At 44.8% G+C, this 1,153,433-nt stretch overlaps 1 protein-coding gene and 1 pseudogene across 3 annotated transcripts; one reads left to right on the forward strand and one right to left on the reverse strand.

The window, feature by feature from the left end:
- Positions 1–16,444: 16,444 nt before the first annotated feature.
- Positions 16,445–924,459, reverse strand: HTR4 (5-hydroxytryptamine receptor 4). 3 transcript variants are annotated; one of them, XM_063928020.1, is made up of 9 exons: positions 924,096–924,459; positions 662,426–662,565; positions 524,106–524,187; positions 360,972–361,097; positions 342,636–342,836; positions 286,408–286,561; positions 253,809–254,377; positions 146,023–146,099; positions 17,127–17,207 (listed from the first exon to the last, which is right to left on the reverse strand). In XM_063928020.1, the coding sequence occupies exons 3-8, from the start codon at positions 524,129–524,131 to the stop codon at positions 146,039–146,041; spliced, it is 1,137 nt and encodes a 378-aa protein (XP_063784090.1). In that variant the 5' UTR covers positions 524,132–524,187; positions 662,426–662,565; positions 924,096–924,459; the 3' UTR covers positions 17,127–17,207; positions 146,023–146,038. The 3 variants fall into 3 exon arrangements, with proteins under 3 accessions (XP_063784088.1, XP_063784089.1, XP_063784090.1); XM_063928018.1 differs by lacking the exon at positions 146,023–146,099 and having other exon boundaries at positions 16,445–17,207; positions 924,096–924,456; XM_063928019.1 differs by lacking the exons at positions 146,023–146,099; positions 662,426–662,565 and having other exon boundaries at positions 16,445–17,207; positions 924,096–924,456.
- Positions 924,460–928,488: 4,029 nt separating this feature from the next.
- Positions 928,489–928,607, forward strand: LOC134937564 (5S ribosomal RNA; annotated as a pseudogene).
- Positions 928,608–1,153,433: the final 224,826 nt, after the last annotated feature.

Genomic DNA, 1,153,433 nt, shown 5'->3' on the forward strand with positions numbered 1-1,153,433 from the left:
TAGACATAAATAGATTAAACCACTCGTTAGGACAAATTATTAGAAGTAGTCAATTTAGATAAATGCCCCGCATTGTTGGTAATAGATATGACTAGAAGGCAACACGTATCAAATATAACCCCGAGTAATCAAAACTGTAGTAGAAAGCATAGTGAGACACATACGGTCATAGGAAACAATTCAAGGGAAGATGCTCGTTAAGACCTTTTGGCGCTATGGTATTTAATCGATGTATCCATCTTGCCTCTCTTTGTAGGAGAGCTTTGCTCCTATCTCCCCCTCTTAATCGCTTAGGTTCAGCATCAATGATTTTATATCTCAAGGTGGCAAGACTATGGTTCAATAATTTGAAGTGTCTGGCCACCGGTTGATTGATGGCATCCTTTCCACCCTCTAAGGCATGTCGGATGGCTGACCTGTGGAGTGCCATGCGCTCTTTGAACTGTCTTGTGGTCTTCCCTACATAGAGAAGACCACATGGACAGCGAATGATGTACACAACAAAGGTGCTACTACATGTCAGCACCTGCCGAATGGCTATCCGCTCCCCCGAATGTGGGTGGGAGAAGGAATTGCCATGCTCCAGGTAGCTACACGTAATGCACCCTGTACAGCGGTAGCATCCAGCCTTCCTGGTCAGAAAGGTGGTGGGGCCTACTGCTTTTCTCTCAGAGATATCATTTTTTACTAGCCAGTCCTTTAAATTACGATTCCTGGTGTAACTGGCCATCACTTTGGAGTTTTTTAACATGGAGAGATCAGGGTCCGAGGTGACTATTGGCCATAAGTTCTTAATGGACTTCGAGATAGTAGGACTGACAGTATTAAACTGTTGAACAAACGGTACAATGTCCCTTTTCTGTTTCCTTGTAGCAACTGTATATCTGATATCTCTGAGAGAAAAGCAGTAGGCCCCACCACCTTTCTGACCAGGAAGGCTGGATGCTACCGCTGTACAGGGTGCATTACGTGTAGCTACCTGGAGCATGGCAATTCCTTCTCCCACCCACATTCGGGGGAGCGGATAGCCATTCGGCAGGTGCTGACATGTAGTAGCACCTTTGTTGTGTACATCATTCGCTGTCCATGTGGTCTTCTCTATGTAGGGAAGACCACAAGACAGTTCAAAGAGCGCATGGCGCTCCACAGGTCAGCCATCCGACATGCCTTAGAGGGTGGAAAGGATGCCATCAATCAACCGGTGGCCAGACACTTCAAATTATTGAACCATAGTCTGGCCACCTTGAGATATAAAATCATTGATGCTGAACCTAAGCGATTAAGAGGGGGAGATAGGAGCAAAGCTCTCCTACAAAGAGAGGCAAGATGGATACATCGATTAAATACCATAGCGCCAAAAGGTCTTAACGAGCATCTTCCCTTGAATTGTTTCCTATGACCGTATGTGTCTCACTATGCTTTCTACTACAGTTTTGATTACTCGGGGTTATATTTGATACGTGTTGCCTTCTAGTCATATCTATTACCAACAATGCGGGGCATTTATCTAAATTGACTACTTCTAATAATTTGTCCTAACGAGTGGTTTAATCTATTTATGTCTAGCATTTATGTATTAAGCTTGGATTATATCTATCACAGTCTGTTATGTATTGTACACTAGCAGTCTCCGGAGTGGGTTAACATATTTCTGATATGTTCAATGTGCACACACGTTCATTTGTTTTTGTTGTATTGGTTGCTAGGAGACCGTCCGAGCGGCCGGGCGCACAGGAAGTGCGTGGCGCTATGGAGTGTCGTCAGTGGACCCGGTGCCTGCGACGATGGTCTGACTGCACGAGGTGGGGTGAGTAGTTATTTAAGTGTCTTTTGTTTGTAATGTTCTTATCCTGATGACGATAGTAAAATATCGAAACGTTGAAGTTTGAACCAGAGACCGCTGTGTCCAGTTTATTTTGAATCAAAAACCTGAGAGTGCCGCTGCCTTCCCTCTATATATATATATATATATATATATATACACACACACACACACACACACACACACACACACACACACACACTAGTTTTAAGGACCCAGCATATACTGGGTCACCTCAGTCCCCACCCCCGTACTTGGCTCCACCCAGTTCTGGAAACCCCCCCATGCAAATCCTGCGTTTGCCAGTGAGGTTATTGCTATTGTAATGGATCAATTCCAATTCAATAGCTGCAGATCTTCATGAGGTCTGAAAAGCGCACAAGTTTAATAGCTAGGCAAATTGACTTACCAAAATATTACAAGGTTTTTAACAGCTGAAGTTAATGAGCTTTTGTGGGTTGTTTGCTGGTTCTTCTCATTAGGCATGCTGCATGTCCAATAGGCCAATCCTGGCGACGCAATATATCGTTCAATGTATATGTCCGACTGATAATGTTATATTGGTCGTGCTGTCAGCTGGGAAACACATTGTTTTGATGTGTACCCTTAGTCTTTGACTTGAATATTGTGAGCAGTGTAGGGGATAAATAATATATATTAACATGTGTTTGGACAGTTCATTTGACAAAAATATGCAACACTTTTATTAACAATGTTTATATATTATAGCATAACAGATAACAAAGTGCACAGGTTGAAATAAGTCTGTTCCTACAGTATATGAATTATCTATTAATTATACATCTGTTTTTGAAGACACTAACATACTAATACCAGGAGACTGTCCAACTCTTTACCAATAATTCAACGAGGTAATTAAAAAATAGATTCCTTTATACAATATGTATAGTCTGTTACACAGCAACAATTTGACATTTAATAATGAAATCACTTACAACACAAAAACACATTTTTTTTAAATAAAAAAAATTGCATTATATGTTTGAAATTTGTTCTATTGGATTAAAAAAAAAAAATCATTAGTATGAATGTAATGAAATACAACTGAAAAAGAGAAATCTCAGAAAAGCAGAAAGGCACACATAGGATTCAATGTTAAGTAGACAAAAGTAAGATTTTGAAAACTGTTCCATAGAATAGTTGCCCCATTTGCCTACAGCAGTGGTTCTCAACTTCAGTCATTAACTACCAGCAGCAGGTCGTGTTTTGTGGATTTCTTTATTCATGCTTATGTCAGGAGAGTAAAGTAAAGACACACCGGGCGACGGCAGCAATTTGGACGATGAACAATCTGAATGATGATCGTTATCGTCCAAATTGAAATTCATGAAACCAATGATGAATGACCGTGGGGACGCGCATCGTTCATCGTTGGTACCTACACACTAAACAACATAAACTTTATATGGTATCGTTAATTTCTGAGCTATATCGTTCATATCGTCCGTTACCGTCGCCCAGTGTCTAGGGCGCTTTAGGCTGTGTACACATCAGAACAATGTGCTCATGATACAACATCATTTGCGACGGGACTCCAACATCGGCAAGTGCATACACACTTGCCGATGTTGGCTGCGACGAGCTGAGGCGGGAGGAGGAGCAGGGTCATGCTGCATTCGACAGCATGGCCCTCGTAAGCAACATTGTACATCGGACCTGCATACAGGTCTGACTCAGGAGCACGCATCACCAATAATATCATGTCTACACATTACATGGTATCGTATGCGATCATATCAGCCGCATCACATGCGATATCGAATAATGTGTACACATCGCTGGGTCAGTAATTATCCCTCTGCTTCCACAGGCAAAAATCCTCAAAACATGAGCTGTTGGGAAAACTTGAGGGCTGAGAATGAGAACCACTGACCTATAGCATTTCACACATTTCTCCACTGGATTTTGACTTTACATTTCTGCATGGAATCCACCCTGTGATTTTTGTTCGGTTTGAAACTCTTGATTACTATACCCCAAGCACAGCACAGAAGAAGTAGATTGAATTGGCACTGTTGTCTAGCTCTACTTATACATTAGAAGTGTAGTGAAATGCAGGACTTAAAATATACAAATAAAGGGAGGGGGTATCAAAGCTTGGAGAGAATAAAAGTACCAACCATTCAGCTAGTAACTGTCATTTTTCAAAAACCAAATGGTAAACTGACAGCTGATTGGTTAGTACTTTATCTTACTCCACTTTATCTCTCTCCAAGATTTGATAAATCTCCACCAGAAGGAGGAATGTGGCAGAATGGTGACGCTAATGCAAAACTCCAAAGCTCTTGTTCAATTCCCAGAGATGGATAACTATCCCTTTAAACCAGGACAATCATGAATCACACCGTTTCTGTGGCTGGCTGACTTTGAGCCTACATATAACTTGGTTTAACATATATCAGGGGCATCTGAGACAAGGAGCACCCATACTGTATGCACACAGATCCAAAAGGCTTTATTTTAGAATATTTTTCCCAGGGAGCCTTTCATAAAAGTCTCTCTGTTGCCTGGTAATTAGTAATAGTTCAGTCATATAGCCATTGTTTGACACCCATCCATTTTTTATGAGGCTGATTGTGCAAGGATGACAGTGTTGCTTCGGGGATACTCATTTCTAATATGGAATGTTTTTATACAATAGTTTATAGTCATGTCAGCCAGTTTATGGGGTCTATTCACTAAGCCTTGGAAAGTGTTAAAGTGAGAGAGATAGAGTACCAACCAACCAGATCCTAATTTTCCAAACCCAGCCTGTAACATGGCAGTTAAGAGCTAATTGGCTGGTGGATCTCTCCACTTTATCACTCTCTAAGGCTTAGTACAGTACATTTCCCCCACAGCCTGTAACATGGTAGCGAGAAGCTGATTGGCTGGTACTTTACCACTCTCCACTATCATTCTCCAAGGCTTAGGAAATTGACCCCTTTGTTTGTCCTTGTAGATACTGCTGTTGAAGAGGTCAGTTTAAACAGACTACTATTATTATTATTATTATTATTATTATTATTATTATTTTCTCCCTCATCTATTAGGGGACACTAAAGCCTAAGACACTGGGGTATAGATGGATGGATGAGTGGAGCCTGGCACTTATAAAATGTATTTGAAGTGTAACTGGCTCCTCCCCTTCTATGCCCCATCAGCCCAGTTTATATTTGCCTTGAGGGAGGCCTTTCTCCCTTTTCTTTTTTAATCTACAGCTTCACCATGAGAACACAAGGCAGTCTGAATGATGCTACAGTCTGCCTGCACTCTGGGAGCTTCTGGAGGGAACCGCCATCGGTGTACTGAAGCTTGTGTCTGGGTCCCTGGCCCCAGGGTCATCAGATCCTGTGAGCACACCGGCAGCCAGGCAATGGTGAGTATTCCCTACCTCCTTGCCCTGACTAGCAATTGATAGTGGGTTGAAATTGCTTAGTTCAGTCATGTTGTCTCCCCCAGCCCCACTGCGCTGTTAGGGATAATCCCTTATGAGCACCGACAACTACAGTGGCGTCCCTCCCTCACAGACTGGCATGCTCCCTGTATGTGGAAGGCACCATTTGCTCATAGTGCACTCCACCAGCAGCAGTTCACCACACAGCATGGATCAGCAGTGATTGGCACCGTGGGTGTCTAGTTGGTGTGGGAGTGCGGGGCATAGCCCCTGAATCTGTGGGATCTTTAACTGTGTATATACTTCACCCACAATTACTCTTTGTTCTGCCTTCTGTTGTTATTCTGCCTCCTGTGTGCTAGTTATGTGGATCTGCTAGTGCTCTATCGATCTGAGTTAAAGCTGTGACACCCAGTGTGTGAGCTGTGTCTGACTGACGGGGTCTGAGACACTTACTGCCTTTATTAAAATAGTTTGCTGGGAAGAGCTCTGCTGCCGGCAAGGGTTCCACTTCCCAGAAAATGTTTACTTGCACAAAGTGCAAGAAGAAATTTCCACAAACCTGCTCAGAGGGTGGAGCTTCCCCATCCAATACTCCCTACTGGGTAGCTACCCTGGTAGGTGTTATATCTGAGCTCACTCATGAGTTGGCCCTTCCTATAAAGAACAGGCATCCTCAAGGGGGGAGGGCTCCTGCGCTGTTTCTGGCCTAGCTCCACAGGCAGCTGAGCCTGCTTGGGCTCAAGGGTTAGCCCGCTTGGTAGAAGGGTTAGTGCAGATTATGGGCTCTTTTTCCAGGAATCCAGGACTCTGCACCATGCCCAGCCTAAGAGCGACTCCAGCCAGAGGTCCTTTAATTGGAGAATAAATTGTTAGTGGAGAGTTTCTCCCAAGAAGATGAAGGTGAGTTGGTGGATCAATTGGACATGAAGGATTCCTCATACCTGGAGATGGATATGGGCACCCAGGGGATTGAGGCTCTTACCTGGTGGTCTGTCAGGTACTTCAGAATTTAGAATTTGAAGCTGCTGAGATTCAAGATACTTTATTATTTGGTAAGAAACAGAGACTGGCTGTAACCTTCTCCACTTCTTTCCAATTAGACATACGGATGTCGGCGTATATGAAAAAACTTGACCAGAAGTCCCAGATATTGAAGAGTTTTCTTTCCCTATACCCTTTTCTATCAGCTAATAGTGAAAAATGATAGAATCCTCTGCCTGTGGACCCATCAGTTTGTCATCTGTCTAAGAAAATGACGCTGCTGGTTCCAGGGGCCACTTCCTTATGTGATAGTTCAGAATGGAAGTTGGAAAAAAAACCTGAAATCCATGTACATGGCACTGGGAGTTTTATTTAGGCCAGCCTTAGATGGCTCTTGGGTAAATAAGGCTGTAGAGAAATGGGAGGAACAGTTGGTCAAGGGCCGACGGTCAAATCTTCCACAAACTAACCTGATTACCCTTGCAGAGCATGTCAGGGAGTTGGCTATTTACCTGGGAGATACCCCCAGGGATATTGGCCAGGTACAGAAGGTTCAAAAATTTCTGCTTCCACAATTGAAGCTCTTATTTGGTATAGAACTGGACAAATGGATTTCTCTGGCCACACGTGGCAAGAGTACTGTCTTGCCCTCATCCGCAGCAGCTCTGCGTTGGTCTTCCTTTGATTCTTCTCTGGCCCCCACCCACTTTCAAGGAAAATCCAGATGTGCCTCATCTGTAGTTAAAGGTGGAAAGGTTAAGGGTTGACAACCTGGTCCTTCCCGTCGTCTGGACCCTAAGCCTGCCGAAAAACCGACGCCATGATGGGCTTTTGTCCCACCTGGGAGCTCCCAGAGTTGGTGCTCATCTTTTTTAGTTCAAGAAGGTTTGGTTCCAGACTTGTTTCGATGTTTGGGTTCACAATCTTGTATGCCACATATACAATATAGAGTTTTTTTTAACGTCCCCCAGTTAGTTTTTTCAGCACAGGTCGGCTGGTTGCCAGACAGAAGCAAAAAGTATTGCAGCAGGCAATTGCCAAACTGCTGGCTTTCGAGGTGTTGATTCCAGTCTTGGTAAATGAATACAAGCAGTGATACTACTCAAATCTATTTGCGATTCCGGAGCCAGATGGTTCAGTTCAGCCGATATTGAATCTCAAATTATTAAATTTTTAATGTTTTATCGGCTTAAGATGGAATCCCTACACACGGTGATCGCAGGATTGGAGGCTGTGTAATTCCTGGTGTTCTTGGACATCAAGGACACTTACCTGCACATTCCAATCTGGGAATCACATCAGCTGATTTCTCTATTTTGCCATCAGGGACTCTCATGATCCATTTTGGACACGGCCCTTCAGCCTGTCATTGGCACCCAGGGTCTTTACCAAGGTAATCGCAGTGATGATTGCTCATCTCAGGTCCCTGGGGGTGACCATTGTCCCTTACCTGGATGAGCCCCCCTCTCAGCTCCATTGGTGGAAAACCTTTTCTATCAGATCCTCATCCAATATGACTGGATCGTCAACAAGTCTGGAACCAAACCTTCAACTTCCACCTGGTGCCGTCCCAACAGTTTCAGTTTCTCGGAATGATTTTGGGCACTTTCCTTCAGTGAGTGTTACTCCCAGCGCTCAAGGCCCTGGTGATTCAGGAATTAATCAGCATGGTTCTCAAGTCAAGGAAGGTTCAGTTCATCTTGCATTGACCTTCTGAGCAAGATGGTGGCCTCTTTCAAGGCCATTAAGTTTAGCAGGTTTCACTCCAGACTGTTTCAGTTGGATCGTCTGTCTCAGTGGTCAGGGTAACATCTTCAGATGCACAGTCTGGTACATCTGTCCTCTCAGATCTGCATTTCTCTGGAGGCTTATGACCGATCATCTCTTGGTGGGTTGCTGCTTTGGAATACTGACTCTTATTCTACTGGATTCTACTGACTTCAGATGCAAGTCTCAGTTGATGGGGTGCAGTGATAGTAGACAGCCAATTCCATGGCACCTGGTCATGCCAGAAGGTATTTCTTCCCATCAACATTCTGCAGCTCAAAGCAGTGTACAATGACCTACTTATAGCATTTCTCCTTTTGAACGGACAGCCCATTTGGGTGCAGCCAGACAATGCCACAGCTGTGGCATACATCAATCAGCAGTGGGTAATGTGAAGATGCATGGCCCGCGAGAGACCAGCCACATCCTACAGTGGGCAGACACACTGTGGCAATCTCCACTGTGTTCATCCCAGGTATGGAGAACTGGGAGGTGGACTCTCAGTCACCAGGATACTCTATCCTGGGGAATAGGCTATTCAACTGGACATGTTCCAGCAACTGGTCTGGCATTGGGGTAGGCCTCAGATAGACCTCATGGCCTCAGCCAAAATCACCAGCTGCACGGTACTGCTTCAGGACACAGAATCCTGCAGCAGAGGTGGTAGATTCTCTGACAGTTCCTTGGCAGTGCCATCTTGTGTACCTGTTTCCACCGTTTCATCTTCTGCTGCAGGTGCTCAAGCACATGAAGCGTGAATTATTTATTTATTATTTATGAACAGTTTCTTATATAGTGCTGCATATTCCATTGTGCTTTACAAGTAGAACAACAGTAATAGAACAAAACTGTGTACAAACAGACAGACATAGAGGTAGGAAGGCCCTGCTTGAAAGCTGACAATCTATAGGAATCCACCACAGTCATCGTAGTGGCTCCAGTTTGGCCTCATCAGGCAAGATACTCTGGCCTTTGGCTGCTTCTTGCAGATGACCCGTGGCCAGTGCCTCTAAGGTCAGATCTTCTTAAACAGGGTCCATTTGTATACCTCGACTTACTGCTGCTGTGATATAATGGTGTGGCTGTTGAAGCCGCACTCCTGAGATACAGGAGTATCCTGGAGGCTATTATTCCCACTATGCTTTGGGCACGGAAGCCAGTAACGTCCACCCACCATTGTATTTGGAGGTCTTACATGGCATAGTATGAAGGTCGTGGGCTCCCCTCTACTTTCTTCCGGCTTCTCCACCTGCTGCTCTTCCTGCCCTACCTGTCATGGGGGGTAATTCCAAGTTGATCGCAGCAGGATTTTTGATAGCAATTGGGCAAAACCATGTGCACTGCAGGGGAGGTAGATATAACATGTGCAGAAAGAGTTAGATTTGGATGGGTTATTTTATTTCTGTGCAGGGTAAATACTGGCTGCTTTATTTTTACACTGCAAATTAGATTGCAGATTGAACACACCCCACCCAAATCTAACTCTCTCTGCACATGTTATATCTGCCTCCCCTGCAGTGCACATGGTTTTGCCCAATTGCTAACAAAAATCCTGTAGCAATCAACTTGGAATTACCCCCCATGACAGGTAGGGCAGGAAGAGCAGCAGGTGGAGAAGCCGGAAGGAAGTAGAATTACCCCCATTGTTCTGTTACTTTTGTTGTGTGACTGTATATTGTTGTCTGCAGTGTGTGTGTGTTTATTTTTAGTCTTTGGCCGTCTTATTGTTGGTTCCTTTTCAGTTTTTTCCTCCCTTTTGTCTTATGCTCTGTCTCCTTTGGCTTGTTTATCTAATCTGGGTTTATGGGGAGTAGAGAGGAGCCAGCTACATTTCAAATAAAATTAAAGTGCCAGGCTCCACTCATCCACTCCTATGTACTCCAGTGTCTTAGGCTCCAGTGTCCCCTGTGGAATGGGAGAAATGGATTTATTGGTTAGTACCAAAATCCTGTTGTTGTTGTTATTATTATTATTATTATTATTATTAAAAATGTACATGATTACAGGGGCATTCTGTTCAGAACAGCTCGATCAGAGGGGTCGTTGAACTCCTTAGGAAGCAAATGTGTTCTAAAGTTTTCCTATGCAAATTAAAGCTATAACCCAGTGGTTTCCAAACTGTGTGCCTAGGCACCCTGGGGTGCCGCAGGGGTGCCTCAGGTTGGTAGTCCAGGACCAAGTGAAATTATTTTTGGTCAAAGTGATAGGCAAAACAGTGCTAGTGGCTGCCAATCATAAAATATGTGTACAATGAGAAGCACAACTGTACACCACCACGTAACTGAAGTTAAGCATGACAGGTACGCATAATTTACTTCATTTAATATTTTTTTCTCCAAATACATCAATAATAAACTTTTATTCTAGGGCTGCTGTGAATAAAGTGCTGATACTCTGGGGCACTAGAAATCCTGTTTAAAAGGATTTTAAATTCTACTAATATCTTAATGATGAAAGTGCCACCCAATAGTATCTGGAAATGCTAATCCCATTCAAGGTATTCTATCCCTGTTGCAATAGTTATAATAGTTATAGTTATAATAGTTAATAGTTGCAACAGTTATTGTTGCAATTTCTGTAGTCAATGTATCATTGTTTCCAGCATAAAATATAACTGATGTGATTCTTTTTACACAATTTGTAGACATTGAATTCAGCTTAAATCTATCTATCTATCTATCTATCTATCTATCTATCTATCTATCTATCTATCTATCTATCTATCTATCTATCTATCTATCTATCTATCTAGATGCTATTCTCTACTGACTATCAACTAAGGAGGTCTTGATATCATCCCATACTGTATTGGGGCTGATACGTGGATCCTTTCCTTTGTACTGGGGCAGATGTATTAAGCCTGGAGAATGGATAAAGCAGTGATGAGTAGAAGGTGATAACGCACCAGCCAGTCAGCTCCTAACTGTCAATTTACATATGGAGTCTGATTGGCTGGTGCGTTATCACCTTGCACTTATCACTGCTTTATTACTTCTCCAGACTTAATACATCTGCACTGTGCCTAATTCAGATGCAATCACAAAGAGGCTATTGTATGCAAATTGGATGATGGTCTCTTACAGAGCAAGTATCTGAGCCACAGTGAGCATGTGTAGCGATTTTAGTGCGATAGCAGTCGCACCAAGGAATTAGTCGCAAAGTGACAGGAAGAGAGTTTTTGGGGGTGGTGACAGGGACTGGTCGGGTAAATGCAGGCATGTCATAGCCGTTCAGATGCCATTTTCTGGATGTGCATACATTTGCAGTTGTGATCTTGCTTGTTACTGGAGAGCCCTTGGTGTCCCAGGAGAGCAATTCAGCCTGCGTGTTTTCAGAGGCACTCAGAATCTGCGACATGACCCAATTTGTGATGATGGTACCAATGTATCAGCAATTGTATGCCGTCAGACGGAAATGAAGAGTCAGCAGTGGCTGTCCCTATGCTCAGGTTAGCATCTTCCCAAAGTAGCATATAATCACAATTCTGAATGGCAAAGGATAGCAACTGCAATCACAATGACAACCACATCTGCCCATTATCGGCTAGTGAGATAACTAAAATTGCTGGGGTATGTGTATAAGAGCCAATTTATAGAGAAATAATGATGACAATAATAATGAAGACAGGGGTTGATACTGTACTTACAACTGGACAACACGCTGGAATCAGTTTTCAATTACAAAGCGCAGGATTTACATCTTGCAGTTTCACAGTTGATATCTGAAACTGCATCTGAGCTGTGCTGGTTTTCAGAACACAAGGCTAGTATCCAGTTATTTGCTAGCGGGGTTCACTGGAGGTCAGCTCATTTATGGGCAAGCGCTGTTCTTTTGTTCAGTAGGGATCTGAGTTTATTTTTGTATATTTTTTTTAGAACAGTTATGATTTACAGCTATTTTCTGTTGATAATCACAGATCTTAGTTTGTAAGACTTTTTTTTATTTTTCATAAGAGCTTATTTAAAGCAGGTTTCCAGCAGCAAGATGTACTGTACTTGGGGAGGCCTAGCGCTATTCTAGGGTCTCTACATGAGATTTCTTTTTTTACCCAATTTGACGGTGATTTGTCAACTGAACATCAATTAAATTTGAAAACTGTCTGATTTTCAAAACCTCCCCTTAGTAAATTCTAGCCAGGAAGAGGAACAAAGAGGTGAACTATGCAAGGGATGTGTAACTGTCTGCTTTACACGATATGCATTCAATCATCTGCTGTACAGAGCATACATATAATTTGGAATAGGGATGGAATATCATACACAGAATTGGAAATTAACATTTGACCAATATGAAACCTTCTCCTACTGAATTGGATTTTGCTGGTCAAGATTTGTTTTGGAGGCTGAATGTGTTAATTTACGATCAATTTGCTTTGGCTGACATAGAGGACTGATACTGGGTGGGGAAAAATCAGAAAAAGCAAGTAACTTTGTATCTGGAGCAAACCTTGCTGCAATACAAGGGGAGCAAATACATTTATCATTTTGCATGCAGATTAAATACTGGCTGCTTTTGCATGTAGCCCACAAATGCTGGACAGCTTTATCTACATCATACTTGCCTACTTTTGAAAAAGCATTTCAAGGAGATTGTGAAAGTAACACCTATCAGCGCGGACGTGTACTGCTACATCGGAGAGACGTGTCATGAAAATGACTTACATCCAAATGTAAATGAGCCCCAAAGTTAGTAAAATCTACTTGTTGAAGAAAAGACACTTATATTTTGCAGGATTTGTTTGTGTATTGTGTTTTACAAGAGATTCCATATACTGTAAGTGGCCATAGGGATCATTGTGCCTTATAACCAATGCAGGGAAATGGCACTGATGATCCCATTTGAATGTATGTGATTTCTCTTTCCCCCCAAGAATGTAATAGTTACATAATGGGGGTAAGGTGCAATCAGCGAGATTGCTGGACTATTCAGGGAGTCAGGGAGATTGCTGCTATTTTAGGGAGTCTCCTGCAGAATGAGGGAGGGTAGGCAACTATGATCTACATTGCAGTTTAGATTTGAGTTTGGACAAACCCCATCCAAATCTAAAGCTGGCCATACACTTTAAGATGATCTGTCCCACCAACCAATCAATATGCTGGAAAGTAGAAAAATCTGGTAATACATGGATGTGAATACATTAGCAGAATTTCGTTCCAACCAGCAAATTGGTTAGTTGGACTGATAATCTTAGAGTGTATGGCAGCTTAAGCTAGGTACACACTTACCGATGTCAGTGACATTGCGCAAGATCCTCCCGCAAACAATATAATTAATACACGCTGAACGATAATGATTGAGGTTCGTCAGTGACGGCATGCACCCACATCCAGGTGCATGCCGTCTCATGCCATATCTTTAGATTTCAAGTTGAAAACAAAAGATATTCTACCTCATTAATGACCCGCGGGAGCGCGCATCGCTAACAATATTCACTTGCCGATCATCTGAGCTGACGTTCGGACGATATATCGGGTGCACATCAGCAAGTGTGTACCCAGCCTTACTCTCTCTGCATACAGTTCATCTGCCCCACGTGTAAGTGTAATATAGTTTTGCTAAGGTGCACAGTTACATGCTCTTTTCTGCTTTACTCCCAACTCTGTAATAATGCTAATTTTCATATACAGATAGCACACATTTAACGGAGATAAATAGAGAGATCCAGCTCCAAATGTGTGGTGGAAGCTCCAGATAACCCAACCATTCTATAGTATAGTAATATTTTTAGGGAGAAAAAGTAGCTGGGTATGTAGAGTCAGCTGGGTATGCTATCCCGGTAGTCGGAACGCCGGCAGTCACATGACTAAAGCTAGGTACACACTATACAATTATTGGACCGATTTGCCAATAATTGGAAGAACGAGCAAAGTTATTGCATAGCGCGTACGAATGATCGTGTCGGCGTTTCGCCTATAATGCGGGAAAATCTTGCCCACACATACGGACAATCGATTTTCCGGTCTATCGTTCCAAGCCAAAATATCTGCCACTATCTCCCGATATCTAGCAGTGTGTGTGCGTTCTCAATAATCTGCCCATATTTCCTATGTTATCCTGTCACTGTGTCATCCTCCTTGTGGGTGGATATATGCAAATGCAGTGTGATGTGGCAGAAAATTAGTAACTGAAAAAAATCTTCAAGTATGTAGCTCAGATATTTCCAGAAAAATTGTCTGATTGTCGGGCCGACCAAAAAAAATCTGACAGTGTGTACCTAGGTTTACACCAGCATCCCGACATTGAAGATCCCGGCGGCGGATGGGGTATTTTTACCCTCACCCATTCCCCTACCCTAACCCTCAGGGGGTGGTGGCTAGGGCTAACCCCTCCCCCCAATGCCTATCCCTAACCCCCCAAGTGCCTAATTCTAACCCACACGCTGCCCAGGCCCTAATCCTATCATACTCCCCGATACTTACCTTAAGGATGTCTGCAGTTGGTCTCCCGAGTTGTGTCAGGATTACGACTTTGGTCACATGACCGCTGCCATCCGGTCCATTGGGATGCTGACCTCATCCCGTTCAGCTGCAGTTTGATGGCAGTACTTGTCTTACTAACACATGATCCTTCTTTACAAAATCATATCTGCTCTTTATAAATGATGGAAGCAAGTGGAAAATGATAGAGGAAAATCTACTACAGACTAATGAGGGGTTAAGCAGCAATTGACTGGTTATGAATGACCAGAAAAGCTGCTTTTTAATATGATTTCCCACCATAGTAATGATTTTCACCACAGTTCCAATACAACAGACATGTCAAGATAAGAATACCTTAAATATAAGCCACAAGCCCCATGCATCCGCATAAAACAATAGAACATAAGCAGATCACTCTACAATGCTGCTACAACTTCGTACACCTGACCTTCCATTTGTTATTTTTCCTTTGAAAGTCATTGAGACAACATTGATTCATTGTATAATATGAATAACTGGAGAGTTTAGCTACTGTAGCAGATGAACTACTGTTGGAAGAACACATACCATAAAGTGACCCTTACTTATTCTATTTACTTTAAAAATGTATATGCTTCAGTTGCAGCCTTGCTGTAATAATTCTAAGGCTTACCTTAACCATAGCCCACCCCTGATGCTGTCTAACCCTATCTGCTTCCCTCCCCCAGCCTAACCCTAATCATCACTTTTGGTAGCCTAGCCCTACTCCCCCCCCCCCCCCCCACACTCACACACTCAGCCTAACCCTAACCCACCCCTGATGCAACCTAAACCTAACTGTGTCGTCATCCCCACCGCCTATCCCTAACCATACCCTGTGGTGGCAGCCTAACCCTAACTCACCCCCTATATACACACACACACTTCTGCACTTTGGCACGTCGGCACCCCACCGTTGATATTCTGAGAGTCGGAATGCCCACTGCATACCTATGTGACTTACGTGGGTCTAGATTTATTGTTTAGATTTATTGTTTCTGTAGAAATAAGGTACTGTAGACAGGAGAGGCTGTAACAAAGTTTGGGTGTATAGTTACATCACAAAATATACCCAGCTTCTATCTTATTACACTGGAATAGCAGGAAGACTCATTGGGTTTTGTTTGCCTTCCCAGGTTTTGTAATACATTGTAAACCTCATTTGTGATCATTGGAAAACAAAAGTATATACTGAGAGCCAAAAGCTGCTACCAGCGATTATGGTATGTGCATCTGTTAGGGTACAAAATAACGGGTACAGGTAGTTATTTTTATTATGGTATTAAAACACCAGTTTATACTGTATGATCTACAGTATGTGATAATTGTAGGTCCCAATTAAATAATAATACTGAAAATATTATATTTATATTTCTACATAATAATGCTAAGCAGAGATTATAAATGGTTTATCAGTAAGGCTTATTGCTGGAAAATACATTAATTTCCAGTAAGGCACAGAGGGCCTGATTCAGTGTTGTACACAAAGCTGATGGTTTGTGTACAACATAGATGGTGAGAGATCTGCACTCGTACAGGATCACTACTGCACATGTGCTGGTTTCCTTCTGCGAGATTGCTCACAGTGCACTGAAGCCGCAGAATGTCAATCATTGGGGGCGGAGCCGTGACCGTTCTACAAATCCCCGGGCACAGCATTGAATCACAGAAGCTTGCAAGAGGCATGTATTAACACATGACGCCCCTGCAGCGTTAGCATATTATCACACAGCTACTGCATCCAAAGACACTGCTGCTGTGTGTACTGCATCCAGCTGGGAATCAGGCCCACAGCTAACTACACATATACATTGTATAGCTAGGTGCCGTATGTATTTTCCATGTCCTAGCTAAGTCTGCATACAGGGCGAATCCCTGCTTTAGGAAATGGTGCCATGATTTCTAATTGCCATTCACTACAAAACGAGCAGAATAACCAAATACTAGTGTGGAGCCTTAGCATCACATGTGCACCACTTTTAGCAGCAACATTTATTGTGTGGAAGTAGAACTGACCTACACAGGTAGAGATAGATGTATTTTTTGTCTGTTTAATTAAAACAAATGAACACCAACGATCTCAAGCATAAATGACAGGAATACTGTCTTACCGACCAATTTAACATGAATTATGTTACTTTGAACAAAAAGGTACATGCAGAAACATCATATAATACACTGCTATAAAAGTCCCACTTTCTGGTTCCACAGCATTATACTTAATGATCCCCAAAGACCTGCAGCCCGTCATATTATCTCCATCAGAGATAGGCACTGGGAAGAGTGTATGTGTGCATATAGTATGTCCATACATACACCCATATATTCACACTTGAGCTGAAGACCAAAAATCTGCCATGCTGATCCAGTCTTTGGTTGATATACATGTTCAGGCACACCTGCTCTGCAATGCTTTGTGATCCTTGCAATCTGAAACTACAGGTATGGACCAGTAAGCACTGAAGTCTAAAATCCGAATAGCAAACGTGGATTGTCTAACCCACGTGTGTCCAGAGAAGTGTCTGGATAAGAGTAGCACTGGAAGAGTGGTCAGAGGCATAGAACACTGAAGTCCATCTGAAGCAACGTAACATTATGATTACGTTAACCTTATGATTCAGCTTTAAGCTCTGGCTAGTTGCCTGCAGGAGGGTATGTGCCCAGCACTTGGCTTCAGTTTGGACATGTAGGAGACTGGATGTGGAGAGTTTGCTAAAAACAGGATTCCTGTGACTCTGGATCATTGTGGATAGGAAGCTTCTCATGCTCCTGGTGGTGTCCATTATATAGAACTGTGTACCTGGATGAAAACAAAACAAGACATTGTTAAACACAAAAGTATGAAACAATGATACTCTTGTGAAAGGTCTCATACATTTTATTGCACAAATACTGTTTGAACATTGGGGGTAATTCCAAGTTGATCGCAGCAGGATTTTTGATAGCAATTGGGCAAAACCATGTGCACTGCAGGTGTGGCAGATATAACATGTGCAGAAAGAGTTAGATTTGGGTGGGTTATTTTATTTCTGTGCAGGATAAATACTGGCTGCTTTATTTTTACACTGCAAATTAGATTGCAGATTGAACACACCACACCCAAATCTAACTCTCTCTGCAGTACAGCAACTCTGCCATCCAGTGATGCTGCCATGGCTACACGATATGTTATACCTCTTGTGCTGCCCATGTCGGGGCATTTCTACAAAATTTTACAGGGCCACTTTTAGTTCCCAATCTGCCCCTGGTCTCAGACACAACTGCTGTAAAAGATACAAGGAAGGCCGCAATTGCACACAATCAAGCCCTATGAGGAGGGATCCCTACCCCCTAAACAGACCCCAACCGGTCATAACATCACACCCCCATTAGGGCTGCTTTCATACATTTCCTGGACTAGTTTTTAATCCCAATCCACCCCTGTAAATAGCCTTGGCATTGATCTAATCAAGCAGTCATTTTTGGAGGGTTACCCTATTTGACTTTACTTTTAAGTCTAGAGTTTAGTTTAACATAGAAACACAGAAACATAAAATTTGACAACAGATAAGAACCACTTAGCCCATCTAGTCTGCCCATTTTTATCCTATAGGTAATCTCAACCCTTTTTGAACCTTAGTTCTTTGTAAGGATATTTCATATGTGAAAGTTTCTATCATGTCCTCCCTTTACCTTCTCCGCTCAAAACTGTACATGTTAAGATCTTTTAGTCTTTCTGGGTAAGTTTTGTGATGTAGGCCATGCACCATTTTAGTTGTCCTTCTTTGTACACTCTCTAATGTATTTATATCCTTCTGAAGATATGGTCTCCAGAACTGGACACAGTATTCCAGATGAGTCCGTACCAATGGCCTGTACAGTGGCATTATTACTTCTTTTTTTCTGCTACTGATTCCTCTACCTATGCAACCAAGCATCTGACTTGCCTTCCTTATTGCTTTGTTGCATTGCTTACCTGCCTTTTAGTCACTTGAAATAGTGACTCCTAAATCCCTTTCCTCTTCAGTAGTTTCCTTTACAATACGCTTAATACTATATTTAGCCTTTGGATTTTGGAGACCCAAGTACATGATTTTTAATTTTTTTTAGCATTAAACTGTAGTTGCCAGGTTTTTGACATTTTTCAAGTCTACCTAGGTCATCAATCATTTGTTTTACCTCTCCCGATCTGTCTAGCCTGTTGCATACTGTATCTTTGTATCATCTGCAGAAATATATTAAAGAGCACTGGTCCAAATTAGTGATGTGCACCGGAAATTATTTTGGTTTTGTGTTTTGGTTTTGGATTCGGTTCCACGGCTGTGTTTTGGATTCGGACGCGTTTTGGCAAAACCTCCCTGAAAATTTTTTGTTGGATTCGGGTGTGTTTTGGATTCGGGTGTTTTTTTACAAAACCCCCTCAAAAACAGCTTAAATCATTGAATTTGGTGGTCTTTTTGATCTCATAGTATTATTAACCTTAATAACCATAATTTCCACTAATTTCCAGTCTATTCTGAACACCTCACAATATTATTTTTAGTCCTAAAATTTGCACCGAGGTCGCTGGATGGCTAAGCTAAGCGACCCAAGTGGCCGACACAAACACCTGGCCCATCTAGGAGTGGCACTGCAGTGTCAGACAGGATGGCAGATTTAAAAAATAGTCCCCAAACAGCACATGATGCAAAGAAAAAAAGAGGTGCAATGAGGTAGCTGTGTGACTAAGCTAAGCGACCCAAGTGGCCGACACAAACACCTGGCCCATCTAGGAGTGGCACTGCAGTGTCAGACAGGATGGCAGATTTAAAAAATAGTCCCCAAACAGCACATAATGCAAAGAAAAAAAGAGGTGCAATGAGGTAGCTGTGTGGCTAAGCTAAGCGACCCAAGTGGCCGACACAAACACCTGGCCCATCTAGGAGTGGCACTGCAGTTTTCTAGCGAGAGGATGAGCGCTTCCATCCCCATGTGAATCTGAACCACTAGCCATGAACATAGGCCAATGCCTCAGCCGTTCCTTGCCACTCCGTGTCGTAAATGGTATATTGGCAAGTTTACGCTTCTCATCAGACGCTTTTAATTTTGATTCTTGGGTCATTTTACTGAACGTTTGTAGTATACTTGATGACACAGAGGTAGAGCAATGAACTACTGTACCGTACTGCTATATATATACTGGTGGTCACAGCAACATTCTGCACTGTCCCCTCCTACTATATACTGCACACAACTAAAATGCAGCACAGGTATGGATGCATAGTATACTTGACAACACAGAGGTAGAGCAGTGGACTACTGTACCGTACTGCTATATATATACTGGTGGTCACAGCAACATTCTGCACTGTCCCCTCCTACTATATACTGCGCACAACTAAAATGCAGCACAGGTATGGATGCATAGTATACTTGACGACACAGAGGTAGAGCAGTGGACTACTGTACTGTACTGCTATATATATACTGGTGGTCACAGCAACATTCTGCACTGTCCTCCTACTATATACTACAATGCAGCACAGATATGGAGCGTTTTTCAGGCAGAGACCGTAGATATTTTCAGCACACTGAGCACAGATATTTGCGAGCACACTGAGCACAGATATTTGCAGCACACTGAGCAGATATTTGCAACACACTGAACACAGAAACTGAGAGAATGCAGCCACGTCCTCTCGCTATCATCTCCAAAGCACGAGTGAAAATGGTGGTGACGCGCGGCTCCTTATATAGAATACGAATCTCGCGAGAATCCGACAGCGGGATGATGACGTTCGGGCGCGCTCGGGTTAACCGAGCAAGGCGGGAAGATTCGAGTCTGCCTCGGAACCGTGTAAAATGGGTGAAGTTCGGGGGGGTTCGGATCCTGAGGAACCGAACCCGCTCATCACTAGTTCAAATACAGATCCCTAGGGTACTCCACTGGTAACATTTCCCTCCATAGATTGCACTCCATTTGCTACAACTGTTTGTTTCCTATCCTGCAACCAGGTTCTTATCCATTTAACTGTTTTATAATAAAATCCCATGCTTTTGAGTTTATGTAGCAGTCTGCGATGTGGGACAGTGTCAAATGCCTTACTAAAATCTAGATATGCTACATCTACAGCCTCCGCTTGATCTATTATTTTCGTCACAGAGTCAAAAACATCAATAAGATGTGTTTGGCATGATCTACTATTAAACACATGCTGTTTTTGATCCTGTAAGTTGTTTTATTTAAGATATTCCGCAACTCTTTATTTTAATAGTTTTTTTCCATTACTTTACCTACTACTGGTGTATGGTTTACTGGTCTGTAGTTACTTGCTTCTTCCTTGCTTCCACTTTTGTGCAGTGGAACTACATTTGCTCTTTTCCAGTCCTCTGGAATTGTACCTGTATCGAGTGACGGGTAGAATAATTCTGTTAATGGTGCTACCAGCACATCTATTAGCTCTTTTAGTCTCCTTGGATGTATCCCATCTGGCCCCATTGATTTATCCACTTTCAGTTTTGACAGTTCTGTTAGGACTTTCTCCACTGTAAATGTACCTTCATCTACCTTGTTTTTATGAATGTCCTTGCAACTTAACTATGGCCCCTTTCCTTCTCCTTCTGTAGTGAATACTGAGCAAAAATATTTATTTAGATGGTCTGCTATTGCCTTGTCTCCCTCCACCAAATTCTCACTCTCTGTCTTAAGTCTTATTATTCCTCCATTTGATTTTCTCCTTTCACTTATATACTTAAAAAAAAGGTTTTGCCACCTTTATCTATTAGAAATGTTCTTTTCCACCACGATTCTGAAATACAGCAAAGGATAGTGATGAATAGTGCATGCTAGTATAGGTATAGAGAATGAGAATTTAAATTATAGCGAGTGATTTATTCAATTGGAGTCAAAAGATAAAGTCAGTGAGATGCAGAGAGAAGTTGATGATATTTCTATACAAAGAGCTGACCATATGGAAGTGTAGCCAAGTCAGGTGATGTTATCCTTTCTATGATAAAATAGATTCTCTTCTGACCATTCCCAGTGACACCATTGTATTTTGCTACATTCTACTTTCAGGGGTTACTAAATATGTATGTGTTACTGCTTGGGCATCTATGTGAGTAATCTGGTATAAGAAGAATTAGCTATCCCAGATGTAGGTGGACAATACACCATCCCACAGATGAATAGGGGCTGCATGAAAATCTATTTTTGAAGCACACATCAACTTTACCCACCGCTGAATAAAACTTTGCTCTTGTCCGTTTGGTGTATGTGATCTAATTCTAAAGAGTCTGGTGCTTTGAAATACAGAAAATGTATGTTTGGGTGTTTAGCTTGCATTTTCTTTACTATTCCCTTTCATTTTATGCTGAGTTAATTAATGTTTATACCTGTCAATAGTAGTTACCAACTTGACATATTTATTTCTGTTGCTAACATGACATATAAATTTACCCATAAGCCTGCTGCCTAGGTGTCACTCTTGACTATGAACTGTCTTTTGTTCCCTACATTCAATCTGTCTGCAAATGCTGTTACATACATCTAAGTACAGATCCAGAATAATCCAATATCTCACACAAGACACAGCAAAAAACTCGAATTCATGCACTCATTATCCCCGCATTGATTATTACAATAATCTCCTTACTGGTCTTCCCCTAAACACATTTTCACCCCTGCAATTTATTTTGAATGCAATGGCTAGGCCAGTGGTTTCCAAACTTTTTTGAATCACGGCGCCCTAGAATATCAGAATTTTTTTTTTCACGGCACCCCAGGCCAAAAATTTCTTATTGAGAAATTTGGAAAGAAATATTACATTAAGTAGATTGCGTTTATATGTCATCCTTAGGGTCAGTTGTGTGGTGAGGGACAAGATTTGCTTCTGTTTGGCCACATATTTTATGACTGGCAGCCACCAGCACTGGTTTTGCCTATTATATTGACCATGGATAATTTGAATTGGTCCTGGACCACCAACCCAGAGCACCCCTGCAAGTATCCCGAGGCACCCCAGGGAGCCACGGCACACAGTTTGGGAACCTCTGGGCTAGGCTGATCTTTCTCACAATGGAAAATGGTAATTCCAGGGATCTAAATTGTCTTAATTACTTGTCTCCCTGACATAGTGGAATCCAGCTCAAGTTATCTAATACTGAGGCTTATTGAGAATTTGGCATGGGTCTCTTTATTTTTTTAATTGTATAGAAAAAAAGTAACCCCTAAAGCAGCCAGAAAGTGGTGAAACATATTGGGATTCTACTTACCTCCACCTACTTTACAGTGAGTGAATTAACCCTTTTGTACATTACCTATATACAGTATGTTTTTTACTTGAATACATGCTTTTACATTATTCAAGCATACTGTACTATGGGAACCTTTTGTTTATGCTGAGGTTATATGTTGGTTGGATGAAGCAGAGGGTGTCTAATTTCCAGTACCTGACGGAGACATAATAGGAAGAAAGAGATTCCTACTGATACATTATTTTTTGGCGTATGAAAATGATGATAATTATCACCTGTTTGGTATGATTGGTTAATCATACACCAGACTACAATCCTACAAAATCCCTGACTTTGTGCAAGTGTACCTAGAAGAGTAGATACCCAGAAAGCAGTGGTCAATGGCTGTGGACAATATAATAACACAGCCATTGGGGTGGTCTTCAGGTTGCCGGCAAACGGGGTCCCGATGACCACCATACCGGCGCCGGAATCCTGACCGCCGGCATACCGACATCTTTTCTCCCTCTTGGGGGTCCACGACCCCCCTGGAGGGATAATAGATAGCGTGGTGCATGTAGCGCGCCACCGTGTCCGCAGTGTGGGGAGCGCAGTGAGTCCGCAAGGAGCTCATTTGTGCTCGGCCAGTTGTCGGTATGCCGGCAGTCGGGATTCTGGCGCTGGTATGCTGGCCGCCGGGAGCCCGACCGCCGGCATGACATACTACACCCCAGCCATTGACCACTGCTTTATGGCTATCTACAGTAACTAACTAATAAGACCACATTAGTTGGAGACATCCACACGATATTTATTGGAGATTTACTATACCTGTGCTGGAACCCCAGTGGCGGTGCCTATATACAGTATACCGCAACAAACACTCTAATGAGACCTACAAATACTTTAAATTACAGCCTCTTTTTAACTGAATACTACTAACATTGTGTATGCCTATTGCCCATACCTCCCAACACCCATGGAGAAGGAATTGGGACTCCCGTTCGCGGTGACACCTGGTGTGTACACAAAAGGAGGCGTGGCTTCATGGGAATGACACGATCGTGAGCCACGCCTCCCATATCTGTCACTGAGGGGGTATGCCCAGCGCTCTATGAGCTGCTGGCATGCCCCCAGCCCCTCGGTCTCCCATGAGTAGACTCTGTGTGCATGTGGATAGCCACCCGTGATTTTTATGTTTGTTTCTAAAACATCCAAAACTGTACAAGCCAGAAAACGTAAATAGTAAAGAAAGGTGTGCCCTTTAAACTTTGTGCTGGAAAACAACACTCTGGGTAAATGTAATAGCCTGTGAACTGCAAGCATGCCCAGGTTCCCGACAGGTCTGGCTTATCTTTTAAAGTAGCATTCATTTAAAAGGCAAAACCAGGTAGTTTTCTTTTATTAGAGATGAGCGGTTTGGTTTTCCTGAAAACCTAACAACCCACCCGAACTTTAGGGTTCCGAGTCAAACCAAGTGCCAGCTTGGGTCATATCACCAAGTTTGTATCTTGGATGTAAAAACCGAATGTTGCGTAATTTGGATTGCATTTAAGTTCATCCCTTGTGATTTCAAGTGCCATTTCACAGTGGAAATAATTGGAAATGAATGTTATTTATATTAACAATACTGTAGGAACAGTGGTGGTCATTCCGAGTTGTTCGCTCGTTGCCGATTTTCACTATATTGCGATTAGTCGCTTACTGCGCACGCGCAAGGTTCGCAGAGCGCATGCGGTTAGTTATTTTACACAAAAGTTAGGTATTTTACTCACGGCATAACGAGAATTTTTCATCGTTCTGGTGATCGTAGTGTGATTGACAGGAAGTGGGTGTTTCTGGGCGGAAACTGGCCGTTTTCTGGGCGTGTGTGAAAAAACGCTGGCGTTTCTGGGAAAAACGCGGGAGTGTCTGAAGAAACGCGGGAGTGTCTGGGCGAACGCTGGGTGTGTTTGTGACGTCAAACCAGGAACGAAACTGACTGAACTGATCGCAATGGCTGAGTAAGTCTGGAGCTACTCAGAAACTGCTAAGAAATTTCTATTCGCAATTCTGCTAATCTTTCGTTCGCAGTTCTGCTATGCTAAGATACACTCCCAGAGGGCGGCGGATTAGCGTGTGCAATGCTGCTAAAAGCAGCTTGCGAGCGAACAACTCGGAATGAGGGCCAGTAACGGACCAAATTACATGATTTTAGTGGTTTTATTTTTCTAAAGAAGTCAAGATCCAAAACCAAAACATTTAATGGTGGTTTTCCAAAACACGACGATGGTTTAGAATCAAAACCAAAACACAGGGGTTTGTGCACATCTCTAGGAATTATATACAGTACATATACATACATATAGCTATTATATTTTTCACTACATCAAAAGATGTTGTTTTTATAAAGGGGATTATCTTTCAAGACGCTTGCTTGCATCATCTCACTCATTTGTCTTTGTTATCTGAAATGCAACAAGTCAGCGATTCTGAATAGTTAAGAGTTTGATGCTGGACGTTTATCACACTAAGATGAGCTTGTGACAAGGAAAACAACAAACAAGAACATATATTCACAAGACGTTATTTTACCAGGAGAGGAAGATGGAAATTATTTATTCGTCAGCATTAGTACTGTACCCTGTACATGTGAATTAAAATAAAAATACTACTTAAAAGCATTGACAAATCTTGTACTTAGGGCCTAATTCAAGGTTGATTGCAAAACAACATTTTCCTCTAATGGGCAAAACCATGTGCACTGCAGGGGAGGCAGATATAATATGTGCAGAGAGAGTTAGATTTGGGTGGGGTGTGTTCAAACTGAAATCTAAATTGCAGTGTAAAAATAAAGCAGCCAGTATTTACCCTGCACAGAAACAATATAACTCACCCAAATGTAACTCCATACCCTCCAACATTTTACACATGAAAACCGGTACAGCCCTTTTTGGTAGGTACAGACCATAAAAAAAGGTACTGTACCTGCCAAAAAGGTACAGTTGGAGGGTATGTAACTCTCTCTGCACATGTTATATCTGTCCAACCTGCAGTGCACATGGTTTTGCCCATTAGAGGAAAATGTTGTTTTGCAATCAACCTTGAATTAGGCCCATAGTCATCCCTTTGATGGAGCTTTTAAAGCATGTTCAATTTAGTTTGCAGCCTAGAGTACTACATAGTTAAACAAGGGGGACCAGTTGAATGCCAATGTACTTTTATGAGTGCTGATACTGCTGGACAATACGGGCAACGTCGAAACTGACACAAAGTGCAGCAAATGCTTTTCAGATTGTGTGTGTGTGTGTGTGTGTGTGTGTGTGTGTGTGTGTGTGTGTGTATGTGTGTGTGTGTATACTGGTTCAATCGCTTACATTAATTTTATTTTTTATATCATCTGCATCAAAATGCATTAAATGGTTTAAAATATTGCCTGTGTGCATGAAGGTTTAAGCAGAGCAGTGAAACAATGTGATACTTACCATTCATTTGCAGTGTCACCCTCACTTTTTCAGCCATTATTTTTAATATGGTTAGTTCTTTTGCAATATAAAAGTTGCCATAAAACCAATAGTGTTATTGGTTCGTGGTTCCAATTTTTGTTACAAAATAAATATTATTGCACTAAAAATGATCAGGTCTGCTATAAAGAGTCCAGTTTTAGACACACTTCCAACATCAAACAAGTTACATAACCTCTGAAGCAAACAATGAATGGTTTGGCAAACCTTTGATAAATCCCTTTGCTGTTTGTTTCACACACGCTTATAAGTAGGAACATACCAAAGTATGGAGTGTATACAAAGCTGGAGGCAATCGCTCCCACTTCTCTTCCGGTAAACATTGTTCCATTTTGTCTTCCGAAAGGAGCATCACAGTGATTAGTTCAATCTAAACCATATTTCTCTAGTACCCTGTGAATGTCCTACTGGAGGTGATTCAGAGATGAAATAAACTAAAAAAACTGACAAGATTTAATCCCAATCAGGGTGTTGGTGCCCCCGTCCCAGCCCAGCGTCCTGCACATGTGACGCCATTATGTCATGATACAGGGACTGGCAGCCAGGACCTGGTAGAAGCTGAATAGGAGTTCTAAGGAGGTGTCAGGCATTCCTGCAGTGGCTGTCCAGAACTATCTTGGCCGTCCCAGGTACTCTGAAAGCCAAATACATGTGCCACTGGGCAGCGACGCTGACACTCCTCAGGTCCTACTTTCTGGGTCGCGGCAGCACTCACACACCCCTAGTTACAGCCCTGATATTATTATCATCTTTATGTTAACGATATGTCAATTTGCAGACTATGTGGAGCCCACTTCTCCAGTTCTGGCTTTGAAATATGATGACATTATTAGAATTATGTCATTTGTTGAAACTATTGCAAGTTGTTTTTAATTGATATCAGTAGCCGATGCACAAGGTTTACGCCATATCTTTTTGCACTCATGTTTTATGTATCTATAGGAGTTTCAGAGTTGTATGTATCCCACTTTGAGAAAGTCTGTAGCATACAGTAAGTCTGGGATTAATCTGGAACACCACTGAGTGAGGAATGCCCGGAAGCATGTGTATTCATCTGCATACTTTTCTGGGAAGCTTTCCATAGTTCCTTGTTAAAAATGGTTAATATTTTTAGGGAATGCTGTAACTAAAATGCTCTGGAATGGAATTTGGATGCATTTGCTGGTAATTCAATATGGTGGACCATTGCAGAATCCATTGTTAAGGCATAATTATTTTGTCACATATACTGAATCTAGATGGCTGCAGTGCTCTAAGCTGTGGAGTTGGATCTCAGTTGCTGGTGGTTATGGGCTTAACAAAGCCAAAGTCCAAGTCCAAACCCAATGGTTTGGTACACAGGTGGTCAAGCAGGATTGCAAAGCAGATAACCAAAGGATTGACCATAGCCATAACCAGTAGTCCAAAATCAATAAGAATTGGAGCAGCTACATCACAGGTAAGAACAAAATAATCAGGCAAAAGTGATCTTGACGTCCTGCCTTATATAGCAACAACTTGTAGAGGATTGGCTGCGGGCAGGAAGTAAGCGGTGAGTCAGTGCCAGTCAAAGATAAGAAAACAAGAATACTGAACAAACAGTTATTGCTGTAGTTTAACCAGGAGGAACACAGATCCACTATGCACAAGGTAAAGAGGTGAAGTCCTGTGGAGTGCAATAGTGCTTTTCCTTGCATTATTGTATATCTGGCTGCAGGGCCGGATAAAGCCCTTGGGGGGCCCAGGACACCCAAGACAGCCCCCCATAACCCCCCCTCCCTCCCACTACACCCACTGCTCGCTATTCCCACCCACCCACAGCAACATAGGAGCTGTCGGGGGGGGGGGGGGGAGGCATAGCAACTAATCAGATTTGATGTAACATTTATGATTTGCATATTGTAAAAGTATACAGAGCAGCTGAATGGTTGCCATGAGCAGCTTCTCCACTGGCTCACTTCTCCACTTTTATCACTGCTTAATACATGTCCCCCTAAAATTCAGTTTATGTGCTTCTGCATAATCCGCCTTGTACTTCCATATTGCCTCCAACTGTTAGTATTTATATTATGTGTGATGTGTGAAGTGGTACTTATCAATGCAGCATGCATAGGCCACTCCCATATGTGTGAGCAATGTAGTAAATGGAATGTATGTCATTAATAATACAACTTGCATATGAATTCTTTATCAGTCTAGTAAATATGTAAATAAAGTGCGGGTAGATGTTCCACTTCTTAAGATAAAATGTTATGTTAGATGTCTTGTTGAGTAATATGACTGTGTTTATGTAAATATTCTCATACATTACATAAAAGTGATGTTATGTTAACTAAATTTATTCATACATTATATACACACAGTAGATAACCAAGGTTTTACTTTAAAATCTAATACGAAAGCGTAAGGCAAGTTTGATCATGGTCTGACATTTGTCAAATATTGCTGAAGAAGGGAGCTTCACCAATTCTACAGGTCAATGAACATTATAGTATTTTTATCAATTATAAAAGATAAATTATATACATATATATATATATATATATATATATATATAAAATTTATCAGGGTTGAGCAGGTTTGGTTCCCTGAGAACCGAACCGCCCCGAACTTCACACTCCGATCGTTGATCCGAGTCCGGCTCGGGATTTCCCGCCAGACTTGGAAACCAGAACGAGGCAAAATTTCATCATCCCGCTGCCGGATTCTTGCGGGATTTGTATTCCATATAAACTGCCACGCTTCGCTGCCATTTTCACTCTGGACTCTGTGGGTGGTGGCATTGGGTGGGGTTAGTGTGTGCTCTGTAGTGTGCTGCTACAGTCACTGTGCTGTGTTAGGGGTGCTGTCCTGGCTGTCACTGGTGTTTCATGTGCTGTCACGGCCGGGTGCTGCAGATGCACATGGGTGTTGCTGTCCTGGGTGTCAATGTGTGGTACAGGGTGCAGGGGCACTGTTTGCTGTAAAATATAGGGGTGCTACTGTTCAAATAACATTACACTGGTCCTGTATCCTGTAAGAATACAGGGGTGCTGAGAAAATAAAGGGGCACTGTTCTGTGTGCTGTAATAATAAAGGGGTTCTGTTTTGTGAAATGGAGAACAACAGTTTGAAGGAAAAAATAGTGGAAGATCATGAACCACTTCCAGTTCCTAGTACTAGTGCTGAAGCTGCTGCTGCCAACAGTCATGACATTGATGATGCAATTCCATCAACGTCGTCTGCTAAGGCCGATGCCTAATGTCATAAAGGGCATGTAAAATCCAAGAAGCAAATTAATAATCAGAAAAAAAAAATTTATCTGACGAGAAACGTAAAATTGGCAATATGCCATTCACGACACAAAGTGGCAAGGAAAGGCTAAGGCCTTTGCCAATGTTAATGACTGGTGGCTCAGCTTCTCATGAGGATGGAAACCCTCCTCCCTCTCGAAAAATAAAAAAATTAAGCTTGTTAAAGAACAGGAAAAAACAACTGTGCGTTCAGAGATATCACACATCCCCAAGGATAGTCCAAGTGTGTCCGCAGTTGCAATGTCTAGGCCTGACCTTCCCAAGACTATATGAAAAGTGGAGGCTCCTACCACCATTTGCACGCTCCCTGAAAGTGCTGGGAAGAGCACCGCCAGTCCAGTTGCTGATATTGAGATTGAGGATGTCACTGTAGATGTACACCAAGATGAGGAGGATATGGGTGTAGCTGGTGCTGAAGAGGAAGTTGACGATGAGGATTCTGATGGTGATGTGGTTTGTTTGAATAAGGCACCATTGGAGACAGTTGTTGTCCGTGGGATGAGAAAGCCCATTGTCATGCCTGGGCAAAATACCAAAAAATCCACCTCTTCAGTGTGAAATTATTTCTCCACAAATCCAGACAACAGGTGTCAAACCGCGTGTTGCCTTTGTCAATCCGTAATAAGTAGGGGTAAGGACATTAGCCACCTAGGAACATCCTCCCTTATACGTCACCTGCAGCACATTCATCAGAAGTCATTGTCAAGTTCAGAAACTTTGGGTAAGAGTGTAAACAGTCCACTGACACCTAATCCCTTCTTCCTCTTGTACCCAAGCTCCTGCAAGCCACACCACTAACTCCCTCAATGTCAATTTCCTCCTCCATCAGGAATGTAAGTAGTCATGCAGACCATGTCACTGGCATGACTGACGAATCCTCTCCTAACTGAGATTCCTCCAGAGGATCCTTGAGTGGTACGCATACTGCTGCCGCTGCTGTTGTTGCTGATGGGAGTCGATCGTCATCCCAGAGTGGAAGTCGGAAGACCACTTGTACTACTTCAACTAAGCAATTGACTGTCCAACAGTCCTTTGCGAGGAAGATGAAATATGACAGCAGTCACTCTGTTGCAAAGCGGATTACAGAGGCCATAACAACTATGCTGGTGTTAGATGTTTGTCCGGTATCCGCCATTAGTGCAGTGGGATTTAGACAGTAGATGGACATACTGTGTCCCCGGTACCAAATTCCATATAGATTCCACTTCACTAGGAAAGCAATTCCCGGATTGTACAAGGACATTAGGAAAAGTGTCCTCAGTGTCCTGAAAAATGCGGCTGTACCCACTGTCAACTTAACCACGGACATGTGGACAAGTAGAGTAGGGCAAACTAAGGACTACATGACTGTGACAGCCCACTGGATAGATGTATTGCCTCCCGCAGCAACAATAGCAGCGGCAACAGTAGCAGCATCTCACAAACGCCAACTTTTTCCTAGGCAGGCTACGCTGTTTATCACCGGTAGTGCGCTGGCGCAAGCCAGATGGCCGAAGGCCGCAGCAGGGATGCGATTGCCTCTGCCTGATTGACAGGCAGAGGTGATCGCTGGGCTGGAGGGGACGGAACGGCGGCATTTGGCCGCCGTTTCATGGGTTTGGTCCGGCCAACGCAGGTATGGCCGGACCGAACGGGGGGCAGGCCGCAGCAGCTGCGTGATGTCACACACAGCCGCTGCGGGCCGGGGAGTGATGAGTAGCTCCCGGCCAGCACGCTAAAGCTGCACTGGCCCGGAGCTACTCTTGATGTGCAAAGGCATCGCCGCTGTGCAATACCTTTGCACTTCTGCGAGGGGGGCCGGACTGACATGCGGGGCGGGCTAGCCCTGTGCTGGGCGTCCCCCCACATGTCAGGGAAGAAGATCGTAGCTGTGCTAAATTTAGCACAGCTATGATCAACTCGGAATGACCCCCTATATGCTTCAGAGGCTGGAGGAGCAGCAAAAGGCCATTCAAGCCTATACATCCGACTACGATATAGACAAAGGATGGGGAATGCACCTGACTCAAACGTAGTGGAGAATGATTTCCATGTTGTACAAGGTTCTCCAACCCTTCGAACTTGCCACACGTGAAGTCAGTTCAGACACTGCCAGCTTGAGTTAGGTCACTCCCCTTATCAGGCTTTTGCAGAAGCAGCTGGATAAATTGAAGGAGGAGCTAAGGCGGAGCGATTTCGCTAAGTATATGGGACTTGTGGATGGAGCCCTTCATTCGCTTTGCCAGGATTCAAGGGTGTTCAATCTGTTGCTCGATCCTAGGTTTAAAGCTTACATTGTATCTCTCTTTCCAGCAGACACAAGTCTGCAGAGGTGTAAAAACGTGCTGGTGAGAAAATTATCAACTTAAGCAGAACGTGACCCGCCAACAATTCCTCCTTCATTTTCTCCCACAACTGGGGCTGCAAGGAAAAGGATAACATTTCCTAGCCCACCCACTGGCGGTGATGCAGGGCAGTCAGGAGCAAGTGTTGACATCTGGTCCGGACTGAAGGTCCTGCCAAAAATTACTGACATGTCTACTGTCACTGCATATGATGCTGTCACCATTGAAATAATGGTGGAGGATTATATGGATGACAGCATCCAAGTAGGTATGTCAGACAGTCCGAATGTATACTGGCAGGATAAAGAGGCAAAATTACCCCCTAATTCTGTGAATTTAGCAGTTTGTAAGTTTTTTCCCAAAAATCATCCAGATCCAAAACCAAAACCCGAAAGGGTGGTTTTGGCAAAACCAATCCAGATCCAAAACACAAGCGGGGATCCAAAACCAAAACACGAAAAGTGCCCGCCGCACATCTCTAATTATATATATATATATATATATATATATAATAGGAGTATAGCGCCACATGTGAGGGAAAAAAACACCTAAAGGGTTTTTAAAAAAAATACTTATATGTAAAAAACACTCCCTTATGAATAATAGGGTGTCAGCCGTCCCCTAAAATTTCAGCATTGGTAAAATGCTGTATAGTGTTAGGATGAAGTCAGATTGACGAAACGCGTTGGAATATCCTGTATGACCCTCCATCTTAAGTTAAGCTATTTTTAATAGTTACAATTGTGTTTATTCCTTTTATGTCTTAAGATTTTTACATACCCAATTTTTTAGTATATATACTGTTTTACCACATTTTACCATATATGTAGTTCTGTGTAAAAAAACAGTTTCTGCTTAAATCTAGTGTTTTTATGTATTTTGCAAAATAAATTGTTTTTACTTTTTTACAAAAAAGGCTTTTTTACCATGTCCTTTATAAACTGCATTTTAGTCCGCTAAGTATTTTTTATATAAACACCAGTTGTTCGCCAGAACCCCTACCTACCCATATTCATATATATATATATATATATATATATATATGTAGAGAGAGAGAGAGTGGGGGGATAAGGGTACCGGCGACTTGTGTTGTTTAAAATACAATCACTTAAACTTAAAATTTATGAGCCAAAAATTATATAATAATACAAACAAGGAGACACGTGACCCGCTACCTCCGTCACCGGAAGTGTGGCGGAAATGCCGCACTTTACTACATTTTCACAGTTTTGAACGGTTTAAACAGTGTTTGCGCTTTATGAAACACTCGTTTTTAGTGTAAACGTATTCACAGTGATCTTTATTGCCTGAGGCCATGTTTTGATTTAGTGTCCTTGATTGCTCTTAGGTTAAATGTTTTTATTGAGTCACATGACTAATTATGACATCACAACCCCTGAGCTAGTATGCCAGGGGCATAAATAGGCATGTTATCTCACTCTGTCCCTACCCTTTGAAGAAGTCTGGTGTGAGGAAACGCGTTGGGTTCCCTGCATTGACCCCCTTGCCTATTTTAAGTTAAGTCAGAACTCCTTACCTTTTACAAAGACCTTTATGCTTTTACCAGTGTTTAAAAAACTTTTTATGTTTTATTCCACTTTTATGTGTTATTAAAAACTTGTTTGTATTAGTATATATTTTTTGGCTCATAAATTTTAAGTTTTAGTGATTGTATTTTAAACAACACAAGTCGCCGGTACCCTTATCCCCCCACTCTATACTCTTTTTAGCAGTACTGTACCAGCATTGCACTCTTAAGGGTTGGCAGACACCTATAACAAGGTTCCGTGTGTTTTTTAATATTTTAGTGATTTTTAATTCACTTCCCTTACTGAGACCCTACCCCACAAGTGGTGCTGTATCATTTCTTGTTACACAATATATATATATATATATATATACATACATATATATATATATATATATATATATATGTATGTAGCAGAAAATAATACAGCGCCACTTGTGGGGTAGGATCCCAGTAAATAAAATTTATAAAATCACTAAATCATTAAACACACACGTAACCTTATTATAGGTGTCTGCCAACCCTTAAGAACGCAATGCTGGTACAGTACTGCTAAAAAGGAGTATAGGATGAGGGGATAAGGGTACCGGCGACCTGTGTTGTTAAAATAGTCACTATATTTAAAATTTATGAGCCAAAAAATATTTAAGAATACAAACAAGTTTTTAATAATACATAAGAGTTGAATAAAACGCAAAAAATCTTAGTCACCAATAAAAACATAAAAATTTCTATAAAAGGTAGGAGATCTGACTTAACTTTAAAAATAGGCAGGGGGTCAGTGCAGGGAATCCAACGTGTTTCGTCACATCAGACTTCTTCAAAGGGCCCAAAGTGCCCGCTGCACATCTCTAATATATATATATATATATATATATATATATATCAGATATTTCCTTTTTTGGAATATTTTCATCCCATTGTGGGATATCTTGGGGACAGGACCCAAGTCTAAATCTGAAATGCAATTACAGTATGTTTCATATACTATACACCCGATTGGTAGATTATCGTGGCCCCAAATCACTGGGCCGTGTCCACTTTTTCACACGGAAAGTAAGGACTCTACTGTTAGATTACAATTGTACGTCAGTATACAAATTTCCTTTCTGGAAAGTAGCTGACAAACACTGAAAAAACATCCTTTATTCATCTATTCTGAAAGGAATACATATGATATACCGACTGTTGGGACGCTGGCTTTCAGTATCCCTACAGCGGTATCCCAGCAGCCGGCATACACGCAGTGAGTGCAGCGAGTCCCCTCCCGGGCTTCCTGCACTCGTCACGCATCGGGCCTGGTGGCAGGCTCTGCTCGTGGTGGCATGGACTTACCACCCGAGTGGGAATACGGTGTTACGGTAGGGATTCCGACCGTCAGCATTTTGCTAATCCTGAACGCCGGGATCCCGACAGGTTTTATATTAACTGCATACCATTCTAAAAACAGGCAAACAAAAACAAAACTCTATGCAGATCATTTACCCTCTGTTCCAGTTCACTATGTACAGTATTATCTGAACATGTGAAATCTTACTTTTTTCACCATTGTAGGATGTTGTTGTTCGGTGCATTGCTGAAGGGAGTTTGCTCTGTCTACTATTTAAAAAAGCACTTGACAGGAAGAAATAAACATATTAGTTTTTCATTGCTGTTCCACAGTTGTGTTCAATATGTTAATTACAAATTACAATCAAATCTACAGTAAGTGAACTTTGTTTACATATTGCAGAAAGATATTTGAAACTGAGCATCTGCTAAGCACAGAAAGCACAATTTAGACGTGTGATGGAATGACACAGATGTACAGGTTTAGCAAATTCTATCAATGCTACTGACATTATAATCACAGGGGTGTGTTATGAAATTGTCACACAGTTTGATAAGTTTATATAGCTGTTTACATACAGGCCCGGCGACAGGGGGGGTCAAAGGGGACAACCCTCCCGGGCCCCGAGCTTCAGGGGGGCCCCATCACTTGCTTGGTCTGGTTGGTCTTCGCTTTGTTGCCTTCATTATGCTTGCGGCATGCCTCTCTGCCGCCCCGTCCCTGTCTGACGATCTGCTGCCGCTGCCGCTGAAGAGCCGGGCAGCAGAGCAGCAAACACAGGCTACACTGACTGTGTGAGTCAGGGCTCCTTATAGCAGCTGCCCGCAGCACTACCTCTGTCCAACCCTGCTCCCTACGTGCCTGGATGGCACCCTCACAGCCTGTCATACTGTATACTATGTCAAGGTACTGCCATATTATTCTATATAAATGTGTGTATATGCAAAAAATGTCCCTGGCACTCCGGACTTCCGTTCACCTTGCTCCGGTGCCCTCCCCTCAGATCTGCATCTGTGTATATGGTCCTTGTATGCCGCCCATACAAGGACCATATATATATATATATATATATATATATATGTGTGTGTGTGTGTATATATATATATATATATATATATGTATAAATTATAATATATATACTGTATATTATATATATATATATATATATATATATATATACAGTATATGTGTGTGTATATATATATATAATTTTTTTACAGCGACTTTGTGCTTTATAAGGGGGGGGGGAGTCAAGGCAGGGTGGGGGGCCCCGGAAAAATTGGTGTACCGGGCCCCAAGATTTCTCTTGCCGGCCCTGTTTACATATATTAGATAGTCACAGTGCAGTAAAGAGCCTGGCCCGGGTACTTTTCAGGGGGTGTGGCCTAATCATGGGAGGCATGGCCCTGCACACATAGAAAAAAAAAAGATGCAGAAAAATTGTACTTTAATTGACTCCCTGACCACACTGCACCCTTGCACACAGCATAATGAGGAGAAGAGCTGCAGCTGCTGCTGCCAGGTTATGCGGATAGTAAATAGTACCTGCCCCTACCACCTCTTGGAAACACCAGATAGTCATAGAGAAGATGGGTACAAAATATCTGATACCAGGTCACTCTTACGGACAAGACAGTGGCGTTGATGGGACTCCGAACCTTTGAACCCAACTATGTTGGATTGCAGATACGGTAAGTGACTGCATGGACTAATAGTTTTCTAATGATCCATGCACACGGTCATGATGCCCTAAGCAGCAGACGAAAGGGCAATGCCTCCTTATACCTAGTGCCATTATAAAACATAAAGCCAGATTTATGGACTTTAGGGCAAAAAGGAGATTTATGGTAGACTTAGCATTGTTAAATCTCTTTCTGCAAGGTACACTGGATTCCACAGGTAATAACATTGGGGTGTAGAGTTAGATCTTGATCCGAGGCACCAACAGGCTAAAGCTTTGACTGTTCCAAGGATGCACTGCATCGTCTTCTCTATAGCCCCGCCTCCAGGCACTGGAGCACAGTTTTGTTTACCAGTCCAATGCAGTAGCTGGTAAGAGAGACGGTAGTTGTTAGTCACATAGAACCACATTCTCATGACAGGAGAATGGACTAGCGGCTAATGCCATACAAACCCAAAGAAGCTAAGTGCGTCAGGGTGGGCACCCTGTGGAATCCAATGTACCTCGCAGAAAGAGATTTAACAATGGTAAGTCTACCATAAATCTTCTTTTCTGCAGTGGGGTACACTGGTATTCCACAGGGAATAACATCGGGGATGTCCTAAAGCAGTTCCTCATGAGAGGGGATGCACTGTAGCGGGCACAAGAACCCGGCGTCCAAAGGAAGCATCCTGGGAGGCGGAAGTATCAAAGGCATAGAACCTGATGAACGTGTTCACTGAGGACCACGTATCCGCCTTGCACAATTGTTCTGCGGATGCGCCATGGTGGGCCGCCCAAGAATGTCCAACAGACAGAGTAGAATGGGCTTTGATAGCAGCAGGAGCTGGGAGCCTAGCCTGCGTATAGGCTTGTGCAATCACCATTCTAATCCATCTGGCTAAGGTCTGCTTATTCGCAGGCTAGCCACGTTTGTGAAAAACAAAAAGTACAAAAAGGGAATCTGACTTCCTGATAGTGGCAGTCCTTTCCACATAAATATGGAGAGCCTGTACCACATCCAAAGATCTTTCTTTGGAGGACAAACCAGAAGAGATGAAAGCAGGGACCACAATCTCCTGGTTAAGGTGAAAAGATGATACAACTTTAGGCAAATAACCTGGGTGAGTTTGAAGAACTGCCCAGTCACGGTGAAAAATCAGAAAGGGTGGACGACAGGACAAAGTGCCCAATAGCCAGCAGAAACCCAACCTTAAGCGTAAGGCATTTAAGGTCCACAGACTCAAGAGGTTCAAATGGAGACTCTTGCAGGGAATTTAAGACGACAGACAGATCCCATGGAGCCACAGGAGGGACATAGGGAGGCTGAATCCATAGAACACCCTGAGTGAAAGTGTGAACGTCAGGAAGTGACGCAATTTTTCTCTGAAACCACACCGACAAGGCAGAAATATGAACCTTGAGGGAGGCCAGACGAATGTCCAAGTCCAGGCCTTGTTGTAGAAAAGCCAAAAGTCTGGAAGTTTTGAACGTTTATGCATCATAACTCTTAGTAGCACACAATGTGAAGTAAGAATTCCAGACCCTGTAATAAATCCGAACCGAAGCTGGTTTACGGGCTTTCAACATAGTTTGATTAACCGCGTCAAAGAATCCTTCTGCTCTCAGGAGTGATGCTTCAAGGGAAAATAGAAAATCAAAATTTGACTATGTATTCAGAGAAGAAGGGGACTCTACGGTTCTTGTGGACGAAAATTTAGAAAGCTTAATGAAAAAATTAGAAACTGTATTATTAAAAGAAAATCGGATCTGGTGGGAGATGGTGTCTCTGGAGAAATACCTCTCCCACCAGATGATTCCAAAAGGTCTACTCATCCACAAAACCCCCTCCTTCTCTACTGCAAATGAAGAATTCAAATCAGAATGGGATAGGATTTTAAATACTTGCTCTACATCCTTAATGGACTTAATAATCCATGATAGGAAACAAGAATTGAGCAAACTAGAGCTGGAAATAACTAATTTTAAAACATTAATCCACCCGTTCAAAGACCTCCAGGAATTTAAAGACCTAGAAAAACGGATAGAAGTGAGCTTAAAGAAAAATGAAAAATTGTTAATTGAGAGAAAAGTTAGAAAATTCAATTGAGATAAAAAGAGGGAAGATGCGAATGAGGGAGAATCAGATAAGGAAGATAATGAGGAGGACAATGTAGACGCAGATGAAGAATTTGCATCACCCATCAAATTAAGTCCAGTTAGATCTAGGATTAAACCCAAATTTCAGAACCAACATAATATAAGGCAAAGTAGAGATTATACTTATCAAAAATCAAGAAGAAGCCCAAGGGGTGATGGCCATACAGACCCCCATTCAAGACCTTTATCACGTAACCAAAGAGATATTACATACAAATCTAGAGACATCAATAGGGATTGGAGGAGGTGAAATTATAATGATGACAGATACGACCAAAGAGATGGGAGAGACTTCCAACCAAATAAGAGGTATGATCAAAGAGATGGAAGAACCATCCAACCAAATAAGGAAAGATATCAAGAGACAAAAGAAAACTATAAAGATTTAAGAACAAAGAATAGATTTGAACCCTTATATGAGGGTACAGAATCATTCTCTCCTTTTTTATCCAGGGGGAGAAGACAGAGATACGTAAGATAAAGAATAGAGGATGTAGGGGAGGCAAACCCAACAAAAAAAGAAAGAAAAAACTTAGAAATAGAAAGAAAAAAAGAATAGGTCCCCCCACATCTACAATAGAGACATCTACTCAGAATGATATTATTAGTACTGGAAAAATTAAGATCTTCAATCTCACTTCCCATTTATTAGAAAAGGAGGAAATCTCCTTATTAGAAAAAGGGTTGAAATTTGCCCCTTTCATTCCATTAAATCAATTTAGTACATTTGTAGATCTCCAAAAATTTATAAGAAAATTGAGCATAAAAAAATTATTTTTGAATAAAGATCTAACAGAACCGACAGAAATTGAGACAACCCCTTTCAGACCAAAATCGGTCTTTAATCCCACCCATATGAGGGGAAATTTTCTTGACACATTTCTTAAACTGGTGTCCGATGATCTAAAGGAAGTATACACTAAAATACAAAGAAATAATCTGACCTTTAAAGAAAGAAAAGCCCTAAAGAATTTACAACGGAATGAGGACATAGTCATAAAGCCTACAGATAAGGGAGGAGGCATAGTGATTATGTCAAAAGAGGCTTATGATATAGAAGTTCGCCGCCAACTAAATGACGGAGAAACATATAAAAAACTTAGGACAGATCCGACAAACAAAATACTTGACAAACTAGGCACCTTACTAAAGGAATATGAACAGAATGGCACTTTAGAAGAAAAGGAGGTGAAATTCCTGTTGAATAACGAACCAATAATTCCAGTTCTCTATATCTTGCCTAAAGTTCACAAGAATCCAGTAAACCCACCGGGTAGGCCTATTATATCTGGCATAGGATCGATAACATCTAACCTATCGGAATTCATTGACCACCACTTACAGCCATTAGTGGCCACATATCCATCAAATTTGAAAGACACTAGAGATTTTTTGAATGTTATAGAAAATATAAGTTGGGAATCTGGATATTATATGGTGGCGACAGATGTCCGCTCCCTTTATACAATTATAGCACATCAAGAAGGTCTACAGGCTATTTCAGAGGCTTTAAGATTAAGTGGTCTGGAAGAATCTTTGCAGGAATTTATAATTAAAGGGGTCAGATTTATTCTGGAGAATAATTATTTTTCTTTTAATGGGACATTTTACCAACAAGAGGTCGGCACCGCCATGGGTACCAGGTTCGCCCCAAGCTACGCAAACATCTTCATGGGGCAGTGGGAGGAAACCACCATCTGGAACCACTGTCCCTATGGGGCGAACCTGGTATCCTGGAAAAGATATATAGACGATGTATTTTTTATATGGAAAGGGAATGAGGAAGATCTTAATGAATTTTGCAAATATTTCATTACTAATGATCTTAATATTGTTTTTACCTATGAAAAGAGTATGGAAATTATGAATTTTTTAGATGTAACAGTATTTTTAAAAGATGGATGTTTACAAACAAAATTTTTTAATAAACCGACCGATTCAGGGGCATACATATAGTCTTCAAGCTGTCATCACCCCAATTGGCTTGGCTCAATTCCGGATGGACAATTCAGACGTCTTAAACGAAATTGTACAAGTACGGAAGTATATCAAGTTCAAGCAGAGGAACTTAAATGAAAGTTTGAGGCTTCTGGATATATATCAGAGAAATTGGAACATACAAAGAATCAAATAGCCAATATAGAAAGAAAAGTATTGTTGGAGCCTAAAAATAAAGTGGAGACACGAACCAGATCAAAATTTGACTGGGCGTTTGTAACCACATTTAACAGTCAATACAAAATGGTGGAAAAAACTTTAAAAAAACATTGGGGGATCTTAAAGAAAGATCCAATAATAGGTACACTATTACCAAAAAATCCCCAGTGCATCTTTAGAAGAGCTCCCACAATTAAAACCCGTTTAGTAAAAAGCACATTACCGCCAAAGAAACCGATGTGCACTATAAAATCTAAGTTTTTTTTTAGATGCGGTTTATGCTTAGGCTGTAGGGGAGTAAAAGTAGAAAATAGTAAAACTACGGAGCTAAATATTAACAAGAAAAATTTTAAAATCCATGATTTTATCACATGTAACACTTCAAGCGTTATTTATGCGATAGAATGCACATGTGGACTGTGGTATGTGGGCCGTACATCCAGGGCACTTAAGATAAGAATAGGTGAACACCTTAGAAATATTAAAAAGGGTTTGAGCACCCATGCCCTGTCGGAACACTTTAGAGTCCAGCATAACAGCTGTGTGTCAGGGATCAAACGTTTTTGTGGTTTGAGATACATCAAAGGCTCCTGGAGACGCAAAGACCTTGATAGACAATTAGCCACAGCAGAAATGAAAGCCATATACGAGTTGGGGACCCTCAAACCAGAGGGCCTCAATGTCGATTTCGAAGTCAAATGGTTTTTATAAATTTTATGGAAAAGTATTTAGTATCTTTATAACATGTCTTTTATGTATTTGATTCACTGAATTTTATGAATATGATATGAAATTTTATGGGTTTTACACCGAACATTTATTTTAGAGAGATATATTTGAAAATGGTTTTTGACAGATATCTTTAGGAATGATACGCCTCCCTCTCCTTTTTTCCTCTTTTCTAATTAGAATACAATCTGCAATGATATAAAAACATTATTCTCTATGGATAATGTATCAAATTGTACACGACTATGAACCGTCTCGAATGAGGACTGTTATAAACAACCGCAGCAACATAGAGTAGTAGCACGTTACTATGACTACAGGTAAACACCGACGAGGAGAATGACGTGAATATCAGATGAGCGGAAGTGACGAGAGCGGAATCTCCCGTTACTAGGACGACGACGGGACGCTGAGACATTTGTTTTCACATAAGTGGAAATGATGCGAGCGGAAGCCCGCGTTACCAGGACGACGGCGGGATACAAACGGAACGGGAGTCACGGTAGCCATGACTACCCGCGACGTAACACTCTAACACGTCCCCTCTCAGCCTAACGGACCACGGGACAATTAGTTGATTTATGTATAGGGTTCAGCTGAGAGGGAAAAGCAAGGATTGGTCAACCAGGATTTAAATACTTGTAGGAGGCAGAGCCAGTGTTACATACACCTTGAAAAAGACCCTAGTTAAGAGGGTAGAAACGCGTTGGTGGACTACTGGCGTTTGGACCTTTCTCCAAATAAGGGGGACTTACCTGAACAGCTGCTTGCCTGTGGGGATATCCCGGGAACCCTTTCCCACGGACTTTAATGCTGAATTGAACTGTTTACAGTTCCAACATCTCCGGTAATTTTCCCATATACTGGGGGATCAGCCAAACTGCCATTCAAAAGGCTGCTGCCCATGTTTTAATTTTTTATGTATTAAGAAAATTGTTTGCAACAAAGTTCATGTATTAAACGTTACTTCACTATATATTCTTTCTATTATTTGTATATCTTCCTCTGCTACGAGGTGAGATTTGATAAAAATCTGCAGAAAGAAATACCTTGGGAGAAAGCGCTAGTTAAGTAACCTCTCCATTTATTTATCTTGATGCTTCAAGAGCTACGCCGTCAAAGCCAGTCTGGCCAGGTCCGGGTAAACACAAGGACCCTGAACGAGGAGGTCTGGGCCTAGAGGACGCGATCGATAGACCCTGCGGGTCTGAGTACCAATACCGTCTGTGCCACGCCGGAGCGACTAGAAGTAGTATTCCTCCTTCTTGCTTGAACTTTCGTATTACCCTGGGCAGGAGTGACACTGGAGGGAACACGTATGGCAGCCGAAAGTTCCATGGAATTGCCAGTGCATCCACAAAAGCTTCTTGAGGATCCCTTGTCCTTGCTCCAAATACCGGAACCTTGTGATTGTGTTGAGATGCCATCAGGTCTACATCTGGTAGGCCCCACTTGTCCACTAGGAGTTGAAAGACTTCTGGATGAAGACTCCACTCTCTGGCATGCACGTCCTGACGACTGAGGAAGTCTGCTTCCCAGTTGAGGAATCCCAGATTGAACACTGCCGATATGGCTGGAAGATGGCATTCCGCCCATTGGAGGATTTTTGACTCTTCCAGCATTGCCATGCGGCTTCAAATGCCACCTTGATGATTTATGTACGCCACTGTGGTGGCGTTGTCTGATTGTACTTGAACAGGCCTATTCTGTACCAGAGGCAGGGCCAGTGTCAATGAATTGAACACTGCCCACAATTCCAGAATGTTTATCGGTAGGAGAGATTCCTCCCTGGTCCACCGACCCTGGAGAAGAGTGTTGCTCCAACACCATGCCCCAACCTTGCAGACTGGCATCCGTTGTCAGCAGGGCCGTCTTTTTGTATGGGCTCAATGGGCACTTGCCCAAGGGCCCCAGGAATATAAGGACACCAGGCTGATAGCTGAGGGTCCCCTCTTTCCAGGGGTACCAGATTATTGAAAATCGGGTAAGGGGAACCAGAGATATCCGACTTCAAAGCAGTGGTCCCCATCCAAGCCTGTTAATTGCTCTTCCCAGCCAGATATCTCAGGCTCTGTCTAACTTAGAGTTTTTCTGAGGGTATACGCCAAAAGCCGGGACTCTCCCCTTTTGGTGAACACTGGCAGCTTCTCTCTACTATGCCCAGAACCAGAGATATCAGCCTTCCAGCAACTGGTCCCTGCTTCAGCTCTGCACGCCTGGTATACAGTTTTATATTTTCGTTGGTGTATTGCTCTGGCTCCTGATCTCTGATCCCCAAGTCCCCAGTACCTCCTGAAAGATGGAAGTCTCTAGTGTTTTTATCCCATTCAAAGCTAAGAAATCTATTTACAGGAACTCGAGATATCTGCAGTCAAGCAAGCTGCCCTCTCATTGGAAAATGGTGAATATTAAGCCCACTCCACTATCCACCTCTCCCCTGCGCATTAAACACCCCTTACCACCCTGGAAGTCATGTACCAGGGCTCCTTCATTCAGCTCAATGCCCCCTTATACAGTTTAGCCCCATCTGTGCAGTGAAGGACTAATTAGCAGAAATGACTGCTCCAGGTCCCACATGCTGAGTGGAAGATAGAACACCCCCTACCGCCCGCAGGACATCAAAGCTGCCGCTGATAGCACCCCCTACCCCTACCGCTGGAGGATAGGTAGGGGCCCCAGTGTATTGTTGTGCCCAGGGGACCACACTGCTGTTAAGACGGCTCTGGTTGTCAGGAGGACCCAGTTGGAGATCCAGAAGGAACGGCCCCTGCTCAACTGTTAGTTCTGTAACCACCAGCTCTGTGACAGATGAACCTCTGGAGTCAAGGAGATCATTTGATATCTGATCTGATGAGGCAGGCTGTCCCATTTGGAAAGGATTAACATCTGCAGAGGGCGGGAATGAAATTGAGCGTAATCTACCATGTCAAAAGCCGATACCATGAGTTCTAGTACTTGCATCCCCGAGTGTATTGACACTCTCTGGCGAGAGAGGAAGCATCTGATCTTGTCCTGAAGTTTCAGGACCTTCTCCGTAGGTGCACCATGCTCCGAGCAGGGACCAGCGAGGACTTCTTCCAATTGATGAGCCACCCGTGGGCTTGAAGGAATTTGACCGACATCTCCAGTTGACTGAGGAGGACATCTTGGGAGTTCGCCAGAATCAGCAAGTCGTCCAGATATGGCAAGATTCTGATTCCCTGATGATGGAGAAAAGCCATCATCACGGCCATTACCTTGGTGAAAATCCGAGGTGCCTTGGCTAGTCCAAATGGCAGGACCTGGAATTGAAAATGAAGGTTGCCAATAGCAAACCGCAGATATTGCTGATGCGAAATGGCAATAGGTATGTGCAGGTAAGCATCCTGTATGTCCAGGGATACCATATAGTCCTCGGGTTCCATGGCCAGCACAATAGAATGCAGAGTTTCCATACGGAATTTGGACACTCTCATAAACTTGTTCAATGATTTGAGATTGAGGATAGGCCAGAAAACCCATTCGGTTTCGGAACAAGAAACAGGGTCGAATAGTATCCACTGCCTCTCTGTGACAGAAGTACCGACACTACCACTCCTGTTTCCAGGAGGGATTGTGCAACCAGGTGTAGAGCTTGTGCTTTCAACGGATCTGAAGGGATAACCATTGAACAGAACTGGCGAGGGGGACGTCTCTTGAAAGAGATTGCGTACACGTGAGAGACAACTTCCCGTACCCAGGTGTCTGAAGTGGTCTTTAACCAGGCCTGGGCGAACTGCAGAAGTCGGCCTCCCACCCTGGGGTCCACCAGGGGGAGGCCCGCCACATCATGCACCAGGCTTGTCTTGTTTGGAAGCAGGCTGACGGGTGGCCCAGGATTGTTTAGATTTGGGCTTAGTGGTTTTGGAAGTACGAGCCTGTCTCAGTTACACCTGACCTTTTGCTTTACTTGGAGTGGTACTCTTAGCCTTCTGAGCAGAAGGATTAGTACTTGGGAGAAATGCAGTCTTGGCCGTCGCCAATTCGGTCACAATCTTATTCAGATCTTCCCCAAACAGGGAGTACCTCCATGGTCTTTTTAGAGTCCAGGTCCACTTTCCAGGATCTTAACCACAGAATTCGGCAAGCCAGGACAGACATAGTAGAAGCCTTGGTATGACCCCGGCATCAGAGGCCGCCTCCTGAATATAGAGAGAGGCTGTGGTAATATGCGACAGATATTGTCTGGCAGTGTCAGAAAAATTCTGAGGTAGCTCCTCCTCAATTGCTTGAACCCATGCTTCAATTCTTTTCGCCGCCCAAGAGGCAGCCATAGTGGGTCTATGTACAGCACCGGTAAGAGTGTAAATAGACTTCCACACGCTTATCTGTCAGTTCCTTCAGTGAGGTGACATTGGTGACAGGCAGAGTAGAGGACACCACAAGATGGGCGACATGAGTCCACCGGCTGTGGAGTCTCCCACTTGTTGCTCAACTCCGCAGGGATAGGATAACAAGCTAGCATCTTTTTAGACAGGGTAAACTTCTTTCCTGGAGATGACAAGGATTCCTGACGTATGTCAATTAAGAGGTCAGAATGTGGTAAAGCTACTTTAGCAACCTTCTGACGTTTAAACATATCAGGTTTCTTAGATGTAACAGGAGGCTCAATGTCATCATCAATTTGGAGAATCAGCTTGATAGCCTCCACAAGGTCAGGAACATCAACCTGGGACGTGCAGTCACCTGTCATTAATGATTAAAATAATATAAAGAAGATACTTATGACACGTATTCTGTGTCATAAGTATCTGCTTTACATTAATGTAATCACATTCCCTACCGATATGTGTTTGGGAGGCACCGATCGTGGTGCCTTCCGGTCAGAATGGGAAAGGTATGGGAGCGGGGGGCGGGCGCAGGCAGGGCCTAGCAATGGGCATTAAAAGCCATTGAAAATACATGGGAAAGCGGCCCCAATAGAGGTGCCGCTTTCACACAGGGACATGCTTTCAACCCATGAAAGCACGCCCCTGTCAGTGAGGCTACAGTGATTGGCCAGCGGATCCGTCACTGGATCCGCTGTCAATCACTGTGTGGGCGCGGTGGAGTTGCTGGCAGCGGAGGGTGGCGGCGGAGGTGCGGATGGCGGTGCAGAGTTTGGCAGCAGAGCGTTACCAATTTCAAAAATGGCGCCTTAGTATAATTTTTTAAATTGAAGATGGCCACCGCGAACCAATCACGGCTCGCTGCGTCATCGCCCCGCCCCCCTCCGGCTGACTTATATAAGTCAGCGCGAGGGATCGGCTGTCAGTCCGACGGCGGAGGAGGAGCAGAGAAGAACTCCTGAAGGCAGAAGACGCCGGAAGTCCTGGATGGGCGGCGGCTATGTAAAAGAGCTTAGCAGCCGCCGTCCACCAGGCGAAGACGCGGGAAGCCCTGGGAAAGGCGGCGGCCATGCAAAAGAGCTTAAAGGCCGCCGCCCCCAGGTGAAGACCCTGTCAAATAATCTTTTTTTTAAAGACTGTGGTGTTTTTATTTTAATATTTTCTTTACAGGTGGACTACAGGTGCCAGCGGGCCATTTATGTCTGGGCATGCTGGCACTTGTGGTTCTCCAAGTGCCAGCATGCTGGGGCAGGCTTGCTGGGACCTGTAGGCCACCTGTAAAGAACAATATTAACAATGAACCCCGCACCCACCGCCACCAGAGGTGCGGGGCATAGCACTGGGCTATCAGCATGTGCTGGTTATTGCTTGGGAGGGGGACCCCATCTTTATTTTTTGGGGTCCCCACTTCTGAGGAATTCCAGCCCTGGACTGACTAGTTTGGGGGGGAAGATTAATGCTATGGCAGGGGGACCCCATACCGAGTGTCTCCCCTGCTATGGCATTATCCCCCCTGGCTGGTTCTGCCTGGTGCTGGTTTTACCAAAGTAGGGGGGCTACACTCCCCCCCCACTCTATTTGGGGGGGATTTTTAGCTGCTTGTGCCTCCCCAGCCACTGACCTCACCGCACGCCACTGGTACAATGTAGGAATTATCACATACACCAATAAATCTGCACTGGACTAATAATTACATATAGATATGCATGTATACATATATAACAATAGATCACAGAATACTTGTGCTAAATATTCAGATAGCAGTACAATTGTTCTTAACTAACACTGTCTAAAAGGACATGAAGAATACTTAAGTGTCTGTAAATGCACAGCGCTGATGATACAGGCGGATTTACAGAGGAGACAGTGCCCAGCAGTCCCGTAGATTAGCCCAGCTATGGAATGGCACCAAAATCTCTTGAGGGAGTGAGGGAGAGAGAGATGCAGCTCCAGGGTGGGAACACCAGCAGTAGCGGGCTCCCAGAGCTTGGGGAGGGGCTACAGGTCAGCACCTTATCACCTCTGCTGGACTTCACCACCGGGTACTGTGGAGCCTTTTGCAAATGGATTTTAATAAATCCGACCTGTGCTCCTTGCCCTGGTGGATATAGTGGGGTCCCTGTGCGACAGTGTCCACACCAGCGGGGCGGTCCCTCTACTGCGATAGCGACTGGATCACCATTTACCTTACAGCCCCCCTTCAAGTGCAGCCATGTGATCCTGGAGAATAACAGTGGTGGTGTGCCTGAAGAAAACAGGTGTCTCCGTTGCAAGTACCCGGGAATCAGGCTGCGGGAGTATGCAGCACTGCTGAGGGAGGTGATGGAGCCGCAGCACAGCATGTAATAAAGACATAGAAAGTGCTACGGCCCTTGAAGTCTTCTAAAAAAAGCTCTTTTCAGGGCTGTCTAGTGTGATGTTAGTGTATTAGAATGCTTAATATTTGTAGACACTCCCTTACTAATATGTGTTAGCCTGAATCTACAGTGATGGTCCCTGGGACCAGGGGGATGCTGGGAAGTGGGTGGTCCAGTGTGCAGTGTGCCTGGAGTTGGTGATGAATAAAACAGCACAGCAGTGAACTAACATGTCTCTGTGTCCTGATGACTGGATTTACAAACATATGAACAAAACATGGTGTCAGAAGAAGTTTAACTTGGACTGCTAGTGCTCTCAGAGTATGAAAGAATCTTGCAGAAGTCTGTAAAGCTGTGATACTCAGTGTCTGCAAAGCCTGCGTGTGCTCCTCTCTTCAAACAGTGAGTAACCATGGATAAACTGGCTCCTCCAACCAGCATGCTGATGTCTGGTAACTTGTCTGATACCTGGAAAAGATTTAAGCAAAGGTTTAATATATATATCTTGCTGCATGTGGAGCTGATACAGAGGCTGACAATACTAAGGTATCCATTTTCCTCCATGTGATAGGAGAGGATGTGCTGGACATTTATAATAGTTTTCAGTTTGCTGAGGGGCAGAATATGGTGCTATCTTCTATAATGCAAAAGTTTGAAGATTACTTTGTGCCAAGGAAAAATGTGACATATGAAAGATATGTTTTTCACATGTGATCAGAAGTCTGTAGATGGATTTGATCAGTATGTTACAGAGCTGCAATCACTCAGTAAAACCTGTGAGTTTGGTGATTTACAGGATTCACTGATTAGAAATCGTATTGTCTGTGGAATACCTGATAATGGACTCAGAGAGAGAGACTGCTGAGAGAGCAAGACCTAACACTAGACAAGACAATGACTATGTGTAGATCTGCTGAAATAACTAGATTTCAAGCCAAAACATTACACAAGGAAGCTGATGTACATGTAGTGCAGAAAATAGAGCCAAGCAAACCTCCATTCTCAAGAATTAAGCAGTCTAAGCCATAGTCTAATAAGGAAATGTGTAGTAGATGTGGAAATGCTCACAATCCTAAAATGTGCCCGGCTTATGGTAAAACCTGCATGAAATGGGGTAGACTTAATTACTGTGCCAAATGCTGTAAAATAAAAAGTGAAACAACCAATGTGCATGCTGTTAAACAAACAAGAGGAATTCTTTGTGGATTGCATTGAACTTTGCAGTGCAGATAAGAAAGAATGGATTGTCCCTTTAACTGTGAACAAGATTGTAATTTCCTTTAAGCTTGATACAGGCGCGCAGGTGGATTTAATATCGTTTCAAGACTATAAGACTTTTAGAGTAAAACCTAAAATTCATCCATCCAAAGTGCAAGTTACAGGGTACACTGGGGAGGAAATTCCTGTGAAAGGTACATGCTTAGTGACACTGAAATATAAGGGACAACAGTTTAAAACATCTCTACTGATTGTGGATAAAAATGTGCAACCGATTCTAGGATTAAGTTCCTGTGAGAAACTAAGCTTGCTAAAGAAAGTTTTTATGGTGACATCACAAGTAGAAGATGACAGCAAATCGATGTTTACAAAATACAGAGACTTGTTTGAAGGTATAGGTTGTTTGCCTGGAGAGCATAAAATAAATATAGACACGCAAGTTTCTTCAGTGATACACCCCTGTAGAAAAGTGCCGTTTGCGCTGAGAGAAAAACTGAAACAAGAGTTAAATCGCATGGAAGCCTTGGGTGTGATACAGAAAGTTGATGAGCCTACTGAATGGGTAAGCGCCTTAGTAATTGTTGAAAAGAAAAATGGACAACTCAGAATATGTCTAGACCCCAGAGATTTAAACAAAGCTATTAAACGAGAACATTTCAAACTACCAACCAGAGATGAAATCATGTCGCAATTTGCGGGAGCAAAATGGTTCAGCAAATTGGACGCATCTTCAGGATTCTGGCAAATGAAGCTAGATGAGGCCAGCTCAAAGCTTTGTACATTTAATACACCAGAAGGTCGATACAGATTTCTTCGACTACCATATGGAATATTGTCTGCTCCAGAAGTATATCACAAAAAGATACACATGATTTTTGAGCATATTCCAGGTGTTGAAACAATGATGGATGACATTATTGTCTGGGGATCTACAAAGGAAGAACATGATTCTAGATTGAGACAAGTGATGGAACTTGTCAAGAAAGTGAATCTAAAGCTAAACAAGGACGAATGTGAATTTGGCGTGAATACACTTACCTTTATGGGCGACGTGGTCTCGGATCAAGGTGTAAAACCAGACCCAAGGAAAATATCAGCCATAGTGAACATGGAACGTCCTAACAACAAAGACGACATCAGAAGATTCCTAGGAATGATTACTTACTTAGGAAAGTTTATTTCTCAACTCTCTGAATGAACAGCCTCTCTTAGATGGTTGTTGGACAAAGATAACGAGTGGATGTGGTCACATGAACAAGAAGAAAGTTGACAAAACTTGAAACAGATCATTACAGAGCAACCAGTGCTAAAATTCTTTGATCCTGCGAAAAGAATAAGAATTTCAGAAGATGCTTCGCAATTTGGCCTAGGCTCAGTGCTGTTACAAGCACATGAGGATACATGGCAACCAGTAATCTATGCATCAAGAGCACTGACAAGTGCTGAAACCAGGTATCCTCAGATAGAAAAAGAACTTCTAGCGATCACATATGCATGTGAGCGATTTCATCAGTTTGTGTATGGTCAAACATGTACAGTGGAAACTGACCACAAGCCATTGGTAGCTATCACTACTAAATCATTACATGACTGTCCCATGAGAATTCAACGAATGCTTATCAGACTACAGAAATATGATGTGCACTTGCTGTACTGTCCCGGCAAATACATGTACATTGCTGATACACTTTCTCATGCTGTGGACAAAAGTGAAGGTTCCAAAAGTCTTATGAAGAGATAGAAGCCTATGTTAATTTGATCGTAGCTTCTCTACCAGTGTCTCTTGCAAGACAAGAACAGATTAGGAAAGAAACTGAGACAGATGACACAATGAAAGTGTTGAAAGATATCACTCTGAAAGGTTGGCCAGCAGAAAAACATGCGTGCCCGCTGTCTATCCATGATTATTGGATGTACTGCAGTGACCTTATAGTTGTCAATGGTATTATTTACAAAGGCAATAGGTTTGACATACCTGCACGACTAAGAAAAACTATGCTGTGCAAGATACATGAAGGCCACTTAGGAGAAAAAAAATGTAAGCGGAAAGTGCGTGAAGAATTGTATTGGCCAAGAATGAACCAAGACATAGCACAGACTACAGCTACATGTGAATTATGTCTTACGTATAGACCGAAACAACAAGTCGAGCCACTGAGTCCTCACACAGTGCCAGAGAGACCGTACCAGAAAGTTGGCACAGATTTGTTTGATTGTAATGGGAAAACGTACATTGTCGTGACTGATTATTACTCTAACTACCCTGAGGTGAAGACACTACATACAACTACTAGTAAAGCCATAATCAATTGCATGAAGTCAATCTTTGCAAGGCATGGTGTTCCTATGGAAGTGTTCACTGACAATGGTCCTCAATTTTCCAGTGCTGAATTTAGACAATTTGCTGATGAGTGGAAATTTGTCCATACTACGTCAAGTCCCCACTATCCACGCTCATATGGGTTGGTGGAAAGTTCAGTAAAAACTATAAAGAGTCTCATGAAAAAAGCTCAAGAAGGTAAAGAAGATTTCTACAAAAGTCTTTTACTCTACCGCAGTACACCTTTACAGAATGGACTTTCTCCTGCACAAATGCTGATGGGAAGGAGGATTAGAGCAAATCTCCCGATACATGATGAACTGCTTAATACACATAACTCAGCGTTGGTCAGACTGAGTAAGGAACGTCAACAGGCGAAACAGAAACTGTTCCATGACAGGCGAGTAAAAAGCTTATCTGATCTAAAATTGGGTGACCAAGTCCGTCTCAGAGATCACGAGAAAGGCATTTGGGTGCAGAAAGGTATTGTGCAAGCACAAGTAGCACCAAGATCTTATACTATACGTACAGAGCGTGGAACAGAAGTAAGAAGAAATCGGGTGGATTTAAGATCTCAACCTAACCATAATGAAGACAACATGACTGAAGAATACCCTTCATCTGACATGTATGATGATCCTCATAATGGTGAACAAACCACGATTCTAGAAAGGTCCAACATGGTCGATGAAACACAGACCGTGTATGAAAGACCCAAAAGGGAAATACACAGACCTGAGAGACTCATTGAAACGTGTTAGATGATGTTCTTAATATGACGTTGTTAATTGTTGCATTGAAGCGTACAGGGCTTATCTTTAAAGAAAAGAGGATGTGATGTTAGTGTATTAGAATGCTTAATATTTGTAGACACTCCCTTACTAATATGTGTAAGCCTGAATCTTCAGTGATGGTCCCTGGGACCAGGGGGATGCTGGGAAGTGGGTGGTCCAGTGTGCAGTGTGCCTGGAGTTGGTGATGATATAAAACAGCACAGCAGTGAACTCGTATGTCTCTGTGTCCTGATGACTGGATTTACAAACATATGAACAAAACACCTAGCGCAGCCTCACCTGTTAGTGACCTGCACTGCAGGCACCAACTTACAAACCGAGCTCCAGTGCCTGGAGGCGGGGCTATAGAGGAGGTGGTGCAGTGCATCCTGGGAACAGTCAACGCTTTAGCCTGTTGGTGCCTCAGATCAAGATCCAACTCTACACCCCAATGTTATTCCCTGTGGAATACCAGTGTACCCCGCTGCAGAAATTAAAAATTAACTCTTAGCACCCAAAGGAAATTCCTATAACAATCTATAGATATTTTAGAGACTTACATGCATTCTCACAGAGCAGAATATTCTGGAACCAGGTTAGACAAGACAGAGCCAGGATAAATATAAATTAGAGGGTTCAATTAATATAAAGTACAATTTGGCTACTAAAAACTATAATGTCCCCCAAATATCACTTGTCTTTAAAACTTCCTATGATGTTCGTTGGTTGCACCATCAACTACAGTATATATATATATATATATATATATATATATATATATATATATATATCTATCTCTATATATATATATATATATATATATATATATAATATTTAGGTCTGTTTTTAACTGGGGCAGTTTTCCATCACTTCTTGTTATGACCAAATTAGATCTCTCACATTGGGGGGTTGAAGAAAACCACTGTGTTGTGGTTGAAACAGCTGTTGGGCTGTAGCTGACATAGGTATACTCCTATGGATCTGTAAGAATAAAAAGAACCTCCTTTTTGATCAAAATGTGAGTTCAGGTGTTTTTCTTTTACTGTGTACTGGAAAAAGTGTGTGCCTATATTTAATTTAATTTAACCCCTTCTGGACCCTGCACGTCCAACCTAATTTTCATCAGTGTGCAGTCTTGTTTTTTCTAATATATATATATATATATACATACTCACAGTATACACACACACACACACATATATATATATATATATATTTTAGTCCAGATAGGCGGCACACCAATAGATATGATTAATTTGACTGGTGCCCTCCGTAGGTACTCACATAGCAGAGTCCACAATACAGCAATCGGAAGCGTGGCACTCAGTACAATAACCGTAGAAACACCTTTGTAAATATCAATGTTTTGATGATTTTATTTCACCGTCATCAGTACATAATGTAAATATATATGGAATATAGTATGGTTCAGTGTCACTTGTGGTATACCCCTTAACGTAATACAAAATGTAATAAGTCTGATAAAGAGACACTCCCTGTGATATAGGTTGTCCGCTAACCCCAAGTAAGTAGCAGTGGTAAACTGCTGGGTGAACAATGTAAACAGATATGATGGGAATATCAGCGACCAATGGTGTCATTACAGTACTAATAATCAAGAATAAATATATTCAATTAAGCTTTCCATCATAACATGCCTATAAAGAGTACAAAACAGCAGAGCTACTCACAGCGGAAGTAACATACCTGTTCGCTGGCTGCCCCTTAAATGCTCACATGCCGCCCAAACTAACACGATCCCGGCGTGCGTTCCAGCAATCTTGTGGAACACATCCGGATATACATAGCGCTTCCGGTCATGTGCCATTGCGCTCCAACACCCGACGTGGAACGCACTTCGGGGCCGGCGTCGCACCTTAACATACTCCCACCGGGGCATTCTATGCAAATGAAAGTTTATTCAACAACACACATAAGTATTATATCACTGTTTAATCCAAAGCACACTCACATCACCTAAGTAGGTACGGTGCATATAGCGCCACCTACGGCTCATGTGTATAAAACAACAATACTGTGTGATAATAATGTTACCATAATGCATGCACCATTATGTATATACACACAGATGGAGACACGCTAATTGTAGCTCCGTCTGTACGCACCGATTGCAGCGTCTGGGGCGCGAACGCGCACGTCCGTGATGTGTACGTGCTCCATTCACTTGAATGGAAGCATCTCTGTGCACTCCCGTGGCAGGGATAAGCGCCAGATTACCCCCTGCATGCACTACTGGTTTCCGATCACAATCCCTCACCAGTAACAGCCACTGGTGCATGAGCTATCTAATGACCACACAGTAGGTCTGCAACATAAAGTAACGTGATCACTTTTCTTTACACATTGCAGGGACAGGCTCCAGTCGGAGCGCCTGCCTCTGGGTGGGATTTTTAAAGCATCTGGATGAAATAAATTCCTTATTGACGTGATAAACATTCTATTTATTAGGTCTAAAACCAAATAAATAATAAATGGACTCATTACTGTCATTTTATTCTGAAACTATTATCCCATAGTGTCCTCTAAATGTGTGTATACAGTATATGTGTGCGTATGTTTGTGTATGTGTATAAAAGTACTTTGATGAACAGCACTCCAAACTGTGATTGTATAAACTCAATGGTTTATTAAAAGGTAACCGTTTTGGACTAGACAAGTCCTTACTCTTACATGAGAATCTCAGGGCTCAGTATGAGTGCCTCCCTTGTCCGTCCCTGTAGCTACTCACAGGTACAGCCCAGATAGCTGTGAATGCAACTATATAGCCAGCCAGAGTAACCTCTATTTTTCAACAAGATTTTCCAGCACATTTATCCGGTGACATGCAGATTCAGCACTTACGGTAGTACATTGGTGATTTCTAATTTAGACATTGAAAAAAGACTTGTATGTTAAAATGCCAGATTTCTAGAAATGTTGCAACTATTCACATTCTGTTATAAAAAAAAAGTGATTTGTAAGTTACCAGAAAATTATTGGAAACCCACCATTTTTTTCGAATTCAGAGCATACAGTAGTACATCTCTAAAAATGATAAATGGTGGAAAGATCAAAGGCGCTACTGTACTAAAACATATTCACAAAGAATAAAATGAGAATATACATCACGTATGTATTGTGTGGGTTTCTTGATCAGAAGTATAAAAGATACCTTTATATGTATGGTGATATAAAACTTCAAGTGAGTCTTGGTACGTTTTATCTATGCTTGTGAAGTGGTGCTGAGGAACTATCCCTACGTACTATCAAGAAACCCACACAATACAACAGGGCTCTTTTCGTTGGAGAATTCACAGAAATTTTTATTATTATAAAAAACAGTACTACACATTTTGTGTTTATTTTCTGTTTTTTTTATGCATGCAACACTCGGAAGCTATTGAGACAACGTAAAGAAATTAACAAAGGACTGCAAAGAATTCATGTGATGTATATTCTCATTTTATTCTTTGTGAATATGTTTTAGTACAGTAGCGTTTTTGATCTTTCCTCCATTTATCATTTTTAATAATTTCTTTGTGTGATTTGGATTTGGGCAGATCATAGGAGGGTTAGGATTGGGCTGATACCTTAAGTGCGCCAGAATCCACACAGTCCATATTTTTACTGAGTAGTACATCTCTGCCTAAGAGATAAGGGGGGTTATTCCGAGTTGATCGTAGCTGTGCTAAATTTAGCCCAGCTACGATCATTCACACTGACATGCAAGGGGACGCCCAGCACAGGGCTAGTCCACCACGCATGTCAGTGCCGCCCCCCCTCCCCCGCAGAAGTGCAAAGGCATCGCACAGCGGATCTTGGGTTCTGAATTTCTTGAAAATGGATAAAAAAAACATCTAAAATGTTTGCATTTTTGCAATCCAAAACATGAAATTTGGATTTAAAATCTGAATTACGAGCCATGGCGAGATCCGTATCTGCAAAATCTGTTTGTTTCAGATTTATAAAGAATGAACTGCACATCTATACTAATTAAAGGCACCATAAAAGTTTTTAATTTCAGTTGCCAAATCTTTTTTATTATTTCATGTTATATATTAAAATTAAAAATAACAACAAAAATTAAGTTACATGTACGACTGACTAGGCGTACATGTAACTCACTTGTGTCCCTACGGTGTACCTCTCTGTCTGATTTTACTTGCCCCCCCTTCCCCCACTTGCTTATCTGTTACCTACTTGGCTGTTGTATAGCAAACCGCAGACAAAGTCCTAGTAAACGCAAGTATACCTGGCCAATAAAGCTGATTCTGACATGTGATGTCTATTTTAAGACAAATATTTAATGTCATAGTCAATAACAGTGTCATCATGCGAGGGGTGTAGGCCGCACCGGGGTGACACCAAAATACGGCACCTCCTCAGCAATGGGAGCCGGGTGGTGCACTGTGGCATTACGTGCAGCACTCAGCTTTTGTCACAGTGTAGGAGCCAGCACTGCTGCCAGGCAAGTTTCCAGGGGAAGCACAGAATTTCCGGGGATGTTGGGCATGCCCCTGGAGTGATAAAATAAGAATTTACTAACCGGTAATTCTATTTCTCGTAGTCCGTAGTGGATGCTGGGTACTCCGTAAGGACCATGGGGAATAGACGGGCTCCGCAGGAGACTGGGCACTCTAAAAGAAAGATTAGGTACTACATCTGGTGTGCACTGGCTCCTCCCTCTATGCCCCTCCTCCAGACCTCAGTTAGGGAAACTGTGCCTGGAAGAGCTGACATTACTAGGAAAGGATTTGGAATCCAGGGTAAGACTCATACCAGCCACACCAATCACACCGTACAACTTGTGATAACTATACCCAGTTAACAGTATGAATAACAGCTGAGCCTCATTCAACAGATGGCTCAGAACAATAACCCTATAGTTAAGCAATAACTATATACAAGTATTGCAGAAGTCCGCACTTGGGACGGGCTCCCAGCATCCACTACGGACTACAAGAAATAGAATTACCGGTGAGTAAATTCTTATTTTCTCTGACGTCCTAGTGGATGCTGGGTACTCCGTAAGGACCATGGGGATTATACCAAAGCTCCCAAACGGGCGGGAGAGTGCGGATGACTCTGCAGCACCGAATGAGCAAACTCAAGGTCCTCCTCAGCCAGGGTATCAAACTTGTAGAATTTTGCAAACGTGTTTGATCCCGACCAGGTAGCAGCTCGGCAAAGTTGTAAAGCCGAGACCCCTTTGGGCAGCCGCCCAAGAAGAGCCCACCTTCCTCGTGGAATGGGCTTTTACTGATTTAGGATGCGGCAGTCCAGCCGCAGAATGAGCCTGCTGAATCGTGCTACAGATCCAGCGAGCAATAGTCTGCTTAGAAGCAGGAGCACCCAGCTTGTTGGGTGCATGCAGGTATAAACAGCGAGTCAGTTTTTCTGACCCTAGCCGTCCTGGAAACATAGATTTTCAGGGCCCGGACTACGTCCAGCAACTTGGAATCCTCCAAGTCCCGAGTAGCCGCAGGCACCACAATAGGTTGGTTCAAATGAAACGCTGATACCACCTTAGGGAGAAATTGGGGACGAGTCCTCAATTCTGCCCTGTTCATATGGAAGATCAGATAGGGGCTTTTACATGACAAAGCCGCCAATTCTGACACACACCTAGCCGAAGCTAAGGCCAATAGCATGACCACTTTCCACGTGAGATATTTTAGCTCCACGGTCTGAAGTGGCTCAAACCAATGTGATTTTAGGAAATCCAACACAACGTTGAGATCCCAAGGTGCCACTGGAGGCACAAAAGGGGGCTGAATATGCAGCACTCCCTTGACAAACGTCTGAACTTCAGGCAGTGAAGCCAGTTCTTTTTGAAAGAAAATAGACAGGGCCGAAATCTGGACTTTTATGGATCCCAATTTTAGGCCCATAGTCACTCCTGACTGTAGGAAGTGCAGAAATCGACCCAGCTGAAATTCCTCTGTTGGGGCCTTCATAGCCTCACACCAAGCAACATATTTTCGCCATATGCGGTGATAATGTTTTGCTGTCACATCCTTCCTAGCTTTTATCAGCGTAGGAATGACTTCAACCGGAATGCCCTTTTCCATCAGGATCCGGCGTTCAACCGCCATGCCGTCAAACGCAGCCGCGGTAAGTCTTGGAACAGACAGGGCCCCTGCTGCAGCAGGTCCTGTCGGAGCGGCAGAGGCCAAGGGTCCTCTGAGATCATTTCTTGTGGTTCCGGGTACCAAGTTCTTCTTGGCCAATCCGGAACGATGAGTATAGTTCTTACTCCTCTCTTTCTTATTATCCTCAGTACCTTTGGTATGAGAGGAAGAGGAGGGAACACATAAACCGATTGGTACACCCACGGTGTCACTAGAGCGTCCACAGCTAACGCCTGAGGGTCCCTTGACCTGGCGCAATATCTTTTTAGCTTTTTGTTGAGGCGGGACGCTCTCATGTCCACCTGTGGCCTTTCCCAACGATTTACAATCAGCGTGAAGACTTCTGGATGAAGTCCCCACTCTCCCGGGTGGAGGTCGTGCCTGCTGAGGAAGTCTGCTTCCCAGTTGTCCACTCCCGGAATGAACACTGCTGACAGTGCTATCACGTGATTCTCCGCCCATCGGAGAATCCTTGTGGCTTCTGCCATTCACATCCTGCTTCTTGTGCCGCCCTGTCGGTTTACATGTGCGACCGCCGTGATGTTGTCTGACTGAATCAGCACCGGCTGGTTTTGAAGCAGGGGTTTTTCTTCCCTGAGTGACTGCCCCCCAACCTCGAAGGCTTGCTTCCGTGGTCACCAGGACCCAGTCCTGTATGCCGAATCTGCAGCCCTCGAGAAGATGAGCACTCTGCAGCCACCACAGCAGAGACACCCTGGCCCTCGGGGACAGGGTGATCAGCCGATGCATCTGAAGATGCGATCCGGACCGCTTGTCTAACAGATCCCACTGAAAGATCCTTGCATGGAACCTGCCGAAGGGAATTGCTTCGTAAGAAGCTACCATCTTTCCCAGGACTCGCGTGCAGTGATGCACCGACACCTGTTTTGGTTTTAGGAGGTCTCTGACCAGAGATGACAACTCCTTGGCCTTCTCCTCCGGGAGAAACACCTTCTTCTGTTCTGTGTCCAGAATCATACCCAAGAACAGTAGACGCGTCGTAGGAACCAGCTGCGACTTTGGGATATTCAGAATCCAGCCGTGCTGTTGTAGCACTTCCTGAGATAGTGCTACTCCGACCAACAACTGCTCCATGGACCTCGCCTTTATAAGGAGATCGTCCAAGTACGGGATAATTATAACTCCCTTCTTTCGAAGGAGTATCATCATTTCGGCCATTACCTTGGTAAATACCCTCGGTGCCGTGGACAGACCAAACGGCAACGTCTAGAATTGGTAATGGCAGTCCTGTACCACAAATCGGAGGTACACCTGGTGAGGTGGGTAAATGGGGACATGTAGGTAAGCATCCTTGATGTCCAGTGATACCATATAATCCCCCTCTTCCAGGCTTGCAATAACCGCCCTGAGCGATTCCATTTTGAACTTGAACTTCCTTATATAAGTGTTCAAGGATTTCAAATTTAGAATGGGTCTCACCGAACCGTCTGGTTTCGGTACCACAAACATTGTGGAATAGTAACCCCGTCCCTGTTGAAGGAGGGGAACTTTTATTATCACCTGCTGGAGGTACAGCTTGTGAATTGCCGCCAGTACTACCTCCTTGTCCTTGGGAGTAGCTGGCAAGGCTGATTTGAGGTAACGGCGAGGGGGAGACGTCTCGAACTCCAGCTTGTATCCCTGAGATACCACTTGTAGAACCCAGGGATCCACCTGTGAGCGAACCCACTGGTCGCTGAAGTTCCGGAGACGGGCCCCCACCGCACCTGGCTCCACCTGAGGAGCCCCAGCGTCATGCGGTGGACTTAGTGGAAGTAGGGGAGGATTTTTGTTCCTGGGAACTGGCTGTCTGGTGCAGCTTTTTCCCTCTACCCCTGCCTCTGGGCAGAAAGGATGCGCCTCTGACCCGCTTGCCTTTCTGAGGCCGAAAGGACTGTACTTGATAATATGGTGCTTTCTTAGGCTGTGAGGGAACCTGAGGTAAAAAAGTCGACTTCCCAGCTGTTGCTGTGGATACGAGGTCCGAGAGACCGTCCCCAAACAATTCCTCACCCTTATAAGGCAAAACCTCCATGTGCCTTTTAGAATCAGCATCACCTGTCCACTGCTGAGTCCATAATACTCTCCTGGCAGAAATGGACAATGCATTAATTCTAGATGCCAGCCGGCAAATGTCCCTCTGTGCATCCCTCATATATAAGACTACGTCTTTAATATGCTCTATGGTTAGCAAAATAGTGTCCCTGTCAAGGGAATCAATGTTATCAGACAGGGAATCAGACCATGCTGCTGCAGCACTACACATCCATGCTGAAGCAATAGCAGGTCTCAGTATAGTACCTGAGTGTGTATACACAGACTTCAGGATAGCCTCCTGCTTTCTATCTGCAGGCTCCTTTAAGGCGGCCGTATCCTGAGACGGCAGTGCCACCTTTTTTGATAAGCGTGTGAGCGCCTTGTCCACCCTAGGGGATGTCTCCCAGCGTAACCTATCCATTGGCGGGAAAGGGTACGCCATTAGTAATTCATTTAACTCATCAGATGGGGGAAAAGTCACTGGCTGCTTTTTCTCCCCAAACATAATACCCTTTTTTGTGGTAACCGGGTTAATGTCAGAAATGTGCAACACATTTTTCATTGCCGTAATCATGCATCGGATGGCCCTTGTGGATTGTACATTTGTCTCATCCTCGTCGACACTGGAGTCAGACTCCGTGTCGACATCTGTGTCTGCCATCTGAGGTAGCGGGCATTTTTGAGCCCCTGATGGCCTCTGAGATGCCTGGGCAGGCGCGGGCTGAGATGCCGGCTGTCCCAAAGTTGCGTCATCGAACCTTTTATGCAAGGAGTTGACACTGTCGGTTAATACCTTCCACATATCCATCCACTCTGGTGTCGGCCCCGCAGGGGGCGACATCACACTTATCGGCACCTGCTCCGCCTCCACGTAAGCATCCTCCTCAAACATGTCGACACAGCCGTACCGACACACCGCACACACACACACACACACACACACACACGGAATGCTCTGACTGAGGACAGGACCCCACAAAGTCCTTTGGGGAGACAGAGAGAGAGTATGCCAGCACACACCAGAGCGCTATATAACAGAGGGATTTACACTATACACAAAGTGAATTTTCCCCCAATAGCTGCTTATATCACAATTTGCGCCTAAATTTATGTGCCCCCCCTCTCTTTTTTACCCTTTCCGTAGTGTATACTGCAGGGGAGAGCCTGGGGAGCGTCCTTCCAGCGGAGCTGTGAAGAGAAAATGGCGCTGGCTGTGCTGAGGAAGATAGCCCCGCCCCTTCAGCGGCGGGCTTCTCCCGCTTTTTTAATAATAATTATGGCGGGGGATTAGGCACATATACAGTTTAGAACTGTATTATGTGCATTTTGCCACTTAAGGTATACTAATTGCAGCCCAGGGCGCCCCCACCCCCCAGCACCCTGCACCCACCAGTGACCGGAGCGTGTGGTGTGCTGTGGGAGCAATGGCGCACAGCTGCAGTGCTGTGCGCTAACTTATTGAAGACCGGAGTCTTCAGCTGCCGATTTTCTCCGGAATCTTCCGTCTTCTGGCTCTGCAAGGGGGACGGCGGCGCGGCTCCGGGAACGGACGATCGAGGTCGGGCCCTGTGTTCGATCCCTCTGGAGCTAATGGTGTCCAGTAGCCTTAGAAGCACAAGCTAGCTGCAAGCAGGTAGGTTTGCTTCTCTCCCCTAAGTCCCACGTAGCAGTGAGTCTGTTGCCAGCAGATCTCACTGAAAATAAAAAACCTAACAAATACTTTCTTTTTAGTGAACTCAGGAGAGCCCACTAAGTGCATCCAGCTCTGGCCGGGCACAGATTCTAACTGAGTTCTGGAGGAGGGGCATAGAGGGAGGAGCCAGTGCACACCAGATGTAGTACCTAATCTTTCTTTTAGAGTGCCCAGTCTCCTGCGGAGCCCGTCTATTCCCCATGGTCCTTACGGAGTACCCAGCATCCACTAGGACGTCAGAGAAAAATAGGATCTGGCCATGAGGCCCCATCCCCTTCCTGTGAGGCTCCACCCCATTTTTGGCAGTGCGTGTTTGAGGTGCGCACAGGGTGTTTTACACCGCACTGGGTGTCACTGACCCCAATGACGTTCCTGGTCAATTATGATCAGTATGAAACTTTTTCAGCTAAATCTCAAGTCTTCTAAAGCAGTGCTCCTCAAGTCTAATCCTATTGACACACTAAGGCTAGGTACACACCTAGAAAATATATCTGCCAAGTGGTCATTGTGCCAACTGAGTGGGCACTTCTGGTAAGCATATATATTTACCGATCAGCCGCTCCATATGTGGGTCCAGACATCGCAGATGGGCGGCATTTGAATTTGCCCGTCCAGTTATGACATCAGTGTCAGAGGTCTCTGCAGTCAGTGCACTGGCAGTCGCCTGTATACAAAGCCAGGCATGCCGATATATATGTAAGATATATCAGCATTGCCTGTGAGGCAGGACTGATATGATATGTCTGCGAATGATGTGTTTCACAGACATATCGGATGTACACACCCGCTGTCCGGCTCGCCCTACATAAGGTTCTTCGATAATGATAAATATTAGATCGACCAGTGTGTACCCAGTATAACAGTGCATGTTTTCCAGGTCTCCTTACAGAATCACAAGTGAAATAATTAGAACCACCTGTTTATCTTTTAAAATGTGTCAGTCATTAATGAATACACTTGTGCTCCAGCAAAGAGATCTGGTCCCTCAGGCTCTAAAGGACCGTACACACTGGCCGATATATCGGCCGTTCTATTGAACGCCCGATATATCGCTGGTCCGTCGGCCAGTGTGTACGGGCGATATGTCTGTGAACTCCATCGTTCACAGACATATCGCGTCGGCCCCGCAGCACAGCCGACGGCTAATATCTACCGATATATTGGCGCATTGCTGTGTGTGTAAGGGCGGTCGGCGGACTGCCTGTACACATGCTGCGGCAGCCGGTGGTGATTGACAGCTGAACTGGGCGGGCGTGTGTACACGCCCACCCAGTTCATGACGTCAGTCTCCGACGGATCGGGCAGTTTGTATGCACAGCACACTGCCCGATCCGTCCATAGATATATCTGCAGATCAATTGATCGGCAGATATAGCTATCAGTGTGTACCCACCATTAAGCAGGGATGGGGAACCTTCAGGCCTCCAGCTGTTGTTGGACTATACCTCCCAGCATGCCCTGCAACAGTTCTAGCATGGCCAAATAGCAAAACTGTAGCAAGGCATGCTGGTATGTGTAGTTCAACAACAGCTGGAAGGCCAAAAGTTCCCCACCCCTGCTCTAAGGGATACATTTACTAAAGCTTCTCATAATAAAAAGTGGTGATATTGCACATACAGTAGAAACCAATGACTATCATTTTTGTCTATTTCATCCTAGATAATGATAGACAGAATCTGATTGGTTACTATGCGCAACATCACCACTTTTAATTTTTAGAAGCTTCAGTAAATGTACCCTTCAGTATCTTAGTTTGTGATTTTGTATGGTTAATCTTAATAATAGTAAAAAAAAAACAGATGGACAATAATCACTGCTGGATAAGTAGAATGTCAAATGCCAATAAAGCCTCATATGATTTTCTGCATTGAGAGACCAGTGATTGCATTATTGTTCTTATAGGGCTCATCATCATGAGATAAGTCAATTGGACTGGCAGTGTAAAGAGCTCCTAAGCTTCTCTAAATCCCCTTTGAGTCTGACTCACTGCAGTTCGCTCATGAATTTATCTAAACATTCTAGTTGTAATTAAACGTAGAACAGCCTGCTAAAAATACACAGTGATGGTAAAACAATGACATAATTTGCTAGACTGCCACATGAAAAACGAAGACAAATAAACAAGTAAGGGCTGTTAGCAGGGCTTGAAAAATGAAATATGCAAATTTTTTTTTTTACTAACATAGCATGCATAAAGCTTAAAGGAGAAGGTAAATATGCTCCCCATACACAGTAAATAGGGGACACTCATATCAGAGAAGAGGGCCAGCTATTCCCACAGCTCCTGACTAACGTCTGTTCTTACGCTTAATGGAAGCTGCAAAGTAAAGTGCTGTAGAGAGTTGCACTATAACAGTGTGCTCATTTTATATCCAACATACTGTAGGAATATCAGCGTGATTTTGAGTAGTGCATCTCTCAGGGGGTTGGGGTTATGTGACCGGCAGCAGAATGCCGGCGGGGGCAAGCGCAATACAGCCCCTTGTGGGCTCGCTGCGCCCGCCACAGGTTCAATTCCCACTCTACAGGTGTCGTGGGCGTACCACTAGGGCATTGAAGCTGCGGTTCATGGAGCATAGGATGAATATCCTTAATGGATATATGAACCATAGCGTTTCACATCACTATGCAGAATCACATGCTAGTAACCCTGCTTGCCTTAAGGTAGTTGGTTTAGAACAGATTCATGTCACTCCTAGGGGAGGAGATCGCTTCAGAACAATGTGTCGGCAGGAGGCTGCATCGATTTTGAGACTACAAACTCTAAAGCCACAAGGATTAAATGAGATGATAGATCTCAAATTCATATAGGTAATTAGTACATCTATGTTGCCCTGTTATCCTTCTTCACGTTCATTACCCTGGTTTATTCCTGCCTTTTGGCAGCTTTGGGCTTTAGTTGTAGTTATAGGGCTCAAGTTCTTGTCTTTTTCTTCTTCTTTTCTATATATTAGGGCTAACTGCCTGGTTCATACCCCAGCTCACAGGTTTATATATACTTTCATAGGTTGAGGTCCAGGTGTGCATCCTCATAGAGGTGCGCTGCATGGACGGCGTCCATGACTGCGATTGAATGTGGCATTGCCCCTATATTGCTAGTGGCATGCCTATTAGGGTTTGGTCGCGGTACGAGACGCCGCTATGGTGTAGGAGGAATATAAATGACACTGATGAACAATGCTTAGATATATAATAATTATTATTATTTTATTGGTCACACATTGTCTATCTAGATTTTTATATCTTATTCTGGTTTCCCGTTTTCTTGTATTTTAATAGGTCTGCATGTATGTGGTTATATATTGACATTTATGAATGGGTGTATATGCAGATATACAAAGCACCATGTTTATATAACGTAGAATAAATAATAAAATAAATAAGTAAATTGTAAAATATATTAAAAATATGTATCAGAACTAGTGATGAGCGGGTTCGGTTCCTCGAAATCCGAACCCCCCCAAACTTCACCCATTTTACACGGTTCCGAGGCGGACTCGAATCTTCCCTCCTTGCTCGGTAAACCCGAGCGCGCCCGAACGTCATCATCCCGCTGTCGGATTCTCGCGAGATTCGTATTCTATATAAGGAGCCGTGCGTCGCCGCCATTTTCACTCGTGCATTGGAGATGATAGGGAGAGGACGATGCAGCGTTCTCTCAGTTGTGTTCAGTGTGCTGCAAATATCTGTGCTCAGTGTGCTTGCAAATATCTGTGCTCAGTGTACTGAAAATATCTACGTTCTCTGCCTGAAAAATGCTCCATATCTGTGCTGCATTGTAGTATATAGTAGGAGGACAGTGCAGAATTTTGCTGACCAGTGACCACCAGTATTATATCAGTACGGTACAGTAGTCCACTGCTCTACCTACCTCTGTGTCGTCAAGTATACTATCCATCCATACCTGTGCTGCAGTTAAGTTTTGCGCAGTACATATAGTAGGAGGACAGTGCATAATTTTGCTGACCACCAGTATATAATATATAGCAGTACGGTACAGTAGTCCACTGCTCTACCTACCTCTGTGTCGTCAAGTATACTATCCATCCATACCTGTGGTGCATTTTAGTTGTTGTGCGCAGTAGTAGGAGGACAGTGCATAATTTTGCTGACCACCAGTATATAATATATAGCAGTATGGTACAGTAGTCCACTGCTCTACCTACCTCTGTGTCGTCAAGTATACTATCCATCCATACCTGTGGTGCATTTAAGTTTTGCGCAGTATATATAGTAGGAGGACAGTGCATAATTTTGCTGACCACCAGTATATAATATATAGCAGTACGGTACAGTAGGCCACTGCTCTACCTACCTCTGTGTCATCAAGTATACTATCCATCCATACCTGTGGTGCATTTTAGTTGTTGTGCGCAGTAGTAGGAGGACAGTGCATAATTTTGCTGACCACCAGTATATAATATATAGCAGTACGGTACAGTAGTCCACTGCTCTACCTACCTCTGTGTCGTCAAGTATACTATCCATCCATACCTGTGGTGCATTTAAGTTTTGCGCATTATATATAGTAGGAGGACAGTGCATAATTTTGCTGACCACCAGTATATAATATATAGCAGTACGGTACAGTAGGCCACTGCTCTACCTACCTCTGTGTCGTCAAGTATACTATCCATCCATACCTGTGGTGCATTTTAGTTGTTGTGCGCAGTAGTAGGAGGACAGTGCATAATTTTGCTGACCACCAGTATATAATATATAGCAGTACGGTACAGTAGTCCACTGCTCTACCTACCTCTGTGTCGTCAAGTATACTATCCATCCATACCTGTGGTGCATTTAAGTTTTGCGCATTATATATAGTAGGAGGACAGTGCATAATTTTGCTGACCACCAGTATATAATATATAGCAGTACGGTACAGTAGGCCACTGCTCTACCTACCTCTGTGTCGTCAAGTATACTATCCATCCATACCTGTGGTGCATTTTAGTTGTGCGCAGTAGTAGGAGGACAGTGCATAATTTTGCTGACCACCAGTATATAATATATAGCAGTACGGTACAGTAGTCCACTGCTCTACCTACCTCTGTGTCGTCAAGTATACTATCCATCCATACCTGTAGTGCATTTAAGTTTTGCGCAGTATATATAGTAGGAGGACAGTGCATAATTTTGCTGACCACCAGTATATAATATATAGCAGTACGGTACAGTAGGCCACTGCTCTACCTACCTCTGTGTCGTCAAGTATACTATCCATCCATACCTGTGGTGCATTTTAGTTGTTGTGCGCATTAGTAGGAGGACAGTGCATAATTTTGCTGACCACCAGTATATAATATATAGCAGTACGGTACAGTAGGCCATTGCTATTGATATATTACTGGCATATAATTCCACACATTAAAAAATGGAGAACAAAAATGTGGAGGGTAAAATAGGGAAAGATCAAGATCCACTTCCACCTCGTGCTGAAGCTGCTGCCACTAGTCATGGCCGAGACGATGAAATGCCATCAACGTCGTCTGCCAAGGCCGATGCCCAATGTCATAGTAGAGAGCATGTAAAATCCAAAAAACAAAAGTTCAGTAAAATGACCCAAAAATCTAAATTAAAAGCATCTGAGGAGAAGCGTAAACTTGCCAATATGCCATTTACGAGACGGAGTGGCAAGGAACGGCTGAGGCCCTCTCCTATGTTCCTTATGACTAGTGGGTCAGCTTCACATGAGGATGGAAGCACTCATCCTCCCACTAGAAAAATGAAAAGACTTAAGCTGGCAAAAGGACAGCAAAGAACTGTGCGTTCTTCTAAATCACAAATCCCCAAGGAGAGTCCAATTGTGTCGGTTGCGATGCCTGACCTTCCCAACACTGGACGGGAAGAGGTGGCGCCTTCCACCATTTGCACGCCCCCTGCAAGTGCTGGAAGGAGCACCCGCAGTCCAGTTCCTGATAGTCAAATTGAAGATGTCAGTGTTGAAGTACACCAGGATGAGGATATGGGTGTTGCTGGCGCTGAGGAGGAAATTGACAAGGAGGATTCTGATGGTGAGGTGGTTTGTTTAAGTCAGGCACCCGGGGAGATACCTATTTTCCGTGGGACGAATATGGCCATTGACATGCCTGGTCAAATTACAATAAAAATCACCTCTTCGGTGTGGAATTATTTCAAAAGAAATGCGGACAACTGGTGTCAAGCCGTGTGTTGCCTTTGTCAAGCTGTAATAAGTAGGGGTAAGGACGTTAACCACCTAGGAACATCCTCCCTTATAAGTCACCTGGAGCGCATTCATCAGAAGTCATTGACAAGTTCAAAAACTTTGGGTGACAGCGGAAGCAGTCCACTGCCAACTAAATTCCTTCCTCTTGTAACCAAGCTCCTGCAAACCACACCACCAACTCCCTCAGTGTCAATTTCCTCCTTAGACAGGAAAGCCAATAGTCCTGCAGGCCATGTCACTGGCAAAAGAAAAGAGAAAACACACCCTAGGGTGGATTTTGCTCCAGGCGCTGATTGGGGAGGTGCTACACAGCAGCTAAAACAAAGGGAGGTTGGTCAGACCCCCAAGTCACAAGCAATAGACAAAGAAAAGGTTAAAGCGCTTGCTGGTCATATATGAGAGAAGAGTGGTCACATTTGAAAATCACACATTTATTTGAACATTAAAATAAATTAAAATGTATTAAAAAGTACGATATTAAAAGAAATTGGAGAACACAATATGTGTTAGGTCTCAAAACAGCTGTGCCCCTCTCGGTCTCAGTGAGAGTTGATGGGAAACATTCAAACCTGTTCCAATGTACAGTCCCCTAGTGATAGACTCTGAGTGTCCAGGAGATTGAGGTTTGAAAAAGTTGCGTGAACGCAACGAAACGTGTTGGTGATTGCTGCTGTATGTGCCCAGTGTTTATCACTCAATCTCCTGAGGAACTTTTCACCTGGACCAGGTCCCCATTACTGCCTTTACTTGTGGATCCCGTTAGAAGGACATCTTTCCACCGTGGAACTTTTACACAGCCATACAAGGGACAACCTCTTGCGGATGCCAACCGCTTAAAACACCTTGGACAACTGCTGGTGGTAAATATATACACGATGGATCACTAACGGGACACTCAGAGTCTATCACTAGGGGACTGTACATTGGAACAGGTTTGAATGTTTCCCATCAACTCTCACTGAGACCGAGAGGGGCACAGCTGTTTTGAGACCTAACACATATTGTGTTCTCCAATTTCTTTTAATATCATACTTTTTAATACATTTTAATTTATTTTAATGTTCAAATAAATGTGTGATTTTCAAATGTGACCACTCTTCTCTCATATATGACCAGCAAGCGCTTTAACCTTTTCTTTGTCTATTGCATGTCACTGGCAAGCCTGACGAGTCCTCTCCTGCCTGGGATTCCTCCGATGCATCCTTGAGTGTAACGCCTACTGCTGCTGGCGCTGCTGCTGTTGTTGCTGCTGGGAGTCGATCGTCATCCCAGAGGGGAAGTCGGAAGACCACTTGTACTACTTCCAGTAAGCAACAGTCCAACAACAGTCCAACAGTCCTTTGTGAGGAAGATGAAATATCACAGCAGTCATCCTGCTGCAAAGCGGATAACTCAGGCCTTGGCAGCCTGGGTGGTGTTAAACGTGTTTCCGGTATCCACCGTTAATTCACAGGAAACTAGAGAATTGCTTGAGGTACTGTGTCCCCGGTACCAAATACCATCTAGGTTCCATTTCTCTAGGCAGGCGATACCGAGAATGTACACAGACCTCAGAAAAAGAGTCACCAGTGTCCTAAAAAATGCAGTTGTACCCAATGTCCACTTAACCACGGACATGTGGACAAGTGGAGCAGGGCAGACTCAGGACTATATGACTGTGACAGCCCACTGGGTAGATGTATTGCTTCCCGCAGCAAAAACAGCAGCGGCGGCACCAGTAGCAGCATCTCGCAAACGCCAACTCATTCCTAGGCAGGCTACGCTTTGTATCACCGCTTTCCATAAGAGGCACACAGACAATCTCTTACGGAAACTGAGGAACATCATTGCAGAATGGCTTACCCCAATTGGACTCTCCTGGGGATTTGTGACATCGGACAACGCCACCACTATTGTGCGTGCATTACATGTGGGCAAATTCCAGCACGTCCCATGTTTTGCACATACATTAAATTTGGTGGTGCAGAATTATTTAAAAAACAACAGGGGCGTGCATGAGATGCTGTCGGTGGCCCGAAGAATTGCGGGCCACTTTCGGCAATCAGCCACCGCGTGCCGAAGACTGGAGCACCAGCAAACACTCCTGAACCTGCCCCGCCATGATCTGAAGCAAGAGGTGGTAACGAGGTGGAATTCAACCCTCTATATGCTTCAGAGGATGGAGGAGCAGCAAAAGGCCATTCAAGCCTATACAGCTACCTATGATATAGGCAAAGGAGGGTGAATGCACCTGACTCAAGCGCAGTGGATAATGATTTCAACGTTGTGCAAGGTTCTGCAACCCTTTGAACTTGCCACACGTGAAGTCAGTTCAGACACTGCCAGCCTGAGTCAGGTCATTCCCCTCATCAGGCTCTTGCAGAAGAAGCTGGAGAGATTGAAGGAGGAGCTAAAACAGAGCAATTCCGCTAGACATGTGGGACTTGTGGATGGAGCCCTTAATTCGCTTAACCAGGATTCACGGGTGGTCAATCTGTTGAAATCAGAGCACTACATTTTGGCCACCGTGCTCGATCCTAGATTTAAAACCTACGTTGGATCTCTCTTTCCGACAGACACAAGTCTGCAGAGGTTCAAAGACCTGCTGGTGAGAAAATTGTCAAGTCAAGCGGAACGTGATCCGTCAACAGCTCCACCTTCACATTCTCCCGCAACTGGGGCTGCGAGGAAAAGGCTAAGAATTTCGAGCCCACCCGCTGGCGGTGATGCAGGGCAGTCTGGAGCGAGTGCTGACATCTGGTCCGGACTGAAGGACCTGCCAACGATTACTGACTTGTCGTCCTCTGTCACTGCATATGATTCTGTCACCATTGAAAGAATGGTGGAGGATTATATGAGTGACCGCATCCAAGTAGGCACGTCAGACAGTCCGTACGTATACTGGCAGGAAAAAGAGGCAATTTGGAGGCCCTTGCACAAACTGGCTTTATTTTACCTAAGTTGCCCCCCCTCCAGTGTGTACTCCGAAAGAGTGTTTAGTGCAGCCGCTCACCTTGTCAGCAATCGGCGTACGAGGTTACTTCCAGAAAATGTGGAGAAGATGATGTTCATCAAAATTAATTATAATCAATTCCTCCGTGGAGACAACCACCAGCAATTGCCTCCAGAAAGTACACAGGGACCTGAGATGGTGGATTCCAGTGGGGACGAATTAATAATCTGTGAGGAGGGGGATGTACACAGTGAAAGGGGTGAGGAATCGGACGATGAGGAGGAGGTGGACATCTTGCCTCTGTAGAGCCAGTTTGTGCAAGGAGAGATTGATTGCTTCTTTTTTGGTGGGGGCCCAAACCAACCAGTAATTTCAGTCACAGTCGTGTGGCAGACCCTGTCGCTGAAATGATGGGTTTGTTAAAGTGTGCATGTCGTGTTTATACAACATAAGGGTGGGTGGGAGGGCCCAAGGACAATTCCATCTTGCACCTCTTTTTTTCTTTAATTTTTCTTTGCGTCATGTGCTGTTTGGGGACTATTTTTTGAAGTGCCATCCTGTCTGACACTGCAGTGCCACTCCTAGATGGGCCAGGTGTTTGTGTCGGCCACTTGGGTCGCTTAGCTTAGTCACACAGCTACCTCATTGCACCTCTCTTTTTTCTTTGCATCATGTGCTGTTTGGGGACTTATTTTTAAATCTGCCATCCTGTCTGACACTGCAGTGCCACTCCTAGATGGGCCAGGTGTTTGTGTCGGCCACTTGGGTCGCTTAGCTTAGTCACACAGCGACCTTGGTGCACCTCTTTTTTTTCTTTGCATCATGTGCTGTTTGGGGACAATTTTTTGAAGTGCCATCCTGTCTGACACTGCAGTGCCACTCCTAGATGGGCCAGGTGTTTGTGTCGGCCACTTGGGTCGCTTAGCTTAGTCATCCAGCGACCTCTGTGCAAATTTTAGGACTAAAAATAATATTGTGAGGTGTGAGGTGTTCAGAATAGACTGGAAATGAGTGGATATTATGGTTGTTGAGGTTAATAATACTATGGGATCAAAATGACCCCCAAATTCTATGATTTAAGCTGTTTTTGAGGGTTTTTTGTAAAAATAACACCCAAATCCAAAACACACCCGAATCCGACAAAAAAATTTCAGGGAGGTTTTTCCAAAACGCGCCCGAATCCAAAACATGGCTGCGGATCCGAATCCAAAACCAAAACACAAAACCCGAAAAATGTCCGGTGCACATCACTAATCAGAACTATGTACGATTTATTAAATCTAATGTGACACCTTTTTAGAAACATAGCTTTTATGGCTATGGAAATAGACATCATTTCCCTTTAAGGGAATATATTATCTGTTGCATGCAGAGTTGTGCTGAAAAATTTTTTTTTTTCAATTGTTTAGAATGATTTTAAACTTGTGTTCTGTCCGCATGGCATGTAAAGTATTAGTACTAAGAATATGTGTTTAAAATACAGTTTTTAAACTATAAAATATAGACCATTAGATTATTTAAATGGAGACTTTTAGTTTTATATTTGCTGATGTATGAGAACAAGGCTTTCACCTCACCTGAATTGAGATTACAGGCATACCTGCCTATGCTAATTACAAAGACAGGATATAAGAGACTGAAAGCTTTGCTCAGAGAAATATACTCTGCCTCTTGAAAAAGCTGCCCGGTGTGCGAAGAAACGCGTTGAGGGCACAGAGAGAGGGATCGCTGATACCTGTAGTGCCCACAGAAGAAGATATTACCTCCAATAGCTGATGGTTCACCAATTGCCGGTAAATTTGAAATTAACATCGTGGAGAGACTGCACCATCTGTTCCTCCCCATTCCGGCTAAGTCCAGACACTGTGCTGCTGATACAAACCTTACCCGTGCTGGGAGTACGGGACAGCGGCTTTGCGCATCCACATTGCACCGCACGACGGGGAACAACTCATAGCGGACCGTGCCGTCCACAGCCTCTTCACCGTGCAAAGGGTGATACAGAGTGGGTCTGCAGTATCAACTTTGTGTCGCAAGGACTACCAACACTGGTGCAGTGACTACTAACTACCATCAAATCAATACACATGTAAACTCACTTTGTTGTTACAACGGAACTTAGTGGATGGACAATTACCATATAAAGTTCATTCTGGTTCAGGACACATACTTGTATGAACCATATCAGCTGGAGGATTTATTCTCACTTACACCGTGGGCTGCTAATTTAGTACTAGGGACTGACAAAACCTTTTGAGAGTCTCCTATGTAGAAAGATCAGCGTTTTCCTTTTAAACTGATTTTACCAGTGATACCTTTGTTCATATTCATTGTGTATATTATATATACCAGAGATATCATATACCTCAGGTTAACATCTATTAGTATGGGTTCACTACGGTATGCCGGCGGTTGGGCTCCCACGAGGGAGAATAAGTGTCGGTATGCCGGCTGTCGGGATTCCGGCACCGGTATACTGTGCGCCGGGATCCCGTCAGTCGGCATACTGAAGACCACCCTATTAGTATATGTTTTGGTCTATATTACTGTTCATATTGTTTTATTTTTGTGTGTGTAATAAACAGTGTTTTTAATTATTTCTTGGTTGCATCATTTGGATAGAGCGCCTACCTGGTATTTCTCACACTGCACTTTCTAAGCACACATTCTTCCCCCTTATGGTAAGGCTCCTGTCTCTTCTTCCTGGTACCTGCCCTCTGGTGCAGTGCACTGATTGAGGACTCAAATCCACACACGGAAAACTAGGTAGAATAAACTGCTACCACTGGGCATGTGCAGCAGCTCTGCTCTGTCTCTTAAACTGTATGATGTGGTGGCAGTACTAGTAATCGTATTATATACTATTGCTTTTGTTGTCATAATTTGAGCCACTGGCCAAGAGGAGGGGAGTTTCCGGGCAACCGGACCCCCCCCCGCCCCGCATTTGTCTATGCCTGCAGTAACGGGTCTGATTGAAACACCTGAATTCAATAATTAACAGGTGTGGCCAAATACTTTTATCCAGATAGTGTATATAAAATATATACCAGGTGCCAGTCATTAGTCACCTCCCCCTCATTAGGCAACCCCCTTTGTGGCAAAATCCCACGATTTGCGGGTCTGTCGGAGGCAGGGAAAATAGAAGTGATTCTAATGAAAATTGTCCGCATTGTTCCCGCCCCCTCACCACTGGCCCACAAATCTCAGGGCCTAATAACGAAGCCCATTATTGAACAAAATTTGACAGGGGGGTTTCTGGGTACTCAGAAACCCCCATACCTGCGCCAATGCAGCATGAACAAGAATGGGACCAGGGTTTGGTTTGAAGAGAAGCTGTTTTGGAAGAGAGAGGCTGTTTTGTTATTTTGCCTATCTGTAGCTTTAACATGGACTTAATTACACAGTATATACAGTATTTTATACATTTATCTACAAAATACAAGTATACAAAATATAAGTATATTTAAGACACTATAATATACAGTATTGGTCAAAAATATTAAAAGTTAAGTTAATCTCAATTTTGTGCAAAAATATCAACTCAAAAGTATCTTATGCACCAGTTTTAAAAATCTTTCTGTTAAGGGGATATTTATCACAGCATGGAGAGATAAAGTGGAGAGATATAAAGCACTAACCAATCAGCCTCTAACTCTCATTGTACAAGTGCTTTATTCTCTGCACTTTATCTGTCCCCATGCTTTTGTAAATATCCCCCTTAGAACCTATATTTAATAGAGATGTGCGGGTTCAGATTTGCTCAATTCTTAACGCCAAAATTAATGCAAATTCGGATTTATCTGGACTTATCTTATTGGCTATCCAAAACACGGAACATCTGAGAGCCAATAAGATACCGTTTTGATATCTAGGTAAATCCGGATAAATGCGAACCCGCACATCTCTAATATTTTATGCTTCTGTGGTACAAGCGAAAGCGTGTACATGAGTGTAGGAATGTCCTCATTTGTTCCAATGAAACTATACCTATTTGCTCCTGCACCTGCTGTCCGGAGCATCGGCAACATGTTTTGGGCACTGCACAGGGCCGCCATCAGGGGCAGGGCCGGTTCCGGGGCTTCTGGCGCCCCGGGCGGCATTAGGGGGTGTGGCTTCGCACAGGGGGCGTGGTCATTTACGCCCCCTGTACAGACTGAAATGATGTGCGGTGCGCGATGACGTCAGGGGGGTGCTATGGGGCACAGCTGTCATGGGCCCAGCCACTCTGACAGAGAGAGGAGGGCCCGGGATGCTCAGGCAGCTAGCTGCCCACCCGCCACTGTCCCCGCCGTTCCGTGGTCGTCCCCGCTTTTCTGCCGCTGTCCTCCGACCCTCCAGCAGCTCTGTATTGAAATCTTCCCTCCCAAAATGGCTGTTGCCACAGAGGAGACAGTTATTCAAGATACTAGAGGAGCCCTCTGTGGCGGCGGCCATTTTGGGAGGGACAGTTTCAATACAGCTGCAGGAGGACGGAGGAGAGCAGCAGAACAGCGAGGATGGAGGCGGGCAGGCAGAGGCATGTATGTATGTATGCATGCGTGTGTGTGTGTGTGTGTGTGTGTGTATTATATACACACACACACATGTATGCATACATACATACATACGCGTGTTAACTGGTGCTATTCTACAGTGGTTGTGTGTGTGTGTGTGTGTGTGTGTGTGTGTGGGGGGGGCTATTTTGTTAGTCCCGGGCCCCGCAATTTCTGATGAAAGCCCTGGCACTGCATGCTCCATTTATTTTTGTTTGTAAAATATAAATCATGATTTCTACCAGTGGCAGTTGTAGAGGTGGGGCTGCAGCACAGTCCAAAATTCAAATAGGGAAGCCACACCAACTGCTTCCCCCCTCAAATACTGCCAAACATCCCTAGCTAGAGCTCACTGGCAGTTGGTGTGGCTCCCCTATTTGAATTTTGAACTTCACAGCAGCCCCACCTCTGTTTGGGAAAGGGAAAGCTGAGTTATACATTTGTGCCTTGTTTGATTTGCTATTGAGATGCTTCATGCAATTTGGGTACCTATTATCTCACTTCCTAACCACTTACTGCAGTGTGTATGAATTGTGTACTGCTGTCACCCATCCTTTTTACTCATACTGAAACTCTCTCTTTGCAGTCCTTATGCATAGATTGCAAAATGGGATTTTGTTTTCTCAGGCATATTTTATGTTTGGGCTTAGAACCAAATTGCGGCTAAATAAGAATATGGCCCTCATTCCGAGTTGATCACTCGCTAGCTGCTTTTAGCAGCAGTGCACATGCTAGGCCGCCGCCCTCTGGGAGTGTATCCTAGCTTAGCAGAATTGCGAACGAAAGATTAGCAGTTCTGCTATTAAATTTTTCCCTGCAGTTTCTGAGTAGCTCCAGACCTACTCCTAGATTGCGATCACTGCAGACTGTTTGGTTCCTGGTTTGACGTCACAAACACGCCCTGCGTTCGGCCAGCCACTCCCCGTTTCCCCAGCCACTCCTGCGTTTTAGCCTGACACGCCTACGTTTTTTTAGCACACTCCCAGAAAACGGTCAGTTTCCGCCCAGAAACACCCACTTCCTGTCAATCACTCACCGATCAGCAGAGCGACTGAAAAGTGTCGCTCGGACCTGTGTAAAATTGCATAGTTTTGTGTGAAAATACTTAGCGCGTGCTCCCTGCGGCCCATACGCATGCGCAGAATCGCCCATTTTTAGCATGATCGCTATTCTGCTAAAAACGTCAGCGAGCGAACAACTCGGAATGACCACCATGGTCCTGTGAGCTATTAGCAGAGAAGCACAGGTTCTAAATAATTGTTCCAGGAAATGTTTATTCCTGGAAAGAGCCCTGATCTCGTCAACACCATCAAGTCTGTCACAGATTATATGGAGAGACAGAAGGATTTGATCAAGCCTACATCCACAGAAGATCTGCAGTTACCTCTCCAATATGTTTGGAACAACCTCCCTGCCGAGTTCCTTCAAAAACTGTGTGCAAGTGTAGCTAGAAGGGTGGTTTAATAAGTAAGATAATAAGACCTCTCAAATGTGTAATGTTTTCTTTATTCTAATTTCCCACCAGGCCAGAGCAGGTAAAAAGAGATAGGGGAAATAGTGAGATAACTCACTAACTGGAGCGCATTACCTATTAAAAAGCAATCAAATACATTTGTATAGTTCCATATAAAAACACATTTATTTATAATACTGTATATAACATTCATATTAAGTGCCGCAATTAGACTCACTTCTGGTAAATTGGACCCTTCCAGGAAAATGAATAAACACAGTTACCAATATGCAAGGTGGTGATATTAATATTTTGTAAACTTGGTAATAAATAAAGCCACACAAGTTGGTGTTGTTGTTGCTTGCTCCTAGATTGACTGAAAATAGACCAATTGAAGTCTGGTAATGGTTTCCTCAGAGGGTATCACTACACTAAGCACATGGTTGAGCATAGCACAGACTTGGAGCTCAGTCTGTGTTCTCCTCTGTCTGGATATACTAAGTGAACAATTGTTCCACTTTCAGTTAATCTAGGAGCAAGCACCAATTTATTAGAAATGTGCGCCTGACCATTTTTACTAGTTTTGGCTCTAATTAGCATTCCAGGTTTGGTTTTGGATTTGATTTTGGATTTCGGCCGTGACTGGGTTTGGTTTTGCATTTTTTTTAATTTACAAAAAAGCTAAAATCACATTATTTGTGCCTTTTTTGTTCCTAGAATATTATTATCCTCAATAACATAATTTTTTTTGTCATTTCCACTCAGTTTGAACCACCTCATAATATTGTTTCATCCAGTTTAGGCCAAATGGCTGCACTGAGCAATCTGGTTGAGTAAACTAAGGGGCCCTACTCACTGGCCGACCCGCCGCCGAGCTGCCCGACGGCGGATACGGCCGACGAGCGACCCGGCGGCGGGGGGGCAGTGACGGGGGGAGTGAAGTTTCTTCACTCCCCCCGTCACGCGGCTGCATTGAAGTGCAGGCAAATATGGACGAGATCGTCCATATTGGCCTGCATGCACAGCCGACGGGAGACCAGCGATGAACGAGCGCGGGGACGCGCATCGTTCATCGCTGGAGTCTCCACACTGAAAGATATGAACGAGTTCTCGTTCATTTATGAACGAGATCGTTCATATCTTTCAAAAAATCGCCCAGTGTGTAGGGCCTATAAGTGACAGTATGGTGAGGCCTAGAGGCAAATAGACAAAAAAAAAAAACCTATTAAATAAAAGATTGAGTAATTAATTATGGTAAGCAACTATATGGTCCACTTTATCCATATTGATGAACTCAACATACACAAGTTGTACTATTAAAAAGAACATTTTTTAAAACTTTTTTCGTAATGACAACTCAGCGTCGAATCACGCCGCTTATATTTAATATGTCAACAATAAATGAAGAATAAAAAAAAATGATTGATTAATGTTTTGTTTGTGGTAGGCATTGGCATCTGTATGGTCCATGAGGGAAGATATTGATGTTAATGAACTTTTCTCTTTGAAGCCAAGCAACAAAAAGACAATAAAAGAAGAATCAAAGCAAGATTGATTGATTGATTGATTGATTGATTGTGGTAGGCATTGGCAAATTGTCAGAAAGGACAGACAACAAGCAATGGAGAAAACCAGGTGAGTCTCTGCAGTAGAGGGAGGTGCTCGGCAAAAGGTTCCCAAGAGCCCTAGCCAGCACATCCCCTCCCCAGGCAACGACCAGCTCGGTGCAAGGCGCAGACACCATGAGACGTCCATAAAGGGACTAACGGCGGGAGCAGGCACGGCACCTGCAGCAAGTCACTTCGGAGCCCCTGACAATATCCCTGAGCAACCTGCGTCACACCGCCACAAATCACACGGTCACAGTAGTAACGCTCGGATACGACAGACTCCACACCTTGCAGAGATACGGGATGCCGGTCTCTATTACCTTTATTCAGATATAGGACATTCAAGTATCTCCCCAAGTGGGAAAGGACCTTTTTGTTACCACCATAAAACTCTATTTTCAATCCAAGCAATACTGTCACTCATATGTATGTTTATTCATGATTGTTTTATATGTAATTCATATGTATTTTTCTCTACATGAATATTGTTTCAAGTAAAGTGATACATTCAAACTATTACATTTGTATCCATCCTGACACCAAAGTGACAGTAAATAGAAATCATCACACAGACTGCATTAAGCAGTTCTGCGCGGCTACAAACACCCATGGGCTGAGAGCAGTTAGGTACTTAACCAATCTCATCCTATGGGCAAATGTATGGTCCATATTCTCTGTGAGGTGAGGCCAAGCAGCAAAAAGACAATAAAAGAGTAAGACAATCACCAATGCCCAACAAAATGCAGCACATAATGAAAATAGAGCTACATATAACTAATAAAAATATCTCTGTAAAAAATCCCATTCCTAATGCCTCCCAAAATTACAGCCCATTTTGAAAATAAAAGTGATACAAGATGGAGTTTTTTCTTGGGCCCTCATAACCACTTTCATGTTCGATATTAAAAGGGACAAGCACTTCAGCAACAGGTGCTGACACTTTTGTGCCTAAAGTGCTTGGTTTGTTTGGGCACCCATAAACCAATTCTTTGGAAAGACTACCTCTGACCACTAATGAGAAGGTTGATGATGAGGGTGTCAATGACATTATAATCTTATTTTATAATCTCGTAACATGGAGGTGCCTAGATGGCTAACGTTCTTACCGCTACTAAGTTTGGCCTCACAATGGAGCAGATGCCTTCACAAACATTCTCAGGATTTAGGTATAAAAAAATTCCACACCCAAGAGATGTTTTTTTTGTCATAAACCTCAACATCACAATGGCTTTCTTTTTATCACAGGCAAGAACTGCTGTCACTGGTGGCTGATTTACACAAACAACATCATCATCAACAACAGTAGTATTAGTACAAAAACATCCCACTCATCTTGTTACACTTCCACACAAGCATCCTCAATGTCTATTATGTCCTCATCACCATATTTACTTGTACTGCTCCCCACATGTGCAGATGGTGCAGAAATGTTGCAAGAAGGTGAGACAGGTTTCTCTATGAGGACAGTGTGAGAAATGTCAGATTCACAAATAGCTAACATGGACATCCCTAGACTCACCACAGGGATGTGTGATGGTTCTGAACACACAGTTTCTTCTACTGCCTTAGTACCTTTTCTTTTTTGAACATGAACTTGCAGCAAGTTTCAAACTGTGTAAAGTCACAGTACAAACAATAGCTCTATATTTTATATTTTATTTTTAGAACTTGCGGGTACGTTCAAAATGCATGGAGTCACGGGGCTTATATATGCATGGAAACAAAGTGATCTAGGGTAAAGGGCACTAAACTACAAACAATATATCTATATTTTATTTTTTTAAACTTGTAGCTCATTTCACACTGCGTGGAATCACAGGAGTTATATATGAACTTGAACAAAGAACACTAGGTAAAGTGTACCAAACAGTACAAACAATAGACGAAAATCTGACAGTGAGTCACACAATACACAATGTAGTGCTGCTTGTGAACAGCCACTTTAGATAGACACAGCACAGCCAATTCACAGTAGAGAATAGTGCAGCATACAGCATCATGCACCCTATAAAGTGACTATATACAGAGCACAGCCACTTGTAAGTCTGGAGTCTGACACATCACAGCCAATACAGCAGAGTACATCGAAGCCTAGAGTAGCATGCCCACTATACACTGACTATATACAGAGCACAGCCACTTGTTAGTCTGGAGTCTGAAACAGCACAGCAAATATAGCAGAATACACAAGCATGCCTGAGAGTGAAATGGAGTCCCGTCCACGGCTCCTTATATAGAATCCAAAACCCACAAGAATCTGACTAAGAGGATGACATTTTGCCTTGAAGTGGGAAATCCTGAGCCATGGCTCAGGAAGACTCAGATCCCAGAAGTTTCGGAGCAGCTCGGATTCCAAAGGAATCTGAATGGCTCATCTTCATTTTCATCAGGGGTTAAGTAGTCAATACTTTGCATAAAGGATATTTACCACTGAAAATTCACAATAGGGTGATTTGAACAATTTAAAGATGTGGGATTGTTGTCCACCGAATGGAATATCAATATTGTTCCATCAGCATATCATGATAAATTAAAACAATGCAGATAGCTGTGGGAATGCTTCCTATATGGAACAAGAGACCTCCTCACAGCAGCCTTTATGCAAAGTATCGACTACTTAACCCCTGATGAAGTCCTAGGGACGATACGCGTTTGGTTTTCAAATGGCTGTATCATTAGCCTTCTGAGAAGACTTCCACCAGAAATTGCAATAACTGAATAATAGCGATACACATCGTGGGTTCTACATATACCATTGATAACCTTGAATATAATTCTGTCAAACATTGTAAACATCACCACTAATTAAAATTGATGTAATTATTTTATGTATAGTCAATACCTTTTATGTATTTGCATCATGGATGTCTAAACAATGTTCACTGATTCACTGTTTATTTTATAAGAATAAAAAATATTTTTAATGTATGATGGTGATGAATTCTTGACTGATAAGGTGGTTTGAGATATTGAGATTTAGAATTTGGCCCCCTTTAGATCCCCTTTTCTTTTTTATCTACTATTGTGCCTCTTCTAACAGGAGGCATTTCTTGAAGGTGAAGCTCTCTAACTAGCACATAAAAAGGTCTTTACACATTTTTTCACACACACACACACACACACACACACACACACACACACACACACACACATGCAAGCAATAAGAGTAGGGCGCCACATGCGTATGTAAACAGCAGTAGTCACTATTGACCTATATAAAACACTCCCTTAATCTTTTAGGGTGTCAGCTAGCCCCTAAGTATTAAGCATAGGTAAAATGCTTATTAAAAAGGATATAGATATAGAAATAGGGGTTAACAGCGACCAACGGTGTTTAAAATGTTGATTATTTATAAAGAAGGCTTAAAAGTATGGAGAGTGATGATAAAAAATAAAAATTCCTTAATATTACTTTATATAAGATGAGGCAAAGTCATTTAAAAAAAAAAAAGTATATATAACAATAATTTTATTCTAAGAACAGAGGTAGAGAACAGTCAAGAAAAAAATAATAATTCAAGGGACACATATAAAAAAGGAAATTATATATGGAGATAAAAATAAAGATATAAACTAAATAAAAAAGTACATAAAAATATAAAATGAGAGCTTGGTGCTTATCTTAGTGTGAAGAGTCAATGAGGCACACCCAACGTGTTTCGTCCATCTGACTTCATCAAGGGGTATATATATAAATTATTAATACCCAATCAAAGCTAAGACAGCCTGCTATTATCTAAAATATACTCAGATATTTTTATATTTATATTATAGGCAGCTATCCTCAGGTATAGTCTCTCTGCCAGCAAGAGACAATGGTAATTTATGTAAAAGGGGGGTCCTGAGGAGCGCCTTTGGTTATTTTGAATGATACCACTACTGATATTCTATTAGACTATAATCCAATTATGGTGTACAATTAAAATTAAAAAGATGATGTCTGAAGTCCACTAGATAGGATAATCCCAAATTTATTAAAACGTATAAAATAGACTAAGTATTTGATATCTATACATTCAGATACATAAACACATTAATAAACCTTTACTGGGAACTTTCAATTCGACTTGAGATGCTCCAAATGACTTAACAATAATCACTCAATGCGTTTCATCATTCCCCACTTCATCAGGGGTATCTTGAGCAAAAAGAATGCATATGTATATATATATATATATATATATATATATACAAACAGAAATCAGTCCTTTGCGCTATAATCCTTGGATATCCAGAATAGTGTCCAAATGCGCTTCAGTCCCCTCCGTGCCACCGGAGCAAAGTAGAAACTGGTAAACAAATTGGAGAGCGCAAATGAATAATAAAAGGTATATAGTTTTACTTGCAAAAACTGCTTACATACATTTCAGTTTAAAACAAACGGCATGTGTGGAATACTGCAACTCAGCCACTGCATCCGTACTGCAGACTTCTCTCAGGGCCCGCTCTGGTCACGGTCACTGACGTCACAACGTCCACGTCCAAGCCACGCCCTACGCGTTTCATCCAATCAGGGACTTCGCCAGGGGTGTAGTTTGCATTCACAAAAGATGTTTCTTATAAACCCATATTTCCCATGTTTCTCTCGTTATTTAATTAGTACTATTAGACACATATGAATATGTACATACAAGGATAATACTTTTAAGAGAGGATCCTTATAGGAATAACCGTTTGGATGTTAATGTCCCGGAATTGTTCTGAAAAACATATACATTTTAACAGGATTTAATCCTTTATCAAGCATTATTTATATAATTATAATTTTAGACGGCTTGTCCATATTGATCCTGACTCATCACAGATTAGAAAGCACATATTAAATGGATACAGCACATAGTAACTCAAATAGTAACTAACTTCTGCGGTGTTAACCCTCCCAATGCTGCGCTACATGTGCAGGAACCGGGACCTCGCCACTGCCGTTCTCACACAGAGCGCTACTTATAAAAGAGTCAACAGCGCACAAGTGATCCCCTACATGGCCACAGTTTTTTAACCATTAATGCCCACTAATATGCTAGATAATACATAATGACAACACTACGTTTTACATATATATAGACAGAATAGATATTTACTTCGTATATTCCCATTGCCCATGACAAAACTTGCATGTCTGAAATGGAATGAACCATTATCAATCATGCACATCCGCCACGGACAATCAGTTAATCATGCAAAAATAGAACAATGTCACATCCCTCATTTAATCCAAAAGGCACAAAAGTATTTAAGGTATAGATCCAGAATGTTTCTCGTTGCGATAAACGTTTTAATATATCTCCCTTTCTATCATCTACTTGAATCTTTTCTATGGCTTTAAATGAGAATCCCTTTAATTTAGATTCACAGCACTCTTTGAAATGGCGTGGAACGCTATGATTTTCCACTTTATTCAGTATATTACGTGTGTGTTCCAAGATACGTAGTTTTAATATACGTTTTGTTTTTCCTACATAGCGTTTTCCGCATTTACACTCCAGTAAATATATCACAAAAGTACTGAGGCAACTCAATTTCCCTTTTATTTTCCATGATTTGCTGTTTGCTGAATTAAAGAATTGTTTATTATCCTTGCTTACATACTGACAAACTTTACATTTAGTACAAGCAAAGAATCCTTCCAGTTTCTTTGTTTTATCCTCAGCTGATATACTTTTTAAATTGCTTGGTGCTAGTTTGTTTTTTAATGAGCATGATCTCTTATATACTACCTGTGGTTGTGAAGGTATATCACTCAAAAGTGGATCGAGACATAATATACCCCAATGTTTCTGTAATATCCCCTTAATACTCGCTCCCTTTGTATTAAATCCTGTTACAAAGGGAATTAAATTTTTTTTTATTCCTTTCCCTTTCTTTGTAAACTACTAGTTCTGCCCTATTTCTATCTCTTGCTTTTGTATAGCTTTCTTCAATAACACTCTCTGGATATTTCTTACTATTAAACCGTTGCTTATAAATGGAGGCTTGTTCATCAAAGGTAACCAAATCCGAACAATTACGTCTTAGACGGATAAATTGTGAATACGGTATATTATCCAGCCATTTTTTATAATGGCAACTCCGATAGTGTACATAACTATTTCTATCAGTTTCCTTAATATATGTATAAGTTCTTATATTATCTCCTGTATTACATCCAGTGCTATCCAAAGTTAGATCGAGAAAATTAATTTTATCTTTTTGAATATTTGAGGTAAAACGGAGATTAAAACAGTTCCTGTTCAAATAAGACATGAAGTTCCTGAAATTTTAAATAATTATTATTTAAGATATATTGAATACATTCCAATAAAAACTTTTTCTTTTCCATGGTAATATTCTCATCCTGATCAAGAAACATTCGTACTGCTTCTAAACCTCCTTTTTGTTTATCCCAAACCCTAGGATACCTATTTTTTATAGCCTCCCAAAGGTACACAAATGTTTGAAGAAACCCCCGGGACGCCCCATAATATCGGGAATAGGATCAGTAAGCTCCCATATATCTGAATTCATTGATGCACATATTAAAGATCATGTAACCCATTTAAAATCATATTTCTACTCAAATTTTGAATGATCTAAGTAACTTTAAATGGGACAAAAGTTTATTTTGGGTAACAATCCATGTTGAAGCATTATATACTAGTATACCCCATAATGGAGGTTTAGAAGCAGTACGAATGTTTCTTGATCAGGATGAGAATATTACCATGGAAAAGAAAAAGTTTTTATTGGAATGTATTCAATATATCTTAAATAATAATTATTTTAAATTTCAGGATAATTATTTTAATCAGGACTGCGGAGTAGCGATGGGAACTTCATATGCCCTAAGTCTAGCTAATCTTTATTTAGGGAAATGGGAGGAGGAAAATGTAGAAAAAAGTAATAATCCATTTTTTTCCTTTATACATCTATATAAAAGATTTATAGATGATATATTAATTATTTGGTCAGGTGATGAGCTTATGTTTGAAAACTTCATGTCTTATTTAAACAGGAACTGTTTTAATCTCCGTTTTACCTCAAATATTCAAAAAGATAAAATTAATTTTCTCGATCTAACTTTGGATAGCACTGGATGTAATACAGGAGATAATATAAGAACTTATACATATATTAAGGAAACTGATAGAAATAGTTATGTACACTATCGGAGTTGCCATTATAAAAAATGGCTGGATAATATACCGTATTCACAATTTATCCGTCTAAGACGTAATTGTTCGGATTTGGTTACCTTTGATGAACAAGCCTCCATTTATAAGCAACGGTTTAATAGTAAGAAATATCCAGAGAGTGTTATTGAAGAAAGCTATACAAAAGCAAGAGATAGAAATAGGGCAGAACTAGTAGTTTACAAAGAAAGGGAAAGGAATAATAAAAAAAAAAAATTAAATTCCCTTTGTAACAAGATTTAATACAAAGGGAGCGAGTATTAAGGGGATATTACAGAAACATTGGGGTATATTATGTCTCGATCCACTTTTGAGTGATATCATACCTTCACAACCACAGGTAGTATATAAGAGATCATGCTCATTAAAAAACAAACTAGCACCAAGCAATTTAAAAAGTATATCAGCTGAGGATAAAACAAAGAAACTGGAAGGATTCTTTGCTTGTACTAAATGTAAAGTTTGTCAGTATGTAAGCAAGGATAATAAACAATTCTTTAATTCAGCAAACAGCAAATCATGGAAAATAAAAGGGAAATTGAGTTGCCTCAGTACTTTTGTGATATATTTACTGGAGTGTAAATGCGGAAAACGCTATGTAGGAAAAACAAAACGTATATTAAAACTACGTATCTTGGAACACACACGTAATATACTGAATAAAGTGGAAAATCATAGCGTTCCACGCCATTTCAAAGAGTGCTGTGAATCTAAATTAAAGGGATTCTCATTTAAAGCCATAGAAAAGATTCAAGTAGATGATAGAAAGGGAGATATATTAAAACGTTTATCGCAACGAGAAAACTTCTGGATCTATACCTTAAATACTTTTGTGCCTTTTGGATTAAATGAGGGATGTGACATTGTTCCATTTTTGCATGATTAACTGATTGTCCGTGGCGGATGTGCATGATTGATAATGGTTCATTCCATTTCAGACATGCAAGTTTTGTCACGGGCAATGGGAATATACGAAGTAAATATCTATTCTGTCTATATATATGTAAAACGTAGTGTTGTCATTATGTATTATCTAGCATATTAGTGGCCATTAATGGTTAAAAAACTGTGGCCATGTAGGGGATCACTTGTGCGCTGTTGACTCTTTTATAAGTAGCGCTCTGTGTGAGAACGGCAGTGGCGAGGTCCCGGTTCCTGCACATGTAGCGCAGCATTGGGAGGGTTAACACCGCAGAAGTTAGTTACTATTTGAGTTACTATGTGCTGTATCCATTTAATATGTGCTTTCTAATCTGTGATGAGTCAGGATCAATATGGACAAGCCGTCTAAAATTATAATTATATAAATAATGCTTGATAAAGGATTAAATCCTGTTAAAATGTATATGTTTTTCAGAACAATTCCGGGACATTAACATCCAAACGGTTATTCCTATAAGGATCCTCTCTTAAAAGTATTATCCTTGTATGTACATATTCATATGTGTCTAATAGTACTAATTAAATAACGAGAGAAACATGGGAAATATGGGTTTATAAGAAACATCTTTTGTGAATGCAAACCACACCCCTGACGAAGTCCCTGATTGGACGAAACGCGTAGGGAGTGGCTTGGACGTGGACGTTGTGACGTCAGTGACCGTGACCAGAGCGGGCCCTGAGAGAAGTCTGCAGTACGGATGCAGTGGCTGAGTTGCAGTATTCCACACATGCCGTTTGTTTTAAACTGAAATGTATGTAAGCAGTTTTTGCAAGTAAAACTATATACTTTTTATTATTCATTTGCGCTCTCCAATTTGTTTACCAATATATATATATATATATATATATATATATATATAGGTTGAGTATCCCTTATCCAAAATGCTTGGGACCAGAGGTATTTTGGATATGGGATTTTTCCGTAGTTTGGAATAATTGCATACCATAATGAGATATCATGGTGATGGGACCTAAGTCTAAGCACAGAATGCATTTATGTTACATATAGACATTATACAAACAGCCTGAAGGTAAATTTAGCCAACTTTTTTTTATAATTTTGTGCATTAAACAAAGTGTGTGTACATTCACACAATTCATTTATGTTCCATATACACCTTATACACACAGCCTGAAGGTCATTTAATACAATATTTTTAATAACTTTGTGTATTAAACAAAGTTTGTGTACATTGAGCCATCAAAAAACAAAGTTTTCACTATCTCATTCTCACTCAAAAAAGTCCGTATTTCGGAATATTCCGTATTTCGGAATATGTGGATATGGGATACTCAACCTGTATATATCGATCAATTTACCCTTATCTTGCACTGTGAGTAGGCTGCACCTCATAAAAAATCCTCCTGCTAGTAGAGGATTGACCAAATACAATAGATACAATTTTCTGAGGGCGCACAATAGATATTACTGATTAACCCAACTTTTGACCAGCAAACCAATAAATCTCAAAAATATTTCTATTAAAATATACAATTGTCAATGAAAACTCATATAATATGGCAAATGATTTTTAACACAGACAGTATAAAATTCATTACTCAATTAGGCAGATGAAATTGTTCATGAAACCTAACGTATTTCGTCCACAGGGAACTTCATCAGGGGCATCAGTTTAAGATATATTTGATAAAAAATCTTATATCATCCAGAGCTATAAGTGACAAATTCAAGTTTTCACTGCACAGACTCCAAGAAGATGCAAATTAAAGGACACGATAACGAAGTCTGTTCTAAAACCAGTATATCAGGCGCCAGTGACTATACTAAAAATAGTCATCCTTCTCTTCCATATAATATGGTTCATTGGAATCATTGGTTGAAAAAGTCCAGGAAACTAAAGTGAGGCTTTGAACTCACTCAGGTAGTAGATTATAATGAATTAAAATATAATTTCACCAATTAAAGTCCAATTTAGATCTAATACTTCATAAATCTGCCTAGAAGTATTCCTAAATGAAAAGTTTTAAAAGAGGTAAATAATTGTAAACATATATAAACTCAAAAAATTATTAAAAAATGTTTTAAAAGACGTAAACACCTAATAAGAACATAGGAAATAATGTAGTAAGAAGTTAGGTTTAAAAGGAGATTGGAGGGTCACATTCGGAACTGCATAGAGATCACAAGGATAGGAGATTCTTCCATTGATCTGTGTTTAAGGCCCTACACACTGGGCGATGTGTGCAGCCGATATGAACAATCTCATTCAGTAATGAACAAGAAATTGTTCATATCTTTCAGTGTGTAGGCACCAACGATCAACAATGTGCGGCCCCGCAGTCGTTCATCGTTGGTGCCGGCTCGTTTATACCTGCAAGCCACCATGGACAATATCGTCCATATTAGTATGCAGGGCTATGGGGCCGGGTGACATCAGGGAGTGAAGAAACTTCACTCCCCCCACCCCCCCCCTCTCCCCCGCGCTGCTGGGTCAATCGTCGGACGTATCAGCCGTCGGGCACCTCGGCAAATGTGTAGCGGCATGAGTAACACTATAAAGATATATTTCACTTATATTTAAGCTTAATCACTAGGGCACAAAGCAATATACATAAATATATAAATATAAAAAGTTTTTTTTCTAAATGGAGTTAATTTAATTGATACTTATTATTGGTGGGATTCTATTATACTAGTATTTAAATGAGAAAATAAATACAATATAAATAATAAATTCATTCTAATCAGGATCCTAGGATATTTATTGGAAGGGAGTTGAGCCATTCAGAGAATTCAGAATTTTTGGTCACTAGATATTAGGATTTGTAAGTATTAAAGAAAATATTAGATCAAGGCTCATTTTGCTACTATTATTATTAATTATATTATATTAATATTTCAATAACTCTTTAAGAGTCGGATCTATTCCTACATGCATTTATTTGGAATGTATCCGACAAGTCCTATACAATAGAGTGACCAAATCTGACTGTCAGATTTGAGCCTAATCCGACTGTCGGATTTGGCCGGCGTCCGTGCAGCTGCTGTCAGCAGCTTCCTGTGTGTGAGATCACAGGGAGCTGCTGGAGGAAGCCGCACATCACGGCACTCAGCCGTGTATCCCAGTGCGGCCGGGGAGCGCTGCAGGGGGGACGCCCGTCAGGTACCTGCATGCCCTGCTGCCTCTAGCCCGCTGCACCGCTCCCCATAGCCCGCTGCAACGCTCCCCATAGCCCGACGCACCACTCCCCATAGCCCACCACACCGCTCCCCCGTCTTCTCACCTCAATCCGATTGATTTTAAAGTCGGATTAAGATTGTTGCAAACGGGGCGAAAACCTGTCGTATTTGGCCCCATTTCCAACAGAAGCACGCGGATCGGTGGCTATTATGCTGATCCACGTGTTTTCCGACAGGTCGGGAATTCCCAACTTGTCAGATAAAATAGCCCATATTCAATAGGTCGGAACCCCTTCTGACCGAAATCTATCGGAAGCTGCCGCCTTTCCGACAAAACGGCAGCTTCCGACAGCTATTGAATACACCCCTTAATCTACAAAACTAAAGTACTCGGTAAAAATATTAGTGGCAGGCCAAAAACAGCCTATAGACAGCTAAACGCTTCATGGGAGATAAAATCATTGTCAGAAAGTGGGGATTTGTTACTATACTAACAAGGGCCCTCATTCCGAGTTGATCGCACCAAGCAACTTTTTGTTGCTGTTGCGAGCAACTAATCTCCGCCTATGAGGTAGTTTATTTTCGTATAGCAGGGCTGCGATCGCTTGTGCAGCCCTGCTATGCTAAAAAAGTTTCCTGCAAAACAAGACCAGGGTAAGAGTTACTTACCCTGTGTGACGGATCCAGCGATGAAGGTCCCGGTCCTGACGTCAGACATCTGCCCTCCAAACGCCTGGACACGCCTGCGTTGGACTCATCACGCCTGGCAAACAGTGAGTATCCGCCCTGGAACGCCTCCCGCCTGTCCATCTTCTTGCGATCGCCGCTGCGATCACATTTGTCGCTGGCGGCGCCGTTGCCTGGCGACTATCGGCGCCAGGCAACGATGCGTGTGCACAATGCATCCACCACGCATGCGCATTTCCGACCCGTTCGCACCGCAGTGAAGAACTGCTGCGTGTAAACGGGTCGGAAACTCGGAATGACCCCCAATGTGCACTCAATATTACTTTGGTTTATATATAACGTGTTTCCATTTAACTAGGTTTTTTATGACTGTATAAAAGTTAGTATCAAAATCTACATTCAAGTCCTACAACAAGAATCACGATAGCAAGCAACAGTTCTATATCGATTACTCTTTCTCTCTCTCTCTCTCTCTCTATATATATATATATATATGTGTGTACACTTTTCTGTATTCAGAGCAGGTAGATCACTGATTCCCCTCATGGCAATTAGACTGCGGCTCATGCTGTCCCAGCATCAGTTGTAAACTGGCAGAGCTTGCGGACATAGGGCCTAATTCAGAGTTTATCGCAGCAGCAAATTTGTTAGCAGTTGGGCAAAACCATGTGCACTGCAGGGGGGGGGGGGGCAGATATAACATGTGCAGAGAGAGTTACATTTGGGTGGGGTGTGTTCAATCTGAAATCTAAATTGCAGTGTAAAAAAAAAGCAGCTAGTATTTACCCTGCACAGAAACAAAATGACCCACCCAAATCTAACTCTCTCTGTAAATGTTGTATCTGCCCCACCTGCAGTGCACATGGTTTTGCCCAACTGCTAACAAATTTGCTGCTGCGATCAACTCTGAATTACCCCCATAGGGGGTAATTCTGAGTTGATCGCAGCAGGAACTTTGTTAGCAGTTGGGCAAAACCATGTGCACTGCAGAGGAGGCAGATATAACATGTGCAGAGAGAGTTAGATTTGGGTGGGGTGTGTTCAATCTGCAATCTAAATTGCAGTGTAAAAATAAAGCAGCCAGTATTTACCCTGCACAGAAACAAAATAACCCACCCAAATCTAACTCTCTCTGCAAATGTTATATCTGTCTCCCCTGCAGTGCACATGGTTTTGCCCAACTGCTAACAAAGTTCCTGCTGCGATCAACTCAGATTTACCCCCATATATCAAACATTGAGGTGCATAGTGTGATCAGATTTCTGAATCTAAAGGGCACATCAGCAGTTGAAATTCATCACCATCTGTGTACTGCCTTTGATAATGGCAGGTCAGACATTCAAGATGAGCAGCAATCCGGCTGGCCAAGCACGTCCACCACATATGACAATTTGTGCTGCATTGAAGGTCTGATTCAGGAGGACAGACACATTCAGATTAAGCTGGGTACACACTTGTCCAATCCTCCGGAGATAAGACTCACAACCAACCGTTTTGCCTGACATTGTACAAGCGTGTATTCTCCACCAAAAGACCCACACAACCGATACTGGTTGCCTGTCGGATCTCCTGGTTTTTAAACATGCTTACAAAAAAAGGCGGCTTAACCACCAACCAGATAGTGTAGGCTGTGGAGCCCGGAGCTGGTGATCGATCTCCAGTCCCGGCAGCCCAGCACATTATCAGTGTGGCAGCGTACTGCAGTGGGATACGGCGGTGGCAGCTGGAATCGGTTTAGGGTGAGGCGGTGGAGGGCATGTTTGTGATGGTGGTGGGGCTTTTATTCTACCTGTGCAGAGTTCGGCAGTGGGCGGCATGCATAATAGCGGTGGGTGGGGATCCCATTTAAAAAATGTAACCGCATCATCACCTTGCACCCTTGTGGTGGCTAACATTAGCCAGTGCAAGGTAGCAGGTGTCAGTGTGACGGCTTAGGAAAAGAGCTCCTGAAGATGGAATATGGAAGACACCGTGGAAGTCCTGGAAGGGTTGCTACCATGCAAAAGAGCTGAAAGGCCGCTGCCTTCCAGGTAAAGATGCCGGGGAAGTCCTGGATGAAGCAGCCACCAGATAAAAGAGTTTAAAGGCCACCAACACCCAGGTGAAGGTGCTAACTAATAAACTTTAAAATGTTCGGTGTCTTGTCTATATGTTCATATATCTTTTACAGAGGGATAATAGGTACCAACAGGCCCTCAGTGCCCCACCTGCTGGTACTTGTGGTTCTCCAAGTACCAGCATACTTGGGAGGCTTGCAGGATCCTGTAGTCCTCCAGTTTAGACAATATTATTTCATCTTTCAGTAATGGACGATTAACACGGCACCTACAGCCCATGGGTGCCATGATAGCCTGGGCTTTAGCCCTGGCCTTTTGTGCCCTGGAGAAAGGGGTCCCCTTTGTTGTGGGGGTCTCCACTTCCCAAGAAATCCCTGAGCTCACTAGTAAGGGGGATGAATGCTTCAGCCATGTGACTCCATCAAGTGTGTCCACTGGCTGTGGCATTACCCTCCTGCTAGTGGATCCCAGTGTTGGTTCTGGAAATATGGGGACCCCAACTTGTTTTGTTCTCCATTTTTGTAGAACCAAGGCTGGCTCCAAGAGCCTGGTGCTGGTTTGTTAAATAGCGGTGAACCCCTACACATTTTGTTCCCCATATTTTTTGGACCAGGGCTGTTTCAAAGAGCCCGGGGCTGGTTATGCCTTTGTAGGGGACCCCACACATTATTTTATTTGGAGGATCATTAAAATCATGTCCTCATCCCCACTGATGTTATTCATTCTCAACCCCCTTCACCATTATAATTAATTTAATTCTTCATTAATTAATTCCCCTTCCCCAAGGCAAATACATTTTGTCAGCAGAACACAGATTGGAGGTCTGCTGAAAAATTGGACAAGTGTGTAGCGAGGATTGGATGTAGAATCTGAGAGCAGGTCTGCAGTAGGATTGTATAAGTAGTTTTATCTGCGGTCTGATCTGCCAAAGATTGGACAAGTGTGTACCCAGCTCTAGCGATATCGCAACTGATGGTAAAGTTCAGTAAGCTGTCATGTCCTAGCTTCAGGCTCTTGACACTAATTTCTTCTATGCTGGAACAGATGCATTAGTGTAACGCTGGAACAAATGCTTAGAGAAGTATGGAGATTATGGTCTACTGTACATGAGGATGGCCTATTACCACCCAGTTCCATATCTTCAGTGGTAAGTGAAGATGTGATCAATATGTGTTCAGCTCTATGTCGCCACACTTGAGTGCCCCTCTTTAAGGGCATGCACAGTGCAAATTCACGCTACCTATGCTCTGCAAATGGGCACATCTCCAGTTCTGCATAAGCTGCGTTATGCATAGTATGCAATGTCATCCATCATGCAATACAGGTATTCGTCTAATTGGCTCCAAATTTATTCTGCAACAAGACAACGACTAAGTTTCAGCCTAAAGAAGAACAAGGAGTCCTGGAAGTGATGATATGGTCCCCACAGAGCCCTGATCTCAACATCATTGAGTCTGTCTGGGATTGTATGAAGAGACAGAAATTTGAAACAACCTCCCTTCCAAGTTCCCTCAAAAAATTTGTGCAAATGTATCTAGAAGAATTGATTCTGTTTTGAAGGCAAAGGGTGGTCACACCAAATATTGATTTGATTTAGATTTCTCTTCTGTTCATTCACTTTGCTTTTTGTTAATTGATAAAAATTAACTATTAACATTTCTATTTTTGAAAGCATTCTTGCTTTGCAGCAATTTTTCCACACCTGCCTAAAACTTTTGCATAGTACTGTATATAATACAGGTTGAGTATCCCTTATCCAAAATGCTTGGGACCAGAGGTATTTTGGATATCGGATTTTTCCGTATTTTGGAATAATCACATACCATAATGAGATATCATGGTGATGGGACCTAAATCTAAGCACAGAATGTATTTATGTTACATATACACCTTATACACACAGCCTGAAGGTAATTTTAGCCAATATTTTTTTATAACTTTGTGCATTAAACAAAGTGTGTCTACATTCACACAATTCATTTATGTTTCATATACACCTTATACACACAGCCTGAAGGTCATTTAATACAATATTATTAATAACTTTGTGTATTAAACAAAGTTTGTGTACATTGAGCCATCAAAAAACAAAGGTTTCACTATTTCACTCTCACTCAAAAAAGTCCGTATTTCGGAATATTCCGTATTTCGGAATATTTGGATATGAGATACTCAACCTGTATAGTGTTCCTTGGCAGCACATAAGTAAAGGGCTGTTTCATTCTCTGCTGTATGTAATTAGTGGGCTTTGTGCTGCCTTCTGAATAATAATCACACAAGGCACACCAATAAAAAACTACAATAGTAACATATTACTGCTGCCCACACATTCTGTATTGCTGACAGATAAATTCCAGAAGAAAAGCATTAATTACACAAATATAAGGTGATTCAATTAAGAAAATGCATGCTAAAAGTGGAAAAACACTTATTTGTGGCAGGTTGAATTCTGGTTCCTGATATCCCATGTAATTATCAGCAACATGCAGTGCTTATCACCATTTCCATTAAGTACAATAGTATCAGCATGACAATATTATTTCTATGCAAATAGCCTTAGTGCTGTCAGGTTATTTATTTTTATTATTTCCAAAAATGTCTGAGCCATCAGTTCCAGATTTGTACAGCAATTAGTATGTAATGTTATTGCATACCTCCCAATATGACCCTCTCCAGGAGGGACACAATGCTCTGCTCCTGGACTTTTCTCTTAATGTATGATTGCCGGCACCTGTTTTGATCAGATTAATGGATAAGAAAGGTGTTTCAGCACAGGTGCCGGCAATCATACATTAAGAGAAAAGTCCAGGAGCAGAGCATTGTGTCCCTCCTGGAGAGGGTCATGTTGGGAGGTATGTTATGGTTTATTCTGTGCTTGAGATAAGGCAGACATTTCTAGAGATAAGGGGTTGTCATTTTAAAGTGACAATTTTAGAAAGACACAATTAGGTTGGGTTTTACAAATATTGGTGCTTTATCTTTGGGTCCACTAGAGAGCAGGATAAGTGCTTTTTTTCTGATGGTGCTCGCACTGCTCAGCAGTTAGCTCTACTGGCTCCTGTTCATTGGTATAATCTTTCATTCTTATCACATTATCTATCTATCTATCTATCTATCTATCTATCTATCTATCTATCTATCTATCTATCTATCTATCTATCTATCTATCTATCTATCTCATATCTATTGCATGGCTATTTATCTGTCTATCACATATCTGTCTATCTATACAAGGTTGTGTGGCTGGCACTCTATGTAAAAATGCATCGGGGTGCCCTCCAAATGAGTACAATAGATAGATGCGGGTTCCCTTGGTCGGGTCTGCCTACCCCCTTCTTGTTGTAACATACAGGAGCCAGGCACTCTCTGGATTTTCACAAAACAGATGTGTATTTAAAACATTTTAAAGTGCAAAGTGCATGTAAGGTACCGACGTTTCAACGCCGCACAGGGCATTTTCCTCAAGGTACAAATGCTGCAAATATATCTACTGTATTTAGGGGGTCATTCCGAGTTGATTGCACGCTGCCGATTTTCGCTGCGCTGCGATCAGGTCTCTACTGCGCATGCACCGCAATGCGTACGCGTGTCGTACGGGTACAATGCAGATCATTGCTGAGCTATTGATTTAACGAAGAATCCATACGCACAGCCGATCGCAAGAAGATTGACAGGAAGTGGGAGTTTCTGGGTGGGAACTGACCGATTTTTGGGAGTGTTTGGAAAAACGCAGGTGTGGCCGGGCGTTTGCTGGGTGGGTATCTGACGTCATTACCGTGTCACTCGTCGCAGCCATCATTGTACAGAATAAGTAACTACAGGGCTGGTTTTGTTCTGCACAAAAAGTGTTTGTTGCAGCGCGCCTGCACAGGCGTTCGCACTTCTGCAAAGCGAAAATACACTCCCCCGTGGGCGGCGACTATGCGTTTGCATGGCTGCTAAAAGTAGCTAGCGAGCAATCAACTCGGAATGAGGGCTTTAATCGGGATGCGATTAGCATCCCATCACTAGGGATGCCTTTGGTCATGTGACCGCTGCCAGAATCCCGACACCACTTGGAATCCCAGTGCCAGAACACAGAACACTGACATCCCAAGGGTAAGTTATGGACACCCTGTTAGGGTTAGGTCCGTTGTGTGTGTGTGTGTGTGTTTGTGTGTGTGTGTGTGTGTGTGTGTGCGTGTGTGTGTGGGGGGGTAATGGTTAGGACCAGGGTGTGGATAGGGTTAGGCACTAGAGGGGGAGTTAGTTGCCACCCCCCCAGAGTCTTAGCCCTAGCTGCCACCCACTAGGTCTTAGCCCTAGCTGCCATGCCCACTAACTTAGCCTTAGCCACCATCCCAGATGTGTTAGGGTAGGGGCAAGGGAGGGGTAAAATAATGACCCCATCCCCTGTCGGCATTCTCATGGTCGGGATGCCGGTGTCGGTCATGTGACCGCTAGCATCCCAACCACCAGTATCCCATATGTCACACCTATTTAATACACTTTGTCTCATATACTGTACAAATGTACTCATGCATGTATCAGCATGGTCAGATGGAATGAGAAAAGCAGAAAGAAAGAGTCAACTTTGAGTCAACTGAAATAACAAACAACATGCTCATAGGAACACTTTACATTCACACCAGCTTCTATTTATGCAATTTTTCTGAAGCCGCTCCTGCCAATCTGCTCTTTGCATGGCCACATTTTGCACCCATGAGAGTACCTGTAACCTTGAGTTTGTTTAAACTGTTGATAGAAGGATCTATCAGCAATGTTAGTAAAGGGCTTCCTTTCAGAGAGAAGAGTATTTTGTATAGTTCACAGATTTTCCGTAAGCCAGGATACATAATTTTTCTTTTAAATAAGCTTTAAAGTTACACAGGATTCTTCATCAGTTCAGATGACAGCTGATCAAAAAAGCTGAAGCTTCAGAGGCTTTCCCACCTGAGAGCGTTACTACGTAAGCTTCTGTCTGGGCTTTCTCTTCACATGTAACTGACCCACCTGGTGAATGTTGTTATGCACATGCTGTACACAGTGGCAAAGAGAAAACCGGAATGCAAAAAGATGAAGAAAGTGTGATTTTAATTTGAAGCTATGAAGAAACAATCCCAGTAGTTGTCCAAAGGTTCCTTATGATTCCTCGTCTCCGTTGTTGGCGACACATTGGCTGGAGTCACTGATGATAACGTATACCACTCGCTGATTTGTCAGCACATATGGTAGTACCATTCAAAGAGCTATGACAATGATAGTGTAATAGCTCAGAAAATGGCGCTGCCATCTGCACCACATGAAAAGAATAAGGTACCTTTCACCGTTGTAATTATTGAGGCTCTCATTTTGTACCATAACGTGAAATACAGGTTGAGTCTACAATATCCAAAATTCCAAAGTACAGAATATTCCAAAATACAGAATTTGTTTCAGCGCAGATGAGATACAATAGAGAAACCTTTGCTTTCTGATGGTTTCATGCAGACCACCTTTGTTTCATGTGCAAAATTATGATAAATATTATATACAGTGACCAGGCTGTGTGTATAGGGTCTATATAAAACCTAAATGCACTCTGTGTTTAGACATGGGTTCCATCCCCAAGATATCTCATTATGCAGAGCCGGCCCTAACCAATATGATGCCCTAGGCAAGATTTTGGCTGGTGCATCCTAGCACCACCGCTAGTTCTGCAGGAAATGTCTGGCATGAGTCAGCTGGCTGCTCTGCTAAAGTCAGGTGCCTTTTGTTTATGAAAATGCATCTTATTTGCATTACTATGTGGCTAGGATGCACAAGCAGCTTCTGTTGATTAAAATGATATGTGGCATGCCTATATACTGTGTGCGACTGTGGCTGTATCTGCATACGAAATGCTACATTACAGTGATTTTCAGGAATACACACAACGTAGCATTTTGTATGCAGATACAGCCGCAGCCACACACAGAATATAGGCATGCCGCATATCATTTTAATCAGCAGATGCTGCTGGTGCCCCTAAGCATACCAAATGCCCTAGGCATTTGCCTAGTTTGCCTATGCCTAAGGCCGGCTCTGTCATTATGGTGTGCAAATATTTCATAATACAGAAAAATCCAATATCTAAAATACTTCTAGTCTCAAGCATTTTGATATGGGAGCCTTAACCTGTATAACAAAATCACAATAATAGTAAAAATACTGTGTGTGCACATCTGAGAAAGAGATTTATGTTTGCGCATAAAGAATATTTTATTCTCTCACATTTTAAGCTACCCTTTTATTTGCATTTCTTGAACGTATTGAGAAAGACCACTTCTATAATAGAGCAAAATATCTCCTGTACTGAACGATATGAAACTGTCACCCGGAGAACACAGAGTCTGAGGATGGTTTGTATTCTACTGTAGCTCTGCAAAGAATGTTCAGACTGTAGAGATATGCGAGTTCAGATTTATCTGGATTTTTCTTGTTGGCTATCCAAAACACGTGACATCCGAGAGCCAATAAAATGTCGTTTTGAGCTTTGGGTAAATCTGAACTCGCACATCTCTAGTTGAGAGTGTTGATTATTTAAGGTGGGGAAGGGCATGTGTAATACTGAAGTATATGCAATTGCGGTCGAATTCCCGAAATTGTCGAATTTCGGGTCATTTTCGACCTAAAAAAAAATTCGCCTATGCAATTCAGTGCTTTCCGACCAAAAAACGGACTTTCAAAATTCGACTTTTTGAAATTCGAATTTTTGCAAATTCGACTTTTCTGCAATGATACAAGTGCTGCAATTCGACCAAAGCATATTCAATTCAAGTTTGGAAATTCGACAGCAGTGCTTTTAGACAGCAAATTCGTCATTTTCAATCCGCCACACTTTGGAGGGTGAAAACAAATAAAAAAAATTTAAACATGTTTTTTTTGTGGTTTTTTTTTTGGGAATAGCAGATCTATTTATATTAGAAGGGATTAGGTACTTTTTTTTTTTTTTTTTGGAGGCACAAATATTATTTATATATTTTTTAAAATATTTTTTATTTTTTTTATTTTTTTATTGCTGGAACGGTAAAATCCTAAAAAAAAATGGCGTGGGGTCCCCCCTCCAAAGCATAACCAGCCTCGGGCTCTTCGAGCTGGTCTTGGTTCTAAAAATGCGGGGAAAAAATTGACAGGGGATCCCCCGTATTTTTAAAACCAGCACCGGGCTCTGCGCCTGGTGCTGGTGCCTAAAATACGGGGGACAAAAAGAGTAGGGGTCCCCCGTATTTTTAACACCAGCATCGGGCTCCACTAGCTGGACAGATAATGCCACAGCCGGGGGTCACTTTTATGCCGTGCCCTGCGGCCGTGGCATTAAATATCCAACTAGTCACCCCTGGCCGGGGTACCCTGGGGGAGTGGGGACCCCTTCAATCAAGGGGTCCCCCCCCCCAGCCACCCAAGGGCCAGGGGTGAAGCCCGAGGCTGTCCCCCCCATCCAATGGGCTGCGGATGGGGGGGCTGATAGCCTTTTGTGATCATGAAAAGAATATTGTTTTTTCCAGCAGTACTACAAGTCCCAGCAAGCCTGCCCCGCAAGCTGGTACTTGGAGAACCACAAGTACCAGCATGCGGGAGAAAAACGGGCCCGCTGGTACCTGTAGTTCTACTGGAAAAAAAATACCCAAATAAAAACAGGACACACACACCGTGAAAGTAAAACTTTATTTCATACGTCGACACACACATACTTACCCATGTTGACACGCCGACATCGGTCCTCTTCTCCATGTAGAATCCAGGGGTACCTGAAAATAAAAGATCAATATACTCACCTCAGCCATGGTCCAGAGATAAATCCACGTACTTGTAGAAAAAAACAAAACGCAAATACCCGACCAAACGGACTGAAAGGGGTCCCATGCTGACACATGAGACCCCTATCCCCGAATGCAGAGAGACCTGTCAGTGACAGCTGTCACAGAAAGGTCTCTAAAGCCAATCAGGCTCATCTCATCTGATTGGCTCTGCGCGTCTGAGCAGACAGCGCATCGCACAGCCCCGTCCATTTTATTCAATGGTGGGAACTTAGCGGCTAGCGGTGAGGTCACCCGCCGGTCAGCGGCTGACCGCGGGTAACCACACCGCTAGCCGCTAAGTTCCCACCATTGAAAGTAATGGAGCGGCTTTGCGATGCGCTGTCTGACAGCTCAGACAGTGCACAGCCAATCAGGTGAGCGCCACGGAAGTAGCGCTTCCTGATTGGCTGAAGGGACTTCAGTGACAGGAGTCACGTGATGTCCCGGGATTCGGGAGAAAGGGGTCTGATGTGAAAGCATGGGACCCCTTTCTTAGTCCGGTATGGATCGGTGTTCGTTTTTTTGTTTTGCCAAGTACGTGGATTATCTCTGGACCTGGATGTACCTCTGGACGCTGGAAGGTGAGTATAATTTTTTCACAGGTACCTCGGATCGTCGGAGACCGTGGCAGTCGGCGTGTCAACATAGGTAAGTATGTGTGTGTCGGTAGTGTGTAATAAAGTTTTACTATCAAGGTGTCTGTGTACTGTTTTTATTTGGGTATTTTTTTTCCAGTAGTACTACTACAGGTACCAGCGGGCCCGTTTTTCTCCCGCATGCTGGTACTTGTGGTTCTCCAAGTACCAGCTTGCGGGGGAGGCTTGCTGGGACTTGTAGTACTACTGGAAAAAACAATATCTTTTTATTATCACAAAAGGCTATCAGCCCCCCCATCCGCAGCCCATTGGATGGGGGGGGACAGCCTCGGGCTTCACCCCTGGCCCTTGGGTGGCTGGGGGGGGGGACCCCTTGATTGTAGGGGTCCCCACTCCCCCAGGGTACCCCGGCCAGGGGTGACTAGTTGGATATTTAATGCCACGGCCGCAGGGCACGGCATAAAAGTGACCCCCGGCTGTGGCATTATCTGTCCAGCTAGTGGAGCCCGATGCTGGTGTTAAAAATACGGGGGACCCCTACTCTTTTTGTCCCCCGTAATTTTGGCACCAGCACCAGGCGCAGAGCCCGGTGCTGGTTTTAAAAATACGGGGGATCCCTGCCCAATTTTTCCCCTGCATTTTTAGAACCAGGACCAGCTCGAAGAGCCCGAGGCTGGTTATGCTTTGGAGGGGGGACCCCACGCCATTTTTTTTCTTCGGGTTTTTCCCGTTTTTTCCCGTTTTTTAAAATCGCGGCAAAATCCGCCAAATCGGCCGATTTTCGCCCGCGATTCTGGCGAATCCGTTTTTCATTGAATATGGTGAATTCCGGAAGCCACCTTCCGGAATTCACCTGTCGAATTAAGTCGAATTAAAAAACGGCGAAAAATTGCCGCGATTCGCCGTGAATTGCATATACCCCACTGTGTGGCATTCAATGAACTTGGTTGTTGAACTACTGTACATACTCCCCAGTATATTATGTTTTTTTTTTTTCATTTATTTGAATAGCTCCTCCATTTGTTAAAAGGGGGAGAACCCTATTTCTTTCTATTTAACAGGAACTGGGTTTTCAGAAGCAGCATGTGCATAAGCTCTGAGACAGAGGCATGTTACTCAGCTGCACGAGTGCTCTATGTAATCCATAAATTGCATAGATAAGTGACACTGCAATAAGTGGCAATAAAAAAGCAGCATATGGATGTTTATTTCTTTTTAATGATAGTTTATGTGTTTAATTTGTTAGTAATAATTGTTTTTACTTCAGCTCTTAAATGTTGCATAACTAACTGTTGGGCATGTCTATGCGCATGCAAATAATCCACAAGCAACCTTCTTTTATACCTAAATTTGTAATCAAGGCTTTCCTGCCTTGAGTCATAGTGAACCATGGGGCAGATGTATTAAGCCTGGAGACGGCATAAGGAAGTGATAAACCAGTGATATGTGCAAGGTGATAAGCGCACCAGCCAATCAGTTCCTACCTGTTAATTTACATATTTGAGCTGATTGGCTGGTTCGTTTATCACCTTGCACTTATCACTGGTTTATCACTTTCTTATGCCTTCTCCAGGTTAATACATCTGCCCGACTGTGCATTAGATACCAGGAAGCTGGGGCTGCAAAGAGTACTGGGGCAATTATAGTTTTTAACAAAATGAACACAACAGTTTTTTAGATCACTATGTTATGTCCATTAACAATCATGGCATAGTTTCCTATAGTCCAAATATTTTTGCCCTGCGATCACAGATTCCTCACAGTCCAAGACACAAGTAGGATGAAAAGTTATACAATCAGTGGGGCAGATGTATTAACCTGGAGATGGTATAAGGAAGTGATAAACAAGTGATAAAGCAGTGTTAAGTGGAAGGTGATAATGCACCAGCCAATCAGCTGCTAACTGTTAATTTACATATGAGAGCTGGTTGGCTGGTGTGATTATCACCTTACATTTATCACTGGTTTATCACTTCCTTATGCCTTCTCCAGGTTAATACATCTGCCCCACTGTTTGTCATTTTCCTGTAATACTTTACAAGGAGGGTGTACATGATAGTGGGACGTGCCTGGGAGAAAGGAGATCGAGTAGTGGGTAAAGTCTCAGGGTATTTATCTCCTTTCTGCGCTTGATAGGCTGATACTAGAGAAAGCACACAGCGAGTGTGAACTTGACTACAAAGTGCATGCTTCTGTCTGCATCAGACTGCAGTGACTGGCTGCAGGTAGAAAAAAAACGTGGATAGAGGGTTACTATGCTTTCCCCCTGGGGGAGGGGTGGAGGTATAGTGAGGCATTCTGTATGAGGTATTCTGAGGCACAGGGTGTGATTCAGTCAACGTTTTGGTATCTTTAGCCATGTCATATTTATGTGGCATATACTGCAACCAGCTACCTTCCTGCTAGGGTTGCTACCTCATCCCTTTAATTCTAGACACATATTAATCACACAGGTTCTGTGGCTGCCTGACTTCAATACTCCATTTCACCTGGTTTTAATCAGCCACAGAACCTGTGTAATTAATGTGTCCAGAATTAAAGGGATGAGGTGGCAACCCTACTTCCTGCTCACTTCCCCACTACCTACTATAGCAGGCAAGCTCAATGAGATGCAGCATGATCTTGGTTACAGGTCAGTCAATGACTGGATCACTGCTTGCCGCCTCCTGCATTGGATGATTATTGCATTGATGAGAGTAGAAAAAGAAGCCTTTTAATTTTACTTCTCAGCACCTATCACTGTAATATCTTCTACATATCACCGAAGGCCTTATTCAGATGTGGATGGCATTGCTGCACATAGTGCAAAGTACCAATATTTGTCATTTGTGATGCCAGTCATAGTACGGCATCAGACTGTCAGTGAGTGACAGTCTGATGCTGTTTGGGGGGCAGCAATGTCCTCCGTTTCTCAAAGTGGAGGCGTGTCATCGCTGGCCTCTTGGACGGACTTACGGAGGTTGGATTGAATGACACAATGGATCACAAAGCCAGCAGATGGTGTTACAGATGATTCGATACTGCGTCCTAGGAAGCAGCTCGGATCACTAATGCAAGCATGAGGCGTGGCGCCTCCTGCTGCATTACCCTATTAGAGCTATCGCTTCTGCTTCCATGTAAGCTGCAGCTATAGCTACCCCATCCACATCTGAATCAGGCCAAGAACTCACCAACTATGACAGGTAGTGGGGAGAGTGAGAAGACTGTTTGCTGCAGGCCTCGTCACATTCATGAGGACCAAGATACTGTAAATGTGCCTACTCCATGGGGGAATAATAGGGAGGCATCTTCAGGTAGTACCATCGTATGGAATGACCTTAGTACTGTACATAAAGACTGGAATACCCAGATGTATCATGGCTAACAAAATCAGCTAACTTTGTTCTGACCTTATTTAATATCAGAAGGCCTCAGACCCTTTGTAGACTAAAAAAAAAAAAAAAAAAAAACTGAGCAAAGAATTATCAGATTGCATTATATATATTAAAAGTAGATATGTGTGGCTGGCACTTTTCATGTTTTGTGTTTCGGTTTTGGTTCTAATTCCACTTTTGTGTTTTGGTTTTGGCTTGGTTTTGGCTTGGTTTTGCCAAAACCACCCTTTCGTGTTTTGGTTTTGGCGCTGGATGATTTTTAAAAAAAAACATAAAAACAGCTAAAATCACAGAATTTGGGGGTAATTTTTCTCCTACAGTATTAATAACCTCAATAACAATCATTTCCACTCATTTCCAGTCTATTCTGAACACATCACACCTCAAAATATTGTTTTTAGGCCAAAAGGATGCACCTAGGTTGCTGGATGACTAAGCTAAGCAACACAAGTGGACAATACAAACACCTGGCCCATCTAGGCGTGGCACTGCAGTGGCAGACAGGAGGGCAGATATATAAAAAAAAAGAGGCCCCAAACAGCACATCATGCAAAGAAGAAAAAGAATTGCAATGAGGTAGCTGTATGACTAAGCCAAGTGACACAAACAATTGGCCCATCTAGGAGTGGCACTGCAGTGGCAGACAGGAGGGCAGATATAAAAAAAGGCCTCAAACAGCACATCATGCAAAGAAGAAAAAGAATTGCAATGAGGTAGCTGTATGACTAAGCCAAGTGACACAAACAATTGGCCCATCTAGGAGTGGCACTGCAGTGGCAGACAGGAGGGCAGATATATAAAAAAAAAGAGGCCCCAAACAGCACATCATGCAAAGAAGAAAAAGAATTGCAATGAGGTAGTTGTATGACTAAGCCAAGTGACACAAACAATTGGCCCATCTAGGTGTGGCACTGCAGTGGCAGACAAGAGGGCAGATATAAAAAAAGGCCTCAAACAGCACATCATGCAAAGAAGAAAAAGAATTGCAATGAGGTAGCTGTATGACTAAGCCAAGTGACACAAACAATTGGCCCATCTAGGAGTGGCACTGCAGTGGCAGACAGGAGGGCAGATATAAAAAAAAGGCCCCTAACAGCACATGATGCAAAGAAGAAAAAAAGGTTCCTGTATGACTAAGCTAAGCGACACAACCACCTGGCCCATCTAGTAGTGTCACGCAGTGGCTGAATGTCGAGAGTGGGCCACAATTGTTCGGTCCACTGACAGCATCTCCAGCACGCTCCAGTCATTTTAAAACAATTCTGCAATTGGTGGACTTATACGGCAGTACCCCAGGACTAATACAGCAGTACACCTGGACTCATGCGGCAGTGTCACACAGGATGGCACTTTTCAAAAACTAGGCCCCAAACAGCACCTCATGCTAAGATGTCGAAGAGGTGCAATGAGGTAGAATTCCAACTGGAATTATACGTCCAAATCACTGGAATTAATTGGCAAAATCACTGGAATTACACATCCAAATCACTGGAATTAATTGGCAAGAACACTGTAATTAATAATTATACGTCCAAATCACTGGAATTAATTGGCAAAATCACTGGAATTATAAGTCCAAATCACTGGAATTAATTGGCAAAATCACTGTAATTAATAATTATATGTCCAAATCACTGGAATTAATTGGCAAGATCACTGTAAATAATAATTATATGTCCAAATCACTGGAATTAATTGCCAAAATCACATTAATGATACGTCCAAATCACTAGAATTAATTGGCAAAATCACTGTAATTAATAATTATACGTCCAAATTACTGGAATTTATTGGCAAAATCACTGTAATTATACGTCCAAATCACTGGAATTAAATGGCAAAATCTCACTATCGCCTGCCTAGTGAAGTGGAATCTAGATGGGATTTGGTACCGGGGACACAATACCTCCATCAATTGTCTAAATCCCACTGCACTAATGGCGGATACCGGACGCACGTCTAACACCAACATAAGTGTCAAGGCCTCAGTTATGAGGGCTTCCATCATCATGTGAAGTTGAACCACTAGTCATGAACATAGGCCAGGGCCTCAGCCGTTCCTTGCCACTCCGTGTCGTAAATGGCATATTGGCAAGTTTACATTTCTCCTCAGACCATTTAAATTTATTTTTTGGGTCTTTTTACTGAACTTTGGCTTTTTGGATTTTACATGCCCTCTACTATCACAATGGGCATCGGTCTTGGCAGACAACGTTGATGGCATTTCATTGTCTATGTCATGGCTAGTGGCAGCAGCTTCAGCACTAGAAGGAAGTGGTTCTTGATCTTTCCCTATTTTATCCTCCAAATGTTTGTTCGCCATTATTTTTCTGGAGTTATATAACACAATATGCGGCACAAGAGAGCGTACCCCTACACCTCACAGGACAAACCCTGTAAAAATTATTTGGATTAAATATTAAAAACCCCTTTATTTGGAGTAAATAATATACAGCACAGGACAGCACCACTGAATTTATATGGCAGCACCACTGGACTGTGTTTATACGGAATCATATGGATTTATATGGAATTATACGGCAGGATAACTGGAATTATACGTCAGTATTCCAAGAATTATACGGCAATATCACAGGAATTATACGTCAGTATTCCGAGAATGATATGGCAATATCACAGGAATTATACGGCAATATCATAGGAATTATAGGCCAGTATTCCGAGAATTATACGGCAATATCACAGGAATTATACGCCAGTATCACAGGAATTATACGCCGGTATACCGAGAATTATATGGCAATGTCACAGGAATTATATGACAGTATTCCGAGAATTATATGGCAATATCACTGGAATTATACGCCAGTATTCCGAGAACTATATGGCAATATTACAGGAATTATACGGCAATATCCTAGGAATTATACGCCAGTATTCCGAGAATTATACGGCAATGTCACAGGAATTATACACCAGTATCACGGGAATTATATGCCAGTATCACGGGAATTATACGGCAGTAACACTGGATATATGGCAGCAGAGGACACCACCACTGTGACTGGTCACTGGACTGATGCTGCACAAGAGAGACACTACCCCTGGTCTGATGCAAGACAACACAGCAAAAATGCAAGGGACGTATACAGCAGCCAGCAGCACTGGGGACATATAGCAGCAGAGGACACCAGCACTGTGACTGGTTGGACTGATGCAGCATAAGACACTGACTACACTGGACTGGACTGAACAGCACAACACAGCACAAGACTCGCCACCCCACTTTCCCACCCCCACACAGACACTGAGGACGGAGACACGTCCTCTCACTAACTCTCCGAGACTGGAGTGAAAATGGCCACGACGCGCGGCTCCTTATAGGGAATCCAAATCCCGCGAGAATCCGACAGCGGGATGATGACGTTTTGCCTCGTTTGGGTTTCCGAGTCAGGCGGGAAAACCCGAGCCTGGCTCGGAACCGGACTCTAATGGTGAAGTCCGGTACGGTTCGGTTCTCTGAGAACCGAACCCCCTCATCTCTAATTAAAAGTAATCCTATTTTTCCAAGCAGTTAGATTCAGTACAGTATTGAGAATTGCATCCTCCAATTATACAAAATGGGTTTGTTCATCAGTCCTACATGAAAAAAGGTTAGCACAAACATATTGTAGGTGAAAGTAAAACACTTGTGGACACAGTTAACAAGTATACTGTATGCTTCCTCAAAGCTGAAGCAACAGGAGCACAATGCAACTAGAATCAGCAGTGCCAGATACTATATACAGTACTTCCAGCAGGTGAAAACAATTAGTGTCAGAACAGCAGCATTGTTTTACAGTACATTACGGTTTGATTTATGGATAGGAAGACGTTATGGATTGATCAAAACATTCCTTTGAGGAACAGTGTTTGTTCTATATTTATATAGGATAAAAAGAAACAGCAAACAAACAAACAGCAGATCATTACATGAGTACTGTGCGCCTTTGAACAGTGGAAGCGGTCTCATAGCAATTTATTGTTGCCTGTTTTGTTACTATGCTGTGTTTGATGGGATGAATTCAATGTATTTTTTCAACCCCCTCCTGTGGCTTTTACACAGTATAACAACAAAGCAACAACAATAGACCTTTTGTAAGAGAGAGAGAGAATACGGGGCATGTTCAGTAGCAATGCAGCAAGTGCACCAGGTGAACCTGGAAGGTAACAGGTGGGAGCAGTTATAGTGCTCTGTAATGCCATTGTAATGTGGTTGCTTCTGTGGGGCTTCCTAGTTCAATTGTAGAATTAAGTGACGCATGTAATATATTGAGGTATCTAAGTTCCTGCTGTGTGATACTATAAATACAAAATTCCTATCACCTGGGTATGATTTCTTGGGCCATTATTCCTATTCAATAACATCCTGCACAGTTGAAACTCCAGCAGATGTTATGTATAATTGTAGTTCCACTACTCACAGTTGGCTTCCTGCAGGAGTGATGTTTATGATAGGGATTCAGGGAAAGGGATCAGAGGCAAATCATTTTTCTGAAGGGTCGTCCCACCGAGACAACATAGAGGAAAGAAGAATGTTTGACAGGGAAATCTGCTATAATGAGGTATGATCCCACGCAGTGAGTGGGTGTATAGAAAATCAGCTACAGGATTAACACTCTCTATACCACTATATGTCAGATAATTATGTGCTTTATGATCACAAGACAATTATACAGCAAAATGAAAGATCATGGACCGGTAAGGAAATATGCTCACACCACTATAGTTTCTGTGATTCGAGAGATATAATACACATACATATTACAAAGAGCAACGTTTTATGAATATTCTAAAAAGCCCCAGACTCCTACAGATGTCATTAATGCTTCAATATTATAAACAAACAAACTGTACATTAAATGATTTCAAATGGAATTGGAACTTTCATTTGTTTAGATGATGTCTGTGTTTGTATGGCCATCGACAGTTTGAATTTAATAAAATACTTAAAACTTGTGATATGCATTGCTGCTGGGGGATGCAAGGTTTATTACAAAGGAAAAGGGGAGTGGAATGCATCATATAGGAATATATATATATATATATATGTCTGTAAAAGCGCTGCAGAATATGTGTGCGCTATTATACCTGGTAACTGGTAATATATAGTAGCTGTTGGTTGTAAATCTAAATGAGTATTAAAAAATTTGGTAAATCTATAGAGTTGTAAATTTGAGACGTTTTACTGTAAGTAAATATTAATCCATGGTTCTTGGCATTACCCGAGGAGCACCCGCAGCAGACAGGACCATTTTTGTAGGTTTATTAAATTCGACACACTGGAGGTGTAATCCAAATTTTGATCCGATTGTCCATTTGGGTGTTATCATTCAAGCATTGCAAGCCACGCATTGTAATGATGTTATTATGTCAACCTCCTTTTCATTAGGGGAGGTTTATTAAAATTCTAATTATGTAGTTTTCCTATTTCCCACCTGAAGAATACCTGTGTTGCATTTCAGCTTCCTAACATATCGGGAAGTAAGAGAATTAGTATTGAGTCAGTCAGTCAGTCAGTGAGGGCTTTCACATTTATATATATATATATATATATATATATATTAGTGATGTGCACCGGAAATTTTTTGGGTTTTGTGTTTTGGTTTTGGATTCGGTTCCGCGGCCGTGTTTTGGATTCGGACGCGTTTTGGTAAAACCTCCCTTAAAATTTTTTGTTGGATTCGGGTGTGTTTTGGATTCGGGTGTTTTTTTTCAAAAACCCCTCAAAAACAGCTTAAATCATAGAATTTGGGGGTAATTTTGATCCTATAGTATTATTAACCTAAATAACCATAATTTCCACTCATTTCCAGTCTATTCTGAGCACCTCACAATATTATTTTTAGTCCTAAAATTTGCACCAAGGTCGCTGGATGACTAAGCTAAGCGACCCAAATGGCCGGCACAAACACCTGGCCCATCTAGGAGTGGCACTGCAGTGTCAGACAGGATGGCACTTAAAAAAATTGGCCCCAAACAGCACATGATGCAAAGAAAAGAGAAAAAGAGGTGCACTGTGGTCGCTGGATGGCTAAGCTAAGCGACACAAACACCTCAATATCACAGGAATTATTCGTTCTAATCAATGGTATTATTGGTCCAAATCACTGGAAGAAAATGACAAAATCACAGGAATTATTCGTTTTAATCAATGGTATTATTGGTCCAAATCACTGGAAGAAAATGACAAAATCACAGGAATTATTCATTCTAATCAATGGTATTATTGGTCCAAATCAATGGAAGAAAATGACAAAATCACTGGAATTATTTGGCAAGATCACTGTAATTAATAATTATAAATCACTGATATTAATTGGTAAAATCTCGCTATCGCCTGCCTAGTGAAGTGGAATCTAGATGGGATTTTGTACCGGGGACACAATAACTTCATCAATTGTCTAAATCCCAATGCACTAATGGCGGAAAACGGGCGCACGTCTAACAGTGCACTGATTATACTGAGAACTGATTATACTGATCACTGATGATACTACGGAGAACTGACACTGAGCAGCGAGAACAGCACTGGACTATTGAACTGTAGTATACTGGTCACCACAATGCAGCACTGACACTGAGCACAGATATTAAGCACTGATCAGGATACTAGAAGTGACACGGTGCAGCAAGATAACGCTATGGTCTACTGTACTGTACTGTACTACTATATACTGGTGGTCACCACAATGAAGCACTGTACTACTATATACTGGTCCCCACAATGCAGCAAAGATATTGAGCACTGATCCGGAGAATAGAACTGAGTCTAACACGGAGCTGCAAGATACAGCAATGGACAACTGTACTGTACTACTATATACTGGTGGTCACCACAATGCAGCACTGTACTACTATATACTGGTCCCCACAATGCAGCAATGATATTGAGCACTGATCCGGAGAATAGAACTGAGTCTGACACGGAGCTGCAAGATACAGCAATGGACAACTGTACTGTACTACTATATACTGGTGGTCAACACAATGCAGCACTGTACTACTACATACTGGTCCCCACAATGCAGCACACTGAGCACAGATATTGAGCTTTTCAGGCAGAGAACATAGCCACGTCCTCTGCGCTCAATCAACAATGCACGAGTGAAAATGGCGGCGACACGCGGCTCTTTATATGGAATCCGAATCTCGCGAGAATCTGACAGCAGGATGATGATGTCTTCCGTGTTAGACGGGAAGAACCGAGGCTGCCTCGGACCCTTGTAAACCACGTGAAGTTCGGGGGGGTTCGGATCTCGACAAACCAAACCCGCTCATATCTAATATATATATATATATATATATATATATATATACAGGTTGAGTATCCCATATCCAAATATTCCGAAATACGGAATATTCCGAAATACTGAGTTTTTTGAGTGAGAGTGAGATAGTGAAACCTTTGTTTTCTGATGGCTCAATGTACCCAAACTTTGTTTAATACACAAAGTTATTAAAATATTGTATTTACTGACCTCCAGGCTGTGTATATAAGGTGTATATGAAACATAAATGAATTGTATGAATGTAGACACACTTTGTTTAATGCACAAAGTTATAAAAAATATTGGCTAAAATGACCTTCAGGCTGTGTGTATGTGGTGTATATGTAACATAAATGCATTATGTGCTTAGATTTAGGTCCCATCACCATGATATCTCATTATGGTATGCAATTATTCCAAAATACGGAAAAATCCAATATCCAAAATACCTCTGGTCCCAAGCATTTTGGATAAGGGATACTCAACCTGTATATACATATACAGTGACACAATATTTTCTACTATGCAAACCCATAGTACTAATGATCTGCATTGATGTCACAAACTTTCTTTTGTGGAAATACAACTATCCGTTTCAGTAACTGATTTTAACAACATGAAAAAAATATATTTATATTTGCAGAGGGATTATTTAAATGAGAAAGATGGTCAGAAGATGCACAGTTAGGGGTGTTTCTTGCAATGCTGGTAGATGCACAGCATTTTGTATTCCTAGCCAGAACTTAGGGATGGATTGGGGTCGTGAAGCAGCCCCAACACGTCACTGTGGACTTGTATCAAGGGGGCATGGCTATGGCTTACAGGGGGATGCCACGAGTCAGGGGCCTGGCCTCGCAGCACACCCTTTGCACTGGATGCGGGCAGGATGGATGGAGGGTGGGCCAAGCAGAGAGCCGCACTCAGTTAAGATGGACCGGCCCATCCAGCCATCGGCCATACTGGCTTTTGTGTAACAGTAAAAACAGGATTTTAATACCTACCGGTAAATCCTTTTCTCCTAGTCCATAGAGGATGCTGGGGTCCACTTCATAACCATGGGGTATAGATGGTTCTGCAGGAGCCATGGGCACTGCAGGAGCCATGGGCACTCTTAAGACTTTTCAATAGGTCTGAACTGCCTCCTCCCTCTATGCCCCTCCTCCAGACCTCAGTTATAGGAACTGTGCCCAGGGAGACGGACATTGTGAGGAAAGGATTTACTTTAATACTAGTGGTGCGATACATACCAGATCACACCTCAACCATGCCGCACAACATGGCATTCAACAGAACACACGCCAACAGGCATGAACCAATTACAGCAACATGCTGAAACTAATATAACACAACTTGTGTAACTCTAATAGCAAAACTGCACGTAAAGTACGCACTGGGACGGGTGCCCAGCATCCTCTACGGATTAGGAGAAAAGGATTTACTGGTAGGTACTAAAATCCTGTTTTCTCATACGTCCTAGAGGATGCTGGGGTCCACTTCATGACCATGGGGTTTATACCAAAGGTCCAGTACGGGCGGGAGAGTGCGGATGACCCTGCAGCACCGATTGACCGAACTTGAGGTCTTCATCGGCCAAGGTGTCAGACTTGTAGAATTTTGAAAATGTGTTTGACCCCGACCAAGTAGCTGCTCGCCGCCCAGGATGAGCACACCTTCCTAGTGGAATGGGCCTTCACCGATGTCGGTAACGGCAATCCAGCCACAGTATAAGCGTGCTGAATTGTTCCTCTGATCCAACGCGCAATAGTCTGCTTGGAAACCCAATCTTGTTGGGAGCATACAGGACAAACAAAGACTCTGTTTTCCGTATTCGAGCTGTTCTAGCGACATAAATCTTCAAAGCCCTAACCACATCTAGAGACTTTGACTCAGTGAATGTGTCAGTAACTACTGGCACCACAACATGTTGGTTTATGTGGAAAGATGAAACCACCTTTGGAAGAAAATGTTGACGAGTTCTCAACTCTGCCCTATCTTCATGGAAGATCAGGTAAGGGCTCTTGTGAGACAAGGCCCCCAATTCAGACACCCGCCGTGCGGATGCCAATGCCAAAAGCATCACCACTTTCCAAGTGAGAAACTTCAACTCTATCTCTTGTAAAGGCTCAAACTAATCCGATTGAAAGAACTGCAACCCCACATTAAGGTCCCATGGTGCCACTGGAGGCACAAATGGAGGCTGGATGTGCAGAACCCCTTTCACGATGGTCTGAACCTCTGGAAGAGAGGCCAATTGTTTTTGGAAGAACACTGACAAGGCCGAAATCTGGACTTTGATTGACCCCAATCGGAGGCCCGCCTCCACACCAGCCTGCAGAAAATGGAGAAAACGTCCCAACTCAAACTCTTCCATAGGAGCCTTCTTGGATTCACACCAAGACACATATTTTCTCCAAATAACGGCAGAATTTTTTTGACATTACTCCTTTCATGGCCTGAATAAGGGTGGGGATGACATCCTTGGGAATACCCTTTCGGGCTAGGATCTGGCGCTCAACAGCCATGCCGTCAAACGTAGCCGTGGTAAGTCTTGATACACACACGGCCCCTCTCGAGGAGGAAGAGGTCGAGGATCTTCTAATGAGCAACTCCTGAAGATCTGGATACCAAGCCCTCCTTGGCCAGTCTGGGGCAATGAAGATTGCTCAAACTCTTGTTCTTCTTATTATTTTGAGAACTTCTGGAATCAGTGGAAGTGGAGGGAAAACATATACCGACCGAAACACCCACTGGGTCACCAGTGCATCCACTGCTATTGCCTGAGGGTCTCTCGACCTGGAACAATATCTCTGAAGCTTTTTGTTTAGATGAGATGCCATCATGTCTACTTGAGGAACTCCCCAAAGACTTGTCACCTCTGCGAAGACTTCTTGGTGGAGGCCCCACTCTCCTGGATGGAGATCGTGTCTGCTGAGGAAGTCTGCTTCCCAGTTGTCTACTCCCGGAATGAAAATTGCCAACAGAGCCTTTACATGTCTTTCTGCCCAGAGGAGGATCTTCGTCACCTCTGCCATTGCCGCTCTGCTTTTCGTTCCGCCCTGCCTGTTTATGTACGCGACTGCTGTTACATTGTCCGACTGGATCTGCACGGGATGATCTTGAAGAAGAGCTTGTTGAAGGCCGTTGTAAATGGCTCTCAATTCCAGAACGTTTACGTGAAGGTGGGCTTCCTGACTTGACCATTTTCCTTGGAAGCTTTCCCCCTGAGTGATAGCTCCCCAGCCTCGGAGACTTGCATCCGTGGTTACCAGGACCCAGTCTTGAATCCCGAACCTGCGTCCCTCTAGTAGGTGAGAACTGTGCAGCCACCACAGGAGCGAAATCCTGGCTTTTGACAACAGGATTATCTTCCGGTGCATGTGTAGGTGGGATCCCGACCACTTGTCCAACAGGTCCCACTGGAATACTCTGGCATGGGACCTGCCAAACTGTATGGCCTTGTAGGCCACCACCATCTTTCCCAACAACCGAATGCACTGATGGATCGACACACTTGATGGTTTCAATATCTGTTTTACCATTTTCTGGATTTCCAGAGCCTTTTCCACCGGAAGAAATACTCTCTGAACTTCTGTGTCCAGAATCATCCCAACAAAAGACAATCTAGTCGTCGGTTCCAACTGTGACTTTGGATAATTTATGATCCAACCGTGTTGATGGAGTATTGACATGGAGAGTGTGATGTTTTGTAACAACTGTTCCCTGGATCTCACCTTTATCAGGAGATCGTCTAGATAAGGAATTATATTGACTCCTTTTTGACGCAGGAAAACCATCATCTCTGCCATCACCTTGGTGAATACCCTCGGCACCGTGGAGAGACTGAAAGGTAACGTCTGGAATTGGTAATGGCAATCCTGAGCCGCGAATCTCAGATAAGCCTGGTGAGGAGGATAAATGGGAACATGCAGGTAAGCATCCTTTATGTCTACAGACACCATGTAGTCCCCCTCCTCCAGACTGGAAATTACTGCCCTCAGGGATTCCATTTTGAACTTGAATCGTTTCAAGTAGAGATTCAGATTTTTTAGGTTTAGGATCGGTCTGACCGAGCCGTCCGGCTTCGGAACTACAAAAAGGCTTGAATAAAACCCCTCCACTTGTTGTGACAAAGGTACCAGGACTATGACCTGATCCTGACATAATTTTTGGATTGCCGCTGTTACTGCTTCACTTTCTGGAAGAGAAATTGGCAAGGTCGAATTGAAAAATCGGCATGGGGGAACGTCTTGAAACTCCAGCTTGTATCCCTGGGACACTATTTGCAACACCCAGGGATCCAGGCCAGACAGAATCCAACCTTGGCTGAACAGTTTGAAACGTGCCCCCACCCGAGCGGCCTCCCGCAAAGGAGCCCCAGCGTCATGCTGAAGATTTGGCAGAAGTAGGGGTAGACTTCTGCTCCTGGGAACCTGAAAACGCTGTGGACTTCTCTCCCTTTCCCCTTCCCCTACCTGCAAAGAAGGGGGAACCTCTCGCTTTTTTGCATTTATTGGGCCGAAAGGACTGCATGTGCGGGTGATATGTCTTTTTTGCTGGTGCAGGCGCAGAGGGCAAAAATGTTGACTTACCTGCGGTAGCCGCCGAGACTAACGCATCCAGTCCATCGCCAAATAAGGCCTCACCTTTATATGGGAGAGCCTCCATATTTCTTTTGGAATCTGCATCCGCGTTCCACTGGCGAATCCACAACGTCCGCCGAGCCGATACTGCCATGGTAGCGGCTTGTGAACTCAAGAGTCCAATATCTTTCATCGCTTCTAGCATGTATGCGGCAGCGTCTTTGATATTCCCTAACTTAAGGAGTATCTCATCTTTATTAATCGTGTCAATTTCTGATGACATGCTTTCTGACCATTTTTCAATAGCGCGACTCACCCACGCGCAAGCAATTGTGGGCCTGAGCAGCGTACCATTGGCAACATAAATGGATTTCAATGTAGTTTCCATCTTTCGGTCTGCTGGCTCTTTTAGTGAAGCCGTGCCAGGTGCAGGGAGAATTACCTTCTTTGTCAACCTGGACAGTGCACTGTCTAACACAGGGGGTGACACCCATTTTTTCCTGTCCTTCACCGGGAAAGTATAAGCTATCTGAATTCTCTTGGGAATACGAAATTTATTTTCGGGATTCACCCACATCCCTTCAAAGAGAGTATTAAGCTTGTGGGAAGGAGGGAAAGTGACCTCTTTTCTTTATAGAAATAAGCCTTCTCCTGAGGTACAGGAGTGGCTTCCGTGACTTCCAGAACTTCCCTTATAGCCACAATCATATATTGTATATTTTTTGCCAATTTATGATCTATTTCTCTGGAGTCACTATCGTCGACACAAGAATCAGTGTCCGTGTCGGTATCAGTGTTCACAATATTCGCAAATGGTCTCTTATGTGACCCAGAGGGGTCGCCTGCAGATGGAAGAACAGAGCCCTGAAAAATCACATCCTCCACAGATTTTTTCCAGCACTCAGCATGAGATTCAGACTTATCTAATCTCCTATTGATATGATGCATACTATCACGCATTTCTTTCACCCATGCAGGCTCTTGGTGTGCCGGCAGCATCACCACATTACACTTCTGTGTCCCTAAAATGGTTTCCTCCGGGGAGGAACTCCCTGCCTCTGACATGTCTTACACACGTGTACAACACACACACAGACACACTGGGACTTATAGGGGACAGAACCACAGTAAAATCTGTCAGAGGGACACAGTTTAGGAGCAGCCAGTTCACAACCTCAGTGCCAGTATCTAATGCCTGTGAACACAGAATGCCCACTGACATGCAGCGCTTTTTACGCAGTAAAAAACACTTGTAAAGCACCAAATTCGCTTGTGCACCCCCCCCCTGTTTTGCACCCTGATACTTGTAGTCAGAAGTGAAGGAGGACCAGCGATGTCTCTGCAGACTGAGGAGAGAGAAAATGGCGCTGAGCAGTGTTCTGGCTACCTGAGGAAGAAGCTCCGCCCCCACAATGGCACGTTTTTATCTCAGAAACGTTTCATAATATTTATACTGGCGGGGGTAGGGCTGTGCCTGGGCATCTTATGCCCCCATTTTGCCAGTTTATGAGGTGTTGTTGCTGCCCAGGGCGCCCCCCCGCGCCCTGCAGTGCATGTGTGTGTGTGGGCAGCAATGGCGCGCTGCGCTCCCGCCAGCCGAGCTGTACCTCAGCCGTCACTTTACTTGATAGAAGATCTGTCTTCTTCTACTCACCTGTCTTCTGACTTCTGGATCTGTGAGGGGGGTGACGGCGTGCTGTGGGAGTGAGCATCTAGATACGGCTAGCGTTCAGTACCCTTCAGGAGCTAATGGTGTCCTGTCAGCCAGAAGCAGAGCCATGAAACTCTTCAGGAAGTTGGTTCCTATTTCTGCCACCTCAGTCCCACGAAGCAGGGAGACTGTTGCCAGCAGTTCTCCCTAAAAATAAAAAACCTAACATATGTCTTTTCAGAGAAGCTCAGTAGAGCTCCCCTAGAGTGCATCCAGTCTGCCTGGGCACATTTCTAAAACTGAGGTCTGGAGGAGGGGCATAGAGGGAGGAGCCAGTTCACACCCATTGAAAAATCTTAAAGTGCCCATGGCTCCTGCGGTACCGTCTATACCCCATGGTTATGAAGTGGACCCCAGCATCCTCTAGGACGTCTGAGAAAGTAAATGATTTCATTAGCGATCACTGTACTCTTACTTTCTGGGGGCACCGCAATACTACACATGTGTGGTCTGCTACTTTGTACAGAGTGCTGCCTATAGGCTACAATGGCTAGCAACATCTACAGATGGCGTTAGATACCTGGGCCATGCTTTGTAATGTATTGCAGTGCTTAGTAAATTAGGCAAGAAAGCAGCCCCCATAAGCTTCAAATGGGGCTGCTAGTGTAGTAAAATCTGGGGGTCACCCATAAACACGTTCAGCGGATACTTAATATTTTTGAATTACCCCTGAAAAAGGGTGTTTTGGGGGGGATATCCAGTAAATATTGATTGATAAATAGGCCACTAAGACCAATGTTATAAAAACCTTCATACATGGAAACTGACAAATGTTAAGAAGTCTCTGTACCCCTCAATCTATAAATTTAGCACATACTCCAAGAATAATAAATATATTATGAATGTCTACACTTACAAATGGTCTAAATTGATACAATATTATTTACAACATCATATCTAGGTATTTACATTATCGCCCTCATTCCGAGTTGATCGCTCGCTAGCTGCTTTTAGCAGCAGTGCACACGCTAGGCCGCCGCCCTCTGGGAGTGTATCTTAGCTTAGCAGAAAATCTTTTCATGCAGTTTCTGAGCAGCTCGAAACCTACTCCTACCTTGCAATCAGTAGCGGATCTTGCCACGGGCAAGCAGGACTTTTGCCCGGGGCACCGCCTTCCGGAGGGCGCCGGCGCCATCCGGAGGGCGCCACACCATGGCAAGATCTACTACTCTGTGCCCCTCGCTATCCGCTGTGTCCCCCGCTGGTCCCGCTGTCCCCCGCTGTGAAGGGAAACTAGACGCTACGCATCTAGTTTCCCTTCGTGTAGAGGACTTTTGCTGTGCGGTGCGCGATGACGTCATCGCGCACCGCACAGCATTGTGGGACTGACAGACGCTAGGGGTCATAATTGACCTCTAGTGTCTGTCATCCGAGGAAAGGAGCGGCACCGGCGGAGATCTGCAGCGGTCGGGAGCGGGGATAGTAAGTATTTTTTTTTCTTTCAGCGGTGCTACTCCACTGTACAGGTGGCGTAACTGACCACGCCCCCTGTATAAAGCCATGCCCCCATTTTCCGCCCGGGGCGCCAATGGGTCTAGAACCGGCCCTGCTTGCGATCACTTCACTCAGTTTAGTTCCTGCTTTGACATCACAAACATGCCCTGCGTTCGGCCAGCCACTCCCCCGTTTCCCCAGACACGCCTGCGTTTTTACCTGTCACGCCTGCGTTTTTTAGCACACTCCCTGAAAATGGCCAGTTACCACCCAGAAACACCCACTTCCTGTCAATCACATACTGATCAACACAGCGACTGAAAAGCGTTGCTCGGCCTTGTGTAAAACTGCATAGTTTTGTGTGAAAGTACTTTGCGCATGCGTACTGCCGCCCGTATGCATGCGCAGAAATGCTGCTTTTTGAACTAATCGCCGCGCTGTGACCGAAAGCAGCTAGCGATCAACTCGGAATGAGGGCCTATATCGGGGCTGATGTTGTGGATGGTAATGGCACAGCAGCTGCTTCTTTGTGCAAGTTATGTGAAGGCCGAGGGAGGCATCTTACGTTCAAATATACCCACTGAAGGCTTCTGTGATCCACAGCTGCATCAGAAGATGCAGCATCAGATCAACTGGTCATCTGAGTAACCCTCAGGTTACACAGCACATCAGTCCGAATCACAATGCTGGGGCCAGTGAAGCTGCATCCGAGGGTGCAGCCAATGGCTTTGGCATGGCCAGAAAATAGGACCAACATGCCCCTGTTTCCTTGGACGCTTCCTGTCTCTGCCCTCAAATGGCAGCATATGTCAGTCATACTGTGGCATTTGGTGCACTGCTAGCAACATCGCAGCCACAGATCTTCACAAACACAGTGCAGCCTCCTGTGGTCTCGTACCTTCTCTCCACATGCTTCCATACAGTGAATGTCTGTCGCACTGTGATAGCTCCAGCCATCCACAAATCAGCATGCTGATAGCTACTAATGGTCTGGCTGCAGTCTGAAAGGCAAATAGAGAATTCTGCTTGGTGCTCTGACTCACAATTCACTGTAATTTACAATCAAAGTGGCTGAACAGCATTCTCTATTAATATCCCAAAAGAAGCTCCGCCCCTGCTCAAAGGCCCCTAAAATCATATGGCCCTGGGCAGCTGCCCAGTGTGCCTATACGGAGGACCAGATTAACAATGGGGCGGGTGGAGCTGCAGCTCTAAGGCCCCCCAATCAAATTAGGCCCACATCATCTGCTTAGCTGCTGTAGGTGGGGAAAAAAATGTCTTGCTGCAGCAGATGGCCAGTGGACATCTGAGGCCCCGCCCCCAATCACAGGTAGCGATGTGTGTTCAAGCTGCTGCCTCAACCAGAGCCATCTTAACAGCAGTGTAGGCCCCTGGGCACAGCAATGCACTGGGGCCCCTACCCACGCATCAGCGGTAGGGATGGGGGGTGCTATCAGTGGCAGCTTTGATGTCCAGCGGGGGGTTCTATCTTTCGCTCAGCATGTAGGACCCGGAGAAATCATTTCTGCTAATTACTCCTTTACTGCACAAGTGGGGTGGGAAGGAGAACACTAAACTGTAGAAGGGGACATTGTGCTGAATAAAGGGGCCGTGGTACTAGAGATGAGCGGGTTCGGTTCCTCTGAATCCGAACCCGCCCGAACTTCAGGTTTTTTACACGGGTCCGAGCAGGCTCGGATCTTCCCGCCTTGCTCGGCTAACCCGAGCGCGCCCGAACGTCATCATCACGCTGTCGGATTCTCGCGAGGCTCGGATTCTATCGCGAGACTCGGATTCTATATAAGGAGCCGCGCGTCGCCGCCATTTTCACACGTGCATTGAGAGTCATAGGGAGAGGACGTGGCTGGCGTCCTCTCCGTTTAGAGAAGAGAGAGACACAGTATTTTGGGGAGCATTATTAGGAGGAGTACTACTATACTGTATACTACTATACTACTTGCTGAAGTGATATTTATACTAGATTAGATAATAGATAGTGTGACTGTAAGTGTATTATCTGACTTGTGGGGGAGACACTGACAGTGGGGAGCAGTTAGAGTCTGAGAGCAGGACTCAGGAGTACATATAACGTACAGTGCACACTTTTGCTGCCAGAGTCAGTGCCACACTGCCATTGTTGTGACCACACTGACCACCAGTATAATAATATATTTTGTGATTGTCTGCTTAGGCCTCGGAGACGGAGTACTAGTTGCAAGTTGCAACGTGACCTGAAGTGACCACCAGTTTAATAATCAATCACCACCAGTTTAATATATATATATATATATATATATATAATTGTATATAATATATATATATATATATAATATTGTATACCACCTACCCGTGGTTTTTATTTTTTTTCATTCTTCTTTATACATACTACTATAGTAGCTTACTGTAGCAGTCTGCGGTGCTGTGCTGACCTGACAGTGTCCAGCAGGTCCGTCATCAGTCATTACATAATAAATATATATAGTACCTGTCCGGCTGCAGTACTAGTGATATTATATTGATTTCATCTCATTATCAATAATTTATCATCCAGTCTAGACTCTATATTAGCAGCAGACACAGTACGTTAGTCCACGGCTGTAGCTACCTCTGTGTCGGCACTCGGCAGTCCATCCATAATTGTATACCACCTACCCGTGGTTTTTTTTTTCTTTCTTCTTTGTACATACTACTATAGAGTATAGTAGCTTACTGTAGCAGTCTGCGGTGCTGCTGAGCTGACAGTGTCCAGCAGGTCCGTCATCAGTCATCATTACCTAATAAATATATTATCTACCTGTCCGGCTGCAGTACTAGTGATATTATATATGCATACATATATATATTGATTTCATCTCATTATCAATCATCCAGTCTATATTAGCAGCAGACACAGTACGTTAGTCCATGGCTGTAGCTACCTCTGTGTCGGCACTCGGCAGTCCATCCATAATTGTATACCACCTACCCGTGTTTTTTTTTTTTTTTCTTTCTTCTTTGTACATACTACTATAGTATAGTAGCTTACTGTAGCAGTCTGCGGTGCTGCTGAGCTGACAGTGTCCAGCAGGTCCGTCATCAGTCATCATTACCTAATAAATATATTATCTACCTGTCCGGCTGCAGTACTAGTGATATTATATATACATACATATATATATATTGATTTCATCTCATTATCAATCATCCAGTCTATATTAGCAGCAGACACAGTACGTTAGTCCACGGCTGTAGCTACCTCTGTGTCGGCACTCGGCAGTCCATCCATAATTGTATACCACCTACCCGTGGTTTTTTTTTTTCTTTCTTCTTTGTACATACTACTATAGTATAGTAGCTTACTGTAGCAGTCTGCGGTGCTGCTGAGCTGACAGTGTCCAGCAGGTCCGTCATCAGTCATCATTACCTAATAAATATATTATCTACCTGTCCGGCTGCAGTACTAGTGATATTATATATACATACATATATATATATTGATTTCATCTCATTATCATCCAGTCTATATTAGCAGCAGACACAGTATGGTAGTCCACGGCTGTAGCTACCTCTGTGTCGGCACTCGGCAGTCCATCCATAATTGTATACCACCTACCCGTGGTTTTTTTTTTCTTTCTTCTTTGTACATACTACTATAGAGTATAGTAGCTTACTGTAGCAGTCTGCGGTGCTGCTGAGCTGACAGTGTCCAGCAGGTCCGTCATCAGTCATCATTACCTAATAAATATATTATCTACCTGTCCGGCTGCAGTACTAGTGATATTATATATACATACATATATATATTGATTTCATCTCATTATCAATCATCCAGTCTATATTAGCAGCAGACACAGTACGGTAGTCCACGGCTGTAGCTACCTCTGTGTCGGCACTCGGTAGTCCATCCATAAGTATACTAGTATCCATCCATCTCCATTGTTTACCTGAGGTGCCTTTTAGTTGTGCCTATTAAAATATGGAGAACAAAAATGTTGAGGTTCCAAAATTAGGGAAAGATCAAGATCCACTTCCACCTCGTGCTGAAGCTGCTGCCACTAGTCATGGCCGAGACGATGAAATGCCAGCAACGTCGTCTGCCAAGGCCGATGCCCAATGTCATAGTACAGAGCATGTCAAATCCAAAACACCAAATATCAGTAAAAAAAGGACTCCAAAACCTAAAATAAAATTGTCGGAGGAGAAGCGTAAACTTGCCAATATGCCATTTACCACACGGAGTGGCAAGGAACGGCTGAGGCCCTGGCCTATGTTCATGGCTAGTGGTTCAGCTTCACATGAGGATGGAAGCACTCAGCCTCTCGCTAGAAAACTGAAAAGACTCAAGCTGGCAAAAGCACCGCAAAGAACTGTGCGTTCTTCGAAATCCCAAATCCACAAGGAGAGTCCAATTGTGTTGGTTGCGATGCCTGACCTTCCCAACACTGGACGTGAAGAGCATGCGCCTTCCACCATTTGCATGCCCCCTGCAAGTGCTGGAAGGAGCACCTGCAGTCCAGTTCCTGATAGTCAGATTGAAGATGTCAGTGTTGAAGTACACCAGGATGAGGAGGATATGGGTGTTGCTGGCGCTGGGGAGGAAATTGACCAGGAGGATTCTGATGGTGAGGTGGTTTGTTTAAGTCAGGCACCCGGGGAGACACCTGTTGTCCGTGGGAGGAATAGGGCCATTGACATGCCTGGTCAAAATACAAAAAAAATCAGCTCTTCGGTGTGGAAGTATTTCACCAGAAATGCGGACAACATTTGTCAAGCCGTGTGTTGCCTTTGTCAAGCTGTAATAAGTAGGGGTAAGGACGTTAACCACCTCGGAACATCCTCCCTTATACGTCACCTGCAGCGCATTCATAATAAGTCAGTGACAAGTTCAAAAACTTTGGGTGACAGCGGAAGCAGTCCACTGACCAGTAAATTCCTTCCTCTTGTAACCAAGCTCACGCAAACCACCCCACCAACTCCCTCAGTGTCAATTTCCTCCTTACCCAGGAATGCCAATAGTCCTGCAGGCCATGTCACTGGCAATTCTGACGAGTCCTCTCCTGCCTGGGATTCCTCCGATGCATCCTTGAGTGTAATGCCTACTGCTGCTGGCGCTGCTGTTGTTGCTGCTGGGAGTCGATCGTCATCCCAGAGGGGAAGTCGTAAGCCCACTTGTACTACTTCCAGTAAGCAATTGACTGTCCAACAGTCCTTTGCGAGGAAGATGAAATATCACAGCAGTCATCCTGCTGCAAAGCGGATAACTGAGGCCTTGACAACTATGTTGGTGTTAGACGTGCGTCCGGTATCCGCCGTTAGTTCACAGGGAACTAGACAATTTATTGAGGCAGTGTGCCCCCGTTACCAAATACCATCTAGGTTCCACTTCTCTAGGCAGGCGATACCGAGAATGTACACGGACGTCAGAAAAAGACTCACCAGTGTCCTAAAAAATGCAGTTGTACCCAATGTCCACTTAACCACGGACATGTGGACAAGTGGAGCAGGGCAGGGTCAGGACTATATGACTGTGACAGCCCACTGGGTAGATGTGTGGACTCCCGCCGCAAGAACAGCAGCGGCGGCACCAGTAGCAGCATCTCGCAAACGCCAACTCTTTCCTAGGCAGGCTACGCTTTGTATCACCGCTTTCCAGAATACGCACACAGCTGAAAACCTCTTACGGCAACTGAGGAAGATCATCGCGGAATGGCTTACCCAAATTGGACTCTCCTGTGGATTTGTGGCATCGGACAACGCCAGCAATATTGTGTGTGCATTAAATATGGGCAAATTCCAGCACGTCCCATGTTTTGCACATACCTTGAATTTGGTGGTACAGAATTTTTTAAAAAACGACAGGGGCGTGCAAGAGATGCTGTCGGTGGCCAGAAGAATTGCGGGACACTTTCGGCGTACAGGCACCACGTACAGAAGACTGGAGCACCACCAAAAACTACTGAACCTGCCCTGCCATCATCTGAAGCAAGAAGTGGTAACGAGGTGGAATTCAACCCTCTATATGCTTCAGAGGTTGGAGGAGCAGCAAAAGGCCATTCAAGCCTATACAATTGAGCACGATATAGGAGGTGGAATGCACCTGTCTCAAGCGCAGTGGAGAATGATTTCAACGTTGTGCAAGGTTCTGATGCCCTTTGAACTTGCCACACGTGAAGTCAGTTCAGACACTGCCAGCCTGAGTCAGGTCATTCCCCTCATCAGGCTTTTGCAGAAGAAGCTGGAGACATTGAAGGAGGAGCTAACACGGAGCGATTCCGCTAGGCATGTGGGACTTGTGGATGGAGCCCTTAATTCGCTTAACAAGGATTCACGGGTGGTCAATCTGTTGAAATCAGAGCACTACATTTTGGCCACCGTGCTCGATCCTAGATTTAAAGCCTACCTTGGATCTTTCTTTCCGGCAGACACAAGTCTGCTGGGGTTCAAAGACCTGCTGGTGACAAAATTGTCAAGTCAAGCGGAACGCGACCTGTCAACATCTCCTCCTTCACATTCTCCCGCAACTGGGGGTGCGAGGAAAAGGCTCAGAATTCCGAGCCCACCCGCTGGCGGTGATGCAGGGCAGTCTGGAGCGACTGCTGATGCTGACATCTGGTCCGGACTGAAGGACCTGACAACGATTACGGACATGTCGTCTACTGTCACTGCATATGATTCTCTCACCATTGAAAGAATGGTGGAGGATTATATGAGTGACCGCATCCAAGTAGGCACGTCACACAGTCCGTACTTATACTGGCAGGAAAAAGAGGCAATTTGGAGGCCCTTGCACAAACTGGCTTTATTCTACCTAAGTTGCCCTCCCACAAGTGTGTACTCCGAAAGAGTGTTTAGTGCCGCCGCTCACCTTGTCAGCAATCGGCGTACGAGGTTACATCCAGAAAATGTGGAGAAGATGATGTTCATTAAAATGAATTATAATCAATTCCTCCGTGGAGACATTGACCAGCAGCAATTGCCTCCACAAAGTACACAGGGAGCTGAGATGGTGGATTCCAGTGGGGACGAATTGATAATCTGTGAGGAGGGGGATGTACACGGTGATATATCGGAGGATGATGATGAGGTGGACATCTTGCCTCTGTAGAGCCAGTTCATGCAAGGAGAGATTAATTGCTTCTTTTTTGGTGGGGGTCCAAACCAACCCGTCATTTCAGTCACAGTCGTGTGGCAGACCCTGTCACTGAAATGATGGGTTGGTTAAAGTGTGCATGTCCTGTTTATACAACATAAGGGTGGGTGGGAGGGCCCAAGGACAATTCCATCTTGCACCTCTTTTTTCTTTAATTTTTCTTTGCGTCATGTGCTGTTTGTGGAATGTTTTTTGGAAGGGCCATCCTGCGTGACACTGCAGTGCCACTCCTAGATGGGCCCGGTGTTTGTGTCGGCCACTAGGGTCGCTTATCTTACTCACACAGCTACCTCATTGCGCCTCTTTTTTTCTTTGCGTCATGTGCTGTTTGGGGAGGGTTTTTTGGAAGGGCCATCCTGCGTGACACTGCAGTGCCACTCCTAGATGGGCACGGTGTTTGTGTCGGCCACTAGGGTCGCTTATCTTACTCACACAGCTACCTCATTGCGCCTCTTTTTTTCTTTGCGTCATGTGCTGTTTGGGGAGGGTTTTTTGGAAGGGCCATCCTGCGTGACACTGCAGTGACACTCCTAGATGGGCCCGGTGTTTGTGTCGGCCACTAGGGTCGCTTATCTTACTCACACAGCTACCTCATTGCGCCTCTTTTTTTCTTTGCGTCATGTGCTGTTTGGGGAGTGTTTTTTGGAAGGGCCATCCTGCGTGACACTGCAGTGCCACTCCTAGATGGGCCCGGTGTTTGTGTCGGCCACTAGGGTCGCTTATCTTACTCACACAGCTACCTCATTGCGCCTCTTTTTTTCTTTGCGTCATGTGCTGTTTGGGGAGGTTTTTTTGGAAGGGCCATCCTGCGTGACACTGCAGTGCCACTCCTAGATGGGCACGGTGTTTGTGTCGGCCACTAGGGTCGCTTAGCTTAGTCATCCAGCGACCTAGGTGCAAATTTTAGGACTAAAAATAATATTGTGAGGTGTGAGGTATTCAGAATAGACTGAAAATGAGTGGAAATTATGTTTTTTGAGGTTAATAATACTTTGGGATCAAAATGACCCCCAAATTCTATGATTTAAGCTGTTTTTTATTGTTTTTTAAAAAAAAACACCCGAATCCAAAACACACCCGAATCCGACAAAAAAAATTCGGTGAGGTTTTGCCAAAACGCGGTCGAACCCAAAACACGGCCGCGGAACCGAACCCAAAACCAAAACACAAAACCCGAAAAATTTCAAGTGCACATCTCTACGTGGTACATGACTTTCAGGGTGGTAGGGGGTGTTTAATAAACAGGGGAGGGGTGGATAGTGGAGTGGGCTTAATATTCATCATTTTCCGGGGGTCAGGGCAGCTTGCTTTACTGAAGATATCTCCAGTTCCTGGAAATAGATATCTTAGCTTTAATGGGATAATGTAATCTGCATGTAATGATGATCACTTTGGTCCCTATGGTTCCTTTATCTGAAGACTGCACATTTCCCCCCTTCCTGTTTACTTGTTCCCTTTGTGTCTGCTGCACTGTAAACCGAAAACAAATTCCTAGTATACGCAAGTATACCTGGCCAGTAAAGCTGATTCTGATTCTGATTAAGAAAAACCTAGAGAGTTCCACCTTTCAGGAGGTACTGGGGACTTGGGGATCAGACTTCAGGAGCCAGAGCAATCCACCAACAAAAATATAAAACTGCATATTAGGCGTGTGGAGCTAGAGCAGGGACCAGCTGCTTGAAGGCTAATATCTCTGGTTCTGGGCATAGTAGAGACAAGCTGCCAGTGTCCACTGAAAGGGGAGAGTCCCAGCTTTTGGTCTATATCCTCAGAAAAACTCTAAGTTAGACAAAACCCAAGATATCTGGCTGGGAAGAACAATTAACAGGCTTGGATGGGGACCACTGCTTTGAAGTCAGATATCTCCGGTTCCCCAGAGCCGATTTTCAAAAACCTGGTACCGCTGGAAAGAGGGGAACCTCAGCTATCAGCCTAGGGCCTCTTACTCCTGGGGCCCTTGGGCAAGAGCCCAATGAGCCCATACGAAAAGACGGCCCTGGCCTCAACCGTAGGATGGACCAGGCCAGCTGCCGCACTCCGGCTAGCAGGCACGTCCCGATGCCAGTATCAGGGGGCAGCGCACACCTGATAGCATGCTGCAGACTGGCCATTCAGGCTGCAGTGTGACGTGGCACCGAGCAGCCAGCACTACTAATGCCGGGAGTGGCAGTCCGTGCGTCTGTGGGTCCTGGCTGCTGCTCTCTTCCTCAGCTGCCAGAGCGGCACCCTTCTCAGCGGTGAGTACCACGGTATTGTGCTGCTGTATATTAAGGGGGGTCAGTGTGTGTCCCCTCATCCTGGGAAGGGGGGGGGGGTGTTCCCAGTATTGTTCCCAGTGTTTAGAATCTCCTAGAGCCTGTCATCCACCAGGGTCACCTGACAGATAACCCTACCCTTACCTGTGACCAACTCCCCCTCACCCCTTCCTTGTACCCCACACACATCCCTCCATGTGCCCACCTCACCCGTCCCCATGTACCCCTTAACTTCCATTCCCTGTGCCCACCTCACCCATCCTTGTGACCACCTCCACCCTATGGCCCCCCTCATCCTGCCCCGTGTCCACATCACTCCTCCTTGTGCCCCCTCACCCTTCCATGTGCCCATATCACCCCTCCCTCAATTCATCATCCCCTATGACCTCCCTCAACTCACCACCCACACCCTGAGACCCCCCACCTTCACCCCTCCCTGTGCTTCCTTCACAGCTTTGTCTTGCATATTATTGCCCCCCCCCCCCCCACCCCATATCCAGGGTTTATTGTGACTACTCAAGCTGCATACAGTAGCGTGCTGTAGCGGGATTGTGATATGTATGCATCTCGGCATGCTTGCGCATTTCAACCAGCTCCTATTAAAATTATTGGGTGGTGGGAGTATGCATACGCAAGCAACCGCCGGCTCCCATTCAAGTGTGTGCATAGCCGGAGCGTACGCCACGCAATACCACGAGTTATGAACTGCAACACATACCCACAACAGGAAAGGATCTGTAACCAATGTATTAGGTTTATTGTAACCAATGTATTAGGTTTATTCATGCATAGTCTATGTTGTGTTTTGTTATTCTCCTGTGAGAGGGTCCATGTGTTTTTATATTTCATCAAAGCTTAAGGGCCGGATTCACATGCCCCCACCCGCGATTACCTCCATCAGCAGTATTCTAATTTTACTGTCGACGGGCGCAACCCAGAGGTAGCGAGCTGAAATGCTCGTAAAGAGACCCGTTTGGGTCTTTTCCCGATTGTGCCTAATACTTTAGTCTGGTTTAGGTGCTTTCTGCACCTAAACCCGGCTGTAATGGGTGCGATCAGAGTGATAACGGGGGTATTTGATTATCGTCCCTCACTTTAGAGGGAGATAGGGGATAATTTAAATCTTATCGCACCCCCTATGTGTTTTATTATTTCCCTGTGGGGGCTTGTGTGTTTTCTTTGTCATGCGTAGTCTATGCACAACAGGAAAGGATCTGTAACCAACATGGAAGTCTCTGGGCACATTATGAACTCAGTTTTATTTTCCTTTCTTGCTTCGGGAGCTTGCACTCACATTCAGCCCTCTGTGACACCGAGTACAGATCATTTCAGTGACACTTGGACCATGGGGATCATTCCGACCCGTTCGCACGCAGCGTTTTTTCACTGCGGTGCAAATGTTTGCGGAATGCGCATGCACGGCGGCCGCAGTGCACGTGCGCAACGTTGCCCGGCGACAGGGGTCGCCGGGTTACGTCACGGCTACCGATGGAAGCGGTCACAGAGCCGACCACAAAGAAGATTGACAGGAAGAAGGCGTTCCAGGGCGGATCCGGACCGTTTGGAGCCGTTTTCGGGGAGTAGTGAGTAAAACGCTGGCGTGTCCAGGAGAACGGAGGGCGGAGGTGTGACGTCAAAGCCGGGCCCATCCTCGCTGGATCCATCGCACAGGGTAAGTATGTCCAGGCTTAGTCTTCTTTTGATTGAATATTTTTTAGCTTAGCAGGGCTGCACAAGCATCACAGCCCTGCTAAGCTAAAATACACTCCCCCATAGGCGTGGACTATTGATCGCAGCAGCAGCAAATAGTTGCTGGCTGCGATCAACTCGGAATGACCACCCATATTCTTTAACATCTACGTTTAGCACTTCATTTGTGTATTGTTGCCTCAGGAGCTTACAGTCTTTTGCAAAAGGCAGCAGGGTTTTTTTCCGTATTTTTGTACCTTGGGCATCTGAATGAGTGCATTGGTCCCGAATACCAGTATAGAAGTTCCTTCTATTTTTGTTTCCATTGTGGGGCCTACGTGTGTGTGTGTGTGTGTGTGTGTGTGTGTGTGTGTGTGTGTGTGTGTGTGTTTGTTTTTTTCTGCGGGGACATATGTGTATCTGTTTTTTCCTATCAGGGCCTATGGGTGTTTTTGTTTTGTTTTTTAATGCATAGCTTATGAGTTTTATTATATTCCTATATATTCCAATGTGTTAGGTTTATTCATGCGTAGTCTATGTGTTTTGTTGTTTTCCTGTGAGGGGGTCCATGTGTTATTATTTTTCAACATAGCTTAAGGGCGGGATTCAAATGTTCCCACCACCCCCCCTCGATTGCATCCACCGGCAGTATTCTAATGTTACTGTCGACAGATGCAGCAAGTTCATTTCAGCTCGCTACCCCTAGAGGTAGCGAGCTAAAATGTGCGTAAAGAGGGGTCTTTTCACGATTGCGCCTAATACTTTAGTCTGGTGTAGGTGGTTTGTGCGCCTAATTCTGACTGTAATGGGTGCGATCAGAGCGATAATGGGGGCTATTTCAATATCGCCTCTCTATCTTCCGTCACTTTAGACGGGAGATAGGGGGTGCATTAAGATTTGAATTATCCCCTACGTGTTTTATTATTTCCCTGTGGGGGCACGTGTGTTTTATATTTCATGCATAGTCTATGCGTTATTATTATTTTTGTTGGGGGCCCATACATTACGTTGTTTTTTTTTATCCATGTGGATACCTATGTTTGTGTTTTCATGTCGCGGCACCTGTTCACGCTGTTGGTAGCACTCCATGAGTACTAGGCACGCGTCCTACACCAATGGGGGTGCACCCTTTTGAGTGGCCATGCCCCCATTTGCGGCGCATGTGCCCCTGGGGTGAACACTAAATTCCTTTTACTTTTCTATACCTGCCACTTCAAAATGCCCACTTTATCACACAAATCACGCAAATAGTGTATGAAGCTCCAAATATTTGTATTCTCATCACACTCAATTCAATAAGGAAGACAAGAAAATACACTGGAGCTAGCTCGGGAGGATGGAGGAGGATGGAGAGACAGTATGCACATATGGGAGACCATTGATCTCAGTGGAGTATGTCCATGTACCTCTCATGAGGTGACAATATTTACAAAAACCAGTCCCAAATAGACAGTGTCTTTGTCATAAGACCTGTATCTATCTTGATGGCCAGTTATTTATATAGCGCACACGTATCTGCAGCGCTTGTACCATATTTCATGTACCTCCTGCAGTGGCACACATGCCACTGCAGGAGGTACACAACCAGACACAACTTTTCCTTTCTATAAATGTTGCAACTGCAGCTTCTATTTTAATTTAAAAAAAAATACAACTACAGACCACATCATTAACAGGGCCAAAACTAGGATTTTCGTCACCCGGAGCAAGGCAGTAATTTGGCGCCCGCGCCCCCCCCCAAAAAAATAAATAAAATAAAAATAAAAATAAAAAAATAAAAATAAAAGTAAAATAATAATAATAATAATAATAATAATAATAATAATAAAAAAGTAAATAAAATAAATAAAAATAAAATAAATAAAAATAAATAAATAAAAACCCTGTCAGAATAAAATAATTGGATTATAAAACATTTTTAAATAAAGGGGATACTATTCGACAATATTCCCCTATGTGCCTCAAATGCACTATGCGTCACATGCACCTACAGCACCATGTTCACATACATGCTCCTCTGTGTGTCCTCATACATTGCACTATATCACTGCACTGTATCATAGCACTTCATCACTGCACTACATTCCCCTATCCACTGCACTACTATAATACATCCCCTACACAATGAACTACATCACTACACTACATGCCCCTATACACTGCACTATATACCCTATATGCTACACTACATCCCTACACTACATCCCCTTATATGCTACACCACATCAGTGTACTACATGCCCCTATACACTGCACTATATACCCTATATGGTACACTACATCACTACACTGCATCCCCTTATATGCTACACCACATCAGTGTACTACATGCCCCTATATACTGCAATACATTACTACACTACATACATCACTACACTACATCCCCCTATAAGCTACACCAAATCCCCCCATCTGGGAGGCAAAGCAGAGGTTGATACTCCTAACTGGGAGCACAGTGCCAATAATAAAGTCTGTCTTTAAACTCACCACAAGGCTGCTGTAGTGATACTCGGTTAGAGTTGGAGGTTGTCCAGGCTCTTAGTTTCCACTGTCAAGTGGATAGCTAGCAAAGTGAACCTTTGATTTCTGTAACATCGGTGACTGCACCTGTTAACAAGAATAAGCCTGGTGCAGTGTGTCCTCTCAATGCTGTGTAGCCTGCAGCTTGTTATGAGTTGGTGCAGGGCAGGCAGCTGGGATCATAGCCTGCTGAAATACACAGCACCAACAGCTCGCTTCTACTGCTTGTACGGTGCACCGCGCGCTAGTCGCAGTACTGCATGGCAAAGGAGAGAGTTTAAGATAGTAGTTGGCATCGGAGAGATCCCAGGTACTGGAGCTCACCCGCACAGTGTCGGAGCCAGCTCCGGGCAGACAGGGGGGTAGAGACACTGCCCCGGGAGCCGTATACGCTCAGTGGAGCAGCACAGCACTGCTGGTAAAAAACAAACAAACAAAAAAACCCTCCTCCTCTGTATTTCCTCAGTGCTCCCTCAAATCCCGCACCCGTGGCGCATGCCCCCTTAGCCCCCACCCCCTCTCCCTAGTTATGGCCCTGATGTCATTAACATATTTAGGAAGGTTGTGGGCAGGGCCGATTCTAAGATTTGTGGCGCCCCGGGCAAAATATGGGGGCGTGGCTTCAATTGGGGGCGTGGTCAACGCGCTGAAAGAAAAAATAAAAATAAATAAAAAGTATACTTACCATCCCCGTTCCTGATCCAGACCCCCTCCGCTGGCGGCGCCGCTCTTCTTCTCTACTCTCTTCTCTTCGATCTATGGGAGAGACGGTATTACGTCTCTCCCATAGAACAGCATAGACACTAGAGGTCAATTATGACGTCTAGTGTCTGTGCCACTATGCTGTGCGGTGCGCGATGACGTCATCGCGCATCGCACAGCAAAGGTCCTCTAGACGAAGGGAAACTAGACCGTAGCGTCTAGTTTCCCTTCATGGAGAGGACCTTTGCTGTGCGGTGCGCGATGACGTCATCGCGCAGCGCAGAACTAAGGTCCTCTCAATGAAGGGAAACTAGACGCTACGCGTCTGGTTCCCTTCAAAGCGGGGGGGGCACAGCAGGGCACTGCGGGGGGCACAGTGGCGGATCTTGCCCTGGTGCGGCGCCCTCCGGATGGCGCCGGCGCCCTCCGGAAGGCGGCGCCCCGGGCAAAAGTACCGCTTGCCCGTGGCAAGAACCGCCACTGGTTGTGGGGACAAACTGTGAAAGCAAAATCACACCTACAGCAGGGACGTGCGGTGAGCTAAACCTACAGTGCTGCACATATGACTTCCATGCATCATGGCAAAAAGAAACTGTCAAAATAAATATATGAGCAGCCCACCATTGCCCCTTTCAGGAGACCAAATACACCATTAGAATTATGAACTACTCTAATGAACCCAGGTAAGAGATGTATATAAGATTGTGATGCACAAGCTGCTCATACAATTGAGGATTTCTTTTTATACTCAGGGGTGTAGTGAGGGTGACTCCAGTGGAGCATGAGCTCCGGGCGCCGGAAAAGTTAGAGGGTGCGCCGCCACCTGCCCCCCTCTTCCTATACCACAGAGCAGCCGCAGAGCAGGAGGAGGAAAAGCAGAGGGAACAGAGCAGGCCAGAGGCGACACTGACAGCCAGCACATATGCCGGAGCTCTGCCCACCCTCTTTTATGTCTCGCTGTCTGCTTGTAACTGTGCAGTAGGGTTACATCTGTCATGCAGCAGCAGTGGCAAACGCAGGATTTCTAGAAGGGGTTTCCAAATGCAATCTCCCTTCCCCCCTCTGCTGCAGTACCTCTCTCTGCCCGGGCTGCTACAGCACCTCTCTCTACATTGGTGCTGCAGCACCTCTCAATGCATTAAAAGGCGCTGTGTAACATGTATAAGCAGCTCTACTGTAGCATAACTTGTATAAGCAGCTCTACTGTGGTGTAACGTGTATAAGCGGCTCTACTGTTTAGTGTAACGTGTATAAGGGGCTCTACTGTGTTCCGTAACGTGTATAAGCGGTAGAGATGAGCGGGTTCGGATGTAATGCCAGAATTAACGCCAGTTCGGTTTTATCCGGATTTTTCTTATTGGCTATCCAAAACACGTGACATCCGTGAGCCAATAAGATGCCGTTTTGAGAACCGAGTAAATCTGAGTAAAACCGAGTAAACCCGAACCCGCTCATCTCTAATAAGTGGCTCTATTGTTTTGTGTAACGTGTATAAGGGGCTCTACTGTATGGCGTAAAGTGTATATGGGGTACTACTGTATGGTGTAATGTGAATTACGGACACTACTGTGTGGTGTAATGTGAATAATGGACAGTACTGTGTGGTGTAATCTGAATTGGTACCATTCTGTGGCCACGTCCCTTCCCCATGAATCCACACCCCTACATTTTTATTGCACGCTTTTGTCATGCACTGTCCCTATTTTAAACATGTGGGGGCGCCCAAAGGAAACTTTCGCCCTGAGAGCCACAAGGTCTAGAACTGGCCCTGTCATCAATTTAGGATTTTAAAATATTTTTTCTTTTCAAATGTAACATGCACCCAATTCAGTACAGGGGAGGGGGTACCAAAACATACCCTTGCTCTAGGCACCATGGCACCTAGCTACACCTTTGTTTATACTGACAACTAGTAAAAGCATTTTATATATAATTGTAGTAAAATGAAACATGATTAATGATAAACAATGCCCCTAGAACACTGGGAAGCCCTGCAGTATGGGAGATGTGTTTGCTCTGTCTGTTGGTGGTAAGCTGAAGGTTTGAGTTTTGTAACTGAGGAAGTTGGTGCCCAGGCTCAACTTACAAATGGCGATGCATTCTTTTAAAATCACCAAGCGCTAATGACCACCATACCTTGCAAGTTATACAGGTCATGCATTTGGAATCAAGATGTTAAAGCAGGGGTGTTTTAAGAGAGGGGGGGGGCCCACGTGCAGCTTCCGTCGCGGGCACTTTCACCTCCCACCTCCAGCAGCAGTGGACTCTGGCATAAAGCCAGAGTCTACTGTGCATGCGCAGGTCTCTGGGACCATGGCGCCTGCGCCTTTTTCTCAGGGACATCTCCAGTTCGCATGCGCAAATCACTTGGTAATGGAAGCGGCAGACATTTTTCGAGTGATTTCTGTCTGCCGAGTAGGGCCATCACCGCGGGACTCCGGACGGGTAAGCATAATGTATGGGTGCGGTATGGGCCCTCATGGACCCAGGGGCCCATGTGCACCACATACACTGCACACATTATAGAAAAGCCTATGGTGGTCATTCCAACCTGATCACACGCTAGCTATTTTTTGCAGTGCTGCGATCAGGTTAAAACTAGAGATGAGCGGGTTCGGTTCCTCTGAATCCGAACCCGCCCGAACTTCAGTTTTTTTTACACAGGGCCGAGCGACTCGGATCTTCCCGCCTTGCTCGGTTAACCCGAGCGCGCCCGAACGTCATCATCACGCTGTCGGATTCTCGCGAGGCTCGGATTCTATCGCGAGACTCGGATTCTATATAAGGAGCCGCGCGTCGCGGCCATTTTCACACGTGCATTGAGATTGATAGGGAGAGGACGTGGCTGGCGTCCTCTCCGTTTAGAAATTAAAATAGATAGGAGAGTGAGAGTGAGACACTTCATTTACTTACTGGAGCTTAGGAGGAGTTATACTAGTGACTGATGACCAGTGACCTGACCACCAGTGCAGTTTTATAATTTATTATTATTTAATAATCCGTTCTGTTCTTGTTCTCTGCCTGAAAAAAACGATACACAGTGACTCAGTCACACTCACATACCATATCTGTGCTCAGCCCAGTGTGCTGCATCATCTATGTATAATATCTGACTGTGCTCACACAGCTTAATTGTGGGGGAGACTGGAGAGCAGTTATAGGTTATAGCAGGAGCCAGGAGTACATATTAAACAGTGCACACTTTTGCTGCCAGAGTGCCACTGCCAGTGTGACTGACCACTGACCACTGTGACCAGTGACCTGACCACACTGACCACCAGTATAGTATATTGTGATTGAATGTCTGCCTGAAAAAGTACACTCGTCGTGTGACTTGTGTGATGTTTTTTTATTCTATAAAAATTAAAAAACTCATTCTGCTGACAGACAGTGTCCAGCAGGTCCGTCATTATATAATATATACCTGTCCGGCTGCAGTAGTGATATATATATATTTTTTATATCATTATTTATCATCCAGTCTATACTAGCAGCAGACACAGTACGGTAGTTCACGGCTGTAGCTACCTCTGTGTCGGCACTCGGCAGTCCATCCATAATTGTATACCACCTACCCGTGGTTTTTTTTTTCTTCTTTATACATACTACATCTCATTATCATCCAGTCTATATTAGCAGCAGACACAGTACAGTACGGTAGTCCACGGCTGTAGCTACCTCTGTGTCGGCACTCGGCAGTCCATCCATAATTGTACACCACCTACCCGTGGTTTTTTTTTTCTTTCTTCTTTATACATACTACATCTCATTATCATCCAGTCTATATTAGCAGCAGACACAGTACAGTACGGTAGTCCACGGCTGTAGCTATCTCTGTGTCGGCACTCGGCAGTCCATCCATAATTGTATACCACCTACCCGTGGTTTTTTTTTTCTTTCTTCTTTATACATACTACATCTCATTATCAACCAGTCTATATTAGCAGCAGACACAGTACAGTACGGTAGTCCACGGCTGTAGCTACCTCTGTGTCGGCACTCGGCAGTCCATCCATAATTGTATACCACCTACCCGTGGTTTTTTTTTTCTTTCTTCTTTATACATACTACATCTCATTATCAACCAGTCTATATTAGCAGCAGACACAGTACGGTAGTTCACGGCTGTAGCTACCTCTGTGTCGGCACTCGGCAGTCCATCCATAATTGTATACCACCTACCCGTGGTTTTTTTTTCCTTTCTTCTTTATACATACTACATCTCATTATCAACCAGTCTATATTAGCAGCAGACACAGTACAGTACGGTAGTCCACGGCTGTAGCTACCTCTGTGTCGGCACTCGGCAGTCCATCCATAATTGTATACCACCTACCCGTGGATTTTTTTTTCTTTCTTCTTTATACATACTACATCTCATTATCATCCAGTCTATATTAGCAGCAGACACAGTACAGTACGGTAGTCCACGGCTGTAGTTACCTCTGTGTCGTCACTCGGCAGTCCATCCATAATTGTATACCACCTACCCGTGGTTTTTTTTTCTTTCTTCTTTATACATACTACATCTCATTATCAACCAGTCTATATTAGCAGCAGACACAGTACAGTACGGTAGTCCACGGCTGTAGCTACCTCTGTGTCGGCACTCGGCAGTCCATCCATAATTGTATACCACCTACCCGTGGTTTTTTTTTTCTTTCTTCTTTATACATACTACATCTCATTATCATCCAGTCTATATTAGCAGCAGACACAGTACAGTACGGTAGTCCACGGCTGTAGCTACCTCTGTGTCGGCACTCGGCAGTCCATCCATAATTGTATACCACCTACCCGTGGTTTTTTTTTTCTTTCTTCTTTATACATACTACATCTCATTATCAACCAGTCTATATTAGCAGCAGACACAGTACAGTACGGTAGTCCACGGCTGTAGCTACCTCTGTGTCGGCACTCGGCAGTCCATCCATAATTGTATACTAGTATCCATCCATCTCCATTGTTTACCTGAGGTGCCTTTTAGTTGTGCCTATTAAAATATGGAGAACAAAAATGTTGAGGTTCCAAAATTAGGGAAAGATCAAGATCCACTTCCACCTCGTGCTGAAGCTGCTGCCACTAGTCATGGCCGAGACGATGAAATGCCAGCAACGTCGTCTGCCAAGGCCGATGCCCAATGTCATAGTACAGAGCATGTCAAATCCAAAACACCAAATATCAGTAAAAAAAGGACTCCAAAACCTAAAATAAAATTGTCGGAGGAGAAGCGTAAACTTGCCAATATGCCATTTACCACACGGAGTGGCAAGGAACGGCTGAGGCCCTGGCCTATGTTCATGGCTAGTGGTTCAGCTTCACATGAGGATGGAAGCACTCAGCCTCTCGCTAGAAAACTGAAAAGACTCAAGCTGGCAAAAGCACCGCAAAGAACTGTGCGTTCTTCGAAATCCCAAATCCACAAGGAGAGTCCAATTGTGTCGGTTGCGATGCCTGACCTTCCCAACACTGGACATGAAGAGCATGCGCCTTCCACCATTTGCACGCCCCCTGCAAGTGCTGGAAGGAGCACCCGCAGTCCAGTTCCTGATAGTCAGATTGAAGATGTCAGTGTTGAAGTACACCAGGATGAGGAGGATATGGGTGTTGCTGGCGCTGGGGAGGAAATTGACCAGGAGGATTCTGATGGTGAGGTGGTTTGTTTAAGTCAGGCACCCGGGGAGACACCTGTTGTCCGTGGGAGGAATATGGCCACTGACATGCCTGGTGAAAATACCAAAAAAATCAGCTCTTCGGTGTGGAAGTATTTCAACAGAAATGCGGACAACAGGTGTCAAGCCGTGTGTTGCCTTTGTCAAGCTGTAATAAGTAGGGGTAAGGACGTTAACCACCTCGGGACATCCTCCCTTATATGTCACCTGCAGCGCATTCATAATAAGTCAGTGACAAGTTCAAAAACTTTGGGCGACAGCGGAAGCAGTCCACTGACCAGTAAATCCCTTCCTCTTGTAACCAAGCTCACGCAAACCACCCCACCAACTCCCTCATTGTCAATTTCCTCCTTCCCCAGGAATGCCAATAGTCCTGCAGGCCATGTCACTGGCAATTCTGACGAGTCCTCTCCTGCCTGGGATTCCTCCGATGCATCCTTGCGTGTAACGCCTACTGCTGCTGGCGCTGCTGTTGTTGCTGCTGGGAGTCGATGGTCATCCCAGAGGGGAAGTCGTAAGCCCACTTGTACTACTTCCAGTAAGCAATTGACTGTTCAACAGTCCTTTGCGAGGAAGATGAAATATCACAGCAGTCATCCTGCTGCAAAGCGGATAACTGAGGCCTTGACAACTATGTTGGTGTTAGACGTGCGTCCGGTATCCGCCGTTAGTTCACAGGGAACTAGACAATTTATTGAGGCAGTGTGCCCCCGTTACCAAATACCATCTAGGTTCCACTTCTCTAGGCAGGCGATACCGAGAATGTACACGGACGTCAGAAAAAGACTCACCAGTGTCCTAAAAAATGCAGTTGTACCCAATGTCCACTTAACCACGGACATGTGGACAAGTGGAGCAGGGCAGGGTCATGACTATATGACTGTGACAGCCCACTGGGTAGATGTATGGACTCCCGCCGCAAGAACAGCAGCGGCGGCACCAGTAGCAGCATCTCGCAAACGCCAACTCTTTCCTAGGCAGGCTACGCTTTGTATCACCGGTTTCCAGAATACGCACACAGCTGAAAACCTCTTACGGCAACTGAGGAAGATCATCGCGGAATGGCTTACCCCAATTGGACTCTCCTGTGGATTTGTGGCATCGGACAACGCCAGCAATATTGTGTGTGCATTAAATATGGGCAAATTCCAGCACGTCCCATGTTTTGCACATACCTTGAATTTGGTGGTGCAGAATTTTTTAAAAAACGACAGGGGCGTGCAAGAGATGCTGTCGGTGGCCAGAAGAATTGCGGGACACTTTCGGCGTACAGGCACCACGTACAGAAGACTGGAGCACCACCAAAAACTACTGAACCTGCCCTGCCATCATCTGAAGCAAGAAGTGGTAACGAGGTGGAATTCAACCCTCTATATGCTTCAGAGGTTGGAGGAGCAGCAAAAGGCCATTCAAGCCTATACAATTGAGCACGATATAGGAGGTGGAATGCACCTGTCTCAAGCGCAGTGGAGAATGATTTCAACGTTGTGCAAGGTTCTGATGCCCTTTGAACTTGCCACACGTGAAGTCAGTTCAGACACTGCCAGCCTGAGTCAGGTCATTCCCCTCATCAGGCTTTTGCAGAAGAAGCTGGAGACATTGAAGGAGGAGCTAACACGGAGCGATTCCGCTAGGCATGTGGGACTTGTGGATGGAGCCCTTAATTCGCTTAACAAGGATTCACGGGTGGTCAATCTGTTGAAATCAGAGCACTACATTTTGGCCACCGTGCTCGATCCTAGATTTAAAGCCTACCTTGGATCTCTCTTTCCGGCAGACACAAGTCTGCTGGGGTTGAAAGACCTGCTGGTGAGAAAATTGTCAAGTCAAGCGGAACGCGACCTGTCAACATCTCCTCCTTCACATTCTCCCGCAACTGGGGGTGCGAGGAAAAGGCTCAGAATTCCGAGCCCACCCGCTGGCGGTGATGCAGGGCAGTCTGGAGCGACTGCTGATGCTGACATCTGGTCCGGACTGAAGGACCTGACAACGATTACGGACATGTCGTCTACTGTCACTGCATATGATTCTCTCAACATTGAAAGAATGGTGGAGGATTATATGAGTGACCGCATCCAAGTAGGCACGTCACACAGTCCGTACTTATACTGGCAGGAAAAAGAGGCAATTTGGAGGCCCTTGCACAAACTGGCTTTATTCTACCTAAGTTGCCCTCCCACAAGTGTGTACTCCGAAAGAGTGTTTAGTGCCGCCGCTCACCTTGTCAGCAATCGGCGTACGAGGTTACATCCAGAAAATGTGGAGAAGATGATGTTCATTAAAATGAATTATAATCAATTCCTCCGCGGAGACATTGACCAGCAGCAATTGCCTCCACAAAGTACACAGGGAGCTGAGATGGTGGATTCCAGTGGGGACGAATTGATAATCTGTGAGGAGGGGGATGTACACGGTGATATATCGGAGGATGATGATGAGGTGGACATCTTGCCTCTGTAGAGCCAGTTTGTGCAAGGAGAGATTAATTGCTTCTTTTTTGGTGGGGGTCCAAACCAACCCGTCATATCAGTCACAGTCGTGTGGCAGACCCTGTCACTGAAATGATGGGTTGGTTAAAGTGTGCATGTCCTGTTTATACAACATAAGGGTGGGTGGGAGGGCCCAAGGACAATTCCATCTTGCACCTCTTTTTTCTTTAATTTTTCTTTGCGTCATGTGCTGTTTGGGGAGGGTTTTTTGGAAGGGACATCCTGCGTGACACTGCAGTGCCACTCCTAGATGGGCCCGGTGTTTGTGTCGGCCACTAGGGTCGCTTATCTTACTCACACAGCTACCTCATTGCGCCTCTTTTTTTCTTTGCGTCATGTGCTGTTTGGGGAGGGTTTTTTGGAAGGGACATCCTGCGTGACACTGCAGTGCCACTCCTAGATGGGCCCGGTGTTTGTGTCGGCCACTAGGGTCGCTTATCTTACTCACACAGTCAGCTACCTCATTGCGCCTCTTTTTTTCTTTGCGTCATGTGCTGTTTGGGGAGGGTTTTTTGGAAGGGACATCCTGCGTGACACTGCAGTGCCACTCCTAGATGGGCCCGGTGTTTGTGTCGGCCACTAGGGTCGCTTATCTTACTCACACAGTCAGCTACCTCATTGCGCCTCTTTTTTTCTTTGCGTCATGTGCTGTTTGGGGAGGGTTTTTTGGAAGGGACATCCTGCGTGACACTGCAGTGCCACTCCTAGATGGGCCCGGTGTTTGTGTCGGCCACTAGGGTCGCTTATCTTACTCACACAGTCAGCTACCTCATTGCGCCTCTTTTTTTCTTTGCGTCATGTGCTGTTTGGGGAGGGTTTTTTGGAAGGGACATCCTGCGTGACACTGCAGTGCCACTCCTAGATGGGCCCGGTGTTTGTGTCGGCCACTAGGGTCGCTTATCTTACTCACACATTCAGCTACCTCATTGCGCCTCTTTTTTTCTTTGCATCATGTGCTGTTTGGGGAGGGTTTTTTGGAAGGGACATCCTGCGTGACACTGCAGTGCCACTCCTAGATGGGCCCGGTGTTTGTGTCGGCCACTAGGGTCGCCCAGCTTAGTCATCCAGCGACCTAGGTGCAAATTTTAGGACTAAAAACAATATTGTGAGGTGTGAGGTATTCAGAATAGACTGAAAATGAGTGTAAATTATGGTTTTTGAGGTTAATAATACTTTGGGATCAAAATGACCCCCAAATTCTATGATTTAAGCTGTTTTTTAGTGTTTTTAAAAAAAAAAACACCCGAATCCAAAACACACCCGAATCAGACAAAAAAAATTCGGTGAGGTTTTGCCAAAACGCGTTCGAACCCAAAACACGGCCGCGGAACCGAACCCAAAACCAAAACACAAAACCCGAAAAATTTCCGGCGCTCATCTCTAGTTAAAACTCGTCAAAACTGCGCATGCGTATGCACCGCAATGCGCAGGTGCGTCGTACGGGTACAAAGAGGATAGGTGCTGGGCGATGGATTTAATGAAGAATCCATTCGCATAGCCGATCGCAAGGTGATTCACAGAAAGAGGGCGTTTATGGGTGTCAACTGACCGTTTTCTGGGAGTGTTTGTAAAAACGCAGGCGTGTCCAAGCATTTGCAGGGCGGATGTCTGACGTCAATTCCGGGACCAAAAAGACTGAAGTGATCGCAGCGGCTGAGTAAGTTCAGAGCTACTCAGAAACTGCAAAAATCTTTTTTGTGCCGTCGGCTGCAAAAACATTTGCACACTTGCAAAGCAAAAATACACTCCCCTATAGGCGGCGACTATCTGATCGCAGCGCTGCAATAAGTTGCTAGCAAGTGATCAACTTGGAATGAGGGCCTGTGTGTTAACAATTTGCAGAACTACATACTTGGAGATAGTTGAGCACTATTTATATCACACTAATCCTACAGGAGTAAAGACAGTAGAAAAACAGAGTTTTCATCCTACCAATTTATTACTAACAGAATTTTACTGCTTATCACATCTTACAGTGCCGTTTCTTGCGGCGGGCGAGCCGTGCAACCGCACGGGGCGCCTGCCGCGGCACTTGCTGAGCACTTTCAAACCCCCTCCCCTCTCCTCCCGAGTGCCCAGCTCGGGGGGCGGGGTTTCGCGGAATGACACGTTTGCGTCGTGACGTCACGACGCAATCGCGTCATTCCGCGAAACCCCGCCCCCCGAGCTGGGCACTCGGGAGGAGGGAGAAGGGGGAGCCAAGCTGCCCAGCGCTGCGCAGACGAGGGAGAGGCGGCTGAAGAGCGGGAAGAACCGCTTCAAATGTAAGTCAGCCCCTGTCTCTCCCTCCCTCCCCCCCCACCACCACCTGCCATACTATGTAAAATGGGGACACCTGTCTGCCGGAATGTGTAAAATGGGGACACCTGTCTGCCCCAATGTGTAAAATGGGGACACTTGCCTGCCGTACTGTGTAAAATGGGGGCACGTGCCTGCCGCAATGTGTAAAATGGGGACACTTGCCTGCCGGAATGTGTAAAATGGGGACACTTGCCTGCCGGAATGTGTAAAATGGGGACACTTGCCTGCCATGCTGTGTAAAATGGGGGCACGTGCCTGCCGCAATGTGTAAAATGGGGACACTTTCCTGCCGCAATGTGTAAAATGGGGACACTTGCCTGCCGTACTGTGTAAAAAGGGGGCACGTGCCTGCCGCAATGTGTAAAATGGGGACACTTGCCTGTTGTACTGTGTAAAATGGGGGCACGTGCCTGCCGCAATGTGTAAAATGGGGACACTTTCCTGCCGCAATGTGTAAAATGGGGGCACGTGCCTGCCGCAATGTGTAAAATGGGGACACTTGCCTGCCGGAATGTGTAAAATGGGGACACTTGCCTGCCGGAATGTGTAAAATGGGGACACTTGCCTGCCATGCTGTGTAAAATGGGGGCACGTGCCTGCCGCAAAGTGTAAAATGGGGACAGTTTCCTGCCGCAATGTGTAAAATGGGGACACTTGCCTGTTGTACTGTGTAAAATGGGGGCACGTGCCTGCCGTACTGTGTAAAATGGGGACACTTGCCTGTTGTACTGTGTAAAATGGGGGCACGTGCCTGCCGTACTGTGTAAAATGGGGGCACGTGCCTGCCGTACTGTGTAAAATGGGGACACTTGCCTGTTGTACTGTGTAAAATGGGGGCACGTGCCTGCCGCAATGTGTAAAATGGGGACACTTGCCTGTTGTACTGTGTAAAATGGGGGCACGTGCCTGCCGCAATGTGTAAAATGGGGACACTTTCCTGCCGCAATGTGTAAAATGGGGACACTTGCCTGCCGTACTGTGTAAAAAGGGGGCACGTGCCTGCCGCAATGTGTAAAATGGGGACACTTGCCTGCCGCAATGTGTAAAATGGGGACACTTGCCTACCGTGCTGTGTAAAATGAGGACTTTTTTTTTTTTTATCCTGTGGTGGCCGTGATGATGAGATCAGATGAGGCCACGCCCATGTTAAAGCCACGCCCATTTTAATGATGCCACGCCCCCTTGCCGGGAGCGCGCTCCATATCTATGGGGGGGGGGGGCACATTTTTTCTTATGTGAATGGGGGGGGGGGTTTCCGCATTTCTAAATCTCGCACTGGGAGCCAAATTGGCTAGAAACGGCCCTGTTTCTATACATATTTTTTTCTTATTTTTGAAAAGAAACTTCACCATTAAATGGCTAATATATATTTGCTCCTATCAACAAAGCAACAGAATAGTGTAAATCTACAGTATTATAGGCATTTGTTCTATGCAGCTAGTAATTACGTTTAAGCTGCAGGGAAGCTATCTGAAAATGCTTCATTTAATTTACAGGAACAACATAATTTAAACCACAAAGTGAACAGTAATCAAAGACTCCAACACATAGTAGAGATAGTGAAGTAATAAAGGCAGAGACAAGACATACATTGAATGCAAAGATTAACAACACAGAATCAGATACAAGAAGAGGGTGATAGGAGACTTACAGCGCATTTTCAGAACTCACACAGGAACTGGTCTATTGCAGAACAGCAGGAGAAACTTGGAGATAGAGGAACAGCCACTTTATATGGAGAGCAGAAGAGAGAGGAACAGGAAAGAAGACAAATGAAAACAAAAGGGTTGGGAAAGAAGAAGAAAGACAGACATTAATAGGGAATCTATCAATAAAGGGGAAATTACTAACACAATTTTACTAATGTTGCTGGAAGACGTGTTTTCTGTTTCTGTACCACCTATACTATGCTGCTCTTGACAATTCCCAGTGCTGTCCCCGTTATAAAACAGAGGTGGCCACAAAGTATAGCATGCTAGCATCATTAAATTGCATTTACTAGCTTAGGATCCAACACACTTTCAAGTATTTTCACAATGTGCATATCTGTTTATCTAATCTACGATAAATCTTACATGGATCTAACTGCAACTGTCATGAATTTGTTACATATTTGAAAAAATAGAGTAATCTATTATAACATTTATCTGCCTTAATGCTGTAACTAGATGTGTGCAAGCAATGCTGTAGTACAGAGCACAGGACTCTGGGGGTAGCACGATTGCTGCCTTATGGCCCTTGCAGAGCTGGCAGGGTGCCCATAACTACACCCTACAACAAGGATCGCTGTTGCAGTGCTTGCTGGAGTGGCTTTTGTACTCTCGGGGTATGTATGTTACAGTCTGTATGTACAGCTACTCAAAGCATTACCAGGACGGTTGAGTCTATGTTACCTTCGTGCACAGGACCTGGAAGTGACAAAACAAGAGGGCAGGAGAGAACTTCCGCCCTTACAGCACCTAAATGTTTTCTTCATTCTCCGTTCGTTTGGGGTAAAAAAAAATTGTATGCAGCATTGGACCCTCGCGGGCTCGCATCGCTCGCCACGTTTCGGGCTCGGTGTCTCGCTCCGCTCCGCTTTGCTCTCCACACTTTACTATTCCAAATAGATTGTGACATGGACCCAGGGGGTTATGGGAAAGGTCCTCTCCACGAACAGAAACTAGACGCTACCTTACCAGGTCACTCCGGGCAATGTTGCACTTTCCGGTGTTGACAGCTCTACGCAACATCATATGCTCAAGAGGCGGGGCTGGTACAGGGCGCACTATAGCCCTGTTGTGCTGCAGCTCTGACTAAATCGCCCATTGGTGATTTATGCGAACGCAATATAAAATAATGGAAGTAATTACATTTTCTTTCCACACTGGTCATAAAATAATCCTTGACTGCTCCACCAGCAACAATCAGCCTTCCATTCGAATCAACATTACTAAAAGTATTCATAGCCTTGTAAATCAGTCTGTTCTAAAAACACAATGCCTATAGAGAGTGAGGCCACTCTTGTGTGTCATAATTTATCAATACAATATAACACTGGCAGCTGATACTCAATTTAATAAGGACCTTTAATTTAGCTTATCACAGTCAGGAAGTCATTGGTAAAAGAAGCAACAAAGTGAATTATTTCCTTCTTGGAAGACAACCAGAAGCTGCTCCCTTGCAATCTTAAATTGGCTAAATCCGCCAACTGCTTCTAGGGAAATGTAGGTTGGATCTCTGGTATAAGAGATACTTTGTATTACTTTGTTTATCTTTTTGTATTCAAATATTATGGTTTATAATTAATCAAAATTACTTGAGCAGTTCTTAATGCATTAGAAGACTACAGATACAGATTTAAAAATAAATATTAAAGTCATCTGTTAGAAAAATGTGTGTTTCAGTCGCTGAAACACAGCATCGATTGAGACAGATTTTAATCGATTTTAGCTGATTTTAAATCGACCTTTAGTAAAATTCTGTACTTGTGTAAATTTTCTCACTAAAGGGGGGTACACACCTAGAGATGTGTGCTGAGCGATCTATCACAGACCGCTCAGCACACATCTCTCCCCGCTCAGCACTCAGCGTGATGGGTGCTGAGTGTGGAGGGGGGATGCTGGGGGCCGCTTACTTCACACAGCGCTGAAGTGAGCGACCTTCTAGATTGAGCCTGCATGCAGGCTCAATCTAGCACCGGAGATAGCGACGTGCGAGGCCGCGCATCGCTATTGCTGGGGAGCATACACACGAGAGATCCATGCTTAACTTCTAAGCAATCTAGTCAGAGTGCTTAGATTTTAAGCACGGATCTCTCCGTGTGTACCCCCCTTAAGGGTCTTGGTGATACTGGCTGGTGAGTGGTGAGAATTAACGTAACACTTCCCCAGGCTAAAATCTGGGGATATGCGTTACCCAACTAGCAGATTCACGCAAGCTCAGTGGTACTAGATTCCCAGACTTTGGATTTTTGTTGCACTAGTTGAAAATAAATACTGTACAAATACATAAAACAAGAAAAAAAATCTGAAATTAAAAAACAACTTTGTTTGAATGACATATCAATTTTTATTGTCATTCTTCTGCCATCACCATTTTAGAATAACAGAAGGATTACATGAAACAACAAACAAATGCTTAACATCCTCCAAAAGCCAACACTACTTGGACTGCATCCCAACTACAAATGTATGTTCACTTCTAATATTCTCCAATCCTCACTGACTCTGGAAACTATACAATCAATTTCTGCAAAACAAAAACAAAAAAACAAAAACACCTGTAGTGCAATTTTTAATTGGACCCTACAAATACCTGAAAATCCAATTTTGCACCAAGAAGCATAGTTAATGAAGGAACACGGGCCCTCATTCCGAGTTGTTCGCTCGCTAGCTGCTTTTAGCAGCTTTGCACACGCTAAGCCGCCGCCTACTGGGAGTGAATCTTAGCTTTGCAGAATTGCGAACGAAAGATTTGCATAATTGCGAATAGAAATTTCTTTGCAGTTTCTGAGTAGCTCGGGACTTACTCTGCCACTGCGATCAGTTCAGTCAGTTTCGTTCCTGGTTTGACGTCACAAACACACCCAGCGTTCGCCCAGACACTCCCCCGTTTCTCCAGCCACTCCCGCGTTTTTCCCAGAAACGGCAGCGTTTTTCCGCGCACACCCATAAAACAGCCAGTTTCCGCCCAGAAACCCCCACTTCCTGTCAATCACACTCCGATCACCAGAACGAAGAAATTTCTTCGTTAAGCCGTGAGTAAAATACCTAACTTTTTGGCAAATTTACTTGGCGCAGACGCACTGCGAACATTGTGCATGCGCAGTTTGCGACAAATCGCTCCATTGCGAAAACCACTAACGAGCGAACAACTCGGAATGAGGGCCACAGACTTGCTGTTTGCTGTGTAATTTTCCATCTTACATCAGCAAAACATTTGCCTTACTGTTAACCTGTAGACATTAACCACATTTCTCCTTCGTCCTAGAGGATGCTGGGGACTCCAAAAGGACCATGGGGGTATAGACGGGATCCGCAGGAGACATGGGCACACTATAAGACTTTGAATGGGTGTGAACTGGCTCCTCCCTCTATGCCCCTCCTCCAGACCTCAGTTAGATTCTGTGCCCAGAGGAGACTGGTCACACTATAGGGGAGCTCTACTGAGTTTCTCTAAAAGACTTTTGTTAGGTTTATTTTTTTCAGGGAGCACTGCTGGCAACAGGCTCCCTGCATTGTGGGACTGAGGGGAGAGAAGCAGACCTACTTCTGTGAGACTGATAGGCTCTGCTTCTTAGGCTACTGGACACCATTAGCTCCAGAGGGTCCGATCACTTGGGTCGCCTAGCTGCTCGTTCCCAGAGCCGCGCCGCCATCCCCCTCACAGAGCCAGAAGACAGGTGAGTAACCAAAGCAAAGAAGACATCGTAAGGCGGCAGAAGTCTTCCTGAGGTACCGTGCAGCGGTAGCGCTGCGCACCATTGCTCCCGCTGACACAGGCACCGCATGGGTGCAGGGCGCAGGGGGGGGCGCCCTGGGTTGCAATATAAACCTCTTTTGGGCAATATCTGGCTAAAATAAAGTGCATAGGCACTGTTTTGAGATCCCCGCCAGTATAATTATAGCGAGACCGAAGCGCGCCTTGTAGGGGGCGGGGCTTCCTCCTCAGCTCTGACCAGCGCCATTTTCTCTCCACAGCTTGCTGCAGAGACGCTGCTCCTGGCCCTTCCACTGCTGTCACAAGTAGCAGGGTGCTAAAAATGAAGGGGAGGGCACATAATTTGGTGATTGGTTGTATTATATTACAAGCACTTATAGGTCTGGGGCATTTTGTTTTCAGACTGGTGTGGCGCTGGGTGTGAGCTGGCAAACTCCTTCTCTGTCTCTCTGAAAGGCCTTATTGTGGGTCTGTCCCCTTTAGCCCAGTGTGTGTGGGGGTGTCGGTACGTGTGTGTCGACATGGCAGAATCTGAATGCTCTTCCCAGGAGGAGGTTAGTGTGAGAACTGAACAAAATGAAGGAGTGACTCTGTCGGCACCGCCGACTGCTGATTGGGTTGATATGTGGAATGTGTTGAATAGCAGTGTGGCTTTGTTGCACAAGAGGTTGGACAAATCTGAGTCTCAGAACCAAGTATGGAGGCAATCCATGGGAGACGTGGCAATCCATGGGAGACGTGGCACACTCTCAGGCCCCCTCGGGGTCCCAAAAACGTTCATTTACCCAGATAGCAGACACTGATACCGACACGGATTCTGATTCCAGTGTCGACTATAATGATGCGAAGTTACATCCTAAGGTGGCTAAGAGTATTCAGTACATGATTGTGGCTATAAAAGACGTGTTGCATATTACGGAAGACCCCGCTGTCCCTGAGACAAGAGTCTGTATGTATAAGGGGAAGAAACCGGAGGTTACGTTCCCTCCCTCTCATGAACTGAATGCCCTTTTTGAAAAAGCCTGGGAAACGCCAGACAAGAGGTGGCACATTCCCAGGAGAATTGCTATGGCATACCCGTTTCCTTCTCAGGATAGATTTGGGTGGGAGGCAACACCCACGGTAGACAAAGCTCTAGCACGCTTATCCAAGAAAGTGGCGCTACCATCTCCTGAAATGGCGTCCCTTAAAGATCCTGCTGATCGGAGGCAGGAAGCTACCTTGAAATCTATTTATGTCACGACAGGTACACTCCTCAGACCGGCTGTCGCTTCGGCGTGGGTGAGTAACGCGATTGAAAAGTGGGCGGATAACTTGTCATCGGACATAGACACCCTGGATCGAGATAGCGTGCTGTTGACTCTGGGTCATATCAGGGACGCTGCAGTCTATTTAAAAGAGACGGCGAGGGATATTGGCCTCTTGGGATCAAGGGCCAATGCAATGGCAGTCTCAGCTAGAAGGGCGTTGTGGACTCATCAATGGAATGGTGATGCTGATTCTAAGAAGGCTATGGAAGCTCTGTCCTACAATGGTGGAGTTTTGTTTGGTGAAGGGCTCGCGGACCTGGTTTCTACAGCTACCGCGGGTAAGTCCTCTTTTCTGCCTTTTGTTCCTCCACAGCAAAAGAAAACGCCTCCATATCAAATGCAGTCCTTTCGGTCGCAGAAATTCCGGAAAGGACGTGGGTCATCCTTCCTTGCGGCAAGAGGTAAGGGAAGGGGAAAAAGATCGCCGGCTGTGGCAAGCTCCCAGGAGCAGAAGTCCTCCCCGGCTTCTGCCAAATCCACCGCATGACGCTGGGGCTCCCCTGCGGGAGTCAGCACCGGAGGGAGCGCGTCTTCAACTCTTCAGTCAGGTCTGGGTTTTCTCGGGCCTGGATCCTTGGGTACTGGAAATTGTGACCCAAGGTTACAAGCTGGAGTTTCAAGACGTGCCCCTATGCCAATTTTTTCAAATCGGCCTTGCCAGCTTCTCTTTCGGAAAGAGAGGTAGCGTGTGCGGCAATACAAAAGCTGTGTCAGCAGCGGATCATTGTCGAGGTTCCCCCATCACAGCGGGGAGAAGGGTTTTATTCAAGCCTGTTTGTGGTCCCGAAGCCGGACGGCTCGGTCAGACCAATTCTGAATTTAAAATCGTTCAATGTGTATTTGTAAAGTTTCAAATTCAAGATGGAGTCTCTCCGAGCGGTGATCTCCAGTCTGGAGGGGGGGGGGGGGATTTCATGGTGTCAGTCGACATAAAGGATGCTTATCTGCATGTCCCCATTTATCCTCCTCATCAGGTGTACCTGAGGTTCGCTGTTCAGGATTGTCACTACCAATTTTAGATGTTGCCATTTGGTCTTTCCACGGCCCCAAGGATTTTCACCAAGGTAATGGCGTAAATTATGGTACTCCTGCGCAAGCAAGGGGTCACAATTATCCCGTACTTGGACAATCTCCTGATAAAGGCGAGATCACAGGAGCAGTTGCTAAAAAGCCTTGCGCTCTCCCTGCAGGTGCTGCAACAGCATGGCTGGCTCCTAAATTTGCCAAAGTCGTAGTTGATTCCGACAACTCGGCTGTCGTTTTTGGGCATGATCCTGGACACGGAACGGCAGAGGATTTTTCTCCCGTTAGAAAAAGCTCAGGAAATCCAGAACATGGTCAAGGAACTTCTGAAACCGCCAAGAGTGTCGATTCATCAATGCACTCGAGTGCTGGGGAAAATGGTGGCAACCTACGAGGCCATTCCGTTTGGCAGGTTCCATGCAAGAACGTTTCAATGGGACCTACTGAACAAGTGGTCAGGGTCCCATCTACAGATGCACCGGAAAATAACTCTGTCCCCCAAGACCAGGGTTTCTCTCCTGTGGTGGCTCCAAAGTTCTCACCTTCAAGAAGGTCGCAGGTTCAGCATCCAAGATTGGATTCTGGTGACCACGAACGCGAGTCTCCGAGGTTGGGGAGCAGTCACACAGGGAAAAATTTTTCCAGGGAAAATGGTCAAGCCAGGAAGCTTGTCTGCACATAAACATTCTGGAATTAAGGGCCATCTACAACGGCCTGCTACAAGCGGAACATCTTCGCGACCTGCCCGTCCTGATTCAGTCGGACAACATAACAGCCATGGCTCACATAAACCGCCAGGGCGGGACGTAGAGCCGAGCGGCAATGGCGGAGGCCACCAAGATCCTTCGCTGGGCGGAAAAGCATGCAAGCGCTCTGTCAGCGGTCTTCATTCCAGGCGTGGACAACTGGGAAGCAGACTTCCTCAGCAGACACGATCTCCATCCAGGAGAGTGGGGTCTTCATCAAGAGGTTTTTGCAGAAGTGACAAGTTGTTGGGGTCTTCCTCAAATAGACATGGTGGCATCACGCCTCAACAAGAAGCTGCTGACATATTGTTCCAGGTCGAGGGACCCTCAAGCAGTAGTGGTAGACGCTCTGGTGACACCGTTGATGTTTCAGTCGGTCTATGTGTTCCCTCCACTTCCACTCATCCCAAAGGTGATAAGGATCATAAGAAGAACAAGGGTCTAGGCGATACTCCTTGTTCCAGATTGGCCACGGAGGGCCTGGTATCCGGATCTTCAGGAATTACTCACAGGAGATCCCTGGCCTCTTCCTCTAAGAGAGGATCTGTTACAGCAGGGGCCGTGCATGTTCCAGGACTTACCGCGGTTGCGTTTGACGGCATGGCGGTTGAACGCCAAATCCTAGCCAGAAAGGGTATTCCCGGGGAAGTCATCCCCACTCTACTTAAGGCTAGAAAGAAGGTAACCGCAAAGCATTATCACCGTATTTGGAGAAAATATGTGTCTTGGTGTGAATCCAAGAAGGCTCCTACGGAAGAATTTCAGCTGGGTCGGTTCCTCCATTTTTTGCAAGCGGGTGTGGATGCGGGCCTGAAGTTAGGCTCCATTAAAGGGCAGGTTTCGGCATTATCAATTTTCTTTCAAAGGGAGTTGGCTTCGCTTCCAGAAGTACAGCTCTTCGTGAAAGGCGTGCTGCACATCCAACCTCCGTTTGTGCCCCCAGTGGCACCGTGGGACCTTAACGTGGTGTTACAGTTCCTTACGTCGCATTGGTTTGAACTTTTACAAAAGGTTGAGTTGAAATTTCTCACTTGGAAAGTGGTCATGCTATTGGCCTTGGCATCCGCAAGGCGGGTGTCCGAATTGGCGGCTTTGTCTCACAAAAGCCCCTATCTGATTTTTCATGAGGATAGAGCGGAGTTGAGAACTCGTAAACAATTTCTACCGAAGGTGGTTTCTTCGTTTCACATGTAACAACCTATTGTGGTGCCTGTGGCTACTGAAGCCTTGGCTGATTCAAAGTCCCTTGATGTGGTCAGAGCTTTGAAAATTTATGTAGCCAGAACGGCTTGGGTGAGGAAAACAGAGGCTCTGTTTGTCCTGTAAGCAGCCAACAAGGTTGGCGCTCCTGCTTCTAAGCAGACTATTGCACGCTGGATCTGTAATACAATTCAGCAAGCTCATTCTATGGCTGGATTGCCGTTACCGAAATCGGTGAAGGCCCATTCCACTAGGAATGTGGGTTCATCCTGGGCGGCTGCCCGGGGCGTCTTGGCATTACAGCTTTGCCGAGCAGCTACTTGGTTGGGGTCAAACACTTTTGCAAAGTTCTACAAGTTTGATACCCTGGCTGATGAGGACCTCATGTTTGCTCAATCGGTGCTGCAGAGTCATCCGCACTCTCTCGCCCGGTTTTGAGCTTTGGTATAAACCCCATGGTCCTTTTGGAGTCCCCAGCATCCTCTAGGACGAAGGAGAAAATAGGATTTTAATACCTACCGGTAAATCCTTTTCTCTTAGTCTGTAGACTCTATCTGCAGTAATTGTACATAGTTATTGTTTAAGTTACACAAAGGTTGTGTTTGGTAAAGGTCAGGCTGTTGCTGATCGGTTTTGGTTCACACTGTTAACTGGGTTTAGTTGAATGCCATGTTGTACGGTGTGGTGTGGTGTGAGCTGGTATGTATCTCACCCTTAGTTTAACAAAATCCTTTTCCTCGAAATGTCCATCTCCTCTGGGCACAGTTCCTATAACTGAGGTCTGGGGGAGGGGCATAGAGGCAGGAGCCAGTTCACACCCATTCAAAGTCTTATAGTGTGCCCATGTCTCCTGCGGATCCCGTCTATACCCCATGGTCCTTTTGTAGTCCCCAGCATCCTCTACAGACTAAGAGAAAAGGATTTACCTGTAGGTATTAAAATCGTATTTTTAAATACTTTATTTCTGCAGTTCCACTGCTCTCTCATTCACCCACCACTCCTCCTCCTATTCTCATTTTACTACCACTATTTATTTACCCTATCCACACTATTGCCAGGCTGGCAACATCCCCCATTAATCCTTGTTTTCCTAATCCTTTATGCTGTCCCCTGCTACCACCTCTATCCTTCTCTCCCAGTCTCCTACATATCATGCTCTCTCCTCTCCTCTGTCTCCCATCCTCCCCTCTGCCTCCCTTCCCCTCCTCTTCTGTTTCCCCATTGCAATCTACTTCTGCCCCCTCACAGGCTCTCTACTCCACTACTCAACCCTGCTCTCTCCCTCCTCTGTCTGTCACCTCCACCACTATCATTTTACACTCCCTCCATGCCTCTCTCCTCCAGTCTCCCTTCCTAGCCAAGGACCCAGCACCATCATTACACCCTCTATATCCCTTCCTTCCAAATGAATCTTACCTCAACACTACAGCAATCCTGATAATCTCCTTCACATCTCTCCCACAAACTCCTACTCCCTATCCTGTGACCTCTGGAATGCCAGATCTGTTTGCAACAAACTGGCCCCTACTCAAGACCTTTTCATTTCAAATTCCCTGCACCTCCTGGCCATTACAGAAACCTGGATTACTCCCTATGACACCACTTCTCCTGCTGCTCTCTCTGCTGGGGCCCTCACATTCTCACACACACACCCCGACCTAGGGGTAGCCATGGTTGTGGTGTTGGGATCCTTTTACCCTCTACCTACATATACCAACTTATACCTCCAGAACCATTCCTTACATTCTCTACATTTGAGGTCCATGCTATACGCCTATACCAACCCACTAATATTCGAGTTGCTGTCATTTACCGTCCACCTGGCGTTTCCTCCAAATTCCATGACAATTTTGCTTCTTGGCTACCTCACTTCCTCTCTCCTGACATTCCCTCCATTATCCTAGGTGATTTCAACATCCCTATTGATAACCCCACAAAATCACCAGCCTCTAAACTCCTTAACCTCACCTCTTCACTTGGTCTCTTCCAGTGGACCTCCTCCCCCTCCCATGTAAATGGGAGCTCACAGGATCTGGTTTTTCACTCACCACTGCTATATTTCTGACTTCTCCAATTCCCATTTTCCCCTCTCTGACCACCACCTGATCTCTTTCAACTTATCTATCTCTGCTTCCCCATCTCTCCCTCCTAAGGCTACCGTCACAGGCTAAGCTAACATTGAGGCTATTGACAACTCATTACTATCTTCCCTGTTCGACTTGCTTCTCTCTCCTATTCTCTCTCACACATGCCGTGAACAAGCCACATCCCTATACAATGCATCTCTTACTTCTGCTCTTGACTCTGTCGCTCCACCAACCACTATGCACCCTCGCAGATCAACACCTCAACCCTGGCACACAAAATGCACCAGATATCTTCAAAAATGCTCACGTACTGCTGACCGACAGTGGAGGAAATCACGGTCTAAGGCAGACTTCCTCCATTTCAAATTCATGCTCTCATCCTTCAGTGCTGCCCTTTCCCTCGCTAAACAATCATACTTCAAAATTCTCATCTCTACCCAGTCTTCCAACCCCCAGTGCCTCTTTGCCACTGTCAACTCCCTCCTCTGCCTACTACCATCTGTCTGCTCTTGACTTTGCCACTCATTTTACATTCAAGATTTACTCCATACGTCAGGACATCACATCCCACCAGACCAGTAACCACCCATCCCTTGCCACGCCTCCCCTTTCCTCTCACCAACTATGACATCTTTCTCCCATGTATCTGGTGAGGAAGTCATGGCCTTCATCCATTCCTCCCCCCACACCACCTCACCACTTGACCCTATCCCCTCCCACCTCCTCCGCTACCTCTCTCCTTCTGCCTGTTCCCATCTTACCCACCTTCTCAATCTCTCCCTCTCATCAGGCACTGTCCCCTCTGCCTTCAAGCATGCACTCGTCTCCCCTATTCTTAAAAAACCTATCCTTGATCCAAACACCCTCTCCAACTATCGACCCATCTCTCTCCTCCCTTTGCCTCCAAACTCCTTGAGCGTATTGTCTATAACCGCATCACTGCCTTTCTTTCCTCCCACTCACTGCTTGACCCATTCCAGTCTGGTTTCCATTCTCTCCACTCCACTGAAACTGCCCTCACAAAAGTGTGCAATGACCTCCATGCAGCCAAATCTAAGGACCATTACTCTCTGCTTATTCTTCTTGACCTCTCTGCTGCTTTTGACACTGTGGACCACCCTTTCCTTCTGCAAATCCATCACTCTCTTGGTCTGCGTGTTACTGCCCTCTCCTGGCTGTCCTCCTACCTCTCTGATCATTCCTTTTTTGTCTCCTCTCATGACACTACCCCCCCCCCCCCACTTCTACTAACTGTTGGTTTCCCCCAAAGCTCTGTTCTTGGTCCTCTCATTTTCTCTCTCTCTATATGTCCTCTTTATGTGAACTCATTAGTTCTTTTAACTGCCAATATCACCTCTATGCTGATGACACTCAAATCTACTTTTCCTCCCCTGATCTCTCCCCGGCTCTCCTCACTCGTACCTCCAACTGTCTCTCTTCTATATCTTCCTGAATGTCCCATCGCTTTCTTAAACTCAACATGTCCAAGACTGAGCTGATCATCTTCCCACCCTCCCGCACAAGCTCACCTCCCACAATCTCATTATCCACTGATGTCATGACTATTTCCTCTAGCCCCCAAGTACGCTGTCTTGGCATAATCCTTGACTCCTCCCTCTCCTTCAAACCACACATTCAGCACCTCTCACAAACTTGTAATTTTCATCTCAAAAACATTTTCGGGATCTGACCCTTTCTCACCCAGGATGCCACCAAGTCCATTATCCACTCACTGATTATTTCCAGATTAGATTAATGTAATCTCCTCCTAACTGGCCTCCTGACAATTACCTCTCTCCACTCCAATCTATCCTCAATGCAGCAGCCCGGCTCATCTTCCTCACCAAATGCACTACGTCCACCTCCCCTCTCCTACAAGCTCTTCACTGGTTTCCCTTCCCTTTCAGAATCCAATTCAAACTTCTCACACTCACAAAGCACTCACCCACTCCTCTCCAATTTACATCTCTGACCTTATCTCCCTTTACTCTCCCACCCGTCCTCTTCGCTCTGTCTTCTGATTACTTCCTCCCACTCCTACCTCCAAGATTTTTCACGTGCTGCTCTCTAACTCTCCCCCTCAGACTCTCAACCTCTCTACAGAACTTCAAACTGGCTCTTAAGACCCACTTCTTTACCATACCCAGCCAAATCTCATCCTAACCCTCTGTCCCACGATCGGTCTAACCCATCTGTGTCACCCCTGTCTGTCTGCCCCTCCCCTTTAGAATGTAAGCTCTCAAGAGTAGGGCCCTCTTCCCTCATGTGATTATCCTTTTCTTATTTTAATAATCCTCAACTGCCCAAATCCTGCAGTTTTCGCCAACCTTGATACTTATCACAGTGTTGTCTACTGATGTGGTTATGCTTAGTTACCCTGTACTTGTCCTATATTGTCTTCAACTGTAAGTCACTGTTGTCCTGTTTTGATTATGTGCATATGTACCCTGTAATTGGGCGCTGCGGAACCCTTGTGGCACCATATAAATAAAGGATAATAATAATAATAATTATTATTATAATTATTATTATTATCATCAGTATTTTTACTGCAGTGACCCTTGTTACAGTAAATAGGCTTTTCAATAAGAATAAGCATTTTTTTTTTTGTATTACTGGGTGGGGCTACCCATTTATTAATAGTGGATAGTTTGTAAAGAAAATACCAGTTTTCAGGGGTGTCTGCAAACATTAAAAATCCCCAAGGTTTAAGAAGGATAGACCTCAGCAGATATTTCCATAGGTCTCTAAGGGGGCTGCTAAGCTGTTGAATTTACCAAGCTCTGGCCACTAATGCCATCTGAAGATCGCATTAGCCCATAGTAGCCTATGTTCTACTGTAGTGTAGATTTGTTTAAGAGAAGGATCCTCCCCACACCCATGCTGATGCATGCACGGAACAATAGCCGCCCATGTGCAGTATATGAGCAAACCCCAAACCCGGAAGCAGGGTGATAATGTAAGCTATCACTCTGCTTCCAGCTCTTTGCTGGGATGGACTCTTATCGGAGCCTGTGTCCTGGCAAGAGTTCTCTGCTAAATATGCATAGGAATTGTAATTACCAAGTTGCACGTTTGGCCGAAAATAATTTATCATATGCGCATTGAAAGCGATGCTTGTGATGAATAGAACCCATAAAGAGTAGCACGATCTTTAGTGAAACAACTTGTTTTCACCATTGGTAGGGATTTTCTCCATGTTATAAATAGGCTCAATAGTTCTAATGTACAAGATCATGAATATATATTCTTGTACATTTGGGAAAAGCTATGTAATTATGGGAAGTAGTTGACATGTGGGATGACAGCAGTAATAAGACATGTGCCGGAATCCCAAAACGTATCAAAATGCCAACGCCATAATCCTGAACGTAAATTTCTGAGGGAGGTAGTTAGGGTTAGGCTATGGGGGGTTAGGATTAGGCTGCAGGGAGGGAGGATTAGGGTTAGGGATAACTTCTGTTCTCTCCCCTGATAGGATTTTAACTGTGAGTGTGCCAGGGTGTCAGTGTGTTTTTTTTAGCACCAAAGGGGTTAAATGATATGCTCAGTCTAAGCTGTTTTTGAGAGAGTATTTAATTACTTGTTGTGATTGTCGTACAGCCTGATTGTTACTATGTTTCTGTTTGTTCTCTGCCACCTTATTTCATAGTAACAGTTTTGAACGCTGCTCATATTGAATGTGTTTTTATTATGCTATGGTTGCTAGGTGATGGGTGTTCACAAAAAATGTAATCCAAACGGGCCTGGAAGTCCAGTGCGACTGGTGGAATGACGTAATTTGTGCTTTGCTGTGCAGGTGCATGGTCCCGGGCATGGCGGGAAATTTCACTTGGTGTTTGTCAATAAAAGGTAAGCTTTGTTAATTTACTTTGTATCCCTGATGAAAAAGTACATTGCTTTGAAATGTTGGAATAACGCTGCTGAGTGTTGCTGTTGTGGAGTTTGTATTTGGGTTACGGAGGTGTCCGTAGAAGTGCACCGGGCGCAGAACAGAATGTATTGGAGTGCCGGTCAGCAAAAGGTATATATATATATATATATATATATATATATATATAGTAACACTGTAGGGGAACAGGGCACCATTTCCTGGGGTAGATGGCAGCAAGCAGCAGCTGAGAAATCATACATGTCCAGTTTGTGGTGCAACTGGCCGCAACCAGTTTTATTAAACAGAAAATAAAACAAACATCAAAAGAAAATACCTTGCCTGTCCGGCACTAACTAAACACAAGACGTTCTTAACTGTCTCTAAACAAAAACACAGAGTTTTCCAGTTAATGCTGTATGGTATAAGGAAGCGTATTTCTCTCACAGAGATTCTGCAGTCTTCCCAGGTAGTCTGCACACACTGATCAGGCTAGCAGCCCTATAAGACTCTTGCACAGCTGAAAGCCCTGATTAGTCCTCTGTGAGGCCAAAGACCCGAACTGGGCCCAATGGGGCAGATGTATTAACCTGGAGAAGGCATAAGGAAGTGATAAACCAGTGATAAATGCAAGGTGATAAACGCACCAGCCAATCAGCTCCCATATGTAAATGAACAGTTAGGAGCTGATTGGCTGGTGCATTATCACCTTGCACATATAACTGGTTTATCACTTCCTTACGCCTTCTCCAGGTTAATACATCTGCCCCAATGTCTGGAACTTGCCCTCTCTCTCTCTCAGGGCCCTTATCCAGCTTTTCCAACAAACTGAAAAGGTTCTAACAAAACAAAACAAAACAAAACATATTCCTAGAAGTTTTCATTTTTCTAAAACATGTAGGACAAGAACCTGGGACAAACATACCTGCCCTCAAACACTGTTCCAGTGTTCTTGTCACATATCCCCCTCCCCTGTTTCGACCTAGGGGCCATAACACCTGTAGCCCCCAAACAGAAGATGCGGGACAATGCATCTGCATTGGCCAATTGTGTACCCGGTCTATGTTCGACAGTAAACTTAAAATCTTGCAACGCTAGAAACCATCTAGTTACACGAGCATTCTGACCTCTATTTACATACATCCATTTTAAAGGGGCGTGATCTGTCACTAGTCTGAACTGTCTACCCAAGAGGTAATATCTCAAGGTATCTAATGCCCACTTAATGACCAAAGCCTCCTTTTCCACAATGGCATACCTTTTTTCATGCTCATTGAGTTTCCTACTATAATAAATGATAAGGAGTTTGTCCCCATCTCTGGTTTGGGACAACACAGCCCCTATCCCTACCTCTGAGGCAACTGTCTGTACAACATATTCTTTTGAAAAATCTGGTGTTATCAATACAGGTTGTGAACACAAAACCACTTTTATTGCTTGGAACACTTTTTCTGCATCAGGGTTCCATTTCACCATATTTGACTGCTTCCCTTTTGTGAGGTCTGACAACAGCACTGCTGTGGTTACAAAATTAGGAATAAATCGTCTATAGTACCCAGTTATTCCCAAAAAAGCCCTCACCTGTTTTTTATTCACTGGACGAGGCCAGTTTTGAATAGCACCAATTATATTCAATTGGGACCTAATCAGACCTCTACCTATGGTGAAGCCCAAGTATTTAACCTCCTCCATTGCGAGGAAGCACTTCTTTGGATTAGCAGTTAACCCTGCTTCTCTGATTGAATCCAGTACTGCTTGTACTTTAACCAAGTGGGACCCCAGTCCGTACTGTGAATTACCACATCATCCAAATAATCAGCTGCATATTTCTGTGGGGCCTCAAAATCTTATCAATTGCCTGTTGAAAGGTTGCTGAAGCTCCATGCAACCCAAAGGGTAACATCTTATACTGGTATAGCCCCTCCGGAACCGAAAAGGCTGTTTTTTCTTTTGCGCTATCAGTTAAAGTTATTTGCCAGTAACCTTTGGTCAGGTCCAACGTGGTGAGAAACCTGACTGTTCCCAGCCTTTCTATAAGTTCATCCACACGGAGCATGGGGTATGCGTCAAATTTGGACACCTCATTTAACTTACGAAAGTCATTACAGAAGCGTATGCTACCATCTGGCTTCGGGATGAGAACTATGGGACTGGACCACTCACTGTTAGATTCCTCTATGACTCCAAGTTCTAACATGTTTTTAACTTCTTTAGAAACCGCTACTCGCTGAGCTTCAGGAATCCTATATGGCTTTAAATTGACCCTGACCCCTGGTTCTGTGACAATGTCATGTTTTATTATGGCCGTTCAGCCAGGCAGCTCTGAAAATATCTCCCTATTTTGGATGAGAAATTCTTTAACCCGATTGTTCTGATCAGCTGATAATGTCTCTGACACCTTTACTGTGGGAAGCAACTGAGATGAAGACACAGAAGGGCAAGGCTCCGCTGACAGAGACAACCTATCTTTCCATGGTTTGATTAAGTTAACATGGTAGATTTGTTTGGGTTTTCTCTTTCCCGGTTGGTATACTTTGTAGTTAACCTCATTCACTTTTTCCCTAATCTCAAATGGACCCTGCCATTTAGCTAGGAACTTGCTTTCCACAGTGGGTACCAAAACAAGAACTCTATCTCCAGGAGCAAATTCCCGTATCTTGGCATTCCAGTTATATACCCTCTGTTGAGCACTTTGGGCCTCTTCCATGTGCTCTCTGACAATAGGTATCACGGCTGCAATCCTATCCTGCATTTGTGTTACATGTTCAATAACGCTTCTATAAGGAGTGGGCTGTCCTTCCCACGTCTCTTTGGCATTGTCCAACAGCCCTCTGTGGTGTCTACCGTGCAACAAATCAAATGGAGAAAACCCCGTAGAGGACTGAGGAACTTCTCCGATGGCCATTAACAAGTAGGGCAACAAACGATCCCAGTTTTTCCCATCTCTGTCAACAACCTTTTTTAACATACTTTTTAAGGTTTTATTAAACCTTTCTTCCAACCCATCAGTTTGGGGATGGTAGACGGACGTCCTGAGGTGAGTGACCTTAAATAATTTGCACAATTCTTTCATGACCCTTGACATAAATGGGGTACCTTGGTCAGTCAAAATTTATTTTGGTATTCCCACTCTACGAAAAACCTGCACCAGCTCCCTAGCTATCGCCTTGGTCGTGATATTGCATAAAGGGACAGCCTCAGGATATTGAGTGGCATAGTCCATTATTACCAGGATATACTGATGGCCCCGAGCGGACTTTAACAAGGGCCCCACGAGATCCATGGCTATCCTGTCAAACGGGACCTCTATAATAGGCATGGGAAATAGTGGGCTCCTGAAATGGGTTCTAGGGGCATGATACTGGCATTCAGGACAGGAAAAACAATATTCAGATACTTCTTTATAAACCCTTGGCAAAAGAACCTTTGTAAAACTCTTTCAGTGGTTTTTTCTGCCCCTAAATGTCCTGCTGTAACGTGACTATGGGCTAAATCTAGTACCGTTCTCCTATAAGGCTGGGGAACTACCAGCTATTCCACCACATCCTCACCCCTTTTGACAGTGCGGTACAATAGCTTATTACAGATGGCCATGTGGGGATACGTAACCCTGTCACCTGGTACCACAGGTTCCCCATTAACAATCTTAACATTCTCTCTAGCCTTTATTAGGGTAGGATCCCTTAACTGTTCAGACACAAACAGATCCTTCTTTACCTGCAGGTCAGGCATTCTTTCAGTTCTAACTACTATGTCCCTGTTCCCGGCAAGAGGGTCCTCACTGGTCTCCCCATCTTTCACTTCCCCAGCCAAACTAGCAAAAAGTAAAGGGTCAGAAAGTTCTGAAGACACACGTACAGCCATAAAATCACCGGTATTATCAACTGGCTCTTTACTTCTCACATCTGTTGCTAAACGTGATTCCCACAGTTTCCAAAAATGAGGAAAACCCCTCCCTATTATGGCCTCATGCACCAAGGTGGGGACCAGTCCTACTTTAACAATTGCTGACCCACAACAAGTTTCTATATTCACTTCAGCAGTGACATAATAATGTGTATCCCCATGTATGCAAGTTACCCCAATAGGTATTTGCTGGACCTTTAAGGGGTTCACTAACCCAGCCTTCACGAGGGTAACTAAAGTTCCTGAATCTAGCAAGGCCTCTACCCGGTTACCCTCTAAGAACACATCACACATTTGTTTTTCCAGCTCAGGTGAAGGTACCACAGTACAGGCTAACCTAGCAAAGAAAGACATTCTGCGACATTCAAAGGCAGCATCACATTGCATGGGTTCTTGCGTGACTGGGTAATTGGCAATAACATGACCTGGCATACCACACCTAAAACATTTAACCACATGATTATCAACCCGTTTGGGTGGCATAGACCTTTCTAGCCCCAATGGCCTGTCTCCAGGGCCAGTATTTACAGTCTCTCCAGCCTTGCGTTCTCCTAACCGCCCAGCAACGTTTTCCCACGGAACAGTCTTACCAGTCTGTACTGAAGGGCGCTGTCGAGGATCTATGGGTTGCTGGGTGGTCATCAGTAGTTCCTCTGCCGCCAGATACCTCTCTACCATGTCCACTAACCGGTCAGCAGTATCCGGATTTCCATGGCTCACCCACTTGCGCAGGACCACGTGCAAAGATCTCAAATAGCGGTCCATGACGACTCTTTCAACCATCTGGGGACCAGTTAATGTCTCTGGCTGTAACCATTTTTTTGTTAGGTGAATCAGGTCATGCATCTGGGAGCGAGGAGGCTTCTCCATGGCATACACCCAATGGTGCACCCATTGTGCTCGTACTGACAGCGTGACTCCCAGGCGGGTAAGGATCTCAGTCTTTAGTTTGTCATAGTCCCGAGCCTCGGCAGGGCTTAAATCAAATTACGCTTTTTGGGGCTCACCTGACAGAAATGGTGCCAGCAGACTGGCCCACTGTGCTTTCGGACAGTTCTCATGCTCGGCAGTTCTTTCAAAAGTGGTCAGATAGGCCTCCACATCATCAGCCTCTGTCATTTTCTGCAGGAAGTGACTGGCCCGTATAGAACTAGAGCTGGTCGGAGCACTGACGGAAACACCTCCATTCCGGGCTTCAAGGCTCTGCACCACTTCTGCTAAGGCCTCTCTATCCTGACGCTGTTGCTTGTAAAGTTCGTCAATAGCCACCTGCAGCTACCTCCCCCACTCCCAGCCAGCCCAGGAGCGGGGTTCAAATGCCTGCATCAAGTAGGACTGTTACTTATGACGGCGCAGAAGGCTTCATTAGCCCTCACTGCACCGCACAGTTTCCCAGCGCTTCCTCCTCCACTTCCTTTACCACCATGCTAGGTGCAGTCAAACTCAGCCTCAGCTTTGAGAAGGCGGCCCGTGTGATTGTGACAGGACTGTCCTGCAGATGTCTTATTCTGCTTGTTGGAGATCCAGCTGGCTGCTTCTGCTGATCAAAGATGGGCAGTTTGTGTCCAGCAGTCTGAGTCTCAGTGTAGTGCCCAAAACAAGGTATGCTGCCCCTGCCACCACCAACTAAAAACTTTATTAATTATATTGTGCTGGGGTGCCTTCCAGGCTCACATAACTAATGGAACAGGTGACTAACATTTCAAGGCCCAATCAGCCTTTTCATCAGGGTGAAACATTGGCAATAAACCAGGATGCGCTCCTACAGCCAATCATTACCTGATGGCATATTCTGTGAGGCCACGCCCCCTGTGATACTGCACCCCTTATCTGGGAGCACACGTAAATATAACTATTACCGTTCCCTATCATGGTGCCCCCCCTTTCATTTTCTTCTGGATCCGCCCCCGGCAGAGGGTATGCATGAATGTAGCTCACACCTGGCCAAATATAAAGGAGCAGGGCTGCGTGGGCTAATGCCATCTGAAACTGGCATATGTGCCCGCAATGAAGCTCTGAAAATTTTCAGTTTTCGCAGTTTGATGCTGCCACCTCTGTACTGTAAGGGTTCGGGTTGCAGAAGATATGTGATATCTTCTGCTTGCTCCAAGTGAGGAATAGGGGCGATTTTTCTTTTCACTAAAAACATTACTTAATAAGCCCCTAAGTGTTATCTTTTTACTCCAGTTGTAAAGCGCAACGGAATTTGCTGCGCTACAGTATATAAGAAACTGTTAATAAATAATAAAAATAAATAAATTCAGGGCATTGAGTGGTCCTTTTAAAGATTAGGGGGCCACATTGTATCATGCTAACTATTACTGTTCTATGTTGTTATTTAATGGTTTATAGATGTCATATTTTTATAGATTTTTTTGGTATATGAAGTATAGAAATTGTTTTAATTATATTCAAATAATAAACTTTTGAAGAATAATGGTAAGTCATTTTAAAATAATAACTTGGAGTAATTTGATAATTATTGTTTAGCTTGCACATACTGAACCTGTTATTTATGAGATAGCAATTCCATGTAATACATTATGCTTTGATTTACTAAAATCCATTAACATAGAAACACAGACAGACAAAATCTTGAAGGTGAGTATCGGTGTGGGGGTAAAGTTTAGGACCTGGGGGGGAAGGGGGTGGGGGGGTTGGCCAAGGATTAGCCACTATGCGTGCCGCTGTAATACATTTGCCCCTAAAGGAGAAAGAGGAGATAAAAAAACACTTTTATGTAAAGCTTTAGAGATGAAAATAGATAAAGGGTTTCTCCCAGTATATTGCCTATAGACTGCTGCTTCTTGTATTTTGTGCCTATAGTTCCAACAGCACCTAGTATTCCCAAGTGGCCTTCAACACAAGTATTGACCGGGCCCAATACTGTATCTCTTCCAAGATCAGAAGTGGTGGAACTAGCCAGCGGTGGGCCCAGGTGCAACAAAATGCTTTGGGCCTCCCACTCTCATCCCGTCCAAGTCCACCCCTTCACCCCTGGAGAGGATCTGGTGAGGGGGACCTGCTCAGGGCCAGGGAAATAGATACCTAGCAACAGTGCCATAACTAGACATTTTAGCGCTGTGTGCAAGAAATGTCATCGGAGCACCCCCCTCTATGTAAACAGGGGCAGTGCCCGCCGTAGGCGTGCGCAAAAAATATAGGGACGTGGTTTCATGGGGAAGGGTTGTGGCCACAAAATAATACCAATTCATATAACGGTGAACAGTAGTCTCCATTATTCAAATTACGCCGCACCGTAGCACCACTACAGCAGGTAGAGCCCCTTTTACACATTACGGCAAACAGGGTCCCCTTTTTACACATTACGGCAGACAGAGTCCACCTTTTACACATTATGGCAAACAGCATCAAATTTTTACACATTACGGCAGACAGCGTCCTGTTTTTATACATTACGGCAGAGAGCATCCCCTTTTTACACATTACGGCAGACAGCGTCCCCTTTTTTACACATAATGGCAAACAGTGTCCCCTTTTTTACACATAATGGCAGACAGCGTCCCCTTTTTACACATTACGGCAGACAGCGTCCCCTTATTACGGTAGACAGCGTCCACTTTTTACACATTACGGCAGACAGCCCCCCTTTTTACACATTACGGCAGACAGCGTCCCCTTTTTACACATTACGGCAGACAGCGTCCCCTTTTTTACACATTATGGCAGGCAGTGTCCCCTTTTTAACACATTACAGTAGACAGGGTCCCCTTTTTACACATTACGGCAGAGTCCCCTTTTTTACACATTACAGCAGACAGTCCCCCTTTTTACACATTAATATAGATAGATAGATAGACAGAAAGAATAGATTATACTTACTGTCTCCGCTGGCAGTCAGGCTCTTCGGTGCAGCAGCTTCTGGCAGATCCCGTCAGGGGAGAAGGAGGAGGGAGGGGGAGGAGGGAGCCGCAGCAACGCAATGTAATTGGATGGAGGCGCCGCTGCAGCTGTCCCTCTCCTTCCAGATAAGCTGGCTGCCGCTGCTATGATGAGGGAAGCGCATCCCAGCATTCACAGTGGCGGACAGCCTATGTGGAAGGAGAGGGACAGCTGCAGCAGCGCCTCCACCAATTACACTGCGCTGCTGCGGCTCCCTCCTCCTCCCCCCCCCCCCTCCCCGTGGCCGCTGCATCCCTGTGCTCTTCTTGGCGGTGGCCCGCAGCACACAGCGGCAGTCTGCATGTAATGAGTCAGTTTGACTCATTACATGCCGCGCTGGCTTTGGTCCCCTTGACAGTGGTGGGCCCCAGTGCAAGGCACCGCTTGCACTGGTGGTAGTTCCGCCACTGGGTTGGGCGTATTCAGTATGGTATGGCTGCAGGTATAATTTCAGTAAATGAGCTTATCTGCAAGGCATATGAGACTTGGGAGCTTATATAGAAAGAGGATTTCAGCTGTTGCTGGTCTCGTGATGTGGGTCCTGTTATATCAGCGCAGGATCCTAGCCAAAACATGGGCAGCAATGAGAGTGCTCAGAAAAAAGGTATCAAATAGATTTGAGAGTAAAATTATGTAATGAACCCTAATGTATGTTGGTATGCTGCTATCTCTCATATGCCAGAGGCATTGAGATGAGCAGTACTTCAACATAGGGGGCACTGTATGAAATATTTAGAGAGAACATGTTGCAAGTGAATAAGTTTATATAGGAAAATAGAAATGATAAGATACTAGACTCCCACTCAATTCAGTGCTGTATGTCTCAGAAGGGAAGAGTGACAGGTAACTGATTACCTTATAATACTGTATGTCATTAGTAGAGAAATATAAGCAATATATAGTCAAATATATACAACGCTTCTGCTCGGGTTTCCCGCTGTGCATGGCGGGTGTCCTATAGCCACAGACAATTGTTTCTCATGCGTGGTTCCTCAGTGTAGGCTCCCACACTGAGGAAGCACACTTGCAAAAAGATCAAAAAAGCAAGCAACTACGCAAAACTCCACTCAGCACAGGTTACTATTCCCAATCGCAGTCCGCGTGGATGGTAAAGTATTAAAAAGATTTTAAAAATGGAAAATAATTAAAACTTATGTCGACCATATGTGTGTCGATCATTGTCATGTCGGCATTTTGGCTCTGCCGACTTTTTGACTCTGTCGACCTTTTGAACTTTTTACATTTTACATGTCGACCTTTTGACCCTGTCACCTGGTGCATGTCTACCACTAGTGGTCTACCTATTGACTGTAGACCTTTTTAGTGAAGATCTTTAGACAGGATACCGTTCCTTCCTTACTTCCCTCATTTAGACTGTGTAGGCCATTCTGTGTGTTGTGTTATATATTTAGATTGGATGTGCTCTCTTACATGTACACTAAATCATGTTTTTATTTATTGGTTATAGTTTCATATATTGTAGTATTTTATTCATGATTCTCATTATTCATTTTTTCAACAAATATATTTTATATTGCTTATGTATTTTTAATTAAAACTATATTTATTTTTAGAATATCTTCAGCATTATTATTTTTTTATAGCATCAAGCCATTTATTTTTACTGCCTCTATATTTTACATTGTATGAAAGCAGCGCTGTTCCCCATTTTTCTCCCTGTTTATCTTTTGGCTTGCAACCACCAAACTGCACCTTGGTCCATACAGCTTATATATTTTTTTATCCTATTAGTTTCATATACTGTATGCTCAGCTCCAGCGCCTTGGGTAGTTGTTGTTCATTTTGCTGAATAATTATGGCTACAAAGCAGTATGTGTATGCTAACACAAAATGACACAGATGTGACACAATAAGTAGGAGCAATTGTATCAGTCTGAACCTTTTCCAGGAAATAACTATACCAAGTGCCATTATTCAAACATTTTCAAATGCCATTTTCTTCTGATAAAAGAAAAGTCTAGGAAAGGAACATTCTCAAACTGTAATCAATAATCCCTATTGTGTCCAAATAGGTAGGATACAAGGTTTTTTCTGATACTACAAATTTCTATTTTGTACTGTGGAAGAGAACAAGACATTGAAGACCGTAAAAGAATAGAGCGGGCTTGTTTAAAGTCTAGAGCATGTATAAAAAGGGGCATGAATAGATTTGCAATACCAACAAAGGGCCTGATACAATAGATAAACTGCAGGGCCTAAGTGAGGTACAGGAAATCCATTACAGAAATGAAATCTATGCTACCTGCTGCTCCAAGTTAATAATCTATTTGTAGCCTTTGTGGCATCTTGTCCAAGTGGCAAAAGAACTAGACAATTAACTTTTACATCACCACCACTATGACTAGATAAGATTAAACCAACTGAATTCCTTCACTGCATTGCTGTCCGTTCTTTCTCAGCATCACTTCCAACCCAAACTGGCAGTTCTGGCATAGAATGTAAGATATTCCACTGGCCAAATTCTGCTGCTAACATAGAAAACAAACAGCAGAAAAATATGCTTAGAAGAAACGATTAGTCTGGGATCCAAATGCAAAGGATCCTCCTCCCTTTCATTTTGTACACTTCATAAGCAAACATCCAGTATCAGCCAAAGCATTTCATGGCTTTGTCCCATGCACAGCACTCATTTGGTTTCAGGATTTAGTTATTGTTGTAACTTGGACACTGCTCCATGCAATTACCAATGCCACATTAAAATCAAACAAAATCACTGCGCAATTAGAACAATTAACTACTAAGTAAACAAAATGGAACTAGTAGCCAATGGATTTGGCCCAATCCACACACGTACACGTCTTTTATTGCCACAGCTATGATACTGTACACATCATAGCCCAAGTACAGGCTGCCTATCCTTCGTTTTGCTGTAGAGAGTGCATCAGCACGGTTATAGAGGCAGAAACACAGTCGGGTTTTCAGGGTGGGGTATTGTATGTACTATTCGTTTGCATCATTCTCCACCAATGTTTATTAATTGGTCTAAAAAGAGGTTGATGCAAAGTAGGGGACAAATTTGCACATGGTAAATAGAAATAAAACATTAATGGGGGTAACGTGGGTGCAAAGTGTCAAACAGGGAGATTATCTGGTAGGTGTTGTGGCCAGTTTATCAGAATAAATATGGTTTGTCAACAAGTACATGTGGACATCAGAATGCCGTAAAGGCACAGTTACAATGTCATTTAACCACTTAATTTGCATGGTCAGATCTCATGCGACTGCGTCGTCCCACCCTGTCCCCCCGTTTTTGATGAGGAGATCCATTCTGCAGATGTGCATAATATAATGTTTAAATATTTAAAAAAATACTTTTTAAACTTTATTAAATAAAAAAAACAAAAAAAAACAATGTTATTAACAGTTTTGAAGGGAAAAATCGTCAGTTAAGTGGTTAAAGCACTGTAACCGTGTTAGCAATATAACTTTCAACATGATCAATTATGACAGTGGTATTCTTCTGTCCACATATAGTTTGTCGACATATTGATTTTAGGCAAACCATCTACTTCCCAGGGGCGGCTCTTACCTTGTTGGAGAAGGAAGGCTGCCATTGCTGCCGGGTGCTCCCCTCCTTGTCCCCGCCACTGCCGTCTGGGTCCTGGCCCCTGTGCTATGTATAGTTCACAGACGCCGGGACCCGGCGCATGCGCAGTAGCAGCCACGGCTTCTATGGACTGCATCGGCTGCAGCCTATAGAAGCCGGCTAGGGCTTACAGGAAATAGATAGAAAGTCACCAGAAAACAGTTGCGCAATAAAACTTTAATGTGCAGCCCAGGTTACTCAAATGATTCACCAAACCATACACATGAATACAACAGAAAAGAGAGAAACCACGTGGCGCACACAAAGTAACATGTGTAATAAGAACAAATATTTATATAAGTCCAGAGATCTTTCCTGTTATGAAACTTGTCAGAGTATCCTTCCAATTAGATGGTTTTCTTTATAAATTCACATCAGCAATTGTACCTCAGACAGGAGAGAGACACACTTAGTGCTTCCTACAGGAAGCCAGCTCTCTGCCTATTGTAGCCCAGTCTAGCAGTCCCAAAGGGAAAAAACACCTCCCAATGGGACTGCCTGTAGTGTCTGTGACTGGCAGGTAGGACTTCCAATAGGAAGTCAATGCCAGTCACAGTGAAGCCAATGCAGTCTCATGGCATAGCAGCGACAAGGCCACAGGAGATCAGCTGTCTGACAGACCTCAGCTTTGAGAGGTGGAACAGAGACAGGGAAAGACAAGACAAGACAGAGCAGAAGTGAGGGGAATGGAACCATAGGCAATAACAAATAGGGAGGAGGAGGCAGTCACCTCCCCTCTTTACCCCCCGGCCACTCCACTTTGCCTCCCCTGCGCTGGGTCCCACCTACCCTCTTGGCCCTGAGCCACACGTACTGAGCATTAATCACACAGGAGTAGAGAACATGGCAACTGTGCACCTGTTGCTGACAGGTACTGCTGGTGAGAGCCTGAGTTGCAGTGCCTGTGACTGGGAGGAGCCTGAGCAGTGAGTCTGGTGAGATCAGGCCTGACTACTCTGACTCCACATGCTAATAAGGGCCACTACTGTGTGGCACTACTGTATAGCACAAAGTGATTAAGGGGCATTACTTTGAGGTATAATGTGAATATGGGCCACTACTGTGGAATAACATGAATAAGAGGCACTACTGTGTGACATGACATGAATATGGGGCACTACCGTGTGGTTTACTGGGAATAAGGGGCACTACTGTGTGGAATAACGTGAATAATAGGCACTACTATGCAGCATAATGTGAAAAAGGGGCACTACTGAGTGGCATAATGTGAATAAAGGGCACTACTGTGATGTGCAATGTGAATTGAGAGTATTATATTACAGTACATGTAATGTAAGATTTCTTATATTAATGTTATATTACTGATGTATATTATTTTATTAGTGGAATTACTTTAGTGAGTTGCAAAATATCTAGTCCTACATGCTCCACTTTTATACCGCCCCTAATGTTTATTTTTATTTCCCTTTAATTTGACCTCACATGATGGACACACCCCTTCCCTGGCCCCTTTCACTTGGGAGGGGGAGGCGTAGCACACAAGCTCTAGGCATCATGGTTACCGGCTACCCGCTACTTCCTCCCTAGTTAGGCACTGCATTCCAACCCAGCAGTGCTTTTTTTTTTTTTTTTATGAAAAACTTACTAGTGCTCACCTAAAGTTGCAAGTTGATACTAAATTTATAGTAGCTTCTATACTCTGGGTAATTAGATGATTAGTGTATGTTAATCATTTCTGAAATGATTTTACTGATTTCTTCCTGTTTCGGTAATAAATTATAAGAAGATAAAATGCAAAAAAATAAATAAAGGAGCATGCAATGTGTACCGCTATCATCCCATAAAAATCTATTCGGTTAAAGACCTTTGGCTCGGAAACTACTGTCATCCATTAATTAATCAATCCAATGTCCAGTTTACAGTTGGCCTCCTATGGTTACCCCCCTAACTATTGCATGGAGAAGAAATTGTATCGGGATAAGGTTGTCTTAAATTGGACATCCTTGTTTAAGCTATTAAAAACTCAAGCTACAGTAATAACAGAATGCTAATGGTGAACACTTTCAACACCTGCTATGACTTCTTCTTGTTTCTCATAGACCATTGTCCAAACTTCACTAAATTATTTCAATTACTTTAAAAGTTCTAAGAAAAACGTTGGTGCCTATAGTGAGTGAAAAATCCTGTATAATGGTCTGAAAAGCTCACCATCAAATAATTTACACAAATAAAGGTTTCTTTTAAGGTCTGGAACTATTTATTTTAAGGACTATTGAAAATATTTTTCTCTTCAATTTTGTCTTGTATTTTGTAATTTTATCAGAATGCCATCTGAAGTTTGTGTTGAATATTACAGTCAAGTTCCCCAAAAATCTGCTTTTGAGAGCATGATTCCTGTTAGAACATTGCAAATCCCACAGAGTTTTAATTAAACAATAGCATTTACGTTGATCATTAAGTAACCCATGAGATATTGTAATGTCTCCTGTGTTCACACCAGTGACAGATTTTACCTAGGGGCTTCAAGGTTGCAGGCATCCCCACCCCTTCCAAGTAAAAATCCACTACCACCAGTGAGGCCACAGTAATTGCAGTGACTTCCCACTGCTAACTGGAAAGTATGATTAAACCAACTACTGTTGCAGTATGTTATCTAAAAAATAAGCCTGTTACATTGGCCCTATGAAAGAGTTATGCTACGCAGAGAAAAAGGTGGAAGTACTCACCCAAAGCTCTAAGTTGTTATGGTATCCAGTCATTTGATTAACAATAACATTCTAAAAGTTGACACCATATTGTCGATATTAGAACATTCTGATGTTGACCTGATGAATGTTGATGTGATCATTGTCGACAAATCATACCACACCCATTGATAAAATATTTATTGAACCTTCCATATGTGGAAGCATACATCCCCTGATTACCACCATAATAAAAAGCTATGCAGAATTCTAATATGCTGTACTTATTGTACTGTATCTTAGCAAATGGCACAATTATAAAAGCAGAACATTAATATTAGGCTGATCTGATGGAACAACGTAAGGAAGCAGCCAAGGTCGGAATGGCCCATAGGGGTAAAAGGGAAACCTCAGGTGGGACCCAATGCCTGAGGGCCCACATCCTCCTCTAGAGAACAGGTTCCAGACTGTACACTTGAATTATACATTATACGTATGTTACTTTATACTACACCAGACTGTGGTGTATTGCAGTGCCGTAACTAGACAATTTAGCGCTGTGTACAAGAAACAGCATCAGCGCCCCCACCATACAAAATAGGGCCAGTGCGCGCTGTAGGCACGCACCCAAAAATATAGTGGTGTGGCTTCATGGGGAAGGGGCATGGCCACAAAATAATACTAATTCATATTACGCTGTATAGAAGTCTTCATTATTTCAATTATGCCGCACAGTATTGCCACTTATACACATTACACCAGGTAGAGCCCCTTTTACACATTATGCCAGGTAGAGCCCCTGTCACACATTATGCCAGGTAGAGCCCCTATCCCACATTATGCCAGGTAGAGTCTCTTTTTACACATTAGACAGGCAGAGTCCCCCATTTTTAAACATTAGGCAGGCAGAGTCCCCTTTTGTTACACATTAGGCAGACAGAGTCCCCCTTTTTTACACATTACGGAAGGCAGAGTACCCCTTTTTTTTACACATTACAGCAGTTAGAGTCCCCCTTTTTACACATTAGGCAGGCAGAGTCCCCCTTTTTACACATTAGGCAGAGTCTCCCTTTTTACACATTAGGCAGGCAGAGTCCTACTTTTTACACATTAGGCAGGCAGAGTCCCCCTTTTTTTACACATTAGACAGGCAGAGTCCCCATTTTTTACACATTACGGAAGGCAGAGTCCCCCTCTTTTACACATTAGGCAGGCAGAGTCCCCATTTTTTACACATTACGGAAGGCAGAGTACCCCTTTTTTACACATTTGGCAGGCAGAGTCCCCATTTTTACACATTAGACAGGCAGAGTCCCCCTTATTTACACATTAGGCAGGCAAAGACCCCCTTTTTATACAGAGAGAGAGAGGGTGGGAGAGAGGGGAAAGGGGGATTGATAGAGATGGAGGTAGAGAGAGAGAGAAAGGTAGGGAGAGACTTGCCTGCCATCGGGGGAGCCGCCACTCTTCCGATGAGCCCACAGCTCGGGGGGAGTCAGCGCTGTGAGATAACAGCATTGGGGTAGCAGCTACTCCTGTCACAGTGCCACAGCATGGAGACCACAAGCTACAGCGCCCAGCAACCAATCTATATCATATGCTGACAAGGTTGCTGGGCGCTTCAGCTTGTCGGCTGCATGCTGGTCTCCCTTGTGCGGCGCGGACCTATGCGGCATGTGTGTGTGCCAGCAGATGCGCCCACAGTGCAAATGCTCTATGGGCAATGCACCACTGGCCCACACATAGTTATGGTTATGGTGTATTGTCTACAGTGCATTGTTATTATTAATCTGGTGCATTATTATGCATGCCCTAGCAGTATTTTACTATTTATATTTATCAAGGGGCCCAGGGCATGCACTCTCTAATGATTAGCCAAACCTGTGTGGCAGCTGGCCACATCCCTAAACATGGACCCCTACCACTGAAATCCCCAGGTGAGCCCTTCATGTCCCAGTCTGACACTGAAAGCAGCTCTCTGATAAGTCTACTGTATGTACTGAGTACAGAAACTACATTTCATTATATGACATTCAATATTTTGAGGTCATTATTTACTGTAATATAATTTTTCCATGGAAAAAACATTTCTAGTGGAAGCAGAAGCCGGTATAAATGAGTCAGGAAAAAATGTTGTCAGTGCTTAATGAAATATTTTCTAGATATCAGAACCATCCCAGTGGCATGATAATCTAATCTTGACAGCAATTATGTCACTAAGTAAACAGCATGTAAGTGTTTTGTTTTCTTTTACCTGATGCCATAATTAACCAAGCTGAGAAATTTAATAAAGATCCTGTACAGAATGTCAGCCCTTGTGACAGTTCAGACTCTTGCTCTCAGTGAATCTGGTAAAAGTCTATGGAGCTGTGGCTGACATTAGACTTCATAGACTGATACAGACTGATATTTATTTGCAGGGGAATACTGTAATAAGTCCTTCCTATTAATCCATCATATATGCACATTTGATGTAAACGGAATAATATGAAAAAAAAAATATATATACTGTGTATATGAATGTGTATATATATATATATATATATATATATATATAAAGGATTTTTCATTCTTTTTTTTAGCAAATATAGCTAATACACAGTGAAAGTCACAGCTGTGTCTCAAAGGCTTTTTATTTACATATCACATAATCGGATATACTGTACAAATTGCTGTCTATAAAAACGACTGTGAAGTATGTAATACTTATTAAAACTAAACATACGTAGTTGATCTTTATTAATCAGAACACTGAGGGTGAACTGTAACAGGCTCTGAGTTTGCAAAAGGCTAATCAGTTTTGTCTATTAAAAAAATGGGCACTTTAAATCCCTTGGCAAAATTGAACAAAAATCAGCACTCTTCTTACAAACTTGGATCGTATTCAGTAGCGGGCACGCAGGATTTTTGCCCAGGGCACCGCCTTCCAGAGGGCGCCACCTCCGTGGCAAGATCCGCTACCAGTTCCCCTCCGGTGCTCGGTAGATGCGGTGCTGTGCGGTGCACGATGAAGTCATCACGCACCACACTGGATTGTGGAAGTGACACATAGACAGTAGGGGTCATAATTGACCTCTAGTGTCTAAGCGGTGCTATGGGAGAGATGTCATAACGTCTCTCCCATAGATCAGAGGAGAGGTGCCGGTGGCCAGAGATGGAGGGCAGCAGTGGTTGGGAAGCAGGAGCGGGGATTGTAAGTATTAATTAATTTATTTTTTTACATTTTTTAAGCGGCGCAACTAGGGGGCACAACTCTACAGGGGGCACGGTGCAACTAGGGGGCACAACTCTACTGGGGACACGGCGCAACTAGGGGGCACAACTCTACAGGCGGCATAACTGACCATGCCCCTTCTCTGTGAAGCCACGCCCCCATTTTTCCACCCGGGGCGCCACAAAGACTAGATACGGCCCTGATCGTATTACTACCCTAACCAACACCCCACCCCACCCATCCAAGTCGCTCATTTGCTTAGTGCTTAAACATGGCCATAATGCTTATTTGTGAGTACCATATAGCTAAAACAACTGTATAAAGCTAATGGCATGTGTCTTGATAATCTGGACATATCAGAAGTTAGAATTCAAGCAAAATATGATGTATCACTCAAAGTTGTGTTGGAATTTAGCACACATAACATTGTGAAGGATCAGGCTGACTTCCAGGTTTGCAAAGTTGCACTTAGTTCATCATTCCATAATATATTTGAAGATTTCACTCTCTGCTTGAATTTTTAATATGTAAAAAAGAGTCAGTGCAGACATAAATGTTTATTAAAGCCCAAAATGTTGACATTTCCACTCTCTGATCACCATCTGCTCTCTTTTAACTTATCTGCTTCTCCACAGGGCCAGATTAAGCCTTGGCAGTGCCCGGGGCACATTAGACAGGGGGCACCAGTGGAAGATGGTGCATACCTCCCAACATGATCCATTTCAGGAGGGACAGAATGCTCTCTACCTGGACTTCCCTTTTAATATATGATTGGCGACACCTGTGTTGAACTGTTTAATTGATAAGAAAGGTGATTCCACAAGGGTGATTGAAATCCTAATTTAAAAAGGAAGTCCAGGTAGAGAGTATTTTGTCCCTCTTGGAATGGGTTATGTTTGGAGTTATAGATTGTGTATATTCAATTTAAACCAATGGTGTATATTATATTTCAACTAATAGTTTACTAATGCCTGGGTACTATTTAGAGCGCCACTTAATTGAGAGACAACTATTTTATAAAAATTTCTTGTAGTGAAACAAAGACAACTTAACTTTAAAATACACTTAGAAAAATATAATCTATAATTTATCTTGTCACATGTAAGAATAGCAGCAGCCTCTGTACGACTTACACACTTTGAAAGGACTCAGGCGGACAGTGTGTGTGTTTCTCTAGATCCTCATTAGATAACATGTTACACGGGACCCAGACACCCAGGTGGGGAGGAAAAAAATCTGTGATTCCTGTGTCACTTACAGTTCTTTCCCTCCTATCTCTCCTCTGGTCAGAAAGCTCTGTCGGTGGCTCATGAAATCTGATACCACTGTGTCTTTACCTTTATCGGTTACTGTCCTACTTGCATTCTGGTTGCCTGTTCTGCTCCTGCATAAGAGGGAAAGCTAGTGATGTCTGTGTACTACGGCTGGGGGGCCCCCTGACAAAGGGGGGCCTGGGATACAGTATGCCCTGCGCCGCCCCCCCCCCCCCTTAATCTGGCTATGCTTCTCCATCCCTACCTCCTAAGGCTACCATCACTAACCTTAACATTAAGGCTATCGACACCACTTCCTTATCCTCTCTGTTCGACACACATCTCTCTTCTATTCTCTTTTTCTCATGCCGTGAACAAGCCATTCCCTATACAATGCATCCCTCACTTCTGTTATTGAATCTTTCACTCCACCAACCACTAATTAGCCTTGCAGATCATCACCTCAACCATGGCACACCAAATGCACAAGATATCTGCAAGAATGCTGATGTAATGCCGAGCGACAATGTAGGAAATCATGCTCTAAGGCAGACTTCCTCCATTTCAAGTTTATTCTCCCATCCTTAAATTCTGCCCTTTCCCTTGCTAAACAGTCGTACATCAAGAACCTCATCTTCTCCCAATCTTCGAACCCTCAGCGCCTCTTTGTCACTGTCAACTCCATTCTCTGCTCACCCCTACCTCAACTCCCCTCTTTACTCTCTGCTCTTGACTTTGTCATTTACTTCACATCCAAAATTTACTCCATACATCAGGACATCACATGCCACCAGACCATCAGCAACCAGCCACCTCCTTTCCCTTACCACCCTCCCCATCTCTATTACCAAATGACATCTTTCTCCCATGTATCTGCTGAGGAAGTCATGGCAATCATCCATTCCTCACTCCCCTCTACCTCACCACTTGACCCTATCCTCTCCCGCCTTTTCCGCTACCTCTCTCCTTCTGCCTGTTCCCATCTTGCCAACCTCCTCAATCTCTCCCTCTCATTAGGAACTGTCCCCTCTGTCTTCAAGCATGCACTCATCTCCCCTATTCTTAAAAAACCTACCCTTGATCCAAACATTCTCTCCAACTACCGACCCATCTCTCTCCTTCCTTATGTCTCCAAACTCCTTGAGCACATTGTCTACAACTGCCTTACTGCCTTTCTTTTCTCCCACTCATTGCTTGACCCATTCCAGTCTGGCTTCCATCCTTTCCACTCCACTGAAACTGCCCGCATAAAAGTCTGCAATGACTTCCTTTCTGCTAAATCCAAGTTCCACTACTCTATGCTTATTCTCATTGACCTCTCTGCTGCTTTTGACACTGTGGACCACCCTCTCCTGCAAATCCTTCACTCCCTTGGTCTGTGTGATACTGCCCTCTCCTGGCTATCATCTTACCTCTCTGACCATTCCTTATCTGTCTCCTCTCATGGCTCTACTTCCCACCTACTTCCACTAACTGTAGGTGACCCCAAGGTTCTGTTCTTCGTCTTTTCTTTTCTCTCTCTATACATCCTCTTTAGGTGAACTCAATCACTCTTTCGACGTCTCTATGCTGATGATACTCAAATCTACCTTTCCATCCCTGACCTCTCCCCTGCTCTCTTCACACATATCTTTTTAACTGTCTCTCTGCTATCTCTTCTTCGATGTTCCAGCACTTTCTTAAACTTAACATGTCTATGACTAATCTGATCATCTTCCCTCACTTCCCACAATTTCATTATCTATTGGTGGCACTACTATCTCCTCCAAGTGCACTGTCTTGGAGTAATCCTTGATGCCTCCCTCTCCTTCAAACCACACATTCAGTTGCTTTAACAAGCCTGAAATTTTCATCTCAAAAATATATGCAGGATCAGACCCTTTCCCACCCAGGATTCCACTAAGATCCTTATATACTGGTCATCTCCAGACTTGACGACTGTAATTTTCTCCTATCTGGTATCCCTGACAAACACCTCTCTCCACTCCAATCTATCCTCAATGCTGCTGCTCATCTTCCTCACCAAACGCACTACGTCTACCTCCCCTCTCCTACAAGCCCTTCACTGGCTCCCCTGCCCCTTCAGAATCCAATTCAAGATTCTAATACTCACTATCAAAGCCCTCACCCACTTCTCTCCCATTTACATCTCTGACCTTATCTGCCTTTATACTCCTGCCCTTCCTCTTTGCTCGGTTAATGCACGCCACCTCTTCTGCCTACTGATTACCTCCTTCCACTCCAACCTCCAACCTTCAAATTGCTATAGATCTGCCACTGATGTTGTTCATAGTTTATGCATCTCAACAACTGCTTTATGGGCCTAATTCAGATGTGGTTGGAGGTGCTAGCACTGCTGCTTCCTTGAACTGTATGTAAATGCAGCAAGAGGCATCTATTACAAGCAGGTGCCTCCTGCTACAGTAGTGATCTGACCTGCATCCCCAGATACAGCATCAGATTACTCACTCACCATCATCGGCTAATGGCACACATGGGGACAAGCAGGCTCCCATCACAGAGGCCAGGAAATCATCATGCAACCACAGAGATCCCTGGCATTATCCCTCCCCCTATACGGTGGCAACACGCCTTCATTTTAACAAACGGATGCCGTCGCTGCACCATCCCCACTCTCCAAGTGGCAGCAGACTGTCAATCACTGATAACTGGAAGCGATTCCACCAAGGCTGAATAACTCCCTATGTTGTCATAAGTTTCTTTCATATGGGCTGCATAACCCAAATGGAATTGAATGCCTACTATTCCCTCCCCTCCCACCCGATATTTGCGTCAGCATTTTGGCTGTAGACCAGTATAATAAATAGAAAAATCCATCTTGCATTAACACCTCTAGCTGAATATATATGCACACAATTACAACTAGGGTCATGCTCATGCTTGTTCTTCTGATGATGTGTCTTAGACTTTCACCATAGCTTGAGACTCTAGAAAAGTAACAGAAGTAAAATAACAGGACATCATCCCTTGTAAGAAAGTCTGGAGCGGACAAGACAGTTCATTTGCAAGAACAAGCACAATATATCTTACTGCTAATAGAGGATGCGAAGTTCTCTCCCTTTCTCATTGCTCCTTCTTCACAACTTAGCTGTTTTTACTTGCAGGACGATGCCTGATGCTGTCTTCTGTTCTTCACAATTCTTTTCCTGTCCTTTTCACTCTATTCTCCTACTACCTCAAGAGGGTCAGGCTTTTCCTGTCCTATTTTGTCTGCAACTGTTCCACCCTGAATTTAGAACCAAATATAGCATATTATGACAAACAGAATTTGCTAAACAAATTGCCATGACAACTAACAAATTTCTGCTGGTGCCTTCTTTTTAGTGTCACATTCTCCATGTAGTTATAAGGATAAAAGCCAGAAAAAGTAACTTACAAAAGTGAGAAAGTGTTTCTCTCATAGGGGGTCATTCAGACCCGATCGCACGCTAGCTTTTTTTGCAGTGGTGCGATCGGGTCTGAACTGCGCATGCGTATGCTCCCCAATGCGCAGGCGCGTCGGCCGCAGGGGACGGGGATCGCCAGACAGAGTCAGATTTAACGAAGAAAGCGATCGCGCCGGCAATCGCAAGAAGATTGACAGGAAGAGGTCATTTGTGGGTGTCAACTGACTGTTTTTAAGGAGTGTCTGGGAGAACGCAGGCGTGTCCAGCCGTTTTAAAGGAGGGTTCCTGACGTCAGCTCCAGGCCGGATCGTCGCAGCACCTGAGTAAGCCCTGAGCTGTGCAGAGACTGCACAAACTTTTGTTTGTGCATCTCTCTGCACATGCATTCGCACCCCTGCACAGTGATTACCCCCTACCCTGTAGGCGGCAACTACCTGGTCGCAGCAGTGCAAAAAATGCCTGCTTGCGACCAGGTATGAATTAGGCCCATAGTACATTTTACTCTGAGCTTTTGTGCACATCGAAGTTGAGTGTGCACATGAAAAAGGGGCATTGCCTTGTGAAGGGGCATGGTCATATGGAGTGGTGTGGTCTTGGAGTGCTGTGCTTCCCTTCCCCCATTGGTTTATGCTCCCCATCTCACACAGCCTCATCCCACCTATTGTCTCTCCAGCCCACACAAGTGTCTCTCCCGCCCCAGCTCCAGAACATTGTTAAAATATTGCTTGTCTCAGTGGTGATGAGTGATGTCATGACAGCATGTACGCTGCGCCACAATGAACAAAAAAAAAAATGGCTGCAATAAGGCCACGGCCCAAAATTGCTAATTAGAATTTAGATGTCTAGTCTCCCCAGGTGTCCCTAGGCTTTTCAGATGCCCGTATGCTTTTGTCTATACTGCCTATGCCTGGGGCCGACTCTCCTTCTGGCCTATATATAAGTAACTGTACCCTGATAAGTTACAGCTGCACAACAATAATTGGCATTGAATGGGAGAAAATTAAGGCTAACTGTTGGGTGAAAATCATGCAACAACAAAGTTGCAATAAATCTTATTAATATGACAATATCTGGATGTAATGAATGTAAACAATATTCAATACAGTGTATAGATTAACAGAAGTAATAATGTGAATACACAATTACACTTAAGGTGTGTACACATGGTGAGATAAGATTTTGACTATATAGTCAAAATCTTAAGGAAAGTTAGTGCACATCTCAAGGTGTTAGGCAGCTTGCGATACCGATTCGATCCTGATGCGCATTACCAAGAGGATAATATCGCAAGGCTAGATAGACTGTGCAGGCAAGTCAGTCTTGCCTATCTAGTGTACTATTTAGTACAAAGTATAGTCAAAATTGGCACTTAGGTGTATATTCAATTATAGTCGGAAACTGCCGTCTTGTCTGAAAGATGGCAGTTTACGACTGGAAATCTGACTTGTCAGAAAGCTGTCGGAATACAAGCGGATCGGCGGCTTCAGCCGCCGAGCCATGTGTATTGTCAAACGCGGGGCCAAACCGACAGGTTTTAGCCCAGTTTCAAACAATGTCAATCCGACTTTAGAAAAAGTCAGAATGACACTGTCGGGAAGGGGCCAAACCTCTCCGTCAGAAAGGACCCGACAGCAATTGAATATACTCCTTAGTCAAAATCTTACATAGATAAAATAAAAAATGGGATTTTGGTACTTACCTGTAAATCCTTTTCTCGAAGATCATAGGGGATATTGGGATGGTGATATACAGTGGGGAATAGATGGGTCGATGGAGCAGGTGCACTTTAATATTTTAAACTGAGTGTGTGTACTGCCCCCTCCCTTCAGACCAGTTCAAGAAAAACTGTGCCCGAAGAAGACGGATCATAACTGGAGAGGAGCAAGGAACCGATAACGAGAAAACATAACGGAACAGAAAAAAACAGAACAGAAGTGAAGGTAGAACAAAGCTGACCCTGTCACTTGAACACACAACCATAACCTCCTGAGCAGGGAGGAAAGCACAGAGTGGACGCCCAGTATCCCCTATGGACTTTGAGAAAAGGATTTACTGGTAAGTACCATAAACCACTGCCGTGGTGTAGTCAGACCACACATGGATGGCCTGTCCTCATAATAAACATAAAGCCCAATCTAGGGTGTTGACATTCGCTTACAGTTCCAAGAACGTCCCTGGAACTGAGAACCCTGGGTTATTGCTCCCCAACCCGGAGACTCACATCCATGGTTAGAAGCACCCAGTTGGATGCCAAAAGCGCGATCCGAAACTGGCGTGGAGTCTGTAATTTCCACAGAAGAGATAGTCATGCCTGAGGTGACAGGTTCGATGCATGTGCAGCTGTGATCCTGACCATTCTGCTAGCTGATCCAGCACTAATGTCCGGGAGTGACAACTCGCCATAGTGAATGGCCTCAAAAGAAGCAACCATTTACTTAGTAGGTACAGAATGGACTGAAACCTGGCATGGTCGGAGACAGGGGCGGATCCAGAAGAAAATGAAACGGGGGGGGCACCATGATAGGGGACATAATAGTTATAATTACATGCACCTAAGGCATGCGTGCTCCCAGATAAGGGGTGTGGTATCACTGGGGGGTGTGGCCTCAAAGAATACGCCATCAGGTAATGATTGGCTGTAGGAGTGCATCCTGGTTTATTGCCAATGTTTCCCCCTGATGAAAAGGCTGATTGGACCATGAAATGTTGGTCACCTTTTGAATTAGTTATGGGAGCCTGGAAGGCACCCCAGCACAATATAATTATTATAGTTTTTAGTTGGTGGTGGCAGGGGCAGCATACCTTTTTTTGGGCACTGCACTGAGACTCAGACTGAAGGACACGAACTGCCCATCTTTGATTAGCAGAAGCAGCCAGCTGGATCTCCAACAAGCAGCATAAGACATGTGCAGGACAGCCCTGTCACAATCACACGGGCCGCCTTCTCAAAGCTAAGGCTGAATTTGACTGCACCTAGCATGGTGGTAAAGGAAGTGGAGGAGGAAGCGCTGGGACACTGTGCGGGGCAATAAGGGCTAATGAAGCCTTCTGCACCATCATAAGTAACAGTCTTACTCGATGCTGGCATTTGAACCCTGCGCCTGGGCTGGACTCTGGCCGGCTGGCAGTGGAGGAGGTAGGCTGGAGCTACAGCTCCAGCCTCCCCATTAGTTACCATTAAGAGTAAGTGCCTTATGTGAATCAGACCAAAGTAAGTGGTTAACAGGTGTTTGCTTTCACTCATAAATTCCAAGAGACTTGTTTAAAATACAAATATTTACTGAAGCACATACATAGTCACAATTAAATAAAATACTGAAACAAATGTAGCAGCCACAGATATAACACTTAACACACAGAAATCAAAAACATACATTAGCATAAATATGCCATAAATAAAAGTTCAATAAAATACCAAAAATGTTGGCAGGTGATTAAGCCAATAGTATTCAGATTATAGAGGTAATTAGCTCTTTATGAAGAAACGCTCAGTGTCGCTTAAAACAGCCGGTAATAATCGCGGCATATAGATTTGTGCCTGTGATAAGAACAATAAAGTCTCACAACTGCAGAGGGGATACAGTCTCAGATCTGCCTGTCACTGGCATCCCAGTGCAGGGTAATTTCCCAATATGATTTTTACCCGATCAAGCGTGATTTATGTTGGGGAGTTTATGATCAATAGTTACCCCTCTGAGTGTATAATTCCACCACCGGCACTTAGCACTAGTGCAGGGATCTTATCCTGGCGGGTACAAGTGTAGGCTTCCAAATGGTAGAGATGAGCGGGTTCGGTTCCTCGGAATCCGAACCCGCCCGAACTTCATGTTTTTTTTCACGGGTCCGAGCGACTCGGATCTTCCCGCCTTGCTCGGTTAACCCGAGCGCGCCCGAACGTCATCATGACGCTGTCGGATTCTCGCGAGGCTCGGATTCTATCGCGAGACTCGGATTCTATATAAGGAGCCGCGCGTCGCCGCCATTTTCACTCGTGCATTGAGATTGATAGGGAGAGGACGTGTCTGGCGTCCTCTCCATTAGAATAGAGATAGATTAGATAGAGAGAGAGAGATTGTGCAGAGTCGCAGACAGAGTTAGTTTACCACAGTCAGTGACCAGTGCAGTTGCTAGTTAACTTTTATTTAATATAATATATCCGTTCACTTCTCTCTGCTATATCCGTTCTCTGCCTGAAAAAAAAAACGATACACAGCACAGTCAGTCACACAGTGTGACTCAGTCTGTGTGCACTCAGCTCAGCCCAGTGTGCTGCACAGTCATCAATGTATAAATTAAAAGCTTATAATTAATTGTGGGGGAGACTGGGGAGCACTGCAGGTTGTTAGCAGGAGCCAGGAGTACAATTATATTAATTAACAGTGCACACTTTTGCTGCAGGAGTGGTGACCAGTGCCTGACCACCAGTATAGTATTGTTGTATACTACTAATATCTCTTTAAATATCAACCAGTCTATATTAGCAGCAGACACAGTACAGTGCGGTAGTTCACGGCTGTGGCTACCTCTGTGTCGGCACACGGCAGGCAGTCCGTCCGACCAGAATTGTATTATTTATTATTATATACCTACCACCTAACCGTGGTTTTTTTTTCATTCTTTATACCGTCATAGTGTCATCCTAATTGTTACGAGTATACTACTATCTCTTTATCAACCAGTGTACAGTGCGGTAGTTCACGGCTGTGGCTACCTCTGTGTCGGCACACGGCAGGCAGTCCGTCCGACCAGAATTGTATTATTTATTATTATATACCTACCACCTAACCGTGGTTTTTTTTTCATTCTTTATACCGTCATAGTGTCATCCTAATTGTTACGAGTATACTACTATCTCTTTATCAACCAGTGTACAGTGCGGTAGTTCACGGCTGTGGCTACCTCTGTGTCGGCACACGGCAGGCAGTCCGTCCGACCAGAATTGTATTATTTATTATTATATACCTACCACCTAACCGTGGTTTTTTTTTTCATTCTTTATACCGTCATAGTGTCATCCTAATTGTTACGAGTATACTACTATCTCTTTATCAACCAGTGTACAGTGCGGTAGTTCACGGCTGTGGCTACCTCTGTGTCGGCACACGGCAGGCAGTCCGTCCGACCAGAATTGTATTATTTATTATTATATACCTACCACCTAACCGTGGTTTTTTTTTTCATTCTTTATACCGTCATAGTGTCATCCTAATTGTTACGAGTATACTACTATCTCTTTATCAACCAGTGTACAGTGCGGTAGTTCACGGCTGTGGCTACCTCTGTGTCGGCACACGGCAGGCAGTCCGTCCGACCAGAATTGTATTATTTATTATTATATACCTACCACCTAACCGTGGTTTTTTTTTCATTCTTTATACCGTCATAGTGTCATCCTAATTGTTACGAGTATACTACTATCTCTTTATCAACCAGTGTACAGTGCGGTAGTTCACGGCTGTGGCTACCTCTGTGTCGGCACACGGCAGGCAGTCCGTCCGACCAGAATTGTATTATTTATTATTATATACCTACCACCTAACCGTGGTTTTTTTTTCATTCTTTATACCGTCATAGTGTCATCCTAATTGTTACGAGTATACTACTATCTCTTTATCAACCAGTGTACAGTGCGGTAGTTCACGGCTGTGGCTACCTCTGTGTCGGCACACGGCAGGCAGTCCGTCCGACCAGAATTGTATTATTTATTATTATATACCTACCACCTAACCGTGGTTTTTTTTTCATTCTTTATACCGTCATAGTGTCATCCTAATTGTTACGAGTATACTACTATCTCTTTATCAACCAGTGTACAGTGCGGTAGTTCACGGCTGTGGCTACCTCTGTGTCGGCACACGGCAGGCAGTCCGTCCGACCAGAATTGTATTATTTATTATTATATACCTACCACCTAACCGTGGTTTTTTTTTTCATTCTTTATACCGTCATAGTGTCATCCTAATTGTTACGAGTATACTACTATCTCTTTATCAACCAGTGTACAGTGCGGTAGTTCACGGCTGTGGCTACCTCTGTGTCGGCACACGGCAGGCAGTCCGTCCGACCAGAATTGTATTATTTATTATTATATACCTACCACCTAACCGTGGTTTTTTTTTCATTCTTTATACCGTCATAGTGTCATCCTAATTGTTACGAGTATACTACTATCTCTTTATCAACCAGTGTACAGTGCGGTAGTTCACGGCTGTGGCTACCTCTGTGTCGGCAGTCGGCAGGCAGTCCGTCCATCCATAATTGTATTATTATTATAATATATACCACCTAACCGTGGTTTTTTTATACCACCTAACCGTGGCAGTCCGTCCATAATTGTATACTAGTATCCAATCCATCCATCTCCATTGTTTACCTGAGGTGCCTTTTAGTTCTGCCTATAAAATATGGAGAACAAAAAAGTTGAGGTTCCAAAATTAGGGAAAGATCAAGATCCACTTCCACCTCGTGCTGAAGCTGCTGCCACTAGTCATGGCCGAGACGATGAAATGCCAGCAACGTCGTCTGCCAAGGCCGATGCCCAATGTCATAGTACAGAGCATGTCAAATCCAAAACACCAAATATCAGAAAAAAAAGGACTCCAAAACCTAAAATAAAATTGTCGGAGGAGAAGCGTAAACTTGCCAATATGCCATTTACCACACGGAGTGGCAAGGAACGGCTGAGGCCCTGGCCTATGTTCATGGCTAGTGGTTCAGCTTCACATAAGGATGGAAGCACTCAGCCTCTCGCTAGAAAACTGAAAAGACTCAAGCTGGCAAAAGCACCGCAAAGAACTGTGCGTTCTTTGAAATCCCAAATCCACAAGGAGAGTCCAATTGTGTCGTTTGCGATGCCTGACCTTCCCAACACTGGACGTGAAGAGCATGCGCCTTCCACTATTTGCATGCCCCCTGCAAGTGCTGGAAGGAGCACCCGCAGTCCAGTTCCTGATAGTCAGATTGAAGATGTCAGTGTTGAAGTACACCAGGATGAGGAGGATATGGGTGTTGCTGGCGCTGGGGAGGAAATTGACCAGGAGGATTCTGATGGTGAGGTGGTTTGTTTAAGTCAGGCACCCGGGGAGACACCTGTTGTCCGTGGGAGGAATATGGCCGTTGACATGCCAGGTGAAAATACCAAAAAAATCAGCTCTTCGGTGTGGAGGTATTTCACCACAAATGCGGACAACAGGTGTCAAGCCGTGTGTTCCCTTTGTCAAGCTGTAATAAGTAGGGGTAAGGACGTTAACCACCTCGGAACATCCTCCCTTATACGTCACCTGCAGCGCATTCATAATAAGTCAGTGACAAGTTCAAAAACTTTGGGTGACAGCGGAAGCAGTCCACTGACCAGTAAATCCCTTCCTCTTGTAACCAAGCTCACGCAAACCACCCCACCAACTCCCTCAGTGTCAATTTCCTCCTTCCCCAGGAATGCCAATAGTCCTGCAGGCCATGTCACTGGCAAGTCTGACGAGTCCTCTCCTGCCTGGGATTCCTCCGATGCATCCTTGCGTGTAACGCCTACTGCTGCTGGCGCTGCTGTTGTTGCCGCTGGGAGTCGATGGTCATCCCAGAGGGGAAGTCGTAAGCCCACTTGTACTACTTCCAGTAAGCAATTGACTGTTCAACAGTCCTTTGCGAGGAAGATGAAATATCACAGCAGTCATCCTACTGCAAAGCGGATAACTGAGGCCTTGGCATCCTGGGTGGTGAGAAACGTGGTTCCGGTATCCATCATTACTGCAGAGCCAACTAGAGACTTGTTGGAGGTACTGTGTCCCCGGTACCAAATACCATCTAGGTTCCATTTCTCTAGGCAGGCGATACCGAAAATGTACACAGACCTCAGAAAAAGAGTCACCAGTGTCCTAAAAAATGCAGCTGTACCCAATGTCCACTTAACCACGGACATGTGGACAAGTGGAGCAGGGCAGGGTCAGGACTATATGACTGTGACAGCCCACTGGGTAGATGTATGGACTCCCGCCGCAAGAACAGCAGCGGCGGCACCAGTAGCAGCATCTCGCAAACGCCAACTCTTTCCTAGGCAGGCTACGCTTTGTATCACCGCTTTCCAGAATACGCACACAGCTGAAAACCTCTTACGGCAACTGAGGAAGATCATCGCGGAATGGCTTACCCCAATTGGACTCTCCTGTGGATTTGTGGCATCGGACAACGCCAGCAATATTGTGTGTGCATTAAATCTGGGCCAATTCCAGCACGTCCCATGTTTTGCACATACCTTGAATTTGGTGGTGCAGAATTTTTTAAAAAACGACAGGGCCGTGCAAGAGATGCTGTCGGTGGCCAGAAGAATTGCGGGACACTTTCGGCGTACAGGCACCACGTACAGAAAACTGGAGCACCACCAAAAACTACTGAACCTGCCCTGCCATCATCTGAAGCAAGAAGTGGTAACGAGGTGGAATTCAACCCTCTATATGCTTCAGAGGTTGGAGGAGCAGCAAAAGGCCATTCAAGCCTATACAATTGAGCACGATATAGTAGGTGGAATGCACCTGTCTCAAGTGCAGTGGAGAATGATTTCAACGTTGTGCAAGGTTCTGATGCCCTTTGAACTTGCCACACGTGAAGTCAGTTCAGACACTGCCAGCCTGAGTCAGGTCATTCCCCTCATCAGGCTTTTGCAGAAGAAGCTGGAGGCATTGAAGGAGGAGCTAACACGGAGCGATTCCGCTAGGCATGTGGGACTTGTGGATGCAGCCCTTAATTCGCTTAACAAGGATTCACGGGTGGTCAATCTGTTGAAATCAGAGCACTACATTTTGGCCACCGTGCTCGATCCTAGATTTAAAGCCTACCTTGGATCTCTCTTTCCGGCAGACACAGGTCTGCTGGGGTTGAAAGACCTGCTGGTGACAAAATTGTCAAGTCAAGCGGAACGCGACCTGTCAACATCTCCTCCTTCACATTCTCCCGCAACTGGGGGTGCGAGGAAAAGGCTCAGAATTCCGAGCCCACCCGCTGGCGGTGATGCAGGGCAGTCTGGAGCGACTGCTGATGCTGACATCTGGTCCGGACTGAAGGACCTGACAACGATTACGGACATGTCGTCTACTGTCACTGCATATGATTCTCTCAACATTGATAGAATGGTGGAGGATTATATGAGTGACCGCATCCAAGTAGGCACGTCACACAGTCCGTACTTATACTGGCAGGAAAAAGAGGCAATTTGGAGGCCCTTGCACAAACTGGCTTTATTCTACCTAAGTTGCCCTCCCACAAGTGTGTACTCCGAAAGAGTGTTTAGTGCCGCCGCTCACCTTGTCAGCAATCGGCGTACGAGGTTACATCCAGAAAATGTGGAGAAGATGATGTTCATTAAAATGAATTATAATCAATTCCTCCGCGGAGACATTGACCAGCAGCAATTGCCTCCACAAAGTACACAGGGAGCTGAGATGGTGGATTCCAGTGGGGACGAATTGATAATCTGTGAGGAGGGGGATGTACACGGTGATATATCGGAGGGTGAAGATGAGGTGGACATCTTGCCTCTGTAGAGCCAGTTTGTGCAAGGAGAGATTAATTGCTTCTTTTTTGGGGGGGGTCCAAACCAACCCGTCATATCAGTCACAGTCGTGTGGCAGACCCTGTCACTGAAATGATGGGTTGGTTAAAGTGTGCATGTCCTGTTTTGTTTATACAACATAAGGGTGGGTGGGAGGGCCCAAGGATAATTCCATCTTGCACCTCTTTTTTCTTTTCTTTTTCTTTGCATCATGTGCTGATTGGGGTGGGTTTTTTGGAAGGGACACCCTGCGTGACACTGCAGTGCCACTCCTAGATGGGCCCGGTGTTTGTGTCGGCCACTAGGGTCGCTAATCTTACTCACACAGCTACCTCATTGCGCCTCTTTTTTTCTTTGCGTCATGTGCTGTTTGGGGAGGGTTTTTTGGAAGGGACATCCTGCGTGACACTGCAGTGCCACTCCTAGATGTGCCCGGTGTTTGTGTCGGCCACTAGGGTCGCTAATCTTACTCACACAGTCAGCTACCTCATTGCGCCTCTTTTTTTCTTTGCGTCATGTGCTGTTTGGGGAGGGTTTTTTGGAAGGGCCATCCTGCGTGACACTGCAGTGCCACTCCTAGATGGGCCCGGTGTTTGTGTCGGCCACTAGGGTCGCTAATCTTACTCACACAGCTACCTCATTGCGCCTCTTTTTTTCTTTGCGTCATGTGCTGTTTGGGGAGGGTTTTTTGGAAGGGACATCCTGCGTGACACTGCAGTGCCACTCCTAGATGGGCCCGGTGTTTGTGTCGGCCACTAGGGTCGCTTATCTTACTCACACAGCGACCTCGGTGCAAATTTTAGGACTAAAAATAATATTGTGAGGTGTGAGGTATTCAGAATAGACTGAAAATGAGTGTAAATTATGGTTTTTGAGGTTAATAATACTTTGGGATCAAAATGACCCCCAAATTCTATGATTTAAGCTGTTTTTTAGTGTTTTTTGAAAAAAACACCCGAATCCAAAACACACCCGAATCCGACAAAAAAAATTCGGTGAGGTTTTGCCAAAACGCGTTCGAACCCAAAACACGGCCGCGGAACCGAACCCAAAACCAAAACACAAAACCCGAAAAATTTCAGGCGCTCATCTCTACCAAATGGTAAGCGGCACGGCAGCAGGAGCGGCTGGAGACCACAGTGAGTGGCACGGCAGCAGAGGAGGCAGGAAACCACAGTACGGTGGCAGGAGCGGCAGGAACGTTTGAGCTGATGTGTTTGAATCGGGTGGTACTCCAACAAGAGGCAACTTCAACGCTTTTCGTCCCATCGATTCTCTGGACTTTCTCACGCAGGCGTGTCCAGGCGAACGGAGGGCGGATGTCTGACGTCAGGACCGGGACCTTCATCGCTGGATCTGTCGCACAGGGTAAGTAGCTGCAGGGCTGGTCTTGTTTTGCAGGAAACTTTTTAAGCATAGCAGGGCTGCACAAGCGATCGCAGCCCTGCTATGCTAAAATACAGTCCCCCATAGGCGGGGATTAGTTGATCGCAGCAGCAGCAAAAAGTTGCTGGCTGCGATCAACTCGGAATGACCCCCAATGTCATAGTCTTTGCTGTCTTCTGTGCATGTGCCATCTTTCCGAATATGTCACCAGATGGCTGGATGAATAAGCATACTCTAGTAGCTACCATATAGTCCAATAAGCAGATTCTAGTATATGTAGTACTTGTATTGTACAGTGGTTCCAGCCAGAATGCATGAGATGTCGTCATAATCCTGGAGGTTGGGATACCAACGGTCAGCATAGCGGCGCTGGGATCCTAACCCACAGAATGCCGGCAGGGGGCCGAGGGCTGTTCCCACTCCTGGGTGTCCATGACACCCATGGAGTGGGAATAGAACCTCTGGTGAGCGCAGCCCACAAGGGGCTTCATTGCGCTTGCCCCCCTGCCGGCATTCTGGTGGCCAGGATCCCGGTGTCGGCATACTGACCTCTACCGGACCCAGCCCGAATGCAGCCTATGGGGTCAATTCAATTAGCCATAGTCATTTACTGCAGGTTAATTGATCCCCTGGGACTATTCAATTAGTACTGAAGGCAGCTGCAGCAGTTAACAGGGATTTTTTTTTCAGGTCTGAGCAGATAAATAGCCTGTTTTCCGATGCCATGACCATGTTTACACATAGCTACGGGAACTTATCCTGGATTTTATGTTAATGTCCGAAAACAGTGTAATTTACCGGGCAAGAATAAGGTTCTGTAAATGAATAGCCGAGGGCGTTAAAGCTCGAGGCTACTACCCTTTTTCATGCTCGGTAAATGAACGGGGCTAATTAAATTTCCTCCCTAAGTGATCTTGGTTGTCAGCCAAGGCTCTCTCTAAACTACAGAACATTGTTTCAGGAGTCTGTATAACAGTCAGAATAGCCCAGTGGTTTCCTAGTTATATTACATTACTATCTGACAGCAGTTTATCAAAACAATAAAAAGCAAATCTCAACAATGCAGAACATCACAACTTAAACCTATCATAACAATGCTAAGAGAATAATTATTTTGCACTTTAAAAATCACAGAACGTAACAAACCCCAACTAACTCTGGACTTCTAAATGACTAAAGGCTACTGCCAAGACATGGCATAATTCATAAACCATCACCAATGATACTGTGACAACTTATGGCTAGGATTTACCAGCATTACAACAAGTACATTTATCTAAAAGAACACTGTCACAATGATTTATAATTGGACAATACCACAACATTATCACTCACTCACTTACTCACTCACTCACTCACTCACTCACTCACTCACTCACTCACTCACTCATTCTTATTTACAAAATGAAATCCATCATACAAAATGTTCTTTATAAACTAGTCAGGTGAATTTTGTTGTTGTGATAAGAGTGATTTCGTTTTTATGGTTCCCTGTGAATGACATAATATAGTAGTTATAGACCTATATATAGAAATAGAATAATATTATTCTAAAATGTGTTCAGGTTCAACTGCTTGCAAAAACAAAACAAAACACATTACAGACTCAGTATATTATGGCATTGCAGAACCTATAAGCCCCATCTCTAAGGCAGCGTTTTTCAACCAGTGGGTTGCAAGTGTGCCGCAACACAATTGGCTTCGATGAAACTGTCTCCTTTATACGGACGAAAAAAACATGTTAGGACAACTATGAAGGACTCCAACCACACCAGGTCCATCATTTAAGGACAGCGGTGATAGTCATATTTCCCCAGGAAAGAGACTGTAAATGTCTGCTCATATGCTGCATCTAAAGGATCAGACAAAAGATGCACCAAGGAGCAGGGTAAGAGAGAGGAGGAGATGTACTAAGCAGTGAAAAGAGAGGAGAAACAAGCCAGTGAGGAAGTTGCCCAACTAATCAGCTGCTCTGTATAATTTTGTTGTATGCAAATGATAAATGTTACTTCAGTGCTAATTGGTTGCCATGGGCAATTTCTCAACTGGCTCACATCTCCACTCTTTTCACTGCTTAGTACATCTCCCCCTAAGTCATTATTCTTCTCTCCCCTCTGCTACAGCAATGAAGGTGCTGAGTGCTCGACGGGGACAGAGTGGTTGAGCAAACAGTAGTATGATAGCCAGAGACCATCAGCGGATAGCGCTGTCCCCAAGCCCGCCCCTTATTGTGACATCATTGTAAGGATGGAGCGTAGCGCAGTCAGTGCACAAAATAGTGCGCCCTCCCCTTTGGGATACTATTATGGCAACCACTCTTGTGCTAAAGGGACTGATAATAAGGATCCTGATAAGAGATATATTCAGTATAATTGATCTCTTTCTCATCTAAGCATTAATCATTACTGCAAGGGTATCATTACTAGGGTTTTCAGAGCCCAGGGCATGATGAAGAGTGGCGCCCCCCCCCCCAAATAAATAGATAAATAAATAACACAAAATGAACTATGTGTGCGGGCGTGGCCACACACCAGAAGGGGTGTGGCCACATACCAGAAGGGGCATGGCCACTGAAAATGGGGCGTGCCAACATGACTATCACCTACCCCCTGTGTCGCCTCTCAGCACACTATCACCTACCCCTTGTGTCGTCTCTCAGCACACCTTCATTCAATTTTTGCACAGTACGCACGCAGAGTCCCCTTTTTACACAGTACGCACGCAGAGTCCCCTTTTTACACAGTACGCACGCAGAGTCCCCTTTTTACACAGTACGCACGCAGAGTCCCCTTTTTGCACAGTACGCACGCAGAGTCCCCTCTTTACACAGTACTCACGCAGAGTCTTCTTTTTACACAGTACGCACGCAGAGTCCCCTTTTTACACAGTACGCATGCAGAGTCCCCTTTTTACACAGAACGCATGCAGAGTCCCCTTTTTACACAGTATGCACGCTGAGTCCCCTTTTTTCACAATACACAGTGCCAGATACACAATAGCCCCACGGTGCCAGATACAAAATTGCCCCACAGTGCCAGATACCCAATTGCCCCAAATTTCCAGATACACAATTGCCCCACAATGCCAGATACATATTGCCCCACAGTGCCAGATACACAGTGCCCCACAGTACCAGATACATATTGCCCCACAGTGCCAGATACACAGTGCCCCACAGTGCCAGATACACAGTGCCCCACAGTGCCAGATACACAGTGCACCACAGTGCCAGATACACAGTGCCCCACAGTGCCAGATACACAGTGCCCGCGGACCGGCAGCCAATCAGGAGCTGGCCTGCAAGCTCTGATTGGCTAACGCAGCCGGAGACCAGACAGACACTCACACTGAGCAGTGAGCACATTGAGGGGCAGGAGAGACGCTGTGCTCTCCTCCCCTCACATTGCAGCGGGACTGGGGCAGAGCAATAGTGGGGGCGGGTGGGCATGATGCTCTGGCCGGCGTCCCCCTCTGCTGGGCCTGCCAAGGCGCCCAGTGCTCGACCCCCCTTAGTTACGCCTCTGACTGCAAGCACTGGTTATTACTGGAACTGGACTTTTTTATGGGATATTTCCCTATCTTTTTTTTAACAATATCATTTAGATATATAACTGCCGATTGTGAAATGGTGATCTTTATTATTGTGTAATGTGATGTTTTATATGATACGGTAAATAAATACATTGTCTAATTTATTTTGACATTGTTAATTCTTTTATGCGCCCCCTTTGTGATATTCATTACCCTCTCCATATTTTCCTGTTGTAAAAAGTGTCAAGGTTTAACTGTATGCAAAAAGAAAACAAAAAACCCTACATTGCAGAACCTATATAAGCCCCATCTCTAAGGCTGCGTTTTTCAACCAGTGTGCTGTGAGTAGTACACAAGTATGCCACAACACAATTGGTTCTGGACACAAGCTGAACCCACCCATACACAAGCACTGCGGCAGGTACATACATTGACCATGCAATACGCCACGTATATACACTGCATGCACTGGATGTGGCGACTGATAATGTTCAGTCACTTTGGAACACACAGTTGGGCAGTGAGCATTCACACAGCACAAACTACAGGAGCCTGCCAAAGTGGAATAATGTGCCCCAAGTGGGGAATATGTGGGGAGTATGTGCAATACAGGTTGAGTATCCCTTATCCAAAATGCTTGGGACCAGAGGTATTTTGGATATGGGATTTTTCTGTATTTTGGAATAATTGCATACCATAATGAGATATCATGGTGATGGGACCTAAATCTAAGCACAGAATGCATTTATGTTTCATATACACCTTATACACACAGCCTGAAGGTAATTTTAGCCAATATTTTTTATAACTTTGTGCATTAAACAAAGTATGTCTACATTCACACAATTCATTTATGTTTCATATACACCTTATACACACAGCCTGAAGGTCATTTAATACAATATTTTTAATAACTTTGTGTATTAAACAAAGTTTGTGTACACTGAGCCATCAAAAAACAAAGGTTTCACTATCTCAGTCTCACTCAAAAAAGTCCGTATTTCGGAATATTTGGATATGGGATACTCAACCTGTATGTGCTTTAGTGAATGTTTCACTGTTGTTGTTGTTATTATTCTTATTCTTATTATGACTAACAGTTTCTTATATAGTGCAACAAATTCCTTTGCGCTTTATAATTGTAAATAACAATGATATAACAAAACTGGGTAATAACAGTCAGAGGTAGGAATGCCCTGCTCGTAAGCTTACAATCTATAGGGAAATAGGCATGGATACACAAGGACAGGTGCTATCTATTGCATAGTTGTCCACCAGATTGCACAGGTTCTTGGTAGGCTGTATGATATGGTCACACAGCAATGATGAACCGGGGTCGAGAGGAAGGGAAAGTGAAGAATGAGAAGACATGTGAGGATATGTGTGGACTGTACAGAGTGGATGCAATTTGATAGGAAGGTTTATGAAAGTTATGTGGGCGGTTCTGGAATTTGATATGCGAGCCTGAAGAGGTGAGTTTTCAGGGAACGCTTGAAGGTTTGGAGAATAGAGGATAGTCTGTGTGTGGTAGGGCATTCCACAGAGTGGGTGCAGCCCGATGAAAGTCCTGCAATCGTGAGTGGGAGCGAGTAATGAGTGTGGATGAGAGACGCAGATCTTGTGAAGAGCGAAGAGTTTGGGTTGGGAGATATTTTGAGATAAGTGAAGTGATGTACGTTGGTGTAGTTTGGTTAATGGCCTTGTGTGTGAGTAAAAGTATTTTATATTGAATACGGTAAAATACAGGTAACCAATGGAGGGACTGTTCCCAGTCATTGGTAAAAAGGGTCCCTACCTAAGCTATGAGATGTGTTAAAATTTCAGCTATTTAACTTATAATACATCTCATAGCATAGGAAGGGAACCTCCTTACCAAAGACTGGGGACAGTTTATCCTATGATTGATGAAGCTTAACAGCTGCCAAGAGGTGATTAAGGGTGAAGAGGAGATTACTGGTAATTGGGCAGAAGTTTGTTTTTTTGTGTATAATTCTGGGGTCACTGTGGACTGGAGAAACCGCAGTAAGGGGGTCATTCCGAGTTGTTCACTCGTTGCTGATTTTTGCTATACTGCGATTAGTCGCTTACTGCACATGCGCAAGGTTCACAGAGCGCATGCGCTTAGTTCTTTTACACAAAAGTTAGGTATTTTACTCACGGCGTAACTAAGTTTTTTCATCGTTCTGCTGATCGGTGAGTGATTGACAGGAAGTGGGTGTTTCTGGGATGAAACTGACCGTTTTCTGGGAGTGTGCGGAAAAACGCAGGCGTTTCAGGGAAAAACGTGGGAGTGGCTGGAGAAACGGGGGAGTGTCTGGCCGAACGCTGGGTGTGTTTGTGACGTCAAACCAGGAATGAAACTGACTGAACTGATCGCAATGTAGGAGTAAGTCTGGAGCTACTCAGAAACTGCTAAGAATTTTCTATTCGCAATTCTGCTAATCTTTCGTTCGCAATTCTATGCTAATATACACTCCCAGAGGGCGGCGGCTTAGCGTGTGCAATGCTGCTAAAAGCAGCTAGAGAGCGAACAACTCGGAATGAGGGCCTAAGTGCAGACAAACATAGTGAGTAATGATTACCTGTCTGTAACTGCTTTTATTTGCCAACCTGCTCCATCACTTTTTTTGAATGGTGCAGCTTCTCCTTAAAAAAAAATGATGGTGTGCCTTGCCAATTTTAGGATCTTGTTCAGTGTGCCGTGAGTGTAAAAAAGGTTGAAAATCACTGCTCTAAGTTTTTGAGATTGCTGATATCCATTGAACGTTCCAAATATTACTGTTTTTATCATTGAACACCGACATTACACTGTACTATCGTACAAACCTATCAGCCAATTTTCAGACGTCTATTCATCAAAGGAGAAAAACCTTTCTTTTCTATCTATCAGAGGGTTAATGCTAATTATAATACATTGTAGGTTTCTCTGGTGATAGCTTCCCCATGCAAAGCAATCCTTCTCCTGCTAATGCAGTTACAGGATGATTAAGAAACATAAAAGGAATGACAAAATGCTTTATTACTTGCATAACCTAGTTTTTCATTACGTACTAGTTTCAAAATATTTTTTAAACAATATTTCTATTTTTTTTTTAAACATTATTTTTTTTATTTTTTATTAGATGGAGTTAATGTCCAAGTATTTGCATTCCACTGCACATGCATGAACCAACTAGCTGGGTTTCACATAAACATACCCTCCCGAGATTGGCGCAGTGAAGCAGTAAGTTAAGCGTTAACAGTCATGACCAGTCTCTCCAAAGCAGGTGAGTATCGTTCGGCTGCCTCAGTAGGGTATCTGTATGTACCAGAGACGGAACTACCATTAGTGTAGCAGGGCCCCTTAGGACTAAGGGGCCCACTTCTACCCAGACCAGCAATGAGTTATCCCCTATCCCCCCATCAGACCATTTTGAGCAATGCCGGATGAATGGTACAGTGCAGGGAGCAGGATGGGCCCCAGTGCCTGAGGGCCCATCCCAACCTTAGATAGGCAGTGCTCACCTTGTGTGTGCCGGAGTGACAGAGGAATCCTGCCACCTATCAGCGCTGATGATCACAGACACTTATTGCCTCTAATAACAGCTGTACATTATTTCTGATTCACTGTGGTTTGTGATTTAAAGGCAGCTCACAACCGGTGTAACAGCACTGACAGAGTCTGCTGACTGAGTGCCAAACTGAGGAAAGCACAAGGAGCAGGGGCCCTGTCCCATGCCCCCCTTCCATCACCATCTGTCTCCCCGTGCCTTTTGCTGTCATCCTTTTCCCGCCCTCCCCATGCTTTCTGTTGTCACCCTCTGCCTCCTCTACCTTTCTGTTGTCACCCTCTGCCTCCCCCTGCCTTATACTGTCATTCTCTGCCTCTCCCTGTCATCCACTGTTGTGTGGCATTTTATGAACTTGGGGTGGAGGAGGGGGGACCAAATTATATTTTTGCACCTGGGCCCACCACTCGCAAGTTCTGCCACTGGTATGTACAGAGTAGCCCAAGTCATAATAAATATTATTACTGATTCTTCTAGATACTATAGGATTCCTCTGATGAAGCCACTGAATTAAGAAAGGGGTAGAATAACCCATCAGAACTACCCTTGATTTACTGTGGATTTCTTTATGCAGCAGCTACAGTACTATGCTATGCATTGCCAGGAGTTTGTTAAAAACACGTGTGGTGAGACTTAGGGCCTAATTCAGACTGGATTGCTGCAGCGGCAGCGTTCGCAGTCTCAATTCTTTTGTGGAGTGAGCACGTTCAGCGGCCGCACTGCGCATGCATACCCCGGGAGCCCAGTGAGATGCTACAAGCATCTCTGGTCAGCGATCGCCTCTGCCTGATTGACAGGCAGAGGCGGTCGCGGGGCGGGAGGGGGCATGCCAACGGCATTAGAACGCCATTGGAAGGGGTGCAGTCTGAAGGCGTGTCCGGACCGCTGGGGGGGCAGGCTGCGGCAACTGTGTGATGTCACACGCAGCTGCTGCGACCTGGGAAGCGGCGAGGAGCGGTCAGCCAGTGCGCAGGGAGCTACTCGCCAGGTACAAAAGCATTGCCGCCGTGCAATGTTTTTGTACCTGCACATTGGGGTAGGGCCTGACATGCGGGGTGGACTAGCCCTGTGCTGGGCGTCCCCCCGCTTGTCAGAGTAAATGATCGTAGATGTGCTAAATTTAGCACATCTTTGATCAGATCTGAATGACCACCTTGGTTTCTTGTGCTTCCTTCTGCTATTCTCAATCACATTGTGTGCTTACAATGAGAAAAGCTGATTGCCCCAGAGCCGGATTAAGGGAAGGGGGGGGGGGGTCCGGGGGGCACGTACTCCGGGCCCCTCTTTTTCAAAAGGGCCCCCTGCCACACCACAGATCGGATCTCTCTTCCGATCCGATTTGTGGTGCTGTGCTCCCCGGCTCCCGTCCCCACTGCAGCGGCGGCCGCACAGACAGGACAACTGAGCAGAGCGACGGCTCAGCTGTCCAATAATGTATGAATGAAGCAGCCTGCCCCTGCAGCCTGCGTGTCCAGCCAATGACTGAGCGGCAGGCTGCTTCATTGAAACATTATTGGACAACTGAGCCGTCGCTCAGCTCAGCAGTCCTGTCTGTGCGGCCGCCGCTACAGTGGGGACGCGAGTGCAGGGAAGGCAAATTTTACTAAGCTGCTGCATATATATATATATATATAAAAATTACATTTTTTTTCCATCTGCCTTCTCTTTATTAGGGGCCCCACTCTCTTAAGTGCCCCGGGTCCCCCATGGTCTTAATCCAGCTCTGTATTGCCCTCATTACACACTAGTGGGCATATACATGTTGGAAGTTATGCTGAAAAGCTTTTCTGGCAAGCGAGGGTAAATTACCATATTTTACTGTTTTCACCTGCTGATATTTCTACAGTAAAGAAAAGCACCTATTTATATTGCATAATCCACCACTTTGATGGGATATTACTCTTGAATAAACATACTGATTTAAACAGTACACATTGTGAAGCTCGTCTCAACATAAATACAAAATAACTATCCCTTTGTATGCTGTACTGGATTTTATTATCCATCTGCTCGACTGCTGGGATACTGATCATACAGAGGGACCTCAGCCATTACACTATATTACCTTAATGCACAGTGTTACTATATGTGTGTATATATATATATATATATATATATATATATATAAAACACGTTTTACGTTCTTGAAATGGGTTGTTTGAATATGTTGATTTCTGACCAGGCCGCATTCTAACTGTATATCGAGCATATTTCTTTATATGCTGTCTGCTCGTCCTTGAGACCTTGCAGATTACAGTACATTATCATAAAAATCTGTCTCCAAAGTGGTGTCAAATGCCCAGTGCTTTCAGACTCTAGACATTTTTTTCTCTCCTTTGGGATCTCTGTAATTGTTACTGTTGTCAGAATAGCAATGTTTTACACTAGACCTTAGGGGGTCATTCCGAGTTGATTGTAGCTGTGCTAAATTTAGCACAGCTATGATCATTTACACTGACATGCGGGGGAACGCCCTGCACAGGGCTAGCCCGCCCCGCATGTCAGTGCCGGCCCCACCGCAGAAGTGCAAAGGCATCGAGTAGCTCCCGGCCAGCGCAGCTTTAGCGCACTGGCCGGGAGCTACTCCTCGCTCCCCGGCCCGCAGCGGCTGCGTGTGACGTCACGCAGCCTCTGCGGCACGCCCCCCGTTTGGTCCGGCCACACCTGCGTTGGCCGGACCATGCCTACAAAACGGCGGCCAAATGCCGCCGTTACGCCCCCTCCCGCCCAGTGACCGCCTCTGCCTGTCAATCAGGCAGAGGCAATCGCAGCCCTGCCACTGCCTTTGGCTGTCTGCATGCACAGTAGAGACCCGTTCGCTCGGCTGCGATAAACAGCAGCGAGCGAACGGGTCAGAATGCCCCCCTTAGTTACAACAAACTGTAGCTGTAATCAGTGCCGTAACTAGACATTTTATCGCTGTGTGTGTGACACTCTGACATGGATATTCTATTAACTTGGATTTATCGGGATATATGTGGCTATATAGGTACCATCACCAGTATACTGGAGACAACCTGGGTTAAGACACCTAAACTTTCCCTAAAAAGAACCCTCACTTCAGGGCCAGTGCTAGGGTGTTCAGCTCCCTCCTGCAAACAATAAATTTGCACCCTCCCACACTTTACAAAGTGATAGCGCGCGCTTAAGACACGTGTCAGAAAAAGGGGTGAAAGACAGAGTGGAGTGAGAGAGAGGGTTTCAGGGAGAAAGGGAAAGAGAGAGAAGGCATCAGGGAGCGAGAGGGTGCCAGAGAGAGAGGGGGTGGAGCAAAAGAAGGAGGGGAGTGAGAGAGATAAAATGTCAGGGAGAGAGAGGGGAGCAAGAGAGAGTAAGAGAACGTCAGGGAGAGAGAGAGAGAGAACAAGAGTGAGAGGGTGTCATGGAGAGAAAAATTGAGACCGTGTCAGAGAGAGGAGAGAGAGACAGTGTCAGAGAGAGAAACAGTGGCAGGGAGAGGGAGAGATACAGTGTCATGGAGAGTGGGAGAGACAGGGTCAGAGAGAGCGAGAGGGAGGCAATGTCAGGGAGAGAGAGATGCAGTGTCAAGGAGAGAGGGAGAGAAAGACAATGTCTGGGAGAGGGAGAGAAATGGGGAGGGGGAGATGGGGAGGCCGTGTCAGGGAGAGAAAGACAGTATCAGGGAGAGAGAAGGAGTGGGAAGGAAGAATGATGGAGGGAGACAGCATTGTCAGGGAGCGAGAAAGAGAGAGAGAAAGTAGCAAGAGAGTGTCAGAGAGAGAGGGAGGGGGAAGTGAGCACTACCTGACTCCAGCAGAGGTCTCTGATGGGGGTGGGCACTTTCCGGCATTAGGCCCAGGTTTATACTAATGGCAGCGGTCGTTCTTAGCTGGGGTGAAGGGGGGCTGCGGGCCTTGGAGGAAGCCCATGACTGAGTGCAGGGGGAGCAGCGGGTCCTTAACCTGCACCCACAGTAGTTATGCCACTGATTGAGAGGGAAACAGATGGAAAGGGAGAGGTAAAGATAGAGGAAGGGAGATGGAGAAAGAGAGGGAGGGAAAGGGAGAGGTAAAGATAGAGTAAGGTAGATGGAGAAAGAGAGAGAGAGAGGGAAAGGGAGAGGGGAAGAGAGAGGGAGACGGATGAAAAGGGAGAGGAAAGATGAGAGAGAGGAAGGGAGATGGAGAAAGAGAGAGACACAGGGGGAGAGAGAGGGAGACAGAAGGAAAGGAAGAGAAAGATGGAGAGGTAAGGTGAGACTGAATGAGTGTGCCCGGGAGTAAAATTTTTAAAATTTTCAGAACAGAAACAAACATACTGTACTTTAAGACTCGCAGCTGGCCTGGCTTATGGCTTGCTCTCCACAGCGGCTGAGACTCCAAAGCTGCTCTCCCTACAGCTGTTCATGCCTTCAATGAGTCCCTTCTCCAAGCATGCAGTGTGTCTGAGCGGCCAGTGGAGAGAGGTAAATTGGCGCTGACTTGTCTTGAAGGGTGATAAGGGGTGTGATCATCCTCTCATTACCCTTCATGTGAAGTGATAACAGCATACCTCCCAACTGTCCTGATTTTCGCGGGACAGTCTAGTTTTTTTGGGACTGTCCCGCTGTCCCACCTGCGGGCTGCAGTGTCCCGCGGCGGGGTGGGGCAGTTGGGAGGCTCTTGCACTCGCTGTGCGCGTCCGCACAGTGTCTTCAGTGCAGACAGAGGGAGAGAGGGCATGCCAGCAGCTCACAGAGCACTGGGCATGCCCCCTCAGTGACAAAAATGGGGCGTGGCTCGCGATAGTAGGCTCTCCCACTAAGCCACACCCCTTCTCATAGGTCACACCCCCTTTTCGGGCGTGCGCGCGTAGGTGTCCCTCTTTGAAGGTTTGTAATGTTCGGAGGTATGATAACAGCGCTGCGACTCACATTCCCCCCCCCTCCCCGCAACTCCTCTCCTTCGGCTACGGCATACTCTTTTTTTGCGGCCAATGGCACAGCGACGGGCGGCATGTCATGAGTCAATCTGACTCATTGTAATGCTGCTGGTAATGGGCCCCCGGTGCATTGCACTGACGCTAGTTCCGCCACTGGCCCACACACGCACATACATACATACATACACAAACACAGATATAGAAGCACATACACACACACACACACACACACACACACACACACACACACACACACATTTTGTTTCTTTCTTTCCTTCTTTCTCTCACTCACTTTTCCTCCACTTACCGAGCTGTCTGGCAGGCAGGATCTGTACTCCTGTATCAGCCTGGTCCCGTGTAGCTCCACCCCCTTAAGTTCTGTGTAGTTCCGCCCCCTCAGCTCCATATAGCTCCTCCCCTTTTTGGCTGAACACTTCCACTGTAACAGGGGAGGGAGAGGAGGAAGATACAAGCTGCCGGCGCTGCTGCCTGTCAGTGTGACAGGTACAGTAGACGGCAGCAGCAGCAGCAGGGGGACGGGTGGTGCAGCAGCTGAGCAGCAGGGATGCAGAGCAGGTAGAGCGCCTCTCCTACCTGGCGCCTACCTGCACTGCATCTCTTTGCTGAGTGGGTAGCGCCGGGCCTGCCTCACTTCTCACTAGCCGGCACAGTGCAGCTGAAAGGGTTAACAGCTTCCCCTTGCCTAGGTTGCTAGGCAACGCCAGCAGCCAAGGACAGCAACTTGTGGAGCACTAGGACCCAGGTGCAAACCTGCAGAACAGGAGGAATCGAAACTGCTGATTGGGTGGTGCAGATCGGGAAGAGTAGGAGGTGGGGTTACCTCATGAGGTGATTGGTGAGTAGTCTCCTGAGGTGACAGGAAGAGATACGCTGTGAGGAGTGGTGCTCTGAGGTAACAATGCGGAGAGTGGAGCTGCCACTGAGGAGACCGCTGTGAGGAGACACGCTGTGGAGAGTGGAGCTGCCGCTGAGAACGCTGTGAGAGCTGCGGCCGCTGCAGTGACACCAGCCTGCCCAGTACTGAGAGAAGCTGCCGGGAAAGGTCTCAGGCGATAGAGGGGAGTGGGTGAGGCCGCTGATAGCAGGTACCTACCTCTGACACACAGACACTCCAGCTAATGCCCTCAGTTAGAAACTCAGAGTCACCCAGCTCCGCATACACAGCTGAATAGGGGTCAGATGAGAGAGAGAGAAAAAGACTATTCTTATCCTGCGCTGTAGACACAGCTAACAAGGGACAGAGTAAGGAAAAGACCCTTGCAGATTCCCAGGGATTTGCCACAACTTGCATTGTTAGCTTGGCTTCAAACCTTTTGTCCAGCTTGATACTGTTCTCCCTTGCATGCCTCCCAGTTTGAGATATACTGGTTTTCCTTTTCAACTCCTAAACTGCAGGTATCTCTTGCCATTGATTAGACTATAATCTCTGCTTTTAATGGAACTGCAACTCATAGTTTATTCACTAACCTAGTCAGTGACTGTATGATATCGTTCAGTGACCTTTCAGGCTACCAGCTTGCACGTCTCTCAGGGAAAGTAACTGAACTGCACGCTACGCTTTGCTAAATGCATGCAACTTGTTATTGGCCTCCTCTTGAACAGTGTTATCTTACCTACTTTGCAATTAAAGTGAGTACTCAGTTCGTAGCTATACAGTGTTATCAGGGCTGGTTCTAGACCCTGTGGCGCCCAGAGCGACAGTTTCCTTTGGCGCCCAGCACCCCCACCCCCCCAGACAGGCAAAAAAGGGTTAGTGCGCACCGTAGACGCGTGCCCAAAAAATAGGGGCATTGCTTCATGGGGAAGTGGTGTGGTCAGTTATGCCTTTAGCTGTGCCCTCAGTAGTTGTGCCCCAGTACTGTGCCCCCTGTTACTGTGCCCTCAGTAGTTGTGCCCCAGTACTGTGCACCCTGTAACTGTGCCCTCAGTAGTTGTGCCCCTAGTACTGTGCCCTCAGTAGTTGTGCCCCCAGTACTGTGCCCCTAGTACTGTGCCCTCAGTAGTTGTGCCCCCAGTACTGTGCCCTCTGTAGTTGTTCCCCCAGTACTGTACCCTCAATAGTTGTGCCCCCAGAACTGTGCCCCTTGTAGCTGTGCCCTCAGTAGTTGTGCCCCTAGTACTGTGCCCCCTGTAGCTGTGCCCTCAGTAGTTGTGCCCTCAGTACTGTGCCCTCAGTAGTTGTGCCCCCAGTACTGTGCCCCCTGTAGCTGTGCCCCCAGTACTGTGCCCCTAGTACTGTGCCCTCAGTAGTTGTGCCCCAGTACTGTGCCCCCTGTAGCTGTGCCCTCAGTAGTTGTGCCCCCAGTACTGTACCCTCAGTAGTTGTGCCCCCAGTACTGTGCCCCCTGTAGCTGTGCCCTCAGTAGTTGTGCCCCTAGTACTGTGCCCTCAGTAGTTTTGCCCCAGTACTGTGCCCCCTGTAGCTGTGCCCTCAGTAGTTGTTCCCCCAGTACTGTACCCTCAGTAGTTGTGCCCCCAGAACTGTGCCCCTTGTAGCTGTGCCCTCAGTAGTTGTGCCCCAGTACTGTGCCCTCAGTAGTTGTGCCCTCAGTACTGTGCCCTCAGTAGTTGTGCCCCCAGTACTGTGCCCCCTGTAGCTGTGCCCTCAGTAGTTGTGCCCCCAGTACTGTACCCTCAGTAGTTGTGCCCCAGTACTGTGCCCCCTGTAGCTGTGCCCTCAGTAGTTGTGCCCTCTGTAGCTGTGCCACTTACAAAAATAAATTAATAAATACTCACCATCCCCGCTCCTGTCCTGCTTCCCGACCGCTGCTGCCCTCCATCTCCGGCCGCCAGCGACGCTCCTCGGGTCTATGGGAGAGACGTCATGACCTCGAACGTCTATGGCCGCTTCCACAATGCCGTGTTGTGCGCGATGATGTCATTGCGCACCGCACCGCACCAGCACCAGTAGCGGATCTTGCCACGGCGGCGGCGCCTCAGGGCAACGCCGCCCCGGCAAAAGTCTTGCTTGCCCGTGGCAAGATCCGCTACTGAGTGTTATGGAACTGTACTGAATTCTGCTTCTCACTGTGCCATATACTCTGCAACTGTCTTTCAATTATCCACTTTAATTGCTACCTCTGAGACTGCAATTTGTAAAGTGTGCACACTCAAAAGAGACTAAAGGGGCTCCTTAGCTATTTAGAGTAGCTACGAACTGAGTACTCACTTTAATTGCAAAGTAGGTAAGAGAAAGAGCGGAGGTTATACCGCTACCGTGTGTCCAAACTAGGGTATTTCAGGTGACCAGTGCAGTTACCGAGTATTAGGAAGTAATATACTGTACCAATATATTGTGATTGTACATTTAGGTTTTGCCATTTTATTATATATTCTTTTTTGCACTGTTTTGGCATTGGTGAAATTGTATTTGCCTTTTAACTCATTGACTCCATAGCGGTGACCTGCTGTTCCTGAATTATAAATCTTTCTCTCACCATCCTAATGTGTGGTGGCTATTGTGTTGGGTCCGCTGGGGTTGGGGTTCCTTGACCTCTGCCTAGGGTTCCAGCAGCGGGATCCGTTTCAGGAAGTGATTCTGGTGAAGAATCCAGGTACATCTGCCAACATCCACTCCTGTAACCACATCCCACAGTACTTTCTTGATACATGTGCTAGATACAGCATTGGCGGCTCCCTCCTCCTCCCCATATCCAAAATAGGGCCAGTGCATGCCAAAAATATAGAGTCGTGGCTTCATGGGGAAGGGGCGTGACCATAAAATAATACCAATTCATATTACGCTGCACAGTAGTCTCAATTATTCAAATTACGCTGCACAGTAGCGCCACTTACACAGATTATACCAGGTAGAACCCGTTTTACACATTACGCCAGCCAGGTACAGCCCCTGTCACACATTACGCCAGGTAGAGACCCTGTCACATATTTCACCAGGTAGAGCCCCATTTTATAGTTTACTCCAAGTAGAGCCCCTATCACACATTACGCCAGGTAGAGTCCCCTTTTACACATTACGTGAGGTAGAGCCCCCTTTTACACATTACGGCAATCAGAGTCCCCCTTTACACATTACAGCAGGCAGAGCCACCTTTTACACATTACATGAGGTAGAAACCCCTTTTACACATTACGGCAATCAGAGTCCCCCTTTACACATTACAGCAGGCAGAGCCACCTTTTACACATTACGGCAGGCAGAGCCACCTTTTACACATTACGGCAGGCAGAGCTCCCTTTTATACATTACGGCAAAGAGTCCATTCCAGAGTTATGCTGTCTGCTCAAATACTCATTTCTGCTGCCTCACCCCTAGGGGTGCTAGGGGTGTCTTCCCCCCAGAAAGACAGAAGGACAATTTTTTGCTTTTATATAGTAGATATATATATATATATATATATATATATATATCTACTATATAAAAGCGGAAATTTGTCCTTCTGTTTTTCTATACAAATCCACAGCTTACAAGCTATGATTGCTACATTTTACATATGAGCGTATTAGAACACGGTCAAGGCATCTAAAACAACTAGAAATCCCTAGCACCCGTGGGGGGGGGGGAGAGAGACTGCAGCACAGAGTACATCAGGAGACAGCATAACTCCGGAATTGCTGGAGCAATGTACTCAAAAAATGGTACACATATGCCTTACAATCTGGGAACCAACACTGTCAGGGGAAGACGCCCCTAGCACCCCTAGGGGTGAGGCAACAGCACAGAGTTTTTCAGCAGACAGTATAACTCTGGAATGCCTGGAGCAATTTACACCAAACTTGCTACACAAATGACTTACACTCTGGGAACAAACACTGTGTGGGTAACACCCCCTAGCACCCCTAGGGGTGGGCCAGCAGCACAGAATATATCAGGACATGCATGATATGTCAGTGATGACAGGGCTGCATGTGATAGGGCCAGTGACATGATGTGAGGAGGGGAATGCAAGTAGCACAAACCCACACACTGAGTGTTATATAGTGGAAGTAGCATGGTCCCCCAGCAACACAGAGTATATCAGGAAATACATAATGTGCTGCGCTATATAAGAAACTGTAAAAAAATCGATAACTTCAGAGGAGCACTGACATGATGTGAGGCGGGGAATGGAGGCAGCAGGAAGACACAGACTGAGAGTTGTATAGTGGGAAGAGCAGGGTCCCTTGGGGGAACAAAGAGGGGTCCGGCCACTACACAAATTGCATCAAGGAAGCCTATATACTAGATCTTCAACTAATGTAAATTAACGAACAACTAACATTCTAACTTACCATCCTCATCCCGAAGCGGTGCACGGGTATTCAGCTATCTACAATGTTATTTATACTGTGTGTTTAATACTTACATTTATTTTTGTATACAGACATTCTTAAAATCACGGGCAACTCCAGGTATTCCAGCTAATATATATATATATATATATATATATATATATATATATATTTATTTCCAAGAAGTGTCTGCACTCACATCTGTATATCCATATTTAAGGGGTGCTCCTCAAGATAACCCAAAAAGGCTTCAACTATACCAGGTATGCGAGATCCGTACCTGGTATGCTGACTGGATGTCTTCTTTGTCTGTCTTGAGAAAGACCCTATGGGTCGAAACGTCAACTACTTACCAAAGATTATGATGTACCAATAAAAGTCTTTTACATTTATCTTGGACTGGTGAGTGCCCTCTTCTGGGATTCTTGGATCTCGCATACCTGGTATATATATATATATATATATTAGTGATGTGCACCGGAAATTTTCAGGTTTTGTGTTTTGGTTTTGGATTCGGTTCCGCGGCCGTGTTTTGGATTCGGACGCGGTTTGGCAAAACCTCCCTGAAAATTTTTTGTCGGATTCGGGTGTGTTTTGGATTCGGGTGTTTTTTTTACAAAAAACCCTCAAAAACAGCTTAAATCATAGAATTTGGGGGTCATTTTGATCCCATAGTATTATTAACCTCAATAACCATAATTTACACTCATTTTCAGTCTATTCTGAACACCTCACACCTCACAATATTATTTTTAGTCCTAAAATTTGCACCGAGGTCGCTGGATGACTAAGCTAAGCGACCCAAGTGGCCGACACAAACACCTGGCCCATCTAGGAGTGGCACTGCAGTGTCAGGCAGGATGGCACTTCAAAAAAAATAGTCCCCAAACAGCACATGATGCAAAGAAAAAAAGAGGCGCAATGAGGTAGCTGTGTGACTAAGCTAAGCGACCCAAGTGGCCGACACAAACACCTGGCCCATCTATGAGTGGCACTGCAGTGTCAGACAGGATGGCAGATTTAAAAAATAGTCCCCAAACAGCACATGATGCAAAGAAAAAAAGAGGTGCACCAAGGTCGCTGGATGGCTAAGCTAAGCGACACAAGTGGCCGACACAAACACCTGGCCCCTCTAGGAGTGGCACTGCAGTGTCAGGCAGGATGGCACTTCAAAAAAATAGTCCCCAAACAGCACATGATGCAAAGAAAAAAAGAGGTGCACCAAGGTCACTGGATGGCTAAGCTAAGCGACACAAGTGGCCGATACAAACACCTGGCCCATCTAGGAGTGGCACTGCAGTGTCAGGCAGGATGGCACTTCAAAAAAATAGTCCCCAAACAGCACATGATGCAAAGAAAAAAAAAGGCGCAATGAGGTAGCTGTGTGACTAAGCTAAGCGACCCAAGTGGCCGACACAAACACCTGGCCCATCTAGGAGTGGCACTGCAGTGTCAGACAGGATGGCAGATTTAAAAAATAGTCCCCAAACAGCACATGATGCAAAGAAAAAAAGAGGCGCAATGAGGTAGCTGTGTGACTAAGCTAAGCGACCCAAGTGGCCAACACAAACACCTGGCCCATCTAGGAGTGGCACTGCAGTTTTCTAGCGAGAGGATGAGTGCTTCCATCCTCATGTGAATCTGAACCACAGGCATGAACATAGGCCAGGGCTTCAGCCGTTCCTTGCCACTCCGTGTCGTAAATGGCATATTGGCAAGTTTACGCTTCTCCTCAGACGCTTTTAATTTTGATTTTTGGGTCATTTTACTGAACTTTTGTTTTTTTGATTTTACATGCTCTCTACTATGACATTGGGCATCGGCCTTGGCAGCAGACGTTGATGGCATTTCATCGTCTCGGCCATGACTAGGGACAGCAGCTTCAGCACGAGGTGGAAGTGGATCTTGATCTTTCCCTATTTTACCCTCCACATTTTTGTTCTCCATTTTTTAATGTGTGGAATTATATGCCAGTATCAATAGCAATGGCCTACTACTATATATACTGCGCACAACTGAAATGCACCACAGGTATGGATGGATAGTATACTTGACGACACAGAGGTAGGTAGAGCAGTGGCCTACTGTACCGTACTGCTATATACTATATACTGGTGGTCAGCAAACTGTGCAAAACTGAAATGCACCACATGTATGGATGGATAGTATACTTGACGACACAGAGGTATTTAGAGCAGTGGCCTTCTGTACCGTACTGCTATATATTATATACTGGTGGTCAGCAAACTGTGCAAAACTGAAATGCACCACAGGTATGGATGGATAGTATACTTGACGACACAGAGGTAGGTAGAGCAGTGGCCTTCTGAACCGTACTGCTATATATTATATACTGGTGGTCAGCAAAATTATGCACTGTACTCCTACTATATACTACAATGCAGGACAGATATGGAGCGTTTTTCAGGCAGAGAACGTATAATACTGGTGGTCACTGGTCAGCAAAACTCTGCACTGTACTCCTCCTATATAATACTGCTGGTCCCGAGTCCCCACAATAAAGCAGTGTGAGCACAGATATATGCAGCACACTGAGCACAGATATGGAGCGTTTTTGAGGCAGAGAACGTATAATACTGGTGGTCACTGGTCAGCAAAACTCTGCACTGTACTCCTCCTATATAATACTGCTGGTCCCCAGTCCCCACAATAAAGCAGTGTGAGCACAGATATATGCAGCACACTGAGCACAGATATGGAGCGTTTTTGAGGCAGAGAACGTATAATACTGGTGGTCACTGGTCAGCAAAACTCTGCACTGTACTCCTCCTATATAATACTGCTGGTCCCCAGTACCCACAATAAAGCAGTGTGAGCACAGATATATGCAGCACACTGAGCACAGATATGGAGCATTTTTCAGGCAGAGAACGTATAATACTGGTGGTCACTGGTCAGCAAAACTCTGCACTGTACTCCTCCTATATAATACTGCTGGTCCCCAGTCCCCACAATAAAGCAGTGTGAGCACAGATATATGCAGCACACTGAGCACAGATATGGAGCGTATTTCAGGCAGAGAACGTATAATACTGGTGGTCACTGGTCAGCAAAACTCTGCACTGTACTCCTCCTATATAATACTGCTGGTCCCCAGTCCCCACAATAAAGCAGTGTGAGCACAAATATATGCAGCACACTGAGCACAGATATGGAGCATTTTTCAGGCAGAGAACGTATAATACTGGTGGTCACTGGTCAGCAAAACTCTGCACTGTACTCCTCCTATATAATACTGCTGGTCCCCAGTCCCCACAATAAAGCAGTGTGAGCACAGATATATGCAGCACACTGAGCACAGATATGGAGCGTATTTCAGGCAGAGAACGTATAATACTGGTGGTCACTGGTCAGCAAAACTCTGCACTGTACTCCTCCTATATAATACTGCTGGTCCCCAGTCCCCACAATAAAGCAGTGTGAGCACAGATATATGCAGCACACTGAGCACAGATATGGAGCGTTTTTCAGGCAGACAACGTATACTGGTGGTCAGTGGTCAGCAAAACTCTGCACTGTACTCCTCCTATATAATACTGCTGGTCCCCAGTACCCACAATAAAGCAGTGAGCACAGATATTTGCAGCCACCTGAATAAAACTGAGAGGACGCCAGCCACGTCCTCTCACTATCATTTTCAATGCACGAGTGAAAAATGGCGGTGCCGCGCGGCTCCTTATATAGAATCCGAATCTTGCGAGAATCCGACAGCGGGATGATGACGTTCGGGCGCGCTCGGGTTAACCGAGCAAGGCGGGAAGATTCGAATCTGCCTCGGAACCGTTTAAAATGGGTGAAGTTCGGGGGGGTTCGGATTCCGACGAACCGAACCCGCTCCTCACTAATATATATGTATATATATATATATAGTGCTTGTATCATAAGTATGATCTAGATTCACTTAGTTTTTATCTAAACATTATTATTAGTTATTCTTGTTGTTGTTATATTTTATATACAAATGTGAATCTATATTCGATCATGTATACTTTAATAAAGTATACGGTACACTATTTTATAGTTATTTAGTTTATTGTTGAGTATTGTTTTGGGATGAAATAGATCTTGGTGGATATGTGTTATGGGGTGAATTAGCTTTAGTTATGATTTAGTAATGCCATTGTTGTAATTATCAATAAAAATTTGTGCTACAAAATACACATTGCCACATTACAAGCTTGGAGTTGTTCTATATGATAAATAATGCAGACAAAGACAATTTATAATCCCTTGTAGAAAACAACACATTGGGGTAAATTTAAAAAAGCTTCTAAACCAGAGAAATGGTGATGTTGCTCATAGGAACAAATCAGATGTGGTCTATCATTTTCTAAAAGGCAATAGAATCCACAGAATCATTATTCAATATAAGCAGCAAATACTGTAGATCGTTTCCAATTCTTTTAATTGTTCCTGGTTAAATAATTTCAGACTAGTCTCAGGTGGACATTTAGGGAAGTTTGTTAAGGAGGAAAAGGAAAAGTATGTGGGGAAGGAGAAGGAAAGGAACTACTGGAGTCCATTTTGTCAATTTTTTATTCCATTCTGTCATCACTATGAGTAATTTTTTTTTCCCAGAAGACTTTTCTTTTCCAGAAAATCTCATTTACTTCTCTTCATATAACAAAAATATACCCAAATCGGCAAAACCCTTGATACCCCCCTGTAAATTCTTTACATACATTTTTACGTACTTAACAGTACCACTTCTGACCATAGTTAAATCTGTCACCTAAACAATTTTGTCTTTTCCCATGAGATACTGTACATAACATTTTTCTGTATCATGAATAACACACACCTCAACTATTTGTTCATTCATGTGAATACTCTTACAACCGTAAATACTCTTTAAGAATCCCACGCCATTTCCTGATATCCAAATAGCACGGTCATCATATACAAATATTTTTTTAATATACCGTATGTTAAAACACCATTTCTGTTCTTTTGTGTCATGTTTTAATAGATTTCTATAACAGATCTCAACACTGGAAAAGGATATAGCAATTTACCGAACTACACTTACACAATAATGACAAACTTCCAAAGAACACAAGCTGTATTCTGGGGCTGATTAAGAGGTGGATGCTGTAGTGATTTTATCCCAATTTTCCAATATCTAGAGATCTGTGCATGTGCAAAAGACACATACTGTATGCGCAAATCTGGTGATGTGATGTTGCTCACAGTGCCCCAAACACTGCAGTATTGCTGACATGCTGCTGGCATTTGTGGGCAGCAAGATGGTGGTAATTGGAAGGGTCACAGAAAATGGGGGCATGTCAACCCCTTTTTCTGGATAGCATTGGTTGCATCCTCATACAAAGTTTCACTGGCCCTGGCAGCGTAATTAGGCTGGACATTCTGAATAACTTCAGGCAGTGGCTTATCTATAATGGGTGCACCCATTTTTCCAATACTTAGCCCTCTGGAGTCCTGCACTGCAAAAATCAATGGTAAAATAGCGTAGTGGACATTTTCTCAGTATCTTGCACATGCACAGAATGCAAATCACTAGGAAAATGGATGCTGCGCCATTCCCTGGAGACTTGCACATGCACCCTAGACCAGGGCCGGATTAAGCCTTTGGGGGGCCCGGGTCACTTGACAAATGGGGGGCCCTTCCCCAATTGTCAGCGCAGCCCCCCCTACCCCCCGCACCTTCATGAGGCAGCAGTGCAGGTCCTACTTAAATATATCACAGCAGGGTGATTACAGGAGCACTCACCACTCTTTGAAATCAATGTACTTAAATATTTATTACCAAATCAGCAATAATCACAATATTCGATATCTGGGTCTGGATGTAATGATGCCCGAGTTCATCGGCCATGCGGGATGCCGGCCAAACTCTGACTTTTTTCAAAGGGGCAATTACTTACGAGGCACGGTTTTGTCTTGTAAGTGATTGCCCCTTAAAAAAAAAACATTGAGTTCAGCAGGCATCCCTCATGGCTGTCGTACTCTGGCGTCATTATGTCCAGCTCCTGGTCGCAGTATGAGGCTGTCAATATTTAGATCTGAACACAGACCTTTTTCAAGACATGCAATCCAAGTATCTGTCCACATTACTAATAGTAATAAAAGTAATGAGACCATCAGTGTATATATATATATATATATATATGTCCTTGTAGCGGCAATCTTGTTTCCTAATGACGTGTAATAAACCTGAAACGTAGCTGTACAATATGGGCTGACGTCTGTTATTTACATGTGGAAAATCCGAGTGGCGCTACAAGGATTTTTCTGAGAGATTGTGTCGGCTACCTGGACTCCTATCTATCTATCTATCTATCTATCTATCTATCTATCTATCTATCTATCTATCTATCTATCTATCTATCTTAGATATAGATACACATACAGTACACACACATATCTATAGCTATTTATGTAGAAACACAGATAGGCAGACAAAATTAGATAGATAGATAGATAGATAGATAGATAGATAGATAGATAGATAGATAGATAGATACAGAGAGAAATATAGAGAGATAGATGATAATGAAAGCACTGAATGCAAGCCTGTGGAACGTGGATGATCTTCCGGGAAAGCAGGGTCGCAGGGTCGGATTATCTTGATGCAGCGTCCTGTCCCGTTCTGAAGTGCTGAAGGAAGCTATGTAGTGCTTCCTCTGGGTCCTAATGCCTGCAGTGTTCTCAGCTTCTATGGTGCTGCGCTGCAGGGAGAGAGCATCTGAGGACGGGGGGCCCTCTTAGAAACAGGGGCCCGGGGGTACTTAACCCCTGTTAACCCCCCTTAATCCGGCTCTGCCCTAGACTCCAGCACAGTGCTAGGGTCTACTAGTGACCCTAGTGCTCTAAAAGTGTACTACTTGCTGGCTAGAGGAGGCTGTACATGGGCCCCCTCCTTATATAATATGCCCCTGACTGAGGATTACTCAGATGTCTGATGTTCATGCAGTTGACTTGATGCTGTGTCTTTGGATGCTCAGTGGATCAGACAAGCCTGCAGTGGGCATTTATATGCTTAAGATGCTTATCCTGGCTTTAGCATCGCTTCGCATAGACACTGCGTATACAGACGCAGCAGCCGTGGTTCAGTTTAAGCCCCTCTATTATATAACAAGCTAATATGACAGCCTCCATTGCAGGGGCATTATAAGAGAATGTGTGCTGTCAGTATGTGTGGCCCCTCTCTTTTGTCACCACATGTGATGAGCAGACCATGGCACAAGGAGAATGGTGCAGGTTCCACTCTCCAGATTATATCTCTGCTATTCATGCAAAGATCAGGTGATTACTGTGGCATTAGCAAAGAGGTAAGTATAGGCTATGGGTGCAAGGTGCAGGATGTGCAGTAGATCATCACTAGAGTAGCCTTATAAGGGTAAAAGAGTAGCAGGCAGGAACACCAGGAGTTTCTAATGAAAGAAGACAAATAGGAGCTTATACCATCCTCGCTTATTTTCCTGGAACATCCGGGAACTACCACATCTCTGGGGAGTCGATACCTGCCAGCGCACATCCTCCCCCCCCCCCCTTCCACGCAGTGATGACCACAGGGGGAAGTATTGGCGAGTATAACTTATGCTTCACCCTAATCTTAGCTGCAGAGAACATTATTACTGTAACCTAATGACAAGTTAAGAAGATATAAATATACGTAGGCACAATAAATTCAGTGTAAAAAATTTTTTTTCTCACTCACAGATGCTGTGTTTAGTGGAGTTGAGCAGCACAGTTTTCAGTGTTGACTGAACATTGATTAATGCCATTTATGAGTGTTTTTACAGTAAATTAGCAATGGACTTGTTAGTTACCATGGCAACAAATCTAGTCTAGGCTTACTTATCTATTGATGTAGGGTCCATAGATAATAAAGACATTTCTAATCACAAATAGCAATGGAGAAAAAGAAAATACATAAGTCTCATATAAACGTAAAATTTAGCCTTTTAGTTCAGGAATTCAATTAAATCTTAACAATTAAAAAATCATTATCAGTATTAGAAGTATTCTGTTTTATGTTACGATAACCTATTTTCTACATTACTGTATGTAATATTTATTGGTAACAATTTTGCTGTATTTTACTCTGGGAATGCAGAAATGGGTGGCTGCATTAATCGGGACAATGCAATACTTTCTCAGGCACTGGAAACTACATTTCCCAGCATGCTCAAGGAACAGAGAAATGGGATTGACATCAGAGTCCACCATTTAGAGAAAGGTTTGCCCCAGAGGGGGAGAGCCCATGTAAATGACCAGAGAAAACGGAGGCATAGCTTTGCCAAGAGAAGCAAATAGAAGGAGCAAACCATTTACCAGTCCACTTGCCCTGTCTAGGAGCACAAGAGTCAATGGCAGAGTGAATACTATGGTGAAGTGTGCTGCAGAAGAGCAAAGTCCGGGAGGGCCAAGCATTTCTGAGGACTAATAGTAATGCATACCCTCCAACACAGCTAATGAGAAAATCGGTACAAAATAGGAAATGGGACATGGCAATGGGTAAAGGGGGCATGACCTCACGGTGCTCCCATAGGAAACAATAGAAATGGGAGACGCTGAAAAACAGTATAAAGCCCTTTATGGCCAATACAGACCATAAAAAAATGGAACTGTATAGGCCAAAAAGGTTCAGTTGGAGCGTATGGTGATGAGGAGGATTATATACCCCTTAGAAAGAATTTATAGTTTTAAAATAGAAAGCTAGAAGCAGGGGTGTTTTGTGACAGGAGAAGGCCTACGCGCAGGTTCCGTGTGGGCTAGGGTGGCCAATCCCGGGATCGGCGGGATCCCGGCCTAATATTTTGCCGGGATTCAATCCCAGGATTGGAGCTTTCAATCCCGGGATTGGAGCTTCCAATCCCGGGGATTTCGGGACTGGCCACACACCTACTTTTTTGGATATGTCGGGCAGCGTTGAGCGTCCTCAGGATGCACAGATGCTGCCCAGCTCCTTCTGCTCACCTCCCCCAGCTCCAGCGGTCAGAATGCCTCGGAAGTGTCCCACCCACCTGCCTGGTGAGATTGTTGTGTTTTATCTGACCTCGGCAGGGTGGGGGGGAGGGGGGGGGGCACTGAAATGCAGCCAATCCTGGGTATCCCGGGAACCCTGGGATTGAACATTTTTCAATCCTGATTCCCGGAATTGAAAAAATGGCCCAGGATTGGCCACCCTAGTGTGGGCCCCTCCTCTCTAGCAGCAAGTAGACTCTGGGTTTATGCCAAAGTCTACTGCGCATGCGCAGGTTTTCAGGAAACATGGCGCTCATGCCTTGTGAGGACATCTTTACTGCGCATGCGCAAGTCATGGATGGGTAAGTATAAATATATGGGCGCATGGTGTGGGCCCCCCTGGACTCAGGGGCCCATGTGCTCCACACACATTGCACCTATCATAGATGCGCTTAAGTGAAAAGGCATAGGCAAAAGTTCTGACTAGTGCCAGCTGAGTAATACTAAATACAGTAAAACAATAAAAAAATTAAAAAGGTGTAGTGTCCTGCAGACTAGACTAAGGGACTTCCCTAAAAGTCTCATGAGGTTAAATAGATAGGTTCGTGTCTCTTTAGCACTGGATATATGACATATTCTCTTTCAAAATTATAGGAGAAATTACTTACACGAACAATGGTCTAATAAATATTTTCTGGGCTGTAGTTGCGGTCAGTATTATTCCCATATAGCGGAAATCTAATCTCTTACTCTTATGATATTAAAGGTGTACCTTGAAAAAGACCCAAGAAGGTCGAAACGGCGTTGGTGCTGACAGACAGTGAGTTATTTTTTACCCAGACAGCTGTGAACTTTTGTTACTAGTATTCCAAAGGCATGCACGACTTGTCACTGGTGTAAGTCCGGAATGTCACCCGTGTATGCCAAATCCATCAGACTTTAAAACTTTTCCATCATGCCATACATTGGAATATAGTTGTGGAAGATTGCCAGACTGTCATTGTTTTATTGTGGATTTTTATGTGAAGAAATAAACGATTTGGATCTATGAAGGTGTGGTTCAACTCGGTGTAAAGAAACCTTTATACGTGGAATTCGTTTTATCACGAAGTGAGTTGGGTATGCATATTTGAACAGAATACCTTGTGTATATCTGATGCCCGTGTGAAGTTTGAAAGATTCCTTTATATATATGGTCTTATAATTCTCTATGTGAGATTTGGTACGTTTATTTCCATTGCAAAGTAGTGGCGAGTCACTATCCTTATCTTCTATCAAGAATTGTGACACGATAGGGCTCCTTTTCCAGAGATTCACTGGACTATTTTATTATACTTTGTTCCAAACATTGCATTTTTCTTTTCTTATGTGAACTCTGGGATCTGCGACACGGCCTAAGAAAATAGCAGTTTGAAAAAGAACTTCCAAGAACACAAGTGATGTATATCTGTGTTTAAATACTTTGTTATCTTTATGTTTTTGGTTCTTCTAAAATATTGTTTAGAGTGACGCCTTCGATCTATCCTCACCGTATGAATATAACATTATCAACAGTAGTGGCTGTGCACCAGAGCAGTTTTTTCTGGTTTTGGTTTTGTATTGGTTCAATTTCTAATTCATCATCCAGTTTTCGTTTTGTGACTGGCTTTGGTTTTGTATTTTTTTTTTAAATTGGCAAAAAGAGCTAAAATCAAATAATCTGAGCTTTTTTGTTCCTACAGTAATATTAAACTCAATAACATTCATTTCAAGTCAATTTTGTCCACTTTGCAGCACACTATATTATTTTCATCCACTTCAGGCCAAAGGCTACAGCAAACTGGCTGGTTACTAAGCAACAGATCAGTGGCAAAAACACACAGCAGTCTATAGCATATCTATGAAACACTGCTACAAAGCAGTGTCAGAAATGAAAGGAGGTGCAAGTTGGAATTGTCCTTGGACCCTCTCACTCATCCTTATGTTGGATATTAAAAAGGACATGCACAGTTTAACACACCAAGCACATCAGTGACAGGGACTGCCATTTTTGTGGTTGAAGTGCTTGGTTTGTTTGGGTCCCCACAAAACAAGCTACCAATGGGCTTAAGGCAGCTAAACTAACAGCTCTGCAATGGCAAGATGTCAATGTCACTACCATCCTCAGCCTCACCCTCCTCAGTGTGTTCATCATCCTCACACAATATCAATTCAACCCGCTGGAATACACTATTACAGAAGTCTCTGTACTTTGATGTAATTGCCGGTTAAGGTTTTCCTCATGGAATTTGTAGTTCATTTTGATAAACATCATCTTTTACACATTTTGAAGAAGTAGACTCCTACGCCGATCGCTGACAAGGTTCCCGGCTGTGCTGGAAACTCCTTTTGAGTACACACTGGGGAGAGCAGGTAATGCAAAGCTAGTTTGTACAAAGATCAAATTGCATGTTTTTATCTTCCAGTAGTCAAAGGGACTGTGTGAAATGCCGGTTTGTATGCTGCCATTAAAATAACCCTCCACCATTCTTTGGATGGTGACAGTATTAGATGGAGTACCAGTAGAGGTCTCTCTAACTTTGGCCAATTCTTTTAGACCTGACCTGTAGCAAAATGTTGTGTTTACTCTATCAGAAGCAGGTGCTGGAGAAACTAAAGGAGGAGATGGCGTAGTGCCATGTGTCACTTGAGCTGCTAACTTGCTTACCAGAAGCTCTTTGCATTTCTTAAGATCTGGGTTCACTGGAAAGAAAAACATGATGTACGACTTAAACCTAGGATCAAGAACTGTCACCAAAATGTAGTGATCTGATTTCAAGATATTAGAAATCCTTGGATCATGGCAAAGCGAATAAAGGACTTGATCTACAAATCCCACATACTTAGTGGAATCATTTAGTTTCATCTCCTCCTTCAATTTCTTGAGCATATTTTCCAAAAGCCTAACTAAAAGAATCATCCGATTCAAGATAGCAGTGTCTGAACTCACTTCAAAGGATTTTAGCACATTGCACAAGCTGGAAAGTATTCTCCACTGCACTGGAGTAAGGTACATTCCCCCTCATATCACAATGTCATGGCTTGTTATATAGCTGTGGATGGCTTTTTTTATTTTCCTCCATCTGCTGAAGCATGTAAAGTGTGGAATTCCAACTTGTTCCCACCTCTTACTTCAGCTGGTGGCAGGGCAAATTGAACTGTTCTTGGAGCTGCTGCAATCTACTGCATGCTGTTACTGAATGCCAAAAATGTCCAGAAGTTTGTGTGGGCCACAAACAGCATCTCCTGCTTGCCACTGTGTGACATAATTAGACTAAAGGGACTGGACACAGATTGTAGATGGACACAGCACAGCCACTTGTAGATGGACACAGCACAGCCACTTGTAGATGTATACGGCACAGCCACTTAATGGACACAGCACAGCCACTTGTAGAGGGACACAGAAGTGTACAGCACAGCACACAGCAGCATGACTTGAGTAAAATGATGCGGAGTCACCAATGCGGTGTACTTATATAGAATCCAAACCCTGCAAGAATCTGATGCCAGGAGGATGACATTTTGCCTTGATTTGGAATCCAAGCCTGGCGGGAAAACCTGAGCCAGGGTTTGGATTGAATCAAAAACTGGAAGTTTGAGGGTCTCGGATTCCAAGTAATCCAAACTGCTCATCTCTAGTTTTAATGTATGATTTACATCTTGTTAGAAAACATTATTGGACTGTCAATTAAGTTGTTATTGCTTCCCTGACTTGCTGAAATTGTTTACATTATTTTCTCCTTTATATTTAAATACCTAAGCCATGGTCATTTATTTCATGCAAAATCCGTGAAATGGTCAGTTTATTCAAAGAAACGTATGAGGTTCTTAGCTATAATACAGTGATCGCTTGGAACAGAGAAGTCTTTGTCAAACAATAGCCTACTATACTCATTCCTTAGAAAATGAAACAAACACTAGGCTCACAGGAAAGCACTTGCTAGTCAGGAAGGCTCACACTAATTAAACCTCAGCCAAGATAGGAAGCGTGTCACTCTCAACTATACCACACTGTAACAGAACTGCAAGCATACTGTACATAGTGCTTGTTTACTCATTAGAGTGAAACCTAGTTCTTCCTGACTGACTGACTGACTGACATTCAGTAGAGTGTGATTTGATCAAATTTACAGTTTGTGTGAGTTACAGACCACTGGATATACATATTAAAGACAAAATTGCTGAAAAAATACTAGAAAACAATGATTTTCAAATGCAACTTGCATCAACTTTTCCAGTGTTCTGAATACAAATTGTTAAATTTAATAAGATGTGAGTTCATAAACTACCAGCATTAAAAAAAAAAGCCAAGCAAAAGAGGTACATTTGACAGGCAAGATGGCGGACATTTTTTGGTGAGTCTATGAAGTTTAATTGCAGAAAGATGCTGGCCAGAGTCGGATTACTGGTGAGGCAGGTGGGGCATTCGACTTGAGGCCCCTGTACTATGGGGCTCCCACATTTAGTTAACCGGGTAGGCAGTGTGTTTATGCAATGTGTTTTCCAGCAAATGTTAGATGTCTTCCATATTGCTTGCATGCCATATCCTACATAAGTAATCTTTTGGGATGCGTATTTATTATACTGTAACCAAAACTAAATTTTAAAATTTGAGTGGAATTAAGTCAGAGGCAGAACTAGTGGCGGTACACTCAGTGCAATGCACTAAGACCCACCAAAGTGAAGGAGCCTGCAGCCGCCAGCATTACAATGAGTTACACAGGCCCATTATATGTTGCTGCTCTGCCCGCCACTAGTGCTCCAGAGTAGACTCAATGCAGCCACTGCCATCGATCAGTGACATTGGTCAGGGCCTGGCCATAGGTGGAGGAAGGGCTGCTCTCTCCCTTCTCCTCCCCTCTCTACCCCAGAGTGACATAGTAATGCTGGCTGGGCTCATGAGTGACAGGCTGTGGTCCGTGTCTGGCCAGAGGGGGAGGAGGGCAGCTCTCTCCCTTCTCTCCAATCAGCTCCTCCATCTCAGTAATGCTGCCTGCAGCAGTGCATCTGGCTAACATGAGTGACAGCATCTGTGCCCAGCTGAAAGAGAAGGAGGGGTCACACTCTCCCCTCTCCTCTCAGCTACTCCCCTTCTCTCTCTATCTCCATGTCTCTCTCTTGTGTCACAATGCTAAATGTCTAAGGGAAGGAAGAGCCATTTCTCTATGCAGCAGCAACCCCTGATTAACCATGTGCACCACAGATGCCAGGCCAGGTTACAGGTAGAAAAAACAACAGCATGCAGAGTCATGGAACTTCTTGCTGCCCCTGTGTGGGCATAATGTCTAAGGTGCGCTACTACCATGTGGGCATAAGGGGCCCTACTACTGTGTGTTGCAATGTATAAGGTGCAATACTACTGTGTGCTGTTATGCGTAAGGAGCACTACTACTGTGTGGTATAATGTGTAATGGGCAGTACTTTTGCGTGAGGTAATGTATACGGGGCATTACTACTGTGTGGTGTAATGTGTAAGGGATAATACTACTGTGTGGTGTAATGTGTATAAGGTTGCACTGCTGTGTGGCATAATTGAATTTGGGGTATTATTGTGTGGCCATGCCCATTCTCAGCGAGGCCATGCCCAATTTTTTGGGTGAGTGCCTTCAGCGCACATTTTTCCTGCTTGGAAGAATATAGTGCATAATCTCTAGTTACAGCTCTAATTATGTCTGTCTGTCTATCTATCTATCTATCTATCTATCTATCTATCTATCTATCTATCTATCTATCTATCTATCCATCTATCTATCTTGTGTGTGTATATGGGAGAGGCAGGGGACAAAGCATATTGTTGCACCTGGGCCCACCACTCGCTAGGTCCGCCACTGGCTGAAGTCCTGTAACTGAGTTTAAAACAATATTCCAAATATTGTTTTTCCTATTAGCAATTACCTATTTTCATCCTTAACATAATATAGAACCTGTGTTTTAATTATAGAGAAAGTTCATTTACATTTTAAAAAATATATTACAAATTTCAATTTGAATTAGTTTGTGAAATATGCGTTTAATAAATCTCACTTGCAGCAGAGCTTTTTTTTTGTCTACTTGCCACATATTTTATCAGTTCTGAGCAATATTGCTATTTAGAAACAGAAATTTTGTAATGCAATAAAACAGTTAAACTGTGCAAGATGCTGCTGTGGCATCTGGGCATCCTGCTGTGAAAGCTAAGATAAGAGAAAGTCAGGGAAAAGCTTCTGATTATGGAACAGCAAATACAGCCTTTACACCCACACAGGTTACTGCTTTTATGCAGCCGTTCAGACACGCACGGTACTAATACACGATTCCTATAAAACAGTTCTGTCAGGGCTATTCTCCTTTGATTGTGATGGCAAAATTGTGATCTTCCAGCCAATATGACTAAATATCTCATTATGTAGAGACCCTTAAACAGAAATTATTCTACAAACAGATATCACTAATGACTTCACATTAAATGGGAAATATGCAACAACAAACCTAAGAAAGAAGTAAAACATATTCTGCAGGGACTGAAAAAAAGGCAAGATAATGAGACAATTTAGAAATATGAGATGGAAATTGGAAACTAATTTATCCTGTATGATTGCTATATGTCTGTAGGAAGACACAGGAAATGTAGGTGTGAAGTTCAACAAACAAAATGTGGCATAGGAGAAAAGAACATACAGTACATCTCAAACAGAGGAATAATGCCTGCACGCTCACAGTTAGTGTAACAGACGTAGGAGTTGTTAGCAAACCAAGAAAGCACACTAATGGGCAAAACCATGTTGCACTGCAGTGGATATATTTACTAAATTCGATTTTGGAATCATCTTTATGAATCTTCAAAATCGATTGAAATCGATTTTTTTTTATTTTCTAAAATCCTTAAAAAATCCCTAATTAATTAAAAATAGATTTTGCATTTGATTTTCAAATGCTATCTATTGCACATTCATGGAATAAGCATGATGTCTATAATTATCTTTAGCATTGGTCTAGACTTAACCATCTTCCTTTTCTTCTCATCCTCAGGTATGTTCAAATCTCACTAAATGAGCACCTGAGTATAAGAAAAATATCCTCTCATTATAAATATATCCTCTGATTATACTATACAATTATACGGATATTGACCGACATCTTAATTACAATTACTACTGGCCAACTCAACTAGGGCCCCATCTTGTGCACCAACGAAACTTTGGGGTCTAGTAATTTAATGGGACTATTGATAGACCTATAGCAATCTGAACCTCTACAAAACATCTCTGTACTCAATGTATGTTCAAATCATTTGTAAGATAGTTATGTGATTTCTGGTTTTGTTTGTAATTTAAATTACTTGTGTTTCAAATTTTGGTTAGTGGCGCATATTTAATGAGGGCAGACTGGGATGGTGTTTGCTTAGTCAAACACTGTGTAATCTAACCCCTTTGATTAGTGGGACATTTGTCTCAGCTGTAGTTGTGTCAATTTACCATAGTATATCTGTAGCTTCAGCCATGCACAGCTGTGCGTGTCAGCTGTGCGTTCCAGTACTCAAAGCGTTCCTATCTCTAAGCGTTTTGAAAAGTAACAGTTAAAAAAAAACAGTTGAAAAAACATTGAACAACATCAAGAAAGAAATCCAGACCATTATGTGGACTCACCAAACCTCTGCTATGAAATCACCAGGACTACGCCCACTAACCCTCTGGCAGAGAACATCAGCAGTGCCTTACAGGCTTACCCCTCAAGGTGAGCAGGGAGCACTGGTGGGGAGAACACCAAAGCCAGGCTCAGCATGATTATTTTCCTCAGATTTGAGTGTGTTCCCCATATTCTCATACCCCCCCCCCCTGTACTGCTCCAATTAGACCAGGATAATTTCCCTATTTTCGTTGTTTATCTGCAAAGGTGATCTCATCATGTGCTTTCTTCTTTAAAAAAAAAAAAACTTTTACTGCATACTACCACCCACCATGTGGTATTCCTGTGAGGTGTGCCTCCACTGATTGCACACCCTGCCTGCAGCATCTAACACAGTGCACCCCAAATGGGGGCCTCTGGTGGTTCCTCTGCGGGCAGGATGTGCCTCACGTGGATTGCTCATACAGGTTATATCATATGACTACACAAGTGCCCGTTCTCCCATGTATGCATTGGGCCCATGTATGGCTTACCTCTCAGTGTAACCTCTCTAGCGCACCCAATATGGCTGCCTCATCTGGTACGCTTGTGGATGGGATGGAAATACATGGACCTGATAGTTTTGTTTGTACCCTACTCTGAATGTTAGGATGCTGCAATCACCCCCATTTTGTGTCACTTCTTCTAGGGATGGACTATTCCACCCAGGGTAATCCTACGCTGTGCACCGAAGAAGGCTGCCGCACCTGGTACCCTGTGAGGGTGGAATACACAGCCCATCGAAGTTATTACCCAAAAGGCCTACACCAACCCTACATTATGATTACTCTATGCATTTTAGATTTTCATTTTTATGCCTGTGTATTGCTGTATTAATTTTCTGTATTATGCTTGTTTTGATGTAAAGCGCCTTGAGTCCTGTTTGGAGAAAGAGCTCTATATAAATAAAATTATTATTATTATTATTATTATTATTATTATGATAAGTATAAATATGATTGATCCTCCAGGGTTATCTCAGTCAGGTGGTGATTTGCATTGTGCAGGTAGGTGCACAACATACAATAATCCATTATTACTACTTCTACACTGCCCTACATGCTTTTGGGTACTTAAAAAGTAATCACTATCAATTTCCTACAATTAAATGGTGTTTAGATGCCAAAATCAAATGTCTAACATCATTCTAAAAATGTAGGGATTTGAGGTTCAATTTTTAGTTTGATTTCAAATCAATTTGCAAATTGAATTTTAGTAAATGAGGGGATTCTATGTTGGGCTATGGGAAAACATCGATGTTTTTCAGAATTTGATTTCTATTGGGATGTGAGTTGAATTTGGATTTAGAATCGATTTGACATTGGATTTGGTCTTTAGTAAATCTCTTCAATCCAAATTGAATGGAAATCAAAAGTCAAAGCCATTAAAACTCCAAAATCGAAATTTAGTAAATACACCCCCTGGTGAGGCGGCAGAATGTAACATGTACAGAAAGATATAGATTTGGGCGGGGTGTGTTCAAACTGAAATCTAAATTGCAGTGTAAAAATAAAGCAGCCAGTATTTACCCTGCACAGAAACAATGTAACCCACCCATATCTAAATCTCTCTGCACATGTTACATCTGCCCCACCTGCAGTGCAACATGGTTTTGCCCAATTGCTAAAATTTTTGGTTTGCTAACAACTCTGAGTAACCCCGGTAATCCATTCCCTAAAAATACTTCCAATTCCCATGATTCAGCGGGACACTAATGGTGAGCCATAGTCAATGTCTCTTGCTGTCTTATTGGGAATATTGTCTAGAAAAAGTGACTCCAGTTATAGCAAAATGATCTAGGGGGAGATGTATCAAGCCATAGAAAGAGATAGTAAAGAAGGTGTGCAAGGCAACCAAACAGCTACTAACTCTCATTTATCTAGCACATTGGGGCAGATGTATTAACCTGGAGAAGGCATAAGAAAGTGATAAACCAGTGATAAATGCAAGGTGATAAACACACCAGCCAATCAACTCCTAACTGTTATTTTACATATTGGAGCTGATTGGCTGGTGCATTTATCACCTTGCTTTTATCACTGGTTTATCACTTCCTTATGCCTTCTCCAGGTTAATACATCTGCTCCATTGTTTGAAATAACAGTTGGGGGTCAGATGCTGATTGGATGCTTTGGGCAACTGCATCACTTTATCTCTCTCTGAGCCTTGATGCATCTTCCCTCTAAAGAGCACCTTGGAGGACTGTATGTGTGTGTATGATTAACCACAATGTTCTACACTTTGGGATAGAGAGAAACTAAATAACTATGAACAATTAAGAACATATGGGCTGATGCATAGTTGAAATGTATGTAAGTTTCCTAAGAGTACATTGCGAGTCTTCATAGTGTGCATGCTCAAAAGATGAGAATATGTAGCCCCAACCAGTCTTGCCAAGTGGTTCTAGTCCAGAGCCTAAGCAAAACACAGATCCTGACATAATTAAGGGCATGTTGATTAAATTGTTGTCTAGTTACATTAATTACACCTGTTTTCAGACAGATTGTTGGCACCTATTATAGGGCAGGCACAAGCAGTGGTGGACCTACATTTTTGGGACCCTGACTGAAGCTTGAACTGTTATGGGGGCCCTTTCAAAACCAGCAACAAAAGGGCAACATCAAACAAAATCCAAAGGGCCTTGCTACCCTTACAAGGACCTAGAGGTGCAAATGGCGGAGAACAGGGTGGTGGGGTGGAGTCCTTGAAAATAGGCCATACAGTGAGCCTCTTCCCACCAGTTTGTGTCTGCGGGGACAGGTCAGGTATTTGGCATGGTGATAGAGTCTGCTGGGGCAGATGTGGGTGACAGGGTGAGAGAGTCTGCAGGGCAGGTGTGGTGGGTGACAGGGCAAGAGTTTGTGGGGCAGGTCTGGTTACAGCATCTGCCCCCCTTAATGTCTAAATCTCACAGCACTCCCTGCATCAAAAATCACCTAACAGCTCCGTCCTTTAGGAATCACCTCACAAGCACCCCCCTTTTAATAATCACCACACAGTACCGCCACTTCATTAATCACCTCACAGCAATCTCTTTCTTCCCCTCTCTTCAATAAACACCTGACAGCACACACTGCTCAGCTCCAGCAAAATTACCTTATTAGATGCCTCCTTGTCCTGGGCTCCTTCTCACCTTTCATTGCTCCCTCCTTTCTAGGACGGGCCCTCTCTGGTTCCGCCATTACTGGGAATGTCACAAAGACTAGTTCTACAGGCTGTCAGAATTGTAGCTAAAATGGATACACGTTTCACACTATTTATAGAGCACAAATTACAGAGCTAGACTACAACTCCCAGCAGCTCCCGTGGTACTAACTGACACGCATCCAAGCAGTAATAGCAGCCATGCTGTACTAGAAGTCTGGTTGTCATGGCGAAGAGCTATAACCATACAGTGCATAAACACAAGGGGTGGTATGTACTAAAGGGAAAATGGGGTAAAAACCCCATTTTCCTATATACTAACCCCCAGCCGCCGGGTTTTTGGTGCGGAGGGTAACCCCATAGAAGCCTATGGGCTTCCTTCCACACCCATCCTGAGGGATCAATCGGATTCCCCCTCGCCCCCTGTGTACCTCTGGCCGCCAGCGAGATGTCCTGTCCCAGCCGCTGCCTACCCCATGGGGCCAGAAGAAGAGACCGACAGCGGCATCAGTTAATGCCGCAGCAGCGCCGTACAGGGACCTCCTCTCCTGGCCCCAGGCTGTGCTGATTGGTGCAGCCTGTGCTCACAGCAGCGGGGGACGAGTGGAGTCTCTGTCCCTCCTTCCCACTGAGCGCAGCTTAACAGCCGGCGCCCTTCCTCCTCCACCAGCACAGCACAGCTCTTATCGGGGAGAGCTGTCCCTTGCTATACTGATCGCATATGTTAGTACTAAGGCGAAGTGTTGTGGAATACTCCACCACACGTCAGTACATCCCACCCAAGAGGTGAAAATGAGCCCATCTGAGATTAGAGAATCCTGAAGCTTAATCTTCAATAGCTTCATAATAGATCCACCTCTGGGTGCATGTGTACGCTGATGGTGATCATGACGGGTATCAAATCAAGCATTCAGCTTCAACTCGCCAAATATATGTATTTGGTTGCGGTGATCAAACACAGGAATAACTATGGGCCATTTACCGAGAGATTTCCTTACTGAGCATGTGCAAAACACTGCCGCGCCATTTACCCAGAGATTTCCTTACTGCACATATGCAAAACACCAGGAAAATAACTGCCACACATATAGGTACAGGGTGTGCTGTGCAGGCCCCTATGGACTCCGGGGACTCGTGTGCACCACACTCTGCACCCATTATTGATTATGGGCTAGATGTAATGACATCCGAATACGGTGGCCGTGCTGGGTGCTGCCCGAGCTCAGATTTTTTTTAAAGGGGCAATTACTTGCCAGGCATGGTTTTGCCTTGTAAGTGATTGTCCCTTTAAAATTAATGTCCTAGTTTGGCCAACATCCCGCACGGCCGCAAAACTCGGGCGTCATTACATCCGACCCTATGTCTTGTTTTTCACAGATAAGTTCATTTCAGTTTAGAATTTCTGGGGAGGCTTTATACACGTCTTTGTAATGAGATGCAAGCATTCAGTAATTAAGAGTTTTACAAAATAAAATTGTTAACGAGCTTCATAAATCCAAATATGTCTTTAAATTTTAAATAATACAGTTATAAAACATAGAAACATAGAATTTGACGGCAGATAAGAACCACTTGGCCCATTGCCCCTTTTTTATCCTTTAGGCAATCTCAACCCTTTTTGAACCTTAGTTTTTTATAAGGATATTCATATGCCTATCCCAAACATGCTTAAATTGCTCTACTGTCTTAGCCTGTACCACCTCTTATGGGAGGCTATTCCACTTATCCACTACCCTTTCTGTGAAGTAATTTTTTCTTGCATTTCCCCTGAACATACCTCCCTCCATTTTCAGTGTATGCCCTCGAGTTCTAATACTTCTCTTCCTATGATAAATGTTTTCCTCCTGTATTTTATTAAAACCCTTGATATATTTAAAAGTTTCTATCATGTCCCCCCTTTACCTTCTCTGCTCCAAACTTTACATGTTAAGATCTTTTAGTCTTCCCAGGTAAGTTTTATGATGATAGCCATGCACTATTTTAGTTTCCCTTTTTTGTACGCTCTTTAATGTATTCATATCCTTCTGAAGTTATGGTCTCCAGAAGTGGACACAGTACTCCCGATGAGGCCGTACCAATTACCTATACGTTGGCATTATTACTTATTTTTTCTGCTACTGATTCCTCTCCCTATACAACCAAGCATCCGGCTTGCCTTCCTCATTGCTTTGTTATATTGCTTTCATGTCTTTAAGTCACTTGAAATAGGGACTGCAAAATCCCTTTCCTCCTCAGTAATTTCCATTATCGTACCCATGATACTAAATTGAGCCTTTGGGTTTTTGAGACCCAAGTGCACGATGTAGCATTTTTTTTTAGCATTGAACTGTAGTTGCCATGTTCTTGACCATTTCTCAAGTTTACCTAGATCATCAATCATTTGTTTTACCCCATCCTGGTGTGTCTAACCTGTTGCATATCTTTGTGTCATCTGAAAAAATGCATACTTTCCCTTCAATACCATTTGCAATTTCACAAAGACATTAAAGAGCACTGGTTCAAGTACAGATCCCTGTGTTACTCTACTAGTAACATTTCCCTCTGTAGAATGCACTCCATTTACTACAACTGTCTGTTTCCTATCCTGCAACCAGGTTCTTATACATTTAACTGTTTTATAATACAATCCCACACTCTCAAGTTTATTTAGCAGTCTGCAATGTGGGACAGCGTCAAATGCCTTACTTAAGTCTAGATATGCTACATCTATGACCCCCCTTGATCTATCACAGAGTCAAAAAAGTCAATAAGATTTGCTTGGCATTATTTTCCCTTAGTAAATTCATGCTGTTGAAGATCCTGTAAGTTATTTTAATTTAAGATATTCGACTACTCTTTAATGGTGTTTCCATTACTTTCCCTACTTCTGAGTAAGTCTTATTGGTCTGTAGTTACTTGCTTCTCCCTTGCTCACACTTTTGTGCAGTGGAACTACATTTTCTCTTTTCCAGTCCTCTGGAATTGCACCTGTATCTAGTGACTGGTTGAATAAATCTGTTAATGGCGCTACCAGCACATCTTTTGGCCCTTTGAGTATTTTTGGTTGTAGCCTATCTGGCCCCATTGACTTATCCACTTTCAGTTTTTATAGTTTTGTTAGGACTTTCTCCTCTTTAAATGTACTTTCATTGAGCCTATTTTTATGAGTGTCTTTGCAACTTAACTATGGCCCCTTCCCTTCTCCTTCTGTAGTGAATACTGAGCAAAAATAATTATTCAGATAATTTGCTATTGCCTTGTGTCCCTCCACCAAATTCTCACTCTCTGTCCTAAGTCTTAGTATCCCTCCATCTCAGTGTATTAACAGATTTGTCATATTCTCCATGCATTATGCAGACATTCCCAAACATGGTAGGGTATCTAAACTCCAATTTAGTATGGATACATTTACTGTATGGAGCTACAGCTATTGCAGAGGCTTGGAGGTGAGTCAGGTCTGGCAACGAAAGGACACCTTACCAATGCCCAAGCATGAGCATGCATGGGTCTTCACAATGAGTAGAGCAGGGGCCTCTGAAGTTTAGAACCAGAGTCATGAAACCCCTTTCTTATTTGGTATAGAAGCTGGGACTGATTAGGGAAACCAGTCAGGGTAACCTCTCAGATAAATTACTGTAGAGGAAATCACACTTCAGGGTACATTTACTAAGCATTCGATTCAGGTTTTTCGCTGGACTCCTGATGGGTTTGCAATATGCTGATTTGATAAATCCAAATCCAACAGTAATCTACCGAAAAGGATGACTTTAGAAAACAATACCATGAGATCAGTATTCATTTTTTTTTAGTTAGAAGAATAGAAACCTTGCATTTACTATGCAGCAGGTTTAGAACCCATTACAAAGTCAACGGTAAACCCATCCATATAACAGACCTGTCTCAGGCCTACAAGTTTATGTGAAGCACTGCCATGGGGGTGCCATTTATAGCCCACTGACATCATACAATCAGCAACGAAAACATTTAGTTATTGCATACGTATGTGTATATTATTACATACACAGATGTACAGTACAACATAAATATTGATAGTGTACATTATTCTTGACTCTACATTGGGCCATTGTAATTGGGTTTACTCATGGGTCCTGATCTCCGACGTCTGTGTGAAGGCAATTGTTCTATAAGACTATTTCTTGTTAGAGCTAATATATATATATATATATATATATATATATATATATGTATATATATATATATATATATAAAAGTATAGATTCTTAAAATATTATTGCTACTCATGTTGATGTTTCTGCTACTGTGGACGTGACCGGAAGTAGTTTAATTTGGAAACTCAAATAATATTATTGTTAGGTGTCCAAAACCAGCCAGCTTTGCAATTAAGTCCTCTGGGGAAGAAAAAAAATGTATTTTTTCATTTTTTAAGAATGCCAATTTTTTTCAGACAGAACACTACATCCAAAGTTAATTTGCAGCAAGACAAACGTGCCTGCCAGCAACTCTATGCTGGGACCTTCAGATAAAAATCCCTCTTGCCATAAAGATTTTGAAGCAACATCCAGCACACCAATTAAATCTGAGGGAGTACAAAAGGTTAGATTTTAGTCTTGCCTTCCTGATGAAAAACAAAACAAAACAGCCCTTTCTCCCACGTCTGCTGAAGTTTTTACACTATCAATTGTAATACTCCTAAAGATCTGTAATTTGTGTGTGTATGTGTTCTCATCAGAAGGAGTTAAGTTACAGAAAGTTACACGTAGCTAGCATATGGAACGCGGTACTGAATGCGACACTTGCTGGATCAAAAGGGTCTCCCATGCTAACCCCACTTACTTGGCATCAACAGCTTCAGCGTCCAGTGGGAGCTGTTGTCAGGGAAGAGGGTGGGGTATCTTCTTAAGACCTGTCACAATTATTTATATTAAATAAACACACCAGTTTAAACTTGGTACTTTGAGTTTTCTCCAAGCATATATAGATTAGAGTAGGGACTGAATTTAGTGGGCTGCTCTGATCTTATAAAGCTAAAAGAGGGGTCTATTTACTAAGCCTTGGACAGCGATAAAGTTGACAAAGATAAAGTATCATCCAATCAGCTCCTAACTGTCTTTTTTTAAACCGAACCTGTGACATGGCAGTTAGGAGCTGATTGGCTGGTACTTTATCTCCGTCCACTTTATCTCCATCCAAGGATTAGTAAATAGGCCCCTAGGTCTTCTTTGTGTATACAATTAATGGGTTGTGATAGGTAGTTGTCACTCTAATGCAGGGCCCAGGGTGTTATTTCTTCCACCATTATTGTTTGCGTTTACTGATGGCGTGGTTACTGTGAGTCGATCTGCTGGTGTCAGAATAACACATAAGAATTCTGATGACTGGTATAAAATAGGACTGATGTTATTTCAGAATATATTAAGGCGCCCATAATTTTATTGCGATTGACATAAACACTTCTTTAAGCTAGCTTATCACTAAAATAACGACACCACTAAAATAACGACACGGACACGTTAGCTGTAGTTAAAGGCCAGACGATATTTATTGATCGCTGACCTGCTCTTTAAACTATAATTGTAATTGAATTGATTTTATATTGGAGGATGGCAAAAGGACCAGTCGCTACCAGACACCAGCTCCGGTCCGTTGGATGAAATCCAACCACCAAGGAGGGGAGTACCCAAACCCCGCCTCCTTCCTGCATAACCCGCATTGTGCAGGCCTCACCCCTCTTTTCTCTGGCAAACGTTCGGTTCCCGCAGGGGAACGTCTAAATGTCCAACCGCAAGAGAAGGACACACCTGCCGTCCTTCTAAAGAGGGTGCCCCACAATGACCACTTATGCCCATCTGACCGCTGGTTGGTAGTGACTTCCCGCCAGTCTGGCTGTCAAGAGCCCACCGAGAAAGACAAGATGTAGGAAAATAAAATAAAAATTATGGTCAGGGCGGGCGGGAGGGCATTCCAAAATGGCAAGAGGAAGCTGAGTCATATGATCATGGCTTATATATTCTTCCAAGACCAACCCCTAACTTATGATGGACAGCCCTATGATCCTATAGGAAAATACCCAAGAACACACTGATCTGCCTAGCAACTGCTTAGTCATCAACAACCAATCACAAAAAATAGGACTCTTATATGGCTTCAGGCTTATGCAGCCTTCAGCTTCTCTAAGGCGCCCATAATTTTATTGCGATTGACATAAACACTTCTTTAAGCTAGCTTATCACTAAAATAACGACACCACTAAAATAACGACACGGACACGTTAGCTGTAGTTAAAGGCCAGACGATATTTATTGATCGCTGACCTGCTCTTTAAACTATAATTGTAATTGAATTGATTTTATATTGGAGGATGGCAAAAGGACCAGTCGCTACCAGACACCAGCTCCGGTCCGTTGGATGAAATCCAACCACCAAGGAGGGGAGTACCCAAACCCCGCCTCCTTCCTGCATAACCCGCATTGTGCAGGCCTCACCCCTCTTTTCTCTGGCAAACGTTCGGTTCCCGCAGGGGAACGTCTAAATGTCCAACCGCAAGAGAAGGACACACCTGCCGTCCTTCTAAAGAGGGTGCCCCACAATGACCACTTATGCCCATCTGACCGCTGGTTGGTAGTGACTTCCCGCCACAAAGGTTTAACAAACCGCCCCGCCATCCAAACCAATAAAAACCAGGAAAGGAGAAAGCTAACTAAAAGGACCCAGAACCCCAGGTAAGACAAAACCCGCAAAATTTCAGCCGGAGAAGACGAGACGCCTTCCCCCCTTGTCGAAACTGCGGCTGACGCAGTACCGGCAGAGGATGCCTGACCACCTAAAAGCCGTAACCCAAAACCTCAGCTGTCCTATGCGCCAAGTAATGCCCTGCCGCCCAAAATTGTAAGAGTGGCCAAACCAGCCATTCCCATTCAACCTTTGACGGCTGCAAAAGAAAAACACCCTGAAATCATCACTGACAGACATCACATAGTAAGACCAAGTGACAGATAACAGAACTAACCCAAGTGAAGGAGAAAACTCAAAAAACCTCCCGTGGACCTTTGATGAGCCAATTGTAATTAGGCCCCCTCGGAGGAAAATTTAAAAATTCACTTCACACCCTCGATTCCTGAACGCTACTTGTTCAAAAACCGACAGGTAAACAAGTTTTTGGGTTAGCCCAACAGGCACAACTAAACATTATCCACATGCAGAAGGCTTCTAGTAAACCTCCCTCCACGGAGCACCTCCTGAATAGCTGCCGTGGAGGACCCTGTGGCTGCCGCACGGTAGCCACCCCCATCCGCAAGGAATAGGACCCAAAAAGTATACCTCCAACGGCCCACGTCCTGCATCGCCGCCATGGAGGAACCTGTGGCTTCCGCATGGTAGCCACCCCCATCCATATGGAATAGGACCCAAGAAGTATACCTCCGATGAACCACCCCTTGAATAACTGCCGAAGGGGACCTTATGTCTGCCGCACGGCAGCCACCCCCCTTCCACAAGGAATGGATCTAAAAAAAACAAAACAAAAAAAAACAAAAACAAATATACCTCCAGCGGACCACCTCCTGAATAGCTGCCGTGGTGGACCCCGTGGCTGCCGCATGGTAGCCACCCCCATCCGCAAGGAATAGGCCTAAGAAGTACACCCCCAATGCCCCAGGTCCTGGACCGCTGCCGCGGGGGACCCTGTGCCTGCCGCCCAGCAGCCACCCCAATCCAAAAGGAACCGGACCTATAAGGAGTAAACCTCCAATGCACCAGCTCCTGAACAACCGCCGGGGAGGACCCTGTGGTTGCCGCCTGGCAGACTCCCCCCTCTGCCAGGAACAGGACCTAAAAAGTATACCTCCAAACATCCCAGCACTGGAACCGCTGCCGAGGGGGACCCCGCGGCCGCCGCATAGCAGCCACCCCAATCGGCCCGGAAACAGGACCTGCAACAAGCTTCCCCCCAGCGACCCTGTTCCTGAAACCGCTGCCGTGGAGAACCCTGTGGCTGCCGCATGGTCAGCCTCCCCAGTCCGCCGGGGATAGGACCTATAATAAGCACACCCCCAAAGGCTCTGCTCATCAACAGTTGCCGAGGATGACCCTGTGGCTGCCGCAAGGTAGCCACCCCAAACCACAAGGAATAGGACCTAAGAAGTATACCCCCAATGGCTCAGCTCCTGAATAGCTGTTGTGGAGGCCCCTGTGGCTGCCAAATTGAAGCCTCCCCCATCCGTAAGGAATAGGACCCAATCAGTATACTGCCAACATGCCAGTACCTGAACAGCCGCCGTGGCGGACCCTGTGGCTGCCGCATGGAATGGGTACCGACCCAAACACAGCAGCAACCCTGTACCTTAGTGAGATAACCAGGGAGCGCCTGTATCAGCAATATCAGCAACTGGTCGCCCCCCCCCCCCAGAGGCCCATCTATACTCATGTGCCAGGCGCAGCGGGCAGACACCCACAACCTCCTGGGCCTCCAAGGACACCCAGCGACCCCCAGCTGCTTGATCCGATTTGGATCCCACCATCCTGCAGAGCAGCCGACCACCCTGCAACCCGCGTTACAGATAAAGGTCCCAGCATCCTGACTGCCTGCTGCTCGCCACCCTTCGCTCACCCGCAAAAACCAGCAGAAAGTCAAAGCAAAGGCTAATCTAAACCGGGGCCACCTCCCACATCAACTTGTCGGCAGGAGGCAGCACACCTAGCAACTCTGCCAAAATTTGCCACGTAGCAGGCCTACGTGTATCCGCAGGAGCGGGACGCACCCTAGCCCCAACCCTAAAGTGCTAAACGAAAGACCAGGCGCGGTCCACCAGCCCGCGCAGCCTAGAACGGAAGGAAATGCCCGCAAAGGCAGGATACATGGCCGCCTAGGCCCTCCTTCCCAAATAACGCTCGAACAGGAAAACTAGCAAAACCGTCTACCAGGGACACACCCGCTGTATCCAACCTACTGAAAAAACACCGGGACGCAGCAGACGCCCCAAACGAGGAAGGAGCCAACGCATGACCAGTCCGAGTAGCCAACCCGCCCTGACAATCCACCCGCCAGCAGACGGGCATGAGGAAACCTTATGACACTACCCCGGAACCCACTCGCGGCACTCATAAAACGCAAAGAGACAAAGCATCCGCCAACCCATTCCGACTCCGGAGCGGGATGGCAAAAAACTGCACCGCCAGCAGCCACGCAGCTGTCGCAACAGCCGCATAGCCTGGGGGGACCGTAGGGAACAAGGAGGAGGAGGCCACTACAACCTCCCCGTAAAAACTATAGGAATGAAGACCAAGTCCACCCAAACATCTCTGATCCCACGGGAAGTGAAACCGCGGTACGCTACCTGGTCAACCCCGCAGGGGCCCTTAGTATACTTGAAACCTATGACCACCCATGGGGAGAAACCTGCCCGCCAACGGGGAGGAGATAACTACTGCACCCGCTTAAACCGACTTCGCGGCAACCCCAGCCGTCGTTAATAAAAACCCCAACAGTGTCGGTACCTTGTCAGTGGGGAGGCGACAACCGCAAGTGTGCCCCTCGCCAACCCCTGACACCTCAGGCAACCGGTAAGGCCCTAGCCGTATACCGGGGCAACGGGATCCTCCAGGACCCTGACAAAAACCTGGCAACATACTGCAGGATACCTGCAAACCCAGAATTTCGCAAAAAAGGCACGTGAGCCAGCAAAACCCAGGGGCACCAACCTGTCAGCATAGAACCAGGCCCCTAACCGAGGCCCGAAAAATTTGAGATGATAGGGACGCAGGGGAAGCGGCGCAGCAAATGGCAAATACTACAAACACCAGTCGAACCCAGGATTCGAACCAGTGATACTACAATCACCGTCTGCAATGTAGGCGAGGATGCCTAACCATTAGGCTATGGAGCCTCCCCACCACCCATCGTATAAGTTAACCAAAATTGAGGTACCTGGCCCATATTCCTGGAACCAAACGCAGAGTCCCATAAAAGACTAATCTCACCCCGTGCGAGGTATCGGAAATGGAGCATGCAAAGAAAAACCCCTTGAGGATACGACAAATGTAGGCTAAGGTGGCCCCAGCCCGGGGTCCCTGGCCATAACCCCACAGGGAAGAAGCACAAGCCGGGAAGAGATGAAAAACAAAACGGCATAGGGCTCGCACGAGCCCTAAGCCGGTTCGGCGACCACCCTCTGCCGGACCTGATGCGGGAAGCGTGCGCGGACGTCCAACACCCGCTCCCGGCTGGGGCACCGTCACTAGACAAGAGACAGGCCTAGCAAATTCGCAGGAGTGACGAACACGGGAGTGGACCTATGGTGTACTAGTCCCTGCCATAAGCGAGACCCCCCTTTTCTACCAAGGAGCGCAAAAAACAGCAACGCCAACTGCGAGGGTCCTGCGGTCTGGGACCCCCCTGTGAGGTCCGGCCCGCCGGGCGACCCCCAAACATAACCCCCATAAATTGACGTTACACCCCTGAACCCGATGGACTTCACGTCGTAATCACCCCGAGAACAGCGTAACCACATTGAAAAATACGGAAAGCCGTCTCCCCAATCCCCCCCACCGTCCGCCTCCTCCGCGAACCGAAGGGAGCGGGGGAAACCGTAGCCGCCGGCGCCCTGCCTTTCCGAGAAGCCTAACGCCACGCGCAGCGCCATGAGCCTAGCCAACTAACGCGTGCGCCCAGGAGAACCAGAGTACAACGCTACAAAAAGGTACAAGACTGTAAAGTAATAATAAACCACAGCATGCTCACCGGTGTCTGGATAACTTGGCATACCATCAGCCGGCTCCAACGCCACCGACCCCGTCGTTGTGTCATCCACTGTCGTTGCAGCCGCATCCCCACTTTGTCACCGATCCCTCCACGATGAATCCACCGACTCCCCGGCCTCGCAGACCTGTGCGGACGAAACAGAGGGGACAACAAGCGCCGGAAGCGCCCGCGCATAAAGACAGAAAAAAGGAGGCACAAGCGAGGGCAAAGGAACGCTGCATCCCTTGGACAGCGGGCTGAGGCGAGGGAAAAACCTATATGGGAGGGAGGAACCCGCATCGCAGGGGGGGAAGGGGGGGGGGGCAGGGCCCCGGCAGGGGGGAGATCCCGAGAGGCGAACCCGAAAAAGCTGGGGGGGGGGCGGTGGAGACCCAAGGGGAATTGGAATATAACGCCGGAACTGCAGACAAGTAGCCAATTGCGGGGGGTGGGCAAAGACAGACCCGTTTGACTGTCCTGTGGGGAAGGGGGGTGCATTACGGAGAAACCCTGTGGAAACTTTCCCCTGGCATGCCTGGCAGGCGAAAAGCAGGGAAGGAGGGCCAGGCAAGGGACAGGCTGCTGGTAGGGAAGACTGTGCGGACATCAACCGCAATACCACAGCCCGGCCAGCAGGGGCATCCAGCAAAATGCACCTAGTGAGGAAGATGGATCAAGCAACCCCAAGGGAGCAGGGGGGGGAGGGGGGAAATTACCACGCGTGAGCCCGGCGTGCACACCGTGGCACGAGACGCCGCAGTCACCAAGCCGGCCCCGGGGGAGAACCGTGGACCCCTGTCCACCAACCCCAGAGCGCGCCCTTCACAGCGCCCGCCCGCGGTGACCTAAGTATGCCAGCAGCCGACCCCCCCATCACCACGGGGAAGTTAAAATCAAAAATAAAAATAAAAGGCCCTTACCCCGGCGAAAGGCAGGAAAACAACTGCCGCCCCACGCGCCGCCGCCTGTCACCCCCCCGCAGCCATCTCGGGGCAGCCAGGCCACGTGGGCGCCGGAGCCGCCGGCCGGGTCTGCGAGTAGTGAGGTGAGAGAGGAGAGCGCGGAGACGCAGGGCGGGAGAGCAGGGCACCAACAGCGGCAGCCGCGGCGGGGAAACCCGTCCCGAATACTGGCCGAACAACAGGGGGAGAAACGCGGGCCGCATAGGGTCGACTTCGCCGCGGCCAGCAGGCGCCGGGATGGAGACAGGGGAGGCCACGCTCCGTGCACAGGAGCGCCGGAAGCCTGAGGCCGCAGACCGGCGATGGGAGGAGGGGGGGGGGGGGGAGAGGACCCGCACAGACGCTGCATAGCAGGGGGGGGGGGAGGGGGAGAGGAGCCACAAGCAACAGGGGAAAGAAAGAAAACGCTGGTGTAGAGGGGGGGAAACAGTGCAGCAGGACACTATAAGACATAAGGCATATAAGACATATAAAAGACATAAGGCATATAAGACATATAAGATAATATATAATGCCAGCAGTACTCAGCCTTCCTGGGCCATTCCAAAATGGCAAGAGGAAGCTGAGTCATATGATCATGGCTTATATATTCTTCCAAGACCAACCCCTAACTTATGATGGACAGCCCTATGATCCTATAGGAAAATACCCAAGAACACACTGATCTGCCTAGCAACTGCTTAGTCATCAACAACCAATCACAAAAAATAGGACTCTTATATGGCTTCAGGCTTATGCAGCCTTCAGCTTCTCAAATGGCATACAAACTTAAAAGTTGACTTTCACAAAAATATATTTAAATATAAAGTATTACTTCTGTCAAGCTTAAGATAACTTTCAATGGTAAACCTTATAGTTAGTAGCAACATACCATTCACAGGTCTAAGCAAACATACTGTCAAACTGCACAGTATAAAGCATTGGTGTTGTCCATTTGTCAAAGCTTTTATTTTGTACAGTACTTGTGATAAACAGACTTGTTCTCCACTGTTCAAAGCCTAATGTTTCTGGGGAAATTCTACAGAGTTTCATGCACTTCTTATCAGTGGGGTAATAACTACAGCTGTTTTACCTCTAGTGTAAACGGTAGTCAGCGCTATACTGTAGGTATAGCGAAATGTTGATTTGAATGATCACTTAAAGTTGTAGGACTTTGCAGTGCAGGGTATTGGTTGTGTTATCACGTTATGCTTTAGATGTGAATACTGGGGGTAAACTGCTGTGCGGAGATGATATCACTTGTTCACTTGGTAAATGTGTACTGAGTACAGGGCTGAGTGATCTGCCTTCTCTGCTCTCAGTTGTTGCAGTCTCCGAAACTCTTGTATAAGTACACCATTAAGTGCTCTCTTTTAGGAAGCATATGATGAGATGGTTCACTTCATAGGGTAGTAGCAGTGGTTGTCAGTGGTTTCCATTGAGTTTCATCTGTAATATACACACTTCTTCAGGGAAACAAATCACATTTTTCTCATGTACCAATTCTCTTAAATGTTCTACATACATTCCTTCCAATATTGCTAATGGTAATTTAAGACTGGGGGGAGAGTGGCAGCATAAGGGAGGTGTGCCCATGACAAAATGGGCATGACCACACTCCTGTTCAAAAATGTTAATATAAAAACGATGCTTGTATGGAATGACAAGCCAATCAAATGCAAATCGGGACAAAAGACCTGATTTTGGGATGCTGGGACAGTTTACTCAAATTACCACTGCCTGCTGAAATATGTGCCTGCATATAGTGATACAGACAGAATATGTCTACACACATCAAAACTGACAAAAACTTTATTATACAAAGTCAGTTGGAGAGAGACTATAATATACCTGACCATACCCCCCAACATTTAGATATGCACAATTCCGGAGACCAGCTCCCAATACACCCAAACTAAACCTACTTTTGTTTAAAAAAAGGACAGTATGGAATATTGTATTACTAGAATAAGGCTTGGAAACCTGCTGGGTTAGAAGCTATAAATCACATAACCAACACAATGCATACAGTAAGCTTACATTTGAAAATAAGAAGCTTTATGTTATTTGATCATACTAATTAATTTAGATGACAGTGATTCAGTTAAAAGATTGATTCACTATACAGACAAACAATTCACACCACTACAGTAATATAAGATAATACTGGCATGGCTATGATAACGCATTAATTAAATAAGTACTCAAGTACATTTGATTTTAAATCCACAAACAGAATCATGTCTTACAGTATTATTTATTTCAAATACTTAGTTGTTAGTAGTTAGTGAAAACCAGGAGTTAAATTGGGGAGGGGTGGAACTGAGTTCTACCACCTTTAATGGTAGGTGGAAGTAGTTCCACCTTCTCCATGGACCTGTACAGTAATTCCAACAGAAAAGCCTGCCCCATCACCCACATCAATAGATGATGCAGGTGACACTGGTGTCACTGATGAGCCTCAGGCACCTCCCCCTTTCTCATGCCCTGGCAGCTCCATGGTCATCCTGCACCTGTGGCCCACCCCGTGAAGAGGAGCACGCTCTGTGCATGCTGAAGACAAGGTGAAAGTGGGCTGGAGGAACACAGAGAGATGGGAAGCTGCTGGAGGGACACAGGGCATGGAGCTGCTGGAGTGACAGAAGCAGAGATTTGTATAAGGGACACTACTGTGGGCATTATGTGTATAATGGGCACTATTGTGGGCATTATATGTATAAGTGGTTCTTCTGTGGGCATTATGTGTATAAAGGGAACTTCTGTGGGCATTATGTATAAGAGGCACCACTTCTGTGGGCATTATGTGTATAAGCAGCACTACTACTGTGGGCATTATGTATAAGGGGCACTACTGTGGACATTGTGTATAAATGGCACTACTGTGTGGCATAACGTGTATAAGGGATACCACTGTGTAGCGTAACATGAATAAGGGGCATTACTGAATTATGTAACATGAATAAGAGGAACTACTGAGTGACATAATGTGAAAAAGAGGCATTACTATGTGGTGTAATATGAATCAGGGGCACTATGTGTGGTGTAATTTGAATAAGATTGTGCTACTGTGTGGTGACATTTGAATTGGGGGTACCATTGTGTGACGACGCCCTTTCATTGTGAGACCACTGTGCATTTATAACGTATGGGAGATAGGGCACAAATTTATTGATTGCAGGGGGTTGCCAAAAACTGTAGTACTGGCCCTGGCTCCACCTAATGGGTGGGGGAGGGGAAAGTGGTGGAGGAGATGAGTTCCACCACCTCTCCAGAACCACTTTAAGCCCTGCTGAAAACTAAAAACAAGCTAAAGAGAATACTTTCAGCTCACCCAGGCAAGCATCTTGTCCAAATGTTCTCCAAAATGTGATGGGAGCATACAACTCTGAATATTGTGGAAGCGTGACGATTGCTGATCCCAGACCCTGTACAGTATGCCTCTGATCTTCACACAAGCATCAGTATAAGCCACAGTCAATATGATATGTTGGACAATTATCCATGCATGGCTGGAAACTGCTTCTGAATAACAGACATCACAAGCAGTCTGTGGCTGAGATCATTGGAGCCAGCAGAGCTGGATTAAGGTGGGGCAGATAGAACGTTCCAAGACTGGATGTAAGCATGTTCCACGCAAGCAGCTTGCAAGAGAAATACACTCAATTTACTTCTGACTTTGCATCGGGCCCAAGATGTGCACGCAAAACATCATTATCAGAATACTGACGCCCTGCACTTCTTTTTCTTCCCTCTCGAGAGATGCCTCTGCACATACAGTATCTGAAGCAGAGCACTGTGAACAATGTAAATGTCATATTTATCATTAATCACATTTTCAGTACTACCTGGACGCAATATACAGATATGCTCCCCTTCATCTTACAGCTGATATCGGCGATTCATGCCACATTTGTTATGAACAGTGTGCTCACGGCTGTGATGGGCACGTGCATACACACATGCTTCCATCCGAAAACATGGTGCCTACACATGCTGCCACTGATTGCGGCAGGGTATGCGAATTTCCTGCCACATTGCGTACACCCGACCATCAAATTCATGTAGGACGAGAAAGGACACATCTCTAAGTGCCCAAAATCGCATTGCAGTATGTGATAATACCACCCGGATGTATCAATGGGCACAGTCAGCAAGAGAGTCCCTAGCTGTGATGTGTTCAGGATGAAAAAGCAGTATCAGTCCTCTAACTGGATTCCTGCAAATGTGCCATCTACTGACAGAGCACGCATGGCAGCTATTGCTGGGGACCCTCTCCTGTTGAGTTGTGCAAAGTGTGACCTATCGACTGCAGTAACTAACACTGTCTTCAGATGGCATTATCTGCGGTAGCCAAGCTTAGTAAAGCTGTAGAAACCTATGGGGGCTTCTGTTAGACATGGAGGGCTGTGGCCTTTGTTGGAAATGGAGGTATTCCCCCGAAAATGGGTGTTTTAGGTGATTATGCTGCAAATATTTCATGATAAATAGGTTCCATGCACTCTTGCTGCTTTTATTATATAACATATGTAACTGTTTGTAGTAAAATACTGATTGGTTTACCTAATGTCTGATTTCAATTAATTATGAGAGTGAGGGTATGGTGGTACTGTCTCTGTGGATGTGAGGCTTTTTATGTTTGGAGTATTCCAAGAAATTCATATCTCCACCTAAGTAAAGCCGCAAAATGAATAAGATTAAATTATAGAACAAGACTGATGTAAAAGTATTTTAGCAAACAAGTACAACAAGGAATGACCATAGAGGGATCCTTTTCCACCTCTTTATCACATTACAATATTCATGCTCTGCAAAATGAAATCTAGTGTGCTACTTACTCTTTTCTGCCAGTGCAGGAGAAGGAAGTACAGGAAGGGCATAAGAGGAAGGGGCGGCACTTGGATGCTTGTGTTGGTGCGGTCAGCCTGAAATGTACCAGTAACTGCAAAGTATTTCCACTGTACTGTACCATATGCCTTCTTTATAAGAGTGTAAGTGGGTAAGACATGCACATACTGCCCCTGTAAGCTGTTCTACTTAGTAAATATGTATACAAAACAGCAATAAAAAATTAAAGAATGTCATAGTGGCTCTTTGGGAAAGGCATCTACAGTATATAATGCTTAAGTATGACAGTGGCTGGTATGAAAAAAATTTCACCCTTCATATATAGTGTGGGAGGCATAACAAACCTGTATTTAAAATTATTTTACTCAAGAAAAATGAAACGTGCGGCTCAGCTATAATAGATTTGTAGTGTATTTTTGCCTCCTTACAAATAGCAAGCGGAAGACTGGTGTTTTTTTTGGGTGAGAAACACTGAAATAAAGAACTGATCATTATCTGAAAGTTTCATACAGGAATATCACAATACTGACAGCACTATGGTTTATTACATATGACTGCAAACTGTGATTTGTAAAATACTGTGTAAGGGTGTAACAATGTAAATATATGTATTTCAAAGGCATGTACAAAGAGATTGACTTAAATGTATTATGTTTTATTCAGACGGAAGTTTATTAAATAAAGATTAAGCATTTAATTTTGTTTTAACCCATTTTTGCCCAAGGTTTTTATTTCAAACTAAAATGACATTGTTGATACACATAATGTATGATACAAAAAAAAAGTCTTTGATAACGAAAGCTTTTTTGATAAAAAAAAACAAAAACATTGTTCCCAAATGGAAACACTAGGATCGAACGGGGTCATATCCTTTCTTCCCATTTGGGAACATTGGGAAAAAATTAGTTAGAAGCAAATATTGCCATTGCAAAGCCAGATTAAGGGGGGGATGCAGGGCATACTATACCCCGGGCCCCCCTCTGTCAGGGGGCCCCCCAGCCAGAGCACACTGACATCACTCTCTCTTATGCAGCAGCAGAACCAGACAGTCAGAATGGGAGCAACAGCAGTATCAGATTTCATGAACTATCGACGGAGCTTCCCAACCAGAGGAGAGATAGGAGGGTGGAGATAGCTATTTCACATAGGAGAATGTACTGTATAGTTAGGTGGTCAAAATTGACTTGAAATGAATTGTATTAATGCTAATAATACTGCAGGAACAAAAACAGTTCCAAGTTACATGATTTTAGCTGTTTTAAAATTTTTTAAAGAAATCCGAAACAAAGGCCAAAATCAAACTGTAGTTTTGCCAAAACTGAAGATAAAACAAAAACATTGAGGGTGGTTTTGCCAAAACAAAAATACGGGGGTCTATGCAAATCTGTAGTAAAACAGGTGTTGGTAAATAAAATGATTTTACCCTGTACAACAAATAATTTCTGCCAGATTCAGCGGCTGTTCCGGTCTTTAGCTTTAATATAAGAAGCCTATTTAGCAAGCGTCGCAGCAGTATATGGAATATTTCTGTTATAGTTCCTCCTTCATCCTTAATAAATAAAGGAAATTTATGAAATTGCAAAACCTGAGGGCTGACATACTGTACTGTACATTTCCATTAATCCTAATACCGCTATTTATATTTACCCAACTTGAACATACTTAGTGGACACTCACAATTTTGGGAATTGTTTTTAAAAACCAATCTGCTCTTACTTTTATAAGACTGATTGTCCACCTGGGAAAGTGCATGATGGAATGAGTGAATTAATATCACATTTATCCACATGTATGTCTCAAATTACATTATGATGGTGAGAGAATGTTGGGACTGTATTTTACAATGTCACAGTTAATGTGTTGTAATCAAGTTGAAAAAAATCTTAGTGGTACTGTGTGCGCGCAAAAAAATGAGCATTGCCATGGAAAATAGGGGCGTGTCAACATGACATGCCATACATTTCTCGTCAGTTTGGGAACATTCTTTTTCAATTCCATATAGTACATCTACAGTAGTGCCAGTTATTCACATTACATCACACATCAGAGCCCCTTATACTTGCTACGCCACACAACAGAGCCCCTTATACACATTACATCAAATAGCAGAGCCCCTTATACATGTAACGCCAGACAGCATATCCTCTTATACACGTTACACAACACAAGAGCCACTTATACATGTTGCGCCAAACAGAGCCCCTTATATATATTACGCCAGACAACAGAGACCCTTATACACGTTATGCCAGACAACAGAGACCCTTATAAATATCTTAAGAAAATCCAAAGGGGTTAGAGTGGGGCCACAGGGGGGAGAGTGGGATCACAGGGGGGTGAGTAGGGGACACAGTGAGAAGAGTGGGGTCATAGAGGGGAGAGTAGGGGACACAGGTGGGAGAGTAGGGGACACAGGAGGAGAGTTGGGCACAGCAGTGGGGAGAGATGGGCCATACTTACCGATATTCTGGCTGCTCTCTGCGGGAGAGAGCAGCCAGGTCGGCTCAGCGGGCGGGCAGGGGAGGCTGTGCTGTAAAGGAGGGGGTGGCCGGAGGCGGGACAGGGGCAGAGCAAGGGTGGAGCAAGGGCGAGGTCACAGTGACACCTCCTTTAAGCCACACCCCCCGCTCTGTAATGCCGCGATCACCGGCATTACACTGCAGGGGGGCGTGGCTATGATGAAGCGATTCAGCAAGAATCGCGTCATCGACTGCCCGGACCGCCCACTTTACACACTAAGTGGGCGGACGGGCAGGGGGGACCCCGCAAATCGGGAGACTTGCCTGCTCTTCCTGGGGGCCGGGAGGGTCACCCGATTTTCGGGAGCCTCCCGGCCATTCCGGGAGAGTAGGCAAGTATGAGATGGGCACGCAGGGGAGAGAGTCGGGCACACAGGGGGGAGAGTAGGGGACACAGGGGGAAGAGTGGAGGGCACGGGGGAGAGAAGGAGACACAGGGGGGAGAGTCGGGCACACACGGGGATAGTAGGGGACACACAGGGGAGAGTCGTACACACGGGGGAGAGTAGGGCATGCGGGGGAGAGTAGGGTCCACATGGTGAAGAGCGGGGGGGAGTAGGAGACAGCGCGCATCACAGCATCACACGGTATGAAGTGGTGCAAGCACTCACCTGCAACACTGGCCGTGCACCAGGGGGAGAAGCAGCAGCAACATCCCCACAGACAAATCCACTGTGGCATCTTAGGAGTAACTGGGAGGATCACACTAAGGACCCAGTATCCGAGTTGTGCAAGCAGCTGCCCCCAGCTTGGCTCTCTCCCGATCAGTCTCATGTCTCACAGATCAGGGACATTGAGCTGCTTCAGCTCCTCTTTCTTCTGCAGGCGGGAGATGTGGATCGCGCTTAGCGGGATACTCATGCTGCTGCGCCTGCCGGGTGGGGAGGTGGGGTGGGGCTGGGACGCACAGTGACAGCGGGCACACAGCAGCAGGCGATGAATGGCGGCTCAGGCGAGGGAGACCCGGGAGCAGCGATAACGGGAGACCCGGGAGCAGCGATAACGGGAGGTTTGGCTGCTGGGCGGTACGGCGCACCGGCTGCCAATATCTTAGCAGTACGCCGTACCGCAATACTTTCACCACTGGTTGTAATGTATCTACAAATGTCCTTCCTTGCATAATCTGATCCAACACCAGGTTTCAATGATGTGGAAAGTGATATTCCTGTGCTGTGGCTAAATGGTGTTTATAATAAGAGCTGAAGGTCCATTACCTATACCTGACAAATTATCAGGACTCCTCTCCGGGAGAAGCCTGGAGAGTAGATGCTGCAGGCAACTTCAGGGGACTAGGCTATCATGGCAATAGGCCCCACCCCCGTGGGGCCATGAGGAAGGCGCAGGGCTAAATTATGCAATTTTGTGTTATTTAGCTCCATCCGCTCAAAAATGGAACAGCCCACTCTTCTGGGGTGCAGGTGACTACCTGAGAAATCAGAAGTCTGACAGAATAGGCAATTACGGCATTACCTGATTTGTGCACAATAATATAATGTATACAAGAGATAATATTGTCTGGACGGTTCATAATGCACAATGGAAATACAAATATATGAAATGCTAATACAAACTTATGAATTGCTTATTGATTTTTAACATAAAATAGGAAACTTCTTTTCTACTGTAGTCCATATGGAAATGATAATATAACATTACGAAAATGAATCGACAAAACACTTATGGTTACGCAGTATACGCACTATAGATCCCGATGCCGTGCATAGTATTTCCATTATTTCCATCAATATATATATTGATGTATAGTATGCCATTTATAGTGATAATTACAGTCCTGCACTTCAGGTTATACATGAATAGAGCCCAAAGTGTTGTATCTAATCATATTATGTCTCTCGTATCTGACTCTTTAGTTGGATTTATCCCTGCACAGATCTAGGAGGCCCATTATATCTGTTATGTTGGTGATGAGTCATTTCTATCTGTGTGCCAAAAGTCATATCAGAGTTCTGAGAGCAGGAACACAAGGTGGGTGGCTGCTTCCATGTTTAAGCAATTAAGCATTTTGCAGCAGCTAAAATTTGTCAAGTTCATTAGGCAGAGCGCTTATCAACATCTTGGCGGAGATAATACAGGAGATAGAAAGGTGTTATTCTGGAACGTGACCACCAAATGTGGAGAAAAGTGCCTTTATGCCCAGAACACAGACGCACACATACATTATCTGCCTAAGCAGACGTTCATGATGCTGGCAGTAAGTCTCACCTGCACCTGGGACAGCAAGAAGGGGGGTGAGAAGTTTCTCCAATTATTGACCAAGCACAGTAAGAGCGTGTTCATGCAATTGCAAATAGAAGCAGATTAATACACAATCGCCTACATGCCTACAAAACCAGATTATTTGCAAGTGCTCTATGGTAGGCAGAAATTCTGTGGTGGTAGTGATGATAATGAGGACTGCCACCAGCAATTACAAACTACTTGTGATTGGCTGTTAGCGATTGCATTGCTGATGCAAAAGGTACTTTTTTGTTGCTTGGGCATATATTATGCTTTTGTGTGCTTATATTTTTCTTTCGTACATGAACAGAGACTGGAAGAATATACTATAGATGTGTCATCATAACCTAGCATCCATATGCCATACAACATGAGACCCCATAGCGACTAAGCCACTCAGAGAGAGATCCAGTATACCACTCAAAGGGGGAGAATCAATTGTTTGAAAAGTCAGTTGGGTGTCTGTTTTTTCCTATCTAATAGACAGGAAAAAAACAGACACCCAACCATCTTTTCAAACATTTGAATTCCCCCCAAAGTGTACTAGAGATGCTGGGCTGCGACTTTCACAGAATTTAGCTTTACACACATGCAAAGCTGCAGATATAGCACAATGGAACTTGGCATGAAAAAAACCCCAAACATGGCCGCTGCATTGGAGTCTTACTTACACAGATTTAAACTCAGTCGCACACAAATGTACAAATGTCACAAATTAAATGAATCAGTGTAATCTAGAAAAGTTGTTTTGTTGCTCTCAGATTATTGATTTATGCCAATAACATGCACATTGTGAGTGAGCAGGTGCAATATTTTCCCTTATCTCTCTACAGTGATCCTTAAAGAGTGGTGGGACTAGACGCTTTCTCCTACTCTCTTTCATGCCTATTCTGGGGTCATAAAACAAGATTAGCATAAAAAGGGGTCCGGCCACTACACAACGTGGGTCAGGGAAGCAAGATATGCCTATATACTAGATCTCCAACCAACGTAAATTAACAAACAACTATAATTCTAATTTACCATCCTCATACCGTAGCGAAGCACGGGTATTCAGCTAGTATGCTATATAGGAAGGAGATCATCCCTTTACTGGGAGGTGTTGAGACAAAAGCATTTCAAATTGAGAAGATTTTCTGAATACTGAATACAGTAGATGTCAAACATATTATACATTGGTTGAGTTTAATATATTGAAGGAGTCTATTTTGTAAAATGGAGGATTTCTGTCAATTTAATGCCCAGATTACCTTACAAAATATGACACAAATCCAAGATTGTCACTTTAGGTGGAAAAGACCAGGAGGAAAGTGTGAGGTATCCTAGATTAGTGTAAGGTCTGTAGGGCCATCTGAACATATATGCACACTGGGCAGCTGCTCAGGGCCCAACACTTCTAGGGGCCTTCAAGCATAGACAGGCTGGTGCCTCTGGAGCTTTGAAACCACAGGTTGGGTAAGATATGTTTTTTTATTTTATTTATTACAGTGACTGGGTGGATAGGGGCCTCTGTGCATTGCTTTGGCCGGTGCCTACAATGCGGTTAAGATGGCCCTGAAGGTGTGGTGTTGAGTTTCGCTCACATACTGTAGTTAGCAAACCTCTGCAGAAAACGTGAATCTCACACCAGAATGAAATTGACATATTCAGTTTCTAGATCCCACCAAACCAGAGTGAGACTAGTAGCAGCCTTTAGACTTGTATGTTACTGTATCTAGAAATGTGTGTCACAGGAGCAGTTATTGTACAAGACAGGAAACTGTTCCTTTGTACAGCAGGTTCCATCTGGTTCTGTCTGGCTGAACAAACTGTGAGGCAATTCACTGCCTGTGCTAATAGATTACAATTGTATAACCCCCTGCATATGTAGTCTGTCTCTTAATAGATTTTACAGTAGCTCCCTATTGTTTGCTTTTAACAGTGACTCATGTGCTACATTTCATGTATATTCATGTATATTCATATATGTATATTCATGTATATTCATGTGTAAAGTCAAATTCCGAAAAAAAACCCCAAACAAACATATTAACACAACTCTAGATCCTAAACAGATAATAAATCCTATAAACTTTGTTCATTGTTAATCCAACTGTCTATGAAGAATCACTAACTGTATATCATATAGGATAACACCAACAAGCAGTATTTTAAGGTAACAAGGCATGAATTACTATATAAAGAAATAATCACTAAAGCGTATTTGAAAGAAAATGATCCTGAAGTTGATATACAGAGGCTTAAGGGGTGCAACGCCATGGGATCTGTGTATGGATCACCAATACAAGCCCCCATTGCCCCAAAGAGGCTAGAGCATTACCACCAACCACCTAGCAAACTTTTGCTATGGCATACCCCCAACATGACCTCTCCAGGAGGGACAAAATGCTCTACTTCTGGACTTTTCTCTTAATTTATGATTGCCATCACCTGTGTTTAACAGGTTACTGGGTAAGAAAGGTGTTTCAGCACAGGTGATGGCAATCCTAAATTAAGAGGAAAGTCCAGGAGCAGAGAATTTTGTCCCTCCTGGAGAGGCTCATGTTGGGAGGTATGCTATGGTGATGTATTATTCCACCATGATGCTATCAACAGTCTTATGTATTCAGTACAATGAGAATAGTATACTATAAAGCACGAAATGTTCGTATGTATTGGCACAAGCAACTAATAAACATTTTTAAAAGGTGTAAAGCGTACTTACCTAAGTACATGTGTGGATCCATTAATAGTTGTGGTTGAACATGGAATGGTTTGTCCCAATATTGAAGGCCTTCGATACTTCTCATCTCCACAGCACAAAATAATGAGGAAGGCACGCCTGAAAGACTTGTTCAGAAAGGCATACAGGAAAGGGTTCAACCCTGAATTTATGTATCCTAACCAGAGAAATGCTGTCCACAGCTGTCCTGGTACAGAGTAGTTTATGAAAGGGTCAATCACATTGGTGATAAAAAATGGGGCCCAACAAAGGCAGAAACAGCCCATGATAATGCACAATGTCTTAGCAGCTTTGGTTTCTGTCTTCATTCTGTGTGTGGTATGTTGATCAGGATGCTGATGTCGATGGTCCACTGGGGCTCCAGCCCGTTGTAAAACTCCAATTTGTCTGGCATGTTCTCGAGCTGTGAGGTAAATGCGATAGTAAGCAAGCACCATCAAGAAAAAAGGAATGTAAAAAGCTACCACTGAACATGTTATAGCATACGGCTTGTTGACCATAAAGATACAGTATGTTGAATTGGAATCTTTACTGAATTTTCTCTTTTCTATCTGAAAAAAAGCACAGAGAGATGTGAAAATGTTTTGCTGTAACGGTATAACGAACCTTCTTCTTTTAAAAAAACAAATATGAGCAGACATAGAACAAGATCACTCAAAAATAAATCAGAGAATATTATTTCCATACTTTAAAAAGAACATTTGAGGCGAGAATTAATAATTTCCAAGTTTGCCGGAGGTGCGGGATACCGGCCGAACTCGGATGTTTTCTTAAAGGGCCAATCATTTACAAGGCAAAACCATGCCTTGTAAATGATTGCCGCTTTAAAAAAACATCCGAGTTCGGGCGGCATGCTGACCCTCCAGAAAACTTGGACGCTGTTACATCTCGCCTATGCACTAGCAATACTCGAGTCATTAGCCCTACTTACTGTATCACTTACCATGATTTCCACCTATGTCTGTAACATGAACTACTGTACAGTATCCTCAGATTAGATCATAAGGAATTAAAGGGAAAGAAAATATTATGTACGTGAACTTTTCTACTGCTAACATAAGAGCTGTCCTGGTAAATGAGTGATGTATGTGTATCATGGGATCATTGTATTTGTTGTTGAACCTTATTGAATTGGCAAAGGTAAGTTTATGGTGGGACTATGCTGTCTCGATGTCTCCCTCCCATGTAACGTCAGTATCTATGGGCCTAATTTACTGGTGAACACAACGCCGACGTTTGCGAATCTGAGCATTTTTGTTTTTTGTTTGGACTGTGCATGCAGCATAGGTGAACTGCATAAACTCTAACCTGGATTTTCAAAGGCGGTCGCAGCGAAGACTTGGACGCAGAGTGAATGACAGACAGGGAGCATTTCTGGAGTGAGTGAAAAGCAAGCATGTTACGACCATTTTGGGGAGCGTGTCTGAGCCTGTGTCTGTGTACGCAGTTACAGTGGCTCTGGCAACAATTAGTTTGCACAGATGATGGATGGTGTGACTAATGTCTGATGGTGCATCTGTGTATGCCAGCAGTGGAAGGGAGAAGCTGTCAGTGGGCGGGTTAATACAAATTCCTGCATCTGTGGCATTAGTATATTTTGGCAAATCCACTGCGCATGGGATTACAGTCACAGTGGGATGTGCATGCTCCTCTGATCAGGCCCTATGTCACTGTGCAGTGCATGTACAATTGCCTTAGTTGCAGCGTGGTACGTTATAGATTTACAGTAAGCTCGCTGTCTCTTACAGAGGTACAGTATAATTAGCACCACAGCCTTTCATCAGTTTGGCAGCCTTGCAACTAGAGATGGCAGAATTTAGTTGTAAGTGTTCCCAATCCTACCTCAATCCCAACACACAGAACTGGTAAATGTCCAAGATGGAGCTAAAGCGGAAGTCAAAGAGTCTATTGCTGTAACTTTGCTACTCATAGCCTGTTCTGCCATGTACTGTAATTACATTTGTACGCAATGGGTGTGATTCAGAAATGACTGTAAACCTGATGGTTTATGTACATCTGTGATGGTGGGGCACCTGCACCATATGCAGAGCAGCTCCTGCATGGTCACATGCAGTGCCTCAGAAGCTGTGGCCTGATTCACAAGCTGCCAGCTCTTGCGGGCTGGGGGGTGGGTTGAGCTAGTCAACCTTCCCAAAAAGGTGGCGTATCACTCCTGTTTTTTGGGAGTGGCAAATCCGGGGTCTGCGTCTTCAGATTTCCAGACCCCAGCAGCAAACAGCCCAGACATGCTGCGTAACCTGAGGGTTATTCAGATGGCTGATGTTCATGCAAGTGATCCGATGCTCAGCGATGTAGAGAGGGAGGCTGGGTAATGCAGGGGGCGTGGCATAATTATGGACACTGTGGCCACACCCACTTTAGAAAAAAATTAAAAATAACACATGCCCGATCTGACGCGGCACCTGCATTAGGGGGCGCCATTTGCCCCTCACACTGATCAGGCAGGCAATGGAGGACTGCTGTAGTTTAGCATGCAGTGTGTGCTGGTTGCTGGGGAGAGAGAGGATGCTGGCAGCTGACACATGAGGAAGGGAGGGTGAAACCAGTCCGCCGCCGGGCCTCTCCAGCATGCCCGGGCCATTAGTACCCACCTGCTGATGCTGCATCTTTGGACACAGCAGCAGATGACACAAGCATGCAGGCCATGACTGAGGACACCTCATGCTGCTTTTTCATATTTTTGCACATCAGCTGTGTCCAGGCCCGTGTTGGCACAACTTTGCTTATCTCTGTGCCCAACACTCTCCTGTGCTATTGGGGGCCCTTCTTCTTTACTATCTAACTCCACTCCTTACGTCATGACACTGACATCTTACAGGCAGCTGTGTTTTCACTTAAGTAATTACACCAATAATTTCCTGAGAACCTTTATAATGTAAGCCTTCTGATGACGTGTTTGGCTTTGTTGTGAACACTCCAATGTTCTTATGGTTAATAATCACATAAAGAATAAAACAAGGTTCCTGGTCCTAGTTAGTAGCAACTTAAATATGTAAAACATTAATACATAAAGAGGATCACCTTTTATAACAACTAGTAAACATTATCATCATCATAATCTTTTATTTATAAGGAACCACAGTACTCTAAAGCATTGGATAGTTGATATAATAAATCACACCAGACCAAAGTATGCATAGAAAAGAACAAGGACATACAAGTTTGTAGAAGATGCACACATAAGTCAAACAGTAGACTGAGGGCTCTGCTTGTGATAGCTTACAGACTGTCACAAGAAGGTAATGCTGAGAAAATAAGAACGTGAGAGATGGAGTGATTGCTAGTAGTGCACAGAGGAAGTAGTATCAGTTGGGGTAGGATAGGCTATAGAAAAGAAGTGGATTTTGAAAGATAGATGGAAAGATGGTTGTGGAGAGTCTGGTCAAGTTGACTAAGGAGTTCTCTGAAATGGAAGCAACAGGGTCTTGGAGGTGGGTGATAAAGGGGGTAGTCAGAGAGGAAGGAAGAAGTAGGAGAAGATCTAAGAAACCCCTTTCATACCAAAAAAACCATGTCCATTTATTGAAAATGGTTTCAAGCTGTGTAACAGTGGCTTGAAACCCTGTTCACACTGCAGGCTGAACCTGGGTTATTGCCAGCTCTTCCCTCTGACAGCACCTGGAGATGACATCATCTCCAATTGACAGTGATCTGGCTCTCCATATGGCTCTCCATATGCTTTTAGAATGACTCTGGTCGGACACGGGTCACACTGTTCATACCGCAGGTTACCTGGGTCAATGCCGGGTACGACCCTTGTAGCTACCAGGGTCAGTTTCCTGGGTAACAAACACATCCTGGGAAGACCCTTTCACACTTAACCTGGACCCGGGTTGCCCCACTAATAACCTGGGCTATAAGTTTGGATAATGATGTATCCACATTTGAAGAAGAATTGTTCCACAATTTGAAATGCGTTATTCGACAATTCAAAATACAGTGCTGAGATGCATAGCATGGATTTCCTCAAGTACTGCGGTTTCCTCCCACACTCCAAAAATATTCTGTCAGGTTAATTGTCCCCCGGCAAAACATTAACTCTAGTGTGTAAGTGTGTGCATGTACATGTGGTATGGAATATATGGCCAGATTTATGAAGCCTTGGAGAGTGATAAGTAGCACAGTGATAAAGTACCAACTAATCAGCTCTTAACTGTCATTTTTCAAACCCAGCCTGTAACATGGCAGTTAGGAGCTGATTGGCTGGTACTTTATCATCATGCTATTTATCACTCTCCAAGGCTTCATAAATCTCGGCAATATATTGTAAACTCCACTGGGGCAGGGACTGACGTGAAAGGCCAAATATTCCCTGTAAAGTGCTGCGGAATATGTGTGCATATAAAATATTATAGTTACAGGTCTGATTCCATAGGATCTGGTGCCAAAAATGGGAAAATGCTAATGGAATTAAAAATATCCTGTGTTCAAATGCATACACCTCTTATCACAGGTATATTTAAATCCTTTTAAACCATCATATTGAAATAAAGAAGGTAATATATTCAATTTCATTAGTTCTATCTACAGTATTTTCTGAATTAATCTGCAGGAAAGAGTAGGAAGGATAGTAGACCGTTACAGAAAGGGTGCCACACTCTATTTAGCCCCAGTAATAATAATCTGCCTGATTCACTTCCTTTGTTCCCTCTGTCACTCAGGCAAATCCTAGTGTTACAGAGACTATGATCATGTAGAAAACTTTGATTTTGCCTTTAACCTTATTCTTCTAGTTAATTTCAATGACTCATTCTTACGTTTCAGCAGCTGAATGTGTTGCTAAATTAATTTAATGCTTATCTGACAATATAAATGGGAAGTATTTATAGAAGAAGTGTGGAACAAAGTACTAGAAAAACTATTAAGGCAATGTGACATCTGTGAATGACTCAGATTTCTTGGGGTGGATTTATAATATTGAATACTTTAGGCATTGGTAAAAAATGTAAATGTCTTCTGTAAGAAGCTACTGCTATAACTGGGAATTTGTCAAAAAACCTATAACTGGCAGTGGAGAATTTACCATTAAGCACATGAGGCTCGTGCCTAGGGGCAGCCCTTGGATGGTGGTGGCACTTGGATGCTTGTGTTTGTACTGTCAGCCCAAAAAGTACCAGTAACTGCAAAATATTTCCATTGTACTGTACCATATGCCATCTTGAATGGAGTGAAAATTGGTAAGATATGCACTGATTGCCCCTGTAAGATGTCCTACCTAGTAAATATGTACACATAATAAAAAATAAAATGTCATAGTGGCTTTTTTTATTCTATTAAATTGGCTATCATCAAATGATGGCTTATATCGAATCAATAAAAATAATAAAATAGGCGAGGGGTGGGTGTTACTATTGTGCCTAGGGGTGCCCTCACCCCTAAATCTGCCCCTGATCAGTGGCAGATTTCCCATTAGGCACGTGAGGCATGTGCCTAGGGGTGACACTTGTTTGAGGATGGCATTTGGATGCATGTGTTGGTACGGTCAGCATGAAATGTACCAGTAACTGCAAAGTATTTCCACTGTACTGTACCATATGCATCTTGATTGGAGTGAAAATGGGTAGGACATGCACTGACTGTCCCTGTAAGATGTTCTACTTAGGAAATATTTATACATAAAAAAATTAAAAGAAATCTGTGGATTTTTAGTTATTCTATTAAATTGGCTATAATTAAATGAGAGCTTATAACTAGAGATGTGCGGCGGGCACTTTTCATGTTTTGTGTTTTGGTTCTGGTTCCATGCTCGTGTTTTTGGATCTGGATTGGTTTTGCCGAAACCACCCTTTCGTGTTTTGGTTTTGGATGTGGATGATTTTTGAAAAAACAACAACACATAAACACAGCTAAAATCACATAATTTGGGGGTAATTTTGATCCTACGGTATGATTGACCTCAATAACATTAGTTTGCACTCATTTCCAATCTATTCTGAACACTGAACACCTCACAATATTGTTTTTAGCCCAAAAGGTTGCACCGAGGTGGCTGTATGACTAATCTAAGCGACACAAGTGGGCGGCACAAACACCTGGCCCATCTAGGAGTGGCACTGCAGTGGCAGACAGGATGGCACTTAAAAAAATAGTCCCCAAACAGCACATCATGCAAAGAAGTAAAAGAGGTGCAATGACGTAGCTGGATGACAAAGCTAAGCGGCACAAGTGTGTGGCACAAACACCTGGCCCATCTAGGAGTGGCACAGTAGTGGCAGACAGGATGGCAGATTTAAAAAATAGGCCCTAAACAGCACATAATGCAAAGAAGTAAAAGAGGTGCAATGAGGTAGCTGGATGACTAAGCTAAGCGGCACAAGTGTGTGGCACAAACACCTGGCCCATCTAGGAGTGGCACTGTAGTGGCAGACAGGATGGCACATAAAAAAAATAGTCCCCAAACAGCACATCATGCAAACAAGTAAAAGAGGTGCAATGACGTAGCTGGATGACTAAGCTAAGCCACACAAGTGTGCGGCACAAACACCTGGCCCATCTAGGAGTGGCACTGTAGTGGCAGACAGGATGGCACATAAAAAAAATAGTCCCCAAACAGCACATCATGCAAACAAGTAAAAGAGGTGCACTAATGGCAGATACTGGACGCACGTCTATCACCAGCATAGTTGTTATGGCCTCAGTAATCCGCTTTGCAACAGGGTATATATATATATACACGGCAGTATCACTGGAATTATATGGCAGTACCACTGGACATATACGGCAGTATCACTGAATTTATATGGCAGTACCACTGGACTGGATTTATATGGCAGTATCACTGGACTGGATTTATATGGCAGTATCACTGGACTTATACACCAGTACCACTGGAATTACATGGCAGTACCACTGGACATTTACGGCAGTATCACTGGATTTATATGGCAGTACCACTGGACATATATGGCAGTATCACTGCACTGGATTTATAAGCCAGTACCACTGGATTTATACGCCAGTACCACTGGACATATACGGCAGTATCACTGGAATTATATGGCAGTACCATTGCACATATATGGCAGTATCACTGGACTAGATTTATATGCCAGTACCACTCGATTTACACGGCAGTACCACTGGACATATAGAGCAGTATCACTGGATTTATACGGCAGTACCACTGGACATATATGGCAGTATCACTGGACTGGATTTATACGCCAGTACCACTGGATTTATATGGCAGCACCACTGGATATATACGGCAGTATCACTGGAATTATATGGCAGTACCACTGGACATATATGGCATTATCACTGGATTTATATGGCAGTACCGCTGGACATATATGGCAGTATCACTTGACATATACAGCAGTATCACTGGACATATACGGCAGTACCACTGGACATATACACTAGTATCACTGGATTTATACGGCAGTACTGCTGGACATATACGGCAGTATCGCTGGACATATACGGCAGTACCACTGGACATATACAGCAGCACAGGGACACCACCACTGGACTGATGCAGGATAACACAGCACCACTGCACTGGATTGTACTTATACAGCAGCACTGGACATATACGGCAGTATCACTGGAATTATATGGCAGTACCACTGGACATATATGGCATTATCACTGGATTTATATGGCAGTACCGCTGGACATATATGGCAGTATCACTTGACATATACAGCAGTGTCACTGGACATATACGGCAGTACCACTGGACATATACACTAGTATCACTGGATTTATACGGCAGTACTGCTGGACATATACGGCAGTATCGCTGGACATATACGGCAGTACCACTGGACATATACAGCAGCACAGGGACACCACCACTGGACTGATGCAGGATAACACAGCACCACTGCACTGGATTGTACTTATACAGCAGCACTGGACATATGGCAGCAGATGACACCGCCACTGTTAATGGACTGATTCAGCACAAGACACCACCACTGGACTGATGTAGCACAACACAGCATCACTGCAATGGACTGGACTTATACAGCAGCACTGGACATATGGCAGTAGAGGATACCACTACTTTGACTAGACTGATGCAGCACAAGACATCACCACTGGACTGATGCAGCACAACACAGCACCACTGGATGGGACTTATACAGCAGCATTGGACATATGGCAGCAGAGGACACCACCACTATGACTGGACTGATGCAGCACAAGACACCACCACTGGACTGATGCAGCACAACACAGCACCACTGGACTGGACTTATACAGCAGCACTGGACATATGGCAGCAGAGGACACCCCCACTGTGACTGGACTGATGCAGCACAAGACACTAACACTGAACTGATGCAGAACACTGAGGATGGAGACACGTCCTATCTCTACACTCTCCAATGCCAGAGTGAAAATGGTGGCGACGCGCGGCTCCTCATATGGAATCCAAACCCCGCGAGAATCTGACAGCGGGATGATGACGTTTTGCCTCGTTCTGGTTTCTGAGTCAGACGGGAACACCCGAGCCTGACTCTGATCGGGGAGCGGGTAGTGAAGTTCGCCGGGGGAGGGGGGGGGGGGGAGGGGGTTCGGTTCTCAGGGAACCGAACCCGCTCATCTATACTTATAACCAATTAATGAAAATAATAAATTGGGCAAGGTGGAGGGGAGTGAGGCAGCTGTTACTGTTGTGCCTAGGGGCACCTTCACCCCTAAATCCGGCCCGGCCTTGATAACTGGGGAGCGCAATCTTTATTCATCTGAGAGTCACATAAACAGATTATACTCATTGATTTAAAGAAGTAGCAATAAAACTTAAATTGCTTAAATATATAGAAGTCCCATCAGGTATAGAAGTGTGTGCAATATAGACAATGGAAGGAGATCCTGCACCAAGATTAATTTATTATCTATTAACAGCTTCATATATAGCACAGCAAATTCCGCTGTGCTTAATAAATATTTCCAATAAGGGACCTTACAGATAAGTATCACAAACAGGGTGTTATTGTAATAACACCAGAATGTATTCTGTTGTTGGTGCTACCCACTGATTCATGCATATATACTAAAGGATCAAAGATAAAAGGAAATCAGTTACCAAGAGGGTGCACTAGGGGGGTCATTCCGAGTTGATCGCTCGCAGACGATTTTCACAGCAAAGTGATCAGGTGAAAAAATGGCATTTCTGCGCATGCGTATGCCCCGCAATGCACACGCGCTACGTACGGGTACAAAGCTCTTTGTGGTTGTGCTCAGGTTCTAGCGAAGTTTTCCTTCGCACTGACGGCTGCAAGAAGTTACTGGGTGTCAACTGACCATTTTCAGGGAGTGTTTGCAAAAACGCAGGTGTGTCTGAAAAAACGCAGGCGTGGCTGGGCGTTTACTAGGTAGGTGTATGACGTCAAATCTGGACATGAATAGGCTGAAGTGATCGTAAGCGCTGAGTAGATTCAGAGCTACTCTGAAACTGCACAAACTGTTTTTGTAGAGCTCGGCTGCACAAGCGTTCGCACTTCTGCTAAGCTAAAATACACTCCCCAGTGGGCGGCGGCATAGCGTTTGCACGGCTGCTAAAACTAGCTAGCGAGCGATCAACTCGGAATGACCCCCAAGGTCCCTACTTAATAAAATGTAAAAACAACTTTTATTAGATATGCCTTAAAAAGGTATAAATACCTTAACTTCAGTCAATTCTAGTCATTTCTCATATATTGTTATTCTAATATCTGATTTTACAGGTATGCCCTACAATAGGGCTCTTGCAAGTGAAATATAATGAAAATAAACAAGAAGAGAAAACGAAAAAGAAAGAAAATTTTATTAAATAAAGATTAAAAACAAGGCTGTGCACTGTCTTCATTCATAAATGTATTACATATAATCTTATGTGTGTTTGAGCTGGTGTATTTGCTCAGATTCTTTGTAACTTATGAATTGTAACAATTCTTCTATGATTACACGAATATGCTCCTCTAGTGTTACAGGGTAACACAAGGTGACCTGATATTCACAGCTCTGGGCTTCTTAAGCTATTCGTGTTCACTTATACCCCTTTCACACCAGAAATGCAGGGACAAAACCCGGGAATTCTGCCACGGACTCATGCAGGGACATTCCCGGGTTGGCACCATTCACACCTGCATTTTTTGCCGAGACATCCCGGGTCTGCACCTTTCATACTGAACCCGGGATGGCCCTATATTTTCTGAAAATGGGCGTCTCAGAAAAACCACAAGACCAGGAAGTGCCCTGAATAGCCAATCAGCATCAGCAGAGGCAACCCGGGAAGGTGGGACATGTCCCTGCACCATTCACACTGTCCAGGGTCCAGGGACGATCCCGGGACCAACCCTGGTCGATTGCAGGGTTGAAAGGCAGGGACAGAAATCCCGGGTTTTTGTCCCTGTACCCTTTCACACCAAGAAATTTCCCGGGTTGATGCGCGTACATGTGTTTTAACCCGGGAAATTTATGGCTGTGTGAAAGGGGTATTAATATAAGCTTCATATAGTTCTTATATTTAACATTGTAGAGTTGTTATCATAGCCACATTCATTCAAAGTTAATATATATCTGACACAATATAACGGCAAATAGCTACAGTATATATATTCTGAATTGCACCAGTTTATACTATTCTCTGCATAGAGCATTAGAAAACACTGTATTCAACATCATAACCATTCAGCCTTAAAAAAGATGTAATAGTGTAATTGCTGATTCAGTACATTTACATAGTGTGACCTACACTCAGTGGCATAGCCAGAGCTTTGTAGGCCCCGTAGCATTGGCAAACACAGGATTTCTACAGCGGGGTTTCTAAATACAGTACACAATCTCCCACTCTGCGGTACATTGGAGCAAGTGCAGGAGTTTGGCAAGCGGTAGAAGAACCTAGTACCAACCCTGGACATTAATGTACACATTGGTCTTTTCATACACTGGATACTGTACTGAGGGGGTCATTCCGACCCGATCGCTCGCTGCAGTTTATCGCAGTGCAGCAATCGGGTCGGATCTGCACATGCGCCGGCGCCGCAGTGCTTGCTGGGCGACCGAAGGCCGTTGTAGTGTAGCGATCGCCCCTGCCTGGGCGGAAGGGGGCTGGACGGCGGCATTAAGCCGCTGTTTAGGGGGCACGGTACAGCCAACGCAGGCGTGGCCGGACCGTTGGGGGGTGGGCTGTGGCGGCTGCGTGACATCACACGCATCCGCTGCAACCTGGGCAGTGAGGAGGTTCACCCGGCCAGCCGCAGGAGCTGCGCTAGCCAGGAGTTACTCCTAAAATGCAAAAGCATCGCCGCTATGCAATGCTTTTGCATTTCTGCGGGGGGGCGGCACTGACATGCGGGGCGTACTATCCCTGTGCTGGGCCTCCCCCCCCCCCGCATCTCTGAATCATCTCTGAATCTAAATTTAGCACAGCTACGATCAACTCGGAATGACCCCCTGAATACAGTGTTAATATTTAACACTATAAATGGTCTATATTATAGGCTGTATCAAACATATTTAACTAATATAAATAAAATAAGTGGTCATGTAACGTTAAATATCCCATAATGAATAAATATATAAACATTAGAGAACCATTAGTGGACAGAACTACACTTTCTAAGCACACATTCTTCCACCTCATTGTAAGATTACTGTCTCTTCTACCTAGTAGCTACTAGCTGGTCCAGTGCACTGATTGAGGGTTCAAATCCACACACAGAGCAAACTTGGTAGAAGACGCTGCTACCACTGTGCATGTGCAACAGCTCCGCTCTGTCCCTTAAACTGAATGTTGTGGCGGCAGCTCTACTAATCGTATTATACTCTATTTGCTATTGTTGTCATAATCCTAGTTGCTGGCCAAGAGGAGAGGGGTTTCCATGCAACCGGAAACCCTCCCTGCGTTTGCCTATGCCATAGCAACATTTTGAAGGGGCCCATGTCCCAATGCTCTAGATAGACACCTCTCTGCAGCAGTTGTTAAAGTTATGCCACATAATAGTGCCCTTGTTTTTTGTATGAACCATAGTAGTTCCCTAGTTCACGTTATATGACATTGAAGAGCTGCCAGTACACATTATGCAGATGACCAGTGGTGCAAGTAGAAAAAATGTCTTATAGGTACTGTGTGCATCGCATGCCCCAAAAATGGGCGTGGCCAAATGCAACATGGGGCATGGCCAATGAAAATGGGGGCATGGTACAGATATGAGGGGGGGGGGCAGATACATATATGATCCCAATAGTGGCAGATATACATTGCCCCAGAGTGCCAGATACACATTGCCCCAAAGTGTCAGATACACATTGCTCCAGAGTGTCAGATACACAAATGCCTCAGAGTGCCAGAAACACAAATGCCCCCACAGTGCCAGATACACAATTGCCCCCACAGTGCTAGATACACATTGCCCCACGGTGCCAGATACACAAATGCCCCAGTGTCAGATACACATTACCCCACAGTGCCAGATACACAAATGCCCCAGAGTGCCAGATACACAAATGCTCCCACAGTGCCAGATACACAATTGTCCCCACAGTGCCAGATACACAATTGCCCCCACAGTGCTAGATACACATTGCCCCACGGTGCCAGATACACAAATGCCCCAGTGTCAGATACACATTACCCCACAGTTCCATATACACAAATGCCCCCACAGTGCCAGATACACAAATTCCCCCACAGTGCCAGATATACATTGCCCCACAGTGTCAGATACACATTGCCCCAGAGTGCCAGATACACAAATGCCCCCACAGTGCCAGATACACAATTGCCCCCACAGTGCCAGATATACATTGCCTCACAGTGCCAGATATTCAAAAACCCCACAATGCCAGATATACAATGCCCCACAGTGCCAGATACACAAATGCCCCCACAGTGCCAGATATACATTGCCCCACAGTGTTAGGTACACATTGCCCCAGAGTTCCAGATGCACAAATGCCCCCACAGTGCCAGATACACAATTGCCCCACAGTGCTAGATACACATTGCCTCACAGTGCCAGATACACAAATACCCCAGTGTCAGATACACATTACCCCACAGTGCCAGTACACAAATGCCCCCACAGTGCCAGATATACATTGCCCCACAGTGTCAGATACACATTGCCCCAGAGTGCCAGATACACAAATGCCTCCACAGTGCCAGATACACAAATGCCCCCACAGTGCCAGATACACAAATGCCCCCACAGTGCCAGATATGCAAATGCCCCCACAGTGCCAGATACACAAATGCCCCCACAGTGCCAGATGTACATTGCCCCACAGTGCCAGATACACAAATGCCCACACAGTGCCAGACATACATTGCCCCACAGTGTTAGATACACATTGCCCCAGAGTGCCAGATACACAAATGCCCCCACAGTGACAGATACACAATTGCCCCCACAGTGCCAGATATACATTGCCTCACAGTGCCAGATATACAAATACCCCCACACTGCCAGATATACATTGCCCCACAGTGCCAGTTACACAAATACCCCAGTGTCAGATACACATTACCCCACAGTGCCAGATAAACAAATACCCTCACAGTGCTAGATACAAATTGCCCCACAGTGCCAGATACACAAATACCTCAATGTCAGATACACATTACCCCACAGTGCCAGATACACAAATGCCCCCACTGTGCCGGATATACATTGCCCCACAGTGTCAAATACACATTGCCCCAGAGTGCCAGATACACAAATGCCCCCACAGTACCAGATACACAATTGTCCCCACAGTGCCATATACACAAATGCCCCCACAGTGCCAGATATACAAATGCCCCCACAGTGCCAGATACACAAATGCCCCCACAGTGCCAGATGTACATTGCCCCACAGTGCCAGATACACAAATGCCCACACAGTGCCAGACATACATTGCCCCACAGTGTTAGATACACATTGCCCCAGAGTGCCAGATACACAAATGCCCCCACAGTGACAGATACACAATTGCCCCCACAGTGCCAGATATACATTGCCTCACAGTGCCAGATATACAAATACCCCCACACTGCCAGATATACATTGCCCCACAGTGCCAGTTACACAAATACCCCAGTGTCAGATACACATTACCCCACAGTGCCAGATAAACAAATACCCTCACAGTGCTAGATACAAATTGCCCCACAGTGCCAGATACACAAATACCTCAATGTCAGATACACATTACCCCACAGTGCCAGATACACAAATGCCCCCACTGTGCCGGATATACATTGCCCCACAGTGTCAAATACACATTGCCCCAGAGTGCCAGATACACAAATGCCCCCACAGTACCAGATACACAATTGTCCCCACAGTGCCATATACACAAATGCCCCCACAGTGCCAGATATACAAATGCCCCCACAGTGCCAGATACACAAAGGCCCCCACAGTGCCAGATGTACATTGCCCCACAGTGCCAGATACACAAATGCCCCCACAGTGCCAGATATACATTGCCCCACAATGTTAGATACACATTGCCCCAGAGTGCCAGATGCACAAATGACCCCACAGTGCCAGATACACATTTGCCCACACAGTGCCAGAAACACAAATGCCCCCACAGGGCCAGATATACATTGCCCCAGAGTGCCAGATACACAAATGCCACCACAGTGCCAGATAAACATTGCCCCACAGTGACAGATGTACAAATGCCCCCACAGTGCCAGATATATAAATGCCCCCACAGTGCCAGATACACAAATGCCCCCACAGTGCCAGATACACAAATGCCCCCACAGTGCCAGATATACATTGCCCCACAGTGCCAGATACACAAATGCCCCCACAGTGCCAGATAGACATTGTCCCACAGTGCCATACATACAAATGCCCCCCGCAGTGCCAGATATACAAATGCCCCCACAGTGCCAGATACACAAAAGCCCCCACTGTGCCAGATATACATTGCCTCACAGTGCCAGATATTTAAATGCCCCCACAGTGCCAGATATACAAATGCCCCCACAGTGCCAGATATACAAATGCCCCCACAGTGCCAGATACTCAAATGACCCCATAGTGCCAGATATACAGTGCCCCCCCACTCACCGCTGCCTCTTGTTTCTGCTGTGTGAGGGAAGGAGAGTGCAGCACCTTTCCTGCCCCTCAATGCTCATCAAGTCCGGTCTCTGCAGCTCCAGCGGGCTCTGATTGGCTAGCAAACCAATGTCTTATGAGATTCACCCCGCCGGCGCCACAGCCGCCGGAGACCAGACAATCCATCCCAGAGAATTGAGGGGCAGGAGAGGCACTGCGCTGCGCTCTCCTCCCCTCACATAGCAACCAGCAGGAGACAGGTATGGTGGACGGCCCGGCGGTACAGCATACCGGCTTGGAATTTCTTACCGGTACGCCGTACTGGCCAGTACCGCCATACTTGCAGCACTGCAGATGACGCATGTGTTATGGTGCCATTGTGATCACGCTCACACTGAGATTTTTATCACATAGTGATAAACAGTAGGGGAGGAAGGGAGGAGAGGGATTAGGGGAGGTAACGGGGAGTGTCAGCAAAAATGCTGGAGTGTCATGGGCGTTTTCAGGGAGTGTATATGCCATCTGCTGCAATCATGTACAGTATGTAAAGAAACATGGCTCCTGCAGTCGCTACTCCTGTGGCCAGTCTAAGTATCCATAGAGCTTCCCTAGCAGTCAATGTTACTCTTTGTTGTATATAGGCTGCATATGTGTACGCAGTTGTGAATGAGTTTGTGATGGCTCTGGTGGGCATCTATTATCTTTTCTGGGCAGTAGCTTCACTTGCTAAAATCAGCAGTTTAAAAGTCTTAAAAATCGCAACAGCATGCAAACATAAATTAGGTCCATAGTGTCCCCACTACATATTGTGCCACATTATGTTCCCCAGGTTCATATTATGCCACTCTATAGTGCCTCAACTTCATATTGTACAATATTACAGTTCCCCCAGTTCATATTATGCCACTCTATAGTGCCTCCGATTCATATTTTGCCACACTACAGTTCCCCAGTTCATATTATGCCACTCTATAGTGCCTCCACTTCATATTGTGCCACATTACAGTTCCCCAAGTTCATATTATGCGACACTATAGTGCCTCCATTTCATATTGTGCCACATTACAGTGCCCCAGTTCATACTATGTAACATTATAATGTCCTCCAGTTACTTTTATACCACATTACAAGGAGTAGGTCCAGGGGCATAACTACATATATTATAGGCCCCAAGGCAAATGTTTGTAGGGGCCCCTATGTACAACCCATTGGTGAAAAAAATATATAACACATGTAACTGTGACAGGGAAGGTGGCCACTCTCAGCTCTGGGCACCTGTAGCACAGACAGGGTTGTGGATGAAGACTCTGCAGAAGTGAGCTGTGTGTGCAAGGAGCAGGTTGTGAGGAGGTGAGCTCCAGCTGCAGAGAGTTTTACATAGGGGGTTTCCCTGCTGGCTCCCCTGGGTAGGATGGATCTTCCTGGGCGAGAAAGCTTCCTGAATATGGACTGCGTCCAGAGCACTGTAAGTGCTACGACAGTACACCCTGGAGCCATAGTAATAGGCAGCCAGCCAGTGGCAGAAGTGACCAGTTGTTCCATTAATGCGGACTCCCCCAAACTGCAGGAGGGTGCTCCTCTGAGTGAAGATTTAACTCAAGGTGGAGTGGCAGCAACTGTTGCCAGCCTGACTGTTAGTGAAGCGGGGGGTCCCGGCCTTTGGACGCTGGGGAGAATGAGCTGGCATCCCTGGGAGACACAGAGGATGAGGAGGAGATGGAGACGTATGAAAATTACACTATTAAAGAACTGCAGCGAGAAAGCCTGTCTCTGAACAATAAAATAGCAAGTAAAAAGAAGAAAATAAACTCATGCTATAAATGGGAGAGGCCGATTCTGAAGGAAGAGCTACTTGTACTAACATCTGCCCTTGAAAGGGTTAAAGCTTAAGCGGCAGTGAAGCAGTTACAGGAGAAAAGCAAAGCAAAAAGAGATAAACATGTTGTTTCCTGTGAGTCTGTGGTGAAAGATAATCAAGAAATGGAGGTCTGTCAATCGGACAAAGTTCTGTTGTGGAGGTACCGGTAGCTGCGGAGATTGAGGCTAGGGAAGCGTCTCTCCAAGATTCAGCAGTGATGCATGCAGGAAAGGGTGCGCAGGATACTGATGTGGCAGGTGCAGCAGTAATTGCTGCTGAACTTGCTGGGCTGACACCCATGCTGTGTGAACCTTCTACTGCTGGTGCAGCAGCTGAAAGTGAAGGTCTGGAAGTGGAGCGTTCTGACTTCCAGCTAAGGATGGATATTATTGGCGCAGAAAACTTGTTGGCGGCAAGGGCAGAAAAGGGCACTGAGGCAGGCACCTCTGGGGCGACTTTGGGTGCAGGTAGGTGTTCGGCTCATTATATGGCCTTTGATTTTTTAAATACAGTGGAGATTGATTTTTTGTTTTTGCAAGAGACCAGAATTAGTAGGTAGGACATCCTCCACAAGGTGAAAAGGGAGTGGAGGCATGGGCCTTCCAACTGGTCTCTTGCAGCCGAGCCATACAGTGGGGTGGCAGTGCTTTTTACTGGCATGGTCACCGAGCACAGGGTTATAAAACTAAGGGCAGGTAGATGTATGATTTTAGATGTCAACCTGAGGGGACATGACCTGAGGCTCATTAATATCTATGGGCCACAGTCAAAGTGGGACAGGAAATGTCTCTTCAGGGAGATAAAACCGTTCCTTTTTACGGCTCAGCAGATTGTCTTTGGTGGTGATTTCAACACCGTTATTAGGACAAAAGACAGGGGAGGTTCAAAGACAGCCCTGGGCTATGACTCTAATTTTTTAGTTAGTATGATTAGACAGGCAGGTTTGGTGGATGTGCACGTTCGCCACTCTCCAGACCTCACAGGTTACACTTTTTTTTAGTGGTAGTGGTAGTCATAGATCTAGTATAGATAGGTTTTTTTTGTTAAAGAGACCTCAAAAACTTTGCCTCCAGAGGTAAAGTCAGTAGAGTTCTCTGATCACGTTTTTCTCTGTCATTTTGAATGCTTCAGAAGCTGCTCAGAAGGGGTGGGGCCTATGGTGACTGAATTCTGAGTTCCTAAAGGAGGAAAAGATTAGACAATCCCTAAGAGACTTCTTTCAATCTCAGGAAACACTTTTGGAGGCTGGATGGAGTAGATCTGAGTGGCGGGAAGAAATTAAAAAGAGAATTCAGAGATTCTTCAAGAGGTTGGTAGAAAAAAAGAACTTGATAAAGCAAAATACCTACCAGAGTTTGAGAAGGAAATTAGATTTCTTGATTTCTGAGTGTGGAGATAGTGAGGAAATCTCCCGAGTGAAGGCTCAGATGAAGGAATTTCAGTATAACCGGCTTGATTCTTTGATTTTAGAAAGGGATTTTGGCAAATACCACTCAGCTGATCCTTACCAGAATTGTGGAAATCAGTTGAGATGAAGGAGGTGAGGGGTCTTTATGACAAACAGGGTGTTCTTCGTGAGGATAAGGAAGGCATCTTGGGAGTTATTAGATCCTATTAATCCGATCTTTTGTCTGAGCAGCAAGTTATCAGAGAAAGGATGGAAACATTTCTGAGGGAGACACCTGGACTTTCTCATCCAGATGTCTCAATTGAAACCTTGGGTAGGAATGTGACGGCAGAGGAAGTTAAGATGGCAATTGATACGTTAAATTGTAGGAAATCCACGGGCCTAGATGGTTTAACATCTGAGTTTTATAAAGTATTTGCAGACCTCTTCATTCCTTGCCTAGTAGAAGTATATAATGAGTGCCTGGGTGAGGGAACCCTCCCTCCTTCTATGAGGATATCTGCCCTCATATTGCTGTCCAAGAGGAAAGATCCATCTCGTATTGAGAACTGGCACCCCATTGCCCTTCTCAATACAGATAGGAAGAATTTGGCAAAGGTACTTTTCAACAGGTTGTTCGAATTTTCAGTACAACTGCTTTCCCCATATCAGCAGCGTATGGTGAAGGGCCGAAGCACATTTTTGTCTGTCCTTGGTGTCCGGGAAGCCATAGAGCGGTGCCGTGCTGAGAAATGGGGAAAATACTTGCTGGCATTAGATCAGTCTAAGGCTTTTGACTGAGTAAATCATGAGTACCTATGGGCCCTCCTTGAAAGGTATGTTTTTCCAGTCAGTGTGGGGAATTGGCTCCGAACAATATACAGTCAGGCTGAGAGCTTCCGCTTGTTAGTGGTTGGGTGGGTCCTAATTTTGAGGTGAGCTCTGGAGTCCATCAGGGTTGTCCCCTGAGCCCCCTCCTGTATGTATTCACGATTGACCCATTCATAAGAAGGGTAGAGAATAGTACGGTGGGAGGGGTGCAGCTGAGCCCAGAGTTTTCCTTTTAGGTTGTGGCTTACGCAGATGATGTCACAGTGGTTTTGTCATCAGTGGCAGAGGTACGTGATGTGGAAGAGCTCATCTGTGAATACTCTGTAGCCTTGTGCTCTAGGGTAAACCAAGAGAAGTGTGAAACTTTCTGGATGGGGGAAGAAGGGAAAGAATTTTCCCTTCCGGAAAGCCTCCCCCGGGCCAGTCCTCAGATAAAGATTCTAGGTATTTGTTTGACCATGGTGATTATGCCACTCTAAATTGGGTGGATGCTGCCAAGAAAGTGGAGTGCTGGAAGAGTTGTAAATTCTCTTTCAGGGAAAGGGTGGACTTGTGCAAAACTTACCTGATCCCGATATTTTTTATATGTCAGCTATGTGTGCTTTTTTCCTCAGTCTTTATGGGTCAGATTGAACTCCTTGTTTTTCCTTTTATTTTGGGGAAACAGGATGAATCTAATCAAGAGGTTTTACTTACAAGTTGAGGAAAGATGGAGGGGCTGGCATGATCAATGTAGTCTTTTTTTGTAACAACCTTTTTCAAACTTAACCTTGGGAGTTTATCGTTAGAAACTCCTCCTCGATGGGTAAGTGGATTTAAGGTCTGGGTGTCCCCCTTCCTCAAACTTTGATTAGGTGGTGGCCAAGTGAAGAATCTTCAAATTCGGAAAGGGTATCTTCCGATCTACGTTGTCCAGAGCTTGAAGGTGACAAAGCGTTGGGGTCTAGAAGTGGGGGAAGTCAAAAGCCTTTCCAGGAAGGAGCTGGGGGAGAGGATTTTGCGAACCCATTTTCATGTTCCGCTGTCACTAAGGGATTGCCCAAGTGATGTAGCTTATGCTGGATTAGCTCTCATAAATTCAGAGAGGATACCGTTGAAGTTTAGAGACATTGCTTGGATTTCTTTCCATGGGAAGCTTTACGTAAAGGGGAACATGATGTGGAGAAATGCCAATGATCGTGGTTGTTCACGGGAGGAATGTCTAGGGGAGGTGGAGACAATGGACCATTTTTTGATCAAGTGCCCCTTTAATGTAACAGTTTACAAGAGAGTTTCAGGAGCTTTGGGTATCCCGTGCCTTTAGGGGCTTAGCTACCCAGAGTGGGCTTATGGAGCATTCAAAAGATATGATGTATTTAATTTGAACACAATTTTTTTAGTCAGTTTAGTAGTTATATATCACACATGGATGGCACGGTGTCAGGTTTCCCTAAGAAATAAAATCCTTCCTTGTGAAATGGTGGTGGATTTGATTCTGCACGAAGTGGAAAGGATGACGGTTCTAGACAGGAAAAGGGTGGATGCTGTCAAGTGGTCCAATTGGTGGGGCCACCTGAAACCCCCTTGAGTGGGTGGCCGAAATCCTTTTTCAAAGTCTAGCTGGTACTTTTTCTATCCTTCCACATCCTGTAGATTTTTGCGATTATGATTGTTTTAAGGAACTGGTTTTGCATAGGTCTAAAAAGCTTTGCTCAGTTTTCCTTTACAAAATGTGTAAATAGTGGGATAATAATATGAAGTTTTGGGTTGTTGTTGTTTTTTTTTTTTTTTTTACAAATTTCTTTACTTTGATGATATTTCTTGGTATATTGCAGATTGCATTTCATTTATGTTATATTATGTATCATGATGTGATATATTATTAATTAATTAATTAATTAATTTATTGTATTATATTGTATTATATTGTATTATATTGTAAATATTGTACTATAAGTTGCAAGTTCAATAAATGGGAGCATTCCCTCTCAGCTCTGGGCCCGTAGAAGCTGCACTCCCAGGACCTAGGGTAACTACGCCCTAGTATACACTCTATTACACAGCCCAACACGTGTCTTGGTGCTGAGGATTTTTGAGATGATTTTATGTATATTTGGTGTGCTGATATCAAATATAACATTCATTTTTGCCTATCAGCTCTAATTTTTGAGATATAAACATAATCTAATTTGTGTTATCCTATTTCATATTAGGCTAATGATTCACATAATAAAACACAAAACGTTAAAAAACATACTGTAGTCTAAAAATATTTTCTAGCATATTTTAGTGACATCAATAAAACATACTAACATTACAGTAACACTATAGTGACTCAAATAACACTTTTTCTTCAAAATAATAAAATGAAACCATAAATTAAAAGTAAATTAGTTTAGCAAGCTTCTTTTGTGGGACATTCTTGAATGGACTTTGTTTGGACAGTCTCTTTGTAAATTCCAGCTGTAATCCAGGGCCGTCTTTTCTCTTTTCATATGGGCTCAATGGGCACTTTCCCAAGGGCTCCAGGAGTAGAAGGTCCCCAGGCTGATAGTTGAAGGTCCCCTTTTTCTAGGGGTACCAGATTTATGCAAATCGGCTCTGGGGAACTAGAGATATCTGACTTCAAAGCAGTGGTACCCATCGGAGCCTGTTAATTGCTCTTCCCAGCCAGTTATCTCAGGTTCTGTCTGACTTAGAGTTTTTCTGAGTATACTCCAGAAGTTGGGACTCTCTCCTTTCGGTGGACACTGGCAGCTTGTCTCTCCTATACCCAGGACCAGAGATATCAGCCTTCCAGCAGCTGGGCCCTGCACCAGCTTCCACACGCCTGGGATGCGGTTTTATGTATTTGTCTAAGGATTGCTATGGCTCCTGAACTCTGACCCCCAAGTCCCCAGTATCTCCTGTAAATGGGACTCTATCGTTTTTTTTTATCCTATTGAAAGCTAAGAAATCTATTTCCAGGAACTGGAGATATCTACAGTCAAGCAAGCTACCCTCCCACCAAAAAATGATGAATATTAAGCCCACTCCACTATCCACACCTCACCTGCATATTAAACACCCACTACCACCCTGGAAGTCATGTACCAGGGCCCCTTCATTCAGCCCAATGCCCCCTTCTAAAGTTTAGTGTTCTCCCTCCCACCCCATCTGTGCAGTTAAGGAGTAATTAGTAGAAATTACTGCTCCAAGTCCTTCATGCTGAGCGGAAGATAGAAGATCACCCCCTAACGCCTGCAGGATATCAAAGCTGTCGCTGACAGCACCATCCCATCCCTACCACTGGAGAATGGGTAGGGGCTCCAGTGCATTGCTTTGCCCAGGGCCTACACTGCTGTTAAGACGGCCCTGCTGTAATCTGCCATCATATGTATATCCCATCTTCCCTGGTAGCAATCTTCCATTGTTTTAATGTCCTGGAGAAATCTTTCACCTTGCTCTTCACTCATATCACCCATATTTTCTAGGAAATGGTCCAAGTGGCTGTGTAAATAATGAACTTTTATATTCCTATTACATCCAAGGTCTCTAAAATTAATGAGCATGTTGTTTACTAGCTCAGCATAGTTTTGAGCTTTGTGGCTGCCCAGAAAGTTTCTGACAACCAGGACAAATTACTTCTTGCTCAGACTGAAGGTCGCCCAGATGGCGATGTTCCACAGCCTGGGCATGTGCACAAAGTATAGCTGATAGAGAAAAACTGTTTTTGTATTTGGAATTAGCACGCCCAATATAACCAAAATCAATACTAACATTCCAGGCACCAAACAAATATTTTTTTTTTTTTGTTGGGCAGTGTTATTAAGGCACTCTTTTTCATATACTGCATACCAAAGTGTGTTGGGGTATTTTGTATTCCTCCCTGTTACTTGTGTTCCTTGTTTGGGACAATAATAAACCTGTCCCCCAATTATCCAAATCCTTAAATAAGGATTGTTGTCATATACAGTAGGATGGACCCCTAATAATCACACTTCCGGATGTCTCATGCAGATTTATCATCGCCATAGGAACTCAGATTGTATCACATTCAGTTTCTAGAGGAATCTTAAATCCATAATGTGTGTATTCAACACTGATTATTCTGAACACACATTTATTTTTCGAGATAATAAGCTGTACAGCCACTGTATGATTTATTTATAAGGTTACCCTGTGACCCTTTAATAATTAAATTGCTAGTATGCTGTACTTACAGTAGGATGCTCAAAATAATACCAGTATCAATATGCATATCTAGTCAGTAAGACGCCAAATCATGTGTTTTCTGCCCATTTGTACTTCATGCAGCCATAGCACTGCAGATACACATTTGTGTGTGAGTAGTATATTTCCCAAAGTGACTACTACTGGATACATTCTGTATACATTGAATTCAGCACGGATTATTCCAAAATACACATTTATTTCTTAAGGCCATCTACTATACAGCCACTGTATGGGATATTTGTATAGTAAACAGGTAACAAGGCTTGGCACAATCTGCTCAGCAAAGTATGCAAAGCAGGGAGATGCTGTCCTGTAGAGGCGCTCTCCCTGCTCTGCTACTCTGCTGTTGTCTATAGTGACACGCAGTGCTGGTAACAACTACTGCACCTGTCAAACTCTATGACAGGCAGTGGCACTGACAGTGTCAGCTGGGAAATGCGGCTATCTTCTGTAGTCCCCCCTCCTGGCTGCACCTGTGAATCGCTGCAATCTTGCCAGAGGGTAGCCAGACGGCAATAGGACCCTGCAGTTTGTTGGAGCCCCAACTGGCACTGCCTGCTGCCATTGACAATTAACTCTAGCCAACCAGTACACAAAGCATAGGACCCTGCACAGCCAGGAAATACACTGCATTGGTGGCTGGCCAGGTCAGTGGCTAATAAGGTGAGGGGAAAAATAATATAGGGGCTGTCCACGATAGGGGAAGCTGTCCCCCGCTTCCCCTACCATGGTGCCTGTTCTGTCATTTTTACTGTATACGCCTCTGCTGTGTCTGGGTGGCATAATGTGTAAGCTGCATTCCTGTGGGCATTATGTGTAAAGGGCACTACTACTGTGGGCATTATGTTTATAATCAGAACCACTACTGTGGGCATTATGTGTATAAGTGGCACTACTACTGAGGACATTGTGTATAATGGGTACTACTACAGTGGCCATTGTGTGTATATGGGACACTGCTACTGTGGACATTGCATAAGGGGCACTACTACTCTGGGCATTATGTGTATATGGGGCACTGCTACTGTGGGCATTGTGTATAAGGGGCACTACTATGTGGCATAATGTATTTAAGGGCACTACTGTGTGGCATAATGTGTATAAGGGGTACTACTGTGTTGCATAACATAAATAAGGGGCACTACTATGTGGTGTAATATGAATCAGAGGCACTACATATGGTTTACTGTCAATAGGATTGTTCTTGTCATGATCTGGGTTATTGGACATCATTATTTACCTTCCAAGTGTCTCCTGAGACTGGCCCAGCATTCCACAACGGGGTTTAATCTGCGCTGTCTGCATGCAGCACGCTGTATATCATTACCTCAAGTCTCTTCACTGTGATCCCACAGCGCTGTCATGACAGTCCTACAGCTTAGTTACACTGTTTGTAAGAATGGCGTCTCCTGCCCTCCATGGCCTCCACCGCCATTACTGCTGTTTACCACATGGAATATACAAACAGACTTTCCCTTCAAATGCAAACATGGGCGCAGCCATGTTTTTCCTCATCACATGTCATTTCACAACCTATCTTCTGCACTCTGGATTCTGCCTAATTATCCAGCCAATGCCTGCTTCCCAGCTGGTATAAATATCCTGCTCCTGGGCTGGATAATCTTCAGTGCTTTGGTTGTCTAACCTAAACACATGTCTCTCCTGCTTGTGGATTCTACTGCTTGTTTCTCCAGGTATTCCAGCTCCTGTGATTCAGCTCCACTAAGAGACCCGCACCTGTTTCCATCCTGCGGTGCAGCCTGACTTCTGCAGTGTTCCAGCATTGCTTCTGATTACTCTCCACGATCAGACACCGGCTTCCTGCTTCCAGCATTGGTCCTGCTTCACTTCCAGCCTCCAGCGGTGTCCTGGTATCGTTTTCAACTTCTCCTCTCTGCTACACCGCTCTCCCTACTTCACAGCATATTTACCACGGCCTACCAGCTTTCCACAGTGCTCCTGAGTCACTGGTATTCTGCAAGGTGTGCTTCAAGTTTTCTTCAGTTTATTTCCACGTCATCAGCGGTGTTCCTATATCACCTGAAATCTGTGACCATTCTTCCATTGAACCACAGCGTCCATCGGTGCTCACCATAGGACTCTAAATCTACAGTGGTGAGTTCTGCACATCTTTTTACTCATACCATTTCCATCCGGCACTCTCTGCAATTATACCAAGTACCATCTACTTCTGTGCATCTGTGTTACTCCAGCCTTTGTGTACCATCTGCTGGGCAGTACCAGTTCATACCTCTCCTCAGCAGTTAGCTGTGGCATACGGACTTACCATCTCCAGTTCTGGCAAGGACTCTGTAACATTCTGTTCTGCAAGCCACAGCACTAATTACCTCTGCGCTTCTGGGAACTGTACTGTAACTTATCATTGCACTTCTACTGTGACGTTATTGGATACTCCAGGTGTCTAAAGCTGTGTGTTCAATAAACTGACTTTACCTTTTTACAACTTCGTTGTCGTGGTCACGCCTTCGGGCAAATGGTACTAAATCTCCTGTATGTCTAGGAACCCAATACTACCTACCCGGTTCACCTACATGCCAGCCCCTACATCTGAGGCTTCTCCAGGTCAGCCTCAGCCCTCAGTTGTGACAGTTCTACTTTGCAGTGTAATTTTAAATGGGTGTACTGTTGTGTAGCCAAGCACCTTCCTTTTGAGACCACTCCCCTTTTTTGCAGCACATGCTTTCAGTGCACACTATGCCTCTCTAAATTATGTGTGGGAGGGAGAGCACAAATTTACAGTTTGCAGGGGGGCGCTGAACACCCTAGCACCGGCCCTGCAGGTAACACTTTAATAACAGATTCAACAAAGAAGCCATGAAGCCTTGTCACTCTCCCAACATCATGCCTCCTTTTTGGGAAATGGTGGCCATTGCACCCCCTCTCCGCCCGCAAATGGCAGACTGTCAATCACTGAGAGTCTGCTGCTGATATGCATCTAATGTTGCAGACCCATACTGAACATGTGCGACAATGGAACTTTGCGGAATGCCCCACAGATCCAACAGGACATGAATCAGGACATGTGCAAGCTACGAGTTAGTGGAGAGAGGTCCTTCAAAAACCTCTCTGGGGATTTTTGTTGAGAGAAGCCCATAGGCTATTGATGACTACATATTGGTGGTCATTCCGAATTGTTCGCTCGCTGCTATTTTTAGCAGAATTGCTAATAGGCTAAAATCCGGCAGTTCCGCGCATGCGTATGCACTGCAGGGCGCACGCGCTAAGCAATTTTACATAAAACTATGCTATTTTACTCACGGGCGAATTAAGCTTTTCAGTCGCTCTGTTGATCGGAGAATGATTGACAGGAAGTGGGTGTTACTGGGTGGTAACTGAGCGTTTTCCGGGAGTGTGCTAAAAAATGCAGGCGTGCCAGCAGAAAACGCAGGAGTGGCTGGAAAAACGGGGGAGTGGCTGGCCGGACGCTGGGCGTGTTTGTGACGTCAAACCAGGAACTAAACGGACTGAGGTGATCGTAATCTAGGAGTAGGTCTGGAGCTACTCAGAAACTGCAAGGAAATACTTAATAGCAGAATTGCTAATCTTTCGTTAGCACTTCTGCTATGCTAAGATACACTCCCAGAGGGCGGCGGCTTTGCGTTTGCATTGCTGCTAAAAGTAGCTAGCGAGCGAACAACTCGGAATGACCACCCTTGTACAAACGCTCCAGAATAAATGCAACCATAATGAACACAGCAGTGAATGGGAAAATAATTTGAGAACACAATCTGGTGCAATATTGCATGGATTTGTCTGTACGGTGTGGATAATGGGGCACATTCACATTCTGCATTGTGTGGCCCTGTGTAGACACCTGTTTTATACTGTTCCGTGTTTAAAAATATCTACTTTTTTTCAAATAAGACTCTCACGTCAAATACTGTCTATTGTATATTAACAATGGACTTAGCTCCTGGGGTAATTTTTTTTTTTCTTTCAAACTTTTTATTAGTTTTCAAACAACAGTACAGTTACACAATTTAGACACAATAAAAGACAGTGGAATCAATAAATCTTCAGAAAATAGTACAAGACTGTAAATCAGCAAATATTAGCAAAGTTAGCTTAGAAGTTTTACATAGAAAAAAATAAAGTATGTCTAATATATAACAAGCAAACTGCAAGAAAAACATAAGTAAATAAAGGCAATAATACTGTATAACAAAGAAATACTGTAGAACAAAAGAAAATTTGCCTGTCTGTTCAGTGCATCTCAAAGCTATTATAGATAAGACAGGTCACATAGAATTTGCACACTTGCACGGGGCGGGTTTTCACTCTCTTGGGCAGCGGCTATCTGATCGCAGAGGAGCGATCAGGTCTGAATTAGGCCCAGAATCTCTATCTATCTATCTATCTATCTATCTATCTATCTATCTATCTATCTATCTATCTATCTATCTATCTATCTATCTATCTATCTATCTATATCCCCTGCTCAGAAAAAAAAACATTTAATCTCTGATTAACCTAGTTCTTGTCAGAAATGTAAGAGAGATGGAGCAATTATTCTACTGGGGAATGTTAGAAAATAGCCCACTGTTGGAATGAGATATTTACAGGTCTAGTTATCATCATAATTATTGGGTTGTCCCTTTTCAAAGTTCCAACTTCTATGTTGTTTCGTAGTCTTGGGAAGTGGTCTCCTATTCTAGCTTACATTCACTGGCTCCAATTTTTCCCCTTTTCAGACTGTAGATTGACAATTGCTCATAAAGCCATCCTCTGTAAATGGACCTCCCCTCCCTGTGTTCTCTAGCAATGGTTAAAAGAGACCTCTTGGATATTTTATATTTTGAGCGACGTGCAGCATTCCATTATATAGAAAAGGGAGTGGAATGGTTCTGTTCTAAATGGGGGATCTACTGTATATTGGATATGTAGATATCAATATACAGCAGGATATTATGAGAGTATTTGTATATTTATATAAACACTAAAGACTGAGCTTAGCAGGAGATTCACTTCCATATACTACTCTGTTGTGTTCTGTAGGGCGTCCTGTAGTCTATTTTGATTTCCTAACTTGTACCCATGTTTATTGATTCTTACCCCTTACTGAAGTTCCTATTTGGAAACTCTCCGACCTCTATTCCCTCTTTGGTTCTATGTGACCTGTCTTATCTATAATAGCTTTGAGATGCACTGAACAGACAGGCAAATTTTCTTTTTTTCTACAGTATTTCTTTGTTATACAGTATTATTGCCTTTATTTACTTATGTTTTTCTTGCAGTTTGCTTGTTATATATTAGACATACTTTATTTTTTTCTATGTAAAACTTCTAAGCTAACGTTGCTAATATTTGCTGATTTACAGTCTTGTACTATTTTCTGAAGATTTATTGATTCCACTGTCTTTTATTGTGTCTGAATTGTGTAACTGTACTGTTGTTTGAAAACTAATAAAAAGTTTGAAAGAAAAAAAAAATTACCCCAGGAGCTAAGTCCATTGTTAATATGCAATAGACAGTATTTGACGTGAGAGTCTTATTTAAAAAAAAGTAGATATTTTTAAACAAATGACTGCACATCAGAGGCGCAATCAGTAAAGATCATAAAATTCACCAATGACACCACCGTCATCGGCCTCATTAAGGACGGGGACAAATTGGCCTATAGTCGGGAAGTAGACCGGTTGGCCCAGTGATGCAGCCACAACAACCTTGAGCTCAACCCCCTCAAAACTGTTGAGATTATAGTGGACTTCAGGAAGAAGTCAGCTAGTGCACCTCCGCTAACGATTGCTGACAGTGTGGTATCGCTAGTGGACGCCTTCAAGTTCCTAGGGACCACAATCTCCTGGGACCTTAAATGGTGGTCCAATGCTGACGCCACTGTTGGGAAAGCGCAGAGGTTGTTCTTCCTCAGGCAACTAATGAAGATCAACATCCCACAGAAGCTTCTGCTCCTCTTCTACTCCGCGATTGTGGAGTCGGTACTGTGCTCCTCGATACTGGTATTGTACAGCTCTGCCAGCACGAGGGAGACATGCAGGCTCCAAAAGGTGGTCAGAACCGCAGAGAAGATCATCGGGGCCGACCTTCCCTCAGTCCATGACTTTTACCTTTCCAGAGCTAAAAAGCGGGCAACAAAGATAGTAAAGGACCAGCTACACCCTGCCACAGCATGTTTAACTTGCTTCCTTCAGGCAGGCATTACAGGGCCTCAAAAGTTTCTTTCCCCAAGCGGTCCGCCTGCAAAACTCCTGAACATTGACCGACTTGACGTACATGTAACTCATTTATGTCCCTACGGTATACCTGTTATGAACTGAGTACCTGGAACTCAGGGCAGTACGCGGCAACCGGAAAGTTCCAGTACTCATGGGTAAAGCTGCAGCTAGAATGGATGACCGGTGCCACTCGTACTCTACCCCTGACTCCGTTATTCCTCCCAGTCATTGGTTGGTGCCTGTAGAGCTAGTCTTCTCCTTTAGCAGCCATGTTTGAATGGGCAAATTAGGTTCGCCCAGACTCCGATGCCCCCAGGTCTTACGAGGTAACAAGGCACCAAACGAGACTGTGAGTGAGTAAGGGGAAGGCTAACTAAACCCTGCAACACTAAATACATGAGTGATAGTGAAAGCATCAATGCTCTAAGATGTTATAAGCAAATAAACAGTGAGAGCAACAATGCTCAGGGATATTATAAATAGAAATGCAGGCAAAGAAATGTTTGTGTGGATACTCCACAAAAACCTGAACACAAGGCTGATTGTATTTGGTCAGGTCATCAATCAGGCTAGGTTACAGGTCACAGGCACAATACAGGCTGACAAGATCTCCTACGAGCTGACAGGTTCACACAGAAGGAGGAACTATCACCAGAATTTTGGGAGTGACCAGGAAGGAAATATAAATGGAGCTGCACCAATCACCGCACAAACCCCCGATTGCAAAATACCATGCAGCCGCCCTGCTGCACATCCCAGCACAACAGCTGAGTACTTAGTTACCCAGCAACGGGGAATGCCGTCTGCTTCTGGTGTCCACGTTACCAGGAATCCAGTGGCTCTCAGCGCCTGGCGTCTACCTGTTGCTAGGTGCCAGGCGGGGACCAGGAGACTTTGTGCTTAGCGTCTGCCTGTTGCTAGGCACTGGATGGGGGTCAGAGGGAGGAGCGGCGTCCCGGCTCCTAAGCAACGGCCTGGACAAGTGCCTCCTGGGGAAAACAGTACCCTTCCCCTTGAAGAGGGGTTAAGAAACCCCTAGATCCAGGTTTCTGGGGATATTTCTTGAAGAATCCCTTCTTTAATTCAGGAGCATGGAGGAACTTTCCAGGTACCCAAGTTCTCTCTTCAGGACCATAGCCTTTCCAATGAACTAAATAATGTACTTGATCACGTACAAACTTGGAGTCCAGGATTCTCTCAACAACAAATTCTTGATGTCCCCGAATCATGACTGGAGTAGGTTTCCTGAAACCTTTCACTTTAAATTTCTTAGAAACTAATGCCGGTTTAAATTGAGAACAATGGAAGGTATTATTGATTCTCAAAGATCTCGGTAATTGCAGATGGAAAGCAACATGATTGATTTTCTGGATGATTTGAAATGGTCCAATGTAACGGGGACCCAGTTTCTGATATGTCTGGCGGAGCTTGATGTTTCGGGCAGATAACCATACCATGTCTCCTACTTTGAAAGAACAAAGTTTCCAAAACCTGTCAGCAAATCTCTTAGACCAGACTGCCGCATCCTCCAAGGCTTAGTTTACTTCCCTCCAAATCCTCCTAAGGCAAGACACGGGAGAAAAAGAAGAACTAGACTGTTGTGATGGAGTGAAAGTATTGAATTTAGGATGAACACCGGAAACACAGAAGAAAGGAGACATGAAAGTTGAAGAATGTTTAAAATTATTATACGCAAATTCTGCAAAGGGTAGATGATCCTGGCATTTAGAGATATAACATTGTAGATACTGCTCAAATGATTGATTAACCCATTCTGTCTGGCCATTGGACTGTGGGTGATATCTTGACGAGTGACTGATATTGATTCCTAGTTCCGCACAGAAAGATCTCCAGAAACGGGCTATGTATTGAGAGCCTCTATCTGAATGTCTTGTGGTAGGCCATGAATACGGAATATGTGTTGAATGAACAGAGAAGCAAGATCCTTAACATTGGTTCCGGTATGAATGGTTGACAATGTTAAGGTCGACACATGGTCTGTTGGTGTCTGCAGAGCTAGTCTTCTCTTTTAGCAGCCGCGTTTGAATGGGCAAATTAGGTCCGCCCAGACTCCGATGCCCCCAGGTCTTACCAGGTAACAAGGCACCAACCGAGATTGCGAGTGTGTAAGGGGAAGGCTAACTAAACCCAGCAACACTAAATACACGAGTGATAGTGAAAGCAACAATGTTCTAAGATGTTATAAGCAAATAAACAGTGAGAGCAACAATGCTCAGGGATATTATAAATAGAAATGCAGGCAAATAAATGTTTGTGTGGATACTCCACAAAAACCTGAACACAAGGTCAGGTCAATAAATCTTGCTAGGTCTCCAGGTCACGGGCACAACACAGGCTGCCAGGATCTCCAACAAGCTGACAGGGTCACACAGTAGCAGGAACTATCGCCAGCGTTTTGGGAGTGACCAGGAAGGGAATATAAATGGAGCTGCACCAATCACCGCACAAACCCCTAATTGCAGAATACCATGCAGCTGCCCTGCTGCATGTCCCAGTACAACAGCTGAGTACTTAGTTACCCAGCAACGGGGAACGCCGTCTGCTTCTGGTGTCCCCATTGCCAGGGATCCGGCGGCTCTCAGCGCCCGGCATCTGCCTTTTGCTAGGCGCCGGGCGGGGACCAGGAGACCTTGCACCCGGCGTCCGCCTGTTGCTGGGGTCAGCCAGGAGGCGCGGCATCCCGGCTCCTAAGCAACGGCTGGCATGTGCGCTTTCCGGCGCTAACAATACCTATCTGTATGACTTTAATTACATTCCCCCCACCTGCTTATCTATTACTTACTTGGCTGTTGTACAGCAAACTGAAGACAAATTCCTAGAATACGCAAGTATACCTGGCCAATAAAGCTGATTCTGATTACAATATGAGGAAATGGAGCATTAGGGAAGTAAGCATGCCCATTTCCTCTTGACCGCTGTCATGTCTTTTATTATGCGAATGACAGTTACTGGGATGTTTATGAATAGTCTAAGGTCATGACATTGCCTACTTGTACATTTTTATGCACTTGTGTGTAACATTACTATTCTACCAACATATCAGCAGTAACTGTGATGCAAATTTTTATTAACTCACCAAGTCTAGAATGCCAATGCTATTCCATCCTTGCATAATTGGGAGGAATGATATAAATGTTGGAATAATCCAACAGCCTCCAAGCATCAATGCTATTCGCAGTGGTGTCATCTTGTTCCTGTAAACCAGAGGCTGGCAGCAGATCGCGTAGTATCTTGAAAAGAAAAAATAAAGAAGTACATAAGCAAATGTCAAATTTCAAATGCATGCATTGCATATATATTATGTCCTATGTAATGATAGACAGTACAATGTGCAATCAATGACCCCATTAGACTACAAAGCTACTCACAGCCTTCATGAATCCTGCGGTTACATTACAGCTGCTTATTTGCTGAGGTTGCTAGAATTAGACATTAACCACTCAAATCTATTTAGCAAAATTAATACATATACGGCACTATAGATCTGTGGTGGATGTTCAAGTGTGTGTGTGCTAAATAAATAGAATAGATACATAGACAGTCATGCTGAGTATTAAGGCATTAGTATCCAAATTTATTGTTGGAAACTGTGTTTGCACACAGGCCCTCATTCCGAGTTGTTCGCTCGTTCTTTTTCATCGCATCGCATTGATTTTCCGCAAACTGCGCATGCGCAATGTTCGCACTGCGACTGCGCAAAGTAAATTTGCTAAGAAGTTTGGTATTTTACTCACGGCATAACGAGGATTTTTCTTCGTTCTGGTGATCGTACTGTGATTGACAGGAAGTGGGTGCTTCTGGGCGGAAACTGGACGTTTTATGGGAGTTTGCGAAAAAACGCTGCCGTTTCTGGGAAAAACGCGTGAGTGGCTGAAGAAACGGGGGAGTGTCTGGGCTGGAGTGTCTGGGCTGGGTGTGTTTGTGACGTCAAACCAGGAACGAAACTGACTGAACTGATCGCAGTGGCAAAGTAAGTGTCGAGCTACTCAGAAACTGCTTAGAAATTTATATTCGCAATTTTGAGAATCTTTGGTTCGCAATTTTGCTAAGCTAAGATTCACTCCCAGTAGGCGGCGGCTTAGCGTGTGCAATGCTGCTAAAAGCAGCTTGCGAGCGAACAACTCGGAATGAGGGCCACAGTATACAAAATTTCTAAATCACGTGAAGGAAGGGGGGGATTGGGGGCAGAAACTTTTTTGGCTTAGGGAAGTAACATTTCTAATTATGCAAATGCACAATTCTTTTCTATGAATATAACATTAAAAAATACAGGCTTATATGTTATTCTGTGCATGTCTGTTCACAAATACACAAACATGATTTTACTGTACTTGCCACCCCTCACTTCTAGCGTCTCAGGTTATCAACACTGACTGTGTGATGCCGTTGTGCAACTGACATTGCAGGCAAGCACTACACATGAGCAGTACGGGTTTGGTGCATGCAGGGCCGTCTTAACAGCAGTGTAGGCCCCCGGACACAGTAATGCCATCTTAATAGCAGTGTAGGCCCCCGGGCACAGTAATGCCATCTTAACAGCAGTGTAGGCCCCTGAGCACAGTAATGCACTGGGCCCCTACCCATTTTCCAGCGGTAGGGGTGTGAAAGTGCTATCAACGGCAGCCTTAATGTCCCGCGGGTAGTCCATCTTCCAGCGGTAGGAGATGTTCTATCTTTCGCTCAGCATGTAGGACCTGGAGCAGTAATCTCTGCTAATTACTCCTTTACTGCACAGATGGGGCTAAACTGTAGAAGGAGGCACTGGGCTGAATGAAGAAGCCCTGGTATATGACTTCCAGGATGGTAGGGGGTGGTGGATAGTGGAGTGGACTTAATATTTATAATTTTCCGGTGGGAGGGCAGCTTGCTTGACTGCAGATATCGCAAGTTTCTGAAAATAAATATCTTAGCTTTGAATGGGATAAAAAACTAGAGTGTCCCACCTGTCAGGAGGTACTGGGACTTGGGGATCAAAGTTCAGGAGCCAGAGTAATCCACCAACGAAAATCTAAACTGTATATTAGACGTGTGGAGCTGGAGCAGGGACCAGCTGCTTGAAGGCTGATATCTCTGGTTCTGGGCACAGTAGAGAGAAGCTGCCAGTGTCAGACAGAACCCAAGATATCTGGCTGGGAAGAGCAATTAACAGGCTTGGATGGGGACTACTGCTTTCAAGTCGGATATCTCCGGTTCCCCAGGGCCGATTTAAAAAAATCTGGTACCCCTGGAAAGAGGGGACCCTCAGCTATCAGACTAAAACTCTTATACTCCTGGAGCCCTTGGGCAAGAGCCCATTGAGCCCATACAAAAAGATGGCCCTGGGTGCATGCGCAAAGAACCAATCATCAGTACGCTGCGCTATGTGCCGCAGAAACATTGGGACCTGAATCAGACTCATAGTGAAGTACAGGAAGAGTGATTACTGATAAAATACTGGTTTTCAAAATAGAGCTTTAACGTACAACGTACTGAGCCAAGGGGGTAATTCCAAGTTGATCGCAGCAGGATTTTTTTTAGCAATTGGACAAAATCATGTGCACTGCAGGGGAGGCAGATATAACATTTGCAGAGAGAGTTAGATTTGGGTGGGTTATTTTGTTTCTGTGCAGGGTAAATACTGGCTGCTTTTTACACTGCAATTTAGATTGCAGATTGAACACACCACACCCAATTCTAACTCTCTCTGCACATGTTATATCTTCCCCCCCTGCAGTGCACATGGTTTTGCCCAACTGCTAAAAAATTTCCTGCTGCAATCAACTTGGAATTACCCCCCAAGTTCAGCTCAGTTAAGACAGACTAAAGCTAACAGAGTAAAACTAATATATATATATATATATATATATATTTATCCTATATAATACAAGGATAACTGCTCCTCATCTCTGTTATGTGCACCAGAGGCCACTGGAGGCCGCCACATAGACCATATGAAAAAGAAAGTGATCATGTAGGGAGATGTTACAAACTGCTGCTAATTACCTAAAAACACTGTTTTAACTGTTTTTACACTTGCTGAATATGTAGAGAAGGTGCTGGAAAGAAAGAGATTAGAGGTAGAGGTAGGTTTTGGTGTGGCAGTTGCAATTTATAGCAAATTAACTGTATTTTCTTTCCTTCTGTTTGATTTCCACTTACGTTTACATTAATCTAATGCTGCTCCTCACCTATGTGGTGCTGCTGGCAGCCTCTAGAAGGACAAGGACACACACAGACCCCCTATGTACACTGCACACCTCAACCATATACTGCCCCTATATACACAAAGCACCATCATACCTATCCATATAGTGCCCCCTAAATACAGGGCATATCCCTCCTCCATATACTGCTTCCGCCATATATCGCATACTTTGCACCCCCTCCTTCATATACTATGCTGCAACCCCAGGTTACTTGCCATCCCTGCACTCGGCAACAAGTAACAGCAGTAACCAAGAAACAGATGTAGGAACCACCAGACAGTCCCGCAGCAATGTGGGTCGAAGCATCAGGGACACGTGTGGCCACTTACCGATGGGAGGGAGAAGGTGACTTAGTCCAGCAGGAAGGGGTGAGACTCTGTGTGGGATGAGCAGTGAGTTGACTGGGAGGAGGAGGTGTCGGCACTGGGGCTGCAGATGATGCGCGTGAAGAAGCAGATAATCGTTTCAACTGCCTTTTATTTACTTGCCCCTCCCACACAGGCCATGCCCAGACCCCTCCAGCCAGATGCTGGTGGCTACTGGTGTCCTCTACCCCCATACTAGGCAAGAGCTGTGCGAGGACTGGTGAGTTTACAGTGCCAGTACTGGTGTATATAGAGCAACATCATTATAGCCTTCCCATTACATATAAACAGCATCTATACTGTATATATAAGTGGCTAACGCTACACCCTCAGCAGTACAGAGCCCCAGCTCCCAGCAGCAGGACTTTCAGAAACTCGTCAGCTTCTGTGTGAGTAGCGCCCCCCTCCCCCCCTCTATAATCCGGCCCTTCATTTTGACGGTCTTTTCACTAGATATATATATATATATATATATATATATATATATGTAGCAAAAGTAGAAAATCCACTTATACCAGCACACCTGAAGTAGCAGAAAAAGTTCCTTTTATTGTTAATCCATTATTATCTTGGATATACAGTGCATTGTGCAATTGTGCAATTCAATGGATAGGCAGTCAATAAACAAAAGAATATTGGTTCCAATGCATGTTACCAGTCAGAAGCTCCACCAACAGCTGTTTTGGTGCCACAGCACCTTCGTCAGGGTCCAGGAGCCATGCAAATGTCATTGAAGCAAATGTCATAGAAGCCATCCATGCATGGATGGCTTCTATGACATTTGCTTCTATGACATTTGTCATAGCTCTGTGGCTCTGGTCCTAAAACGGAAGAGGCGGCAGCATACATCACACTACGGGACACAGACAACCATTAATGGACTAATATATGAGACTGAAGTGGGTTCGAATGCGCAGCTTTATACCTACACTAATATATACACATATATATATATAGAAGAAAAAGGTTTCTCTTGGGAGCTAGATCACATCAGAGTTCACTTTGAAATACATTTATTTTAAAAGTTAACATTGAATGTTATAACAATACATAAAAATCCAATAAAACATATAATTGACTTTATACCATAGATGGAGAATACAAACTAATTGTCTATTGACATAAGTGATAGTTATTTCTACCAATGTGTTCAGAAGTACGTTCAACTTCACAATTGCGCGAATACCCAACGCGTTTCGTCCACACGGGACTTCATCAGGGGTCGTGAGCGGTGTAGTCAAGAGTTTGTGAATCTCTGAGTCCCAACCAGCTTTTTGCCGTGGGTATGAAGGATTTTATAGCATTCGTATTTACCATATATAATTCGTCAATATATAAAACAATGCAATTGCTGTGACAGTAACCTTTGGGATGTGTTAAGAACAGTTCTTAATTTGAATAAGAATGAGTCTATATACGCATTTCCCTTAGTGCTATCTCAGGAATCCTATTCACAGCAGGTTATAGCTGTGAATAGGATTCCTGAGATAGCACTAAGGGAAATGCGTATATAGACTCATTCTTATTCAAATTAAGAACTGTTCTTAACACATCCCAAAGGTTACTGTCACAGCAATTGCATTGTTTTATATATTGACGAATTATATATGGTAAATACGAATGCTATAAAATCCTTCATACCCACGGCAAAAAGCTGGTTGGGACTCAGAGATTCACAAACTCTTGACTACACCGCTCACGACCCCTGATGAAGTCCCGTGTGGACGAAACGCGTTCGGTATTCGCGCAATTGTGAAGTTGAACGTACTTCTGAACACATTGGTAGAAATAACTATCACTTATGTCAATAGACAATTAGTTTGTATTCTCCATCTATGGTATAAAGTCAATTATATGTTTTATTGGATTTTTATGTATTGTTATAACATTCAATGTTAACTTTTAAAATAAATGTATTTCAAAGTGAACTCTGGTGTGATCTAGCTCCCAAGAGAAACCTTTTTCTTCTGTACCTTTAACTTAATGCCCTAGCTGACAGTGGGCATTTCTCAGTGGTGAGCTATAAAATAACTAGCGCATAAATAAGGGTCCTTTAAATTTGTTTTTTGACATATATATATATATATATATATATATATATAAAAAGAACAATTCCTGAGTGCGCTATAGTTCTTGTATAGATTAAACGGAAGTCCTTCCAAATGGATATATCTTATACTGTAGAGGATGAGGTTTTCTGGGTTCCTGCAGTGGATAACCCCTCACCAAAAAGTCACCCAAACAAACAATTGGAATAAAATTATTTAATAACAAAATAGCAAAAAGTTAATAAAAAGCCTTATACAAAAAGTCTTACAGAATATTGTACATGAAGATTTTTGGTAATTCCATAAATAACCAGTAGGTGATATAGATGTATGGACTCCCTCACCTTAACAAGGTGTAAACTTGACGCAAGGGAGCGTTATCATCAGCTGGATTACTGATTTATAGCTGATAAACCCAGCTATATCAGCTATAAATCAGTAATTTTGGGACATATATATATATATATATATATATATGTAAACAAAGGCAGGGGTCCGGCACAGCCACTTAAAGACAGTAATACACTGGGTGCCCTCACAAATAAATTTACAGACAGCAGAGACGGTGCGGCACTCCAATGATTTCAATACCAGACTAATAGTGAGATGCATCGTTTCAATGCCCTTTTTAATGATATCCTGAAGAAAATGCCGCATTAAAAAGGGCATTGAAACATTGCATCTTACTATTAGTCTGGTATTGAAATCATTGGCGTGCCGCACCGTCTCTGCTGTCTATATATATATATATATATATACTAGGAGAAGTTCAGGGTATATATATATATATATATATATATATATACACACATACACTAGGAGAAGATCAGTGCTCTTCTCCTAGTATATATATATATATATGCAGCAAACCTGGCAAGCAGCGGCACTCAGAGACTGGTCATGGCCGGTAAAGTGCAAATAGTGCTGTTTAATTAATCACTCCATTTCCAACATTTCAGGGCCACAACGCCCCTTTTTCAATATACAGGTTGAGTATCCCTTATCCAAAATGCTTGGGACCAGAGGTATTTTGGATATCGGATTTTTCCGTATTTTGGAATAATTGCATACCATAATGAGATATCATGGTGATGGGACCTAAATATAAGCACAGAATGCATTTATGTTACATATACACCTTATATACACAGCCTGAAGGTTATTTTAGACAATATTTTTTATAACTTTGTGCATTAAACAAAGTGTGTATACATTCACACAATTAATTTATGTTTCATATACACCTTATACACACAGCCTAAGGTCATTTTAATACAATATTTTTAATAACTTTGTGTATTAAACAAAGTTTGTGTACATTGAGCCATCAAAAAACAAAGGTTTCACTATCTCACTCAAAAAAGTCCGTATTTCGGAATATTCCGTATTTCGGAATATTTGGATATGGGATACTCAACCTGTATATATATATATATATATTGTATATATATATACACACACACACACACACACACACACACACACACACACACACACTGTATATAGAAAGTTCCATAGAGAGAGAGAGAGAGAGAGAGACAGTAATAAAGGGAGCATGAAATATGTGCAGCTACAGAACATACTGTATGTCAACTGAGAGAGATAATTGTCACTCGCTTTTAATGTTATCCTACAGTGAAGACTATTATTTTTCAGCAATCCAGCAACAGACATAATACTATATACAGCACAATGCACTCCTTGTAAATTAAATCTCCAAGTGACAGTAATGCTAAACTACAATAGCAAATTAAAATATAAGCAAAAACTGTTGGGTTATGTTGGCACCATAATCAGCAATACAAAAAAGAATTGCTGAATGAGATTTGCATAAAAAGACAAAATCTAACAATAAAAGTAAGGACTATACTTTCAAAGTACATGTCGTAACGAGTTAATGAATATATTTATGTCTCCAATAGAGAAAAGCTAGCACAAATGGAAATTTCTCAAGTGAAACGCACAGTACAATGCATGAGACTAATCAATTTAAAGCTGTTTGTAACTGAAAATGAAAGATCAAAGTGGCATAGATTGAAAAATTAAATATCAATATGGGAAATTATGGGGAAATAATGTCTAGGTTGGTCCAAAATTGTGGAAACACCCTTATAAAAAGTTCAAAAGGTGTTAGTGCCATTGTCATTAATGTCACTGCCTGCAAAAGAAAACTCGAAAATGCATAAAGTTACCAAGAAAACCGTTGTTTTTCTTATGAAATTCTGCATCTCTTTATGTCTACATTCCCAATTAAAAAATTAGAGTTGCTGCCAAGATGGTCGACTTATCCAAAATGATAAGTGATTGTTAAAAAATAAATACATTGTAGTATCCAAATAATAAAAAGATGTGTAGATAAAACATACTGTAGTCACCTAGAGGGGTCTGAGTTGGGGGTGCTATGACCATGGTTCATGTAAGTTGCAGACTGATGATGATGATGAATGGGTCTGATTAGTTGCACATGCTGAAAACACATCCATTTATGCAAAATCATGAAAAACTGCACACTCGTATTGCACAAATAAAGGGGAATGTAGTGGGCAATATGAAATGTTGACACTCACAATGTGGGTAGAAATCTATGGGGACTACTTTTGCATTTAAAAATAGCAAACTGCAACAAATACAGGTGTGATCTTGCTCATCCTTGCCGCCAGCTGATCGCCGGTTGTTTGCCATGACTAGTGTGCATGAGAGGTTGCACGTATGCGTGGCTAGTCACAATCACAATATGGTTGCACATTCACGGGTAAGATGATCGTGAACACATCTGTACATACATTCTTGGTGGTGTATTTAGTAACATAGTAACATAGTAACTAAGGTTGAAAAAAGACAATTGTACATCGAGTTTAACCTATTTGTGGTCTCCTATGCAGTCTTATTATAGGACTAGTTATTTTTATGTACTAGTTATATTAACTATAATGCGTGCCTACACACCATAACCCTGAATATCTTTATCCAATAGGAATTTATCTAACCCATTCTTAAAGGTGTTGACTGAGTTCACTGGGACTACTCTCTCAGGCAGGGAATTCCAAACACGTATTGTCCTTACTGAGAAAAAAAACCTTTTCGCCTCAATGTGCGGAACCGCCTCTCCTCTAATCTAAGCGAGTGACCACGTGTCCTCTGTTCTGATCTTATAGAAAACAGGTCCTTCCCGAGCTCTGTGTATTGACCCCTTATATATTTGTAGAGGTTGATCATGTCCCCTCTTAGTCTCCTCTTTTCCAATGTAAACATGCCTAGCCTTGCAAGCCTTTCCTCGTATTCCAGCGTCTCCATGCCCTTGATTAGTTTGGTCGCCCGCCTCTGAAACTTTTCTAGCTCCAGGAGATCCTTTTTGTAATATGGTGCCCAAAATTGCACACAGTATTCAAGATGTGGCCTCACTAGTGATTTATATAATGGGAATATAATACTCTCATTCCTTGCATCAATTCCCCGTTTTATGCATGCTAATATCTTATCAGCCTTCTTTGCTGCACTCCTACTTTGGGTACTGCTGCTTAATTTGTTTTCTATGTGAACTCCTAAGTCTTTTTCCAGTATAGATTCCTCTAGTATTACCCCATTAGGTATGTAGGTGTAATTTCTGGTCTTGCCTCCACAGTGCATTACCTTACACTTTATTGTGTTGAATCTCATTCTCAATTTTGCTGCCCATGCTTCCAGTTTAATTAAGTCATTCTCAAGAGACTCAGCATCCCCCTCCATATTTATAACCTTACACAATTTGGTATCGTCTGTGAAAATGTACACCATGCTCGCTAGACCTACTGTTAAGTCGTTGATGAAAATGTTGAACAAAAGTGGTCCAAGTACAGACGCTTGTGGCACACCACTTAGTACTTTAGTCCAATTTGAAAATGATCCATTGACCACAATGCACTGCTCCCTATTGTCTAACCAATTACTGACCCAAGTGCATATTGTGCTCCCTAGCCCTTTTTCTTGCAGCTTATAGATAAGACGTATGTGTGGTACAGTGTCAAAAGCTTTGGCAAAGTCTAAAAGATTACATCCACCTCCTTACTCTGATCAAGGTTCGCACTTACTGTTTCATAAAAGCCAAGTAAGTTGGTTTTACATGATCTGTCCTTCACAAATCCATGTTGGTTCCTTTTAATGACCTTATTTGCTTCAAGGAACTTTCGAATACCGTCCCTTAGAATACCTTCCAATACTTTCACCACTATAGATGTAAGACTAACAGGTCTATAATTACCTGGTTCAGCTTTGCTCCTCTTTTTGAATATCAGCACTACCTCCGCTATACGCCAGTCTTTGGGAACCATACCCAATTTAACCGAATCCATGAAGATCAAATATAGAGGTCTTGCTAGTTCAGCGTGCAACTCCATAAGAACTCTCGGGTGAATTCCATCTGGACCAGGTGACTTATTAATCTTTAACTTTATTAATCGGTCACAGACTACCTCCTCACATAAGCATTTAGCAGTGGGACATTATCTTTGTTGAGATTTTGTGTTAGACCCAGCATTTGGTCCTCTGGTAAATACTGTTTTTAAAAACTTGTTTAGTTTGTTTGCTATGTCATTATCATTTTTAATTAAGACTCCCCTCTTGTCCTTTAAAGGGCCTATACTCTCCTTCTTTAGTCTCTTGCTGTTGATGTACTTAAAAAAACATTTGGGGATTCGCTTTGCTTTCCTTTGCTACTAGTTTTTACATTTCTTATTTAGCCACTCATTCCTTTTTTGTATATTTTGTTACAGTCCTTATAGTGCTGGAATGACTGCGCATCCCCCTCAGATTTGTATTTTTTAAATGCTCGTCTTTTTTTGTCCATTAATTCCTTTATATTTTTGTTAAACCACATTGGTTTGGGATTTTTATTCCTTTTTTTGCTGCTGGTGGGAATAAATTTACGAGTATTAGTGGGCCACTAGAGAGGGATTTGGAGGCATGAGCGCCAGCAGCTGCACACCACTCGGTCCAGTTTTAGAAATGTTAAAATAAATGACGACGATGAGAGGTTCTTCATAATGTGGGAATCATATATAGCCACTCTGTCACTCCCAATAAGAACACAAGTCCATAATAGTTTAAAGGATGCTACTTGGTATATGATACAATTGGTAGCCAATGACCCTCCAATTCATTTGTAAAATAATCTTTCAGGTGATAACTGAAATCAATCAAAGTGTTCTGGATAATCCTATTCTGTTCGGCGGGGTGGCGGGGGGATGGCGGGGCACTGGTGTCACAGGAACTATTGACTATGATTGTAATTAAATTGATTGTTGATCACATATAGTATATATATGTACACCTATATTGCACCTCATTGTTGTGACATTATATCATTTAACAGCATGATGACGATTCATATTGTATACTAATGTATGTTGATTAACTTAAGTTTCGAAAACTTTATTATTGTTTGTCACAACAATTTTGAATTGGAATATTGATGCTTCAATAAAAAAAAAATGACGACAACACTGTCGTTGATTTTTTTTTTATCATCATGATAAGCTGCAATAAATTGAGTCCTCATCATGCTCAGAAGTGAAGAGTGCAGCTTAATTTACATGCCCTCTGGAACATGTACATTCCATTCATCAGCTTAGGCTGCAAAATGGACACAACCAATAAAATAAAAATCTGAATTCCTAATGCTGAAAGGGTTACAGTATAGCTCACAATCCATGGATTGACCATCACCTCTCTGTATGAACCACGTCTTTGTCTTTACAAGGCTACAGCAATAGTATCTCCAATATTTTCTTAGAAAGTCATACTGTACCTAGAGGATGAATGTAACAAGTCTTGAAGGTCTGTGTAATGCTAAACACAGGTTAGTGAATAAGGACATCAATGTTTCCTAAACCACCTATTTTGTCCTTGACAAATTTCTTTTCTACCACAGGTTAGGAAAATATTGTCTACATTCCTGAAATAACAAGGCCACTCCTGTCTATGTCAGTCACACATCTCCATTTCCATGCTGTCATCAACTACCTTTAAACATGTATCACAGATTCATTACCTTGAACTTGAAACTTTTCCCTCAGCCTTTCAAATGTCTCTACCACTCCTGCATATCTATGGTGAGATGAACAGTACTACTGAGCTATGTCTGCTAGTGTACAGAGGTACAGAGGTAAAATATACATTTCTCGCTTGTTTTTGTTTTATTATCTTCTGTCTCAATGTAATAAGAATAATAAAAGTCCCTTCCCAGTGTTCATATCACTGTCACATCCAATATAAGACTGTTCATTCTCTGCTGTAATTGCTATTATTACTGCAGAATGTGAGGCTGACTAGCACTTTATATTATAACTGACAGATGTAATATAAAAGGGTTCCAATTTGTCATGGCACTTCCTCTGCTCAATTTCTGGAACAAGACATACAGTAGGTGACATGTCTGAGTTAAGTACTTAGAATTCATGACAAACCTATAATACAATTTAACATAATAAGATTCTGTCACAGATGGCAGCAGTTACGTATGTGGCACATGATAAAAGGTGTATGTTTAAGCTTTGTAATATATTGTGTAATTTCCTTAATTTGCATATATCAGGTTCTCATCCTATTGTAATGTGCTACATTATGGGGGTCATTCCGAGTCGTTCGCACGGAAAATTTCTTCGCATCGCAGCGTTTTTCCGCTTAGTGCGCATGCGCAATGTCCGCACTGCGACTGCGCCAAGTAAATTTGCTATGAAGTTTGGATTTTTACTCACGGCTTTTTCTTCGCTCAGGCGATCGTAGTGTGATTGACAGGAAATGGGTGTTACTGGGCGGAAACAGGCCGTTTTATGGGCGTGTGGGAAAAAACGCTACCGTTTCCGGAAAAAACGCTGGAGTGGCTGGAGAAACGGGGGAGTGTCTGGGCGAACGCTGGGTGTGTTTGTGACGTCAAACCAGGAACGACAAGCACTGAACTGATCGCAGATGCCGAGTAAGTCTGAAGCTACTCTGAAACTGCTACGAGATGTGTAATCGCAATATTGCGAATCTTTCGGTCGCAATTTTACTATGCGAAGATTCACTCCCAGTAGGCGGCGGCTTAGCGTGTGCAATACTGCTAAAATCGCCTTGCGAGCGAACAACTCGGAATGAGGGCCTATATCCTTGCACTTTGTTAGAGGGAAATTATTTATTTCTATGGGTAGAGAATAATGGGGCAGATGTATTAACCTGGAGAAGGCATAAGGAAGTGATAAACCAGTGATAAGTGCAAGCTGATATATGCACCAGCCAATCAGCTCCAATATGTAAATTAACAGTTAGGAGCTGATTGGCTGGTGCATTTATTACCTTGCACTTATCACTGGTTTATCACTTCCTTATGCCGTCTCCAGGCTTAATACATCTGCCTCCGAGTCACGCATGGAATACCAGAAGGGCTGGTTATCGTTCAGGGAGGTTAAATGTAGCTGGACACATCTGTAAATCATCATGGGCCAAACATTTGATGCCCAGCAGTTGCTGGCAAATGCAAATAAGCTGCATGATGGAAAGATCTCATCAAATATAGGGGTGACAGTGAGCTAGCCAATCAGTGGTGAGGTAACCTTTTTAAAGTGCATTCTATAAAATTATACTTAGCAACTGATTGGTTGCCATGGGCAACTTCTCCACAATTTTCACTGCTTCAGGATAGACCCCATATTTTCCATTGTTTACTAAAAATCATCAGAGGTTGAATGGAGAGTTTCCTACTGCTTATCTGCTTTTGTCTGACTCTACTTTCACACTAAACTCAGTGAATAAAGTATATCCTACTCTAATCGTATTCCCTCCCCCAATGCAGCAGCACAAGCTCCTCTGACATGACACATAAAAATAGATGTACTGTACAGTATGATTAGTTGTTATGGGGGGGGGGGGGGGAGTGGTATAAGCGCACATAACTATTCCTCCCTCTATCAGGGCCGGATTAAGCCTTGGGGTGCCCGGGGCACTTAAATCAAGGGGGCCCCGGTGGAAGGCGGGGAAGTGTATTTTAGATTGCGCATATCTGTACCTCCCAACATGCCCCTCTCCAGGAGGGACAGAATGCTCTAGTCCTGGACTTCCCTGTTAATGTATGATTGCCATCACCTGTGCTGAAACACCTTTCTTATCCATTAACCTGTTCTGAACAGGTGCCGGCAATCATAAATTAAGAGAAAAGTCCAGAAGTAGAGCATTTTGTCCCTCCTGGAGAGGGTCAAGTTGGAAGGTATGCATACCCCCCAACATGACCTATTCCAGGAGGGACAAAGGGCCTAATTCAGACCTGATCGCTAGGCTGCGTTTTCGTACAGCCTGCAGTCAAGTCTGAACTGCGCATGCGTATGCACTGCAATGCGCAGGCACGTCGGTCCGCAGTGCCTGGGAGCGCCGGGCAGTGACGTGATGGTGCGAGAAAAGCGATTGCACGGGCGATCACAAGGTGACTGACAGGAAGAGGCCGTTTGTGGGTGGCAACTGACTGTTTTAGAGGAAAAACGCAGGAGGGACCAGGCATTTGGAGGGAGGGTTTAAGACGTCAGCTCCATCCCCGATCATCACACTGGAAGAGTACATTCTGGTCTGTGCAGAGACTGCACAAACATCTGTTTGTACAGCTCTCCTGCACATGCAATCGCACCTCTGCACAGCGATTTCCCCCTCCCCCTGTAGGCAGCAACTACCTGATCGCAGGGATGCAAAAAACGCACCCTAGTGATCAGGTCTGAATTACCATATATACTCGAGTATAAGCCAACTTTTTCAGCACTTTTTTTTGTGCTGAAAAAGCCACCTCGGCTTATACTCGAGTCAGCGTTAGGAGGGACACGGAGAGCGCAGCGCGCGGCTGTCCTGTGGCCCTCCTGCATCTCCGGCGGCAGCGGCGTGTGTGTGTTAAAGGAAGTGCACGAACCGCCACTTCCTTTAACACACGCCGCTGCCGCCGGAGACATAGGAGGGACACAGGAGAGCCGCGCGCTGCGCTCTCCGTGTCCCTCCTTCAGAAGACAGCGCCGGAGCGACGGAGGGTAAGTATCTAGCACTGTGGGGCATATCTGGCACATCTGGCACTGTGGGGCATATCTGGCACTGTGGGGCATATCTGGTACTGTGGGGCACATCTGGCACTGTGGGGCACATCTGGCATTGTGGGGCATATCTGGCACATCTGGCACTGTGGGGCATATCTGGCACATCTGGCACTGTGGGGCATATCTGGCACTGTGGGGCAAATCTGGCACTGTGGGGCATATCTGGCACTGTGGGGCACATCTGGCACTGTGGGGCATATCTGGCACATCTGGCACTGTGGGGCAAATCTGCCCTGACAGATGAGACACGCCACCGCCGGACTGAGCGGCGGAGTGTCTCGCTGACAAACTAGCGGGTGGGCCGGAACAAACGGCTTTGCGGGCCTTATACGGCCCGCGGGCCAGAGGTTCCCCACCCCTGCTTTAGACCCTCATTAGATAACAAATTACACAGGACTCAGACACTCAGAGATGAGGAGAAGCTGGGATCTGTGTGTCACTTACAGCTCTCTCCACCTTCCTATCTCTCCTCTGGCTGGAAAGCTCAATCGGTAGCTCATAAAATCTAATACTCTGCCTGCAATGCATACTGCCCTGCTCACATTCTGGCTGTCTGGTTCTACTGCTGCCTGAGAGGGAAAACTAGCGATGTTGTGTGCTCTGACGGGGGGGCGCCCTAACATAGGGAGGCACGGGAACAGTATGAGCTGCGACCCCCCCCCCCTTAATCTGGTTATGCCCCCCATGTATTACTGTGGAGATGTGTGCTAAATCACAGAGGCACTGTGCACCCCTATCATTATCGGTGCTGATATCTACAAGAGAGCACACCGATGTCCCAGCCCATGTATGAAAGTTCAGTGGCACTGATCATTCATACACCTGCAGCTATTGCATTCAACAGTTGCAGGTGTCATTGCCCCATTTACACACTGTTGTGGCTGCTGCGGTTGCCGGGCTCTGGTCTGCATAGGAGATCTTGTGAGGCTTGCGAGACCTCACACTTGCACAGTGAAGCTGGCTGAGTTCATAAACAGTCCCTTAAAGCATATTTTTCTAAAAAGAAATTGCTATTCACAGACACAATCCTTACGGTTTTATATATGTATAGATAAATTAAAACCTTTTAATATTTTAGTCACTGTTGCTTATGAGCTTATGGACTGAAGTGCATGCCCAAATATCTGTCATGCGTTATGTATATGCTATATAAATATAAAAAATAAGTTCAAGTGAAAAAAACCCCCATCAAGTGCAGCGTCAGATTGGGACATGATGGGATTACTTTGTAAATGCAATGGTAGGACCCAAGACGCTGTACCAAAGTTACGGGAAAAGAAACCAACAGAGGGGGATCTGGACATCCCTCACAGAACATATATAGTAAGTGAACAGAGCAGGTGTGAGGGAAGCCATTGATTATGAAAGCTGCCAAATATTACAACCATCAAGGTTATTTCTGGTGGTGATATCCGCTGGCTCTGTACATATAATATATCAAGTCATATTTTGTGTAGTGATGTGCACCGGACATTTTTCGGGTTTTGTGTTTTGGTTTTGGATTCGGTTCCACGGCCGTGTTTTGGATTCGGACGCATTTTGGCAAAACCTCCCTGAAAATTTTTTGTCGGATTCGGGTGTGTTTTGGATTCGGGTGTTTTTTTACAAAAACCCCTCAAAAACAGCTTAAATCATAGAATTTGGGGGTCATTTTGATCCCATAGTATTATTAACCTCAATAACCATAATTTCCATTCATTTTCAGTCTATTCTGAACACCTCACACCTCACAAAATTATTGTTAGTCCTAAAATTTGCACCGAGGTCGCTGGATGACTAAGCTAAGCGACCCAAGAAGCCGACACAAACACCTGGCCCATCTAGGAGTGGCACTGCAGTGTCAGACAGGATGGCACTTCAAAAAAATAGTCCCCAAACAGCACATGATGCAAAGAAAAAAAGAGATGCACCAAGGTCACTGGATGGCTAAGCTAAGCGACACAAGTGGCCGACACAAACACCTGTCCCATCTAGGAGTGGCACTGCAGTGTCAGGCAGGATGGCACTTCAAAAAAATAGTCCCCAAACAGCACATGATGCAAAGAAAAAAAGAGGTGCACCAAGGTCACTGGATGGCTAAGCTAAGCGACACAAGTGGCCGACACAAACACCTGTCCCATCTAGGAGTGGCACTGCAGTGTCAGGCAGGATGGCACTTCAAAAAAATTGTCCCCAAACAGCACATGATGCAAAGAAAAAAAGAGGCGCACCAAGGTCGCTGTGTGACTAAGCTAAGCGACACAAGTGGCCGACACAAACACCTGGCCCATCTAGGAGTGGCACTGCAGTGTCAGGCAGGATGGCACTTCAAAAAAATAGTCCCCAAACAGCACATGATGCAAAGAAAAATGAAAGAAAAAAGAGGTGCAAGATGGAATTGTCTTTGGGAAATTATGTTGTATAAACAGGACATGCACACTTTAACAAACCCATCATTTCAGCGACAGGGTCTGCCACACAACTGTGACTGAAATGACTGGTTGGTTTGGGCCCCCACCAAAAAAGAAGCAATCAATCTCTACTTGCACAAACTGGCTCTACAGAGGCAAGATGTCCACCTCCTCCTCATTGTCCGATTCCTCACCCCTTTCACTGTGTACATCCCCCTCCTCACAGATTATTAATTTGTCCCCACTGGAATCCACCATCTCAGGTCCCTGTGTACTTTCTGGAGGCAATTGCTGGTGAATGTCTCCACGGAGGAATTGATTATAATTCATTTTGATGAACATCATCTTCTCCACATTTTCTGGAAGTAACCTCGTACGCCGATTGCTGACAAGGTGAGCGGCTGCACTAAACACTCTTTCGGAGTACACACTGGAGGGTGGGCAACTTAGGTAAAATAAAGCCAGTTTCTGCAAGGGCCTCCAAATTGCCTCTTTTTCCTGCCAGTATACGTACGGACTGTCTGACGTGCCTACTTGGATGCGGTCACTCATAAAATCCTCCACCATTCTTTCAATGGTGAGAGAATCATATGCAGTGACAGTAGACGACATGTCAGTAATCGTTGGCAGGTCCTTCAGTCCGGACCAGATGTCAGCACTCGCTCCAGACTGCCCTGCATCACTGCCAGCGGGTGGGCTCGGAAATTCTTAGCCTTTTCCTCGCTCCCCCAGTTGCGGGAGAATGTGAAGGAGGAGCTGTTGACGGGTCACGTTCCGCTTGACTTGACAATTTTCTCACCAGCAGGTCTTTGAACCTCTGCAGACTTGTGTCTGCCGGAAAGAGAGATCCAACGTAGGTTTTAAATCTAGGATCGAGCACGGTGGCCAAAATGTAGTGCTCTGATTTCAACAGATTGACCACCCCTGAATCCTGGTTAAGCGAATTAAGGGCTCCATCCACAAGTCCCACATGCCTAGCGGAATCGCTCTGTTTTAGCTCCTCCTTCAATGTCTCCTGCTTCTTCTGCAAAAGCCTGATGAGGGGAATGACCTGACTCAGGCTGGCAGTGTCTGAACTGACTTCACGTGTGGCAAGTTCAAAGGGTTGCAGAACCTTGCACAACGTTGAAATCATTCTCCACTGCGCTTGAGTCAGGTGCATTCCCCCTCCTTTGCCTATATCGTAGGCAGATGTATAGGCTTGAATGGCCTTTTGCTGCTCCTCCATCCTCTGAAGCATATAGAGGGTTGAATTCCACCTCGTTACCACCTCTTGCTTCAGATGATGGCAGGGCAGGTTCAGGACTGTTTGCTTGTGCTCCAGTCTTTGGCACGCGGTGGCTGAATGCCGAAAGTGGCCCGCAATTCTTCGGGCCACCGACAGCATCTCTTGCACGCCCCTGTAGTTTTTTAAATAATTCTGCACCACCAAATTCAATGTATGTGCAAAACATGGGACGTGCTGGAATTTGCCCAGATGTAATGCACGCACAATATTGCTGGCGTTGTCCGATGTCATAAATCCCCAGGAGAGTCCATTTGAGGTTTTCAGCTGTGTGCGTATTCTGGAAAGCGGTGATACAAAGCGTAGCCTGCCTAGGAACCAGTTGGCTTTTGCGAGATGCTGCTACTGGTGCCGCCGCTGCTGTTCTTGCTGCGGGAGGCAATACATCTACCCAGTGGGCTGTCACAGTCATATAGTCCTGAGTCTGCCCTGCTCCACTTGTCCACATGTCCGTGGTTAAGTGGACATTGGGTACAACTGCATTTTTTAGGACACTGGTGACTCTTTTTCTGAGGTCTGTGTACATTTTCAGTATCACCTGCCTAGAGAAATGGAACCTAGATGGTATTTGGTACCGGGGACACAGTACCTCAATCAAGTCTGTAGTTGCCTGTGAATTAACGGTGGATAACGGAAACACGTTTCTCACCGCCCAGGCTGCCAAGGCCTGAGTTATCCGCTTTGCAGCAGGATGACTGCTGTGATATTTCATCTTCCTCGCAAAGGACTGTTGGACAGTCAATTGCTTACTGGAAGTAGTACAAGTGGTCTTCCGACTTCCCCTCTGGGATGACGATCGACTCCCAGCAGCAACAACAGCAGCGCCAGCAGCAGGAGGCGTTACACTCAAGGATGCATCGGAGGAATCCCAGGCAGGAGAGGACTCGTCAGACTTGACAGTGACATGGCCTGCAGGACTATTGGCTTTCCTGTGTAAGGAGGAAATTGACACTGAGGGAGTTGGTGGTGTGGTTTGCAGGAGCTTGGTTACAAGAGGAAGGGATTTAGTGGTCAGTGGACTGCTTCCACTGTCATCCAAAGTTTTTGAACTTGTCACTGACTTATGATGAATGCGCTGCAGGTGACGTATAAGGGAGGATGTTCCGAGGTGGTTAACGTCCTTTCCCCTACTTATTACAGCTTGACAAAGGCAACACCCGGCTTGACACCTGTTGTCCGCATTTGTGTTAAAATAATTCCACACCGAAGAGGTGATTTTTTTTGTAATTTGACCAGGCATGTCAATGGCCATATTCGTCCCACGGACAACAGGTGTCTCCCCGGGTGCCTGACTTAAACAAACCACCTCACCATCAGAATCCTCCTTGTCAATTTCCTCCTCAGCACCAGCAACACCCATATCCTCATCCTGGTGTACTTCAACAGTGACATCTTCAATTTGACTATCAGACAGGAACTGGACTGCGGGTGCTCCTTCCAGCACTTGCAGGGGGCGTGCAAATGGTGGAAGGCGCCACCTCTTCCCGTCCAGTGTTGGGAAGGTCAGGCATCGCACCCGACACAATTGGACTCTCCTTGGGGATTTGTGATTTAGAAGAACGCACAGTTCTTTGCTGTGCTTTTGCCAGCTTAAGTCATTTTATTATTCTAGCGAGAGGATGAGTGCTTCCATCCTCATGTGAAGCTGAACCACTAGCCATGAACATAGGCCAGGTCCTCAGCCGTTCCTTGCCACTCCGTGTCGTAAATGGCATATTGGCAAGTTTACGCTTCTCCTCAGACGCTTTTAATTTTGATTTTTGGGTCATTTTACTGAACTTTTGTGTTTTGGATTTTACATGCTCTCTACTATGACATTGGGCATCGGCCTTGGCAGACGACGTTGATGGCATTTCATCATCTCGGCCATGACTAGTGGCAGCAGCTTCAGCACGAGGTGGAAGTGGATCTTGATCTTTCCCTATTTTACCTTCCACATTTTTGTTCTCCATTTTTTAATGTGTGGATTTATATGCCAGTATCAATAGCAATGGCCTACTACTATATATACTGCGCACAACTGAAATGCACCACAGGTATGGATGGATAGTATACTTGACGACACAGAGGTGGGTAGAGCAGTGGCCTACTGTACCGTACTGCTATATATTATATACTGGTGGTCAGCAAACTGTGCAAAACTGAAATGCACCACAGGTATGGATGGATAGTATACTTGACGACACAGAGGTAGGTAGAGCAGTGGCCTACTGTACCGTACTGCTATATATTATATACTGGTGGTCAACAAACTTTGCAAAACTGAAATGCACCACAGGTATGGATGGATAGTATACTTGACGACACAGAGGTAGGTAGAGCAGTGGCCTACTGTACCGTACTGCTATATATTATATACTGGTGGTCAGCAAACTGTGCAAAACTGAAATGCACCACAGGTATGGATGGATAGTATACTTGATGACACAGAGGTAGGTAGAGCAGTGGCCTTCTGTACCGTACTCCTATATATTATATACTGGTGGTCAGCAAAATTATGCACTGTACTCCTACTATATAGTACAATGCAGCACAGATATGGAGCGTTTTTCAGGCAGAGAACGTACAATACTGGTGGTCACTGGTCAGCAAAACTCTGCACTGTACTCCTCCTATATAATACTGCTGGTCCCCAGTCCCCACAATAAAGCAGTGTGAGCACAGATATATGCAGCACACTTAGCACAGATATGGAGCGTTTTTCAGGCAGAGAACATATAATACTGGTGGTCACTGGTCAGCAAAACTCTGCACTGTACTCCTCCTATATAATACTGCTGGTCCCCAGTCCCCACAATAAAGCAGTGTGAGCACAGATATATGCAGCACACTGAGCACAGATATGGAGCGTTTTGCAGGCAGAGAACGTATAATACTGGTGGTCACTGGTCAGCAAAACTCTGCACTGTACTCCTCCTATATAATACTGCTGGTCCCCAGTCCCCACAATAAAGCAGTGTGAGCACAGATATATGCAGCACACTGAGCACAGATATGGAGCGTATTTCAGGCAGAGAACGTATAATACTGGTGGTCACTGGTCAGCAAAACTCTGCACTGTACTCCTCTTATATAATACTGCTGGTCCCCAGTCCCCACAATAAAGCAGTGTGAGCACAGATATATGCAGCACACTGAGCACAGATATGGAGCGTTTTTCAGGCAGACAACGTATACTGGTGGTCACTGGTCAGCAAAACTCTGCACTGTACTCCTCCTATATAATACTGCTTGTCCCCAGTCCCCACAATAAAGCAGTGTGAGCACAGATATACTGTATGCAGCACACTGAGCACAGATATGGAGCGTCTTTTCAGGCAGACAACATATACTGGTGGTCACTGGTCAGCAAAACTCTGCACTGTACTCCTCCTATATAATACTGCTGGTCCCCAGTCCCCACAATAAAGCAGTGTGAGCACAGATATATGCAGCACACTGAGCACATATATGGAGCGTTTTTCAGGCAGACAACGTATAATACTGGTGGTCACTGGTCAGCAAAACTCTGCACTGTACTCCTCCTATAATACTGCTGGTCCCCAGAATAAAGATATTTGCACTGCAGCCCCCCTGAAACAAAGTGAGAGGACGCCAGCCACGTCCTCTCACTATCATTTCCAATGCACGAGTGAAAAATGGCGGCGACGCGCGGCTCCTTATATAGAATCCGAATCTCGCGAGAATCCGACAGCGGGATGATGACGTTCGGGCGCGCTCGGGTTAACCGAGCAAGGCGGGAGGATCCGAGTCTACCTCGGACCCGTGTAAAAAGGGTGAAGTTCGGGGGGGTTCGGATTCCGAGGAACCGAACCCGCACATCACTAATTTTGTGCATGTCACTTCTAATTGGCAGCCTGTGGGAAGCATTGACTATAGCAGAAGAGGAGGAGGGTGATTATAAGTGAAGAGGACAGAAGTGGAAGAAGATATGTGTAGTGTGAGAAGGGCAAGAAAAAAAGTGAGCTGTAAGTGGCACAGGAGAAAAGTGAGTGGTGTGTCATGCAAGTGTGCGGGTACGGTCGGGTACGGCGTACCCTTAAGAATTTGGCAGTCGGTACGCCGTCCCGCCATCCACACACATTGCAGCACACCAGTGACCCGCCCCGCCATTACTGCTGCCTCACACTTTGGCTGCCTTGTAGGGAGAGAGTGTTGGAGAGAGGAGAGCACAGCATGCGCCTCTCCTCTCCTACACCTCTTCTGCCTGAGACAGTCCGGCGGCCGCGGCGTGCACTGAAACGCCGGTTCGTGAGCCAATCAGAGCTTGCGGACCGCCAGCCAATAAGGAGCTGCCGGGCCGCGAGGCCTGATTGACTCGCGGACTGGCGCCAGATCTAATATTCAGGATGCCGCAGGAGGACGCGGAGACCGGCTGAGGGCAGGAGTGGCGCGTGCTGTGCTCTCCTCTCCCATTCCCGCACACAGTACCTATAACACATTTCTTTCTACTTGCACCACTGGGTGTGTGACTAATGGTAGAAGAAGGATGAGGAATAGACATAAGAGAGGTAAAAGGATCCATACAGATTCATAAATAAGAGAACTAATGTCATACACAATGAAGAGATATAAAAACACAAAAAATAGAGACAAATAGAGAGGAAAAGGTATAGACCCACTCAAAGAGGATACACTAACACACAAAATCAAATGGTCAAAACGAGTGGGGGACATAGAGAAATACACATTTGGGGGAGGAGAAGGAAGGTGCTGGAGTAGGGATATAAAAAGCTAGTAGCACACACATACAGGAGATAGCCTCCTCTTGCTGAAATATAAAAAAAAGTATTAATTCTTTAACTATAGAGAAACATAGTGACCACTACAAATAATAATTATAATAATAATAATAATAATAATAATAAATGATCAGTGTTAGAAGTAGGTAGTCTCCGACAATCCGCATGTGTGCTCATCTAGGATGACAGCAGGGGGAAGAGCAGATGCAGATGAGCCAAGGAAATACAGGAAGAGAGCAGCACACTCATGAGGGAGTAGAGTTAAGGGGGAGTAGTAGAGTGATGCCAGGGGGCCCAGTGTGTACATATGAAGATCTGCATCCCCTGTGTGATAGTGTGTAGGGATTTACAGTGCATCCGGAAAGTATTCACATCGCTTCACTTTTTCCACATATTGTTATGTTACAGCCTTATTCCAAACTGGAATAAATTCCCTCAAAATTCTACACACAATACCCCATAATGACAACGTGAAAAAAGTTTATTTGAGATTTTTGCTAATTTATTAAAAATAAAAAACGAAGAAATCACATGTACATAAGTATTCACAGCCTTTGCTCAATACTTTGTTGATGCACCTTTGGCAGCAATTACAGCCTCAAGTATTTTTGAATATGAGGCAACAAGCTTGGCACACCTATCTTTCGGCAGTTTTGGCCATGCCTCTTTGCAGCACCTCTAAAGCTCCTTCAGGTTGGATGGGAAGGGTCGGTACACAGCCATTTTCAGATCTCTCCAGAGATGTTCAGTCGGATTCAAGTCTGGGCTCTGGCTGGGCCACTAAAGGATATTCACAGAGTTGTCCTGAAGCCACTCCTTTGATATTTTGTGCTTAGGGTCAATGGGGGTCATTGCGAGTTGTTCGCTCGCAAGCTGCTTTTAGCAGCTTTGCACACGCTAAGCCGCCGCCTACTGGGAGTGAATCTTAGCATATTAAAATTGCGAACGAAAGATTAGCAGAATTGCGAATAGACACTTCTTAGCAGTTTCTGAGTAGCTCCAAACTTACTCGGCATCTGCGATCAGTTCAGTGCTTGTCGTTCCTGGTTTGACGTCACAAACACACCCAGCGTTCGCCCAGACACTCCTCCGTTTCTCCAGCCACTCCCGCGTTTTTCCCAGAAACGGTAGCGTTTTTTCGCACACACCCATAAAACGGCCTGTTTCCGCCCAGAAACACCCACTTCCTGTCAATCACATTACGATCACCAGAACGAAGAAAAAACCTCGTAATGCCGTGAGTAAAATTCCTAACTGCATAGCAAATTTACTTGGCGCAGTCGCACTGCGGACATTGCGCATGCGCAATAAGAGGAAAATCGCTGCGATGCGAAGAAATTTACCGAGCGAACAACTCGGAATGACCCCCATTGTCCTGCTGAAAGATGAATCTTCTCCCCATTCTGAGGTCAAGAGCGCTCTGGAGCAGGTTTTCATCCAGGATGTCTATGTACATTGCTGCATTCATCATTCCCTCTATCCTGACTAATCTCCCAGTTCCTGTTGCTGAAAAACATCTCCACAGCATGATGCTGCTGCAACCACCATGCTTCACTGTAAGGATGGTATTGACCTGGTGATGAGCGGTGCCTGGTTTCCTCCAAACATGACTCTTGGCATTCACGCCAAAGAGTTCAATCTTTGTCTCATCAGAACAGAAAGTTTTGTTTCTCACAGTCTGAGAGGCATTCTGGTGCATTTCGGCAAGCTTCAGGTGGCCTGCCATGTGCTTTTTTCTAAGGAGTGGCTTCCTTCCGGCCACTCTACCATACAGGCCTGATTGGTGGATTGCTGCAGAGATAGATGTCCTTCTGGAAGGTTCTCCTCTCCCCACAGAGGAATGCTGTAGCTCTGACAGAGTAACCATTGGGTTCTTGGTCACCTCCATGACTAGGGACCTTTTCCCCTGATTGTTCAGTTTAGATGGCTGGCCAGCTCTAGGAAGATTCCTGGTGGTTCCGAACTTCTTCCATTTACAGATGATGGAGGCCACTGTGCTCATTGGGATCTTCAAAGCAGCAGATATTTTTCTGTACCCTTCCCTAGATTTGTGCCTCGAAACAATCCTGTCTCGTAGATCTACAAACAATTCCTTTGACTTGCTCGGTTTGTGCTAAGACATGCACTGTCAAGTGTGGGACCTTATATAGACAGGTGTGTGCCTTTCCAAATCATGTCCAATCAACTGAATTTACCACAGGTGGACTCCAATTAAGCTGTAGGAACATCTCAAGGATGATCAGTGTAAAAAATATGCACCTGAGCTCAATTTTGAGCTTCATGGCAAAGACTGTGAATACTTATGTACATGTGAATTCTTAGTTTTTTATTTTTAATAAATTAGCAAAAATCTCAAAAAAAACTTTTTTCACATTGTCATTATGGGGTATTGTGTGTAGAATTTTGAGGGAAAAAATGAATTTTTCCATTTTGGAATAAGGCTGTAACATAACAAAATATGGAGAAAGTGAAGCGCTGTGAATACTTTACGGATGCACTGTCCTGATGTTGCCATCGCTCCCAATCCTAAATTGAAAAGAGCCCTCACGGCACGCCCTGACCTCCCCACATTTCCAACTGAGATCACTTGAAAATGATCCCTGTAAAGTCTTATTACTCTGTAAAGTCTGAGCCAGGGTGCGAGCTATAAGTGGAACCTGTCTCTTCGTCTTCTACATAAAGTCACTCACATGCTTTGGGGCATATTTATTATATACATTTTGGGCGGTATTCAAATTATATATCGCACTCAATCTCCTTTCTAAAGTGATCCTCATTATAGCGCATATCGCGCCCATAGTAATCAGGTTTAGCTCCGTAAAGGGTTGGGCGCCCTCGCTACCCCAGGGGTGGCGAGCTGAAATGATTATACCATGCCCGTCAGCAGAAACAGAATGGGTGTGGAAGGGGGTTAAAAGAATTGAATACCGCCCTTCAGGATACTCTTAAAATGTACAGTAAGTATTTCCTGAAAATATTACAGGGGTTCCGCAGCTTCCATTTCCCATATATTTGCTGTGCTTTCCCTGTTTCCCATTGCAATAGCAATGGCATTAGCCATTGTACAGATGTATCCACATTTATCTTGACGGTTAATAGGATTAACTGTGACTGGCCAGTCAGACTTAATCCCCTGCTGTGACTTAATCCCATGCTGTATTGTTCTCTGTATTGTATTGCAGTTGAGAACAATAGATGTAGGGTTTATGCTAATAAATCATGTTGTGACTAGGCACAGAAAACTGCTCAAGATAACGGTGGACACATCTGTAGTCTATAGGCTGCTTAACAATTTACCAGGAGAAGGATTGTCCGGATCCTTCCCCAATAACAGCCACTGGTGCATGTGCAGTAGGTTCTCAGCATAAAGTAAAATGATCCTTGATAGGAGAAAATAAATAAAAAAAGTACTCAAATAAAAAACAAAAGTGAACCTTGATGCGATCACTTTAGCTTACACACTGCTGGGATGGGCTCCTATCAGAACACCTGTCCTTGGATGTGATTTTTAATACATCTTGGTGAAAATGTATTTCTCATTACCTGAATAGTGGCAATAAGAAATTCTATTTATCAAGTCTAAACCTCAATAAACAGTAAATGGGTCCCTTAATGTTCTATTTTCCTGGAACCAAGTACTCATAAGCACCACAGTCAGAGGCATTGGAGTGGGGGGGGGGGGGGGGGGGGGGCAAGGGGGCAGCTGAAGTTGCTGACTGCCGTTCCGATTAACCCCTCTTTTTTATAATAACCATAGTGCGTGACTATGCCCTGTAACCCTGGATATCCTTATCCATTAGGAATTTATCTAACCCATTCTTAAAGGTGTTGACTGAGTTGGCCATTACAACTCCCTCAGGCAGGGAATTCCAAACACGTATCGTCCTTACCGTAAAAAAGCCTTTACGCCGTATTGTGTGGAATCGCCTCTCCTCTAACCTGAGCGAGTGTCCACGAGGTCTCTGTGTTGATCTAACCAAAAACAGGTCCTGCGCAAGATCTGTATATTGTCCCCTTATATATTTGTAAATGTTGATCATGTCCCCTCTTAATCTCCTCTTTTCCAGTGTAAACATGCCTAGTTTTGCAAGCCTTTCCTCGTATTCCAGCGTCTCCATACCCTTAATTAGTTTGGTCGCCCGCCTTTGAACCTTTTCTAGCTCCAGGATATCCTTTTTGTAGTATGGTGCCCAGAATTGTACACAGTATTCAAGGTGTGGCCTCACAAGTGATTTATATAACGGGAGTATAATACTCTCGTCCCTAGCATCAATTCCCCGTTTTATGCATGCTAATATCTTATTAGCCTTCTTTGCTGCAGTCCTACTTTGGGTACTACTGCTTAGTTTGCTATCTATGAGGACACCTAAGTCCTTTTCCAGTACAGAATCCCCTAATTTTACCCCATTTAGTAGGTAGGTGTTATTTTTGTTCTTGTTACCACAGTGCATTACCTTACACTTGTCTGTATTGAAGCGCATTCTCCATTTCGCTGCCCAAGCTTCTAATTTAACTAAGTCATTCTGAAGCGACTCAGCATCCCCCTCCGCATTTATAACTTGACACAATTTGGTATCATGTGCAAAAATTGACACCATGCTCTCTAGACCTTCTGTTAGGTCGTTAATGAAAATATTGAACAATAGCGGTCCTAATACTAAGCCTTGCGGCACACCATTTAGCACTTCAGTCCAAGTTGAAAAGATCCATTAACCACAACGCGCTGCTCCCTATTATCTAACCAGTTTTTGACCCAAGTGCATATTGTGCTTCCTAGCCCTGATACTTGTAGCTTGTAGATAAGTCTCATGTGTGGTACAGTATCGAACGCTTTGGCAAAATCTAAAAAGATTACATACACCTCTTTACCCTGATCTAGGTTTGCGCTTACTGTTTCATAAAAGCCAAGTAAGTTGGTTTGACAGGATCTGTCCTTCATAAACCCATGTTGATTCCTTTTAATGACCTTATTGACTTCAAGGAACTTCTGAATACTATCTCTTAGAATACCTTCCAATACTTTCCCCACTATAGATGTAAGACTAACTTGTCTATAATTACCTGGTTCAGCTTTACTTCCCTTTTTGAATATAGGCACTACTTCCGCTATACGCCAGTCTTTGGGAACCATGTGTATCTGGCACTAGGAGCATATCTGTATCTAGCACTATGGGGGCATGTGGATATCTGGCACTGGGGGCATATGTGTATCTAACACTGTGGGGGGGCATATGCGTATCTGGCACTGGGGGCATATGTGTATCTAGCACTATGGGGGCATTTCGTATCTGGCACTGGAGGCATTTGTGTATCTAGCACTGTGTGGGCATATGTGTACCTGGCACTGGGGGCATATGTGTATCTGACACTGAGGCATATGTGTATCTGGCACTGTGGGGGCATATGCGTATCTGGCACTGGGGGCATATGTGTATCTAGCACTGTGGGGGCATATGGGTATCTGGCACTGGGGCATATGTGTATCTGGAACTACGGGGACATATGTGTATCTGGCACTGCAGATTGGGATAAAATTGTCTGACCACACCCCTTTCTTGTGTGACCACACCCCTTTTTGTGGCGTGCACACTTTCCCTTTAAGAAGTTTATCCCATAAAAGGGCCCCGAAATTTTATTTGCTTACTAAAAAAAATAGGCTTTGGTCGGTCCTGGCTACACGCTGTGTAAAGTAATAGCAGCGGTGTTGGACGTACCACTGCTAATACAGCACGGGCAGTGCTGAAGCTGCCTGCCACATGTTCTCCGCCCCCCACCTCGTCTCTGCCAGTGTCTGAGCTCTGCAACGTGCTGCCAGTGAGGTGACAATGGAGGTAAGCAGCTGCATAGTTGCTTCCTTCTAAGATACACCAACAATGTTGCATCAATAATACATATCAATAGGGCAAATTTATTCAGGCATAAAGAGATATAATGTAGTAATTACTGTATATATGTTCCTGTCGTAGGCTTTTTACCTTTGTATGTAATGCCAACTTTAGGTGCTTCTCATTCAGATACCTTTTTCCCTTGCGATGTCACTCATAGTCATCATATAAAAAAACAAGAATACTTTATATGGAGATCTCATGCAATGCGTTTTTTAATTTAGACGATCAAACAGACAGAAATTCCATACGTCACACAAAAAAATGACACAAAATAATGTAAAAATTCTATAAAAAAGGTCCTCCTGTCCATATAATCACAAAGCACACATCGCACAGGTGAGGTCCCAGTATTGGACCAAGAGGCGGCAATTACCAGAAGGTTTGAGAACTGAACCAGTTCTCAAACAGATGTAAAACAATAACTCCAGATGGCCTCCCCTATAAGCTATGTTATGGATTTCGATACAGAGCCCCTCTGGATCCAAACGTGGTAGCCTCCTGTGCACCGCCAACACATTTCAAGCCTTCCTAGGCCATTTTCAAGACCATTTGCCGCCACTTTTCACCTGTGCAATGTGTGCTTTGTGATTATTTGGTCTAGAGGACATTTTTTATAAAATTTTTACACTGTTTTTTTGTGTAATTTTTTTATTATATGCGCAATTATATTCTTTTCTGTCTGTTTGATCATCCAAATTAAAAAACGTATTGCATGAGATCTCCATATATTCTTGTTTTTTATATGATGACTATGAGTGACATTGCAAGGGGAAAAGGGATCTGCAGGAGAAGCAGAATTGGAATTGCATGCAAGGGAAAAAGCCTATGAAAGGAACGTATATATTTACTGCATTATATCTGTTTATGCCTGAATAAGTTTGCCTAATTGATTTGTATTATTGATGCAATATTGTGGGTGTATTTTAGAAGGGAGCGCCCGGAACAATTGATACACAATTTCTTTTTGTTATTGCTCACTTGGGTGTGGGAAGCACCCCACAAGTGTACTAATTGTTAAGGCTGTCCCCATTTTGTGCAACAGGGAAAATACCAGTTTTTTTCTCGGGTGCATAGTTGCTGACCATGGGAAGGGATAGGGAAGTGGAGCACAGGAATGAGAAAGAGAGGAGAGAGGAATGAGGAGGAGGGGGAGCTCTAAAATGTATATAAATGGCTCTGTCAGGCATAATGTGTGTAAGAGGCTCTACCATAAATAGTGTATATAAGGGGCTTTACCAGGCACATTGTGTGTAAGGGAGCTCTACCAGACATAATGTATATAAGGGGTCACTCACTCCCAGCTGCTCCATAAAGTTCTGTACAGGTACAAGTGACCCGTCTAGGGTGACCATAAATTAGGGGCGCAAAACTGAGATTTTATCTTGCCCCCAAGCTCCCCCCCCCCCCCCCCCCACAACTGAAAAACATTCTGACGCCCACAGTCACAAGAACGGATTGGCCACTGCCTTTAACAAGATTATTATATTATTCCTAAAATATTTTTTGCTCATCTGTCATATATATAGTACTCTACTTTTTGCAGTGAATAACATTGTAAAGCTAACTTAATAATGATACAATTATTTACTACAAGAACATTGCTGTTTTTAATGGCTCTGATCCAAGATGGCAGCATAATAAAATTGTGGATAATGTTATTTAGAGTAATTTAATTTCCAATAAGTCATTATTGTAATTATCAGGTATGTGTCAGTAATTGTATAAGCTGCTGTAAGGAACCATCAATAAGCATTATTAATTACGCTTCCATTGGATTGTAATAATGTTAGCCTACAGAGATAGCATATGCAGGTGACATAGGAGAATTTAAACCAAGTCTTCAGCCCTAAACATAGAATGTATTCGATGTGGAGGGGGGTTAATAGCTTCCATAAATGTTTTTCATGGAATTCTTCACGACTAAATAAGTATAGAAATAAACATCAGTATATAACAAAAAACACTATACATTTTCTTTGATAAAATAAAATTTTAATAATAATAATACTAACAATAATAATAATAACAATGGGCAAGCTGGTTGAGAGCTTTATGAAAGGATAATAAAAGAGGAGTGAGTGACTAAAACGACAAAGCAAGCTTCCCAGAAAAAATATATTTCCCTGCTTAAAAGCTGTCGAGCTGGGGACAGGCTAATAGGGCATGGGAATGTCTCCCAGAAACAGAAAAGGAGCAAATCAGTAAAATACCTGGAGACATGTATGTGAGAATAAAACCGGGTACACAGTGGGCGATGCAGAAATGCAGACGATAAAGACCTATATCATTGAACGATATAGCGTTTACTGATATAGCGCGTACATACTGAATGTTATCGATTAACGATAACGATCAGTGATGTCACCGCCGGCATTCCTGGACATGCAGCTCAGCCCAACATTGACGGGTTGAGCTGCATGTCTGTTCAATATTGGTGATCGCTGAACAAGAGAGCGCATCATTCACCGTTCCCCAATATCACACACTGGACGATATAAGCCTAAAAATAAACGATAACGACATTTATGTCATTATCGATTATTTTTTAGGCTGAAATCGCCCAGTATGTACCCGGCATAGGACAGGTGGTTGGAAATACGCCTCTCAGCATTTGGGAGAATGCCTACAGATGACACTGCATGCAGAATTAGGATCTGAAAATGATGAACTGCTTTATACAGTAGGTCAAAAATAGTATCTGATTAATAAGGGACTTATACTTGATGTTGAAGGAAGGTATTTTTTTGGAGAAAACAGCTGATTTCTGTCTCAGCTACTGTACAAGCTCTCCAAAAGGGTCAGGCTGCAATCACAGCTGTGAATAAGCCCATTATACTGTATATAATGTGCAGGTGAAGGGGCATTTTCTAAAGAAACTAGAAAAACTATGGATTTTTGAAGGACAGAATTTAAGCAGCTGAGAGAACAGGGATTCTTCTATACTGTGGGAAGATCTACTCTTAAATAAAAGTACACACTAAATAGGAAACCTAATGAAATACTTTCAGTAAAGTAACCAGTAAATCTAATATTGAATCCTTTCTAGCTATAAAAGGCAGTACGGGTAAATGAGAAAATATTGGATTGTGATATGGGCACACTAGGCGATATATTTTGCGATCCGTTCAGAGTGTGAATACACCCTATATGTCGGTGACTTATGTCATTCACAGACATATCGCATTAGCTGCGCAGCACAATCATTGGCCGATATATTGCATCTGGCTGTGTGTACAGGCGGTCCCCAGACTGTGTGGACAAAATCAAATGGCTGCCTAGTGGATGACTGACCAACACATCAAGCGGCCGATCGGTTTATACTTATCCTAATCGGCCGCTCAATCTGCGTGACGGTGGATCCACCAACATGTCTGTCTGGTGTGTACCCAGGCTTAGTAGTGGACAGTACATTTATCATGGATTGATTAAATCTTCCCGCCACCATCCCTAATCCATTGCTTCTCCCCCATCACTTTAAGAATGTAAGCTTCTGTGACCAGAGCCCTATTTCCTTCGGTTTCATGCCTCCCCCTAGACCAGCGGTGGCCAACCCGCGGCTCTTACATCCCCCACTGCCCAACACACTTCTTATTTTCTTATTTGCAATGGCTCTGGCCCATGAGCCAATCAGAGCTTGCGGACCGGCAGCTAAGGCACGCACTCTTCTCCCTGCTCACACAAGAAACAGCAGCAGCGCAGTGAGCAGCACTGGGGGGGGGGGGGGGGAATGGCACTGCGGGGACATGTGTATCTGGCACTGGGGGCATCTGGCAGTGTGGGGACATGTGTATCTGGCACTGTGGGCATATCTGGCACTGTGAGGACTAGTGTATCTGGCACTGTGGGCATATCTGGCACTGTGAGGACTAGTGTATCTGGCACTGGGGGCATATCTGGCACTGTGGAGACACGTGTATCTAGCACTGGGGGAATATCTGACACTGTGAGGACACAAGCATCTAGCACTGGGGGCATATCTGGCACTGTTGGGATATGTGTATCTGGCACTGGGAGCATATCTGGCACTGTGGGGCCAAGTGTATCTGCACTGGGGGCATATCTGTATCTGCCACTGTGGGGCATATGTGTATCTGGCACTGTGGAGCATATGTGTACCTGGCACTGTGGGGCATATATGTATCTGGCACTGTGGGGCATATATGTATCTGGCACTGTGGGGACATGTGTATCTGGCACTGGGGGCATATCTGGCACTGTGGGAACATATGTATCTAGCACTGGGGCATATCTGTATCTGGCAATGTGGGGATATGTGATCTGGCACTGGGGGCATATAAGTATCTGCAACTGTGGGGCATATATGTATCTGCCACTGTGGGGCATATATATATACTTGGCACTGTGGGGCATATGTGTATCTGGCACTGTGAGACATATGTGTACCTGGCACTGTGGGTCATATATGTATCTGGCACTTTGGGGGCATGTGTATCTGGCACTGGGTGCATATATGTAAATGGCACTGTGGGGACACATGTGTATCTGGCACTGTGGGGTCAGATATGTTTCTGGCACTGTGGAGGCACCCATTTTTTGGCATTTTTATAGGTATGTGGCACTGTATTGGGACATTATATGTATGTGGCACTGTACAACATGACTAAAATGGGGTTATGACCAAAAGGTGTGCGCACAAAAATGGGTGTGTCTTTGTGACAACTAGGCCACGCCCCCATTTCTGCACACATAATAGTGGCTCTTACCCTTGACTACAGATTTTTTCTGGCTCTTTGCCTCTGACTGGTTGGCCCTAGACTTTCAGCCTTAATGCATATGCTACAGCTTTTATGTATAATATGTTACTTTGTTGCCCTGTTTACATTGTTTTGTAGTAATAATAATAATAATAATAATAATAATAATACAGAAACATAAGGACAAGTATAAAGTAAATCAGGGGAACAAAGACAGAAGTTGGAAAATGTATTGTTAAAGATATGAAGCCTAGTCCCAAAGCATTTTACTAGAATAGTTAGCAGTAGCACAAGTAATCATGTATGATACAGAGAATGTATATCTTTTAAATATTATTTTTTTGCCTTGTATAGAAAAACATAGAAGGCAGCACAGCCTGCCAACTGCCCGACACTGGGGCATTGGCCAGATTTGGAGCACTGGCCCTCATTCCGAGTTGTTCGCTCGTTATTTTCCTTCGCATCGGTGCGATTTTCCGCTAACTGCGCATGCGCAATGTTCGCACTGCGGCTGCGTCAAGTAAATTTGCTACGAAGTGTGGTATTTTACTCACGGCATTACGATGTTTTTTCATCGTTCTGGTGATCGGAGTGTGATTGACAGGAAGTGGGTGTTTCTGGGCGGAAACTGGCCGTTTTATGGGTGTGTGTGAAAAAACGCTGCCGTTTCTGGGAAAAACGCGGGAGTGGCTGGAGAAACGGGGGAGTGCCTGGGCGAACGCTGGGTGTGTTTGGGACGTCAAACAAGGAACGAAACTGACTGAACTGATTGCAGTGGCAGAGTAAGTCTCGAGCCACTCAGAAACTGCTAAGAGATTTCTATTCCCAATTTTGCGAATCTTTCGTTCGCAATTCTGCTAAGCTAAGATTCACTCCCAGAGGGCGGCGGCTTAGCGTGTCCACTGCTGTGAAAAGCGGCTAGCGAGCGAACAACTTGGAATGAGGGCCACTGTCTTTCCTGGTCAGGACTATGGGCTTGACTTAGTTGCTATTTCATACGCAAGAGACTTTTGAAAAAATGCTAATGACTAAGTTGATGTTGTCCTCAGAGATGCCCACCTCTGGTCAGGGCCACCAAGAGCGGACACATGCGCATGTAGTTGGGGACATGGTCAATCCTGGGGAGATGTCCATGTCCTCTCAAATAAAAAAATAGGAAAAAATAGTAAGCAAGGTGCCACTTACTGCACAGGGGGCTTTGGCAATGCCCCCCTATAGCAGCTAACCCAGGACTGGGCTCCCAAAAGCTCCCTCCAACAATCCTGGACCCAGGTAATTAGTACAACCCCAATGGTTTGCATACATCTACAATTGTGGCTGCACTACGCATTGAGTCCTACGTCATTGCATGCTGTGTCCCCAAGCATGATTGACATGCGGCAACAGTTTTGGATGGGGTGGGGGCAATGTCAAAGACAGTTTAACAAAACAGGGACATATGGATTTTCTATAACTAGGAGTTGGCTAACCCAGTGCAGAGGCGCAGAATCTAATGTGCTGGTGGTATTTGCCGGGGACCACCCCAAGGAGGTATGGACTTCGCTGCACCCAGCACTCAGGTCGCAGTCCTCTGATTGGGTTTCCCAGTACGGGTGCTGGTTTACACTGGAGACTGGACTGGAATTTGCTTCACTGGAACCAGGAAGTAGCAATATTCTCAGAGTGCAGACTTGTTTGTAATAATAGCACAGGGAAAATTAACTTAGTGCAAGATCAGGCTGGAATCTGTAGCACACGGATGGCGAGGGACAGAGCTTCTAGGAACTGATACTTAATGCAGGAGTCTGGAGCAGATACAGCAGTACTGGGACTTAACATAGAAACAGAATTTTACGGTAGATAAGAACCACTTGGCCCATCTAGTTTGCCCCTTTTTACATTATCATTTCTTGGAATGCACTAAGGCAGGAACTGCTTAATAAGTATGATCTAAACACTGCATGCTGGGAACACAGGTGACACTCACAGGTAGATGATTAACCAGAAAGGATACACAGCTCACAAGGAATAGATACTTGCACAACCTGTAGTATTCTGCAGACTGGTAGCTTGTAAGCATTGAGGAGTAAAAGCAATGAACAGAAGCAGGACTATGAGACAGTAAACAGGTATACTGTGTTTGTATTAATAGAAGCACAGCTGAGAGGAATTCTGAGGTCTGTGGTGGGAATGCTTCTCAGACGGAACCCAATAATATAGGAGCAGAGATAAGCTGAGCACTGAAGTCTTCTAGACATAGGGGCCAGGACAGAAGTATAGCTTTCTGCAACAAAAGCTAGGGAAGCCAATTGTCTCAAAGAGAATCCACTAGTTAGGCAGTGCTACTCTTTGCTCTGGCAATCAGTGGGAGCCCTCACAGGGAATAAGTAGTTGCTGCAAATCCCTTATTGGCTGCTAGGATCAACTGAGGCAGAAGCACTCAGTAAGCTGACAAGCTCCAAGGTGGGTCAAGGTCAGTGCATCAGATTCTCAAACAGGGAAGCAGGAATCTTACCCTGCAGGACGGGTGTCAGAGGTAAGTTACACAATAATGTTCCAGAGTGTGACACAAGGCCTGTTGGATTTGTGAAAAGCAATACTTAACGTTATATAAAATATTAACACAAGCTCTATGAAAATTATGTTATTTGTTATGCCATTGAGAGCATAGAGAAAATGTAGGAGAAAGCAGTTTAAAAGCTAAAGGTTGTGTGAGTGTATCCTCCAGCACAGTGGAGATTTAGCTTATTGGCGCAGCTGTAAAAAAGAAAAGTGTGTACCTCCGCTGGGAGAAATGGGCTGCCATCAGGAGATACAGAGACTTTGCTGAGGACAAGGGCTAAAAAATGTGGTGCTCAGGGGAAACCTAGAAGAGCTCTGCAGAATTGAGGCCAATCCTGCCATGGTGTAAGTGGAAAGTCTTTAATCAGAGCCACACCACAATGGGAGAAAAAATAAGTGTCCCATCAGATCTCAGTGACCAGACAGAGAATCTACTAAAGAATCTTGTGAATGCCTGGTGAGGCTTCTGCCCTTGGTCAGAGGTGGATTTAGATCTCATGGGCCCCCCCTTTCTCAAACAATCCATAACACTATATTTTCATTCCTGATTTATTCTCCTTACATCATTTGTCATTTTTCCTCCTTTTAGTATACTTTTTAAAACTTTAAACATTACTAGCATCACAAACATTAAAAAGGTACATAAAAACACAATGCAAACATAATATTTAATTATCACCACACAGCAGGAGCCGAAATTCACATTATGCCACATACTATGAGCCGAAATTCATATTACACCACATGGTATGAGTAAAAATGCGTATTATGCCACACACTATGAGCCGAAATATACATTACGCCACACAGTATGAGTCAAAATTTATATTACGCCATACGGTATGAGTAGAAATGCGTATTATGCACCTCAGTATGAGCTGAAATATACTGTACATTATGACACATAGTCCACCCTCACCTCCAGCAGTACTGGCAGTGGCAGACACCCCCCCCCCTTACCCCCGACCCCCATCAAGAAGTAGGAAGGATGAGGATCGCCCCATTAGCTTCACCCCCTCCCCCCGCCGCCGCACACACTATAAAGGCAGCCAGCCGCGATACTCACTGAGCACTGACAGCTCTCCTCCTTCAATCCTCCGACGGTGACCAGGCTCTCCCCTGTGGCTGGGCAGTGCCTCTCCTCTCTCCTATGGCTGGGCAGCGTCTCCCCTCTCTCCTCCCGCAGTCCGCTTCGTCTCCTGGTCTCCATGCTGCAGTGCTGCTGGTCAGTCACATGGAGGAGAGGAGGAGTAAACTGTGGACGTGAACTGGCCCTGGTCCCAGCGGCAGCTGTCCAATGAGCATGCGCTGACAGCCTGCTGTGGCCGGGGCAACTCAGAATGATGCATGTAAAAAAAAACCTCCTCTGCAGCGCCGCTACTTATGGCAATCCGTGGCCGCGGCCGGGCCCTCTGAGACTCATGGGGCCTTAAGCGCATGCCTCGGTTGTCTAGCGGCAAATCCACCCTGAGACCTTGGTTAATTTTGGGTGAACACAGGGGACTAGAGCAAAATCAGGCTTTGGTTAAGAATGTCAATGCTGAATCAATCTACTGTATTTCCAGTCCATAAACATACCGTGATGATTTTTACAAAATCAGGACAGTCTTTGTGTGTTTTCCCATATAGTACTTGTCTTTTGTGTTAGGTATAAGGCATCTGAGTTATACTTTGGGGGAAGAACTTGCTGTCCTCATCCACACAAGCTCTGAAAAAGACTTGTGAGAGGCACTGCATTGTAAAGATTTGAGAAGATACACACAGACAGGATACCAGCGTTCGGCATCCTAGCATCCTGGCAGTCTGAAAGAACAGAGATCACTCCATTCTAAAGCTTTAGGTTTCGGTTTATTAAAACTGACGACGGTTTTAATAAACCGAAACGTAAAACTGTAGAATGGAGTGATCTCTGTTCTTTCGTTTCAAAGTCTATGGGGGAGATGTACTAAGCCTGAAAAGTGATAAATTTCACAGTGATAAACTGCCAGCCAATCAGCTCCTAACTACCATGTCACTGGCTGTGTTTGAAAAATGACAGTTCGGAGCCGATTGGCTGGTACTTTATCACCGTGATATTTATCACTTTTCAAGGCTTAGTACATCTGGCCCTGTGAGTGCCACCTATCGTGGGTTCTAAATTGCTGAATAAGCTGTGGAGAGCACCGGGCAAGCTGCATGTTATATAATACCAGAGTGCCGAATATCTTCACTGTATATACACTGCTCAAAAAAATAAAGGGAACACTAAAATAACACATCCTAGATCTGAATGAATGAAATATTCTTATTAAATACTTTGTTCTTTACATAGTTGAATGTGCTGACAACAAAATCACACACAAATTATCAAAGGAAATCAAATTTATTAACCCATGGAGGTCTGGATTTGGAGTCACCCTCAAAATTAAAGTGGAAAAACACACTACAGGCTGATCCAACTTTGCTGTAATGTCCTTAAAACAAGTCAAAATGAGGCTCAGTAGTGTCTGTGGCCTCCACGTGCCTGTATGACCTCCCTACAACCGACACAAGTAGCTCAGGTAGTGCAGCTTATCCAGGATGGCACATCAATGCGAGCTGTGGCAAGAAGGTTTGCTGTGTCTGTCAGCGTAGTGTCCAGAGCATGGAGGCGCTACCAGGAGACAGGCCACTACATCAGGAGATGTGGAGGAGGCCGTAGGAGGGCAGCAACCCAGCAGCAGGACCGCTACCTCTGCCTTTGTGCAAGGAGGAACAGGAGGAGCACTGCCAGAGCCCTGCAAAATGACCTCCAGCAAGCCACAAATGTGCATGTGTCTACTCAAACAATCAGAAACAGACTCCATGAGGGTGGTATGAGGGCCCGACGCCCACAGGTGGGGGTTGTGCTTACAGCCCAACACCGTGCAGGACGTTTGGCATTTGCCAGAGAACACCAAGATTGGCAAATTCGCCACTTGCGCCCTGTGCTCTTCACAGATGAAAGCAGGTTCTCACTGAGCACATGTGACAGACGTGACAGAGTCTGGAGATGCCAAGGAGAACGTTCTGCTGCCTGCAACATCCTCCAGCATGACCAGTTTGGCAGTTGGTCAGTAATGGTGTAGGGTGGCATTTCTTTGGGGGGCCGCACAGCCCTCCATGTGCTTGCCAGAGGTAGCCTGACTGCCATTAGGTACCGAGATGAGATCCTCAGACCCCTTGTGAGACCATATGCTGGTGCGGTTGGCCCTGGGTTCCTCCTAATGCAAGACAATGCTAGACCTCATGAGGCTGGAGTGTGTCAGCAGTTCCTGCAAGATGAAGGCATTGATGCTATGGACTGGCCCGCCCGTTCCCCAGACCTGAATCCAATTGAGCACATCTGGGACATCATGTCTCGCTCCATCCACCAATGCCACGTTGCACCACAGACTGTCCAGGAGTTGGTGGATGCTTTAGTCCAGGTCTGGGAGGAGATCCCTCAGGAGACCATCCGCCACCTCATCAGGAGCATGCCCAGGCGTTGTAGGGAGGTCATACAGGCACGAGGAGGCCACAGACACTACTGGCCTCATTTTGACATGTTTTAAGGACATTACATCAAAGTTGGATCAGCCTGTAGTGTGTTTTTCCACTTTAGTTTTGAGGGTGACTCCAAATCCAGACCTCCATGGGTTAATAAATTTGATTTCCGTTGATAATTTTTGTGTGATTTTGTTGTCAGCACATTCAACTATGTAAAGAACAAAGTATTTAATAATAATATTTCATTCATTCAGATCTAGGATGTGTTATTTTAGTGTTCCCTTTATTTTTTTGAGCAGTGTATATATATATATTGTGGCAGAGACAGCATTTTTCCATGTGAAAGTAATGTGGGGGATCCAAACCAGGTTTTGGAAGCAGTAGCAGAATCCCTGGTGTGTGATCAGCAGCACCTGGGATCTCCTGATATAAGGGTTTCCAGGGCAGAGTCACCTTGCTCTTGACGGTGGACTAGCTACCCAAGTGATAGGCCGGGGTGTGTGGGTTAGACTAGGGACCACTGGAGCCTATCAAGAGTCTACTATGCTCAGCATGATACTCAGCTCATGCTGTCGCAGCCTGACAGACTAGGGGGGTCATTCCGAGTTGATCGCTAGCTGCCGCTGTTCGCAGCGCAGCGATCAGGCTAAAAATCGGCATTTATGCGTATGGGGCGCAGTGTGCACGCGCGACGTACTTTCACAATAAACAATGCAGTTTCACACAAGGTCAAGCGACGCTTTTCAGTCGCACTGCTGATCGGTGAGTGATTGCCAGGAATGGGGTGTTTCTGGGAGGTAAGTGACCGTTTTCCGGGAGTGTGCTAAAAAATGCAGGCGTGTCAGATAAAAACGCAGGCGTGCCTGGGGAAACGGGGGAGTGGCTGGCCGAACGCAGGGCGTGTTTGTGACGTCAAACCAGGAACTAAATAGTCTGAAGTGATCGCAAGGTAGGAGTAGGTCTGCAGCTACTCAGAAACTGCATGAAAATATTTTTAAGCAGTTCAGCTAACCTTTCGTTTGCACTTCTGCCAAGCTAAAATACACTCCCAGAGGGCGGCGGCTTAGCATTTGCACGGCTGCTAAAAGCAGCTAGTGAGCGAACAACTCGGAATGAGGGCCTAGGTCCCAACGAGGTGACCAGCCCTGCTGCTTATTCTTACAACTAAGCTGAGCTGCGCCACTTCTTAGACTCACTGGCCATGTCCAGCCAGCTGTATACCTGCTCCTCCCAGTCCCTGCCCACCTCCAAGACCTTGCTGATTCTGAAGAGGTCAGCATGAGCTGGCTGCAGATATAGACTAGAAAGATAATAATATCATTGTGCAAGATCATAGCAGTGGTGCGGTGGCTGTGAGGGATGTCCACTACAAGGAACACACAGCCAGGTGATACACACATACATCCCCCCTCCCGGCGTCCCGGCCCACCACACGCACTCCCACCCACTGATTTATAATAAAGAAAAATAACTATCCAACCAAAAAAATGTCTACTGGTGTGCTCTGGCTCAGGCCCCCTGGTATGTCCGGGACGGGTAATCTGTACCCCCCCCCCCCCCACCACCACTCTCTCGACACTACTGAACCTGACACAGCCCAAGATTGATCAAAATGCTGTCACTGGAAACTCGAAGGTCGGAATCCCGATCGAGCTCTGCCGGTACTCCTGCTTGGTATGCCGCAGTAGGGGAGTTAGATTTTGGCTGTGGGGAAGGGAAGGTTAGGGTTAGGCTGTGGAGGGGGGGTGGGGTTAGGCACTCACAGGGAGGGTTAGGGTTAGGCTGCAGGGGAAGAGTTAAGCTGACCATACACCCAAGGGCGTAGCTACCATAGGTACAGGCAGTGCAGCTGCTATAGCGACCAGAGCGGAGAGGGGCCCATCTTCCCTGTCACTGTTACATGTGTTATATACATTTTTCACCACTGGATGGTATGTAGGGGTCCTTTCAAACCTTTACTTTGGGCCTGCAATATATCTAGGTATGCCCCTGAACCTGCTGATTGTAGTGTGGTATAAAATGAACTGGAGGGCATTTTAATGTTATATCATATGAATCAGGGCACTGTAATGAGGCACAATATGAACAGGGAGCACTATATATAATAATGGGAATTGGGGGTACTGTGCGGCATAATGTGTACTGGCAGCTCTGAAATGTGACATAGGTGAACTTAAGCACTACTGCGATTCATAAAAGAAACTAGGGCACTACTATGGGGCATAACATTAAATAAGGCTCTACTGTGGTTCAGAAAATGAACTAGGGCACTATTATAGGGCATAAAATTAACAGCTGTTGCAAAGAAGTGTCTCTCTAGAAGCATCGGGACGAGGCTCCCTACAAAATGTTGCTATGGGGCCCACAAAGGTCTGGCTACGCCCCTAAAGATTTATTGTCAGATCTGGCTGTTTTGAACGAACATCTGGGAATGGATGAGAGCAAATGACGATTGACCATTTGCTCCCAAACACTGGAAAACAGACAAAAATGGTCAATCAGACAAATTGTTTAAATCCATTTGATTTAAGCAAATTGTCTGAACAAACGTGTTTTTTTTTTTTGTCAGTTTTATGGCATTTGGGAGTAAACAGCCAATTGTCTTTTGCTCCCATATATTACCAGATTTCCGTTCCAACCAGCCAGGTCTGACATTAAATCTTTAGTTGTATGGCCAGCTTTAGAGTTAGGCTGCGGGGGCTAGGTTTAGGCTGCGGGAATGGTGGGATAGGTTTAGGCAACACCGGGATGGTTAGGCTGCTGGGGGGGGGGTGATGGTTAGGGTTACACTGCGGGGAGAGTGTTACGGGGGTAAGGGTAGGGTCAACATACTTACGTGACCCCTATCGGGATTCTCTGCTTTGGGATGCTGGTGTCAATCAGATGACCTCCAGCATCCCATCCCCTGGAATATCATATGTCATCCCACACAGAGCTTACTACACAACACCCCGTGGATTGCCGGAGTCAGAGGTTGATACATAAGGGAGCCATAATGTGATAGTGGCAGAATATTTGTGAGTAGTGAGTACAGTGGGAATCATATGTGTTTCAGAGGTTAATTAACTGGTATATTTTGTATTTGTTTTTTTAATAAGGGTTTGTTTGTTTGCATTTGCATTTTTGCTATTTGTGTATTGTTTATTCTGTCTGAAAGAAGTCAGTTTATTGTGTTTTTTGGAATATCTCAATCCTTATCTAAAATATACTGTATGTTTTTAAGCAATTGCAATAACACAGGGCATACAGTGCAGTGAAACCTGAATGTGTTCTTTGCTGTGTGTGGTGATCTCTCTGCCAAAGGGCAATTCTGTGGTCTCCAAATAGCTCCTATTTCATAAATGAAGAATTAATGTTCTGAATCTTGCTGGAGTGGAATTGACAAAATTGTTCATTACTTTGGCTTCTAATAAATTATTAAATATCTTCTTAATATCATTCCATTTAAGTAATAAAATTGTTGCGGATCGGAACAATATATTGTACACATCATATAGTGTGTAAAGTGTGTACCCCCGGCCATTGTGCACCATGCTGCGCATTCAACGGGATGATTCCATAGCCAACACAATTGTGCTGACATGCAGCATGTAACAACAATACATACGGTGGATCATGCAGTATATACTGTACGGCAGTTGGCGGATGCGATGCATCATTACACTGCATTGCCATTTTACTGGATTACCAAATCGCATGATGGGAGTCATTCCGAACCATTTAGACGCAGCGGTTCTTAGCTGTGGTGCGAATGAGTCGGGACTGCGGCTGCACGGCGCCCGCAATGCGCATGCATATCATTGCCTGGTAACAGTGGTCGCTGGGCAGCGACGCTGCCGGCACAGAAAGTGATCGCAGTGGCGATCGCAAGAAGACTGACAGGTGGGAAGCGTTCTGAGGCATCAACTGACCGTTTTCCAGGCATGGTGAGGTGAACGCAGGTGGATCCAGGCGTTTGGAGGGCGGATGTCTGACCTTCGTCGCTGCATCCGTCGCACAGGGTAAGTAATTCTGACCATGGTCTTGTTTTGCATGAAACTTTTTTAGCACAGCAGAGCTGCACAAGCGATAGCAGCCCTGCTATGCTAAAATACACTCCCCCATAGGCGGCGTCAAGTTGATCGCACGAGCAGCAAAATGTTGCTACGTGCGATCAACTCGGAATCAGGGCCGATGTGTAGCTAGTTTAAGAGATTATATATGTGTCACAAAGCTGTTGTGGGCATACAGAAAAGATAATGGGGGTCATTCCGAGTTGTTCGCTCGCAAGTTGCTTTTAGCAGCTTTGCACACGCTAAGCCGCCGCCTACTGGGAGTGAATCTTAGCTTATCAAAATTGCGAACGAAAGATTAGCAAAATAGCGAATAGACACTTCTTAGCAGTTTCTGAGTAGCTCCAGACTTACTCGGCATCTGCGATCAGTTCAGTCAGTTTCGTTCCTGGTTTGACGTCACAAACACACCCAGCGTTCGCCCAGACACTCCTCCGTTTCTCCAGCCACTCCTGCGTTTTTCCCAGAAACGGTAGCGTTTTTTCGCACACACCCATAAAACGGCCTGTTTCCGCCCAGAAACACCCACTTCCTGCCAATCACATTACGATCACCAGAACGAAGAAAAAACCTCGTAATGCCGTGAGTAAAATACCTAACTACATAGCAAATTTACTTGGCGCAGTCGCACTGCGGACATTGCGCATGCGCATTAGCGACTAATCGCTCCGTTGCGAGAAAAAAATACAGAGCGAACAACTCGGAATGACCCCCAATGTACAAGTTAACAAACTAGCAATTCTGCTCAAAATAACTGATGCTGCCGGGATACCGACAGCCGAGATCCAGACTGCTTCCCGCTCTACCGATACTAAATACTGACAAACAATGTGTGCTCTAGTGAATGTATTCTAGTTACAAAACATTGCAACTTTGTTTCTTTTTAGTGACTATATTAACAAGGGTGGCATTTAAATACAATATCCACACATTGTACTGTCACTTTCATTGTCACCATGTTTAGTCATCTATTTATTATAGGCCACATTTTTGCAGTGGTACTTAAAATTCAATATACAGAATGTGTATTGAATGATAAAATGCACCACAAAAGACAGTCTATGGGGCATTGCCAAGAGAAAGATGAGAGACATGAGACCGAACAATGCAGAAGAGCTGAAGGCCGCTATAGAAGCATCCTGGTCTTCCATAACACCTCAGCAGTGCTACAGGCTGATAGAATCCATGCCACGCCGCATTGAGGTAGTAATTCATGCAAAAGGGGCCCAAACCAAACACTGAGTACATATACATGATTATACTTTTCAGAGGGCCGACATTTCTGTATTTAAAATCCTTTTTTTATTTTTTTTTATTTTATGTAATATTCTAATTTCCTGAGATTTTGGATTTGGGGTTTTCTTAAGATGTAAACCACAATCATCAAAATTATAACAAATAATGGCTTGAAATATCTCACTTTGCATGTAATGAGTCTATATATTAGTTTCACCTTTTAAGTTGAATTACTGAACTAAATGAACTTTTGCACGATATTCTAATATTCTGAGTTTCACCTGTATCTGGCAGTGGCCGCCTAGGCCTTCTGCAAACAATGACCTCATTGCCACAGAGATCAGGTTAGTAATGCCATTGTTATATTATACTGTTGCAAGATAAGTTTCTGATTACATTTAGAGCCAAGACAGTGGTGAAGCGATAGGCAGATTATTACTGGACAAATATGATCCAAGCACAGCTTCAATTTACTCCAAACACTCTGATGTAGACATGAATGCTTTTGCACAGCAGATGCGTCTTTGGAGGCAGCTTCTGTGCAAAAATATGCTAATGTCTGCAGGAGGCGTCTGAAGGAAGAAGATGCCTCCTGCCAGTATCTCAGATCTGATGCTTGCATTTAAGATACAGGATCAGATCAACAGTGGCAATGTTTGCTGCATTGGCCATCTGAGCTTACTCAGAATGGCACCTCCTGCCCAAGGCCAACAAAATTGTGTCAGAAGTTGCAGACACAGGCCGCGCCAAAAAAGAGGGATGACACTTCCATTTCTGGAAACACAGCGCTGCCCCACCGCCAAACGGCTGCATTATGTCAAACATGTTACAGCTTGGAGGACACTGTGTACAATCTTGCAGGAGTTGTTCTGCATATGCACAGAACAGTCCCACAAACATCCCAGATGTATGTAAACCATTGGGTTTATGTACATCTCTGAATAAGGCACACTGGGGGTCATTCCGAGTTGATCGCTAGCTGCCGTTGTTCGCAGCGCAGCGATCAGGCTAAAAAAAGGCTTTTCTGCGTATGCACCGAAATGCGCATTCTGGTCTTACGGGTACAAAGCCCGTTGTTGTTTTGCACAGGTTCTAGCGAAGTTTTCAGTCGCACTGACGGCCGCAAGAAGATTGACAGGAAGGGGGCGTTTCTGGGTGTCAACTGACCGTTTTCAGGGAGTGTTTGCAAAAATGCAAGCGTGTCTGAAAAAACGCAGGCGTGGCTGGGCGTTCGCTGGGCGGGTGTATGACATCAAATCCGGACACGAATAGGCTGAAGTGATCGCAAGCGCTGAGTAGGTTCAAAGCTACTCAGAAACTGCACAAACTGTTTTTGCAGAGCTCGGCTGCACATGCGTTCGTACTTCTGCTAAGCTAAAATACACTCCCCAGTGGGCGGCGGCATAGCGTTTGCACGGCTGCTAAAACTAGCTAGCGAGCGATCAACTCGGAATGACCCCCACTGTGTCATACCTAGAGGCTTTTATAAAATCCCCTGTGGTGGAGCCAGTAAGGAAAGTTTTCTATGACATCTGCATTGTACAGCATATGGATCCTCACTGGAGTACTAATTTAGCGGTGATGGGGGAGCTGCCCTTTAATCTAGCAGCACAGAGTAAAAGAACTCTATATTATTCACGTAAACTCATTCCCACTTGCATGTTACCAGCTGGTATTTTCTGTCAATAATTCAATTAGCACCTCAGTCATTTACTGGTGTTCTCGCATCAGATTAAGCTAAACACATTTGTTGAAGTACAGCACACATTTCATTGGTGTGAAGTATTATTTGAAAATTTTAAATCCACACTAATTATATAATCAAACACAGTGGGATATCTACTAATATCACAAGCCTATAGTTATATATGAAATAAAATACCATTGAATACATTATAACAATGTTACAGGTTAATGAGTGTTCCCTATCCAAATAAAGGAAGTTATGCAGTATTGCTGAGATACCAACAAACCAATGTTTAATATTCAAAATTCATAAACATAAGACAAATGGATCACAAAATACCTTTATACAGGGGATGTATGACTGTAAGACAATGGTTTGGAGCTCTCTCCATGAAGTACCCCAGTAAGTCAGTGACATACTGTAAGCCAATGGTTTACAGCTCTCTCCATAACGGACATACTGTAAGACAATGGTTTGCAGCTCTCTCCATAACGGACATACTGTAAGCCAATGGCTTGCAGCTCTCTCCATAAAGGACATTCTGTAAGCCAATGGCTTACAGCTCCCTCCATAAAGGACATACTGTAAGCCAATGGTTTGCAGCTCCCTCCATAAAGGACATACTGTAAGCCAATGGCTTACAGCTCCCTCCATAAAGGACATACTGTAAGACAATGGTTTGCAGCTCCCTCCATAAAGGACATACTGCAATGGTTACAGCTCCCTCCATAAAGTACATACTGTAAGACAATGGTTTGTAGCTCCCTCCATAAAGGACATACTGTAAGACAATGGTTTGCAGCTCCCTCCATAAAGGACATACTGTAAGACAATGGTTTATAGATCCCTTCATAAAGTACTCCAGCAAATCTGTAAGCCAATGGTTTGGAGCGCTCCTTCTATAAAGTACCCCTGTAAGTCCCATTTAATATATGTAAAATACAAATGTAGGCACAGTACATATTTGTGCTTCACATCCTTATTGAGATCTGCCATTACCAAAATCCATACATCTAATAGCAGCAGTCATTCAAAAAGAAAAGATGGAAGAAGGGCCATTAATAGGATATAACACTTTAACATTTACAACTATTTTAAGATTTTTATTAGAATTCAAAGAAATATATTTGTTGATACTTTATTATCCATTTGCGCTAGAACTTTGCTTTTAGCAAAATTGTTGAAATAAAGCTTGTAAAAGTGGAAAAGTTGTGTTTGCCATTTTACAATTTGCAACTGACAAGTATATTTCTTATACATTGCAATGTGTCTATTTTAGCAGTAAAAAAAAAAGATCCTTTCCTTTTTTTTTTATGTCTGGTGAACAGACATACACAGATTAGAGATTTCTTGTATAAAAGCTCCGAGGGGTCAGTTATACAGCTATGCTGACAGCTCGATTTAACAGCCTGCTCCGTTGTGCAAAATAAATATCATCTGTGGCCTAGCCTACACAATAGACGAGATTCAATTATAACAAATCATAAGTCATTATTACAAAGCAGGGCTCAGCCATTCTCTGTGAGATTTCTAATACCATTCAGCACTGGATATTTAGTGGCAACTCCATCATCTTCACCAGCGCAGCATTTCTACCTCTAGGCTGAAGAAAGAAAACAGATTAATAGTTTGATCCTAAAAAAATAAAAATAATTCACAGGCAGCAAAATAAATAACTGCTAAGTTACGTAGGTTTTCACAGGATATTGGGAACAACGACTAACTTTTTATTGTTTACTAGTTTTTGTGTTTTAACCACTTATCTGGCATGATCAGCTCACATGCCCCACTGTGACCACAGTTTTTTATGAGACTTGTTCCGCAGATGTGCATATTGTAATATTTAAATATTTTTTAAAAAAGTACTTTTTAATCTATATTAAATAAACACATTTAAAAAAAAAACAATGTTATAAACGGTTTTGAAGGGAAACATTGTCAGTTAAGTGGTTAAGGGGCCTAATTAGGGCCAAACAAAAATTTTAAAATAGTTTTGTCGCACATAGGGAGTCATTCCGAGTTGTTCGCTCATTGCCGATTTTCGCTATGCTGCGATTTGTTGCAAAATGCACATGCGCAAGGCACGCAGGGCGCATGCGCTTAGTTATTTAACTAAAAACTTAGCAGTTTTACTGTGGACCCTGTTGCGCTTTTCAGTCGCACTGCTGATCGGTGAATGATTGACAGGAAAGGGTAATTTTCCGGGAGTGTGCTAAAAAACGCAGGAGTGTCAGGGAAAAACGCGGGAGTGTATGGAGAAACGGGGGAGTGGCTGGCCGAACGGAGGGCATGTTTGTGACGTCAAACCAGGAACTAAACGGACTGAGCTGATCGCAATCTGTGAGTAGGTCTGGAGCTACTCAGAAACTGCAAAGAATTATTTAGTAGCAATTCTGCTAATCTTTCGTTCGCTATTCTGCTAAGCTAAGATACACTCCCAGAGGGCGGCGGCCTAGCATGTGCAATGCTGCTAAAAGCAGCTAGCGAGCGAACAACTCGGAATGAGGGCCATAATGAGGATATACAAGTATATCAATTTGGTTATCTATTGGGGGAATTCTGTAGGGCGTGACCTTGTGCCCATTGCGCCCAATTTTTTAATACCATGAGGGTGTACCTGCAGTATCCAATTAAAAAAAAAACCCTGCAGCACAAGAAAAAAAAAAGATACTTATCCCACCGATGGTCTCCACAGCTGCCGGTGGTCTCCCCTCCATCTTTGCACAGGGGAGAGGGCTGCTGGGAGATGAAGTTTTCCCAGCTGCTGCCTCTGGAGAAGATCACAAGGGGAGGGGGTCTCACACACGCACACACACAGAGGGTGCCCTAACCAATATGATGCCCTAGGCAAGATTTTAGCTGGTGCCCCCTAGCACCGTCACTAGTTCCGCCTCTAACCCTGCACCCCTTTCCCATTACCATAACTCCTCAGACCACAGAGTAGTGCTCCTTCTACACATTATGCCACACAGTAGAGCACCTTACACACATAATGCCACACATTAGTAAAGCATTTATACACATAATACCACACAGTAATGTCCCTTACACATATGATACACATTATTAATGTCCTTATAAACATAATGCGCCTTACACATAATGTCAACTTATTAATGCCCTTATACATAAAATGTCCCTTACACATATGCTGCACATTATTAATGCCTTTATACACATAATGACACACATAATGTCCATTACACATATGCCGCACATTATTAATGCCCTTATACACATAATGACACACATAATGTCCCTTACACATATGCCGCACATTATTAATGCCCTTATACACATAATGACACACAATGCCCCTTACACATATGCTGCACATTATTATTATTAATAATAATAATAATAATAATTTTATTTATAAAGCGCTCTTTCTCCAATAGGACTCAAGGCGCTTAACAGATACATAGCATAATATATTACAGAAAATAATGAAGTACAGAAAAGCTTTTCATAAAATATAGAAGCATGTAAATACTAAAGGGACATTATGGAAATGCTTGCGTAAACAGAAAAGTCTACTTTTGAAGGATTCTATAGTTGGGGCCTTTCGCACTGTGCGGGGAAATGAGTTTCATAGAGTCAGAGCCGCATGACTAAAAGCTCGACCCCCAGATGAATTATGGGAGATTCTAGGTACTGCTAAAAGTCCTTCATCTACAGATCACATTAATCGAGTGGGGCAGTATGGGGTAAAAAGCTGCTTCAGGTACCTTGGGCCCTGGTCATGTAGTGCTTTGAAACTCAGTAAGCCAATCTTGTCTTGAAAAAGGTCCAAGAGACTAAAACGCGTCGACAGACTGCTGTGTGAGTAGCCATTTTATGACAGATGCATTTTACGGACTATTATCTTATGAATTCTTGTTTTAATTGATGCAAACGATTTTTTATTGCTTTCTTCTTGTTTTTGTGACTTTTTTAAGAGACTCTTGTTGTCTTAAATAAACTGTGGTTCACACAAATTTTTTTGCACATGAGTGCATGTTTGGGACTTTTCATGTATATCTTTTGAGGAATAAAAAATTTGGATAATCTTTTGGAGCCCAAGAGTTTCCTTTTGAAAGGTCTTGCTTAAGAGGTCTCCATGGGAATCAGTTGTGAAGGAAAGAACGAGTAAAAGATACCTTGATGGGACTCAGCCTACATTCTTACCTGTGAGTTGGGGTACGCCATCAGATGCATTGTGCACAATTTTAAAGATACCGTTATAGGATTCACCCCAACATTCACTGTGTGAGTTAGGGGTATGCAGATTCAATCCTGGTTAATTGGTAAAGGGTCCATATATCGATAATGCACATATAATTATAAAGATACTGGACACATTGGAGCTAACCAGGGGGAATTGAGGCATGGAAGTGGTATATCTTTATTATTTGCTTGTTATATATGGTATGTGATAAAAGGAAACACTGCACATTGGATACCCCTTCTTTTATTTTCTATGCTAGACGAGACCACTGTATGGAAAGGACACTTCAGGAACCATTTTGAGACGACAGCTGAAAGAAACCTTGATAGGAGTCCAGATTTCCATTGCTGTGTGAGTTGGGGTACGACATATAGGATTACCCTCAGACTTTGAATCCCACGTAGGAAAGAATAAAGATACCTTTACGTGTTTAGCTCACTCTATAACAGCGTGAGTGGGGGTACGCAGAAAAAGTTTAAATCAACAATCCTTTTTAGGAAAGTAAAATTATTATTACATAGCTGTTTCCCATGCGCCAAAGGAAGCCATTGACTCTATCTTGTTCGACATATACTATTTATTTTGGATTAGGGGTGTTATCCAGTTGAGTCAATAGTTTCCATAGGCAGCATTCCCTTGCGCCAATCTGTGGTGTTTACAAAAATATTTTTTTCCCACATAGTATGGGGTAAAAAGCTGCTTCAGGTACCTTGGGTCCTGGTCATGTAGTGCTTTGAAACTCAGTAAGCCAATCTTGAAGATGATTTGCCATCTTACAGGCAGCCAGTGAAGGGAGTAGAGTATGGGTCTTATGTGGCTAGAACGGGGCTGGCCGGTTAACAGCCTGGCAGATGTGTTTTGCACCAGCTGTAAGCGGTGCAATTCTTTTGCTGGGAGACCAAGGTAGAGGGCATTACAGTAGTAGATGATACAAATGCATGGGTGACTTTTGGCAGATCATCTGAGGGAATTAAGTGCTTGATTCTGGCTATGTTCCTCAGGTGAAAGAATGAGAATTTGATTGTGACTGATATCTGATGTTTAAGTGTCAAGCCACCATCCAGGAAAATGCTAAGCTTCCGCACACGATCAGTGGTTTGTAATTCTGAATCCCAGAGTGTAAGTCCAGTTGGTTGGCTATGCTGCAGTCTTGTCCTTTGATGTTGCGGTCCTATCAAAAGGACCTCTGTTTTATCCGGGTTCAGTTGCAGCCATTTATACCCATGACACACATAATGCCCCTTACACATATGCCGAAACACAATTACACAATCAACCCACCTGTACACAACACTCACACAGCTGCTAACACTGTGATCTCTGACTCTGCTTGGATACAGATGTGTATATGTGTATATCAGTCATCAGTGCTACTTCAGTAGCAATATTACTGATTGCAGGGACAACTACTATTTGGAGCAGCTGTCCCTGCACTGGAGCAATACTGAATTGCTCCTTTAATTAAGTATCCACTGCCACAACTCGCAGCGAGTTGAATACTAAATAATCTGTTCCCCAATAAACAGGCCCCTTAGTGAGTAAATATTCTATCAATGAAACAATGTATACATTTTGCAGTGTACAATACACTATGCAGTTTTACTTTTAGATTTCCAGGTGGTCTGTGTTAGGTGCCGCGGTCCACGGCGCCGCTCGGTCTGTTTCTGAGCGACGCTCACGGCCGCCGCACCTCCTTCCATGCCCGCCCGGCGCCTAGCAACGCTGGGACGCCGTGCGCGCTGAGCCGCCGGGTCCCTAGCAACGCTAGGATGCCGTGCGCGCTGAGCCGCCGGGTCCCTAGCAACGCTAGGATGCCGTGCGCGCTTAGCCGCCGGACCCTTAGCAACGGGGACGCCACTGACCACCGTGTTCCCCGTTGCTTCCTGCCAATCATTACACCTGTTAGCTCTGGTTGTGCAGCAGGGCAGCTGCACGACATTACTAATCAGGCTTCGCTGCAGCTATTGCCCCTATCTTACATGGGGGGGGCGCCACTGTCGTTTCTTGCACACAGCGCTAAAATGCCTAGTTACGGCACTGCAATACAGCATGTGTAGCCATTTACAGGTACATACAGTAGGCTATGTATAGTGTTGGCCTTACCATAATGCAATAAAAAAAACTTAGAAGAATATTCTGAGAGTATTTTTAATAACATAATTCCAGCCTGAACAACATATTTAAACAGCAGTTTGGAGATAAACCCTGCAGTTAAAAAAAAATGAGGGTACAATATGTTCATGCAATCAGAAAAATAGGCTTCCTAATATTGAATTGCTAAATATGCAGTGCTAACTGCTAACATGAACTATAAGTGTAGAACGAAGTGTCAATTCAATATTAAAAAAATCCTTATGCAGAGAAAAACAGTAAAAAATGCCTTAGGCAGGGGCAAACACTGGATTCTAGAGGGGGTTTCCAAATACTTGATTTTCTAGAGAGTCTTGCCAGCCCATGAAGAGGGCATAATTAGCATTTAACAAGCTCTAGTTCACCACATACAAAGTGTAGTGTATGTTATATTTCAGATATATACAGTGCCAGCAATCATGTTAAGCTGGTTAATGCTGCAATAGAGCAGGCTCACTAGAACGGAATGTGTTTTTTGTTTATGGATGTGGGCACCATTCCACAATCCAAGTACCGCATTTTGCGGAGCATTGGACCAAGTTTGAGAGTATGGGAAGGGCAGAAGAACCAAGCACCCACCCTGGACATATGTGTACATATTAGTCTCACTATACAATGTATAGTGTATGTAATACAGTATTAATAATTAACACAATAAATAGGTTGTGGGGGGGGGGGGGGGGGATGAAAAACAAAATTTCTGTATCAAACATATTTCCCATATAAATAATATATATATTAGTGGACATTCCTTAATAACAGAACTGAACTTTCTAAGCACACATTCTCCCACCTCATGCAAAGATGCCTATCTCCTCTTGCTGAAAGCTGCTCACTGGTCTGGTGCACTGATTGAGCACTCAGCAGACTTGGCAAAAGTTTCTGCTACTTGGCATGCACAGTAGCTCGGTTACGGTACATCCCTTATACAACATTTTGTAACCACAATTTTAGTAAAATTATTTTATATACTACTGCTATTGTGGTCATGATTTGAGCTTCTGGCTGGGCCGGTTGGGTAGGACGGGGTAAGGGCAATTGGAACCCTCCACTGTTGTTTCCTGAGATGCATTGGTGCTGTGAAATGCTAAATACATGAAAATTATAATCTATGATTGTATTTGAGCACTAATTACAATGCATATTCCTCTAATAGGGATGCAGTCAGAATTCTGGCTGTCAGGATCCCGGCTGTCAAAATACCGACACCAGAATCCAGACACCCTTAAGAATCCTGACACCATAACTCCGACAGGGCCAAGAGACCGACACCAGAATCCCAACAGCCCGCATCCCGACTGTAAGTATACCCGGCGGGTTAAGTGTAGGCTTGGGGGAGGGGGGTTAGGTTTAGGTGCCAGATGAAGGGATAGGATGGTTTTGTGTGTGTGTGTGTGTGTGTGTGTGTGTGTGTGGGATGAGGGGATTAGGTTACGGTTAGGCTGCGGGGAGGGAGGGTTAGATTTAGGCACCTCCGGAGGGTGGTTAGGGTCAGGCACTAAGTGGGGAGGTTAGGGTTAGGAATGTGGGAAAAAGAGGGTTAAGAGTAGGGGGTAGGGGAGGGGGTAGAACAATCTACACTCAATCCTGTCGGCAGAGCAGTCATCAGGGGGGGGGGACTGTGGGGACTGGTGTCTCTGGCCCTTATAGAGAGGGGGGCCCATCCCAGCTCCTACCGCCAATACCAGGAGAGCTGCAACAGGCTGTGAAACAGTGGGCTGATGCACAGGGAGGACTTTTCTTCCCTGTGTATCAGCTTTCTGTGAATGTTCCTGCAGGGTCGCAACAGACCTATATGTAACGTCATAATGTATGACATCACATAGGGGTGGAGCGGTGCAGCAGAATCTTTTTTTTTTTTTGGGGGGGGGGGCTGTCTATTTTCTCAGTCCCGGGCACCACAATTTCTGATGGCAGTCCTGCCTGTTGGCCTTGCCAGCTTCAGGATCCGGTGTCGGTATTATGACCGCCGGGATCCCAAGCGCCGGCATTTCATACAGGAACCCTCTAATATTCTTTCCAAACAACATATGAATTCAAAGTTTACGTTAAACACATCTCAGGTTTATTAGACCAAACACAAATTCACAGTTCATGTTATTACATCTTAGACATAATTGCATTGCACAAAAGCTACAATTTGAATGGATCATTCATCAGCTCAATTGGCAGCACGGTTTCAGAAGAAGAGAAGTAGTGGGTTGGAGGATAAATAAGGGTCATCTATACACATGATGTGGAATTGACAAGTCGGACTAAGGGCCACGTGGGAACGAGGACATAGACATTTAGTGAAGGGCAGAAGATGACAAGTGAAGTCAGACAAGAATGGATGGAGAGACAGATGACAAGGTTGGGTTAGTCCCGATACATGGAGAAAAGATAAAAATATTCAGACAAGTAAAACAGCGCAGGTATAAAGCAATGGGATGAGACAATGGAGACAATGAGCAAGTCATGAATTAGGGGGGAGATAATGGAAATACAGAAGGTCAAACAAAAGAAACAGGACATCTGAGGACAAAGCACCCCCCAAACTGCGAGGACTAGCCCAATGACAAGGGCTGTCTCATCAATAGCAAGGGCAGACGTAAGAGTAATGTGTATTTTCCTGTCTTTGCCATTTGTGTCTGATAGATATACTGTACATGAGGTTATGGTGAGTAGAATGAAGATTGGAAAGGGAGAGTTAAGGATGCTTAATGCCACTGTCTGCAGCCCTGCTCTCCCAAACATTCATTTTGTAACGTCCTGATATAATTATAGAGCATAGTTATGAAAAGAAGCAGTTTTTCAATCAATTTGCAACATTCACAGCATTTTTGCCATTAATTGTCTATCTTCAGATAGTAATATACAAGGATTATCTATGACAACTAGACACAAAAATGTAACTGTATAAATGTGTATTTATAGTAAGATGGCAATGAGATCTGAAAATAATATTGTACTACACTATTTCTTAACAGTTCTAGGATGTAGGGGATAGATCCATGTTACCATAGAGACTGAACAGATTTTTTAAATTAGCATCCTAAAGAATTTCACATAGTTTGAAAGGTTAACATAGGTTAAGATAAAACATTTCTAAAGATATCAAATAAATGTCTGTGGGACCTCAAAACTTAAAATGCAATATCTAATGCATATAAGCCATTTGGGACTATTTCATACAACCAGTACATAACATATATTTCTACATAGCTACATATTACTTGTAGACATAGATATATATACATTACATAAATTTACTTTTTTTTCACTACGTACCTGTCCAATGAAATACAGCATAGGTGCAGGATGGAAGCTGTGGTCAGTAGAACATCGAGTGAGGTACGTACCAAGCAAAACATCTCCCCATAAATCCACTTGTCTTGTACTAACTCTATGGCTCCAAATGGCATTACCAGTACTGATACCAGCAAGTCAGCAAAAGCAAGTGACACGATGAAGTAATTGGTTTTAATTTTCCTATAAATTAAATACAGACAAAATTACCATAATGTCTGTGGTACAGGTATGTGTAAGAAAAAACTGTTTGCAGCAATTGTGGACCAAAAACGTCCCCACTGATGATGATAATCATCATCATCATCAATATCATCATCATCATCATCATCATCATGCAGCTGATATCTATCAGCTCATTATTGGGTATATTGGCAGATACAGTTGGAAAACAATGTCGGAATCGGGCATGAATGGCCCACTGGGGAATACAGTGGAAGGGCCCATACTTATGGGTGTGGCTAGCCATCATAGAGGCATGACTAACCATCAAAGAGTGCATTGTCTTAGACCAGACATTCCCAACCACGGTCCTCAAGGCACAACAACAGTGCAGGTTTTAGTGATATCCAGGCTTCAGCACAGATGACCTAATTACTAGTAGCTCAGTTATTTTGATTTAACCATCTGTGCTGCAGCCTGGATATCACTAAAACCTGCACTGTTGGTGTGCCTTGAGGACCGTGGTTGGGAATACCTGTTTTAGGCCCTTGATTAATATATAAAATAAATACTGCTACATGATAATGTACCAGATTAATAACAGCAATACCCTTGAAAATAAAGCATAGTCCTCTTCAGTATACTGTAACATATGTATAATGTACATTCAAGTCTGGAACATGATCCCTAGCAGAGTGTGGTAGGCCTTCAGCCAGTGGGGTCCTGAGGGAGTGTCCTCTGAACCCCAGGAGGCCAATCCAACCCTGTCGGAAGATGATCTCTATTGGTCATTATCAGACCACACAAACATGCCATAGTGGAGGTCAGAATTCTTGGTTCATGCACCAAATGGCTAGATCTCATTTTGTGTGGCTACCCATGTGTGTAGGCCGATCTGTGGTCAACAATTGTCATGTAAATATTTCCTGGAAGAACTAACATGCTTTTGTTACATCTAGTGGGAGAAAGTATACATTGTTCTGATAAACTATATTCAGGTAGTAGCTATAAAAAATAAGTCACTGATCAATGCAAAAAAAACATCTAAAATGTTTACTTACTAATTACACAATGCAAACAAACAATAATTGATTACATAAATATTCTCTTTCCTTGTTTTAATGATAGTCAGAAACATCTTTGGCTACAACTCATTTGGATAAGTCCCTATCAGCTTTACATATCTAAACACTTGGGATAAGTGTAATAGCCTGTGAGATGCAGGCACCTGCAAGATCAATGTATTCTCACTGTGGGCTAGATGCATCATCGCTTGGAGAGTGATAAAATGGAAAGTGCAAGCCAATCAGCTCCTAACTGCTATGTCACAGGCTGTGTTTGAAAAATGTCAGTTAGGAGCTGATTGGCTGGTGCTTTTTCACTCTCCATTTTATCACTTTCCAAGTGATGATGCATCTGGCCCTGTGGCTCAACTAGGAGCAGGTTCTCAACATCCTACAGATGTAGCCACCTTTATCTTGAGTGGCCGCGGCGGTTGTCCCGTTCGACCATACGCAGCGTACTGTGGCGTAGCGAGGCGCGCCTAGCCACAGAGAGGCTATCTAATCGCACGGAGACAGACATTTGACGTTTGGCGTTACCTTTACGTGTAATACCTGCGATCAGCCACCAGATGTGGCTTTTTACAATCACCACTGCGCATGCGTGTGGTCTCCCGTAAAATACAATACTGACATACATAATAAGGACTACTTTACTAAGGCGTCTCATTACGCTGCATACAGCAAATACTGTACTCATTACGCTGCATTATTTAATACAGTACTGTACAGTATATACAGTACGACACCGACGCAAATACAGTAGTACAGCATACAGTATATGATCCATCTACAATACTTTATGAATACTGTATGTGAGCGTGCAAGTGCAAGTGCAAGTGCTATACACAAATACCGAAGATGCACAGTCCGTCAGAATACACTCATTTCATTCACGCTGTTTGGGTGCATTTAGCGTAAAGAATCGCTCCTGCAGATGTACTTTGATTTATGTGAAACCTGTGTGCATCCTTCCATTGACTGTCTTACAATGGAAATAAAATAATACAGTGCATTATTACAGAAAAAAAAAAAAAAAAAAAGAAAGAAAGCACATCATGTCTCGAACCCTGGACCCCCAGTGAGGGAGGTGGGAGCCTTCACCCCTAGCCCACGACGCCTCATGAGAGATTTCTAATTTCATGTGTGAAAGTACTGCAAACAGCGCTCGGCCCTCGCCCCATTGCTGTTGGTTTATGCCTTAGAGGACTCGGACGCTCGCATTTGTAAAGCACGGTGTTTTCCTCCGCCTCCTGCTAGCCTGTTGCCCTTCCCCCATGGGAGCCTGCACAGATCATGCAGTAGACAGGGAGGGAATGCAGGTCATGTGCAATACACAAACGCCCACTGTAGTACTATTTTGCTCACTTACAGTACCGTACTGTAGGTTGCATTTAGCGTAAAGAATCGCTCCTGCAGATGTACTTTGATTTATGTGAAACCTGTGTGCATCCTTCCATTGGATGTACTGTATTGGAGAGAAAAAAAAAAATGTTAAAGTGAATGTCACGGGAACACATTAAAAATAAGGTTGGCACTTCCTTCCCATTGGTGTTGGTTTACAGTATGCCGTAGTGTACTCGGACGCTCATGTAATTGCATTTCAAAGGCACAGTATTTTCCATCGTCTCCCCCCTACCCCCATCGCCCTTCCCCCCTGGGGGCCTGCACAGGGAGGAAATTCAGGTCCTGTGCAATGCACAAACGCTGAAGATCTACAGTACTGTTTTGCTTAGTTGGTAGCGCCAGAATACACTCATTTCATTCACGCTGTTTGGGTGCATTTAGCGTAAAGAATCGCTCCTGCAGATGTACTTTGATTTATGTGAAACCTGTGTGCATCCTTCCATTGACTGTCTTACAATGGAAATAAAATAATACAGTGCATTATTACAGAAAAAAAAAAAAAAAAAAAGAAAGAAAGCACATCATGTCTCGAACCCTGGACCCCCAGTGAGGGAGGTGGGAGCCTTCACCCCTAGCCCACGACGCCTCATGAGAGATTTCTAATTTCATGTGTGAAAGTACTGCAAACAGCGCCCGGCCCTCGCCCCATTGCTGTTGGTTTATGCCTTAGAGGACTCGGACGCTCGCATTTGTAAAGCACGGTGTTTTCCTCCGCCTCCTGCTAGTCCTCCATTCCCATTATGCATTAGCGAACTCAGACGCTCATATATTTTATATTTTAAAAAGCACGGTGTTTATACATTGTACTGTACATTATTCCTTTTACACAATTACTGTAGTTGCGTCTCCATACACATACAGTACTGTACTCCATACTTTTTCCACCGCTTCCCGTTACGCCTACAGTATTGCCAGAGCTGTAGATCAATCCGCCGCTATACTGTACGATCGAAAGTACTGGATTAGTGGAGCATTAGCCACACAGTGGTGGAGATGTGTAATGCATGATGAGTATCTAGATCGTCTCAACGCGCCTGCCTGTGATTAAACTCAGCTATCGCCTTAGCGTGGCTAAACGCCCGTCTCGGCGGAGAAACAGTCAAGATAAAGTTGGCTACATCTGTATTAGGGGTTCTTCTTTCTTGTACTGCCACAAACTTAGTGTTTTCCTCATTTTTACAAATAACCCGGGGTCCCACAGCAGAGGGTAAGGGGATGTCAGGAACAACTTTAATGCTATTCAGCATGGGGCTGGTTTGCTCAGTAGCGGATTTTGCCACGGGCAAGCAGGACTTTTGCCCGGGGCGCCGCCTTCCGGAGGGCGCCGGCGCCATCCGGAGGGCGCCGCACCATGGCAAGATCCGCTGCTGCTGTGGTGCCCCCCGCTGCCGCGGCCCGCTGTCCAGGGAAACTAGACGCTACGCGTCTAGTTTCCCTTCGTGGGCTGCCCGCTGTGAAGGGAAACTAGACGCTACGTGTCTAGTTTCCCTTCCTGGAGAGGACCTTAACTGTAATGATGGGCGGTGCGCGTTGACGTCATCGCGCACCGCACAGCAAAGGTCCTCTCCACGAAGAGAACTAGACGCTTAGCGTCTAGTTTACCTTCGTGGAGATGACCTTTGCTGTGTGGTGCGCGATGACATCATCGCGCACCGCACATCCTACTACAGTACAGGGGGCGTAACTGACCACGCCCCCTGTATGAAGCCACACCCCCTAATGCCGCCCGGGGTGCCAGAAGCCCCGGAACCGGCCCTATTTGCTCAATGGGGGCCACACAGTTAGGAAATCCCACCTCATCCTGAGCAGACTGGGGATAAAACACATTACATATAGTACCACCATACTGACCTGATTTCAATGGGACAGTCCCACATGGTAGAGCAGCGGTTAATGGAAGCTGCAATGTTGTAGCTGTACACATATGTGTAGGTTAGGATGGAAATGTGTGGCTTACTGTACATCAGGCCCGAAATGTAAAAAATGCCAAAGGGATATATGGTTCTGCCATTGGTAAATTGCATGTCTTACAAACCATAGATTAAAGAACATGAGAATTAACACTTTTCTCAAAGTCCCAGGGCCAAGAATTATTTTAATGCAGAAGTATTATAACTGAGGTCCCTAAATCTTCATCACAGCAACACTGTTCAAAATAATATGTAATTGCAAATTATGTTCATATCAACTTTAGAGATCTCTATGATCATTATCAACCCTACAAATGTGTTTTAAAGAAGCTGTTAACCTGTGTATGTTTCATTTTTCAACTGCACTATCAATGAATAGCAATGAAGCCAATAGTGACCTGGTTATGATCCAAGGGCCTGATTCAGATGTGGTTGGAGGTGCAATCGCTGCACTAGTATGGAAATGCAGCAGGAGGTATCTGGTATAAGTAGACACCTCATGCGTGCATTAATGATCCATGCTGCATCCTTGGACGCAGCATCAGCTCACAAGCAAAACCATTGGCCAGATGCCTGTACCATGGTGTGGTGCAAGCTGTCTGCCGCAGTCCCTACAAAGAGACCAGGAAATCTCCATCTTTCAACATAGATCCTGGCCTCGGCACTCCCTTGCTGGCCCATTCACACCAACAACTGGCAGCAGACTGTCAATCACTGACATTCTGTAGCTGTAGTGCATCCGACAAAGAAGGTCCAGTACTGCATATGCTCAATATAAGTCCAGCGCAAAGTACTGAGCATGGGTACATAGCGCTATGTGCAGCACCTCCAACCACATCTAAATCAGGCCCTGTATGTGCTGCAAAACTGAACAATAATCTTGTATGACTCTAAACTGTGCTTCATCTATTGTGTTCTCTTCTACATCACTTATGTACTTACACACATATGGCCCGACTGAGCATGGAGCGCATCTACGATGCGTTTTTATGCTGAAGCCCTTTTGCAGTGTGCGCAGAAACCACACAGTGGGAGGCAACGGCATCTTACATATGCAAATGCCAGGCAGAGGCTTTGGCGGGGAGGGAGGGTGTTGATTCCAACATGTCCAAAAGTTCCAACAAATCCGCCCAAGGAAAGAGGCATAGAAATGTGTCAGTTTTCTAGCTACTGATGTCACAATCAGCTTGTCACAGCACAGAGATGTCTATTGGACTCATGTCCGATCTTACTCTGTTTGCAGTGTTCAGCGGACGGCATTGCGTCATTGCGGGACATGGGGTCCACGGCACACGCAGCCAATGTGACCCAAAACATGTCAGATAGCCGTCTGCCTGCGCCACTACGGACTCGTTGTGGATATAAATGCATATTAAATTGGATTTTCTGCAACATGTTTTTCCTGTACTTCTTTGACCACCAGCCTTCGGCATGACACTAGAGTGTGCTATATTCTACAACATTTAATTAGAATAGCATTTTAGAACAGTGCATGCTTCTTCTAGGCTATGTTTAGTAATAAACATTTTATTTCTTATTTACCCAAACAGTATTTAGAGATCACCATTTAATTTTGTTAGTTATAAGAATTCTGGCAGGTGACAAACGTTGAAAAACCATCAGGGGACAAAAAGCAGCAAAAGGCTAATTTCTGTGATAGATATATCTAAAACTAAAGACAGGGTCAGGTCTTTATATAACGAGGCTCCAAAACTATGACAGTGAAGTTTTTAGCTCTAATTAGTGGTTGACTCTCAGTGGGGAAGATGTTTTGTGGTTCAGGAAACAGAGAGAAAGATAGATTTCCGGCTTCTCAAATACATAGTGTAATGATGATCTCAGCCAAGCCTGGCTCACTACTACCAAATGTTCTCTTTCAGTTATTATGATATTTCTAACCAGAGATTTTCTTCTGTTGGGAATATATATTCCAAAGATTTACTTCAGTTTCATATTAATTGTTGTTTTTTTTCTTCTTCAAAGTTTCTTATTCAATACTAGACTAACCATGAAGTGTAAAAACTACAGCACTGTACTTGTTTCCTCGAATTTTTCCAAACTCTCCCTGAACATCGGGCCTAATTCAGACCTGATCGTAGATTTGCTAAATTTAGCACATCTACGATCAGTCTTCAGACATGCGGGGGGACGCCCAGCACAGGGCTATTCTGCCCTGCATGTCAGGCCGACCCCTCCCCGCACGGCAATGCTTTTGTACTGGAAGAGTAGCTCCCTACCAGCGCAGCTCCTGCGCGCTGGTATGGAGCTACTCGTCGCTGCCTGTGTGTTACGTCATGCAGCCGCTGCGGCACGCCCCCCCCAATGGTCCATGCACGCCTGCGTTGCCTGGGCCGTGCCCCTTAAATGGCAGAAAAATGTCGCCGGCCCGCCCCCTCCCGCCCAGCGACCGCCTTTGCCTGTCAATCAGGCACCGGTGATTGCAGGGCTAAGACAGCCGTTGGCGTTCTGGCATGCACCGGCGCAATCTCCCAGGCTCCCCAAAGAGCCTAGCAAACTCCCAGAGGCTGGGCTACATGGGTGTTGTTAAAAAGAAGGATGGGTGATACAAGGACGTTACACTGCTCTAAAAACACTGATGGCTACATGAATGCAATGTGTGTTCCCAAGAATATATGATGATGAATTACAAGTGATTTGTGCCCAAAACAATTTGCTGATTTGCCACAGATGTGCACAGATTTGACAGCCTCCAATATCATTATAAAATCTATCTATCTATCTATCTATCTATCTATCTATCTATCTATCTATCTATCTAGCTACAGGATACGAAAAGATAAAGTGTCCTTTATGATAGTCATCTCTCTGTTTTACTCCTCGGATCTATCCTACATTCCAATAGGTGAAGTTCCTGTGATAAAATAAAGGGCGCCTCCTAGTGCATTAAATTTAGACTTTCCTAATGTTACATGAATTCTATTGAGTGCACACGTATGATATGCGTTGGGTACGGGATACCGGTGGTCTGGAGTCCAGCGGTCAGCATACTGACACCGGGATCCCGACCGCCAGAATGCCGGCAGGGGGTGAGCGCAACGAAGCCTCTTGCGGGCTTGCTGCACTTGCCACAGGTTCTGTTCCAACACTATGGGTGTCGTGGACACCCACGAGTGGGAATAGCCTGCGCCCCTCTGATGGGATCCCGGTGTAAGTATGCTGACTGCCGGGATCCCGACCACCGGTATCGTGACTACATTTTGAACGATATATGAAGCCTAGGGAATACCTTTGGGCTAAAAGTGCTTGCGATAGTAGTTAGGATTACTATGGACTACTAATACACTGACCATTGTGGTTTCCATGTCTAACCACAAGGTCACTAGAGGTGAAGGTTGTGTTTTTCAAAGGTAACAATGTAGCATAACTCCCATATACTTTCAATGGCGATTTCCCACCACTGAAATGTATTGGGATGGGTTTGAGTGACAGCTCAGCCACTCACAACCAATCAGGGGGCAGATTTTACAGTAGAGATGAGCGGGTTCGGTTTCTCTGAATCCGAACCCGCCAGAACTTCATGTTTTTTTTCACGGGTCCGAGCGACTCGGATCTTCCCGCCTTGCTCGGTTAACCCGAGCGCGCCCGAACGTCATCATGACGCTGTCGGATTCTCGCGAGGCTCGGATTCTATCGCGAGACTCGGATTCTATATAAGGAGCCGCGCGTCGCCGCCATTTTCACACGTGCATTGAGATTGATAGGGAGAGGACGTGGCTGGCGTCCTCTCCATTTAGATTATAAGAGACTGAGAGAGATTTACTGGAGCTGACTAGGAGGAGTACTGTTACTGTAGAAGTGTAGAGACTGAGTGGAGAGAGTTTACTAGTGAGGACAGTGCAGTTTACTTTATAATCCGTTCTCTGCCTGAAAAAAGCGATACACAGCACACAGTGACTCAGTCACATACCATATCTGTGTGCACTGCTCAGGCTCAGGCCAGTGTGCTGCATCATCTATTATCTATATATAATATTATATATATCTGTCTGACTGCTCAGCTCACACAGCTTATAATTGTGGGGGAGACTGGGGAGCACTACTGCAGTGCCAGTTATAGGTTATAGCAGGAGCCAGGAGTACATAATATATTATATAGTGAGTGACCACCAGACACACAGTGCAGTTTATTTAATATATCCGTTCTCTGCCTGAAAAAAGCGATACACACAGTGACTCAGTCAGTCACATACCATATCTGTGTGCACTGCTCAGGCTCAGGCCAGTGTGCTGCATCATCTATATATATTATATATCTGTCTGACTGCTCAGCTCACACAGCTTATAATTGTGGGGGAGACTGGGGAGCACTACTGCAGTGCCAGTTATAGGTTATAGCAGGAGCCAGGAGTACATAATATTATATTAAAATTAAACAGTGCACACTTTTGCTGCAGGAGTGCCACTGCCAGTGTGACTAGTGACCAGTGACCTGACCACCAGTATATATAATATTAGTAGTATACTATCTCTTTATCAACCAGTCTATATTAGCAGCAGACACAGTACAGTGCGGTAGTTCACGGCTGTGGCTACCTCTGTGTCGGCACTCGGCAGCCCGTCCATAATTGTATATACCACCTAACCGTGGTTTTTTTTTCTTTCTTTATACATACATACTAGTTACGAGTATACTATCTCTTTATCAACCAGTCTATATTAGCAGCAGACACAGTACAGTGCGGTAGTTCACGGCTGTGGCTACCTCTGTGTCGGCACTCGGCAGCCCGTCCATAATTGTATATACCACCTAACCGTGGTTTTTTTTTCTTTCTTTATACATACATACTAGTTACGAGTATACTATCTCTTTATCAACCAGTCTATATATTATCAGCAGACACAGTACAGTGCGGTAGTTCACGGCTGTGGCTACCTCTGTGTCGGCACTCGGCAGCCCGTCCATAATTGTATATACCACCTAACCGTGGTTTTTTTTTCTTTCTTTATACATACATACTAGTTACGAGTATACTATCTCTTTATCAACCAGTCTATATTAGCAGCAGACACAGTACAGTGCGGTAGTTCACGGCTGTGGCTACCTCTGTGTCGGCACTCGGCAGCCCGTCCATAATTGTATATACCACCTAACCGTGGTTTTTTTTTCTTTCTTTATACATACATACTAGTTACGAGTATACTATCTCTTTATCAACCAGTCTATATATTAGCAGCAGACACAGTACAGTGCGGTAGTTCACGGCTGTGGCTACCTCTGTGTCGGCACTCGGCAGCCCGTCCATAATTGTATATACCACCTAACCGTGGTTTTTTTTTCTTTCTTTATACATACATACTAGTTACGAGTATACTATCTCTTTATCAACCAGTCTATATATTAGCAGCAGACACAGTACAGTGCGGTAGTTCACGGCTGTGGCTACCTCTGTGTCGGCACTCGGTAGCCCGTCCATAATTGTATATACCACCTAACCGTGGTTTTTTTTTCTTTCTTTATACATACATACTAGTTACGAGTATACTATCTCTTTATCAACCAGTCTATATTAGCAGCAGACACAGTACAGTACGGTAGTTCACGGCTGTGGCTACCTCTGTGTCGGCACTCGGCAGTCCGTCCATAATTGTATACCACCTAACCGTGGTTTTTTTTTCTTTCTTCTTCATACATACATACTACGACATCTCTTTATCAACCAGTCTATATTAGCAGCAGACACAGTACGGTAGTTCACGGCTGTAGCTACCTCTGTGTCGGCACTCGGCAGTCCGTCCATAATTGTATACTAGTATCCATCCATCTCCATTGTTTACCTGAGGTGCCTTTTAGTTGTGCCTATTAAAATATGGAGAACAAAAATGTTGAGGTTCCAAAATTAGGGAAAGATCAAGATCCACTTCCACCTCGTGCTGAAGCTGCTGCCACTAGTCATGGCCGAGACGATGAAATGCCAGCAACGTCGTCTGCCAAGGCCGATGCCCAATGTCATAGTACAGAGCATGTCAAATCCAAAACACCAAATATCAGTAAAAAAAGGACTCCAAAACCTAAAATAAAATTGTCGGAGGAGAAGCGTAAACTTGCCAATATGCCATTTACCACACGGAGTGGCAAGGAACGGCTGAGGCCCTGGCCTATGTTCATGGCTAGTGGTTCAGCTTCACATGAGGATGGAAGCACTCAGCCTCTCGCTAGAAAAATGAAAAGACTCAAGCTGGCAAAAGCAGCACAGCAAAGAACTGTGCATTCTTCGAAATCCCAAATCCACAAGGAGAGTCCAATTGTGTCGGTTGCGATGCCTGACCTTCCCAACACTGGACGTGAAGAGCATGCGCCTTCCACCATTTGCACGCCCCCTGCAAGTGCTGGAAGGAGCACCCGCAGTCCAGTTCCTGATAGTCAGATTGAAGATGTCAGTGTTGAAGTACACCAGGATGAGGAGGATATGGGTGTTGCTGGCGCTGGGGAGGAAATTGACCAGGAGGATTCTGATGGTGAGGTGGTTTGTTTAAGTCAGGCACCCGGGGAGACACCTGTTGTCCGTGGGAGGAATATGGCCGTTGACATGCCAGGTGAAAATACCAAAAAAATCAGCTCTTCGGTGTGGAGGTATTTCACCAGAAAATGCGGACAACAGGTGTCAAGCCGTGTGTTCCCTTTGTCAAGCTGTAATAAGTAGGGGTAAGGACGTTAACCACCTCGGAACATCCTCCCTTATACGTCACCTGCAGCGCATTCATAATAAGTCAGTGACAAGTTCAAAAACTTTGGGTGACAGCGGAAGCAGTCCACTGACCAGTAAATCCCTTCCTCTTGTAACCAAGCTCACGCAAACCACCCCACCAACTCCCTCAGTGTCAATTTCCTCCTTCCCCAGGAATGCCAATAGTCCTGCAGGCCATGTCACTGGCAATTCTGACGAGTCCTCTCCTGCCTGGGATTCCTCCAATGCATCCTTGCGTGTAACGCCTACTGCTGCTGGCGCTGCTGTTGTTGCCGCTGGGAGTCGATGGTCATCCCAGAGGGGAAGTCGTAAGCCCACTTGTACTACTTCCAGTAAGCAATTGACTGTTCAACAGTCCTTTGCGAGGAAGATGAAATATCACAGCAGTCATCCTACTGCAAAGCGGATAACTGAGTCCTTGACAACTATGTTGGTGTTAGACGTGCGTCCGGTATCCGCCGTTAGTTCACAGGGAACTAGACAATTTATTGAGGCAGTGTGCCCCCGTTACCAAATACCATCTAGGTTCCACTTCTCTAGGCAGGCGATACCGAGAATGTACACGGACGTCAGAAAAAGACTCACCAGTGTCCTAAAAAATGCAGTTGTACCCAATGTCCACTTAACCACGGACATGTGGACAAGTGGAGCAGGGCAGGGTCAGGACTGTATGACTGTGACAGCCCACTGGGTAGATGTATGGACTCCCGCCGCAAGAACAGCAGCGGCGGCACCAGTAGCAGCATCTCGCAAACGCCAACTCTTTCCTAGGCAGGCTACGCTTTGTATCACCGCTTTCCAGAATACGCACACAGCTGAAAACCTCTTACGGCAACTGAGGAAGATCATCGCGGAATGGCTTACCCCAATTGGACTCTCCTGTGGATTTGTGGCATCGGACAACGCCAGCAATATTGTGTGTGCATTAAATATGGGCAAATTCCAGCACGTCCCATGTTTTGCACATACCTTGAATTTGGTGGTACAGAATTTTTAAAAAAACGACAGGGGCGTGCAAGAGATGCTGTCGGTGGCCAGAAAAATTGCGGGACACTTTCGGCGTACAGGCACCACGTACAGAAGACTGGAGCACCACCAAAAACTACTGAACCTGCCCTGCCATCATCTGAAGCAAGAAGTGGTAACGAGGTGGAATTCAACCCTCTATATGCTTCAGAGGTTGGAGGAGCAGCAAAAGGCCATTCAAGCCTATACAATTGAGCACGATATAGGAGGTGGAATGCACCTGTCTCAAGTGCAGTGGAGAATGATTTCAACGTTGTGCAAGGTTCTGATGCCCTTTGAACTTGCCACACGTGAAGTCAGTTCAGACACTGCCAGCCTGAGTCAGGTCATTCCCCTCATCAGGCTTTTGCAGAAGAAGCTGGAGGCATTGAAGAAGGAGCTAAAAGGGAGCGATTCCGCTAGGCATGTGGGACTTGTGGATGCAGCCCTTAATTCGCTTAACAAGGATTCACGGGTGGTCAATCTGTTGAAATCAGAGCACTACATTTTGGCCACCGTGCTCGATCCTAGATTTAAAGCCAACCTTGGATCTCTCTTTCCGGCAGACACAGGTCTGCTGGGGTTGAAAGACCTGCTGGTGACAAAATTGTCAAGTCAAGCGGAACGCGACCTGTCAACATCTCCTCCTTCACATTCTCCCGCAACTGGGGGTGCGAGGAAAAGGCTCAGAATTCCGAGCCCACCCGCTGGCGGTGATGCAGGGCAGTCTGGAGCGACTGCTGATGCTGACATCTGGTCCGGACTGAAGGACCTGACAACGATTACGGACATGTCGTCTACTGTCACTGCATATGATTCTCTCAACATTGATAGAATGGTGGAGGATTATATGAGTGACCGCATCCAAGTAGGCACGTCACACAGTCCGTACTTATACTGGCAGGAAAAAGAGGCAATTTGGAGGCCCTTGCACAAACTGGCTTTATTCTACCTAAGTTGCCCTCCCACAAGTGTGTACTCCGAAAGAGTGTTTAGTGCCGCCGCTCACCTTGTCAGCAATCGGCGTACGAGGTTACATCCAGAAAATGTGGAGAAGATGATGTTCATTAAAATGAATTATAATCAATTCCTCCGCGGAGACATTGACCAGCAGCAATTGCCTCCACAAAGTACACAGGGAGCTGAGATGGTGGATTCCAGTGGGGACGAATTGATAATCTGTGAGGAGGGGGATGTACACGGTGATATATCGGAGGGTGAAGATGAGGTGTACATCTTGCCTCTGTAGAGCCAGTTTGTGCAAGGAGAGATTAATTGCTTCTTTTTTGGGGGGGGTCCAAACCAACCCGTCATATCAGTCACAGTCGTGTGGCAGACCCTGTCACTGAAATGATGGGTTGGTTAAAGTGTGCATGTCCTGTTTTGTTTATACAACATAAGGGTGGGTGGGAGGGCCCAAGGACAATTCCATCTTGCACCTCTTTTTTCTTTTCTTTTTCTTTGCATCATGTGCTGATTGGGGAGGGTTTTTTGGAAGGGACATCCTGCGTGACACTGCAGTGCCACTCCTAGATGGGCCCGGTGTTTGTGTCGGCCACTAGGGTCGCTAATCTTACTCACACAGCTACCTCATTGCGCCTCTTTTTTTCTTTGCGTCATGTGCTGTTTGGGGAGGGTTTTTTGGAAGGGCCATCCTGCGTGACACTGCAGTGCCACTCCTAGATGGGCCCGGTGTTTGTGTCGGCCACTAGGGTCGCTAATCTTACTCACACAGCGACCTCATTGCGCCTCTTTTTTTCTTTGCGTCATGTGCTGTATGGGGAGGGTTTTTTGGAAGGGACATCCTGCGTGACACTGCAGTGCCACTCCTAGATGGGCCCGGTGTTTGTGTCGGCCACTAGGGTCGCTTATCTTACTCACACAGCGACCTCGGTGCAAATTTTAGGACTAAAAATAATATTGTGAGGTGTGAGGTATTCAGAATAGACTGAAAATGAGTGTAAATTATGGTTTTTGAGGTTAATAATACTTTGGGATCAAAATGACCCCCAAATTCTATGATTTAAGCTGTTTTTTAGTGTTTTTTGAAAAAAACACCCGAATCCAAAACACACCCGAATCCGACAAAAAAAATTCGGTGAGGTTTTGCCAAAACGCGTTCGAACCCAAAACACGGCCGCGGAACCGAACCCAAAACCAAAACACAAAACCCGAAAAATTTCAGGCGCTCATCTCTATTTTACAGTGCATCCCTCTTATTGGCTGGTGGGTGTTTTAATGACAAGAGTCACTAGGGTCCCGCTCAGTCACCTAGTGGAAGTGGATGTGGTCACACATTCACTTCCACATGTCCATGTGGTGCGTGTGTATTATGTTTTATTTTTTAACACCTTGGATGCCTACTTGGAATGAAGAGAACCAATCTACATAGGAAATAGTTTTTTTTTTTTTTTTTTCCATAGATGTTGTGAATTTCTACTGGAGAAGAGGACCGAGAGGGCAGCAGAGGATGTAAATAAGTATATGTGAGTGAGAGTATATGTGTGTGTATGTATGTGAGTGTGAATGTATGCTTTATTAAAGTTGTACTTTGCACATTGTGCGTGTCCTGTGTCTTATTGTAATATTTCTTTTACAGGTGCACTACAAGTACTAGCAGAAGCCATAATGCCCTGCATACTGGTACTTGTGGTACTCCAAGTACCAACGTGCGGGGAGGCTTGCTGGGTCCTGTAGTTCCACCTGTAAGAGACAATAGTGAATCTATTTTTTACATTATAAGGCTATGACCGCTAAGGGATGCCGGACATAGCCCCAGGTTTCAACCCTGGCCTTTGGTGCCCTGAGGGGGGGGGACCCCTTTATTGGGGATGACCCCACTCCCCAGAAATTCTCAGCAAGTCCTGACTAGTTGGAGGGGTAATGCTACGGCCGCCAGGACCAATACAAATGTGTACTCTGGCTATGGCATTATCACCATGGCTAGTGGAGCCCAGTGCTGGCTCCAAAAATACGGGGAACCCCTGTGTCTTCCTCCCCACACACCGTGTAATTCAACTGGCATTACATGGTGCGAGTTTAACCACTAGAAAATCATTGCACAATGTAGTTGCTTCAAGATAAAAAAACGTGCAGGTTATTACATTGTGCGAGTTGCGGGACATATTCACACCTTTTAATGTGCGAGAAGGTGTGAGCTTGTCACGCATGACAAACTCGAACCCTATTACATCGCACTATATGTTTTCTTTATGCTTTATTTATATGTCTTGATTGATATGGTTGTTATATGACCGGCAACATCCTGATTAAGGGGGTCATTCTGAGTTGTTCGCTAGCAGATTCAGGCAAAAAAAAGGCACTTCTGCGCATGCATATGCGGCGCAATGCGCACGCGTGTCATACTATTACAACGAACGATGTAGTTTCGCACAAGGTCTAGCGAAGCTTTTCAGTCGCACTGCTGGCCGCAGAGTGATTGACAGGAAGAGGGCGTTTCTGGGTGTCAACTGACCGTTTTCAGGGAGTGTTCCAAAAAACGCAGGCATGCCAGGAAAATCGCAGGCGTGGCTGGGAGAACGTAGGTGTGTTTGTGACGTCAAATCCGGAACTGAACCGTCTGAAGTGATCGCAAGCGCTGAGTAGGTCAGGAGCTACTCTGAAAATGCACAAATTTTTTTAAGTAGCCGCTCTACGATCATTTCGTTCGCACTTCTGCTAAGCTAAAATACACTCCCAGTGGGAGGCGCCATAGCGTTTGCACGGCTGCTCAAAACTGCTAGCGAGCGAACAACTCGGAATGAGGGCCAAAGTTAACTTGGGTCTACTCATCATTATTTGGATTGCACTAAAATGTGTTACAATTTTTTAGATTTCTAATCACACTTTTTAGGTGCTTTTAACATTTGCTTAATAATTTTAATATGTGGTCCACAAACACAAATATGCTGGTGCCATGCTGCCACTTATAGATGGAATGAGGAGTGTCACTTAAAAAAGCACTTTGGTTTTGACAATTGTGTTATTCATTGTACCTGTGCACTTTATTTCTTAATTTTTTCATTTTGTATATATATCCAGAGGCAACATTTCAGGTCCAAGTTAGACCTTTTTCAAGCACATGCACATGTATTAAGGTGCAATAAAGACTTTAGGGCATATGCATCAATGCTTGGATAAACATAAAGTGGAGATATATAAACTAACAACCAATCAGCTCCTTCCGTGTGGAGGGTAAGACCAGCAAAAGCTGGCGTTACCCTACAGAAGCCTATGGGCTTCTTTCTGCATCAATGCAGTTAGCATCTCCCGCTGCTGCCGCATTCTTCGGCGCATGCGCAGATGGACTCCTGGATCATAAACCCGGAATTCCAAGGCCATCGCAAAGCACGGCTCTTATAGGGAGAGCTGCCCTTTGTAATACTAATTGCATATGTTAGTACACATGACATTAGTATCGGCGCTGGAAGTGGCAGGATGTACCGCACAAGGTTGGCACATTCCGCCAACAGCCTGTAACATGGTAGCTAGGGGCTGATTGTTTGGTACTTATCTATCCACACTTTATCACTCTCCAAGCATGTGCCCCAATGTTGAAACATGTTGTTGGATGGAGTAGGGGATACCTCTCTACCGAACATTGTCTCTAATACATCTATAAGGACAGCTGGAACCACTGTTTGGGAATGTGGGAATGCTAAGGCTTCTCATGATGTTGTGTTTATACAGGGTGGTATCAGGATCCCGGCGCTTGGGATGCCAGAGGTGAGAATACCGACAGCGGATCCCAATGTGCAGAATCCTGACACCTGCTAGGTAAATATTAGAACCCATCCTCCCTACTCCCCCTAACCCTAACTTTCTACCCACAGCCTGACTCTAACCCTCTACCCCCCTGCAGCCTTACCCTAACCATCCCCACTTAGTGCCTAACCCTCCCTGCCTGCAGTTTGCCCTACCCAACGACCCCCCCCCCCCCCCACAGCCTAACCCTAATCCCCCTTCAAGTGCCTAAACCTAACTCTACCCTCCCCACCGCAGCATAACCCTAACACTCCCCGGCATAATTATGATCGGGATGCCAGCAGTCGGGATTCCGGCTCCAGCATTATGATCAATGTCAGTATCCCGGGGTCAGTCTTCTGACCGGTGTTGGGATTACGGCATCGGTAGTCTGACTGCTGGCCTCCCGAATTTCGATGTGGTAACTAAAGCCTGTTTTAACACGTCTCCTATGTCCTCTTTTGGGCCTTTTTTTAACCATATTATATGAATAAATCTAAATTTTTTAACCTGGAAGAGTTTCTATTCTGTACTGTATATGGATAACCATTTGTTTACTAGGAAAAGGAAAATGTATATTTTCACGTGTGCACACAGTGAGATGCGAAGGCATCTCACTTGTGCGATCGCCTCTACCTGATTGACAGGCAGAGGCGGTCGCCGGGCATAGTGGCAGCATTGCGGCGGCATTTTCGGGGCACACGCAGCCATTGTGGCCAAAAAGCTAGGCTGCGTAGGCAGGGAGCTACTCAGCAGGTGAGAAATCATTGCCGCTGTGCGATGCTTTCGCACGTCTGCAGGGGGAGGGGGAGTAGGGCCTGGCATGTGGGGTGGACTAGCCCTGTGCTGGGCATCGCCCCGCATGTCCGAGATTTTGATCGTAGATGTGCGTTTTTTCGGACATCTATGATCAGGGCTAAATTAGGCCCTGTATTTCTGTGCTGATGTATTAGGTGACACATTATTGATATACAGTAGCTTATTTGCAGCTCCCAGTTTGTGCAGTGATAACTATAAGTGTCTTTTTGTTCTTATAGAATTCCTCTCAGGGGTCAAGTTGGGAGACCCTTATTCTTCTTTGGCTGCAGGTTTGGATAGTACTGGTGCTGTTAATACGTTCTGATTTTACTAATATTGACCACAGGCATTCTAAGTGACCTGGCACTTCTCTAATTAGCAATATTTGAGGCATATTAATAAATTAGAAAGCTGAAACATATATACTACCTCCATTACCAATACAATGTCTTATATTAATTTGTCAAAATTTAATATCATAAAATCTTACATCATGTTATTACTTTACATCATGTTATTACTTACCTCAGCTGTCTATCCCGGCATACTGCCACCATCACTAGAAGGTTGCCCAGAATGGTCATTAGAATGACTGCTGAGATGAAGGTGATGAGTACTGTCTTCTCCCCCACACCGAATCCCTCATGTACGCTGTAGAACCAACAGGACATAAGTAATTAGAGAAATTCTTAATTTTAGGTAAAGTTGATAAATATAAAGATTTTCAGAGGATTATTGAAGTCAGACAGTAAGGTGAGAGAGTTGTGACACATTGATTGATCCTGCAAGTTTTCCTCCAATAGAAATGATTGTCATATCAGGGCTGCTGACAATGACATTGTAGTATTTAGTATTGATTGAAGGCTAGCTGCTTTAATTTCCTAATGTTTTCCACACTGAGGGCCTGCAGTAATTCATGTTTATACACAATGGTCGATGTTCACTGAATGATTATCAGCTGAATGCGCATGTGCTATGATTGCAATATGCATGCGTAAAGGTGCCGCTGCAATCTCGCTCACTATTAGGATTTCATGGAGACGTGATTGACAGGAAGTGACCAATTGGAGATGTTAATGAGCAGTGGATGGAAAAATGCATGCATGTCACGGCTTTATGGAGTGTGTATCTACCACTGGCTAGTCTACATACAAAAACATGGCACCTGCATCGCTACTATTGTGGCCAGTCTGTCTAGCCAAAAGGCTACCCTTAACCTCAATGTTTAAAAATGAAGATAGTAAGAGTTCAGTGGCGCCGTATGGGCTGGTGCTTATTAAACCAATGCCTGTAGTCAGCAGCCAGCTAAAAAGAGATTTACCTGTATCTTTAATTCACACAGATACAATATAGATACAGTTGGCGCATAACCTTGGCAGACCACAAACGTACATACATATATGTTCTACATTCTCATAGACATTATTAAAAAGAAAAAAATGTTCATCATGTATAAAAAAAATGCACAGCTGGAGATTATCAATCTTTTGGCATTAACACCTGAGTTTGGAGTATAAGAGTGAGGATGTAATTACCCGTAGTTGATAACTATGACGGGGCAGTACCCCAAATTGTTGATTAAAGCACCAGTTGATTTTTCACCTACTACATTGACCAGGAATGCCACCTTTGTTGAATGCTCATGGATGGGCAGGATTACCCCTAGGAGAGCACTCTGGCAAGTAATTCATGCTTCCATAGGAGTTAGGATATCTGAAATGTATGTATGTATATATATATATATATATATATATATATATATATATATACAGTGCATTAGAAAAGTATTCCTAGCGCTTCACTTTTTCACATTTTGTTATGTTACAATGTTGCAGCCTTATTCCAAAATGGAATAAATGAATCTTTCCCCTCAAAATTCTACACATGATGGGGGTCATTCCGAGTTGATCGCACATAGCAACTTTTTGCTGCTCATGCGATCAACCTGACGCCGCCTATGGGGGAGTGTATTTTAGCATAGCACGGCTGCGAATGCTTGTGCAGCCCTGCTATGCTAAAAAAATTCAAGTAAAATAAGACCAGGGCTGCAGTTAGTCACCCAGTGCGACGGATCCAGCGATGAAGGTCCCGGACCTGACGTCAGACATCTGCCCTCCAAACGCCTCGACACTCCTGCATTGGACTCACCACGCCTGGAAAATGGTGAGTATCAGCCCTGGAACGCCTCCCGCCTGTCCGTCTTCTTGTGATCGCCGCTGCGATCACATTTCTCGCTGGCGGCGGCGTTGCCCGGCGACTATCATTGCCAGGCAACGACGCATGTGCACAATGCGTCTGCCCGCATGCGCATTTCTGACCCGTTCGCACCGCAGTGAAGAACCGCTGCATGCGAACGGACCGGAATGACCACCAATGCCCCATAATGACAACGTGAATTTTTATTTTTTTATTTTTGCTAATTTATTAAAAATTACAAAAATTAAGAAATCACAGGTACATAAGTATTCACAGCCTTTGCCATAAAGCTCAAAATTGAGCTCAGGTGCATCCTGTTTCTACTGATCATCCTTGAGGTGTTCCTGCAGCTTAATTGGAGTCCACCTGTGGTTAATTCAGTTGATTGGACATGATTTGGAAGGGCACACACCTGTCTATAGAAGAGCCCACACTTGACAGCGCATGTCTAAGCACAAACCAAGCATGAAGTCAAAGGAATTGTCTGTAGACCTCCGAGACAGGATTGTCTCGAGGCACAAATCTGGGAAAGGGTACAGAAAATATCAGCTGTTTTGAAGGTTCCAATGAGCACACTGGCCTCCATCATCCGTAAATGGAAGAAGTTCGGAACCACCAGGACTCTTCCTAGAGCTGACCGGCCGTCTAAACTGAGCGATCGGGGGAGAAGGGCCCTAGTCAGGGAGGTGACCAAGAACCTGATGGTCACTCTGTCAGAGCTACAGCAATCCTCTGTGGAGAGAGGAGAACCTTCCAGAAGGACAACCATCTCTGCAGCTATTTACCAATCAGGCCTGTATGGTAGAGTGGCCAGACGGAAGCCACTCCTTAGTAAAAAGCACATGGCAGCCTGACTGGAACTTGTCAAAATGCACCTGAAGGACTCTCAGACTATGAGAAACAAATTCTCTGGTCTGATGAGACAAAGATTTAACTTTTTGGCATGAATGCCAAGCGTCATGTTTGGAAGAAACCAGGCACCGCTCATCAACAGGCCAATACCTGACAGTGAAGCATGGGGATGTTTTTCAGCGGCAGGAACTGGGAGACTAGTCAGGATAGAGGAAAGATGAATGCAGCAATTTACAGAGACATCCTGGATGAAAACCTGCTCCAGAGCGCTCTTGACCTCAGACTGGGGCGACAGTTCATCTTTTAGCCGGACAAAGACCCTAAGCACACAGCCAAGATATCAAGGGAGTGGCTTCAGTACAACTCTGTGAATGTCCTTGAGTGGCCGAGCCAGAGCCCGGACTTGAATCCGATTGAACATCTCTGGAGAGATCTGAAAATGGCTGTGCACCAACACTTCCCATCCATCCTGATGGAGCTTGAGAGGTGCTGCAAAGAGGAATGGGCGTAACTGCCCAAAGATAGGTGTGCCAAGCTTGTGGCATCATATTCAAATAGACTTGAGGCTGTAATTGCTACCAAAGGTGCATCAACAAAATATTGAGCAAGGGCTGTGAATACTTATGTACATGTGATTTCTTACTTTTTTATTTTTAATAAACTTGCAAAAATAAAAAATAAAAAAAATGACATTGTCATTATGGGGTATTGTGTGTAGAATTTTGTGGGGGAAAATTAATTTATTCCATTTTGGAATAAGGCTGTAACATAACAAAATGTGGAAAAAGTGAAGTGCTGTGAATACTTTCCGGATGCACTGTATAATCTATTGTTGTTATTAGCTACAGTTGTTTAGTAGCAGAGACACTCTGGGGGTAATACAGACCTGATCGCATGCTTGCTTTTTTCACTGCGCTGCAATCAGGTCAGAAGTGCGCATGCGTATGCATCGCAATGTGCAGGGGCATCGCTCGGGTACAAAGCGAATCGTTGCTGTGCGATGGGTTTTACAAAGAATCCATTCGCACAGCCGATCGCAAGGAGATTGACAGGAAGAAGGCATTTGTGGTGGCAACTGACCGTTTTCAGGGAGTGGTTGGAAAAACGCAGGCGTGTCCAAGCGTTTGCAGGGCGGGTCTCTGACGCCAGTTCCAGTCCTGGACAGGCTGATGTGATCGCAGCGGCTGAGTAAGTCCTGGGCTACTCAGAAACTGCACAAGATCTTTTTGTACTGCTCGGCTGCACATGCGATCACACACTTGCACAGCTAAAATACACTCCCCTGTAGGCGCCGACTATCTGATCGCAGCGCTGCAAAAAACTGCTAGCGAGCGATCAGGTCTGAATTAGGCCCTCAGTTGTCACAGTCTATCTCAACGCTCAAACAATGATGAGGCTCAGGGGAGACAAAGCATAAGTCCATGACAGGTATATAAACTGCACCCATTCTATAGATATCTCAGGATGGGGATTTTTAATCCAGAATGTAGAGCTGGAAGCTGGATAAACACTGAGTGCTGACCAGCGCAAATGGCATGTGGTTGTTAACAGCATCCCAGCTATCCCCGGTCTCCCGAGCAGAGCCGGCCTTAGGCATAGGCAAACTAGGCAGTTGCCTAGGGCATTTGGTATGCTTAGGGGCACCAGCAGCTTCTGCTGATTAAAATGATATGCGGCATGCCTATATTCTGTGAGTGACTGCGGCTGTATCTGCATTCAAAATGCTACGTTGCAGTGTAGTCCTGGAAACCACTATAATGTAGCATTTCATATGCAGATTCAGCCGCAGTCACACACAGAATATAGGCATGCTGCATATCATTTTAATCAGCAGAAGCTGCATGTGCATCCTAGCCACATAGTAATGCAAATAAGATGCATTTTTATAAACAAAAGGCTCCCGACATTAGCAGAGCTACCAGCTGACTCATGGCAGGCATCTCCTGCAGAACTAGCGGCGGTGCTAGGGGGCACCAGCCAAAATCTTGCCTAGGGCATCCTATTGGTTAAGGCCGGCTCTGCTCCCGAGCACAATTTCTGAAGCGATTTTTGCACATATGCCGGTACGCGCATGTGTAAAGTCACACGCAGCTGCTGCGACCCTTAACATGGCGGGTAGCCCTTCTGCCTTTGCAGCTAGGTTGCGAATCCGGCATGCATGGCGGACTTGCCCTGTGCTGGGCATCCCCCTGCAGGTCTAAGAATTTATTCATAGATGCGGTTTTTTCGCACATCAATCAGGTCTGAATTAACAACACCTTAGTTAGGAGGAGCAAGTCAGCATTTTTAAGGTTTTTTTACTTTGCCAATCTGTGGACGTCTGCATGAGCTTACAATAACCTCCACAAATCGCTGAACAATAAATTGGTGAGTGAGAAATTTGTGGGTGTTTTATTATTTATAATTTTAAAAAATAGGAAAAAATTTGCTTGTGTATAGTATTTTTTATATATATTTTTCCTCTTTGCACTACAGGTCCCAGTATTCCCTGGATGCCAGAGTATGATAGCACTTGTGGTTCCTCAGGTGGCAGTGTGCCCTGCCAACCATGGGTATCATGGATCTTGTACACTATAAATGCCAACATTGCAAACTCCTTAAAGGTGTACTAGGTATGCTTGCACCTGTATTTCGACGTGGCAAAACTGCACATTTTATCTTTATTTTACATTAATTAGCCAACACACACCAACCACCTAGGAATGCAGAACTCAGAACTTCTCTCCCCCATTCCATTTCTTTATGTGTATCCAAGAAAATCTCACTGCACTATAATGTCACGGCTCCCTTTCACTGAGGAGGAGACAGCATTATGGTGTCAACCGTACTCCCTGTGTCCCCTTATTATGACCCCTCTACATAAACCTGATGGTTTCCATATATCTCTGATGATTGTGAGTCCTGGAAGATCACATGCCGTGCCCCTAAACTGCAGCATGATTGAAATGCTGCAGTCAATTGTGGGTGGGGCGGAGCTGCCTGCATTTCCAAAAAATAGGACATGTCTAAAGGTGCCCATACATTAGACGATATTATGAGCGATTTGGACGTTTCCAATGGATTGGAACTGCAAATCGTTCATAATAGTGCAGATCGTTCAGTGTCTGTGAACGATAACGATCACAATGCGCGGTCCTCCTAGTCGTTGGACGGAGTTCCTGATCTTTCCTGCTGCAGAGAAGATCTGAAGTTATTGACAACGACAGCATGCTCCTGGATGCAGCCACTCCCAGATAATAAGATATATCGTATGTGTATTGTACTATATTGTTTGCCCAGGACTGCCGGGGAGGTGCAGAGGGAGTTCAAGGGAAATCCTTAACGAGACATCATCATTTACAGGTCATCTAGTGTATGGGAACCTTAAATCTTCCAACACAGATATACTGGCCTCGCAGGTGGTCAGGAGGTGGCCATTCTGAGCTTAGGCTTACTCAGAATGCTGATGCTGCAGCCATCGCATCCGATGGTCATGATGGGGATCTAATGCTGCATCAGGCATCAGATATGAGATGCTGGCCAGAAGCTTATTTTTCCTTCAGGCACCTACTGCAGGCATTAGCATATTTTTGAACAGCAGTTGCATCTAAAAATACAGCTTCTGTTCAATGGCATCAGGTTCCATGTTTGCCAACCTTCTAGCATTAAGTACAGTTGTGTAAGCTGCAGTATCCAGTAAAACTCAGGAAACAATGATCAACTTGTTTTTAGTCATTGCTTTCACACAGCAAGATGGCTACAGACAGACTTCCTGTTAGAGCATAGTTGGCATGATGCACATTCCACCAACCAAATACCACACACATTTACACCCCCAGAAGTATTTTTTGGATGGCAAGCTGAGGATTTCTGCAATAGTCTTATAACAGTCACAATGAAATAGGAAATGTAGTGTAAATAGAAAAATATATTGCTCTCACAGACCAGTATACTGTATGTAATGAACGTGCTTCAGAAATGTGTAAGATGTGAAAATAAGGTTAAAGATTTGGCCTGAAATATAGAGTTCAAGTCATGTTTTATGTCTTCTCATATGGGGCCTAATTCCAAGTTACATGCAATTACTGTTGGCTGCACCCGCAGCCTCATTGCATGCTCTGAAATAAATGTGACTTTGCTTGGATTTAGAGGTGGGCTCACCACCCTTGCCTATCTTCTTGTGTACGTACTACGTAGCTTCATCACTGTCAGGGCAGACTTGCCCCAACACTATCATGGGCGCAGGTGATCCATTTGAAATCAACTACTGTATCTCTCTTTTAGATCTCTCTGCTGCTTTTGACACTGTTGATCATTCTCTTCTCATACAAACACTGCAATCCCTAGGTCTTCAGCACACGGCCCTCTCTTGGTTCATATCCTACATATCTAATTGCTCTTTCAGTATCCGTTTCCCTGAATCCATCTCCTCTTCACCACCTCTTTCATTTGGAGTACCGCAGGGCTCAGTCCTAGGTCCTCTGCTTTTCTCAATCTATACCACATCTTTTGGGAAACTAATCAGCTGTTTTGGATTTCATTATTATCATCTGTATGCAGATGATACTCAAATCTACCTATCCACCCCTGATTTGTCTCTATCTGTATTGGGCCGGGTCACTGAATGCCTTTCTGCTGTTTCATCTTGGATGTCATCTCACCACTTCAAACTTAATATTTCTAAAACAGAGTTAATTATATTTCCACCGGCCAATTGCAGTTACCAACCTGATATTTCTATCACTGTTGAGAACTCTACAATCAACCCTACACCACAAGCTCGCTGCCTAGGTGTCATACTTGACTCAGAACTGTCCTTTGCTCCCCACATTCAATCTTTCTCAAATCATGTTACATGCATGTAAGAAACATATCCAAAATATGATCATACCTTGCACAAGATGCTGCTGAAACTCTAATCCATGCTCTCATTATCTCATGCATTGATTATTGCAATAGTCTTCTTACTGGTCTTACTAAGAAGAGACTCTCACCATTACAATCCATTCTGAGTGCAACTGTGAGGCTAATGTTCCTCGCTAGACGTTCATCATCTGCAGACCCACTATGTCAGTCCCTCCATATAAAATACTGTTACTTACACAAAAGGCTGTTAACCATACTACACCAACATACATCTCTTCACTTATCTCAAAATATCTCCTAACCCGGCCCCTTCGCTCTTCACAAGATCTACGTCTCTGAACCACACTCATTACTTGCTCCCATGCACGATTACAGGACTTTCTTTGGGCTGCACCCATTCTGTTGAATGCCCTGCCACGTAAAATAAGAATCTCCTCTAGTCTTCAAACCTTCAAGCATTCCATGAAAACTCACCTATTCAGACAAGATTATCAAATTCCAGAATCGCTCACATTACCTTCATAGCTTTCCTCTCCAATTATATCCCCACAGTACAGTCCACACATATCCCCCACATATTTAATTATTCACTCTCCCTTCCTCCTGACCCTGGTTCATCACTGCTGTGATGTAATATCATGCAGCCCACAAAGAACCTTTGCAATCTGGTGGTCAGCTTTGCAATAGATAGCCCCTATGCTTGTGTATCAATGCCTATTTTCCCATAGATTGTAAGCTTGCGAGCAGGGCCCTTCTTCCTCTATCACCGTTTTTACCCAGTTGTGTCTTCTAATTGTGTCCAGTTGTAAAGCGCAACGGAATGTGCTGCGCTATATACTGTAAAAAACTGTTAATAAATAAATCTCTGTATATACACTGAATAGCCTGCACTTTTGACTGCAAACTCATGGCATGCCCATGGCACAGTTATCTTACCTGCAATTTCTCAGTAGTTACCAAGTTATACCCATTAAGCATAAAGTGGAGATGTACTGTAGCTGAGAAGTGGAGTAGTGTGCCGGCCCCTGTCAAAGGTTTTGGTTTTGGATATGTATCTCCTTCATGTTTTAGACCTGTTTGTGCAAGGGCCTCCCAATTGCCTTTTTTTCCTGCCTTTTTTTTTCCTGCCAGTTGTGAAATGAACTGTCTGACATGCCTATTTGAATGTTATCACTAAAATCATCAACTGTTCTTTGAATGGTGACCATATCATATGCAGTCACAATAGACATGTTGCTAATTGTAGGCAGTTCCTTCAGTCCAGACCAGATGTCAAAAGTTTTTGCTGACTAATAGGCATCACCTATCAGTCTGCAAAAAAAGTGTTTTTTTTTTACTGCAGCAGAAGTAGCTGGAAAAACTGAAGGATCAGATGTTCCATGTCACGTTACGGTGGAGCTGAAAATTTGCTCACAAACAGCTACAGTATTTTCATCTCTTCAGCTTTCTGTTTGTTGGAAAGAAAGACACAACATATGATTTAAAACTAGGATCAAGTATGGTCGCCAAGTATTGATCTGATTTCAAGAGATTGATGATCTTTGGATCCTGGTGAAGCAAATAAAGGGCTTGATATACAAGTCAGAAATGCGTAACGTACTCGCTTAGTTTCAGCTCCTCATTCAGTTTCTCCAGCTGCTTTTCCAAGAGTCTTATAAGGAAAATTACCTTACTCAAGCTGGCAGAGTCTGAACTATCTTCATAAGCGGCAACTTCAAAGGGTTTGAGAACCTCGCACAACATGGAAAGTATTCTCCACTGCGTTTGAGTAAGGTAATCTTCCTTTTGCTATGTCATAGGGGGAATCCTCCTTTCCCTACGTCATAGGTCATTGTGTGGCCTTTGATGGCTTTTTGCTGCTACTCCATTCACTGCAGCATATAAAGGGCAGAATTCCACCTAGTTACTACCTCTTGCTTCAGCTGATAGCAGAAAAAATTCAACAGTATTTGCAGGTGCTGCAATCTTTAAAATGCATTTGCTGAATGTTAAAAATGTCCCAACATTTTTTGGACCACATGTCAGTTTTTTTTTTAAATTGCACCACCAAGTTATTTATGTGAGAAAAACTTGGGATGTGTTGGAATTCACCCAACTGTAATGCTCTCACTAAGGGGGTCATTCCGAGTTGATCGCTAGCTGCTGTTGTTTGCAGCGCAGTGATCAAGCAAAAAATCAGCACTTCTGCGCATGCGTATGGTGGGCAGTGCGCACGCGCAATGTACTTTCACAAAAGCCGATGCAGTTTCACACAAGGTCCAGCGACGCTTTTCAGTCGCACTGCTGATCGGTGAGTGATTGACAGGAAGTGGGTGTTTCTGGGTGGTAACTGACCGTTTTCGGGGAGTGTGTGTAGAAACGCAGGCGTGCCAGAAAAAAACGCAGGAGTGGCTGGGGAAACGGGGGAGTGGCTGGCCGAACTCAGGGTGTGTTTGTGATGTCAAAACAGGAACTAAACGGACTGAAGTGATCGCTAGCTAGAAGTAAGTCTCGAGCTACTCTGAAACTGCACAATCTTTTTTGTAGCAGTTCTGTGGTCCTTTCGATCGCACTTCTGCTAAGCTAAGATACACTTCCAGAGGGCGGCGGCTTATCGTTTGCACTGCTGCTAAAAGCAGCTAGCGAGCGATCAACTCGGAATGAGGGCCTATTTTGGTGGCATTGTCTGAAATGACAATTCCTGAGGAGAAGCCATTTTGTAATTATTTCCCTGAGTTTCTCTAAGAGGTTGTCAGTGGTATGCCACTTAGTGACGCCTGTGATACACAGAGTACAGTAGCCTGCCTCTGAATGAGCTAGCATTTGTTAAATGCTGCTGATGTTACTGTGTGTGCTGCTGAAGGCAATATACCTATCCAGTGGGCTGTCACAGTCATGTTATCTTTAGTTTTCCCTGTCCCGCTTGTTCACATATTTGTGGTTATGTAGATAGTGGGTACTACGGCATTTTGGAGGACACTAATAAGGTTTTTTTAATGTCCTTGTACAGACTGGGAATTGCTTTCCTAGTGAAATGGAATCTAGATGGGATTTGATAGTGGGGACACAAGACCTTAATTAACTGTCTAAAACCCACTGCATTATTGGCAGATACTGAACACACATCTAATAGCAGCATAGCTGTTATGGCATCAGTAATCCACTGTGCAACTGGGTGACTGCTGTCATACGTGCTCCCGCTTGAAAAGGATTGTTTAACAGTCAATTGTTTTGTTAAACTACAACAAGAAGTCTTCCTGGTCCACTCACAGCAGCAGCAAAATGCGTTGCACTCAAGCATCCTTCTGAGGAATCCCGGATAGGAAAGAAGCCTGTTATGCTTATGAAGTTGGATGCAGGACTACTTCCAATCATGATTGAGGATGTTGATGATGAAGGTATTGGTGGTGGAGATTGCAGGCACTTGGATCTAACACAGAGAACGGAGCTAGGTGATGCTGGACTGACGTTTTTAGCCAAAGTTTCTGAATATGACAAAAACTTTTCATGAATGCACTGCAAGTGACGTAACAGGGAGGAGGAAATAATTCCACATATAACAGTTGGTTCTCGTATTTTGCCCTGGCATGGCAATGGGCTTTTCATATTATGGGCAACAACTGTTTCCAGTGTTGCCTGATTTACACAAACAACATCCTCTGCATCAACATCCTCATCATTAACATCATCATCATCATCATCATCAACAACATCATCATCAACCTTATTAGTGCCAGCTACACAAATATACTCCTCATCCTGATGCAATTCCACAGTAGCATCCTTGATTTCTATGTCAGCATTTTGACTTGTGCTACTCATCCCACATTTGCAGAGGGCACACAAATGGTGGAAGGAGGATCCTCTTCAAGTACATTATTGGAAAGGTCAGGCTCACATATGGCACGTGCAGACAAGCCTAAACTCTCCTCATGCATTTGTGATGTTTCTGAGCACACAGTTGGTTCCTGTGCACTAACAATTTTATTTAATTTTTTTTGACACCTCCTCCATGGGAAGAAGGTCTTACATTGTCATGAGAGGCAGAACCACCAGTCATAAATAAAGGCAGAGGCCTTAGCTTTTCCTTGCCACTTCCTGAGGTGAATGGCATATTGCCAATTTCTGCTGCGGGGTACACTGGGCTCCACAAGGATTAACATCGGGGTGTAGAGTAGGATCTTGATCCAAGGCACCAACAGGCTCAATGCTTTGACTGTTCCCAAGATGCACAGCTCCGCCTCCTCTATAACCCTGCCTCCATGCACAGGAACTCAGTTTTGTAGTTGGTGCCATGCAGTAGCAGGCATATAACAGGTGGGCTGCTACAGCAGCCCTGAGAAGAGCTTTTCTAAGCAAAGACAGAAGACTTCAAGGGCTGCAGCAGTGATAGATGTCAGTCTGACATCTCCTGCTGCAGCTCCAACACCTCCCCAGCGGCGCTGTATACTCCCGAGCACTGGTTGCCGGGTACTTACAGTGGAGGCTCCGGTTTGCTCCACGTTAGTCACACATTCGCTGAAGTTCTCCTGAATCGCGTGGCCGCACTCAGGGAGGAGGTAAGTGGGTCCCCTAGGCGGGTTCCGCTGAAATCGTGGTCCAGCACGGCCGGTGGGGGGCGCGTGTGGAAACCTTGGTCGGGCAGGGACTCCACTAAACCACTAGGGCAAGGGAACAGGTAGTTTTTTTCTTCATAAAAAATGTTTTTATTACAGCCCATAGTACCAGTGGTGCGGTCCAGCAGGGGGATAAGGCTTGGACCTGTAGCCCCTCCCCCAGTCCCATTTACAGTAATGTTCCCGCCCTGGAGCTGCATATATCTCTCTCCCTCACTCCCAGTCAGTGTTTGGGTGCCATTACACAGAGCAGCACTGTTCATGGGACTGTTTGGGCAAATCCTCCTTTGTAAAGCCACCTGCATGTCAGCGCTGCGCATTTTACAAGATACTTAAAATACTTAACAGTGTTAGTTAAGAAACAGTGCATTTGGTCAGGGTTATATAGTACAAGTACCCTGTGATATACATCCATTCTTTACTGTGCATTGATATATCTACTAATTATATAGCTATACTGAGTATTACTTTGTATTGCTAGTCCAGTGCAGTTTTATTGCATGCTATAATTTCTGCATTGTACATTGTGACTATATGTGTGTGCATGTAGCCAGGGCCGGCTCAGGGTCTTTTTGCGCCCCGGGCGGCCATAGGGGGCGTGGCTTCATACAGGGGGCGTGGTCAGCTATGCCCCCTGTACAGTAGTAGCGCCGCTGAGATGATGTGCGGTGCGTGATGACGTCATCGCGCACCGCACAGCAAAGATCCTCTCCACGAAGGAAAACTAGACGCTACGCGGAGAGGACCTTTGTTGTGCGGTGCGCGATGACGTCAACGCGCACCGCACATCATTACAGAAAAGGTCCTCTTCACGAAGGGAAACTAGACACGTAGCGTCTAGTTTCCCTTCACAGCGAGCAGCCCACGAAGGGAAACTAGACGCGTAGCGTCTAGTTTTCCTTCACAGCGGGACAGCGGGATAGCAGCCAACGGCAGTGGGGGGCACAGCAGCAGTGGATCTTGCCGTGGTGCGGCGCCCTCCGGAAGGCGGCGCCCCAGGCAAAAGTCCTGCTTGCCCATGGCAAGATCCGCTACTGCGTGTAGCTGCTGTGTGACCTACATTTCGTGTCTCTCACTCAGATTGCTATCCCTATATTCTATGACCTGAGGGGCTCAGTGCGTCAGGTTTATTATCTGATATACTGTAGGCGTCTCACAAGATATACTCATTGTGTATCTTTGGATTTTTAGTCACCATATACCTCGTGACTTCCCTGTTGCGGAGTATATAAGCTGCACAGGGGGTGCTTGTGAGGTATATTGCTGCTGATATTGTACCGTGTTGCCTGAGATTGTGCTTTCAGATATGTCAGGTACAGGGGGCAACAGAGCTGGAGCTGATCCCACAGTGTGTGGATGTGACGTTGCAGGTATGTTTGAGGAAAACGTGACAGCAGAGAGTTCAGGTTCTGGGGGTTCCCTACCCCCCAGTGGAATAGTGGCAACGGGGGTTCAAAATGACCCACCTTGGGCTACATTTTCCTCATTATTAACTACGCTTGTTACAAAACTTACGCCCCCTATGGGACCTCCTGTGCCAGTAAAACAGATTATGGTCCCTGCAGTTAATCCGCCCTGGGCAGATCAAATCTCCAATCAGTTACAGCAATTAAACCAGTCGCTGACTAAAAAGAAATCTGACTCTCGCCCGCCTAAGACCATGGGGTCATCTAAATGGGCCATTACTTCCTCACAGTCTACCACTGTCCCAGACACTTCATCTGATGAGGATGGTGTCTATTCTGACCACTCAGATTCTGATCCTGATAGTTCTGATGGGGAAGCTGGATCACAGGTAGATGTTCCTGATTTTTTGGAGGCGATCAGGATGATTCTTCAGATCACTGATGACGCAGAGCCTGATGCTCCTAAGAAACCGGACTGGTTCAAACGTAAGAAAGTGGTTAAGGACGTTATACCTCACTCTGACCACTTAGTGGGCATACGTCAGGAATTCTGGGAAACTCCAGGTAAGAAATTCACACCTCACAAGAAGATGCTGGCTTGCTATCCTCTTGCTGCGGAGCTAAGTAAAAATTGGGAGACAACCCCGCCAGTGGATTCGCAGGTGGTGCGGCTGGTAGTAACCTCAGCTCTGCCTGTGACTACCGTCACATCTCTGAAGGAACTGACGGATAAGCGTGCAGAGGGTTGTTTAAAGGCGATTTACACCCTAACTGGTGCTGCGCATAGGACCACTATTGCAGCAACTTGGGCTGCAGAGGCCATTGAGGCGTGGGCCCAGGAGTTGGAGGCAGAGTTGTCTTCTAATGCTTCTGATCACGCTAGACAATGTCTGTCGTATATTGTAACAGCTTCTCATTATGTGAAAGAGGCGGCTTCTGATGCCGGTATTCTGGCAGCCAAGGCTTCTACTACATCTATCCTGGCTCGCCAGATTCTTTGGTTGCGGTCATGGTCCGTAGATCTGGACTCCAAGAAAACCCTGGAGGTGCTCCCTTTTAAGGGAGACATTCTTTTTGGAGAAGACCTCAACAAGAAAGTGGCTGACTTAGCTTCTGCTAAAATGGTATGTCTGCCTAGTACTGCTCCTTTGGTGCCGAAGGCCAAGAGTACTTCCTCTCATTCCTTTCGTCCTCCAGGAAAAGCAAAAGGTCAGGCATACCCAAAACACGTTCGCACTTTCAAACCTGCTAAGCCTAAACCCATACGGGCCTGGGATGCCCGTCAGACTGCTTCCAAAACTGACAAGCCTGCCGTATGACTGGGGATCCCAGGGTGGGGGGCCGACTTCTAGGGTTTACCCAGGAATGGTTGAAGACCACTTCCGATGCCTGGGTATGGGAAGTTGTCACTCAAGGTTACGCTGTATCCTTCAAGAAATATCCCTCTCATCGATTTTGCCTATCAGACCTTCCATTGGACCCAGTGAAGGCAATCACCTTTCAGTTGGTGGTACAATCCCTCCTGGACACAGGAGTGGTAGTACAAGTGCCTCTGGCTCAGAGAGGCAAGAGGTACTATTCACTGCTGTTCCTAGTCCCGAAACCGAATGGGTCCTCCCGGCCCATTCTCAACCTCAAGTCCTTGAACAAATTTGTCAGGGTTTCCAAATTTCGCATGGAAACCCTTCGCTCTATTGTTCTGGCCTTGGAAACTGGGGATTATATGGTCTCCCTGGACATACAGGATGCTTTCCTGCATATTCCCATTGCAATGTCGCATCAGCAGTACCTGAAGCTTGCAGTGGGCAACCTCCATTACCAATTTTGGGCGTTACCTTTTAGCTTGACCACGGATCTGCACGTTTACACCAAGGTCATGGCGGTAATGACGGCTGTACCTGCCGTCAAGGGGTAAGCTTCCTACCGTATCTGGACTACTTGTTGATCCTGGCAAATTCCCCAGAAGTTCTCCTACACCATCTGGATCTGACCATCCAGTTTCTGCAAGCCCACGGGTGGCACATCAACTGGAAGAAATCTTCCCTGGTTCCTGCACAGAGCATGGTGCACCTGTGAGCGTTGTTGGACACCCACAGCCAGCAGTTGTTCCTGTCTCAGGAGAAGGTCCTGAAGCTTCAGGACAAGATTTGATACTTCCTATCTCGTCCGCAAGTGTCAATACATTCGGCGATGCAAGTGCTAGGTCTCATGGTGTCGGCTTTCGACATGGTGGAGTACGCTCAATTCCATTCACGCCCTCTGCAGAAACTGATTTTTGCCAAATGGGATGGCCCGCCTCACCGGATTAGGTCTCACATGATCTCCTTGTCTCCGGAAGTCCATCTGTCACTGAGCTGGTGGCTGCAGGACTGACGTTTGAGCGTGGGTCGTCCCTTCTGGATCTCCAACTGGGTCCTTCTCATGATGGTTGCCAGTCTGAGAGGCTGGGGCATGGTGTTGGAGCAACACTCCCTTCAGGGTCGGTGGACTAAGGATGAGTCTTGCCTCCCGATAAACATTCTGGAACTGCGGGCGGAGTTAAACGCGCTGAACCTGGCCCAGCATTTAATTCAGAACCGACCGGTTCAGGTACAGTCAGACAACGCCACCATGGTAGCGTACATAAATCATCAAGGCGGCACTCAAAGCAGCATGGAAATGAGGGAAGTATCAAGGATTCTTCAATGGGTGGAACGCCATCTGCCAGCCATATCGGCGGTGTTCATTCCGGGGGTCTTCAAATGGGAAGAGGACTTTCTCAGTCATCAGGACGTGCATGCCGGGGAGTGGAGCCTCCATCCAGAAGTATTTCAACTCCTCGTGGACAAGTGGGGCACTCCAGATGTAGATCTGATGGCATCTCGCCACAACCACAAGGTTCCGGTCTTCGGAGCAAGAACAAGGGATCCTCAAGCAGCGTTCGTGGACGCACTGGCGATCCCATGGAACTTTCGGTTGCCATATGTGTTCCCTCCAGTGTCTCTACTGCCCAGAGTGATAAGGAAGTTCAAACAAGAAGGAGGCATACTACTTCTGATTACTCCAGCGTGGCCCAGACGGCATTGGTTCTCAGACCTCCACGGCCTCTTGTTAGAGAGTCCCCTTCTACTTCCACAATGACCAGACCTCCTCGTTCAGGGCCCTTGTGTCTACCAGGATTTGGCCCGACTGGCTTTGATGGCGTGGCTCTGAAGCTTCCGTACTGAGTGACAAAGGTTTTTCGGAGGCAGTCATTCAAACTATGTTGAAGTCCTGTAAGCTGGCTTCTGCTCGGATTTACCATAGGGTCTGGAATTCTTACTTTGCTTGGTGCGCGAATAACAATCATGACGCTTACAAGTTTAGTACAGCCAAACTTTTGGCTTTTCTACAGAAAGGCCTGGACTTAGGTCTTTGTCTGGCCTCCCTCAAGGTTCATATTTCTGCCTTGTCGGTATGGTTTCAGAGAAAAATTGCATCTCTGCCTGATGTTCATACCTTCACTCAGGGTGTGTTGTGCATTTAGCCTCCTTATGTCCTGCCTGTGGCCCCTTGGGATTTGTCGGTGGTTTTGGAGGCCTTGCAAGAATCTCCATTTGAACCTCTTGCATCCGCCGATCTTAAGTGGCTTTCCCTTAAGGTCTTGTTTCTACTAGCCATTGCTTCTGCTAGATGCGTTTCAGACTTGGGTGCCTTATCCTGTAAGTCCCCCTATCTGATTTTTCACCGTGATCGGGCAGTTCTTAGAACACGCCCTGGTTACCTACCTAAGGTGGTGTCTTCCTTCCACCTTAACCAGGAGATTGTGGTTCCTGCCTTTGATTCTCCGGTGTTGTCTTCCGGAGAGCGGTCTTTGGATGTGGTACGGGCTCTCCGTATCTATGTGAAGAGAACTGCTTCCATTCGGAAGTCTGAATCTCTCTTCGTACTGTTTGGTTTTCACAAATGTGGCTGGCCTGCTAATAAGCAGACCTTGGCCAGATGGATTAGAATGTACAGGCTGGTCTTCCAGCTCCTGCTACCATTAAGGCCCATTCTACTCAGACTATTGGACCTTCTTGGGCGGCCCGCCGTGTTGCGACCCTTGAACAATTGTGCAAGGCGGCTATGTGGTCCTCAGTGAATACGTTCATAAGGTTCTATGCCTTCGATACTTCCGCCTCCCAGGATGCTTCATTTGGACGCCGGGTTCTTGTGCCCGCTACAGTGCATCCCCTCTCATAAGGAACTGCTTTAGGATATCCCCGATGTTATTCCCTGTGGGGCCCAGTGTACCCCGCAGCAGAAAACGAGATTTATGGTAAGAACTTACCATTGTTAAATCTCTTTCTGCGAGGTACACTGGGCTCCACAGGGTGCCCACCCTGACGCACTTAGCTTCTTTGGGTAGGTATGGCATTAGCCACTGACACCCTCTCCTGTCGTGAGTGTGTGGTGTATGTGGCTACTAACGATTGTCATCTCTTTTACTTCTACTGTATTGGACTGGTTAACAAAACTGAGTTCCTGTGCACGGAGGAGGGGTTATAGAGGAGGCAGAGCTGTGCATCTTGGGGACAGATAAAGCTTTGAGCGTGTCGGTGCCTCGGATCAAGATCCTACTCTACACGCCGATGTTATGCCCTGTGAAGCCCAGTGTACCTCGCAGAAAGAGATTTAACAACAGTAAGTTCTTACCATAAATCTCCTTTTATGTCTTTCTGCAGCAAACTTTAATTTTATTTTCTTGAGCACTGTAAAATATTGCTCTGATTTAAGACCTCTATGCCCTTGGACATTGGCTTTAGATGATGACTTTGACGGACTAGTATTGTCATGACTGGTAGCAGCAGCTGCAGCACTAGTATATGGTTCCTGCTCTCTACTAATTGTTCTCCATATCAAAAAAAACATCTGAGGTACAGCACACAACAGAATTTATACTAAAATGTTATTTTTAAGTTAACTTTCTTTAAAAATGTTTTAAACCTCATTCACAAATGACACCCTGGAATCACACTGCTTATGTGAATGCACTGACGTATGACCTACACTGTCACAATACTTGTAAGAAAATTACACTGCAGTATGACCTACAGCATCACAATACATATATTAAAGCCCCTTGATGGATGGATGGACAGAGCACCCCTAGATGTACTGAGCGCCCCTGGAGGACACAGCAGCCCCTTGGGGGATTGTCGGAACACCCCTGGAAGCACAGCATGGAAATTTCTGCTCAACACAAGCTCCACAGCTGGAGTGAAGATGGCATGATCACCGGGGAACTTTATACAATCCAAAACCCATGAGAATGTGACAACGGGAGGATAACATTTTGCCTCATTTTGGGATTTAGTCAGGAGGGAATGCTATGTTTGGGTGGGTCTGGTTCTCGGAGAAATAGACCCACTCATCTCTTCTGAGAAGAATACTAATATTGAGAGTTGCTCAAAGAGGACCATGATGTTTCTGCTCGAATGTTGCGCCATCACATTTCATATGTATTTTGTGTGTCAGCATCTATTTACTGAATTACCATAATTGTCTTATAGTTTCTGAACTAACATCTTACATTTGATACATTTTTGGTTTCTATCTTCCTTCAAAATTGAAAGTGCTCAATTCAGTTTTTTCATCAAGGCTGTATGCCGCACTTACAGTACCACCGGTCTCTCAGATTTTTGTTTGCAGCCTCATATAGCTACGTACAAAAATCTGTGAATCCGGGGTGAGATCGGGCCACAAGGGGAGTGAATTACGGTGCTGTTGCTGTTGTTTACACGCCGCTGCAATGGCAAATCCCCCCTTTGTGGGTGACTGGATTGACCTGCACACTTATCCTGGTTTTTAACTAAATATTTGGAGCCTGATGTTTCTAGAGAATACAAAGGACATTATCCATGTAAATATATAATATCTGCATAGTAGTGACTGTTCTTCTTTATAAACAGGCTCCAAAATGAAAATATAGGACTTGATAACCTGTTTTATTCTGGGATATTTACTATATTGGGAATAAAAAATGCTGAGCTACAGTAAGTCAAGAAAATGGCCTCACAATAGTTTTCGGCAGTCCCCAGTAGTAATTATAATTTATTATACACCAACAGTATAAAGACTGAGACTGCAACAGTATAAAGATTGACCTAAAAGGAAACTACTGCACAAATTCGACATGAATGACAATGAATGCTACTGTAAGTCTATACAAGTAACAAACAATTCCCATTATATACCTGTGCATAATATGTCAGAGAAAAGTACATATAATGCCTGTCACATAGAAAAACATTTTCTTATTATGAACTTCTCTGCCTGTATTACTAATGAACTGCATTCCTGGGAATTCCTGTCCGGATCCATCCATGGTGTATGGTACAGTGTATCCAGCTTGGATCATTTGCACTGTAAACTGAAATGATTGAGAGGTTTGTTTTTGCTATCATAGACAAGGAGGAAGGATGCTAATAGTATTTAATCAGTATGCTATTTATAGTAAGCTACTTTTTTTCACAGAAAATTATTATGAATTACAAAATTGCATTACAAGAAAGTTTCCTACTGTGCCTTCTAAATGAATGTACTGTAGGTTGTTATTACTGTCGATTTGTTAGCAGTAAATTATGCTTTCAGGTTCATTTAAAAGTGTAGTTGCAATAATGTAACAACAATCAGTTACACATTTAAAGAGAGAGGGTTAGTTGCATAAAGTGTAAAGTATTTATTATGCCCATCACTGCAATACATTTCTTTTTAGAGAACTTGATTCATTATTTTTACAAAGTTATGCCTGGTCCTCCACACTAGACTGTCAAGTCTAACTGATCTCAGCTAGCTTTCTTAGAAAGTTGAATATGATCCTAATATGATACTAAAATAAAGAAACCTAAAATCTGTAAAGAGAATTTTATAAAAATGGAGCAGAGTGCAACTGGCAGTTTAAATATAAATCCAACCCGAAGACATTTAAAAAGTAGAAATATTCAGAGAGATTACAAGTTATTTTGCCAAGGAATGAATATTGAAAAAAATTATTGAAGTAGTTGGTTGTAAAACAGTCAAAAGGCAGCACAGTAACATATTGGAGGACAGGGCCCAATGGGGATATGCTTTCAAAACAGCCAGTATAGGTCATTTACAGCAGTAGACCAAAATCCAACTGGGTAGTATTCTGCATTTTTAGTAATAATCACTTAAAACAGCCAAAAAAAATAAATACATTCCAAATGACATTCAACAATAGATTTAAAACTTTGGGTTCATTTAGCAATTACTTTTTAAGAGTAGCTCCACTATCCCAACAACATCATATCAAAACATCCCATCATCATTCCCAGGAACCTAAAGTCAACCCTGAAAAATAGAAAAGTGAGGGAAGGTAGGAATTAAATATTCCCAGTCAACAGAGAATAAAAGATAAATAGATTTGAAATCATATGAGATTTTTTATCTAAACTGTTTTTAAATACAGCAACCAAAATAGATTTATTTAACAAATGCTCAGCATTTGCTCCAGATAACAAGTTGAATGAATTGAAAACCATCATATATGTTCATTTTTATTGGAAAACACAATTAGCTAACTTATCTATCAACAACTTAATCTTAAGGTAAAAACTATGTTAAGAAATGTCGAAGTAGCATAAGTACATGAACTATCAATTAACTAAGTGGAGTGGTTAAGCTCTCCAGTCAGTGCCATGATGATGTTCAGCAAGCTTCAGTTCCCGCACCATACTGTGCCTTAGCAGAGTCAAAACTTTATGATAAAAAGAGCAGAGGCATAGGGTCAGCTTTTCATTCACCCAGGAGAGCATGACATCTGATGCACCCTTGGAATGGTCAACTTTGAGTGTTTAGGCCTTGCTGGAGTTGGTATACTACAGGATGGACAATGAAGTGAAAGTGTCTGTGATTTGTGATTTGTCTGGAACTTGTTTACTGAACATAATGGAAACCAATATCTAATAGGACACAATGGGGGGAGTTGATAGCAGCAGGAACTTTGTTAGTAGTTGGGCAAAACCATGGGGGTAATTCCAAGTTGATCGCAGCAGGATTTTTGATAGCAATTGGGCAAAACCATGTGCACTGCAGGGGAGGCAGATATAACATGTGCAGAAAGAGTTAGATTTGGGTGGGTTATTTTATTTCTGTGCAGGGTAAATACTGGCTGCTTTATTTTTACACTGCAAATTAGATTGCAGATTGAACACACCCCACCCAAATCTAACTCTCTATGCACATGTTATATCTGCCTCCCCTGCAGTGCACATGGTTTTGCCCAATTGCTAACAAAAATCCTGCTGCGATCAACTTGGAATTACCCCCCATGTGCACTGCATGTGTGGCAGATATAACATTTGCAGAGAACGTTAAATTTGGGTGGGTTATTTTGTTTCTGTGCAGGGTAAATACTGGCTGCTTTATTTTTACACTGCAATTTAGATTGCAGATTGAACACACCACACCCAAATCTAACTCTCTCTGCACATGTTATATCTGCCCCCCTTCAGTGCACATGGTTTTGCCCAACTGCTAACAAAGTTCCTGCCCAGAAGATCTTTGGGACGTACAGCCTTCTTAGGAAGAGAACTATCACCTGCAGTAATTATCGGCAACCATTGTAACAGCAAGGAAGCTCACTCTGTACTTCTTGAAAAAATATGCTTGTCTACCTTAGCCCCTCTTAAATTCTTTACTTCCTCCATTCACCAACTACTTTGCTACTTGTTCCACATTTGTTCTTATTGTCTCTTATTACTCCCCTCCTTGAGCATGTAAGCTCTCATCTGCAGGGACCTCTCGACTCTATGGGGTATTTTTTTTAGCGGATTTATACACGTGGCCATAGCAACCAAACAGATTCTAGCTATTATTATCTAGAAGGTGCTAGATGATTGATAAGTACATGTAAAATCTGATTGGTTACTATGGGAAACATCTCGACTTCTATAAAGCTGCACTATAGTAAATATACCCTTATGTCTCATGCCTGTCCACTCTATTGACATGTATGTCCCTACCATGTTTTATGCTAATTGTATAATATTTATTACTCAAATGTATGAAATTTGAACCTGGAACTGGACTAGTTGCAATTGTTAGCACATGACTCACTATACCTCACATACCTAACATTCTGTTCACTTTTTTGGCACTTCTAGCTTTACATGAGGTCCAATATATGCAAGAACTTGCATAACTATAACTCTGGAAGTAATAGATAACTCACCACAATGGCCTTTAAGCACCACTAGGTTTGGCAGTGAGTGTCAGTCTATTGGTTTGGTGCAAAGAAAGGGAATGAGAGGCAATTTGTTGTTAATGTGGGCAATCTATGAGTAATTATAGGATATATGGTTGGAACCTTGAGGGTATGTGTGGGTGAATAAGACTGCAGCTTTAAAGGAGAGAAGGAGCTCCCAACATAGCTAATGAGGTAATATACAAATATAGATGAACAATCCTCAAATTGCACCAAATAGCCCTCTAGTAACCTTGTGGTTCCCATCAAAGGATGCAATGTAGCGGTTCTCACCATTGAAGTCTATAGAGCGGAGCCGCTCCATAGACTTCAATGGGGAAGCGGTGATTGGCCGCTTGACCACACTAAACCAATCAGTACATTGTTGCTATGGTAGTGGCCAATAATTGGCTGCCAGATATCCTAGTGATAGCTGTCATGTGGAAGCCGGGATTTGCAAGAGGAGTCCTATGTGTATTAACACATAGGGCTCCTCAGTCTGTCTGGTTTAGGTATATTGTCTTTGTTTTTAACCCCTGGATGCCTTCTTTGCACTGAAGAGGATGTGATCTACACCAAGGATAAGTGAGTATGGATTTTTGTACAGCTATCGGGGATGCCTCCATGGTGAATGGTATGTATGAGTATGAGTGTGCAAGGGTGTTTATTAAAGTTATACTTTTCAAAGTGTGTGTGTTTTGCTTTTTTTTATACAGGGGGACTATAGGTACCAGCAGGCCTTTAATGCACCGCATGCTGGTACTTGTGGTTCTAGAAGTACCAGCACGCAAGGGAGGCTTGTTGGGACCTGAAAATACAATATTATTTCACAAAGACTCAAACTTTAAAGCTATCAAGATGGCACCCATCACCATGGGTGCCGGGGACAGACCTAGTTTTGGGCATCTGGAGGGTGTGACACCTTTATTGTGGGGTCACCACTCCCCAAGTTGACACCAGCCAGAACTGAATAGTTGGGGGGGGGGGGGGTTAGTGCTACTATCCCAGGTCTGTGGCAGTACCTCCCTGGCTAGTGAAGTCCAGTGCTGGTTTAACAAATATGGGGGTACCCATGTCTTTCCAAGACCAGCTCAAAGAGCCCGTAGCTGGCTATGCTTTTGGTGGATGCCACATTATTTTTTTTATTATTATTTTTAGCTACTGTATTTTTAAGCTTTTACCGACAGAAGCATGCACGGATCTCACTGATCTAAGCATACTTCTGTCAAACTTGAAAGCCAGCAACTGGTCTACTTTTTTGTGTGATTTTTTTGGTAATGTTTTAGGTGTGAGTTTACAACTCGCACCCTATTACATTGCCCGAGTTGTGTGTCTACAATGGCAAAACATCTGGATGTGAGTTTTGCCATTGCAAATTTCAGGACTGCAGGAAACATACCAGTTTGCATGTTCCCTATTACATTGTCTGAGTTGTAAAAATGTGTGAGTTTAGCGCTAGCAAAACTTCCCCTTCTCTGAGGTCTGTAATTAATAAAGTGATCTGACAGGAGCTGATTGTGTAGACAATGCAGGTCCCAGAGTGTGGAATGTAAACAGCTGGTCAGGTGATTAGACCAGACGGTGGAGTTGTTGCCAAGCAACAATAATCCCTTTGTTAGCACTGGAAGAGCCACAATAAATCAGACTCATGTGACATAGTGGGTATAAACATATTGCAATCCACGAAACGCGTCGCTTTTGTATTCCACATATTAAGATTACTATTGTTTGAAATTCTTATTTATTTGTTATGTATTATGTTTATAGGCAGAATTAAATGATTATATCTCTTCCGGGCCCAAATATATTAAGCCTTAAGAAGAGATAAAGTGGAGACGGATAAAGAGTGATAAATGACCAGCCAACCAGTGCCAAGCTTTCATTTTTCAAACACAGCCTGTGACATGGCAGCTAGGAAGCTGATTGGCTGGTCATTTATCATTCTTTACCTGTCTCCACTTTATCTCTTGTTAAGGTTTAATACATTTTGACCCCGATCTCCCATCCAAAGTGGTGCAAGCTGGGATGGGGAGGGGGGGCGGCATTTTTAGATAAATCCAATCTGGGTTTACTTGACTAAATTCATTGTGCGACACAGAAATTGTCCTTTGGGCACACAAATGGGTCACTTTTAGCACATTTCGGATTGAAACCCCCTGGGGCAGCGAGATGAAATATCAGCACTGGCAAATGTTCATGCTTGACGGAGCAATGATTTAATTGCTCTGTCAGGCACTCATAAGTGAGAGCTGACAGCTATAACAATTGAATTACGCCCGATATATTATATTATCATTCATTTTCTAATTTCAATCTATAGGAGTGTCTAAGGGGTCGATTTCCCTATGTTCAGTATATATTGCCCTCTTTTCCATTTGAAGTCCACTCCCCTTTTTTGCTTTCTTGTTTCCTTTGCTATATTGTTTGTCAATTACTGGTGTTTATTGCAGTGGAAGTTTGTTGGAGGGGTGAGGTTACGGATAGCAGGCTTAATAATGTGTCAGCATTTTATAGAAAGGTACTTTCTCTTACATCCTAGAGGATGCTGGGGTCCATTTTAGTACCATGGGGTATAGATGGTTCCGCAGGAGCCTTCGGCACTTGAAGACTTTTCAACAGTGTGAACTGGCTCCTCCCTCTATGCCCCTCTTCCAGACCTCAGTTTTAGAAAATGTGCTGAAAATGACTGGATGCACACTAGTGGAGCTCTACAGAGCTTTGCTGGAAAAAGACTTGCTTAGGTTTTTTATTTTACAGGGAAGCTGCTGGCAACAGCTTCCCTGCTTCGTGGGACTTAGGGGGGGGGAGTAGGAACCAACTTCTCAAATAGTTAATGGTTCTGCTTCCGCTGACAGGACACCATTAGCTCCTGAAGGGTACTGAACACAGCCCAAGCCTGGCCAGCGTTCACTCCCACAGCACTGTCGCCACCCCCTAACAGAGCCAGAAGTCAGAAGGCTTGCAAAGAAATTATCTGAGTCTGAACAACAGACTAAATATTGGAGGCAGTCTGTGGAGGATGCACTGTTTACTGACCCCTCTATATCATCCACTCGGGTCCCATCCAGTTCCCAGAAAAGGTCTCTGGCCCGGATAATGCAAGGGGACACAGACACAGATTCCGACTCTGACGTCGACACTGGAGATTTGAGAGGGGTAGACCCCAAATTAGCCAAAAGCATACAATGGGGTATATTTACTAAGATTCGTAATTTCCGAAAATAGGTCAAAGTTCAATCACGAATGACATCGACAGTGTAAAACTGCAACTTTTTGAATTGATTACGATGGATTTACTAAGCTGTCGTATTCGTATTTTTCTTTGCTTCCGATGTCGATGTCATTCGTTTTTTTTTACCTATTTTTACGGCAGTGATTAGCAAAACACTGCCGTTTTTTTTTACAATCAATCTCGGCCGGATCTGTGTGATCCGTGCTGGGGTTCTTATTTTTTTTTTTTTAAATTAAACAATGTAAAATCCCAAAAAAAAATGCGTGGGGTCCCCCCTCCTAAGCATAACCAGCCTCGGGCTCTTTGAGCCGATCCTGGTTGCAGAAATATGGGGAAAAAAATGACAGGGGTTCCCCCATATTTAAGCAACCAGCATCGGGCTCTGCGCCTGGTCCTGGTTCCAAAAATACGGGGGACAAAAAGAGTAGGGGTCCCCCGTATTTTTAAAACCAGCACCGGGCTCCACTAGCTGGACAGATAATGCCACAGCCGGGGGTCACTTTTATATAGCGCCCTGCGGCCGTGGCATCAAAAATCCAACTAGTCACCCCTGGCCGGGGTACCCTGGGGGAGTGGGGACCCCTTCAATCAAGGGGTCCCCCCCCCAGCCACCCAAGGGCCAGGGGTGAAGCCCGAGGCTGTCCCCCCCCATCCAATGGGCTGCGGATGGGGAGGCTGATAGCCATTTGTGATAATGAAAAGATATTGTTTTTAGTAGCAGTACTACAAGTCCCAGCAAGCCTCCCCCGCATGCTGGTACTTGGAGAACCACAAGTACCAGCATGCGGCGGAAAAACGGGCCCGCTGGTACCTGTAGTACTACCACTAAAAAAATACCCAAAAAAACACAAGACACACACACCGTGAAAGTATAATTTTATTACATACATACACACATACATACATACTTACCTTATGTTCCCACGCAGGTCGGTCCTCTTCTCCAGTAGAATCCAAGGGGTACCTGTTGAAGAAATTCTACTCACCAGATCCAGTGGTCCAGGCTCCTCGGGAAATCCAGGTGTAATCCACGTACTTGTTAAAAATAAAAAAACGGTGTCACGACCACGAACTGAAAGGTGACCCATGTTTGCACATGGGTCACCTTCCCACGAATGCCAGAAACCCACTTTGCCTTCTGGCTAAGTTGGTTTCTTCAGCCAATCAGGGAGTGCCACGTTGTAGCACTCTCCTGATCAGCTGTGTGCTCCTGTCCTCACTGACAGGCAGCACGCGGCAGTGTTACAATGTAGCGCCTATGCGCTACATTGTAACCAATGATGGGAACTTTCTGCCCTGCGGTTGACCTAAAGTGACATCACCGCTGAGCAGAAAGTTCCCATCATTGGTTACAATGTAGCGCATAGGCGCTACATTGTAACACTGCCGTGTGCTGCCTGTCAGTGAGGACAGCAGCACACAGCTGATCAGGAGAGTGCTACAACGTCGCACTCCCTGATTGGCTGAAGAAACCCACTTAGCCAGAAGGCAAAGTGGGTTTCTGGCATTCGTGGAAAGGTGACCCATGTGCAAACATGGGTCACCTTTCAGTTCGTGGTCGGGCAACCGTTTTTTTGTTTTATTCAAGTACGTGGATTATCCCTGGATTTGCCGAGGAGCCTGGACCACTGGATCTGGTGAGTAGAATTTCTTCAACAGGTACCCCTTGGATTCTACTGGAGAAGAGGACCGACCTGCGTGGGAACATAAGGTAAGTATGTATGTATGTGTGTATGTATGTAATAAAATTATACTTTCACGGTGTGTGTGTCTTGTGTTTTTTTGGGTATTTTTTTAGTGGTAGTACTACAGGTACCAGCGGGCCCGTTTTTCCGCCGCATGCTGGTACTTGTGGTTCTCCAAGTACAAGCATGCGGGGGAGGCTTGCTGGGACTTGTAGTACTGCTACTAAAAACAATATCTTTTATTTTACAACAAAGGCTATCAGCCCTCCCATCCGCAGCCCATTGGATGGGGGGGGACAGCCTCGGGCTTCACCCCTGGCCCTTGGGTGGCTGGGGGGGGGGGACCCCTTGATTGAAGGGGTCCCCACTCCCCCAGGGTACCCCGGCCAGGGGTGACTAGTTGGATTTTTGATGCCACGGCCGCAGGGCGCTATATAAAAGTGACCCCCGGCTGTGGCATTATCTGTCCAGCTAGTGGAGCCCGGTGCTGGTTTTAAAAATACGGGGGACCCCTACTCTTTTTGTCCCCCGTATTTTTGGGACCAGGACCAGGCGCAGAGCCCGATGCTGGTTGCTTAAATATGGGGGAACCCCTGTCATTTTTTCCCCCATATTTCTGCAACCAGGATCGGCTCAAAGAGCCCGAGGCTGGTTATGCTTAGGAGGGGGGACCCCACGCAATTTTTTTTGGCAAAAAAAAGCACTTTCCAACCCCTTCCCACTGATATACATGCACGGATCTCATGGATCCCTGCATGCATCTCAAATCACGAATAAAAAAAGCAGGTCTGTTTTTTTTTAGGACTTTTTTACGAATTGTAATTTTTCACGGCAGTGTTTTGGGTTTTTTTGCTTTGCACTTCTTAGTAAATGACCGAGATTCATACTTAAACAGGCGTAATTTGACCGATGGTGTATTCATTCGTAATTTTTTACCTGAACTAGAAAAAATTACGAATGCCCTCATCACTGCCGTGATTAGTGTTTAGTAAATGACCGAGATTGACCGAGATGACACTTTGATGAAAAAACGGCATCTCGGTCAAAATCGGGAGCTTAGTAAATATACCCCAATGTATGATAGTTGCTATAAAGGAAGTGTTGGAGTTTCCTGAAACAACACTGGTCCCAGAGGAAAAGGATTATTTTAAATTAAATAAAAAGCAGGTTGTGACTTTTCCTCCTTCAAAGGATTTGAATGCGTTCTTTGAAGAATCCTGGGCTAACACTGAGAAGAAATTTACCCTTCCCAGAAGGATACGTGTAGCGTACCCTTTCCCTGAGGAAGACCGGCACAAATGGGAGACACCCCCAATGATAGACACCTCAGTTTCTCGGCTGTCTAAGAAAATAGTTTTGCCTGCCCCTGGTTCAACCTCTTTAAAAGGTCCAGCTGACCGTAAATTAGAAACAACCCTAAAATCCATATATACGGCTAATGGAACAGTGCTCAGGCCCACCATTGTTTGTGCGTGGGTAGGTAATGCTGTGGAAAAATGGTCTGATAACTTGCTTGTTAACATAGACACAGTTGACAGGGATGAAATAGTCCTAACTCTCGGCCATATCAAAGATGCTGCAGGTTACTTAGTTGAAGCTATGAAGGATATTGGGTTGCTGAGTTCAAGAACCTCCGCTATGGCGATTTCAGCCCGCAGGGTGCTGTGGATCTGCCAATGGAATGCTGATGCGGAATCAAAAAAGAAGCCCTCTTTGGAGACAAGCTGGATGCCATGATTTCAACAACTACATCAGGCAAGTCAGCATTTCTGCCTTCCGCAACTGCTCCATCTATGAAAGGATTTCATTCTCATACGATGCAATCCTTTCGGCCTAACAAGTCCAAAAAGGCAAAGGGTACCCCCTACTTCGCAGGAAGAGGTCGAGGAAGAGGTAAAAAAATCTAGAACACCATCAGGCTCGCAGTAGCAAAAGTCAACAACTTCTTCTGCTAAAACCTCAGCATGACGCTAGGGTTCCCCTACGGGAGTACGATCGGGTGGGGGCACGTCTACTGTCTTTCAGCCAGGTCTGGGTATTGCAGATAGTATCCCAAGGGTACAAATTGGAATTTCAGGACCTTCCCCATGCCTTATCAGCCTTACCAGCTTCTGTTCAGGACAGAGCAAAAGTGCTGAACGCAATACAGAAATTATGTCAAGACAACGTAATTTCCTTAGTTCATGTGTCACAACAGGAAAAAGGGTTTTATTCAAGCCTGTTTGTAGTGCCGAAACCGGATGGCTCGGTCAGACCGATTTTAAACCTAAAGACTGAACCTTTATTTGAAAAGGTTCAAATTCAAGATGGAATCCCTGAGAGCTGTGATCTCCAGCTTGGAGGAAAAGGAATTTCTGGTATTGATGGACATCAAGGATACTTATTTACATGTTCCCATCTACCCGCCGCATCAGGCATACCTGAGATTTGCAGTGCAGGACTGCCACTACCAGTTTCAAACATTGCCTTTCGGGCTCTCCACGGCTCCGAGAATATTACACCAAGGTGATGGCGGAGATGATGGTTCTTCTACGCAAGAAAGGAGTCAAAGTCATCCCATACTCTGACTATCTCTTCATAAAAGCGAGATCCAGGGAGAAACCAGTGCAGAACATTGCACTTTCCCTGACGGTGCTTCAACAGCACGGTTAGATCATAAACCTTCCAAAATCACAATTGGAACCCACAATGAGGTTATCATTTCTGGGAATGATATTGGACACGGAAGCACAGAAAGTATTCCTACCAGTGGAAAAGGCTCTGGAGATCCAGAGGATGGTCAAAGTTTTAAAACCAGCACGCGTATCGATTCATCAGTGCATCCGCCTGCTGGGGAAGATGGTAGCGGCCTACGAGGCTCTACAACAGAGGTTCTCAAACTCGGTCCTCACAGAATCGCAAGTGAAATAATTAGCTCCACCTGTGGACCTTTTAAAATGTGTCAGTGAGTAATTAATACACCTGTGCACCTGCTGGGTTACCTGCAAAACATGCACTGTGTGTGCCCCCGAGGACTGAGTTTGAGAACCTCTGCTCTACAATTTGTTCGATTCCATGCCAGGGTGTTCCAATGGGACCTACTGGACAAATGGTCCGGATCACACCTACACATGCACCGGAGAATAAGCCTATCAACAAAAGCTAGTATTTCACTCTTGTGGTGGCTTCAAAGTTCTCACCTCCTGGAGGTACGCAGGTTTGGGATTCAGACTTGGATCCTGGTGACCACAGATGCAAGCCTCCGAGGTTGGGGAGCAGTCACGCAAGGGGAAAGCTTCCAAGGACGATGGTCAAGTCAAGAAGTAGTCCTTCACATAAACATTCTGGAATTGAGAGCTGTGTACAACAGTCTTCATCAAGCGGCACACCTTCTTCAAGGTCGTCCCATACAGATCCAGTCAGACAATGTAACGGCAGTAGCTTACATAAACCCCCAGGGCGGAACAAAAAGCAGAGCGTCAATGGCAGAGGTGACAAAGATACTCCTCTGGGCAGAAAGACATGCAAAAGCTCTGTTGGCAGTTTTCTCAGCAGACACAATCTCCATCCAGGAGAATGGGGCCTCCACCCAGAAGTCAGAGGTAGCAGGTCGTTGGGGCATTCCTCAAGTAGATATGATGGCATCATGTCTCAAAAAGAAGCTTCAGAAATATTGTTCCAGGTCGAGAGACCCACAAGCAATAGCAGTGGATGTACTTGTGACCCAGTGGGTGTTTCAGTTGGTGTATCTGTTCCCTCAACTTCCACTAATACCAAAAGTTCTCAAGATAATCAGAAGAACAAGGGTTCGAGCAATTCTCATTGCTCCAGACTGGCCAAGGAGGGTTTGGTATCCAGATCTTCAGGAGTTATTACTGGAAGATCCTCAGCCTCTTCCTCTTCACGAGGACCTGATTCAGCAGGGGCCGTTAGTTTATCAAGACTTACCGCGGCTGCGTTTGATGGCATTGCTCTTGAACGCCAGATCCCAGCCCGTAAGGGTATTCCCAATGAAGTCATTCCCACACTTATTCTGGCCAGGAAAGGGGTAACGTCCAAACATTACCATCGTATTTGGAGAAAATATGTATCTTGGTGTGAATCCAAGAAGTCTCCTGTGGTGGAGTTTAAATTAGGACGTCTTCTCCTATTTCTACAGGCGGGTGTGGATGCTGGCTTGAGATTAGGGTCTATCAAGGTCCAAATTTCGGCCTTGTCCGTTTTCTTTCAGAAACAGTTGGCTTCCCTTCCTGAGGTCCAGATGTTCGTGAAGGGGGTTCTGCGCATCCATCCTCCCTTTGGGCCTCCTGCGGCACCATGGGATCCTAAAGTGGTGTTGCAGTTCCTTAAATCGGACTGGTTTGAGCCTCTTCAAGAGGTAGAGTTGAAGTTTCTCACTTGGAAAGTGGTCATGCTGTTGACCTTGGCTTCAGTGTCTGAATTAGGGGCTCTGTCACACAAGAGTCCTTATTTGATTTTTCATGAAAATAGAGCTGAACTGCGGATGCGTCAGCATTTTCTTCCAAAGGTTGTGTCTTATTTCCATATCAACCAACGTGTGGTGGTGCCAGTGGCTTCTGACACCGCAACCGTTTCAAAGTCCTTGGATGTCGTCAGAGCGTTGAGGACTTATGTTGCAAGAACGGCTCGGATAAGGAAAACAGAATCTTTGTTTGTCCTCTATGACCTCAACAAGATTGGGGGTGCTGCTTCTAAGCAGACTATTGTGCGTTGGATCAGAGGTACCATTCAGCACGCTTATTTCACGGCAGGATTGCCATTACCGAGTTCGGTAAAGGCCCACTCTACAAGGAAAGTGGGTTCTCTCTGGGCGGCTGCCCGGGGTGTCTAGGCGTTACAAATTTGCCGAGCAGCTACTTGGTCAGGGGCAAACTCGTTTGCTAAGTTTTACAGGTTTGACACTTTGGCTGCTGACGACCTTCAGTTTGGGTAGTCAGTTCTGCAGGAACATTAGCACTTTCCCGCCCGTACTGGGAGCTTTGGTATATCCCCATGGTACTAAAATGGACCCCAGCATCCTCTAGGACGCAAGAGAAAATAGGATTTTAATTACCTACTGGTTAATCCTTTTCTCGTAGTCTGTAGAGGATGCTGGGCGCCCGCCCAGTGCTCATTTTTCCTGCAAATTACGTTTTGTCTTTTTACACAGGTCCTCATGTGTTAAGATGTTTTACAGCCGTTGCTGTTACGTTATGCATGCACATTAGCATGGGTTATGTTAAAGGCCATGTTAGGCGACATGTTTTTGGTATGGTGTGCGCTGGTGTGAATCTCGCCATTAGTTTAGTGTAAATTCTTCTCTCGAAGTTGTCCGTCTCCTCGGGCACAATTCCTATACTGAGGTCTGGAGGAGGGGCATAGAGGGAGGAGCCAGTTCACACTGTTGAAAAGTCTTAAAGTGCCGAAGGCTCCTGCAGAACTGTCTATACCCCATGGTACTAAAATGGACCTCAGCATCCTCTACGGACTACGAGAAAAGGATTTACCAGTAGGTAATTAAAATCCTATTTTTTGCATGCTATGTGCTTTGAATTTATTTATGTTCAGGAGACTCAGCTGATGGACATACAGTAGCTGCACTACATACATTTATTGCAGTCAAGTGGAAATGGTCTGGGGTGGAGAATGTGTAAGCATTGAAATGGGGGTTCAATTATTTTTTTTATCTTTGAATTGAATATGAAAGTGGGCCACAGAAATTCTCATCCTGATTCCAAGAAATTGTATTCTAAAGGACAAAAAGCAAAGTCTGCTTTCATTTGTTGAATACCAATCATGTAGTGGTAACTTATTTCACTGCCTCAGTCTTTCATCTGATTATAAGAAGCATGTAGGCAGCTAGCTCAGCTACAAATAGGGCAGACAAGTGCCTGAGCACAGACAATGTGGGTTCAGTGGGCTTGGGGCCCATCAGGTGTTTCCCTGATCTGTAGTGGCAGCAGGTAAATACTGTATAAATTAATTATGCATGCAAGTAGACAAGATGATACAATTCTATAGTAAATTAAAGTACATACATTTTTTTTACATTGAGTTGTTGATAGCAATCTTAGCAATGGAGGACCGTTAGCAAAAATAACTGATTGAGGTGTGCTTTAGTGAAAATTATCTACTATTAACACAACAGGAATAAAAAGCAAACAGTAAAATATATTAGTCCCCATGTCAACCACATACAGAACCATCCCATTTTGAAAACACCATACGATAAATAATAGCAACACTATAGGGTATATTCAATTAAAGTCGGATCCATTCCGATATGTATTTGTCAGAATGGATCCGACAACCACTATTCAATCCCATCTTGATTCGACTTTTTGAAGTCGAATTGAGATGGGACGCAGAGGAGGAGAAGGGGGGCGAGCCGCGGCGGGACCAGTGGGGGGACAGCTGGCGGGCATACAGGGAGATCAGCGCTACAGTAGCGCTGCAGCTGTATGTCACTCAGCCGCCGGACCTCACGGCAGCTTCCACCCGGCTCCAGAAGCATGCTGGAGCTGGGTGGAAGCTGCCGTGAGGTCAGGCGGCTGAGTGACATCCAGCTGCAGCGCTACTGTAGCGCTGATTTCCCTGTATGCCCGCCGGCTCCCCCCCCGTCTCCCTGCGGCTCCCCCCCCCTCTCCTCCTCTGGGTCCGCATCTCAGTCCGACATCTGTTGATGTCGGACTGAGATGGTCAAATAGGGGGCCAAAACCGTTTTCGACACAAGCACGTGGATCGGCAGCTATTCCGCCGATCCACGTGCTTTTCGACAAGTCGAATTCATCGACTTGTCGAAAAATTCAGGGATATATTGAATAGGTCGAATCAGGATTCGACCTTAAAAAGTCAAAAACTGACGTCTTTTCGACAGACGGCAGTTTTCGACTTCAATTGAATATACCCCTATGTATCAGCATACACAGTCCCACACAACCGCATGTATCAGCATACACAGTCCCACACAACCCCACGTATCAGCATACACAGCCCCACACAACCGCATGTATCAGGATACACAGTCCCACACAACCGCATGTATCAGCATACACAGTCCCACACAACCCCATGTATCAGCATACACAGCCCCACACAACCCCATGTATCAGCATACACAGCCCCACACACAGTGCCGTAACTAGACATTTTGGTGCTATGTGCAAGAAATCGCATTGGCGCCCCCCCCTCTCCCCCCCCCGCCATGTTTTTAATATACCGATTGTAAAACTGGAGGGGCTGTCCCTGCAGTAGCGGCGCCAACGACACTCAGAACTTCATAAATGCAAAATGCAAAAAGCATCAATGTTTCAGAGCATCTGCAATTTCATTGCTTGTGTGGTACTGACGATGAGGCATGCCCTTATTATGGAGATATATGGATTGATTTATGAGCAAGTGTCAGCAGTAATTGGACTATATATATATATATATATATATATATAGAGGGCACTAAACAAGTATATATATTTAATAAACATCTAAGCCATAATCATTCAACAACCAGCAGGAGTGCCTAACTAAAGTCTCATACAGTAGGTAATTCATTACTGTCTTACTTTTACTCTCCGTGTAAGATCTGGTCTTCCAGATTCCAGATAGCTGCAGACACTGGCTGCTGCATTCTCCTCTCCAGAGCCGGCCCTAACCAATTTGATACCCTAGGCAAGATTTTACCTGGTGCTCCCTAGCTCCATTGCTAGTTCCGTCTCTGACCCAGAACTACTCTCCCAGCACAGTACAAATCACACAGCAGAACAGGTTACAGCAGCAGCTAGCAACAACCATCACCTCTCACCCATAGCAACCCTCATTTTGATGCCACTGCCAGCAAGAGCATTGGCATCTCCATATTTTAAATAGCTACAGTGTGCGCTGAAGGAGTGCGTCCCAAAAAAGGGGAATGTTTTTGCCGGGACGGGACACACAATAGTACCTCCAATTCAACCCCTCTATACCCTACACTGCATCACGGACCACTCTATACCCTATACTACAGTACTGATCCTCTATGCCTTACACTACATTACTGATTCTCTATACCCTACACTACATTCCTGACCCCTATATGCCCTACACTACATCCCTGACCCCTCTATACCCTCTACTTTATCACTGACACTTGTACACCCTACACTATATCACTGACCCCTGTATACACCACACAACTGTTTATTAATTCTTAAGTTATTTACATAGTGCATGCATATTAATGCAGCACTTTACAGAGTATATTCCATGTATTCACATCAGTCCCTGCTGAATGGGTTCCTATATCAGCCTCGTTCCTATATATCACATACATGGATACATACAAACATGGATTTATTCCAACTCATGGATACTGATTCATTCCCACTTATGCACTGAGCTATGTGATTTGCTTGACACGATAAATAATGCAGAGTTGCCAGCATAGAGGAGTATGGAGGGGCAGTACGACGCTGGTATCTGATCTCTATAGTATCAGGGTTTGTAATATGGGCATTGGCTCCTGTTGGGTGAGGTGACCAATGGCATTGGGGGGAAGGGGTATGCAGGGTGCTGGCTCACTAGCATCAGGGTGCAGCATGGGCACCAGCAGTGTAATAATTACTGTGGCCAGCAATACTTTGGGCAGATGAGGTTACCCCTAACATTGACATTGTGGGAAGGCTGGGTGGGGATTTGCTGGAAGCTGATCTCATGATGTGACTCTAATAGTACAAATTAGCACAAGCAGGTAGCAGGATAACACTCAGATACAGGGACCATGGGAGGCGGGACCCCCTCCTCCACACAAACTGTGCAACTCAGAGTCATACTGATCTATTGAGCCCCTGTTCCCTCCTCTCCATCCTGGTTATCTCGCCTCCCGCTAGCTGGCAATACACTACTTACACTACACGTTGCAGGAGGAAGAAGGAGAAGGAACCACCGCTGCTGTCACCGGAAAGGATAGGCAATGTGATTCACACAGGCACTGAGCAAGGCACCCTCTCGGGCTACCCACAACCCCGCGGTGCATGGCCTACTTTACATACTGACGGGAAGCTCCACCCCCGGCACATCTGGATGCACAGTACAGAATGGGGGGAGGAAAAGGAAGACTGGATGAATGCCTGAGGGGAGGAGGAGACGCGGGACGAACTAAGGGACGTAGGAGAGGAGAGAAAGCAGCACAGCCACGTACAGGAGGTATACAGTGGAGACTGAGGGGCTGGGCTAATTGCGGCGTCACAGAGTACAGTATCTGCCTCCCTTAGCATTTCAGTGCGGCTGCCAGCCAGTCAGGTGCTCACGGTCCGCGTGTTACCCTGCCCAGCGCCTTCCCCGGCTCCTTCCCTGAAGTGCAGTCACTGCGGCTGCGGAGGCGCTGGCTTTTAAATCTATCTTCATTAGATTGCAGCCGGCGCCAGCAGCCCAGCACTGAGGCGCTGATAATACTATGATGGCTGTCAGTGTCTGCCGGCGGGTGCAGGGTGCAGCGCTTCCGATAGGCTGCTGTTGCTAGTGGAAGCGCTGTGGCCGGAGAGGGGGAGCTGCCGCTATCAGCAGTGATCAGCGTCGCAGCCCTGCGGGTTCTGCCGGCGGTCCTGCGCCCACAGTGCTCTTGCGCTGTGGGCAAGGCACCGCTGGCCCATAGCTAGTTACGGCACTGCCCACACAACCGCATGTATCAGGATACACAGTCCCACACAACCGCATGTATCAGCATACACAGTCCTGCACAACCCCATGTATCAGCATACATAGTCCCAGACAACCCCACGTACCAGCATACACAGTCCCACACAACCGCATGTATCAGGATACACAGTCCCACACAACCGCATGTATCAGCATACACAGTCCCTCACAACCCCATGTATCAGCATACATAGTCCCAGACAACCCCATGTATCAGCATACATAGTCCCAGACAACCCTATGTATCAGCATACACAGTCCCACACAACCCTATGTATCAGCATACATAGTCCCAGACAACCCTATGTATCAGCATACACAGTCCCACACAACCACATGTATCAGCATACACAGTCCCACACAACCGCATGTATCAGCATACACAGTCCCATACAACCCCATGTATCAGCATACACAGTCCCACACAACCACATGTATCAGCATGCATAGCCCCACACAACCCCATGTATAAGCATACACAGTACCACACAAAATCAGCTACATGTTAGCTTATTTAGGGCTTTTTAAGAGGTGAATACAGCTGCACTCTTTATTTGAGATGAGCAGTCTGGATTAACTGGAATCCGGACCACTCCGAACACAGGCATCCATGCTTCCTGCCTGACTTGGATCTGATGTCGGGCCGAACTTCCTCTTCCTGGCGTCTGATTCTCGTGGGACTTGGCTTCCATATAATGAGCCGTGCCCCGGACTCCATTTCACTGCATGCCGGTTGTTAGCTGAAATGCTCTACAGCGGCTGTGCGGATGTGTGCTTCTTAGAAGTTCTTCTAACAATATATTATCTGTATAAGGGGCTGTGTCCACTAAGGGTCTGTCAGGGCCAAAACTAAGACTTCTGGCACCCAGTGCAAGGCAGTAATTTATCTCCCCCCCCCTCCCACAGCTGCCATTGCCTGCCCCACAAACAGTACGGACACACCTTCATTGTCCGGACCACGATCCCCCAACACCACTATCACGCGACGCCCCCTCCTGCCCCGCCAGCGCCTCTGCCTGTCCACTAAGTGGCTGTGTCCATCAAAGGGCTGTTTCCATCTAAGGTTACTGTTCTGCTGCAGTGACTCCATACAATTGTATTGAATACAGGTTGAGTATCCCTTATCCAAAACGCTTGGGACCAGAGGTATTTTGGATATCGGATTTTTCCGTATTTTGGAATAATTGCATACCATAATGAGATATTATGGAGATGGGACCTAAGTCTAAGCACAGAATGCATTTATGTCTCATATACACCTTATACACACAGCCTGAAGGTCATTTTAGCCAATATTTTTTATAACTTTGTGCATTAAACAAAGTGTGTGTACATTCACACAATTCATTTATGTTTCATATACACCTTATACATACAGCCTGAAGGTCATTTAATACAATATTTTTAATAACTATGTGTAAAAAACAAAGTTTGTGTACATTGAGCCATCAGAAAACAAAAGTTTCACAATCTCACTCTCACTCAAAAAAGTCTGTATTTCGGAATATTCCGTATTTCGGAATATTTGGATATGGGATACTCAACCTGTATATATCTATATCTATATCTATCTATCTATCTATCTATCTATCTATCTATCTATCTATCTATCTATCTATCTATCTATGTATATTATATATATATATATATATATATATATCTTTGCGGTGTAGCTGGCACTCAATTATCACAACATATGACCGGGGTGCCCTCCTTCAAGTATGCACAGTGAAAGGCTTGCGATGATGGGGGACGGATGTCCACTGACCCCGTGTCACAAAACCTGGCAGCACTCCACGGATTTGGTGAAAAGCATAAATGTTTTATGGATAAAACAACAGGAGGGTCCGATGTTTCAACACCGCGGCGGGTGTTTTTTTCAAGGACACATGGTGAAGCAAACAGTGGTTAAAACATTTCTTACCTTAAGTACTTTACACACACCACTGCTACCACACGAGCGCGGGGGGCGGCAGCGTCTCCGGCGGTCCCGGCGTTCGGCCATGGAGAATGACGTCACCGTGCCAGGCAACCAGACAACACTCCGCCCGGCGCGTCCCGCAGGCGCAGTGACATGTGCAGCACTGAATGGCAATAAAGTGCAATGTGCATGAAAACTGTGACAGATACAAGTATAACAAATAAATCTCTAAGGGAAACAAAATAGCGTTTCCAGAACGTGTAAGTGAAAATTAAAACAAGCTGTATCTTACAGACCCTGGGAATAAACTCAATATGCAACATTATGGTAGGATCTCTATATATCTACATATAATCAAAACCTAAATGGACGATGATGACCGGTTATGGAAAATAATACTAGCACATCCTGCAACACTGACCTAGGCTTAACTACACAGTATATGAGGAAAAAACGTTGAGAACTAGACCCATGGTATTAAATGACAACCAAGTAACATTAAAGAAATATGCTCCATGCTACTTTTTCATAGTGATGAGCACCGGAAATTTTTCGGGTTTTGTGTTTTGGTTTTGGGTTCGGTTCCGCGGCCGTGTTTTGGGTTCGAACGCGTTTTGGCAAAACCTCACCGAATTTTTTTTGTCGGATTCGGGTGTGTTTTGGATTCGGGTGTTTTTTTCAAAAAACCCTAAAAAACAGCTTAAATCATAGAATTTGGGGGTCATTTTGATCCCAAAGTATTATTAACCTCAATAACCATAATTTCCACTCATTTTCAGTCTATTCTGAACACCTCACACCTCACAATATTATTTTTAGTCCTAAAATTTGCACCGAGGTCGCTGGATGACTAAGCTCAGCGACCCAAGTGGCCGACACAAACACCTGGCCCATCTAGGAGTGGCACTGCAGTGTCACGCAGGATGGCCCTTCCAAAAAACACCCCCCAAACAGCACATGACGCAAAGAAAAAAAGAGGCGCAATGAGGTAGCTGTGTGACTAAGATAAGCGACCCAAGAGGCCGACACAAACACCTGGCCCATCTAGGAGTGGCACTGCAGTGTCACGCAGGATGGCCCTTCCAAAAAACACCCCCCAAACAGCACATGACGCAAAGAAAAAAAGAGGCGCAATGAGGTAGCTGTGTGACTAAGATAAACGACCCAAGTGGCCGACACAAACACCTGGCCCATCTAGGAGTGGCACTGCAGTGTCACGCAGGATGGCCCTTCCAAAAACTACTCCCCAAACAGCACATGACGCAAAGAAAAATGAAAGAAAAAAGAGGTGCAAGATGGAATTGTCCTTGGGCCCTCCCACCCACCCTTATGTTGTATAAACAGGACATGCACACTTTAACCAACCCATCATTTCAGTGACAGGGTCTGCCACACGACTGTGACTGAAATGACGGGTTGGTTTGGACCCCCACCAAAAAAGAAGCAATTAATCTCTCCTTGCACAAACTGGCTCTACAGAGGCAAGATGTCCACCTCATCATCATCCTCCGATATATCACCGTGTACATCCCCCTCCTCACAGATTATCAATTCGTCCCCACTGGAATCCACCATCTCAGCTCCCTGTGTACTTTGTGGAGGCAATTGCTGCTGGTGAATGTCTCCACGGAGGAATTGATTATAAATCATTTTAATGAACATCATCTTCTCCACATTTTCTGGATGTAACCTCGTACGCCGATTGCTGACAAGGTGAGCGGCGGCACTAAACACTCTTTCGGAGTACACACTTGTGGGAGGGCAACTTAGGTAGAATAAAGCCAGTTTGTGCAAGGGCCTCCAAATTGCCTCTTTTTCCTGCCAGTATAAGTACGGACTGTCTGACGTGCCTACTTGGATGCGGTCACTCATATAATCCTCCACCATTCTTTCAATGGGGAGAGAATCATATGCAGTGACAGTAGACGACATGTCCGTAATCGTTGTCAGGTCCTTCAGTCCGGACCAGATGTCAGCATCAGCAGTCGCTCCAGACTGCCCTGCATCACCGCCAGCGGGTGGGCTCGGAATTCTGAGCCTTTTCCTCGCACCCCCAGTTGCGGGAGAATGTGAAGGAGGAGATGTTGACAGGTCGCGTTCCGCTTGACTTGACAATTTTCTCACCAGCAGTTCTTTGAACCCCAGCAGACTTGTGTCTGCCGGAAAGAGAGATCCAAGGTAGGTTTTAAATCTAGGATCGAGCACGGTGGCCAAAATGTAGTGCTCTGATTTCAACAGATTGACCACCCGTGAATCCTTGTTAAGCGAATTAAGGGCTCCATCCACAAGTCCCACATGCCTAGCGGAATCGCTCTGTGTTAGCTCCTCCTTCAATGTCTCCAGCTTCTTCTGCAAAAGCCTGATGAGGGGAATGACCTGACTCAGGCTGGCAGTGTCTGAACTGACTTCACGTGTGGCAAGTTCAAAAGGTTGCAGAACCTTGCACAATGTTGAAATCATTCTCCACTGCGCTTGAGACAGGTGCATTCCACCTCCTATATCGTGCTCAGTTGTATAGGCTTGAATGGCCTTTTGCTGCTCCTCCAACCTCTGAAGCATATAGAGGGTTGAATTCCACCTCGTTACCACTTCTTGCTTCAGATGATGGCAGGGCAGGTTCAGGCGTTTTTGGTGGTGCTCCAGTCTTCTGTACGTGGTACCTGTACGCCGAAAGTGTCCCGCAATTCTTCTGGCCACCGACAGCATCTCTTGCACGCCCCTGTCGTTTTTTAAATAATTCTGCACCACCAAATTCAAGGTATGTGCAAAACATGGGACGTGCTGGAATTTGCCCAGATTTAATGCACACACAATATTGCTGGCGTTGTCCGATGCCACAAATCCACAGGAGAGTCAAATTGGGGTAAGCCATTCCGCGATGATCTTCCTCAGGTGCCGTAAGAGGTTTTCAGCTGTGTGCGTATTCTGGAAAGCGGTGATACAAAGCGTAGCCTGCCTAGGAAAGAGTTGGCGTTTGCGAGATGCTGCTACTGGTGCCGCCGCTGCTGTTCTTGCGGCGGGAGTCCATACATCTACCCAGTGGGCTGTCACAGTCATATAGTCCTGAGCCTGCCCTGCTCCACTTGTCCACATGTCCGTGGTTAAGTGGACATTGGGTACAACTGCATTTTTTAGGACACTGGTGAGTCTTTTTCTGAGGTCTGTGTACATTTTCGGTATCGCCTGCCTAGAGAAATGGAACCTAGATGGTATTTGGTACCGGGGACACAGTACCTCCAACAAGTCTCTAGTTGGCTCTGCAGTAATGATGGATACCGGAACCACGTTTCTCACCGCCCAGGATGCCAAGGCCTCAGTTATCCGCTTTGCAGCAGGATGACTGCTGTAATATTTCATCTTCCTCGCAAAGGACTGTTTGACAGTCAATTGCTTGGTGGAAGTAGTAAAAGTGGTCTTACGACTTCCCCTCTGGGATGACCATCGACTCCCAGCAGCAACAACAGCAGCGCCAGCAGCAGTAGGCGTTACACGCAAGGAAGCATCGGAGGAATCCCAGGCAGGAGAGGACTCGTCAGAATTGCCAGTGACATGGCCTGCAGGACTATTGGCATTCCTGGGGAAGGAGGAAATTGACACTGAGGGAGTTGGTGGGGTGGTTTGCGTGAGCTTGGTTACAAGAGGAAGGGATTTACTGGTCAGTGGACTGCTTCCGCTGTCGCCCAAAGTTTTTGAACTTGTCACTGACTTATGATGAATGCGCTGCAGGTGACGTATAAGGGAGGATGTTCCAAGGTGGTTAACGTCCTTACCCCTACTTATTACAGCTTGACAAAGGCAACACACGGCTTGACAAATGTTGTCCGCATTTCTGTTGAAATACTTCCACACCGAAGAGCTGATTTTTTTGGTATTTTCACCAGGCATGTCAATGGCCATATTCCTCCCACGGACAACAGGTGTCTCCCCGGGTGCCTGACTTAAACAAACCACCTCACCATCAGAATCCTCCTGGTCAATTTCCTCCCCAGCGCCAGCAACACCCATATCCTCCTCATCCTGGTGTACTTCAACACTGACATCTTCAATCTGACTATCAGGAACTGGACTGCGGGTGCTCCTTCCAGCACTTGCAGGGGGCGTGCAAATGGTGGAAGGCGCATGCTCTTCACGTCCAGTGTTGGGAAGGTCAGGCATCGCAAACGACACAATTGGACTCTCCTTGTGGATTTGTGATTTCGAAGAACGCACAGTTCTTTGCTGTGCTTTTGCCAGCTTGAGTCTTTTCATTTTTCTAGCGAGAGGCTGAGTGCTTCCATCCTCATGTGAAGCTGAACCACTAGCCATGAACATAGGCCAGGGCCTCAGCCGTTCCTTGCCACTCCGTGTGGTAAATGGCATATTGGCAAGTTTACGCTTCTCCTCCGACAATTTTATTTTAGGTTTTTGAGTCCTTTTTTTACTGATATTTGGTGTTTTGGATTTTACATGCTCTGTACTATGACATTGGGCATCGGCCTTGGCAGACGACGTTGATGGCATTTCATTGTCTTGGCCATGACTAGTGGCAGCAGCTTCAGCACGAGGTGGAAGTCGATCTTGATCTTTCCCTATTTTTGGAACCTCAACATTTTTGTTCTCCATATTTTAATAGGCACAACTAAAAGGCACCTCAGGTAAACAATGGAGATGGATGGATACTAGTATACTTATGGATGACGAGCGACTGCCGACCCAGAGGTAGCTACAGCCGTGGACTACCGTACTGCGTCTGCTGCTAATATAGACTGGATGATAATGATATAAAAAATATATATATATCACTACTGCAGGACAGGTATATATTATATAATGACGGACCTGCTGGACACTGTCAGCACTGCAGACTCCTAAAGTAAACTACTAGTATGAAGAAGATAGAAAAAAAAAAAACACCACAGGTAGGTATACAATTATGGATGGACGAGCGACTGCCGACACAGAGGTAGCTACAGCCGTGGACTACCGTACTGCGTCTGCTGCTAGTATAGACTGGATGATAATGATATAAAAAATATATATATATCACTACTACAGGACAGGTATATATTATATAATGACGGACCTGCTGGACACTGTCAGCACTGCAGACTCCTAAAGTAAACTACTAGTATGAAGAAGATAGAAAAAAAAAAAACACCACAGGTAGGTATACAATTATGGATGGACGAGCGACTGCCGACACAGAGGTAGCTACAGCCGTGGACTACCGTACTGCGTCTGCTGCTAGTATAGACTGGATGATAATGATATAAAAATGTATATATATATCACTACTGCAGGACAGGTATATATTATATAATGACGGACCTGCTGGACACTGTCAGCACTGCAGACTCCTAAAGTAAACTACTAGTATGAAGAAGATAGAAAAAAAAAACAACACCACAGGTAGGTATACAATTATGGATGGACGAGCGACTGCCGACACAGAGGTAGCTACAGCCGTGGACTACCGTACTGCGTCTGCTGCTAGTATAGACTGGATGATAATGATATAAAAAATATATATATATCACTACTGCAGGACAGGTATATATTATATAATGATGGACCTGCTGGACACTGTCAGCACTGCAGACTCCTAAAGTAAACTACTAGTATGAAGAAGATAGAAAAAAAAAACACCACAGGTAGGTATACAATTATGGATGGACGAGCGACTGCTGACACAGAGGTAGCTACAGCCGTGGACTACCGTACTGCGTCTGCTGCTAGTATAGACTGGATGATAATGATATAAAAATATATATATATCACTACTGCAGGACAGGTATATATTATATAATGACGGACCTGCTGGACACTGTCAGCACTGCAGACTCCTAAAGTAAACTACTAGTATGAAGAAGATAGAAAAAAAAAACCAAACACCACAGGTAGGTATACAATTATGGATGGACGAGCGACTGCCGACACAGAGGTAGCTACAGCCGTGGACTACCGTACTGCGTCTGCTGCTAGTATAGACTGGATGATAATGATATAAAAAATATATATATATATCACTACTGCAGGACAGGTATATATTATATAATGACGGACCTGCTGGACACTGTCAGCAGAATGCGTTTATAGAATAAAAACACCACACGGCGAGTGTTTAACTTTTTCAGGCAGACAATCACAATATACTGGTGGTCAGTGGTCACTGGTCAGTCACACTGGCAGTGGCACTCTGGCAGCAAAAGTGTGCACTGTTAAATATGTACTCCTGCTATAACTGCTCCCCAGTCTCCCCCACAATTAAGCTGTGTGAGCAGTGAGCACTCAGCACAGTCAGATATACATAGATGATGCAGCACACTGAGGCTAAGCACAGATATGGTATGTGACTGTGTATCGTTTTTTTTCAGGCAGAGAACGGATTATATTAAATAATAAAAATAAATAAAACTGCACTGGTGGTCAGTCACTAGTATAACTATCAGCAAAACTCTGCACTCTCTGAGTACTCCTCCTAATGCTCCAGTAAATCAAGTGTCTCACTCTCTATCTATTCTAAACGGAGAGGACGCCAGCCACGTCCTCTCCCTATCAATCTCAATGCACGTGTGAAAATGGCGGCGACGCGCGGCTCCTTATATAGAATCCAAGTCTCGCGATAGAATCCGAGCCTCGCGAGAATCCGACAGCGGGATGATGACGTTCGGGCGCGCTCGGGTTAACCGAGCAAGGCGGGAGGATCCGAGTCGCTCGGACCCGTGTAAAAAAAGGTGAAGTTCGGGTGTGTTCGGATTCCGAGGAACCGAACCCGCTCATCACTACTTTTTCATTGAGTCCATGCGGTCCTGCAGTGTTCAGCCGGACAATCCATCGTGTTTCACACTGTGACAGTAATTTCTGTCTGTCGCCGCCTCTAGTAGAGATGGGGATATGGTCCACTATTTGATATTTCAAACTGGATAATGGATTTTGACAAAGTTTGAAATGGCGTGCGACAGGCTGGTCATTGTCCTTCTTCAATGGCGGCCTTAATGGCCGATCGATGGAGGGCCATGCGTTCTTTAAAAGTTCTGATTGTCTGACCGATGTACAGTAGCCCGCAAGGACAGATGATAACATAAATGATGTATTGTGAACCGCACGTGAGGAAATGGTGTATAATGTATTTCTTGCCAGTCTTTGGGTGTTGGAATGCGGGGCCAGGCATGAGGTAATTACAGGTAGTACATGACGGGCATCTGTAACAGCCTTTACGTGTGGACATGATTGTTTTTGGTGAGACATCTGTGTGAACCAGCAAGTCACGTAAATTTTGCCCGTGCCTATAACTAGGCATCACTGATTTATTGTGAAAGCAAGGTAGCAAGGTGTCACTTTTCACTATGGGCCAGAGAGCACTAACAGCTCTAGGAATTACTGCGCTAGCAGTAGCATATTCAGTGACCAACGGAATTTTCATGGAAAGTGTTTCCCTGTTTTTAGGCTGTAAAAGCGATGCCCGGGGCTTGATCAAGATGTCTGATTTCTGTTGAAGTTTGTTGTGTAGATAGCCTCTGGCTTTGAATTGGTCCACCACCTGTGTCAATGCCATATCCAACTCGTCCGGATTGCTGGTAATCCGTGCCACCCTAGTCATCTGGAACTTTGGTAGTCCTGCTTTCAAGGCCGGCGGATGGAAACTTGAATGCTCCAGAAGAGTATTCCGAACGGTTGGTTTATGAAAGACGGCGGTATGGATATGACGGTCTTTGATGAAAATTGAGACATCTAGATAGTGTATCACTGCTGTACTATATTGGTACGTGAATCGGATTGGCGACTCAACTAAGTTATATATATAAAAACAATTAAGACCCCTAATTGCGCTATAACCAGATGAGCTCAAACCACTGAGAAATACCTCCTGTCAGAAGAGGTACTAGAATTGGAATAAAAAAAAACAAAGAATTCTCATGGGAGCTGAACCACCAATATATCACAGAATACAATACAAAAATTACAATATACAATAAAAAACAATAAAACATTTTTTTTTGTTTATTTATATGATTAACAATAATTACTAAGCATTGTTATAAAAACGTCCATGACGTAACAAGATAGATCGTACACATCTATTGAACAATAGTGTATAAATTTGCAATAATCTGGTGAGTTGAAATTTGATGATATCTACTGTTAGGTAAGATAGTATTCTTCCACCAGAAAGTTCAGATGTGTGATCTAATCCACAAACTCGTAGAAACCCAACGCGTTTCGTCCGTTAGGACTTCATCAGGGGTTATAATCAAATATCTATATTCACAAATTTCAATGTCCCATCCAGACAATGCCGTGGATTTAAACAATATTCAAATTGGGTAAGATATCAATTCAACTTCAACAGTAGGAATCACCCAATGAGTTGGGTTGTGAAGTGAATCCTGAGGTACTACTAAGGGAGCACACGGGCTTGCATTTGAATCGTTTTGGTTCACACTCTCACTTAGAATTGTGAAGCTTAAGTTGATATTCACAGCAACCCAACTCATTGGGTGATTCCATTACTTTTGTGCTATTTTTGCATAAGATATATCGCATGCGATTGATGAAGCCGCTATACATCGCATGCAATATATCGTATACAGTTGTACCATGAGATATATCCGATGGGCTGGATAGAGGGCTACGGGGGCTGGGAGTATCCTGAGAATGTCAGTCAAACTTTCCTGTGACACATCGCATGCGATATATCACATGCACAAAAAACACTTTTTTCATCCGATTCCATCCAGTTCCGATATATCATTACTGCAGAACTAACGACCTAGGGGATCCTATCCGACAGCCACAGGGATGCGCATCAGATTGGATACGATCTAAAACACATACGATTGTACATCATTTCATACAATATATCAGACGGATATATCGGAATTGTATGAAATCATGTAAAATCGTCCTAGTGTATGGGGCCCTTAACTCTCTCTGCACATGTTACATCTGCCCCACCTGCAGTGCAACATAATTTTGCCCAGTTGCTTGCTTTTGTGGTTTGCTTCCACATGTGAATAACCCCCACTATGCGGAAATGTCACTGAGCAGCAGCATCCTTTCAGCCTATTATCACATGGAGTAGAAGCAACTAGCAACGTGATGTGTATCACCAGCTGCAGAAGAATGTATTACTGTGCTCCATTGGAATCTGTTGGTAGGGGCCCAATGATGCAGGTGAAGATTCTCAGGCCTCCATACTCTGCTCTCAAAAGAACAGGGCTGGGGCAGATTGTGAGACTACATCCTCAGGCACATCTGTCTGCTTGCAATTCTGCCACTTCATATTACCGCAGACACTGGCATTTTCCTCTTATCCTATCTACTCTACAAAGAATGGTTGGCCATCAACCATAGACGGTTTAGCAGAAGCTGATGGTTTAAAACAATTGACCATCGATGTTGGAGACGTCGAAGGTCAGTACTACTACAAGATAAGAAGTGGCAGGGGAGAGGCAGAGCGGATTGGACAGCCTTAACATAATTAATCACACCCCTTATGTCTGTAGAATGTATTACATTTAAATCCCTGAAATGGACATTATGACACTAAAGGGCCCATTTATCAACAAATGATAAAACTTATAATGAATTATAAAATGTGTTGCAAATTATAAATGATGCTCCAGCCAATCAGCTCCCAACTGTCATTTATCAAATACTTGACAGGAGCTGAACACAAGAGTTAGGAGCTGATTGGCTGGAGAACCATTTATCATACGCAATAAGTTTTAATATACATGAGTTTTATAAGATGAGCCACTAAGTTTTGCAGCCATTCAATTCCCCTAGTTGTGGCTCTAGAAATAACTATATTGTAGGTTAGATATCTATAATCTCATGGATTGCTTTTCGCATTGAGGAGCCTAGATATGTGTTGAGCTCTATCACCAGGTGACCATGGGCCTAATTCAGGCCTGATCGCTAGGGTGCATTTTTTGCATCCCTGCTGCCTACAGGGGGAGGGGGAATTCGGTGTGCAAGGGTGCGATCGCATGTGCAGGAGAGCTGCACAAACAGAAGTTTGTGCAGTCTCTGCACAGACCAGGACGTACTCTTCCAGTGCGATGATCGGGGATGGAGCTAATGTCAGAAACCCTCCCTCCAAACGTCTGGTCCCTCCTGCGTTTCTCTGGACGCTCCTTAAAAATGGTCAGTTACCACCCACAAACGGCCTCTTCCTGTCAGTCACCTTGCGATTACTTTTCTCACACCATCCCGTCACTGCCCGTCGATCCCCGTCGCTATGGACCAATGCGCCTGCCCATTTCGGGGCATACGCATGCACAGTTCAGACTTGATCGCAGGCTGTATAAAAACGCTGCCTAGCGGTCAGGTCTGAATTAGGCCCCATGTGACAATGTGATACATTATGAAAACTTGTTGAGTTGGCAAGTCTGGCTCAATGAGTTATTTTGGTAGTGAAATATAATATCTGACTTCACAAGCACATCATGCCCAGACATAACAAACAAATGCTGGGTTCTCACATGACTTTGTTACCTACAGTAGGTTATGTTCCAGAACAACATTTCTAAAGTTAACAAATCAAGCCTGTAAGTATTGCATGACAGTGTGACATTTTTCCTCACAACTGAAAGTCATGGATTGGAAATTATATATAAATGGTCTTATTCTATTTTTAACACTGCAATCCATTTCAAGGCTGCTACTACAGTCTTTTGTTAATGCTACTAAACCTATAATGTTCTAGTGCTTTTGTCCAGTTTAACTTTGACAAGAACGTTGGAAGCTAGCTACTGTAGCTGGAAGAAGTATTGCACCAGCCAACCATGCACTTATCACCCTCTGTAATTTTCTCCCTGAATAGGTAAAGCTATAATAGAATTATGCATACTGTATGCACTTTGTAAACTTACATTTTTATTGAAATGTAGACAGAGGCATTAAGATAAACTGCAGTATGTGATCAGTGATATACTCTCATACTAAAGCATAATGCACTGTAGCCTATCCTACACTCACTTGAGACTATGCCCCCTGCATGTTCTACCAGCTACAGTTTATCTCATCTCCCCATCTCCCACTTGTACCAGTTTCACACTCTCCCTCTAGACTTTAAGTAAGTGTTCTCTCTCTTGTAATTTATATCATATCACTCAAACCGGAGACAGCTCCTGGAGTTCTACTGGAAAAATAATTTCTTTCACTAGACTATAAAAGCGTTTGGCCTATCCAGTACCCCCATCCATTCAGTTAATCCTGAAAGCTGAATAACATACTCTTAGTGTAGACATTTGGACAAATAAACGTAAGATGTCACTTCACTGTCTTATAGAGAATGTGATTTCCTTGTCTCTAGGTTTTCCATGCAGTGGCATGGCTAGTGTTGGTGTCACCCTGTGTGCTAACTCCAGGTGTCACCCCCCCCCCCCCCCCCATCCCCCATGGGACCTCCTCCCATATCAGGCCATACAGAATCCTTAACAATGTTTTTTGTACTAATTTTACTTCCCTGATTACCTCCCCTGGTTACATTTATCCTCTAACTAGTTCCCCTTTCCCAAAGTTACAATTACATGCATCCTACAGCCAGTGCCACCCTCTCCCCCCAGTTAGATTTATCCTATAACCAGTGCCCCCTACCCCCCTGAGTTACATATATCCTACAGCCAGTGCATCCTCTCTCCTGGTTAGATTTATCCCATAGCCAGTGTCTCCATTCCCCCCAACTTACATGTATCATATACCCAGTTTCCTCTCCCCCCAGTTACATTTATCCAATAACCAGTGCCCCCCCTCTCACCTCAAGTTACATTTATTCTAGAGCTAGAGGTCCCTGTACTTTTCAGTTGTGTTTAACCTAAAGGCAGGGTATAACACAAATAGAGCTCTTTGCAGTTGCAGGCTCCATTGAGTCAATCTTCTTTTCTGTCCTCCGTCAGACACCCAGGGATAAAATGACATGATGTCTTTTCCCAGTCTACAGTAAACAGCGGCCACCCAGAACAGGAGGAAGTGGAGTCAAGGAAAAGCAAGCATGCCACGCACACATGATCTGTAGCAGTGGGTCCTCTTACACTGGAGCTGAGCAGGTAGGCAGCACCTCAGTGATTGGGAGCCAGAAGCTACAGTGTGATGTTATTGTGCGGTGCCCACTCCCGGTTTACAATATTTTGGTAATACCTTCTCAGATGGTGTCACCCTCTCAAAGGGTTCACCATATGAGGTTTGCACCGCCCTAGTGATGCCACTGTTTCCGCATGTGCCACAGAAAATCCCAGAGTCTCATAAGATGTTTAGTTCATGTGTTTGACCAGACAATATTTTGCTAACACAACTGGATCATTGGTGAGGTCTTTTCCCCCTTCATGTCCTCATTTACATGTCCCTCCCTATATGAGTATTATAACAAATGCACCACTAGTAGCCTAGGGAGGTTTCTCTTATGAGAAAGTATCAAAGGGCATTTGGGCAATAATCCCTGCATAAAATATGAGTCTTTTTTACTTCCATTACATTAGAGGAGATACAAGAAGCTACCAAAGCCTTGAAAACTTTGTTGGTTAAAGGACCTGTGAGTCTAAAACTCTTCTACTATAAAATGTTTATAGACCTCCTAGCTCCATTCATAATGGATGTTTATAACTAAATTTTGGATGCTGCAACATCGTTAGATAACATCACTGTGATTCATAAGATAGATAACTCCACCTCATGTTCAAATTATAAACCAACATCATAACTAACCATTATGTCAAAATCTGTGCTAAGGCTTTAGCAAACTGACTGAATCCGCTTCTTCCATCTGTGAAGCATCCCAATCACGTTGGTGTCATCCCTGACTGAAAGGCCACCCGCAAACACCAGATGAACAACTGACCTGATCCATTCTACACATACATAAAAATGTCCCTACTCCATTTTGGCATTAGATACAGAAAAAGTGTTTCATGAAATATCATGGTCCTTTACATTTAGAATCAACTGAATTTAAAGGGGAATTTCTTGGCCGATCTCAGCTTAGTTCTACTTTCTCAAAGCAACACTGTCAGCTAACTGTATCACATCATCCTTATTCAGCATCTTGAAAAGAACAATACATTAATGCTACCTACCTCAAAAATATGGTTATTAGAATTGGAAAGAAGTAACATAAAATAGCCCTCTATGTGGATGATGTTCTCCTTTTTATAGCATATCCAGCTTCATCCCTCCATGTACTTCTTGAAGACATTTAAAATGACAGCCATCATTTAGGTTATAAAGCTAACCCTAAAAAGACCAAAGTCATGGCCTTTCAAATGCTTTCAAAAGATACAAGTAACAAAAAACTACCACCAACTGCTTCAGATAAACTTTCCTCTGCTCTTCTCCCAGATTAAATCTAAACTTGGAGTCATCATTACATTTCTTGGATAGGCTTTAATGATGTTATAAACTGCTTTAAAAATTAACTTGGACTCAGATTTTTTCATATTTCAAATTTTACCTATTTGTGTTCTCTCTTACATTTTCAAATGAGTTAGGTATGACATTGTAATTGTTAACATTTTGACTACATCAGTTCTCAAATGTCTACAGAGCTACTGTATTTGCAATTTGTATACGGAAAAATACTCCGCCTATTGACCTCATGTTCCCTAGCAGTCTGGGATGGGGCCAACAAAAGTCATGAGTTTTTATGCTTTTTGCTAACTCTGGGTTCAGTATAGCTTATAATTCAAACTCATATGATCCATGAGTAGCAAGTGGCATCAGATATATGAATGACGTCTTACATTAACTCTCCTTTCCACTTTTGTTGAAATGAAAGAAAAAAGGAAATTCCTTAATAAGATTTTTTTTTCAAATTGTGCAATTGAAGCACTTTTACAATATACTATTCCTAATAATCTGAATTCCAGTCCTCTAATTACCAAGTCTCTCTACCTTAGACATGCCTCAAGAAAGGGCCTTGTCTTCCTGTTGTATACACTTACTCTAATTGAAAAGTTTACCCCTAAGGATCCAAATGAGCTGTGAGAGATAATGAGAAATGGGAGGAAATTAGGGAAAATACAGCCTCCAGTTCCATCTGCATGAGAGTAAAGGAAAATGTTTACAAGCGAATATACCTTTGGTATTACGTGACAATAAGATCAAACAATAATTTCTGACATATCGAGTAAATGCTCTAGAGGTTATCCTGAAGGGCCATGAAGAGTATATTCAGTTCAATTATTGAAATGTATTATTTCCAGTAGTACTCAGGTATGTTATATATTCATGTATAAAGTGACTTTACAACTGTAGCTTTTCAACTCATCCACAATGCAATGTGCATTATAGTTGAAGTTACTTTGTATATGTATATATATATATATATATATATATATATATATATATATATATATATATATATATATCTTTTTATTATCCCCCATTGTACAGAGCTGAGGAATATGTTTGATACCTAAGGAATGGGCATACTGACAAATTAATGAATAATAAGAACCAGTGGACAGGAATAGATGTGGTCTGCATGTGAAGCCCTATAAGTGTAAGGAGGGCTGGAAATCTCTATCAATTTCAGTTGCCTATTCCTGATTCTGAGTGCTTGTTTACTGTTCATGTAGAAAGAAAATGGACTTCTGAATAAAATTTGTTAGGTTTAGATTAAGTTATGGGTTCAACATTCTATTTGAAATTTTATTTGGGTTTTGTATGAGATTGTAGTCATGGCTAGGAGTGGAATATTTCCAAATCCTAAAATGTAAAAAATGTTTTAAAAATGTAATTTTCTTTGCAATGAACAAGAAACAAACATGCCGCAAACATGCTGGAATTGGTAAGATATTGAAGAGGGGTGACATTGGATCAGATATGACACGTGACATCCATTTCACAATGGAAACGTGTCATATTTAAATGGATATTGGGCCTAATTCAGACCTGATTACATCAAATACTGGCTGCTTTATTTTAACACTGCAATTTAGATTTCAGGTTGAAAACACCCCACCCAAATCTTACTCTCTCTGGCCCTCCGAGTTGATCGCTCGCTAGCTGCTTTTAGCAGCAGTGCAAATGCTAGGCCGCCCCCTCTGGGAGTGTATCTTAGCTTAGCAGAAGTGCGAACGAAAGGATCGCAGCATTGCTACAAAAAAAGATTGTGCAGTTTCAGAGTAGCTCAAGACTTACTCCTAGCTAGCGATCACTTCAGTCTGTTTAGTTCCTGTTTTTACGTCACAAACACGCCCTGCGTTCGGCCAGCCACTCCCCCGTTTCCCCAGGCACACCTGAGTTTTTATCTGACACGCCTGCGTTTTTCAGCACACTCCCGGAAAACGGTCAGTTACCTCCCAGAAACACCCACTTCCTGTCATTCACTCACCGATCAGCAGTGTGACTGAAAAGCGTCGCTAGACCTTGTGTGAAACTGCATAGTCTTGTGTGACAGTGAAAGTACATCACGTGTGCACACTGCGCGCCATATGCATGCGCAGAAGTGCCGATTTTTTGCCTGATCGCTGCGCTGCGAACAACGGCAGCTAGCTATCAACTCGGAATGACCCCCTCTCCACGTTATATCTGCCCCCCCCCCCCACCCTTGCAGTGCACATGGTTTTGCCCATTAGAGAAAAAGTTTGCTGCTGTGATCAGATCTGAATTAGGCCCCTTGTTATCTCATCTGGGTAAAGAAGCAAATTGATGTATGATACTGATTTATTATGTGAGCCCTGTATAAAGCAATCAAGCTAAAATTACTGGTTCAACTCAATGAAATGGTTCACGTTGGCAAATTCGGTGAATAGATACAGAAAAATTTAATGAATGTCCCTATACTAATTCCAATTAGAACCTTGGTAGGCTAGGACTACATTTGTTGCTTCTAGTTACATATGATTTTTAGTAGAGATGAGCGGGTTCGGTTTCTCTGAATCCGAACCCGCCCGAACTTCATGGTTTTTTTCACGGGTCCGAGCAGACTCGGATCCTCCCGCCTTGCTCGGTTAACCCGAGCGCGCCCGAACGTCATCATGACGCTGTCGGATTCTCGCGAGACTCGGATTCTATATAAGGAGCCGCGCGTCGCCGCCATTTTCACACGTGCATTGAGATTGATAGGGAAAGGACGTGGCTGGCGTCCTCTCCATTTAGATTATAAGAGAGAGAGATTTACTGGAGCTTAGGACTAGGAGGAGTACTGTAGAAGTGTAGAGAGTGCAGAGAGTTTACTAGTGAGTGACCACCAGACAGTGCAGTTTATTTAATATATCCGTTCTCTGCCTGAAAAAAGCGATACACACAGTGACTCAGTCACATACCATATCTGTGTGCACTGCTCAGGCTCAGCCCAGTGTGCTGCATCATCTATATATATTATATATCTGTCTGACTGCTCAGCTCACACAGCTTATAATTGTGGGGGAGACTGGGGAGCACTGCAGTGCCAGTTATAGGTTATAGCAGGAGCCAGGAGTACATAATATTATATAGTGAGTGACCACCAGACAGTGCAGTTTATTTAATATATCCGTTCTCTGCCTGAAAAAAGCGATACACACAGTGACTCAGTCACATACCATATCTGTGTGCACTGCTCAGGCTCAGCCCAGTGTGCTGCATCATCTATATATATTATATATCTGTCTGACTGCTCAGCTCACACAGCTTATAATTGTGGGGGAGACTGGGGAGCACTGCAGTGCCAGTTATAGGTTATAGCAGGAGCCAGGAGTACATAATATTATATTAAAATTAAACAGTGCACACTTTTGCTGCAGGAGTGCCACTGCCAGTGTGACTGACCAGTGACCTGACCACACTGACCACCAGTATAGTTAGTAGTATACTTATATTGTGATTGCCTGAAAAAGTTAAACACTCGTCGTGTGACTTCACTTGTGTGTTGTTTTTTTTTTTATTCTATAAAAATAAAACTCATTCTGCTGACAGACAGTGTCCAGCAGGTCCGTCATTATATAATATATAATATATACCTGTCCGGCTGCAGTAGTGATATATATATATTTTTTATATCATTTATCATCCAGTCGCAGCAGACACAGTACGGTAGTTCACGGCTGTGGCTACCTCTGTGTCTGCACTCGGCAGGCAGTCCGTCCATAATTGTATACCACCTAACCGTGGTTTTTTTTTCTTCTTTATACATACATACTACTACGACATCTCTTTATCAACCAGTCTATATTAGCAGCAGACACAGTACAGTACGGTAGTTCACGGCTGTGGCTACCTCTGTGTCTGCACTCGGCAGGCAGTCCATAATTGTATACTAGTATCCATCTCCATTGTTTACCTGAGGTGCCTTTTAGTTGTGCCTATTAAAATATGGAGAACAAAAATGTTGAGGTTCCAAAATTAGGGAAAGATCAAGATCCACTTCCACCTCGTGCTGAAGCTGCTGCCACTAGTCATGGCCGAGACGATGAAATGCCAGCAACGTCGTCTGCCAAGGCCGATGCCCAATGTCATAGTACAGAGCATGTCAAATCCAAAACACCAAATATCAGAAAAAAAAGGACTCCAAAACCTAAAATAAAATTGTCGGAGGAGAAGCGTAAACTTGCCAATATGCCATTTACGACACGGAGTGGCAAGGAACGGCTGAGGCCCTGGCCTATGTTCATGGCTAGTGGTTCAGCTTCACATGAGGATGGAAGCACTCAGCCTCTCGCTAGAAAAATGAAAAGACTCAAGCTGGCAAAAGCAGCACAGCAAAGAACTGTGCATTCTTTGGAAGGGCCATCCTGCGTGACACTGCAGTGCCACTCCTAGATGGGCCCGGTGTTTGTGTCGGCCACTAGGGTCGCTAATCTTACTCACACAGCTACCTCATTGCGCCTCTTTTTTTCTTTGCGTCATGTGCTGTTTGGGGAGGGTTTTTTGGAAGGGACATCCTGCGTGACACTGCAGTGCCACTCCTAGATGGGCCCGGTGTTTGTGTCGGCCACTAGGGTCGCTTATCTTACTCACACAGCGACCTCGGTGCAAATTTTAGGACTAAAAATAATATTGTGAGGTGTGAGGTATTCAGAATAGACTGAAAATGAGTGTAAATTATGGTTTTTGAGGTTAATAATACTTTGGGATCAAAATGACCCCCAAATTCTATGATTTAAGCTGTTTTTTAGTGTTTTTTGAAAAAAACACCCGAATCCAAAACACACCCGAATCCGACAAAAAAAATTCGGTGAGGTTTTGCCAAAACGCGTTCGAACCCAAAACACGGCCGCGGAACCGAACCCAAAACCAAAACACAAAACCCGAAAAATTTCAGGCGCTCATCTCTAATTTTTAGGGATACTGCACAGCATACAAATACATTTTGCATGATGCAATCCAAATAGGTCTCAGTGCACTAGAATACCCATCAGAAAGATAATACTATTATATTGTTGTGTTTTCAATAATTTGCCTTAATAAATATTAATATAGTAAGACTAAAGTTAAAGAATGTACATCTGTAATGCACTAGGGGTGAAAAGCTACAGTAGGTGCAGATATTTCACTTACTGAATAGGTCTTCTTGGGTATCTTCTTTACCTGGCAGCTGCAAATGGTCCCTGTCTTCCCGTTCCCTGCATGGCTAGAGTTGCTGTAAATGAGATTTATTTTTTTCTTTCTCAATTTATTTTACAAGTCCTTCAAAATACCAATAAAACCTCCCACTAGAGTTGTTAGATTGTTTCTTTATCTCAAAGATGGTTACATAAAATCGTTACAAGTAACATACAGAGGGAGCCTTCTTTATCTTGGCTCTTTATGTGACTAGGCGCACCCGCCTGGGCGCACCTAGTCATTGTGAGCGTCTCCGTCTTGACGGGCACGCGCCCGGACGGAGACGCTCCCCATTCACTTTAATGAAGAGCGTCTCCGTCCGCTCGCCCGGACAGAGACGCTCGGAATGGGAAGCTGCTCGTGCACTCCCGGCATGACTAGACGGACGGATTGTCTAGTCACGCTGGGAGTGCACACCTGCGACTAGGCAGGGTGAGATTAAGAAGGCTCCATCTGTAGTTTACAATGTATCAACAGATTATACCTCATGGTGAGCACAATTATGTCAGTAATTTAAGGTTAAGCAAACATTAGAGGCTTACAGTTTAGATGAACAGTGAATTTTTACAGATAATTCACTAATCCTAACATAAAAATATACTAATTTAGCTTCTGATTATGGGCTACATCTCCATAGATTCTGTCCATTGCTAGTTACAGTAGACAGCAAATAGTAAAAGGTGTAGATGACGATGTTACTATGGTATAATCAACAAAGACTATGTACCAATACAGTTGTGATAACCATGTTCCATCAAAGGGCTAACAGTACATCTTGGGTTGGGTGAGAAGAGAGACCGAGTTCCTTCTATGGTCCAAGTATAATTAAGCCTTTTGGGAAAAAGGGGTCCCAGAGAAAGAGTCTCATACTGTACCTCCCCGAGCTCAGAGAAGGTGTTAGGTGGCTCTATGGGTGTCTCTGTTGGTTTGCTCAAGCAGTACAGGCAGTTTTAACAACTTTAGGGAGAAAAGTAGTGTTTGGGTTCCTCTAATTGCTAAGTGATCTCTCTCTAAACAGGTGTGACGTCAGAGGTGGATTTCCCACAAGGCAATAATAGCTGCTGACTAGAGCCAATTACCAAAAGTGGGCTCGCCTGCTGCTTGATGTTTTTTCTTTATTATCAAACTGTAGGGAGAACAAGGAGTTCTCCCTAGCCCAGTATCTTAGGTCATGTGGTTCTCCAGATATTGGCAGAACCGCATTAGGGAAGGCCAGGTGCTTGGTGTGTGATACAGAGCAGCAGCAGCAGCAAAGTATCATGCTGACAGAGGGGTCAGAGGAGAGCTGAGTTGTGCTGAGATCAGATTGGCGGAACCCAACACAAGCTTATCTGACTCGAGCAGGCGGTGGGGCTACAGTGGCATATTGTGATCATCTTTCTCCTGGATGACAGTGTGTTTGAGAGTACCTCTGTCTATCTGTCCATACAGCAGTGTGTAAATCTCCATACCCTCCCACCAGCAGCATGTATGCCACCATGTCCCCCTCCCCCCACCAACAGTGTATATGTCTCCATGCCTGCCCTCCACCAGCAGTGTGTATGTCACCATGTCCCCCCCACCAGCAGTGTGTATGTCTCCATGTCCACCTTTTCTCTTAGTCAACAGTGTACATCTCCATGTCCCCATCCCTCCCAGTCACCAGTGTATGTATCCATGTCTCCCTTCCCCCACTCCAGTCTCCAGTGTGTACATCTCGCAAAATATTTTTAGATTATGTTTTATTTTCTTATTGTAGGTACTGGTGGATGGGGATGAGGGGGGGGGGGTAAAACAGTAACTTGCCTAGAGCCGCATGAAGAGTAAATCTGGCTGCAAATGCCCTCCTGCTTCTCTGGTTAGCGCTGAGATGCAGTCAGCTGTGTAGAGCATCAGGAGGGAAGGGGGGGCAGACCAGTAACTTGCCTAGGGCCGCATGAAGAGTAAATCTGGCTGCAGTGCAATGCCCTTCTGCTTCTCTGGACAGCACTGAGATGCAGCCAGCTGTGCAGAGCATCAGAAGGAAAGGAGGGGGGCCAGCGCGTATACCTCTTAAAGGCTACCACACCATTTTTACACAGTGGGGCCACCCTCCTAGTGATGTTGGCAGTGATTCTCCAGCTCTGGCAGAGGTGTCTCAGTGTGCTTCAGGAGGCAGCTCAGGTGACAGGGAAGCTGGTAAATATTTAGTGTTCCTCTCCTTTCTTCTCTTTGGACAGGTGCTGTAGTGATGCAGCTAGGTAGGACGGGGATAGCAGGACTGGCAACAGGGGAATAGCAGCTAATTTCTCTTTATGGGGTACATTTACTAAGCAGTGATAAGAGCGGAGAAGTGAGCCAGTGGAGAAATTTCCCCATCAACCAACCAGCAGCTCTGTATCATTTTATAGTATGCAAATTGTAGATGTTACTTCAGTGCTGATTGGTTGCCATGGGCAACTTCTCCACTGGCTCACTTCTCTACTCTTATCACTGCTTAGTAAATGTACCCCTATGTCCCTGGGGTACTGCTCGGCTCCACAGCACAGCCTTTCCCTTCACCTCATGTTTCAATTACCAACTGACTTCCTCACGGGCCTCCTACTTATGAGCTCGGCTGCTGTTCTGTTATCCACATGGTACGTGTGGGTAGGAATTTTAGTAATTATTCCACATGTCCATATGAGTTTCCCCCAGGTCTCTCTTACCCAACCAGTGTAACCCCTTTTTAATAGTCTCAGATTACTACTATATACCACACAATGGTTAGGGTAACTAACCAGGGTACTCGTGCCTCCAGGCATTACACATCTTATATAAAGAATAGGATAAATTATACTTGCAAATGGTCAGTAATGAACAGGGTTGGACTGGCCAACATTGGTAAAGGGGAATCCCCAGTAGTCTCCACTGCCTAAGGCCAAGCCCGTCCAGGTTCCAGACTGTGCACTCAGATTATACATTGTTATTCTGTTAGCGAGTTACAGTAGTTACTTGGTGGAGCAGGGGTGTTTGCTTCAATAGAATCTACACCAAGATTCACCTAATGTTTACTGAAGCATCTGTACTGGCTGGCCCCACCTCCTCTTGTAAATGATCATGCCACTTATGCATGGAACCCTACCACTGCATTCCCCGGTGGGCCCTTCATGCTGCAGTCTGACACTAGTATTGAAATAAGAATATAGCCAGGTACTCAGGGGAGATGAGATAAGAGAGGAGAAATGAACCAGCGGAGAAGTTGCCAATGGCAACCAATCAGCTGCTCTGTATAATTGTATAGTTTGCAAATTATAAATGTTGCTTCAATGCTGATTGGTTGCCATGAGCAACTTCTCCACTGGCTCACTTCTTCACTCTTATCACTAATTAGTACATCTCCCCTGAGTCCCTGGCTATATCCTTATTTTATTACCAGTAGCAGACTGCAGCATGAAGGGCCCACCGGGGAATGGAGTGATAGGGACCCGTGCATGAGTGGCATTAACCTTTAAGGACAAAACCTGTGAATTTAGGGGTTCTTAGTGACAATCCTGATCCTACAAGGCAGATAGAGATTATGAAGGACGGGTCAAGTTTGACAGATCGTGAACATCCAGCGGAGCATAAATTACTGGTTAATTTCTATAGGCAGTGTGGTCCCTAATGCTAGATGACAATACATACACTGTATAATAGAGCATGCTGAAGATTAACAACTAAAATATTCATATCTAGGAGGCAGTGACTGTATAATATGAACCGGATTTGTTTATTAACAAATTAGAGATGGTTGATTAGAAAACAGTCTTTTCTGAGTGTCAGATGAAAAAGTATCTGAAGACACTGTAATATTTAAGCAGTTATTTAGACTGTGAAGAATCTTTTTTCAAGATAAAAATGAAAGATGCATCAGTTATGGGAATTGTATAAAGATAACTTGAAGAAATCCTATTTACAATGCGTGTGATATGAATAAGTAAGTGCAAATATCTGACATTATTTTTGGTGGTAATACAAATAGAGGGTATTGTCTATAACCTGTACAGTAACTAGAGATAATAATAATAATAATAATAATAATAACAATAATAATAATAATAATAATAATCATCCTTTCTCCCAATGGGGTTCAATTGTTGTTGACAGCCATCCTGAGTGCAGTTATTTGCATTCTAAGTAATTATTCACTTCTGTTCAGAGAAGCAAGATTGTAATGCTGTATTGCAACAAAGGGATGCACTTGGCATCCCTCAGGAGACCAATGCCGGGACGGTAGCTTCTTGTTACCCTTCATGGAGAGGACTTTTACCATACGTCCCTGGGTCCATGTCACCAACTATTTGGAATAGTAACGCGAGACACCGAGCCTGAAGCGTGGCAAGCCAAGCAAGCCTGCGAGTGTACAGTGGTGCATAGGTAAAGCTAAATAACCTCAAACAAACGGAGAATGGATAAAAGATTAAGGTGCTGTAAGGGCGGACGTTCTCTTCTGCCCCCTCGTGCTGTCACTTCCTAGTCCTGATCCCGACGGGAACATAGACACAACTGTGCCGGGACAATGACAGCTGACATCCAGAAGATGAGTATCGGGTTGGGGGATGGAGGGCCATGGGGGAGATGGTCAGGGTTAGGCACTGGGGGGGGGGGGGTAAGCTATAGCCAACACCCCCAGAAGGTAAGCCCTAGCTGACACCACCAGGGGGTAATCCCAAGTCAACACTCCAGAGGGTTAGGCTAGGGAAGAGGGGCAAAATACTTACCCCTGTCTGGTGTCGGAATTCTCACTGTTGGGATGCTGTGGTCATGTGACCACTGGCATTCCGACCACCAGCATTTCATTCCTAACCCATTGCAAAATATATTGCTGCAAAACGTGTCTTTTGCATAACAGTAAATTTCTGGCTATACAATCTTTGAGTTATTGTTTCTTTTTTCCATTCTGTGGATTGTTATACTGCATTGTATTTGTAAATTTGCATTTAAATTTATAAGAGATGCAGGCATTGATGAGGTCCCTGTGAGCCTGCTGGGTTTTTTTTTTTTGCAGTAATAAAATTGCAACTTGATTTTGCCCTTTAAACTAAGGCAGCTTTAAAAAATAAAAATGGAAGTCTCACCGGGATCTCGCCAATGCTTGAACCTTACAGGCTATTACTGTACATCACTGAACTGGAAATACTTATAGCCAAAATCCCCTGGGAAAAAGTGCAAATTGTTGTGGAACAGGCTAAAAAGTTTCTCTACCCATATCCATTCATAAAGTAGCACAGACTAATATTGTGTACTTCCAATAAAGTATTATTCTTACAGTACACCTGGCTGTGCATACTATGCTTGTAGCCCAAAAACATTTAATAATGCCCAATATATGTGTATGTATTACAGATCCCATCCTTTCTTCCGATCCCTAAATGGCATATAAACTCAGTTCAACATAGATTAAAAACTTAAAGGGCTTTTTTTCTTTATTAGCAATAAAGAAATAATCCTGGAGAGGTTATTGCTCATGTCATGTAGTCTATCATTCAGTACCTCCGCTATTCCAAAATGCTGTAAATCGAGGCTAATCATACAGTAACTACAGTATGTTTGTGAAAAACAAACACACATTGGGGTATATTTACTAAGGTCCCGATTTTGACCGAGATGCCGTTTTTTCTTCAAAGTGTCATTTTGGTAATTTACTAAGCAAAAATCTCGGCAGTGATGAGGGCATTCGTAATATTTTGGAAGTCCTAGGAAAAAATCACGAATCAATACACCATCGGTCAAATACGCCTGCAATTTGGTAGAAATCGGGAATTTACTAAAAAGTGCAAATCACAAACACTGCCGACAATAGCCAAACACTGCCGTGCAGAAATACAATTCGTAAAAAAGTGCTAAAAAAAAACAGACCTGCTTTTTTATCCCGTGTTTGGATAGGCATGCAGGGATCCATGAGATCCGTGCATGTTTATCTGTGGGAAGGGGATGGGAAAGTGTTAATTTTTAGATAAAAAATTGCGTGGGGTCCCCCCTCCTAAGCAAAACCAGCCTCGGGCTCTTTGAGCCGGTCCTGGTTGCAAAAATATGGGGAAAAAAATGATAGAGGTTCCCCCATATTTAAACAACCAGCACCGGGCTCTGCGCCTGGTCCTGGTTCCAAAAATACGGGGGACAAAAAGCGTAGGGGTCCCCCGCATTTCTGAAACCAGCACCGGGCTCCACTAGCCAGATACATAATGCCACAGCCGGGGGACACTTTTATATAGCTCCCGGCGGCCCTGGCATTACATAACCAACTAGTCACCCATGGCCGGGGTACCCTGGAGGAGTGGGGACCCCTTCAATCAAGGGGTCCCCCCCCTCCAGCCACCCAAGGACCAGGGGTGAAGCCCGAGGCTGTCCCCCCCATCCATGGGCTGCGGATGGGAGGCTGATAGCCATTGTGTAAAAAAATTAATATTGTTTTTAGTAGCAGTACTACAAGTCCCAGCAAGCCTCCCCCGCAAGCTGGTACTTGGAGAACCACAAGTACCAGCATGCGGAGGAAAACCGGGCCCGCTGGTACATGTAGTACTACTACTAAAAAAATACCCCAATAAAAACATAAGACACACACCTTGAAAGTATAACTTTAATACATACATACACACCTCCATATACACATACTTACCTTATGTTCACACGAGGGTCGGTCCACTTCTCCATGTAGAATCCATGGTGTACCTGTTGAAAAAATTATACTCACAAAATCCAGTGTAGAAGCCTCTTCTTCTTTTAATCCATTTGTAATCCAGGTACTTGTCAAAATAAAAAAACGGACACCCGACCTCGCACTGAAAGGGGCCCCATGTTTTCACATGGGACCCCTTTCCCCGAATGCCAGAAACCCCCTCTGACTTATGTCTAAGAGGGTTTCTTCAGCCAATCAGGGAGCGCAACGTTGTGGCACCCTCCTGATTGGCTGTGTGCTCCTGTAGTGTATGACAGGCGTCACACGGCAGTGTTACAATGTAGCGCCTATGCGCTCCATTGTAACCAATGGTGGGAACTTTGTGGTCAGCGGTGAGGTTACTTTCGGTCACCCGCTGACCACAAAGTTCCCACCATTGGTTATAATGGAGCGCATAGGCGCTACATTGTAACACTGCCGTGTGCCGCCTGTCAGACAGTACAGGAGCACACAGCCGATCAGGAGGATGCCACAACGTGGCGTTCCTGATTGGCTGATGGAACCCACTTAGACATAAGTCAGAGGGGGTTCCTAGCATTCGGGGAAAGGGGTCCCATGTGAAAACATGGGGCCCCTTTCAGTGCAAGGTCGGGTGTCCGTTTTTTTATTTTGACAAGTACCTGGATTACAAATGGATTAAAAGAAGAAGAGGCTTCTACACTGGATTTTGTGAGTATAATTTTTTCCACAGGTTACCTCGTGTGAACATAAGGTAAGCATGTGTATATGGAGGTGTGTATGTATGTATTAAAGTTATACTTTCAAGGTGTGTGTCTTATGTTTTTATTGGGGTATTTTTTTAGTAGTAGTACTACAGGTACCAGCGGGCCCGGTTTTCCTCCGCATGCTGGTACTTGTGGTTCTCCAAGTACCAGCTTGCGGGGGAGGCTTGCTGGGACTTGTAGTACTGCTACTAAAAACAATATTAATTTTTTTACACAATGGCTATCAGCCTCCCATCCGCAGCCCATGGATGGGGGGGACAGCCTCGGGCTTCACCCCTGGTCCTTGGGTGGCTGGAGGGGGGGGACCCCTTGATTGAACGGGTCCCCACTCCTCCAGGGTACCCCGGCCAGGGGTGACTAGTTGGTTATGTAATGCCAGGGCCGCCGGGAGCTATATAAAAGTGTCCCTCGGCTGTGGCATTATGTATCTGGCTAGTGGAGCCCGGTGCTGGTTTCAGAAATGCGGGGGACCCCTACGCTTTTTGTCCCCCGTATTCTTGGAACCAGGACCAGGCGCAGAGCCCGGTGCTGGTTGTTGAAATATGGGGGAACCTCTATCATTTTTTTCCCCATATTTTTGCAACCATGGCCAGCTCAAAGAGCCTGAGGCTGGTTTTGCTTAGGAGGGGGGACCCCACGCATTTTTTTTTTTTAAATTTAACACTGATTTTTTTTTTTTTTTTAAGTGCACAATGAAGCCCAGCACGGATCTCTCAGATCCGGCCGAGATTCATTGTATTAAAGTCGGCAGTGTTTTACAAGTCACTCACGTAAAACACTGCCAAAAAAAACGAATGACATCGACATCGGTAAAACGGAAAATGCAGAATACGACAGCTTAGTAAATTAGCCGTAATAAATTCAAAAAGTTGCAAATATACACTTGCGATGTCATTCGTGATTGAACTTTGACCTCAAACGGGAAAATACGAATCTTAGTAAATTTACCCCATACTGTAGTTTGTATAGGTATAAAACATACGAATATACTGTATATACGAGACAGTTACACATTTGAGTAGGGTATAGTTCGGAGTTGTCTTGGAGCTGTGATATAGTTGCTAGATCAAGGAACAAGTAATCTAGGTACAAAGTTTAAGAAAATCATTAAAAACAGTTAACATCATTTAAAAAAAAAAAAGTAATAGTATTCCCACACTTTGGTGATGCTTTTAAATTCTGCTACTTTATTCCAGACAAGCGCTGAACACGTTTTCATAAACACGAGTTGAAGAAAAAGCAACTCTGATTCTCTGTCTCAGAAAAGGGTGTGGCTTCATGAATATATGTATGTATGATTGGTTGGATGGATCTGGGCACGATTTGGGAGTATCAGGACTGGTCTGAGAATAACATAAGATTATGGTGTCCTATATTACTTTACCTTTATAAACTCTTGGGATGTACAGGTATGTACAATACTGTACATTAACATTTATGATTTGCTAAACTAAATTCTATATTAACTAAATATACTATGAAAAAATAACTGAATAAGGGGTCTATTAACAGAGTTGAGGCAAGCCCTTTCTCTGGAGTTCTCAGCAGAAACGTAGCTCATCTTAGCTTCTAACAATGGGCTTAATTCCTGTTTGCATGCAGCGGGCTATTATTATACAACAGAGTAATTATCAGCAAACTGCGCATGTGTAATTATCAGCAAACTGCATGTGCTGCAATCGCAATGTGTATGCACGAGAGTGCCGCTGCGATCCCGCTCGCACTGAGAACTTTGTTGCAGAGTGATTGACAGGATGTGGCTGTTTGGAGGTGGTAATGGGGGGAGGGTTAAGGGGAGTTGTTGGGAAATTGGAGGAATGTAATACCCATTTTTAGGGCTTGTGACTTCTGATGCCTGTATAATCATATGGGCAAATACATGGCGTCTGATTCGCTACTGCAGTGGCCAGTCTACAGAGCCATAAACCAACCCTTATCTTAGGTGTACTCTGTAATTGCGTATAGTCCGCTAATGTGTATGCAATTGCGATTGAGTTTGCGATGAGTCCAGTGGGTGTCTGTTGTCATTCCTGGGTGGCAGCTTCACTTGCTAACATTAGCAGCCCTGTAGTATAAAGAATCACAATTGCAATAGCAGCATTATCTTGCCAGTGAATGTGAGGGAACTCTTAAAAGTGGAACCGCAATGGTAAATTGCAAAGTGCAGTGAAACACAATGATTGTTATTGTCTTGCTAAATAGACCCTTACATTTGTTCAGCATTGCTGGTTCTACACTATAGAGAATGCAGACTATGTTTAAGAGGATCACATATTCTTTCAGAAGACAGAGCTTGTTTGTTAGGCTCCCTAGTGTCCTAGACAAAATGTAAGATCAGCGCAGACAGCAGATTGATGGATTCACACCCAAGGACAGGGCTAGTGACAGTGAAAGTCACAGTAAGTAGAAATGACATGCTATGGTTTATGTTTTCCGTTTTAATCCTACTGTATATCAAATCTGTTTTTGTACACTGTGAAAGAGTTGTGGGTTAGCTACAGCCATTTATCATGGATTAAAATTCACCTTCTAGCAAACCTGCAGCGGAGAGAGTGAGAGTACAGTATTATGTCTGATTGCTGGTTTTTACTTTTTACACTACATTTATCTATATCTATATATCTATCTATATATATATCTATCTATATATATCTATATCTATATATATATAATATATAAAAATATTCAGTCTTAGTGAACCATTGAATATATAAGAGGAACAATACAAGGAATGTATTGCTCATAAAAAAATGCTGTGGCCTTTTTCACCCAAACCTCCACATTTTGGGTCTGATGTTTCAACATATTCAGTGGTATCGCCAGTTGAAATTTGGATTTTATGTTGAGCACTGTTTTCCCAAATGTTTTGCTGCCAGTTACTGAGGAATTACATGTTTCTGCATGCACTGGCAACCGCTGACTGTAACAGAATGCCCTCCCAGTTAATAGTTATCAATATATTAGTAAATAAAATAAAAAAACATGTAAATTCACCATTTCATTGTATGACTGGGATGAAAATTGGCTGGGACTTCCAACCAATTGCATATTGCATGTGGCCAGTAGGGGAACTGAGCAGCTAATGGTCTCTTCAGATTACAGTCAAGGGGCTATTAGAAGTGAGAAATTGCCATTTTTACTTAGGGATCTCAGGGCCTAATCCAGACCTGATCGCAGCAGCAAGATTGTTCTCTAATGTGCAAAACCATGTGCAGTGCAGGTGGGACAGATATAACATGTGCAGAGAGAGTTAGATTTGGGTGGGGTATGTTCAAACTGAAGTCTAAATTGCAGTGTAAAAATCAAGAAGCCAGTATTTACCCTGCACAGAAACAAAATAACCCACCTAAATCTAACTCTCTCCGCACATGTAACATCTTTACACCCCTACAGTGCACATGGTTTTGCCAATTACAGAACAATTTTGCTGCTGTGATCAGGTCTGAATTAGGCCCTCAGCCCATTATACTGGGACCACTGCAGTGGCAGGGAAACAGGAAAAAGCCCCAGCCCTTTTCAATATTGATTGTCTCTGGGAGAGGGAAACATTGTGTCCGCCGGTCGGCGAGCACGGAGGATATTCAAAGTTTGGAGAGAGATAAAGTGGAGAGAGGTAAAGCACTAACCAATCGATTTTTAACTGTCATTTTACAGGCTATGAGACAAATTTAACAATGAGTGATATCCAGTTATCACTCATTATGAATATTAAATTGTGCTCCAACAAAGCGGCTTCTGTTATGTGTTTGAAAAATGACAGTTAGTAGCTGATGAGTTATAACAAGAATATCACTCATCTTTAAATGTACTCCTTTGTTTGAAAAATGACATTTAGGAGCTGATTGGCTGGAACTTTACCATTCTCCAAGCTTTGTTAACCCCCCCCCCCCCCCACACACAACACATACACCATTTGTTCCAAATGGTGTCTGTTTCTCTTGACTCGTTGCTACACCTAAACATTACAATTGATTTGTTAAGAATGTCACAATCTTCCACCACTCTTGAAGAATTGTTGGCAGGACTGCCACCAGAAATTGTGGGGCCCGGGACTGACAAAATAGGCAGCCCCCCCACACACACACTTTTACAACAAATATTTAACACCTTATTAAAATAAATAAAAATGTATACATTATGAAACGTGATGGGTGCTCATGAAATATGTAAGGGGTGGGGGAATCATTAAATATTTATGAGGTGGGGCAACATTAAATAAGGGATGAGCGAGGGTCATTTTTATATAAGAATAATAGAATATATGTGTGTGTGTGTATATACACATATTATTTTATTCTTATATAATAATGACCCTCGCTCACCCCTTATTTAATGTTGCCCCACCTCTTAAGTATTTAATGATTCCCCCAATCCTTGAATATTTCAAGAGCCCCCATTACATTTGACAATGTATTTAACACCTTATAAAAAAATAAATATATATATATATATATACACACACATATATATATATATATATATATATAACCTGCCAATGGGGGAGGAGGCACAGCCAGGGGATGCAGTACTGACATTAGGGGGAGGGGCCATCCTGTCTTAAGTGTCACTCACAACAATCACAAAACACATACATACAGTAATACTTACCCATTGCAAATCTGTCCTGAGCGTCCCCTCACCCACTCCAGGGCCGGATTAAGCCTTGGGGGTGCCCGGGGCACTTTAGACAGGGGGGCCCTGGTGGAGGGGGGTGCATACCTCCCAATATGACCCATTCCAGGATGCGACAAAATTCTCTTTACATGGACTTCCCTCTTAATATATGATTGTAGTCTCCTGTGTTGAGCTATTTAATTGATAAGAAAGGTATTTAAACACAGGTGATTGCAATCATAAATTAAGAAGGAAGTCCAGGTAGAGAGCATTTTGTCCCTCCTGGAATGGGTCATGGTGGGATGTATGGATTGTGTAAATAAATGTACCCTAATGGTGTATATTAGATTTAAACTAAACACCTAATTGAAAGACAACTATTTTATAAAATGTTCTTGTAGTGGAACAAAGACAAATTAAGCAACCTTAAAATACACATAGAAAAATAAAATCAATAGTTTATCTTGTCACATGCAAAAATAGCAGCAGCTTCTGTACTACTTACACACTGGGAAAGGACTCAGGAGGACTGTGTGTGTATCTCTCTATACCCCCATTAGATAACAAGTGACACAGGACTCAGACACCCAGGTGTGGATAGAGCTGTAAGTGGCATAGGGATCGCACCCTGTGTCACTTACAGCTCTCTCCACCCTCCTATCTCTCCTCTGGTTGGGAAGCTCCATTGATAGTTCATGAAATCTCATACTCCTGTGTCTCTGCCTGCACTGCCTACTGTCCTGTTCACATTCTGGCAGTCTGGTCCTGCTGCTGCATAAGAGGGAAAGCTAGTGATGTCATTGTGCTCTGGACGGGGGGCCCCATGACAGAGGGAGGCCCGGGGTACAGTATGCCCTGCATCCTCCCTTTAATCTGGATATGACCCACTCTGTCTGCTCCTACCCTCATGGGCTCTTCAGTCCATTGTCCAGCATGGCGGCTGACTGCTGAGCGGCTCCTCTTCACTTCACTAGCGCGGCGTGACGTCATGATATCATGCTGCGCCCGGCTCCAACAAACTTTATTAAACAGGAAGCTGCAGCTTGCTTAGTATGATCGGCTGTGGGCGGCAGTGGGCAGAAGAGAGCAGCCTGCGGCCTGCCGATGACAGCCTCAGGGGAAGGGGAGCGGGGGAATAGCTACGGCCTCCACCCTGTCATAGTGGCCGGGCCCGGGACAAGTGTACCCACCCCCTTGATGGCGGCCCTGATTGTTGGTTAAGCAATGATGATGTAGCAAGCCTGTGTACTATTATACCACACACAGTGGGGCCAGCAGCTAACAGGAAATTTCCTTGTCATAATCCTGATTATAAGGGGCCAGATCTCAGTGTATTTATGAATCTATGTGGAAATCAGAGTGGGAAAAGTATCAAAGCTTGGCGAGAGATAACGTGGAGAGATATAAAACATCAACCAATCAGCTCCTAAATGCCATGTTGCGGGCTGTGTTTGAATACAATTACAGTTAGGAGCTGATCAGTTGGTCCATTTTTCTCTCCAGTTTATCTCTCTCAAAGCTGTTATAAAGCTCACCCTATAGAAAAATGTCTTCTTTTATGATGATACCTTTTACCTTTAATCATCAGGCTGTGCCATGGGGTCCAATGTGGCCTCATCATACACCAATACATATATGTTTAAGCAGAACATAATGTTTTATTTTATCCTGATATTGCATCTAGGATCTTCTTTTACTCAAGTTTTATAGACAACCTAATAATTTTCTTGCAGGGGCCTGATGATTCTTTATCTCTATCATTAATTACCACAATATCAAAAAGTCACGGTATTTCCTTGGAATCTGTAAAGTTTTTGGATGTTCTTATAACTAAACAAGGTTCTGGAGTTACAATTTTAGAATATTCTAAACCCACAGACTGAAACATTTTATGTTCTCTTCTAGTTTCTATCCTACACTCCTCAAAATGAACCCCCATTATTCACAATTATTAAGGGTTAGACCAACAATAGTGACCCTAATGAGGAGGAGAAACAGATGGATATGATGAGTAATAAATTATTTGAGACGGGATTTGATAAAAAAAAATGTTATTAACGGGTTATGCAAAATCCCAGGAATACATTACTTTATCACAAATAGGAGCTTAATGTTAATTCAAGATTTCCATGGGTTAATAGATACAATGCAATACTATTAGCCAGTGTGCAAAAAAAATGTGGCCTACAGTTCATAATAATGCTTACCTTAATTTGAGTAATACAGTGTTGATGCCTTGTTATGGGCAGTACGGGTGGTGTAATGGTTAGCATTACTGCTTCACAGCACCGAGGTCATGGGTTCGAGTCCCACCATGGCCCAAACTGTGCGGAGTTTGTATATTCTCCCCGTGCTTGCGTGGGTTTCCTCCGGGTACTCCAGTTTCCTCCCACATTCCAAAAATATACTGGTAGGTTAATTGGCTTCCAACAAAATTAACCCTAGTGTGATTGTATATGTGAGTACATGTGGTAGGGAATATAGAGTGTAAGCTCCACTGGGGCAGGGACTGATGTGAATGGTCAAAATATTCTCTGTAAAGCGCTGCGGAATATGTGTGCGCTATATAAATAACTGGTAATAAATAAAATAAATGTAGTTATGTGAACGGCGGTCAGCAGACCTCTGGTCACAATACCTCCCCCTACATCCCGCCCCCTCAGAATCCCAACAGTCAGCATGCTGACTAGCAGGGACTATTCCCACTCGTGGGTGTCCACAACACCCATAGAATAGGAATAGAACCTGTGGTGAGCACAGCCCCCCTCCCCCCCGGAGGCCATCCAGTTGTCGGGATCCCAGCGTCATTTTGTTGACTGGCAGTCTCCTGACTGCCGTTCTTGCATACCCAACCCCTTGTTATTCATGGGGTGCTGATGTCATTTAGGATTCAGTGGCGGGAAAATTTAACCCAATTAGAAGGGATATAAATATAGGAGGCTTATTACTACTCACCATGCTTCTGATGAAGGACCTGGTGTCCGAAAAGCTTTAAGCTGCTGGTGAGAACATCCAAAGGGAGAGCTCTTTTTGTCCAATACTTACCTGAGGAGGTGCGAGGAACCCGGGCCGTCATTCTCCAATCCCTTATTCCATCTGGGACGGGTAACGAAGTGGAAATTTGAGCCTATGTGATCCTGTACCACTATATTGTGGTGATATGCTGTTTTAATTCTATGTTATTGTGAGTTTGATGTAATAAACATTCATTTTTGTCTTGCCTATCAGACAATATTGCACTAGATTATTTTCCTTTATCTTTGAGATTGGGACATAAAACTGGAAATTCCAAGTGGATATCGTCACTCTTTGATACACGAAAGTGGAACTCAATACTGTCAAAAGAATTACATGAGGAAAGTACTTTGTTTAGTGATATGCGCCATTGTGAGATTCATTTTTTGTAGGTGTTAGAACTAAAGTCGACATTTAGTAAATTTCCATACTTGTATCAGAATATTGTAATGGTTGTCATAGATATATGCAAACTACCAGCCTTCTTCTGTAAAACCATTCTATATTCATCATCATCATCATCATCATCATCATCATCATCTCACTTTCAGTACTAGATTCATAGCTTATACCATCACTTGCCCTGGTAGAAAGATAATAATAATAATAATAATAATAATAATAATTTTATTTATATAGCGCTCTTTCTCCAACAGGACTCAAGGCGCTTTACAGATATCAAAAACAATGCACATGATACAGAGGATTTGAGTAATACAAAAATAGACAAGCAACACAGACATAAAAGAAAACCTTAAGCACACAGAAAGCATAATGCAGGATTGGTGTAGGCATTTTTGGTAATAACTTCCAAGGGTTGTGTATTCCACCCTCACAAGGTACCAGGTGCGGCAGCCATCTTGGGCGCTCAGCGTAGGATTACCCAGGGTGGAATAGTCCACCCCTAGAAGAGATGACACAAAATGGGGGTGATTTCAGAGTCCTACAGTTCAGAGTAGGGTTCCATCAAAACCATCAGGCCTATGTATTTTTCATCCCATCCACAAGTGTACCATATGGGGCAGCCATGTTGGGCGCACTTTGAAGGTTACACTGTGGGAGGTGAGCAATAAAAGGGCCAAGTTCATATATGGAAAGACTGATGCTTATATAGTAGTATGATGTACCCTGCATTTAGGGCACAATGGAAAGGTGTGCAATCAGTGGAGGTAAACATTACAGGAAAAACACATGGTGGGGTGGAAACGAGCAATGAAGAGAGAAAAAAAAACACAATAGCAGGTAACTAGTGGCAGAAGTAGGATTGGGATAACATTTTGATCAGATCTTAGTCAGGGTGGGTAGGAGAATGTGGAGGGCATACTCAGAAGCAATGGGGATGTCCCTGCTGAGCCTGGTCCTGTGCCCCCACAGTTCCCTGTTCATCTTGATGGTTAGGCCCAGGGGCAGAATTGATGTTCTCAGCCAGAGAGGTGGTAAGCCTGGTCTTGGTGTTCTCATGTTTGAGGCGAGGAGAGGCCACATAAAGTTCCAGAGTTTTTTGGTTGTAATGCAGTCCTTCTGTTAATTTGTAAGTTTGTTTACCTTCTGTTTTCCTTTGGTTTAACACAGGTATAACACTGCTGTTGTTTTGAGCTGCCACTTGATAACTAGCCACTTCATATACTAGTCACTGCAGCGTCCTAATAGGCCTGGCGTCCTATGCTATACTGAGTAAATGAGTCTACAAACACATGTCCTTTCTGATTACAACCCCCTCCCCCACACAGCAACCCTCCCACCAAAAGGTGTTAATCAACTACCAAATGTGAGGTTTGTAAACCCCAGTCAATCACTATAAGTTTTTGCACACTACAGATATTAATCCACTTATAACAATTTTCTAAACATACAATGTAATGTGCAATGGTCTGCAATAATTACCAAGTAGATCTTTACTAAAAAAGGAGCAATGGTCTGCAATAATTACCAAGTAGATCTTTACTAAAAAAGGAGCAATGGTCTGCAATAATTACCAAGTAGATCTTTACTAAAAAAGGAGCAATGGTCTGCAATAATTACCAAGTAGATCTTTACTAAAAAAGGAGCAATGGTCTGCAATAATTACCTGTTGACGAGAAGGAGAGACGGGAGTCAATTTTGAATATCAGTTGAAGATGTAACTAATGACACACAGGTATAACACTGCTGTTGTTTTGAGCTGCCACTTGATAACTATCCACTTCATATACTAGTCACTGCAGCGTCCTAATAGGCCTGGCGTCCTATGCTATACAGTATGTGCGGTATTAAATTCTTTCCACCCCCTTCCACATCCGTTCTGTTTTTACTGATGGGCGTTGTATCATCATTTCAGCTTGCTATCCAAGGGCTGTTGAGACGCCTTTACTCTTTACGCAGCTAAACCTGATTACTGTGGGCATGATATGCGCAATAACGGGGATCAATTTAGAAAGGAGATTGGGCATGATATATCATTTGATTACTGCCCTATGTGTTCAAAAATACCATCAGTTTAAGGAGTGTTTGTCCCTCTATAATGTATGTCAGCCATCCATGCAGCCTTATCCAGAAGATCAAGTGAACAATCTGTGCTCTGATTTTTTTGCAAAGTACCGCAAAGTCTTTCCACATTACGGTTATTAGAATAATTGATTATTATTACCCTAAATGGGGTGGGAATAGATCCAAGAAATAATAGCATTACAACGTGAAACTTGTTGTATATATACACTGGACACTCTAGCACCTTGTAGATGTAATGAGTCCCTGGGCATACACTGTTTTTGTAAGCCCAGAAAAAAGTAATAAATTAGATGGTGACATACAGTATTTCCTTTTTTTTTTATATCCCCTTTATTGCATCTGTGGTATAGCATTTTTCTGTATATCCCTCTTTCTTGATTAGCATACCATCTATGGAGTATTAAATTAATCCCTTTATCTGCATATCTATTCCATAGGAGTATAATATTGGCCAAAACTAGTGGTTGTCCACCCAGAACAATCTTACTTTCAGCAGTGCTAGTGGTAATATTATAATGATTTTAGAATATAAATATGCTTATTATGTGGCTTATGCAGCTCATGTGGTGCTTTTTGAGATTATCGTACTGTAGATATGTTTTGTGTCATTGGTCTTTTAACATCCATATTACTATTCTGGTGTTATTCTGATCATTTTGATAATGGGTCATGTGGTGTCATCATAACATTATCGGCAGGTGTCACATACTGGAAGATGGAGAACATAGGGAAAGCCACTTTTAGCATATCTTCTATTTATATCCATGAGATAATGCATTAAAGCATTGAAATGTTGGATTTATAACAGTGTTTATTTGTGAACCTAAGTACCGCACCAGGCCGCATACATTAATAATCCTCTGTGAAGGCATTGGGTGCTACTATAATGAGCGTTCATTATAAGCAGTAGTGTAAATAAGTGTTTTTATTGTTTTTGCAGAATAAAATAGATAATATTTATGGAGTGCAGTGAACATTGGCCCTCATTCAGAGTTGTTCGCTCGGTATTTTTCATCGCATCGCAATGAAAATCCGCTTAGTACGCATGCGCAATGTTCGCACTGCGACTGCGCCAAGTAACTTTGCTATGTAGAAAGTAATTTTACTCACGGCTTTTTCATCGCTCCGGCGAACGTAATGTGATTGACAGGAAATGGGTGTTACTGGGCGGAAACACGGCGTTTCAGGGGCGTGTGGCTGAAAACGCTACCGTTTCCGGAAAAAACGCAGGAGTGGCCGGAGAAACGGTGGGAGTGCCTGGGCGAACGCTGGGTGTGTTTGTGACGTCAACCAGGAACGACAAGCACTGAACTGATCGCACAGGCAGAGTAAGTCTGGAGCTACTCTGAAACTGCTAAGTAGTTAGTAATCGCAATATTGCGAATACATCGGTCGCAATTTTAAGAAGCTAAGATTCACTCCCAGTAGGCGGCGGCTTAGCGTGTGTAACTCTGCTAAATTCGCCTTGCGACCGATCAACTCGGAATGAGGGCCATTGTGCAAATTTATGCTTGAGTCCAACTGTCCCAGAATCTTTTACACAACTAAAGCGTGTGAGAAGAGTCAAGTGATAATATTTCATTTCACGCAACTGCATACCTCCCAACTGTCCCGATTTTCGCGGGACAGTCCCATTTTTTGGGACTGTCACGCTGTCCTACCGGCAGGCGGCAGTGTCCCATGATGGTGGTGGGCAAGTTAGGAGGCTCCCATCACTCGCTGCTCTGCTTAGAGCAGCGGTGAATAGATGCTGTGTGCATATACGCAGCATCTATACACGGGAGATACGGGAGCAGAGAGCATCGCCAGCAGCTCATAGAGCACTGGCCGTGCCCCCATAGTGACGAAATCGGGGGCATAGGTAGCGATAGCTATATTCCCATAAAGCTACGCCCCGTTACTGAGACCACGATCCTCTCTGGGAGCACGCGGCTACGTCACACAGGGGAGTCCCGAGTGGTGCCTAATGATGTTGGGAGGTATGCAACTGAACAGGATTTATTTGCGCTTTCCTTATAGTTTCTATGGGGAAATAAGAAAGGCATGAAACGCCCATTTTTGTTCCAGAGCAAAAGATTTAAGAATGGTGTAAAGCAAAAAAAAATATGTTCTCATGCATAAAGAATTATACTACACAAAACAGGCGAATGGAAGTAGTATATTAGGGTTGCGTTTTCAGTCACAGTTTTATTATGGACAATAAAATTTAAGTTGCTAATTAGTTGTCCTATAGAAGTAAAAGTGATCCATATTGCCGGACATGATAAATGTTCTGGCAAGCTAAACTATTCCGAATGTTTTAATATATAAATGAATCAGGCTGCTATATCAAGCGAGTTTTCTGCACGCTCATGAAAAAAGACATTACTCTGGAGAACATCTTCATGCAGTAATTTTCAATGTTTGGTACTTCAGCTTCTACTTGTCCAGCAATGAAAAGAAGAGGTAACAAATAAATCAATCTATTGTGTGCATACTGAAATTGTTGTATTGTACTTGTGCTTTAGCAGAATCATGTTGATGACGTGACAAGAGAGTCTAATAATTACAAGGTCGGCTTCATAAAAGAAAGTCATATAAATGTTTCCATGTGTTGGCTTATTGTAAATCCTTTTATTTAAGGCAGTTGGTAGCAGAATGGTAACATTATAATTTATGGGTTCAGTAAAGATTTTCTCATTAGGACAAGTAAAGATATTTATATACTGCCCCAGGTGTGTCCCCAGTCAGGAGCGCAGACAACCAGTTTTATCCAAGGCTCTCTTTTCCCATGTGATCTGCTCACACTGCCATAACCACTTTCCAGGTGATTATTATTTGTCAAAAACAACATAAAAATTAATATTTTATTTAAATAAAAAATATATTTAAAAAAAAAATTATTTAAATAGTACAGGTTGAGTATCCCTTATCCAAAATGCTTGGGACCAGAGGTATTTTGGATATCGGATTTTTCCGTATTTTGGAATAATTGCATACCATAATGAGATATCATGGTGATGGGACCCAAGTCTAAGCACAGAATGCATTTATGTTACATATACACCTTATACACACAGCGGAAGGTAATTTTAGCCAATATTTTTTGTAACTTTGTGCATTGAACAATGTGTGTGTACATTCACACAATTCATTTATGTTTCATATACACCTTATACACACAGCCTGAAGGTCATTTAATACAATATTTTTAATAACTTTGTGTATTAAACAAAGTTTGTGTATATTGAGCCATCAAAAAACAAAGGTTTCACTATCTCACTCAAAAAAGTCCGTATTTCGGAATATTCCGTATTTCGGAATATTTGGATATGGGATACTCAACCTGTATATATAACACCCCCAGGGTCGGATGTAATGAAGTCTTAGTTGGTCAGACGTGTGGGTTCCCGGCCGAACTTGGAAGTTTTTTTAAAGCAGCAATCATTTACAAGGCAAAACCATGCCTTATACGTGATTGTCGCTTTAAAAAAATCTCCGACTTCGGCCGGGAACCCGCACCTCCGGCCAACTTGGATTTCATTACATCCGGTCCCCAGTGTCCATATATCCCCTTTTGTAATATTATACCTCCTCCCCAGTAGTAATAAATTATCCACGGGCATTACCCACTCACAACTAGAGTCCATAGGTCCCCATCAAAGAAATACCCCTCCCCCATATTAATAAACTCCCCATGTCAATATATCCCCCCCCCACACCTCATCCCAGGGCCAATAATCCCCCTTAAGGCATTAACCCCCGCTCCCCATCCCACACACACACACACACACACACACACACACACACACACACACACACACACACACACACACACACACCCAAACTCAATTGGCCATAGAACCTCTCCAGTGTCATTAACCCCTCCCTCCTCTACCTCATGCATAGCAGAGCAGAGTGGGCCACAGTTAGGACTTATTCATATTTTGTGCCTATGACTTTGTATTTATTTACAGCCCAACCAGTTAATCAATATCCCCCTTACAGAATGTAAGTTTCCAATGTTTTATTTGTGTCAGATATGTTAATAGCCCCATTAGAGTTGGTGCTTATCATGATGCCCTGTATGGTCATGGGTCTCCCTTGAAGCAGGGAAGCCACTATCTGCAGAGCTGTAACAAGACTCTTTGGTGCCCTGTGCTAGAAAGTGAATTGGGACATAAGGTGCATGCCTTGTGAGGAATGGGTATGACAAAATTGATCACAGAGAAAGCCCATGCTATGATGCCCCTTCCCACATTTTGTTTTTTATATATATATATATATATATATATAGAGAGAGAGAGAGAGAGAGAGAGAGAGAGAGAGAGAGAGAGAGAATATACTCAAATTTATAGAACAGAACGCAGCAAGAAAATGGATTTGGACACGAATCCTCTTTACAGTATACCACATTTGTGCACTTAACTTGAGAGCTGTTGTTTAGTTACAATACCCTTGATTAAATAATACATTTCAATATCCTGCCATACCCAAAATTCAGACCTATAACCTGTTACTTTCCAGTCAAACACCCTACTCATTAGTCTATTTGATCCTGCATAGAAACTATGAGATTCATAACAATGTGAAGCTACTTCTACTTTGAAAAAAATTAAATAATCAGCATTGCAATGGAGCAGATCTATGTAGTGTGCAGCCATACATCCAATCTCTTGCAGCCACACACTACATAGATCTGCTCAGCTACAATGCTGACCATTTTATAACAAATTACAAGGTAAGCTTCAAATAGTTAGAATTCTCAAGCTTAGAATTATCTAGCTTTCTGTGTACGGGCAGAAAGCTCAACGAATAGAGTGTCTAACTGCAATGCTACAGACAATGGGTTTGAATCCCGGGTATATCAGCATCTTAAAATGTAAGAAAGGACAGTGTGACAAAATAACAAAGAGCTATCAAGTAAGTTCATGAATGTTGTATAGCAATTAGCGACGTAAGGGGTGGGGGTAGGAGACAGGGGTGGTCAGGAGATGCTGGGCTTCAAAAAGGGGGAAGATGCAAGTGAAAGTAATTAAAACAAATAATTGATAAGTACTGGTAACAGCGTCCCACTACCCTGAAGCATTATGTGCGGTGCACACTCCGCACACACCTAATCATGGCCCTGAGTATCTGTAACTATTGTTTCATGCTTTATTTGAACCCTGTCCTAAAGAAATGAAGGTGTACTTATTTATAGTATACTTTGAAAATGGAGAATACAAGTAACCTCATTTATTGCTGACAAAAAAACCTAAATGAGTATACGAGGCACAAGAGAATGTATCTTGACTCTGTGAGATGTTTTAGACATCAAGCATGCACTTTAGGAAAAAAGCTGTAGGACTTTGAGTGAGTGACATCCTGCATAATATTACATGATTTGCATACATCCAGAGACTTTTATGCAAATAGAATGTACAGGAATACACTTAAAAATATGAGTACCATCCCCAACTGAATAGATTTGCTTTGATACCAGTACATTAGCAGTTGTGCAGCTCTCCACATCATTCCCAAGGTGTTCAAAAGGCTATTTCTCTGAAAAACAAATTATTTCTAATAACATAGCTTTGATGCCAAAGGAATGATGTACTCATTGAACTGGTTAAGGTGGATTCTATTCATTTGGGCTTAAATGTGTAAATAAGGCTACTGGACATAGCTGAAGCAAGAAATAGGCTCTGTGTTTAATTATAAATGAAAAAGAGAGTACACATAGATCCATAGGTATAGAATTTGTATTCCATCTGTGATATTTTACTAGCAGTCTTTATTAAAGGTGAATCATATGCATTTTTATTTATCACAACGTCAGTTCAAGGAACCAGAAGGAAGTGCATGCTGGGAGGCAGTGGGGAATATTTAATAGAAGGATTACATACAGTATTTCAGGGCAGTATTATAGTTTCTGCTGTGTTTTTATCCCCAGGGAAGAACCGACTTTTTAAAAAAAAATATATATTTTCTTTTTAAAATGAATGGGTTTAAAATATTATGAATGGCTTTTAAGGCACTTTTCCTGATTCTTTACTACGTGTCAAACATACAACATGCAAAACGCAATGACCCTTTTCTTTACCATTCTCCTCATTGGGAAAGATAGGGGTGAAACTGCCTTGGGCAATAGAGAGAGAGAGAGCAAGACAAAGAGAGAGAGAAAGAGAGAGAGAGAGAGAGAGAACGAGCGAGCGTTGCTGTCATCAAGACTCAGAGGTATCACTCTTTTAATACATTACCTCACCACCCTTAAGATTTCACCATTCATCAATATAGTTCGTACATGACATTTTATTTACTACAACTGACAGAGACATCCCTCGCCTGCTAAAATACCACAATGTCACTACCACTCCATGGCACAATGCCTCGCCAATTGTAATTCCCCTCTCTCACTAGCACTCACTGATACCACACCTCAATCACAATTATCCTTGCTCACCACCTCTCCCAGATACCACACCTCAACCACAATTACTCTCATTCAGCACCAATCCCAGATACTGTACCATACCTCAACCACAATTACCCTCATTCACCGCCACTCCCAGACAGAGGCATATTTACTGTAGTCCTCGTGGGGCCTTAAGCAAGACTCTGCTTTGTGCCCCCACCTTCAAACAATACCCCCCCACCCTCAGTCAGTCAGTGTATGGCAAATCCCCCCCCCCCAGTCAGTGTTTGCCAAATCCTCCCTCCCCGCCCTCCAGTCAGTCAGTGTATGCCAAATCTCCGCACCTACCAGTCATTCATTGTATGTTAAATCCCCCCACCTCCCTATTCAGTCAGTGTATGCCTAATCTCCCCCAAAACCCCCTCCCCATTCAGTAGGTGTATGCCAAATCCCCCAGTCATTTAGTGTATGCCACTGTTCCTCCCTCAACCCCCCACCCCCACCACAATTGTAGCACACATGATGGTACTACTGTGTACTGGAACAAAAACATTGCAGGAATGCAGGGCAGGCGCAGGCAGCCACTGCGCTATAAGCACGTACCTCCTCACCTCTTCAGCCAGCCAAGTGCTTAGACATAAGGTCACAGTCCGCCGTGATACAGCCCTGATAGCAGGCCCCCTGGTACCCATCGGGCCTTAAGCGGCTGTCTTGGCAGCATAGTTGTAAATCTGCGACTGCTCCCAGATATCAACACCTCAACCACAATAACCCTCACCCACCTACACTATCAGATACCACACCTCAACCACAATTATCTTCACTCACTACAACCACAATTACCCTCACATACCACCACTCCCTTACCCTACAGACCCAAACCTAAAATACCCCTCATTCACCACCCCTCATTGTCACAATACAACACATACTGAAATCCCCTTCACCCACAACTACTCCCTGATTGCATAACTCTCCTGCTATAATTTTCCACTCACTACCACTGTGTGACACCATACTGCACACTAATAATATACTCAACCTACTAAAACACCCCTCACACACAACCTCTACAAATAAACATGCCATTTACCACTACCCATGCTCACTGCAGTTATATAGTGCATCCGGAAAGTATTCACATCAATTAAATTTTTCCACTTTTTGTTATGTTACAGCCTTATTCCAAACTGGAATAAATTAATTTTTCCTCCTCAAAATTCTACACACAATACCCCATAATGACACTGTGAAAACATTTTGTTTTTTGTTTTTTGCAAATGTATTAAAAATAATATTATAATAATATAATAATATTCACAGCCTTTGCTCAATACTTTTTTGATGCACCTTTGGCAGCAAGTCTTTGTGAATATGATGCCACAAGCTTGGCACACCTATCTTTGGGCAGTTTTGCCCATTCCTCTTTGCAGCACCTCTCAAGCTCCATCAGGATGGATGGGAAGTGTCGGTGCACAGCCATTTTCAGATCTCTCCAGAGATGTTCTGTCCGATTCAAGTCTGGGCTCTGGCTGGGCCACTCAAGGACATTTATAGAGTTGTCCTGAAGCCACTCCTTTGATATATTGGCTGTGTGCTTAGGGTCGTTGTACTGCTGAAAGATGAACCGTCGCCCCAGTCTGAGGTCAAGAGCACTCTGGAGCAGGTTTTCATCCAGGATGTCTCTGTACATTGCTGCATTCATCTTTTCCTCTATCCTAATTAGTCTCCCAGATCCTGCCGCTGAAAAACATCCCCACAGCATGATGCTGCAACAACCATGCTTCACTGTAGGGATGGTATTGGCCTGGTGATGAGCGGTGCCTGGTTTCCTCCAAACATGACGCCTGGCATTCACCACAAAGATTTCAATCTCTGTCTCATCAGACCAGAGAATTCTGTTTCTCATGGTCTGAGAGTCCTTCAAGTGCATTTTGGCAAATTCCAGGTGGGCTGCCATGTGCTTTTTACTAAGGAGTTGCTTCCATCTGGCCACTCTACCATACAGGCCTGATTGGTGGATTGCTGCAGAGATGGTTGTCCTTCTGGAAGGTTCTCCTCTCTCCACAAAGGAATGCTGTAGCTCTGACAGAGTGACCATTGGGTTCTTGGTCACCCCCCTGACTAGGGTGCTTCTCCCCCGAACGTCCAGTTTAGATGGCCAGCCAGCTCTAGGAAGAGTCCTGGTGGTTCCAAACTTCTTCCATTTATGGATGATGGAGGCCACTGTGCTCATTGGGACCTTCAAAGAAGCAGATATTTTTCTGTACCGTTCCCCAGATTTGTGCCTCGAGACAATCCTGTCTCGGAGGTCTACAGACAATTCTATTGACTTCATGCTTGCTTTGTGCTCAGACATGCATTGTCAAGTGTGGGGCCTTATATAGACAGGTGTGTGCCTTTCAAAATCATGTCCAATCAACTGAATTTACCACAGGTGGACTCCAATTAAGCTGTAGGAACATCTCAAGGATGACCAGTGGAAACAGGATACATCTGAGCTATATTTTGAGCTACATGGCAAAGGCTGTGAATACTTATGTACATGTGATTTCTTAGTTTTTATTTTTAATAAATTAGCAAAAATCTCAAAAAACTTTTTTCACATTGTCATTATGGGGTATTGTGTGTAGGATTTTGTGGGAAAAATTAATTTATTCTATTTTGGAATAAGGCTGCTGTAACATAACAAAATGTGGAATAAGTGAAGCACTTTGAATACTTTCCAGATGATATATAATTATATATATATATATATATATATATATAGTGCACTTGCACCACCTGTCAGTACCTTATAGCTGGCGATCAATTTCAACATCCACTTACAGGGAGACCCCTTGTGATTAGACATCGATTAACATGTACATCAAGATTCGTTATTTACCAACTGATATGCCCCTGTGGGCTGTCATACGTAGGTAAGACTGATGTTCAAGGAGCGTATGGCAGCCCACAGGTTGTCTATTTAAGCAGCAATCAATATTGCGCATAGCGACCAGCCGGTCGCTAGACACTTCGCAGTAGCTAGGCACCCGTTGGTGTCATTAAGATATCATATGATTAATTATGTGCCACCCTCCATATGGGATGGTAACAGAGGCCTTAAGTTGCTCCGATTGGAGACACGGTGGATACACCAACTTGATACGTTAACCCCTATCACCTGGGCATGAACTGCTACTTATAAAATAGACCAGTCGTGTGCTTTCTGAATTTGATTAAGTAAGAGCGGGTTAATTTTTTTGACATGTAGTCTTACAAGTCAGTTGGGCTAAATATACAGTCGAACTATATTTGATATATTTTATCATATTCTATAATATATAGGAAGCCTGACTGGTATATATGTAAGAAGACTCGCTATCAGATTGTGGAATTTTCCCAGTAATTATGCCATATCCTGCTATGTCTTCATTATTTGTATTTGTGTAGATATGGTGATGGGGAGCACAGTGATGATTCATCGGCTGATGACAACACTTCAGCTGAGTCGTCCATCCGGGAGAGCGTGTCTCGCCAACGGAACGGCGCTTGCCACGGGTGTGTGGGCCTATATAGGTAAGTGTATTTGTGTTATCTTGTGATACCTGACGAAAGTGCCACGACATTAAACGGCACTAAAGGTTGCCTTTGCTAGTTGTGCTTCAAAAGTGATTTATTAAGATGCCAGGAGTTCTGCTTTTAATAGACTTTATATATATATATATATATATATATATATATTCCAGTTTCATGGACCGGCACTCACTCCTAAAAGCTCAATTTGCTCCGGTGCCATCTGGGAAATGATGTAGACAACAAGTAGAAAGATGCAGCGGCCCTCAGAGTCTTTTAATAAGTTAAAATGTATTCCACAATAGTATCACAGCATAACAACGTTTCGGGGTCTTTCCTATATCAGTGGCAACCGCAGGATTTCTAGAGGGGAGTTTCCAAATGCATTCCACAATCACCCACTCTGCGAAACATTGGAACAAGTGTGGGAGTCTCGGGGAGCGGCAGAAAAACCTGTTAACGACCACAGACATTATGTATACATTGGTCTTTTTATACACTGGATACTGTGGAATACAGTATTAACAATCAACACTATAGATGGTCTAGGGTATATGCTGTATCAAACATATTTATATAATATAAATAAGTGGTCGGGAAAATGTTATACATACAGTGACGGACTGGAGCATAAAGGGCCCACCGGACGAATGCATTTGTAGGGGCCTGTCACAACTGAGGGCCTGAGCTGACGGGAGGCAGCCTCAGTTGTAGGGGCTGAGATGTACCGGAACCTGGGAGGTTGTATCAGACCCCTGGACATGTAAGTAACATGAATAATAACTGCCCGAAGGCGTGACCACGACAACTTGGATAAAAGTCAATGATGTTTATTATGACAACTCCGCAACACAGCAGCAGTAAAAGAAAACGTAAAAGTCAGCAAAGAATAAATACAGTTCCTGGGTACTACAGGATGGCAGGAGCCACAGGGCACTGGTAGTGTGAGATAGTTCTTATGATCTTCTAGATGGAAAGTCCTTACCAGGCCCGACTGTAGCAATGGAGATAACCCAGGATTGTGCCAGCTGGTGTTCCAGGAAAAGCTGGGTTGCTGAAGATAAAACAGCTGCTGTGGATACTGGCTGGAACCAGACTGTTGTTAGCACGGAGTGGATACTGGCTGGAACCAGTTAAATAATAAATGAACTTGGGAGCGATGAAATATGAACTGAAATGTAGAACTTGAGAGCGGAGAAATAATAATACCGGTGGAGAGTGGTAAAGTGTAGAAAGGACACCGGCCCTTTAAGGGAAGCTGTACTCTGCTGGAAGCTGAGCTGGAAGCAGGTAATGTTGTAGCTGGAAACAGATGAATCCACAATGGATTGGAGAGTCAGGCTACACCGCAGGTGGAATGCTGGTGCGGGTCTCTATGGTGGAAGTCTTGAGACAGGAGCTGGAACCTGGAAGACAATCACAGGAGAGAGACAAACAGGAACTAGGTTTGACAACCAAAGCACTGACGCCTTCCTTGCTCAGGCACAGTGTATTTATACCTGCAGCAAGGAAGGCATTGGCTAGGCAATTATGCAAATTATCAATACTGAGAACAGATTGGTGGAAATGATCAGCTGACAGAATCCAAGATGGCTGCGCCCATGCAGACACTTGGAGGGAAGTTTGGTTTGTAATCCATGTGGTAATGAAAACAGTAATGGCGGCGCCGGCCACCGGAGACAGGAGGCGCCAGGCTGACAGATGTACATCCAACCACGCGGACACAGCGGAGGCCGCGGCTGACGTAATCGCCACTCAGACACTCTGCATGCAGAAGTTCAGGGACGGCGGCGGAGGCCGCGGGAGACGCCATGCCAGGTGTAATATGGCGTTTACTGTGACAGCGTCCCAGAGTGACAGGAGAGGATACAGGAATGTACACATCAGGATAACAGATGGGATCCGGTCCTGGAGCGCTGAGCCAGCCTTAGGAGGCATCTGATGGGTAAGAAATGGCGTCCAGATACCCGGATCGTGACAGCACCCCCCCCCCCTTTAGGAGTGGCCCCAGGACACTTCTTTGGCTTTTGAGGAAACTTGGAATGGAATCTCCGGACCAAGGCAGGAGCATGGACATCAGAAGCATTGGTCCATGAACGTTCCTCAGGGCCATAACCCTTCCAGTCAATGAGATACTGAAGTTGACCGTAACGGTGACGTGAGTCCAGGATCTTGGCCACTTCATACTCAACGCCTCGTTGAGTTTGGACTTTCGGAGTTGGAGGAAGTGAGGAATGAAACCGATTCAAGATTAGCGGTTTCAACAGGGAAACATGGAATGTCCTGGGTATTTTTAAGAAAGGAGGTAACTGGAGTCTGTAAGCAACAGGATTGATGACTTGATCAATTTTAAAAGGACCGATGAAGCGAGGTGCAAACTTCATACTGGGAACTCTCAACCTCAAATTCTTCGTGGATAACCATACCCGATCACCCACCTTGAGAGCAGGAACTGCTCGACGCTTCTTATCCGCAAACTTCTTGTACCTGAACGATGCCTTGAGCAGAGCTGATCGTACGCTCTTCCAGATATTGGCAAACTGATGCAAGGTGATATCCACTGCGGGAACAGAAGTTGCTGGAAGCGGTTGGAACTCAGGGACTTTAGGGTGGAATCCAAAGTTGGTGAAGAATGGTGTTGAAGAAGATGAAGAATGATACTGGTTGTTATGACAGAACTCGGCCCAGGGAAGTAATTGAACCCAGTCATCTTGAGAGGAGGACACATAGATGCGGAGGAAGGACTCCAAGTCCTGATTCACCCTCTCAGTTTGACCATTGGTCTGAGGATGGTAAGCCGTGGAAAACTTTAGCTTGACTTGGAGGACTTGACATAAACTTCGCCAGAATTTGGCTGTGAATTGAACTCCTCGATCTGAGATAATTTCTTCAGGAAGACCGTGGAGTCGGAAGATCTCTTGTATGAATACTTGAGCCAACTTGGAAGCTGACGGAAGACCGGTGAGAGGAATGAAGTGTGCCATCTTGGTGAACCGGTCAACTACCACCCAGATGGTATTGAACTTGTTGCACATGGGTAAGTCTGTAATGAAATCCATCGACAAGTGGGTCCATGGTCGACGGGGAACGGATAGTGGAACCAGTTGCCCCGCAGGCGACTGGCGGGATACTTTATGTTGGGCACACTTTGGGCAAGATGCAATAAACTCCAAGACGTCCTTTTTCAGAGTTGGCCACCAATAGGACCTAGAGATAAACTCCAGGGTTTTTTGGATACCTGTATGTCCGGCAAAACGGGAAGCATGGGCCCAATGCATGAGCTTCTTCCTTAGCATCGGCTTCACAAAACTTTTCCCTGATGGGGGCGTAGAGTCCATCCCTACCGTGGAGAATGCCAACGGATTTATAATAGGATGCTTGTCTGAAGACTCTGACTAATTTTCTTGCTCCCATGAGCGGGAAAGGGCATCGGCCTTGCGATTCTGAGAGCCCGGACAGAACTGGAGTTTAAAGTCGAACCTGGAAAAGAAAAGTGCCCATCTGGCCTGACGAGGGTTGAGACATTGTGCGCCCTTCAGGTATAAAAGGTTCTTGTGGTCTGTAAGTATGGTGATTGAATGAGAAGCTCCGTCCAACAGATACCTCCACTCTTCTAGAGCGAGCTTGATGGCTAGCAACTCCTGGTCGCCAATGGCATAGTTGCGCTCAGCTGGGGAGAACTTCCGGGAGAAGAAACTGCAAGGGTGTAAATGGCCATCTTTAGCCCTCTGAGATAACACCGCTCCTACTCCAACGGAGGAGGCATCCACCTCTAAGATGAAAGGAGAGTCGATGTCAGGCTGTTTCAGAACAGGCGCAGAGATGAACCTTTGTTTTAAAAGATGAAATGCTTGCATGGCTTCTTCAGACCACTTGGACGGGTTAGCACCCTTCTTAGTGAAAGCAGTAATAGGCGCCACAATGGTGGAAAAGTCTCGTATAAACTTTCGGTAATAGTTGGCGAACCCTAAGAACCTCTGGACCCCTTTGAGGGTTAAGGGTACCGGCCAATTTTGGATTGCTTGTAGTTTCTCAGGATCCATCTCTAGTCCGGAACCGGACACAATGTACCCTAGAAACGGAATGGACTTGACTTCAAAGACGCATTTTTCTAATTTGCAATAGAGATGATTGACACGGAGACGGGACAGAACCTCTTTAACCCAAAAACGATGTTCCTCTAAATCGTTGGCAAAAATGAGGATATCGTCTAGATAGACCACGACATGACGGTATAGAATGTCTCTGAAGATCTCATTGACAAAATGCTGGAAGACAGCTGGAGCATTGCTCAATCCGAAGGGCATGACGAGGTACTCATAATGTCCGTCACGGGTGTTAAAGGCGGTCTTCCACTCGTCACCCTCACGGATCCGGATGAGATTGTATGCACCTCGCAAGTCCAGCTTTGTAAAGATGGTAGCTCCGCTAACTCTGTCAAAGAGCTCAGTAATCAGGGGTAAAGGATAACGGTTCTTGATGGTAATGTCGTTCAAACCTCTGTAATCGATGCACGGCCGCAGACCACCATCTTTCTTTTTTACAAAAAAGAAGCCTGCGCCGGCTGGAGAAGAAGAAGGTCGAATGAACCCCTTTGCTAGGTTCTCTTTAATATATTCCTCCATAGAATGCGTCTCAGGCAGAGACAACGGATAAGTTCGGCCTCGAGGTGGAACCTTCCCTGGAACGAGATCAATCGGACAGTCCCATTCTCTATGAGGAGGAAGGATATCAGCAGAAGCTTTACTGAACACATCCGTGAAATCTTGATATGGAGGAGGTGGAACATCAGACGACCTGGGGGAGGAAGAACAGACAGGCAATACTTTAAACAAACATGTCTCAGCACAGGAGGAACCCCATGCCAGGATTTGCGTAGTCGTCCAATCAATTGTAGGATTGTGAAGACGGAGCCATGGAAGGCCCAGGACCACAGGATGTGTGGCACTTGGAATCACTAAAAAAGAAATAAGTTCGGAATGAAGAACTCCCACTCTCAGACGAACTGGTAGAGTCCTTAAAGAAATAACTGCATCAAAAATTTTGCTGCCATCCACGGCAGTTAAAGAAATGGACGAAGGAAGTCTCTCGGTGGGTAGGGACCACCGTTTAACATAGGCTTCGGTAATAAAGTTCCCAGCTGCTCCGGAATCCAGGAGGGCAATGACGTTCTGATAACGTTGAGCAACTTGAAGCGAGACTGGGAGATTACAATCTTGAGGAGATGGAGAGGAGATCATTACTCCTAGCCGGCCCTCTCCTTGGCGAGCTAGGATTTGGAGTTTCCCGGACGTTTGGGACAGGCATTAATGGTGTGAGACGGAGCTGCACAATAGAGACAGAGAAACTCGGAGAGACGTCTTCGGCGCTCAGCAGGAGTTAAACGGGAACGGCCAAGTTGCATGGGCTCATCTTTAGATGGTGACAGTTGACGAGGAGGAGGAGCAGAAGATTTTGGAGCAGATGATCTTCCACGCTCAGTTGCTCTCTCTCTGAAACGTAAATCAACTTTCGTGCAGAGTGAGATTAGCTCATCTAACTTAGAAGGTAAGTCTCTGGTAGCTAACTCATCTTTAATACGCTCAGATAAGCCATGCCAGAATGCAGCATACAGGGCCTCGTCGTTCCATGCCAGTTCGGATGCCAGGATCTGGAACTGTATCAGATATTGTCCTACAGTACGTGACCCCTGGCGTAAACGGAGAATCTCGGATGAAGCTGAGGTTACCCGGCCTGGCTCGTCGAAGATGCGCCTGAATGTTGACACGAAGGCAGTGTAGGAAGATAGCAGGGTGTCGGACCTCTCCCATAACGGTGATGCCCAATCAAGGGCTGAGCCACTGAGAAGAGAAATAATGTAGGCAATTTTTGTACGGTCACTGGGAAAATTGCCAGGTTGTCGCTCAAACTGAATCTCACACTGGTTGAGAAATCCCCTGCAGAATCTTGGAGATCCGTCAAATTTTGCTGGCGTTGGAAGATGAAGACGTGGAGCAGAAATGGGTAAGGTGGGTGGGGTTATAGCTGGAGTCACTGTGGTTGACGCACCAGACGCGCCTGATCCACGGAGAGTTGTCTGAATCCCATCCAGCCGAGTAGAGAGATCCTGGAGACAGCGGATGATGTGGCCCTGTGCAGCCTCCTGATGTTCTAGTCGGGCTGCCAGTTCTTGCATCGGCCTGGCCGCTTGATCCTGGTCTCCGGCTGGATTCATGGCGTCAGTGCTTACTGTCACAACTGAGGGCCTGAGCTGACGGGAGGCAGCCTCAGTTGTAGGGGCTGAGATGTACCGGAACCTGGGAGGTTGTATCAGACCCCTGGACATGTAAGTAACATGAATAATAACTGCCCGAAGGCGTGACCACGACAACTTGGCTTATTAAGTGAGTTTGTAACAGCAGCAGGTGAGTATTCTCTATCTATCCATATAGGGATTGTAATATTGTGGGAAAAAGGAGTGAGATTTTGGCTGTGTTTGTCTCTGTGCTTTCACTTGTGCTGTCTTAGAGTGTGAAGAGAAACTAGGAGGAGGAGTGGCTGAATCTAGGTGTGAAGTGATTAGGAGGAGGGGCTGAATAGAACAGCTACCTGAGGAGAAACTATATAAACAGTGACCAGACTCTGTGAGCTGTGCTCTTGTGAGAGGCGTGCATTATAAAGTGAGGCTTGGCTTATTAAGTGAGTTTGTAACAGCAGCAGGTGAGTATTCTCTATCTATCCATATAGGGATTGTAATATTGTGGGAAAAAGGAGTGAGATTTTGGCTGTGTTTGTCTCTGTGCTTTCACTTGTGCTGTCTTAGAGTGTGAAGAGAAACTAGGAGGAGGAGTGGCTGAATCTAGGTGTGAAGTGATTAGGAGGAGGGGCTGAATAGAACAGCTACCTGAGGAGAAACTATATAAACAGTGACCAGACTCTGTGAGCTGTGCTCTTGTGAGAGGCGTGCATTATAAAGAGAGGCTTGGCTTATTAAGTGAGTTTGTAACAGCAGCAGGTGAGTTAGAATACAGCAACAGGTGAGTTTTAAAATACACCAAGTAACACACAAATTTGCAATACCATTCACATCTGATACAATGTTTGGCCTTGTGCAGTGCAATGGATGTAAAGCATTTGTTTGGAAAGAGGCAGCGTGGAGACTCAGCTGCTGTCCAATCTGTGAGCAATTTTCTCTGCTGAAGGAGGAGATAGCAAAACTGCATGCTGAGATTTGTAAGATGTCTGTGTCTTTGAAGCCTCCACTGCCTCAGAGAGCCACCAGAAGACATTCTGCCTGGACTACTGTGGGCTCTCAAGGGCAGAGGTTTCCAGAGGGACACAGACACCTCCCGCAAGCGGTGACACTGCAAAACTCGTATGCTACTCTTGCAGGGCTGGAAGATACAACTAATAGAGGCACTACAGAACAGGAGGATATGGGGACATCTACCAACCATAGGAACAGGAAATGGAACAGGAAAATTGAATCTCCAAAAAGGACTGCACTTCTTTTGGGAGATTCCATTATTAGAGGAATACATCTGGGAAATGCAAATGAAGTAGAGAAACAAGTAAGGTGCTTACCTGGAGCCACAGCTCCAAGGGATAAAGAGCGCATGCTAAGAATTGTGAAGGCAGCAAGAAAAGATGGGGAGGTGGATGTCATTGTCCACCTAGGGACAAATGACCTGGCAAATGCAGAACTCATTGCTGTAAAAGATGAATTTAGGAAGTTAGGGACTGCTCTGAAGCAGGTGGCAACCACTGTATCTTTTTCAGAAGTATTGCCAGTACACAGAGGGGAAGACAGAACTCATTGCATCAGAAACTTCAATGTTTGGCTAAGGACATGGTGCAATGAGGAGAGATTTGGATTTATAGGCCATAGTCACACCATCTGGCAAGATAGGAGCTTATACAAAAGTGACGGCCTGCACCCATCTTCAACGGGAACGAAAATACTAACTGAACAGTTTGGATGCTTCATCAAGAGCTATTTAAACTAACAAAGGGGGGCAGTGAACCAAATAGGAATAAAGAAATCTGCTCCCCCAACACAGAGGTATTGTTTCTGCAGGCAAAGGGAATAGGAAGCATATCCACAGCAACAGAAGATAATTCAGATCAAAACCAAATAAAAATAGGCAGAGAGAAGAACATAGCTAGGAACAGAAAAAGCACAAACAAAACTCTAAAAGCTATGTGTGCAAATGCTAGGAGCTTAGGAAATAAAATCCCAGAACTAACTGCAATAATGACAAGGGATGATCTAGACATTGTGGCAATTACAGAGTCATGGTACAATGAAAATCATGACTGGGACATAGCTATACCGGGATATACTTTGTTTAGGAAGGACAGAATTGGAAAAATCGGGGGAGGGGTAGCAATGTATGTAAAAAATGCCATAAATACTACATTAATACAAAGTATTGAAGAAAAAACTGAGGCCCTTTGGGTGACCATAGAAACAGGGGAAAAGTTGATTATTCGTATTGGCGTGATATACAGGCCACCAGGTCAGGAAGAGGAACTTGACAAGAAGCTATTGCAGGACATAACTAAAATGGCATTAAAAGGAGAGGTAATAATCATGGGAGACTTTAATCTTCCTGATGTAAACTGGGAGGTGTCTGTTGCTAGTTCCACTAGAAGTAGGAACATTTTAAATTCCCTTCAGGGAGCATCCCTCCACCAATTGGTGAGGGAGCCCACTCGGAAAGACGCAATATTAGACTTAATACTTACAAATGGAGACAGATTATCAGACGTAAAAGTGGGTGAAAACCTCGGATCCAGTGATCATCAAGCAGTATGGTTCAGCATTAAGACAGAGACTGACTCGTCCCATACAAAAACAAAGGTGTTGGATTTTAGGAAGGCTGATTTAGTAGGGATGGGAAAATGTGTAAGCGATTCTTTGGCAGAGTGGAGGAACTTGGAAACAGTGCAGGAGAGGTGGAAAACATTCAAATGTGCAATATGGAAGGCAACAGACCTTTGTATCAAAACTGTTAGGAAAAACACAAGGAAAAGGAAGCCAGTGTGGTTTGCAAAAGAAGTAGCAAATATTGTGAGAGCAAAAAAGATGGCTTTTAGGAAATATAAGCAGACACAAAATAATGAAGACAAAAAGATATATCTTGTTAGACAGAAGGAGACAAAGAAGGTAATCAGATGTGCAAAGGCACAAGCTGAGGAGAAAATGGCCCAGTCAGTGGGTAAAGGAGGCAAAACTTTTTTTAGGTATATAAGCGAAAAAAGAAAAACAAAAGGCGGAATTATAAAACTAAAGACGGACACTGGGAATCTTGTTGAGGGAGACAATTTAATAGCAGATCATCTTAATGATTATTTTTGCTCAGTATTTACTACTGAAAGAGAGGGGAAGGGGCCACAGTTAAGTTGCAGGGATATTCAGGAAAATGAAACAAGTACATTTACAGAGGAGAAGGTCCTAACAGAACTCTCAAAGCTGAAAGTGGACAAATCTATGGGGCCAGATGGGATACATCCAAGGATACTAAAAGAACTTAAAGAGGTGCTGGTAGCACCATTGACAGAATTATTCAACCAGTCATTAGCTACAGGAGAAATTCCAGGGGACTGGAAAAGAGCAAACGTAGTCCCACTGCACAAAAGTGGAAGCAAGGAAGAGGCAAACAACTACAGACCAGTGAGTCTTACATCAGTAGTAGGGAAATTGATGGAAACACTCTTAAAAGAAAGAGTTGTAGATCATCTCAAATCCGGCAATTTACTGGATCCCAAACAGCATGGATTCACTGGGGGAAGATCATGTCAAACAAATCTTATTGACTTTTTTGATTGTGTGACTAAAGTGATGGATAAAGGTGGAGCCATGGATATAGCTTATCTTGACTTTAGTAAGGCTTTTGACACAGTTCCACATCGCAGACTGCTAAATAAACTTGAAAGTTTGGGATTGGATATTAGGATTATTGAATGGATAAGATCTTGGTTGAAGGATAGAAAACAGAGAGTTGTGGTAAATGGAGTGCATTCACAGGAGGGAAATGTTACCAGTGGAGTACCCCAGGGATCTGTACTTGGACCAGTGCTTTTCAATATCTTTATTGGTGACATTGCAAATGGGATTAAAGGGAAAGTATGCCTTTTTGCAGATGACACAAAGGTATGCAACAGGGTAGACACACCAGGTGGGGTAAAACAAATGATTGAGGATCTAGGTAGACTAGAGGAATGGTCAAGAGTCTGGCAATTACAGTTTAATGCCAAAAAATGCAAAATCATGCACTTGGGTCTCAAAAATCCTAAAGCTAAATACAGTATTAATGGCACTATACTGGAAACTACTGAGGAGGAAAGGGATCTAGGAGTCACTATTTCAGATGACTTAAAGGCAGGTAAGCAATGTAACAAGGCAATGAGGAAGGCTAGTCAGATGCTTGGCTGCATTGGGAGAGGAATCAGCAGCAGAAAGAAAGAAGTAATAATGCCACTGTATAGGTCATTGGTACGGCCTCATCTAGAATACTGTATTCAGTTCTGGAGGCCATATCTTCAAAAGGATATTAATACATTAGAAACTGTACAAAGGAGGGCAACTAAAATGGTGCATGGCCTACATCACAAAACATACCCAGAAAGACTAAGAAATCTCAATATGTATAGTTTGGAGCAGAGAAGAGAAAGGGGGGACATGATAGAAACTTTCAAATATATGAAGGGTTTTAACAAAGTCCAGGAGGGAAACATTCTCCAAATGAAGAGAAGCAATAGGACACGAGGACATGCACTGAGACTGGAGGGGGGGAGGTTCAGGGGAAATTTGCGGAAAAATTATTTCACAGAAAGGGTAGTGGACAAGTGGAATAGCCTCCCATCAGAGGTGGTAGAGGCTAAGACAGTAGAGCAATTTAAACATGCATGGGATAGACATAAGGATATCCTTACAAAGAAATAAGGATCAAATAAGGTTAGTGATAAAAAAAAATAATATATAAAAAAAAAAAAAGGGGCAGACTAGATGGGCCAAGTGGTTCTTATCTGCCGACAAATTCTATGTTTCTATGTTTCTATGTTAAAAGTCAATGATGTTTATTATGACAACTCCGCAACACAGCAGCAGTAAAAGAAAACGTAAAAGTCAGCAAAGAATAAATACAGTTCCTGGGTACTACAGGATGGCAGGAGCCACAGGGCACTGGTAGTGTGAGATAGTTCTTATGATCTTCTAGATGGAAAGTCCTTACCAGGCCCGACTGTAGCAATGGAGATAACCCAGGATTGTGCCAGCTGGTGTTCCAGGAAAAGCTGGGTTGCTGAAGATAAAACAGCTGCTGTGGATACTGGCTGGAACCAGACTGTTGTTAGCATGGAGTGGATACTGGCTGGAACCAGTTAAATAATAAATGAACTTGGGAGCGATGAAATATGAACTGAAATGTAGAACTTGAGAGCGGAGAAATAATAATACCGGTGGAGAGTGGTAAAGTGTAGAAAGGACACCGGCCCTTTAAGGGAAGCTGTACTCTGCTGGAAGCTGAGCTGGAAGCAGGTAATGTTGTAGCTGGAAACAGATGAATCCACAATGGATTGGAGAGTCAGGCTACACCGCAGGTGGAATGCTGGTGCGGGTCTCTATGGTGGAAGTCTTGAGACAGGAGCTGGAACCTGGAAGACAATCACAGGAGAGAGACAAACAGGAACTAGGTTTGACAACCAAAGCACTGACGCCTTCCTTGCTCAGGCACAGTGTATTTATACCTGCAGCAAGGAAGGCATTGGCTAGGCAATTATGCAAATTATCAATACTGAGAACAGATTGGTGGAAATGATCAGCTGACAGAATCCAAGATGGCTGCGCCCATGCAGACACTTGGAGGGAAGTTTGGTTTGTAATCCATGTGGTAATGAAAACAGTAATGGCGGCGCCGGCCACCGGAGACAGGAGGCGCCAGGCTGACAGATGCACATCCAACCACGCGGACACAGCGGAGGCCGCGGCTGACGTAATCGCCACTCAGACACTCTGCATGCAGAAGTTCAGGGACGGCGGCGGAGGCCGCGGGAGACGCCATGCCAGGTGTAATATGGCGTTTACTGTGACAGCGTCCCAGAGTGACAGGAGAGGATACAGGAATGTACACATCAGGATAACAGATGGGATCCGGTCCTGGAGCGCTGAGCCAGCCTTAGGAGGCATCTGATGGGTAAGAAATGGCGTCCAGATACCCGGATCGTGACAGGGCCTATGGTTAGGGGTGTGGCCAATCCCCAGAAGTTTTTCTAACCATAAGAGAGTGTCCCTTGATAAATATAAACAGTAAATACTGCTAGTGCATGCATGATAATGTACCAGATTAATAAAGGCAATTCACTGCAGAAAATGCACCACAGTCCTGTGCAGTATAATGTAACATACTGTATGTATAAAATATAATTCAAGTGCACAGTCTGGAACCTGATCTGTAGAGGATGAGGTGGGGGCCCGGGCAGTGGGGCCCACTGGGGGTTTCCCCTGTGCCCCTGTGGACCAGTGCAACTTTGTATACATACCATAATAAATACACAAACATAATAGAATCAGCACTGCACTTTCTAAGCACTCATTCTCCCACCTCATGGTAAGGCACCTGCCTCTTCTTCCTAGTAGCTACTCTCTGGTCCAGTGCACCGATTGAGGACCCAGATCCACACACACAACTAGCTTGATGGGTGGTCTTCAGTATGCCAACTGTCGGGATCCTGGCGCACAGTATACCGGCGCCGGAATCCCGACAGCCGGCATACCGACACTTTTTCTCCCTCGTGGGGGTCCACGACCCCCCTGGAGGCAGAATAAAATAGCGTGGCGCGCGTAGCACGCCACAGTGCCCACAGCGTGGCAAGTGCAACGAGCCCGCAAGGGCCTCATTTGCGCTCGCCACGCTGTCGGTATGCTGGCGGTCGGGCTTCCCGCGCCGGTATGCTGGTCGCTGGGAGCCCGGCCGCCGGCATACCATACTGCACCCAGCTTGATAGAAGAAGTTGCTACCACTGGTCATGTGCAGCAGCTCTGCTCTGCCTATTAAACATTAAATGGCAGCACTTCTAGCAACTGTATAGTAATTTGAGCCGAATGTGTGTGTGTGTGTGTGTGTGTGTGTGTGTGTGTGTGTGTGTGTGTGTGTGTGTGTGTGTGTGTGTGTGTGGGGAAGGTGTGTGGGTGGGGGTCCAGGTAACCAGAACCCGCCCTGCATTTGCCTATGCATATATATATATATATATATATATATATATATTAGTGATGAGCGGGTTCGGTTTCTCGGAAACCGAACCCCCCCGAACTTCACCCTATTTACACGGGTCCGAGCCATACTCGGATTCTCCCGTATGGCTCGGGTAACCCGAGCGCGCCCGAACGTCATCATCCCGCTGTCGGATTCTCGCGAGATTCGGATTCTATATAAGCAGCCGCGCGTCGCCGCCATTTTCACTCGTGCATTGGAAATGTTAGGGAGAGGACGTGGCTGGCATCCTCTCCGTTATTGTTGAACTTGATTGTGCTGTGCACTATTGCTTAATTGTGGGGAGGGCTGGGGAGCAGCTGTATATATGAGGAGTACAGTGCAGAGTTTTGCTGACAGTGACCACCAGTATACGTTGTCCGCCTGAAAAACACTCCATATCTGTGCTCAGTGTGCTGCTTTATTGTGGGGACTGGGGACCACCAGTATAATATTATATAGGAGGAGTACAGTGCAGAGTTTTGCTGACCAGTGACCACCAGTATATAATATATAGCATTACGGTACAGTAGGCCACTGCTGTACCTACCTCTGTGTCGTCATTAAGTATACTATCCATCTACATTATATACCTGTGGTGCATTTTAGTTTTGCAGTTTGCTGACACAGTGACCACCAGTATACTATATATAGCAGTACGGAAGGCCACTGCTGTACCTACCTCTGTGTCGTCATTAAGTATACTATCCATCTACATTCTATACCTGTGGTGCATTTTAGTTTTGCAGTTTGCTGACACAGTGACCACCAGTATACTATATATAATAGCAGTATGGTACGGAAGGCCACTGCTGTACCTACCTCTGTGTCGTCATTAAGTATACTATCCATCTACATTCTATACCTGTGGTGCATTTTAGTTTTGCAGTTTGCTGACACAGTGACCACCAGTATACTATATATAGCAGTACGGAAGGCCACTGCTGTACCTACCTCTGTGTCGTCATTAAGTAAACTATCCATCTACCATCTATACCTGTGGTGCATTTTAGTTTTGCAGTTTGCTGACACAGTGACCACCAGTAGACTATATATAGCAGTACGGAAGGCCACTGCTGTACCTACCTCTGTGTCGTCATTAAGTATACTATCCATCTACATTCTATACCTGTGGTGCATTTTAGTTTTGCAGTTTGCTGACACAGTGACCACCAGTATACTATATATAGCAGTACAGAAGGCCACTGCTGTACCTACCTCTGTGTCGTCATTAAGTATACTATCCATCTACATTATATACCTGTGGTGCATTTTAGTTTTGCAGTTTGCTGACACAGTGACCACCAGTATACTATATATAGCAGTACGGAAGGCCACTGCTGTACCTACCTCTGTGTCGTCATTAAGTATACTATCCATCTACATTCTATACCTGTGGTGCATTTTAGTTTTGCAGTTTGCTGACACAGTGACCACCAGTATACTATATATAATAGCAGTATGGTACGGAAGGCCACTGCTGTACCTACCTCTGTGTCGTCATTAAGTATACTATCCATCTACATTCTATACCTGTGGTGCATTTTAGTTTTGCAGTTTGCTGACACAGTGACCACCAGTATACTATATATAGCAGTACGGAAGGCCACTGCTGTACCTACCTCTGTGTTGTCATTAAGTATACTATCCATCTACATTCTATACCTGTGGTGCATTTTAGTTTTGCAGTTTGCTGACACAGTGACCACCAGTATACTATATATAGCAGTACGGAAGGCCACTGCTGTACCTACCTCTGTGTCGTCATTAAGTATACTATCCATCTACATTCTATACCTGTGGTGCATTTTAGTTTTGCAGTTCGCTGACACAGTGATCACCAGTATACTATATATAGCAGTACGGAAGGCCACTGCTGTACCTACCTCTGTGTCGTCATTAAGTATACTATCCATCTACATTCTATACCTGTGGTGCATTTTAGTTTTGCAGTTTGCTGACACAGTGACCACCAGTATATATAGCAGTACGGTACGGAAGGCCACTGCTCTACCTACCTCTGTGTCGTCAAGTATACTATCCATCCATACCTGTGGTGCATTTCAGTTGTGCGCAGTATATATAGTAGTAGGCCATTGCTATTGATACTGGCATATAATTCCACACATTAAAAAATGGAGAACAAAAATGTGGAGGTTAAAATAGGGAAAGATCAAGATCCACTTCCACTTCGTGCTGAAGCTGCTCCCACTAGTCATGGCCGAGACGATGAAATGCCATCAACGTCGTCTGCCAAGGCCGATGCCCAATGTCATAGTAGAGAGAATGTAAAATCCAAAAAACAAAAGTTCAGTAAAATTACCCAAAAATCAAAATTAAGAGCGTCTGAGGAGAAGCGTAAACTTGCCAATATGCCATTTACGACACGGAGTGGCAAGGAACGGCTGAGGCCCTGGCCTATGTTCATGGCTAGTGGTTCAGATTCACATGAGGATGGAAGCACTCATCCTCTCGCTAGAAAAATGAAAAGACTTAAGCTGGCAAAAGCACAGCAAAGAACTGCGTTCTTCTAAATCACAAATACCCAAGGAGAGTCCAATTGTGTCGGTTGTGATGCCTGACCTTCCCAACACTGGACGGGAAGAGCTTGCGCCTTCCACCATTTGCATGCCCCCTGCAAGTGCTGGAAGGAGCACCCGCAGTCCAGTTCCTGATAGTCAAATTGAAGATGTCACTGTTGAAGTACACCAGGATGAGGATATGGGTGTTGCTGGCGCTGGGGAGGAAATTGACAAGGAGGATTCTGATGGTGAGGTGGTTTGTTTAAGTCAGGCACCCGGGGAGACACCTGTTGTCCATGGCACGAATGTGGCCATTGACATGCCTGGTCAAAATACAAAAAAAATCAGCTCCTCGGTGTGGAATTATTTCAACACAAATGCGGACAACAGGTGTCAAGCCGTGTGTTGCCTTTGTCAAGCTGTAATAAGTAGGGGTAAGGACGTTAACCACCTCGGAACACCCTCCCTTATACGTCACCTGCAGCGCATTCATCATAAGTCAGTGACAAGTTCAAAAACTTGGGTGACAGCGGAAGCAGTCCACTGACCACTAAATCCCTTCCTCTTGTAACCAAGCTCCTGCAAACCACACCACCAACTCCCTCAGTGTCAATTTCCTCCTTACCCAGGAAAGCCAATAGTCCTGCAGGCCATGTCACTGGCAAGTCTGACGAGTACTCTCCTGCCTGGGATTCCTCCGATGCATCCTTGAGTGTAACGCCTACTGCTGCTGGCGCTGCTGTTGTAGCTGCTGGGAGTCGATCGTCATCCCAGAGGGGAAGTCGGAAGACCACTTGTACTACTTCCAGTAAGCAATTGACTGTCCAACAGTCCTTTGCAAGGAAGATGAAATATCACAGCAGTCATCCTGCTGCAAAGCAGATAACTCAGGCCTTGGCAGCCTGGGCGGTGAGAAACATGGTTCCGGTATCCACCATTAATTCAGAGCCAACTAGAGACTTGATTGAGGTACTGTGTCCCCGGTACCAAATACCATCTAGGTTCCATTTCTCTAGGCAGGCGATACCGAAAATGTACACAGACCTCAGAAAAAGACTCACCAGTGTCCTAAAAATGCAGTTGTACCCAATGTCCACTTAACCACGGACATGTGGACAAGTGGAGCAGGGCAGACTCAGGACTACATGACTGTGACAGCCCACTGGGTAGATGTATTGCCTCCCGCTGCAAGAACAGCAGCGGCGGCACCAGTAGCAGCATCTCGCAAACGCCAACTCGTTCCTAGGCAGGCTACGCTTTGTATCACCGCTTTCCAGAAGAGGCACACAGCTGACAACCTCTTACGGCAACTGAGGAAGATCATCGCAGAATGGCTTACCCCAATTGGACTCTCCTGGGGATTTGTTACATCGGACAACGCCAGCAATATTGTGCGTGCATTACATCTGGGCAAATTCCAGCACGTCCCATGTTTTACACATACATTGAATTTGGTGGTGCAGAATTATTTAAAAAACGACAGGGGCGTGCAAGAGATGCTGTCGGTGGCCCGAAGAATTGCGGGCCACTTTCGGCATTCAGCCACCGCGTACAGAAGACTGAAGCACCACCAAACATTCCTGAACCTGCCCTGCCATCATCTGAAGCAAGAGGTGGTAACGAGGTGGAATTCAACCCTCTATATGCTTCAGAGGATGGAGGAGCAGCAAAAGGCCATTCAAGCCTATACATCTGCCCACGATATAGGCAAAGGAGGGGGAATGCACCTGACTCAAGCGCAGTGGAGAATGATTTCAACGTTGTGCAAGGTTCTGCAACCCTTTGAACTTGCCACACGTGAAGTCAGTTCAGACACTGCCAGCCTGAGTCAGATCATTCCCCTCATCAGGCTTTTGCAGAAGAAGCTGGAGACATTGAAGGAGGAGCTAAAACAGAGCGATTCCGCTAGGCATGTGGGACTTGTGGATGAAGCCCTTCATTCGCTTAACCAGGATTCACGGGTGGTCAATCTGTTGAAATCAGAGCACTACATTTTGGCCACCGTGCTCGATCTTAGATTTAAAACCTACGTTGTATCTCTCTTTCCGGCAGACACAAGTCTGCAGAGGTTCAAAGACCTGCTGGTGAGAAAATTATCAAGTCAAGCGGAACGTGACCCGTCAACATCTCCTCCTTCACATTCTCCCGCAACTGGGGGTGCGAGGAAAAGGCTAAGAATTCCGAGCCCACCCGCTGGCGGTGATGCAGAGCAGTCTGGAGCGAGTGCTGACATCAGGTCCGGACTGAAGGACCTGCCAACGATTACTGACATGTCGTCTACTGTCACTGCATATGATTCTCTCACCATTGAAAGAATGGTGGAGGATTATATGAGTGACCGCATCCAAGTAGGCACGTCAGACAGTCCGTACGTATACTGGCAGGAAAAAGAGGCAATTTGGAGGCCCTTGCACAAACTGGCTTTATTCTACCTAAGTTGCCCTCCCTCCAGTGTGTACTCCGAAAGAGTGTTTAGTGCAGCCGCTCACCTTGTCAGCAATCGGCGTACGAGGTTACTTCCAGAAAATGTGGAGAAGATAATGTTCATCAAAATGAATTATAATCAATTCCTCCGTGGAGACATTCACCAGCAGCAATTGCCTCCACAAAGTACACAGGGATCTGAGATGGTGGATTCCAGTGGGGACGAATTAATAATCTGTGAGGAGGGGGATGTACACAGTGAAAGGGGTGAGGAATCGGAGGATGATGATAAGGTGGACATCTTTCTTGCCTCTGTAGAGCCAGTTTGTGCAAGGAGAGATTGATTGCTTCTTTTTTTGGTGGGGGCCCAAACCAACCAGTCATTTCAGTCACAGTCGTGTGGCAGACCCTGTCGCTGAAATGATGGGTTCGTTAAAATGTGCATGTCCTGTTTATACAACATAAGGGTGGGTGGGAGGGCCCAAGGACAATTCCATCTTGCACCTCTTTTTTCTTTCATTTTTCTTTGCATCATGTGCTGTTTGGGGACAATTTTTTTGAAGTGCCATCCTGCCTGACACTGCAGTGCCACTCCTAGATGGGCCAGGTTTTTGTGTCGGCCACTTGTGTCGCTTAGCTTAGTCACACAGCGTCCTTGGTGTGCCTCTTTTTTTCTTTGCATCATGTGCTGTTTGGGGACAATTTTTTGGAAGTGCCACCCTGCCTGACACTGCAGTGCCACTCCTAGATGGGCCAGGTGTTTGTGTCGGCCACTTGTGTCGCTTAGCTTAGTCACACAGCGACCTTGGTGCGCCTCTTTTTTTCTTTGCATCATGTGCTGTTTGGGGACTATTTTTTTGAAGTGCCATCCTGCCTGACACTGCAGTGCCACTCCTAGATGGGCCAGGTGTTTGTGTCGGCCACTTGTGTCGCTTAGCTTAGCCATCCAGCGACCTCGGTGCAAATTTTAGGACTAAAAATAATATTGTGAGGTGTGAGGTGTTCAGAATAGACTGGAAATGAGTGGAAATTATGGTTATTGAGGTTAATAAAACTATGGGATCAAAATGACCCCCAAATTCTATGATTTAGCTGTTTTTTAGGGTTTTTTATAAAAAACACCCGAATCCAAAACACACCCGAATCCGACAAAAAAATTTCGGTGAGGTTTTGCCAAAACGCGTCCGAATCCAAAACACGGCCGCGGAACCGAATCCAAAACCAAAACACAAAACCCGAAAAATGTCCGGTGCACATCACTAATATATATATATATATATATATACTGTAGATGTCTAGACAGATAGATATTCCTTTTTGCACCTGATGTATTTAATGAAACTAGTCCATGCACCTGCCTGATACAAGTAAGCTTTTCAGGTCAAGTAAAAACAAAGTCAGTTGGTTTCTGTTGGAAGCCCTTTTCCTGAGCTATAGTGTGGGACATACACCAGCAGCAAATCGCTTCTCCAGCAGACTCTGGGCTAATTCCAAACTCCATAAGTGCTGCTGTTACTGTGACAAGCATTAATGGAATACTTGGCACCATAATATGCTGTGTGATGATGATCGAAAGGAGTCCCATTCCTAACATGATGCAGTAGGCAAGCATGTTAATGCTGAAATACCTAACATAGTAATATGGAAAATGTGGTAGTCTGTTTTCCCCTGAAAAAAAACAAAGGCACTAGTCGCTTATAATAATGAAATCTTTTAGTAATCTTGATGGTTGTGTTGTTTACTGATTCTGAGAAAAAAAATTAACAGGTTAAAAAAACAGATCCATTATCTCAATTTATCTGCATTAAAATAAATCAATGACAAATAATGAGCTACTGTAGTAAAGACCAAGACATTAACAGATATTGTAGGTTGATGAGAGATGTGATTATTATAATTGTGATACTGTGTTGAAATAAATAGTTTACCTTTCAAAGTCTTAATAAAATCTTATTGGGGGTATATTCATTATCAAGCCCCAACAGTCCCCTGTTAATTAGGTATTTAAATTGCTGTGAGATTTGCTGGTGGATAGCAAAGTACTGGAACAATTCAGCTGTCCCACACAACCTAACGCTGCCACTTTCATTGCTAATACAGTGCATCCGGAAAGTATTCACAGCACTTCACTTTTTCCACATTTTGTTATGTTACAGTCTTATCCCAAAATGGAATAAATAAATTTTTCCCCTCAAAATTCTACACACAGTGGGCCTAATTCAGACCTGATCGTAGCAGCAAATTTGTTAGCGGATGGGCAAAACCAGGTGCACAGTGGACAGTGTGGGGGGGGGGGGGCAGATAAAACATGTACAGAGAGAGTTAGATTTGGGTGGGTTGTATTGTTTCTGTGCAGGGTAAATACTGGCTGCTTTATTTCTACACTGCAATTTAGCTTTCAGTTTGATCACACCCCACCCAAATCTAACTATCTGTGCACGTTATATCTGCCCCCCCCCCCCCCATCCTGCAGTACACATGGTTTTGCCCATCTGCTAACAAATTTGCTGCTACGATCAGGTCTGAATTAGGCCCAATACCCCATAATGACAACGTCAAAAACGTTTTTTTTAGATTTTTGCATATTTATTAATAATAAAAAAAACTAAGACATCACATGTACATAAGTATTCACAGCCTTTGCCACAAAGCTCAAAATTGAGCTCAGGTGCTTCCTGTTTCCACTGATCATCCTTGAGATGTTCCTACAGCTTAATTGGAGTCCACCTGTGGTAAATTCAGTTGATTGAACATGATTTGGAAAGGCACACACCTGTCTATATAAGGTCCCACACTTGACAATGCATGTCTGAGCACAAAGCAAGCATGACATCAAAGGAATTGTCTGTAGACCTTTGAGACAGGATTGTCTCGAGGCACAAATCTGGGGAAGGGTACAAAAAAATATCTGCTGCTTTGAAGGTCCCAATGAGCACAATGGCCTCCATGATCCGTAAATGGAAGAAGTTCAAAACCACCAAGTCTCTTCCTAAAGCCGGCCGGCCGTCTAAACTGAGCGATCGGGGGAAAAGGGCCCTAGTCAGGGAGGTGACCAAGAATCCGATGGTCACTCTGTCAGAGCTACAGCATTCCTCTGTGAAGAGAGGAGAACATTCCAGAAGAACAACCATCTCTGCAGCAATCTACCAATCAGACCTGTATGGTAAAGTGGCCAGATGGAAGCCACTCCTTAGTAAAAAGCACATAGCAGCCCACCTGCAGTCTGCCAAAATGCACCTGAAGGACTCTCAGACCATGAGAAACAAAATTCTCTGGTCTGATGAGACAAAGATTGAACTCTTTAGCGTGAATGCCATGCGTCATGTTTGGAGGAAATCACCAGACCGCTCATCACCAAGCCAATTCTATCCCTACAGTGAAGCATGGTGGTGGCAGCATCATGCTGTGGGGATGTTTTTCAACTTGGAGTCAGGATAGAGGGAAAGATGAATGCAGCAATGTACAGAGACATGCTGGCTGAAAACCTGCTCCAGAGTACTCTTGACTGGGGCTTCGGTTCATCTTCAGCAGGACAATGACCCTAAGCACAAAGCCAAGATATCAAAGGAGTGGCTTTCAGACAACTCTGGGAATGTCCTTGAGTGGCGCAGCCAGAGCCCAGACTTGAATCCAATTGAATATCTCTGGAGAGATCTGAAAATGGCTGTGCACCTGCACTTCCCATCCAACCTGTTGGAGCTTCAGAGGTGCTGCAAAGAGGAATGGGCGAAACTGCCCAAAGATAGGTGTGCCAAGCTTGTGGCATCATATTCAAAAAGACTTGAGGCTGTAATTGCTGCCAAAGGTGCATCAATAAAGTATTGAGCAAAGGCTGTGAATACTTCTGTACATGATTTCTTCGTTTTTTATTTTTAATAAATGTGCAAAAATCTAAAAAAACAAAACTAATTTTCACATTGTCATTATGTGGTATTGTGTGTAGTATTTTGAGGGGAAAAATGAATTTATTCCAGTTTGGAATAAGGCTGTAACATAACAAAATGTGGAAAAAGTGAAGCGCTGTGAATACTTTCCGGATGCACTGTAAGTAGCAGGGAAAGTTTACACTCACAGGCAGTGTCAGCGTGCACAGGCATACCCAAAGAGAGGGCAGATGTGGGTGGGAAAAGAATTGATCCCTCTTTGCAGGGGCCTTTAAGAGAGGAGGGGGCGCATGTGCTGCATCCTCCGTTCGTGCCCCCTCTTCTCTGCCAGGAGCACTGTAGAGTCTGACCACTACAGGGCTTAGACTCTACTGCACATGCGTAGATCTCCGGGAAAATGATGCAGCGGCCATTTTCCCAGTGATATCTCTACTGTGCATGTGCAGAACTCTGTGAAAATGGCCGCTGCATCATTTTCACTGTGTTTTAACAGTGCCGGTGATGTCAGTTCGGGACTCCGGAGGGGTGAGTATTAAAAAAATGGGTGTAGCGTGTGCGGTGTGGGCCCATACAGGACTCAGGGGCCTGTGTGCACCGCACACACTGCACCCATTATAGATACGCCAGTGCCTTCTCGCAATCTGGCCTCTTTGCAATTCCAGTTGAACAAGGGAGAGCATTCCACAGAATTGGTGCAGGCTAACAAATAAATGAGTCCGTCAACTGGAACAGGAAATGAGTGGGGATGAGATGCATATCTTGCACAGAGCAGAAGGGTCTAGTTGTGAGATGATTTGAAATGGGCAGAGATGGGCTACCAAAGTAGGGACTGATAGAGCAGAACAGAGGAAGAGGGACATTTGTATGGAAGATTAGTCTAGCAGCAGCATTCTAAATACACTATATGGACAAAAGTATTTGGCCACGCCTGTTAATTATTGAATTCAGGTTCAATTAGACCCATTTCCACAGGTGTATAAAATCAAGCACCTAGCCATGCAGTGTCCATTTACAAACATTTGTGATACAGAATGGGTTGTTCTGAAGAGCTCAGTGACTTCTAGTGTGGTATTGTGATAGAATGTCACCTTTGCAATAAGACGGTTCATGACATTTCATCCCTACTGGATTTTCCACAATCAAATGTCAGTGATATTATTAGAAAGTGAAAGCTTTTAGGAACAACAGCATCTCAGCCACGAAGTAGAAGACCATGTAAAATCACAGAGCGGGGTCAATGACTGCTTTAAGGCGCATGGTGCATAAAAGTTCCCAACGCTCTGCTGATTCCATAGCTGAAGAGTTCTGAACTTCCGCTGGCATTAATGTAAGCACAAGAACTGTGCGGCATGAGCTTAATGGAATGGGCTTCCGTGGCCGAGCAGCTGCAATCAAGTCTCACCTCACCAAGTCCAATGCCAAGTGTTAGATGGAGTGGTGTAAAGCACACCAATACTGGACTATGGAGCAGTGGAATTGTGTTATGTGGAGTGAAGAATCACACTTCTCGGTTTGGCAGTCAGATGGGTGACTCTGGGTTTGGCAGATGCTGGGAAAACATTACCTGCCTGATTGCATTATGCCAACTGTGAAGTTTGGTGGAGGAGGGATAATGGTACGGGGCTGTTTTTCAGGGTATGGGCTAGGTACCTAATCTCCAGTGAAGGACAAATCTTATTGCTTCAGCATTACAAGACATTTTGAACAATGTTATGCTTCTAACTTTGTGGCAACAGTTTGGGGAAGGCCCTTTTCTATTCCAACATGAGTGTGACCCAGTGCACAAAGCAAGGGCGATAAAGACATGGTTTGATGAGTTGAAAGAACTTGACTGACCTGCACAGAGCCCTGACCTCAGCCCCACCGAGCACTTTTGGGATGAACTGAAACAGAAATTGCGAGCCAACATCAGTGCCTGGCCTCATAAATGCTCTACAGAATGAATGGGCACAAATTCCCGCAGAAATACTGTATTCCAAAATATTGTGGAAAGCCTTCCAAAAAGAGTGGAAGCTGTTACAGCTACAAAAGGGGGGCCAACTCTTTATTAAAGTATATGTATTGAATACAATGTTGTTACAGTCCCTGTTGGTGTAATGGTCAGGAGTCCAGATGGGTGTAGTATGTCTGACCGGCGAGTGGAAATAGTTCCTGTTGGTCGGCATGCCGACCATCAGGATAGTGAGGGGGCGGGATGTCGGTGGAGGTCATGTGACCGTCAGTCTCCCGACCGCCGGTCACATGAATACCACCCATCCAGATACTTTTGTCCATATAGTGTAGATTCTATGGGTATGGGTGAGTCTGTTTAATGGAAGACCAGTTAGGGAAGCAAAGGACAGTTCTATGTCAAGAATGACACCTGGACAGAAAGCTTAAAGAGAAGGGTTTATTGTAGAGTTAACAGCTGAAATAGTATGTCAAAATGGTAACTACTATTGGCTGGTGGGAATAATAGTATTTCTGTTTTTGAAAGATTAAATTTGATGTGGTGAGATGACATCCATGATGAAATGGCAGTAAGACATTTACTACCGTGGGCCATCAAAGAACATAAGGGATCTGAAGAGGATAAGGGGGAACTCAATTTGCCACTGAAAATTACTGCATCTAATTGATTCCCTGAGGGCTATCCAATTAGCCCCAAAAGCCTGCAATATCTGTGATTTTTTTCACCTGCCCGAAGGCAAATTTATTATTCATTATTTTGAATGATAAATTGACTCTTATAGTAATTCTACCAGTACACCTGCACCTATGACATGCCTTTATTCCTAAATTAAGTTTACTACATATGATAAAATTCTGGAGAAAAGCTTTCTTGCTTTTATAAATAGACCCCTATGATGGAGCAAGCTCATATACAAAGTAGGGCTGAACAAAAAGACTATCCACAAAAGGGATCCTTCTGTTTACTAATGGGTTACTTAAATGGATGAGTTTGCTACAAACTCATGACATCTGAGCTTGTTAAAAAAATTCCAGTAGATCCTTCTAGATAACATATGTAGAGAGACCCTACATCTCAGCTCAACACTCTAAAACAGTGGTCTCCAATCTTAATTGGGGTGTGAGCTACTTGAGAAAAACGAAACCTCTGTAAGAGCTACTAAAATTTTTGAAAAATGAAAACTGCCTAATAACGGAATGTTCCTTCTGCTGCTGCCTCTTGCTTGCTCATTGGAAAGGGAAGGTAATCCCAAAGTGTAGGTCCTGCTGTGCAGAAGGTGTGTACAGAACGCCTACAGTAGTAGTGCCATACATAATGCCCACAGTAGTGCTCCTTACACGTAATGCCCCCAGCAGCTTCAGATACACATGATGCCCCCAGCAGTGTCAGATACAGTGCACCCAGCAGTGTCAGATACAATGCCTCCAGCAGTGCCAGATACAATGCCTCAACCATGCCAGATACAGTGCCTCCATCAGTGTCAGATACAATGCCCCCCACAGTGCCAGTTACAATGCCCCCAGCAGTGCCAGATACAATGCTTCCAACAGTGCTCACTGCTGCTGGCTTGTTCTCCTGTATGAGGGACAGAAGTAGAGGAGAGAGGAGCACAGCACACACCTCTCCTGTGATGTACAGTGAGAGGCGACAGTCTCCGGCGGCCATTTGAAATATGGTGCCGGTTCATGAGCCAATCAAAGCTCGCGGTCCGGCAGCCAATCAGGTGCTGCTGCTGTCAGTCTGTGAGCTCGGATTGGCTGACGGCCGGCAACATATTAGAAATGAAGGGAACAGTGCCAGTGACTGCCCAAGACCGTGCGCTGTGCAAGCTACCGAAAATGCTGCGGAGAGCTACTGGTAGCTCGCGAGCGATGGGTTGGCAATCACTGCTCTAAAAGTACCACACATGTCATCTCTTCTTTGGAGTTAAAGCCTATTCGCTAAAGTTCATACACTATCTAAGAAACATTTTTTTTGCTATCCAATGGAACTGAACAGATTTGAATGTACACCTGATTGTAGAGAGTACATTATTGTCTGTTTTTGCACCGCACATGCCCTGTAACTGAGTGCACACACCTCATCAAATTGGTGGTAATAAGAGATACTCTTGTAGGTAAAGGTCAGTGAGGGCAGTGGCGTCAAAAGTGTGGTGCAGGCGTGAAACCAAAGTGCCGGCTCCTGCTCAGTGACAGGAGCTGGGTGCTGCGCTGTAACAGTGCAGCAAACTTGTCTCCTGTTACTGTGTAGGAGCCAACACTGCAGCAGGAGCACTCCCTGGGGGCAGCCTGCTCCTCGCGGACCCCGGCATGATGAAAATGGGGGTCGTGAAGCCTAGCTACGCCCCCATCCTGTGAGACCACGCCCCTATCCCATGAAGCCATGCCCCCATCCCACAAAACCATGCCCCCTTTTGTGTCCATCGCATTGGGTGTCAAGGGGCTTAGTGACGCCTCTGAGTGAGGGCATGTTGATGCAGCTGCAGGCTACACAGATTTGAATGAACACATAAATACTACTATACTGTATTGTAGGTTTATGTGCGCATTGATGATGATGATGACTAGTAGAAAACCAAGAATACTGATAGGGAGTGGGTGCATCGTGCGATGTGTATAACTACGTACCAGCAAATATACAAATTTGTTCCTTGCACGCAGTCCAGGAGCAACATCCATCTATTTACTTACAACTCTGCATTAGGTCTACTGTTTCCAAATTCACATTGCACAAGTCACTAGTCACTTAGAGGAAACATTACATGTTCATTTTTTTTTTTTTTGTATTAATTATGATTCCTGACAGTTTTGATGTAATCTTTTTCTTAGCAGTAATGGACTATTATTTTTTATGATTGCACTAACGTCAAGAACGTCTCTTTCCTGGCAGTCAATTTTTAATGCATTAGTCATTATATTTAATTAGTGTTTGAGAGTACACTTCTTTAGAATTATACCAACACAACTAAAAGGTCAACTACCCAGTTAACCATTGAAAAAAATCCTCACATATTTAATGTGCTGGCATCATATGGTAGTGATCTTATTGACTTACAGCAGTGCTAAAGTGAATAGTTTAAATAAATAAATGCTACAAAATTTCTAACAAATTCTTGCCCATTTCCTCAGTCAATATTAAATCAGTTTTATAATTGGGTTTCTTTTTAGATGCATTTGTTTTCAGTGACAGTGGTGGTCATTCCGAGTTGTTCGCTAGCTGCATTTGTTCGCTGTGCAGCAATGAGGCTAAAAAACTGCACTTCCGTGCATGCGTACGCGGCGCAATGCGCACGCGTGACGTACTTTTACAATGAACGATGTAGTTTCACACAGGGTCTAGCGATGCTTTTCAGTCGCACTGGCTGCCGCAGAGTGATTGACATGAAGTGGGCGTTTCTGGGTGTCAACTGACCGGTTTCAGGGAGTGTTCGAAAAAACACAGGCGTGCCAGGAAAAACGCAGGCGTGGCTGGGCGAACGCAGGGCGTGTTAGTGACATTAAATCCGGAACTGAATGGGCTGAAGTGATCGCAAGCGCTGAGTAGGTTTGAAGCTACTCTGAAATTGCACAAAATTATTTTGTAGCCGCTCTGCGATCCTTTCGTTCGTACTTTTACTAAGCTAAAATACACTCCCAGTGGGCGGCAGCACAGCGTTTGCACGGCTGCTAAAAACTGCTAGCGAGTGAACAACTCGGAATGACCACCTATAGCAGGTCCTCTCTGCTGGTGATACCAGGAATAAAACTGCGTCTTTGAGTCGCCAACATTTGTCACTGTATTTCTGACTTGTGTTGCGTGTTGTCTTGTGTTGTGTGACATCAGGTATATTAGCCATAAGAACGGCTATTAAAAATTACGTTTAAAAAATGTAATTTTAAGCTGTAATGGTTTGAACCATCAAATAAATTTATTAGAGGATCCTTCAGTGGGTCCATCAGCGTCAGGCCTTATGGCTTCCCTAATTAAGTAAAGTGCAATTAAAAGAGAATGTGAATGCTCTCCACAAGCCAAATATTAAGCCCCTTCACATCCACCTGGATATTTAATCCCAAGTGATCATACCATATCTACTGCAACATTTGGAGAATATGGACTGAAGGGGTGTCCATATTTAAAAGTGTGAGAGGAACTGATTACTCCCTCATCCAAACAACTTTTCTTGTATACTCTACAGCGGAGATTATAGAAGTTGGTATGCCACAGTAGGTGGGCACATCAGGAAGGCAGAAGATAGAACGCCCACAGTTTTACTAGTTTGAGAAACTATTTAACCTAAATAACATTACTTTCCACTCATTTCCAGTCAATTTTGACCACCTCACATCTCACAATATTGTTTTTGTCCGCTTTAGGCCAAAGACTGCAGTGAGCTGGCTGGTTACTAAGTGACAAGTAGTGGCACTAACACAGCAGCAGTTTATAGCACATCTAAGAAACATTGGGGGTCATTCCAACCTGATCGCACGCTTGCTATTTTTTGCAGCGCTGTGATCAGGTCAAAATTCGGTAAAACTGCGTATGCGTATGTACTGCAATGCGCAGGTGCGTCGTACGGGTACAAAGCGGATCGGTGCTAGCCGATGGATTTAACGAAGAATCCATTCACACAGCCAATCGCAAGAAGATTGACAGGAAGAAGGCGTTTATGGGTGTCAACTGACCATTTTCAGGGAGTGGTTGGAAAAATGCAGGTGTGTCCAAGCATTTGCAGGGCGGGTGTCTGACGTCAATTCCGGGACCGTACAGGCTGAAGTGATCACTGCGGCTGAGTAAGTTCAGACCTACTCAGAAACTGCACAAATAGTTTGTGTACCGTTCAGCTGCACAAGTGTTCACACACTTGCAAAGCGAAAATACACTCCCAAATAGGCGGCGACTATCTGATCGCAGCGCTGCAAAAAATAGCTAGCGAGCGATCAACTCGGAATGACCCCCATTGCAACACAGCAGTGGCAGAAATGAAAAGTGGTGCATGACTGGTGGCAGCAGCTGCAGCACTAGTATTTGGTTGCTCTTCTCTAAACAAATTATTATTTATTTATTTTTTCACAGATCACTGCATGGAGTCACAGGGCTTATAGTTGCACATGAACAAAGCGCACTAGGGTAAAGCGCATCAAGCAATACAATTTACAGCAGAGTACAGCAATGTGCCGCTATACACAGTCACTATAGAGCATATTCACTTGTGAGTCTGGACACAACACAGCCAATCCCCAATGTTTGGAGCTGTCTGGATTCCTTGAATACAAATGTATGTGTATTTTTGTCATGCACAAGCACAGAACAGAAATTCACCTTTTACATGAAACAAATGGAATTTGGTCCAACTCTATAGACATAAATCAGAGGTGCACTTAAACTACACACAATGGCGATATTGATGTAGATGAGTGATTTATTGCAACTGAGCATGTATGAAAAAATCAGAACACCCTACAGTGTATGCATTATACAGAGTATAGTAGAGAAATAAAGCATGGCTAGTGACTGTGAGGTGGCCTGAAGTGAATGCAAAAATGTTTGTCTTGCGTGGTTGCCATGGGTGTGTCACGGAATCACTAGTGCACTCGGGGGGTCTAAGAACCAAGAAACCTCCCCTGATGGACCAAATGTTTTTTTGTTACTTGGCATGGTTCCATGGCCTGCAATGGAGCCTTGCCGCCTCACAGCTGTATGCCACAATGCACATGTCAGTGGTGAGGGGGAAAAGCCAATTAGACATACTCTCATAAAATTGCATTATATTGGCTCCACCGCCTCCCCAACAACATGTGATGCATGGCATTCTGTCATGGGGGCAGAGTCTAATTATATCAAGTGCATCTGCCAAGTCTGCAGTGCCCAGACCTACAGCAATGACCTCCTGCAATATCCTCTTCCCTCAGGACAGGCTCTGGAAGTCAGCGTAAGTGTATGTGTTCTTTGTGTGTGTATGTGTTCTCTGTGTGTGTGTTTGTGTATATATGTTCCATGTGTGCATACTGCATGTGTGTGCACTCAGTGTATGTGTATGTTTGTGTGTATGTATGAATTTGTATGTGTCTTTGTGTATATGTGTTCTATATTGCATATATATATATATATATATATATATATATCATAGGCCCTGAGGATGAGGTGTTCCCTGAAACATGTCGGATCAATAAACGGACCACTCTTTTTCACTTTCCATGAGTCTGCTTGAGTGCCGCCCGCTTCAATCCATTATATAGAGGACTAGCTTTGTCTCTCAAGGAGGGCACCGCAGCACATTGCTTTTTGGAGAGGGAGTGCCGGGACTGTTTACTATATATATATATATATATATATATATATATATATATACATACACATACAGTGCATCAGGAAAGTATTCACAGCGCTTCACTTTTTCCACATTTTGTTATGTCACAGCCTTATTCCAAAATGGAATAAATGAATTTTTCCCCCTCAAAATTCTACACACAATACCCCATAATAACAATGTGCAATTTGCAAATTTATTAAAAATAAAAAACTCAGAAATTGCATGTACATAAGTATTCAAAGCCTTTGCCATTAAGCTCAAAATTGAGCTCAGGTGTATCCTGTTTCCACTGATCATCCTTGAGATGTTCCTACAGCTTAATTGGAGTCCACCTGTGGTAAATTCAACTGATTGGACATGATTTGGAAAGGCACACACCTGTCTATATAAGGTCCCACACTTAACAGTGCATATCTGAGCACAAACCAAGCATGAAGTTAAAGGAATTGTCTGTAGACCTTCGAGACAGGATTGTCTCGAGGCACAAATCTGGGGAACGGTACAGAAAAATATCTGCTTCTTTGAAGGTCCCAATGAGCACAGTGGCCTCCATCATCCATAAATGGAAGAAGTTCGGAACCACCAGGACTCTTCCTAGAGCTGGTCGGCTGTCTAAACTGAGCAATCGGGGGAGAAGGGCCCTAATCAGGGAGGTGACCAAGAACCTGATGGTCACTCTGTCAGAGCTACAGCATTCCTCTGGGGAGAGAGGAGAACCTTCCAGAAGGACAACCATCTCTGCAGCAATCCACCAATCAGGCCTGTATGGTAGAGTGGCCAGATGGAAGCCACTCCTTAGTAAAAAGCACATGGCAACCTACCTGGAGTTTGCCAAAATGCAACTGAAGGACTCTCAGACTATGAGAAACAAAATTCTCTGGTCTGATGAGTCAAAGATTTAAATCTTTGGCTGAATGCCAGGCGTCATGTTTGGAGGAAACCAGGCACCGCTCATCACCAGGCCAATACCATTCCTACAGTGAAGCATGGTGGTGGCAGCATCATGCTGTGGGGATGTTTTTCAGCGGCAGGAACTGTAAAACTAGTCAGGATAGAGGGAAAGATGATTGCAGCAATGTACAGAGACATCCGTGATAAAAACCTGCTCCAGACTGCTCTTGACTGGGGCTACGGTTCATCTTTCAGCAGGACAACGACCCTAAGCACACAACCAAGATATCAAAGGAGTTGCTTCAGGACAACTCTGTGAATGTCCTTGAGTGGCCCAGCCAGAGCCCAGACTTGAATCCGATTGAACATCTCTGGAGAGATCTGAAAATGGCTGTGCATCAACGCTTCCCATCCAACCTGATGGAGCTTGAGTGCTGCTGCAAAGAGGAATGGCCGAAACTGCCCAAAGGGGGTCATTCCGACCCGATCGCTCGCTGCAGTTGTTTGCAGCGCAGCGATCGGGTCGGAACTGCCGAAGGCCGTTGTTGCCTAGCGATCGCCTCTGCCTGATTGACAGGCAGAGGCGTCCGCTGGGCACGAGGGGGCGGCGGCATTTGGCCGCCATTTTGGGGACACGGTCCGGCCAACGCAGGCGTGGCTGGACCGTGCGGGGGGCGGGCCTCAGCGGCTGTGTGACGTCACACGCAGCTGCTGTGGCCAGGGGCAGCGACGAGCAACTCCCAGTCAGCCGCAGGAGCTGCGCTGGCCGGGAGTTACTCAACAAGTCGCTGTGCGATGCTTTTGTACTTGTAAATTTGTGAAATAGGCAGCGCTAACAAATGAAGTGATTGGAAAGATTTCGAATATTAATAATATAATAATTTATTTTGTTAAATAACACATTAAAAGAAAACACTTAAAAGACAATTCTCTCCTCATAAGTCAGGTAACGAAGGTGCACCTTTTTACAGTTCTCACGAAAATCTGTATTGTGATCAGACCGATTGGTGTCTGTTCCTAAGTAAGTACCCTGGTAAGTCCACTAGTCCCACTGAGGATGCAGAATTAATCAGCACAATTCGGCAGTTGAATAGTTACCGATAACCGTGATTAGTGGTGGAAAGGCTTCCATAAGTTCATGTCCAAAATGGAGATTTGTGTCCTCATTAAATGCGGTATGTGCTGAAGTTATCCTCTTAGTTAGTGCACAAGGGGCTGGTAGTGGATCCGGGGTTTGTTCAGACACTCAAAATTGCAGTCACAGGAGCTGAAGTGGTGCAAAAGAGGGGGGGCCTGACGCATTTTGCTGCTCCCCAAAAGTTGCAGCTTTATCAAAGGATTCCTTTTTTTCCATACCCCCACTTCAAAATTTCCACTTCGGCCACTATATATATATATATATATATATATATATATATATACTGTATGCCAGAGGTTCCCAAACTGTGTGCCGTGGCTCCCAGGGGTGCCTCGGGACACTTGCAGGGGTGCCCTGGTTTGGTGGTCCAGGATTAATTAAAATTATTCATGGTCAATATAATAGGCAAAACCAGTGCTGGTGGATGCCAGTCATAATATATGTGGCCAAACAGAAGCAAATCTTGTCCCTCACCACACAACTGACCCTAAGGATGACATATAAACGCAATCTACTTAATGTAATATTTCTTTTTAAATTTTCAATAAGATTGTTTTGGCCTAGGGGTGCCGTGAAAAAAATTCTGATATTCTAGGGTGCGTGATTCAAAAAAGTTTGGAAACCACTGCTGTATGCACCAGGGATGTGTGGTGATGTAAATGACTGAGGAGGCACTGGCTAGTACCAGAGCAAGATTTGCACACAATATATGAGCCAAAAGGGTACATCTGGGCATTATACACAGGCGCAGCAGAATATATTGTTGGAAATTTGGTGAGTTTTGATCAGAGATGTGCGGAAAAGATAGGCAGGTTAGGAACTGCCTCACCTGCCATAGACTGCCTCACCTGCCATAGACTGCCTCACCTGCCATTTTACTATAAAAATGGTTAGAACAATGCAAATAAGATATTTCTACTATATTTCTACCCCCCCCCCCCCCCAGGAATCCTGTACTTGCCCCTGGGCATCAGTCACAGTCACTTCCACAGAAGCCCTAGTCAGAGAGAGAAACTACATCTGCCATAGGACAGGTGCATTAGATCGATGGTGTGCCAATGGCCGCATGTCGAGGACCACCTGTGGTGTTACAGCGTGCAGAGACGCCAAAAGTGAGTGTCTCAAAGCTTGCAGATTCAGGCACCATGGGAAGGCTGACACTAACATTTGCAAATTATAATTCCCATGATTGCCAATGAATAGAAGAGCGAACACAGCAGCATCCAACCTGAACCAGGCCCTATATGAGCTCCTGAATCCACAATTACAGTGTACACAGGATCTGCCATTTGCAGGCATTTTGGGGTAGATTTATAAAAGAGTGATACCCCTAAACTCCTGTGATATCTGTTTTTGCTAGAGATAGGAGATCAGATGTACTAAGCCTTGAAAAGTGATACATTTCACTGTGATAACATATCAGCCAACCAGCTCCTGTCATTTTTCAAACCCAGCCTGTAACATGGCAGTTATGAGCTGATTGGCTGGTACTTTATCACAGTGAAATGTAGCACTTTTAAAGGCTTAGTACATCTCCCCCTGGATTTTTTGCTTTTTATCAAAGTTTATCTTGTATCGCTAGTGATAGGCAATGCAAAAAGTCTCTGATCCTGGCTTCCCCATGCAAATCATGACAAAGCCTATGTAATAAAAAAAGCAGTAGTACATTTTTCACCATAATCCTCTTATTGCTACTGGACACAATTAGAAGACAAAACTGGGTAAAAACAAGCAGTCATAGAGGGAGGAGGGCCCTGCTTGCAAGTTTACAATCTATGGGGAAATAGGCATTGATACACAAGGATAGGTGCTATCTACTGTATTGCATAGTTGTTCACCAGATTGTAAAGGTTCTTGGTGGGCTGCATGATATCTCATCACAGCAGTGATGAACAAAGTTCAGGGGAAAGGAGAGTGAAGAAAGAAAATATGTGGGGGATGTGTGGACTATACTGTGAGGATATAATTGGATAGGAGAGCTATGAAGGTAATGTGGGCGGTTCTGAAATTTGATAAGCTTGTCTGAATAGATGAGTTTTCAGGGAACGCTTGAAGGTTTGGAGACTAGAGGAGAGTCTTATTGTACGTGGTAGGGCATTCCACAGAGTGGGTGCAGCCCGAAGAAAGTCCTGTAATCATGCATGGGAGCAAGTAATGAGTGTGGATGAGAGACGGTGATCTTGTGAAGAGCGAAGGGGCCGGGTTGGGAGATATTTTGAGATAAGTGAAGAGATGTATGTTGGTGTAGTATGGTTAATAGCCTTGTGTGTAAGTAAAAGTATTTTATATAGAATATGGTAGAATACAGGTAGCCAATAAAGGCACTGACAAAGTGGGTCTGCAGACCATGAACGTCTAATGAGGAATATTAGCCTCGCAGCTGCATTTAGAATGGATTGTAATGGTAAGAGTCTCTTCTTAGTAAGACCAGTAAGCAGACTATTGCAATAATCAATGCGGGAGATAATGAGAGCATGGATTAGAGTTTTAGCAGCGTCTTGTGTAAGGTATGGTCGTATTTTGGATATGTTTCTTAGATGCATGTAACATGATTATGAGACAGATTGAATGTGGGGAGCAAAGGACAATTCTGAGTCAAGTATTACAACTAGGCAGCGAGCTTGTGGTGTAGGGCTAATTGTAGAGTTCTCAACAGTGATAGAAATATTAGGTTGGTAACTGCTATTGGCCGGTGGAAATATAATTAACTCTGTTTTGGAAATATTAAGTTTGAGGTGGCGAGATGACATCTAAGATGAAATGGCAGAGAGGCATTCAGTGACCCGGCCCAATACAGATAGAGACAAATCACACACATACACACACACACACACACACACACACACACACACACACACACACACACACACATATATACATACATATACATATATATATATATATATATATATAAATAAATATAATATATATATATACGTATATACACACACACATATATAATATACATATACAGTATACATATATATATATATATATATATATATATTATACACATATACACACACACATACTGTATAAAAACATTATATATATATATATATATATATATATAAACAATGAACAAATGCACACTCCTTCAATGTAAATCACCACTGCTGCCAAAGCTTTGGCAGCAGTGGTGATTTGTGCTATGATGCAGAGGTCTATGACGGTCACTAGATGAGCGAGGTCGACAACTGATAAGTTTTGGCTTTTTAAGAATTTTTCTCAGTGTTGCATTGATGTTGAAACTATGAATTGAAGTGGCATTTATTGTACTTGGATTACTATGGATATTAGTACTCTTTTCTCCACCATTGCCATCAGTATGGAATTTAAAGTGTTTTTTGGGAACTGTCTACATTATTTGAGTGCCCACAATATTATATATATATATATATATATATATATACAAATGAATGTGCGGCACTCCAGGCGACTTGAAGTAACGAGACTCAGGCAGTAAATGAAAGCCCAAAATACACAAGCGGTTGGATAAACCCCCTGGTCGACCCATTATATCGGCTAGGGGGTCGTTATTTCAACCGGTGTCTATTTTTTTAGATGAAATCTTCCAGCCATATATTCAAAAGATGCCCAGATATTTACTGGACACGAGTACGTTATTGAGACGTCTTGAGGCTCTACCATTGTTACCTATGGATACAGTGCTCTGCACTATTGACGTGCAGAGCCTGTATACAGTCATCCCTCATGAAGGGGGCTTAGCAGCAGTTGATGCATTTTTGCATTCCCTATCAGATTATGAGGGGCCAGACATCTCCCTGTGCCTTAGATTATTGGAGATGACCTTATTGAAAAATTACTTTTTGTATGACGGTAAATATTACCTGCAGCGTCGTGGGTGTGCGATGGGGTCCAGTGTGGCCCCGTCGTACTCCAATATCTATATGTTTGGGATAGAGGATGAAATATTTTTTATTAATGCAGAAATATCCAATAAGATCCTATTTTTTTGCAGGTATATAGATGACCTGTTGGTCATCTGGCAGGGTTCTAAAGAATCTTTGATTGCCATTATAGATGACCAAAATTCCAAAGAGCATCCTATTAAATTTACATATTCTATTGATTCTAATACCATTCAATTTTTGGATGTTCAACTGACTATAGATAAAGGTAAAATCACTACATCATTGTACTCTAAGCCCACTGACCGCAATAATTACCTTCACTTTTCAAGTAGCCATCCATTGCCTCTGAAACGGGGGCTACCTTATTCTCAATTCTTGCGGGCTAAACGGATCACATCTGATCCAGAATTAGCTATACATCATATTGACAATATGTCCCAAAAATTTCTGGAGCGAGGATATGACCCCCTGTTATTAAATCAGGCTAAAACTAAAGTTATGGCATTAGATCGCCAACAGCTATTACATCATCATAAAGATAAGGATAATGACAGCATTCTACCCTGGGTTAATGGTTTCCATTCAGCCAGCAATTCTATTAAGAGGTCAGCTAAAAAACATTGGCACTTGATCCAATCGGATCCAGATTTGCCGCTTACACATACTAAACTAATGCCATGTTACCAACGACCGAGAAACCTACGGGATATATTAGTGAAATCGGATATTTATGATCCAACACAACAAACCATGGCATTTGCGGGTAGAAAAGGGTGTTACAAGTGTACCTGTACCACTTGCCAGTATCTGATTTCTGGTAGTACCTTCCAGCATCCGCATACTGGTAGAACGTACCAGATCAGACACCGTTTGACATGTAGTTCCAGGTTTGTCGTCTATCAACTTTTGTGCCCCTGTGGCCTGTCATACATAGGTAAAACGGAGAGGGCATTTAAGGAGCGTATGACAGCCCACAGGTCAGCCATTAAAGCTGCCATAACTTCTGGTAAAAGCGATCAGCCTGTGGCTCGGCATTTTGCCAAAGCCCGACATACATTGACCTCCTTGAAGTACAGGATGATCGATCAGGTTCAGCCCTCTCTTCGAGGGGGCAATAGAGGGTTAAAATTATTGCAACTAGAGGTCCAATGGATCCAGCGGCTAGATACTATGGCACCTCGTGGACTAAATGAACATCTGGGTTTGAGCTGTTTGGTTTAGGACCCTGGGGTATCTAGCACGAGTCTGCCATTTAACATTATGCATTATGTAGTTATAGATATGTATTATATGCACCTAGATAGGTTTTAACACATGAATTCAAAACTTGGGCCATTAGTACGATGTTTAGTTATGATAGGCCTGTACCTGTGTAATTGCTAATTGTAAGTAGGCTTATGTTATGATACATGTTTTTTTATGTAGCTTATGCTTGTTGTCATGTTGCCTTGGTGATGGGAGCACTATGATGATGTCAGTGACGCCTGCGTTCGCGCACCTGAGCGGGCTGCAATCCCGCCTCCGGATCAATGGCGCCAGTCACAGGGGTGAGATCACTATTTAGTAGAGATGAGCGGGTTCGGTTCCTCGGAATCCGAACCCGCCCGAACTTCATGTTTTTTTTCACGGGTCCGAGCGACTCGGATCTTCCCGCCTTGCTCGGTTAACCCGAGCGCGCCCGAACGTCATCATGACGCTGTCGGATTCTCGCGAGACTCGGATTCTATATAAGGAGCCGCGCGTCGCCGCCATTTTCACACGTGCATTGAGATTGATAGGGAGAGGACGTGGCTGGCGTCCTCTCCATTTAGATTAGAAGAGAGAGAGTGAGATTGATTTGAGACAGAGACACTTGATTTACTGGAGCTTAGGAGTACTGTAGAGAGTGCAGAGTTTAGTAGTGACTGACCACAGTGACCACCAGACAGTGCAGTTTTATTTAATATAATCCGTTCTCTGCCTGAAAAAAACGATACACAGTGACTCAGTCACATACCATATCTGTGTGCACTGCTCAGCCCAGTGTGCTGCATCATCTATGTATATATCTGACTGTGCTCACACAGCTTATAATTGTGGGGGAGACTGGGGAGCAGTGCCAGTTATAGGTTATAGCAGGAGCCAGGAGTACATATTATTAAAATTAAACAGTGCACACTTTTGCTGCAGGAGTGCCACTGCCAGTGTGACTGACCAGTGACCTGACCACACTGACCACCAGTATAGTTAGTAGTATACTATATTGTGATTGCCTGAAAAAGTTAAACACTCGTCGTGTGACTTGTGTGGTGTTTTTTTTTTTTATTCTATAAAAAACTCATTCTGCTGACAGACAGTGTCCAGCAGGTCCGTCATTATATAATATATACCTGTCCGGCTGCAGTAGTGATATATATATATTTTTTATATCATTATTTATCATCCAGTCGCAGCAGACACAGTACGGTAGTTCACGGCTGTAGCTACCTCTGTGTCGGCACTCGGCAGTCCATCCATAATTGTATACCACCTACCCGTGGTTTTTTTTTCTTTCTTCTTTATACATACATACTACATCTCTTTATCAACTAGTCTATATTAGCAGCAGACACAGTACAGTAGTCCACGGCTGTAGCTACCTCTGTGTCGGCACTCGGCAGTCCATCCATAATTGTATACCACCTACCCGTGGTTTTTTTTCTTTCTTCTTTATACATACATACTACATCTCTTTATCAACCAGTCTATATTAGCAGCAGACACAGTACAGTACGGTAGTCCACGGCTGTAGCTACCTCTGTGTCGGCACTCGGCAGTCCGTCCATAATTGTATACCACCTACCCGTGGTTTTTTTTTCTTTCTTCTTTATACATACATACTACATCTCTTTATCAACCAGTCTATATTAGCAGTAGACACAGTACAGTAGTCCACGGCTGTAGCTACCTCTGTGTCGGCACTCGGCAGTCCATCCATAATTGCATACCACCTACCCGTGGTTTTTTTTTCTTTCTTCTTTATACATACATACTGCATCTCTTTATCAACCAGTCTATATTAGCAGCAGACACAGTACAGTACGGTAGTCCACGGCTGTAGCTACCTCTGTGTCGGCACTCGGCAGTCCGTCCATAATTGTATACCACCTACCGTGGTTTTTTTTTCTTTCTTCTTTATACATACATACTATATCTCTTTATCAACCAGTCTATATTAGCAGCAGACACAGTACAGTAGTCCACGGCTGTAGCTACCTCTGTGTCGGCACTCGGCAGTCCATCCATAATTGTATACCACCTACCCGTGTTTTTTTTCTTTCTTCTTTATACATACTACATCTCATTATCAACCAGTCTATATTAGCAGCAGACACAGTACGATAGTCCACGGCTGTAGCTACCTCTGTGTCGGCACTCGGCAGTCCGTCCATAATTGTATACCACCTACCCGTGGTTTTTTTTTCTTTCTTCTTTATACATACTACATCTCATTATCAACCAGTCTATATTAGCAGCAGACACTGTACGGTAGTCCACAGCTGTAGCTACCTCTGTGTCGGCACTCGGCAGTCCATCCATAATTGTATACCACCTACCCGTGTTTTTTTTTTCTTTCTTCTTTATACATACTACATCTCATTATCATCCAGTCTATATTAGCAGCAGACACAGTACAGTATGGTAGTCCACGGCTGTAGCTACCTCTGTGTCGGCACTCGGCAGTCCGTCCATAATTGTATACCACCTACCCGTGTTTTTTTTTTCTTTCTTCTTTATACATACTACATCTCATTATCAACCAGTCTATATTAGCAGCAGACACAGTACGGTAGTCCACGGCTGTAGCTACCTCTGTGTCGGCACTCGGCAGTCCATCCATAATTGTATACCACCTACCCGTGGTTTTTTTTTCTTTCTTCTTTATACATACATACTACATCTCATTATCATCCAGTCTATATTAGCAGCAGACACAGTACAGTACAATAGTCCACGGCTGTAGCTACCTCTGTGTCGGTACTCGGCAGTCCATCCATAATTGTATACTAGTATCCATCCAACTCCATTGTTTACCTGAGGTGCCTTTTAGTTGTGCCTATTAAAATATGGAGAACAAAAATGTTGAGGTTCCAAAATTAGGGAAAGATCAAGATCCACTTCCACCTCGTGCTGAAGCTGCTGCCACTAGTCATGGCCGAGACGATGAAATGCCAGCAACGTCGTCTGCCAAGGCCGATGCCCAATGTCATAGTACAGAGCATGTCAAATCCAAAACACCAAATATCAGTAAAAAAAGGACTCCAAAACCTAAAATAAAATTGTCGGAGGAGAAGCGTAAACTTGCCAATATGCCATTTACCACACGGAGTGGCAAGGAACGGCTGAGGCCCTGGCCTATGTTCATGGCTAGTGGTTCAGCTTCACATGAGGATGGAAGCACTCAGCCTCTCGCTAGAAAACTGAAAAGACTCAAGCTGTAGGTGCCATTACCATGTGGCCTTACACTGGGAATTTAACCCAGATATATATATATGTAATTATTTATGGGGTGGGTGTGGGGTGCAGTGGCCCCTGTGTCGGTATGGGTGGGCTGTTGCAGGTCGGCACACCCTAACACTTTATTAACACTTATTATTTTTCCTATCACTTTGTATATATTTTTTAATCACACCACTTACATAGCACTTCTGTGCTTCTTATTAACCCCTATTAATTTTCACCTGTGTGCTGACCTGGGGTGGCCGACCTGTGCCGACATTGTGGGGTCCTGCACCCCAGGCCCATACCTAGTATTAGGGACCCCCAGTGACGGAGAAGCCTTGTCGATCGGCCTGGGGGCTTAACCCTATATCTGCAGATATACGCAACTAAGATCTCCGTATTATCTGACTATTATTATATAGTAATATTATTCACTCGGTGTGCATTAGGGAACACAGTTTTTTCCTACACAGAATTACCCCTCCCCTTTTAGCACCTGAGTGACATTACAATCTGATTGAGCAGCTTCCCACCTTGTGTATTGTATATAGAGAGGCACAAATGGGTCAGCATTAGGAGGGATTGCTGACTCTAGTAGTGCCATAGGGGAAGTCAGGGGTATCCCCAGGTAAGCTGGCTCTCAGATGCTGTAGGTGCCATTACCATGTGGCCTTACACTGGGAATTTAACCCAGATATATATATATGTAATTATTTATGGGGTGGGTGTGGGGTGCAGTGGCCCCTGTGTCGGTATGGGTGGGCTGTTGCAGGTCGGCACACCCTAACACTTTATTAACACTTATTATTTTTCCTATCACTTTGTATATATTTTTTAATCACACCACTTACATAGCACTTCTGTGCTTCTTATTAACCCCTATTAATTTTCACCTGTGTGCTGACCTGGGGTGGCCGACCTGTGCCGACATTGTGGGGTCCTGCACCCCAGGCCCATACCTAGTATTAAGGACCCCCAGTGACGGAGAAGCCTTGTCGATCGGCCTGGGGGCTTAACCCTATATCTGCAGATATACGCAACTAAGATCTCCGTATTATCTGACTATTATTATATAGTAATATTATTCACTCGGTGTGCATTAGGGAACACAGTTTTTTCCTACACAGAATTACCCCTCCCCTTTTAGCACCTGAGTGACATTACAATCTGATTGAGCAGCTTCCCACCTTGTGTATTGTATATAGAGAGGCACAAATGGGTCAGCATTAGGAGGGATTGCTGACTCTAGTAGTGCCATAGGGGAAGTCAGGGGTATCCCCAGGTAAGCTGGCTCTCAGATGCTGTAGGTGCCATTACCATGTGGCCTTACACTGGGAATTTAACCCAGATATATATATATGTAATTATTTATGGGGTGGGTGTGGGGTGCAGTGGCCCCTGTGTCGGTATGGGTGGGCTGTTGCAGGTCGGCACACCCTAACACTTTATTAACACTTATTATTTTTCCTATCACTTTGTATATATTTTTTAATCACACCACTTACATAGCACTTCTGTGCTTCTTATTAACCCCTATTAATTTTCACCTGTGTGCTGACCTGGGGTGGCCGACCTGTGCCGACATTGTGGGGTCCTGCACCCCAGGCCCATACCTAGTATTAGGGACCCCCAGTGACGGAGAAGCCTTGTCGATCGGCCTGGGGGCTTAACCCTATATCTGCAGATATACGCAACTAAGATCTCCGTATTATCTGACTATTATTATATAGTAATATTATTCACTCGGTGTGCATTAGGGAACACAGTTTTTTCCTACACAGAATTACCCCTCCCCTTTTAGCACCTGAGTGACATTACAATCTGATTGAGCAGCTTCCCACCTTGTGTATTGTATATAGAGAGGCACAAATGGGTCAGCATTAGGAGGGATTGCTGACTCTAGTAGTGCCATAGGGGAAGTCAGGGGTATCCCCAGGTAAGCTGGCTCTCAGATGCTGTAGGTGCCATTACCATGTGGCCTTACACTGGGAATTTAACCCAGATATATATATATGTAATTATTTATGGGGTGGGTGTGGGGTGCAGTGGCCCCTGTGTCGGTATGGGTGGGCTGTTGCAGGTCGGCACACCCTAACACTTTATTAACACTTATTATTTTTCCTATCACTTTGTATATATTTTTTAATCACACCACTTACATAGCACTTCTGTGCTTCTTATTAACCCCTATTAATTTTCACCTGTGTGCTGACCTGGGGTGGCCGACCTGTGCCGACATTGTGGGGTCCTGCACCCCAGGCCCATACCTAGTATTAAGGACCCCCAGTGACGGAGAAGCCTTGTCGATCGGCCTGGGGGCTTAACCCTATATCTGCAGATATACGCAACTAAGATCTCCGTATTATCTGACTATTATTATATAGTAATATTATTCACTCGGTGTGCATTAGGGAACACAGTTTTTTCCTACACAGAATTACCCCTCCCCTTTTAGCACCTGAGTGACATTACAATCTGATTGAGCAGCTTCCCACCTTGTGTATTGTATATAGAGAGGCACAAATGGGTCAGCATTAGGAGGGATTGCTGACTCTAGTAGTGCCATAGGGGAAGTCAGGGGTATCCCCAGGTAAGCTGGCTCTCAGATGCTGTAGGTGCCATTACCATGTGGCCTTACACTGGGAATTTAACCCAGATATATATATATGTAATTATTTATGGGGTGGGTGTGGGGTGCAGTGGCCCCTGTGTCGGTATGGGTGGGCTGTTGCAGGTCGGCACACCCTAACACTTTATTAACACTTATTATTTTTCCTATCACTTTGTATATATTTTTTAATCACACCACTTACATAGCACTTCTGTGCTTCTTATTAACCCCTATTAATTTTCACCTGTGTGCTGACCTGGGGTGGCCGACCTGTGCCGACATTGTGGGGTCCTGCACCCCAGGCCCATACCTAGTATTAGGGACCCCCAGTGACGGAGAAGCCTTGTCGATCGGCCTGGGGGCTTAACCCTATATCTGCAGATATACGCAACTAAGATCTCCGTATTATCTGACTATTATTATATAGTAATATTATTCACTCGGTGTGCATTAGGGAACACAGTTTTTTCCTACACAGAATTACCCCTCCCCTTTTAGCACCTGAGTGACATTACAATCTGATTGAGCAGCTTCCCACCTTGTGTATTGTATATAGAGAGGCACAAATGGGTCAGCATTAGGAGGGATTGCTGACTCTAGTAGTGCCATAGGGGAAGTCAGGGGTATCCCCAGGTAAGCTGGCTCTCAGATGCTGTAGGTGCCATTACCATGTGGCCTTACACTGGGAATTTAACCCAGATATATATATATGTAATTATTTATGGGGTGGGTGTGGGGTGCAGTGGCCCCTGTGTCGGTATGGGTGGGCTGTTGCAGGTCGGCACACCCTAACACTTTATTAACACTTATTATTTTTCCTATCACTTTGTATATATTTTTTAATCACACCACTTACATAGCACTTCTGTGCTTCTTATTAACCCCTATTAATTTTCACCTGTGTGCTGACCTGGGGTGGCCGACCTGTGCCGACATTGTGGGGTCCTGCACCCCAGGCCCATACCTAGTATTAGGGACCCCCAGTGACGGAGAAGCCTTGTCGATCGGCCTGGGGGCTTAACCCTATATCTGCAGATATACGCAACTAAGATCTCCGTATTATCTGACTATTATTATATAGTAATATTATTCACTCGGTGTGCATTAGGGAACACAGTTTTTTCCGAGACGATGAAATGCCAGCAACGTCGTCTGCCAAGGCCGATGCCCAATGTCATAGTACAGAGCATGTCAAATCCAAAACACCAAATATCAGTAAAAAAAGGACTCCAAAACCTAAAATAAAATTGTCGGAGGAGAAGCGTAAACTTGCCAATATGCCATTTACCACACGGAGTGGCAAGGAACGGCTGAGGCCCTGGCCTATGTTCATGGCTAGTGGTTCAGCTTCACATGAGGATGGAAGCACTCAGCCTCTCGCTAGAAAACTGAAAAGACTCAAGCTGGCAAAAGCACCGCAAAGAACTGTGCGTTCTTCGAAATCCCAAATCCACAAGGAGAGTCCAATTGTGTCGGTTGCGATGCCTGACCTTCCCAACACTGGACGTGAAGAGCATGCGCCTTCCACCATTTGCACGCCCCCTGCAAGTGCTGGAAGGAGCACCCGCAGTCCAGTTCCTGATAGTCAGATTGAAGATGTCAGTGTTGAAGTACACCAGGATGAGGAGGATATGGGTGTTGCTGGCGCTGGGGAGGAAATTGACCAGGAGGATTCTGATGGTGAGGTGGTTTGTTTAAGTCAGGCACCCGGGGAGACACCTGTTGTCCGTGGGAGGAATATGGCCATTGACATGCCTGGTGAAAATACCAAAAAAATCAGCTCTTCGGTGTGGAAGTATTTCACCAGAAATGCGGACAACATTTGTCAAGCCGTGTGTTCCCTTTGTCAAGCTGTAATAAGTAGGGGTAAGGACGTTAACCACCTCGGAACATCCTCCCTTATACGTCACCTGCAGCGCATTCATAATAAGTCAGTGACAAGTTCAAAAACTTTGGGCGACAGCGGAAGCAGTCCACTGACCAGTAAATCCCTTCCTCTTGTAACCAAGCTCACGCAAACCACCCCACCAACTCCCTCAGTGTCAATTTCCTCCTTCCCCAGGAATGCCAATAGTCCTGCAGGCCATGTCACTGGCAATTCTGAAGAGTCCTCTCCTGCCTGGGATTCCTCCGATGCATCCTTGCGTGTAACGCCTACTGCTGCTGGCGCTGCTGTTGTTGCTGCTGGGAGTCGATGGTCATCCCAGAGGGGAAGTCGTAAGCCCACTTGTACTACTTCCAGTAAGCAATTGACTGTCCAACAGTCCTTTGCGAGGAAGATGAAATATCACAGCAGTCATCCTGCTGCAAAGCGGATAACTGAGGCCTTGACAACTATGTTGGTGTTAGACGTGCGTCCGGTATCCGCCGTTAGTTCACAGGGAACTAGACAATTTATTGAGGCAGTGTGCCCCCGTTACCAAATACCATCTAGGTTCCACTTCTCTAGGCAGGCGATACCGAGAATGTACACGGACGTCAGAAAAAGACTCACCAGTGTCCTAAAAAATGCAGTTGTACCCAATGTCCACTTAACCACGGACATGTGGACAAGTGGAGCAGGGCAGGGTCAGGACTATATGACTGTGACAGCCCACTGGGTAGATGTATGGACTCCCGCCGCAAGAACAGCAGCGGCGGCACCAGTAGCAGCATCTCGCAAACGCCAACTCTTTCCTAGGCAGGCTACGCTTTGTATCACCGCTTTCCAGAATACGCACACAGCTAAAAACCTCTTACGGCAACTGAGGAAGATCATCGCAGAATGGCTTACCCCAATTGGACTCTCCTGTGGATTTGTGGCATCGGACAACGCCAGCAATATTGTGTGTGCATTAAATATGGGCAAATTCCAGCACGTCCCATGTTTTGCACATACCTTGAATTTGGTGGTGCAGAATTTTTTAAAAAACGACAGGGGCGTGCAAGAGATGCTGTCGGTGGCCAGAAGAATTGCGGGACACTTTCGGCGTACAGGCACCACGTACAGAAGACAGGAGCACCACCAAAAACTACTGAACCTGCCCTGCCATCATCTGAAGCAAGAAGTGGTAACGAGGTGGAATTCAACCCTCTATATGCTTCAGAGGTTGGAGGAGCAGCAAAAGGCCATTCAAGCCTATACAATTGAGCACGATATAGGAGGTGGAATGCACCTGTCTCAAGTGCAGTGGAGAATGATTTCAACGTTGTGCAAGGTTCTGATGCCCTTTGAACTTGCCACACGTGAAGTCAGTTCAGACACTGCCAGCCTGAGTCAGGTCATTCCCCTCATCAGGCTTTTGCAGAAGAAGCTGGAGACATTGAAGGAGGAGCTAACACGGAGCGATTCCGCTAGGCATGTGGGACTTGTGGATGGAGCCCTTAATTCGCTTAACAAGGATTCACGGGTGGTCAATCTGTTGAAATCAGAGCACTACATTTTGGCCACCGTGCTCGATCCTAGATTTAAAACCTACCTTGGATCTCTCTTTCCGGCAGACACAAGTCTGCTGGGGTTGAAAGACCTGCTGGTGAGAAAATTGTCAAGTCAAGCGGAACGCGACCTGTCAACATCTCCTCCTTCACATTCTCCCGCAACTGGGGGTGCGAGGAAAAGGCTCAGAATTCCGAGCCCACCCGCTGGCGGTGATGCAGGGCAGTCTGGAGCGACTGCTGATGCTGACATCTGGTCCGGACTGAAGGACCTGACAACGATTACGGACATGTCGTCTACTGTCACTGCATATCATTCTCTCAACATTGAAAGAATGGTGGAGGATTATATGAGTGACCGCATCCAAGTAGGCACGTCACACAGTCCGTACTTATACTGGCAGGAAAAAGAGGCAATTTGGAGGCCCTTGCACAAACTGGCTTTATTCTACCTAAGTTGCCCTCCCACAAGTGTGTACTCCGAAAGAGTGTTTAGTGCCGCCGCTCACCTTGTCAGCAATCGGCGTACGAGGTTACATCCAGAAAATGTGGAGAAGATGATGTTCATTAAAATGAATTATAATCAATTCCTCCGCGGAGACATTGACCAGCAGCAATTGCCTCCACAAAGTACACAGGGAGCTGAGATGGTGGATTCCAGTGGGGACGAATTGATAATCTGTGAGGAGGGGGATGTACACGGTGATATATCGGAGGATGATGATGAGGTGGACATCTTGCCTCTGTAGAGCCAGTTTGTGCAAGGAGAGATTAATTGCTTCTTTTTTGGGGGGGGTCCAAACCAACCCGTCATATCAGTCACAGTCGTGTGGCAGACCCTGTCACTGAAATGATGGGTTGGTTAAAGTGTGCATGTCCTGTTTATACAACATAAGGGTGGGTGGGAGGGCCCAAGGACAATTCCATCTTGCACCTCTTTTTTCTTTTCTTTTTCTTTGCGTCATGTGCTGTTTGGGGAGGGTTTTTTTGGAAGGGCCATCCTGCGTGACACTGCAGTGCCACTCCTAGATGGGCCCGGTGTTTGTGTCGGCCACTAGGGTCGCTTATCTTACTCACACAGTCAGCTACCTCATTGCGCCTCTTTTTTTCTTTGCATCATGTGCTGTTTGGGGAGGGTTTTTTGGAAGGGCCATCCTGCGTGACACTGCAGTGCCACTCCTAGATGGGCCCGGTGTTTGTGTCGGTCACTAGGGTCGCTTATCTTACTCACACAGTCAGCTACCTCATTGCGCCTCTTTTTTTCTTTGCGTCATGTGCTGTTTGGGGAGGGTTTTTTGGAAGGGCCATCCTGCGTGACACTGCAGTGCCACTCCTAGATGGGCCAGGTGTTTGTGTCGGCCACTAGGGTCGCTTATCTTACTCACACAGCGACCTCGGTGCAAATTTTAGGACTAAAAATAATATTGTGAGGTGTGAGGTATTCAGAATAGACTGAAAATGAGTGTAAATTATGGTTTTTGAGGTTAATAATACTTTGGGATCAAAATGACCCCCAAATTCTATGATTTAAGCTGTTTTTTAGGGTTTTTTGAAAAAAACACCCGAATCCAAAACACACCCGAATCCGACAAAAAAAATTCGGTGAGGTTTTCCCAAAACGCGGTCGAACCCAAAACACGGCCGCGGAACCGAACCCAAAACCAAAACACAAAACCCGAAAAATTTCCGGCGCTCATCTCTACTATTTAGGTGAGTGTCTTTTTATGTGTGTTTGTTAAGCCTGAAGACGATGTGTTAAACATTGAAACGGCTTTCATTTACTGCCTGAGTCTCGTTACTTCAAGTCGCCTGGAGTGCCGCACATTCATTTGTATCTATTGAACTTTATCTTGCGGGCACCCGGCGCGGGTGTACAGCTGATGGGAGAGCCGGTACTTTCTGTTTTTATATATATATATATATATATATATATATAACACACACATTCATACATACCACTGTAGGTCTGTGAGCAGTGGGGACGGTGAGGCAGAGGACAGAGTGAGGATGGAGGGAGCTGCTGTTTGTGCACAGCCAGCAGCTCCCACCGGGCATTTTTTTTTTGTCAGCAGAGAGCTACAGTACATTGCTTTCTGTTGTTGCTGCTGCTGCAGGTCCGCGATCGCCATCGCGACTTTTGCAGAGACGGAGACACATCTGTCTCCGTCTCCAAAAAAGAAAATTCAACTAATCAGTGGAGGTTTCCAGGTACTCGGAAACCCCCCCTGCGTGCGCTACTGACCATGGAGGCCAATAAAGAAAAATATGTTTTTATTTAGACAGTGCATTTTATACCGTAAATAAAACCCAATCATTTTTATTCTATTTTTTTTTAAATATAATTATCTTAACTGGATTTTATGGGGAATATGGTGAGAGCTACAGTTAATAGATGTTATGATGGACATGGTGAGAGACACAGTTGAATTTAATGTTAAAGAAGGAACACGTGGAAGGTCATGTAAAAGAACAGCTGAAAATCTCCAAATACATGGAGATGTACATTAAAATATTTTTGACTGAAGTGTCAATATTCATCATGGAAATTTAATATAGATGCAGCTTAACCTTTCCTTTATAAGCAAAGATGCATTTCCTGATGGATTGCGGAGCTAAAATGCCAAGGCACAATTTGCTGCCATAGGATCATCTCTTGAATTAAATTCCATTGGATAGCTTGAGTGCTATATTAAGTGACATTTGCTGGAACTGGATTTTAAACGTTCCATTAGTTAAGTGTTGGCTGAGCTGTTGGGAAGGCCACATTGATAAATAGAGCTATAAATTGTCTCCCTGGAAACAGAAGGGGCTGTCCTGCAATACTCTGCAACACTAATTATACTCAAAACAATATGAAGGAAAAAAACTCAGCATAATGGAAGTGTCAGCATAATGGAAACACAGAAATGCAACACCTCTACAACTGTTTCCCTTTTGTTCCATTGTCGTTTGGTGGTACTTTATGATTCTATTGATTTTTTTCTGAGAGAACTGTTCTGTGCAATTGCTTCTTTTGGACAGAGACACTTGGGGTTATATTTACTGAAGATCGATTTTCATCAATACTAAATTGATTAAAAAAGTTCTAAATCGATGTTAGCCTTCCAGGACTAAAACACACATTTACCAACGCTTAAAAAATAATCTAACAAATCATCTGCTAGTAGCCCCTGAAACCCAACATTGACTAAGATCGATTTCATTGATTTGTAATTGATAAAAATCGATGAAAATCGACTTCTGGTAAATAAACCCCTTAGTGTTTGTATGTATCAAAATGAACAGCACTCTGAAATGTAAATAGTTGAATAAACATTGAGGTTTATTTGTGTACAATGTTTCAGGTTACCAGTAACCATTCTTTAGGCAGTTATATATGCAAAAAGAGAGAAGAATTGCCTAACAGTGGTGCACTTTATTACATGTACAACATAACTTTTGGTTCATATAATATTTAAAAACTTGCGAAACATAAGATAAAAAAAAATATAAGTGAAAAAGTTAGAAAGAGTGTTTAAAATATGACTCTTCGCACACAGTGTGTCCGCTAAATGCAGAGACGATTTGTCTGTTTATTACAGCATATCAGCGTTTAAATACCTATATTGATTAACAATAAATGCTTATGCTATGCAGTGTCAACATTGTTTGTGTGTTTGTCCTTATAAACCACTATTATCACACTAGGCGATATTTAAGCATGTATGAGCAGGAATATATATATATATATTCTCAGTTATGTATCCTCCTGATGATAAATATATCAATACACTGTGTGAGTCTTATTGGTTCTCATCAAGGGGCAAATCAGTGTGGTCAGAAATGATCTCACACTGTCCACTCCTTCAGTACAGCCGTCTCTCTATATCATTAGAATGGGTAGGGAAAAATACTGATATTAATGTGCTATATGAGGTTCCTACACTGGGTATATCATATTGGACGTATTGGTTTTATGTCCATATCCCCATATAGATCTATATGATGTATCAACGTATTGCATTCGGCATAAACCACTTCTATAGTCCTATGGGGTTTTCTACTGGTGTCTATCATGGATAATAGTGGTTAATAAGGACAAACACACAAACAATGTTGACAGTGCATAGCATTTATTGTTAATCAATATAGGTATTTAAACGCTGATATGCTGTAATAAACAGACAAATCGTCTCTGCATTTAGAGGACACCCTGTGTGCGGAGAGTCATATTTTAAACACTCTTTCTAACTTTTTCACTTATATGTTTTTTTTATCTTATATTTCGCAAATCTTTAAATATTATATGAATTAAAAGTTATGTTTTACATGTAATAAAGTGCACCTCTGTTAGGCAATTCTCTCTTTTTGCATATATAATTGACTTCTACTTTGCCTAGGTAGCACCCCCAATACAGAATATTTATACAATTACAGTACTTTGAACTTGAGGTGGCCTTTTCTGTAATATTAGATGACTAGTGCAACCTTTTTCTGCTGTACATTCTTCAGGCAGTACAACCAGATCGATTGACTGTACTGCCTGAAGAGGGGTTAGTGGTAACCCGAAATGTTTCACATAAATAAACCTCAGTGTTTGTTCACCTACAGTATTTACATTTTGGAGTTCCGCTCATGTTGCTACTAAACTATATGATACTTTTTCTGGCACCCACTATAAGTTTGGATTTTCCTTTCGGAGTGCACACTTTTCAAAGCTTTGCATATAAATTTATAAACTTTATAGGAAATATTCAGTTACCAGATAAAACTGTACACACCACTTAACGGTTTTATTCTTTGCTACACATATTGTTATTTCTAAACAGATACAGTAATTACTTTTGCTACTTCCAGTAGAGTAGACCACCCTTCCGGATCCCTTCCACTTGTATGTGGACGAGAACAGGGGTAGATTTGATGCTGTAATTTGCAATAAATCAAAATCTCACCAATTGCAGCTTTGCATGGTTGTTTACAGGGACACAATTCTAGTTTCCATGCCTCTCACACTAACCCCTTGGGCTCTGGGTTATCCCTGTGGGAAGGTATAAAAAGTTAGCATATGTGCCTGTGGTAGGAAATTAGATTGCAAGTTTGATGGGGTACAGGCTGATGCTCCTAAACAGGGGTGTTTTATAAATGTAGTGGCCCGTGGGAATCTCTTTTACTTGGGTCCCTCCTCATATAAAGAAAGGGAAGAATGAAGTGGTGACATATGTGATACACAGTGGCACCAAGAGGGGGGAGCGGGTACTAATTCCTGGGCCCAGGCTTCTTGTAAGGGGTCTGCAGGGTCCTTGTACGCACACCACCCACCTCTCCTTCTTACCTGCCAGTTGTCAGCAGCCTCTGATTGAAGACCAGTACTCATCATTGCTGCAGTCTTAAGAGATGGGTTGTTTTGTCATTAGTGGCTTTGAGCCACAATCTGGAGGTCTGCAACTATCTTACACATTGTTCTTAACTGGTGGTCTACAGGTAAGTTTGAATGTGGTGGTGGAAATGATGGTTCGGGTGCGCCTGGACAGAAGGTGTTGAGAAGGAGAGGGAAGTCAATTTCTCACAGTATTTTTAAAATTGAGGAGTGCCATAAATACATCAGAGCCATCTCTATAACATTTGTGTAAAAGGTGCTTCATAGAATGTACTGCCCTTCCTGCTGGTCCTTTGGACTGTGTATTGCAAGCACTGCATATGACAAGTGAGATGTCCCATTCACTGCTGATTGTCTGGAATTCACCAATCATGAACTACATGGCATTGTCAGTCAGTAGCTTTTGTTGATGACTGTGGCAATTGTCAGTTTGGGAAGATAAGTTATCTCAAACCCACAAGAATATGAATCCACTAACACGAGGCACTCCTTACCACTCCATTCAAAGAGATCTACAGCAATGATGGACCAAGGGTGGTCAGGGAACTCATGGAGCGTAAGCGGTTCCTTGGCATGATGGGCCTGTAAAGCATTGCAGAGGGCATAGGCAGCAGCCACAGATGGTCACAAAAGGGTGTCCATAGCTTACAGTATGGTGACCTCATGCCCGGGGAGCTCCTGGTGGGCCTGCTGAGCATAGAATCCTTGAAGGTCAGGAGGATGCCATCTGAGAGGTTTCATTGCAGAAGGCAAGGATAGATTTCAGTGCGAGACACCTCCCTGGAGGAATAAGACGAGCAATGCCGGTCAACACAATTCAACTGTTCCAAATGTCACATCACAGAGCTTATCCAGGTACCTGGAGGAGAGGACATCATATGCCATGACATCCAAGACATCATCAGCATCAGGGACACCTGTGTGGGTCTGGGAATAGAGCATGTGAAAAGGCATCAGCAATAAGCAGGTCCTTTCCACTTTTGTACACCCCATCCAGATGGTACCTTTAGAGATTGAACATGAAATGTTTAACTCCTGCTGCTGAGACAGTACAACATGCAGGGATTTATGGAGAATAAAAATCAGGGGTTGGCAGTCTGTCCCAACCAGCACTGGATGCTCATAGATGCCCATGATGTTAAGATTTGGACAAGAAAAGACTAGAACCACAGTTCCTTTTCCATCTGAATGTAGCACAATTCTTAGTGAGTGCCCTGGATACAAAACCACAACTTTGTTATACTGCAGGCACCAAGACAATGCTGGGTGGCATTATTATTATTATTACATTTTATTTATGAGGTGCCTTCAAGTGTTTTGCAGTGCCGTACATACGACACATATTAAAACAATACAGGGAACAAAGAACTTAACAGAAAAATGAAAACAGAGCACAGGTAACAATTAGCACCACAGTTCTCAGTACACAATACAGAGGAGATGTAAGGAAGCAAAGGAATAATCGGTGTACTACTTAGGGCGGGCCGCCATTGGAAGGGATGAACAGTGAAGCAAGAAGTAGAAATGCAGGTATAAATAGTCGCTGAGTAGGAGAGACTTCTAATTGAAATGTAAGAGAAGAGGGCTGTGAGAACAGGAGGAAAGGGGGCCCTGCGCCAAGGAGCTTACAATCTAGGTGAGGAGCATACAATCTAGAGGCATTCATAGAGATCACAGCAGGAACATGCATGGTTAAAAATAGGTGCAATGGGTGGGAGTGAGCAGAGCCTTGATGTGAGAAACAGCAATAGCATAGCAGTCCAACTAAAACTAGTCAACTTCTTTGTGCAAAAGCTGGCAGTATGGGGCTATGACCTCACTGTTGTGTGGCAGAAATTATGAAAGGTAGATGGTCATACTCAAAAAGCGCTGCAAACAGGGCCAGTGCTAGGTTGTTTCGTACCTCCCTGCAAACTATAAATTTGTATCCTTTCTCTCATAGGTGTGCTGCAAAACAGGGGTGTGGCCTCACAAGGAAGGGGCGTGGCCACACAATAGTATCCTGAATCCAAATTATGCCCACAGTAGCACAATCTTATTCACATTACACTGCACATAGCAACATAGTTTCTGAGGTTAAAAAAAGACAATTTGTCCATCGAGTTCAACCTATTTGTGGTCTCCTACACTGTATTGTTTTAGGACTAATTTTATCTGTTGTGAATGTCGGCTGTTCTGTGGGTGTTTCTGGGCGGAAACTGACCGTTTTATGGGTGTGTGTGAAAAAACGCTGCCGTTTCTGGGAAAAACGCGGGAGTGGCTGGAGAAACGGGGGAGTTTCTGGGCGAACGCTGGGTGTGTTTGTGACGTCAAACCAGGAACGAAACTGACTGAACTGATCGCAGTGGCAGAGTAAGTGTCGAGCTACTCAGTACTGCTAAGGAATTTCTATTCGCAATTTTGAGAATCTTTCGTTCGCAATTCTGCTAAGCTAAGATTCACTCCCTGTAGGCGGTGGCTTAGCGTGTGCAATGCTGCTAAAAGCAGCTTGCGAGCGAACAACTCGGAATGAGGGCCTATGTCTTGTCCTTACTGTGAAGTAACCTTTTCGTCTCTGTGTGTGAAATCTCCTCTCCTCTAACCTAAGCGAATGTCCACGTGTCCTTTCTGTTGATCTTATCAAAAACAAATCCGTGGCAAGCTCTGTGTATTGTCACCTTATATATTTGTAAATGTTAATCATGTCCCCTCTTAATCTCCTCTTTTCCAGTGTGAACATGCCTAGCCTATCAAGCCTTTCCTCGTATTCTGGTGTCTCCCTCCCCTTAATCAATTTGGTCGCCCTTCTCTGAAGCTTTTCTAGTTCCAAGATATCCTTTCTGAAGTATGGTGCCCAAAACTGTGCACAGTATTCAAGATGTGGCCTCACTAGGGATTTATATAATGGGACTAAAACACACTCATCCCTTGCATCAATTCCCCCACTTTATGCATGCTAATACCTTGTTTGCCTTCTTTGCTGCAATCCTACTTTGAGTACTACTGCTAAGTTTATTATTTATGTGAAGTCTTTTTCCAGTACAGATCCCCTAGTTTTACCCAATTTAGTATGTAGGTGGTATTTTTTTTCTTGCTACCAAAGTGTATTACCTTACATTTGTCTGTATTGAACCTCATTCCCCATTTTGCTGCCCATGCTTCCAGTTGAAATAAGTCAATCTGGAGAGACTCAGCATCCCCCTCCGAGTTTATAACCTTACACAATTTGGTATTGTCTGCAAAAATTGACACCATGCTCTCAAGACCTACTGCTAGATCATTTATGAAAATGTTGAACAATAGTGGTCCAAGTACAGACCCTTGTTGCACGCCACTTAGTACTTTAGTCCAATTCGAAAACGTTCCATTTACCACAACTCGCTGATCCCTATTATTCAACCAATTTCTAACCCAAGTGTATACTGTGCTTACTAGCCTAAGTTCTTGTAAGCTATAGATAAGTCTCATGTGCAGTACTGTGTCAAAAGCTTTAGCAAAGTCTATAAAGATTACATCCACCTCCTTACCATGATCTAGGTGTGTGCTGTTTCATAAAAGCCTTATAAGTTTGTTTGGCATGATCTATTCTTCACAAATCCATGTTGGTTCCTATTAATAACCTCATTGGCTTCAAGGAACTTCTGTATGCAATCCCTTAAAATATCTTCCAGGACTTTCCCCTCTATAGATGTAAGACTTACTGGTCTATAATTACCCGGTTCAGATTTACTTCCCTTTTTAAACAATATCGGCACAACTTCCGCTTTACGCCAGTCTTTGGGAACCATGCCTGATGTGAGTCATTGAAAATCAAAAATAGCGGTCTTGCTAGTTTGGAGTGTAACTTCATGAGGACCCTTGGGTGAATTCCGTCGGGACCAGGTGACTTATTAATCTTATTTTTTTTTAATCGGTCACAGACTACTTCCCCGCTTAATTAAGCACTTAGCAGTGGGACATTATCGTTGCTGAGGTTATGTGCTAATTCCAGCATCTGGTCCTCTCTTGTGAATACAGATGAGAAAAACTCATTTAGTTTTTCAGCTATGTCATTATCGTCTTTGATTAAGACACCCAGCTTGTCCTTTAAAGGGCCAATACTCTCCTTCTTTAATCTTTTGCTTTTTGGGGTTTGATTTACTTTCCTTTGCTACTAGCTTTTCAGTTTCTACTTTAGCCGCTCTTATATCTTTTTTGCATATTTAATTACAATCCTTATAGTAATGGAATGACTCCGCTTTCCCGTCTGATTTATATGTTTTTCAATACTCGCCTCTTTTTGCCCATTAGTTCCTTAATCTTTTTGTTACGGCACATAGGTTTGGAATTATTACACCTTCGTTTGCTGCCCATGGGAATAAATTTATGAGTATAATTATCAAGCAGCGTTTTTAATACCTCCCATTTCCCATTCAATGTCCCTTAAAGCTTCCCTCATAATTTCAGAGTTGGCTTTACTAAAGTTTAGAGTCCTAGTTGAATGTGACCATATTGTGGTCGCTGTTTCCCATGAGCTCCCCTACTATAATATTTGATATCAATTACCCATTGTTTGTTAATACCAGGTCTAAGATTGCATTGTACCTAGTTGGTTCCTCGATTAGTTGAAGTAAGTAGTGATCATTTAGTTTGTTTAAAAACCTATTACCCCTAGCAGTATCACATGAATCATTTGTCCAATTAATCTCCGGATAATTAAAATCTCCCAACGTCTCCTAATCCTGATGCTTTTTCAATTTGCTTCAGTAACAATTCCTTATCAGACACATTAATACCAGGAAGCTTGTAGCCAAGCCCTAGGGACATCATTTTCTATATGCAGTATTGGTAATCCATAATCATTGTTAGTTAGTATTGTGGCAATACCCTTGGTAATACCATTGTTAACACCCTTGCCAGCTGCTTTTTCCCTCCCCCCATCTCCACCCACATTCAGCTAACTACCTCCATCCTTACTGTTCTCACTACTTGACCCATAGTTTCTAGCTATACCCTGAATCATAGTGCCCCTGATTCATATTACACCACATAGTAGTGCCTTTTACTCACATTACATCACACAGTAGTGCCCCTTATACATGTTATGCCACACAGTAGTATTGCCCCTTATGCACAATGGCCAGAGTAGTACTGCCACTTCTACACATAATGCCCACAGTAGTGTCCCTTATACAGATAATGCCCACAGTAGTATTGGCACTTACAGGCATAATGCCCACAGTGTCCCTACTGAGGGCTGAACTGGGGAAGCCTCAGATGTAGGGGCTGACGTGTTGGTGTACTGGGGAGGTAGTATTGGGTTCCTAGACATACAGGAGCTCTAGTACCAGTTGCGTGAAGGCGTGACCATGACAACAAAGTTGTAAAAGGTGAAGTCCGTTTTATTGAACACACAGCTTAAGACATCTTAGATATGCAAAACGTCACAGGAGATGTGCAATGGTTAATTACAGTACAGTTCCCAGAAATGCAGGGTAATTAGTGCTGTGGCTTGCAGAACAGAATATCACAGAGTCCTTGCCAGAACTGGAGATGGTAAGTCCATATGCCACAGCTAACCGCTGAGGAGAGGTATGAACTGGTACTGCCCAGCAGATGGTGTACAGAGGCTGGAGCAACACAGATGCAAAAAGATGGTACTTGGTAATTGCAGAGCATGCCGGATGGAACCGGTATGAATAAAAGGTGTGCAGAACTCACCACTGTAGATTTAAAGTCCGATGGTGAGCATCGATGGACGCTGTGGTTCAATGGTAGAATGGTCACTGATGCAGGCGATATAGGAATACCGCTGATGACGTTGAAGTAAACTGAAGACACTGTGGAGCACCGCTAGCAGAATACCAGCGACTCAGGAGCACTGTGGAAAGCTGGTAGGCCGTGGTAAGTACGCTGTGAAGTATAGAGAGTGGTGCTGCAGAAAGGAGGAGTTGAAAACGATACCAGGACACCGGTGGAGGCTGGAAGCGAAGCAGGACCAATGCTGGAAGCAGGAAGCCGGTGTCTGATCGTGGAGAGTAATCAGAAGCAATGCTGGAACACTGCAGAAGTCAGGCTGCACCGCAGGATGGAAACAGGTGCGAGTCTCTTAGTGGAGCTGAATCACAGGAGCTGGAATACCTGGAGAAACAAGCAGTAGAATCCACAAGCAGGAGAGACATGTGTATAGGTTAGACAACCAAAGCACCGATGATTATCCAGCCCAGGAGCAGGATATTTATACCAGCTGGGAAGCAGGCAATGGCTTGATAATTAGGCAGAGTCCAGAGTGCAGCGGATAGGTTGTGAATTGACATGTGATGAGGAAAAACATGGCTGTGCCCATGTTTGTACTTGTAGGGAAAGTCTGTTTGTATATTCCATGTGGTAAACAGCAGTAATGGCGGCGGAGGCCGCGGAGAGCAGGAGACGCCATTCTTTAAAACAGTGCAACTAAACTGTAAGGCTACCATGACAGCGCTGCGGGATCACAGGGAAGAGACTTGTGGTGAAGATATACAGCGCACTGCACGCAGACAGTGCAGATGGAATCCCGTTTTGGATCGCTGGGCCAGTCTCAGGAGACACTTGGGAGGTAAATAATTTTGTCCAATAACCCGGATCGTGACACACAGTAGTAGCGCCAGTTATAGGTAATGCCCACACCATTAGTGCCACTTATGCACACAATGCCCACAGTAGTAGTGCCACTTACACACACAATGCCTGCAGTAGTAGATCTGCTTATACACAATGCCCACAGTAGTAGCGCCACTTATTCACATAATGCCCACAGTAGTGCCACTTATACACATAATGTCCATAGTAGTACCGCTGCTTATACACATAATGCCCACAGTAGTAGCACCGCTTATACACATAATGCCCAAAGTAGTAGCACCAATTACACACATAATGCCCACAGTAGTAGTGCCACTTGAACACAATGCCCACAGCAGTAGCACCGCTTATGAACACAATGCCCACAGCAGTAGAACTACTTATACACAATGCCCATAGTAGTAGTGCCACTTATTCACATAATGCCCACAGTAGTAATGCCACTTATAAACATAATGCTCACAGTAGTAGTGATGCTTATACACATACTGCCTACAGTAGTAGCACTGCTTATTCACATAATGTCCAAAGTAGTAGTGCCACTTACACACATAATGCCCACAGTAGTAGTGTTGTTTGTAAACAAAATGCCCACAGCAGTAGCACCACTTACACACACAATGCCTGCAGTAGTAGAACTGCTTATACACAATGCCCACAGTAGTAGCACCACTTATACACATAATGCCCACAGTAGTAGCACCGCATATATACATAATCCCCAAAGTAGTAGTGCCACATACAAACATAATGCCCACAGTAGCAGTTCCGCTTATACACATAATGCCCATAGCAGTAGCGCCACTTATACACACAATGTCCACAGTAGTAGCACCACTTACACAGACAATGCCCACAGAAGAACTGCTTATACACAATGCTCACAGTAGTAGTGCCACTTGCAAACAATGCCCACAGTAGTAGTGCTGCTAACACACAATACCCACAAGAGTAGTGCCGCTTATACACATTTTACCCACAATAGTAGTGCCCCTTATACAGATAATGCCCACTGTAGTAGTGCCGCTTATACACATAATGCTTACAGCAGTAGTGCTGCTTATACACAGTGCCCACAGTAGTAATGCTGCTTATGCACACAATGTCCAAAGCGGTAGCACCACTTACACACACAATGCCCACAGTAGTAGAACTGCTTATACACAATGCACATGGTAATAGTGCATCTTATACACATAATGTCCACAGTAGTAACTCCGTTTATACACGTAATGCCCACAATAGTAGCGCCACTTATGCACATAATGCCCACAGCATTAGCTAGCACTGCTTATACACATAATGCCCACAGCAGTAGCGCTGCTTATACACATAATGGCCACAGTACCACTCACACACACAATGCCCACAGTAGTAGTGCCACTTATACAAATATGTGGAGACATTGATATTTGGTTGCCAGCGTGACGGTGACATGTGAAACCCAGATATGCTGATTTTGCATTGCCATAAGAACTGTGGGAGCCCGGGACTCACATTGCACATGCTATCTTAGAACTGCATCTGTCAGTTCTTCCTTTCTGGTAATTTCAACATTATCACAGTTATTAAGGCCACCATTGCTTCATGTTTGTTATGTGTGGAGCTTTTATGTGATTGTTTTATAAGTGTTTGTATCATTAAAAATATTACTGTTCTTCACTATGCATATTCCTATATGATTTCTTTTGGGTTGATATGGATCCAACTGGCCAAAATATGCCAAGAACCTTGGATATTATGGCTGTTATAATTTTAATGGTGTATGGTACAGCTGCATTCTTGTTCCTATATTGTAGTACTAAGTCCCAGAATGGTAGCACATCCCATTATAAGACGCTAGGGTGTGTAGTCCAGGCCCCCTCCCTCTAATGCTGATAGTTGCCACTTATCTCTGATTTCAAGGTGTAGTCTAATTTTAGGGATATGCCCTTGAATTTGTACCCCTATCCATTTCACTTTTGTATACAGTTTAATTGCAAACTTCTGCATATCATTGGAGGTAGGGAAGAAGAACAAGCGCCATATGGTGTAGTAATTTAGGGCACAAAATAGGACCAAAAGAAGGACAAAATTTGGTAAGTACCGGATGACTTCTTGGAATTAGGCCTGTCAGACTCAGACTTTCACATCGGCTGTCCCCACCACATAAATATTCAAATATAGCATGTAGGATATGCTTATATCCAGATGGTTCAGCTAGGTCCGGTAAATGTGCTCCTTCCAAAAATTCCCAGTCACTGCACTGTATAGTTATGCAATGTTTAATAACAAAAATAGATAATAAAAAATACTTAAAACACAATAAATAAATAAATAAATAGTAAGTCTTAGCTTAATGGAACAGGCAGTAAGTAGGTCAGTCAGGTTTCTCAACGCGTTTCGCCTTTTAGGGCTTCCTCAGGAGAATACATGTTAGCACAAGGTGCAGCTTTTTATAGCTGCTTTCAGTTTCACTTTTGCGGTCACTTCCGGTTCACAAGCCTTCCGAAACCGGAAGTGACCTGGCGCAATAGAAATATCTCTATACTTCATAAAAACCAGTGGACTTAGTGTTTATCTACATCATTGGTGGTGCAGTGGTTAGATAGACCGTGCTGTTATATTTTACACCGGACGGGCTGTAAATGCCGCTACTGTCCGTGTATTTGTATTACCGGAAGTGACGCGGCTTGCCCCGGCCGCGTCACTTCCGGTTTCGAGTCCGTGCGTTCCACCGCGTGTGGAGGTTGTTCAGCCAATATCTGTACACTGGGTTTGTTTACATTTGTGGCGGAAGTGACGTATAGGCTGTCACAAACAAATCCTATCCATATCATAGCAAAACAGAGGCATGGTAAAGTTTAGTTACAAAAAATACATGTGTTTAGCTGGTCAGGTGCCCCTCTTAATTTTCATCTAGACAGGGGACTGAGCTACTGGGTAGGAAGCATCCATAATCATACAGGAGGTTTCCTTCAAATATCATCACATTAGTATGTTTAAACAGACACGTATATGGAACTATGTATATGTAATCAATTCATAAATCGAACATATTTCAATGGTTTTAGCCAGTATAAGGCCAGTATATATCCCCATAAGGTGCGACCGTGGTACATATGTATATAATAAATACATGATAAAAAATATATATATATATGATATAAAATGATGATATAAGAAAATATATATATATATATATATTCCTGTAGGGAGTTACAGTTAAGAGAACTAGCAGGTAGAGGGAGGGGTAGAGCTCGCAGGAGTGGGACAAACTCATAACCTTTGTTGTGGCCCGGTGGTTCCCCTACTCACTGCATCTGGATATTACACATATACATGTATATAAAAAAAAAAAAAGACTATATGTACAGATTCAACCCTATTTCCAGAATTTTGACAGTTTTTTAGACAATTTTTAGACAATGTAAAATATTATACAACCTCATAAAGTGCAAAAATTGATACATATGTGTAAAAATTGATAAATATATATAAAATAGAAATATAAATATGGAAATATACAAATTTAAATTCTTTTCGGGAAGGAAGTTTCATACAGCCAATTAAGATTAGAGGAACTAGCTGGTGGAGGGAGAGCTCATAGAAATGGGGCAATTTCATAACCTTCGTTATGGCCATGCGGTTGGAGAGTATTTAACGTAAAAATCCAATACATCTCCCTTTGGGATAGTTTTTTCAATAGGTCGCCCCCTCTGGGTCCCATTCTGACATGTTCAATAGCTCTAAAGGTGAACGACTCCAAGCTTGAGTTATGGACCTCGGTAAAATGTCTTGAGAGGGGGTGACTCTCCACTTTATTTTTTATGTTGCGTACATGCTCCTGAATCCGCAGTTTAAGGAGTCTTTTAGTTTTCCCCACATATTTACGGAGGCATCCGCATTCGATCACATATATTACTGAGGTAGTATTGCAATTAATAAAGTCCTTCATCTTAAACTCCTTTGTGGCATCTGAATTAGAGAAGGATTTCCTATTAGGGTGGATGAACCTACACATGTTGCAATGACCGCACTTATACATGCCTTTACATTTAGGGAAGTTATGAAGTGTGGCCACCTTGTTTTTAATCATGCTTGGTGCTAATACCTCTTTCAAGTTCCTAGATTTTCTGAATAAAACCTGCGGATGTTCCGGTAGAATTTCCTTCAATATTGGGTCCATTCTTAAGATATGCCAGTGCTTGGAGAAAGTTTTTTTAATTTTCATTTCTTCACAATTATATTGAGTGATGAACGGAATAGTTGCGTTATTCTGCACTTTTTTCTTTTTTGGCTGGATGAGGGTTTCTCTCACCAGTTGCTCTCCTTTATCCATAGCTTCTTTAATAACTTTCTCCGGGTATCCTCTTTCTCTAAATCTGCTGGCGTAAATCTGTGATTGTTCTATATAGTTGTCATGGTTACTGCAGTTTCTCCTGATTCTGTGCATTGTAGAAAAAGGGATATTGTTTTTCCATTTTGTGGTATGGCCGCTACCATAATGTAGGTAGCTATTGGTATCTACCGTTTTAATGAAATTTTTAGTGGTTACTTTATCACCATCGCTACTCAGAATAAGATCCAGAAATTCTGCTTGATTTTTATTAATAGTATGTGTGAATTTCAGATTAAAATCATTGTCATTGATGGTTTCCAAAAATTGGTTAAAACTTCCTATGTCCCCGTCCCAGACCATGATGATATCGTCGATGTAGCGTCTATAAAAGCGAATATTGTTGTTAAAAAATGGGTTGTTATAAATAAAACGTTGTTCCCACATCCCCATTAAAATATTCGCATAACTCGGGGCAAAAACTGTCCCCATTGCAGTGCCACAGATTTGTAAAAAGAAGTTGTCTAAAAATTTAAAATAATTATGTGTCAAAATAAAATGGATGAGAGAACAAAGGAATTCACAATGATCTTTAGTGATGTTCGGATCCGATTCCAATTTCTCCCGACATGCTTCAACTCCTTTCTCGTGAGTAATACTGGTATATAGAGCTTGAACATCAATCGTGGTCCATAGGTAGGTATCTTTCCACTTAAAATCATTTAAAAGGCTTAGGATGCTGGTGGTATCTTTCAGAAAAGAGGGTAGATTCTGTACATGGGGTTTTAAAAAAATGTCTACATATTTGGAAAGATTTGCCGTTAAAGAGTCTATACCGGCAATAATTGGTCTTCCTGGTGGGCAATCCAGATTCTTATGTATCTTGGGCTGTAAATGCCGCTACTGTCCGTGTATTTGTATTACCGGAAGTGACGCGGCTTGCCCCGGCCGCGTCACTTCCGGTTTCGAGTCCGTGCGTTCCACCGCGTGTGGAGGTTGTTCAGCCAATATCTGTACACTGGGTTTGTTTACATTTGTGGCGGAAGTGACGTATAGGCTGTCACAAACAAATCCTATCCATATCATAGCAAAACAGAGGCATGGTAAAGTTTAGTTACAAAAAATACATGTGTTTAGCTGGTCAGGTGCCCCTCTTAATTTTCATCTAGACAGGGGACTGAGCTACTGGGTAGGAAGCATCCATAATCATACAGGAGGTTTCCTTCAAATATCATCACATTAGTATGTTTAAACAGACACGTATATGGAACTATGTATATGTAATCAATTCATAAATCGAACATATTTCAATGGTTTTAGCCAGTATAAGGCCAGTATATATCCCCATAAGGTGCGACCGTGGTACATATGTATATAATAAATACATGATAAAAAATATATATATATATGATATAAAATGATGATATAAGAAAATATATATATATATATATATTCCTGTAGGGAGTTACAGTTAAGAGAACTAGCAGGTAGAGGGAGGGGTAGAACATCATAACTAAGGATGAATATCAATACCTCTACAATAGCCACCCCATTGTTCCCATTTTTTATCATCTGCCCAAGATACATAAGAATCTGGATTGCCCACCAGGAAGACCAATTATTGCCGGTATAGACTCTTTAACGGCAAATCTTTCCAAATATGTAGACATTTTTTTAAAACCCCATGTACAGAATCTACCCTCTTTTCTGAAAGATACCACCAGCATCCTAAGCCTTTTAAATGATTTTAAGTGGAAAGATACCTACCTATGGACCACGATTGATGTTCAAGCTCTATATACCAGTATTACTCACGAGAAAGGAGTTGAAGCATGTCGGGAGAAATTGGAATCGGATCCGAACATCACTAAAGATCATTGTGAATTCCTTTGTTCTCTCATCCATTTTATTTTGACACATAATTATTTTAAATTTTTAGACAACTTCTTTTTACAAATCTGTGGCACTGCAATGGGGACAGTTTTTGCCCCGAGTTATGCGAATATTTTAATGGGGATGTGGGAACAACGTTTTATTTATAACAACCCATTTTTTAACAACAATATTCGCTTTTATAGACGCTACATCGACGATATCATCATGGTCTGGGACGGGGACATAGGAAGTTTTAACCAATTTTTGGAAACCATCAATGACAATGATTTTAATCTGAAATTCACACATACTATTAATAAAAATCAAGCAGAATTTCTGGATCTTATTCTGAGTAGCGATGGTGATAAAGTAACCACTAAAAATTTCATTAAAACGGTAGATACCAATAGCTACCTACATTATGGTAGCGGCCATACCACAAAATGGAAAAACAATATCCCTTTTTCTACAATGCACAGAATCAGGAGAAACTGCAGTAACCATGACAACTATATAGAACAATCACAGATTTACGCCAGCAGATTTAGAGAAAGAGGATACCCGGAGAAAGTTATTAAAGAAGCTACGGATAAAGGAGAGCAACTGGTGAGAGAAACCCTCATCCAGCCAAAAAAGAAAAAAGTGCAGAATAACGCAACTATTCCGTTCATCACTCAATATAATTGTGAAGAAATGAAAATTAAAAAAACTTTCTCCAAGCACTGGCATATCTTAAGAATGGACCCAATATTGAAGGAAATTCTACCGGAACATCCGCAGGTTTTATTCAGAAAATCTAGGAACTTGAAAGAGGTATTAGCACCAAGCATGATTAAAAACAAGGTGGCCACACTTCATAACTTCCCTAAATGTAAAGGCATGTATAAGTGCGGTCATTGCAACATGTGTAGGTTCATCCACCCTAATAGGAAATCCTTCTCTAATTCAGATGCCACAAAGGAGTTTAAGATGAAGGACTTTATTAATTGCAATACTACCTCAGTAATATATGTGATCGAATGCGGATGCCTCCGTAAATATGTGGGGAAAACTAAAAGACTCCTTAAACTGCGGATTCAGGAGCATGTACGCAACATAAAAAATAAAGTGGAGAGTCACCCCCTCTCAAGACATTTTACCGAGGTCCATAACTCAAGCTTGGAGTCGTTCACCTTTAGAGCTATTGAACATGTCAGAATGGGACCCAGAGGGGGCGACCTATTGAAAAAACTATCCCAAAGGGAGATGTATTGGATTTTTACGTTAAATACTCTCCAACCGCATGGCCATAACGAAGGTTATGAAATTGCCCCATTTCTATGAGCTCTCCCTCCACCAGCTAGTTCCTCTAATCTTAATTGGCTGTATGAAACTTCCTTCCCGAAAAGAATTTAAATTTGTATATTTCCATATTTATATTTCTATTTTATATATATTTATCAATTTTTACACATATGTATCAATTTTTGCACTTTATGAGGTTGTATAATATTTTACATTGTCTAAAAATTGTCTAAAAAACTGTCAAAATTCTGGAAATAGGGTTGAATCTGTACATATAGTCTTTTTTTTTTTTATATACATGTATATGTGTAATATCCAGATGCAGTGAGTAGGGGAACCACCGGGCCACAACAAAGGTTATGAGTTTGTCCCACTCCTGCGAGCTCTACCCCTCCCTCTACCTGCTAGTTCTCTTAACTGTAACTCCCTACAGGAATATATATATATATATATATATTTTCTTATATCATCATTTTATATCATATATATATATATTTTTTATCATGTATTTATTATATACATATGTACCACGGTCGCACCTTATGGGGATATATACTGGCCTTATACTGGCTAAAACCATTGAAATATGTTCGATTTATGAATTGATTACATATACATAGTTCCATATACGTGTCTGTTTAAACATACTAATGTGATGATATTTGAAGGAAACCTCCTGTATGATTATGGATGCTTCCTACCCAGTAGCTCAGTCCCCTGTCTAGATGAAAATTAAGAGGGGCACCTGACCAGCTAAACACATGTATTTTTTGTAACTAAACTTTACCATGCCTCTGTTTTGCTATGATATGGATAGGATTTGTTTGTGACAGCCTATACGTCACTTCCGCCACAAATGTAAACAAACCCAGTGTACAGATATTGGCTGAACAACCTCCACACGCGGTGGAACGCACGGACTCGAAACCGGAAGTGACGCGGCCGGGGCTAGCCGCGTCACTTCCGGTAATACAAATACACGGACAGTAGCGGCATTTACAGCCCGTCCGGTGTAAAATATAACAGCACGGTCTATCTAACCACTGCACCACCAATGATGTAGATAAACACTAAGTCCACTGGTTTTTATGAAGTATAGAGATATTTCTATTGCGCCAGGTCACTTCCGGTTTCGGAAGGCTTGTGAACCGGAAGTGACCGCAAAAGTGAAACTGAAAGCAGCTATAAAAAGCTGCACCTTGTGCTAACATGTATTCTCCTGAGGAAGCCCTAAAAGGCGAAACGCGTTGAGAAACCTGACTGACCTACTTACTGCCTGTTCCATTAAGCTAAGACTTACTATTTATTTATTTATTTATTGTGTTTTAAGTATTTTTTATTATCTATTTTTGTTATTAAACATTGCATAACTATACAGTGCAGTGACTGGGAATTTTTGGAAGGAGCACATTTACCGGACCTAGCTGAACCATCTGGATATAAGCATATCCTACATGCTATATTTGAATATTTATGTGGTGGGGACAGCCGATGTGAAAGTCTGAGTCTGACAGGCCTAATTCCAAGAAGTCATCCGGTACTTACCAAATTTTGTCCTTCTTTTGGTCCTATTTTGTGCCCTAAATTACTACACCATATGGCGCTTGTTCTTCTTCCCTACCTCCACAGAATCGCATGACTGAACCGACCTAGGTCATTTACTGAAGAACTGAGCTGCCACCAAAGAGGTTTGGGAGGTGTCTTTTAAGTATAGAATCCTCGCTGGAAGGTTGAAGATACGGACCCGGATACGACTAATTGAGTCTCAGCACATAGACAATTCGGTGAATCCCTCCTTCGGAAAGGGATCGTTTGAACATTAGATAAGCGCACCTACCTATAAACAAACTTCTACATTTCTGCATATCATTACTTAACTTTTCTACGTGTTATAAGCAAAGTTTTCATGTAACAAAATGGTGTCTAGGAGCACCAAACTCTATCTTGCCTCCGGTCATTTAGGATGACGTTACACCACTGCTTCGATACAGTAATTCTTAACTCTGGCTCTAATAACAGTCCATGGTGGTCAGTCCGAGTTGATCGCTAGCTGCATTCGTTCGCTGTGCAGCGATGAGGCAAAAAAAACGGCACTTCTGCGCATGCGTATGCGGCGCAATGTGCACGTGCGACGTACTTTTACAACAGCCGATGTAGTTTCACACAGGGTCTAGCGAAGCTTTTCAGTCGCACTGCAGACCGCAGAGTGATTGACATGAAGAGGGCGTTTCTGGGTGTCAACTAACCGTTTTCAGGGAGTGTTCGAAAAAAGGCAGGCGTGGCTGCGCAAACGCAGGGCGTGTTTGTGACGTCAAAAGAGGAACTGAACAGTCTGAAGTCATCGCAAGCGCTGAGTAGGTATTGAGCTACTCTAAAACTGCACAAAAAATCTTTGCCTCCGCTGTGCGATCCTTTCGTTTGCACTTCTGCCAGTGGGAGGCGGCATAGCGTTTGCACGGCAGCTAAGAAATGCTAGCGAGCAAAAACTCAGAATGACCACCCATAGCTTCTCTCTCCTACTAAGGTGAGCCACCCCTTCTACCCCGGGCTGATTTAGTTTCCAGTTACATGTTGGGAGCTGTCAGCCAGTCAGTAAGTGGCTAATCAGTTTGCAAAAATGCAGTAGGGAGGATGGAGGACAGGAGGAGACTGAAGATCTCGATTGCTTCATGCTACCAGTGGCGCTGCCAGAATGACAGGAACAGCGCAAGTAACACTGTGCAGCAGCAGGGTCGCAGAGCGGGGAGAGAGCCTCTCCAGCCCGATGCATCCCTGCTCTGCAGACTTTGCTGAGTGGATAGCACCGGCCCTGGCTGAAAACTCAAGTTATCTGTAGGGTAGGCATGTGATAGCCTGTGTCTTGGCAGGATCCAGAAGTTAGGAGATGGGCAACATACGGAACTTCAATGGATTGGTGTGCTGGCCTCTGTTAGGCCTCATGCAATATATATATATATATATATATATATATATATATATATAATATGTATACATATATTTTATGATGTGCATGCCACTACGACCTAATGTGCATAGGTTAGTGCTTTCATAATAAGCCCCTTTTAATCACTACATGTTGCTATAAATATGAAAATGTTGGGATTGATGCAGAATTGGTAGCAAGTGGGTGCAAAGAAAAATGGCTGATGCAAAAATGACGTATTTCCTCTGATAAGTAGTACACATCTTGAGATGCATTCAGATTTGTATGGGCAGCATATACGCAAACTTTGCAACAAGTCACCATCATCAAAGTGTATTCATTTCTGCCCTACAGAAGGTGCAAAAGATACAGGGTATCTAATCTGAATCAGTAGCGGATCTTGCCACGGGCAAACAGGACTTTTGCCCGGGGCGCCGCCATCCGGAGGGCGCCGCACCATGGCAAGATCCGCTGCTGCTGTGCCCCCCGGTGCCCGCTGTCCCTCTGCCGCTTTGAAGGGAAACTAGACGCTACTCGTCTAGTTTCCCTTCGTGGAGAGGACCTTTACTGTAATGATGTGCGGTGCGCGTTGACGTCATCGCGCACCGCACGGCAAAGGTCCTCTCCACGAAGGGAACTAGACGCGTAGCGTCTAGTTTTCCTTCGTGGAGAGGACCTTTGCCGTGCGTTGCGCGATGATGTCATCGCGCACCGCACATCATTTCAGCGGTGCTACTACTGTACAGGGGGCATAACTGACCACGCCCCCTGTATGAAGCCACGCCCCCTATTGCTGCACGGGGCGCAAAAAGCCCCTGAACCGGCCCTGGTCAGCATATGATGCAATTGCATAAACATGTCCTCACTGAACATTGCCTATTGGAGAACTCCCTGTCCCTTCCTGGAAATTCAACAGATTTTTAGGTGTCCGGCGCCCATTATTTCTGCTCGTACCCTTCTGAGGTGGAGAGCAGAACTGTGTGAAAAATCCAGCTTTTTCACATATTTTCAGCTGCATGCCCAATTATTGAGACCTGTTTAGCCACTTTGCACCACGCAACCCGGTATATTTGGGCGCAACATGTGCGAGAAGTAATGGGAGCCCAGTTACTCGCACCCAGTCGACAAATAATTTAATATCACCCTGTAACGTTAGACAGATGATCGGGTGCTAGAGGACATGCAAAAACAATTGATTTTCCCCAGGGTCACATATGTGCAAAATGCACATGAGTCACCAATTGGGCATTTGCATCTATTTGTATTATAATTGTACACAGTACATAAATAAGAAACATATTAACTTAAATAGTGCTCACTCTGCATAAGCCCCACTAAGTATAATACGATGGCATTGTCACAGATGGGATGCATTCAGTACAGGTATGCATGTATGCATGTTTTACCAGCATCTTTACACTTGTACTGCCGACACTATTAAAGTACTCGAACAGGCATTCTAACCTTGTCAGCATAGTGCTGCCGACATAGTCCCGCCTATCTCCGGATTGTCATCATAATGAATATGGAAAAAAATTATATATTCTTCTGTCACAGACATATGTAGCTCTTTCATGACCAAAAGAAAACTATGTAGTAAAGAAATGGGGTAAAGCACCAGGGGCGTCTTAAGAGAGGAGTGGGCCCATGTGTAGTCTCCATCTGGGCCCTCTCCTCTCTAGCCAGTAGCACAGCGGATCTCTAAGCAGTATCGGCTCTTGCCACGGGCAAGCAGGCTTTTTGATCGGGGCGCCACTACCCTGAGGGCGACGCCGTGGCAAGAGCCGCTACTAATTATCCTCCCCCGCTCACCGGCTCCCGGCTGCAGCGAGCACCGCGTGCGCCCGCTGCAGCCGGCATCGCTAACTCACGCTAGAGGTCAAAATTGACCCCTAGTGTCAATGCGGCGCTGCTATGGGAGAGACGTCATGACGTCTCTCCCATAGAGAGGAGCCGGCGCCCGGAGACAGTGGCAGCAACGGTCTGGAAGCAGGAGCGAGGCTGGTAAGTATTGTGATTTTTCTTTTGGGTTTCAAAGCGGCGCTACTACATGGGGCACATACTGGGGGCACTACTACTGGGGGCACATACAGGAGACACAGCTACAAGGGGCACTACTACTGGGGGCACATACAGGGGGCACAGCTACAAGGGGCACATCTACAGGGGGCACAACTACAGGGGGCACATACTGGGGCACTGCTACAGGGGGAACAGCTACTGCGGGCAAATCAACTGGGGGCACAGCTACAGGGGGCACAACTACAGGGGACACTGCTACAAGGGGCACAGTTACAGGGGGCACAACTACTAGGGGCACTGCTACAGGGGGCACTGCTACAAGGGGCAAATTAACTGGAGGCACAGCTGCTGGGGGCACAACTACTGGGGGCACAGCTACTGGGGGCAAATATACAGGGGGACACAAGTACAGGGTGCACAACTACTGGGGGCACAACTATAGGGGGCACATACTGAGGGCACTGTTACAGGGGGAACAGCTACAGGGCGCAAATCTACTGGGGGCAAATCAACTGGGGGGCACAACTACTTGGGGCAAATCTGGGGGCACAGCTAGTGGGGGCATAATTGTGGCCACGACCCTCCCCTATGAAGCCACGCCCCTGTTTTGCGGGGGGGGGCGCCAGTGGAAACTTTCACACTGGCCACCACAATGTGTACAACCGGCCCTGTCTGTGAGCACTAGGTTCACTGGATACCCTAATGTTGTACCAGAGTTCAGTGCGCATGCACAGGTCTCAGGGAAAATGTCCACCATGCCATTTTCCTGGTGATCTGTGCAGCGCTGCTGCCACCAACGCATTGTTACAAAGTTACATAGTGAGGTTGAAAAGAGGCAAAATACCCATCGGGTTCAACCTGTATTTCTGTGTTAATCTGCTTATATTATAATGCACCAAAAATAACCAGAGAAGGTTCAAAGAAAAAGACTCTTTTTTGGGAGCACTCTTGATTCAGAGGAAAATATTATAATTAATAAATTTTCACAAATAACAATTTAATTGATATAAATCAAATCCTAGGAGTAAATGAAGGGGAAGGAGAAAATTATCTTTTTCTGTGACCATTGTGTCTTATGCTGATTAACCAGCTGGTGATTGTTAGGATAACTGTATACGTCAATTTTCTCCTTCCCCTTCTTTGCGACTGTTTTCATTGCATCTACTGATTATTCATAATCATATGTATGTACTCTTATGACCGCCGTGTCACGCAGATGCAATTAACCCTTGTGACCACTGTGTCATATGTCGATGATTTAGCTGATTGCATGTAAATTTCTTTTGTAACACATTTGTTACGAATCACTTGCTATTTCCATTCCTAACATACAGCAACCATTTGACATATATTTGGAGTGACCAAGGAGGAAAGTCCAATAATTGCGGATAATTTAATGTCAATATGTTAAATGCTATAGCCCTGGATAAATTTTCCAGTTTGAAATTTGTCCAATCCGTTATTAAATGCATTTACAGAGTCCGCCATGGGCCCCTGGACTCATTGGCTCATGTGCACTGCACACTTTTCACTCATTATAGGTACCCCACTTCAAAGCACCCCATATGGGCACACATCCCAGGAGGCAAAGAGGGACATTATGCGTGGTGCTGACAAGGGGCGTGGTCTGTGAGAAAGGGGCTTGTCTTTGTGGGGATGCCACGATCGCTGGCCACACCTCCCATTTTAGTCACAGTGGTGGCATGGCCAGTGCTCTGTGTGCTGCTGGCCATGTCCTCAGGCCCTGTGCCTCCCAGGAATAGACACTGTGCATGAACTGAGCAGAGCAGAGAGTGCAGAAGCCTCACAACAGCCCCCCCCCCCTAACTGTGGGACACTGCAGCCCGCAGGAGGGACAGCAGGACAGACCCAAAAAAATGTGACTGTCCCGCGAAAATCGGGACAGTTGGGAGGTATGTATGGGGCCTGATTCAGATATGTACTTTAACCACTTGCCTGGCATGGTTGCATCAGATGCGATCAGACCAGGCTGGGCTTTTCCTGACATGGTCACATCTGATGCGACCAGTCAGAAAGCTCACTGTGCAGCAGCAGGAAGTGAAGTTTCCTGCAATTGCTGCTCAGAGGTCCCTCTGCTTTCTGGTTCCCTACCTCCAGTGCCTGTTGTGCTGCCAATCACTGCTGATAGGTCAGTCTGGCAGCACCCCCCAGCCAGCGGCTGCATACATTAGCAGCTGCTGGGGAAATGTAACAGCCTTCCTGAAGGGCTCTGGGGACTGCTGAGAGGATCTGATGCCTGAAACAGGAAGTTGCAGTGGTCATGATGTTCGGATCATCGATGGTCGCAATGTTCCGTCCATCAATATTTGCACCATTTTTTTTTACAATTTTTTTTTAAATTTTGGTTTTGTTTTTTAGAAAATTGTTTTGAACAATCCTTATTTAAATATTCCTATTCTAATTCAATCATTAAACATTGACAATTTCTGACCGTTTAAAAAAAAAAGAATCAGTTAAGTGGCTAATGCTGCCACACTGCAGAAGACGTTGCAGCTGCATATGGGATTGAGACTTGAGACACATGCTCATAACACAACACACCTGTGCTTTTGCCACCAATCCCCGTAACCATCCTCAAACTGTCCTTGACTGCCAATCACTTTGTGAAAAAATCCTCTCTACATTCGCCATTGCAAGTCCACAAGGCACATGTGCATTGTGACATAGATGCTTTCACAGTCAGTTGATAATCGCTTAATTGTGTAAAAATTGGTTTTGCATCAGGCGCATAATCAGAACTGTGATTTAAATAGTCAATGGCCAGAATTCAATTGTTGCACATGGCACCTGTCACCCTCGGTTGCCTGACAGAGCAATTACATTTTGGCTCCGTTCAGGCAAGATCAGCTGCCAGCATTTAGCATTTCAGCTCACTACATCCAAAGGTGGCTAGCTGAAATGTGAGAAAAGACACCCACACAATTGAATAGCAACAATGGGCACCCATGAATTATCGCAGCTGAAAAAACGATTGTATTCCGCCTAAAGAATGGTGGAACATATATTTTAGAACCTGCCACTATAATAAAAAAAAGGAAAATAAATAAAATAATACATTTTTCACTTTGAGTCCCCCAAAAATAAACATTGCTCCTAAAGGAATCGATATGTGTTACCGACAGACAGAATGACGGCTGTTAGTATACCGACAGCGGCATCCCATCTGTCGGAATCCTGCAGCGAGACATCAAGTTCCCTCGCAGGCTCACTGTGCTCGTCACGCTTGAGGACCGGTGACTCGATTAGCTCGCCACAGGTTATATTCCCACTCGGTTGGTGGCATAGACCCACCAACCGAGTGGGAATACCCTGTGGAGGTCAGGATTACGTCCGGTGGTATTTCACCGAGTGTAAGGATTCCGGAGCCAGTCTCCTGAACGCCGGGATCCCGACAGCTGGAATTTTAACTGCATCACCTCCTAATTGAGACGATGGCCAGAATAACAGGAAGTAGAACATCAAAAACAGAAAAAGGAGCACTGTCTTAAGCTATTGGCATTAGAAAAGATGTGTAAAATCTTATATTTTGCAAAAATAAATAATACAGAGGATAACAATGAAAAAACTTCTGATTCATTAATATAAGAAATAAACTATATGTAAATAATATTATTTAAAATATGTATTGCATAATTGAGCATAACCAGTAAATTAATAATGGGTGGGGATAAACCAAGTTGATGGTACAGTTTAAACCACATAAAAATAGCGAGAAGGAACAATGAGAAAAAAACAAATAAGATACTCAATGAAGTTAAGAAGTATTGAGTCCAAGCATTTGAAAAACCGGGATGCTGTAAATTTACCTACAATCAAAATCCCAATGGTCAAAATACCGACAACCATTGACAGACAGTCAAAATTCTGACAAGGTCAAAATCCCAACATGGTTAAAATACAGACATTTAAAATACCGAAAAGGTCATAATACTAACATTTAAAATGTCAACAGATCAAACAATCGACATGATTTTTCCATTAAAACCGATTTGTTTATACTTTACCATCCAAGTGGACCTGGAGGGGGAATATAATAGTGTGCCGAGCACAGCGAGGCACCGTGCCTGAAGCCATGCGAGGGGACGTGGTACACTCAAGGTGTCCATGTCGACCTATGTCGACATACACACTACAAAACAATGAAAACTCTTGTCAACTTTTTAACGTGTCGACATTTTAAATGTTGGTATTTTGACCTTGTCTGTATTTCAAGTGTCGGGATTTTGACCGTCAGTAAATTGTTGTCTGGATTTTGATTGTAGGTATTTCATACTGATCCCTATTAAACACTTAGAGCAAACAGTGTGATATTCAAGATAGTTATCTAGAACCAATGGGTCCCTCTTGGAATAATTATTTGTAATCCTAAAATGAAGGCTAAATCGTACACAATTCTAAGACATAGTATTTTGAGCTTATAGGAACAGTAATACTGTAATTAGTTCACAGCAAACATTCAATGTAATTTTGGATGCTCTGCAGTTAAAGTGTATTTACATTTCCCACATGCCAATGATTCTCCACCATTGTTGGCAGCACAAGATAATTGCGAGTTGACTGTTTTCATTCTCTGGAAAAACCCTAAGAACTTTGTGCAATGTATCCTCTATTTTAGGAATACAAGTCATTACACCAAGAGGGATCTTTTAGTTCTGGAATACCATTCTGGATATCTTACTGGTTATAAGATTGGACTCACTATTACTTGATTGAGCATTTTGTTACAATAGTTTTTCTTTGAATTGTTCTTATTGTATGCTGCTTAATAGATACAGTAGGTCTAATAGATACAGTAGGTCTATTGTACAGAATTTGTATTGTTTTATTTTACACATTTTATATATATTTCTTCCTATATTAATACATTAAGAGTTTTTTTTACAGTTTTTCGTCTATGCTATGTATTTATAATATACAGTATACATATGATTGTGACCGGACGCCTGCTTTCACTGGCTACACACAGCGATAACAGATTGGGTTTGGGTCCTGGCCAATAGGAGATTCCCTCTTACTATCAGTAGCCTTTTACTGACTCCACCCACTGTGCAGTGGGCGGGTATTTCGCTGCCACCTAATATGTGGCACCTGGAACCATGTGCTGCTCAGGCTCCTACTATCGGCACCTGAATACCATTTGCTGCTGTGTATGCACATGTTGCTCCACACCTCCTGATTGACATTGGCTGACCCCTCTGGTCACTGACCAGGCTTCTGCATTAGTAGCAGGTAGGAGGCGCAGCTTGGACACACTGGGCTCAGTCCAGGACAGGTGGAGAATTTGTTGCATTCCTGTTGGTCACAATACGGCTTGAGATAATTGTCTTGAGGCAATGATGTTTATTTGCCCAAATAAGTCCTAAAAAGGGTCCTCCCCTGTTGCCAGGGGGAACAGCATACAAAAGATGTTTACACTAGTTCTATCTCTCTTGATGTCACAGAAGAATGTACGTTTACACAGGGCTCTTAGCCTTCCTTTTATCTTACTACAACACACAATACCACAGGGAGTAACTCTGTTCTCTCTAACAAAGCAAATTTAGCGCATGAGTCAGTCAGCTAGGCACATGCACATTTAACATTGTCCCGTATGGACAGTGGGGAGTGTTTACTCCTCTGAGCTTTAGCCCCCCAGCCGAGTTAGTCACTCCCTGGGGCCACCACGTCTGTGAGGAAAAAAAGTTACCTCCAAAAACTTCCTCCAGGAATCTTCCAGGGGATAAAGCCTGCTACCTTTAGCCTGAATCCAAGCACCATAGATGGGCAGACAAAATCCCCTGTGGGGTTTCCTGCCCACTCAGTGAGAACTCTTTGGAGCTTCATGAAAGCATTTAGCTGGCTGGGTGGCCAGCTCTTTTCTTTGTCTTCCTATGCAACTCTCAGGGGGAGGCTATCTGACAAGACATTTCATTTTTGAGGGGATTCCCCCGAGACCACAAGGAATTCAGTAAGTACATTTTACATTCATTACACTGAGCCTGTGCTCAGCAAAAGCCTTTCCAACCCATACAGGTCTCCTGGCTGCAGCGGCTCCTTGACCCCCAGCCCAGCGCATCAGGGGTTAAAACATGGCATGGCCGTGGTCACCAGAAAAGGTCTAGGACTGCGGCACAGCGAAACACATTATTTACACACCCAGAGCCTAGCACCGGGAATACATTTACACAGGGCACCTTGCACCTATTGTCTTTTTAAATATGGTGCCACAGCATGGGTGTTTACCCCTTCAGTGCAGTGGCCACCATTAAACACATGGGGGAGGCAGGGGGAAGTGGGCTCAGAACTGGGACCTGGCCACACTGATATTGACACCTCTTTTCTGATAGCTATTAAATGGCGGCCAGGGTGGCACAGACATTATTCCCTTACATGTTTGCATTATGTGCCAGGCTACCTATGTATGGCTTTCCCTGCAAGCTCCTATACCATGATAGGAGCCGGGTGCTCCACATAATGTCACAGTGCAGTACCTGGCTCCTTTGACTAAGGATGGAGGATTTCATTTTTTGTGCCTCCCCCCTTAGATAGGGACACCCAGATGCTACCCGCAACCCCATAGTGACGCCACTGTATGTATTCATGTATGTACATGTATTTATACATTCTGATTTTTCTCTGTCATTTAGTGTTTGCAGATAAAGAACAGGTCAGATATGCCAAGTGGTATCATTCGGGCTATATAAGCTTGATGTGAAAACACTAAAGGGGGTACTCACGGGGCGATAATCTAAGCAATCTGACTAGATTGCTTAGATTTTAAGCATGATCGCTCCGTGTGTACCCCCTACAGCGATAGCGATGCGCAGCCCCGCGCATCGCTATCGCTGGTGCTAGATTAGCCTGCTATGCAGGTCAATCTAGCAGGTCGCTTATTTCACCCTCTGGGTGAAATGAGCACCCCCCCCCCCCGTCTCTCCCCGCATGCTCAGCACACGTCGCGCTGTGGTGAGCGGCGGGAGAGATGTGTGCTGAGCAGTTCGCTCAGCACACATCTCTCCCACATCGGCCCTTGAATACGGGCCTTTAGATGCAACAAAAACATACAGTAGCATGTAAAGTCTTACCTCACATTACTATCAAGTTCTTCCATCACAGTCAGTAGGCATGGGAAGATGGGAAATCAGTGCCCTTAAGATTAAACTTGCCCTGCAAAAGACAAATGTCACAAAATAAGTCCATACTGTAATTTTGTTTTACTTTAGCAGTTACAGAAAAAAATTCTGCCTCCATTTTCATAAATTCACATATGATGCTCAACCAACATTTCAAACCCACAGCTAATGCACATGTAGTGTTCAACCAGTTTAAGCTTTTTAGATTAGAGCTTTTTAGATTTGAGCTTTTTCATTCTTAAAATCTTTATTATGCCATATACCCATTTTGCACTTAAGGTTTGGTGTTAAACTCTTTGGCTCTGGCTGGACTTACTATTGTACTACTGGGGCAGAAATTTATGTTAGATGTCAAGACAGATGGCAACATGGTTGGAGACATGAAATAAATCTTATATAAAGCAGCCAGAGAGACAGTTTATGGTATGATGGCAGTGCTAGTGACAGCTGGCAGATTTTAGAAGTGGAGATGAAGAGGATGTACTTAGTCTTAGAGAAACAGTAGAAAGACCACACTTTTTTACTGTACTGAATGAATTCTTAGGGAAATTAATTTTAGTGCTTTTTAAGTTAGCATTAGCACTCCAGTTTTCAATAACGAATTAAGAGCACTAAGCAGGATTTTGGGCAACAGTTTTATACATGGAGGCTGCAAACTTCGAATGGAACATTAGGGCCAAATGCATTTTCCTATATATGCAGGACACATTTAGACAGGGCTTAAAGCAATGAAAGAGCCCATTTATAAAATTGCTGGAATCAGGTAAAAGTAATGTTGCAGAGAGCTTTCATTTACACTAAAAATGACATTAATTCACTGGAGTTCAATAGCTGACCCTGTTTATTAAAACTGGATTATTTGGAGGGATAACTGTCAATTCATATCAGGAGTAAGGGAAAAAATAAGAATTTACTTACCGATAATTCTATTTCTCATAGGCCGTAGTGGATGCTGGGGACTCCGAAAGGACCATGGGGAATAGCGGCTCCGCAGGAGACTGGGCACAAAGTAAAAGCTTTAGGACTAGCTGGTGTGCACTGGCTCCTCCCCCTATGACCCTCCTCCAATCCTCAGTTAGGATACTGTGCCCGGACGAGCGTACACAATAAGGAAGGATTTTGAATCCCGGGTAAGACTCATACCAGCCACACCAATCACACCGTACAACTTGTGATCTGAACCCAGTTAACAGCATGATAACAGAAGGAGCCTCTGAAAAGATGGCTCACAACAACAATAACCCGATTTTTGTAACAATAACTATGTACAAGTAATGCAGACAATCCGCACTTGGGATGGGCGCCCAGCATCCACTACGGACTATGAGAAATAGAATTATCGGTAAGTAAATTCTTATTTTCTCTAACGTCCTAGTGGATGCTGGGGACTCCGAAAGGACCATGGGGATTATACCAAAGCTCCCAAACGGGCGGGAGAGTGCGGATGACTCTGCAGCACCGAATGAGAGAACTCCAGGTCCTCCTCAGCCAGGGTATCAAATTTGTAGAATTTAGCAAACGTGTTTGCCCCTGACCAAGTAGCTGCTCGGCAAAGTTGTAAAGCCGAGACCCCTCGGGCAGCCGCCCAAGATGAGCCCACTTTCCGTGTGGAATGGGCTTTTACAGATTTTGGCTGTGGCAGGCCTGCCACAGAATGTGCAAGCTGAATTGTACTACAAATCCAACGAGCAATCGTCTGCTTAGAAGCAGGAGCACCCAGCTTGCTGGGTGCATACAGGATAAACAGCGAATCAGATTTTCTGACTCCAGCCGTCCTGGAAACATATATTTTCAGGGCCCTGACTACGTCCAGCAACTTGGAATCCTCCAAGTTCTTAGTAGCCGCAGGCACCACAATAGGCTGGTTTAAGTGAAACGCTGAAACCACCTTAGGAAGAAATTGAGGATGAGTCCTCAATTCTGCCCTGTCCGTATGAAAAATTAGGTAAGGGCTTTTATAGGATAAAGCCGCCAATTCTGAGACACGCATGGCTGAAGCCAGGGCTAACAGCATTACCACTTTCCATGTGAGATATTTTAAGTCCACAGTGGTGAGTGGTTCAAACCAATGTGATTTTAGGAATCCCAAAACTACATTGAGATCCCAAGGTGCCACTGGAGGCACAAAAGGAGGCTGTATATGCAGTACTCCCTTGACAAACGTCTGAACTTCAGGAACAGAAGCCAGTTCTTTTTGGAAGAATGTTGACAGGGCCGAAATTTGAATCTTAATGGACCCTAATTTGAGGCCCATAGACAGTCCTGTTTTCAGGAAATGCAGGAAACGACCCAGTTGAAATTCCTCTGTAGGGGCCTTCCTGGCCTCGCACCACGCAACATATTTACGCCAAATACGGTGATAATGTTGTATGGTTACATCCTTCCTGGCTTTGATCAGGGTAGGGATGACTTCATTCGGAATGCCTTTTTCCTTCAGGATCCGGCGTTCAACCGCCATGCCGTCAAACGCAGCCGCGGTAAGTCTTGGAACAGACATGGTCCCTGCTGGAGCAGGTCCTTTCTTAGAGGTAGAGGCCACGGGTCTTCCGTGAGCATCTCTTGAATTTCCGGGTACCAAGTCCTTCTTGGCCAATCCGGAGCCACGAGTATAGTCTTTACTCCTCTCCTTCTTATGATTCTCAGTACTTTTGGTATGAGAGGAAGAGGAGGGAACACATACACTGACTGGTACACCCACGGTGTTACCAGAGCGTCCACAGCTATTGCCTGAGGGTCCCTTGACCTGGCGCAATATCTGTCCAGTTTTTTGTTGAGGCGGGACGCCATCATGTCCACCTTTGGTTTTTCCCAACGGTTCACAATCATGTGGAAGACTTCTGGGTGAAGTCCCCACTCCCCCGGGTGAAGATCGTGTCTGCTGAGGAAGTCTGCTTCCCAGTTGTCCACTCCCGGAATGAACACTGCTGACAGTGCTATCACATGATTCTCCGCCCAGCGAAGAATCCTTGCCACTTCCATCATTGCCCTCCTGCTTCTTGTGCCGCCCTGTCTGTTTACGTGGGCGACTGCCGTGATGTTGTGCGACTGGATCAACACCGGCTGACCCTGAAGCAGAGGTCTTGCCTGACTTAGGGCATTGTAAATGGCCCTTAGTTCCAGGATATTTATGTGAAGTGACGTTTCCATGCTTGACCACAAGCCCTGGAAATTTCTTCCCTGTGTGACTGCTCCCCAGCCTCTCAGGCTGGCATCCGTGGTCACTAGGACCCAATCCTGAATGCCGAATCTGCGGCCCTCTAGGAGATGAGCACTCTGTAACCACCACAGGAGAGACACCCTTGTCCTTGGAGACAGGGTTATCCGCTGATGCATTTGAAGAGGCGATCCGGACCATTTGTCCAGCAGATCCCACTGAAAAGTTCTTGCGTGGAATCTGCCGAATGGAATCGCTTCGTAAGAAGCCACCATCTTTCCCAGGACCCTTGTGCATTGATGTACTGACACTTGGCCTGGTCTTAGGAGGTTCCTGACTAGGTCGGATAACTCCTTGGCTTTCTCCTCCGTGAGAAACACCTTTTTCTGTACTGTGTCCAGAATCATCCCTAGGAACAGCAGACGTGTCGTCGGAATCAGCTGCGATTTTGGAATATTTAGAATCCATCCGTGCTGTCGTAGTACTACTTGAGATAGTGCTACTCCGACCTCTAACTGTTCTCTGGACCTTGCCCTTATCAGGAGATCGTCCAAGTAAGGGATAATTAAGATGCCTTTTCTTCGAAGAAGAATCATCATTTCGGCCATTACCTTGGTAAAGACCCGGGGTGCCGTGGACAATCCAAACGGCAGCGTCTGAAACTGATAGTGACAGTTCTGTACCACAAACCTGAGGTACCCTTGGTGAGAAGGGCAAATTGGGACATGGAGGTAAGCATCCTTGATGTCCAGAGACACCATATAGTCCCCTTCTTCCAGGTTCGCTATCACTGCTCTGAGTGACTCCATCTTGAACTTGAACCTTTTTATGTAAGTGTTCAAGGATTTCAGATTTAAAATGGGTCTCACCGAGCCGTCCGGCTTCGGTACCACAAACAGCGTGGAATAATACCCCTTTCCCTGTTGTAGGAGGGGTACCTTGATTATCACCTGCTGGGAATACAGCTTGTGAATGGCTTCCAATACCGCCTCCCTGTCGGGGGGAGATGTTGGTAAAGCAGACTTCAGGAACCGGCGAGGGGGAGACGTCTCGAATTCCAATTTGTACCCCTGAGATACTACCTGCAGGATCCAGGGGTCCACTTGCGAGTGTGCCCACTGCGCGCTGAAATTCTTGAGACGGGCCCCCACCGTGCCTGAGTCCGCTTGTAAGGCTCCAGCGTCATGCTGAGGACTTGGCAGAAGCGGGGGAGGGCTTCTGTTCGTGGGAAGAGGCTGTTTGCTGCAGTCTTTTTCCCCTTCCTCTGCCCCGGGGCAGATATGAGTGGCCTTTTGCCCGCTTGCCCTTATGGGGACGAAAGGACTGAGCCTGAAAAGACGGTATCTTTTTCTGCTGCGAGGTGACTTGGGGTAAAAAGGTGGATTTTCCAGCCGTTGCCGTGGCCACCAGGTCCGATAGACCGACCCCAAATAACTCCTCCCCTTTATACGGCAATACTTCCATATGCCGTTTGGAATCCGCATCCCCTGACCACTGTCGCGTCCATAATCCTCTTCTGGCAGAAATGGACATCGCACTTACTCTTGATGCCAGAGTGCAAATATCCCTCTGTGCATCTCGCATATATAGAAATGCATCCTTTAAATGCTCTATAGTCAATAATATATTGTCCCTGTCCAGGGTATCAATATTTTCAGTCAGGGAATCCGACCAAGCCACCCCAGCACTGCACATCCAGGCTGAGGCGATTGCTGGTCGCAGTATAATACCAGTATGTGTGTATATACTTTTAAGGATATTTTCCAGCTTCCTATCAGCTGGTTCCTTGAGGGCAGCCGTATCAGGGGACGGTAACGCCACTTGTTTTGATAAGCGTGTGAGCGCCTTATCTACGCTAGGGGGTGTTTCCCAACGCGCCCTAACCTCTGGCGGGAAAGGGTATAATGCCAATAATTTTTTAGAAATTAGCAGTTTTTTATCGGGGGAAACCCACGCTTCATCACACACCTCATTTAATTCATCTGATTCAGGAAAAACTACGGGTAGTTTTTTCACACCCCACATAATACCCTTTTTTGTGGTACTTGTAGTATCAGAAATGTTCAAAACCTCCTTCATTGCCGTGATCATGTAACGTGTGGCCCTACTGGAAAATACGTTTGTTTCCTCACCGTCGACACTGGAGTCAGTGCCCGTGTCAGTGTCTGTATCGACCTGAGGTAACGGGCGTTTTATAGCCCCTGACGGTGTTTGAGACGCCTGTACAGGTATTAACTGATTTGCCGGCTGTCTCATGTCGTCAACAGTCTTTTGTAGAGTGCCGACACTATCACGTAATTCTTTCCATAAGACCATCCAGTCAGGTGTCGACTCCCTAGGGGGTGACATCACTAACACAGGCAATTGCTCCGCCTCCACACCATTTTCCTCCTCATACATGTCGACACAGCGTACCGACACACAGCACACACACAGGGAATGCTCTGATAGAGGACAGGACCCCACTAGCCCTTTGGGGAGACAGAGGGAGAGTTTGCCAGCACACACCAGAGCGCTATATATATATAGGGATAACCTTATATAAGTGTTTTTCCCTAATATAGCTGCTGTATATATTAATATGCCAATTTAGTGCCCCCCCTCTCTTGTTTTACCCTGTTTCTGTTGTGCAGGACTGCAGGGGAGAGTCAGGGAGCCTTCCTCCAACGGAGCTGTGAGGAAAAAATGGCGCTTGTGTGCTGAGGAGATAGGCCCCGCCCCTTTTTCGGCGGCCTTTCTCCCGCTTTTTTGTGGAAAACTGGCAGGGGTTAAATACATCCATATAGCCCAGGAGCTATATGTGATGTATTTTTAGCCATTTAAGGTATTTTCATTGCGTCCCAGGGCGCCCCCCCCCAGCGCCCTGCACCCTCAGTGACCGGAGTGTGAAGTGTGCTGAAAGCAATGGCGCACAGCTGCGGTGCTGTGCGCTACCTTATTGAAGACAGGACGTCTTCTGCCGCCGATTTTCCGGACCTCTTCACTCTTCTGGCTCTGTAAGGGGGCCGGCGGCGCGGCTCCGGGACCCATCCATGGCTGGGCCTGTGATCGTCCCTCTGGAGCTAATGTCCAGTAGCCTAAGAAGCCCAATCCACTCTGCACGCAGGTGAGTTCGCTTCTTCTCCCCTTAGTCCCTCGATGCAGTGAGCCTGTTGCCAGCAGGTCTCACTGAAAATAAAAAAACCTATTTAAACTTTTACTCTAAGCAGCTCAGGAGAGCCACCTAGATTGCACCCTTCTCGTTCCGGCACAAAATCTTAACTGAGGCTTGGAGGAGGGTCATAGGGGGAGGAGCCAGTGCACACCAGCTAGTCCTAAAGCTTTTACTTTGTGCCCAGTCTCCTGCGGAGCCGCTATTCTTCCCCATGGTCCTTTCGGAGTCCCCAGCATCCACTAGGACGTTAGAGAAATTCTATATCCACCGCATTTAAAAAAAAAAATGTAGATGAAGCATCTGCACATTACTGACATGTAATAGTAATTCAATGGGGCAGTGTCATTGTAAGCTTTGCGTCATTGCGTATTTAATCCTTCCTCCCCTGAATGTTGTGAGGATTACTTTATGCTTGAATTATGTCTTCTAGCTTGCACTGTATTAGTGACTCCACCAAAGCCTCCACAGATGTCTGTAGTTAGGAATTTACTAGGGTTAGGATTGAGAGGGAATTCACACTACATCTTGGGTGCCAGGATGCCAGCGGTCACATGACTGACCATGGCGTCCCAACATTGAAGATCCTGACATCAGAAGGGGTAAGCCCTAACCTAATTACCCCTGGTACCTAACTGAGCCCCCCACCCCTCCCCCCCTCATCTGTGTATCAATAAATTACTGATATAGCAGTATTACCCTTTTATTCTGGAACCAGCAAATACCTCTTTGTAATGTCTTTAATGTCTTATAATCTAACATAAAAGTCCACGCTAAAGAATGAAGGCCCTGTACCGTTGGTGCACTTTACAGTATTTCTAGTATAAACACTGATGCAGCTAATAAGCTGCAGGTTAGCTGGTGTATAGGGCTCTCAGTTACTTTACATTTTCCATTTGACAGTGTAGTACCTATGTGATTAAGCATATCTCTCTATAGACTGACTTTATATATAGAATAGACATACTGTTTTGGGATAAGTGTGGCTTTACAATACATTAAACTGTTAAATTATAATCCCAGCTTCGGATAACTAATGCCCCCCCCTCCCCCCCCAAAAAAAAACCCAATTAAAGTCAGGTGTACAAAATGTTAACCTTGGGGTGAGAGATGATGTCCCACATGAATTCATATACTGTTGTTGTTACGTATACACTTAGCAGAGAGAGCTGAAGGTCCTCATGCCATTTGCGGCCACCTACTTACATGTATAATGTAGATGGTGCTTTACAAGACTCCTGCATATCAAACAAAGGCCTGGAAGTGATAGGATGCAAGTGGTGACATGTTTGTGGCTATTTTAAAAGAAGCTAATTTCAGCATCATCGTTGATGAAATACAACAATAATGCCAACAGAGATGTGTCTGCATGTACTGCATAATACGGTTGAAGTATATATGTGTTGTTGTTTTTAATGTGAATAAAGTTATGAACTTGCCAGTATGTTGGGCCCGTTAGTCACTGGTCTCTCTCCCCTTCCCTCCTCTGTGCTCTGTGGTACAACACCTGGCCACAGCTTTTCACATCCTGGCCACGGACTGCTCGGAGGTCAATGGCTTTTGCGTATGTTCCCCATAGCAGTATGAGCCTTTATGGGGTGTGTGTGTGTGTGTGTGTGTGTGTGTGTGTGTGTGTGCGTGCGTGCGTGCGTGCGTGCGTGCGTGCGTGCGTGCTTAGAGTAGTCAACACCATTTCAAATTTTAGCTATCAGGGTCAACTCCAAAATAGTTCAATTTTTAAGAGATTGGTAAGGTGGCGCAGACCACAGTCATCATTCATTTCAGTGGGGGCAGTGGTCTACAGTGTTACATTGCCCAATGCAGGAGATATCTCTGATATCTGCAGCATTAGACATTTCCTAATACATGGATACTATGTGTAAACAACAATTATGTGTGAACAATGTGTTGTCAATGGTTTGAATCGATAGGTTGCAGCTCTCATAATGCTACCTCAACTGTGTACAAAAATTGCTACATTTCAGAGACTATCATGTATGTTATTTTATTTAACATTTTCACACAGCTAACTTCATAGGATTTGTTTCCTATTTCCAATCCTTTCTTGAAGCTACGTATATACAGTACTGGTGTACAATTAACAGGTAGGAGTCCTGGTTTCTTTCATAATGGTAACTTTGTAGTCAGGAGCTGCCTTGGCTTTAGAACTGAAACCCTATCTTCCAGTGACAGATGTATTTAGATTTGAAGAACTGATAAGTGTATAATCCTAGTGATCCCTGCAACAAAGCTATAAACTGACGTATATCGATTACAGAAAAGTCACATCAAAGATCTCCCATTAATCTGTGAAACATGCTCCCAGAGCATTTCACTTGTAATATGGGCTGTCACTACACTAGAAAGAGTCGGGATTATTACACAAATTATAAAAGTCTCTAATTACAGTACCATAGGACTGTTCGAAGACTGAAATGGAAATGACTTGCGATAGGGCAAGCTGGTTTTCATTTTATATGGCAGAATTCATTTCACAAAGACTTTTAATTGGTTATTTAGCTTAAGGAAAAACTTTCAAACCATAGTACAGTAATGCATTGCATTCAAAGGAGAAATACCATTATTTTAGCACGAGAGTGAATTTCTAATTAAATGTAATGTGTCCCTATAGCAGAATAGACCAGTTTGAGAATGCATTCTTTCACGATGAGATCATAGAACTATTAACTATTAACTTCTATATTGTACCACTAGCACGGGACTGTAGTAGTGCAAGCAATAGGAGAGAAACAGAGTACTACCGCAATAATTGTGGTCATTAATCAGATCTGATAACATTTTCAAAAGTTTGGTTTATCTTTTATACACAAATTTCCAGTTGCACCAAATAATTTTTACATTTTTTTAGTTAAATTGCATTGGAAAGTAAAGTTGCCAACAACCCAAGCCATTGACAAGGATTTGTGGAGCTGCCCCTTACCTCCTTCCACAGTGATCCAGTGCTTCCCTGTCCTCAGTTCCCACCAGACCAGTAAATGACCACTGTGGTGATTTTGAATCTAAGGGTGTGTACACACGGTGAGATCCCTGCTATGTTCGATTTTGACTATGCGATTTCCCTTGAACTCCCCCAGAGCCCAGATAGCACAGATTGTACAGATTTTGATTATCTGTGCTTGAGATTTTGTCTATGTACGATTTTGACTAAGTGCCAATTTTGACTATACTTTATACTAGATAGTACACTAGATAGTCAAGATTGACTTGCCTGCACAGTCTATCTAGCCTTACGATACCGACCCCACGGGAGCACGCATCGGGATCGAATCTGTATCGCAAGCTGCCTAGCACCATGAGATGTGCACTAACTTTTTATAATATTTTGACTATATAGTCAAAATCTCACAGATTTATCTCACCGTGTGTACACACCCTAACAGGATTCAGGTTCAACCAATCAGTGGCCATTTCTTTGAAAATGGTGCTCCCAGCAAGCTAATTATCTAATTGTAAAGTACAGGTACAATGAGTGCTTCGATAAGCATAATGCTGTATCATGAATGTCAGCACTGTTAATTCAGCTTTTACAATTGCGGGGGTCCCATCAATGTGAACTGAGAAAGAAAAACCCCACCATTCTTGTTATTTGGCTGGCTGTAGTCTCCAAATGCAACATCTACAACAGGTGTTCAATTAGTTTATTTTTTGTGTACTCCAGTGAAGTACAGGTATATGGTAAAGATAGAAAAGTGAAGGTTATACACGGCTGAGTCACATTATTATGACCACCTCCTATATTTGACATCGGCAGCACGTAGCCGATGAAGTATGTCACGTGTCATGCGCTGGCTTGGTGCGTATATAAGGTGTGCGATAGGCCGTCTGCACACATATCACTCGTTGCTGTCATTGGCAGGGCTGCAAAATAGAAATCCTGGGCCCGGGTACAACATCTTCCCACCCCCCCACCCCCACCTCAGAGTAGGTGTGGCCACATATATTTCATGGACCTGAGGTGTGGTAAATGGCTTAGGAGGCACTGGCTAATACCAGAGCTACACACAATGGGGGAGATTCAATTCTTTTCACCCCTTTTCACACCCGTTCTGTTTCTGCCCTCAGGGACGTTGTATCATTATTTCAGCTCGCTACCCCCAGAGTAGGGAGGCACCCAACCCTTTACACAGCTAAACCTGATTACTATGGGCGCAATATGCACGATAACAGAGATCATTTTAGAAAGGAAATTGGGCGTGATATATCATTTGAATCTCACCCAATATATGATTCCAAGGGTGCATTTGGGCATTATACACAGGTGCAGCAGTATATACATCTGGGTATTATACAGAGGTGCAGCAGTATATATACTGCTGAAAATTTGGTGAGTTTGGATCAGAGGTGTGTGGACAAGGTTGTTAGGGGAGACACTGGCTCACCTGCCATAGATGTTTTACACCAGAGTTTTAACTATAAAAATTATTAGAATAATACAAAAAAGATATTTCTATTATATTCTTTTTATTTTTCATATGCCTTATGTAGTCAAACCTCTGGCTTATACGTTAGTATAACAGGAAAGGCTCCGCCCCACCTGCTTCACCCCCTCCCCCCCCCTGCACATCACTGAGATTGATTGCTGATTCTTGCAACTGTGCTGAGCTGCGCCACTTCTTAAACCCATGGGCCATGCCAAGCCAGTTGCATGCCTGACCCTCCCAGTCCCTGCCCACCTTCTGGAGCCTGCTAATTCTGAAGAGGCCATCCAGCCGGCTGCAGAGATTGATAAAGTCATTATCGCACAAGATCCTAGCAGCGGTGCGGCGGTTGGAAGTGGCTGTGAGGGATGCCCACGACAAGGGACAAACAGATAAGTGACACACACATACATACTCCCTCCTGACAGCCTGACCTGCCGCTCGCTCGAACGTCTGCCCATCCACTGACTTATAATAAAGAAAAAAAAATTATCCCACCAAAAGAAAAATAAACAAGGCTACTGGTGTGCTCTGGCCTGTGCCGGGGTAATCTGTACCCCCTCCCCCAATTTCTTGGCACCACTGGTCATGGGAAAAAGGGGCAATTTATCTGAGTTTCAAAAAGGGATGATTATCGGCTTTTGGGCCAAGTGTGGCAGTATTTCTGAAACGGCGCAGTTTGTGAACTGTACGCATGCTGCTGTGGTGAGGGTGTATAGTGACTGGACAAATGGCACCATTGCGAATAATCGATGTGGAGACTGCGGACCACTATGTGCCATTGATGTGAGAGGTGAACGTCAGCTACGAAGGTACACGAGGGCCGACCGACATGCTACAGTGGAGCAGCTCACCATGAATTGATGGGGGCTACCAGATGTGTGTCTAAAATGGCAGTTGCTGTCCGTGCTTCACATGGCAGTTACGGTGGCTATTCGCTGGTGGTCATAATAATGTGACTCGACCGTATATAAATTTGCTGTGCATGCAAACTTCCAATAGCAAAACAGCTGACATGAACTACTAGGAGAAACAAACATAATAATAATAACAATTAATTATAATAAGCCAAATATCACAGCACAAATTATTAGCTGAACTTAGGGCAATTGGGAGTTTAATTAACCAAAAACATACTAATTACCTTTAGTAACAATGAAAGCAGATAAAAATGAAACATAAACAAGATGAGCCCATCGTTATCCCAACAGCTTTTTACAAAGACTTGTTTAATCAATGAGGATTCTCATTGTACACACTGCAATGCTAGCAGAAGTCAATCTGTTTTACTCCTGTAGGGACCAGGAGGTTAAAGCAGGATTTAATTACTGTGGGTATTTCCATTGAAGACAATAAAATCAGCTTAGTAGTCTATAAACATCCATTTATTTGATAACCATGGCTTGGTAAATGGAAAGAATGATGCCTGTTTAATTACTCGCACTACAGAATCTTTTCTTTGCTGCATGATTTGTTACATGTCAGAAAAAATACACACTTTTAGGTTTGGGAAGACAGATTGTGTTAGTAGGATAGTTTTAGGTGATTAATGAGACATAACTGAACAGCAATGAACTCAGAATGATAATGTTTAGCGGAAACGTACTGTACATTAATACTGAAGTTAAAAATGTTTTAAATGGTTTGTATAATGTAATTATTTTATTTACACTACAGATGAAATTTCACAAAACAGTCTTCACGAGCAGAGATGAGGTGTCTCCAGCTATTATTGATCTTGGGGTGGCTAATGTACATGTTTGGAGTTAAGGGAACATACTGGTAAGCAGTGGTAGTGGAGAGACCCTACAGCTTTAGCAACTGTCGGATAAAGCAGGAGTAATAGCAAGTGTTGGACTGGGGCATGTAGGGCCCACCGGTGAATGCAGTGGTAAGGGCCCAAGCTAAGGGGTGTGGCCAGCCACCAGTGGAGGTGTGGCTAACCATTAGAGAAGATATAGTCAGCCTACAAAGAACAACACCCTTTTATTAAGGTGGGAGGAAGGGGTATATCAGTACTGCCCACTTTGATTGGCGAGAGGGCTAATCTTGGTGTAGTTTCCATAGAATCAAACCAAGCTACCAATTTCATCCCTGGTCCTGCTCCACCAAGTTACTAACCCTCTAGTAAAGTGTTAATGTATAATTTGAGTGCATAGTCTAGAATCTGACCCCTAGAGAAGTGGGTGGGGACCACCGGGGGTTTCCCCTGTACACCTATGGGCCAGTCCGATCCTGGTAATAGCAAAAGGGAAGCATTTGTGGATCGAGCTACATTTGAGGTAACTGAGCCTCTACAGTTTGGTTTGGAGCACAATGTATGAATGATGCTGTTAGTGTAGGCTGTGTTAGTGAGCTGGCCAGTGAAAGCCCCATGGAAGTGGCCAGCAGTGTGTGGATTGCCAAATTGATCCATTGAGAGTGAGTCAGGCCTCAAGTTCAGGGAGCCTAGCCGCAAGTGCGTGGTCAGGGGTAAGTTAAGTTGCACCATTTAAAGGGCAGGAGAAAGAAGCAGAGGCAAAATCAAAGAAGCCAGTCCTGGGGAAAGTTACAGAGAGGGGTACATGCAGCTGACCATACTGCTTGCATTTGTCTATTGGGATAAAATAAATGAAACACATCCTTCTTTGGTATGACTACTTCAGTGGTGGATGATACTGCATTTTTTATTTGATTTTGGAGTATGTTCTCACCGTTGGCAGTGCCTCCACCTGAATCGAGATTGTAATCTTGGTGTTGTGCTCGGGAGACCAGTGGGTGACTCAGGAAACCTCCTGCTTCAACACCATAAGGTCAAAAAGATTCACATACTGTACACTAACACTTTTCTTATTAAACCACCTTGAAATACTTTGTTTCTAATTGTTATTACATTTTTTTTAGAAAAATGTCTATGAATATGGCAATATAGCGTAGATATTATATACTATACCACATAATTATAATGAACATGTAAAAATTACTAATACAATGCAAAGTTTCAACAAATGGGTAGAGTAGTTTGTAAATACAGTAAATTACTATGTCTTCCTTCATCTATACTGGAAGTGGAATGTACATCATTTGATTGGTAGCTATGGTAAAGTTGATATTCCCTATTAAGCATACCAAACAACAGTAATCTTAACATCTGGTAAACTCCAATAATCACTTACACCTGCACATTCATGCTATAAACACAAATATTAATAAGAGTTTGTTGGCCCACTGCTGATGGCGCACTTGTATCAAACCTTGGACAGAGATAAAGTGGAGAGACGTTGTCTATATCAACCAATCAGCTTCTACCTATCATTTTATAGAATGTGCTTGATAAATGTCAGCTAGAATCTAATTGGTTGCTATTGGCAACTTCTTTGTTAGTGCGCTTCTCCACTCTTTAGAAGGTTTGATACATCTCCCTCTATGTCTTTCTTAGTAAATAATGTTCACAATAAAATTTTTGTATGTACACTACCATAGAATATCGCCATACACCTCAACGTCACCCCAAAATGGTTTATGGAGATAAATCAAGTTGCAGCTGCTGGCACAGCCCCTCTGATATCTTGCTGTCCCAGAATGAGACTTTTGTGGGCAAAGTGCACCGCTTCTGTGCTGCATAAACTTCACTGGTGACGTCTGCAAGAACAGCAAGGAGATTTGTAACCCAATGAGATTGACATTCTGTCATTATTGACACTGTGAATGTCAACATTTTGAATATTGACATTCTACCCATATCAGCATTCTGATTGTCGACATGCAGACCAAGATGGGATGTTGCCCATAGCAACCAATCATATTCCGGGTATTATCTTCTAGAAGGTGCTAGATAAATGAGAAGTAGAATCTGATTGGTTGCTATGGGCAACATCCCATCTTAAATAGAACTCCCATCTTAGTAAATTTACCCCTATGTTGGCATTCTGAACATATACCAATTTCCAAAACTGGATTTATTTTTAATTCATAGTTATCTGTCAATTGCATTTATACTTTGCCATATCTACTACTTATCACACAGAATATTTTAATCTGTTTTAGTACATAACAATCTCATTGTTAATCTGGCCCTGGACCAACCTTAGCTATACATATTTAGTCCACATTAGGCACATAGCACTGATATTTCACTTTGATGGTGCCATGACACAAGAGTTTATGTAGTGGTAACCATCTTGTCTGTGTGGCTCGGGTTCTGGCCACACTCACACCAAATACTGTATTTTTAGAATTTTAAAGAGAGGCATGCTCTGTGTGCTAAGCATAGTAGTTACAGCAAATCGTGATTTATGTATTGTTTTTATTTGTAACATTATATACTGACCATATTCTAATATCATTTATTTTGGCCTGAAAAGTCAATTATCTTTTTACTTATTCTATAGTTGTTCTCCTTTATATAACTTAGGCAATCTGTTGGTGTTGTGTGTTACATGGTCATGTAACTATTTTATGCCTGACTATTGACAAAATGTAACAAGAATGATGTATTAGAAAAAAGCAGCATACTGTATAAATGATTATTTTATTCTATGTACCTTATCTCACAAGACATCAGATATTGGGAGCTTATCATTCTCATCAGCACAGAATTTTCTAAACCTTAATGGTACCCGAGATGGAGGAACACTGATGGTATTTATTCCTATATAAACATTCAACGTCGTTTATTTTTCCTTCTGGCTGGAGAAGTTTATGCTAGCTGACACAAGAAAAAACTTTTATGTACACTTGCTAAACAGAAGTGATTAAAGAGTATGGCCACTAAACAATTATGCTGCTTAATTAAAATCATTATGCTGGTTACTAGAGCTAATTGGAATAACTCCTCATACTGGGAATAGGACTACTGAGTGAAACTGGCCAGTAAACAGAAACACACAGTTGCTGAAATGTGAAATACAAGCAGAGAAGAACTGACTTTACATTAGGACTGATTCAGGGATGGATGGTAAAAGCACAGCAGCTGCATTTTTGGACGCAGCTGCTGTGTGAAAATATGCTAATGTTGCAGGAGGGGTCTGAAGGCAAAAGGCTCCCAGGGATAACATTTCAGACATCCCCATCACTCCCCTCTCGCAGAATGAGATCTGCACATGCTCAGTACAGATCCTGGTATGTGTACATCTGTGAGTCAGACCCATTATTACCGCATTCAGATCGCAAATGATGGGTCGCACCCAGGAATTGGAAACGGGTCCTTCCCCGGTGTGAACCGGCATTGGACCCTGAGAACTGGCTTCCCGACCTGCAATATTGACGGGTCGGTTGCCATCGGGGGCAGGGACCGCGGCACCATCGAGGGCAGGTGTGGAGGCGGTGCTAGGAGATGACATCATCTATGCGCCGACTCTCCCTATGCTGTGAATGGGTACCGGGTCGCATCGACCCGGGTAACCTGTTCACACTGCACCTGACCCAGTATTAACTCGGGAATGAACCTTCTTTGTTTATTGGCGGGTTGAATTACCGTGTCAGGCGACCCGGGAATTCGGTACTGACCTTTTCAAGCTGCACAGCGACCCGCATCGACATGGCAATATACCGGTTCGATACCTGGTTATTTGTGCGGTGTTAAAGGGGTATAATACAGTCAATGGAAGTGAATACAACTAACCCGCAGTTATTCACGCCCAAAATGTAACCAAAATTGCTTTCAGAAATCATCTGCCCAACAACTATATGATGGCACATACTGTATATCAATACATAAAGCATTTTGTTGCTTTTAGAAACATAGGAGATGGTTTAGAACAAGGCAAGTACTGTAACTTTGTACTCTGCCTTCACTGTCATATTTCAAAGATGTTCTCTGTTATGTTAAATTGTTAATGAATACAATCATAAATTCATAATGTAAATACAGTCACAGAACATTTACTATGCTAACAGAGGTCACTGTAGAGAACCTGTCATTTTGAGAAGTGGCTTCTATAGTAGGGCTACATGACTAATGACAGCACGCAAAGTGAACTGTGCTTCACATCCTATAGTTTTAAACTAAAAATAGTTTGGAATGACATCAGATGCATTATTCTTAGTTGTGTTACGGAAATACTACATGTTTAGAGACTTTAACCATTTAATCAGCCACTTAACTTCAATGTACAGCATGCTGTGTTTTCTCTTTCCACCGTTTCCAATTGTCAGCTTTACTTGGTCATTCCGTAATTGAAAAAAATAGGGTTGAGTAAAGTTTTCAAAACGTTTGTGGAATATTCGCCGTTTTACACATCTGTGTAGAGTTTGCAGAAATAATGTGTTCCCAGCCGCCCCCCCCCCTTACACTACATAAACAAATAAATATGATAGCCACACCAGCTCTGTCCACATACTCTATTAGTCTATAAAGTCTGCAAAAGGTGAATTTACCAAGAGGTGTTATAACGGGTTCAGTATGGTATGCCGGCGGCCGGGCTCCCGGCGACCAGCATACCGGCGCCGGGAGCCCGACCGCCGGCTTACTGACAGTGTGGCGAGCGCAAATGAGCCCATTGTGGGCTCGCTGCACTCGCCACGCTACGGGCACGGTGGCGCGCTACGCACGCCACGATATTTTATTCTCTCTCCAGGGGGGTCATGGACCCCCACGAGGGAGAATAAGTGTCGGTATGCCGGCTGTCGGGATTCCGGCGCCGGTATACTGTAGACCACCCGTTATAACGAATGGGCAAGCTGTGATACAGGTGTAGACCTTCCTCAGCAAAGGCCCTTTTATCTGTTTACAAATTCATAGATTATGGTAGACATAAACCGTCATGGACAGGGAAAGGTGGTATTTTCTCTTGAAGGACACTGTGGGTACACACTGGAAAGGTTTTAATTCCTATATGGAAATGTTGCTCTAAAGCTAAAGATAAAATACATTCTACAACATATCAGTTTTATTTTAAGCATTAAATAACCAGTGATAGAACTCTGACATAGTCATAAATCAAATTGTAAGTGATTTGTTCCAAAGGGGCATATTTACTAATCATCGGTTTCAGACCTGACACTTAGAATTTCTTATCACAACTACTGTATTCACAGAAATAAATTAACTTTCCCCCAAAAGCACTATAATCACATGCAGGGACAGGGGGAGCCCGAACCTGCCATGTGTAAAGAAGTGATATGGTGATTTTACTTCTACTTTGGAAGACGGGGCCTTTCTGCACATGTGAGGTCTGCTTACCTAGCATGTGCGTTGGCCATTGCTAGGGAAGGTCTTAAGATGGCATTTACCCTTGCCCAGTAAGATTTGTGAAATATAACCCAAAGGCTACAGCGGCACACTGCCATCTGAATATAGCATTAAGATGCCCGGGGCCAATCTGGTAGCTTGGTAAATCTTACATCTTCGCAGCCCCCATAGAAACCTATGGGGGCTGTGGCTGCTGTTGGAAATGGAGGGACTACAACAGATATAGTAGAAATCTTCTTCACACGTTTAGGGATCCTTAATATTTGTGGGTGTCCCCGTCTTGTAGACAGTCCTTGTTTCTGCCCCAAAAATGATTGACATGCTGGGTCTACTGCTTGTGAACAAATTCCATGAGACTAGGAGCAGCGCTTGTACATAAATACTGTAGATCTGTAAAGGAATTCTAGTTAGAAAAGTACATATAAAAACATATCCTAATCGATTTTAGGGGAATGATAAATGGGCACGAGTGATGCCCAACAATTATTTTTAAATGGAAGATTCTTTAACACATGTTAAATGCAAGATTAAATGTAATAGTGCAACTCACAAAACCTTGTTTTTGTGGACCATTTCAAAATCTAAAAATGATACTGCATGATCTCATAGGGCAGGGGCCAACGGATGTCTTTGAATATTCCTTTCCAGACCAGAGGACACATCTGAAGATCCAATCTATGTCTATCTCTTGCACTTCACAGTGACTGCTTCTAAGCAATAAGTGTCCGTACTAGCGAAATTCAGAGGGTTTTTGACAAGACATTTTTGCAGACAAATTTCATCTAAACAATTATGTGCAATTGTTTCCTCTCAGTAAGTCCTGATGTAGAACTGACAACTGAAAAAAGTTTTTGTCCCGTCAGCAGGTACCATTCTCATTGCTCTAAGGAACAAACTGTATACAGTGAGTGTGTCATTAATCATGTCCTTTAAAGTGTAGTAGTTAAACGTGAACTGATAAGTTTTCATAAGATTCCACCCATAACATTTATCAAATGAAACTAAACAACGAAAAGGAATCAGTATGATATGCCGGCAGAGGGAATCCCGGCGATCGTAATACCGACGCTGGGAACCCACTGATGAGAAGACCAACAGAGGTGAGTAAGGGGTGTTCTCTCCTCTCTCCACCCCTGTAGCCCACCCTTCCTGTAGCCTAACCCTAACCTCCCCCTTAGTGCCTAACCCCCCACCCCCTTGGAGGTGCCTAATCCTAACCCTCGTCCAGTGGTGCGAGTAGAATTTTTTTTTTACTGTAAGTAAAAATGGGCATGGGCATGTGTTGTGAGGGGGCGTGGTCACATGAAACTAGGGGAGTGGCTACATGACAATAGGGTCATGGCCACATTATGCCACATACCATAATGCCCCTTACACAATATGCCAAACATTGTAATGCCCATTACACATTATGCCACACACCGTAATGCTTATTACACATTATGCCACACACCGTAATGCTTACTACACATTATGCCACATACTGTAATGCCCATTACACATTATGCCAGACACGTAACACCCATTACACATTATGCCATATACCGTAATGCCCATTACACATTATGCCACACACCATAATGCCTATTACATATAATGCCACACACAGTTATGCCATTAACACAATTTTACTAAAATGCCCCTTATAAATTATGCCCATATTTCTTAATAGTACTCTACCACAACGTACCACATTACTTTCAGCACTGCCCTCATCCCCACTACCTAAACCTAAGCCTCCCTCCCCTGCAGACTAACCCTAACCTCCCCCAGGGGTGCCTAACCTTTAGCTCCCCCGGGGGTGCCTAACCCTAACCCTAAACCTCCCTACAGCCTAACCCTAACCCCTCACCTGATGCCTAATCCTAACCCCGCCTCATCACCGGCCCTAAACCTCAGTTCATGAGGATACTTACAGACGGGATACATCTGGATCCTGACCAATGTCGGGATTCTGATGGATGTCGGGATCCCGGCATCGGTATTTCAACTACCAGGATCTTGATATCCGGCATCTTGACCACATCCCTAACAACTAAAGCAATACTATGAAAGTAATTGATAATCATTGCTTGCATTAAATAGAATTAGGTAACCCACATTAAGATGTATTTATTATACAGATGTATGCCATACTTGCCTACTTTCCCTACTTTCTCTGAACTTCCGGGAGTCTTCTGAAAATTGAGAGATGCTCCGGGACGCCTGGAAGGGTGTACAAGTCTCCCGAAGCAGGCACAAACCCGCCACCCTGCCGGACACTTTCCAAGGTCCCCACAGCTGATTAAATTATTCATGCTGAGTCACACCATCATAGCCACACCCCCAATGTACAATGCCTGATATCTCGGCATTGTACAGAGGGGCGGCATGGCCATGATGACACAATCGTGGCACCACACCCCCATTCCACCTCCTATGCCAAGCCATGCCCCTCACCACCCCCCTTGGTCTTGTCAAGCCCCCGCTGTGTCTCTTTGGCTGTCAGAAAGTCAACAACTATGATGTGTACTTCTATGTACTTTCATACTGATAAATGTTTTGCTGAAGGATTCCAATATAGGCCCAGATTTATCAAGCCTTGGAGAGTGATAAATTGCACAGTGGTAAAGTACCAGCCATATTACAGACTGAAAAATTATAGTTAGGAGCTGATTGGTTGGTACTTTATCACCGTGCAATTTATCACTCTCCAAAGCTTGATAAATCTTGGCCTAAATGCCTAAATTAGACGCAGTTATCTGATATGTGTTTATTAGTTATCACACTTACTAGCTCATAATGTAAAAACTATAGTCATTATAGAAATATGTCATAAGACATGTTATTAATGGCATTACAAAACTCCACATACCATAACCAGACTACATTTCACAGTTTTGCTATATGGTGGTTAAACTGAGAATTATTTTCTAACTGGTTTTTGTGCGGGAGACAAATCAATTCCACATTTTAGCACATGATAATGCTCCATTTGTGAAAATGTGACACGTTCACACGATTCAAATGGTCAGATTTTCACACTATTATGATAAAAAAGACTTTCCTCACATTTATTTGAAGTTATGTCTTATTGGCTAAATAGATAAGCTACTCTGTTTTCAAGAATCAGGGTCTGACTTCCTGATTGACGTCCAGGGCTTCTACCCAAGCAAAGCAGGTTGTTTCTCAATCCACCAGGGGATAGCTTGGGGTTACCCATCTCTAGGGTGGCAAGTACTACTCTATAGTGATGACCATCTATATGTATAATGACACAAATACTGTAAAGTTTCTTTATTGTTCAGGAACATGCAGGAATGCACCTATGGGGTGATTCAGACCTGATCTCTGGGCTGCTAACTTTGCTGTCCTGCGTTCAGATAGTCACCGCCCCCAGGGGAAGTGTAAATTCACTGTGCAAGTGTGCGATCGCATGTGTACGCCGAGCTGCAAAAATCCACTGTGTGCAGTCTCTGCGCAGCCCAGGACTTACTCCTACAGTGCAATGAGAACAGGCTGTTCGGGGCCGGAGCTGACGTCACACACCCTCCCTGAAAACGCTTGGGCATGCCTGCGTTTTTCCTGACACTCCCAGTAAACGGTCAGTTACCACCCACAAACGGCCTCTTTCTGTCAATCACCTTGCGAACGCCTGTTCGATCGGAATTTTCGCACAATCCTGTCTCTGACTGGCGATGTCTGTTGTTGTTGTCTGATGCGCGTGCGCACTGTGTTGCATACGCATGCGCAGTTATGACCTGATCACTCATTGTGCGAAAACACACAGCAGCGATCAGGTTTGAATCACTCCCTTAGTTCTGGATATGGGATGTTAGTTAAATATAATATCAAATATACTTGCATATTTATTATTTAATTGTATGGACAGTTGCAATTTGACTGTATGGTAATGACCATAAATGCCCTAGTTCCCTTCCCTGACACACACACTCACACCTGCACACTTAATATGTTAATGCTTTTCTATGACAATCGTGGGCTATTGTACATGAACGCACACCAACCGGGATTTTTGTCAGTGGAAACAGCTCAACACAGGTCCAGTCACCTGGGAATTGATCCCAGGAACCTGGCAGGGTTTTACATGGGAAGGACCGGTTGAGCTGCAGTGGAAATGGAGAGAGAGCTCATACCTCCCAACAGCAGTGTTCCATGGCAGTCGGGAGGTTGGGGGACATGCCCTGCTATGTAGACAGTATCAGTGCCGGTGAAGCTGAATAGATGCCATGTGCATGCGTGCAACATTCATTCAGTGCACAGAGGAGACTGGGGGCAGCCCAGCAGCTGCCAGAGTGTTGGGCTCGCCCCCAGCATAATGTGACAACTGCATCAATAAGGGAATGGGGCCGAGACCACACCCCATGGTCCCAATCTGCACACTGAACCCATGTGTTGTGTAAACACAGCTGACCCGGGAATATTTCAGGTAGGTGCCACAGTGGGAAAGGGGTAAGTGTGTCCCAGCTTGGAACCATGTTCCAAATTCCAGGTCAGACTCAGGACATTTATGGAAAAGTGGTATTAGTTGCAACACCAAGAACGTTATCCACCCTGTAAAGAAGCTTGGATAGTTAAATAGTCTATATCACTTGTGGCTTTCTCTCTTCAGTGTGGTCAGTTAGGACCAAGCAACACGGCTGATGTTTAACTCTGTCTATAGGCTGTGGGTCCTTATCCTTTTTTACTTTCCACAGCTTAACAGGCTCCTGTTTAACTAATACCCCTTTAACACTAAAAAACCGGGTTCAACCTGGGTTATTGAACATAGTTGCAAGCCATGTCACAGCTGACTAAAACAGTGGTCACACTGCAGGCTAAACCTAGGTTATTGCTGTGTTCTCTATGCCGGCACTTGGAGATGAATTCCCAGGGCACTGAACCCGGCAAGTCCCTTTCTCACCCAGTCAGGACTCCGGTTACCTGGGTCAGAGGCTCGGCGTGAAAGGGGTATTAGTGGCGCTCTATGGTGAACTGACACTGATAAGGCGAGGATCTTTTCCTGAGGTAATGTCCAATAAATAAGACAGTTACAGAATGTGACTGCAGATAGTTAATAATATGTATAAATATATTGATATTGGTATTTATGTGCCTGACAACAAATGAGCTGTATCTCTCACTTTACATACATCATGGAATCCTTGTCTGCTTAAATTGTTTACATCTATTATAAGCTGATCCACAGTGCATGGCATACATTTTAACTGTAGATGGTAGGTTATTTCAATAAATATGCAACATTAGATAACAGTGGTGTCGTCTTGGATTGGTTCCCTAAGGTCCAACTCTCTGACAGTCTAGAGCTATATCCCTACTATTTGGATACCTGTGTGGGTTGGCATTATATGTGTGTCACATTTGTTTATGGCTCTGGATTCGAGTCTCTGGCTGAAATAAGTTTTGAGGTAGACAATTTGGAAGGTGGGAGGTCTAATACTGTATAGTCTCTGCTCTTGGAGTGTCAGAGAGAGTGTGTACTGTGGCAGATGCACTGTGATGTTAGTGACTATGGAGTCTATTTACTAAGCCTTGGATGGAGATAAAGTGCATGGAGATAAAGTACCAGCCCATCAACTGTCATTTTTCAAAACCATCCTGTAACATGGCAGTTTGGAACTGATTGGCTGGTACTTTATCTCCATGCACTTTATCTCCATCCAAGGCTTAGTAAATAGACCCCTGAGGCACTGGTGAAACAATCTTAGTCTTAAAGAGGGACTTGATAAGGCTATGCCATTACGCACTGATAGTAATAACTGAAGGGAAGTAGAGCTTGACAGTAGACTACTACCAGGCTGGGACCAGGTTAATACTGGATTGGTTGGAAAGCTGAATAGGTCTGGGCATGACAGGCACCGGAGGATATTGGACCAGACTAGGACTAGTGAATGGTACCACACTGGAACCATAATTACTGGACTGAACTGGAACCAGAGATTCTAAACTGGAACCAGTGAATGCTGGACCACACTGGAACTGGCTTTGACTGGACTGCCAAGCTAGAACCAGCTAGCATAAAGAATATTGGTCCGGGACTGGCTAGTAATACTGGTACCGGACTGAGACCAGTTAGCAACGAGGACACCGGGCTGGGACCAACTTGTAACTCTGGTACTGAGCTGGGACCGGTTAGCAACAAGGATACCAGGCTGAGACTGGCTAGTAACAAGGATGCCAGGCTGGGAGCTGCAAGTGACAAGGATACAACTTTATACTGGCTGAATATACCTGCTTGGAGAGGAAGAAACAATTACTGGATACTGGTGGTAAACTGTGCTGCTTTGTGCTGATATTCTGGCTGAAAGTAAACGTAATATACTCACTGAATCTAATGCGGCAAATTCAGGGGATAACAGCATGGCAGGGTTCAGGATCTCTGTAGCAGATTGGAAAGCACTAAACCAGCAAATGGTTAATGAATCTGTAAAATCACTGCAATAGGAACCTGCAAGCTGGTAACTCAGGTGAATGACTAGTTTGAATGGAGACTTAGCAGACAAAGGTGGTCATTCCTAGTTGTTCGCTAGCTGCAATCGTTCGCTGTGCAGCGACGAGGCAAAAAAAACGGCACTTTTGCGCATGCGGCACAATGCGCATGTGCGACGTACTTTCACAACAGCCGATATAGTTTCACACAAGGTCTAGCGAAGCTTTTCAGTCGCACTGCTTGCCGCAGAGTGATTGCCAGGAAGTGGGTGTTTCTGGGTGTCAACTGACTGTTTTCAGGGAGTATGTGGAAAAACGCAGGCGTGCCAGATAAAAACGCAGGCATGGTTGGGGAAATGCAGGCGTGGCTGGCCGAACGCAGGGCGTGTTCATGACGTCAAAACAGGAACTGAAAACTCTAAAGTGATCGCTAGCGCTGAGTAGGTCTGGAGCTACTCTAACACTGGCCAAAATTATTTTGTAGCCGCTCTGCGATCCTTTCGTTCGCACTTTTGCTAAGCTAAGATACACACCCAGAGGGCGGCGGCTTAGCGTTTGCACGGCTGCTAAAAGCAGCTAGCGAGCGAACAACTCGGAATGAGGGCCAAAGACAGTCACTTTGTGCTAGTTGTAACTACTGCAGTCTGGTAATCAGTTTTGCACAGGAAGTTACTGGAGTCACTGAATAATAACAAAGTCTGTTGTGACAAGCATAAGCTTGACATACAGGATTAAGCTGAATAATTCTCTTCTGTATTCTGGAGCCAGGGATTGCAATATACTGTACAGTAGTTAGTTGCTAGCAGGAGCTAGGAGAGAGGATATAAATCTGGAATGAAACTAGTTGCTCTGGCCTTGAGTGGATGACCAGAGAGGTCTTATATAGAGCTCTAATTTGTTGCTGGTGTCAGCTGAGGTAAGGAGCGCTCTAACTGGAGGAATGCAGTCAGCTGACATGCTCCAAAATGGCAACAACTTTTATACATCTGTTCTCAAACAAGGACAAGCAGGAAATCATGATCCACAGGACAGGTGGCAAAGGTAAGTCACTTGATAAATTATTTAGAGCATGAGTGAAGCAAGTCAGGTTGTGTTACCTCACAAACTAATGGCTTTAGGTTCCAGCACAGATCCGCCTCTCTTAGCAATCCAAACATTCCCCTTCACTTGGCTGGGTAGCTGCTCCCATTAGAGTAACTGTGTTGAATCCTTACTTTAACAGCTTCTTTTCTGCCCAATTAGCATTGGTGATTCTCTGCCTCTCCACCTCTGCTACAATAGCGCATTTTTCTCACGTACTCCCCTCCACTGCTTTGCCTCTAATACACCCTCCAGGAAAGCATCAGGGTTGCTGGTTTCATTCCTCTGGTCAGTGATACTTAAATCAGAGTGGCAAGAACTAGTGCTGCTCCGCTGCCAACTACCAATCTCCTTCTGCCACCTCAAGGCTCCTGTACCTCATAAGGTGGGTACACAGTAATAGATATATCTGCAGATCAATTGATCTGCAGATATATCTATGGACAGATCGGGCAGTGTGTTGAGCATACACACTGCCCAATCCGTCGGGGACTGACGTCATGAACTGGGCGGGCGTGTACACACACCCGCCCAGTTCAGCTGTCAATCACCGCCGTACGGGCAGTCGGCCGACCGCCCCGTACAGACACAGCGACGCGCCAATATATCGGTAGATATATTGGCCGTCGGCTGTGCTGCGCGGCCGACGCGATACGTCTGTGAACGACGGAGTTCACAGACGTATCGGCCGTACACACTGGCCGACGGTCCCGCGATATATCGGCCGTTCAAGAGATCGGCCGATATATCGACCAGTGTGTACGGGCCTTAAGTATACTAGTCTCTTCTGCATGCACTGCTGGTATGAGCCATCTTTCTCTCTCTCTCTCTCTGCTACTAGTACCTACCAGCACCTTCCAGGGCAAGGGTCAATACTGTCCAACATGTACTGTAGCTTTATTGCTCCCCTGGCTATTTCTCACATAGGTTTTAATAAATGATCCTCACATAGAATAGTAAACCCCTACATTTATTCTTCAATAATTACAGTAAAATGTATATATATTATATAATAATCCATTGAACATCTTAATCAGGGTTACATGATATTTTTACAATATATGGTGTAAGGCAGATGTGGAATATCCTATTCTGTTTATATGGAGAGATACTTTCATTTGTGTGCAATGAATTGTCATCGTCATGTCTCCCATTCAGGGCAATTGTGAATGAATCTCACAAGTGCCTGAAACTCACTGTAATACATTGTTTATTTACTGTAAAAGCACTTTTCATTATTGTTTTTTTTATTTTAAATCCATAAAACCTGATGCAACTGCTTGCTACAAATACCTGCTGCAGTTAATACCGGCAAAGTGAAAGTTTTAATCCTCGAAGATTCCATGGTAGAGCCTGTTATATATGGCAGTGACCTTAAATTACAGTATGGGCAGGCATAGAAAGTCCCTTAATGAGGTATAGTCGTTTATTATTTCCTATAAGGCAGTGATATTTACATGCAAAGATTTTGATAATTAAAACTCATTTATGTTCAAAAATTCTAAATTTGCAGGTTAAAGACCCCTTTGTGCACCTGACTATTGCATTTCCCAAAATGCTGCTTATATTTATATATGCTGTGATCTGGAATGGCTAGTGGACAATTCAATTAGTTGCCAAGCATTGCCGCTATGTTGAGCTGTGCATATATCCACCATATACCGTTATACGGTACCTGAAACATGATTATTTTTATATATTGGGTGCCAGGTAACCTAGCCTGGTCATGGGGTGTCATTCTTGAACAGCATATTGTGGCCATCGGGCACATAGCACTTGCCCAAAGTGAATGATCAGCAATAACAGGACAGTAATGCTGTGATATTTGTTGAATTAGTATGGAAAAGCATTCTCTGGGTTATCACGGGCAGTAGTAGGCTTATTGCTTGCCCCAATCCTTTGTTGTATATGGTGAAATGAAAAAAGTCCTATAACCAGCAAAAACTCCTGTCTGCAATCTGCCTATTAGGGCACTAATTTCGATGTGGAATCACTGGCGGTGTCTCCAAATTAGAGATGAGCGCCTGAAATTTTTCGGGTTTTGTGTTTTGGTTTTGGGTTCGGTTCCGCGGCCGTGTTTTGGGTTCGAACGCGTTTTGGCAAAACCTCAACGAATTATTTTTGTCGGATTCGGGTGTGTTTTGGATTCGGGTGTTTTTTTCCAAAAACACTAAAAAACAGCTTAAATCATAGAATTTGGGGGTCATTTTGATCCCAAAGTATTATTAACCTCAAAAACCATAATTTACACTCATTTTCAGTCTATTCTGAATACCTCACACCTCACAATATTATTTTTAGTCCTAAAATTTGCACCGAGGTCGCTGTGTGAGTAAGATAAGCGACCCTAGTGGCCGACACAAACACCGGGCCCATCTAGGAGTGGCACTGCAGTGTCACGCAGGATGTCCCTTCCAAAAAACCCTCCCCAAACAGCACATGACGCAAAGAAAAAAAGAGGCGCAATGAGGTAGCTGTGTGAGTAAGATTAGCGACCCTAGTGGCCGACACAAACACCGGGCCCATCTAGGAGTGGCACTGCAGTGTCACGCAGGATGGCCCTTCCAAAAAACCCTCCCCAAACAGCACATGACGCAAAGAAAAAAAGAGGCGCAATGAGGTAGCTGACTGTGTGAGTAAGATTAGCGACCCTAGTGGCCGACACAAACACCGGGCACATCTAGGAGTGGCACTGCAGTGTCACGCAGGATGTCCCTTCCAAAAAACCCTCCCCAAACAGCACATGACGCAAAGAAAAAAAGAGGCGCAATGAGGTAGCTGTGTGAGTAAGATTAGCGACCCTAGTGGCCGACACAAACACCGGGCCCATCTAGGAGTGGCACTGCAGTGTCACGCAGGATGTCCCTTCCAAAAAACCCTCCCCAATCAGCACATGATGCAAAGAAAAAGAAAAGAAAAAAGAGGTGCAAGATGGAATTATCCTTGGGCCCTCCCACCCACCCTTATGTTGTATAAACAAAACAGGACATGCACACTTTAACCAACCCATCATTTCAGTGACAGGGTCTGCCACACGACTGTGACTGATATGACGGGTTGGTTTGGACCCCCCCCAAAAAAGAAGCAATTAATCTCTCCTTGCACAAACTGGCTCTACAGAGGCAAGATGTCCACCTCATCTTCACCCTCCGATATATCACCGTGTACATCCCCCTCCTCACAGATTATCAATTCGTCCCCACTGGAATCCACCATCTCAGCTCCCTGTGTACTTTGTGGAGGCAATTGCTGCTGGTCAATGTCTCCGCGGAGGAATTGATTATAATTCATTTTAATGAACATCATCTTCTCCACATTTTCTGGATGTAACCTCGTACGCCGATTGCTGACAAGGTGAGCGGCGGCACTAAACACTCTTTCGGAGTACACACTTGTGGGAGGGCAACTTAGGTAGAATAAAGCCAGTTTGTGCAAGGGCCTCCAAATTGCCTCTTTTTCCTGCCAGTATAAGTACGGACTGTGTGACGTGCCTACTTGGATGCGGTCACTCATATAATCCTCCACCATTCTATCAATGTTGAGAGAATCATATGCAGTGACAGTAGACGACATGTCCGTAATCGTTGTCAGGTCCTTCAGTCCGGACCAGATGTCAGCATCAGCAGTCGCTCCAGACTGCCCTGCATCACCGCCAGCGGGTGGGCTCGGAATTCTGAGCCTTTTCCTCGCACCCCCAGTTGCGGGAGAATGTGAAGGAGGAGATGTTGACAGGTCGCGTTCCGCTTGACTTGACAATTTTGTCACCAGCAGGTCTTTCAACCCCAGCAGACCTGTGTCTGCCGGAAAGAGAGATCCAAGGTAGGCTTTAAATCTAGGATCGAGCACGGTGGCCAAAATGTAGTGCTCTGATTTCAACAGATTGACCACCCGTGAATCCTTGTTAAGCGAATTAAGGGCTGCATCCACAAGTCCCACATGCCTAGCGGAATCGCTCCATGTTAGCTCCTCCTTCAATGCCTCCAGCTTCTTCTGCAAAAGCCTGATGAGGGGAATGACCTGACTCAGGCTGGCAGTGTCTGAACTGACTTCACGTGTGGCAAGTTCAAAGGGCATCAGAACCTTGCACAACGTTGAAATCATTCTCCACTGCACTTGAGACAGGTGCATTCCACCTACTATATCGTGCTCAATTGTATAGGCTTGAATGGCCTTTTGCTGCTCCTCCAACCTCTGAAGCATATAGAGGGTTGAATTCCACCTCGTTACCACTTCTTGCTTCAGATGATGGCAGGGCAGGTTCAGTAGTTTTTGGTGGTGCTCCAGTTTTCTGTACGTGGTGCCTGTACGCCGAAAGTGTCCCGCAATTCTTCTGGCCACCGACAGCATCTCTTGCACGCCCCTGTCGTTTTTTAAAAAATTCTGCACCACCAAATTCAAGGTATGTGCAAAACATGGGACGTGCTGGAATTGGCCCAGATTTAATGCACACACAATATTGCTGGCGTTGTCCGATGCCACAAATCCACAGGAGAGTCCAATTGGGGTAAGCCATTCCGCGATGATCTTCCTCAGTTGCCGTAAGAGGTTTTCAGCTGTGTGCGTATTCTGGAAAGCGGTGATACAAAGCGTAGCCTGCCTAGGAAAGAGTTGGCGTTTGCGAGATGCTGCTACTGGTGCCGCCGCTGCTGTTCTTGCGGCGGGAGTCCATACATCTACCCAGTGGGCTGTCACAGTCATATAGTCCTGACCCTGCCCTGCTCCACTTGTCCACATGTCCGTGGTTAAGTGGACATTGGGTACAGCTGCATTTTTTAGGACACTGGTGACTCTTTTTCTGAGGTCTGTGTACATTTTCGGTATCGCCTGCCTAGAGAAATGGAACCTAGATGGTATTTGGTACCGGGGACACAGTACCTCCAACAAGTCTCTAGTTGGCTCTGCAGTAATGATGGATACCGGAACCACGTTTCTCACCACCCAGGATGCCAAGGCCTCAGTTATCCGCTTTGCAGTAGGATGACTGCTGTGATATTTCATCTTCCTCGCAAAGGACTGTTGAACAGTCAATTGCTTACTGGAAGTAGTACAAGTGGGCTTACGACTTCCCCTCTGGGATGACCATCGACTCCCAGCGGCAACAACAGCAGCGCCAGCAGCAGTAGGCGTTACACGCAAGGATGCATCGGAGGAATCCCAGGCAGGAGAGGACTCGTCAGACTTTCCAGTGACATGGCCTGCAGGACTATTGGCATTCCTGGGGAAGGAGGAAATTGACACTGAGGGAGTTGGTGGGGTGGTTTGCGTGAGCTTGGTTACAAGAGGAAGGGATTTACTGGTCAGTGGACTGCTTCCGCTGTCACCCAAAGTTTTTGAACTTGTCACTGACTTATTATGAATGCGCTGCAGGTGACGTATAAGGGAGGATGTTCCGAGGTGGTTAACGTCCTTACCCCTACTTATTACAGCTTGACAAAGGGAACACACGGCTTGACACCTGTTGTCCGCATTTCTGGTGAAATACCTCCACACCGAAGAGCTGATTTTTTTGGTATTTTCACCTGGCATGTCAACGGCCATATTCCTCCCACGGACAACAGGTGTCTCCCCGGGTGCCTGACTTAAACAAACCACCTCACCATCAGAATCCTTCTGGTCAATTTCCTCCCCAGCGCCAGCAACACCCATATCCTCCTCATCCTGGTGTACTTCAACACTGACATCTTCAATCTGACTATCAGGAACTGGACTGCGGGTGCTCCTTCCAGCACTTGCAGGGGGCATGCAAATAGTGGAAGGCGCATGCTCTTCACGTCCAGTGTTGGGAAGGTCAGGCATCGCAAACGACACAATTGGACTCTCCTTGTGGATTTGGGATTTCAAAGAACGCACAGTTCTTTGCGGTGCTTTTGCCAGCTTGAGTCTTTTCAGTTTTCTAGCGAGAGGCTGAGTGCTTCCATCCTCATGTGAAGCTGAACCACTAGCCATGAACATAGGCCAGGGCCTCAGCCGTTCCTTGCCACTCCGTGTGGTAAATGGCATATTGGCAAGTTTACGCTTCTCCTCCGACAATTTTATTTTAGGTTTTGGAGTCCTTTTTTTTCTGATATTTGGTGTTTTGGATTTGACATGCTCTGTACTATGACATTGGGCATCGGCCTTGGCAGACGACGTTGCTGGCATTTCATCGTCTCGGCCATGACTAGTGGCAGCAGCTTCAGCACGAGGTGGAAGTGGATCTTGATCTTTCCCTAATTTTGGAACCTCAACTTTTTTGTTCTCCATATTTTATAGGCAGAACTAAAAGGCACCTCAGGTAAACAATGGAGATGGATGGATTGGATACTAGTATACAATTATGGACGGACTGCCACGGTTAGGTGGTATAAAAAAACCACGGTTAGGTGGTATATATTGTAATACAATTATGGATGGACGGACTGCCTGCCGAGTGCCGACACAGAGGTAGCCACAGCCGTGAACTACCGCACTGTACACTGGTTGATAAAGAGATAGTAGTATACTCGTAACAACTAGTATGACTGACTATGACGGTATAAAGAATGAAAAAAAAACCACGGTTAGGTGGTATATATTATAATACAATTATGGATGGACGGACTGCCTGCCGACTGCCGACACAGAGGTAGCCACAGCCGTGAACTACCGCACTGTACACTGGTTGATAAAGAGATAGTAGTATACTCGTAACAACTAGTATGACACTATGACGGTATAAAGAATGAAAAAAAAACCACGGTTAGGTGGTATATATTATAATAGTACAATTATGGATGGACGGACTGCCTGCCGAGTTCCGACACAGAGGTAGCCACAGCCGTGAACTACCGCACTGTACACTGGTTGATAAAGAGATAGTAGTATACTCGTAACAACTAGTATGACTGACTATGACGGTATAAAGAATGAAAAAAAAACCACGGTTAGGTGGTATATATTGTAATACAATTATGGATGGACGGACTGCCTGCCGAGTTCCGACACAGAGGTAGCCACAGCCGTGAACTACCGCACTGTACACTGGTTGATAAAGAGATAGTAGTATACTCGTAACAACTAGTATGACTGACTATGACGGTATAAAGAATGAAAAAAAAACCACGGTTAGGTGGTATATATTGTAATACAATTATGGATGGACGGACTGCCTGCCGAGTTCCGACACAGAGGTAGCCACAGCCGTGAACTACCGCACTGTACACTGGTTGATAAAGAGATAGTAGTATACTCGTAACAACTAGTATGACTGACTATGACGGTATAAAGAATGAAAAAAAAACCACGGTTAGGTGGTATATATTATAATACAATTATGGATGGACGGACTGCCTGCCGACTGCCGACACAGAGGTAGCCACAGCCGTGAACTACCGCACTGTACACTGGTTGATAAAGAGATAGTAGTATACTCGTAACAACTAGTATGACACTATGACGGTATAAAGAATGAAAAAAAAACCACGGTTAGGTGGTATATATTATAATACAATTATGGATGGACGGACTGCCTGCCGACTGCCAACACAGAGGTAGCCACAGCCGTGAACTACCGCACTGTACACTGGTTGATAAAGAGATAGTAGTATACTCGTAACAACTAGTATGACACTATGACGGTATAAAGAATGAAAAAAAAACCACGGTTAGGTGGTATATATTATAATACAATTATGGATGGACGGACTGCCTGCCGAGTGCCGACACAGAGGTAGCCACAGCCGTGAACTACCGCACTGTACACTGGTTGATAAAGAGATAGTAGTATACTCGTAACAACTAGTATGACTGACTATGACGGTATAAAGAATGAAAAAAAAACCACGGTTAGGTGGTATATATTATAATACAATTATGGATGGACGGACTGCCTGCCGACTGCCGACACAGAGGTAGCCACAGCCGTGAACTACCGCACTGTACACTGGTTGATAAAGAGATAGTAGTATACTCGTAACAACTAGTATGACACTATGACGGTATAAAGAATGAAAAAAAAACCACGGTTAGGTGGTATATATTATAATACAATTATGGATGGACGGACTGCCTGCCGACTGCCGACACAGAGGTAGCCACAGCCGTGAACTACCGCACTGTACACTGGTTGATAAAGAGATAGTAGTATACTCGTAACAACTAGTATGACACTATGACGGTATAAAGAATGAAAAAAAAACCACGGTTAGGTGGTATATATTATAATAATACAATTATGGATGGACGGACTGCCTGCCGACTGCCGACACAGAGGTAGCCACAGCCGTGAACTACCGCACTGTACACTGGTTGATAAAGAGATAGTAGTATACTCGTAACAACTAGTATGACTATGACGACGGTATAAAGAAAGAAAAAAAAATACCACGGTTAGGTGGTATATAATTATACAATTATGGATGGACGGACTGCCTGCCGAGTGCCGACTGCCGACACAGAGGTAGCCACAGCCGTGAACTACCGCACTGTACTGTGTCTGCTGCTAATATAGACTGGTTGATAAAGAGATAGTATACAACAATATACTACTATACTGGTGGTCAGGCACTGGTCACCACTAGTCACACTGGCAGTGGCACTCCTGCAGCAAAAGTGTGCACTGTTTAATTTTAAATTAATATAATATTATGTACTCCTGGCTCCTGCTATAACAACCTGCAGTGCTCCCCAGTCTCCCCCACAATTATTATAAGCTTTTATACATTGATGTGCAGCACACTGGGCTGAGCTGAGTGCACACAGACTGAGTCACACTGTGTGACTGCTGTGTATCGTTTTTTTCAGGCAGAGAACGGATATAGCAGAGAACGGATATATTAAATAAAAGTTAACTTAACAACAACTGCACTGGTCACTGTGGTAAACTCTGTCTGCACAATCTCTCTCTCTCTCTCTCTCTTCTAATCTATTCTAATGGAGAGGACGCCAGCCACGTCCTCTCCCTATCAATCTCAATGCACGTGTGAAAATGGCGGCGACGCGCGGCTCCTTATATAGAATCCGAGTCTCGCGAGAATCCGACAGCGTCATGATGACGTTCGGGCGCGCTCGGGTTAACCGAGCAAGGCGGGAAGATCCGAGTCGCTCGGACCCGTGAAAAAAAAAGTGAAGTTCGTGCGGGTTCGGATTCAAAGAAACCGAACCCGCTCATCTCTACTCCAAATCCCATTGTCATGTATGATAATTGGGTTTAATAGAGCCCATAATGTATCAATCATTTACTTTTCAGTCACTCTGCAAAAACTATTCAAATAAGAAGTTTGTATTTAATTGCCGTTCTCATCTTACTATGTGGCCCTATTTAACATGCTTGCGCCTTAAACTATCCATGCCACTTTTGAACGGCAGCTACAAACACTGACTCATAGCTTTCAGCAGAAGAACAGGATGAAGGTAAGGGATGAAGAGGTGAGAATGTAAGAAGACGAGGGAGATACAGTAGGAGAATGTGCCTGACCAGAAAAAAATTGGGTTTTTAAGGGCACAGAGGAATAATGGCCGGGTTTCAAAATGAGGATGGGCAAAAGATAAAAAAAAGTGCTGTCACGGTGACATGGCTACATCACATGGGGGCATGACTGCACAATATATATAACACAAACACTACTAATGTTATATTAAAACTTTACAAAAAGTAATTCATAATAAAAAGTATATATAACTGTACAATATAAATAATTATGAATTCAATGGGATCTTATATTGGCTTATCTGATGATAAATGTTGTTCTGAAAACTATAATAAAAAATCTGGAATTAAACACCTTACCAAACAGAGCTATAGTAAGTATAACATAAAAGCAAGTAGATTAAAGTATTGTAAATACATCAATCAAAATAACATCTGCACATTAGTGGGAAAGTACAGTATTTAAAACCTCGGTAAAGCAATAAAGAGTAAATGCTTCAGAAGCAGCAATTTACCCTATCTTTATTGCTGGTAGTTCCTCTAAACAATAATGAAATTACAGTATATACAAAACATAATTTAAACCTAAAATTAGAAACCCTTCAGTACCAATTAACAATACATGTCAGATTTTACCCACTTCAAAAAGGTGAGCTTAGAACTTGCTTATCTCTTCATTCCTGACTTCAGCATGCCAACCTTACAGCCTATCCTTTACGTGATGAGAGCGAGACTTCTCCACTTGTGAGCCAGAGGGAGGGCAGTAGGGGAAAGATTTTTAACCCTTTTTTAACTCATGGCACACTGAACATGATGCTAAAATTGTCGAGGCATGATTCAGATTTTTTAAAGAGAGATTGTATAATTACAGAGCCCTCAGTTCACATTTTGCAACGCTGTAGTGCCCTCAGTTCACATTATGCCACACAGTGCTCCCAGTTTACATTATGCTACACAGTGGACCCAGTTGACATCATTCAACAGTGAAGTAGGTAACATCATGCCACACAATGCTCTCTGTTCTCACTGTGTAAAACAATGCCAAAGTTCTCATTATGCCACATTGCCCCCAGTTCTCATTATACCATACAGTGCCCATGCCACAGTGTCCTCCACAATTTATTTGATGCCACACAGTGCCCCCAGTTCACATTAAACCACACAGTTCCCTCAGTTTGGTGGGATCCTGCTTTGCACTCCTTGATCTCATGCCACATGAGTGGTATGTGGACTGGACTTGTGAACTGTGCTACACTGCAAGGAGCAGGGGGCAGGAGACTCCACAAGTCCTCTCCTTCCTCAACTGAAGTGCATGAGTGGAGTGTAAATAAAATGGCAGGTGGAGAGCCTCACCAGTTCACACCAGATCCTAAACAGTTATCACGTTCCTCCTGAAGGTGCAACTGAGGGTATGTCAGGGGGAGCATTTGCTCCTTTTTGGCTATGTCACTGATTGAGCACATTACAGAAGATGAGGGGCTAGAATGATAAAAAGAGATACACATAAAGACATAAAAGGACATACAAAGAAACACGGGGCAAATCTAGAGAGAAGGAGGCCTGTGTGCAGGCTCCGTCTTGGCCCCCTCCCTTCTAGCCAGCAGCTCTGAAGAGCTCTGGGCACTAGGGTCCCTAGGGAACCCTAGCACTGTACCAGAGTCTAGAGCGCATAAATCTCCGGGAAAATAGTGTGGGAAAATAGTGTGGCGGACTTTTTCCCCTGCGCCATTTTATCAGTGATTTCTGCAGCAGCGCTGCTGTGTTATGGGACTCCGAGGGGTATGTATTAAAAATAATGAGTGCAGGCTGTGCAGTGCAATGCATACACTGCACTCATTATAAATACGCCAGTGGAAACACAGATGGGAAAGCAAAATTGCACATATGAAATTACAGACTGGCAGTTAAAGAAACTCAGTTTTCTGGAGGCCTGTGACATCATAACACTGTCTTGTTGAATGCTTAAAGTCCATAAAATTATTACTAAAGAGACTTAAAAAGCCCAATTGGTGCTATCATCATAATACAGCTTCAAATGTCATAAGAAAGTGGTCAAATGATACAGGATTTCAGAATATGGCTTCTCAGTTGTGATCATACAGAGTAAACATATATTGGTTAAATCACAAATAAACTGCTACTGCTTCATCACAATCCCTCATTTGTTATATCAGGTAGACCAGCGTTGGTAGGGCAATCAGTTGACACATAGGAGACATACAGCATGCACAGTGCAAAAGATTTTGGGGCAAATGTATTAAGCAGTGTCAACTAGAGATGTGCGGCGGGCACTTTTCTGTGTTTTGGTTTTGGTTCTGGCTCCATGCTCGTGTTTTGGATCTGTATTGGTTTTGCCAAAACCACCCTTTCATGTTTTGGATCTGGATGATTTTTGAAAAACACATAAACACAGCTAAGATCACAGAATTTGGGGGTCATTTTGATCTTACGGTATGATTAAGCTCAATAACATTCATTTCCATTCATTCCAGTCTATTTTGAACACCTCACACCTCACAATATTGTTTTTAGGCCAATAAGGTTGCAACGAGGTGGCTGTATGACTAAGCTAAGCGACACAAGTGTGCGGCACAAATACCTGGCCCATCTAGGAGTGGCACTGTAATGGCAGACAGGATGGCAGATTTAAAAATAGTCCCCAAACAGCACATGATGCAAAGAAGAAAAAGAGGTGCAATGAGGTAGCTGGATGGCTAAGCTAAGCGACACAAGTGTGCGGCACAAACACCTGGCCCATAGAGGAGTGGCACTGCAATGGCAGACAGGATGGCACTTAAAAAACTAGGCCCCAAACAGCACATGAATGCAAAGAAGAAAAAGAGGTGCAATGAGGTAGCTGTATGACTAAGCTAAGCAACACAAGTGGGCGGCACAAACACCTGGCCCATCTAGGAGTGGCACTGCAGTGGCAGACAGGATGGCACACAAAAAAATAGTCCCCAAACAGCACATCATGAAAAGAAGAAAAAGAGGTGCAATGAGGTAGCTGTATGGCTAAGCTAAGCGACACAAGTATGTGGCACAAACACCTGGCACATCTAGAGTTGGCACTGCAGTCCCACTGCACTAATGGCAGATATCGGACGCACGTCTAATACCAACATATCTGTCAAGGCCTCAGTTATCCGCTTTGCAACAGGTTGACTGCTGTCATATTTCATCTTCCTCGCAAAGGACTGTTGGGCAGTCATTTGCTTAGTTGAAGTAGTACAAGTGGTCTTCTGACTTCTCCTCTGGGATGACGATTGACTTCCAGCAGCAACAACAGCAGCGGCGGCAGTAGCAGTAGTAGGAGGAAGTGGTTCTTGATCTTTCCCTATTTTATCCTCCAAATTTTTGTTCTGCATTATTTTTCTGGAGTTATATAACAAAATGCAGCAAAGGAGAGCATACCTCTATACCACACAGGGCAAACCCTGTAAAAATTATTTGAATTAAATATTAATAACCCCTTTATTTGGAGTAAAGAATATACAGCACAGGATAGCACCAATGGACTTATCTGGCAGCACCACTAGACTGGACTCATACGGCAGTACCACTGGACTGGACTTATACAGCAGTACCACTGGACATATACGGCAGCATCACTGGAATTATATGGCAGTACCACTTGACATATACGGCAGTATAACTGGACTGGATTTATATGCCAGTACCACTGGATTTATATGGCAGTACCACTGGACATATATACGGAAGTATCACTGGAATTATATGGCAGTATCACTGGACATATACAGCAGTATCACTGGATTTATACAGCAGTACTGCTGGACATATATGGCAGTATCACTGGACATATATGGCAGTATCACTGGAATTATATGGCAGTATAACTGGACATATACGACAGTATCACTGGACTGGATTTATACGCCAGTACTACTGGATTTATATGGCAGCACCACTTGACATATACGACAGTATCACTGGAATTATATGGCAGTACCACTGGACATATACAGCAGTATCACTGGATTTATACGGCAGTATCACTGGACATATACAGCAGTACCACTGGACATATACAGCAGCACAGGGACACCACCACTGTACAGATGCAGGACAACACAGTACCACTGCAATGGACTGGACTTATACAGCAGCACTGGACATATGGCAGCAGAGGACACCACCACTGTGACTGGACTGATGCAGCACAAAACACTACCAATGTACTGATGCAGGACACTGAGGATGGAGACACGTCCTCTCGCTACACTCCCCAATGCCGGAGTGAAAATGGTGGCGACGCACGGCTCCTTATATGGAATCCAAACCCCACGAGAATCTGACAGCGGGATGATGATGTTTGCCTCGTTCTGGTTTCCGAGTCAAGCGTGAAAACCCCGAGCTGGACTCGGATCCGGACTCGGGACGGGAAGTCCGATAGGCTTCGGTTCTCAGGGAAATATTACGTTACAGTGCATTCCTGGAAATCACTCTAACGTAGCATTTCGTATGCAGATACAGCCACAGTCGCACACAGAATATAGGCATGCTGCATATCATTTTACTCAACAGAAGCTGCTTGTACATCCTAGCCACATAATAATGCAAATAAAATACATTTTCGTCAAAAAAAGGTGTCCGACATTAGCAGAGCTGCCAGCAGACTCAGGCCAGGCAAGATGTATGAGAACACATCTGTATCCAAGCAGAGGCAGAGGTCACAGTGTGAGTGGTGTGTGCAGGTGGGTTGGTTTTGCAGTAGTGTTCGGCATATGTGTAAGGGGCATTATGTGTAAAATGGAATTAATAAAGTTTGGCATAATGTGTAAGGTGCATTATGTTTATAAGGACATTAATAATGTGTGTCATATGTGTAAGGGGCATTACTGTGTGGTATTATGTGTATAAAGGCATTAGTAATGTGTGAAATTATGTGTATATGGTGCTCTACTGTGTGGTGTAACATATAGAAAGGACACTACTGTGTGGTCTTATGCGAATAAAGAGCAATATGGCGTGATGTAATGTGAATAAGGGGCACTACTGTGAGGAATAATGCAGATAAGGTAAATGGTACTACTGTGTGTTGTAACTAGAGATGAGCGCCTGAAATTTTTCGGGTTTTGTGTTTTGGTTTTGGGTTCGGTTCCGCGGCCGTGTTTTGGGTTCGAACGCGTTTTGGCAAAACCTCACCGAATTTTTTTTGTCGGATTCGGGTGTGTTTTGGATTCGGGTGTTTTTTTCAAAAAACACTAAAAAACAGCTTAAATCATAGAATTTGGGGGTCATTTTGATCCCAAAGTATTATTAACCTCAAAAACCATAATTTACACTCATTTTCAGTCTATTCTGAATACCTCACACCTCACAATATTATTTTTAGTCCTAAAATTTGCACCGAGGTCGCTGTGTGAGTAAGATAAGCGACCCTAGTGGCCGACACAAACACCGGGCCCATCTAGGAGTGGCACTGCAGTGTCACGCAGGATGTCCCTTCCAAAAAACCCTCCCCAAACAGCACATGACGCAAAGAAAAAAAGAGGCGCAATGAGGTAGCTGTGTGAGTAAGATTAGCGACCCTAGTGGCCGACACAAACACCGGGCCCATCTAGGAGTGGCACTGCAGTGTCACGCAGGATGGCCCTTCCAAAAAACCCTCCCCAAACAGCACATGACGCAAAGAAAAAAAGAGGCGCAATGAGGTAGCTGTGTGAGTAAGATTAGCGACCCTAGTGGCCGACACAAACACCGGGCCCATCTAGGAGTGGCACTGCAGTGTCACGCAGGATGTCCCTTCCAAAAAACCCTCCCCAAACAGCACATGACGCAAAGAAAAAAAGAGGGGCAATGAGGTAGCTGTGTGAGTAAGATTAGCGACCCTAGTGGCCGACACAAACACCGGGCCCATCTAGGAGTGGCACTGCAGTGTCACGCAGGATGTCCCTTCCAAAAAACCCTCCCCAAACAGCACATGACGCAAAGAAAAAAAGAGGCGCAATGAGGTAGCTGACTGTGTGAGTAAGATTAGCGACCCTAGTGGCCGACACAAACACCGGGCCCATCTAGGAGTGGCACTGCAGTGTCACGCAGGATGTCCCTTCCAAAAAACCCTCCCCAATCAGCACATGATGCAAAGAAAAAGAAAAGAAAAAAGAGGTGCAAGATGGAATTGTCCTTGGGCCCTCCCACCCACCCTTATGTTGTATAAACAAAACAGGACATGCACACTTTAACCAACCCATCATTTCAGTGACAGGGTCTGCCACACGACTGTGACTGATATGACGGGTTGGTTTGGACCCCCCCAAAAAAAGAAGCAATTAATCTCTCCTTGCACAAACTGGCTCTACAGAGGCAAGATGTCCACCTCATCTTCACCCTCCGATATATCACCGTGTACATCCCCCTCCTCACAGATTATCAATTCGTCCCCACTGGAATCCACCATCTCAGCTCCCTGTGTACTTTGTGGAGGCAATTGCTGCTGGTCAATGTCTCCGCGGAGGAATTGATTATAATTCATTTTAATGAACATCATCTTCTCCACATTTTCTGGATGTAACCTCGTACGCCGATTGCTGACAAGGTGAGCGGCGGCACTAAACACTCTTTCGGAGTACACACTTGTGGGAGGGCAACTTAGGTAGAATAAAGCCAGTTTGTGCAAGGGCCTCCAAATTGCCTCTTTTTCCTGCCAGTATAAGTACGGACTGTGTGACGTGCCTACTTGGATGCGGTCACTCATATAATCCTCCACCATTCTATCAATGTTGAGAGAATCATATGCAGTGACAGTAGACGACATGTCCGTAATCGTTGTCAGGTCCTTCAGTCCGGACCAGATGTCAGCATCAGCAGTCGCTCCAGACTGCCCTGCATCACCGCCAGCGGGTGGGCTCGGAATTCTGAGCCTTTTCCTCGCACCCCCAGTTGCGGGAGAATGTGAAGGAGGAGATGTTGACAGGTCGCGTTCCGCTTGACTTGACAATTTTGTCACCAGCAGGTCTTTCAACCCCAGCAGACTTGTGTCTGCCGGAAAGAGAGATCCAAGGTAGGCTTTAAATCTAGGATCGAGCACGGTGGCCAAAATGTAGTGCTCTGATTTCAACAGATTGACCACCCGTGAATCCTTGTTAAGCGAATTAAGGGCTCCATCCACAAGTCCCACATGCCTAGCGGAATCGCTCCGTGTTAGCTCCTCCTTCAATGTCTCCAGCTTCTTCTGCAAAAGCCTGATGAGGGGAATGACCTGACTCAGGCTGGCAGTGTCTGAACTGACTTCACGTGTGGCAAGTTCAAAGGGCATCAGAACCTTGCACAACGTTGAAATCATTCTCCACTGCGCTTGAGACAGGTGCATTCCACCTACTATATTGTGCTCAATTGTATAGGCTTGAATGGCCTTTTGCTGCTCCTCCAACCTCTGAAGCATATAGAGGGTTGAATTCCACCTCGTTACCACTTCTTGCTTCAGATGATGGCAGGGCAGGTTCAGTAGTTTTTGGTGGTGCTCCAGTCTTCTGTACGTGGTGCCTGTACGCCGAAAGTGTCCCGCAATTCTTCTGGCCACCGACAGCATCTCTTGCACGCCCCTGTCGTTTTTTAAAAAATTCTGCACCACCAAATTCAAGGTATGTGCAAAACATGGGACGTGCTGGAATTGGCCCATATTTAATGCACACACAATATTGCTGGCGTTGTCCGATGCCACAAATCCACAGGAGAGTCCAATTGGGGTAAGCCATTCCGCGATGATCTTCCTCAGTTGCCGTAAGAGGTTTTCAGCTGTGTGCGTATTCTGGAAAGCGGTGATACAAAGCGTAGCCTGCCTAGGAAAGAGTTGGCGTTTGCGAGATGCTGCTACTGGTGCCGCCGCTGCTGTTCTTGCGGCGGGAGTCCATACATCTACCCAGTGGGCTGTCACAGTCATATAGTCCTGACCCTGCCCTGCTCCACTTGTCCACATGTCCGTGGTTAAGTGGACATTGGGTACAACTGCATTTTTTAGGACACTGGTGAGTCTTTTTCTGACGTCCGTGTACATTCTCGGTATCGCCTGCCTAGAGAAGTGGAACCTAGATGGTATTTGGTAACGGGGGCACACTGCCTCAATAAATTGTCTAGTTCCCTGTGAACTAACGGCGGATACCGGACGCACGTCTAACACCAACATAGTTGTCAAGGCCTCAGTTATCCGCTTTGCAGTAGGATGACTGCTGTGATATTTCATCTTCCTCGCAAAGGACTGTTGAACAGTCAATTGCTTACTGGAAGTAGTACAAGTGGGCTTACGACTTCCCCTCTGGGATGACCATCGACTCCCAGCGGCAACAACAGCAGCGCCAGCAGCAGTAGGCGTTACACGCAAGGATGCATCGGAGGAATCCCAGGCAGGAGAGGACTCGTCAGAATTGCCAGTGACATGGCCTGCAGGACTATTGGCATTCCTGGGGAAGGAGGAAATTGACACTGAGGGAGTTGGTGGGGTGGTTTGCGTGAGCTTGGTTACAAGAGGAAGGGATTTACTGGTCAGTGGACTGCTTCCGCTGTCACCCAAAGTTTTTGAACTTGTCACTGACTTATTATGAATGCGCTGCAGGTGACGTATAAGGGAGGATGTTCCGAGGTGGTTAACGTCCTTACCCCTACTTATTACAGCTTGACAAAGGGAACACACGGCTTGACACCTGTTGTCCGCATTTCTGGTGAAATACCTCCACACCGAAGAGCTGATTTTTTGGGTATTTTCACCTGGCATGTCAACGGCCATATTCCTCCCACGGACAACAGGTGTCTCCCCGGGTGCCTGACTTAAACAAACCACCTCACCATCAGAATCCTCCTGGTCAATTTCCTCCCCACCGCCAGCAACACCCATATCCTCCTCATCCTGGTGTACTTCAACACTGACATCTTCAATCTGACTATCAGGAACTGGACTGCGGGTGCTCCTTCCAGCACTTGCAGGGGGCGTGCAAATGGTGGAAGGCGCATGCTCTTCACGTCCAGTGTTGGGAAGGTCAGGCATCGCAACCGACACAATTGGACTCTCCTTGTGGATTTGGGATTTCGAAGAATGCACAGTTCTTTGCTGTGCTGCTTTTGCCAGCTTGAGTCTTTTCATTTTTCTAGCGAGAGGCTGAGTGCTTCCATCCTCATGTGAAGCTGAACCACTAGCCATGAACATAGGCCAGGGCCTCAGCCGTTCCTTGCCACTCCGTGTGGTAAATGGCATATTGGCTAGTTTACGCTTCTCCTCCGACAATTTTATTTTAGGTTTTGGAGTCCTTTTTTTTCTGATATTTGGTGTTTTGGATTTGACATGCTCTGTACTATGACATTGGGCATCGGCCTTGGCAGACGACGTTGCTGGCATTTCATCGTCTCGGCCATGACTAGTGGCAGCAGCTTCAGCACGAGGTGGAAGTGGATCTTGATCTTTCCCTAATTTTGGAACCTCAACATTTTTGTTCTCCATATTTTAATAGGCACAACTAAAAGGCACCTCAGGTAAACAATGGAGATGGATACTAGTATACAATTATGGACTGCCTGCCGACTGCAGACACAGAGGTAGCCACAGCCGTGAACTACCGTACTGTACTGTGTCTGCAGCTAATATAGACTGGTTGATAAAGAGAAGATGTCTATGTAACTATGTATGTATAAAGAAGACTGAAAAAAATCCACGGTTAGGTGGTATACAATTATGGACGGACTGCCTGCCGAGTGCAGACACAGAGGTAGCCACAGCCGTGAACTACCGTACTGTACTGTGTCTGCAGCTAATATAGACTGATTGATAAAGAGAAGATGTCTATGTAACTATGTATGTATAAAGAAGAATGAAAAAAAACCACGGTTAGGTGGTATACAATTATGGACGGACTGCCTGCCGAGTGCAGACACAGAGGTAGCCACAGCCGTGAACTACCGTACTGTACTGTGTCTGCAGCTAATATAGACTGGTTGATAAAGAGAAGATGTCTATGTAACTATGTATGTATAAAGAAGAATGAAAAAAATCCACGGTTAGGTGGTATTACAATTATGGACGGACTGCCTGCCGAGTGCAGAGACACAGAGGTAGCCACAGCCGTGAACTACCGTACTGTGTCTGCTGCGACTGGATGATAAATGATATAAAAAATATATATATATCACTACTGCAGCCGGACAGGTATATATTATATATTATATAATGACGGACCTGCTGGACACTGTCTGTCAGCAGAATGAGTTTTATTTTTATAGAATAAAAAATAAAAAAACACACAAGTGAAGTCACACGATGAGTGTTTAACTTTTTCAGGCAATCACAATATAAGTATACTACTAACTATACTGGTGGTCAGTGTGGTCAGGTCACTGGTCAGTCACACTGGCAGTGGCACTCCTGCAGCAAAAGTGTGCACTGTTTAATTTTAATATAATATGTACTCCTGGCTCCTGCTATAACCTATAACTGGCACTGCAGTAGTGCTCCCCAGTCTCCCCCACAATTATAAGCTGTGTGAGCTGAGCAGTCAGACAGATATATAATATATATAGATGATGCAGCACACTGGCCTGAGCCTGAGCAGTGCACACAGATATGGTATGTGACTGACTGAGTCACTGTGTGTATCGCTTTTTTCAGGCAGAGAACGGATATATTAAATAAACTGCACTGTGTGTCTGGTGGTCACTCACTATATAATATATTATGTACTCCTGGCTCCTGCTATAACCTATAACTGGCACTGCAGTAGTGCTCCCCAGTCTCCCCCACAATTATAAGCTGTGTGAGCTGAGCAGTCAGACAGATATATATAATATTATATATAGATAATAGATGATGCAGCACACTGGCCTGAGCCTGAGCAGTGCACACAGATATGGTATGTGACTGACTGAGTCACTGTGTGTATCGCTTTTTTCAGGCAGAGAACGGATATATTAAATAAACTGCACTGTGTGTCTGGTGGTCACTCACTATATAATATATTATGTACTCCTGGCTCCTGCTATAACCTATAACTGGCACTGCAGTAGTGCTCCCCAGTCTCCCCCACAATTATAAGCTGTGTGAGCTGAGCAGTCAGACAGATATATATAATATTATTAGATAATAGATGATGCAGCACACTGGCCTGAGCCTGAGCAGTGCACACAGATATGGTATGTGACTGAGTCACTGTGTGCTGTGTATCGCTTTTTTCAGGCAGAGAACGGATTATAAAGTAAACTGCACTGTCCTCACTAGTAAACTCTCTCCACTCAGTCTCTACACTTCTACAGTAACAGTACTCCTCCTAGTCAGCTCCAGTAAATCTCTCTCAGTCTCTTATAATCTAAATGGAGAGGACGCCAGCCACGTCCTCTCCCTATCAATCTCAATGCACGTGTGAAAATGGCGGCGACGCGCGGCTCCTTATATAGAATCCGAGTCTCGCGATAGAATCCGAGCCTCGCGAGAATCCGACAGCGTCATGATGACGTTCGGGCGCGCTCGGGTTAACCGAGCAAGGCGGGAAGATCCGAGTCTGCTCGGACCCGTGAAAAAAACCATGAAGTTCTGGCGGGTTCGGATTCAGAGAAACCGAACCCGCTCATCTCTAGTTGTAACATGAATAAGGGACTCTATCGCATGATAAAATGTGAATAAAGTTGCACTACTGAGGCCTAATTTGAATTGGGGGTACTATTGTGTGGCCATGCCCCTTCCCAGCAAGAACTCGCCCTTTTTTGAGCTGTGCAATGAATGTGCAGCTGTGCACAGTTCCTATTTAAAATATAGGGGGTAGGAGCACCAAAATAAGACTACTATGGGTGAGGAGTGATAGTGCAGGGAAAGGCGTGCAGGGTCAGAGGCGGAACTAGCGGCGGTGCTAGGAGGCACTAGCCAAAATCTTGCCTAGGGCTTCATATTGGTTAGGGCCGGCTCTGCTGGTAGGCATTACATATTGCATCAGCACTAGGCTGAAGCAATACAGATAGGACAGATATTAGACAGAGGGGTGAGTTACAGTAACATCTCCCTGTTGACTGTTTTTTAATACATAGCTGTGCTAAGACATGCTGCAATGCTGCAAAAAGCGGTGATGAAGGATAAGCACAGAGGTAAGTGATTTGACAATACTACCAAGTGTTCCTACAGTAATATATATTAAGTGGCTGCATGCTGCCTTTACAAGATGAAAGGTAGCTTGTGGTCTATTGTACAGAGTAATTGAGGCAGTCCTGCTGTCACCTCCAGCATGCTGTGCCCACGGTCTGCACTATTTCTGGGCACATATATGATGTACTGTAAATGTATAATTTCTCTGATGGGTCTTCTGGATCTTGTAGCTTATTAGTGAAAAATAAACAAAGGTGGCTCACTGAATAGGCCCAAGGCAGTCCAAAATGGCTCGCATTACCCTCCTAGCTAATCACGAGAATTTCTCCATACTTATTATGTGATTGGGAAGGGGGGTCCCCCAGAGACATAAGTGTACTTGGCCCCAAGATTCTGTTGCCGGCCCTGCATACATCTATCAGCATCACTTAATTTTAAGTTCCCTTCCGTGCATTGGTATATTTTTTAAGTACAGTATGACAGTGTCTGTCACAAAAATAAACTTTGATTATTGGGGGTCATTCCGAGTTGTTCGCTCGCAAGCTGCTTTTAGCAGCTTTGCACACGCTAAGCCGCCGCCTACTGGGAGTGAATCTTAGCTTATCAAAATTGCGAACGAAAGATTAGCAGAATTGCGAATAGACACTTCTTAGCAGTTTCTGAGTAGCTCCACACTTACTCGGCAACTGCGATCAGTTCAGTCAGTTTCGTTCCTGGTTTGACGTCACAAACACACCCAGCGTTTGCCCAGACACTCCTCCGTTTCTCCAGCCACTCCCGTGTTTTTTCCAGAAACGGTAGCGTTTATACGCACACACCCATAAAACGGCCAGTTTCCGCCCAGAAACACCCACTTCCTGTCAATCACATTACGATAACCAGAACGAAGAAAAAACCTCGTAATGCCGTGAGTAAAATACCTAACTGCATAGCAAATTTACTTGGCGCAGTCGCACTGCGGACATTGCGCATGCGCATTAGCGACTAATCGCTCCGTTTCGAGAAAAAAATAACGAGCGAACAACTCGGAATGACCCCCATAGTCATTATGCTGTGCACATTTTGCATGCAATTTCAGTAAGATCTTTAAAAGCATGTATTTTGCATGACTTAATTTAAATGTAGATATCACGTATAGGGAAACAGTTAAAAGTGCTGTGTGACAGGAATCACATAGACTGGATAAACCTTCACCAGTTTATTTATTTCCACCTCAGGCAGGATACAGCTTCTCAAGCAGGTTTTTGCAGGTCAGGGATACAGGGATATCTTACAACAGCAGCAGTGGCGGTTCTTGCCACGGGCAAGCGGTACTTTTGCCCGGGGCGCCGCCTTCCGGAGGGCGCCGGCGCCATCCGGAGGGCGCCGGTGCCATCCGGAGGGCGCCGCACCAGGGCAATATCCGCCACTGTGCCCCCCGTAGTGCCCTGCTGTGCCCCCCCGCTTTGAAGGGAACCAGACGCGTAGCGTCTAGTTTCCCTTCATGGAGAGGACCTTAGTTGTGCGGTGCGCGATGACGTCATCGCGCACCGCACAGCAAAGGTCCTCTTCATGAAGGGAAACTAGACGCTACGGTCTAGTTTCCCTTCGTCTAGAGGACCTTTGCTGTGCGATGCGCGATGACGTCAATCCGCACCGCACAGCATAGTGGCACAGACACTAGGGGTCATAATTGACCTCTAGTGTCTATGCTGTTCTATGGGAGAGACGTAATAACGTCTCTCCCATAGATCGAAGAGAACAGAAGAGAGGAGGAGAGGAGAAGAGCGGTGCCGCCGGCGGAGGGGGTCTGGATCAGGAACGGGGATGGTAAGTATACTTTTTATTTATTTTTATTTTTTCTTTCAGCGCGCTGACCACGCCCCCAATCGAAGCCACGCCCCCCATATTTTGCCCGGGGCGCCACAAATCATAGAACTGGCCCTGAACAGCAGTATAATATTCCAGGTACTGGTAATCACACACAGTGCACATTAGAAATGGCTCCTAATGTAACCCCAGAATCCCCAAGCTATCGCCTGGCCACTTGCTGGTATCAGGAGCCATGACCTACTGAACAAAACACATTTTTAAAGACAGCAGACAAGGTGAAGTGATTAGCCCAGCTGTGGTTGACAAGAGCTAAATCCCAGACTGGATCCTTCAGTCCTGCTGCTGCTGCTCTAAACCTAGGAAATCCTGATATTCCACATTAACCTCATGTGGAACTATGCTGTCCCTGCCACAATGTTTAAAAGCATCTATTTTGTATGACTTAATTTAAATGTAGGTGTCATGTATAGGGAATTAGTTAACAACGCTGATATAGAAGAACAGCTATTCACTGGGCATGAACTCGGCACACAGATCCTGTGCTAATGATTGCATCTGCTTTTCATGCATATATTAATTACTGGGAAATAAGGATTTAGCTTTCTGAATATTTAGTGAGAGGAATTTGCTCTGACTTTCTCAATTTATGGCAGTATTCATCTCTACTGTAAATTTAGCTCAGAGAGCTGGATTACATCAACTCCTGCAAAGAAGCTTTTAGACATAACTGACAAATTAATTATGAAACAGAAAAATCCTACACACACCTGCTACAGTCGTCAGGCGTAAAGCGTTGCAGTACAGTAGTCTATGCACATAAATATGAACCATGGGAATAGTATTTTGCGAGCTATTTAAACACTGTGATTTTCCTGCTATATTTTAAAGGAATAGAAGAGTGTTTGCATGACTGAAGTGCCTTTTGACCACCTGTTATAGTCAGTAACCTGCTAATCTGCTTGTCTCACAAAACCTACATTGTACAGTAGGTAGGTTTATCTGACTACGGTACAGATAGCAAAGACCCATACGGTTTCACATGCTTACCCTTGTTAAATTGGGATACAATAGCTAATTGGATAAAAAAAGTATATTCTTAATCAGAAACCTGGGAAAGGCCTCTCTGTCTTAACATATTCTCTGACATCAAAACCAATCTATACAGTTGCCACGAAAAATAAAAAATAAAACATGTTGCTTGTCAGGGGAGACGAAAGCCAGCATTGATGAAATAATGGCATGTGAACATTTAGTCATATAGAGATGAAAACAGTCCCAGAAATAATGTTTGCGGCAAAAACGTCACTCAGATGTGCAGAGCTTCTGTGTTTACCATTATCTGGCAGTGCAAAATAATGTCTATTTATTGTGTCTGTCTTATTAACAGAATACAAGTTTCATCCCAAAATGATTCCTGAGAAATGACTTTTGTTTTATGTTGGAGCTGAGAAGTACAGTATGGCAGAGGTACGTATTCCACTGGCCAAGCTAGGGGGATAAGATGTTAAATAAGGTTATTCATGAAAGTGCAAAATGTGCCTCACCCCAAACTCTAAAAATTCTACAAATCCCAGTACACAATGTAGACACAGTACACTTAATGGAAAAAGGCAATCAAACTTATGGTGCTGGCTCATTGACGTGCGCTGGGGTGAGGCAGGTGAGGCAGAGCCTTTTCTGTCATACTAACAGGTTGGGTATGGAATGGGAATGGGAATAGCCCTGGTGCAGCTGTCTGCATTCTTGGAGGTCGGTATTCTTACCGCCGGGATATAAACTACATTCCATACTAACATGTAAACCAGAGGTTTGACTATATAAAGTATATGAAAAATACAAAGAATATATTACAAGTATCTTCTTTATATTATTCTAATCATTATAGTTAAACCTCTAGTAAAAAGTCAATGGCGGGTGAGGCACTGGCTACCTATCTTTCCTGCACATCTCTGATCAAAACTCCCCAAATTCCCAGCAGAATATACCACTGCACCTGTGTATAATGCCCACACTAATCCTTTGGCTCCTATATTATGTGTAAATCTAGCTCTGGTACTAGCCAGTGCCACCTGAGCCATTTATCTCACAGCACGTCCCTGGGCACTGCACTCAAAAGCAACATGGGTCACAAATAAGTCAGCAACTTACAAATGCATACATACAAATTGATTCAGCGACTTCACTTGCTCTAAAGATCGTTCCAGCTGGTAATATTCTTATCTGCTGTGTTCAAAATTCTCACTTTTTTTCCCATTTGACTGTTCACTTCATACAAGCAAAGATAAAAAACACACAATAGTGTGATACAGTTGAGAGGGTTGATACTGATACCCCATAAGTGTCCAACAGAAAATAGGGAAATGGTGTCCAAGTCCTTTTCCAAGGTCCAGACAGTCCCACTTCCATAATGTGATGGACATGTAACAAAGGGCCTGATTCAGAGATGGGCAAAAATGCAATGCTGCATGCAAGCAGCATTGTATTTCCATCTGATCTCCAGGAAGGGCATGCAGGAAACGTCTCAGTGGAAGAGACACCTTCTGCATTTAGCTGTGATCCCTGCACTGCAACCAATGCATCAGTCACAAAGTTCCATGCAGATGGCCATCTGAGTAAGCTCCAGTTTACTCAGCTGACCAGTGGAGCGGGGGCTGTGAGGCCAAGGAGTCTCTGTGGTGACACGCAGACGCCTGGCTCTCTCCTCCCAGAAAACGGGACTGACATGCCCCAATTTCTGGGAAAGCAGTCCCCCCTGCTCACTCCCTCATCACCGCTGCTTGTCAATCAGGTAGCGGCAGAGTGGAAGTGCGGGCGAGACTGCAAGGAGCATTCAGTACATGCACAGAATGGACCTTTCACAGCTGCAGAGTCCCGATAATTGTGAATCTGCGTGCTACAGCAGACCTGCAGTCATGTCTGAATTAGGTCACACAGTGTAAACTCTTACAAGTATGCTTACATGAAACAGTGGTGAAAAGTTCATTCTGTGATCCACTCCAGAATTAAATGTGATGGCGTATTTACACCAATATAAAACAGAATAAGAATAATATATATAATGTAATAATAAGTTGCAAAGACAAGCTTTTATAATAAAAACATATAAAGGGGAGTGTCCATACCATACAATGTAAAAATACAACACATCATTGCACTGCAGAAGATGGAACATGGGTATTTATGCAAATGGTATGGTAAATTTTGATAGGACCTTGTACCCCAAAACGCTGAACACTTGAGTATATGCAGTACAGTTAATGGCTGGGTAAGGTAGATAATATACACACAAGTGCTTGGAGCATCTGAAATGCGAAGCAGATGAACATATGAAGTTTTATTAATGTATTTATTCATTCATTAATTTATTTATTTTAAATGACAAAACGTAAATTATATGTACGGGCTTCCACTTCCCCGATTGAGTATGAAGCCTTATTTATTTGTCTTGGAAATATATATGTACAGGTGTGAGTTTCTGTACATACCATACTGACATGTTTTACACTTGGTATTATTCTCTTTGACCACACTTCCATAGGTGTTATGTCCTGTAGGGAAACTGTGTTTTTTAAGATAAGCTACTGTGGACATGGCTTCCGTCCAAATCTGTTTGCGTATGCCTGCATCCTTCAGCGTACATCTTTTCTGCACTAGTGTACGTTTCGCTCTTTTACTTGCACCGTTTTGCTCAGCAGTATAAGCAAGTCTCAGTCCATACCACAGTTTTTTAATAATAACTGTGCCTGTCTGGTTAGGTATTTTCCACCAGTGTCAGATCTCAGGGTCTGTGACTGGTTTGATGTTTAAGGTGGTCATTCCAAGTTGTTTACTCGCTAGCAGTTTTTAGCAGCAAACACTAAGCCGCCTCCCTCTGGGAGTGTATTTTAGCTTAGCAGTAGTGCGAACGAAAGGATCACAGCGTGGCTACAAAGTTTGTTTGTTCAGTTTCAGAGTAGCTCAAAACCTACTCAACGCTTGCGATCACTTCAGACTGTTCAGTTCCTGTTTTGACGTCAAGAACACGCCCTGCAACGCCTTCGTTTTTTCTGCCACGCCTGCATTTTTCCGAACACTCCCTGAAAACGGTCAGTTGACAGCCAGAAACGCCCACTTCATGTCAATCACTCTGCGGCAGCCAGTACGACTGAAAAGCTTTGCTAGACCCTGTGTGAAACTACATAGTTCGTTGTAATAGTACGTCACTCGCACGCATTGCGCCGCATTGCGCCGCATATGCATGAGCAGAAGTGCCGTTTTTTTTGCCTCATCGCTGCACAGTGAACAAATGCAGCTAGCAATCAACTCGGAATGACCACCTCTCTTGTAATTTGCAATTTTATTAGCTACTTCAGATTTCTCTCTAATAAAGTACACGTGTCATTCTTATGAAGTCTTCAATGAATGTCTTCTACTTACTGACATTACTTCCATTGTGCCACACACATCTGAATCTACTCTGAGTAAGTTTCTATGTGGCCACCAGCAAATCTGATAGAGCCACCATAAATATGGACTCTTCACACCTTAAATGATATCTTAAAATTGCATCCCCAAAAAAATTAAATCTAATTTCTTATATTAACCCTTTTCATGAATTATTTATGCACCTATCCTAAACTGACATCAACAATCTTCTCCCTCAGAACAAAGACAATGTGAAATTATCAGCAGATACTGCCACTAGTAGATCCAATTGCTTCCTAGAAAGATAAGTGAATTTTTTATTTAAAAAAATAGCTGCATTGTATTATGCTGCTGTCTAACAGGGCTAAGCTCCAAAGAGCGAGATCTTCAATATCTGTAAACTGCAAATTAAAAGGAATTTTTGGTTTCATAAATAGGCCCCTAAACCACCATTTTGGGTGCCCATCAGCAATCCAGCCAAGACCAAATCTACAAGGTGCTCCTTTCCGGTGGAAGGAGGGAATCATAGATAGAAAAAAAAAAAAAAAACAAGTTCAACAGCATCACATAAAAAAAAGAAATTTAATTTCATATTTAATATGGAATCTATTGGTGTTTAGAGTATCGTATATTGCAAGACAAGGGTTTATGAGACCACAGGCAGCTGAAGGTCACAAGGAATAACTAAAACATGTAAACAGTGCTTCAAATGAGTCCATCATCCTTTGTGGCCTTTTGTTCTGCAGTGAATGTATATCACACAATTCTCTGTATGCTCCCAAAAAATGTATTAAGCGATAAATAAAACTCTACCGTTAACTTGTCATGTTTTGCTCTAGACAATGCAGGATATGCTTAAGCATTCTGAGAAATGCAGACACAACACAAAGCATGTAGGGAAGGAGCCCTAGACTGCACACCCTAACGGCAAGTAATAAGAGGTGCTACCTTGCTGAGACCTGTAGTTCTTTTTGTGAGTGGCACAACAGAAAGCATCCTTAGCGTTACCTTAGTGCAACTAATAGTAACGGGTTAATAAATTGCATACAATGTAGATTTAAAATAGGGAATCTAAGAATATCACCAAATCTCAAAGCAAGCTAAGATGTTCCTATATCAGTATCTACAATGAAGAGACAACTTCAAGTGATGGTATTTAGATGATATATGGCAACCAAATTCCCTGTTTTACCTTTGGTAAAAGAACCATCACTCTTCTTATTTGACCTATTGAGATTGGTGATTTTTCATTTTCTTAGTAAAAACAACAGTGAGAGCAAACTACTGAGAAGTAGACTACATTAAAAGAACGATTTCCTTTTTGTCCTACTGCAATGTCATCTGTGGAGAACAGTAGCCCTGTAGCCTTGCAGCTCTGTCACTCCCGCTCATGTAGGTTACTTGAAACATTACAATAAATAAATATTTTGCACTGTGCTTTCGGAATAAGCTTTAAGAGCATTCAGAGGATTTACTAGTAGAGTTAGGACAACACAATTGAATGAGATTACAGAATGTTTATCTGGTTCAGAAAATGGACTTATAAGTTGTAAAAAAAAAAAGAGAGACTTTTAAAATATTTTTATTTGCTTCCAGAACTAAATGTATAGTAGTGATATTACTTTATCATGCCATAATCTCTCTATGGGCCCCGGTCCATAGATGTGGTCAAAATGTCAGAAGATCAACAGCAGGATCCCGACGGTAAGAATGTCGATGGATCCTGGCGAGGCATTTTAAGAGAGGAGATTGCTGTGTGCAGCCTTCTCTGTATGGGCCCCCTCCTCTCTAGAAGGCAGCGCTATAGAGTCTAAGCTTTAGGGTCTCAGACTCTAATACGCATGCGCAGATCTCTGAAAATAATGGGGCAGTGGCCATTTTCAAGAAAGACTCGGGAGAGGTGAGTATTAAAGAAATGGGTGCAGTATGTGCTGTGTGTGTCACCCTGGACTCAGGGGCCCGTGTACACTGTACTCACTGCACCCATTATAAATACATCAGTGGATCCTGGAGGTAAGTACAGGGGTTGGAGTTACGGTTAAGCACTAGGTTGAGATTTAGGGTTAGGCTGCATGCAGGGCCGGTTCTTGCCCTTTCGGCGCCCCGGGTAAAATTTAGGGGCGTGGCTTAACATGGGGGCGTGGTCAGTCACGCCCCCCATTTGTAGCGCCGCTGGGGAAAAAAAAAAAAAAAGTATACTTACTGTACCCCGCTCCTGTTTCCAGACCCTGCAGACCGGCGCCGCTCTTCTCCTCAGATCTATGGGAGAGACGTCAGTCATGACGTCTCTCCCATAGCACAGCATAAGCGCTAGAGGTCAATTATGACCCCTAGCGTCTATGCCACAATGCTGTGCGGTGCGCGATGACGTCATCGCGCACCGCACACCAAAGGTCCTCTCCATGAAGGGAAACTAGACGCTTGGCGTCCGATTCCCTTCAGAGCGGGGGAGGACCAGCGCCACGAAGGGAAACCAGACGCTTAGCGTCTGGTTCCCTTCTCACAGCGGGAGGGGGGGCACAGCGGGGGCGCACACTGACAGTGGAGGATCTTGCCATGGTGCGGCGCCCTCCGGATGGCGCCGGCGCCCTCCGGAAAGCGGCGCCCCGGGCAAAAGTCCTGCTTGCCCGTGGCAAGATCCGCCACTGGCTGCATGGGTGGGGGAGATTAGGGTTAGGCTGTGGAGAGGGTCGGTTAGGGTTAGGCTGTGGGAAGAGGGTGTTAGGGTTAGGCTGCAGGAGGGGTAGGATAAGGTTAGGATTAGAGGTAGGGTAAAAATATTTAGCGTGATTCTGGCCTTCAGGATACCACTGTCATCTTCTGTCTGGATCCCGACTGCTGGGATTTCATGGTTTGACTTAACTAGTTATAAAATACCAGTATACATATCCTTCAATTGCTCGTGATGGCACATTGAAGGGAATCAGGAACACTCTCTCCTATTCTCACAGGTGAAATTATGCCCAGAGAATGTTGATTGCAGTGATTTCAGCGCTTATTTGCTTGTGTGTGACGAGAGAAGAGCTCTCTCCAGGATTTGGGTAAGAAACTGCACAGTTCAGACTCCAGAGCGCACGACCTGACCAGCTCCCTGCAGCGACCTTTGCCACTGTCCTGGGGTGTCCCATCCGGGGTTGTGTCTGTGACAGCTGTCACCCGGGAGATGGGGAGCCTTCCTGTATGGTCCGAAATACTGGAACTGTCCAGACCATACAGAGAGGCTGTAAACTCTCCCTTCCCCATCTCTCCAGTGACAGCCCCCACTATGGGTCAACCCCAAGACAGGGATGTGCACTACAAGATCCACAGTGGAAGATGCTACTGCAAGGAGCTGGTCTGGCATTTCGGGGTCTGAACATTAATGCTTTTCCAGCTTTAAAATCTCTAATATTAAAAGTACCAGTGTGACACCACCTGTCCCTATTTCCCAGCTCACTGATGAGAAACACAAATTGTTACTGTGGCAGGTGAAGATCTTCAGACATGTCCCATGTGGTTCTGAATGTAAGCACAAAGTTTTTTCCTACCTGTTAAACTTTTGTTGTTGATATGGTGGGTGGGTTTAGTAACAAGTGCAGGTCCTAGCAGCTTGGGTTACATTTATGTATAATTTGGGGTGGCTGTCATGCCTCTGACATACACAGGGGTAGCAGGAGTGCCCACCCTCCAACTGCACCCTCTGCCTACCGGCAATGGAGATATAAGGCAAGTAAGTATGACTGGAAATATAAAGATGAAAGAGACGGTGGGTGGAAGAATGACGAGGGAGGGATGGAGCATGGGAGCAGGGTTAGAGGATAGGGATGTAGTCATGAACAGACTCAGATCCATCATAGCACTTCTCCAAAAATACTTCTTCAAAGATATTCTAGGGAACATGACAGCTGTACACATGCACAGTGCAGAGGTAGAGCTTGAAAAACAGTCTGAGGAAGTGCTCGGAACCTGGGAAATGCAAGAGATGGAGTTGAGTTGTTGGCACATTTTAGGAGGGACAACCTGGGGTGGAGAAGTGAAGTGGTGGAGACTGGCTAGAGTGAAACGGGATATCAAAACAGGAGAGAAGTTGGACTCTGCTGCAGGAGGCAGAGGGACCTGCCATATCCCAGCTGTTACACAGTCTAAGAGAGGGGGAGAGCACCGTACACACAACCTCTGAGGCCAGTCTGTGGGTCTCACTTATCACTCTGCTCTCCAAAGATAAGCATGCACTCATCAGGCATAAGCACACATTGATCCTTCTTAAGTCAAATTGGTGCAGCCTCTAAGACAAGCTGCAAATAACTAAAGTGACTGGGACTTCTACTGCCATAAAGTAGTCCAGAGAGCTCCAGTGTAAGCTGTATTCACCTTTAGAGGTCTATTCATGAATCAGTGAAAAAAGTGGAGAAGTGAGCCAGTGGAGAAGTTGCCCATGGCAACCAATCACTGTTGAGGTAACATTTATAAAGTGTATTCTATAAAAGTATATGTAGCAACTGATTGGTTACCATGGGCAACTTCTCCAATGGCACACTTCTTCACATCTTTCACTGCTTCACGAATAGACCCCTTAGAATGGGGAGCCATTAATATCAATTTATACAAGCAGACATTTTGCATCAGATACATTGCTACTTTTATGTGCACATATTAAATAGCTCTGCAAAACATACATTATATGTACCCCACCTTGTGCAGACCCAAGTGGAACCTGGTTATACCAACATTCAAATCCTACAATAAAATCTGCATATTTTTATTAGTTAAAGGGAGCTTTTCGTTAGATTGAGAGAGACATATATTTAAAAAAAAAACACAAAAATATGGGATGGAATGTAATGGGAGCCAATAATGCCACCCAGGAAATTATTGCACCACCTCAGACATTACAAATGTGAGTCTATTTCCTGTAATTCAGCCAATGTAATGGCGTGCATCTATTTCCCGGCTTCAGTGTATTGGATCCAAGGAGTCACGGTATTTAGACTAGAAAACGTCCATTATTTTCGGACCAACTGAATTGCATCTTTTAGTATAGGAGGACCACAGTGTCAGAGAAAGTCGCCCATTGCCCCCCAAAAGTCCCATGTTTAAAGACACACCTTAAATAATTCCTTATCCTCCTGGGACAAATTTACACCACTGGTCGTACATGAATAAAAAGATTTAAGAATATTTCTGAGATCCCAGGATTACCAACTGTGGTGGCTATGTTGTGGATCACGAGATATTGGGCAACCAGAATTGTGACCTGGAAATGAACATTTTTGTGCATGTTCAGCTGATGGAGTAATTAGATGCCTAAGAAATTACCATGTGAGGGAGATACTAGCAGATTTATCTGTAGTCCATTCAGACTGCCGGCAAATGATCCAACAGATAAATAATGGTAAAACGATGGGGTTTTAAAAATTGCAGACTTGCCCTTCTCACAGTAAATCTCCAAACAGATGCTATCATGGAGAATGTCATAATTCCATAATTTTGTTCCAACATGCTCACCCCCATCATAGGAATGTTTGCGTTTGCAAGCAAATTCCTGGCTAGACTGCATGTTCCCAAAAAGGAATCAGTGCCCACAAGCTAGGTTGGGTGGGGAGGGGGGACAACTGACACACAGATATCATATCCTATGTATACAACTTTGTACACCTCTTGGGAGCCAGTTTGATATTAGGAATTGCTCCAGACTTCTGGCTTCTCCCTACAAACAGTTAAGAATTACATAAGTGAGGCTTTTCTTTTACTTTTAATTAAAATTTCTTTTAATTTTCCCCTTTTTGTTTGTAAGAAAATTATCTGCCTGAGACTAACTTTGTATATAATTTTTACGAATTGTTTTTGTATATACTGTACATATCTTTTTCTCATATTAAACTTCATTTAATAAAATTGGTCTTTTTGATTCTTACTGGATCCATTTTGCCTTTATATTTAGCCAATCAATGCAACATTTTGGTACTAGAGTACATGTTATTATTTGGGTCATTATAACTGGGACTGACTTAACTTTTAGTTACAATGGAGAACTTAAAGCTCATTATTTTAAGTGAGTCAATCTTTTGTGGTGGCAAAACTTGTGCAGTAATCTTATGCATGTGAGATACTGGAGAGTGTAATCATTTTTAGACAGACCAGGTTATTGTTTTCATAGTAGTTGTTAATAGGGCTGAAGGATTATGTAGAATTTAAACTCTAGTTATGCTTAGTCCATTTTATATTCAATAATCTAAGTAGTCCGCCATTCTATGTAAGCATTCATATTTGAAATTTTAACAGGTCTATTATCTAATCTGTTTTATTTTTGGACAATTCCTCCAAACATTATACTACTTGACTATTTACGCACCATGCACACCTTCAACTCTCTAGTGGCGCACTGGATAATAAATATATATTTTTTTGTTATAAACCTCTTGTCTTGTTTACTGGGAGAAATATTCTTGCCTCTCAACTGTAATGTGAAAGGAGAAAGAAGCAAAAGTGCTGGCAAGGGAAACAGCCAGAGCAGCAGCTAATCCATGCTAGAATCAATGCGGTGAAACCTATGTGCAAATGTCAAGAGGCATTCATCTTGAAAAGATTCCTTCCTTATAATGATGACATATCTTTTTACAAAATAACTGTTTATGTAAAAAAAAAAGTTATAAACAGGAGATATGTTTTTCCCATGTTTCTACCCTATATGATTTAATCCCCCAGGAAAATGTCTGGTTCTGCAAAACAAACTTGGTTAGATTTTGGGTTTTAGTAAAACCCAGTTATGGGTTGCTGGGGGTATGGATAGAAAGAGAGGGCGGGCACCATCCATTAGGCCCATTTTGGTCCTTCAGCCTGAGAGCAGACTAATTAGTACCTGCAGGAAGGAGCAATCTAGGTGCAAAAATGGGAAGAACAGCAGCTCATATAATAATACCCAGTCTTGCTCAATACAACAAAAATTACAACAAACACAGACAGTAGTTAGGATAAAATTGCAAAACGCTACCCATCCATACTGTATACATATTATCTCAAAACAAAGCTCTTGTGGTGTTCTTCTATTTAAAACCACAAGCTAAAACTTGTATAAACAATCCTGCTATTAATAAAGGGTTAATGCTAGAATATCAGAAATTTATCTGGCCTTACCCTACTTGGCCCTCTTCACCAAAGTCATGTTGTATGTGTTTTTCATCACCCTTGTTATATACCAATTTAACTGCCACTGCACTCCCAATTTGATATGTCATGTACTGTAATTCTCTTCAAAACTAAAATGTAAGGAGTATTTCTTTATCATAAACAAAGTCACATGACACATGATATAGTGAGCAGAGTTGCTTTTGAACATCATCTGATCTCTTTCTGTACTGCGAAATCCTTTTTCTCCCCCCTCTGCAATCACTTGACTTACTGAGATCTGTGAGCTTGCGTAGACTGACTATGCCTGGTATCCATTTTTTGCTTGCCCTCCCGAGACAATTTGAAAGATAATTTGTAGAAGGATAGCTAATAAAAAAACATAGATTTATGCTGAAAATAGCAATCTTCTATTTGGGATTGCTACTTTAAATGAAAATAAAGTATACCAAGCTATACAAAGTAACCAAAGTACATGCAGATACAAAACTATGTAAATTCACATTTTAAAATGTATTACTTTGTTCTAAGTGTTGTTTCAGTGTCTAGGAAAATTATTTATTACAGTATATTCACATTTAATGAATACAACTAAAGTCTAAAAAATTATGTTATTATAAAACATATTGTAATGTACTAAAAAAAAGAGCAAGAAACAATATATGTTCATTCTATGAGTAAAATTAACATTTTTAAAAGCGGTGTTTGTTTCTTTCTTCTTCCTTAATTTACTAGATATATTCTCCATAATTTTAATCATAACTGTTAATTAATGAGAATATGCATTTCAAGTTACAGTAGTAAGTGTATATTTACATGAAAGCGTATATAAAGCATGCACACAACTGCTTTGTTTGGCTTTATCTTTAATTTCACCTCATGTTATGTTATATATATATATATATCCTCTCCATCTGTCAAGTCAACAAAATTGGTATAGCACAGAATTGTATTTACGGAATGCTTGTTGTGATTGGCCTTCTATCAGTATGAACCCAGTAATTTCTACAGAGCATTCTTATTATGTAGGAGATGCAAGCCAATAAGTAATATGGACTACAGAGAAGCATGACCATTGCTGCTGTTACTATATCTGAGCTGCAGCAATGCTCAGATATGGTAATGCAGCAGGAGGCATCTGTTATAAGTGCAGTACAAGTCTGGTGCATGCGCAATGTACCGAGCGTTTCACATTACTTTGTGACCTGAACTGAATCACCTCCATTCTACGGTACTTGGCTCTAACCATGAATCCCTGGCTGTAAGTAACATCAGGTGAGAGTCCAAAGAAAATATTGCTTATAGCTATCTATGAAGTAGAGGACAATCATCTGCTACATACACTGCTGATTACATTTGTTTCTCAAACCTTTTAAATGCTTCACTTTGTACAGTTAGCTCCTATGAGATCCTGTAAACAAGTCATAGTTAAATATAGATTGTTCTTAATATTTGTTTATTACTTACTAAAAAAACTAGTATAGGTGGCCATAGTGGGTCCACATTTGGACTTGTCATAACATATATAGCCATCATCTATGCATGCGTCTTTTTTATCTACATATATAACTTTACTGATATTAACTAACCCAGAAATATTCATTTTTATTAAAAGGTGTTTAATCCTCAGTGTTTATGAACCTCCAGTCTCCAGGACATGCTATATTGCAAGTTTCAAGGACATTAATTAATGTGTCATTAAAATAATTGCTTAAATTAATTTATTTACATGAGATGGTAATTGCCCATGTCCGTCTCCCACACGGTCTCCATTTCCTACTGGCAGGAACTCTCATCCTCTCAATTTTTCCACCTTTATATATTGATTTTAACAATTGCAGTCATTTGAACTTTGTTACTTTTATTAACCTTTTTACATCTATGTTTTATTTTATTCTTTGTACCTCCTCTTATGTTTCTTCTGTTTTCATATTTGTTTGACCTTTTTGTCTCTCTCCCCTTAGTTTCTTGTCTGACTCCTCTGGTGTGTGTTTCTTTTGTTTCCATTTATTCTGTTCCCCTTGTATGACTGTAGAGTCTCCTCACCTTGTCTATTCCCGTTGTAACCTCTTCCTTGCTCCCAGTGTAGCTCATGTACAGTAGGATGTATGTCTTTGTTTATATATTTGCATAAAATATCTATTTATGCACTGCACATGTGCACCACATGGAAATGATTGGAGAGGTGGAAAGCCAGAAGGAAGGCGTGGACAAAAATAGGCTGAGTATTTTCAGGGTGTGTTCACTTAATTACTGCTGAGAAAGACCTGGGGGTAAATGTACTACCAGATGGGAGTTCTATTTAAGATGGCCATAGCAACCAATCAGATTCCAGGTATTATCTTCTAAAAGGGGCTAGATAAATGAGAAGTAGAATCTGATTGGTTCCTATGGGCAACATCCCATCTTCAATAGAACTCCCATCTTAGTAGATTTACCAAGTGGATGTAGATGCATATACACCTCTTGGGAGTTGTATCTCTTACAGGCACTAGAGGATTGGTGAGATCACATGCAGTATTGATGATGATGATGATGATGATGATGAGCAGTACTGTCCAGTCTGAGTGATTAATTGAGGATTGATATATCCAGCTGATAGCACTTATATCATTAAAGTGGTTGCGATATTATATGATATAGCAACTGTCTGTGCAAATTATTTAAATAATATTTGGGCTGCAGCAGCAAAGAATATAACCATTTAATTTTTAAAGGAAAAAATTCCAGATATTTCTAAGTAATGTCATGCAATTAAATTTTCGTTGAATTTAATTTGTATTATTTATTTACTTATATTTTACAAAGTAAATGAGTATTATTCATTTACTACTAACATAGACAATCCACATCATTATGCTTTTTCTTTGAAATTGTGGTGCATAGGTACAGTATATAAAATGTGTGGCTATTACATAATGAGACTGATGCTATAATTCACATTTAATTATATCAAGTACATTTTAACTATGTTCCCCTTCTATGTACACCCCTTCTACATCCACAAAACACTGCATTCTTATTTTCCATTGGTCAATGCCATACTGTAACTCATTATGTGCAACACTGGTTGCCTTGAGTACAGATTTGCCTTTTAAGGAAAGAAAACAAGTCACATGGTACTAGGTATTTGAGTTTGGAGGGTGTTCTAGCACTGCAATCTGTTTCTTGGCCAAAAACTGCTTCACAGAGAGAGCTGTGTGTGCTGGTGCATTGTCCTGATGGAGGATGAACCCATTTTTTCATAATTCTTTTTTTCTGATTCTTTCCTGCAAAGACTTAAGAACATTTTTGTAGTAATGTTGATTCAGTGTTGCTCCTTCTGGTACCCAGACTGCCAAAATTGCACTCTTTATATCATAGAAAACAATTGACATAGCTTTAAATTTGCATTTGCTATGACTTGCTTTCTTCATTCCTAATGATTATGGTGTTTTCCAGTGCATGGACTGGCGTTTTGCCTTAGGATCATACTGGAAGACCCATGTTTCATCACAAGTAATAACTTTGTATAAAAAATATGAATCCGCTCCAATTTGTTCCAAAAAAAATGTCTGTACAAATTCACTTTTGATTTTCTTTCTGCTCAGCATCTTAGCACAAACTTTTGTCATGTTAGGATATTGATGCAAAACTTGTCTAACAGTTTCTTTGTTGATGTTTATCATTTCTGCTATCACTCAGATGCTAAGTCGACAGTCAATTCAAAAATTTTCTAATGTTTTTCCAAATTTTCATTTGTTTTTGATGTGCAAGGTCATCCAGGATCATCTTTGATATCCTCATGACGGTCAATATTCCTCATTTCACTTTTATCTCATGCAGCATGGTTTATTGTTTACAGGTACAGTCTCATTATCAAATAGCCACACCTAGTACATTTGTTGCTCCTGACCTGACCTGACGCATATGCTAGTGTGGAACTAGAGTGTTCAGAGTTGTCTTCGGTTGATTGATGCCTTCATTATGTTCCATTCAGGTCTACCACTGCAGAGGCTCACTTATGTTCATTGTTACTGCTGTGGAGTATTTTGCAGAGTTTCACTGATGGGCGTATGATTGGCATTAGAATGTGCCCTTTGTACTCATGTGGGGATTTGTAAATTTATAAAATACACAATTTTATGTAAGTTTTTTTTTACATAGACAACTACTTGGACATTGATTTCATAGCTGCTTATTAAAATTCCCATTTGGATTTTAGTTTTTGAAAATAGCACTTTGAAGCATAGTGTGATTTGGTTTGTAACTGCCAAGATTTGAAAATGTTCTGAATGTTAGCAGTATGTCTTCTTTCTTTATTCATTCTTCCTTCTGTCAGTTATTCTGCCTTCATTGGTTACTTAAACATAAGCTGATCTATTTAATTAAATGCAGGAGGAGATTTATCAAAGCTTGGAGAGTGATAACGTGGAGAGAGGTAAAGTACCAACCAATCAAGTCATGACATTTTACAGGCTGTTTTTGAAAAATGACAGTTGGAAGCTGATTGGTTGGTACGTTAGCTCTTTCAATTTTATCTTTCTACAAGCTTTGATAAAATGACCCCAACGAGAGCTAAAATGTTCAATAAGCTGCAAGAGAGTGATATGATTTGAAACAGATCAGACAGGAGCATGTATGAGAAATCACCCTCAACATCAGAGATGGACATTTTGAACATTTAGTCATGACGTTTGTTCTCTGTTATACTCTGCTTCATCTTCAAGCATATAGTTATTGGCATTTTCAATAATTTCAAGTGAGATTTGTTCTCATTTAATTTGATGATACAGCAGTAATAATAATAATTTTATTTTTATAGCACTCTTACTCCAACAGGAGCTTTACAGACATTAAAAACAATGCACATAGGGGGTCATTCCGACCCGTTCGGATGCAGCGGTTCTTTGCTGCGGTGCGAACGGGTCGTAAGCGCGGCTGTGCGGTGCCCGCATTGCACATGCGCATCGCTGTCCAGCGACGGTCGTCGCCGGGCAACGACGCCAGGACCGATGAAAGCGATCACAGGCCTACTCACCGTTTCCCAGGCATGGTAAGGCGAATGCAGGTGTGTCCAGGTGTTTGGAGGGCGGATGTCTGACGTCACAGCCGGGACCTTCATCGCTGGATCAGTCGCAATGGGTAAGTAGCTGCAGGGCTGGTCTTGTTTTGCTTGAAACTTTTTTAGCATAGCAGGGCTGCACAAGCAATAGCAGCCCTGCTATGCTAAAATACACTCCCCCATAGGCAGCATCTAGTTGATCGCACGAGCAGCAAAAAGTTGCTACGTGTGATCAACTCGGAATGACCCCCCAAAAAATGTAAGTATTACAGAAATAGACAAGCCACACAGACATAAAAAGAAAACCTAGAGTGCAGAGTAAGCATAATGCAGGATTGGTGTAGGCATTTTGGGTAATAACTCTTGTATTCCATCCTCACAGGGTACCAGGTGAGGCAGCCATCTTGGATGCACTGCATAGGATTACACTAGGTGGAATAGTCTACCCTTAGAAAAGATCACACAAAATGGGTGTTTGCAGCATTTAACGCTCACAGTAGGGTATCAACAAAACTGTCCGATTCGTGTATTTTTCATCCCATCCATCAGCGTACCAGATGTGGCAGCCATGTTGGGTGCACTATGAAGGTTACACTGTGGGAGGTGAGCCTTACAAGGGCCCAATACATATATGGGAAACTGACACTTGTGTAATAGTATAATATATCCTACATGGAAGAAACACGTGAAGTACATCCTGCCCTAGAAGGAACCCACTGAGGCACCTATCTGGGGTGCACTCATATCAGACCCTCCAACATGACCCGCCCCACTAGGTACAAAATGCTCTGTTTCTGGACTTACCTCTTAATTTATGATTTCCATCACCTGTGTTAAACTAGTTAAATGATAAGAAAGCTGTTTCTTCACAGGTGATGACAATAATAAATTAAGAGGGAAGTCCAGAAACAGAGCATTTTGTACCTAGTGGGGCGGGTCATGTTGGAGGGTATGCCATATGTTACTGCTGGCAGTGTGTGCAATCAGTGGAGGTATACATCACAGGAATAGCACATGGTGGGACTGAAGTATGCTGAGAAGAAAGGAAAGATAGGACTTCAATTCCAGTTTTAACTGCATTCTTCAAATGATAGCATTCAAATCCATCCTTTATAGATGAAGGCCAAGCCCTGACTGCAGGCCTTCACAATAATAGTATTTTTATATACTGGTCTTACTTGGTGGAGGAAACAATAATTGTAACTATGCCAAAAATCGACGCCCTAAACTCACCAAAAAATTTGTAAGCTAAACTTGGAGTGCAGCTATTGTTCACCAAAACACATAAAAATAAGCGATTAACTCGGCTTCATTGCTGTGCCATATTGAAACTCTACATAATTTTTATGTGGAAACTGATGCTTCTTGGGCAGGTACTTCTGCTATTCTCAATAACTCAATTACCTCAGTGCTTACAATATTGTTCCAAACAAATTTTCCTCTGACAAAAACAATTATGTCTTTATGGGCATTTAAAAACGAGTGCCATTGGTTAAAAACCATTACATCCTATCATGTATACATTGTTCATAAAAATTAATAAACAAAGCTTTTATTCCAAGTCGAGTAGATGTTTTTCATTTTTCTCACAATTCAACTTTAATATCATGGATGGACCATGAACTTTAAATATCAATTTAAATATCAATTCATGCTCAATTTTTCATATGAGCACCAACTTTCATCTGAAATCCTCCTTTTTCTGTTTGTACATCAGATAATTGCAACCATAAATCCAGACTGACTGCATCACATTGAACAAGTTCAGCAAGAAGTACGCCTTACCAGCTTCCTAAATTACCAATTGCTGTTTGCTCTATACATCCTAGACCAGAGTTTCCCAAACTCTGCAATTACAGTCCCAGGATTTATGGATATCCAAGTTTGAGTCCAGATGGGTAAATCAAACTGACTGAGGTACTAATTAGGTCACCTGTGCTCAAGCATAAATATCTTTAAAATGTGGACTGTAATGGTGGAGTTTGGAAAACGGTCCCAGACTCAGGCTTCCATAAGACTGGACTGTGGTTATTTTCTAAAATACTTTGGTGGCCTACTTAAAGAAGAGACATGAAAGCTTTTACTGAGGTTTGGAATCGTTGATAACTCCAGGATATTTCTCACTCTTTGTCTCATATACTACTATACTATTGACAATAATAAGGCGTTAGTTTGAGCGCATGCAGGCAGATTTGGAATGTATACATTTTGCTAACTGAATGCTTATGTGATTATATGCATATCTTCCATTTGCAAGTACAGCTTTTACTACTAGTATCAGCAATTAGACCTACCTTATACTGGGTGCAAGAAAACATGGGATTCTCACAACTCAGAATAGGATGCAACTCGCCTATGACATTCCCATGATACTCACACAGGATGGTTCTCTTTTGTACGCATACCCATACGCATACCCATATGACACCCAGAAATAGCCATTTTACAGATGAAGAGAAATGTTTGTGATACATTCAGTTGAAGATCGTCCAGAAATACACAAAGATGTATATGTTTGCTGCAGCAGTGCATGAGCCATTTGCTAAGATTTTTTAGATAATGCCACATACGGACCTGCACACAACTCAGAATCAGGTACAATATTAAGTATTTGTAAATCAAATATTACAGAATTAAGGAATTCTTACCAAGGAATTCTTACCAACAGTGTCTGACAGCAGATTGCAATGCATTTCTAAAAATTTGGAAAGTCTTTTGTAGAATGTTGGAAATGTACTTTTCTTTTTCATCATCTTACCATCCTGAAAGCAATGGCTAGACTGAAAGGACTAATCAACCTTCCTGTCAGACCTAACAGTAATATGAACAAGATTTTCTATCTCATCTTGTATTCAGCTTCCAGGAGTCCCTTGTTTCTTAGAGGTGATTTTCATCTTTCTAATTAGTGCTTGAGCAAAGTCATCCTAAAATATCCTTGGCCAAATTGAAAAAAAATGCTATACCCACACTTTCGTTCTAACTATAAAACAAACTGATACTCTAGAAAATTCCAAAATTATACAGGATCTCTGATATGGTCAAATTCTTAAACTCTTAGTAGTCTCTCACAATGTAGTTTGCAGGACAAATAGTCCTGCAGGACAAATATAAAGGGGAGTACATGTCCTATATTGCTTTTGAAAATACATTGTATGTATTTATTGTGGGATAAAGCTTCCTCTCGTGTTTTGAAAATCTGGGGCCTCTCATGTGAGCTTCTTCATAGGCCCCAAAATCCCTTAAACTCTGCATTTAAGTGAATTATGATATTTTAGAAACACTAAGATATGACATAGGGTTGTGGATTCAGAGAAGGTTTACTAATTCACATAATCTAACTTGATGAGCTTGACAATTTCATTTACCTAGAATATTAATGGATATAGCACAGAATGTGATGCAATTGTTAATAAGGATAATGTCCATTTCTATATTGCACATGAAAGTTACATAATCTCCTGTACATCTGGGAGACCTACATATTTTGTGGGAGTACCATGGACTCCCAGAAGACTAGATGACCCTCCTGCCCACTTGCTAGTAAAATTGACTGGATGGGTCCTGCCCCCACTTCGGTTCATGGCATTATATAATGAGGGAGGTGAGGCCTAATAATGAGAATTGCTTGGTCCCACCACCATCAGCAATCAACTGCAGCTACCCTCCCAGAACTCGTCTGGAAGGGAGAAAATAAATGTAGACAAGTATGTCCCAAACTGCAAGCAGTAAACAGTTTACAGCAAACCACTGGTTTTCATATTGAGGGGGAAAATAATTGTCCGCAAAAAGGACCTTTTTTTTCCCATTAACAAAGTGTAATTTTTTGTGTGATAAGTTATTGTTAACTTTTCTCAATAGTAAAAAAAAAAAAATCATGAAAAAGCTATTCATCTAGAAACATGCAAAAATTTTACGGGGGTTTGGACTGACTTTGTCGCACATTTTTGTTCCACTTACATGGAGGTGGATATATCGTGATTCATCATGTTATCTGATCCCAAAATATGGTATTGTTTAAATTGTATCAATGCATATTCTGTATGGAAATTGTTATTTTCAATCTGTGTGTCATATTGCGATTCTGTAATTAACAGGCCACGTGATTGAACCTTCTAGGTCAGCGGTGGCCAACCTGTGGCTCTTGAGCCTCATGCGGCTCTTTCTTTATTCAAATGTGGCTCCCGACACTCGAAGTCACGTGACCACAACGGATCCGGAAACTGCTGCACTCCAGACAGTCAGTCAGCAGCAGCAGCAGCAGCACTACGGGGACTGAGAACTGAGAGAGCCAGATACTAGAGGTGAGACACCCACTGGCAAACAGAGGACACATAAGGGGCTGCTGCAATGGCACGAGGTGTGTTTTCGGGGGGCTGTAGTGACACATGAGGGTCCTGGCAGGAGTGACACAAGAGTGTGCTGGCAGGAGTGACTCATGGGGGAGCTGGCTGAAGTGACACAGCAGAGTACTGGCCGGAGTGACACGTGGGAGCTGAAGTGTATTATGTGAATCTGGCTTTTTCAATATATTTTATGTGTATCTTTCTTTCTCAATTATTTTATGTGGAAGTGGCTTTTTAAATGTATTTTATGTTGGATCTGGCTTTAAAAATGTATTTTATGTGGATCTGTTTTTTTACATTTATTTTATACCAGAGGTGTGGCCTAGCAGGCACAAGGCCACACCCAATTTTTGCATGTGTGCCTGCGCTCAATGTCGGCTCTTTGACGTGCTTAACAAAATGTTTGGCTCTTTGTTTCTGACTGGTTGGCCACCCCTGTTCTAGGTTGTAAAGGAAGTGCATGTTTACTGTACACAGCAAGGGCCTGTGTGTAAGCTACAATGGACTTTGTAGCTTATATACAGACTCCATGGGGTATATTTACTAAGCTCCCGATTTTGACCGATTTGGTGTTTTTTTGTCAAAGTGTCATCTCGGGAATTTACTAAACTCAAATCTCGGCAGTGATGAAGGCATTCGTATTCTTTTTTAAGTCAAAGAAAAAAAATACGAATGAATACACCATTGGTCAAATACGCCTGTTATTTGATAGAACTCGGTCATTTACTAAAATTTGTATTTCACAAACACTGCCGGCAATAGCCAAACACTGCCGTGAATAAATACAAATCGTAAAAAAAAGCAGTTTTAAAAAAGACCTGCTTTTTTTTACCGTGTTCTGATAGGCATGCACGGATCCGTGAGATCCATGCATGTTTATCAGTGGTAAGGGGTGGGAAAGTGTTAATTTTTATTAAAAAAAAATGTGTGGGGTCCCCCCCACTAAGCAAAACCAGCCTCGGGCTCTTTGAGCCGGTCCTGGTTGACAAAATATGGGGGGGAAAATGACAGGGGTTCCCCCATATTTCATCAGCCAGCACCGGGCTCTGTGCCTGGTCCTGGTTCCAAAAATACGGGAGACAAAAAGCGTATGGGTCCCCCGTATTTTTAAAACCAGCACCGGGCTCCACTAGCCAGGTACATAATGCCACAGCCGGGGGACACTTTTATTGTGGTCCCGGCGGCCCTGGCATTACATACCCAACTAGTCACCCCTGGCCGGGGTACCCTGGAGGAGTGAGAACCCCTTAAATCAAGGGGTCCCCCCCTCCAGCCACCCAAGGGCCAGGGGTGAAGCCCGAGGCTGTCCCCCCCATCCAAGGGCGGCGGATGGGGGGCTGATAGCCTTTTGAAAAAATGTGAATATTGTTTTTAGTAGCAGTCCCAGCAAGCCTCCCTGCATTCTGGTACTTGGAGAACCACAAGTACCAGCATGCGGTGGAAAACCGGGCCCGCTGGTACCTGTAGTACTACTACTATAAAAATAACCCCCAAAAAACAGGACACACACACCGTGACAGTATAAGTTTATTACATACATGCACACCTCCAAACATACATACTTACCTATGTTCACACGAGGCTCGGTCCTCTTCTCCATGTAGAATCCTCGGGGTACCTGTGAAAAAATTATACTCACATAATCCAGTGTATCTTCTGTTCTTTGAATAATCCACGTACTTGGCAAAACAAAAAAACGGAAACCCGACCACGCACTGAAAGGGGTCCCATGTTTACACATGGGACCCCTTTCCCCGACTGCCAAGACCCCCCCTGACTCCTGTCAAAGAGGGTCCCTTCAGCCAATCAGGGAGCGCCACGTCGTGGCACTCTCCTGATTGGCTGTGTGCTCCTGTAGTGTCTGTGAGGCTGCAGACGGCAGAGACACAATGTAGCGCCTATGCGCTCCATTGTATCCAATGGTGGTAACTTTGCGGTCAGCGGTTGACCGAAAGTAACCTCACCGCTGACCGCAAAGTTCCCACCATTGGATACAATGGAGCGCATAGGCGCTACATTGTATCTCTGCCGTCTGCAGCCTCACAGACACTACAGGAGCACACAGCCAATCAGGAGAGTGCCACGACGTGGCGCTCCCTGATTGGCTGAAGGGACCCTCTTTGACAGGAGTCAGGGGGGGGGTCCTTGCAGTCGGGGAAAGGGGTCCCATGTGTAAACATGGGACCCCTTTCAGTGCGTGGTCGGGTTTCCGTTTTTTTGTTTTGCCAAGTACGTGGATTATTCAAAGAACAGAAGATACACTGGATTATGTGAGTATAATTTTTTCACAGGTACCCCGAGGATTCTACATGGAGAAGAGGACCGAGCCTCGTGTGAACATAGGTAAGTATGTATGTTTGGAGGTGTGCATGCATGTAATAAACTTATACTGTCACGGTGTGTGTGTCCTGTTATTTTTTGGGTATTTTTTTAGTAGTAGTACTACAGGTACCAGCGGGCCTGGGTTTTCCACCGCATGCTGGTACTTGTGGTTCTCCAAGTACCAGAATGCGGGGAGGCTTGCTGGGACTGCTACTAAAAACAATATTCACATTTTTTCAAAAGGCTATCAGCCCCCCATCCGCCGCCCTTGGATGGGGGGGACAGCCTCGGGCTTCACCCCTGGCCCTTGGGTGGCTGGAGGGGGGGAGCCCTTGATTTAAGGGGTTCTCACTCCTCCAGGGTACCCCGGCCAGGGGTGACTAGTTGGGTATGTAATGCCAGGGCCGCCAGGACCACAATAAAAGTGTCCCCCGGCTGTGGCATTATGTACCTGGCTAGTGGAGCCCGGTGCTGGTTTTAAAAATACGGGGGACCCCTACGCTTTTTGTCCCACGTATTTTTGGAACCAGGAAAAGGCGCAGAGCCCGGTGCTGGTTGATGAAATATGGGGGAACCCCTGTCATTTCCCCCCCCCATATTTTTACAACCAGGACCGGCTCAAAGAGCCCGAGGCTGGTTTTGCTTAGTGGGGGGGACCCCAAGCATTTTTTTTTTAGGCTTTTTCACATTTGTCAATTTTTTACGAAAGGTGCACAATGAAGCCCTGCACGGATCTCACAGATCCGGCCGAGATTCATTGTGTTAATGTCGGCAGTGTTTTACTATTCACTCCCGTAAAACACTGCCAAAAAAACCGAATGACATCGACATCGGAAAACACGAAAATGCAGAATACGACAGCTTAGTAAATTAGTCGTAATAAATTCAAAAAGTTGCAAATTTACACATTCGATGTCATTCGTGTTTTAACTTTAACCTCATTATGAAAAATATGAATTTTAGTAAATATACCCCCATGTCTGCCTAGAATAGCATTTGATCAAGCAAATCTCTTTCTTGACAAAGTCCCTAAAACTCCCCAAAATACTGATAAATCCCAGGTCTTGGGACTGAATTCAAGTAGCCACAAAAACATGTTTTCTTAGTAAAAAACTAAAATTTACCACAAATCACGGTGAAAGCGCGAAAAGCAACTATTCAATTGTTCTAAAAAAATGGATTAGCAGTAATTTTACCACAAATTTCAATTCACCAACTCTGAGCAGGTGTTAAACTTGGGGAAAATCCCTATTTTAAGTTAAAAATGTTGGGATTTGGTTCTGAACCATGGGACACTCCACTGAATGACTAATTAGGCACTTAAATGTTTTTTTTATATTTTTACTTGACCAATAATGACATGTCATTTTTAGGGTGAAAAAGTGCTGGAAATTGGGATACAAGGTATGGGACAGGGATATTGAGGTGCTTAATTATTATTATTATTATTATTATTATTATAATTATCAGTTATTTATATAGCGCACACATATTCTGCAGCGCTGTACAGAGAATATTTGCCCATTCACTTCAGTCCCTGCCCCAGTGGAGCTTACAATCTATATTCCCTATCACATGTACCCACAGACACATTCACGCTAGGGTTAATTTTGTTGGGAGCCAATTAACCTACCAGTATATTTTTGGATTGTGGGAGGAAACCGGAGTACCCGGAGGAAACCCATGCAAGTACTGGGAGAATATACAAACTCCACACAGTTAGAGCCATGGCAGGAATCGAACCCGTGACCTCAGTGCTGTGAGGCAGTAATGCTAACCATTACACCATCCGTACTAAGTGGGACAAGTATTTTTAGACTTGCAGGTGGGAGTACTCGGTCTGTTTCCACTTTTTTTTTTTAAAGTCCCTGTTAGGAGCTCTGGTACTATTCGTGTGAGACCCCTAGAACCACCAATAACAGCCCCCCACTGTTCCCTTACTATATGACACATACACTGGTACTTAGGTTGTCATCTGGACTTAAACCTCTAGCAGTAAGGGCTCACATGATAGGCTAGAGTCCACGAGAAACAAACTGGGGTTCACACTAGAGATGAGCGGGTTCGGTTCCTCGGAATCCGAACCCGCCCGAACTTCATGTTTTTTTTCACGGGTCCGAGCGACTCGGATCTTCCCGCCTTGCTCGGTTAACCCGAGCGCGCCCGAACGTCATCATGACGCTGTCGGATTCTCGCGAGGCTCGGATTCTATCGCGAGACTCGGATTCTATATAAGGAGCCGCGCGTCGCCGCCATTTTCACTCGTGCATTGAGATTGATAGGGAGAGGACGTGTCTGGCGTCCTCTCCATTAGAATAGAGATAGATTAGATAGAGAGAGAGAGATTGTGCAGAGTCGCAGACAGAGTTAGTTTACCACAGTCAGTGACCAGTGCAGTTGCTAGTTAACTTTTATTTAATATAATATATCCGTTCACTTCTCTCTGCTATATCCGTTCTCTGCCTGAAAAAAAAAACGATACACAGCACAGTCAGTCACACAGTGTGACTCAGTCTGTGTGCACTCAGCTCAGCCCAGTGTGCTGCACAGTCATCAATGTATAAATTAAAAGCTTATAATTAATTGTGGGGGAGACTGGGGAGCACTGCAGGTTGTTAGCAGGAGCCAGGAGTACAATTATATTAATTAACAGTGCACACTTTTGCTGCAGGAGTGGTGACCAGTGCCTGACCACCAGTATAGTATTGTTGTATACTACTAATATCTCTTTAAATATCAACCAGTCTATATTAGCAGCAGACACAGTACAGTGCGGTAGTTCACGGCTGTGGCTACCTCTGTGTCGGCACACGGCAGGCAGTCCGTCCGACCAGAATTGTATTATTTATTATTATATACCTACCACCTAACCGTGGTTTTTTTTTCATTCTTTATACCGTCATAGTGTCATCCTAATTGTTACGAGTATACTACTATCTCTTTATCAACCAGTGTACAGTGCGGTAGTTCACGGCTGTGGCTACCTCTGTGTCGGCACACGGCAGGCAGTCCGTCCGACCAGAATTGTATTATTTATTATTATATACCTACCACCTAACCGTGGTTTTTTTTTCATTCTTTATACCGTCATAGTGTCATCCTAATTGTTACGAGTATACTACTATCTCTTTATCAACCAGTGTACAGTGCGGTAGTTCACGGCTGTGGCTACCTCTGTGTCGGCACACGGCAGGCAGTCCGTCCGACCAGAATTGTATTATTTATTATTATATACCTACCACCTAACCGTGGTTTTTTTTTTCATTCTTTATACCGTCATAGTGTCATCCTAATTGTTACGAGTATACTACTATCTCTTTATCAACCAGTGTACAGTGCGGTAGTTCACGGCTGTGGCTACCTCTGTGTCGGCACACGGCAGGCAGTCCGTCCGACCAGAATTGTATTATTTATTATTATATACCTACCACCTAACCGTGGTTTTTTTTTTCATTCTTTATACCGTCATAGTGTCATCCTAATTGTTACGAGTATACTACTATCTCTTTATCAACCAGTGTACAGTGCGGTAGTTCACGGCTGTGGCTACCTCTGTGTCGGCACACGGCAGGCAGTCCGTCCGACCAGAATTGTATTATTTATTATTATATACCTACCACCTAACCGTGGTTTTTTTTTCATTCTTTATACCGTCATAGTGTCATCCTAATTGTTACGAGTATACTACTATCTCTTTATCAACCAGTGTACAGTGCGGTAGTTCACGGCTGTGGCTACCTCTGTGTCGGCACACGGCAGGCAGTCCGTCCGACCAGAATTGTATTATTTATTATTATATACCTACCACCTAACCGTGGTTTTTTTTTCATTCTTTATACCGTCATAGTGTCATCCTAATTGTTACGAGTATACTACTATCTCTTTATCAACCAGTGTACAGTGCGGTAGTTCACGGCTGTGGCTACCTCTGTGTCGGCACACGGCAGGCAGTCCGTCCGACCAGAATTGTATTATTTATTATTATATACCTACCACCTAACCGTGGTTTTTTTTTCATTCTTTATACCGTCATAGTGTCATCCTAATTGTTACGAGTATACTACTATCTCTTTATCAACCAGTGTACAGTGCGGTAGTTCACGGCTGTGGCTACCTCTGTGTCGGCAGTCGGCAGGCAGTCCGTCCATCCATAATTGTATTATTATTATAATATATACCACCTAACCGTGGTTTTTTTATACCACCTAACCGTGGCAGTCCGTCCATAATTGTATACTAGTATCCAATCCATCCATCTCCATTGTTTACCTGAGGTGCCTTTTAGTTCTGCCTATAAAATATGGAGAACAAAAAAGTTGAGGTTCCAAAATTAGGGAAAGATCAAGATCCACTTCCACCTCGTGCTGAAGCTGCTGCCACTAGTCATGGCCGAGACGATGAAATGCCAGCAACGTCGTCTGCCAAGGCCGATGCCCAATGTCATAGTACAGAGCATGTCAAATCCAAAACACCAAATATCAGAAAAAAAAGGACTCCAAAACCTAAAATAAAATTGTCGGAGGAGAAGCGTAAACTTGCCAATATGCCATTTACCACACGGAGTGGCAAGGAACGGCTGAGGCCCTGGCCTATGTTCATGGCTAGTGGTTCAGCTTCACATGAGGATGGAAGCACTCAGCCTCTCGCTAGAAAACTGAAAAGACTCAAGCTGGCAAAAGCACCGCAAAGAACTGTGCGTTCTTTGAAATCCCAAATCCACAAGGAGAGTCCAATTGTGTCGTTTGCGATGCCTGACCTTCCCAACACTGGACGTGAAGAGCATGCGCCTTCCACTATTTGCATGCCCCCTGCAAGTGCTGGAAGGAGCACCCGCAGTCCAGTTCCTGATAGTCAGATTGAAGATGTCAGTGTTGAAGTACACCAGGATGAGGAGGATATGGGTGTTGCTGGCGCTGGGGAGGAAATTGACCAGGAGGATTCTGATGGTGAGGTGGTTTGTTTAAGTCAGGCACCCGGGGAGACACCTGTTGTCCGTGGGAGGAATATGGCCGTTGACATGCCAGGTGAAAATACCAAAAAAATCAGCTCTTCGGTGTGGAGGTATTTCACCACAAATGCGGACAACAGGTGTCAAGCCGTGTGTTCCCTTTGTCAAGCTGTAATAAGTAGGGGTAAGGACGTTAACCACCTCGGAACATCCTCCCTTATACGTCACCTGCAGCGCATTCATAATAAGTCAGTGACAAGTTCAAAAACTTTGGGTGACAGCGGAAGCAGTCCACTGACCAGTAAATCCCTTCCTCTTGTAACCAAGCTCACGCAAACCACCCCACCAACTCCCTCAGTGTCAATTTCCTCCTTCCCCAGGAATGCCAATAGTCCTGCAGGCCATGTCACTGGCAAGTCTGACGAGTCCTCTCCTGCCTGGGATTCCTCCGATGCATCCTTGCGTGTAACGCCTACTGCTGCTGGCGCTGCTGTTGTTGCCGCTGGGAGTCGATGGTCATCCCAGAGGGGAAGTCGTAAGCCCACTTGTACTACTTCCAGTAAGCAATTGACTGTTCAACAGTCCTTTGCGAGGAAGATGAAATATCACAGCAGTCATCCTACTGCAAAGCGGATAACTGAGGCCTTGGCATCCTGGGTGGTGAGAAACGTGGTTCCGGTATCCATCATTACTGCAGAGCCAACTAGAGACTTGTTGGAGGTACTGTGTCCCCGGTACCAAATACCATCTAGGTTCCATTTCTCTAGGCAGGCGATACCGAAAATGTACACAGACCTCAGAAAAAGAGTCACCAGTGTCCTAAAAAATGCAGCTGTACCCAATGTCCACTTAACCACGGACATGTGGACAAGTGGAGCAGGGCAGGGTCAGGACTATATGACTGTGACAGCCCAATGGGTAGATGTATGGACTCCCGCCGCAAGAACAGCAGCGGCGGCACCAGTAGCAGCATCTCGCAAACGCCAACTCTTTCCTAGGCAGGCTACGCTTTGTATCACCGCTTTCCAGAATACGCACACAGCTGAAAACCTCTTACGGCAACTGAGGAAGTTCATCGCGGAATGGCTTACCCCAATTGGACTCTCCTGTGGATTTGTGGCATCGGACAACGCCAGCAATATTGTGTGTGCATTAAATCTGGGCCAATTCCAGCACGTCCCATGTTTTGCACATACCTTGAATTTGGTGGTGCAGAATTTTTTAAAAAACGACAGGGCCGTGCAAGAGATGCTGTCGGTGGCCAGAAGAATTGCGGGACACTTTCGGCGTACAGGCACCACGTACAGAAAACTGGAGCACCACCAAAAACTACTGAACCTGCCCTGCCATCATCTGAAGCAAGAAGTGGTAACGAGGTGGAATTCAACCCTCTATATGCTTCAGAGGTTGGAGGAGCAGCAAAAGGCCATTCAAGCCTATACAATTGAGCACGATATAGTAGGTGGAATGCACCTGTCTCAAGTGCAGTGGAGAATGATTTCAACGTTGTGCAAGGTTCTGATGCCCTTTGAACTTGCCACACGTGAAGTCAGTTCAGACACTGCCAGCCTGAGTCAGGTCATTCCCCTCATCAGGCTTTTGCAGAAGAAGCTGGAGGCATTGAAGGAGGAGCTAACACGGAGCGATTCCGCTAGGCATGTGGGACTTGTGGATGCAGCCCTTAATTCGCTTAACAAGGATTCACGGGTGGTCAATCTGTTGAAATCAGAGCACTACATTTTGGCCACCGTGCTCGATCCTAGATTTAAAGCCTACCTTGGATCTCTCTTTCCGGCAGACACAGGTCTGCTGGGGTTGAAAGACCTGCTGGTGACAAAATTGTCAAGTCAAGCGGAACGCGACCTGTCAACATCTCCTCCTTCACATTCTCCCGCAACTGGGGGTGCGAGGAAAAGGCTCAGAATTCAGAGCCCACCCGCTGGCGGTGATGCAGGGCAGTCTGGAGCGACTGCTGATGCTGACATCTGGTCCGGACTGAAGGACCTGACAACGATTACGGACATGTCGTCTACTGTCACTGCATATGATTCTCTCAACATTGATAGAATGGTGGAGGATTATATGAGTGACCGCATCCAAGTAGGCACGTCACACAGTCCGTACTTATACTGGCAGGAAAAAGAGGCAATTTGGAGGCCCTTGCACAAACTGGCTTTATTCTACCTAAGTTGCCCTCCCACAAGTGTGTACTCCGAAAGAGTGTTTAGTGCCGCCGCTCACCTTGTCAGCAATCGGCGTACGAGGTTACAAACAGAAAATGTGGAGAAGATGATGTTCATTAAAATGAATTATAATCAATTCCTCCGCGGAGACATTGACCAGCAGCAATTGCCTCCACAAAGTACACAGGGAGCTGAGATGGTGGATTCCAGTGGGGACGAATTGATAATCTGTGAGGAGGGGGATGTACACGGTGATATATCGGAGGGTGAAGATGAGGTGGACATCTTGCCTCTGTAGAGCCAGTTTGTGCAAGGAGAGATTAATTGCTTCTTTTTTGGGGGGGGTCCAAACCAACCCGTCATATCAGTCACAGTCGTGTGGCAGACCCTGTCACTGAAATGATGGGTTGGTTAAAGTGTGCATGTCCTGTTTTGTTTATACAACATAAGGGTGGGTGGGAGGGCCCAAGGATAATTCCATCTTGCACCTCTTTTTTCTTTTCTTTTTCTTTGCATCATGTGCTGATTGGGGTGGGTTTTTTGGAAGGGACACCCTGCGTGACACTGCAGTGCCACTCCTAGATGGGCCCGGTGTTTGTGTCGGCCACTAGGGTCGCTAATCTTACTCACACAGCTACCTCATTGCGCCTCTTTTTTTCTTTGCGTCATGTGCTGTTTGGGGAGGGTTTTTTGGAAGGGACATCCTGCGTGACACTGCAGTGCCACTCCTAGATGTGCCCGGTGTTTGTGTCGGCCACTAGGGTCGCTAATCTTACTCACACAGTCAGCTACCTCATTGCGCCTCTTTTTTTCTTTGCGTCATGTGCTGTTTGGGGAGGGTTTTTTGGAAGGGCCATCCTGCGTGACACTGCAGTGCCACTCCTAGATGGGCCCGGTGTTTGTGTCGGCCACTAGGGTCGCTAATCTTACTCACACAGCTACCTCATTGCGCCTCTTTTTTTCTTTGCGTCATGTGCTGTTTGGGGAGGGTTTTTTGGAAGGGACATCCTGCGTGACACTGCAGTGCCACTCCTAGATGGGCCCGGTGTTTGTGTCGGCCACTAGGGTCGCTTATCTTACTCACACAGCGACCTCGGTGCAAATTTTAGGACTAAAAATAATATTGTGAGGTGTGAGGTATTCAGAATAGACTGAAAATGAGTGTAAATTATGGTTTTTGAGGTTAATAATACTTTGGGATCAAAATGACCCCCAAATTCTATGATTTAAGCTGTTTTGTAGTGTTTTTTGAAAAAAACACCCGAATCCAAAACACACCCGAATCCGACAAAAAAAATTCGGTGAGGTTTTGCCAAAACGCGTTCGAACCCAAAACACGGCCGCGGAACCGAACCCAAAACCAAAACACAAAACCCGAAAAATTTCAGGCGCTCATCTCTAGTTCACACACAGGAGCATGGAGAGTGAGGTCAGAGCTGGGTCAGGATCTCAGCTGAGCTGATGAGGCACTGCAGAATGGAATACGGCACTGCACAAAGGACTTGCAGGCACTTTTCAGAAGGCATGCTGACACAGAGTAGTTGATATATGTCTGCAGGCTGAGAACAGGTACAGTGAAGTGGCAGATAAAGGGTTAACACACTAGGCTGGGGGAAGATACAGGCAGGGTCAGAAACAAGGACACAAATGAGCAGGTAATCCGTCAGAGTATCCACAGAATTAGCAAGGTCTGGAGACAAGAACCGGTAGTTTATACTATGTGGCACAACCTATAACTGGCACTGGGAGTTGGGCCCAGTGCCTTATACAGGTTACTGAACCAATAGGGAACAATATGGGAGTGACAGCTAACTAAACTCCATGCAGCTGTAGCACTGCACGTACTGCCACAGCATACCTGTAACCAGGAGACAGCTGTCTGTTGTCCCAGTTGCTTAGCACCCAGCGGGGATCGCTGGGCGGAATTCCTGTGATGTCCTGGTAACCTAGCAATGACAAGGACCAGTCGGAGGGACAAGCCACGGTGGCGGCTCATAACATTCCCCGAAAATAACCCAAATATATACTTATACCCATTTGCGTATGTGTGCCCCAAATTTAATTGTAGCACTTATTTTGATGAGAAAAATAGCTTTCTTTCAGTTTTTTTATTTTGTTTTAAAAAATGCATATAACAGCCATTTGACCCAATTTAAGAACCAGAAATACTTTTATTATAACCAATAATAAACTTTTATACTTCTATCTGATGTTAGTTTCACATTTTTGGGGGGTACAGGCAGATTTAACCATTTCACTTTTCCCTGCCAGCAACAGTTTTCACGGTAATCCCATTTTCACAAATTTTCATTTGAATAGGCGAATCGCGGGAGCGAGCCTAACTTCGCAGCAAAAAATCCACAAAAGGCACAAAAACAGCAATTGTGGTAAATTACCACAATTGTGCGGTTAATTGAATTCATCCCTTAGTCTTCAAACAGAATGAAACAAGTAATTAAAGACCCTACTTGTTTGGCAGAGAAACCTTGTGCTACAAGAACAAAACAGACTTTACATAAGTTTCAATCAATTACTTTTGGTATTGAAGGAGTTAAAAAATGGTGGGCGTCAAGGAGCAGAACTGTAAGGATAAAACTGTTTACCTGAATCTCATGTTTATCCTTTGGAGGACAACCACACGTTGAGTATGCTCCTTATCTCTGGTCTTTGCAAAACCTCAAGCAACCTAAGGTCTTAGTAGTATGCTCAGATTCCTGAAAAATTACTCCTATATTTCTGAAATTATTGCAACCATAACCTACATTCTTATTAAGTGCTGTGTTAATTAAGCTTTGGAAAAAAAATTCTGATTAAATAAATGTTAATCTAGCCTTTTCTCTTCTCTTTCTTAGTAAAATTGTGCGCCTCTGTGACTCATGCTACTTGTTTTGTTGAAATATTAATAATTGTGTATGTAGGTAGAAGTGAAGGACTACCCAGTGTCGTGTTCTTGCTGGTGGCAGTTAGCCTGTCTAAGTAACCACATGCCCAGACTTAACCATAAGTCACTTATGGTGATTTTCAGATTGACTTATCGGAGGAATTGGCCGATCAGTCGTGACAGTGGTGAAACGTTAAATAGAATTTGTGGAAAGTGAATTATCAAATTTTGGTTTCTGCAAGAAATATTGATAATCACCATTAGGGAGGCCAATCCCGGGATCGGGATCGGCGGGATCCCGGGATTTAGGCCAGAAAACGGCCGGGATTCAATCCCGGGATTGGAAGCTCCAATCCCGGGGATTGAGGGATCAGCGTTGAGCGTCCTCAGGATGCTCAGACGCTGCCCGGCTCCCTCCTCCTGTCTCCCCCTGCGCAGCGTGACCTGTGACTGTGAGGTCACGCTGCGCTTTCAGCAGCCGCCGAGCCAGAAAGTACGGCGGTCTTCACCCGCCGCCTCCTCCCGGCTCACCCTGCACTCACCCACTGCCTCCTCCCGGCTCCCCTACACTCACCCGCCGGCTCCGCTGCACTCACCTGCCGGCTCCTCCTCACCCGCTACCTGGCTGTGCAGGTTTGTATGGGTTTTTTATGTCTGCAGGGCGGGAGGGGCGGGGCGTGGGGGGCGGCCGGACACAGTCTAAAGCCAATCCCGGGTATCCCGGGAATCCCAGGATTGACCATTTTTCAATCCCGATACCCGGGATTGAAAAAATGGCCCGGGATTGGCTTCCCTAATCACCATGTCTTTTTTTTTTTTTATGGCTTTTCTGACCCACAGCCATGGCCGGACTGGCCATCTGGCACTTCTGGCATATGCCAGAAGGGCCGATGGGTAGGTGGGCCGAACTGGTCACTCAGAGAGCTGGGTAGACCGCGCGCAGCCTTCGGCTCTCTGGTTCCATGGTCTCCATGGAAATTAGTGCGTGCCACAAGTCCACGCCTCCATGACTTGTGGCACGCCCCCATACGTCACCCCCGTGATGCGTGCGCGTGTTCACGAATGCCAGGGCCGAATTAAGGCCCCAGTCCATTGCTGCCCACAGCAACAATGTTTTTTCCCATTATGCACTTTTTTCTACTTGCAGGAAATTGTCACTCTAGTTAGCTGCTGTTTAATGTGTTTTTATAAGTTGCAATGGTTTGTGTGAGTGTGACCTGGGCGCTCACTCTAAATAGTGGTAGGCTGGAAAGGAATCCGAAAGAAACTGTGTTTTCCAGACAATCAATAAAAATTAATGATTTAATTAATATGATAAAAAGGTGTTAGCTCTATGAAATATGGCATTACACAGACACAAACATAATAAAATATACAGTATTTAAAGCGTACCAATGGAAATGCAAAGGAGCCGCAGGTGGAATAATGACAGGGTGCTCCAACTTCACCCTGCTCTGGCTCCTAAGCTTATAAATGATATGACGTCAAGACGAAGTGGTCCAATGTGGTCCTGGTGTGGTGGATAGTAAGTATTTGCATTTTTTTCTTTAGAAATCAGGGAATCGCTCCATGGGGTAAATTTACTAAGGTGGGAGATTTTTAGAACTGGTGATGTTGCCCATGGCAACCAATCAGATTATATCTATTATCTGCTAGAAGCAGCTAGATAAATGGTAAGTTGAATCTGATTGGTTGCCATGGGCAACATCACCAGTTCTAAAAATCTCCCACCTTAGTAAATTTACCCCCATGAGGTGAGTCAGTGCGGGTTTTAATTCCATATCCACGTCAGTGTAGGTGTGTACTGAATGGTCTCTCAAAGGTGGAAGTGATAAAATATTATTGCTTATCCTCTCGTGCAATCTATTCACTGTATGATCTGTTGGAGCCAGACTTTGAACCTCAGATGCCCACTAATCATGCAATTAGTGGTTTCTCAATTGTTCTCTAAACTTCTTTTTGGCTTCAGGCACGTTTCAGCCTACTATGTCCATAGTAGCTGGTATTTCGAAAGACACCTTTTCACATTCTTTAAACAAGGTCCTTAAAGGTCCGAACAGATGGGGACATGTGGAGGGAGACCTGCTAGATTGTGCCTGCATGCAGGCCAATCAAGCACAGGCGACAGCGACGCGCGGGACCGTGCATCGCTGTCGCCGGCACCCCTACGCACGGTGCAATGTGTTACTAATTTCTAAGCAATCTAGCCAGATTGCTTAGAAATTAATTGAACGTCGCTCCATGTGTACCCCCCTTAAGGATTTATGCAAGTTAACAAACCAGTTTATTAAGTTCCAGACAATGACAGCGAATGGAGGGAGAGCAAATTTGACTTTTTGCGAAATTCACACGACAGACTGTTCTGTGTGCAATCGATTGTACCCATGTGACACTCGCTCCACCAAGGCAATCAAAAGAATGTTTTTGAACCCTTGAGGATTTTCCTGAGTCGACCATCACACCTTCATCCCAAGCCAGATGTCTCTGGCCAGAGATTTTGAAACTGGAAAAATCCCAGATGACTGGCAATTGATGAGTATAATTAATTGTATTTTTTTTTTATGTTTTTGTTTAAACATTTTATTATATAAAAAAATTTTTGGCCACAGGTGATGCGTGTTATCCTAACAAATCTTGGCTGAATACCCTCATTGCTTGATCCTGATAGTACTGCTGAAAAAGGGTACCAATCAGCACAAATACCATCAATGGTTGTAACTGAAAGAAACTTTAAACACTTAATTGGCTAATATTTGTTCCAAAAAATGCTCAGTACAAACATTGATGATCTGTTGCCTGTTCATCCGGTGTCCTTCCTTGGACCACCTTGGTAGGTACTAACCACTACATACTGGGAACACCCCACAAGACCTGCCTTTTTGGATATGTTCTGACCCAGTTGTCTAGTCATCACAATTTAGCCCTTGTCAAAGTCGCTCAGATCCTTAGCTTGACCAATTTTCATGCTTACAAAACATCATGTTCAAGATACAAGTGTTCACTTGCTGCCTAATATATCCCACTCTTTGACAGGTACCATTGTACCAAAATAATCAATGTTATTCACTTCACCTGTTAGTGGTTTTAATTTCACGGCTGATGGGTGTAAATAAACTGTTCATTTTGTCGCACTGCTCCTTCAGTACATTTATAGTCGATGGCATACTGATATACAGTACACAGCTGTCTCAATTTCCCTCTACAGCATCTCAATGAAAGATGATGAGAACAATGAAGTACAGAAAAGCTTTTCATAAAATACAGAGAGCATGGATATACTAAAGGGACATTATGGAAATGCTTGAGTAAACTGGAAAGTCTTGTGTCTGTTTTTGAAGGATTCTATAGTGGGAGCCTCTCGAACTGTGCGGTGATGTGAGTTCCATAGAGTCAGAGGGGATGCAGTCAAGATCCCGCCAGATGGAATCCCGGTGGTCGGAATACCAACACCAGAATCCTGACCGGCACAATCCCAACATATTCTCCCTCTGTGGGTGTCCACGACACCCATAGAGGGAGACTAAATTAATTGCATTGCGCTCGCCCCCCTGTCAGGATTGTGCCGGTTGGGATTCCGGTGTCGGGATTCCGACCGCCGTGATCTTGTCCGGTGGGATTTCGTACTGATCCCAGTCAGAGCCGTATGACTTAAAGTTTGACAATAATTATGGGAGATTCTAGGTACTGCTAAAAGTCCTTCATCTACAGATCGCAGTAATCGAGTGGGACATTCTGGAATTAGAAGCTACTTCAGGTACCATGGGCCCTGGTCATGTAGTACTTTGAAACTCAGTAAGCCAATCTTGAAGATGATTCGCCATCTTACAGGCAACCAGTGAAGGGAGTAGTATGTGGCTAGAACGGGGCTGGTTGGTTAACAGCCTGACGGTTGTGTTTTGCACCAGCTGTAAGCGGTGCAAGCGGTGCAATTCTTTTGCTGGGAGACCAAGGTAGAGAGCATTGCAGTAGTCTAATTGAGATGATACAAATGCATGTATGACTTTTGGCAGATCTTCTGAGGGAATTAAGTGCTTGATTCTGGCTATGTTCCTCAGATGAAAGAATAAGGATTTGATTGTGGTTGATATCTTAAGTTTAAGTGTCAAGCCCAGGGTTGTAGCAAAGGTAGCTCTGGTGGATTGCGAGCTCCGGGCGCTGAAAAAGTTAGAGGGCGTGCCACCGCCTGCCCCCCACTCCCTCCACCCACTATACTGCTTGCCATTATACTGGCACCCGCAGAGCAGGAGGAGGAGAAACAGAGGGGAACACACACTGATTCGGAGACTAGGTAGGGAACAGGGCAGGCCAGAGGTGATAGCAGGAGACAATGACAGCCCATTCCGGAACCTGACACGCACATGCCGGAACTCTGCCACCATCTTTATATGTCTCACTGTCTTCTTGTAGCTATACAGCAGGGTTACTTTGGTTTTCTACACCACTCTCTGCCTCTGCCCCCGCTGCTGCAGCACTTCTCTCTGTCCCAGCTCTCTCTGTCCAAGCTGCTGCAGCACCTCTTTCTGCCCCAGCTGCTACAGCACCTATTTCTGGCCCAGCTGTTGCAGAACATTTTCTCTGCTTTGGCTGCTACAGCACCTCTCCCTGCCCCAGCTGTTGCAGCACCCTCTCTGCCCCGGCTGTTGCAGCACCTATATCTAAATTGATGCTGAAGCACCTCTCTCTGCATTACAAGCTGCAGAGCAACATGTATATGTGGCTCTACTGTGGCATAACCTGTATAAATGGCTCTACTATAGTGTAATGTGTATAAGCGGCTCTACTGTTGTGTAACGTGTATAAGCGGCTCAACTGTGGTGTGCAACATGTGTAAGGTGCTCTGCTGTGTTGTATTATGTGTATAAGTGATGGGCTAGGGGAGGGTCCAATCAATCAATGTGCTTACATACACATGTTTGGGCTTTATATTAGTGTGTAGTTTAGCTGAATTAGCGTGGCTGAATCATTGTGTGGAGAAAGATCTCAAAGGGAGAAAATCTCTAAGGGATTCGTCTAGGCACTTATACTGGACTTTAACTGAACGGAAACTGCATGGAAACTCCAAACAAAAGCAAATAACTCATCACAATCCACCAAAACTTGGACTGCAGCTACAAATGTATGTACAAACCTATTATTCTCCAAACCTCACTTACCCGGACACTAAACATTCACTTTCTGCAAAAAAACCTGCAATACAACTTTTACTCTGACCCTGCAAATACCCGGAAAACAAATGTTTAATTGAGAAGCATATTTGATGAAGTAACACTGACTTGTGGTTTGCCAACACTGTGTAATTTTCCATCTAACATCAACAAATATTTGATTTACTGGTAATCTGTAGATATTAACATCATTTTAAATACTTGCAAATCGTATTTCTTTCTGCAAACTTCATTGCTCTCTCATACAGCCACCACTCCTCCTCCTATTCTCATTTTACTACCAGTTTACACACCATCCACACTATGGCCAGGCTGGCAACCCCCCTTACTCATTGTCCTTCTATTCCTTTATTCTGTCCCCTGTTACCACCTCTATCCCTCTCTCACAGTCTCCTACATCTCATCCTCTCTCCTCTCCTCTGTCTGCCTCCCTACCCCTCTTCTGTTTCCCCATTGCAATTCACTTCTGCCCCTTCACACCACTTATACCCCACCACTCAACCCTGCTCTCTCCCTCCTCTGCCTGTCTCCTCACCTCTCCTCCACCAGTATCAAACTGCACTCCCTCCCTGTTTCACGCATGCAGTCTCCCTTCCTAGCCAAGGCCCCAGCACCATCATCACACCCTCTTTATCTTCTCCTTCCAAATTACTCCTACCTCAACGCTACAGCAATCCTGATAATCTCATTCACATCTCTCCCACAAACTCATACCCCCTATCTTGTGCACTCTGGAATGCCAGATCTATTTGCAACAAACTGACCCCCACTCATGACCTTTTCATTTCCAACTCCCTGCACCTCCTGGCCATTACAGAAACCTGGATTACTCCTCATGACACCACTTCTCCTGCTGCTCTCTCTGCTGGGGGCCTCACATTCTCACACACACCCCGACCCGGGGGTCGCCATGGGGGTGGTGTTGGCATCCTTTTACCCTCAAGCTACACATACCAACTTATACCTCCAGAACCTTCTCTTACATTCTCTACATTTGAGGTCCATGCATTACGCCTCTACCAACCTACTAATCTTCGAGTTGCTGTAATTTACCGTCCACCTGGCATTTCCTCCAAATTCCTTGACAACTTTGCTTCCTGGCTACCTCACTTCCTCTCTTCTGACATTCCCTCCATTATTCTAGGTGATTTCAACATCCCTATCGATAACCCCACAAAATCACCTGCCTCTAAACTCCTTAACCTCACCTCTTCACTTGGTCTCTCCCAGTGGACCACCTCACCCTCCCATGTGAACGGGAGCTCACTGGATCTGGTTTTCACTCACCGCTGTGATATTTCTGATTTCTCCAATTCCCCTTTTCCCCTCTCTGACCACCATTTGCTCTCTTTCAACTTATCTATCTCTGCTTCCCCATCTCTCCCTCCTAAGGCTACCATCACGAAGCGTAACATTGAGGCTATTGACACCTCATCCCTGTCCTCCCTGTTTGACTCCCTTCTCTCTCCTCTTCTCTCTCTCACATGCCCTGAACAAGCCACATCCCTATACAATGCATCTCTTACTTCTGCCCTTGACTCTGTTGCTCCGCCAACCACTATTCACCCTCGCAGATCAACACCTCAACCCTGGCACACCAAATGCACCAGATACCTACAAAAATGCTCACGTACTGCCGAGCGACAGTGGAGGAAATCACGCTCTAAAGCAGACTTCCTCCATTTCAAATTCATGCTCTCATCCTTCAGTACTGCCCTTTCCCTTGCTAAACAATCATACTTCAAAATCCTAATTTCTACACAGTCTTCCAACCCCCGGCGCCTCTTTGCCACTGTTAACTCCCTCCTCTGCCCACCACCACCTCCTCTCCCTTCCTCATTGTCTGCTCTTGACTTTGCCACTTATTTCACATCCAAGATTGACTCCATACGTCAGGATATCACTTCCCACCAGACCAGCAACCAGCCACCACCCATCCCTTGCCACCCCTCCCCTTCCCTCTTACCAACTCTGACATCTTTCTCCCATGTATCTGGCGAGGAAGTCATGGCCCTCATCCGTTCCTCCCCCCCCACAACCTCCCCGCTCGACCCTATCCCCTCCCACCTCCTCCGTTACCTCTCCCCTTCTGCCTGTTCCCATCTTGCCCACCTTCTCAATCTCTCCCTTTCATCAGGCACTGTCCCCTCTGCCTTCAAGCATGCTCTTGTCTCCCCTATTCTTAAAAAACCTACCCTTGATCCTAACACTCTCTCCAACTATCGACCCATCTCTCTCCTCCCCTTTGCCTCCAAACTTCTTGAGCGTATTGTCTATAATCGCCTCACTGCCTTTCTTTCCTCTCACTCACTGCTTGACCCATTCCAGTCTGGTTTCCGTTCTCTCCACTCCACTGAAACTGCCCTCACAAAAGTCTGCAATGACCTCCATGCAGCCAAATCTAAGGGCCACTACTCTCTGCTTATTCTTCTTGACCTCTCTGCTGCTTTTGACACTGTGGACCATCCTCTCCTTCTGCAAATCCTTCACTCTCTTGGTCTGCGTGATACTGCCCTCTCCTGGCTGTCCTCCTACCTCTCTGATCGTTCCTTCTCTGTCTCCTCTCATGATGCTACCTCCCCCCCACTTCCACTAACTGTTGGTGTCCCCCAAGGCTCTGTCCTTGGTCCTCTCCTTTTCTCTCTCTATACGTCCTCTTTAGGTGAACTCATTAGTTCTTTTAACTTCCAATATCACCTCTATGCTGATGACACTCAAATCTACCTCTCCTCCCCTGATCTCTCCACGGCTCTCCTCACTCGTACCTCAAACTGTCTTTCTGCTATCTCTTCCTGGATGTCTCAGCGCTTTCTTAAACTCAACATGTCTAAGACTGAGCTGATCATCTTCCCACCCTCCCGCACAGCCTCACCTCCCACAATCTCATTATCCATTGATGGCACAACTATCTCCCCTAGCCCCCAAGTACGCTGTCTTGGCGTAATCCTTGACTCCTCCCTCTCCTTCAAACCACACATTCAGCACCTCTCACAAACCTGTCATTTTCATCTCAAAAACATTTCTAGAATCAGACCTTTTCTCACACAGGATGCCACTAAGATCATTATTCACTCACTGATTATTTCCAGACTGGACTACTGTAATCTCCTCTTAACTGGCCTCCCTGACAATCACCTCTCTCCACTCCAATCTATCCTCAATGCTGCTGCCCGGCTCATCTTCCTCACCAAACGCACTACGTCTACCTCCCCCCTCCTACAGGCCCTCCACTGGCTTCCCTTCCCTTTCAGAATCCAATTCAAACTTCTCACACTCACTTACAAAGCCCTCACCCACTCCTCTCCCATCTACATCTCTGACCTTATCTCCCTTTACTCTCCCACCCGTCCTCTTCGCTCTGCTAATGCACGCCGTCTCTCCTGTCTTCTGATTACTTCCTCCCACTCCTATCTCCAAGATTTTTCACGTGCTGCTCCATTTCTCTGGAATTCTTTACCTCTCCCCCTCAGACTCTCCACCTCTCTACAAAACTTCAAACGGGCTCTTAAGACCCATTTCTTTACCAAACCTAGCCAAATCTCAACATAACCCTCTGTTCCACGCTCTCTATGTACCCCATCTGTGTCATCCCTGTCTGTCTACCCCTCCCCTTAGAATGTAAGCTCTCACGAGTAGGGCCCTCTTCCCTCATGTGCTTATACTTTTCTTACTTTAATAATCCTCAACTGCCCAGATCCCACAGTTTTTTGACCACCTGGAACTTATCTCTATGTTTACTGGTGTAGTTATGCTTAGTTGCCCTGTACTTGTCCTATATTGTATTCAACTGTAAGTCACTTTTCCTATTTTTTATGTGCATTTGTACTCTGTAATCGGGCGCTGCGGAACCCTTGTGGCGCCATATAAATAAAGGATAATAATAATAATAATAATAATAAGTGGCTCTACTGTGTGGTGTAATGTGTATAAGGGGTACTACTGTGTGGTGTAATTTATATAAGGGGTACTACTGTGCGGTGTAAAGTAAATTGGTACTATTCTGTGGCCACGCCCTTTCCCCATGTAGCCACACTCTGGCACGCACTAACTCTATCTTAAACATAGATGGCGCCCAAAGGAAACTTTCCCCCTGAGATCCACATGGTCTAGAACCAGCACCGTCACCAATTTAGGATTTTTACTATTTTTTCTTTTCAAATGTAACATGCACCCAATTCAGTACAGGGGTGGGGTTGCCAAAACATACCCTTTCTCCGGGGCACCATGTCACCTAGCTACACTTCTGGTCAAGCCACCATCCAGGACAATGCCAAGATTCTGCACATGATCAGTGGTTTGTAACTCTGAATCCCCAAGTGTAAGTCCAGTTGGTTGGCTATGCTGCAGTCTTGTCCTTTGATGTTGCGGTTCTATCTTAAGGACCTCTGTTTTATCCAGATTCAGTCGCAGCCAAATGGAACTCATCCACTCATGGAGCTCAGCTAGACAGCCATTTAGGTTTGTTATTATGTTCTTAGTGCCCAGAGCAAAGGACAGGTACAGTTGTGTATCATTTGCATAGCAGTGGTAGACCAGGTCATGGCGCATGATTATTTCACCCAGTGGTAGCAGTGGCGTGCGGTGAGGTCAGTGGCTGGTGAGGCACTACAGCCATAATGTACGCCGGATCCTGCCGATGACCCCTGCTGCCACCGCCAATGGCTTACAAACTTGCCCACCATCAACTGACCCAGCCCTCCGCCACTAATTTGCATCTCAATCCGATGCCGCCAAAGCCCGCTGCCTGCCTGCTCATCATACTTGTGATGAACAACTGAAAAAAAACATCAAACAACAACAGATGAACTACTTATCAATATCAACTGCATATGCAAATATATAACCTTCCAACTTTCACTCTGTGAACACTATGCAACCCATTTGCAGAAAAGAACATATGTAAGATCTGGTTTCCATCCACAATCAGGATCACAAAGATCTTCTTTGGGACAATTGTGAGTTCATCTTCTCATCTACAAACACTTAAAAAATCTAACAGAATTACCATTGCTTCTTAACCCTCTCACAATCCTTTCATTTCTTACAGCCCAAATACATTTCTGCACCCACTTTATCTACGCTTTTGACTCATTTCATACTAAATCTACACCCATTGAGCCTACACTGCTTTTCTCACGTGCATTTCTGCAATTCTTCTGCTTTGATTCCCTTACAGTCTCCTCTCCTACTTCCACTTTCCCTCAACCTATTTACCTACTTAACACTCTATCAAGGCTTTCTTATACTCCCCACATCACTCAGTGTCTACCTAATAATGTATCTTTTAGGGATGTGCACTTGAAATTTTTCGGGTTTTGTGTTTTGGTTTTGGGTTCGGTTCCGCGGCCGTGTTTTGGGTTCGACCGCGTTTTGGCAAAACCTCACCGAATTTTTTTTGTCGGATTCGGGTGTGTTTTGGATTCTGGTGTTTTTTTCAAAAAACCCTAAAAAACAGCTTAAATCATAGAATTTGGGGGTCATTTTGATCCCAAAGTATTATTAACCTCAAAAACCATAATTTCCACTCATTTTCAGTCTATTCTGAATACCTCACACCTCACAATTATATTTTTTAGTCCTAAAATTTGCACCGAGGTCGCTGGATGACTAAGCTAAGCGACCCTAGTGGCCGACACAAACACCTGGCCCATCTAGGAGTGGCACTGCAGTGTCACGCAGGATGGCCCTTCCAAAAAACACTCCCCAAACAGCACATGACGCAAAGAAGAAAAAAAGAGGCGCAATGAGGTAGCTGTGTGAGTAAGCTAAGCGACCCTAGTGGCCGACACAAACACCTGGCCCATCTAGGAGTGGCACTGCAGTGTCACGCAGGATGGCCCTTCCAAAAAACACTCCCCAAACAGCACATGACGCAAAGAAGAAAAAAAGAGGCGCAATGAGGTAGCTGTGTGAGTAAGCTAAGCGACCCTAGTGGCCGACACAAACACCTGGCCCATCTAGGAGTGGCACTGCAGTGTCACGCAGGATGGCCCTTCCAAAAAACACTCCCCAAACAGCACATGACGCAAAGAAGAAAAAAAGAGGCGCAATGAGGTAGCTGTGTGAGTAAGCTAAGCGACCCTAGTGGCCGACACAAACACCTGGCCCATCTAGGAGTGGCACTGCAGTGTCACACAGGATGGCCCTTCCAAAAAACACTCCCCAAACAGCACATGACGCAAAGAAGAAAAAAAGAGGCGCAATGAGGTAGCTGTGTGAGTAAGCTAAGCGACCCTAGTGGCCGACACAAACACCTGGCCCATCTAGGAGTGGCACTGCAGTGTCACGCAGGATGGCCCTTCCAAAAAACACTCCCCAAACAGCACATGACGCAAAGAAGAAAAAAAGAGGCGCAGTGAGGTAGCTGTGTGAGTAAGCTAAGCGACCCTAGTGGCCGACACAAACACCTGGCCCATCTAGGAGTGGCCAGCAGCAGTAGGCGTTACACGCAAGGATGCATCGGAGGAATCCCAGGCAGGAGAGGACTCGTCAGAATTGCCAGTGACATGGCATGCAGGACTATTGGCATTCCTGGGGAAGGAGGAAATTGACACTGAGGGAGTTGGTGGGGTGGTTTGCGTGAGCTTGGTTACAAGAGGAAGGGATTTACTGGTCAGTGGACTGCTTCCGCTGTCGCCCAAAGTTTTTGAACTTGTCACTGACTTATTATGAATGCGCTGCAGGTGACGTATAAGGGAGGATGTTCCGAGGTGGTTAACGTCCTTACCCCTACTTATTACAGCTTGACAAAGGCAACACACGGCTTGACAAATGTTGTCCGCATTTCTGGTGAAATACTTCCACACCGAAGAGCTGATTTTTTTGGTATTTTCACCAGGCATGTCAACGGCCCTATTCCTCCCACGGACAACAGGTGTCTCCCCGGGTGCCTGACTTAAACAAACCACCTCACCATCAGAATCCTCCTTGTCAATTTCCTCCCCAGCGCCAGCAACACCCATATCCTCCTCATCCTGGTGTACTTCAACACTGACATCTTCAATCTGACTATCAGGAACTGGACTGCGGGTGCTCCTTCCAGCACTTGCAGGGGGCGTGCAAATGGTGGAAGGCGCATGCTCTTCACGTCCAGTGTTGGGAAGGTCAGGCATCGCAACCGACACAATTGGACTCTCCTTGTGGATTTGGGATTTCGAAGAACGCACAGTTCTTTGCGGTGCTTTTGCCAGCTTGAGTCTTTTCAGTTTTCTAGCGAGAGGCTGAGTGCTTCCATCCTCATGTGAAGCTGAACCACTAGCCATGAACATAGGCCAGGGCCTCAGCCGTTCCTTGCCACTCCGTGTGGTAAATGGCATATTGGCAAGTTTACGCTTCTCCTCCGACAATTTTATTTTAGATTTTGGAGTCCTTTTTTTACTGATATTTGGTGTTTTGGATTTGACATGCTCTGTACTATGACATTGGGCATCGGCCTTGGCAGACGACGTTGCTGGCATTTCATCGTCTCGGCCATGACTAGTGGCAGCAGCTTCAGCACGAGGTGGAAGTGGATCTTGATCTTTCCCTAATTTTGGAACCTCAACATTTTTGTTCTCCATATTTTAATAGGCACAACTAAAAGGCACCTCAGGTAAACAATGGAGATGGATGGATACTAGTATACTTATGGATGGACGAGCGACTGCCGACACAGAGGTAGCTACAGCCGTGGACTACCGTACTGTGTCTGCTGCTAATATAGACTGGATGATAATGAGATGAAATCAATATATATATATATAATATCACTAGTACTGCAGCCGGACAGGTATATATATTTATTATGTAATGACTGATGACAGACCTGCTGGACACAGTCAGCTCAGCAGCACCGCAGACTGCTACAGTAAGCTACTATAGTAGTATGTATAAAGAAGAAAGAAAAAAAAAAACCACGGGTAGGTGGTATACAATTATGGATGGACGAGCGACTGCCGACACAGAGGTAGCTACAGCCGTGGACTACCGTACTGTGTCTGCTGCTAATATAGACTGGATGATAATGAGATGAAATCAATATATATATATATATATAATATCACTAGTACTGCAGCCGGACAGGTATATATATTTATTATGTAATGACTGATGACGGACCTGCTGGACACAGTCAGCTCAGCAGCACCGCAGACTGCTACAGTAAGCTACTATAGTAGTATGTATAAAGAAGAAAGAAAAAAAAAAACCACGGGTAGGTGGTATACAATTATGGATGGACGAGCGACTGCCGACACAGAGGTAGCTACAGCCGTGGACTACCGTACTGTGTCTGCTGCTAATATAGACTGGATGATAATGAGATGAAATCAATATATATATATATATAATATCACTAGTACTGCAGCCGGACAGGTATATATATTTATTATGTAATGACTGATGATGGACCTGCTGGACACTGTCAGCTCAGCAGCACCGCAGACTGCTACAGTAAGCTACTATAGTAGTATGAATAAAGAAGAAAGAAAAAAAAAACACGGGTAGGTGGTATACAATTATGGATGGACGAGCGACTGCCGACACAGAGGTAGCTACAGCCGTGGACTACCGTACTGTGTCTGCTGCTAATATAGACTGGATGATAATGAGATGAAATCAATATATATATATATATATATAATATCACTAGTACTGCAGCCGGACAGGTATATATATTTATTATGTAATGACTGATGACGGACCTGCTGGACACAGTCAGCTCAGCAGCACCGCAGACTGCTACAGTAAGCTACTATAGTAGTATGTATAAAGAAGAAAGAAAAGAAAAAAAACCACGGGTAGGTGGTATACAATATTATATATATATTATATACAATTATATATATATATATATATATATATATATATATATATTAAACTGGTGGTGACTGGTGGTCAGGTCACTGGTCACACTATCAGCAACTTGCAAGTAGTACTCCTAAGCAGACAATCACAATATATATTATACTGGTGGTCAGTGTGGTCACAATGGCAGTGTGGCACTCTGGCAGCAAAAGTGTGCACTGTACGTTATATGTACTCCTGAGTCCTGCTCTCAGACTCTAACTGCTCCCCACTGTCAGTGTCTCCCCCACAAGTCAGATATATACAGTCACACTATCTATCACTTCAGCAAGTAACTAGTACTCCTCCTAATGCTCCCCAAAATTACTACTGTGTCTCTCTCTACTGTCTCACTCTCTTCTCTATAAACGGAGAGGACGCCAGCCACGTCCTCTCCCTATGAATCTCAATGCACGTGTGAAAATGGCGGCGACGCGCGGCTCCTTATATAAAATCCGAGTCTCGCGATAGAATCCGAGCCTCGCGAGAATCCGACAGCGGGATGATGACGTTCGGGCGCGCTCGGGTTAACCGAGCAAGGCGGGAAGATCCGAGTCGCTCGGCCCCGTGTAAAAAAACATGAAGTTCGGGCGGGTTCGGATTCCGAGGAACCGAACCCGCTCATCCCTAGTATCTTTATCCTTTCACCCTAGTCTCCTACACCTCCTCCTCTGTCTCCCCTCCATCCCTCTGTTTCCTTCCCCCTCCTTTCCTGTTACCCCACTTTCATTTACCTCTGCCCCATGGTCCTGCTACCCAACAACTCAGCCCTGCTCCCTTTCTCCATTCCCTGTCACTTCCCCATACCCCCATCCACATCACACTGACCTCCCTCCCTGCCCACCTCCTGCAGTTTCCCCTCCCAGCTCAGGCACCCGCACCATCACTACTCTCTCATCATCCCTGCCCTCAAAGTTAATCTCACCTCATCGCTACAGCAACCCTGATAATCTCATTCACATCTCTCCCACAAACTCATACCCCCTATCCTGTGCCCTCTGGAATGCCAGATCTGTTTGTAACAAACTGGTCCCCACTCATGACCTTTTCATTTCCAACTCCCTACACCTGCTAGCCATTACTGAAACTTGGATTACGCCCTCTGACACTACTTCTCCTGCTGCTCTCTCTGCTGGGGGCCTCACATTCACACACACACACACACCGCGACCTGGGGGTCGCCATGGGGGTGGTGTTGGGGTCCTTTTACCTTCTAGTTACTCCTACCAACTCATACCACCAGAACCATCCCTTACATTCTCTACATTTGAGGTCCATGCCATACGCCTCTTCCAACCAGTCCATCTTAGAGTAGCTGTCATTTACCGCCCCCCTGGCACTGCTTCCAAATTCACCGACAACTTTGCTTCCTGGCTTCCTCACTTCCTCTCTTCTGACATTCCCTCCATTATCCTAGGCGATTTCAACATCCCTATTGACATCCCCACACAATCCCCTGCCTCTAAACTCCTTAACCTCACCTCTTCACTTGGTCTCTCCCAGTGGACCTCCTCACCCTCCCATGTGAATGGGAGCTCACTGGATCTGGTCTTCACTCACCGCTGTGATATTTCTGATTTTTCCAACTCACCATTTCCCCTCTCTGACCACCACCTGCTCTCCTTTAACCTATCTCTCTCGACTTCCCCATCTCTACCTCCTAAGGCTAACATCACTAAGCGTAACATTGAAGCTATTGACACCATGGGGTATATTTACTAAGATTCGTAATTTCCGAAAATAGGTCAAAGTTCAATCACGAATGACATCGACAGTGTAAAACTGCAACTTTTTGAATTGATTACGATGGATTTACTAAGCTGTCGTATTCGTATTTTTCTTGGCTTCCGATGTCGATGTCATTCGTTTTTTTTTACCTATTTTTACGGCAGTGATTAGCAAAACACTGCCGTTTTTTTTTACAATCAATCTCGGCCGGATCTGTGTGATCCGTGCTGGGGTTCTTATTTTTTTTTTTTTTAATTAAACAATGTAAAATCCCCAAAAAAAATGCGTGGGGTCCCCCCTCCTAAGCATAACCAGCCTCGGGCTCTTTGAGCCGATCCTGGTTGTAGAAATATGGGGAAAAAATTGACAGGGGTTCCCCCATATTTAAGCAACCAGCATCGGGCTCTGCGCCTGGTCCTGGTTCCAAAAATACGGGGGACAAAAAGAGTAGGGGTCCCCCGTATTTTTAAAACCAGCACCGGGCTCCACTAGCTGGACAGATAATGCCACAGCCGGGGGTCACTTTTATACAGTGCCCTGCGGCCGTGGCATCAAAAATCCAACTAGTCACCCCTGGCCGGGGTACCCTGGGGGAGTGGGGACCCCTTCAATCAAGGGGTCCCCCCCCCCCAGCCACCCAAGGGCCAGGGGTGAAGCCCGAGGCTGTCCCCCCCCATCCAATGGGCTGCGGATGGGGAGGCTGATAGCCATTTGTGATAATGAAAAGATATTGTTTTTAGTAGCAGTACTACAAGTCCCAGCAAGCCTCCCCCGCATGCTGGTACTTGGAGAACCACAAGTACCAGCATGCGGCGGAAAAACGGGCCCGCTGGTACCTGTAGTACTACCACTAAAAAAATACCCAAAAAAACACAAGACACACACACCGTGAAAGTATAATTTTATTACATACATACACACATACATACATACTTACCTTATGTTCTCACGCAGGTCGGTCCTCTTCTCCAGTAGAATCCAAGGGCTACCTGTTGAAGAAATTCTACTCACCAGATCCATGGGTCCAGGCTCCTCGGCAAATCCAGGGTTAATCCACGTACTTGAATAAATAAAAAAAAACGGTGTCCCGACCACGAACTGAAAGGGGACCCATGTTTGCACATGGGTCACCTTCCCACGAATGCCAGAAACCCACTTTGACTTCTGTCTAAGTGGGTTTCTTCAGCCAATCAGGGAGTGCCACGTTGTAGCACTCTCCTGATCAGCTGTGTGCTGCTGTCCTCACTGACAGGCAGCACGCGGCAGTGTTACAATGTAGCGCCTATGCGCTACATTGTAACCAATGATGGGAACTTTCTGCCCTGCGGTTGACCTAAAGTGACGTCACCGCTGAGCAGAAAGTTCCCAGCATTGGTTACAATGGAGCGCATAGGCGCTACATTGTAACACTGCCGTGTGCCGCCTGTCAGTGAGGACAGCAGCACACAGCTGATCAGGAGAGTGCTACAACGTGGCACTCCCTGATTGGCTGAAGAAACCCACTTAGACAGAAGTCAAAGTGGGTTTCTGGCATTCGTGGGAAGGTGACCCATGTGCAAACATGGGTCCCCTTTCAGTTCGTGGTCGGGACACCGTTTTTTTTTATTTATTCAAGTACGTGGATTAACCCTGGATTTGCCGAGGAGCCTGGACCCATGGATCTGGTGAGTAGAATTTCTTCAACAGGTAGCCCTTGGATTCTACTGGAGAAGAGGACCGACCTGCGTGAGAACATAAGGTAAGTATGTATGTATGTGTGTATGTATGTAATAAAATTATACTTTCACGGTGTGTGTGTCTTGTGTTTTTTTGGGTATTTTTTTAGTGGTAGTACTACAGGTACCAGCGGGCCCGTTTTTCCGCCGCATGCTGGTACTTGTGGTTCTCCAAGTACCAGCATGCGGGGGAGGCTTGCTGGGACTTGTAGTACTGCTACTAAAAACAATATCTTTTATTTTACAACAAAGGCTATCAGCCCTCCCATCCGCAGCCCATTGGATGGGGGGGGACAGCCTCGGGCTTCACCCCTGGCCCTTGGGTGGCTGGGGGGGGGGACCCCTTGATTGAAGGGGTTCCCACTCCCCCAGGGTACCCCGGCCAGGGGTGACTAGTTGGATTTTTGATGCCACGGCTGCAGGGCGCTGTATAAAAGTGACCCCCGGCTGTGGCATTATCTGTCCAGCTAGTGGAGCCCGGTGCTGGTTTTAAAAATACGGGGGACCCCTACTCTTTTTGTCCCCCGTATTTTTGGGACCAGGACCAGGCGCAGAGCCCGATGCTGGTTGCTTAAATATGGGGGAACCCCTGTCATTTTTTTCCCCATATTTCTGCAACCAGGATCGGCTCAAAGAGCCCGAGGCTGGTTATGCTTAGGAGGGGGGACCCCACGCAATTTTTTTGGCAAAAATAAGCACTTTCCCACCCCTTCCCACTGATATACATGCACGGATCTCATGGATCCCTGCATGCATCTCAAATCACGGGAAAAAAAAGCAGGTCTGTTTTTTTTTAGGACTTTTTTACGAGTTGTAATTTTTCACGGCAGTGTTTTGTGTTTTTTTGCTTTGCACTTCTTAGTAAATGACCGAGATTCATATCTAAACAGGCGTAATTTGACCGATGGTGTATTCATTCGTAATTTTTTACCTGAACTAGCAAAAAATTACGAATGCCCTCATCACTGCCGTGATTAGTGTTTAGTAAATGACCGAGATTAACCGAGATGACACTTTGAAGAAAAAACGGCATCTCGGTCAAAATCGGGAGCTTAGTAAATATACCCCCATATTCCTTTCCTCCCTGTTTGATTCACTTCTCTCTCCTATTCTCTCTCTCTCATGCCCTGAACAAGCCACTTCCACATACAGTGCATCCCTTACTTCTGCTCTTGACTCTGTTGCTCCACCAACCACTATTCACCCTCGCAAATTAACACCTCAACCCTGGCACACCAGATGCACCAGATATCTGCAAAAATGCTCACGTACTGCTGAGCGACACTGGAGGAAATCACGCTCTAAGGCAGACTTCCTCCATTTCAAACTTATGCTCTCATCCTTCAGTGCTGCCCTTTCTCTTGCTAAACAGTCATACTTCAAGAACCTCATCTCCTCCCAGTCTTCCAACCCCCGGCGCCTCTTTGCCACTCTCAACTCACTCCTCTGCCCACCTCCTCCTCGTCTCCCTTCCTCACTCTCTGCTCTTGACTTTGCCACTTACTTCACATCCAAAATTGACTCCATACGTCAGGACATCACATCACACCAGACCATCAGTAACCAGCTTTCTCCCATCCCTTACCAACCCTACCCATCCCTCGCACCTACTCTGACATCTTTCTCCCATGCATCTGGAGAGGAAGTCATGGCCCTCATTCGTTCCTGTCCCCTCACCACCTCCCCACTTGACCCTATCCCCTCCCGCCTCCTCCGCTACCTCTCTCCTTCTGCTTGTTCCCATCTTTCCCACCTTCTCAATCTGTCCCTCTCATCAGGCACTGTCCCCTCTGCCTTCAAGCATGCACTCATCTCTCCTATTCTTAAAAAACCTACACTTGATTCAAACACTCTCTCCAACTACCGACCCATCTCTCTCCTCCCTTTTGCCTCCAAACTACTTGAGCGTATTGTCTACAACCGCCTTACTTCCTTTCTTTCCTCACACTCACTGCTTGACCCATTCCTGTCTGGCTTCTGTCCTCTCCACTCCACTGAAACTGCCCTTACAAAAGTATGCAATGACCTCCATGCTGCTAAATCTAAGGGACACTACTCTATACTTATTCTACTTGATCTCTCTGCTGCTTTTGACACTGTGGACCATCCTCTCCTACTGCAAATTCTTCACTCCATTGGTCTGCGTGACACTGCCCTCTCTTGGCTGTCCTCCTACCTTTCTGATCGTTCTTTCTCTGTCTCCTCTCATGACTCCACCTCCCCCTCACTTCCACTAACTGTAGGGGTACCCCAAGGTTCTGTCCTTGGTCCTCTTCTCTTCTCTCTCTATACGTCCTCACTAGGTAAGCTCATTAGTTCTTTTGGTTTCCAATATCATCTCTATGCTGATGACACCCAAATCTATCTTTCCTCTCCAGACCTCTCCCCTGCTCTCCTCACTCGTATCTCCAACTGTCTCTCTGCTACCTGGATGTCTCAGCGCTTTCTTAAACTTAACATGTCTAAGACAGAGCTGATCATCTTTCCTCCCTCCCGCATAACCTCATCTCCCACAATCTCATTATCTATTGATGGCACTACTATCTCCTCTAGCCTCCAAGTGCGCTGTCTTGGAGTAATCCCTGACTCCTCCCTCTTCTTCAAACCATACATTCAGCACCTCTCACAAACCTGCCATTTTCATCTAAAAAATATTTCCAGGATCAGACCCTTTCTGACCCAGGATGCTACTAAGACTCTTATCCACTCACTGGTCATCTCCAGACTGGACTACTGTAATCTGCTCCTGACTGGCATTCCTGACAAATACCTCTCTCCACTCCAATCTATCCTCAATGCTGCTGCCCGGCTCATCTTCCTCATAAAACGCACTACGTCCACCTCTCCTCTCTTACTAGACCTTCACTGGCTCCCCTTCCCTTTCAGAATCCATTTCAAGCTTCTCACACTCGCTTACAAAGCCCTCACCCACTCCTCTCCCATCTACATCTCTGACCTTATCTCCCTTTACATTCCCACCCGTCCTCTTCGCTCTGCTAATGCACGCCGACTCTCCTGCCTACGGATTACTTTCTCCCACTCCTACCTCCAAGATTTTTCACGTTCTGCACCACTTCTTTGGAATTCCCTACCTCTCCCCCTCAGACTCTCCACCTCTCTACAAAACTTCAAACGATCTCTCAAGACCCACTTATTCACCAAACCCAGCCAAATCTCATCCTAACCCTCTGTTCTACGCTCTCTATGCACCCCATCTGTGTCACCCCTGTCTGTCTACCCCTCCCCTTTAGAATGTAAGCTCTCACGAGCAGGGCCCTCTTCCCTCATGTGCTTATCCTTTCTTAATTTAATAATCTTCAACTGCACCACATCCAGCAGTCTTCTGCCACCTGATACTTATTCCAGTGTCATCTGCTGATGTAACTATGTTTATTTACCCTGTACTTGTCCTATACTGTCATCAACTGTAAGTTGCTGTTTTCCTGTTTGATTATTTGTTTATGTATTCTGTAATTGGGCGCTGCGGAACCCTTGTGGCGCCATATAAATAAAGGATAATAATAATAATAATAATAATAATAATAATAATAATAATAATAATAATAATAATATATTGTACATTTTTATAGAAAAATTGGACAGGGGTTCCCCGCATTTAGACAACCAGCACTGGGCTCTTAGACCGGTCCTGGTTCCAAAAATACGGGGGGACAAAAGATGTAGGGGTCCCCCGTATTTTTAAAACCAGAACCGGGCTCCACTAGCCAGGGACATAATGCCACAGTCGGGGGACACATTTATGTAGATCCCTGCGGCCGTGGCATTACCCCCCCAACTAGTCACCCCTGGCTGGCATTCCTTGGAGGAGTGGAGACCCCTTAAATCAAGGGGTCCCCCCCTTCAGGCACCCAAGGGCCAGGGGTGAAGCCCGAGGCTGTCCCCAGCACCCCTGGGCGATGGGTGCCGGGCTGATAGCTATAAGTGTGTAAAAAAAATATTGTTTTTTGTTGTGGAACTACAAGGCCCATCAAGCCTCCCCCGCTTGCTGGTACTTGGAGAACCTCAAGTACCAGCATGCGGGGAAATAACGGGCCCACTGGTACCTGTAGTTCTACAACAAAAAAATACCCAAATAAAAACACAACACACACACCGTGAAAGTAAAAATTTATTAAAACACACTTACACACTCACACATACTTTCCTACATCCCACGCCGGTCACGTCCACTTGTCCATGTAGAATCCAATAGGTGGTTCCTGTAAAAATGAGAGAGATTACTTACCTACATCCCACGCCGGTCACGTCCACTTGTCCAGTAGAATCCAATAGGGCCGGTACCTGTAAAAATGAGAGACAAATGACTTACCTACATCCCACGCCGGTCACGTCCACTTGTCCATGTAGAATCCAATAGGGCCGGTACCTGTAAAAATTAAAATTATACTTACAAACGAAGTAATCCACAGGAGGAGAGAGAGAGAGAAATAGAGAGAAATTAATGAATATTATACACTCGCTGACGCGGGAGGACGTTAGCACAGACAGGGGAGAGTGCTGCTGCTGGCTGGATGATGGAGCAGGCTCCCCCAATAGTTGTGAGCCCAGTATCTGTACCCCCAGTAGCTTTCCCGAGTAGTTGTGACCCCTGTAGTTGTGCCCCCAGTCGCTGTGCCCCTTGTAGCTGTGCCCCCTGTAGATTTGCCCCTTGTGGCTGTGCCCCAGTAGTTGTGACCCCTGTAGCTGTGCCTCTTGTAGCAGTGCCCTGAGTAGTTGTGCCCCCAGTCGCTGTGGCCCCTGTAGCTTTTCCCCCAGTCGCTGTGCCCCCAGTAGTTGTGACCCCTGTAGTTGTGACCCCAGTCGCTGTGCCCCTTGTAGCTTTGCCCCCAAGTTGTGAAACTTTGGGTAAGAGCGTAAGCAGTCCAATAACACCTAAATCCCTTCTTCCTCTTGTACCCAAGCTCCTGCAAGCCACACCACCAACTCCCTCAATGTCAATTTCCTCCTCAGCCATGAACGTCAGTAGTCCTGCAGGCCATGTCCCTGGCAAGACTGACGAGTCCTCTCCTAACCGGGATTCCCCAGAAAGGATCCTTGAGTGGTACGGCTACTGTTGCTGCTGCTGCTGCTGCTGTTGCTGCTGGGAGTCGATCGTCACCCCAGAGCGGAAGTCGGAAGACCACTTGTACTACTTCAACTAAGCAATTGACTGTCCAACAGTCCTTTGTGAGGAAGATGAAATATGACAGCAGTCATCCTGTTGCAAAGCGGAAAACTGAGGCCTTGACACTTATGTTGGTGTTAGAGGTGCGTCCGGTATCCGCCATTAGTGCAGTGGGATTTAGACAATTGATGGAGGTATTGTGTCCCCGGTACCAAATCCCATCTAGGTTCCACTTCACTAGGCAGGCGATACCGAGAATGTACAGAGACGTCAGAAAAAGTGTCGCCAGTGTCCTAAAAAATGCGGTTGTTTCCAGTGTCCACTTAACCACAGACAAGTGGACAAGTGGAACAGGACAGACTAAGGACTATATGACTGTGACAGCCCACTGGGTAGATGTATTGCCTCCCGCAGCAACAACAGCAGCAGCAGCACCAGTAGCAGCATCTCGCAAATCCAAATTAATTTCTAGGCAGGCTGCACTTTGTATCAGAAAATGGAAAAAGGTGAACTCTGGCGCAATAGGATAGGTCAACCCAATCACATCCCTATACCTGCCCACAACACAGGTAAAAATACAATGAGAAAAAAGGGGTGAGGGAATGTCATCAAAGGCGCCCAAAATTTAGGAGGAAAGTTTGGAAATAATGTTAGTCATAAAAAATAAAAGAGTTTTGACATGAAATAAATGAAGAAATGGTGGATACAACAATACTTATGGGTTCTTCTAGATGTTCTCAATCAGCTGTCCGTTTGTGATTTAAATCCTCAGACAATCCTCAATTGATATGTGAAAACAAAAAAGTAAGAAAAAAACCAATGTGTAGTACAATTGTTGTAAAGAATGTCTTAATAAGGGTGTCCAGAAAATGAACCCTGGTGAATGAGGGGCTTGATAGTAGAAAGGATAGATTCTCGCCACCAATATTCTCAGGGTTCAAGACGTACCGAAACTCACATAATATATTGTAGGAATAAACATATAAAGGTATCTTTGTTTGATTTTAGGTACAGCGTACCTCACTCACATGTCCAGTAGGTGTTCTCCACATATAAAGGTATCTTTAGCGGTCTTTAATAATGGTCCAAAGCGGTAAATTTATAAAAGAAAAAGTTTTTTGTTTGACATGAGTCAAGGTGTATGACCATACACCTTGAAAAAGACCGACACGGTTGAAACGTCGTTGGTGCATGCTGAGCGTGGATTCACACTTTTAAACAGGTTTTTGACCATCTTAAAGGTATCTCTTTGGGGGTTTCTGCTTACAGAGGGGATTCCGGACTACCTTCTAGCATTTGGAGATTTTTTCAATCTTATCTCCCGTTACCCCCATTTTTTTGCCCGACGGATAAGGTCAAATTGTAAATTACCTGTATTTTTTTACTCTTTTTGACTCATGTCAAACAAAAAACTTTTTCTTTTATAAATTTACCGCTTTGGACCATTATTAAAGACCGCTAAAGATACCTTTATATGTGGAGAACACCTACTGGACATGTGAGTGAGGTACGCTGTACCTAAAATCAAACAAAGATACCTTTATATGTTTATTCCTACAATATATTATGTGAGTTTCGGTACGTCTTGAACCCTGAGAATATTGGTGGCGAGAATCTATCCTTTCTACTATCAAGCCCCTCATTCACCAGGGTTTCATTTTCTGGACACCCTTATTAAGACATTCTTTACAACAATTGTACTACACATTGGTTTTTTTCTTACTTTTTTGTTTTCACATATCAATTGAGGATTGTCTGAGGATTTAAATCACAAACGGACAGCTGATTGAGAACATCTAGAAGAACCCATAAGTATTGTTGTATCCACCATTTCTTCATTTATTTCATGTCAAAACTCTTTTATTTTTTATGACTAACATTATTTCCAAACTTTCCTCCTAAATTTTGGGCGCCTTTGATCACATTCCCTCACCTCTTTTTTCTCATTGCACTTTGTATCACCACTTTCCGTAAGAGGCACACCGCTGACAACCTCTTACGGAAACTGAGGGACATCATCGCGCATTGGTTACCCCACTTAGACTCTCCTGGGGATTTGTGATATCGGACAACGGGGGACATTCCGAGTTGATCGCTAGCTGCCGTTGTTCACAGCGCAGCAATCTGGATAAAAATCAGCATTTCTGCGCATGCGTATGCAACGCAATGCGCACGCGTGATGTATGGGGACAAAGGCCTTTGTGGTTTTGCACAGGTCCTAGCTAAGCAGGTCCTGCTGGCGGTGATGCAGTGCAGTCAGTAGTGAAAGCTGACATCTGGTCCAGACTGAAGGACCTGCCAACGATTACTGACATGTCTACTGTCACTGCATATGATTCTGTCACCATTGAAAGAATGGTGGAGGATTATATGAGTGACAGCATCCAAGTAGGCATGTCAGACTGTCTGTATGTATACTGGCAGGAAAAAGAGGCAATTTGGATGCCCTTGCACAAACTGGCTTTATTTTACCTAAGTTGCCACCCCTCCAGTGTGTACTCTGAAAGAGTGTTTAGTGCAGCCGGTAACCTTGTCAGTGATCGTCGTAGGAGGTTACTTCCACACAATGTGGAGAAGATGATGTTCATCAAAATTAATTATAAATTCCTCCAGGAAGACCTTGACCAGCAATTGTCTCCGGAAAGTACACATGGACCTGTGATGGTGGATTCCATTGGGGACAAATTAATACTCTGTCAGGGATGGATGCACACAGTGAAAGGGGTGAGGAATCGGAGGATGAGGATGAGGTCGACATTTTGCCTCTGTAGAGCCAGTTTGTGCAAGGAGAGATTGATTGCTTCTTTTTTGGTGGGGGCCCAAACAAACCAGTCATTTCAGCCACAGTTGTGTGGCAGACCCTGTCGCTGAAATGATTGGTTTGTTAAAGTGTGCATGTCCTTTTTATACAACATAAGGGTGGGTGGGAGGGCCCAAGGACAATTCCATCTTGCACCTCTTTTTCTTCTTTGCATCATGTGCTGTTTGGGGACTATTTTTTTAAATTGCCATCCTTTCTGACACTTCTGTATATGTCCAGTGGTATTGACATATAATTCCAGTGATATTGCAGTATAATTCCAGTGATATTGCTGTATAATTCCAGTGGGAATTGTTTGTGTCGCTTGGCTTAGTCAAACAGCTACCTCATTGCACCTCTTCTACATCTTTGCATGAGGTGCTGTTTGGGGCCTTTTTTTATATCTGCCCTCCTGCCTGCCACTGCAGTGCCACTCCTAGATGGGCCAATTGTTTGTGTCGCTTGTCTTAGTCATACAGCGACCTCATTGCACCTCTTCTACATCTTTGCATGAGGTGCTGTATGGGGCCTAGTTTTTGAAAAGTGCCATCCTGTCTGACACTGCAGTGCCACTCCTAGATGGGCCAGGTGTTTGTGCAGCACACTTGTGTCGCTTGGCTTAGTCATACAGCAACCTCGGTGCACCTCTTTTTCTTCTTTGCATCATGTGCTTTTTGGGGCCTTTTTTTATATCTGCCCTCCTGTCTGCCACTGCAGTGCCACTCCTAGATGGGCCAGGTGTTTGTGCTGCACACTTGTGTCGCTTACTTGTGTGCAACTTTTAGGCCTAAAAACAATATTGTGAGGTGTGAGGTGTTCAGAATAGACTGGAAATGAGTGGAAATGAATGTTATTGAGGTTAATAATACAGTAGGAGCAAAATTACCCCCAAATTATGTGATTTTAGCTGTTTTTATGTGTTTTTCCCCCCAAAAATCATCCAGATCCAAAACCAAAACCAAAACACGAAAGGGTGGTTTTGGCAAAATTAAGCCAAAACCAAAACATGAAAGTGAAATTAGTACCAAAACACAAAACACGAAAAGTGCCAGCCGCACATCTCTAGACTAAATTAACCCAGTTTGATCAGATAGAATGTGTCAGGATCAGCCTTAAACCATTAAACCATAATAAGCATATTTTCTAAACACATCATCCAAATGCTGTAAGTGTTTAACATAGGTTCTGAAGAATAACATAAACACAAAACTAAATAAGCCCAAGTTCAGTGTAGGCTACTTATAAATATGAATGTACACACACACACACACACACACACACACACACACACACACACACACACACACACACACACACACACTAGTGTAGTATTCAGTAAATTTGCATACATTGAATATATTTTGTACTGGTGCTTATCTTTTTATTTTGAATAAAGTGGTTCTTTAATCTTCTTATCTCCCACTCACTTCTCTCAATTAGGCCAGAGAGAACTTCTTCCACATTTCTACCTTCTGTAATGGTCCTATAAATAGACCTTTGCAACAGAAAAAAAGGTCACCAGCCATTCATAAGGGGGAGAAGTACTAAGCCTTGAAAAGTGATACATTTCATGGTGATAAAGTACCAGCCAATCAGCTCCTAACTGCCAAATCACAGGCTGGGTTTGAAAAATGACAGTTTGGAGCTGATTGGTTGGTCATTTTTCTTTCTCCACTTTTTCACTCTCCAAGTGTTGATGCATCAACACTTTTGGTACTTTATCACTGTGCAATTTATCACTTTGCAAGGCTTAGTACATCTGGCCCATTGTGTAGTAATTCACAAAATGATATTTATTTTATATTACATATAAAAATATGGTTTAATTGTTGTTACTTAGATACCCTCTCCCAGTCACTTAAGGAGCAGGTTTGGAAGTGTTTTAGGAATACACTATGGCAGGCCTGGACAACATGTGGCTCTCCAGCTGTTGTAAAACTGCATGTCCACTCTTGCTTTGCCACAGTTTTGCTATTAGGGAATGCTAAAACTGTGGCACGGCATGATGGGATGTGTAGTTTCACAACATCTGGAGAGCCACAGGTTGGCCAGGCCTGCACTATGGTATGAGACATGTGTATGTGAGCAAGTCCCCCCGATTTCCCTCAATGATAATTAGCTCATGGTTGATCTACAGTACAGTAAGTTGTGGTCAAATATTTTTTTTTTAACCATAGATGGAAGGAAAGTAGTGCACATGGATCTGGGTTCACACCATTCTATTGGTCTGCCATTTTGGATGACCTCATTGTGTGACATGCTGTTCAATGAATTTGATAATATATTGGATAATTGCTCATGGTGTGTGTTATTTTGTATTCACATTAAATTAATTTCCTTATTATATGTGTATTTGTAATGTTTCAATAAAGAAAACTTTGCTTAAGAAAAATAGATGGCAGTGCCCCCATCTGCATGGCAAACAATACCCTAAAGATTTGTCCTCTCTGCCCTTTATCTGGTTACAATATCACCACTCATCAAAATGAAATCTTGTGTTTGCTGTTTTGCAGTATACCTTTACTCCATTTATGGTCTCCCCCATATCTGTGCAAATGTTCGCTCCTCTGCAAAAACTGTAATCTAGCCTCACAGCAATAGCACACATCCTGAAATCTAGTTAAACATGCATAAGTCAAGGCTCACAGCAGGTACAAAGCTGCTTTTGTAAATGGCCTCATTATTTGAAAATTATTTATTTTTCAACATAATGCTCCATTATTATCAACATTTCCTACTGTACTGTGCCCCAGAATCTATGTATTCAGTCAATTTCTCACCGATCCATGCTTTGCTGCAATATATTTGAATTTATAATCCATCTAGCGTACAGCTGACATAAACCTTCCAGCAATTATTTATGTGTGAAACATAATGGAAGCATTCTTGCCCTGTGTATTAAACAATGGGAAAAATGTTTCTTTATACAGGTTGAGTATCCCTTATCCAAAATGCTTGGGACCAGAGGTATTTTGGATATGGGATTTTTCCGTATTTTTGAATAATTGCATACCATAATGAGATATCATGGTGATGGGACCTAAGTCTAAGCACAGAATGTATTTATGTTTCATATACACCTTATACACACAGCCTGAAGGTAATTTTAGCCAATTTTTTTTATAATTTTGTGCATTAAACAAAGTGTGTGTACATTCACGCAATTCATTTATGTTCCATATACACCTTATACACACAGCCTGAAGGTCATTTAATACAATATTTTTAATAACTTTGTGTATTAAACAAAGTTTGTGTACATTGAGCCATCAAAAAACAAAGTTTTCACTATCTCATTCTCACTCAAAAAGTCCGTATTTCGGAATATTCCGTATTTCGGAATATGTGGATATGGGATACTCAACCTGTATCAACAAACGTTTATTCACCTAAATCCAGAACAAAGTGTAAAGCTGCTTAACTACAATGAACTGGATGATTCATCATAAACTCTTCTATTTAACCATTTAATAAGCGTGACTTCCATGCAATTTTCTTAAACGTTCTCACCAAAAATTTTGGTATAAATAAAACAATTAATTTTTAAAGCAAATTGTGTTTTGAAGGATAAAAATATTTTCTACAGTATATTTCTCCATAGCAAATAACAAACCATCAATATAAACAGATAAAATGTAATAAAATGTAATTATGAGTATAAATTCATTATACAAATACATATTAATTAATGATTTAAAAAATATACAGAATATATTCTATTATCACCAAAGTAAAATAACATAGATCAAAATGTCATAGTTTTAAACCCAACTATAATTTTATACAATAATGATGTACAATATAACCATCACATTCTTGTATACAGAAGAACACAAATATTTTTCTTCTTTTAATTTTGCAGTTAAACAAAATAAATCCAACATATTATTAATCAGAAAACAATAATTGTAGCATAAATTAGAAGACAAAAGGGTAAAAGTAATAGGGTGTGAGAAGCTTTTTAAAACAGCAATCATTTACAAGGCAAAGCCAACCTGGTTTTGCATTGTAAATGATTGCCGCTTTAAAAATATGGGCATTCGCGCACAAACTTCCACACCTTTGGCTTCTCGCACCTTATTTCATTTACCCCAAAATGTATAAATCACTGGAATATATATAAAAGACGTTCTAAAGAAAAACTTACATACTTCTTTCAGGGGAGTCGAGAAGGGTTCGGAGTGGGTATAAAGTATCCAGACCAGTTTAGGGACCTGGGTTGCCAAGGAGACATAGCAACACCCACAAGATGGAGTGATCACTCCCTTTTCAGTAATAGTACAGCATGTTAAGAGGGCCCTCATATTTATAAATGGGGTATTCCTACACGGCTACATCATTGGCCACTCTCTATAGTATTCGGGCTGGTAGATCTCACATCAGCCCTGATTCATGTAACCAAAGTCTATAAATATTTGCATATTATTTTGCGAATTTACTTGTAATCTGAACTATATAAATATAAAAATACATTTATTATCCAGCCCTTTTTTCGTTATCAACCATTTGGTTTATTTGCTTTGTTTTCCTTTTATGTAAAAAGCATGGAAAAGAAGTGTTTTCCAATGTGTTGATCTTGTCTGATAATGTGTTTATTTATAACTAGGTCTATTTTAATAATCTGGGAAAGAAGAACATTAGTCCATTCTTGCCAATTCCTCCCCAATCTAACTTTTTAAAACATTTATTCCAAAATGTTAACAAAAGAAAGCTTTAACTGTCAAGAGCCAAAAAATCTAAAATTCACATTTAATAACCTTACCCTTAATAAAATGAAACAAAATGTTAAAACTGATAGATGAGTGATGCATAAAGCACTATGTGAAGCAGTAGTGTCATATAGTATGCTGAGAAAAGAAGAGTCTGAAAATATAATTCATGTACAATTTAGAATGAGCCCGAAAGATTGTATGGCTTACAGACAGATGTCCATAGACAGGAACGGCAGCAGGGGGTACTTAGATCCCAGTACAGTACGTCTTTTGATAAAAAGAGTTAATAGACCCAACTGAGTATCAAGATAATTATATTATTCTGCTTCCTACTGTACCTTTTACTCTGTGTTTTCTACCTCCTGCCCTTTCATCCCGAAGGAGTATCTGAATGCTAAATAGGTCATCACCCTGGGTGTTTGTCATTAATATTTTTATTGAATTTTTCCAAAAACATAAAATTGAGATATGGCGTATAGAATAAAAACAAGTGCAGAGAGGAAAAGAACAGCAGGGTAACATAACATTACAAACAGTCATTATAAATAGTATAAAAAAGACACCAGTTTGTAGTGCAGTAAACAATAATATGGCATCCTATATAATAATAGGTTAGCGCTGCTCCTCAACATCTATTGGGGAAATTCAGGGGACTCACTGAGGTCAAAACAAGGAGAGGGTCCAGAGAGCGAGGTACACAACACATATCTCACAACTTTTGCCTCTATGAAGTTCTCCTGAGCAGCTGGGCAGCCTCCTGGCTCACCTCCCCGCACACATGCACGGCATGTATTCTATTCAGGATCACTCTCTGCTTTGCAGAGCAGAGCAGCAGTGATCAAGAGCTCCCCAACCTCTCCCCTCGCCCGCGGGACACTGCAGCCCACAGGTGTGACAGTGGGACAGTGTCCAAATAGCATGCCTGTCCCACTGGAATTGGAACAGTAAGGAGCTATACAATGAGCTAATTCAGAGTTCGGAGCAAACTCTGAAAAGCTGTAAGTTTACAACTTGAAAAAACATGTTGGACTGCAGGTGGGGTGTAGTATGTTATGCCAGCGGTCGGGCTCCCGGCTGCCAGCATACCGGCACCGGAATCCCGACTGCCGGCATACCGACAGCTGGGCGAGCACAAATGAGCCCATTGCGGGCTCGCTGCGCTCGCCACGCTGCGGACATGGTGGCGCGCGCCAAGCTATCCATTCTTCCTCCAGGGAGGTCATGGACCCCCAAGAGGGAGAAAAGCTGTTGGTATGCCGGCGGTCGGGATTCCGGCACCGGTATGCTGTTCGTCGGGAGCCCGGCCGCCAGCAAACTGAAGACCACCCTGAAGGTGGGCTAGATTTAAAATGTGTAGAAAGATAAGGGGCACCAATGCTCAGAGAGTGAAAAAGTGGAGAGAGATAAACAACCAACCAATCAGCTTCTAACTGTTATTTTTCAAACACAGCCTGTAACATGTCAGTTAGGAGTTGACTGGCTGGTACTTTATCTCTCCCCATTTTTATCACCCTCCAAGCATTGTAAAGGTATGTCCTAACTCAAATCTAAATTTAATCGGAAAATAATGCACAGTTTTTGTGGGCTACAAGCAAAATCAGCTAGCATTTACACTTCATGGTCACAAAATGTACACTGCTTGATTGCAGCAGGTTTGCCCAGATGTAAAGTTGCTTATATTTTTATCATTCTCTCAGTCTGAATCAGTCCCAAAGTCTCAATTTAAAATGAAAAATATATGTTCGATATCATTTTCAGAATAAGGTGGTGCATATGACATTTCCAGGACTGGGCAATTGCTGTCTAGAAGCAATCAAAGTATGCCCCAGGGGGTATTGGTCATATCTGGAAACAGTGGTGGGGTAAAATTGGAGCAATTAATGGAGTAAGCACTACGGACCAGATAAGAGAGAACTAGGGGACTGATTCAGATGTGGTTGGATTTAGCATCTCTGCTGCTTCCTTGGAAGCAACAGCGATTCCAGCATATGTTAATGCAGCAGAAGATGTCTGATATAAGTAGTCGGATCAGCATCAGATCACTTGCGACACCATTGGCTGGCTGAGTGAGCCATGAGATCACAAAGCTGGCCACCGCAACTCCCTCCAAGAGGCCCGGAAATCTCTGTCAAAAAGACGGAGACCCGAGCTTGGCACCAGTGCCATTTCTTGTGGCGGGCAAGGCGAGCACTACACAGCCCCGGCAACTAGTATTACACAGCCCTGGCTACTAGCATTACATATCCCTGGCAACTAGCATTACACTCAGCGATGTGTAATGTTAGTTGCCAGGGCTGTGTAATGCTAGTTGCCAGGGCTGCATAGTGCTCATTGTCAGGGCTCAGGGGTGTGTAGTTCACACAGCCCTGGCAACTAGCATTACACACCCCTGGCAACTAACATTACACACCCCTGATCTCCGACAATGAGCAATACCCATGACAACAAACACTACACACCCCTGGCAACTAGTATTACACACCCCTGAGCCCTGACAACTAGCATTACACACCCCTGGCAACTAGCATTACACACCCCTGGCAACTAACATTACACACCCCTGATCCCCGACAATGAGCAATAACCAATGACAACGAACACTATACACCACTGGCAACTAGCATTACACACCCCTGGCAACTAACATTACACACCCCTGTGCCCTGACAATGAGCATTACCTCTGGCAATGAACATTACACACCCCTGGCAACGATCGGTCCCAGAGCATAAAACCTCTGGCAATGAGCATTACCCCTGACAATGAGCACTACACACCCCTGGTAACGATCATGACACCTGTCCCAGAGCATGAAACCCCTGGCAACCAGCATGGATCTCAGAGCATGAAAGCCCTGGCAACAAGCATGACACTCAGTGCGTGAAACCCTTGGCAATGAGCAGGTAATTTAAAAGTGATTATAAGCTTTAGCATAGGGCATAATGTATCAAGGGCATTGTGGTGTGTGACATAATATGATGCAGGGGGCATTACTGTGTGGGGCTTAATATGGTGGCATTTTCCCCCCCTGTTTTTTTCCCTGTGGTGGCCATGATCTGTTGGTGCAGGGTCAAAAACTGGGGTGTAAGGTAGTCTTTTCAGGTGAGACCACACCCATTTTAAAGAGACCACGCCCATTTTAGCAATGCCATCCCCTTTGTCGGGAGCACGTGTGCAATAGGCGTGCACAAATGTGTGTTTATTAGTTTATTATATCTATGGGGGGTGCATTTTTTTATGTCAATGGGGGGGGGCATTTTTAAATCTCGCACTGGGAGCCAAGTTGGCTAGAAACAGCCCTGCTTGGCACTCAACACAAATCCATTTTATGAAATGGCTGCCGTCAGCACCCCCTCCCCGCCCCCAAATGGCTGCAGTCCGCTTTGTATTCAGCTAACCCTGGAAGCTAAAAGAAAAGTGTATACTCCGCGCTATATGTACACTGTATCAAGTTAAACTATAGTGTGCAGTCTGTCATGTAGAATAATTGACTCAGTAGAACTAAGAAGATACGTATAAATAAATTTATATCCAATAATCTTTAAAAATGACACATTTTAAACGAACAAGCAGCATATACTTAGCAACAAATAATTATTGAGTATTAATAATAATTGATATGGCATACAATATATTAGGATTTCTTTGTTATAATTACTGTATAAAGTTGGCATACACTGGCGTCCCAGTGTTTAATAAAATGTCCCGTAAGGAATAATCACAGCCTTGTAATGAAGAACTTCTATAAATATTGATGTATAATTACCCATGTGCTGGTTCCTGAGAAATTAAATGAACAGGGTCCGTTTAGATATCTGTGCACATATACGGGTATATACTTGTTTGAACTGATTACAGCTGATTTGAAAACTGCCGTATAGTTACCACGGCTGTGCTCCGGGCAAATGATGATCTTTAATAACCTGTACGTAGGACTCCAAAGAACTCACTCCTCGTCACGGGTGTTAGACCTCACTGCGGAGGCCAGCAGCAGTCACTCAGTGCGGGTGAACGGAGTCCTTGACGTCTGCAGCACAGCACAGGGATCGAAAGCAGTGCTCCAGCTGAAAGCCGCCGGCTGAAGCGCCCGGCGTTTACCAGGCCGTGGTAGATTGTAGCTGTGAGAAGCCGTGTGCGGGATCAATCAGCGGGTAATTGCCGGACAACTGGACATAGAAAGTGGGCGTCAACGTGTTTCGTCTCCTTGGCAACCGGAGACTTCCTCAAGACGGATCCGTCTTGAGGAAGTCTCCGGTTGCCAAGGAGACGAAACGCGTTGACGCCCACTTTCTATGTCCAGTTGTCCGGCAATTACCCGCTGATTGATCCCGCACACGGCTTCTCACAGCTACAATCTACCACGGCCTGGTAAACGCCGGGCGCTTCAGCCGGCGGCTTTCAGCTGGAGCACTGCTTTCGATCCCTGTGCTGTGCTGCAGACGTCAAGGACTCCGTTCACCCGCACTGAGTGACTGCTGCTGGCCTCCGCAGTGAGGTCTAACACCCGTGACGAGGAGTGAGTTCTTTGGAGTCCTACGTACAGGTTATTAAAGATCATCATTTGCCCGGAGCACAGCCGTGGTAACTATATGGCAGTTTTCAAATCAGCTGTAATCAGTTCAAACAAGTATATACCCGTATATGTGCACAGATATCTAAACGGACCCTGTTCATTTAATTTCTCAGGAACCAGCACATGGGTAATTATACATCAATATTTATAGAAGTTCTTCATTACAAGGCTGTGATTATTCCTTACGGGACATTTTATTAAACACTGGGACGCCAGTGTATGCCAACTTTTTACAGTAATTATAACAAAGAAATCCTAATATATTGTATGCCATATCAATTATTATTATTAATATTCAATAATTATTTGTTGCTAAGTATATGCTGCTTGTTCGTTTAAAATGTGTCATTTTTAAAGATTATTGGATATAAATTTATTTATACGTATCTTCTTAGTTCTACTGAGTCAATTATTCTACATGACAGACTGCATACTATAGTTTAACTTGATACAGTGTATATATAGCGTGGAGTATACACTTTTCTTTTTGTTTTCTATACAGTTGGCAACCTAGCTAGTTGTCTTACTCAGCTGCTTTTGATACACTATTAATTAACTACTAATTGATACCAGCGCCGGAAGAATAACAGCTAGGGACAATTGTCCTGTTCTGTTTATTCCTACAAACTTCTTTAACCCTGGAAGCTGAAAGTTTTGGAAGATGGCCTTTGGGAACCAACACATCCTCAGATAATGTTGTTCACAGAATCCCAGATCTGAGGTTGAGCAGAGGGTTCCATGTGGATCCTTCCACCACCTCCGCAGTGAATGCCCTGTGGCCCATACGCATGCATGCATAGTTGTGGTAAGCAACACTGCCTCTGCGGAAGCAGTGTCAATGATCGCGTGGTCAGGTGCTTTTCAGGGCAGCTGTCCCCGTATCAGAGTACCTGGTCTCTGATGATAGGCTCCATGGGAAGAAAATAAATAAATAGTCTCACTGACAGTTGGGAGATACAAGTCTTAAAACAATTATATACTAACTACTCAAATTGAGTCCTTGAACACTTTGTGGCCTAAGGCGATTTCCCCAGTGGCCTCGGATTTGTCCCTCTTCACAGCTGCAGACTGACCAAATTAATTATCTTCTACAAAAAAAGGTCAAAAACCTAATTTCACAAACTAATTAACTCACTGGATTATCCATTTAAAAATCCAGTTCCTGTTAGTCAGAAGCTGTAGCTTATCTAAACAAGATGACTAATCATTTGGTCTCAGACCGGAATGTATTTATTATTCTTACAGAGCCATTATCAACTGCTAATATGCCAAATTATTCGCTTCACCCACTCAATACAGTGTAGGTTTGCTTCTTACTGACAGGTATTACTTCTGTTTACTGACGTAGCAATGATAAACAGAAGGTCTGTGAGAGGGAACATTGGTGTTTGTTTGGTCATAGTAAAACAATTACAAGCAGACTTTTCACCTCTTTAACAGGCGTTGTTACCAACAAGAGCTAACATGAAATACTCTGCTATTGTGTAGAATAAATATTACGTCCTCCACTTAATGTTCATTGTGTTGACTTATCCGCTGTCTTAATCTATAATCCTGTGCAGCAACTATATTAAACTATCCACAAGTGGACTGACATGCAATATTTGCCTTAAATATCACCTTTACTGTTTAGAATGCCAATGGCTAAATACATTATGAAAGTGAGCTGGTTGCTCTGGTAGGGAAGCGTTCCTGCAATGCCTGTAGATAATGAGAACACAAGAAAAACAATCACAAAGCCTTTAATAAAAATTCATTTATTACACAGTATAACGTGAGTAGGAGTGTGCCTAGAAAGAGGCATCACGTCTGCCCCTCAGGCCACTGGTTCCAAGGGAAGGAGAAAAAAAAACATTTAACAAAACATTTTTTTATTGCAGAGATTTAAATTAGATCTGTTACTTTATTTATAAACTCAATTAAACTGAGTGTTTTGATATTATATGGTAGGCTATTCTGCCATAAATGTTCACTGGAATTTGTAAGTAATTAGATGGATACCACTTTAGTAGCTTTACTTAGTAATGTATAACATCATCCTTATTAACAATAAAAGTGGTTTATTTCCATTATCCAATGTCATAAAGGATCCCCATCTGGTTAATAAATGCCAAGGTTACAACCACATTATCATATCACTATATCACTATCTCATGTCTTGTTAGTGCTTTAAAAAAAAACCTAACACTGAGGCATATGTCATAGGGTCTGAGTTTGCCGGAGGTGCGGGATACCGGCGGATCTCCGATGTTTTTTTTAAGTGGCAATCATTTACAAGACATGGTTTTGCCTTGTAAATGATTGGCGCTTTCAAAAAACTCAGATGTTGGGCCAGCATCTCGCACCTCCGGCAAACTCAGACCTTATTACATATGCCCACGACTGTTCTAACTCTTTAAGTGTAAAGGATAACTAACACAATTTGCATATAGAAGTCACAGTATTATGTTGATCTTTATTCACAGTATATATAGAAGCTCATTCAGAGACAGACGCAGATCGCTGCATACGCAACCAGATCTGCATTCATCTCCTCACATGCTGGGGCCCGCCCATCACCGGACAAGGCCACCCAGCATGTGTGAGGCTGCCACCTGATGCGTCTGCAAATAGATTGCGGATGCATCAGAACTAATGTTGACGTTAAGTGGTCTGACCCCATTTATTTAATCAGAGCAGCTGTGTGTGATGTCACGCTGCCGTCCCGTCCTCCCAATGCTGCGTCACCGCCACGCAAACGCTTACCATAGCATCCATCTGGTATGCTAAAGCAACGTGTGTTCCCGTGCAGCAAACTGCGCTGTGGGCCGCATCAGCGGTCGCATCTAAGTGACCCCCATAGTACACTTATTTTTCCAAATTATTTAATTAAGTACTCATTTAATTGGTCATTTGACCAGAAAATTAACACCTTCCTAATTCAGCAGTAAGTGACACTGAAGAATTTTAATAGAGGAGTATCAGCAGAATGGGGGCATAAACTCTTCACTTTCAAATTCAGTTTTGCAAGCATATACCTTGCCAAAGCATACATATTCAAGACACAACTGATTACTTACATGAAGATACACACATTCTGCTGGTGTAAAGCTAGGGAGCTTATTATTATGGACTTCATGGCATCTACATCAGGAAAAAGAAGATGTGTAAAATGTATGGACTGCAGCAACTGATGTCTGTATAGGTTTTTACCAACTGGAAGAACAAATGGGGAGAGAATCGGGCTGTATAGTTCAATGAACTAGGGCACAGGTTCTCAAACTCGGTCCTCAGGACCCCACACAGTGCATGTTTTGCAGGTCTCCTCACAGAATCATAAGTGACATAATTAGCTCCACCTGTGGACCTTTTAAAATGTGTCACTAAGTAATTAATACACCTGTGCACCTGCTGGGTTACCTGCAAAGCATGCACTGTGTGGGGTCCTGAGGACCGAGTTTGAGAACCACTGAACTAGGGGAGAGGATATTACTGTGCAATGCAAAACAGATGATGGACCTGCTGTGTGTTCTAATGAAAGTGTTAAATAGAGAATATGTCATTAAAATGTATGAATGTTTGTGTGAGTAATCATTACATAACATGAGAAAGGGGGATCCAAGGACAGATTTAATTTGCCATTGGTAACTTTAGCAATGTATCCACGTTTTCTCCAACTCTCCCTGATAACTAAGATGACATTATGCACGACATGTAACGAAGCAATGGGTCCCATATAGAGGTGAAACTCAGAAAATTAGAATATCGTGCAAAAGTTCATTTATTTCAGTAATTCAACTTAAAAGGTGAAACTAATATTTTATATAGACTCATTACATGCAAAGTGAAATATTTCTAGCCTTTATTTGTTATAGTTTTGATGATTGTGGCTTACAGCTTAAGAAAACCCCAAATCCAAAATCTCAGAAAATTATAATACTGTGAAAAGGTTCAATATTGTATGCTCAAAGTGTCACACCCTAATCAGCTAATTAATCCAAACCACCTGCCTTTAAATGGTCTCTGAGTCTGGTTCAGTACAATACACAATCATGGGGAAGACTGCTGACCTGTTGTGCAGAAAACCATCATTGACACCCTCCACAAGGAGGGAAAGCCTCAAAAGGAAATTGCAAAAGAAGCTGGATGTTCTCAAAGTGCTGTATCAAAGCACATTAATAGAAAGTTAAGTGGAAGGGAAAAGTGTGGAAGAAAAAGGTGCACAAGCAGCCGGGATGACCGCAGCCTGGAGAGGATTGTCAGGAAAAAAACATTCAAAAGTGTGGGGGAGCTTCACAAGGAGTGGACTGAGGCTGGAGTTAGTGCATCAAGAACCACCACACACAGACGGATCCTGGACATGGGATTCAAATGTCGTATTCCTCTTGTCAAGCCGCTCCTGAACAACAAACGTCAGAAGCGCCTTACCTGGGCATCTCATTTGGAAACCAAGGTCCCAGAGTATGGAGGAAGAATGGAGAGGCACACAATCCAAGATGCTTGAAGTCCAGTGTGAAGTTTCACAGTCTGTGTTGATTTGGGGAGCCATGTCATCTGCTGGTGTTGATCTACTGTGCTTTATTAAGTCTAGAGTCAATGCAGCTATCTACCAGGACATTTTAGAGCACTTCATGCTTCCTTCAGCAGACAAGTTTTATGGAGATGCTGACTTCATTTTCCAGCAGGGCTTGGCACCTGCCCACACTGCCAAAAGTACCAAAACCTGGTTCAATGACCGTGGGATTACTGTGCTGGATTGGCCAGCAAACTCATCTGACCTGAACCCCATAGAGAATCTATGGGGCATTGCCAAGAGAAAGATGAGAGACATGAGACCGAACAATGCAGAAGAGCTGAAGGCCACTATTGAAGCATCCTAGTCTTCCATAACACCTCAGCAGTACCACAGGCTGATAGAATCCATGCCACGCCGCATTGAGGCAGTAATTCATGAAAAAGGGGCCCAAACCAAGTACTGAGTACATATGCATGATTATACTTTTCAATATTTTGTAATATTCTAATTTTCTAAGATTTGGGATTTGTGGTTATCTTAAGCTGTAAACCACAATCATCAAAATTATAACAAATAAAGGCTTGACATATCTCACTTTGCATGTAATGAGTCTATATAATATATTAGTTTCACCTTTTAAATTGAATGACTGAAATAAATTAACTTTTGCACGATATTCAAATTTTCTGAGTTTCACTTGTATAAACTGTATCAGGGTGTGCATATTATACTGTCAGATCTGAGAATAGGATACCCGCATAACATTGTCTGTCATCAAGCCTTACAAATCCCTCTTCCTATGTTTTGGGTACCATGTGCATTTTAGGAAATTATTCAAATTAATTGTTTTCATCTATGTAAAGTCAAGATCATAGAAACCCTGTGCTGCTTGTATCTAGTATTAAATCCATTTTAAGGAGCTCTTCTTGTGAATAAACATCTACAGTAGCTGTACATACGCTGTAAATGCAATTAGCAAAAGCTTGCACTGCCCAGATATACTGTAACCAAGATTAATGCCCAAGGTATCTAGATGCTCAGGGGAGTAAAAAGGTAACTTTCATTTTAATAGAGGTGATTGTTGTGCTTGTGTCTAGCTATAAGCAACACCCAAAGCGAAGCACAAATATGTAACATTCTCAGCTGCAGAAATAAAGCACAAACAGATCATTAGAAATCTTAATGAACACACTGACCCCTGTATTATATATAATTTATGTTGACTCTCACTACTCATACGCTAGTCTTTATTTCCTTATAAGTGAAGTACTGCACTAGACATAACAAATAGGCCCAGATTATCAAGCCTCGAAGAGTGATAAATTGTACGGTGATAAAGTACCAAACTAATCAGCTCCTAATTGTCATTTTTCAAATACAGCCTGTAGCATGAAAGTTAGGAGCTGATTGGTTGGTACTTTATCACCGTGATATGTATCACTCTCTAAGGCTTAATAAATCTGGACCTTAGCACTAATCCCCAAGTTCACTGGAAAAACTTTGGAGCCATACATCAGCAATCAATTGGGTCAATTCTGTATTTCCCAGGTGATTGTGTTAAAAAAAAAATCTGCAATGTATGGCAGTTCATTCAACCAATAAGTGATCAGAATCAGTAAATCAAGTTGTCCAACATGCTGGATTTCACCGACCAATCAGGGCTGTAGATTGGTAATGTATGGGGACGATCAGCCAATTTGTTGTTAATCGTATATTAGTAGAAAATTGAGCACTTTCATGATCTGCAGATCCGATCTTTGGATGAAAAAAAATCTGTAAATCACTGAATAATATTGGTAATGTATGGGCGCATATTGGTGACTGGAGAATCATTAAATCAGGGAGGGTAATGTAGAGTCTGTGAATCAGATTATTTTATTTTTTTAATTGCTGATGTTTTGGCCCCAACACTACTCTATCAACTTGTTATTACACACATTCATAATTATAGAGGTGCTGCAGTATCAACCCTTCCTGCCTTCTTACAATGCTATCAACATCTTCAGCCCCAATTTCCTGAACTAAAATTACAACCGTGAAACAGAAACAAAAGCCGAGTTAGTGGCTGATTTTTACCAGTATTTCTCTCCCTGTTTTAGGAATCATTGGGAACCCAGATACAGAGAACAGTACTTTGATTATCATAAATAAATGCATTTCAGGTAGGATTCCTCATTTAGGATACATGACTAGGACCGGACACCCAGGTATCTCAGCAAGACTTATGGCAGTACGGATAGTGTAATGGTTAGCATTACTGAGGTCATGGGTTCAATTCCCACCATGGCACTAACTGTTTGGAGTTTGTATATACTCCCCATGCTTGCGTGGGTTTCCTCCCCACAATCCAAAAATATACTGGTAAATGAATTGGCTCCCAACAAAATTAACCCTAGCATGAATGTGTGCATGTACATGTGATAGGGAATATAGATTGTAAGCTTCACTTGGGCAGGGACTGATGTGAATGGCCAAATATTCTCTGTAAAGTGCTGCGGAATATGTGTGCACTATATAAATAACTGGTAGTAGTAATAATAATAATAAGCTAAGGGGGTAATTAAGATCGGATTGTAGATGTGCTAAATTTAGCACATCTACGATCATTTACTCTGACATGCGCAGGATGCCCAGCACAGGCTAGTCCACCCCGCATGCGAGGCCCTGCCACCACCCCCGTCCCCCCACACGGGTGTAAAAGCATCGCACGGCGGCGATGCTTTTGCCCCCACCGAGTCCCAGGTCGCAGCAGCTGCGTGTGACGTCACACAGCCGCTGCTGCTTGCCCCCGCAATGGTCCGTCACGCCTGCATTGTCCGAACCATGCCCCAAAAACGCCGATTTAATGCCGTTGGCACGCCTTCTCCCACCTAGCGACCGCCTCTGCCTGTCAATCAGGCAGAGGCGATCCCGCAGCCCTGAGATGCTTTTGCATCTCGCTGGGCCTCCCGGGGTGCGCAAGTGCACTCCCCAAAGGGACTTTAGACTGCGATCGCTGCCGCTGCAGCGATCCAGTCTGAATGACCCCCTAAGTCTGTACAGCTAGCAGCTGCCCCTAACTGTGCTCTACCAGTAGAATAGAAACTTATGACTGACAGGACAGTGAAAAAACAAGCAAGCTATAAAAGCCAAGTAAATGATAAATAGTAAATTATAGAAATACCCTGACACCACTGAATGAGGAAAGGCAGTGAGGCAGCTGTAATTACTGTGGTAAGCCTGGCTGTTGGGATAATATCTACAGACAGAAACAGGTAGATTTGGCTGCTTAACAAAAAAATCCAAACAAGATTAGAGATCCCCCGTAGGACGTGAACATAATGACTTTGTATTGATTCTTTCCACGTGTGGCTTGCCTTTACAACATACTAATTAAAGATTAATCATTGGTGTTATAATAAATTGTTCTGCTGATACGTTTCTACTTGACACTGGAGCTCAGATTTTGCTGCTCACTAAATTTCTTGCACTGAACGCTCTCCTCTCAGTGTGTTACTGTGTGTGGGGTAGAGTGAGGGAGAATGTCTCCCCTGAAATACAAATCTTATAACACTGTGGTAGGAACCTGCAATATGGGAACTCAGTAGTGCTGAGAGGAGGGAAGAGATGTAGGTACCAGGCCTGCTGAAGTGGCACAGTCATACCTCCAGTGTCACCACCATCGGCAGAGAGCCATATCCATGGGACTCAACGTTCACTGCATGTTTGTGTTAGTTTCCTTTCTGTCTGCTGGGAGTCTGGGATTGACTGTCTTAGTTAAAGTGAAAGTGATTAATAATTTTTCTGAGTCACAGGAGGATCTGCTTAACATTCTGCAGGTCATGAAGGGTCTATACTGTATTCTTCCTCCAATGCCAAGATAGGACAAGTCTGCCAGCCCTGCTATCATCACCAGCCACACCAATGTATCTAAACGCCCTAACTGCTGATGTCATTTCACGCTTAGCAAAAAAGGTACCCAACACTCTTTTCTTAACTAAAACAATAATCCTGAGATATATGTGGAAGGGAAAAGAGGGTCATCTTATAAAGTACTGTGTGGCGGAGAAGAAAGTGTTGGAAAATAGTGTGTGTATAGATGCAGCGATATGGCAGAAGAGATGTACATACCAGTGGACTGCCCTGACACTGGGACATTCCATTTGCTTATCCAGTAAGGTGGTTTATTGAACAGATAGCAGGTACAGCCGAACTTCCTGTGATACACTGGTTAGATATAGACTGAATGGAGCAGATAAGGGCTGAGTCAGCTCACCAGCCGATGCCTGTAAATACAAGTGGTAGCCTAATAGGGTTGCTGGAACAGCAGTAATTGCAGGTAATCACATGGGGTCACTGGAGCTAAGTACGAGATGTCTATCTCCCATTTTGTCACTCCGACATAGTGACAAGATGGCGCTAAGCAAGCACAGTACAATCTTCGGCAGCCATCTTGCTTAGGGAATAAAGCTTCCCCAGAGGAACTAACATGGAGCATGCGCAGTAGCACATTCAAATACCAACAGAAAGAACAGCCCCACTCACCGTATCACCATCTGCCAGGTCTACTCATCAGGCCTAGATGGGAGTCCAAGTGCCAACCCATTGCACGGCACTTAAGGTATCCAATTACCCTCCAAATTACACAAATAAAAAACCTACCTGGGATGAGCCCAGTAGGATAGAAATTAGCCTAACTAATTTATTGGCAGAGAGAGCACCTTAAGAACTATAGCAAGACAGCCACAGTTACCATTCTTCTCAGTAGCGGATTTACCGATATGCAACCAAAGTAGTCACTTAGGGCCCGGCAGGTCTCAGGGGCCCACCAACAGGGCTGAATCTTGAAGAAACTCAAAATAAACTACAGCTCCCAGCAGCAAAGGCTGTTAGTAGTTGTTTATTTTAAGTCATGTGATGAAGGTGGAGCCTGGACGAGAATACTTTACTAACATCCTCTTTGGTGTTATAGCCTATTCAGGACTTCAGTAATCCCTTTCTTTAGGCAAGCTCAATATTGTACATGGGGCCTAATTCAGACTTAATCGTAGTAGCAAATTTGTTAGCAGATGGGCTAAACCAAGTGCACTGCAGGTGTGACAGATATAACATGTGAAGAGAGTTAGATTTGGGTGGGTTATTTTGTTTCTGTGCAGGGTAAATACTGGCTGCTTTATTTTTACACTGCAATTAAGATTTTAGTTTGAACACACCCCACCCAAATCTAACTCTCCCTGCACATTTTATATCTGCCCCCCTGCAGTGGACATGGTTTTGCCCATCTGCTAACAAATTTGCTGCTACGATCAGGTCTGAATTAGGCCCATGATCTCTATACTTTTCAGTGCAATGTGGGCAGGAAACGCTGTACCAGTGGAGAGAGTCAGAGACTCAGAGCTGCAGCAGTCTTTCTTGTATGATCTTTGACAGAGCCGGCCCTAACCAAAATGATGCCCTAGGCAAGATTTTGGCTGGTGCCCCCTAGCACCACCGCTAGTTCCACCTCTGACCCTGCATCCCTTTCCCAGCACCATCACCCCTCACCCATAGCAGTCCTTATTTTGGTGTTCCCACCCCCTATATTTTAAACAGGAACATTGCGCACATCTGGCACACAGCCCAAAAAGGTGTGTGTTTTTGCTGGCAAGGGGCATGGCCACACAATAGTGCCCCCAGTTCAAATTCTTCTACACAGTAGTGCAACTTTATTCACAATTTCTCATGTGATAGTGTCCCTAATTCATGTTACATCACACAGTAGTACCACTTTACCATATATTCTTTATTCCTCACAGTAGTGTCCCTTATTCACATTACATCACACTGAATTGCTCCTTATGCACATTACACCACATTATATTGCTCTTTATTCACACTAGACCACATAGTAGTGCCATTTCTATATGTTACGCGACACAGTAGAGCATCTTATACACATAATGCCTCACATTAGTAATACATTTATACACATAATACCACACAGTAATGCCCCTTACTTATATGACACACATTATTAATGTCCTTATAAGCAAAATGTGACTTACACATTATGTCAACCTTTATTAATGCCCTTATACACATAATGTCCTTTACACATATGCCGCACATTATTAATGCATTTATACACATGACACACTTATTGCCCCTTACACATATGCCAAACACTATTACACAACCAACCCACTCACACAAACACAGCACTCACATGGCCACTAACACTGTGACATCTGCCTCTGCTTGGATACAGATGTGTCCTCATAAATCTTGCCTCAGTGCGCCATGCAGCAGGAGATGTCTGTCGTACGTCAGCTGGCAACTCTGCTAACGGCAGGTGCCTATTTTTAATGAAAATGTATCTTATTTGCATTGCTATGTGGCTAGAATGCACATGCAGCGTCTGCTGATTAAAATGATATGCTGCATGCTTATATACTGTGTGCGACTGTGGCTGTATCTGCATACAAAATGCTACACACAGAATATAGGCATGTTGCATATCATTTTAATCAGCAGAAGCTGCTTGTGCCCCTAGGCATGCCAAATGCCCTAGGCAGTTGTCTAGTTTGCCTATGCCTAGGGCCGGCTCTGATCTTTGAGGGAGTGTGAGGTTGAGTGCAGGACCTACCTAGATCTATATTTTCCTGTGCCAGTGTGTGAGCATCTATGTAAAAAAAATAAAGGAAAAGACAAAAAAGTGAAGTAAAATGTGACAAAATGATCATTTGTGCATAGAGCTTTCCTCTCATCTCTTTAACATAGTTAAGTAACTGCATGAACCAGAGCCCCTGACATCCCTTCTCTCACCTTTGGCTCCCTACTCCTCCTGTCTAACTTTAAGCAGCAAAACAAACACTAATGTTCAGATAAACAAACCCAACGTGTCCTTATACTACAGAGCGTCTTCTTGCTTATCTGGACTACAAGCCCTGACCCAATGCATCCTACAGTGAACAAATGGCTGCACTTCTCATTGATCACAGAAGGTTGTGGTCTGGGGAAATATATTACTATGCAAGAGCTGGCCACGTATAGGAAGCTCCTCATATTCTGCTGTACAAAGCTTCCAACCACAAGCTATTGGGCATTCCAATGTTATGGAGAGGTCAGCTGACAGGGCATACCAAAATCCAGGAGGTTGTGTGAAAAAAGCACCTAAAAGAACATAATACCACAGAGAGCCATCTGTAGATCATAACTAGGTTCTCTTGATAATGTATACCATGCTTAAAGCTACAGTATGTTACCATCTAAAGCTCACCAGTTACCACTATTAAGTCAAACACTGAATAAACCAAAACTTAAGAATATATAGATCCTACTGTATATTTTTTTGTAAAACATCGCCCAGCAAGCCAGGTCCTGAAACATCTTACATACACATCCTCCTGATAAGGAGCAGTCACTTTCATATGTACAAAATATCTGTGTGTGTGAATGGTATCCACTCCATCAAGCTTTCTGTGAAAAATGGGTTCCAGAGGAACAAGTAGTGCACATACAGTAATAGGGCTGGTGCAAGTCCTGATGAACTGCCACTGCAGAACACTCCCCTGAATGGCAATAGAAACACCCATGGGTGAAGACAGGCACACCCGTTCGGTAGAGCATGGCACACCCCCTTGACAACGGGAATGCGGCACATACTTCTACCACCAACTATAATCTCCCTAGCTTTCAAAAGGAGGCAGGTATGTTTTGAGTTTCATCACTGCAGTGCTCACTGGATATGTGGATTTGGCAAAGATTTGGCATACATGACTGACCGAGAGGATTTTGGAATACATGACTGACTGGGGTGAAAGGAGGGGGGTTTGTTCAGAATACACTGATTTACTGGGAGGGGGGATTTAGCATACACTGACTGGCAGGGGTGGGGGATTTTGCAAACATTAAGTGACTGTGGGGATTGTTTGAGGAAGGGGGCCCCAAATCGGTGTCTTGCTTAGGGTCCCCTGAGGTCTAAATCCTCCTCTGGTTCTTCCCACCCACCGTAAAGTCAACACATAACCAGGCAGGGAGAACGGGAATGTCAGGCAAAGTAGACAACCAGACATTTCTGGAAACTCCCTTTCAGGCAAAAACTCATCCACAAAGCGCTTCCCTTTTAAACATCATCCAAACCAGGGAACACCCATGCAAACCTAATTGTAAAAATCTTAACTCCTGTTTTGCCAGTGTAAAATGATCCACTCTTGGGGTGCAATATGGTGCTCACCTGCCCATCACAGCCATCACTAATGAAATACAAAAATGCTGTTCATAGAAGAAAGGTGCTTCAATGCTGTTAAGATGTAAAACATAAAAAACCTAGGAAGAATAAATATAGTGGTCTCCGCCACTAATTTTTTTTTTTAATGCAACTTTAGGACCAGATTCAGTAAGGGTTGCTAAAAAGCAGAATTTGCAATCCTTTGAGTCGCATGCTGGGGACCCATTGCAGGGCAAGGCCACCCAGCATGCTAAAAGCCGCCCCATCTGCGACCCCCCCCCCCCCTCTGCGACCAGGCTGAAATTGCAGTGGCACCACAATTTTAGTGTGATCGCATAATGTAGGGAAGCCTCCTGCCAGCGCAACATGGCTTCGACAGCAGGACGGCCACTGCCATCTTTTTGATCGGTGCGGCTACATGTGACACGCAGCTGCCTGGATCATGCACATGCCACACCCGAGCCATGCCCCCGTTTGACTGCCGCTGCCCCCGTTTCCCTGATGCCGCCCCTGCAACACACCATCTTGGAAACAGAGCGTGCTGCCCGACCCCCACACCGCAAACGCCTCTGCCTGTTTGACAGGCATTAGCCCACATTTACTGCAGGGCAACTGCAGTAAATGTGGGCTAATGAGCAGGATGGACCCTGCGTATGCACCCGCATCATCATCATATTTTTTGCGGTTGGATCACCAATTGCGATCCAACCTGAATTGGGTCCTTAGTTTCATTTAAGACCTTTCAGATGACTGTACTGTCCCATTTTGACTTTCAATTCAAACAGTTTGCACTCATGCCAAGAAAGGACATGTGAACACAAATGGTGGAAATGTCCCATGATCCAATGCTGCTGATAAAATATACTGCCACCAGTTACCACAAAGACCACCTGTGTATGCGTGATAAGCCTCGTTTAGGGTTTGTTTCAAAATAATTTTAGTTGTCTGATATTGTGTGTTGTGCACATTGTGATCTCTATCAACACAGAACTGATGGCCTCAGAATTATGACAATCAACCAATTGTACTAAAATTTGACAAAATGGGATTAAAAAGGAGAAGATTCAAAATGATACAAAAATGCAAATAAATTAAAAATAGTAAATAGTAATAATAAATAAAAATAAGCACATAAATTACAAAAGTAAAAAGAGGCGCAACGATTAGCTCCTAAAGAGAAAATATACAGTATGGTTTAGGATCAAGTCCATGGTTAATAATATTCTATGTACAGAATGGATATAAGTTTGTATGTGATTTACAATAAGTTTGGTGGAATGATTTCTAGAGTGGGGTCCTACACTTTGGTATCTCCTCAGAAAAAGCAAATGATTGCTTTAAGGTAAACTGCCCAGTCATACAAAGAAAGATGTGGGAACTGATCCCTCACTTCCTTTCATTCCTGATGATACTTTGTTTAGATAAAGGGTAATTAGATCTAACAAATGTATTCACTGTGTTAATGTGTCATACAGATCCAGAAAAACATGGTGAAATAACAGCAAAAACAACAGTGAAAACAAATGAAAGGGACCTACTGTCCGTTTAGTCATTTGCAGGCAGCAATGTGACAAGAACTGTTCATAATGATTAAAAGTTCTGTGGTATGGGTAAGACTGTCGAAGTGATTCAGACATGATCGCTGGGCTGCTAATTTTTTTGTCCTGCGTTCAGATAGTCGCTGCCCAAGGGGAGTGTATATTCGCCGTGCAAGTTTGCGATCGCATGTGTATGGCGAGCTGCAAAAAAAACCTCAGTCAGCGGACAGCTGCAAATCCGTTTACACCTCACTCACCATTGAATAATTTTTCCACTGTGTGCAGACTCTGCGCAGCCCAGGACTTACTCCTAAAGTGCGATGAGAACAGGCTGATCGGGGCCGGAGCTCACGTCACACACCCTCCCTGAAAACGGTTGGGAACGCCTGCGTTTTTCCTGACACTCCCAGAAAATGGTCACAAACGGCGTCTTCATGTCAATCACCTTGCAAACGTCCGGGCAATCGAACTTTTTCGCACTTGTTGCTGTCCAGCAATGCCTGTTGTTGTGTGCTGACGCGCGTGCACATTAGTCTATTGCTGATCGCCAGCTGTTCTCTGTAGTTAGCATTTCAGCCATAAAAGGGACTTTTTCAGGGAGTATATTTTAGATTTTAGTCTTGCCATTTGCAGTATTTGAGGGGGTAAATTTACTAAAGCTTCTAAAAATGAACAGTGGTGATATTGCCCATAGCAACCAATCAGATTGTGTCTATCATTTCTCTATTGCATCCTAGAAAATGATAGAATCTGACTGGTTGCTATGGGTAACATAACCACTTTTAATTTTTGGTGTCAGAAATCTGGATATGCATTATCACACAAAAGGATATTCAAAGGAGATTCATCTATTCATGACTACTCATGTTTAACTATGTAATAAAAATATTGCAAAATAACACAAAATAATAATGAACAACCCCATTGTCAGAAGGAATGTTACATCATATGTGTACAACTTTCTTCTCTGACAAACTAGAACAATAAACTAAGATATATTGGAGATTCTTCAGTGCCTTATGAAAGTGTCCAAAGAAGCCATACTTGCCAGTTCTCCTGGATTGTTGTCTGCAGTGAAGTTGGCATGCCAGGTACAGTATGTGATGATGTGATTCACTGTAAATAGTGACATCATGGCCCTAACTCCTGCTACAATATTCCACAATATGGGCGTGGCCATGATTACATGATTTATAGCATCACACCCTCCATAGTTGCACCTGGAACCTCCCCTTTCAAGATCTTCCAGAAGGTAATCCATAAATGTGCAACTATGACAGGAGAACAAAAAGGCTAAAAATGTTGTCTCTCTATTTCTAGGGGGGGGGGGGGAGTCTAAAATCTCTAATTTACCAAAAATGTTAAATAAAATTATTAAATACATTTTCTCTAAAACTTCAAGCAACAGTTCATCAATCTTATGCAGGCCATACATCTATGGGCCAATTCCCCTTCCTGCCATGCCGCTTGGCAGACACCAATATAATTTGGCAGGGGTCAGCAAAATCCTACATGTTAAAAATCCCCGACACACTGGGTGAGATTCAAATGACATATCACGCCCAATTTCCTTCTAAAATGATCTCCATTATTGCGCATATTGCGCCCATAGTGATCAGGTTTAGCTGTGTAAAGGGTTGGGTGCCTCGCTACTCGGGGAGGTAGCAAGCTGAAATAATGATACCACGCCCCTGAGGGCAGAAACAGAATGGGTGTGAAAAGGGGTGAAAAGAATTGAATCTCCCCCACTGATAGTGAATCAGGGATTTCCAACATGTTGGATTTTTACGATGATCTGACGTAGCCATCAGCAAAATGGGGAAATGCCCTGAAATTTGCCTGGTGTATAAGCCCCATCATAACAGCATATTACACACAGATGTAGACAGCTAACTAAAATATATATAGATATAAGCTATATTGTAGCAAATTCACAATGCCTGGGTCGGGTTATCTGCATTCCAACATGTTGGAAATCCTCTATTTGCTGATTCTACCCAAAAATGTAAGATATTGCCCATTCCCGACAAATCGCAGTTCATCAGAGTCCACCGAGCAGCAGATTGGTGCAGCATCTGCAGAACGGGGAACAATGTATAGGTGTAGGACTTCCAGTAAAATGGTAATGCAGCTTAATTGCAGCATACTATAAATCTATAATGGTTTTAATTCTAGACAAAGAGCAACATAAAGCAAACAAAAAGACTAAATACACAAGGTTATATAAATAAAACAAATTCATGCTTTTCCTGGCTATATATTTTTTGTCTCAGTTCAGCAAAGGAAAACCCTGAAATGCATACTGTAACAAGAAAAAGTCACAGGTACTTTATGCAAAGTAGATATGACTTTGCAGTTTGGAAAGTGGAGTCATATTACTTTATATCATATTTCTTCGTCACTATGCAGGATTTATAACTAGTTATTTTAAAAACAATGGTGGTTCCCATAGCAACAAGTGCTATCTTTATGAACAAGAAGCATAGAAAGTGTTCTAATCATCCAAAAAAATCGATTTTCAATAACATACATACAGTATTACAAGTGTGCAATACAATTTAGAACAATATGAACTATGAAATATAATACATTGTAAATTGAAGTGTTTGGTTTAGTTTACTGATTTTTTGTTTAAATAACATCAAACAAATTCTGCAAGTTTAACTGATTTAATGAGTACAGTACAGAAATATACACTCTAAATGAAGTGGTAGTTTGGTTCCTTTTTTCAGAGAATTTGTTGGTTCAGTTTCATTCGTTTCTCATATAAGGTTGTAAAATTGACAATAACAAACAGCATGTATCATCACTTTCTGAGTATACTAAGGTCACTAGCAATATTTCCTAATACGGAAAAATAAACTTGGTAGGAAATCCATTGTGTATGTGTACACTAAACAGTAGGTTCTAATGCAGCAGTGTAAGGTGGATCCTGTTTAAATATTTTGTTTCCAGGTCATACTGCTTAAAAGTAGTGATGAGCGGATTCGGTTTTACTCGGTTTTACTCGGTTTTACTCGGTTCTCAAAACGGCATCTTATTGGCTCACGGATGTCACGTGTTTTGGATAGCCAATAAGATGCCGTTTTGAGAACCGAGTAAAACCGAGTAAAACCGAGTAAAACCGAACCTCGCTCATCACTACTTAAAAGACGTCAATTAATTATAGTAGAGCATCTCTATCACCAGCAGTGAATAGCAGCATGTAGTATTTTCAATACAAATGTGCCCCTACTTGCCTAGTTTCTCAGGAAGTACTCATGAACTCCTGAAAGTGTAGAGCACCCTGCCAGCCCATCAAGGGGTGGGGACATGATAACTTGAAACATGTCATCATTCCCCACCCTTCCCCTTCCCATTTGCCACTTGGAGAGATCAAAAAGTTAGGTTAGTGTGGTGTTGACTTTCTTACAGGACAAACTGTGACAGGGAGGCATCACCAGGTCTGGTTGCTGATTATAAGTGAGCAAAGAATGAATTATCATTATTTATATAGCATCCTACCATCATTCTCTAGTGCTCTGATTTAGACAGAACAGTACCATCTTGAGAGTGCTGTCCCAATGTCCTGACATGTTAGTCCCACAATGGTGGCTGAGATTTATGAAACCTTGGAAAGAGATACTGTATGTGCCAACCAATCAGCTTCTGTGATTTTTCAAACACAGCCTATAAAATGGCAGATAGAAGCTGATTGGTTGGTACTTAATCTCTCTCCACTTTATCTCTCTTCAAGGATTGAAACATCTCCCACTGAGAAAGAGGGGATGTATGTTCTGTTCAGTGCTGCTCTGCATTTTGAACAGGTGCACCTGCTTGTGATATGAATGGGTGTTGTAAATGCAGGCGGCAAAGAGAATTTACAGAAAATGTGCCTTACAGATAATGTTTAATCATTCACAGAAGTCCTGCACCTGTGATTCTCTATGACCTAATGTAACATGCTCCAAAAAGCTTAGCTTTTTAGAGCTTTCCTCTGATTTCTAAAACCATCTTCAGATGGCATTAGCAGGCTCTATCCTCTATTTAGAATTCTCTTGTGCGCATGCATGATCTAAGTTTGCTCATGCTCTTAAAAAGCCATAGAGAGTTATGATGGGCATGGGTGATGGGGAATACGTGGTCAAATCATGGGAGTGATGCCTACCAGGAAATAACACAAATGATAACAATTATGCATGCCGCTGCATAGCAAGGAGAAGAACATTCTTCCCCCTGCACAGTTGGCCCAGGCCCCTGCCTGGCCCCTTAAATAAGCCCAAAACCAGAATGATTAGAACCCTTCCCTCTCAGTGTCCCTGTGCTTCGGAACACTGCAGGAACAGAGACTAACAGTGACTTATTTTGCCACTGATCACTTTGGTGTAAGCATTTGCTGGGGCAGCTGTTTACAATAACAGCAGTACTTTCATGCAAACAATTAATAAATTGCCCTAATAATGTGGACCTGATTTTGAATCAGATGTTGTGACCACAGGGTCATAATCAGAACTGTGTGGGCCACATAGCAACATTGAAGGGGACCCTGTCCCAATACTTCTAGAGAGACACCTCTCCGCCGCAGTTGTTACATTTATGGCCCATAGCAGTGCCCTAGCTCATTTTCTGAATGATAGTCATGCCTTTGTTAATGTTATGTCCCATAGTAGTGCCCTACAGTAGTTTATTTTATGACCCATAGTAGTGCTCTAGTTCACATTACATCACATTGTAGGGCTGACAGTACACATTATACAACAATTCCCTAAAATACATACAATGTCCCAGTTTATACTATTTCACATTACAGCAGCTTCAGTTCATATTATGTAGTATTCATTCTCTCATCTTGCACCTTTTAAAACCAATGCAGTTCTTTTTCCTGCCTGGGGTGTCACTCTCTGCTTTGGTGCTTTTAGAACACTTTGGTCTGTATCACAGCACTAAGATATAGACCATGGTGTGCTAGAAACACCACAGCTGATAGCAACACCCCGGGCAGGAATGAACACTATTATGCAACATTATAGTGCCTTCACTTCATATTGTGCCACATTATAGTGCCCAAGTTCATATTAAGTAACTATATTACTCTCCATTTTATTTTATACCACATTACAATGAGCAGGTCCAGGGGCATAACTAGATGTATTGCAAATCCCAAGGCAAAAGCTTGTTAAGGGCCCCTGTGTACCACCTAATGGTGAAAAATATACATAAAACATGTCATTTTGACAGGGAAGGTGGTTTTCTCTCAGCTCTGGGCCATGTAACAGCTACAGTCCTTGCACCTATGGAAACTATGCTCTTGGGCAGCCAAGTGTGTGTCTTGGTATCCGGACTATAGGTCAACAGTCAAAAGGTCGACAGTCAATAGGTCAACCACTAATGGTCGACATGCATTAGGTCGACATGGTCAAAAGAAATACGTTGGTGGAGTATTGATATGGCGCTGCCCAACTGCTGACATAGGATAATTGTAGCCAATATGTAAAATATGAATGTAATACACATTTTGATATCCAAAATAACATAAAACTTGTAAAAATGTCAGACAAAGCATTGTATGATAGTACATAAAATACAGAACGAGTCTTACCAAGGATATACATGGGGGAGCTGCAGGTGATGGTTTATGCAGGGAAGTCCGGACTTACCCTGCATGTGTTCCCAGATCTTTTAATCCTCACTCCGGCAGGTGTCACTCCTCTGGTTCAGGCGATGATGAGGCCGTCCAACCTGGGGATGTTGCCAACCAGCTCCCCCACAATATCAAAGTGTGTATTAAATTAATATTTTACATATTGGCTACAATTATCCTATGTCAGCAATTGGGCAGCACCATATTCAATACTCCACCAACGTATTTCTATATATCCATTGTAGTGGGGTAGGGTACCCCATTCGTGTATTGAAAGGCTAGCTTACACCCAAGTGAAGCGCTATAGGTACTCTGTCACCCAATATATATTGACATGGTCAAAAGGTTGACATGGCCAAAAGGTCAACATGTAAAAGATAGTCAGTACAAAGGGTTGACAGGGTCACATGGTTGACATGACAATAATTGACACACATATAGTTAATACAAAGTTTTTAAAAAAATGTACATTTTTTTCAAGTTCATTTTTTTCAAGTTTTCATACCATCCACGTGGACTACGATTGGGAATAGTAGCACTGCTCAAAACATGGCTAGTGAAGCAAGCAATGCAAGGGGTGCAGTACACTAATGTGGTGTCTAGTTTGACTATTTGCATGTTGACCTTTTGACCCTGTCGACCTTTTCAACTGTCTACCTATTCTATGTTGATCTTTTGACCCTGTTGATCGTGTGCATGTTAACCATTTGGGGTCATCATAATGACTGTAAACCATTTTAGTGTAGATCTAATTATCCACACCCGTGTGTCTTTTACCACAGTTTTATCTTTTGCAAATGTCACTACAAAGCCCTTCCCTGGAATACAGCTATGCACCCAAATATTCATGGACTGAAACACCCACTTTGGGCATCTTCAGATGCGGCAATAATGATTGGTGCATCTTTAGACACCAACACCAGTCACAACATTGAAACTTCCCCCAGCCCTATGCTAGGTGCAGAATTTCCATGGAACCACTTGAAGTGAAACACTGCAACACTCCCATAATACTCCCATAAAACACCCCATCTCTGTGTGTCTGAACAGCCATCACCCAGTCACCGCTAGTGGTGCAAGTAGAAATATTTTCTTAGTGGTACTGAGCGCCGAAAAATTGCCGTGGTCATGTGTTGTGAGGGTGTGTGGCCACATGCTGCTAGTGGGAGTGGCTACATGACACTAGCAGCGTGGCTACATGACAGCCCCATTTTTTGGGGAATCTGGAGGCAAGGCTAAAATATACAGTAATGACTCCAGTATAATAGAAATATATAGTAATGCCCCCTATTTAAAAACAATATATAGTAATGCCTCCATTATAACAAGAAAATACAGCCACTGTCGCACTCCCAGTAACCCTGACAAAGTGGGAGGAGCCGTCATGCTGTCAAGTACCATGGTCTTGTTGCTTTGAGGCACATTATAATTGTGGTAATGGCAAAGTGTGTGGCAGGTGGTACTGCGTACCCGCTGCCAAATTCTCAAGGGTACTCCGTACCCAAGCGTACCCGCATACTTGCACCACTGGTCACCGCCCATGAACACTCAACATATTTCTACTACATTTTAGAGACCATGCATTCGAATCATTACTGTGACTCTGAGCACAGATCATCAGGATGCATGAACCATGCAACTTCAAACCACCGCGTCCAACATCCTCAGTATCCTCTCTAAAACTTGAGCTCTGGCATGTGAGCCGATTCTTCCATAAGCAATGCCATCAGTTATGTATATTATTGTAAATGGTGGTGGACAATGTGGTCTCTCTCAGATACTCGCCCTGAAATGTTTTCTCTTTGTTTCCCCTATATGAGCTTCTGTTTTCCCCAGACAGTCATGTGAACATTGCTGTACTCACAGTTCCTGTGAAATATCATTAAGTTCCGCAATTTTTGTCATTGCAGCTCCAGTCAAACGTATCCCGTCCATCACCTCATTCTTGAAATTGCTGACGTTCTACTTTGCTGGCCAAAATATTGGGAAACTCTGTTCATAGCCCTAGGTACAGTATGATAGGTTATTACGTGCTTCAATATCGATAAGAAGATTGATTGCACTATAATTTCTGTTTCTAATTTACACAAATATTAACTATTCCTTTATAGCTAATGTACTGCCTTCATAATAAATAAAGAAATATAAAACATAACTTATGCATAGCTAAACATTCTTATTTATTTTGATTAGTATTTAAAGTTCTATGAGAGACAAAGGGGGAGATTTATCAAAGCTTGGAGAGAGAAAAAGTGAAGAGACAAAGTACCAACCAATAATCTCCTGTCGTTTTAAAGGCTGTATTTCAAAAATGACAGCATCTGATTGGTTGATAATTTTTCTCTAAGCTTTGATAAATCTCCCCCATTGACACCAAATAAACCCATGTACAATGAAGTTTTGCATGAAGCAGCCATAATGAAAGTTTTTTTTATGGTCAGGGAAAAACAGTAGACGTGTGTCTCAGCCCAGGTTAAATGTTTTCTCTACTTCAAGGAAATGAAATTATATTGTGCTTTCCTGGAATATTACTATGGCAAACCTCAGTTTAATTGATAGATTTGTTTTCACGGAATAAAGTTAGTTTCCCTTGTGGAGAGACTTTATAAGAGTAACAAATAGAAGCAGGGATATTTCTGAGACTTATGCCATACAGACGCACTGAAGATGTTGCATGCATTTTCAGCAAGTATGATTTATAGCTTGTGTGCCCTGGCATAAGTGGTTATCACATGGATCAATGATCACTGTGACAGAATTGTTTCTCATGTCATGAGTAAACAACTATAAAAATCTTTAGGGATTTTGTGTTTTCTGCCAGCAGGAATTGGCGTCACAAGGATTGCACTTTAAATATAAAAGGAATGTGCATCACCTGGATAAAAAAAACAGGGCATTAATACATGCAGTGCTTTTTCCGTGGTACAGAGAAAACGGTGGCAGTACTCACTTGATGTTACAAGGTTTATAAAGATGCTTTGGACACATCTTTTATTAGTTTCTGTATTGATTTTACTTATTTTCTACTGTTTCAAGAACTAGATACTGTATGAGAATTACAAATATATAAAAACAAAGAGAAAAAAGACTGAGTTTATGCTATACTGTATTTTGACATGAAACCTGCTGGCCTCTGTCAGAAAGGTAAAGGAAGTTCACCTTCCAACATGACAATGATACAAAGCACACATCTAATAAGCTTGATGTACCTTAACATTATTGGCAGAAAAGAATGAAATAGAACTATAGAGTTCAGGTGTTTGTGTTTTTCTGAGTATTTCCACTGATTTTGCAAATGAACAACCTAGCTTTGGATGTCAGTAGATGGCAATATACCATTAAACCAACTATCAATTACTTAACATAGTCTACAATACAAACTGCAGGGAGTCTCTCCATAGGAGTAAAAGAGGATTCACTGATTGGTCAGTTCATGACAGTTCATTCTGACCAATCAGCATGTCCCCATTCTTTCGTATGGAGAGTGTCCCGAAGTGAACCCTTAATATGGCAGAACTTCGGGAGATGCAGTAGTGAATTTTTTTTGTTTCAGTAAGATTCGGGATACTACATCAACCCATCAACCAAAGTGGATGTGAACCCCTACATTTTGTGAGGGTTATATTGGTCAACAAGGACTGTGTTGGGTGTTTATATTTATTAAAATAATGCAATAGTCGATGTATGTGTCTCTTGTTTAATTTCTTTTCTTTTTTTTCTTTTTAACAAGGCAGAGCACAGGTGCCCATGAGCTCTTGATGAATGAGTATGCTGGACCATCATGCCCAGGCAGCCTTGCTAGGACCTGCAGTCCACCTGTAAAGAACAATGGCCCAAATGTATTAAGCCTTAATAAGTGATAAAGTGGAGATGGATAAAGAGTGATAAATGACCAGCCAATCAGCTACTAGCTGTCATCTTTCAAACAAAGCCTGTGACATGACAGTTAGGAAGCTTATTGCTGGTCATTTATCAGTCTTTTTCCATCTCCACTTTATCTCTTCTAAAGGCTTAATACATTTGAGCCCATATTATTTAAACATTATTTACACTACTACCTCCACACTCAGAGCCCAGGGCTGTAACCTTGGGGAGGGAAACTCCATTTTTTGGACTGACCAGTTTGGGCTGATAGCTGTCAGGGCAAGGTTACACCATGTTGTGTGCCCCCCTCCTTTAGCATCAACTTGGTCAGTCTAGTGCTGGTTACTGAAAAAAAGAGGGGGGGGGGGGAGTGCGCACACCATTCTATCCCAATACTAGCCTAGGCTCAGAGGACTGGGGCTGGATAATGATTTGGGGAGGGGGGGGGGAATGCATTGCCCCTTTTCTTTTTTTTTTTTTTTTTTAGCTTTTAAATCTTATTAATAAAAGAAAGCCTGCACAGATCATAGTGCTCTAGAGCCATCATAGACTGCTGTTTGCTTTGCTGATGAATAAGGGATTGAAATTTGATGGGCATCGACAGCAGGTGATGAATAACTGTCAAAACCGATGCATAGTAAATATGTTTTTTTACACTGCAAACCGCCATTGATGCCTGTTGGTTTAAATTAGGCAGCAAAGCCAACATTTAGTAAATATACCCTTGAGTATTAGTTTGCACTAGTGTATGGTAGGTCTTATCTATTTTTTGCCCCTGCTTTTTCTTTTTTTGGGTCACAAGTGTTCAATGTTCACATCACAAAATCCTGCAATTTTAGTAAAGGTGTGTAGATTTGTTTATATCCACTCTAAATCAGACAGACTAGCACTGAATTTTTACAATATAGCTCACCAAAGCCAAAGACAAGGACAAAAGTACAGTTAAAAATAGAACCACTGAAATACCACAAACCCCACTCACAGCCTGCACTTGTATGAAGGCTGCCTTAAACTAACTGCAACAGAGGTTTTTTTTTAACAATAAACACATAAAGAAAAGCAGGGGGGAAATCACACAACCTGCACAAATAGTCTAGACAGTAAACTAAAGTACAGATGTCCCATATACAATACATAGAGTCTTCCAGTGACTCATATACAGTACATCCCCCCATATCTCTGGCTGATGTGAAATGCAAACCATGATTCTGTATCCCTGGCACTGACAGGTACTACTAACCCCCTCACTACTTCTGTATATGGTCCTGCCTGTCTGCTTCCTTGACCGTTTCTTAGGGGTATATTGTAGGTTTCACTTGTAGGACTGGGGCAGGCCAATTTGCTCAATGCATGTGAACCCTTAAATAACAAAATACTATATTTTTTATTCCTCCAATAGATTGATATATATATTTAATATTATCATTAATGTATATATGTGGGCATGCAAGTTACACTTGATACAACAAACTGAATGAAAATTTGTGTTATAAAAAAAAAAAATCACAATTTTATCTGAGCTTTGTAACAGTTTCAGTTCTTAATAAAATAATGATGTGTTCAGTTTTAGTTCTTTTTCTTATATTACAGGAAAGTATTTTTTATGTTTGTTTAATCTATTTTACAGAGAGACTGTCTGTAACTGTTAAATTACAATATATTTCTGTATAGTTTGCCATCAGGGGTGTCAGAACGTTTTTTGGTTGGGGGGGGTCAAGATAAAATCTCAGTTTGGCGCCCCTAGCTCCTGGCCACCTTAGGCACCTTAAGACTCTTGCACCTGTATGGAACTCTATGGAGCAGCTGGAAGTTGCCCCTTGTACACATTAAACCTGGTAGAGCCCCTTATACACATTATGTAAGGTAGAGCCCATTACACACATTACGCCTAGTAGTGCCCATTATACACAGTACGCCTGGTAGAGCCGCTTGTACACATTATGCCTAGTAGAGCCCCTATGCACATTACGCCTTGTAGAGACCATTATACACATTACACCTGGTAGAGCCCATTACACATGTTACACATTATACCTGGTAGAGCCAATTACACATGTTACACATTACTCTTCTTAGAGCCCATTACACATGTTACACAATATGCCTGGTAGAGCTCATTACACATGTTACACAATACGTCTGGTAGAGACCATTATACACATTACGCCTGTGGCAGGAGATGTACTTTGCCACCTGTAAGCTACACACAGGGTCCTGGGGGTAGGTGGGAAGTGTGGATGGACCAGGTTCCCATCCACTTGGCCCAGACCAGGTCTTATAGGCTTCGTAGCCCAAGAAGCTGCTTCATCAGCCAGCACCGGAGTCCCTCCCATGAGTCAGGGCTCCTGAAGGCAGTTAGTGTCCAGGTGAAAGGCCTGCTAGGGACAGTGGGATCTATATACACATACATATATATATATATATATATATATATATATATACTGTCTGCCTTTACTTTTTATTGCTCTTTATAAAAACACAGCTGGATACTGAATCCACATGCTGCCAGGGATCTCAGTCCTTCCCTGCAGCCAATAACTGAGCAGCAGGCTGCTTCATTCATACATTATTGGACAGCTGAGCCGTCGCTCAGCTGCCCCGTCTGTGGCTGTGCTCTCTGCTGCCTGCGCCTAGCCGGCCGCCGCTGCAGTGGGGACGGGAGCTCACCCCCACCACCACCTCTCAGCTCCTTAATCTGGAACTACGGCGAGAAAGCAGCTTCAGCTCTGCCTGCCGTGTAAACTTATGGTATAACAGTGCGGGACGCACCGCTGCTAATACAGCAGCGCGGGTAGCGCTGAAGCTGGCCGCTGTGGCTGCACAGGGTGCGGGTCCAGATGGGTTGGTGCTTCTCTCATGTTTTGGGTGAAGCGAGCTGCCCCCTTGCCCCCCATTCCGACGCCCCTGTTTGCCATGTAAGCTATTCCTTCTAAGGAGTAATAATATTGCTAAAATGTATCTTGCCTGTTGTTCTTTCTAAGTAGTAATAATGGGCCTAATTCAGACCTGATCGCTGCTGTGCGTTTTCGCACAGTAGCTATCAGGTCTGAACTGCACATGCCGATGGCTGTCTCAGCCCTGCGATCACCTCTGCTTGATTGACAGGCAGAGGAGATCGCTGGGTGGGAGGGGGCGGGCCAGCAGCATTTGGCCACCGTTTAGGAGGCGCTTTACGGGCAATGCAGGTATGCCCGGACCGTTGGGGGGGGGGCGGGCTGTGGCGGCTGCGTGACATCACACGCAGCTGCTGCGACCCTCACATCGACGAGTAGCTCCTGCCAGCGCGCAGGAGCTGTGCTGGCAGGGAGCTACTCCTACAGTACAAAAGCATCGCCGCTGTGCAATGCTTTTGTACTTATGCGGGGGGTCGGGCCTGACATGCGGGGCGGACTAGCCCTGTGCTGGGCGTCCCCCCGCATGTCTGTGTGACTGACTGTAGATGTGTTAAATTTAGCACATCTACGATCAGGTCTGAATTAGGTCCAAGGTTGCAAGAACATAGCATTAATGAGGCTTAGTGTAAAGTGCCACTCTTTTTCCCCCTTCGTCTTTAGGTACCAAACTTGGGGTTATCAGTAGCACTCCTCAACATAAAGATCTAACTTTGAACCTTTACTAAGAGATTAGGCTAAACATATTGGGAACATTGGGAATATATCAGAGGCATTACAAGGGGGTGCAGACTGTACTCAGGTGTCACCCTTCTAGGGGGTTACAACAAAATGCAAGCTCTTCCCTAGTGACAGGGAGCTGGGTGCTGCAAACCTTGCCCTTGCCACTCAGAGGGAGCCAGCAATGCAGCCCTAGAATGCTGGGCACGGCCCCAAAGTGATGTAAACGTGGGTACGTGCAGACCATGCCCCCTCTTGACACACCATGCCCCCTTTTTAAACTATTGGCCACACCGGGTGTCACTGACCTTACTGCCACCACTGAACCCCTACAAACACCTACAAGAATAATACGTAACTTATGTGGTTAGATTTGGTTCAGGAACTTGACCCTTTCTTTTCTCTTGAGCATAGCAAGTTTGATCAGATTTTTTTTATTTTGAAATATCAGAGCCTATGCCAAATTTAGAGTTGTCTTCTCCTATAGGTGTGACACCCCAAAAGGTGTGGCTGTAGGTAAGGTTCTTCTACTAGACGCAAGTCACGTAGTGAGTTTGGAAAGAACCTGGTTTATTAACTAGCAATTCTTTTGGGTTTAGCAAAGGAGCAAATACATAGACCCTCTATAGACTAGATGTTAACACACTTAATATCAGTTTTGAACTGTAGACATTCACAGAATTATCAGACAATTTCCCGTCAACAGTGTATTGCAGTGTATTAAAGACCACAGGTGAACTCTCAACCTTATGCTAAACTCCAAATCATCTATAATAAATTACCCAGGAATAAACAGGCAACAGGGTTAATGGCAAGTACAAGCAATTAATAACAGAAAAGAAAAAGTTGTTAGTAATTAAGCATATTAGACAATACACAACCAAAGTCTTGGCGGCCGGTTTTATGGCATTGGCCCAATTGCAATCCAGCTGATAGCCAGCAGGAGTAACTCAGAGCGGTGCCAGTCCAGGGTCCATATACCTCAAAGAGCTCGTATACGGGCAAGTCACAAAGGAATAGCATGCATCTTAGTACATTTGTATTCCTTAGGGAGTAAGTATTGTTAAGACAGCAGACTTTATTGAAAGCGAACTGGTTCCTTACTATCCTAGCCTGCTGAGTACAATGTCATTTGCAAAGGGTTTCCTATTTCCCTAAATCCTCTTGTAGCAGTTATTGGAGATAGGAGGATTTTTTATGCAACTCTGAGTTCCGGCTGCGTACTCCTAGTCATACAATAAGGACTTAAGTACGCTGACGACAAACAGACGACTGTAGTCTCTTCCAGGGAACAATTACAATTTGGCCAGAGCGAGGGCTTATTCCACCTAAGGGTTATATGAGGCAGCTTGACAGTTCTCTTACGGGCAGGGCTGTAAATACACTCTGTTAATTAGAAAATCCTGCAGCTAAATCAACAGCCTCTGAGCATGGGATTACATGCAACTTTGTAGCTAAATGGCAGAGCTGCTGCTTACTAGGAGCTGTCACTAAAATAGTTGTGAAACTGCCAGATATGACTCCGCCTCCCAGGGCTAACCTGAGTGTGGTGCTGTTCAATGTAAGTGGGAGGGGAGTTTGATCTCACCACCTCCCCGGGTTACAGCGCCGCCCTCCTCTGCCTCCTGAGTGGATGTGCTGGCCCTCCGTCCGCCTTCTGGGTTGGTGCAGTCAGCTCCTCCGCCTACCGCTGCTTGACGGAAGCTCCGGGAAGACCGGAGAATCAGCAGTCAGATGGGGACCCAGTGCAGATTGCTAAAGCTGGGTTAGGTCTCGGGCACCAGCTACCGCTGCGCTTCTCAATGACCTGCTCACAAGATACTAGACCGGGGACACCGCTCCGCCTCCTCTCCGTCTCACCAGCCACAGACTCCCTCGCAACTGTCTCTAACCACCCGCCGCCGCCCGTTACCTCCTTCGCCCCCCCGGCTCCCCATGATCCGGGCACTGCTCTGGAGCCAGCATGCGGGGCATGGTAAGTCCCTCACTCGCACTGGCTCCCGCAGTTCGCGCTGGCCCCAGCAACTTGCACACTGCTACCAATTAAATGCACGGTAGCCTGCAGCAGCTCAGCCAATTTACATAACATATACATTTAGGGGTACTACATCGGTTCCACTACTTTTTTCTTTTTCTTCGATTACTTTTATAAATTTCTATAATACACAAAATGGTAAAAAAAAAATGCTGTATATTTTTACGTTATAGTTCCTTCAAATCTTATTTTACCTCAGACTCAGACACAAGGGAAATAAGTGTAACAGGCTTGTGCATGCAGTAGTATGACGATGAAAGCGCTGTCAGAAATGTCATATCTCTGGCTCATATATAAATTATAACAGTTTAAATCAAAATTTAGAGATCTGACTCAATAATCTGAAATTCATACAAGGCTTTGGCAGGGATGTTAGGCTGTCCAGCTTGCATCATTATCCTCAACAAAATGTAAGTATTAAGTATTTAACACAGATAATATATGCACAACCCCCAATAAATAGGATTTATTAACATAAATATATGACATTTTCAATCAAGAAAAAATACTAATGTACATCACTACTGTAGTATTATGCAGTCATTGTGCTCCTGGCAGATGCTGTTGTACAGTATGAGTCTGACTCAGTGTTGCACGGAGATGTTGACACAGGTGCGTTTTTTGCACTACTGCGTCTTATGCTAATGGTGCATACAATTTTTTTTAAATTGAGATGCTTTGCACCTATGGAAATCCATCTTGTTGCATCTTTATATTAGTGAGGTGCACCGGAAATTTTTCGGGTTTTGTGTTTTGGTTTTGGATTCGGTTCCGTGGCCATGTTTTAGATTCGGACGCGTTTTGGCAAAACCTCCCTGAAATTTTTTTGTCGGATTTGGGTGTGTTTTGGATTCGGGTGTTTTTTTTACAAAAAACCCTCAAAAACAGCTTAAATCATAGAATTTGGGGGTCATTATGATCCCATATTATTATTAACCTCAATAACCATAATTTCCACTCATTTTCAGTCTATTCTGAACACCTCACAATATTATTTTTAGTCCTAAAATGTGCATCGAGGTCGCTGGATGACTAAGCTAAGCGACCCAAGTGGCCGACACAAACACCTAGCCCATCTAGGAGTGGCACTGCAGTGTCAGACAGGATGGCAGATTTAAAAAATAGTCCCCAAACAGCACATGATGCAAAGAAAAAAAGAGGTGCACCAAGGTCGCTGGATGGCTAAGCTAAGCGACACAAGTGGCCGACACAAACACCTGGCCCATCTAGGAGTGGCACTGCAGTGTCAGACAGGATGGCACTTCCAAAAATAGTCCCCAAACAGCACATGATGCAAAGAAAAAAAGAGGTGCAATGAGGTAGCTGTGTGACTAAGCTAAGCGACACAAGTGGCCGGCACAAACACCTGGCCCATCTAGGAGTGGCACTGCAGTGTCAGACAGGATGGCACTTCAAAACAATAGTCCCCAAACAGCACATGATGCCAAGAAAAAAAGAGGCGCAATGAGGTAGCTGTGTGACTAAGCTAAGCGACCCAAGTGGCCGACACAAACACCTGGCCCATCTAGGAGTGGCACTGCAGTGTCAGACAGGATGGCACTTCAAAAAAATAGTCCTCAAACAGCACATGATGCAAAGAAAAAAAGAGGCACAATGAGGTAGCTGTGTGACTAAGATAAGCGATACAAGTGGCTGACACAAACACCTATGCCCATCTAGGAGTGGCACTGCAGTGTCAGACAGGATGGCACTTAAAAAAAAATAGTCCTCAAACAGCACATGATGCAAAGAAAAAAAGAGGCGCAATGAGGTAGCTGTGTGACTAAGCTAAGCGACCCAAGTGGCTGACACAAACACCTGGCCCATCTAGGAGTGGCACTGCAGTGTCAGACAGGATGGCAGATTTAAAAAATAGTCCCCAAACAGCACATGATGCAAAGAAAAAAAGAGGTGCACCAAGGTCGCTGGATGGCTAAGCTAAGCGACACAAGTGGCCGACACAAACACCTGGCCCATCTAGGAGTGGCACTGAAGTGTCAGACAGGATGGCACTTCCAAAAATAGTCCCCAAACAGCACATGATGCAAAGAAAAATGAAAGAAAAAAGAGGTGCAAGATGGAATTGTCCTCCCACCCACCCTTATTTTGTATAAACAGGACACACACACTTTAACAAACCCATCATTTCAGCGACAGGGTCTGCCACACGACTGTGACTGAAATGACTGGTTGGTTTGGGCCCCCACCAAAAAAAGAAGCAATCAATCTCTCCTTGCACAAACTGGCTCTACAGAGGCAAGATGTCCACCTCCTCCTCTTCCTCCGATTCCTCACCCCTTTCACTGTGTACATCCCCCTCCTCACAGATTATTAATTCGTCCCCACCGGAATCCACCATCTCAGGTCCCTGTGTACTTTCAGGAGGCAATTGCTGGTGAATGTCTCCACGGAGGAATTGATTATAATTCATTTTGATGAACATCATCTTCTCCACATTTTCTGGAAGTAACCTTGTACGCCGATTGCTGACAAGGTGAGCGGCTGCACTAAACACTCTTTCGGAGTACACACTGGAGGGGGGGCAACTTAGGTAAAATAAAGGCAGTTTGTGCAAGGGCCTCCAAATTGCCTCTTTTTCCTGCCGGTATACGTACGGACTGTCTGACGTGCCTACTTGGATGCGGTCACTCATATAATCCTCCACCATTCTTTCAATGGTGACAGAATCATATGCAGTGACAGTAGACGACATGTCAGTAATCGTTGGCAGGTCCTTCAGTCCGGACCAGATGTCAGCACTCGCTCCAGACTGCCCTGCATCACCGCCAGCGGGTGGGCTCGGAATTCTTAGCCTTTTCCTCGCACCCCCAGATGCGGGAGAATGTGAAGGAGGAGCTGTTGACGGGTCACGTTCCGCTTGACTTGACAATTTTCTCACCAGCAGGTCTTTGAACCTCTGCAGACTTGTGTCTGCCGGAAAGAGAGATACAACATAGGTTTTAAATCTATGATCGAGCACGGTGGCCAAAATGTACTGCTCTGATTTCAATAGATTGACCACCCGTGAATCCTGGTTAAGCGAATTAAGGGCTCCATCCACAAGTCCCACATGCCTAGCAGAATCACTCTGTTTTAGCTCCTCCTTCGATGTTTTCAGCTTCTTCTGCAAAAGCCTGATGAGGGGAATGACCTGACTCAGGCTGGCAGTGTCTGAACTGACTTCACGTGTGGCAAGTTCAAAGGGTTGCAGAACCTTGCACAACGTTGAAATCTTTCTCCACTGCACTTGAGTCAGGTGCATTCCCCCTCCTTTGCCTATATCATAGGCAGATGTATAGGCTTGAATGGCCTTTTGCTGCTCCTCCATCCTCTGAAGCATATAGAGGGTTGAATTCCACCTCGTTACCACCTCTTGCTTCAGATGATGGCAATGCAGGTTCAGGACTGTTTGCTGGTGCTCCAGTCTTTGGCACGCGGTGGCTGAATGCCGAAAGTGGCCCACAATTCTTCGGGCCACCGACAGCATCTCTTGCACGCCCCTGTCGTTTTTTAAATAATTCTGCACCACCAAATTCAATGTATGTGCAAAACATGGGACGTGCTGGAATTTGCCTAGATGTAATGCACGCACAATATTTATGGCGTTGTCCGATGTCACAAATCCCCAGGAGAGTCCAATTGGGGTAAGCCATTCTGCGATGATGTTCCTCAGTTTCCGTAAGAGGTTGTCAGCTGTGTGCCTCTTATGGAAAGCGGTGATACAAAGCATACCCTGCCTAGGAACGAGTTGGCGTTTGCGAGATGCTGCTACTGGTGCCACCGCTGCTGTTCTTGCTGCGGGAGGCAATACATCTACCCAGTGGGCTGTCACAGTCATATAGTCCTGAGTCTGCCCTGCTCCACTTGTCCACATGTCCGTGGTTAAGTGGACATTGGGTACAACTGCATTTTTTAGGACACTGGTGACTCTTTTTCTGACGTCTGTGTACATTTTCGGTATCGCCTGCCTAGAGAAATGGAACCTAGATGGTATTTGGTACCAGGGACACAGTACCTCAATCAAGTCTCTAGTTCCCTGTGAATTAATGGTGGATACCGGAAACACGTTTCTCACCACCCAGGCTGCCAAGGCCTGAGTTATCCGCTTTGCAGCAGGATGACTGCTGTGATATTTCATCTTCCTCGCAAAGGACTGTTGGACAGTCAATTGCTTACTGGAAGTAGTACAAGTGGTCTTCTGACTTCCCCTCTGGGATGACGATCGACTCCCAGCAGCAACAACAGCAGTGCCAGCAGCAGTAGGCGTTACACTCAAGGATGCATCGGAGGAATCCCAGGAAGGAGAGGACTCGTCAGACTTGACAGTGACATGGCCTGCAGGACTATTGGCTTTCCTGTCTAAGGAGGAAATTTACACTGAGGGAGTTGGTGGTATGGTTTGCAGGAGCTTGGTTACAAGAGGAAGGGATTTAGTGGTCAGTAGACTGCTTCCGCTGTCATCCAAAGTTTTTGAACTTGTCACTGACTTATGATGAATGCGGTACAGGTGATGTATAAGGGAGGATGTTCCTAGGTGGTTAACGTCCTTACCCCTACTTATTACAGCTTGACAAAGGCAACACACGGCTTGACACCAGTTGTCCGCATTTCTGTTGAAATATTTCCACACCGAAGAGGTGAATTTTTTTTTTGTATTTTGACCAGGCATGTCAATGGCCATATTCCTCCCACGGACAACAGGTGTGTCCCCGGGTGCCTGACTTAAACAAACCACCTCACCATCAGAATCCTCCTTGTCAATTTCCTCCTCAGCGCCAGCAACACCTATATCCTCATCCTGGTGTACTTCAACAGTGACATCTTCAATTTGACTATCAGGAACTGGACTGCGGGTGCTCCTTCCAGCACTTGCAGGGGGCGTGCAAATGGTGGAAGGCGCAACCTCTTCCCATCCAGTGTTGGGAAGGTCAGGCATCGCAACCGACACAATTGGACTCTCCTTGGGGATTTGTGATTTAGAAGAATGCACAGTTCTTTGCTGTGCTTTTGCCATCTCAACTCTTTTAAGTTTTTTAGCAGGAGGATGAGTGCTTCCATCCTCATGTGAAGCTGAACCACTAGAAATGAACATAGGCCAGGCCCTCAGCCGTTACTTGCCACTCTGTGTCGTAAATGGCACATTGGCAAGTTTAAGCTTCTCCTCAGACGATTTTGATTTAGATTTTTGGGTCATTTTACTGAGCTTTATTTTTTTTGGATTTTGCATGCTCTCTACTATGACATTGGGCATCGGCCTTGGCAGACGACGTTGATGGCATTTCATCGTCTCGGCAATGACGAGTGGCAGCAGCTTCAGCACGAGGTGGAAGTGGATCTTGATCTTTCCCTAATTTACCCTCCACATTTTTGTTCTCCATTTTTTAATGTGTGGAATTATATGCCAGTAATATATCAATAGCAATAACCTACTACTATATATACTGCGCACAACTGAAATGCACCACAGGTATGGATGGATAGTATACTTGACGACACAGAGGTAGGTAGAGCAGTGGCCTACTATACCGTACTGCTATATATTATATACTGGTGGTCAGCAAACTGTGCAAAACTGAAATGCACCACAGGTATGGATGGATAGTATACTTGACGACACAGAGGTAGGTAGAGCAGTGGCCTACTGTACCGTACTGCTATATATTATATACTGGTGGTCAGAAAACTGTGCAAAACTGAAATGCACCACAGGTATGGATGGATAGTATACTTGACGACACAGACGTAGGCAGAGCAGTGGCCTACTGTACCGTACTGCTATATATTATATACTGGTGGTCAGCAAACTGTGCAAAACTGAAATGCACCACAGGTATGGATGAATAGTATACTTGACGACACAGAGGTAGGTAGAGCAGTGGCCTTCTGTACCGTACTGCTATATATTATATACTGGTGGTCAGCAAACTGTGCAAAACTGAAATGCACCACAGGTATAGATGGATAGTATACTTGACGACACAGAGGTAGGTAGAGCAGTGGCCTACTGTACCGTACTGCGATATATTATATACTGGTGGTCAGCAAACTGTGCAAAACTGAAATGCACCACAGGTATGGATGGATAGTATACTTGACGACACAGAGGTAGGTAGAGCAGTGGCCTACTGTACCGTACTGCTATATATTATATACTGGTGGTCAGCAAACTGTGCAAAACTGAAATGCACCACAGGTATGGATGGATAGTATACTTGATGACACAGAGGTAGGTAGAGCAGTGGCCTACTGTACCGTACTGCTATATATTATATACTGGTGGTCAGCAAACTGTGCAAAACTGAAATGCACCACAGGTATGGATGGATAGTATACTTGACGACACAGAGGTAAGTAGAGCAGTGGACTACTGTACCGTACTGCTATATATATAGTTATACTGGTGGTCAGCAAAATTCTGCACTGTCCTCCTACTATATACTACAATGCAGCACAGATATGGAGCGTTTTTCAGGCAGAGAACGTATAATACTGGTGGTCACTGGTCAGCAAAACTCTGCACTGTCCTCCTATATAATACTGCTGGTCCCCAGTCCCCACAATAAAGCAATTAGCACACTGAGCACAGATATTTGCAGCACACTGAGCACAGATATGGAGCATTTTTCAGGCAGAGAACATATAATACTGGTGGTCACTGGTCAGCAAAACTCTGCACTGTCCTCCTACTATATAGTACTGCTGGTCCCCAGTCCCCACAATAAAGCAATTAGCACACTGTGCACAGATATTTGCAGCACACTGAGCACAGATATGGAGCGTTTTTCAGGCAGAGAACGTAGATATTTGCACTTGCAGCACACTGAGCACAGATATTTGCAGCACACTGAGCACAGATATTTGCAGCACACTGAGCACAGATATTTGCAGCCCACTGAACATAGAAACTGAGAGGACGCTGCACGTCCTCTCACGATCATCTCCAATGCACGAGCGGAAAATGGCGGTGACGTGCGGCTCCTTATATAGAATACGAATCTCGCGAGAATCCGACCGCGGGATGATGACGTTGGGGCGCGCTCGGGTTAACCGAGCAAGGCGGGAGCATCCGAGTTGCTCGGACCCGTGAAAAAAAAGGTGAAGTTTGGGCGGGTTCGGATCTCGAGGATCCGAACCCGCTCATCACTACTTTATATGCATCATTGTGTGCCATTGGGCCCGACATCGAAATTTTCCCCAGTCCTATGGCTGGGGCAGTTTCTCCATCTGAAGAAAGACTCCTGTGAGAGTAGCTTTGTGAGACTCATGGGCCCTACACACTGGCCGATATGACTGCACAATATGAACGATCTCGTTCATTAATGAATGAGATAACGTTCATATCATGCAGTTGGTGGCTCCAGCGATGAACGATGCGCGGCCCCGCGCTCGTTCATCGCTGGTGTCCCGTCGGCTGTACATGCAGGCCAGCTCGGCGGCGGATCAGCCAGTGTGTAGGGCCTATCAGAATCCAGTCTTATATCTCTTATTAAGTCTATTGCTTCGCAATATATCATTCTCTCTTTGTATATAGCGGGTCATTCTGACACGATTGCTCGCTGCGCATGCACGGGCGCCGCAGTCTGCAGGCCATCGTTCCCTAGCGATCGCCTCTGCCTGATTGACAGGCAGAGGCAGTCGCTGGGCAGGAGGAGGTGGCACTGTGACATCTGGCCGCAATTTTGGGGTGCAGCCCGGCCAACACAGGCGTGGCCGGACCATGCGGCGGGTGGGCCTCAGCGGCTGCGTGACATCACACGCAGCCGCTGCGACCAGGGGCAGCGATGATCAACTCCAGTTACTCCACAAGTACAAAAGCATCACCGCTGTGCAATGCTTTTGTACTTGTGTGTGTGTGTGTGGGGGGGCCGGACTGACATGCGGGGCGGACTAGCCCTGTGCTGGGCGTCCCCCCGCATGTCAGGGAAGATGATTGTAGCTGTGCTAAATTTAGCACAGCTATGATCAACTCGGAATGACCCCATAGGGCCTAATTCAGAGTTGATCGCAGCTGCAAATTTGTTAGCTAATGGGCAAAACCATGGGAGTAGTTCAGACCTGCTCGCTCGCTAGCTGTTTTTTGCAATCCTGCGTTCGCAGTCGCCGCCCACCAGGGAGTGTATTTTAGCTATGCAAGTGTGCGATCGCATGTGCAGCCGAGCGGTACAAAAAGATCTTGTGCAGTTTCTGAGTAGCTCAGGACTTACTCAGCTGCTACGATCACTTCAGCCTGTCCAGGACCGGAATTAGTACTTGAGTATTAACTTCGTAGGAAACAGTTAAATATTCAAATATTAATATCCTTCCTTAAAGATCAGAACAGAGTTCCTCTTCATTCCCTTTAGGGAGCTCAGCTTCAAAGCTCACACAGAGCTGTGTGTGACACGAGGAACTGTCCAGTTCCCCGTGTCACACACAGCTCTGTGTGAGCTTTGAAGCTGAGCTCCCTAAAGGGAATGAAGAGGAACTCTGTTCTGATCTTTAAGGAAGGATATTAATATTTGAATATTTAACTGTTTCCTACGAAGTTAATACTCAAGTACTAATCCCTTACTACCGCGGGGGGTGCGCACATCTGCATCTTGTGAATTGTCTAATGTTTTTTTGGGAAGTGGGGGTGACCACTTCAGCGGACGCTGCAGCACTGCTGGTTTGGAGCGCTGGTTTGAATAACTTTTCTTCACTACTGTCCAGGACCGGAATTAACGTCAGACATCCGCCCTGCAAACGCTTGGACACTCCTGCGTTTTTTCCAAACATTCCCAGAAAACTGTCAGTTGCCACCCACAAACGCCTTCTTCCTGTCAATCTCCTTGCGATTCAATCACCTTGCAAATGGATTCTTCACACAAACCCATCACAGAGCAACGAACCGCTTTGTACCTGTGCGACGCACCTGTGCATTGCGGTGCATATGCATGCGCAGTTCTGTCCTGATCACAACGGTGCAAAAACCACTAGTGAGCGCTAATGTCTGAATTACCCCCCATGTGCAATGCAGGGGGGCAGATATAACATGTGCAGAGAGAGTTACATTTGGGTGTGGTGTGTTCAAACTGAAATCTAAATTGCAATGTAAAAATAAAGCAGCCAGTATTTACCCTGCACAGAAACAATATAACCCACCCAAATCTAACTCTCTCTGCACATGTTATATCTGCCCCCCCCCCCCTGCAGTGCACATGGTTTTACCCAACTGTTAACAAATTTGCTGCTGCGATCATCTCTGAATTACCCCCATAGTACCTTCTCTCTGTGCAGTATAGCTCGCTCTCTATTCTTTCAATCCTCATTCACCACTTACATGCTGGGACACAGTCCAAAAGGAAGCATTAATAATAACTCATTTATTTATTAAAGACAACAAGAAAACAATAGACTACCATGCCATTATGCTAAAAATACCATAATAGCTTTAATGAGTTATAAGTGCACAAGTAAATAAGGTAGGTCTATGACGTTGTAGGATTGCTCATCTATATTTAGTATATTTATTGCAAGATGGCTATTAAAACAACCATGGCTAGAATCCTAGAGACCATTGCAAACCTGATGACAGCAAATATGAAATTAGTGCAAATATAAAACTCTTAGAAAATACCTAATAACATTGTATACATACAATGTAAGTTTGAAAAAAATATGTCAGTACAAAATAAATTTTAGATGCTTTTTAACACTATGGGGTATATCCAATTGCTGTCGAGTCCTTTCCGACGGATGAGATAAACATTTTAACAGTGTTTAACAGTGTGAAGGTGCCAATGAATTTCTGTTACCAATTAAAAACTATTTAATTGGCACCTTCACACTGTTAAACTGGGCCACTTCTTATGGACCTTTAATGCCTGTGTTCCTTGTTTATCTCATTTTATTAAATCTAAATCACAGGAAGTGATGTTACTACTTCCTGCCATGTAAAGCCACATGGTTCTAGGTATTCAGGTATAAATAGAGCACCTAGGCTCACTGTGTACATCCCCTTGATGATGTCCAGACACAGATGGACGAAACGCGTTGGCACTGCCTACTGATACCTCCATTAATGGACAGATAAGCTCTTTATGTTTTTAATCGTGTACGTGTGTTTTTCAGCCATTGTATGTCATTGCTTTAATTAAACCGTGTGGTTTAACTTTTTTTTTTAATAATCTTTTATTGAAACACTCAGAATTCCATAATACATACGGTTTCCTTGACAACATTGGAATTATTTCTAATAAGTTCCATGTAAAGCATCTCACGTAACCGTAGCCAAATATTCATCCAAACGTACATCACAATTCTCTAAATCAGCACAATATTCCGACATGCAACAGGCATATCTGTTAGACAAAAATACATTTCAATGTCCTTTCCCAACAGACTATGTACTCAAAGATTATTTCCATTTGGCCCCCTGCGCCCCCAACCTCCCCCTCACTTCAATAAGTTAATGGGCTCAAATGGAATAATCAGGGTACCACATTAACCGGTGGGTCTCCAGATACTTCACGAATAGCATACCATTGCATGAGTCGCAGGGAGTCACGGATTCTGGTGCGTAAGTCAATTGGTAAAACATCAATATAGCTTTCCCAGGTTCCGAAGAACCCTGCCGTACGCTTCTCCTTCTCCAATATAGTATCAATCCACTCCATGTTAAACACATGGTGTAGTTTTTCCTTAAATAATTTTAGGGTGGGGGGAGTTGCCTCAATCCATGTCTGTAAAATTGCCTTGCGGGCGGTCGCACTTATAATGAGTAACAGGCATTTACACCCTCTTTCTATACGTTGCTCATCCGGTAACATACCAAATATTGCCCATTTATCCGTAAAAGGTATATAGTTCACCAAATTATCAAGAGCGTATCATCTAACTTTGAGCCAGAATATTCTCAGCATGGGGCATTTCCAATAATAATGATACATATCTGCTATATCAGTATGACATCTAGGACAAGATGCGGATGATATCAACCCTGCCAAATGTTGTCTGTGGGGCGAAAAATAAGCCCTATGAAAGATGTTCAGAAACATTTCTTGATATTGAATCGCCGGAATTGTCTTTCTCGACCAGCAGAGAGTCTTCAGCAAACCCCTACAGGTCAGGGAGGGGATGGTGCGCACCCAAGAGGACATACCCGACTGAATATGGTCATGGTCAATACCCTGCCTCAAAAAAGCATAATGATGCGAGATTGCTCCCTTTATCGTTAAGTCTGATACTAGCAGCACATCCAAAGTATTATTCCAGTCATTATCAGATAATTACCCAACTACTGACATAGCATAATGTTTAGCCTGTATATAAGCGAATGGGTATCTCTGGAAACTTGGGAATCTTGATGCTAGTGCATACGATAGCGGTGCTCTAGCAACCCTATCCAAAAGCGCCCCCACATTATACAGTCCCTCTAGTTGTAATCTATCATATAAGGTGCTGCAGCCAACCTGCCCTGAAACTCCGGATTGCGTAAAAATTGTGAGAAAATGGTGCTATTAGAATTTAAGTTTTGTCTATGTCGAAGTATGTGCCAAAGACGTTTTATAGTCCATAACAAGGGGTTAGTACGTATAGTGTCATTTATTTTGTTGTCATGTAAGTGTAACAAACCCGTCAAGTTACAGTTCGTTAAAAACTGTTCTTCTAGAGAAGTGTTAGCATAAAGGTCCTTCCCAATTAAGCAGTCACGCAAGTATCGCAATACTGCCGCATGATTATAATATAAAATATTAGGGAAATTAATACCCCCATTGGAGACCGGTTGCTGTAGTTTTATCAGCCCTATTCGCGGTCTCTTACTTTTCCAAATAAATTTTCTAAAGAGAGCATTTAATGAACCAAGATCCTTTTGGGACAAAAGAAGAGGCAGAGCCTGCAAGATATACAACCACCTTGGGAACGTCACCATCTTAATAAGGTTCGCTCTCCCCACATACGAGAGCATGAGGTGGGCCCAGCCCTCCAGCTCTCTTGCCGTATCTGTTAACGCCGCAGAGAAGTTCAATTTGTACAATTCTGCTGGGCGCTTAGGAAGACGAATACCTAAGTAGTCTATGTATGATCTAGCCCACCTCACCGCAATCGTACGGCCCCAATGCGGGGTAGTAATGCGAGGATGCAAGTAAAGTCCCACCGATTTAGCTAAACTGACCGTAAATCCAGAGATTTCACCAAATTCCTCCAGCTTCACTAAAAATTTTTGAAAGGAAGATTTTGGATCATCTATATACAATAATACATCGTCCGCAAAGGCCGATAGTTTCATCTCAACCTCCCCCACCCTTATTCCCTTAAATTCAGTCCAAGACTGTAGGATCCGAAACAATGGGTCTATACAGAGATTGAACAATAGGGGGGATAATGGGCATCCCTGGCGCGTTCCCCTATGCATGCGTATGTGTTCACCCCTCACTCCGTTAATTAACAAAGAAGTTTTGGGCTGGGAATAGAAATACCTAATTAAATCAATAAAAATCGGGTCAAATCCTCGTCTTTCCAGTACCGCAAACAAATGTGGCCAAGCCACAGAATCAAAAGCTTTGTTAGTATCCAAACTGAGTAACATGCTATTTGGTTTTGGTGTTTGTGTTCTCGCTACAACTGCCGCTATGGCCATTCTTATTGCCCTTACCGAATGTCGCCCCCTAACAAATCCAGTCTGATGTGTGGTCAGCAAATCCGGCAAGATCGCCTGCAGTCTGTTGGCCATAATTTTACTCAATAGCTTTAAATCGGTGTTCAGGAGAGAGATTGGCCTGTAGGAATCCATCATCAAAGGATCCTTATCAGGTTTTAGAATAAGGGATGTATAAGCATCAGTGAATGACGGGAAATTAGGTTTATCCTTCAGTATTTTGTTAAACAGAGCCAATAATGCGGGCAATGGCCCTCATTCCGAGTTGTTCGCTCAGTATTTTTCATCGCATCGCAGTGAAAATCCGCTTAGTACGCATGCGCAATGTTCGCACTGCGACTGCGCCAAGTAACTTTACTATGAAGATAGTATTTTTACTCACGGCTTTTTCTTCGCTCCGGCGATCGTAATGTGATTGACAGGAAATGGGTGTTACTGGGCGGAAACACAGCGTTTCAGGGGCGTGTGGCTGAAAACGCTACCGTTTCCGGAAAAAACGCAGGAGTGGCCGGGGAAACGGTGGGAGTGCCTGGGCGAACGCTGGGTGTGTTTGTGACGTCAACCAGGAACGACAAGCACTGAACTGATCGCACAGGCAGAGTAAGTCTGGAGCTACTCTGAAACTGCTAAGTAGTTAGTAATCGCAATATTGCGAATACATCGGTCGCAATTTTAAGAAGCTAAGATTCACTCCCAGTAGGCGGCGGCTTAGCATGTGTAACTCTGCTAAATTCGCCTTGCGACCGATCAACTCGGAATGAGGGCCAATATTTCAGTTTCCAATATCTTATAGTACATGCCAGAAAATCCATCTGGACCAGCAGATTTGTGAGGCAATAGCCCCTTAATAACCACTCTCAACTCCTCCTCCGTGATATCCCCAGCCAATCTGTCTCTCTGTTCTTGTGTTAATTTGGGTAGCTTAGCTAAAGACAAGAGGCGATCCTGTCGATCCCTCGATACTGGAACCTCTTGGTATAAGGATGTGTAGTAACTGTGGAAATGATTAAGAATATCATGAGTATTAACACTAGGTGTGTTGGCATCGGGGGCTCTTATAGCTGTAATGAAGGATCGCTTTTTATAAGGCTTGGACATGAGGGCCAGCAACCTGCCTGATTTATTTCCCCATTTAAAGTACATTTGTTTGGAATAATCCAAACTAGACCTAGCTTGTGCGACAAAAAAAGCTTCAAGAGCCTTTCTGGATTGCAAATAGGCGGCCATAGCGGAGTCAGAGTGATTCCTTTGGTATTGTCTAAAGGCTAGCGACACCGTCTTCTGTAAGTTAGTATATTGTTTAGTAGATTCTCTTTTCCGTCTGGCAACATACTACATAATGTGGCCCCGCATGACCGCCTTCGACGCCTCCCAGAATAAGTCCATGTCATCCCAACTGTCTATATTGTCATCTTGGTAGTTTGTCCAAGACGTCGTTAGATAATTTTTAAAATCCTCAGATTTTGACAAATAGTGCGGAAAGTGCCAAAGGCGAGCAGCAGCCACCACCGCCCGATGCCATAAATCCAAAGATATCGGGGCGTGATCTGAAATCAAAATATCATATATCTCAGCCTGTTTCACCTGTACCATTAAAGAATTTGCTAGTAAAAAAAAATCTATCCTAGATAGCGACTGATGTGCTCTAGAGAGGTGAGTATAAGTATGCTCACCATCGTGTAGGAGTCTCCAAGGATCACTAACTTGAAGAGTCATTTTAAGAGCTTGTATGTGATACCAAGAATGAGGAAGGGCCCGGTTTATTGGCGGAGATTTATCCAACACAGGATTATCTACGGAGTTAAAATCACCCGCTATAACCAAATTATAAACATGGCGTCTCGCCACCAGTTGTGTCAGTTTAGCCAAAAAACGGTGTGGGGAAACATTCGGGGCATACAAATTTAGTAAAGTGTACTTGGTACCCTCAATGTCAATATCTAGTAGTAAAAAACGTCCTTCCGGATCTACCACGCGATCCAAGATGTCATATCGTAAACCTCTACGAAAAACAATGGCCACTCCCCTGGACTTATTTCTATAAGAGGCTGTAATGCATTCCCTGATCCAGCGGGCCCTAAGGGACGAGTCCTCCCCCTGTACCCAATGGGTTTCCTGCAAGAGAGCAATGTCTGGTCTCAGCCGCCGCAAATGTGTTATTACTTTCTTCCGCTTTACCGGAGTATTCAGACCAGCGACATTCCAGGAGACCAGATTACAGTGAGGGGGGTTACAGAGCTATCATGGGGTTGTGTGGATGCAGACATGGATTGAGGCAAACTCAGAGTGACATACCTGTCTCATGGGATCGGACTCACAAATTAAACAGCCGTGCATAGATTTCTTAATAAAACAACGTGTACGTGGAAACAAGTGTGATAACAAAGAATAGAAATAACAAGTATCCACATTAGCAAATGAGCATAAGAACAGTAGTAGGAACTCAAGGAAAACTATCATGAGTGTGTGTTTCTCAATTTTTTCTTTGGAATCAAGCGATGGGCTCATCCCATCTAATTGTCTTGAGGACCCCAACAATAACATTTGGGGGGCTCCGATTAGTTTTTAGAATACTATTACTCCTCTAACTACGTGTAACAAAAACCAACAAGGGCAAAGAGCCATAAACTGCTTATACAAAAGACCATCTGTTTACCAGTGGTCCATACTGTTGTGCCACTGCCAAAGCAAACACAGCCCAGAGCATGATATGTCAACAGCCTATCACACCACCCTAGAGCGCTGTCAAAGCCACTAAGGGATCAATGGACAACCTCCATCATACACATTCAAGAAATAATCAAATGTACGGCACAATTAGCGGCCATCGTCCATCACCCTCAATATCTGCATGATGAAAAATCAATAATCAAATCGCTCCGGGGAGTGGGCTTGTTCTCTACTCAAATGATCTTTGGCCTGTTTCGGATCTGTAAAATACACCGGACGACTGTTTTCCATTATCCGCAACTTTGCCGGATACATCAACGCGAATCGTTCATTCCGCTCCACCAGCATCCTGCAAACCTCTGAAAATTCCTTTCTCTTTTGTGACACTAAAACAGAGAAATCCTGAAAAATCAAGATCTTCTGTCCGTCCACAACGAGAGATTGGGCATTGCGATAGGCTGTCAACATTTTTTCCTTGGCCCTAAAGTCCAGAAACTTAGCTATGGCAGGCCGAGGCCTGGCCGACCTCTCCTGTCTTTCGGGCCCAAGTCTATGTGCCCTTTCGATCTGGGGGATAGCGTCTGCAGCATGGATCCCGAGCACTTGTGGGATACGTACACTAATATACTCAATCAGTTGTGGGCCCCGTATCGACTCCGGGATGCCTATGAAACGGAGATTACTTCTCATATCCCTGTTTTCTAATTCATCCAATTTGGCCACCAGTGACTGAATAGTGTGATCTCTCTGATCAACAGAAGCCTGTAATGAGTGAATAGAGTCCTCATTGTCACTAAGACGCTGTTCTAATGAGACTATCCTAGATGTATTTGAGTCAATTTTCGCTAGCGAAGTCTCCAACCTAGTGTGGAGATCCTCAAATTTTTTATCTAACAAGGGCATCAGTAGTTGAATCGTCACTTTGGCATTATCCTCAGATGTCGGTATTATAGGTAGCTGAGAAGGTGCTACCCGGGGTTCCCCAGTCGCATTTCCCAATGATTGTCTTGCAGGAGAAGACGGGGTGGCCAGGGCCGTAGATTTATTTTTGTTTCTAACCATATTAGAATCAGAATGGGTGACGGAATGATCAGGTGCTGCACGTTTCTCTAAGTATTTGTCCATACCCTAGTGCGGACCATGTTAAGGAAACAATGGTCGCACCCAATACGTAATTGTTGACAGAAAATAATCATACCTATCGCAACCGTCGCCCGGCGGGTGACAAATGGCAAGATTGGCTCTTAAACCCTCAAATCCTAATCCCTACATGTTTAAAATATCCCTACCAGGATTATGAAAAACTATCTCCTAATAGAAGGACGTTTGATAGAAACTCAAGTCTGGCGGGAATGGATACTGTAAGGTGGATTAAACAGTGCAGTAATATTAGGGGGGTATCCCCGGTAGAGAGCAATCTAGAAAATGAACTAGCCAAATGTATTGGTCAATATAAGACAATACAGTCTAACAGAAGGACGTATGTCTGCGTTCATAAAAAAATAATAATTAATAAGCCCTCAGTTTAGTAATAAGAGTTGGAGTAATAAAGCAATCCACCACAGGGTGGCTCCAGAGAACACCTATGTACCAAAGCCCTATATAACAATACACATTTGCATGAAATGGAAACTGTCTCAGACTGCCAAAACAAAAAACAAACAATAAACAAACACAGTGCGGGCTAAATAGTGGGTAAACCATTAAACAGTATATGGGTAGTATTCACGTAGATCTAGCCTAAAGTCCACTAGCAACAAGACCGTCTCACTGCTTCAGGCTAGCAAGCAGGTAAGCAGCTCAGAGCCTCCCCACTGTGACCCCACTCCCCAACCAAACACCCAAACAATCGGAGTGCAGTCCAGAGTGTCTCTAGTTCAGCAGTGAGAGTGCCATGTAAGTGTAGGCTTCCAGGCAAATAAGCAGCACAGTCTCCCCCCAGTAACCCCCACCCCACACCTGCTGGAAGGTTTCAAGATAGCCCGGTCCGGGCTACTCACACTGCGGAGTCCGGGAAAGGATCTACCGACCCCGTTTAGTCTCTCCGGGGCAACCCCCCAGTCACCTTAGCGCAAAGGTCCTGAGCAGCCTCTCCTTCACCACATCTCCGTATATACACGCTGTAATGCCTTAGTGACCCTTCACCCCAATAACGTAACAGGAGACTCCGTGGCCCCCAGTATCAGCAGATCACACCCTCCTGTAATCCCAGTTTAATCCGAGCCAACGCTACTAGCAGAAAGGGTTCCCCCGCCGTGGTTGTCTCAGATGAAGCAATGGGGGCAGATTCCTTGACCCTCTGAAAGTTACACAGGTACTGGCCGAATCGACTACAGCCGTCCCACAAACAGCCAGGATCAGTTTTCAGGAAATTTAGGAAATTTGTGTAGTTAAAGGTGAGTGCCCAACGAGTAGCACTCTCAAAGGGTAGTGAGAGTGAGGGATTGTTAGCAGAGTGCTATATATTGCCTTATAGTAGGGGAATCTCTGAGCAGCCAGTGTCCAACTCAGGATAAATCACCAAGGGGGCCACAACAGTACCTGGTAAAGGCTATTTCAAGCCCACAACCGCAGCCCGAGGAAGCAGCCATCGTCCAGTCAGTAGCCACCCACAGCGAGCAGGATCCCCCAGGCAGCGCCATCAGCTCATCTCCCTAGGCAGCGGCAGAGAGCCCCCCCGCCTCCACCAACAGCGAAGGTCCCGTGGAACAGAACGGAGCCCGCAGGTGCAGCGTCCCCAACAGCGCTCCAGTCACAGAAGAGTCACTCACCGCGGCACGTCTCCCACACTGACCGCGGCAACGAGCTCCTGCATCAGTTCTTCTCACGCTCGCGGGTCCCCCTCTTCTCCAGGTAACCCCACCACAGTAGGTCCGTAGCGCGCGTGGGGGGCACCACCGCCGCAAAAGGCCCCCACCGGCCACAGACACGGAACAACTTCAGCCGGAGTTGCACCCCGCCGCGGGCCTCCGACACCCCGATACAGGCGGCAGTGCTCCGATCTACAGCTGGGAATGTCTGTCACCACGTCGTCCCACAAGGCAGATCCGGTCCACACGCGGCAGGTCAGAGCAGGGGCCGATGAAAACAGGCTAGGCAGCGAGCCCAGACGTCCCGTACTCGTTTTCGCGCCACTGCACGGCGGTCATTCAGGCCATCATCATATATGGCCGGACTCCGGTGGATATTAGGTCCACAGAGGCAAACGTACCCTCAAAATGATCTGTAGCTTCCCCGGAGCACAATCTCATATGATCTGAGACCCCAATCATGCAGAATAAGGGTGAAGGAGACGTTTTCTTCTGGCCTCTGCTAGGACATGCATTAAAAAGCGGCCATGCTGGATGCCCCGCCCACCGGAAGTCGTGTTTTAACTTTTTAATATTGAGGCTGTTAAGTGTTTCTTGGGAATAACTTGTTCCTTAATTTGCCTCATGTTATTTTTGCAGTGACATTTATACAATATTGGTACACATACACACTTTGTTTGCTGCTCTTTTTACTTATTTTATGTTCGACATGATGGTCATCTGACTGAAGTTCCACTAACCAGATAAGTGTACTGGTTCTATCCCATCATCATATTCGTTTATAACTCAATTATATACCCACACTATTGGGCGCTTATATCCACTACTTCTCATATCTATATCTATCTATCTATCTATCTATCTATCTATCTATCTATCTATCTATCTATCTATCTATCTATCTATCTATCTATATATATAAAAAACTTGGACATGCCGGCACTCCTCTGCTTTACAGTATTACCATGCCTTGGTGCCCTCCTGGCCACACACTCATTCTGATATGGGACCCAACAGTAGCAAACACGAGGCAGCACTCTGGACATCTTGGAAAAAAAGACATCAGGCTCCCATGTTGAATGTGAACTTTCAACATGGGAACATGATCTCTTATATATATCAAATGAAAATATGGTGTGTATGTCTCCTGAAACTGTGAATAGGTAAGAACTGCGGAGCAACCACAATCTACAGATTAGTATACATAGCATAGAACCTGGAGCCATCACGAGAGGCATTCCCATCTTGAAAACCAACATTAGAAACTATTTGCAGAAAAAGGGAGGGGGAAGTAGCAAGGAGACGGTGTCTCATAATGACATGCCACACATTTCATGTGTGAAGATAAGCGGATTATCTTTAAGAGAGATAGGATGTCCCAATGAATGCATTAGAAGTTATCTAGCCAAATGGACGTCCAAACTAAATGCCTGTTCAGTGGCCACATTAACAAAGGTGTCCCCTCTGGCTATCCAGTCTAACACATACAGTATTTGGCAGCCAATGCATAATACTTGAGATAAGGAAGATTAATGCCTCTAAACCTAGGGGGTTGCTGCAGCTTAAAAAGGGAGATACAAGGGTGTTTATTTGTCCATATAAATGTACTACTGTGAAAGTGTCATATTCAATGTGTAGCAATCTTTTGTGATTAATACAAAGTGCAGGATTTGGATGGGCTAGATGAGTATTCTTCTTATTACTCTAAAGATTAGACTGAGTCATAGCTGCTATTAAAAGCCAAACGTTGTGCACTGATGCTTGTCCCTGGACAAAACCTATGTTCTTTTTTTATCTTTTTTAAATACAATGAATCTTCTATAGCCGAAATATGGGTTACAGTAATTGTTTGATGAGTGTTGTGAAACTGTGTCAGAGCTTAGGCTTATCACTGTGTCATACTGTAAATAGACTGCTTACTGCATAGTGTCTAAGGGGAAATTCAATAAGCTGTGATAATTTACCATGGGCTTATCGATCCCCAGGAAATATTCAGTTAGTCCTGAATGCAGTCCGCAGGCTAATGTTTTTTTTCCCTCAGGTCTCAGCAGACCTGAAAATAAATCCTGGATAAATAGCCTGTTATCGGGTGCCGAACCATGTTAACACATATTGTAGGTCTGGGAACTTATCCCAGATTCTGTGTGTTAATACCCGATAACAGGGTAATTTACCTGACTAGAAAAAAAAGGCTCTAATTGAATAGTCTTGAGTGTTAAAGCCCGAGGCTACCACCTTTTTCCACACCCGGTAAATTGCCAGGTCTAACTGAATAGATGCGGACCTGGTGCTTTGTTTGTTGTTAGCATAATACCCAGTCAATGAATGAAAGTCATACACAGGGCTGTTTCTCCCGACAAGAGAGCCACCAAGAGCTGCGGCGGGCACTCCGTGCGAAAGCACGCCTCGCCTGCCGCAAGAAACGTCTCTGGTCATACAGTATATTACTTAAAGCATGATTTAGTAAAAAAAGTACTTGATGGCTCTCAAATTTTCCTGAGTGCGTCCTAAAAAAAACAAAGTGTTATTTTTCAGTAAGAACACCTGGACCTCACAGTACTGTAACTATGACATAATCAGGAGCTGCGTTCCTGAACCTGTCCTGATCCTAAATGTATTTTCTATAAGATAAGCTGTACTTTAAAGTCCCTTCTTACGTTGACGACAGTAGACATGATGGTTGTGTCATATTTGCGTCCCTAAGTGCTGCCAATCGTTAGGTATATATTTGACTTTGGGAATGGTATGAAGCAAGAGTGCAGTATTACTTTTTATTTTAAGAAGTCCAGCACCATACCCAGCATTCTGGGACCTATTCTTCCAAAAAAATACAAAATACAGCACTGGAAAAACATATTCCAAAAGGAGATGGTTATATTTTCCAAAGAAACTGTGATGAATGTGTGAATAGTGCTGTAATATCCTTAGAATTCTGAAAAAGATAAATGGTAATAATAATGATGTGAGGTGATAACCCCATCTTTTCTTTTATGATTCTAATTTAGCGGCTCTTCTTATACCTGGATTGTGGTGTAATACAGTATGCTATTTTCTCTGTGTGTTCATCCAATAAGTAGTATGTACGGTATGTGAGGAGAAAATGAAATCTCTACTGCATTACCTCAGAATAGAATAGGACATTCATTTGTACATGCAGAAACATACAAAAAACCATATACAACAGATAAAATTTCCTTAAAATAAACAGCTGGTACTCTACCAGATCGTGGTAAGAACTAAGAAGGAGTCTTGGTAATAAGGCATAGATAACTGGAGCCAGTCACCAAGACACCTGTGGAGCAAATTTGTTAGCAGTTGGGCAAAACCACGTGCACTGCAGGGGGTGACAGATATAACATTTGCAGTGAGAGTTAGATTTGGGTGGGTTATATTGTTTCTGTGCAGGGTAAATACTGGCTGCTTTATTTTTACACTGCAATTTAGATTTCAGTTTGAACACACCCCACCCAAATCTAACTCTCTCTGCACATGTTATATCTACCCCCCTTCAAGGCACATGGTTTTGCCCATCTACTAACAAATTTCCTGCCATGATCAGGTCTGAATTAGGCCAAATATTATATGTACATTGGGGGTAATTCTGAGTTGATTGCAGCAACAAGTTTGTTAGCAATTGGGCAAACCCATGTGCACTGCAGGGAGGGGGGGGGGGCAGATATAACATTTGCAGAGAGAGTTAGATTTGGGTGGGTTATATTGTTTCTGTGCAGGGTAAATACTGCCTGCTTTATTTTTACACTGCAATTTAGATTTCAGTTTGAACACACCCCACCCAAATCTAACTCTCTCTGCACATGTTATATCTGCCCCCCCCTGCAGTGCACATGGTTTTGCCCAACTGCTAACAAATTTGCTGCTGCGATCAACTCTGAATTAGGCCCATTGATTTTAGTACATTCCCGGGACTGTTATTGATATTTTATTATTGTATTGTGATGTTCAATACACATTTATTTGTGCTTTTTTTAATACATTTAAGTTTATACTTTCTTTTATTGGTACTTTGAGCTGATGTGTGCAACGCCACCCACTACTTGTTTGTCAAGTTCCTTTGTGCTTCGTATACAGACTCAGCTGCACACAGATATAGAAGTGTCACATATCAAATCAGCATAGTCTCCTAGTGTGTCCCAGTCACATCACATTATGACTAAAAAGATTATGATTATGAAAAAAAAGATGCCCGACACTAGCAAAGTTACATGGGTCTTGTCAGTTCACTAATACCAGGAATCCCCCGCTGTGTGGCATATTGAGGCTAGATGTATGAGGACACATCTGTATATCAAAGATATCTGCTGCACTTTCCCTGTTTCTGATAGCAATAGAGATGGCATTAGTCTTGTAGCCTATGGGCTACATATCCATAATTTACCCATTAGAGGAATACTCTAGCTTCCTCCCTGGTAACAGCCACTGATGCATGCACTGTCTAATGACCATGCATTGCAGTAGGTCCATGACATAAAGTAAAGTGATTGCATCAGTGATCAGAACGCCTTTGCCTGGATGTGAAAGGAATTTCTTACTTAAGAAATTCTATTTATTGCTTCTAAAACTCAATCATTCATAAATGGGCCCCTTAGTGTTGTATTTTTATTCTAATACACTGTTATCTGCATTCCCCGTAGTGTACTCTAAGCTGTTTTTAACATAAATGTGTGCATATATGTGTGTGTGTGTGTGTGTGTGTGTGTGTGTGTGTGTGTGTGTGTGTGTGTGTGTGTGTGTTTGTATAGATAGATAGATAGAAGTATCTATAAAAATATATGTATGGATATGGTCCAGCAATTTAGGGGTGCCAGAATGAAATTATTTCTCCCAGCCCCTCCCCCATCCCCATAGACACACATACAACATGAAAACATTGTGGCACCCTTGGTAGGGAGTCATAGATTTCTATAACACTGGTGAGTCACCCTCATTATGCTTATGTATACTCCACTTAGTCCAAAATTCTATGTAGTTGCAAAATGATAACCAGGTATTGTAGTTAGTATAGATGAAACAAAGAGCAAATTCTCTTAGCCTATATTTAGGCAATAGTATGATTACTTAACTTTATTTATACACAGATAAAACTTAAATAATGCTGTATTGTTTCAGTAAAATTTCCATTGCAGAAGTTCTAATCCAGAATTATAGCAATCATCATACTGTGACTTGGATTGCATCAACTAATACAGGATACAATGTCTCTATTCAATTTCAAAGGAAATATTGATATAATATATAATATAAAAGTGTCTATTTGCTGCAAACTTCCTATAAATCATAACTTTGTATGTAAGTGTAGATTGGCTGTGGTTAACAGTGTATAAGCCTCATTCAATCAAACCTAAAGGTTGCTGCTATTACACTGTATTGTCAATTTATTATACAGTATATATACATAAAAGGGTTAGCTGATGCTATTAATAATCCCCTTTATATAGAGTAATTGACAAAAAAGTTGTGTTTTCAGTGATAAACTGCTTGGGCAAGTATCTTAAATGCAATTTAAACCTGTTATGATATGTGAGCACACAGGTTGTCTTTAAATATAACAAGGATTTAATTGCCTTAGATCGAGGTTTGTGTTAGCAGGTCCAGTGTACACCAGACCCGCTTCAGGTTATTGCCAATCAGTGCCCTGTTCTGGCCCCGCCCCCTCCACCTATAATGTCATGTTTAGGGGTGGGGTTGCTGTCTTTGAGAAGTAGAACACCACAGGCTACAGGGTGTGTGGGAATGTGTCCTGTTTTACAGGACGCATTCCAGCTGCAGCAGCCAGAGCGCCTGTGTCCCCTGCGGGACAATGTCTCTGACAGCGCGGGGACAGCTTGTCTGTCCCCAGCGCCTGTCAGTGTGTGGCGGCGGCGGGTGTCCGGTGCAGGGATTACCCTTTTCCCTGCACCGGACCAGAGACTGCGGGGGCATTTGAATGTTGGCGCCCTCCGGGAGCCAATCGCGGCTCCCGGAGCGGCAGCCAATCGTAGAGAGACGCGGCGAGCCAATCGGCGCTCGCCGCGTCATAGGCCCCGCCCCCGGCGTCTGACGTCAGACGCCGGGCGGGACCAAGAAGGAGAGGCCGCGCCGAAGAGCGCGAAGAAGAGAAGACACGGGCGGGAGTGGACGAGAGCGGGCGCGCAGAAGAGCGCGAAGAAAGAAGATGTCCAGCGGCGGCTGGACGCGGCGCGACGACGACGGCGGCGCCGCTGGCCAGGACGGGCCAGCGGCCGAAGATTGAAGAAGAGCAGCGCCGGAGGGGTCACCAGGGGTGGGAAGCAAAGGGCTGCCGAAGCTCCCCCCTGGTGCCTCTCCCAGCGGGTCAGGTAGGCCCTTATCAGGCGCCCCTGTACCCGCCCCTCCCTAGACCACCGGGTGTTCGGGCAATAGGCCCGTGGGCACAGTCAGGCCCTCCCGGCCTGTGGGCATGTAGTCGGGCCCTCCCGGCCCGTGGGTATTTGGTCGGGCCTCCCGGCCCGTGGGCATTTGGTCGGGCCTCTCGGCCCGTGGGGGCACATAGGCAGGCACTAGGCCTGGGCGCAGGTTGGGCACTAGGCCCATAAGTATAGTCAGGCCACCGGCCTGTGGGCGCAATTAGGCGGGCATTAGGCCCGAGGGGCACGGTCAGGCACTAGGCCTGTGGGAGCATTAGAGGGCATTAGGCCCTAGTGGATTTTGGCCAAATAGGTACGATAAGGTGACCTTGGGCACAAGGCCCAGGTCACCCAACGGGCAGCAAGGTAGGCGGGCGCTAGGCCCGTGGGCAAAGTCAGGCCTCCGGCCTGTGGACAGTTAGGGGGCGCTAGGCCCATCGAAGCAGTGTTTTCCCCGAGGTGAGTAAAGGTGACACTGGGCGTTAGGCTCAGGCCACCCTGAGAGTACGGTAGGTGGGTGAGCTGTGCGGTCCCCACTACTGGGTGTGCTGAGTCGGGTAGATAAAGGGACAGCACCGTTTTATGTTGTAACTCCGATAGTGTGATATATGTTGTTACCGTGCAGGGCAAAGTGTATGTGTTGTGTAAGTTGTGCATAGTTGTGTTGCACCACACCCACAGAGCTAGTTTGAGGGCTCTGCTGTTGTAGATAGTATAGGGTGTGACACTAGGTCCGAGTTAGGCCCTGCACGGCTGTTTCTCTTTGCCTCCTTACAGGGACCTGTAAGTGGAGAAGATCGGAGTGCAAGACTTGTGACGGTGAGTAGCATCCGTGTACGTCTGTCCCTTGTTTGTCCCCGAGCGCCGGAGTTAGGATTGCTCACGGACGTGAGAATCCCTTTCATCACACTACGTGCGAAAGCGCGAGTGTGTGAAAGCTGGGTAGCTGAGGCTTTGTGCCGGTGATGACCATTCACCCAGCCGGTGAAGGTCGCAGCCACCCCTGGGGTATCCCCTGTTCCACCGGAAGCAGGGTCGATACCCCCTTTAATGTAGACCATTCTCTCCTCAGCTCGGTCGTCGGTCAGCTCCGAGAGGGAATCGCCGTGTCCGGATCCGACTGAAGAATTCCAGGTCCGTTGAAGGTTCCGGTACCTGAAGGTGAGAGAGAGCGGCGCCTGGTGAGTACAGAGTCTACACCTGCACGGCAGCAGGCACCACCACACGCACCGCACCTCTCACACTTGGCGTAGTCGGCAGGATCAAAGAGACCGGATCACGGACACGATGTGGAACGCCACCAAGAAGACCTCCCTGCGGACGGCTCCGGAGAAGACTCACCCCCGGACGTGTGCGGACCAGAGCGACTGGGTGACGGTGTCTGGGGCAGACATCCTGAAGATGGTGCAGCGGTCGGTCCAGCGTGAAAAAGAAGAGCGCCGTCGAGAAGGGGCGCAAGAAGGCCGCTGTGACGCCCTGCAAGAAATGTCGGCAAACAGGTCACTTTGCCGACGAGTGTACTTGGCGAGAGACGTCCCCAAAGAAGGTGGTCCAGGAAGCGGACCGAAGACGTCAGAAGGGCCAAGCGAAGAAGGAGTCCTGGTGTTTGCTCTGCGGAAACTACGGGCATGAGCACAACAGTTGTCCTTGGGACGAAGAGTTGAGCGAAGACGAGGTTGATTCCTGGTGTGAAAACTGTGGAGATCCCCGACATCGGCTCCTGGAATGTCCATGGACTGAAGACCGGACGGACTACGAGGCCACGGTGAAGCAGCTGACGGAGTCTCGTCAGCAGCTTTGGGACCGGGTGGCTGCAGAGCCTGTGTGTGCGCTCTGCGAGGCGAGAGGACATGCGCTTCCCGATTGTCCGTGGAACGAAGACCGGATGATTGCGGATGGTCGCGCCCAGATATGGGAGGAGGAAACCAGGGAAATGGAGCGGAAGGCCTTGCTTGAAGTTAGTTCGCAGGTGCCCATTTCCTCTGAGCCGGAACCAACGGGTGAAGATTCCCCAGTGAAGGAGGTGGATCAGGAACCCGTCTTGGAGAAGGTGGCAGTGGCCCTCCCTTGTTGGAAGTGTCGGCGACCAGGACATGCGGCCAGTGAGTGCCCTTGGGAAGATGCCGCGGACCTACTCTGTCCCAAGAAAGTGACCCCAGTAAGGCAGAATCCTTTCCCGCATGAGGCGGAGGTGGACGACTGGGAGGTGAAGAGACCACGCTGCGAAGAAAAGCGTGAAGACCCAGTGACTGAGACGTCTGGAATCTCTCCACGATGGAACCGTACACGACCAGGACGTGCGGAACAGGAGTGTCCTGGGTACCAAGAGATGCCAGCGGAAGCGAAGGAGTACGCTGAGGAAGTAACGATGCCAGCGGAAGCGAAAGAGTACGCTGAGGAAGCAGAGGTGCCAGCGGAAGCGAAGAAGTACGCTGAGGAGGAAAGTAATACCCCAGTCCAAGTATCGGAGGAGGACTCGGACTACGGTGAGCTGTCCGCCGACGAATCCCTCCCAGAACAGATGGAGGACGACTCTGGCGTCGGAAGCGCCGACGAGAGTGACTGGCAGGATCGGGTGGAGTCATGCTCCCAGTTGAATGCCCTCCGTGAAGAGGAGGAGATAGTCCTGGAGCAAGAGTACCTGCCGGGAGTGCCGAGATGGACCGACGTACGGGGACAGGACTGTGATGCCGTGGGAGGACCCGTTCCAGAGGAAGACACAGGACCTTTGGAGATGCCCCACGAGGAAATTCGACATGTGGTGGCTGTTGCCCGGGAGGAAACGGATGCCCCGGAGGATTCCGCTGTTGGGTGGTGGTCGATACCACACCCGGAAGACAGGGACGAAGCCACAGACGATATCGGAGGCCAAGAGTGGGTGACTGTTGTCCCCGTGGAAGAAGATTCCCCTTGGTGGCCAACGTCAAGCGACCGTGAGGAGATGCCACTCTCCCAGAGGATCCGCCGATGGAGGTCAGGACGCAAGAGGAACCCGGAGCTGGAGGAGGAAGGATGTGGGGTCACAGCTGGTCCAGGCTGGGCCCCCGAATGCACCCTCGCCGGAAGGACCTTGGAATTCCCTGACCCGCGGACGATGGACGCCGTGGAGATCTTTGTAGGGACTACAAAGGAAAAAGGGGGGGGGGAAATGTGGGAATGTGTCCTGTTTTACAGGACACATTCCAGCTGCAGCAGCCAGAGCGCCTGTGTCCCCTGCGGGACAATGTCTCTGACAGCGCGGGGACAGCTTGTCTGTCCCCAGCGCCTGTCAGTGTGTGGCGGCGGCGGGTGTCCGGTGCAGGGATTACCCTTTTCCCTGCACCGGACCAGAGACTGCGGGGGCATTTGAATGTTGGCGCCCTCCGGGAGCCAATCGCGGCTCCCGGAGCGGCAGCCAATCGTAGAGAGATGCGGCGAGCCAATCGGCGCTCGCCGCGTCATAGGCCCCGCCCCAGGCGTCTGACGTCAGACGCCGGGCGGGACCAAGAAGGAGAGGCCGCGCCGAAGAGCGCGAAGAAGAGAAGACACGGGCGGGAGTGGACGAGAGCGGGCGCGCAGAAGAGCGCGAAGAAAGAAGATGTCCAGCGGCGGCTGGACGCGGCGCGACGACGGCGGCGGCGCCGCTGGCCAGGACGGGCCAGCGGCCGAAGATTGAAGAAGAGCAGCGCCGGAGGGGTCACCGGGGTGGGAAGCAAAGGGCTGCCGAAGCTCCCCCCTGGTGCCTCTCCCAGCGGGTCAGGTAGGCCCTTATCAGGCGCCCCTGTACCCGCCCCTCCCTAGACCACCGGGTGTTCGGGCAATAGGCCCGTGGGCACAGTCAGGCCCTCCCGGCCTGTGGGCATGTAGTCGGGCCCTCCCGGCCCGTGGGCATTTGGTCGGGCCTCTCGGCCCGTGGGGGCACATAGGCAGGCACTAGGCCTGGGCGCAGGTTGGGCACTAGGCCCATAAGTATAGTCAGGCCACCGGCCTGTGGGCGCAGTTAGGCGGGCATTAGGCCCGAGGGGCACGGTCAGGCACTAGGCCTGTGGGAGCATTAGAGGGCATTAGGCCCTAGTGGATTTTGGCCAAATAGGTACGATAAGGTGACCTTGGGCACAAGGCCCAGGTCACCCAACGGGCAGCAAGGTAGGCGGGCGCTAGGCCCGTGGGCAAAGTCAGGCCTCCGGCCTGTGGACAGTTAGGGGGCGCTAGGCCCATCGAAGCAGTGTTTTCCCCGAGGTGAGTAAAGGTGACACTGGGCGTTAGGCTCAGGCCACCCTGAGAGTACGGTAGGTGGGTGAGCTGTGCGGTCCCCACTACTGGGTGTGCTGAGTCGGGTAGATAAAGGGACAGCACCGTTTTATGTTGTAACTCCGATAGTGTGATATATGTTGTTACCGTGCAGGGCAAAGTGTATGTGTTGTGTAAGTTGTGCATAGTTGTGTTGCACCACACCCACAGAGCTAGTTTGAGGGCTCTGCTGTTGTAGATAGTATAGGGTGTGACACTAGGTCAGAGTTAGGCCCTGCACGGCTGTTTCTCTTTGCCTCCTTACAGGGACCTGTAAGTGGAGAAGATCGGAGTGCAAGACTTGTGACGGTGAGTAGCATCCGTGTACGTCTGTCCCTTGTTTGTCCCCGAGCGCCGGAGTTAGGATTGCTCACGGACGTGAGAATCCCTTTCATCACACTACGTGCGAAAGCGCGAGTGTGTGAAAGCTGGGTAGCTGAGGCTTTGTGCCGGTGATGACCATTCACCCAGCCGGTGAAGGTCGCAGCCACCCCTGGGGTATCCCCTGTTCCACCGGAAGCAGGGTCGATACCCCCTTTAATGTAGACCATTCTCTCCTCAGCTCGGTCGTCGGTCAGCTCCGAGAGGGAATCGCCGTGTCCGGATCCGACTGAAGAATTCCAGGTCCGTTGAAGGTTCCGGTACCTGAAGGTGAGAGAGAGCGGCGCCTGGTGAGTACAGAGTCTACACCTGCACGGCAGCAGGCACCACCACACGCACCGCACCTCTCACAGGTGCCTGCCAGGGGCATTAAAGGGGCTCTACAGTATGCACCCTGAAAGCCACGGGGGGCCCTGCATCCTGTGCGATGGCACCATACACACATCACTAGTTATGGCACTGTCAGCAATTATAATATGATTTTCAAGCTGCTATATTGTATAAGCCAACAGGTTATCAAAGATAAGATTCCCATGAATAAATATCAGTGTTGGCGGGTCTAGTATCACACCCGCTAGTAGTTATCAGCAAAAAAATTAACAGCAGCTTAAACAGATTGTCATGAGCTAGATTTGGAATAACGGCACGCTCTTGCTGCTTTATATATTTTAAGTAACATTAAGTGTAGAAGTTTCCATTTGGCAAACATAAATGGTTATATCTAATGCCTCTAATACAGTATGCAGTCTTTACTTTTATGTAGCCAGTAACCAATATTTTGTGGCATATGATTTATTTTAACCATTCCCTAATAAGGCAGTATTATTTGTGAAATGTCTTTCAGAGAGCAAGTTTAAATGTTTCCAAACATGTAAGAAACATCTGATTAATATGATTTAGGAAATAAATGTCAACAGGAATTACAAAACGTTGGGATACAACTGAGTTAACTGTTTATGTTAATAAGGAAAGATTGCAGTTTTATCACAAAGGACGTAAAACAATAATTTATAGTTGAGAAATTACATTTTCTTCTCTGGTTGTACAGACGTCTGTTCTTACTAAGAAAGACATGTTTTATTCTGTCTTCCTGGTCACCGAGTGCATGTCTGAGAACGTTGGGCCTACTCAAAAGACTGTGTTAAGTACTAGGGCCATAGACAGCCTGCCCAGGATGCGGTAATGCAGGCGGTGTAGCCTAATTATGGAAATGTGGTCATGCACCCTTAAAAAAACTTAAAAAAATATATTGTTTATGTGCTTGTACAGGGGGCGCCATTAACATTCTCTGGACTCATTGTAGTCTAACACATAGCAGTGTATGCTTGGCTGGAAAGAAAGGCTACAGTACTGCAGCCCAACAGGTAAGAACATGTTCCTGTGATCCACTGCTGCTCCTGGGGATGTGGTAATACTGTATGTTGCATTTAAGTACCATATAAAACTCATATTTTAATACACATAAAACGTTTCTGACTAGTCTCCTTGTGTTTGTTCCTTGATACCCAACATTGTTTTACTAGTGCTTTTCCTAGTTGGAAAACATGAAGATAGCCATTTTGCAGGGCCATAACTTGGGGTGTGAGCGCTGCCTTCACCTAGTGGCATAACGCCCTGGAGGAGGCAGCATTGCTGTCCCATGGCACCTGCATGTGGCTTGCAGGATACATGGAATCTGGACCCTGAAGCCTGTAGTATTGCTGCACAGCTGCCCGAAGCATCCAATGTTAACTCCAGACAGACACCTTCCAGCATGTAAATCTACTTGGACAGTTCTTAGGATGCTCTGGGTAGTGCTCTACTTCCTAGAGGCAATTGCCCCACTACCTAAACCCGTGACATCATGATGTAACACCTAGGGGCCAGGACAGTTGGCTCTAGACAGCATAGATCCCTGTCCTGGTCCTGACTTCTTGACCGGACATCAGAAATCACTTTCCAAGTTAGGCTTTTCTGAGGAAGCAAGAGATATAGCGCTCAATCCCGTTCCAAACAATTATTCATATAATTGGATTTTCATACAACTTAAAAAAGTCCATATAAATACTTAGTCCATCAGATAGCCCTGTGATCAGGAGGTCATTCCAGTGCCCACTTTAGTTAAGTACCTCAGGAAAAATGGAAAAATAATAATACGAACCTACTACACTATGTATTATTATTTTTACATTTTTTCTTTTTTCAATCGTATGGAAATCTAATTGTATGAATTATTGTTTGGAACGGGATTTAGCACTATACCTTTAGCTTGTTTGTACATTTGTTGATTGTAAAGGATTGGGCAGTCCTTTGTACAGGGAGTAACACAATCTTTTATATTTGCACCTTGGGGCGGTTCACATTTGTTGTAAGTTTTTTGAGGAAGATGTCTCCCCTTGTTGTGCAAGTTAACAGTTCTGCTGCATTGCATTGTTACCCCACAGCCACTGGGAGACTATACATAGCTTGGGAACAGAGCTTTATAACTTATTATACATAGCAACAAATCTGACATAAAATACACTGTGAGCTTAATTTTGCTTTTAAAGTAAAGCCTTATAATAGGAATAGCAAGAGAACAAGTTTTAAAAGCTCCATTTAATATTCATACATTATCTGTCAAAAAAACAGCTTAATCTTGCTTTCTGGGGAAGTACATTAAAATCTATTGCACAGGTTAAGGATTTAATCCCTTCTGTCAATGTGGGTGTCACTTAGCCTTCGTAATGGTAGATCACTGTAAAAAGACATGGGTCTGGTATGTGAGCCAGGCATGGCAGCAAAGAAAAATATTCTTGTAAACCTCCAGAAGGAATATACCGTATATACTCGAATATAAGTCGACCCGAATATAAGCCGAGGCACCTAATTTTACCACAAAAACCTGGGAAAATTCATTGACTCGAGTATAAGCCTAGGGTGGGAAATGCAGCTCTAGCCGTACACAGCCCTCATACTGCCAGATATGCCCTCATACTGCCAGATATGCCCCACAGTGCCAGATATGCCCTCATGCTGCCAGATATGCCCCACAGTGCCAGATATGCCCTCATGCTGCCAGATATGCCCCACAGTGCCAGATATGCCCACATGCTGCCAGATATGCCCCACAGTGCCAGATATGCCCCACAGTGCCAGATATGCCAGATATGCCCTCATGCTGCCAGATATGCCTCACAGTGCCAGATGTGCCCTCATGCTGCCAGATATGACAGATATGCCTCACAGTGCCAGATGTGCCCTCATGCTGCCAGATATGACAGATATGCCCCACAGTGCCAGATGTGCCCTCATGCTGCCAGATATGTCAGATATACCCCACAGTGCCAGATGTGCCCTCATGCTGCCAGATATGCCAGATATGCCCCACAGTGCCAGATGTGCCCTCATGCTGCCAGATATGCCCCACAGTGCCAGGAAGGGTAATTACCCTCCATCGCTCCCGCGTTGTCTTCTGAAGGAGGGACACGGAGGGCACAGCGCGCTGCTCTCCTGTATCCCTCCTGCGTTTCCGTCTCCGGCGGCGTGTATGTGTTAAATGAAGTGCCGGCTCGTGAGCCAATCAGAGCTCACGAACGGGCAGTTCATTTAACACACACACTAGAGATGAGCGGGTTCGGTTTCTCTGAATCCGAACCCGCCCGAACTTCATGTTTTTTTTCACGGGTCCGAGCGACTCGGATCTTCCCGCCTTGCTCGGTTAACCCGAGCGCGCCCGAACGTCATCATGACGCTGTCGGATTCTCGCGAGGCTCGGATTCTATCGCGAGACTCGGATTCTATATAAGGAGCCGCGCGTCGCCGCCATTTTCACACGTGCATTGAGATTGATAGGGAGAGGACGTGGCTGGCGTCCTCTCCATTTAGATTATAAGAGAGAGAGATTTACTGGAGCTTAGGACTAGGAGGAGTACTGTAGAAGTGTAGAGAGTGCAGAGAGTTTACTAGTGAGTGACCACCAGACAGTGCAGTTTATTTAATATATCCGTTCTCTGCCTGAAAAAAGCGATACACACAGTGACTCAGTCACATACCATATCTGTGTGCACTGCTCAGGCTCAGCCCAGTGTGCTGCATCATCTATATATATTATATATCTGTCTGACTGCTCAGCTCACACAGCTTATAATTGTGGGGGAGACTGGGGAGCACTGCAGTGCCAGTTATAGGTTATAGCAGGAGCCAGGAGTACATAATATTATATAGTGAGTGACCACCAGACAGTGCAGTTTATTTAATATATCCGTTCTCTGCCTGAAAAAAGCGATACACACAGTGACTCAGTCACATACCATATCTGTGTGCACTGCTCAGGCTCAGCCCAGTGTGCTGCATCATCTATATATATTATATATCTGTCTGACTGCTCAGCTCACACAGCTTATAATTGTGGGGGAGACTGGGGAGCACTGCAGTGCCAGTTATAGGTTATAGCAGGAGCCAGGAGTACATAATATTATATTAAAATTAAACAGTGCACACTTTTGCTGCCGGAGTGCCACTGCCAGTGTGACTGACCAGTGACCTGACCACACTGACCACCAGTATAGTTAGTAGTATACTTATATTGTGATTGCCTGAAAAAGTTAAACACTCGTCGTGTGACTTCACTTGTGTGTTGTTTTTTTTTTTATTCTATAAAAATAAAACTCATTATATAATATATAATATATACCTGTCCGGCTGCAGTAGTGATATATATATATTTTTTATGTCATTTATCATCCAGTCGCAGCAGACACAGTACGGTAGTTCACGGCTGTGGCTACCTCTGTGTCTGCACTCGGCAGGCAGTCCGTCCATAATTGTATACCACCTAACCGTGGTTTTTTTTTCTTCTTTATACATACATACTACTACGACATCTCTTTATCAACCAGTCTATATTAGCAGCAGACACAGTACAGTACGGTAGTTCACGGCTGTGGCTACCTCTGTGTCTGCACTCGGCAGGCAGTCCGTCCATAATTGTATACCACCTAACCGTGGTTTTTTTTTCTTTCTTCTTTATACATACATAGTTACTACGACATCTCTTTATCAACCAGTCTATATTAGCAGCAGACACAGTACAGTACGGTAGTTCACGGCTGTGGCTACCTCTGTGTCTGCACTCGGCAGGCAGTCCGTCCATAATTGTATACCACCTAACCGTGGTTTTTTTTTCTTTCTTCTTTATACATACATAGTTACATAGACATCTCTTTATCAACCAGTCTATATTAGCAGCAGACACAGTACAGTACGGTAGTTCACGGCTGTGGCTACCTCTGTGTCTGCACTCGGCAGGCAGTCCATAATTGTATACTAGTATCCATCTCCATTGTTTACCTGAGGTGCCTTTTAGTTGTGCCTATTAAAATATGGAGAACAAAAATGTTGAGGTTCCAAAATTAGGGAAAGATCAAGATCCACTTCCACCTCGTGCTGAAGCTGCTGCCACTAGTCATGGCCGAGACGATGAAATGCCAGCAACGTCGTCTGCCAAGGCCGATGCCCAATGTCATAGTACAGAGCATGTCAAATCCAAAACACCAAATATCAGTAAAAAAAGGACTCCAAAACCTAAAATAAAATTGTCGGAGGAGAAGCGTAAACTTGCCAATATGCCATTTACCACACGGAGTGGCAAGGAACGGCTGAGGCCCTGGCCTATGTTCATGGCTAGTGGTTCAGCTTCACATGAGGATGGAAGCACTCAGCCTCTCGCTAGAAAACTGAAAAGACTCAAGCTGGCAAAAGCACCGCAAAGAACTGTGCGTTCTTCGAAATCCCAAATCCACAAGGAGAGTCCAATTGTGTCGGTTGCGATGCCTGACCTTCCCAACACTGGACGTGAAGAGCATGCGCCTTCCACCATTTGCACGCCCCCTGCAAGTGCTGGAAGGAGCACCCGCAGTCCAGTTCCTGATAGTCAGATTGAAGATGAAGATGTTGAAGTACACCAGGATGAGGAGGATATGGGTGTTGCTGGCGCTGGGGAGGAAATTGACCAGGAGGATTCTGATGGTGAGGTGGTTTGTTTAAGTCAGGCACCCGGGGAGACACCTGTTGTCCGTGGGAGGAATATGGCCGTTGACATGCCTGGTGAAAATACCAAAAAAATCAGCTCTTCAGTGTGGAGGTATTTCAACAGAAAAGCGGACAACAGGTGTCAAGCCGTGTGTTGCCTTTGTCAAGCTGTAATAAGTAGGGGTAAGGACGTTAACCACCTCGGAACATCCTCCCTTATACGTCACCTGCAGCGCATTCATAATAAGTCAGTGACAAGTTCAAAAACTTTGGGCGACAGCGGAAGCAGTCCACTGACCAGTAAATCCCTTCCTCTTGTAACCAAGCTCACGCAAACCACCCCACCAACTCCCTCAGTGTCAATTTCCTCCTTCCCCAGGAATGCCAATAGTCCTGCAGGCCATGTCACTGGCAATTCTGACGAGTCCTCTCCTGTCTGGGATTCCTCCAATGCATCCTTGCGTGTAACGCCTACTGCTGCTGGCGCTGCTGTTGTTGCTGCTGGGAGTCGATGGTCATCCCAGAGGGGAAGTCGTAAGCCCACTTGTACTACTTCCAGTAAGCAATTGACTGTCCAACAGTCCTTTGCGAGGAAGATGAAATATCACAGCAGTCATCCTGCTGCAAAGCGGATAACTGAGGCCTTGACAACTATGTTGGTGTTAGACGTGCGTCCGGTATCCGCCGTTAGTTCACAGGGAACTAGACAATTTATTGAGGCAGTGTGCCCCCGTTACCAAATACCATCTAGGTTCCACTTCTGTAGGCAGGCGATACCGAGAATGTACACGGACGTCAGAAAAAGACTCACCAGTGTCCTAAAAAATACAGTTGTACCCAATGTCCACTTAACCACGGACATGTGGACAAGTGGAGCAGGGCAGGGTCAGGACTATATGACTGTGACAGCCCACTGGGTAGATGTATGGACTCCCGCCGCAAGAACAGCAGCGGCGGCACCAGTAGCAGCATCTCGCAAACGCCAACTCTTTCCTAGGCAGGCTACGCTTTGTATCACCGCTTTCCAGAATACGCACACAGCTGAAAACCTCTTACGGCAACTGAGGAAGATCATCGCGGAATGGCTTACCCCAATTGGACTCTCCTGTGGATTTGTGGCATCGGACAACGCCAGCAATATTGTGTGTGCATTAAATATGGGCAAATTCCAGCACGTCCCATGTTTTGCACATACCTTGAATTTGGTGGTGCAGAATTTTTTAAAAAACGACAGGGGCGTGCAAGAGATGCTGTCGGTGGCCCGAAGAATTGCGGGACACTTTCGGCGTACAGGCACCACGTACAGAAGACTGTAGCACCACCAAAAACTACTGAACCTGCCCTGCCATCATCTGAAGCAAGAAGTGGTAACGAGGTGGAATTCAACCCTCTATATGCTTCAGAGGTTGGAGGAGCAGCAAAAGGCCATTCAAGCCTATACAATTGAGCACGATATAGTAGGTGGAATGCACCTGTCTCAAGCGCAGTGGAGAATGATTTCAACGTTGTGCAAGGTTCTGATGCCCTTTGAACTTGCCACACGTGAAGTCAGTTCAGACACTGCCAGCCTGAGTCAGGTCATTCCCCTCATCAGGCTTTTGCAGAAGAAGCTGGAGACATTGAAGGAGGAGCTAACACGGAGCGATTCCGCTTGGCATGTGGGACTTGTGGATGGAGCCCTTAATTCGCTTAACAAGGATTCACGGGTGGTCAATCTGTTGAAATCAGAGCACTACATTTTGGCCACCGTGCTCGATCCTAGATTTAAAGCCTACCTTGGATCTCTCTTTCCGGCAGACACAAGTCTGCTGGGGTTGAAAGACCTGCTGGTGACAAAATTGTCAAGTCAAGCGGAACGCGACCTGTCAACATCTCCTCCTTCACATTCTCCCGCAACTGGGGGTGCGAGGAAAAGGCTCAGAATTCCGAGCCCACCCGCTGGCGGTGATGCAGGGCAGTCTGGAGCGACTGCTGATGCTGACATCTGGTCCGGACTGAAGGACCTGACAACGATTACGGACATGTCGTCTACTGTCACTGCATATGATTCTCTCAACATTGATAGAATGGTGGAGGATTATATGAGTGACCGCATCCAAGTAGGCACGTCACACAGTCCGTACTTATACTGGCAGGAAAAAGAGGCAACTTGGAGGCCCTTGCACAAACTGGCTTTATTCTACCTAAGTTGCCCTCCCACAAGTGTGCACTCCGAAAGAGTGTTTAGTGCCGCCGCTCACCTTGTCAGCAATCGGCGTACGAGGTTACATCCAGAAAATGTGGAGAAGATGATGTTCATTAAAATGAATTATAATCAATTCCTCCGCGGAGACATTGACCAGCAGCAATTGCCTCCACAAAGTACACAGGGAGCTGAGATGGTGGATTCCAGTGGGGACGAATTGATAATCTGTGAGGAGGGGGATGTACACGGTGATATATCGGAGGGTGATGATGAGGTGGACATCTTGCCTCTGTAGAGCCAGTTTGTGCAAGGAGAGATTAATTGCTTCTTTTTTGGGGGGGGTCCAAACCAACCCGTCATATCAGTCACAGTCGTGTGGCAGACCCTGTCACTGAAATGATGGGTTGGTTAAAGTGTGCATGTCCTGTTTTGTTTATACAACATAAGGGTGGGTGGGAGGGCCCAAGGACAATTCCATCTTGCACCTCTTTTTTCTTTTCTTTTTCCTTGCATCATGTGCTGATTGGGGAGGGTTTTTTGGAAGGGACATCCTGCGTGACACTGCAGTGCCACTCCTAAATGGGCCCGGTGTTTGTGTCGGCCACTAGGGTCGCTAATCTTACTCACACAGTCAGCTACCTCATTGCGCCTCTTTTTTTCTTTGCGTCATGTGCTGTTTGGGGAAGGTTTTTTGGAAGGGACATCCTGCGTGACACTGCAGTGCCACTCCTAGATGGGCCCGGTGTTTGTGTCGGCCACTAGGGTCGCTAATCTTACTCACACAGCTACCTCATTGCGCCTCTTTTTTTCTTTGCGTCATGTGCTGTTTGGGGAGGGTTTTTTGGAAGGGCCATCCTGCGTGACACTGCAGTGCCACTCCTAGATGGGCCCGGTGTTTGTGTCGGCCACTAGGGTCGCTAATCTTACTCACACAGCTACCTCATTGCGCCTCTTTTTTTCTTTGCGTCATGTGCTGTTTGGGGAGGGTTTTTTGGAAGGGACATCCTGCGTGACACTGCAGTGCCACTCCTAGATGGGCCCGGTGTTTGTGTCGGCCACTAGGGTCGCTTATCTTACTCACACAGCAACCTCGGTGCAAATTTTAGGACTAAAAATAATATTGTGAGGTGTGAGGTATTCAGAATAGACTGAAAATGAGTGGAAATTATGGTTATTGAGGTTAATAATACTATGGGATCAAAATGACCCCCAAATTCTATGATTTAAGCTGTTTTTTAGGGTTTTTTGAAAAAAACACCCGAATCCAAAACACACCCGAATCCGACAAAAAAAATTCGGTGAGGTTTTGCCAAAACGCGTTCGAACCCAAAACACGGCCGCGGAACCGAACCCAAAACCAAAACACAAAACCCGAAAAATTTCAGGCGCTCATCTCTAACACACACACACGCCGCCGGAGACGGAGACGCAGGAGGGACACAGGAGAGCCGCGCGCTGTGCCCTCCGTGTCCCTCCTTCCACTGACTCGGGTATAAGCCGAGGGGGCTTTTTCAGCACACAAAAACGTGCTGAAAAAGTCGGCTTATACTCGAGTATATACGGTAAGTGAAATCAACTTTTCAATTTTGGACAATTTACATGAATAAAATATGTTGTTTAGTTATAGTGATTATCATTCAAATATGATTGTCTATGTTCGCTAACAAAATGATTTCCTACATCATTGTCATGTGAATATGATGTATTGATCCCTCTAGAAAAGTATACATGGTGTTCAACAGACTATATCCTCCATGTATGGTATTTTCTTCATGGACAGGGACATAACTGGAATTTGGAAGTCCTAGAGGAAAGAAACCTTCCTCTCTATTCCTAAGCAAGGACACCATTCACAGTTTTTCCATACTCATAATCAAGGACATCTTTCCTCTCCACTTCTAGGCAAGTACACAAAGACACCTTTACTCTCCACTCATAGGCAAAAACATCTTTCCTCTCTGTTCTTAGGCAAAGACACAAGGACTCCTTTCCTCTCTGCTCCTAGGCAAAGACTCTCTGCTCCTAGGCAAAGACACAAGGACTCCTTTCCTCTCTGCTCCTAGGCAAGGACACAAGGACTCCTTTCCTCTCTGCTCCTAGGCAAGGACACAAGGACTCCTTTCCTCTCTGCTCCTAGGCAAGGACACCTTTCCTCTCTGCTCCTAGACAAGGACACAAATAATCCTTTCCTCTCTGCTCCTAGGCAAGGACACAAGGACTCCTTTCCTCTCTGCTCCTAGTCAAGGACACAAGGACTCCTTTCCTCTCTGCTCCTAAGTAAAGGACACAAGGACTCCTTTCCTCTCTGCTCCTAGGCAAGGACACAAGGACCCCTTTCCTCACTGCTCCTAGGCAAGGACACAAGGACACCTTTCCTCTCTACTCCTAGGCAAGGACACAAGGACTCCTTTCCTCACTGCTCCTAGGCAAGGACACAGGGACTCCTTTCCTCTCTACTCCTAGACAAGGACACAACGACTCCTTTCCTCTCTGCTCCTAGGCAAGGACACCTTTCCTCTCTGCTCCTAGGCAAGTAAACAAGGACTCCTTTCCTCTCTGCTACTAGGCAAGGACACAAGGACTCCTTTCCTCTCTGCTACTAGGCAAGAACACAAGGACTCCTTTCCTCTCTGCTCCTAGACAAGGACACAAGGACTCCTTTTTTCTCTGCTCCTAGGCAAGGACACAAGGACATCTTTCCTCTCTGCTCCTAGGCCAGGACATAAGGACTCTTTTCCTCTCTGCTCCAAGACAAGGACACAAGGACACCTTTCCTCTCTGCTCATAGACAAGGACACAAGGACACCTTTCCTCTCTGCTCCTAGGCAAGGACACAAGGACTCCTTTCCTCTCTGCTCCTAGGCAAGGACACAAGGACTCCTTTCCTCTCTGTTCCTAGGCAAGGACACAAGGACAGAAATTACCAAGAAATGGATGATCAGGAGCTTATGGGTACTGATGCTCTAAATCTGCTGCTAGATACTTGGGGTAGTCACACCCAAAAATGCAATACAGAAAATAACAATAGCAGCGCTAAGGTGATTACAATTAATGTGATAAGAAGGATTGAGTGATATGAAATTATTCACATTTAATTAGGTATAAGTTAAAATCTCATTAAAAAGCACATTCCAACATTAATAAAAAATAAAAAAATAAAAATTAAAGGGTCACAATAAAACTGCCTATACTAGTGTAGTCCGTTCCTGTTTATGTACACTGGGTTGCAGATGGGTGAGAAAAGAAGAAGATGGACTGACGGCACAGTCCCACCAGTAACTTTACCACTTTCAACCGCTAGAGGTGTAGTCCCTTGAGAGTGTCTCTTAAACTTGCTCACAACCGGCCAAGGTTGGGGGATCCTCCGTGCATCGCGGTGTCCTCCTGGCATAGAGGATTGGTGGTATTCCGAAATTTATAAATCACCTCAATTTCTCTGCTGATGTAAAAGTCCAGTGTTGGTCCGGGTACACAAAGGCAGTAGTAGTTTGATGAAAGTTGACCCCAATAGCCTCCTGACGCATTTTGCTGCGGGCACTGCAGCTTTATCAAAGGTGGTTTGGGTAGGTGAACTATCCATATATTTATACTGTGATTTGGTAGTATTCATGCAATGCACAAACTCTATTATTGGTTGCACTTGTTTGGTGCCCACTGGGTCTTCCTCCGATTTGTACACCTTCTGGAAACTAGGTGGAAAGGTCCTAAGAATCCAAGCTGCATAATCTGCATCCGCCCCTGGCGGATGCAGAGGTGTACAAGTCGGAGGTGTACAAATCGGAGGAAGACCCAGTGGGCACCAAACAAGTGCAACCAATAATAGAGTTTGTGCAGTGCATGAATACTACCAAATCAAAGTATAAATATCTGGATAGTTCACCTAACCGAACCACCTTTGATAAAGCTGGAGTGCCCGCAGCGAAATGCGTCAGTTGGCTATTGGGGTCAACATTCATCAAACTACTACTGCCTTTGTGTACCCGGACCAACACTGGACTTTTACATCAGCAGAGAAATTGAGGTGATTTTTAAATTTCGGAATACCACCAATCCTCTATGCCAGGAGGACACCGCGATGCAAGGAGGATCCCCAACCTTGGCCGGTTGTGAGCAAGTTTAAGAGACACTCTCAAGGGACTACACCTCTAGCGGTTGAAAGTGGTAAAGTTACTGGTGGGACTGTGCCGTCAGTCCATCTTCTTCTTCTCGCACCCATCTGCAACCCAGTGTACATAAACAGGAATGGACTACACTAGAATAGGGAGTTTTATTGTGACCCTTTAATATATATTTTTTTTATTATTGTTGGAATGTGCTTTTTAATGTGGTTTTAAGTTATACCTAATTAAATGTGAATAATTTCATATCACTCAATCCTTCTTATCACATTAATTGTAATCACGTTAGCGCTGCTATTGTTTTTTTCTGTATTGTTTTTTTTCTGTAAGGACAGAAGCACACCTTTCCTCTCTGCTCCTAGGCAAGGAAACAAGGACACCTTTCCTCTCTGCTCCTAGGCAAGGACACCTTTCCTCACTACTCCTTGGCATGGATACCTTTCCTCTCCACTCCTAAACAAAATTACTTTTTCTCTCCAATTCTAGGCAAGCACACCTTTCCTCTCCACTCCTTACCTAACCTTTCAGAGTCTTGCCTTCATAAACTAACCTGGTTCTACAAATTTCTTCCTGTTCAGTGATGAAGGGAACACCACAGTTGCCTTCCCCACTGATCAGAATTTAATTTTTGAGACCCAGAGTGTTGATTTGCACATATGGCACTCTCTGTCTTCAAAACCTTGCAGGATCAGCAGTCACAGAGCTCTACAAGCTCTCTGCTGGTGCAAGAGAGAGGAACTCTACCCTGGAGCTTCATAAGTGGCAGTGGCAGTTATGCCCTGGTCATGAGCCATCCAGCATTGGACCATACAACCAATAATGTGTGTGGTCTGACTTTTTACCATTGTAAATCAGCACAGTTTTCACTATTACATAATAAAGCAACATGAAATTGTGGAATGCAGCACACTATACCTCCTTGCAATAGGCACTTGCTGCGGAAATGCTGCATAAATTTATTTGAGGTCAATGGGCTCTGCATATCTGTGATTACCTCTCACTGAAAGATGCTGTGATCAATCACTGTTACAATTGTATTCTATTAAATTGTGGAAAAATGCAAATATATAATTCTGTATCATATGACCCAATTTGGTCTGATTCAGAGTCAGACAGATCTCTATGCATGGATGCAAACTAATTTTGTGTACAGAGCATGCGCAGATTTGCATTTTCATATTTTTGCATATCTCTGTCCTATTTTCAGTCATACAATACAAGACTCCAGTGAAATTGGGTGCTTTAGGGAGACAATAATGCAAGTTCACAGAACTACCCTGACTTGTGGGTGTGCCATGTGAGTGTCATGGGAGTGCCTTTGGAGTATCATGGGCATGTATCAAACAGCTCCATGCATTTTTGCATTGTGCATGCGGGGAAAGGAAGTCTATTTCTAATGGACTTCCTTTCCCCAAGTGTTGATACTAATGAAGACAATTGTGGTGGCTTGTGTAAAACCAATGAGTGGCACAAGATTCTACTTGCAGACTGACAAATTCCAGCATTAACCTTGCGGATTCTCACATTAGTATTAAGGTGGTTAATATATGGCTTCTGCTGTTGTCCACAACCAGGGTTGCAAAGATAAATCCTGGGCTCCAGTACAACAACTTCCTGGGTCACCCCCACCTCCCCTAATGGGAATGTGACCACATCATGCTCGGAGCATGGCCACACCTCTTTGTGGGCTTGTCTAGCACATGAGAAGCACACATTCACAGGAGCATGGCATGCCTCCCCCAGTTTTACACAGGAAAGGGGGGGATGGGAAAACTACTGCACTAGTACCGTATTCTAAATTGAACAATGAAGAAACCCCAACTTACAATTCATAACAATTCCTTGTCTTATGTATCAATTGGGGGTGCTGCCACACATATATTGTTGCCAATATATATAGATAGGTTTTGGAACAAGGAAGAAAAGATTGGTCTTAGGTGGCGCACTAATACAAATGATTTTACATTTAAAATCTAACTTTTATTTCATATACTTAAAAAGCCTGTAACTGTGAAATATTAAAATGAATTAAAGGACAAGTGAAAGACAAAGTGCAACCTGTGATTATTAAAAAAACCACACACTACACTAGAGGTTCTCAAACTCGGTCCTCGGGGGCCCACACAGTGCATGTTTTGCAGGTCTCCTCACAGAATCGCAAGTGAAATAATTAGCTCCACCTGTGGACCTTTTAAAATGTGTCAGTGAGTAATTAATACACCTGTGCACCTGCTGGGTTACCTGCAAAACATGCACTGTGTGGGCTCCCGAGGACCGAGTTTGAGAACCTCTGCACTACACCCACTATGCTGTGCAATATCTCTATATAAGATACTACAATTATTGTGTACAATGACCTCGATTATGAGTATGCGTGCTTATCAGAGTAACAAAAGTTCCACCTAAGTGAACCACAATTCTGTCAATCAATTTAATATGATATGGGCTCCTTAAGTGTACTGTAACATGTATGTTATTAGACGTTAACTCTGATAGGGTAGACCGGATAAACTCAATATGTCCTAATTAGCTCTTTGCCTGTCAAAATTGTGACTACATCATCCAATGTTCCCACAATGTTCGCTATACAAGTCCTTCTTGATACTAATTGATCTCAATCAGCTAATAACTGATGTCAATCAGCTATTCCCAGAGCAGTACGAGCGCTGCTCGCGGCACCTGTAACCCGCTCTGGAAACAAAATACGTGAGACAGCTTTCCGGAGGCTAACTCACCGTACGAGAGTGCTGAGCGGATCATTGAAAGCTAAGCTGTATGTGAGCTGCTATTGTGATTAAATTGAATTTTAACCTTTTACTCATACCTGCACCTTCCATTATCTTTCTAATATATATAAGCAATAGGAGTATGGCGCCACCTGTGTGTGTGTAAAACACTATATAAGTTGTCACTATTGACCAATAAAAACACTCCCTTAGCAATATCGGGTGTCAGCAAGCCCCTAAGCATTTAGCGTGGTTAAGATTCTATTTAAAGGAAGATTTAAATATGTTGATAGGGGTAACGGCGACCAGCTGTGTTTTTGTCTATTATTTTCTAGATTAGAAGGCTAAAAATCTGGAGAGTAATAATTAGGGAAGCCAATCCCGGACCATTTTTTCAATCCCGGGTATCGGGATTGAAAAATGGCCAATCCCGGGATTCCCAGGATACCCGGGATTGGCTTTTAACTAGGTGGCCGCCCCCTCGCCCCACCCTGCCCTGCCCGCCCCGCACATATAACTCACCATATACCGGGGGCGAGCGGGAGGGAAACACCCTGTTAACGCTGCTGGCGGCTCCCAGCAGCGACTGACAGTGCAGCGTGACCTCTCATGCTGCGCCGGGGACCCGGAAGGAGCAAGCCGGGCAGCGTCTGAGCGTCCTGTGGACACTCAACGCTGATCCCTCAATCCCCGGGATTGGAGCTTCCAATCTCGGGATTGGCCACCATAGTAATAATGGTATTTCTAAAGGGGATGTACAAGTGGAGGCGGATACAGGGTTTTAGTAAAAAGTAACAATGATTTTATTCTAAAACCTATAGTTAACAAAATTAAAAAAATCATAGGAGAATACATATAAAAGAGATGAGAGCCTAAACTATATAAGATGACTAACATAAATATTTTAACTAAAAAATGAGAGACTTAGAGCTTATCTTAGTGTGGAGAGTCAATAAGGTACACCCATCTGTCTGACTTCATCTGACTGTATAGGGTTTGCGCATACGCAGCCAAGCCACAGCTTGATTGTGCATGCGCTGATCACTACCAGGCAATCGTAGCCCAGTCTGGCAGTCACGGAGGGAGGAGACACCTCCCATTAGGACTGCCTGTACTGGGGTTGACTGGCAGGTAGTACTTCTAATAGAAGTCATCACTACCAGTCACTGTGTAGCCAGTGCAGTGACAGACTGCAACTGGCTCATTCCCTGCAGTGGTGAATTTTACTGGGGGGGGGGGGGGGGGGGCTACAGTCCTGCAGCCCATAGGTAAATTCCGCCACTGTACAGGAGAATTTCAGCATACAGACTGGAAGTGACTGAATACAATCTCTAGCTTTTTTGCAAGCTCTGGCTCGGCACATGAAGTTTGATAGATTCCTGGGAAAGTAATATGTGTCCCGCATGGAGATGACCTGCTTCCGCATCTGAAGTGTGCCGCATCTGAAGTGTGCCACATCTGGCTTTTACATTTGTCAAAGCCTTCATATGCTTACTGATCAAGCGCCAATGTTACTTCAGGCATATGCAGCAGCTCAGCTTAGTTCAGCCTAGTCCCAGCATCAGTGTCCAGTGTAGTACAAAGATGGACTCAAGTGTGGCATGCAGAGACTGAATACAACGGCAAATGTAGGAGAAAGAGCTGAATAAACAGAGGAAAGCCTCTAAATCTGGAATGAACACACGTCCTATTAAAGGTATGGGAAATGTGATCAGCAAACAGAGTGGATGGAACTGTTAGGGGATGGAGGAGATTTTTGGGAAATCTCCAAAAGCCCTTTTTATTTATGAAAACATAGAAAAAATATTACTTCCCACATAATAATGGCTAAAATAAGATTGATAGATATGCCCCTGTCAGCAGGGCCGTAACTACGTGTGTGCCAAGTGGGCCTGGCACACAGCGCAGTTGCCCTGAGGGCGCACGGCCAATGGCATGTAATGAGTCAAATTGACTCATTACATGCCGCCTCTGCTGTGTGCGCCATGCGCCGCCGCGCTGTGGAGGGAGGAGAGACAGCGGTTCCTCCATCCCAGCATCCACAGCAGCGCCGGGCAGCCAATACGGAAGGAGAGGGGACTGCTGCAGCGGCGCTTACTACCAAAGAAATAGCGCTGCTGCGGCTCCAGTCCCCCTCCCTCCTCCTCCTTGTCCGATGCCTGCACCGAGGGAGCTGCCAGCACGAGGAACCTGTCAGCGGGGAGATGGTAAGTATCTCTCTCTCTCTCTCTTTCTCTCAGGGGGACACCATCTGCCATAATGTGTAAAAAGGGGGACTGGCTGTCGCAATGTGTAAAAAGGGGTACACCGTCTGCCGTAATATGTAAAAAGGGGGCCTGGCTGCCGCAATGTTTAAAAAGGGGGACTGGCTGCCGTAATGTGTGAAAAGGGGGACTGGCTGCCGCAATGTGTAAAAAGGGGTACACCGTCTACCGTAATATGTAAAAAGGGGGACTGGCTGCCATAATGTGTAAAAAGGGGGACTGGCTGCCGCAATGTGTAAAAAGGGGTACACCGTCTGCCGTAATATGTAAAAAGGGGGCCTGGCTGCCACAATGTGTAAAAAGGGGGACTGGCTGCCGTAATGTGTAAAAAGGGGGACTGGCTGCCGCAATGTGTAAAAAGGGGTACACCGTCTGCCGTACGGGGGCCTGGCTGCCGCAATGTGTAAAAAGGAGGACTGGCTGCCGTAATGTGTAAAAAGGGGGACTGGCTGCCGCAATGTGTAAAAAGGGATACACCGTCTGCCGTAATATGTAAAAAGGGGGACTGGCTGCCGCAATGTGTAAAAAGGGGGACTGTCTGCCGTAATGTGTAAAAAGGGGGACTGGCTGCCACAATGTGTAAAAAGGGGGACACCGTCTGCCGTAATATGTAAAAAGGGTCTTGGCTGCCGCAATGTGTAAAAAGGGGGACTGGCTGCCGCAATTTGTAAAAAGGGGGACGCTGGCTGCTGCAATGTGTATAAAGGGGGACACCGTCTGCCCTAATGTGTAAAAACGGGGATGCTGTCTGCTGTAATGTGTAAAAAGGGGACGCTGTCTGCCGTAATGTTAAAAAAGGGGACGCTGTCTGCTGTAATGTGTAAAAAAGGGGACGCTGTCTGCCATAATGTGTAAAAAGGGGACACTGTCTTCCGTAATGTGTAAAAAGGGGGACTGTCTGCTGTAATGTGTAAAAAGGGGGACGCTGTCTGCTGTAATGTATAAAAGGGGCTCTACCTGGTGTAGTGGCGCTACTGTGCAGTGTAATTTGAATAATGGAGACTACTGTGCACCGTAGTATGAATTGCTATTATTTTGTGGCCATGCCCCTTCCCAATGAAGCCACGCCCCTATATATTTTTCACGCGCCTACGGCGCACACTGCCCCTATCTTACATGGGGGGGCACCAATGTCGTTTCTTGCACACAGCGCTAAAATGCCTAGTTACGGCACTGCCTGTCAGTTATAGCAAGTCTCATGAACAGGGTCTGGCAGCTTTACACTGGAACGAATGATGAGGGGTGGGGGGAGGGGAGGATAGTAAACACAAATCATTCGTTAATGAGGCACTTAGTATGCCCCAATGTAATGTTTGACAGATTCATGGTAAAAATAAACTGGAGAGATGGGTATTATTGAGGTAGAACTCGTGAAACACACTGTTCATTGCAAAAATGTTATCATTAACAGAGCCTGAATTGCAGACAGGGTTAGCCATCTGCATACATATAATGGGTGCAAGGTGTGCTCTGCCCACACCACACACCCTGCACATTTCTTGGATACTTACCCCCTCCAGAGTCCCTCTTCTGCGACAGTCACTGTGAAAATAGCGCAGCTGCCCTTTTTCTGGCATTTTGCAATTGCGCAGTAAGAAAATCATTGGGAAAAAGGCCGCCACTCCATTTTTGCCCAGAGACTCCTAGTGATCTTAGTGCTCAAAGACGTCAGTGCTGCTGTCTAGGGAGGTGTGGGCCCAGATGGAGACTGCACACGGGCCTTTTGAACAGTTAATACGCCGTTGGGGTCTACATATAATATATGTTGAGTCCATATTGTCTGACTCTTTTAATCATTTACTTTGCTTTACTATGTACAGTACATTGTAATACTACTAATAAAAAAAACGATTGCAACTAAAGTACAATGCCAAGCGTAGAGGATTTTATATTCAAATTGCCGTAACAGGAACACTGAAAATGTGTTATTTTTTAATCCTTAATAACATAAATCACAGAACAAAAAAGTGACATAACAAAATAATATATGTATTTGTTCTAATTAGATCTGATATTGACTGTAGATAACATCATTTTTATATAATAGCCAAGTGACTGGAACCTGATATTCAATTAGCATATTTGTTTGGTGGTACTAAAAAATAAAAGTCTATTCCTTTGAAGTTCACATTTTCCTCAGCTCATATTTATTTACTTTGGCAAATTCCCTATGGCACAAGTTGAGTTATGACAAAAAAAGCATTTCTGTCATAAACAAGAGAAGCCGCCCAAGGGACCCCTCTCATCTAACAGGTCAATATCCACCCTGCTGTGCTGCCAGTCTCCAAAGGCTGGAATTTATTTTTTTCTCCAAACTCCCATCTTGTCAAGATTAGTCAATGACACTGCAGAATTTTGCCTCTTTCATGCTAGGTGACCAGCATTAAAAAGTTTTGAGGTATATTTACCTGAAGCAGTCTCCAATTTTTGCACATAATATTATGCGCATCGCTTTGTTTTATCACCTCACTGTGGTCCGGATTTGTAAATAAAGCAAAAATAGCAAGTAACTTTGTGTATGGAACAAACTATGTTGCCATGTAAGGGGAGCAATAAAAAAAAATGTAACTGAAACTTTTTTCCATCCTCACACATTGGGGGTCATTCAGACCTGATCGCTTGCTAGCTGTTTTTTGCAGTCCTGTGTTCGCATAGTCGCCGCCTACAGTGGAATGTATTTTAGCGGTGCAAGTGTGCGATCGCATGTGCAGCCGAGCAGTATAAGAAGGTCTTGTGCAGTTTCTGAGTTGCCCAGAACTTACTCAGCCGCTGCGATCACTTCAGCCTGTTCGGGACCGGAATTAACGTCAGACACCCGCCCTGCAAACGCTTGGTCACGACTGCATTTTTTTCCAGCCTGTCCCTGAAAATGGTCAGTTGCCACCCACAAATGCCTTCTTCCTGTCAATCTTCTTGCGATTGGCTGTGCGAATGGATTCTTCGTAAAACCCATAGCACAGCAACGATCCGCTTTGTACCCACGCAACGTACCTGCGCATTGCGGTGCATACGCATGTGCAGTTCTGAACTGATTGCAGCGCTGCAAAAAAAAGCTAGGTCTGAATTACCCCCATTGTCGTGCTGCTGCGGGTTCTGCCGGGAAGTCTTATTATGATTAGCCTTGGTAGCTGAATTGCATTTGTTCTGTGCTGAAGGAAGGACCTACACTATACCTGCACACCTTAATGCATACTTCTCAACATGATGCTCTGCTCCTGGACTACCCTCTTAATTCTGATTGCCATCTCATGTGCTGAAACACCTTTCTTATCCATTAACCTGTTCAAAACAGGTGATGGCAATCATAAATTAAGAGAAAAGTCAAGAAGCAGAGATTCTGCCCCTCCCGGAGAAGGTCATGTTGAGAGGTATGTTTATGTGGTATGCTTTAATTCGGCTTTGCTATGATACTACTATGCCATGAAAGTACTATGCTGAAAGCTGATGCTGTAACATTGCATTGTTACTGTTGAAACACAACTAAGCTACTATGACTAATAAAGTTACAGAGTGTTTATTTATGACTGTGTTAAGGGTCTCTACATGAAACTACTCTGCTACAAATTGGAGTTATTGGCAGAAGGTTGGTAGGTGCATAGCAGATTCGAGCAAGGAGGTTAGACCACACTTAGACTCCAAACCGAGTAGGTTTCATTGAAAATAACTGGATACAGGTGATAGAAGATAAACAGGCAACAGCAGTCAATGGGCTCGATTCAATTCTACGAGATGTTAACTGCTCTGATAAGGAATTCCTGGAGCTATTCAATTGATTGCGCTGTAATGCTCGACTAGAGGATTTCTGCTTGCACCTCTCCTGAGGTGTGAGCAGAAATCCGACTAAACCAGTGCCGCAATGCTGTTTTCTGTCTTTTGCGTGGTGCATCCAGCATTGCAGCAGGCACTTCAGTTAGAGGATGTTGGTTCTCGCGACTAAACACCCAATTCATTCCTCCGAACATGACCCTCTCCAGAAGGGATAGAATGCTCTATTTCTGGACTTCCCTCTTAATGTATGATTGCAGGCACCTGTGTTGAACAAGTTAATGAGTAAGAAAGGTGTTTCAGCACATGTGATGGCAATTTTAAATTAAGAGGGAAGTCTGGAGAGGGTCATGTTGGGAGGTATGCCCAATTTAAGGGATGAGAACTGGCATCTCCCGAATAGCGATGAGGACAACTGACTAGCTCCAGGACCTCCTTCCCAGTGCTATTAAGATCATGTGGAATTGAATCGAGCCCTATATGATAAGGTGTCAATCTCTCCTGTTCTAATTACTGAACAGCCATACAGCACTGTGCTGCTCCAATAACACAGTGGGAGACGGGCATATGCAGACCTCCTTTTTAGAGCCACACAAACAACATACACCTGCAGTTTAATCAGCCTGTCCTTTAAGTCTGATGAGTAAAACACAATAACACTCAGAAGAGGGATCAAGGAAGATGATGTCTTCAGGGCATAAACAGTCAAATGCAGCAGTTCCTGGTGCACATTAAAGACCAATGAGATGATTTAGCAACACTCTTTCAGCAAAAGGGAGCTGTGAGTTAGTAAAAGGTAATAGCCTTGAAGGCTGGAGTGGAAGCAGCAACTGACAACCAGCCAGTGGCACCCATTATACCGAAATAAGATTTGGTGATGATTCAGATACCTTTCTGACAAGCTCTGAATGTGTGGCCATTAGCCAGAAATGGCCTAAGAATACTGGCAGGAGAGGCTCAGCTGGAATTTACAGTCCTGCCAGCTGAGGAATTGGCAGATATGAGTCTGCCGTCTGTGACCAGTTTGCGTTGGATCCAGAATTTTATCAGCAGAGGTTCTGCTATGGGCATTATGCATCTACTGTCAGGCCATGGCACAAAGATTGATGGACTATGCTACTAAGTAGCTGCTGCCAGAACATAATATGCCTGAACAATTAATGGGGATTATTGTGCTGGAACTGTTTATTTACCTGCTTCTACCTCAGCTGACATACTGGGTCAAGTTTCACTGCAATGGGAAATTGACCATGTGTATGAAGCCATTTCACCAACACACCCAAGACACACCCATGAAATTTTTACAACTTTTATTAGCATGCACTAAGCCGCCTTCCTGTCACTGCCCAGGAACTATATTTTCTGACACATTTCTAACATTGAGCATCTTCCATATGCCTCAATTACATCTCCACCTCTGTGCACACTCCATCGGGACAATAGAGACATGTGCAGACGAAAGAGATCACAACACTATGTCTTACATACAGTAGGTAGTGCAAGCGACTCAGGCCCATTGCCTCATTAGCTTTCCATTTGCATCATTTGTGTTCTGTTTGCAGTCGGTGGCTGGAGATGCGTTCATATTACAGTACATGCGACTCAGCATCAGGCCCATCATCTTTATTACTGTATGTGTGTAAGGGTTAACTATTATTTAAGTGCACTGTGGCCCTTTGGTACAGCTTACTGCATATGTGCAGGTCTCTGGAAACATGGCAGCCACACCATTTTCCTGTTGATTTCAGCAGCACTTGACACCGGAGAGATAAGTATAATGTATGGTTGCGGTGTGGGCACACCCTGCAGTGATTATAGATACAGATAGGCCCTTCCTCACCTTTGCCACACACCACCAAATTTGCAAGTCATTTGCCGTGACTAGTGTGCCTGTAGCCATGTGCATGCACTGTGCTCCTGCAATCCATAGGAGTGCACAGATGCCTATGCTCTCAGGAACAGGTCGCATGCAGGCGTGGCTAGTCGCAATTGTGATTTGGCCACACCTGCGACCCATTCTTGGGTAAGCTAGTTGCGGATGCATCAGCATGTTTATGATACAGTTTATATAAAACAGATATCAGCCAACAGAAAATAGGAAAGTTATTCTTCCTGCCTACAGCAGTTCACATACCAGAAGATTATGTAGTGTGATGCGGCATTAAAGGATGATCCCATATTTTATCTTAATGTAAACATATATTTGTCTGCATGGAAAGATGTTGTACTTGCTGTACATACATTTTCAGGGGTCTACTACAGTATACTGGTGCTCAGGATCACGGCGCCCAGCGTACCAGCGCCAGGATCCCGACCACGCTGCGCTCGCCACACTGTGGGCATGGTTGCGCTCTGCAGGCACGGTGGCGTGCTACACTATTTATTCTCCCTCCAGGAAAATAGTTGTCAGTATTCCAGCTGTCGGGATTCTGGCGCCGGTATGCTGAGCATCGGGATCCAGACAGCCGGCATATCAAGTGCCACTCCATTTTCAGAGTCATATCATCTAATTAACTTTTTCCAACAATCATAATCACCAGCAATTTGAAACTACTACAAATTACTGGTGACATATGCCCTCCAATTCAATTTATTATCCAGTAGTTTGGATGCTTAAAATTAATAATTAATTAATATGGCTCTAATTCACAAAAAATCGTATTGCCCTTTTTTATTAATCTATACTTAAAATAAAATAATTTTTTTCAGAGAAATGTACTCCTTGGAACTGTGTATGAACTATAGAGAAAAACATTTTGTTTGTCTGACTGTCTGTTCGTTTCGGCATCATGCAATAACTACAGGATGTACTTGGATTGTGTTTTCACTATTGTGTAGCTTAGTGACCTAGAAAGAAACTGAGGAATGAATTAGCTCAATGTGACATCAGGTAGAGAACCAATAAAGAAAAAAACAGATGCTTGACACTCTGTATGTGCAGTGAAGAGGCTCCTCAAGCCAAAAATAACTCTATGTTAGATATGAGTGGGTTTGGTTCTCAGAGAACCACCCCCACCCCCCCGAAAATCCCATTGCCTCACTCTTGAAACCAGAATGAGGCTAAACATCTTCATCCCGCAGTCAGATTCTCGCGGGTTTTGGATACTATATAAATAGCCACGCGTCGTCGCCATTTTCACTCCGGACTTGGAGAGTGAGGTAGACAGACCTCTGTCTCTCTCTGTGGGTGGTGGCATTGGGTGGGGTCAGTGTGTGCTCTCCAGGGGTGCTGTCCTGTCACTGTAATGTTAGGGGTGCTGGCCTGGCTGTCACTGGTGTTTCATGTGCTGTTAGGGGTACTGCAACTGTACATGAGTGTTCTTGCTGTCCTGGCTGTCACTGTGTTGTACAGGGGGCAGGGGCACTCTCCTCCTGTATGCAGTGAAAATACAGGGGTGCTGGCCCTGTCTTGTATGCTGTAAAAATTCAGGGGTGCTGCTGTTAAAATAAATGTACACTGGCCCTGCCTTGTATGCTGTAAAAATTCTGGTAATAAAATAAATGTACACTGGTCCTGTCTTGTATGCTGTAATAATTCTAGGGTGCAATAAAATAAATGTACACTAGCCCTGTCTTGTATGATGCAAAAATTCTGGGGTGCAGTAAAATAAATGTATACTGGCCCTGTCTTGTATGCTGTAAAAACTCTGGGGTGCAGTAAAATAAATGTATACTGGCCCTGTCTTGTATGCTGTAAAAACTCTGGGGTGCAGTAAAATAAATGTACACTGGCCCTGTCTTGTATACTGTAATAATTCTGGGGTGCAGTAAAATAAATATACACTGGCCCTGTCTTGCATGCTGTAATAATTCTAGCATGCAGTAAAATATATGTACACTGGCCCTGTCTTGTATGCTGCAAAATTTCTGGGGTGCAGTGAAAATCAATGTACACTTGTCCTATATTCTGTACAAATTCAGGGGTGCTGCTGTTAAAATAAAAGTACACTGGTCCTGTATGCTGTAAAAATTCAGGGGTGCTGCTGTTAAAATAAAAGTACACTGGTCCTGTATGCTGTAAAAATACAGGGGTGCTGCTGTTAAAATAAAAACACACTGGTCCTGTGTGCTGTAGAAATACAGGGGTGCTGCTGTTAAAATTAATGTACACTGGTCCTGTATGCTGTAAAAATACAAGGGTGCTGTTAAAATAAAACTACACTGGTCCTGTATGCTGTAAAAATACAGAGGTGCTGCTGTTAAAATAAAAGTACACTGGTCCTGTATGCTGTAAAAATACAGGGGTGCTGCTGTTAAAATAAAAGTGCACTGGTCCTGTATGATGTGAAAATACAGGGGTGCAGTTGTTAAAATAAAAGTACACTGGTCTTGTATACTGTAAAAATACAGGGGTGCAGTGAATATAAATGTACACTGGCCTTGTCTTGTATGCTGTACAACTACAGGGGTGTTGTGAAAATACAGGGGTGCTGGCACTGTCCACGGTTGCGATGTCTAGGCCTGACCTTCACAACACTGTATGGGAAGAGAAGGCTCGTACCACCATTTGCACGATCTCTGCAAATGCTGGGAGGAGCAATGTCAGTCCAGTTGCTGATATTGAGATTGAGGATATCACTGTAGAAGTACACCAGCATGAGGAGGATATGGGTGTAGCTGGTGCTGCAGAGGAAGTTGACGATGAGGATTCTGCTGGTGATGTGGTTTATTTGAATAAGGCACCAGTGGAGATAGTTGTTGGCCATGGGATGAAAAAGCCCATTGTCATGCCTGGGCAAAATACCAAAAAAAGCCACCTCTTCAGTGTGGAATTATTTCTCTAGAAATCCGGACAACAGGTGTCGAGTTATCTGTTGCCTTTGTCAATCCATAATAAGTAGGGGTAAGGACATTAACCACATAGGAACATCCCTCCCTTATACGTCACCTGCAGCGCATTCATCATAAATCATTGTCAAGTTCAGAAACTTTGGTTAATATTGTAAGCATCATTTAGGTGTCCAATGACACCTAAATGATGTGGTTTTGTTTTAATATTTTTCTCTGTGAGGGTGAGGATGTAAACACTAAAAGGGGAAGGGGGAATCTGAGGATGAGGACAACATCTTGCCACTGTAGAGCCAGTTTGTGCAAGGAGAGATTAATTGCTTTTTTTTTGTGGTGTCCCAAACAAACCAATCATTTTAGCCACAGTCATATGGCAGACCCTGTTGCTGAAATTATTGGTTTGTTAAAGTGTGCATGTCCTGTTTATACAACATAAGGGTGGGTGAGAGGGCCCAAGGAACCTGCCATTTGCATGTCTTTTCTTTGCCACATCATTCCAGGGTTGCTGTCCTATATGGAGTGCTGCCCCACTGCCCTATCAGTCCAGGGGTGCTGCCCCACTGCCATTTAAGTCCAGGGGTGCTGTTGCCTGTCTTCTGTGCTCTGTAATTCTCCAGGGGTGCTGCCTATGATGTATAAATCCAGGGGTGCTGCCGTATAATTCCAGGGGTGTAGTTGTACTTGAGTTTAGGTTTAAATTAAAGCTTAGAGCAGATATGAAACAAGCTTCAACATCACAAACAGATTTGTGAAAACATAGCCGCAAAGGTGGAAATGGAAATTGATATTTTGCCTGAAATGTTTTTAAATAAAGTGAGGAGAGACCACATTTGTGGCCAAAGTCAGTGTGACTCAGAAGAGACTGAACCATAATCCAGCACAACTGCCGGAGAGGTAAAAGTGAAATTTTCTGCTGGAGCATAAGAGAGAGGTTCTTTTCAATTATTTCATGAAAGGACTCACTCAGATGAATGGTTCCAATTAGTCAACCTTAATTTATATTTATTATTGATGTTCTACATTTTGGGATTATTTATTTAGAAGATGCGCATTTGTTGTACAGGGATCTTCTTTTCCTAAGGGGTGCGTTTCAGTGATCTTGAATTGCATCAGATTTCCATTGCACTGCAGCACTAGATGAGCCAGGAGCTCCTGTGAGGCACAAACAGTTACTGAATAAGGCCCAGTATGGAGTCTCATGGTTGCTTACAGCTAGGAAGATGTCTGGCTTGCCAGGCTGAGGCATGCTGTGGGCATAGAGGTTAGCATTGCTTCCTCCCATAGTCCTACTTATAGTATGAAATAAGTTTCAACTGTAGAGTGGTAATCTCCATTAGGGCAGGGGCTTAATAACAAAAAAATTAGCTTCACAGTTGTGCTTAGTGCTTTACCGAACCCACCCAAACTCAACTTGCCCCATCCGGGGCTCCTGTGGGGGCTCAGGAGGGGCTGCTAAAACATCTAAGAGACTGCTCTATTTAAAAATAAAATATGAATAAAATAAACAAGACACACAGGTATGCTCACATGTGTGTAACTGGGATCTGTGAAATACAAAAATAAGGCATTTGTCACAAAATATGTAAATAAAAATGCAATAAAGAAAATGGAAAAAGAGAAACCCATGAGATTTTCACAAAATAAATCTCCAGACTCCGTGGAGGGGAAAATATCCAATCTTGATCCTGTGGAATACACAAGTTTATTTGCATTCCAGCATTAAATCCAAGATTACGTTAATCCCTGAACATGGAGAAGGGGGTACAAATTTGGAGGCTTTGGCCACTAGTTTTTCAGTTTGTCCAGTAATGTGGTAATTAATAATTATATATTTGCTTGGTTGAAGTCCTTTCTGTTCCACACCAATATACTGTAGGAGTGGAGGTGAAAACCTGTGTGTTGTTCCTGATTGTGTGTGCCTAAGTTTTAATCACTTCCGACATTGTCCTCTTGCCTCTTCTCATAATGAGAAAAGTCATCAAAGAAGGAGGTGGTATGTTTGTAGCTAGCTATGATTCAGAGAACTTGGCAAACTTTTTCCAGGGGGACCACCTGTCGCTGAAATGATGGATTTATTAAACTGTGCATGTCCTATTTAAACAACATATGGATGGGTGGGTGGGCCCAAGACAATTACATCTTGCACTTCTTTTTTTTCCTTTGCAATATGTGCTCTTTGGGGCCTAGTTTTTAAAACTGCCATCCTGTCTGCCACTGCAGTGCCACTCCTAGATGGGTCAGGTGTGTGTGCAGCCCACTTGTGTTGCTTAACTTAGTCATCCAGCAACGTCAGTGTATCTCTTTTTTCTTTGCATTATGTGCTCTTTGGGGCCTATTTTTTTAAAACTGTTATCCTGTCTGTCACTGCAGTGCCACTCCTAGATGGGCCAGGTGTTTGTGCTGCCCACTTGTGTCGCTTAGTTTAGTCATCCAGCGACCTCGGTGCACATCTTTTTTTTATTTGCATTACGTGGTCTGTGGGGCCTATTTTTTAAAACTGCCATCATGTCTGCCACTGCAGTGCCACTCTTAGATGAGCCAGGTGTTTGTGCCACCCACTCGTGTCACTTAGCTTAGTCATCCAGCGACCTCGGTGCACCTCTTTTTTTTTTCTTTGCATTATGTGCTCTTTGGGGCCTAGTTTTTAAAACTGTCATCCTGTCTGCCACTGCAGTGCTACTCCTAGATGGGCCAGGTGTTTGTGCTGCCCAGTTGTGTTGCTTAGTTTAGTGATACAGCGACCTCGGTGCACCTCTTTTTTTTCTTTGCATTATGTGCTCTTTGGGGCCTATTTTTTAAAACTGTTATCCTGTCTGACACTGCAGTGCCACTCCTAGATGGGCCAGGTGTTTGTGCTGCCCACTTGTGTCGATTAGCTTAGTCATCCAGCGACCTCGGTGCACCTCTTTTTTTTCTTTGCATTACGTGCTCTGTGGGGCCTATTTTTTAAAACTGCCATCATGTCTGCCACTGCAGTGCCACTCCTAGATGAGCCAGGTGTTTGTGCCACCCACTTGTGTCACTTAGCTTAGTCATCCAGCAACCTCGGTGCACCTCTTTTTTTCTTTGCATTAAGTGGTCTTTGGGGCCTAGTTTTTAAAACTGTCATCCTGTCTGCCACTGCAGTTCTACTCCTAGATGGGCCAGGTGTTTGTGCTGCCCAGTTGTGTCGCTTAGCTTAGTCATCCAGCGACCTCGGTGCACCTCTTTTTTTTTTGCATGATGTGCTCTTTGGGGCTTATTTTTTAAAACTGCTATCCTGTCTGCCACTGCAGTGCCACTGCTAGATGGACCAGGTGTTTGTGCTGTCCTTTTGTGTCGCTTAGCTTAGTCATTGAGTGACCTCTGTGCATCCTTTTGGCCTAAAAACAATATTGTGAGGTGTTCAGAATAGACTGGAAATGAATGGAAATTAATGTTATTGAGGTTAATAATACCGTAGGATCAAAATTACCCCCAAATTCTGTGATTTTTGCTGGTTTTTTTTTAATCATCCAGACCCAAAACCAAAACCTGAAAGGGTGGTTTTGGCAAAACCAATCCATATCCAAAACACGAGTTGGGATCCAGATCCAAGACCAAAACCCAAAAAGTGTCCGCTGCACATCTCTATGTATATTTGAGATGAGTAGGTCCAGTTCTTCGAGAACCGGACCCACCTGAACTTCCTGATCCGGGCCAGGATCAGAGTCCGGCTCGGGGATTCCCACCAGACCCGGATCTTAAAACGAGGCAAACCGTCATCATCCCGCTATCCGATTCTCGCGTGGTTTTGGATTCTATACTCTGGCTGTGGACAGTACACTGAACAGACGTGTCCATCTCAGTGCTGGGTTGTGGGCTGTGGGCATGGGGCTGGTGGCTGCTGTGGGGCTGGTGTATCAGTTCATGGGTGCTCTGTCTGTCATCTGGTGTACCTAATAAGGGGTGCTCTGCCCACCTAAGGGTGATCCGTCCATACATTCAGCGGCTCTGCCCCAGTGCTAATTATAAACCCAGTATACTGTGTACATCCAGGGGCTGGTGTGTCCTATCAGTATCAGTCCGGGGTTGCTCTGTCTGTCATCTACTGTATCTGACAAGGGGTGTTCTGACCCCCTAGGGGTGATCTTTCAAAACATCCAGGGACTTCGCCCCAGAGTAAAATAAAATAATAAAAGCTAAAAAGCCTAAAATATAATTAAAAAACTATACATATTTTTTGTTTGTGCTGTATCCTGGTGTACTACACATTTTTTTATTTTATTTTCATAAGTACTTTGTCACTGCCGGTTAGACCGCAGTATATTATTATTTCGTACTCATACACATATTGGGTGACACTGTTGGTAGAGGTGGTACCACAGTAATATATTTTCATACTCATACATATTGTGCGACACTGTTGGTGAAATTAAACCACAGTGTTTGATTACTATTTGTGACTCATACACATATTGTGTGACACTGTTGGTGAAATTAAACTAGTGTTTGATTTCTATTTCAGACTCATTCACGTATTGTGTGACACTGTGGGTGAAGGTGGTGCAAAAGTAATATATTTACATACTCATACACGTATTGTGCGGCAGTGTGGATGAAGGTGGTTCCACAGTAATATATTTTATTTCATACTCATACACTTATTGTACGACACTGTGTGTGAAGGTGGTACCACACGTATTGTGCGACACTGTGGGTAAAATGAAATCACAGTGTTTGATCATTATCTCTAACTCATACACGTATTGTGACACTGTAGGTGGTACATTTTTGAACAAATTGTGGTGTGAGCTGTACCCCACTTGGTTTGTGTTTGTTGATATATATAGCGAACGAACAATTGAGAGGAGTAGCATAGATGGCTTAAGTCAGGGCATGTAAAATCCAAGAAAAAGTAAAAGTTGGATTAGTAAAAGTCAGATTAGTGCAATAATCAATAAAAATTGTTGTCTATGCAATAAAGACCGTCACCAATGCCCCCAATGATTAACTGAAATTTTTGAAATCAAATTTAAATTAAATTACTAATCAAACCTTCATTCCACTACATACATACTCTATCTCCCTTGGGTTTCTGATCTAGTTATTGATAAAGATCTGTGTCAGACCATTTTTGCTGATTTTGGTTTCATTTGATTGTTTTTTTAAATGTACAAAAAAAGCTAAAATGACATGATTTGGACTTTTTTTTTTGTCCCTAGAGCATTATTAACCCCAATAACATTCATTCCCAGGTAATTTTGACCACAATACATACAATGAAAGGATCAGTTCTTGAAGGTTATGTTTGACCTGGAGAAGGATCCACCCTTTACAGTAGTTTACCAACAACGGGTGGATTGCCTCAAGTTGCTTCAACCAGCTTTACGCAAGGTATGTACCATGTAAATAAATATGTAAATAGACATGTAACATGTAAATAAATATGTTTTTTTTTTACCAATATACACAACGAATTTTTGTATTAATTAAACATATTTCCACTTTATTGCAGACATCCTGGCAGAAAGAAAGTGAAATTGCACAGAGTCCTGGCTGTGGCTCACTTATATGGAATCCAAAACCTGCAAGATCCAACGCTGGATGAAAACAGTAACATGATGTGGAAAAATTTACTATAAATAAGTGGAAATGAATGTTATTGAGGTTAACAATCCTGTAGGAACAAAAACAGGCACAAATTCTGTAATTTTAGCTGTTTGTGTGATTTTTAAAATAAATAAATACAGATTCAAAACCAAAACCTGCAAAACCAATACAGATCCAAAACACAGAGGAGATCCAGATCCAGAATCAAAACCCAAGATTTGGGCCGGCGCACATCTCTAATGTATATAAATATTTTTTTTGTTTGGGACAAATATACCTCTAGGGACTTTTTATAAACTTTGGAGATTAAAAAATGTTTTTGCACAGACTCCTCCAAAATGACTGTATGTATATAAATATATATAAATATGAACAGTACATATATAACACACCCTGAATGCAAACAGTTATATATGTATGCATATATAAATACATAGATATAGATATCTCAAGATCTATTTTGCAGGAAAATCTAACTATATATTAACCATTAATCAGGCAGTTTATCTTGACTCATGAAGTTACAGTGTACGTGTCAATCCAGTAGATAGTGCACCAAGACAAATTCTAAATATCATAGAGTGCTGGTCATGTTACTATACTTGGAACCTTTCAGTGTTACTGTAGGTTAAGTAGCAATGGATTTAGGATCTACAAGATAATATTAGTTTGACTAAAGTGAATTTAGACTGGACTGTGAGACTGATTGCCCTTTGAATTGAATTATGTGGTTTACTTAAATTTTTTTTTAGAAAACTGTGGATTATTGTCTATCAGTGTACTGTTGCAGGGACAAACACTCCGGGCTGCAGATGTAGATCTCAGAACAAGTTGCTTCTCCCATTGCAACTTTACCTGGCTTGCTTTACGAGTTTGTTGCTCCAAGCATCTTTTTGTGTTAATCTTTGAAGGAAAAACTGCAAATATTGTTTACGAAGGCATTTTGTGATCAATATGTAAAATATAAAATATACATCACAATATTAGATGCCAAAACTGTCCTTGTAAAATTTGCTCCACTGAGCAATAACAGACATCCAAATGAGTGAAGCCGTCGGCAAATGCTAGTTTATTAATATTAGCAATTTAATATTTAATAAATATATTGTAATTTTGATAGAAAATAGTAGTAGTAGTAGTAGTAGTAGTAGTAGTAGTAGTATGAGTAGTAGTAGTATTGTTCAGAATGAAATAATAATTATAATAATTATACATTGTATACATTGTTTTGGTCCATTAATTAAAAGGAGATTTATGGTAGACTTACCATTGTTAAATCTCTTTCTGCGAGGTATACTGGATTCCACAGGGAATAACATCGGGGTGTAGAGTTGGATCTTGATCTGATGCACCAACAGGCTAAAGCTTTGACTGTTCCCAGGATGCACTGCACCTCCTCCTCTATAGCCCCGCCTCCAGGCACTGGAGCTCAGTTTTGTTAACCAGTCCAATGCAGTAGCATGTAAGAGAGACGGTAGATGTTAGTCACACAAACCCACATTCTCATGACAGGAGAAGAGACTAGTGGCTAATGCCATACAAACCAAAAGAAGCTAAGTGCGTCAGGGTGGGCGCCCTGTGGAATCCACTGTACCTCGCAGAAAGAGATTTAACAATGGTAAGTCTACCAAAAATCTCGTTTTCTGCAGCAGGGTACACTAGTATTCAACAGGGAATAACATCAGGGATGTCCTAAAGCAGTTCCTCATGGGAGGGGATGCACTGTGGCGGGCACAAGAACACTGCATCCAAGGGAAGCATCCTGGGAGGTGGAAGAATCAATGGCATAGAACCTGATGAACGTGTTCACTGAGGACCATGTAGCCACCTTGCACAATTGTTCTGAGCACGTGCCACAGCTGGCCGCCCAAGATGGTCCAATCGACCGAGTAGAATGGACTTTGATAGCAGCAGGAGCTGGGAGCCCAGCCTGAGCATAGGCTTGTGCAATCACCATTCTAATCCATCTGGCCAAGGTCTGCTTATTCGCAGGCCAGCCACGTTTGTGAAAACCAAAAAGTACAAAAAGGGAATCTGACCTCCTGATAGAGGTAGTCCTTTCCACATAAATACGGAGAGCCCGTACTACATCCAAAGATCTTTTATTGGAGGACAAACCAGAAGAGATGAAGGCCGGAACCACAAAATCCAGGTTAAGGTGAAAAGATGATACCACCTTAGGCAAATAACCTGGGCGAGTAGGAAGAACTGCCCAGTCACTGTGAAAAATCAGAAAGGGTGACCGACAGGACAAAGCGCTTAAGTCCGACACCCTCCTAGCAGAGACAATAGCCAATAGAAATACGACCTTAAGCGTAAGGCATTTAAGGTCCACAGACTCAAGAGGTTCAAATGGAGACTCTTGTAGGGCATTCAGAACAACAGACAGATCCCATGAAGCCACAGGAGGGACATAGGGAGGTTGACTCCGTATAACACCCTGAGTGAAAGTGTGAACATCAGGAAGAGACGCAATTTTTCTCTGAAACCACACCGACAAGGCAGATATATGGACCTTGAGGGAGGCCAGACTAAGGCCCAAGTCTAGGCCTTGTTATAGAAAAGCCAGAAGCCTGGAAGTTCTGAAAGTATATGCATCATAATTCTTAGCAGCACACCAGGTGAAGTAAGAATTCCAGACCCTGTAATAAATACGAGCCGAAGCTGGTTTACGGGCTTTCAACATAGTTTGAATGACCGCCTCAGAAAATCCTTTTGCTCTCAGGAGTGAAGCTTCAAGAGCCACACCATCAAAGCCAGTCTGGCCAAGTCCTCGTAGACACAAGGGCCCTGAACGGGGAGGTCTGGGCATTGAGGAAGTAGAAGAGGATGCTCTATCGAGAGACCCTGCAGGTCTGAGAACCAATACTGTCTGGGCCACGCTGGAGCGACTAGAAGTAGTATTCCTCCTTCTTGTTTGCACTTCTGTATTATTACTATTCCTGGGCAGGAGTGACACTGGAGGAAACACGTATGGCAGCCGAAAATTCCATTGAATTGCCAGTGTTGCATCCACGAATGCTGCTTGAGGATCCCTTGTCCTTGCTCTGAAGACCGGAGCCTTGTGATTGTGTCGAGATGCCATCAGGTCTACATCTGTTAGGCCCCACTTGTCCACTAAGAGTTGAAAGACTTCTGGATAAAAACTCCACTCTCCGACATGCACGATGACTGAGGAAGTCTGCTTCCCAGTTGAGGACTCCCGGAATGAACACTGCTAATATGGCTGGTAGATGGCGTTCCGCCCATTGGAGGATTTTTTTTACACTTCCAACATTGCCATGCGGCTTCGAGTGCCACCCTGATGATTTATGTATTCTACTGTGGTGGCATTGTCTGATTGTACTTGAACAGGCCTGTTCTGTACCAGAGGCAGGGCCAGTGTCAACGCATTGAACACTGCCCGCAATTCCAGAATGTTTATCAGAAGGAGAGATTCCTCCCCGGTCCTCCGACCCTGGAAAGAGTGTTGCTCCAACACCGCACCCCAACCTCGCAGACTGGCGTCCGTTGTCAGGAGAACCCAGTTAGAGATCCAGAAGTAACGGCCCCTGCCCAATTGTTGGTCCTGTAGCCACCTGCTCAGTGACAAACGGACCTCCGGAGTCAAGGAGATCATTTGAGACCTGATCCGATGAGGCAGGCCATCCCACTTGGAAAGAATTAACCTCTGCAGAGGGCGGGAATGAAATTGAGCGTACTCTACCATGTTGAAAGCCGACACCATGTGGCCTAGTACTTGCATCGCCCAGTGTACCGACACTCTTGGACGAGAGAGGAAGTATCTGATTTTGTCCTGAAGTTTCAGTACCTTCTCCGGAGATAGAAACAGTCTTTGGCTGCGTGTGTCCAGCAGTGCCCCAAGGTGCACCATGCTCCAAGCAGGGACCAGCGAGGACTTCTTCCAATTGATGAGCCACCCATGGGCTTGTAGGAAGTGGACTGACATCTCCAGTTGACTGAGGACGACCTCTTTGGAGTTTGCCAGAATCAGCAAGTCGTCCAGATATGGCAGGATCCTGATTCCCTGACGACCGAGGAAAGACGTCATCACAGCCATGACCTTGGTGAAAAATTGAGGTGCCGTGGCCAGTCCAAATGGTAGAGCTTGGAATTGAAAATGAAAGTTGCCAATAGCAAACCGCAGATATTGCTGATGTAAAATGGCAATAGGTATGTGCAGGTAAGCATCCTGTATGTCCAGGGATACCATATAGTTCTCTGGTTCCATGGCCAGCACAACAGAGCGCAGGGATTCCATACGGAATTTGGATACTCTCACAAATTTGTTCAATGATTTGAGGTTGAGGATAAGCCAGAAAGACCCATTTGGTTTCGGAACAAGAAACAGGGTGGAATAGTAACCCCTGCCTCTCTGGGACAGAGGTACCGGCACCAACACTCCTGTTTCCAGGAGGGATTGTACAACCAGGTGTAGAGCTTGTGCTTTCAACGGATCAGAGGGGATAACCGTTGAACAGAACTGGCGAGGGGGACGTCGCATGAAAGAGATTGTGTACCCGAGACAACTTCCCACACCCAGGTGTCTGAATGGTCTTTAACCAGGCCTGGGCAAACTGCAGACGTCGGCCTCCCACCCTGGGGTCCCCTAGGGGGAGGCCCGCCCCATCATGCAGCAGGCTTGTCTTGATTGGAAGCAGGCTGGAGGGCGGCCCAGGATTGTTTAGATTTGGGCTCAGTGGTTTTGGAAGTACGAGCCTGTCTCAGGTACGCCTGACCTTTTGCTTTACCTGAAGGTCGAAAGGAATGAAAAGTTGTACTCTAAGCTTTCGGAGCAGAAGGATTAGTACTAGGGGGAAACGCAGTCTTGGCTGCCACAAAGTCAGTCACAATCTAGTTTAGATCCTCCCCAAGTAGTATGTCTCACTTGAAAGGAAGCACCTAGAAGGTCTTTTTAAAGTCTAGGTCCACTTTTCAGGACCTTAGCCACAGAATCCGGCGAGCCAGATGTACAGTATCTTGCTCTATGGATGGTTCTTCGGCACATTCTATTATATGCCGTTTTTTAATCAGTGTTTGTGAGTGTGTTTTTATTAAAATATATTTAAATCACATCCACAGACGTTATCGCACTATTACTATTTTATATCTTAAAGTGCTTGACGGAGGAAAAAGTGTGCTCCCTGCCCTGGTGGATATAGTGGGGTTCCTGTATGGCCACAGCGTCCACGCCAGTGGCGCGGTCCGTCTCCTGGGACCGCGACCAGATCTCGATTTACTGGCGGGTCCCACCTGGGGGACCCTCTTACCTCCTCTCTGTCATGCAGCTACGTGATCCAGGAGAGCAGCAGCGGTGGTGTGCCTAGAAACCAGTACGTCCCTGCTGCAAGTGCGTCCCCGCTGCAGCGGGAGCATGCAGCGCCGCTAAGGGGAGGTGATGGAGCCGCAGCACAGCATGTCAGAATGACATAGAAAGTGCTGTGGCCGTTGAAGTCTTCTAAAAAAGCTCTTTTCTGGGCTGCCTAGCACAGACCCACCTGTTAGCTGCCTGCACTGCAGGCACCAACTTACAAACTGAGCTCCAGTGCCTGGAGGCGGGGCTATAGAGGAGGCGGTGCAATGCATCCTGGGAACAGTCAAAGCTTTAGCCTGTTGGTGCCTCGGACCAAGATCCAACTCTACACCCCAATGTTATTCCCTGTGGAATAACAGTGTACAGTACCCCGCTGCAGAAATATAAATTTTTGCCATTTTATTACATATGTTGAATATGGCTTCTTAGTATAAATACCATAATTGGTCAAATTAAGAGTTACACTGTATATACAATGCGGTTTGGTAAAAAAAATATAACAGTTAATATATAATATTAAAATCAACTCTAGTCAGACATATAATTATAAGCATATACTGTAGATTTAATCTAAATCTCATTATTGTGATGTAAAATCCAGAGAGTGGTCTATTTAGATGGGAGTAGATATGGCAATGTTCAATCTCCTTGCGCACTTTTATATGGGGGTTAGAGTGCCCCTTCAAAGATTTAAAGACACAAGGGTCTATTTACTAACCCTTGGATGGATATAAAGTGTACGAGGATAAAGTACCATCCAATCAGCTTCTAACTGCCATGTCATAGGCTGTGTTTAAAAAATGACAGTCAGAAGCTGATTGGCCGGTACTTTATCTCCATCCATGGTACTTTTATCTCCATCCAAGACTTAGTAAACAGTCACTGAATATAGACAGTTAAACTGAAACAGGCAATTTTGGTATACTGTATTATCCAGCAAATAGGAATATATTACCCAGTCCACAGACTGGCAAGCTCTCAAATTACTGCTGGCAGAGAGTCCTCACCACAGTGTTGCAGGTGGACAGTAGATCTGGGAGTTGAGAAAATCTTCCAATTTTTAGCGCTGGTCCCAATTACTAAAGTCTGCAATATATGTCTGTATGGAGGCTCAACGCATTTTGTTGTGAAAGTACCCACAACTTCCTCCTTAACACGCTCCTGGGGAAGATGTGGGTACTTCCACATTGAAGCCAAGCTTTGATAAATATCCCCCTAAAACAGAGCCAGATTAAGGCTCCAGGTGGCCCGGGGTACTTAGGCATGGGGCCCCCCTGAGGTATATATATATATATATATATATATATATATATATAAATGATTTGGATAAGGCGGCATTCCTCAAATTGAGATACAAAAGGTAAAGGATTTTTAAATCAGGTACCCTCCGCATACCACAAGCCACTGTGGTATATACACACACTTCTCCGGCAGCACTCAATGAGTCAGATAAATGTGACTACCGTTTCAATGCTTTATCTTAAGCATTTTCGTCAGGGTGCAGATAAAGATATAGAGACCAAACAAGAGGCCCAAGGCCAATTATTACCAATAAACCATTAATTGGTACTAATTGGCCTTGGGCCTCTTGTTTGGTTGATTCTCTGGTGAGGGGACATCTGTTTCAGGACCCCGGGAAACATTATCTTTAAGAATTCTCCAATTTGCAGTCTATACCCATTGGGTCCATCTTGGACGAATTTCTGAATAAACATTCAACGAATATAGCACTGGCGGATTTAGACGGGGGAGATCAGGGCAAACGCCCCCCATAACTTACAGCCTAAGCCCCGCCCACTTGCTGTTGACCCGGGAGTCCCCAAGCACAGCCCCATGCCGCTGTCTGAGCCCCCTGCTCAGAGTCAGGCCTGTATCAGTAAGTGCGAGGCGGGCAGCGGGATGAGTGGAGATTATTGCCGGCCTGGGATTGCAGGGGGTGTGCAAGCTGCGCCTGCACACAGGAGCTGCTGCACACTCGGAAAGTCACCTGCGCCGGGAGTGACAGCCCTGACACAGGCTGGTATTTATACTGGGGACAATGACACCTGATCCCTGGTCAGCTCAGGTCACTGGCCCTGCAGCCAGACATCGTAACACTGCCCATCTTCTCACCTAGCTATTTCTGTGATGCTGCCCCATCACTGGCAGTCCCACTGACATGACATCATGGGCAGCAGCAGCAGCTCTGAGCCCGCACATATCCTTCTGCACGGGACTACTTACCATGCCCAGCCCCCTCCCCCCTGCAGCTGGCACTCAGGCTGCATGCAGCGCCACAGGTGCATGCTGTGCAATAGAGGAAGCTTCGTGACTACTTCCACTACCCCCTGCTGCCTCCTCAGTGCTGCCTCACAGTGTAGAGTGATCCGTGGCAGCTCTTACATACAGACAGGAAGTGAGTGCAGGGGACAGGAACGGGGTGACTGGGGGGTGCAGCATTCACTCAAGCACTGAGTGAACCCCAGCTATAGAGACCTGTGACCCCCAGCTATAGAGACCCACTGGGTAAGGCTGCCCCCCCCCTGTGATCGGGATCTGAGCAACAGGTAAGACAGGGATACAGGCTAGCAGCTTATATAGTGTTACATGGTGTGTCTGCTTGTATCTACAGTGTAGTGCTACATGGTATCTGCTTATATGTTTAGTGTAGTGTCTCCTTCTATAGTACTACATAGTATCTGCTTCTATCTGTAGTGCCAAGATCACGTTGGCATATAATGACAGTTAGTCTTAACTCAGAGGGTCAGTTTGTTCCTAAATCATGGGTGGATTATGGAGAGGGGAGGAGTCGGGACTGGAGAGGGGAGGAGCCAGGACTAAACAGTAAACCACCCCCCCTAAAAGAAAAGTCTAGATCCGCCACTGGAATATAGCGCACTTGGGAATTGTGTTTTATTCTATGTGTATTTGATACTTAACAACAGAGATTTTTCCTGTAGTGCTGCTCCTGTTTTTGCGCAAGATAAGGATATTGTTTTTTTATTGTGATATTTATATATATATATATATACACACACACACACACACACAAATATATATACATTTATATATAGAATTATCATGCATCCTCACCACTGCTTACACACAACACACACAAGCACACGCACACACACACACACATACACACACACACACACACACACACACACACTACAACACTAACCAAGATAGGAGAAGAGGAGGAGTCCATGTGAGCGGAGCTGCTGCTGCTGCACCTGCTCGGTAACTCCTTCAGCTGTGTCTGACTGTGCAGTGCATCCAAAGCTGAGAGCTCTGCTAATTGAAGCTCTCAGTGAAGAGCAGCCGGGCATGCGCTCCGATCGTGCCTACGGGCGGCCCCGGCCAGTGTAGAGATGGAGACAAGGAAGCCTCCATCTCTGAAAAACAAATGTGGTCTGGCAAGACGGGTCACTGATAGGCGGGGGGGGGGGGATTCTGGGGTAACATATCTCCTGGGCCCACCCCCTTTATCCGGCTCTGCTCTAAGATTGAGGACAGTCACAATGCATCTATGGCATTACTAAGAACTGTGCATTTGTGAAAGATCAGTTCCGTTTTGCTGCTAAAGAACAACTGATTTTTCACAATACCTCTGTTTGGGTGGATTTGTATAATCCATAAGAGTTCATTATTACTTCACACTGTGGAAGATAATAGACTGTATGCTGCTGGATTGAAGCTAATTAGCAAATCCCATCCAATATCACTTGCACTTACTGTATGTGATTATGCTCACTCTTACACCAGAAATACAAGTTACTAATTTGCTCATTGGATGGATTTAAGGCTAATGACTTTAGTTTACAGCTATTTCAAGATTCCAGATTACCCCATTCATTTGATCAGTGTTCCCTCTAATATATGTAAAAAAAAAAAAAAAAAAAATTATATATATATATATATACAGTATATGAGGGCTGTCTGTCTGTGGTGAGACTCTCAGGGGCATGTCCTTCCTCTATGGAATAGCTGCAATAAGAGATCTAATTATCATGTCTATTACCTGATGCTACTGTAAGTAAATGTGCCCCACAGGCTGAAGGTAATTTTATACAATATTCTTTATGATGTTGTGCATGAAACAAAGGGGTAATAGGGTGCGATAAGCCGGAGGTGTGGGAGTTTGTGCAAGAATTACCGTATTTTTAAAGCAGCAATCATTTTCATGGCAAACCCAATTTGACTTTGACTTTGACTTGTAAATAATTGAAATTTAAAAATATGGGCATTTCTCTTCGGGATGGATTACAAAACGCATTTTCTACCTATTTGAATAATACCTCGGTAGAGAATTTCGTCATATATCAACAAGCAAAATCTTTATTGGAAAATGTCCTATTATCTCAGGCTCAATTGCATTTGGATTATACGGAAAATAGATATTATAGATGGGGAGCACGTACTGGTCGACTATTGGCATCTTTAACTAAAACTTATAAATGAAGAAACCATATAATCTTTCTTAAGGTGGACGACAATTCCTCTCCCCTGACAAAAACTTCAGATATCGCATCAGCGTTTTGTAGATACTAGTGATGAGCGGGTTCGGTTTCTCGGAATCCGAATTCCCCCGAACTTCACCCATTTTACACGGTTCCGAGGCAGACTCGGATCCTCCCGCCTTGCTCGGTTAACCCGAGCGTGCCGGATCGTCATCATCCCGCTGTCGGATACTCACGAGATTCGTATTCTATATAAGGAGCCGCGCGTCACCGCCATTTTCACTCGTGCATTGGAGATGATAGGGAGAGGACGTGCAGCGTTCTCTCAGTTTCTGTGTTCAGTGTGCTGCAAATATCTGTGCTCAGTGTGCTGCAAATATCTGTGCTCAGTGTGCTTGCAAATATCTGTGCTCAGTGTGCTGAAAATATCTACGTTCTCTGCCTGAAAAATACTCCATATCTGTGCTGCATTGTAGTATAGGAGGACAGTGCAGAATTTTGCTGACCAGTGACCACCAGTATTATATAGCAGTACGGTATAGTAGTCCACTGCTCTACCTACCTCTGTGTCATCAAGTTATACTATCCATCCATACCTGTGGTGCATTTTAGTTGTGCGCAGTATATATAGTAGGAGGACAGTGCAGAATTTTGCTGACCACCAGTATATAATATATAGCAGTACGGTACAGTAGGCCACTGCTCTAATTACCTCTGTGTAGTCAAGTATACTATCCATCCATACCTGTGGTGCATTTTAGTTGTGCGCAGTATTATATAGTAGGAGGACAGTGCAGAATTTTGCTGACCACCAGTATATAATATTAAGCAGTACGGTACAGTAGTCCACTGCTCTACATACCTCTGTGCCATCAAGTATACTATCCATCCATACCTGTGGTGCATTTTAGTTGTGCGCAGTATATATAGTAGGAGGACAGTGCAGAATTTTGCTGACCACCAGTATATAATATATAGCAGTACGGTACAGTAGTCCACTGCTCTACCTACCTCTGTGTCGTCAAGTATACTATCCATCCATACCTGTGGTGCATTTTAGTTGTGCGCAGTATTATACAGTAGGAGGACAGTGCAGAATTTTGCTGACCACCAGTATATAATATATAGCAGTACGGTACAGTTGTCCACTGCTCTACCTACCTCTGTGTCGTCAAGTATACTATCCATCCATACCTGTGGTGCATTTTAGTTGTGCACAGTATTATATAGTAGGAGGACAGTGCAGAATTTTGCTGACCACCAGTATATAATATATAGCAGTACGATACAGTAGGCCACTGCTCTACCTACCTCTGTGTCGTCAAGTATACTATCCATCCATACCTGTGGTGCATTTTAGTTGTGCGTAGTATATATAGTAGGAGGACAGTGCAGAATTTTGCTGACCACCAGTATATAATATATAGCAGTATGGTACAGTAGGCCACTGCTCTACCTACCTCTGTGTCGTCAAGTATACTATCCATCCAAACCTGTGGTGCATTTTAGTTGTGCGCAGTATTATATAGTAGGATGACAGTGCAGAATTTTACTGACCACCAGTATATAATATATAGCAGTACGGTACAGTAGGCCACTGCTCTACCTACCTCTGAGTCATCAAGTATACTACCATCCATACCTGTGGTGCATTTTAGTTGTGCGCAGTATATGTAGTAGGAGGACAGTGCAGAATTTTGCTGACCACCAGTATATAATATATAGCAGTACGGTACAGTAGTCCACTGCTCTACATACCTCTGTGCCATCAAGTATACTATCCATCCATACCTGTGGTGCATTTTAGTTGTGCGTAGTATATATAGTAGGAGGACAGTGCAAAATTTTGCTGACCACCAGTATATAATATATAGCAGTATGGTACAGTAGGCCACTGCTCTACCTACCTCTGTGTCGTCAAGTATACTATCCATCCATACCTGTGGTGCATTTTAGTTGTGCGCAGTATTATATAATAGGAGGACAGTGCAGAATTTTGCTGACCACCAGTATATAATATATAGCAGTACGGTACAGTAGGCCACTGCTCTACCTACCTCTGTGTCGTCAAGTATACTATCCATTTATACCTGTGGTGCATTTTAGTTGTGCTCAGTATATATAGTAGGAGGACAGTGCAGAATTTTGCTGACCACCAGTATATAATATATAGCAGTACAGTACAGTAGGCTATTGCTATTGATATATTACTGGCATATAATTCCACACATTAAAAAATGGAGAACAAAAATGTGGAGGGTAAAATAGGGAAAGATCAAGATCCACTTCCACCTCATGCTGAAGCTGCTGCCACTAGTCATGGCCGAGACGATGAAATGCCATCAACGTCATCTGCCAAGGCCGATGCCCAATGTCATAGTAGAGAGCATGTAAAATCCAAAAAACAAAAGTTCAGTAAAATGAACCAAAAATCAAAATTAAAAGCGTCTGATGAGAAGCGTAAACTTGCCAATATGCCATTTACGACACGGAATGGCAAGGAACGGCTGAGGCCCTGGCCTATGTTCATGGCTAGTGGTTCAGCTTTACATGAGGATGGAAGCACTCATCCTCCCGCTAGAAAAATGAAAAGACTTAAGCTGGCAAAAGCATAGCAAAGAACTGTATGTTCTTCTAAATCACAAATCCCCAAGGAGAGTCCAATTGTGTCGGTTGCGATGCCTGACCTTCCCAACACTGGACGGGAAGAGGTGGCGCCTTCCACCATTTGCACGCCCCCTGCAAGTGCTGGAAGGATCACACGCAGTCCAGTTCCTGATAGTCAAATTGAAGATGTCACTGTTGAAGTACACCAGGATGAGGATATGGGTGTTGCTGGCGCTAAGGAGGAAATTGACAAGGAGGATTCTGATGGTGAGGTGGATTGTTTAAGTCAGGCACCCGCGGAGACACCTGTTGTCCGTGGGATGAATATGGCAATTGACATGCCTGGTCAAATCACAAAAAAAATCACCTCTTCGGTGTGGAATTATTTTAACAGAAATGTGGACAACAGGTGATAAGCCGTGTGTTGCCTTTGTCAAGCTGTAATAAGTAGGGGTAAGGACGTTAACCACCTAGGAACATCCTCCCTTATACGTCACCTGGAGCGCATTCATCAGAAGTCATTGACAAGTTCAAAAACTTTGGGTGACAGTGGAAGCAGTCCACTGACAACTAAATCCCTTCCTCTTGTAACCAAGCTCCTGCAAACCACCCCACCAACTCCCTCAGTGTCAATTTCCTCCTTAGACAGGAAAGCCAATAGTCCTGCAGGCCATGTCACTGGCAAGTCTGACGAGTCCTCTCCTAACTGGGATTCCTCCAATGCATCCTTGAGTGTAACGTCTACTGCTGCTGGCGCTGCTATTGTTGCTGCTGGGAGTCGATCGTCATCCCAGAGGGGAAGTCGGAAGACCACTTGTACTACTTCCAGTAAGCAATTGACTGTCCAACAGTCCTTTGCGAGGAAGATGAAATATCACAGCAGTCATCCTGCTGCAAAGCAGATAACTCAGGCCTTGACAGCCTGGGTGGTGTTAAACGTGTGTCCGGTATCCACCGTTAATTCACAGGGAACTAGACAATTTATTGAGTTAGTGTGTCCCCGGTACCAAATACAATCTAGGTTCCACTTCTCTAGGCAGGCGATACCGAGAATGTACACAGACCTCAGAAAAAGAGTCTACAGTGTCATAAAAAATGCAGTTGCACCCACTGTCCACTTAACCACTGACAAGTGGAACAGGGCAGACTAAGGACTATATGACTGTAACAGCCCACTGGGTAGATGTATGGCCTCCCGCAGCAACAACAGCAACGGCACCAGTAGCAGCATCTCGCAAACGCCAACTCGTTCCTAGGCAGGCTACGCTTTGTATCACCGCTTTTCATAAGAGGCACACTGCTGGCAACCTCTTAAGGAAACTGAGGAACATCATCGCAGAATGGCTTACCCCAATTGGACTCTCCTGGGGATTTGTGACATCGGACAACGCCACCAATATTGTGCGTGCATTACATGTGGGCAAATTCCAGCACGTCCCATGTTTTGCACATACATTGAATTTGGTGGTGCAGAATTATTTTTAAAACGACAGGGGCGTGCAAGAGATGCTGTCGGTGGCCCGAAGAATTGCGGGCCACTTTCGGCATTCAGCCACCGCGTGCCGAAGACTGGAGCACCAGCAAACACTCCTGAACCTGCCCTGCCATCATCTGAAGCAAGAGGTGGTAACGAGGTGGAATTCAACCCTCTATATGCTTCAGAGGATGGAGGAGCAGCAAAAGGCCATTCAAGCCTGTACATCTGCCTACGATATAGGCAAAGGAGGGGGAATGCACCTGACTCAAGTGCAGTGGAGAATGATTTCAACGTTGTGCAAGGTTCTGCAACCCTTTGAACTTGCCACACGTGAAGTCAGTTCAGACACTGCCAGCCTGAGTCAGGTCATTCCCCTCATCAGGCTTTTGCAGAAGAAGCTGGAGAGATTGAAGGAGGAGCTAAAACGGAGTGATTCCGCTAGGCATGTGGGACTTGTGGATGGAGCCCTTCATTCGCTTAACCAGGATTCACGGGTGCTCAATCTGTTGAAATCAGAGCACTACATTTTGGCCACTGTGCTCGATCCTAGGTTTAAAGCCTACGTTGTATCTCTCTTTCCGGCAGACACAAGTCTGCAGAGGTGCAAAGACCTGCTAGTGAGACACTTGTCAAGTCAAGCGGAACGTGACCCGTCAACAGCTCCTCCTTCACATTCTCCCGCAACTGGGGCTGCAAAGAAAAGGCTAAGAATTCCGAGCCCACCCGCTGGCAGTCTGGAGTGAGTGCTGACATCTGGTACGGACTGAAAGACCTGCCAACGATTACTGACATGTCGTCTACTGTCAGTGCATATGATTCTGTTACCATTGAAAGAATGGTGGAGGATTATATGAGTGACCGCATCCAAGTAGGCACGTCAGACAGTCCGTACGTATACTGGCAGGAAAAAGAGGCAATTTGGAGGTCCTTGCACAAACTGGCTTTATTTTACCTAAGTTGCCCCCCCTCCAGTGTGTACTCGAAAGAGTGTTTAGTGCAGCCGCTCACCTTGTCAGCAATCCGCGTACAAGGTTACTTCCAGAAAATGTGGAGAAGATGGTGTTCATCAAAATTAATTATAATCAATTCATCCGTCGAGACATTCACCAGCAATTGCCTCCATAAGGTACACAGGGACCTGAGATGGTGGATTCCAGTGGGATGAATTAATAATCTGTGAGGAGGGGGATGTACACAGTGAAAGGGGTGAGGAATCGGAGGATGAGGAGGAGGTGGTCATCTTGCCTCTGTAGAGCCAGTTTGTGCAAGGAGAGATTGATTGGTTGGTTTGGGCCCCCACCAAAAAAGAAGCAGTCATTTCAGTCACAGTCGTGTGGCAGACCCTGTTGCTGAAATTATGGGTTTGTTAAAGTGTGCATGTCCTGTTTATACAACATAAGGGTGGGTGGGAGGGCCCAAGGACAATTCCATCTAGCACCTCTTTTTTTCTTTCATTTTATCTTTGCATCACGTGCTGTTTGGGGACAATTTTTTGAAGTGCCATCCTGTCTGACACTGCAGTGCCACTCCTAGATGGGTCAGGTGTTTGTGTCGGCCACTTGGGTCGCTTAGCTTAGCCATAGAGCGACCTTGGTGCACCTCTTTTTTTCTTTGCATCATGTGCTGTTTGGGGACTATTTTTTGAAATGCCATCCTGTCTGACACTGCAGTGCCACTCCTAGATGGGCCAGGTGTTTGTGTCGGCCACTTGGGTCGCTTAGCTTAGCCATCCAGCGACCTTGGTGCACCTCTTTTTTTTTCTTTGCATCATGTACTGTTTGGGGACTATTTTTTTAATCTGCCATCCTGTCTGATACTGCAGTGCCACTCCTAGATGGGCCAGGTGTTTGTGTCGGCCACTTGGGTCACTTAACTTAGCCATCCAGCGACCTTGGTGCACCTCTTTTTTTCTTTGCTTTATGTGCTGTTTGGGGACTATTTTTTAAATCGGCCATCCTGTCTGACACTGCAGTGCCACTCCTAGATGGGCCAGGTGTTTGTGTCGGCCACTTGGGTCGCTTAGCTTAGTCATCCAGCGACCTCGGTGCAAATTTTAGGACTAAAAATAATATTGTGAGGTGTGAGGTGCTCAGAATAGACTGGAAATGAGTGGAAAGTATGGTTATTGAGGTTAATAATACTATGGGATCAATATGACCCCCAAATTCTATGATTTTTGCTGTTTTTGAGGGTTTTTGTTAAAAAAAAAATCCAAAACACACCCGAATCCGACAAAAAATTTTCAGGGAGGTTTTGCCAAAACGCGTCCGAATCCAAAACACGGCTGCGGAACCGAATCCAAAACCAAAACCCGAAAAATTTCCGGTGCACATCACTAGTAGATACTATAAGGATTTATATTCTGCAATGCCCTCAAATCAATTATCTATTAATTCTCTACTTCAAGAAGCCATGTTGCCTAAACTAACATCTGAACAAATTGAATTATTAGATGCAGACATCACTGAATTAGAAATAAGTTCAGCGATAACATCTTAACATACTTGCAAAACTCCTGGACCTGATGGGTTCTGTGGGGAATATTTTAAAATAATGAAGACTGACATTCTTCCCACACTATTGGAACTCTATCATTCAATACATAAACAGAATCCTACTTACCCTTCATTCAATGATGCTTTCACTACTCTAATTCCAAAACCTGACCGTGACCCAATCCTGCTAAGCTCTTACCGTCCTATAACTCTACTTCTATCCAAAATTATTTCCACTAGACTGCAATCATTCTCGACTTCTATCCTCTCTTCACACTAACTTGCATTTATTAGCGGACGACAGTTGGTGAAAGGTATTCGTACAGTGATCGCAGCAATCGTAGCCGCCAATAATCACCCGATGACTCCAAACATGCTTTTGAGTCTCGATGGCCAAAAAGCTTTTGAGACAGTATCATGGCCCTTTTTATTTAATGTGTTGTCTCATCGTGATTTTGGCCCAAACTTTAATAATTTAATTAAATTATTTTATGAATCTCCGACCACCTACCTCTTGATCAATGGTACTAAGAGTGAACCGATACTTATGTGTCGTGGCACCCGACAAGGATGGCCCCTTTCTCCTATTTTATGTAATCTATCCTTGGATCCCTTGTTGTGGATAATTGAATCCTGGCCTCTGTTGAAGGGCATTTCCGTAGGCCAAACTGAAATCAAACTCACAGCGTTTGCTGATGATGTATTAGTATATCTGTCCAATCCCAGATCCTCGCTAATTCCTCTTTAGGAGTTAATCGACAAAATTGGTTCTGTGTCTGGCTTCACGGTTAATCTTGACAAAACACAGGAATTCTATTTAAAAAAAGGATTTTGCCGCCCTACATGGGCAGTACATATACCTGTGAAATGGTCTAAAAAACTAATCTCTTATTTAGGCATACTTCTCCCTAAAAATATCAATAAATTATATGACACTAACGTGAAGAAAATAATCTCTAAACTTTCCGCAGAGTTGGATGGCATGAGCTGTCTCCAATTATCGTACTTGGGTAAAGCAAATTTGTTACGCATAGTGTATTTCCCCAAACTTTTATACCCCCTACAGGCTCTTCCAGTATTAGTATCTCAAAAAGATCTCAAAGAAATTACTTCAACATTTCGTAAATTTATCTGGAATAATAAACGAGCTAGAATTGGATTGTTCAAACTTTCAAAAAAAAACAACTCAATGGTGGAATTGGTTTTCCAGATGTCTTATTATATAGCCATGCCGCACATATTCGTTATCTTAAAGATTGGTTGACCAATGACCAAATTTATGCCAACTCTTTTCTGGAACAAGGCTTTATGCCAATGATATCCCTTGTGGCATTTCTACACTTAGCAGACACCGATGTTCCTACAGAAACTGTTTAATAACCCTCTTTTAATGACCACACGCAAAGTATGGCTGATACCTCGACATAACTATAAAGTTCATCAACATTACACCATTCATCTGCATCTTTTGAAAAACCCACAATTCCAAACTGGTGAGGCTGCCCAACCGTTCACTAGATGGGCCTCGGAAGGGTTATTTTACATTGGTCAATTAATTAACCCCAATTCCCATAAACCTCTCTTGTACTCAGATGCTTCCATAAAGTTTAAAAGTATAGTTCCCCATAGGATGGCGTTCTTACAAGTGCAACATTATTTAAACTCTGTTATAAAACAGATTCCAATAACTGACTGGGACAATACCCTGGATAATTTCTTATTAAAACCTCCTATGTCCAAGGGGACTATCTCTTCATATTATAAATTTCTTCACCACAACATTGATTATTGTTTGATAAAATCAGGGATGACAAAATGGTTGGAACATTTCACCTCTTTAACAATAGAAAACCTCATGAATATGCTACTTGTCTCGGTCACTACATTTCCAGCAGCGAAATATGGCGAGATGTATTACAACATATTCCATCGCTCATACATATCTCCTCATAGAGGGTACACAATTGGTTTATTAGCGGATCCCTCTTGAACTAAATGCGGTCACCCTTCCGCTAATCTATATCATTGCCTTTGGGCTTGTCCATTGCTTAAGCGGTTTTGGTTACAAATCTTGAGGTTTTCTATAGAACACTTAGTAAATTACGCTTCTCTAACACCTGAATGGGCAATTTTCGGCATACTACCCATGGGTACTAGAGCCCCCAAAGCAGTTAAAAAACTTTTACTAGCAATATCCTCGGCAGCCCGAAAATCCATCCTACAACTATGGGTACAAAGTTCGATCCCAACCCTAGCGATGTTCAGGGAAAAATTGTTTTTCATCTGCCACATGGATTGGCTGAAAGCCTCTCTTCAAAAAGAATCCCATACGGAAAAATTCTTTGACACTTGGGAAAGTTTTATTAAAACTCTACCCATTCCTACCAAAGTAGTGATTATGCAATGTTTCCACAATACTTTGTGGTATGAAACGAGAGTCTATCTGAGAGACCAGCAGTGTTATTATAACCCCTTGATTTATGGGTGTTGGCCACGGCTCTGGATCTTGTCCAGTTCATGATCACTTACTGTCTATTTGGTACAAATGTTTTGACCTGTATCTGTTATCGTTAATCGAATTATCTTGTTATTTGTGTCAAACGATATGAGAATTATTATCATTGTATCTACATATTCACATTACTTATGTTTCACGAAAACATGTCAACTGTTAATTGTTTTCTCTGCTTCAATAAAAGAAATGTGTTTTAAAAAATATGGGCATTCTCACACAAGCTCCCTGACATCCGGCTACTTGCACCCTATGACATTTACCCCAAAATCTGGGTACATTGAACCATCAGAAAGTAGAGTCCCTATCATCTCATTCAGAGCTCAAAAAAATTCTGATTTTGGATTTTTGGATTGCACAACCTCTGTTTCTTTGTCAATACTTCAGACACAGATTACAAAGCTAGGATGATTTGTATCTTTGTACCAATGACCATCAAATAATTATTGGGATTATCTATAACACAGCATCTTTGAGTGTTGGTCACATTCTTTGTACAGTTTACTAAAATGCTTTGATTTCTAAGAAATTGTTCGGTCTATAGAGTGCTACACTCCAGACGTAACCAATTGGCCACAGATTTATAACACAACTGAGTAGCAAAGTGCCTCTAACATCCACAAAGCTTAGCAGTAAATGTTAATAGGCTTAGCTGTTGACTGGAAGTTAAACAAGCAAAACTCTAAAAGATGGAGATGATTTAATAGTGTTTCCGTTTCTGAGGTTGTTCCAATTCTCAAATTCCACTTTCTGATCCTCACACTGCACAGAAAAGCTCTTGAAGCTTTTAAGAATATTACTGGGAGTTAAATTACATTTAACATATTTGCAGCAGACGGAGAGTTATGTGTCAATGATTTCATATTTTATAACTAAGCAGAGGTAAAATGTATCTGAAAAGCAGCAAATTTGTTTTAAAAGGTAAAAATACTGAATTACACCTAATGCTTTGATTCACATCAGAAACTAATGCAATTGGCCAGAAATACAAGATCAAAGCAAGCCAGGTAATTGCTAAATGCACAAGTAGATTAATAGCAGTGTAATATTGAGGTCCATATTAATAAAAGAGACTCGACAAGCCTCTCTGTCCATTTGCATCTAGTGTCATTATACTGTTTACTATGACGGACTACTAAAAGAAAATTATAGTTAAAACATAATTTGCTTCAACAGCTATTGGAAAATATACATAGAAAATAAGAATTTACTTACCGATAATTCTATTTCTCATAGTCCGTAGTGGATGCTGGGGACTCCGAAAGGACCATGGGGAATAGCGGCTCCACAGGAGACTGGGCACAAAGTAAAAGCTTTAGGACTAGCTGGTGTGCACTGGCTCCTCCCCCTATGACCCTCCTCCAAGCCTCAGTTAGGATACTGTGCCCGGACGAGCGTACACAATAAGGAAGGATTTTGAATCCCGGGTAAGACTCATTACCAGCCACACCAATCACACCGTACAACTTGTGATCTGAACCCAGTTAACAGCATGATAACAGAAGGAGCCTCTGAAAAGATGGCTCACAACAACAATAACCCGATTTTTGTAACAATAACTATGTACAAGTAATGCAGACAATCCGCACTTGGGATGGGCGCCCAGCATCCACTACGGACTATGAGAAATAGAATTATCGGTAAGTAAATTCTTATTTTCTCTAACGTCCTAGTGGATGCTGGGGACTCCGAAAGGACCATGGGGATTATACCAAAGCTCCCAAACGGGCGGGAGAGTGCGGATGACTCTGCAGCACCGAATGAGAGAACTCCAGGTCCTCCTCAGCCAGGGTATCAAATTTGTAGAATTTAGCAAATGTGTTTGCCCCTGACCAAGTAGCTGCTCGGCAAAGTTGTAAAGCCGAGACCCCTCGGGCAGCCGCCCAAGATGAGCCCACTTTCCGTGTGGAATGGGCTTTTATAGATTTTGGCTGTGGCAGGCCTGCCACAGAATGTGCAAGCTGAATTGTACTACAAATCCAACGAGCAATCGTCTGCTTAGAAGCAGGAGCACCCAGCTTGTTGGGTGCATACAGGATAAACAGCGAGTCAGATTTTCTGACTCCAGCCATCCTGGAAACATATATTTTCAGGGCCCTGACTACGTCCAGCAACTTGGAATCCTCCAAGTCCCTAGTAGCCGCAGGCACCACGATAGGTTGGTTTAAGTGAAATGCTGAAACCACCTTAGGGAGAAATTGAGGATGAGTCCTCAATTCTGCCCTGTCCGTATGAAAAATTAGGTAAGGGCTTTTATAGGATAAAGCCGCCAATTCTGATACACGCCTGGCTGAAGCCAGGGCTAACAGCATTACCACTTTCCAAGTGAGATACTTCAAGTCCACAGTGGAGAGTGGTTCAAACCAATGTGATTTTAGGAATCCCAACACTACATTGAGATCCCAAGGTGCCACTGGAGGCACAAAAGGAGGCTGTATATGCAGTACTCCCTTGACAAACGTCTGAACTTCAGGTACAGAAGCTAGTTCTTTTTGGAAGAATATCGACAGGGCTGAAATTTGAACCTTAATGGACCCTAATTTGAGGCCCATAGACAGTCCTGTTTGCAGGAAATGCAGGAATCGACCCAGTTGAAATTCCTCCGTAGGGGCCTTCCTGGCCTCGCACCACGCAACATATTTACGCCAAATACGGTGATAATGTTGTACGGTTACATCCTTCCTGGCTTTGATCAGGGTAGGGATGACTTCATCCGGAATGCCTTTTTCCTTCAGGATCCGGCGTTCAACCGCCATGCCGTCAAACGCAGCCGCGGTAAGTCTTGGAACAGACATGGTCCCTGCTGGAGCAGGTCCTGTCTTAGAGGTAGAGGCCACGGGTCTTCCGTGAGCATCTCTTGAATTTCCGGGTACCAAGTCCTTCTTGGCCAATCCGGAGCCACGAGTATAGTCTTTACTCCTCTCCTTCTTATGATTCTCAGTACTTTTGGTATGAGAGGAAGAGGAGGGAACACATACACTGACCGGTACACCCACGGTGTTACCAGAGCGTCCACAGCTATTGCCTGAGGGTCCCTTGACCTGGAACAATATCTGTCCAGTTTTTTGTTGAGGCGAGACGCCATCATGTCCACCTTTGGTTTTTCCCAACGGTTTACAATCATGTGGAAGACTTCCGGGTGAAGTCCCCACTCCCCCGGGTGAAGATCGTGTCTGCTGAGGAAGTCTGCTTCCCAGTTGTCCACTCCCGGAATGAACACTGCTGACAGTGCTATCATATGATTTTCCGCCCAGCGAAGAATCCTTGCCACTTCCGTCATTGCCCTCCTGCTTCTTGTGCCGCCCTGTCTGTTTACGTGGGTGACTGCCGTGATGTTGTCCGACTGGATCAATACTGGCTGACCCTGAAGCAGAGGCCTTGCCTGACTTAGGGCATTGTAAATGGCCCTTAGTTCCAGGATATTTATGTGAAGTGACGTTTCCATGCTTGACCACAAGCCCTGGAAATTTTTTCCCTGTGTGACTGCTCCCCAGCCTCTCAGGCTGGCATCCGTGGTCACCAGGACCCAATCCTGAATGCCGAATCTGCGGCCCTCTAGGAGATGAGCACTCTGTAACCACCACAGGAGAGACACCCTTGTCCTTGGAGATAGGGTTATCCGCTGATGCATTTGAAGATGCGATCCGGACCATTTGTCTAGCAGATCCAACTGAAAAGTTCTTGCGTGGAATCTGCCGAATGGAATCGCTTCGTAAGAAGCCACCATCTTTCCCAGGACCCTTGTGCACTGATGCACTGACACCTGCCCTGGTCTTAGGAGTTTCCTGACTAGGTCGGATAACTCCCTGGCTTTCTCTTCCGGGAGAAACACCTTTTTCTGTACTGTGTCCAGAATCATCCCTAGGAACAGCAGACGTGTCGTCGGAATCAGCTGCGATTTTGGAATATTTAGAATCCATCCGTGCTGTCGTAGTACTATTTGCGATAGTGCTACTCCGACCTCTAACTGTTCTCTGGACCGTGCCCTTATCAGGAGATCGTCCAAGTAAGGGATAATTAAGACGCCTTTTCTTCGAAGAAGAATCATCATTTCGGCCATTACCTTGGTAAAGACCCGGGGTGCCGTGGACAATCCAAACGGCAGCGTCTGAAACTGATAGTGACAGTTCTGTACCACAAACCTGAGGTACCCTTGGTGAGAAGGGCAAATTGGGACATGGAGGTAAGCATCCTTGATGTCCAGAGACACCATGTAGTCCCCTTCTTCCAGGTTCGCTATCACAGCTCTGAGTGACTCCATCTTGAACTTGAACCTTTTTATGTAAGTGTTCAAGGTTTTCAGATTTAAAATGGGTCTCACCGAGCCGTCCGGCTTCGGTACCACAAACAGCGTGGAGTAATACCCCTTTCCCTGTTGTAGGAGGGGTACCTTGATTATCAGTTGCTGGGAATACAGCTTGTGAATGGCTTCCAATACCGCCTCCCTGTCGGGGGTAGACGTTGGTAAAGCAGACTTCAAGAACCGTCGAGGGGGAGACGTCTCGAATTCCAATTTGTACCCCTGAGATACTACCTGCAGGATCCAGGGGTCCACTTGCGAGTGAGCCCACTGCGCGCTGAAATTCTTGAGACGGGCCCCCACCGTGCCTGAGTCCGCTTGTAAGGCCCCAGCGTCATGCTGAGGACTTGGCAGAAGCGGGGGAGGGCTTCTGGTCGTGGGAAGAAGCTGTCTGTTGTAGTCTTTTTCCCCTTCCTCTGCCCCGGGGCAGATATGAGTGGCCTTTTGCCCGCTTGCCCTTATGGGGACGAAAGGACTGAGCCTGAAAAGGCGGTATCTTTTTCTGCTGCGAGGTGACTTGGGGTAAAAAGGTGGATTTCCCAGCCGTTGCCGTGGCCACCAGGTCCGATAGACCGCCCCCAAATAACTCCTCCCCTTTATACGGCAATACTTCCATATGCCGTTTGGAATCCGCATCCCCTGACCACTGTCGCGTCCATAATCCTCTTCTGGCAGAAATGGACATCGCACTTACTCTTGATGCCAGAGTGCAAATGTCTCTCTGTGCATCTCGCATATATAGGAATGCATCCTTTAAATGCTCTATAGTCAATAATATATTGTCCCTGTCCATGGTATCAATATTTTCAGTCAGGGAATCCGACCAAGCCACCCCAGCACTGCACATCCAGGCTGAGGCGATTGCTGGTCGCAGTATAACACCAGTATGTGTGTATATACTTTTAAGGATATTTTCCAGCCTCCTATCTGCTGGCTCCTTAAGGGCGGCCGTTTCTGGAGACGGTAACGCCACTTGTTTTGATAAGCGTGTGAGCGCCTTATCCACCCTAGGGGGTGTTTCCCAACGAGCCCTAACCTCTGGTGGGAAGGGATATAGTGCCAATAATTTTTTAGAAATTAGCAGTTTTCTGTCGGGGGTAACCCACGCTTCATCACACACTTCATTCAATTCATCTGATTCAGGAAAAACTACGGGTAGTTTTTTCACACCCCACATAATACCCCTTTTTGTGGTACTTGCAGTATCAGAGATGTGCAAAACCTCCTTCATTGCCGTGATCATGTAACGTGTGGCCCTACTGGAAAATACGTTTGTTTCTTCACCGTCGACACTGGAGTCAGTGTTTGTGTCTGGGTCCGTGTCGACCCACTGAAGTAATGGGCGTTTAGTAGCCCCTGACGGTGTTTGAGACGCCTGGACAGGCACTAACTGAGCTGCCGGCTGTCTCATGTCGTCAACAGTTTTCTGTAACGTGCCGACACTGTCACGTAATTCCTTAATTACGGCCATCCATTCAGGTGTCGACTCCCTAGGGGGTGACATCACCATTATAGGCAATTGCTCCGCCTCCACATCATTTTCCTCCTCATACATGTCGACACACGCGTACCGACACCCAGCACACACACAGGGAATGCTCTGATAGAGGACAGGACCCACTTAGCCCTTTGGGGAGACAGAGGGAGAGTTTGCCAGCACACACCAGAGTGCTATATATGTATAGGGACAACCTTACAATAAGTGTCTATCCCTTATAGCTGCTTATCAGGGGCGGAACTACTGGCGGGGCAGGCAGTGCATTGCACTGGGGCCCCGCCGCACTCAAGGGCCCACAGCCGCCGGCCGGCATTACATGAATGAGTCACAATGACGATTGTATGTCATGCCGTAGCCGCACACCAGCGCTCCCGTGACCCGCCCGTCATAAGGAACGATTCTGGCCACCCGCACACGAAGGAGGGAGAAGGGTCCGTCCCTCCCTCCCTCATATACAAAACAGGTCACAGTCTCTCAGTGAAGGAGAGAGCCGCAGCAGCGCTTTGTTACTGGTGGAGGCGCTGCTGCTGCTGCTCCTCTGCTTCACTATAGGCTGTCTCTGAGAACAGCCTATAGGGAAGCAGAGGGGCAGCAGCAGCAGCGCCTCCACCAGTAACACAGCGCTGCTGCGGCTCCCTCCTTCACCTCCCTCCTCCTTCTTTTCTACTGCCCGGGAAGCTGCACCGAGGAGCCTGAGCCAACAGAGAGGGTAAGTATAATTCTTCTTTCTTTCTTTCTTTCTTTCTTTCTTTCTTTCTTTCTTTCTTTCTTTCTTTCTTTCTTTCTCTTTCTTTTTTTATTTGTTAGGACTGCCTGCCGCAATGTGTAAAAAGGGGGGACTGCCTGCCGCTATGTATAAAAATGGGGAATCTGCCTGCCGCAATGTAAAAATGGGGAATCTTGCCTGCCGCAATGTGTAAAAATGGGGAATCTGCCTGCCGCAATGTAAAAATGGGGAATCTGCCTGCCGCTATGTATAAAAATGGGGAATCTGCCTGCCGCTATGTATAAAAATGGGGAATCTGCCTGCCGCTATGTGTAAAAAGGTAGAATCTGCCTGCCGTAATGTGTAAAAAGGGCACGCTATCTGCCGTTATGTGTAAAAGTGTATGGTGTCTGCCGTAATGTGTAAAATGGGGACGCTGTCTGCCGTAATGTGTAAAATGGGGACGCTGTCTGCCGTAATGTGTAAAAAGTGCACGCTGTCTGCCGCTATGTGTAACGAGGGCACGCTGTCTGCCGCTATGTGTAATGAGGGCACGCTGTCTGCCATTGTGTAAAAAGTGTATGCTGTCTGCCGCTATGTGTAACGAGGGCACGCTGTCTGCCGTTATGTGTAAAAAGTGCACACTGTCTGCCGTTATGTGTAAAAAGGGGAATCTGTTCGCTGTAAGGAGTAAAAGGGTCTCTACCTGGTGTAGTGGTGCTACTGTGCGGCGTAATTTGAAGAATGGAGACTACTGTGCACCGTTTTATGAATTGGTATTATTTTGTGGACACACCCCTTCCCCACGAAGCCACGCCACTATGTATTTTTGCGCGCGCCTACGGCGCGCACTGCCCATGGGGTGGACTTGGATGGGATGGGGGGGGGCCCCAAAGCATTTTGTTGCACCTGGGCCCACCGCTTGCTTGTTCCGCCACTGCTGCTTATATCTGTTATTTTGCCAAATAAGTGCCCCCCTCTCTTTTTTACCCTGTTTCTGTAGTTGCAGGATGCAGGGGAGATTCTGGGAGCCTTCCTACCAGCGGAGCTGTGTGGGAAAAATGGCACTGTGTGCTGAGGAGATAGGCCCCGCCCCCTTCACGGCGGGCTCTTCTCCCGCTTTTTTCTGGAAAACTGGCAGGGGTTAAATACATCCATATAGCCCAGGAGCTATATGTGATGTATTTTTCGCCAACTAAGGTAAATTCATTGCTTCCCAGGACGCCCCCCCCCAGCGTCCTGCACCCTCAGTGACCGGAGTGTGAAGTGTGCTGAGAGCAATGGCGCACAGCTGCAGTGCTGTGCGCTACCTTATGAAGACAGGAAAGTCTTCTGCCGCCGATTTATGGACCTCTTCTTGCTTCAGCATCTGTAAGGGGGCCGGCGGCGCGGCTCCGGGACCCATCCATGGCTGGGCCTGTGATCGTCCCTCTGGAGCTAATGTCCAGTAGCCTAAGAAACCCAATCCACTCTGCACGCAGGTGAGTTCGTTTCTCTCCCCTAAGTCCCTCGATGCAGTGAGCCTGTTGCCAGCAGGTCTCACTGAAAATAAAAAACCTATTTAAACTTTTACTCTAAGCAGCTCAGGAGAGCCACCTAGATTGCACCCTTCTCGTTCGGGCACAAAATCTAACTGAGGCTTGGAGGAGGGTCATAGGGGGAGGAGCCAGTGCACACCAGCTAGTCCTAAAGCTTTTACTTTGTGCCCAGTCTCCTGCGGAGCCGCTATTCCCCATGGTCCTTTCGGAGTCCCCAGCATCCACTAGGACGTTAGAGAAACATGTCTTTATTCAGTAGCAATATTGCAGTGGAGAGTTTTATAGTTTCTGATCCAAGAATCTGATACAAAAGTATACAGTATTTTCTTTACAATACTGGATTTCCCTATACTGTATATCATACTTGCCAATCCTCCTGGAAGCTGCTGGACACTACCGATATTTAGGGTATTCCTCCGCAGCCCAGGAAGGGTATGTGACTCTCCCGCAACCCGCTCGCATCCGTCCTGCATCCTGCCCACTTCCTAGTGAAGCAGGAAGGATAGAGATAAAATCAGCAAAATCACATCAATGGTGGGAAGGGGTGGGGCTTAAGATGCAAATCACTTTTTTAGCCACGCCCCCATCTACGGTACAGCGAATGGCAGGCATTTCTCTGACTTGGGGGTGGGGCCTACACATAACAGTCCGTTCCCCCAAGGTGACCTGCTGCCTCTCCTCTCTGGACTTCTCCCAGAAAGGAGAAAAATAAATTAGGCAAGTATGCTGTATATTCTATGGTCCAATTAAGAAAATGAATATCCTTCTTTAATAGCTGAAATACAAAGTCACAATGATGTACAACATGTAAGGATTACTTTTTGGAAATAACACTAATGCATTCTAGAAAGGTAACGTCAAATAAATCTATGCTCAGTCTATTGTAGTTGTGGTGATTTGTATCACACAAGTCCAGATTGCTACAAGTTTGTGACAATATTCTACACATACCAGTAGGAATTCCAAGGCTCTGACAGTTATAATAAATAAGACTCACAGTACCACTTGAAAGTATGAGAATATTTTTCCACACTTTCCCAGAAAACAAACAAAATCATATTGCCTATATTTTCCTAACGCTGCTTAGAAATATTACTAAAAAACAGATAGAAAAGTACTAATGAACTTCTAATTATGCTTTTTCAAGTTTTGTTTTTGGAGAACCTCTTGATTAATGGTGTGCATTCTAAAGGGAAAGTACTATAACTAAAGTCATTTGTGAAATAACTGTCATTAAAGTCACTGGATCAAGCAAAAGTAATTCTAGTCTTAGGCAAAGGGGTCTATTTACTAAGCCCTGGATGGAGATAAAGTCGCTGGAGATAAAGTACTAGCCAATCAGCTCCTAATTGTTATTTTTCAAACACAGCCTGTGGTATAGCAGTTAGGAGACGATTGGCTGGTACTTTATCTCTGTCTGATTTATCTCCATTCACAGCTTAGTAAATAGACCTCTAATTCTTTTCTTTGTTTAATACATTTTTTGGTCATTGATGTTCATTTATTTGATTTTTATTTATTTATTTAGAAAATGGACATACAGTAATGCTGCGTACACACCTACAGATATATCTGCAGATCAACTGATCTGCAGACATATCTATAGCCAGATTGGGCTGTGCATACACACTGCCCGATCCATCGGGGACTGACGTCATGAACTGGGCGGGTATTTACGCACGCCCGCCCAGCTCAGCTGTCAGTCACCGCCGCCTGCTGCATCTTGTATACGGGCGGTTGGTTGACTGTCCGTACACACACCGTCATTCCAATATATCTAACGATATATTGGCCGTCGGCTGTGCAGTGGTGCCGACGCGATATGTCTGTGAATGACGGAGTGCACAGACATATCGCTCGTACACACTGGCCGACAGACTCGCATTATATCGCCCATTCAAGAGAACGGCGCTATATCGGCCAGTGTGTACGCACCTTAAGTATCATTTTTATTTACATTCACAATGTTCTTTATTTGGTTTACAAAAACTGAGCTTTTGTGAAACTGAGATGTCTTTCTATGCAGAACTGAGGAGTATATATTTCTGGCTACTCAGAAACCGCTCCGACATTGCGCCATTGACATTTACAATTTGTTTTACAGGTAATTGCATAGTTCAATTTAAATAAGTAATGTTATTGCAGCTTTTTGTTTGGACATTTACCCTCCATCAGCAGAATGCTGGTTTGTAGAGCTGCATGGTATCCAGTAAGCCCCAAACATTGGTTTTCCCAGTGGCCTTTTATGTCCTAGTCTGACAATGGACACCCATAGACAGAGAAAATTTGCATCGCTAGATGGACTGGCTTTTGGTTCAAAAGTTATGGGAGCCCTAGGTAAGTAGTGACACTCACTTATCCCAACCTTATAGCCCATCATTCTCCTGTGGCAAGTCATTCTCAAATCAGAATTGGGAATAAACTGAGACAAGAACTATATGTTCTATCAGCTGTCTTAGATATTTGCTGTGCCCCCCGCTTACACTCTGTAGATACTTAACTTGTGCTGAAAATTTCCCAGAAAATATTTTTGATAAATATGCCCCCTGGATAGCCACGAGTAACTGTGTGAGGACATTAAAATAAGTAAATGCATAGTAGGCAAAATTCATGTTTTAAATGAAGATCCCGAATCATTAAGGCAGTGGCTGGCTATCTACTTTTAGCTTGGGGGGAGGCAAATGCATGCAAGTGGCCCCAGCTTTTCTACCAGAACATGGCAATGGAAAATGGCTAAAAATCTCACGGCGTAGTTTATCTATTGCGGATGCGGTTTTAAAGGCTAATTAAATATATTTAAAAATAGTTACATCTAAGAATTTATAATCAAATACATCACCTACCAGCCCTATCTGACAGTGCAGAGACTATTCTAGTGATATAGAATACCAGGAGCATTCTAATGAGCAATATTCAACACACACAGCAATACGCAGTATGTCCTACTGTATGTCCAAAGGTGAGTAATGTACTGATCGCATTGACATATCATAAAAAGCTTCAATAATAGATTTGGTTATTAAAATCCCACTATATATGTACATGTTTATAAAATTCCACATTCCATATTATTTTGTCTTGTCCATATTGATAAAAATTGATTCAAATCAGACATCAGATCAGACTCCACCTCCATACCTCTTACAAATTAGCTCCAGATCAGACCTTTCACCAATTATAACTAAAAAGACCCCAGATCAGAACACCCTTAACCCCTTTTCCTCATTAATAAATTAGATCCCAGATCTATGTGTTCTCCCCAATACAATTACTTACTCCTATCCTGCAATTGATTGCAGCTTCCTGAACTCTGACTGGTTAGTAGCACCAGTCATCCACCAATCAGTGTTTGGAGACCCAGTGCCGTAACTAGACATTTTAGCGCTGTGTGCAAGAAACAGCATCAGCGCCCCCCAAATATAGAAAACATGGCCAGTGCACGCCATGGTCGTGTGCAAAAAACATAGTGGCGTGGCTTCATGGGGAAGGGGCTTGGTCACAGAGCTCCCTTTTACACATTACAGCAGACAGAGCTCCCTTTTACACATTACAGCAGGCAGAGCTCCCTTTTACACATTACAGCAGGCAGAGCTCCCTTTTACACATTACAGCAAGTAGAGCCCCCTTTTACGCATTACACCAGGTAGAGTCCCCTTTTACATATTACAGCAGGCAAAGCTCCCTTTTACACATTACAGTAGGCAGAGCTCCCTTTTACACATTACAGCAGGTAAAGTCCCCTTTTACACAGTACAGCAGGTATAGTCCCCTTTTACACAGTACAGCAGGTATAGTCCCCTTAGTCACAGAACAGCAGGTAGAGTTCCCCTTGTCACAGTACAGCAGGTAGAGTCCCCCTTTTTACACATTACAGCAGCAGAGTCCCCCTTTTTACACATTAGGTCAGCAGAGTCCTTCTTTTTACACATTACGGCAGCAGAGTCCCCCTTTTTACACATTATGGCAGCAGAGTCACCCTTTTTTACGCATTAGGCAGGAAGAGTCCCCCTTTTTACACATTAGGAAGGCAGAGTCCCCCTTTTACACATTAAGCAGACAGAGTCCCCCGTTTTACACATTAGGCAGGCAGAGACCCCCTTCTTTACATGGAGAGTAATAAAAAGAGAGAAAGGTATATCATCATCAGCAGGATGAGGTGCCCAGGAGAGCAGTTACCTGGAGATCTCCAGGAGGAAGCAGCGTTGTCTCTCTGGCCAGGCAGCGGCTCTGCCTGGCTCCCGGGTCATCACCCACATGTATAGTAGACAGTGGTTTGTCAAGAAATAGGTGTTCAGGTGGGTGGGTTTTTGGCAGGTTGGTGGAAGGAGGGGAGGATAGGCAGTGGCAAGGCGGCTGATTCAGGATGGTGTGATCTTGAAAGGGTCCCTCATACCCCCTCTCTTCATTGTCACTACAATTCTTCTTAGGGGAGAGTGAAAGAGAGAGACAGAGGTTAACAGGGGAAAAGAGAGAGGAGAGAGAGGAGCAAGAAAGAGAGGAGGGGAATCAGGGATAGAAAGTGAGGGTTTCATTGAAAAAGAGTCAATTAGAGAAAGAGAGAGAGAGGGTGTCAGGGAGAAATGGATGAGAGGGGAGAGAGAAGCAAGAGAGAGTGTCAGAATAGAGAGAGAGGGGCAAGATAGAGAGAGTATTATGGAGAGAAAGAGAGAAATGCAAGGTCAGTCAGAGAGAGAGGAGGGGGGAGATGGGAGCCAGTATTAGATAGTTACTAACGGCAGCACAGCCACAAGTCTCTGATGGGGGTGGGCTCTGCAAGGCATTAATCAAGCTCCGCGCCCTAAATACCCACGAATCGTGGCACTCCGGGGGGGGGGAAGCTGTTCCAGGATAGAAGTTGGACCCCCATCCCCTTTCCCTGGCTTGCGTGTATAGAGAGGGGAGGGACGGGTCAGCCCACAGCTGAACAGCACTGCACATTTGATAGGGTGGCGACCGTACCAGGAAGCACAAGGAGACCAATCATACACGGGGCAGGATGGGGAAGGGGAAAGGTCCTCTCCTCTGGTGGACCGGACGGACACCTCACCTCCTCCCTAATTTTGATGGCCAGTACCATTGCCTTCAAATCCCCACATAGTAGACTGACAGTAATTATATACACTAAATTATGTAGAATTAATTGCCATCGTAACTATATGATTAGAATAAGTTTATTTAGAGCACAAATAAAGCTACTATATTCTACAGATTATAAGCATGTTAGTATGGACCTGTCAGCTCATTGTTTTTCTACTAATATGCACCCTTATTTATTACTGTGGTTTTATTCCCAATTGCAAATTATAGGAGAATATGCTGTCTGTCTATCTATCTATCTATCTATCTATCTATCTATCTATCTATCTATCTATCTCTCTCTCTATATATATATATATATATATATATATATATGTTAAGGAATAAATAAATGCATGTATTTGCCATATTTAGTATGATCAATATAGCCACATCTTCAAGCTTATGTTATAATCTAATTGTGTGTGACAGTATTTCCTTATGATCAGTCATTGTTCCAATTACAGACTTTATTACAGCCGTATGGACAGAGTTAAGGTCACTACTGGAAAGTACAACTTCACCGACATCACGCTAGAGACTTAATCTTTACCGTAATATAATAGAATGAAATTTGAGCTGTCGCCAAGCCAGTAGCCACTAAGTCTCATTGTATGAGTAGATTGGTATGTACATTTCATCTGTATGTATATGCACTTACAGAAAATAATCATTGATAAAATGTTTAAAATCTTTAACAATAACATTCTAGAGTTTGGGTGGCTCGTGTCCAGCAGGCCCCCCACCATGAAGCAGCACCTGCGCCCCCTCCAATCATTCCAATGTACCTCCCAATGCTTGCCCCTCTGTGCCATCATTCCAGCAAAACAGCATTCTCAGAGTCAGTGCCCGAGTCTTTGCCAGCTCCTGTGCGGCTGCACCTTGGTGGATATATCACTAGAAACTTGACACTGCAGGACAAGCATAGGGAGCCCAGGAACAGTGATTTGTCTTGGGTGCAGGGTGTGTGGTGCCGGCCTCCCTTGGACCCATGGGCACACGTGCACTGCATACTATGCACCCATGACGGATATACCACTGTGTGTATACACTCTGACACACAAAGATTATTTCTAAGATTATTAGTAAGTGTTAGATTTGATTTATTGATTAGACTTTTATTCTAATGCACATAAAATGACTTATGCAATCTATTTAGTTACAAATACAATTTAGTGAAACTATTTATCTATTGTAATTGCCATATTTCTGTAACTTGCTGAAAACTTCACCACCAAAGATCAGTGGTAATCCAGAATCCTAATGAACTGTGATCTCTGGGTTTACTTCAGAGATGGAGGCAAACCCGATATTTTTGCAGTTCAGTGGTGTGCGCATGCATTGTTATATGCAGTGAGGATTTGGCCGCAGTGAGACTGACAGGGAGTGATTGTGGGAGGAGGGTTTTTTTTTTTTTGGGGGGGGGGGGGGCGGAGGGGTGTTACAGACTGCGATCTTGTACACAGACATGTAACTTTGAAGGGTAGAGTACTCTCCCTTATTTAACAGCTGCGATTGAAACAGAGTGTTCTTTAATTAATTACATAAATAATTGATGCACACACTTTCTGTTTAGCTGTTAGCGCCAAGCTATTTGTTTGTTTGTTTGTTTGTTTGTACACAGACACAATGCCTCCAGCATCTCAGTTTGGTGGCCATATGGTCAGACCACTGATAATCGATTGATCTGCATCCAGTGCTGCGTCTTTGTGTGCAATCACTTGGATTTGCAAAGCCAGCGGTGGGCGTCTCAATACAAATCCCGGTAGGTTTGACATTTGCATAATTTTCACATAATCGCTGCATACACCTTTGCAGCAGTGGTGGCATTAGAGTCCAACTCTGAATAAAGCCCTCCATCGATTACGGTAATGGACTACTGCGCCACCATGCAGTAGATGGCAGGGACGTGCAGTCATGGGAGGCAGGGGAGGCAGTGCCTCCCCTGTCATAATCATTAAAATAATATAAAAGAAATACTTATGACACAGATTCTGTGTCATAAGTATATGCATTAGGCTTAATATTATTTTAATGATCTTGGGGTCTACATATTCTTTATAAATGAGTTTAGGAGGCACCGCTGTCGGTGTAAAGGGAAGGAAGCGGGGAGGCGGGACCAAGAATTGGGCAGCAAAAGCCCATTAGAAAATGCACCTGAAGCGGCACTTAGTGGAAGTGCCGCTTCGACAGGGGAGTGACAGGGGTGTGCTTTCAACCCATAGCACGCCCCTGTAAGAGTGACCAGCAGCGGCAGCGGTGGAGCAAGAAGCTGCTGGCTGCCCGTCAGCCCGGAATCAGCAGAGCGGGAGGGGAGCTGTCCCGGAGCGCAAGTCTCTGTCCTGGCACTGCAAGGGGTGTGAGCGAGGCACGCCTTCTCCTTGTCCCTCCGCCGCCGTCGTCCGTGAGTCCCGCCGCCGCCGTCCCTTCTCAGCCCCAGAGAGCAGCTTCCTGCTGCCGCCGGCTATCTTCTGCTCTAAGGGGCTCCGGAGCGTCGCCGCAGCTGTCCTGTGGATGGTGGATCGTGCCCCCCCCCAAGGTGAGTAACACACTCTCACTCACTCACACACTCACTCTCACTCACTCTCACACTCTCACTCACTCACTCACTCTCACTCTCTCACTCTCTCACTGTATTGTGTAAGAAAAATAAAAAAGGGGACTTCTGCCGTAATGTGTAAAAAACAGGGACTCTGTCTGCCGTAATGTGTAAAAAACGGGGACGCTGTCTGCCGTAATGTGTAAAAAACAAGGACGCTGTCTGCCGTAATGTGTAAAAAATGGGGGACACTGTCTGCCGTAATGTGTAAAAAACGGGGACGCTGTCTGCCGTAATGTGTAAAAACGGGGACGCTGTCTGCCGTAATGTGTAAAAACGGGACGTTGTCTGCCGTAATGTGTAAAAACGGGACGATGTCTGCCGTAATGTGTAAAAACGGGACGATGTCTGCCGTAATGTGTAAAAAACGGGGACTTTGTCTGCCTTAATGTGTAAAAAAACGGGGACGCTGTCTGCCGTAATGTGTAAAAAACGGGGACGCTGTCTGCCGTAATGTGTAAAAACGGGACGTTGTCTGCCGCAATGTGTAAAAACGGGACGTTGTCTGCCGTAATGTGTAAAAAATGGGGACACTGTCTGCCGTAATGTGTAAAAAACGGGGACGCTGTCTGCCGTAAGGTGTAAAAACGGGACGTTGTCTGCCGTAATGTGTAAAAAAAGGGGACGTTTTCTGCCGTAATGTGTAAAAAGGGGTCGTTGTCTGCCGTAATGTGTAAAAAGGGGACGCTGTCTGCCGTAATGTGTAAAAAGGGGGACTGTCTCCTGTAATGTGTAAAAACGGGACGTTGTCTGCCGTAATGTGTAAAAACGGGACGTTGTTGGCCGTAATGTGTAAAAAACGGGGACACTGTCTGCCGTAATGTGTAAAAAACGGGGACGCTGTCTGCCGTAAGGTGTAAAAACGGGACGTTGTCTGCCGTAATGTGTAAAAAAACAGGGACGCTGTCTGCCGTAAGGTGTAAAAACGGGACGTGTAAATTGGGGTACTGTCTCCTGTAAGGTATAAAAAGGGGTACCTAACTCTGATCCCAAATCTTCCAACTATTTCAACTCAAGGGCTACCTAAAACACATATTTGTAAAAAATAAATAAATGTTTAAATAAAAAAATAGAAGTAGGCAGGCACTGTCAGCCTACTTCCATGACATCACAAGTGGCGGTAAGGTTCATCGCCGGACTTTGCGGATCATTATGGCTGCAGTGCCTCACCAGCCAATGACCTCACCGCACGCCACTGGTAGATGGGCTTACTTTGCCACCCAATACCAACACCTTCAGACCAGAAGAGCTCACCCTGACAACTGTTTTGTAGTCTGTATAGGTTGGCAAATGACCTGCTGTGAGGTATTCTTAACATCAATGCCTGTTACTGACTATTCTTACGGCATCACTAGATGTTGGGGGGAGATATATTAAACCTTAGAGAGAGATAAAATGGAGAGAGATAAAGTACCAACCAATCAGCTTCTGTGATTTTACAGACTGTGGGCCTAAGTCAGTAAAGACTGCAAATTCAGCTAATTAGCAGAATATGCAATCCTTTTGCTAGCACGCTGTCCACCGCCTCCCCCCTTGATGAAGCAGAAATTGTGATCACATCGCAATTTCTGCTTCATCGTAGAAATTAGTGATGCCGCCTGCCGGTGCAGCTTAGCTGCGCCCGCAGGAGGCCCACCACCATGTTCCCCATCTCCGTCTCCGCCCTGGAAACGGAGCACTGCCTACCCCCTGCCCTGCAACCGCCTCTGCATGACTGACAGGCAGTGGCGATCGCATTTTCTGCCCCCCCCCCCCCCCCCAGCAGAAAGTGTGGGCGCATGAGCAGGATGGGTGCTGCGCCCGCGGGGCAATCTTAATAACTATTGTTGGATCGCGATTAGCAATCCAATCTGAATTAGCCCCTGTCTGTGTTTGAAAGCTTTGCTAAATCTTCCCCAGAGTGAGAAAGTGGGGCAGAGAAAGAATGGGGTTGGGAGAAAATGTAAAAGGGAGAGAGTGGGTTGTGCGGTAGAAGGAGAGATGTCAGGAGAAATTGCGAAAGACAGGGAGCGTAGACCAATCAAGATCTAAACCAATTAAGCAGTATCTGTAGCTACAATGGCAGGCTGTTTTAAAATAAATGTAAAGACTTTTATTTAAAAGGAGTATTACCTTTTGCTCATTTTATTATATTCTTGCATATATAAAACTGGTAAGCAAATATTGTCCAATATCCAATGGCAGTGATTTTATTATGATGCCTTATTTCTAGAAGGACGCAAATAATATTATGAGGCTGAAATTCTAGGCTGTAATAAATACAAGAAAGCCAGGTCAGAGCAGGAATGGATATAATGTTTTCTATTAAATTACACACTGCGAGCAGATAACATCCTGGAATTGTAACGTTATTCATTGCTTTGCAGTGACAACTCACTTAAAGGCAGCCAGCAGGGAAGTCTGTGCATGGCAAGCTAGTAACTACATTGCTCCAGCAGTTTATGAGGCATATAACATACAGTACTTTATTAAGGAGCAGCAGTATGTAATACAAATGATTCAAAACAGACTTCATTAATAAAAATAATACGAACACTGAAGAAAATGACAGCTCATTAGCAATTGTGGACAATAATAGTGAGATCATTATAATGGAGCATATAATATTAACAAGTAGTCCTTAAATAATGATAAATAGAATACTCACTAAAGGAGTTTCATTATTTGTCAGGCACAACTGATAACTCCATATACTTCATCCTTGACATAGGCTTTAGATAAACATCGTTTAACATTATGCACATTCTATACAGAAAAGTCTAGAAAATTGTTCTGTACTGTGACTCTCTTGCAATCTGTCATGCCAGCAAATTCAGTTGTAACATAGGCCCTCATTCCGAGTTGATCGCTCGCTAGCTACTTTAAGCAGCCGTGCAAGCGCATAGTTGCCACCCACGGGGGAGTGTATTTTCGATTTGCAAGAGTGCGAACGCCTGTGCAGCCGAGCGGTACAAAAACATTTTGTGCAAAACAAGACAAGCCCTGTAGTTACTTATTCTGTGCGATGTTTGCTGCGGCAAAGGTCCCGGAATTGACATCAGATACTGCCCTGCAAACGTCTGGACACGCCTGCGTTTTTCCAAACACACCCAGAAAATGGTCAGTTGACACCCATAAACTCCCACTTCCTGTCAATCTCCTTGCGATTGGCTGTGCGAATGGAATCGTCGCTAGAAGCAGTGCAAAACAACGATGCTCTTTGTACCAGTACACCACGCGTGTACGGGTACAAAGAGCGGCCCATACACATGCATAGTTTTGACGTTTTTTTAAATGATCGTTATGCAGCGAACAACGGCAGCTAGTGATTAACTTGGAATGAGGGCCATAGTCGTTCATCCCATCACATGACAACATTACACCACACAAGGCCCATATTACAATGAAAGGATATGTATAAAGCTTTATATATGATTTGAAACATTTTACAAGAATTTGTAAAGTAAATATACAAAATGTACAGTACCACAAGCAAATCATACTAAAACTGAGACCTATGGTTTCCAATGTTCCTATAACCACACACACTTTTACAAATGTTTGTGTGTGCAGTGGCGCAACTAGAAATTTTTCTCCCCTAAGCCGAAAAATTCTCCGGCGCCCCCCCCCCCCATCCCCCATAATTGGCACTAGTAAAGGGATGAACCTGCAACACAAAAAGGGGTGTGGCTTTGTTGAAATGGGCGTGGCTTCACATAAAGGGGCGTGGCATTGCAGGAAAAGACTACCTTATACCCCAGTTTTGCAACCTGCCCGTCCAGACGTTGGTCACCACAGGAAAGAAAAATAATCCTGATTCATGCCCCTTACATTATTTGTCATTTCTCTGACGTCCTAGTGGATGCTGGGACTCCGTCAGGACCATGGGGAATAGCGGCTCCGCAGGAGACAGGGCACAAAATTTAAAAGTTTGACCACTAGGTGGTGTGTACTGGCTCCTCCCCCTATGACCCTCCTCCAAGCCTCAGTTAGGTTTTTGTGCCCGTCCAAGCAGGGTGCAATCTAGGTGGCTCTCCTAAAGAGCTGCTTAGAAAAAGTTTGTTAGGTTTTTTATTTTCAGTGAGTCCTGCTGGCAACAGGCTCACTGCAACGAGGGACTTAGGGGAGAAGAAGTGAACTCACCTGCGTGCAGGATGGATTTGCTTCTTAGGCTACTGGACACTAGCTCCAGAGGGACGATCACAGGTACAGCCTGGATGGGTCACCGGAGCCGCGCCGCCGACCCCCTTGCAGATGCCGAATAGAGAAGAGGTCCAGAAACCGGCGGCAGAAGACGTCTCAGTCTTCATGAGGTAGCGCACAGCACTGCAGCTGTGCGCCATTGCTCTCCGCACACTTCACACCAGCGGTCACTGAAGGTGCAGGGCGCTGGGGGGGGCGCCCTGGGCAGCAATGTAATATACCTATTCTGGCTAAAATATATCACATATAGCCCCTGGGGCTATATGGATGTATTTAACCCCTGCCAGGTTCCAAAAAAACCGGGAGAAGAAGCCCGCCGAAAAGGGGGCAGGGCCTATTCTCCTCAGCACACAGCGCCATTTTCCTGCCCAGCTCCGCTGCGAGGAAGGCTCCCAGGACTCTCCCCTGCACTGCACTACAGAAACAGGGTAAAAACAGAGAGGGGGGGCACTTATTGGCGATATTTATAATATTTGAGCTGCTATAAAGGGAACACACTTATTAAGGTTGTCCCTATATATATTTATAGCGCTTGGGTGTGTGCTGGCAAACTCTCCCTCTGTCTCCCCAAAGGGCTAGTGGGGTCCTGTCTTCTATCAGAGCATTCCCTGTGTGTCTGCTGTGTGTCGGTACGTGTGTGTCGACATGTATGAGGACGATGTTGGCGTGGAGGCGGAGCAATTGCCTGTAATGGTGATGTCACCCCCTAGGGAGTCGACACCAGAATGGATGGCTTTGTTTATGGAATTACGGGATAGTGTCAGCACGCTACAAAAGTCGGTTGACGACATGAGACAGCCGGCAAACCAGTTAGTACCTGTCCAGGCGTCTCAGACACCGTCAGGGGCTGTAAAACGCCCTTTACCTCAGTCGGTCGACACAGACCCAGACACTGACACTGAATCCAGTGTCGACGGTGAAGAAACAAACGTATTTTCCAGTAGGGCCACACGTTATATGATCACGGCAATGAAGGAGGCTTTGCATATCTCTGATACTGCAAGTACCACAAAAAGGGGTATTATGTGGGGTGTGAAAAAACTACCGATAGTTTTTCCTGAATCAGAGGAACTGAATGAAGTGTGTGATGAAGCGTGGGTTACCCCAGATAGAAAACTGCTAATTTCAAAGAAGTTATTGGCATTATACCCTTTCCCGCCAGAGGTTAGGGCGCGCTGGGAAACACCTCCTAGGGTGGATAAGGCGCTCACACGCTTATCAAAGCAAGTGGCGTTACCGTCTCCTGATACGGCCGCCCTCATGGATCCAGCTGATAGGAGGCTGGAGAATACATTAAAAAGTATATACACACATACGGGTGTTATACTGAGACCAGCAATCGCCTCAGCCTGGATGTGCAGTGCTGGCGTGGCTTGGTCGGAGTCACTGTCTGAAAATATTGATACCCTGGATAGGGACAGTATTTTACTGACTATAGAGCAGTTAAAGGATGCATTTCTTTATATGCGAGATGCACAGAGAGATATTTGCACTCTGGCATCAAGAGTAAGTGCGATGTCCATATCTGCCAGAAGAAGTTTATGGACGCGCCAGTGGTCAGGTGATGCGGATTCCAAACGACAAGAAGCCCTCCCCGGCTTCTACAAAGGCGTCAGCATGACGCTGGGACCTTACAAGCAGACTCAGGGGCGGTGGGGGGTCGCCTCAAACATTTCAGCGCACAGTGGGCTCACTCGCAGGTGGACCCCTGGATCCAGCAGGTAGTATCTCAGGGTTACAGGTTGGAATTCGAGAAGTCCCCTCCTCGCCGTTTCCTAAAGTCTGCTTTGCCAACGTCTCCCTCCGACAGGGCGACGGTATTGGAGGCCATTCACAAGCTGTATTCTCAGCAGGTGATAGTCAAGGTACCCCTCCTACAACAGGGACAGGGGTATTACTCCACGCTATTTGTGGTACCGAAGCCGGACGGCTCGGTAAGACCGATTCTAAATCTAAAATCTCTGAACCTGTACATACAAAAATTCAAGTTCAAGATGGAGTCACTCAGAGCAGTGATAGCGAATCTGGAAGAAGGGGATTTTATGGTGTCCTTGGACATCAAGGATGCTTACCTTCATGTTCCAATTTGTCCTTCACACCAAGGGTACCTCAGGTTCGTGGTCCAAAACTGTCATTATCAGTTTCAGACGCTGCCGTTTGGATTGTCCACGGCACCCCGGGGTCTTTACCAAGGTAATGGCCGAAATGATGATCCTTCTTCGAAGAAAAGGCGTCTTAATTATCCCTTACTTGGACGATCTCCTGATAAGGGCAAGATCCAGAGAACAGCTGGAGGTCGGAGTAGCACTAACCCAAGTAGTGCTCCAACAACACGGGTGGATTCTGAATTTTCCAAAATCCCAACTGATCCCGACGACACGTCTGTTGTTCCTAGGGATGATTCTGGACACTGTTCAGAAAAAGGTATTTCTTCCGGAGGAGAAAGCCAGGGAGTTATCCGATCTAGTCAGGAACCTCCTAAAACCAGGAAAAGTATCTGTGCATCAATGCACAAGAGTCCTGGGAAAAATGGTAGCTTTTTACGAAGCGATTCCATTCGGCAGATTCCATGCACGAACTTTTCAGTGGGATCTGCTGGACAAATGGTCCGGATCGCATCTGCAGATGCATCAGCGGATAAAATTGTCCACAAGGACAAGAGTGTCTCTGCTATGGTGGTTGCAGAGTGCTCATCTGTTAGAGGGCCGCAGATTCGGCATACAGAACTGGGTCCTAGTGACCACGGATGCCAGCCTGAGAGGCTGGGGAGCGGTCACACAGGGAAGAAACTTCCAGGGCGTGTGGTCAAGCCTGGAGACGTCTCTTCACATAAATATACTGGAGCTAAGAGCAATCTACAATGCTCTAAGCCTGGCAAAACCTCTGCTTCAGGGTCAGCCGGTGTTGATTCAGTCGGACAACATCACGGCAGTCGCCCACGTAAACAGACAGGGCGGCACAAGAAGCAGGAGGGCAATGGCAGAAGCTGCAAGGATTCTCCGCTGGGCAGAAAATCATGTGCTAGCACTGTCAGTTGTGTTCATCCCGGGAGTGGACAACTGGGAAGCAGACTTCCTCAGCAGACACGATCTGCACCCGGGAGAGTGGGGACTTCATCCAGAAGTCTTCCACATGATTGTGGTCCATTGGGAAAGACCAATGGTGGACATGATGGCGTCCCGCCTCAACAAAAAACTGGACAGGTATTGCGCCAGGTCAAGAGACCCTCAGGCAATAGCTGTAGACGCTCTGGTAACACCATGGGTGTACCAGTCAGTGTATGTGTTTCCTCCTCTGCCTCTCATACCAAAAGTACTGAGAATTATACGGCAAAGGGGAGTAAGAACGATACTCGTGGCTCCGGATTGGCCAAGAAGAACTTGGTACCCGGAACTTCAGGAGATGCTCACGGAAGATCCGTGGCCTCTACCTCTAAGACGGGACCTGCTTCAGCAGGGACCGTGTCTATTCCAAGACTTACCGCGGCTGCGTTTGACGGCATGGCGGTTGAACGCCGAATCCTAAGGGAAAAAGGCATTCCGGAAGAGGTCATCCCTACCCTGGTAAAAGCCAGGAAGGAGGTGACTGCACAACATTATCACCGCATTTGGAGAAAATATGTTGCGTGGTGTGAGGCCAGGAAGGCCCCGACGGAGGAATTTCAACTGGGTCGATTCCTACATTTCCTGCAAACAGGATTGTCTATGGGCCTCAAATTAGGGTCCATTAAGGTTCAAATTTCGGCCCTGTCAATTTTCTTCCAGAAAGAATTGGCTTCAGTTCCTGAAGTCCAGACTTTTGTAAAAGGAGTACTACATATACAGCCCCCGGTTGTGCCCCCAGTGGCACCGTGGGATCTTAATGTAGTTTTGGATTTTCTCAAATCCCATTGGTTTGAGCCACTCAAATCGGTGGATTTGAAAGATCTTACATGGAAAGTAACCATGCTACTGGCCCTGGCTTCAGCCAGGAGAGTGTCAGAATTGGCGGCTTTATCGTATAAAAGCCCATATCTGATTTTCCATTCGGACAGGGCAGAACTGCGGACGCGTCCTCACTTTCTGCCTAAGGTGGTTTCAGCGTTTCACCTGAACCAGCCTATTGTGGTGCCTGCGGCTACTAGCGATTTGGAGGATTCCAAGTTGCTGGACGTTGTCAGAGAATTGAAAATATATATTTCAAGGACGGCTGGAGTCAGAAAATCTGACTCGCTGTTTATACTATATGCACCCAACAAGCTGGGTGCTCCTGCTTCTAAGCAGACGATTGCTCGTTGGATTTGTAGCACAATTCAACTTGCACATTCTGTGGCAGGCCTGCCACAGCCTAAATCTGTCAAGGCCCATTCCACAAGGAAGGTGGGCTCATCTTGGGCGGCTGCCCGAGGGGTCTCGGCATTACAACTCTGCCGAGCAGCTACGTGGTCAGGGGAGAACACGTTTGTAAAATTCTACAAATTTGATACCCTGGCTAAGGAGGACCTGGAGTTCTCTCATTCGGTGCTGCAGAGTCATCCGCACTCTCCCGCCCGTTTGGGAGCTTTGGTATAATCCCCATGGTCCTGACGGAGTCCCAGCATCCACTAGGACGTCAGAGAAAATAAGATTTTACTTACCGATAAATCTATTTCTCGTAGTCCGTAGTGGATGCTGGGCGCCCATCCCAAGTGCGGATTGTCTGCAATACTTGTACATAGTTATTGTTACAAAAAAAATCGGGTTGTTATTGTTGTGAGCCGTCTGTTCAGAGGCTCCTACGTTTGTCATACTGTTAACTGGGTTCAGATCACAAGTTGTACGGTGTGATTGGTGTGGCTGGTATGAGTCTTACCCGGGATTCAAAATCCTTCCTTATTGTGTACGCTCGTCCGGGCACAGTATCCTAACTGAGGCTTGGAGGAGGGTCATAGGGGGAGGAGCCAGTACACACCACCTAGTGGTCAAACTTTTAAATTTTGTGCCCTGTCTCCTGCGGAGCCGCTATTCCCCATGGTCCTGACGGAGTCCCAGCATCCACTACGGACTACGAGAAATAGATTTATCGGTAAGTAAAATCTTATTTTTTCCTCCTTATAGTAATGCCCAGTATACATTATGCCACATACTGCAATGGCCCTTAGACATTATGCAACACACAATAATGCACATGACACAATATGCACACACCATAATGCCCCCGACACATTATGCCACACATCGTAATACCCATTATACATTATGCTACACACTGCAATGCCCCTGATACATTATAGCACATACAATGCCTGTGACACATTATTACACACACCGCAATGACCCTGAGACATTATACCCCATACCACAATGCCCGTGATATAGTATACCACACACCGTAATGCCTGACACATTATGACACACACCGCAATGTCCGTGATACATTATGCCACACACTGCAATGACCCTGAGACATTATACCACATACCACAATGCCCGTGATATAGTATATCACACACCGTAATGCCTGTGACACATACCGCAATGCCCGTTATACCCTATGCCACACACCGCAATGCCCGTTATACATTATGCCACACTGCAATGCCCCTGAGACATTATACCACATACCACAATGCCCGTGATATAGTATGCCACACATCGTAATGCCTGTGACACATTATGACACACACCGCAATGTCCGTGATACATTATGCCACACACCACAATGCCCATTACACATTAAGTCCTACAGTAAGGCTTCTAATTACTTTTAAATTACCTGCTCGTTGCCAGGGGTTTCATGCTCTTGGTTCCATGCACGGTGCCAGGGGTTTTCATGCTCAGGGTGTAATGCTTGTTGCCAGGGGTTTCATGCACTGGGTGTCATGCTCGTTGCCAGGGGTTTCATGCACTGGGTGTCATGCTCGTTGCCAGGGGTTTCATGCACTGGGTGTCATGCTCGTTGCTAGGGGGTAATGCTTGTTGCTAGGGCTGTGTTCCCAGTGCCACATATGCCCCCAGTGAAAGATATTGCCCCACAGTGCCAGGTACACACATGCCCCCAATGCCAAATATGGCCCCCCCAAGGGCCAGGTACACATATACTACCCAGTGTCACATATGCCCCCTCAGTGCCACATATGCCCCCCCAAGTGCCAAATATGCTCCCCCTCTCCCAGTGCCAGGTACAGCTCCCCCCCGCTCCCCCGCTGTTTTGTGAAGGAGGGACATGGAGGGCACAGCGCGCGCCTCTCCTGTGTCCCTCCTGCGTCTCCGGCGTGTCTGTTAAATGAAGTGCCGGTTCGTGAGCCAATCAGAGCTCACGAACGGGCACTTCATTCAATAGACACGCCGGAGACGCAGGAGGGACACAGGAGAGGCGCGCGCTGTGCCCTCCATGTCCCTCCTTCACAGCAGCGGCTAGGGGAGGAGGGTGACATCAGATTGACATGCGAACGGCTCGTCCGCATGTCAATCTGCAATAAATCAGTGGTGGCGCCCCCCGCATCCCTGCGCCTCCAAGCCACCGCGAGGGCTGCGGGGGCAGAAGTTACGCCACTGTGTGTGTGCCTTGTTTGCATTGCAGTTTTTCTGAATGCATCACGTTCTAGTTCAGTGGTACAGAAACGCAATCCTCAGAAACCTAAACCATTCAAGGCAGTGCCATAACTAGACATTTTGGTGCCCTGTGCCAGAAAGAAAATTGTTGCCCCGCCCCCTGCCACATATTCAAAACAGGGATAGCACATGCCGCAGGCGCATACCAAAAATTAAGGGGCACGGCTATAGAATAGTACCAATTCACATTACACCACATAGTATTGTCCTTTATTCACATTACAGCAGCAATGCTGCAGCTGGAGGGCTGATGCAATGGTGAGGCCGGTTCACAGGGCATATGTACTGTGTGCCAAGCACATTCGGCACCACCCCAATTACGACCCTGATTCACAATTTACAGGTCAACTAGTAGGTGCACAGGTATATTAATTACTTCATTACTGACACATTGTAAAAGATCCACAGGGGGAGCTAAGTATTTTACTTGTGATTCCGTAAGAAGACCTGGTAAACATAAACTGGCTTGGGTCCTGAGGACCGAGTTTGAGAACCTGTGTTCTAGGTGATGCAGGTTAAATACAGAGGAAAACTTTAGTGACCTCACAACACTAGTAGAAGCACAAATAAACAAATGCATTTGTGTTAAATATGCGTTTTCACTCTCCTTTTTTTTTTGTACAACTGATAATAAATATAAACACAATGCCAGTGTGGACCTGGGCCAAATGTGTTTCTGGAAAAAAAATATGTACTTAAACTGATCATATATACTCTGTTAAAAGAGATGTCCACTAAATTCTAAAACTATTTTCTGATTTATAAAAAAACAAAAACATTTTTCTTTTCACTAAAGCAACATTGTTTCAACAAAGTGAAAACCTAACATTAGTGGCTGCCCTTCCCAAACTCAATTATAATGAATGGTTAGGGAGAGAATGCAATAGTACAGACTATAATATATTCAACATAAACAATTATTCCAAAGGGTCACCAAATAAGGTAACTACTGAAATTAGTTCATGTATAATTTAATGTCAATATTTCAAAAAGTATTTATCATATGAACCTTAATAGTTCAGACCTTTTTGTATCTCTGGGTAATGTCTTTAAACTCCAGATGGAGGACTGAAGGGATACTGAAATAAGACACTCACATGAATACACCCAACAAAAAGATTATTTGCTTCTCCATAAAGGGAGGTAAGGCAAATTAGTTTTTATTGTATAAAGTATATGTTTAAAATAATCTTTCTTAACATACAGTTCATGCAGTTTTATGCCACTCTTATGGATAAGATGGCATCCACTTGCTGTCTCACCCTTAGGGTGCGTGCTCCTGACAGCAGTAACTCCCAATCGCAGTCCATCGTGCATATTCCCATAATGTGTTTCATCTAGAATGACTTCCTCAGGGGCATGACTTACAAAAGAAAAATGGGTGTTTTACTAAAATATTCTTTACAATAATATCAATAGTTTAAAAAAAAAAACTTTAAATCTGTTAAACTAATTAACCTAATAATAATAATAATAATAATAATAATAATTTAATTGCGACATAGTGCAGGATGTTAACCTCAGCACAAACCTGCCATCAACAACCAGTGCTCTCCCCGTGTCCGCACTGCAAAAACTGTCAATGTGCTGTCTGGAATGTGTGACACAGGGTTGTGCAGAGCGCAGATGCCAAGATCTCCCTGCGTTCTCCCCTGGAGGTTTACACAGTACAGACTGAACTCACATTGCTGCTTATTAACTATTATTCACATCACAGTGCTGTTTCAGAAATCCATCTGCACCTTTATCTGTGTACACATACGCAACATACTTCATGGGCTACGCGCTGGCGATGTCAAATGTAGGAGGTGGTCATAATAATGTGACTTGACCATATAAATGGGCACTTAACAACACAATAAAAATCCAGGAACCTTACTATGAGAGGTGTATACAAATTAGTAAGAGTGAAAAGGACTGGGACAACTCTTGTTACTTACACACTAAATATCATCAGGATACCGAATATAAATATCATCAGGATACTGAGTGCAAATAGCAAAACTAATATCTTGAAGCTATTCATATAATTGCTCACCCCAACTATACAGGAATCATAGAAGTAGGATCCCAACAACATGGAATAGATTTGAAGCTCTGAGATTTCCTTCCCAGTCTGTGAATGCAACTCAGAAACATTTTTTGAGGGGAAAAGAAAGAATTCATATCCCCCCAAACTGAAAGAAGGGAAGAATTACACCCCAAACTAGATTCCCCACAAAGAAAAAAGGAGATTTTGCACAGGCGAAGAGGAAAGAGGGAAAGTGGGAGATTCACCCCCAAAAAAGAGAGCACAAGTCAATCCCCAGGATAACAGCAGAAATATTCAATATTTCAAAAAAGAAATTATCGATACCACATATACCCAAGGTACATAAAAACAGACTGTCTCCCAGGTACACCTATCATTTCAAGAAAAAGTTCTCTGACAGCACTTTTTACACTATATAGGCTAAAAACTACAGCCCTATTTTAAAAAAATTACACTCTTGTCTAAAAGACTAAACTTATAAAGAAAATGATGGATTGGAGCCCATCCTCAAACTTGGTGGCTATAGACACACATGCATTATACTCTTCCATTCCACATACAAAAGGCATGGAAGCAGTAGAAATGGTGGTGAAGGATGACCCTGAGATGACATTTGAAATGAAAAGGCTTTTAGTGAGTAGTATTTACTTTATACTAGAACATAACTTTATTTCAGTTTAAGGGAGGAGTCTTTCTCCAAAAACAGGGTACAGCAATGGGCACAAAATTTATTCCTGCCTATCCCAATATATTTATGGGAAAGTGGAAGAGTTTTTATATGTATGGCAGCAAATGTTACCAAATTAACATTACATTTTTTGTTGCTTTATAGATTATCTAACACTGATATGGATAGGGGATAATTCGAGTATCAGTGAATTTATTTCATACATAAATCAAAATTATTTAAATTTAATGTTCACCCATAAGGAACATAAAACTACTGTTGAGTATTCAGACCTATAAGTAGTGGGTGGTGTCAAAAATGTAGAGCAGAAACCTGTCATAAGGAAAAGAGAGGATAAGAGAAGTTATTCATTTAAAGAGGGGTTTTTCTAAAGATTTTGTCATCTATAGAAAAACGTGTGGGTGTGGCCTGTTTTACATAGAGAATACAAAGAGAAGCCTTACAATATAAACATACAGGAACATCTTATAAATATTAATAAAAATGTCAAAACACATTGCCTCCCATAATATTTTTCAGAATATTATAATTCAGACATAAGTGATTTAAAATGTACCATTTCAGAACACATTAAGAAGACTCCGGGGGTGCGGGGTAACAGGGAATTGAGTAAATAAAAAAAAAGAGTCAGTCTTGATTTATACCCTTAATACATTGTCTCACAAAGGCCTTACTGAGAGAATTGATAGTGTACCATTTCTTGACAAATAATTGGTTGCAAACTGCTGGTCTAATCAGGATTTAAGTAAGAGCTCTAATACTGGGATGTGATATAATAGGGACATCACTGCACAAAAAATAGGCAGGAATAAACATAAAGTAAAAACACGAATATATAGGATGGACTGACTCCTTGAGATGGAACTGCTGTGGTAACCACAGAGTTTAAATATATCTTTGTGTGGCATTCATGCATCTGATTAGTTGGGTCAATCTATTTTATCTGAGTAAACTATTACTAAATAAATAATGATTAAATAAATAAATAAATAAATAGGATACAAAGAGGTAATATCATATAAGGGAAAGGGTGGATTAGAGGGGTAAAAGTGGAACACTACTAAGGGTAATGCAAACACAGTAAAACTGTTAGGAAGACGAAAGCATAAGGATGGCACTCATCCAGAAAATAGAAAAATAAAAAAATCCTGGAGTTTAGAGCTTACTATTGATTAGTTAGTTAATTAAGTAATTAACAATGTAATGAAGTAGAAAATAATTAGTGAAAGGTGAAGTAAGAGGCCCGACTAATAGCACACTTGGGCAGGAACTCGTAGATACCATAAGATTATCAGAAAGGTTAAGAAAGAAATAAGGCACATATATTTGCAAAGTAACTTAATTAATAAAAATAATCACCACATGGGGATAAAAGGGAGAACATTGAGCAGCACATTCACATTCTGAGAAAGGTAGAGAACATATCATTGGATTATCAGTGAGACATGAAGAAAGTAGTAATTGGGCATTGAATCCTCAAAGTTGACCCTTGCTATTAATGTTGCTACTGAAATATACAATTATACAGTAATATATAGAATTTATTAATTTGTATATGATTTTGTGGAATTATTAAATGTTATTGTAATATATATTAATTTGTTTATATATATTTTGTTTGGAGAATCACCAATTTTTTGAACGGGCAATAGATACCTTAAGGATGATGTGAGCTGAGTACACCCAATAAATGTACATTCGTAAAACATCTTAATATCAATAAAACATAATTAAAACAATTCACAAACGTTGTGAGTGTAAATTTTCCTTATATAGACATTTTACAAATAAATATATATATATATATATATATATGTGTGTGTGTGTGTGTGTGTTGGGGTTAGGCAATAGGGAGATGGTTAGGTTTAGGCTGTGGGAGGGGAGGGAAAAGGTTAAGCTGTGGTGAGGGAGGGATAGGTTGCATGAGGGGAGCATTACGGTTAGGAAACAGCTAGGGAGGGTTAGTGGAAGAGTAAGCAGTAGGGTTAGCTTAGCTTCCAAAAAATTGTATTATCTGACCATCGGGATGCCGCTGTTGGTATTCTGACCGTCAGCATCCTGACTGTCAGGATTTCATAACCAACCCTTTTAAAACTATTGATATGTTAATGACTATTTTACCCATTTTTTCCTTTGTAAGACACTCTCCTGAGGAAGTCTTTCTAGGCAAAACATGTTGGGCGAATAGTAGTGATGAGCGCCTGAAATTTTTCGGGTTTTGTGTTTTGGTTTTGGGTTCGGTTCCGCGGCCGTGTTTTGGGTTCGACCGCGTTTTGGCAAAACCTCACCGAATTTTTTTTGTCGGATTCGGGTGTGTTTTGGATTCGGGTGTTTTTTTCAAAAAACCCTAAAAAACAGCTTAAATCATAGAATTTGGGGGTCATTTTGATCCCAAAGTATTATTAACCTCAAAAACCATAATTTCCACTCATTTTCAGTCTATTCTGAATACCTCACACCTCACAATATTATTTTTAGTCCTAAAATTTGCACCGAGGTCGCTGTGTGAGTAAGATAAGCGACCCTAGTGGCCGACACAAACACCGGGCCAATCTAGGAGTGGCACTGCAGTGTCACGCAGGATGTCCCTTCCAAAAAACCCTCCCCAAACAGCACATGACGCAAAGAAAAAAAGAGGCGCAATGAGGTAGCTGTGTGAGTAAGATTAGCGACCCTAGTGGCCGACACAAACACCGGGCCCATCTAGGAGTGGCACTGCAGTGTCACGCAGGATGTCCCTTCCAAAAAACCCTCCCCAAACAGCACATGACGCAAAGAAAAAAAGAGGCGCAATGAGGTAGCTGACTGTGTGAGTAAGATAAGCGACCCTAGTGGCCGACACAAACACCGGGCCCATCTAGGAGTGGCACTGCAGTGTCACGCAGGATGTCCCTTCCAAAAAACCCTCCCCAAACAGCACATGACGCAAAGAAAAAAAGAGGCGCAATGAGGTAGCTGTGTGAGTAAGATTAGCGACCCTAGTGGCCGACACAAACACCGGGCCCATCTAGGAGTGGCACTGCAGTGTCACGCAGGATGTCCCTTCCAAAAAACCCTCCCCAAACAGCACATGACGCAAAGAAAAAAAGAGGCGCAATGAGGTAGCTGACTGTGTGAGTAAGATAAGCGACCCTAGTGGCCGACACAAACACCGGGCCCATCTAGGAGTGGCACTGCAGTGTCACGCAGGATGGCCCTTCCAAAAAACCCTCCCCAAACAGCACATGACGCAAAGAAAAAAAGAGGCGCAATGAGGTAGCTGACTGTGTGAGTAAGATAAGCGACCCTAGTGGCCGACACAAACACCGGGCCCATCTAGGAGTGGCACTGCAGTGTCACGCAGGATGGCCCTTCCAAAAAACCCTCCCCAAACAGCACATGACGCAAAGAAAAAAAGAGGCGCAATGAGGTAGCTGACTGTGTGAGTAAGATAAGCGACCCTAGTGGCCGACACAAACACCGGGCCCATCTAGGAGTGGCACTGCAGTGTCACGCAGGATGTCCCTTCCAAAAAACCCTCCCCAAACAGCACATGACGCAAAGAAAAAAAGAGGCGCAATGAGGTAGCTGACTGTGTGAGTAAGATAAGCGACCATAGTGGCCGACACAAACACCGGGCCCATCTAGGAGTGGCACTGCAGTGTCACGCAGGATGTCCCTTCCAAAAAACCCTCCCCAAACAGCACATGACGCAAAGAAAAAAAGAGGCGCAATGAGGTAGCTGTGTGAGTAAGATTAGCGACCCTAGTGGCCGACACAAACACCGGGCCCATCTAGGAGTGGCACTGCAGTGTCACGCAGGATGTCCCTTCCAAAAAACCCTCCCCAAACAGCACATGACGCAAAGAAAAAAAGAGGCGCAATGAGGTAGCTGACTGTGTGAGTAAGATAAGCGACCCTAGTGGCCGACACAAACACCGGGCCCATCTAGGAGTGGCACTGCAGTGTCACGTAGGATGGCCCTTCCAAAAAACCCTCCCCAAACAGCACATGACGCAAAGAAAAATAAAAGAAAAAAGAGGTGCAAGATGGAATTGTCCTTGGGCCCTCCCACCCACCCTTATGTTGTATAAACAAAACAGGACATGCACATTTTAACCAACCCATCATTTCAGTGACAGGGTCTGCCACACGACTGTGACTGATATGACGGGTTGGTTTGGACCCCCCCCAAAAAAGAAGCAATTAATCTCTCCTTGCACAAACTGGCTCTACAGAGGCAAGATGTCCACCTCATCATCATCCTCCGATATATCACCGTGTACATCCCCCTCCTCACAGATTATCAATTCGTCCCCACTGGAATCCACCATCTCAGCTCCCTGTGTACTTTGTGGAGGCAATTGCTGCTGGTCAATGTCTCCGCGGAGGAATTGATTATAATTCATTTTAATGAACATCATCTTCTCCACATTTTCTGGATGTAACCTCGTACGCCGATTGCTGACAAGGTGAGCGGCGGCACTAAACACTCTTTCGGAGTACACACTTGTGGGAGGGCAACTTAGGTAGAATAAAGCCAGTTTGTGCAAGGGCCTCCAAATTGCCTCTTTTTCCTGCTAGTATAAGTACGGACTGTGTGACGTGCCTACTTGGATGCGGTCACTCATATAATCCTCCACCATTCTTTCAATGGGGAGAGAATCATATGCAGTGACAGTAGACGACATGTCCGTAATCGTTGTCAGGTCCTTCAGTCCGGACCAGATGTCAGCATCAGCAGTCGCTCCAGACTGCCCTGCATCACCGTCAGCGGGTGGGCTCGGAATTCTGAGCCTTTTCCTCGCACCCCCAGTTGCGGGAGAATGTGAAGGAGGAGATGTTGACAGGTCGCGTTCCGCTTGACTTGACAATTTTCTCACCAGCAGGTCTTTCAACCCCAGCAGACTTGTGTCTGCCGGAAAGAGAGATCCAAGGTAGGCTTTAAATCTAGGATCGAGCATGGTGGCCAAAATGTAGTGCTCTGATTTCAACAGATTGACCACCCGTGAATCCTTGTTAAGCAAATTAAGGGCTCCATCCACAAGTCCCACATGCCTAGCGGAATCGCTCCGTGTTAGCTCCTCCTTCAATGTCTCCAGCTTCTTCTGCAAAAGCCTGATGAGGGGAATGACCTGACTCAGGCTGGCAGTGTCTGAACTGACTTCACGTGTGGCAAGTTCAAAGGGCATCAGAACCTTGCACAACGTTGAAATCATTCTCCACTGCGCTTGAGACAGGTGCATTCCACCTCCTATATCGTGCTCAATTGTATAGGCTTGAATGGCCTTTTGCTGCTCCTCCAACCTCTGAAGCATATAGAGGGTTGAATTCCACCTCGTTACCACTTCTTGCTTCAGATGATGGCAGGGCAGGTTCAGTAGTTTTTGGTGGTGCTCCAGTCTTCTGTACGTGGTGCCTGTACGCCGAAAGTGTCCCGCAATTCTTCTGGCCACCGACAGCATCTCTTGCACGCCCCTGTCGTTTTTTAAATAATTCTGCACCACCAAATTCAAGGTATGTGCAAAACATGGGACGTGCTGGAATTTGCCCATATTTAATGCACACACAATATTGCTGGCGTTGTCCGATGCCACAAATCCACAGGAGAGTCCAATTGGGGTAAGCCATTCCGCGATGATCTTCCTCAGTTGCCGTAAGAGGTTTTCAGCTGTGTGCGTATTCTGGAAACCAGTGATACAAAGCGTAGCCTGCCTAGGAAAGAGTTGGCGTTTGCGAGATGCTGCTACTGGTGCCGCCGCTGCTGTTCTTGCGGCGGGAGTCCATACATCTACCCAGTGGGCTGTCACAGTCATATAGTCCTGACCCTGCCCTGCTCCACTTGTCCACATGTCCGTGGTTAAGTGGACATTGGGTACAGCTGCATTTTTTAGGACACTGGTGACTCTTTTTCTGAGGTCTGTGTACATTTTCGGTATCGCCTGCCTAGAGAAATGGAACCTAGATGGTATTTGGTACCGGGGACACAGTACCTCCAACAAGTCTCTAGTTGGCTCTGCAGAAATGATGGATACCGGAACCACGTTTCTCACCACCCAGGATGCCAAGGCCTCAGTTATCCGCTTTGCAGTAGGATGACTGCTGTGATATTTCATCTTCCTCGCAAAGGACTGTTGGACAGTCAATTGCTTGGTGGAAGTAGTAAAAGTGGTCTTACGACTTCCCCTCTGGGATGACCATCGACTCCCAGCAGCAACAACAGCAGCGCCAGCAGCAGTAGGCGTTACACGCAAGGATGCATCGGAGGAATCCCAGGCAGGAGAGGAATCGTCAGAATTGCCAGTGACATGGCCTGCAGGACTATTGGCATTCCTGGGGAAGGAGGAAATTGACACTGAGGGAGTTGGTGGGGTGGTTTGCGTGAGCTTGGTTACAAGAGGAAGGGATTTACTGGTCAGTGGACTGCTTCCGCTGTCACCCAAAGTTTTTGAACTTGTCACTGACTTATTATGAATGCGCTGCAGGTGACGTATAAGGGAGGATGTTCCGAGGTGGTTAACGTCCTTACCCCTACTTATTACAGCTTGACAAAGGGAACACACGGCTTGACACCTGTTGTCCGCATTTCTGTTGAAATAGTTCCACACCGAAGAGCTGATTTTTTGGGTATTTTCACCAGGCATGTCAACGGCCATATTCCTCCCACGGACAACAGGTGTCTCCCCGGGTGCCTGACTTAAACAAACCACCTCACCATCAGAATCCTCCTGGTCAATTTCCTCCCCAGCGCCAGCAACACCCATATCCTCCTCATCCTGGTGTACTTCAACACTGACATCTTCAATCTGACTATCAGGAACTGGACTGCGGGTGCTCCTTCCAGCACTTGCAGGGGGCGTGCAAATGGTGGAAGGCGCATGCTCTTCACGTCCAGTGTTGGGAAGGTCAGGCATCGCAACCGACACAATTGGACTCTCCTTGTGGATTTGGGATTTCGAAGAACGCACAGTTCTTTGCGGTGCTACTGCTTTTGCCAGCTTGAGTCTTTTCATTTTTCTAGCGAGAGGCTGAGTGCCTCCATCCTCATGTGAAGCTGAACCACTAGCCATGAACATAGGCCAGGGCCTCAGCCGTTCCTTGCCACTCCGTGTGGTAAATGGCATATTGGCAAGTTTACGCTTCTCCTCCGACAATTTTATTTTAGGTTTTGGAGTCCTTTTTTTACTGATATTTGGTGTTTTGGATTTGACATGCTCTGTACTATGACATTGGGCATCGGCCTTGGCAGACGACGTTGCTGGCATTTCATCGTCTCGGCCATGACTAGTGGCAGCAGCTTCAGCACGAGGTGGAAGTGGATCTTGATCTTTCCCTAATTTTGGAACCTCAACATTTTTGTTCTCCATATTTTAATAGGCACAACTAAAAGGCACCTCAGGTAAACAATGGAGATGGATGGATACTAGTATACAATTATGGACGGACTGCCGAGTGCTGACACAGAGGTAGCTACAGCCGTGGACTACCGTACTGTGTCTGCTGCTAATATAGACTGGTTGATAAAGAGATGTTGTATGTATGTATAAAGAAGAAAGAAAAAAAAACCACGGGTAGGTGGTATACAATTATGGATGGACTGCCGAGTGCCGACACAGAGGTAGCTACAGCCGTGGACTACTGTACTGTGTCTGTGTTATGCACACCAGTGCCAGCAGGAAAGTACTGGTGTCAGAACTGTTATGCACTCCAGTGTCTGCAGGAATGTACTGGTGTTTGAACTGTTATGCAAAACAGATGGACTCACAGACAAACTGGGGGATATGACATAACGTACACAGAAGGTGATAGGGTAACAAAATACACACAAAGTGAACAGAGAAGCCCAGAGGCTAAGGAACTGGGTATCTCCCTTGTATTAGAACTGCTAAGATGGAAAAAGCAAGATGTTGTGTTTTAATACGTAGAGAACCCGAAATGCTGTTGCTAAGGGCAACAGCAAAACCCTAAAGGGTTACCAACGGGTGTGGCAGTAAACTCCTTGGTCAGAGATGGAATGATAGACACAAGGAGAATCTCCACAATCCTAATTCTCACTTGCAGTGCACAGGTTTTAGCTTACTGCCACTAAACTGACCCCTGACACCTAGCACAGTGAGACAGGATTAGACAGGCAAGTCTTAGAATACAGCCGCAAACTTGCTAAGTTCACAGAGTAGTAACAGAACCCCAGCAAGCTAAATGACTGACTCCAGTCTTACTGCTAGGTCTGGATTGGCAGAGTGTAATACCAAATTCCCAGGCCTATTTGCAGTAAGCAACAAACAAATACAAAGCTACACAGTACTGGCTAACTTTCATGAACTGACTAACCAACAAAGATTCAGCAGCATCTGCTTACCCTGAAAAGAGGCCTTATAAAGCAGGTGCTGTCCACGCCCCACTCAGACCTCACAGACTGTGAGCACAAAAACCAGCACCGGATCCCCTGCCGTGCACAGAGCCTATAACCACTGCACAGCAAAAGACCCGAACCGGAGTATCAGCTGCGCTCAGGTTACTCCACTAGCACTTGTCTCCCGGTTGCCATGACGACGTGGCAGCACAGGGCAGGAGACCCTAACAGTACCCCCCCTCTGACGAGGGGTCAAAGAACTCCTACCACCGGGTTTATCGGGGAACTGCGAGAAGAAAGAGCGTATCAGTCTGGGGGCATGAAGATCACAACTGCGCACCCACGACCGCTCCTCCGGGCCATACCCCTTCCAGTGCACCAAAAATGACAGCCGACCCCGAACCACCTTGGAGTCAAGAATCCTTTCAACAACAAACTCCCTCTGGCCACGTATCAGAAGAGGGGAAGGTCTTCCACTGGAAGAAGGATTACTAATCGCCCGTTTTAAAAGGGAACAATGAAATGTTTCATTGATACCCAAAGAACGGGGCAGATCTAACTGAAATGCCACCGGATTGATAACCCTGGTGATCTTATAAGGGCCGATGAACCGGGGCCCTAACTTATGAGATGGCTGTCTCAACTTCAAATTCTTGGTAGACAACCAGACGAAGTCTCCTAATTTGAAGCTGCAGGGTCTTTTCCGCTTATCAAAAACCCTTTTGGTCACTAATGACACAGACACAAGGGCTTTCTTCACTTTCCGCCAAATACCTCTAAGGACCGAAACCACAGAGGAACCACCAGGCGTGGAGTCCAGGGGGTCAAAAGAATTGGCCTTAGGATGATGCCCATACACACAAAGGAAGGGAGAGATCCCTGTAGCAGAGTGAGCCGCGTTGTTATAGGCAAACTCCGCCATGGACAGATGAGCAACCCAGTCAGTCTGACACTTGGAGACATAACACCTGAGGAACTGCTCCAAGGACTGGTTCACCCTTTCAGTCTGCCCATTAGACTGCGGATGGTAGCCTGACGACAAGCTGACAGAAATCTGGAGATCGGAACAAAATGCCCTCCAGAATTTGGCCACAAACTGGGATCCGCGGTCAGAGACCACATCAAGTGGCAACCCGTGGAGACGCACAACATGCAGCATAAATAATTCAGACAGGCGTCTGGCTGATGGCAGCCCAACCAGTGGAACGAAGTGCGCCATCTTCGAAAACCTGTCAACGACAACCCAGATGGCTGTCATCCCCGAGGATTTGGGCAAGTCCACCACAAAATCCATTGAAATGTGGGTCCATGGCTTAGATGGGATAGAGAGTGGATGTAATGGGCCAACAGGAACCCCTCTAGGAGTCTTATTTCGGGCACAGATGTCACATGCCCGAACCCACTGATCCACATCCTTAGCCACCGAGGGCCACCACACCGCCCTAGATAGCAACTCCCGAGTTCTGGCAATACCCGGGTGACCTGCCGACTTCTTGGCATGGAATTCCAGGAACACTCGCTGTCTTAACCTAGGAGGCACAAACAAAAGACCTACCGGAAGGTCTGGAGGAGCCTGCTCCTGTGCTCTAAGGACTAATGATAAGAGGTCCTGGGTAATGCCCACTTTAATACATGATGGGGAAACAATGGGCAACGGCTCCTCGGTGGTCTCCTGGATTGGAGCAAAACTCCGCGAGAGCGCATCAGCCTTGATGTTTTTTGACCCAGGGCGATATGTTATCAAAAAATTAAAGCGAGCAAAAAACAAAGCCCATCGTGCCTGCCTGGCATTGAGACGCTTCGCTGACTCTAAATATGCCAGATTCTTATGGTCAGTGAGAATTGAGACCACAAACTTAGCCCCCTCAAGCCAGTGTCTCCACTCCTCGAGTGCATCCTTAATAGCCAACAATTCCCGGTTACCCACGTCATAATTCATCTCGGCAGGCGAAAATTTACGGGAAAAGTAAGCACAGGGATGAAGGCGATTATCAGACACTCCCATCTGAGAAAGCACTGCCCCAATACCCATCTCAGAGGCATCCACCTCCACCACAAAAGGACGCTCTGGATCTAGGTGTCGCAGCACCTTGGCCGAAACAAATGCCCTTTTGAGACGGGCAAAAGCCGCTTTAGCCTCACAAGACCAGTGAGCAACATCCGCCCCTTTCTTAGTGAGTGCCACCAAGGGCGCCACTATAGACGAAAATCCAGCGATAAATCGTCTATAAAAATTCGCAAAGCCCAGGAAACGCTGAAGCGCCTTCAAACTAGTGGGCTGCACCCAATCCAGGACTGCCTGTACCTTGGAACCCTCCATTTGGAAACCTTCTGGGGAGATAATATATCCTAGAAATGCGATTTGCTGAACTTCAAATTCGCACTTCTCCAGCTTCGCCCCAAGCCGGTGGTCTCTGAGTTTCTGGAGGACTAAGCGTACATGCTTCCGATGTTCCTCCAGGGAATGGGAGAAGATTAGGATGTCATCTAAGTATACAACTAAGAATCTATCCAAATATTCCCTGAGCACATCATTCATGAAATCCTGGAAGACTGCCGAGGCATTACAGAGCCCAAAAGGCATCACCAAATATTCATAATGCCCTGAGTGGGTATTAAAGGCAGTCTTCCATTCATCCCCCTCTCTTATTCGGATTAGATTGTACGCACCGCGTAGGTCAATCTTAGAAAAAATGGTGGCAGTACGAAGCTGGTCAAACAAGACCGAAATGAGAGGCAGTGGGTATGAGTTTTTAATCGTGATACGGTTCAATTCCCTGAAGTCGATGCAGGGTCGCAACGAACCGTCCTTTTTACCCACGAAGAAGAACCCCGACCCAACTGGAGACTGTGAAGGTCTGATAAATCCCTTAGCCAAGTTCTCCTGAATGTACTCTGCCATAGCCTGAGTCTCAGGACGTGACAGGGAGTACAACCTGCTCTTGGGAAGCTTAGCATTTGGCAACAAATCAATGGCACAGTCAAAGGGGCGATGGGGAGGTAGTACCTCTGCAACTTTTTTGGAGAACACGTCCGCAAAATCTGCATAACACCCTGGCAATCCTGGCAAACTTAGCTGCGAGAGCCTGACTGGAAGGCTCAAGCAACTCCTGAAACAATCAGTACCCCAACTAAGAATCTCCCCAGAGACCCAGTCAAATTGAGGATTGTGGGCCCTTAACCAGGGTAACCCCAACACCAATGGGGCAAAAGTACAGACAGTCACATAAAAGGACAATTTTTCAGAGTGTGTGGCTCCAATAAACAAAGAAATCTGGCTAGTGCAAGAGGTAATTTTACCTTGGGATAATGGTTCCCCGTTTAACCCACAAATCTCAATTTCCGATGCCAAGGGTACTAAGGGAACAGAGTGTTTCAGGGCGAATTGGCGGTCCATAAAAACCCCGTCGGCCCCACTGTCCACAAAGGCCTCAGTCTTGACAGTTTGACCGAGGATCTTCAAGGTCACCGGAATGATAAAAGTCTTCTTGGGAAATTCTGACTTCTGGCCTGACAGGATATTTCCCATCACCCTCAGGCCCTGAAGTTTTCCGGCTTTTCTGGGCATGATACTACCACATGACCTTTATTCCCACAGTACAAACACAACCCCTGCTGTCTCCTCCGTGTCTTCTCACGCGAGGAGAGGCAGGTAGCCCCAATCTGCATAGGCTCCTCAGAAAATTCCTCAGAGTCTGAGGTTCCCTTGGGAAGGAAGGAAATCTCAGTCTCCCTTTCAAGCCTACGTTCTCTCAGCCGTCTATCCACCCGGATGGATAACTGCATGAGCTGATCCAAGCTATCAGGCAAGGGATATTGTACCAGTTGGTCCTTTATCTGGTTAGAAAGACCTCTTCGGTACTGGTGTCTCAGGGCTGGGTCATTCCACTGGGTATCATGGGCCAACCTCCGAAACTCCGTACAGTAAACCTCAACTGGCCTTCGCCCTTGCTTAAGGATCGAAATCTGAGCCTCGGCTGAGGCCGTCTTGTCAGGGTCATCATACAACATGCCCAGTGCCGTAAAAAAAGCATTAACACTTTTAAGCGACGGACAGTCAGGCTGCAACCCATATGCCCAGACCTGTGGGTCTCCTTGTAGCAAGGAAATCACTATGCCCACCCGCTGAATCTCCGACCCAGAAGACTGAGGCCTAAGCCGGAAGTATAGCTTGCAGCTCTCCTTGAAACAAAAGAACTGCGAGCGATCTCCAGAAAAACGATCCGGGAGATTTACTTTCGGCTCCTTAACCCCTGCAGGTGCTGCTGATGCGGGAGCTCCGCCAGCAGCCTGGGAGGTGTGCATTTTAATGGACAAATCATTAAATTGTCGAGTCAGGACCTGCACCTTATCGACCACCTGTTGCAACGTATTTTGAGGGGTATGCTCCATATTCCCACAAAATTTCAACAGGAGTATTAGGCTGCTGAATATGTTATGCACACCAGTGCCAGCAGGAAAGTACTGGTGTCAGAACTGTTTTGCACTCCAGTGTCTGCAGGAATGTACTGGTGTTTGAACTGTTATGCAAAACAGATGGACTCACAGACAAACTGGGGGATATGACATAACGTACACAGAAGGTGATAGGGTAACAAAATACACACAAAGTGAACAGAGAAGCCCAGAGGCTAAGGAACTGGGTATCTCCCTTGTATTAGAACTGCTAAGATGGAAAAAGCAAGATGTTGTGTTTTAATACGTAGAGAACCCGAAATGCTGTTGCTAAGGGCAACAGCAAAACCCTAAAGGGTTACCAACGGGTGTGGCAGTAAACTCCTTGGTCAGAGATGGAATGATAGACACAAGGAGAATCTCCACAATCCTAATTCTCACTTGCAGTGCACAGGTTTTAGCTTACTGCCACTAAACTGACCCCTGACACCTAGCACAGTGAGACAGGATTAGACAGGCAAGTCTTAGAATACAGCCGCAAACTTGCTAAGTTCACAGAGTAGTAACAGAACCCCAGCAAGCTAAACGACTGACTCCAGTCTTACTGCTAGGTCTGGATTGGCAGAGTGTAATACCAAATTCCCAGGCCTATTTGCAGTAAGCAACAAACAAATACAAAGCTACACAGTACTGGCTAACTTTCATGAACTGACTAACCAACAAAGATTCAGCAGCATCTGCTTACCCTGAAAAGAGGCCTTATAAAGCAGGTGCTGTCCACGCCCCACTCAGACCTCACAGACTGTGAGCACAAAAACCAGCACCGGATCCCCTGCCGTGCACAGAGCCTATAACCACTGCACAGCAAAAGACCCGAACCGGAGTATCAGCTGCGCTCAGGTTACTCCACTAGCACTTGTCTCCCGGTTGCCATGACGACGTGGCAGCACAGGGCAGGAGACCCTAACAGTCTGCTGCTAATATAGACTGGTTGATAAAGAGATGTAGTATGTATGTATAAAGAAGAAAGAAAAAAAAACCACGGGTAGGTGGTATTCAATTATGGACGGACTGCCGAGTGCCGACACAGAGGTAGCTACAGCCGTGGACTACCGTACTGTACTGTGTCTGCTGCTAATATAGACTGGATGATAATGAGATGTAGTATGTATAAAGAAGAAAGAAAAAAAAACCACGGGTAGGTGGTATACAATTATGGATGGACTGCCGAGTGCCGACACAGAGGTAGCTACAGCCGTGGACTACCGTACTGTACTGTGTCTGCTGCTAATATAGACTGGATGATAATGAGATGTAGTATGTATAAAGAAGAAAGAAAAAATAACCACGGGTAGGTGGTATACAATTATGGATGGACTGCCGAGTGCCGACACAGAGGTAGCTACAGCCGTGGACTACCGTACTGTACTGTGTCTGCTGCTAATATAGACTGGTTGATAATGAGATGTAGTATGTATGTATAAAGAAGAAAGAAAAAAAAAACACGGGTAGGTGGTATACAATTATGGACGGACTGCCGAGTGCCGACACAGAGGTAGCTACAGCCGTGGACTACCGTACTGTACTGTGTCTGCTGCTAATATAGACTGGATGATAATGAGATGTAGTATGTATAAAGAAGAAAGAAAAAAAAACCACGGGTAGGTGGTATACAATTATGGATGGACTGCCGAGTGCCGACACAGAGGTAGCTACAGCCGTGAACTACCGTACTGTGTCTGCTGCGACTGGATGATAAATAATGATATAAAAAATATATATATATCACTACTGCAGCCGGACAGGTATATATTATATAATGACGGACCTGCTGGACACTGTCTGTCAGCAGAATGAGTTTTTTATAGAATAAAAAAAAAAACACCACACAAGTCACACGACGAGTGTTTAACTTTTTCAGGCAATCACAATATAGTATACTACTAACTATACTGGTGGTCAGTGTGGTCAGGTCACTGGTCAGTCACACTGGCAGTGGCACTCCTGCAGCAAAAGTGTGCACTGTTTAATTTTAATAATATGTACTCCTGGCTCCTGCTATAACCTATAACTGGCACTGCTCCCCAGTCTCCCCCACAATTATAAGCTGTGTGAGCACAGTCAGATATATACATAGATGATGCAGCACACTGGGCTGAGCAGTGCACACAGATATGGTATGTGACTGAGTCACTGTGTATCGTTTTTTTCAGGCAGAGAACGGATTATATTAAATAAAACTGCACTGTCTGGTGGTCACTGTGGTCAGTCACTAGTAAACTCTGCACTCTCTACAGTACTCCTAAGCTCCAGTAAATCAAGTGTCTCTGTCTCAAATCAATCTCACTCTCTCTCTTCTAATCTAAATGGAGAGGACGCCAGCCACGTCCTCTCCCTATCAATCTCAATGCACGTGTGAAAATGGCGGCGACGCGCGGCTCCTTATATAGAATCCGAGTCTCGCGATAGAATCCGAGCCTCGCGAGAATCCGACAGCGTCATGATGACGTTCGGGCGCGCTCGGGTTAACCGAGCAAGGCGGGAAGATCCGAGTCGCTCGGACCCGTGAGAAAAAACATGAAGTTCGGGCGGGTTCGGATTCAGAGGAACCGAACCCGCTCATCTCTAGCGAATAGATGGACTGTGATTGGGAGTTACTGCTGTCAGGAGCTCACACCCTAAGAGAGAAAGAGCAAGTGGATGCCATCTTATCCTTAAGAGTGGCCTAAAACTGCATGGACTGTATGTCAAGAAAGATTATTTTAAACATATATAAAATAAACAATAAAAACTATTTGAATCAGCTTTAAGAAATGCACATGATCACTTTTGTTGCGTGTATCTGGTGAGAGGGTCTTGTTTCAGGATTTTTTTTATTTATTAGCAGTTTCTTATATAGCGTAGCATATTCTGTACCTGGAGAACAGGAAATAGGAAAATGTGATGCTCTGACCGTTTCAATTCTGTTTTGTTTTTCCCCCTAAACACAATGGAAATGTCTTGGAAGTATCCTCCTCCTGTCTCTCATACACCAGACATGGCTCTGTACTGTGTGAACGCAATGTTACCGGGTATTATGGTGAAGAGTTTAATTACATATTTCTAATGATTTATTGGTATTACTATTAATGAAGGAAAACAGAATGTAGTAGAATGTGAAGAATGGTAAATGTCAAGGAAAGACGTATTATTCAAAATTGCTTCTCAGAAACTCAAGATTGATATCAAAATAAAGATTGTTTTTACTTACAGTATGTTCATATATTCTTCCAAATTAATTTCAAGTGCTCTCCAAACCATAATTTATCATACAAAAAGTATGTACACGGAAATTTAACAATAATTTTTTAATGTCTGAATGTAAGGAGACTTTGCTCAGTGAAGAATTGATCTCTAAATTATATAGTGTAACAGGGTCAGTGCAACATGTACCATCTCCTGGGTTAGATGACCATGTGCAGCAGCAGAGGATTACACAGATCGGTTGGTTTGGTGCAACTGGTCTAAGGCAGTTTTATTGTGCAGAAAAAATAAAATAAACACCAAAAATAAAATACCTTGCCGGCAGACAGTAACTAAACACAGGATAATCCTAACGCACTAAACCAAAAATTACAAGAAGTTTACCAGGCACATATCATTGTTCTTTTAAAGCAGGTTTCTCTCTCACAGAGGCTCCTTAGTCTTTCCTCTTTCCCCAGGCAGTATGAGAGACAGATGATTAGGCTGACATCCTTTTTACACACACCTACAGCTGAAAGCCATAATTAGCCTTATGTGAGGCTAATAGCCCAAAGACCTGAATAGGGCCTAAATGGATGGAGAACCCACCCTCTCTTCTCACATCCAACCCCAGGACCCTAATCTGGTTCTTACCAAAAGCAAAAAAGCTGTCAGCAGAACCAACACAATATTCCAGTGATTTTAAAATACATAGGTAAGAAACCTTAGGGAAATATACCTGCCATTAAGGGTCGCATGGGCCTGGAGCTGAAAATATTCAAGGGCCTATTGTGAAAAATGGGGGAGGTGTGATCAGTGCTGTTTGGGTATGTCCATTGCCATGTGGGAGTATACATCCCTACACTATCAGCTCCAATGTCTCTCTAAGGGGGATAAACTGCACTTTTCACTATTTTTTTAGGACAAATGGGGATACGCCCTATACAATAGAAGGTACTATTTTTTCTCCTAGGCAAATAATTCAGTTTTTACACCTGATTTTGAATCTTTTTTCGCCAATGCCTTTTCCATAAAAGAAGTAAAAAGGCATTGGCGAAAATACCTTAAAATGGGTGAAAATGGCCCACAATTGAATACGCAGGGGGCTGAAATTGATAGCTCCGAAATTTCTGGAGCTAATTGAATACCCCCATAAATATGTAAAAATATAAAAAATTGCATAAATTTGTAAGAAACATAGAAATACAATCACTAGCCATGTGGCCAGCTGGTGGCTAGTGATCATCATGCTACCATGATGATAGGCCTATTTTTATGTGGAGGCCTGGAGCTGTAGCTGTCTGGGGGCAAAGGGGGTCATTCCGAGTTGATCGCTAGCTGCATTTGTTTGCAGCGCAGCGATCAGGCTAATAAAACAGCAGTTCTGCGCATGCATATGCGGTGCAATGCGCTCCTGCGACGTACGGGCACAACGAATGATGCAGTTTTGCACAGGGTCTAGTCGCACTGGTTGCCGCAGAGTGATTGACATGAAGTGGGCGTTTCTGGGTGGCAACTGACCGTTGTCAGGGAGTGTTTGGAAAAACGCAGGTGTGCCAGGGAAAATGCAGGCATGGCTGGGCGAACGCTGGGCGGGTGGGTGACGTCAAATCCGGAACTGAATAGTCTGAAGTGATCGCAAGCACTGCGTAGGTTTTGAGCTACTCTAAAACTACACAAACATTTTTTGCAGGCGCTCTGCGATACAACCGTTGGCACTTCTGTTAAGCTAAAATACACCCACAGTGGGCGGCGGCATAGCGTTTGCACGGCTGCTAAAAACTGCTAGCAAGTGATCAACTCGGAATGACCCCCAAAGTTGTGTTAGCTAGTGTCCATTGAGGACTGTGGTTGGGAACCCCTGTCCTAATAGTAAAAAATGCAAGTAGATACATCATACCAATCTCCTTAAACTCTGGCAAGAGGTCATTCAAATGATTGAGGTTTCTTTCTATAGGGTTTGATTTGTTCAAAAAGTACACAGGTCACAGGCCAAAGGCACTATGCAGAAAAGATAGAATAAGATGAGATTAATGCAACTCCTGATATGATTATAAACCATAAGCCATACAACTGGATAACTAGTGTCTCCTAAATGTACCACTATCCCTGAGTCATGCAGGAAACTTCAAAATTAGCTTAATCCTTTTTGACCCATTGCATGTTTCCGGTGTATTCCAATGATGACAGTGGTAAAGTAGACGAATGAGGTCCTAAGTAACCCCAAAAATTTATAGTTTGTAATTTAAAGCCAATGTCCATCCTAATGGACAATGATTTGCTAGTGTCATATCTTATACATCAAAACATTGTGATTCATTCTAATTCAATATTTTGATACTCTAGCAACTCATATTACTGATCACATAATGATTTTTCTGAAATTCGATTGATAAAGTATGTTGTATTACTAGTAAAGTGGGATGCTCACCTATTGACGGTCTTTATGGGGAAAGCCACGTTTCAAAGTCACAGTGACCATTACAAGCCAGTGCTGCCATCTGCCAGGAAATTTATTCACAGTATTTTCAGATATACAAATGGGCAGTAGGACTTGAATGGCAATTGTCATCACAACACAGTCTACGCAACATGTTTTTAAATAATATCAGTTTAAATGGACAAGGGGTCATAAAGGGTTAAGTGGGAAATGCCATGTGGAAAGAGTTACTGTATATTAGAGTCTGTTAGAGAAGTCAGATAAACATTTAAGCATTGTGTCACTAATTAAACAATTGCATTTTTGCTTCAAATTATCACTGAAAATTGTATTAAACAGAAGTGATTGAATTGTGGGTGAGGTTAGCGACGGACTGGGGCCTTAATTCGGCTCTGGCATTTGTGAACGAGCGCGCGCATACGTCACAGGGGGCGTGCCGCAAAACGTAAGGGGGCGTGCCATGAGTCATGGGGGCGTGGACTCGTGGCATGCCCCCATTACCATGGTGACGGTTGCTGGGGGGCGGGGGTGCGCCGCAATTCCGTGGGCATGGACTTGCGGCACGCCCCCATTTCCATGGTGACCATGGAACCAGAGAGCCGGAGGCTGCGCGCGGCCTTCCTTGCTCTCTGAATGGCCAGTTCGGCCCACCTGCCGATCGGCTCTTCTGACATGTGCCAGAGGTGCCAGATGGCCAGTCCGCCCGTGGGTGAGGTGATGCCTTTGATCTTGTTCGCAATCTAGATCACATATTCTAATATGCACCCCTGGAACTGCAAACTAAAATCTGCAATTTCTCTGTGATTTGGGGGAAATTTGGGTGGTCATTCCGAGTTGATCGAACGCTAGTAGTTTTTAGCAGCCGTACAAACGCTATGCGGCCTCCCACTGGGAGTGTATTTTAGCTTAGCAGAAGTGCGAACGAAAGGATCACAGAGCGGTGGCAAAGATTTTTTGTGCAGTTTTAGAGTAGCTGAATACCTACTCAGCGCTTGTGATGACTTCAGACTATTCAGTTCCTGATTTGACGTCACAAACACGCCCTACGCTCGCCCAGCCACGCCTGCGTTTTTCCTGGCACGCCTACATTTTTTCGAACACTCCCTGAAAACGGTCAGAAATGCCCACTTCATGTCTGCGGTCTGCAGTGCGACTGAAAAGCTTTGCTAGACCCTGTGTGAAACCTCATCGGCCGTTGTAAAAGTACGTCGCGCGTGTGCACTGCGCCGCCTACACATGCGCAGAATTGCAGTTTTTTTGTCTCTTCGCTGCACAGCGACCGAATGCCGCTAGCGATCAACTCGGAATGACCCCCCTGGTGTACTGCTATTGGCATTCCAACACACTGCAATGGCACATCACGGGCGTCGTGTGCAAGTGAATCAACTCTTGTATGTTCAAGTACAAATTCAATTGAGAAATTCAAATATTCCTTAATGAACATATTCCTATGTGAGTTCATACCACATCAGTAACCTAAATGACCTATTAGTGGTTATGCATATTGTGTTATCATTTCAGTCTTTTTTTTCTGTTTAGAACTGTCAATCAAAACAAAATGTATTCATTGAAGAGCATTATAATAGAAAGTATTTTCTAGTGGGTAACTATATAAATAAATACAGGTTGAGTATCCCATATCCAAATATTCCGAAATATGGAATATTCCGAAATACGGACTTTTTTGAGTGAGAGTGAGATAATTAAACCTTTGTTTTTTGATGGCTCAATGTACACAAACTTTAATACACAAAGTTATTAAAAATATTGTATTAAATGACCTGCAGGCTGTGTGTATAAGGTGTATATGAAACATAAATTAATTGTGTGAATGTAGACACACTTTGTTTAATGCACAAAGTTATAAAAAATATTGGCTAAAATTACCTTCAGGCTGTGTGTATAAGATGTATATGAAACATAAATGCATTCTGTGCTTAGATTTAGGTCCCATCGCCATGGTATCTCATTATGGTATGCAATTATTCCAAAATACGGAAAAATCCCATATCCAAAATACCTCTGTTCCCAAGCATTTTGGATAAGGTATACTCAACCTGTATCTGCTTGCTTTACAGAAAATCCACATCCATTTATCAGTTTTACATTTATATACTGTAGGTAGAAGCTTCATGAATTGATCTTTTATTTTCTTCGTTAAGTTCCTACTTATGCTAAGCCACAGAGTATCATATTGTTGAATAAATTTAATTCAGTGGCTGCTGAAGGCAGCAAATGTATTGAAGTTCTACCTCTAGATGACATTTAGATATTATAGAGAAGGACAGTTTATTGCTTTAAATACAATATAAAAACGATTGTATTTTTATCTGTTATCTCTGTTTCCTATTTTCTTAAATAACAAAGATGATATCAGGAAGACATTTGTAATATCTGAGTGCAACATGTAATAAGGAAGCCACCATTTAGCACAGTGTGCCTCTGCGGCAGGAAATGATGTCCCGCCGTCTGATAGAAATCTTGTTTCTGTTCAGTAGATCTCTATACTGTGCAATCTGACCATTGTACTGTAATTTAGTATTAATCATACGAAATATCATTTAGGACACTATCAGAAATGTTATGTTATTTTTTTATTCCAATCTCAAGCTCGTATTGGGCATATGCGACTGTTGTAATTTGCATTTATTTTCAATAAACATCTTAGTGATATTTGGTGGACCCCTTTCTTTGAAAGTAAAGCATTCATAATCATAACCAGAAATAACGACACTGAGACTTGAATTTGGCAGAAAATTGCTAGCTATTTATTTGTCCCTAACCATTAGGAAACCTGTAATAAAAAGAGATTAATTTAATATGCCGCTCCATCTGGCATATGGTGGCGGCCCAAAAGAACGGCTCCTTAATCTAAATTAACTTAAATAACTCAATCCTATAAATTTACTAAAAGCTTACCATAAACCGGTAATAGGTGACAACTCAACCCCCACAGTGGCTACCCACCGCTCCTGGGTGCCCTGCCGCTGCCTTCCCGGATGGGTGGTCAAGCGGCCATAAGTCGATGGAGGTGAGTGCACCTAAACCACAACAAACTGTAAAACACTACAGTTTTCTCTACCATACGAAACTGCCGTTCTTTTCCGCCAATAAATAGCCAACGAAAACAGCCAACAACTTAGAGCCAAAGCACCACGTGCCACAATCTCCAACTACCAGGGCGGGAGGGAGGGAAACCAAATCACCAAGAGACTTAAAATGGCCTCGCCTTCCCTATATATATCAAGCCCTCCCCTTAAAGGCTGTACTTTCCTAACAGCTAGGTCCACCCCTCCCCAGATGTTTAACTCTTTTCTCTCCTATGCAGTCAATACTCTCTTCTTATGGGTAGTGGGTGTATAGTCGCAGTGAGTGTACGGTAATGGTGGGATGTGGGTGTGCAAGAGTATAATGTGGCTAAAATGCCTGGTGAAAAATTGCAAACACCACTGTGGAGGCAGGGTTGGACTGATTTTTTTTTATTAGGGGGGTGGGGGTTCAAGATTTATACAAATATACATATACACACACACACACACATACATACATACATACATACATACATACATACATGCATGGAGAGACATCGGTGGGAGAGAGAGGGAGGCATGGTGAGAGAGAAAAATAGAGAGTCATGGGGGACAGAGTGGGTAAGAGCGGGGGAGCATGGGGAGAGAGCTAGAGGCATGGGGCAGAGAGAGAAGGACATGGTGAGAGGTGGACATGTGAAGAGAGGTGGGGCATTGGGAGAGAGAGGGAGAGGGAGGCAAGGGGGGATGGGGCATGAAGAGAGAGGGGGCATGTAGGATGGGGAAAGAGAGCAAAAGAGGGATGGGGAGAGAGGGCATGGAGGAGAGAAAGAGAGAGGGGGGCATGGGGAAAGATAGAGGGGGCAGTAAGAGAGAGGCATGGAGAGAGAGGGGCATGGAGAGAGATGAGGCGGCAGAAAGAGACATGAGGAAAGAGAAGGGCATTGGGAGAGAGAGAGCAGCAGAATGAGTCTTGACAGAAGAGCTTGCACTCAAGTGCCCCAGTAGAGCAGTTACGTAGAGGTCTCAGGGAGGAGGCTCCCCACATCCTGACAGGGCTTTAGGCAGCCATGAGGGGGTAGGAGGAATCGACATCAGAGTGAAGACATGTGCCCCTCCAAGATAAATTGCACGGTGATAAAGTACCAACCAACTAGCTACTAACTGCCATGTTACAGGCTGTGGGTGGGATGTGCTAAACATAAAAATGCAGTAAAACCCCTGTTTACTGCATTTTCCAAATGTACTAACTGCTGGCCATTGGGGCACCACCACAGAGGGGAACGCCAGCTTTTGCTGGCATTACCCCATAGAAGCCTATGGGCTGCTCTCCACAGCGCTGGTGTGAGGGATCTGATTAGGTCCCTCCCTGCATGCCCCGCGGCCACCACATCACAAAATGACTCCAAGGTCATAAAGTCCACGGCCCACCGAAGATTGCAAAGGACAGCTCTTATTGGAAGAGCTGTCCTTCTCAATACTAATCACATATATAAGTTCATATGCGATTAGCATCGCTGTGATGGGCTGCAATTGGCAGCGATACCCATTAGTACATCCCACCATGTGTTTGAGCTGATTGATTGATACATTATCAGTGTGCAATTTATCACTTTCCAGGGCTTGATAAATCTGGGCCATAGTTGGAAGCAGTTACGCAGAAAGCCTGTGAGAACAGTTACTGCATAGCTGGCCCTAGGCTTGTTGAAGGGACCCAGTGTAGGTCTGGGTCACTTGCTGAGGGGATTACATTGTGCCCCTTTGCAGTGCTGCTGAGGGGCACGATGTAATGTAAAGCCCCTTTTGTAGCACAGGGCACTGCCGGTCTAGGTCAGATGTTGAGCAGCAATCCTGAGGGGAACATATGCCTACTTTTGCAGTGTGCAGTTGATGCACATAGTATTTGTTTACTTTTTTCCTAGGGGGCAGGGCCACACCTCCCCCTCCCTCCCAGTTCCAGGCCCAGCCCCACTCTCATCGGCCCTGGTTTTAAGGCATATCAATTTTCCTAGCATGTCAGCTTATCTTTTGTCAGGACCCACTCACACATTTTTACTCAGCATTCTCGCAAAATACAGTTTAGTCAGCTTTCTCACACCTCTGTACTTTCTTCTACATGTCAGGAATGAAGAGACCCACACCCGCTGTCCCTTATCCAGGATGTGATATTTGATGATTGCTCAGTGCTGTAGTAATAGCACTTACTTGCACTGCTGAGCAATTAATGGATGATCAAGGAGCACAGGGAATATCATTATTTTTGGCTTCTGTCAAACGTAGATACGTTTTACATGAAAGACAAATATAAAGTAATTATGCAGGTTTTTTTCTTTATCAGCTGTTCTAGAGGATATTAGCAACAACCAGGGGATTTAAAAAGGTGTCAAAAACTGAGACACAGGTACAGTATCTTTACATATTTATGTCTTTCCACAAAGTTTATGTTAACATTATACATCCCAAAGAGCTACATTTTAGAATAAAATAAATGTTGTAATTGCATTGATAGCTATTAAAAAATGAGAAACCAGTAGCTATACTTTGCTGTCATATTCAGAGTTCCTTAATAGAACATTTTTTTCTATGTAGCTACAGTACAGTATGTATTTATATATTTATGTCCACCCCATTTGCTTGTTTTTTCCCCATTACAGCTCTATGTAATATATTTTATTTTTAAATACCTGTTTCAATTACTTAATTTTATGTGATTGTTTGATGTATTTCTTATGATAATTTTCTAATTTATTATTATTATTATTATTATTATTATTATTATTTCAATACAATGCCAACATCTCCTGCAACACTGTATAATAAAATAATAATAACTGCACATATACTGTACATGACATAACATTTATACAAACAGATACATAAATGAGAAAGCAGCTTAAAATAAGATTTTACTCACCGGTAAATCTATTTCTCGTAGTCCGTAGTGGATGCTGGGACTCCGTAATGACCATGGGGAATAGCGGCTCCGCAGGAGACTGGGCACAACTAAAGAAAGCTTTAGGACTACCTGGTGTGCACTGGCTCCTCCCACTATGACCCTCCTCCAGACCTCAGTTAGGATACTGTGCCCGGAAGAGCTGACACAATAAGGAAGGATTTTGAATCCCGGATAAGACTCATACCAGCCACACCAATCACACCGTATAACTCGTGATACTATACCCAGTTAACAGTATGAAATATAACTGAGCCTCTCAACAGATGGCTCAATAATAACCCTTTAGTTAGGCAATAACTATATACAAGTATTGCAGACAATCCGCCCTTGGGATGGGCGCCCAGCATCCACTACGGACTACGAGAAATAGATTTACTGGTGAGTAAAATCTTATTTTCTCTGACATCGTAAGTGGATGCTGGGACTCCGTAAGGACCATGGGGATTATACCAAAGCTCCCAAACGGGCGGGAGAGTGCGGATGACTCTGCAGCACCGAATGAGCAAACTCTAGGTCCTCCTCAGCCAGGGTATCAAACTTGTAGACCCTTGCAAAAGTGTTTGAACCCGACCAAGTAACAGCTCGGCAAATTTGTAAAGCCGAGACCCCTCGGGCAGCCGCCCAAGAAGAGCCCATTTTCCTCGTGGAATGGGCTTTTACAGATTTAGGGTGCGGCAGTCCAGCCGCAGAATGTGCAAGTTGAATCGTGCTACAGATCCAGCGAGCAATAGTCTGCTTAGAAGCAGGAGCACCCAGCTTGTTGGGTGCATACAGGATAAATAGCGAGTCAGTTTTCCTGACTCCAGCCGTCCTGGAAACATATATTTTTCAGGGCCCTGACTACGTCCAGTAACTTGGAATCCTCCAAGTCCCAAGTAGCCGCAGGCACCACAATAGGTTGGTTCACATGAAAAACTGATACCACCTTAGGAAGGAATTGGGAACGAGTCCTCAATTCCGCCCTATCCATATAAAAAAATTAGATAAAGGCTTTTGCATGATAAAGCCGCTAATTCTGATACACGCCTGGCCGACGCCAAGGCCAACAGCATGACCACTTTCCACGTGAGGTATTTTAGCTCCACAGATTTAAGTGGCTCAACCCAATGCGACTTCAGGAAATCCAACACCACATTGAGATCCCACGGTGCCACTGGAGGCACAAACGGGGGCTGACTATGCAGCACTCCCTTAACAAAAGTCTGAACTTCAGGCAGTGAAGTCATTTCTATTTTGGAAGAAAATCGATAGAGCTGAAATCTGGACCTTAATGGAACCCAATTTTAGGCCCATAGTCACTCCTGACTGTAGGAAGAGCAGAAATCGACCTAGCTGAAATTCCTCCGTTGGGGCCTTCCTGGCCTCACAGCACGCAACATATTTCCGCCATATGCGGTGATAATGGTTTGCGTTCCCTTCTTTCCTAGCTTTAATTAGCGTAGGGATAACTTCCTCCGGAATGCCCTTTTCCTTCAGGATCCGGCGTTCAACCGCCATGCCGTCAAACGCAGCCGCTGTACGTCTTGGAACAGACAGGCCCCCTGCTGCAGCAGGTCCTGTCTGAGCGGCAGAGGCCATGGGTCCTCTGAGATCATTTCTTGGAGTTCTGGGTACCAAGCTCTTCTTGGCCAATCCGGAACAATTAGTATAGTTCTTACTCCTCTCCTTATTATTCTCCTTACCCTGGGTATGAGAGGCAGAGAAGGGAACACATACACCGACTGGTACACCCACGGTGTTACCAGAGCGTCCACAGCTATCGCCTGAGGGTCCCTTGACCTGGCGCAATATCTTTTTAGCTTTTTGTTGAGGCCTTTCCCAATGGTGTACCATCATTTGGAAGACTTCTGGATGAAGTCCCCACACTCCCGGGTGGAGGTCGTCCGGGAATGAACACTGCTGACAGTGCTAACCCATGATTTTCCGCCCATCGGAGAATCCTTGTGGCTTCTGTCATCGCCATCCTGCTTCTTGTGCCGCCCTGTCGGTTTACATGAGCGACCGCCGTGATGTTGTCTGACTGGATCAGCACCGGCCGGTGTTGAAGCAGGGGTCTAGCCTGACTTAGGGCATTGTAAATGGCCCTTAGTTCCAGAATATTTTTGTGTAGGGAAGTCTCCTGACTTGTCCATAGTCCTTGGAAGTTTCTTCCCTGTGTGACTGCCCCCCAGCCTCGAAGGCTGGCATCCGTGGTCACCAGGACCCAGTCCTGTATGCCGAATCTGCGGCCCTCTAGAAGATGAGCACTCTGCAGCCACCACAACAGCGACACCCTGGCCCTTGGAGACAGGGTAATCCGCCGATGCATCTGAAGATGCGACCCGGACCACTTGTCCAACAGATCCCACTGGAAGATCTTTCCCAGGGCTCGCGTGCATTGATGCACCGACACCTGTATTTGTATTAGGAGGTCTCTGTCTAGAGACGACAACTCCTTGGATTTCTCCTCCGGGAGAAACCCTTTTTATCCTGTTCTGTGTCCAGAACCATACCCAGGAACAGTAGACGCGTCGTAGGAACCAGCTGCGACTTTGGAATATTCAGAATCCAGCCGTGCTGTTGTAGCACTTCCCGAGATAGTGCTACTCCAACGAAAAACTGCTCCCTGGACCTTGCCTTTATAAGGAGATCGTCCAAGTACGGGATAATTATTTCGGCCATTACCTTGGTAAATACCCTCGGTGCCGGGGACAGACCAACGGCAACGTCTGGAATTGGTAATGACAATCCTGTACCACAATTTTGAGGTACTCCTGGTGAGGAGGGTCAATAGAGACATGCAGGTAAGCATCCTTGATGTCCAGTGATACCCTGAAATTCTCCAGGCTTGCAATAATCGCCCTGAGCGATTCCAGTTTGAACTTGAACCTTCGTATATAATTGTTCAAGGATTTCAATTTTAGAATGGGTCTCACCGAACCGTCTGGTTTCGGTACCACAAACATTTTGGAATAGTAACCCCTGCCTTGTTGAAGGAGGGGTACTTTGATTTCACCTGCTGGAAGTACAGCTTGTGAATTGCCGCCAGTACTACCTCTCTTTCTCCGAGGGCAGCAGGCAAGGCTGATGTGAGGTAACGGCGAGGGGGAGTCGCCTCGAACTCCAGCTTGTATCCCTGTGATACTACTTGCAGAACCTAGGGATCCACCTGTGGGCAAGCCCACTGGTCCCTGAAGTTCCCGAGACGCGCCCCCACCGCACCTGTCTCCACCTGTGGAGCCCCAGCGTCATGCGGTGGACTCAGAGGAAGCGGGGGAAGAATTTTGATCCTGGGAACTGGCTGTCTGGTGCAGCTTTTTCCTTCTTCCCTTGTCTCTGTGCAGAAAGGAAGCGCCTTTTACCCGCTTGCTTTTATGAAGCCGAAAGGACTGTACCTGAAAATACGGTGCTTTCTTAGGCTGTGAGGAAACCTGAGGTAAAAAAATTTCTTCCCAGCTGTTGCTGTGGATACGAGGTCCCAGAGACCATCCCCAAACAATTCCTCACCCTTATAAGGCAGAATCTCCATGTGCCTTTTAAAGGCAGCATCACCTGTCCACTGCCGGGTCTCTAATACCCTCCTGGCAGAATGGACATTGCATTAATTCTGGATGCCAGCCGGCAAATATCCCTCTGTGCATCCCTCATATATAAGACGACGTCTTTAATATGCACTATGTTAGCAAAATATTATCCCTGTCTAGGGTATTAATATTATCTGACAGGGTATCAGACCACGCTGCAGCAGCACTATTTATGCTGAGGCAATTGCAGGTCTCAGTATAGTACCTGAGTGTGTATATACAGACTTCAGGATAGCCTCCTGCTTTTTATCAGCAGGCTCCTTCAAAGTGGCCGTATCCTAAGACGGCAGTGCCACCTTTTTTGACAAACGTGTGAGTGCCTTATCCACCCTAGGGGATATCTCCCAACGTGACCTATCCTCTGGCGGGAAAGGGTACGCCAGCAGTAACTTTTTAGAAATTACCAGTTTCTTATCGGGGGAACCCACGCTCTTTACACACTTCATTCACTCATCTGATGGGGGAACAAAACACTGGCTGCTTTTTCTCCCCAAACAAAAAACCCCTTTTATGTGGTACTTGGGTTCATGTCAGAAATGTGTAACACATTTTTCATTGCCGAGATCATGCAACGGATGTTCCTAGTGGATTGTGTATATGTCTCAACCTCGTCGACACTGGAGTCAGACTCCGTGTCGACATCTGTGTCTGCCATCTAAGGTAACGGGCGTTTTTTGAGCCCCTGATGGCCTTTGAGACGCCTGGGCAGGCGCGGGCTGAGAAGCCGGCTGTCCCACAGCTGTTACGTCATCCAGCCTTTTATGTAAGGAGTTGACATTGTCGGTTAATACCTTCCACCTATGCATCCACTCTGGTGTCGGCCCCACAGGGGGCGACATCCCATTTATCGGCCTCTGCTCCGCCTCCACGTAACCTTCCTCATCCAACATGTCGACACAGCCGTACCGACACAGCGCACACACACAGGGAATGCTCTGACTGAGGACAGGACCCCACAAAGTCCTTTGGGGAGACAGAGAGAGAGTATGCCAGCACACACCAGAGCGCTATAAAATGCAGGGATTAACACTATAACTGAGTGATTTTCCCCCCAATAGCTGCTTGTATACACATATTGCGCCTAAATTTAGTGCCCCCCCCTCTCTTTTTAACCCTTTGAGCCTGAAAACTACAGGGGAGAGCCTGGGGAGCTGTCTTCCAGCTGCACTGTGAAGAAAAAATGGCGCCAGTGTGCTGAGGGAGATAGCCCCGCCCCTTTTTCGGCGGACTTTACTCCCGCTTTTTTCATGGATTCTGGCAGGGGTAATTTATCACATATATAGCCCTGGGACTATATATTGTGATGATTTGCCAGCCAAGGTGTATTATATTGCCCTCAGGGCGCCCCCCCCCCCCCCCAGCGCCCTGCACCCATCAGTGACCGGAGTGTGAGGTGTGCATGAGGAGCAATGGCGCACAGCTGCAGTGCTGTGCGCTACCTTGTTTAATGGCAGAAGTCTTCTGCCGCCGATTTTCCGGAACACTTCTTGCTTCTGGCTCTGTAAGGGGGCCGGCGGCGCGGCTCTGGGACCGAACGATCGAGGTCGGGTCCTGTGTTCGATCCCTCTGGAGCTAATGGTGTCCAGTAGCCTAAGAAGCCCAAGCTACCACCAGTTAGGTAGGTTCGCTTCTTCTCCCCTTAGTCCCTCGCTGCAGTGAGTCTGTTGCCAGCAGATCTCACTGTAAAATAAAAAACCTAAAATATACTTTCTTTCTAGGAGCTCAGGAGAGCCCCTAGTGTGCATCCAGCTCAGCCGGGCACAAGATTCTAACTGAGGTCTGGAGGAGGGTCATAGTGGGAGGAGCCAGTGTACACCAGGTAGTCCTAAAGCTTTCTTTAGTTGTGCCCAGTCTCCTGCGGAGCCGCTATTCCCCATGGTCCTTACGGAGTCCCAGCATCCACTTAGGACGTCAGAGAAAAGTGAGTTTTTTTATTGTTTTGTGTTTTTTGTTTTTTCCCCCAGAGCTTGTAAATGAGTTGCAAACATACACTTGCTATTTCCTCTGGTCGTACACATGCCAATTACCTTGTGAGCTGCAAAAGGCAGTATCTACTGACATGTTATACTTCGCCCACTCATGTGAATTATTTATTCCTTGTATTGACAATGGGGGTCATTCCAACCCGATCGCTCGCTGCAGTTTATCGCAGCGATCGGGTCAGAAATGCGCATGCGCCGCAGTGCGCCGGCGCATGCCAGCCGTTGTTGTCTAGCGATCGGCTCTGAGGCAGAGGCGGTTGCTGGGCGGGAGGGGGCTGGACAGCGTTTAGGGGGCATGGTCCGGCCAACGCAGGCGTGGGTGACGTCACACGCAGCCGCTGCGACCCGGGGCAGCAAAGCGGTTCTCCCGGCCTGCCGCCGGAGCTGCGCTGGCTGGGAGTAACTCCTGAGATGCAAAAGCATTGCCGCTATGCGATGCTTTTACATTTCTGCGGGGGGGGGGGGAGGGCGCGGCACTGACATGCTGGGTGGACTAGTCCTGTGCTGGGCGTCCCCCCGCATGTCAGGGAAGATGATCTTAGCTGAGCTAAATTTAGCACAGCTACGATCGACTCGGAATGCCCCCAATACCTTATACAGTCCCAATTATGTCCTTGAAAATCTTTTTACCTGTAAAATTCCTTATTTTTCCAAAACAATCTGATACGCAGTTTGATTATGCCCCTTAACCAGAGGTGTTGCATGCAGTATGTCAGAACAAAATAAATGTTATGTGTATACAGACATCTGGCGATCAGTATGTGCTTAAAGCAGACACATGGGGGTATATTTACTAAGGTCCCGATTTTGACCGAGATGCCGTTTTTTCATCAAAGTGTCATCTCGGTAATTTACTAAGCAATAATCACGGCAGTGATGAGGGCATTCGTAATTTTATGGAAGTCCAACAAAAAAAATACAAATGAATACACCATCGGTCAAAACGCGGCTGTTTAAGTATGAATCTCGGTAATTTACTAAGAAGTGCAAAGCAAAAAAAAAACAAACACTGCCGTGAAAAATTACAACTCGTAAAAAAGTGCTAAAAAAAAACAGACCTGCTTTTTTAATCCGTGATTGTATAGGCATGCAGGGATCCATGAGATCCGTGCATGTATATCAGTGGGAAGGGGTGGGAAAGTGGGTATTTTATTAAAAAAAATTGCGTGGGGTCCCCCCTCCTAAGCATAACCAGCCTGGGCTCTTTGAGCCGATCCTGGTTGCAGAAATATGGGGAAAATATTGACAGGGGTTCCCCCATATTTAAGCAACCAGCATCGGGCTCTGCGCCTGGTCCTGGTTCCAAAAATACAGGGGACAAAAAGAGTAGGGGTCCCCCGTATTTTTAAAACCAGCACCGGGCTCCACTAGCTGGACAGATAATGCCACAGCCGGGGGTCACTTTTATATAGGGCCCTGCGGCCGTGGCATCAAATATCCAACTAGTCACCCCTGGCCGGGGTACCCTGGGGGAGTGGGGACCCCTTCAATCAAGGGGTCCCCCCCCCAGCCACCCAAGGGCCAGGGGTGAAGCCCGAGGCTGTCCCCCCCCATCCAATGGGCTGCGGATGGGGGGGCTGATAGCCTTTTGTGATAATGAAAAGATATTGTTTTTAGTAGCAGTACTACAAGGCCCAGCAAGCCTCCCCCGCATGCTGGTACTTGGAGAACCACAAGTACCAGCATGCGGCGGAAAAACGGGCCCGCTGGTACCTGTAGTACTATTACTAAAAAAATACCCAAAAAAAGACAAGACACACACACCGTGAAAGTAAAGATTTATTACATACATGCACACAAACATACATACATACTTACCTTATGTTCACACGCAGGTCGGTCCTCTTCTCCAGTAGAATCCAAGGGGTACCTGTTGAATAAATTCTACTCACCAGATCCAGGGTCCCAGGGTCCGCGGGGCAACCATTTGTAATCCAGGTACTTGAATAAAATAACAAAACGGAGAGCCGAGCCACGCACTGAAAGGAGCCCCATGTTTTCACATGGGACTCCTTTCCCCGAATGCCAGAAACCCACTCTGACTGATGTCTAAGTCGGTTTCTTCAGCCAATCAGGGAGCGCTACGTTGTAGCACCCTCCTGATCGGCTGTGTGCTCCTGTACTGTATGACAGGCGGCACACGGCAGTGTTACAATGTAGCGCCTATGCGCTCCATTGTAACCAATGGTGGGAACTTTCTGCCCTGCGGTTGACCTAAAGTGACGTCACCGCTGAGCAGAAAGTTCCCACCATTGGTTACAATGGAGCGCATAGGCGCTACATTGTAACACTGCCGTGTGCCGCCTGTCACTCAGTACAGGAGCACACAGCCGATCAAGAGAGTGCTACAACGTGGCGCTCCCTGATTGGCTGAAGAAACCCACTTAGACAGAAGTCAGAGTGGGTTTCTGGCATTCGGGGAAAGGAGTCCCATGTGAAAACATGGGGCCCCTTTCAGTTCGTGGCTCGGGTATCCGTTTTGTTATTTTATTCAAGTACCTGGATTACAAATGGTTGCCCCGAGGACCCTGGGACCCGGGATCTGGTGAGTAGAATTTATTCAACAGGTACCCCTTGGATTCTACTGGAGAAGAGGACAGACCCTCGTGTGAACATAAGGTAAGTATGTATGTATGTTTGTGTGCATGTATGTAATAAATCTTTACTTTCACGGTGTGTGTGTCTTGTCTTTTTTTGGGTATTTTTTTAGTAGTAGTACTACAGGTACCAGCGGGCCCGTTTTTCCGTCGCATGCTGGTACTTGTGGTTCTCCAAGTACCAGCATGCGGGGGAGGCTTGCTGGGCCTTGTAGTACTGCTACTAAAAACAATATCTTTTCATTATCACAAAAGGCTATCAGCCTCCCCATCCGCAGCCCATTGGATGGGGGGGGACAGCCTCGGGCTTCACCCCTGGCCCTTGGGTGGCTGGGGGGGGGGACCCCTTGATTGAAGGGGTCCCCACTCCCCCAGGGTACCCCGGCCAGGGGTGACTAGTTGGATTTTTGATGCCACGGCCGCAGGGCACTATATAAAAGTGACCCCCGGCTGTGGCATTATCTGTCCAGCTAGTGGAGCCCGGTGCTGGTTTTAAAAATACGGGGGACCCCTACTCTTTTTGTCCCCCGTATTTTTGGAACCAGGACCAGGCGCAGAGCCCGATGCTGGTTGCTTAAATATGGGGGAACCCCTGTCATTTTTTTCCCCATATTTCTGCAACCAGGATCGGCTCAAAGAGCCCGAGGCTGGTTATGCTTAGGAGGGGGGACCCCACGCAATTTTTATTTTTATTTTACACTGTTTAATTTAAAAAAAAAAAAAAAACCAGCACGGATCACACAGATCCGGCCGAGATTCATTTTTAAAAAGTCGGCAGTGTTTTGCTAATCACTGCCGTTAAAAAAAAAAACACGAATGACATCGACATCGGAACAAAAGAAAAACCCGAATACGACAGCTTAGTAAATTAGGCGTAATAAATTCAAAAAGTTGCAGTTTTACACTTTCGATGTCATTCGTGATTATTCTCCCACCAAATCGGGAGAATTACGAATGTTAGTAAATATACCCCATGCTCTGACATGTTTTTCACAAGTAAAAGTTGCCATTATATATTTATTTTTTTCTGGTTTCATATCAGATAGCACTGGAATTCTGTAAATCAGTCCAGAAATCTTCATCTATAGCCTGAAGAAAGATAAATAGGGTTTAAAGCCCTATACACACTAGATGAGAAGGTGAAAGAGCTCGCTCAGAAGGGCCAATCTGAGCGAGATCTTTCACAATCTCGTCCAGTGTGTACACTCAATTGGTACACTCAATGTCGCGCATCGTTAACGAACCCCTCCCTCGTCTGAAGATGTACAGATGAGGGAGGTCTTCGTTAATGACAGCCATGCTGCATGTCGTTTCCCCCGCTGCCCCTCCCCGCCGTTGCTTCATTCCCTGCCGGCATCAGCAAGTATGTATGTATGCACTTGCCAATGCCATCACCCTGCCAGGTCCCCACCCCGCCAATATCGGAGTCGGCGGGGATTAGCTAGTGTGTACCGCCCTTTACTCATAGACTTCTTATAAGGTAAATATTAGCATCATAGTAATACCAAAGCGTTCCCAATTTCATGGTAACTCCAGTTACACACTTATTTTAAATCACATAATCTGTTATATTAAACCAAACATGATTTAATGCACCATCTATAAATTAATAGTTATACACTACAATTTATTGCTTCAACTGCAAATATTTCTGCTAAGGATAAAAAATATATCATCTCCATGCACTCGCCGCACTGATGCTGCTAATTGATGCTTTGGCAAACTAGGAAATGTGAGGCAGCTACTACTAGTTATTAGAAATATTTCAAATAGCTATATAAACCAATGACAGCACAACAATGAAAAGGGTATTTCTAGTAGCACTGTTAGGTACGCTTTTTTGGGGGAAGGTTATTAAACTATCACCTGCTATGCAGAAATAGAACACAAAAAAATAATTATACATGGTATAGACATAACAAATTAGAGCGGGAGGCAATCAGTTTACCGGCTCTCAGGATCCTGGCGCTCAGGATTCTGATGCCGGAATCCCGACACCTGGTACAATGCCAGCGGTTGGAATCACGACCGCAGGCCAGATAGCCCACTTGGGTGGTGGTCCACACCACCACCCAAGGGGGAATAATTTAGTGGCGCAGAGAAGCATGCGGAGCACAGCGAGACAACAAGGGGACATGCTGTGCTCGCCACCAGTATTCTGGCTGTCGGGCTCCCGGCATCGTTCGCCTGAAGCACAGAATCCCGACAACCGGGATATCATTCTGAATCCACTACAGCTACTCAAAGGTGACCTGAAAAGGGGATATGATTAACTGTAATATCTGCTAGTTATATAGTCCTGCACACTACATTTTGCAAACACAACATGATCATTCATAATAATATTCTATTACACCGGGCAAAGGATAACACATCAACCGAACAATATAATTCTTATAAATACATGCATATGACACAACAGGTTGGGTACGGGATGCCGGCAGTCATAAATCCGACCCCGGCATCCCTACTGTGTGAAATGCAGACAGGGGAGCAGGAGGGAGCCAAGCCTAATCCTCTCCCTCCTCGTAACCCTCAACCTACCTTCCCGCAGCCTACCCTAACCCTCACTCCACGCAACCTAAACCTAACCCTCCACCCCTCCCCTCTCCCGCAGCCCAAACCTAAAGCTCCGCCTGCAGCCTAACCCTAATCTCCCCTGAATACTAATGTTTGGGATCCAACCTGTTGGGATGCCGGCGTCGGTATTCTGACAGGTGTCTGGATTCCGGCACCAGCATTTTGATTGTCGGGATTCCGAGTGCCACATGACCCAAATGACAAGATATTTAGATCAAAACACAATTCTGTTTACGGCAACACTTTAAAAAAAATCTTACCTCAAACACCACATATAAGAGGGTCAGACCGGCCCTACAGGAGTACAGGGGAAAATCCCAGCAGGTCCCAATGCAGGAGGGCTCCTCCCCTCTAATGTCAGGTTCCAGAACCTGTACTTACAGTAAATTATACATTGTTACTCTGAGGGTCAGTTACATGGCAGAGCTGGAACATGGATGGACATGGATGCTTGGTTTGTTCCAGCCAATCAAAATCAGTGGTTGGTTTAATAGAGAAAGGGGCAAATGTACTAATCCTTGTAGAGTGATAGAGAGAAAGTACCAACCAGTCAGCTCCTAACTGCCATGTTACAGGTTGTGTAAAAATTGACAGGTGCTGATTGGTTAGCAGTTTGCTCAACTTCATCACTATCCTAGGCTTAGTACATCAGACTCACATGTAACAAGTGTGAAAATATATAAATATAGAATACTGCAAACTACAATGTACTTGTAAAAAAAACTGCAAAAGTCAACATAAATGTTAAAGTAACCAATATTTAAGTCATCCCAATGGTAATAACTTAGAGAATTTATCTTATTTTTTTATTATTATTTACAATGGCATGTATTTTGCCTTCATTGGACCTAATGCACTGAGCATGCAGATAAAAAAAACTGAGAACAGCATCACTCAACAAAGCAAGACAAGTAGTGCTAGATAATCGGATAATATTAAAATTCTGAAAGAACAAATATTTTCAACATTGGCATCTTTAATGCGTAAGAAAACAACTTTCTGTCATTGCTAGACTCTGCATGCTGCACATCTTCATCTCATTACTAGTCAGGCTACATCAGGTTATCTTGGGCCTCAATTAACAAGTAAATTTAAGTCTGAAAAGTTGACAATTAAAATAAACATATTAATTACAATAGTTGTTTCAGTCTCCAATGTCAAAAGAGAACCGTACTTCGGGTTATTCAGAAATGGACGGAGATCTCACTTCCACAGCAAGATCTGAGTCCATCTACTCACATTGTGGGGGCCGCCCACAATGTGTTTGGTGCCACATGTATTTGAGGTTTACCCTTGTGTGCACAGCATGGCTGCGCTGGCAGAAGGTCCGGCGCCTGTTTTCTTCACGTTGTGGCTGAGTGTGATGCAGTGATGTGTGGTGGGGTAAGGCAGGTGAGGCAGAGCCTTTCCTGTCATACTCCAGTATACACCAGAGTTTTGACTGTTAAAGTATATGAAAAATACGAAGAATATGTTAGAAATATCTTCTTTGTATTATTCTAATAATTTTTATAGTCAAAACTCTGGAGTAAAAAGTCTATGGCAGGTGAGGAAGTGCCTCACCTGCTGACCTGTTCTGCACTTCTCTGATCAAAACTCACCAAATTTCCAGGAGTATATGTCTCTGCACCTGTGCATGATGCTCACGTGAACCCTTTGTGTGTAAATCTTGCTCTGATGCTAGCCAGTGGCTCCTTAGCCATTTACATCACCGCTCGTCCCTGGTGTGATGTCTCACTGCCACCCAAAAAAACAGTTTGGACACATCTGCATTGTCCAGACTATGCCCGCAACACGCAATGTTGACGCCCTCCCAAGAGCCACCGATGTCAATCACCTTGCAGCCGCATCCTCTCGAACGCAGTCTCTGCATCCATCTCTGAATAACCCCCTTAAACATTTACTTTCAGGGGCATAACTCCCAGAGGCAATGGAGATGCCTGCCTCCGGGCTCCTAGCCCTGAAGGTGCACCTGCATGTACAGCAGCACCTGCGTGGTTAACAGCGGGATCCAAGTGTGACCGTTGCTCTTCCAATGGAGCTATGCGGCGCACCAGGTACAGAGTTAATAGGCTCTTTCCCAGGAGCCCTGTTAAAATCTGCAACAGTGGACAGGACAGCACTCACAGCCGCTGCTGCTGAACTGTAAAATGTGACCCACCAGTGATAGCTGATTCTGCATGCTGCAGACGGCTGAATCACAGTGTAACTGGAGCTCTGGTATATCACTGCATGCTCCAATCCCTGCAGACCTATATAATTCTCGAACTAGAAATAGATGTTGAATTGGCGCTCCACAAAATACACAAACCCAGTTAGACTCTGACGGCCGCTCACCAGTTGTGGGCGGGCGGCCGCTCACCAGTTGTGGGCGGGCTGCCCCAACAAATTATCAATAGGATAAAAAAGAAAGAAAAGTGGGAGCGCTGAGAGAGTCTAATTATTAGATTTATTATTAAAACAGTGTTTCAAATGACACATATAAAATAACCTAGTGGAAAATACATACAGTTTATTTGGTAAAAACCATATAAGACAATGTATTATACGGCTGCAATATATCACCTGAAATGAATAATAAATAAATATAAAGTCTTTATGGACTGAAGTGAATGATGAAGTAACACTTCATATAAAACGATATTTCGGACGTGCGTCCACGGACTGAAATGTATTATGGGTGAGAGACTAGCGAGAGGTACCTCTTACTGTAATCGCTGCTGTTGGAATGAATATAGTCTCTCCTCTCCTTAGGCGCATATGAGCCCCGCTGTGATGTTAAAGACGGCTCGACTTAGCCGATCGGGCAGCGTCTCAATGCTGGAATCGTGGACACTGGCACTGAGCTAATCATATAGTGCTGGTTAGAAAGAGCCGATCTCTCCTGTTAGGCGGTGTCCGATAGAAAGAAATCTTTTGATTGTAGACGCTGCACTGAGCCGGGTATGCAGCGGCTCGATGCAGTAGGTGTAAAGACGGTTACACCGCTGGTAAATTGTCCGTGAATAGCGGTAAAAATCCAATCGGTACACCCGGTATAGAAGGATGTCGGGTGAATATGCAGTCAAACAGAGTCCTTCAGTGGAGTGCCTTAACGCGTTTCTCGGCCTATAGCACTGGCCGTTTCATAATTCTCTAAGTTGTATATATATCCACGGCACTCACCTATTCCTAGATTTGGGGTGCAACACAGTTAGTGACCACATTGTTTAAATAGAAATCACAGGGGCTATGTACTCAATATATCAACTAACAATAATAAGGGGTCCCTTGCAGGGGGTTGCAGTCTTAAGTGCATTAATAAATACATGAGCTAAAACTCCACTGCTTATTATTGTTAGTTAATATAGTGAGTGCAGAGCCCCTGTGATTTATATAAATATATATATATAGATAGATAGATAGATAGATAGATAGATAATCTCAAGACTTAACCATTAATCAGGCAGTTTATCTTGACTCATGAAGTTACAGTGTAAGTACCAATCCAGTAGAAAGTACACCAAGACAAATGCTACATATCGTCATGTTACTGTACTTGGAACCTTTCAGTGTTATTGTAGGTTTAGTAGCTACGGATAATAAGATAATATTAGTTTGACTAAAGTGAAGTTAGACTGGACTGTGAGACTGATTTTCCCTTGAATTGGATTATGTAGTTTACTTAAAAAAAAAAAATAGAAAACTTTGTATTATTGCCTATCGGTGTACTGTCGCAGGGCCAAACACTCAGGGCTGCAGATGTAGCTCTCAGAACCAGCTGCTTCTTCCATGGGCAACGTTACCTGGCTTGCTTACTAGTTAGTAGCCTCAATCATCTTTTTGCGCTAATCTTTAAAAGAAAAACTGCAAATATTGTTTACGAAGACATTTTATGATCAATGTGTACAATATAAAATATACATCACAATACTAGTTGCCACAACTGTCCTTGTAAAATTTGTTCCATTCAGCAATAACATTCATCCAAACGATATAGATATATATATATATATATATATATATTGTATATACATATACACACACACACACACACCGTATTATTTTCCCCTTTTCAACTGGGGGCAGGGTGGGCACAGAACTCCAACTTGCATCCAGGTGACTGGGCCCCTGTTTACTTTTTATATTCTCCCTGTGTCTCCTCGGCGCCTGACTAATACTGCTGTATGCCATAGGTTAATATACTTGTAGAACCCCCTCTAATTCAGCTAAACACAGAGAACAATATGTATTCATGCTCAGGCAGTCACCATTCATACTGCACATGTGCAGGTAAGTAAGGGTATAGAGCTGATATGTTTGATCTTTTCACCTACAGACCTAATGATGTTTGTGTAGTGTAAAGTAGACTGTGTATATCTTCTGGGAAATGTGAAGAAGACTCTAAGAAAAATCGCATGCAGCTCCTCAGGATACTCAGACGGCGCAGTAGCACAATGTACATAAAGTAAAGGTCCATGGTCACATCACCACAGCCATCTGGTAATCACTTTAAGAACTTCTCTCAACAGGCTGCAGGATGGCTGGATAACTGACGAGCTTCCTTAATTAAGTTGTAAATTATTCCCCAACTGCCAACTGTATGGCATTCCCCCGCAATTCTTGGTGCCAGTGGTGTAAAAGGGTGGCAGTGCAGGGTAGTGCAGCACTGCACAAAGTGTCCTCTGGAGTGTCTGTACAGACTGCAGGGTGCACATTTTGAGCATCTAAAGGTACCCTGCTAGCCAGATGCAAGGGCCATGGGGTAGCTATAGTGTCATCTCTAGGGCTTTGCGCTCTGTGGTACAACACTGCTGGCACACTTCTAGTTTCAGCCCTGCCTGGAACCCTTGGCTGCAGCCAGGGGCAGATTGGGAACTAAAAGTGACCCTGTAAAATTTTGTAGAAGTGGCCCGACATGGGCAGCACAAGATGTATAATATATTGTGTAGCCATGGCAGCATCACTGGATGGAGTCGCTGTACTGCAGACATGGAATGAATGCAGATAATGCAGTGTACTGAGGGCCTAATTCAGTCCTGGCCGCGCGCAAGTTATTTTTTGCACTGCTGCGACCAGGTAATCGCTGCCTACAGGGGGAGGTGGTAAGGGCTTTGCAGTTTCTGCAAAGTCCAGGACTTACTCAGATGCAGCGATGATCTGGGCTGGCGGTGACGTCAGGATCCCTCCTCTGCAACAGCTGGGCACGACTGCATTTTTCACGACACTCCTAGAAAACGATGAGTTGTTGCCCAGGAACGCCTCCTGCCAGTCAATCTTCTTGCAATCGCCCCTGCGATCGCTTTCGTCATTGAAACCGTTGCTCTCCGGGCGACCCCCGTCGCCGGGCAGTGATGCACCTGCTCAATGCGGGTCACATGCATGCACAGTTCAGAGACCCGTTCACGTGGCTGCGAGAAAATGCAATGTGCGAACGGGTCTGAATGAGGCCCTGAGTGCGGTGGGATGCCTGTCATGTAGGGTGGGGGAAGGGGAACATGACAACACACAAAACAGGCCCCACAGGAAACTTCCTGGTGAGCCCTACTGCCAATCCGCCCCTGGCTGCAGCATAATCAGCCTAAAGGTTAATCAAACACCAAGTTTCCTCTAGCTGTTCTAGTTTCCTTTTACAGTCAAAAAATCATCCCAAAGCATGGGGGTAATTCAGACCTGATCGCTAGGGTGCGTTTTTTGCATCCCTGCAATCAGGTAGTCACAGCCTACAGGGAGAGGGGGAAATCGCTGTGCAGGTGTGCGATCGCATGTGCAGGAGAGCTGCATAAACGTCTCTGCACAGCCCAGGACTTACTCAGCCGCTGCGATGATCGGAGCAGGAGCTTATGTCACGATTCCTCCCACAAAACGTTGGGTCCGTTCTGCATTTTTCCAGACACTCCCTGAGAACGGTCAGTTGCCCCACACAAATGCCCTCTTCTTGCGATCGCCGGCGCGATCAGATTTTTCGTACCATCCCTTTGTTTCCCAGTGCTCCCCATCCCTGCGGACAATCGCTCCTGTGTATTGCGGTGCATACGCATGCACAGTTCAGACCTGATCGCCCGCTGTGCGAAAACGCACAGCAGCGATCAGGTCTGAATTAGCCCCTATGTTGGTAGATTAATGTGCAGTAAAGTTTAAACTATTACTTCAGGGTCATTTCACTCCTCAGGATTGTGTTTCAGTGTTGCTAGTGCTGCCTCAACGGGCTAAACTGATTTCTAAAATCTCGCAAAAGACAGCGATAACAGTAACATCCAGAAGAAATAAAAGATTGTATGTTATTCAAAGATGTGTGTATTACATTTAGAGTTTTATACTGCAATGTATTGAGAAACACAAATCATCTCAGCTATCTTTTTTAGAGATGTGCGGCATGCACTTTTCGTGTTTTGTGTTTTGGTTCTAATTCCCGCTCGTGTTTTAGTTTTGGCTTGGTTTTGCCAAAACCAACCTTTCGTGTTTTGGTTTTGGTTTTGGATCTGGATGATTTTTGAAAAAAACATAAAAACAGCTAAAATCACATAATTTGGGGGTAATTTTGATCCTACTGTATCATTAACCTCAATAACATAAGTTGCACCGAGGTCGCCGTATGACTAAGTTAAGCAACACAAGTGTGCGGCACAAACACCTGGCCCATCTAGGAGTGGCACTGCAGTTGCAGACAGAATGGCACTTAAAAAAACTAGGCCCCAAACAGCACATCATGCAAAAAAAAGTAAAAGAGGTGTAATGAGGTAGCTGTATGGCTAAGCTAAGTGACAAAAACAATTGGCCCATCTAGGAGTGACACTGCAGTGTCAGACAGGAGGGCAGATATAAAAAAAGGCCCCAAACAGCCCATCATGCAAATATGAAAAAGAGGTGCAATGAGGTAGCTGTATGACTAAGCTAAGCGACACAAGTGTGCGGCACAAACAATATGGGACGTGCTGGCATTTGCCCAGATGTAATACACGCACAATATTGGTGGCACAGGATAGCGTACCCCTAAACCAAACACACACACAGCAAGGCCTGTAAAATTAATTTGGATAATAATAACCCTTTTATTTGAAGCTATTATAATAATATGCAGCACAGGCGAGCGTACCCCTACATCACACAGGGCAAACCCTGTAAAAATTATTTGGATAATAATATAAGTAATGTATATAACCCTTTTATTTGGAGTAAATAATATACAGCACAGGACACCACCACTGGACTTATGGCAGCACAAGACACCACCACTGGACTGATGCAGCAATAGACAGCACCACTGGACTGGACTTACACGGCAGTACTCCTGGACTTATATTGCAGTACCCCTGGACTTGTACGACAGTGTCAGACAGGATGGCACTTTAAAAAACTAGGCCCCAAACAGCACATGACGCAAAGAAGAAAAAGAGTGAAAGAAGGAATTGTCCTTGGGCCCTCCTACCCACCCTTATGTTGCATAAACAGGACATGCATACTTTAACAAACCAATCAGTTCAGTGGCAGGGTCTGCCACACGACTGTGGCTAAAATGACTGGTTTTGTTTGGTCCACTACCAAAAACGTAGCAATCAATCTCTCCTTGCACAAACTGGCTTTACAGAGGCAAGATGTCGACCTCATCCTCATCCTCCGATTCCTCACCCCTTTCACTGTGTACATCCTCCTCCTCACAGAGTATTAATTTGTCCCCAATGGAATCCACCATCACAGTTCCCTGTGTACTTTCTGTAGCCAATTGCTGGTAAAGGTCTTCCCGAAGGAATTTATAATTAATTTTGCTGAACATCATCTTCTCCACATTTTGTGGAAGTAACCTCCTATGCCGATCACTGACAAGGTTACCGGCTGCACTAAACACTCTTTCAGAGTACACACTGGAGGGGAGGTGGGGGGGGGGGGCAACTTAGGATAAAATAAAGACACTTTGTGCATGGGCATTCAAATTGCCTCTTTTTCCTGCCAGTATACGTACGGATTGTCTGACATGCCTACTTGCATGCTGTCACTCATATAGTCCTCCACCATTCTTTCAATGGTGACAGAATCATATGCAGTGACAGTAGACATGTCAGTAATCGTTGGCAGCACCTTCAGCCTGGACGGGATGTTAGCACTCGCTCCTGACTGCCCTGCATCACCGCCAGCGGGTGGGCTCGGAAATCTTATCCTTTTCCTCGTAACCCCAGTTGCAGAAGAAAGTGAAGGAGGAGCTGTTGATGGTTCACGTTCCGCTTGAGTTGACAATTTTCTCACCAGTAGGTCTTTGAACCTCTGCAGACTTGTGTCTCCAGTAAAGAGAGATACAACGTAGGCTTTAAAACTAGGATCGAGCACGGTGGCCAAAATGTAATGCTCTGATTTCAACAGATTGACCACCATTGAATCCTGGCAAAGCAAATGAAGGGCTCCATCCACAAGTCCCACATACTTTGCAGAATCGCTCTGTCTTAGCTCATCCTTCAAATTCTCCAGCTGCTTCTGCAAAAGCCTGATGAGGGAAATGACCTGACTCAAGCTAACTGTGTCTGAACTGACTTCACATGTGGCAAGTTTGAAGGGTTGTAGAACCTTGCACAAGATGGAAATCATTCTCCAATGCGCTTGAGTCAGGTGCATTCCCCCTCCTTTGCCTATATGATAGGTGGATGTATAGGCTTGAATGGCCTTTTGCTGCTCCTCCATCCTCTGAAGCATATAGAGTGTTGAATTCCACCTCGTTACCACCTCTTGCTTCATGTGATGGCAGGGCAGGTTCAGGTGTGTTTGCTTGGGCTCCAGTATTCGGCACGTGGTGGCTAAATGCCGAAAGTGGCCCGCAATTTTTCGTGCCACCGACAGCATTTCCTGCACGCCCCTGTCATTTTTCAAAAAAATCTGCACCACCAAATTAATTGTATGTGCAAAACATGGGATGTGCTGGAATTTGCCCAGATGTAATGCACGCACAATATTGGTGGCATTGTCCAATATCACAAATCCCCAGAAGAGTCCAATTGGGGTAAGCCATTTTGCGATGATGTCTCTCACTTTCCGTAAGAGGTTGCCAGTTGTGTGCCTCTTACGGAAAGCGGTGATACAAAGTGTAGCCTGCCTAGGAACAAGTTGTTGTTTGCGAGATGCTGCTACTGGTGCCGCTGCTGTTGTTGCTGCGGGAGGCTGTACATCTACCCAGTGGGCTGTCACAGTCATATAGTCCTTAGTCTGCCCTGTTCCACTTGTTCACATGTCCGTGGTTTAGTGGACAGTGGGTATAACTGCATTTTGTAGGACACTGAAGACACTTTTCTGACATCTCTGTACATTCTCTGTATCGCCTGCCTCGAGAAGTGGAACCTAGATGGGATTTGATACTGAGGACAAAGTACCTCAAACAATTCTCTAATTTCCACTGAACTAATGGCAGATACCGGACGCACGCACGTCTAACACCAACATAGCTGTTAAGGTCTTAGTTATCCGCTTTGCAAAAGGATGATTGCTGTCATATTTCATCTTCTTCACAAAGGACTGTTGGACAGTCAGTTGGTTACTGGAAGTAGTACAAGTGTCTTCCGACTACCACTCTGGGATGACGATCGACTCCCAACAGCAACAATAGCAGCACCAGCAACAGCAGGCATACCACTCAAGGATCCTCCGGAGGAATCCCGGTTAGGAGAGGACTCCTCAGTGTTGATAGTGACATGGCCTGCAGGACTACTGATGTTCCTGACTGAGGAGGAAGTTGACGTTGAGGGAGTTGGTGGTGTGGCTTGCAGGAGCTTGGGTACAAGGGGAATATGGGATTTAGGTGTCAGTGAACTGCTTTACCCAAAGTTTCACAACTTGACATTGACTTCTGATGAATGCGCTGCAGGTGACATATAAGGGAGGATGTTCCTAGGTGGTTAACATCCTTACCCCTACTTATTACAGATTGACAGAGGCAACACACGGCTTGACACCTGTTGTCCGGATTTGTGGAGAAATAATTCCACACCAAAGAGGTGGCTTTTTTGTTATGTTGCCAAGGCATCTCAATGGGCTTTTTCATCCCATGGACAACAGGTGTCTCCCCTGGTGCCTCATTTAAACAAACCACATCACCATCAGAATCCTCATCGTCAACTTCCTCCTCAGCGCCAGCAACACCCACATCCTCATCCTGGTGTACTTCAAGAGTGACATCTTCAATTTGAATATCAGAAACTGGACTGTGGGTGCTCCTTCCAGCACTTGCAGGGGGCGTGCAAATGGTAAAAGGAGCCATCTCTTCCCATCCAGTGTTGGGTAGGTCAGGCATCGCAACCGTCGACAGACTTGGACTCTCCTTGGGGATTTGTGATAACATCTTAGAATGCACAGTTCTTTTTTGTGCTTTTTCCTTCTCAACTCTTTTTATTGTTCTAGTGGGAGGATGAGGGCTTCCATCATCATGTGAAGCTGAACCACTAGTCATGAACATAGGCTAGGGTCTTAGCTGTTCCTTGCCACTCCGTGTCATAAACGGCATATTGGCAAGTTTACGTTTCTCCTCAGACCATTTAATTTTCTTTTTTGGGGGGGTCTTTTTACTGAACTTTGGCTTTTTGGATTTTACATTCCCTCTACTATCACATTGGGCATCGGCCTTGGCAGACGACGTTGATGGCATTTCATCGTCTATGTCATGACTAGTGGCAGCAGCTTCAGCACTAGGAAGAAGCGTTTCTTGATCTTTCCCTATTTTATCCTTCAAATTTTTGTTCTCCATTATTTTTCCGCCGTTATATAACACAATATGCGGCACAGGAGAGAATACCCCTACACCTCACAGTGCAAAACCTGTAAAAATTATTTGGATTAAATATTAATAACCCCTTTATTTGGAGTAAATAATATACAGCACAGGACAGCACCACTGAATTTGTATGGCAGCACCATTGGACTGGATTTATACAGAATTATAGGGATTTATATGGAATTACACAGCAGGATCACTGGAATTATACGGCAGGATTACTGGAATTATATGGCAGGATTACTGGAATTATACGGCAGGATCACTGGAATTATACGGCAGGATCACTGGAATTATACGACAGGATTACTGGAATTATACGGCAGGATTACTGGAATTATACGCCAGTACCACTGTAATTATACGGCAGGATTATTGGAATTATATGGCAGGATTACTGGAATTATACGGCAGGATAACTGTAATTATACGGTAGGATTACTGGAATTAGACGGCAGGATCACTGGAATTATACAGCAGGATTACTGGAATTATACGGCAGGATTACTGGAATTATACGTCAGTACCACTGTAATTATATGACAGGATTACTGGAATTATACAGCAGGATCACTGGAATTATATGGCAGGATTACTGTAATTATACAGCAGGATTACTGGAATTATATGACAGGATCACTGTAATTATACAGCAGGATTACTAGAATTATACGGCAGGATCACTGGAATTATACGCAGGATTACTGGAATTATACATCAGTACCACTGGAATTATACGGCCGAATTACTGTAATTATACAGCAGGATTACTGTAATTATACCGCAGGATCACTGTAATTATACGGCAGGATTACTGGAATTATAGAGCAGGATTACTGTTATACGGCAGGGGCACTGTAATTATACGGCAGGATTACTGGAATTATATGGCAGGATCACTGGAATTATACGGCAGGATCACTGGAATTATACTGCAGGATTACTGGAATTATACGCCAGTACCACTGGAATTATACGGCAGGATTACTGTAATTGTACGGCAGAATTACTGGAATTATACGGCATGATCACTGGAATTATACGGCAGGATTACTGGAATTATGCGGCAGGATCACTGGAATTATACGACAGGATTACTGGAATTATACAGCAGGATTACTGGAATTATACGACAGTACCACTGTAATTATACGGCAGGAATACTGTAATAATACAGCAGGATTACTGGAATTATACGGCAGGATTACTGCAATTATACGGCAGGATCACTGTTATTATACGGCAGGATTACTGGAATTATAAGGCAGGATTACTGGAATTATAAGGCACGATCACTGTAATTATACGGTAGGATTACTGGAATTATACGGCAGGATCACTGTAATTATCCAGCAGGATTACTGGAATTATACAGCAGGATTACTGGAATTATACAGCAGGATTACTGGAATTATACTGCAGGATCACTGGACATATACGGCAGTACCACTGGACATATACGCCAGTACCACTGGACATATACGGCAGCACAGGGACACCACCACTGGATTGATGCAGGACAACACAGCACCACTGCACTGGACTGGATTTATACAGCAGCACTGGACATATGACAGCAGAAGACACCACTGTGACTGGTCACTGGACTGACTGATGCACAGGACACTACCACTGGTCTGATGCAGGACAACACAGCAACACTGTAAGGGACTTATTATACAGCAGCACTGGACATATGGCAGCAGAGGACACCACCACTGTGACTGGACTGATGCAGCACAACACACCACCACTGAACTGATGCAGCACAACACAGCACCACTGGATAGCACTGAACATATGGCAGCAGAGGACACAACCACTGTGACTGGACAGATGCAGCACAAGACATGGACACTGAGGACACTGAGAGAACGGAGACACATCCTCTCTCTACACTCTCCAATGCCGGAGTGAAAATGGCAGCGATGCGCGTGTCCTTATATGGAATCCAAACCCGCGAGAATCCGACAGCGGGATGATGACATTTTGCCTCATTCTGGTTTCTGAGTCAGGTGGGAAAACCTGAGCCTGACTCGGATCCGGGCTCGGAGCGTGAGGTCCTGTAGGGTTCGGTTCTCTGAGAACCGAACCCGCTCATCTCTACTTTTAAGAGATGACTTATCAAATAGCCCCGAAAATACAGAATTTCTGTCATTATGATGAGAGAATATATGTTCTGTAGCTATTTACAAAAGATAAATTGCAGGATCAGCGGAGCAGTGCTCAGCAATCTGTAGATACTGTCCAGCAGCAGTAAGCATAGACCGATTGCATTGTCCTTTCTGCTCATCCATGACCCGAAATTGCCAGGCCACACAGGTCACTACTTCTGGAGGCCCAGTCTTGCATTTTCAGATGCAGATTTATTAAGAAAAGAAATGTAAATAAAAAGTAAAGTAAAATTGTAAAATCTAAGCAAGAAAAAAACTATATGAATAATAAAGCATAGTTTTTATTTTATCGCTTCCTGAGATGTTGATAACAGCAGGGCCATCTTAACAGCATTGTAGATTTTGGACAAAGCAATGCACTGGGGCCCATACCACCCATTTACGTAAATAAATAAATAAATAAAAAATATATCTATATAAAATATATATATATATATATATATATATATATGTTACCCCTCCTGCAGTCCTGCGTTGTCTCTCCACTTTTCCATAGAGTGAATCGCTGTCAGCACTCTGATTGGTGGATAGCTCCAGCCATCCACCAATCAGCATGCTGACAGCCATTAACTGTCTGGCTGCAGGCTGGGCAACAGATAGAGAATGCTGCCTGCCGCTCTTTTTGTGCATAATTCATCCAGGCAGTATTATCTACCTGCTTCCCAAGACGTTTCAGAAGCACCATCCTCCGGACCAGCCAGCCCCTGCTCGAAGGCCCCTAAAATCGTGGGGCCCTGGGCAGCTGCCCACTGTGCCTATATGTTAAAATGGCCCTGGATAGGAGGACAGTTAGCTTTATAGGTACTGCCACCCTCTTTTTTAAATATACGGTAAATGGTGAAGCTACAGTATCACAGGAGAGCCCTTGCGATGATCACTACAGGTAATCCAGTGTTTATCGCAGGCTGTAGGCACTGACAAATAGAGAAAATCCATGAAAACATAAAAACTGACATTTTTTCTAGATATAAGAATCTTATCCCTTTGATAAATAGACCTAGTTGTAGTAAAACGTTTACAGTGCAGTATTAATCTAAAGTGTTGCATGCTGAGACAGTGCATTTAAAGAGGATCTGTCACTTAGTGCTATTTGCAGGCACACACTAAGCAAAAACCAACAACAAAGTGACAATGATGTACTGTCTTTTTGTACTAATGCAATTTGCCTTTTTATTTATACTGTGCTCAACAGTGTTAGCAGGGTTAAAAAGAGAACATCCTGATTTTCTCATAGGAGAGGGGAAAGTGAGCCTGTGCTAGTGATTATCCTGAATCCCGCTGGTCCATCTCAGTGTTTCCCCTGTGAGGTCTACCTCATTACTGGATAATTGTGTCCAGTCTATCAGATGGCAGACAGGCAGGAGAGGGTCTTTGAACTTTGAACACTATTAGCTATATCTCCATATATATATATATGTTTGTAAACATGTACATGGTACACTTTATACACTGTCAATCACTAAGACCTGAGAGCGCACTCAATATAGAAATGATCATCTCCATCTAAGCAAAAATCTAAGCAAAATATGACTTTACCATAAGTACTAAGCTGTCTTGGAGAGTGATAGAGTGGAAAGAGATAAACTACCAGCCAATCAGCTTCTAACTGTCATTTTTCTAACACAGCCTAAAACGTAATATCTCAGATAGAATGTGTTCATGTGACAGAACATGAATATGAAAACTTTATTTTTTTTTAATTGAAAAACACTGTAAGACGGGAATTCAGGTTCTCCAAAAATAGTCTAAGCTACAATGTAAACATGTGGTTTATGGCATGGGAACACACCATACCTCCCAACTGTCCCTCTGTCCTGCTCGCGAGCGGTGGTGTCCCACGGTGTGTGAGTATGTGTTGGGGGGGGGGGGGGCATTTTTGCATGTACCGCTAGCCACCTCACAGTCACTGCCCAAGAAGCCCATCTCTTTTCCGACACTTTTCTGAGTCTGTATATGAAGAATAAAGGAACTTGACGCAGAAAAAAGTGGTGACATTGTAGCACTTAATATGTAGATTCACAGACTAAGTTGCACACAGATATATACTGTAAACGTCAGATAGCAAATTAATCTGCACAGTCTCCTCATACATATTATTCACATTGCACTGTGCCCAAGATGCGCTACCAGTATCTTACAGGACCTGGCGTGCCACTAGGGGCTGTTTGGAGCGACTTCAGCAAAGATGTACGAGGACACATCTGTATGTGAACACTGGCATTACGTGTGACTCAGAATAAGGTCCTAAGTCCCATTACCGCTGTTGTACAGGTATTAAACATAATTCTGGGATCCACTTAGACTTGTAGACCAACTATAAATTTTCTGATAATTTTTGTGGCGAATCTGGTTACTTAAATATCAAAGGGGAATTACAATTGAAAAGGAACTAGGTAGTTTGTGATGTTATCTTCTAGCAATGTCAACGTGACCTATTTATGTAAACTAGATTGTTTTTCCCAGACTTACTATAAATTTGACTTTCTGAATTAACAGCATTGAGGTAGTGACAGGTTATATAAATCAATACTTTTATATTAATACTGAAACGGAGCCCAAGTTAAATTCAGTCACCAAATCAGTGCTAAATTAAGCATCAGACAAATATGATATCTCCTGCATGAAATTTGTCAAGTTGGCATCTTTGACATTCTGCTACCACCCTGACAGTTCCAGTTTTTAATAGAAAGTTCAGACTTCCTGTATTCAGACTTCCTGCATGACTGAGCAGACATAAAGCTTATCCTAGGACCTGGGCAGTTTTGTCTTTTTAATCAGGAAAGAGATGAGCAAAGCTGTAGTACATTTTTGCAAGAATTAAGTTTCATTGTGATCCTGAGGTGTTAAGTGCTCGCTCTACCTCTGCTTGGGGTCTATCTTTGTTTTTCTAATGTACTGTCAGGGCCAGATCTAGACCATGAGGAGATCAGGGCAAAAATTTCCAATGGTGCCCCGGCCCCCCAAAAATTAACATCTTAGGACATAAAAAAATGCAACTGTCACAGTGCACTAGAGTCTGGCGTTCATTTATCGGGTCCGGCGGCGCTGGTGTCCCAAAGTTACAGCAGGTGCACCGTTGGTGAACAGTTAGGTAAAATTGTGGTGCAGTTAACTAGGAGGAGGAAGAAAGAGAAGGAGGAAGGAGGTAGAGGAAGGAGGGAGGAAGAAGGAGAAGGAAGGGTAGGAGGAAGAAGAAGGGAAGGATGAAAGAGAAAGATGAGGAGGAAAAGGAAGAAATTAGGAGAAGAGGAAGGAAGGAGAGGAGGAAATGGAAGAGGAAGGAGGAGGAAGAAGGGAGAAGGAAGAGGAAGGACTAGGAGTAGGAGGATGGATGGAGAAGAGGAGGAGGAGGAAGGAAGAAGAGGAGAACAGGAGGAAGGAAGGAGAAGAGGAGCAGGAGGAAGGAAGGAGAAGAGGATAAGTAGGAGTTATAGGAAGGAGAAGAGAAGGAGGAGGAAAGAGAAGAGGAGAAGAGGAAGAAGGAAGAAGAAGAGGAGGTGGAGGAAGGTAGGAGAAAAGGAGAAGGAAGAAAGGAGAAGAGGAGGATGAGGAAGGAAGGAAGGAGAAGAATAGGTAGGAAGGAGAAGATGAGGAAAGAAGGAGAAGAGGAGGGGGAGGTGGAAGGAAGGAGAAAAGTGGAAGAGGAGGAAGGAAGGAGAAGAGGAGAAGGGAGAAGGGGAAAAGGGAAAAATGGGAGAAGAAGAAGAAGAAGAAGAAGAAGAAGAAGAAGAAGAAGAAGAAGAAGAAGAAGAAGCAGCATGTTTACCATAATACTGCCAATGCCATTCAAATTCTTTCAACTATGCTTAAAAAAGTATTATTATTATTATTATTATTATTATTACCAGTTATTTATATAGTGCACACATATTCCGCAGCGCTTTGCAGAGAATATTTTGCCCATTCACATCAGTCCCTGCCCCAGTTGAGCTTACAATCTATGGGGGTCATTCCGAGTTGATCGCTCGCTGCCATTTTTTGCAGCATAGCGATCAGGCTAAAAACCGTCTGTTCTGCGCATGCGTATGGGCCTCAGGGCGCACACGCCAAGTAATTTCACACAAAACTATGCAATTTTACACAGGGGCGAGCGACGCTTTTCTGTCGCTCTGCTGATCGGTGAGTGATTGACAGGAAGTGGGTGTTTCTGGGCGGAAACTGACCGTTTTCCGGGAGTGTGCTAAAAAACACAGGCGTGTCAGGCTAAAACGCAGGAGTGGAGAAACGGGAGAGTGGCTGGCCGTGTTTGTGATGTCAAACCAGGAACTAAACAGTCTGCAGTGATTGCAATCTAGGAGTAGGTCTGGAGCTACTCAGAAACTGCAGGAAAAGATTTTTGAGCAATTCTGCTAATCTTTCGTTCGCAATTCTGCTAAGCTAAGATACACTCTCAGAGGGCAGCGACCTAGCGTGTGCACTGCTAAAAGCGATCAACTCGGAATGACCCCCTATATTCCCTAACACATGTACACATTCACACTAGGGTTAATTTTGTTAGGAGCCAATTAACCTACCAGTATATTTTTGGATTGTGGGAGGAAACCCACAGAAGTATGCGGAGAATATACAAACTCCACACAGTTGGTGCCATGGTGGGAACCGAACCCATAACCTCGGTGCTGTGAGGCAGTAATGCTAACCACTACACCATCCATACTGCCATACATACCGGGAATGTAATGATTTTTACCAAGCTGACATTTTCTGCTGCACACAAACAATGCCAACAATGATTAACTCTTTGACACCTTTCCCTCAAGTAATCTGTGGTTTTATGTTTCTTGAGAGAAATATGGTATGTGTCACACTGCTGTTAATGCTAGCAAGACAGCTATCCACTAGATCAGGGCTGGCCAAACCGGTCCTCAAGATCTACCAACAGTTCATGTTTTCCAGACCTCCAGGAGTTCTGTAGAATTGTCAGTTAGGAATGAATGCAGCACATCTTAATTAGTAATGACTACACCTGTGCACCAGCTAAGTGGTCTGAAAAATGTGAACTGTTAGTAGATCTCGAGGACTGGTTTGGCCAGCTCTGCACTAGATGAATTACAGTTAACAAGTGGAACTTGACTTACTTAATCAGACTTATATGGGAACAACACATGTATCTGTCTGACTGACTGATTAAATGTATCAATCATTCAACCCTTTCACAGCAATGTGACATCATTCACTTTGTATCCAATATTTATTGGCAACTAAACAATATCATAAGCTGTCACTAAACAACAGCCTTACTTTTACTTCCTATTTTTCATTTTCCAGAAGACAAACTGCTTTCCAGAATTCATTGTACTGTATGTTTGGCTTGTGGAGATGTGAAACTCACAAGCTTTACACAAATGTGCATATCTGAGAAATGCAATATCCAATTAGAAATGCCTATTCGTGGTACTCGCAGCAAGGGTGTGCAAATTTTCTACAAATTGCGACCTGGAAGAAGCGCATGAAAAAGTGAGGAGACCTTCCTGGACCCAAAAAAGGTGACAACATCGTAAGCAGAACCATATACTGTAGCAGGCTGGTAGTGCCGTAGGCATAAGGAAAGTACTGGATATTCTAACTTTTTCACACAGCACTGATTCTGACCCCCAGGGAACCAAAGGTTCTATATTCAATTGAGGCTTTACACAATAGTGGAGTATATTCTGAGCCTAAGTGACCCTTTTTCCTACAAATATTTCCCAAGATATGGAAAAAGTATCACACTGTACAAGGAAAATTATATTTTTGCTTGCACACTAATTTTTCGCCTAACCCCAGCACTTTGGTCAGCTTTAGCTGCTTTAAACGGCTAAACCCAACAATCATAGGCGTGATCAGTGCAACAAAAACAATTTAATTGCGCCCCATGGTCTGTCACTTTAGATGGGAGATTGGGCATGCAAAGCAATTGAATGCTGCCCATTGGATGCTGGTATACTCCAAAGACCCCTATTTGATGCTATTATACAGTCATGTGTCTTTACAATTGTTTCCGCATAATTCAGCACTGGAACAAGACAAATCATTCCTGCTGGAGAGTTCACAGAGATAGGTATGTAGCATGCCCCTTGCGTGTGGAAACTTCAGTTTCCGATTAATTTTATGTACCCCAGCTATGTAACAATAGCCTAATACAGGAGATAGCAAAGAAAGCTAATTAACTCTTCAGACCACAGGGGGCCATTCAGACCTGGACACTACTACGGCAGCGGTCACAGGCTGAAGTTGATGAAGTGTTGCGCAGGGGGCATTGCAGTGGCGTTGCAGGGGCTCAGTCCGGACAATGCAAGAGTGTCCAGACTGTTTGAGGGGTGGGCCGCGGCAGCTGCATGACATCACATGCAGCTGCTGCGACCCAAAACAGCTGCCTTCGTAGCTAGAAAACATGCTGAATTCTTTAGCAGTTTGGCCTTGCGTTCCTTACACATGCACAGTCGATCGATAATCGGCCGCCATGCGAATTCGCACAACACTGATCAGGTCTGAATTAGGCCCTAAATGGAGCAATTCTCCTATTGCATTTGCCTTTACCAGAATGACAATCCTGGGAAATCATATGACTTTAATGAGCTCGTCATTAACTTATTTTTAGTTCATTGTGAAAAAATCTGATCATTAAAGACTAACTTTGGAGATCATTTACAGTGCATCTTAGCGCTTTTCAACAAACCCACACATCATTTTGTTGCTGATCCCTGCTTTTCTGAGATATTTTTATGGGTTACATATAAAATAAGAAATTGTGTATACTAACTCAGCCAACCAAACATTGCTCAACTTGTGCACTTTCAGAAACATCACCTTCTTGTTCTTGGCCACATGAGCCATTAGAGCTACAGAAATGCAGGTGACAAAATGTAAACATTGGTCAATTTATGCATCTTGATCTGCAGCACTTTAATTGTGAAGAAATCTGACGGCAGACAAGACGGTGCTGGATACTAGGGATGGTTTGTTTATTGTAATTACATCCTTTTTATCACCAGCACAGCAACCTACACAGAAAATAAGATACCAGAGCAATGTCTGGACTGTAAAATGCATGCACTACATCTAAGGTACTTGTCATTTCTATAACTATATATTAAATCCATATACTCCTATTATGGGGGATAGATATAATTATCAGAAACTGATCTCGATAATCATGATCAGGGCTGCCATCAGACATTGTGGGTCCCAGGACTGACAATATGGGCAACACCCCCCCCCCCCCCCATTTCCCCCGCCTCCCGCTGCAGAGTAGCAATGACTGCAGCTGGAGTAATATGATGCTGGAAAGAGGCAGTGGAGTGTTAAGGAACTGTTAGCATGGCAGTCTTTTCATATGGGCTCAATGGGCAGTTGCCCAAGGGCACCAGGAGTATAAGGGCCCTAGGATAATATCTGTGGGTCCCCTTTTTCCAGGGGTACCAGATTTTTTTTTAAATTCGGCCTTGGGAAACTGGAGATATCCGACTTCAAAGCAGTGGTCCCTATTCAAGCCTGTTTATTGCTCTTACCAGCCAAATATCTTGAGTTCTGTCTGACTTAGAGTTTTTCTGAGGATATACTCCAAAAGCTGAGACTTTCCCCTTTCCGGTGGATACTGGCAGCTTGTCTCTTCTATGCCCAGAACCAGAGATATCAGCCTTCCAGTAGCTGGTCCCTGCTCCAGCAACACACGCCTGGTATGCAGTTAAATATTTTCATTGGTGGATTGCTCTGGCTCCTGATCTCTGATTCTCAAGTCCCCAGTACCTCAAGAAAGGTGGGACTCTCTAGTTTTTTTTATCCCACTAAAGGTTAATAAATCTATTTCCATGAACATTAGATACCTGCAGTCACGCAACCTGCCCTCCCACCATAAAATGACGAATACTAAGCCCACTCCACTATCCACCCCCCCCCCCCTGCATATAAAACACCCCCTTCCACACTGGAAGTCATGTACCAGGGGCCCTTCATTCAGCCAAATGCCCTCTTCTACAGTTTAGTGTTCTCCCATCTACCACCATCTGTGCAGTAAAGGTGTAATTAGCAGAAATTACTGCTCCAGGTCCTAAATGCTGAGCGGAAGATAGGATACCCCCTACCGCCCACAGGACATCAAAGCTGCTGCTGATGGCACCCTCCCACCCCTACCGCTGGAGCATTGCTTTGCACAGAGGCCTACATATCATATCACATGCCTTGTATAGCTACTGATTTCCATTATGTCATGGGACAGCAACTATTGTATTCCTTTTATAGCTGAAATGAGGCTAGGATGTCTAGCATTGGACCTGGTTAAGGATCTGCAGGGGAACATTCTGGTGATTTTTAAAAGCATTACTTATTTGTTGGCTTTTGAATGCACATACCCTGGTTAATTGCTGCGATAATGAAGAATTATCACACATAAATACTGGATAAGTTCAAATCCATGAGTTTTCACAATCGTGGCCGCCAGAAAAACTTTATCTGGGATTTTGTTTCTCCTGCCTCTGGGCTATCGAGGACAATTGAATTAACCCCCGGGAATCAATTAGCCTCAGTAATATACTATGGCTAATTGAATTCCCCTCATATTCTGTTATATTCTAGTCTTTAAGTCGACTCTGAAATCCTGCTGCAAAATAATGAGGTTAAATTTGATACTAAGGTCCTGATGGAGAGGAGGACGTAGTCGCAGCTGCACATTTTGGTGGTCGCCCTTCTGCTACTTTATGAATATGCTGCTACTAAGCCCTTTCCCTACAACCATGCATATGAATGTACAAAGACTGAGATGTCTACTGTCAGCATCCGTAGATAATACTTCATAGAGTGTCTTTAAATGCCACCCTTGATTGCACTACTGAAACGTGCAGCAGCCCTTTAGTAGGAGCAGGTTTTCTGAGTATTGCCTCCAATGTGAATGATGAAGCATCTATGTATACACTCTAGATGCACACCCAGCAAACTCCCAAAAGACACCCATAAGACAGACCATTTTCATGTATCTGAATAGCCACCCCCCAACCACCAGGAAAACCCAGCACTTTTACAAGATGTTTCTGATACCATGTGTCTCAATCCACCTGTGGCTCTGTGCATACACTAGAGATGAGCGGGTTCGGTTTCTCTGAATCCGAACCCGCCCGAACTTCATGTTTTTTTTCACGGGTCCGAGCGACTCGGATCTTCCCGCCTTGCTCGGTTAACCCGAGCGCGCCCGAACGTCATCATGACGCTGTCGGATTCTCGCGAGGCTCGGATTCTATCGCGAGACTCGGATTCTATATAAGGAGCCGCGCGTCGCCGCCATTTTCACACGTGCATTGAGATTGATAGGGAGAGGACGTGGCTGGCGTCCTCTCCATTTAGATTAGGGTTGAGAGAGAGAGAGAGAGATTGACCTGAGGCTGTGATACTGTAGAAGAGAGTGCAGAGTTTAGTGACTGACGACCACAGTGACCACCAGACAGTGCAGTTGTTTGTTTTATTTAATATATCCGTTCTCTGCCTGAAAAAAACGATACACACAGTGACTCAGTCACATACCATATCTGTGTGCACTGCTCAGCCCAGTGTGCTGCATCAATGTATATATATATCTGACTGTGCTCAGCTCACACAGCTTATAATTGTGGGGGAGACTGGGGAGCACTGCAGTGCCAGTTATAGGTTATAGCAGGAGCCAGGAGTACATAATATTATATTAAAATTAAACAGTGCACACTTTTGCTGCAGGAGTGCCACTGCCAGTGTGACTAGTGACCAGTGACCTGACCACCAGTATATATAATATTAGTAGTATACTATCTCTTTATCAACCAGTCTATATTAGCAGCAGACACAGTACAGTGCGGTAGTTCACGGCTGTGGCTACCTCTGTGTCGGCACTCGGCAGCCCGTCCATAATTGTATATACCACCTAACCGTGGTTTTTTTTTCTTTCTTTATAGTCATACTAGTTACGAGTATACTATCTCTTTATCAACCAGTCTATATTAGCAGCAGACACAGTACAGTGCGGTAGTTCACGGCTGTGGCTACCTCTGTGTCGGCACTCGGCAGCCCGTCCATAATTGTATATACCACCTAACCGTGGTTTTTTTTTCTTTCTTTATACATACATACTAGTTACGAGTATACTATCTCTTTATCAACCAGTCTATATTAGCAGCAGACACAGTACAGTGCGGTAGTTCACGGCTGTGGCTACCTCTGTGTCGGCACTCAGCAGCCCGTCCATAATTGTATATACCACCTAACCGTGGTTTTTTTTTCTTTCTTTATACATACATACTAGTTACGAGTATACTATCTCTTTATCAAACAGTCTATATATTAGCAGCAGACACAGTACAGTGCGGTAGTTCACGGCTGTGGCTACCTCTGTGTCGGCACTCGGCAGCCCGTCCATAATTGTATATACCACCTAACCGTGGTTTTTTTTTCTTTCTTTATACATACATACTAGTTACGAGTATACTATCTCTTTATCAACCAGTCTATATATTAGCAGCAGACACAGTACAGTGCGGTAGTTCACGGCTATGGCTACCTCTGTGTCGGCACTCGGCAGCCCGTCCATAATTGTATATACCACCTAACCGTGGTTTTTTTTTCTTTCTTTATACATACATACTAGTTACGAGTATACTATCTCTTTATCAACCAGTCTATATTAGCAGCAGACACAGTACAGTGCGGTAGTTCACGGCTGTGGCTACCTCTGTGTCGGCACTCGGCAGCCCGTCCATAATTGTATATACCACCTAACCGTGTTTTTTTTTTCTTTCTTTATACATACATACTAGTTACGAGTATACTATCTCTTTATCAACCAGTCTATATATTAGCAGCAGACACAGTACAGTGCGGTAGTTCACGGCTGTGGCTACCTCTGTGTCGGCACTCGGCAGCCCGTCCATAATTGTATATACCACCTAACCGTGGTTTTTTTTTCTTTCTTTATAGTCATACTAGTTACGAGTATACTATCTCTTTATCAACCAGTCTATATTAGCAGCAGACACAGTACAGTGCGGTAGTTCACGGCTGTGGCTACCTCTGTGTCGGCACTCGGCAGCCCGTCCATAATTGTATATACCACCTAACTGTGGTTTTTTTTTCTTTCTTTATACATACATACTAGTTACGAGTATACTATCTCTTTATCAACCAGTCTATATATTAGCTGCAGACACAGTACAGTGCGGTAGTTCACGGCTGTGGCTACCTCTGTGTCGGCACTCGGCAGCCCGTCCATAATTGTATATACCACCTAACCGTGGTTTTTTTTTCTTTCTTTATAGTCATACTAGTTACGAGTATACTATCTCTTTATCAACCAGTCTATATTAGCAGCAGACACAGTACAGTGCGGTAGTTCACAGCTGTGGCTACCTCTGTGTCGGCACTCGGCAGCCCGTCCATAATTGTATATACCACCTAACCGTGGTTTTTTTTTCTTTCTTTATACATACATACTAGTTACGAGTATACTATCTCTTTATCAACCAGTCTATATATTAGCAGCAGACACAGTACAGTGCGGTAGTTCACGGCTGTGGCTACCTCTGTGTCGGCACTCGGCAGCCCGTCCATAATTGTATATACCACCTAACCGTGGTTTTTTTTTCTTTCTTTATACATACATACTAGTTACGAGTATACTATCTCTTTATCAACCAGTCTATATATTAGCAGCAGACACAGTACAGTGCGGTAGTTCACGGCTGTGGCTACCTCTGTGTCGGCACTCGGCAGCCCGTCCATAATTGTATACTAGTATCCAATCCATCCATCTCCATTGTTTACCTGAGGTGCCTTTTAGTTGTGCCTATTAAAATATGGAGAACAAAAATGTTGAGGTTCCAAAATTAGGGAAAGATCAAGATCCACTTCCACCTCGTGCTGAAGCTGCTGCCACTAGTCATGGCCGAGACGATGAAATGCCAGCAACGTCGTCTGCCAAGGCCGATGCCCAATGTCATAGTACAGAGCATGTCAAATCCAAAACACCAAATATCAGTAAAAAAAGGACTCCAAAACCTAAAATAAAATTGTCGGAGGAGAAGCGTAAACTTGCCAATATGCCATTTACCACACGGAGTGGCAAGGAACGGCTGAGGCCCTGGCCTATGTTCATGGCTAGTGGTTCAGCTTCACATGAGGATGGAAGCACTCAGCCTCTCGCTAGAAAAATGAAAAGACTAAAGCTGGCAAAAGCAGTAGCACCGCAAAGAACTGTGCGTTCTTCGAAATCCCAAATCCACAAGGAGAGTCCGACTCCAATTGTGTCGGTTGCGATGCCTGACCTTCCCAACACTGGACGTGAAGAGCATGCGCCTTCCACCATTTGCACGCCCCCTGCAAGTGATGGAAGGAGCACCCGCAGTCCAGTTCCTGATAGTCAGATTGAAGATGTCAGTGTTGAAGTACACCAGGATGAGGAGGATATGGGTGTTGCTGGCGCTGGGGAGGAAATTGACCAGGAGGATTCTGATGGTGAGGTGGTTTGTTTAAGTCAGGCACCCGGGGAGACACCTGTTGTCCGTGGTAGGAATATGGCCGTTGACATGCCTGGTGAAAATACCAAAAAAATCAGCTCTTCGGTGTGGAAGTATTTCACCAGAAATGCGGACAACAGGTGTCAAGCCGTGTGTTCCCTTTGTCAAGCTGTAATAAGTAGGGGTTAGGACGTTAACCACCTCGGAACATCCTCCCTTATACGTCACCTGCAGCGCATTCATAATAAGTCAGTGACAAGTTCAAAAACTTTGGGTGACAGCGGAAGCAGTCCACTGACCAGTAAATCCCTTCCTCTTGTAACCAAGCTCACGCAAACCACCCCACCAACTCCCTCAGTGTCAATTTCCTCCTTCCCCAGGAATGCCAATAGTCCTGCAGGCAATGTCACTGGCAATTCTGACGAGTCCTCTCCTGCCTGGGATTCCTCCGATGCATCCTTGCGTGTAACGCCTACTGCTGCTGGCGCTGCTGTTGTTGCTGCTGGGAGTCGATGGTCATCCCAGAGGGGAAGTCGTAAGCCCACTTGTGCTACTTCCAGTAAGCAATTGACTGTTCAACAGTCCTTTGCGAGGAAGATGAAATATCACAGCAGTCATCCTGCTGCAAAGCGGATAACTGAGGCCTTGACAACTATGTTGGTGTTAGACGTGCGTCCGGTATCCGCCGTTAGTTCACAGGGAACTAGACAATTTATTGAGGCAGTGTACCCCCGTTACCAAATACCATCTAGGTTCCACTTCTCTAGGCAGGCGATACCGAGAATGTACACGGACGTCAGAAAAAGACTCACCAGTGTCCTAAAAAATGCAGTTGTACCCAATGTCCACTTAACCACGGACATGTGGACAAGTGGAGCAGGGCAGGGTCAGGACTATATGACTGTGACAGCCCACTGGGTAGATGTATGGACTCCCGCCGCAAGAACAGCAGCGGCGGCACCAGTAGCAGCATCTCGCAAACGCCAACTCTTTCCTAGGCAGGCTACGCTTTGTATCACCGCTTTCCAGAATACGCACACAGCTGAAAACCTCTTACGGCAACTGAGGAAGATCATCGCGGAATGGCTTACCCCAATTGGACTCTCCTGTGGATTTGTGGCATCGGACAACGCCAGCAATATTGTGTGTGCATTAAATATGGGCAAATTCCAGCACGTCCCATGTTTTGCACATACCTTGAATTTGGTGGTGCAGAATTTTTTAAAAAACGACAGGGGCGTGCAAGAGATGCTGTCGGTGGCCAGAAGAATTGCGGGACACTTTCGGCGTACAGGCACCACGTACAGAAGACTGGAGCACCACCAAAAACTACTGAACCTGCCCTGCCATCATCTGAAGCAAGAAGTGGTAACGAGGTGGAATTCAACCCTCTATATGCTTCAGAGGTTGGAGGAGCAGCAAAAGGCCATTCAAGCCTATACAATTGAGCACGATATAGTAGGTGGAATGCACCTGTCTCAAGCGCAGTGGAGAATGATTTCAACGTTGTGCAAGGTTCTGATGCCCTTTGAACTTGCCACACGTGAAGTCAGTTCAGACACTGCCAGCCTGAGTCAGGTCATTCCCCTCATCAGGCTTTTGCAGAAGAAGCTGGAGACATTGAAGGAGGAGCTAACACGGAGCGATTCCGCTAGGCATGTGGGACTTGTGGATGGAGCCCTTAATTCGCTTAACAAGGATTCACGGGTGGTCAATCTGTTGAAATCAGAGCACTACATTTTGGCCACCGTGCTCGATCCTAGATTTAAAGCCTACCTTGGATCTCTCTTTCCGGCAGACACAAGTCTGCTGGGGTTGAAAGACCTGCTGGTGACAAAATTGTCAAGTCAAGCGGAACGCGACCTGTCAACATCTCCTCCTTCACATTCTCCCGCAACTGGGGGTGCGAGGAAAAGGCTCAGAATTCCGAGCCCACCCGCTGGCGGTGATGCAGGGCAGTCTGGAGCGACTGCTGATGCTGACATCTGGTCCGGACTGAAGGACCTGACAACGATTACGGACATGTCGTCTACTGTCACTGCATATGATTCTCTCAACATTGATAGAATGGTGGAGGATTATATGAGTGACCGCATCCAAGTAGGCACGTCACACAGTCCGTACTTATACTGGCAGGAAAAAGAGGCAATTTGGAGGCCCTTGCACAAACTGGCTTTATTCTACCTAAGTTGCCCTCCCACAAGTGTGTACTCCGAAAGAGTGTTTAGTGCCGCCGCTCACCTTGTCAGCAATCGGCGTACGAGGTTACATCCAGAAAATGTGGAGAAGATGATGTTCATTAAAATGAATTATAATCAATTCCTCCGCGGAGACATTGACCAGCAGCAATTGCCTCCACAAAGTACACAGGGAGCTGAGATGGTGGATTCCAGTGGGGACGAATTGATAATCTGTGAGGAGGGGGATGTACACGGTGATATATCGGAGGGTGATGATGAGGTGGACATCTTGCCTCTGTAGAGCCAGTTTGTGCAAGGAGAGATTAATTGCTTCTTTTTTGGGGGGGGTCCAAACCAACCCGTCATATCAGTCACAGTCGTGTGGCAGACCCTGTCACTGAAATGATGGGTTGGTTAAAGTGTGCATGTCCTGTTTTGTTTATACAACATAAGGGTGGGTGGGAGGGCCCAAGGACAATTCCATCTTGCACCTCTTTTTTCTTTTCTTTTTCTTTGCGTCATGTGCTGTTTGGGGAGGGTTTTTTGGAAGGGACATCCTGCGTGACACTGCAGTGCCACTCCTAGATGGGCCCGGTGTTTGTGTCGGCCACTAGGGTCGCTTATCTTACTCACACAGCTACCTCATTGCGCCTCTTTTTTTCTTTGCGTCATGTGCTGTTTGGGGAGGGTTTTTTGGAAAGGACATCCTGCGTGACACTGCAGTGACACTCCTAGATGGGCCCGGTGTTTGTGTCGGCCACTAGGGTCGCTTATCTTACTCACACAGCTACCTCATTGCGCCTCTTTTTTTCTTTGCGTCATGTGCTGTTTGGGGAGGGTTTTTTGGAAGGGACATCCTGCGTGACACTGCAGTGCCACTCCTAGATGGGCCCGGTGTTTGTGTCGGCCACTAGGGTCGCTACTCTTACTCACACAGCTACCTCATTGCGCCTCTTTTTTTCTTTGCGTCATGTGCTGTTTGGGGAGGGTTTTTTGGAAGGGCCATCCTGCGTGACACTGCAGTGCCACTCCTAGATGGGCCCGGTGTTTGTGTCGGCCACTAGGGTCGCTTATCTTACTCACACAGCGACCTCGGTGCAAATTTTAGGACTAAAAATAATATTGTGAGGTGTGAGGTATTCAGAATAGACTGAAAATGAGTGGAAATTATGGTTTTTGAGGTTAATAATACTTTGGGATCAAAATGACCGCCAAATTCTATGATTTAAGCTGTTTTTTAGGTTTTTTGGAAAAAAACACCCGAATCCAAAACACACCCGAATCCGACAAAAAAAATTCGGTGAGGTTTTGCCAAAACGCGGTCGAACCCAAAACACGGCCGCGGAACCGAACCCAAAACCAAAACACAAAACCCGAAAAATTTCCGGCGCTCATCTCTAGCATACACACTGTGAAAGACATGTGTCATATGAGTTTTTAGGGATTTTCATGCATGATCAGTACAAAAATCACTATAGGGGTCTATTTACTAAGCCTTGGATGGAGATAAAGTGGTTGGATATACAGTATCAGCCAATCAGCTCCTAACTGCCATGTTACAGACTGGTGGCGGGATGTACTATCCTTCGCCCCCGCTTTAAGTGCCGTTTTCTCTCCGTTCACAATCACCGCTCCGTTGCCCACCACTTCCCCTTAGCTCCCCAGTCTGCTTTCTTATTTCCCTCTCCCTCCTCTTCAGCGCCACGGTCACTGAGTTCTACTATCGCAGCGCTCCCCCTGGTGGTTGGCGCATGCGCAGCACTCCCTTTTTTTTTCCGGGCATGCGTACATAGCCTACCTGGATGGATCCCAGAGGCTTCCTGCGCCGCAGTTGCAGCTTCTGGACTTGCGCATGCACCAACCACCATGGGGAGCGCTGCGAGAGGAGAACTCTGTGGCCGCGGCGGTGAAGAGGAGGGAGAGGGAAATAAGAAAGCAGACGGGGGATTTAAGGGGAAGTGGTGGAAAGCAGATATAAGCAACCAAGATCTCTGCATTATCTGATAATTATTAGAGATGAGCGGGTTCGGTTTCTCTGAATCCGAACCCGCCAGAACTTCATGTTTTTTTTCACGGGTCCGAGCGACTCGGATCTTCCCGCCTTGCTCGGTTAACCCGAGCGCGCCCGAACGTCATCATGACGCTGTCGGATTCTCGCGAGGCTCGGATTCTATCGCGAGACTCGGATTCTATATAAGGAGCCGCGCGTCGCCGCCATTTTCACACGTGCATTGAGATTGATAGGGAGAGGACGTGGCTGGCGTCCTCTCCGTTTAGACACTTGATTTACTAATTTTGGGGAGCATTAGGAGTACTCAGTAGTGTACAGTGCAGAGTTTTGCTGATAGTGACCAGTGACCACCACTTTTATTTATAATCCGTTCTCTGCCTGAAAAAAGCGATACACAGCACACAGTGACTCAGTCACATACCATATCTGTGTGCACTGCTCAGGCTCAGGCCAGTGTGCTGCATCATCTATTATCTATATATAATATTATATATCTGTCTGACTGCTCAGCTCACACAGCTTATAATTGTGGGGGAGACTGGGGAGCACTACTGCAGTGCCAGTTATAGGTTATAGCAGGAGCCAGGAGTACATAATATATTATATAGTGAGTGACCACCAGACACACAGTGCAGTTTATTTAATATATCCGTTCTCTGCCTGAAAAAAGCGATACACACAGTGACTCAGTCAGTCACATACCATATCTGTGTGCACTGCTCAGGCTCAGGCCAGTGTGCTGCATCATCTATATATATTATATATCTGTCTGACTGCTCAGCTCACACAGCTTATAATTGTGGGGGAGACTGGGGAGCACTACTGCAGTGCCAGTTATAGGTTATAGCAGGAGCCAGGAGTACATAATATTATATTAAAATTAAACAGTGCACACTTTTGCTGCAGGAGTGCCACTGCCAGTGTGACTAGTGACCAGTGACCTGACCACCAGTATATAATATTAGTAGTATACTATCTCTTTATCAACCAGTCTATATATTAGCAGCAGACACAGTACAGTGCGGTAGTTCACGGCTGTGGCTACCTCTGTGTCGGCACTCGGCAGCCCGTCCATAATTGTATATACCACCTAACCGTGGTTTTTTTTTCTTTCTTTATACATACATACTAGTTACGAGTATACTATCTCTTTATCAACCAGTCTATATATTAGCAGCAGACACAGTACAGTGCGGTAGTTCACGGCTGTGGCTACCTCTGTGTCGGCACTCGGCAGCCCGTCCATAATTGTATATACCACCTAACCGTGGTTTTTTTTTCTTTCTTTATACATACATACTAGTTACGAGTATACTATCTCTTTATCAACCAGTCTATATATTAGCAGCAGACACAGTACAGTGCGGTAGTTCACGGCTGTGGCTACCTCTGTGTCGGCACTCGGCAGCCCGTCCATAATTGTATATACCACCTAACCGTGGTTTTTTTTTCTTTCTTTATACATACATACTAGTTACGAGTATACTATCTCTTTATCAACCAGTCTATATATTAGCAGCAGACACAGTACAGTGCGGTAGTTCACGGCTGTGGCTACCTCTGTGTCGGCACTCGGCAGCCCGTCCATAATTGTATATACCACCTAACCGTGGTTTTTTTTTCTTTCTTTATACATACATACTAGTTACGAGTATACTATCTCTTTATCAACCAGTCTATATATTAGCAGCAGACACAGTACAGTGTGGTAGTTCACGGCTGTGGCTACCTCTGTGTCGGCACTCGGCAGCCCGTCCATAATTGTATATACCACCTAACCGTGGTTTTTTTTTCTTTCTTTATACATACATACTAGTTACGAGTATACTATCTCTTTATCAACCAGTCTATATATTAGCAGCAGACACAGTACAGTGCGGTAGTTCACGGCTGTGGCTACCTCTGTGTCGGCACTCGGCAGCCCGTCCATAATTGTATACTAGTATCCAATCCATCCATCTCCATTGTTTACCTGAGGTGCCTTTTAGTTGTGCCTATTAAAATATGGAGAACAAAAATGTTGAGGTTCCAAAATTAGGGAAAGATCAAGATCCACTTCCACCTCGTGCTGAAGCTGCTGCCACTAGTCATGGCCGAGACGATGAAATGCCAGCAACGTCGTCTGCCAAGGCCGATGCCCAATGGCATAGTACAGAGCATGTCAAAACCAAAACACCAAATATCAGTAAAAAAAGGACTCCAAAACCTAAAATAAAATTGTCGGAGGAGAAGCGTAAACTTGCCAATATGCCATTTACCACACGGAGTGGCAAGGAACGGCTGAGGCCCTAGCCTATGTTCATGGCTAGTGGTTCAGCTTCACATGAGGATGGAAGCACTCAGCCTCTCGCTAGAAAACTGAAAAGACTCAAGCTGGCAAAAGCACCGCAAAGAACTGTGCGTTCTTTGAAATCCCAAATCCACAAGGAGAGTCCAATTGTGTCGGTTGCGATGCCTGACCTTCCCAACACTGGACGTGAAGAGCATGCGCCTTCCACCATTTGCACGCCCCCTGCAAGTGCTGGAAGGAGCACCCGCAGTCCAGTTCCTGATAGTCAGATTGAAGATGTCAGTGTTGAAGTACACCAGGATGAGGAGGATATGGGTGTTGCTGGCGCTGGGGAGGAAATTGACCAGGAGGATTCTGATGGTGAGGTGGTTTGTTTAAGTCAGGCACCCGGGGAGACACCTGTTGTCCGTGGGAGGAATATGGCCGTTGACATGCCAGGTGAAAATACCAAAAAAATCAGCTCTTCGGTGTGGAGGTATTTCACCAGAAATGCGGACAACAGGTGTCAAGCCGTGTGTTCCCTTTGTCAAGCTGTAATAAGTAGGGGTAAGGACGTTAACCACCTCGGAACATCCTCCCTTATACGTCACCTGCAGCGCATTCATAATAAGTCAGTGACAAGTTCAAAAACTTTGGGTGACAGCGGAAGCAGTCCACTGACCAGTAAATCCCTTCCTCTTGTAACCAAGCTCACGCAAACCACCCCACCAACTCCCTCAGTGTCAATTTCCTCCTTCCCCAGGAATGCCAATAGTCCTGCAGGCCATGTCACTGGCAAGTCTGACGAGTCCTCTCCTGCCTGGGATTCCTCCGATGCATCCTTGCGTGTAACGCCTACTGCTGCTGGCGCTGCTGTTGTTGCCGCTGGGAGTCGATGGTCATCCCAGAGGGGAAGTCGTAAGCCCACTTGTACTACTTCCAGTAAGCAATTGACTGTTCAACAGTCCTTTGCGAGGAAGATGAAATATCACAGCAGTCATCCTACTGCAAAGCGGATAACTGAGTCCTTGACAACTATGTTGGTGTTAGACGTGCGTCCGGTATCCGCCGTTAGTTCACAGGGAACTAGACAATTTATTGAGGCAGTGTGCCCCCGTTACCAAATACCATCTAGGTTCCACTTCTCTAGGCAGGCGATACCGAGAATGTACACGGACGTCAGAAAAAGACTCACCAGTCTCCTAAAAAATGCAGTTGTACCCAATGTCCACTTAACCACGGACATGTGGACAAGTGGAGCAGGGCAGGGTCAGGACTATATGACTGTGACAGCCCACTGGGTAGATGTATGGACTCCCGCCGCAAGAACAGCAGCGGCGGCACCAGTAGCAGCATCTCGCAAATGCCAACTCTTTCCTAGGCAGGCTACGCTTTGTATCACCGCTTTCCAGAATACGCACACAGCTGAAAACCTCTTACGGCAACTGAGGAAGATCATCGTGGAATGGCTTACCCCAATTGGACTCTCCTGTGGATTTGTGGCATCGGACAACGCCAGCAATATTGTGTGTGCATTAAATATGGGCAAATTCCAGCACGTCCCATGTTTTGCACATACCTTGAATTTGGTGGTGCAGAATTTTTTAAAAAACGACAGGGGCGTGCAAGAGATGCTGTCGGTGGCCAGAAAAATTGCGGGACACTTTCGGCGTACAGGCACCACGTACAGAAGACTGGAGCACCACCAAAAACTACTGAACCTGCCCTGCCATCATCTGAAGCAAGAAGTGGTAACGAGGTGGAATTCAACCCTCTATATGCTTCAGAGGTTGGAGGAGCAGCAAAAGGCCATTCAAGCCTATACAATTGAGCACGATATAGGAGATGGAATGCACCTGTCTCAAGTGCAGTGGAGAATGATTTCAACGTTGTGCAAGGTTCTGATGCCCTTTGAACTTGCCACACGTGAAGTCAGTTCAGACACTGCCAGCCTGAGTCAGGTCATTCCCCTCATCAGGCTTTTGCAGAAGAAGCTGGAGGCATTGAAGAAGGAGCTAAAAGGGAGCGATTCCGCTAGGCATGTGGGACTTGTGGATGCAGCCCTTAATTCGCTTAACAAGGATTCACGGGTGGTCAATCTGTTGAAATCAGAGCACTACATTTTGGCCACCGTGCTCGATCCTAGATTTAAAGCCTACCTTGGATCTCTCTTTCCGGCAGACACAGGTCTGCTGGGGTTGAAAGACCTGCTGGTGACAAAATTGTCAAGTCAAGCGGAACGCGACCTGTCAACATCTCCTCCTTCACATTCTCCCGCAACTGGGGGTGCGAGGAAAAGGCTCAGAATTCCGAGCCCACCCGCTGGCGGTGATGCAGGGCAGTCTGGAGCGACTGCTGATGCTGACATCTGGTCCGGACTGAAGGACCTGACAACGATTACGGACATGTCGTCTACTGTCACTGCATATGATTCTCTCAACATTGATAGAATGGTGGAGGATTATATGAGTGACCGCATCCAAGTAGGCACGTCACACAGTCCGTACTTATACTGGCAGGAAAAAGAGGCAATTTGGAGGCCCTTGCACAAACTGGCTTTATTCTACCTAAGTTGCCCTCCCACAAGTGTGTACTCCGAAAGAGTGTTTAGTGCCGCCGCTCACCTTGTCAGCAATCGGCGTACGAGGTTACATCCAGAAAATGTGGAGAAGATGATGTTCATTAAAATGAATTATAATCAATTCCTCCGCGGAGACATTGACCAGCAGCAATTGCCTCCACAAAGTACACAGGGAGCTGAGATGGTGGATTCCAGTGGGGACGAATTGATAATCTGTGAGGAGGGGGATGTACACGGTGATATATCGGAGGGTGAAGATGAGGTGGACATCTTGCCTCTGTAGAGCCAGTTTGTGCAAGGAGAGATTAATTGCTTCTTTTTTGGGGGGGGTCCAAACCAACCCGTCATATCAGTCACAGTCGTGTGGCAGACCCTGTCACTGAAATGATGGGTTGGTTAAAGTGTGCATGTCCTGTTTTGTTTATACAACATAAGGGTGGGTGGGAGGGCCCAAGGACAATTCCATCTTGCACCTCTTTTTTCTTTTCTTTTTCTTTGCATCATGTGCTGATTGGGGAGGGTTTTTTTGGAAGGGACATCCTGCGTGACACTGCAGTGCCACTCCTAGATGGGCCCGGTGTTTGTGTCGGCCACTAGGGTCGCTAATCTTACTCACACAGTCAGCTACCTCATTGCGCCTCTTTTTTTCTTTGCGTCATGTGCTGTTTGGGGAGGGTTTTTTGGAAGGGACATCCTGCGTGACACTGCAGTGCCACTCCTAGATGGGCCCGGTGTTTGTGTCGGCCACTAGGGTCGCTAATCTTACTCACACAGCTACCTCATTGCGCCTCTTTTTTTCTTTGCGTCATGTGCTGTTTGGGGAGGGTTTTTTGGAAGGGACATCCTGCGTGACACTGCAGTGCCACTCCTAGATGGGCCCGGTGTTTGTGTCGGCCACTAGGGTCGCTAATCTTACTCACACAGCTACCTCATTGCGCCTCTTTTTTTCTTTGCGTCATGTGCTGTTTGGGGAGGGTTTTTTGGAAGGGACATCCTGCGTGACACTGCAGTGCCACTCCTAGATGGGCCCGGTGTTTGTGTCGGCCACTAGGGTCGCTAATCTTACTCACACAGCTACCTCATTGCGCCTCTTTTTTTCTTTGCGTCATGTGCTGTTTGGGGAGGGTTTTTTGGAAGGGCCATCCTGCGTGACACTGCAGTGCCACTCCTAGATGGGCCCGGTGTTTGTGTCGGCCACTAGGGTCGCTAATCTTACTCACACAGCTACCTCATTGCGCCTCTTTTTTTCTTTGCATCATGTGCTGTTTGGGGAGGGTTTTTTGGAAGGGCCATCCTGCGTGACACTGCAGTGCCACTCCTAGATGGGCCCGGTGTTTGTGTCGGCCACTAGGGTCGCTAATCTTACTCACACAGCTACCTCATTGCGCCTCTTTTTTTCTTTGCGTCATGTGCTGTTTGGGGAGGGTTTTTTGGAAGGGACATCCTGCGTGACACTGCAGTGCCACTCCTAGATGGGCCCGGTGTTTGTGTCGGCCACTAGGGTCGCTAATCTTACTCACACAGCTACCTCATTGCGCCTCTTTTTTTCTTTGCGTCATGTGCTGTTTGGGGAGGGTTTTTTGGAAGGGCCATCCTGCGTGACACTGCAGTGCCACTCCTAGATGGGCCCGGTGTTTGTGTCGGCCACTAGGGTCGCTAATCTTACTCACACAGCTACCTCATTGCGCCTCTTTTTTTCTTTGCGTCATGTGCTGTTTGGGGAGGGTTTTTTGGAAGGGCCATCCTGCGTGACACTGCAGTGCCACTCCTAGATGGGCCCGGTGTTTGTGTCGGCCACTAGGGTCGCTAATCTTACTCACACAGCTACCTCATTGCGCCTCTTTTTTTCTTTGCGTCATGTGCTGTTTGGGGAGGGTTTTTTGGAAGGGACATCCTGCGTGACACTGCAGTGCCACTCCTAGATGGGCCCGGTGTTTGTGTCGGCCACTAGGGTCGCTTATCTTACTCACACAGCGACCTCGGTGCAAATTTTAGGACTAAAAATAATATTGTGAGGTGTGAGGTATTCAGAATAGACTGAAAATGAGTGTAAATTATGGTTTTTGAGGTTAATAATACTTTGGGATCAAAATGACCCCCAAATTCTATGATTTAAGCTGTTTTTTAGTGTTTTTTGAAAAAAACACCCGAATCCAAAACACACCCGAATCCGACAAAAAAAATTCGGTGAGGTTTTGCCAAAACGCGTTCGAACCCAAAACACGGCCGCGGAACCGAACCCAAAACCAAAACACAAAACCCGAAAAATTTCAGGCGCTCATCTCTAATAATTATGTAGTGTTATTTTTCACTCAGTGTGCAATAGGGATAGCAAAATAATTTCCCATATGTACCAAGCTCTGGAATGTGATACATTCCAGAGCTTGATTCCGTTGGGTACCTCCATCTTTAGATGGTGCTACCCAATAGAAGCCTATGGAATTCCTCTGAGAGGGATCCAATCGGATACTTCCCAGCATCCCACACGGCCGCACCACACCGCACATGCACAGGAGGACTCCAGAGTCCTAAACCCGCAAGACTTTCTATGGTAAAAGACAGACCTTATCATCAGAGCTGTCCTTTGCACATTACTAGGTACATACCAGCGTTATTAACTCCGGTATGTTCCCAATAAGAGGAGGGATGTCCTGCCATCAAGGATGCAATACTTAATACATCCCGCCAAAAGTAAGATGATATGACATAATATAATAAATATTTATTTTCAATATCTCTAAATACAGTAGCATATCTAGATTATTACATGTGGTTTTTTCTTTAATGTATCTTCATAGTTACTCATATATAGAAAATATTCATAATTTTAACACAATCACTGGCATTGTACATAAGAATATATAATTACTGTATATCTATGTACACAATAGGGTAATGTAGGTCACACTGAATCATTAGCTAACCTTTCAACCACTAATAGCACCTTGATGGTCTGTGTTTAATTATACACACGTACAAAATAATATCAGTGCTAAGCAAAAATGGAAGCTGTAAAGATTTTTCATGAGTACTGTATGTGGGTGAAAAAGGAAACACTGTCATATACATAAAGGGAAAGTGACCTATTAGCCTTCTTGCTCTCATCCTCCAATGTTTAAATTATCAATGTTTCCATGACTACCAACATAAATATCAGGACAGAGGTCTTACAGTTCTAGATTCAGCTTAGCAGTTTTGCTGCAGGAACAGTGACATTGTTCTTTTGTTCTAAGCCCACAGTTTAGTAAAAGCTATATTTAGCTGTAAATTAGCAGATATAGCAGAGAGCCCTAGGAGCCATCACTACTGCATTATTTTTTAGTATACCGCAACACTGTGATACCTAGAAGGTTTTTGGTCTTTTAAGACCTGACCAATTTTACATTTTGGTGATCTGCCAGTTTCCCCAGGAACACATACAGTATATTTTTTAAAAACATAATTTAAATTTAGATTTCTCTAAGGTCATAAAGTGTCTGCTGCTGTTGGCATATTGAATACGAATAAAGGGACCCTGCACATGCTGGTTTACTTCAGTCTGCCTCCTGCTATGTCCCGCCATCTCTGTCAACTGCTCCACCACATCCTGCTCCCCTATTTGTCCACTGATCTGCCCTGCTCTACTCCCTGCTATATCCCGCTTCACCCTCCGCTCTATTTTGCCCCCTCCTCACTGTATGCTGTTCTGTCCCGATCCGCCCCCCCCCCCCCCTCCCCCCTCCCCCTTCATCCAGGTCTAGGGCTGTGAAAACATATTGTGGAGGATGAGGCCAATTTGGGAAATTTAAGGATCTCTATCAGTGAGTAACAGCAGTATTAACTCCCACAGGATCAAATTTGCTTCTTGGCAAACTATGTTGCACTGCAGGTGGGGCAGATTTAAAACATACTTACCTACCTGACCCTCTCCATGAGGGAGAAAATGCTCTGTTCCTGGACTTTCCTGGTAATGTATGATTGCATCACCTGTGGTGAAACACCTTTCTTATCAATTAACTAGCTCACCACAGGTGATGGCAATCATACATTACCAGGAAAGTCCAGGAACAGAGCATTTTCTCCCTCATGGAGAGGGTCAGGTAGGCAAGTATGATTTAAAATGTGCAAAGAGATAGAAGAGGTAATTCAAAGAGCCCCAATAATTTTGGGGGCTCAAAAAATTGGATTTTTCCACAAATTGTTTTCACTTTTTTTTTTTGGGGGGGGGGGGACGACGGACTTTTCACACAAAAGGCATATTATGGTCACATCATGCTTGGAAGGGTGTTACAGAGGGAAGAAGGTTGATTTATATGCTTATCTTGCAAATGATTTAATAAACATCTGGAGGGGGGTGCAGCTCTGTCCCCTCGATGTTGGAGAACTATTGAATGTTTTCAATTGATGACAAAACCAACTATCTTTGGTGGTTATGGCTAACCCTAGTCCAAACAATGGGGCAGATGTATTAACCTGGAGAAGGCATAAGGAAGTGATAAACCAGTGATATGTGCAAGGTGATAAATGCACCAGCCAATCAGTTCCAATGTGTAAATTAACAGTTAGGAACTGATTGGCTGGTGCGTTTATCACCTTGCACTTATCACTGGTTTATTACTTCCTTATGCCGTCTCCAGGCTTAATACATCTGCCCCATTGTCCTTAATATATTACACCAGTGATTCCCAAACTTTCTTGAATCACTCAGTGGGGCAGATGTATTAAGCCTGGAGAAGTGATAAAGCATTGATAAAGAAGTGATAAGTGGAAGGTGATAACGCACCAGCCAATCAGCTCCTGTCATTTTTCAAATCCGTAATGATTGGCTGGTGCGTTATCACCTTACACTTTATTACTGCTTTATCACTCCTCCAGACTTAATACATCTGCCCCACTGTGCCCTATCAGCATTTTTCCACAGCATCCTTAGGCCAAATGTTTCTTATTGAGAAGTAATACATTAAGTAAACTGTGCTTACCGGCATTATTTGGTTCACTTATGTGATGCTGGACAGCTTTGTACTACTGTTTGTTCACATATTTTATGATTTGCAGCCATCAGCTCTGGTTTTGACACATTGACCATAAACACACGCACAGCAGCCAGTATAGCTTATCACCAGACTTGCCTATCCTCCCGGAATGGCCGGGAGGCTCCCGAAAATCGGGTGACCCTCCCGGCCTCCCAGAAGAGCAGGCAAGTCTCCCAATTTCAGGGGTCCCCCCCTGCTCGGCCGCCCACTTAGCGAGTAAAGTGGGCGGTCCGGGCAGGTGTTGACATGATTCTTGTTGAATTGCGTCATCATAGCCACGCCCCCTTCTGTATAATGCCAGTAATAGGGGCATTACACAGCGGGGGCGGGGCTTACACGACACGATCCCGTGGTCACGCCCCCGGTCTGCCTCCACCACACCCCCGGTCCGCCTCCAGCCCACCCCCCTCTGCACACACATCGCAGCCCACCCCCCTGCCGAGCCGACCTGGCTGCTCTCTCCCGGAGAGAGCAGCCAAAAAGACGGTAAGTATGGCTATCACTGCATTACCCAGTAAAATAGAATGACAACATGGGACACTGGATTAAAAATTAAAACAAAAACTTTAAGGTCTGCTTATATTCTCTTTGTTATGCTAGAAACACATGAATAAAAGAATAGAATAAAATAAATTTTGAGCTTAAAACAGAGAACCCAAAATGATCATGGGAGTGTGCAGCCTCCATTTAGTGCAGACATAAGGAAGGTCAGCTCATAATTACAAAACCACAGACCTGCACAAAATCTGTAGACTTAATTTAGTTACCCATTCTTCTATACTTTTTTCATGTACATAAAATATTAATACTAATATATAACCTTTTTTTTTCATCTAATTTGATACATTTTATACACTCTTCAATTACACGCTTGATTTTTACAATTATTTCCTTGGAGAATTAAGCTCATTACACTTTGAATAAAGTAGTTAAAGGTATTTCAATTATTGTGAGTTTTCTTTCACTTCATAAACATGCATATTTCAGATGAAGAACACAATTTTACATAAGTAAAACAGCACTCACTAAACATAGGCATAAAAATCATAAAACATTACAATTTTAATATTCAGTAATAAGAATAATAAAGCAGACAACCACATTTATGGGCCTATTTATAAAAAGTCCCCTTCTCCAATAATCATGTGGAAACAACAGGTTTCACATGATTAACGCAATTCTATGCATCCCTATTTATACAGTTGCAGAGAACACCATGTCACCGTACAATGTATGGGGATGATGCAATTGTGCTATTTATCAATCTCCAAAAATGAAAAGTTCATCGGAGCTAAACTGCAGTAGCTACCACCATCATGTGGCATAAGCAGTGTCGGACTGGGGCATGAAGGGCCTACCGGGGAATGCAGTGGTAGGGGCCCATGCATAGGGGTGTGGCCAGCCACTACAATGGTTTACATAACCATTAGAGACTGCATGGGGCCCTTGATATATATACTGTACAGTCAATATTGCAATATTATAATGGAACATATGCATAATGTATAATTCAAGTGCACAGTCTGGAACCTTTTTCCTAGAGCAGGAGGTGGGGGCCACAGGCAGTAGGGCCCACCGGTGGTTTCCCCTGTACCCCTTTGGGCCAGTCCGACCCTGGGCATAAGCCCACTGTTACCAAATTGAGGAGGCTGCGGAGTGCAAAGGGAGATCCATTTTTATCCCTCTACCTCCTCTGCATTGTGCATTTGCGAGCTGAGGTTTGAGCCCTATAAACAATCATTTCTTATCAGTGTAATAGACTTTTTAAGTAGCAATTTATAAAAATGTTCTCACTGAGACAGTGGTTGCGAGAGAAACAGTGAACTGTAAACCATACTTGCCTACTCTCACAGAAGCTGCGGGAGACTCACGATTTTTGTTGGAGTAGTTCCCCAAATGCCCAGAAGAGTGACCGGATCTCCCGCACACTTACTAGCAAAGTGGGCAGAATGGAGAGACAATACCTGGAATCAAGCCTTTGACTGGAGAAGGTGGGGCTAAACGATTCAAAAATGGGATTTTTTTTCACAATTTGATTTTGCTTTTTCCCCCCCGGAAAATTCTATTAGTGACCAATTTTGCGCCTGGAATATTATCTGTTTTCAGGAGAAAACACATAGGGGTAAATTTACTAAGATGGGTGTTCTATTTCAGATAGGATGTCGCCCATAGCAACCAATCAGATTCCAGGTATTATCTTCTAGAAGGTGGTAGATAAATGAGAAGTAGAATCTGATTGGCTGCTATGGGCAACATCTCATCTTAAATAGAACTCCCATCTTAGTAAATTTACCCCATAGAACCCATGATAAGTTCACGGATCTATATGTTTGGCTGATGGCTTCCCAAAACAGGTCTTTATCTGGGATTATTTTTTTTAACTCCCCCCCTTTCCCCCCTGATAACAGCTGCTGGCAGAAGCACTTCAGGGCTAATCGAATAGCCCCTGGGGTCAGTTACCCCACTGTAAATTTAATTCTCCTCATAAAGTTGGTGGGACATGTCCTAGCTGAACACTAAATTGTAGTGTAAAATGAAAGCTACTGTACCTAGCATTTGTGAGATACATGCACAATCAGTCCGTATTTTCTCTATGTGCAAATAAATAAACAGATATACCTGCAGCTTTCATATTGCAGCATGGTTTATAGAGGTACAAAATAATTCCTTTTTTTTTTTTTCCCTCCCACCTCTCAATCAGCCCTATCACATATACTTAATATACAAACACAAACACTTTAGAAACAACAATTAGCCTGTAAAGATTATCTATCCATCTATACTTTATTGTAGCGCCCAAAAAAATCTAATTAAAATGTTAATAATTGTATCTGATATTGCAAGAAAGCAATTGCACTGTCTCAGATATTGTTACAGGGGAGAAGGGCAGGATATAAATGGCACAGAATGCCAAAGAATAGCCAGTGAGCCATTTCTCTGAAATCTCCTGCCAGCTCAATCGCTACAGTTTGAAAAGTTGACCCTTGGGAGATGAAGCATTTGTGTGACCGTGTTTGCACTTGTTGCAGATATGGCATCTGGGCACTGCCATATGCCTGCACTTTTCAAATCAAATACTTATATGTTTGCAGACCTCCAGGGTTAGCTGGGCTTGGTGAGGAATGTCAATACGCAAACATTACAGCTTCCTGTTACCTTTTACGGAAGTCACTTTTATTACCTTCACCTCAGGTAGAAGACTGTGTCTGTCTACCATTGTCCTGTACAGGGAGCTGGCATGTAACACAAACAGATCACTGATTGCAAGTATACTGGAGAGTGCTTCCCATAGGAAATTATGCAGGAGACTGCTTCCTTCTCATCAGGATATATTGAGACCACTTACAGACACTACTGCAATAGTCACAAATCATAGAGGAAACCAAAATAAGAGACAGCGTGAGAGATAATTCCATAGAAAGGTCTAAGAGTCTAAGTCTCAGAAAGGTCTAAGAGTAAAGGTGGAGTGTGGGGGAGTTTGGGTAGAAATATTTTCTTAAAATAGAAGTATACTGTATCAAATGGCAAATGTAAACTTACGTTCAAAAAACACATTCTATATCGTGTTGTCATTTTCACAGCGTCCTATTTTAGAGAGCCTGGAAATGTCTAATTTGCATTAACTTAAAAAAAGTACATTTCTTCTTCATTTAAAAAACATATATTCAGAAAAACTGATTTTCATGTGTATCATGAGTTCCCAGTACAAAGCATGTTAAGAGGTTAATGAAAATGAGGATCTGTACGAAATGCCAGGAAGTCAAGTGATGCCACCTTATTTTATTTGTGATGCCAAACAGCCAAAGCAGGAAGGTGTTGGCAGTCTATTAGAGTTCTCTCTTAACAAGCAATAAAATGAAATTGCATGTTCGGATTAAAGTGGCAGATCGCATTAACCTCTTTACAGGTACCGTACGCCAGTTTCATATCATATTTCTACATTTCATTTCTCTAAAAAGCAGAAGGATACAAGGTGAATAAGTTGGCTAACAAATTAGTTGTGTTTCTGTTCTGCGAGTACAAATATATATATAGAAATAATAGAAATGAAAGAAGAAAGTAACAGAATGTTCCATCTGCTTGTGGAATTCCAAATTCTTCCTGTTAATCAGATTTGGGACCCATAGTTCCATTTTTAATTAATAACGTACCTGTTTTAATTACTTTATTGTTTACAGCAAATTAAGAATATTACATTATGCAAAATAAATAATGTATAGGGAATTAGAGACTTTTACATGCAAAGAGATTACAGATTAATATCCACATGGGCCCGAAGCTGAAATTTATGAAGGAACGATTGTGTACCTCTGCAGGGGGTGTGACAATTGCTGTGGTGGAACGACTGATGTTGGGGTGTGACCAGTACTGTGGGTGGGTTGTCTACAGAGCCGGTCCTAGGCATAGGCAAACTAGGCAATTGCCTAGGGCATCTGGTATGCCTAGGGGCACAAGCAGCTTCTGCTGATTAAAATTATATGCGGCATGCCTATATTCTGTGTGTAGCATTTCGTATGCAGATACAGCCAAAGTCGCACACAGTATATAGGCATGCCACATATCATTTTAATCAGCAGAAGCTGCTTGTGCATCCTTGCCACATAGCAATGCAAATAAGATGCATTTTCATAAAAAATAGGCACCCGACATTAGCAGAGTTCCCAGTTGACTCACGCCAGGAACTATGGCCCTCATTCCGAGTTGTTCGCTCGCAAGCTGCTTTTAGCAGCTTTGCACACGCTAAGCCGCCGCCTACTGGAAGTGAATCTTAGCTTATCAAAATTGCGAACGAAAGATTAGCAAAATTGCGAATAGACACTTCTTAGCAGTTTCTGAGTAGCTCCACACTTACTCGGCAACTGCGATCAGTTCAGTCAGTTTCGTTCCTGGTTTGACGTCACAAACACTCCCAGCATTCAGCCAGACACTCCTCCGTTTCTCCAGCCACTCCGCGTTTTTCCCAGAAACGGCAGCGTTTATCCGCACACACCCATAAAACGGCAAGTTTCCGCCCAGAAACACCCACTTCCTGTCAATCACATTACGATCACCAGAACGAAGAAAAAACCTTGTAATGCCGTGAGTAAAATACCTAAGTAACTGCATAGCAAATTTACTTGGCGCAGTCGCACTGCGGACATTGCGCATGCGCATTAGCGACTAATCGCTCTGTTGCGAGAAAAATATAACGAGCGAACAACTCGGAATGACCCCCTATATGTGTCATTATGTGTATAAGGTCATTCATAATGTGTAACATATGTGTAAGGGGCACTATGTGTGTCGCTATGTGTATAAGGGCACTAATAATGTGCAGCATATGTGTAAGGGACATTATGTGTATCATTATGTATATAGGGGCATTTACAATGTGCGGCATATGTGCAAGGGAAATTATGTGTATAAGGGCATTAATAAAGGTTGGCGTAATGTGTAAGGTCCACTATGTCTATAAGGACATTAATAATGTGTGTCATGTGTAAGGGGCATTACTGTGTGGTAATATGTGTATAAATGCATTACCAACGTGTGGTATTATGTGTATAAGGTGCTCTACTGTGTGGCGTAACATAGAAAGGGCACTACTGTGTGGCGTATCGTATAGAAAGTGCACTGCTGTGTGGTCTAATGTGAATAAAGAGCCATATGGTGTGGTGTAATGTGAATAAGGAGCAATATGGTGTGGTGTAATGAAAATAAAGAGCAATATGGTGTGGTGTAATGTGAATAAAAGGCAATTCAGTATGATTTTATGTGGATGAGGGGCACTACTGTGAGGAGTAACGTATATAAGGTAAAGTGGTACTACTGTGTGATGTAATGTGAATAAGGGACACTATCGCATGATAAATTGTGAATAAAGTTGCACTACTGTGAGGCATAATTTGAATTGGGGGTACTATTGTTTGGCCATCCTCCTTGCCAGCAAAAACACATACCTTTTTGGGCTGTGCGCCAAATGTGCTCACTGTTCTTATTAAATTACAGGGGGTAGGAAAACAAAAATAAGGACTGCTATGGGTGGGGGGTGATGGTGCTGGGAAAGTGGTGCAGGGTCAGAGGCGGAACTAGCGGTGGTGCTAGGGGGCACCAGCCAAAATCTTGCCTAGGGCATCATATTGATTAGGGCCGGCTCTGGTTGTCTACACAGAGGGTGTGGTCTGTGGTGTGGCTTAGCTTTAACCACTTTATAGTGGAGCTATAAATGAAAAAAAAAAATAGTGTGAAAGGTGAGAACTGTATTCTGCCTTTTCATGAGTGCTAGAAAAGTTTAACTTAATAAAAAAAGAAAGAAAATCCAAAATTGTATACTGTTTTTGCCATATATATATAAATGTTCATCCCAGTGCAGCAAACTAATAATTGATTTGCCTTTGTAGCTGATGCCTTGCTATAAAATAAAGAGCTGCAATGGCAATGCTGGACAAGAGCGGTAAGGGTTACCTTACTGTATTACAGATGTCCATGTGTGAGCCAGCTCTCAGTTTTACTTTTTAATTAAAAAATAAAAACACAATTTTAAAGAAAAATATTTGATGATACGATGATAAAAAAAAAAAAAACGTCTTTACATATAAAAATATATCTATTTAAAAAAAAATGTAAACTGTCATTGTCATCCTCATATAGCGCTGACAGAACAAGTAATGCGGCAGTGCAAGTACCACTACAATACTAGTTAAATAGACTTCTCCATGCAATGGCCGTGGGAATCCTTCACAGGCAGAAGTTATCATTTCCCAGTGGTGACTTCTTATTTTTATTACTTATAATATTACTGGATATAGCTAAACATTTTCCATTTTACCTTTTATGTTTATTGCAAAGCAAAACTATGCCTTTGAAAAATCAACTCCTTATATATTATTATTAATAATAATAATAATAATAATAATAATAATAATAATAATAATATTTATACAGGTTGAGTATCCCATATCCAAATATTCCGAAATATGGAATATTCCGAAATACGGACTTTTTTGAGTGAGAGTGAGATAGAGAAACCTTTGTTTTTTGATGGCTCAATGTACACAAACTTTGTTTAATACACAAAGTTATTAAAAATATTATATTAAATGACCTTCAGACTGTGTGTATAAGGGCCCTCATTCCGAGTTGTTCGCTCGGTATTTTTCATCGCATCGCAGTGAAAATCCGCTTAGTACGCATGCGCAATGTTCGCACTGCGACTGCGCCAAGTAACTTTACTATGATGAAAGTATTTTTACTCACGGGTTTTTCTTCGCTCCGGCGATCGTAATGTGATTGACAGGAAATGGGTGTTACTGGGCGGAAACACGGCGTTTCAGGGGCGTGTGGCTGAAAACGCTACCGTTTCCGGAAAAAACGCAGGAGTGGCCGGGGAAACGGTGGGAGTGCCTGGGCGAACGCTGGGTGTGTTTGTGACGTCAACCAGGAACGACAAGCACTGAACTGATCGCACAGGCAGAGTAAGTCTGGAGCTACTCTGAAACTGCTAAGTAGTTAGTAATCGCAATATTGCGAATACATCGGTCGCAATTTTAAGAAGCTAAGATTCACTCCCAGTAGGCGGCGGCTTAGCGTGTGTAACTCTGCTAAAATCGCCTTGCGACCGATCAACTCGGAATGAGGGCCAAGGTGTATATGAAACATAAATGAATTGTGTGAATGTATACATACTTTGTTCAATGCACAAAGTTACAAAAAATATTGGCAAAAATTACCTTCAGGCTGTGAGTATAAGGTGTATATGTAACATAAATGTATTCTGTGCTTAGATTTAGGTCCCATCACCATGATATCTCATTATGGTATGGAAGTATTCCAAAATACGGAAAAATCCTATATCCAAAATACCTCTGGTCCCAAGCATTTTGGATAAGGGATACTCAACCTGTATAGCACTTTTCTCCTAATAGGACTCAAAGTGATTTACAATTGTCTTTACAACTCAAAATACAAAACACGACCCCCAGATGAATTCAGGGACATTCTAGGTACTGTTAGTAGTCCATAATCTATAGATCGTAGTAATTGAGTGGGACAGTAAGGAATCAGAAGTTGCTTAGGCCCTGGTCATGTAGGGCTTTGAAAGTGAGTAAGCCAATCTTGAAAACGATTCGCAATTTTACAGGTAGCCAGTGAAGGGAGTAGAGAATGGGTGTTCTGTGGCTGAAACGGGGCTGCTTGGTTAATAGTCTGGCAGCTGCATTTTGTACCATTTGCTGTTGGTACAATTCTTTTGCTTGGTGACCAAGGTAGAGGGCACTGCAGTAGTCTAGGCGTGATGATACAAATGCATGTATGACTTTAGGCAGGTCTTCTCAGGGAATTAATTGTTTGATTCTGGCTATGTTCCTCAGATGAAAGAATGAGGATTTGATTGCGGCTGACACCTGATGTTTAAGTGTCAGGCCATACCTTGGAATTGCACTCTCTGGAAATGTTCTTAATTTTCAACCTCTCTATGATTAAATGTTTAGTATAATACAGACTGCATCTTAGTGACCACCATATAATACAGAGAGCATCAGTGACCACCACAAAATACAGAGAGCATCGCGGTGAATGCCATATAATACAGAGAGCATCAGTGACTACCATATAATACAAGAGCATCCCAGTGAGTGCCATATAATGCAGATAGCATAAATTAACACCATATAATACAGATAGCATATGATACAGAGAATTCCAATGACCACTGCAAAATATACAGGACATAACGGCCACACATAATGTATGGCCCCTGCAATGGAATAAATCAGGTAGCAAGCTGCAGGCAGATCAGATAGATATGAAGGGAGATACCAAGGAGCAGTGTTGCCTCTAACACATAGAGACCACTCAATATTACCTGTGTTAGGGTAATTTATTCAACCACCAACAATGTACTCAAGCTACACATAACTTTTTCCCAGATGTGCCTGTTATAGGAGCACACTCTACTGCACTCTATAAGTGTGGCCCATTAAAGACATATCTTACCTGTCCTGTCAATGCTACCCTCTACTATCCAGATGTTGCCACACCAGGTACCTCTCTCTACAGCCTAGACCAGATCAACCAATGACAGACAGCAGCAGAACATTTCACACCACCATATTTAAATCTCTGGACTTGCAGCAGCTGAATCGCCAGGACTTCAGATGACCTGAGGGGACACAGTTGCAGACTGTCCAGGGGGCAGAGCTAGTCACAAGTCGGGGTAGGACAATGTTTTGAGGGAATGGCTCAATGCAAAAGGAGTGAACTATGGAACAGAGCTTATTGTGGTCAAGGGGCGGAGCTTAGCCCGGCCCGGGGTCAGAGCTTTAGGTGACATGGGGGAGCAGGGAGGTTGTGCACAGCTGCAGTTGGCACGTAGAGGGAATAGGCAGAGCTTCGGGAGGGAGGGAAGCAAATGGGGGGGATTGCTGTGGGTGAGTGATGACTGTAGAAAAGTTTTTTTTCTGTCAACAATGACTGCACTGCAGAGGATCTTGCCTATTGCAGGGGATCTATTTATTTTCAATGGGAGTCGTCAATCTGCAGCTCCATCCGCCCCATTGTTAATCTAGCCCTTCCTCAGCCAGTATTGTTGCATTTGCTGATGGCCCTGCCCCCTCTGCGTGATGTCATGATATCATTCACGTAGGGAGTGGAGCCAGGACAGGGTGCTCCTGAGCCCTGTTATTTGCACTGCTGGTTTCCACATATTGATATTTAAATTTCTCATACCGAGTAACTGATGTTTCAAAATGAATGATGGTTCATTATTTCCTAGCTGGCATGTTTAATTGGAACATCTGTGAGATACAGTAGCTAAAGAGAAACTTATCAAGATTTTCCAGAATTAGTATACTTTGCATTTTATACCACAAGACTGCACATAAATTACCAGTTTGCCTTGTTGACTGCAATTTTTCTAATTACCTTTTATTCACCGTAATGTTACAGTGGCAAGGGCCAATTTTCTATTTAATGGAGCATGTAAATGCATACTCTCCAATGAATACTTATATGGTTTCCAAACATATTTAGGCATCTGCTTAAGATTTAGGTTGGAGAAAACATAAAATCTTCAGCTTCTCTGCAGCATTAAGGTGAGTTACTGTCATTGTGATCAATTTTTTTTCTAAAGAAAAGTTGGGCGTTACATGTCACTATATAGCATGTTAATCAATTTCTGGAGCTTGTATGTAGGTCAGTGTATGCTGTAATAAGAACAGCAGTAAATGCACTGGATAGAACGAAATGGTATTCCCAAAAATTGCATTATGTGCAGTGCATTAGAAACATTTTTTTTTTACTTTTCTTATAACATAGACCTTTACATATACTGTATCTAAAAATGCTAGTAAAAAGCTTTTCACTAATGTCACTGGGTACAATGCCTTCAGACGTGCTGTAATATTATTGTAATAATGTACAAACCAGTAGATCTGGCTGGCTGGCTGCCAAATGAAGGGGAGTGAGGGTTCATTCCTCAGCTCAAATCTGCAGCACAAAAGTATATATGATAGAACACATTTCTACATGTTTGTCCAACGGAAGAAAGCAGAAAAGACTATGGGGCCCATTTTTCATTGATCGCATATGCAATGCAATCTGGGTGCAATATTACATTGCACTATGCAATCATATTGCCTGGATGTGTTATCCAGAATCTGCAGGGACAAGAGCCTGTCCCTGCAATGTGCTGTGAGGGTTGCTGGGGTACGGTCATGTGTGGTCCCCACTGACCATACGAGCACAGAGGCCACTTCGGGGGGTTTCCGGATGAATCCTCTGCAGGCTACAAACTAGAGATGTGCAGCGGACACTTTTTGGGTTTTGGCTTTGGATCTATATCCCCGCATGTGTTTTGGATCTGGATTGGTTTTGCCAAAACCACCCTTTCGGGTTTTGGTTTCGGATCTGGATTATTAAAAAAACAAACTTAAAAACAGCTAAAATCACAGAATTTGAGGGTAATTTTGATCCTACATTATTATTAACCTCAATAACAGTCATTTCCACTCATTTCCAGTCTATTCTGAACACCTCACAATATTGTTTTTAGGCAAAAAGGTTTGACCAAGGTAGCTGGACGACTAAGCTAAGCGACACAAGTGGGCGGCATAAACACCTGGCCCATTTAGGAGTCACACTGTAGTGGCAGACAGGATGGCAGTTTTATAAACTAGGCCCCAAACAGCACATGATGCAAAGAAAAAAATAAGGGGTGCAAGATGGAATTGACCTTGGGCCCTCCCACCCACCCTAATGTTGTATAAACAGGCTCCCCCCCACCCTAATGTTGTATAAACAGGACATGCACACTTTAACAAACCAATCATTTCAGCAACAGGGTCTGCCACATGACTGTGGCTGAAATGATTGCAATTAAAAGAAGCAATTAATCCCCCCACCAAAAAAGAAGCAATTCATCTATCTTTGCACAAACTGAATTTACAGAGGCAAGATGTCGTCCTCATTCTCCGATTCCTCACCCCTTTCACTGTGTACTTCCTCCTCCTCACAGAGTATTAATTTGTCCCCACTGGGATCCACCATCACAGGTCCCTGTGTACTTTCTGGAGGCAATTGCTGGTGAATGTCTTCCTAGAGGAATTTATAATTCATTTTGATGACCATCATCTTCTCCACATTTTGTGGAAGTAACCTCCTACGCCAATCGCTGACAAGGTTACTGGCTGCACTAAACACTCTTTCGGAGTACACACTGGAGGGGGGGCAACTTAGGTAAAATAAAGCCAGTTTTTGCAAGGGCCTCCAAATTGCCACTTTTTTCCTGCCAGTATATATACAGACTCTCTGACATACCTGCTTGGATGCTGTCACCCATATAATCCTCCACCATTCTTTCAATGGTGACAGCATCATATGCAGTGACAGTAGACATGTCAGTAATCGTTGGCAGCTCCATCAGTCCGGACTAGATGTCAACACTTGTTCCTGACTGGCCAGCATCACCGCCATCGGGTGGGCTCGGAATTTTTTTTTACAATTTTTTGGCAATTTTCTCACTAACAGGGCTTTGAACCTCTGCAGACTTGTGTCTGCTGGAAAAAGAGATACAACGTAGGCTTTAAACCTAGGATCGAGCATGGTGGCCAAAATGTAGTGCTCTGATTTCAACAGATTGACCACCCTTGAATCCTGGCAAAGAGAATGAAGGGCTCCATCCACAAGTCCCACATACTTAGCGGAATCGCTCCATCTTAGCTCCTCCTTCAATTTCTCCAGCTGCTTCTGAAAAAGCCTGATGAGGGGAATGACCTGACTCATGCTGGCAGTGTCTGAACTGACTTCACATGTGGCAAGTTTGAAGGGTTGGAGAACCTTGCACAAGACGGAAAACATTCTCCACTGCACATGTGTCAGGTGCATTCCCCCTCCTTTACCTATATCATAGGTGGATGTATAGGCTTGAATGGCCTTTTGCTGCTCCTCCAGCCTCTGCAGCATATAGTGTTGAATTCCACCTCGTTACCACCTCTTGCTTCAGGTGATGGCAGGGCAAGTTCAGGAGTGTTTGCTGGCGCTCCAGTCTTTGGCACGCAGTGGCTGAATGTCGAAAGTGGGCCGCAATTTTTCGGGCCACCGACAGCATTTCCTGCATGCCCATGTAATTTTTCTAAAAATTCTGCACCACCAAACTAATTGTATGTGCAAAACATGGGACGTGCTGGAATTTGCCCAGATGTAATACACGCACAATATTGGTGGCGTTGTCCGATATCACAAATCCCCAGGATAGGCTAAGTGGGGTAAGCCATTGTGCGATGATGTCCCTCAGGTTCCGTAAGAGGTTGTCAGCGGTGTGTCTCTTACGAAATCCGGTTATACACAGCGTAGCCTGCCCAGGAACGAGTTGATATTTGAGAGATGCTGCTACTGGTGCCACTCTTGTTGCTGCGGGAGGCAATACATCTACCCAGTGGGCTGTCACAGTCATGTAGTCCTTAGTTTGCTCTGCTCCACTTGTCCACATGTCCGTGGTTAAGTGGACAGTGGGTACAACCACATTTTTCAGGACACTTTTCTTAATGTCCCTGTACAGTCTGGGAATCACTTTCCTAGTGAAGTGGAATATAGACGGGATTTGGTACCGGGGACACAGTACGTCCATCAACTGTCTAAATTCCACTGCACTAATGGCAGATACCGGACTCACGTCTAACACCAGGATAGTTGTTATGGCTTCAGTAAACCACTTTGCAACAGGGTGACTGCTGTCATATTTCATCTTCCTCGCAAAGGACCATTGGACAGTCAATAGCTTAGCTGAAGTAGTACAAGTGGTCTTCCGACTTCCTCTCTTAGATGATGATCGACTCCCAGCAGCAACAACAGCAGCAGTAGCAGTAGGCGTACCACTCAAGGATAATCTGGAGGAATCCCGGTTAGGAGAGGATTTGTCAGTCATGCCAGTGACATGGCCTGCAGGACTACTGACGTTCCTGACTGAGGAGAAAATTTATGTTGAGGGAGTTGGTGGTGTGGCTTGCAGGAGCTTGGGTACAACAGGAAGAATGGATTTAGGTGTCAGTGAATTGCTTACGCTCTTACCCAAATATTCTGAACTTGACAATGACTTCTGATGAATGCGCTGCAGGTGACGTATAAGGGAGGATGTTCCTAGGAGGTTAACGTCCTTACCCCTTCTTAATACGGATTGACAAAGGCAACATATGGATTGACACCTGTTGTCCGAATTTGTGGAGAAATAATTCCACAACAAAGAGATGGCTTTTTTGGTATTTTGCCCAGGCATGACAATGGGCTTTCTCATCCCATGGACAACAACTGTCTCCAATGGTGCCTTATTCAAACAAACCACATCACCATCAGAATCCTCATTGTCAACTTTCTCCTCAGCGCCAGCTACACCTCTTTATCCTGGTGTACGTCTACAGTGACATCCTCAATCTCAATATCAGAAACTGGACCGGTGGTGCTCCTCCCTGCACTTGCAGGGGGCATGAAAATGGTGGTAGGACCCTCCTCTTTCCATCCAGTCTTGGGAAGGTCAGGCCTAGACATCGCAGCCGCGGACACATTTGGACTCTCCTTGGGGATTTGTGATATCTCTGAACGCACAGTTGTATTTTCCTGTGCTTTAACAAGCTTAATTTTTTTCTTTTTCGAGAGGGAGTAGGGCTTCCATTCTCATGAGAAGCTGAGACACCAGTCATAAACATAGGCCAAGGCATTAGCCTTTCCTTGCCACTTCGTGTCGTGAATGGCATAGTGCCAATTTTACGTTTCTCGTCAGATAATTTCTTTTTTTTCTGATTATTAATTTTTGCTTCTTGGATTTTACATGCCCTCTATGACATTGGGCATCTGCCTTAGCAGACAACGTTGATGGAATTGCATCGTCAATGTCATGACTTGTGGCAGCAGCAGCTTCAGCAATAGTACTAGAAACTGGAAGTGGTTCCTGATATTCCACTATTTTTTCCTCCAAATTGTTGTTCTCCATTTCACAGGACAGCACTCCTTTATTATTACAGCACACAGAACATTGCCCCTTTATTTTTACAGCACCCCTGTATACTTACAGCATACAAGGCCAGTGTAATGTTATTTGAACAGCAACACCCCTATATTTTACATCATACAAGAGCAGTGTGCTTTTAATTTTTAACAACTGCACCTCTGAATTTTTACAACATACAGGGTCAGCAGCATCCCTATATTTTACAGCATATAGCAGTGTTTTTTCATTTTTAACAACTGCACCCCTGATTTTTTACAACATACAGGGCCAGTGTAATGTTATTTAAACAGCAACATCCATATATTTTACAGCATAAAATAGCAGTGTGCTTTTAATCTTTAACAACTGAACCTCTGAATTTTTACAACATACAGCGCCAGCAGCACCCCTTTATTTTAGAGCATACAGCAGTGTGCTATTAATTTTTAACAACTGCACCCCTGAATTTTTACAACATACACAGCCAGCAACACCCCTATATTTTACAGCATACAGAAGTGTGCTTTTAATTTTTAACAACTGCACCTCTGAATTTTGACAACATAGAGGGCTAGCAACACCCCTACATTTTACAGCATACAGCAGTGTGCTTTTAATTTTTAACAAATGCACCTCTAAATTTTGACAACATATGGGGCCAGCAGCACCCCTATATTTTACAGCATACAGCAGTGTGCTTTTAATTTTTAACAACTTCACTGCTGAATTTTTACAACATACAGGGCCAGTGTAATGTTATTTGAACAGCAACACCCCTATATTTTACAGCACACAAGAGCAGTGTGCTTTTAATTTTTAACAACTGAACCTCTGAATTTTTACAACATACAGCGCCAGCAGCACCCCTATATTTTACAACATACAGCAATGTGCTTTTAATTTTTGACAACTTCACCCCTGAATTTTTACAACATACAGGGCCAGTGTAATGTTATTTGAACAGCACCACCCCTATATTTTACAGCATACAACAGCAGCATGCTTTTAATTTCTAACAACTGCACCTCTGAATTTTTACAAAATACAGGGCCAGTGTAATGTTATTTGAACAGCAATACCCCTATATTTTACAGCATACAGCAGAGTGCATTTAATTTTTAACAGCACCTCTGAATTTTTACAATATACAGGGCCAGCAGCACCCCTATATTTTAAAGCATACAGGAGCAGTGTGCTTTTAATTTTTAACAACTGCACCCCTGAATGTTTACAACATACAGGGCCAGCAGCACCCCTATATTTTCCAGCATACAGGGATACTTGCACGGCGAAGCCACACCCAATTTTGACTATGATTGCAGCAGTGCAAAAATTGCTTGCTAGCGATCAGGTCTGAATTAGACCCTATATAGTCAATATGGCAAGGAGAAATCTCACCGGGTATACACACCTTTAGGCTTACCATATCTCTGTAAATAAATGTACCGTGACTAAAATCTCTGAATTATCTACTACTATGTAGTTTTTAATATCTTATTGCTAATGCCCCTTGGTGTGCTGGGGAAAATCTTTTTTATGTATCGTTCTAGTTTGGAACAACTCCTCCCTTTCAGCACCTGACAGGCATAACTAATTTGACTGAGGAGCTTCCATTTTAACTTCAGTTATCAATAGTATAAAATAATTATTAAAAATACAAATTGCTCAAACCAGCATAATAATTATTATTTAAGCTTGCCTAGCACAGATGTATAAGAATCATATAAAACAAGTCTGATAAAGTCAAACATCACCAGACTCTCAAAAGTTCTTATTGACACTTGATCACTTGGTTTACATCCTGCAATAATCTAGCTTGGAAACTCATGATAACAATATTAATGGATCAGAGCCATAACTACATCTTGGTGCCCTGTGCAAGAAAGAGAATTTATCCTCCCACCACCACCTCAACAGTCTAAATGGGGACAGTGCATACCGAATTCGTGGCAAAAATATATGTGTATGTGGTTTCATGGGAAAGGAGTGTGGCCAATTAATATTACAAATTCACATTACACCACACAGTAGAGCTCCTATACCAGGGGTGCTTTAAGAGAGAAGGAGACCCATGTGCTGCCTCCTCCATTTGGGCCCCCTCCTCTCTGCCGGCAGCGCTGGAGATTCTGAGCACTAGAGGGCTCAGACTCTACTACGCATGTACAGATCACCGGGAAAATGTACCGACGGACATTTTTCCAGTGATTTCTCTACTGTGCATGTGCAGAACATAGTGAAAATGGGTGCTTTGCCATTTTCACAGTGATTCCACAGCACTGCTGACGTTGGCGCGGGTTCCGGAGGGTAAGTATTAAAAAATGGTTGCAGCATGTGCTGTGGGGCCACCTCTGGACTCAGGGGCTTGTGTGCACCACACACACTGCACCATTTTAGATACGTCAGTGCCTGTTACACATAACCCCACACAGTAGAGCCCTTTATACACATTGCACAACACAGTAGTGCCCCTTATACACATTACGCCACACAGTAGTGCCCCTTATACACATTACGCCACACAGTAGTGCCCCTTTACACTCATTACATCACAGTACAGCATGTTATACACATTATGCCATGGTAGAGCCCTTATACACATATCACCACAGTAGAGCTGCTAATACATGTTATGCCACAGATGAGCCCCTTATACACATTATGCCATGGGATAGTCCCTTATATACATTATGCTAGGTAGAGCCCCTTATACACAATATGCCATAGTAGAGCCCCTCCACCTTATTCCTACTCCCACCCATAGGCATGCACACAGGCACCCCGTAACATCTGGTACCCCCCACACGCCAAGCCTTCAGCACAGTGATTGCCTTCAAGCCTGCTGCTCATTCCTGTGCCCCCATTGCCAGTAGAAGATATACCATTAAGTGGACCTCCTGGGACTCACCTGGCCCTTCGCGGGTCCAGAGCTTCCATTATGGGGGGGTACTGGGCCCAGACAGAGTGGGGGGCAGGGGAGGGGGCTGTCCATTGTGCCAATCCCGGGCCAGCAGACCCACACAATTGGCTATCCATGCCCCTCCACTGAATGTCCACTTCAGAGTGCCAATAGTGAACAGCTATATTGGAGAGGGTGGATCCTGCGCTGCAGCCAGTTGGGAGGAGGCAAGAGGGTTTGTTCCTCCAATGTGACACTGTTCCCACAACACTAGTATCGAGGTCCTGGGGACGCTAAACTAGGAAACTGGAGAAATTACTGGATTACAGCTGCTACTGAGCTGGACATCGCACCTGAGGAGCGACCTCTTGCTAAGTAAACCTTTTATTACTTGGTACATTATGGCCAGGGAGGGCACTATCAAACTGTGGCTGTTGGCATCACTTTGTAATGAATAGCATATGAAGAACAAACTGCAGGGAATCCAAGAAGCACAATAATAAAATGCACATGAAGCCCAGGCTGCTGCAGATCCTCTTTGTGTGTGTGTGTGTGTGTGTGTGTGTGTGTGTGTGTGTGTGTGTGTGTGTGTGTGTATATATTGATTCAATAATCTACTTTTGTGCTTTTTAATACTAGGTTCAATTGCTTGAAAATGTGATATGTGATTGTACTTGGTAAACAGTACAGGATACTCTGAGGGAAAAACAGATATCCAACCGACTTATCAAACAACTGAATTTCAACCTATGAGTCCCAGCTGCCCGGCATGCTAACCGTCGGGATTATGTGAGGGAGCGGGATGTAGGGTGTAGGTGCTAGGGGGTGCAAGGGGTGGGGTGTGTTTGGGGGGGAGGGGAATGTATATGCACTAGTCCCATCACTCTCTAGTTCCACCACGGGGTCAGGGACCGGCTTGGGAAGTGTAAGCAGCGATAGGGTGCAGCGGCAGCTAGGACTCAGGGTTATGCCGTAGTGGACAGTCAGTACTGGTCGATGGTCACACCATTATGTTTAATTTTATTTCTCTGGGGTGTATTATATCTAATTTATTATTAGGTACTAGGGAGAAATTAGATTAAGCCATGTGATTTTACTGACAGAATGTAAAATAGTGCTAGACATGTCCCTGGGCGGTGCTAGACATGCCCAAAAGGAGGTGCTAGACGCGGTCCTCCGGAGGGGCATCCCCAAATATAAATAGTTTTGCACGCCTATGCTCCCACCCTGGGCGCCGCCATGCTGCTTACCTTTGCTTTTGTGCCCAGCAGAAGTCCCTAAGAGAGTTGAGCGCTGGGTGCACTGCACACACATGCTGATTGACTTAATAGAGAGCAGTAAAGCAGGCAACCAGAGGACAAGAGGCCGAGAGATAGATTTAAGAATATACCCAGCCTCTCTGACTAAACTGGAGCAGCCACGGAGCTTCTTCTGCTTGTCTCCCGGCCGACAGACATGTGCAGTCAGCCAGTGGCCCTAGAACTGCAAAATTGTATTTGCCCGGTGAGCAGGTGGTACCCTGCCCCCCAGCCCAGACCACAACTGGGTGTCAGACCTCCTGCATGTATTACTGATCCAAATTGCATGCTAGAACACAGTATAGGATCATCTGCGATACCGACGGCCAGCTGCGTGACCCATGGGACCTGAATCAGTGCCACTGTAATTTGCAAGAGGAACTGTTAGTTGTCTGAACCACATATTTTCTCTGCCTATACTAAGAATGGAGACAAAGGCCTAGTATACAGTATATGATATACACTAGCCCCTAAACATTATGGCCTGGGGTTAGAATATTGTGGTAAATATATGCGGTATATTAAGTCAACATTAACAATTTTGACACAATATCAATATTGCTAGAATATCAACATAGTGAATGTTGACAGTCGTCATGTTGACAATGAGATTTTGCATCCAATTTTCATCTAACCCTACTTACAGCCTGACCATAACCAATGCCTAACCCTATTCTAACCCTAAAATCGTGTGTCAACATTCAGACCATGGGCTGGATGTAATGCTGGCCGAGTTCGGCGGCTGTGCGGGATGCTGACGTTTTTTTTAAGGGGCAATCACTTACATGGCAAAACCATGCCTTGTAAGTGATTGCCTCTTTAAAAAAAAAATCTGATTTCGTCCGGCATGCCGCACGGCCGCCGAACTCGGGCGGCATTACATCCGGCACCATGTCAGCATTCTGGTGTCAACATTCTGACAACATGCCATGATAAATGACCACCTAAGTTATATATTATTATAGATTTGTGTTTGTTGCTGTATATGAACTAAATAGTAGAGATGAGCGCCTGAAATTTTTCGGGTTTTGTGTTTTGGTTTTGGGTTCGGTTCCGCGGCCGTGTTTTGGGTTCGAACGCGTTTTGGCAAAACCTCACCGAATTTTTTTTGTCGGATTCGGGTGTGTTTTGGATTCGGGTGTTTTTTTCAAAAAACACTAAAAAACAGCTTAAATCATAGAATTTGGGGGTCATTTTGATCCCAAAGTATTATTAACCTCAAAAACCATAATTTACACTCATTTTCAGTCTATTCTGAATACCTCACACCTCACAATATTATTTTTAGTCCTAAAATTTGCACCGAGGTCGCTGTGTGAGTAAGATAAGCGACCCTAGTGGCCGACACAAACACCGGGCCCATCTAGGAGTGGCACTGCAGTGTCACGCAGGATGTCCCTTCCAAAAAACCCTCCCCAAACAGCACATGACGCAAAGAAAAAAAGAGGCGCAATGAGGTAGCTGTGTGAGTAAGATTAGCGACCCTAGTGGCCGACACAAACACCGGGCCCATCTAGGAGTGGCACTGCAGTGTCACGCAGGATGGCCCTTCCAAAAAACCCTCCCCAAACAGCACATGACGCAAAGAAAAAAAGAGGCGCAATGAGGTAGCTGTGTGAGTAAGATTAGCGACCCTAGTGGCCGACACAAACACCGGGCCCATCTAGGAGTGGCACTGCAGTGTCACGCAGGATGTCCCTTCCAAAAAACCCTCCCCAAACAGCACATGACGCAAAGAAAAAAAGAGGCGCAATGAGGTAGCTGTGTGAGTAAGATTAGCGACCCTAGTGGCCGACACAAACACCGGGCCCATCTAGGAGTGGCACTGCAGTGTCACGCAGGATGTCCCTTCCAAAAAACCCTCCCCAAACAGCACATGACGCAAAGAAAAAAAGAGGCGCAATGAGGTAGCTGACTGTGTGAGTAAGATTAGCGACCCTAGTGGCCGACACAAACACCGGGCCCATCTAGGAGTGGCACTGCAGTGTCACGCAGGATGTCCCTTCCAAAAAACCCTCCCCAATCAGCACATGATGCAAAGAAAAAGAAAAGAAAAAAGAGGTGCAAGATGGAATTGTCCTTGGGCCCTCCCACCCACCCTTATGTTGTATAAACAAAACAGGACATGCACACTTTAACCAACCCATCATTTCAGTGACAGGGTCTGCCACACGACTGTGACTGATATGACGGGTTGGTTTGGACCCCCCCCAAAAAAGAAGCAATTAATCTCTCCTTGCACAAACTGGCTCTACAGAGGCAAGATGTCCACCTCATCTTCACCCTCCGATATATCACCGTGTACATCCCCCTCCTCACAGATTATCAATTCGTCCCCACTGGAATCCACCATCTCAGCTCCCTGTGTACTTTGTGGAGGCAATTGCTGCTGGTCAATGTCTCCGCGGAGGAATTGATTATAATTCATTTTAATGAACATCATCTTCTCCACATTTTCTGGATGTAACCTCGTACGCCGATTGCTGACAAGGTGAGCGGCGGCACTAAACACTCTTTCGGAGTACACACTTGTGGGAGGGCAACTTAGGTAGAATAAAGCCAGTTTGTGCAAGGGCCTCCAAATTGCCTCTTTTTCCTGCCAGTATAAGTACGGACTGTGTGACGTGCCTACTTGGATGCGGTCACTCATATAATCCTCCACCATTCTATCAATGTTGAGAGAATCATATGCAGTGACAGTAGACGACATGTCCGTAATCGTTGTCAGGTCCTTCAGTCCGGACCAGATGTCAGCATCAGCAGTCGCTCCAGACTGCCCTGCATCACCGCCAGCGGGTGGGCTCGGAATTCTGAGCCTTTTCCTCGCACCCCCAGTTGCGGGAGAATGTGAAGGAGGAGATGTTGACAGGTCGCGTTCCGCTTGACTTGACAATTTTGTCACCAGCAGGTCTTTCAACCCCAGCAGACTTGTGTCTGCCGGAAAGAGAGATCCAAGGTAGGCTTTAAATCTAGGATCGAGCACGGTGGCCAAAATGTAGTGCTCTGATTTCAACAGATTGACCACCCGTGAATCCTTGTTAAGCGAATTAAGGGCTGCATCCACAAGTCCCACATGCCTAGCGGAATCGCTCCCTTTTAGCTCCTTCTTCAATGCCTCCAGCTTCTTCTGCAAAAGCCTGATGAGGGGAATGACCTGACTCAGGCTGGCAGTGTCTGAACTGACTTCACGTGTGGCAAGTTCAAAGGGCATCAGAACCTTGCACAACGTTGAAATCATTCTCCACTGCACTTGAGACAGGTGCATTCCACCTCCTATATCGTGCTCAATTGTATAGGCTTGAATGGCCTTTTGCTGCTCCTCCAACCTCTGAAGCATATAGAGGGTTGAATTCCACCTCGTTACCACTTCTTGCTTCAGATGATGGCAGGGCAGGTTCAGTAGTTTTTGGTGGTGCTCCAGTCTTCTGTACGTGGTGCCTGTACGCCGAAAGTGTCCCGCAATTCTTCTGGCCACCGACAGCATCTCTTGCACGCCCCTGTCGTTTTTTAAAAATTCTGCACCACCAAATTCAAGGTATGTGCAAAACATGGGACGTGCTGGAATTTGCCCATATTTAATGCACACACAATATTGCTGGCGTTGTCCGATGCCACAAATCCACAGGAGAGTCCAATTGGGGTAAGCCATTCCGCGATGATCTTCCTCAGTTGCCGTAAGAGGTTTTCAGCTGTGTGCGTATTCTGGAAAGCGGTGATACAAAGCGTAGCCTGCCTAGGAAAGAGTTGGCGTTTGCGAGATGCTGCTACTGGTGCCGCCGCTGCTGTTCTTGCGGCGGGAGTCCATACATCTACCCAGTGGGCTGTCACAGTCATATAGTCCTGACCCTGCCCTGCTCCACTTGTCCACATGTCCGTGGTTAAGTGGACATTGGGTACAACTGCATTTTTTAGGACACTGGTGAGTCTTTTTCTGACGTCCGTGTACATTCTCGGTATCGCCTGCCTAGAGAAGTGGAACCTAGATGGTATTTGGTAACAGGGGCACACTGCCTCAATAAATTGTCTAGTTCCCTGTGAACTAACGGCGGATACCGGACGCACGTCTAACACCAACATAGTTGTCAAGGCCTCAGTTATCCGCTTTGCAGTAGGATGACTGCTGTGATATTTCATCTTCCTCGCAAAGGACTGTTGAACAGTCAATTGCTTACTGGAAGTAGTACAAGTGGGCTTACGACTTCCCCTCTGGGATGACCATCGACTCCCAGCGGCAACAACAGCAGCGCCAGCAGCAGTAGGCGTTACACGCAAGGATGCATCGGAGGAATCCCAGGCAGGAGAGGACTCGTCAGAATTGCCAGTGACATGGCCTGCAGGACTATTGGCATTCCTGGGGAAGGAGGAAATTGACACTGAGGGAGTTGGTGGGGTGGTTTGCGTGAGCTTGGTTACAAGAGGAAGGGATTTACTGGTCAGTGGACTGCTTCCGCTGTCACCCAAAGTTTTTGAACTTGTCACTGACTTATTATGAATGCGCTGCAGGTGACGTATAAGGGAGGATGTTCCGAGGTGGTTAACGTCCTTACCCCTACTTATTACAGCTTGACAAAGGGAACACACGGCTTGACACCTGTTGTCCGCATTTCTGGTGAAATACCTCCACACCGAAGAGCTGATTTTTTTGGTATTTTCACCTGGCATGTCAACGGCCATATTCCTCCCACGGACAACAGGTGTCTCCCCGGGTGCCTGACTTAAACAAACCACCTCACCATCAGAATCCTCCTGGTCAATTTCCTCCCCAGCGCCAGCAACACCCATATCCTCCTCATCCTGGTGTACTTCAACACTGACATCTTCAATCTGACTATCAGGAACTGGACTGCGGGTGCTCCTTCCAGCACTTGCAGGGGGCGTGCAAATGGTGGAAGGCGCATGCTCTTCACGTCCAGTGTTGGGAAGGTCAGGCATCGCAACCGACACAATTGGACTCTCCTTGTGGATTTGGGATTTCGAAGAATGCACAGTTCTTTGCTGTGCTGCTTTTGCCAGCTTGAGTCTTTTCATTTTTCTAGCGAGAGGCTGAGTGCTTCCATCCTCATGTGAAGCTGAACCACTAGCCATGAACATAGGCCAGGGCCTCAGCCGTTCCTTGCCACTCCGTGTGGTAAATGGCATATTGGCAAGTTTACGCTTCTCCTCCGACAATTTTATTTTAGGTTTTGGAGTCCTTTTTTTTCTGATATTTGGTGTTTTGGATTTGACATGCTCTGTACTATGACATTGGGCATCGGCCTTGGCAGACGACGTTGCTGGCATTTCATCGTCTCGGCCATGACTAGTGGCAGCAGCTTCAGCACGAGGTGGAAGTGGATCTTGATCTTTCCCTAATTTTGGAACCTCAACATTTTTGTTCTCCATATTTTAATAGGCACAACTAAAAGGCACCTCAGGTAAACAATGGAGATGGATACTAGTATACAATTATGGACTGCCTGCCGACTGCAGACACAGAGGTAGCCACAGCCGTGAACTACCGTACTGTACTGTGTCTGCAGCTAATATAGACTGGTTGATAAAGAGAAGATGTCTATGTAACTATGTATGTATAAAGAAGACTGAAAAAAATCCACGGTTAGGTGGTATACAATTATGGACGGACTGCCTGCCGAGTGCAGACACAGAGGTAGCCACAGCCGTGAACTACCGTACTGTACTGTGTCTGCAGCTAATATAGACTGGTTGATAAAGAGAAGATGTCTATGCAACTATGTATGTATAAAGAAGAATGAAAAAAAACCACGGTTAGGTGGTATACAATTATGGACGGACTGCCTGCCGAGTGCAGACACAGAGGTAGCCACAGCCGTGAACTACCGTACTGTACTGTGTCTGCAGCTAATATAGACTGGTTGATAAAGAGAAGATGTCTATGTAACTATGTATGTATAAAGAAGAATGAAAAAAATCCACGGTTAGGTGGTATTACAATTATGGACGGACTGCCTGCCGAGTGCAGAGACACAGAGGTAGCCACAGCCGTGAACTACCGTACTGTGTCTGCTGCGACTGGATGATAAATGATATAAAAAATATATATATATCACTACTGCAGCCGGACAGGTATATATTATATATTATATAATGACGGACCTGCTGGACACTGTCTGTCAGCAGAATGAGTTTTATTTTTATAGAATAAAACAAAACAAAACACACAAGTGAAGTCACACGACGAGTGTTTAACTTTTTCAGGCAATCACAATATAAGTATACTACTAACTATACTGGTGGTCAGTGTGGTCAGGTCACTGGTCAGTCACACTGGCAGTGGCACTCCTGCAGCAAAAGTGTGCACTGTTTAATTTTAATATAATATGTACTCCTGGCTCCTGCTATAACCTATAACTGGCACTGCAGTAGTGCTCCCCAGTCTCCCCCACAATTATAAGCTGTGTGAGCTGAGCAGTCAGACAGATATATAATATATATAGATGATGCAGCACACTGGCCTGAGCCTGAGCAGTGCACACAGATATGGTATGTGACTGACTGAGTCACTGTGTGTATCGCTTTTTTCAGGCAGAGAACGGATATATTAAATAAACTGCACTGTGTCTGGTGGTCACTCACTATATAATATATTATGTACTCCTGGCTCCTGCTATAACCTATAACTGGCACTGCAGTAGTGCTCCCCAGTCTCCCCCACAATTATAAGCTGTGTGAGCTGAGCAGTCAGACAGATATATATAATATTATATATAGATAATAGATGATGCAGCACACTGGCCTGAGCCTGAGCAGTGCACACAGATATGGTATGTGACTGACTGAGTCACTGTGTGTATCGCTTTTTTCAGGCAGAGAACGGATATATTAAATAAACTGCACTGTGTGTCTGGTGGTCACTCACTATATAATATATTATGTACTCCTGGCTCCTGCTATAACCTATAACTGGCACTGCAGTAGTGCTCCCCAGTCTCCCCCACAATTATAAGCTGTGTGAGCTGAGCAGTCAGACAGATATATATAATATTATATATAGATAATAGATGATGCAGCACACTGGCCTGAGCCTGAGCAGTGCACACAGATATGGTATGTGACTGACTGAGTCACTGTGTGTATCGCTTTTTTCAGGCAGAGAACGGATATATTAAATAAACTGCACTGTGTGTCTGGTGGTCACTCACTATATAATATATTATGTACTCCTGGCTCCTGCTATAACCTATAACTGGCACTGCAATAGTGCTCCCCAGTCTCCCCCACAATTATAAGCTGTGTGAGCTGAGCAGTCAGACAGATATATATAATATTATATATAGATAATAGATGATGCAGCACACTGGCCTGAGCCTGAGCAGTGCACACAGATATGGTATGTGACTGAGTCACTGTGTGCTGTGTATCGCTTTTTTCAGGCAGAGAACGGATTATAAAGTAAACTGCACTGTCCTCACTAGTAAACTCTCTCCACTCAGTCTCTACACTTCTACAGTAACAGTACTCCTCCTAGTCAGCTCCAGTAAATCTCTCTCAGTCTCTTATAATCTAAATGGAGAGGACGCCAGCCACGTCCTCTCCCTATCAATCTCAATGCACGTGTGAAAATGGCGGCGACGCGCGGCTCCTTATATAGAATCCGAGTCTCGCGATAGAATCCGAGCCTCGCGAGAATCCGACAGCGTCATGATGACGTTCGGGCGCGCTCGGGTTAACCGAGCAAGGCGGGAAGATCCGAGTCGCTCGGACCCGTGAAAAAAAACATGAAGTTCTGGCGGGTTCGGATTCAGAGAAACCGAACCCGCTCATCTCTACTAAATAGCCACCTATAGTTAAAAGAAATCCACAAAGAAATATTCTATTTCGTAATACAATGCAGTTCTTCCTTTATGGCACACCCCAATTCGAATGAAAAGCGATAGTGAAGGAGATCACAGCCAACAGTTTATTTTTCATTTTACAGGTTTTTGTTGCTTGCTTGTTTAAGCATCATGGGAACTCTGGAAAAAGAATACAGAAACAGCAGGGACTTCCAAAAAAGAGCAAGTAATTGTGCACCTTGGTAAATCCGTATTGCGCAGCATGGGATGGGGGCAGGTGTACAATGTGCAGAGAGATTTAGGCTTAGGAGGGGCGTGTCCAAAATCAAATCTAAATTGCAGTGTAAAAATAAAGCTGTCCAGCATATGTGGGCTACATGCAAAATCAGCCAATATCTCCCACACATGCAAAGAACTAATTATACAAAAAATAAAGAAAGAACATTTGAAATAGTATTTAACATGCTTTTTTTGTTAACCTTTAAAATCTTGAGGGTTTTTTTTTAGCCTCATCCTGTATTTGTACTGCTGGCATTGCAACATGGTTTTGCCCAGGTTACTCGCAATTTTTGCCAATTATGTTTTTGCCTAAAACCCCTTTTTCACATGAGTAGCGGGTCCGATCCAGAATGTTTAATCCGGCTACAACCTGTGACGGCCCCGTCGTTTCCACTGCACTTTGACATGGGTTATTCCCGGGTCGGACCTGTTTCCTTTCCACTTAACCCGGGTAAGCTCTGTAAAAGTCTATTGATGTCATTAAAAATGGACTTTTTACTGTCTCATCAAGATGATGTCACGAAAAGGACAAAAGGGAGGGGTGGAGCCTGCTCACAGCAAGCATTGCAGCAATGAAGACCGATTCATTAGCTGTGTCTAGCATGGAGTTGCAGACTGCTTGCAGTTTTTTGCTGCTTATATCTGCTACAGACAGCTTGATGCAGCTTCTCACGTTGTGATACCTACTGCTGAGGAGGACACAATTTTTTGCCGAGAGGGCTAGTTCTCGACGCAAATATTTGAAAAGGAGGAGAGTGCTGATATCACCCACAGTTACTTCTCTCATAAAAATGAGCTCTACACCAAGCCGAAGAATGTGGGTGAGAGATCGCAGACATGGAGAAACATTCATGCAGACCATTTTAGCGTATCAGGAGGATCAGTGGATGGCACATTTCAGGATGTCTCGTGCTACATTCGACTATATTTTGGAACTACTGTCCCCCACAATCACCAAGCAGACCACCAGGTTCCGGAAGCCCATTGAGCCGAGCAGGAGATTAGGGATTGCTCTCTGGTGGTATGCTACCCCTGGAGAGTATAGTACAATTTCCTGTTTATTTGGAGTAGGGATTGGCACGGTCTGCAAGATTGTCTACCAGATCACACGGGCATTGCTGGATACCATGTACCATTGCTTTAATTTCCTTGCCACAAGGACAGCGGTTAGATGAGACTATAAAAGGATTTAAGAAGCGTGGCTACCCACAGTGTGCTGGGGCATAGATGGGACCCACATCCCCATCATCGCCCCCCGTGACAACCCAGTAGACTACTACAATCGCAAAGGTTGGCATTCCGTTGTCCTGCAAGCCATAGTGGACCACAAGTACTGGTAAGCACTGTTTTACTAATGTGTTTGAAATAGGCTTGGACTTTTTTTTTTTTGATGATGCATAAACTAGAGATGAGCGGGTTCGGTTTCTCTGAATCCGAACCCGCACGAACTTCATGTTTTTTTTCACGGGTCCGAGCGACTCGGATCTTCCCGCCTTGCTCGGTTAACCCGAGCGCGCCCGAACGTCATCATGACGCTGTCGGATTCTCGCGAGGCTCGGATTCTATCGCGAGACTCGGATTCTATATAAGGAGCCGCGCGTCGCCGCCATTTTCACACGTGCATTGAGATTGATAGGGAGAGGACGTGGCTGGCGTCCTCTCCATTTAGATTAGAAGAGAGAGAGAGAGAGAGATTGACCTGATTTACTGGAGATTAGGAGTACTGTAGAACTGTGTAGAGAGTGCAGAGTTTACTAGTGACTGACCACAGTGACCACCAGACAGTGCAGTTTTATTTAATATATCCGTTCTCTGCCTGAAAAAAACGATACACAGTGACTCAGTCACATACCATATCTGTGTGCACTGCTCAGCCCAGTGTGCTGCATCATCTATGTATATATCTGACTGTGCTCAGCTCACACATCTTATAATTGTGGGGGAGACTGGGGAGCACTGCAGTGCCAGTTATAGGTTATAGCAGGAGCCAGGAGTACATATTATTATTAAAATTAAACAGTGCACACTTTTGCTGCAGGAGTGCCACTGCCAGTGTGACTGACCAGTGACCTGACCACACTGACCACCAGTATAGTTAGTAGTATAGTATACTATATTGTGATTGCCTGAAAAAGTTAAACACTCGTATCTGACTGTGCTCAGCTCACACATCTTATAATTGTGGGGGAGACTGGGGAGCACTGCAGTGCCAGTTATAGGTTATAGCAGGAGCCAGGAGTACATATTATTATTAAAATTAAACAGTGCACACTTTTGCTGCAGGAGTGCCACTGCCAGTGTGACTGACCAGTGACCTGACCACACTGACCACCAGTATAGTTAGTAGTATAGTATACTATATTGTGATTGCCTGAAAAAGTTAAACACTCGTCGTGTGACTTCACTTGTGTGGTGTTTTTTTTTTTATTCTATAAAAAACTCATTCTGCTGACAGACAGTGTCCAGCAGGTCCGTCATTATATAATATATACCTGTCCGGCTGCAGTAGTGATATATATATATTTTTTATATCATTATTTATCATCCAGTCGCAGCAGACACAGTACGGTAGTTCACGGCTGTAGCTACCTCTGTGTCGGCACTCGGCAGTCCGTCCATAATTGTATACCACCTACCCGTGGTTTTTTTTTCTTTCTTCTTTATACATACATACTACTACTACATATCTTTAACAACCAGTCTATATTAGCAGCAGACACAGTACAGTACGGTAGTCCACGGCTGTAGCTACCTCTGTGTCGGCACTCGGCAGTCCGTCCATAATTGTATACCACCTACCCGTGGTTTTTTTTTCTTTCTTCTTTATACATACATACTACTACTACTACATCTCTTTATCAACCAGTCTATATTAGCAGCAGACACAGTACAGTACGGTAGTCCACGGCTGTAGCTACCTCTGTGTCGGCACTGGGCAGTCCGTCCATAATTGTATACCACCTACCCGTGGTTTTTTTTTTTCTTCTTTATACATACATACTACTACTACATCTCTTTATCAACCAGTCTATATTAGCAGCAGACACAGTACAGTACGGTAGTCCACGGCTGTAGCTACCTCTGTGTCGGCACTGGGCAGGCCGTCCATAATTGTATACCACCTACCAGTGGTTTTTTTTTTCTTTCTTCTTAATACATACATACTACTACTACTACATCTCTTTATCAACCAGTCTATATTAGCAGCAGACACAGTACAGTACGGTAGTCCACGGCTGTAGCTACCTCTGTGTCGGCACTGGGCAGTCCGTCCATAATTGTATACCACCTACCCGTGGTTTTTTTTTCTTTCTTCTTTATACATACATACTACTACTACTACATCTCTTTATCAACTAGTCTATATTAGCAGCAGACACAGTACAGTACGGTAGTCCACGGCTGTAGCTACCTCTGTGTCGGCACTGGGCAGTCCGTCCATAATTGTATACCACCTACCCGTGGTTTTTTTTTCTTTCTTCTTTATACATACATACTACTACTACATCTCTTTATCAACCAGTCTATATTAGCAGCAGACACAGTACAGTACGGTAGTCCACGGCTGTAGCTACCTCTGTGTCGGCACTCGGCAGTCCGTCCATAATTGTATACCACCTACCCGTGGTTTTTTTTTCTTTCTTCTTTATACATACATACTACTACTACTACATCTCTTTATCAACCAGTCTATATTAGCAGCAGACACAGTACAGTACGGTAGTCCACGGCTGTAGCTACCTCTGTGTCGGCACTGGGCAGTCCGTCCATAATTGTATACCACCTACCCGTGGTTTTTTTTTCTTTCTTCTTTATACATACATACTACTACTACATCTCTTTATCAACCAGTCTATATTAGCAGCAGACACAGTACAGTACGGTAGTCCACGGCTGTAGCTACCTCTGTGTCGGCATTGGGCAGTCCGTCCATAATTGTATACCACCTACCCGTGGTTTTTTTTTCTTTCTTCTTTATACATACATACTACTACTACTACATCTCTTTATCAACCAGTCTATATTAGCAGCAGACACAGTACAGTACGGTAGTCCACGGCTGTAGCTACCTCTGTGTCGGCACTGGGCAGTCCGTCCATAATTGTATACCACCTACCCGTGGTTTTTTTTTCTTTCTTCTTTATACATACATACTACTACTACATCTCTTTATCAACCAGTCTATATTAGCAGCAGACACAGTACAGTACGGTAGTCCACGGCTGTAGCTACCTCTGTGTCGGCACTCAGCAGTCCATCCATAATTGTATACTAGTATCCATCCATCTCCATTGTTTACCTGAGGTGCCTTTTAGTTGTGCCTATTAAAATATGGAGAACAAAAATGTTGAGGTTCCAAAATTAGGGAAAGATCAAGATCCACTTCCACCTCGTGCTGAAGCTGCTGCCACTAGTCATGGCCGAGACGATGAAATGCCAGCAACGTCGTCTGCCAAGGCCGATGCCCAATGTCATAGTACAGAGCATGTCAAATCCAAAACACCAAATATCAGTAAAAAAAGGACTCCAAAACCTAAAATAAAATTGTCGGAGGAGAAGCGTAAACTTGCCAATATGCCATTTACCACACGGAGTGGCAAGGAACGGCTGAGGCCCTGGCCTATGTTCATGGCTAGTGGTTCAGCTTCACATGAGGATGGAGGCACTCAGCCTCTCGCTAGAAAAATGAAAAGACTCAAGCTGGCAAAAGCAGTAGCACCGCAAAGAACTGTGCGTTCTTCGAAATCCCAAATCCACAAGGAGAGTCCAATTGTGTCGGTTGCGATGCCTGACCTTCCCAACACTGGACGTGAAGAGCATGCGCCTTCCACCATTTGCACCCCCCTGCAAGTGCTGGAAGGAGCACCCGCAGTCCAGTTCCTGATAGTCAGATTGAAGATGTCAGTGTTGAAGTACACCAGGATGAGGAGGATATGGGTGTTGCTGGCGCTGGGGAGGAAATTGACCAGGAGGATTCTGATGGTGAGGTGGTTTGTTTAAGTCAGGCACCCGGGGAGACACCTGTTATCCGTGGGAGGAATAGGGCCGTTGACATGCCTGGTGAAAATACCAAAAAAATCAGCTCTTCGGTGTGGAAGTATTTCACCAGAAATGCGGACAACAGGTGTCAAGCCGTGTGTTCCCTTTGTCAAGCTGTTATAAGTAGGGGTAAGGACGTTAACCACCTCGGAACATCCTCCCTTATACGTCACCTGCAGCGCATTCATAATAAGTCAGTGACAAGTTCAAAAACTTGGGCCGACAGCGGAAGCAGTCCACTGACCAGTAAATCCCTTCCTCTTGTAACCAAGCTCACGCAAACCACCCCACCAACTCCCTCAGTGTCAATTTCCTCCTTCCCCAGGAATGCCAATAGTCCTGCAGGCCATGTCACTGGCAATTCTGACGAGTCCTCTCCTGCCTGGGATTCCTCCGATGCATCCTTGCGTGTAACGCCTACTGCTGCTGGCGCTGCTGTTGTTGCTGCTGGGAGTCGATGGTCATCCCAGAGGGGAAGTCGTAAGCCCACTTGTACTACTTCCAGTAAGCAATTGACTGTCCAACAGTCCTTTGCGAGGAAGATGAAATATCACAGCAGTCATCCTGTTGCAAAGCAGATAACTGAGTCCTTGACAACTATGTTGGTGTTAGACGTGCGTCCGGTATCCGCCGTTAGTTCACAGGGAACTAGACAATTTATTGAGGCAGTGTGCCCCCGTTACCAAATACCATCTAGGTTCCACTTCTGTAGGCAGGCGATACCGAGAATGTACACGGACGTCAGAAAAAGACTCACCAGTGTCCTAAAAAATGCAGTTGTACCCAATGTCCACTTAACCACGGACATGTGGACAAGTGGAGCAGGGCAGGGTCAGGACTATATGACTGTGACAGCCCACTGGGTAGGACTCCCGCCGCAAGAACAGCAGCGGCGGCACCAGTAGCAGCATCTCGCAAACGCCAACTCTTTCCTAGGCAGGCTACGCTTTGTATCACCGCTTTCCAGTATACGCACACAGCTGAAAACCTCTTACGGCAACTGAGGAAGATCATCGCAGAATGGCTTACCCCAATTGGACTCTCCTGTGGATTTGTGGCATCGGACAACGCCAGCAATATTGTGTGTGCATTAAATATGGGCAAATTCCAGCACGTCCCATGTTTTGCACATACCTTGAATTTGGTGGTGCAGAATTTTTTAAAAAACGACAGGGGCGTGCAAGAGATGCTGTCGGTGGCCAGAAGAATTGCGGGACACTTTCGGCGTACAGGCACCACGTACAGAAGACTGGAGCACCACCAAAAACTACTGAACCTGCCCTGCCATCATCTGAAGCAAGAAGTGGTAACGAGGTGGAATTCAACCCTCTATATGCTTCAGAGGTTGGAGGAGCAGCAAAAGGCCATTCAAGCCTATACAATTGAGCACGATATAGGAGGTGGAATGCACCTGTCTCAAGTGCAGTGGAGAATGATTTCAACGTTGTGCAAGGTTCTGATGCCCTTTGAACTTGCCACACGTGAAGTCAGTTCAGACACTGCCAGCCTGAGTCAGGTCATTCCCCTCATCAGGCTTTTGCAGAAGAAGCTGGAGACATTGAAGGAGGAGCTAACATGGAGCGATTCCGCTAGGCATGTGGGACTTGTGGATGGAGCCCTTAATTCGCTTAACAAGGATTCACGGGTGGTCAATCTGTTGAAATCAGAGCACTACATTTTGGCCACCGTGCTCGATCCTAGATTTAAAACCTACCTTGGATCTCTCTTTCCGGCAGACACAAGTCTGCTGGGGTTGAAAGACCTGCTGGTGAGAAAATTGTCAAGTCAAGCGGAACGCGACCTGTCAATATCTCCTCCTTCACATTCTCCCGCAACTGGGGGTGCGAGGAAAAGGCTCAGAATTCCGAGCCCACCCGCTGGCGGTGATGCAGGGCAGTCTGGAGCGACTGCTGATGCTGACATCTGGTCCGGACTGAAGGACCTGACAACGATTACGGACATGTCGTCTACTGTCACTGCATATGATTCTCTCAACATTGAAAGAATGGTGGAGGATTATATGAGTGACCGCATCCAAGTAGGCACGTCACACAGTCCGTACTTATACTGGCAGGAAAAAGAGGCAATTTGGAGGCCCTTGCACAAACTGGCTTTATTCTACCTAAGTTGCCCTCCCACAAGTGTGTACTCCGAAAGAGTGTTTAGTGCCGCCACTCACCTTGTCAGCAATCGGCGTACGAGGTTACATCCAGAAAATGTGGAGAAGATGATGTTCATTAAAATGAATTATAATCAATTCCTCCGCGGAGACATTGACCAGCAGCAATTGCCTCCACAAAGTACACAGGGAGCTGAGATGGTGGATTCCAGTGGGGACGAATTGATAATCTGTGAGGAGGGGGATGTACACGGTGATATATCGGAGGATGATGATGAGGTGGACATCTTGCCTCTGTAGAGCCAGTTTGTGCAAGGAGAGATTAATTGCTTCTTTTTTGGGGGGGGTCCAAACCAACCCGTCATATCAGTCACAGTCGTGTGGCAGACCCTGTCACTGAAATGATGGGTTGGTTAAAGTGTGCATGTCCTGTTTTGTTTATACAACATAAGGGTGGGTGGGAGGGCCCAAGGACAATTCCATCTTGCACCTCTTTTTTCATTTATTTTTCTTTGCGTCATGTGCTGTTTGGGGAGGGTTTTTTGGAAGGGACATCCTGCGTGACACTGCAGTGCCACTCCTAAATGGGCCCGGTGTTTGTGCCGGCCACTAGGGTCGCTTATCTTACTCACACAGTCAGCTACCTCATTGCGCCTCTTTTTTTCTTTGCGTCATGTGCTGTTTGGGGAGGGTTTTTTGGAAGGGACATCCTGCGTGACACTGCAGTGCCACTCCTAAATGGGCCCGGTGTTTGTGTCGGCCACTACGGTCGCTAATCTTACTCACACAGCTACCTCATTGCGCCTCTTTTTTTCTTTGCGTCATGTGCTGTTTGGGGAGGGTTTTTTGGAAGGGACATCCTGCGTGACACTGCAGTGCCACTCCTAAATGGGCCCGGTGTTTGTGTCGGCCACTAGGGTCGCTTATCTTACTCACACAGTCAGCTACCTCATTGCGCCTCTTTTTTTCTTTGCGTCATGTGCTGTTTGGGGAGTGTTTTTTGGAAGGGCCATCCTGCGTGACACTGCAGTGCCACTCCTAGATGGGCCCGGTGTTTGTGTCGGCCACTAGGGTCGCTAATCTTACTCACACAGCTACCTCATTGCGCCTCTTTTTTTCTTTGCGTCATGTGCTGTTTGGGGAGGGTTTTTTGGAAGGGACATCCTGCGTGACACTGCAGTGCCACTCCTAAATGGGCCCGGTGTTTGTGTCGGCCACTAGGGTCGCTAATCTTACTCACACAGCTACCTCATTGCGCCTCTTTTTTTCTTTGCGTCATGTGCTGTTTGGGGAGTGTTTTTTGGAAGGGACATCCTGCGTGACACTGCAGTGCCACTCCTAGATGGGCCAGGTGTTTGTGTCGGCCACTAGGGTCGCTTAGCTTAGTCATCCAGCGACCTCGGTGCAAATTTTAGGACTAAAAATAATATTGTGAGGTGTGAGGTATTCAGAATAGACTGAAAATGAGTGGAAATTATGGTTTTTGAGGTTAATAATAATATGGGATCAAAATGACCCCCAAATTCTATGATTTAAGCTGTTTTTTTTAGGGTTTTTTGAAAAAAACACCCGAATCCAAAACACACCCGAATCCGACAAAAAAAATTCGGTGAGGTTTTGCCAAAACGCGGTCGAACCCAAAACACGGCCGCGGAACCGAACCCAAAACCAAAACACAAAACCCGAAAAATTTCAGGCGCTCATCTCTAGCATAAACTGTAATAAACCTTAATTTTTAGTTTCACAGATGTCTTCATAGGGTGGCCCGGACGGTCACATGATGCGAGGGTTCTCGCCAACTCCGATCTTTACAGTATTGCTGAGGACAAGCTTGGTGGATGGCTTTTCCCTCGACAGGTAAGATTATTTACTCCTTAAACTAAAGTTCACCCATAAACCAATATTCATGTTTTACCCCTGGAATAATATTAATATTTTATTAACAGAAATCGGTGATTGTAGATGGTGTGGACATCCCGGTCCACCTCACTGGTGATGCAGCATACCCATTACAGCGCTGGCTGATGAAGGGCTACACCCAGCATGTTCAGTTATCTCCCGAACAGACATCATACACCCATGCCCTAAGTTCGGCCCGTATGGCAGCAGAGAATGCGTTTGGGCATTTAAAAGGACACTGGCGCTGCCTCATGAAGAGGAATGATGTGGACTTAAAAATCATGCCAGATATAGCAGGAGCCTGCTGCATTCTCCGTAATATACAGTATGTGAGATACAAAAGGAAAACTTTCTCCCCGAGTGGAATTTGCATGATCATGGGTCAGGGGTCACTGTACATGATGCATCAGGCTGGGTGGGGGGGAGGGGGGGCATGACAAAGTTGGCGAGCGCATTAGGGCCACCATTGCAGACAATCTTTCCTCAATTTTGCAGAAGATAGAGAAGACAGACAAGTTTTTGTGTGCAGTTTTGGGTTTATTTTGTTTTCTACAATTTCTCAGTTATAAAAATTGTTCAAAAGTTATTATTTGTATATGTTTGCTTTTAAACAGTTGCCAAACATTTTCTGAGGTAACAATATAAAATATTGTAGTGCAAACAGAACACTCTGTAAAAATCCCAATAACGCAGGGGGTCTTCAACATGTGGCCCTCCAGCTGTTGTGGAACTACATGTCCCAGCATGCCTTGCTATGAATTTTTACAACAGCTAGAGGGCCACACGTTGAAGACTCCTGCCCTAATGTTTGGCAGGTATCTGGGTAACCCCAATATTTGGATCCCTCTGCCGCACATCCTTGAGGTAACATTACAAAAGATTAAAGTGCAAACAGAACACACTGTAGAAAAAATCCCCATAATGTTTGGCTTTGTAGATATCAGGGTAACCCCAATATTTGGATCCCACTGCCGCACATTTTTGAGGGAACAGTATAATAAAATAGTAAAATGCTAACAGAAACCTTAACACAAACATTTTTCTCAACAGCTGCCCTTATTTAAGGCAATTGTCTATACACCCGATATTCTGAAGATTGCGGTATTTGTGTTGTGGGATTTGAGGGAGGCATAGTTGTATGGACCATATGGGTGCTGTGAGTAGGCTGTGTCTTGCTGTTGTGCTTGTGTGGTATTCCCTAGAGTACGTGCAAACGTGCGCTCAAAAAATGACATCTGCCTATTATGCATGGCCATTAACTGCGTCATAAATGAGTGATGCATTTCCTTTTCGGACGAAAGATATCTCTCAATATGTGCATCTTCCTGGGAATTCAGCTCACTATTCGCCTCACGCAGTTGCTCCACGATAATGGACGTCATTGCTCTGACCATTTGTTCTGTTTTGTTCAGTTTCTTTTTCTGCTGTGTAGACGGTGAAGGGTAACCATCGTTGGCGGTTGATTCTTTGAAACTGCTGTCCGATATAAGCAGCGGGTATTGTGAGCTGGGAAGGTTGTGCAGTGTTTCCTCACGGTCATCGTCTACTGACATCTGGCGGCTGGCACAGCTGGATGGTGATAGTGCTATGGGATTTGTTATCACAGTTTTCCCGTAGACACTATAGCATAGGTCATAATATGCCCATTCCATACGTCCAGCGCCACTTTTCTTGCGTATATGGTCGTGTACTTTAGTAAATTGTCTGCGTAGTGCCTTCAATTTGTTAACGACTTGTTGCTGGGTTTTTTGGATGCATCTTTCTACCAGCATAAGGGATATGTTCTTATACACAACAGCATCCTTAACTGTTCCAGTCACCTGCCTTCTAATTTCTTCCTCTCCCCGAATATTAAGCAACTCTTTTATCTCTGTATCTGACCAGGTATGGGTAGCCATGTTGCTGTGCTGGAGCTTCTGCTGCTGTATAGTGTTTGTTTGTTTGGAAGCTGCTGCAATAAAAATATCTGTATGTACCCAGCGTGACTTCAGAGTGTCTGCTTGTTTGCAAGCTGCCTCAATGCCTGCATGTGCCCAGCGTAGTGGTTTGCAAGCTGCTGCAATAGCTGTGCACAGCGTGACTTGCATACGCGTTTTGTTTGCAAGCTGCTGCGGTGCCTGCATGTCCCCAGCGTGTCTCCCAGGGATGACATCATCTTCCTGTTCCCCAGAAGCACCAGTCAGCGTCTCAGAGCATTACGTGGGTCTGAAAACATGAGTAATGACCGTTTCCACTGCACAATTACCCAGGTCATTACCGTGTTCTACTCAGGTAGCTATCCGGGTAGGATTCCAGGGTCACTCAATCCGTGTTGAGCCGTTTCCACTAACTAAAAACCTGTGTCAATGCACGCCCCCGTGCAAAATCACGGGTAAATTTAGCTAGTGGAAAAGGGGTATGACTCTCATCTCAGAATCAATCCCTTCATTTTTTCTTAGACTACAGGTTGTTATAAGCAAATATTTGTGGTACTCTTAGGGCCTAATTCAGGCCAGATTGCAGCTGCAAAATTGTTCTCCAATGGGCAAAACCATGTGAACTGTAGGTGGGACAGATGTAACATGTGCAGAGAGAGTTACATTTGGGTGGGTTATTTTGTTTCTGTGCAGGGTAAATACTGGCTGCTTTATTTTTACACTGCAATTTACAGTAGATTTCAGTTTAAACACACCCCACCCAAATCTAACTCTCTCTGCACATGTTATATCTGTCGTCCTTCCCCCCCCCTGCACTGCACATGGTTTTGCCCATTAGGGAACAATTTTGCTGCTGCGATCAGGTCTGAATTAAGCCCTTAGTTAGGCATTATAGGATAGTAAAATTTTCTTATGGGGTCCTATTTTAACCCCCTCACAGTGAACTAAGTGGAATGAATCAAAACATTTAAATAAGACATATAAGTATGTGTCTCCAATTTCCTCCTTTAGTTGGCAATTCACCAGTGGGTAATAATACCACTGTGCAAAGCTTTGATCACATACAATATAGTCTAAATAACTTCCTCAATACTAATAGCACATGAATAAGTACACAGGTTAGGTGGCCCACAATTCTCTCACAGAAATCACTTTTGCAGTCTCTCAGCGTTTATATAATTGTTTACTGCGTCTGCGAAGAGTGTATTGTACATAAACCTCATATAGAAATTAGTGATGAGCGGGTTCGGTTCCTCGGAATCCGAACCCCCCCGAACTTCAGCCTTTTTACACGGATCCGAGGCAGACTCGGATCTTCCCGCCTTGCTCGGCTAACCCGAGCGCGCCCGAACGTCATCATCCCGCTGTCGGATTCTCGCGAGGCTCGTATTATATCGCGAGACTCGGATTCTATATAAGGAGCCGCGCGTCGCCGCCATTTTCACACGTGCATTGAGATTCATAGGGAGAGGACGTGGCTGGCGTCCTCTCCATTTAGATTAGAAGATAGAGAGTGAGAGTGAGACACTTGATTTACTGGAGCTTAGGAGTACTCAGAGAGTGCAGAGTTTACTAGTGACTGACCAGTGACCACCAGTGCAGTTTTATTATATTATTATTTAATATAATCCGTTCTCTGCCTGAAAAAAAACGATACACAGTGACACAGTAACAGTATACCATATCTGTGCTCAGCCTCAGTGTGCTGCATCATCTATGTATATCTGACTATGCTGAGTGCTCAGTGCTCACACAGCTTAATTGTGGGGGAGACTGGAGAGCAGTAGCAGGAGTACATATTATTTAACAGTGCACACTTTTGCTGCCAGAGTGCCACTGCCAGTGTGACTGACCAGTGACCACTGTCTGACCACCAGTATATTGTGATTGTCTGCCTGAAAAAGTTAAACACTCGTCGTGTGGTGTTTTTATTCTATAAACGCATTCTGCTGACAGTGTCCAGCAGGTCCGTCATTAATTATATAATATATACCTGTCCGGCTGCAGTAGTGATATATATATATATTTTTTATATCATTATCATCCAGTCTATATTAGCAGCAGACGCAGTACAGTAGTCCACGGCTGTAGCTACCTCTGTGTCGGCAGTCGCTCGTCCATCCATAATTGTATACCACCTACCTGTGGTGTTTTTTTTTTCTTCTATCTTCTTGATACTAGTAGCTTACTTTAGGAGTCTGCAGTGCTGACAGTGTCCAGCAGGTCCGTCATTATAATATATACCTGTCCGGCTGCAGTAGTGATATATATATATTTTTTATATCATTATCATCCAGTCTATATTAGCAGCAGACGCAGTACGGTAGTCCACGGCTGTAGCTACCTCTGTGTCGGCAGTCGCTCGTCCATCCATAATTGTATACCACCTACCTGTGGTGTTTTTTTTTCTTCTATCTTCTTGATACTAGTAGCTTACTTTAGGAGTCTGCAGTGCTGACAGTGTCCAGCAGGTCCGTCATTATATAATATATACCTGTCCGGCTGCAGTAGTGATATATATATATTTTTTATATCATTATCATCCAGTCTATATTAGCAGCAGACGCAGTACGGTAGTCCACGTCTGTAGCTACCTCTGTGTCGGCAGTCGCTCGTCCATCCATAAGTATACTAGTATCCATCCATCTCCATTGTTTACCTGAGGTGCCTTTTAGTTGTGCCTATTAAAATATGAAGAACAAAAATGTTGAGGTTCCAAAAATAGGGAAAGATCAAGATCGACTTCCACCTCGTGCTGAAGCTGCTGCCACTAGTCATGGCCGAGACGATGAAATGCCAGCAACGTCGTCTGCCAAGGCCGATGCCCAATGTCATAGTACAGAGCATGTAAAATCCAAAACACCAAATATCAGTAAAAAAAGGACTCAAAAATCTAAAATAAAATTGTCGGAGGAGAAGCGTAAACTTGCCAATATGCCATTTACCACACGGAGTGGCAAGGAACGGCTGAGGCCCTGGCCTATGTTCATGGCTAGTGGTTCAGCTTCACATGAGGATGGAAGCACTCAGCCTCTCGCTAGAAAAATGAAAAGACTCAAGCTGGCAAAAGCACAGCAAAGAACTGTGCGTTCTTCGAAATCACAAATCCACAAGGAGAGTCCAATTGTGTCGTTTGCGATGCCTGACCTTCCCAACACTGGACGTGAAGAGCATGCGCCTTCCACCATTTGCACGCCCCCTGCAAGTGCTGGAAGGAGCACCCGCAGTCCAGTTCCTGATAGTCAGATTGAAGATGTCAGTGTTGAAGTACACCAGGATGAGGAGGATATGGGTGTTGCTGGCGCTGGGGAGGAAACTGACCAGGAGGATTCTGATGGTGAGGTGGTTTGTCTAAGTCAGGCACCCGGGGAGACACCTGTTGTCCGTGGGAGGAATAGGGCCATTGACATGCCTGGTGAAAATACCAAAAAAATCAGCTCTTCGGTGTGGAAGTATTTCAACAGAAATGCGGACAACATTTGTCAAGCCGTGTGTTGCCTTTGTCAAGCTGTAATAAGTAGGGGTAAGGACGTTAACCACCTCGGAACATCCTCCCTTATACGTCACCTGCAGCGCATTCATCATAAGTCAGTGACAAGTTCAAAAACTTTGGGCGACAGCGGAAGCAGTCCACTGACCAGTAAATCCCTTCCTCTTGTAACCAAGCTCACGCAAACCACCCCACCAACTCCCTCAGTGTCAATTTCCTCCTTCCCCAGGAATGCCAATAGTCCTGCAGGCCATGTCACTGGCAATTCTGACGAGTCCTCTCCTGCCTGGGATTCCTCCGATGCATCCTTGCGTGTAACGCCTACTGCTGCTGGCGCTGCTGTTGTTGCTGCTGGGAGTCGATGGTCATCCCAGAGGGGAAGTCGTACTCGTAAGACCACTTTTACTACTTCCACAAAGCAATTGACTGTCCAACAGTCCTTTGCGAGGAAGATGAAATATCACAGCAGTCATCCTGCTGCAAAGCGGATAACTGAGGCCTTGGCATCCTGGGCGGTGAGAAACGTGGTTCCGGTATCCATCATTACTGCAGAGCCAACTAGAGACTTGTTGGAGGTACTGTGTCCCCGGTACCAAATACCATCTAGGTTCCATTTCTCTAGGCAGGCGATACCGAAAATGTACACAGACCTCAGAAAAAGACTCACCAGTGTCCTAAAAAATGCAGTTGTACCCAATGTCCACTTAACCACGGACATGTGGACAAGTGGAGCAGGGCAGGCTCAGGACTATATGACTGTGACAGCCCACTGGGTAGATGTATGGACTCCCGCCGCAAGAACAGCAGCGGCGGCACCAGTAGCAGCATCTCGCAAACGCCAAATCTTTCCTAGGCAGGCTACGCTTTGTATCACCGCTTTCCAGAATACGCACACAGCTAAAAACCTCTAACGGCAACTGAGGAAGATCATCGCAGAATGGCTTACCCCAATTGGACTCTCCTGTGGATTTGTGGCATCGGACAACGCCAGCAATATTGTGTGTGCATTAAATCTGGGCAAATTCCAGCACGTCCCATGTTTTGCACATACCTTGAATTTGGTGGTGCAGAATTATTTAAAAAACGAGAGGGGCGTGCAAGAGATGCTGTCGGTGGCCAGAAGAATTGCGGGACACTTTCGGCGTACAGGCACCATGTACAGAAGACTGGAGCACCACCAAAAACGCCTGAACCTGCCCTGCCATCATCTGAAGCAAGAAGTGGTAACGACCCTCTATATGCTTCAGAGGTTGGAGGAGCAGCAAAAGGCCATTCAAGCCTATACAACTGAGCACGATATAGGAGGTGGAATGCACCTGTCTCAAGCGCAGTGGAGAATGATTTCAACGTTGTACAAGGTTCTGCAACCTTTTGAACTTGCCACACGTGAAGTCAGTTCAGACACTGCCAGCATGAGTCAGGTCATTCCCCTCATCAGGCTTTTGCAGAAGAAGCTGGAGACATTGAAGGAGGAGCTAACACAGAGCGATTCCGCTAGGCATGTGGGACTTGTGGATGGAGCCCTTAATTCGCTTAACAAGGATTCACGGGTGGTCAATCTGTTGAAATCAGAGCACTACATTTTGGCCACCGTGCTCGATCCTAGATTTAAAACCTACCTTGGATCTCTCTTTCCGGCAGACACAAGTCTGCTGGGGTTCAAAGAACTGCTGGTGACAAAATTGTCAAGTCAAGCAGAACGCGACCTGTCAACATCTCCTCCTTCACATTCTCCCGCAACTGGGGGTGCGAGGAAAAGGCTCAGAATTCCGAGCCCACCCGCTGGCGGTGATGCAGGGCAGTCTGGAGCGACTGCTGATGCTGACATCTGGTCCGGACTGAAGGACCTGACAACGATTACGGACATGTCGTCTACTGTCACTGCATATGATTCTCTCCCCATTGAAAGAATGGTGGAGGATTATATGAGTGACCGCATCCAAGTAGGCACGTCAGACAGTCCGTACTTATACTGGCAGGAAAAAGAGGCAATTTGGAGGCCCTTGCACAAACTGGCTTTATTCTACCTAAGTTGCCCTCCCACAAGTGTGTACTCCGAAAGAGTGTTTAGTGCCGCCGCTCACCTTGTCAGCAATCGGCGTACGAGGTTACATCCAGAAAATGTGGAGAAGATGATGTTCATTAAAATGAATTATAATCAATTCCTCCGTGGAGACATTGACCAGCAGCAATTGCCTCCACAAAGTACACAGGGAGCTGAGATGGTGGATTCCAGTGGGGACGAATTGATAATCTGTGAGGAGGGGGATGTACACGGTGATATATCGGAGGATGATGATGAGGTGGACAACTTGCCTCTGTAGAGCCAGTTTGTGCAAGGAGAGATTAATTGCTTCTTTTTTGGTGGGGGTCCAAACCAACCCGTCATTTCAGTCACAGTCGTGTGGCAGACCCTGTCACTGAAATGATGGGTTGGTTAAAGTGTGCATGTCCTGTTTATACAACATAAGGGTGGGTGGGAGGGCCCAAGGACAATTCCATCTTGCACCTCTTTTTTCTTTCATTTTTCTTTGCGTCATGTGCTGTTTGGGGGGTGTTTTTTGGAAGGGACATCCTGCGTGACACTGCAGTGCCACTCCTAGATGGGCCAGGTGTGTGTGTCGGCCACTTGGGTCGCTTATCTTACTCACACAGCTACCTCATTGCGCCTCTTTTTTTCTTTGCGTCATGTGCTGTTTGGGGGGTGTTTTTTGGAAGGGCCATCCTGCGTGACACTGCAGTGCCACTCCTAGATGGGCCAGGTGTTTGTGTCGGCCACTTGGGTCGCTGAGCTTAGTCATCCAGCGACCTCGGTGCAAATTTTAGGACTAAAAATAATATTGTGAGGTGTGAGGTGTTCAGAATAGACTGAAAATGAGTGGAAATAATGGTTATTGAGGTTAATAATACTTTGGGATCAAAATGACCCCCAAATTCTATGATTTAAGCTGTTTTTTAGGGTTTTTTGAAAAAAAAAAAACGAATCCAAAACACACCCGAATCCGACAAAAAAAATTCGGTGAGGTTTTGCCAAAACGCGTTCGAACCCAAAACACGGCCGCGGAACCGAACCCAAAACCAAAACACAAAACCCGAAAAATTTCCGGTGCTCATCACTAAATGTGTATATAGCTTGTTCTTGCTCTTCAAAAGGTTACATTTTTTCCTCATAGCAGCAAATACTCCATATGTCTACTGTATGTTGCTCAGAAAGATGTTTCAGCTTGGCTTAGAAAAGGAAGAATGATTTGCCATAGGCAAAGTTTAGTAATATAAGTGATGATGAGTAGTGAAATGTAAAAAGAACTCCAAACAGATAACAAGGACTGGAATTTTCCTTTCTTCCCATCGAGGGTCTTTAAATTCCTTATAACCTTCCCACAAGTTTCTCTACATTGATGACAAACTACAGTAATCAACAAGCACAATTCTGTATGATTGGAAGTGATTAGAAGAGGCTCTCAACAAAATCCAATTCTACTGAATGTATACCAAGTCTGTAAGAGATGCAAGAGTCCAATGACAGCACAAACATAATCTAAATCCCAATTTAATGTAGTCCCCAACAGCTTGAATAAACTTGCTCAATTTCCCAAACTCTAAGAGGGTTCACACAATAAAACAGACGGAATCTTTTGTGTGTTGGGGGAGGGGATGGGGTCCCATCCTGTCAATTTCCAATGATAAGATGCACAATATGGTAGAAAACCTGATGTAGGATGCTCGTATCATGTCATAAGGAAAATACTGTGGCAAGAGAGGTTTAGGTTGCAAGAAGGGAGGGTTAGGCACAGGCCCGGCGCTACCCGCTCAGCGAAGGGATGCAGTGCAGGGAGGCGCTGGGACAGAGAGGCGCTTTCCCTGCTCTGAATCCCTTCACTGCTGCGCCGTCCTGTCCCCCCTGCTGCTGCTGTGACTGTCACTGTATGACACTATGACAGTCACTGGCAGCAGCGCCTGCAGAATCAAAAACCTCCTGCCTCCCCTCCCCGTGTGACAGCGGCTGAGTACGGGACAGAAGGGGGCGGAGCTAAACGGACCGAAAGGGGGCGGGGCTAAACGGCACAGAAGGGGCGGAGCTACACTGACCAGGCTGCAGTACAGAGGGAGACTGGCTTAGGTAAGTGGTGAGTGTGTATGTGTGCATATGGTGGGTGGGTGTGTATGTGTGTGTATATATGTGTGAATTGTGTGTGTGAGGTATGTCTGCGTACGCGCACTTTATGGACGCTAGTACTGGGGGGGGGCATTACGTATAATGACGCTACTACTGGGGAGGCCATTACATGCAAGGACTCTACTACTACCAGGGGGGCATTACGTATAAGGACGCTACTACTACAGGGGGGCATTACGTGAAACTACGCTACTACTGGGGTGGCCATTATTTATAAGGACGATACTACTACTAGGGGGGAATTACGTATAAGGAGGTTACTACTACTGTGGGTGCACTACGTATAAGGATGCTACTACTACAGGGGGGGCTTTACGCGTAACAACGCTACTACTACTGGGAGGGTGCATTACGTATAAGGACGCTGCTACAGGGGGGGCATTACGCATAACAACGCTACTACTGCTGGGGGGGGGCATTACTTATAAGGACGCTACTAGTACTACGGGGGAATTACATATAAGGAGGCTTCTACTGGGGGTGCATTATGTATAAGGACGCTACTACTACTGTGGGGCATTACGTTTATGGTCGATACTACTATTATGGGGAATTACGTATAAGGACGCTTTTACTACTGGGGGTGCACTACGTATAAGGACGCTACTACTGCTGGGGGGGCATTACGTATAAGAACGCTACTACTACTTGGGGGCATTATATATAAGGACGCTACTATTACTCGGGGGGCATTACGTATAACAATGCTACCACTACTAGAGGGGCATTACGTATAAGGATGCTACTACTGGGGGGGCATTATGCATAAGGACGCTACTACTACAGGGGGGGCATTACATGTAAAGATGCTACTACTGGGGGGGCCATTATGTATAAGGACGCTACTAGTACTGTGGGGGGGGCATTACGTATAAGGACGCTACTACTACTAGGGGGGAATTACGTACAAGGACGCTTCTACTACTGGGGGTGCACTACGTATAAGGACGCTTCTACTACTGGGGGGGCATTACGTATAAGGACGCTACTACTACGGGTGGGGCATTACGTATAAGATTAATAAGATTGTGCTACATTGTGGCGTAATTTTAAATGGGGGTACTATTGTGTGGCCATGCCCCTTAGTTGTGAGACCACACCCCTTTTCCCGGCGCACGCCAACGGAATATGGGAGGGCGCAATTTTATAGTTTGCAGGGGGGCGCCGAACACCCTAGCACCGGCCCTGGTAATGAGGTGTGATTTTTGGTATAATACTAAAATATATTAGTGCTATAAGCTGATAAACTCCAAAAATGCACATTTTACAAAAGGTTTCCACAATTTTGGTTATTATATATACATATATATTTTTATATATATATATATATTAGAGATGAGCGCCGGAAATTTTTCGGGTTTTGTGTTTTGGTTTTGGGTTCGGTTCCGCGGCCGTGTTTTGGGTTCGACCGCGTTTTGGCAAAACCTCACCGAATTTTTTTTGTCGGATTCGGGTGTGTTTTGGATTCGGGTGTTTTTTTCAAAAAACCCTAAAAAACAGCTTAAATCATAGAATTTGGGGGTAATTTTGATCCCAAAGTATTATTAACCTCAAAAAACATAATTTACACTCATTTTCAGCCTATTCTGAACACATCACACCTCACAATATTATTTTTAGTCCTAAAATTTGCACCGAGGTCGCTGTGTGAGTAAGATAAGCGACCCTAGTGGCCGACACAAACACCGGGCCCATCTAGGAGTGGCACTGCAGTGTCACGCAGGATGTCCCTTCCAAAAAACCCTCCCCAAACAGCACATGACGCAAAGAAAAAAAGAGGCGCAATGAGGTAGCTGTGTGAGTAAGATTAGCGACCCTAGTGGCCGACACAAACACCGGGCCCATCTAGGAGTGGCACTGCAGTGTCACGCAGGATGTCCCTTCCAAAAAACCCTCCCCAAACAGCACATGACGCAAAGAAAAAAAGAGGCGCAATGAGGTAGCTGACTGTGTGAGAAAGATAAGCGACCCTAGTGGCCGACACAAACACCGGGCCCATCTAGGAGTGGCACTGCAGTGTCACGCAGGATGTCCCTTCCAAAAAACCCTCCCCAAACAGCACATGACGCAAAGAAAAAAAGAGGCGCAATGAGGTAGCTGACTGTGTGAGAAAGATAAGCGACCCTAGTGGCCGACACAAACACCGGGCCCATCTAGGAGTGGCACTGCAGTGTCACGCAGGATGTCCCTTCCAAAAAACCCTCCCCAAACAGCACATGACGCAAAGAAAAAAAGAGGCGCAATGAGGTAGCTGACTGTGTGAGAAAGATAAGCGACCCTAGTGGCCGACACAAACACCGGGCCCATCTAGGAGTGGCACTGCAGTGTCACGCAGGATGTCCCTTCCAAAAAACCCTCCCCAAACAGCACATGACGCAAAGAAAAAAAGAGGCGCAATGAGGTAGCTGTGTGAGAAAGATAAGCGACCCTAGTGGCCGACACAAACACCGGGCCCATCTAGGAGTGGCACTGCAGTGTCACGCAGGATGTCCCTTCCAAAAAACCCTCCCCAAACAGCACATGACGCAAAGAAAAAAAGAGGCGCAATGAGGTAGCTGTGTGAGTAAGATTAGCGACCCTAGTGGCCGACACAAACACCGGGCCCATCTAGGAGTGGCACTGCAGTGTCACGCAGGATGGCCCTTCCAAAAAACCCTCCCCAAACAGCACATGACGCAAAGAAAAAAAGAGGCGCAATGAGGTAGCTGACTGTGTGAGTAAGATTAGCGACCCTAGTTGCCGACACAAACACCGGGCCCATCTAGGAGTGGCACTGCAGTGTCACGCAGGATGTCCCTTCCAAAAAACCCTCCCCAAACAGCACATGACGCAAAGAAAAAAAGAGGCGCAATGAGGTAGCTGTGTGAGTAAGATTAGCGACCCTAGTGGCCGACACAAACACCGGGCCCATCTAGGAGTGGCACTGCAGTGTCACGCAGGATGTCCCTTCCAAAAAACCCTCCCCAATCAGCACATGATGCAAAGAAAAAGAAAAGAAAAAAGAGGTGCAAGATGGAATTATCCTTGGGCCCTCCCACCCACCCTTATGTTGTATAAACAAAACAGGACATGCACACTTTAACCAACCCATCATTTCAGTGACAGGGTCTGCCACACGACTGTGACTGATATGACGGGTTGGTTTGGACCCCCCCCAAAAAAGAAGCAATTAATCTCTCCTTGCACAAACTGGCTCTACAGAGGCAAGATGTCCACCTCATCTTCACCCTCCGATATATCACCGTGTACATCCCCCTCCTCACAGATTATCAATTCGTCCCCACTGGAATCCACCATCTCAGCTCCCTGTGTACTTTGTGGAGGCAATTGCTGCTGGTCAATGTCTCCGCGGAGGAATTGATTATAATTCATTTTAATGAACATCATCTTCTCCACATTTTCTGGATGTAACCTCGTACGCCGATTGCTGACAAGGTGAGCGGCGGCACTAAACACTCTTTCGGAGTACACACTTGTGGGAGGGCAACTTAGGTAGAATAAAGCCAGTTTGTGCAAGGGCCTCCAAATTGCCTCTTTTTCCTGCCAGTATAAGTACGGACTGTGTGACGTGCCTACTTGGATGCGGTCACTCATATAATCCTCCACCATTCTATCAATGTTGAGAGAATCATATGCAGTGACAGTAGACGACATGTCCGTAATCGTTGTCAGGTCCTTCAGTCCGGACCAGATGTCAGCATCAGCAGTCGCTCCAGACTGCCCTGCATCACCGCCAGCGGGTGGGCTCGGAATTCTGAGCCTTTTCCTCGCACCCCCAGTTGCGGGAGAATGTGAAGGAGGAGATGTTGACAGGTCGCGTTCCGCTTGACTTGACAATTTTGTCACCAGCAGGTCTTTCAACCCCAGCAGACCTGTGTCTGCCGGAAAGAGAGATCCAAGGTAGGCTTTAAATCTAGGATCGAGCACGGTGGCCAAAATGTAGTGCTCTGATTTCAACAGATTGACCACCCGTGAATCCTTGTTAAGCGAATTAAGGGCTGCATCCACAAGTCCCACATGCCTAGCGGAATCGCTCCGTGTTAGCTCCTTCTTCAATGCCTCCAGCTTCTTCTGCAAAAGCCTGATGAGGGGAATGACCTGACTCAGGCTGGCAGTGTCTGAACTGACTTCACGTGTGGCAAGTTCAAAGGGCATCAGAACCTTGCACAACGTTGAAATCATTCTCCACTGCACTTGAGACAGGTGCATTCCATCTCCTATATCGTGCTCAATTGTATAGGCTTGAATGGCCTTTTGCTGCTCCTCCAACCTCTGAAGCATATAGAGGGTTGAATTCCACCTCGTTACCACTTCTTGCTTCAGATGATGGCAGGGCAGGTTCAGTAGTTTTTGGTGGTGCTCCAGTCTTCTGTACGTGGTGCCTGTACGCCGAAAGTGTCCCGCAATTTTTCTGGCCACCGACAGCATCTCTTGCACGCCCCTGTCGTTTTTTAAAAAATTCTGCACCACCAAATTCAAGGTATGTGCAAAACATGGGACGTGCTGGAATTTGCCCATATTTAATGCACACACAATATTGCTGGCGTTGTCCGATGCCACAAATCCACAGGAGAGTCCAATTGGGGTAAGCCATTCCGCGATGATCTTCCTCAGTTGCCGTAAGAGGTTTTCAGCTGTGTGCGTATTCTGGAAAGCGGTGATACAAAGCGTAGCCTGCCTAGGAAAGAGTTGGCGTTTGCGAGATGCTGCTACTGGTGCCGCCGCTGCTGTTCTTGCGGCGGGAGTCCATACATCTACCCAGTGGGCTGTCACAGTCATATAGTCCTGACCCTGCCCTGCTCCACTTGTCCACATGTCCGTGGTTAAGTGGACATTGGGTACAACTGCATTTTTTAGGACACTGGTGAGTCTTTTTCTGACGTCCGTGTACATTCTCGGTATCGCCTGCCTAGAGAAGTGGAACCTAGATGGTATTTGGTAACGGGGGCACACTGCCTCAATAAATTGTCTAGTTCCCTGTGAACTAACGGCGGATACCGGACGCACGTCTAACACCAACATAGTTGTCAAGGACTCAGTTATCCGCTTTGCAGTAGGATGACTGCTGTGATATTTCATCTTCCTCGCAAAGGACTGTTGAACAGTCAATTGCTTACTGGAAGTAGTACAAGTGGGCTTACGACTTCCCCTCTGGGATGACCATCGACTCCCAGCGGCAACAACAGCAGCGCCAGCAGCAGTAGGCGTTACACGCAAGGATGCATCGGAGGAATCCCAGGCAGGAGAGGACTCGTCAGACTTGCCAGTGACATGGCCTGCAGGACTATTGGCATTCCTGGGGAAGGAGGAAATTGACACTGAGGGAGTTGGTGGGGTGGTTTGCGTGAGCTTGGTTACAAGAGGAAGGGATTTACTGGTCAGTGGACTGCTTCCGCTGTCACCCAAAGTTTTTGAACTTGTCACTGACTTATTATGAATGCGCTGCAGGTGACGTATAAGGGAGGATGTTCCGAGGTGGTTAACGTCCTTACCCCTACTTATTACAGCTTGACAAAGGGAACACACGGCTTGACACCTGTTGTCCGCATTTCTGGTGAAATACCTCCACACCGAAGAGCTGATTTTTTTGGTATTTTCACCTGGCATGTCAACGGCCATATTCCTCCCACGGACAACAGGTGTCTCCCCGGGTGCCTGACTTAAACAAACCACCTCACCATCAGAATCCTCCTGGTCAATTTCCTCCCCAGCGCCAGCAACACCCATATCCTCCTCATCCTGGTGTACTTCAACACTGACATCTTCAATCTGACTATCAGGAACTGGACTGCGGGTGCTCCTTCCAGCACTTGCAGGGGGCATGCAAATAGTGGAAGGCGCATGCTCTTCACGTCCAGTGTTGGGAAGGTCAGGCATCGCAAACGACACAATTGGACTCTCCTTGTGGATTTGGGATTTCAAAGAACGCACAGTTCTTTGCGGTGCTTTTGCCAGCTTGAGTCTTTTCAGTTTTCTAGCGAGAGGCTGAGTGCTTCCATCCTCATGTGAAGCTGAACCACTAGCCATGAACATAGGCCAGGGCCTCAGCCGTTCCTTGCCACTCCGTGTGGTAAATGGCATATTGGCAAGTTTACGCTTCTCCTCCGACAATTTTATTTTAGGTTTTGGAGTCCTTTTTTTTCTGATATTTGGTGTTTTGGATTTGACATGCTCTGTACTATGACATTGGGCATCGGCCTTGGCAGACGACGTTGCTGGCATTTCATCGTCTCGGCCATGACTAGTGGCAGCAGCTTCAGCACGAGGTGGAAGTGGATCTTGATCTTTCCCTAATTTTGGAACCTCAACTTTTTTGTTCTCCATATTTTATAGGCAGAACTAAAAGGCACCTCAGGTAAACAATGGAGATGGATGGATTGGATACTAGTATACAATTATGGACGGACTGCCACGGTTAGGTGGTATAAAAAAACCACGGTTAGGTGGTATATATTATAATAATAATACAATTATGGATGGACGGACTGCCTGCCGACTGCCGACACAGAGGTAGCCACAGCCGTGAACTACCGCACTGTACACTGGTTGATAAAGAGATAGTAGTATACTCGTAACAACTAGTATGACACTATGACGACGGTATAAAGAATGAAAAAAAAACCACGGTTAGGTGGTATATATTATAATAATAATACAATTATGGATGGACGGACTGCCTGCCGACTGCCGACACAGAGGTAGCCACAGCCGTGAACTACCGCACTGTACACTGGTTGATAAAGAGATAGTAGTATACTCGTAACAACTAGTATGGCACTATGACGACGGTATAAAGAATGAAAAAAAAACCACGGTTAGGTGGTATATATTATAATAACAATACAATTATGGATGGACGGACTGCCTGCCGACTGCCGACACAGAGGTAGCCACAGCCGTGAACTACCGCACTGTACACTGGTTGATAAAGAGATAGTAGTATACTCGTAACAACTAGTATGACACTATGACGACGGTATAAAGAAAGAAAAAAAAATACCACAGTTAGGTGGTATATATTATAATAATAATACAATTATGGATGGACGGACTGCCTGCCGACTGCCGACACAGAGGTAGCCACAGCCGTGAACTACCGCACTGTACACTGGTTGATAAAGAGATAGTAGTATACTCGTAACAACTAGTATGACACTATGACGACGGTATAAAGAATGAAAAAAAAACCACGGTTAGGTGGTATATATTATAATAATAATACAATTATGGATGGACGGACTGCCTGCCGACTGCCGACACAGAGGTAGCCACAGCCGTGAACTACCGCACTGTACACTGGTTGATAAAGAGATAGTAGTATACTCGTAACAACTAGTATGACACTATGACGACGGTATAAAGAATGAAAAAAAAACCACGGTTAGGTGGTATATATTATAATAATAATACAATTATGGATGGACGGACTGCCTGCCGACTGCCGACACAGAGGTAGCCACAGCCGTGAACTACCGCACTGTACACTGGTTGATAAAGAGATAGTAGTATACTCGTAACAACTAGTATGACACTATGACGACGGTATAAAGAATGAAAAAAAAACCACGGTTAGGTGGTATATATTATAATAATAATACAATTATGGATGGACGGACTGCCTGCCGACTGCCGACACAGAGGTAGCCACAGCCGTGAACTACCGCACTGTACACTGGTTGATAAAGAGATAGTAGTATACTCGTAACAACTAGTATGACACTATGACGACGGTATAAAGAATGAAAAAAAAACCACGGTTAGGTGGTATATATTATAATAATAATACAATTATGGATGGACGGACTGCCTGCCGACTGCCGACACAGAGGTAGCCACAGCCGTGAACTACCGCACTGTACACTGGTTGATAAAGAGATAGTAGTATACTCGTAACAACTAGTATGACACTATGACGACGGTATAAAGAAAGAAAAAAAAATACCACGGTTAGGTGGTATATATTGTAGAGATGAGCGCCGGAAATTTTTTGGGTTTTGTGTTTTGGTTTTGGGTTCGGTTCCGCGGCCGTGTTTTGGGTTCGACCGCGTTTTGGCAAAACCTCACCGAATTTTTTTTGTCGGATTCGGGTGTGTTTTGGATTCGGGTGTTTTTTTCAAAAAACCCTAAAAAACAGCTTAAATCATAGAATTTGGGGGTAATTTTGATCCCAAAGTATTATTAACCTCAAAAAACATAATTTACACTCATTTTCAGCCTATTCTGAACACATCACACCTCACAATATTATTTTTAGTCCTAAAATTTGCACCGAGGTCGCTGTGTGAGTAAGATAAGCGACCCTAGTGGCCGACACAAACACCGGGCCCATCTAGGAGTGGCACTGCAGTGTCACGCAGGATGTCCCTTCCAAAAAACCCTCCCCAAACAGCACATGACGCAAAGAAAAAAAGAGGCGCAATGAGGTAGCTGTGTGAGTAAGATTAGCGACCCTAGTGGCCGACACAAACACCGGGCCCATCTAGGAGTGGCACTGCAGTGTCACGCAGGATGTCCCTTCCAAAAAACCCTCCCCAAACAGCACATGACGCAAAGAAAAAAGAGGCGCAATGAGGTAGCTGACTGTGTGAGAAAGATAAGCGACCCTAGTGGCCGACACAAACACCGGGCCCATCTAGGAGTGGCACTGCAGTGTCACGCAGGATGTCCCTTCCAAAAAACCCTCCCCAAACAGCACATGACGCAAAGAAAAAAAGAGGCGCAATGAGGTAGCTGACTGTGTGAGAAAGATAAGCGACCCTAGTGGCCGACACAAACACCGGGCCCATCTAGGAGTGGCACTGCAGTGTCACGCAGGATGTCCCTTCCAAAAAACCCTCCCCAAACAGCACATGACGCAAAGAAAAAAAGAGGCGCAATGAGGTAGCTGACTGTGTGAGAAAGATAAGCGACCCTAGTGGCCGACACAAACACCGGGCCCATCTAGGAGTGGCACTGCAGTGTCACGCAGGATGTCCCTTCCAAAAAACCCTCCCCAAACAGCACATGACGCAAAGAAAAAAAGAGGCGCAATGAGGTAGCTGTGTGAGAAAGATAAGCGACCCTAGTGGCCGACACAAACACCGGGCCCATCTAGGAGTGGCACTGCAGTGTCACGCAGGATGTCCCTTCCAAAAAACCCTCCCCAAACAGCACATGACGCAAAGAAAAAAAGAGGCGCAATGAGGTAGCTGTGTGAGTAAGATTAGCGACCCTAGTGGCCGACACAAACACCGGGCCCATCTAGGAGTGGCACTGCAGTGTCACGCAGGATGGCCCTTCCAAAAAACCCTCCCCAAACAGCACATGACGCAAAGAAAAAAAGAGGCGCAATGAGGTAGCTGACTGTGTGAGTAAGATTAGCGACCCTAGTGGCCGACACAAACACCGGGCACATCTAGGAGTGGCACTGCAGTGTCACGCAGGATGTCCCTTCCAAAAAACCCTCCCCAAACAGCACATGACGCAAAGAAAAAAAGAGGCGCAATGAGGTAGCTGTGTGAGTAAGATTAGCGACCCTAGTGGCCGACACAAACACCGGGCCCATCTAGGAGTGGCACTGCAGTGTCACGCAGGATGTCCCTTCCAAAAAACCCTCCCCAATCAGCACATGATGCAAAGAAAAAGAAAAGAAAAAAGAGGTGCAAGATGGAATTATCCTTGGGCCCTCCCACCCACCCTTATGTTGTATAAACAAAACAGGACATGCACACTTTAACCAACCCATCATTTCAGTGACAGGGTCTGCCACACGACTGTGACTGATATGACGGGTTGGTTTGGACCCCCCCCCAAAAAAGAAGCAATTAATCTCTCCTTGCACAAACTGGCTCTACAGAGGCAAGATGTCCACCTCATCTTCACCCTCCGATATATCACCGTGTACATCCCCCTCCTCACAGATTATCAATTCGTCCCCACTGGAATCCACCATCTCAGCTCCCTGTGTACTTTGTGGAGGCAATTGCTGCTGGTCAATGTCTCCGCGGAGGAATTGATTATAATTCATTTTAATGAACATCATCTTCTCCACATTTTCTGGATGTAACCTCGTACGCCGATTGCTGACAAGGTGAGCGGCGGCACTAAACACTCTTTCGGAGTACACACTTGTGGGAGGGCAACTTAGGTAGAATAAAGCCAGTTTGTGCAAGGGCCTCCAAATTGCCTCTTTTTCCTGCCAGTATAAGTACGGACTGTGTGACGTGCCTACTTGGATGCGGTCACTCATATAATCCTCCACCATTCTATCAATGTTGAGAGAATCATATGCAGTGACAGTAGACGACATGTCCGTAATCGTTGTCAGGTCCTTCAGTCCGGACCAGATGTCAGCATCAGCAGTCGCTCCAGACTGCCCTGCATCACCGCCAGCGGGTGGGCTCGGAATTCTGAGCCTTTTCCTCGCACCCCCAGTTGCGGGAGAATGTGAAGGAGGAGATGTTGACAGGTCGCGTTCCGCTTGACTTGACAATTTTGTCACCAGCAGGTCTTTCAACCCCAGCAGACCTGTGTCTGCCGGAAAGAGAGATCCAAGGTAGGCTTTAAATCTAGGATCGAGCACGGTGGCCAAAATGTAGTGCTCTGATTTCAACAGATTGACCACCCGTGAATCCTTGTTAAGCGAATTAAGGGCTGCATCCACAAGTCCCACATGCCTAGCGGAATCGCTCCGTGTTAGCTCCTTCTTCAATGCCTCCAGCTTCTTCTGCAAAAGCCTGATGAGGGGAATGACCTGACTCAGGCTGGCAGTGTCTGAACTGACTTCACGTGTGGCAAGTTCAAAGGGCATCAGAACCTTGCACAACGTTGAAATCATTCTCCACTGCACTTGAGACAGGTGCATTCCATCTCCTATATCGTGCTCAATTGTATAGGCTTGAATGGCCTTTTGCTGCTCCTCCAACCTCTGAAGCATATAGAGGGTTGAATTCCACCTCGTTACCACTTCTTGCTTCAGATGATGGCAGGGCAGGTTCAGTAGTTTTTGGTGGTGCTCCAGTCTTCTGTACGTGGTGCCTGTACGCCGAAAGTGTCCCGCAATTTTTCTGGCCACCGACAGCATCTCTTGCACGCCCCTGTCGTTTTTTAAAAAATTCTGCACCACCAAATTCAAGGTATGTGCAAAACATGGGACGTGCTGGAATTTGCCCATATTTAATGCACACACAATATTGCTGGCGTTGTCCGATGCCACAAATCCACAGGAGAGTCCAATTGGGGTAAGCCATTCCGCGATGATCTTCCTCAGTTGCCGTAAGAGGTTTTCAGCTGTGTGCGTATTCTGGAAAGCGGTGATACAAAGCGTAGCCTGCCTAGGAAAGAGTTGGCGTTTGCGAGATGCTGCTACTGGTGCCGCCGCTGCTGTTCTTGCGGCGGGAGTCCATACATCTACCCAGTGGGCTGTCACAGTCATATAGTCCTGACCCTGCCCTGCTCCACTTGTCCACATGTCCGTGGTTAAGTGGACATTGGGTACAACTGCATTTTTTAGGACACTGGTGAGTCTTTTTCTGACGTCCGTGTACATTCTCGGTATCGCCTGCCTAGAGAAGTGGAACCTAGATGGTATTTGGTAACGGGGGCACACTGCCTCAATAAATTGTCTAGTTCCCTGTGAACTAACGGCGGATACCGGACGCACGTCTAACACCAACATAGTTGTCAAGGACTCAGTTATCCGCTTTGCAGTAGGATGACTGCTGTGATATTTCATCTTCCTCGCAAAGGACTGTTGAACAGTCAATTGCTTACTGGAAGTAGTACAAGTGGGCTTACGACTTCCCCTCTGGGATGACCATCGACTCCCAGCGGCAACAACAGCAGCGCCAGCAGCAGTAGGCGTTACACGCAAGGATGCATCGGAGGAATCCCAGGCAGGAGAGGACTCGTCAGACTTGCCAGTGACATGGCCTGCAGGACTATTGGCATTCCTGGGGAAGGAGGAAATTGACACTGAGGGAGTTGGTGGGGTGGTTTGCGTGAGCTTGGTTACAAGAGGAAGGGATTTACTGGTCAGTGGACTGCTTCCGCTGTCACCCAAAGTTTTTGAACTTGTCACTGACTTATTATGAATGCGCTGCAGGTGACGTATAAGGGAGGATGTTCCGAGGTGGTTAACGTCCTTACCCCTACTTATTACAGCTTGACAAAGGGAACACACGGCTTGACACCTGTTGTCCGCATTTCTGGTGAAATACCTCCACACCGAAGAGCTGATTTTTTTGGTATTTTCACCTGGCATGTCAACGGCCATATTCCTCCCACGGACAACAGGTGTCTCCCCGGGTGCCTGACTTAAACAAACCACCTCACCATCAGAATCCTCCTGGTCAATTTCCTCCCCAGCGCCAGCAACACCCATATCCTCCTCATCCTGGTGTACTTCAACACTGACATCTTCAATCTGACTATCAGGAACTGGACTGCGGGTGCTCCTTCCAGCACTTGCAGGGGGCATGCAAATAGTGGAAGGCGCATGCTCTTCACGTCCAGTGTTGGGAAGGTCAGGCATCGCAAACGACACAATTGGACTCTCCTTGTGGATTTGGGATTTCAAAGAACGCACAGTTCTTTGCGGTGCTTTTGCCAGCTTGAGTCTTTTCAGTTTTCTAGCGAGAGGCTGAGTGCTTCCATCCTCATGTGAAGCTGAACCACTAGCCATGAACATAGGCCAGGGCCTCAGCCGTTCCTTGCCACTCCGTGTGGTAAATGGCATATTGGCAAGTTTACGCTTCTCCTCCGACAATTTTATTTTAGGTTTTGGAGTCCTTTTTTTTCTGATATTTGGTGTTTTGGATTTGACATGCTCTGTACTATGACATTGGGCATCGGCCTTGGCAGACGACGTTGCTGGCATTTCATCGTCTCGGCCATGACTAGTGGCAGCAGCTTCAGCACGAGGTGGAAGTGGATCTTGATCTTTCCCTAATTTTGGAACCTCAACTTTTTTGTTCTCCATATTTTATAGGCAGAACTAAAAGGCACCTCAGGTAAACAATGGAGATGGATGGATTGGATACTAGTATACAATTATGGACGGACTGCCACGGTTAGGTGGTATAAAAAAACCACGGTTAGGTGGTATATATTATAATAATAATACAATTATGGATGGACGGACTGCCTGCCGACTGCCGACACAGAGGTAGCCACAGCCGTGAACTACCGCACTGTACACTGGTTGATAAAGAGATAGTAGTATACTCGTAACAACTAGTATGACACTATGACGACGGTATAAAGAATGAAAAAAAAACCACGGTTAGGTGGTATATATTATAATAATAATACAATTATGGATGGACGGACTGCCTGCCGACTGCCGACACAGAGGTAGCCACAGCCGTGAACTACCGCACTGTACACTGGTTGATAAAGAGATAGTAGTATACTCGTAACAACTAGTATGACACTATGACGACGGTATAAAGAATGAAAAAAAACCCACGGTTAGGTGGTATATATTATAATAATAATACAATTATGGATGGACGGACTGCCTGCCGACTGCCGACACAGAGGTAGCCACAGCCGTGAACTACCGCACTGTACACTGGTTGATAAAGAGATAGTAGTATACTCGTAACAACTAGTATGACACTATGACGACGGTATAAAGAATGAAAAAAAAACCACGGTTAGGTGGTATATATTATAATAATAATACAATTATGGATGGACGGACTGCCTGCCGACTGCCGACACAGAGGTAGCCACAGCCGTGAACTACCGCACTGTACACTGGTTGATAAAGAGATAGTAGTATACTCGTAACAACTAGTATGACACTATGACGACGGTATAAAGAAAGAAAAAAAAATACCACAGTTAGGTGGTATATATTATAATAATAATACAATTATGGATGGACGGACTGCCTGCCGACTGCCGACACAGAGGTAGCCACAGCCGTGAACTACCGCACTGTACACTGGTTGATAAAGAGATAGTAGTATACTCGTAACAACTAGTATGACACTATGACGACGGTATAAAGAATGAAAAAAAAACCACGGTTAGGTGGTATATATTATAATAATAATACAATTATGGATGGACGGACTGCCTGCCGACTGCCGACACAGAGGTAGCCACAGCCGTGAACTACCGCACTGTACACTGGTTGATAAAGAGATAGTAGTATACTCGTAACAACTAGTATGACACTATGACGACGGTATAAAGAATGAAAAAAAAAACCACGGTTAGGTGGTATATATTATAATAATAATACAATTATGGATGGACGGACTGCCTGCCGACTGCCGACACAGAGGTAGCCACAGCCGTGAACTACCGCACTGTACACTGGTTGATAAAGAGATAGTAGTATACTCGTAACAACTAGTATGACACTATGACGACGGTATAAAGAATGAAAAAAAAACCACGGTTAGGTGGTATATATTATAATAATAATACAATTATGGATGGACGGACTGCCTGCCGACTGCCGACACAGAGGTAGCCACAGCCGTGAACTACCGCACTGTACACTGGTTGATAAAGAGATAGTAGTATACTCGTAACAACTAGTATGACACTATGACGGTATAAAGAATGAAAAAAAAACCACGGTTAGGTGGTATATATTATAATAATAATACAATTATGGATGGACGGACTGCCTGCCGACTGCCGACACAGAGGTAGCCACAGCCGTGAACTACCGCACTGTACACTGGTTGATAAAGAGATAGTAGTATACTCGTAACAACTAGTATGACACTATGACGACGGTATAAAGAAAGAAAAAAAAATACCACGGTTAGGTGGTATATATTGTAATACAATTATGGATGGACGGACTGCCTGCCGAGTTCCGACTGCCGACACAGAGGTAGCCACAGCCGTGAACTACCGCACTGTACTGTGTCTGCTGCTAATATAGACTGGTTGATAAAGAGATAGTATACAATACATACAACAATATACTACTATACTGGTGGTCAGGCACTGGTCACCACTAGTCACACTGGCAGTGGCACTCCTGCAGCAAAAGTGTGCACTGTTTAATTTTAAATTAATATAATATTATGTACTCCTGGGGGCTCCTGCTATAACAACCTGCAGTGCTCCCCAGTCTCCCCCACAATTATTATAAGCTTTGCCTTTTATACATTGATGTGCAGCACACTGGGCTGAGCTGAGTGCACACAGACTGAGTCACACTGTGTGACTGGCTGCTGCTGTGTATCGTTTTTTTTCAGGCAGAGAACGGATATAGCAGAGAACGGATATATTATATTAAAATAAATAAAAGTTAACTAACAACAACTGCACTGGTCACTGTGGTAAACTCTGTCTGACTCTGCACAATCTCTCTCTCTCTTCTAATCTAATTTCTAATGGAGAGGACGCCAGCCACGTCCTCTCCCTATCAATCTCAATGCACGTGTGAAAATGGCGGCGACGCGCGGCTCCTTATATAGAATCCGAGTCTCGCGAGAATCCGACAGCGTCATGATGACGTTCGGGCGCGCTCGGGTTAACCGAGCAAGGCGGGAGGATCCGAGTCTGCTCGGACCCGTGAAAAAAACATGAAGTTCGTGCGGGTTCGGTTTCAGAGAAACCGAACCCGCTCATCTCTAATATATATATATATATATATACAGTATATACACACACACTCATACACACCCATGGAAACCCCCATGAATGAATCCTGTGTTTGCCCCTGCCTAACCAGGGCCGGTGCTAGGGTGTTCGGCGCCCCCCTGCAAACTATAAAATTGCGCCCTCCCATATTCCGTTGGCGTGCGCCGGGAAAAGGGGTGTGGTCTCACAACTAAGGGGCATGGCCACACAATAGTACCCCCATTTAAAATTACGCCACAATGTAGCACAATCTTATTAATCTTATACGTAATGCCCCACCCGTAGTAGTAGCGTCCTTATACGTAATGCCCCCCCCAGTAGTAGAAGCGTCCTTATACGTAGTGCACCCCCAGTAGTAGAAGCGTCCTTGTACGTAATTCCCCCCTAGTAGTAGTAGCGTCCTTATACGTAATGCCCCCCCCCACAGTACTAGTAGCGTCCTTATACATAATGGCCCCCCCAGTAGTAGCATCTTTACATGTAATGCCCCCCCTGTAGTAGTAGCGTCCTTATGCATAATGCCCCCCCAGTAGTAGCATCCTTATACGTAATGCCCCTCTAGTAGTGGTAGCATTGTTATACGTAATGCCCCCCGAGTAATAGTAGCGTCCTTATATATAATGCCCCCAAGTAGTAGTAGCGTTCTTATACGTAATGCCCCCCCAGCAGTAGTAGCGTCCTTATACGTAGTGCACCCCCAGTAGTAAAAGCGTCCTTATACGTAATTCCCCATAATAGTAGTATCGTCCATAAACATAATGCCCCACAGTAGTAGTAGCGTCCTTATACATAATGCACCCCCAGTAGAAGCCTCCTTATATGTAATTCCCCCGTAGTACTAGTAGCGTCCTTATAAGTAATGCCTCCCCCCAGCAGTAGTAGCGTTGTTAAGCGTAATGCCCCCCCTGTAGTAGCGTCCTTATACGTAATGCACCCTCCCAGTAGTAGTAGCGTTGTTACGCGTAAAGCCCCCCCTGTAGTAGTAGCATCCTTATACGTAGTGCACCCACAGTAGTAGTAACCTCCTTATACGTAATTCCCCCCTAGTAGTAGTATTGTCCTCATAAATAATGGCCACCCCAGTAGTAGCGTAGTTTCACGTAATGCCCCCCTGTAGTAGTAGCGTCCTTATACGTAATGCCCCCCTGGTAGTAGTAGAGTCCTTGCATGTAATGGCCTCCCCCAGTAGTAGCGTCATTATACGTAATGCCCCCCCCAGTACTAGCGTCCATAAAGTGCGCGTACGCAGACATACCTCACACACACAATTCACACATATATACACACACATACACACCCACCCACCATATGCACACATACACACTCACCACTTACCTAAGCCAGTCTCCCTCTGTACTGCAGCCTGGTCAGTGTAGCTCCGCCCCTTCTGTGCCGTTTAGCCCCGCCCCTTTCGGTCCGTTTAGCTCCGCCCCCTTCTGTCCCGTACTCAGCCGCTGTCACACGGGGAGGGGAGGCAGGAGGTTTTTGATTCTGCAGGAGCTGCTGCCAGTGACTGTCATAGTGTCATACAGTGACAGTCACAGCAGCAGCAGGGGGGACAGGACGGCGCAGCAGTGAAGGGATTCAGAGCAGGGAAAGCGCCTCTCTGTCCCAGCGCCTCCCTGCACTGCATCCCTTCGCTGAGCGGGTAGCGCCGGGCCTGCTCATTACAATGGCAATTTAATTTAGAACATTATACAACATCATACAATGAACTTTATCACACAATTTTACATTTTGATAACAGTTATACGTACTGAACTGGGGGAAAGAACTTATCTTCGTTTCACACAATGGGGGTCATTGCGACCCATTCGCATGCTGCAGTTCATCGCAGCAGTGTGAATGGGTCGGAACTGCGCATCCGCGACGGCCGCATTGCGCAGGCGCATCATTGCCTGGCGACGGCCATCGCTGGGCAGCGACGCCGCGTACGAAAAAAGTGGTCGCAGCGGCGATCGCAAGAAAATTGACAGGAAGAAGGTGTTCCGGGGTGTCAACTCACCGTTTTCCAGGCGTGGAGATCTGAATGCAGGCATGTCCAGGCATTTCGACGGTGGATGTCTGACGTCAAATCTGGGACCTTCATCCCTGGATCCATCGCACAGGGTAAGTAACTGCAGGGCTGGTCTTGTTTTACACAAAACTTTTTTAGCATAGCAGGGCTGCATAAGCGATCGCAGCCTTGCTATGCTAAAATACACTCCCCCATAGGCGGCGTCTAGTTGATCACACGGGCAGCAAAAACTTGCTACGTGGGATCAACTCGGAATGAGGGCCAATATTCATTAGTACTCATCGGGAAGCCTTTTCCTGCAGTTACATACCTCCCAACATTAGTGACCAGTGAGTTGGGACCTTTGGCATTCCGAAAGCGTGCCTGCATCAGAAAAGGGGTGGAGCCTAGGGAAAAAGGGCACTCCCCTTTCAGTCACTGTGGGGGCATGATCAGCACTCTACATTATGCTGCGCTGCCCCTAGGCTCTCTCTGCACTGAGTATAGATGCTATGTGCACACGCACAGCATCTATTCACCCACTGCTTACCCAGTACTCTGCATAGTTTGTGCTCCCCCCTCCCCACTGCGGGACACTGATGTATTTGCTCCTATTTAAAGTGCCATTGATCACATAAATTCGTCCCACACCTTTTTCTGTCATACATCCCCACAGCATAACACTAACTGGATGCTTCACAGTAGGTGTTGTGCACTCAGGTAGCACATTTTCTCCAATTCTTCTGCGAACATATTTCATGCCATCACTGCCAAATATGAATATTCTGGTTTTGTCACTCCAGATGACCCTTGTTCCTTTGTTCTTCTGACCAATTAATATGCTTTTTAGCCCATTCTAATCTTTTCTGTCTTTGTTTGAGAGATAAAAGTGACTTTTTCCTTGGGATTCTGGTGTTTAATCCAAAATATTGAAGTCTGCGTCAAACAGTCCTGACACTGGTGTTTACACCACATTCACGTAAATCATTTTGTGTTGCTTCAGATGATCTTTCTCCTTCTCTCAAGGACAGTTTTATCATTCTTCTATCACAGCATGGTATTGTGGATTTTTTCTTACCTTTACTAAATCTGGTTTTGAATGGACAGAGACTGTTGATAATTATTCCACAGTTTCGAAGTTCCTCCTTTAGTTATGTTGCCACCCACTTTTGTTATAATTTTGTTGTATTACCTTCTTCATGTAAAGTAATTATTTTGTATCTCTTTCTAGGTGACCAGTCAACTCTCTTTACTTTGCTTGCCATCCTAAATAAGTTACACAGCTTACTTAATTTACTTAAAGTAAAATAAACGCATAAAAAACAGCGACAAACTTAGTGATAATCAAACAACTGAATAAGATGTTTTACTATCAATTCTGGTAGCAACAAATGTGAACTTACTCATGCTGACACCTTATTGGATCCATCTTGTGGCATTGCACCACCTGATTGGCTCTCAGAACAATCCCTCCTATTGGTCAGTTTTGAGTTGAAAAAATCCACACACTTTACAGATAAAGTCTCCATATCTTCATTTAGCTATAACGTTTTACGTAACAAAGTTAATTCATTGTGGTGAACTGCATTATATTGTCTATAAAATTATCTTTCCAGTGATATATACCTTCATAGGACTTTCTTTAAAAATAATGCAGTTATATTATTTATTTATTATCAGCTATTTATAAGAGCTATGCAATATCTTTATGCAATTAAACCCTTAAAACAGACATTTTACAAAAGGTTTCCCCAATTTTGGCCACTACTGTGTATATATACATATATATATATATATATATATATATATATACACTGCTCAAAAGAATAAAGGGAGCACTTAAACAACACAATGTAACTCCAAGTCAATCACACTTCTGTGAAATCAAACTGTCCACTTAGGAAGCAACACTGATTGACAATCAATTTCACATGCTGTTGTGCAAATGGAATAGACAACAGGTGGAAATTATAGGCAATTAGCAAGACACCCCCAATAAAGGAGTTGTTCTGCAGGTGGTGACCACAGACCACTTCTCAGCTCCTATGCTTTCTGACTGATGTTTTGGTCACTTTTGAAAGCTGGCGGTGTTTTCACTCTAGTGGTAGCATGAGACGGAGTATACAACCCACACAAGTGGCTCAGGTAGTGCAGCTCATCCAGGATGGCACATCAATGCGAGCTGTGGCAAGAAGGTTTGCTGTGTCTGTCAGTGTAGTGTCCAGAGCATGGAGGCGCTACCAGGAGACAGGCCAGTACATCAGGAGATGTGGAGGAGGCCGTAGGAGGGAAATAACCCAGCAGCAGGACCGCTACCTCCGCCTTTGTGCAAGGAGGAACAGGAGGAGCACTGCCAGAGCCCTGCAAAATGACCTCCAGCAAGCCAAAAATGTGCATGTGTCTACTCAAACGATCAGAAACAGACTCCATGAGGGTGGTATGAGGGCCCGACGTCCACAGGTGGGGGTTGTGCTTACAGCCCAACACCGTGCAGGACGTTTGGCATTTGCCAGAGAACACCAAGATTGGCAAATTCGCCACTGGCGCCCTGTGCTCTTCACAGATGAAAGCAGATTCTCACTGAGCACATGTGACAGACGTGACAGAGTCTGGAGACGCCAAGGAGAACGTTCTGCTGCCTGCAACATCCTCCAGCATGACCGGTTTGGCAGTGGGTCAGTAATGGTGTGGGGTGGCATTTCTTTGGGGGGGGGCCGCACAGCCCTCCATGTGCTCGCCAGAGGTAGCCTGACTGCCATTAGGTACCGAGATGAGATCCTCAGACCCCTTGTGAGACCATATGCTGGTGCGGTTGGCCCTGGGTTCCTCCTAATGCAAGACAATGTTGCACCTCATGTGGCTGGAGTGTTTCAGCAGTTCCTGCAAGACGAAGGCATTGATGCTATGGACTGGCCCGCCCGTTCCTCAGACCTGAATCCAATTGTGCACATCTGGGACATCATGTCTCGCACCATCCACCACCGCCACGTTGCACCACAGACTGTCCAGGAGTTGGCGGATGCTTTAGTCCAGGTCTGGGAGGAGAGCCCTCAGGAGACCATCCGCCACCTCATCAGGAGCATGCCCAGGCGTTGTAGGGAGGTCATACAGGCACGTGGAGGCCACACACACTACTGAGCCTCATTTTGTTTTAAGGACATTACATCAAAGTTGGATCAGCCTGTAGTGTGTTTTTCCACTTTAATTTTGAGTGTGACTCCAAATCCAGACCTCCATGGGTTAATAAATTTGATTTCCATTGATAATTTTTGTGTGATTTTGTTGTCAGCACATTCAACTATGTAAAGAACAAAGTATTTAATAAGAATATTTCATTCATTCAGATCTAGGATGTGTTATTTTAGTGTTCCCTTTATTTTTTTGAGCAGTATATATATATATATATATATATATATATGGTATGGGATGCAGTTAAAATGCCGGCTGTCTGGATCCCGCCGTTCAGGAGACCAACACCGGAATCCCGACAGCTGGTGAAATATCGAATGAAATCCCGACATCCACAGTTTATTCCACTCGGTTGGTGGGCCCAAGCCACCAACCGAGTGGGAATATAACATGTGGTGAGCGAAAAGAGCCACCGGGCCAGAAGCGTAGCGAGCCCACGAGGGGATTTACTGCCTCGCTTCCAACAGACAGGATACTGCTGTCAGTATACTGACAGATGGCATCCTGTAGCCAGCAGCTCCCCCCGGACTTTCACTATGCAGAGAGCTACGTACTGTAGCTCTCTGTTGCTGCTGCAGCAGCTCCGCTGTTGCAGTCGTGATTGCAATTGTGGCTTTTGCAGAGACGGAGACAATGTTGTCTCTGTTTCAATATTAAAACATTTGGCTCATCAGGAGGAGTTTATAGGTATTCGGAAACCCCCCTGAGTGCGCTACTGTTAGGGTAAAGCTGCAGAAAGGGAAGGTTAGAGATAGGGTTAGTTTATTTGCGGCCATCTATCAGGATCTTGGCAGTCGGCAGGCCGGTGTTGGTATTCTCACCACCAACATCCTCACTGCCGGTATCATGTACCCAACCCATTTGAATGTGTGCACATTTTTTTCAATGGCATTGCAGTATAGAACTGTCAGAAGTTAAGATTCATCTTGTTATCTAATAGGAAATAGGAACCTGAAAACACATGTGTGGCTTTCTCTTCATAGTAATTTATGTATTCTATAGAGCATTATAATGGGAGCAACAAATTAAAATAAATTAAGTGCTCCAAAGAAGTACAGCTCAGACCTTATGCTCACCTCTGTGGCACTGTGCATTCAATGATAAGAGAAATTCCAGGAGGATTTATTAGCAGTGCTGCAGTTTTGGTCTTCCCAAAATCCCACCAGGACACTAGCATAAAACACCTTGAAAAAGGCTCTAAGGAGCCGAAACGCGTTGGTGAAAAACACACATCCCTGACAGTCGACCAATCATAAGACTAAGACGGCGTTCCTGGGAGATGCCAGAGGAATTTTCTGTCTAAGTCTAACTTGGGATCCATTATACACCATCATATGAGGTACGCTTCTGGGGATTCATGTTGGGTTTATCTATGTCCTAATTAAACTGTATTACACTATCACCCATTTTGTCTCCCTCCATATAAACATGATGAATGATAGACGGTCTAAGGAGGAGACAGACAATACTGGGCATTTTCCTGTAGAGACAGTAAATGCACAAAGAGACTATTGGGCTTGTCTGCAGTATTGGGCTATTGGGCTTGTCTGCAGTATTAAAGAGGAAAAAGATTGTTTGCATTTGGAGGACGTGAGATAACACTTGTGTTCATTTTGCATTGACTGGATTTTTATCATGCTAACCATGTGACTATATTATTCTAACCATCGTCTACATCCCGATAGAATTAGTGCTAGACCAGCTATTTCTCTTATCAGTATAATGGGAGCATCTGCCTGCATATGTGAGTTCTCTCCTGTTACTGTACAGTATATTGAGGTGCCTCGGTTGGTCACTATTGTCAAAGAAGAGAGTAACAAGACACACATTCCTGAACATATGTGCACAAAACACACATCTTGTGACACTGAAACTATTACTGAGCTTCAGCATGATGACATTTTAAAAGTAAAAAAAAAATAATAATAATAATAATAACAACAACAACAACAATAAATTAAGCATGCTGATGCCAATTTCAACACAAATCAACAGTATATACTTTGCCTACATGGGAATAAATGTGTATGTTTCCCTGTATGCATCTCGGGGATCCACCGGCACCTATGAATAATCTTGCTATTTGTCATCATTATACAGTCCGCACTTGCACCAAGCTATACTTGATGCAAATGTTACTCCTGGAAACAGTTGTATTTACACCTCTAAGGGGGGTATCCTATTTTTTGCCTGTAAAAAATCGGAATTTAATTTTGCCCGATATTAATTTTCGGTCTATCCAATAACAGCCAGATTTTTCCATGTAAAAAAATTACCCCTAATCACTCGAAAACACATAGGGTCTGTGAAAAGACCTATCGCCGGTATCAGAGCTAATAGGATAGCCCTGGGCGAGTCAATTAGTCATATTAATTACCACAGCTAATTGGATACCGCCCTACAGCTGCATGTATCCCATTGGCATCGTCATGCTCTTACTAAACTTTGCCTATGTGAGATGCTATGTATCTGCTGCACCCATGCATGCGTACTGTACATTTTTTTGCCCCAAGCATAATTAGATAATGACTAAAACATTACACATAATATAAGTTGTCTTCCATGGTGTTAATGATGTTTAGGTTTTTACGATTATTTGCTGAATCAGAGTAAGGCGTACCAGTTTGTATAACTAATGGGGAAATTAACTAGTCACGTTATATACACAGCAAAGTACAACCAAATTTAATGTAACGATCACAGATGGCTGTAAAACAATAAAACTGGATACTACTACATGATGAGGTATTTCAAAGGTTTTACAAAACAGGAAGTGTCATTTATAACATCGCAGAAGGAAACAAGTGCCAATGAATAGAGGATAGAAAGTAGAAGTAGATTAATTTAATGGAAATTGTTTTGTTCTCAGTGCCCAGTGTGAAAAAATCAGTGAGGCATGGTGAGGTCAATGGCTGGGGAGGCACTGGCTAGTATCAGAGCTAGATTCACACACACACACACACACACACACACACACACACACACACACACACATGATTTGGTGGTGAGTTTTGACTATACAAATGATTAGAAAATACAGAGATGAATAATACAAATATGATATTTATAAGTTATAAATATCCTCTTTGTATTCTAATAATTATATAGTCAAAACTCTGGAGTGTCCTGGAGTATGACAGGTGCCTATCCTGACCGCACGTCACTGGTAAAAATAGATGTATATGGTAATACAGGACACATGCTATTCTTTACTTTATCCTAACAGTGTCTTTGGAAAATGTTCCACATCAAGAAAACTCCATCCATTACATTGCATGTCTCTAACACTAACAATTCGGTACATTAATTACTCCCTATGTGTTTGTAGGGTTAGGATGTCACAAACGTGATGAAATTCAGTTTTACTATAAATCTACTTTTTTTTTTGTAAACAGCAACTATATACTTAAAGTAATAACACTAGATTATTACACTAACAGAAATTAGGATGGTTTTGAATTATATATTACATGTATTAGCAACTGAATTAAATGAATGAAGTTAGCAAATAGGTTTTTTTGTGTTTTTTGTGTGTGTGTGTGTGTGCTCTTAACAGTAGATTTAGCAGAAATTCTGACCAATTAAACAAAGGCTGGGGTTGGAAACCTTTACCATAATATAATGCTGAAAGAGTTTCTAGATTGCTGTAAATCTCTGAGATTGTGTGTTATAATCCAATTTTATCTGCAGAGATTAGTTCTATACATATCAATAATAACGGCATTATACAAGATATGAAGTGGATTATCTCTAAAGATTCACTAGTAAAGGTGGGGGGGGGGGGGGGGGGGGGGGCTGCTATCTGTGATAATCCAGTTACTACTAATAGTAATTCACACCACTATAGGGAAAATACCAACAATGATGTAATATTGTGTTTACATGTTTCTGTTTATACATAAACACTTAATGAAAACAATTAGTTGCTGAAATATTACATTGAAGTGCCATATACAAGAACTAGTTTCCCTGTCAAATCCATTTTGTGTATGCTGTCCCTATTGATGATGATGATGATGATGATGATGATGATGATGATGATGAATCATACTGTATTATTATTGGACTTTAATAAAAGTAAGTATCAAAACAACACTTACTCAGTACTTTTTGCCAACGAATGCAACAAGCGAGTGCCTGCTTATCTTTCAGGGCAGGCTGTTACATGTGTATGTTATATACACATTCTACAGCTATATCTACAGTATATAGCCATATAACACCTGTATAATTTAGGCATATTAGGACACTTCCTGCCTGCTAACACTGGCATATACAGTATACATTGGCTCTGTAACTTGTGCCATAGTCTCCCACAGCAGATGCCTCCCCAGCCTGATGTAACACAGAAAATCGCACTGCAGTCAGGGATACAATGATTCCTGAATTTGATGTCATTTTCTTGGAACGCTGAGCTGGTGTGACAACTTTCAGCACGTCATGCCATTGCATGGGAACCCCCTCCTAGCATTCCCCTACCCAGGACCAGCTCTTACAGAGTGCAGTGCAACATCCCGCAGCGCTGGCCAGTGGGCACAGACTGGAGCCCACTCTGTGTTAGGGTGAGACTATTCTACCACTTTCTGCATGCCTAGAGCCATGTACATCCAACATACCAGTGCAGGAACCTCTTATAGGGCACTAATATACTGACACAGAATCTAGGCACTTGCAGACGATGTACAGAGGGCACAGGACGCTGGAACGATGTGCAGATGGTATAGGACGCTGGTAATCGGATAGTCAGGTGCATAACAATCACAGTATAGACCGGCATACCGACAATGACAAGCAGTGTCCTTACCATTGTAGTGAGGCTGCAGAGAGGACTCCTAAATACATGTTACCACTTGCTGAGCACAGTCCTCATCCTTCGCTGTTCTCTGGACTCATAAAGCTCAGCACTGCTTCTTCTCTGAGTAGTTTATATTATTCCACGTATCCCCCCCATTCCTGGAAGACACCGTCCATATTAACCCAGTGTGTGTGCGGTGCTGCCTGTGTCCAAGAAGTTTTCAGCTGAGCAAGTGCAGCTACATACAGTATAGTACCTGGCGCTGCAGACGCTTCTCTGCTCACTGAGCACCTCCTAACACTGCTTCCCCCAGCGCTGGTGACACTGCCTTCTATACACATCCATTCAGCGCCTCCGCCAATCAGCGCTGAGCACTGCCTGACCGCTACTGTACTCTAGCTCTGCCGCCCGCTTCTGTACTGTACCCCTGCTCTGCCAACACTGTACACCTGCTCTGCGCCCTGGCAAGACAGCGCACAGCACCGCGTACAGCAGGTCGAGGGCATCACTCTCACTCTTACGACCTTTTAATTAGAAGCGACTAGCATACAGTATCTAATTTTACCCTCCTGCCCAAGGATATATGTCATGTTACACTACTTGCTGTGTACTTGTCACTGTGGGAAGTCAATTCAATGATGACGAGTTTAATACAGGCAGCGGTCGTATTTACAATTAGTAATACAGTAGTAACAACTTACATAACATACCAGTCGTGCGAGGCTAGAGAATAATAGGCACACATGGGAATGTGGCTGTGCACTGGTGTGGAAATGGTTAATGAATACACTCAGTGGTCACTTTATTAGGTTACACCTGTATACATACTCATTAATGTAACTATGTAAGTAGTTAACTATGTGGCAGTAATTGAATGCATACAATCATGTAAGGAGTTATTTGTAATTTTTATTGCCAAAACTCTGGAGGAAGAAGTCTATGACAGGTGAGGCAGTTCCTCACCTGCCTATCTTTTCTGCACATCTCTGATCAAAACTCACCAAATTTCCAGCAGTATATATGGCTGCACCTGTGCATAATGCCCACATGTACCTCTGGGCTCATATATTACTGTATGTATAGATCTGATACTAGCCAGTGCCTCCTCAGCCATTTACATCACCGCACATACCCGGTGAGTATGTATGCTCGCGACTCATTCACGGGCACACTAGTTGCGCCATCCATGCTGTAATGCATACACATTGCAGCATGGATGAGCGTTGCTATATCTGTATATATAGTGCAGAGGCCTCGGGGGTGCGAGGGGGCAGGTCGCCCCCCCCCCCCCAAATATGATAGGCGTCATCGCCGATATACAGGAGTAGTAATGTGCTGTCAGATTGTGGAAATGTGTCCTGTTTTACAGGACACATTTCAGCTGCGGCAGGCAGGGAATCTGTGTCCCCTGCGGGACTACATGTCTGACAGCACTGGGACAGTGTGTCTGTCCCCAGCGCCTGTCAGGGAGCAACGGTGGCGGGTGTCCAGTGCAGGGATTAGATTTTTCCTTGCACCGGACGAGGAGCGGCGTCGGGTAGCGGCGCGGCAGCGGCGCTTTAAACTTGGCGCCATTCTGGCCGCCAATCAAAAGCGCCGCCCGTGGCTTTTCAAATCCGGCGCCGTCCGCGAGCCAATCGTGGCTGGCGGGGTGCCGGCCAATCAGTTGCGGCCGCGGCTAACCAATCGGCGCTCGCCGCGTCATAGGCCCCGCCCTCGGCGTCTGACGTCAGACGCCGGGCGGGAGCAAAAGGAGAGAAGCGCGTGGAAGAGTGCCGAAGAAGAAGAAGCGGCCGGGACCCGGAGGAGGAAGTCGGCGCGCAGGAGCGCAGAAGAAAGACCGGCGCGGAGGAGAAGACGACGGCCGTATGAAGAGGAGCTCCGGTGGCCGCTGAAGAGGCCAGAAGACGTCGGGCTCCTGACAGAAGATGTCCAGCGGCGGCTGGACGCGGAGGAGCGGAGGCGACGCCGCTGGCCAGGACGGGTCAGCGGCAGAAGAGGGCGCCGGAGACCCCCGGATCAGGTGAGGCCTCAGTGAGGCTACTTCCACCCCCCCTCCCCTTTCCTCCCTAGACCATCAGGGACGGGCATTAGGCCCGGGGGCACAGTTCAGGCACTAGGCCTGTGGCGCAGATAGGAGTTTCAGTCACCCCCTGACTCAGTGGCTTGGGCATTAGGCCCAAGCCACGGTAACTGGCAATTTAGGCGGGCATTAGGCCCGAGGGCGTATAGTGGGCATTAGGCCCAGTTAATAGGTGCGGACCCCCAGATGAATAAGGGTGGTACTGGGCGCTAGGCCCAGGCCACCCCAACGTGCGCAGAGTAGGCAGGCCGGTAAGCCTGAGCCCCACTTCATAAGGTGGCCCTGGGCATTAGGCCCAGGTCACCTAACGGGAACCAAGATAGGCGGGCGCTAGGCCTGAGGGTAAAGTCAGGCCTCTGGCCTGTGTGCAGATTGGGGGCAGTAGGCCCAAGTAGGAGTACGGGAGGTGGGTGAGCTGTACAGCGCCCACTCCCTGGCGTTCTGATTCAGGTCGATAAAAGGGACAGCACCGTGGTAAGAGCTTGCACTGTGATTGTGATTGCATATGTGTGTTACCGTGCAGGGCGAATTGTAAGCTTGTTAAGTCTGTGTTTAGTTTTGTGCACCACACCCACAGAGCTAGTTTGAGGGCTCTGCCGTTGTAGTTAGTATAGGGGTGTGACACTAGGTTAGAGTTAGGCCCTGCACGGCTGTTTGTTGGTTTGTTTGCCTCCTTACAGGGACCTGTAAGAGGAGAAGACGTTCGCAGTGCGGAACTGACGGTGAGTAGCATCTGTGTACGTTTGTCCCTTTAGAATGGGAGGGTTTTGGATCCTGCACTGACCTAGATTCAGAGTACAAATGTAATAATGTAAGGGCCAGAGATGGACAATAATTATTGGAAATTCCTATCTGTCCGTATGGCGGTGCGCCCAGAGTCAAAGAAGAGAAACAATAGTATATGCACAAGGAGAAAAGTATGACTCTTGTTTGGGCGCACTCTTGTTTAATTATCTAAGTGTTGGTTGATAAATGAAGTGCCTAAAGGTTAATAGTATAGTCTTTTGATTCTGCTCTCTAAAATACGTGAAAACTCAACAAGACAAATTAGACAGAAATAGCCATTGATATGCCAGATGGGAGATGTGTCTCCCAAAAAATTGTAAAATGTTCAGATCTTAATTATGCCTGGATAATTGCATATCGGAAAGTAGCTACATACTATGCTGCCTCCGTCTGCCAAAGATCTGTACAAACTGAGTTTGTATTATTGCAGCCCTAAATTGGGTTAAGTACGTGAGTGGAAGAGCCCACACACTACTAAACAATTCTATTGGTTTGCCACTGTTATGGATAGGTAAATTGTGACGAATAAGGTTCAGGAGGTAGTAGGATTAAGTATAAGTGGTGATACTGCTGTTGGTGTTGTTTCTATAGGGAAGGGAGTCTACCTACTTCACCGGGTATTCCCTAGCAGTCGCCTGTCTAGGTACTGACCCAGCCCACCTCCGTTTAGCTTCCAAGATCGGATGAGATTGGGCGTGAGCGTAGGGGTATGGTCGGTTTGTTTATACACATCAAGAAATATTATTTCTTTATATTCAATGTAACAGGGACAGGTGTTCTGCTTATGACATCAAGGGATATTTTCTCTTTGTATTCAATGTAACAGGGACAGGTGTTGTGCGATCCCGCAGTAAATCTGCCCTAGGCAGTTTCAAACTGTGTGTATGATGTTTTTGTCCCTCTGAGGGCATGTCACCCAGGGAACTACTTCAGAGGTGACAATCCAACGGTCTCACACATTATTTCATGTCAAATAAGCAACAATTGTTGTTGATGGTAAAATTCTTTGCCACTGTTACTAGTGATTTCTAAGGTTATGTGGTATATCATACTAGTTCGTTGGTTGTAAAATACTACTAGGGTCTGCTATGCACAAGTAACGCCGTACCTACTTAGTGAATTGGTACCAATTACAAGAATTTATTATTATCTTCCTGGTTATTATTATAAAATATTTTCTCGTCATTTTGGTACCTGCTTGATTATCCGTCACAATTACTTGGATCCATCAGTATTCAAACAACCCAGGTGACCGAAAGGGACCTACTATATTTAATTCAATTGCTTCTTTCAACATCTCCTCTACCCTCAAATATTTTCTTGCTTTTCTTTCTTCTGTGAACTCTCATCCACGATTCTGGTGAGCGTGTCCCCTCAAGGGACCCGTCTCTTCAGTCTAACGTGGACAGCAGATTCACACTTACCCGACTGTGGTCATTCTCCTTCTCAACGAAGTCCTTGTATTCTTTTTCCTGAGGAGGAACCAATCCTTCCGTTTCGGTGCACTCTCATTGGTGGTATAGGGTCAGTTCTTTCTACGACCATACCCCTACGCTCACGCCCAATCTCGTCCGATCTTGGAAGCTAAACGGAGGTGGGCTGGGTCAGTACCTAGACAGGCGACTGCTAGGGAATACCCGGTGAAGTAGGAAGACTCCCTTCCCTATAGAAACAACACCAACAGCAGTATCACCACTTATACTTAATCCTACTACCTCCTGAACCTTATTCGTCACAATTTACCTATCCATAACAGTGGCAAACCAATAGAATTGTTTAGTAGTGTGTGGGCTCTTCCACTCACGTACTTAACCCAATTTAGGGCTGCATTAATACAAACTCAGTTTGTACAGATCTTTGGCAGACGGAGGCAGCATAGTATGTAGCTACTTTCCGATATGCAATTATCCTGGCATAATTAAGATCTGAACATTTTACAATTTTTTGGGAGACACATCTCCCATCTGGCATATCAATGGCTATTTCTGTCTAATTTGTCCTGTTGAGTTTTCACGTATTTTAGAGAGCAGAATCAAAAGACTATACTATTAACCTTTAGGCACTTCATTTATCAACCAACACTTAGATAATTAAACAAGAGTGCGCCCAAACAAGAGTCATACTTTTCTCCTTGTGCATATACTACGTTTGTCCCTTTGTCTGTCCCCGGGCGCCGGAATAGGGGTTTGCTCACGGACGTGAGAACCCCTTCATCACACTACGCGCGAGAGTGCGAGTGTGTGACTTCTGGGTGGCTGAGGCTTTGTGCCAGTGATGACCTTTCACCCAACCGGTGAAGGTCGCCGTCACCCCTGGGGTATCCCCTTTTCTGGTGGAAGAAGGGTTGATACCCCCCTTAAGGTAGACTATTTTCTCCTCAGCTCGTTCGTCCGTCAGCTCCGAGAGGGAATCGCCGTGTCCGGATCCGACTGAAGATTGGCAGATCCGTTGAAGGTTCCGGTACCTGAAGGTGAGAGAGAGCGGCGCCTGGTGAGTACGGAAACTACACCTGCATGGCAGCAGGCACCACCACACCGCACCGCCTCCCCTCTTACATTTTGGCGTAGTCGGCAGGATCAAGGATCAAGGACCGCGGACACGATGTGGAACGTCCCCAAGAAGACTTCCCTGCGGACGGCTCCGGAACAGACCCACCCCCGGATGTGTGCAGACCAGAGCGACTGGGTGACGGTGTCTGGGGCAGACCTCCTGAAGATGGTGCAGCGGTCGGTCCAGCGTGGAAAGGAAGAGCACCGGGAGAAGGGGCGCAAGAAAGCCGCTGTGACGCAAGAAATGTCGGCAAACGGGACACTTAGCCGACGAATGTACTTGGCGAGAGACATCCCCATAGAAGGTGGTCCAGGAAGCGGACCGAAGACGTCAGAAGGACCAAGCGAAGAAAGAGTCCTGGTGTTTGCTCTGCGGAAACTACGGGCATGAGCATAACAGTTGTCCCTGGGATGAAGAGTTGAGCCAAGACGAGGTTGATTCCTGGTGTGAAAGCTGTGGAGATCCCCGACATGGGCTCGTGGAATGTCCATGGACTGAAGACAGGACAGACTACGAGGCCACGGTGAAGCAGCTGACGGAGTCTCGTCAGCAACTTTGGGACCGGGTGGCTGCAGAGCCCGTGTGTGCGCTCTGCAAGGCGAGAGGACATGCGCTTCCCGATTGTCCGTGGAATGAAGAACGGATGATTGCGGATGGACGTGCCCAGCTCTGTCCCAAGAAAGCAACCCCAGTTAGGAAGAATCCTTTCCCGCAGAAGGCGGAGGTGGACGACTGGGAGGTGAAGAGACCACGCTGCGAGGAAAAGCGTGAAGACCCAGTGACGGGGACGTCTGGAATCTCCCCGCGTTGGAACTGTCCACGACCAGGACGTGTGGAACAGGTGTGTACTGGGTACCAGGAGATGCCAGCGGAAGTGAAGGAGTACGCTGAGGAAGTAGAGATGCCAGCGGAAGCGAGGGAGTATGCTGAGGAAGTCGAGATGCCAGCGGAAGCGAAGGAGTACGCTGAGGAAATAGAGATGCCAGCGGAAGAAGAGAAGTACGCTGAGGAATTAGAGGTGCCAGCGGAAGGGACTAAGTACGCTGAGGAGGAAAATAATCCCCTAGTCCAGATATCGGAGGAGGACTCGGACTACGGTGAGCTGTCCGCCGGCGAATCCCTCCAAGAACAGATGGAGGACGACTCTGGCATCGGAAGCGCCGACGAGAGTGACTGGCAGGATCGGTTGGAGTCGTGCTCCCAGTTGATTGCCCTCCGTGAAGAGGAGGAGATAGTCCTGGAGCAAGAATACCTGCCGGAAGTGCCGTATTGGACGGACGTATGGGGAGAGGATCGTGATGCGTGGGAGGACCCGTTCCATAGGAAGACATGGGACCTTTGGAGATGCCCCACGAGGAGAAGCAACAGATGGTGGTTGTTGCCCGGGAGCAAATGGATACCCCGGAGGATTCCGCTGTTGGGTGGTGGTCGGTATCACACCCTGAAGGCAGGGACGATGCCCCAGACGATATGGGGGGTCAAGAGTGGGTGACTGTTGTCCCAGTGGAGGAAGATTCCCCTTGGTGGCCGACGTCGAGCGACCGTGAAGAGATGCCACTTCCCCAGAGGATCCGCCGATGGAGGTCAGGAGGTAAGATGAGGAACCCGGAGCTGGAGGAGGAAGGATGTGGGGTCACGGTCTGTCCGGGCTGGGCCCTCGAACACAACCTCGCCGGAGGGACCTCGGAATTCCCTGACCCACGGACAATGGACGTCGTGGAGACCTTTGTAGGTACTACAAAGGAAAAAGGGGGGGAAATGTGGAAATGTGTCATGTTTTACAGGACACAGTTCAGCTGCGGCAGGCAGGGAATCTGTGTCCCCTGCGGGACCACATGTCTGACAGCGCTGGGACAGTGTGTCTGTCCCCAGCGCCTGTCAGTGAGCAACGGCGGCGGGTGTCCAGTGCAGGGATTCGATTTTTCCCTGCACCGGACGAGGAGCGGCGTCGGGTAGCGGCGCGGCAGCGGCGCTTTAAACTTGGCGCCATTTTGGCCGCCAATCAAAGCGCCGCCCGCGGCTTTTCAAATCCGGCACCGTCCGCGGGCCAATCGCGGCTCGCGGGGCGCCGGCCAATCAGTTGCGGCCGCGGCGAGCCAATCGGCGTTCGCCACGTCATAGGCCCCGCCCCCGGCATCTGACGTCGGGCGGGAGCAAAAGGAGAGAAGCGCGCGGAAGAGCGCAGAAGAAGAAGAAGCGCCGGGACCCGGAGGAGGAAGTCGGCGCGCAGGAGCGCAGAAGAGAGACCGGCGCGGAGGAGAAGATGACGGCCATTTGAAGAGGAGCTCCGGTGGCCGCTGAAGAGGCCAGAAGACGTCGGGCTCCTGACAGAAGATGTCCAGTGGCGGCTGGACGCGGAGGAGCGGAGGCGACGCCGCTGGCCATCACGGGTCAGCGGCAGAAGAGGGCGCCGGAGACCCCCGGATCAGGTGAGGCCTCAGTGAGGCTACTTCCACCCCCCCCCTCCCCTTTCCTCCCTAGACCATCAGGGACGGGCATTAGGCCCGGGGGCACAGTTCAGGCACTAGGCCTGTGGCGCAGATAGGACATTCAGTCATCCCCTGACTCAGTGGCTTGGGCATTAGGCCCAAGCCACGGTAACTGGCATTTTAGGCGGGCATTAGGCCCGAGGGCGTATAGTGGGCATTAGGCCCAGTTAATAGGTGTGGCCCCCAACGTGCGCAGAGTAGGCAGGCCGGTAAGCCTGAGCCCCACTCCATAAGGTGGCCCTGGGCATTAGGCCCAGGTCACCCAACGGGCACCAAGATAGGCGGGCGCTAGGCCCGAGGGTAAAGTCAGGCCTCTGGCCTGTGTGCAGATTGGGGGCAGTAGGCCCAAGTAGGAGTACGGGAGGTGGGTACAGCGCCCACTCCCTGGCGTTCTGATTCAGGTCGATAAAAGGGACAGCACCGTGGTAAGAGCTTGCACTGTAATTGTGATTGCATATGTGTGTTACCGTGCAGGGCGAATTGTAAGCTTGTTAAGTCTGTGTTTAGTTTTGTGCACCAAACCCACAGAGCTAGTTTGAGGGCTCTGCTGTTGTAGTTAGTATAGGGGTGTGACACTAGGTTAGGCCCTGCACGGCTGTTTGTTGGTTTGTTTGCCTCCTTACAGGGACCTGTAAGAGGAGAAGACGTTCGCAGTGCGGAACTGATGGTGAGTAGCATCTGTGTACGTTTGTCCCTTTGTCTGTCCCCGGGCGCCGGAATAGGGGTTGCTCACGGACGTGAGAACCCCTTCATCACACTACGCGCGAGAGTGCGAGTGTGTGACTTCTGGGTGGCTGAGGCATTGTGCCAGTGATGACCTTTCACCCAACCGGTGAAGGTCGCCGTCACCCCTGGGGTATCCCCTTTTCCGGAGGAAGAAGGGTTGATACCCCCCTTAAGGTAGACTATTTTCTCCTCAGCTCGTTCGTCTGTCAGCTCCGAGAGGGAATCGCCGTGTCCGGATCCGACTGAAGATTGCCAGGTCCGTTGAAGGTTCCGGTACCTGAAGGTGAGAGAGAGCGGCGCCTGGTGAGTACGGAAACTACACCTGCATGGCAGCAGGCACCACCACACCGCACCGCCTCCCCTCTTACAAGATGAAAGACTGCACATCACAAACTCCGTCCAGGGACTGTGCAGAAGCCAGCAGGATGTGGCTCTGCAGCCCCTCCAGCTCCCAGACCCAGTTCAACGGGGCTGACCCCCCCTCCCCCACCTTACCAGGGCTGGCTCACAGCCCCAGAGAAGTGCCACGATTCGAGGGTGATTCGGGAGCATGGCCTAATGCCGAGAAGTGCCTGCCTTCATTGCAGATCTGTGGCTGGTTTGTGTCAGGTAAGAGTCTCTCCTGTCTGCTCCCTCTACCTCTCTCCCCCTCTCCACTGGCAAATGCAGGATTTGCAAGTTGGGGGGGTGTCCTTATATGTACGACATATATATATTTTTTTATATATTATATTAGTATAAATATGCACATATATAGAACCCCTGAACCCCTGCAAATATTGTGTGTTTGTGTGTGTGTGTGTGTGTGTGTGTGTGTGTGTGTGTGTGTGTGTTTAAAGTGGCCCTGGAGAGGTGATGGAACTCACCCCCCACCCCAGCTCTAAAGGCACTGTGCGCGCCTTAGGCGTGCGTTGCAAAAGAGGGGCGTGGTCTCAAACCAGAAAGGGGCGTGGTCACCCAACATGACCACAGCAGTGGCACCCCTTATACAATGCCCTCAGTAGTAGTGCCCCTTATTCAATGCCCACTGTAGTGGTAGTGCCCACAGTTGTAGTGACCCTTATGTAAAGCCCATAGTATTGGTGTCCCTTATACAGTGCCCCCAGTAGTAGTACCCCTTATGTTCCCAGGAGGGATCAGTGGTGCCGAGAAAGGGGGGGGGGGGTACAAATTACCCGGGCCCAGGTCTGATGGAGGGTCCCAGTGAGGGTCCAGTAGGGGCCCAGGCCACCTCCCACTTACCTAGCAGCAGCAGATGCAGTTCTTTTCCTCAGCCCATCACACGCCACTATGTACTGGGCTGCAGTGTGGCCATGGAGGTGCTTAAAATACATTTTTTTTCAGTATTTTTTCTAAGGGTACATGACCACACCTACTGTGATTAGGACACCACCCCTTGAAAAGTACCTGGGCACATCCTGGCTCTCGACTCCCCTGGAAGTGTTGCCCCTTATTAAGTGCCCCCTTTGCAATGCCCTCATTAGTAGTGCCCCCAGTAGATATGCCCCCAGTGGTAATGCCCCGTGTAGTAATGCCACCAGTAGAGATACCCCCAGTAGAGATGCCCCCTGTAGTTATGCCCCAGTACAGATGCCCCCAGTACAGATGCCCCCAGTAGAAGCTGCCCCTAGTACAGATGTCTCCTGTAGTTATGCCCCCAGTAGAGATGCCCTCAGTACAAATGCCCACAGTAGAAGCTGCCCCCAGTACAGTTGCCCCCAGTAGTTATGCCCCCAGTAGTGATGCCCCCAGTATAGATGCCCCCTAGTAGAAGATGACCCCAGTATAAGCTGCCCCCAGTAAAAGCTGCCCCCTAGTAGCACCGCTTTACACACAAAAAACCCCCCAAACACAATACTCACTCCTGATTCCGGACCGCTGACCTCCGTCTGGCTGCCCGCTCCTCGGATCTATGGGAGAGACATCATGACGTCTCTCCCATAGCGCCGCACAGCCGCACACAGCCGGAATCCTCAGCACAGAAGTGAGCTCCGGCTGCCGCTGAGGGGAAGGTGCCGGCACCCGCTGGTAAAACAATCTCAGCGGGCGCACAGCATCCCCATGCGTCTCCGGGCTCACATTTTGGGTTAGGTGAGCTGGGGGAGCCAGAACTACGTTCCACCTGTCGGAACGCAGTTCCACCCCGTTTCGGCTCACTTTAACCTCTGTATATGTATATACACTGCTCAAAAAAATAAAGGGAACACTTAAACAACACAATGTAACTCCAAGTCAATCACACTTCTGTGAAATCAAACTGTCCACTTAGGAAGCAACACTGACTGACAATCAATTTCACATGCTGTTGTGCAAATGGAATAGACAACAGGTGGAAATTATAGGCAATTAGCAAGACACCCCCAATAAAAGAGTTGTTCTGCAGGTGGTGACCACAGACCACTTCTCAGCTCCTATGCTTTCTGGCTGATGTTTTGGTCATTTTTGACCACTCTAGTGGTAGCATGAGGCGGAGTCTACAACCCATACAAGTGGCACAGGTAGTGCAGCTCATCCAGGATGGCACATCAATGCGAGCTGTGGCAAGAAGGTTTGCTGTGTCTGTCAGCGTAGTGTCCAGAGCATGGAGGCGCTACCAGGAGACAGGCCAGTACATCAGGAGATGTGGAGGAGGCCGTAGGAGGGCAACAACCCAGCAGCAGGACCGCTACCTCCGCCTTTGTGCAAGGAGGAACAGGAGGAGCACTGCCAGAGCCCTGCAAAATGACCTCCAGCAAGCCAAAAATGTGCATGTGTCTACTCAAACGATCAGAAACAGACTCCATGAGGGTGGTATGAGGGCCCGACGTCCACAGGTGGGGGTTGTGCTTACAGCCCAACACCGTGCAGGACATTTGACATTTGCCAGAGAACACCAAGATTGGCAAATTCGCCACTGGTGCCCTGTGCTCTTCACAGATGAAAGCAGGTTCTCACTGAGCACATGTGACAGAGTCTGGAGACGCCAAGGAGAACGTTCTGCTGCCTGCAACATCCTCCAGCATGACCGGTTTGGCAGTGGGTCAATAATGGTGTGGGGTGGCATTTCTTTGGGGGGCCGCACAGCCCTCCATGTGCTCGCCAGTGGTAGCCTGACTGCCATTAGGTACCGAGATAAGATCCTCAGACCCCTTGTGAGACCATATGCTGGTGCGGTTGGCCCTGGATTCCTCCTAATGCAAGACAATGCTAGACCTCATATGGCTGGAGTGTGTCAGCAGTTCCTGCAAGACGAAGGTATTGATGCTATGGACTGGCCTTCCCGTTCCCCAGACCTGAATCCAATTGAGCACATCTGGGACATCATGTCTCGCTCCATCTACCAACGCCACGTTGCACCACAGACTGTCCAGGAGTTGGCGGATGCTTTAGTCCAGGTCTGGAAGGAGATCCCTCAGGAGACCATCCGCCACCTCATCAGGAGCATGCCCAGGCGTTGTAGGGAGGTCATACAGGCACGTGGAGGCCACACACACTACTGAGCCTCATTTTGACTTGTTTTAAGGATATTACATCAAAGTTGGATCAGCCTGTAGTGTGTTTTTCCACTTTAATTTTGAGTGTCACTCCAAATCTAGACCTCCATGGGTTAATAAATTTGATTTCCATTGATAATGTTTGTGTGATTTTGTTGTCAGCACATTCAACAATGTAAAGAACCAATTATCTAATAATAATATTTCATTCATTCAGATCTAGGATGTGTTGTTTAAGTGTTCCCTTTATTTTTTTGAGCAGTATATATATATATCTCTATATATATCTATATACAGTATAGATAGATAGATAGATAGATAGATAGATAGATAGATAGATAGATAATACATATGTATGTCAGAATTCCAGCAGGGGGGAACGCAATGCAGCCTCTTGCGCTCGCCACAGGATCTATTCCCACCCTATGGAGATATGGACATCCACAAGTGGGAGTAGCCCCTGTGAGCCGGTATTCCGGCTGTCAGCATAATTGGCTGTCGGGATTCCCGTGTTGGTATCCTGACCTCTGGAATCCCAACAGCCAGCGAACTGATTGCCTCATATATATATATAATGTAAAAAAAATAATAATATGGCCTCCATAGACTGACAGCACAAGCCCATCCCCCCCACATATATAGACAACACACAGTCACCATGACAATCCCTCCTTCCCTCCAGGGACTGATAGCACACAGGCACCACGACCACCTCCCCTCCACATAGACAGTACACAGGCTGGCACAATGATCATTCCTCACAATCCCCCCTCCCCTGCCATGGTCCCTGCACTCATGCTGGTCAAAGAGAGCTTAATTCATTATTGTATGTGTATAGACTAGAGATGAGCGGGTTCGGTTTCTTTGAATCCGAACCCGCACGAACTTCACTTTTTTTTCCACGGGTCCGAGCGACTCGGATCTTCCCGCCTTGCTCGGTTAACCCGAGCGCGCCCGAACGTCATCATGACGCTGTCGGATTCTCGCGAGACTCGGATTCTATATAAGGAGCCGCGCGTCGCCGCCATTTTCACTCGTGCATTGAGATTGATAGGGAGAGGACGTGTCTGGCGTCCTCTCCATTAGAATAGAGATAGATAGATTAGATAGAGAGAGATTGTGCAGAGTCGCAGACAGAGTTAGTTTACCACAGTCAGTGACCAGTGCAGTTGCTAGTTAACTTTTATTTAATATAATATATCCGTTCACTTCTCTCTGCTATATCCGTTCTCTGCCTGAAAAAAAAAACGATACACAGCACAGTCAGTCACACAGTGTGACTCAGTCTGTGTGCACTCAGCTCAGCCCAGTGTGCTGCACAGTCATCAATGTATAAATTAAAAGCTTATAATTAATTGTGGGGGAGACTGGGGAGCACTGCAGGTTGTTAGCAGGAGCCAGGAGTACAATTATATTAATTAACAGTGCACACTTTTGCTGCAGGAGTGGTGACCAGTGCCTGACCACCAGTATAGTATTGTTGTATACTACTAATATCTCTTTAAATATCAACCAGTCTATATTAGCAGCAGACACAGTACAGTGCGGTAGTTCACGGCTGTGGCTACCTCTGTGTCGGCACACGGCAGGCAGTCCGTCCGACCAGAATTGTATTATTTATTATTATATACCTACCACCTAACCGTGGTTTTTTTTTCATTCTTTATACCGTCATAGTGTCATCCTAATTGTTACGAGTATACTACTATCTCTTTATCAACCAGTGTACAGTGCGGTAGTTCACGGCTGTGGCTACCTCTGTGTCGGCACACGGCAGGCAGTCCGTCCGACCAGAATTGTATTATTTATTATTATATACCTACCACCTAACCGTGGTTTTTTTTTCATTCTTTATACCGTCATAGTGTCATCCTAATTGTTACGAGTATACTACTATCTCTTTATCAACCAGTGTACAGTGCGGTAGTTCACGGCTGTGGCTACCTCTGTGTCGGCACACGGCAGGCAGTCCGTCCGACCAGAATTGTATTATTTATTATTATATACCTACCACCTAACCGTGGTTTTTTTTTCATTCTTTATACCGTCATAGTGTCATCCTAATTGTTACGAGTATACTACTATCTCTTTATCAACCAGTGTACAGTGCGGTAGTTCACGGCTGTGGCTACCTCTGTGTCGGCACACGGCAGGCAGTCCGTCCGACCAGAATTGTATTATTTATTATTATATACCTACCACCTAACCGTGGTTTTTTTTTCATTCTTTATACCGTCATAGTGTCATCCTAATTGTTACGAGTATACTACTATCTCTTTATCAACCAGTGTACAGTGCGGTAGTTCACGGCTGTGGCTACCTCTGTGTCGGCACACGGCAGGCAGTCCGTCCGACCAGAATTGTATTATTTATTATTATATACCTACCACCTAACCGTGGTTTTTTTTTCATTCTTTATACCGTCATAGTGTCATCCTAATTGTTACGAGTATACTACTATCTCTTTATCAACCAGTGTACAGTGCGGTAGTTCACGGCTGTGGCTACCTCTGTGTCGGCACACGGCAGGCAGTCCGTCCGACCAGAATTGTATTATTTATTATTATATACCTACCACCTAACCGTGGTTTTTTTTTCATTCTTTATACCGTCATAGTGTCATCCTAATTGTTACGAGTATACTACTATCTCTTTATCAACCAGTGTACAGTGCGGTAGTTCACGGCTGTGGCTACCTCTGTGTCGGCAGTCGGCAGGCAGTCCGTCCATCCATAATTGTATTATTATTATAATATATACCACCTAACCGTGGTTTTTTTTTCATTCTTTATACCGTCATAGTGTCATACTAGTTGTTACGAGTATACTACTATCTCTTTATCAACCAGTGTACAGTGCGGTAGTTCACGGCTGTGGCTACCTCTGTGTCGGCAGTCGGCAGGCAGTCCGTCCATCCATAATTGTATTATTATTATAATATATACCACCTAACTGTGGTTTTTTTTGCATTCTTTATACCGTCGTCATAGTGTCATACTAGTTGTTACGAGTATACTACTATCTCTTTATCAACCAGTGTACAGTGCGGTAGTTCACGGCTGTGGCTACCTCTGTGTCGGCAGTCGGCAGGCAGTCCGTCCATCCATAATTGTATTATTATTATAATATATACCACCTAACCGTGGTTTTTTTTTCATTCTTTATACCGTCGTCATAGTGTCATACTAGTTGTTACGAGTATACTACTATCTCTTTATCAACCAGTGTACAGTGCGGTAGTTCACGGCTGTGGCTACCTCTGTGTCGGCAGTCGGCAGGCAGTCCGTCCATCCATAATTGTATTATTATTATAATATATACCACCTAACCGTGGTTTTTTTTTCATTCTTTATACCGTCGTCATAGTGTCATACTAGTTGTTACGAGTATACTACTATCTCTTTATCAACCAGTGTACAGTGCGGTAGTTCACGGCTGTGGCTACCTCTGTGTCGGCAGTCGGCAGGCAGTCCGTCCATCCATAATTGTATTATTATTATAATATATACCACCTAACCGTGGTTTTTTTATACCACCTAACCGTGGCAGTCCGTCCATAATTGTATACTAGTATCCAATCCATCCATCTCCATTGTTTACCTGAGGTGCCTTTTAGTTCTGCCTATAAAATATGGAGAACAAAAAAGTTGAGGTTCCAAAATTAGGGAAAGATCAAGATCCACTTCCACCTCGTGCTGAAGCTGCTGCCACTAGTCATGGCCGAGACGATGAAATGCCAGCAACGTCGTCTGCCAAGGCCGATGCCCAATGTCATAGTACAGAGCATGTCAAATCCAAAACACCAAATATCAGTAAAAAGCCTCTTTTTTTCTTTGCGTCATGTGCTGTTTGGGGAGGGTTTTTTGGAAGGGACATCCTGCGTGCCACTGCAGTGCCACTCCTAGATGGGCCCGGTGTTTGTGTCGGCCACTAGGGTCGCTAATCTTACTCACACAGTCAGCTACCTCATTGCGCCTCTTTTTTTCTTTGCGTCATGTGCTGTTTGGGGAGGGTTTTTTGGAAGGGCCATCCTGCGTGACACTGCAGTGCCACTCCTAGATGGGCCCGGTGTTTGTGTCGGCCACTAGGGTCGCTTATCTTACTCACACAGCGACCTCGGTGCAAATTTTAGGACTAAAAATAATATTGTGAGGTGTGATGTGTTCAGAATAGGCTGAAAATGAGTGTAAATTATGTTTTTTGAGGTTAATAATACTTTGGGATCAAAATTACCCCCAAATTCTATGATTTAAGCTGTTTTTTAGGGTTTTTTGAAAAAAACACCCGAATCCAAAACACACCCGAATCCGACAAAAAAAATTCGGTGAGGTTTTGCCAAAACGCGGTCGAACCCAAAACACGGCCGCGGAACCGAACCCAAAACCAAAACACAAAACCCGAAAAATTTCCGGCGCTCATCTCTGGTATAGACACATCACCTTGCTGCTCTGAAGTCAGTGCTGTGGCAGGGAGTGAATATAAGGAAGACTGCGCCGTTACCATGCGCCAGGCTCTCACCTGTCAAGCTCCACCACGGGAGATCAGCCCCTAAATGCCAGCAGCCAGCCTCTCAGCGTGTATGTGAGGCAGCTGCTGCAGCCGCATGGGGAGCGTCACACTGCCTGAGGCTCAGAGCTCCGGCAGACGCAAAGTATAAAAGAATAATAATAATTGGTATGCTGCTGTATGATGACTGGTGACCAGGGGGGTTCGAGGTACTCAGAACCCCCCTGCGTGCGCGTATTCTCGCTCTCTCTAACGCTCTCTTTCCTGTCTCTCTCCCTAACAATCTCTCTTTTTGCTCCTCTCTCTCTTGCCGACACCCTCTTTGTTTCTCACTCCCCTGTCTCTCCTGCTTCCCTAAGGGGAATTGTAGTGGCAGTGGATCTGGATGTATGGGGTCGGGAAGGGGGCCCAGACATATCTGCATACTGGGCCCCAATATTTCTGTTGCCATCCCTGCCTGCTCCCCAGAGGTCCCGGCGGCCAGCCTCACCTACGCGATGGTGCTTGCCGGCGCAACACTGCAGTCCCAGGCTCCTCCTTCCCCCATTACAGCACCTCCGTCAGTGGGACTCCCGACCTCCATCTACATGGTGCGGCCTCCACCCCACCATGGTGCTGCCTCCTTTTCGTCCCCATAGTATCGCCTCCTCCTCCCGGTGGCTCCGCCGCCAGGTGCACCAAAATGAGGGTCTATTTTGCCCCCCAACCTTTAAATGTTCTGAGCGCCCCTGATCTAGTGTACATACATAAGAAAGTGTTATAATATAGCGACTTTAACAGCTTTAAAAGTGTTACTAAACTCATAGCATAGAGCAATTATCCCATAATACCCTTATCTCTACTCAAAACATTTTTATGCTGTGTATACTATATGGCAGTCACTGGAATGAACTCTGAACTACCTGGTGGTCACTGAGATGCCATCTATTCTGCATGCAGTTCACCTGGATGCCATCATTACTATATGATAGTCACTGTGATGCTGTTTATAGTGTATGGTTAGCACGTAAATGTCTGTAGTATATACTTTAGCGCTGCCATTACTGGTAAATCCGTAACATCCACTGGATGCTCCCAGTATTGTATCTCAATCACCAGTCACCAGGGCCCAGGGCCGTAACTACGTGTGTGCCAAGTGGGCTTGGCACACAGCGCAGTTGCCCTGAGGGCGCACGGCCAGCGGCATGTAATGAGTCATTACATGCCTGGCGCTGCTGTGGATGCTGGGATGCGGTTCCTCCATCCCAGCATCCACAGCAGCGCCAGGCAACCAATACGGAAGGAGAGGGGGATGCTGCAGCGGCGCTTACTACCAATGACATAGCGCTGCTGTGGCTGCAGTCCCCGTCCCTCCTCCTCCTTGTCCGATGCCTGCACAGAGGGAGATGCCAGCACGAGGACCCTGTCAGCGGGGAGAAGGTAAGTATATCCCTCTCTCTCTCTCTCTCTCTCTCTGGGGGACACCGTCTGCCATAATGTGTAAAATGGGGACTGGCTGCCGCAATGCGTAAAAAGGGGTCCTGGCTGCCACAATGTGTAAAAAGGGGGCCTGGCTGCCGCAATGTGTAAAAAGGGGGCCTGGCTGCTGCAATGTGTAAAAAGGGGGACTGGCTGCCGCAATGTGTAAAAAGGGGGCCTGGCTGCCGCAATGTGTAAAACGGGGGACTGGCTGCTGCAATGTGTAAAAAGGGGGACTGGCTGCCGCAATGTGTAAAAAGGGGTCCTGGCTGCCGCAATGTGTAAAAAGGGGGACTGGCTGCCGCAATGTGTAAAAATGGGGCTTGGCTGCCGCAATGTGTAAAAAGGGGGACTGGCTGCCGCAATGTGTAAAAAGGGGGACTGGCTGCCGCAATGTGTAAAAGGGGGGACTGGCTGTCGCAATGTGTAAAAAGGGGGACTGGCTGCCGCAATGTGTAAAAGGGGGGACTGGCTGCCGCAATGTGTAAAAAGGGGGCCTGGCTGCCGCAATGTGTAAAAAGGGGGCCTGGCTGCTGCAATGTGTAAAAAGGGGGACTGGCTGCCGCAATGTGTAAAAAGGGGTCCTGGCTGCCGCAATGTGTATGTGTAAAAAGGGGGACTGGCTGCCGCAATGTGTAAAAATGGGGCTTGGCTGCCGCAATGTGTAAAAAGGGGGACTGGCTGCCGCAATGTGTAAAAAGGGGTCCTGGCTGCCGCAATGTGTAAAAAGGGGGACTGGCTGCCGCAATGTGTAAAAAGGGGGACTGGCTGCCGCAATGTGTAAAAGGGGGGACTGGCTGCCGCAATGTGTAAAAAGGGGGACTGGCTGCCGCAATGTGTAAAAGGGGGGCCTGGCTGCCGCAATGTGTAAAAAGGGGGACTGGCTGCCGCAATGTGTAAAAGGGGGGCCTGGCTGCCGCAATGTGTAAAAAGGGGGACTGGCTGCCGCAATGTGTAAAAAGGGGGCATGGCTGCCGCAATGTGTAAAAAGGGGTCCTGGCTGCCGCAATGTGTAAAAAGGGGGCCTGGCTGCCGCAATGTGTAAAAAGGGGGCCTGGCTGCTGCAATGTGTAAAAAGGGGGACTGGCTGCCGCAATGTGTAAAAAGGGGGCCTGGCTGCCGCAATGTGTAAAAAGGGGGCCTGGCTGTCGCAATGTGTAAAAAGGGGGCCTGGCTGCCGCAATGTGTAAAAAGGGGGACTGGCTGCCGCAATGTGTAAAAAGGGGTCCTGGCTGCCGCAATGTGTAAAATGGGGGCCTGGCTGCCGCAATGTGTAAAAAGGGGGACTGGCTGCCGCAATGTGTAAAAAGGGGTCCTGGCTGCCGCAATGTGTAAAAAGGGGGCCTGGCTGCCGCAATGTGTAAAAAGGGGGACTGGCTGCCGCAATGTGTAAAAAGGGGGCATGGCTGCTGCAATGTGTAAAAAGGGGGCCTGGCTGCTGCAATGTGTAAAAAGGGGGACTGGCTGCCGCAATGTGTAAAAAGGGGTCCTGGCTGCCGCAATGTGTAAAAAGGGGGCCTGGCTGCCGCAATGTGTAAAAAGGGGGCCTGGCTGCCGCAATGTGTAAAAAGGGGGACTGGCTGCCGCAATGTGTAAAAAGGGGGCCTGCCTGCTGCAATGTGTAAAAAGGGGGACTTGCTGCTGCAATGTGTAAAAAGGGGGACTGGCAGCCGCAATGTGTAAAAAGGGGTCCTGGCTGCCGCAATGTGTAAAAAGGGGGCCTGGCTGCCGCAATGTGTAAAAAGGGGGCCTGGCTGCCGCAATGTGTAAAAAGGGGGACTGGCTGCCGCAATGTGTAAAAAGGAGGCCTGGCTGCTGCAATGTGTAAAACGGGGGACTGGCTGCCGCAATGTGTAAAAAGGGGGACTGGCTGCCGCAATGTGTAAAAAGGGGGCCTGGCTGCCGCAATGTGTAAAAAGGGGGACTGGCTGCCGCAATGTGTAAAAAGGGGTCCTGGCTGCCGCAATGTGTAAAAAGGGGGCCTGGCTGCCGCAATGTGTAAAAAGGGGGCCTGGCTGCCGCAATGTGTAAAAAGGGGGACTGGCTGCCGCAATGTGTAAAAAGGGGGACTGTCTGCCGCAATGTGTAAAAAGGGGGACTGTCTGCTGTAATGTGTAAAAAGGGGGACGCTGTCTGCTGTAATGTATAAAAGGGGCTCTACCTGGTGTAGTGGCGCTACTGTGCAGTGTAATTTGAATAATGGAGACTACTGTGCACCGTAGTATGAATTGCTATTATTTTGTGGCCACGCCCCTTCCCCATGAAGCCACGCCCCTATATATTTTTTGCGCGACTGCGGCGCGCACTGCCCCTATCTTGCATGGGGGTGGTGCCAATGTCATTTCTTGCACACAGCGCTAAAATGCCTAGTTACGGCACTGCCAGGGCCAGAGGCTATTCATCCCTATTCCAAGCTGCTGTCAGTAGGGGGAGGAGATCTCAGGCAGTTCTGCTGAGCAGAGCACCTTTCTGGTAGCAACTTTGGACTGTTGCTGAGGTTGGCAAAGGGGGAGTGGGGGATCATAGGTGGAGATGCAGGGACCACCTGGTAGGAGTGACGGATGCAGACCTTACAGAGTAACACAGCAGGGGAGGCAGCTGCTACGTCTGGCTGAGGAGAAAACTGAAGATGGAGCTACCAGTCACTAATGGTGCTGCATTCAAAGTGAGTTCAGGAAAGTCACACAGGGGTTAGTGAGTGATCACAAGATATAAAACATTGCAGTGCAATTTATATAAGGGACACTAACAGACTGCATGAGTCAGGCGCCGTTTTCCCCAACAAATTAGACCTAAGTAGCGGCGGTGGTGGCTTGGTGTGGGCGGGTTCTCTAATCTCCTGTAGTCCGTGTGTGGCACTGTGGGGACATTCTCTGGGCGATGCAGACTGCAGAGCTGTGAGTGCCAATGGGGAGCAGAGGCGGGTGCCGGCAGTTCCTGATTTCCCTTCCTTCACAACCTGGCTGGCGCTGCTGGCTGTCAGGGTGCCAGAACAGCTGAGAACTGACAGGGAGCTCCAACAGAGGTAGAGGTGTGGCTGCGCTACCTGTGCTGAACTCCTTTACTGTGTGCTTTGCCCCCACCCCAAACCCATGTGTGAGCATCACTACAGTATGTCCCCCCCAAGTCCGTTATGTGTCAACATGCCACATTATGAATGTCAGCATGTTCCCCCTCCCTCCCCAGACCCAAATGTGTATCACCATGGGGTCTTCCTAGGTCGCATTTGGAGTCAGCCCCCCCCCCCTTCCCACCTCAATGTGTATATATATATATATATATATATATTTATTAATATATATATAGATATATATATTGTATATCACTTTGATAATTGTATTCATAGGGCCCCCCACAAGATTGTTGCCCAAGGGCCCCCACGGACCTTAATGCAGCCCTGTCAGTAACTATAGTTGGATTGTAATAGGAGGATCCTGGATGTAGATAAACAAGAGCTCTGGTTTATGTCCTATGTGCACCAGTATCCACTTGGCCAGTATCCACATAAACCTGGACAATTGATGGTTAATCTACCAAACTAATAATAAGATTTTAAACCTACCGGTAAATCTTTTTCTCCTAGTCTGTAGAGGATGCTGGGGACTCCGTTAGGACCATGGGGTATAGACGGGCTCCGCAGGAGACATGGGCACTATAAATAACTTTTAGTATGGGTGTGCACTGGCTCCTCCCTCTATGCCCCTCCTCCAGACCTCAGTTAGAAAACTGTGCCCAGAGGAGATGGACAATATGAGGAAAGGATTTTGTTAATCTAAGGGCAAGATTCATACCAGCCCACACCAATCATACCATATGACCTGGAATATACACAACCGGTCAACAGTATGAATAAAAAAACAGCATCAGTCAAAGACCGATTCCAACTGCAACATAACCCTTATAAAAGCAACAACTATATACAAGTCTTGCAGATTTAGCCCGCACTGGGACGGGCGCCCAGCATCCTCTACGGACTAGGAGAAAAAGATTTACCGGTAGGTTTAAAATCTTATTTTCTCTTACGTCCTAGAGGATGCTGGGGACTCCGTAAGGACCATGGGGTTTATACCAAAGCTCCAAACCGGGCGGGAGAGTGCGGATGACTCTGCAGCACCGACTGAGCAAACGCAAGGTCCTCCTCAGCCAGGGTATCAAACTTGTAGAATTTTGCAAAGGTGTTCGAACCCGACCAAGCTGCTGCTCGGCAAAGCTGTAATGCCGAGATGCCTCGGGCAGCCGCCCAAGAAGAGCCCACCTTCCTAGTGGAATGGGCCTTTACGGAATTTGGTAACGGCTATCCAGCCGTAGAATGAGCCTGCTGAATCGTGTTACAGATCCAGCGAGCAATAGTCTGCTTAGAAGCAGGAGCGCCAACCTTGTTGGCTGCATACAGGACAAACAGAGCCTCTGTTTTCCTAACCCTAGCCGTCCTGGCTACATAAATCTTTAAGGCCCTGACTACATCCAGGGACTTGGAGTCCTCCCAGTCACCCGTAGCCATAGGCACCACAATAGGTTGGTTCATATGAAAAGAAGAAACCACCTTCGGCAAAAATTGAGGACGCGTCCTCAACTCAGCTCTATCCACATGGAAAATCAAATAGGGGCTCTTGTGGGACAAGGCCGCTAATTCTGACACCCGCCTTGCAGATGCCAAGGCCAATAACATGACCACCTTCCACGTGAAAATTTTTTAATTCAACTGTTTGAAGAGGTTCAAACCAGTGAGAACTTAGGAATTTTAAGACCACGTTAAGGTCCCACGGTGCCACTGGAGGCACAAAGGTGGGCTGGATGTGCAGCACTCCCTTCACAAACGTTTGGACTTCTGGGAGAGAAGCCAATTCCCTCTGAAAGAAGATAGATAGGGCCGAAATCTGTACCTTAATGGAGCCTAACTTCAGGCCCATATCCACTCCTGTCTGTAGAAAGTGGAGAAATCAGCCCAAATGGAAATCTTCCGTAGGAGCTTTCTTGGCTTCACACCAAGATAAATACTTCCTCCAGATACGGTGATAATGCTTAGCCGTCACCTCCTTCCTAGCCTTGATGAGAGTAGGGATGACTTCCTCTGGAATACCTTTCTCAGCTAGGATCCGGTGTTCAACCGCCATGCCGTCAAACGTAACCGCGGTAAGTCTTGGAACACACATGGCCCCTGCTGTAACAGGTGCTCCCTGAGAGGAAGAGGCCACGGGTCTTCTGAGAGCATTTCCTGAAGATCAGAGTACCAGGCCCTTCGAGGCCAATCTGGGACAATGAGTATTGCCTGCACTCTCTTTAGTCTTATGAGTAGTGATGTGCACCGGACATTTTTTTGGTTTTGTGTTTTGGTTTTGGATTCGGTTCCGCGGCCGTGTTTTGGATTCGGACGCGTTTTGGCAAAACCTCACCGAAAATTTTTTGTCGGATTCGGGTGTGTTTTGGATTCGGGTGTTTTTTACAAAAAACCCTAAAAAACAGCTTAAATAATAGAATTTGGGGGTCATTTTGATCCCATAGTTTTATTAACCTCAATAACCATAATTTCCACTCATTTCCAGTCTATTCTGAACACCTCACACCTCACAATATTATTTTTAGTCCTAAAATTTGCACCGAGGACTCTGGATGGCTAAGCTAAGCGACACAAGTGGCCGACACAAACACCTGGCCCATCTAGGAGTGGCACTGCAGTGTCAGGCAGGATGGCACTTCAAAAAAATAGTCCCCAAACAGCACATGATGCAAAGAAAAAAAGAGGCGCACCAAGGTCGCTGTGTGACTAAGCTAAGCGACACAAGTGGCCGACACAAACACCTGGCCCATCTAGGAGTGGCACTGCAGTGTCAGGCAGGATGGCACTTCAAAAAAATTGTCCCCAAACAGCACATGATGCAAAGAAAAATTAAAGAAAAAAGAGGTGCAAGATGGAATTGTCCATGGGCCCTCCCACCCACCCTTATGTTGTATAAACAGGACATGCACACTTTAACGAACCCATCATTTCAGCGACAGGGTCTGCCACACGACTGTGACTGAAATGACTGGTTGGTTTGGGCCCCCACCAAAAAAAGAAGCAATCAATCTCTCCTTGCACAAACTGGCTCTACAGAGGCAAGATGTCCACCTCATCATCATCCTCCGATTCCTCACCCCTTTCACTGTGTACATCCCCCTCCTCACAGATTATTAATTCGTCCCCACTGGAATCCACCATCTCAGGTCCCTGTGTACTTTGTGGAGGCAATTGCTGCTGGTGAATGTCTCAACGGAGGAATTGATTATAATTCATTTTGATGAACATCATCTTCTCCACATTTTCTGGAAGTAACCTCGTACGCCGATTGCTGACAAAGTGAGCGGCTGCACTAAACACTCTTTCGGAGTACACACTGGAGGGAGGGCAACTTAGGTAGAATAAAGCCAGTTTGTGCAAGGGCCTCCAAATTGCCTCTTTTTCCTGCCAGTATACGTACAGACTGTCTGACGTGCCTACTTGGATGCGGTCACTCATATAATCCTCCACCATTCTTTCAATGGTGAGAGAATCATATGAAGTGACAGTAGACGACATGTCAGTAATCGTTGGCAGGTCCTTCAGTCCGGACTAGATGTCAGCACTCGCTCCAGACTGCCCTGCATCACCGCCAGCGGGTGGGCTCGGAATTCTTAGCCTTTTCCTCGCACCCCCAGTTGCGGGAGAATGTGAAGGAGGAGTTGTTGACGGGTCACGTTCCGCTTGACTTGACAATTTTCTCACCAGCAGGTCTTTGAACCTCTGCAGACTTGTGTCTGCCGGAAAGAGAGATACAACGTAGGTTTTAAATCTAGGATCGAGCACGGTGGCCAAAATGTAGTGCTCTGATTTCAACAGATTGACCACCCGTGAATCCTTGTTAAGCGAATTAAGGGCTCCATCCACAAGTCCCACATGCCTAGCGGAATCGCTCTGTTTTAGCTCCTCCTTATATGTCTCCAGCTTCTTCTGCAAAAGCCTGATGAGGGGAATGACCTGACTCAGGCTGGCAGTGTCTGAACTGACTTCACGTGTGGCAAGTTCAAAGGGTTGCAGAACCTTGCACAACGTTGAAATCATTCTCCACTGCGCTTGAGTCAGGTGCATTCCCCCTCCTTTGCCTATATCGTGGGCAGATGTATATAGAGGGTTGAATTCCACCTCGTTACCACCTCTTGCTTCAGATGATGGCAGGGCAGGTTCAGGAATGTTTGGTGGTGCTCCAGTCTTCTGTACGCGGTGGCTGAATGGCGAAAGTGGCCCGCAATTCTTCGGGCCACCGACAGCATCTCTTGCACGCCCCTGTCGTCTTTTAAATAATTCTGCACCACCAAATTCAATGTATGTGCAAAACATGGGACGTGCTGGAATTTGCCCAGATGTAATGCACGCACAATATTGCTGGCGTTGTCCGATGTCACAAATCCCCAGGAGAGTCCAATTGGGGTAAGCCATTCTGCGATGATGTTCCTCAGTTTCCTTAAGAGGTTGTCAGCTGTGTGCCTCTTCTGGAAAGCGGTGATACAAAGCGTAGCCTGCCTAGGAACGAGTTGGCGTTTGCGAGATGCTGCTACTGGTGCCGCCGCTGCTGTTCTTGCTGCGGGAGGCAATACATCTACCCAGTGGGCTGTCACAGTCATATAGTCCTGAGTCTGCCCTGCTCCACTTGTCCACATGTCCGTGGTTAAGTGGATATTGGGTACAACTGCATTTTTTAGGACACTGGTGAGTCTTTTTCTGAGGTCTGTGTACATTTTCGGTATCGCCTGCCTAGAGAAATGGAACCTAGATGGTATTTGGTACCGGGGACACAGTACCTCAATCAAGTCTCTAGTTGGCTCTGAATTAACGGTGGATACCGGAACCACGTTTCTCACCGCCCAGGCTGCCAAGGCCTGAGTTATCTGCTTTGCAGCAGGATGACTGCTGTGATATTTCATCTTCCTCGCAAAGGACTGTTGGACAGTCAATTGCTTACTGGAAGTAGTAGTACAAGTGGTCTTCCGACTTCCCCTCTGGGATGACGATCGACTCCCAGCAGCTACAACAGCAGCGCCAGCAGCAGTAGGCGTTGCACTCAAGGATGCATCGGAGGAATCCCAGGCAGGAGAGGACTCGTCAGACTTGCCAGTGACATGGCCTGCAGGACTATTGGCTTTCCTGGGTAAGGAGGAAATTGACACTGAGGGAGTTGGTGGTGTGGTTTGTAGGAGTTTGGTTACAAGAGGAAGGGATTTAGTGGTCAGTGGACTGCTTCTGCTGTCACCCAAAGTTTTTGAACTTGTCACTGACTTATGATGAATGCGCTGCAGGTGACGTATAAGGGAGGATGTTCCGAGGTAGTTAACGTCCTTACCCCTACTTATTACAGCTTGACAAAGGCAACACACGGCTTGACACCTGTTGTCCGCATTTGTGTTGAAATAATTCCACACCGAAGAGCTGATTTTTTTTGTATTTTGACCAGGCATGTTAATGGCCATATTCGTCCCACGGACAACAGGTGTCTCCCCGGGTGCCTGACTTAAACAAACCACCTCACCATCAGAATCCTCCTTGTCAATTTCCTCCCCAGCGCCAGCAACACCCATATCCTCATCCTGGTGTACTTCAACAGTGACATCTTCAATTTGACTATCAGGAACTGGACTGCGGGTGCTCCTTCCAGCACTTGCAGGGGGCGTGCAAATGGTGGAAGGCGCAAGCTCTTCCCGTCCAGTGTTGGGAAGGTCAGGCATCGCAACCGACACAATTGGACTCTCCTTGGGGATTTGTGATTTAGAAGAACGCACAGTTCTTTGCTGTGCTTTTGCCAGCTTAAGTCTTTTCATTTTTCTAGCGAGAGGATGAGTGCTTCCATCCTCATGTGAAGCTGAACCACTAGCCATGAACATAGGCCAGGGCCTCAGCTGTTCCTTGCCACTCCGTGTCGTAAATGGCATATTGGCAAGTTTACGCTTCTCCTCAGACGCTTTTAATTTTGATTTTTGTGTCATTTTACTGAACTTTTGTTTTTTGGATTTTACATGCTCTCTACTATGACATTGGGCATCGGCCTTGGCAGACGACGTTGATGGCATTTCATCGTCTCGGCCATGACTAGTGGCAGCAGCTTCAGCACGAGGTGGAAGTGGATCTTGATCTTTCCCTATTTTAACCTCCACATTTTTGTTCTCCATTTTTTAATGTGTGGAATTATATGACAGTAACTATCAATAGCAATGGCCTACTACTATATATACTGCGCACAACTGAAATGCACCACAGGTATGGATGGATAGTATACTTGACGACACAGAGGTAGGTAGAGCAGTGGCCTTCCGTACCGTACTGATATATAAACTGGTGGTCACTGTCAGCAAACTGCAAAACTAAAATGCACCACAGGTATAGAATGTAGATGGATAGTATACTTAATGACGACACAGAGGTAGGTACAGCAGTGGCCTTCCATTCTGCTATATATAGTATACTGGTGGTCACTGTGTCAGCAAACTGCAAAACTAAAATGCACCACAGGTATAGAATGTAGATGGATAGTATACTTAATGACGACACAGAGGTAGGTACAGCAGTGGCCTTCCGTACCGTACTGCTATATATACTGGTGGTCACTGTGTCAGCAAACTGCACAACTGTAATGCACCACAGGTATAGAATCTAGATGGATAGTATACTTAATGACGACACAGAGGTAGGTACAGCAGTGGCCTACTGTACCGTAATGCTATATATTATATACTGGTGGTCACTGGTCAGCAAAACTCTGCACTGTACTCCTCCTATATAATATTATACTGGTGGTCCCCAGTCCCCACAATAAAGTAGCACACTGAGCACAGATATGGAGTGTTTTTCAGGCAGACAACGTATACTGGTGGTCACTGTCAGCAAAACTCTGCACTGTACTCCTGCTATATAATACAGCTGCTCCCCAGTCCCCACAATTAAGCAATGTGAGCACAGATATATGCAACACACTGAGCACAGATATGGAGCGTTTTTTTCAGGCAGAGAACGGATAACTGGTGGTCACTGATCAGCAAAACTCTGCACTGTACTCCTCCTATATTATACAGCTGCTCCCCAGCCCTCCCCACAATTAAGCAATAGTGCACAATCAAGTTCAACAATAACGGAGAGGACGCCAGCCACGTCCTCTCCCTAACATTTCCAATGCACGAGTGAAAATGGCGGCGACGCGCGGCTGCTTATATAGAATCCGAATCTCGGGAGAATCCGACAGCGGGATGATGACGTTCGGGCGCGCTCGGGTTAACCGAGCCATACAGGAGAATCCGAGTATGCCTCGGACCCGTGTAAAATGGGTGAAGTTCGGGGGGGTTCGGTTTCCGAGAAACCGAACCCGCTCATCACTACTTATGAGTCTCAATATCTTTGAGATGAGAGGAAGAGGAGGAAACACATAGACCGAAATACCCATGGTGTCACTAGGGCGTCTACTGCTACTGCCTGAGGGTCCCATGACCTGGCACAATACCTCCAAAGCTTTTTGTTGAGGCGTGACGTCATCATGTCTATTTGAGGAATTCCCCAAAAACCCGTTATCTCTGCAAAAACTTCTTGATGAAGTCCCCACTCTCCTGGATGGAGATCGTGTATGCTGAGGAAGTCTGCTTCCCAGTTGTCCACTCCCGGAATGAAGACAGCTGACAGAGCGCTTACGTGATTTTCCGCCCAGCGAAGAATCCTGGTGGCTTCCGCCATCGCCACATGGCCCTCAATTCCAGTATGTTGATGTGTAGGCAAGCCTTCTGGCTTGACCATAATCATTGAAAATGAATGTGAGCACTCTGCAGCCACCGAGAGACACCCTGGCCCTGGGGGACAGGGTTATTTTCTGATGTATTTGTAGATGAGACCCAGACCACTTGTCCAGAAGGTCCCACTGAAAAGTCCTCGCATGAAACCTGCCGAAGGGGATGGCCTCGTAGGCTGCCACCATTTTTCCCAGAACTCGAGTGCATTCATGAACAGACACTCTTTTTGGTTTTAGCAGGTCTCTGACCATGTTCTGGAGATCCTGGGCTTTTTCCAATGGGAGAAAGACCCGCTTTTGTTCCGTGCACAGAATCATGCCTAGGAAAGATAGCCGAGTCGTTGGAACCAATTGTGACTTTGGCAGATTGAGAATCCAACCATGCTGTTGCAGCACTTTCAAGGAGAGCGACACGCTCTCCAGCAATTTGTCTCTCGATCTCGCCTTTATCAGGAGATCGTCCAAGTATGGAATAATTGTGACTCCCTGCCTGCAGAGGAGCACCATCATCTCTGCCATTACCATGGTGAAAATCCTCGGGGCCGTGGAAAGCCCAAACGGCAACGTCTGAAACTGGTAATGACAGTCCTGTACAGCGAATCTCAGGTATTCCTGATGAGGAGGGTATATGGGGACATGAAGGTATGCATCCTTTATGTCTAGTGACACCATAAAATCCCCACCTTCCAGGCTGGATATGACCGCTCGGAGCGATTCCATCTTGAATTTGAACTTTTTTAAGTACAGGTTTAGGGATTTCAGATTTAAAATGGGTCTGACCGAACCATCCGGCTTCGGGACCACAAACAGGGTTGAATATTACCCTTTTCCCTGTTGAACCAGGGGAACCTTGACCACCACTTGCTGTTGACACAGCTTTTGAATTGCAGCTAACACCACCTCCCTTTCCGGTGGCGAAGCTGGTAAGGCCGACTTGAAAAATCGGCGGGGGGGGGGGCACCTCTTCGAATTCCAGCTTGTAGCCCTGGGAAACAATTTCGATTGCCCAAGGATCCACTTCTGAAAGAACCCAGATTTGGCTGAAAAGTCGAAGACGTGCCCCCACCGGTGCAGACTCCCTTAGGGGAGCCCCAGCGTCACGCGGTGGATTTTGTAGAAGCCGGGGAGGACTTTTGCTCCTGGGAGCTAGCCAACGCAGGTGTTCTTTTCCCTTTACCCTTACTTCTGGCAAGGAAAGAGGAGCCCCGACCTCTTCTGGCCTTATGCGACCGAAAAGGAATGCATCTGATACTGTGGAGTTTTCTTTTGCTGTTGGGGAACAAAAGGTAAAAATGTAGATTTACCCGCGGTAGCTGTGGCAACCAGGTCCGCGAGCCCCTCCCCAAACAACACTTCACCCTTGTAAGGTAAACCTCCATATGTTTCTTGGAGTCTGCGTCACCCATCCATTGGCGGGTCCATGGAGCTCGCCTCGCAGAAATAGCTATCGCATTGGCTCTAGAACCCAGCAGTCCAACGTCTCTTTGAGCGTCCCTCATAAATAAGACTGCGTCTTTAATGTGAGCTAATGTTAATAAAATGGTATCCCTGTCTAGGGTATCCAGGCCCTCTGACAAGGTATCTGTCCATGCTGCAACTGCGCTACATACCCATGCCGATGCTATTGCTGGTCTGAGCAAAACACCTGTATGCGCATAAATAGACTTTAAAGTAGTCTGTCTGCGATCAGCAGGATCCTAGAGGGCTGCTGTGTACGGAGACGGTAGCGCCACCTTCTTGGACAGGCGCGTCAAAGCCTTGTCCACCCTGGGAGAGGATTCCCAACGCACCCTGTCCTGAGCAGGGAAAGGATACGCCATAAGAATCCTTTTGGGAATCTGCAGTTTTTTATCTGGAGTTTCCCAAGCTTTTTCAAACAACTCGTTCAGCTCATGAGAAGGGGGAAAAGTGACCTCAGGTTTCTTCTCCTTATACATGCGCACCCTCGTGTCAGGGACAGAGAGGTCATCTGTGATATGCAAAACCTCTTTCACTGCAATAATCATACACTGAATACCCTTTGCCACCCTTGGGTGCAATCTTACATCATCGTAATCGACACTGGAATCAGAATCCGTGTCGCTATCAGTGTCAATTATTTGGGATAGGGGACGTTTTTGAGACCCCGATGGGCCCTGTGACCCAGCCCAATCCGTGGATTGACCCCCAGCTTTTTCCCTGGACTCTGCCAGGTCCAGTCTCTTATGTAATGAGGCCACACTTGCATTTAACATATGCCACATGTCCATCCATTCATGAGTCGGCGTTGCCGACGGAGACACCCCACTCATTCGCTCCACCTCCTCCTTGGACGAGCCTTCCGCCTCAGACATGCCGACACGCACGTACCGACACCCCCACACACACAGGGATATATCTATAAGGGGACAATTCCCCAACAAGGCCCTTTGGAGAGACAGAGAGAGAGTATGCCAGCACACACCCAGCGCCTATAGATACTGGAAAATAACCCAGATAGCGCTTTTATTACCAATCAATGTGTAATACACTCACTGCGCCTTGAAAATGCCCCCCCCCCCTTTTCCAGCCCTCTGTCACCGAGTTCAGCAGGGGAGAGTCCGGGGAGCCAGCTTCTCTGCAGCGTTCTGTGGAGAAAAATGGCGCTGTTAGTGCTGAGGGTTCAAGCTCCGCCCCCTCCAGCGGCGGGCTTTGGTCCCACTTCAATATATAAAAAATGGCGGGGATTTCTCCATTTACTGCCTCCGCAGCCTAATGCCTCCTGATATGCCATACCCAAGGTTTATTGCTGCCCAGGGCGCCCCCCCCCCCCTGCGCCCTGCACCCATCAGTGCCTGTACTGTGTGTGTAGTGTATGGGAGCAATGGCGCGCAGCGTTACCGCTGCGCGCTTACCTCAATGTAGATCTGAAGTCTTCTGCCGCCTTGAAGTCTTCTTTTCTTCTCATACTCACCCGGCTTCTATCTTCTGGCTCTGCGAGGAGGATGGCGGCGTGGCTCTGGGACGAATGGCGGGGTGAAACCAGCGTTCCGACTCCCTCTGGAGCTAATGGTGTCCAGTAGCCTAAGAAGCAGAGCCTATCACTTAAGTAGGTCTGCTTCTCTCTCCTCAGTCCCACGATGCAGGGAGCCTGTTGCCAGCAGTGCTCCCTGAAAATAAAAAACCTAACAAAATTCTTTTATCAGAGAAACTCAGTAGAGCTCCCCTGTAGTGCACCCATTCTCCTCTGGGCACAGAATATAACTGAGGTCTGGAGGAGGGGCATAGAGGGAGGAGCCAGTGCACACCCATACTAAAAGTTCTTTATAGTGCCCATGTCTCCTGCGGAGCCCGTCTATACCCCATGGTCCTTACAGAGTCCCCAGCATCCTCTAGGACGTAAGAGAAATATAATTTCGGGGTACTAGTACCATAAGTATGTTGCATTTAGCAGTGTGTGTAATGAGATGTAACATATGGGTTTGGTTTAGTATAACCTGTAAACTCAATAACTAATTGTTAAAAGGTTATAGGAGGAGTAGACGACTGAGGACTCTGAGCTTTCATATGGGGGTTATAGAGACAAAGAATTGTAAACCTAAGGTAGTGTTATAGGCAGTAGTAGAGTGACAATCTTAGAGGGAATGGTAATAAATTGGGAAAGAAAGATAGTTCAATTAGATTACTCTTTTTAGGAATAACATTTTCAGTTGACTGTTTGGAAGCATATGAAACTATTTTGTATCATCTAATAACTTCTTCCCTGTAGGAATCTACTCTTGGTCCATGTGTGGATCCTGTTAAAAATTACTAACTTGTAATATAGTGAAAGTTAATTCAGCCACATGTGTTATACAGTATGTTGTTAAGGCTAAAAGATCATTAAACTTCCACCAAGAGTAATCCAAAACCGACTCTGGTGGGACCATCTACTGTATAATCTTTTGGTTTGCGTGGAGGCACTAGTTGGTATCCTTCAATTAGTACTCTGGAAACAGGAACCAGAGAACAAGGGTTACACTTGCATTCTAGAAGCAGGCTAGATTTATGGGAATGAAGACAAAACCTAAAGAGACACACCATGCAAAACTGAGACATCACATCTGCAGTACCTAAAATATCAAATATAACCTCCTATTGAATTAAACTTTTCAGTTTTTCACATATAATACAGATTAATTTACCTTAATTATGTCTTAAATGAATCCTGAGTTTGAGCTGATATTCACAGTATCTTAATTATATATACTAGTTTTGTGAGTTTAAAGCTTTCTTTTTACAAACAGACTTGCTGCTTAAGCTCAGCTGTAAAGTGCAAAATGCATCCCATTAAAGTAGACACATCGTCTCCAGCTCAGAACTTGTGCACAATACATGTGAGGGGTGAAAATGACTACACAGCCATCAACAAAATAAGGAATACACTAAACCCTCCTCTTCAGTTTAGTTCTAGAATTTTGCTTGACAAAATTAGGTCTCATTGTTGTACTGTTCCACAAAGCTTGGTGCATGTGGGTGCTTAGTCTATGCTTACGGGCCTATTCTTTATCAGGATGATAACTAAGTATATAAATCGCTCCAAAGATCAGCTGCTTCCGCGGTCCGTATCACCCACCACTACTTTAGTAGAAAAAGTAGCTGTGAAACTTAACACTGACGAGTCTGACTTGGCAGTGCTAGTGCGCATGCGTGAACTTGAGTCATAACATTACTTGACGGCATCCGTCTTTCTGTAAAATAGGGCAAGAACTGGGCAGTTTCAGGGCATAGACTAGGCAGTGTCAAGTGATTGCACATAACCACCGTGGCTTATGGGAGTGTCATGGTAGTGTGTGTATCAAAAGCTAGGCTTGGGGTCACCCCTTTATCACCAGAGATGGCAGAAGCATCCCCTTTGGGAATGGATTCTTCAGCTCTTTCCAAAAGAAGATAGCCTTAGGTAACTTGGAGAGAGGAAGCCCATAAGGTTTTATACCCAAATCCCACAAAAACTGTACACACTCACAGCCAGTGTAAAAAGGTGTGGTAAATGGTGCAAAACAATGTGCAAAAAGTGCAATAAATATTGGACACACCACAATATATAATGACAATTCAGGGAGAAAGCATTTTAAATATACCTCTTTTCGCATACGCACCAAGCTCTGGAATGTGATATATTCTAGAGCTTGGACCCTGGTGGGTAATGCCATCTTTAGATGACATTAGCTAAAAGAAGCAAACAGCTTATCTTCACGTTTCCTTCTGAGAGGGATACAATCAGATCCCCCCTCTGCATCCCATGCGGGGTGTGCATCATACGACACGTGCGTTGAAGTCTTCACACCGCAAAGGACAGCTCTTATTTGTAGAGTTGTCCTTTGCTAAAATCTTCATGCATACGGCATTAATAAATTCCAATATGCATGCAATCAGTGATGGGATGCATCACATTCAAAATGTGAAGCTTGAAGTATCCTGCCCATTATCTCGCAGTACCGATTAATATACCCCTTTCACACTGAGCCTCTGACCCGGGATAGTGCTGGGCAACCTTAGTCTTGGCTTGGTTAAAAAGAGACTACCCTCAGGAATTTGATCCATGTCATGACCAGGATCAAACCCAGAACTGACTCGGGTAGTTTGCAGTGTGAGAGCATGACCCAGGTTATCTGACTCAGGTCACGCTTAAAGTAGCAGAGAGCTGATTCACCGGCGCTTGGAGATGATGTCATCTCCAATTGCCGGCAAAGGGATGACCTGGCATTAACCCGGGTCCATCCTGCAGTGTGATCACTGTTTTAAGCAGCTGTGAGATGACTTGAAACTTTGTTCGATAACCCAGGTTATACCCGAGTTTTTAGCGTGAAAGGGGTATTAGAGACACCATAGCTAAGAGGGGCTGGCTATGGTGGTACATCGAAAAAGAAGTTACATAGAAATATAGAATATGACAGCAGATAATAACCACTTGTCACATAAAGTCTGCCCATTTTTTACCTTTTGATATCCTCAACCTTATTTGATCTTTAGGCCCAAATGTATTAAGCCATAAAAATTATAAAGTGGAGGCTGATAGAGAGTGATAAAGTACCAGCCAATCAGCGTCATAACGGCCATGTTACAGGACATGTTTGAAAAATGACATTTAGGAGATGGTTGGTTGGTGTTTTGTATCACTCTTTATCTGTCTCCACCTTATCACTTTTTAAGGCTTAATACATTTGGGCCTTATAGTTCTTTATAAGGATATCCCTATGTCTTTCCCAAACATGTTTAAATTGTTCTACTGTTTTATCCTCTACCACCTCTGATGGGAGGCTATTCCAGTATCTACTATACTTTCTGTAAAGTACATTTTCAAGTTTCTTTTGAACCTATCAGCTTCCAGTTTCAGCATGTGTCCTTGTGTTCTAATACTTATTTTCCTTTCATGTGACCTCTTAAGGGGGGTATACACGGAGAGATCCGTGCTTAAAATCTAAGCAATCTTGCTAGATTGCTTAGATTTTAAGCACGGATCTGCCGTGTGTATGCCCTCCAGCGATAGCGATGCGCGGCCCCGCGCATCGCTATCGCCGATGCTAGATTGAGCTGCATGCAGGCTCAATCTAGCGGGTCGCTCACTTCACCGTTGTGTGAAGTGAGCGGCCCCCCGTCGGCTTTCCCCCTCGCTCAGCACATCGCGCTGTGCTGAGCGGGGTGAGAGATGTGTGCTGTGCGGTCTGTGTTAAGATCGTTCAGTACACATCTCTCCCGTGAGTACCCCCCTTTAATCTTCTCTGCTCCAAACTATACATATTAAGATCTTTTAGTCTTTCCTGGTAAGTTTTGTGGTGTAGGCCAGTGGTTCTTAAACTGTGTGACGTGGCACCCTGGGGTGCCTTGGGACACTTGCAGGGGTGCCACAGGTTGGTGGCCCAGGACCAATTCACATTACTTACAGTCAATGTAATAGACAAAACCAGTACTTGTGGCTTCCAATCATAAAATATGTGAACAAACAGACATAACTGAACTTAAAGATGAAATATAACTTAATTTTCTCAATTTAATATTTTTTTCTGAATTTCTCAATAAGAAACATTTGGCCTAGCAGTGCCATCAAAAAATTCTGATACTCTAGGGTGCTGTGACTCAAAAAAAGTTTGGGAACAACTGGTGTAGGCCATGCACCATTTATTTGTTCTTCTTTGTACAGTCTCTAATGTATTTATATCCTTCTGAAGATATGACCTCCAGAAATGAACTCAGTGTTCTAGATGAGGCAGTACCAATGACCTATACAGTGGCATTATTACTTCTCTCTTTCTGCTACTGACTCCTCTCCCTATGCAAACAAGCATCTGACTAGCCTTCCTCATTGCTTTGTTACATTGCTTACTTGCTTTTAAGTCACCTGAAATAGTGACTCCTAGATCCCTTTCCTCCTCAGTAGTTTCCAGTATAGTGCTATTAATACTATATTTTGCCTTTGGGTTTTTGAGACCCAAGGGCATGATTTTTTTGATTTTTTTTTTTTTTACATTAAACTGTAATTGCTACGTTCTTGACCATTCCTCCAGTCTACCTGGTTCCTCAATCATTTATTTCACCCCCAAAAAGATAAGATATTGAAAATATCAAAAGGAGCGCTAGTAATGGTTAAATTAATAATTTATTAGTTACACCTAAAAAGATATAACCAGTAAAATCAACACAACATAGTACAATATAAAAGTTGACACATATAACATGCAATATTATAGCACACATATAAATGTCTCTGGGTGACCTGTTATATTGCACTTTAGTTAAAACTTCCTTGAATCATCCTTTGTGGTGACTTAAAGGTTATGGAAACTTTAGTAGGTGCACAGTAACAGTTACAAATTATATCCAGAGTAGTAGTGAACCCAAATTATACTCAACTCCTTTGATCATGTCCTTTAATGCAGTAATATTGTGGAGGTAGGGCATAGAATTGTAAATGAACATTAGCAGCCATTTAAGCTGTCTCCTTCGTTCGTAGTGTATGAATACTACTCACGGCCGGGGCAGAGGGAGGGCGCTGCGGTTCTTCTATAGCGTTGCAGCGCTATGCTCCACCTGTGCCCTGTGTGTTCACTGAATGTCCAGGAAGTGTGTGTGGGTCACTCTTACCTAGTGTTCCCTGGCCGCCATTTAAATTGCACTCTTTCTCCTGATAGCAGTATGCGTGAGATGACGGGTGCGCTGGCTTGGCTTGTCAGAGGAATGATCCCATTGCAAACTTTGTCAGGACATGATCAAAGGAGTTGAGTATAATTTGGGTGGTTCCGGTATGAATGGTCGACCATGTTATGGTCGACAGTCATTAGGTCGACCACTATTGGTCGACATTGACATGGTCGACATGGACACATGGTCGACACATGTAAATGGTCGACACATGAAAGGTCGACACATGAAAAGGTCGACATGAGTTTTTTTAACTTTTTTTGGTGTCTTTTTTTGCATAAAGTGACGAGGAACCCCAATTAGTGCACCGCGTCCCCTCGCATGGCTTGCTTCGCTCGCTTTGCTCGCCATGCTTCGGGCAAGGTGCCTCGCTCTGCTACCGCTGCGCTCGGCACAGATTACCGTTCCAATCGTAGTCCACGTGGATCGTAAAGTATGGAAAAGTTCCACAAAATATTTTTTTTTTTAAACTCAGGTCGACCTTTTCATGTGTCGACCATTCTCATGTGTCGACTATGTGTCCATGTCGACCATGTCAATGTCGACCAATAGTGGTCAACCTAATGACTGTCGACCATAACATGGTCGACCATCTGAACGGATACCAATTTGGGTTCACTACTGCTCTGGACATAATTTTTAACTGTTACTGTGCACCTGCTAAAGTTTCCATAACCTTTAAGTCACGACAAAGGATGATTCAAGGAAGTTAAAACTAAAGTGCAATATAACAGGTCACCCAGAGACATTTATATGTGTACTATAATATTGCATGTTATATGTGTCAGCTTTTATATTGTACTATGTTGTGTTGATTTTACTGGTTATATCCTTTTAGGTGTAACTAATAAATTATTCATTTAACCATTACTAGCACTCCTTTTGATATTTTCAATATCTTATATTTTTTGTTTTAATTTCTTGACACTACAGTGGCGTCACTGGGAGCTGCTTAACAAATTAGAGGATTTTAATTAACCGAACATAATAGGTGATTATATTTAGCGCCAGGGAGTTTGTTATTTATTTCACCCCTCCTGACGTGAAACTTTTTTCATCAGCAAAAAGGCATACTTAAGGGCCGTATACACTTGCTGAGGTGCCCGACGGCTGATACAGGCGACCCGGCACCGGGGAGGGGGGGGGGGGGGGATTCTGACGGGGGGAGTGAAGTCTATTCACTTCCCCCGTCACCCGGCTCCATAGCCCTGCATGCTAATATGGATGAGATTGTCCATATTGGCTTGCATGTTTAAACGAGCTGGCACCAACGATGAACGAGCGCAGGGCCGCACATCATTCATAATTGGTGCATACATACTGAAAGATATGAGCGATTTCTCATTCATTAATGAACAAGATTGTTCATATCTTTCAGTGGTATCGGCCAGTGTGTAGGGCAGAGGTTCCCAAACTGTGTGCCGTGGCTCCCTGGGGTGCCTCGGGACACTTGCAGGGGTGCTCTGGGTTGGTGGTCCAGGGCCAATTCAAATTATTCATGGTCAATTTAATAGGCAAAACCAGTGCTGGTGGCTAAAATATGTGGTCAAACAGAAGCAAATCTTGTCCCTCACCACACAACTGACCCTAAGGATGACATATAAAAGCGATCTACTGAATGCAATAAGAAATTTTTAGCCTAGGGGTGCCGTGAAAAAAATACTAATATTCTAGGGCGCCATGATTAAAAAAACTTTGGAAACCACTGGTGTAGGGCCTATTACCCTTCGATACCATATGCAATGTCCCTAATAAAGATATTAAAAAACACGGGTTCAAGTACAGATGCCATGCGTACTTCACCTGTAACCTTTCCCTCCTGAGAGTGAACTCCATTTACACCAACTGTGTTCCTTATCTTGCAACAAATATCTTACCCATTCAACTATCGTAGAATCCAAACCCACACCCTTGAGTTTATTTAGCAGTCTGTGGGACCGTGTCAAAGACCTTACTAAAGTCTAGATATGCTACATCAATGACCCCTCATTCGTCTATTATGTTAGTCACCCAGTTAAAAAATCAATAAGATTTGTTTGGCATGATCTCCCCCCAGTAAATCCATGATATTAGGGGTCATGTGAAAAGCTGGATTTGAAATATTTCACAATTGTTACTTTTGAAAGTGTTTCCATCAGTTTTTCTACTAATGATCTAAAGCAGAGGTTCTCAAACTCGGTCCTCGGGAGCCCACACAGTGCATGTTTTGCAGGTAACCCAGCAGGTGCACAGGTGTATTAATTACTCACTGACACATTTTAAAAGGTCCACAGGTGGAGCTAATTATTTCACTTGCGATTCTGTGAGGAGACCTGCAAAACATGCACTGTGTGGTCCCCGAGGACCGAGTTTGAGAACCTCTGATCTAAAGGCTCACTGGTCGCCAATTGCTTGCCTCTTCCTTGCTTCCACTTTTGTGGAGCAGGACTACCTGCACTGTTTTTCAGTTCTCTGAAATTACTACTGTAGCTAGTGACTGGTTAAATAATTAGGTAAATGGTGTTACCAGCACCCCTTTAATCTCTTTTAATATCCTTGGATGTATGCCATCTGGCCCCATTGATTTATCCACTTTCAGTTTTGAGAGTTTTGTTAGATAAAACTACATTTACAGAGGATAGGGTCCTAACTCATTTTTATAAATGTTCTTGCAACTTAAATGTGGCCCCTTCCCCTCTCTTTCTGTAGTGAATACTGTGCAAAAAATGTATTTAGATGATCTGCTTCGACCAGACTCTTAGGGGTAAATTTACTAAAGCTTCTAAAACAGATAATTGGGGATGTTGCCCATAGCAACCAATCAGATCCTGTCTATCATTTTCTAAAAGGCAATAGAGAAATGATAGACAGCATCTGATTGATTGCTATGATGAACATCACCAATTCTCTGTTTTAGAAGCTTTAGTAAATTTACCCCTTACTCTCTGTTTTAAGTCTTTTTTTTTTTATCCCTCCGTCTGATTTTCTTCTTTCACTTATACAGCTAAAAAAGTTTTGCCCCCTTTATCAACTGACGTGGCCAATTTCTCCTTTAGAAGCTTGTGCCTTTGCATGTCTGATTAGACTCCCTCCATCCTACAGTATACTCCTCTTTGCTTCATTATTTTGATTCTGCTTATATTTTCTAAAGGCCATCTTTATTGCTTCCACACTAGTTGATAGCACTTTTGTAAACCACACTGGCTTCCTTTTCCCTGTTGTTTTTCCTAACCCTTTTGATACAAATGTCTTTTGCTTCTAGTATTTCTTGTACTTTTTATTTTTTACCACTACTCCTGACTGTGATGTTAGTGTATTAGAATGCTTAATATTTGTAGACACTCCCTTACTAATATGTGTAAGCCTGAATCTTCAGTGATGGTCCCTGGGACCAGAGGGATGCTGGGAAGTGGGTGGTCCAGTGTGCAGTGTGTATGGAGTTGGTGATGGAATAAAAACAGCACAGCAGTGAACTCACATGTCTCTGTGTCCTGATGACTGGATTTACAAACATATGAACAAAACATGTTGTCAGAAGAAGTTTAACTTGGACTGCTAGTGCTCTCAGAGTATGAAAGAATCTTGCAGAAGTCTGTAAGGCTGTGATACTAAGTGTCTGCAAAGCCTGCCATGTGCTCCTCTCTTCAAACAGTGAGTAACCATGGATAAACTGGCTCCTCCAACCGGCATGCTGATGCCTGGTAACTTGTCTGAAAACTGGAAAAGATTTAAGCAAAGGTTTAATATATATCTTGCTGCATGTGGAGCTGATACAGAGGCTGACAAAACTAAGGCATCAATTTTTCTCCATGTGATAGGAGAGGATGTGCGGGACATTTATAATAGTTTTCAATTTGCTGAGGGCAGAATATGGTGCTATCTTCTATAATGCAAAAGTTTGAAGAATACTTTGTGCCAAGGGAAAATGTGACATATGAAAGATATAAGTTTTTCACATGTGATCAGAAGTCTGTAGATGGATTTGATCAGTATGTTACATAGCTGCAATCACTCAGTAAAACCTGTGAGTTTGGTGATTTAAAGGATTCACTGATTAGAGATCGTATTGTCTGTGGAATACCTGATAATGGACTCAGAGAGAGACTGCTGAGAGAGCAAGACCTAACACTAGACAAGGCAGTGACTATGTGTAGATCTGCAGAAATAACTAGATTTCAAGCCAAAACATTACACAAGGAAGCTGATGTGCATGTAGTGCAGAAAACAGAGCCAAGCAAACCTCCATTCTCAAGAATGAAGCAGTCTAAGCCACAGTCTAATAAGGAAATGGGTAGTAGATGTGGAAATGCTCAAAATCCTAAAATGTGCCCGGCTTATGGCAAAATCTGCATGAAATGTGGTAGACTTAATCACTTTGCTAAATGCTGTAAAATAAAAAGTGAAACAACCAATGTGCATGCTGTTAAACAAACAGAGGAATTCTTTGTGGATTGCATTGAACTTTGCAGTGCAGATAAGAAAGAATGGATTGTCCCTTTAACTGTGAACAAGATTGTCATTCCCTTTAAGCTAGATACTGGCGCGCAGGTGAATTTAATATCATTTCAAGACTATAAGACTTTTAGAGTAAAACCTAAAATTCATCCAGCCAAAGTGAAAGTTACAGGGTACACTGGGGAGGAAATTCCTGTGAAAGGTACATGCTTAGTGACACTGAAATATAATGGACAACAGTTTAAAACATCTCTACTGATTGTGGATAAAAATGTGCAACCGATTCTAGGATTAAGTTCCTGTGAGAAACTAAGCTTGCTAAAGAAAGTTTTTATGGTGACATCACAAGTAGAGATGACTGCAAATCGATGTTTACAGAATACAGAGACTTGTTTGAAGGTCTAGGTTGTTTGCCTGGAGAGCATATAATAAATATAAACACGCAAGTTTCTTCAGTGATACACCCCTGTAGAAAAGTGCCATTTGCACTGAGAGAAAGACTGAAACAAGAGTTAAATTGCATGGAAGCCTTGGGTGTGATACAGAAAGTTGATGAGCCTACTGAATGGGTAAGCTCCTTAGTAATTGTTGAAAAGAAAATGGACAACTCAGAATATGTCTAGACCACAAAGATTTAAACAAAGCTATTAAACGAGAACATTTCAAACTACCAACCAGAGATGAAATCATGTCGCAATTTGCGGGAACAAAATGGTTCAGTAAATTGGACGCATCTTCAGGATTCTGGCAAATGAAGCTAGATGAGGCCAGCTCAAAGCTTTGTACATTTAATACACCAGAAGGTCGATACAGATTTCTTCGACTACCATATGGAATATTGTCTGCTCCAGAAGTATATCACAAAAAGATACACATGATTTTTGAACATATTCCAGGTGTTGAAACAATGATGGATGACATTATTGTCTGGGGATCTACAAAGGAAGAACATGATTCTAGATTGAGACAAGTAATGGAACTTGTCAAGAAAGTAAATCTAAAGCTAAACAAGGACAAATGTGAATTTGGCGTGAATACACTTACCTTTATGGGCGACGTGGTCTTGGATCAAGGTGTAAAACCAGACCCAAGGAAAATCAGCCATAGTGAACATGGAACGTCCTAACAACAAAGACGGCGTCAGAAGATTCCTAGGAATGATTACTTACTTAGGAAAGTTTATTTCTCAACTCTCTGAAGGAACAGCCTCTCTTAGATGGTTGTTGGACAAAGATAACGAGTGGATGTGGTCACATTGATAAAGCTAAATATTTATCGTGTATATAACCCTTTATGAGGTCTAAGAACACTGTACGCTATCTACGTAAGAAGTACCGTAAGGGTACGCAAGTTGCGTATCGATCGCTTAGCCGTGATCGAGACGCTCAGGCGTCACGTTCACTCACGGCCAAGTGATCGCAGGCAGGCAGACTATTGGCTGTTGACTTATCGTAATGATTCGCTATAGCGTAGCAGCGCTCGGGACCACGAGGAGATCACCAGCGATGCTGACGCTCACAACGTTAAACCTTTATATCTATACCTTTAGCAATGAAATACACAGCAAACCTCAATGTAGAGACAAAGTGTAAGTGCAACCTTGTGTAACCTGATTAACTACAAAGCTGCTTGAGTGTCACCGATGCTCAGGGAGTACTTAACACTATAAAGAATACACAGATACCTGGGCTTAGGGTCCGAAACCTATTATGTGTATTATGACTATTATACTTGCAAAAGGAATCACAGTACAAAGCATACACTACAATATAACATAAACCAACTAACCAGATAACTACACAGGAAATACAATACAATACAATTCAAGTCTAATCAAGGAAAAATACGAGAGAAAGAGAAGAGAGGGAGAGAGAGAAATGGCTCACAGTAAGACAATATGATTACGGAGAGAACTTACGCACAAGGGGAACGATCGCATGCGCCTCGATATCCAGCTCCCGATTATCAGCAATGAGAACCGTTGAAGAGAGAGTGAAGTTGGATATGGTCGGCCTGCTATTTATGCCCCACACACAATACAATTCAATGGTCCCTACAATCTCATTGTTCATTGGACACAGGAATTCGGCTTCGCATTATAACAAAAGGTCATAGGTTGATTCATACAGGTGGGCTGTGACTATTTCCAACTGCTCAGGTGGGAGGGAAACTGGGTTTCCCGCCGCATGGGTAATAAAGTGCAAATAAAGTAAATGTTCATAAACTTCTTATGTCCATAACTATTCGCACGAGCGATTGATCTGCTTCAAACCAACACCGGAATATTTCTAATTAAATATTCTTCCGATGGATACTAAACACCACTGTATTACTCCTATCTGACCCTTCGTATCAAACAAAGAGGGATTCCTCTGTTCATAAACATTCTATATTAACCAAACTTTCAGAATCTATCAAAGGGACCATGATCTATAAAATACATTATTTGTGAAAAATATGTAACGATTGAGTCGCACGCTACGACTACACAAACTTTACCGTAAATACGCATACCGTGCACCAGCGGGTGCACGCAACAGCGGGTATGCGCCTTCACGGGAGAGCGCACGCATGCGCAGCGCGGACCAGTGTGAGGTGCAAATATGGCAGTGTGTATAGAGATATTTTTCTGACTTTGACAACATGAACAAGAAGAAAGTTGGCAAAACTTGAAACAGATCATTCCAAAGCAACCAGTGCTAAAATTCTTTGATCCTGCGAATAGAATAAGAATTTCAGCAGATGCTTCGCAATTTGGCCTAGGCTCAGTGCTGTTACAAGAACATGAAATAGGAAACATGGCAACCAGTAATCTATGCATCAAGAGCACTGACAAGTGCTGAAACAAGGTATGCTCAGATAGGAAAAGAACTTCTAGCGATCACATATGCATGTGAGCGATTTCATCAGCTTGTGTATGGTCAAACATTTACAGTGGAAACTGACCACAAGCCATTGGTAGCTATCATGACTAAATCATTACATGACTGTCCCATGAGAATTCAACGAATGCTTATCAGACTACAAAAATATGATGTTCACTTGCTGTACTGTCCCAGCAAATACATGTACATTGCTGATACACTTTCTCGTGCTGTGGACAAAAGTGAAGGTTCCAAAATCTGATGGATGAAGAGATAGAAGCCTAAGTTAATTTGATTGTAGCTTCTCTACCAGTGTCTCTTGCAAGACAAGAACAGATTAGGATAGAAACTGAGACAGATGACACAATGAAAGTGTTGAAAGATATCATTCTGAAAGGTTGGCCAGCAGAAAAACATGTGTGCCCGCTGTCTATCCATGATTATTGGATGTACCGCAGTGACCTTACAGTTGTCGATAGTATTATTTACAAAGGCAATAGGTTTGTCATACCTGCACGACTAAGAAAAACTATGCTGTGCAAGATACATGAAGGCCACTTAGGAGAAGAAAAATGTAAGCGGGGAGCGCGTGAAGTTATGTATTGGCCAAGAATGAACCAAGACATAGCACAGACTACAGCTACATGTGAATTATGTCTTACGTATAGACCGAAACAACAAGTCGAGCCACTGAGTCCTCACGCAGTGCCAGAGAGACTGTACCAGAAAGTTGGTGCAGATTTGTTTGATTGTAATGGGAAAACGTACATTGTCGTGACTGATTATTACTCTAACTACTCTGAGGTGAAGACACTACATACAACTACTAGTAAAGCCGTAATCAATTGCATGAAGTCAATCTTTGCAAGGCATGGTGTTCCTATGGAAGTGTTCACTGACAATGGTCCTCAGTTTTCCAGTGCTGAATTTAGACAATTTGCTGATGAGTGGGAATTTGTCCATACTATGTCAAGTCCCCACTATCCACGCTCAAATGGGTTGGTGGAATGTTCAGTAAAAACTGTAAAGAGTCTCATGAAAAAAGCTCAAGAAGGTAAAGAAGATTTCTACCAAAGTCTTTTAATCTACCGCAGTACACCTTTACAGAATGGACTTTCTCCTGCACAAATGCTGATGGGAAGGAGGATTAGAGCAAATCTCCCGATACATGATGAACTGCTTAATACACATAACTCAGCGTTGGTCAGACTGAGTAAGGAATGTCAACAGACGAAACAGAAACTGTTCCATGACAGGCGAGCAAAAAGCTTATCTGATCTAAAATCCGGTGACCAAGTCCGTCTCAGTGATCACGAGAAAGGTATTTGGGTGCAGAAAGGTATTGTGCAAGCACAAGTAGTACCAAGATCTTATACTATACGTACAGAGCGTGGAACGGAAGTAAGAAGAAATCGGGTGGATTTAAGATCTCAACCTAACCATAATGAAGACATGACTGAAGTATACCCTTCATCTGACATGTATGATGATCCTCATAATGGTGAACAAACCACAATTCTAGAAAGGTCCAACATGGTCGATGAAACACAGACTGTGTATGAAAGACCCAAAAGGGAAATACGCAGACCTGAGAGACTCATTGAAACGTGTTAGATGATGTTCTTAATATGACGTTGTTAATTGTTGCATTGAAGCGTACAGGGCTTATCTTTAAAGAAAAGAGGATGTGATGTTAGTGTATTAGAATGCTTAATATTTGTAGACACTCCATTACTAATATGTGTAAGCCTGAATCTTCAGTGATGGTCCCTGGGACCAGGGGGATGCTGGGAAGTGGGTGGTCCAGTGTGCAGTGTGTCTGGAGTTGGTGATGGAATAAAAACAGCACAGCAGTGAACTCACATGTCTCTGTGTCCTGATGACTGGATTTACAAACATATGAACAAAACACTGACTTCTTTCAATTTCCTCCAATCTGCCAATGAATCCCTTACACATCCCCCCAGGGGCAGATTCGCCATAGGGCTCACCAGGAAGATTCCTGGTAGGCAGAGGTGTAACTAGGATTTTTGGAGCCCAGGCCAAGATTAGGAATGGTGCCCCCTACCCCCACCCCCCACAAGAAAGACATACAAAGAAACAGTGTGCGCGCACCGAAAAATGGGCAGGTCACATACCAGAAAGGGCGTGGCAACTGAAAATGGGCCCTGCCAACATGACACGCCACATGTTTCACGTCACTCTGGGAACATTCTTTTCAATTCGACATGCACCTTACCTATGTGATGGTTTCTCAAAATCTGGAACCTCTGAAGAACTCTATCCTCTGAGGCAGACGGCGTCTTCAATCGGTAATCACTATTCATGTAGGAGATTCCATCGTCCAGCAGATGCCTGTTTGTGTAGGAATACTGTATTAACAAGGTCAGCATCATGCAACAGTGGTTCAACAAGACTCACATCCTGTCCCCTATGTCACATCCTGCCCCCTGCGTCTCTCAGCCACACCATCATCTCCCTCTCGTGTCATCTCTCAGTCACACCATCACCAGCCCGCATTCATCTCTCAGCCACACCATCACCTCTTCCTGTGACGTCTCTTAGCACACCATCACCTCCCCCTGCGTCGTCACTCAGCACACCATAACCTTTCCTTGCATCGTCACTCAGCACACCATCACCTCCCCCTGTGTCGTCACTCATCACACACACCATCACCTCCCCCTGCGTCGTCACTCAGCACACCATCACCTCCCCCTGTGTCATCACTCAGCACACCATCACCTCCTCCAGCGTCGTCACTCAGCACACCATCACCTCACCCTGCGTCCTCACTCAGCACACCATCACCTCACCCTGCATCCTCACTCAGCACACCATCACCTCACCCTGCGTCGTCAATCAGCACACCATCACCTCCCCCTGCGTCGTCACTCAGCACACCATCACCTCCCCCTGTGTCGTCACTCAGCACACCATCACCTCCTCCTGCGTCATCACTCAGCACACCATCACCTCACCCTGCGTCCTCACTCAGCACACCATGACCTCACCCTGCGTCCTCACTCAGCACACCATCACCTCCCCTTGTGTCGTCACTCATCACACACACCATCACCTCCCCCTGCGTCGTCACTCAGCACGCCATCACCTCCCCCTGCGTCGTCACTCAGCACACCATCACCTCCTCCTGCGTCGTCACTCAGCACACCATCACCTCACCCTGCATCCTCACTCAGCACACCATCACCTCCCCCTGCGTCGTCACTCAGCACACCATCACCTCACCCTGCATCCTCACTCAGCACACCATCACCTCCCCCTGAGTCATCACTCAGCACACCATCACCTCAGCCTGCATCATCATTCAGCGCATGCCATTGCACTCTGTGTCTCTGTGTGTGTCCCATGCGCTGGGAGCCCATGCTGCTGCTTTTAGGGAGACTGCACTGCACCTGAGCGCCCTGTTCTGGCATTCTGACAGAGAGGAAGGGATGTATTAAAATACATCGCCACCCCTCGCCGCCTACCGCAGTGATGCTAATAGCATATGTACTGACATATACAATTAATATTGCAATGCGGTAGATGAGCCCCCCTGCGATGTTGAATGGAGATACTCACACTGCTGGTGGGGGGAGGGGGACATGGAGACACATTGCTGGATGGGGACATGGAGACATACACTGCTGGTGGGGGGAGGGGGGCATGGAGATACACACGGTGGCGGTGAGTTGGGCATGGAGACACACACTGCTGGTGGGGGGAGGGGGCATGGAGACACACTGGTGGGGGGGATGTGAGGCATAGAGAGTTAGAGACACACACTGGAGAGGGAGGAGGGCATGGATTCACACCGGTGGAGGAAGGGGAACATTGAGACATACACACTGCTGATGGGGGAAGTGAGGCATGGAGACACACTGGTGGGGGGAGGGGGACATGGAGACACTGCTGGAGGGGGACATGGAGACGCACACTGCTGGTGGGGGGAGGGGGGCATGGAAATACACACGGTGTGGGTGAGTTGGGCATGGAGACACACACTGCTGGTGGGGGGAGGGGGCATGGAGACACACTGGTGGGAGGGGATGTGGGGCATAGAGACACACACTGGAGGGGGGAGGGGGCATGAATTCACACACTGCTGGGGGGGCCATGGAGACACACTGGTGGAGGGAGGGGAACAGGGAGACACACCCACACACACACTGCTGATGGGGGGTAGGGGGGCATGTAGACACACTGGAGGGGGGGACATGGATACACACTGCTGGATGGGGACATGGAGACATACACTGCTGGTGGGGGGAGGGGGGCATGGAGATACACATGGTGGGGGTGATTTGGGCATGGAGACACACACTGCTGGTGGGGGGAGGGGGCATGGAGACACACTGGTGGAGGGGATGTGGGGTATAGAGACACACACTGGAGAGGGAGGAGGGCATGGATTCACACACTGCTGGTGGGGCCATGGAGACACAATGGTGGAGGGAGGGGAACATTGAGACACACACACTGCTGATGGGGGGAAGTGGGACATGGAGACACACTGGTGGGGAGAGGGGGACATGGAGACACTGTTGGAGGGGGACATGGAGATGCACACTGCTGATAGGGGGAGGGGTCATGGAAATACACACGTGGGGGTGAGTTGGGCATGGAGACACACACTGCTGGTGGGGGGAGGGGGCATGGAGACACACTGGTGGGAGGGGATGTGGGGCATAGAGACACACACTGGAGGGGGAGGCGGGCATGGATTCACACACTGCTGGGGGGGCCATGGAGACACACTGGTGGAGGGAGGGGAACAGGGAGACACACCCACACACACACACACTGCTGATGGGGGGTAGGAGCGCATGGAGACACACTGGAGGGGGGGACATGGATACACACTGCGGGAGGGGGACATGGAGACACACTGCTGGTGGGGGTCATGGAGATACACACGGTGGGGGTGAGTTGGGTATCGAGACACACACTGCTGGTGGGGGGAGGGGGCATGGAGACACACTGGTGGGGGGATGTGGCGCATAGAGACACACACTGGAGAGGGAGGAGGGCATGGATTCACACACTGCTGGTGGGGCCATGGAGACACACTGGTGGAGGGAGGGGAACATTGAGACACACACACTGCTGATGGGTGTTAGGCGCCGGGGTCCGCTCGTCGCTGCGGCCCGGCGCCTAGCAACCAGGGACGCCGTGCGCGTACAGCCGCCGGCTCCCTGGCAACGCTAGACGCCGGGCGCACGGAGCCGCACGGACCCTAGCAACGGGGACGCCACTTACGGACTGCGCTCCCCGTTGCTGGGTTCAATTTAAATAATGAGATGTCTGTTTTCCTGGCCATGCAGCTTGGCAGCTGTATGGCATTTAATCCAATCAGCCTCCAAACAGCTGATTGGAGGACTCCCTGTTAAATACACTTCCTGGGCTTCTCACAGACGCCGGTAATAGCTTCCTGAATGCTTAATCTGTTTGCTGAAAGTGTTTCCAGTCCTGCTGTATCCGGTCGTTCCTGTTCTCAGTTGTCCTGTACTCGGAAATCGTCATCTGTTCCTGGAGTCCTGACTGAGCACCTTTGAACATCCAGTGGTGTTCGTGAGTCACGGCGTAGCCGTGTGTTGCGGCTTGGGCTGCTTAATTATTTATCATTTATTATTTTGTGTTCCGGAGCTTTTGCGGAGGATTCCGCTCCCACAGATCCACTCTGGTATCCAGCGGTGCTGGGTAGGAGTACGGACTAGTGGATTTTGGTTGTCCTTTTCCCTGGCGGGTTACCGCACATACCTCAGGTTTACTCAGTTAGCTTGTAGCCCCTGGCCTGGTTGTTTAGTCAGAGGGCCCCTTGTTATCACCCTGTCTCGGATTTCCCTTTGTCTCCCATTAAGACCTGAGGGGGCATCGGAGTTGGGCAGACATAATCCGCCCTTCAAACGCGGCTGCCATGGGCTCAAGCAACCATAGTCTCGCAGGGGATTTCTGACCACACGGGCGAGACAACGGAGTTAGGGCGCCAGGGGCTACTTTCTATTCCCGCTCCCTTCCCCAGCATTCCGTTCCAGTGCTCCGGTCCTTGCAATAGGACCACCTCAGACCAGAGTGCTGGAATCATAACATTATTACCGGCCACACCAAAACTTAAAATTAAACAGGGTTTGATTTTTTCCCTTATTCAGTTTTGTAAGGTTTGTCGGCCTCATGAATCCCACTGGTTTAGGGACAAATCCTGGCCAGCTTCTAGTTAGCCAGATTCAAGAACTTACTCAAATGGTTCAGGATCTTTCCCTTCGGGTGAAGTCGCAGGAAGATCTTTTACGAACTTCCCCGAGGGTAGTTCCTGAACCGAAAATGCACTTGCCTGACCGTTTTTCTGGTGATAGGAAGCAGTTTTTTAATTTTAAAGAGTCCTGTAAACTTTATTTTCGTTTAAGACCTATCTCCTCAGGTACTGAATCTCAGCGGGTCGGAATTATTATTTCTTTGCTCCAGGGGGATCCCCAGACCTGGGCTTTTGGTTTAAAAGCAGAGGATCCGGCATTGTTGTCTGTAGACGCCTTTCTGGGGTCTTTAGGGCTTTTGTATGATGACCCTGATAGAGAGGCATCCGCCGAGAGTCAGTTACGCGCTCTCAGACAAGGTAGAAATCCTGCAGAGGTTTATTGTACAGAGTTTCGCCGTTGGTCGAACGACTGTGGCTGGAATGACCCAGCCCTGCGCAGTCAGTTTCGCCTCGGCTTATCTGAGTCTATAAAAGACAGTCTCCTTCAGTATCCCGCTCCTGAGACTCTCGATAAACTCATGGAGCTTTCTATTAAGATTGATCGTCGTCTCAGAGAGCGGAGGGCTGAAAAAGGAGCACCTGTCAGATCTACTCCGTGTGTATTTTCCATTCCTGAGGACATAGAGGAGCCCATGCAGATGGGTCTCTCCAGGCTGTCTCCAGAAGAAAGAGCCAGAAGGCAAAACTCTGGTCTTTGTTTGTACTGTGGGGGTAAGGGACATTTTGCCCGTAATTGTCCGAACAAGTCGGGAAACGCCTCGACCAAGTGAATTGTGAGGGGGTTCACTGTGGTCTGCAGCTTATCTCCTCGAATAACTCCCTGTTAGTCCCAGCGAAAGTTTCCTTTGGCAGCCTCAGTTCTTCGGTGTCGGCTTTTGTTGACAGTGGAGCTGCAGGGAACTTTATGGACTTAACGTGGGCCAAGGCCTTAGGTATTCCTCAGTTAAACTTGGGTAGGTGTGTCACCATGCATGGTTTAGACGAGAGTCCCTTGTCCAATGGGGTTATTTCCCTCTGTACACCCCCTGTACTACTTGCGGTAGGAGCTCTTCATTCCGAAAAGATTGAGTTTTTCCTTACCCATTGCCCAGCAGTTCCAGTGGTTCTGGGTCACCCTTGGCTGGCCTTTCATAATCCCATCATTGATTGGCAGTCGGGGGAGATCTCACAATGGGGTACCATCTGTAATAAGGAATGTATTACGTTTCCCGTCAGAATAGCTGCTGCCATTCCCGAACCCATTCCCGTGGAATACCAGGACTTTGTTGATGTATTTTCCAAGGGCAATGCGGACATTCTGCCTCCCCATCGGCCTTATGATTGTGCTATTGAGCTAATTCCTGGTGCCACATTGCCAAAGGGAAGGTTATATGCATTGTCCGGACCAGAAACTGCGGCCATGAATGAGTATATTAAGGAGAGCCTAGGGAAAGGATTTATTAGGCCATCTAAATCCCCTTTAAGTGCAGGCTTCTTCTTTGTGGAGAAGAAAGATGGATCACTCAGACCTTGCATCGACTTTAGAGCCCTGAATAAGATCTCAGTTAAAAATACTTACCCTCTGCCGCTGATTTCTGTCCTCTTTGATCAGCTGCGTTCGGCTGTGATTTTTTCTAAGATTGACCTGAGGGGAGCGTATAACCTTATCCGAATCAAGTCGGGAGATGAGTGGAAAACGGCGTTCAGTACTCAGTCGGGTCACTACGAGTATCTGGTGATGCCGTTCGGCTTGTCTAACGCTCCGGCAGTTTTCCAGGATCTCATTAACGATGTGCTCCGTGATTTTCTTGGAAGATTCGTGGTCGTTTACTTAGACGATATCCTGATCTATTCTGACTCCAGTGAACAACATGTTACCCAGGTGCGTCAGGTTCTTCAAAAATTACGTGAAAATCACCTATATGCCAAGCTGGAGAAGTGTGAGTTTCATGTCACGGAGGTATCCTTTTTAGGGTACATTATTTCCCCTCGGGGATTCTGTATGGAACCAAAGAAGCTCCAAGCCATCCTTAGTTGGGCGCAACCCACCAACTTAAAAGCAATTCAGCGCTTTTTAGGGTTTGCGAATTATTATAGAAGATTTATTCATTCTTTTTCCGACCTGGTTGCTCCCATTGTGGCACTGACTAAGAAGGGAGCGGATCCTACCAACTGGTCACGTGAAGCTGAGTTATCCTTTCAGGCCTTGAAACAAGCTTTCGTCTCAGCCCCAGTCCTCAGACATCCCAACCCAGAATTGCCCTTCATTGTTGAGGTTGATGCCTCGGAGGTTGGAGTGGGGGCTATCCTATCCCAGAAGGATCCGGACTCTCTAGAATTACATCCTTGTGCCTTTATGTCCAGGAAATTCTCATCCGCTGAATCCAACTACGATGTTGGTAACCGGGAGTTACTGGCTATTAAATGGGCTTTCGAGGAGTGGAGGCATTGGCTTGAGGGAGCGACACATACCATTTCAGTATTGACTGACCACAAAAATCTTCAGTACATCGAATCAGCTAAGCGGCTGAATGCCCGGCAGGCTCGTTGGGCTTTATTTTTTACTCGTTTCAAGTTTATTATCACCTTCAGGCCAGGTTCCAAGAATACCAAGGCGGATGCCCTGTCACGCAGTTTTCTTCCAGTTCATAATAACAGTCCTGTTACTCCCATACTTCCGTCTTCAGCCATTTGGGCAGGCCTCACACAAGATTTATTTACCCAGTTAAAGCAGCTTCAACATCAAGCTCCTGGGAATACTCCTGCTGGTCGTCTTTATGTCCCTGAGTTTTTGAGAGCTACTGTTTTGACTGAGTTTCACGATAGCAAAGTTGCCGGGCATCCGGGGATCTCTAAGACTTTGGAATTAGTCTCCCGCTCAGTATGGTGGCCCTGGTCTTTCTAAAGACATTAAGGAGTTTGTTTTTTCTTGTCAGGTCTGTGCACAGCATAAAGTTCCCCGTTCCTTGCCTATCGGGCAACTTATGCCCTTAAATGTTCCTCTCAGGCCATGGTCTCATATTTCCATGGATTTTGTGGTAGACCTCCCTCTGTCAGCCGGATTCCGAGTCATATGGGTGGTAGTGGACCGTTTTAGCAAGATGGCCCATTTCATTGCTCTTCCCCGACTGCCATCTGCCCAGGGATTGGCAGTTTTGTTTCTCCGCCATGTTTTCAGACTTCATGGGTTACCCACTGATATTGTTTCTGATCGGGGTCCACAATTCATTGCACAATTTTGGAAGTCTTTTTGTGCCTCATTAAAGATGAAATTGTCTTTAACGTCCGGCTACCATCCCCAATCCAACGGGCAGACCGAGCGAGTTAATCAATCATTAAAACAGTATTTGCGTTTGTACTCAGCCAAACTCCAGAATGATTGGTCCGAGTTTCTTCCTTTGGCGGAGTTTGCGTACAACAATTCTTGTCATTCCTCCACTAATGTGTCTCCATTCTTTTCAGTTTTTGGTTTTCACCCCAGAGCTAATTCTTTTTTTCAACATTCCTCTGTCTCCTCGCTAACCTTAACCTCTCATCTCAGACTCATTTGGAGAAAAGTGCACCTTGCTCTCAGCAAAGCGGCATTTCGAGAGAAAAATTTTTCTGACAGGCTCCGGCGGCCTTGCACTTTTAAGGTGGGAGATAGGGTATGGTTGTCGACTCGTAACATTAAACTTCGACAAACCTCAGCTAGATTGGGCCCCAAAGTTATTGGACCATTTCATATTATTAAAAAAATCAATCCAGTTGCTTTCCGGTTACGTTTACCAAGAGCTCTCCGGATCGGAAATACGTTCCATTGCTCCCTGTTGAAACCATACGTTTCATCCAGTAGATTTCCTCGGAAGATCTCTCAGGGGAAATCACCAGTAGATGTACAGGGTCATCAGGAGTTCTTGGTAGAGAAGGTTCTCGATTCCAAATTGTCCCGGGGTCGGCTTTATTTTCTGGTGCACTGGAGAGGCTATGGTCCAGAAGAAAGGTCTTGGGTCCTGGATAAGGATCTCCATGCCCCGAGGCTCAAGAGGGCATTTTTTCGGGAATTTCCTCGGAAATCTGGCTTTAGGGGTTCCTTGACCCCTCCTCAAGGGGGGGGTACTGTTAGGCGCCGGGGTCCGCTCGTCGCTGCGGCCCGGCGCCTAGCAACCAGGGACGCCGTGCGCGTACAGCCGCCGGCTCCCTGGCAACGCTAGACGCCGGGCGCACGGAGACGCACGGACCCTAGCAACGGGGACGCCACTTACGGACTGCGTTCCCCGTTGCTGGGTTCAATTTAAATAATGAGATGTCTGTTTTCCTGGCCATGCAGCTTGGCAGCTGTATGGCATTTAATCCAATCAGCCTCCAAACAGCTGATTGGAGGACTCCCTGTTAAATACACTTCCTGGGCTTCTCACAGACGCCGGTAATAGCTTCCTGAATGCTTAATCTGTTTGCTGAAAGTGTTTCCAGTCCTGCTGTATCCGGTCGTTCCTGTTCTCAGTTGTCCTGTACTCGGAAATCGTCATCTGTTCCTGGAGTCCTGACTGAGCACCTTTGAACATCCAGTGGTGTTCGTGAGTCACGGCGTAGCCGTGTGTTGCGGCTTGGGCCGCTTAATTATTTATCATTTATTATTTTGTGTTCCGGAGCTTTTGCGGAGGATTCCGCTCCCACAGATCCACTCTGGTATCCAGCGGTGCTGGGTAGGAGTACGGACTAGTGGATTTTGGTTGTCCTTTTCCCTGGCGGGTTACCGCACATACCTCAGGTTTACTCAGTTAGCTTGTAGCCCCTGGCCTGGTTGTTTAGTCAGAGGGCCCCTTGTTATCACCCTGTCTCGGATTTCCCTTTGTCTCCCATTAAGACCTGAGGGGGCATCGGAGTTGGGCAGACATAATCCGCCCTTCAAACGCGGCTGCCATGGGCTCAAGCAACCATAGTCTCGCAGGGGATTTCTGACCACACGGGCGAGACAACGGAGTTAGGGCGCCAGGGGCTACTTTCTATTCCCGCTCCCTTCCCCAGCATTCCGTTCCAGTGCTCCGGTCCTTGCAATAGGACCACCTCAGACCAGAGTGCTGGAATCATAACAATGGGGGGAAGTGGGGCATGGAGACACACTGGTGGGGGGAGGGGGACATGGAGACACTGCTGGAGGGGACATGGAGATGAACACTACTGGTAGGGGGAGGGGGGCATGGAGATACACATGGTGTGGGTGAGTTGGGCATGGAGACACACACTGCTGGTGGGGGGAAGGGGCATGGAGACACACTGGTGGGAGGAGATGTGGGGCATAGAGACACACACTGGAGGGGGAGGGGGCATGGATTCACACACTTCTGGGGGGCCATGGAGACACACTGGTGGAGGGAGGGGAACAGGGAGACACACCCACACACACACACTGCTGATGGGGGGTAGGGGGGCATGGAGACACACTGGAGGGGGGACATGGAGATACACTGCTGGAGGGGGACATGGAGACACACACTGCTGGTGGGGGGAGGGGGGATGGAGATACACACGGTGGAGGTGAGTTGGGCATGGAGACACACACATTGCTGGTGGGGGGAGGGGGAATGGAGACACACTGATGGGAGGATGTGGGGCATAGAGACACACACTAGAGGGCGAGGGGGGCATGGATTCACACACTGCTGGTGGGGGCATGGAGACACACTGGTGGAGGGAGGGGAACATGGAGACACACACACTGCTGATAGGGGTAGTGGGGCATGGAGACACACTGGTGGGGGGAGGGGACATGGAGACACACTGCTGGAGGGGGACATGGAGATGCAAACTGCTGGTGGGGGTCATGGAGATACACACGTGGGGGTGAGTTGGGCACGGAGACACAAACATTGCTGGTGGGGGGAGGGGGCATGGAGACACACTGGTCGGAGGGGATGTGAGGCCTACAGACATACACTGGAGGGGGAGGGGGGCATGGATTCACACACTGCTGGTGGGGGGAGAAGGGCATGGAGATACACATGGTGGGGGTGAGTTGGGTATGGAGAGACACACATTGCTAGTGGGGGGAGGGGGAATGGAGACACACTGCTGGAGGGGGACATGGAGACATACACTGCTGGTGGGGGAGGGGGAATGGAGACACACTGCTGGAGGGGGACATGGAGACATACACAGCTTGTGGGGGGAGAGGGAATGGAGACACACTGGTGGGAGGGGATGTGGGGCATGGAGACACACTGGAGGGGGAGGGGGGCATGGATTCACACACTGCTGGTGGGGGCATGCAGACACACACTGGAGGGGGTAGGGGGGCATGGAGACACACAATGCTGGGGGGAGAGGGACATGGAGACACACTGCTGCAGGGGGACATGGAGACATACACAGCTGGTGGGGGGAGAGGGAATGGAGACACACTGTTGGGAGGGGATGTGGGGCATGGAGACACACTAGAGGGGGAGGGGGGCATGGATTCACACACTGCTGGTGGGGGCATGCAGACACACACTGGAGGGGGTAGGGGGGCATGGAGACACACAATGCTGGGGGGAGAGGGACATGGAGACACACTGCTGCAGGGGGACATGGAGACACACACTACTGGTGGGTGGTGGGGGGCATGGAGATACACACGGTGGGGTGAGTTGGGCATGGAAACACACACATTGCTGTGGGGGAGGGGGTATGGAGACACATTGGTGGGAGGGGATGTGGGGCATAGAGACACACACTGGAGGGGGAGGGGGCATGGATTTACACACTGCTGGGGGGGCATGGAGACACACTGGTGGAGGGAGGGGAACATGGAGACACACACACTGCTGGGGGGGCATGGAGACACACTGGAGGGGGGGACATGGAGACACACTGCCGGAGGGGGACATGAAGACAAACACTGCTGGTGGGGGGTGGGGGGCATGGAGATATCCATGGTGGGGGTGGGTCGGGCATGGAGACACACACATTGCTGGTGGGGGGAGGGAGCATGGAGACACATTGATGGGGAGGATGTGGAGCACAGAGACACATACTGGAGGGGGAGGGGGGCATGGATTCAAACACTGCTGGTGGGGGCATGGAGACACACTGGTGGAGGGAGGGGAACATGGAGACACACACACACTGTTGATGGGGGGAGGGGGGTATGGAGACACACACTGGTGGGGAGAGAGGGACATGGAGACACATGCAGTGAGGGTCACACACAAACACAGACAGAAGTGCCCTCAACTTGAAGACTTGTAGCCTCCAGCAGCTGCTCCCTCATCTTCCACGCTGCCAGCCAGGGCCCAGGAGAAGAGCTGTAGATGCTGCTGTAGCCCCGTCCCCTGCTCGGGTCAGATGAGCATGTGCTGGGCTCCACCAATCTGGGCTTAGCACACGCTCCTGTGACCTGTCAGCAAGTTACTCTCTGCTACTGCTGCTGCTCATTATCACAGATCAGGCACCTGGCTCGTCCCTAACGCGGGAGGGTGGCATCAGCAGCACATTAACGGAGGCGGGTGGAGCAGGTATGATGCCCTGGCTATCGGGGCCCCCTTCTGCTGGGCCTGCCACGATAGAAACACAGAGGCGATCTCCCAGCGATGCTACTATACGTTCCAAGTCCGTATGTATTCCTGTTCCTCAAACAGAGAACACAATATGTGACATGTCCATTAGCAAATATCCAATGTTTTCACAGATGACTTCTAGGGTCACTATCTTTCAGTGACTGACCTGTACTAAATGCGATGCATTCCCATAAAGGTTTCTTTCACACTTCATATACCAAAATTCTTCTAACACACGGTCTATTGGTACCAGGCTTACCTTTATGATAAGCCCTATATGCGCTGAAAGGTATCTTTTTCCAGTCCCAGTTGATATCTGGACTTCCGCTACCTCCACAGAAATGGCTTCAAATGACAGCAGACGGTGAAAAAAAGTCTATTTTATTCCAAAGAACATTATCCCGCAACAATGCAGGGATAAAAGATAAAAACAAAAATAACAATAAAATACAAGAGTACCCTATATTACGAATAGCAGGACCACTTCCAATGATACTGGTAAGATGGATTTAGGTAAAATGTTCCCAACTATAGGGGTTTAAAAAGGGAAAAACAGATTACCCACAAAGTGTTGCCAACCACCATGGAAGAATATGGCCCAAAGTCCTCCTTAAAATACCAACGCGTTTCGGATAAAATCCTTCCTCAGGGTATGTGCCCAGGGCATGTGCCCTACTCGACCCCCCTTAGTTACGCCTCTGCTGGTAGGCCAGCGTGTCTGTGGTGCCTGTTTTGTGTGTTGTCATTTGGCCCCACCCACCACATGACAGGCAACCCACCGCACTCAGTACACTGCATTGTCCCTATTCATTCTGTAATTCCATCTCTGCAGAACAGCTACTCTGTTATCCAGTGATGTTGCCATGGCTACACGGTATGTTATACCTTTTGAGCTGCCCATGTCGGGCCACTTCTACAAAATTTTACAGGGCCACTTTTAGCTCCCAATCTGCCTTTGGTCTCAGACACAACTACAGCAAAAGATGCAAGGAAGGCCACAATTGCCTACAATCAGGCCCTATAAGGAGGGATCTTGTCCCCTCAACAGACCTCCTCATCAGACCGCACCTCCATTATGGCTGCTTCCATAGATGTCCCGGGCTGGTTTTCCATCCCAATCTGCCTCTGCATCTCCCCATCTCTGCAAATCAGCCTTCCTAAAATCCAACACCTTTTTGTTTTTGTGATATGAGTTAGTCCCTGTCTTTCTAGTAAACCATACTGTATGATGGTCACTGAGTTTTAGGTTTTCTCACACATTTATGTCTGTTATTGTTACGACATTTGTAAGTATTATGTCTAATATTACATATTTGCGTGTGGGCTCCCTCACTAATTCTTGAGGAATGCTTCCTGTAAGGAATTCAGAAAGTTCCTACTTCTAGTGGTAATACACCAACTCCCCATCAGTGAAGTTAATGTTAAACAGAAAGTCTAGAATGATCCTTAGAAAACGTATAAAAAAAGGTTAGTCTGATTTGGTAAAGGTACAGGGGGCTGGTTTACTCTGCTCTAGTATGTTATGTATATGCTGTATAAAAGTAGTGTATAACATCAATAATGGTCATGGATATATATATCAGCTCCACTTAGGTCCTTACTAGTAGTCTGCTCCATGCTTCAGCCTTCAACCCACAAATTTAGGGACTATGAAGCAAATGTTTTGAAAATTTGGAACTTCAGAAAGGGCAACTTGGAAGCATTATCTACCACAACTACTATCTGCTTATGAGAAGGTTTGCACAGTAGTGCAATTCTAGAAGAACAGATCAAGCAGCATCCTTTGCTAGTATCTTTGAAGAAGATCAGAAGGTGTTTATTATGATTGTCAGACTTCAGAACAAGATATGTCTAGCTATTTTGTATTATTCTATAGTAATCACATACCATACAAATAAGTGTGTGGGGTCAATGGCTGTTTATTGATGGAGAAATAAGGAGGTGATTTACTACAAGACTACGTTGCCGATGCCAATGATGAGGGTGGTCTAGAGGAAATTTGCTGAGGCAGGCAGATCAGTGTCGCTCAGCGTAGGCTAAAAAAATGTGAAACGCTCATTAACAGAACACATTTTAGCGAGATAACCGGTTGCTGCTGACTTTCTTTATAGGAGACAATTATTAGCTGCCTTCAAGATCTGCTTTCAGTTACTGCTAGTTGTGGCTATAGAAGGACAGCATAGAATGCAATTATTTAGACTACAGGAAACTATGAAAGAATACGAGGAATCCATAGTAACCATACAGGTAGGTACAATATAATTGTGTATTTGTATAGGATATTCAAGGAAGGCATTAACAATAGAATAGCATGTGAATATCTACTAATTAACTAAAAATGTGTCTTGTTGAGCGGAATATATTTTAACAGTTTGTGTCTCCTATAACCTTATGGGAGGCAACTAACCCTAATTCTCCAAACAAGCAAGATATAGGGGTATATGCAATTGCGGTCGAATTCGCGGCAATTTTCGCCGTTTTTTAATTCGACTCAATTCGACAGGTGAATCCCGGAAGGTGGCTTCCGGAATTCACCATATTCAATGAAAAACGGATTCGCCAGAGTCGCGGGCGAAAATCGGCCGATTTGGCGGATTTTGCCGCGATTTTAAAAAACGGTAAAAAAACGTGAAAAACCCGAAAAAAAAATGGCGTGGGGTCCCCCCTCCAAATCATAACCAGCCTCGGGCTCATCGAGCTGGTCCTGGTTCTAAAAATGCAGGGGAAAAATTGGCCAGGGATCCCCCGTATTTTTAAAACCAGCACAGGGCTCTGCGCCTGGTGCTGGTGCCAAAAATACGGGGGACAAAAAGAGTAGGGGTCCCCCGTATTTTTAACACCAGCATCGGGCTCCACTAGCTGGACAGATAATGCCACAGCCGGGGGTCACTTTTATGCCGTGCCCTGCGGCCGTGGCATTAAATATCCAACTAGTCACCCCTGGCCGGGGTACCCTGTAGGAGTGGGGACCCCTTCAATCAAGGGGTCCCCCCCCCAGCCACACAAGGGCCAGGGGTGAAGCCCGAGGCTGTCCCCCCCCATCCAATGGGCTGCGGATGGGGGGGCTGATAGCCTTTTGTGATAATAAAAAGATATTGTTTTTTCCAGCAGTACTACAAGTCCCAGCAAGCCTCCCCCGCAAGCTGGTACTTGGAGAACCACAAGTACCAGCATGCGGGAGAAAAACGGGTCCGCTGGTACCTGTAGTACTACTGGGAAAAAAATACCCAAATAAAAACAGGACACACGCACCTTGATAGTAAAACTTTATTACACACTACCGACACACACATACTTACCTATGTTGACACGCCGACTGCCACGGTCTCCGACGATCCGAGGGTACCTGTGAAAAAATTATACTCACCTTCCAGCGTCCAGAGATAAATCCACGTCCAGAGAGTAAAATCCACGTACTTGTTTAAAAAAAAAAAAACGCAAAAACCCGCTCCATACCGGACTAGAAAGGGGTCCAATGCTTTCACATCAGACCCCTTTCTCCCGAATGCCGGGACATCACGTGACTCCTGTCACTGACGTCCCTTCAGCCAATCAGGAAGCGCTACTTCCGTGGCGCTCACCTGATTGGCTGTGCGCTGTCTGTACTGTGACAGCACATCGCAAAGCCGCTCCATTACTTTCAATGGTGGGAACTTTGCGGGTAGTGGTGGGGTCACCCGCCGGTCTGCCGCTGACCGGCGGGTGACCTTACCGCTAGCCGCTAAGTTCCCACCATTGAAAGTAATGGAGCGGCTTTGCGATGTGCTGTCACAGTACAGACAGCGCACAGCCAATCAGGTGAGCGCAACGAAGTTGCGCTTCCTGATTGGCTTAGAGACCTTTCTGTGACAGCTGTCACTGACAGGTCTCATTCGTGGAAAGGTGTCCCATGTGTCAGCATGGGACCCCTTTCAGTCCGGCATGGAGCGGGTGTTCGGTTTGTTTTTTTGCCAAGTACGTGGATTTATCTCTGGACCATGGCTGAGGTGAGTATATAGATCTTTTCTTTTCAGGTATCCGTGGATTCTACATGGAGAAGAGGACCGATGTCGGCGTGTGAACATAGGTAAGTATGTGTGTGTCGACGTATGAAATAAAGTTTTACTGTCGACGGTGTGTGTGTCCTGTTTTTATTTGGGTATTTTTTCCCAGTAGTACTACAGGTACCAGCGGGCCCGTTTTTCTCCCGCATGCTGGTACTTGTGGTTCTCCAAGTACCAGCTTGCGGGGGAGGCTTGCTGGGACTTGTAGTACTACTGGAAAAAACTATCTTTTTATTATCACAAAAGGCTATCAGCCCCCCCATCCGCAGCCCATTGGATGGGGGGGGACAGCCTCGGGCTTCACCCCTGGCCCTTGGGTGGCTGGGGGGGGGACCCCTTGATTGAAGGGGTCCCCACTCCCCCAGGGTACCCCGGCCAGGGGTGACTAGTTGGATATTTAATGCCACGGCCGCAGGGCACGGCATAAAAGTGACCCCCGGCTGTGGCATTATCTGTCCAGCTAGTGGAGCCCGATGCTGGTGTTAAAAATACGGGGGACCCCTACTCTTTTTGTCCCCCGTATTTTTGGCACCAGCACCAGGCGCAGAACCCGGTGCTGGTTTTAAAAATACGGGGGATCCCCTGTCAATTTTTTCCCCGCATTTTTAGAACCAGGACCAGCTCGAAGAGCCCGAGGCTGGTTATGCTTTGGAGGGGGGACCCCACGCCATTTTTTTTTATGATTTCACCGTTCCAGCATAAAAAAAAATAATAAAAAAAAATAATATTTTAAAAAATATATAAATAATATTTGTGCCTCCAAAAAAAAAAAAAAAAGTACCTAATCCCTTCTAATATAAATAGATCTGCTATTCCCCCCCAAAAAAACACAAAAAAAAACATGTTTAAATTTTTTTTATTTGTTTTCACCCTCCAAAGTGTGGCGGATTGAAAATGACGAATTTGCTGTCTAAAAGCACTGCTGTCGAATTTCCAAACTTGAATTGAATATGCTTTGGTCGAATTGCAGCACTTGTATCATTGCAGAAAAGTCGAATTTCAAAAAGTCGAATTTTGAAAGTCCGTTTTTTGGTCGGAAAGCACTGAATTGCATAGGCGATTTTTTTTTTTGGTCGAAAATGACCCGAAATTCGACAATTTCGGGAATTCGACCGCAATTGCATATACCCCATAATGTACCAGATAGTGTGTGTCTCATATATTTAAGAACACTGATAAATATTAGATATGGTTTGTACAGAAGGGAAATTGATGGATGTTCAGTGGATAACACATTCATTATAAATCTTGAGAGGGGATAAGACTTACTAAGGCTTATTAAGTATCATTTAATTAATATAAATTTTTAAAGGCTAGGGAACTGCTGCTATTTAAATGTCAGCTACACAACTGCATACCATAATAGTTCTAAGGGAGGGAGGAAGGCGATGAGCGTTTGATGGAAAATATCCAGATCCACCCAATGGGACTAGAATATTCCTAAATGTGAAGCCAAAATATTATACTTTGGTATTTTTTGCGTAAACAGGCCCATTGTTCTGGATTGCAAAGAAAAGAGCGAATCATATAAAATTATTGAGGGTGTGTAATCACAAGTAAAACTGAAGACCCACAATCTACAAAGTAATTTTACAAAAGTAGTAGTTTTCTTATTTAACATATACTTGTAGTCTTAGTATTATTTAGCTGAATTTTATTTTACAAACCTATTAAAAATACATATTTTTAGAGAATCCAAATAAAAGTTTCATTTTAAGCTATTATACAAAACTATACAACAATATGACTATCTTCATTTCTTTTGTTCATGCATGTTGAACAAGTTACCCCCTGAGGTTGAAATCGAGATATTCATATAACATTATCATAATAAGGCGCTGTTACATTATTTTGATTATATTTGAACATTAAGGAATTTCCATATTGTGTGCAGTTATTTGGGGTTTGTTTTTTGTTTTTGTTTTGTTTTTATTTAAAAGAAGAGTCTTGCAGCCCATGATATGAGTAATATCACTACCTTCCAGGGGAGTGTAACAACTCCTATTGAGCTATTGAACAATAAACATCTTTGTCTCTGTGGCCAACAGATTAACATTAATGCTTTAGTTCATTCCCTGGAAGTTTTGCATTGAGAACAGTATCCTATCACAGTGCTCTAGCTACCTAGCAGTCCTGATCAAAAGTCATGACAGATCAGCTGCAGAAACCCTCAAAGAGGTGCTGTAGCAGCTATACCGCTTTCCAGAAGAACCAAGTGGTTCTAAGTGCCTATGAAAAAGCATGGTGTTGGTAATATTACCCTCCCTCAATTCAACTGGTAGTACTTTGTTGGCATGGACTAATACAGTGTATGAGTGGCTTCTGGCTAAGCAGCACCAGTGAGAACTGCCATTGACATCAGTTACTGGTTTATAAAGTAACACCATACAAACACTGAATGGGTTGGGTCTGATATGCCGGCGGTCGTGATGATGGCGGTCAGAATACCGACTGCGGCATCTTGATGGTGAGAAGCATACCTTTCCCCAATGCCACCCTAACCCTCAATTTCCACAGCCTAAACCTCACCCCCCTTTCCAACAGCCTAACCCCCCCCCCCCCCCCCCCCCGCAGCCTAAACCTAACCTCCAACCCCACACCCGCTGCTTACCTCTCCGGCGGCCTGGAAAACACTTTTTCGGGATCCTGGCGATCGGATGGTGATCCTAGTCAGGATGCCGATGCTGGCATTCTGAGCAGTGTCGAGATTCCGACATTGGTATTTCGACAGCTGGGATCCTGACCAGATCCTTGCTGAATGAGAACAGTAGACTAAACACCCCGTTACTCTCCCCCTCCCCCCCCCCCCTTACAGTTTACACTATTCAAGCAAGATCTAAGTTTGAAGCTAAGTCCTTTGCTGTCCAACACTGTATACAGCTGATACTTAATGTCATCATATTTAGATCTGTGAGAGCCTTTGATTTTAGCCCAAGACTGGGAAATATCATCTGTTAGCTGGTCTCTGAGGCATTGTATCATTGCATATTTTACCAAAGTTATAAGAACTATCCATGGAAGGGACATGTTGATGTGCAGGTGTGATAGCCAGCTGTCTGCAGGATTTTATCCACAATGATGCCATAATCACTGTACCATGACTTCCCGTAGAGGTCAATTAGGTGTCCAAAAATAGCTTTTTTGTGAACTCCAGGATGAATATATTCAGTATGTATTTTACACTATTCCTATTGGAAAAACATTTTGTATAAATATATTTAGATTTGTAATATGTATAAAAATTGGAGTCAGTTACAATGATGACAGATATTTTCTTCACCTCAGGCAAAAATAGTTTGTAAAAGCGAGTGATGCTTTATGGAAATACAAATTTCATTTACTATAAGTTTTCCATTCCCTATTTGATTTGTTGTTGAAATATGTACTCTAAATAGATAGTCTAAAGTCTGCAGTATCTGATTAATAAGAACACATGTACAGACATTTGTAAACCTGTGTTACCTTGTGAGATTGTTTTATATATATATATATATATATATATATATATATATACACACACTGTAGAACTAAGCAATACCTGCAAGTTTGTCTCTAATGCAATATATATTTTAAGCTCCATAAAACGTGAAATTGGGGTGATTTACTCATAGCTCATACACTAAATATTAAATGCCAAGACATAACAACTAATGCCTGAGGCTGTGAGGCATGTTGTTATTTGGAAGGGGAATAGTGCTTGTGCACAAATATACAAAGGAATAATGGAAACTACTGAGGAGGAAGGGGATCTAGGGGTCACTATTTCAGGGGACGTAAAGTAAGACATATAAGCAATGTAGCAAATCAATGAGGAAGGAAAGTCAGATGCTTGGTTGCATAGGGAGAGGAACAGTGTAAAGACATGTTTTGCGCTAAAAATGGCTTTTCTCTGCTCCATGTAATTCATGCAGCGTCTTACTGCCCCTCTAGCTGCTAATTTATCTCCTGCGCTCTAGTTCCGGCTGCTGAATCACAACACCATAGCAATGTATAGTGACTGCAATTCATGTAAGCACGGAAAGCTATGCTTTCCGCTCCGCCCTTGATTTTCTAATCACGATTTCAGGGTGGTGTAATGAGGGAGAAGAGCAGCGAATACTGCAGTCTCCCTGCCTTCTCCCTGTATTCCCCACCCCCTTCTCTAATGCCAGCCAATCAGACGAGCCCCAAGGAGAAAATGGGAGTGGAAAAAAATCTGCCCCACCCCCTGCTCCCTGTGTGAACTGCCTCCTGCCCTACTCTGTCCTGTTGCTAAGCGCTGCTCTGGTTCTTCCCCCAACCCCTCACATGAAGACAGCATCGGGGACTGCAGCCGAAGAGAGCATCAGGGACCGCAGGTGAAGACAGCATTGCAGAAGCCCAGGATTTTGGATTGCATCACAAGGAAAGTGAGTATTCATGAATTGCTACTTAACATAGCTATATATCGCATCAAACTGATAGTGAAAAGTAACAATTCATATCGCTAGATCTACATGAATAGACCTATATGTCACTGATGTTCAGTGCTTTGTGCATGCGCAGGACCCATCTGTGCATGTGCGAACGGATCCTGCGACACAGGCTGTAGTACAGCATCAGGCTGTCAGTGATTGGCAGTCTGATGCTACTTGGGGGTGACAACGGCCTCCATTTATGAAAATGGAGGCATGTCGCTGCCATTTAGGGAGATGGAAGAGACTAGGCTCTCCGTCGGTGGATGGTGATTTCCTGACCTCCTACGAGGATCTGCGATGGGCGGCTTGCGCAACCACATAGGTGCCCCAAGCTGCCTGATGGTTTTTCACTGATTTAATGCTGCATCCTAGGACGCAGCTCAGATTATTACTGCAGCAGGAGGCATCTACCTATAATAGAAACCTCCTGCTGCATGTACATATAGAGCTATCCCTAAAGCAGCAGCGATAACTACTGTACTTCAACCACATCTGAATCAGGGACGTGCAGTCAGGGGAGGCAGGGGAGGCAGTGCCTCCCCTGTCATTACTGATTGAAATAATAGGAAGAAGATACTTATGACACATATTTTGTGTCATAATTAACTTCTTCATATTAATCTATTAATTTTAATGCTTTAAATTAGTTTGGGAGGCACTGATAGCAGTGCCTCCCGTTGACAATGAGAGCCGGGATAAAGCGGGGGGCGGAGTCAGCCAGTGGGCTGCAAAATCCCATTAAAAAAAGAGGGCAAAGCGGCACTTATACAAGTGCCTTGCTGACAGGGACGCCCACATCAAAGCACGCCCCTGTCAGCGAGGCAGTTGTGATTGGACAGGGGATCCAGCACTGAATCAGCTGTCCAATCACACATAAGAGGGGAAGCGGCGGCGGGACCCGGCGGATGGCATGAATCACCTGGTGGGAGTCTGTCAGGCAGCAGCAGCGTTGTCCCCGGAAGCGGCAGGAAGACCAGACCTGGACTGCGTGCGCCGGCCGATGCTCTTCTTCCTCCACCCTCCCAGAAATCCCCCCCCGACAGGCTGATTTTCTTTTAAACAGGGACCCTTGTGCTCGCGATTGAAGCCCTGCACCTCTTTGTATAATGCCATTAGTATCATATGTATAATGAGTGGCAGGGACTCATATGACACGATTCTATTAGAATAGTGTCATTCTTGGCCCCGCCCCCTCACATAGACCCGTGAATCGTGGCACCGTGAGTGGGCGGAGCCTAATAATGCAGACTGCCCAGCTTCGTTCCTTACCAGCACCTGTCCTGTGCTGCCGACAGCTAAGTACAACTACTGTAAGTATAAATATATGTATATACATGCTGGTGTTTTTTCTTCATAAACAAGAGGTTATTGCAATAAGGTCCTTATTGCAGTGGGTGCCGTCTGATACAGTGTTTCGGCTTCACTGACCCAAGGGATTCCAGAGAATAAAATCACATGTTTTTAGTGGTCTGGTGAGGAGTGCTGCTGGAATATTGTATATATATATATATATATATATATATATATAAAATTATTATTTATTTATTCATTTTTCGTTTAAAAAAAAATTGTGGCACTCACAGGACTTTAGACATCCAGGTATCATCCTCACATCTTAGCAGTACACTACATGATGCGGTGTAATCATGTCAATGTTTCATTTTAATATTAAAAATTTTCATCATGACGAAATTTTAAATATTAAAATGAAATGTTGACATGATTACACATCATCATGTAGTGTACTGCTAAGATGTGAGGCTGATACCTGGATGTCTAAAGTCCTGTGAGTGCCGCAATCCTGCACCTACCCTTATTAGTCCTTTTTGAAGGCACCCTTCCCTATATGTATATTCGACTTTTAGATGTCCCGCGGGGGGGGGGGAGTGGAAATAGTCCCTGCTGATCAGCATGCCGACCAGTCGGGCTACTCACTGTTTGGGATCCCGGCATCAGTATAGTGACTGGCGGTCAGACACATAACCGTATCCCTATATATATATATATATATATATATGTAGGTGGAATCATCTATGCTTGTTTAACACGTTTTGCCTAATACAATTCTGCTATTTCTACAAAAGCCTGTGGAGTGCCGCCTGGTTCTTCTGCAGCTCTGATGATCGCAGTGTCTCAGCACCCCCTCTCTATCTGTATGTTTCTGGATGCCTTAGGAATGGGAATGCCGTTACTATGTATGTATGGATATATATATATATATATATATATATATATATAATATTTATTGTATATACAAATTATGGAAACCACATTCAACAAATCCTGCGTTTGCCCCTGAGTAGCCCACATGTTTTGGTGCGGCGGTTCCTCCTCCACAGATTACTGTATGTCACCAATTAGCAGCGGAGCAAAATATGAACTTCGTGAAGGTGGCTGCATTGGTTGGCTGGGTGGCTGTAGCTGATGGTGCTGCTGCTGATCAGCACTTCTGCCTTCTGTACAATCCAGGTATGCAAGTACCATAAGAAATATATATAATCCTATGTTGTGTGTCCAATATCCCACACTCAGTACATCACTCCAGGATTTTAGAAAATAAATTATTTAATGCATAAAGAAACAATATTCCATCCATGTGGTAATATATCTGTGCAGCATGCTTTAGTCAACGGCTACGGTATCCCGATAATTCTAATCCTGACGTTGGGATGCCGGCTCCTGGAATGCCGTCAGCGGGGCGAGCGCAAAGAAGCCCCTTGCGGGCACTCTGCGCTTGCCACGCTGCGGGCTCGGTGGCTTGCTTCACTCGCCACACTTTTATATTCTCCCTCTGTGGGTGTCGTGGAGAATATGTCAGTATTGTGGCGGTCGGGATTGTGGCGATTGGGATCCCAGCGTCGGTATTCCGAGCGCCGGGATCCCAACCGACAGGATCTTAACCGGATCCCATATATATATATATATATATATATATATATATAGTGCAGAAGGGCAGGAGCCAGTGCCTCCCCAGCCAATGACCTCACCGCACGTCACTGATCTGAATTAGCCCCACTCTTCAAAGGAAGAGAAGGCCTAGAACACAAGGACATGGACTGAGCCTGGAGGAAGATAGGTTCAAAGGAAATTTGAGAAAACATATCTTCACAGAAAGTTTAGTGGAAAAGTGAAATAGTAGAAGCTAATACAGTAGATAAATGTAAACATACTTGGGATAGATATAAGGATATCCTTACAAAGATCAAGCGATGTAACAGGGTTTGAGGTAACAATAAGGTTAAAAAAGGGGCAGACGAGATGGGCCAATTGTTTCTTATTTGCCATCAAATCTTATGTTTCTATGTAAATTTGTGCTAATAATATTGATTGAGCTGTTTTCCATTGGCTTTTCTTCCACTGCACTTCACCAATACAATGTATTGATAGCATGCTTTAACACATAAGAATGGGCCATGCATGTTGTAAACATTTAAACATGGAGTTAATATTTTAGAAAACAATGGTGGGTATGCAGGGCCGGTTCTGGGGCTTTGCACGCCCCGGGCGTCAATGGGGGGCGTGGCTTCGTACAGGGGGCGTCATTTACGCCCCCTGTACAGACTACTGTAGCGCTCTGAAATGTGCCCCCCGCTAACCCCCGCTGGCGCTGGCCGCTGTGAAGCCCTTCGTTGAGAGGTCCTTTAATGTGCGGTGCGCGATGACGTCATCGCGCACCGCACAGCAAAGGTCCTCTCCACGAAGGGAAACTAGGTGCGCACCACTGATCTCCCAGTGCGCCGGGGGCACGCTCGCGGCAAAAGGGGGCATGCTGTAAATAAAAGGGGCATGGTCTCACAGGGATCATCACTCCAGGGGCTTGCCCATCATCTCCAGAGTTGCTGGGCTGTACTGGGCTGCCCCCGGAAACTGCCTCCCAACACTATCAGCTCCTCATCTATGACAGGAGCCAGGTGCTGTAGCAGCCTTTCAGAACCTGGCTCCTGTCACTGCGGAGGAGCCCACATTTTGGTGTCACCCCATCCAGGTGTCACACCCGGGTGCGGGCCCCGCCTCCGCCTTGTGACGCCACTGCTTCCAGCTTTGGCTTCATGGCCTTGTGCTTGCTATTAATTTATGATGGTGGTTGGTTGGGAAAACCCTAGTTAATTTTGTTTTATTTTCATTTTGTGGATTTTTTTTGTTGCTTTTCAGATATAAAAGCATGCACAGACCATATGGACCATATGGATATGCTTTATAAACCACTGTGAAGTTATGGCAGGTTTGTGGTGTTATCAGCGTAATAGGACATTTATAAACTGATGACATGGACAGCAGTTTGTAAAACACAATGAAAATCGATGCCCTATATATATTGTATCTGCCACCAGTTCTGCCCACTGGTTTAAAAACACTCTTCACTCTGTGGGGGAGATTCAAATGTTTGAAAAGTCAGTTGGGAGTATGTTTTTCCCTATCTAATAGACAGGAAAAAAACAGACTCCCAACCGACTTTTCAAACATTTGAATCTCCCACTATGACTCTCCAAGGCTTAGTGTATCTGCCTCTATGCAGTGTCGGACTGGAGCATGAGGGGCCCACTGGGGGTATGCAGTGGTAGGAGCCCATGATTAGAGGTGTTGCCAGCCTCCAAAGTGAGTGTGGCCAGCAACCACAGAGGTTTGGCTAACCATTATAGAGTACCTGGACTGGACTCCTTGATAATTCATACAGTAATTAATGCTAGTGCATGCATGATAATGTGCCAGATTAATGACAGCAATGTACTGTAGAGAATACATCATAATCCTGTGCAGTATAAGGTAACATGTATAATATATAATTCAAGTGCACAGTTTAGAACCTGATCCCTAGAGGAGGAGGGACCCCAGGCAGTGGGGCCTACCAGTGGTTTCCCCTGTACCCCTGTGGGCCAGTACGAGCCTGCCCCTATGTGTAACATCATTAACACCCAGTGACATTTTATTTACTTTATTTAACTAATCAGCTGGTGCTGTAAAGGGGGGTAGTCACGGAGCGATACTCTAAGCAATCTAGCAATCTCGCTATCGCTGCTGCTAGATTGGCCAATCTAGCAGGTCGCTCACTTCACCCGCTGGGTGAAATGAGCGCCCCCCCCCCCCCCCATCTCCCCCCACACGCTCAGCATACATTGCGCTGTGCTGAGCGGGGGGAGAGATGTGTGCTGAGTGGTTCGCTCAGCACTCATCTCTCCCACATCGGGCCGTAACTGTCAGATGAAAAAGTAGGTTTTATCAAGCTGATACCGACTGTGATATGTCTGATTTGATCAATTAATTATGTATTATGTCAACAATTGCACATAGCTCAGGTGTATGAGCCTACAGTTACTCTGAAAGGTAGGTGCCCTTTTACAGAGTGACACCCACACTACTGACACCTGTGCAGAGAGCAACAATTATTTATGTGTCATAATACATATTCCAGCTGGTGACTTAGAGTGCCTTTCTCATTCATTTGACATTCGTTTTGAAGTCATCACATGCTGGTTACTGGGAAGATTGAAAGTAACTTTTTCTTTTTCTTTCACATAAATGTATCATAGGGATCATTAAATGCTTTGTTTTGTCAAATGATGAAAAATGCAGAGGAAGTAAGTTTACTATATTTGTGCTAAACAACAGTATTTCTGTTGTTGCAGCAGTATTTATTGTCATCTTTACTGCGTGTGTCTATGTATAATTTTATAGTGTATGCCAAGCAGCTAATGATAATGTCTCCACACTCTGATTATCTATGCACTAATAAAGAACATGCAGTACTATATAATTATACCAAGAATTTATACTTTGATAATGAGCTCTCTGCCCTCTATAGCAGCAATGCTGTACATCTGTTCATGTATTTATAATGGTGATTGTATTTATTGCAGAGAAGCTATGCACAGTAATCTTGTGACATAAAAATGTAGGTAAACTGTGTTCCTTTGGGGGTCATGTATAATTCTATGGTATAATCCAATGTTCCTGTAAAAATCATTGTGCTGTCACATCACTGTTTAATGTTAATTCTAATTTTATGGCGCCACAGAGTATAACATACACCTGTCTGCGAAGTGTATCTAGCATGTTTCACACACTGCATGTGATCCAGATGTGAGTTTAGTTTTCACTTGCAGACTAAGGGCCTCATTTACAGTTGGAAGAAAACCAAATGGCCTGATTCTGAGGTGGGAGTGAAGCACAAGAAAAGCAAGTAACTGAGAGCCTGAACAATCCATGCAGAAATACCAGTGGGGTGGGGGAGAGAGACAGTATTTTGCATGCAAGGTAAATACTGGCTGCTATTGCATGGAGCCACAAATGCTGGACAGCTTTATTTTTACACTGCAATTTAGATTTCAGTTTGGACACTCGCTACCCAATCTAACTCTCTCTGCACATTTTACATCTTCCCCACCTGCAGCGTAATATGGTTTTGCCAAGGTGCACAATTACCTGCTCTGTTTTGCTTTACCCCCAACTAATAAAATGTCTATCATAGACTGTTCTTCATTCATGCGCATACACCAACATCCATAAAAGAAATAACTGACACTGACACCAGAATAATGTTTGCCAATAGAATTGTCAGCTTTTATTAAACAAATGGTGTGGTGGCAAGGAGGGACGACCTATTTAAATAAAGTACCTATTTAATCTAACCTTTTAAACCTTTTAACTGTGGCTGACCAAAACACAAGACGAGGCAAGGGCCCAACTTCAGCCCGGCCACCATCGCATAACAAGGGGGGTTTTAAGGGCCCAATTTCAGCCCAGCCCCCATCACATCACAAGGGGAGGCTTTAAAGGACCCAATTTCAGCCCAGCCCCCCACTCATCACAAGGGGCCATAATGGGCCATTTGTCACCCCTTGTGTTACTTGCTCTTTATCGGGAATACCGTGGCCAACTCTCCACTCAAGGTATTCCCAAACTCCCAACCAAAAGGTGCTCAGGTGTGTACCAACTCCACCGGAGACCGAAGCCCACCTGGTCCGATGGAACTCCGGCCCCGTAATGTATCAAACTCCACCACCTTCACATCTCCTGAGCACCTATAAAACTCTTTAAATTACAGCCACAATTTCAGGCCGTCCCAACCCGCCACAGTTTCAACGAAACCCCCGCCACCATACCTCTACCTTAAACTATTCTTACTACTCCTAAATCCTCCTACTTATCAATAAAATTCCTGACTAAAAACAGCGAACAACAAATCCTCCATAAAAATGTCCATACCCCTCAAATTCAGGTGGACACCATCGGCCATGTAAAGATGAGGGGCAGAAACTGAGATTGAGGGATGTGAGACCACAAACCCCCAATTTTCATTAACAGCCCTGCCCACCACAGAATTGATCCGGCGCCGGACCAACTCTATGGCAGCTGGTCTGTCCGCATCTCTCCAAACCAAACGAGGGATAATGTCCGACCATCCCACACTCAAAGCACAACCTGTTCTGCAAACTAACTAAGTCCCTGACTATAATTTTACGAAGATCCAGACCAGTCCTTCTGGTCAAATCAGTTCCAGCAACATGGAACACCACCCTCAGCGGGTATCCCGACCTCTCCGACTGTTGCCAAAATAGGGGCATGAATTGCTCCCATCGAAGTCCCCTCACACCGATCCATCTGACAAGATTAGCTTCAGGGGACTGAAGGCACTCCACACCAGATCTTTCACCATAGTAAACGTATGAATGCCCCATAATCCATATCGGACACTCGTCCAAGCGCAAATCTGAAAATACAAAGGCATTCATAGAACCTTATCGTACAAAAAACCCATAACACAAAAATCTTGCAACAACATTACCCAAAAACATCCGATTATAAGCTTACTAAAATGGTTTTATTTTATTTATTAAATAGTTTAATTTGGCCTCTAAGGTGAGAATTTTTGAAGCGGGTATGACAAAAAGGGGTTGGGTAAGGGGGATCAGACTTGACGAGAGGCGAAAAACACACCTGCCAAGCGGGTATGAACTCCTAGGCTTAAGGCACTTGACAGGATAAAAAATTCCTCAAGACTCCCAAATATGGCGAGTGGCTGAAACCTCAAGTCTGATTTTTAATCAAACAGGTCAAAACCTGATATATTTCCGAAATACATCAGACTTCCACCTCCCCAGAGCTCTAATTTGCCCGCTCGAACAGCCTTCAGCGGCTGCTGCTGTCGCCGCACCTATCCAAAATGATTGGGTACCATATCTCGATACCGGCAAACCCATCGTGCAAATACAATGTTCCAGCACCCATCTGAATTGAAATTGAGTCACCGGCATACCATCCAAATGCTGCAACCATGGACCTGGCATATCAGTCCTTGTTTTCACATAAACCCTCGCCAAGGACACAGGACAAATCTCCTTGTCGTCCACACATCTCAAAACAACCCAACAACCTTTGCCCAATTGGTCCGTTTTGGAACGTTGTACTTTGCATCATAAGCCTCCATCTTCCAGTGACACATATTCACGAAGCATAGGTGACATCGCTATTTTCGAAGCTGACACCAGTTCACTGACTCTAAAGGCCCCGAAAAAGGCCATAACGAAACACAATTTAAATAAGAGTGCTTCGTAATCAGATGCACAGACATCATGCAACACGACCGCCATGCGCTGCAATATTGAAATGGTTATTGGCCTTCATGCATCTTGCTCAGGGGGCATAACTCGAGCCCACCCTTTAAGAATCTTTGCTAGAAAGAAAGATTTAGTAAAATCATGCCGGCCTTCAAGTCTCAAGAAATAAGAAAGAGCAGACAGTAAACGTGTTACAAACCCTCTTGACCTGCCTGCTCTAAAACACCCCCACAAGTAATCCAATAACATTGCATAATCGGTCTTACCTTGTTCCTGATGCAAACGAACATATCTTTCCCACTCTCCCATAGCATTTCTGTACCCTCGGAGGGTGGAAGGAGCCAAGGATCACAGAGCTAAGCCCTCCAATCCGGTGCGTATCACCTGCCAGGCATAAGACGGGCAAGGGTCACCAGATACATTTGCAACCGGAGCTAGCACCCTAAACCTGCGCCACTCGAAACGCGATAGCGCATATGCCACACTGTTTTCAATGCCTGGAACATGCCTAGCGCAAAAACTTATATTTGATTGAAGACAGCGCAAAACTATCTGACCCAACAATCACAGTACAGGAAGGCCGGAAGCTCTCTGACTGTTAATCGCCTAAACCACACCCAAGTTATCACACCAAAAAACTACTAACAAGTTGGTCAAGGCCTCATGCCATAACTCCAGAGCAACCATGATAGGGAATAATTCTAATAGTAACATGTTGCTAGTGAGTCTCTCTTCAAACCAAGTTTTTGGCCATGGGGAAGCACACCACCTACCCTCCAAGAATGCTCCAAAACCCGTAGAACCTGCTGCATCGGTGAATAATTGCAACTCAACATTGGAAATGGGTATGGACTGCCAAATGAGAACACCATTAAAGGTGGCCAGAAACTCCTCCCAAATGTGTAGATCCCTACGAATTTCTTTGGATAATCTTATAAAATGACTGGGTTTTTTAACACCTGCTGTGGCTCTCTCTAACTTCCTGCTGAAGACCTTACCCATGGGTATAACTCGGCAAGCAAAATTGAGAGACCCCAATAATGATTGAGCTTGTTTCAGCATCAACTTGCCGTTTGCCAGTGCCACAATTATCTCTCCCTTTAATTTGTCTATTTTTTCCTTGGGTAAATGACAACAACCCTCCATGGTATCAATTTCGATTCCCAAGAAAGTCAACACCGATGTGGGACCTACAGTTTTCTCCTCAGCTACTGGGACCCCAAATTCCTACAACAATGACAAAGCATTTAATAAAATGTTGCCACACGTGTCAGATCAGGCTGGACCAATGAACAAAAAATCATCTAAATAATGAACAATTCCAGACTGACCTGAATTTTTGGAAATGCACCAATGCAAAAAACTGCTGAATTTTTCAAAATATGAACAAGATATAAAGCAACCCATTGGGAGACATCTATCAACATAAAAACCGTCATTCAGACGGAAACCTAAATAACGAAAAAAATTCCGGATCAATGGGCAACAGCCGAAAGGCCGACTCTATATCAATTTTACTCATCAAAGCCCCTCTACCGAATGATCTCACCTTGGCTAAAGCATCCTCAAAAGACTGATAAATTACCATGGACAAACTCTCAGGAATTGCATCATTCACTGAAGACCCTTTTGGAAATGATAAGTGCTGAATTAGTCTGAATTTACCCGGAGTCTTTTTTGGAACAACCCCAACTGGGGACAAAATTAAATCAGGCAATGGGGGGCAACTAAAATGCCCTACCATCCTACCCAAAGCAACCTACTTATCAACTTTTTCTTTTAAAATAACTGGGAACTCTTGAGCCGAACGTAAATTGCAAACTTGACCACATTTAACTTGGCCTTTAATAGGCAACGGAAAACCCTTTGAACCAATGCAATAATTTGTCCAATTTAACTGGAGTAGGTGCCCTACTTAGGCTCAGCAGTTGCCTGGATTCGTTGTTGTTGCTTGTGCAAACTCCCTCTCCCACTGGCCGTTTGCTGGCAGTTCCCTCACAGCGGATACAAACATGCCGAAAATGACACCTGAACCCTAGGGTACATTGACTTTTATTGAAAGCATAACATTTGCCTGAACAATTCTTACCCACCTTCCATCTATTACTGGAATTACCTCGCTTCTCAGCCAGATCCTCTAAACCACTTTTAAGAGGTTGGGTAACATCTACAAAAATCTCCACATCTTTTTTACCAAAATCTATGATTTCCTTGCCATTCTGTTTTCTACGAAACTCCTCATCATAGGGCCTCCATGTTGTTCCGCGCCCAGATCTGGCCAATTCGTGGAGCAAATACATATATTTAATTATATTCATGTGCTCCTGAGGCCTAGATTCCAAATAACAAGCTGCAAAGATAAGCATGCCCTTCTGCCAATTAGAGTAAGACTTATAAGCCTCCTCACCTATACCTGATTTCTTTCTAGCCGCCTCTAATGCTTTTTTCGCTTTACTAGTTAAAGCAAACATATTCACAAATTTGCCCTGTCTAATCCGCTCCCTAATTCTGGGCCGTATTCCTCTCAACACCGCAGTATTAGCGCATTGCAAAGAATCCTCGGGACCCTCCTCCGAGGACATGCTGGAGCTACTGTGTCTGCGCCTTCTTTTATGTCTTTCTTTGCAACCACTGCACCTGCTATCAAATGAACATGAGGACTCGGAGGAAGAAGTGGATGAATCCCTATGACTTTTGCGCATATGCTTACGTTTTTGTGACGCTTTTTTCCTGCATGGTTTTTCCTTAACTGCGCCCATATTACCTGAGCTAACCACTGCATCATTTTGACGCGCTGCAGGGTGCACATCCGACTCACCATAATGACCTCCCTCGTCCAGGGCAGACTCTACCACAGCCGCCGATTCCACAGAATCCTCCTGTACTTCAGGGGCTGCAAAGGACTCCGCTGGAGAAATGCAAGGAGAAACATCTACCAGAAACTCATTAGCATTCATATTGCCCCTATTACTTCTACCCGTTCTGGCCTGTGAAACAGCAGCCCCTAAATCACAAACGCCTTTCCTCTGCAAACCGGAGGGATTCTGTTCCCCAAAAAAATTCCTTTCAGTGTTATTAGCATTCAGCACCAGGAGCAGTGCTGATATAACCGAGGTGCATATAGACTAGAGATGATCGGGTTCGTTTTTACTCGGATTTACTCGTTTCTCAAAATGGCATCTCATTGGCTCACGGATGTCACGTGTTTTGGATAGCCAATAAGAAAAATCCGGAACAGCAAACTTTACCTGAGTAAATCCGAACCCGCTCATCTCTAATATAGACGCTACCTCAGATGAGTTGAATCCAGCGCCATTACGTCCAAAACGCACCACATCAGCGTATGTCCTCCCCGGCACTGTGTCCCTCATACTATGTACCTCAGGGGCCCCTTTATTACCCCTAATATTACCAGTGGCGGGCCTTCCTTGCTGCCTTACAGCATTTCTAATACCCGATGTGCCCGCGCGCTGGCCCGCTACAACAGTGTCAACCCCATTATCTATTGAACTAACCAGACCCCTGTTAATTACTCTGTTAGGTGCTCCCTCACCTTGCACCAACTCTTGTACCCTTGTTACTCTTTCATTTTGCTCACCTCTAGAAAGAACGGTACTGCGCCGACCACCTCTGGCAGCCACAGACCCCCGCGGGCCCACGGGGCGACCGCGGCGTACCTCCGGCACATGCACTCCTGAGGTAACTCCCCGGGATGTTACTATTCTCCCCAACACCCTGCTCCGCGATTCCACCATAGCACCGACACTTCGCGACATTGTATTAACGGTAACTGGTTCCGTGGAATCGATTCCCAATGCTCGAGTTGAACCAACAGCTCGTGACACAGATGTGCTGCTGTCCCGGCCTCTGAGTGACGCAGCTTCGCCTGCCAAAGGCCTCTCAGGCGGTCGAGCCTGACCCCTGGTGGCGGTATTACCAACATTATTCCTAGCCTGACTCCGTGTTTGTGCTGCCAGCTGCTGTCCCTTCCCTAACACTAAAACAGCAGTGTCCCTTTCCCCGCTTTCAATCAAACGGACAGGGGGACGCACAGCACGACTGGGCCTCGGCATGTTAGAAGATAGAAAAGATAGATAAGAAAGAGTCAAAGAACAAAAGGGGGTGAAAAGATTAAAGATTAGTAAAGATTGAAAGGAGATAAGAAGAAAAATACCACCAATTCACAAATAATACACAGTTCAGTACAAAACAAACGCAGAGCACTTCACTGTTCAATTTTTCTCTGAGGAAAAAAGGGAGAACCTATTCAGTCCTCTCCTTATAAGGGCTAAGCCCCTCCCATCACCAGGTTCCTCAGTCAACTCATAGGCCCACTGTTACCATGGATACCTCCACTTATCACAGCTGCTTCATTCAGCCTGCTATTCAGAATTTTATGTCACTACAGCCATATAAAATGCCCTCCATTCTCTGAATCAGGCACGGTGCATACATGGAGGTGCTTCCAATTTTATGTGATGAACAGAGCCATTAATCTATACAAAAGGCAGCGATTTTAGATGTGGGTGCAGAGCCTAACAGGCATCTGGTCTTCACCAGGGACCCCCACAAGGAGGTTTGGGTTTTGCTGTGCCTGACACACAGGTCACAGCCCTCTGTCTAAAACTACACCAAATCTGCTATAAGCGCCTAATCAGAAAGTTTTTAAAAACAACATCATGAGCGCTGCCAAAAAAGCATTGTGTATATGCTTAATTGATTGCTAAGGACAAAGGAAGAAAGATTGGCTGCGCTTATAATGTGGTTAGAAATGACCTGGTTAATGGAGAGCTGACAAACACGATAATGATAAATAAAAATATTTATTAAAAATGTTAGTATACCAATGAAATTTAAACACAATATCTTAAAAAGTTGTATATACAGATAAGCTCTGAACTGACCCTAAATATCATGCAACAAAACACAGTGTTAGCACAAAATAGATAATTGGTATGGCATTGAAGAAAGAAATTATTGTAACATGCATGTAGCAATCATATGGCTACTCACTGAAATGTATCATTCACAAGAGTAGTGACACTGAATACTATCTAAAAGTACAGAGGTAGCATGTACTCCAAGATATAGAAAAGTCCAGACAGCAGATGGTTAGATTGAGGAAAATAATTGAATTACCTCTCCTGGGCTAATTAATGCCGGGCGTCCCCGGTAAAATCCAATAGAAGCCCTCTTTGTGATTATATGCTTTTCGGCAGATTGCCCTAATGAGGGCTGTTCCCATATACTGAGAGATGTTTCTGTATTAGACAGCTTTTTTCTGGGATCTCCCGTGAGCTGGTAGAGTCCTTTAATATGCCCACCTATGTGCAATAGGGAGTAAACTGTCCCGTGCCGTTAAATAATGTTTACCAGGTTTATGGTACTTGCCGTGCATCAGCGTTATCCAAGGTCTCCAGGTGAAATAAGATGGATTAACACACTGGGGTTGGAATGTCCGTGGGCGGCAGCCGCCGCTAGCAACAGGAAGAAGCCTCTCAGTGAGAGGCGCTGATCAGAGCCGTCCGTGAAAGTGCTTGCAGTGCCAGTGTTGAATGGGTCAGCAATCAGAGAAATTGTGGGAGGAGCCTTACGCGTTTCGTCACGATCACGTGACTTTCTCAAAGGAATGTCCCCTCCTTGATATGTCTATACTTTTATAGTAATCATACAATTGGAACCAGGTGCAGTTCATATACAATAAACAGTAATCATACAATTAGAACCAGGTGTAATTCATATACAATAGACGGGTAATGTTTAAAAGATAAGAGTCAGCTCTCCATAACATAGAATCTGTAGCTATTCTCAAATTCAGACCCAAAAGAATCTTTTGGATCCATTAAGAGAGGAAGACAGTGATTAATTAAATAAATAAACTAAATAGTAAATAAAACAAGATCTATGTTATGCATTATAAAAATGCAATAGATGAATTTACCAACTAAAATCGACTGCAGGAACTACGTGACAGATAAACGCATCACAGTAATTGATTACCGGTGTTACACATTATAGACTCTATAGTCTATGTAGATGTTATAGTAAAGTAGCAAGTGACTGTAATAGAGTCAAATAGATTTGGGTTAATATCCTAAATATCCCAGTAATGGATTTTTTGATTATTGGTTTATATTTATATATATATCCTTACCAATGGTTTATATAAAGAAAAAAACATTTTAAAAAATATAGGTATTAATCTATAAAATCAAAAAGATTTATTAAAGTGAGATAAATGAATTTAAATTATTAACCTAAATTCCCCAATAATTCCTTCTCTCGTTGTTAATATGTTTCTATACCCCTACCTGATATATTACATCAATCATAATAATATAAATAATAATATGTCCTAAAGAAGAAAGAGAAGATAGAGCCATCGGGACAGGGAACGAAGATCCCCCCAGCTAGTTATGTGTTGTATTTTAGCATTAAGGATCAAACTCTATGGTTTCATTAAGACCGTTAGGAACAAGGGTTCTTAATTTATGGATCCAGAAATTTTCACGTTGGCAAAGTTTCCTGTACCTGTCACCTCTTGAAACCATAGAGTTTGATCCTTAATGCTAAAATACAACACATAACTAGCTGGGGGGATCTTCGTTCCCTGTCCCTATGGCTCTATCTTCTCTTTCTTCTTTATGACATATTATTATTTATATTATTATGATTGATGTAATATATCAGGTAGGGGTATAGAAACATATTAACAACGAGAGAAGGAATTATTGGGGAATTTAGGTTAATAATTTAAATTCATTTATCTCACTTTAATAAATCTTTTTGATTTTATAGATTAATACCTATATTTTTAATTTTTTTTTTCTTTATATAAACCATTGGTAAGGATATATATATAAATATAAACCAATAATGAAAAAATCCATTACTGGGATATTTAGGATATTAACCCAAATCTATTTGACTCTATTACAGTCACTTGCTACTTTACTATAACATCTACATAGACTATAGAGTCTATAATGTGTAACACCGGTAATCAATTACTGTGATGCGTTTATCTGTCACGTAGTTCCTGCAGTCGATTTTAGTTGGTAAATTCATCTATTGCATTTTTATAATGCATAACATAGATCTTGTTTTATTTACTATTTAGTTTATTTATTTAATTAATCACTGTCTTCCTCTCTTAATGGATCCAAAAGATTCTTTTGGGTCTGAATTTGAGAATAGCTACAGATTCTATGTTATGGAGAGCTGACTCTTATCTTTTAAACATTACCCGTCTATTGTATATGAATTACACCTGGTTCTAATTGTATGATTACTGTTTATTGTATATGAACTGCACCTGGTTCCAATTGTATGATTACTATAAAAGTATAGACATATCAAGGAGGGGACATTCCTTTGAGAAAGTCACGTGATCGTGACGAAACGCGTAAGGCTCCTCCCACAATTTCTCTGATTGCTGACCCATTCAACACTGGCACTGCAAGCACTTTCACGGACGGCTCTGATCAGCGCCTCTCACTGAGAGGCTTCTTCCTGTTGCTAGCGGCGGCTGCCGCCCACGGACATTCCAACCCCAGTGTGTTAATCCATCTTATTTCACCTGGAGACCTTGGATAACGCCGATGCACGGCAAGTACCATAAACCTGGTAAACATTATTTAACGGCACGGGACAGTTTACTCCCTATTGCACATAGGTGGGCATATTAAAGGACTCTACCAGCTCACGGGAGATCCCAGAAAAAAGCCGTCTAATACAGAAACATCTCTCAGTATATGGGAACAGCCCTCATTAGGGCAATCTGCCGAAAAGCATATAATCACAAAGAGGGCTTCTATTGGATTTTACCGGGGACGCCCGGCATTAATTAGCCCAGGAGAGGTAATTCAATTATTTTCCTCAATCTAACCATCTGCTGTCTGGACTTTTCTATATCTTGGAGTACATGCTGCCTCTGTACTTTTAGATAGTATTCAGTGTCACTACTCTTGTGAATGATACATTTCAGTGAGTAGCCATATGATTGCTACATGCATGTTACAATAATTTCTTTCTTCAATGCCATACCAATTATCTATTTTGTGCTAACACTGTGTTTTGTTGCATGATATTTAGGGTCAGTTCAGAGCTTATCTGTATATACAACTTTTTAAGATATTGTGTTTAAATTTCATTGGTATACTAACATATTTAATAAATATTTTTATTTATCATTATCGTGTTTGTCAGCTCTCCATTAACCAGGTCATTTCTAACCACATTATAAGCACAGCCAATCTTTCTTCCTTTGTCCTTAGCAATCAATTAAGCATATACACAATGCTTTTTTGGCAGCGCTCATGATGTTGTTTTTAAAAACTTTCTGACTAGGCGCTTATAGCAGATTTGGTGTAGTTTTGGATTTTCTTGTTTGTGTATTCTGCTAGCTGCCTTTTCTTTTGATACTGTTTTGAATCGCAGTGATTACCTGAAAAATTTTTTTTTATTATTCTTACCTCATCCCTTCCATCATGGCACATTTTACTTGTCTATCTGAACGTATTAAGAGGAGACAACAATATGAGGTTAAGCTAATTGAGGATCCTGAGACCATAGCACCATCAATAATCCATAGTGATAAAGAGAAAGAGTTTAATATGCTCTTCTATAAACTGGAGGATCAAATGAAAGCCGAAACCCGCCATTGGTGGGATATGGTTACTTTACAAAAATATGTAAGAACCAAAAAAATCCCCAGAGGTCTCAGAATCATCAAAACGCTATCTTTTATAGATGATCCTTTATTGAAAGAAAAATGGGATACTCTGTTGGATAATTGTTCTTTTTCCCTGATGGAACTTCTCATTAAATACCGTAGTGACAGAACCACACAATTGATGCAAGAAATAGAGGAAACCAAAAAACTTTTAAATAATTTTTCAGAACATCCCCAGTTTAAACATAATGACCTGAAATTAAACCATAAAATTGAACTGTATGAAAAAGATATTGTAGAAGGTAAAAATAAGAAATTTGATAGGGATACTGATGACTATAATCGTAATCTTGTTCGGACATATAATAAGAAACCCTTTACCACCGACAGACAACGTAGCCTATCAAACTGGAGGTACAGGAATTCTGGGCGTTCAATGAATAGACAATCTAATTTTAATAGACAGAGATATCAGCCATCGGGTCTTAGATCGAGATCCCCCTATATTAGCAAATCAGATAAAAGATTTCATTCCCCCCTTAAAAACAGAACTTTTCATGAGGATTTGTCAGTGAGACCTAAGCACTCCAATATTGGAAATCTCTCATATATACCTGCCACACATTCCACATCTAACCAAGTGACTTCAGGTTTTTTAGAGAAAGATCAGAGGAGAGAAAAAACGCCACCTCCTTATCATTACACTCAGAATCGCTTCGAACCCCTCCGTATAGATACTCCGAAAAGAGGAAGGGAAAACAGCACAGAGGACATAGAGGCGGACGTCGGGTACAGAGGAAAAAAGAGAGATCTGAGACCATAGGTAACAATATCCATAACCTGTCTTCAATACAACTAGAAAAAGATGATATCAAATTACTTAATAAAGGCCTCAAATTTGCTCCATCTAAACCCCCGGCATTTTTCAGTCTCTTTGTAGAGCTTAATAGATATATACGGACTCTTACTCGAAAGAGATATTTTGTTTCTAAAAAATTAACCCAGGAAAAAATAGATGGCATACCAATTGTCTTAGACAATGGTGATAAGAACGGCATAGATATGCTGGAATCACTTCTTCAGGAGAGTAATCCCCTTGAGGAAACTATTCCTATCTATACTACAGCAGGAATTAATGATCGTGGTTTGCGGTTTAAAAATAAATCGCAATTCTTCCCTTTACATCATAGAAGCTTCTCAATAGATATTTTCTATAAAAAAACCCTGGAGGAATTTAATGTCCTGTGTAACAAAGAACAAAAGAAATTTAAATATAAACAGAATCTGACAGTAAAAGAAAAAATATCCTTGCAAAAACTTGCAAATGACCCCTCCCTTGTCATTAAGCCGGCTGACAAGGGAGGGGGCATAGTAATACAAAACACGGATGATTATTTATCCGAGGCTTACAGACAACTAAGAGATACAAAAGTCTACAAACTATTATCTGCAGATCCCTCAAGTGACTTTCACAGGTCACTTACTAAAATGGTTGAGAATGCTTTCAGGGGAGGTACGATATCGAGGGAGGAGATGAAATACCTTATACCCACTCACCCTATTACTCCCACTTACTATCACCTACCCAAAATTCATAAATCACTCACTGCACCCCCGGGTAGACCTATAATTTCTGGTGTTGGTTCCCTCACTTCTAATTTATCACATTTTGTTGATTATTTTTTACAACCACTTGCATCCACTCTCCCATCACATATTAAAGACACTACATCTTTTTTAAATTCTATTGCGAAGATTAAGTGGAAGGATTCATATTTCTTTATGACCTGTGATGTACAGGCACTATACTCAAACATCCCGCATAATAAGGGTATCTCCACTGTTGCTCAATATCTCTCTAAGTCCAATTCATTATCTAAGGATCTACAGGAATTTATTTTGGCCGCAATTAAATTTATTCTTTCGCACAATTATTTCTTATTCAATCACCAATTTTTTTTACAAATTCTGGGGACGGCCATGGGTACGAGGTTCGCGCCCAGCTTCGCCAACCTGTACATGGGAGCATTCGAGGATGCGCATGTCTGGGGGCGGGGCTTGGGCGCAGACCTCGTATACTATGTCCGTTATATAGACGATCTTTTTTTTATTTTTGATGGAGATATTGATCTTTTTTCAGATTTCACCTCACTTTTGAATAATAATGATTTCAATTTGTCCTTCACTTGCACTATAGATAGGTCTTCCATCTCCTTCCTCGATATCTCCCTCACTATAGTGGATGGAGTCATCTCAACTAAAACATTTAGGAAAGAAGTAGATAAATATAATTTTTTACCTTTTGATAGCTCTCACCATAAACCTTGGATTAAGAATATTCCCTATGGCCAGCTACGACGCATTAGGCGTAATTGTAGTGAATATCATAATTATACGGCTCAGGCTGATGAATTATCCCAATCTCTATGTGAAAAGGGGTATCCTATAGAGCTGATTCAAGAAGCCCGTAAACGTGTGAATCAAATTGATAGAGAAGAGTTACTACATTATAAACAGGACATTTCCAAATTCAAGCAGGACCAACCACACTTTTTTTCACAATATAACAACTCCTCTTTAAAAATCAGGAATATTATTTCTAACAATTTTTCAATTCTGTTAACCGATCCAATCCTAAAGACAGAAATTGGCGACAAGCCATCAATTATCTTCAAACGATCTGCTAGTTTGCAACAACAACTTGCCCCTAGTTTCTTTGTAGACAAAAGAACCACAGGACAATCAAACATCGCCCTCAATTCTTCACAGTGGTTAACCAAAGTGAAAGGGTGTTTCAAATGTGGTTCTAATTATTGTATAACCTGCGATTTTATACAGAATAAAACTAAAACTTTTTCCTCATCAGATAATGTACCGTTTAGTATAAACTCTTATATTAACTGTAACAGTATCTTTGTTATATATATACTAATCTGTAGCTGTCAACTTATGTATGTGGGACGTACAACTCGCAAATTAAAAACCAGATTCCTGGAGCATAGACGAAACATACTCAAGGGGCATCTCTTTCACAGTGTTTCCAGACATTTTGCCGAATTTCATCATAAAAACCCACAAGATTTACATCTCATAGGGATAGAAACTATCACTTCCACTTCAAGAGGAGGTGACAGGTACAGGAAACTTTGCCAACGTGAAAATTTCTGGATCCATAAATTAAGAACCCTTGTTCCTAACGGTCTTAATGAAACCATAGAGTTTGATCCTTAATGCTAAAATACAACACATAACTAGCTGGGGGGATCTTCGTTCCCTGTCCCGATGGCTCTATCGTCTCTTTCTTCTTTAGGACATATTATTATTTATATTATTATGATTGATGTAATATATCAGGTAGGGGTATAGAAACATATTAACAACGAGAGAAGGAATTATTGGGGAATTTAGGTTAATAATTTAAATTCATTTATCTCACTTTAATAAATCTTTTTGATTTTATAGATTAATACCTATATTTTTTAATTTTTTTTTTCTTTATATAAACCATTGGTAAGGATATATATATATAAATATAAACCAATAATGAAAAAATCCATTACTGGGATATTTAGGATATTAACCCAAATCTATTTGACTCTATTACAGTCACTTGCTACTTTACTATAACATCTACATAGACTATAGAGTCTATAATGTGTAACACCGGTAATCAATTACTGTGATGCATTTATCTGTCACGTAGTTCCTGCAGTCGATTTTAGTTGGTAAATTCATCTATTGCATTTTTATAATGCATAACATAGATCTTGTTTTATTTACTATTTAGTTTATTTATTTAATTAATCACTGTCTTCCTCTCTTAATGGATCCAAAAGATTCTTTTGGGTCTGAATTTAAGAATAGCTACAGATTCTATGTTATGGAGAGCTGACTCTTATCTTTTAAACATTACCCATCTATTGTATATGAATTACACCTGGTTCTAATTGTATGATTACTGTTTATTGTATATGAACTGCACCTGGTTCCAATTGTATGATTACTATAAAAGTATAGACATATCAAGGAGGGGACATTCCTTTGAGAAAGTCACGTGATCGTGACGAAACGCGTAAGGCTCCTCCCACAATTTCTCTGATTGCTGACCCATTCAACACTGGCACTGCAAGCACTTTCACGGACGGCTCTGATCAGCGCCTCTCACTGAGAGGCTTCTTCCTGTTGCTAGCGGCGGCTGCCGCCCACGGACATTCCAACCCCAGTGTGTTAATCCATCTTATTTCACCTGGAGACCTTGGATAACGCCGATGCACGGCAAGTACCATAAACCTGGTAAACATTATTTAACGGCACGGGACAGTTTACTCCCTATTGCACATAGGTGGGCATATTAAAGGACTCTACCAGCTCACGGGAGATCCCAGAAAAAAGCCGTCTAATACAGAAACATCTCTCAGTATATAGGAACAGCCCTCATTAGGGCAATCTGCCGAAAAGCATATAATCACAAAGAGGGCTTCTATTGGATTTTACCGGGGACGCCCGGCATTAATTAGCCCAGGAGAGGTAATTCAATTATTTTCCTCAATCTAACCATCTGCTGTCTGGACTTTTCTATATCTTGGAGTACATGCTGCCTCTGTACTTTTAGATAGTATTCAGTGTCACTACTCTTGTGAATGATACATTTCAGTGAGTAGCCATATGATTGCTACATGCATGTTACAATAATTTCTTTCTTCAATGCCATACCAATTATCTATTTTGTGCTAACACTGTGTTTTGTTGCATGATATTTAGGGTCAGTTCAGAGCTTATCTGTATATACAACTTTTTAAGATATTGTGTTTAAATTTCATTGGTATACTAACATTTTTAATAAATATTTTTATTTATCATTATCGTGTTTGTCAGCTCTCCATTAACCAGGTCATTTCTAACCACATTATAAGCGCAGCCAATATTTCTTCCTTTGTCCTTTCACAGCCCTCTGTCTACTGGGTAAATGTATCTCCCATCATTATGGGGGAGAAACGGTATCAGCGCACGCTTCTCCCCCATGTATGAAGGCAGCGGTGTCTGCAGGGTAACAGGGGCACTATGCTATAAGATAGCAGGCTAATAAGCGTGGGTAATGTATGAACGGTCAGCATCACTGACCACTCCAACACCTGCAGCTGTCAATTTTGACAGCTGCTGGTGGCGATGCCCATAGACCAAAGCAGGGACAGAGCTGTCCCTGGCTGCGGTGGGTGTCAGCTCCGGAGTGCGCAGGGGATCTCGCATGAGTAGCAAGATCCCACGCAGTTACAATGGAGCCAGCCGGGACAGGGAGACACAGCACTTCAGCACTGAGCTGAAGCGCTGTGTCCTCGGAGGAACTCCCCCCCACTCCCCCTTCGGCAGAATGAGGCGAAGCAGGAAGTGTTATAGTGGCGCAATCCGTGTGGCTATAATATATTTACCCCCTAGGTTCCTAAGTACGAGGGCTGGTATCAGTGGCAGTTGCTGCCCCTGGGCTGCAGCGCCGTTCAAAGTGTGCAAGGGGAAGCTGGCCAGGACATATGAACATACATGTGAAGTTGTATGTAACATATGTCCTAGCTTCCTTCCCTGGGAATCAGCAGCTGCCACAGCATGGAACACACTGTGTCACTGCAAAGCCTGACAATCATCATTTAGCCCACCCCTGGACTCCCATGAAACCAGCCATTGGGAATCTGGTGGCAAGCTAAATGATTGACAGACTGAGCAGTGTGTTCCACGCTGCGGAGGCTGCAGATATGTTACATACAACTTCACATGTATGTTCATATGTCCTGGCGAGCTCTGCCCTGCACACTTTGGAGCAGCCGCATTGGCTGGTAAACACTGTTGAGCTAATAATTGACTGTGATACGTACAATATTTGACTGGGTCAGGATCAGATGGGAAGACTCAGGTACAGGGAACAGGACTCAGGATTGACAGTAATTGGAGCAGAATTTTGCCTAGGAATCACACTAGTAAGCACTAAAGCTGGCTGCACTCTTGCCCAATCCTCACCAGATCAGACTCCAGATCAGACTGTTTATACAGTCCTCCTGCAGACCAGCTTGCAGATTCTGCATCCAATCCTCGCTACACATTTGTCCGATTTTTTGCACACCTCTAATCTGTGTCTTCTGAAACAATCTGCTGAAAATATACATTTGGCTGTGGGGGAAGGGGCATTTATTAACGATAATGTGGTGGTGAGGGATGAGGAGGTTGAGTACTATTAATATTGTGGCTGGGATATGGGGACAGGGGACTTTAATAAAGGTTGTTTCCAATATTAAAAGAAAAAAAAGATTAGAGTGGGGCCCCCTTGAAAATCAAGAACCAACTCTGGACCTTTGAGTGTGATCTAATGGAGATTAGGGTGAAAAACAGCATGGGGTTTCCCCCTATTTTCCCCAAAAACAGCACCAGGGCTGACCCAGCCAGGGGATAATGCCATAACAGAGGGACACTCAGTGTGGGTTCCCCCTTCCATCACATTCCCAAAAACTAGTCATCTCAGGGCTGGAGTTCCTCAGGAAGTGGTGGCCCCAAAAATAAATGTGGTCACCCCATTCCGAGTAACAACCAGCAATGCCATGCACCCCTGGTGATGGTGGGTTCATGGTATGTTAATATTCTTTACAAGCAGCCTACAATTTCCAGCATGGCAGCCCCTGCATTCTGGAACTTGGAGAACCACAAGGTTTTTTTTGCATGGCCACCACCCACCAGGACTTTTCCAACATATTCAGTCTTCAGGAGCTCTTGTCCACCACCATGCACTGCTGCCATGCCCTCCACCACCGCTGGGTCCCACCACCACTGCTAGGTCCCGCAGCAGTGCCAAATGGTGCTAGGATCCCCCCCCCCCCCCCCCCCGCGCCGCCACCACACTAATGGTGTACTGGGCTACCCAGTGCCGGCCCCATTTAAAGGCAAACTAGGCAAATGCCTAGGGCATTTGGTATGCCATGGGGCACTAACAGCTTCTGCTGATTAAAATGATATGCAGCATGCCTATATTCTGTGTGTAGCATTTCGTATGCAAGTACAGCCACAGTCGCAGAATATAGGCATGCCACGTATCATTTTTATCAGCAGAAGCTGCTTGTACATTATAGCCACATAGTAATGCAAATAAGATGCATTTTCATCAAAAACATTAGCAGAGCTGCCAGCTGACTTATGCCAGGCATCCCCAGCTGCAGGATGTATTAAAAAAAGATGTATGAGGACACATATGTACCCAAGTAGAGGCAGAGAACATAGTGTTAGCAGCCATGTGAGTGCTGTATGTGGGTGTGTTGGTTGTGCTGCCGTGTTCTGCATATGTGTAAGGGGCATTATGTGTGTCATGTGTATAAATGCATTAATAATGTGCGGCAAATGTGTAAGGGACATTATGTGTGTCATTACGTGTATAAGGGCATTAATAATGTGCGGCATATGTGTAAGGTGCATTATGTTTATAAGGACATTAAATATGTGTGTCATATGTGTAAGGGGCATTACTGTGTGGTATTATGTGTATAAAGGTATTGCTAATGTGTGGCATTACGTGTATAAGGTGCTTTACTGTGTGGTGTAATGTATAGAAAGGGCACTACTGTGTTGTCTAATGTGAATAAAGAGCAATATGGTGTGATGTAATGTGAATAAGGTGAACTACTGTGAGGAGTAATGTTTATAAGGTAAAGTGGTACTACTGTGTGATGTAACGTGAATAAGGGACACTATCGCATGATATAATGTGAATAAAGAGCACTGTGATGTGGTGTAATGTGAATAAAGGGCAATGCAGTGTGATGTAATGTAAATAAGGAGCACTAAGGTGAGGAACAACGTATATATGGTAAAGTGGTACTACAGTGTGATGTAACGTGAATTAGGGACACTATCACATGATGAAATGTGAATAAAGTTGCACTACTGGCATCATTTGAATTGGGGGTACCTTTGTGTGGCCATGTCCCTTTCCAGCAAGAACACACACCTTTTTGGGCTGTGCGCTGAATGTGCGCACTATTCCTATTTAAAATATAGGGGGTAGGAACACCAATATAAGGACTGCTATGGGTGAGGGGTGATGGTGCTGAGCAAGAGGCACAGGGTCAGAGGCGGAACTAGCGGTGGTGCTAGGGGGCACCAGCCAAAATCTTGCCTAGGGCATCATATTGGTTAGGGACAGCTCTGGGGCTCCCAGGACTGGAGATTGGTTGCCAGCTTCGGTCTCAGCAGCCTACACACCACAATATCCGTCAGCTGGTTTTTAAGCATGTTTGAAAAACAAGAGACCTGTCAGGAGACCAGGATAGGAGGAAGGGGTCTGTCGGTGGATGGTACAAACCTGTCAGTCAGGAGTTGGATATCACAAGGATTGGACAAGTGTGTACCCAGTTTAAGACTGTAATTCTGGAGCCTACACTCTGGCACCTGCCAGTGCTCAGAGACTCCCTTTTATAGGCAGAAGATTTACATTTGGCTCCAAATGGGACATCATGTATTATTGTATGTTCTAAATCAATGAAATAGTTCTGTGTAATGTCAGTATTTATCCAAGTGCTTGCAACTGAGGGGAGATGCAGCAAGAGCACTGTGGAAAGTCCTCAGATTTTGTATCAGACATTTCCCTTTAGGCTGATGAAAACTATAAAAATCAGTTTCAATTCCAGGTGATAATACATTGCCTTGGTTTAACCTTTAAATTACCTCTTCTTAACCTTGTCTTTACCCCGACTTCACTTAGACTACAACTTAACTTCACCCCAACATCACCTCTAACCCCCATAAGATTGCATAGGAAAATATGTCAAATTGGGGTGCATCAGGATTAATTGGAAATGAATAACTGTGATGACAAGGTGAAGTTGGGATGCAGTAACATCACCTGGCATTGAATTTCCCTCTACGAATGTAAATAAGTCTATAAAATATTATTATTATTATTATTATTATTATTATTATTAACCCAATGTGCAATAACATTGATTAATTTGTTTTATGCTGTTACAAAATATCTGATTTAATTAAACTTCTTATTAATAATTGATTTCATTAACTAGAATGAATAAGTAAAGTAGACTCATTGCCAAATTATTTCCTACCATAAGAAACCACTGTCTATCTAAATACAGATTGTGTATTACTACATTAACACCCACCAGCACAATGCTATTAAATGCACATCAGCATAAGAAAATCTTATGGCAATATGATTTCCCTTACTCTAAAATGAGTATTTGGAAAATAACTAAACAAAGCGATAGAGAGCTTAGTCATCTAGATGTCTTTTTATTGTTATTATTGTACAAAACTGTTATACGTGTAAGCCTAATTCTGAAAAATATATTAGAGTAGTATTTTTAGATTCCCAAAAATTGCGATTGTTATGTTTATATCTGTCAGTATAAGCTGTACAATGGGGGTCATTCCGACCCGTTCGCATGCTGTAGTTTGTCGCAGCGGTGCGAACGGGTCAGAGCTGCGCACGCGTGGCGGACACATTGCGCACGTGCCTCATTGCCCGGCGACAGACGTCGCTGGGCAGCGACACCGCCAGCGGAAAAAGTAATTGCAATGGCGATCACAAGAAGACTGACAGACGGGAGGTGTTCCGGAGCGTCAACTGCCCGTTTTCCAGGCGTGGTGAGGCGAATGCAGGCGTGTCCAGGCGTTTGGAGGGCAGATGTCTGACGTCAATTCCGGGACCTTCGTCGCTTGATCCGTCGCACAGGGTAAGTAAGTCTGACCCTCGTCTTGTTTTTCAGGAAACTTTTTTAGCATAGCAGGGCTGCACAAGCGATCGCAGCCTTGCTATGCTAAAATACACTCCCCCATAGGTGGCGTCTAGTTGATCGCACGAGCAGCAAAAGGTTGCTACGTGCGATCAACTTGGAATGAGGGCCAATGTGCCTTAGACCGGGTGTAGTACGAGTTGCCACTGGCCGGATCCCCGGCGGCCAGCATATCGGCGCCGGGATCCTGACCGCCGGCTTGCCGACAGTGGGGCAAGCGCAAATGAGCCCCTTGTGGGCTCGCTGCGCTCACCACGCTGCTGGCACGGTGGTGCGCTACAGGCGCCCCACTATCTATTCTCCCTCCAGGGGGGTCGAGGACCCCCAAGAGGGAGAAAAGGTGTCGGTATGTCGGTTGTCGGGATTCCGGCGCCGGTATACTGTGCGCCAGGATGCCAACAACCGGTATACTGAATACCACTCCCTTAGGCCATTACAACCTGGAATCAGCATACTTACCACTGGGGAGGGTTGTAGTGTATTCATATCAGATGTATTAAGTTAGTAACAATAATATTTTTGCACAATGGAGTTATCCTCTTCATGTTGATAAATTGTCAATTCTCTATGTCCTAAAGCAACGACATAGTGCGGTAAAGAGTCAGCATTCCTCCAAGTGTTGGTAACTGCAGGGAAATGCGGCAAGCATGCAGTGGAATGTCCTCTGAATTTGTATCAGCCATTACCCTTTAGGCTGCTGATAACCTTTAGAAATCAGGCTTTAGCTTACAAATGAAATCAGTTCCTAAGTTTCCAAAGAACAACATTCATTGTTAAATAAGAAAACTTATGCTATTAAATAACTGCGTCAAGCATGCTTATATTTTATCTAATTATTGTTAGTAAAATGATACAAGCAAACACCCATAAGCTTTTGGAGCACTGTAAAGTTGTCACATGTCAATTCATTTTGTTGCAACTCTATTCCCACATCTTGGACAAAATATGATTCATAACACCTGCACTAGATACATGCTGCCAACAACACTGCAGGGAACAACATCCATGTTCCAGAGGCTCGTGTACTCTTGTGTTCTCTCCTTTTGGGGTCTATTCATCATCACTTCATTTATACAAAAGCAGGTGACAATTAACATTTTTTCTTACTTTTGTATAAAATTAAGTGTCAGGGCCATTCATTAAAAAAATAATGCAGGTGAGATCACGGATATCTCCTGCTTACCTTTCTCTCCCGATACATTAGTATGGGGACCTAAATTCATAAAATTCTGAAAATACTATATTTTTAGAGCATGACTGTAGGCACATCACCATTTCCCGATGGCGTTTGTTCCCAGATCCTGCTTCATACCTATTAGAAGGAGTCCCAGTTGTAAAGAGGGATTCGTCCCTCCGCCTAAGCTCGACTCATTTGGCCAGAAGTCGCACATGTGTATACCCACAGACACATATGCGCAGTAGCACTGCCGAGTTAGAATCAACAGTGCAAAGTTTCACGGGGACAGCTGATTTTCAAAACATGAACTGCCTAGAGCATGTGTGCAGTCTAACCCTAACCCCATAGCAGGGGCATAGCCAGAACTTTGTGGGCCACTTTGAAACATTTTAAAGGGGCCCCTGTCCCAATGTTTCTAGTGAGACACCTCTCTACAGAAGTTGTTAATATTATGACCCATAATATTAACACGGGAGGGGGGATAATTCAGACCTGATCGTAGCATCAAATTTGTTAGCAGTTGGGCAAAACCATGTGCACTGCAGGGTGGGCAGACATAACATGTGCAGATAGAGGTAGAGTTAGATTTGGGTGGGGTGTGTTCAAACTGAAATCTAAATTGCAGTATAAAAATAAAGCAGCCAGTATTTACTCTTCACAGAAACAAAATAACCCACCCAAATCTAACTCTCTCTGCACATGTTATATCTGCCACACCTGCAGTGCACATGGTTTTGCCTATCTGCTAACAAATTTGATGCTACGATCAGGTCTGAATTACCCCCATAGTTCTTTTTCAGAGCTATAATAGTGCCAAGCTTAACATTAAGCCCCATAGTAGTGCCCTAGTTCACATTATGTCACGTTGTAGTACACATTATACATTGTACAACACAGTACCCTCAATTCACATTATGACATACAGTACCCCCAGTTCATATTACACCACTTTATAGTGCCTCCACTTCATATTGTGCCACATTGCAGTGCCCCAGTTCATCTCATATAACATTATTATGTCCTCCAGTTCATTTTATAACACATTATAATGAGCAGGTCTATGAGCGTAGCTAGATACATTGTAGGCACCAAGGCATAAGTTTCTAATGGCCCCTATGTACCAAACAATGGTGAAAACACATGTAATTTTGACATGGAAGGTGGGACCCGCTCAGATCTGGTCCCCCATAGCAGCTGCACTTCCAGCACCTATGGTCGCTGCACCCTTGTATATAACACATGTAATTTTGACATAAAAAAAGGCCCCTCTCAGCTCTGGGCCCCATAGCAGCTGAACTCCCAGCACCTATGGTAGCTATGCCCCTGTATATAACACATGTATATGTGACAGGTAAGGTGGGCCCCTCTCAGCTCTAGGCCCCATAGCAGCTGTACTCCCTGCACCTATGGTAGTTAAGCACTTGCCACATATTATCACATACAGTTGCAAAATTAACTTGTGGTAGAACTGTACCTCAAACAGCTTGGTCCATCTAATCCAGGGGTGTCCAAACTTTTTGCAAGGAAGGCCAGATTTGGTGAGGTGAAAATGTGTGGGGGCTGACCAGATACACAAATGCCCCCATCACTGCTGCCAGATACACACATGCCCCCAGTGCTGCCAGATACACAGTATATGCCCCCAGCAGTGCTGCCAGATACACATTATATGCCCCCAGCAGTTCTGCCAGATACACAAATGCCCCCACAGTGCTGCCAGATACACAAATGCCCCCAGCAGTGCTGCCAGATACACATTGGAGAACTACTTACATGTGAAAATGCTTTAGCCCAGAACACCTATGAGGGTGCGAAGCACTGAACATTTTGCGACCGCTGATCACCGCACACTGCTGCGGAGCTGCAGTAAAGATGGCCACCGTGATGATCCTCCCTGGTGTCTCCTTTTATAGATTCATACACACAGGAGGGCTGGGTGTGTCTCGGCAGGAGAGGCAACCCCAGCCCTCCTGTCTCACCAGATGATCAGCAGACCAGCCTATAGTGGAAGATAGCTGTCAGTCACCGTTTAGCGCGGCTGACAGCAACGGGCGGGGAGTGTCAGTGCGGCGGGGTGCCGAGGTCTGCAAAGGCAGTGTGCCTGAGACCTGAGGGCTGCACAGAGGCTTCGGGCTGATGGAAATGTGAGCACAGGCCGCAATTGGCCCCTGGGCCGGACGTTGGACATACCTGATCTAATCCCACAAAAGTTCAACTCAGTTGAATTCTAGGGCTATATGAAATAGACCAGCATATTTACAACAGGTTATTATTATTGCATACACTGACAATGAAATGGATAGCTATTAAATAAAATATTTTGTGAAAGGAAGAGAAGAAGCAGCGTCAGTCTTTTATAAATAACGTGAGCATCAGAGATTTTCAAAATCTTGTTCAACCAATATAGGGGGTTATTCCGAGTTGATCGCACGTAGCAACTTTTTGCTGCCCGTGCGATCAACTAGACGCCGCCTATGGGGGAGTGTTTTTTTTTGCATAGCAAGGCTGCGATCGCTTTTGCAGCCCTGCTATGCAAAAAAAGTTTTGTGTAAAACAAGACCAGGGTAAGACTTACTTACCCTGCATGATGAATCCAGCATTGCAAGTCCCGGAATTGACATCAGACATCCGCCCTCCAAACGCATCGACACACCTGCGTTCGGATCTTCATGCCCAGAAAATGGTGAGTTGACGCCCCAGAATGCCTTCCCCCTGTCAATCTTCTTGCGGTCGCCACTGCGACCGCTTTCTTTGCTAGCGGCATCGCTGCCCGGTGATGGCCGTCGCCGGGCAATGATGCGCCTACGCAATGCGCCCGCAGTTCCAACCTGATCACACTGCGACGATGCGCACCGTGCGAACAGGTCGGAATGTCCCCCAAAAACTGTAAGTGCAACAATAAAGATTGTATTATTTTTTTACCAAATACAGCCCAACTCAGTTGTGATCTATTAGCGCTCCCTATTTATTTCAGCTATTCTTCAGCATCCAGCAGACCATACATCTTTCCATGTGAACAATAGTAAGATCTTGCTTTAAATCTCCTCAAAATAGTAACTGCAATTTCTAAACAAATATATTGTATGAATTTGCATTTGATCTATTATGTATTATTTCTTTCTTTACAAAATTCTCCAAAATACAGTACCTAAGAGTCAATATAAATAAAGCATAACCTGTTTGACAGTTTTTTTAGATTGTGAATTATACAGCTTGTTTTCCTTCCTAACCAATGCATAATATGTGTCAGTAGTTTGCTGTATCTGTGATTCCGCAAATAGTGTTTTGCTTGCAACAAAACTTATTCGTAATATGAAAATTTAAGTAAATGGTAATGGCATACAGGATCAGACACAGGTCAGAAATGAGGGTAACTTGAACAGTACATTAGATTATATCCCTGACCCTTGGTTTGAGCTAGATGACTGTTGACATAAAATTAATATTATTATTTCTGCAAACATGATTTCATTGTTTTCTGGGAGTTTGTGATTGAGAACAAATGCTCACTGTACCCTGCACTAGTACTGTGCTAGTGCTATTGCTATATTGCTACAGTACTTCTACTAGTGCTGCTACTACAGTACGTCTACTAATGCTGCTACTACTACTACTACTACTGCTGCTGCTACTACTACTAGTGCTGCTACTACAGGACTTCTACTAATTCTTCTATTACTACTACTACTACTACTGCTGCTGCTACTACTACTAGTGCTGCTACTACAGGACTTCTACTAATGCTGCTATTACTCAGGACTGGTGAGAGGGAGGATCAAAGGGGACACCTGTGCTGGGCCCCGAAATTCAAGGGTTCCCCAAGGATAAGAGGCACAAAATGGGTCTGCTGCACCTAACAATGCTATTATAGTGCACGATCAGGCTGCCTGAGTGTGTGTGTAGGGGGGTGTCATGGGGAGTTGAGGGGGTCCCAGAGATATCAGTGTACCGGACCCCAAGAATTCTGTTGCCGTCCCTGCTATTACTACTGCTACTACTACTGCTGCTGCTGCTGCTGCTACTACTACTGCTACTACTACAGTAGCCACTAATGCTGCTATTACCACTACTGCTACTACTGCTACTACTACTACTACTGCTACTACTGCTACTATTTCATTACTTCTAATAATGCTGCTGATATTACTACTACTACTGCTGCTGCTGCTGCTGCTGCTGCTACTACTACTACTACTTCTGCTACTTCAGTACTTCTACTAATGCTGTTATTACAACTACTACTACTACTACTACTTCTGCTGTTTCAGTACTTTTACTAATGCTGCTATTACTACTACTGCTACTAATGCCACTACTACTTCAGTACTTCTACTATGACTGCTATTATTATTACTACTACTACTACTACTTCTACTATTTCTTTTGCTACAACTACTTCTACTACTACTACTATTGCTGCTGCTGCTACTACTACCACTACTACTTCTGCTACTTCAGTACATCTCCGAATACTGCTACTACTACTACTACTACTACTACTACTACTACTACTACTACTACTACTCCTCCTACTACTACTACTACTACTTCTACTTCAGTACTTCTACTAATGCTGCAATTTCTACTACTGCTACTGCTGCTAACAAAGGTGGTCATTCCGAGTTGATCGCTCACTGCCAATTTTCGCAGTGCAGCGATTAAGTAAAAAACGGCAAGCATGCGCATGGTACGCAGCGCGCATGCGCTAAGTACTTTCACACAAAACTTTGTAGATTTACACAAGCTCGAGTGACGTTTTTCATCGCTCGAGTGATCGTAGTGTGATTGACAGGAAGTGGGTGTATCTGGGCGGAAACCGGCCGTTTTCAGGGAGTGTGCTAAAAAAACACAGGCATGCCAGGTAAAAACGCAGGAGTGTCTGGGGAAACGGGGGAGTGGCTGGCCGAAAGCAGGGCGTGTTTGTGACGTCAAACCAGGAACTAAACGGACTGAGGTGATCGCAATCTAGGAGTAGGTCTGGAGCTACTCAGAAACTGCAAGAAAATATTTAGTAGCAGTTCTGCTAATCTTTCGTTCGCTATTCTGCTAAGCTAAGATACACTCCCAGAGGGCGGCGGCCTAGCGTGTGCAATGCTGCTAAAAGCAGCTAGCGAGCGATCAACTCGGAATGACCACCAAAATCTCAGTGGGCCCCTGGCAAACAGGTCACATCTCCTTATGCTCAGGCTGCAGCACAGCAGTGTCCTGCACACTGTGGAGCTCTACGCAGCCACATTCCCAGCATAATGGTCGGGCCGGCTTTCACTGTGGATAGAGGTACTTGGCATTGCAGATAGGTAACATGGTTTACATATGAATAACAGGATATATTGTAGAAATAAACAAATGACATGGTTAGCAAGCGGTTCAGTAATTCTACAAATGATAAAATTGTACTGTTAAACAGCATGCAGGAAAGTTATGTGCTCATGCCAGACTTCATCATGAAATACAAATGTTACATTCCTGTTTTATATTGTTTAGAAAGCTAAACATAAAACCAAACCAATAAAGTTCTGCAGATATGAGTCAAACAAATATGGCAGACAACAATGACTATAACTTGTCCAGTGTAAATAAAATGTACTGCATTGATCAAAGTCCAGTTTTTCTACATAAAAATAACAAAAATTAATCATAAACATTATCATTTTAATACTCTATAATTTCTAAAATGAATAAATCATTTTTGTGTGGAAGATAACCTTGTCAGATACAACATGTCATATCTTTGACAATTTGTTTTATACTTTTAGCAATTCCTTGAGATTGATCCAGCCAAAAAAATTATCATTCTTTCTAATAGGAATAGGAGATTAAATAATGTTTACAGATGGGTCCACATTTATCTTGACCTTTAATAGGATTAACTGAGACTGGTCAATCGGACTTAATACCCTGCTGTATTGTTCTCTGTATTGTATTGCAGCTGAGAACAATAGATTAAGGGTTTATGCTAATAAGTAATGTTGTGCCTAGGCGCAGAAAACTAGTCAAGATAACCATTGACCCATCTGTATGTATAACACTGTGGGCATGGCAGCGATAACACAGTTGTGACTTGATAAAGCAATCCTTGTAATAATGAATTCAGTATTAAACAGGTGACCATTAAACTACCTAGCAGTTGATATCTGCAGTAACCTATTAGTCATGCTGCTTTAAGACAGCCATGCGCCCCGATACCTGTGATGTCATTACTTCACGCCTTGGGGGAGAAGCTGCTCACACTGCTGCTAGCCACAGTGACAGCACCACTGGCAAGGCAGCAGGACTGCTGACACCACTGCCATCTCCGGCAATCCACGTCATGTGGTAGACAGCCACTCCCATGGGTGCAACGGCGTGGATCAGGCATATTTTTGACAGATTGACACCCGGGACACTCTCTTACCATATCCTCCAACTGCTGATTAAACCACTAGAATCACAGCTGGAGTGGATGTACTCAGAACCAGAGCTGGCAGGATATAATCACAGAGACTTGGCAGGAGCCTGGAATTGGATCAGGACCGTACACTAGAGTAACTGGAGGGCCATGGCAAGACAATGACAGGGAGCAGGTATGGACACAGGATGGCAGGTACAGGCCATGATCCAACAGGGCAGGGCTGCAGGACTGGCAGGGACAACATACAGAGGACTGAGGCAGAGTATAGGAACACAGAGACAGGGAACCAGGACTGGATACAGTGACCGTGTAAAAACTCACTAGGTGCAGGAACTAGGGAATATCACTGGCAACAGGAACTGGCTAGAATCCCTAATGAAAGAGAGAGTGACCAATCACAGAAGTAATCAGGCTGGAGTCAGGTAACAAGGCATTCCAAACCGGTGTACTGCTAGGAGACAGTGAGAATACTGTACATACAGGAATGAGCCAAAGTGGTAACTCATAACATAGATATGCTACTTTACTCTGCTACTTTATTTGAATTCTATTACATAAAAAAAATTGTGAATCCATCCAATTGCTACTCTTGGTGTAGCATCTTAGCCATGCTAAGCATTTTGTGCCAAATGAAGCAATAAGGGAAAGGTGTATGAGTACACATCTGTATGGTAAATGTCAATGGTCATACATATAGGAATCTCAAGGTCTAAAGAGAAAATTAAATTGCAAAAGATGATGAAAGCAATCACTAACAGCAGCATGCAAAGTGGTAACTCCGTGCACTGTCCAAGCAGGGAGGTCAGTGATATGGTTCATACTGTACATCTAAGCAGTGATTCACTGATGCTGATCCAATCCGCTGGACTCCGATAATCGTCGATGTCTCCAGAGGTGAATGGCTGGGGGAAGGGGGGGTTGGCAAAATATATTTTTTGGGTCAGAATCAGTGAATTGAGATTGTCCAACATGTTGGATTTTGCCAATCCCCTGATACTTTGGCAAAACAGGTAGTTGCCGCAATTGAATAATGATTGAAGGTGCCATTTTAGGAGTGTACAGGAAATGCATACAACAGGTGCTTGATTTGGAGAGTCACCTACAGTAACTCACAATAGTTTGTTAAAAACAGTCCTACAGGAGCAATGTCTGATAATAAATAGTTATTGTCTGTTTTCTTCCTGTTAACTCTGGTATAACTCAGAATTAATGTATAAAAACAAAAACACTTAGAAGAAAAACACACTGCATCCAAAACAGCTTACAGACTACGTACACTGCTTATGCATGCTTAACAAGCATATGTCGTCATTAATTACAAACAATCCCCAACACTAATGTACTCTACAAAGGCAGACTTAAACAAACAGTGAGCGGGCAGGATACCACCACTGATTCACCGTAAGTTCCTGTCTTAACTAAGATCATTAACTGCTTATATAAATTATTGACCATTCTTCTAAAAAATATGAATTCTCATTGCAGCAATACGCATCACTAGTCAGCCATTCAAGTGTGCAATATAGTATGTGTCAATGCAGTGTATTATAAGTATCAAGTGTTACCAATCAATTACAGATAATTAAATATAAAGGGGCTGATTCTGAGTCAGATGGAACTCTGCATGGATGCAAATGGCGAGTTGTAGCATACAGTGCAGGAGCGAATGCAAATTAATGTATTTTTGCAAATTTTCATCCTATTTTGAGTTGGATGGAACTTGGCTGTATCTGCCTTTCCACGAGATGTGTGTTGCAAATGTAAGAGTGGCGGTGCGGGTGCAGTGCCTGCTGCCGTGCAGGTGTAGTCTTGCTGCTTACCTCGCGTCGCACTCTCACCTTCAGGTCGCGGAAACTTCGACGGACCTAGAACCTTCCGTTGGACCCGGACCCGGTGATCCCTTTCCAGGAGCTGACGACGGGCGAACTGGGAAGAGAGGTGAACCAATTAAGGGGTATCAACTGTTCTTCCACCGGAAAAGAGGATAGCCCAGGAGTGGCAGTGACCTTTACTGGTTGGGTAAAATGTTATCGCAGGCACAAAGCCTCAGCCACCAAACTTTCACCTATCAGTGCTCTCAAGCTGAGGTGTACCCTGGACCTCGCACGGCCATGCAAGGTCCACTGAACCGGCGCTCAAGGGGCAGACAGGAGGGACAGAGAGAGACAGATGTTACTCACCGTTGCCAATCTTGCACTGCGATCTTCCTCTCCACTTAAAGGTTCCTGTAAGGAGGCAGAACAAACAACAACCGTGCAGGGCCAAAAGCTACCCTAGTGTGCGTCCGCTACACTAGCTTAATTAAAGTCCTCAAGCTAGCTCAGGTGTATGTGGTGATACAGAGCACATCTCTACACAAGGCAGGAACTGGGCAACAATAAAACTAACTAACAGGACTGTTCAGACTTATAGGAGTGTTATGGGTGTCTAGCCTGAGTTCCGTGTGATTCTGAGTCATGCATGCAGTGAATGGAAGCCTTCTTCAGACAGATCTCTTGCATCATCACTCCAACTGCTGTTTCAGCCTATGACCCAGCTGTGCTCCAGGATCCACCACTCCAACTGCTGCCCAGCCTGCTTCCGCATATTAAACCCAGGCTTCCACACTGCAGCATCACTGCAGGCTCCCTGCCCGAGACCCAGCCTGGCTTGCTACTGCCTATACACTGTGGGTCATCACTGACAAGGGGTCATCGCCAGGAGGAAAAAGCATTGGGACCTGGTCTCCCCCACGTGCATCAGCCACCAGTCCCCCTGTGCCAGGAGGAAGGGAATCAGCATGGTTCTCCCCCCTGCTGCTATTGCCTGCACAGGTCCACTCTGCTCACCAGCTATTGGCCGAGGGAAACAGCGACTGCATCTGGCATCTTGGCACCATCATCACGCTTGGCTTGATCCCAACCTTTCTGCGCCTCACTATAAAGCGCAACGGAATATGCTGCGCTATATAAGAAACTGCTAATAAATAATAAATAATAACTTCACTGCCTCAGACCGCCACCATCAACCTCTTCCACAAAGTTGATCTTTTGCCACCTGCAGAGACTACCTGACCACATGGCTGCCTCACCTGGTACCTATTGTGGGAGGAAAATATAACCCATGTAACTTATTACTAAAAATGTCTGCATCAACCCTGCATTATGCTTACTGTGCTCTATAGGTTTTGGTTGTTTTAAATTTTTTTTGTGGTTTTCTATTTTCTGTAATACTAAATTCTTGTATAATGTACAATGGAGGTGATTCAGACATGAACGTTAGGCTGCTAAAATTGTAGTCCTGTGATCAGATAGTCGCTGCCCAAGGGGAGTGTATATTCGCCGTGCAAGTGTGCGATCGCATGTGTACGTCGAGCAGCTAAAAAATTTCTGAGTCAGCACACAGCTGCAAATCCGTTCACGCCTCAGTCACCAGTGGATGTTTTTTTACCAGTGTGTGCGCAGCCCAGGACTTACTCCTATAGGGGGTCATTCCGAGTTGATCACTAGCTGCCGTTGTTCGCAGCGCAGCGATCAGGCTAAAAATCTGCATTTCTGCGCATGCATATGCCCCGCAATGCGCACGCGTATTGTACGGATACAAAGTCCATTGTGGTTTTGCACAGGTTCTAGCAATGTTTTCATTCACACTGGCGGCCGCAAGAAGATTGACAGGAAGGGGGCGTTTCTGGGTGGCAACTGACCGTTTTTAGGGAGTGCTTAGAAAAACGCAGGCGTGCCAGGGAAAACACAGGCATGGCTGGGTGAACGCTGGGCGGGTCTGTGACGTCAAAAGCCAACCCTCCAATGTTAGAATCAACGCACACGACGAGTAAGTCCAGGGCTGGTCTTGTTTTGCACAAAATGTTTTTGCAGGCTCTCTGCTGCACAGGCATTCGCACTTCTGCAAAGCGAAAATACACTCCCCGGTGGGCGGCGACTATGCGTTTGCACGGCTGCAAAAAACTGCTAGTGAGCGATCAACCCGGAATGACCCCCATAGTGCGATCAGAACGGGCTGATCGGGACCAGAGCTGACATCACACACCCTCCCTGAAAATGCTTGGGAATGCCTGCGATTTCCCTAACACTCCCATAAAACGGTTAGTTACCACCCACAAACGACATCCTCCTGTCAATCAGCATGCGAATGGCTGTGCGATTTGAATTTTTGAACCAGCCTGTCGCTGACCGGCAATGCCTGTTGTTGTTTGCTGACGCGAGTGACCATTGCGGTGCATATGCATGCGCGGTTAATAGCTGATTGCCCACTGAACTAAAACGCAGAGCAGCGATCAGGTCTGAATCAAGCCCAATGTTTCTGATGTCTGTAAAATAACTTTGAGTCCTACAGGAGAAAAGCGCTATATACTGTAAATAAAATTATTATTATTATTATTATTATTATCTAGCATGGGCTGGTGCAAGTGCCAATGCTAATGATGACTCTTATGGCAGTTGCTATAAATCACAGTGGGCAACCCACTTGCAGAATTCCTGCATTAGCCATATGGAATAGGGATGGTCATCTACCATCAATGCTTTAAAACTATCAATAGTTTATGACCAATATTGAATACTTTTACCATCGTTGCCAGAGAACCAGTTGGTTTCCCACCATCGATGGTAGCTGTATGCCCAATGTTTTTTTTTTTTCTACTGTAGTTTTCAGGGCTGCTGTTGTACAGAGGTGCTAGGATGTCAACCAGCAGCCCTGCGCTGCCCATGCCTCTTAAGCTGAGAATAGTCTCAGCCTGATATGTCATTTCCAGCCGAATTGTAATGACATATCGACCGGGAACATTCAGTGTGTATGCCAAATCTGTGCACTCCCACAGTCGCATGCGATATCATCTGGTCAGCCATGCTGCACGGCCAACTGGATGATATCGCATGCGGCACCATGCAGTGTTAAGAAAGCTGGAATGAGATCTCATTCCATCTTTCATTCTATTGTTCTGATATATACAGTGGATATGATATGTCAGCCCGTTGGCCGACATATCATCTGGGTACACATCTTTCTAGTGTGTACCCAGCCTTACTTGTGTAATATAATATTGCAGGATAAATGTATTGTGAACTAACGACACAGGTTACAAAATGATTTAGTATCTGTGACGGGTTGGGACTGGGTGACCAGCGGTGGGGATTCCGGTGGTTAGCATACCAACCTCGGGATCCTGGACACAGAATGTCGGTGGGGGGCGAATGCAACAAAGCCCCTTTCGAGCTTGGTGGCTCGCTGCGCTCACCACAGGCTTTATTCCCGCTGTATGGGTGTCGTTTGACACCCACAAGTGGGAATAGTCCTTGTTAGTTGGCATGCTGACTTAGGGCTTTTGACCACTCAGGATCCCAGCATCGGCATGATGACCACCGGGATCCAGAGCGCCGTTCACAGGTCCGGATCCCTCTGTGACCACTTCTCATACAAATACTAAAGTGCAGCTAGACTATTATCTTCAATTAACTACATGTAGTAAGAAATTTCTGTACTTAGTGGGATTTATTTTTAGAGCCAATTAGAATAAATAAAAAACTCAAAAGCTATAACAGATATTATATATCCATGATTTACACAATCTCTACATATATGATAAGTGCACATAGCAACAAAAGCTCTTTAATTATCAACTGCTATTGAATACACATGTAGAGTAAACTACAACAGATGATTGACACTGAACTACTACAGCCAGGTCCGGTATGTAATACTGGCAGTCTGGAACCCGGCGGTCATGAGACCAATGCCGGAATCCCAACATCTGGAATCCCAGTGGCAAGCGCAGCGAGAGATCCCAACAGCCGGCGAATTAACTGCATCCCCTACAGCAGATATAAGATATATATACGTTTTATTATAGTGGTAGTAACATTCATTTACAGGCAGTTTACCTCAAATAGTGTGAGGACAATCAATGTATTTAGTTCCAGGGTTTATGTGAATTATAACAAAGTGCAACATTTTTATATATTAACACATAATACCATAGAAGTGACTGTTGGCAGTCTTCCAGAAATCTGGGGAAAGGCTATAACTTTCTAAAGGAACATGATTTAAGATACAATGTGAATGGAAACCAGTTCCGAGATTAAAAGCAAGCATTATTTTATACTACAGTTAAATAGAGCAGCTAGAGAAAAAGTTGATTTAAAATACTGTACGAGCCTTGCAATTATACACCACCCTGAAGGCGGTGCTTGTCTTCCCTCTATAACATGTTTCAATGAGATTTATTAGATAGATAGATAGATAGATAGATAGATAGATAGATAGATAGATAGATAGTCCTTATGAAAATGCTTCTTAATTAAAGGCAATGAGAGGTTGACAGAAACAAGGCTGCAAAGTGGAGATGGTTTCCATTCCTTTAGTGCAGCACCTTCTGTGACAATACACACACATTTACACTACAGTATATGAACAAACGTATTTGGACACCTGACCATTACACCAACATGGACTGTAATGACATTGTATTCAAATACATATATTTTAAATTAATATGGAGTTGGTCCCCCATTTGAAGCTATAACAGCTCCCACTTGTCTTGGAAGGCTTTCCACAAGATTTTGGAGTATTCCTGTGGGAATTTGTACCAATTCATTCTGTAGAGCATTTATGAGGTCAGGCACTGATGTTGGACAAGTAGGCCTGACTTGTTCCAGTTCATCTCAAAGGTGCTTGATGAAGTTGAGGTCATGGCTCATCAAACCATGTCTTTATAGTCCCTGCTTTGTGCACTGGGGTACAGTCATGTTGTATTAGAAAATGTCTGATGCATTGTCCTGATGAAGGATCAAACCATTTTTCCTTTTTTTCTGATTCTGTCCTGCAATGTTTCTAGAACATTTCTGTAGTAATAGAAATAGAGTATGGCGAATGCCTGGGCGCTAATGTGTAGAAAGGCTAATGCAGCACCATCCAATCCTGGGATTAACCCCTACTAATTCCAAAAGTGATACCAACAAAACAGTGATAGTCAAGTAGATTCACTGTTGCACTTTTTGGTGCCCAGTCTACCAAATTAACACCCTTGATATCAAAGAAAACGATTAGCATTGCTTTGAATTTGTATTTGCATTGAAATGCTCTCTTCATTCTTGGCGAGTGCATGGACTGGTGTTTTGTCTCAGAATCATACTCGAAGATTTATGTTTCATCACAGGTATTACAGGTACTTTATCTAAACAATGCAAATCCACTTAAATTCATTCCAAAATGTTTCTACAAATTTGCTTCAATTTTCTTTCTGCTCAGCAGTGAGAAGCCTTCAAACCATCTTAGCACATACTTTTGTTATGTTAAGACCTTGGGGTATATTTACAAAGATTCGTGTTTTTGCCGTTTTGAAGGGTGTTTGAACTGGAATGGTATCGGGTGCATTTTACTGCAACTTTTTGAATCCTGATACGATCATTCACTAAGCTGCCGAGTTTTGCACAATCGTTTTTTCCGATGTTGATGTGATTCGTAATATCAGGCAGTGTTTTACGGGAGTGATGAGTAAAACACTGCCTGACAAAACACAAGGAATCCCGGCCGGATCTGTGAGATCCGTGCAGGGCTTCATGGTGTACCTTAAAAAGTTGTTTAAAGTCTTAAAAAATCTGAAAAAAATAGCGTGGGGACCCCCTCCTAAGCACAACCAGCCTCGGGCTCTTTGAGCCAGTCCTGGTTGAAAAAATATGGGGGAAAAAATGACAGGGGTTCCCCCATATTTAATCAACCAGCACCGGGCTCTGCGCCTGGTCCTGGTTCCAAAAATACGGGGGACAAAAAGCGTAGGGGTCCCCCGTATTTTTGAAACCGGCACCGGGCTCCACTAGCCAGGTACATAATGCCACAGCCGGGGAACACTTTTATACCGGTCCTTGCGGCCCTGGCATTACATACCGAACTAGTCACCCCTGGCTGGGGTACCCTGGAGGAGTGGGAACCCCTTAAATCAAGGGGTCCCCCCCTCCAGCCACCCAAGGGCCAGGGGTGAAGCCCGAGGCTGTCCCCCCCATCCAAGGGTGGCGGATGGGGGGCTGATAGCCTTTTAAAAAAATGTGAATATTGTTTTTAGTAGCAGTACTACAAGTCCCAGCAAGCCTCCCCACAAGCTGGTACTTGGAGAACCACAAGCACCAGCATGCAGTGGAAAACCGGGCCCGCTGGTACCTGTAGTACTACTACTAAAAAAATACCCCCCAAAAAACAGGACACACACACCGTGAAAGTATAAGTTTATTACATACATGCACACCTCCATACATACATACTTACCTATGTTCCCACGAGGCTCGGTCCTCTTCTCCATGTAGAATCCTTGGGGTACCTGTGAAAAAAATTATACTCACATAATCCAGTGTAGAATCAGACCTTTGTATAATCCACGTACTTGGCAAAATAATAAAACGGAAACCCAACCACGCACTGAAAGGGGTCCCATGTTTACACATGGGACCCCTTTCCCCGACTACCAGTACCCCCCCTGACTCCTGTCAAAGAGGGTCCCTTCAGCCAATCAGGGAGCGCCACATCGTGGCACTCTCCTGATTGGCTGTGTGCTCCTGTAGTGTCTGTGAGGCAGCACACGGCACAGATACAATGTAGCGCCTATGCGCTCCATTGTAGCCAATGGTGGGAACTTTGCGGTCAGCGGTTGGCCGAAAGTAACCTCACCGCTGACAGCAAAGTTCCCACCATTGGCTACAATGGAACGCATAGGCGCTACATTGTATCTGTGCTGTGTGCTGTCTCACAGACACTACAGGAGCACACAGCCAATCAGGAGAGTGCCACGACGTGGCGCTCCCTGATTGGCTGAAAGGACCCTCTTTGACAGGAGTCAGGGGGGGTCCTGGCAGTCGGGGAAAGGGGTCCCATGTGTAAACATGGGACCCCTTTCAGTGCGTGGTCGGGTTTCCGTTTTATTACTTTGCCAAGTACGTGGATTATACAAAGGTCTGATTCTACACTGGATTATGTGAGTATAATTTTTTTCACAGCTACCCCAAGGATTCTACATGGAGAAGAGGACCGAGCCTCGTGGGAACATAGGTAAGTATGTATGTATGGAGGTGTGCATGTATGTAATAAACTTATACTTTCACGGTGTGTGTGTCCTGTTTTTTGGGGGGTATTTTTTTAGTAGTAGTACTACAGGTACCAGCGGGCCCGGTTTTCCACTGCATGCTGGTACTTGTGGTTCTCCAAGTACCAGCTTGTGGGGAGGCTTGCTGGGACTTGTAGTACTGCTACTTAAAACAATATTCACATTTTTTAAAAGGCTATCAGCCCCCCATCCGCCGCCCTTGGATGGGGGGGACAGCCTCGGGCTTCACCCCTGGCCCTTGGGTGGCTGGAGGGGGGGACCCCTTGATTTAAGGGGTTCCCACTCCCCCAGGGTACCCCGGCCAGGGGTGACTAGTTGGGTATGTAATGCCAGGGCCGCAGGGACCAGTATAAAAGTGTCCCGCGGCTGTGGCATTATGTACCTGGCTAGTGGAGCCCGGTGCTGGTTTCAAAAATACGGGGGACCCCTACGCTTTTTGTCCCATGTATTTTTGGAACCAGGACCAGGCGCAGAGCCCGGTGCTGGTTGAAGAAATATGGGGGAACCCCTGTCATTTTCCCCCCCATATTTTTTCAACCAGGACCGGCTCAAAGAGCCCGAGGCTGGTTATGCTTAGGAGGGGGGACCCCACGCAATTTTTTTCTCAGTTTTTACAGTAAGCAGACCCTTTCCCATAGATAACCATGCACAGATCTCACTGATCCGTGCATGGTTATCCAAACTCGACTGGAAAAAGCAGGTCTATTTTTTTGCTGCTTTTTTTAACGATTCGGAAAAAAACAGACCCGCACTTGAGCACTCAGAAACTAACACCCAAATACGAATGAATAGTGAATGCCTGTATTCTATGAAATAACAGCCGCGTTTGACCGATGGTCTATTCATTCGTATTTCGGAACTTTGCCAATCAAACCATTACGAATAGTCCAAACACTGCCGAGATTGGTGCTTAGTGAATTCCCGGATTGGGACTTGCCTCACAGTTTCTTTGTCAAAGTTTACCATTTCTGCTATAATTTGGATGATGGGTCAGTGATCAATGTGCAAATGTGCCTTCGGGAATATTCATTGTCTTCGACATCCTCATGGCTGTCACTAAGGGGACTATGTACTAAGCCTTGGAGAGAGATAAAGTGAATGGAGATAAACTACCAGCAAATCAGCCCCTGTCATTTTTTAAACACAGCCTCTAACATGACAGTCACTGTAGGAGCTGATTGGCTGGTACTTAATCTCCATCCACTTTATCTCTCTCCAAGTCTTAAGTACTTAGACCCCTAAATCCTTTGTGCCCCTCAAACACATGTGCACATGACATATAATCTGCCCCATAAGTCTCAGGATACTTGGGCGATTTGTGCAAATGAAATAAAAAATGTAATTGAACCCGTTGCTCTACTTTTGAACTAGGCATTATTATGATGCGTGGGGAAAACACAACTTCTTTGAACGCTGTATGACAACAAACTATCTGTGCGAGAGAGAGGTGAAACTTGCAAAACTGTTTTGGGAGTGTCCAAGGTCAATGGACCTAATTCATGTTTGCATTCAATTGCGATTTTCTGGGCTATGGAACTGCTAATTTTAGCAAGTGATGATGCAGCCCAGAAATTAGAGATGCATTTGCAATTGTGTACACATTCATAGCCTATACTCATAAATGAGAAAAATTAATGGTAGTCTTATGGCTACACAAAATGGCCACGGCAGTAGCTATCACAGTTGAAGGCGGATACGCCCCCCCCCCAAAAAAAAAAGATATGACGCTCCTGAATTTTTGCCACACTCCCCATTAACTCCTACAGTCACTTCCTAATAATTGTTCAGAGATGAAATCCTCTCTGTGAGTGTGCTCACTAAGGCACCTTGGCACATGCAAACTGTGATCATGGCTTCCAGGGATAAAACACACATTTCCTAACATTTAAAAATTAATATTAAAAATCATCTGTTAGTAAATGTGTGTTTTAACCCTGGAAGACCAACATCGACTGAAATTGATCAAAATCAGACAAAATTGACCTTTAGTAAACATACCCCCATGTGCTGATAGGAAAGGAGTGGATACAACCAGTGACGGAAGCACAAATGCTGTTATGGGGTCCACCCTAGCAGGCTGGCAGATAAGCCTGCTTTTTAAAACTGAGTGGGTGGCAGCTGAAATTTCCTTTAAAAGACATCAGAAGGCTTGGAGAGGCTGCAGTGCAGATACAGTGGGGGATATTCAATTGTTTGAAAAGTCAGTTGGGTGTCTTTTTTTTCCTATCTAATAGACAGGAAAAATCAGACACCCAACCGACTTTTCAAGCATTTGAATTCCCCCCAGTATGTCCATATTTATTTTATTTGCTGGATGAACCAAATATATTAGGGAGAGAAGGTGGGTTAGGATTTCTTCATTTTCAGATAGATCCATATCAACAAAAGTGAGCTGACTAAAGTTGATTGATTCGTTTTTTTTAAAGAGTGTGTGGAGCTACAGGTACTGTATATTCCGGCCACTGACAGATAAACTAAATCAGTTTAGGCCATTGTGCAATCTCAACTGCAAATTACATATAAGGATAATGTGTGCAGGACATCAAATCATGCTCTGATATCTCCAATATCTGCTGCAGCCCCTACATTTCTGACAGCAGAAGCAGCCCCTATTGGTTTCTATGGGTGCGGCTAGGCTCCCGGGTTTACCAAGCTCTGGAATGCAAAGCACATCTGCCATGAACTGTACACCCCTAATAAACAAAGGATAAAGAAAAGAGAGAGACAAGCTCAGTGGAAAAGCGGGCTTAGCCAAAAGCGATGCAAGAGCAGAAGGGCTGCTGGTCAATTTAAAATTGTTGGAACAGGAATCCAAAATGTGACAGTTGAAGTGAATAACCTGGTGGGTAGAGAGGACAAAAGGATGAGGGGAGATACCCAGCAGGGAGGGTAAAGATGCTACTGTCACAACTGAGGGCCTGAGCTGACGGGAGGCAGCCTCAGTTGTAGGGGCTGAGATGTACCGGAACCTGGGAGGTTGTATCAGACCCCTGGACATGTAAGTAACATGAATAATAACTGCCCGAAGGCGTGACCACGACAACTTGGATAAAAGTCAATGATGTTTATTATGACAACTCCGCAACACAGCAGCAGTAAAAGAAAACGTAAAAGTCAGCAAAGAATAAATACAGTTCCTGGGTACTACAGGATGGCAGGAGCCACAGGGCACTGGTAGTGTGAGATAGTTCTTATGATCTTCTAGATGGAAAGTCCTTACCAGGCCCGACTGTAGCAATGGAGATAACCCAGGATTGTGCCAGCTGGTGTTCCAGGAAAAGCTGGGTTGCTGAAGATAAAACAGCTGCTGTGGATACTGGCTGGAACCAGACTGTTGTTAGCACGGAGTGGATACTGGCTGGAACCAGTTAAATAATAAATGAACTTGGGAGCGATGAAATATGAACTGAAATGTAGAACTTGAGAGCGGAGAAATAATAATACCGGTGGAGAGTGGTAAAGTGTAGAAAGGACACCGGCCCTTTAAGGGAAGCTGTACTCTGCTGGAAGCTGAGCTGGAAGCAGGTAATGTTGTAGCTGGAAACAGATGAATCCACAATGGATTGGAGAGTCAGGCTACACCGCAGGTGGAATGCTGGTGCGGGTCTCTATGGTGGAAGTCTTGAGACAGGAGCTGGAACCTGGAAGACAATCACAGGAGAGAGACAAACAGGAACTAGGTTTGACAACCAAAGCACTGACGCCTTCCTTGCTCAGGCACAGTGTATTTATACCTGCAGCAAGGAAGGGATTGGCTAGGCAATTATGCAGATTATCAATACTGAGAACAGATTGGTGGAAATGATCAGCTGACAGAATCCAAGATGGCTGCGCCCATGCAGACACTTGGAGGGAAGTTTGGTTTGTAATCCATGTGGTAATGAAAACAGTAATGGCGGCGCCGGCCACCGGAGACAGGAGGCGCCAGGCTGACAGATGCACATCCAACCACGCGGACACAGCGGAGGCCGCGGCTGACGTAATCGCCACTCAGACACTCTGCATGCAGAAGTTCAGGGACGGCGGCGGAGGCCGCGGGAGACGCCATGCCAGGTGTAATATGGCGTTTACTGTGACAGCATCCCAGAGTGACAGGAGAGGATACAGGAATGTACACATCAGGATAACAGATGGGATCCGGTCCTGGAGCGCTGAGCCAGCCCTAGGAGGCATCTGATGGGTAAGAAATGGCGTCCAGATACCCGGATCGTGACAGCACCCCCCCTTTAGGAGTGGCCCCAGGACACTTCTTTGGTTTTTGAGAAAACTTGGAATGGAATCTCCGAACCAAGGCAGGAGCATGGACATCAGAAGCATTGGTCCATGAACGTTCCTCAGGACCATAACCCTTCCAGTCAATAAGATATTGTAGTTGACCGTAACGGTGACGTGAGTCCAGGATCTTGGCCACTTCATACTCAACGCCTCGTTGAGTTTGGACTTTCGGAGTTGGAGGAAGTGAGGAATGAAACCGATTCAAGATCAGCGGTTTCAACAGGGAAACATGGAATGTCCTGGGTATTTTTAAGAAGGGAGGCAACTGGAGTCTGTAAGCAACAGGATTGATGACTTGTTCAATCTTGAAAGGACCGATATAGCGAGGTGCAAACTTCATACTGGGAACTCTTAACCTCAAATTCTTCGTGGATAACCATACCCGATCACCCACCTTGAGAGCAGGAACTGCTCGACGCTTCTTATCCGCAAACTTCTTGTACCTGAACGATGCCTTGAGCAGAGCTGATCGTACGCTCTTCCAGATATTGGCAAACTGATGCAAGGTGATATCCACTGCGGGAACAGAAGTTGCTGGAAGCGGTTGGAACTCAGGGACTTTAGGGTGGAATCCAAAGTTAGTGAAGAATGGTGTTGAAGCAGATGAAGAATGATACTGGTTGTTATGACAGAACTCGGCCCAGGGAAGTAATTGAACCCAGTCATCTTGAGAGGAGGACACATAGATGCGGAGGAAGGCCTCCAAGTCCTGATTCACCCTCTCGGTTTGACCATTGGTCTGAGGATGGTAAGCCGTGGAAAACTTTAGCTTGACTTGGAGGACTTGACATAAACTTCGCCAGAATTTGGCTGTGAATTGAACTCCTCGATCTGAGATAATTTCTTCAGGAAGACCGTGGAGTCGGAAGATCTCTTGTATGAATACTTGAGCCAACTTGGAAGCTGACGGAAGACCGGTGAGAGGAATGAAGTGTGCCATCTTGGTGAACCGGTCAACTACCACCCAGATGGTATTGAACTTGTTGCACATGGGTAAGTCTGTAATGAAATCCATCGACAAGTGGGTCCATGGTCGACGGGGAACGGATAGTGGAACCAGTTGCCCCGCAGGCGACTGGCGGGATACTTTATGTTGGGCACACTTTGGGCAAGATGCAATAAACTCCAAGACGTCCTTTTTCAGAGTTGGCCACCAATAGGACCTAGAGATAAACTCCAGGGTTTTTTGGATACCTGTATGTCCGGCAAAACGGGAAGCATGGGCCCAATGCATGAGCTTCTTCCTTAGCATCGGCTTCACAAAACTTTTCCCTGATGGGGGCGTAGAGTCCATCCCTACCGTGGAGAATGCCAACGGATTGATAATAGGATGCTTGTCTGAAGACTCTGACTCATTTTCTTGCTCCCATGAGCGGGAAAGGGCATCGGCCTTGCGATTCTGAGAGCCCGGACAGAACTGGAGTTTAAAGTCGAACCTGGAAAAGAAAAGTGCCCATCTGGCCTGACGAGGGTTGAGACATTGTGCGCCCTTCAGGTATAAAAGGTTCTTGTGGTCTGTAAGTATGGTGATTGAATGAGAAGCTCCCTCCAACAGATACCTCCACTCTTCTAGAGCGAGCTTGATGGCTAGCAACTCCTGGTCGCCAATGGCATAGTTGCGCTCAGCTGGGGAGAACTTCCGGGAGAAGAAACTGCAAGGGTGTAAATGGCCATCTTTAGCCCTCTGAGATAACACCGCTCCTACTCCAACGGAGGAGGCATCCACCTCTAAGATGAAAGGAGAGTCGATGTCAGGCTGTTTCAGAACAGGCGCAGAGATGAACCTTTGTTTTAAAAGATGAAATGCTTGCATGGCTTCTTCAGACCACTTGGACGGGTTAGCACCCTTCTTAGTGAAAGCAGTAATAGGCGCCACAATGGTGGAAAAGTCTCGTATAAACTTTCGGTAATAGTTGGCGAACCCTAAGAACCTCTGGACCCCTTTGAGGGTTAAGGGTACCGGCCAATTTTGGATTGCTTGTAGTTTCTCAGGATCCATCTCTAGTCCGGAACCGGACACAATGTACCCTAGAAACGGAATGGACTTTACTTCAAAGACGCATTTTTCTAATTTGCAATAGAGATGATTGACACGGAGACGGGACAGAACCTCTTTAACCCAAAAACGATGTTCCTCTAAATCGTTGGCAAAAATGAGGATATCGTCTAGATAGACCACGACATGACGGTATAGAATGTCTCTGAAGATCTCATTGACAAAATGCTGGAAGACAGCTGGAGCATTGCTCAATCCGAAGGGCATGACGAGGTACTCATAATGTCCGTCACGGGTGTTAAAGGCGGTCTTCCACTCGTCACCCTCATGGATCCGGATGAGATTGTATGCACCTCGCAAGTCCAGCTTTGTAAAGATGGTAGCTCCGCTAACTCTGTCAAAGAGCTCAGTAATCAGGGGTAAAGGATAACGGTTCTTGATGGTAATGTCGTTCAAACCTCTGTAGTAGATGCACGGCCGCAGACCACCATCTTTCTTTTTTACAAAAAAGAAGCCTGCGCCGGCTGGAGAAGAAGAAGGTCGAATGAACCCCTTTGCTAGGTTCTCTTTAATATATTCCTCCATAGAATGCGTCTCAGGCAGAGACAACGGATAAGTTCGGCCTCGAGGTGGAACCTTCCCTGGAACGAGATCAATCGGACAGTCCCATTCTCTATGAGGAGGAAGGATATCAGCAGAAGCTTTACTGAACACATCCGTGAAATCTTGATATGGAGGAGGTGGAACATCAGACGACCTGGGGGAGGAAGAACAGACAGGCAATACTTTAAACAAACATGTCTCAGCACAGGAGGAACCCCATGCCAGGATTTGCGTAGTCGTCCAATCAATTGTAGGATTGTGAAGACGGAGCCATGGAAGGCCCAGGACCACAGGATGTGTGGCTCTTGGAATCACTAAAAAAGAAATAAGTTCGGAATGAAGAACTCCCACTCTCAGACGAACTGGTAGAGTCCTTAAAGAAATAACTGCATCAAAAATTTTGCTGCCATCCACGGCAGTTAAAGAAATGGACGAAGGAAGTCTCTCGGTGGGTAGGGACCACCGTTTAACATAGGCTTCGGTAATAAAGTTCCCAGCTGCTCCGGAATCAAGGAGGGCAATGACGTTCCGATAACGTTGAGCAACTTGAAGCGAGACTGGGAGATTACAATCTTGAGGAGATGGAGAGGAGATCATTACTCCTAGCCGGCCCTCTCCTTGGCGAGCTAGGATTTGGAGTTTCCCGGACGTTTGGGACAGGCATTAATGGTGTGCGACGGAGCTGCACTATAGAGACAGAGAAACTCGGAGAGACGTCTTCGGCGCTCAGCAGGAGTTAAACGGGAACGGCCAAGTTGCATGGGCTCATCTTTAGATGGTGACAGTTGACGAGGAGGAGGAGCAGAAGATTTTGGAGCAGATGATCTTCCACACTCAGTTGCTCTCTCTCTGAAACGTAAATCAACTTTCGTGCAGAGTGAGATTAGCTCATCTAACTTAGAAGGTAAGTCTCTGGTAGCTAACTCATCTTTAATACGCTCAGATAAGCCATGCCAGAATGCAGCATACAGGGCCTCGTCGTTCCATGCCAGTTCGGATGCCAGGATCTGGAACTGTATCAGATATTGTCCTACAGTACGTGACCCCTGGCGTAAACGGAGAATCTCGGATGAAGCTGAGGTTACCCGGCCTGGCTCGTCGAAGATGCGCCTGAATGTTGACACGAAGGCAGTGTAGGAAGATAGCAGGGTGTCGGACCTCTCCCATAACGGTGATGCCCAATCAAGGGCTGAGCCACTGAGAAGAGAAATAATGTAGGCAATTTTTGTACGGTCACTGGGAAAATTGCCAGGTTGTAGCTCAAACTGAATCTCACACTGGTTGAGAAATCCCCTGCAGAATCTTGGAGATCCGTCAAATTTTGCTGGCGTTGGAAGATGAAGACGTGGAGCAGAAATGGGTAAGGTGGGTGGGGTTATAGCTGGAGTCACTGTGGTTGACGCACCAGACGCGCCTGATCCACGGAGAGTTGTCTGAATCCCATCCAGCCGAGTAGAGAGATCCTGGAGACAGCGGATGATGTGGCCCTGTGCAGCCTCCTGATGTTCTAGTCGGGCTGCCAGTTCTTGCATCGGCCTGGCCGCTTGATCCTGGTCTCCGGCTGGATTCATTAGGTCAGTGCTTACTGTCACAACTGAGGGCCTGAGCTGACGGGAGGCAGCCTCAGTTGTAGGGACTGAGATGTACCGGAACCTGGGAGGTTGTATCAGACCCCTGGACATGTAAGTAACATGAATAATAACTGCCCGAAGGCGTGACCACGACAACTTGGATAAAAGTCAATGATGTTTATTATGACAACTCCGCAACACAGCAGCAGTAAAAGAAAACGTAAAAGTCAGCAAAGAATAAATACAGTTCCTGGGTACTACAGGATGGCAGGAGCCACAGGGCACTGGTAGTGTGAGATAGTTCTTATGATCTTCTAGATGGAAAGTCCTTACCAGGCCCGACTGTAGCAATGGAGATAACCCAGGATTGTGCCAGCTGGTGTTCCAGGAAAAGCTGGGTTGCTGAAGATAAAACAGCTGCTGTGGATACTGGCTGGAACCAGACTGTTGTTAGCACGGAGTGGATACTGGCTGGAACCAGTTAAATAATAAATGAACTTGGGAGCGATGAAATATGAACTGAAATGTAGAACTTGAGAGCGGAGAAATAATAATACCGGTGGAGAGTGGTAAAGTGTAGAAAGGACACCGGCCCTTTAAGGGAAGCTGTACTCTGCTGGAAGCTGAGCTGGAAGCAGGTAATGTTGTAGCTGGAAACAGATGAATCCACAATGGATTGGAGAGTCAGGCTACACCGCAGGTGGAATGCTGGTGCGGGTCTCTATGGTGGAAGTCTTGAGACAGGAGCTGGAACCTGGAAGACAATCACAGGAGAGAGACAAACAGGAACTAGGTTTGACAACCAAAGCACTGACGCCTTCCTTGCTCAGGCACAGTGTATTTATACCTGCAGCAAGGAAGGGATTGGCTAGGCAATTATGCAGATTATCAATACTGAGAACAGATTGGTGGAAATGATCAGCTGACAGAATCCAAGATGGCTGCGCCCATGCAGACACTTGGAGGGAAGTTTGGTTTGTAATCCATGTGGTAATGAAAACAGTAATGGCGGCGCCGGCCACCGGAGACAGGAGGCGCCAGGCTGACAGATGCACATCCAACCACGCGGACACAGCGGAGGCCGCGGCTGACGTAATCGCCACTCAGACACTCTGCATGCAGAAGTTCAGGGACGGCGGCGGAGGCCGCGGGAGACGCCATGCCAGGTGTAATATGGCGTTTACTGTGACAGCGTCCCAGAGTGACAGGAGAGGATACAGGAATGTACACATCAGGATAACAGATGGGATCCGGTCCTGGAGCGCTGAGCCAGCCCTAGGAGGCATCTGATGGGTAAGAAATGGCGTCCAGATACCCGGATCGTGACAGCTACTACACATGCCAACGTCTCCCGATCTATTTAATGTGGGTGAATACTAGAAGCAAACCATGTAACAGCCAGGCTAAGGTGGTAGGCTAAATAGTAAAACTTAATATCTGAGAAACCTCAACAACCATTCATAGTGAACCTATGTATGCTGTTGAAACTAATTCTACCTGTTATCTCTCCAAACAAACTGTCCAAACCAAGCAGGTATCTGAGCAAGGACATTGCTGGGAACCGTAATTGGCAGCATTTGAAACAGGTACAGGTGTCATGGCAGGAGATTCATTTTGAGGACCTCAATCACATGAGATTACATATTTGGCATTGCCATCACACTAACTCTTTTTTTTATGGACGGTTAATCAGTTGCTGCAGGGTGTGTGGCGCGGGCTCCCCATGGACCCATGGGCTGTGTGCACCACACCCTACACCCATTATGAATAAGTCATTGTACATAGGTTGTCATTCCGAGTTGTTCGCTCACTAGCTGATTTAGCAGCATTGCAAACGCTAGGCCGCCGCCCTCTGGGAGTGTATCTTAGTTTAGCAGAATTGCAAACGAAAGATTAGCATAACTGCTACTAAAAATTTTCATGCAGTTTCTGAGTAGCTCCAGACCTACTCCTAGATTGCGATCACCTCAGTCCATTTAGTTCCTGGTTTGACGTCACAAACACGCCCTGCATTCGGCCAGCCACTCCCCCGTTTCTCCAGCCACTCCTGCGTTTTTCCTTGGCACGCCTGCGTTTTTTAGCACACTCCCGGAAAACGCTCAATTACCTCCCAGAAACGCCCCTTTCCTGTCAATCACTCACCGATCAGCAGTGCGACTGAGAAGTGCCGCACAAACAACAGCAGAACTGCTAAGTTTTTAGTCAAATAACTAAGTGCATGCGTGCTGCGTACCATGCGCATGCGCATTTAGCAACAAATCGCAGCATAGCGAAAATCGGCAACGAGCGAACAACTCGGAATGACCATCATAGTAAGAAAGAAGTCGGATGGGAGCAGAATGGAATCAGGAGACAAGAAAGTCTGCAGACAGGTACAATTTACTTTTATTTCTGGCCAAGTATACAACAAATACCACACTTTTGCTAATGTTTACCTACCATACCAGCAGCTCCTGACAACACTGACTATTGTAAGAAAGCTTAAAAATACAATTTAACAAATGGTCAGTTTAATGCGGAGTGACATTAAAATTCCTGTAGAACGGATAATATAACTTTTGTGGACAGATCTCATCATCCTCATTCCATGCTTTGCCCCTTTAAATGTTGATAGATGGAGAGTCTGTCATCTCTCATGCAAGCCAAGGGTATATCATTTTTATGTTATTTTCTTTTGCCAACACTCATATTAGAACAATTATGGCCATTATCTTCCTCACTTTGACCCTGCCTGGCTTGCTTCTTAAATCCTGGATATAGGGACTCAATTATGCAATTTGCAATTGCATAAACAATTGACACTTATTTTGCTGACACTGACACCAAGGATGTTTATTAGCTACAGTTCACGAGCAGAGAGATGTTTTTTTCTCTGATGCTTTCATTAAGCTAAGTTGAGAGCGCAAGCAAGCTAGACTAACTGACCTCATGGCAGATATACGCACTTTGGAAATGGAATATAAAACTAATCAAGACTAAAAAATTCTTTCCCAGATTAGCTCTCTACGCCTCTACTACAAGACTTTATTGATCAGGTCAGATAAGTAGGCTCTTATGATTTGGAAGCGCTGCATGCAGGGTAATAAATGCGGCACCGGGACAGCTCCTTACCTTTATTACAGCTATTAAAGCTTAACGGCAACCCTACAATGCATAACAGAAAAGTTTGCAATATATTATGTCTTCCTATTTAACTTACATAACTTATATAAACCTGTATTAGCTTAATGTAGTAATTTCCTGTTACACCTCTTTCTATAAAAAAGCAGCTAAAAAAACCATACACTACCAGGAATCTTTCTTAAGAATAGAGTGGGAACATCCCTGATCCAGATGGCTTTACCTTTTATACTGCAAATTTGTAAAGAATCATTTGACACAGCAATCAACTCTATCAGCTTACGTCAGCCTTAATTCATACACTGGATCATTTATCTAAAGTAAAGACATGGGGGTATATTTTAGAGATGAGCGGATTCGGTTTTACTCGGTTTTACTCGGTTCTCAAAACCGAATCTTCGAATCCGCTCATCTCTAGTATATTTACTAATATTACATTTTCAGTTTTGAGGGATTTGCCATTTGATTTCCAGGCGATTGTGACTTTGGAGATTTATTAAAGGCAAAACTGAATGTCAAATTGAACATAAAACCGAATTCCAGGGACGTGCAGTGATGTAAATTGCTGAGGAGGTACTGGCTAGCACCAGAGCCAGATTTACACACAATATATGAGCTAAAGGATTCATGTGGGCATTATACACAGGTGCAGTGGTATAAACTCCTGGACATTTGGGGAGTTTTGATCAGAGATGTGCGGAAAAGATAGGTAAGTGTGACACTGCCTCACCTGCCATAGACTTTTTATTCCAGAATTTTGACTGTAAAAAAGATTAGAATAGTCCAAAGAAAATATTTCTAACAAATTATTTGTATTTTTATTTATACAGTCAAAACTCTGGTACAAACGTTAGTATGACAGGAAAGGTTCTGCCTCCCCCCACCGCACGCCTCTGCTACCTGCGGTATACAAATCACCACCTGACTGAGAGAACCCAGCAGCATTAATCAGAGCAACATCTGCAGCTTCCTAAGGTACCCCGCAACATGTGCAGGCCTAGGTTCTTTCATTGTTGGATAAACCTCAATGCATTGTCTGCTGGTGAGGTCATACAGATGTTACGCCTCTCACGTTCCAACATAATGATGCTGTGTGATCTCATCAAGACTCCGCTTGAGCCAGACACTGCACAGTCACATGCTGTTCAAAAACAGGTTTGATTTTGCTCTAGTCATTATATTATCAGGGTCGTAACTACGTGTGTGACATGTGTGCCTGGCACACAGCGCAGTCGTCCTTAGGGCGCAACTGCCCACATACCTGTTCAAGGTGCACAAAGTGTGCAGCATTGTAATGAGTCAGACTGACTCATCACAAGCCGCCTGTGCCCTGTAATGTGCGCTGGCAACGGAGCGAGGGGAGGAGGAGGAGGGAGGGGGACTCTGAAGCCTGCAGACCCCGAGGAAGCAAGGCGGAGATTCCACCCAGCAATACCTGTTGGCCACAACCCCACTCCGGCCCAGCTTGAGAGGGGTATGTGAACTGATGTGCTGCTGGGCACTGTAATTCCTTGCCTGCATTCCCAGATCTCCTGCTCTCCCAGCCAGGTCAGCAGCTGGAGGTGCCTGCTCTATGGTTTGGGAATTTTTAAAGGGTGTGTGGCCATGGGGGCCCGTTATTAGGCCACACCCCCAACTTGGCCTTGGCAGATTGTGTGCAGCCCTACCTGCTCAGTGCTCTCTCACCTTTTGACTAATTACTCCTGCAGTCATTCACCCTGGAGGTAAAGTGTGTGTGCGTGTGTGGTGACTGCAAGGGAGTGTGTGTGTGTGTGTGTGTGTGTGTGTGTGTGTATAGGGACTGGGGGGATGACAGTCTGTGTGTGTATAGGCAGTTCCGTAACTATGTGTGTGCCAGGTGTGCCTGGCACACAGCGCAGTCGCACTGAGGGCGCAACGGCCAGCGGCTTGTAATGAGTCAATGTGACTCATTACAATCCGCCTGTGCCGGAGGTGGAGAGGGAGCAGGAGGGAGCGGGAGGAGGGAGCCGCAGCAGCGCTATGTAATTGGTAGCAGCGCTGCTGCAGCAGTCCTTTTGCATTGGCTGGCCCGGCACTGCTTTGAATACTGGGATGCGCTTCCCTCATCCCAGCATTCACAGCGGCAATGGCTAGCCAATGCTGAAGGAGAGGTACAGATGTATGCGGCGCCGCCGGTAATTACAGTGCGCTGCTTCGGCTCCCTCCTCCCCCTCCTTCTCCCCTGCCACCCGGAGCTGCCAGCACTATCTGCTATCTATCTATCTATCTATCTATCTATCTATCTATCTATCTATCTATCTATCTATCTATCTATCTGTCTGTCTACCTAATGTGTAAAAGGGGGACTCTATTTGCTGTAATATGTAAAAAAGGGGACGCAGTCTGCCGTAATGTGTAAAAAGGGGATGCAGTCTGTCGTAATGTGTAAAGGGGGATGCTGTCTGCCGTAATGTGTAAAAAAGGGGACGCTGTCTGCTGTAATGTGTAAAAAGGGGGATGCTGTCTGCCATAATGTGTAAAAAAGGGGGATGCTGTCTGCCGTAATGTGTAAAAAGAGGGACGCTGTCTGCCGTAATGTGTTAAAAGGGGGACTATCTGCTGTAATGTGTAAAAAGGGGGACTGGCTGCCGTAATGTGTAAAAGGGGGACTCTGCTGTAATGTGTAAAAAAGGGACGCAGTCTGCCATAATGTGTAAAAAGGGGGACACTGTCTGCCGTAATGTGTAAAAAAGGCACGCTGTCTACCGTAATGTGTAAAAAGGGGGACGCTGTCTGCCGTAGTGTGTAAAAAAGGGGGCACTGTCTGCCTTAATGTGTAAAAAGGGAATGCTGTCTGCTGTAATGTGTAAAAGGGGGATGCTTTCTGCCGTAATGTGTAAAAGGGGACGCTCTCTGCCGTAATGTGTAAAAAGGGGGACACTGTCTGCCGTAATGTGTAAAAGGGGACGCTCTCTGTTGTAATGTGTAAAAAGGGGGACGCTGTCTGCCGTAATGTGTAAAAAAGGCACGCTGTCTACCGTAATGTGTAAAAAGGGGGACGCTGTCTGCCGTAGTGTGTAAAAAAGGGGGCACTGTCTGCCTTAATGTGTAAAAAGGGGACGCTGTCTGCTGTAATGTGTAAAAGGGGGATGCTGTCTGCCGTAATGTGTTAAAAGGGGGACTATCTGCCGTAATGTGTTAAAAGGGGGACTCTCTGCCGTAATGTGTAAAAAGGGGGACACTGTCTGCCGTAATGTGTAAAAGGGGACGCTCTCTGTCGTAATGTGTAAAAAGGGGGACACTGTCTGCCGTAATGTGTAAAAAAGGCACGCTGTCTACCGTAATGTGTAAAAAGGGGGACCCTATCTGCCGTAGTGTGTAAAAAAGGGGGCACTGTCTGCCTTAATGTGTAAAAAGGGGACGCTGTCTGCTTTAATGTGTAAAAGGGGGATGCTGTCTGCCGTAATGTGTTAAAAGGGGACTATCTGCCGTAATGTGTAAAAATGGGGACTGTCTGCCATAATGTGTAAAAGGGGACGCTGTCTACCATAATGTGTAAAAAGGGGGACGCTGTCTGCCGTAGTGTGGAAAAAAGGGGGCACTGTCTGCCTTAATGTGTAAAAAGGGGACGCTGTCTGCTGTAATGTGTAAAAGGGGGATGATGTCTGCCGCAATGTGTTAAAAGGGGGACTATCTGCCGTAATGTGTAAAAAGGGGGACTGTCTGCCGTAATGTGTAAAAGGGGACGCTGTCTACCGTAATGTGTAAAAAGGGGGACGCTGTCTGCCGTAGTGTGTAAAAAAGGGGGCACTGTCTACCTTAATGTGTAAAAAGGGGACGCTGTCTTCTGTAATGTGTAAAAGGGGGATGCTGTCTGCCGTAATGTGTTAAAAGGGGGACTATCTGCCGTAATGTGTAAAAAGGGGGACTGTCTGCTGTAATGTGTAAAAGGGGATGCTGTCTGCCGTAATGTGTAAAAAGTGGACGCTGTCTGACGTAATGTGTAAAAAAAGGGGTGCTGTCTGCTTTAATGTGTAAAAAGGGAATGCTGTCTGCCGTAATGTGTAAAAAGGGGGATGCTGTCTGCTGTAATGTGTAAAAAGGGGGATGCTGTTTGCCGTAATGTGTAAAAAGGGAGACCATCTGCCGTAATGTGTTAAAAGGGGGACGCAGTCTGCCATAATGTGTAAAAAGGGACGCAGCCTGCCATAATGTGTAAAAAGGGGACGCAGTCTGCCGTAATGTGTAAAAAGGGGGACGCAGTCTGTCGTAATGTGTAAAAAGGGGAAGCTGTCTGCTGTAATGTGTAAAAGGGGGACTAGCTGCTGTAATGTGTAAAAAGGGGAATCTGTCTGCCGTAATGTGTAAAAAGGGGAATCTGTCTGCCGTAATGTGTAAGAGGGGATGTACCTGGTGTAGTGGCGCTACTGTGCGGCGTAATTTGAATAATAGAGACAACTATAATGTGTAATGTGAATTGGTATTATTTTGTTGCCACACCCCATCCCCATGAAGCCACGCCCCTATATTTTTGCGCACACCTATGCCCCTTTTTGCATTGAGGGGGGTGCCGATGCCCTATCTTGCACACAGCGCTAAAATGTCTAGTTACGGCACTGCATATTATAAATGATCATTTGATAGAGAACCAAACTTTTACAGTATTAGTAGGTAAAAATCATAGTATAGTTGATTTGGTGGTGCACCAAGAGTCAGTAGATACGACTGGACTACAAAACAGAAGAAAAAGAAGAAGGCTCATTTTTTGGTGCACTCTTGAAGGTTTAGAATAGATTCTATGTGGAAACTATTAAAACATAGCTTTTAATTATTCATTTATTAAACATCAGTATAGAAAAAAAATAGAAGTCAATCAACACGAATTATAATAGTAATTATAATAGCAATAAGACCCAGTGGTTTGTAGTCTGTGAATAATTTGTATCAGACAATTTGACATAGATAGGTACTGTGTGATTGCCATGATAAATTGGAGCGACCCAAATAATCAGAAAACGAGAATTTATCTATCAATGCTTGCACTTGACCCAGTGCAAACATTGATAGATACATTCTCATTTATCAGATTACCTGGGTTTACCAGGGTGCCCTGGGACTCAAACATTTTTATTAAATGTTTATTACTTTATGATAAAGCCTGATGCTTTGAAAAAGCCTTATCCTTGAAACAGCTATTGGCTTTCTGTAACTGTTGTTGAATAGTTAATTATGTGATACTAAGTTAACTATGTTGCCTATTAATAAGGGGAAACTGATGCCAATGTCTGAGTAAAAGATAGGAGTGTGCAGCACATAGAGCCGGTCAGTGTAAGTCCGATTACTGTTAAGGACTAGCTGACTTCATAGGCAGCCGGAGGTGTTAGTGTAATATGTCAGCATACCTGATGTCTCACGTCTGTCCAGTTGCGGTCCGTCTGGTTGACCAGTTCTCACTTGCCGCGGCTCTTGCCGAAATCTGCGTAGAACACCTGTTTAAGATTTGGGCAGAAGGACAGAGATACCCCAGTACAGACAACACCCAAAAGTGTGCAAGGACCACTACGGTGGGATACGGTAACAAAGATTTATTGCAAAAGAGATAGATCCCCATTTAAGGAAACTGTATTTGCGGGTTAATAAACTTAGCACATTTCAATCAGGCACATTACCTTTTATCACATATCATTTGCAAGGTAACATAAGCATAGTACAATAACGACATAAGTGCATGTCAGAACTTCAGCATTCCAAGCGGGCCTTTAGAAAGGACAGTTTCAGGAATATTCAGACAGTATACCACGAGCCACTAGGTGGCGCTATGAGCTCAATAACGGGGTTTGCTAACACTGCGCAAAATTGTGAGAAGTTCAAAATATTGGCCCTCATTCTGAGTTGATCGCAGCAGCAAGAAAGTTAGCAATTGGGCAAAACCATGTGCACTGCAGGAGGGGTAGATATAACATGTGTAGAGAGAGTTAGATTTGGGTGGGGTGTGTTCAATCTGCAATCTAATTTGCAGTGTAAAAATAAAGCAGCCAGTATTTACCCTGCACAGAAACAAAATAACCCACCCAAATCTAACTCTCTCTGCACATGATATATCTGCTTCCCCTGCAGTGCACATGGTTTTGCCCAATTGCTAACTTTCTTGCTGCTGCGATCAACTCAGAATGAGGGCCATTGTCTCTGACGATGTCTCCGGTAACACATCCATATTTTGGTGCATACAACAAGGGGATGCAGATTAATGATGCTGCTTCTTTAAGGTCAGTATGTCTCTGTACTTTTATAATTGCATGCGGGCTTGAACTGGCCCACAGGGGTACAGGGGAAACCACCGGTGGGCCCCACTGCCTGGGGGCCCACCTCCTGCTCTAAGGATCAGGTTCTAGACTGTGCACTTGAATTATACATTTTACATATGTTACCTTATACTGGACTATGGTGCATTTTCTACAGCGCATTGCTATTATTAATCTGTTATTAATCTGGTACATTATCATGCACGCAGCAGATGAATTTACTGTATATATTTATGAAGGGGCCCAGACATTGCACTCTCTAATGGTTAGTCAACCAATGAGGTGGCAGGCCACACCCCCTCTGCAGGCAGTCCACACCCCTAAACATGGGTCCCTACCACTTCTTTCCCCCGGTGGGCCCTATATGCCCCAGTCCGACACTGATTGCATGCACATAAAGAGGCTGGGAATCAGGTAGTGGCTTAGGGCTATGGTGGTCAAGGCATGGTGGTGACTCAGAATCCTGCCTTTAATAAAGTCTCTACGGCTACAGAGAGCATGACAATTGGGATGCATAGCGTCTATTAGGTGGCAGAACGGCAGGTTGGGCACAAACTGTATGCTGTCACTGGCTGCTGAAGCACTGTTTCACAGTGGAGCTGGGATAGGGCTCTTGTGCCCCTGCAACATGTCTCCTGTCAAAGCAAGGGGAAAGGACTTAGCTGGAGAGTTGTCTATGGTGTGAGTACCTGTTGGCTGTCAGTGCTCCCCCCACTGACTTGTGCTGGCACTGCTTGGCGCTTCTGTCATGGCTTTCTGTGTGGCTCCCTCACACTCTGGCAGCAGTAAGCGGTGCTGAGCTCTGTCCCTTCAGGTTGCTCTCTCTTCCTCTCTGCACACACACACAGCCCTCCGCTGGCTTTCTGAGTGCTGATCGCGGCTTCTCCCCCCCTCCAGGCAGAAGAAGCGCACCGCGATCCCTCTCTCTTCCCATTCAATAGTAGTCAGACGCACTCCTCTCTCACTCCCCGCCGACCGCCAATTTACAAGTTCCAGCCAGTATCTCCTCTGTCAGCGGCAGCGGGTCTGGCCACCCCTCACCTCCCTGAGCACCCTCTGCTCCTCTCCTCGGCGCCAACTCTGCCTTCCTCTCTTGGTGCTCTGCCGCAGCCAATCCACGGGATCTGCTGCTTCCCGTTCTCTGGGTCCTAGTGCTCTCCTTCTGCTCTTCCTGCCGGACGGCATTGCCTAGCAACCCGCTGGCTGATTAACCCGTAATGTGTATAAAAGGGGTTCTATCTGGTGTAACGTGTATAAGGGTCTCTACCTGGCATAACATGCCTAAAAAGAGCTCTACCTGCTGTAAAGTGTGTAAGGGGAAATACCTGGTGTATCGTGTATAGAAGGGGCTCTACCTTGTGTAATGTGTATAAGGGATTCTACCTGTAATAACATATAAGGGGCTCTGCTCTACTGTGGTGTACTTTGTGTGTAAGTTTAACACCTAGGGGTTGGTGGGTATGTCTTAGTGGTTGAGAGGTATCACAGGTGTTGGGTGGCCATGTGACAGACTTTTCCCTTGAAATGTTCTTTCCCATACCTTGTTCTGTAGTACCTTGCTCAGAGAGGTAGGATAGATTGATATGAAATATGAGTGAGTCAGCAATTCCAACAGTATTTCTTTTTATTGAGCTGCAATGAACTCTGGATTGAGGATGATGATTGGTTAATTGGTAAAAATATTAGAAAATCACAAGAAGAATAGGGCAATAAAAGAAGATAAAGAGAAGATAAGAGATTACAATTGACTACAGTTTACATCACAATGGATCATTAAAAAGTGCAAAAGATAATCAATTAAATCACGGATATAGGGGGTAATTCAAAGTTGATCGCAGCAGGAATTTTGTTAGCAGTTGGGCAAAACCATGGGCAGTGCAGGGGAGACAGATTTAACATGTGCAGAGAGAGTTAGATTTGGGAGTGGTGTGTTCAATCTGCAATCTAAATTGCAGTGTAAAAATAAAGCAGCCAGTATTTACCCTGCACAGAAACAAAATAACCCACCCAAATCTAACTCTCTCTGCACATGTTATATCTGCCCCCCCCCCCCCCCCCTGCAGTGCACATGGTTTTGCCCAACTGCTAACAAAATTCCTGCTGCGATCAACTCAGAATGAGGGCCATTGGTGTATTACAATCACAAACTATAATGTTGTGATGAGAAGGGTAATGAAAAACACACTTTCACAATAACAGGTGCTAAATTCCTAGCTTTCCCTAACCAAGTTGTTATAATCTTCACTGGCAAATAACATTGTAGATGTCTTCAATGGGGGAATGGCACACATGAATACAAGTATTCCTGGGTTGTAAGAATGTCACTGTACCTCAGTCTTATTCAAAAAAGATGTAGTTACAGCAAAGGGATTGTAGTGTCTCTTGATAAATGCAGCTTACTTAGTAGTAAGGGTTCCTTGGGCAAATAAATCTATTCCATATAAAGTAGCTCACTTTGACTTGCATAAATGACTCAGGGGCCTATTTATCGCCATCCGCATCCAGGATGTGAATGACAGGTGATAAAATCACCCAAACTCGCACTGCGATAATTGATTACATCACAGGGATGTATCAATTATCGCATGCAGAAACAGAGCTTGCGGTCAAGCTCTGTCCCAGCGATGCCTTTTTGCAGCATCATCGGGGTATTTTTCATATGCTGCACAGTGCAGCCTCCCCCGAAATCGCCGCTACCACCTCTACCACCACTACTGCCGCCGCCTGGTCTACCCCCGTGTCGTGACTACCCACGCATGCCCCGGACCCTCCAAGTAGCGTAATATACTCATCTGTCCAGGGAGCCGGTCCGCGCTGCTTCAGGAGGCTGCCGGGAGCCGGGTCCTTCTCCTGCGCTGTGACCCCAGGTGCTATGAAGTGCGCTGCCATTTTGCAGAGTCACTTTACAGCACCGGGGTCACATTGCAGCATATGGGGGACCCTGCGCCCGGCAGCACTCACCGAAGCAGCGGACACCAGCTCCCTGGACAGGTGAGTATGTTGTTGTTTTACTTTTTTTTTTACACTGTGATCAGCTTGTGTGTCGATCGGATCACTCTATCACTCTGCTGGGTCCCCGCTCAGCTTTTTCTGCCAGGGCCAGAGAAAGCTGGGCAAAAGGGTGCTTATCGCAGTGCTGCCCTGTGAACTCACCAGCCGGAGCTGGCGAGATTATCACAGGGCACTGCCGTATTTTTTCACTTTTTTTTTTTTTAGTCAATTTGGCCACATCACATTTCCCATTGTAAGTATGGGGAATGCGATGTGGGTTACTAAAAAAAAGGTAATTAAAGGGTTTGGAGCAGTTGTTCATGAAAACTGCTTCAAATGCCCTTTAATACATTTAGGTGATACTAAAATAATGTGAAAAGGGTGTGAAAACACCCTTTTTCACATTATTTTTGTAAAAATAATGTTAATAAATAGACCCCATAGTCTTTTTCAGATAAAGTAACTTTCTTTCACTTGCATTAATATATCTCCCAGCAGTATTTATGCATGGAGTGGTTGTCTTAACTATACTCCAGCAGAGGTTGAGTTGTAAGATATTGTGCTGTAAGGCTGTATTACGCTGCCTGTTCCCTTTACGCTGTGCAGTGTGTGACTAATTGGATACTTGGTCTTGGTACTTGATTTGCCCATGGTTTGTGACAATAACAGTCTCTGTGTACTCACTCAGAACTTCTGAAGTAGAGGTGTTCACTTACTTGACTTGTTTCAGCGGTTCCTCACTGCACAAGATGTCTGCGGTGTCTTTGCATTTCAGCAGGCCTAGCTGTGTCTGGTCTCCAGCTGCAATGTCTCACACTTGCTCACTTGGCTGCGTGACCATGCGGTTTGCATCCATTACTCGGCTCCCACTCCACTCTTCGGTCATGTGCATGTCCAGCACCTCCAAATCACTTCCATCAGACCTCCTTCTTTTCCTCACAAGGCTCCTCGGCTCCCAGACTACCTTGTCCAATCCGCAATCAGTATCTGGACCATGTGATCAGACTAAGGTCTGTCCTTAACCCCTGCTGTACCAGCATGTCACCTTCACACTGTAGTCACTGTACGTAAGCTTTTAAAGGGGCACACACAACACTTTCTGTGGCAGGGACGTGCAGTCAGGGGAGGCAGGGGAGGCAGTGCCTCCCCTGCCATTAATAATTAAAATAATATAAAGAAGATACTTATGACACAGCTACTGTGTCATAAGTATCTGCTTTAACGTTTATATTATTTTAACTATTTTTGTTGTTTATAAAACTGTTTAAAAAGTATTTTGGAGGCATCGCTTTCGGTGCCTCCCGCTGTCACTGAGAAAGTGCCGGATGCGGGGGGCGGGGCCATGGCATTGGGCAGTAATAGCCCATTGAAAACTGCACATGAAGCGGCACCTCTAGAAGTGCCTCTTAGACAGGGGTGTGCTTTCAGCTCATATGAAAGCACACCCCTGTGACTAGAGCAGATGTGATTGGGCAGTGCTGGACTGCCCGTTCTGCTCATCAGATGCTCGGCGGCAGGGCGGATTGGCCTGGGAAGATGCCGGACACCGCAAACGTCAGCTTACACTTGCGGTGGTCAAGCGTGACCTCCCCCCTGCCATCCCGTGCTGGAGTACATCAGAGGCGGCGGTGGCAGCGGCATTAGCCGTATCAAGAAGAGTAGGGCTGCAGCCGCGGGCCTGACCCTCCCGGACCGCCCACCGCCGACTGTCACGGCCGCTCTCTTTCCCCGGAGACTTCCGCTGCAGTGCTGCCTTGTAGGGTGGTGTGCGCTCAGCTCCTCTGCTGCTGAGCGCACCCACGTTATATTTACGCGAACTGCAGCACACTAGCACAGAAGCCTGCACCGCAGCTTTGCCTGCGCCCCCCATGCAGTGTCTCTTCTAGGACTCGGCCAGCCCCAGCTGTCTCCCAGACGGATGAGGATGGAGAAGCTGACAAGAGGATTCGTTGGACGGTGGCCAGGAGCGGGGACAGGTGAGGAGACCATAAACGTGTAAAAAGGTGGACTCGCCTGCTGTAATGTGTAAAATAGGGGGGACTCGCCTGCTGTAATGTGTAAAATAGGGGGGACTCGCCTGCTGTAATGTGTAAAAAGGTGGACTCGCCTGTTTCAATGTGTAAAATAGGGGGGACTCGCCTGCTGTAATGTGTAAAAAGGTGGACTCGCCTGCTGTAATGTGTAAAATAGGGGGGACTCGCCTGCTGTAATGTGTAAAAAGGTGGACTCGCCTGCTGTAATGTGTAAAAAGGTGGACTCGCCTGCTGTAATGTGTAAAATAGGGGGACTCGCCTGCTGTAATGTGTAAAAAGGTGGGCTCGCCTGCTGTAATGTGTAAAATAGGGGGATTCGCCTGCTGTAATGTGTAAAAAGGTGGGCTCGCCTGCTGTAATGTGTAAAAAGGTGGACTCGCCTGCTGTAATGTGTAAAATAGGGGGGACTCGCCTGCTGTAATGTGTAAAATAGGGGGGACTCGCCTGCTGTAATGTGTAAAATGGGGGGGACTCGCCTGCTGTAATGTGTAAAATAGGGGGGACTCGCCTGCTGTAATGTGTAAAATAGGGGGGACTCGCCTGCTGTAATGTGTAAAATGGGGGACTCGCCTGCTGTAATGTGTAAAATGGGGGACTCGCCTGCTGTAATGTGTAAAATAGGGGGGACTCGCCTGCTGTAATGTGTAAAATAGGGGGGACTCGCCTGCTGTAATGTGTAAAATAGGGGGGACTCGCCTGCTGTAATGTGTAAAATAGGGGGGACTCGCCTGCTGTAATGTGTAAAATGGGGGACTCGCCTGCTGTAATGTGTAAAATGGGGGACTCGCCTGCTGTAATGTGTAAAATAGGGGGGACTCGCCTGCTGTAATGTGTAAAATGGGGGACTCGCCTGCTGTAATGTGTAAAATGGGGGACTCGCCTGCTGTAATGTGTAAAATAGGGGGGACTCGCCTGCTGTAATGTGTAAAATAGGGGGGACTCGCCTGCTGTAATGTGTAAAAAGGTGGACTCGCCTGTTTCAATGTGTAAAATAGGGGGGACTCGCCTGCTGTAATGTGTAAAAAGGTGGACTCGCCTGCTGTAATGTGTAAAATAGGGGGGACTCGCCTGCTGTAATGTGTAAAAAGGTGGACTCGCCTGCTGTAATGTGTAAAAAGGTGGACTCGCCTGCTGTAATGTGTAAAATAGGGGGGACTCGCCTGCTGTAATGTGTAAAAAGGTGGACTCGCCTGCTGTAATGTGTAAAAAGGTGGACTCGCCTGCTGTAATGTGTAAAATAGGGGGACTCGCCTGCTCTAATGTGTAAAAAGGTGGGCTCGCCTGCTGTAATGTGTAAAATAGGGGGATTCGCCTGCTGTAATGTGTAAAAAGGTGGGCTCGCCTGCTGTAATGTGTAAAAAGGTGGACTCGCCTGCTGTAATGTGTAAAATAGGGGGATTCGCCTGCTGTAATGTGTAAAAAGGTGGGCTCGCCTGCTGTAATGTGTAAAAAGGTGGGCTCGCCTGCTGTAATGTGTAAAATAGGGGGATTCGCCTGCTGTAATGTGTAAAAAGGTGGGCTCGTCTGCTGTAATGTGTAAAAAGGTGGACTCGCCTGCTGTAATGTGTAAAATGGGGGACTCGCCTTCTGTAATGCTGTTTCTAGCACATAGCGCTAAAATGTCTAGTTACGGCACCGCTCAGGAAAATGTCTGTGGGCTGCAGCCAGTGCAGCCTTTACTACAGACATTGACCGGCCCCAGTGATGAGGCAGGCATGTAGGCATTTTGGGCCAGATGTACTAAGTCATGAACAGTGATAAAGTGGAGAGTGGTAAAGTACCAGCCAATCAGCCCCTAACTGCCATGTTACAGTATGTGTTTCAAAAATGAGAGTTAGGTGCTGATTTGTTGGTAGTTTGTATCTGTCCATTTTATCACTTTTCAAGACTTTGTACATCTGGCCCTGAAGACGTAAAGCTAGTGCGGAGATGTGGAGCCACCCTCCCCTTCCTTCCCAACCCGATCGCAGGCTGTGTTCATCCCCAAATCTGAGAGTCCCAGGACCACGCAGGGAAGAGACGGGTGTGAGCAACCGGAGGAGCGGAACCCATCGCGTCAACTCTGGCTGTCCGAGTTTCCGTCAGTCCTGTGTGAGCATGCTGTCAGTATGGATGGAGCAACAATGGCTGGGACCCAGGAACTGCAAAGAGAAGGTGAAATCATTGTTCAACTTATAACTTATGCTCGCCGAGTCCCTTCCACTGCCATCCTGCCCATTTCTTCCCACCACTACTCTCATCCTGCCCCCCTTCTATAACTCCCTGCCTGACCCCTACTCTGCACTACTGTTACTTCAATCCTGTCCCCAACTTTCCACTACTTCTTCCATCCTACCCTCTGCTCCTTACCACTACTATTCTGTCTGGCCCCTGCTCCCCACTACTTATTCCATCCTACCCTCTGCTCCTTACCACTACTATTCTGTCTGGCCCCTGCTCCCCACTACTTCTTCCATCCTACCCTCTGCTCCTTACCACTACTATTCTGTCTGGCCCCTGCTCCCCACTACTTTTTCCATCCTACCCTCTGCTCCTTACCACTACTATTCTGTCTGGCCCCTGCTCCCCACTACTTCTTCCATCCTACCCTCTGCTCCTTACCACTACTATTCTGTCTGGCCCCTGCTCCCCACTACTTCTTCCATCCTACCCTCTGCTCCTTACCACTACTATTCTGTCTGGCCCCTGCTCCCCACTACTTCTTCCATCCTACCCTCTGCTCCTTACCACTACTATTTTGTCTGGCCCCTGCTCCCCACTACTTTTTCCATCCTACCCTCTGCTCCTTACCACTACTATTCTGTCTGGCCCCTGCTCCCCACTACTACTTCCAGCCTGCCCCCTGCTTTCCACCACACCTACTTCCATGCTGCCCAACACTACTACTCCCAGTCTGCCCCCACTGCTGCCCCCTGCTCCCCACAACTATTAGTCCTAGTCTGCACCCACTGATCCTCACTACTACTACTACTCTAAGCCTGCCCCCGCTCCATGACTACTCTTATCCTATACCCTGCTCTGCACTTCTACTGCTCCCATCCTGCCCCTGCTTCCCACTATTGCACCCACTCTGCCCCAAGCAGTGGCGGAATGTATGGAGCTTGTGCTCCATGCCTTACAGTACAGTACCCATCCTAACTAACGCCCCTGCTTCTGGAACATACTCGTAATACACCCTACTCCTGTCCTCCTGAACATACAGTACCTCCCCTTCCCTGGCCTCAGGGACACACGTTCCCCACCATGCCCACTGGCCCCCTAGACACAGTACCCACCCACAATGGGGGGGGGGGCGGCGGCCATTAGCAGCGGACATTGGCTCAGCAGCAGTAGGCATCTTTGGCGGGACTCGACGGACATTATGGCTGCAGTGCCTCACCAGCCATCGACCTCACCGCACGCCACTGTTCTGTGGTGCCACATAAAGGGCTCTAATATGGCATAATGTGTATAAGGGGTACTTCTGTGAGGTGTAATGTGACTGATGGACACTACTGTATGCTGTAATGTGAATCGGTACTATTCTTTTGTCAATGCCACTTCCCCCATGAAGCCACGCCCCTATATTTTTGTGCGCTATTCCTATTTTGAATTTGGTGGGGCTTCAAATAAACTTTTGACCTGGGCACCACAAAGTCTAGAACCACCCTGATCAGCCCACCCAAATACCCTTTAGCCAAGTTATCTATTAGATGCTCAGCAACCCCTGTGACTCTCCTATCCACTTCTAGTTTGTTATCTCATCTGCTCATTGCAGGTTCCCACAAGTTGTCCTTATCATCCGCACTGCCAGTACTCAGCTTCTGACTGGTTACCAAGTTTACACTGGAACTACAGTATCCCTATTTTTCAGACATATCCTATTAGCTGGACCATTGGTGTGGCCATTGATAGTGGTTGTTTTTGCTCCTAGTTCAACTGATTGGTTGTTGAGGCCTGTGCTGAGTTTCTGGTGGTTGTGCTGGGGTGTGAGTCCTGGGTTATGTCCCTAGATCAGGGAACATATCTCAGCTGCCTAGCCTGGGTTCCAGGGCAGTACGCAAATTATCAGATTCCAGTTTGGTTACAGATTGATGAGTCTTTTCTGGTTCACTTTTCTGAAATCCTTGCAGCAGCTTCCAGCTTCACAGTTCCAGGGTTCAGGCCTGAAGTTGAGTTCCCCTTGTTTGTTGCAGGAATTGGCTAGTGGATTTCAGTTACCTGGTTCAGAATCCATCGTGATCTAGATTTGTTCCCACTTGTTGGTACACTCTGGTCTATGCACAGTCCTATTAAGCCTCCTAGGTTTCAGTACTCCTCATCCGTCCAGTCTAAGGGTCCTGTCTTTGGATCAGAAACCCCAAACCATGACAGGATAAAGATTCTCCTGACTCAGTAGGTGAGAAATGGAGTTCCCCGCAGAGTCCTTGAATTTCCTTTTCATTTTTGAGGGCTCCTTGTACGTATCTGACCACTTAACTTTGTCCATCTTGGAGACCCAAATGAAGTGGAACACTGCCCTTGTGATGGAATTGCAGTGTACTGCAGAATGGGAATTATATCATTGCACAGCACAAGTGTTTTCCCTTTGATAGTAAGGTCTTTGAGGCTCCACAATCCAATTTCTTTTGAACAGTTGCCAGTCTCTAGTTCCAACATTTCAGGGTTGCTCCCAGGATATTATTATTATTATTATTATTATTATTATTATTATTTATTACCAGTTATTTATAAAGCGCATACATTTTCCACAGCACTTTACAGAGAATATTTTACCATTCACATCAGTCCCTGCCCCAGTGGAGCTTATACTCTATATTCCCTACCACATGTACACACACACACATTCATGCTAGGGTTAATTTTTGTTGGGATCCAATTAACCTACCAGTATATTTTTGTATTGTGGGAGGAAACCGGAGTACCCTGAGGAAACCCACGTAAGTACAGGGAGAATATACAAACTCCACACAGTTAGGGCCATGGTGGGAATCAAACCCATGACCTCAGTGCTCTGAGGCAGTAATGCTAACCATTACACCACCCGAACTTCCCAATATTGATGAGGTCAGACTTGACAGTGAAGGGGTATGCAGCAGAGGTAACAGATGCCACTGATTTTGACCTTTACCCCTGAAGCTCAGCCAAAGTTCAACTTCTCACAGTTCTGGATGAGTGCTGTTACCGAATGCAGGTCTGCGCCTAAGACAGAATGAAACATAAAAACATAAAATGTGACTGCAGATAAGAACCACTTGTCCCATCTAGTCTGCCCCTTTTTTACCATATTTTTACCTCAAACCTTATTTCATCCTTATGTCTCTGTAAGGATACTCTTATGTCTATCCCATGCATGTTTAAATTGCTCTACTGTCTTAGCCTCTACCACCTCGGATGGATGGCTATTCCACTTGTCCACTACTCTTTCTGTGAAGTAATTTTTCCTCAAATTTCCCCTGAACCTACCTCCCTCCAGTTTCAGTGCATGTCTTTGTGTTCTAATACTTCTCTTCTTTTGAAGAATGTTTCCCTCCTGGACTTTGTTAAAACCCTTGATATATTTGAAAGTTTTTATTATGTCCCCCCTTTCCCTTCTCTGCTCCAAACTATACATAGGGCGTGCATCATTCTAGGTGCTCTAATGTCATCCATATACAGCAAACACTTGGCCTCTCATCGGTCAGGACACGCTGTGATCATTCCACTGATCTCTGAATTTTGTCTTATGCACATAGACAGGAACTCTATAAAAAACAAAAAGAAGAGGTGAGCGAGGGCAGCCTTTGTCTGACCACAGAGAATAGGGAAGGGGTCAGTCTTCAAACCATTAAACATTAATCTGTGCAAGCAGGTCCCCCCTCTGCGGTGTCATCTTCTTGGTGACATCTTTGAGAAGATGGTATCGTGCAATGAAAGCAAAGACTCTGGCAATGAGCACAAGCCTCTGTGCATGCAGCATCTTCCCGAATATCACTAGGAAGATAGCGTCACAGAAGGGGAGGGACCTGCACAAGGTAAGATGCGGGGCTGGGGCAACACTGCTGGTAAGAGGAAGGGGCAGCCTTGGCCATTCTCAAGTGATTTGCGCATACTGGAGGTGTTCCCAGGAACAGGGCAAACGTGTCATGTTCCAGGAGACCTGCGCATGTGCAGTAGACTCTGCGGGTCACCTCCTCTCTTAAAACACCCCTAGTAAGGAGTATATGTGGGTATGAGCATGCAAAAAGTTGAATTCTGCTGAAATGTGTCTGTATTCTTTTTAGTATCCCCTAAATGACACATACAGCACCTAGCATTCGTCAGCAGGGCAACTTTTTTTTATATAGCAAATAGCTATCACCATTATCATCGCATACAGCAAATATCCATCATTATATACAGCAGAAAGCCATCATTATCATTATCATCATCATCATCATCATACACAGTGAACTGCCCCCATTATCATAAGTAGTGAGTCCTGCCCCCTGCACACATTAAGGAATGATTACAATGGCAATACGGGCAGTTTTGCTTTAAGCACTATGTACAGTACATTTGCCATACAGTCCCAGCAATACATACCACCAGGCATGTCAACCTCGTGGCCCTCCAGCTGTTGTGAAACTACAAGTCCCAGCATGCCTTGCCAGCATACCCTCCACTGATTAGCTGGTAAAGCATGCTGGGACTTGTAGTTTCACAACAGCTGGATGACCATGAGTTTGACATGCCTGCACTACAAAGATTATATTCTCACTTAAAAATCACGCAATAGATAAGGGAATCCCCCATTTCCAGACATGTATTGTCTCTACTGGAACCTGTAGCTGTCAGGAAAGCTCCTCTTTTACCGAAAACATACTTCATCAATATTTAGTACTTTCTGTAAAAGAAAGTGAATAACATAAAAAAAATGAATTTAAATTTTTTTTATTTCAAAGATGCTGTGTGTTCGTTGCAAGATATACAGGAGGTCGTTTCTGAAGCAGAAGCGAAATGCACTGCAAAAATCGTATTTGATTTGCTGCATCTAAGTGCTATACAAAGCAGACTTTTACAAGAGATACTCTATAGCTAAGGACAGTGGTTCCAAAATGGTGTGCATCAGGTTGGTGGTCCAGGACCACATCAAATTTTTTACGGTGAAAGTGATAAGTAAAACCAGTGCTGGTGACTGTCAAACTTAAAGCATGTGGAACATCAGAAGCTAGACTGTACACCACCACATAACTGAACCTAAGGATGACAGGTAAGCACAACTTACTTAATTTTTTATTTTTCTGTATATCAATAATAAACTTTTAACCTAGGGGTACCGTGAATCAAATGCTGATACTCTAGGGTGCTGTGATTCAATAAAGTTTGGGAAACATTGGGGTATATTTACTAACATTCGTAATTCTCCCGATTTGGTGGGAGAATAATCACGAATGACATCGAAAGTGTAAAACTGCAACTTTTTGAATTTATTACGACTAATTTACTAAGCTGCCGTATTCTGCATTTTCGGGTTTTCCGATGTCGATGTCATTCGTTTTTTTTGGCAGTGTTTTACGTGAGTGACTTGTAAAACACTGCTGACTTTAATACAATGAATCTCGGCCGGATCTGAGAGATCCGTGCTGGGCTTCATTGTGCACTTTGTTAAAAAAATAAATAAAGTTTAAATGTTAAAAAAAAATTGCGTGGGGTCCCCCCTCCTAAGGCAAACCAGCCTCGGGCTCTTTGAGCCGATCTTGGTTGCAGAAATATGGGAAAAAAATGGACAGGGGTTCCCCCATATTTAAGCAACCAGCATCGGGCTCTGCGCCTGGTCCTGGTTCCAAAAATACGGGGGACAAAAAGAGTAGGGGTCCCCCGTATTTTTGAAACCAGCACCGGGCTCCACTAGCTGGACAGATAATGCCACAGCCGGGGGTCACTTTTATACAGTGCCTTGCGGCCGTGGCATCAAATATCCAACTAGTCACCCCTGGCTGGGGTACCCTGGGGGAGTGGGGACCCCTTCAATCAAGGGGTCCCCCCCCCAGCCACCCAAGGGCCAGGGGTGAAGCCCGAGGCTGTCGCCCCCATCCAATAGGCTGCGGATGGGGGGCTGATAGCCTTTGTGAAAAGTGATTGATATTGTTTTTAGTAGCAGTACTACAAGGCCCAGCAAGCCTCCCCCGCAAGCTGGTACTTGGAGAACCACAAGTACCAGCATGCGGCGGAAAAACGGGCCCGCTGGTACCTGTAGTACTACTACTAAAAAAAATACCACAATAAAGACAACACACACACACCTTGAAAGTATAACTTTAATACATCCATCCACACCTCCATATACACATACTTACCTTATGTTCCCACGCAGGTCGGTCCTCTTCTCCAGTAGAATCCATGGTGTACCTGTAGAAAAAATTATACTCACATAATCCAGTGTTTTCGGCTCCTCTGTAAATCCTTTTGTAATCCACGTACTTGAAAAAATAAAAAAACGGATACCCGACCACGAACTGAAAGGGGACCCATGTTTTCACATGGGACCCCTTTCCCCGAATGCCAGAAACCCACTCTGACTGATGTCTAAGTGGGTTTCTTCAGCCAATCAGGGAGCGCCACGTTGTAGCACCCTCCTGATCGGCTGTGTGCTCCTGTACTGTCTGACAGGCGGCACACGGCAGTGTTACAATGTAGCGCCTGTGCGCTCCATTGTAACCAATGGTGGGAACTTTCAGGTCAGCGGTTGACCGAAAGTGACCTCACCGCTGACCTGAAAGTTCCCACCATTGGTTACAATGGAGCGCATAGGCGCTACATTGTAACACTGCCGTGTGCCGCCTGTCATACAGTACAGGAGCACACAGCCGATCAGGAGGGTGTCACAACGTGGCGTTCCCTGATTGGCTGAAGAAACCCACTTAGACAGAAGTCAGAGTGGGTTTCTGGCATTCGGGGAAAGGGGACCCATGTGAAAACATGGGTACCCTTTCAGTGCGTGGCTCGGGTCTCCGTTTTTTTTTTTAAATCAAGTACGTGGATTACAAAAGGATTATCCGAGGAGCCTGGTACCCTGGATCTGGTGAGTATAATTTATTCAACAGGTACCCCATGGATTCTACTGGACAAGAGGACCGACCTGCGTGTGAACATAAGGTAAGTATGTATGTATGTTTGTGTGGATGGATGTAATAAAACTTTACTTTCAAGGTGTGTGTGTATTGTCTTTTTTTGGGTATTTTTTTAGTAGTAGTACTACAGGTACCAGCGGGCCCGTTTTTCCGCCGCATGCTGGTACTTGTGGTTCTCCAAGTACCAGCATGTGGAGGAGGCTTGCTGGGCCTTGTAGTACTGCTACTAAAAACAATATCTTACACTTTTACAAAAAGGCTATCAGCCCCCCATCCGCAGCCCATTGGATGGGGGGGACAGCCTCGGGCTTCACCCCTGGCCCTTGGGTGGCTGGGGGGGGGGACCCCTTGATTGAAGGGGTCCCCACTCCCCCAGGGTACCCTGGCCAGGGGTGACTAGTTGGATATTTGATGCCACGGCCGCAGGGCACTATATAAAAGTGACCCCCGGCTGTGGCATTATCTGTCCAGCTAGTGGAGCATGGTGCTGGTTTTAAAAATACGGGGGACCCCTACGCTTTTTGTCCCCCGTATTTTTGGAACCAGGACCAGGCGCAGAGCCCGATGCTGGTTGCTTAAATATGGGGGAACCCCTGTCATTTTCTTTCCCATATTTCTGCAACCAGGATCGGCTCAAAGAGCCCGAGGCTGGTTATGCTTAGGAGGGGGGACCCCACGCATTTTTTTTTCAAAAAATTAACACTTTCCCACCCCTTCCCACTGATATACATGCACGGATCTCATGGATCCGTGCATGCCTATCCAATCACGGCTCAAAAAAGCAGGTCTGTTTTTTTTAGCACTTTTTTACGAGTTGTATTTTTTCACGGCAGTGTTTTTTTTTTTTTTTGCTTTGCACTTCTTAGTAAATGACCGAGATTCATACTTAAACAGCCGCATTTTGACCGATGGTGTATTCATTCGTATTTTTTTTGTTGGACTTCAAAAAAAATACGAATGCCCTCATCACTGCCGAGATTTGAGTTTAGTAAATGACCGAGATGACACTTTGAAGAAAAAACGGCATCTCGGTCAAAATCGGGACCTTAGTAAATATACCCCCTTGTCTTAGGATCATTTAAGGCATGTAATTTTGAGACCCAGAGGTCTTTTTTTTTACATGTGCTATAAGTGAGTGCATTAAACTTTTTATTGCAATATTTTGAGCATGAAAAGAAAATTGCAAAATGGTTTCTGTTCAAGGCCACTAAGATTTTAAGCAGGGGCGGTGTTGCTGTGTGTGTGGGAGGAGGGGAGGAGGGGGAACGGTGGATCCCGCTGAAGGGGTGTGTTCTGTTACTATTACAATAACAAATCAAAGGGGTAATTCCAAGTTGATCGCAGCAGGAATTTTTTTAGCAGTTGGGCAAAACCATGACCCTCATTCCGAGTTGTTCGCTCGCAAGCTGCTTTTAGCAGCTTTACACACGCTAAGCCGCCGCCTACTGGGAGTGAATCTTAGCTTCTTAAAATTGCGAACGAAAGATTCGCAATATAGCGAAAAGACATCTCTGTGCAGTTTCTGAGTAGCTCAAGACTTACTCGGCATCTGCGATCAGTTCAGTGCTTGTCGTTCCTGGTTTGACGTCATAAACACACCCAGCGTTCGCCCAGACACTCCTCCGTTTCTCCAGCCACTCCCGCGTTTTTCCCAGAAACGGTAGCGTTTTTCGCACACACCCATAAAACGGCCAGTTTCCGCCCAGAAACACCCACTTCCTGTCAATCACATTACGAACACCAGAACGAAGAAAAAACCGTGAGTAAAATACCTAACTGCATAGCAAATTTACTTGGCGCAGTCGCACTGCGGACATTGCGCATGCGCACTAAGCGGAAAATCGCTGCGATGCGAAAAAATTTACCGAGCGAACAACTCGGAATGACCCCCCATGTGCACTGCAGGGGGGGCAGATATAACATTTGCAGAGAGAGTTAGATTTGGGTGGATTATTTTGTTTCTGTGCAGGGTAAATACTGGCTGCTTTATTTTTACACTGCAACTTAGATTGCAGATTGAACTCACCACACCCAAATCTATCTCTCTCTGCAAATGTTATATCTGCCCCCCCTGCAGTGCACATGGTTTTGCCCAACTGCTAAAAAATGTCCTGCTGCGATCAACTTGGAATTAGCACACAGACACAGAGGCATATCTCACAACTGTCCCGATTTTCACGGGACAGTCCCATTTTTTGGGGACTGTCCCGCTGTCCCACCCGCGGGCCGCAGTGTCCCGCGGTAGGGGAAGCAGTTGGGAGGCACCCGCACTCGCTGCTCTGCTTAGCAGAGCAGCGGTGAATAGACGCTGTGCGCATGCGCACAGCGTCTATTCAGTGCAGACAGAGGGAGAGAGAGCATGCCAGCGGCTCACAGAGCGCTGGGCACGACCCCTCAGTGATGAAACCGGGGGTGTGGCTCGCGATCGCGTGTTCCCTGTGAAGCCACGCCCCTTCTCATGGACCACTCCCCCTTTTCGGGAGCGCACGCGGCTTCGCCAAGCGTGTTTCCCTCTTCACAGGCGGACAAAGTTGGGAGGTATGCCAGAGGGTCTCACACTGCACACCCTACACCCATGTTCTTCAGTACTTGACTCTGGTTTCAAAGGAGGGAACACATTCAGAGATTGCTTAAAGTCCCCCTCCTGTCTTAATATGCCCCTGGGTTCAAAAGCTACTTTCTCCTATATCCTAGAGGATGCTGGGTGAGGTCCATATTAGTACCATGTGGTCAGGGCCGGCGCTACCACTAGGCAGCTTTAGGCAGCTGCCTATGGGCGCCGGCACTTTAAGGGCGGTGCTGAGTTAAAAAAAAAAAATGTAAGGCCACCGCGTCCCGGCTCACCAGTGTCTTTCCTCTTGCTCCTTCACTGCTGCGCCTGCGTCGCTAACTCCCCCTCCCTTATCATACCCGCCCCGATGTCCGGGGGCGGCACATTCACCCAGGGAGGAAAGGCACATCCGACACCGCCCGCCCCCGCTATTGCCGCCCGTTACTATAGCGCCGCACCGCGCTGGCGCACTATGCTGCCTCCGTCATGTGTGTGCTGGTGCTGGGAGCCGGGAGCGTGACCGCAGTGACAGCGTCACGCTCCCGGAGCTGTACACAGGCAAGCGGGCTCGGCTCCTCTTCACTTCACGGGGATAGGCAGAGTTGCGCAGCGGCTGATCCAGGAGTCCAGGACAGTATAAGTCTGAAGAGTCTGTCCTGGACTCCTGGATCAGCCGCTGCGCAACTCTGCCTATCCCCGTTAATCTCCCGCATTGCCTCCTCCTGCCTTCTGCGTCTCCTCCCGCTTATTTTATATCCCCCCCCATGGCCGCATAATGTTTTGCTGGGCTGTGGGGTCCAGAAGCATTTGAGCACTGCAAATACCGGATTGCCCAGCATGTGACACCACAGAGCTGCCTCCCCACCTGAAGGTACAGTCTGGATGTGTAACTGCTGTCCAGAGCACCTCTCCTCTGCTGAAATCTCTCCCCATTGCCTCTCTCCCTTGCGCTCTCTCCCCCCATATGCCTCTTTCTCCTCATGCCAAGCCCCCCTCCTCTCTCCCTCTTAATGCCCCATCTCTCTTCAGGCCTAGAATGTGAATTTCAGTTCACACTGTGTCCTACAAGGTGAATTTCGGCTCATTCAGTGTGCTACAATGTGAATGTCAGCTCATTCAGTGTGCTACAATGTGAATGTCGGCTCATTCAGTGTGCTACAAGGTGAATTTCGGCTCATTCAGTGTTCTATAATGTGAATGTCGGCTCATTCAGTGGGCTACAATGTGAATGTCGGCTCATTCAGTGTGCTATAATGTGAATTTCGGCTCATTCAGTGTGCTATAATGTGAATGTCGGCTCATTCAGTGTGCTATAATGTGAATGTCGGCTCATTCAGTGTGCTACAATGTGAATGTCGGCTCATTCAGTGTGCTACAATGTGAATGTCGGCTCATTCAGTGTGCTACAATGTGAATGTCGGCTCATTCAGTGTGCTACAAGGTGAATGTCGGCTCATTCAGTGTGCTACAAGGTGAATTTCGGCTCATTCAGTGTTCTATAATGTGAATGTCGGCTCATTCAGTGTGCTACAATGTGAATGTCGGCTCATTCAGTGTGCTATAATGTGAATTTCGGCTCATTCAGTGTGCTATAATGTGAATGTCGGCTCATTCAGTGTGCTATAATGTGAATGTCGGCTCATTCAGTGTGCTATAATGTGAATGTCGGCTCATTCAGTGTGCTATAATGTGAATGTCGGCTCATTCAGTGTGCTACAATGTGAATGTCGGCTCATTCAGTGTGCTACAATGTGAATGTCGGCTCATTCAGTGTGCTACAATGTGAATTTCGGCTCATTCAGTGTGCTACAAGGTGAATTTCGGCTCATTCAGTGTGCTATAATGTGAATGTCGGCTCATTCAGTGTGCTACAATGTGAATGTCGGCTCATTCAGTGTGCTACAAGGTGAATTTCGGCTCATTCAGTGTTCTATAATGTGAATGTCGGCTCATTCAGTGTGCTACAATGTGAATTTCGGCTCATTCAGTGTTCTATAATGTGAATGTCGGCTCATTCAGTGTGCTACAATGTGAATTTCGGCTCATTCAGTGTGCTATAATGTGAATGTCGGCTCATTCAGTGTGCTACAATGTGAATGTCGGCTCATTCAGTGCGCTACAAGGTGAATTTTGGCTCAGTCAGTGCGCTACAATGTGAATTTCGGCTCATTCAGTGTGCTACAATGTGAATTTCGGCTCATTCAGTGTGCTACAATGTGAATTTCGGCTCATTCAGTGTGCTACAATGTGAATTTTTGCTCATTCAGTGTGCTACAATGTGAATTTCGGCTCATTCAGTGTGCTACAATGTGAATTTTGGCTCATTCAGTGTGCTACAAGGTGAATGTCGGCTCATTCAGTGTGCTACAAGGTGAATGTCTGCTCATTCAGTGTGTTACAAGGTGAAAGGGGCACCAGTACTAGAGAGTATAAGGGGTATTACTACACCGAGGGACATGCCCCCTGTTTAGTGGCCACGGCCCCTCTTCCGGAGCGCGCGCGCATGATTTTAACCTTCGCTTTTTTTTTTTTTTTTGGGGGGGGGGGGGGGCATTAATGATATTGCCCTGGGCTCCAAAATCCCTAGTTACGCCTCTGATATATATATATATATATATATATATATATAATTATTATTATTATTATTATTTTTTTTTGGGGGGGGGAGGTTGCTGATGATTTGCCTAGGGTGCTGGGAAACCTTGCACCGGCCCTGCATGTGGTATAGACGGGTCCACTAGGAGCCACTGGCACTTTAAGAGTTTGAGAGTGTGGGCTGGCTCCTCCCTCTATGCCCCTCCTACCAGACTCAGTTTAGAAAATGTGCCCAGAGTAGCCGGTCACAGCTAGGGGAGCACCTAGAGCTTCTTTAGTTTTATTTTTTTTCTAAGAGTTATTTAGGCACAGGGAGGCTGCTGGCAACAGCCTCCCTGCTTCGTGGGACTAAGGGGGGGAGTAGTGTCCGCCCTGGGGGGTCTGAGCCACTATCTCCGCTGACAGGACACTGAGCTCCTGAGGGTGATAATCGTTAGCCACCATAAGTGACCGCTCACTCCCGCAGCATGCCGCCACCCCCTTACAGAGCCAGAAGATTCCGGTGGTGAGCGAGTCACCGCCCCCCCCCCCCCCCCCGGCAAGCGGGGAGCTGGTGTGAAGATGGCGGCCACAGGGTAGGAGCGCAGCATTAACTGCGCTCCGGAGGGCTCAGCGGTACATAGTGCGGCGCTGTGAGGGGTGCCCTGAGACAGTGCCTATACCCTACACTGGTCGCAAACCTGTCAGGGACCTTGGTTACACTGCCACCAACAATCCTCAGGCCTGTATAAAAAACTGAAGAGCGGGAAGCAGCGCCATGTTAAGGGGGCGGAGCTTCTCCTCAAAGCGGACCTAGCAGCATTCAGCGCCATTTTCCTGGCTGCAGATCCTCTACAGAGACGCTGACAGGGAGAGCTTTTTCTCCAAGCAACTACAGCTATCCTGTGTGGTACCAGGGGAAGCTGTGTAAAAACTGTGTAGTATTTTAAGGTACACAGTAAGCGCCAGGTAGTGGTATTCTATCTACCTAGGAAAACGCTGTGTGTGGGTTGGCTCCAATCTCTGTGTTTCTCTATGGCATACTTGGGGGGAAACTATGTCTGACATTTCCGTGTGTGTGTGTGTGTGTGTGTGTGTGTGTGTGTGTGTGTGTTTGTGTGTGTGTTGTCTCACACAGCCATGTCTAGTAACTCTGTGTCTTATGCTGCAGAGGACATTTCCCCTCAGGAGGAATACATTCCATGTGCACAGGAATGTAATGTCTTATCTCAGATCCCTATTAATGAGCCTGAGTGGTTAACCTATATTAAGAGTATGATCTCTCAGATCTCTACTAAGGTAGCTCATACTGAGACTGAAACTCAGGTTTTAAAGAAATCTATGGCAGTTTGGTCAGGTTCTGTCCATATTCCTTTAAAAAACCCCTAGCATATAACCACAAAAACATGCACTTGCCCAGATTATGCAAGATGACACGGATACCGACTCTGACACGGCAGACGGTGACGGGGATGTGCTGAGGGGGGCGGCATCCCTTGCAAAGGGGGTGCAGCTAATGATTGAGGCCATTAAAGATGTGTAGAATATTACTGACACAACACCTGAGCAGGTTGAGGAGGCTTACTTCACAGACAATAAGAAAGCCTTGCTAACCTTCCCTGCGTCTAAAAAATTAAATGCTTTATTTAAAAAATCCTGGGAAAACTCGGAGAAAAAATTCCAGATCCCAAAAAGGGTTCTGGTTGCTTTTCCCTTCCCTGAAGAAGATAGGAAAAAATGGGAAAACCCACCCATAGTTGACGCGTCTATTTCCAGACTGTCGAAAAAGGTGGTTTTACCTGTCCCTAGTTCTAACGTGTTAAAAGAACCGGCAGATCATATGACTGACACTACGCTCAAATCCATATACACTACTTCAGAGGTGGCGTTGAGGCCTACTATTGCCTGCGCATGGATCTCTAAAGCTATAGTAAAGTGGTCAGGAACATTACTAGAGGATTTGGATTCACTGGATAGAAGTGACATTGAATTATTTTTACGTAACATACAGGATTCTGCGGAATTCATGGTGGAATCCATGAAGGACTTGGGTACGCTGACTGCAAGGATATCTTCCATGTCTGTCTCAGCTCGCAGGGGACTCTGGCTACGCCAATAATCTGCAGACGCGGAAAACAGGAGAAATGTGTGCAACCTACCCTACACAGGTCAGGCTCAATTTGGGGAAGCATTGGATGCGTGGATTTCCACGGCAACCGCGGGTAAGTCACCTTTTCTTCCCTCAGCTGCGCCTTCTACGAAGAATCCTTTTTCTTCATCAGCATTGCAGTCCTTTCAGACCGCTAAGACAAAAAAGTACATGCCTACTACCACCTTCTTTAGAGGTGGGCGGGCAAAATCCAAAAAGCCTGCACCCTCAGGCTCTCAGGAACAGAAGCCTGCTTCTGGTACCTCAAAATCCTCAGCATGACGGTGGACCACGCAGCCTGGAGGACGGGCTGGTGGGGGCAAGACTCAGACGTTTCAGCCACGTCTGGGTGTCGTCCGGCCCCGATCCCTGGGTAGAGGATATTGTGTCCCGGAGGTACATGCTAGAGATGAGCGCCTGAAATTTTTCGGGTTTTGTGTTTTGGTTTTGGGTTCGGTTCCGCGGCCGTGTTTTGGGTTCGAACGCGTTTTGGCAAAACCTCACCGAATTTTTTTTGTCGGATTCGGGTGTGTTTTGGATTCGGGTGTTTTTTTCAAAAAACACTAAAAAACAGCTTAAATCATAGAATTTGGGGGTCATTTTGATCCCAAAGTATTATTAACCTCAAAAACCATAATTTACACTCATTTTCAGTCTATTCTGAATACCTCACACCTCACAATATTATTTTTAGTCCTAAAATTTGCACCGAGGTCGCTGTGTGAGTAAGATAAGCGACCCTAGTGGCCGACACAAACACCGGGCCCATCTAGGAGTGGCACTGCAGTGTCACGCAGGATGTCCCTTCCAAAAAACCCTCCCCAAACAGCACATGACGCAAAGAAAAAAAGAGGCGCAATGAGGTAGCTGTGTGAGTAAGATTAGCGACCCTAGTGGCCGACACAAACACCGGGCCCATCTAGGAGTGGCACTGCAGTGTCACGCAGGATGTCCCTTCCAAAAAACCCTCCCCAAACAGCACATGACGCAAAGAAAAAAAGAGGCGCAATGAGGTAGCTGACTGTGTGAGTAAGATTAGCGACCCTAGTGGCCGACACAAACACCGGGCCCATCTAGGAGTGGCACTGCAGTGTCACGCAGGATGTCCCTTCCAAAAAACCCTCCCCAATCAGCACATGATGCAAAGAAAAAGAAAAGAAAAAAGAGGTGCAAGATGGAATTGTCCTTGGGCCCTCCCACCCACCCTTATGTTGTATAAACAAAACAGGACATGCACACTTTAACCAACCCATCATTTCAGTGACAGGGTCTGCCACACGACTGTGACTGATATGACGGGTTGGTTTGGACCCCCCCCAAAAAAGAAGCAATTAATCTCTCCTTGCACAAACTGGCTCTACAGAGGCAAGATGTCCACCTCATCTTCACCCTCCGATATATCACCGTGTACATCCCCCTCCTCACAGATTATCAATTCGTCCCCACTGGAATCCACCATCTCAGCTCCCTGTGTACTTTGTGGAGGCAATTGCTGCTGGTCAATGTCTCCGCGGAGGAATTGATTATAATTCATTTTAATGAACATCATCTTCTCCACATTTTCTGGATGTAACCTCGTACGCCGATTGCTGACAAGGTGAGCGGCGGCACTAAACACTCTTTCGGAGTACACACTTGTGGGAGGGCAACTTAGGTAGAATAAAGCCAGTTTGTGCAAGGGCCTCCAAATTGCCTCTTTTTCCTGCCAGTATAAGTACGGACTGTGTGACGTGCCTACTTGGATGCGGTCACTCATATAATCCTCCACCATTCTATCAATGTTGAGAGAATCATATGCAGTGACAGTAGACGACATGTCCGTAATCGTTGTCAGGTCCTTCAGTCCGGACCAGATGTCAGCATCAGCAGTCGCTCCAGACTGCCCTGCATCACCGCCAGCGGGTGGGCTCGGAATTCTGAGCCTTTTCCTCGCACCCCCAGTTGCGGGAGAATGTGAAGGAGGAGATGTTGACAGGTCGCGTTCCGCTTGACTTGACAATTTTGTCACCAGCAGGTCTTTCAACCCCAGCAGACCTGTGTCTGCCGGAAAGAGAGATCCAAGGTAGGCTTTAAATCTAGGATCGAGCACGGTGGCCAAAATGTAGTGCTCTGATTTCAACAGATTGACCACCCGTGAATCCTTGTTAAGCGAATTAAGGGCTGCATCCACAAGTCCCACATGCCTAGCGGAATCGCTCCCTTTTAGCTCCTTCTTCAATGCCTCCAGCTTCTTCTGCAAAAGCCTGATGAGGGAAATGACCTGACTCAGGCTGGCAGTGTCTGAACTGACTTCACGTGTGGCACGTTCAAAGGGCATCAGAACCTTGCACAACGTTGAAATCATTCTCCACTGCACTTGAGACAGGTGCATTCCACCTACTATATCGTGCTCAATTGTATAGGCTTGAATGGCCTTTTGCTGCTCCTCCAACCTCTGAAGCATATAGAGGGTTGAATTCCACCTCGTTACCACTTCTTGCTTCAGATGATGGCAGGGCAGGTTCAGTAGTTTTTGGTGGTGCTCCAGTCTTCTGTACGTGGTGCCTGTACGCCGAAAGTGTCCCGCAATTCTTCTGGCCACCGACAGCATCTCTTGCACGCCCCTGTCGTTTTTTAAAAAATTCTGCACCACCAAATTCAAGGTATGTGCAAAACATGGGACGTGCTGGAATTTGCCCATTTTTAATGCACACACAATATTGCTGGCGTTGTCCGATGCCACAAATCCACAGGAGAGTCCAATTGGGGTAAGCCATTCCGCGATGATCTTCCTCAGTTGCCGTAAGAGGTTTTCAGCTGTGTGCGTATTCTGGAAACCGGTGATACAAAGCGTAGCCTGCCTAGGAAAGAGTTGGCGTTTGCGAGATGCTGCTACTGGTGCCGCCGCTGCTGTTCTTGCGGCGGGAGTCCATACATCTACCCAGTGGGCTGTCACAGTCATATAGTCCTGACCCTGCCCTGCTCCACTTGTCCACATGTCCGTGGTTAAGTGGACATTGGGTACAGCTGCATTTTTTAGGACACTGGTGACTCTTTTTCTGAGGTCTGTGTACATTTTCGGTATCGCCTGCCTAGAGAAATGGAACCTAGATGGTATTTGGTACCGGGGACACAGTACCTCCAACAAGTCTCTAGTTGGCTGTGCAGTAATGATGGATACCGGAACCACGTTTCTCACCACCCAGGATGTCAAGGCCTCAGTTATCCGCTTTGCAGTAGGATGACTGCTGTGATATTTCATCTTCCTCGCAAAGGACTGTTGGACAGTCAATTGCTTGGTGGAAGTAGTAAAAGTGGTCTTACGACTTCCCCTCTGGGATGACCATCGACTCCCAGCAGCAACAACAGCAGCGCCAGCAGCAGTAGGCGTTACACGCAAGGATGCATCGGAGGAATCCCAGGCAGGAGAGGACTCGTCAGAATTGCCAGTGACATGGCCTGCAGGACTATTGGCATTCCTGGGGAAGGAGGAAATTGACACTGAGGGAGTTGGTGGGGTGGTTTGCGTGAGCTTGGTTACAAGAGGAAGGGATTTACTGGTCAGTGGACTGCTTCCGCTGTCGGCCCAAGTTTTTGAACTTGTCACTGACTTATTATGAATGCGCTGCAGGTGACGTATAAGGGAGGATGTTCCGAGGTGGTTAACGTCCTTACCCCTACTTATTACAGCTTGACAAAGGGAACACACGGCTTGACACCTGTTGTCCGCATTTCTGGTGAAATACCTCCACACCGAAGAGCTGATTTTTTTGGTATTTTCACCTGGCATGTCAACGGCCATATTCCTCCCACGGACAACAGGTGTCTCCCCGGGTGCCTGACTTAAACAAACCACCTCACCATCAGAATCCTCCTGGTCAATTTCCTCCCCAGCGCCAGCAACACCCATATCCTCCTCATCCTGGTGTACTTCAACACTGACATCTTCAATCTGACTATCAGGAACTGGACTGCGGGTGCTCCTTCCAGCACTTGCAGGGGGCGTGCAAATGGTGGAAGGCGCATGCTCTTCACGTCCAGTGTTGGGAAGGTCAGGCATCGCAACCGACACAATTGGACTCTCCTTGTGGATTTGGGATTTCAAAGAACGCACAGTTCTTTGCGGTGCTTTTGCCAGCTTGAGTCTTTTCAGTTTTCTAGCGAGAGGCTGAGTGCTTTCATCCTCATGTGAAGCTGAACCACTAGCCATGAACATAGGCCAGGGCCTCAGCCGTTCCTTGCCACTCCGTGTGGTAAATGGCATATTGGCAAGTTTACGCTTCTCCTCCGACAATTTTATTTTAGGTTTTGGAGTCCTTTTTTTACTGATATTTGGTGTTTTGGTTTTGACATGCTCTGTACTATGCCATTGGGCATCGGCCTTGGCAGACGACGTTGCTGGCATTTCATCGTCTCGGCCATGACTAGTGGCAGCAGCTTCAGCACGAGGTGGAAGTGGATCTTGATCTTTCCCTAATTTTGGAACCTCAACATTTTTGTTCTCCATATTTTAATAGGCACAACTAAAAGGCACCTCAGGTAAACAATGGAGATGGATGGATTGGATACTAGTATACAATTATGGACGGGCTGCCGAGTGCCGACACAGAGGTAGCCACAGCCGTGAACTACCGCACTGTACTGTGTCTGCTGCTAATATATAGACTGGTTGATAAAGAGATAGTATACTCGTAACTAGTATGTATGTATAAAGAAAGAAAAAAAAACCACGGTTAGGTGGTATATACAATTATGGACGGGCTGCCGAGTGCCGACACAGAGGTAGCCACAGCCGTGAACTACCGCACTGTACTGTGTCTGCTGCTAATATATAGACTGGTTGATAAAGAGATAGTATACTCGTAACTAGTATGTATGTATAAAGAAAGAAAAAAAAACCACGGTTAGGTGGTATATACAATTATGGACGGGCTGCCGAGTGCCGACACAGAGGTAGCCACAGCCGTGAACTACCGCACTGTACTGTGTCTGCTGCTAATATAGACTGGTTGATAAAGAGATAGTGTACTCGTAACTAGTATGTATGTATAAAGAAAGAAAAAAAAACCACGGTTAGGTGGTATATACAATTATGGACGGGCTGCCGAGTGCCGACACAGAGGTAGCCACAGCCGTGAACTACCGCACTGTACTGTGTCTGCTGCTAATATAGACTGGTTGATAAAGAGATAGTATACTACTACTAATATTATATATACTGGTGGTCAGGTCACTGGTCACTAGTCACACTGGCAGTGGCACTCCTGCAGCAAAAGTGTGCACTGTTTTAATATAATATTATGTACTCCTGGCTCCTGCTATAACCTATAACTGGCACTGCAGTAGTGCTCCCCAGTCTACCCCACAATTATAAGCTGTGTGAGCTGAGCAGTCAGACAGATATATAATATATATAGATGATGCAGCACACTGGCCTGAGCCTGAGCAGTGCACACAGATATGGTATGTGACTGACTGAGTCACTGTGTGTATCGCTTTTTTCAGGCAGAGAACGGATATATTAAATAAACTGCACTGTGTGTCTGGTGGTCACTCACTATATAATATATTATGTACTCCTGGCTCCTGCTATAACCTATAACTGGCACTGCAGTAGTGCTCCCCAGTCTCCCCCACAATTATAAGCTGTGTGAGCTGAGCAGTCAGACAGATATATAATATTATATATAGATAATAGATGATGCAGCACACTGGCCTGAGCCTGAGCAGTGCACACAGATATGGTATGTGACTGAGTCACTGTGTGCTGTGTATCGCTTTTTTCAGGCAGAGAACGGATTATAAATAAAACTGGTGGTCACTATCAGCAAAACTCTGCACTGTACTGAGTACTCCTAATGCTCCCCAAAATTAGTAAATCAAGTGTCTCTCTAATCTATTCTAAACGGAGAGGACGCCAGCCACGTCCTCTCCCTATCAATCTCAATGCACGTGTGAAAATGGCGGCGACGCGCGGCTCCTTATATAGAATCCGAGTCTCGCGATAGAATCCGAGCCTCGCGAGAATCCGACAGCGTCATGATGACGTTCGGGCGCGCTCGGGTTAACCGAGCAAGGCGGGAAGATCCGAGTCGCTCGGACCCGTGAAAAAAAACATGAAGTTCTGGCGGGTTCGGATTCAGAGAAACCGAACCCGCTCATCTCTAGTACATGCTGGAGTTTCAAGAAACCCCACCTCATCGATTCTTCAAATCAGGCTTGCCAGATTTACTGACAGACAGAACTGTCCTACTGGAAGCTGTCCAGAAATTGGAAAGGTCATAGGTCATTGTCCCAGTTCCACCTCATATGCACAATGTGGGTTACTATTCAAACCTTTTTGCGGTACCGAAACCGGATGGTTTGGTCAGACCAATTTTGAACTTGAAATCGTTTAACCCTTATCTAAGAGAGTTCAGATTCAAAATGGAGTCTCTGAGAGCGGTGATCTCAGGTCTGGAGGAGGGGGAGTTTCTGGTATCCTTAGATATCAAGGATGCGTATCTCCACATTCCGATTTGGCCTCCACACCAGGTTTATCTCAGATTTGCACTGTTAGACAGTCAATATCAGTTTCAGGCACTGCCATTCGGTCTCTCCACGGCACCGAGGGTGTTCACCAAGGTGATGGCAGAGATGATGGTTCTCCTCTGCACACGGGGAGTTAACATAATTCCATACCTGGACGATCTGCTGATAAAGGCATCATCCAGGGAGAGGCTGTTGCAGTCCATTGCTCTCACGACTCATCTGCTCAGGGTCCATGGTTGGATCCTAAACCTTCCAAAGTCACATTTGGAGCCGACAAAGAGATTGTCTTTCCCGGGGATGATCCTCGACATGGGAGTGCAGAGGGTGTTTCTACCGGTGGAGAAAGTGTTGGTGATACAATCAATGGTCCGGGATGTCCTGAAGCCTGCCCGGGTATCGATTCATCAGTGCATTCATCTTCTGGGGAAGATGGTTGCCTCTTATGAGGCTCTGCAGTTCGGAAGGTTTCATGCTCGATCCTTCCAATTTGATGTCCTAGACAAATGGTTGGGTTTTCATCTACATATGCACCTGAGGATACGTCTGTCGCCGAAAGCAAGCATTTCAATCCTCTTTTGGCAACAAATGCCTCACCTTCTGGAGGGCAGCAGGTTCGGGATTCAGGACTGGATCCTTCTAACCATGGATGCAAGTCTCCGGGGCTGGGGCGCAGTCACTCAAGGGGAAACCTTCCAAGGAAGGTTGTCAAGCTTGGAATCTGGTCTTCCAATAAACATTCTGGAACTAAGAGCCATGTACAACAGTCTTCTGCAAGCGGCACATCTTCTAAAAGCTCAAGCCATTCAGGTTCAGTCAGACAATGTGACGACAGTGGCCTGCATAAACCGACAAGGCGGAACGAAGAGCAGAGCTGCAATGTCAGAGGTAACAAGAATCATCCTCTGGGCGGTAAATGCACACGGTGGCGCTGTCAGCAATTGTCATTCTGGGAGTGGACAACTGGGAAACTGACTTCCTCAGCAGACACGATCTCCATACAGGAGAGTGGGGCCTCCATCCAGAGGTGTTCACGGAGGTGACAAATCATTGGGTATTTGGTATTGCGCCAGGTCAAGACACCCGCATGCAGTGGCGGTGGATGCCCTGGTAACTCTGGGTGTTCCAGTCAGTGTACGTGTTTCCTTCACTTCCACTAATTCCAAGAATTCTAAAGCTCATAAGGAGAACAGGAGTTCATGCAATCCTCATTGCTCCGGAATGGCCAAGAAGGGCTTGGTACGCGGATCTTCTGGATCTACTGCTGGAAGAGCTGAGGCCCCTTCCTCTTCAGGAGGACTGCTGCAGCAGGGGCCGTTCGCCTATCAAGACTTACCGCGGCTACGTTTGACGGCATGGAGGTTGAACACCAAATCTTAGCTCGGAAGGGCATTCCGAACAAGGTTATTCCTACCTTGATACAGGCTAGGAAAGGAGTAACGTCTAAACATTACCATCGCATTTGGAAAAAGTATATATCTTGGTGTGAGTCCAAGAAGTTTCCTATGGTGGAGTTTCAACTGGGATGTTTTCTCTTCTTCCTGCAAGCAGGTGTGGATATGGGCCTGCGGTTGGGATCCGTAAAGGTCCAGATTTCGGCCCTATCCATTTTCTTCCATAAACAGTTGTCTTCCCTCCCTGAGGCTCAGACTTTTTTGAAAGGGGTTCTGCACATCCAGCCTCCCTTTGTGCCACCTACGGCGCCCTGGGATCTTAACGTGGTGTTACAGTTCCTGTAATCGGATTGGTTCGAACCTCTACCAGAAGTTGAGGTGAAGTTTCTCACGTGGAAGGCTGTCACTTTGTTGGCCTTAGCTTCTGCTAGACATGTGTCGTAGTTAGGGGCTTTGTCTTGTAAGAGCCCCTACTTGATCTTCCATGAAGATAGAGCTAAGCTCCGGTCACGTCAGCAGTTCCTTCCGAAGGTTGTGTCTGCATTTCATATCAACCAACCTATAGTGTTGCCAGTTGCTACTGGCCCCTCTATTTCATCAAAGTCCTTGGATGTTGTAAGGGCTCTGAAAATCTATGTGAAGAGGACTGCTCGTCACAGAAAATCGGACTCTATGTTTGTCCTGTATGATCCCAAAAAACTTGGGTGTCCTGCTTCTAAGCAGACTATCTCTCGCTGGATCAGGTTCACTATCCAGCATGCATATTCTATGGCAGGATTGCTGTGTCCTACATCAGTTAAAGCCTACTCTACTCGTAAGGTGGGTTCTTACTGGGAGGCTGCCTGGGGTGTCTCGGCTTTACAGCTTTGCCGAGCGGCTACTTGGTCTGGGTCGAACATGTTTGCTAAGTTCCACAAGTTCGATACTTTGGCCTCTGAGGACCTGAAGTTTGGTCAATCAGTTCTGCAGGAGCTTCCGCACTCCCCTCCCGTTTTGGGAGCTTTGGTACATCCCCTTGGTACTAATGTGGACCCCAGCATCCTCTAGGACGTAATAGAAAATAGGATTTTAATTACCTACTGGTAAATCCTTTTCTCGTAGTCCGTGGAGGATGCTGGGCGCCCGCCCAGTGCTTCGTGATCCTGCAGTGGTTACTTAGTTCAGTACTGCTTGGTTCTTGGTTAAGTGCTGTTTGTTACTTGGTTAAGTAATCTTGTTCAGCCGTTGCTGAGTTTTCTAGCTGGTTAACTTGGTTTGCCTTGTATGCTGGTGTGAATCTCGCCACTATCTGTGTAAAATCCTTTTCTCGAAGTTGTCCATCTCCTCGGGCACAGTTCCTATACTGAGTCTGGTAGGAGTGGCACAGAGGGAGGAGCCAGCCCACACTCTCAAACTCTTAAAGTGCCAGTGGCTCCTAGTGGACCCGTCTATACCCCATTGTACTAATATGGACCCCAGCATCCTCTACGGACTACGAGAAAAAGATTTACCGGTAGGTAATTAAAATCCTATTTTTGCACTGTGCAGTTTGTAAAGTTTCCATAGTTTTCCAAGATGAAATTGGAGCCGAGTTTCGCGTCCGGGAAAAAAAAATCGGACAGACTCTGACTTTATAATGTGCAACCTTTCCCGAAACTCGACAAATTGAATCCGACTTATCATGGAATTTTTAGACCAGGAAGATGCTGATTTTTTCAGACCAACCAGAAAGCATTGCACAGTTGCACAGTGTGGGAGAAAATCACCCATTACCACCCAAAAATCCTATATAAACTACAGTCCTCCAGGACGCACAAGCAGATCCTACTGATATGTGGCATGGCTATATTCTATGTGTAATTGCGGCTGTATCAGCATACCAAATTATGTTACAGTGTTTGGCAGGAAACACTGCAGCATGACATTTTGTATGCAGATTCATCCGTAATTAAACATAGAATATAGCCATGTCCCATATTATTTTAATCAGCAGGATCTGCTTTTACATCCATTTGTATATAAATCCAGTACATCGATTATTTTGAGAGATTAAAGTATTTTTGTTTGATTTTAAGGTTACAAACAATTGAAAAAATATTTATTTGTGGTAAATGTGCTGTAATTGTGTACTTTGTAATTGATTTTCAACATTGATAAATATAACTCACCCCCCAAAAAAAAACAGCTCTATTTATTTCCCACTTTTAGAGATGTTTTATGTGAGATTTTCACAATAGAACTCCATTCTATCGGCCGAGTTGTATGTTTAACATAGGGAAAACATCTTGATCCGTCTTTTCACCGGAATCATGTTCAGAGTAATAAACATCCGACTTTTCATGAACTCGGACAGTATTAAATTGGTCTAGTTTGCAAAATGTCAGATTTTTGTGGCAAAATCAAACATTCTACAAACTCGGCTCAGACTCAGCTCCCATTACATGCCGCCCATATTTTCATACATTGCCCAAAGAAGAGAGGTATGTAATTTATCAGGTAAGAAAGTGTATATTCTTAACGGACATCTCTCAAAGTAACACAAGAGGGCAGCATCAGCATTTTACACCAAAGGAAATACCCTTCCTTAATATTAAATAAATACATATACAGGATATGTAAATATAACATTTTACTTTGGTTAAAAAGTAAGAAGTATTTAATTACTAAAATTCTAATATAATGTTAATATTTTGAGGAATTAAATATTGGTGTATTATTATTTTGATCTGTATAATGTAATTCTGCACAAATAGAGAGATGTGAAAATGACTAGCTTAATACCATTAGTGATACCACATGAATAGTTTGTTATATAGCAAGGAATCATTTATTTGTAATGAAATAAATTTTAATAATTAAATATAAAAAAAAAACACACCAAGTTTTAAATTGAGTAAAAGATGTAAATAAAAAAAGACCCGTGTGGATGAAAAGGTAGAATTTATTGTATATAGCACTTTTTATTTATTTATTTATTTATTTGAGCAAAATATTGTAAGAAATGTTAGTGCACGCGTCTATGGGGATAGATCTGCAGTGTCCCACCTCTTGCTTAAGAGTCGTGTTGGGTCTGGGACTCAGGATCGACAGCAAAAAGGTCGACAACCCTTAGGTCGATGCCAATTGGTCGACACACCATAGGCCGACATGGATAAAAGGTCGACATGGACAAAAGGTCGACAGGAACAAGGTCGACATGGAAAAAGGTCGACATGAGGGTTTTTTGTGTCGTTTTCTTCGTAGAGTGACCAGGAACCCCAATTAGTGCACCGTGTCCCCTCGCATGGCTCGCTTCGCTCACCATGCTTCGGGCATGGTGCCTTTGCTTCGCTCGGCACAGATTACCGTTCCAATTGTAGTCCACGTGGATCGTTAAGTATGAAAAGGTTCCAAAAAAGGAAAAAATCGTGAAAAACTCATGTCAACCTTTTTCCATGTCGACCTTGTTCCTGTCGACCTTTTGTCCATGTCGACCTTTTGTCCATGTCGACCTAAGGTTTGTCTACCAATTGGCGTCGACCTAAGGGTTGTCGACCTTTTTGCCGTCGATCTGGAGTCCGGATACCAGTCGTGTTTGGGGCCCACTAATGATACAGTATTTCACTGCATTAGCATAATGCTATGCCAGAGTTTTTCCTTTAGGACCAGCAGGTTATGTTAAATTCCCTTAACCTCGGAGTCAGCAGTGCTCTATCTACCCTGCACTGGGTACTATTCACTCTGGCTAGAAACTACTATATATTTTAAACTCCCTTAAATGGCATGACAGGGAAGCCTAGGTAATATTCTCCTCATAACAAATTTCCCGGCTCCAAGGAGGGACAAAATTGCGCGCCCAATTTTAGGGGCATGGTCTCGTGGCTAGGGGGCATGTCCCGCCATTGCGTCACTTCCCACAAGTGCTGGCATGCCCCCTGTCCCTTTCTCCCAGAGCACAGACACTGTGCGCATATACACAGCGTCTAATTACCATCAGAGCAGCGAGTGAGAGAGGGTCGCCCAACTCCCCCCCACCGCGGGAAACTGCGACCTGCGGAAGGGACAGCGGGGCAGTCCCAGAAAAATCGGACTTTCCAGCTAAAATCGGGACAGTTGGGAGGTATGGTAGCTAGCTAATGTTCTCAAAGTACTTTCTCCCATCTGCAGTATCCCAACCAGCATCCCATCACAACACCTCTAAGGAATCACCCCTTTCTCATTTCTCCTGTTCCTATAGAGCAGCAGTAAGCATGATGGAACTACAGTAAAATCATCTGGATAATAATGTAATGAAAGTAGTTTTAGAGAAATAACTACTACGACAAACCAAAACCCTGTGTTAATGTGATACATTAATAACTGATATAACCAATGGGCAATAGCTTGAAAATAATAATACCTGAAAAGTGTCATGTAAAAGGATATATACCTGCAGTCACCAGAAACTATAGTATATACCATGGTGTACTAAAAATGATTTCTGCACCTACATTTATTTGTAGGTTTTTTTTTTCTGTGATTGTCAGTCCACACACATTAGAACACTATTTGCTATGATGTAATTCTCAGGCATCAGCTAGAGCTCTGCGGAGTGGATGACTTTGTCAGTTACATTTAGGAGTAGAAAGCCTGGAGGAGATGACCACTGTGCCGTAGCATGATTATTTAACACCAGTGATTCACCTCCTCCATCTAGAGATTCACATACCACCTGGAATATCTATAAAGAGCGAAGCTGCAAACCATCAAGACAGCACCACTCAACATTCCTGTGCTCTTCTTCCTGGGCTGCACTTATTTCCTTTTACTGAAGCCTAGCTTATATTGAGTCTGGCATTAACTGCTTATATACCAAAAAGGAGAGACAATGGTGGTCATTCCGAGTTGATCGCTAGCTACATTCATTCGCTGTGTAGCGATGGGGCAAAAAAAATGGCACTTCTGCGCATGCGTACGCGGCGCAATGCGCATGCGCAATGTACTATTACAACGAACGATGTAGTTTCACACAAGGTCTAGCGAAGCTTTTTCAGTCGCACTGGCTGCCGCAGAGTGATTGACATGAAGTGGGCGTTTCTGGGTGTCAACTGACCGTTCTCAGGGAGTGTTCAGGAAAACGCAGGTGTGCCAGAAAAAACGCAGGCGTGGCTGGGCGAACGCAGGGCGTGTTTGTGACGTCAAAACAGGAACTGAATGGTCTGAAGTGATCGCAAGCGCTGAGTAGGTTTTGAGCTACTCTGAAACTGCACAAAAAATGTTTGTAGCTGCTCTGCGATCCTTCGTTCGCACTTCTGTTAAGCTAAAATACACTCCCAGTGGGAGGCTCCATAGCGTTTGCACGGCTGCTAAAAACTGCTAGTGAGCGAACAACTCGGAATGACCACCAATATACCTTAATTGACCTAATTGGCGTGGTCATATGGCATACTGTGTAATTTTATTGTATCTTTTATAATAATTAGCAATTTTCTTGGCAATGAATTATCATCATTGTTTATTTTTAATGTTCACAAAACTAGACTAGACAAAGCGTACTAAATACAAATAGCATATAAATATAGAACCTGTACATACAAAGTTGATAAAGGAGTGCAGATGTGAGATAGCGGAGCGAGAGCAATGCTTATGAAAACATAAAGTCTAGAGGGCAATCATGAGAGAATAGGCTACTGAGCCTCGGAGTGGAGAATGGATCTGTAGCTATTACATACCCAGAGACAGTGGTATCAGGCAAAGGCTAAAATAAAGTATTTGGTATTGAGATAATACATCAGAGATTGAAAGGGATCCAGATAGGATCCCAGCAATCAAGATCCCAGCTGTCAAAATACCATATTTCAGCCCCAAGCCCATGGTGGTTATAAGAGAGGAGGAGAGGCGTAGGATAGAGGCAGATGAAAAAGTGTCAGTGGTAGAGTATCTCGAAATAAGGTTGGAGATGTATAAAGGAAAGGTGTCGGTAAGGGTTTTGAAGTTGAGTGTGAGTAGTTTCAATTTGGTTAATGAGGCAATGAGGAGTCAGTGTATGGATTTGGAGAGTTGTCTTACATAGCATCCTAAGCATTCAGGATGCTATGTAAATAGGAAATATAAGTGAGAAGAAAGACATAGCAGGATATTGCAGTAATCACTACAGGACCGAATGAAGCTTTTAGTTTTAGTCAGTTTAGTCATGAGCAGGTCATTGGCTACTTTACTTGCAACAATCTCAGTGGAATTGCAGAGGGTCGAGAAGGGAGTGAGTGAAGAGAAAGTGAGCTAGCAGGTTGTTCCCAAACAGCTCAAGTAGTTTGGAAGCAAAGGGGACAAGAGAAATATTGTGATAGTTGGAGAGAGATGTATGGTTCAGTGATGGCTACTTGAAGCAAGAAAAGATGTAGTGCCGTAGGATCAAGTTCAGACTGGCCCACAAGGGTACAGGGGAAACCCCCCGGTGGAACCAAAAGCATAGTGTGTGTGTGTGTGTGTGTGTGTGTGTGTAGCCCAGGCCCACCTCATCCTTTAGGGATAAGGAACCAGACTGTGCGCTTAAATGATACATTATACATATGTTACCTTATACTGCACTATGGTGTATTAATCTGGTGCATTATTATGCAAGCACAAGCAGTATTTACTATATAAATCTGTCAAGGGGTCCTGCCCATGCACTCTTTAATGGTTAGCCAAGCCTTTGTAGCGGCTGGCTCTGGGCCCCTACCACTGTATCCCCCCGGTGGGCCCTACATGCCCCAGTTCGACATTGCGCTGTATGAATATATGCGGCTACATCTGTATGCACAGGGATGCATTGGGGGTTGTAGCAAAGGAGCTGGGAGGGAACAGAGTTTAAGGAACAGATTGAAGGGAAGAGAAGACAGAGTACAGATCTTATCCTCAATAACAGGAGACAAACTCTATGGGAGGGTGGGGGGTTTGAGGAAAACCATGTTCCCAGAGACTAATCTCTTCTGCGCATGCACAGGTCTATGGAAACATGGCATCCATGTTAATTCTGTATGTCAAAAGGTTTATACAGTAAGACCCCTGATGAGTCAAGGAATAAAGAAGAGATGATCGATAGCTTGCTGAAGTTTGGGATGATTTGCTTAATCCTGAGCAATACAATAATTACACACATCATTTGCATTATAAATTGTCAATAATACTACAAAGGAAGGAACAAGCAGCTGCTATGTGCTATAAGGTACAATATACTGTATCAACTGCACAGTACTGTTATTTTATTCAGATTTTATTTGCTGTTATGCATTGGAATCAAAACTAAAACACATGCTGATCAATCCATGCAGATTTGTTTCTATTTATTTTCAGCAAACAAATGCTTAATTGAATAAACTTGATTGCTTTAAAGGTGGGGCGCAGACAGTGAATAGATTCAGTAGGTGTGAAGAAATGAAAATGAAAAATTAACTTCGCCATGCAACAAAGTATTATGCTCGTAAATCTTATGGAAATACACTGAACATACTTGCCTACTCTCCTGGCACCTGCAGGAGACTCCTGATTATTTAGGTAATCCCTTGCAGCCACGGAAGAATGGAAACCCCTCTCACATCATGGCCACTTCCTAGTGAAGTGGGCAGAATAGGGAGATCAATACTTGAATGTGCAGTCCATCAGGAGGGGGCAGGGCTTAGTGACGCAATTTTGTTGTAATTGCATCCTAATAATGGGACTGGTCTAGTCCAGCCCACCTGCTTCTGCTCTCCGGGCTTCTCCTGATGAGGAAACTGGTTGCTGTGCGGGAGAGGGATTGGTGATCAGGGATGGCTGCTGAGCAGGGGGTGGGCATAGGTGATCGGCAGGGGTTAAAGTTAGCCGGAACGGGGCGGAACTGCTATCCACCAGTTCCACTTGAAGAAGGAATGCAGTTCCGCCTCCTCTGGCTCACCTAACCCAATGTGTGCCGGTGCCACAGGGAGATGCCGGGCAGCCGCTGTTATCAGCGGCGCCCGGCTCTCCCTGCACAGTGGAAGCCCTTGCGGCAGGAGCTCAGAACTGAGCTCCTGCTTCTGGCTTCCGGCTCTAGTGTGCGCTATGAGAGAGACGTCATGACGTCCCTCTCATAGTTCAGGGAGTCGGACGGCGGGAGGATCACAGCGGTCGGACGCTGGAGCAGGCCTTGGTAAGTATGGTGCTTTTTGGGTTTTTTAAGGAACGTCTGCTGGGGGCAAACTACAAGGGTAAACTACGGGGGGCAAACTTCAGGGGCGCATTACTACTGCGGCATTACTACTATAGGCACACTACTGGGGGCATAACTACAGGGGCTAAACTAATGGGGCATCACTATTTGGGGACTAAACTACAGGGGTCATTACTACAGGGGGGCTAAACTACAAGGGACATTACTACAGGGGGGCTAAACTACAAGTGGGAAAACTACAGAGGGCATTACTACTTGGGGAAAGCTACATGGGGCTAACTACAGGGGTGCATTAATACTGGGAGAATAACTACAGGGGCATTACTACTGGGGGCAAACTACAGGGGCATTACTACAGTGGGGCTAAACTACAAGGGGGCATTACTACTTGGGGCAAGCTACAGGGGGCTAACTACTAGGGGCAAGCTACATGGGGCTAACTACTGGGGCAAACAACAAGGGGATAAACTAGAGGGGTGCATTACTACTGGGGGCATAACTACAAGGGCACATTACTACTGGGGGCATAATTACAGGGGGGCTAAACTACAAGGGGGCAAACTACAGGGGGGCATAACTACAGGGGCTAAACTACTGGGGGCATTCCTACTTAGGGCAAACTACATGGGGCTAAACTACTGGGGCCATTACTACTTGGGGGCTAAACTACTGGGGGCATAACTGCAGGGGCTAAACTACAGGGGGCATTACCACTGGGGGCTAAACTACATGGGGCAAACTACATGAGGACTAAACTACAGGGGCTAAACCACTGGGGGCATTACCACTGGCAGGCTAAACTAAAGTGGGGGTAAACTGGGGTCATAACTGCAGGGGCATTACTACTGGGGGCATAACTACTGGGGCTAAGCTACAGGGGGCTAAATGACTGGGGGCATTACTACAGGCAACATTACTACTGGGGGCAATACTACACAGGGCCATTACCATTAAGGGCATTATTAATGGGGGCACTACTAATGAGGGCATTGTAAAGGGGGCAATTCATAAGGGGCATCATTCCTGGGGACATAAGGGGCACTACTACTGGGGGCATTGCATAAGGGGCACCACTACTATGGGTTCTATATAAGGGGCACTACCAGTACAGTGGACATTGCATAAGGAGCACTACTACTGTGGTCATTGTAAAAGGGGCGCTACTGCTGTGGGCATTGTGTATTACGGGGTGCTACTACTGTGGGCATTATGTGTATTAGGGGTCCTACTACTGTGGGCATTATTACAATTATGTGACCACGCCCTTTCGGTTTGAGATCACACTCCTTTTTTGGGGCACGCGCAATACTTTTATTGCATGGGCGCCGGGGGGAGGGGGGTGAGTTCCACCACCTCTCTAGGACCACTTTAAGCACTGGTGATCGGGGCTGGCTGCTGCACGGTGGGGGTTAAAGCCATTGATGGCCATTACTACCTTAGCAACACCTGATACCCTGGTGGTCTAGCATGATAAGTAAAGGGTGTCCTACTTGGACCTTACCTGCTCAACTTATTTGATGTGCACAGAACCCTGCAGGGGTCAGGGCTTCCACTTAGCTTGCCAAGCATTAGATTCTCTCATTCCTCTCTGCACTGGCTTGACGCCACAGGCTGCCTGACTATTGCTTGACTTAAGCTGAACAGCAAAGGACCAATATAAGGTCTTTTGAAAAAGCCCCCTTGCCACCAGGATTTAAGTCACCCATATGTTTTATTATTATGCAAACTAGAACCAATAACCTAGAAATAATGACACGTACAACTGTATAGATTGGAAAAATTGGAGGTCACAGCCAAATTTATTAAATTGGAATTAGAATTGTTAATCACCGGTGGCGAAAAAAGCAGTGCCAACTCAGCCATGGCTTAAAACTTTTGAATCTTTAAATAAATGGGGTGGAGTTTCCGCCCCTTGCGCAGTCCGTCCTGGGTAGAACCATCTCCCCTTAATTAGCACAGTGCTGGTCCCTCCTTAAGATGGTGACCTGGTCCTCCCCTGAGGTAGTGACGACTCGCCTTTCTCAAAGGGGAAATGCTAGCCAAGCTCTGCTGCGCTAAATTGAGCCGCCGAATAGCACTGCTTTCCGCCCGCTGCGCCTCGCACTTGCTGGAATAATTATAGCTTATTATTCCAACGATAAAAAACTTTCAAAGCACATTAAAAATAAAACACAATTCACGAATTTAACTTGCTGGGTGGGTGGGTGGGATCACAAAATGGCAAGAGGAATTTGAATCCTCTGCCAGCACTTAAATAAACTAATCTACCCCACCTACCTCACTACTCCCTATTGGATAATGCTTGATTGACATCCATCAACAACCTAATAGAAAATATCAACACAAAACCAGATCTAACTAGCTTAGCTACATAACAAACAGGGTGCTTATATTCACTCTATCCTATACAGTCTCTCTTTCTTTTTAAGTCACCCATATGTTTTATTATTATGCAAACTAGAACCAATAACCTAGAAATAATGACACGTACAACTGTATAGATTGGAAAAATTGGAGGTCACAGCCAAATTTATTAAATTGGAATTAGAATTGTTAATCACCGGTGGTGAAAAAAGCAGTGCCAACTCGGCCATGGCTTAAAACTTTTGAATCTTTAAATAAATGGGGCGGAGTTTCCGCCCCTTGCGCAGTCCGTCCTGGGTAGAACAATCTCCCCTTAATTAGCACAGTGCTGGTCCCTCCTTAAGATGGTGACCTGGTCCTCCCCTGAGGTAGTGACCGACTCGCCTTTCTCAAAGGGGAAATGCTAGCCAAGCTCTGCTGCGCTAAATTGAGCCGCCGAATAGCACTGCTTTCCGCCACATTCGAAGACTCCAGACTACGAAACCGCCACCAACAGCCTACCTTCACAATTCGCTTAAACCTTTCAATAATGCTGTGACAAACAACTCCAAACCATCCTCAGATAAATGCACTCCATCTAATCTGTACAATTCTACCTTCTCGTAACGCAAATCTGGATGCTTAACCACTTTCCCCTTTAAACTAATAACAAATCTGGAGGTTGCGGTATTGAGCTTCCTTCTTACCTTATCTAATGCCGCTCCCCCTTGGGTGCCCCTCCAAAATCTACGCGGTACTACTTCTGACCACACCACCTTAACCGACGGCCAATGTTCTGCGATTATTTGAAAATCTTTCTTTATGCTGTTAATTAACTCTATACCCTTACAAGTACCTAAATCATTGCCTCCTAAGTGTATCAACAAGCAATCAGGGGCACCCCAATTCTTTTTGCAATCCCAGAGCACACTCAATAAATTGCTCCATCTCATTACCCGTATACCTATCCACCTCACTTTAAAAGGGAACGACTTAGATGCCTTGTGCCTACTGGCCCAATAGACATATGAATGACCCACAATCCACACACGGCTTGACAATGTCAAAAAACCTGCAGAAAAAACAGCAAAACAAATAACATTTTATTTAAATTATGATTCAACAAACCTTTAAAAACAGGGAGGGATAAAACTTAGTTATTTTGGCGATCCAGATGGAGGTGAACGACACCAAACCTCAAAAATGTTTGTGAGGGAAAAGGTGAAAAGAACTCCAATCCCCTTTTAACGACGGGTAGCTTATGGCCCTGGGTTTCCTAAATAACAAACTCGCAGGATGCCTCTATTAATGCAACTTATCCCCTCTAACATAACGCTTGTAAGCATCTGACTTCCACCTTCCCAACCTCTTAATCTCTTCCTTGGAAGAGCCTGCCACTGCTGCGCAAGTCGCTGCTCCTATCCTGAAAGAATGCGTCCCGTAATGCTCTAATGGAATGTCCAATGCTATTAAACACTTATTAAAAATACTTGTGAATTGAAATTTAGATAAAGGACTCCGATCTCTATGCACCAACCACTGATCCCCCCCTTTCGGACGAATTCGCCCGTAGGCCTCAGCTAATCTTACTGGGCAGATGCTCGGCTCCAAATGCATAGGAACAGAAATCCATTTACCCCTTCCCAACTGATCCGTTTTGGATCGGTGTATCTTGATAAGAAGCTTATCGCTCCTAACTACTACATTACTCAACAATATACCCGTATCAACTGAACCCTTGTTTTTTGCAACTAGTTCACCTTCTCTTAATGCACCAAAAAAGGCCACTGCAAATGCCAAACTAAAAAGGTTAACCTCGAACTCTCCTATCGCAATACCCGAAACAGCCATAATTAGATCTCTCAAAAGCTCGATGTCAATTGGCCTACGCTCATCTCTTATATTTGCCTGCTCTTTAGACCACCCCTTCATTGCCTTTGATAACATAAAAGATTTAGTTGGGTCGATCAACCCTTCTAAACGTGAAAAATACGAAATTCCTGCTAAAGCTCCCGACATAGCCGCTTTAGAACGACCCTTTTCATGCCCTAACCATACTAACATAGCATCCTGTACACTCTTACCACCACCTTCCGAATTCATGTACGCCTGCCAATCATTCCATGCTGCAGAATACGCTCTCAACGTCCCAGGTGCCAATGCCTTCAATGCTAACGCTTTCATGCCGGATTGATGATCTGCCATACAAATTTAGGACATGACAAACCCTCTAATCTAGCCCCTGGAGCTAATGCTCTAAATCTATCCCATTGAAAACGGGACAAAGCATCCGCTATCTCGTTCCTCACCCCAGGCACATGCCTAGCACTTAACTCTATATTCTTCTGCATACACCTAAGAGTTAAATGCCTTAACAACTTCAACGCATGATAACACGAAGACTTCTGGTTGTTGATCGCTTGAACTACCCCTAGATTATCGCACCAAAACAAAACCCTTTGATTACCTAGCTTATAGCCCCAGATCTCCACCGTAACAATGATTGGAAAAAGCTCAAGTAGAAGCATGTTATTAGTAAGCCCTTTCATACGCCATTCTTCAGGCCAAGCTTCCGCACACCATTCACCTTCAAAATATGCACCGAAGCCTAGGGACCCTGATGCATCTGTGAAAAATTGCAAATCTCTGTTGCTTACTTCTTCCTGCAGCCAAATACAAACTCCATTAAAATCTCTCAAAAACTCTAACCAAACCTTACAATCTTCTTTCAATTCCGATATAATGCGTATAAAATGGTGCGATTTCTTAACCCCTGCAGTGGCTCTTTCTAGCCTACGACTAAAAATCCTTCCCATCGGAATGACCCTACAAGAAAAATTTAATAACCCCAGACGTGATTGTACCTGTTTCAGGGTCATCTTTTTTGAAGAAATAAAATTCTCCAATAAACTCCTTAAACCATTCACTTTTTCCGCTGGCAATCTACAAAGGCCTTCTTCAGTATCAATTTCTATACCCAGATAAGACAAACGGGTCACAGGCCCTTCTGTTTTTTCCTTAGCTACGGGTACACCCATTATTGAAAAAAGAGCTCGAACCGAAAACAGCAAATCATGACATGCTGAGCTACTCGCAGGGCCTGCCAACAAGAAATCATCCAAATAATGAGCGACTCCTGTCTGACCTGTGCCGGCCTTTACACACCACTGTAAAAATGAACTAAAACATTCAAAGTAAGAACACGAAATTGAACAGCCCATCGGCAAACACCTGTCCACATAAAATTGACCTTCAAGCTTGAAACCCATGTATTTAAATGAATCAGGATGTAGCGGCAACAATCTAAAAGCCGATTCTATATCCACTTTTGCTAACATAGCTCCTACACCAAAACCTTGAACCATATCAACGGCTTCCTCAAAAGACTGATACTTAACGCTACACAAAGAAGGGTCCAGAGCCTCGTTTATTGAGCCCCCCTCCGGATAGGAAAGGTGCTGAATCATCCGAAATTTACCCGGCTCCTTTTTTGGAACTACCCCCAATGGTGAAACAAAAAATTCAGCTAAAGGCGGACTTTTAAAAGGTTCACACATACGCCCCAAACTAACTTCAGCAGCAATTTTGGCTCTTACTATTTCTGGATAATCTCTAGCTGATTTAAGATTCCTCCTGGCTAAAACTAATACTGGCCTAACTATTGGCAATTTAAAACCGAACTTAAAACCTTGCAACAAAAATGCCGCCTCCTCCCTGAGAGGATAGCGGTCCAACCAACGCTCTAAAACTACTACATCTACTGGGGACTCCGCTTTACCTATTAGCGGCCCTCTGCTCCCCTCTACCCACTGATTGAGTTGCGGACCTGCTGCAATCCTTTGCTGCGTGACCTCCGCCACACAGCATGCAGATATGTCTATATCTACATGTTGTTCCCCTACTGCATTGCGCGTTATTGAACGCGTAACATTTTCCTCTTCCTCCTGTGTTAAAGCCTGGTCTAAACTGAAAGGGCTGTCTACGACCCATCGACTCCGTAAAAGACCTATTACTATGAGTTATCTCCAACCAAACCTCTACATCTTTAAAACCTAAACTTAGCAATTTCTGACCGTCTTGCTTCTTCCTAAATAATTTGTCGTACTGACGCCAGACATTATGCCTAGCCGTCAGAAACATATTATGAATAAGATGCAGATATTTAATTACGTTAAGAAACTCTGATGGACGAGATTCTATATAACAAGCCGCAAAAATATACATCCCCGTAAGCCAATTGGGATAACTCCTCCTTGCCTCTTCTGCCACCGGCCCCCCGGCCTTTGCTGTATCTAGAGCCTTTTTAGCTTCGTGTGTAATCGCGAACATATCTACGAAGCGTCCTTTCTTTATACGCTCCCTCACCTTAGACCTTACTCCCCTCAATATTGCCGTATTTGCACAATGCACACTATCGCCTGACGCATCTGGAGCCGAACTGCCCGCTAAACTGCACCCTCCCTTCGAAACCTTACGCTTTCCCCTAAGATGCTGAACGAATGTCCGCATAAATTTACGCGGATTCTCCAGCGAGCTAGACGTATCTGATGATTCGTCAGAATGCGAAGATTTTGCGCTAAGCTGGATTTCTGTAATTATCTTACCCGCTCCTGATGTAGAAGGACCTTCGCCTGCGTCTCCTGCTAGCTCCTGTCCCACGTTGTGCGACGCGTCCGTCGCAGCTTGACTTGATGATTGCTGCTCTTGCGAAATCCCAACGACTGCTGGCGAATCTAACGAAGCTGTGCGAGATGCTGACACATGCGGACTCATTAAAACAGCGTTACTTCCTGCTTGCCCCACCCCGTCTGATCCATCGGCTGCTACCGACGGTGCCTGTGCTTGAGATTGCACGTTTGGCTGACTCTCTGACTGCCTTGGTGGTGGGGTCTAGCTGGTGGAGGAACTTGGGGCAGAGGCGGCAGCCCTATCTGATGAACACTCATAAATTGATTAGGCGTAGGCTGCAACCAATGCCCATGTTGAGGGCCTGCCTGCGGGGGGCTCGAAAACTGCATAAACTGCGGAAAAGCAAACGGCTGATATAAATGACTTAACTGCTGGTTATATTGAGGGTTAAAGAAATGCTGCTGCCTTGTTAAAGGCAGCTGAGCAACATTTTGGTGGGCCCCCTGATTGAAATACGGGGACCATGACTCCTGCTGGGGCTGAAAATTACCACTTGCTTGAAAATTAACTTGATGGGAAAAAGGAGGAGGGGGGGGATTGCAAACAATCCCCTTGTCATATCTAAACCTACTACTGCAGGCCCTGGGGAACTCCTTATACCCCCTGCTGCCCCCCCCCCACATTCATTATATTATTACTTTCACCCCTTATGGGAGAGGCTAACATGCTGCCTCTCCCTTGGGGCTCTAATGGCTGTCCGCCTGTCCCTGTAGCTGCGCTCCCCTCCCCAGCTCATAAACCTGTGGGAGAGGGGCTAACGGCCGCCGGGTCCGCCGCCATGGAAACGGGGGCTTGCAGCAGCGGGTGCCGATGCACCGGACCCGCTGCTTAAAACTGAGGATGGCCGGCGGGGTGTGCTCGCAGGGCTGGCTGTCGCTCCCGACAGCCAGGCCCGCAGCACTGAAGGAGATTGAGAGGGAGGCGGGTGACTCGTCACCGCTTCCTCCGTCCTGGCCGCGCGAGCGCTGGGAGCCGCGTGACTGGCTCCCCTTACTGTGAAACGCCGCGCTCCTCTCACCGCCGGAGAGGCAGCGGCGGCAGAAAGAGGTCTGGATACCTCAACCAAGCGGCGGGGAGGGGGCGCACTGCGGCGGGGGCGAGGCATATTAATGTCCTTAATGAACCTGGTGCAGCAGAAAAAACCTACTCAAACCTAACCCCCAAAATCACCTCACAAATTTTTCTTTCACTAAATATACTTCAAATATATATGAACCACAGAATAATATATGATTTAACTAAGACAATTGTAAGTACAGTTATGAAGGAATAAACTTTTCTATACCCAATTAAACTGTTTAATGAAACACCTGTGGAGTGATACTGAATACTTTACCAGCCCCAGGGATCACAAAATGGCAAGAGGAATTTGAATCCTCTGCCAGCACTTAAATAAACGAATCTACCCCGCCTACCTCACTACTCCCTATTGGATAATGCTTGATTGACATCCATCAACAACCTATTAGAAAATATCAACACAAAACCAGATCTAACTAGCTTAGCTACATAACAAACAGGGTGCTTATATTCACTCTATCCTATACAGTCTCTCGTTCTTTTTAAGTGTCCTGGAGTCTTCTGGGGCCATGTTTCTCTGTGTACTTGATCGCAGCCAAAGTTGTAACTAAGCTTTTTGTTGCCCTGTGCCGGAGAGAAAATTGGCGTCCCCCCTCCCCCCACTGCAAGAAAGTAGATTTGGACACAAATCATCTTTATACCACATTCATGCACTTAGCTTGAGAGCTTGTTGTTATTCAGTTACAATACCCTTTGTTAAATAACACATTTCAATATACTGCCATACCCAGGATTCAAACCTATAACCTATAACCTGTTGAATTCTAATCAAACACCCTACTCATTGATCTATTTGATATTGCATAAAAACTATGAACACTATATGAAGCATTTCAATGGAGCAGATCTATGTAGTGTGCAGCCACACATCCAATCTCTTGCAGACACACACTACATAGATCTGCTCAGCCGCAATGCTGACCATTTTTTCACAAAGTACAAGGTAAGCTTCAAATAGTTAGAATTCTCTAGCTTAGAACTCTCTAGCTATCTATGCAAGAGCAGATACAGTAGCTCAATGAATAATTTGTCTGACTGCAATGCCACAGGCAATGGGTTTGAATCCCGGGAATGCCAGCATCTTCAAATGTAATAATGAACAGCGTGACTGAATAACAAAGAAATCTGAAGTTGAGTTCATGAATTCTGCATAGGTGTTAGTGACTGAAGGGGTCAGGGAAGGAGGCAGAGGCAGTCAGGAGATGCTGGGCTTCAAAAAATGGGGAAGCTGCAAGTGAAAGTAATTAAAACAGATAATTGACAAGTGACGCCAACAGTGCCCCCTACCCTGCAGCGCTATGTGCATTGCCCCCTTTGCACACACTTAGTTACGGCCCTGATTGCAGCTGATGGCATATTCATGCCCAAAAAACATTAATTACACATCTACGTTTTAGCCACCACTCCCCATAAATTCCCTGTTAACACCTCCAAATGGTCACTTTTCCATGAAATCTTCAATTGCCATCGCAGCATACGTGCAGTCTGCTAAAAATAGCTCTGTTGCATGAACATTGGCTACCACAAAATTATACAGTATATAACATTGGAAATGGCTGTTGTTGTTATTTTCACTAAAAGTTACTGCTTTCTCCTTGTGGTTTCATAACTTTTTCCAGCAGTCCAGACTGTTTACTTTTAATGGGGCATAGACTAAGCCATAACAGAGCCAGCTACAAGTGCGGTCAGTGGGAGGAGGACCGGCATACCCTGGCACAGAAAGAGTAGCTGGATAGACGGGAATAAAAAATCAAGAGGAGCAACTGTAGCCCTAAGACAGTTGGGAAGGAGTGAGGTCAGATGCATTTTGCAGTTCATTAACCTAAGTGGCATTTGTGATGACTGGGAAATCCGAGCAGCGATGTGTGCAGTGTCTCCCTTTCTGGCAGTGAGACCTGGGGTTCCCGTAGCTCCGTTAGTAGAGATGGAGCTAATCCATCAGGAGGCTGACCGAGAGGAAGAGTTCCAGCGGCCTCTATACAGATGGAGCTCTTATAGAAGGAGAAATGGAGGTGGACCTGTCAGCATATACGGAGTCAGGAAGGCGGATGATCCTTCCCCTCAGTGTGAGCAGAGACTAATTTAGAGACAGCAATTACTACAAGCAGGGGTGCTTTAAGAGAGGAGGGGGCCCTTGTCCAGCCTCCTTAATTTGGTCCCCCTACTCTCTGCCGGCAGCGCTGAGAGTCTGAGCACTAGAGATCGCAGACTCTAATGCGTATGCACAGATCTCCGGGAAAATGGCCGCTGTGCTATTTTCACAGTGTTTTAATAGTGTTGCGGACTCCCGAGTGGGACTCCGGAGGGGTGAGTATTCAAACAAATGGGTGCAGAGTGTACACTCATTATAGATATCCATTGACTAAAAGCAGTAGCGGCTCTTGCCACGGGCAAGCAGGCTTTTTGCCCGGGGCGCCGCCACCCTGAGGGTGCCGCCGTGGCAAGAGCCGCTACTAATCCTCCCTCCCCGGCCCTTGGCTGCAGCGAGCACTGTGTGCGACTGCTGCAGCCGGCATCGCTGACTGACGCTAGAGGTCAAAATTGACCCCTAGTGTCAGTGCGGTGCTGCTATGGGAGAGACGTCATGACATCTCTCCCATAGGTGGTCATTCCGAGTTGTTCGCTCAGAAGCTGCTTTTAGCAGCTTTGCACACGCTAAGCCGCCGCCTACTGGGAGTGAATCTTAGCTTATCAAAATTGCGAACGAAAGATTCGCAATATTGCGAAAAGACTTCTCTGTGCATTTTCTGAGTAGCTCGAGACTTACTCTTCCAGTGCGATCAGTTCAGTGCTTGTCGTTCCTGGTTTGACGTCACAAACACACCCAGCGTTCACCCAGACACTCCTCCGTTTCTCCAGCCACTCCCGCGTTTTTCCCAGAAACGGTAGCGTTTTTTCACACACTCCCATAAAACGGCCAGTTTTCGCCCAGAAACACCCACTTCCTGTCAATCACACTCCGATCTCCAGAACGAAGAAAAAACCTTGTAATGCCGTGAGTAAAATACCAATCTTCATAGCAAATTTACTTGGCGCAGTCGCAGTGCGAACATTGCGCATGCGCAATTAGCGGAAAATCGCTGCGATGCGAAGAAAATTACCGAGCTAACAACTCGGAATGACCACCATAGAGAGGATCCGGCACCCGGAGACAGCAGTAGCAGCGGTCCGGAAGCAGGAGCGAGGCTGGTAAGTATTGTTTTTTTCTTTTAGGGTTTGAAAGCGTCGCTACAACAGGGGGCACATACTGTGGGAACTACTACAGGGGGCACATACAGGGGGCACAGCTACAAGGGGCACAGCTACTGGGGGCAAATCTACAGGGGGCATATACTGGGGGCACTGCTACAGGGGGAACAGCTACTGGGGGCACAGCTACAAGGGGCACTGCTACAGAGGGCACTGCTACAGGGGGTACTGCTACAGGGGGCACTGCTGCAAGGGGCACAGCTACAAGGGGCACAGCTACTGTGGGAAGAGCTACAGGGGGCACTGCTACAGTGGGAACAGCTACTGGGGGCAAATCAACTGGGGGCACAGCTATAAGGGGCACTGCTACAGGGGGCACTGCTACAGGGGGACCAGCTACTGGGGGCAAATTAACTGGGGGCACAGCTGCTGGGGGCACAACTACTGCGGGCACAGCTACTGGGGGCAAATATACAGGGGGGCAGAAGTACAGGGGGCACTGCTACAAGGGGCACTACTACAGGGGGCACTGCTACAAGGGGCACTGCTACAGGGGGCACTGATAAAGGGGGCACTGCTACAATGGGCACAGCTACAAGGGGCACAGCTACTGGGGGCACATCTACAGAGGGCCCAGCTACAGGGGGAACAGCTACTGGGGGCAAATCAACTGGGGGCACAGCTGCTGGGGGCACAACTACTGTGGGCACAGCTAGTGGGGACAAATATACAGGGGGGCACAAGTACAGGGGGCACAGCTACAGGGGGCAAATCAACTGGTGGGCACAAATACTTGGGGCAAATCTGGGGGCACAGCTACTGGGGGCATAACTGTGGCCACAACCCTCCCCTATGAAGCCATGCCCCTATATTTCACGAACTAACTGTTTTGCCGTGGGGGGGCGCCAGTGGAAACTTTCGCACTGGGCCCCGCAAGGTGTAGAACCGGCCCTGACTACAAGACAGCTGGATCGTTATCTATCTGAGGACTGTAGGAAAGCACCCCACACAGACCTACACTCAGGGCCGGTTCTGCTGTGCGCCCCGGGCGGCAATAGGGGGCGTGGCTTCGTACAGGGGGCGTGGTAATTTACGCCCCCTGTACATACTGCTGTAGCGATCTGAAATGTGCGGTGCTGGATGACGTAATCGCGCACCGCACAGCAAAGGTCCTCTCCACGAAGAGAAACTAGACGCGTAGAGTCTAGTTCCCTTCGTGGAAATGGCCTTTGCTGTGCGGTGCGCGCTGACGTCATCGCGCACCGCACAGTAAAGGACCTCTCCAGGAAGGGAAACTAGACGCGTAGCGTCTAGTTTCCCTTCACAGCGACCAGCGGCAGCGGGGGGCAGCAGGCAGTGGGGGGCACAGCAGCAGCGGATCTTGCCCTGCTGCGGCGCCCTCCGGAAGGCGCCCTGCGCCCTCCGGGAGGCGGCGCCCCGGGCAAAAGTCCTGCTTGCTTGTGGCAAGATCCGCTACTGCCTACACTGCAGGACTACATTTCAGCTGTAACCCCTGAAGAAATGTAATTTACAGTGTGTAGTGAACAGCACAGTGATCTATTGTAGGAGCTCTCAGTCTCAGCTGTGGGATGAGTACAAGAGGGAGAACGGGGACCTGAATGAAAGGAAAGCAGACTCTCTGTAGTCAGACATATACATATCTGATAGAAGTAAAAGTATTAAACATCCTCAGCTCGGTATCCGGACTCCAGGTCGACAACAAAAAGGTCGACACACCTTAGGTCGACACCAATTGGTCGACACACCTTAGGTCGACATGGACAAAAGGTCGAAAGGAACAAGGTTGACATGCAAAAAGGTCGACATGAGTTTTTCACAATTTTTTCTGTTTTGGACCCTTTTCATACTTAACGATCCACGTGGACTACGATTGCAACGGTAATCTGTGCCGAGCGAAGCGGAGCAGAGCTAAGGCACCATGCCCGAAGCATGGCCCGAAGCATGCCCGAAGCATGGCGGTCACTCTACGAAGAAAATGACACAAAAAAACATAAAATACTCATGTCGACCTTTTTCCATGTCGACCTTGTTCCTGTCGACCTTTTGTCCATGTCGACCTAAGGTGTGTTCTCCCTCTTGTACTCATCCCACAGCTGAGACTGAGAGCTCCTACAATAGATCACTGTGCTGTTCACTACACACTGTATCTAGCCTCTCACTGCAACTCTGTAAGATAAGTAACCATTTCTTTTACAATTTTCTTTGGATGGGTCAGGTTTGAGAGTGACAGCAACCAGTGGTGGTTCTACCGTGTTGGAGGAGGAGGAGGGCTGTCGCTGCTGCCGGGTCTCTGCCACCTTGCCCCTGCTGTGGCCACCGCCTGGGTCCCGGCACCTATGCTATGTAAAGTTCACAGATGCCGGAACCTGGTGCATGTGCAGTTGCAGTGACGGTACTGCGCATGCACAAAACCACAGCTTCTATGGACTACATCGGCTGCAGCCCATAGAAGCCGGCTAGGGTTGCCTATTTGGCAGTCCTGGAGGGAGGAAACACCCCACAATGGTACTGACTTGTGTGTCTAAAACTGGCAGGTAGGAGTTCCAATAGGAAGTCACTGCCAGTTACAGTGAAACCAGTGCAGTCTCATGGACTGCATCTAGCTTCACCGACACTTAGCCGGGTGGCAGATTTTACCTGGGGGATATAAATTGCCACTGATAGCAACCCTATTGCAGATATTCGATGGAGACGAGAAACAAAGGTTTTCTGCAAGGTTCCTGTATAATAAAGAAGCGCCTGCTGTTTGATGTGTACAGACATTCCCCTGCTCTTCCCCTACATAGCACCCCCCCCCCCCTTCCCTCATCATGTCCCCATGCCAACCTGGCTGCCTCCTCCTGGAGAAAGCAGACAGAATATCGGCAAGTATGATGCTGCTGCATTTGGGGAAATGCAGAAAACAGAGGCATGTCGGCCCCGTGTTCTGTGCAGGCTGAAGCAAATAACTGAGTCCTCAGAGGCAGGTTCACTGGCGTCAGCAGCGTGATCTTCCCGGTCATCCTGAGTAAAATAAGAGTTACACAGATGGCCAATGCTTCATTTCTTGATACAGCAGTGGACGTCTTTCTACCACAAATGCCTCCTGCTTCTTTTATATACTTTAGTACAGCTGATGCGTACAAAGACGATGTGCCTATAGCTAAAGCGTACATTCTGAATGCGGTTTATGGATGAATAATAATATTAGTCACATGTGTAGCTGAAATGCAATCCCACTGATTTGTTATGTATCTTGGCTACGTATGATTGCATTAAAGAGAAGAAAACAAAAGGTTGATATGATTTACAAGGTATTTAATGTCTTTAGGTTTGTTTACATAAAACAAAAAAGCAAATTACTGAACACATAGTCACAGACAGGACCACAGGTAACCAATGAAATAGGAACTACACTTAATTAGAGTGTGAATCATATTATGTCAATTATGAATATAATTTATTTATAGTCTAGTATAATTTAGCCTCTGGTTTGCTTACTGATATCATTAGGTTGACCTACTGTATAATGTTTACTACAATCCAAGGAGACAACCAGTCTGTCATTCTTAGGACTGCTTTGATTATAACCTAATGTTCATGCTGTGGTGTATTAGAAAAATAAGATAGTGTTATAAATAATCCTCAACACATTCTACCATGCCTGATACTGTGTCACATATACTGTACTACTGTAAGCCAAACAATCAGATCCCAGGAGACATACTGTATATATACAGTATGTTCCTTTATGGGCTCTACAGCTATACACCCTGGTTGCGAACTTGCGTCAGTTCTACATTCTCATTTTAATGATTTAAGTGTAGCTTTTTCACATTTTCCCCTGTAGCAACCACAGTTTTATATTGGATGTGGAATTACAAGCAATGATGGTCAGGGGGCAGATTTAGGGGTCAGTGCACCCCTGGGCACAACAGTAATGACCACCCCCTTGCCTAATTTTATTATTTTCATTAATAGGTCATTAGCCCGTATTTGATAGCAATTTAATAGAATAAAAAAAGCTATGACAGTTTGTCTTATTTTAAATTATGCATTTACACTCAAGATGGCTTATGGCAGAGTAGATTAGAAAATGTTGCAGTTGCTGGAAAATTTTGGGTTGACATTAGCAAAACATGCAGCTAAGTGCCGCCCACCAAGAAGTGCCATCCCTAGGCATGTACCTCATGTGCCTAATGGGAAATTCACTACTGATGAAGGGGTCAGTAGGTGCAGCCTCTGTCACCTGGGTGAGTTGTAAACCAGGGCTGGATTAAACATTGGGGGTGCACGAGGCATTTAAGAAAAGGAGGCCCTGTAAGAGGGCGGCGGTGCGTGTGGTGGTGCCTGCTGCCATGCAGGTGTAGTTTCGGTACTCACCAGGCGCCGCTCTCTCTCTAACCCTCAGGTACCGGAACCTTCAACGGACCTGGCAATCTTCAGTCGGATCCGGACACGGCGATTCCCTCTCGGAGCTGACAGACGAACGAGCTGAGGAGAAAATAGTCTACCTTAAGGGGGGTATCAACCCTTCTTCCACCGGAAAAGTGGATACCCCAGGGGTGACGGCGACCTTCACCGGTTGGGTGAAAGGTCATCACTGGCACAAAGCCTCAGCCACCCAGATTTCACACACTCGCACTCTCGCGCGTAGTGTGATGAAGGGGATTCTCACGTCCGTGAGCAACCCCTATTCCGGCGCTCGGGGACAGACAAGGGACAAACGTACACAGATGCTACTCACCGTCAGTTCCGCACTGCGAACGTCTTCTTCTCTTACAGGTGCCTTTAAGGAGGCAAACAAACAAGCAAACAGCCGTGCAGGGCCTAACTTTAACCTAGTGTCACACCCCTATACTAACTACAACGGCAGAGCCCTCAAACTAGCTCTGTGGGTGTGGTGCAACAAAACTAAACACAGACTTAACAAGCTCACACTTTGCCCTGCACGGTAACAACATATCCAATCACAATCCACAGCGCAAGCAACTACCACGGTGCTGTCCCTTTAAGTACCTGAATCAGAACACCAGGTAGTGGGGGCCGCACAGCTCACCCACCTCCCGTACTCTCTTCCCAGGGGCTCAGGCCGAGCGGGCCTGCCTGCCTAAACACCTTGGGGTGGACTGGGCCTAGTGCCCAGTGCCACCTTTATTCCCCTTCGGGGGAACCGCTTATTTATTGGGCCTAGTGCCCCCTATTTGCGCACGTTGGGTGACCTGGGCCTAGTACCCAGCGTCACCTTATATTAACCTAATTGGCCAACATACACTAGGGCCTAATGCCCTCTAATGCCCCACAGGCCTATTGCCTGATATGCCCCTCGGGCCTAATGCCCGCCTAACTGGTGCCACAGGCCGATGGCCTGACTATCCTTACGGGCCTAGTGCCCACTATGTGCCCTCGGGCCTAATGCCTGCCCGACAGTGCCACGGGCCAAGAGGGCCCGACCAGAAATGCCCACGGGCCGGGAGGGCCCGACTTTGTGCCCACAGGCCGGAAGGGCTTGACTATGCCCACGGGTCTAATGCCCGATCACCCGGTGGTCTAGGGAGGAATGGGAAGGGGGCACCTTACAAGGGCCTACCTTGGTGGAGAAGGCTGCAGAGGGGAACTGCACAGCTCTATTGCTTCCCACCACTGCAGCGCTTCTCAATCCTGGATTGGCTCTTCTGCCGCTGGCTCGTCCAGTCGCCGCTGGACATCTTCTTTCCCGAGCCTGGAGTCTTCTGGCCTCTTCCGCGGCCACCCGAGCTCTTCAGCGCTCTTCCGCGTGCCCTCTGTCTTCGGCTCCCGCCTGGCGTCTTCTGCTCTCGCGCTCCCGCGCGCGGTCCTCTTTTTTGGTTCCCGCCCGGCGTCTGACGTCAGACGCCTGGGGCGGGGCCCATGACGCGGCGAGCACCGATTGGCTCGCCGCGTCCGCCTCCGATTGGCCGGCGCCCGATTTGAAAAGCCGCGGGCGGCGCTTTTGATTGGCGCCCAGAATGGCGCCAAGTTTAAACCGCCGCTACCACGACGCTACCCGCCGCTGCTGACAGCCTGGTGCAGGGAAACATCTGATCCCTGCACCAGACACCCGCCGCTGCTGTACACCCAGCGCTGGGCATAGACAAGCTGCCCCAGCGCTGTCCACCCTTGCGCTCTGCAGGGGACACAGATCCCCTGCACCCTGCAGTGCTGATGTGCCCTGGGACACAGGGCACATCTCCACTTCCCCCCCCCCTTTTTCCTTTGTAGTCCCTACAAAGGTCTCCACGACGTCCATTGTCCGCGGGTCAGGGAATTCCGAGGTCCCTCCGGCGAGGTTGTATTCGATGGCCCAGCACGGACAGACTGTGAACCCACATCCTTCCTCCTCCAGCTCCGGGTTCCTCTTCTTACGTCCTGACCTCCATCGGCGGATCCTCTGGGGGAGTGGCACCTCCTCACGGTCGCTCGACGTTGGCCACCAAGGGGAATCTTCCTCCACGGGGACAACAGTCACCCAATCTTGACCTCCCATATCGTCTGGGGCATCGTCCCTGTCTTCAGGGTGTGGTACCGACCACCACCCAACAGCGGAATCCTCCGGGGCATCCGTTTCCTCCCGGGCAACAACCACCATCTGTCGCATTTCCTCGTAGGGCATCTCCAAAGGTCCTATGTCTTCCTCTGGAACGGGTCCTCCCACAGCATCACGATCCTCTCCCCGTACGTCGGTCCAACTCGTCACTTCCGGCAGGTATCCTTGCTACAGGACTATCTCCTCCCCTTCACGGAAGGCAATCAACTGGGAGCACGACTCCACCCGATCCTGCCAGTCACCCTCGTCGGCACTCCCGTTGCCAGAGTCGTCCTCCATCTGTTCTTGGAGGGATTCATCGGTGGACATTTCACCGTAGTCCGAGTCCTCCTCTGATACCTGGACTAGGGGATTATTTTCCTCCTCGGCGTACTTAGTCCCTTCCGCTGGCGCCTCTAATTCCTCAGCGTACTTCTCTTCCGCTGGTATCTCTAATCCCTCAGCGTACTTCTCTTCCGCTGGCATCTCTAATTCCTCAGCGTACTCCTTCGCTTCCGCTGGCATCTCTAGGTACCCAGGACACACCTGTTCCGCACGTCCTGGTCGTGGACGGTTCCAACACGGGGAGATTCCGGACATCCTCCTCACTGGGTCTTCACGCCTTTCTTCACAGCGTGGTTTCTTCTCCTCCCAGTCGTCCACCGCCGCCTGATGCGGGAAAGGATCCTTCGTTACTGGGGTCGCTTTCTTGGGACAGAGTAGGTCTGCGGCATCTTCTCAGGGGCACTCACTGGCCGCATGTCCTGGTCGCTGACACTTCCAACAAGGGAGGGTTGCTGCCACCTTCACCAAGACGGGTTCCTTGGCCACCTCCTTCACTGAGGGATCTTCGCCCGTTGGTTCCGGCTCAGTGGAAATGGGCACCTGCGAACTAACTTCAAGCAGGCCCTTCCGTTCCATTTCTCTGGTTTCCTCCTCCCATCTGTGGGCACGACCATCCGCAATCATCCGGTCTTCACTCCACGGACAATCGGGAGGCTCATGTCCCCTAGCCTCGCAGAGCGCGCACACGGGCTCTGCAGCCACCAGGTCCCAAAGTTGCTGATGAGACTCCGTCAGCTGCTTCACCGTGGCTTCGTAGTCTGTCCTGCCTTCCGTCCATGGACACTCCAGGAGCTGATGTCGGGGATCTCCACAGCTTTCACACCAGGAGTCAACCTCGTCTTGGCTCAACTCTTCATCCCAGGGACAACTGTTATGCTCATGCTCGGAATTTCCGCAGAGCAAACACCAGGACTCTTTCTTTGCTTGGCCCTTCTGACGTCTTCGGTCCGCTTCCTGGACCACCTTCTTTGGGGATGTCTCTCGCCAAGTACATTTCTTGCAGGGTGTCACGGCGGCTTTCTTGCGCCCCTTCTCCCGGCGCTCTTCCTTTCCACGCTGGACCGACCGCTGCACCATCTTCAGGTGGTCTGCCCCAGACACCGTCACCCAGTCGCTCTGGTCCGCACACATCCGGGGGTGGGTCTGTTCCGGATCCGTCCACAGGGAGGTCTTCTTGGGGACGTTCCACATCGTGTCCGCGGTCCTGATCCTGCCGACTACGCCAAAATGTAAGAGGGCGGCAATGCGTGTGGTGGTGCCTGCTGCCGTGCAGGTGTAGTTTCGGTACTCACCAGGTGCCGCTCTCTCTCACCTTCAGGTACCGGAGCCTTCAACGGACCTGGCAATCTTCAGTCGGCGATTCCCTCTCGGAGCTGACAGACGAACGAGCTGAGGAGAAAATAGTCTACCTTAAGGGGGGTATCAACCCTTCTTCCACCGGAAAAGGGGATACCCCAGGGGTGACGGCGACCTTCACCGTTTGGGTGAAAGGTCATCACTGGCACAAAGCCTCAGCCATAGGAAGTCAAAAAAAGAAAAAAAGAGAAAGAATTCCCTATATTGGGCACACACGGACTGTATTATTTTCATAAAGTCAAGTATCTGTCATGATAGATGACCACTAATCTAAAATGTAGCTTTTATTGAAGTCTTTAAAACATAGGCGAAATATGGTGCACGTGAATAAATTGTAAAAACATAATAAAGTGAATTTAAAAAGCTTAGCCACTGTAATTATTGTGTTTCTTCACTGTCTCCAGTGTCTAAACAATGTTGCAATATCTGTAGCAATGCTAGTTACCTTATGTCTGATATTGATACCTTTGTATCTAGGAGTGAAATGTTCCTGTTGCAGTTTCAATATGCCACCACTATTATGATTTCTACAGTGTGCGCATCACTGACTAATTATACTTAAGTGGTGGATCATACTTAAAGTGCCTCCTGTTGTTAGGAATTTGCTGCTCCTAGAAGGATTCCCTGTGCTGCTACTTCCTGTATATGAAGCCTGAATTTATGATTTATTCAGGATGTCATTATTCATGATTTGTGTATCACCACCAAATATACATACGTGTGACGTATGGGGAAATTTCCTATATCACATCCCACATACAGTTTTTCATGTACTGCTGACCTTAGAGCATTTGTATTTTTATATTAAATAGTTTTTATTGTTAAAATTTGCAACGCTCTTTTTCTGTGTGGTTATAATCCACACTTATTGATTTATTTGTCAGCACCTATGGCACACACGTGTGTAATATGTATTAAAGGTTCTATGACACTTTCATATGTATGTATATTTTTTACCATGGATTTTTCATCTGCTGCACACAGTGGGAGATTGATTCTATATGCACACAATGGGGACAGACAAGGGACAAACGTACACAGATGCTACTCACCGTCAGTTTCACACTGCGAACGTCTTCATCTCTTACAGCTCCCTGTAAGGAGGCAAACAAACAAGCAAACAGCCGTGCAGGGCCTAACTTTAACCTAGTGTCACACCCCTATACTAACTACAACGGCAGAGCCCTCAAACTAGCTCTGTGGGTGTGGTGCAACAAAACTAAACACAAACTTAACAAGCTCACACTTTGCCCTGCACGGTAACAACATATCCAATCACAATCCACAGCGCAAGCAACTACCACGGTGCTGTCCCTTTAAGTACCTGAATCAGAACACCAGGTAGTGGGGGCCGCACAGCTCACCCACCTCCCGTACTTTCTTTCCAGGGGCTGCCTAAACACCTTGGGGTGGACTGGGCCTAGTGCCCAGTGCCACCTTTATTCACCTTCGGGGGAACCGCTTATTTATTGGGCCTAGCGCCCCCGATTTGAGCACATTGGGTGACCTGGGCCTAGTACCCAGCGTCACCTTATATTAATTTAATTGGCCAACATACACTAGGGCCTAATGCCCTCTAATGCCCCACAGGCCTATTGCCTGATATGCCCCTCGGGCCTAATGCCCACCTAATTGGTGCCACAGGCTGGTGGCCTGACTATCCTTACGGGCCTAGTGCCCACTATGTGCCCTCGGGCCTAATGCCCGCCCGACAGTGCCACGGGCCAAGAGGGCCCGACCAGAAATGCCCACGGGCCGGGAGGGCCCGACTTTGTGCCCACAGGCCGGAAGGGCCTGACTATGCCCACGGGCCTAATGCCCGATCACCCAAGGGTCTAGGGAGGAATGGGAGGGGGGGGCACCTTACAAGGGCCTACCTTGGTGGAGAAGGCTGCAGAGGGAAACTGCACAGCTCTATTGCTTCCCACCACTACAGTGCTTCTCAATCCTGGATGGGCTCTTCTGCCGCTGGCCCGTCCTGACCAGCGGCGCCGCCGTCGCTTCGCCGCGTCCAGCCGTCGCAAGACATCTTCTTTCCCGAGCCTGGAGTCTTCTGGCCACCCGAGCTCTTCAGCGGTCTTCCGCGTTCCCTCCGTCTTCGGCTCCAGCCTGGCATCTTCTGCTCTCGCGCTCCCACGCGCGGTCCTCTTCTTTGGTTCCCGCCCGGCGTCTGATGTCAGACGCCGGGGCGGGGCCCATGACGCGGCGAGCGCCGATTGGCTCGCCGCGTCCGCCTCCAATTGGCCAGCACCCCGCGAGCCGCGATTGGCTCGCGGACGACGCCGGATTTGAAAAGCCGTGGGCGGCGCTTTTGATTGGCGGCCAGAATGGCGCCAAGTTTAAAGCGCCGCTGCCGCGCCGCTACCCGCCGCCGCCGACAGCCTGGTGCAGGGAAACGTCTGATCCCTGCACTAGACACCCGCCGCTGCTGTACACCCAGCGCTGGGGACAGACAAGCTGCCCCAGCGCTGTCCACCCTTGCGCTCTGCAGGGGACACAGATCCCCCGCACCCTGCAGTGCTGATGTGCCCTGGGACACAGGGCACATCTCCACAGCCCCTTCGGAAGGTGGGTAGAGTAGATTGTTCATACCTACCAACATGACCCATTCCAGGAGGGACCAAATCATCTCTACCTGGACTTCTCTTTTAATATATGATTGGTGTCACCTGTGTTGAACTATTTAATTGATGAGAAAGGTGTTTCAACACAGGTGATTGCAATCATATTTTTAGAAGGAAATCCAGGTACAGTGCATTTTGTCCCTCCTGGAATGGGTTATGTTGAGATGTTCATATTGTGTATATTGAATTGAAACCAATGGTATATATTAGATTTAAAGTAATAGTTTAATAATGCCTGGGTACTGTTTATAGATCAATCTTATTTAAAGACAACTATTTTATACAATATTCTTGTAGTGGGACAAATACAACTTAAACAAGAAAGTCAAATCTATAATTTATCTTGTCACATGCAACAATAGCAGCAGCCTCTGTACTACTTACACACTGGGACTGGACTCAGGAGGTCTCTTGCTAGACCCTCATTAGATAATAGGTTAGACAGGACCCAGACACCCTGGCAGGGAGGAGAAGCTGGGATCCCTGTGTCACTTACTGCTCTCTCCACCCTCCTATCTCTCCTCTGGTTGGAAAGCTCCATAGGTAGCTCATGAAACCTGATACTCCTGTGTCTCTGCCTGCACTGCTTACTGTCCTGCTCGCATTCTGGCTGCATTGTTCTGCTGCTGCATAAGAGGAAAAGCTACTGATGCCGGTGTGCTCAGGTTGGGGAGGGGGGGGGGGGGGGGGGCAGGTGGCAGAGCCGGCCCTAACCAATATGATGCCCTAGGCAAGATTTTGTCTGGTGCCCCTTAGCACCGCCGCTAGTTCTGCAGGAGATGCCTGGCATGAGTCAGCTGGCAGCTCTGCTAATGTCGGGTGCCTTTTGTTTATGAAAATGCATCATATTATTTGCATTACTATGTGGCTAGAATGCACAAGCAGCTTCTGCTGATTAAAATTATATGTTGCATGCCTATATTCTGTTTGTGACTGTGGCTGTATCTGCATATGAAATGCTACATTACGGTGATTTCCAGGAATACACTGCAACGTAGCATTTCGCATGCAGGTACAGCCGCATTCACACACAGAATATAGGCATGCCACATATCATTTTAATCAGCAGAAGCTGCTGGTGCCCCTAAGCATACCAAATGCCCGATGCATTTGCCTAGATTGCCTATGCCTAAGGCCGGCTCTGGCAGGTGGCCCGTAAAAGGGGAGCCCATTGTACAGTATGAGTGCTGGTGAGTACTACACCAAGTACAGCTTCCACTACTAGCACTACTTTAGGCTCTATTTGATATTTTGGTCTTTTGGTGGACCAGGGACCTGTTCATCACATTAGACTAGTCTAAATGGTGCAAACAGCAATTGATCTATGTTTAAACAGTAAGGTACTGTAGGCCTAATTCAAGGTTGATTGCAAAAGCAAAATCTTCCTCTAATGGGCAAAACCACGTGCACTGCAGGTGGGGCAGATATAACATGTGCAGAGAGAGTTGGATTTGGGTGGGGTGTGTTCAAACTGAAATCTAAATTGCAGTGTAAAAATAAGCAGCCATTTACCCTGCACAGAAACAATATAACCAACCCAAATCTGACTATCTCTGCACATGTTATATCTGCCACCCCCACACACACCCCTGCAATGCACATGGTTTTGCCCATTAAAGGAAGATTTTGCTTTAGCAATCAACCTTGAATTAGACCCTGTATCTGCAATTTACTGCATACATAGGATGGTCACTGCCGTTCATTGTACAATTGCCATAAATTATGGACTATAGTGTATCCTGATTTTAGAAGTAATAAAGACTATCTCCATTACAGAGATTCGATTAGCATTACTGGCCTTGAGCACCCAAGAGATTCTGTATTTGCAAGGAGTTTTAATTAGAGATATTTGGTTCAGTTCTTTTGAAATCCTAACCCAGATCCAAACCGAAATGAGATGCAGTTCTGATCTTCCCTCGGTTCGGTATTTAGATTTTAAAACCAAATTTTGGGTTTTAGATTGCAAAAATGTCATGATTTTAGCTGTCTTTAGCCATTTTCAATAAATCCAAATTCTCTACCCAAAACACTTAAATGTGATTTTGCAAAACCAAAACCCAATGATGAAATTAGAACAAAAAACAAAATCAAAACATGAGACTTTGTGCACATTTCTAGTTTTAATATTCTCACGTTTCCTGTGCACAGGTATATACTAAATTTATATACTGTTAATTAGGTTTTTAAAATATAGTAAAAATTGGTGTGGTCTGATGCCTTCAAGAATAAGATCTATTGTCGTATTGACCTGTTTGTGTTTGTAAGCAGAGGGTTTAAGTTGGACTAGGGTCTGGCATGATTCAAAATAAAGATTAGCTCTCTAGGGAATGTCAGATTTGGCATGGTATGTTTGGACCATGAGTAAGAACATAGAGGACAAAAGGGTTAGTGCAGTATATTAAGTTTTAAAAATGTTTTACTGATCTTTGCCTGACTTTTGTTGCCAGTTGTATTTTTTGCATACAATGTTCTGAAAAAAAAGGTTTTTATATTACTAGTTGTATAGAAGAAGAAAAAATTTGAATATTTTCTTTAAGGATAGATAGATAGATAGATAGATAGATAGATAGATAGATAGATAGATAGATAGATAGATAGATAGATAGATAGATAGAGTAACGAAGTATATACTGCTGCACTTTTGTATAATGCCAATATGAACCATCTGGTTCATATTATATACCAGCTATTCTACCCGTTCTTCGCACAGGAGTTTCTGATTTTCACGGTTGTAAATATAAATAAGCATTAAAAATGTGGTAAATCTATAGAGATGTAAATTTGAGATGTCTTAATGTAAGTGAATATTAATTCATGGTTCTTGGCATTACCTGAGGAGCACTCATAGCCGATATGGTAAAAAGTGACAGGCCAATTTATGTAATTAATGAAATTCTACACACTGGAGGTGCAATCCAAATTTTGATCAGATTGTACGTTTGGGCGTTATAGTTCATGCAATGCAAGCCACGCATCGGTAATGATGTCATTATGTCAACCCCCTTTTCATCTCCTTAGGGGAAGTTTAATAAAATTTGAATTTCGTTGTTTCCCTATTTTCCACATGCCAAATACCTACTGTATGTTAAATTTAATGTTCCTAACATATTGGGAAGTAAGAGAATTAGTAATGAGTCAGTCAGTCAGTCAGTCAGTCAGTCAGTCAGTGAGGGCTTTCGCATTGTAGTTTATTAAATTCTACACACTGGAGGTGCGATCCAAATTTTTATATGATTGTCCATTTGGGCGTTATCGTTAACGCATGCAAGGATCGCTCCAGGTACACACCCTGCAGCAAGTGGGGCTGTCAGCTGCACACAGTATTCTACTCCCTAGTGCTGGCAGCACTGAGCAATAGGCATGATGTCATGATATCAGAGATTTAAGGGCGGACGGTGCTGGCCCTGAAAAAACAGATGCAGACTGGGATATATATATGGAGCCAGGCTCATTGAGTGTGGCTACATCACAATCCCGCCGCTGAGCGTACACAGATACCCCCATTCCCTTTGAATGGGACGCGTGCGCGTCCTCGACGGATATGCGCCCCATATGCTCCCACAGGTCCGCACAGGCACAGACGGAGATTAGCGTGGCTCCATCTGTATGTGACTGAGAATATTGTATTGCTTGCAAGTGCACAGTGATGATAATGGGTATCAAACCAAATGTACAGATGGGGCGGGCAGGCCAAAACTCTGCAGATGGGCAAATATACACATTTAGCTCAGTACAACAAGTAATTACAACTGACTTGCATTCAACTCCACATTCATTTTAACTACTGTATGCCCACATTCACATACAGTAAGTCTTATCCATGTTTAGTGACATAAAATCCTAATCATTTTAGGAGAATAAATATGTATACACATGGCTATTAGAAATATAGAAATTCAGTTTTCCCAAATATTAGTGGCCTTAAACTACTGTATCCTGATATTTTCAATGTCCTTTTAGTAATTACACTAATATGTTTTACAGCAAATCTGACACTAAACCTGGGCGTAACAAATTGAAAAAATAATATCACCATAATCTGTGATATTAAAGTCTATGTAGCTTTAAATCATAACAGCTGTTCTACAAAAGAATATTATCATTGACAACTAATTATAAAACAATCTATAACATTAAATTGTCTCACCATATGGAGCCATGATTGCTTGTACAGTATATTTAAATGCAGTACAGGCACTATGAATGATAAACAATCAAAGAGATTTATCCTCTGACATCATTGTGATTGGCAGCTGATTATTCTATATCCATGATATTTACATTGCAAAGGACACAGTTCAAACCAGTGTCACCTCTTTAGTGAGTTTAAGGGATGTCCATGAATTTCATTAAACAGCAAATGGAAGTGATGTGGAGTGTAGTGGTAATAATAATCCTCACTTAAAACAGACCCATGTGTATCGTAACAGATGTCTGTTAAGATATTTAATTAAAGACATAAGCTACAATATAACATCTCTAACAACAGCTCTTGACCTTACTTAACGTTTTGCAAATAGACATAAACATTAGAAGTTATTGCAGTGCCCCCTCATGGTTATTTCTATCTATCTATCTATCTATCTATCTATCTATCTATCTATCTATCTATCTATCTATCTATCTATCTATCTATCTGTCTGTCTGTCTGTCTGTCTGTCTGTCTGTCTGTCTGTCTGTCTGTCTGTCTATCCAAAGAACTTGCTTTCATTTGCTGGGAAAAAAAGAAGTGGATTTACCAGCGCTGGCTGCTTATTACAAAAATTGAATTACAATCTGAAAGGCTTGTTAAAAATATCAACACATTTAATATATAAACATATTAAAAATCACATTGGTATATATTAAATGTGTTGATATTTTTTAATTTATGATCAGCCAGCGCTGATAAACCCACTTCTTTTTTTTTCTATTGATAACGCACCTGATTATTTATGTTTGTTTGGGCCATTTTCCCACTGATTTCTGCAGCTGCGCCGCGGGACACTGGAGGGTGATTATTAAAAATAATGTGTGCAGGGTGTGCATTGTGAACCTCCCCCAGTACCCCTGGGGCCCATGTTTACTGCACACACTGCACCCATTATAAATACACCAGTGGTTTGGGCATATTCAATTAGCTGCAGCTAATTCCCATCTAAAATCCATGCACCGCAGCGCTGGGAAAGACTATTAAATTAAATGTACAGTAGTAGCCTTTTTCCCAAACCTGAAGGTGGGAATTCCCCATGCATGAACCCCCAATTTTGCAGTTTTCCTACATTTTCATGAACTACGAGGTTCAGCACACACGCAGGATAATCCAAATCTAATTGAATCTGATAACCCCGCGGCTAATTGAATATGCCCCATTGTATTGATTTTGTATTCAGCATGAGTGGAACAATAGCTGTGCATGTACAGTTGCACAGCTGGGTGTAAACCCAGATGTAAAGTAATAGCGTTGTACTGTATATCACTTTATATTTTTTATAAATTGTGTGTCAAAAATATTTAAAATTGCCGTGCTATGTACCTATTTATTTTTGGGACCACAGTGCAAGATTAGGGAAAATAATAAAATAATTTCTTGTTTATTTTTGTTAGTGATTCACACTTAAAGCCGCAATTCTACATATTTAATGTTAATTACCTTCTATGCATAAATCTGCTCCATACATCTGCTCCTTATGTTTCTAATCTGTCCTCCTACACTATAAATCACTTTCTCGGTTTCAGAATTTTACAGTAAAAGGAATCTTGCATTTTACAGAACATAATTCTTGGCATATTATTAATTATCATGATGTGTATCAAGTGTAATATATAGTTACATCTTGCTTGGCATGTAACATTGGCATGTTACATTGTGTGTACATTACTTAACATGTCACTAGATGGGTTTATAATCATAAATTGGAATACTAAATCTTGTGAGTTTTCCTTTGCATAAAACATCTTGCTGTGTGGTGACATGTGACATTGTATCATGGGCTTTTATTCTAACTGAATGTGGTGGGCATTGGAAGTGGAACATTTAGATATAGGAGCAAATTCAGCTACAGTGAGCAAAACTAAATTACCATTTTGTGCTGCAGCTGGCCAGCATAGCCTATCTTTAACATGCCCAGCATTTAAAAAAATATATAATTTCTGGTATACCCTTTGAAGTGACCCATAGTTTACAGCACTAGGGTAAATTTGTATCTAACTGTACTGTACATTAGCCAGTTTGTGCCATATGACCCATGCAGCTGATCAGAGCTCAATATTTAAAGGGGTTCACTGTGCGCAGTACTCATTAAAAATTACATAGAGGAGCACATTGCCAGGAGGCCAATCAAAGACAGTCACAGACATGGTCCAATGACGGACAAGTGTTTGTGTGATCAAGGGGGTATATTGTGGTTGAGGCAATACTGTGGGGAATTTTGTGGTTGGGGAACAAGTGTATTGGCATATTGGGGCAGAAGCACAACTGTAGGGGTATATTGTGGCTGGGGCACTACTATAGGAGTATATTCTGGTGGCACCATTGTGGTGGCATATTGTAGACTGGGGCACTACTGTAGGGCATAGACTGGGGCAATATTGTGAGAGCATATTGAGGATTGTATTTCTTTTCTGCTTTTTATGTGTTCATTTTTTTAGTTAGTGATTCAAGTAAATATCTTTTTGTTAATAATAATAGTGTTAATTATAAATGTAGATTGACAGAGGGGCGACCCTCCAAAATGTATAGGTTGCTAGTAGACCTGGAGGTAGCATTGCTTTAATCCTTTCTTTTTACTCAAAAATCCTCTCTCTTAATATTCAGACCTTTTAGAATTGTTCCAGGGAATTAGCTTGTCCTCTTTATCAATTAATAATGCCTATATACAATTATACTGTTTTCTTTAATGTGTTATTCATCACGTGTATGAAAATGAAACAGCTTAAATACAATAATTCCTATATATTGGTGTTATAGATTTTTATCCATAACTAACAAAATGTGTTAATGGTTTTAATTTATATGTTGTCAGCTATATTTATTGGAAATTAAATAAAACTGCATAAACGTTCAAAGCTCTGAATTAAAGGCTTAGTGCATTCAAGTTTCACTGCATTACCTGCTTTAATTATATATTGGAATGTCTGTCAACTTTGCTCACTGTTGGGAGTCTGAATAAATAATTTTTGATAAGTAATATGTGACCTACATAGTTTTGGAAGGAATTGTATTTCTATATTATCTAACTGAAACAGTTTATAACTCATAACAATATATGTATGCCAGTGTATCCTATTTGATTCCGATTTGTCAACATCTTACGCACTTGTAACCCATAAACTTCCATGGTACCTGGTGTGAGAGAAAGGTCTGTGTTAGGGATGGTGCCAGGGTGAGCCATGCCAACGAAGGATAGCTTCTTTCATCTGCTACTTCCTTTTGGATGAATAGATCAAAATATGGTTATCACTCGAGGAGCTTTTAGAAAATCCTCCTTTACATGCTGTGCTGTTGCCTTGGATACAATTCAAAGGGATTCTCACTAGTTATATCCTGTCAGTGAGACTGTACTGCATTTGGGTTCTGTGCAGGGCTTTGTGTTGAAATTTGGGCACTTCTCAGAAAAGTTTTGGCAATAATTAGACTAAATAGAGGAAATTCAAAATGCATGCAAGTTCAGTAAAATTCATTAAATGGAATAAAATGTTTAACAATATGTAAAGCTCATGTGTCATTATTGTTACGATTAATCTACACAATCCTATATAATAGAAGGCTAGCGCTGCTCCTCACCTCTATGGGGGAATTCAGGTATTTTTACGCACCTGTGGCAACTTGATGGTGCCCTACAGAGCAATTCAATTGTTGCGCCCTTTGGGCGTGCACAGCCACCAGCGCTGACAATAGTTATGTTTTTCCATCATTTTGACAGGCTGGTAACTAGCATGAACAAATATCAGATCTTTATTAACTTGCTATGTCTTAAGGCCCGTACACACTGGTCGATGTATCGACCGTTCTCTTGAACGGCCGATACATCGCGGGACCGTCGGCCAGTGTGTACGGGCGATACGTCTGTGAACTCCGTCGTTCACAGACGTATCGCGTCGGCCGCGCAGCACAGCCGACAGCCAATATATCTAACGATATATTGGCGCGTCGCTGTGTGTGTACGGGGCGGTCGTCCGACCACCCGTACACATGCTGCGGCGGCCGGCGGTGATTGACAGGTGAACTGGGCGGGCGCGAGTGCCCGCCCGCCCAGTTCATGACGTCAGTCCCCCGACGGATCGGGCTGTGTGTATGCACAGCACACTGCCCGATCCGTACATAGATATATCTGCAGATCAATTGATCTGCAGATATATCTAATAGTGTGTACCCACCTTTAGAGAAGGAATTTTCTATATGTAGTAGATCATTCAGTAAGTGATGTATCAATGGGCAGACAACTGCATTCAGGGGGAGATGTACTAAGCAGTGAAAAGAGTGGAGAAATAAGCCAGTGGAGAAGTTGCCCATGACAACAAATCAGCTATGAAGTAACATTTATAATTTGTATACTATAAAATTATACAGAGAAGCTGATTGGTGGCCATGGGCAACTTCTTCACTCTAATTGGCTATACAGCTTACCGCACACCACTGTATGGAATTGCAGACTGCATGTGGACGCCACATAGGAACTGGAGTCAAGTTGGCAGTATTTACTCTAGCTCTGCATGCAAGTAACTAAGCAGGTGATTCAGATGTGGATGGAGGAGAGACTTCAGATGCAAGCGCCCAATGTTTTTCTTCTGCACATGCCCTGTGTATGCATCCCAATGGTCACCACCACAGATCCATTTAATTCCGATAGGAGTTCCTGGGCAGTTCCATTTACCCCGGCAGCCAAATTTTATTAGACATTCTGAGCAACCATAGGATTGCTCAGAAAACCGATGGTGAGGCTAATATCCACTCGATGATACGTCTTTGTGCGTACTATGGCAGATCAGACCTGCAGCCAATGGGCATCTCAATTGCCAGCCCATTGGCTGCAATATTAGCATAATTTTGCAGTAGCGGCTCCGACAAAAGTCACAAAAGCTGCTCTGCTGCGTCCACCTCTGAATCACTCCCTCAGTGTTCCCATATGCAGAGTTGTATGCACATCTGCAGCAGGAATGCCCTATATGTACATTAGAATTAGGGCTTTCCAGAGGCAATGAGGGCCCAAGTACTGGGGACGTGACCAAATAGGGAGGCATGACCATACCCACTCCCCCAATAATTTGAAAAAATATTGTGCTAAGTGCTGCAAAGTGGGACGATGTTCCACGCAGCAGCTAGCCAAGGCCACCAAAAGACTCCTCCAGCTAGCCCAGGCCTGGGTAGTAAGTACTCACTCTTCCCAATCTCAGCTCCTCTGGCTAGGTTTCATAACCATTGTCATTATCAGTACACAGTTGCACTAGACCTCTCCCTGGTGCTAAAGGTCTGTCTGAAATCAGGTGTATTTATATGTTTGCACAACTATGCATGGTGCCAACAATTCCACTGACACACCCTCACAGAACTCAGTCTATGTGAGAAGCTCACAAGAAAGCTATTCTGTTTCAGTCACAAGTATAAAAGGAGATTTATGGTAAGAACTTACCTTTGTTAAATCTCTTTCTGTGCGGTACACTGGATTCCACAGGGAATAACATTGGGGTGTAGAGTTGGGTCTTGATCCGAGGCACCAACAGGCTTCTTTTACTGTTCCCAGGATGGATAGCACCGCCTCCTCTATATCCTCGCCTCCAGGCGCTGGAGCTCAGATTTGTTAACCAGTCCAATGCAGTAGCAGGTAAGAGAGACTACAACAGTTAGTAGCCACAGACAACCACATTCTCACGACAGGAGAAGGTACCAGCAGCTAATGCCACACAAACCCAAAGAAGTTAAGTGCGTCAGGGTGGGCACCCTGTGGAATCCAGTGTACCTCGCAGAAAGAGATTTAACAAAGGTAAGTTCTTACCATAAATCTCCTTTTCTGCAGTGGGGTACACTGATTCCACAGGGAATTACATCGGGGATGTCCTAAAGCAGTTCCTCATGGGAGGGGACGCACTGTAGCGGGCACAAGAACCCGGCGTCCAAAGGAGGCATCCTGGGAGGCGGAAATATCGAAGGCATAGAACCTTATGAACGTTTTCACTGAGAACCACGTAGCCACCTTGCACAATTGTTCAAGGGTCGCACCACGGTGGGCCGCCCAAGAAGGTCCAACAGATCGAGTAGAATGGGCTTTGATGGTAGCAGGAGCTGGAATGCCAGCCTGCACATAAGCATGTGCAATCACCATTCTAATCCATCTGGCCAAGGTCTGCTTGTTAGCAGGCCAGCCACATTTGTGAAAACCAGAAAGAACAAAGAGAGCGTCAGATATCCTAAGCAAAGCCGTTCTCTTCACATAAATACGGAGATCCCGTACCACATCCAAAGACCACTCTTTGGAGGATAAACCTGGAGAGGTAAAGGCCGGAACCACAATCTCTTGGTTAAGGTGGAAAGACGACACCACCTTAGGCAGATAACCAGGGCGAGTTCTAAGAACCGCCCGGTCACGGTGAAAAATCAGAAAGGGTGACCGACAGGACAAGGCACCCAAATCTGGAACCCGTCTAGCAAAGGCAATAGCCAGTAAAAACAAGACCTTAAGAGTAAGCCACTTAAGGTCCACAGACTCAAGAGGTTCAAACTGAGACTCTTGTAAGGCATCTAGAACAACCGACAAATCCCAAAAAGCCACAGGAGGGACATAGGGAGGTTGAATCCGCAAAACATCCTGAGTGAATGTATGAACATCAGGCAGGGTCGCAATTTTTCTCTGAAACCATATTGACAAGGTAGAAATATGAACCTTGAGGGAGGCCAGACGAAGGCCTAAGTCCAGGCCCTGTTGCAAGAAAGCCAAAAGTTTGGCAGTACTGAACTTGTCTGCATCATAATTGTTAGTCGCACACCAGGCAAAGTGAGAATTCGAGACCCTATGATAAATCCGAGCAGAAGCTGGTTTACGGGCCTTCAACATAGTCTGAATGACCGCCTCAGAAAAACCTTTGGCCCTCAGTACTGAAGCTTCAAGAGCCATGCTGTCAAAGCCAGCCAGGCCAAATCCTAGTAGACACAAGGGCCCTGAATGAGGACTTCTGGGCGCTGCGGAAGTAGAAGAGGATGCTATATCAAGAGACCCTGCAGGTCTGAGAACCAATGCCATCTGGGCCACGCTGGAGCGATTATAAGTAGTATTCCTCCTTCTTGCTTGATCTTCCTTATTACCCTGGGCAGGAGTGAAACCGGAGGGAACACATACGACAGCCAAAAGTTCCATGGAATCGCCAGCGCATCCACAAATGCTGCTTGAGGATCCCTTGTCCTTGCTCTGAAGACCAGAACCTTGTGATTGTGTCGAGACGCCATCAAGTCTACATCTGGTAGGCCCCACTTGTCCACTAGAAGTTGAAAGACTTTTGGATGAAGGCTCCATTCTTCAGTGTGTACGTCCTGACGACTGAGGAAGTCCGCTTCCCAGTTGAGGATGCCAGGAATGAACCCTGCTGAAATGGCTGGCAGATGGCGTTCCACCCATTGAAGTATCCTTGACACTTCCCTCATTGCCATGTGGCTTCGAGTGCCGCCTTGATGATTTATGTACGCCACTGTGGTGGCGTTGTCTGACTGTACTTAAACAGGCCTGTTCTGTACCAGAGGCAGGGCTAGTGTCAATGCATTGAACACTGCCCGCAATTCCAGAATGTTTATCAGGAGGAGAGATTCCTCCCTGGTCCACCGACCCTGAAGAGAGTGTTGCTCCAACACCGCACCCCAACCCCGCAGACTGGCATCTATCGTCAGAAGGAACCAGTTGGAGATCCAGAAGGGATGACCCCTGCTCAATTGCTGACCCTGTAGCCACCAGGTCAGTGACAGGTGAACCTCCAGAATTAAGTAGATTATGTGAGTCCTGATCCGGTGAGGCAGGCCATCCCATTTGGAAAGAATCAACCTCTGGAGAGGGCGGGAGTGAAATTGAGCGTACTCTACCATGACGAAAGTCAACACCATGAGACCCAGTACTTGCATCGCCGAGTGTATCGCCACACGTGGGCAGGATAGGAAGTGTCTTATTTTGTCCTGAAGTTTCAAGACCTTCTCCAGAGACATAAACAACCGCTGGTTGTGGGTGTCCAACAATGCCTCCAGGTGCACCATGCTCTGAGCAGGGACCAGGGAGGATTTCTTCCAGTTGATGAGCCATCCGTGGGCTTGTAGGAATTGGACCGTCAGTTCCAGATGACGAAGGAGAACCTCTGGTGAGTTCGCCAGGATCAACAAGTCGTCCAGATACGGCAGGAGCCTGATGCCCTGACGGCGGAGGAGAGCCGTCATGACCTTGGTGAAAATTTGTGGAGCCGTGGTCAGACCAAAAGGTAACGCCTGGAATTGAAAATGTAGATTGCCAATAGCAAACCTCAGGTATTGCTGATGCGACACGGCCACAGTGTCCATGCCAGAGCGTGCGGTCCGCATCCCATAGACCGCGCCGGATAGCGATTTCAGTGGGTCCCGCCTACGGAACTCTCTTACCTCCTCCCTAGACATGCGGCAATGCAATCCAGGAGAGTGGTGGCGAGTGTGTGTGCCCTTGAAGTGACCGGAGCCCCCCGCTGTAAGTACCCAGCAACCAGGCCGCGGGAGTATTCAGCGCTGCTGGGGGAGGTGAGGGAGCCGCAGCTTGATATGTCAGTTTGACATATAGCACTCCTAAGTGCCTGTGCTGCGGCCCTTGAAGTCTTCTTTCTTCAAAAAAAGCTCTTTTCAGGGCTGCCTAGCGCAGCCCTCCCTATTAGCTGCCTGCACTGCAGGCACCAACTTACAAACTGAGCTCCAGTGCCTGGAGGCGGGGATATAGAGGAGGTGGCGGTATGCATCCTGGGAACAGTCAAAGCTTTTAGCCTGTTGGTGCCTCGTTTCAAGATCCACTTCTACACCCCAATATAATTCCCTGTGGAATCACAGTGTACCCCGCTGCAGAAATTGTGTATAACTCACCCACATCACCTGTAGTTGAATACATTTGGTTCATGTATATATCTTGTTTATGGTTAAAAGATCTATTTCATAATATATGTTAATAATAATGTGATTTAGCACTCACTTTGTATAGAATAACTGACATACTGTAAATATCTGTATTTTTCTTATTGTTTACAAATAATTTACTAATGTAAAACCAATAGCTGATTAAATAAGATATAATGGCCCCATTTTATGAGGCACTTGCTATTTACTAGAAATATTGGACTGAGGACACTTTTTTTGGCTTATATGTGTAAAGCACATATATATATATATATATATATATATATAATCTCCCAATAATAGAGTCACTCCTGGACTGTCAATCCGGTGAAGAAATTAAGGTGCTTTATTCAACGTTTCGGGGTACTGCCCCCCGACATCAGGACACACAACACACATAGTGCAAACAACAGTGCTTAAATACAACAAGTATAACAACTTACAGGTCCCCAGGTGTTCATTGCTGCCTCCCATCGTGTGTCCCAGCGTCTTCCGCCCCACTTCCGGTCTCGGCTGTGACGTCACGCCGGAAGTGACGCGCGCCGGCCCACAACGACGGAGCTGCATCGGTTTCCATAGTGATGCGGCTACAAACCTCACATCGCTCTGAAACCTTAAAACCAATGAAAATCATTACAAACCAGCTTGTCATCTATATACTAATACATTCTTGATAAAAACAACATTAATATAATAGACAGTGAACAGAAGTTAAAACATCCGTGACTCATTATCGCCATCTAGTGAAAATCAATCTCATTATGACAAGGTGAATAAATACACTTTTCCAAACTTGTGTAATAAATATGATGTGTAAAGTGCTAAGTGCTACATAAACAAATCTAATAAAAAATATATGTTGAATGATATTTTGTGCAATTTCAAATGCATCAAATGGTATGGAACCTACAACTCCTACTTTATTGCACAACTAGTATATTACTCCCTATTTCAGTAATGGCATGATGCAATGTTACAGGTTAAGTCAGCACGTATCCAATGTGGTTTCTATCCCCCACATGTGTCCATATTAATGATGTTATACCTATAAAAAACAGCTAAAATTTATTGACTCATTTAGACCGTTTGGACTGACAGTATTTAACCGATGTATCCATTTGCATTCTAACTGCAATAGCAGCCTGTCCCTGTCACCTCCTCTTAGATCAGGGGGGACCTGGTCTATTATCCTATATCTCAGCGTGGCCATAGAGTGTTTGAGCATCAAGAAATGTCACGCCACCGCTTGTTCACTTTTCCCTTCAGTAATTGCTGCTCTAATGGCCCCTCTATGCTGGGCCATCCTTTCTTTAAATTGTCGTTTCGTTTTTCCGACGTAGTGTAGCCCGCACGGACAGGAAAGCAAGTAAATGACAAATCGTGATGAACATGTTAACGGATATCTAATATCCAACATTTTTCCTGTCTGGGGATGTGCAAATTTATGACCCGCGATCATATAGCTACATGTTACACAGCCTGAGCATTTGTAACACCCACCCCTTTTAGATAGAAAAAGCGTTTTAGGTGGTTGCATGCCTGTAATGTCCGTTTTGACAAGCAGGTCCCTCAAATTTGGGCCCCTAGCATAACTGGGGACTAGTTTGGTATTTTTTAAGACCGATAGCTGTGGGTCATTGTTATTATTGGCCATAAAGCTTTTGCCCTCTTGGTGGTATGACTACTTCTAGAGTCAAACTGGTTTACCCAGGGTAACATCTCTTTTTGTTGAGGGTTGGCTATATCGACCTTGTCTTGTAATAAAACCGACCTTTCTATTGCACATGCCTTACGCCTTGCCATGAGTAATTCACGGATGGGATACCCCCTTTACACAAATTTATTGACCATGACATCAAGTTGCTTATCTCTCTCAATACTATTGCTATTAATTCTACATACTCGAATGAACTGGGAGTATGGTAATCCCCTGATCGTGGATCTGGGATGAAAGCTGTCATATTTGAGCAATGTATTGCGGTCTGTGGGTTTGGAAAACAATTTTGTATGCAACTTGTGGTCTGTACATGAGATATTAACATCCAGAAAGTTTATATCGTTTTTACTCATAGTCAGAGTCAGCTTCGCTGGGCATTGTGATTCATTATGTGCTTTAATCACCTCTTCAAGATATCGTCAATATAAAGATGGTAATGAAAAATCTGTTGTGTAATCTCGGACTGTGCAAAGAAGAGTTCTTGCTCTACCAAATACATGTATGCATTGGCATATACCGGGGCTGCACAAGATCCCATTGCGCAGCCCGATGTCTGGATATAAAATCTACCATCATACATAAAATAATTGTGAGTCAAAATGAATCTTAAAAGGTCAATAATAAAACATACATTCGGACCTGTATAATGACTGTTACCAATAATGAGTTTGCCTACAGCCTCAATGCCAGCATCGTGTGGTATGCAGGTGTAAAGCCCTACCACATCAATGCTGGCAAGTACAATCTCATCAGGCATAGTAGAGAAAGTGTCTAGAGTGCGTAAAAGTGTCGGTGTCTTTAAGGTGCGTGAAAGTCTCCATGATACATGGTTGCAGATACATATCTATAAAGGCTGCTGCCGGTTCACATAAAGATCCCCTTGCAGAGATGATGGGTCTGCCTGGGGGCCTCAGTGCATCCTTATGTATCTTGGGGATCACATAAAACACAGGAGTCCTTGGTGTCGTTCTCATCAGTAATCTCTTAGTTTCTGTATTAATCCATTTTTTGTCCTCGGCCGCTTCCAGTAATTCCCTCAATTCTGATTTAAATTCCTCAGTGGGATCCTTTTTTAATAACTTATATGTGGATGTGTCTGATAGCAGCCGGGTGCATTCTGTTTTGTACATCTCTAAATCCATGACAACTATGGATCCCCCTTTGTCCGCCCCTCGAATGATGATGTCGCGTCTCGCTTGTAAACCCTTTAGAGCCTGGTTTTCCTCTCGGGTCAGATTGAATCTTGTTTCAGGCTTAAATTCTTCAGAGGATTGTTCCAGCATCCTAGAAAAAATCTTGATGGCTGGATTAAACGACTGGGGGTCGAACGTGGATGGTGTGCCTAGTTTGCGGAGTTTGTGAGGGACAGTGGAAGCAATGTCTTTGGGGGTTTTTTGTTTACTGAAATACTCCTTAAGTCTTAACTTTCTCTGAAACTTATAGTTGTCCACCCTCCACTGGAAAGGTTTGTGGGGATTGGTGGGAATAAAACTTAATCCCTTACTTAATACTTGTAGTTCAATTTCAGATAAAGGAATTTCTGAGAGATTAAATACTAAGCTCGCTTCCCCCTTGGGGGCTTGTTTCCTCTTTTCCCTCTGCGACTGTCCCCCCCGTTGCGTGCATTTGAGCGCATATCTGCCCGCGTCCTGCGGGTGTCTACGCCTAAAGGGATAGCACGAGCCTTGGTCTGTGTCCCCTCAATGATGTTACCTTCTGTGTCACTGGCTGATGTACTGGAATTTCCTGATTGCTCCTGCCAAGGGCGTCTCCTGCGGAGTTTACGCAACTGCATGCCACCAGGGTTTCTGTGGCCCGTGTGCAACCAGTTATAGACACGATGTTGTGCATAGTCCTGTTGCACTTTGACCAATTTTTCTTTTTTATATCTGATCAAACCCGTACGGTATTCCTCTAACTGTAATTTTTCTTATTGCTTACAAATAATTTACTAATGTAAAACCAATAGCTGATTAAATAAGATATAATGGCCCCATTTTATGAGGCACTTGCTATTTACTAGAAATATTGGACTGAGGACACTTTTTTTTGCTAATATGTGTAAAGCACATATATATATATATATATATATATATATACATATACACTGCTCAAAAAAAAAAGGGAACACTTAAACAACACAATGTAACTCCAAGTCAATCACACTTCTAGGAAGCAACACTGATTGACAATCAATTTCACATGCTGTTGTGCAAATGGAATAGACAACAGGTGGAAATTATAGGCGATTAGCAAGACACCCCCAATAAAGGAGTTGTTCTGCAGGTGGTGACCACAGACCACTTCTCAGCTCCTATGCTTTCTGGCTGATGTTTTGGTCACTTTTGAAAGCTGTCGGTGCTTTCACTCTAGTGGTAGCATGAGACGGAGTCTACAACCCACACAAGTGGCTCAGGTAGTGCAGCTCATCCAGGATGGCACATCAATGCGAGCTGTGGCAAGAAGGTTTGCTGTGTCTGTCAGCGTAGTGTCCAGAGCATGGAGGTGCTACCAGGAGACAGGCCAGTACATCAGGAGATGTGGAGGAGGCCGTAGGAGGGCAACAACCCAGCAGCAGGACCGCTACCTCCGCCTTTGTGCAAGGAGGAACATGAGGAGCACTGCCAGAGCCCTACAAAATGACCTCCAGCAAGCCATAAATGTGCATGGTGTCTACTCAAACGATCAGAAACAGACTCCATGAGGGTGGTATGAGGGCCCAACGTCCACAGGTGGGGGTTGTGCTAACAGCCCAACACCATGCAGGACGTTTGGCATTTGCCAGAGAACACCAAGATTGGCAAATTCGCCACTGGCGCCCTGTGCTCTCCACAGATGAAAGCAGGTTCTCACTGAGCACATGTGACAGACGTGACAGAGTCTGGAGACGCCAAGGAGAACGTTCTGCTGGCTGCAACTTCCTCCAGCATGACCTGTGTGGCAGTGGGTCAGTAATGGTGTGGGGTGGCATTTCTTTGGGGGGCCGCACAGCCTTCCATGTGCTCGCCAGAGGTAGCCTGACTGCCATTAGGTACCGAGATGAGATCCTCAGACCCCTTATGAGACCATATGCTGGTGCGGTTGGCCCTGGGTTCTTCCTAATGCAAGACAATGCTAGACCTCATGTGGCTGGAGTGTGTCAGCAGTTCCTGCAAGACGAAGGCATTGATGCTATGGACTGGCCCGCCTGTTCCCCAGACCTGAATCCAATTGAGCACATCTGGGACATCATGTCTCACTCCATCCACCAACATTGCACCACAGACTGTCCATGAGTTGGTGGATGCTTTAGTCCAGGTCTGGGAGGAGATCCCTCAGGAGACCATCCGCCACTTCATCAGTAGCATGCCCAAGCATTGTAGAGAGGTCATACAGGCACGTGGAGGCCACACACACTACTGAGCCTCATTTTAACTTGTTTTAAGGATATTACATCAAAGTTGGATCAGCCTGTAGTGTGCTTTTCCACTTTAATTTTGAGGGTGACTCCAAATCCAGACCTCCATGGGTTAATAAATTTGATTTCCATTGATAATTTTTGTGTGATTTTGTTGTAAGCACAATCAACTATGTAAAGAACAAAGTATTTAATAAGAATATTTCATTCATTCAGATCTAGGATGCTAGGATGTGTTATTTTAGTGTTCCCTTTATTTTTTTGAGCAGTGTGTTTATATATATATATATATATATATATATATATATATATATATATATATACAGTTGTGCTCATAAGTTTACATACCCTAGCAGAATTTGTGATTTTCTGGCCATTTGTCAGAGAATATGAATGATAACTCAAAAACTTTTCTTTCACTCATGGTTAGTGGTTGGATGAAGCCATTTGTTGTCAAACAACTGTTTACTCTTTTTAAATCATAATGACAACAGAAACTACCCAAGATCTTCATATATCACACCATATCCACCATAATCTGAAGGCACCCTCTCCCTTATTATGACGCTCACCTTAGGGTATGTCCCTATGTTCCTTGAAAGGTTTCTTTTGTTGTCACCTTCGCTGGATAGGTAATAAGGATGAACCTTTCTCCAATCCCAAATGTTCAATTTCCGTACATACGGGTAGGTACTATACGTCCACAATTGCAAGTTGTAAGGTTTAATAAAAAAATTCACATACAATGAAAACGAAAAACATTAAAAAGTACACCCAAAAAAGGCCGTCTGGATGTGTCCCTCTATACTCCCCTTGAAACCGATGGGGAAAATTCTCCCCCCATGCCCTGAGGAAGGATTTTTTCCGAAACGCGTTGGTTTTTATCTATTTTAACCCTGGTCAAAAGGTTTGTCTTCCATTCTTGATCTCCCGATCTAGGACCGAGGCATTAGGAGCCAAAAAATTATTTTTTTTTTGGGGGGGGAGAATTTTCCCCATCGGTTTCAAGGGGAGTATAGAGAGACAAATCCAGACGGCCTTTTTTGGGTGTACTTTTTAATGTTTTTCGTTTTCATTGTATGTGAATTTTTTTATTAAACCTTACAACTTGCAATTGTGGACGTATAGTACCTACCCGTATGTACGGAAATTGAACGTTTGGGATTGGAGAAAGGTTCATCCTTATTACCTATCCAGCGAAGGTGACAACAAAAGAAACCTTTCAAGGAACATAGGGACATACCCTAAGGTGAGCATCATAATAAGGGAGAGGGTGCCTTCAGATTATGGTGGATATGGTGTGATATATGAAGATCTTAAAGAAACCTTTTAGAACATATAGGGCTCATATATGAGGTGAGCGTCTCTAAGGAGAGATAGAGGGACTATAGAGAAAGAAGATTATCGGAAATAGTGTGAAAAGATACCTTTATATGTGTACCATCACTTGAAAGGAGGTCAGTTTGGAGGTGCGAACTGCCCAGAGAACATTAAACATCTAATATTGAGGATTATCCTGTAAAAATTGGAAAGGGGAGGAAATTTCTTCTATTTTTTAGGATTAGGAGCGCTTGTATACTACTCTATTTTCTTGTAACATATGTGTATTTTGGAAGTGGTGTTTCCAAAGGGTTTTAGTGCAAAGCTGCTATAAGGGCGCGAGGTACAACTCTCTTTTTCTTTGTACCATCTAGGTTCCATTTCTCTAGGCAGGCGATACCGAAAATGTACACAGACGTCAGAAAGAGTCACCAGTGTCCTAAAAAATGCAGTTGTACCCAATATCCACTTAACCACGGACATGTGGACAAGTGGAGCAGGGCAGACTCAGGACTATATGACTGTGACAGCCCACTGGGTAGATGTATTGCCTCCCGCAGCAAGAACAGCAGCGGCGGCACCAGTAGCAGCATCTCGCAAACGCCAACTCGTTCCTAGGCAGGCTACGCTTTGTATCACCGCTTTCCATAAGAGGCACACAGCTGACAACCTCTTACGGAAACTGAGGAACATCATCGCAGAATGGCTTACCCCAATTGGACTCTCCTGGGGATTTGTGACATCGGACAACGCCACCAATATTGTGCGTGCATTACATCTGGGCAAATTCCAGCACGTCCCATGTTTTGCACATACATTGAATTTGGTGGTGCAGAATTATTTAAAAAGCGACAGGGGCGTGCAAGAGATGCTGTCGGTGGCCAGAAGAATGGCGGGCCACTTTCAGCATTCAGCCACCGCGTGCCGAAGACTGGAGCACCAGCAAACAGTCCTGAACCTGCCCTGCCATCATCTGAAGCAAGAGGTGGTAACGAGGTGAAATTCAACCCTCTATATGCTTCAGAGGATGGAGGAGCAGCAAAAGGCCATTCAAGCCAATACATCTGCCCACGATATAGGCAAAGGAGGGGGAATGCACCTGACTCAAGCGCAGTGGAGAATGATTTCAACGTTGTGCAAGGTTCTGCCACCCTTTGAACTTGCCACACGTGAAGTCAGTTCAGACACTGGCAGCCTGAGTCAGGTCATTCCCATCATCAGGCTTTTGCAGAAGAAGCTGGAGACATTGAAGGAGGAGCTAAAACAGAGCGATTCCGCTAGGCATGTGGGACTTGTGGATGGAGCCCTTAATTCGCTTAACCAGGATTCACTGGTGGTCAATCTGTTGAAATCAGAGCTCTACATTTTGGCCACCGTGCTCGATCCTAGATTTAAAACTTACGTTGTATCTCTCTTTCCAGCAGACACAAGTCTGCAGAGGTTCAAAGACCTGCTGGTGAGAAAATTGTCAAGTCAAGCGGAACGTGACCCGTCAACAGCTCCTCCTTCACATTCTCCCGCAACTGGGGGTGCGAGGAAAAGGCTAAGAATTCCGAGCCCACCCGCTGGCGGTGATGCAGAGCAGTCTGGAGCGAGTGCAGACATCTGGTCCGGACTGAAGGACCTGCCAACAATTACTGACATGTCGTCTACTGTCACTGCATATGATTCTGTCACCATTGAAAGAATGGTGGAGGATTATATGAGTGACCGCTTCCAAGTAGGCATGTCAGACAGTCCGTACGTATACTGGCAGGAAAAAGAGGCAATTTGGAGGCCCTTGCACAATCTGGCTTTATTCTACCTAAGTTGCCCTCCCTCCAGTGTGTACTCCGAAAGAGTATTTAGTGCAGCCGCTCACCTTGTCAGCAATCGGCGTACGAGGTTACTTCCAGAAAATGTGGAGAAGATGATGTTCATCAAAATGAATTATAATCAATTCCTCCGTAGAGACATTCACCAGCAATTGCCTCCAGAAAGTACACAGGGATCTGAGATGGTGGATTCCAGTGGGGACGAATTAATAATCTGTGAGGAGGGGGATGTACACAGCGAAAGGGGTGAGGAATCGGAGGATGATGATGAGGTGGACATCTTGCCTCTGTAGAGCCAGTTTGTGCAAGGAGAGATTGATTGGTTCTTTTTTGGTGGGGGCCCAAACCAACCAGTCATTTCAGTCACAGTCGTGTGGCAGACCCTGTCGCTGAAATGATGGGTTCGTTAAAGTGTGCATGTCCTGTTTATACAACATAAGGGTGGGTGGGAGGGCCCAAGGACAATTCTATCTTGCACCTCTTTTTTCTTTCATTTTTCATTGCATCATGTGCTATTTGGGGACTATTTTTTTAAGTGCCATCCTGTCTGACACTGCAGTGCCACTCCTAGATGGGCCAGGTGTTTGTTTTGGCCACTTGTGTCGCTTAGCTTAGTCACACAGCGACCTTGGAGTGCCTCTTTTTTTCTTTGCATCATGTGCTGTTTGGGGACTATTTTTTTGAAGTGCCATCCTGCCTGACACTGCAGTGCCACTCCTAGATGGGCCAGGTGTTTGTGTCGGCCACTTGTGTCACTTAGCTTAGCCATCCAGTGACCTCGGGGCAAATTTTAGGACTAAAAATAATATTGTGAGGTGTGAGGTGTTCAGAATAGAATGAAAATTAGTGTAAATTATGGTTATTGAGGTTAATAATACTATGGGATCAAAATGACCCCCAAATTCTATGATTTAAGCTGTTTTTGAGGGTTTTTTGTAAAAAAAACACCCGAATCCAAAACACACGCGAAACCGCCAAAAAAAATTCAGGGAGGTTTTGGCAAAACGCGTCCGAATCCAAAACACGGCCGCAGAACCGAATCCAAAACCAAAACACAAAACCCGAAAAATTTCCGGTGTGAGCACAGATATATGCTGCACACTGAGCACAGATATGGAGTGTTTTTCAGGCAGACAACGTATACTGGTGGTCACTGGTCAGCAAAACTCTGCACTGTACTCCTCCTATATAATACTGCTGCTCCCCAGTCCCCACAATTAAGCAGTGTGAGCACAGATATATGCTGCACACTGAGCACAGATATGGAGTGTTTTTCAGGCAGACAACGTATACTGGTGGTCACTGGTCAGCAAAACTCTGCACTGTACTCCTCCTTTATAATACTGCTGCTCCCCAGTTCCCACAATTAAGCAGTGTGAGCACAGATATATGCCGCACACTGAGCACAGATATGGAGTGTTTTTCAGGCAGACAACGTATACTGGTGGTCACTGGTCAGCAAAACTCTGCACTGTACTCCTCCTATATAATACAGCTGCTCCCCAGTCCCCACAATTAAGCAGTGTGAGCACAGATATATGCAGCACACTGAGCACAGATATGGAGTGTGTTCCAGGCAGACAACGTTTACTGGTGGTCACTGATCAGCAAAACTCTGCACTGTACTCCTCCTATATAATACAGCTGCTCCCCAGTCCCCACAATTAAGCAGTGTGAGCACAGATATATGCAGCACACTGAGCACAGATATGGAGTGTTTTTCAGGCAGACAATGTATACTGGTGGTCACTGGTCAGCAAAACTCTGCACTGTACTCCTCCTATATACAGCTGCTTCCCAGTCCCCACAATTAAGCAATAAGCAGTAGCACAAATATTATTAATAAACGGAGAGGACGCCAGACACGTCCTCTCCCTAACATTCCCAATGCACGAGTGAAAATGGCGGCGACGCGCGGCTGCTTATATAGAATCCCGACAGCGGGATGATGACATTCGGGCGCGCTCGGATTAACCGAGCCATACGGGAGAATCCGAGTATGCCTCGGACCCGTGTAAAATGGGTGAAGTTCGGGGGGGTTCGGTTTCCGAGGAACCGAACCCGCTCATCACTAGTCTCCGTAGGACGTTGAGAGGTGCAGCCAGCCTCTCTAAGAGCTCCGGCTGTAAGCATCTCACCCCCAAGACAGGCCCGCACCAGAAGCTGACTGCCCCACAGAGTTTGTCTTACCACGACACACTGCTGGGGGTGGGAGGCCGAAGGGAGCACACCAGTCCGGAGCACTTCTATTTGTACTTCTAACCGAAGCCTATACTGTACATTGTCTACCGTGAAAAACACAGCAGATCCATATACAGACAGCACATGAAATCCAGCACAGACTAGCGGGACGCCGTAGTCTGTAGTGTTTAAAGACTCTTGGGCATATTTTCTTTTCTTTTCTAAATTGCACGAATAGATTTAAAGTGTACAGGAACAAGACCTTAGTTCAAGTGTGGGATTAAAATCCCCCCCCCCCCCCCCCGTGATTTTAGGTCACATCACTGCCTTTTCATACACAGGCACCTATTGGTCTCACAGACTCTCATTTTATTTATGACCCAGAAGGGCAGCTTTATTTAATAAGCATGTCAGCATTACAATAAATACGCTATGTTAACCTAATTTGCATAATCTTTGTAGTACTTGCAGCACTGACCATTGGTGACTGTATTACAGTACCTATATATCTGAATATACACACAGCCAAAACTAGGGGTCGAGCGCAGTTCCCTGTGGATTTAACCATTTTTGCTATTGTACTGATTAACCAGTAGGAACTGGAGTGTGCACCAACGAGCAGACGATGTCCCAAACCTGACAAAAGGACCACTTTGAGCCAGGAAGGGTGTACAGTATATTAGTGATGTGCACCGGAAATTTTTCGGGTTTTGTGTTTTGGTTTTGGGTTCGGTTCCGCGGCCGTGTTTTGGATTCGGACGCGTTTTGGCAAAACCTCACCGAAAAATTTTTGTCGGATTCGGGTGTGTTTTGGATTCGGGTGTTTTTTTCAAAAAACCCCTAAAAAACAGCTTAAATCATAGAATTTGGGGGTCATTTTGATCCCATAGTATTATTAACCTCAATAACCATAATTTCCACTCATTTCCAGTCTATTCTGAACACCTCACAATATTATTTTTAGTCCTAAAATTTGCACCGAGGCCGCTGGATGGCTAAGCTAAGCGACACAAGTGGCCGACACAAACACCTGGCCCATCTAGGAGTGGCACTGCAGTGTCAGACAGGATGGCACTTGAAAAAAATACTCCCCAAACAGCATATGATGCAAAGAAAAAAAGAGGCGCACCAAGGTCGCTGTGTGACTAAGCTAAGTGACACAAGTGGCCGACACAAACACCTGGCCCATCTAGGAGTGGCACTGCAGTGTCACGCAGGATGGCCCTTCAAAAAAATACTCCCCAAACAGCACATGATGCAAAGAAAAAAAGAGGCGCAATGAGGTAGCTGTGTGACTAAGATAAGTGACCCAAGTGGCCGACACAAACACCTGGCCCATCTAGGAGTGGCACTGCAGTGTCACGCAGGATGGCCCTTCAAAAAAATACTCCCCAAACAGCACATGACGCAAAGAAGAAAAGAGGCGCAATGAGGTAGCTGTGTGACTAAGATAAGCGACTCAAGTGGCCAAAACAAACACCTGGCCCATCTAGGAGTAGCACTGCAGTGTCAGACAGGATGGCACTTCAAAAAAATTGTCCCCAAACAGCACATGATGCAAAGAAAAATGAAAGAAAAAAGAGGTGCAAGATGGAATTGTCCTTGTGCCCTCCCACCCACCCTTATGTTGTATAAACAGGACATGCACACTTTAACGAACCCATCATTTCAGCGACAGGGTCTGCCACACGACTGACTGAAATGACTGGTTGGTTTGGGTCCCCACCAAAAAAGAAGCAATCAATCTCTCCTTGCACAAACTGGCTCTACAGAGGCAAGATGTCCACCTCATCATCATCGTCCGATTCATCACCCCTTTCACTGTGTACATCCCCCTCCTCACAGATTATTAATTCATCCCCACTGAAATCCACCATCTCAGGTCCCCGTGCACTTTCTGGAGGCAATTGCTGCTGGTGAATGTCTCCACGGAGGAATTGATTATAATTCATTTTAATGAACATCATCTTCTCCACATTTTCTGTAAGTAACCTCGTACGCCGATTGCTGACAAGGTGAGCGGCGGCACTAAACACTCTTTCGGAGAACACACTGGAGGGAGGGCAACTTAGGTAGAATAAAGCCAGTTTCTGCAAGGGACTCCAAATTGCCTCTTTTTCCTGCCAGTATACGTACGGACTGTCTGACGTGCCTACTTGGATGCGGTCACTCATATAATCCTCCACCATTCTTTCAATGGTGAGAGAATCATATGCAGTGACAGTAGACGACATGTCAGTAATCGTTGGCAGGTCCTTCAGTCCGGACCAGATGTCAGCACTCGCTCAAGACTGCCCTGCATCAGCGGGTGGGCTCGGAATTCTTAGCCTTTTCCTCGCACCCCCAGTTGCGGGAGAATGTGAAGGAGGAGCTGTTGACGGGTCACGTTCCGCTTGACTTACCAATTTTCTCACCAGCAGGTCTTTGAAACCCTGCAGACTTGTGTCTGCCGGAAAGAGAGATACAACGTAGGTTTTAAATCTAGGATCGAGCACGGTGGCCAAAATGTAGTGCTCTGATTTCAACAGATTGACCACCCGTGAATCCTGGTTAAGCAAATGAAGGGCTCCATCCACAAGTCCCACATGCCTAGCGGAATCGCTGTTTTAGCTCCTCCTTCAATGTCTCCAGATTCTTCTGCAAAAGCTTGATGAGGGGAATGACCTGACTCAGGCTGGCAGTGTCTGAACTGACTTCACGTGTGGCAAGTTCAAAGGGTTGCAGAACCTTGCACAATGTTGAAATCATTCTCCACTGCGCTTGAGTCAGGTGCATTCCACCTCCTTTGCCTATATCGTGGCCAGATGTATAGGCTTGAATGGCCTTTTGCTGCTCCTCCATCCTCTGAAGCATATAGAGGGTTGAATTCCACCTCGTTACCACCTCCTGCTTCAGATGATGGCAGGGCAGGTTCAGGTGTGTTTGGTGGTGCTCCAGTCTTCTGTACGCGGTGCCTGAATGCCGAAAGTGGCCCGCAATTCTTCGGGCCACCGACAGCATCTCTTGCACGCCCCTGTCGTTTTTTTAATAATTCTGCACCACCAAATTCAAGGTATGTGCAAAACATGGGACGTGCTGGAATTTGCCCAGATGTAATGCACGCACAATATTGCTGGCGTTGTCCGATGTCACAAATCCCCAGGAGAGTCCAATTGGGGTAAGCCATTCTGCGATGATCTTCCTCAGTTGCCGTAAGAGGTTTTCAGCTGTGTGCGTAATCTGGAAAGCGGTGATACAAAGCGTAGCCTGCCTAGGAACGAGTTGGCGTTTACGAGATGCTGCTACTGGTGCCGCCGCTGCTGTTCTTGCAGCGGGAGGCAATACATCTACCCAGTGGGCTGTCACAGTCATATAGTCCTGAGTCTGCCCTGCTCCACTTGTCCACATGTCCGTGGTTAAGTGGACATTGGGTACAACTGCATTTTTTAGGACACTGGTGACTCTTTTTCTGAGGTCTGTGTACATTTTCGGTATCGCCTGCCTAGAGAAATGGAACCTAGATGGTATTTGGTACCGGGGACACAGTACCTCAATCAAGTCTATAGTTGGCTCTGAAGTAACGATGGATACCGGAACCACGTTTCTCACCGCCCAGGCTGCCAAGGCCTGAGTTATCTGCTTTGCAGCAGGATGACTGCTGTGATATTTCATCTTCCTCGCAAAGTACTGTTGGACAGTCAATTGCTTACTGGAAGTAGTACAAGTGGTCTTCCGACTTCCCCTCTGGGATGCCGATCGACTCCCAGCAGCAACAACAGCAGCGCCAGCAGCAGCAGGCGTTACACTCAAGGATGTATCGGAGGAATCCCAGGCAGGAGAGGACTCGGCAGACTTGCCAGTGACATGGCCTGCAGGACTATTGGCTTTCCTGGGTAAGGAGGAAATTGACACTGAGGGAGTTAGTGGTGTGATTTGCGGGAGCTTGGTTACAAGAGGTAGGGATTTAGTGGTCAGTGGACTGCTTCCGCTGTCGCCCAAAGTTTTTGAACTTGTCACTGACTTATGATGAATGCGCTGCAGGTGACGTATAAGTGAGGATATTCCGAGGTGGTTAACGTCCTTACCCCTACTTATTACAGCTTGACAAAGGCAACACACGGCTTGACACCTGTTGTCCGCATTTGTGTTGAAATAATTCCACACCGAAGAGCTGATTTTTTTTGTATTTTGACCAGGCATGTCAATGGCCATATTCGTCCCACGGACAACAGGTGTCTACCCGGGTGCCTGACTTAAACAAACCACCTCACCATCAGAATCCTCCTTGTCAATTTCCTCCCCAGCGCCAGCAACACCCATATCCTCATCCTGGTGTACTTCAACACTGACATCTTCAATTTGACTATCAGGAACTGGACTGCGGGTGCTCCTTCCAGCACTTGCAGGGGGCGTGCAAATGGTGGAAGGCGCAAGCTCTTCCCGTCCAGTGTTGGGAAGGTCAGGCATCGCAACCGACACAATTGGACTCTCCTTGGGGATTTGTGATTTCAAAGAACGCACAGTTCTTTGCTGTGCTTTTGCCAGCTTAAGTCTTTTCTTTTTTCTAGCGAGAGGATGAGTGCTTCCATCCTCATGTGAAGCTGAACCACTAGCCATGAACATAGGCCAGGGCCTCAGCCGTTCCTTGCCACTCCGTGTCGTAAATGGCATATTGGCAAGTTTACGCTTCTCCTCAGACGCTTTTAATTTTGATTTTTGGGTCATTTTACTGATCTTTTGTGTTTTGGATTTTACATGCTCTCTACTATGACATTGGGCATCGGCCTTGGCAGACGACCTTGATGGCATTTCATCGTCTCGGCCATGACTAGTGGCAGCAGCTTCAGCACGAGGTGGAAGTGGATCTTGATCTTTTCCTATTTTTTTAACCTCCACATTTTTGTTCTCCATATTTTAATGCGCACAACTAAAAGGCACCACAGGTATACAATGTAGATGGATGGATAGTATACTTTATGGATGACGAGTGACGACACAGAGGTAGGTACAGCAGTGGCCTACCATACTGCTATATACAGTAAAATGGACCTGGTGGACACTGTCAGCAGACTGCGTTTATAGTATAAAAAAAAAGACACCACAGGTATACAATGTAGATGGATGGATAGTATACTTATGGACAACGAGTGACGACACAGAGGTAGGTACAGCAGTGGCCTACCGTACTACTATATACAGTTTAATGGACCAGGTGAACACTGTCAGCAGACTGCATTTATAGTATTTAAAAAAAAGACACCACAGGTATACAATGTAGATGGATGGATAGTATACTTATGGATGACGAGTGATGACACAGAGGTAGGTACAGCAGTGGCCTACCGTACTGCTATATACAGTATAATGGACCTGGTGGACACTGTCAGCAGACTGCGTTTATAGTATAAAGAAAAAAAGACACCACAGGTATACAATGTAGATGGAAGGATAGTATACTTATGGACGACGAGTGATGACACAGAGGTAGGTACAGCAGTGGCCTACCGTACTGCTATATACAGTATGATGGACCTGGTGGACACTGTCAGCAGACTGCGTTTATAGTAAAAAGAAAAAAAGACACCACAGGTATACAATGAAGATGGATGGATAGTATACTTATGGACGACGAGTGACGACACAGAGGTAGGTACAGCAGTGGCCTACCGTACTGCTATATACAGTATAATGGACCTGGTGGACACTGTCAGCAGACTGCGTTTATAGTATAAAGAAAAAAAGACACCACAGGTATACAATGTAGATGGATGGATAGTATACTTATGGATGACGAGTGACGACACAGAGGTAGGTACAGCAGTGGCCTACCGTACTGCTATATACAGTATAATGGACCTGGTGGACACTGTCAGCAGACTGCGTTTATAGTATAAAAAAAAGACACCACAGGTATACAATGTAGACGGATGGATAGTATACTTATGGACGACGAGTGACGACACAGAGGTAGGTACAGCAGTGGCCTACCGTACTGCTATATACAGTATAATGGACCTGGTGGACACTGTCTGCAGACTGCGTTTATAGTATAAAAAAAAAGACACCACAGGTATACAATGTAGATGGATGGATAGTATACTTATGGACGACGAGTGATGACACAGAGGTAGGTACAGCAGTGGCCTACCGTACTGCTATATACAGTATAATGGACCTGGTGGACACTGTCAGCAGACTGCGTTTATAGTATAAAAAAAAGACACCACAGGTATACAATGTAGATGGATGGATAGTATACTTATGGACAACGAGTGACAACACAGAGGTAGGTACAGCAGTGGCCTACCGTACTACTATATACAGTATAATGGACCTGGTGAATACTGTCAGCAGACTGCATTTATAGTATTTAAAAAAAAGACACCACAGGTATACAATGTAGATGGATGGATAGTATACTTATGGATGACGAGTGATGACACAGAGGTAGGTACAGCAGTGGCCTACCGTACTGCTATATACAGTATAATGGACCTGGTGGACACTGTCAGCAGACTGCGATTATAGTATAAAGAAAAAAAGACACCACAGGTATACAATGTAGATGGATGGATAGTATTCTTATGGACGACGAGTGATGACACAGAGGTAGGTACAGCAGTGGCCTACCGTACTGCTATATACAGTATAATGGACCTGGTGGACACTGTCAGCAGACTGCGTTTATAGTAAAAAGAAAAAAAGACACCACAGGTATACAATGTAGATGGATGGATAGTATACTTATGGACGACGAGTGACGACACAGAGGTAGGTACAGCAGTGGCCTACCGTACTGCTATATACAGTATAATGGACCTGGTGGACACTGTCAGCAGACTGCGTTTATAGTATAAAGAAAAAAAGACACCACAGGTATACAATGTAGATGGATGGATAGTATACTTATGGATGACGAGTGACGACACAGAGGTAGGTACAGCAGTGGCCTACCGTACTGCTATATACAGTATAATGGACCTGGTGGACACTGTCAGCAGACTGCGTTTATAGTATAAAAAAAAGACACCACAGGTATACAATGTAGACGGATGGATAGTATACTTATGGACGACGAGTGACGACACAGAGGTAGGTACAGCAGTGGCCTACCGTACTGCTATATACAGTATAATGGACCTGGTGGACACTGTCAGCAGACTGCGTTTATACTATAAAAAAAAAGACACCACATGTATACAATGTAGATGGATGGATAGTATACTTATGGACGACGAGTGATGACACAGAGGTAGGTACAGCAGTGGCCTACCGTACTGCTATATACAGTATAATGGACCTGGTGGACACTGTCAGCAGACTGCGTTTATAGTATAAAAAAAAAGACACCACAGGTATACAATGTAGATTGATGGATAGTATACTTATGGACGACGAGTGACGACACAGAGGTAGGTACAGCAGTGGCCTACCGTACTGCTATATACAGTATAATGGACCTGGTGGACACTGTCAGCAGACTGCATTTATAGTATAAAAAAAAAGACACCACAGGTATACAATGTAGATGGATGGATAGTATACTTATGGACGACGAGTGACGACACAGAGGTAGGTACAGCAGTGGCCTACCGTACTGCTATATACAGTATAATGGACCTGGTGGACACTGTCAGCAGACTGCGTTTATAGTAAAAAGAAAAAAAGACACCACAGGTATACAATGTAGATGGATGGATAGTATACTTATGGCATACTTGCCTACCTGACCCTCTCCATGAGGGAGAAAATGCTCTGTTCCTGGACTTTCCTGGTAATGTATGATTGCCATCACCTGTGGTGAGCTAGTTAATTGATAAGAAAGGTGTTTAACCAAAGGTTACCAGGAAAGTCCAGGAACAGACCATTTTCTCCCTCATGGAGAGGGTCAGGTAGGCAAGTATGACTTATGGACGACGAGTGACGACACAGAGGTAGGTACAGCAGTGGCCTACCGTACTGCTATATACAGTATAATGGACCTGGTGGACACTGTCAGCAGACTGCGTTTATAGTATTAAAAAAAAAAGACACCACAGGTATACAATGTAGATGGATGGATAGTATACTTATGGACGACGAGTGACGACACAGAGGTAGGTACAGCAGTGGCCTACCGTACTGCTATATACAGTATAATGGACCTGGTGGACACTGTCAGCAGACTGCGTTTATAGTATAAAAAAAAAAGACACCACAGGTATACAATGTAGATGGATGGATAGTATACTTATGGACGACGAGTGACGACACAGAGGTAGGTACAGCAGTGGCCTGCCGTACTGCTATATACAGTATAATGGACCTGGTGGACACTGTCAGCAGACTGCGTTTATAGTATAAAGAAAAAAAGACACCACAGGTATACAATGTAGATGGATGGATAGTATACTTATGGACGAAGAGTGACGACACAGAGGTAGGTACAGCAGTGGCCTACCGTACTGCTATATACAGTATAATGGACCTGGTGGACACTGTCAGCAGACTGCGTTTATAGTATAAAAAAAAAAGACACCACAGGAGTGTTTTTCAGGCAGACAAACGTATACTGGTGGTCACTGTCAGCAAAACTGTGCACTGTACTCCTGCTATAGCTGCTCCCCAGTCCCCACAATTAAGCAGTGTGAGCACTCAGCACAGATATATCATGCAGCACACTGAGCACAGATATGGTATGGAGCGTTTTTTTCAGGCAGAGAACGGATAACTATTAGCAAAACTCTGCACCGTACTCCTCCTAACAGCTGCTCCCCAATCCTCCCCACAATAAGCTAAGCAATCAGATCAACTGTGTAGTATATAACTATATAAACGGAGAGGACGCCAGCCACGTCCTCTCCCTATCAATCTCAATGCACGTGTGAAAATGGCGGCGACGCGCGGCTGCTTATATAGAATCCGAATCTCGCGAGAATCTGACAGCGGGATGATGACGTTCGGGCGCGCTCGGGTTAGCCGAGCAAGGCGGGAAGGTTCGAACCTGCCTCGAACCCGTGTAAAATGGGTGAAGTTCGGGGGGGTTCAAACCGAACCCGCTCATCACTACAGTATATACAACCCAGAAGGCGTTATAGAATGAAACGGGACAATGTGGGCATAGGGTCAGGTGGAATGAAGCAGGTCGATCCAGCATGCACCTGGTCTGATTATTAGTGTTGAACTATTGGTACTAAACACACATCCCCAGTTTTAATTATTTATCCTTCCAAATAAACTACCTTAAGTTGACTAGTGGCTCTGGTCTACCATAGTGTGTGGTTCTTATTAATTAATTCACTTTCTGTATTACTACTTGAGTCTCTAAATGTGTGATACCTCACCAGAGCAAGGTATCACTGAAAAGGGGCAGTGACATCAATGTATTGGGTTAATGTGAATATAAAATTGCTTCTTTATTGTAAAATGAGTGTTGAATGTTCTGGTCTGCAGACACAGACCAGCATTGCATGCCTTGCTATTGTACTGCACTGTCCCAGAGGGCTGCTACATGCCAGCAGCAGAGCCATCTTAACAGCATTGTAGGCCCTGGCCTGGGCAAAGCAATGCACTGGGGTACCTACACAGCCATCCACAGGAATACATAAGAAAAAATCATACTTTACCCCTTCTGTGATCCCGCACCTTCTCTCCCCATGCTTCCATACAGTAAATGTCTGTCAGCACTGTGATAGCTCCACTTATCTATTATTCAGGATGCTGACAGCCAATCACTGTTTGGCTGCCGACAGTGACTGCCATTCACAATCAGAGCGGCTGTACAGCATTCCCTACCTGCCTCCCAAAAGAAGCTCTGGACTGAAGGCACCAGCCCGCCCGTGCTCAAAGGCCCCTTTATAACATGGGGACTTGGGCAGCTGCCCAGTGTGCCTATACGTTAAGATGGCCCTGATTGGCAGCACATGCCATCAATTTTAAAAAGAGCAGTTGGGACGTGGTAAAATGGCTTTATGAGGAGAGAGAAAGTCGAGAAGCTGTAATTCAGCCACGGGGATCAGGGACCCATCTGGCAGTGAGGTAACATACAAACATACAAACATAGAATTTGATGGCAGATAAGAACTACTTAGTCCATCTAGTTTGCCCCTTTTTTTTTATCCTTTAGGTAATCTGAACCCTTTTTTTATCCTTTGTTCTTCGTAAGGCCTATCCCAAGCATGTTTAAATTGCTCTACTGTCTTAGCCTCTACCACCTTTGATGGGAGGCTATTCCACTTTTTCACTACCCTTTCTGTGAAATATTTTTTCCTTAAATTTCCCCTGAATCTGCCTCCTTCCAGTTTCAGTGCATGTCCCCGAGTTCTAACATTTATTTTCTTTAGATGAATGTTTCCCTCCTGGACTCTGTTAAAACCCTTGTTATAATTGAAAGTTTCTATCGTGTCCCCACTTTCCCTTCTCTGACCAAACTATACATGTTAAGATCTTTTAGTCTTTGCAGATAAGTTTTGTGATGTACAGTAGGCCATGCACCATTGTAGTTGCCCTTCTTTTGTACGCTAATGTATTTATATCTTTCTGGGAAATGGTCTCCAGAACTGGGCACAGTTTTCCAGATGAGGTCATACCTATACAGTGACATTATTACTTCTTTTTTTCTACTACTGATTCCTATCCATAAGTAACCAAGCCTCTGACTTGCCTTTCTCATTGCTTTGTTTGAAATAGCAACTCCTAAATTCCTTTTCTCCTAAGTAGTTTCCATTATAGTACCTATATTTAGCTTGTGGGTTTTTGAGTGTATGATTTTGAATTTTTTAGCATTAAACTGTAGTAGCCACATTCTTGACCATTTTCAAGTCTACCTACATCATCAATCATATGTTTATCCCCTCCTAGTGTGTCTACCCTGTTGTAATGTCACCAACACAGATATCAAAGAGCACTAGCCCAGAAACATTTTTGGCTTGGCGAATAAAAATTTCTAGTTACGCCACTGAGGACAGCAGAATCCCTAGGTTATTCCACTGGTAACATTTCCCTCCATAGAATGCACTTCATTTACTACAACTGTCTGTTTCCTATCCTGGGTCCATTTAACTGTTTTATAATCCAATCCCATGCTTTTGAGTTTTTATAGCAGTCTGTGAACTGGGACAGGGTCAAATGCCTTATTAGAGCCTAGATACGCTACATCTACTCTCTCTTAAGTGTTATTATTCCTCCATTCGATTTACGCATTTCACTTATATACTTAAAAAATAAAGTTTTGCCTCCTTTGTCTAATGACTGGGACATTTTCTCCTCAGCTTCTGACTTTGCACGCCTGATCACCTTCTTAGCCTCCTTCCATCTGGCAATATACACCTGTTTGTCATAATTATTTTGAGTCTGTTTACATTTCCCAAAGAGAGCCGCAACTAAAATTTTTGGTGCCCTTTGCCAGAAATAGAATTGGCGCAGCCCCCCTCAAATAATAATGACAAACAGGTGTATATTGCCAGATGGAAGATGTGTGTGAAATATATATGTGAAAGATGTGTATGAAAAAAAAAAAAAAAAAAAAAAATATATATATATATATATATATATATATATATTAGTGATGAGCTGATTGGGATCCTCGGAATCCGAACCCCCCCGAACTTCACCCATTTTACACGGTTCCGAGGCAGACTCGGAACCTCCCGCCTTGCTCGGTTAACCCGAGCGCGCACGAACGTCATCATCCCACTGTCGGATTCTTGCGAGATTCGTATTCTATAAAAGAAGCCGCGCGACGCTGCCATTTTCACTCGTGCATTGAAGATGATAGGGAGAGGACGTGCAGCATTCTCTCAGTTTCTGTGTTCAGTGTGCTGCAAATATCTGTGCTCAGTGTGCTGCAAATATCTGTGCTCAGTGTGCTGAAAATATCTGTGCTCAGAGTGCTGAAAATATCTACATTCTCTGCCTGAAAAACGCTCCATATCTGTGCTGCACTGTAGTATATAGTAGGAGGACAGTGCAGAATTTTGCTGACCAGTGACCACCAGTATTATATAGCAGTACAGTACAGTAGTCCACTGCTCTACCTACCTCTGTGTCGTCAAGTATACTATCCATCCATACCTGTGGTGCATTTTAGTTGTGCGCAGTATATATATAGTAGGAGGACAGTGCAGAATTTTGCTGACCACCAGTATATAATATATAGCAGTACGGTACAGTAGGCCACTGCTCTACCTACCACTGTGCCGTCAAGTATACTATCCATCTATACCTGTGGTGCATTTTAGTTGTGCGCAGTATATATATAGTAGGAGGACAGTGCAGAATTTTGCTGACCACCAGTATATAATATATAGCAGTACGGTACAGTAGGCCACTGCTCTACCTACCTCTGTGTCGTCAAGTATACTATCTATCCATACCTGTGGTGCATTTTAGTTGTGCGCAGTATATATAGTAGGAGGACAGGGCAGAATTTTGCTGACCACCAGTATATAATATATAGCAGTATGGTACAGTAGGCCAGTGCTATTGATATATTACTGGCATATAATTCCACACATTAAAAAATAGAGAACAAAAATGTGGAGGGTAAAATAGGGAAAGATCAAGATCCACTTCCACCTCGTGCTTAAGCTGCTGCCACTAGTCATGGTCGAGACGATGAAATGCCATCAACGTCGTCTGCCAAGGCCGATGCCCAATGTCATAGTGGAGAGCATGTAAAATCCAAAAAACAAAAGTTCAGTAAAATGACCCAAAAATCTAAATTAAAAGCGTCTGATGTGAAGCGTAATCTTGCCAATATGCCATTTACGACACGGAGTGGCAAGGAACGGCTGAGGCCCTGGCCTATGTTCATGGCTAGTGGTTCAGATTCACATGAGCATGGAAGCACTCATCCTCTCGCTAGAAAAATGAAAAGACTTAAACTGGCAAAAGCACGGCAAAGAACTGTGTGTTCTTCTAAATCACAAATCCCCAGGGAGAGTCCAATTGTGTCGGTTGCGATGCCTGACCTTCCCAACACTGGACGGGAAGAGGTGGCGCCTTCCACCATTTGCACGCCCCCTGCAAGTGCTGGAAGGAGCACCCGCAGTCCAGTTCCTGATAGTCAAATTGAAGATGTCAGTGTTGAAGTACACCAGGATGAGGATATGGGTGTTGCTGGCGCTGGGGAGTAAATTGACAAGGAGGATTCTGATGGTGAGGTGGTTTGTTTAAGTCAGGCACCCAGGGAGACACCTGTTGTCCGTGGGACGAATATGGCCATTGACATGCCTGGTCAAATTACAAAAAAATCACCTAGTCGGTGTGGAATTATTTTAACAGAAATGCGGGCAACATTTGTCAAGCCGTGTGTTGCCTTTGTCAAGCTGTAATAAGTAGGGGTAAGGACGTTAACCACCTAGGAACATCCTCCCTTATACGTCACCTGGAGCGCATTCATCAGAAGTCATTGACAAATTCAAAAACTTTGGGTGACAGCGGAAGCAGTCCATTGACAACTAAACCCCTTACTCTTGTAGCCAAGCTCCTGCAAACCACACCACCAACTCCCTCAGTGTCAATTTCCTCCTTAGACAGGAAAGCCAATAGTCCTGCAGCCCATGTCGCTGTCAAGTCTGAGGAGTCCTCTCCTGCCTGGGATTCCTCCGATGCATCCTTGAGTGTAACGCCTATTGCTGCTGGCGCTGCTGTTGTTGCTGCTGGGAGTCGATCGTCATCCCAGAGGGGAAGTCGGAAGACCACTTGTACTACTTCCAGTGAGCAATTGACTGTACAACAGTCCTTTGCAAGGAAGATGAAATATCACTGCAGTCATCCTGCTGCAAAGCGGATAACTCAGGCCTTGGCAGCCTGGGTGGTGTTAAACGTGTTTCCGGTATCCACCGTTAATTCAAAGGGAACTAGAGAATTTATTGAGGTACTGTGTCCCCGGTACCAAATACCATCTAGGTTCCATTTCTCTAGGCAGGCGATACCGAGAATGTACACAGACGTCAGAAAAAGAGTCACCAGTGTCCTAAAAAATGCAGTTGTACCCAATGTCCACTTAACCACGGACATGTGCACAAGTGGAGCAGGGCAGACTCAGAACTATATGACTGTGACAGCCCACTGGGTAGATGTATTGCCTCCCGCAGCAAGAACAGCAGCGGCGGCACCAGTAGCAGCATATCGCAAACGCCAACTCGTTCCTAGGCAGGCTACGCTTTGTATCACCGCTTTCCATAAGAGGCACACAGCTGACAACCTCTTACGGAAACTGAGGAACATCATCGCAGAATGGCTTACCCCATTTGGACTTTCCTGGGGATTTGTGACATCGGACAACGCCACCAATATTGTGCGTGCATTACATGTGGGCAAATTCCAGCACGTCCCATGATCTGCACACACATTGAATTTGGTGGTACAGAATTATTTAAAAAGCGACAGGGGCGTTCAAGAGATGCTGTCGGTGGCCCGAAGAATTGCGGGCCACTTTAGGCATTCAGCCACCGCGTGCCGAAGACTGGAGCACCAGCAAACACTCCTGAACCTGCCCCGCCATCATCTGAAGCAAGAGGTGGTAACGAGGCGGAATTCAACCCTCTATATGCTTCAGAGGATGGATGAGCAGCAAAAGGCCATCCAAGCCTATATAGCTACCTACTATATAGGCAAAGGAGGGGGAATGCACCTGACTCAAGCGCAGTGGAGAATGATTTTAACGTTGTGCAAGGTTCTGCAACCCTTTGAACTTGCCACACGTGAAGTCAGTTCAGACACTGCCAGCCTGAGTCTGGTCATTCCCCTCATCAGGCTTTTGCAGAAGAAGCTGGAGAGATTGAAGGAGGAGCTAAAATGAAGCGATTCTGCTAGGCATGTGGGACTTGTGGATGGAGCCCTTAATTCGCTTAACCAGGATTCACGGGTGGTCAATCTGTTGAAATCAGAGCACTACATTTTGGCCACCGTGCTCGATCCTAGGTTTAAAGCCTACGTTGTATCTCTCTTTCCAGCAGACACAAGTCTGCAGAGGTGCAAAGACCTGCTGGTGAGACACTTGTCAAGTCAAGTGGAACGTGACCCGTCAACAGCTCCTCCTTCACATTCTCCCGCAACTGGGGGTGCGAGGAAAAGGCTAAGAATTCCGAGCCCACCCGCTGGCGGTGATGCAGGGTAGTCTGGAGCGAGTGCTGACATCTGTTCCGGACTGAAGGACCTGCCAACGATTACTGACATGTCGTCTACTGTGACTGCATATGATTCTGTCACCATTGAAAGAATGGTGGAGGATTATATGAGTGACCGCATCCAAGTAGGCACGTCAGACGTATACTGGCAGGAAAAAGAGGCAATTTGGAGGCCCTTGCACAAACTGGCTTTATTTTACCTAAGTTTCCCCCCCTCCAGTGTGTACTCCGAAAGAGTGTTTAGTGCAGCCGCTCACCTTGTCAGCAATCGTCGTACGAGGTTACTTCCAGAAAATGTGGAGAAGATGATGTTCATCAAAATGAATTATAATCAATTCCTCCGTGGAGACATTCAACAGCAATTGCCTCCAGAAAGTATACGGGGACCTGAGATGGTGGATTCCAGTGGGGACGAATTAGTAATCTGTGAGGAGGGGGATGTACACAGTGAAAGATGTGATCAATCGGAGGATAAGGAGGAGGTGAACATCTTGCCTCTGTAGAGCCAGTTTGTGCAAGGAGAGATTGATTGGTTCTATTTTAGTGGGGGCCCAAACCAACCAGTCATTTCAGTCACAGTCGTGTGGCAGACCCTGTCGCTGAAATGATGGGTTTGTTAAAGTGTGCATGTCCTGTTTATACAACATAAGGGTGGGTGGGAGGACCCAAGGACAATTCCATATTGCACCTCTTTTTTCTTTCATTTTTCATTGCATCATGTGCTGTTTGGGGACTATTTTTTTGAAGTGCCATCCTGCCTGACACTGCAGTGCCAGTCCTAGATGGGCCAGGTGTTTGTGTCGGCCACTTGTGTCGCTTAGCTTAGCCATCCAGCGACCTTGGTGCACCACTTTTTTTCTTTGCATCATGTGCTGTTTGGGGACTATTTTTTTGAAGTGCCATCCTGCCTGACATTGCAGTGCCACTCCTAGATGGGCCAGGTGTTTGTGTCGGCCACTTGGGTCGCTTAGCTTAGTCATCCAGCGACCTCGGTGCAAATTTTAGGATTAAAAATAATATTGTGAGGTGTGAGGTGTTCAGAATAGACTGAAAATGAGTGGAAATTATGGTTATTGAGGTTAATAATACTATGGGATCAAAATGACCCCCAAATTCTATGATGTAAGCTGTTTTTGAGGGGTTTTTGTAAAAAACACCCGAATCCAAAACACACCCGAATCTGACAAAAAAATTTCAGGGAGGTTTTGCCAAAACGCGTCCGAATCCAAAACCAAAACACAAAACCCGAAAAATGTCCGGTGCACATCACTACTATATGTCCACTACTGCCGTATAATAAAAATAACAACTTATTAGCAACAACAAGTTACTCACAGTGTTGCTGTGTTGTGCTGCATCAGACCAGTGGTAGTCTCCTGGCCATCAGTCATTCCAGTGACCAGGCAGTCACAGTGGTATATGCTGCTGCTATATGTCCACTGCTGCCTTATAACAATAATAACATCAACAAGTCCCTCACAGTATTGCTGTGTTGTGCTGCATCAGACCAGTGGTAGTGTCCTGGCCATCAGTCATTCCAGTGACCAGGCAGTCACAGTGGTATACGCTGCTGCTATATGTCCACTGCTGCCATATAATAATAATAACAACCACAAGTCCCTCATAGTGTTGCTGTGTTGTGCTGCATCAGACCAGTGGTAGTGTCCTGGCCATCAGCCATCAGTCATTCCTTTGCCGCATATTGTGTTATATAACTCCAGAAACATAATGGAGAACAAAAATTTGGAGGATAAAATAGGGACAGATCAAGAACCAATTCCCCCTACTGCTGAAGCTGCTGCCACTAGCCATGACATAGATGATGAAATGCCATCAACGTCGTCTGCCATGGCCGATGCCCAATGTGATAGTAGAGGGCATGTAAAATCCAAAAAGCCAAAGTTCAGTAAAAAGACCCAAAAAAAGAAATTTAAATGGTCTGAGGAGAAACGTAAACTTGCCAATATGCCATTTATGATACAGAGTGGCAAGGAACGGCTGAGGCCCTGGCCTATGTTCATGACTAGTGGTTCAGCTTCACATGACGATGGAAGCCATCATCCTCCCACTAGAAAAATTAAAAGAGTTAAGTTGGAAAAAGCACAGAAAAGAACTGTGCGTTCTGAGATGGTATCACAAATCCCCAAAGAGAGTCCAAGTGTGTCGGCGGTTGCGATGCCTGACATTCCCAACACTGGACGGGAAGAGGTGGCTCCTTCCACCATTTGCACACCCCCTGCAAGTGCTGGAAGGAGCACCCACAGTCCAGTTCCTGATATTGAAATTGAAGATGCCACTGTTGAAGTACATCAGGATGAGGATATGGGTGTTACTGGTGCTGAGGAGGAAGTTGACGATGAGGATTCTGATGGTGATGTGGTTTGTTTAAGTCAGGCATCGGGGGAGACACCTGTTGTCCGTGGGATAAAGAAGCCCATTGTGATGCCTGGGCAAACTACCAAAAAAGCCACCTCTTCGGTGTAGAATTATTTAAAAAGAAATGCGGACAACAGTTGTCAAGCCATGTGTTGCCTCTGTCAATCTGTAATAAGTAGGAGTAAGGATGTTAACAACCTAGGAACATCCTCCCTTATACGTCACCTGCTGAGCATTCATCAGAAGTCAGTGTCAATTGTGAGAATTTGGGTAAGAGCGTAAGCAGTCCACTGACACCTAAATCCTCCTGTACCCAAGCTCCTGCAAGCCACACCACCAACTCACTCAACGTCAACTTCCTCCTCAGTTAGGAACGTCAGTAGTCCTGCAGACCATGTCACTGTCAAGACTGAGGAGTCCTCTCCTAACCGGGATTCCTCCGGAGGATCCTTGAGTGGTACGCCTGCTGTTGCTGCCGCTGCTGTTGTTTCTGCTGGGAGTCGAGCGTCATCCCAGAGGGGAAGTCGGAAGACCACTTGTACTACTTCCAGTAAGCAATTGACTGTCCAACAGTCCTTTGTGAGGAAGATGAAATATCAGAATCAGAATCAGCTTTATTCGCCAGGTAATCTTGCGTATACTAGGAATTTGTTTTTGGTTTACAGTGCAGCAGCCCGGGGGGAACACGTAGACAAGAGGGGGGGGTGTATATATGTAGTACACAGATCAAGTAAAAGTACATGGTGTTCATTCCAATCAGAAGATCGGAGTTCAGCGACAGGACAGTCAGTCAACCCGGCGAGGAGCACTGGACCGATT

This window comes from Pseudophryne corroboree, chromosome 6 (assembly GCF_028390025.1).
Source record: "Pseudophryne corroboree isolate aPseCor3 chromosome 6, aPseCor3.hap2, whole genome shotgun sequence".
Classification (NCBI taxonomy): domain Eukaryota; kingdom Metazoa; phylum Chordata; class Amphibia; order Anura; family Myobatrachidae; genus Pseudophryne; species Pseudophryne corroboree.

Coding starts and splice junctions, on each gene's coding strand:
- HTR4 (XM_063928019.1), bottom strand. CDS start 524,131: ATGGAAGAACTTGATAGTAATGTGAG. Junction 254,378..286,407: donor GCATTGGCATTCTAGACTTG/GTGAGTTAATAA, acceptor GCTTTTTTTCAG/ATAGAAAAGAGAAAATTCAG. Junction 17,208..253,808: donor GGATCCACACATGTACTTAG/GTAAGTACGCTT, acceptor GTTTTCATCCAG/GTACACAGTTCTATATAATG.